The 1,019,098-nt window shown below is 28.4% G+C and overlaps 11 protein-coding genes and 1 long non-coding RNA gene across 38 annotated transcripts; 6 read left to right on the forward strand and 6 right to left on the reverse strand.

The window, feature by feature from the left end:
• Window positions 1–303: 303 nt before the first annotated feature.
• On the reverse strand, window positions 304–26,960 carry Oat (Ornithine aminotransferase precursor). 2 transcript variants are annotated; one of them, XM_043042636.3, is made up of 9 exons: window positions 26,828–26,960; window positions 12,406–12,615; window positions 10,063–10,287; window positions 8,773–8,996; window positions 6,001–6,173; window positions 4,458–4,536; window positions 2,937–3,050; window positions 1,818–1,956; window positions 304–545 (listed from the first exon to the last, which is right to left on the reverse strand). In XM_043042636.3, the coding sequence occupies exons 2-9, from the start codon at window positions 12,608–12,610 to the stop codon at window positions 385–387; spliced, it is 1,320 nt and encodes a 439-aa protein (XP_042898570.2). In that variant the 5' UTR covers window positions 12,611–12,615; window positions 26,828–26,960; the 3' UTR covers window positions 304–384. The 2 variants fall into 2 exon arrangements, with proteins under 2 accessions (XP_042898570.2, XP_042898618.2); XM_043042684.3 differs by lacking the exon at window positions 26,828–26,960 and adding an exon at window positions 18,336–18,554.
• Window positions 26,961–43,921: 16,961 nt separating this feature from the next.
• Window positions 43,922–54,912, reverse strand: LOC107438726 (sarcalumenin). 2 transcript variants are annotated; one of them, XM_087159360.1, is made up of 7 exons: window positions 54,753–54,912; window positions 53,952–54,170; window positions 52,183–52,299; window positions 50,325–50,497; window positions 48,870–49,061; window positions 46,552–46,827; window positions 43,922–44,166 (listed from the first exon to the last, which is right to left on the reverse strand). In XM_087159360.1, the coding sequence occupies exons 1-7, from the start codon at window positions 54,808–54,810 to the stop codon at window positions 44,053–44,055; spliced, it is 1,149 nt and encodes a 382-aa protein (XP_087015486.1). In that variant the 5' UTR covers window positions 54,811–54,912; the 3' UTR covers window positions 43,922–44,052. The 2 variants fall into 2 exon arrangements, with proteins under 2 accessions (XP_087015486.1, XP_015906551.2); XM_016051065.4 differs by lacking the exon at window positions 43,922–44,166 and having other exon boundaries at window positions 44,712–46,827.
• A 226-nt stretch (window positions 54,913–55,138) lies between these two features.
• Window positions 55,139–84,449, forward strand: LOC107438725 (golgin subfamily A member 2). 3 transcript variants are annotated; one of them, XM_043042415.3, is made up of 23 exons: window positions 55,139–55,394; window positions 57,933–58,073; window positions 59,926–59,975; window positions 61,539–61,655; window positions 62,125–62,338; window positions 63,591–63,786; window positions 64,745–64,851; window positions 65,495–65,553; window positions 65,656–65,716; window positions 67,114–67,281; window positions 68,331–68,438; window positions 70,545–70,632; window positions 70,830–70,924; window positions 72,232–72,450; window positions 73,092–73,205; window positions 74,777–74,926; window positions 75,015–75,140; window positions 78,181–78,316; window positions 78,399–78,469; window positions 78,817–78,919; window positions 79,788–79,894; window positions 80,717–80,855; window positions 82,515–84,449. In XM_043042415.3, the coding sequence occupies exons 1-23, from the start codon at window positions 55,344–55,346 to the stop codon at window positions 82,727–82,729; spliced, it is 2,835 nt and encodes a 944-aa protein (XP_042898349.2). In that variant the 5' UTR covers window positions 55,139–55,343; the 3' UTR covers window positions 82,730–84,449. The 3 variants fall into 3 exon arrangements, with proteins under 3 accessions (XP_042898349.2, XP_042898392.2, XP_071035997.2); XM_071179896.2 differs by lacking the exon at window positions 55,139–55,394 and adding an exon at window positions 55,504–55,713; XM_043042458.3 differs by lacking the exon at window positions 61,539–61,655 and having other exon boundaries at window positions 55,245–55,394.
• A 7,036-nt stretch (window positions 84,450–91,485) lies between these two features.
• Window positions 91,486–98,896, reverse strand: LOC107438723 (zinc finger MYND domain-containing protein 19). Its single transcript, XM_043042302.3, has 6 exons — window positions 98,527–98,896; window positions 96,841–96,900; window positions 95,439–95,545; window positions 94,291–94,474; window positions 92,889–92,943; window positions 91,486–92,184 (listed from the first exon to the last, which is right to left on the reverse strand). The coding sequence occupies exons 1-6, from the start codon at window positions 98,605–98,607 to the stop codon at window positions 91,988–91,990; spliced, it is 684 nt and encodes a 227-aa protein (XP_042898236.1). The 5' UTR covers window positions 98,608–98,896; the 3' UTR covers window positions 91,486–91,987.
• Window positions 98,897–111,643: 12,747 nt separating this feature from the next.
• On the forward strand, window positions 111,644–163,856 carry LOC107438722 (organic cation transporter protein). 2 transcript variants are annotated; one of them, XM_087159362.1, is made up of 13 exons: window positions 111,644–111,739; window positions 142,365–142,515; window positions 144,733–145,095; window positions 146,267–146,370; window positions 149,044–149,198; window positions 152,204–152,372; window positions 152,838–152,985; window positions 153,075–153,160; window positions 155,585–155,793; window positions 157,191–157,372; window positions 159,941–160,086; window positions 161,716–161,766; window positions 162,658–163,856. In XM_087159362.1, exons 2-13 carry the CDS (start codon window positions 142,456–142,458, stop codon window positions 162,713–162,715), a joined length of 1,731 nt encoding a protein of 576 aa, XP_087015488.1. In that variant the 5' UTR covers window positions 111,644–111,739; window positions 142,365–142,455; the 3' UTR covers window positions 162,716–163,856. The 2 variants fall into 2 exon arrangements, with proteins under 2 accessions (XP_087015488.1, XP_042897960.3); XM_043042026.3 differs by lacking the exon at window positions 111,644–111,739 and adding an exon at window positions 142,140–142,268.
• Window positions 163,857–188,645: 24,789 nt separating this feature from the next.
• On the reverse strand, window positions 188,646–189,349 carry LOC147813820 (protein FAM200C-like). The gene has a single exon (XM_087160125.1). It carries the CDS (start codon window positions 189,126–189,128, stop codon window positions 188,646–188,648), a length of 483 nt encoding a protein of 160 aa, XP_087016251.1. The 5' UTR covers window positions 189,129–189,349.
• A 21,181-nt stretch (window positions 189,350–210,530) lies between these two features.
• LOC147813821 (uncharacterized) lies at window positions 210,531–790,121 on the forward strand. 4 transcript variants are annotated; one of them, XR_015432565.1, is made up of 4 exons: window positions 210,531–210,797; window positions 787,566–787,612; window positions 788,164–788,203; window positions 789,901–790,121. It is a non-coding gene; the product is annotated as an uncharacterized LOC147813821 (long non-coding RNA). The 4 variants fall into 4 exon arrangements; XR_015432566.1 differs by lacking the exons at window positions 210,531–210,797; window positions 787,566–787,612 and adding an exon at window positions 787,429–787,540; XR_015432567.1 differs by lacking the exon at window positions 210,531–210,797 and having other exon boundaries at window positions 787,567–787,675.
• LOC107438739 (uncharacterized) lies at window positions 210,791–218,494 on the forward strand. Its single transcript, XM_016051090.4, has 4 exons — window positions 210,791–211,089; window positions 214,249–214,411; window positions 216,431–216,675; window positions 217,756–218,494. Exons 1-4 carry the CDS (start codon window positions 210,832–210,834, stop codon window positions 217,918–217,920), a joined length of 831 nt encoding a protein of 276 aa, XP_015906576.3. The 5' UTR covers window positions 210,791–210,831; the 3' UTR covers window positions 217,921–218,494.
• LOC107438721 (potassium channel subfamily T member 2) lies at window positions 225,004–743,550 on the reverse strand. Of its 5 annotated transcripts, none has more exons than XM_043041898.3 (30): window positions 487,062–487,422; window positions 481,103–481,389; window positions 443,364–443,443; window positions 419,101–419,200; window positions 395,675–395,758; window positions 375,858–375,906; window positions 368,467–368,526; window positions 363,980–364,054; window positions 336,954–337,037; window positions 327,311–327,405; window positions 313,662–313,845; window positions 304,987–305,151; window positions 298,058–298,194; window positions 285,423–285,486; window positions 283,071–283,179; window positions 282,192–282,300; window positions 277,578–277,727; window positions 275,431–275,657; window positions 263,649–263,946; window positions 255,209–255,314; window positions 250,578–250,750; window positions 244,822–244,893; window positions 243,973–244,107; window positions 239,233–239,344; window positions 237,049–237,150; window positions 235,982–236,065; window positions 234,190–234,321; window positions 232,369–232,489; window positions 227,873–227,957; window positions 225,004–225,836 (listed from the first exon to the last, which is right to left on the reverse strand). In XM_043041898.3, exons 2-30 carry the CDS (start codon window positions 481,378–481,380, stop codon window positions 225,590–225,592), a joined length of 3,717 nt encoding a protein of 1,238 aa, XP_042897832.1. In that variant the 5' UTR covers window positions 481,381–481,389; window positions 487,062–487,422; the 3' UTR covers window positions 225,004–225,589. The 5 variants fall into 5 exon arrangements, with proteins under 5 accessions (XP_042897832.1, XP_071036015.1, XP_071036019.2 ...); XM_071179914.2 differs by having other exon boundaries at window positions 486,992–487,422; XM_071179918.2 differs by lacking the exons at window positions 481,103–481,389; window positions 487,062–487,422 and adding an exon at window positions 743,317–743,550.
• or (AP-3 complex subunit sigma-2 or) lies at window positions 764,966–784,910 on the forward strand. Its single transcript, XM_016051089.5, has 6 exons — window positions 764,966–765,209; window positions 766,094–766,185; window positions 768,723–768,834; window positions 776,328–776,399; window positions 779,013–779,120; window positions 782,455–784,910. Exons 1-6 carry the CDS (start codon window positions 765,141–765,143, stop codon window positions 782,572–782,574), a joined length of 573 nt encoding a protein of 190 aa, XP_015906575.1. The 5' UTR covers window positions 764,966–765,140; the 3' UTR covers window positions 782,575–784,910.
• A 32,838-nt stretch (window positions 790,122–822,959) lies between the features above and the next one.
• LOC107438736 (uncharacterized) lies at window positions 822,960–898,839 on the forward strand. Of its 10 annotated transcripts, none has more exons than XM_087159367.1 (19): window positions 822,960–823,087; window positions 867,977–868,055; window positions 871,130–871,244; window positions 873,763–873,822; window positions 874,136–874,391; window positions 874,853–874,926; window positions 876,993–877,053; window positions 879,053–879,102; window positions 880,663–880,782; window positions 882,486–882,600; window positions 882,684–882,787; window positions 884,066–884,135; window positions 885,482–885,543; window positions 888,314–888,358; window positions 890,961–891,074; window positions 892,512–892,640; window positions 894,744–894,854; window positions 895,715–895,810; window positions 898,638–898,839. In XM_087159367.1, the coding sequence occupies exons 2-19, from the start codon at window positions 867,991–867,993 to the stop codon at window positions 898,680–898,682; spliced, it is 1,692 nt and encodes a 563-aa protein (XP_087015493.1). In that variant the 5' UTR covers window positions 822,960–823,087; window positions 867,977–867,990; the 3' UTR covers window positions 898,683–898,839. The 10 variants fall into 10 exon arrangements, with proteins under 10 accessions (XP_087015493.1, XP_087015499.1, XP_087015500.1 ...); XM_087159368.1 differs by lacking the exon at window positions 822,960–823,087 and adding an exon at window positions 830,353–830,666; XM_087159370.1 differs by lacking the exon at window positions 822,960–823,087 and adding an exon at window positions 830,423–830,666 and having other exon boundaries at window positions 876,993–877,029.
• A 1,488-nt stretch (window positions 898,840–900,327) lies between these two features.
• Window positions 900,328–1,006,482, reverse strand: LOC107438735 (atos homolog protein A). Of its 6 annotated transcripts, none has more exons than XM_016051082.4 (13): window positions 1,006,281–1,006,415; window positions 955,213–955,273; window positions 918,407–918,585; window positions 916,546–916,724; window positions 915,812–915,937; window positions 913,227–914,613; window positions 912,571–912,693; window positions 910,272–910,342; window positions 909,867–909,978; window positions 906,239–906,400; window positions 904,312–904,371; window positions 901,930–902,105; window positions 900,328–900,709 (listed from the first exon to the last, which is right to left on the reverse strand). In XM_016051082.4, the coding sequence occupies exons 3-13, from the start codon at window positions 918,581–918,583 to the stop codon at window positions 900,541–900,543; spliced, it is 2,742 nt and encodes a 913-aa protein (XP_015906568.3). In that variant the 5' UTR covers window positions 918,584–918,585; window positions 955,213–955,273; window positions 1,006,281–1,006,415; the 3' UTR covers window positions 900,328–900,540. The 6 variants fall into 6 exon arrangements, with proteins under 6 accessions (XP_015906568.3, XP_071036044.2, XP_015906567.3 ...); XM_071179943.2 differs by lacking the exon at window positions 1,006,281–1,006,415 and adding an exon at window positions 998,664–998,760; XM_016051081.4 differs by lacking the exon at window positions 955,213–955,273 and having other exon boundaries at window positions 1,006,281–1,006,482.
• Between the last annotated feature and the right edge of the window lie 12,616 nt (window positions 1,006,483–1,019,098).

Raw genomic sequence — 1,019,098 nt, forward strand, 5'->3', positions numbered from 1 at the left:
AGTAGAATTAGCAGTAGTTAGTAAACAAAATACATAAAGAGAAAAATATAAAATTTTCCCAATCTCCATTCTAGCCCCATCTATGAAAAGACCTTTTTTTTCTGGTGCTGATGCTTTATTTATTTATTGAATAGATGTTTTTTTTTTCCTTGAATGAATTACCTGTGGTAAAGCATTGCCTCAAACTGTATTAAATCAGCTATTTGTGACTGTATTTGTCAATTTTTTTTTTTTTTTTTTTTAAATAAAGCTAAAGTCACTCTCTTCTCCATTTAAAAAATGCAACCAATCTACACCATAAAACACTGTAAAAAAATATTTTATTTATACAATACAAACTTTATAAAAATGTATTTAATGGTTAATTTAATTCTTCATGTCTATTTATAAAGCAGCGATCGTGTTGTGAATGATTTCAATACATTGTGTCATCTGTTCTTTATTTATTACCAAGGGTGGAGAAAATCGAATGATGTCTCCATGGGTGGGTTTGGCTAGAAGACCTTTGTCACGCAATTTAATGCAAATATCCCAAGTATCAAAACCTAAAGAAACAAATGAATGTGTCATTAATAATCTTTTCAAAACATTGTCATTAGATTAGTAAATGATTTGATTAGTGAAACAAAATCAACTTTTATTTTTAAAACAATTTTAAATGGGAAACAGAGTGCATAGCGTTTTTTAAAAGCCCTTAAAGGTGCTTTTTTCACTGGGTGTATTTAAAAAGTGCTTAATTTTCCCTTTTTCAAAATGGGATTTTTCCTTTACTGTGTTGATTTTTGCTTCGAGTTATGCAAAAAGGCACAGTTCACATTGTTCTATTCAACGTTTTCACAATTAATTCAACCCCAATCTATTTCAGCTTATTGTCAGTCCGTAGAGTATGAAAACGCCATTTGTTTTACATAATTCAAAATTTCATGATTTTTGACAATTGTCAAAAACAATGACAAAAGGTTTTTTTTTTTACATGATGGTTAAGACAAGATAAAACTGTCAATTATCAAAAACTTTCCAACCCTGCCTAAATAATGATATTTTTTTAAAGTGCTTAAAAATATTTTTGAGTGCTTAAAAGGTGCTTATTGAATAATTTGAGAATATGTTGCTTGTTGAATAATTTGACTACGCAGTCTGGAAAAGTAAGATTTGCATTAAACCCTATTACCTTTTACATCAAGGAGTGATGGCACAACTCTTAACTTCTTCAAGATTTACTTATCTTGTAGCTTTTTCTGAAAGCTTATAGTTAGTTACATGCTAAAAAGACATTAAATTAAACTGAATCCTACTTTACAATTTTCATTAAAAAAAACTCTTAAAAGATCAAAAAAATGTTGCATCCACAGAAAGCAGTTGCATTCATTTCAACCTTACATTTTTTGTTGGAAAAAAAAATTAAGACTGCTTCAAAATTCATACAAAGTTTGAATTTTATGCTATTTGTATAATAAAATGTTTCCCAAGCAAAAGAAAACACATGTTCATGCATGTCAGTTCAAAGTTATTAAATGGAGAACTACATAAAAAAAACACTTTGTTTATGAAAAAATTACATTTTCCATCAAAATTACTTCTTGTTGGAATTTCGATCCCATTGTATAAAAAAATTATAAAATAAATTATTAAAATTCATAGAAAACTGCCTACCGAATTACGTGAAACTTAGACTATATAATTAAGTGGTTTCTGAAAGTTACTTCTCAAAACTCAGATTTTAAATATAAATTTCACCTGCACGGCAACGTTTAAAATTTTGCTGTTGCAATCAAAATTATTTGTATTGGAGCTTCGTTTTTGAAAGAATAACTTACTTTTATTGATGACTAGCGCATTAAGAAGACCTTTGCCCCGAACTATTCTCACTTTGTCTTTAGATAGTTTTTCAAGTTCAGATCTGAACAATTTTCCCATCGTTTCTGCATTATCTGCAAGTTTTTCTTCTTCTAACACCTATATAAAAGATACGTGTATTTTATGTACAAAATCACATATTCACATATGAAGTTTAGTTGTTCAAGCATAATGTTTGTAGGTAAATTATGCAAAGAGCAAATGAATTTTTACGTGTACAATTCTATTAAAAGCAATCAGCACTAAAATTTATGTATAAATTGCTTGCATATTTTTATTTTAACCGTGGCAGAAGACAATGAAAACAAAACATAAAAAGTTTACATATAAATTTAAATTTTATTTCTCCTTCTATTTTAATACCAAAAAGAAACTTTTAACACTTAAAAAAAAAACATTAGAACTCACAGAAAAAAAAATGCATTTAAAAATTATCCAATTTAAAAAAAAAAAAAAATTCAGTAAAAGCACCATAATTGGAGATTTTATATAATTTAGTAACAAGATCATAATAAGTGTACAAACATTTTTAATTCTTTATAAAAAATATTAAGATAATTTAGTAAAAGCACATATTGGTCTTAATTGGGAGCACTAACTAGTGCTGTTAGAAACTATTATAAATTCCTTCGGCTTGGGTTGGTCTAAAATAACAATCATGCTTGTTTTAACAGTTTTTCTTAAGACAAATTTTTTTTTTTTTTTTTTCATGATTTAAAAAGAAAACATCAGATACAGTTGCTTCAGAGGCCTGTTAATCCACCTTTACCAAATAGTTGTTGCTGGGGGCTCAAGCTGCCTTTGGTATAATTTCTAAAAATTCCCACTCTTGTGGTGAACTTTGGCTGATAATCGAATAATGGAAAACTACTCTATACTAAAGTGGCGCTAAATTATTTTTATTTTCCAAAAAAAAATCTGGAATAAAATGTTATGAATGAAATGCTATCTATAATATATATTTTTAACGTTACTAAAATACTTAACTATAATTTTGTATTTACAGGTTTTCATTCAATTATTAATAAATTAGACTAATTAGTAATAAACATTATTTTTATGCCAACAGTTTATTTTACCTGAAGAGCAGCCATGGCGACTTTACAAGCTAGAGGGTTGCCTCCATAAGTTGAACCATGCTCTCCAGGTTTTATAACCAGCATAACTTCATCATTAGCTAAGATAGCGGAAACCTAGAAAAACGGGAAATATATATCAAAACTAGAAATTTAAATTACTTGGAAGTGTTTGTACAAGGAAAAATAAGATTAGCCCATCAATTCTCAAATCCCATCATTTAATTTATAGCTTTATATTAATACTGAATGTAAAGTCAATTAAGAAGTTCCCTAGCTGATTTTTTATTTTGTTTTGAAACCTGTCTAAAATTTAGGGATGAAATGTAAAAATATCGATTAAATGAACTACTATTAAAATTAAGTATAAAATTCTAAATAAGTATTCTTTCAATTAAATGTTCGAAAAAATTATTGATTGTAAGTAATAGAATCAATTTAAATTCGTTATTAAGTAATACAACTTACCTTTTTCTTATTAAAATTGCAGGAAATTATTTTGTATTCTAATTTATGAATAAATAATGTTAAATTATCAAATCAGTGTTTAATAACAGCTGTCATTTATAAAATTAAAAAATATTGAATACATACAATTAATTCATTTAAAAAAATTCTTTGAAAAATACAAATTCGTTATCACGTATCACATGATACGTTTTTCAAACCGTCCCTGAAAATGATGCAAATCATCGATGGGTGAAATTCAAAATTTATTCTTTAAACCACAATCTCGAATCGCAATCAAGGTTAATAAAAGAAAAAGCACCGTTTATTTTTTTTATTTTTTTAATTATTCGATTAAAATTGTCGCGGAGTATTATGAAATGCTTTTATTGTTAGCAAATAATGAAGCTACAAAAGATTTATCATTCGTGGACATTAATATTGTCATTGAATTTTGTTGAACAGATGTAAAAGAAAAATAATAAAATAGCTAAATTTAAATGGTATCTAATCGTTAACTTTTATTATTAACTGAAAAAACATACGATGTAAAGGTAACTTATATCTTAATTTTCTTTTTTGATGTATAGGCTGTTTTTCTGATTTTTATCAGTCTCGCGATTTCTAGATTTTATCGGTCTCAGTTTTTCCGTGAAACTATAACCGAGATTCAGACACTTCTAGTTCAAATTAATTTACTCTTTCAAAATAAAAATAAAAAATGGTTCCATATTATAAACAAAAGTTGAACACTGGCTTGAAATGTATGCATCGTTAACACAACCACATAAAAGAAATAATCAAAAGAAAAATAATTTACTGTTTTAAAATTAAAATAAATGGCATGAAAAATCGAAAAAACTACCACCTAAAAGAAATAATAAAAAGCTCCAAAACTTTTTGAACTTATATTGAAGATGTCGCCAAAGATCATTCTGTTTATCAAATATGGGATTGAAATGCTACAATAAATATCTTTTTGCAATACTTTGATGACATAATTTTTGTTGATTAATACAGAATTATTAATACCGAGAAAAATATAAAAGTACTTTTCAAATAGTCATTTTAACTTACTGGATATACTCCTCCAGATAAAGCTTTTCCCAATAATAGGATATCTGGTTTAACATTTTCGTGATTAACGCACAACCACCTAAAAAAAATGATAGTTTTGCTATATGAAAAGTCTTATTAATTGAAAATGCGATTAATATTTTCACTTCTATTTATCTCTGAAAAACTATTAAGAGAAAAAGTTGTTTAAGAAATACTACTCCCTTTCAGACTCAAGTTTTTGAAACTCATAAATAAATATATAAATAAATATAATATATATATATATATATATATATATATATATATATATATATATATATATATATATATATATATATATATATATATATATATATATATAAAGAGAGAGAGAGAGAGAGAGAGAGAGATCATTTAAAATTTATAATTAATTTTAATAACGATAAAATATAATTAGTATAAAAATTCCTAAGCATAGGGATTGAAAAGACATTTTCAGCAAACAGGGCTTTGGCCTTAGTGGTTTGTGCAACTATAATCATTTAATGAAGCATTTATACCTTAAATCAAATTAACATGAATTCTAAACAAACAAACTTTCCAAATAAATTTTTTTCAAAAATTTATTTGCTTAATAAGCAGCATATGAAAATTCTTATAATTTTAAAGTTTTTCTTCAACCCCAATGAATGGCGAGCTACAGGAATAAATACTATAAGAAAAATTTTCACTATTTATATAAGATTTTTTTTTTCCGTAAAGAAAAGAGCATTTGTTTTCTTCTGTGACAATTCAGTTATTTCACTCTATATTTCTGATTTTTTTCCTGAATCTCCTCCCTGCATTTTGTCCTTTATTTATTTTCATATTATTGAATCATGTCACCATTTCGATTTGAATATATGATAGAGAAATAAATTTTGTTCATCAATGAATGCATCGTCACGTTTTGTAAATATTTCAATGAGTTTTAGAATTTCCGTTTGAGTTTCCTAATTCAGTGCAAGTTTCTATAATAAGACAAATATATGTATCATCATATTCACGATTTAATAATTTATTTTTGCTGTGTATTTGTTCGGCATGTTTTTACATCGTGATTTCATTGTATTTGTTTCAAACCTTAAAATTGTTTCCTTAAAAGTAAAACACATACTTTTTTTTTAAGATTGCACAAATTTTTTTTTTTTAATATTCCTTTTAATTTTGCTGGATCATAGCCGCTTTTTTTCAAAGTAACTGTAATATTTGTATACAACTCATTTTTTTAAAGGAAAGTAGTTGCTTACAAACGCAAAGTAAAATAAATTTTGCAAAAATTACGATATTTTTCTCTTCCTAAACATCTACAATAGTTTTCGATAATACTTAAACATTTTTTCAAATCTATGAGTTTTTGGAAGTTTATTTGTGATTTCTAACTATGTAATAAAAAATTATCTATAAAAAAAAAATTCAGCCCGATTGATGAGTGGCACTTTGGTTACTTCTTTGTAAGATAAGACATAAAATATTGACTAGGCATTATTCTCTATTATGCTTAAATTGAATACTTTGGTGATAGCACATACATTCAACTTACTTTCCAGTTCGGCATAGTCCAGTTTGAACTTCATCAGCTATCCATAGAACGTTGTATTTGGTGCACAACTCACGAACTTTTTTCAAGTAGCCAGGATCAGGTACCACGACACCAGCCTCTCCTTGAATTGGTTCTACCATAAAAGCACAAACATCTGGATCCTTTAGTTTTTCCTAAAATTTCGAATTAAAAACACCTATTATTATGCTCCATTATTGCTATAATAATAATTCAAATATTTCAGTCACGTCAATGACCCATCAAACTGATTCAACTGTAAAAAATTAAATGAAACTTTTTCAATTTTTAAATTACTTTATTAAATTTTTTTTTACATAATCAGCTTTGAATTTACCCAAATTTCGGGTTTACGACTACTTATGTTCAACTCCGTAGCCTTGTGAGTATGAACCCAATCCAGAAGTAAAGCGAACTCCTGGATCAAGTATTGGGAGAAATATGCCTTCGTGGAGGGCTTTTTTTTAATGGAACGTACCCGCATTTGCGTTACATGGAGAGGAAAACCACGAAAACCTCCCTTGGTTAACCTGACCGCCAGGGGACTCTAACCCATGATAGGTCTACCACTGACGATATTTTACGTCAGCGTTGTAGCCAGTTCGAGCCGGGTGCGGAATTCGTGTGGACCAGGAATCGCTGGGATTCGAACCCGGTTCACCATATAGAAAGGTGGAAGCTCTATCCCCTGAGCCAGCACGGCTCATTATTAAAATTTATTAAATATTGATACTTGCAATAATTGTAGCTTTTTTCGATTTGTTTTCGCTTTTTTGTATTGCACACTATTCAGATATCCTTCGCTGAACAATGTCTAGTTAAATAAAATGTTTTATTTTTTTCATCTAGCAATGGTTTTTAGGGAATTTTAAGAGATTCCGTAGAATTCTTTTAAAATTTCAGTGCGATTAAAGGAGTTTATAAAAATGTTTTAATCTGAACAAGAAAGATTTAGAAATTTATTGTTCTTTTGAAGAAAATTATGTTTCAGCATCTAATTGTCACAACTATTATGTAGATATTTAAAATATTCAACAAATTAATTTGAAATCCTTAAATTTTATTTTCGAACTTATAAATTGCATTATAAACAAAGAAATGTAATAACAGGGCTATTTAGAACAAATACTTTAATTTTCTTGCAGAAAAAAAAGTGTCAATGTTGTTTTATTTTAATTGAAAAAAATTAAATAAAAAAGACAGAAGTGGAGAAAACAGCGTATTTTTGCTCTCAAAATTGTAATCCGCAGAAACGATTATTATGAAATCTATAAAAAATTGTAAAAATGTTTAATATGGAGAATTCCTCGCTAAGCCTCCAATCGTTTTTTTTCTCCCACCCCCCAAACAGGCAGTTCAACTTCAAAATTCGAAACGTTATGACTGTTGGTTTTCCTGCACTAACACTATCTCTGCAGAAAAAATGTTTTACAGTAAAGCTGTTAAGACAAGGAACTCTAGGACGATGATGAGGATTATAATGTTTTTGATGCATCCATTAAAACTTTCTCTTTCGACAATACAATTCTAGAAATAATTCATATTTGAAAAAAATTTAACCGTTCGCTTTTCTTTTCGTAATATCGCATAGAGAAAACTTAAGCCACAACACATACAAGGTGGCAAGAAAAAAGGAACAGAACTTGAGTTTTAAGAAAAGCAATATTGTATGCCATTGAGCTATTTAACCATCTTTTCATTAATTTTAAACCCGAAAAATTTGCACTTTTTTGTCACTTAAACTAAAAAATTCGTTTCTGAATAATGATAAAAATCCACATTTTTTTTTTTAAATGTAATTGTCTTTCTGTGTAACATATTCCAACAGTACACACAGCACTCTACAACTGAAAGAAATTTTTTATCTCGCTAAAATAATCATATCTAAGGCTTATTGTAAGAATGCAATTCTTTTTTCCGTTATCTTTCAATGATTTTGGCTTTTCACTCAATCAAGTTTAAGACAATTCGTTTAGACACTTCACTTATAATAAAAAGCTCATATCTTTTTCACAAAAGATTAGCCCCTTAATTTTTAAGTCTTCTATTTAACTTACATCCTGTTACTCCAATATCAAACCTTGCATTCGTATAAAGTTGTTTAACTGATTAAAATTCATTAGCTTTTTCAATATTAACCCTTTGCCGCAGATGGGAGACCTGTGTTTCTTTTATATATATTTTTCTGACGTTCTAAGTACAAGCAAAAATATATTTTGGTATTTTTTTATAATAAAAAAACAGTCTATTAGTTAGTAAAGAAAATATTTTATATTATATGAATTATATTTGTACTAAAATATAATATCCTCAAAAAAAAAAAATAGTTTGAAATTTTTTTCATTTATATTCAAAAATTTATCAGTGATTGATTTTACAAATTAAAGAAATTTCGATGATGAATAACTATTTTACTTAGATCTAAATAACTACAAATAAGTACAAATTTGAAAAATTATTGTTTGGAAGTGAGCCGTGTTTGGACAATTTTAACTTTAAAACAGAAAGACACTGGCGTTTCATACTGTATTTCATAACCATACTAAATACTAAATTCACTATTTTACTAAATTTAAAATACTAAATTTAATATTTTTCACTACTTTTGATCTAAATTAATAAAAAATAATGAAAAACATATGTTTAAAATTTTTGCGTCAAAGGGTTAAAGTAAAATCTACCCTAACTATAACATTTTATATTCTCTTATTCGTTTACATTTTTTAAAGCATGTTATATCTAAATTGTACTCACCTCTAAGGCATTTGTATCATTGTAAGGCACAAGTTCGAAATTCGGCATATAAGGACCAAACCCTGCATAACTGGAAGAGTCTGTAGAACTTGAAATGGCTGATAAGGTTCGTCCCCAGAAATTTCCTTCAGCAAAAATGATTTTGGCTTTGTTCTTTCCTATACCTTTTACATCATAACCCCATCTCCTAGCCAACTTGCAACCTGTTTCGCCTGCTTCAACACCTGCAGGAAATAATTATCCAATCAAATTAGAGCTTTGAAATTTTTAACGTTAGTCCATTAATGTCCAATTCAACAATATTTTGTACAAGAGAGCGGAGGCCCCCAGTTCGCTGCCGCTCAACAATCACGATGAGTGCTTCACAATAATTGCTGTTACTTAACTTAAAAAAAAAACTTTTTTTTACGAAAGTTGAAATTATTTACCTTAAATATAAAGAATTATATTTGCTTACGCCTTAACCTCCACGTCTAATATTATATGTTCATTAAAATAAAATTAAATTATATGTTCATTTTGTGTCTAATTTGATTTGTAAATTTATATGAAATATCTGGTAGTGATCTCGTGGTCGAAAGATCTGTTAGTGAACATAAATAATTTTGCCTAGTAATCATTTTTTTAAAAAATAACATTCGAAATTAATCAAACAAATTTGGAGCTTTCGCAATCGTAATTTAATATTTTCGCTTTCCAAACAGACGGATATATTAAATACAGGTTGTGGATTCGTTACAATGTGCATGAAGCTGATCGTTTAGTTCTTAAGCTCTTTAACTAATTTTTGTTATATCATGCCTTACTATAAACGTATTTCGATTTATTTTAATAAAAATTATCCAAAATTTGTCTTCAGTATTCTCTAGTATAAATTCTATTTTAAAAAAATTAAAAATATATAATATTGCATACTTTTTTATTATGTATTTTTTAAAAGATTTATAGATCAAAAAAAAATTTTAATTTTTTGAAAAAAAATGTCTTGTTGTTGTTACTGTTGTTAATTTACGTCGCACTAGAGCTGCACAATGGGCTATTGACGACGGTCTGGGAAACATCCCGGAGGATGATCCGAAGACATGCCATCACAATTTTGATCCTCTGCGGAGGGGATGGCACCCCCGCTTCGGTAGCTCGACGACCTGCGCGCGAAGTCGAGCACTTTACGGTAGCACAGTTTAACGGGAAAAAAATATCTAAAATATTTCTAAATTTTTATAGACCCCCCTCCCCTGAAAGCGTCTATGGGATCTAATGAGTTAATATACAATATACTGAGTGACGTACCTGTGTTCATAGGAAGGACTTTCTGATATCCGAATTTTTTCGTGATGAATTCTTCATACTCCCCTAAAGCTGATGCGTAGAATGCTCTGGATGTTAATGTTACGATTTCAGCTTGCTTCGCTAGTGCTTCTAAGATTTTAGGATGGCAGTGCCCTTGATTGACAGCACTGTAAGCACTCAAAAAATCAAAATACTGTTTGCCTTCTACGTCCCATACATGTATACCTAAGCAGAATTATCAAACATGAATCACATTAAATATATATATAAGCCTATTAAATGAAGAAAAAACAATGTTTTTTAAAGTTAAATAGAATGAAGAGTGGCCATGTTTAAATCCTTTTATATTTTATAACCGTCGTTGAACAGCCGACCCAACTTTTGTGTTTGCGACTACTAATCAGGGGTCTGTCTAGGTTTTTCTGAGAGGTACCTATTTTGTGAAAATTAAGACATAATTTGTGAAAAATTAAAAATTATATTAAAAAATCAACACAAAAATATGGTCAAAATATGGATTTATCGTTTCTAAAGGAATGCAAAAAAAAAAAATTTTTAAGAAAAAGTATTTTGTGAAACTACTGTTTTTCACAAATTAAATTTGTGAAGGTACCGCTAAATGGTAGTAAATTCGGCCTGGATTTTTGAACCCAATCCAAAAGACAAGGAAACTTCAATAAAATTTCCAAAAAACTATTCAGAAATTCATCGCTTTAACTTTGTAATTTTTTTTAATCATTTCAGCCGAAATAATTCTGTCAGAGATTTCTATCCTGAGAATTTTTAACTTAAAATTCCTTGAATTCTCTCTCCAATTCATAATTCTCAGAATAGAAATTTCAATGAAACTCCTAGACAGAAATGATATATTTTTTTTAATCTAAAAGATAAGGCGGCGAGTTATTGAATATCCTTTTAGAAACTTACGCAGTTTATTAGTTCTCCAAGGACACAGTTAAGTCTATAAACCGTAAAAGTCTAACTATAAAAGTTCTTTAGAAATTGAAATTTTATCTTTTCCATTTAAGAAATTCATTTCATTTAAAAAAAAATATTAAGTTAACTTTTACCTTGACTCATGGTCCACAGCAATCAATATGGATATAACTCAATAAAGATCTCCTTTAACATTTTGCAGAATTTTTATTAAACATATTTTTTGTACTTTTTTGATTATTTTGTATTAATTTAAGTCAAAATAAGTGGAAAATATTGCATTTAGCATTTTAATATTTTATGATTATGAAATACAGCATAAAACCCGGCTCTTTTTCTACGTCAAAGAGTATCTTCCCAACACTGCTCACTTTCAAACAGTTTTTTAAATTTGCACTTATTTGCCGTTATTTAGATATAAGAGAAGCAGTTATTCATCATTGAAATTTCTTTAATTTTTCAAATCAATTATTCATTAATTTTTGAATATGAATGGAAAAAAAATTCAAACATTTTTATTTTTGTACAAATATATATTATTTGTCCGATATACACAGAAGAGCCATTACATTATGACCACCCTGCTAATAACATGCAGGACCACCTTTAGCCCTCAAAATTGCCAGCAGCCGCCGTGTTATTGATTCCACAAGGTGCTGATAGGTAGTCTGAGGTATCTGGTACCAAGCGTTCACCAAATGGTCCTACAATTCTCTCACATTGCGAGGGGGTAGCGTGGCAGCACGAATTTGGTTTTCCAAGCAGGACCACAAATGCTCTATTGGATTAAGGTCAGGTGAATTTGGGGGCCAAGACACGACTTGAAAATCACTAGAATGTTCCTCGACGATTCAACCCTTATGACATGGTGCATTATCCTGTTGGTAAGCACCATCTCCCGCAGGAAAAACTGTTGCCATGAATGGATGAACCTGGTCGGCAACTATGTTCAAGTAGCTTACAGACGTCAGGGATTGTTCTATGAGGATTATGGATCCTAATGTGCCGCATGAAAACATTGTTCCTGGGCTAAACACCATGAAAACCTGGGCGAGCCCATTGTTATAGATGGAGGGTGGTCATAATGTAATGGCTCTTCGGTGTATATTATCTGTTATACATAGATTTAAATTATAAAATTCTGATTAGATAATAAAAATCTGTTAAATATAGATTAGTTTAATAATATTAGACAGTTTTTTGTAAGTAAAAAATGCCCCAAAAAAATTTTTTGTAAGTAAAAAAAAAGCCAAAAAAATTTTTTTTTGTAATTAGACCGACAGAAAAAATATATGTGACACGGTGTCCTATCTGTATCAATAGGATTAATTATTGGTTCTGCGAAGTAAAATATCACAGCCATTTTTGTATTGTGAATTTGAATTATTATTATTTTCTTTAACTTACCTTTCCCTTTGTGTATTACAACGGGCAGGGGGTGGTAATTGTGAGCTCCATACTTAGACTCCCTTTCCATAACTTCTTTGGAAGTTAGAGGATATAAGGCGCTCGATGAGCTTTGTGTTCGAACAGGGGTGGACGCCGATATAGCTTTGCCAACATTTTTAACAGCCTTTTTCAGAGAGCAGCTCACTTTTTGAGAATGAAACATGATACCTAGAAAACATAAAGGTTATTGAGTAAAAAGGATGTTTTATGATTTTAAGTTTATTTAATAAAAAAAAGATATAAACGATGATTTATAAAGCAGGTACTACATGAAAATGATGGCCAGCACAATGTTTTTTTTTATTAAAAATAACGCTTTGAGTAATGAATTGTTATACAAATCAAGACTATAAAATGTTCACGTTTGGTATTTTTTAATGAGAAAATGCTTTGATAACATCAGAAAAAAAAGTAAAACTGCTTTCTTTTTAATGTTTTATATACCACAAACTTTTAAGTAATTGTGAATATTTTATTTTGTGAATACTTAATTTTATTAATTTTTTTTACAGTTGAAACAATGTGAATAATAAAATATATTGTGGAAAATATAAGCAAAAAAAAAATTTATTTATTCATGCTAATCTTCATGTCTGAAAAGAATTTATATTTTTTCTTGTATGAACCGAACAGTTTTATGGCCCTTATAAATATTTATAGAATTCTTATTAAAAATGAAGTTAAAAAAAATTATGCATATTAAGGGGCTTGAATTAATATTATAGTGAGGGGGGAAAACGCTACCAAAATTTAAGATGAATGTGAAAAGAAAAACACAAAAACCTGATTTAATTTTCTAATGAAACTTAAAATGTATAAAATAATCTCTTTCAAATCTTTTTTGTTTCCTCCAGAGAAAGTTTGAAAGGTTCTGATGTTTTCCGAACCGCCTTTATCAATTCATTAATTAGCAGCCTTTAATAGCATTAACTAATTCAATAGAATTTGATAACGTTTTGTCTCTTCTCCCTCAAATGTTAATTTACGAACCCCTAATGTTTAGAACTTTATTTTTCACAAGAATTCTAAAAAAACATATAAAAGGAGGTCAATAAGGAACACCTTATCTATTATGCCTAAGAAAACTTTTGATCATACTATATAAGTAACGCAACGGAATTTTCCGCAAATACCACAACTATAAGAAAAAACAATCAAAACGAATTTTCAAATGGTATGATATTTCGAACAACGAAGCTCTCTATCACTGTAAATTTTTTTAACAAAATAATAATGAAAGGAAAAACCTGATACATTATAATATATTAATTAGTCATAAGTTTAATCGTGATTGTTTAAAACCTTTCGCAAGGAAATCTTTTTCTTAATATTTGCATCTTGAAAAGAATTTCGCTAGACCCATCTTTAAATACACTCATGTCCATAAATTAAGGATAATTCAGAATCACACGGAAATCAAACTCTACAATTAAAATTTCACCTGTAGAATTATCACACACATCCTGAAGAAGAATATGCAAATTACAGGAAACCACTAGATGACGCTGGTAGTACATCACAATGACGAGAGTGTAAGAGAGGGGTATGTAAGGAATGGTGGCAAAGAAGTAAAATAGTTCACAAGCGCTTTAAAAGCCTTTCAGTGCAATAACCGCATAGTTATGGCACAAAGGAAGCATTTGAATGATTTTTACGTGGCAGAATCATCGGACGACTGGAATGTGGACGTACCCAGCTGGAAGTATCCGAGAAACTTGGAATCACCCAAAGTGTCATCTCCAGGCTTTGGCAACGCTTCCAAGATGATGGTAATGTGAGTAGACGTTACAGCACAGGTTGCCCCCGAGTTACAACGCCGAATGAAGACTGGTATTTAGCAGTTACTGCCAAAAGAAATAGACGGAGCACAGCATCAGACCTGTCTCGTCAGCTCTCTTCAGCTACCGGTACGACAGTTTCAAGGCAGACCGTGTACAGACGCTTAGGGCACATTGGTCTATATGCTCATAGGCCTGTCAGATGTGTTCCACTTACCGCAACTCACTGTCGCCTGCGATTAGCCTGGAGTAGAGAGCATGCATTGTGGACACCGCAACAGTGGTCTTGTGTGATGTTTTCCGACGAGTCCAGGTTTAGTTTGCAGTCTGATTCTCGCCGGACTTTCAAATGGAGAGCGCCAGGTACCCGTTATCACCAAGACAACACCATTGAACGACACCGTTACGGTGGTGCAGGATGGCTCGTTTGGGGAGGAATTATTCTTGGTTCCAGAACTGACCTGCATGTTCTGAGTGTAACGATGACAGGCCACATCTATAGGGATGTCATTCTGGAACAACATGTACGCTTGTTTCGGGGCACCATGGGTGCTGAATTTCTGTTTATGGACGACAACGTCCGTCCTCACCGTGCAAACATTGTAGACGAATGACTTCAATCGGAGGATATCACCCGTATGGATTGGCCAGCATGCTCACCGGACTTGAATCCAATAGAGCATGTGTGGGATATGCTTGGCCGACGAATTGCAGCCCGTCAACCCCCTCCCACCTGTCTACCGGACTTTCGGAGGGCATTGCTTGATGAGTGGTGTAATATTCCCCAAGATCAGATTGATAATTTGATACTCAGCATGCCTAGGCGTTGTACGGCCTGTATTGCATCGTCCGGGAGACATACTCCGTATTAACCATCATACTAACCATGTTATACTGTTTTTTGTAAATAGGTTCTTTTTTGAAATTTGCTCCAGGGAGTAAAAATTTGCAATTTTTATTAATTATGTCAAACATATAGCATCTTTTTTGCTCTTTACCTTTTGTTTAATACACAGACATTACAAATAAGTAAAATTTGTTTGACTTCTGTCTCTTTTTGTGCCTGAACTTCATTATCCTTAATTTATGGACATGAGTGTAAATTAAATTAGAAAAAGCATCAAGATTCATAAATGTATATAATTATCCTCTTCGGTCTACTAATAAAACTAAATACTTTTTATTAATGTTAATAAAAATGCCAAACCTAATTCTTAAATTATTAAAGAAAAATTATTAAAGTTCAAATTATTTTGTAGAAATTTTAAAGTGTCTGAATAAGTTAAATTTTGAAAATCTAAAAAAGAAAAAAAAAACGTCTGAGCTTTAAATAGAATAAAATTATTCTTCAACAGCTAAACAGTGAAAGTGCATATGATGACATTACAAAAAGATTAAGCACATTATCAACTACATTTTGCTTGTATTATTCTTTGATTTCCATCTATTGTTTTAAAATAAATAGCATTTTGACCTTTTATAAGTGTTATTGTAAATAAAAATTTGTCGAGATATCAATGAAATATTGATATGAAAATACAGCTTACAAGATTCTCAATTTCAGTTTGGTTACCACGGTAAGCGTAAGTTAGATTATGAAATACACTTAAAGTGAAAAAATAGATAATTAATAAATTAATTATAATGCACCAAAAGTTAGCAGTAAAAAGTTAAGAAATTAGTTCATGCTTACACAATTCTACCATACATAATTTTGTATCAGAAAAATTATTTAGTTAGTCATAGCATATCGCATTTTTGATGAAAACTATCTCAGTATATTTTATTTGAAATCAAAAGTTTAAAACTTTTATTTGGATATCAGCAAGGTGACGTCATTGTAGGTAAATCGCGAAATTTATCGATTCAGAAGCCAATCAGGTTCGACACTCACGCCTGCTTCTGGGTATCCAATTAAATTTGATTTAAATCACATGGTTGGAAATAATCTCTTTTTTTATTGAGTTGCAGATGCCGAATTCAAAAGTAACTTTAACTTTTTAAGAATTGAAAAGCTGTGAGTTGAAAATTTGAAAACGATTTTTAAAAATCGTTTGACTAAAAAAAATTTGTCACCCTTCAGCAAGTATTTTTCAGTTAAATAAGATGCATTAGATTTGCTAGATTTCACATAATTTTGCAACAATAATTTGCAAGTTTTAAAGCAAATTTTTACTTAAAAATAATGAGAAGAAAAAAAAGAAAAACAAAAATGCAAAAAAAAAATTGAATAAATTTTCTTATTCGAAATAATTATGAAATTAATTGTACCAAAGAAGCTGAAGCGGAAAGATAGACTTGTCAATAGAAAACTTAATTAGTTAAAAAATTTAAAGGTGCAAAAAGTCGACATGTTTCAAGCACAAAATAGGTTTTGAATTCGCTATTCACGTGTTGATGAGTTTTGATAATGGGCGACTGTTTCGATCACTCAAAACATAACCTCCTCCTTTTTAATTTTAAAAGCTGATGAACAAATTCATAGACAAGCTCTATGGATAAATTTTTCTATACTTAACAGAACTCTGAAAACGACTTAAGGAAATTCTTTTGTTAAGTTGATTACATTTGTTAAGTTACTTTGTAATAGAATGTAGCTTTAAGACTATTCATTCCTTTTCTTTTTTTGTACAGAATATGTAATATGGTTTTCTTAAAAACACAAAATTGAATTTCAAAAACATCTGGCCTTCTTTATAAAAGTACACAAAAAAAATTTCATTAAGTAAACTTTTTCCACAATGATTAATCATGTGGAAAGTTACACACCAGTGATTTCCAAGTCATTGCTATGACCGTGAATTTGATTTCCGAAACTGCTTCATAGATATCATTAACATAATTTCTAGCGATTTCCTGTTTCCATAGTTTTCTTTTCTTGAAGGAAGGGACGAAAATATTAAGATTTAAAGAGTGAAACTAACCAAATTGATTTCTTTTTATAAATGATGAAGACTTTAAAATTGAATCCCTCACAGAATAAAATCATTTTTTTTCTTTTATTAACTAAACTTATACTACTAAAATTATTTCAGCTAATTGCTCCAAAGAAGAAATAAAATAAAAATTATTTTGAAGTTTATAATATTTTGAACGGAATATATATATATATATATATATATATATATATATATATATATATATATATATATATATATATATATATATATATATATATATATATATATATATATATATATATATATATATATATATATATATATATATATATATATATATATATATATATATATATATATATATATATATATATATATATATATATATATATATATATATATATATATATATATATATATATATATATATATATATATATATATATATATATATATATATATATATATATATATATATATATATATATATATATATATATATATAATTTCAAAACGGAATAAATTCATACATATTTTTTATTTTTAAAATTATTCTCTCATAAAATTACTTTAAATAAATCAGTTTTGATCTAGCGTTTCGCTGATTAAGAAATAAGCTGCTATTTTAGACAAATGTTTCCAGAGAAATGTTACAAATTCGGAAGAACTTTCTTTTTTACGCAAATTAATCTATCCGAATCAGAAGAAAATGATTTTCGCGAAGAAGAATAAGATTTTTTCTTAGTATTAATAGCTTTTTTATTAACTTTGCAGACAATTTTGCCTTAAATTTAAAATAATTTAATAACTTTAGTTAAAAGTTTGGTTTTGAGTTTAAAACACTCATCTGATTAAGATTTACAAATAAATAGCTTTAAGTTGTTTTTACAAATTAACGATTATTTAATAGAAATAATTTAAATATTTTATTAATTTACCATTTTGCCGCCCTAAAAAATTTATGAACAAGAAATTTTATGTGTTTTTTAATATTTAAAACCCTTCCCAGAAAAGTGCTTTACAAAAATTAAATTCAAATAAAGTATTCTATGTTAATGTTAATTCATTTTGATTTCACTGCATTAAACATATTTATTTACATCTTAAGTTTAATTATTTGATTTAAAAAAATTCGAAGTGAAAAAAACTAAATGTTTCAAACAAGAATAATAATATACAATTTAAATAATAACCAATTGAAATAACTTACCCTAAGTTATTGTTGTGGATTAAAATACTGCACCTTTGGAATTAATTAATCAGCTTGTTTTCAGCGAAAATGCAAAGGTATTTGATTTTTATTTAAAAATTCATACTTTAAAATATCTTTAGAAAGTTCGATGACGCGTGCATGCATGTTGGAAACCAATACCGAATCCTCATGAAAAGTTAATCATGAAACGTAATACTATTCTTTATCAGTTATTTTAATCACTTGAAATCAATATAATGATAACCTCGGATTATTACGGAAATATAACCTTGTCCTTGTAAAATCGCCAGTACACACGTCAGAATGCTGCGCGTCTATCAGTAAAAATAGTTTGATAGCACTTGGTCAATCATACTTGGCTTAGTTAAAATAAAAGTGAAGTATAATTTGTAATTTTAAAAAAAAATTGAAAATATCTTTTAATAATTCAAAAAACAAACAGATATATGTATAGATATTTATGCGTTAAACACTTTTTTAATCCTTTACGTTTAACTGCTCTTGCATTATTTCAATATTCGCGAAGATTTTTTATTACTTACAAAATAATGTAATTATCTTTCAAGTATTAATTAAAAAAAATTCTGAAACTTCAGTCAATTCAAACGCGAAACAAAACCTGGGCAACTCTTAGTATCGTTTTTTTTTCTGCATGAAAGTTAGAGTAATACTAGATCTTTTCTCCATAATTATTTCCTCTTTCTTTAGAAAAAAAAACGATTTTTTTTTTTTACTTTTAAAACATTTTCTGAAAATTTATTAAGGATAAATTTGAAGTGAAATATGGAATATACATATTTTAGAGGTGTTCTGGAAATTTTAAGAGAACTTTAAAATTTTATTTTGCATTTAAAAAAAATAATAAAACGCAAAAATATGGAATATTAATCTTAGAAATTCCTCAAATATTTCAAATGAAACACTAATAGCAAAAATGCTGAAAACAAATTAAATTATGGACATTTTTATGCCAAAATAAAACTAAAAAGTTTAACTTTTAAAAGTTAAATATAATTTTTTTTTTTTTAATTTCTAAATGACTAATGAGATTTGTGAGCATTTTTTGTTTGATTTCTTGCATGGCTACCATTATTATAAATTTATAGGATCCCTGACAACTTTGGGGTTAAGCGACCAGAATTTTATCGCACCAATTAAGCCCACCTAATGAAACCACTTAGTTCCTTGCAACTGCGTGCATATTATAGCCGAAAGGGCTAATCTATCAGTCTCATGACTGGCGGTACTGGGGTTTGAGTCCCAGCGTTGACATAACAATGCTTCCTTCATTCCCTTCAAAACGTGAAGAGTTTCCAGTGTTCCACACTCCCCAATTTTAGTTCTGCACTCTCCAATGCTTACTACCTAACGAAAAGTCTAACTCCTATGTCCAGTTAAATTAATTTTTTAAGGTTTTGAAACCATGAAAGTTGTAAATGGTTTAAAAAAATCCGTTTAGTTTTGTATCCATGCTTTTACAGCCATACCATTGTAAACTGTTTCAAAACCGTAAAGGTAAGAAATGTTCTTTACCGTACTGTTGATCGGATGCCCAGACTGTTGCCGGTTTTTTTTTTACCATAATTATAGAAGGAAATTTTTTACCGTAATTATGTATTTGTGAAAGCAAAATAATTTTATATTTTTCCAGAGCTTAAACTTACCATCATGCGATTATCAAGCATTTACATCCATGTTTATTTTTTCATATGTAGCAGCGGTTAGAATCATTCTAAATTACATTAGTGCATCAAGAAAATTAAGTAGCATAAATTTTACTATCACTTTAAAAAAAATCTTCTGAAAAATCAAGAAATATTGACAGACATCTGTCCGATTAAGTCGATTAGCTTTGGTAGTATATAAAATTCAAACTAATGTTTTAAAAATTACGTATAAGTATAATAGCTTTTTCTTTATAAAGGAATATTTTTTTCTCTATTATCCTGTATACGATGTTTGCCCAACAATTATGACAACAACAACTATGTAGAATACAGCCAAAAAGTGCAAACTATTAGCTTAATTACTTGTTAATTGTTAAAAGTAAAGATAGCACTGAGAGTGTTTAAAAATATACCTTACGCAATTTTGATAAGAAACAGATATAGAACAATAGCATTCTAATCCGGTGATAGGGAAGTCTTTATTTACTCGAAAACAATTACCCTCGGCAACAAACAAATTTTATCGTTTCAAAACTATTCCATTAATCATAAATTTCGAACTCTCTAGTTGTCATAGTTTTCTTTTTAAAGTTAACTGGTTTCTCATGCTGTTAGCAAAGTTAGAGAACATTGAACTTTTGAAATGTTAGATTCACTATGACTTTCGGGCACAACTTTGTTAATTATATCGCAATTGATTTCAATTAACTAATAAATTTGTCATGTTGCGAAAGATAAAATTATACATTTAATCTTCAAAGAAATTTGCAAAAATCTGTATTGTCTTTGGAAAAATTTTAATTATTTAACAATATTTAAAAAAAAAAAGAATTCCAAATGTATTAAAACACTTTGAGATAAAAACTGGCAAAGTTGTGACTTTCGGGCACAACTTTGCTAATTATACCACATTTGACTTCAATTAACAAATAAATTTGTCATGTTACAAAAGATAAATTTATACATTTAATCTTCAAAGAAATATGCAAAAATCTGTATTGGCTTTGGAAAAATGTTAATTATTTAACATTTTTTTTTAAAAATTCCAAATGTATTAAAATAATTTTTTGAGATAAAAACTATATTTTTGAGGTTGTATTTCTTTATAGTTTAAAAAAATTAAAACCATATATGCTCAAAAAACAAGAAAATGTGAATCAAAAAAAAAAAAAAAACTATTGAAAATTGCTTTAACCCCTTAACGATCGGTTAATTATCAAGAAAACGGTCATAAAAGTGCCTATTTCTTTGGCTTCTGTATTACGTATTTGATCAGTGCTGCAACTAGTTTAAAATAAACTAACTATCTACAATTACCTTAAAAATATCCTGGTACTGCCATCAGGTGTGTAAAATGAGAAATAAAATGTTTTTCGGGCAAAAGAAATGAATTAGTTTTATTCTTATTGGCGCGTTACTACTGAACACTCCAGCCCGTCAATATCACGGGAGCGAGAAATAGCGGGCTAATTTTCACTCCGTCATTTTCACGGGAGCGAGAAGGAAGGGGTTAAGTACCGAATTTTTAAGACGAAACATATGCCAATTAATGCATATATCTCATACAAAAAATTCTGAGAACTATGAACAAAAACTCATACTAATGAGACCTGAACCCTTTTATTTTCAACACCTTCAGAAGTGCTAGTACAATCATCTTTGTTGCCAGCACAATTGGTTATTCAAACGTATTCATGGCTCAATTTCTCGTAGATACTATAAAATAAGTTTCAAAGTGAAAAAGTGTTAAATTATTGATCCGAGTCAACGTAATATATCCTGCGAAGAAAATGCAGAAATTAAAAGCATCCCTTAGGGGATTATTGATTAAATCAAATTGCTTAGTTTATTTTTAGATGCTGGGAAGAAGTAAATCAACCTCTTGGCAAAAATGCATGACTAAAAATTGACTTTGATCGACGATCCTTGAGACAAACAAAGACTTTTCATAATAAAAACAATTTTTTCGTATTTTTCCTATTTTTACGGTTGGACTTTATTGATAATTTGAGTCATTTTGAAATTTTCGCTCACATTTTCGATTTTGCAAAATAAAATTGCGTTCTTTAAAGTGAAGTAAGAAATTGTATGCCTCACAATTCAACATTTTTTCGACTAATTTAAAAAAGATAATAACTATAAATACTTAAAATAAAAAAATAAATATTATTAAAAGTTATTTTTTGCAGGGAATGTTACATTTGAATAATGAATTTCATAATTGTGTGAAGAAAATTTCAATTCGCTTTCAAAGTTCTCGAGAATACGCAATAGTTCCGGGAAATACGCAAAAAGTAAAATCGGCTCTCCTGACCAAACTATGGGGACCATATTTCTAATCCTACGAAAAATGGCGTGCTTATTCAGAGAAAGCACGTTTTTGTGTCTGATTAACTTAAAATATAGACTGCACTAATGAATTAGCATATTTAAGGTCACCCCATCAAACCATTAAGATCATTAGATCAAAAGTTATTCAGGGTGGTAATTTTTTTAATTTGTGCTCTGTGCACAGTATGTCATTTGTTCTTTTAAAATAAAATGCCATTAACTATATCGTTATTTCTTAAGGGTGACAAAGGAAAGATGTCTTATATCCATAGCGAAGTTCTCATACCAGATTATTACGAACAGGGAACAATTCTGATGTCGTCTTTAAAATATAGACAGTTTGTGTCATTTTGTTTTATTTTATGAAAACATCAATAGCATACTGCATGCATGCTCTCTTATCAATAAAAATAAATCTCAATTTTTATTCGGTAAATTTTTTTACTTCGAAATTTCTAGTCATCTGAACCATTTGCTACTTTATGTGGCCACCTGTAAATTAACTTTGTTTTGGAATAGTGAGATTAACTTTTAATAATATTCCATGACAAGAAGTATTGAGCACTGACTTGCATAATATTATTGTTTTAGTATTTAAGTTTTCACTTCGATTACAAACACTCCTTTCGTAAATACACACCATGGCTTTTTATTTATTTACTTTATTTTATAACCGTCGTTGAACAGCTGACCCAATTTTTGAGTTTGCGACTACTAATGTTCAACTCCATAACCTTGTAATTTTGAACCCAATCAAGAAGACAAGGGAACTCCTGGATCAAGTATTGGGAGAAATTTGCCTTCGAGGAGGACTCTTTGATGGAACTAACCCGCATTTGCGTTACATGGAGAGGAGGACCACGAGAACCTCCCACGGTTAGCCTGACGGCAAGAGGACTCTAATCCATGATCCGTTTACTACTGAGGATATTTCACATCAGAACAGTGGTCGGTGCAAGCCGGATGCGGAATTCGTATCGACCAGCCATCTCCGGGATCGAACCACGGTACACCTCATTGGAAGCTCTATCCCCTGAGCCATCGCTGCACAATTTACTTATTTGTAGATTTTTCCATAATTATTGTATTGAGAGTATGTTAAATATCCCAGATTCTTGAAAATGTGTAAATTAAAGCTTCCGCGTCAGCCTGTCGAGAATTAAGAGGGTCATGGAGTTTAAGCCTCCAGAATTTTGTGACCAACAGCATGATTGTGACAATGTGGCCTGAATTGCGCACAAACCGCCTTTACTTCCCAGACAAGCGGGTACCCATCAATCTGAAGCTAGGTAGTTTTCCAGCCTCAACTGAGGATCGAACCTCTGTCTTCCACAAGAACACAGCTCAGTGTCTGTAACTAATGAACCATTGTGGCTCCTTCACAATATAAAGTCAAATTGATTGTTATACCGTTGCGTAAATATAGATTACATGATTTGATTGTATAATCTGCATTGAACAGCCGACTGAAATTTGAGTTTCAGACAATCAATGTTCAACCATTGCCTAGTTATTTTCAATACAACGCAGAGGATAAAAGAACTCCTTTATCTAGCATGAGAGCAAATTTACCATCGTGGTGGAATTTTTTGATGAAATTAGAGACCGTTTGCCCATTTGCGTTACAAAAGGGAAGATATAGTGCCATGTTGTAATACAGAATATTGACTTCGAATTTCCTCATATTAATGATATTGAACATACTATTATATATAAACATACATAGTAACATATAGAGTCACTTCTGTCTGGAGCGAAATTCGTATCAATCAGCCATGGCTAGGATTCGAACCCAGGTCACCTCATTGGAAGGCAAGTGTTTTATCTCCTCATTTATAGTTAAAATTACATTTATAGTTTATATACGTAATTGGAATATTTTTTTGTTTATTTCATACACACTTTTTATATTTTACACTACTGTAGAGCGACATTACAAACGCGAATTAACCAGTAAATCAGTATTCATTTTTATTACCTTCCTGCAGTCGTCTGTGAGCCTAATCTTATTCTATATTTTTAATATAATCTATGAATGTATTAAAAATATAGAATCTTCAAAATATTGTAATATAATTTTTAGAAGTATGATATTTTAAAACAGCATGGTGTTACAAGCTTGCATTTTACTATCCCTTCTTCAACAACAACAAAAAATATCTTCTTAATCAACTCCAAATTTAACTCTCAAAACTAAATCTTAAATTTCAGAACAATAGGTCATTAAATGGGTCCTTAATGGGTAGATTAAAATCAATTCAGAACAAATTTAAGAATTTGAGGTAATTTAAGATTAACTAACGTGTCTTAAGTTAAGATTAACTTATATGTCTATTGTAGTTTTAGTTAGATATCCCCAAAGATAAAATATTGATAACAGAGGTTAGTGAACTAGCATGTCGCTAACCGTTGAATATTTAATCAATCAAGACAGATTTTCGTATAAAAATAAATATAAAAATAAAATGCTCATGGAAGCAATTTTTATAGCTACAATGAGCTTTTTTTTGCAATAATAAAAGAAATGCAACTAATGTAAGAATAAAGTGTGTAGCATTTCCATTTTCAGATAGCATTTTGATTTCATACTTAATTCCTCACATTTAATAAATCTTAATGTGTTTACAATCAAACTTTGATAACAAAATTAAACTGAAAAAAAAAACATTTATTTAAACGGCTGAAAAAAAACATTTATTTAAACGCAAAAGTCTACTTTTCAATTCGCAAGAAAGATTTTATAATAAAAATTGCGATTTTTCATCATTAAAAGTAGAATAAATTTCCAAATTTCCAACTGTCACGTATTTTGATAGTTGGTTAATGAATGAGGAAATAAATAAAATGAAATGAGTTTATTATATTTTGTATAAATTTTATTTTGTATAAATTTTTTATAAAATAATTAAGAAAAAAATTGCTAGACATTCTTTTAGAAAGCTCATTAAGTACAATGAACACTATTTTTTCAAAACTTCATTTTCTAACTTAAAAATACAAAGAATCGTTTGACATTCATCTATCATTTATCGCGACATCTTCAAACAGAACTTTGAAGTAGTTTAATTTGTGTAGTAAACGAATTTGTTGTTGTTGTTGTTAATTTACGTCGCACTAGAGCTGCACAATGGGCTAAAACGAATTTAGACTAAATAGTAAAGGATTTTGACAAAAGATAAAAACTATTCAACAACACATTCTTACTATAAATCTGAATTATTCATAAAGATTGTAAGTATTTATTATTCATAGCTTAATATATATTATTTAACTTATTAATTTAGATTCAAAAAAATATAAAAACTGAAAGTGGGGAAAACATTCATAGCGTAAGTATCATTTAATTACCTACAGATATTATGTTTTAAAAAAATTTCAAACTTTATCATAAAAAATTAAAATATGCATTGTACACCAAAATGAAGATAAACAGAAAATTAATTAAATTCGAATTAACAGTTGGAAAAGATGTCTGCGGGGGTCTAGAAATCAATGATAATATGAAGTTTATCATGTAAAATTTAAATATGCATCGTAAACTAAAATTAAGATAATAAAAACAGATAATTAAATTCGAAAAGAATATTTGAAAAAGATGTCTGCAGGAATATAGACATTGTTAGTGATTCATCTAAATATTTATAAATAATTTCTATTAAAAAAATACATCACTTATTCTAAAATACTCGATATAATATACTACGCTTTGTAAACCAAAATAAAGTTAATCAAACAGATAATTAATTAAATTGGAAAGGAACAGTTAAAAAAGACGTCTGCAGGGGTTTAGAAATTAATGAAACTCATTGATAATTCAAAGTTTATCATGCAAAATTTAAATATGCATCGTAAAACAAAATGAAGACAATAAAACAGATAATTAAGTTCGAAAAGAATATTTGAAAAAAGATGTCTGCAGGAATATAGACATTGTTAGTGATTCATCTAAATATTTATAAATAATTTCTATTAAAAAAATACATCAGTTATTCTAAAATACTCGATATAATATACTACGCTTTGTAAACCAAAATAAAGTTAATCAAACAGATAATTAATTAAATTGGAAAGGAACAGTTAGAAAAGACGTCTGCAGGGGTTTAGAAATTAATGAAAATCATTGATAATTCAAAGTTTATCATGCAAAATTTAAATATGCATCGTAAAACAAAATGAAGACAATAAAACAGATAATTAAGTTCGAAAAGAATATTTGAAAAAAGATGTCTGCAGGAATATAGACATTGTTAGTTATTCATCGAAATTTCATAAAAAAAATAAATAATTTAGTTTAAAATTCTCGATCATTTTACAGTAAAAATCACTGCAATAATTTAAAATTAAAATTTAAAGACACCGCCCCTTTTGTCAATTATCGAAATCAATTTATAAAATATGATCGTTTGAGTTTTAAAAAAAATAAAAAATACAGTTTTTTAGAAGATAATTGATAATGAATACGAAGAGAAGACGAAAATAAATAATATTTACCTGTGTCGAGTGGAAGCCTGCCAAAAGTAACCCCCTGCAGCAATCAACTCTTTTACCGGTGTAAAGAAAATTATTTCTCGTTCTTCATTTCATGCTGCTGCGCCATCTACTGAAAGTGAACCTAAGATTTCAGTCTGCAGACAGATTTTTAAAGAGTTGTGCCTTCTTTTCTTGAATTTTTTTTTTTGTTCTAGGGAGACAAAGAAAGCTACGTACCCGAAAAAAACTCCTTTATATATTTTAAACCTCGAAGTGTTTTAAAAACAAAGATTGTTTTTTTTCTTTAATTCACCCTTTATAATAACTTTTTGTCTAGTTATCGAATATTTGTATATTAAGTTACAATAATGAAAGGAAGTATCACTCCAAAATTTCCCAAAACCTAAATTTTATTTATTTATCACAAAAAAGTGATAGCATATATTTTTCTAAATTCATAATTTTGGGGGCGAAATAAACGACCTATATAGAATTGTGTGGGATATAGAACAAATAATGGCATGCAGAGAGAAGGGGGAAAAAACGTTATTATTATTATTATTTTTAGTTATTTTTGATCTAATGATCAAATTTTTAAGTTCTAAGACTTAATCTTAATGGTTCGACGGGGTGACTACAAACAAAATAGTTAGTTAGTGCAAACATTTTTGTACACAATACAAAATTCGTTTATTCGTATTGTACAATCGGTTGAAACATTTATGAAGAAATAAGACCTTTTTAAATTTAAATTTCTCAGAAACTATTCGACTGATTTCGCTCAAATTTTGTATTTAGCAATATGAAAATTAAATTTATTATAATTATTTTAAAAAAATTGTACACCTCACAATTCAAATTTTTTTGACTATTATTAAATAAAATAATAAAATTAATAAATCTATACTGAAAGTTATTTTTTGCATAGAATTATCCTTAGACAAATGGACAAATTTTATAATTGTGTACCAAATTTTTTCAATACATTTAAAAAGTTCTGGAGATTTGGCGAAATACACAAAAAGTAAAATTAACGTTAAAAGGTCCAAACTTTGCACCGCTCTTCTGACCTAACTACTGAGACAATATTTTGCGAGTCAGAAGTTCGAATCCGGTGTGAAAAAAAGTTTGTTTTTATATCAGAAATTATTCAGGGTGGCCCGTTTAATGTTTTGAACATTGTCTGTCCACAGATATCCAATCAATGTTTAATTTTACTTCATTTATCATTTTGAAAGGAAATATCTTGACAAGTAAATATTTTGCTTGAGCAAAATATTTCATTAAGCATTCAATTGTATGAATAGATATGATAAATTTACTAATGAAATTTTAAATCAATATCATTCTATTTTATTGTTTTAAATACAATTACAATCAAAATCAAGAACAAAAAAAATAAGCTTATTTTTTGGATGTAATAAATTTTTTGCCTTAGAATAATTTGCACTTACCTTAGATAACAGGGTGCGTAGCCAAATTATTCAACAAAAAATAAGCACCTTTTAAGCACTCTTCAAGCACTCAAAAATATTTTGAAGCACTTTAAAAAATATCTTAATTAGGCAGGGTTGGAAAGTTTTTCACAATTGACCGTTTTATCTTGTTTTGACAGTCATGTCAAAACAAAAAAAAACCTTTTGGCATTGTTTTTGACATTTGTCAAAAAAATTTAAAATTTTGAATCATGTAAAACGAGTAGCGTTCTCATACGATACGGACTGACAATACGCCGAAATAGATTGAGGTAGAATTAATTGTGAAAACATTGGAGAGAACCATGTGAACTGTGTCTTTTTGCATAATTCGAACATAGTAAAGGAAAAATTTCATTTTAAAAAAGGGAAAATTAAGCACTTTTTAAAAACACCCAATGAAAAAAGCACCTTTAAGGGCTTTTAAAAAACGAAAATAAGCACCTTTAAGCACTTTTTAAAAACGCTACGCATCCTGGATAAATAGAAATTACAAATATTGATTTAAATTTTTTTGTTTATTTAGTTTTTGATTGAATTGGCTTTTTGACCTCCTGCAGTAATTACACTTTTTTTTCTAGAGTCACAAAAGATAACAGGTCTTCGAAAAATCTGCCTCGCCCATCTAAACAACACTGCGCAGCATTGATCACAACCAAATGCTAAAATTTCAATGACATATAAAAGAAAACTATGTTTTACAAACTGGTCCCGCTGACACGATTTAGATGCTATTTTTTATTTGATTTTTAAAAATTTTAACTACTTTATTTCTTGATTTTTCTTTCTTGCTAAGAAATTTCTCCGTAGAATTTTTATTTTTTAAAAATATAATAGGAATTTTTCCTTTCTCGTGAAATGCTATAACTTTCAATGCGTGAAAGCCGCTTAAAATTTTTCTAATTAAATTTTCATTTTAAATTATTTTATGAATTTTGGTTGTTTATTTTGAATCGCGATTAAATTAATTTCTGAAAACTGAATTAACGTATTACTTTTTTTTAAATATAAATTTTAAATTTCTTTTAAATTAAGAAATTTCTGCGCAAAATTTTTATTTTTTAAAAATGCAATAGAAATTTTGTTTTCTCGTGAAATACTAAAACTTTCAATGCGTAAAAGTTGCTTAAAATTTTTCTAATTTAATTTTTCTTTTCAATTATTTTAGGAGTTATTTTATGAATTTTGATTTATTACTTTGAATCGTGATTAGTTTGATCTTTGAAATATGAATTAAGATAGTTATATTACAAAGGTCAATTCAGTTTAAAAAAATTTATGAATGTGCATAGCTACATGTTTAACGTATTGTTGTGTTTTAGATTGTTTCTCTTTTCTTAATTAAATTTAATTCAATTAATTTTATTCATTTATACGAATTTAACATTATAAATCTATATCATGTATAAGTTTAATTAATGTTATAGTCTAAACAAATATTATATTATCAGCATTTTGTAAGGTGCAAGTACATTAAATTTATAATTCAATGAGAACTGATATTTTCTGAAAGTTATTACACATTTATTGATGCTTTGAGTTGAATAAGTTGAATTCATTTGTAAAAAACATTCAATAGCAGCTTGTTCATTCTCAAATTTTTATAGGATATTAAAATTTGAAATCTACATTATGTAGAAACTTTCAAATTTTTTAGAATCTTTTACTGAAAAGAAATAAAATATTTATTGAACACCATATCGTAACTTGCAAACCTGATATCTGAAAAAAAGAAAGAAACAATAATTACCTTTAAAGATGTAAATTGGGATTATTCCTTTGCATTTTACATTGCTTTTTGAACTGTTCAAAAATTTTATAATTTGAAACAAAAAAAAGGGGGTGCTCAGCAAGAGAGATAATCAAAACTTTCAAAACTCACTTTTAACTTACTGAAATTTAAAGAAAAAGTTTAAAAAAATAAATTAATTAAAAATTGATTTTTTTTCACTCGAGTGACGCATGTTTTTGCGATCAACTACCTAATCTGCTTTTACGCGGTGGTATTGGGATATCTTTTATATTCTCAGTGATTTTGCTATCTTATAGCTCTATTAAACCAAACATGAGTTTCATTTTTAGCAAGGTTTAATTCATTAAGGAAGGAATCCTTCTGTAATATTTGAAGCCTTGGATACGTAGATTAAGTATCGTCATGCCGCCATCTTGGTAACTGCAACTCTCTTGTGACCGCAACTCTCATTGTAGAACGGAGTTTCTGTTCTTAAACGCCACTTTTTATTGATCAATATTTTCCTATTCTTGAAGATAGCTTAAATATTTATTCTTCTAATTCTTTTTTTTCCTCTGAAATTATATGTTTTATTTTCATTCTATTCAGAGAAAATAATACATTATCAATGAGTTAAAACTTTCTCATTTCGTCTTTCATAATCTGCAATAACTTTTTTTTTCCTAAACTCTTTGAAGTTGGTTTTTAAATGAGGTTAAAAGGGTGGTATGATTTGTGATTAAATCATTATGGACATTATTAGAATGTTCAACAAAAAAAAGTTTTTTTTCTCGATAGTTCAAATCTTTTTCTTTTTAATCAATACCAATTGTTATTTAATCCTTTATAAAAATAAAAAATAAGTTAAAAAAATAAAAAATTGCTCAAACTTTAAGTACAATTAATCAAATTTAAAATGAAAACTTAATGAAACTTAATTAAAATTTTAGATGTAAATAACATAATTGAAAAATATTGTAAAATTGCTGTTTAGTTTTTAAAATACTAAATTAAATAAAAATGTGTTTGTAAATTAAAATCTAAAACATATTATAAATCTTAAACCAATAAATTCACTTGAACAGCATTAATATTTTCGGGAAAGTTTCACATTTTTTTAAAACACAGCAATCTTTATTACCTTATCATCGTCATTTTATTGATATTACAAAACTAAGAGTTAAAGCTATTTAATTTATATAGATTCTCCATGATTGAGATACATTATTTGAGTATTTATATTGCACGGTAAATATTTTAGTTCAATAAATAATTCTTGATATTTAAAAAAATGACAGCTTAATTCTAATTGGATAAAGTTAAACAATCAAACTGTGAGGCATATAAAAGAAAAAATGAATATATATTTTACTGAATTAGTACAAATGTATTTAAATTGTATTCAATTTGATTCTTCAATAATTTTATGTTTTATTAATCAGTAATAATGTTAATAACATATCTTTAGAGGGGAAAATAATTGCCATAATAGTTAATTTATTGAAATAGACACAATTTTTTTTTTTTTTTTTTTTTTTTTTTGTTCAATAAAACAAAGCAATTCAAATTTTCAATATCATTTCTAAAGACATTTCTCTAAAACTAAAAGGCAAAATTCCATATAATCAAACAAAATAATGAGCGATTTGAAACATAACGTGACAATCGCATTGCATTTTCTCCGTATAATATTTTAACGTACTTAGTATCGTTTGGAGTAAATTCATATCTGCAAATTCTATGAAGCCATACTTTCCATCGTTCTTTATTGTTGATCTCCAACAGGTGGGCGATATAATTTAAAGCCTAATTTTGACTTATTAGAACACCCAAGTGCGCAACAACCTGTCATTATTAATTTAAAATTATGAAACAAATATAGTAAAAAGAAAAGCTAAGTAGAAATAACAGATCAAGTGCAACGATACCTCACCGCTCAAACTAGTCAACAAAATGGTGACAAAATGGTTTATCCGTGTGATCGGCGATAGCTCAACAAAATCGAAAGTTGCACAAAGGTTGCAAGGAAAAGAGTCACGCTATTTAAACTAAGTAAGGACTTTATGCAACATAACAGAGAGATCAACATAACTGAGAGTACATACGTAATCAAAAATCTTAATCTCAACTTTTTTACACATCCACAGAAGCAATAATAACATATAAATAAAGAATTTAAAATGATTTTTTCCCTCAAGGCGTTTGCCGATTTTAGGCAAATTCGAGACCCACGACACTGAGTGATATTTTTTTTCCACGACAGATGTTACTTATAGCACCATTTATTCAAATTGAAAAAAAAAAGTTTTTTGATCTTTTAGACTGAAAATGTGTTTAAATGTGCGTCGCAGAGAATAAGTCTCATTATATATCATCATTGATAACAGTGTTTGATGTTAATATTAAAGCAAAGAAAACTGACGTAAAAATATAAATACTTTTAAAACAAAACTCCTACTATTTCTTTCATATAAATGCATCAACTCAAATACAAATGTAGATGCTACCGATAGCAGCGAGGTCAATGTGGAGCAGCGAAGCGGTGACTCTGTGAAGGCGGAAAACAATGTGGAACCGCGAAACGGTGACTTCGTGTAGGCAAACCAGCTGGTCACTGCAGGCAGCTAGTTTAATAATGTAAGAAAATCAGAGGGGGCTAAAAATTTACAATTATAATATTATTCAATTTTGAAAAACACAATAGTTAATATCAATCAGATTTTTAACATAATTCCTAACTATCATGTACCTTAAAAACTAACAAGCTTGCATGATTTATTTTAAAATAATTTATAAAAGCAAAGTGGTTATTATTTATACTGTATAGCAATTTGTTGAGTTGATTGAAAAGAAAAACAACTTGAACTTGAAATATTATTTTTCTAAAATAAGTTAATGGAGTGACGTGTTAAAATTTATTTGCTCAACGAAACTATATATGAACACCTGTCAAGTCGTCGCGGAGAAAAACAAAACTGCATTATACAGCTTGTATAGCATCCAAACTAATATATGATTTGCACGCAAAACTGATTGTAATTGCGCATGAAAGTCAGGTTGGAATTTACTTCAATAATATGAGAAATATAAGTTATATGAATTTATGTTTTACGTACAGATTCAAAAAAATTTACGTGAGTTAAAAATTCTGAAAAAATTCGTAAAAAGTTGTAACTATAGGAAGTTGTTCCAGTAAGTTAAAATGAATACTAATAAAAATGATTCAATACATGTCAAACGCTTAAATTTCTATTTTCTAAACGAAATATTTCAAAATTAATTTAACTAACAAAATATTGTAAATCAATTTTTAAATAAAAGAGAATTGTTCTTGAAAATGCTTAATTCAATATTGTTGTTCCAGTATTAAAAAAAAAACAACGACTTTTTATTTATATTTTCTATAAGAAATAATAGTTTCCATATTTTTTCAAACTTAAAAACTATAGCTTAAGAATAACTTATAATCTCTAAGATATGTTATTTAATCCATAAATAATATTTAATGCGAAAAAGAACATTATTTTTCTTCATCAAATTCAATAAATGTCATATTTTCATCATATTTTTTCAATTCGCAATTTATGCTATAGAATAAAATCGGACATATCGGTTGAGAAAAATCTGGAAACTTATTTTAGTATATTTCTTAAAATAAATATTAAAACGAGTTTTTGTAAATATTTATAATCGGCGTTAACAGACTCGTGTTGGCTCAGGGGAAAGAACACTCGTCTCCCTATGAGGTGGTGCCCCGGGTTCGTATCCCAGCGATGACTGGTCGAAACGAATTCCGCACCCGGCTCACACCGACTATAGAACTGACATAAAATATACTCAGTGGTAGACGAATTATGGATTAGAGACCCCTTGCCGTCAGACTAACCGTGGAAGAGTTTCGTGGTTTTCCTCTACATGTAACGCAAATGAGGGTTAATTCCATTGAAAAGTCGTCCACGAAGACAAATTTCTCCTAATATTTCATCCAGTTCTCCTCTGGATTGGGTTCAAAATCACAAGGCTACGGAGTTGAACATTAGCAGTTGTATGCTCAAAAATTGAGTTGGCTGTTTAACGACGGTTACAAAAATTAAAAAAAAAAAAAAATCTACTTTAACAGCCTTTTAAAAACTAAAGTTAGAAATTTAAAATTAGAAAACGATTTTGAAATTACACCTTTCTTGCAAAACTTTTTAACTTATTTTTTATTACATTTTAAGACGTTTATTCTGTTTAACTATTTTATTCTTATAAGCTGTGTATTATAGATTGGAAAAGTTAATGTTTTATGAATGTTTATGTTTGGTGACAGCAGCTGTTTAAGATCAAAAGTTTAAAATTTCAGATTAGAAAACGATTTTAAAAATGCCCATTTTTTAACGACCGTTTTTTTTTTTTTTTAAATTTCATTTCTTATTAGATTTTATGACTCTTTTTTTTTTAAAAAAAAATAATGCTTAAAAATATAATTTTATCAATATAAGAATTATTATATTGAAAAACATATCTTCAAGATTTTAGTGCTTAACTTTCTTTTGAGATTCACGAAAATCGAGTTTAACTGTAAAAAGGCAGAAAGTGGCTATACTGCGCTAAACGTAAATCATAGTTATACAAACTTTAAGTAAGATGATCAAACGGTGTTTTAATCCAAGTCTGATGGAAAGAAAACGCAAGAAATATAGAAGAAGGAAAAGGATACCTTCGGGTCTCAAGATTACAAAAACAACATGCGTGCAGCGTTACTCCTTTAATTCCAAGACTACTCCCTATTGGAGTGAACTAATTCATATGTTTTGAGGAGGAAGAAAGGAATGGGATAAATATAGACATTTTTCTGAAACAAACACATAAAATTTATTTAAGATTTCAGAATTTGGAAGTCGAAAATAAAACATTACGTTTCTAATAATAAATGCATTGAAAAGCATTTCCACCTTTCGAGCTAACTACACTTTATAATAATTTTCATCTTCTATTATTACATTCATTCACTTATTTTCTATTATTGTATTCAGTGCTTAGAGGTAGCAATGAATTATACACAATTTAGAAGAAAAAAATCAGTGTAGGAAATATCGGGCAATGACTCTTACACTTAAAAAAATTATCAGTGTTAGGAATACCGGACAATTGTACTTTACTTTTTAAAAAAACATCAATGATGTACAGGTATAGGACAAAATAATAGGAACACCTGTGAAAGAATGGAGTCGTTCTCGATCGTTCAATAAGCGGCAGGCACGCGTCGCAAGAATGTGCCACCTAGTGGTGATGAAAGGCAAGGTGTCTGTCTAGCACTTGGCAGTGTGGGATTTGCATGAGAAAAATCTGTTTCTAGCAAAACGAGATTATGTCCGACCTCTCTGACCTTAAAAGAGGCATGATAATCTGAGCTCGCCTGGCTGGAGCGTCCGTTTCCAGAACAGCGAACCTTGTAGATGTTTCAAGGACCACTGAATCAAGGACTCTGTCGGCATACACAAAGTTGGGTAAGGTTTCTTCGGCGAGGCACAACAGCGGCAGTTGTCAGACCGTGATAGACGGGTGTTGAAGAGGATAGTCGCTCGAAAACGCAAGACTACACTGCCGGTGATAACACCCGAGATGAATACCCACCTTCAGAACCCTGTATCCATAAAAACTATTCAACGGGAGTTGCATGCTGCTAACATTTATGGTAGAGTAGCTATTCCAAAACCGTTAGTTTCAGAGCGGAATGCTTTGAAGAGACTATAGTGGTGCCAAGACCACCTAAAATGGACACAACTGCAATGGGAACAAGTCATCTGGTCTGATGAATCCTCTTTTACACTATTCCAAACCACCGGACGTGTGTTCGTGTGGCCAACGCCGGCAGAAGCATTTCATGTTGACTGCTTGATTCCAACCGTGAAACATGGAGGTGGTTCTGTGATGGTGTGGGGCGCTATATCTGTCCGTGGATTGGGGCCTCTCGTTGTCTTGAGGGGGTGGTCAAAGGGGACCATTACCAAAGCATTCTTGCAGATCATCTTCACCCTATGCTTCATACTCTCTTTCCGGGAGAACGTCCTGTGTTCCAAGATGACAACGCCCCTGTTCACACGTCTCACTGTGTTCAAACATGATTAAATGAGCATAATGATGAAGTGGACCTTCGAACGTGTTGTCCTCAGTCCCCTGATCGCAATATCATTGACCCTTTGTGGGGTTTTTGGAGAAAAAAGTTCGTGCTCGGTTTCCTCCTCCACGCACACTCTCTGATCTCGAGACAGCCCTGCAAGAGAAATGGCTGCAAATTCCAATGAACTTTGTTCAAGATCTTTATTTGTGAACCCCACGTCGAATGCAAGCTGTCATTCAGGCCAAAGGTGGCCCAACTCCTTATTAATAAAATATTTTCATTTTTTCACAGGTGTTCCTATTATTTTGTCCTATACCTGTATATACAATGCATTTTATACCTTTCTACGCATGCAAAAGAAAGGCAATAATCTTGTCTCCATAGGAAGGTAGCTGGGAGTTTAAAGCGCTCTTTTTATTTTGTAAACTTGACCCGCGTTTTCATAAAGGAGGATGCCTCCAAAGGGGTCAACAATAAATTCGAATAATAAAGAAATTTTGATTTTTCTCTTAGTTAAATTCTTTTTAAAGATGAATATAGGAACCTTTTGACCAATAAGTTACCACATTGGAAAACACGAATATATAATTAAAAAATAAATACACAAATTCGAGATATGTTATTACATTATATTAGGCATATCGAGAAATAAATTTCAATTCTGTTACAAAGTTCGGCAACTATTGTCACCATTAAGTTTCACATTACAGTGAATAGTATGGAGCTGTTATTTTTTTTTATTATTTTTTGTTTAATTTTTATTCAATTTGAAATCTTAAAGGATATACAATATGCCTTAAAACCAAATATATGAAAAATTCTCTTTATAGTACATTTAATGGAGTGAAGGGTGCGAAAACTCTAAACGAATCACTTCAGATCTTAAATAGCGCAAAGGAGAAGCCTGTTATTTCAAAACGAAATTACTAACATTTCATTAAATTCTTTAAAAACTTATAGACAGCACTTACTTGTAAGGTAATCATGCTAATTAATTTTAGCGTTAAACCAACATTGTACGATTATTTTTATTTAGTGGTTTTTAAATTATTATAATACATTTTGAACATTACAAAAATTGGAATGCTTTAATTTGTATCAGTATTATCCTGTGAATCCAATATCTAGAAGGGTATGATTTTTACACAGCACCACCAGAGTTTACAATAGTTAAAGAACCCAACATGAAGAGCATTTGAAAAAAAATGAAAGACATATAAGGTTCTTTTAAATTGGGCGAATAAGTAATTAATCTACAAATTCCTTTTGTACTGTATGCTTAAACAATGCTCTTTTGTACTGTCAACCTAAGAAGATAAGTAATTTGTTACATTAAGAAAAAAATTTTAAAACAAAGATAACATTATTTTCGCTTAAATTTGACTTTTTCATCACAAACAATCATTAGAAAGATGCGGATTCCATTTGCCACCAAATTCCAAAAATAGTTGTGTTTAGGGAAGAGGATGGGCAAACACTAAGGTCGTTGTGCAGAGCTTTTAATCCATTCCTTAAAAGTTCACTCATTGTGGAGAAGTTGGAAACCCTGTACCATAAATTTCAATTTAAATCATCTCCAGGCAAGTCTTACTATCAATCTTAGTTTGAATTTGTATTACTTGAAAATGGTGGTAAGCTTTGTAACAAAAGGGGTACTAATGGGTCAAGAGATTCAAATCTCGGAGTCTGAAATTGTGGCGTAACAGCCACTATAAATATTAAATGCTAATTCACTAGTATATAAGACAAGTTAACTTCAATTCTATATTGAGGTACCTTTTGATAGATGAAGTCTGACATACTCGATAAACTAAAATCCCTTTCAATGGTGACCTGCGGTCGTGATATGTACTTACCAACATCGATGAATGGTCCACATTAAACAGTTGATTTGCTTAAAAATATACTGCTCAAAAAAAAAAAATCCGGTGAAGTGAATAGTCTCCCGGTCAATAAACAATATTGAAGGAAAAAAAATAATCAGCGAAATGCTATAAACAAAAAATGAAGAAAAAGTATAATAAGCAAAAGTGAAATAAAAACTAGTTGTATTCGCTCATCGAATTCTATCACAGATAAAATTCTGGAAGGGGAGTACTGTTGCGTAACAACCACTATAAATATTAAATATCAATTCACTAGTATATAAGACATGTTAACTTTAATTCTATATTGAGGTATCTTTTGATAGATGAAGGTTGACATAGTCGATAAATTAAAATCCCTTCAAAATAATTATATTTGATCAAAATTCCCAATTATTGGAAAAGGCAAGCTTTTCTTTGTCTCGAATGGCAGAAGGACATTCCTGGAAATGAACTAGCTAAAGCTGGATGCTGATAACTTTAGCCATCTTGTCCCTGTTAATATTTTAATATCTGTAATGAAATAAAAAAGAATGATAAAGAGTGAAACTTCTCTTTGCTTTACGTGACTTTTTAAGGTCTATTAAAGGTCTAGTCTTTAAGATCTGTGATAGATTTAAAGAAGGGGGGAAGGGCAACTACACAGCATCGCTGCCTCTTCTTCCTTCAACAGCCCTCTGAGTACAAAGATGAACTTTATGAATGTTGACTATTGCTTATTATGTTCGGTCCTTAGTAATATGAAATTCAAGTTGACAATTTTTTTTTAACAGATTTGAACTGTATTGGGCTACTAGAGAGAAGATCTGGTCTTTAGTCTTTTCCAAGACGTAGAAGAAAAAAAAAAGATTATCTTTGAGCAAAGCTTGCTTGTTTGCAACTCCTTCCGAAAATTTAGTTCCAACATACACTAGTAAACAAATACGTAATACAGTTCAATATAACATAATCACATTACAAGAATATCCAGCTTTTCTTATTGAATATTGCAAATTAAAGAGTAGCTATATAAACTTTCACAGTTAAAATCGGCCATGATTTTATTTTTATAGATTAGAGATTAATTCCACCATTGCGTAATCAAAAATATCCATTTGCTATATTTTTTTTTTGTCCTTCTAAAGACGTTTATTTGGTTTATTTTCTGCCATGTATTTCATTGAAAGAAATACAAAAATATCATTATGTATGGTCTATTTTGTTATTATCTTATAGTTTATATTAGTCATTATTATCCATTACTATGCTATAGGTAATTATTTTGACATCGATTACTATTTATAACGATACTTAGGGCCCCACATCAAGTCCCGCTTCTTCTTATTTTATTTTGAAACAGGGAAAGAATTCCAAAAAAAAGAAGAAAAAAAGATAATGAGAAATACATGCCCAATTAATTTCACTGAAACCTAATCTGGTAAAGAAAAATCAACGAATTGAGTCATTACTTTTGAATTTGCAAATAAAATAGTTTATTTTGTGATACATTATTAAAAAAGGATTTTGAAAAGAATTATTGATAAAAAAAATATAGTCCAGTCATAATTATTAAGGAAGTTATCACAAATTAAACTTTAAAAAACTCTCACAAATTTTATAAAATCAGATTTAAATTGAATATGCAATAAATTTAGTATGATAATTATACTAATTATTCCATTGAGATGAAAATTTTTTAGAAATAGATTCAAAATGTTTATTTCATGAGGTGTTGATTGGAGGTTGATCAAGATAGCAAGTACTAAAATCTACTAAATTTTTGCTCCAATGCCACCAAAATTCAACTTCAGAGTAATATATCACAATTAAATTTAAGAAATTTATTAGTAAAAACTACCGAAAAATATTAACTTTCTTAAGAATAAACTTAACTGAAGTGAAAAAAAGGTAAAAAAATATGATTATACTGATAGCTTTATTAGAGATAGAATATAATTTAAACATGTGCATTATACACAGCTTCAATATACGAGTACAAATAAATTAATAGTCACCTAATGCAATAAAAATTGAAATATATATAAAACACAATGAGTTTTTAAAACAATATAAAAAAATCTACACAATATATCATAAAACAAGATTTTTCAAATTAAATTTCATGACTAATTGATCACAGGATTCTTGATATAGTATTCAACATTGAAATATATAAATTATAAAAATACTATTTTAAACAGAATGTAAAGTATTTATGGATCGCTTAACCAAAATACTCAATAGTTCAAATTATCAACGTTTGAATTAAAAAGAGTCGAGTGTATTACCACTGAGCTTGTTCAGCATCAAAATAAAAAAAAATTTAAAAAATGCTTTCTTCATCTAAATAGGAGCTAATATTTTTTTTTCTAACACAGACCACTATTGAACCACTATCTTGGCTATAAAATATGCAAATTGTAAATGAAACAAATAAGAGACTCTTCACATCATGCATTGCAATTTGTTAAAAATAAAGTTTAGAGTTTTTGTAATTAATATGAGGATATAATAGCACACATGGACACCCCAATTCAAGCTCAAAGCTAAAATTTTGTTAGAAAGAGTTGTGCTCAAAATAATGTGTTTAACTAGTTAATAAAATTTAAATTTTACCAGCTAAAATGTACATTCAAAACGTATAAGAGATTTTGTGAAAAGAACTATTTAGTTATGAGAATTTTACACATAGTTGATTACTATTTTGTCAAGTTGAAAAATACTGATCTCTACTATTAAGCTATTGCTTTGATCACAAATGCAATGAACAGGCACTTAGAAATTTTTCACACACAATTACTTTCAATAGCTATTTAGACAAAGTTATTAAACATTGAAAAGAGGACTAAAGAGAGGCCAGCATAGACATAGAAAGTCCCATTTTGACCTGCATTTTTTCCCCCATGGAAAAACGACCACAAAAACACATATCACATAAAAAAATATTAATTTTTAAAAATAAGTAAATTTGGAAAAATAAATATAAATACTTTCAAAATATAATGATAAATAAAAAAATTATATGTATATGATAGTCACTTTAAAATTTAAAAAAAAAAATTACATTAACCTAAAACATGAAATAGAAATGCAAGGAAAAAAAAATCTAAATTTTACCACTTTTTTTTTATTATTTTTCTCCCCATGCTGATAGGGGAGAAACATGTTCTCATTTGAAAAACCATTAGAGAGATACATTTAAGTTGTGGAAAAATAAGTTTTTAAAAATAAGTAAATTTGACAAAAAATGTTAATAAATATTTTAATAATAAAAAATAATATTTTTAAATTAAAATAAGTATAAAAAATTCACCTTGATTAGCTTTGATATTTTAACCTTAAAATCACAAAGCAATGCTTAACTCTTAATCACTTAAAGCATAGAACACAAATGAAATGAAAAAAACTTTATCACATGTTTTTAGAAATCACAGATATACATAAAAAGAAATAATCACATATATATTTTTTTAACTTAATATCTTGCAATAAAAACAAATTCAAGTGTGACAAAATTTATAAATTATGAGAAAAAATAATATAAATTTATATAAAATATACATTGTTAAATTTTAAAAATTATAATAGCTAATACCAACCTAGTATAACATAATTAAAAACATCTTAAAATATCACAGATGACACACAAAACAAAAAATATATAATACATATTTTTAAAATACAAAGTGCTCATGAATGAAGTAAACATTTTTACAAGAACACAATCTTATAAATAAGAAGTGCAGTAGTATTTGTTGTAACTGATAACAAAAATTGTTTGTTCTTTTATATTTTGGTCACTTAAAAATCAACGAATTCACAATCGGACAAAAAATTCATAAAATGTAGTTTAAAACAAAGTTTTTGGTAACACAGAAAAATTTAATCACATTTTACACGAATTTTTATAAGCAACCTGTTGCAAGTATAAATCTTACTTGAATACATTTTTTGAAGAATTTGAAAAAAAGGAGAAATGGAAAAAAAAGAAGAAATGGGGAAATAAATTTTTTTTAGAAGACTTGAAGAAGTAAACAATTTTAAAACTAATGCACTAAAGTATGCCAAACTAAAAGTTTTTTTTGCAAAAGTCACAGATCCCACTTTTTGCTTCCAAATGCAGTTCAGATTCAAACAATTCTAAAGCACTTTTCATTTTTGTTCTAGATGCATTTGAAGTATTTTTATGATTTTTTAAAAAACTCTTTGCACCTCCCATTAACACTGCTGTTATTTTTCAAAGCTTTTTTCGCAAAACTGCAAATTTCACTAACAGAACTGGCTCCAATAAATCTGATTTTCGATATCTTATATTTTTAACATAATTTAGATTAATTTCTAAGATATCTTTGGCTTAAATAATCATTTAAAAATATTCATTAATATAATGGTCTTGTTTCAAAAATCCTTGTAAAATACCAAGCAAGAGCATCTTTCAAACAAATTCTTAAAAAGGTTAAATTAAAAATCTTAAAAGGGTACGATACATAATATGGTAGAATAAGGTACTATACTATAAAGGGTATTTTAAATTTTTTAAAATTTTATTATTAGAAAAAATATCAAGCCTACATTTTTAATTTAAAAGGATGAGTTTTAACATTATGGATATGGATATTGTTTAACTTCACCTGTTAGTTAATAGTCGGAATAATCACAACTATTATACATGTAAAACGTTTTAATTCTTGAAGTAAATTTGTTACTTTTGTATTTTTGCCCGATTACCTCTGGGCTGTTGCCAAAATAGTACTATAGTTCTAAATAAATGCCATGGAGGGGCTTCCCCGGGGCTCTCGGCTGGTGCGTGTGCCAGATACTCTTCGTCCACCTCTGGCTGTGTGGGAGACTGTCACGACGACAAATTGAAAATTTTCCCCGCATACCCGTATTTGGGGGGGGGGTCGGGGACTTAACCTTAACATTACGGATATAGGGATTTAGCTACCTGAAGAGACTCCCTTGCTTGTGATTCAACAACAAGAAGCCAAAACTATGTTTAAGGTTATATCAATACATGATGAATTTTAACTCAAAAACAAGTGTTATCTATTGCAGTTTGTCATCATCCTATTCTATCATTATACTCACACATCATAGTTCTTTAGTCTGAATGAACTTTCCTCAAGAAAGATCAGCATAAACTTCACTTTATATTAAAAACTATCCATTCAATATTGAACACTCTGCATATCACAGTAAAAACAATTGTCAATAAGTAGAGAATGTAAAACAAAATAAAAAATATATATATTTTCATAATGCAAATAAATTTAATTTTACAAGAAAATTTCATTTATAAGAATGATATGGGTTTAAAGTTCACTTTAACCCCCTTGCTTATCAGCAAATAGACTATAAAATGTAGGTACTGAGAAATTCTTTACTTGCAGGGCTAACAGATAATTTTTAATAAAAAATAAAAAAAGAAAAATTCATTTATTCTTATCTTTTTAGATAGAAAAATATTTGGAAATTAATATAATTTTCAATATAAGGAATTATGTAAATTTAAGAGTCTAAAGTGTTTAAATAAGCCTTTTTTCAATATTTTTACTTGTTTTTTTCTTCATCCAATTGGATTTGTAACTTACATTGTCCATTAAGATAGGAATTAAAATGAAACATTTTATCTGATAATAAAAAAAAGATTGGCAATCTCAGTCACAAAATAGTGTTATAAATCATTATTCCCATAGCAATAACTTTATTACTAAATAAAATGTTGGAACAAAAAAGTAATTATAGCTATCATGCAACTTTTCTTAAAAGTATACAGTTATTCCAACATAATTACTATCTTGTAACTTAAAATGTTGTATAATTAAATGCAGGATATCTCCCAAAAGTCAAGAAATATATTTATTTTAAAAAGGACAAATTGATGATGTCAATAAAACATTTTAATAACTTCCAGAGTTCTTTTAATGAGCACCTAAACATTTCCCCCTACAACTTTCTCCATATCAGGTACACCCAATAAAAAGCCTCAAAATAAACTTTCTTCAAAGTAACAGTCAATTTAGGCTATATCTGCACTGTAGCTTGGTTTCAGCAATATTATAATGCTATGTTTCGCCAGGAACTCACTAAAAGACACAGGCATGTTGCTTGAAAATGATCATGCCGCAGAAGCCAGGTAGCAGCAATAATAAAAGAATGACCCTTTTCCTAACATTTCCAAAAATCCATGTAGAAGGCACCTATATAAAAAAGGCAGTTACAGCAGCATCGGTGGTCCTTTTTTTATACTTTATAACCGTCGTTGAACAGCCAACCCAATTTTATGGGCTTACGACTACTAATGTTCAACTCCGTAGCCTTGTAATTTTGAACCCAATCCAGAAGACAAGGGAACTCCAGGATCGAGTATTGGGAGAAATTTATCTTCGTGGAGGACTTTTTGATGGAGCTAACCCGCATTTGCGTTACATGGAGAGGAAGACTACGAGAACCTCCCACGGTTAGCCTGATGGCAAGGGAACTCTAACCCATGATCCGTCCACCACTGAGGATATTTCACGTCACCACTGTGGTCGGTGCAAGCCGGATGCGGAATTTGTATCGACTGGGATTTGAACCCGGTTCGACTCATCGGAAGGCCAACGTTTTTCCCCTGAGCCATCGCGGCGCAGATGGTCCTTTTTTGAAATAAAAACTCTTTTAACCACACCATTGTAGATCTATTACATTGAAAAAGACAATATACATTGTTTCCATTTTGGAGTTGCTCGCCCACACCTTCTTCAGTTTTGGAAGCACCAAGTGTGCAACTCGCACTTTGGCACCTCATCTCTGAGTCATACTCAAATATCTTTTAGTCACGTTTTGTGCTGAACTCGATCGTCCAATTATGATTTTTAAAAAGCATTAATAGCCAACCAGTCTGAGCAACCAGTCTTGTGACTAATCGGTGTGAGGTTAAAAAAATTATATTTCATGACTTTCAGCATTATTGTTAATAACCTTGCATTATTGTTTATATAAATTAATGCTTTTATTTTTAAGAAAATCAAAATAATAAATAGAATAACAAATATTTATTTATGTTTAGATTACTGTAAAACATTGTAATAAGTGAGTAATAATATTTGTTTTTAAGATGATTCATATATCTTCCAGTAATAAGATTTCTAGTGAAGATAAAGCTATAGTTCTACCAGCATATTTAATAGCAATTTACAGTGATTATGCTCAGCACAATTCAATGCTTACCTTTAAAGGTGTTTTTTGTTAAAAATTGATTAACAAGAGAATTAAAGTGATTTTAAATTCTTTGAAGCATTCAAAAAGCAAGTGAATCAATAACGTTCTATCCAGGCAGTATTATCAATTAAAGTTCTTTGTATATAAATGCTACATCTAAATGTTAAGTTTTAATTAATTTACCAATGAAATAATTTAAAAAATTACGAAAAGTCAAAACGATTTTTCACCCTAGACAGTGATAGAGATCTAGAAAATGGAAAAATATTTATAGGTTAAACGTAACAATAAGAAAGATCTGTATTATTTATTCACCAGATCTATTTCCTAATTATTAACTCACATAAAAAAAAAAGAAACCCCTAAAAGGAAACCATTAATGAAATAAAATGTTAATTCCAATTCTAAGCTTGGAAATTGGTTTAAAAAATATCAAAAGAATTAAAGTTTCATTTCAACTAAAAAGTATAGATATAAAAACTAAACATTTACAAGCTTATGCTTGTACTGACTATATTCAAAATTAATTAAACAAAAACAGAACATATAGTTTGCTGTATTGTGCTTCGAACACCAAAAATTTTTTTTTCACTAACTTTAAAATTTAGCAATAGATTTTGTCAACAGATGGCATTTCTAACTGGAAAAATTATAGAAGAATGTTTTTTGTTTCATGTCTGGTTATTCCACTTGAAAAATTTGTTCTGGCAGCTAAAATGTTTACACATTTGATCACACTATAGACAGCATCACGTTGTTATTGCAAATAGTAGATTATTGGAAAAACTCTGTTTTACAGCTTTCGCAATTAGCAGTAACATCTGTTGATAAATTTTGGTATTAATTTTTTAAACTTAGAAAGAGTATCTAGTTTTCTATACAGAATACAACAAACCATAAATCTCCATCTATTTTTCTTTAACTGATTTTTTAAACTGTCGGTCAATTTTTGGATACTCACTATTTTATTCACAGCTTTTTGAATATTACAATAAGCAGTTAAATTACACACTTTTGCAGCTTTGTTGCTCATAGCACAAAAAGAGTGAATGCACTGCTTCAACCTGTTTAACAAGGGCAGGCAGTTCCTCATAAATAACTTTCTCAATAGCATCTAGGAGACATGAGGAAACAAACCCACATTGTTTTGATAATGAAATAAAACTATCCATAGAATGTAAGGTAAAAAAATATTCATAATAATAATCATCCAACAAGTCCTTCTCGCTAACATCTTTGTAAGATAGCACTTTTTGACGTATTTTATAACTACCAGGATGCTCAGCAATAGATTGAGCAATATCATTAGAACTTTGAAAAAATGATCTATGTTGAGAGAGAGTTGCTACATACTTATCTATCATAAGAGCGTGGTTTCTTACCAATATTGCATGCCTCCGAAGAAACGCAATTTTGTTCTGTAGTCTGTTGGCCATTACTTCATTAATATCCCTAAGCAAAGATTCTTCATCAAGAATAAACATATCTTGGTACTCTTTTGACATACTCTGAAATGGTTTGGACCAAAATGAGCTAACATATACTTTTGGTGGCTCAGTGATATTGATCAATGGTGAAAGATTCCAAAATAGACTTCCATAAACACGGAGCAGTTCTTGAGAGTTAATGGTGTCTGCTTTATTTAAAACTATTCTAACCTAAATGAAATCATAAATATGTATTTTTAAAGCTGCTAAAACATGCTTAAACAAATCTTTAATGAATGAGAAAATAAACATAGAATTTACTTAAATCATAACAATAAAGCTGAGATATAAGAGAAACCCGAAAAGTTTTGCCGAAATGAATTTTAAATATTGATATAATTAACAATTCTAAATAAATTTCGGAAAACTAGTTTAAGATTTGATTAGATAAAGAAAAATAAAAAGTCAAGTTTGTTTTAACTTTTAAATGTTTATCTTATTTCAAAATGGAATACAAAAATTTTCATTCGTTATGTTAGTTTCAAAATGTTTGACTTGGTTTTGCTCTCAAAACAAAACAACAACAAAAAAAAACATGTTAATTATGATCATCATGAAATCTCAGTTTATCATAAATTGTTCTTAGTGATTCGATGATTGTAATGTTTCTACATTTAATGCTCCAAAGTGTACAATAACAAAATGCTATTCAATTCAACTATTTATTAACTGAAATAAATATAAAAATGTTTTTTAAATAATATACTACAGGATTTTTTAAATATTTATGCTTTACATAACCTCTAAAAACTAACTTGTATTTGGTATACTACCCATTTTTTTTCTCAAGAAAACATAGTTGAATCATGTCTAATGGTTATACTTTGATCAACTTTTTATTTTCTTTTTTGTATGCATATTCTACATTTTTAAAGAAAGAAAAAACTTTCATAAGGATATTCTGAAAAAAGCACTTTGAAAAACACAGACTTTTAGCACTCTTATATTTTCAGTAAGTGGCTGGGTGGCGCAGTTGGTTTGTCGTCGGCCTTCTGAGCCCAAGTCTGCGGGTTCGAGCCCCGGCCCAGACACCGGATTCTCGGGATGCAGAAAATCCTCAGCGGCCATGACGTATGATTATGCGGCATGTAAAAGATCCCTGGAGTGCCTTATTGGTTCTTGGCATTTCCGGCAAAATTAAATTCTTAGTGCACTTTAGCATCCAAATAGAGTCTCGGTGCTGCCATCTAGTGTGGCAGAAATTAGACGTCCAAATTAACATGACCAACTAACGGTATCTCACCCATTGTGGTGGTCCTGAAAGAGTGGATACCACCTCTAGAGAACGCACTAGGTCTGCTCATCGGCAAGACCGACTGTGCAGCTCATTGGGAAAAAAATTATATTTTCAGTATACTGTTTTATTAGCACAGTTAAATTTTCAGCTTCAGAAAGACACAGATAGTATTATAGATTATTTACTTTAAATTTTTCAGACACTTGTCCCAAAGTTATCCCAAAGTAAAATTTATATATTTTTTAAATGAAGTTTTTAATTTTTTTATTACCTATTATTAAAAAAAATTATAGTTATGATAACATTTTGTAATAAACTAAAACTAATTTTTTATTAGTTATGAAAATGAATTAACAACAGAATTTTTCTATCCCTGCATATATCTACTTCTAAATATAGTAAATGCTAAAAAATAGATGCACTTGGAATAATTTTGAGCAGTCTGTAAGCCTTAAATCATCTTTATTGTTATGTATATATTTCTGCAGCAAGAAATTAAGAAAAATATTGTTCAGCTAGTTTTACAATAAATTTAAAAGGATTAATTTATTCTGATCTTTTTAAATAACTATAAAAATGATGAGATTATCTTATTCTATTTGAATTCAAACTCAATAACCTAATTACTCTTCTTAAAATTATAAATTGCAATATTAAGAAAATGTTTTAAGTTTATAATGTAAAAGAAATTATAATTTGTAAAACTATTTTAATTAAATTTGATTGCATTTTCATTTAACTTTAACCAATGAGTTCATTTAGTTTTTTAATTTAACTCTGAACACATGATAGGAATTATTTTCAACCTTGAATCCTGAGAAGATTTAAAACAATTGGAGGACTTTAATCAATTTGAATTAAAAAGGAAGATATAAAGTAGCAGAGTTATTATTTTATTCTGGATTGAATTTAATTAATTCCACTGATCCTTAAAAAATGATGAAGTTAAAAAAAAAATAACATTAATTTATTATACCTTTGCTTCATAGCCTTTCAATTGCAGGAATATTTCTTCTAATTCAGCTCCAATATCCATTTTGAAAGGATCAAACACAAGGAAAATTAGATCTGACCTATCAATAAACCATCGACAAATCTCAATAAATGGATAACCTCTTTCTTGTTGCTTTTTGTTTTCAATAACACCTGGTGTATCAATAAAATTCACCTATAGATAAAACATTTCTCAGAATACAATTGGTATGAGAGAAAAACTTTTTTGGACATACAATATAAATACATGAATCTAAAAGTGCTTTATAATAATACAAATAAATAATTGACAATTGAGAACTGCAACTATGTTGTACAACCCATCTTCCAATCTTAACATCATAATAAGTTTTAAATAATATATCAATCAAATTTTTTAACTGCCTATCTGTTACCCTCATGGAAGTACTTTGATTAAATTTTAACTATTTTTCGATTTTATTGAACTATTTTATTGATATTGCCTTATGTCATTATTATTTTATGATATTGCCATATCTTTGTGTATTGAATTTTTATAAAAATTTAAATTTTGTCTGGCAGTCATAAATCACACAAATCACTGTAAGTATGAGTCCATGACATTTCAGCATAGTAGGCAGCAGAACTAAGAAAACAATTTTCATCTCTGTTGTGAGATAAGATAGAAAACTTATCTCAAATGTTCTATTAAGGAGTACATCTTTTGAGCCATTACTTTAGTATTGCATAACATACATATGCTATTGCTCAAAAATGGCAAGCTCCATCAACAATGATTGGTATGACAATATGCGGTACTGTTTATATTTAAAATTTCTGCAGCTATTTCAGAAAGGATCAAAAATAAGTCTAAATAATTACTTTTTATCTAAGTTTTTATTTCTATAAGAATACAAAGTAATTCTAAATAAATACTTAATGCATAAATAATTATTCATCATATTTAAATTGTTACTTAAGACAACCTAACAGAATGAATCGAAACAAATAAAGGTTTAAGTAATTTTTTAACACTACTTAAAAACATACTTCTGTAGTTTGTGTGATTTAATGACTGTTAGACAGAGATAGTTGAGACAATAGAAAAAATTATTAATAATTACAGATAGACAATAATAACAATAGATAGACATGAGTTAATGCTACCACATAAAAGAAATATATATATAGATAATAAGCTAACAAATTTTATTTTTTCATTATATCACTAAGTATGTAACATACTATAGTTTGTGGAATGACTTCTTTTAATTGTTTCAGGGGCTAAATAAAAGAACATTACATTTTCTGTATTTTTTCCAATTAAAAATTATTTTTGAATAACTTTTAGAATAATTATTTCATGAATATATTTTAATCTATTATTAAATATATATTACCATTTTATGAGCAAAATAAGTATTTGTTTACCAAAGTCTAAAAAATATTAGTTGAAATAAAATTTAATAACACTTGCCAATTTTAAAATTTGATTTGGGATTTGCAAACTTTTTAATCTTTCAAGAAGAGGTTGGCCGTATTTTTCTAAAGATGAAAAACTTTTCTCCATAACCAAAATTTTTCCATCAACAGTTTTTGGTTCTTCACTATAATTCAACATAATAAAATCAGAAGTAGTTGGCTGAGCCCCTAAAAATGCAATATATTACAAATTTAATATGTTGATATTACAGAAACATATTGCCAACAAAATTATTAATTAAAATACATAAAGCTATAAAACGTGAAAGAAAAAATTATATTGCTAGTATTGGCACTTAAGTTTTGAATATAATTTTTAATAATAACAACTTAAGAAAACTTGTTTGAGTTCACTATCTTGCAAAAAAAGAAACATAAAATTAAAATGGTACAGCTACACAGTTCTAATGAGGGTCACGTCTCAGAAGTGTTTTGAGCAAAAATAATTTAGGTACTCCTTCAAAAATAATGAATTATTTAAAAACAATTTTTTCCATGAAGGGTATAATTAATATTATTTACATAAATAAAAATTTCAAACTAGTGTTTTCAAAAAATTGTGCCAAATAAAACTTTCTATTGCAAATAACAAAATTGCATAGATAATTACTTTCTTCTTATTTTTTAAAACAAGAATGCACAAACAAAAATTATATTCTATTTTACTTTGATCCTTTTAAAAGTTTCTTACATTTAACTGATCAATCAATTTAACTTGTGCCATTATCAAAGAAAAGTAATTCAAAATGTCATGATAAATTTGATCTTATAAAAATACTAGTACCAGACATTCCTATTTACTTGTTGCACATTATAAAAGTAATATATACAATCCAGATCAGAGTATAGAGTTAAAAAAAATGTAGAGTTTAAGATTAAAAAGAAATTATGTCCTTGTTCAAGGGATAAAGCCATTAGGATAAAGCATTAAACTTCCCATGACGCTGCATAATCATATAGATTTTGCTTTCAAATGTTATTTTATTTTTATTTTAAATTTTCATTGCAAAATTTTATATGAAATTAAAATTTTTATATCAAAATTTTTATTTTAAAATGTATTCAACATACAAAATAAGTATGATGAAAAAAATTTTTAAATGATAAATACTGGGACTAAGCTCCAAGGAACTTTCCTAAAAAAAGTATGTATAAATCCTTATTTACTAAATAATTTTCAAGATTCTGAGATCCTTTGACAAAGCTACTAGAGGGTATTGTGGGAACATTACAGTTGCCAAAGGTTACACCTATACTAAAAAGTTTTTACCCAAAACAGAAATTAAAATATAAATAATTAAAAATAAAAGAAAATTTTTAAATAAATTAAAAATAAATATATAACATAGTAAAAAAATAATGAATGAATTACTTTTAATGTTCTCCAAAACATTTTTAGAAGGGGGGCCCACCCTGCCTGCTCTTTCACAGAAGTAAATGTACCCTCCTTGCCCTTTTTTCGAAAATGCTGCCTTTCTTTTTAATTAGAAAAAAAAAACTCTTTTTATTCTAAGAAAAGAGGCAGCAGTAACAGAAACCTGGAACTTCAGATTACCATAACTAATAGAAATTATCTTTAGGCTAAGTCAATATTAAATACTATTATTTCTCATATTTATTTGAGTATTTTTATTTCTATTTTGAAGGGCATTAATCTAGCTAGATATACTTAATATATTTAGTAAGATTCAAAATTGAAGGTGCTCTTTTTTTTTGAAAAGCCCCCTGCCCTTTTTTATTTTTAAGGAGATCTCTGTTACTTTTACATATTCATGATCAACTATTTATTCACTATTAACTTCCTAAAATTATTAAAATTTACAAAAAGCATAATAAATAGAGAGAAATTTTACCAGCATCTAATGAAAATGAAGAATTCTCAATTCCCAAAATGTAATTAATCAGAGTAGATTTTCCAGTACTCCAAGGTCCAAGAAGTAAAATCATAGGTAAAGAAAATATTTCACCTTCTGAAAAATAGCAACAAAAAAAAGCTTTAATTATGTAAGATATTTTTAATAAATGCAATAGCCCTTAATTATATTGAACTTGTCGGGGATCAATACAAATGTATGATAGATTTCAATGATTAACATAATAAAAGTTATTGTAAAATAATAAAACAAATCATTTTATTTTATTAAAAAAAAACTTACTTTCTACAACCTAATATAATCAACTTTTTAAGAATATTTCCTTCTCTTTATACAATCATCAGTGCCGTTAATAGACATAAAAGATGGTCGATGGTTAAGAATCTTAATTTTTACTCTCCGGAAGAAATAGTAAAACTCTTGTACACGTGTAATACAGAAGGAAAATTCTGGCACTTTAGTGTACTCTTTTAGTGAAAAAATAAATACAGTCGGACCTTTATTTAACGAAGTCACTAAATCCCGATAATTAGTTCGTTATCTGGTAAATTCGTTAAATAGAAAATCACCTTTTAAAATACTTGAACAACACAAAACACGTCTTAAGTTCATAAACACTAGACATAATTAAAATAGCAATTGATGCATTTTTTTCTCTAAACTAGCATCTACTCTTTATTTTATAAATATTAACCATAAAAGAAATCTGCATGGAGAGCAAGAATAGAGCAAAACATTATCCAGTGTTAAACTATCATGCTATATACATTTTCAACTAAAAAAAGGCTAAATATATGTATAAAATCATAGCTGCATTTATTATAAAATTAATTTTAAACATACATTACCACATGCGTTCTTAAGTTTAATTGCTATGGATAAAATCTGTTAATTTGAGCTGAGTTTTTCGTTTGAAATGCAAACAAAGAGGGAAAGGGAATTTACTGCTTTCTCTAAGATAATTTTTAGAGAAAACAGTAATACATTTCATAAACAGTGGCTTCGAAAATTAATTCAAGGTCATTTCCCCCATAAAATGCGTTAACAAGTTTGAAATGCTACGAAATATTTTGGAAAATAGGGAAAGTGGATTTCAATGAACAGTTTGTTACATAGAAAATTCACTTTGCCATTTGGAAGTTATTTTACGAAGAAATTTCACAAATGTTCTCGGTTCCTCGAAAAAATTCGTAATAGAAAAATTCGTAAAAAGGAAGTTCGGTAAATAGAAGTCCGACTGTATATAAATAAAGGTATCATTTGAAAATTTGAAGGGTATAATTTATAGACACCCACAGATAGACAGATTACTACACTTTCTAAAACTTTTTGCACAAACAAAAATTCTTTATTGTCTTGCATACAGTATATCTAAATAAAAAGAAGGGAAATATTCAATCAAATGTGGGTCAAAACAATCCCTAATATCTTGAAGAAATAAATTAAAAACTTGTATGTATACTTTCTGACTTATTTCAAATATGAATATCAATGTATTTAATAATGTGGCACTAATAGTTATAATTACTAATTTATTATTAAAATAGAATGCACAAGTCTAGCCAAATTTATTATTTTTGAAAATCGTACAATATATACCATTTCAATTGAAAATTTGCAAAAGTATTATATTCAGATTTGCTGAATATACTATAATACACTATAATAAAACTTTTATTGGATTGAGGTTTGATGGAATCAATGGTATTTCTTTGAGAAGAGTGGATTATTACTTGAAAATTACTTACCATTCATCACATGATGCTTTAAATCATTGAAATTATAGGCTACTTCTAGAGGCTTAATTGAATTCATGTATACTTCAATGAGTTTCTCAAGAGTGTTCTTAGTTAAATCATTACCATAGACATCTTGAATATTTTTGATATTAAAAGCATGCTCAAAATGGCTTCTATCCCTAATAGTATTTGATGCAGTACTACTTTTATCTGAAGATTTGAAAGAGCCTGTAATAAAACAAATAAATTAAAAATATGAATGAAAATAATTTTTTTCAAATAATAGGCCATACATTTAAGGCAATAAGTATGCTAATAAAAAATAATAATAATCAAATAAATATAATTTATTTACATGTAATTCCTATAATATAAAATGCATAGAAGAAGCCAGCCAGCACCAGCCAGCATAGTACCAGCATTTAGAAATATTAGCGAAAATCAGATAATAAACAACTTACTATAAACAAATGCTCAATTAAAGTCAATAATAGAATAGCGGTACTGTTTCTGGAACATCTTAACAATATCTCATTTTTTTAAGAAACATCTTAACCTTAACTGTAAATATCTAAACTTACCTACAATAACTAATTTATCAGGTTTTAATTCAACGAAATATTAGCCTAAAATAGTACCAGCAAGAATACAGTACCAGCTCTTGGGCAGTTTTAAATATCATTATTTTAGATCGCTTTTAAATTCCATTTAATAAAACATATCCTTAAAATCAATAAAATATAGTATCAAATTAATAAAATATAGTAATTAAATAAAATTAATAACAATCGTATTAAATAGCAAAAATACCTAGAGCTTCAGTATAAAAAACAGCAACATTTATTAGACAAAAGTAAAAGATCACCATTTTTTAATTATTTAAAAGAAATTAAATAAAACCAATTTCATAATATAAACTGCATTAGCAGACAAGTTTGTTTACACCGGGAGGACGTCGATACAATGACAATCACAGTTAACGAATCTAATTAATCTTCTGAAACTGCGAATGAATTTTTTGGTTGGATTGTTTGAAACAAACCAATCACTTGGAATAAATAGGTGTGACTGAAACAATTAGTTAAATTCATGGATCACTATTTTAATTGGGTAGCTATTTCTTGTCTTGCTGCTAATTTATATACATGAAAAATTAAAAAATGCGCGACTCAAATGCAGAATCAAACCAACATATTGTATTATTTTTGAAAGATTTGAACTCAATTGAATCACATCAGTTACTAAAAATAGGTATTAACTTATGGAAATCCTCAAACTGTTTTAAAAATATTACTTAATTTGGCAGTTAATCTCAATTAAAATTAATTTAAAAGATATGGGTTAACTAGTTTCTGTTTACCTTTTCTGCTCAATGGATATGCGCAATTTGAGTTTGTCAACATGGCAGATGAAATTAGTAGGGAAGAAAAATTAGCTGCTGGTTTAAAAAAGGTATTTATTTAAATACAAATATGTTATTTCCTTAAAATTGTTATCAAATATATGAAAAATATGTAACATATGGGTTGAAATGAATTTTTCACCTGACGATGTAGAAAATGCGCAAAAACCTGACGTGTAACAAAATGATAAGACACCGCTTAGACATATTTTTAAATTATCAAGAATCAAATATTTCTGACTTCATGCTTATCATACCATTTGTTTGAACTCTAATTACTCTCTCAATTACTAAGTTTCTTTGAAAAGTGTTTATTTTAAAAGTACTATGTATGTCCCTCGATAAAAAACAAGGAAGTAACGTTAATAGGTATTAATTGATATATGTTTATATGTCTAAAGTTAACGTGTTGAGTAAATCATCTAGCACTCTTAACAAAACAACATATTTTTTTGTTAGTTTACGGGGCTGACCTTATTAATTAAAGATTTTGAAACGATAAGTAAAGTTCCTATAGTATGGTGATACATTTTTAATCATTGGTATGTTACTTATCACCTTTCAGTGATAAAAAATAATTTTGCTTGGATAAATCGACTTTTTATTTTACCGCGTTTTTTAATTTATAAGTGCAAGATTAATTTTTCGTTGTCATAGAAATAAAAGCAAATAGTGAAAACTGAAATTTGCAATTTAAAGTACATTTGTGTGTCCGATTTTGTAACTTCAAACAATGTTTGTGCTAATTAATCTATTATTTAGCAATCGCAGGAACATGGACGCCGTTGGGGTGGAGAGATTATTTTTATATGTCCACTTAAAAGATTAGAAATCTCATTAAGTACCCCTCAATATGTCATTTAATTAAAGAATGAATTATTATTTTCATGAATTATCATTGATTTAAGTTTAGCAAAGTTAAAAACAGAAAGGTAGTAAATATATAATAAATCTTTTTGGAAATATTTAGCAACTAAGAATTTTTTTTTAGTGAAATTTAGAAAACTATTGTGATAGTATTTTATTTTATTCCCCTCCAAAATTGGACCTCTCTGACACCCATATTTAGGAAGATCTGTTTCTTGAATTATTATTATTATTGCAGAGCTTAAGATAAACTGTATTCATATATTCAGGGTGTTCTGTTTTTTTTTTTTATTTATTTAAATTTTATGCACCGCATTAAAAAGAAATAGAGCAGGATGTGTTTAGAGCTATTAATAAAGTAAGTTCTTCAAAATGGTGATACTTTCTCATTACTTGCATTATACTGGTCATGGAATTTCTACTTGTCATTGACAATCAAATTCTTCCAGCTTGTATGTTTCAGCTTTTAAAATTTTGAATTTAATTATGTGCGCTTAAATTGAAAGACCCTTGTGACCACTGTGAAAGGATCCTTGAAAATCAAGTGACAAAAGAAAAAATAAATAAATAAATAGATTCAAAAGAGAAAAAATTGCTTATTTACTCATTTTTCACCTACAAAATCCTTGCTTCTGAAAACAATTAAATCTTTGGATGACCTTATTTTAATTATTGCCTTATTGCAATCAATATGTTTTGTTTTATAAGTCTCCACATTCTTTTATGGTAGGTTTTTGTCAATAAACATTTTAAAATTGTTCATGCATTTAATAAATGTGAAATGGGGTCAAGCAAAAACTTTAATCCAGTTTCTTTAGATCTGAAATTTCATGTCCTGGCCTAATGCGCGTGAGTGTTTAAAATATATAAGAATATTCCTTTTTTTCCACCTTAACTTGTATCGACAGTTTTTTATTATTGCTTAGTTAGTCAAATATTTTATTGCACTTTAAATTTCACTTATCACACTTTTAATGTTTACATGAATAATGTTTAAAATTTTGATTAATGTATAAATATTTTTCAAATAATATACTTCACATTAAATATTTTAGTTTGTGTTTAACAGATTACCTAACTAATGAGTTAAAATGCATTGGTTCATAGATGCAAAAGTCATTTTATGATTTTTAATAATTTGTACAGCCTCTTAGACTTGTACCACCATTTCTTATTTTTAATCTAAATAATCAAGTGCATTTCTAATAACCTTTCTGTGTTATTGTTGTGTTATTTCAAACCATGAAAGTAGGTGCCTTTATTAAATTTAAAATAGTCTAATAATTTTAATTCTAATAATGGAAAAGTAGTAATAACTGGGGAAAATTTAAAAAGTAGTTTCAAATGTTTTATAAGACTGTTGGAAATTTTGAAGATTTCAATTTCTCTTAAATTTTTGGAATTAAGTTCGTAAATTTTAAAGTCTTGATATATTTCTTTTAAGTTTGTTCAAATCTTAAAATTGTCATCCTGAATAAGGATGAGTGCAATTTAATATTATGGTTTATTATTATTTCTTTTGCTTACAAATTTTCCTTTATATATTAATTGTGTTATTAATGAAATCAATCAATGTTGCTCAAATAAATAATATATTTTTTACTATCCTTCTTGTGCTAATTTCTGGATACTTGACGCTGATTTTATTCGTTATTAGTTTAACGTAATAACATGTTGCATTTTAAAAAATGTTTTCTAATTATTTAATTTCTTTTTTATAGTTAAAACAGTTTCAGCAGCAACGATCTTCTAAATCGAAAACTGCACGAAGGAAATCGCCTCTTCAAAACGATTCCCCAGAAGCTGGAAATTCATCACTAAGCACGCCAAGAAAATTATCTGCTGATAGTTCCATAGAAAAGGTAAACTTAAATGTTCATGAGAAGTTTTCATTTTTGACACCTCTGCCAAAGTAATTCCTTAACTTTGGTAACAATCAGGCAATTGCACATGGACCACAATAAAAAAAGAAACACAGAATCTCAAAAGGTAAAACTCATGACCACTCCTGAGCAAGCCATTTATATTTTCTTATAAAATTGATTCTAAGTACATCAATTAGGTAATTATATTTGAAGTCTTGCTGATTTCAAATGGTGTTAACAGGTGCAGATATGAAAGTATACTCCTTCCATCAGATTGAAGGAATTTCTTCGAATTTTTTTTAAAGAGAAGAATGATAGAGGGGAAAATAACAATATAACAGACATATACAATTAAAATAATTACCAAAGTATCATAGTGATACAACTTAGTGAGCATATTTAAAAATATAGATTAGTTTTCACTGATTTATATAGCAGTTTTTTTTTTGTGGCAAACAAAACAATTTCTTTAAAATAATTAAATTGAATAAAAATACATGTCAGCTATAAATAGTAAAAACACTTTAAACAGGGTGCATAGCGTTTGTAAAAAGTACTTAAAGGTGCTTTTTTGGGGATTTCGTTTTTAAAAGCTTTTAAAGGTGCTTTTTTCAGCTGGTGTTTTTAAAATGTGCTTTTTTTTTTCGAATAATTTTTTTTCCCCTGCAGTGATATCTGGTGGATCCCATGCATTTCACAAAAAATGGGGAGTTTACTACGTGATCATTCACGTGGACTTCATGTCGTACCCACGTTATGGCTTAAGCATGCGCGCACACTTGAAACCAAAACCCGAGTGCTCCAATTCGGATAGAGAATATCAGATCCTTATGAAATGGTTTTCTTTTTAATTTGGTTTAATTTTTTTCTTGTTTATTTTATTTTACTAACACTTTTTTTGACATAGGGGTAAGGGTACTTTTGTTCTGAGTTCAGGCTCAAGCTGAATTCACTCGGTGATGTGGGAAAGTACTGATTGTTTCGATTTACGCCCGTTTCTTTTTGGGTTTTTTTTAACGCTAAAACTGTTTATAAAAAGTTTTTTTTTTCAATAATATCATTGATTGAATATGAATTTTTTGAGTGCTTGAAAATTTTTGTAAAGTGCTTGAAAAGTTTTTAAAAAGTGCTTATTTTTGATTCAAAGATTTGGCTACGCACCCTGTTAAATTTCCATTATAGATATTTATTTCTAAACTCATATTTATTTTTTAAATAAACCAGAAACTGTTACAATTTTCATTCTTTTTGATGAAATTTTGTAAAGTTCAGCAAAATATACTCCATTCGATGTGAAACCTAACTTTGATAGCCATGAAAATTAAAAACTTAGCTTGACTGTTATTTTTTTTCTAAATTTAAACTCACAGACAAATGAAATATTTTGAAAGGATATTTTTGAAAATTTAAATCTGCTCCAAATTATAAGCATTACGTTGCAAATCATCAGGGAAACATTGGATTTGCCTTTGAATTATCCCTAAGGACAGAATCATTCGTTTAATTTGAGGGGCTATTGAAAAAATATTATTAATGTTAAATATTTTCTTCTTTTTTCTTTTCTTTTTTTTCTTTTTATTTTTTGATGCCCTGAAGAGCACTTGAAATTATATATTAATAATTTTAAAAAAAATCCATAAATACAAAAAAGAATGAATTCTGATATGACCTCCCACCATTTTTAACAATTAAAATTTTTTAGTATCACATAAAATTTACAATGGATTGAATATGTTTTGGATTGTTGTTGTTTATGTTTACAAATAAATTTCTTACTAATAACTTACACTGATTTTATTTATGATAGATAATAACTTTTTTCTTACGAAGTTATAAAAATATTTTCCAGGTGCCTTTATGTAAAACCACTAGCACAGATTTTGAGCAAACAAAAAATAAGTAAGTGTTTCGCTTTCAGTTTCTCCTATAAAAATATATGTACTTATATTCATTAAATATTGAAATGATAATATTTATCATTATCCTTCAAATTTTTATTTTCATATTTTATTTACTTTTGCTGTTTGTAAAATTTATAGATTATATTAATATGTATAACAAATACCAGGTTATTAGGTATATAAAAAATATTGATAAAAGAGATTATTTATTTTTACTAAAAACTGTTTTTTACAGTCTATAAAAATTGTCTAATTTTTTATAATTTGACTTTGGATGTAATCCCCCTGAAATTTAATTGCTATTATTCATTTATGGAAAAAATTTATCTTTAAACCGAATATGATTTGGTAAATGTTTGAAAAATTCAGTAATCAAAAATGCTTATTTCAGTCATTTACTTTTATGAAGCTTTCATTTTAGAATATAGATATTTATGATGCAAAACGTTTTGCATTTAAGGATATGATTTATAAGTTTTATTCATTTAGTTTTCTAAAAAAACTTTTTATGATATACTGACCTGGTTTCAGACATTTATGGACCTTAGTAACTTTTCAGAAATTAATTAAAAAACAGTGCATATGGTGTATGCAATTGAATGAGATATTCAATTTAGAATTCTCCTATATGTTTATATTTATATAAACTTTGTTAATTCATAAAGTTATTACTTGAAATGAATAAATTGATGCCTATTTTTAAATTCATCCATCTTTCTGAAATTGTGTTCTGTCTTTGAAAATAATAAATTTAAGTCGAGTTAAATTCAACAAACTTGGTGGAATATTAAATATTTTTTAAAAACAAATAGTTACTGAACAAAATCTATGCAGTTACACAAAATTATTCATGCAAACAAATTCATTGCTGAAATATTTACTTTTCTTATATTTAAAATATTAAGCTGTTATCAAAAATGATTCTCTTTAAAGATAAAGTAAGTTTTTATCAAATCTAAATCATTTATCTACCTTGCAACTAATTGATTTTAGAGAAAATGACAGTGTTTTGAGCAAAGAAGTTATTTTTGACTTTTATACCTATAATTAAAAAAAAAATTTTACTGATTATAATTATCAATTTATTGCGATCAGTTTAAAAATATTATCAGGCATCTACATCTTGTGTTATTAAAATTTTATATTTAATTTAATCAATCAAATTCAACTATAAATAAGTATTGCTAAATGCTTGTAATTGAAGATGCTAGCAGCTTTTTCTGACATAGCGCAGCATAATAATTGAATTTTCTCAAAAAACTCAGAGGTTTCTCTTTAAAAACTGTGAAACTTTCCCCTCTGCATTGCCACTTACCTTTTAAATATCCCAAGTAAAGATCTAGTAAATTTTCTAAACTGTGACTTGTTATATCCAAATTGCGAGTTTGATACCACATCTTCTTTTTTAAAAATTATGCATAAAATTTGCCGGAGGTTAAAATCAGATAGTAGGTTACACAATACTGATTCTGCTTACTTTTTGTCTTATTTCTGTATGATTATATATTTTTGATCTGTGAAATGTTTTAATTTTTATTGAAATTTTGAATAAAAATTGCAGAAGTTCAAGCATTTCAGTTCTCAATGAAAGTGTTTCTGTCCAAGATATTAATAAATCAGTTCAGAATGAAAACCTTAGTCAAAAGTCTAAGTCAGAACAGCAGCTAAACAATTTAAAGTAGGTTTATCATTTAATATTTGAATGAATATTTTTCCCTTTTGTTTATCTTATCTCTAGAGGATAAAATTTTTATTTCAAAATTTTGTATTTATTTTACATCAACTATCTAGATATTTCTTTAAATATTTAATACATTGTAACTCATAATTTTGATATAAGGGGAAATTAAAATGGTTTATTTTTTAATTTTAAAATTTTTTCTCTATTTTTAAAATTTTTTTAATAAGCTAAGTATTGTCTTAGCATCTACTGATATTTTTTATTTCTGATAAAATGCATTTTTATAGAATTTTAGAAAAGTTTTTTTGTTCTAAAGGGAAAGGATTTCTTCCAGCTAGTTAATAAACACCTTTCATGTTGCACCTTGTGTCTTAGATCAAAGATACTTTGATTTATTTTTAAAAAAAAAATTCAGTGAGTCTTTTAAATTTATTTTACTATTTCTAATAATTTCATTGTTATTTAGAGAGCTGTCCTCAACTGAGAGTCTTCGTCAGATTTCTTTACAAGTTAATGGACTTATGTCTGAAACAGATGCTTTTGTTAATGGTGATATTAGTAGAGAAGAATCCCCAAATATAGAAAGCCAGTCTTTAGAAAAAAGGAATCAAGAGTTAGCTTTATTGGTCAATAATTTGCGGCAATCTAATGATCAACTGCAATTTCAGTTACAGGAATTTGTAAGTATAAACTTGTATTGGGTTTATTTGAAATATATGTATTTTAATAGCTCATGTTATTTAACCTTTATACTATGACATAATTTCTCTATAAAAGTTTTATTCATAATTATTATATCAAGATATTACTTATTGACTTTTTAGGTTTAAAAACAAAAATTAAAATACAATGATTTACAGTCTTTTTTAGCTACATAATTGGAAATAATGAAACCCTAAATGATCACCCTACTTTTAACGGAACCCCAAATCATAAAATAAAGATCTTTAATATTTGTTAACGTAATAACCAAACTTGCAACTATTTTAGTTGAACTACTAATTATTTTGAAAAGAGTTAATCTGTAAAAATGATTCTTTTTTCATTGTTTAATTAGAAGCAGTATTAAAATTAGATTTTTCGTCAGATAATTGAACTCGCAGGGCATCTGATCTAGTTCTAAATTAGTTTTTAGTAAACACATAAACTGAAAATGAACAGAACTTGCAGCATTACAGTTTTCATTAAAATGAAAACAAAAAACTGTTAAAACGTTGGGAAAGGATATCAGGAAAACACATTTCTTTATTGTTGATTTTAGTTTTGTAATTTTGGAATTGGAAAGTTGAATGAGAAATACTAGTGCAACTTATTATATAAATGCGTGTTTTTTATATAATTGATTCAATATGTATCGTTATTTGAATAAAAATATATAATTGCAATATTTTCCCACTGGCATTTTTCTATTTATTTTATTAAATAAATAATAAATAGATTATTGATTAAATATAATTTCAGGTTTCATAAGTCATTTTTAAAAAAAAGTACACAGAATACCTTTTGGGAACCTCTTACAATGTATGAATGCTAGTGAAGATAAGCCTTTGAAATCAGTTACAACTTTTATGCTTAAAGGATTTTAATATTTCAAGATTTTAAAGATTTTGTTTTTAATAGAATCTTATTAATGTATTTTGTTTACATTATTATCTTATTTGTCCAACTATTTAAAACTTTTTTAATTTATCTAAAAAAAAATTTTTATAGCAGTTATATATCTAAGTTTAAGCTAACATGTTGTTTCTATATGAATAATAAAACTATTTTTCTATTTCAAATTATAAATCATTCTTTCAAAAAATTAGTATTTTAATTTCTTGGGTGTCTTTAGTCAACTACTAATTTATGTTTTATGAGCTATTTTTCAATTCTAAATTTTTGTACTTATGGTACTGCTTAAGATATATTGTTTTTCTCTCCACTATACAGAAAGTAAAAAACAAGCGCCTTACCCAATCTTTTGAGCAAGAAAAGCAAGAAGTTTTGGAGAAAGCTCATAAAGAGCAAGTTAGCTTAAAAGATCAACTTAATGTCCATATTCAAACCATAGGTATTCTTGTGGCTGAAAAAACTGAACTTCAATCCACTCTTTCCTTAAACCAACAAACATCAAAACAAAAAGCAGGTATGTCTAATTTTTAATAATAAAATTCCTTAGTCTTTAAATTTTTCTCCAAATTTATAATATTGCATAGAAATTGTTAAAGGACTGTAATAGTAAAGGGTTATAGCCCATGTATGCCATGTATAGCCCTGTGAAACTTTTCTGTGTTAAGTGTAAATGCAATTTTAATTATTGCTTGTGAGTTTTTATTCCTAATTACATAACCTGAAAACGATTCAGATCTTGTAATAACTATATTTATATTATCAGCGCCAGATTGATAAAGTACATTTATTAGTTTTTTTTTCTTAATAATCTTAAAGGGAAAGGCTTAAACTTTTTATACTTTTTATTGCTAAAAAATTTCCTCCTTGTGCAGTGCTACTTTTACAAATTGGAACAGTTATTATTGCTGCATCATCTACTATTTTAAATTCATTCATATTTTAATTCTTTTCTCTAATAGGCAGTTACTTTGTTAGGGTAGATGTACATTATATAAAAATTTTATTTGCTTATTAAATATTGTTGTAAAGCAATATTTAAGCATGCTATTCAAATGAAAGTAGATATTTTTTATTTGTTTATAGAAAATAATAATAGTCAAAATGTTTTTCTGAAAAGCTTTTTATTGGTTTAATAATTTTTTACTTTGGACATAAATTATTTTCTCTTTGACTTTGATTATAAATAAACTTTGTTATAAATAAATAAAAATCCTGAAGTTTTTGCTTAAGAAGTCTTTTTCCCAATCCTGTCTTAGTTTATTAAGTTGAGTGTCAACTAAAAAAATTTGAAATGACATGTTTTAAAATTATATTTTTTTTAGTAATATTAAATGCTTGAATTACTCAGCTCAGTAATTAAAAATGCGATTGCAGTTAGTCAGTTTTCTCAATTCAGGGATGTAGCTTTTTAAGTAATTACTTATATTGCTATATGTATCTTTAAAGCTGTAAACAAATTTGTTTCATTTTAGGAGAAGTAGAAGAGCTATTCGGTAGATTAAGAGCTTCTAGGCAAAGAGCATCAGATCTTGAAAGAGAATTGGCAGCTGTAAATAGTTCATACCAACAATTAGATAAGGTACATTTTTAAACTAATTTTTTGGTTCTTGTGAATAATGCAAGTTTTAAATTAATATTTTTATTAGTCTTAGTTATGCAGGGAATAAAATTGAAAAACTTTTCTAAACACTTAGTCTAATGAGTTAAATAAATGTTTATTTTATTGTGTAACTTAAATAATTAATAACACAAATAAATTTAAATTTCTTAGATCTAAAGAAAAATAATTTCTTATATATTTTGTTAGTTTATTATGATCCTAGAAATATGTTGCTCTTGAAAATAAATAAATTGAATGCTCATAAAAATCTTGAATAAATGAATGCTCTTAAAAATATTTAATGATTCTGTAAAAATAGTTAAAATTGTATTTGCTGAAAATAAAATATGTTCAAATAAATTGCATATGTTGTATTGTATTGCGTAAGGAAATTCATCTTTAAATGAGCATATTTTTTATTGAAATAAATAATGAAATATGTTTTTGTTCTGCATTAAGAATTTAAGACACAAAGTCTTGAGACTGAGTTTGTGAAAAAAATATTGAGATATTTATTAAAATTTTACTATTGACTGTTCTTTAACTTTTCCAAAATTTTGATTGATTCTTAATATCTCTTAATTCTTTGTTTTTATTTTGCTACATGATTTTTATTTTCCAGATTAACAAAGAATCTTCCAAGGAAGTGGACCGATTAAAGTCTGAAATTTATAAATATAGGTAAGAAAATTAGATAATTTTTTCCATGCTGAATCAAAAAAAATATATTCTTATATTTTCTAATAAGAATGCATAATGAAAAATTTTTTTTTGCTATTTCAGTAGGTCGAATGAAGATTTAAGTTCAGCCAATTCAGAATTAAAAGAAAAGTTGAATAAAAAAGTATGACTTATAAATTATTTTTGGTTTGTAATTTCATTTCAATTATGGTTCATTTATTATGTCTGACAGCTATTAAATTCAATTTTTAAAATGTTTTATGGCTATGGGAAACTTGTTGTTTGTATAATTAAAGATATTAGTTTTTTTATTAAAGATAGAAATTTTTATTAATATTTATATTTAATTAATATTTAGTTTTTATTTACCACTAATTCTGGTGAATTTGAAAAGTTCCCTTTAAATCTCTTCCAGTCTTTATATTGTTTTTAAAGAATTTATCTTCTTAATGTAAATACAGGTTCACTGTAACTAAATGACTTAGAAATATTTTTTTTTTCTTTTTTGTACTTACACCATATTTGGTTTATACAGGAATTTGTTATCTTGGGTACAAAATATAATTTTTTGATCAAACAATATCTTATGCTATTTTTTTATATAAATATTGTTTTACTGCTTAAATGATGTTGCATACTCGGGATAACAAGCATAGTGGATATAATCCCAACTGTATAAATGCTCTTAACTTTTTTGCTAGTTATTTCTGTATTTAGTCCAATCAGTTTATATAATAATAAAAAAGAATTTAATTATTAATAATAGCATTTTAGATTACTCAAGTTATAATTACCTTTGAAAACTAGGCTTTACTTATAAAAAAAAGTCCTGTAGTTCAATGAATAAATAAATTTTTTAAAAACTGTAAAACGATGGCATGAACATCTTGCTGAAATTTCATTTAACCGATTCAGCATTGCACTCAACCGGAATAGCCTGGTAGGCAGGTCGCTGGACTCACGTTTTGCAGAATAAGAGTTCGAATTCAACCAGCCGAAGACTCCCTGTGTTGTAAATGGTGACTAGTGCACGTGAAATCTGTCAGGTCACAACATCCTCCATGTTCCCATAACAAATGAAACCTCTGGGGGTACTGAATTGGATATTGATCGATCCTTGGTTCAGGTCAAAATTACGATCTGTGAATAAATGAGTGGGTGTGGCAGAAGTTGAATTCTTGGCCACAGATGGCGCCACTAAAAACAAGAACTATCAGGCGCCTTTTGCCTTAATGACCGACAACAACAACAGTATTGCACTCTGTTTTGGAAAGTGATAAGAAAGATGATACCAACCTTTTTAGTCACCATTCTTTATAGACAATGATTATGGTTATGATTCTTTATGGACATCTGCTCATGCACCCCAGAGCCCAAGGTCAAGAAAACTGAGATGGGCACAGTAGGCCTTGGCCCTCTATGGGCTGTCGCTCCACTGAGTTTAGTTTACATGTTTTTAAGACTTGATATTAATAACTTACTTATGCAACAACAAAAAATACAATTTTATTTTGACTTTGTATATTTGAAAATGAAATAATTTTATTCCAAAAAAAATAGATTCAAGATCTTCAAAGCTTAGAAAAAGAGCTTACGGGTTGTCGAAGCAAATTGTCAGCAGCAGAATCTCATTCACAGCAACTTCCTGACAGTAACACTCCTGAAAATCGAAATCAGTTGGAAGAACTCTTTCAAGAAAAAATAAATCTTGAAAAGAAAGTTTCCTTAGTAAGTATCTTTTATCGTTTTTTATTCATTGTTAAATAGTTAAACTTTTTCAAAATTATTAATTACATGTTGAAAATTGGTTTTCCACTACAAAGTTTGTCTTAAAAGTAATGTCACTGTGTTGATTTATAAAACATGTATTGATGTGATTGTTACAGCACATTAAAATAGTTTCCTCCTTCATCTATAAATCGCTTCTAATGAGATATTGAAGCTGTCTTAATGTATCTTTTCTGGTTCCTTAGTACTAACATGACTAAGAAAATTTGTTCGATAGGCATTGATGAAAATTAAATACTGAGATACGTTCCTCATTGTATAAAAGGAAATATGTACAACTGTCCATTGTATAAAATGTAAGTTTGACTTTGTCAGTTGTCCTAAAAATGTTCTTTCATGGTAGTTATTAAGTGCCGAAACAAGAAGTCTAGAAAAGTCATTTCATAACTTGAGAACAGCTGGAGAACCTTTGGTATCTTTGAATCTATCAGATAAATGGTCTAAAAAAGGACAGCATGGCTAGGCCCTTTGTCATTGACGAAGTTTACAAACAACATCAATGTACAGTTTGGACAATTTGAAATATTTATTCATGCCATCAAACAAACGTTAAAACTACAGTCTGATTTGAAAAATTTAATTACTTGTGTTAAATCTTTGATGGTGGTTGTTATTGATGGCAATCAAGTATGAGCTTTGTTCCTGCATGATCTTTGTGTCACCAGTAGACTTGGCATTCTGATAAACAATCACCACCAAAAGCCTTCTTTTTGATGGAAAATTTTTTCCACTGTGACACTGCTCAGTTTCACACAAAATATGATGTTAATTCATCTTTCGCAGCATGGCAGCTTGCTGGGAAGACAAAAACAAGTTTTACGAAAATGCATGTTTTAAATTCTGAATGGCTGGAGATGACTTGTACCCTTTTTCAGTTACCACTGCTCTGTGCATGCTGAAAGCATTAAAGCTCCAATAAAACCAGTAACATTACCAATCCACCGTATATTTTGATCTACTTATTTCATTTAAACTTTCTTTTTTTTTAGTTAAAAGCATCTGTTGATAAACTTATGAACGAGCGAGATTCAATGGCTGACCAGTATCAACAATATGTTCTTCAATTGAGTGAGAAAGTAGCTTCTTTACAAGATGAGGTAGATTTTTGTTTTTGAAAGTTGTTTTAATCTTTTTATGTCAATTTTTTTATTTTTTATTATTAGTTATCAATAAGATGGCACTTGTTGACTACTGATTGTTTATGTAACAAAATTATTGCTCCATATGTGTGGTATCTTTATAAAGGGCTCATACTTTTCTTGATATTCCTGATTTTCCTGGTAAGAAATATTTTGTCCTGATTTTTAACTTTTTGTCCTGATTTTAGTGTGTGTCCCATTTTCTGAGTACAAATAAAAAAATTTAAAAAATCAAATTGAAAAATCAAAAAATTTAGATTTTTGATCCAACATTTTTTGTTTTAGTTAACAATACTAGTAGAAATCACAAAGTTTGATAGTTCCAATTAAGGAATTGTCTGTTAATTAGTAAGATTCATGCAGGTTTATTGCCATATTTGCATGATTCATTGTTTAAACCCTTTCTGCAATTCTATGAAAACGAAACTTATTTTATATTGTCAAATTTTTATGTTTATGAATTTGGGAGTTTTTTATTATGCAATGCCCTAACAAATCTTGTAGGATAAGCTTTTGTAGTTATACAATTATTTAAATGATTCAAAATCAAGTGATCTTTCAAGTGATTTTATGAATTATTGATTTCAATCAGGAGTTCACAAAATTTTTTAATGAGGGACTGGAGGATCATCCATTAAAATTACTGTTGTACAAGAATGTTAAATGGCATATTCATATTCACCGTGTTTTTATTTCAAGTTTATTGAAACCCTATTTTAAAATTAAGTGACTCTTGAACTTAGTTACAAATTTTAATTTCATATTGATATGAGAGAATATTATCTCATGGATACTGATTCTCTCTCTCTCTCTTTTTTTTTAATAAAACAGTACTTTAAAAATTATTCATGCATTGATTTGAATCTATTAGGAGTTATTCAGCATTAAATAAAATTATACTGGAAACTGTTAAAACTTTCTGTTCGAAACAAAATATTTCTGAAATGAAAAATAGTATATTTTATTATTATTTTGTGGTTAAATTTGCTTTTATTACTCTTAAGTAGCTAATTAGTAGCTAATATTATATAATTAAGTAGATAATTAAGTAGTTAAAATAGTTCTAATAGTAAGTAAGCTAATTATGCTTTTTTGAAATTTGTTGCTTTCTTTTTCATTTCCTACTATTAGTTCACACACTCCTCACATCTTGTTCAAATTTTCAATCGTTAATAAAATAATTTTTATTCATTCACTCAAGCTCAAATACATTTTTTAAGCATGTGACACTTGATGTTAATACAGCTTTTTCAAATATTAATTCATTAATTAAATAGGGCTGAGCGAAAGATGAAATGGAATTTTCTGATTGGTTAAGCGATAGTCATTGTTTTAAATTTTGCTATAAACGATTCAGTTTTTCACATATTTTAAAGACAACATCAGTGATAATTTCTAACTTATAGCTCTGTTTGAACAAAAAAAATACTTTATTGCACACATTTAAATATTTAATCATTTTATATTCGCTGTGTCAGATAAATTCAATAAAGAACATTGCGTGGTATCATGTGTGGTCCACTTCATAAAATTTGTACTTTTGTAGTAGTCTGAGACGACGGGCCTTTTTTTCCCCAATTTCTACTATTAGTTCATGCTCTCCCTATATATATTTATATATCTTGTTCAAATTTTCAATCGTTAATAAAATACTTTTTATTCATCCACTCATGTTCAAATACATTTTTTAAACTTGTAGTGGATGATACTTGATGTAAATACAGTTTTTTCAAATATTAATTCTTTCATTAAATTCAATTAATTAAAATTAACTAATTTTAATTTTATATGGGAGAAAAAAATTTTTATTATTTAATAAAAAGTAACTAAAATAAAAATTTTCTTTGAAGACCCGAGTAGGAATTGACTTAATTTTTTTTATTTTTATATTACTTGTTTAAAAGTAGTCTGATATATATTTATTGTTCCAAAAAATGTTCTGATTTTTTCTTTGACCCACTACGAAGCTTGTTTTATAATATCTACATGAAATTTTTTTACCTGCTTTTTGGCAGTTTTATGGTAATAGCATTAATAATTTGTTTCTTAAAATTACATTTATAGCTAAAGCAGCTAAGAAATGAAAAGGAGGAATTGTCCAAGGAAAGGAATTTGCTTCAAGAATCACTCGAAACTCATAAAGCTCAATCAGGTATTCCTTTTTTATATTCAATATTAAACTAAATTTTTATTTTGCTACTTTTTTAAATTACAAATATATAACATGACAATTAACTGTGCTGTTATGTATTTGTTATTAATATGGTAGAAATTTTATCAGTTTTGAGACTTTGAGCTTAGTTATATTAATTGACAAAGTTGTTTATTATCAGTATGTTTATTTTTTAGGAGCTTTAAGCAAAGAGGATCCAGCTGAGCTAAAATTACAAATAACAGTATTAAAGAATCATAACGAAGAACTGAACAAAAAATGGCAAATAGAGGTGTGTTTGACATTATTTAATTCTTTATAAACTATTAATAATTTAAGAGCATAAACTATTTTTACAATCAAAGTAAGCTTTTCATTTGTACATTGTTGATGTAATATATATTTGATATGTTCTTTTCATCTCAATATTTAAATTTATAATTAATGCCTGATTGATTCAAGGCGGGCAAGTTAACAAGGCTGAGGACCTTTATTTTATGTAAATTAACTGATAGCATTTTATTTAACTTACTCAATCACTAAGAATAGTTATTAAAACACAAAAAACAATTTAATCTGAATGTACTAATTACCTCTTTAATTTGCATTTATCACTCACTGTAAATTAATAACAATTTCTAATTAATGAAAATTTTCTGTACTACATATTTAATAAGATTAAATAAAGTTATTAGGTCTAACTATCAAATAATTGATAATTATGACATTTAAAGGAAGCATGATTTAAGCTTCATTTCAATAGATAGAAAACAATATATGAAATAAATAACCAGGCAGAGACCATTAAACGAAAATGATTTTATTTAAAAAAAAATAGACTAGCTTAAAATGTAGTTGTTTGTGTGACAAAAAATCTTGTGAGCTTTTTTACTCAGGCAGTGATAAAGAAACGATAACGGAGCAGTTGTCAGTCCGCTTTCATTCTGTTGTAGAAAGTGACATGTAATGAAGGAACCAATTTCAGTATTATCTGTAGTTTTCCAGGAGTTAGAGTTTATGATTAGTCATTTTTGCAAACGTTAACTCAGAAAGGTAATCAAACTTTGCAGTATTTTGAACTACCCACTGCATTGACATTTCTTGACCTCCAAATTTTCAATGAGCTGAAAGAAAGAAAAAGCGCTGCGAGGAATTAGTGTTTAAACAAAGTGGAGATGTACTTGTGTAACTGGTCCACGTAGCAGCCTAAGGTTTTTTTTTAAGAGTATAACTTAGCTTAAATAATGTGTAAAGGGGCAAGTTCCTTGACAATTTTAGGCAATACTTTTGAGTTTCTCTAAATACATTTTATGAATAACCTCTGATTCATTTGATTATCCCTAATACATAAATAGGAGCCCTGAAATTTTTCTGTCACACTCTATTGGCTTCTAAAAATTATTGCAGTGTAATTTTTATGAACAATTCTGCTTAGTTGTTTTCAAGTTCTAGAGTCATTAATTATTTTTTATTTAATTTATTAGTATATTTAAGTTTATTTAAATTATTTTCTCTTACTTACATTAAGCTTTACCATTTTAAAAGGATTCTATTACACAGACAACTTTATTTGTTTATGAATTATTATAATAATTTCAGGTAGCTACCAATTCAAGTCTGTGTGATCAAATTAGAGGACTAGAAGAAAAAGTTGTAGAGCTTGAAAAAATCCTTGCTCGTATGAAAGATGATCAAGTAGATCAAAATCGTTTGGTTGAAACCATGCAGAGTGACAAAGTTGCTGCCAGTCGAGCTGTTACTCAAAATAGGGAGTTAAAGAAACAGCTAGAAGAGCTTCAAAATGGTTTTGTTGAAATGGTTATTATCTCTTTTCTATTTTTTGATATTATTCATTGATTCAAGTTAACCTTTAAGGTGGTAATTATTATTAAAATTTTACACTCACTGCAAATTGTTATTTACATTTTTACTAGTAATTATAGATTACTAAAGATTTACTGTTTATAGATTTCATTTTCTAATTTAAGTTACAATTTTGACTTATTTTTATTGCTGCAGCTATGTTAACTGAATATCTATACCTCTTTAGAGCTAAATATTGTTTTTTTTTTTTTTTTTTTTTTTTTAAATATAATAATTTTTAGCTTCAGAACAAACATAATTTAGTTTTAAAAGGACATCTTTATTTTGAAATGTAATTTACTTGAATTTTTTTGGACAAAGAATTATCTTGAAGTAAATAAGATGGCTAAACTATTCTGTTAGCATTTATGAAATTACAGATAAAATTTCTTTTTTATGTATTTTACCCCTTATTGCTTCACATATTTTTAAATATATTTCATGTGTTTATTCATAAGTTTTATTGTTGTATGATATTTTTTTACGCGTTATATTGATTGTCAAAGTTTGTCTGTTAATTTTCATTTACCCTATTATTGTAGAATATACCAATAAAGTTTCCAACACAATAACAATACTCTTGTGAACATTTTTAGAGCAACGACAAACTAGAGCTTACAGAAAGGTTAGACTCAGAAAAGCATAGAACTAAAGAGCTTGGTGAAAGATTAAGTCAGCAAGAAGATGAACTTCGTGAACTGCAAGAGCAAGTAAGATTTTTTAATGTATCTGAGATTCGTCAGTGTTAAAATAAATAGTAGTTAAATCTTTCGTAAAGCTTATTGCAGTTGTCACTTGTTATAGCAGACTGTCAAAGAGACTATCTCTTATCTGCATTAACTGGATTCTGTTTTATTAGGTGATGCCTATTTTAATTGAATAAAAAAGTATATATTTCAGGCAAAGTATCTTTTGTTTTGGAATTTTTCCTGTAAAAAAATAATAATTTTACTGCATTTATAAAGTTTACATATTGGTCATTTCTGATGCCAATGTCAATAATTGCACTATCAATCAAATGCTACCTAATTAAACTAGAGTTGCAGATTTTTTCAAGGTACAATTTTTTTATATGATTTCAGGATTTTATCTATTTTTTTTCTTTCTAGAATTTAGGAGGTTTCCTGAATATTAGCTATGATTTGCAGAAAATTATTAAGAGTTTTGAGGTTTTTTAAATTATTACTATCATTTAATGGAAATTTGTTCATATTGGAAGGTTCAAAATTGATAATGTGTATTTAATAAAGCATTATAGAGAATAGATCATTGATAAAATGACATTTTTAAGGGTATCCAGATGTATGCTAATGTCTACAAACAATGTGCACTCCGAACGATGGTTTTCGAAATGTAATAATTTGTTATTGGATTAACAAAGAAACATAACCAAGAATTATTTAACAATCGAAAATATTTTGCATCATAATTTTTTCATCATAATTTTACATCATAATGTTATTTGAATTAAAATAATATTTTTTAAAAATATTACTTCAGTTCTTTTACGTACTATTATTTCATTATTTACACAATTTCCCATGTCTATCTCTCAGTGCATAAACTTTTTTTATATGCTTAATTTATTTAACTTTGCTAACCACCAATTTTAAAATTCTTCATATGGCTTGTTGTAGCTACTTTTGGAAACAATAACTGGGATTTGAAATTTGCTTATTAAAATACAATAGAACCTCAATTAACCGACACTCTCAGGACCAGGGGTATGTTTGAAAATATAAAGTTGTGATAACGATGACACGTTTTTGCCAGAAACTTTTTAACCTGCATCAAAAAAGGTGTTAGTTAATCGAAGTGTTACATAATCTGGGGTCGAATAATCAGGGATATTTTGGATTCATCGTCACATCATTAATTTGATAACAAAAGCTGCAATAATGATGAAAATTTTGTCAAAACCTTTTCAATGGGCAGCAAAAAAACTATCGGTTAACCAAAATGCTGTATGATTGGAGGACGGATAATGTTAGTTTTACTTTATAATGAAAACAACATTTTCTTTTACTGCAATAATTAACCAAACATACAAAAGCATTTCATTTTTGTCCGCCTTTTTTGGGGGAAGTTACTATCTATGATTGCCACTCCTTTTTATTATTATAATATGCGTCACAATAACATGTATCTTTACTTATGTTTGTTGTTATGTGTATTACAACATCTTTCTGATAGTTATAATAGTAGTTAATAAGTAGGCTTTTTTTCCTTTGCCCAATAAGTTGGAGACCTGTTATACAGATTTTGTATTTCTATTTTGTAGCTGGCACAAAAAGAATCTGAGCTCCAAAATCTCCATAAATCAAATACAAAAGGAATTTTTCAACAAAACCAGATTGCAGACAGAATGAGGCACTATGAAGCTCAAGGACACTTGGCTGAGATGCTTCAAAGTGAAATTCATCAAGCACAGGTAAACAAAAAAATTTTTTATATTTAATCTTAAATTTCATATGTTTGGACTTGTCATGTGATAAATTCTCATTTGTTTATTTTAAAAGGAACAAATAAATGCTTTGACTAGTCAGAATTCTGATTTACGCATGGCTTTAGCAAAGCAAGCTGAAATTACTGTTGATGATGAAAACCAGAGAGAAGATAAAGATTCCTCTAAGCGTAATGATCTGGTTAGTGTAACACTTTGGAACATCTATATTATTTAATTTTCTGTGTAATGATACATCTTTTGATCTTCACGAACCACCAAACAAAAAATATTTAATCGCTGCCACCACCACCTTATTTTTTTGTGGGGAGGAAGAGTTCCCCAACTGATTAGATTGAGTGTTTAAATAGTTTAAAGTTTATACTTATTTTAAAGTTTATAAAAAGTAATTCAAAAAAGCAGATTTTAAATTAAATTGTATAAATTCAATTTTTATTTAACCTAATAACAGGCATAAAAAAGAAAAGTCAATGATGGTAATGATTCATTAAAGATTGCATAATAATTACTATAAAAGTAATAATATCTCTGAAAAATGCTCTCGCTTCATATCTCTGAGAAGGCAAATTTGATGCTACTAAATAAAAAATTCTAGTTTGTTGACATTTTTTGCAGACATAAACAATTCTTTCACCTATCAGCATTTGGCAACCGTTGATAAAAACTAGAATAAATTTCGGAGCAATATTATAACAAATTTATTAGGAATTAAATATATAAGCAATTATCCATTCCAAATTTCATTATATGCAGCAACATGTAGTTCGTATAGGTTTTTAAGTGACCTGATACAAAGAATTTTAATGTCAATTTTTATGACTTGAAAATTTTTTGTGTCAAAACATATGTCTAAACCTCAGAATAAAAAAAAAAAATTTATTTTAGAACTTCAGATAATAGGTTTATGTATACTCTTTTAAAAAAAATCATAATATTTACTTTTTATTTCAAAAATTATCTTTGATTTAAAGGCATTTAACAATAAATTTTTGTTACTCTTCATTGTGAACCTAAAACAGTCATAACTAATTATTAGCATTGATTATTCATCAATTATGTATTAAAAAATTTCTATTTAATAAAGAAATATTTTTTTTATTTGATGTGTTTTCATCTGGTTATTGATCTAATATCTACTAAGGAAAAAAAATTGTCTTTTATTTATACTGTTCTGGTCACATATGTATTATTTTAATTATAAATTGTATTTAAATTCAATTTTACTGCTAGTGGATAACTAAATTGTCAAACAATGTTTATTACAAATGCAGTTTGTAATTTAATTATAATTTTAAGAATTACATTTTTAAAGAAGTTCGCTTTCTTTAGTTTTTTTTTTTTTAAACTTCCCATTACAGTGATCTTCTATTAATGACAAACACCTAAAGTTAAGTGCAGAGCCGGATTATACCTTTCGTAGGCCCTAGGCACAGAGCCGGATTATACCTTTCGTAGGCCCTAGGCATAGCCGTTTTTGGGCCCTCCCCTCCTTCCCCCACTCCTCCCTTCTTTTCAAAATATATGCTAAAATTTTCTTGCATATTTTTTTTTTACATTTTTATTAATATGGATTTTAATTTACGAATTTGTTTATTGAACTTTATCTGCAATACCGACATACTGCCGATATTGCAGTTGATATCGATAATACCATTATGATTAGTTCGATCGATAACTATGTAAACACTTCACGTCAACAATACAACAACAAACCAGCAAAGAAAACAGTGAAATTGATAGTGAGATTAATTACAAGAAATATTTATACAGTAGAGAACCAATTATCTGGGATGCTCGGGACCATCGCTATCTCGGATGTCTGAATTTCCCAGTTTTCTGGATCGACCAAAAAGTGTCATTAATCGATGTTTTATCGAACCCGAATTACAAGGAAATTACACAAAAATTTGTCAGAATCTGAGATTAAACTAAAAGCGCAAAATTTGGTGAAAATTTACTCATCCGATTTAGAGAAAAACTTTGTAGATGAATTTTTACTATTTTCAAATTTATATGAACATAAATCTAAACAAGAAATGTTGAAGGCTCAAATTAAAGATAAACTTGTGAATACTTTTCCTAACATTCACATTGCATTAAGAATATATTTGTCGATTCATGGATCAAATGCAGAAGGAGAAAGATCTTTCTCCAGATTAAAATTGATAAAAAATTATTTGCGTTCAACAATGAATCAAGATCGTTTGGCATCGCTCGCACTTATGTCTATTGAATACGACATTTTAAGTAGTTTGGAATTCGACAGCATAATACAAGATTTCGTTGAATCCAAAAATCGCAAAAAAGTAAGATTCTGCAAAATAATTTATTACCGAAAAATATTATATTTTTATTTGTATCTTCATAATTTTAAGCAAAATACACTTGTTGTTTTTAAAGCTAAATTATTTTTGTCAACAAATTTTTTTCTCCCAAGTTTTTCGTAGGCCCCTGAATTTCGTAGGCCCTAGGCACGTGCCTAGTGTGCCTATAGGTTAATCCGGCGCTGGTTAAGTGCAATGCTATAATAACCTTATTACAGTGCCTGGCTAACTGTTATTATGCTTATTATTACAGCTAATGGATAACTAAATTGTCAAGCTATTTTTATTATAAATGCAGTTTGTAATGTACCCATCACATATTGGTACTGAAGTCACAGATAGTCTGGCTAAAAGGGGCACCATTGAGGTTACAACATCTGACTACCTCATTGCCTATCAAAAGATTTTCTCTGTGAGCAAAGCTGCTACATGCCACTATGGTTAACCCCTCTTCACCACTGGTTTGGCTCTGGTGGTGTTCTGCAGTTTAAAGGAGATAGATCGTATCAAACTGCTATTTCACGATTCATCATTGGCCATTTAAATTGCTTAACATTCAGGTCTTCCCAACATGCAGCAAGTGCAATTTGAAACAGCTTATACCGAACACATCCTTGATTCTCTGGAATTTTCTTTGGAGGATTTTCTTTTGCTACCAATATTGGTGTTAGACTTTGCCAGAGAGTTTGGACTCGTGGATTTGATATAGCTGAGGCTATATTGTGTAGGGTTCGAGACAACACAATACCTGATTTATTCCTTCGTTGCAGTGTAATTTGTGACTTAAAATATCATTTTTCTTCTTGCCAAAAATCACTTAAAACATGTTATTAGCAATTTTAATCATGATAATTTATACTGTTTAATCACGATAATGTATACATTTTTTCCTGATAGGTTGCATCATTATCCGCATCTGTGCGACAATTAGAGATGGAACGCAACCAAATGATGAAACAATTAGAAGAACAAAAAGTCAGTAGATTACAATTAGAAGAAGAAATGAAGAAACAAGAAACTTTGTTTCATGAGGGTAAGTTATTATGCATTCATTGGTAAGTGATTAGTATCACTTGGCAAAAAATGTCATTGTAATAATTTATGTTTATTCATAGATGGCACAGAAAGTAATGTTGTATCCAGAAAAGATTACGAAATGATGAGAAATGCCATGACTCAGTTAGAAGTAATATATTTAATGATTTTTTCCTAGATTCTTCCTGCAATTAATTATTTTCTTCTTAATGTATGTACTGTATGACTATAAAATTGTCTTCACTGTTATCTTAAAATAAGTTTAAAAAAAGATTGTAAAAAGATTTTTAAAAAATCTTCGGCTTTTGTTGATTAGAAAAAGTAATTTGTAGCATTCTTTAATTGCATTTAAATATTTAAAAAAAAAAATTATTTATTTTTTTAAATTTTGTCAGCCTAAAGATTTTAGATCATATTTATGCTGAAGATATTAAAGAAAGAATATTATTTCTTAAAGATTACCTAAATAATTGGATGCAATTCTTTTATTCAATATAGGAAAGGTTTAAGCAGACTATGAATAAAATTGCTGAACTTTCTGACGAGAGGCAACAACTAGAACATTTAGTCCTCCAATTGCAAGGAGAAACTGATACAATTGGTTAGTAATATTTGTTTGAAGTTTACTGAATTATAATGATATTTAATAATTATGCACTTCTCAGTAATTTGTAAGAAAATTATCTTTCTTAAAAATCAGCAACTTATCTGTGTATTTGACATCTAATTGCTGTTACTAAAGTTCCGCACTTCTTATTTCGTTTGGAATTCAAATTTTCGTAGTTCTTTCTATTTTAATTGAATGCAAAACTTATGTGTTTTAGTTATTTAGTTCATTGTTATTTCAAAGTTTTTATTTATTTTTAGTATACTAAAAAATAGAAAAGCTATTATGACTTTTTTATAAAACTATCTAACATTTTAAAAGATAGTTCATTTATATTTATTTAGTTCAGTAAAATATAATTTGGACACAGTAATTTTATTTCAGATAATGCAAGTTTTTGCAAACATGGTATTTGTATGCATGTAATGTATTGTATTGCATTTAATTTTGTGAGTGCATTCTTATTTTTACTAACTTCTTACAGTTTTAAGACACACCCTATGTTTCGCTAACTAAAATGCTGTTCACGTATGAAAATATTTGTGTAATTTTTAATCAGGGGTCTACAAAAATGTAACATTAAAGAGCTAACATATTATGTATCATTTTTTATGTTAATTTTTTTTTAATAGTGGTTTCTAGTTACTATTTTTTAGGTACTATGGTAACTAATGGCTCTGGATTTGTAGACTCCTGCTTTTAATAGACTCTTGTTAATCAGCGTCTTAGAATTAAGTGTGTAAAATCATATTTTAATGTTTATAAACTTAGCAAAAGCTGCAAAATATTAGTTTTGCAATTTTTTTTAAGGATTGAAAGCAGATGTTTTTTTAAGTAATTTATCTCTTTGATAATGTTGCAGGTGATTACATAGCTTTGTACCAAATTCAGAGGGGCTTGATGCGAAAAAGAGCTTCTGAAAAAGATGATTATATTGCACAACTGGCAAGAGACAGAGAAGATTTAAAGGTCACATTTTTTTTTATATTAAAATTTTTTCTACATTATAAATAATTAATGATGATTAAGAAAATAAATTTTTCTTTCTCTCCCCTTTTTTATTACTTTGACAAAGATTATAGTTATGTATGATACTCATCTATTATTCATGTCAAAGAATTTTCCTAAAGGAATTATCTTTTGTTTATTGTCACATTTATTGGCTAGTAAATAAGAGCTGAATCACAATAAAATTTAAACTTATCCCTAAAGTTGTGTTTTGTTGTTTTAAGTAAAAAAATCTGTCTCAAATTGATAAGAGAAATGAAATAAGCATTGATGTCTGATTGGAAAGGGTTAAAATTTAAATAAAACTAAACAATGTGAATGAAGCAACAAAAAAAACCCCTATAATTTCTGTTTTTTAAACAAAAACCTTTTTCTGTGGGGAAATATATTGTGTATATTATTTGTTTTATTCATATTTAGTACAAAACATATCCTATTTTCTTTCATTAAAAGTTTATTTACTCTTATTCCTTAAATTTCATGATATTTTTTATTTAATTTTTTCTTAAAAATCAAAATTTGCTCACAGCAAGCATGCTCAAATACAATTTTTCACTTATTTTTATTTGATCATACATCACCATTAAAAAAAAAAAAAAAAAATTTATATATTATGTTCTTTCACAATTAAGAAGTATTGGAATTTTGAAGCATTACTATTTGTAAAAAGTAAAAAAATCAAGAGTTATAAATGTAATTAGAAACAAATAGTGATCCAATTTATTTTACTAGAATTTAAATGAGTGTTTCTGAATATATTATTAAAAGTAATGTCTGTTACAGGCCAAACTAGGTGAATTGCAAAACCTTGTCATGCGTTTATTAGAAGAAAGGAAGCACCTCCAGTCTAACCCACATTTATTAAATGATAATTTAGGATTTATTAATATACCACATATCACAGATAGCCATGAAGCTTTGTGTAAGTATATATAATATAATTTTCAAATAATTTTTTAAATCTAAACGGAAGTTTGAAAAAAATATTTACAAACCGCTAGATTTTTTACTTGGTTCATTTGTATTATATGTACAACCTGTATGTATTTAAAAAGTTGCATTCAAGCTTTTAAAAATGAAAACTAATTACTATAAAACTAATTTTTTAGTTTAAACTTGATAAAAGTAAAAGAATAAATAAATAAAGAGGTCTTGCTCCTCCCAATCAAACTTAACTAAGCACGCTTTTATTTAATTTTCTGAAATAAACTGTTTGATATTTACTCCATTGGACAGTATCTTTCAAAACATGTAAAATACAAGGCAATCAGAATTTGAACCTAAGTATGCAGTATTTTAGATTTTCTATTAATTTTTTTCTGACAAAGTTATACCATTGTGATTGCACAATCAACAGTTTTTGAAAAACTGTTAAACAGTATACAGTTGTCTGTTCTTAAATTTTTAATAAATATCTTTATTGCTGTGCAAATCACGCTAAAAGAATTTTTAGCATCATTCTAATTTGGGTTTCATCAGTTTAAACTGTATTTAAAATTAAATTTTAAAAACCAACCAATGTGTAGTTTTAAATGACTGGCTTAAATGACCGCATAACTTGATTGCTTTAAAGTTTTGAGGTGAATTCCATAGAAGTTCTAACAATTATCTAGCCTTATTTTTTTACATTTAATATAATGACCTCTTAATTTTCGCCATTTTTCTAAGGTATTGTGCTTTCAAATATCTTCAAAAGTTAAGTAAAGAAAAATATTAAGAAAACAAAAAATTTACCTAAAATCCAAAATAGCGAGATCTCTTTAGATATAGACATAAATAACCTAAGTAATCAAAACAATCTACTTCATTTTAAATAGTGTCAATGAGATTTTTTATTTTGAATATTAATAAATTAATTCTTTAGATAGTGATTTATAAATTGTTAGAAAAAGTAACAGGAATTATTGATTGAATTACAAGTTTTAGAAAAAGTAATGCTAATTATTTACTTTTATTTGATATTGAATAGTCTTGTGTTTAATACATAATTATGGATTCATGGCTTAAGCTTGCTAAAAACTGTTACCAGATATTTATAGCGAAAAAGGAAAATTTCTGAAAAATGAAATCTATAACCTTACAAATTTTATAATTATACAAATCTATTTTATCTGCTTTCTCTTCAACCCCACATTTTTATTTCATAATTCAGCAGAACATTTTGTATTAATATAATCCTATAAATAATGTGCAGATTTTTGTTACCGTGCAAACTGTAACAAATTTTCTTAAAGTTGGCTAATCATTTTTTTAATTTTAATTTTATTTTAAAGAATAGGAAGGAATAAAGAATGATTTAATTTCACACCAAAACTGAATTTTTAAAAAAAATTAATGCTTAGAGGATTTTTGCATAATTTAAACATTTTACCAGTTTGTCATGCAGAAAAATTATGGTATGCAAGTTTGAAGTGTGATTTACAATGCAATGTCATTAGAGCATTAAATAATTCCTTTTGAAAATTGGATTATTCTTTCTAAAATGGATTATAATGTCGCTATATATTATTAACTAATATCTTATAATATTCTTTTAAAAGTACTAGATATACTATACACTTTTAATTTTTGTTTGTTTCAGTGCATGACTCACATGATCACATTTGTGAAAAACATTTAAATGGTGACATTGAAGATGATGATTCCTCTGACTCAGACACGTCCAAGCCTGATGCCACAGCTAAGAAAATAATAAAACTGCTTTCGGACATAGAGACCACAAATTTAGTAGAGAAACCTGTTTTGGACAGTTTTCATCCCTGTCCTGTATGTTCAGGCAGACTAATAACAGTGTGAAAATAGGATATGCATTTTATTGTAGTTGCACTAAAATTAAACTTTTTCAGCTATATGCCCATATAAAAATGCTGCATTACTCATTATACTTGCTAGTTCCTCAATTTTTTTTTTATTTTAATTTATTTTAGACAAAAGAAAGGAATATTGAAGATCAAAAAGTTTCTTAAATATTTCTGCCATCATTTTGATTGAAATAAACTTTATTTACCTCATATTTAAAAACATTCCACTTTTCTTTAAAAAAAAGTGCTCTTAAGTTATTTTTATTTATTCTTTGTGAAATTGATTTTACTGAATATTAAATATGTCGCTTATTATATTAGGCCAGTAGGTTAAAGTGCAATTATTAATTTAGTTTCTGCATAGCGGATTGAATTGCACTGCAGTCCCTTTAATCCTAGTCAGTTACTTGCTATTAAATAAACTTATTGATCTACTGAATTGCACTACATTTAGTAGATTCTTATGAAATTTGTTAAAGGGGGAATAAATTATATTTAGATAAGAATCAAACATGTAAACCATTTTAATTTGAAAAGTTACCTTCTTATCTATCCTCTTTGCACCAGCTGGCATATAAGGCCTCAAATCTCTTTTTTTTATGCACCTCTGTCCTGAGCCCATTATCTTGCCTCCTATCCATTTACTTTTGCTTTGCACATATCTTAGTGTATGTATCTTTGCTAAGTAAAGTCCATTTATTTTTAGCAAAATAGCCAATACCGAATAATTTTAAGTATTTTTTTATAATTTTAGAACCATCCATTAATTAAATATTCCTAAGTATTTGAGTTAATTGAATTATTCCAGTCTGATTACATTGCCTGAGACATTTTCTTTAATACTAGATATCATAGCTAATGCTGTAATACCATGTGATGTTTGTAGATATAAAATCTATAAAAAAATGTATAAAAACACTCGAAATTTTTTTAATTGCTAAAGATGGTCTTTCCTATGCTATTTACTTTTCACTATTTATTGTGCTGCTCTTCAGACTAAGGCTCTGTTAATTAAGATTCGGATTATTGGGACTCAGTTTTCTATAAGTTACACTAATGCACGTTAGACATTTTTTTTTTTTTTTTTTTCAAAACTTTGATCTCATCTCTATAATAACCTCCATATCAGACCTGAGAAAATTTATGTTCATTTTAACTTTCTAGTTACATAATTTAATTGCTAAAGTTACATTAATATCTTTAAAACAGCTTCTTGATGACATAATGCAACTGTGAACTAAATATCCTATTTCTAGTCTGTTTATTAAGAGGAATATGGTGAAATAGGGGCCTTCTATTGTGATATTTTTCTTGTACTACTTTTGTAACGCATTTGTATCTTGGACTCTCGTGTGAAATAAGTTATTGCATGTTTTAAAGTACTTTATCTAATTCAATATTTTTTTTTTTTTTTTTTGAAAAATTAAGAACTGGCTTCCATTAACCATTCACTTTCAATAAAAAGGGATTCACTTGGTTTTTACTACTTCAAAAAGGTTAAAAAAATATTTGAATGAAGTTTTTTATTTTATTTCAACACCTATGTACGTAATAATTGTTTGATCTATTGACTTGCATAATATAATGTGTGGTTGCCATATGTTAAATAAACCTTGTCTAAATTTGTTATTGTTTTGAATTTTTAATATATGTATATTTAGATGGTGTAAGCATATTATGTAAATAAATAAAGATTTATATTTAGATATTTCAAATATGTTTTTTGACTTAAATGTGTCTTGGACTGTAAAATGTTAAAAAAAAAATTCCATTGGTTGATAGAGTGGTTACATAAGTTCCTGATTTGAAACCAAATTCAACGCATCTTTTTACATTATAAGAAAACTACTAAGGTGTGAAATCCATCTCCTCTTTTTTTTTTTTTAATTTCGTAATACATTTGTTATTTTTCTGTCATAGTTTATGAATGGAAAAACTAATTAATACTGGGAAAAATCCTAAAATGTTCAAGCTTAAAGACCTTCCACTAATTATATACATTACAATTAAGCTGACTTCTGTTTTAAAAAATTTTCTTGTTGATTTTTTTTTTTTTTTTTTATGATAATGAAATTAAATTGAACCATCCTTAGAGAATTTCATAATTGAAAAAAAAAGCTTTATTACAAATTTACTTCTACTGGCATATTTATTTTAAAAATATACATTTTCTCTGTTATATAAATAAAACTTGAACTATCGTTTATTAATTCTACATAAAAACTTTATTATTTTGAATATAAGACAGAAATGAGCAAATAAGTATTAATTATATACTAAAACTTAAAATATAACAAAAAACTAGTCTAATGCTATCTTTAAGCTCACTTACTACTAAATATTGACGAAAATTTCTTAGTATCTGTTTTTTCCGTTATAACCTTTTGAATTTTATAACATTTTTTGAATTTTCTCAAAAATAAAAGAAAGTTTTTCTAAATAATTTTGTTTCCTGATCATATGATCCTTATAGTTTTTAGGGTCAAAAAACATATACAATTAAATATTCTCATTATGTTCAAAAATAGCTATTCAGATCAATTACTGATTTTAATTCGGGTGAGAATCAAGAATTAAAAACCTATTTTTTCAAAAGCAAAGGATCATCTTAACATGAAGGACGAATTATATTTTCCAACAATCAAGACGCATAAAGTCTAAGAAACACTAGCTTATCTGAGGCCTTTATCACCCTAATATTCATTTGTTAACTGTAGAGTGTTTTCCCTATAAATATGTTTGCTAGATCAGTAGACTACTATGCGCTTATTACGGCCTATTTAATATTGTATTAGTTCTTGGTGGCAACGCTTGCATGCTACAGGTCCTGGATTCTGTCCTAAGCCAGTAAAGTTGACTCGGCCTTTCATCCCTTCAGTGAATCCTATAATAGTACCAAGCATGCTTGGGGACTAAACAGTGGGGTTTCGCGTTTGGCTTACCACCCAACCAGAACATCTGCTTTTGCACCCAAGGTGAAGAAAACTTGACTAAAATAAGCACAGACCTTGGCCCTGCATGAGCTGTTGTGCTGTTTTTTTTTTATTTAAAAGTTCATCAGAACTAGTCATCGATAATAGCACACTATATCCCATAATACACTAAAAATATGCTTTTTTCTCAAATTCTTTTAGCAATTTACTAATATTTCAAAATTAACCACAAACCTAGGAGTTGTTCCATCGAGACTTTATTAAAGTGTTTTGTTAAGAGTAATTTATTTACGTGTCAAAGACATAAATGCTGGTTTCAATATATTTCTTACAGCAGTAAAAAAAAACTACCTTTTCCCCCTTTATTTATTATTGCATTCAACAACTGTTAATTCGTTTATTATTTTCAAAACCTTATTCTTTTCCCCCCATAAAACTATAAAGCAGAATACTAAGAACTTGATTTATCTGCTCTATTATGATGCAAATTAGTTTATTTCAATGTATGACTTAATGTTATGAAGAACTGCCAACACGATTGATGCAGCGACTCTATCACTCTTCCAGAGTATCAGTTTTGAGCTTTAGCTGATATCCATACCAAATTATAAAATTTGATAACATCCGTACAGGTTGGTAATATAATCTTTCAGTTCAATATTTGTTAAAATAAAACAAATCTAAACTTTTAATGTTATATCCCTATTTTACTTTTTGACGCATATTCTTGATAGAAGTTAAAAAATTATTTCTAGTGCTTAAATGGATATTTATAAATAAAAAAAATCTTTAAAATACATTTTAAGGAGTAGTATCCATTTTAATTGCTGCAAAGCAATTGTTTTTGTTAAGAAAACAATATTTTTTTAAAAACAAATCAGGAGAAATTGGAATTTTTTAATAATATTCAAATCAAATGTAGACACTCAAATTAAAAACATTTTAAAACTTGCTTTTTGTCAGGTTGAGTCAAGCTTTTGTCACTACTAAAAAAGAAATTTCTTGCTATATCCTAATATGCACTGATGTCCAAAATTAAGGTTACAAACATAGTTACATAAGACAAGTGGCACCGAAAGCAGTATCCATATTGTGGAATCAATTCAAAACGAGAGGTACTATCACCAGAAAGGCCTCATGTACAGGATCACTACGTAGCATTAAGCTCTTGTCATAGGTTGGCAAAGGCTTCTCAGAAGAATTTTGAGGCAAACAGTATATAAACATCTACTACAGATTTTTTGATAAAGGAATCCTCGTCTATTTGACAGTTGTTCACTTCTGCACATCTTCGATGCAGGTACTGTCACAGCTCATAGCTATAGAGATGAGGTCACTGGAACAGTGGCGTAGCGAGCTTAACTCGCGCCCGGGGCACAATACCCTTTTAGCGCCCCCCCCCCCATTCGAAAACCATATAATATTATATGTAAAAGATACTCGCAAATTAATAAATAAATAAAGTAAAACAAATAAAGTCATAGACTCAAGCTGGGCTTTAAATTTGAGACAAAAAATGTAGTTGAGAGAACAAGACTAGATTTTGAAATGTATATGATCATCTAGAATTAGTTCAAAAGATACCTATTATTTATTTTACATATTTATAAAGAAATGTTTTAAAAACATGCAGTTTTGGAACAATAAAAAAGTAAATATTTATTATCTCTAAGGAGATACATATATTTAATAATCATATGATTATAATACATTAATAAAACTAATTACTATGTCTAAATTTTCCATGCTTTTGATGAAGCAAATATATCAATAATATCATCAAAATTGATCATTTAAAAATGTTCTCTTTCTACACTTAAAAATGCTAGGTCACTTAGGCGATCTGTCAAAATTATTTTTAACTTGCCGAATGAACGTTCGCAGCTAGCTATTGATACTGAGATAGTCAGGAGTATTTGAAATGCCGCTCTCAGATTTGGAAGAACATCTTTTCCATTCGAGATTGATTATAAAAGTTAGAAATTCTAATGGAGTTTTGGGTTCAATTTCTTTTCTACTAAGGAGTAACATTTTGCTGACACATATTTTGATAAAAAGTTCTATTACATTGAAATCTGTATTATAAAATTCACCCAAATTTTTAAAAATTTTTTTCAAGGTCGTTATCAGCATTATCCTTGTTTAATAAATTTTCTACGTCCAGTAGAAATCCAAATTTGAAATTAAGGTCACTTAATCGTGTACACATTTCTTGTTGGAGACGATCAAGAGTGCTTCTCATAACGCGAGAAATTTCACTTTCTGCGGAAAGACCACCATAGCCAATTCTCCAGACACGAATTGTTGTATCCATATCCAATTTTTCACAAAGAGACTCTGCTTTTTCTATTGCCTCTTTACAGAGCTTGTCTCAAATTTCGGCTAGTTCAGTCGCTAATGATTCAAGATCATGGAACACTTCTCTAAAATTCATTCTAGGATCTTGTAATCTGAGCTGCACACGATCAATCCTTCTTAAGATTTCATACCAGAAATGAACTAAAGTTATAAAACTAAAGGTTAGTATATTTTGCAACAGAATTGTAGCTTCACTTCTGTTGTCACTTGTAGTGGTAGTGTGCTCTGCTAATTTTTCTATTAGTTCTTTTATATTCTCTAGCCCATAGATGATAACGCTAACCCCTTGCATTCTGGAGCTCCATCGCGTTTCAGATGTGTGACCTGCCATCACGGCAGCATTATCGTAACATTGTGATCTGCAGTTTGTTAATGAAATTTCATCGTAATTTAATTTCTCTAAAATTGTATCTTCGATCAAGACTGTATCTTTAGCATGTATTTCAATAAAACCCAAAAAAGATTCTTTGATGGAAACTTTTTTATTGATAAAATCAGCATCTACGTACATACCTAACGACTTGGGACATTTGTTTTCGAGAGATATCAGGAGTTGAATCAAACAAAAGTCCATAATATTTATTTCTTTTGATATCGTTTATTAGTTGATTTCGAACTGTAGATGCCAGAAGATGAATGAATTCATTTTGAATCTGTGGTGACAAATATGAGAACAAAAAATTTTTCTGTTTAATTAAAATTTTCAAAAATTTTTTCATACTCTATTCACTTAATAATAGAATCGTCTAGTAGATGTAGTAAGTAATCTTATTTAATTTATTACTTACCAAGAATGCCTTAAACTTGAAAGGTAGTAACATAGTGAAATATACAATATAATTTATGCTGACATTAAACTTATATATAGCATTTAATAACATTTAATTTTTATTCTAAGCAGAGCGCGATGACAAGGACGCAAAACTGAAAAATACACGCCCAAAGTAACTTAAAAGTTACTATTTTGGGTATTTCACTAATTTGTTGCGGGCTTCCACAACCTGTCTCAAATGTCACGGATATGTAAAGTCATGGAAAAAAGTATCCGGAAAGTATGTCCGGAGTAGTAGAAAGTATTATCCGGAACACATAATTCTCAGGCACACAACAAATACGGCGTTGTTTGTGTCCTTTCTTAGAAACGACAAAACGCTGTATTTGTTGTGTGTCTGAGAAGTATCTATATTAAAAAATAGACGATCCTTTAGTTGTTATTTTCCGGACACTTTTTTTCCGTGACTGTACATATAAGTACATTAGAGTGTTATTGTTATCGTTTAAAAATAACATGCGTAAGCTACAATGCGCTTATACAAATAAAAATAAATAGTGTTCTGAAAGAAAGAATGTTTGTACTTTGTGCACTGCAAATATTTATTATAACATACTAGGACGGTTCGCCCCCTGCTCGCTGGCGCTCGCCAACCCACGGAACTGCTTTCGCTTTTCATTTCGGATTGTTTCGCAATCCAATGCTCGCTTTGCTCGCTCATTGGATACGTTCTTAACGTCTAGCTTTTGTATACTTTTTTGAATACTGAAGTTCCGAAAACTTTTCACTGTAGAAAATTCTAAACCTGTACATTTCAATATTATCTGGGCATTTAGCGATACAACACTTATAGAATTTAGAGCCCCTGAATTAGACAGTATAGGAGCCTTAATAGAATTGAAGGATTTGTTACGTCAAGCGCTCAGGTATCATAATTTTGATCTAGTTGCGCTTCTATGTCATTTTGATTTATGTTGCTAAGTTAACTTTCAAAAAATTATATGGCTGGCAACAGCATTTTTCTTTTTTAAGTTGTTTATTTTTATTTCTTTTAGAATTCGTTATTTTTTTAGCGAAATGTTTTTTAACCTAACAGAATTCTTTGCCGACTGTTCTCTGTATATATGAAGAAAATAAAGTAAATATTTAAGTGTTGTGGAAAGAATCTTATTTAGTTGTACAAAGTACTTCTTTAAAAATGAAAACTGTTGCCACCGGCGGAAAAGAAATACAGCCAAAATTTGGGAGCCACGTAAGAGAATTGGGTATAATATGAAAAAAGCACAACTTCCACTCACTAGGAATAACATTTACCTTTTAGTTTAATTAATAAACTGAGTTTTAAATATGCTTACTAAATTCATAAACTTCGGTAAAACAACAATATAAATTATTTCCGAATGAACTAGACTAATTCAATTCCAACCTGGCGAGTAGCGACTTATAACAAGACACTTCGTTTGATGCTTTTACTTGTTGCTAGAAATCAGGTTCGCTGAAAATGCTGTTTACTAGTTAAATTTAGTAGGAATAAGACGATCTGTGACGTAGGCTATAGTATACCCAATTATATATATTAGATTATGAGATAATTTATGTAGCCACACAGCGTAGATGCCATAAGGAAGTGCTGACAGACACAGGTCGAGCTAGACAGACACAGGTCTGCCAGTAGAAAAGACGTGCCATTTCTATTATGAATATATTATTACAGTTTGATATAGACTATTAAAGTGACATTATGAATTAAATATTATGAATAATATTTATGAATTAACATTTATTATATTACACTGGCACTAAATTTAAAATATATTTTCCAGAAATCAATTATAATAAAAAAAAATTATTCAGCAATTTTTTGTTTTGCTGACCATTTGGCGCCCCTTTGTGAGTAACGCCCGGGGCATGATGCCCCCCCTTGCCCACCCCTCGCTACGCCACTGCACTGGAACCCTAAGTGAGGCTGTTTTGTGGTGCACTTTTTTTTCAGGAATAATTCGTAGCCACACAGAGCCCACTAAGTTGACAATTTTCTTGAAAAGATTATTTGCTGTATGAACAAGACCTCCGGATCTCTTGTATTGGAATGAGTTTTTGCCACAAGAATTTCTTGACATCCTCATAGATTATGAGAACTCTGTGTAAGGCTTGCATAGCAGAGCATGGTGACAACATTTCATACTATACTTTCCCCAAATATAAATACTTCTTCTGTTCCACAATTCCCAAAATATTTTCTTTTTTTTTCATTATAATACATCTCTGTGCCAATTTTTTTAGCAACACAGTGCATAGTTCATCAGTTATCACAAATTTTATGTTTGTGACTTTAATTTTGGACACTTACATAAATGATCCAGGCTTATGACCTAATCAGAATTCTTTCAAACTTCTTAAGAATTCAGTCATTTTATGAAGAAAAAACTTTGCATCTACAAAATTATATAGTGATGAATCCAGGGGTCATGCATTTTTATTTTAAGCAAATGCAGTAACAAATTTTCTAAGGTGGAATTATGTAGTTTCACAGTTATGAATTTATCTCTTTCTTCTAATTTTAAAAATTATTTATTCAAATCAACAATACAGTATATCTTATTAAAAAATTTTAAATGGTGAATTGCCAGATCATCCTCTAAATTACTTTTGAACAAGAATTATAGATAAAACAACAAAGAATAGACATTTTAATATATTAATACTTTATTTAATCAATACAAATTGATCTGAAAAAATATAAATCTTGTGGTATAAATTTGTATAAATCATGTAAATAGTTATACCATACATAAAATGATATTTTTACAATGGAAAGCAATGAACACATTATTTTGTACACCTTACTTGCTTGCATATGCAATAAATAAGAACATAAGGTTTACATTAAAAGCATTGGAAAAATGTTAAAACACATGTGGCAAACTTTGGTAAGAAACATAGGAACACATGTATAAAAGTACTATACGTGTAATAAAGGCTATAACATTGCTAAGATCCTCCATTAATACTGAAAAGTTACATTAAAAGAAAAAAGACAGCACATGTAAAAAACGTTTGTTAAAAGGTTATTAAGTTAAATTTAAATACCAACACAAAAATTGAACAATAAAATGACTCCTAAAAATTTGTTTGCATAGAAAAAGTTGAACCAATGAGGGTAAATTATAAATTCTAATTTGATAAGCAATCACCGATCAGGTTCATCTTTCAAAATGGGGCGTGGTCTTGTGATACATGTAGGTTTGTGCCACCTCCAATCTTTAGCTTGACAAAATGAACTGCAATATCTAGTTACTCGACACAAACTACAAATACTGAACTCTTGAGGTCTAGCTTCAATCTTTGAACATGGGGGATAGTGACACTCATAATATCGTTCATTTTCTGAAATAAAAGAATATTACTTAAGTAGTTTGAAATTGACATTGGTTAAAATTGAGACAAAAATTTTATTTCTTTAAACCTTAAGCCCTGGGTAAAACTGTGCTGAAATTTCTGTTATGCACAAATTTCCATTTAAAAACACAAGGAAAATCAGTTTTTCATGCGGAAATTAGTCAGGATTGACTCTCAACACTTAACTATCAAATCGTGTTGTATTATCACACATCAAACAGGGAATGCAGGGAAATAATAACCGGGGATTAACATAGAAAAAAAAATGGTAGAAAAACCATTTCTACTTGTTTGAGCGAAGTTATTAGTTGTGACAACCACTTTTTTTTTTTACAACAATACTAATATATACTAGTAAAATTTCTCAAATAATAATTATTTTTCAAAGCTTGATTATTATTTCAAAGAAAATACAACCTATAACTATGAAAGTTTAGAAAAAATATTTCAAATGAAGAATCCTGAATATACGGAGATAACAGTTATTAAAATAAAACGAACAGATAAACTCATTTTTGCAAAACTTTTTTTTAAAATTCAATATGCTTAAGAGAGGAATGTAATTTTTGTTTCCTTTTTTGAAGCTTACAGAAAAGTACATTATAATTTACATTTAAACACATTATAAAGGAATCACCGGATAAAAAGGATTTTTAAATATTGTCATTATTTATTTCTAAACAAAATCTTACTTTGTAAAAATATTTCTTCTTGAGGACTAAATAGGTTGATGTACAATACTTCTGCCTAAAAAGAAAAAGTTTCATGCTAAATAAGATACAATAATTTGCAAATTTAATAAAATGAAAATAGATTTATGTTATGAATTTCAACTCTTTCTTTGAAACTTATTTTATTTTAAGAACATGTTGGCACCTGAATTGCATAAGAATTTATTAATAAACTTAAAAATTAACTTTGAAATTAATTTTTGAATTCTAATTTAACACATTTTCTATTTCATTCTTAATAAACTTATGTATTCTGTTTTCTGATTAGTTTTTACTAGTATACTTGGTTCAATTTCGGTTTACAATTTGTTTTGCCCTTCAATTAATAAATGTGACACAATATTAAAAAAAAATTTATTTAATTTTTATAAGGAAAGAAAAAAAAGTGCCCCCTGAAGAAGTTCTGTATTGTATTCTCATTATTTTGATGTTTTTTTAATTTCATTTTTAAAACTTTTATCTTTTAATTTAAGTTTAGTATTCTAATTTTTAAATCTAGGTATATGCTGCTTTAGCACTTTCTTAGATTGGACTTTTAATTTTATTCTTCAGTCATTATGCTGCATGTTCTTATGTTTTTAACAAACTTGTATTTACTAAAAACAAATTGACTTGTTTAATAAATCCAAAAAAGGATTTAATAAGCACTTTTTAACGGTCTTAAGAGGTTTATGAAATTAAGACATTTTAAGAACTTTAAGAGACACAAAAGAGTTGACAGTACAAATAACAAAACAAATAAAAAATTCTACAATATTCTTTTCAACTAAGAATTAAATTGTTACAGTAAAAATAATAAGCAACTCAAAAAGCAAACCATAATAATAAAAATTAGATATTTCATAGAAACGATCCAGGAGGAAAAAAGTAAAATTCTTAGAATTCATATTGGTTTAAATTATTTCAGCAATGGCATGTATTTAGTATTATGAATAGAAAATTAAATAAAATTTATGAAAACAATAGGGATGATTGAGGAAGTAATTTATCTTTTAACACATTCATCACCTCAGTGATGCGCCTTTGTTTCATCCTCTGCGCTTAGAGTTCCTTTTAACTTGTTTGCTTTACTATAAAAAATAATAATCATCAATAACCATATTCATTAATACAGCAATAGAGCACAGCGAATATTCCTGGAAGACAAGTCATCTCGTCCATTGCGATGAAAGAGTTAATTTATTATCATTTATAAAATTTTACTAAACAATTACAAAATGATTTGTGCAATAATCATTTATAAAGAATAAGTTTTAGTAGTTGTACATCCTTGCACGGAGTACAAATATTGTATAAAAATATTTGAGCCTGGAGTATATGATTAGAATTGTTATGCTTACAAATAGAGAAAGCTCTATTTTACCTCATGAGGCATCTTTTCCACTGCAGCCCAATACAGAGAAGGTTCATTACATTTCTGACTGATGTACTGATTTTGACTATTCCCCATAGGGCTGAGGGATAGATTTTCCAATCTGTTATCAACTGAGATCCCATTTCTATGAACTACTTTGTAGCCTGGAGCAATGCCACCAAAATGGATTTCCCTACACAAAAAATTAGAAATTTAACACAAAAAAAAAAATTTTTTTTTAATGAAATACTAACTTATTTCTCATAATTAATGATAGACAAATGATGAAATACATTACTTTTAAAGCTATAAAAAATTTTACAGTATAAATAATTTTAAAATCTTTCAAACATAAATTAAACATGCAATATAATAAAACATAGTGTTTATTGATCAACTTCCAATTAACACAAACCTAAATGTGTTAAAAAAAAGAGGAAATAATGGAACTAGTAATGTAGGAAATCAGTTCCATAGTATGATAAAGAAAACAGCTTTATTATTTTTTTTAAATATTTCTCATTGATTTTAAATATTATCTGGTAGTATTAAAATCATAAATAGTCCATATATTTCAAACTTACTGAACAAAATAATGAATACATAAATCAAAATAATAAATAACAGTCAAAAATTTCTTGGTGAGAATCAACTTTATTTCATCAGATACAAGGATTAATTATTTAAAAAAATCTAAAGAAGTCTGATATAAATATATAATGCTAAACATATTTTTAAAATTAATTATACTTAAATAATAAAAATAGTTAAAAAGCTTAAAATAAATAAATCCAAAATGGTATAAAAACATTTAGATTACAAGAAAATGATATATTTAGCCGTAAATTAGATAATTTGTTTTCAAAGTTTTTAAATAAAACAATGAAAATAAGTTTATAATAAACAGTTTAAAGCTAAATCATTAATTATTAGTTTAAAAATCTTTTTATAGACAACATTAATAGTGTAGCATTAATAGATAGTAAAATACAAAAATAATTTTGAGGTAACAAATACATGAATTTTAAAGTTGAGCTTCGTTTTATAACTTCAGTTCCACATGATTATAACCATTCAAACATTTGAATGTCATAATTAAAAGTCACTTCTAACTCAGTGATAAATAATTAATCATTGTAAAAAACTTTTATAGTCACCAGAGTATATCTTGTACAAAGCGTCCAAACTTTTTTCCTTTGCTCACATCAAAGGCGAAAGCATAAACATGGGCACCTTGCCCATTTCTATCTATATCAACAAATGCCTAAAAAAAAACATGAAGATATAAACTAATCAAAATAATATGAAGGAAAAAAAATGTATTAAACAGACTTTAGAATGAAATTATTTGAATGAAAAACATTGTATAAAAACAAACATGAAAAATTATTGAAAACAAAATTCTCATTATTATTTATATATTTTTTAATTTTAAAAATGTATTCCCAACAAAATATAACAATAATCTATAGGGTATTTTATTTAGGATATACTAAAATTTTTTGAATTATTCATGCTCCATATAAATATTTCAAGATAAAAATTAATAAATGCCTTTTAAAGAAAAAAAAAATACACTTTTCAAAGTAGGATATAAGAAAATTAGCTCTTGGTCAATCTTACACAGAATGATTAAAACAGGTGTAATTTAAAAGCCTCAAGTCTTAAGATTCCAATATGAATTATAGCACATTACTTTTATAAAAATATTTTGTCATATTGCATACATTATTAATTATCCAAAGCACAGTCTTCTTTTTATACATACTTTTTCAACCCAAATAATTAAGAAACACACATTTCAAATATATATATATATATATTTTTTTACATAAAAAGATTTCTTTAAGATTTTTAAAGTTTTATTGAAAAATTCCTCTATTCAGTTAAAAATTTGCATCAAAAATTCCTCTTGACAATTTATTCTTCTTTATTTAATTCTAAAATTATGACAGAATAAATTTCTTTTACAAACAATATGCTAAAAGAGAAATAAATATCTTTAAAGATGTTAACTTTTTCTGATCAAATTCTAAAAATAGTGCTCATTATAACATTGAACTTAGAAAATTATTAGAATTATTGAAAATAGCATTAACCCCTTTCTTCTAACTCAAGTGAAATTGACAGGGTGATGTTTCGCTTTCTATTTCTTGTGCCTGGATAGTTCAAAAATAATGCACCAAAAAAGATTAAAACAATCTATTTCTCATGCTTATTTCTCAACTTATACACCAGACTATGTATAATGTGCTTAGAAGGAGATTATACATTTTAAACTAGATGTCAGCACTCTTCAAGCATGAAAGATAAAAATTTACCTCAATATTAAAAATGAATACATATACCGTACATGCATTTAGTTTAATAAAATTTTCTTGAATTAAAGACTATTTTCTTCAAATTTATACTACCGTTAAGAGGTTAATAATGAATTTATTTAGCAAAATTATAAATAATGATGAAATAATAAATTAAACAAAAATTATAACACTTATTGCAGAATAGAAATATTAAGAATTATTTGAAATAAAACTAATGCTGTATTTCTATTTTTACCTCAAACTGGTGATTTTGGAGAAGTGTAATATCTTGCTTATCCATCAAAGTATATTTAAGCTGGAATAAAATATTGAATACCATTAAATATTAATTCGATAAAACATACATTTCAATTAAAGTTCACATTTTAACAAAATTACACCTTAAAAATAATATTCATAAAGATTCTGATATTTTTGATTAAACTATATTAAACATAACAATTTTAATTGATTTGCTGTTTGGACAAATTGGTAAAAAAAATTTCTTTGCCCAACAGTTCCTCTGATTATCAGTAGAGAAGATTTTAGTATTTGCGATCGCAATGCTCGAATACGCCATCTGGGGTGAAGATATGGTTCCATATCTTGACCTTCCCCCTCTTCTCAATTGTATAGGAATGTACTTACGATATTTTCCAGTTTCTTAAATTTTTTTTTGCATTTAATTGGAGAAAATATTTATTTCAAAATTTTCATGATGCTTTCTTTTAAAACTATATTCATTACAGTTTTCAGTTCCTTATAGTTTGCTAACATAACAGTTTTTAATTTATTTGAAAATCAAAACAGAAACTAACATACTTCCTTCTCCTATGACTCTCCAAAGCTAAAGGTGAAAGCATGCTAAATGTTGCCATAGGTAGAGAATTGCTCTACGCCACCTGCAGCTCCCATTTCGATGGCCAATACTGATAATTTTCAAAGCTTTGTCTTATGTAGTTCAGAACTTTTAATAAATATAAAGAATCAATCAGAAATTAATTTTTGTGATCTAATAGCAGACCTCTTTATTCAAGTCACATTCAATTATTTTTATTTAAAAAGATTTTGATTTCCATTAGCTTGGTTACTTTGACTTACAAAATTAGTTGATTTATAAAATTAAATGTTCTAGGAACAAATATGATTTAATATGCAGCAGGCACTGTGTATTAAAAGTAGGGGCGAAATTTAATAGCTAAAAAAATGGTTGATATACATGAATAGCTTTGTGATGGGTTTATAAACAAAAAACACTTTTCAGATTAAAACCACATTTTTAAAATAATGCTTTAAATAATATGCTCCATACAAAACATGTCCCTTCCGCCTTATGCAAAACTGAAAGTTGCAGAGATTTTCAAACAGTTGTAATACTAACCTAATTAAGAGAGGGGAAAATAGCTATATTTAATGGAAAATAGCTATATTTAATAAAAGATCTATTAGGTTTATAAGAATGCATATTTAAATATTCAGATAATTACTCAGATATTTACTCAAAAACTCTTACAAATAGAACCCAGAATAATTAAAACAAAAATGAACAGTATAAAGAGAAAATAAATATATTGATACATGTATAACTGATTAACTTTCATTATGATAAAACAGAGAATACTTAAAATATCGAAATAACTGCATAAAGTTCAATAGTAAAGTCTTTTTAGACGATACATATTTAATTAGTTAGACCGATTCTAGCAAATAGAAAACAAAACAGCAATTAAAATGCTAATAAACACTATTAAGAGTGAAATCTATATTGAATTTGATATATTTTCATCCTGATAATATAATAGAAAATTCTTATAATTAAAAATTTCTTGAAAGTTCGAGCTATAAATTTAAAAAAACATTGTTTCGTTTTCATATAAATATTAAAACACGATATTTAGTAAACAATGAAATAAAGCAGGTGTGTATAAAACACCGGTCTCACTTTTCCGACAGCTGGCCCCAATAATATTAGTCCGAACATGAAGCCTGTAATAGATTCGTCATCTTTCGTTTCGATCTTCATAAGAATTATTTTTAGTTCGAAGTTTTTTTTTTAAAATAATGCTCTAAATTAAAGATTAAAAAAATTTAAATACACATCCTCCACTGTTCACCGGCTAGCGGCAGCTAGTTTCCTGTCAAGATTAAAATAGTTGTTGCCAATATTAAAACATCCTAAGCAAAACTTCGTCTTTTCGCTTGGTTGGTTTTGCCTAGGGAATATTCTTGTTGCTAATATTTTTTTTTCCAATGCCCACCTGTGTTAACATTTTTCGTCAGTTCAGGCATTTACAGGGCAGTTTTACTGGCCTTGACCGGGATTCGAACCCAGAACCTTTCTGATGCAAGGGCAGTTCCCTAACCCCTTCACAGGCCGGTTGGCTCTGTGAATATTATATAAACAAAATTAAGATCGCAGCTTGATGCGTGGTGACTTAATATAAACAAAAGCAGGCTTGATAATCTATAGATAGAAGATTTTACACAGATTTTACAGATAGAAACAACAATAAAGAATTATCCGAATTACTTGAAATAGTATCATTTGTGTTGATTATTAATAAATTTTTTATCGTTTTCTTGGTAAGTATTTTTTAATTTTGAAAGAAGAATTTCAACTGGAATTCAGCTATTCTGCTTTAAAGCTATTGAAATTCATATCGAGATCTTATAATTATAGAATTTTGTTGTGTAGTATGTCTTCTAAAAGGGAATAATGAAGGGATAATCTATGTATATATTATTTAAGAATGAAATTTTCCAACGAAGAACATTTCATTTAGAATTTTCCGAATTTGTAAAGCAAGTAAATTTTCTGAAACTGCCTTTATTTCTTCAAAAATTCTCAAGGAATGAGATTTTTTATACCATAACGGGATATCTCCACAGTCCATATTAAGGAAGCAATAGAGCAGACAATTTGTGAATTTTTGAAAAGAGCCAAACGCTTTACATGTTAAAAAATGTACATTTTTTAAGATTAGACACACGTGTGTCTAATTTTCTGAACGAGCCCATATTTCTCCAAAAGTGCTCAAAGGATGTCTTTAAACGAGATTTTTGTTTACCAAAACATGATATTTCCCCGAAATCAATAGTGCTGACAATTTGTGTATTTTTTAAAATTTTTTAGAAAGATCGAATTTTTTAAAGCAAATTTCATGTTAAAATATGTGGTCCTTTTTTTCTGAAAATGACCAAATTTATCGAAAATTCTCGTTTCAAGACATTCTTTGAGCATTTTTGAACAAACATGGGCATTTTCAGATTTTTTTTGAAATCAAAACATGATGTTTTCACAGTCCATAATAAAGAAGCAATAGAACGGACAATTAATGAATTTTTTTTTAATTTTTTGAAACGAGCGAATCTCTTAAAACTGATTTCATGTTAAAATATGTTAGTCAAATTTTCTGAAAATGCACATATTAATCGAAACGTCCTGAAAGTATGTCTTTAAATGAGATTTTTTTTACTATAAAACTTTATTTGAAAGATCGAATCTCCTAAAACTGGTTTCATGTTAAAATATGTGCAAACTTTCTAAAAATGTTGTCTATTTGTTGAAAAGTGCTCAAAGAATGTCTTTATTTGAGATTTATTTAATCAAAACATGATATTTCCACAGTTTATATTAAAGAAGCAATAGAGCGGACATTTTGTGAATTTTTTAAAAGAGTCAAACTCTTAAAACTAGTTTAATTTTAAACAATGTGTGTCAAATTTTTTTAAAATGCCCATATTTGTCCAAAATTCCTCAAAGTATATCTTTAAATGAAATTATTTTTCCATATCGCGTGATATTTCCACAGTTCATGTTAAGGAATCAATAGAACGGACACATTTCAAAACATGATATTTCCACAGTCTATATTAAAGAAGAATTTTCTGAATATTTCCATGTGCGTCAAATTTTCGGAAAATGGGGAGTTTCATTCAGCAAACTTGGAATTTCCCCCTCCCAAAAATATGAGTTGTTGTTGCTTATACCGATAGGATTTATTCTATACCGATTTTGAATATTTTGAAAGAAGAATTTCATTTTTTAATTTTGAAAGAAGAATTTCAACTGGAATTCAGCTATTCTGCTTTAAAGCTATTGAAATTCATATCGAGATCTTATAATTATAGAATTTTGTTGTGTAGTATGTCTTCTAAAAGGGAATAATGAAGGGATAATCTATGTATATATTATTTAAGAATGAAATTTTCCAACGAAGAACATTTCATTTAGAATTTTCCGAATTTGTAAAGCAAGTAAATTTTCTGAAACTGCCTTTATTTCTTCAAAAATTCTCAAGGAATGAGATTTTTTATACCATAACGGGATATCTCCACAGTCCATATTAAGGAAGCAATAGAGCAGACAATTTGTGAATTTTTGAAAAGAGCCAAACGCTTTACATGTTAAAAAATGTACATTTTTTAAGATTAGACACACGTGTGTCTAATTTTCTGAACGAGCCCATATTTCTCCAAAAGTGCTCAAAGGATGTCTTTAAACGAGATTTTTGTTTACCAAAACATGATATTTCCCCGGAATCAATAGTGCTGACAATTTGTGTATTTTTTAAAATTTTTTAGAAAGATCGAATTTTTTAAAGCAAATTTCATGTTAAAATATGTGGTCCTTTTTTTCTGAAAATGACCAAATTTATCGAAAATTCTCGTTTCAAGACATTCTTTGAGCATTTTTGAACAAACATGGGCATTTTCAGATTTTTTTTGAAATCAAAACATGATGTTTTCACAGTCCATAATAAAGAAGCAATAGAACGGACAATTAATGAATTTTTTTTTAATTTTTTGAAACGAGCGAATCTCTTAAAACTGATTTCATGTTAAAATATGTTAGTCAAATTTTCTGAAAATGCACATATTAATCGAAACGTCCTGAAAGTATGTCTTTAAATGAGATTTTTTTTACTATAAAACTTTTTTTGAAAGATCGAATCTCCTAAAACTGGTTTCATGTTAAAATATGTGCAAACTTTCTAAAAATGTTGTCTATTTGTTGAAAAGTGCTCAAAGAATGTCTTTATTTGAGATTTATTTAATCAAAACATGATATTTCCACAGTTTATATTAAAGAAGCAATAGAGCGGACATTTTGTGAATTTTTTAAAAGAGTCAAACTCTTAAAACTAGTTTAATTTTAAACAATGTGTGTCAAATTTTTTTAAAATGCCCATATTTGTCCAAAATTCCTCAAAGTATATCTTTAAATGAAATTATTTTTCCATATCGCGTGATATTTCCACAGTTCATGTTAAGGAATCAATAGAACGGACACATTTCAAAACATGATATTTCCACAGTCTATATTAAAGAAGAATTTTCTGAATATTTCCATGTGCGTCAAATTTTCGGAAAATGGGGAGTTTCATTCAGCAAACTTGGAATTTCCCCCTCCCAAAAATATGAGTTGTTGTTGCTTATACCGATAGGATTTATTCTATACCGATTTTGAATATTTTGAAAGAAGAATTTCATTTTTTAATTTTGAAAGAAGAATTTCAACTGGAATTCAGCTATTCTGCTTTAAAGCTATTGAAATTCATATCGAGATCTTATAATTATAGAATTTTGTTGTGTAGTATGTCTTCTAAAAGGGAATAATGAAGGGATAATCTATGTATATATTATTTAAGAATGAAATTTTCCAACGAAGAACATTTCATTTAGAATTTTCCGAATTTGTAAAGCAAGTAAATTTTCTGAAACTGCCTGTATTTCTTCAAAAATTCTCAAGGAATGAGATTTTTTATACCATAACGGGATATCTCCACAGTCCATATTAAGGAAGCAATAGAGCAGACAATTTGTGAATTTTTGAAAAGAGCCAAACGCTTTACATGTTAAAAAATGTACATTTTTTAAGATTAGACACACGTGTGTCTAATTTTCTGAACGAGCCCATATTTCTCCAAAAGTGCTCAAAGGATGTCTTTAAACGAGATTTTTGTTTACCAAAACATGATATTTCCCCGGAATCAATAGTGCTGACAATTTGTGTATTTTTTAAAATTTTTTAGAAAGATCGAATTTTTTAAAACAAATTTCATGTTAAAATATGTGGTCCTTTTTTTCTGAAAATGACCAAATTTATCGAAAATTCTCGTTTCAAGACATTCTTTGAGCATTTTTGAACAAACATGGGCATTTTCAGATTTTTTTTGAAATCAAAACATGATGTTTTCACAGTCCATAATAAAGAAGCAATAGAACGGACAATTAATGAATTTTTTTTTAATTTTTTGAAACGAGCGAATCTCTTAAAACTGATTTCATGTTAAAATATGTTAGTCAAATTTTCTGAAATGCACATATTAATCGAAACGTCCTGAAAGTATGTCTTTAAATGAGATTTTTTTTACTATAAAACTTTTTTTGAAAGATCGAATCTCCTAAAACTGGTTTCATGTTAAAATATGTGCAAACTTTCTAAAAATGTTGTCTATTTGTTGAAAAGTGCCCAAGAATGTCTTTATTTGAGATTTATTTAATCAAAACATGATATTTCCACAGTTTATATTAAAGAAGCAATAGAGCGGACATTTTGTGAATTTTTTAAAAGAGTCAAACTCTTAAAACTAGTTTAATTTTAAACAATGTGTGTCAAATTTTTTTAAAATGCCCATATTTGTCCAAAATTCCTCAAAGTATATCTTTAAATGAAATTATTTTTCCATATCGCGTGATATTTCCACAGTTCATGTTAAGGAATCAATAGAACGGACACTTTTTGAATGTTTTAAAAACTTTTCGAAAAAAGCGAACCTCTTAAAGCTGGTTTCAAGTTAAAATATGTGCGTCAAACTTTCTAAAAATGCCCTTATTTGTTGAAAAGTGCTGAAAGAATGTCTTTATTTGAGATTTATTTAATCAAAACATGATATTTCCACAGTCTATATTAAAGAAGAATTTTCTGAATATTTCCATGTGCGTCAAATTTTCGGAAAATGGGGAGTTTCATTCAGCAAACTTGGAATTTCCCCCTCCCAAAAATATGAGTTGTTGTTGCTTATACCGATAAGATTTATTCTATACCGATTTTGAATATTAGGTATTAACTTAATGAGATTAATTCCCTTTAACAGACACCCATTTAAAGAAGGTATCCCGTGCTATTTCTCAGAGACCGAAGCGTCAAAAACGAATCGAATTTTATTAGTAAAGCTTTCTAAATTTAAATACCGGTTTATGGAATAAATAAAGACATTCCTTTTCCAATTCGAAACCTGGAACATGTTCAATAATATTTAAACTCTCCCAATCTTTAAATACATTCTGATAATGTAGAAAAAATTCCTCAAAAGCTATCTATTAATCGTTTTCTTTAACTCTTCGAAACTAATTCTCTTTTAGTTGGTAAATTCTTCACGTTATACTTCCTTGGAAATTCTATTTAACCCCTTGGGGACGGGTGATTCAGAAAAGCATTCGTACAAAATCAGAATCAAGTTGTAATTAAGTAAAAAACGGTAACTTAAATGTAGTCGTTGCTAATTTGACAGATTTACTTTGCTTTTACTTTAATTATTGTTAGTTTAATCATATATATATAATCAATGTTAATTCAAAGTATAACTAAATAGTTTTATTTTGAACTAAGTAATGGTGAATTAAATAAATCAAACAATTATAACTCCGCCCACAAATAAACTGCTAAGGAAATACTTTGATTACCAGTTTTTATCTTTTTACCCTGATTGATACGGTTTTATGCTGGCACGTATTTGTGACAGTCGGCGCGAAAGGATTAATATAGCCCATACGGGAAAATCTTCTAAAATTTCAAGTTCCCAGTTTACTTTTAGAGATATATTCATAGAATGCACGGACAAGGTTCTAACAATGTTATATTTTTTCTCGCGAATTTTCTTTCACGAATATCACGAATTTTCTTTCTCAAAAACAGTACACCCCTTTTCATTTTCATGGTCGTTATACCTGACAGTAATTGAACAGAATTTCCTATTAATAATTTTCCTACAATGTTTGCACCGATCAAGAAATCAGCTTCAGTTTGTAAGACAATCAATAAAATAAGTTTTATTTTATTTTAATTAATTTCAAATCTTTTCTTATCCTTAATTTTAGGAATAAAACCACAAATCATTTTCTCATAGAGAACCTTGAAATCAACGTTGAACGTTCGCCTTAAATTAATGACTTCGATTGCAAATACATCATGTTGTTTTGGTTTTATTCCACTCCCTCAAAGCACGTGGTCAACTGTTTCATTTCAAAGCGACGAGGCGCCAATTTGATTTATAATATTTTCGATGACGTAACTACTCTGAGATTCAGAATCTACAATGCAGCGAATATTTTTTCATGACCTTGACACCGAATAATTACACCAAGAGTCTGTAACTATACGATTTCTTCATATTGATATAATTTTTCTTTCGATTTATTACACATTAAATCAAAAGGATTTTTTTTTATATTGAGATCAATTTAATTGACTTAAATGACTTTTAAAATTACAAAAATTACTTAAATAAACAGCTCTCAAGGCCGGCCTAACAAAACGCGAGGCCTGAGGCAGAAATCATTTGCGGGGTCCCGTTTGGGCACGTGTGTCTATATATATATCTATATATATATGAAATTACATATATAAAATTTTTTTTAACATGTAATATTGATGATGGCATAAGTTTTAATGAATAGTTGTTAAGAAATATCGATTTAAATACTTTTTAATGATTATAAAACATTGACCTTCAATTCTTAAAATATCTTATACACGTCAGAAAATATGAGGTGTATAAGATATTTTAAGATTATGATATATTAAGATTATGATATAAGATACTTTAATATTATGACGTACGTCAAGATATTGAAGATTAAATGAACCCTTAACTTAAAATTATAGAACCTTATTAAAAAGGTTGAAATATTTTTGTTCAAAATATCGTTGTTCATTGCAAGCATTTTTTGCTAGCAATAGAATATAAATTAAGTTCTTTTCATTTGTAAACTTTAATTTTAGACAGAATTAAAAACGCAACAATTAAGGAATTAATATGACTGTGCCGACAATAATCAAATATCAAAAGGTACCTTCAAATAAAATCGAGTTAACATTTCTCTTATAATAGTGAATGGTAATTGAATAATTGTAGTGGTAATTGCGCTACATTACTCCACCATCAAAATTTTATCTAGAATAGAATTAGATAAACGGGTATCACTAATTGATTCATTGCTGTTTTGCGAGACGCCGGGAGAGCTGTACTAAGATCACCGTTAATCTCTATCATCATTAAGTGCTGCTCGTGAGAGCTGTTCTAAGATCGCGGTTGTGAGCGTAGTTGCCTCTGTACTGCAATTAGCAGTCTAGTGTGTGCATGCCCCCTCTGAGTATGATCGAGACTGAGTAGCAACAGCGTGAGGACTCTTTCGCAGTCTCAAATAGCAAGGCAAATTATCATTGTGTTCCATCCATCAAACTAGGCGAGTTCATATCGAGACAGACGTGTTCAGATCGCATCCTAAAATCAACAGTGTGAGACTAAGCTACCAACAGTGTCAACCGTCATTTATCAAAAGCTACCCCAAGAAAGAATCGAGTTAACGTGTTTTATATTCCAATGCATCGGAATTTAATAGTGGTAGTGGTAGCTACGCTATATGTCCAAAAAAGTTATTTGAGTAGAAGAAAAGTAAATTATACATTATTTCTTTTAAATAAATAGTTATGCTGTCTTATTTTGAATGCCTAATGACAATTTCATTGATAACATTTTAAAATTTTGCAGTTTTAACAAATTCCGATTCAAGTTTATTTTATATTATAACCAGCGTTGAGCAGCCGACTCAATTCTGAGTTTACGACTTTCTATGGAACGCAGAAGCCAAGGGATCTTCTGATCAAGTATTGGGACAAACTATCTTTTGTAGAAAACTTTTTGATGGAACTAACCTGCATTTGCGTTACATGGAGAGGAAAACCACGAAAACCTCCCATGTTAAGCCCAGGGCTAAAGAGAATAGAAGGGCTAGTTCACTCCGCTCTTAGAGCTGAAGCTACGATTTCCCTCCTCATGACGTCATTGTGTTCACAGATCTCGGAGATCGCAAGCAAAGATATTATAACTTTGCATCTTTCTCTTTGTAAAAATAAGTTTGACTTTTCTGGTTATTAGCTTTCAAACTTTACGTAATTAACACATTATTTCCGTTCATAAACATAGTTCAAAAGAACTTCCATGGCCATTATATTAAAAAAAATACCATTTTAAACTTATAAAAATGTTTTACTAGTTGGCGAAAATGACACTATAAATACTTTATTTTAAAAAGTTCAGTTTTAACTTTAATTATTAAGAAAAATGAAAGCATATATCGACACTTTTTTTATCTACATATTCTTTTATAACAATAAGTAGAGTTAAATTTAGAATCCCTGATCTTAAAATATGCCGTTAATAGCAATTTGTTCATACTTAATCATTAGGAATCATCAACCTTAAACGCTAATTACTGTAACAAAATAATAATTTAGGTTCAAAATGACATTAGAAATTTTACAATTGTTTATAGATATTTAAATTTACGATGATATAATTTATAGATATTTAAATTTAAGAGAATATAATTTTTTTAAAAAATCATAAATATTTAGAATAACTACATTAAAAAATATGTTATGAAATTAGGAGAACTCCAACTATATACTATGTATTTTATTTATACTTTTTATTTACATTTTAATTTTCGTTGACTTCATCCATTTTTTAATTTTTTTCACCTGCCTTTCTTTTTGAAGTGACGAGGTGGTTTATATTTATATAATGAATTTTTATAAAAGTTCTTAACGACAGAATAAACGCATTGCTGTTTTATATTAACTGCGTCATTTCGGAATCCATTCTTTACATAGTTGTTCATTTACTTTAGGGAACACGCGGAAAATTATATTTTTTCCTTTTGTTTTTATATCAAAATTTTTTCAAGTTGCAATCGCGCAAACTGGCATTTCGATAATAGTTTTAAATTCTTGTAAATTCACTGCAAAAACTGAGGAAAGTCATTATAGAAAATAAAAAATGTCTTAGAATAACTCGCAAAAAGAAATGCTCCAATATTAGTTAGAGCTAGTAGGGCCGAACGCTCCGTTCTTGAAGTAAAAGTGCGAGCTTTGCGCCAAAGTGACGTCACTAGAGAAAATCGGAAGATTGGCGCGGCGAGAGCTACTTCAAAGGAGTGAACCAGCCCTTCTATTCTCTTTAGCCCTGTGTTAAGCCAGGCAGCAAGAGAATTCTAACCCATGATTCATCTACCATTGAGGATATTTTTCGTCAACACTGTAGTTGGTGCGAGCCGGGTGCGGAACTCGCTTCGATCTACCATCGTTGGGATTCGAACTCAGGTGATTTCATTGAAAAGCGAGCACTTGGTGACTTACGCCTGGAGTACAATCTAATGAAGTTGTAAAATATTTCGTATTATTTGCTAGCTGTGTAATCTGGAATTTGAATTCCTCAGTTAAAAACGAAATTAATTCGTTCCTGAATCGTAAGGGACAAATAGAACGGTGAGGATGTCGTCATAAAGCTGTCCAAATGCTGTTTCATTACTAGATCATATTTCGTGAATATTTCAATAAAACCCAAAAAAATTACCATTATTCGGTGTTTACAGAACATCACTACTTCCCCTGAAACCAAAATTATGGTTCAGGCAAATACAAAATTACCAAACCCATTCGTCCACACATTTTTCAAACGTTGTTTTTTCATTCCTTATAAGTTTTTTTTGTTTTCCTCAACGCAATAGTATTATTCAATAGTATTATTTGTATTATTTGATTTCATTCTTTCTTGCAACTCCAACAAGCTTTGCATCGCTTGCGTATGGTTTTTAGATCTCATTTGGCTTTGTGGCCGACAACTTCAATTTTTCCAGTCTTTAAGTGCATTCAGACACAACGAAGTAATCCCAATTGAGAACAATTTGCATGCATATCACCAGAACATTACCCTTTTTAGTTTTTTGAGTAAAGCAACCATTTATTCTCTTGACGTTCACCGTTTTTTAATTTTATGATATAATGGCATTCAGAGAAACTTCGATTGTTTTATAACTGTTGTTGAAGAGCCGACTCTATGACTACCATTATTCAACATCTAGCCTTGTAATTTTGAACCCAATCCAGAAGACAAGGGAACTCCTGGATCAAGTATTGGGAGAAATTTGGAGCAATTTTTGAGGGAACTAACCAGTATTTGCGATACTTGGAGAGGAAAAACACGAAAACCTCCAACGGTTGGCATCGGTCAGGGTATTTTTAACCCATAATTCGTCTACCATTGAGGATATCTTAAGTCAGCTTTGTGATCGATGCGAGCCGTGCGGAATTCGTGTCGACCAGTCATCTCTGGAATTCGAACTCGAGACCCCTCATTTATCCCCTGAGCCACCACAGCTCTGAACTCCGATTATTGACGTCTTTAGGAAAACAATGTTTTATTGGTGGTGTTACACCATAAAGTTGAGGTTACACCATAGGGGTTACACCATCAACTCTATGGGTTACACCGTTAAACACAATTGCCATCTTTAATTTATTATTAATAATTTCCGGCCGTGTTCCTAAATGATTAATGCCATTATCTGGATAAAAAAATCTTTTCCTGTTTCTTCATCAACGATACGAGAAGTATACGAGATGTTTCTTCAATTATTTCTCTGCAATTATTTCGTTTAAATTATCTCTTCTTTTTTTAAAAGTGTTTCATCAAATATATTAAACTAGCAGTTCCAATTTTTTTCGACTAAATTATCAACATCCTTTCAACCTAACACTGACTTTATAACTTTAGTATATAAACACAATTGTGAACGTATTAACATAAAAAAATCTGGTTTATTTTGAAAATATTTAATAAAAAAAGGGCATTTTTTCATTGCTTTATCATTAATAATCTTATATTAGGTTTTATAGCTAACAGTTGAATTCACATTTCTGGGCTCGAAGTCTTGTTATGAATTTGCATTTTGTGTATAAAGATAATTTGAACATAAATGAAATAAGTCGAATTATGGTTTTCGTTGAAATGAAAACTAAAAAGAACTGCTAGAAATGTTGAAAATTGATAGTAAGGAATCCTATTTCTTTATAACAATCTAAATATTTTATTTTAGTTTGAAAAGCGCAAGTACGAATGTATTATTTTATAAATTCATATCATTTGCATAGTTTATTTAATACAATATTGTTTGAAAATTCGTGTAGTTCTTCCAATAAAATGTGTCATTTCTTTCTCTTTTGTCATTTTACTTTCAATAATATTGTAAAAGCAACCAACATATTAAGTAAATAATGGAATTGATTGAATCTAAATATAATTACGGGTTTCGAAAATGTTTAAGTAAAACTTTAAAAATATTCTGAAATCAAAACCTTCTGAAAACTCTGAAGTTCTGAAGTAGATATGATGTTTCTTCGTCTGTTTTATTTTAGTTTTTAATTATCTTGAAACTGATGCATTTTTTGCTATTTTTTAGCAATTTCCTTTCGATTAAAGAAAACTTAAGTTCCTTATTATCAGATTTAGTAGAGTTAGACGTCAGTGTTAATTAGTTGACTTAGCTAAACCTATTTGAAATTTTTTTTATAGTGTTTCGCTCATTTCCGTTTCTTCATTTTTCTTTGCTTTTCAAAATCACTCATATATTTTCTATCAATATCCCTGTTCTTACTAGTCATTTTCTGTAATTGTCTAAAATAATAATAGGTCATATGATATCAAATTGAAAAAAATATATCTGGAACATCTTAGAATAAAACCGCCTTATTTCCTTGAAGAATTTGTATAACAATTTTTAATGCATGATAAAATGTCTATCTTTTCTCTTTTGGACAATTGCAGTAAAATATTGCAAAAAGAACAGATAAGTATATTTTTAAAAAAAATAACAATTAAAATAATTATGAGCATTTAGAGTGAGTGAGGATAATCGTGAAACGTTAATTTTTACCGGCATACTTATATACTTACTTACTACTTATACTTACTTATATATACTTATGAGATATACTTATGAGATTAAAACGTATCAAAAGAATAAAACAAAGAGTTTCAATTTTTTTTAAATAAATATTTTAAAAAACTATATTAAGCTTGCAATTTTTAAATATTTGACTTTTTAAAAATTAAATTTCTCTGGAACAATTTGAGCGATTTCGCTAAAGTTCTGAATTTTGCCATATGAAATCACATTCTTTAAAATGATTTAAGAACTTGTATTTCTTACAAATCAAAATTGTTTCACCTATTATTAAATAAAATATTAAATAGTTATTAAAACCTACTTTTTGGTTAGATTTTTCTTCGGGTATGCTAATTTCATAATTCTGTTGAAAAAAATTCAATTCTCTTAAAAATATCTCGAGAAATGGCTAAATGCTCAAAAATAAAAAATTAAGATTAAGGAATCGAAACTTTCGATCTCTCTCCTGACTATCTAAAAAAAGGTTTCCGTCTAAAAAAAGGCATATTTATTCACAAAAAGTAAATTTTCGTGTCTGATTTCGTAACTTAAAATATCGTCAACGCAAATTAATTAGCACGTTTGACGCCATCTCCGTGAGCCATTCAGTTAGAGTCCTTATTAGATCGAAACCCCGTTTATTAGATCATAAGTTATTCAAAGTTTTTTTTTCGCTTACTGTACATTGTATGTTTGTCCCATGCATGTATGGGCAATATATGTATGTTCAATGTTTAAGTCCAAATGTACAATTTATGTTTGTACGTACCTATATACAATATTGTTGGATAAAATGATCTCTGAAGCTTTATTTTACAACCAGGAAGTGTGGTTTTTAAGAACTTAAACTCTCATGTCATGTGACTGCCATCGCATGTATCTTTTCAAGGTCTAAATATTAATTAAATATAAATGTTATATTTAATGCTTTAATGTTCTCTTCGCTTTGTATATCTTCGATTGAGGATGAAGTCATATCATTCCTCGCTGCTTGTAAAAATGTTTTATCAAAATGAATCATTAAATTTCTATATTGATGCATAACAGATGCTTCTTTAATGATGCTAGTTTAACCGGTCACAAATTAATCAATATCAAACAACTTATTTTCAGCCATTGATCGAACTCATCGCCTTGAAAAGGTAAGATTTACTACCTTTTTCCTATCCAATATATGCATGTACAATGCATAAATGTACGTATAGACATAAAATGTATGTACATGTAATATATGGGTGGATATACGTATGTAGATGCAAAGATAATTATGTACAATATAACTTTAAATAATGTAATTTTACATGGCAATCTTCCAAATTTGAGCTAAATCGTCGAATCGTTCCCGAGAAATCGAATTTTAAATATGCAACTTTTTTAAATGATTTAGGTCAGGGCTCGAAAAAACTCAAAACTTTTACCCGTCCCCGAGGACGGCTTGTCCAACAATGTACCCGTCCTCCTTTGAAACTAACCCGTCGCTTCTAAATAAATAAAAATATATTTTTCTCTTATTTATTACTATCATTTATATAAATTGCACAATGAATTAGTAGTTACTAGGATTACAAATACTAGAATTGCATTATACAGTAATAAAAGGAATACTAGGTTACTATAATAGGAACCAAGTATTTATTTTATAAAATAATTTATTTCTTTTATGAAATAATTTATTTCTTTTATGAAATAATTTATTTCTTTTATGAAATAATTTAAATGACAAATGTCAAGTTGTCTGGAATGTCAATTTATCCGAGGGTATTGCCTTTTTCAAAATGAATCAAATATGACGTTAATGATTTACAGAGGTTTCTGCACAAAACTTTGAAAGGGGTTTTTCATTAGGTAGATGTTCATAATTGCGTTTAACGCTTCTCGTTTAAAACCAATACGTAATGTTTTTTTTTTTTTTTTTTTTAATTTCATTGCTGAAAAGTCCCTTTCAACCGCTGCAGTGCGGGAGACAGAGAAAACATCAATTCTACCATGCGCAGTATGTTGCTGTATTTCTAGATTAGAGGGTCATTTAAGAAGTGAGGCGCTAGACTCTTGTAAGATAACAAAAATTGAAAATGTATCACTAATATTAACGGGAAAATGGCCGTCCGCGCCGACGTCGGATTCGAGAAATTCGTTGTCCGCGGGGAATTTTTGACAGCCGAGGACGGACGGACGGGTGGTTTTTCGAGCCCTGATTTAGGTGCAATATGCTAAGTTGTAATCATGAATCGTATGATCATTCTACATAAATACGCTTTTACATTGTGTGTTCATAATTACGCACATACATTGCAATTTCATACACATACATGTACATATATCAGTAGAGACCTTGTATGTACTTGCCTAATTAAAAATCTCAATAGATGCATGGGTTATTCATTAGCGTTTTCCCTAATATAAACGAGAGGAGAGAGACTGGTGTAGACATGGATCTACAATGGGCATCTTGAATAACTTTTTTATATATTGATAAAATCTACTCTGTGAGATGCCGAAAATTGGCAACACTGATGTACAGTCCGCAAAAAAAAAAACGAATCACCCTGAATAACTTTCGTTCTAATGATCGGATTTTCACGAATTAAGTGTCAATCTTAATGGTTCCTGGGGGTGGCTTCAAATATGCTAATTAATTAGTGCTAACTATTAATTAAGTTACGAAATCAGACACAAAAACGTACTTTCTCTGAATAAACATGCATTTTTTTTTTACATATTTGGATTTCTTATCTTCAAAATATAGGGGGTAGCCGCAATCTGGGAAATGTGGTCCCCATAGTTTAGTCAGGAGAGCGATTCAAAGTTCGTACCCCTTAATGTTAATTTCGCTTTTTGCGTTTTCAGTCATATTTTCAAAACTAATGAAGCAATTCAAAAAAAAATTGCACTCACTCATAAAACTCATTTACCCAAAGATAATTTCCTGCAAAAAATAATTTTTAATAATTATTTATTATTTTTTATTATTTAATTAAAGTGAGGATGAAAAAATATTGAATTATAAGGTATGAATTTTTTTATACCATATTAATCTACATATTTTTCAATTGAAAAATCTAAAGTTTCAACTGTTTTTATTTATTAGAAGCTGAGAAAAATTAAAATTAATTATTTTTAAAAAAATAATTTGGCGACAACAAAGAAATAACTAATTGGGGCGATTAATATTAAAATGTGATAAACTTGGGAGGAACTTGACTTCGCGCGCGGAGCGTAAAATTTCATTCATATTTTTTTCGCTAATAATCGTTTGCTAATCTTTTTATTTTTATTTCTTTCACACTATAAAATACGATGTTTCTTTTTTAGTCATTTTATAATTTATTTGCAATTTAGTAAAGAATTTTGAATAAAAAACACTTTATTCAACAAATGTCTAGTTTTAAAAAAGCGTGCTTCTGATAGAATACTCCAGATTGTGCTTATTTAATGTGATTATTTTTTATATTTTGTTTTTCAATAACTGATACAATTTCAATAATATACATACGTATGGATAGATTTGGAATAAAATATTTATCAATTTCTTGAATATATATTTTATAAATATTAATAAAAATACGTAGTCAACATTTTTAAACATCTCTCACAACATCGCACATTTCTCAACATCTTATAGGGTAAACTAAACAATGAAGGAACACTTAAGCTTAGCGTGCCTTTAAAAAAAAATCATAAAAATTTCAAAATTTGTAATTTTAGCTAAATGATGGTGTCGACATATTTGTTATTAAATGCAAATTATGTAAAAAAAAGTTAGATAACTTACATAATATTGTTTTAAGCTTTTGGTGGTTTAAATAATAAGTAGTAAGATGACCAAGAGAAGGAACACTTCTTACCAGTGAAGAAACACTAAATTTTCCAGTGAATGAACACTTAATTTTGAGAATGTTTGATGCTCGTTAGGAATCCATAGGCCACACAAATGTCCAAAAACAAGATTTTTCTTGGAATTACGACATATAACCATAGTTAATGTGGAAAATATTACTTTTTTTTCAGTCATGGAATGGAAAGTAAAATATGTTTGAATACATAATTTAAAAAAAATGTTTTTCATTTTTTTCTCACAGTTTAATAGTCCGTTCTAAATTATGAATGTTTATCATTGTGTAATCCGATGATGTTTTTATTATTATTATAATTCGATCATTTTTTTGTTTACTCTTTTCCCCATATTTTTTAAGCTTTTTTTAAAATCTTTTTAAGTATTTTTTTTCGCTTCGTCATGAGTAATTTATTTCTTTTTCTTTTGATTTAACCTTCCTCTTTCTTCCATATTTTTGGCCAATGTAAATGTATCTTCGAAATTTCTTTTGATTTTCCAGTTCCATTTCCAGAATTCCTCACTAGATAGTAAATGAGAAAAAGGAGTTTCGAAGTTTGAGTAAAACCCATCTCTCATTGACTTATATCTAGTAGTTACGTATGAAACCAATTGTTTTTGCAACTAACAATGCCTCAAGAGGACTTATCTCAAAATCAGCTTTCAAGATACTTTCATTATTAATGTTAGTTGTCTCAGCTTCAGAGCCAAAATTTGATAATACAATTGTTCTTTTTGAAATAAATTCTTCAATATTGAGAAAAGCACAGGCTATTGGATATTTGGGAGATTAAACTTTTCTGTCAATGTTCCTTTAAAAATTTGCAACATAACTTGTGAGATTTCCTTCTCAAGCTTCTGAAGAAATAGCGCATCATTACTCTCGAAGCATGTGTTTTGTTGATAAGTTGTCTTACTCATTAACTCTTGGTGTCTGTTTTGCAAGCATTTGTTACAGTCAACGTTTTCTACATCGAATGGAAAAATATCGCATTTCATAAAAGCATTTTAACTTCATCAGTTGATGCCTTAAATCTTATTTTAAAATGGATGTAAAATTTTCTAGACATATTGTTTTACAATTCTTTTGTTTTCAAGATCTAACGAGCGATTTCCATGAATTAGGTAGAAAACTAAACCAGAAAATTTGTTTTGAGGAAAAAAACTTGCTCAGTATCAAATTGATATGAGATTTATACCTATCCAGAAGAAGCAAAATATGGAATTTGATTGAATTTTTAATTAGCCATGGGAAGAAACATTTGCAATACATTTGTAAAATGTTGCTGCGGTCATCGTTTCATTTCATTAATAGCTTTTTCCAATGAAATATGTAGCAGGGACTGATTCTGTAATATCTCAACGAATTCTTCTGTAAGGAAAAACTACCAATGGAGGTACTTTTTCTTTCCTAGGTACTTTAGAATATAAATCCTTATAATTTTTAAGGCCGAAGATTTTTCCCGTTTAAGGGCAGTATTCAACTCTTGTTTCATTCGCATTGTAAATGCAATCACTTTATAAAAGGAAGCCTAAACTTCCCTCCTAAAGATTCTTCCGAAGTTCTTAAAACCAGTATTTCGAATATTATTCTCTAAGGAAAGTTTTGCCTTTTGAAATTATCTTCGCATTGCACTGAGTTATCGATGGATGTCACCTTAAAAAAAACTTCATCAATTTTTCACCTAGATAATTGTCTTTAAATGGATTTTTCCTACCAGTTCCCGTTAGGACATTAAAGACGGCAATAAGATAATAATTTAGCTAATTATTGGCACAAAATCCCGCAAGGAAATTTTCCATTCAAGCTGTTATTATTATATTTAGTTGTTATATTTAGTTAATAAACATAGTTTATTAAGGTGTCTAAGGTATGGTGTAATAACTAATCACTACATTTATAAATTAATTATTATAATTCTTTAAATAAATTTAGTAATTAAATTTGCATATTTAAATGAAATTGTTATAGGAACTATTCATACAACATTTAACTGAATTTTGGGAGTCCTCTATGTCGCTGAACTACTAATTATCCATGTAAAATCATATTTCACACATACTATTCATTCACTGGGAAATCTATTCTCAGTGAAGGAACATGCCTGTTCCTTCACTGGTTAGATGTTGTTTTTTTATTTTTAACATAATTTTGATTTATAATATGACAAAAGGTACAAGAAAATTAAAATTTTCTTTTATTTTCATTAACTTGAAAAAATCCCAGTAAACGAACACTTGTTTATTCATTGGTTTTTCATCGTTCGGTAATCCAGTTAATAAACACCCCCTAATCTCAGTACTTGCTTATGTTATGATGCTTAAAATAAATAAATCGTAACTTCAATGACCATATTTTGAATTCTTTTTTTCACAATGAGAAAAAAAGCATTATTATATGCAATTAATTGTAGTTCAAACGGATAACAACAAACACTGACCTTATAATTTTGTCAAAGAAACAAGGCGTTGAACAGATACTAACAAATTCAAAGCTTTTTCCAGAGAAGACTCAAAGACCAGGTAACTAAATGCATTGTTAGATGACTTCCTATTGTTAGGTAGAGAGTTACTGTTACCAATCAATCTAAATTAAAACGTTTAAAATCTTATTTCTAAGAAATATCTATGAAATGCTCCTTCATTTGTTGGTTTACTCTATATCATCCTAATCTTAAAAGAAATTTCCGGAAGTGTATCGCAGAACTATTTTACCAACTATTTAATTAAATTTTAACATTTTAAAAATCTTATTCTTTACCATTTTACGTTTATTATTTCTTCATTAATATACTAATAAATGTTTTCAGAACTTTAATTTAGATTTTCTTTAATTTAGGTTTCCTTTTAAAATTATAGTCAAGTTTTTTTTTAAAGAATTATTGTCTGCTAGCTAAGAATAATACCTTGTTAAGAAATTAAAAACATTCAACTGTTTAAAATTATTTAAGGCAAAACAGCTGATTATTTACTTAGCATACTATTTTTTTTTGAAAAAAGAATATAAATTATTGATTGTCTTTTTTTTTTGTTTCTTGTGACTTCAACTTAGATTATCTAAAATAGTGTTGATGTTTTATAAGTCACTACAAAGAGGATAAAAATACCGAACAGCTGTGGAATACGTAGCCAATTTTTTTAGTGTCTTAAAATATCTCAGTATCTTAAATGCCGCCCTACTATCTTGGTTGTGAAATTAAATTTTTAATTATCTGACCACGTGTGATTCACTAATTATTTCATTACATCTTTTACTCTTTATGATACCAAGTAGAATTTTTTTCTGATAATATACTAAACTATTTTGTTTAATTTTTTACTTTAGCATGATTTCCAAGATATTATTGTAGTATAATTTATTATCAGGAAAATGCCTTATTTTGTTAAGCAGGAAATATTAAAAATTTAAACTTGTAAGGATTCCGAAGCTGTGCCAATTTTAGAGTCATCTGATTTTTAAAAAAAGTGCTATAAAAAATACACGATTTCCGAACTTATTTTAATAAAAAAAAATTTTAAAAAAAACGTGGCAAGTAAGCTAACACTTGTGACTTTTTTTACAGAAACTGTGAAAACTAATTTTTCCTATATTTCGTCAAAAGAGGATAAGAATGATATTGCTCCAAGGGACCTACTCAATAATTTTGCTATTTCCAGAATGAAATCTGTTTGATCGAAACATATTATTCCTTGAAAATTAAAACGATCGAAAAATTAACTTTTATTATTTATCTAAGCTTATTCCATTTATTTAATGATAGCGGTATTAAGGTTAAGGATATGCTTTGGAAGCTCCGTTTATTATTATACTATAAATGCATTAAATCATGTAGCTTGAATAATTTATTTTAAGTAAATTATTTAATAATTTTAAGCAAATAAGGGTGTAAAATTAAACTCGATCGAAATACTCCGAAAGTATACCCTGAAATATATGTAGAATGAACTTTGGAATCGATATATAAAAAATACCTTTTCAAACAACTTCGAGTAGGACGGAAAAGCTAACTTGTTTAAAAAAGTTGTCCTTGTAACTATTTAATTTTGATTCCTGGTACTAGGGGACATTCCATTTTCACATTCGACTTTTGAAATTTCAATTGTAAACGGAATTTTTTTTATGACCTTAAATTAAAATTTTAAGGCTTGCAGAAAAAAAAAAATTTTTTTTACTGCATTGATTTTTTTACAAAGAAGTGAATTATTATTTTTTCAATCTAAGAACCTGTGCCTATAACATATATAAAACTTATTTTAATATCGAGTGAAATAATTTAATATGTTGTGTAACTAAATGGATAATCCCAAGAAACTGAATCGAAAATATAAAAACTTCATTGATTTAAAAAAATAATAGATGATAATAAAATAGACATGTTTTGAGCGTCCAATAATAAAAGTCACAAGTTATCCAGGCCTGACAAGTCTTGAGAATGGGCGATTATATTTGAAATCTCGAAACATGTCGACTTTTACTTCCCTCTTCATATGTTTTGAAGCCATTTGAGTTTTTATCGTCAATTAAACTGCTTTACATTTGGATTTTGATCATTATTTTGATAAGGATTTTACACTCGTTAAAGTAAACATATGCATTTTAATATTTTATCAGGATTCATGTGGTCTTTAAAAACGTAAGAACATCAATATTGTAAAAGTTATGTTTAACTTAAAAATTAACATTTTGACACCAGATATTTTGAGTTAATGAAATTAAATATTTTATCTTTTAAGTTTTTGTGCCCCCATTTCAGTATCTTAAGGATCTTACGAGCTCTGTTTAAAAAGAGAGCATTAGATATATATAAGAAAACAAAAATAACCATAGTAGCAGTATTTGGTGGTAAATGTAGCTTATCGGAAATGAAGAATATGCTGTGCGACATTTTATGGTGAATTTGCGAACGTATAAGTTTCAGAATGTATCGAAACATGAGGATGCTATTTGCTAATCATCTTTATCCAAAGAAAACGATGTAGCCTAAATATCTATTAGAATGAAGCGATTTTTTTAAACAATGAATCCTACAATATGCAACATATTATTTCAATATCTTATTCTTAAACATAACATATTTCAATCTTTTTAAAATGCCACTAAACATTCAGCAATTCCTTGAGTTATAGAAAAAAGAAATATCGTAAATTATAGAAAACCTTGTGAATGTGCATTAGAATTATTATACAATCTACATTTTATTTTTCAAGCACTTTTTTTTCCTTCAAACTTTCTTGCCTAGAAGACTCGATTAAAGCTGTAAAAATGATTATCCCTAAAATTTTGTATATAGCTATAATAAGTTATGTTCATTTGATTTTAGTATAAAATCCTCGAATAAATATAGCAAAAACAGTGTAATCTAAATAATATCAGATAAAAAGTTCATGTATTTAAATTCTAAAAACTATCATAAATAATTTATAAATCGATTCAAATTTACTTTTCAAAGGAGATAAAAATAATATTTTTTTTGCTTTTTGGACAGAAATCCCCTAAAAAAATTGTTTATTGCCAAAAAACTTCGAGATATTTTCTATTAACAATAAATTAAACCTCTCCGAGCAATCACTGAACATTATTTCAATTTTTTTTACTATCAAAGCTTGGTTGCGTAGCAACCTAGTAAAACAAAGCACTCCTCTTTTGAATTAGTCAATGGGTTATCTTAAAATATTTATTTGCGCAGGCGACTTTTTTTGGCGGTTCTCTGGACTATCGCCAAATATATAAACCTTTATTGTGGCCCAATTTACCACCCAATTTTTTTAAAATTTTGTCTACCCCCCCAAATTCAAGTGTCTAGATTCCAAATATGTAAAAAAAAATATATGTTTATTCAGAGAAAGTACGTTTTTGTGTCTGATTTCGTAACTTAATTAATTGTTAGCACTAATTAATTAACATATTTGAGGTCACCCCCAGAAACCATTAAGATTGACACTTAGTTCGTGAAAATCCGATCATTAGAACGAAAGTTATTCAGGGTGATTCGTTTTTTTTTTTGCGGACTGTACACTTCCATCCGTAGTTGCATAAGCACACTGGAATACTGTAGTAAAAATTAGTTAAAGAAGGTATTTAAGATGCAAAAGTAACTTTCAAATTTTCTCTTGACTTTATTGTTAACACATTTTCTTTCAGAATTTCAACTGAAGAAGATAATATGTTATAAATGATACAGTTTTTAGCCATTTCAATAATAACTATTGTCCTGTATTATATGTCTTTGTGGGACTAGTGTAGACACACGTTGGCAAGGCTAGACTGGACATGCTTTAGGTGGATTATAAGTTAGCAACTTTTTTCATTTTTAAATCGCAAAGTCTGATCAATATAAATAGATCTAATCTACTTGAGGACAATGTTACAATAAGAGTTATCAACTATTTGTTAGTCAAGTTCTTTTAATAAAAAAACAGGTGCATTATGTTGGTCGAAAGAAAGCTGTTTATTTTGAAGATTATGATGTTCAATTTATAAGAAAGAAAGGTGTATATTTTTATTCTAATCATAAATATTTCAGTTTTCCAAAAACAATTTCTCATATTTCAAAGAAAGCAAAATAGTTCACAAACTTCCCTTGCCAGTGACTGATACAGAGTTAACAAGACTGTATTTCAATGCACGTTTAAAGTTGACATTTGGATTATTTTAATAAAATAACAAAAATAAATTTAAATCTGTATCAAATGACAAAAACTGAATAACGGATTTCAAATGTTCCGATTTGCGCTCACTACGTCTTTTTTAGAATGAAAAGCTGTTTTATAAATTAGTATTTCAATTAATATATGTCAATATCTATTATTCACTATGGCTTAGATTTAAATTAACTTCATTTTAGCTTTAGATATTTCTTTTTGAGTTGTAATAAATGACAACTTAACAACTTTCCTGATTGTCTACTCATATTTTGTGCATGCTAGCCCCTTGTAGTGGGGCTAGTGTGAACAACAAAAAACTTTTAAAAAATTTATGACAAGCTAAACAGCTTTTTAAGTCCTTATTTAAACCGAAACGCAGTAAAACAATCTAAAATATTTTTAAAAGTGTACTTCACGAGGTGAAAAAATATTTAATAAGGTTTCTTAGTAAATTTGTATAAAATCTCCACACTAGCCCCCTCTCTCCCCTTGCTAGTTTCCTTAAAAATAGAACGAAATCTTTTGTTTAATCCCATCAAAAGAACGAGCACTTGCGTTTAATAATAATGTCATTTTATCAAAGAAAGTTTTCTCCTAATTTGAGAGTATGTGGGCTTATTGAGAATAACAAAAAGTGGTCTTCGGAAGAAAAAGAACTGCAAAAGTAGATATAAATAGCTAAGTTATTTACTTAAGTTGGACTAGTTCTTTAAACTTAAGGGTTCTTGGCATTTTGAATCATCTTTACACAACATAAAGAGTCTCTTGTAATGGATATGGCATTAGGTAATTAATCAAATTTCTCACGGTCAAGATATGAAGTCAAGCTTATTATTTTTTGTTTATTTCTACGTCTTAATTATCTTGCTTTCATATCTGTGTTAATGGGATCTTAACCGAAAATTTCAACTATTTTGAAACTTCAATATTTTCAAATATTTACGGAAGCTTCGTGTCGGATGACAATGCAAAGTTTTAATCGTTTCCTGGTCATTATACGCAGTAGTAATTTTTTAATTCATTTTATTTCATAACCGGCGTTGAACAGCAGATCCAATTCTTAGTTAACAATTATCGATGATCAACTTAGTAGGTTTCTAATTTTGAACCACACCCAGAAGACAAGAGAACTCCTAGATCAAGTATTGGGAAAAAGTAACCTTAACATAGAATTGTCCTATAGAACCAACCCTCATTTGTACTACATGGGAAGGAAAACCAAGAAAAACCTCCATGGTTAGCCCGACTACAAGAGGATTCTAACTTATGATCCGTCAATCACTGAAGATATTTTATTTTTATTTTACGGCTACTAATGTTCAACTCCATTGCCTTGTAGTTTTGAACCCAATCCAGAAAACAAAAGAACTCCTGGATAAAGTATTGGGAGAAATTTGCCTTCGTGGTGGACTTTTTGTAGGAACTAAGCCGCATTTGCGTTACGTGGAGAGGAAAACCACAAAACCTTCCACTGTTAGCCTGACGGCAAGGGAACTTTTTTAAATTTTTTTTTTTTTAATTTCCAATGAGCTGCACAATCGGTCTTGCCGATGAGCAGACCTAGTGCGTTCTCCAGAGGTGGTATCCACTCTTTCAGGACCACCACAATGGGTGAGATACCGTTGGTCATGTACGTTGGACGTCTAGTTTCTGCCACACTAGATGGCAGCACCGAGACTCTATTTGGATGCTAAAGTGCACTAGGAATTTAATTTTGCCGGAAATGCCAAGAGCCAATAAGGCACTCCAGGGATCTTTTACATGCCGCATAATCATACGAACAAGGGAACTCTAACCCATGATACGTCTACCACTGAGGATATTTTACGTCAGCACTGTGGTCAGTGCAAGCCGGGTGCGAGATCTGTATCCACCAGCCATCGCTGAGATTCGAACCCGGTTCACCTCACTGAAAGGCGAACGCTCTATCCTCTGAGCCACCACTACTCACTGAGGATATTTGACGTTAGCATCGCGATCGGTGTCAGCCGAATTGCGATTTCTTCCTATCTATTTAGAGCTCTCAAATTTTAACTGGAGCTCTGTTTTTTTTTATGACCTTGCAAATTTAATTGTTTCCTATCCGTTGCAAGCAAAATCTGCCTTCATTTTAACTGCCATTGAAATTTTGATCGCCTTAAGACAGAAACAAATAAACAGAACAAAAAAATGCGTAAAATAAAATAAAAATTATTTTAAAATTACGTTTTTTAAGTAGATTTGAAAGGAAGAGGTAATTCTATTTTCCTCACAACTATGACGCATAACGAACGACGCTTTGCTACACCTATAAAGAAAACATTTCAACGGTGATGAAGTTCACCATCGAAAACTTCTCTCGTGCCTTTTAACCCACCGTTTTCAGTTTTAGACGTAACACGAACAATTTTTTTTCTACCCCATTGGAAAAATGTTGTATTTAAAATTACTAGTATTTGATTTTCTTACATGTATTTTTAATTTAATACACGCAAAAACATAATTTTCGTTTGCATTACTTTTTTTAATACGCTACAAAATGAAATTTTCCCAATGTTTGTCCTTAGTTTTTGCTGCAATCTTTCATTCTTTCCTTTCATTTCGCATCAAATCAAGCTCCCGAAGAAAAAAGTAAATTATGCGTGGAAAATTTAATTAAAATAGAGGGTTAGCTTATAGTTAATGAAGTGGTTTTTATGACGATGGGAAAAAGTTGACCTTGTTTGACCTTATGGAATATATTAAGAAATATATTAGATATTGATTGAATTTCTGCTGAAGGATTTACCAAGAACAATGAATAAAACACAAAAGCTTAGCTGTGCTATAAATCTTTAGCTGTTTTCTCCTTTATATAATAGCTTATTATTTTTTAATACCTTTTGAGATCATATATTTTTTTATTTATTTATTTATGATAGAAAATGCCAGCAATTGTTTTCGAAGAGGGAGTGATGTTTATTTTCTCTTGTGAAACGCCAGTCTTATCTCTAATATTACAAAAAGGATAATAATAATAAAAAAGAAATAAATTTATTGATTTTCAAGCTTTTATGTGCTGAAGTCTAACAAATTTTGAATGAACTGATTTTCCGATATTCTATCGAATAAATTTTAAGTAAGAGAAGAAAGGAAAATATTTCTACTTTTGTATTACACAAAGAAAAATTCTATCAAACTGGCGTAATGTATACAATTAGAATCCTTGTTAAAATGAAGCTTGAAAAGCAAACGCGTTGGAGTTATTTATTTGTTGGTATAACATAGGTAGTGAACAAGTGCATTCATTTACGTCGCGCTAGAGCTGCACAATGGGTTATTGGCGACGGTCTGGGAAACATTGCTGAGGATGATCCGGAAACAACATACATACGTCACATCCCGTTTTACAGGAAGGATACATTCACACACCATCTACTCATTCGCAGATCGTAATTAAGACCTGAACCAGAGAATGATCAATCTCCGATCCTGCACCCCAGTGTTCCCCAAACTTATGACTTTTTTGTACCCTTTCTAAATTTTTCGTAACGCTGTGTGCCTCTAATAAAAAATTTATTTTTACTGTAAGAAAATTCCACAAAAGTTAAAAATAGCAACTAGCTGTTTAGACCACTAATTATTAACTGTTAACTCTGCAAAAAATAGCCAATAGAAAAATACGCAATCGTTAATTTTCATGGCTAGCTTCGTTTTTAAATAAAATGCTTTGAAATTTTCGTTTGTTGTAAGATATTTCGCATAATAACGCGCATCCCCGCTAAACTGTTCCCGTAACCCTGGGGGTACGCGTACCGCACTTTGGGAAACACTGCTGTACCCCAAGAGGTATTGATTTGTTATAGGAACTTGGAGAACTTTGTGACCCGACAGATTTAGCTTGCATCAGTCACCATTTTGTTGTCCATCAGTCACCATTGAACATTTGCTCCTGCACACCAGAGCCCAAGGTCAAGAAAACTGAGATGGGCACAGTAGGCCTTGGCCCTCTATGGGCAGTCGCGCCACTGACTTAGAGTCACCATTTTGTACACGGTCTTCAGCCGGCAGGGATCGAACTCACGATCTCTCCGACGCGGGACCAATGCCTTACTAACCAGGCTATCCCGTGCCCCAAGTACAACACACATTTGCAGGCGTCTTCGCTCATTTAAGGCTCATAAATTTTTGTCAAGTAGAAAGACAGATAGAACAATGCAGAGAAAGACAGCAGGAAGATACATTCTGGGTAACAGCGGGATTCGCACCCGATACCTCCACGCTTTGCACAGCACTCCCTGGGATTAGCAAATTAACATTAAAGCGAGGTAAGAAGAAAAACCGCTACTAAAGTTGGAAGAATCAACATAGAGGAAGATGGGATTAAAAAAGTCAAAAACACTTCCATTACAGGAAGAAAGTTGATTCTCTGTCTCTATTGACAATTAAACAAGTTTGTTTATTTTATTCTCGCCTTCTTCAACAGTGATTCATAACAACTCCTTAGCGTGTTTCTTTATTCTTTTCTAAAATAAAAGTTTAAGACACTTGATCAAATCATAATTTTTTCCAACTTATTTTTTAGTAAGAATTCTTCAAAAATTAACATTAAAAGTTATACGGAGCACCCTGTATAAAAATAAGAAGCAAAAATATATAGTTTATTTTCCATTATCCTATCGTGCTAATTATTTCTGAACTGGATTTTTTCGTTTATTTTGGGACAAAAAATGACCATTCCAATTGTTTTTTTATAAATTTAATTCACTTCTATTCCAGATCACTTATATTCATATTCAATCTCCCCATAATTCCCATTTTGTTCTGAAATTACGTAACTAAAAGTTACAAAATTAAAAAGTTGAAAACAATAGATTTTTCGCTTATATCCGCTAACCAACCAAATAATAATATCCGCTAACCAACCAAATAGTAATATCCGCTAACCAACCAAATAATAATAACCAACCAAACCAAAGTCCAAACACTGGTTTTGAATTATAAATTTTTTCTTCTTTGTCACCCAAATAAAAAAAGAAAACCCCATATGAAAAAGGAATAAAGGGAAACGCAGTGCAGCGTTGACACGTAAAAAAAAAAAAAATAATAATAATAATAATAACAAGGAAGAAATCTTGTCCACAAAATAAATCGAAGCAATTATCCACAAAATAAAAACAATTATAAAAACTTTTCTACGAAAGGATGATGTGTAAAAAAAATTATGATAGATAAAAATTATGACATCAAACAAAAAATAGAGTGTCATCAAAGCAGAATTTATTTGTTTAAATATTGCTCGGGAAATATTGTTTTTTAATGCCAGTTTATTTATGTAAGATTGAAATGAAGTTGTGTTTATGTAAAGAAAAGGATACTCGAAGCGTAAATAATTTTTAAAATTTTATTACGCAATAATATAAATCGAAACATAAATAATATCTCCAAATAAATTTTAATTACGGAAGAGTTTAAACGAAGAGTTCCCAGAATCCTTAAATAATTATTTTAGTTGTATTTTACGTTAATACTAATAGAAAATTTCTCAGTAAGATAACAATTATAGATTTGACAGCTTGAAATTTTAAAACAGATATGATATGATATGAAAATGATGAGTCTAAAATGCAGTAAAAATCAATACGTTTAATTTTTTATACTTATTTTTTTTTAAAAAAATTTGAGAGCCTTGAGTAATCTGTTTAAAAGAGCACAGTAGAAATTATTTTTTAGCTCACAAATTTAAAAGTTTCATGTTGAAAATTTGTGAAATAAATTTCCTAACTATCATTTAAATTAAAATTTCCTTCACTTTTTCTCCTAAATAAAAACTTTCTTTTTCTCCCGAAAGCCACTTTTGGAGATATATAAAGCTGGCATGCAAAATGGGAAATATAATTCTGACACTCTACAGACAGATTTTATTTTATAACTGGCATTCAGCAACTGATCCAATTCTGAGTTTACGACTGTCAATGTTAAATTATTTAGCCTCGTAATTTTAAACCCAACCCAGAAGACAAGGGAACTCCCAGCTCAAACTAAGGGACATCATTGAGTAATGTATGCATGCTCTATTACCGATTTTTTTTTGTTACTATAACGTTAATTTTTAGAGGAAAATAGGAATTTCTGGCATAAATACCTTACAATAGCTGATTAAAATACTGCGTTTTCTACGACATTTAATCCCAAAATCTTTGCGTTAAGGTTGAATAACTTGCGTAGAGCTAATAACCATTCTGATCTTTGTGATTAGATTGTCTGTCTAAGATTTAAATAAAATATTCCTAATAAGAATAAAAATCTTACGTGTGCAGTGAATATGACTAAATTTCAAATGGCACAATTAAAGAATAATACGTTTTTCGATGGGTTTTTGTTCATTTTAATTTGGTTTCGCGATTTCACCATCTCCTAACCCAGGGATGGCGAACCAATGGCACGCGTGCCATTTACGGCACGAGACGCAATATTTTGGTCGCGCCACAGATCACAATTGTTATTACACTATGAATTATTATTACACAAATGTTATTACACTATGAAGCATATGTAACAATTAAATTAAAATTCATAAAAAACAAACAAAATAATCAGCAATTATTAATAAAAAAAATAAACAATTAATGCTAAAAGAAAAACAATAAATAACCATAAAAAACAAGCTAACAATAAATAACAAGCAAAAAAAAATTTACAGTCTTGCTTAAACTAACATCTTACAACCTAGTATAAGTTGTCATCTAATCTGCAACAACAGAGTCACACTGATGTTACTTTAAGTTGTTTTAAGACATGGCAAAAAAATTTTTATCAATGTAAATAAAGAGTTTTGGGATGATAGTATTTAGTATTATTATTTTCCCAATAATCACGAAGTCAAAATTATTTGACGGCACGTCTATGGCCTCATTAAACAATTTTTTAGAAAATATGGCACGTTGGTGTATAAAGGTTCGCCACCCCTGTTCTAACCCATATTATGTTATCTGTATCCGCATTTGTTATGCTATGAACCTCAACACACCTGTTCCGACGCAAATAGGGCATAATTTTTGTCCATTAAGAAATGCACACTTAACTACATCTTTTGTGAATATATGTCCGTAAAAAATCAAGAATTATTTTATTGATTTACATAGCTTCTGATCTGTTGACATCAATTTGAAGTGACAGCACCTGCTATTGTCATTATTAAGGACAGTATTTCGATTGAAAATATGTCCTTAAACGAATACAGCAGGTGTTTTAGCAATCACATTGACATATTAATTAATATGATGGTTTCAAACTGCATCATTAGTGTTTTAAGAAATTTTTTTTACTATAAATTATGTTTTTATATCTTTTCAATTACATCAATTGCATCGTGCATTCATTGTTCATTTAACAGAACTTTTTTTTCAGAACGGTTCTTACGTATTATCTCGTCGACCATTTTCGCCTAATATGAAAATAAATTTGATTTGAAATAAAATAAATTTGGTTTGATAAATAAATAAATTTGATTTGAAAAATAAATTTGATTAAATTAAAATAAATTTGATTTGAAAATAAATTTGGCCAGGGCCGACCCAGGGCTGTCACGCCAGTGAAGAAGATGATGAAAATAAATTTAGAAATGAATAAAATTTAAATATTATCTCCCTTTTTTTACAATAAAATATACTGATCATTGGTGGCTCAGGGGATAGAACGTTTGCCTTCCAATGAGGTAAACTGAGTTCGAATCCCAGCAATGGCTGGATGATATGAATTCCGTACCCGGCTCGCACCGACCACAGTGCTGACGTAAAACATCCTCGGTAGTAGATGGATCATGGATTAAATTCCTCCTGCCGTCGGGCAAACCGTTTTAGGATTTCGTGGTTTTCCTCTCCATGAAACGCTAATGCGGATTAGTTCCATCGAAAATTCCTCCACGAAAGCAAATTTCTTCCAATACTTAATCCATGTGTTCCATTTTCTTCTGGGTTCAACATTACAAGGCTACGGAGTTGAGCATAGGTATTCGTGAACCCAAAATTGGATTGGCTGTTCAACGACCGTCATAAAAAATAAATTATATTTATCTGAGCCATGAAGGCTCAAGGAATAGAATGGTCACCTCCCAATGTGGTGGCCCGGGTTCGAATTCCAGCAATGACTGGTAGATACGAATTCCGCAATCGGCTCACACCAACCACAGTGCTGACGAAAAATATTTCAGTGGTGGACGAATCATGGGTTAGAGTTCCATTGTCATCTGGCTAACCGTGGGAGGTTTTCATGATTTTCTTCTCCATGTAATGCAAATCCTTCAAAAAGTCCTACACGAAGGCAAATTTCTCCCAATACTTCATTCAGGGTTTCTCTTGTCTTCTGGATTGGGCTCAAAATTACAAGGCTACTGGATTGAACATTAGTAGTCGTAAACTAAAAATGAGAGAAAAGAGGGGGAAATGAGGGATAAATTTACAAAATGCAATTTAGACATGAATGATATTTGCTTCCGATGTATTTTTTTTTTTTTTTTTTTTTTTTTTTTTTTTGCACTGAACTGAATGCATCTTTTCTGAAATTTTTTTAAATCTATTTAACTAAAGGTTTAACGATATGAATACTATTTATTTAGTTTTTTTAGTTTAGAAATTATCAATTAATTTCCTCTATGCTTTTTGTTTAACTTAATGATTGAATCAGACTTGTATGGAGCTTTCTCAAAAGCATAAAATCCAATAAATAAATAAAAATTTAATTACATTTTTTCCTCTAGTCCCCTGCACAACATAAAGTTTTATTTTAATTAATTGATTAGTTGTTGTTGTTGCAAACAAGTTTAAACTATTTAGTTGTTCATTAACCAAAGCAACGAAATAGTTTTTAGATACATTAAAAATGATTTTTTAATTTCAAAGAAAATATCTAATTTCAAAATGTTTAGGGTTTTATATTTAATATAGCTATGTATAAGAGGAAGGGATGCCTTTTAGTTCTTAAAATTTAATAAACTTCTGAAATTTGTTTATAATTTATGGCAGTTAATCATGAATCACAAAAAAATGCTTATAATACAGCTTGCATTTTTATTTTTAATATTTGGTACCCTTTCCGGTAACTTTTGTAATAAGAATCAGCATCATTACGTAATTCATGTTTTTGGAAGTTCATTCCTTCAAAATAAAGACAAATTATACTCAGTATTATTTGACATAATGTTATTGCTTTTAGTAGTAATAATTACTAATTGATAGTAATAATTACCATGATCAACAATATTCTCCTGTACATATTTCTTTCTGCTGGGCGTAAAAACTCATTTCCACTAAAGTATTTTGGTACCATTATTAGTATACTAGTGGGCTGCACCCCCTGCTTGCTAACGCTCGCCAACCCTCGAAAATTGCTAAGCAAGCTTATATAGTTTGCTTCGCTCGCTACTAACTTAGGTACATTACAAATGCACAAAACTCTTAGAATTTAAAAAAATCATTCAAATCCATATAATGATTACATCTTTTTAGTAAATACTAAGTCATTAAAATAAATTTGAATTCAAATAAATGACATGTAATTCGTTAAACCTATTAGAAATGTGCTATAGTATAATTCGCGATATAAATCTAAAATCGTCAAATAAATTCGTAATATATATACTAAAATACTAAAATAGAGATCTATCGACAAAGACTACTCACTTCTGCCTAGCTTAATAGTATGAGATGCTCTCTGGTTATTTCAGTTTTCGTTTTTAAAAGCGCTTAAGCCACCTCAGCTAGATTTGGCATGTGACATTTTTAGCGGCAATCATTGGTCGATTCACCGTGTGAGAGAAATAGTAATGTAAACAATACAAAGCAAACGTTGCCACCGGTAGAAGAGAAATACAGCCAAAATTTGGGAGCCACGTAAGAGAATTATATATATTAGATTAAGCGATTAGTGCTGACCAAAAAATACTAATTAATATAACAGCAGTAGTATCTGTTATGAAAATTATTGAAGCATCATTGGCGTCGATAGGAAGGAAATTTTTTTATGGTTTTAATCGATGAATATGTACCTTTTTTCGATAAATTTAGTTTCTTAGTACATAACTTATTTTTTAATTTTAATTTGTATTTATTTCTAAAATTAATTATCATTGACGTCAATAACAATATGGCGACTTCTTGTGGTTTATGTGTACAAAAAATTACCTTTTCTCCATTAACTTAGCATTTTAATACTAAAACTTTGTTCTATTTCAATTTGTACAGATTGACAAAATTATTCAATAGTAAATCTATGAAATAATTAACAACGGGACTAATATTCTTTTATATAATCATTTATGGTAAAAACTAATATAGATACGTATATCAAAGATCGTAAAAAATCGTCCAACTATCATTGCCTCCAATAATGCTTATTTAAATGTGGTATTAAATACTTCTGGTATTACTGTTATAAGTACTGCGGTAATAAGAACTTATTATACCAAGGTGAATAATATAGGTACTAATTATTTGTTGCATATTTCGGTGTGGCTTCATACTATTAGATATACCATAATCTGAGTCATCACCATTTTCCGCGAAACTTTTAATGATGATTTTGCTTGTGATGTGGTAATAAATAAATAAATAAACTTTTTTTGATTGATTAGAGCGGCAGGTTTGCAAATCACTCATGTTATAAATATTTATCAAATCCTATGATTTTATTTATTTTTGCGCCTGTAGCTCGCAAGCCAGTGATCAGAGTGATTTTTAAAGTAGACAGTTAGGCCCTCCGTTTCTTTGAATCTATGTACAGCAAATTTGGTGCGTATTGGCTAAGATTTGCGATTTTCTTATAGATTATATACATACATATACATATTCTGCTTTTATTTAAATTTATTTGCTTAATTTATAGCATGTAAATTCGATCATAGACTCTAACTCAGTGATTCTCAACTACTGTGCAGCGGCACTTTATTGTGTGCCGCCAAATTCTTAAGATGTGCAGCTAAATATTAGAAATGATACAATAAAAATTATAATGCTTTTTTTTATTACGAGAAAAAGTTTAAGTTAAATTAAAGTGTATATATATATATATATATATATATATATATATATATATATATATATATATATATATATATATATATATATATATATATATATATATATATATACTTTTTATAATTTTTCCACGCCTTAACCGCGTGAACATCTTTGTCAGCGATTGTCTGGTCTCTGACAATCTTAAAAGAAGTTAAAATAAGAAGGAAGTGTTTAAATTGTCTTTGACACACAATTTAAAAAAATTTTGAAATAAGTAGTAATAATTATTAAAATTATTACTTAACAAGGGATGACTAACAAAAAATAAGCTAACAATTAATAATTAGCAAAAAAACTAGTTAACAAGAAATCACAAAAGAATAACAATGTGAAAAAAAACAACAGTTAATAACTATAAAAAACAAGCTAACAATTAAAATCTAACAAAAAAATAAATAACTGTTACTAACTAATAAAAAATTAGTCGGAAGAAATAATTAATCCCTTAATAAACGTGCTTTTGAAGTACATATTATTTTATTTCACATTCAAAATTATTATCACAAACCATTTAACTCAGTGTATTATAGTTAAGTAAACAACTTTTAAACTAGTTTTTTTCATTGTGTGCCGTTAAATTTCGAAATCGTTAAAAGTGTGCCGCCACAAAAAAAAAGGTTGAGAATCACTGCTCTAACTTATAGTGTAAACCATTCGAATCTACAACTGTACAAAAGTGAAATACAAAATAAAAACGAAATTAAACTTAGCAAGAAGCTTCCTTTATGTGTTTTAAGAAACATTTGTGTTAAAAATCGTTTGTTTTCTAAAACTCTGTTTACATAATAATGCAATTTTACATGCTGACGTTTCACCCCTTCGTTCGTGACGAAGCAGCTTTCTTGCACTCCAACTCTTATTGCGGAGAAACAGCATTTACAGCAATACATAATGGCTGTTGATTTTTTAGTTCACATTTCATTTTTATTTCACATATTTATTTCAGATAAAAATAGATCATAATTAAATATGAGCTAGAGTATGTAAGACAAAAATTTCTACAATAAGCATCTTTCAAATATTTTTCCCAACAGGTTATTCTCTCACGGTTTATTGACGTTTAAATAAAATTGAACGAATTTTATTTTATTATTATGGCCGCCTTCGCAATTAAAGCTTCTGTAAATTTATTCTTGTAATGTTTATTTTTTGCATCTTATGCTTTGTTATTTTTAAATTTCTCTCTAAAAGATATTTGCAGAGTTTAACCACTTTAAGGACTAAATTGTTAAGTTCATAGTCCTGAACATCGTATAAACTCCTTGGCTTTTGGTCGTTACGTCGTTCTTAAAGAAAATTAATTTCATTTTCATGGAACGTAATAGAGATGTTTAAACCGACGTTATTTCACTTATCTGTTCACGAACAATCCATCAATGATCACTGAGTTACGGATAACAACCAATAAAAATACGTTTCGATTGAAGGGAATATGAATCCCCCAATAGGAATGGTGCAAACGAAAATTGATCGAATTATTTCATTCAGTGATATAGTTCAGCTTTTGATTTTGACATCTGTATTGGTATATTATGGAACCCATTGGTAAGCGAATTGAATTTGATTCGCCAAAAAAATAAAGATTAAAAGAAGATATATATTGTGTTAATTTATTTTTATTTGATTTGAAAATTTTTTTGTGCAACCTTTAGCCTGCGGCTCCTGATAACACCTGCTATTTACGACCATCAGTTGTACCAGCCGTAAGCAAAAGGTTAAAGGTCTTTTTTGAAATGATTTACTAGAAATTATCATTCAAGTACTTACCGAAACCCGGATGCAAATTACATGTTTTAATGTGATCTCTTGCTTTCTTTACTTTTCTATCTTTTATTTACTTATTTTATGTGTGCCATAACAATATATTATTTTAAAATTTTCACTTTTCCCCGTTGCGCAAGGAAACTGTTTCTTTTCTGCACTGCAGCTTTTATTGGTAGGAAACAACTTTTACAGAGATTCATGAGGGTTATACGATTCAAAACGCTTGATTAATTGATTCACTTATTTTAATCCAGCCTACCCACCTATGGTCTAGGATCCCACCTTAGTGAATTAACTCTTCCCGGATCCACATTGATTTTACAGCCTTCTGAATGTGGTTCCGAATTGTAAAGAAAAAGGCCATATGTTTCAAATTAAATTACTATTATCGATAAACATGTTTTCGATATATCAATATTTCAAAATCCAACATAAAAATAATGTTTTCAATTCAAAAATAATAAAAATACGTTAAACTAAAATATATTATTCCGAAACATTTCCATATTTATAATAACTTTAAAAATTGGGGAGAAATTAATGCTTGTGAATCACGTTATTTAAGCTAAGTGAAAAAGGGCGAAAAGAAAGTAAGATATTTTTGCAGACCAGGTTTGTAATGGGGGCCGGAACTATAATCTAAATATTATATTATCATTTCATTTTATAAATTTTTCATTTATGGCAATAAAAGCTCTTGTACGCAGAATAGAATAAATTTCTATGTCGTTCTACGGCTACCTCATTAAAATGTGTGATTTATGTTTGTAGTATATGTTGATTTAAAATGGCGAGAATCTAAAAATGAATGTGTAAATAAAGAAAATAAAAAAAAGAAACTACAGTGATGTTGCCGAGTAATAATATTGATAGTCAACAACAGCGGGTCATAAATAAATAGACTAGTGGAAGAGCACCTTTAGTGTTATTTTACTTAATTTATAAAAATCAGCTTTAAAATGCATAGAAACCAGAGTTGGCATCACTACCCGGAAAACAAGAGTAAATCACTTTATTTAAACCAATTGATTATTTTTAAAAGAATCATTGATTTAAATCAATTAATTTTTTAAAGCATTAATGGAAGTCGATTTTTTTTTACGAAATATAATTTATGAGTATAATTTAAAGGCACTGATTTTTTTTTAAAGTTTGATTTTATGGACAATGAAGGGTTTATCTAGATAAATAATAGGGAGAGAAAGGAGATGTTTGCAAATGAATATTTGATGAATCAAGAATAGAATTCGGTTATTTGTTCATATCTTAATAGAATGTTTATATTTATTTTATAAACTTTAAATTTTCCTTTTAAAATTGATTTCCCTAATAAATAATTAGATTTTCTCAATAAGGAAATCTCTCTCTTTTCTTTAATTTTTAAAATTAAATTGATAACCACATTCTCTGAACATTTTCTATTTCTTAGATAGCTTCTTAATTCATGTTAAATTCATTTCGTATGCATTTAAAAGTGTACTTTAATCAGAATAAACATACCTCTTTTTCGGCAGATTTGGACTTGTGGCCATCATAAAAGAGTAGTTTCTTAGCTAGCCCAATTACTTAAGCTAGGAGGTCAGTCGAAAGTTTCGCCCCTCAGTGTCAATTTCACTTTTTGTGCATTTCGACATGGCGAGGAAACTTTTTAAGCGAATTGAAAAAATCTTTTCTTTTATAAAATGCATTTATCCCGAGATAATTCCATTTAAAACATTATTTCTCGTCAATATTTATTAACTTCATCTTCTTACTTTATTATGACCGAAAAGTTTTGAATCGTAAGGTATTCAAGGTTTTACATCTTTTTAAGTGTAATATGAAAAAAATTCAGAATTTCAAAGAAATCGGTGAAATGGATTAATTATAAAATTTCAAAAAAAGCCGGATTTTCAAATTTTTATTTTTCATTCACATATTATTCGATTAGTTATAATTCTATTAGCATTATAATTCGATGTGTTATTATTTGTTTACTCAATAAGTTATAATTCGATGAAATTTCTTTCAAATTTTGGATTTCATCATTTCAAATTACATATCAAAAAGATGTAAAATTTAGTATACAATATAAATTTTTTTGACTATTATTAAATAAAATAATAAAAATTAATGAATGATTATAAAAATCATTTATTTCTGTGACTTTTGTTTGGATTAACAAATTATGTAGTTATGTGCAAACATTTTTTGATTAGCTTCAAAAAATTACGTGATGTATCTAAATGTTCAAAGAATGAGATGAAAATATTTTTCTTAAATTTTCATGTAATTATTTGTTTGAAAAAGCAAGTATTTGTGGTTATCATTTTTCATTAATGACATAAAAGGCCAAGTTTAAGTAGTTTAAGTAGAAAGTATTCTGTTATAATTCAAATAACTTGCGTGATGGCTAATTAAGATATTTTTCCTTTAATATGAATGTAATTATTATGTTAATATTTTCCCATAAGAGCACTTTTTCCGCCACTGTATGGCTAAAATTGGGCGTTAATTGCAAATATATTGCCTTGTCTTGTTTCTTATTTAACGATCTACAAAATCATAACAACTATAAATCGCTCTACACTAATAGACGTTAATTATAATGCAAATGTTACTTCGCATGCAGTAAAAATAAAAGTTAATTTGATAGAAATGTTAATATTTCTCATTCTTTTTTAAAAATAATTAGTAAAATTAAGACTTTATATGAATACAATATATGAATTTGAAAGAAAAATAAAGACAAGGAATTTGTAACGTCTGTTCTTAACCTCAGCCATTCTCGCACGCTGCGCTTGCCAACCTCCGCAATTGATTCTCATTCATTGTGTGTTCATATATATATATATATATATATATATATATATATATATATATATATATATATATATATATATATATTATATATTATCGCTTTTCAAAATTTCATTATGAATGTTAAAACTTATTCCTGAAAACACATAATCTCTCTATCTGTCTCTATTTTGTTACTTTGATTAGCATCTACTCTAGCGCGAGCATATAAAAGAATAATAAGGATCTCGTGAAGAAAAACATTTTTTTTATAAAAATAGATAGATTATCAATATTTAAAACAAAAAAACTGAAACAAATTATGAAAAAGCACTTAAATTTCCTATAAATTTCTATCAAATGGGAATTTTGAAAAAAAAAAGACAAACAACTCTTGTTAAAATTATAATTCAAAATGGGCTAATCAGCAAATCGAATTTTAACTCTGTTGCTGCATTTCAGTAGACCGTAGATCGACCAACATGGTTCTTTTTTACTACAGTTAACAGTTAATAATTTTAGAACTAACGATTGAATAGTAATTGATTTTTATTCATCGAATTCCTCTAGTTTTTAAGTCTCATAGATTTTGAGCTGAAAGAAAACTGTAACGTGAGCTAAAAAAAAGTGAGAAAAATTCACAAAAAAGCACTCAAAATTGCAATAACTTTCGAACAAATTGGAATTTTAAAGAGAAAAAAAGGCATATGTTAAGTTCATAAACAAATATGGCTTTTTCAGCATGCTAAATTTCAATTCCATAATTGCATTTTTGCGGGTTGCAGCATTTTTTGGCATTTTTTTGAAAAAGTTTAACAGTTAATAATTCTCGAAAAACTATGGAAAGTTAATTTTTTTTATTTTTCGTATTTCTCGAACACTTTTCTACACACTTTAGTTATTTCAAGTTTAATAGGTTTTGCGCTGTAAAACAAAATTTAATGATATGTTGAACACCCAAAACAGCAGCATCGGCGGCTTTGTCCCTTAAAAGATGTGTTACTTACGATTTTTTAATATCGAAAGATATACTCTCTGTCCTTATTCACAAAATAAACTGAGACGAGTTATAATTTCATGAATTACTTGGCACCCTTGCTATTTTGTATAATTAAGATCAACTACATTCCTATTACAAATTACATGATAAAAGTAATCGTGACAATGTACAATAACTATTTTTTCAATAAATAAATACGGCAAAATACAACAAAAAAAATGCCATTGTATAAATTCTGAATAACAAAATTTGTTAGACTCTACTCTACCACGCAATAGAAAAACCAATGAAAGTGACAAAAATTTCAAAATTGAGATTTTCATATATTTGGCAACTTTGTTTAACAAGCTATATATTACAATTTTTAAAAAAACAAAAACAAGATTCTTTTATCAGTTTTCTGTAATCAGAGCCGGATTGGGCGTAGGCGGGCCCTTGGCCATTCAGAATTTTGGGGCCCTTAGATTTTTTTTCTCGTATATTTTCTATTTATTCAAATATAAAACTATTTAAATATCTTTTCATTCACGAAAGCATATTTAAAATAAATAATAATAAATTAAATTTTAATAAGTAATAAATATGATTAACATTATATAAAAAATTATTGTATTTTATTAATACATATTTAAAAAAAAATTTTAAATCATTATTTTTCTTAGTTTTTTTAAATTTATTTTCAAAAAATCCATTTCAAGGGGGCCCCTAATCATTGGGGGCCCCAGGCCATGGCCTAGTCTGGCCTAATATGTAATCCGACACTGTCTGTAATAATATTTTAGCGTTGATACTGTTAGCAATAGAGAGAAAATTGTTGTCTGGTTACTTCTTTTGAATCTTACATTGTTTTTCAATTGCCCGTCATTTCTAGCATTAATGACTCTATTCTGAAACGTGGATTAATTAAGTTGAAATAATATGGAATTGCAGCTTGAAAAATCGTGACTGATACAAACGCTGTAACTATGTTTATAGCGTATTGATCATCTTTATTGAACAAATATTTTTCTTCATTAATGTATTTTTTTCCATAACTTTTTGAAAACAATTAGAGAATAAGTTTTACTGAACAGAAGCTTTTTTTCATATCAAAATTGTTTTTTTTATTTTGTATTAAACAAGAGAAATTAATTGTTCAAGATTATAAATCTCCAGATATATTATTGTAACGTGCATGTAGATACACGTAAAGTAAGTATATGTGTAGATATGTATATGTGTAGATATGTATATGCATTATCCCAACGCAAAGTTTAGTTCAGTTTTTACTCTTAGTTTAGTTTTTATGTTTCTTTTTGTTTTAATACTTGATTAATTTAGTATTTTTAGTTTTTATTGCACTAGGACATTTTGAATTATTTTATTTCATATTAATTTGGCGTAAAATAAGAATAAATTCATGAATAAAAGAAATTATTATAAAGTTTAATATAAAACTTTTAATGCGATAATAATTATTTTTTATTATTTCATTTGAAGTTTCACCCTTTTTTCTTGTTGTTTGTTTTTGCTTAAATATTCAATAACTTGGTCCGGAAATTATGTATAAATAATTATGCTAAATGGAAAGCTTTAAAAAAAATGTATTTTGCAGTGCGAAAATTTTTGACTACAAAATCCAGATACAGAACTTTCCTTTCGATAGTATTTTTTATTCCTTTTTTTTTTTTACAACCATCGTTGAACAGCCGATTCAATTTCATGGGTTTACTCCGTAGCCGTGTAATTTTGAACCCAATCCAGAAGACATGGGAACTCCTGGATCTTGGGAGAAATTTGCCTTCTTAGAGGACTTTTTGATGGAGGAAACCCGCATTTGCGTTACATGGGGAGGAAGACCACGAGAACCTCCCACGGTTAGCCTAACGTGGGGACCCATGATCCATCTACCATTGAGGATATTTCACGTCATCACCGTGGTCACTGCAAGCCGGATGCGGAATTCGTATCGACAGGGATTCGAACCCGGTTCGCCGCATTGGCAGGCGAGCGCTCAATCCCCTGAGCCATTGCGGCTCCCTTCCGACAGTTTAAATAATTGCTGTTGACAGTTTAAAAAATTGTGGTAAATTGACTAGAGATTTCTTTTACTTGGAATAACAATCACATTGGCAAACGCACTATTGTGTTGCAATTGTCTGAATAAAACTTTCACGTTTCCATTACTAAATGCAGTAGACGGGGCAAAAAAAAGAAGAAATAATTTTCAAAATTTTTGTGGTCATCAAGAAAAATTTAGCTGTCAATTTTCAAACACAAGGAATGTATTTCTTTAGAAAAAATTTACACCAGTTTAAAAATTTCGGTGGTCTCTTGAGAACCTTTGCGTTACGTAGCGATTGGTAGGAAGAAGTCAATAATGCATTCAGGGTTTTCATGGACAATTAAAAATACAAAATTTGGTAACTAATAAAATTCAAAACATTATTTTAAAAAAAAGTAATAAAGAAAAAAAATTGTGATCGCCGATTACCCATTGGCAAAATGGCTGTTGTCTGATTTAAATTTTTTTTTCTTTTTTGACCCTTTTATTTGTGATTGAAAACGATCCAGTTTGAACCGTAGGTTAGAATTTCTGATTCTTAATTAAAACAATAAAAACAGAAATATCGTTCAAATGATGAAATTCTCCTTTATTCACAACTCAAGAAGCATTTATGAGATCTCTCTGGTCCCATAGCTCAAAAATTAACTCCTCACCAACCTAATGCATAACAAAATTAAAAGTGAAAAAAAGAATTCTAAAAAAATTATCAAATAGCAGCCATAGAAGCCAATGCGCACTGTTTACTATTGCTCGTGAACACAGTTGAAAAGTGTGATGACGTCCAAATAAGGTGCGCACGCCATCAAACCCAAAACAACACCCATTTTACCAATGGGTAATAAATAAGAATAATAAAAAAATAATTTAATTTAATCCATTTTTAAATAAATGTTATGGCAAAATACTTTCATGTTAAAAACTTTCATTAAAGTATTACGTTTTTCTTAAATGTAATAAAAATTTTTTTTAATTAACAGCGTCGTCACAAAACTAAAAAACTGCTAGTAAAATTACTAAACTGATTTTTGAAAGCTCAACTGCTCTATTTTCGCAATTTAATATTTTGAGAATAAAAATCTCTCGCAGGGATTCTCTAACTAAAATAGTTTTTTTTTATGTATAATTTGAAAATGTTAAGTTTTCGATTGTTCGTTTATAAATTTTGTTACCAGTTTTTGGTTTTAAGAGGGCGCTGGGTAAGCTTAAAAAAATACTTGATTACTTCATTGTTAAATCTATTTGAAAATCATAATTTATCATAAGAAAATGTTTCTCGCATAAAATATTTAACTATTAAAAATGTACCTTCATAATGACAACTATTAACTATATTGACAACTATAAAGTTAAGTTTATTAGTGCTCTTCGTGATCAAATGGATGCATTCTTCGATTAAATGCCTGAGGTCGTTGCCCTTTCGTTCTTTTTTCTACACGCCACTTGAAGATATCAATATATTATTTTACAAAAGTAAGAAAAGGAATTCCCTCCATTCGTTTAACAGATTTTTTTTTGAAGAAAAAGAACATTACTCTTTTCGAAAAGAATTCCACCAGGGCCCCATGAAAATATTGCCCCTGTCTGCCGCAGAATACGGCCTTGGAAATTAAGTTTGCTAAAACCATTTTAATTCTTTCAATAGCATTGAATATGCCTACTTCTAAGAATAGAGCTTGTGCCTTCCAATGAGGTGTCCCGGGTTCGAATTCCAGCAATGGCTAGTCGATACGAATTCCGCACCCAGCTCGCACCAATCACAGGGCTGATATAAGAAATCCTGATAGACGGATCATGTGTGATAGTGCCCTTGCCGTCAAGCTAATCGTACGATGTTTTCGTGGTTTTCCCCTCCTTGTAACGCGATACGGGTTAGTTCTATCAAAAAGTGGAATTTGGCTGTGGCATATTTCTAACAATATTTGAACCAGAAGTTCTCTTGTCTTCTGGATTGGGTTCAAAATTACAAGGCTGTCGAGTTGAACATTAGTAGTCGTAAACCCAAAGATTGAGTCATCTGTTCAACGACGGTCATAAAATAAAATTTGCCCTTTTGAGCGAAGATATCATTTAATAAATTAATAAATTATGTTTTAGTTTTTTATTTATTTCTTTAGCTGGTTACATAAGATAGCTGTTATGATTCATAATCCTTATCAACAAGATTTCAAAAAAATTCGTATTTCCGGAAAAAATCACATATATAAATATATATATATTATGACTAATATTACTCCCCCCCTCCAAAAAAAAATCGAGGTTGACGACTTCCTCTCTGAAAATGCTTATCTTTTTCCTTTAATATGAACTTAATGTCATTCTGTTTCAGTAATATCCGTTCAGAGTGAATGCAGGAAAAAATAACCCTTCATCATTCCAGAATTACGTTACGTAATCCATTTCACTAGTTTCTTTTTCTGTATCCATCTGCGCTTGTGTACAAATAATTTGACATTCTGCGCACGCGCGTCTCTTTGCTGTGAACGAAAGAGCCGGTTAATTTCTTAGTTTCGGCTCAGGCTAGTTTGTATTGTAGTTTTGTCAGTTATCGATTTGCTGAAATTTTGATTGTATTGTAATTTTACTTTTACTTTTTTGGCTATGTTATGCACCATTCATTGATTTTGTTATTCTTTTTAGTTTGTACACAAATTTGACGTTTTTATTATAGCTAAGAAATGAATGTATGATATTCATTAACTGAGCAGATTTCTGCATGCTCTGCTTGAAGAATTTCTTGGCAATTATTTTCAAATTGAAGTATGGGATCGAAATCCTCGGATAAATTCCTCAGGAATGGTTCTGTTTCACAGGAAAAAGAGGTAGAACTATACATACGTTTTTTTGTTATGAAGAGTGATTATGTAATGCATTTGTTACTTATGTAATACATTAGTACTTATGCATTTTACTTATGTAATGCATTATATAACATGTTTTTTTATTATGTAATACTAAAGCTATTTCAATAAGCAGCAATATTCTGGACAATAAAATTTAATCTAGTCCAATATCTCATATTATCAGTATTTGTTAGCTATAATTTAATTTTCTTAAGGACAACTATCAATCAATGATAGAGAAAGTTTCAATATTAAACTCTCTTACAGAATTACAATTATTCATTATGAATGATTAACATATTATTTTGCTTTTTCTTTTTATTATTTTAGCACGTTAGATTTACAATCTAACAATAATCGAAACATTTGAATCTATCTATTAAATTATCTAATGGGGATATCTCCGTATCGTACCGAGCCGTATATTTCGAAATTTTGAATAGTTACCTATTAAGCATTTAAGGTTTCATTTTTTTAAAATTAAGATATTTTACATATATAGTTAAATAAAGAAGATTGATTTTTACACATTAAAGTGTACATCCATATTAATGATGATTAAATAGAACAAAGTTGTAACTCTGCTTTTATGCTCTTTCTGCATTGATTGTTTCAGGTAAAGATTATTGAAGTGGCAGTCAAATAACATATATTAACCAAAAGATATCTTACTAAATACATATAATTAATTACTCTGTAACTTTCTCATAATTTTACATGTTTAAGAAAATGTCATACATGAGATTTTCTTGTGTACAAAATTAACAAAAAGAAACTCTATTATTAGATTCTTACATTAGGAATCCAGCAATTAGGAAGAGAACCTAATATCTGTCATTTATTTTAACCCTCTATATTTTCCCTGATTTAAAACATTATTAGTATTTGTTTTATTATCATAGCTTACAAAAATTTAAAAAGCATGAAAAGTTATTTTAATTTTTTAAATGATGTTATCTGTCTTATATAAGACAAATCAAAGAGTTAAAATCATTATTTAAATTGCTGATTTTAGTTTTTGTTGTCCTGCTAGTAATTTTTTTGTATAAATTAATCTAGTAAATCCACTGATCTATTAAGTTTGAATCTTTGTTTTTGATATAAAAAATTTATATTTGTTTATTTTTTCTTCATTTGTAAAAGCTAGAAGGAAAAATAATGTTACTGACTCTTACTGTATTAAAAGGATCTCTTAGTATTTAGATTTCCTACCAAATGTGCCGAAACATTGTGTCTACTTTCACATTGGTGTGTGAAAGTTTACATATTATTTATTCTAATCAATGCTTATAAGTACTTAAAAAATTTTTTAAAATTAAAATTTTTGCCAAAAATTCAAATTTTACAAGTATAGTTTTAAATTTTGTTTAGTAATTCTCTGAAAGTAGGAACTGTTCTCTGAACTAAAGAAGCTTCCTTGATTTTTTATGATTCTGTGGTGATTCCAACAACAACATAAAAGTGCCTGTAAATTCTAGATATTTTTCTAAAATTTTGAAAAATAATATTTTTTAATAGCATTTTATGAAAGTTTTAATTTTGTGATGGATATCAGACTTAGATAAAATGATGAACTTTCTGCAAATACAAAATTTAAACTAAAAAACTTTTTGCAAGCAATTTTAATGATCTCTTGACTCTCACAATATTAATTAACTCTTGAAACTAGTTTCAAATTGCACATAGTTACAAAACTAGTTTGAAAATCACCTATTTTTTAAGAAATATCTTTTTTTTTTGTAAAATAAACTCTATATGGAATATTATAAATGCAAGCATGCCTGAAAGTCAAATGCAATGATGTAATCATTGGTAAAATAAAAGCAGAGAAAAAAAATGTTCTTGTGAATTTTTAAAGATTCACCTTGCAAGATTAATATAGGGATTTTTACTATTTTCTTTTTTTTAATGAATAATGCTAAAAAAATGTACTAAATGTTTAAAAATATTGATTGCAGAGTGAAATAGGGATTTTAGATAATTTTTGTATTTAATAAGTAATGATTAAAAAAAAAAACTTCCGCGGTTTTAAAAAATATCTACTAGGAGGTTAAATAGGGAATTATGATGATTTTCTGTTTATAATGAAGAGCACAAAAATATTTTCCATGACATTCACAAATTTTCCACAAACAGCATTGTGAATAAGTGTATATTGTACGTATCTGGTTGTTATAATAATATTCTCGATTTTAGGTTTCTGCAAGTTGTGATGTAACTGATATCATAGGGGATTACGGACCATGGCAACGTATGATATTCATTCTGACATGCTTACGTGGAACACCAACTGCATTCTACAACTTAAGTACCCCATTCTTTGCACCAAAACAAGATGTTTGGTGTGCTCAACCAGCAGGATTAAATTGGACTACAGCTGAGTGGCGGAATTCTGCTATTCCTCTTGTTGAATATGATAAGAAAATGGTGCCTAGTCGGTGCAGCATGTATGAAGTTAAGATGGTAGATGATGAATTTGTTCTTAATGTAAATAAAACTATACCTTGTAGTGCCTGGGAATATGATAATTCATTTTACATCAATACTTTAACCCAAGAAGTACGTATTTTTAAAATTATTTATTTTGGTGCAATTTTTTTAAAAAATTTGTACATTTATTTCCTTAATTAAATATATAAATTCATCTGTTTAATTTTTTCTTTTTGTGCAAAAATTTTTTTGAATATGATATTTGATTAATCAGTAACATTTTTGTTTCATGATCTCTTAACAATTTTCCACCTGTTTTAAAATTAAAGTACAGTAGGGAACCGATTATCCAGAATGATCGGGACCATCTCTATTCCGGATAACTGATTTTTCCGGTTTTCTGAATCGCTACAAAAAACCGTTTTTTTTATTGTTAAACCCAACTAAAAAAAAAAATTTTGGAAATAATCTTAAAAAGAAGAAAAAACGATGAAGTAATACACTAATGATTATTTCCAAAACGATGGTAAGGTAAACATCTTTCAAAAAAGAAAGAAATATCCTAAAATCTTATGAGGAAAAAAAACTTTTTTTTAAAAAAAATGGCGGGAAAATTTATTGAATTTTGTTCCGGTTTTTTTGGTTTTCCGGTTTTCTTATTTCCGGATAACGGGTTCTGTACTGTATATAATTTGAATATCACATGAAGTAAAATGTTGATTTAAATGTCAATTAGCATAGCATTCATTACTAACAAATTATTATAATTCTTTTAACCAATAATATAGATTAATAATAATGACTTAAAAATTATTTTTAAGCCATTATTATAATTTTGTAATGCTAGATAGAATTTATGTATTAATGTAAGTTCAGCAACTGTTCTTTGTTAGAGATTGATTTTAATCTTTGTTAGATTTTTGTTAAATTAAAAAAACTAGTTCAAGCACAAATGTTTTTTAACCATTATTATTAATCTATATTGCAATGCTAATTATAGTTCATTGCAAGCACAAATAATTTATTCTAACTTATTAAATAAGATTAATAATATAGTTTAAAAAAATTTAAACTTTTTAATAACTTTTGTAATGATATTTAAGATTTATTAAACATAATGCTAAAAATCATCAATATTTGTTTTGTAAAATATTTATTGCAATCTGCGAAATTTGGCTAAATGTAAAGTACTTGTCTAAATTTTTGTGTTAGGGTGCTATTCATAACTTTAAATTTTTAAATAAAACTGTGCTGAATATTTTTGTGCCAGATGGAGGCTTTATGTCATTGATTGTTCCAGTATGACTTGGTGTGCGACAGAGATTGGCTAATTTCCTACACACAATCTAACTACATGGCTGGCATGATGTGTGGAGTATTTTTATTTGGTCATCTTGCTGACAGGTATCTTTAAGTCCTTAACTTATTTAAAAAATAGTATATTGTTTATATCATTATGGTTAATACAGTTAATGTTAACTAATATTTTTCTTATAATATACAAATGTCTTACATAAGTTGGCTTTTTTTTTCAAACTAGCACATTGTAAACTTTTTAAACTAAATTTTGAATTCGTTTCATCTTATGTGTAGATTTTTTCTTGTGAAAAGTGTTTTAATATAAATGTTACAGTAGATTCATCATTTGAGCGAAATGTAAAAGATCTTTTTTTTTTTAACATAATCATTTTAATAGTAATAATTTGTTTTGTGGCTTACATTTTCTTTGATAGATTTCATACTTTAATGGTAAAATATGAACTATGAAAATAGTGTGGATATTTTAAAATGTACTTGTATGTCAAACTACATAGTATACAAACACATTATTGTTAAAATTTCTTGTAAAATTCTAATCAGGGATAACAATTTTCTTCCAACATGGAAAAAATCATGAGAAAAAAAATCTTGAAAGAAATAGGTTTCTTCTAACCCTAATGGAATAACTGGAAGAAACTCTTTTTTAAAAAGAAATATTAAATCTCAAAAATTTATTTTGAACACTTTATAATTGCAATAGTATAATTTAAATATTAATCTTTATTTCCAAGCTATATAATTTTAAAGAAATTAAAATTAAAAAGTAACAACTGGAAAGAAAAAGGAATTTAACGGAATTCTTATCAAAATTGTTATAACTGTTATTTACTATTTTATGTGAATGAGTATCGTTAAATCTTATTTTATAGCCATGTAATAAATTGTCGAATATCACTCTACTATGCACTAAATTAATGAATTATATGCAAGATGTAGAGATTACTATAAATATATTAAATTCACAATTACAAATAGGGTACTGCCTTTTATAAACAAAATACTGTTAAGTATGAACATTTAAGATAAATCTGAAATAACATGATGTATTGATTTTAAAATTTTGTATAAAGCTAAAGTGAATAATATGAAAATGGTAATTTTCCCTTTAAAAAAAATATATATTTAAATTTTTTGCCTTTCTCGTACTTTTAATAATAATAAAAATTTCTGCATTTAAATATTTGAATGAATGCAAAATAATAAATAAAGTATTTGCATTTAACCCTTTCACGACGGGAAGCGCGAAAGCACGCTTACCGCTGAGGCCGGCAGTCTCTCTTGCGTGTGTCCCTCCAGGGCCGGAGGGTTTTTTGCTGTTAATCCTAATTCCATGAAATTACCGAAATATCAAAGCGTTGTTAGAGTATTTAAATGACGTATGCTTTCTCAATATTTCTATGGATATTTTATTAACTAAAGTTATTTCTTGTTTAAATATATATTTTACACATTTTATTTTCATTATGAACTTATTTAATAACATTTAACATTACATATCTGAAAATTAATATATGACTTAAAGTTCTTTTTTCGTATGAAAATTCTAAAACAGGGATCTACAAGATCTAACTATCCACTAAAAACTAAATCGAAGGTAGCGAAGAAAAAAAAACTCCCCTGCTTACTGTAAACAAATACCACATGCAAATTTAAAGAGCCGTCATAAAACATTCCTTCCCCCTAAAAACCACATCAATGTACTCTCATCTTGAGTAGAAGGTCAAATCTACATGTATCTGAAACCATATGGACATACAATGCCATCTTATGGAAAAAAAATTATTTTTTATTCATACTCTGGCACGCAGGTGTGTCGGCCGGGCAGTGAGCACGTTTCTTGCTGGCACGTATATGTGACAGTCGACGCGAAAGGGTTAATATTAAAAATTCATAACTTTAGAAATTTGTTCTTTTTGTCTTTGGTTCTTTTAGAAGAAATGTGTGTAAACTCAATAATTTTAAAAAAATCATTCTGTTCCTGTAAAATCTTGATATGATCTAGTTTGATCTAAATTTTAATATGCGTGACTCCTATAAAATTTAAAGCTACAATTGTTATTTTACAAGTTATTTATGTCTCGCCATGTACTGATCATTAAGACATGGTTCCCAACAAATCACTTAAGTCAAGCATCACTGGCTGTGGTCAGTATATGGGTGGGTGACCACTTGGATCAGTCTGCGAAGTGTCTGAGGGTGTGCGGTATTGATCCTCATTAAACTGTTATACCATAAAGTGCTCGACTTTGCGCAGGTCATCAAATTACAAAGTGGGGGTGCCATCTCTTCTGCAGAGAATCAAAATTGTGATGACAGGTCTTCAGATCATCCTCAGGGATATTTTCCAAACCGTCCGCAATAGCCCATTGTGCAGCTCTAGTGTGCTGTAAATGAACTACTATAACAATAAGCTTTTTATTTCACTAGCAAATCTAGTGAGGCCACAGTTAATCTGTCTACAATTTTGTTCTTCTCTTCATTTTGATTTATTGGTTATAAAAAGATAAAATGTTTATTTTAGTTTTTGGTATATAATTTTGTTATTTGTGATTAACCAATATCTATGATTTTTGTTGTAACACATCTTGTTTGGGGGTATTATAAAGTATAAAGTGAACTTCCTTTTAAAGTTGGGGACAGCTTTCATTAATTGAATTTTAAAAGTAAAATTAGAGTTTTAGCTTTATTAATTGCTTTGTTTTTAAATTGTTATTTTTCTTTTTTTACATTTTGTTAAGAATTTTATTTCTTTTTCAGATTCGGTCGTCAAATAATTCTTAACGTATCTGTTACTTTGATGCTTGTTGCTAGCATTATAACTGCCTTTGCTCCAAATTTTACATTTTTTAGTGTAACGAGGTTTTTATTAGCTTTAGGTGTTGGTGGTACACAAAATACATCATTTTGTTTGTGTGAGTATGTTTAAATTTATTTTGAGGTGATAATTTTGCCTTGAAATGATTTATAATGCTCATTTTTTTCATATTTCTAAAACATTTTAGGAAATATTTATTGAATAATTTCTTGTTTACTTTTCATTATTTTAATAATTCAAATTTTTTTTTCATTATCTTAATAGGCTTTTTAATTTAATTTTTTAAACTTTCTCTCCTAACCATTTTGTTTTTGTCTAGAATTTTATAGCATATGTATGACACATTGACACTATCATATAGCAATTTTCTCAAAATTTATTTTTTTGAGAAAAGTGCTTATAATTTAGTGTGCAAAACGAAATTATGATATTTGCTTTGTCTCACAGATTATATGGTGTTCAGATAATATAAGAATTTTTTCACTAGCCATGGGTATAGTCCAGAAAAGTCTTAATGTACCTTTCAATTTTTTATTTTACTTCACAGAATTTCTCCGAAATGAATATTGCAAACATTTATTTGCACAAATTTATACATTTTTAATTTTATATTAGCTTTTTTTTTTCTCAAGTACATTTTAGCTTTATTTACTTTATTTATATTAATCAAGTAGTAGGATATATTTACTTTTTTATGTTTATGGTTAAAAAGAAAATTGAACATGAAGTTATCCCTGTTGATTACTGTGTAGAATTCTGGTTCATTTACTATGGTTTTTATGTCTGTATTAATCACAAAGACAGTCTAAATGTTGCATGCTCTAATTATATGTGTTAAAATAATACATATATTCATTAATAATCTATTTATCATTATCTTCTTGAATAACAATACCTTCATCTAGCAAAAAGCTGAGGATTTTAATCTTTTCTGGGAAATATTTTATCAGTTTTTCATTCTTTAATATTTTTATTCTATTTCTGAATTAAAGAAAATTTTTATGGGAAATTTTAAAACAATTCCTGTTTGAAATTTCATTCATTTTAAATTTTGTGGAGGTGTAAAAATCGGTATAGTAATCACTTGACTAAAAACTAAAAATGTGAATAATTCACAAATAAAGTACAGAAATGGACCTACCACAGTTCAGTTATATAAACAAGAACTTTTCTCTGTGTTTAAACACCAAATGACAGAAAGCACCTGCTGAGTGAAGATAATAAATAAATAAACAAGCTTGAATAAAATAAATGAAAAGAAGGAATGGAATTTAAACAATGAGAAAAGTTTTTATTTTTAGAACAGAAACTATTGTATGTCCATTTTTGTACTTTATTTGTGGTTTATTTGTGTTTTGCTTTAATCTACTTAGCTCAAAGTCTACCCTAACCTATCCTCTTTTTGGATAGTTGTCACTTCTATTTTGTTCCTGCTTAACTAAATGTTCAGTTGAAGAAAAAAAAAAAAACATTTTTTTTTGTGCTGCAAATTTTTTATTTTTCAAATTTCTGTGTTCATTTTGCCCAAGATTTTGCATGTGACATCTGTCAAAATTGTTTCCCATTCAGCATTTTATGAATGTTTCTTAAACTTATTTTTTTAAATGTTTAAATAGAAATCTTTTTACATGGCTTTTAAAGAAGGAAATTACCAATAATAAATGCTCAAACATTTATCATTTTAAAAAGCAATTATACTGTATTTTTCAGAAAAGTACTACTATTTAAAAGGTCAAATTATTATCATCAATAAAGAGAATAATATACAATAGAGCGCCGATTATCCGAACTGCTCGGGACCGAACATGGTTCGGATAATGAAAAGTTCGGATAATTGGAAAACTGTTTAAAATCTAGTGTACATGATTATTATTTATGCACTAACTTCCCTTCGCTCCTTTTGTAGGCTTAGGACTGGTAGTACTATCTAAAATAGCTTTGATGTGTTTAAAAGTTTTTTTTCTTCAATTTTTAAATATTTTTAATTAACTTTTTTTAAAACTTTTTTTCATTTTGAATTATTTTTATCATATTTCAGTTTTTTATAATTTTTTTTTGTCAATTACTGTTTTTACCACATTTTTCATTATTTTCCATTGAAAAAGAAATCCAGCAAAGATTTCGTTTCAAAGAAGATGCATTTTTTTTTAACAGCCATATATCCCTTATTCGTCATTTTGGCATTCTAGCCAATTCATTGCAATATCTAATGAATTGCATGCTTCTATCTTGAACTTGATCACTTACTTCTTCATCTTCGTCTGTGGAGTTCTGATTTTCATTAAAAATCAACAATTTCATCATTTTCATCCAAAAGATCTACTGGTTCAGAAACATCAGTTTTTCTGTTAAGAATTTTATTCCAAGATATATTATTCCAAGCACTGTAATCACTAATCATTAAATATAAGTGGCAACTACCCATTCCTCAATTATAAAACTTCAGCACTTATTTATTCATAAACTCCTTCTGCATTCCAACCATTGTAGACTATCAAAATGAAGCTCGCATTCTTGGAAGATAATTTTCAGTTGTAAAGGGGTAGGTAGGTTTAACTGTATCACCATACATGTATGTATGGCTGCTATAAGAAAACTGCTAAAAAGGTTGTAAATTAAATATGGTCTTCGAATGTAGGGGATATTATTTATTCTAATTAATTTAGAAAAATTGTCAAGATCTTAAAAAGTATTCTAAACTTTAAAAAAAAAAAAGAATTCTGACATAGTTTGGATAATTGGACATTCGGATAATAAGGGTTCGGATAATCGGCGCTCTACTGTATATGGCAGTATTGGGTTATTAAAGTCTTTAAAGCAGTCTTTGTATTTATTATTCGCTATTTAGTCTATTGCATATGTTTAAGAAAAAATCTTTTTCGTATGAATTTAAAGAGTAATTTAAATTTTTTAAAATAACTTTTTAAATTGTTTTTAGCTTATTTTGTTAATACGAAAAATGCTCAAAATTCCCTATTTCACCCTGCAGTAAATATTTCTAAACATTAGTAAAATTTTTAAATGTTTGGTTCAATAAATTTGTCTAATTTTGTATTGCTTTGTAAGTTTTTTGTGCTTATTAATTTATTATTATTTTTTTAGTAATGGAAGTTATCGGTCCTATATATAGGACTAGAGTTACGTTTGCATTCTCTTTTGGTTGGTGCTTTGGTCTTCTATTACTTCCTGGTATGACATATCTAATTAGAGAATGGCAATATCAACAATTAGCAAGTGCAGCAGTGTCTTCCATTTTACTTAGCTATTGGATGTAAGATATTCGATTTAATATTTTTAAACATTAATTTGAAATATGATTAGTTACTGAAGGGTTCCTAAAATATAGCTAATTATAGAAAGTTTGTTTGTACACACTTTTATTTATTTGAAGCTCTTATAAATACAACCATTGGTCTTTTCTGACTAAATGATATTTTTCAAGTCTTTTTTTTTTATTTCTATTGACTGTATTTATTACATCTATATGCCTTTTCACCATATTTTTTTAATATTTAGATTAAAATTGTAGTTTCTCAAAGGTTTTATTCAATTTTACTTTTAAATACATACATATGTGTGTAAATATATATGTATATGTATATTGTATAAATTATTTAATACTTTTTCCAGTGTCTCATAAGTTTAGATCAATAGTTCAGGTGTAAAATTTTATTTATTAAAAAAAAAAACTTTATGTAATCTATAAGTACATGGATTTAAAATCCTCTTTTTTTAGTTTTATGCCTGAATCTCCTCGATGGTTAATGACTCAAGGAAAATATGAAAAGGCTGAAAAAGTGATGAGATCAGCTTGTAAACGGAATCGATTAAAAACTAATAATATGCCAGTTATGATGAAGCAGCTTAAAGAACGGATTGAGAGGGTGGGTTAAATGTTAAATTCCCATAGTTTGTGTGCTGCTTTAAGATATTTGCATTAATTTATTTCAATGTTAATTTTTGTTGTTTTTAGGATGAGAGGAAGGAAAATCCAAACATTATTGACCTTTTCAGAACTTCCAATTTGCGTAAAAATACATTGTTTGTATTTATATCATAGTAAGTATTTGAAAATAAACATTTGCTTTTTGATGTAAAATCTGTATCTATTAAAAACAAAGCTCTCATTCACTCGTTACTAATTCTCCCTCTAAAATTTTAAACATTTGTTCTTTAGGAGATAATAGAAAAACTAAAAAAGTTTCATTTTAATATTATGTAATTGAACAGTAATGCTTAACACCATGCTTTTACTTAGAGAGAAGTCTCATATTTCGACTACTTGTTCCATACCAGATAGAGGGAGAAGCTAAAAAGCTTCATTTTGTTGTTTTGTGATTAAAGGATTATTAGCTTAATAAACAAAATGCTTAAGAAATGTTTGAGTTTGCCAGAAAGCTGGAAGTCTTAAATTTCGACCTTGTGTTCCTTATCAGATTAAAGAAGACATTTAAAAAGTTTCATTTTGATGTTTTGTAATTATTGGGTACTTAAGCTTAATTAACAATAATGTTAAATAACGCGTTTTTATTCGGATAAAAGTTTCAAATTCATTCAATGTATTCATTATAAGATAAGTAGAAAAACTAAAAAGTTTGGATGAAAGTATAATTATTATCGGAGAATAAGAACTAATAATGAACTGATAGCTCTTATCAAGCATAGAAACATTGTAACATTCGATCATCAAAGAATAGAGACTTTCGTCGCTTGGTCATATTGCGAATTCACCTGACAACTGAGTGGTAAAGATCTTGCATTAGAATCCCATGTGCAGTAGGCCAAGAATAAACCAGAGAAAAGGCAGATGAATGATGTCTTGGATGATTTAGAAACTCTATCTAAAGATCTATAACTGGAAGGTCAGGGATAGAGCTGTGTGGAGAAACATTGTGCGGCAGGCTGTGGCACACTCCAGGCTGTAGTGTCAACAAAGAAGAAAAAGTTTCATTTAATTATTTCCTACATATCAGGGTAATAACAATTGCAAAATAAGTTTGCCACAAAAGTAGAAGTTTTAATTTTGACGACACTTTCCTTATCAAATAAAGGAAAAACTGAAATGATTTTTTTGAAGATATTTTGTAATTATCTGGGTAATTAGAATGTAATACGTCTAATTGACAGTAATGCTAACTAATTTCTTGTACCAAGATAGAAGTCTCAAATTTGAACTATTTGTTTTTTGTGAGATAAATAGAAAAACTAATAAATTTTATTTTTGTATATTGTAATTATTGAGTTAATTTCTCAAATTTAAAGTCTTGCTAAATAAAAGTTTGCAACAAAGATAGATAATAGACGTAGATTTGCTACAGAGAAAGAAGTCTTAAATTTTGATCAAGTGTGTCTTATCAGATAAGGGAATAAACTACAAATGTTAAATCTTGATATTTTGTAACTATCAAGGTAATTAGACATGATCACCCTAATTTGACCCGTGAAACAAAACACTTTCCATCCAAATTAGAAGTCTCAAACTTGAATCATATGAAATTACAAGTATAAATTAAAAAATTTTTATTTGGGAGTTTGGTAAATATCGCTGTAGCTCGATTGGCAGTCTTGCTAAATAACCCGTTCTCTTCAGTTATTACCAAGTTTCTGGACCACCACAGCAGATTCCGGCTCCTGTGAACCGGGAAGTGGTAAAATTGTGTGTGGATCAGCTGACCTTTGATTCGTGCTATTGCTCTAAAATACTGATGCTGATGAGTCAGAGCAATACTGCAAAAGACTGCAGGGGTTGAATTTATGCATGTTAAGAGCTGGTGGAACCGCGAACCAGCTTCATCGCATATTTATTTTCTTGTGAAATGTTCAACAAACTTACCAACATTATAAATAATATAGAGTTAACAAACTCTTTTTTATTATAGTGCTTTAAGATTCAGAGACATGTGTAAAAAGTTTTTGAATAGCCTTTTTTACACTATAAATTGCTCTTAAAAGTTGAGTAAAATTCTTTTGCAGAGATAGGCTCCTATTTATTTTCTTATTGTATTTTTTTAAATAAATTTCAATACATTTTGACAGGAAAATTAAAAGTATGAAGGGTGTTTAAAAGTATTAACTCAGGGTGTTTCAACATTAAGAAAAATTTAGCAGTTAAAGATATATATTATTTATAAATAAAAAAGTTATAAAATTTTTTCTTTTGAGAATATTTAAAATGAGCTATTAATAAATTTTTTTTAAAAAAATATAGCGAAGTACGCAAAATTATATTTTTAATTTGACAAAATTAAATGTATACTTTTGTAAATATTTGCTGTTCTTTAACTTCTTATGCATATGAATATTGCTATTATTAAATTGGGGAAGTCATCATTTGATATGAGAACTGAATTCATCGTGGTCTTAAAAGCTGATTTTTTTGCAGCCTTCTTACGAAAATGATTGCGTATCCCTAATTATTAATTATGTTTTAACATAATGTTTAAGTATACTTTTGTTTTTTGCATTCTTATTTTTCTTTTTTAGTTTTTCAGTTGCGTTTGTGTTCTATGGACTATCTTTAGGACAAACTACTCTGGCGGGGAATCCTTTTCTCAACTTTTTTATTGGCTCAGCTGTTGAACTTCCTGCCTATTTCCTTTGTATGCTATTTATTCGCTACCTAAAGAGGAAACCTTCCTTCTTAATATTTGATATTATTGGTGGCTTAGCTTGTTTTCTTATGATAGATTTAGGTATATGAAATTTTTTCTCTAGGTCTTCTTATGATAGATTTAGGTATATGAAATTTTTTCTCTAGGTCTTCTTTAGCCATATAAGTTTTTTTTTTCTGTCTGATAACTTAAATTATTAGTTGGCAAAGTATAATTCCAGATTTTATGTACCTACTTAAATACATAAACTGATTAGAAAATTATTTTGTGTTTTTAAAATTAAAGATGTCTCACTATGAAAAATAAAATTATTTTGATTCAAGCCAATTCTTGAATTAAAATTTTATTTAATTAAAATGCTTAATTCAGAGACTATTCATGCACCACATTCTGAAAAAGTCAACCCATTTTTTAAAATATCAATTTAATATTACAATGATTGAATAACATTTGTTTTATTTGTACTTTGAACAAATTTTATAATTCTTGTTGCAAAACTTGAAATAGATGAAAAATTAAAAATTTTTTTTTAAAAAAAAGTTTATTAAATTCAGCATTTAGTTTTTACATCTAGTCAGAGCTTAAGTAAAACATGTGGCTTTTATTATTTAAATTTGTCACAATGTTGGTTATTCTACTTTCTAATATTTTAAAAATCTGTTTAATCACTGAGTTAAGCAAAAAAAGTTTTACTTCGGATTTGGCAATTATCGTTGTAATTAGTCCAATTATCAGTCTTGCTAAATAACCTGTTTTCCCCATTTACTACCAAGTGCTTGGTAGAGCATAGCTGATTCTGGCTCTTGTCTTATTAAAGGGCAAATAGGTGAGTTCGTACAGGTAACACACTTTGAAATGAGACACTGTATGTGAATAAACCAGCCTCCTATTCCACTAAAATACTAATACTAAAAGCTTTTCTTACGAGGCCAAGTTTCAACTTGTTATTTATTGTTAATTTTTATATCAAAATAAAAAAGATTTGCATTAGACTTAAAAATAAATGGCATGAAAGGTTACAGAAACAAGTGTAGAGTAATATTTTTTATTGATTTTAATCTTGCATTAGGAAAAAATAGAGCAGTGACAATTTGAGTCTTAGCTGTTCTTTTTCTTTCTTTTTGAAGGAGTTAAGAGATAATGTACTATATATGTCAATGAGGACTTTAGTTTGAAGCACATAGTGTAAAAAAGTTTTAAAAATTTTTTTCTTTCATAATTTTTTTTCTTAATGACAAATCTCCTTTTGTGTGATCTGTGCTAGGTTATCCTATATAGTTGTTGGATTAGATTAACATGATTAATCTTTTACCTAAAGCATTTATTCTGTTATTTATTTAGCAAGAAGTGTTTCAACTTTTAATTTGAACTTTTTTTCAATTATTTAGAATATTATTTTTTGTTGAATTTATCATAGGTAAATCTACAAAAAAAAATTATTATTTTTTATTAAATTAAATTTTTCCTCCTCCATCTAGGACATGAATGGTTGAGGATAACGGCTGCAATGGTTGGTAAACTTTGTATTAGTGGTGCATTTATCATACTCGCTATACATGCTGCAGAAATATTTCCAACTGTAGTCAGAACTGTTGGATCTGGTACAAGTCTAATGATGGGAAGAATTGGTGCATCTGTAGCTCCATTTGTTAAAGAATTGGTAAATATTATGATTAAAGGATTTTTTTAATACATTGTCTTTAGTGCCTTTTACAGATCATAATAATTGTTCTTTAAACTTGCTAAAATTTTATATTTGATCTTTTTTTTTCTCTTAAATTCACCACCCATCTATTAAAACTTAGTATTTTTGTTATTCCTTTTTCTTTGAATTGTTTTAAAAAAATTATGTTACTTGTCCATTTCATCACTAACTAGTCCATAGCTCATTAGCTATTCATTGACCATTAAAAGCATTTTAGAGTATAGCAGGAACCCGAATAAGTCACTTTGTTGGCGTAAATGTATTTTGCACATTGTTTGCACAAATGAGATGAGAAAATAAAGAAACAAAAAGTTACCATCAGTATAAATCAGATCAGTATAATATCAGTTTTCTTAAATATTGCGAACTGAAATTTTAAAGATTAAGGAACATAATTTGAAATAAAACAAATTTATGGGTTTGAAATCTGATAGAAAGTTGCACTGTGATATCAGGTGCACATAGAAAATCCACATTCAAAGATAAATTGAAGTAAATGGTGGTGTTGATCAACAGTATCTACCTTGTTTCACTCATAGTTTCTGGGGAAAATATTGGAAAAAGGAGGGAGACTTATTACTGATTGTAGAAAGTGTGCCAAAACACAGAAATTTTTTAAAGCTATTAAAGAAGGGGGAGACTAGCAAAAAGGCAGAACTAATTTTTGACTATTAACAGAGATAAGGGAGGAGTGATGCTCTTTCTTCTGCATCAGTAAATTCTCATGAAAAAAAAAATGCTTTTTTCAGCATTTTTCTTTGTTTCTCAGTTTCCTTTTTTTCTATTTGATTTCTATTTTTTTGTAGCATAGGTGCACAATAACACAATAATGAAATAAAAATTAATATTCATTGAAAATGTGAACAATTATGCGGAACCTCTAAAATATTTTCTGTGGAACAAGCTATTAAAGGAGGGGGAGACTAGCAAAAAGGCAGAACTAATTTTTGACTATTAACAAAGATAAGGGAGGAGTGATGCTCTTTCTTCTGCATCAGTAAATTCTCATGGAAAAAAAAATGCTTTTTTCAGCATTTTTCTTTGTTTCTCAGTTTCCTTTTTTTCTATTTGATTTCTATTTTTTTGTAGCATAGGTGCACAATAACACAATAATGAAATAAAAATTAATATTCATTGAAAATGTGAACAATTATGCAGAACCTCTAAAATATTTTCTGTGGAACAAAATTTTGGAATCCCTGTCCTAGAGAACATTTTTGTGTGTTACAATTTTTTTTAGTTGGCTTTCAGGGTATGATGTATACCATGTCAAAAAAGGGGAAATGAAATTTTATTGATCATTGAACATAAGGTGCATTGCAGAAAATTTAAACAATATTATTTGTTTTCTTCTAGGCGTTATCTATTTAAAATAATACTTCATAATCTTTCTTATACAAATGAATGTTCAGAATATCATTTCTTGTCATCATTCTAATATGTGAGTTGCATTCTTTGGATTAACTCGGCTTTTTTTTTCCTTATTAGATTTTTGTTATTTGTGACTGTATAATAACATTGGTGTTTGGTGTAGTATTGGCTCTGCCAGCTTTTCAGCCATTAAATTCTATTATCTATTTCTAATTCCATTATCTCAAGCTCATTTTGTTAGGAAGGAGCCAAGGAATCTAAAAAAACCAGGAGAAACTGGAATAAATGGAATATACTGAAAATGGCCAATTATTTAAGAGTTAAATATTCATACTTAACAGTATTTGAGTATACAAATTAGCATGCAATTCATAATTGTGAATTCATTGTGTGCATTTAGTAGTGTATTTGTTTTTAGTAAATGATTTATTTTGTTTAATGATTTATTTTAGATGTGTTAATAAAATTTGATTTTGTTATTTCAACAGTTCTGTGTATAAGTATAAAATTGGGTTTTACTATACTCATTCACTATTGGTAATAAATATAATATTGAGTTTTATATTTATATATAAAATTGTGTATACATGTATATAAAATTGGGTTTTACTATACTCATATAGTGAAAGAAATTTATTTGTTTTGTCTAATTGTTGCTTTTTTATTTGAAGCTGATGTATTAAGTAGGTCGAAAATTAATACTGTTATTAAAACTAGATTGTAAATTTTAATCAGTTTTAATATTGAATATTTCTGTATGAAAAATAGTTTTTTCCATTTCTTCCACTTGAGTTGGAAGAAACGAGTTTCTTCTAGGGCTGTGTTTTTCCACTCTGCAAGAAGCTTTCCATATCTTCTCAATCACCCGAGTGGTCATTTGTCTTCTCACATCTAGTTTACAACACTGTTTAATATTTTTTTTTTTTTTACTTAAGACGTGTCATTTAAGTTTAGCACAGTACAACTTGTGCAATTAAACATTATATTCCATCTATTTAGTTTACCAACAATAAGTTAAAAACTTAATTTATTATTCAATGTTAAAAATTGCTTTCCCTTTACTGCTTTATTTCTTAAATAATAGCTTCAAATTTTTTCAATTTTTTTTTGTGCTGATGCAACTGTAAAAGCAATAAGTCATTTTGTTTATAGGGTATTGCTATAGGAAAACCAGATGAAGCACCTGCAATTGTATTTGGATCATTGTCTTTTCTGGCTGCACTTATGATTATTCTGTTGCCAGAGACTTATAATCAGTGCTTACCTGATACTATTTGTGAAGCTGAAGAGTTGGGAAGGTAATTTTTATTTTATTTTTTTAACCATAACTAATCAGTAAATATTCTGTCAAATATTGAGATTATTCTTACATAGCTGTGAACTATTAACTACTTTGTTTTTCTGAAAAAGTTACAAGTTAACTGATTCTATTTTTTTTTTTTTTTAACATTTAATAATTTTATGTCATTTATTTGCCAGTAAATGGTTTTTAGGTTTGAAATCGTAATTCAAATGATGCAGCATGTTTTAACTGTGACCTTTAAAATTTCTTTAATCTAATGCCTTTAATGGTTTTTTTTAAAAATCTTTTTGTTGATATTTTTACTAACAGAAAATGTGCGTTCCTTTGATTAAAAATCAGTTTTAAACTAAGTCCTTTTTGTAACTAACATTGTGAAGCACTTACTGAAATAGCTAAATATAATTTTACTCAGTATACAACAAATTGTTCCTTTGACTAAAAATCAGTTTTAAACTAAGTCCTTTTTGTAACTAACATTGTGAAGCACTTACTGAAATAGCTAAATATAATTTTACTCAGTATACAACAAATGAATCTGATTATTGTTTGACATTTAGGTGTAGAAACAAAATTGATATTTGTTCGAATTTCAAAATGCTAATTGATAAAAAAAATTGTTAATTGAGTGGTTTATCTAGGCGTTAAACTCCAATTTGTTATAGTCAAATTATAATACTACAACGCATTTAAATGTGTATATTTTGCTCTAATAAAATTATATATAAGTTTTGTATTAATTACTTTAAAAAAATACTAGATATGTAATAGGAATAAATATAATCCTCATGCAATTTATTATTAGCATTATAAGTGTATGGCTCTGATTCAATTTAACCATTTTATTAAGAACACCAATTTTGCTACAGTTCTAACATCTTTTATTGTACTTTTGCTGTAGTTCTCATGCAATCAGTCTCTTATTTTGTCTCCTAGCTGAAATGTAATACACTTTGTGGGAAACTCTTTAAACAGTTTAGTGATTTTAAATTCATTGAATTAAACAATGTGTAATCTTTTAATTTTTTGATGTACCTAAGTTAACTGCTAAACAATGCATATATTTGCTTCATTTTTATTAAAGATAAAATAGAAGCTGCCTTTTACATTTGCAGTGGGACTGTTACTCTTCACTTCTTCACTCAAAAATATCAAAACAGATTATGTAATAATGGTAGTCAAACCTATATTCTGGTTATGACGATTGAGGCAAATATTTACCTGGAGAATGCACCATGCATTACACATCCTCCGTTAAGAAATGAATGTAAAGAAATACTTTTGTACTGAAAATGAACCAAGCTGAAATGAAAGTAAATAATTATAATGATAATTAAATCAGTTATATTGCTGAATATTTCTAGAAATGCCCTTGCAATTTTTTCAATATTTTTAAAAAAAATTTTAAATACTAAATTTTTTTACTATATGGTAATATCATATTCTTTATACACTAAGATAGAAAGTATTTCAGATTATTCGTGAAACTCTTTTATTAAACTTGATGCTTTTGGTTTAAAATGTTTCATTTATCATCTGCTAATGTGTTTTATATCAAAAATTTATGATCAAAATTTAGTTTTCAAATTATGACTTTTTTTTATGAAAATATTTGTATTTTTTACAGTGGATTCAATTTAGCACAAAAAATTGATTCTGATGATCCTGAAGAAATTAAGTAAGTTGAGAACAATTTATTTTGTAGAATGTTCGGTATTAAAAAGTGCAATCCTTTTTATTTTGCTTAACTTACTTATGTGTGCCAGGTTGTTTGTCACAAACAGTTTTGAAAATTTTTATATCAAATTTTATAATTTTGGTTAGTTGTTGTTACCTTAGGAAATATTGATTAAAATTATTATAAAAAAATTTATTACAATTATTATTAAATTTGCTAAGGAATCATTATAGTTTGTATAAAATTAACTGGACATTGTGTAATATTCTTATAAGTTTGCACTTAAACAGTACTGTATATACAGTGATTGTTTTACTGGAAGATGTTGCTCTTATTTGTAAAATAAGTCATTCACTTGTGATTACAAAATTATTGAAAAAAAAATTCTGTTGATCTTACTGTAATAAAATTAAACAAGAATTTGTTTAAATGTTCATACAAATGTAAACTGAGGCCAGTGAATTTCTAAAATAATACAATTGAATGTTCTTTTAGAAAATTATTTAAGTATATTAAATATTAAGTAATTGTATTAGATCCTTGTACATTATAATAATTATACATACCTTAATGCATTAATATTTAGAAATGAGATTGTTGGAAGTAACACTAAATCCTTATTTTTCTGGAAGAACGATTAAGACCAAGCTCATTTTTTTTATTGGTTTACATGCATAAAAACTTCCCTATTTCTAAAAGTTTTATTAATGAATTTTTTAGAATGTTAAAAAATATTTAGTAAAAGGCAGTTTTAATTTTCTTTTAATTCATGCAATTACACTATTCTAGAGTTAAACATGACAGTAATTTTATATACTTAAACATTTTTAAGGTAAAAGTTAAGTTATTAATTTTTATATTTGAACACTTTCATATGTTTATCTTTTTTAGTGAGGAAAACGATATCAAATTAAGCATGCTGAACAATGGAAAAGATTGCAATGCCTGATATCTTCTATGAATAAAGCAAGAATACTTTGTTACCATTACCTGTATTTATTACATTTTTATTTACACACAAGTGATATATTTTATTGTTTTGTTTATTTGAGTTGCTGTTAACAATGTTTTTACATTTAAATATTTTATCTTGCTTAGCTTATTCGTGCAGTATGGTTCTTGTTAAATTGTAGTTTAAAAAAAATTAAAATTTCTCATCTAAGCTTCAATTATGTTTATTCAGATATTAAATGATCTGGATTTATTATCAGGAATCAATATTAATTAATCATTCATTGAATGAAAAAATAAAACATTATTTAACTGATTACTAATTAATGTTCAGAGGTGAAGTCAATTTATGCCTGCTTGTTTTATAATTTGCAGTATAAAGGTAGAATAATTAATTCAGGGCATGAAATTTCAGTTCTAAAGATTTTAGTTTGCAAAAAAATTTTACTGTCTATTTTAAATTCATGAAAAATATGAATAATTTTTAAAAAAGTTGACAAGTTAAGTATGAAGAACAATTTCATAACTGAAACCATAAAAGAATGCAGAAATTTTAAAATCAAAACATATTTATTTTAATAATTTCATAGGTAAAATGTAGATTGTTCTAAATTGAAGAAAAATGCAGTTATCTGGTTTCAAAAAACACGTTCCACTGTGTTAAGATAAAATGGTGTAAGCTTATATAGCTTCACTAAACACAACATTTTAAACTCGATGCCAGCCTTAAATATTTGGTTGTCAATGAAAAGCTGATGAGTGTGAATTTTGCGTCCTGAATTATTTTGTTATAGAATATATATTGATTAAAATATTCTATGAATTAAGAGTTTGAAATTTACATTCTTCATGAGTATTGTGTTAGCCAATAAAAAAAAACTTTATTTAATTTAGCTAATCACAAAACCATGCATCTCATTGTGCTTATGGCATTATTGTTAAATAATAAAATTAAAAACAGTTTATTATTAATCATAAATGTACTAAAAACAGTTCATTTAAGTATAAGGTCTATCAAGTACATTCAAGTAAGGTCATTCACATTTATTATAAATCAACTTAGGTACATTAATCCACATTTTATATGGTAAAAAAGTAAATGTTACATAAATTTGTAAAGTAACAGCCAGAAAATAAAACTTGTAAAGTGTATTTAAATTAGCAAATTTTATAAATTTTAAAATCTTATGAAAATATATTATGTAAACTAGAAATATTTGTTAATATACTCATAGTTTTTATTAATAAGACATTCATCTAATTTTTTTTTTTACTAGAATTCCAATGAATTTAAAAAATAGAAGATTTTAACTAGAATAACTTAATGAAATTTTTAAAAGAATTTTATCTTTTAAATTTTGTTTTATAATGTTTTTAAGTATGAGAACTATTGTATAAGTTAAATAAGCAATTTAATAAAAGCTATATCCTTTAAATATGTTGTTTAATACTGTTTAAAAGTTGAAATTATAACCAGTTTTTAAAGGTATCAAGTTTTAGTATATTAAATAGAAATTTTAATGTAATAAAATTAATATTTCATTCTTTATCTTTCTGATTTTTATAGTTAGACTGAATTCCAAATATTTCATTTCAAAATTTAATTTTGTCAAATATTTTTCAGAAAAAAAGAATCTCGTCAAAGAAAGATATTTTCTAACTTTTTTAAATTTTTTTAATGTAAAATATATCTATATATTACTTTAGTTTTTATTTTGTTATTCTAGAACAGTTGTCAGCATGTAGCAAATAGGTAATGTGTAACACTTTCTTAATTGCATTATTCACATTCCTATAAGATTAGTGGGTAACTTTTTAAGGAATAATATATGTGTAATGCCTATCTATCAGATACAATTAACGTCTAATTTCTATGCTGAGTATATTAATTTAAATTCAGTTTTAACCATTGCATATTGGGTTTTGTTTTTCCACTGTTTACAGTTTCATTTCATTTTTTTATGAGATCAAATGAATAATATATTATTTTATTAGAATGTAAGAGTACTTCAGCATAAGTAATGTCGAACTATTAATATAATGTTGTAATTTTAAAAACCTAGAAAGAAATGATTAGATTCTTGACAATTCTACTTCTTGCTTATCTTACTTATTCAAATTTCTTGCTTCTCAATATGTTTAGATATTTATATTTTAATCATAAATATGAATGATTTAAACAATTTTTTTTTAAATTTTTCAGTTACCATAAAGAATAAAAAATATTTCAACTTTACATTTTTAACTATGATACAATTGCTTATTATGAAAATTAAACCTTGTTACATATGAATATTGATAAATATTTTTAAAGCTCTTAAATATAGCTTAATTTAAGGTATGCTTTATCAATGTTTTTAATTTGTTTTATTAATAACCCAGAAGTTAGGGAGCATACTCCTAGTTGTTTAAATGCCATAAAGAAGAAATTTTTCCTCTTTTCTTTTCTTGTATAAATAAATGAGCTAGTGTTAAATAAAAAAATTTTAATGTAAAATGTTTTAATTACCAACTTTAAAAAAGTTTTGTAATTAAAATTGCACAGACTGTAATTTTTAAACTTTTTGTTGAAAAGAAAATTCATATGAAATATGCATTGAGAAATTGATAATCGAATTGGTGCAATCTAGGCATACCTGTCAAATCAGATTCAGCTCAAGTAGCTCTGAAAATTATTAATCTGAATATTTTTGTTTTAATTTTTAGTCTGTACTGTTCGATTTTTTTTTCCCTTACAGATTTATTTTTTTTTTTAAAAAATTGAATTAATGCTAAAAATTATTATCAAGAAAAAAATTGAATTAATACTAAAAGTTATTATTAAGTGAAAAATTGTCTTGTTGAGACTAGGAAATTAATTCTTGAAAAATATATAGATGTGATTCAGGTTAAGTGCTACTGGCTTCAAGTTATAAAACTCCCCCATTATCATGCAATAAGCAATTAGAAATAAAAAATATTTTTTGATAATTAAGATTTACTTGTGTTAACAATTACTCAAGCAATGCAATATCATCTGAAATATGTAATTTATTTTGAAAATTTTCATCAGTTAATGGGTGATAAAAGGAAAGAAAAAAAATTTAGTATATTTTATTAATGATTTTTAAGTGCATTAATACTTCAGTGTCTGAGAAAAGATATGAAACCATTTATTGATTTTTTTATGATTGTAGATTTTTAGGCCAATCCCATTTAAATAAGTTGTTAATATAAAATTTTCTGTTTTAATTTGGTAAAATATAGTTGTTAGGTATGTGTCTTGCTAAATATTTTTGTGCACATTATTTTTCTATAAATTACACTGCCAAATCAAATCAAAATAGTAAATCTATTTTTGCCACATTGAACTCGATATGTTGTCTGCATGTGACTGTATTACTTTGTACTTGCCCTATACTTGCAAGATTTTTATGATACAAGCTTCCCAGTTATCATTCTTAAAATTATGTAGTTAATTTAAAGCTGTACTTTATGTGATATTTTGATTTGTACAAAATTTACATTACCTATTATTTGGTTGATATATTATTGAATTGCATAATTTTTGCTATAAATTCATTATATTTTTATTAGTTTTACAGCATATTTTTTAAACCTAATTAGTATATGTAATAATAATAATTTTTTTTTTGGGATAATACTAATTTTCACATGGAATTCTTTTTTTTTGGAAGTTTGCTAAATTCATTGCTAGCAGTTTTCTTGATTCTTGTTCATAAATTTCCTTTAAAAGTTCTATAGCTTGTTTGCATTATTTTTATATCATTTTATGTATTACTAGTACAATTATTTACAATTATACTAAGATATATATATATAAACAAATCTTATTTGAAAGAGAATAACTTCAAAAATGTCTATCAAATGTAATGTTCTGTATTCATATGCAGTGAAACATGTTGCATTATTATATTTTTAGTTGCAATTTTTGATTTTATTTTGAATCTCATTTACTTAAATTAAATTACTTTATATTACTTTCACATTTCTTTGTAGAATGCATCTAATTATTTGCCGTAAAATATATTTACACTTCATTAAAATAAAATTATTACGATTAAACTATGATTATTTTAATTCCCATCATTAAGTTTTGTTTGTTTTATGTTTAATTCTCATTTTAGCTTGTTATTGAATGTTCAGCTCATTAATTCCTGATTTTCTTGGAATGTCTGGTTCTTTTTATAAAGTTTTATGACCAAATTAAAATTTCCATATTCCAACCATATTCTTCATATTTTATCATGATCAAAGAAAGCATAGTATAGTAATTTGTGATATTGCAGTAGTACTATGACATTAAACACACAATAATAGAAAATTCTCTCTCTTTTTATTTATTTATTTGTTTATTTCTTTTTTATTATTTTTTCCTATGATCAGATTTCATATACTAAGTATTCATCTTAATGATCTGCAGGATTGACTTCAAATATACTAATTAATTTTTGCTAACTATTAAATCATGATATTAGTTATATAATAGTTTCTTTCAATAAAAATTTTTTTTTTTTTTTTGGTTGACAGGTTTTGATTATTATCTATGTGAAAAATATGGTCTTAATAGTTTAATTCAGTGAGTTGATGAAAATTTGGACCCCTTAATGGTAATTTCTTTTCTTTTGTGTGTGTATTTATCCATACCTTGGGAACTTCTTAAATTAATCTCTTTGTACACAGTTATGAAACTTATTTTTCAAAGATTATTTCCATTCAACCAGAATTTAGAACCATGAAGATTTGCACATATTATCTGAAAATCTGATGAATAGAACAAAATGTATTCATTTTAGTATTTTTTGTTTTTGTTTGTACATTTAAGTTGAAGAAGGTATCTTGAATTATCACTGATATTTTCTCACAATTTTATTACATAAATATTTTGTGCTTCTACCAAGCTTTCTTTTTCATCATCATATTTTGCCATATGTAAGATTTTGTTTTGCCCAGAATATAGTATTAAATTTACATTTTGTATTTACATCTATTTTATTTGATTTACATTTGAACATACTTAATAATTTAACATTCCAAGTTTATTTTTACATCTTTTACATTTTAAAAGAAATGTTTGTGCAGTTTTTTTTATTTTCTATAAAACAATTGATAATACAATAATAAGCAGCAAGTGAATGATAATGACCGGTAATTGTTTAGAAAATTTTCTATGATTAATATCTTGTATAAGCAGCTTTTAACAGTTTGTTGTGTGCAATTTTACTCTGTATTTGTTTCTCTCTCAGCATATTTTGTCATGTATATCAGATTTCAGTCTTAAATTTTTAATCGTACAAAGTGTCTGCAATATTATTTACACAAATGTGCTTGTCATATACTAATAACCTAATATAAAGAGTTGTTATATAGTATTTTTTCATAACTTTAAGTAAAACAGTAGTTGTACATTAGATTTCATTCTCTACAATAACTGTGATAAAATAATAAAATAGTTGTGAGTGTGGATGTTTTTTTCTTTTAATTTATTTTAATAATAAAGAGAAAAAATTGGTATCTGCCAAAAAATTTCAAATCAAAATCGTTGTATACTTTTTCCTCATATATTTTGCAGAAAATAGAAAATGTTCTATTAATTTTTAAATTTACATGTTATCTTCTTTAAAATGAGTTCTATATACAGTCAAACCCCGCTATAGTGAACCTTCAAGGGACCGAAAGTTCGGTTTACTATAACCGGGAGTTCACTGTAGTCGTTCCGCAAACAAAAACAATTTTAACTAATGGTTCCGATCTCCTTTGTTTTATTATACATTATTTAAATAAATGACCAATAAAATGAAATTCAAAAATGACTGGAAAATAATACGTAGTAACAAAAAATGTGTTAACTTGCTTTTATTTTTTATTACTCTTCGTCTTGTGTATAAAAAAATAGTAATCTTTAGCTCATGCAGGGAAAATTTCTCCATACATCTGTCTGGGTTGGCCTTTGATTAGGGATGGAAAAGTGAAATAAAGGAAGCAAACAAGAAAAAATGCTTATCCCTACATTCCACTCTTTAGATGGTTTTAAAAAACAGTATAAGTATTTATTTCAAAGTAGATATTTCAAAATTGTTAAAAAAATTCAGTCTAAGACAGAAAAAGTTCATAATATCCAACTTCCTCACTTTTTTAGTTAACTTATCCACAAAAAAATAGCATTATACGTGTATAGCAAGGCGCGGGACCGAACATTTCTTTCACTATATCCGGGAGGTCACTATAAACCGTGTTCACAATAGCGGGGATGGACTGTATTTATTACTATATACAGAGGACCCCTTTAAATTTAAGTGATGGGGCACACAATGTGTTTCGCCCCTTTTGAAATTTAGACATTTGCAAAAATAAATTCAAGTAAGATTAGTAATTAAAAAATAAAATATATTTGTTAAATTTTGAAGATAATTTTCAAATAGAAAACTTTATATTCTAAAATTTAAGTGGGTGGTTGAATAATGTGCTTTGCCCAATTTTAAGACATTCACAAAGAAAAAGTAAATCTTTCTCACCTTTGAAGGTATACATGGAATAATAAAATTTATTTTGTTCTGAAATTAAATGGTTGAATAATGTGCCTTTTGACATTTAGAAGAGTAAAGTAAATGTAGAAAAAATATTTTAATTCCAATTTTCACTCTATTTTCTAGGTAGAAAACTTTATTTTCTTTCGAAATTGTGATGAGTGGGCAAACAAAGAGCTGAAATTTCAACGTGTGCGAAAATAAGTTCTTGTAAAATTGGTAAATTTAGATGAAGCTTTTTTCCAAACAGAAAACTTTATTTTCCTCTAAAATAAAAGTGAGGGGGCGAAAAATCTGCTTCGCATTTTATGAAAATTGTCTGAATAAAATCAAGTAATTAAAGCTGGTAATGTTAGAAAAAAGTTGTTTTTTTTTTTAAAAAAAAAAAAACTTCATTTTTTTTCTGATTTTATAGTAAAGAGGGCAGAAATGTGCTTTGTATTTTCTGAAATTTAGGCATTTGCAATAATAAAGTCAAGTAAAATTGGTTATTTTTTTAAAAAAATGAAAAGAAAAAAAAAACTTTGAGGCTATTTTCCATAAAGAAAAATTTATTTTATTTTCCTCTTAATCTAAAATGAGGGGGCGAAAAATGTATTTCACCCCTTCTGAAACTTAGAAATTTGCTACAAGAAAGTAAAATAGAATTTGTAATTTCAGAAAAAGAAACTACTTTTTTCAACTTAGTAGCTATTTTCCAAATAGAAATAGAAAACTTCCCCCTCTGAGTAAAATTCTTACGTTTTCTTTCAATTTTTTTTTTCTACAAATGGCAACTTTTAATTTATTAAAATTTTTTTTAGCTGAAATACATCAAAAATAAAACAAGTGTCAAGAATGGTACGAGCAATAAAATGCAACTTTCATTGACTAATATACATTTTAAATTATCTTTTGACTTTCAACACCTTCATACCACCCACAGTTATACGACTCCGCAATAAATAGCCATCTCGTTTTACACTAAGGAAAATGTCCATTTGCTGCTTTTAATTATCTTTTCATTTTTATGACCCTTGCCTCTTTTGTACTTTTTATAAAATGTCACATATTTACAGAACCATCTATATGTCAGATAAGTTGTTTTAAACAAGCACTTATCTAGAAGTTCTAACTTTATAATTTTTATGTATACTTTTTTTGTTTTGCGCACTGTATATTTCTAATTGAATCAGATGTTTATATATTATGAAAATTTTCTTGTCTTTGCCAAGCTTAAAAATGATTTATATTCAATTTTTTTACAATCGTTTTATTCGATAACAAAATCTTTAACTGGAATATTGTTTGTTTCATTTGCGAGTAATTTTGTTAAAGTAATCTGTTTCTCGTGCATATTAAATTATGATTGGGTTAGAAATTATTTCATAGCAGTAATTTGTTAGCTGGGAAAGTTTTCATGGCAAGTTTTCTTTCCCTAGGATCAAAAGTATGATGGCATGTCTTTGGATCATCCTCGGAGATGTTTCCCAGACCGTTGAATAGCACATTGTGCATCTCTAATGCGATGCTTTTTTTTAATGAAAGTAAAGAGTATATATTAAATAGAGAAATGAGACAATAGCTTTAAATCATGTTTGATTTCGATTAAAATATATTTAAGAATTTATTCTAAATTAATGAAACTTACTATAGAGGCAAGAATAAATGAATTTGGAATAAATAGAAGCCCACTAAAAGGTCATTTAGAATTTTTTTAAATCTATAAACCTGTCTAACTGCAGAAGCTAAAGATTTCACTTCGGCGTTAATATTTAGTTCTAGTATTTTTTAAAAATTAAAAGTTATTACAATTCTCAAATACACCATCTGGGGTCATATGTCTTGACCCTCCTTCCCTTTCCACAGTTGTATGGGAATGTGCTACATTATTTTCTCCTTTTATAATATTTTTTAAATTAAAATGTCAAGAATATTTTCGTAAATTCTCACGATGCCTTTTTTTAAAAAATATGTTTAATGCAGTTTTCAGTTCCATATAGTTCACTAACTTAAAAGTTCTTAATCTATTGGTAATCGAAATAGGCTGGAGGTAGCGTAGAGCAGAACTCTCATGCATGCTTTCACCATTAGCATGTGGAGAGTCATAGGTGAAGGAAGTACTTTGACAGACATTCGTCTGGATGTGTGGCGGTGACTATGGTAACGAGTTATGATTATTTTAAGTAGGGTTGCGGGTCCCTCTTTAAGACTGGTTTCGGCGAGAGAAAATGAGACCTCTTTCTTCGGTCTATTGTGTTAGCTCTAAAGTGAAGAGAAATAAGTATTCGGTCCTGAAACATTGGCGATCGAAATGGGCTGCAGGTGGCGTAGAGCAGAACTCTTTTCCTATGGCAACACTTCACATGCTTTCCCCATTAGCGTGTGGAAAGTCATAGAGGAAGGAAGTACGTTAGTTTTTCTCTTGATTTTCATATAGATTAAAATCCTTCAACTTGAAACACTATATGAAACTGAAAACTGCATTAAACATAGTTCTAAAGAAAAGTATCATGGAAATTTTAAAAAATATTTTGATTAAATAAAAAGGAAATATGTTAAGAAAAGGGAAAATATCGTAGTACATTCCTATACAACTGAAAAGAGGAGGAGAGGGAAGGGAGAAGGGCTAAAGGCATGAAACCGGTTTCTCCCCAGATGGCGTATTCGAGTGTTGCGATCGCGAATCGTTTAGATCAGTGTTTCCCAACCTTTTATGTACTACGCCCCACCTAAGCCTTTCTAAAATTCTTATGCCCCCCTATGTAACATACACATAATTTTTAATATTAAAAAATCGAATTGTTCACTTAAGAAACTTAAGATATTGTTAGCGAAACAAAGTAAGTAAATTTTCAGAACATATAATGAAAAACTGAAATTCAAATTCGAAATAATTTTAATAAAGATTTTTCTATAATAATTTAATATTTTAATTTAGTGAGATTCTTGCCCTTGATGCTTGCTGCAAGTAGATTTTATCTTAGTTTCCAATTTGGTTAGGTTTAGTCTCAGTCTCCCCGTTGTGTTATATCCAGACGATTTCTTTTTTTTTTTTACCAATAAAATCATTTACAGAACTAAATCCACATTCAGCTAAATATGAAGATGGAATCGGTAACAATAGTTTTCTTGCACATTTGATTGAATTTGGGTATTTGTTTTCTGTTTCCTCACAAAGCCATGCCAACACTCCTTTCATATTAAATAAAGTTTCAACTTACTCACAAATTTGCATTTCTGCAAGTTCTTCTTGATATATTTGATATATCAGACAAATCCACTAACATGGACTGCAACATCAATGTTGGAAAATAAATTTGTTTCAAATCAGAATATTTTTCTTTTAAATCAGCCGGCAGAATTTTCAGATGATAGACAATAACAAGTAAAGCGGTATCATTTAGTTCACAATTTTGGAGCCAATGAAACTGTTCAAAGTTTTTGTTGTTAATATATTTCTGACATAACTCAATAAGGGTAATGAAGCCAAATATCTTCGTTTTGCATCAACAAGAGTTTTATTTCTTCCTTGAAGTTTCTTATTTAATATATTCAGTTTTTCAAAGATATTGGCTAAATAACTCACAAATGCTTTACCATCGACTGTAAACAGATACTTCATTTCAGGTTTGTCGCTTAAAAAATCCCTAAGTACCATAATATTTATTGACCGCAATTATTTAAGAATTTGCTTTTTTCTTTTGATTTTGTCACCGAAATCTCGCATTGCATTTAAATGGCCCAGAGCAAAAGGTTTAAACTCATGTCGACACCATTTTTGAATTGCCCCCCTTTACAATCAAATTGCCCCCCGGTGGGGCGTGGGCCCCACGTTGGGAAACACTGGTTTAGATTGTTCAATTTTCTCTTCTTTAAAAGAGTCAAAATTTGATATCATAATTTTTACATTTTTTGTTGTTTTTTAAAAAGTATGTATTATGCAAAACAATAGCGCAAAACGAATTTTTTTAAATTTAATTTATTTTACAATTTTTATTTATTTTATTTTACAATATTAACAATTAAATTTTAAAGCTCTTTTTAATTAAAAAAATTAATATCTAAGGATAGATTTTTAGAAAATGCATCTCATTTTACGCGGAAATAAAGTTTTTGATAAAATAATTATAATAAAACAAATGTTTAAAAAAATTTAATTTTTATTGCAAAATTAAGTTGTAAAATGAAAAACAAAACTGTTGTTAATGTCGTACAAAGTTCAAACAGAACCCATTTCAAAGTAAATTTTATTCTGAACAAAATAGCTTTATTTCAAAAAAACAAAAAAAAAAAATAGATCTTAATTCCATAAAAAGTTATAGCTTTTTTCGCGGCGCTCTCTGCCACTCCACCAGTCAATCGCGCTGTATCAGTTGATTTGGAGGGAATTTAAAAACATCAACTAAAGTTTTACAAAATAGCAAACATTATATTAAATAATAAATTTATAATTTTAGGTGAATAATATTATGAATAATTAGTTATTTTTAATTTATTAACACAATTCTTTGAGTTCGAACTAGAAGAATATATCAAAAACTTCAATTACTTCCGCGTAAAATGAGATATAATTTTTTAAAATCCATTTATTCTATCCTTAGATATTTATTTTTTTAATTAAGAAGAGCTTTAAAATTTAATTTTTAATATCTTGTAAAATAAATTAAATAAAAAAAAATCGTTTTGGGCTATTGTTTTGTATAATATGTACTTTTTAAAAAATGTAAAAATTATGATATCAAATTTTGGGTGTAACCGCTATTAAAATGTTGACTCAATAACAAATTAAAATTGTTATTTCTATGTAATGATTGATAAATAGGATATGTATGGAAATTGTATAAAATTGTTTAAAGCAAGCTCAATGTTTTATTAATAAATAATTCATCTATAAATTTATCATACATAGTAAATTAGTTATTAGGAAGAAAAAAAATTGCTAATAGAAAATTGCTGTTAGAATTATTTTTTTGAAATAAATAGTGAGAAAAACTACAGGTTACATTAAAATACGGGTATGAAAACGTAATTTAAGCAACAAAAAGAAAACTTAGATAATTTCAGATGGTTTGATGGGTGTTGATAAAAATCATCGTTGATAGTTTTAAATTTCATCCTATTTGCGGTAACTTGCTTTCAGTTTTAAAAAAAATAAATAATAAAAACAAGATATTTAATATTTTTTCGGCACAGATATCGTGAACTATTTCTATTTTCAGCAAAAGTTTTATCTTCTTTTAAAATCAGAGTTAATAAGTTTAGGCACTTCATTTTTTTCAGAAAACTCAATAAAAGAAATTAACTGCTTTAAAAAATGTGCAAGTTTAGAAATTAAACCATCTAACAATCAATGAACATTCGTAATAAATAACGTAAAATTAAAAAATAACATTAAAAAAACCTGCTCTACCCTTAATGTCAGAATTTGTTCACTTTTTTTTCCATTTGTATATAAAAGATAGCAACCGATTGAGTAAAGAGAATCTTTTTAAGTAAGAAAGAAATATCCATGCGAATCTTTAAAAAAGTTATTGAATCAGATTAAATAAGTCTCCTACTGGTGGCTGAGTCAGCCAATCTGGAGCTCAAACCTCGCAGCCTTCGAACGAGCTAGGAAGAGAAAAATGACGTCATTTTGACGTCACGTTTCTACTCCTAAGGAAAACCTGAAACCTCGCGCTTTCGAACGGATTTTGCTAACGGACTGCGATCTTCATTTTTCCTCCCTTCTATCGGAAAACTTTCACCTAACAATTTGCTGGTGAAAGCGATTCGAACGTTCGAATAGGATGCGTTTAACGCTAGGATTAAATTAGATTTCCGATTTCAAAGATAATTTTTACGCAGATATTTTATGATTTTTTATAATCATTTACCTAGATATTTTATGAATATATTTCAGACATAATTTTTTCTCTCACAAATTTATTATTTCATATAATAAATGGATTAAATAATTAGTTTCGGTTTCTAGCAGAACTTATAATAAAATCTATAATAATCTTGCACGACTTTAAATAAAACGTGAACATTTTTTCTGTTCCAAATTTTTGTGTATTCTTAGCCATATTATGTTTAGTATAATTATTGCCGTGTTTTTATTAACTTTTATTTTAATTACCTCGTAATATTTTCAAAATATTTGCAGAAAAAAATGGAATTTTTTTCTTTAAAAAATTGGTGAGTTATGACTAAGATTAGTGCATAATAAATAAAAAAGATTACTATAACTAAATCGTATATAATTTAAATAAGAATTACTATAAATTGTATACTTATTTTTAATCCGCTATGCAATTTCTATCGGAGATTTGAAAGAACTGAAGCTTTTAGAATATGATCGGTTTTGTAATTTTTATAAAGTAGTTGATTAGTTTAGATGCATAATTAAGAAGCATAATTTCATTTATTTTCACTTGTCTTTTGAGTTGGGTAGAATACAAGTGGGTAATCGATATAATCGTTTTTTAATTATTATTAAGTTGCAGTTAAATTTAGATGCATAATTAAGAAACATTTTTATTATTCTTTTTATTTTTCTGTTCATACTTTAAATGCGAAAATTTCGTCTTTTATTTTCTAAGACAAAAAGATATTTTTACTCTTATATCTATCTATAATGCCAAGATATATTCGACAATTTATTTTTTGAAAAATTATCTATTGTTTTTAGGAGTAAAATTTTTTAAGATAAAGATTAAAAAAAATTCAAAAATCACCTTTTTTTAAATTTTCTTTGTTAGAAATAGCATTAAAAAAGCTATTGATTAAGAAAAGCGTTTTAGAGTTATTTCTTAAACTTCTGTTTGACATTTGATCTTTTTAAAATAATTGCTCCTTTAATAAAATGGTTAATAATAAGTTTTAGGGTGGAAAAAAAAACTTAAGCATTATTTTCTTTTCTGTTTTGAGATTCTCCATTAAGTATCAGCTAAGTTATTCTTAAGATATTCACTTATATTTATTTGTTATTATTAAAATAGCGTTATTATGTTTTTATTCAAATAATACCTTAAATTATCTTAATGTATGCGATTAATTCTACTTCAAAAAGCTTTTTTCGAATTTATGCGACGTGTAAAAAGAGAGAATTTCTTTTGAATTGCTTTAGCATATTTCATTTATATACAGAATGGTAAATCATAAGAAAAAAATATCCTGCGTCAATCAGAAAAACAATTGAGAGAATTTTGTTATTAAAAATGTGTGCAATAAAAACTAGTTGATATTTGCATCGAGATAAACTACAGTACAGAACCCGTTATCCGGAAATCAGAAAACCGGAAAACCAAAAAACCGGAACGAAATTCGAGAAATTTTCCCTCCATTTTTTAAAAAAATAGTTTTTTTCCTCATAAGATTTTAGGATTTTTCTTTCTTTTTTGAAAGATGTTTACCTTACCATCACTTTGGAAATAATCATTAGTGTATTACTTCATCGTTTTTTCTTCTTTTGAAGATTATTTCCATAATTTTTTTTTTTTTTAGTTGGGTTTAACAATAAAAAAAACGGCTTTTTGTAGTGATTCAGAAAACCGGAAAAATCAGTTATCCGGAATAGCGATGATCCCGATCGTTCCGGATAATCGGTTCCCTACTGTACTAACACGAATTTGTAATAAAATAAAATCACGAATAATCCTTATGGCTAGACCATTTTCCATTGCTGTACAATGGAAATGTATAACTAAAAGTTCTAACTCCCAAAAGTTCTAACAAAGTTCTCACGACTTGGCACCTTGTCTTCTGAGTTGGATTCCATATAAGAGCGTAATAAAAAGACCGGAATATAAAGAAAGAAAACTTTTTTAATAAAATTGTTTTTGAATTAATTGTTTTAAAGTTGCTGGTAAATTTAGATGCATAATTAAGAAACCTTTTTTTATTATTTTTTTCCTTAATTTTCCTGTTCTCAATATTCCAAGAAAAAATTATTTATATTTCTAGTCTTATAATTATGACATCGAAATATACTCGAAAATTTGTTTTTTAAAAATTATGTAATATTTTAAGAAAAAAAAATTGTTAAAATAAACATTAAAAATTTTCTAAAAAAAAATCACGTTGTTTTAAATATTTTGTTTAAAAATTGTACTAAAAAAATTCTAGACTAAAGAAAACTTTTTAGTTATTTCTTAAACTGTTGTTTGACATTTGAATTTTTGAAAATACTTATTGTTAGTATTACAAATTTTAGGGAGAGAAAAAATCAAGCATAATTGTTTTCTTTGTTTTGAAATTTTTTTTAAAATATTAGCTAAGTATTAATAATTTGCTAAGTATTATTAATTTTTAAATATTAACTAATATATTCTGTTTTACCTGTATTCATTGGTAATTATTATGCTAGTCTTTTTTTTGGTATTATTCGAATAATATTTTAAGTTATCCTCATTGATGCAATTAATTCTAATTCAAAAAGTCTCTTACAAATTTATGTGGCACTTAAAACAAATATTTTTCCGAATTACTTTTTCATAATTTATTTACATGCACAATGGTAAATGATAAGGCAAAAAAAATAATAAAATCCAGCATCAACAATAACAATATAAAAACAATTGAGGATATTTTGAAATTGAAAATGTGTTTAATTGAAAGTATTAAAAATACTTGTGACGAGTTAAACTTTAAAAACGAATTTGTGATATAAAAAAAATCACGAACTGCCCTTATGGTTAGAACGACAATAGTGAAATTGTGTAACTAATAACTCTAGCATGAAATTCTTAAATAAAGTACAACTACTTGGCATCCTTGTCTTCTGAGTTGGGTTTAATGTAAGAGGGTAATAAAAGGCGAAAAATTAATTGCAGCGAATTTTTTTCCAAATCTAGTTCAATATAACACAACGATTGAAAATACCATTTTCAAAAAAGAGATAAATTATTAAATTTGAAAAATAAATATTGCATTGTTTGAGTTGAGAATTGTAATTTATTATAAAAAATATTATAAAAGAGAAGAAAATAATGTTTTTTTTTGTTGAAAAAATAACTTACAATTATTAAAATGTATAAGTTTGCAATTGCGAAAAAAAAGAAGAAAAAAAAAGAGGATCATAACAAAAAAGAAAGCGAAAAATTGAAAAAGCAGTTTCTTTTAAAATTGTAAAGCAAATTTTTTTTAAGATTATTTAAACTAACTATTATTTAAAAAATACTAGTTTAAAGTTTATTTCATGCATTCTACCTATTTATTAAAGTTTATTTATTGTGCGTTATTTTGATACTTATTGTAGCTTTAAAACTAAAAGATTTTAGTGGTATAAAGCTACACATTTTGTCAATTGCAAATAATAATAAATAAAAAAATAATTATAAATAATAGAAGGTAATAAAGTAATCATAAATGTAATAAAAATTTCATAAATAATAAATAAGAAAAAATAGAAAATTGCAAAATTTTGTGAAATTAAATAACCTTTATTAATCATTATTTCTTTAAATCTAAAAGCTCTCGATAATATACATATAATTTCTAAAGTTTCATAATCTAGTGATAAAATTTCTGATTGACTCAATTACATTTATTTAAAACAACATTCAAAGTATGATTTTTAGAAAAGGTAATAAATAAAGATGTATTGGATTTGTATTATTTGATGTATTATTTTTTATTTTAAGAATATTTCTTTTTTTTTGGCAAACTATTAGTAAATATAGTTATAAGTGAATCGATTCTCTAATAATAAATACAATAATGCAAACAAGTTTAAAACGAATACTACATATTAAATTCTTGAAGAAAGATCAAAGATTAAAATATGTAGATATTTATTTTAGACTATGCATGTAACTGTCAAAATGATAGAAGAATACATTCTCTTTCTGAAAGAACACTGTAAACTCTGGGATAGAGGTCACGACCCCTAAGCGGAGGGAGAACGATTAAAGGATAAACAAAAGCCATTGGTTACTTTCTTATAACTATCGATACAAAACGTCACTTCCTAGGGGGAGGGTCCGAACCTTTGTTCGAGGGCTGGGATTCCCTTCACCGCTCTCTTCGGGAGTTGCGAGGTTTGGATTTTGTTTTACTATCGGACGGTGGTATAGAATAGACTCCGGGGAATAGTGACGTCACCGTCCGTGTTCAAAAGCTGCGAGGTTTGGGGTCCTGGTATACTTCCCATACAAGCTATCATCGAAGCTACCCTCCCTAAAATGCCCACTTCTTGTTTCCATAGCACCAGCCTGTCGCAGACTTTGTGACGGTCAGAGTACCTATCGTAGACAAACAGTACGTTAATTTTTGTCTTTATTTTCAAATAGATTCAAAACTTTTAAGTTTATTTAAAAAAAATATTTCTGACAATTAAATATGAGAAATATTAAGAAAGAGGACGTTGCGATCGTGAATTCGAAAATTAAGGTGGTAACTAATGTACTTTTTTCCTATTCGCGATCGCAACACTGGATCGCAACCTGATTGTCATAGCTTGACCCTTTCCTCTTCTTCCCTTTTCAGTTGTATAGGAATGTACTATCCTTAGGATATTTTACCCTTTCTTAATATTTTTCGTATCTAATTATCACAAGCATAATCTATAATTAATAATCTACTTGAAAATCAGGACATGATCAAGAAGATCCAAATAATCAAGTCTGTCGAAGTGATTCTGCCAGAAGAAGCACAAGAGCTATTAAAACCCCTGCACACTTGCAAGATTATGTACTTTACAAGGCAAAAGAAGCATGTTCTGCCAATGCAAAGCAATTCCATAGGGACCCTGTAACATTGGAAGAGGCTCTAACATCACAAGAAGCAAATTTGTGGCAAAAGGCCATAGATGAAGAAATTAAAAACTTACGTTGTGCACAAACGTGGGAGCTTGTTAGCAAACCACCAAATGTCAAGCTTATCAGTTCTAGATGGATATTTCGGAAAAAGAAAGCTGAGACAGGAGATTGTGATAAATTTAAAGCTAGACTGGTAGCTAAAGGTTACATGCAAATTCCTGGAATTGACTTTCAAGAAACATTCTCTCCCGTGATCAAATTAAAATCTATCAGGATCTTATTGGCACTAGCTGTGGAATGTGAAATGGATATTCATCAAATGGATATAACTGCTGCTTACCTGAATGGTACTTTAAAAGAAGACATTTACATGAAACAGCCTGAAGGAGCCATAGTGCCAGGCAAAGAACATCTTGTCTGCCACCTTAAAAGAAGCCTATATGGATTAAAACAATCTGGAAGAGAGTGGAATACGTGTTTCGACACCTTTTTGAGAGATCATGGATTAACACGTTCTAAAAGTGATCCATGCATTTACTATCATCCAAATAAAACACTTTACCTTGGCATATATGTTGATGATATGCTTATTGTTGGAAATCAAGAAGCCATAAACATGTTTAAACTTAAGGTTAAACAAAAGTTTAGAGCAAGAGATCTTGGAGAAGTAGGTGAAATTTTATCGATGAAAGTGAAAAGGTATGCTGATGGATCCTTAACTTTAGACCAAACATCCTATGTAGAAGAAGTATTGAAGGCCTTTGATGCAATCTTACTCAGAGGAGCATCAACTCCCTTAGATCCAAGTGTTAAACACTATAAGTTAACCGATGCTGAGTGGAAGGAAACTAAAGAAACATCGAACAAAATTCCATACAGGCAGGCAATAGGCAGTTTACTGTATCTTGCCTGTGGTACTCGCCCTGACATTGCTTATAGTTCAACTTATATGAGCCAGTTTAACGAAAGACCTTCTGAAAACCATTGGCGAAGTGTCAAACACTTATTCAGGTATCTTAAACAAACAAAACATCTTTGTTTGACATATAGAAAAACTCGAAAGAAGCTAGAAGTATTTTCCGATGCAGACTGGGCAGCAGATTGCATTGACAGAAAATCATTTAGTGGGTATGTGGTCGTTCTTGGGGGTGCTGCGGTGTCTTGGTCCAGTAAAAAACAACATTGCACTGCATTGTCTTCCGCAGAAGCTGAATACCTGGCGATGACCCATGCCACCAAAGAAGTATTGTGGATAAAGAGTTTACTGTTTGAGCTCGGTAAAGAAATGTTTGTACCACCTCCAGTACTAATAAATGTTGATAACCAGGCAGCTATGTTCATAGCTAAAAATCAAACTACGTCTGATCGGAGTAAACACATAGATCTTAGGTATCATTTCATACGGGACAATGTAGATCAAAGAATTGTCGCCTTTCAATATATTAATTCACGAGATAATGTAGCTGACCTCTTAACAAAAAACATTTCGAAGAAAGTACTCAATAGTTTGAGGACTCAGTTAGGTTTTAGAGAATAACTGTAATATATTATGTATATGTGTAGTGATCATTCCCGTGCCCTGGTAAGGGGGAGTGAAAGAATATAAAGTACCAGGACCGGAGGTTATTGATGAAATCAGAAAATCGAGGTTGTTGTAAGCAGTCTGACTGATGCATTGCCTTGTTTTTGTTCGTTTGATTTTGGCAACTTTTTATTAATTAGTTTGTAGAAAATATATCAATAGAAGTGTTCTTTTTTTCGTCTAAGTTTGTCTTATGTTATAATCTTTATTAAATATTTCTTTTTCTCAAAATGATCTGTTTATTTACAATTGCAATTTAATTTCAACAACTTGAAAATCAAGACAGAAACTAATATACTATTTTTGCCCAATGACTCTTCGCACGCTGATGTTGAAAACTTGTAAAGTGTTGCCCTCTATGATATTTCCATCAATACAGAGTTCTGCTAATATTTTAATGGCTTTTAAGCAGAAGTAAACATTCAGAAACTTTAAGCACAGAAGTAACCAGTCAGAAACTTTTCAATACTGAGGTGAACCAAATTCAAAATAAACATTTCAGAAAATGAAATTTTTAGGTAGTGTATAGCGTGAGGATGCCTGTGAATCCTCAGGAAACAGGATGATCCCTCAAGGCATGTTTTCAAGCATGCGCAGTATACTAATCATAATGAGTAACGCCTCCTCCCTGTCCTTCCTAGTCAGATGACTACGCGATAGAAAATGGCGAGAAATGGCATTTCAAAAATGTGACTACTTCAAATTTATCCAAAACTAATCAAGGATTACATAAAGGGTATGTGACTATACTTTATTCAAAATATTTATTATCTGCCTTTTCACTAGAAATTTATACCTCCTTAAGAGTTGAATGATCATTTCTTTAAAATATTTGACTAACGAAAATCTTTATTTGATGTCAAAATGTGCAATGACTGGTGGATTACCAGAGGAAACCCGAATAGAGAATGATTTTTAAATTTAAATATGTTTATGCAATCCTTTGTAATAGTATTTAACGAGCATTTAATAATATATAGAGAAAAGGCAGCAATAAATATATAGAATAAAATATATTTACTACTCATAATACTGTGTTCCCTTTTGTTCACTCATTGACTCAATAGAATATTCATAAGATTGCCATAAATGACATAAGAAAAATAAATAAAAAAACATTTCATCAAAGCAATATATTATTTAAGCAATAATGAACTTCTACTCACTGTTATAAAAAAATACTTTATTTTCTTATAAAAAACATTAAATTTTCAGAGTTTATTTCTTATTCCCAAAAATTCGTTTGAAATTAAATATTTATATATAAAAATATAGGTTTTTTTTTCATTAATTTTACTTCATAAAACTTTAAAATATGCAAATTGATGTCTTTAAAATTTTTACTTTAAACTTCAATTTTTTTTATTGCTATTACAATTAAGGTGACATTCCCATTCTTTATTACTAAAAGCATTCCGAAAACAAAAAATCCAAATAAATATTGAAAAAAAATACCTTTTAATTTTACCTTAATCTAAAAATATAACTTCTTAAGAGACATTTGAAATTTTAATTCAAGTACTTAAAAATGTTTCAATCTTCATAATGCATTTGTTTTTTACTCAAATTTATCAATTTCATTTCATATTTTGTTTTTATACTCTTTCATTCAGTTGATAACAAAATATGTTACAATATAAAGATTTAGTTGAATTAAATCATAAAACAGAGTCTTTGCTAGTGTGGATTATATATTTTTTATTCTGTTAATAGATGGCTGCACCAGTTATTTAAAATAAATAATAATAGTTTCTTTTTAGTTAGTGGAGACGTATATCGCCAAAAGATGGCACTGAGATACATTGGAATTTTACTTTTTGTCTGGACTGTCAAATCTAGTGGGAGGGGAGGGGATCTTTGACGGATGCTCCTAAATTAGTGGGAATAGTTTTTTCTTCTTTTTTTTCTCTCCGTTTTTCCCTCTTACTCCTTTCGGAACACTTAGCAAGGATATAAGAATGATTTCTCGTACTTTTTGTATCTAAATTTTTAAGATGTCTCATTTCACATGTTTCTGTCCTTAGATTTTTGCTATGATTTTTCATTAATAAAAGCACTAGCATATTATCTTTTGGTTATAAAATTAATAGATAATGATGTAAAGGATCATTAACTGGAAAATGAACCTTTTATTAATAAAATTATTCTTTATGTTTGTTATACTTCTTTAATTAACATGCATGAGAATTAGTCCACCCACAGGAAATGTTTGTTTCACATCAGTGTATCATAAATATTCATCGTAGAGTTAAAACCTTTGTTTATTTTATTTAAGAAAATATTTCACAATTTTCTCCAATTGAAAACATTTGATGTTGCACGTAGTACTTTCATTTATTATTTATTCATTATTATTATTATTTTTTCGTTTTTTTTTTTTTTTTTTTGCGTTCTTTCTTCTACTGAAATTCGATGAGTCACGAAAAAAATTTCTTAAAATAGTCTATAGTGATTTTATTTCCATAATTTTACTTTTTACTATTATAATAATGCAAACTGAGAAAAAAATCTGATTTAGGAACTTTGGATAAATGTTTTGCTTACTCTTTTCATTATCTATAGTACTCATTGTAACTTTAACAGTAAAACGTATTTCAAACTGTTAAAAAAATTTTATATTATAACGTTTTATTTATTTATTATTTTTTTATATATATAAAAATCAACTGCACATATAATATTGAAACTTGAAATATGGTTCTTGCTTGAAATATGGATAATTCAGAGATGCTCTCTGTTTCCCTAATTCCCCATCAAGAGAGAAATCATTAACCCTCTGGCGCTGGCGAAGCTGTAGTGATGCCAGCCGACGCCACTTTCCGTCATTATTAACAAATCCAGAGCCGTTTTTAAGGATGGGCCTGGCCCAAGGCATGTGGCAAATGATTGAATTAATACGTTCTTGTAGAAGGGGACTCGAAACTTGATTTCTAAAGGGGTGGTTTGTTTTACTCAATTACTGCACCAGCTATACAATTCTTGGAAAGGGGATTTTTGTATGCCAGCCAACAACCGTAGAACAATACAAATGTTTCTTTCTATACATACATACTAGAACATACTTTATGTTTCTTTTTATTTTTAAAAAATTAAAATTTTTATATGACAGAAAATTTGAATTATGTGTTTCTAATAATACTTGTTTTCTTAAATGTATTGACCACACCTGTTTTTTGAGAAGCAAGTTTAAAAAACGAAATTAGTAAATTGATATTTTTCTTTTATATAAAAATAATACAAAATTATTATTTGTACAATTAAAATAATTATTATGAATATGTAATTATAAATTTAAAATTTTTAAATTTAGCGAATAAAAAAATATTAACGATAATTCTAAATTTATATTGCAAAAATTCATTTATGAAATCAAAATTCATAGCTACTAATAAATATATTACTATTAAATAAAAAAAATTCCTTTACGATGACATTGTTTGCTTAGAAAATATATTATTATTATTGTTAAATGAAATTCTCCCTAGTGTAAATTCAAAGAATAATAATGAAGGAATTATGAGACTGAAACACTAAAAAAAAATTTAAAACAAATACTTCCATGTAAATAGATGGTATAACAGGTGAATGAAAAACTAGTTTTTGTAAGAAAATTATGAAGTAATTTTGTATTGTAAACAACAAAAATTCTATCCCAACCTATCCTTTATAAAAAATTAAAGCTTCAATCTTGATTCAAATTCTTCATTTTTTTTTTTTTTAATTTTTCCACGAAAAATCATCTAGCTTCTCTTTCTCACTCTCTCTACTTTTAACTGAAAAAGATAATTTGGAGTTCAGTAGTACAATTAGTTTTTAAATTTTCATTTTCAATGTGAAAAAAGTGCTTGAACGAAATACTTGAGTTAGTGCTTCGAAAACAAAAGGTTTCAGGGCATTGAGCTATTATCCCTTTATATTTTCTTCTTCATACACTTCTTTTTTTTTTTTTGATTTAAAAAAGATTTAATTATTTGTCAATCATGAGCATTGAATATGATGTCTGGCAGGAAATGAATTTTAATGATGTGACAGAAGACTCTCAAAAACCATGAAAAGTACTGTTACCTTAAACTTTCAATACTAATTATGTATTAACGCTTTTATAATAATGTATTTGTTTTTCAACCTTTAAGTAAAATAATTTTTTAAAAATGATTTAAGCTAAAAATTTTTTATACTAAAATTAATCATAAAGGACTCCCAAATAACGACAGGCCCAGGGCCCCGAAAAACATAAAAACGGCTCTGAACAAATCAATGACGACAGTCGAACAGCGGCGCTGCCTCACCGATCCAGACTTTACTTATGTTCCCTTATAAAGACTTTACTAATAGATGTTTACAGCTAATCTTTTGTTGCTTAATTGCTAGCATGTTATCTTGTTATAAATATGTTTTCTGTTGGTTTTTAAATACACTTTTTAAGTTATGATTCTTCATTTGTCGTCAAAGATGCACACAGTTTAAAAGAAAGAGCGACGTCCCTTTTATATATTTTTTCAGACAGTTTAATTACTAATAGAAACATGGTTTTTTTATTTTTTAAATACATAAGAAACCGTCTAATAGTTACTAAAAAAATCTGTTAGATTATCGGAATTATATTTCTATTAAAATCCAAAAAAAAGTAGTTTGAAAAAATGTTTTTTTATTTACATTCAAAAATTTATCAATAATTAATTTTGAAAATTAAAGAAATTTACATGTTGAATTACTTATGTTCCCTTATGTTTAAATGATTACAAATAAGTGCAAATTTGGAAAGGCATTGTTTGGAAGTGCGCCGTCAGTCCATGCTTCGCAATGGACACTTGTATCCTTATCTACATTTAGTTTTCTCTATTTCATAACCATAAATTATTATAATTCAAAATATTAAGTTTTTTACTTATTTTGACTTAAATTATTACGAAATAATAAAAAATATTTTGAATGAAAATTCTGCGTCAAAGGGTTTAACCTTCTACTCTTCACCTGACTGTTATCTGCCGTGGAATATTATCTCTTTTGCATTTCTGTGTTTCTTTTGTTATCTATTTTGTATTGCTTACAAAATTAAATGATATCTTTGGAAAGTTCCAGCAAAATATTTTTTTTCAATTTCATTATTATTCTTTAATAACTGGTTTGTTCAAATGTAATTTAAAATTCCTATTGTAAATGAAATCTGCAAATTTAAATATAGAACAGCAATGTTTATATAACGAAAAAACGTTTATTGAAACTGTATTAAAAAAGTTATTTTATTTAGCTCTTTTAAAGTATGTGAATAAGCACAATAAATTAGTCAGCTAAAATGCTTGTTAATTATGGTGTAAGCAAAATATTGATTGCACAGCAAAGATATTGCTTGTATTCAGTATTGTCACCTGGAAGAGTCATTCCACAGTATTTTCAGTTAGGGGTTGAATAAATTCAAATTAATGCAGCGAAATTATTACTCTCATGATCATTATCTCCACTATTTTCATTTTATGATCAATAAAAAGCAAGGTCACAGAAAAGGATGTTTTATAATGTATTACATTCTCCTTTTTTCCTGACAACCTTAAATATTTCTATAAAAATTTTAAATAACTACTAACTATTGCTTTTTAATTAAATTGTGATTAACTATTACTCTATTATTTTTCAATAATTACTATTACTTAAAAAATTGCATATAATTTTACTTATTAACTGCTTTTTTAAATAACTATTACTCCACTTAGGCTCCATCATTAAATTCATGCTTGTTTTGTAGAAGGGAAATATGAAGACTGAGTCGCAACGAACATTATGGATCTATATCCATGACCATAATGTCCTCGCAATTAGGCCGTTATCTGGTAAAAAATAATATTGCTCTCGGTTTTTTTTCTTTTTCTTGTTTACATGATATGTTACACGATGTACTAAAAACTGAACTCAGTGGCGCGACAGCCCATAGAGGAATATCTAACTCTTCTTCATGTCAAAAGCAATAAACTATGGTATAGTACATAAGGTATAGTACATATGGTATAGTACAGCGTTAAAAAGGTTCTCAACCTTTTTAACGCTGCCGCCCCCATAAGGAGCAAAAAAAAAGTTTAAACGCCCCTTTTGTGAAAATTCAGTTATTTGGAGCATAGGGTGAGCTGAATTATAAGAGGTAACATTTTTAAGCAATATTCTTACGCGTTAACATTGTTTGGTTTTTTTAAAAAAAATAGTGTGAACGTTAACTCGATACTTTTCTCCCGACAGGTAATCTATTTATTATAATCAAAATAAATACGGTAATGAGAAAACAAACAAAGAAATCTATGCTAAAAAGAGTTATTTAAACTTAATTAGATAATTAAAAAAACATCAAAAATAATTTTTTACACTGAAACGTGGTATCAACCAAGCAATCAAGTAACTATGTCAGTGGGATGATTTTGCTTGATGGTTCAGAGCTAGTTTCTTAACATTCGGTTCAATATTTTCAGTGAGGTGAAGACGCAAGTCCCCTCGTTGCACGATTTCGAGTCGATTTCTCTTTTTTCTGATTAGATCCGTCACAGCACAGTCCAGGGTAGGGACGACTTATGTTATCTTGAAGCCAAAATTCTGTGAGACGATCACCATTCTGGAAGCTAGCTTTCAAAGTTTCATAAGTTGAAAGTTCGACCAATTCCTCCTGAATATGAACCTCTGCTGCTTCAATATTCACGTAAGGGTTCATAACCCATTGAGGGACTTCCAGGGTCAACACATCTTTAAAACGATTAGAAAAGCCCATGTAAAAAGACTCAAGATGTTGACAATATTCCTGTATATCACCAGAGGAAATTTCACCATTCTTTTTAAGATCCGATAAGATCGGAAATTGGCTAAACTCATTCCTACCAAAATTCTGCTTCCACAAAATGAGTTTTTTTAGAAAGGCAGAAATAACTGATTTTGAAGTGATCAAATTGAGTTTGTTGCCTTGAAATTTTAAATTAACACCATTAAATTTTGCAAATAAATCCGCCATGTAGGCAACGTCTATCTTAAATTCTAGCAATCTGTCTCTCAGAGCTACATCTTTGTCTTCCAGGAACTCAAGCACAGAGTTGAAAAGATTTCAAAACCTATTGAGACAGGTCATAACTGTCTGAATAATCTATCGTTAAGAGCATTACTGCGAATTTTGTTCACAGCAGAGATAACGTATTGCAGTGACTGATGCAAGCGGTCACTGAGATTTTTTCCAACTAAATGCTGTCTGTGAATCACGCAGTGAACAGCTAAAATATCTGGTACCTCCCTCTTCAAAAAGGCGATAAACCCACCATGTCGACCCACCATTGCTGGAGCTCCATCAGTGGCAACAGACATAATATTCGTAAAAGTAATGTTTTTCTCTTTAAAATAATCTTTGACAGTGTTAAAAATAGATTCTCTTTTGGTATCTATAATCAAGCTTCGTGCAAAGAGCCTATCTAGAAAAAATTCTCCTTCCTCAACAAACCGGACATACGCCAACAATAAAGCCTCATTACTTGGCAAAGTTGATTCATCAACTTGCAGGGAAAATTCATTCGATATCAAAAGTTTGCATAAGGAATCCTCAACGTCTTCCGCCATCTCATCAATTCGTCACCGCACTGTATCGTTGCTTAATGGGATATTTTTTATTACATTAGATGCGGCTGGATGATGTAAAACTGTTTCTAAGACTTCCTTAATAGATGGAAGTATCAACTCTTCGCCTATGGTATGAGCCTTGGCCAGATTTGGCAATTAATTTTGATATATTATAAGAGGCTATCAGACCATCGTCGCAATTTTGGGACGAGGTTGCTAGTAAGCAGGGTTGGCAAGTTTTTGACACATGACGGTTTTTACCGGTTATTACCATGGTTTTTACCGTCATGTAAAAAACCCCTCTGTCAAAAGCCCATAGTTTGGATAAAACTGTATTTTTATTTGGGTTTAACTGCTTATAATTTAAAATTAATTCATTTTTTGGCAATAAAATTTAAAACAAAGTTGCTAAAAGATATTTAAGAACAGATTTCTGCATTTTCCCCAACATGATTATATCAAAACATACTATTTGAAGTAAAATATTAGGATACTAATCAAAATTTTCAACATTTCCAAGCATCATTTTGTTTGGCATATTACGTTACTGAAGAATGACAAGATTGATTACTTTCATTCATAAAATCTTGCTGTGAGAAACACATGTACACATAAAAAGAAAGCCTCATCAAAAAAAAACTTTTCTTATCATTTTTGTTTTCAATATTTTACACAGAAATGAGACATGAAAAAGCCTGGGAAATCCTTTTAGAGTTTCCTTGCAACATTGCACTAACCTTTTGTTATCATTATCCTCAATGATCTCGAATCCTCATTATTCTTGAATTTCAGACTCATTCATACTAAACTCAGAAATCGACTGGGCAATGAAAAATGTGCAAAATTAGTCACTTGCTATCGTATGCTTCGGCACAGTGACCCCGACTACTGAACATATAATTTTGTTTGTAATTAAGTTTTGTTTAATGTGCTTTTTCAACTGAATAAAAGCTTTTAACTTGACAAAATAGCAGTAATTCTTGACATAGAGTTTGTTAGTAGTTAGAAGTTTTGTTTAGCTTATTTCTAATATTTAAGAAATGCCAAATTTTAAATTCTTCATTTTAGTTCCTGAATTTATTAATAGTTCCAAGCTTTTTTGTTTGCTTGTTTATTTCTAACAATTAAGAAGTGCAAAATTTTGAATCCTTTGCAAATCAAGCTATAATGATAAAAGTAAGTATCACTATTTTCAAAAAGTATATTACAATATTTCTGTATGAATGTATATCCTTCCATAAGAATACGTGTATGTAGTTGCAAAATCAATAGCAATCATTTACAACATTAATTTATAAAGGCAATTATGTGAAAATAATATATTGTCCACCATATGCCAAAAATAAAAGAAAACAGTAGGTTTTTGACAGTTTTTACCGGTAAAAACACGGTTTTTACCACTGTCATGTCAAAAACCAGTTTTTGACGGCAAAAACCCAACCCTGCTAGTAAGCCCGATACCGAAGGTGCCTTCAGAAACTTGTCCTTGATGTTCTTTAAAAATGACACGTCTTTATTCTGTTTGTCAGGGTGAATTTTTTGCAAATGCTCCTGCAAACGAGAGGGTTTCATGGCCTCATTCGATAAAACTTTGTTACAAAGTAAACACATAGGTAGTTGAGAGTTCGACGGTGATTAAACAAATCCAAACTTCCAGTAAGTGGCATTGTATTGACGACACTTCTTTTTGTTAAATGACATTGTTGGCGGCAACAAAATGCAAACGATGAAAAAAAAATAACTATTTCTTAAAATTAATGAATAATATACTATGAAAAACTAATTCACACACGTACCTGGCCAAAGAAATAATGAAATCGAATTGAAACCTGGGAAAAAACTGAAAGGAGTGAATGAAAACGATCATAAGAAATACTGATCAAATCAAACATTCTTACTAAAAGAGCATGCACTTCAATTTCGCCAAATGGCTTGAATGAGTCAGAGCTATAGGAGACAGTCTTAGAAAATCCGATAACAGTAACGGCGGCTGTCTGCCAAAATCTTAATTGTGAATTAATAACCCCCCTAATATTTTTGAGGATCCTAATAAAGCAAAAATGGAATACACTCGAATTTTAAAAAAATAATAATAATTTCCTCTCGTTCTAATAATGATTTTAATCTAAAAAAAAACTAAACAACATAGCACTTTCGATTTAAAGTTATTAAGCGAATATGAATATCAAATTGACGCCTATCCGTCCAATAGTTCAGAACACAGTAGTCACCCCGCACTAAAATCTAAAAATAGATCTAATGAATATGTAACTCTCGAAGGTCTGTGCCAGTCTAAATTTGATGAAAATAAAACCGCAAATTTATTGCTCGATAGTAAAAAAAAAAAAATTATTCAAAATAAATAAGCCGATCCCAGAAATAAGAAATTTATGAATCAAATTTTCGCCAAACGGCTTAAATGAGTTAGAACCATACGCCAAATGGTTTGAAAAAGTCAGAGGCAAAAATAAATGACTCATGCGCTGTGCAAAACTGTTTCGAAACGGAGAAAAGGTGTCGTACAAGTTCGTCTTATTGCTGGTGCAAATGATGTATCGAATATTCTTATTTTTTCATTTGATATTAATTTAAGATTTATTTTACTTATTAAATTTATCTTAATTTAATAATTTTATTTGGGGGTTTTAAAACTAAATTTGAATGACTAACCATGCTCATTGCCCCCTACCGCCCATAACATATCCAACGCCCCCCTACAGCCCAAAACAAGTTCCCTGCCCCTCAGCATACTCCCACCGCCCCCGTAGAGAAACAAGGGTATAGTAAAATAGGAAAATTTGCTCATTTTAGTGAAATATATCAGGAATATTCTGAAAGTGTTATTGATGCGGAAATAAGTTTTATAAGAGTTATTTTAACTCTAAATTTATTTTTTTATTTGCTTTGAACGTGAAAATATTAGCTGTAAAATGATGAATTTTTGAAGCCACGAATTCGAATGGCTCAAATTTGAATTTCTGCTTGTATAAATTCTAAAATATTAAAAAATTAAATACTATAAAAAATTTTAAATATGAAATTTCTTAAAATAATCGTATGCTCATAATTAAATTAAATATTGCATAACATAAAATTCCGAAAACCGCATTATACGTCAAAACATAAATGATCAACGTCGATGGATAGACAATTGCAGTGTCTGCCTGAAAAAGGCAAATTACGTTTCAGCTTATGTAATGCTATTTAATTAGAATTTTTGGTAACGGTTGGCGTCATTCGTTTCGCTTTTTCTTTTTTAGAATTTATCTGTTCCCGATCTTTGATTTTAAATTATTTTAAAAAATAGTTATTTAAAAGTTAAAAAATATTTACATTGAGAAGGAACTATTGATATCTCCGAAAATATTAATTGTAAAAGGGCATTATCTATCGACTTTTTTTTTAAGAAATTTTTACACACTTTTTGTTTCTAGAAAACTGTTTGTCTACTTTAAGTTTTATAAACACATTTATATATAAATATACATACGTATACATATTACGTTCGTAAACATATTACGTATCCATAAATATGTATACATGTGTATAGATATACAAATATGAATGCGTATGCATACGTATATGCATAAATACTTAAAATAAACTAACAGTTTTCTAAGAAAAAAAAAAGGATGTCCCCTCCTATGTGTGTTGAATAGAATGAGATATGTAACAGGAATCGAATAGAGGGTTTTAAGTTTTTATTCATGCATTTTACATTGCTTATTCCTAATCGTATTTAATTATAAATATTGTTCTCAATGCATTTTTTCTTGCTTATTCTAATGGACTAATATTTAAAATGCGTTTTTTTTTTATAAAGTATATTTATTTAAACGAAACTTCTTACAGCTTTAAAACCAATTATGCCACACACTTGAATTTTATCTCATGCAATTAAGCATGAAAAACTAGATCGAAAAATGTATCTAATGTCTTCAGATAGCCCCTATATAGCGAAGCAAAAAGTGTGAATAAGTAAACGTCAAGAGTAGTTTTTTTTATACATGATTGAGAATTTTGAACTATTCGTTCTATAGCTAAAGTAAACTTTATAAGCAAAATAAATTTCATAAAAATTAAACTAAAACAAATATTAAATTTAGAATAAAGTAAAATATTGATCAATATATTATTACAAAATAGTTTAAAATTATCTCATGCATTATTTAATATTTTTAATGTCATTTAATATATTAGAACATAACTAAAACGATAAATTAAAATGCCCAAACTAAAATGAGTAATTATTATATTGTAAAATTTATCGTTAAAATGATTTACGTTGCAAGAAATGTTAAAGAAAATATTTCATAAAAATACATAAAATAACACTGCAAAAGAATTAAATATCTCATTAAAGTCCCCATTTTTTATAATAATCAGCGAATCTGAGTTATAACTGTTACAAATAGAACTTAATATAGCTAGACTATTATAAGTTCTAGCTAGAAATTTCTATATAATATAGCTAAAGAATTGATTTCAGATTTTTTTTATTCCCCTTCTAAAAATGTTTTTCACAAATAATTTCTATCAGAAATCTCTAGGGATGTTTTTAAAATTTTTGTCTATATTTGATATCAAAAAAATTTGCTATGCTCTAGAATTGAATGTATTTTAGTTGATTTTAAAACTATAAATTAGATATCCCAAAGTTACTTCACCCAAGGCACCCTAAGTGCTCATGTGGTAATTTTCAGTCACAGAAGTTTTTTTTTTTTTTTTCTTATTGTAGGCAACAGAAATCAATTATGTATTTATGTTTTTTTGTGTTATGTTTTTTTTTTTTTTCAAGTTCATGAATAGCTAAAAAAATAACTTCATAAACACATCATGGATATTGCTCTAAAAATTTATAATAACAATTTAAAATAATTTGAAACATTAGGTGATTCAGTTTTAATGAGATCTTTTAATATGATACGTATATTTAAGATGTCAGACGGTAATAAGTTTTTGAGAAAAAGTGAAAATTACTTCTCCCATAAACTAACATGGATGTAGATTATAGCTAAAAACGATGCCAACAGTCTTAAATCAACTAACAGAAACCAATGGAATAAAACTCTTTTAATTAGACACGCTTTTCTATAAATAGCCTTTTAGACTAGTAAAATTTATGGTCCGTGTTCCTTTTACTTGCCCAAGGGCGCCCCTGGGACTTCATGATGTTTTTGGAAGTGCGAACAATCAAAGGAAAAGAGGGGAGCAAATTGAAAAGGAAATGAAAGTTGAGTGCCTAAACACCTCATTGAAATGTAGAGAATTTGGTTTCCGGTCACTTTTTGAGTATCACAATTTGAAAAAAGAAAAAAATATATACTATTTATTCAGTATAATATATTTATTTTAAAAGATTTACAAGGCAATGTGTTTCTTCGTAGATTTTTGTTTTAATACAATTAATTGGAACTCAAATTTTCAAGAGCTAATCCCCCCCCCCCTGATTGCCTGGGACCCCAAGCGCCAAAGAGAATTTAAAAAAGAGGGAGAAATAAAAGTACATGAAATGCTCTTGTATGTTCTAAAGCATTCTAAATGGCATTTTCTTTGCAGCTGTCAAATCTTTAAGAAAATAAACCACCGTTTTTGTTTTATGCAAATACACACTTCAGTAAATGAAATAAAATAACGAATGTTCTTAAATACTAATTATTTTAACTAATAACACCTCATCTACCACCGCGGTGCGGGGGGGGGGGAGAATACACGAGGTTTAAAGGACGCACGATTCCAGAATTAATAAATTTCATCTATATTGATGAGCCTTCTACGGCCTGCGGTCTTTCTTAAACATATAAATAAAATAAAATAAAAACTATACATTCACAAAAAAAGGAAGAAAAAAAGATTAGGAATTTTAAATTGCAAATGAGTCTTTGAACGCGCCAAATCTAAAATCATTGTAGTTTTTTTTATAGCTCTTTTCGTTGTTTTTTACTACAAATTTTCATAGTTTTTAAAATCCCGATAATTTTACCTCGGCAGAATTAATGCGTGAATTTCGAATTTTAGTAATGCTTTTAAAGCTCTTTATTTCAGTCCATTTCAAAGTTAATTCAAGTTATTTTCGATCGCGTTTTATCGGAAGTAAAATTTTCAAGAGCTACCCCACCCCCCTGAGTCGGATTTCCAAATGTTTCTTGTCCGATCTCTTAAATGCAATATTATAACGGCTCGAGACTTTCAAATCGGGCAAGTAATAATCTCTTTTGAAGTACGTTATTTATGTCAGTCTTATCGTAAAAACAGGCTATTTTTCCATTGCTTGTTTTCGGCAATACGCATTTTCTCATGGTTTTGAAAATACCATACTTTTAATATATATTAACACGACACTAAATCGCGAATATGCACTTGATTTGTGCCAAATTCATCAAAAATCTAAGAGATTTTTTATTGTTCTTTCAACTGTTATTGCTAGGCTTCTCCACAGGGTTTCAAAAATCCTGTTATTTTTAATCCGGCAATAAAACGACTTGCAACTTTCGAGGCATTTTAAGCATTAATTTTGATGTATTTTACTACTGCCGATTTCATCGTCCATCCAGCATGTTATTTTACAATCTTTTTTTTTTTCTTTTAAAATAGCCATTATTTCCCTTTTTTTGATTTTTTCAATACAATAACATTATTACAAAACGCAAAATTCGACTGTAGGATTTAATGCGTTTTTAATTTTTTGAGCTTAATTTCTAATTTTTGGTAGTTTAAAAAAATAAGAAGAAAAAACTTTTATGATTTAATATTCATGAAATCTCTTATAATTCACTAATTAGCAATGTCCTAAGGTTAAGAATATATAGAACTTAATCCTAAATTAATATTAAATATTATTTCAAGCAATTATGCGTGTTTTTTTTTAAAAATTTCATTTTAAAATTTAAATTACCCAATACGATTTCTTTACTTAAAATATTTACTTTGCAGTTATGTTCTCAAAAAATATTTATCTCTTTATTTTTTACTTTCATTCAAGAACATTACAGTTAATTGATTTTAAATTATACTTTTATGTTACTTGATGTGATATAAAACCGTCACTTTTTCCCCATCTTTATATTTTTCGATAAATCTATCTATTTATTCATTTATTTTTGATAAAAAGGAAATATTTTTATTTATGAGAGTATTATTTTGGTTTTCTTCAGTTGTTAATGCTTAAGAGAATTTAATTTTATGCAAATATATTACAAAGCTAACTGATAAAAAAGAAAGAATTAGTTGAATGAATTAAGATAATAAAAAAGAATTATAATTATTTAAAAGAATTTAATTTAATAGAAATTTATCACTTAGTGACTGATGAAAAGAGCTGTGTGTAAAACACTTATGTTTACATTAAAATTATATCTAATCTATTCAAATACTTGGAACGTAGCCCTTCATTCAGAATGGTAGTGCACTCTACTATAGATGAATTCAATGTTGTTACTCAGTAACGATGTACTTTTCTAAATTTCGCCTTTTCATCGCGATTATTAATTCTTTGCTAATTCATATAAAAATAATTTAAATTAAAATCTATAAATTTTTATAAATTAGAATAAAATGAATGATTATAAATTAAAAATAAAATGAATGACTATAAATTCCCGATTATCTCTTTACAGTGTTCTTGTCTCATATAATATATTTTTCAAAAAATTGTGTTTAGTCTAAGATTGAGTGCATTTATAATTTTTGCTGTGGGGGGGGGGCGCACCTAAGTCTAAAACATAATCAAATAATATTAATTCTCAGTCTTTAAGCCAGGATGTAAACATTTCCATTACAAAAATACCTGTTAGAAAAGTATATCAATTTTGAATTTTTTCACATCAAAACTTTAAAATAATGAATGTAATTGAGAAGCAAGAAAATATGGACAATAGGAATTTTTTTTGATCAGTAAAACAAAACTTAATGGAAAAATTATTTTTGATATAAATGTGACATGTGTACAGATGGATGGAAATGGAATTTCTGAAGTTGAAAACAAATTGTAAAATTTGTATTGGAATTTTTTTTTTTAAAGATTACGTTACATTTGAATTTTCAACTGTGTAAGAATTAATCACTTTTAATGAATAAAACGTGGAAAAAAATGCAAATAATTATTAAATACAATCTAGTTTAAAGAATAAATGTGTTAGTCGAACAACATTATTATCAAAATAAAACTTAATATTGATATTTCAACTGTAACTGTTGTACCTATTTTCGAACTTATTAATTATTCCTACTGTTCATGTATTTCATTTCAATTTTCAAACTCAGCTGTTTACTTGAACAATAGGGCAAAAATCTTAAACAATTTTTATCACAAAACATATTTATAATGAAACTACATAAATTATTTATGCTACGTCCTGTGATTGCTTTTTTTAGGTGCACCTAAATACTTTTCATTTTTGAATGCTTATAAGTTTAATTTTTTTAACTCTAATCTGAAATATTTAGGATCCTCTCAATCATCTTATCTTTCATAATTTATTGCTACCAGCTGTCGAGTAAACAGCCTATTTAGTAAGTTTTTCGTTCATGCGTATCCTTTCTCAAAAGGTTGGTGAAGGGAAGGGAAGCATCAGTTAAAAAAAAAATTTAGATAGAAAGATAGTGGTGGTGCCATCTACAGAGGCGTTATTGAAATATAAGAAATTTTTAAAATGATTTGTGTAAATTTGTAATTAAATACATTGAGTTTGGGAAAAGAATACAAAAATTATGTGCTAATTAATTCGAATTATGTTAGTCAATTTAATGCAAAAATTTCCTTATTTTGTCGATGATTTTAATCAAGTCTATTCTATTTCGCATTGAAGTTAAAAATATTGGCCCAAACTTTTTAAATTCATTACTTTGTCATGAACTCATACTCCCCTCAAATATGACGGAAAATTTACCTACACTCAATAAATAAGTGCATCAAATTTTACATTATTGCTTAGTCTAATTAAGGAAACATGCTTTATATTAGTCACACCAATTGTATCACGAGTATGCTTGGGTCACATTTTGTTATGATTATGAAATATTTCTTTTGTATTTTTTATTAAATAATCATGTGAAGATTCTTGAGTCAATGAAAAACGAGTGAACAAAAGAGATCTTATTATGAGCAGTAAATATATTTTATTCAATACATGAAATGCTGCCTTTTCTTTACATTGAATGATCGTTAAATACTAAGGATTGTATAAATATATTTGCACTTACAAACTATAAATAATTTATTCGGATTTCTGTTCGCAATTTTTGCATTTTAACGTCTTAATCACCAGTCATTACATTGTACATTTAACATCAAATAAAGAAAATAGGTAAGAAACTGAACATAGATTCTTGCAAAGACTTTTTATTTATTCAACGTTCATTACTTAATTAAAAAAGATGATCATTCAACAATTAAGGAAATACATATTTCTAATGAAAAGGCAGAAAATCAATACTTCGAATAAAATATAATTACATACCCTTTTAATAATCTTTTATTATTTCTTGATAAGCTTTGATTTGAAACGAGCTTTGATTCTGGAAATGAGCGCGCCATTTTCTGTTCTGTAGACGTCTGTAAGAAGGACAGGGAGGAGGCGTTACTCATTATGATTAGTATACTGCGCATGCTTGAAAACATGCCTGGAAGGGTCATCCTGTTTCCTGAGGATTCACAGGCATCCTCACGCTATACACTACCAAATTTTTAGGGGTAGGAGGAAAAAGAGAAACCCGATCATGACATCACGAAGGAAAGGGGGAAGATGGGGGAAAGAAAAGGCGCTCTCTAAGAGGAGAGGACCAAAAAAGAACGGTGTTACCGTCGTGATATCAGGAACGGGGAGGAAATTGAAATAACAGGTACAGAAGATAGAAAAAAAATCGCATGCAAAATGTTAACATAGTTCAAGAGTGAAAAATCTGGGTTTTAAAGAAACAAGGATAACGAAATAGAAAATCAAAGATAAACATAAATAAACACTTACTTATGGAAACTCTATTCAAGTAGGCTAATCCATTTTAAAATTGTTAAGCTTTAACTGCTAATTCTAAATGGAAAGTTTGGCAAACGTAATAATTTTTATATTTATTGCATATTAAATACTATGCTTTTCAGGTAACGTTCTTAATAAAACAAAACTATTTTTTTTAAAAATAGTTAATTGAATTGAACTTTCCCTCAGAAATTTCTAATTAAATTTCAATTTATGGTTATCGATTTCTAAAACATAAGTTTTAAGCAAAATCATACTAACTTTAAATTTATATTTACTTTTTTAAAGAATTATATTAAATTATAATTATTAAAACTTAATACATAATACTCTTTCATCCAATATTTAAACATTATAATACTCTATACAATTTTGATCTTATTTAAACAAATTAAGCAAAGTAAATGGTGTTTTTTTTTTAAACATAAATTTTAAGCAAAATCATACTAACTTCATATTTACTATTAAAATTTACATTTACTTTTTTAAAGAAACAATAATTAGTAAAAACTAAAGATGCATTACGTCTAAATTATTCACTATAAAATTTTTAAAATACAGGGAAAGAAGCTTACTTCATTTACGAATAAACATCGAGTCGAAAGAGAAGGGGGGGAAATAAACAGTAATTTTTTAATAGCAAATCTTAAATTAACAAAAAAGGAGTTTGAAATTAAAAAATAAAATTATATTTATTGCGAATTAGACAATTTCAATAAATTATTAATTCAAATAAGAACTCTTACAAAAAACAGTTTGCGTAACTTTCCACACGGCCATATTGATAGAAAGAAAAAAGAAGTGCGCGCTTTTCTATCGAACCAATCAAAACGGCTTGTTCGGCGGGAAACTTGCCAAAGCGTCGGGTGATCTTTTTCTTAGAAAGCATTCCTCCCACAGCTGCACTGGGGGAAAAATTCATCAAGGTCAAAGTTCATCTTCTAGAAAAGACCGCTCTCTTCCTATTCAACTGAGCAATCAGAAATTATCACACCCCCTTCAATGGGACTTAGAGGAAATTTATTACCATTGCAATACTGAAGTTATGCTTTCATGACTGAAAAAATATTCCTTATAAACTAAATTTTTTATAACTTAAATTATTTCGTAATAGTAACTTCCATCAATAATTAGGGTGAATAAAATTCAAAATAAATTACATTTTTTTATAATAAGAACATTCCATCAAGTAAAAAAGTATGTATTACGACAGCGATTCCCAAATTTTTTTCGATTATGAAACCCTAAATGATCCAACTTTTTTCGACGGAACTCCGATTTTGTATAATTTTGTTTGATAATTTTACGCATGTAACAATTTAAAACGCCTTATGTAAACATTTAATGCATTGATATCCACGAACTAATTTTCAGAGGCACTAAATAGTTTAAAAATTATTGAACTCTTAATAATTAACATTGCAACATATTTTTCGCTCAAATAATTTCTCGGTATTAACTTCTGTTTCGAATTCTATAAATAACACTTATAGTCTTCAATTAATTATTAAAAAGAAGTTTTATCTAGTGTCAATAGAAAAGGTTTAATGGGTTCAATCATTTAATCTTTTTTTTCATGGTTTTTCAGAAATCTAGATTCTGATATTTTATTAATACTTCAGCCTCGGGTGGGGGGGGGGATGCCAGGAAGGAACTGCCATGTAATAAATCAATTATATGCATTTGCCTTCAATAAAATTGACCCAACCTAATATTTATTTCTGAGTTCAAAAATTGATCTCAGAAATAAATATTGGGTAGGGTCAATAAGGTTCATATAATAAACTAGTTTTAAAGTCCTGCTTTCACGAATTCGCCTCTCCCCTTCTATGACTTCTCATTTATTAATTCCATATAGCTACGACCTTAAAGGTTTTTATCAAAAAAGATGGAAATAGTGCACTTAATCGTCGTTGAAGATTGATATAGTTGCTTACCAATCTGCAGTGGACGTTAACCCATTTTTATTACATATTAACTGAAACTGAAAAATAAAATTAAAAAAATTTCTTTTTTATTATTCACTTTCGAATAAGGTTTCTTAGTTTAAGAAATTTTAAATTGTTACTTTTATACATGTAATATAAAAGAAATAAATGATAAAAAGTCATTAAGAGTGGTGAAATACGATTCCTCTAAATTTTTCTCATCAATCCCACAATTTCAATTGAAAAATTCTGATGTCGGTGAAAATCTTCTTGTTTTTCGCATTTGATAAGTTATTTATTTTCTGGTTGTCTTTCTTTGAAGATTGAAGTCTTTCGAATTTTCTATTTTGAAGAATTCGAATAATAAAATTAATAATACAGAAAGTTACTTTAAGATTGAGAAGAAGGACGCATCCATAAAATAATATTAAAAAAAAATTAATTTTTGACATAAACTTATTTCGAGAAATTTTATTATTCGTGCTTACATAAAACTGAAGCATAACGGAATAAAATTATCTATTGGTAACGATGCAATATGTTTAATTTCTCTCCGGTTGAGTTCCCTTACCGTCAGGCTAACAATGGACGGTTTTTCTCTTCTCCCACGAATAAGCGTTAGGTTTAACTACAAAATTCTTCACGAAATCGAATTTGGTCGACTTGATAAGGTTGCTGGGCTTAACTTAGGAATCCTCTTATCTTCTAGGTGTAGTTGAAAATTACAAGGTTTAACATTAACAGCTGCAAATGCCTTAGGTAGCTCCCATCGTCCATAAGTTACGTCAGTAGTTTATAGATATATACACCTAGATTTTTTTTTTCTGTTTAGTTTTGAATAACTGGACCCAGCCAAATTTTAGGACCCGCTACGTATTATTAGCATTTAATTATTATCATAATATTAGCCTAATTATTAGCATTTATTTATGATGTGCTTAAACTTCAGATGTAGCCAATAATTCCAAAACTCTTTGTTTTTCCAAAATGAAAAATACTGAAGCTGAATAGATTTTCCCGAATCGACAAATTGTTTGGTTATTTGCGGAACAGATCAAAATACCGTATTTTTTATTGTTTTCAAATCAGTAAATAATTCTTTTCTTAGCAAGTCGACTCCAGAAGTTGATTTTCTTAGATAAAAATATTTAAATAGTTTTCATTACATCCTGCTTCACTTGTAATCTTTATTATTTTTATTTTGTCACACTTTATTAACGTCATTTTTCGATCAACGTATCTACACGCACTGAAAGATAGCCTATTTCGAAACTTCTGTTTTTACGATATTAAACTATACATTTATGATTTAAATTAATCTTAGCAAGTGTTATTTTTATAACCATAAGTTTAATGACTACAATGAAGATTTATAACATAATTTACCCAATTGTAAAAATATAAAATTCTGTATATTGTATATACCGGTATATAAGTCGACCCGCTATATTTTTGATTGCGCGCTTGTAATTTTTGGTATGTCAGGTGTATGTATAAGTTGACTGCTGAAAGAACCAAATATGAAAATTTTTAAAACGAAAAAACATGAAAAAAAATTATTAAGTCTATAAAGACTATTAAGTCTAGAAAAAAAAACTATTTAGTCTAGTATCTGCAAAATTTTCTTTAGTTAAAAATATTCCACATTGTACTCACTCGCATTTATGTTACATAAAATGCTTTGTAATTATTGTAAAATCTAATAAAAAATGTGAAATTTCGAATTCTTTTGATGAGGGTGGAGAAAATTCTGTGTGGAACTCAGTAGTTTAAATTTGAAGCTTTATGGTATTTTTTTAAAAGTTTTTCATTGTGTTATATTTTTTGAAATAACTTCTCTTATTTAAATTTTTCTATCTGAAAGTAATTTAAAGTACGGTTTTTGAAGGAAAAAAAAACTTTGTAAGTAAAATTTATTGCAAGCATATTAAGAATAGTGTTGTAAAGGGCAAATTGATACAGAGTTATTCATATCTGTCTCATTGAGTGAAATGCATGGATATTTCGTGATCAACGAATGTCCGACTTTATTACTGGTGCATAAGTGCCTGATTTACGTCAAATTTTGAAGGTATGAAAAGCCTTATTTCTTTTATTATTATTTCTAACTCTTTGTTTTATTATATTTTATTCTTATTTCTTTTATCATTAATTCTTCTATTATTTATATTTTTTCAACCTTATTTTTATTATTATTATTTCCACCATACAACTAAGAATTTTCTATTAAATGATTATTATTAAATTTTATATTAAATGAAACTCCTACAATGTCAGATATTAGATTATTCAAGATTTCAAGGTACTTCTGCCATGGGGATTTATGCAGCTTGAACTCATCCTCGACATAAGAAAAAAAAATTGCGCCAGAAACATACAAAATAAAACGCCTTTAAAAAACAAACAAAAAAACTGGAAAAAATAAATGAGTGATAGCTAAAAATTTTCAAGACTACTGAAAAATGCTTAAATTTATCTTTCATTCGTAAATTCGATTCTTGAGTTATTTTCTCCACCAATATATATTTCCTTTAAATTAAATATTTTCTAATTGCTTAAAATATCTAGTTTTATCTCACATTTGCGACCACTTTGAAAAATTTTCCAGATCGTGGGAACCCTGCAGCAAGTAAAATAAAATTTTATGCGTTTTTTTCAACTTTTTAATTTTTTAACTTTAAGCAACTTTAAAATAGTTATCGACTAACATAAAGGAAATGAGAGATAAATGTGCGAAAGATTTTAATAATAAAAAAAATTGGGAAAAAATGCTATTACAGTTGACCGTCTTAATAGAGTATACTACAAATAAATTTCTTAGTATAAAAAAGTCTATTTTTTTATCAATTATATTTTTTAGATATTTTAACTCTTCTTTCTTCTCAATATAAAGTTTATTCTATTAATAATTTATGCTTTTTCCAAAAATAAAATTAAAAAACCCATGTAGGAATTTTTAATACATTTTTTTACAATTAATCGTTTTATATATTTAGTTTATCTTTAAAACAGTTTTTCATATTTTTCGAACCATAGTTGTAGAGTTGGTAGTTGAAATTTTCGACTCCAAATTTTTCAGAAAGCCAATCACCGACCTATAATACATTGAAACTTTCATTTAATCTTAGATTCAAGACATGCATTTGTAAAAAATATTAATGCACAATCACGCATAACAAATAAATGTCTTAACCCAAGCTGATTCTTTAATAAATATTGAAGGAAACTAACCATGATACATTAAATTTAATTTTTACCTTTAGAACTTAGCTTAATAAATTTGACTTAGGAATTTTATGAGCTGAAGGATACCTTATTTGTTAAATATTCAATAAAGTGATTTATAAATATGTATTATTTGCTATAAAAATTGTTGCAATGTTAACATGGATTGACATAAAATCATAATTATAAATACATTTTTAATTATAAAAGTGTATTAGGATGTAATTATTTAAAAAGTAAGTAATTTTACAAAAAAAAATATGTTTAATTATGCGTCAATGATATGAACCTATCAATCTAAAAGATATTCGTTAACTTTATTATTTGTAATGTATTTATGCTTTTAGAAATAATTACAGCTCCATAGACAATATTAATTTTAAAATAATCCAAATCAGGAATTAAAGTTTGTAAAAATATGAAATAGTTTTGAAAGATCGCCTTGAAGGTGAAAATAGAATGAATTACACAAAGAATAATTAAAGTAACAGAAACATTTCGTTCCTCTTTACAATTTTCTTTCTATTTAAGTTCCCTCCCCCCCCCCCTTTTTTTTATCTCAATGGTGATTTATATTTTCGCAATTAATATTATTTATTTTCATTTAATCATAACGTTTTGCCGTTTCCAGAAAATCAATAGCTAGATTGTCCCTCAGTCTCAATAGCTTTATGTGTACTTTTTTAATATTTTAGTAAAAAAAAAAAAAAAATAGGCTCAAAAACGTTTAAAGATTATAAATTAATTTTGCAATAAGTAATAATTTAAACGATTGTAGTAAGATTAATAAAAGTAATATTTCTGTCCTCATGATTATAAACATTTGTCTAAATCATTTTCATAATCGGAGTTGGGCTAATTTTTTTACAATTCCGATTTATAGACATGATTATTTTGAATGCAGAATTTATTGAAAAGTTAGGAAAAGGTTATTTAGTTTATTATTTTTAGTTGAGTCAGATTACAAATTCTCTCTACGACCCAGCTCTTATTTGATTTTTGTATTTATAAATTTTAAGAAAAGCTTTTTATTTTTTTAATTTTTGCAACTAATTTTGCTCGATTTGAAGATTTAATTGATTACACCAATTAAATATTTTTCCTTAAACAAATTTCAACAAACTATACTGCGGTCTGTAAGATATTAATAAATGTAACTAAATAAATATACAAAAAAAAATGATTATTTTGAAGATTTTAAATTTTTTTTTTCTTTCCAATTGTCATGTTTCCAAAGAATCACCCATAACTGTCTAATATTAACATTTCAAGTTACTTATGCTTACATATAAATCAAATGCCTTTAGTCTGAATCTATTATCTGCAACTGGATCGCAATATTATTAGGCTTGCTTAATTTTTAGTGGGATGATAAGTGGTTATGAAGAAAGTTTGAAATAAAAAATTTATGATAGAATTTTTAAATAAAAATGAAAGCTTAATGCAAGCATTACTTTTTATAAGCATTTATGGAGAAAAAAAATTTGCTAAATCTATGTAAATTATAGGAAATTTTGCCATTTATAATGGACATTTTAAAGGAATTAATAAATATATTGTAAGAAATGGTGTATTATATTTATATAGTATTTGACTATTTCGAAACCAAATCTTATCAATGAAGACACAAGAAGGCCTCCCATCCATTAATCATATGGTACTTGGGAACCTAATCCCCGCACCATGACGAAAATGCTACAGCGGATGTTAGCAATAAAGCCCTGACCTTGGAATTTATGGTTGTTGGTTGATAATAGATTACTAAAAGTTCAATGTAGATTGTTAAAAATTAAATTTATAATTATTATATAAGATTACAAATGAGATGAGCTAAATTATAATCATTAAGATATATAACCTGAGTTTCATGTCAAAATTACTGATTTAAATAAATTGCAAGTTGCATTTTATTTAATAATAAAAAATACTATTTTCGACTATTCGAATTATTTGTAAGCATAGCATAATTTCTCTTATTGTTTATTATACTTTGCTTAGTTCAAGCCACTCTTTACAAACTATTTAAATTAAACCCCCCTCCCTCTCTCTCTCTCTTTCCATTTTTAAATTGAAAATAATACAGAGATGAATGTGCTCCGGAAAAAATCCGGGTTTCCAGATGTTTCGATATCCGCGATCAGGAAATCCACAGTCCAGAAGTTTACAGAAATCATCGATCACATTTATGTATAAAAACTATTGTATATTTTATTTAAAAATATTAGAACTAGAATTTATTCTTGGCATCTCTTTCATTCGTAAATATTTTTTCTGGTAAAATAATAAATGTGATTAGAGATAAAAGTAAACTAAATACATAATTATTAATTTAAATTATGCTGCATATAATTTATGTAGACTTTCACGTTGTGAAAATATCAATGATTTAAATTTATAAAGATTTTAATTTTTTGAAATGCGTCATTAATGATTTTCTCAGGAAATTTTCAGGACTTTTTAATTGGGCTCACAATCACCCCTGATAATAAGAATAGGGGTGGAAAATAAGACACTACTCGTAAGTGGAATAAAACAAAATTTTTTATTTGTCATGCTGCTCGAGAATATTTCAATTAAGAAGTTAAAAAATTCTGTAGAAAATTAGCAATTAGTTGTGGTGCAGTTACATTTTCTTACAACTCTTAAATCAAGAAATTGATCCTCTTTTGTATTCTTAGCAATTGCAATCGAAAATCTTTTGTTATAAATAATGTTGCTTGCTAGTTGAAGGCATCACATATGATTGTGATTTTTGGAACTTACAATAACACTGTATGGCTAGATTAAAACAAGAGAAAAACAAGCTTAATTTCCTGATACACAATTAATTAAATAATTTTTTTATACATATTAAATTGGATTTTTACTTACTATATTGTATATTTAATAAGATAGCTTATCCATACATTTTTAATGTTTATTAACACATCATTGTTCATTTTAATTGAAAGTTTATAACAGCAAAGATATATTTCATTAATAAAAACTAGTAGGACAAAATATTACTCGTACTAAGATGCAGTTTCCGTGTTTTGAGAGGCACATGTAAGATATGCAATTTAATCACTGCAGGTGCAAATAATTTAATACACGATTTAAAACGCAAAATCATACTCCTTTTTCTTACTAAACATTCCCTCAGATTTTTGACTTTATAGCTTGAGACGAATAACAAAACATTTCTAACAGTGTTATTGATAAAGATGTTGAGCCATAAATACTAAATAAAAAGACTCATTCTTGTATTGATATCTTTGTTAATGAATATATTCGGACTTCTCTTTTTGAATTAAAATTTGCCTGGTTTTTGGGAAAGTACTGCACAATTTTCTCAGATTTTTTTGTCCACTCTTTTTGGAAAGCTTATTACGTGTAAAATAATAAATTATATTGATTTTTGAAAAGGGCTGTTTTAAAAATACAAGCTACAGTGGATACGCAATGCATGCGAATCTTCTTCTTCAGGAGCGCAACAGCCCTTCATGCATGCGAATCGTCAGACATAATTTCCATCCTAGAGCCTTTGATACATCAGATACTGCTCAAGCAATTTTCAGTTTGCTTCTATGTAATAAAATAATAATAAATTCGAACTCATTGAACTTCATAGCTTCGAATATGGAAAAATCATTTTAACACATTATTTTACCCAATATAAGATTTCTAAAAATGCAGAAAAGGAAAAGTTACGTTAAAAATACACCAGGGAATAGAAATCTTAAATACATATTTAATATCATAATAAACAAATATCTAAGAAATGGGTAAATAAAAAATGCTTTATAAAAATAAATAAACTTACCTTCCTCTCTCCTTTGTCATTGTCTAAAAATGGGAAAAAAAACTGCTTCTCCCCCCTCTCTATTATAAAATAGCGGCTGACTATGAAGATTTTATTTATTTATTTATTTTAACGAAAAAAAAAACATCTTAAAATTTCCTTTAAAGAAATGTAAGGTCAAGAGGAATTGAAAAGAAGTTACACAAGTGAATGAAATGTTTCTTATGAAACTCGTCTCTTAAAGAAAAGATTAATATGTCATTAAATATTATTGTTTGAAGTTTTTGATTATTGGAATATGTCTCACAAAAGTGGGATACTAATTTATTTTATTTTGTTAAAAAATCTTTAATGTTGCGAGATGTTTAAAATATGATTTTTAACATTATTGGAAAGAAAGCTCATTCGTTTTTACGGGACGTGGTGTAACGCATGATACTCGTCGCCTCTAACATATGATCTTATGAAAATGAAAAAAAAAAATTTGAGATAGTAATAATTTCTGTTATATATGTCAGGAACAATGATAATTACCATATTAGCGACTTGGTTACATTTAAAACGAAACATAGAACTCAATGCGTTTTTTTTATTTCTATTTATTTATTTATTTTAAATATTGCGACAGTTTCAGAATTGAAAATATTCATTAAAAGATTAGGGGAATTTTTTGCAAATTTTCATAAGATCATGTGTTAGAATTTTCATAAGATCATGTGTTTTGTGCTTTTATAAGATTATGTAACACAAATATAAAAACACAAAATTCTCTTTGCAATATTTAGTAATAATTTTAATTAAATCTTTCAATTTTAGTTCTAATCTTAAATTCTAAGCTGGAATTTAATTTTAAAATTTTAAGACTGTGAAGAGCATTGACCTGATGTCGTATTCTGATGCATTGATTGTACTGACTTGTTTGGAGTTCTCTCAGAAATGTTTTTTATTTTCAATTTCTCAGTAAAAAAAAAAAAAATAATAATTAAATAGATAAATGAAATATTTTTTTTACTGATTTGATTTAAATTTTAACAAAATCTTCTAATCGCGTTTAAAGTTATAGTTTTTTTTAAATTAAACTCCAAATTTATAATTGAAATACGTGCAATGGAAACTAGTATTATACTTGCGAACAACTTTTTTTCAAGTTTAAGTGTTGTTTATTATGATGAAAGTTGACATTGTACTTTTCTCTATAAATCAACTACAGATATTTTTTAAGATGCAAGCAATCATGATGGATAAAACAAATCAATTAGGTTAAAAATAGCATAAATGCTAAAGAACAAATAAAAGCAGCAAAAGTTCTCTTAGAGCCCTAAAATGTAAATTATATTTTACTTTTATATATACTAAAGTGCAGGTTGGTATAATCAAACTGAAGAAACAAAGAAACACTGTATTGACTTATGTAAAGACACTGTAACTAATTTTATAATACATATTTATTTAAGTTTTTAAAACTATATACAAAAATATCTGAAATATATTTCTTATTAACAAAATAGTTCACTGTTGCCTTCTAAGGATAAATTATTTTAAATGTATAATTTGCTTTTGTAGATCCATTTACTAGGATATTCCCCAATTAATTATTTTTTATGTAAAAATATTGATTTATCTGTGAAGATTTTCTTATTATTTATTTTGAACCTACCAATCCTTTTTTTCTTATACTATTATATAATATCTTATTTAGTAATGTTATAAGAAATTGCTCTCTTTTTTAGTCGTATAATTATGAAATAAGACTTGGTTCTTGTAAATTATCACCTTTTTCTGATTAAATGTTTAATTTGACGAAAAACGATTTAATAAAATATCATATATCTGAAAAAGCAAACAAGCGAGGCAAAATTTTTTTTGAATGTATAAAGTGCTTCCCTAACTCATTTCTCAAATCTATCATAGTTCATTATTAGCGTAATATTCATTGAATTTAGCGTATTCATTGAATCATAGCGTATTTCATTGTGAAGAATTTTTAGTATGCATTTGGAATAAGAAAATTTAATCTATTCTTTTCGTCTTAATTACGCATCTGAAATGGTGAATTTAGCGATAAAGGCAATAAGTAATGTATTGCAATAAAAATACCTTATAAAATTTCGTTACATTTGAAATTGCAAACTTTTAAGGTAATTGCCATAAGATCTTCATCCTAATTAAAAAATAATAAAAATAAGGTTAAAGTAAAACATTTAAATGTCTAAGCTTTCTTAGAAACGTTTTCCTCAGATCCATCTTAAATGTATTTTGTATTGAAAATGCATAGTTCATTTAAATCTTCATCCTATTGAAAAATGAATAAAATTTTTAAATCAAATATGAATTATATTTCAGAAACAAAGAAAAGAAACTGTGGTGCATTATAAGACTTTTTAAAATTATTATTCAAATGTAATCTCATTAATTTTGAGTCAAACAGATTTTTTTTTTAAAAAGAATAAAAGGATTAATAACTTTAGATTAGACGTTTGCAAAACGTGTATTTTATTTTCAGGAACTGACACCGTGAGTACGTTATTCAAGAACTAATATTTTGTACACGTTATTTAAGAACAAGAAATCGGAACCGGTTACTTAATAACTGATATATCTTAACCGATAAGTTCTAAGGAGTAGTCAGGGAATTTGAGCCAATGAGAAGGAAGAGGCGTAAACGTCATGATCCGAGGAAAACTGGTTCCCTCCGCCAGAAACGTTATCTTCCTTCCTCGGCGACTCTTCGCCAACTTGCCGTAGTTATGATAATATCCCCTTCATTTCGATTTAAATAGCAGAATTTTTTTATTATGAATTCTGTAAAATTAATGTTATTAAAATCTGTTTGGAATGCTGCTTTTCGAAATAGTATCAAAACCTATTGCTCGTTCAGTCACAGAAAACAAATAAATGATGAGTTACGAATTCGTCTAGCTGCAGCATACCGTGGGTTAGATGCTTATGGAATGAATGAAGGAATATGTAATCATTTATCGGCTATTGCGCCGTCTACAGAAACTGACAAAGATATTATGTTAATTATACCTTTTGGATTACATTGGAAGGAGGTTGGAGCAATTAAAATAATTTTCTTTATCTTCGAGATATTCATTCCCTCTATTAGCAAAATATCCCTTATTAAGTTTGACTCATTATCATGCCTAGGGTTTTCAGTGTTCTACTTTAACCATTGCTTATTAGCAAACTCTAGATCTTGATTTTATAGCTGTGACATTGAAATATTAATGTATTTATAAAGTTGTAAAGTTTTACATTATCCCGCCCTTCTATTTTTGGTGATATTCTCCCAAAAAATATATATAAAAAAAAAGACTTGTAAGTGAGATTTTCTAATCATTAGAAATCTAGATAAAAATAATAGAAAGATGGAGAATTTTATTCAAGGTACAGTGTTGAATTCAATGGTCTCCCAATTCTACATTCTAACCGATAAAATTGAAGTATAAATTGTATAATTAAAAACCTAATCGGTACCTATGTTATAGTTTCAATAAAAATAATTAATCAAACAAGTTTTTTATTGTTTTTTTAAAGTTTTTATATACTGATGGATTCATACGCTTACACCATGTTAAAGCAAGCTTTTTTTAAAAATGAAATGACTAGGCTGTCTCTCTGTAAAGTTAAGAGGAAGTCATAATTCGAACTATTATTTTAAACATTATTCTAAATTTATTCTAATAGAGTAATAAACCTTTATTTTTTTTATGAAGCATTTTTTTCTCTGTAAAACTTTTTTCTGTATGACCCTGCCAAAAATGTTCTCATACTGAAAATAACTTAGACAGACCCCTACTAAAGGACCACCTAGGGGCCCAAAAACTTGATATGGTTGACAAATTTGAGAAAAAAAAATCAAACTTTAGAATTACATAATTCATGTTATGGTACGCATCGAAAAATTATTAATTACATTATAACACCCTTAAATTATTTAGGTTCATTAGCCTATAATGATTGAAAATTAGTATTTATTAAAATTAAGTGAGAAAAAGCTAAAATAATGTCAGTAAATTGATTCAACATAGAGATTAAAATGCTGAGACCAACAGAATTAATAAGAAAATGCAGAGAAAGTAGTAAAAGCTAACAAAATATATAAAAAATTAATTGTATGAAAATTATAAAATTTTAAATAAAGTTAATTCTTAAGGAGCATAAAATATTTTTTCTTGATTAACAATTATACTGTAAGTATATTAATTCCAATAGCACATTGTGTAAATGTGAAATTTTAACATTTAAATTTAAAAATTTTTGTTGCAAACACTTTCTGTAATTCCATTAGAATATTATGTGTCAAACAATAAAATTGGTTGTACAATTTTTTAAAAATAGTATACATGGAATTCAATGCAAAGAAGCTATTTTTCATTACTATTTTGTAAATTCCAAACGTATTTCAAATCTACAAATTTGTCACCCATGTGTATGATTTTGGCAGCATTTCTCAAAAGTTGTTGCCATATTGGCATGAACCCTATTTGTTGATAAATTAAAAAATATCTGATCCTTGCATATCAGAGTTAATTTTGCCTTAGTTAGAATCCTACTTGATATATGTTACTGAAGAAATACTTCTATACTAATACATGTTTTCATATTTCTCAAGAAATACTTAAAGAATAATTTTATAACTTCAGAAGTATTTAGATCATGCGATTTCTCATATAGATCAAAGTAGTTTAGAGATTTGATGGACTGCCAATAAATTACAAAAAGAAAATAGTGTTTTTGAACACCCTATGCCAAAAAATGTGCATTAAATTTTTATCTTATAACAAATATTTTGGTTATTATATGCCATAGTTGCACAAAATTTTGCAAACCTAGTTTAAATTTTTATGGATTCTTTTTATAAAAAGCTAATTTTTTATCTTAAATTTTTTGCTATAACTTCAAAAATATTTAATACAATTAAAAAATTTTTTCAGAGCATTTTAAAACTGATTAAAAAATTTTACTTTGAAATTTAATAAAAAATTCTTAAACAGTACAATATATAAGTTATAAAAGTAGCTCTTATATACTGCACATGGTTCGAAAAATTTAATTTTTCTTTCCTCATAATTTTGTACTGAATTGTATATTTCAACTAATGAAAAAAGTCTGATTTAAATATCTTAAAAGTTAAAAAAGTTTCAAGCAATTTTCAAAATAGTTTTTGTACTTTTTAAAAGAAAGTTCAAAATGATTTAAGGAGTTTTAGACAAATATTAAAGTGTATTATAAAGCAAACTTAAATAACAAATGATAATACATTACAATAAACATTCATACTCCAAAATATGGTTGTATAAAAAAAATCACTAAAAAAAAAGATACTTTTATGGATTCCCAAAAATGTTGGTGTCATATTCAACTAATCTCATTTAATAGTAAAATATAATGAAATTTCTGGAAAACCCTTATCATTTTGAGTTTTCTTTTAAAAAATTCGAAAATTACTTAAAAAATTGCTTGAAACTTTAAAAATTTTTAAGATATTCAAGTAGAACTTTTTTTATTGGTTGCCAAATACGATTGATTCACTATAAAATTAAGAAATTTTTTTTCTGTGCATGTGCCACGTAAAAGAACTAGTACTTTAATCAATCGTGTCTTGTGCACACATTTTAAAGCATTAATTTTTTAATTAATTTTAAATGACTACAAGAACTTACTTATATTTTATTGAATATTTTTAAAGCTAAAGTAAAAAAAAAAAAAAAAATGTAGACAAATTTTTAAAAAATTTTTTTTTTTATAAAAATGTCTATATTTCTATAATAATTTAAGCTACGTTTACGAAATTTCGTTCAATTATTGCAGTTAAGAATCAAAATAAGTGTTACAAATTTATTGCTACATTTTTTGGCATAGGGTGGTACAAAACACTATTTTACGTTTGTAATTTATTGTCGGTCCCTCAAGCCTCTAAACTTTAAACTTTACCTCTAAGCTTTAAATTTTATTAATAAGTAAGAGAAATCGCGTAACTTCAATACATCTACATTTAAAAATTAGTTCTGTAAGTATTTTTTGAGGAAGATCAAAACATGTTTTAGTATAGAAGTGTTTTCAAAATTTTGTCTAACCCATGTACATGAAAGACTAAATGTATAAAAATTCTAATGTATGTTCATAAATTATAACAATATAGAATTATGATTCTACAGATTATGTTTCTATAATGATTAAAACTTATATGTATGCCAATTTTATAGGTTACTCCATCTTCTCTGATTGGTATCAATGGAAAAAATAAAGTTATTGAAGGAGAAGGGGAACCAGAATTGACTGCTTTATGTATCCATCGGGGAATTTATGACAAGCGTCCTGATGTAAAAGCAATAATGCATACACATGTGCCTTATGCTACTGCCTTAAGTATGATTTTTTTTTAAAATTAAAAATTTTTTATAAATGTAGTTGTAAAACATATTGCAACCTTTTTAGCCTTTTTTATATGCATACTTGTAGCATTTGGATGTAAAAGCAATAATGCATTCTCATAAAGCTATATGCTATAAAAGTTTAATTTATAAAAGTGACTATCATTAAAAAATAAATAAATAAATAAAATGCATAATTTTTAGTATGCCTATTAGTATGCAATTGTGTATTAGCATTAAATTTCTAAATTTATTTACTAATTAAAAAAGAAATTTTTTTTAATAGTTTTGAAAATTTATGATTTCATTACATACAATAATATATTGTATTGAAGTCTTACTTAGTTTGTTGATATCATAGAACCTATGTTAAAATGTAATAAAACCTCAAAATAACAGCTTTTATTAACATTAGAAAAAAGTTTTTATTCCTTCGTATTATTATAGGTTTATAGTTGTATTTTTTATCAAAAATAATTTTAATCAAGTCAACTCTATTTTTTCTGAGCTTTGATTTGAGCCGAGGCATAAATTTGGCATGAACTAGGTCCATGACAAATTAAGCTTTCAGTTCAACTCAAATTCTTTAGAAGACGGGAAATAAATTAGGAGTTTAAAATCTAGACACAAAAAAGGATATATTTCTAAAAGTCATAATTACTATTACTGTTAAAGATATATCAGTTTACGTTATTCACTAATGTAATTGTTTCTGCCATAGAAAAAAGAAAAATGATTCATTTAAAACACGTTACATTTTTATACATTGACATTCATTATTTTAATAATTTTTACTTTTGAAATATGTATTGTATGTTAGAAATTAATAAGAATTTTCTGAATTTTCCATCATTAGAATGATTTTGTCACATAAACAGGAACTAACAAAAGTTGTAAAATTTTTGAAGCCAGAGTTTAGAGTTATTTTGACTTTTTTGCATTTACCCCAAATTTAAAACTAGATTCCCATAAACATTACTGTTTTTTAGTGTTATTAGTCACATCTATGTCTTTTCATAGTAAAAAAGTTAAATATTTAATTAAAAAATCATATTCAAAATGTTAAAGAAATAAATTTTTTTTAGTTGTAATTCCTATAATTTAATGAAACAAATTATGAAATAAGCATAAAGCAGTAGGAAAATTAATATTGTTTTCTTTCATTTAAATATTGAATTAAATATATATATATATATATATATATATATATAAGTTCAAAATGAAGAATAAAGGAAAGAAAAATTATAGACCTATGAAAAAAGGGGGGTGGGAAATAATAAGTAAAATATAACAAGCAACAGTTTATTGAAATATATATATATATATATATACAGGGCTGATTGTGCTCCGGAAAAAATCCGGATTTCTGGATTTTTCGCTAACAGTGATCCGGAAGTTTCCGGAGATCGAAGGTCCAGACGTTTCAAAAAATCATTGATCACAGAAGTTTCCAGAAATCAAATTTTCAAAAGTGGAACTTAAAATCACAGTTTATTTTGTTTGTAAGGTAGAGCCAGATACATTTTTTTATCAGTAAATAGTTATAATCATAAACTCTAGAAAGTAAGACATATTTGTAAATTTTAATTACTTCTCCTAGAAAAACCTAGTTTAAATTTTTTTCTAATTTTTCAATTTAAATTTTTTTTTTTAAACTCGGGAAATTTTCCGGAATTTTGACTTGGGCTCACAATCACCCCTGTATATATTAGTATTGCTTTTGAATTCAAACATTAAAATACTATCTATCAATTGATACGATTTTTCAGAAACGAAGCAATGAACTTTAATTTTTTTTCCTTCTAATTCTCCTGCTTATAATAATTCAAACATAAGTAGCAGAATAATAAGTTGAAAAAGTTAGTTGCCAAGGGAATTTTTTTAGTCATCTGAACTACCCAATGCTAGGATTTGTTGGTTCCTGCACATAAATCTTTTTTTTTTTTTTAAAACTTTCAAATTAGTAAACATTTATTACATAGAAAAATATTTTTCAGCATTAATTCATTTTCAGCTTGCCTTAAAGATCCGAAATTACATATGATACACCAAAATTCAGCCCGGTTCTTTAACAGAGTCGCTTATGATGTTTCATATGGAGGACTAGGAGAACAATTAGAAGAAGGACATCGCTTGGGTATTGTTCTTGGAAACAAAAATGTTCTATTTATGGGGAATCATGGTGTTCTGGTAGTGGCTGATTCTATCGACATAGCTTTTGATGATATGTATTACTTGGAAAGGGCAGCTATGGTTCAGGTGAGTGCCAGTATTTTTTGTTTTTAGGATTAATTGTGCTGCAAGGAAATTAAACTATTTAAAGAATTTTCAGTAAGTACTACTCCCTTTTTGGGGGCTATAAAATAAAATCTTGATAATATTAAATTAATTATTTTTTTGGGGCGACATAAATTTTTATTAGTTTTGAACATTGAAGAAATAGTGTCAGTTTTTCTATCAGACATGAAAATGTGCTGTCTCTGAATAATCATTTTTCTTGAAGATTTGAATTCTTAATCCTAAAATTCTGTGATTGATTGCAATCTGTAGAATGTAGACCCAATAATTTGGTGAAGTTTAAAACTCTTAATGTCACTTTTTGTTTATTCCACCTTATTTCTTGAAGGTTTTATGAGAATCACAAACTTTTGTGCAAAAGTGTAAAACTTGTTCACCCAAGATGTAAAAATTTTAAATTGTAATATATGCATATTTTTAAATTTTTTATCTGCACAATTTTAACTGATAGATTCCAAAATTTAACAGGAATTAGTTAAATAGTTCTTGAGAAATAAAAATACAATAAATATAACGTCTTTGGGATGAAAAATATGAAATTAACATTAAGGTGTCCAAACTTTCATCATAATATGCTGTCCTGACAAAACTATTGGATCCAATTTGCCAGACTGCACTTACCCTCATACTTTGAGAGTCAAAATTTCAAATGCCTTAAAGAAAGATAGGTATATTGTGAGGAAATAAATTTTTGTGGCTGATTTCATAACTTTAAATTGTTTGCATTAATTAATTTGCATATTTAAGGTAAGATCCTCAAAATCACAAATCACACCTCAATCACACACCAAATTAAAATCACACCTCAATATGTGAAAATTCAATCATTAGATCAAAAGTTATTAAGTGTAACCTTTTTTTACTTTTGAGTACTGTACATAGTTTATAGTAATGATATTAATTTAAAGAGAAAAAAAATTCAGAATTTATTTTTTTCTTTCTAAATTTCTATGTCTCTGCATATTGCAAATAGATTAATTTGCCCCAAAAAAGTAATATATGTCTTATTTATTTGATACAAAGAAAATCTTTGATTTTTAGGTGTTAGCTGCCAGTACTAACAAGGAACTAAGGGAATTGGATGAAAAAACAATTATTATGACATCTCAACAAATTTGGAGCTCATTACCGAAATATGCTACAAGTCATCTAAATTCAATTATAAGACAATTAAGTATTTCTTGTTCTGACTTTAAGATAAAGTAATGGTGTACATGCTCTGTTTATTTTAAAGTATGTAAATTCTTGTTTTATATCTATTTGAAATCAAGAGTTGATTTTCTTATTGGTATAAATTATTACTAAATAATATTTTACAGCTTTACAATTGTTAATATAATACCTTTATCCATTGTTAAAGTTTTTGATTTGAAATTTAAAATAGTGATTTTGATGATATTTTATGAATATTTCGAATGATATTTTATGAAATTGTGCAAATTTACAGCAAAATAGATAAAGAAATCTATTTTTTATATATTTTCTATTGCTTTATTGATGTGTATTTGTCATGCATAACAGGTAAAATATAAATTTAATGTCTTCAAACTCTATTTAGTTTTTTTAAAAAAATATTTTGGTAATTTAAGTTTGTTAGTATTAATATTGTAAATCTTTAAGACATTTATCAGATTTATTTGTGAATCAAATACATTTATTCTATTTTTATTATTTAAGTTTCTTATGGAATCTACGATTCTTTTCATTATTATTTGGTCAAGATTTTGATTATATAAATTGTAATAAATAGTTAAAAATATTCATTGTTTAGACATCAAAATTTGAAAGAGATATCCCTAACTTAGCTGTTAAAATGATGCATATTTGAGTTAGTTAATCAGTTAACAGTATATTGTTGAATGTATTGCTGACTAAATTTTTTAGATTAAAAAAAAAATTATCAAGAAAAATTGACTGAATTCAGGAAAGCAAATATAAATAGGCTGAAGATTAAAAATATTGTATTTGAATTCCCTAACAGTGTTGTTTAAATAATTTTGATGATATTGAAACATTAAAAATTAGGTTAATTTTGAACTTACACTTTGATGCATAAGTGATAACTTAGAGATTTTTATCTCTAAAAATGCACTAAATTTATTACCAGTAATCTCAGTAACTAAATTTTTTCAAACTCATGAGAATGAGAAGGTTCAGGGCAGAAAATTTTAAAAGTTTAAGGGGAGTATATGTTTTCCCTCACTGTGTTGAATATAGGTTTGTTCGTTTAACAGTAAGAAGAAACCTGGTACTAGGCTAAGATGAACATAAAAGTATTTTATATGATTTTGATGTGTGAATCATTCAGTTCTACTGATCACACTCTAACAACTACAGGATGGAAGAAGAAAACAGTTCTTTTTCTTGTTCTCTTCATCTTCGCTTGTTTTTTATGCTAAAAATATCTCTCTAATTCCATTTTATGTTCTTCAATTTCAAAATATGTGAGGATTGCATTTCGATGAAAAAAAGTGTGCGATACTATTGAAAAATTTTAAAGTTTAACAGTTTTAGTTTTCTTAGTTTAACAGTTTTAGTTTTATTCTTTCCCAGGTAGTTTTGTTTTTCTTATTTACTTAAATTAATATAATACTTATTTTATATATAATTATTGAGTATATGATTCTTAAATACATTATTTTATTTGGTAGGTAAGTTAATTCAGCTATTTAATTTAATTTTTTATTTTTGAAAATATAATTGTGGTCTAAAGGAATAATAAAATAGAGACAATTGAATTTGCTTGTGTCAGGTGACTTTACACTGGCAACTTTATTCGCCTGTGTCAGTGAAATGGTACCTTTTATTTTTATATTTTATTATTTAATATAAAATGAGCTTTTTTTTTTTTTTTTTTTTTTTTTTTTTTTTTTTTTTTTTTTTAAATCTTAATTTATGTAAATAAAGTTACATGAAAGACAGTTTGATCCTTACAGTTTTGTAAAAGTATAAAAAATCTTTTTTCTGCCATTTATTTATTCTTAATTTTTCACCCAAAAGATTTTGTTTCGAAACTGTTTAAAATATAAAACAAATCTATGCATCAATTGGGTCATAGTATTTTAATTTTTAAAGTAATATACTAAAAATCATAAAATTTAAAATTTTTTTTTAAATTGACTAGTTATAATCAATTTATATTTTTAAACTTTTTTTTTTATTACTTGTATTAACAGCTTCTTATATATTCTTTTATAAATTAAGTTGCATAAAAAATTGTATTAATATTTAAAAACGTATATTAATTTGTCATTTTATCAACTATATGATAAATCAAGTATGAAAGAAAATTTTACATTTTTATTCCAAGTGTTAGAAAGGGTACTAATAAAACATCACACATAAAACAACTGCAGAAATGATTCAATAATTTAATGATCAGAATAATAATGTGCAGAGATAATTACAAATATTCTATTTCCAATATTTTTAAATTCAAATTCTATTTTACAGAAATAGTTTATATGAATAAGAAGATTTATTTATGTTTTGTTATATACATTATTTATCACCACACAGGTCCTAAGAAAATGGCATTTTTAGTATGTGTAAAAATATTTGTGCCATATTGGTAAAGCTTTTACATTATTTTATACAATTGTTGCTTGGTTGAAAGTATGAACAAGGCTACAATTACAGTCAAATTTAGATAGCAATGTATGATCTATAAAATGAATATAAAAGTAAAGTTGAATGGTAGGAATCAATCAAGGTTTCACTTAGTGTTACATTTTATTCCTGTATGATTGTTTGATAAAAAAAAAGTAGTCCTAGTGTAAATTGTAATTGATGATTTTGTTAAAATGATATTTTAAAACATCTAGATAAAAATTTCTATGCTTATACAAACTTAATTTCTTATCAATTCATTATTTTATATTACTTTTTACTTCATAAATTTGTATTATTTGAAGTGTATTTTAAAAGAAAAATATTTAGTATAAGTAAATAAATAAACAATCATATCAATATAACAACAATAAATATCAAAATAACAACAATAAATTAACAATCAATGGTAGAATCAAAATAATCTATAGAAATAATTATGAAGAAGTTATAAGAAAGAATTTATGTGTTAATTTTAGTCATTCTTTTGTTTATTAACTACTATGGAATTCAATCAATACTAAAAAAAAACATTTGAGGACACTTGTTATTTCTTAACATTTCTTTGGTAAATAGCATTGTAAAATATTTTCTAATTTAGGATTTATTTAAATTCTAAAATTTGATCTGTGATAATTGTCATAAAATACAATTAATTGTTAATTTTTTTTCTCGTCTGTTTTTTATTTTACTTTAAATATAACTTTATCGATCTTTATTGTTACTGTACTTACTTTTTAAACTAAGTCATTTAATAGTTATATTTACTAGATTTATTACTTTTGCTATAATGTTTTCCTGTGTTTTTAATATTTGTTTAACTTGTTTTCTTTAAAATAAAATAATTTATCTTTCTAAATATTTTTTTCTTTTAAATAATTTTATTTTCCGTTAATGTTTTATTAATGTAAAAAGAAGCCTAGTGATAAAGATTTAGAAAAAAATTAGTTGTTTAATGTGGTATATTTTTTCTATTAAATTTTTTATTTATTTCTTATTTAATGAAATGGTGTTGTAACTGATATAACAGTTATCATTGTTCTTATAAATTTTATTTCTATCTGTTCTATGTGAAAAATTATTACTTAAATTTTAATTTAAAACGTTTATAAAAGGAAATGTTATTTTTTTGTAAAAAAAATACTTACATTTTTGTCTTGTTTTTAACTCTTATTGGAATTTAGTAAAGTTTTTCTTAATTGTTTTTGGGATGGGAATGCTGTAATGCCACTCTGATTGAGATTATGCACAGCTAAATATTTTTATACAGAATTTTGTTTAAATTTAGTAACGTCTTTCTGAATTCTTTTTGGGATGGGAATGCTGTAATGCCACTCTGATTGAGATTATGCATAGCTAAATATTTTTATACAGAATACTGAATTTTGTTAGAATTAAGTAAAGTTTTTCTGAATTCTTTTTGGGATAGGAATGCTGTGATGTCACACTAATTGAGATTATACATAGCTAAATATTTTTATACAGAAACACATTTTGTTAAAGTATTAATTTCTATTGCTGATGTGAATATTACACCCTGATTTTATTTTAAATCACATTTATGGAAAGTATCTTATTTTATGTACTTTCCTTATGGAATAAAAATAATCAGTTTAATTTATTGCAATTTAGAAATTTAGAAAGAATGGAATAGTTCATAAATTACATTTTTAATTGATTTGTTTTGTGTGTTTTTTTTATCCATGTTAATTTATTAAAATATTCTATTCAATTCCAAGAATAAAATAGATTTCTAGAAGTTCTAAATTATATTTTTACTAATTCTATAGTGTCATTATTTTTAAAGTATGTAATGTTACTATGTAAGTTAAATACTTAATTTGTCTTTTTATAGTTTTGATTTAGTAGAAAAATATTTATTAGTAGAAAATAAAGACTAATGTAGAAGGCATAAGTTTTCAATTTATATCTTATTAAATTATGACTTTCAAATTTACTATCACAGCTTTTTATGTAATAAGCCATATCTACATAAAAGGCTAACATTTAATCCCAAAATACAAAATTTGACTCAAAATATACCTTGTAAGGAGATCTAACTTACATATTTATCATAATTCTAAGATTAATAACTGTAGAATAATGGTTCAATTTATGTTACCTTAATGCTTTTTTTTTTAAAATTTAGTAATTTTTGTTGCTTTTGTTAGATCTGAAAAGTTCATTGAGAGAAAAAAGTGATTTTAGCATTAATAAAATGATTAATAAAATGTGAAAATACAAAAGGTTTTTAAGGGTTACTATTAATCGATTCAAAAATTTTTTATGTTATTCTGTTTTTAAATTATTTTATATTTAAAAACAATTTTATTCATTAATGTATTAATTTGTTTTATTTAAAAAATTGTATAGCTTTTTACAATTTTTTTTATTAGTAGGTAAGATTGAATAAGTGAAAATTTTGTTATTTCACAAGATGCTTAAACATTTAACTGGTTATTAATTTTTAAATGGTCTTTGTGAGAAAAAATAATTTCTCGGCAGTTTTCGAAGCAGTTCTCAAAGAAAAACACGTGAACTGTACTTTGATATGAATCATTTAGAATTATCAATTTCATTTTAGATTTTAAAGCTCCAGATTGTTCAATTATTTAATTTATATTTTATAAGAAAGTGCACTCTAAATAGTCAAAAATTGCTAATGGTTTTTATCAATAGAGTTACAAGATAACATATTAAGGGTAATAAAATTAAAAATTCATATGTATTAGTATCATTTCTCTAAGATGTGATATAATAATTGATAACACGGCTATGTGTGTGTCTAATTTATAAACTGATCATTGTAGCACGTTGAGCAATAATTTAACACTTTTCAAATCAATATTTTAACGTTACTTATTAGTAGTAAAAATGCGAATTAAAAGTTCAAACTTTGTTTTTAAAAATTGTAAAATTCAATTTAGATTATATAAGAGGACACTAACTAAAACTGAATTTTAGTAATATGTTATTAATTCAAGAGATAAATCTTAAAGTGTTTTGGAATAATGTTTGGTTAACATTAAAGTAATACATAATAACTAATATTGTGAAAAAAGTAATTTAGTTTAAAAAAGGCAGTTTTTTAATGTATTTCATAATTATTTTATCTTTTGAAAACTTTATTATCTCTTTTCAGCTTTTGTGAAAATATGAAATAAAGTTTGGACAATTAAGTATTAATTAAGATTTAGTAAGTTCGAAATTAGTCTTTTCGTTACATATTTAAATTTTTTTAAAATTTATATTATTTAATTTTCGATTTAAAGCAAGTTTTGGTCATGAAGCAACATGCTATTTTTCTTTTCCGTGTGCTTTTTAATAGTTCCCAATTCTTATATGTTTTTAGGATTATTATTTTATAATAAAATTGCAAATGACTGCATTACATGGAATTCTCTTAAAAAGTCAGGGTTTTATATTGATATGAATAGCACCATTTCTGAAAGCTTTCACCTAATTGTTTTCCAAAACGGCTTAAACTTGTAATATTTTTTTGCAACATAATCAGTCCTTAATTAGGGCTTTTTATTTTTTATTAGCTTTATAATATGGAGGATATTTTCATTTCTCTATTTGACGGATTCTTCAAAAAAGAAATTTTTTTTTTTAATTCAGGTTTTGTAAGATTTTTTTTTATTTACATGGTTTCAACTAACATGAAAATACTGCTTCTCTGTTTACTGACTTTTTCATTGTGAATTTCACACTAATTCAGTAAATAATATACCCCAAGAGAAAAATTAGTGTTCAGAGGTTGATTAGTGACAGAAAGTAAGTCTTTTATTCTTTTTTTCTTTCAATTTTGTGGTTTGTTTATTTAAAAAAAGTAAAATATATGATAAAATATGACTAATAAATTTATATGATCCAAAGATTGAAAAAAAAGTAGTAAAATAATATGTACAAAAAAAAAAAAAAAAAAAAAAAATTGCATTTAAAATTTTTTTTCAGAAAGCTTCAATGCTGATTTAGATGTAATATTTATTATTGTATAAACTAGAGTATGTAATTTAATAACCTTTGAGTTAAAATAAAGACAAGGTTGAAAAACAAGAAACCCCCCCCAAAAAAAACAACTTTTTTTTTGCATAAAATATATTTTTTTTCGTTCGAAATATTTTTGTTTTAATCATTTTCTTAAAATCTTGAATGAAAAAAGAATCTTATTTTAATATTCGTTTTAAGAATATAAAAAGAAATTATTTATTTAGAGCTTTGAAAAGTGTTTCAAGCTTGCTTAAGATTTCTTATTTCACTATATACTAAACCAAATGTTGGGAACATTTGTTCTAAACCTGCAATTGAACGTACAACAACTGTTGAATAATAATAAGAACATTTTGTTTTAGTTTCAACCTTTAAAATTATATAACAAAACTATATAAAATTAGAAAAAAAACTTCTTTGTTGTAATTTATATTAGAAAAGTAAAACATTTTAGGATTTGTAAATTTTTTAATGCCATCTGAAAAAGTAGAAAACTAAAAGTAACAGCTAAAAGTAGAAAACAACTGCTTGTTAGATACTGTTATTTTACAAAAAAAAATAAAATTGTTTTTTTGAAGGACATAGATTAAGTTTTTTTTAAAGAGCATGTTTAAAACAAATTTTTTATTCAATATATAAAACAAAATGTTTTAAATGTATCAGCCCTAAATAAACATAAACAGTATGTGAGCAAGGTTTTATTTATTTATTATATCGGGACATCTTTCTGTGAAAAATATTGAATAGGTATGTTCTGTTATTAAGTTGAATAATTTATTGTAGAAACACGATTAAAATAATAATTGACTTATTCAAATATCTTTAATGGTTATTAATTTAATAAATTGTGTTTTGCAAATTTAGACTTCATTCTAAATAGGCCCTGCATAAGTTTGATTGGCGCCGTCCAAGTTAATAGTTTAGTAAATTATTCAATTTATCTAGTACCTTTTCTGCCATTTCATTTTAAATATAAAATCAGTAAAATATTTTTTGTTGTTGCCCTATTTGATTTTGATGTGAGATATGCATTTATGCTTGTTGCTGCAGGAAATTAATGCAGCTTAATCGTACAAGAATTGTGTCTTGTGCATGTTTCATGTTATATCAAAATGGAATATAAATATACACAAGCTTAATTAGGAAGTCATGTTTTTTCATGTGCTCTTCAATAAGTTTCTTGTGTGTCATGTATTTTATGTACAATGTGTTGTACTCCTCAATAATATTGATATACATTTATGTTTAAAAATAATCACATTCTAACTGGTGATCACACTATTGTTCCCTTCATACCGTCAGCTGGTGGCGTGATTTCAACGTCTATAGATTTGCTTCTGTTGGGTAAGTGTATTGTGCCATTTTCATGCTGGGCTTGTTCGCCTAAAAGTGGCTCTGCTTGTAGAGATTCGTCTGAAGAGTTTCTTTTCTTCTTTTGTTTTGGCGCTGATTTTCCTCTAACTGAACCTTTCTTCATGAAGATCTTAACACTTGAGATTGGACTTGGCCGTATTAGAAATCTAAAAGAAAAAAAAAAGTGAGTTTTTATTATGTCTTACTTAGTTGTTAAGTCTGAACACCTGCCACGAAAGTGAATTTTGTTTATTTGCCTGTACACTGCTGCGGTTGTGTATTTTTTTACTCCAAGCCGCTGATTTGCCTGGATTTTTCATATTTTTACTTTGCATTGTTTCTAAAAGATGTCTCTAGTAAGCTAGCAATTCAGGAGATATTGGATTGCAAAACAATTTCAAGGACACTTTCAGTTAGGTTGGGAATTGGAGAGTGTTTTCAGTTGCTCGCTTTGCGAATGGATGTGATGAAGAATAGTTAGCAGTAAGTGACTGATCTCCCTGTCTTAAATTACCATACCAAAGCTGAATTTTGGAAAGAAATAAAAATGAAAGTATTCAAAATGTAAGTACATATTTTCGTTCCTTCCATTGTAAAACGTTCTTTCCAGTGCTGTACCTTCCTCAGGAAAAAGCCACTTTTAACCCTTTGACTATGAATTTTAAAAAAAGATTTTTTTGTCCCGTTTATTATTCAAAAGGACAAAATAGGTCACAAATAAGGCAAATTTAGTATTTGGGATTTTTCTGACAAGCGGTTATCAATTTAGAGGCTGGGACATATATGTCCCAGCCGTACTTAATGGTGGGATACATATGTCCCACCTATAATGATCGACTTACTACACGCAAATCTATCATTCCGGAAAAATTTATTATATGGACTTTTTTTTACATGGTATGATACAGGATGAAGCAATCTTTGCATAACCCGATATTACACATTCGACAACTCATATTTGTTCTTTTTTTCTATGTTCATTTGAGAAAATATGAATGGACATAACAATCCCAATGAAGAATACAAGTGGGATATATCTGTCCCAATGAAGAATACTAGGGGGATATATCTGTCCCAGCACAAAATCACAATGCTATTTCAGGCAAGAAACTCTTTAGCGCCATCTAGGGGATATTTGACACATGAAACACTTATACTTGGTTCGACTCTACGACTGGGACATATTACAATGAGTTTCTAAGTGCTTTTCACCACATTAGTAATTTTTAAACATTTGTTGGGACAAATTGGCCAAAGGGTTAAGTAAAAATGCCTATTTTCACTATAATTAAAAATTATCGGAAATTAATAAACGCAATACTTAAAAGTTTTGATTGCTGATTTGAATTCATATAATTAATTAAAATGCAAAATTGTTTTTTTAATATGCTTATTTTTTGTTGCAATTAAGTAATTAACTTGCGTTTGAGTTGGTTTGTTTTTAAAGTGAAAATCTTGCAATTGAAAATTTAGATTTGATTAACAAAATTTCAAACGGAGTTTTGTTCCGGATGTCAATACATGTTTCTATCATGTTCTTATTGTGCCATTCTGTGCCATTTTTCGTCAATGAAAATTTCCGTTATTTTCCTACTATTTAAAGTGTTCTAATTTTAACTGGAGCGTAGGATAGCGTTTCAAGTTTGCATAATTTTTTGAACGCTTTAAGTAGAGCTTATTAACAATCGAAAGCAAACAAACACGGAACGATAATAAAGAAATAGAAATTATTTAAAAAAACCGTATTTTCCAAGTGAAATTGAAATTCTTTTAAATGACAGTTAATATTATTATTTGTGTTTATCAAAATTTTTTTTAAATCTACACACCATTTATTTTAAATATACATTATATTTTTACTTACAGATTTGGAGATTTGCGATATAATTTCTTGTTTTTGTACTACTAGCCTCCTATCAACAACACAATTTCAACTTCTATCATTGAATTATTAAGTAACTTATTTAAAATTTCCAAAATAGCTAAATCATTAAGCTGTATTATGACTAATGAATACTTATTGAGGTTCCCTGATTTAAGTTGTATAATATAAATTATATGATTTTGCTGCTATTCCGAGATTTTTTTTTATGAGTTGGACTTAAAAATCAAGCCGTTACTTAAAAATGTTATTACTAACGATTTATTATCATTTCGTCTGTATGAGTGTAAGGATAATGGAATATTCGAACGTTATACTTACATCACATCCCCTAGCTCCAGTTTCTGATCACAGCTAGGATTAATTATCACGTAAGAAAGGCCATTCCTCTTTTCCGATACATCATCTAAAAGTACAGTTTACAATTAACGTAAAGATTATATCTATATATTGTTATGCATTTTTTCTTTAAAAAGATGTATTTCTAAAAATCTCTTTGATTATTAAATTAATCTTATGATCGATAAGATTTTAAAATAAATATATATGCTCAACATGAAATCCTACAAACTAATGCAATTAAAAATGTTTATGATTATATTTTCTTTAAAAAATATTTTAATATTATTCAGAACTTCCTCTTTATAGTTATATTTTTTATTCTAAGCCTAATTTTAATAATAAATCAATTAAAGAATTGTATATTAATTAAACAAAAACAAGTAAATATTTTGAAAAAAAAATTAAATATGGAAATCATCTATAATTATGTCAAAGCTATGAAAGGTATTTTCAAAGAAATTCTCAGTTTAAAATATTTCAGAGAAATTAAGTTTCGAAAAAGGTCGAAGCAAGAAATATTTAACTTCATAAAATAAAATAAAATAAAAATGACATTTTTGAGTTAACTTATTTATTTTTCAGTTGGAAATTGAAACTGAAATTAAAATTGAAAGATATGAATATGTATGTATTTGTTGTTTTTTCTTTCTTTTTTGCTAGAAACTCCCTTTCTATGTTAAGTTCTTAGGATTTTTTTTTATGCAAGATTAATGATCTTTTAATGTTGTTGTATGTGTTCTAAAATTTATTTTAATCAATTATTCTTTTCTTCATAAACGTTTTGGGTTTAAATAACTTTATTTCTATTTTTATAACCGTCGTTGAACAACAGACCCAATTTTGGGTTTACGACTACTAATAACTATTTATTACGACTACTAATAACCACGGGGATACTCCAAAAGTTCGAAGTGCGCGCAACTGTTCAATCTCATAAGCAAACATATTCAAAATTTTTAAATTAGAGTTTTAACAAATAGGTAGGATATTAAATATGAAATCCAGAAAACAGCGTTACTTAGAAATTAACTAAATGCAAACAAACATAACAAAGAAAATAAACAGTATCGATCAGAAGAGATATTGATGTCGCATCTTCAGTAGGGGTGCAAAATTAATAACAAGAAACAATTTCACATGTTTTTATTTTTTATTTTTAAACGACTACTAATGTTCAACTTCATAGTCTTGTAATTTTGAACCCATTCCAGAAGACAAGAGAATTCCTGGATCATGTTGTAGGAGAAATTAGCCTTCGTGGAGAACTTTTTGAGGAAACTATCACCATTACATTTAGAGGAAAACCACGAACGCCGCCCAAGGTTAGCCTGATGGCAAGGGGACTCATACCCATGATCCGCCTAGTATATTTTACGTCAGCACTGTGGTTAGTGCAAGCCTGGTGCGGAATTCCTATAGACCAGCAATCGCTGAGATTCGAACACGGTTCACCTCATTGGAAGGCGGACGCTCTATCCGTTGAGTCACTACTGTTCTAAATGACTTTTTGAACTCATCATACTTCAGGAAAACCTAACCTGTATGCATTATTTATGGTACGATATCGGAACTAATAGTTCAGTTCTGATATATTTTATATACATGTTTAATGAGGAGGTAACTAACAAATATAAATTCGAATAATAAGGAATAATGTAATGAATAATTATGAAAAACTTTAAAAATGTGCGTTGGAGGGGAAAAAAAAGAAAAACCAGCCTAGCATAGTATTTCAGGCTTTTTTGTTTCAACCTTTCATTATTTCACCTTTTTAACTCGGTGTATACGTATGAAAACTTTGAAAGATTTCATTTCAGTTTGATCCCTCACCCAAGTATATTTAATCATTCTTACGAATACTATTTAAGTTTTTTTCCCTCTAATAGTAGACAATGGAATAAAAATGATTTTTATTATTTTAAGCTTCGTGAAGCTGTAAAATTTATGTCGACGTTTCTGCTGATTTGCTTTGCATATCAGCAGAATTGCATATCAGCATATAGCGTGGCATTTGAGTTAGCAGGAAATTATTTTTTTTGTAGTTTAAAATTATACCACAAGCTATTTTTTTAAAAAGTTTTTTTAAAATTAAAAACTATTAAATTATATTGAATTTTTTAAAAATTTTATTATTATTAATGGATTGTATTGTTTTGGATAGTAATTTGAGTTTATCTTCTCAATTTGAAAAAATCTATAAAAAATGCTGCCTCCAGTGGATCGGTATAAATGTATGTTGTCAAAAAAGTATTATACAAATATTTAATTAAAGTTTTACACTCTAATGAAGTAAATTCAACAAGAATTAGACAAGTTCGACGTTAGAAGGTTACTTTTACCGCGAATATAGTTGTTGCTCTCTAAATAATAATGGTAATTCCATATGTTTAGTTTAGAGAATAATAGAGAATCTTGAGAAGTTATGTAAATCCTAGCTATCCACACCTATGAATACTGCTAAGCATCAAAACTTTGTAAATATTTTTTGTTGTTGTTCTAATCAACATAGAAAATGTTGAGTTATGGGTGCTTTGTTTGATGCATTCGTATTAATAAACCCTGGGATGGATAATGGCAGCTTTGTTCTATTTTATCCATCTTTTCTCGGATTGAAATTCATGTTCGGCTAATAACTATTTATGTTAACTTTTATGTGTAAGAATAATAATAAAATAAAAAATGAAGGGGTGCCATATAGCTTAAACTTAAAATTTGAGATATTGTTTTGACTTTCACTAAATTTAATTTTTTAAAAAAGTGATTTAAAGTAAAGCATTCCCTCCACAGTTCGTTATGAGCAAAAGGGTCATGGAGGTTAAAGCTCCACAATTTTGTGACCAACTGCTTGGTGGTTGGTAATGCACTCCGATCACCCGTATGTAGACAATAAATGATAAGTCGGCTCTGCCTTAGTATTAATGATACTTAGATCTATGTTTCCCCAGGAAACTGGTACCCATCCATAAGAAACTCGGTGATCAGCTTTAATCAACAGTCTAATAGTACTCCACAACGACAGCTCAGACCTTTAACCGTATTTTTCTTGATATTCCAGATTTTCATAATCAAAAATAGTTTGTCTGATTTTCAGCTTTTTGTCTTAATGTTCCTGATTTTTGTATGTGTTCTGAAAATATCCTTTTCTAAGAATACCAAATGCATATTTTTAAAAAGAAATGTTAAGAATAGAAAGATTTGGATTTTTTTCTATCTATTATCGTTTTATTTTAATAAATATTTATTATAGAAATCACACAATTTAATAGCTCTAATTTAGGGACCATCTACTAATTATATACATGGTTTTAGCCTAACCCACAGGATTCATTGTTTCATGAAAATTATATTCTACGAAAAGGAAACTCGAGTCACAATTTTGCATTATCAAATTTTTATGATGATGCTTTCAAGAGTGATATGCTTACTTCTTATTTTCAGCAAATGAAGTAAGAAATCTTTTAATATATATTGTTTTTTAGTTTCACAATTATAATTAATGATTCGTCTCACTCATGTTATTTTAAAAGTCTATTCCAATCAACAATAAAGTAACATCATAGAATTTGTAATTGAATAATTTTGGATAAACCACTAAAATTACTTATGTATAAAAATATTAAGTGGCAATTTCATTGCGTTCTTGTTTCAATATTATAGAACAGAAGTTTTTTTCTATCTTCCACTTTCTTATTTTATTTCAAAATAAAGTTTTAAAAAAAAAAGAATGAAGAGAAATTGAATATCAAGTTTATAAAACCAGTTGATTTATAAGTCTATTAAAATATCATAATGTTAATAGTGGTCTAAAAAGAAACTTGTGCTCAGAAACTTAATCTTTCATTCTTCCAAAATGTTTTTTTATGCTCATTAATATTTATAAATAGGTTTTTTGTGTAAAAACATCTTAAAATGCATAACAAATTAAAAGTAACAGAAAAGAAAGTATATTTAACAACTATTTTGAATATAAATACTAAAAATTTGTGAGTGGCTCATTCATTAGCTATTGTGTTTCTTTCTTTTCTTTTTTTTTTAAATAAAAATTGTTTTAGAATAACTTTAAAAGCTTTATGTGAATTACTTTTTCTTACAAAATAGTTGTCCGAAAAGATAAAAAATTCTAGTTAAATTCAGAAAAAAATCTAAATTTTCTCACTATTAATTATTTTTGTGATTGATAAAAAAAAAGTATACATTAGGAATATAAATTTATTTACCAATTTTTTAAGTGTTAAATTGTTTTTAAAAACTGTTTCTACTGTGTTATTTGTGTTTTTGACTAATTTAGAAAATAAATAATGTGGCTTAAATAATGCGCAATGCTCCCAAAATGTTTTATGCAATCATTTTCTAGACTTACCCTGTCATATTAATTATAGTTCAAAAGTGTTTATTTTGCTTTCTAAGTTAAACATTGCAACTATTAATATAAAACAGGACATTGATATAATTTAATATTCAAATATATCTCTCACCATAATCTTCTGTTGGCAACCTTAAATCCATCATACGATTCTTTACTAAATTACTAATTTCTTGTCTTTCAATATCTGAAGTTATGCGATTTCTTTCACTGTCTGCAAGCTCCAGGGATACCTGAAAGATTTTATGATCGATTTAGACACTAATTTAAAAAAAAAAATTAAATATTTAAAATAAAATATATAAAAATAAAATATATAAAATAAAAGATATAAATTCACATAAAAATATTTTAATTGCTACGCATGCAATTTCTTCAAAAAACTTCTCATGTATAAGATATAATATTTAAAGATTTAATTTTGTTATAAGCAAAGATTTAAGAGATAAAAAGGGCTTACTCACATCTTAAAAATATTTAGCTTCCCTATTGTAAATAATTTTGTATCTATTGTAATCTTATAGGAGATTTCATTTTGCTCAATTAATGTTTTAGTTATTGCAAAATGCGAATGTTTAGCAAAAAGTTATTTCCAATTTGAAATATGTGATAGTAAATATATATTTTTTGAAAATATAAATCTGCTTATCTCTATACTACAAAAATGGAGGTTATAATTTTTACTCCCTTCTGAATTAATTCTTAAATTTAATAAATTATTTTATTTAGTAACACAGTTTCCAAAGACATTATTTTATTAGATACATAAGATATTTAATGGACACTCTTTTCTTTATAAAATAATTAAATGAATGGATTATAGGAACATATTTTAGTTATAGTTTTAACTAACTGATAAAGGTTTTTTTTTCCAAACAGAATAGAATCAGCATTTAAGCTTGTTCTAATGAATGTTTAGCAAAAAGTTATTTCCAATTTGAAATATGTGATAGTAAATATATATTTTTTGAAAATATAAATCTGCTTATCTCTATACTACAAAAATGGAGGTTATAATTTTTACTCCCTTCTGAATTAATTCTTAAATTTAATAAATTATTTTATTTAGTAACACAGTTTCCAAAGACATTATTTTATTAGATACATAAGATATTTAATGGACACTCTTTTCTTTATAAAATAATTAAATGAATGGATTATAGGAACATATTTTAGTTATAGTTTTAACTAACTGATAAAGGTTTTTTTTTCGAAACAGAATAGAATCAGCATTTAAGCTTGTTCTAATGAATGTTTAGCAAAAAGTTATTTCCAATTTGAAATATGTGATAGTAAATATATATTTTTTGAAAATATAAATCTGCTTATCTCTATACTACAAAAATGGAGGTTATAATTTTTACTCCCTTCTGAATTAATTCTTAAATTTAATAAATTATTTTATTTAGTAACACAGTTTCCAAAGACATTATTTTATTAGATACATAAGATATTTAATGGACACTCTTTTCTTTATAAAATAATTAAATGAATGGATTATAGGAACATATTTTAGTTATAGTTTTAACTAACTGATAAAGGTTTTTTTTTCCAAACAGAATAGAATCAGCATTTAAGCTTGTTCTCACACTGTAAGGCAACTTGAAATATTGGTCTTAACACTTCTATGCTTATTGAAGTTTTACTGTCTTTTGAAATATAACTATTATTTATGAAACTTAACAAATGAAATTTAATGCTAAATTCGGCTAAATTTAATGCTGAATCGGTGCAATTTGGGGCAAAAAATATTGCCCCAAATTGCACCGATCCAACTTAACAAAATTTGTCGAATAATATCGCCTGTTTTGACATCCATACATTTATTATGAAAGTATTATTTTTCTTTACAATTGTAACGTGTTACAATTATAACTACAATTGTATAAATTGTACAATTACTATAAATTGATAAAGAAAAATAAAGTCATACCGTTGAAGCTTCGCATGGTCCAGCTATCTGTGTTCTGTATATTCCAATAGGAATTTCGCAAGTTGATGAGCAAAGTTTTTGGTAAAGTCGTCCATACGTTCTTATCCACAAATCTTCTTTCGTTATTTTCATCTGCAAAATGAATAAATAACGGCATCACCTTTTAACTTTGAATGTAAAAGTAAAGATTACTTTTTTTATTATTATTTCGTACTGTTGCAAGATCTGTGACACTCTCCAAAAAGCCTGCATTGACAGTGCAGCGAAAGGTATTAATATAATTTCCTATTAATAAGATTCCTTAAAAGACTACGTTTTAAGATTCCTTAAAAGACGTTGTTTAGAGAAGAACTTCGTTGTTTTGAATAGGGATATAAGACAAAAGCGCTGACTTTATTCTTTTAAATTCCTTGCTGATTAAATGGGCTGTGGAATTCATTGACACAAGAGCCGTAATCAGCGGCAAATGTGAATCTATTTTGTTGTCGTTGGTAATGGCAAATCTCTAAAATACTCGTAAGTTACTTTCCAGTAGCGAATTTTTTTTTTTTACTTGTCGGTTTTAGAAGCATTGAGGTGGACAAGTATGTTCAAAATAATTAATATATCTTTGAATAATAAGTGATTTCATTGTACTTCGAAATTTATTTATTTATTTAAAGATTTTCATTAGATATGTACTATAAAAGTAACTTTGATGCCTACATCTGTTTGAAAACCTTTCTATTCTAACAAAATATCTATTAATAAAGTTAGTTGTAAAAGCATACCTACTAAAGAAAAACGTGTCTGCTGATTTAACAAAGTATATGATGGAAAATAAATAATATTTGATGTTAACTGAACTAAGTGTATCCTTTGTTATTGCCAATACTTATGGCTCACATCTGCTGCTTGTCAGCTCTAAGAGTTCAGTTTAAGTTAGCATTTCATCAAGCGCAGTTACATGGGATTTATTCCTATTTGTTTTCATTTGAAAAAAAAAATCAAAATAAAAAACATTTTTAAAAACCACGTTCTTGTAGTGGAGAATAATAATTAAAAAATAAAAATTTGAAAAACGAAAAACGTGGGGCGCATGAAATTCATAACAGTAATGTTATATTAGTGTGTGTATGTGTGCTCATGAGAATATGTGTATGTATATCTGTAATTGTAATTGTATCTGGATGTGTATGTGGAATATGTTTGTGTATATGCATGTGGATGTGTATGTGGCTGTGCATGTGTATAAGTAAGAAAATGTGTATAAGTATGTGTATATGTACTGTTATGTATTTCATTCGCCCCACGTTTTTCGTCTTTCAAATTTTTATTTTTTAACTATTATTTATTATAATTTTTTTTGTGTAATTTTTTCACTCACTGTACACAAAACTTTTCAACTGACACGTGACACTAATTTGAAATAATCGAATCGACAGCAAAAGACAATCGCTAAAATACTAATTTTTCTTTCATTTTATTTTACTTTGTATATCTTCTTTCTCTTCATTTTCATGCATTGTCATCCAATTCTGAACTATGTGCCAAATTTGAAGTCTGTAGCTAGTCGGGAAGTTAGTTTAAAATCGATTACAATATTCCACCCGAACAGACATACACGAGGTAAAATAAAGATCTTTGTTGAGTTTTTATCAACAGTGTACTTTTCAAGAAAAATAACATCATTTAAATAAATCCTTATTTAAGTTTTATAAAGAGAAAATTTTAATTGTGTCACGTAATACTCATAATTGAAATAACATTCGAAACAAACATTCTTATTTGTTATTATTATTTTTATACTCACAGATGAGAGAAAACCTGATCCTGGGGCTTGATCGATTCCCAACAACAGCCGTACAAATGTTATCATGTATTCTTTCACGAATGCCTGCAAGTATACAATAAGTTCAATTATGAAGACTTAAATTCAACAGTGGTCCAAATTCTTTTTTTCTTCTTCCAAATCTTATTTATTTATTTGCTTTGAGATTCAGAGTCATAAAATCAAATGAATGTATGTTTTTTTTCTTTTTATCTTGTCTGATTTGTGGTTCTCTTTGTTTGGCAGCAGAAATAAACTGGAAGTGGAAAATACTCGCATGAACGTGAAGGTAACTTCATTTTTTTTAACACTAGATTGCCCAAGGAAGTCATTTTGACTTCTTTTTAATTTCAATTAGAAAAACAATGATGTACATAATGACACAATTTGTGACTTTTATAATTATTTTTATTGGTGATATTTGCTAATAACTTGTTATATAACTGAAAATAATATAAAAATTTTTAAAAATAATTTGAAACAAATTTCCTTATGCATTATTTTTTCACAATGCACTCATTTTGACTGCTTTTGGGCAATATAGGTATTTCAGTCTTTTTAGTGTTAATAAGTGGAATTGGACCACTATTGAAAGGATTGGACCACTTGTTATATTACTGAAAATAATATAAAAAATATTAAAAAATTAATTTGAAACAAATTTCCTTATACATTATTCTTTCACAATGCACTCATTTTGACTGCTTTTGGGCAATATAGGTATTTCAGTCTTTCTAGTGTTAATAAGTGGAATTGGACCACTATTGAAATATGACTTTCATATGACAAGAGGCAAAGTTTGTGTTGATCAATATTAGGTAAAACATTTGTTAATATTTGTGTAATATTAAACGTATACCATAAAAATATTGTTAAGTTATATCACTTATTCATTAGTTTTAGTTTTTCGAATTGACTTTTTATAAGCGAGCTTAAATTAAATCCCCCAGTATGAGGAAGACATTGTTTAGTAAGGTTTTAATAAAGTTAAAAAGAAAAATCAGTATCAAATATTATTTTAAACGAATAAACGGAAGAGTAAATATTACCTGGTATAATAAAGTATCCAGCATACTCGCGCTGAACACACATCCCGCTGCAAATGGCAATCGGAACATATATGAGATATGAGAACCCCTTTCTCTTTCACTCTAATGAATAAAGTAAGAAAAATTATTCTTAATAATATTTGAAAAGTATACACGAAAAATATTATATTAAAAAAATGCTATAAAATTCATCATTTTTTATTAACGTATGTACGCTAGCTTTAATTTCATGTTAAAACAGTTAATTTTCCGTTTTTTTTTCCAATTTTTTTTTGTTCTATATGAATCTTTTGCCTTGTTAAAATATCCCTATTAAAAAACGTCGGGTCCACCGTCTCTGTTTTGATGTTCAACATAACGTTATATTCGTTTTGCTGCTCAAAAAATATAAGACTTAAAAACTTGAGATTACTAAGGTATGTAGAAACGTGTACAGAAATAACGATGAATTATTAGCGGATAAACTTTTTGGAAAAATATACGGGCCGCTCTACATTTTACATGAAGGCAACTACATAGTTGAAATTTGGTATGCTGAAAGAGCCATGTTTATAAATGAAATCAACGCAGAGTTCTTTTTTTTCTTTCTTCGAAATTCCAATTCGTTCGAAAGTTATTGCAATTTTAAGTGTTACTTTTTTGCTAATTTTTCTCATTTTTTGTTTTGTTTTGATGCACAAAATCTATTGCACTTAGAAACTTAAAATTACGAAGGTATGCAGAAAAGTGTACATGAATCACGACATAATAAAAGATATTAGGATTCGATAATGAGCTCGTGAATTAACTACTGAACTGTTAAACTTGTAGGTAAAAAATACCCCGTTTGGTTGATTTGTATCTCGCTGAAATGCAAGTTTAAAATTTGGCGTGCTGAATCAGTCATTTTTATTAATGAATTTAATACGAATTTTGTTTCGAAATTCCAATCTGTTTAAAAGTTATTGCAAATTTATGTACATTTTCGTAATTTTTTTTGCAGCTTTAAATATTGTCTGTTTATCCATTGTTGAAGAAAATTTATTCTTCCTTTACGAGATTTTTATTTTATAAACTCCCGCTCGAGCAGATGTCAATCAAAAGTAGAGAAAAAAAATAGGTGTTGCCAAATAAAAATCTTACAAATTTTATTCAAATTTTTAAAAGCAAAAAGCCTTATAAATAGCAATAAAAGCCGTTCCTTATTTCAATTGTTATAAGACTCGTCAGCGAGTAAAATTACTTCTCATTTATTTATTCTTATTGAATCCCACAATCTGTTTCCTTTAGGTTAATTTTTTTTTTCGAATACAGATGATTATTTTTCAAATCTAGATAATCGTTTATTTCGCCACGATTAACTTAGTAAGGAGATTTTGCAAACGTACGTTAGATTCCGTGTACGCTCATATACGTATGATTTGAATGGGTTATTATGCAATTTTCAATCGGTATGATGTGCCCCAGCTCCTTCGATAAAGGTGTAACAACATTGTTCAAGACACTCTGTACATCGTAAGCCACGTTGGATTTCATATTTTGAACGTAATCTTTTGACCGAAAAATCAATAATAATATACACCGAAGAGCCATTACATTATGACCACCCTCCATCTATAACAATGGGCTCGCCCAGGTTTTCATGGTTTCTCGCCCAGGAACAATGTTTTCATGGGGCACATTAGGATCCATAATCCTCATAGAACAATCCCTGACGTCTGTAAGCTACTTGAACATAGTTGCAGACCAGGTTCACCCATTCATGGCAACAGTTTTTCCTGCGGGGGCTGGTGTTTACCAACAGGATAATGCACCATGTCATAAGGGTCGAATCGTCGAGGAACATTCCAGTGACTTTCAAGTCATGTCATGGCCCCCAAATTCACTTGACCTTAATCCAATAGAGCATTTGTGGTCCTACTTAGAAAACCAAATTCGTGCTGCCACGCTATCCCTTCGCAATGTGAGGGAATTGGTACCAGATACCTCAGGCTACCTATCAGCACCTTGTGGAATCAATGCCACGGCGGGTGCTAGCAGTTTTGAGGGCTAAAGGTATTCCCACATGTTATTAGCAGGGTGGTCATAATGTAATGACTCTTCGGTGTATTTCTTTTAGTTCGCTATTATTAAAACTCAAAAAAGGGAAAAAAGAGAAAAAAATATATGTGCGGTATGTAAATAAAATAAGAAAAACATTAATACCTTTTCCATTTTAGATAAATGTAACGCATATGTATCGTTAGCCCTAAATTGCATGAACCTCATATTACTAGATTGACTGAGCTCTGTGATGATTCTAACACTGGGAAACATTCTAGAGAAAATTGAAATGCATCAGTATCTAGGGAAACATGGTTTAAGTATAATATTTCCATTGTAAAATAAATACATTTTTAAAATAAGTGAGTTCTTTTAACCACTATAGAATTTATTTTCAAAAGCCTAGCTTGGTTTCAATCAATTCTATCTGAGTTAGATTAGAAAAGTTAACTTTATCTGTTGTTTTTAAAAGATATATCTTGATAGAACCATTGAAAAATATTTTAACTTCTGTGGAAATAGAAACATTAATATATGAAAATACAGTCGGACCTCTATTTAACTATTGAAGTAATTAACTATTATTATTCTATTGAAGTCGCCAAATCCCGATAATAAGTTCGTTATATGGAAAATTCGTTAAATAGAAAATCACCTTCTGAAAAACTTAAGCAACACAAGATTTAAATTCATGAACACTAGCCATAATTAAAATAGAAATTGATACACCTTTATCTTGAAAACTAGTATCTATTATTTATTTTATAAATCTTAACCATAAAAGAAATCTGCATGGAAAGCAAGAATAAAGCAAAACATTATCCAGTGTTACATACATTTCAACTGAATGCTACATACATTTTCAACTGAAAAAAGCTGAATTTATGTATAAAATTATCGTTGCAGTTATAAAAGTGATTTTAAACATACATTACTGATAAAATCTTGTCTGAGTTTTTCGTTTGAAATGCAAACAAAAAGGAAAAGGGATTTTACTGCTAAGTGGCTGAAAAAATCGATTCAAACTCATTTCCCCCATGAAATGTGTTAACAAGTTTGAAATGTTCTGAAATATTTTAAGAAATGGGGAAAGTGGATTGAAAAGAAAAGTTCGGTAAATAGTAAATTCACTTCGTTATTTGGAAGTTATTTTGCGAAGAAATTTCCAAAATGTTCTTAATTCCTCGAAAAAAATCGCAAAAAGGAAGTTCTTTAAATAGAAGTCCGACTGTAACTGGTTTGCAGGAAATTTATTACATGTAAGTTTAAGTGGAAGGTGAACAGTACTAGCTATTTTCAAAAGATTGATACTATCCGTTTATGTTCCATAGATAAAAACATTTCTCTTACCACAGCAATTTTGAGTTTTGTTGAATTCCAATGACAAAAGTTCTTTTATTTTTGAAAGAAGTAGCAGAAAACTAATTAGATTCGATTCTTGAATGAAAGCTTATGAGTAAAGTATCAGTAATTTTATCGCATATAAAAAATAATCGATATGAATAATTTGAAACGATCTAGATTCGTGGCGATTTCTTAATTTTTAGGGTGGCATAAGGCTTAGATTGATGGTGATCCTCTTGGGACTGAAAAATTCTGTATGGAAATCAATTTATTCTATGCCATTAATCGAAATCTATTCATTCATATTTTAGATTAATTGTAACACTGCCTATCTTCCTCAAGTCCAGAATTTGAAATAGCAAATGTTAACTGGGCTGGAATAAGATTCCACGCAAAAAATATTCGAAAACTGTCGTGGTTAAAATTATAGATAATTTGAATTCACGTTGATATAGATTCGTTGAACAGGAAATTAGATCTTATGTTTAAATAACGAAAAAGATCGGGGAAGGTAAATGAAAAAAATCTTGAAAAACAACGCTGTTGGCAACAGACATGCCCTCCACATATCAGCATTTACGTGAGGAAATTGCGGTCTGTTGTATAATTAATCGAAGAAGGCTGATATTCTTCAATCCAGTCAAAGTTATATAATTAACATTTTTATAATATATTAACAAAGTTATATAATTACATAGTTAACATACATAACGTATTTCTATGATTTGTAATTATAACTATTTTGTTTTCATTTTATAGTAACTATCAATTCAGTTGTGATTTGTAGTAATATGAAGTCACATCAGCAGGTGCAATTAAAAGACGATTTTTAGCTTATGAGTGCTAGACAAGATAGTGTTGTTGAAGGCAGCAGAACCACAGAAATATCATCGCAATATTTCTCATCAATAGCCTATGTCGGGATAGCCTGGTCGGTAGGGCCCATGTCCGAGAGTTCGTGGGCTTCAGCCCCACCCGCCGAAGACTCCCAGTGTAGTAAATGGTGACTGATGCACGTTAAATCTGTCGAGTCGCAAAGTCCTCCACGTTCCCATAACAAATTAATACCTCTGGGGAAGTCCGAGATAGCCTGGTTGGTAGGGCACTGGGCCAATGTCCAAGAGGTTGTGGGTTCGATCCCAGCCGGCCGAAGGCTCCGCGTGTAGGAAATGGTGACTGATGCACGTTAAATTTGTCGAGTCGCAAAGTCCTCCATGTTCCCATAACAAATCAATATCTCTGGGGGTACTGATCCAGGAGTTGTCTTCTAGATTAGTTCAAAATTACGAGGCTACGGAGTTAAATATTTGTAGTCGTAAAACCAGAATTGGGTCGTCTGTTCGACGACGGTTATAAAATAAAATACCTCTGGGGATACTGAATTAGAGATTGATCATTCTCTGATTCAGGTCACAATTACGATCTGTGGATGAATGAATGGAAGCTTAAATTGGTTCGCCCAATAAACAGGCGTGACGTATGGGTGTGGCAATAGTCGAATTCTTGGCCATAGATGGCGCCACTGGAAAACAAGAACAATCGCACCCCTCTGCCTTAACAGACATGCGTAAACAACAACAATAGCCTATTTTAGTTTTTTCCTAAAATTAAATTATCTGAAATTATCTTTTTCATAAAATTGAAACTTTGAAAAATGTGCAGTTATTGTCTTATGTCATCTAAATTTCGTGAATCATTTAATTCTTTACTGAAAAATTAAAAATAATTAAATCATAAACTGTGTTAACAAGTTCGTGTTCTGATGAGGGTAATTCAGTAAATATGTCATAAATATTTATTTTCTTGACATGTTTCTTTTTAAATTTAAGTAAGTAATAATAAAAGTTTTAATTTTTTAAGCAAATGAATTTGTTCTTTCATATAAATTCTTTGACTCATTACAAAAAGTTATGATGATGATAATTAAGTTTACTGGCCGATAGTTTTAAAAATTGCGTTTGCCTTTATAGGTTTTTAAGTTTTATAACAGATCAAAGTATTAGAAAAATGAAAAATATATCCTCATTTAGAAAATTATTTACATTTCAGTGAATAAATTAAGCAAAAAGCGGAAATGAAACGTAGGTAGTGGAAAATTAGTAACGTACTTAAACAATGCCTTAATTTTGAAAAAAAAGATAATTTTAGAATATTAATTCTTCTTCTAATAATAAATATGTTTATTATTCGGACTTTTACATAATTGAGTTAGCAGAGGGATGCATATATTAAGGAAAATTTTTCATTTTTTATACTGCTTCCGTTTAATTACTTTCAAAGACGTTGAATTTTAATGAAACTTAAATATTTTCAGACATTTTTTATTGAGCAGTTAGCAAATTCTTATGCAGCAATAGTAATTAAAAGTTTCAAGCTGAGTTTAATGAGTAAAGTAAATTTTATTATCTTATCGTAAAATGTTTTGTTTATAAATATAAATTAACTTTTTGTCTTTAAATATGTGACATTAACGTGAAAGGCCTTTTTGTTATAAGAAGTACTATTTTGTTTATTCTATGCATGTGCCATATATTTAGCAGTTTTATACAAAACATATTTCCGTGATTTAATATTAAATTTAATAAAAGATGTAACTTAATGTAGTTAAATTTTTTTTAGTTGTAATTTTTTTATGTAGAGTAATTAACAATGGTAACAGTTACTACTATTCCTTAGTTAAAGTAAAAATTTAAATGTAATGTGAATAACATTCTATTAATTCAATTTTTTTCTCAAAACTGCTTTTAACAAAGTTATCGAAATGAATGTATTTTCTTATCCTTTAAACCATCGTTAAATAGCCGACCCAATTTTGGGTTTATGACTACCCATGTTCAACTCCGTAGCCTTGTACTTTTGAACCCTATCCAGAAGACAAAGGAATTCCTGGAACAAGTATTGGGAGGAATTTGCTTTGGTGGATGTAATTTTGATGGAATTAATCCGCATTTGCCTTACATGATGAGGAAAACCACGAAACTCTCTCACGATTAACCAGACGGCAAGGGGACTCTAATCCATGATCCGTAGGATACTTTACTTCTCCTGAGGATACTTTACGTCAGCACTGTGGTAGGTGCAAGCTGGGTGCGAATGTAGCAGCCATCGAACCTGGGTATCATCGGGAGGCGAGCGTTCTATCCCCTGAGCCACCACGGCCCTACGGAATGTATTTATTGAGAAAACAACAATGTGATAAAATTTCATGTAAATCCAGTAAGAACTTGTTGGATTTTATTTCATTTAGTTTAAAAAAAAATTTCTCTTCGAAATATTTACTTTTAAAGTTTAAAGTAGAGTGTTATTTCATCATTATACTCAAGAAAATGATTCGTTGTATATTTTAAATTGTAATTGTATATTTTAAAGGATATATTTTTTGAATTTGTACTGTTTTAAAGTGCACTTAAACGTAGAAATAGCTTTTATTGGAAGTACTGCCTTCAGTAGACTATCAAAAAGATCGTATCTGCAACGGCATCTTATAACAATTTTGTCTTTTTTTTTTAATAAAAGATTTTATAAATTAAAATGAATTAAATCAAAGAATCGTCCTACTTAAACATGGTTTGGACGGCCACTATGGTATTGCAATCGGACAGAAAGTCCTCTTCTGCAGAATTCGTCGATTCCTTGTTCACCACCACTACACTGTCTGCTAAATTGATTCCAGAACGCAAAAGATCGTCCAAGCTGTTCATCCATGAAAATACACAAAATCTAATGAGATCACCTCGAATGTGGGCATTAAAAAAACTTTAAATATATGACTGGATAATTTTATTTCAATTCTATAAGTTTAATCTTTCTATAGACTACTAGTAACTCTATAAGTTTAATTTTTAAAGTATCATTATAGTCTGTCCATCTAAAGAAATCCCCTCCATTCGTCTGGAGTACTATCGGTGACTATGGTTTCAAGGTTGAAAGATCTCTATAGTACGGCTTTCAAGAGAACTCCTCTGAACAACCGTCTCGCGTCGTGGCGGATACTATGGTTACGAGGTAAGGTCACTTCGAATAGGGGTGTGGGGTGAATTAATCTTAGCGTAGGTCTTCGTAAGTAAACCAATCGACGCCTTTCCTCCGTTTCATCCCGATTAGAAATGTGTTCTAGCTTGTTACCATAGTAGCAGACAGCCCCAGACTTTCAGTCTGGAGGAGTTCTCCTCAAAGCCGATAAGCTATGTCCAAAGTTCCCCTCTAAAATGTGTTCTTTCTTGTTTCCATTGCAGCAAACAACTTCAGACTCGGTGGCAGAAAGAGTTCTTCAAATAGACAGACTATAATCTAATTTGTTTATACTTAAATTGATGATTTCGCTTATTAGATTGAAAAATAGTTTTTAAGTATTTGTCAACGAAGAATTATTGTATACATTACGGGAATTGCTAGTAAGTTACTTACTTGTCAATAGATCCTTGCATCCAATATACTAATGGAAACCAAGAAATCGCATCCAAAAATGCTTCATGTGGCCTGTTGAAAGATAATACGTATGTTTAATGCAACTTAATTGTGAGGAAATTTAATAAAAATTTTTTTTTTGATGAATTATGAATATAATTCCGATGTATATGGTCATTAATCAGAAGTTAATCATAGACATATCTTTATTTTAATTTTTATACTTTCTGATACATTGCTTCATGTAGTGGCTTTATGATATTTTAGCTTTGAATACCTTAATTTTGGATTCGACTTAGAATACGAGAGAACTTCTGGATCAACTATTGGAACAGTTCATTATTTTCGTAAAGGGATCTTGATTGGAAAGCCATTAAAATTGTTCATGGTTTGTTCATGAATCAGATAAAAAAAAAAACCGTCATTAAATCTGACGAATAACTATGAAAAAGGAATTAAAATTATTGAAATTAGTTTATATATCAATTGAAATTGGAAGACATTTCTATTATTTCAATGCAATTTGAAGTCAATAGAGACTTCTTTCAGTTTCATTTGAGAAGTAAACTGTTGCAATAGTCTTAATTCCATTTCTTAAAATTTAATTTAATTTCTTCCTCGTAGTCGGTTGAAACTGAATTTTTTTCTATGATGTCTTTAAATTAATTAATTTTATTCATAGAAGTGTTTTTCAGATTAATTTGGCAAATTAAATGATCGTGATGATTGTGATTCTTGTTTTGATTGATCTTAATAATGATTCGCCAGTTTTTGGAAACGTTGCTAGAGTGTAGCAATACAACTACATATAGCTGTCCGATATTTAAAAATTGTTTTAAGATCAAAGAATAAGTATAAAAATATATAGCAAAAAAATATATGTAAGTATAACTAGAAATATTTACGGTTTGGCAACCTTACTGAATACTGACGAATCATTATCAAGATTGATCAAAATAAGAAATGCAATAATAAAAACCATAAAATTGACTGAATGAATCTGAAAGGCATTTCTATAAAGGAAACTAATCAATTTAAAGGCAATTTAAATTATCCAATTCTTCTAAACGTTTTTCCCCTTTAGCCCAGCGCTCAGAGTTTAACAAAATGCAATTGATTACATGTACTTTTAATCATGATTACAAGTCATCAAAATTTGAGACTACATAATCGCGATTATGAGCAATTTTAACTTGCTTTTACAATTATAATCATAATTACAAATTATTATCATTCCGAGTATTAATGATCTGTAATGATTCGGAAAGATTACAAAATTTGAGATTGCATTTGTAATCGCGATTATAAGCAATTATAACTTGCTTTTACAATCATAATCATAATTACATACTGTCATCATTCCGAGTATTAATGATCTATAATGATTCGGAAAGATTACAAAATTTGAGATTGCATTTGTAATCGCGATTATAAGCAATTATAACTTGCTTTTACTACTGTAATCATAATTACAAATTGTCATCATTACGAGTATTACTGATCTATAATAATTAGGAAAGATTACAAAATTTGAGATTACATTTGTAATCGCGATTATAAGCAATTATAACTTGCTTTTATAATTTACAATATAATCAAATTGTCATCCTTACGAGTATTAATGAACTATAATGATGAGGTTATAATCTATGATCTTATGATTACATCTATTTTCAACCAAAACTGTAATATTGTTAACAAGTAACTGATTATTTGTAATAAATTAAATTTAACCTAAATGTAGGAGAGGTTTATAACCTGTACTGTAAGCTAATCATCGTGAAATGTAGTTACGTATAGGAAGAAAACATTTGTACTATAATAAATTTTCATCGTTTTTACTCTCATGCTTTTATTTCTCAATAACACGAAATATTGTTTTCAGCTTTTACGGATTCAAATGTTTGACGTAATCAGGCATTGAGACACACCCTTGACAACACAGCATAATCATTTGATTCCGAGAGAAAAAGAGAGCGAAAACAATTTTGGCTAATTCTAAAAGATGTTCCTTTGGGCGGAAATGAAGGGATGTCCTGGGGTGTGGAACATTTAGAACAGATTGTTTGAGTCAATAAATACATTGTCAGAGAGAGTTCAGGAAGATGCTTATTGAATTGGTACTTGTAAGGGAAAAAAAAGGAATAATCTTCGGATTCTTTCGGTTAAACAGTCACATTTTCAACTTGTAAAATTAATCATTTTTGACTTAAGCTTTATAATGTGTGATACTCATATTCTAGTAATCATAATCAGTGATAAAATAAATTTTCGGAATTGAACTGGGATTTATTTTTAACGGATTTATGTTCAATATTTTTTATAGAAATGTTAAGGTTCTCTGAATTAAACTAGCTCGAATAAAAAAATAAAGTAAAATGCTCCCGATGTTGTTTATTAATCTCGCGTTGTGTCACTTTTAATTACAATAACAATAAAAAGATATTTGCATTGAATTAAAAAAAAAAAACAAGCATGAAAAATCATAGAAAAATAAATTTTATAAATGAAAGTGAAAAAAAAAAATTGTTTATATGTTCTATGCTTTTTTTTCAATTTTTTAAAAAATTTATATTCTTTTACTATATACATTTATACTATATACTTATACTATCTACTTTTTATAGTATATACTTTACTGTATATATTTTAACTATATATATTTTGGCTCTATTATATTTTTTTCATACAATGCAACCGAATTTTTAAAATTCAATTAATTTATGGAAAAAAACTAAATAAATGAAATAACGATTGAAAATTTTATTTTTTCTTCGCAATTCATGCGCAGATAGGTAAAGAACTAACTATTTTTACTAACAACACATTTAGGAGTCGATTATATCTATAATCCTTTTGTCCGATTCTAGCAGATAATTTGAACAGAACCGACAGAAACCGAGAGCTTTTAATGATGTAAATGAATATGTTTTCCCAAGAGAAACTAATTTTATAGCATTAACTGTATCTTAATCCGTTTAGATGTCCTAATGGGTTGTTTTTATTTTTCCAAACAGAAAGCCATAAAAATAAATACCAATTTGGATATCATTTATTCAGTTAGTATCGTATGATTAAGTTATGTACTCAATAAACCACTGATTATAAATAAAGACTTTTCTAAGAAATCGTGGTGAATTCAAGCACGTACTTTTATTCGAAATAAACGTATTTCAGTTTTCGAGCTTTGGGAAAATCAATAATTCTGATAAATACACGGGACTATTATAATTAAACTGTAATTCGTTGTAACAACCGAAATTAGTGAGTATCAAAGGATTGTATGGGAAAGAAGATTCCTGGAAAGATTTCTTTCGTTTCGACACTCGTCAATAAGGAATGAAGAATGAAACACGAAAAAGCATAAAAACTAGAATGGTAACGATAAGAAAAAGACGAATGAATGAATGAAGCTAAAAACACGAGTGAAAGTTTGATACAAATTATCATAAAAAAATGATCTATAATTTTAAATTGCCTTATTACTATAGAAAATAATATTGCATTAAGGTTTCCACTGATCTTTACCTTTTAGTAGTCCTTATTTCAAGCTATGCAGGGATAAAATTCATATATGAATGCAGCCATCAGCATCACATTTCTCCCTAGTTTTGAAATTAAAATCTTTTTGTCCCCTGTGGAATATCCATTCCTATTTTGCCCTTAGTATCTTTGCTAAATTTGGTGCCATTTCAACTATTAAAACGCATTAAATATGTTTTCAAGTAGGTGCTTTTTTTCTTGCTAAATTTGGTGCCATTTCAGCTATTAGAACGCATTAAATATGTTTTCGAGTAGGTGAAGATGCTGTTTTTCTTGCTAAATTTGGTGCCATTTCAGCTATTAAAATGCATTAAATATGTTTTCGAGTAGGTGAAGATGCTGTTTTTCTTGCTAAATTTGGTGCCATTTCAGCTATTAAAACGCATTAAATATGTTTTCAAGTAGGTGCTGTTTTTCTTGCTAAAGTTGGTGCCATTTCAGCTATTAGAAAGCATTAAATATGTTTTCGAGTAGGTGCTGTTTTTCTTGCTAAAGTTGGTGCCATTTCAGCTATTAGAACGCATTAAATGTGTTGCTGAGTAGGTGCTGCTTTTCTTGCCTGAATGTTAAGATGCGACTTACTCGTGTGTATAATTTTTGACGTAATTTTGTACATGAATTTCAAGTACACTTTTTGACCAAAAAGTATGTGGCTGGAGATGAAATTAATTTGATGCGTAACTGAAAATTATTAAAGTGTATGTTGTGGTTGGTCAATTATATTTTTGTGTTAGTGAGACAACGAGTTAGTCCAATGAAATTTGTGACTTTCATCATGACATTGCAGTGAGATACCCCCTTTTGTGATAAATCTGTTCTTGGAATTTCGGATACCCTACACAAGTCAAAAAACCATGTTTAATGATGTAATTATGAAGTAGACATATTGAGGCAGTGAAGTGGCAGGCTGAAAAAAATTGATTCCGTAGACTTCCAAAGAGTCATGAAATAAATTTGCAAATCCTCGATGGAAGAAATTACAAAGTAATCGGAGTCAACAAAGTATTTGTTCGATATTATTTGAGCCGAGGTCATCTTTTTGGAACACGTGAAAAGTATGTTTTTTTTAAATTTTTCTAATTATTATTAAATGCATTACATCGAAATTTGCTTTTATTTTATGTGCTTTAGATAACACGATTATTGTAAATTAATTGCATTTCCTAGCATTACATACAGTTAAGCAAAACAAAAAAACCGAGATGAGGTCATCATTTTGCGACGCACCTTTATGTATTGGTTAAAGTAATAAGACTGGTTATTATTAATGATAACCATGTTTTTTGATAAATATGATAAATTATGCGCATTGATCATAGTAACCGGTTATTATTAATTATTGCTAATGAAGTTTAATCAGTGGAATTAATTAGGTATAATTTATTGAAATTTCAACTCTAAGGTAATTTTTATGTGTCTGTGCTGTAATAACAAAATCTGTCATTGAATATACTACTAGAGTTAAAAAAAAAAACGAGATATACGAAGTACTGAACTTTTCTTTTGTTTCTACTTAAAATAATAGCTTTAAAAGCTCATTTTTTAAAAAAAAAAATGTATGTCTCATCATATCTATTGATGAATGATCATTTTTAAAATCTTCAGTTCATAAGTTTTATCATACCACAAATGGAGGTTTAATAGTATAAAATTCGAAACAACTTATGGATTGATTTCAATGCATTTACTTTTAAAAATATGTTCTGTATATGTTACAGTTAAAGTAATAAATATGGCTGTTATTAATAATTACTGGTCGTTAATTATAACAATGACAAGTGCTTTGACAATTACTACATTGATCAGACTTCATTGGTAATTATCAGTGATAAGCGCAAATATGATAAATTATGGTCACTTTAACCAATTTACTTGGTTAATAATCGATGATTGTTAATATCAAGCGGTTATAATTACATTGACCGTAACATATATGCATTAAGAGTAATTGTTACGGAAAACCTTGTATGTTTAGTACTCTAGTCTTCTGAAGAATCTAAATTTTCTGAATTAGTGGTCTCCCTGATCCTCTGGTCACATCTGGATTAGAGGCTTTAAATCGGAATATTTTTTTTATCTAACTTATATGTAATTCATATAATACTAAAAAGTATATTAAATTTTAATTACGTTAAATTTTTATATTAAATTTATTATTTATATTAAATTTTTTCCACTGATTTTTTAAATCTAAAAATAGATATTCGACTTACCGTCTTTCAAGGAGGAGGATGATTGGTCTAAGAGTTTGTGGAAGATGAAAGTGAGCTCGGAGTGGTACGATGAAATTGTAAATTCCATTGGAAGCAAAGTCAGCGGCTAAGATGATACAGCGACTAGGCCAGTTATATTCTTTGGCATTTCGGAAAGAGCAGTGAATGCATACCTAAAAGAGATATTAAATCTTCAAGAGCTCGGAACATTTATTTATATCTGATGTAACAATCTAATCGATGAGCAACCTTCATTCTCTAAAGTTGCTTTTCGCAATGTCGAGACGAAAAGTGTCGGTTTATTAATTAGTTTAATTTGCATTCAGTAGAACTATAATAATAATAAAAAAATTCAAAATAAAAATCAATATTTTTAAAAACCACGTTTTTGTAGTGGAGAATAATAATTTAAAAAAAATTGAAAAACGAAAAACGTGGGGCGCATGAAATACATAACAGTAATGTTATATTAGTGCGTGTATGTGTGCTCTTGAGAATATGTGTATGTATATCTGTAATTGTATCTGAATGTAGATGTTGAATATGTTTGTGTATATGCATATGTATGTAGCTGTGCATGTGTAAATGTGTATAGAAAATGTGTATATATATGCGTATATGTACTGTTATGTATTTCATTCGCCCCACGTTTTTCGTTTTTCAATTTTTTTTAAATTATTATTCTCCACTACAAAAACGTGGTTTTTAAAAATATTGATTTTTATTTTGAATTTTTTTATTTTAAATTATAATTTTTTTATTTTAAATTATAATTTTTTTAATTTTTATTTTATATTTTTTAAAAATTATTACTTTTTAATTATTATTATTCACTACAAAAAACGTGGTTTTTAAAAATATATATTTTTATTTAGATTATTTTTCTTAGTCAAGAGTAGTCAAGACTACTACAAGACCACTACTAAAATGATAGAACTTTCATTTTAAATTAGGGATACGAAAATCTTTATAGAAAAACAATACCTTTACGACTTTCATTAGTTTTATGCTGATGACAACCAAAGCGATCTGGAAATGAATGAGGAAAAACTGGATCCTACCACGTGATTTTTCAGCCAATAAAAATACTCCGACAATAAAAATCTTTTCACCTGACGTGTAATACTAATTTGAAATAATGGAATCGACAACAAAAGACAATCTCGAAAATGATTTTTTTTTTAAATTTTAATTTTATTTTACTTTGTATGTCTTTTTTCTCTCCATTTTCATGCATTGTCATCCAATTCTGAACTATGCGCCAAATTTGAAGTTTGTGGCTAGTCGGGAAGTTAGTTTAAAATCGATTGCAAAATTCCACCCGGACAGACATACACGAAGGCAAGTTTATATAAACGTGGTAAAATGAAGAGTTTGTGTGTCGGTTTTTCTCTTATAAATCCGGAAACGTTTGCTCTATCGTTCTGAAATTTGGACAACGGCTGTAAGGAGCAATTGTAGCCCCCAATCCTATAATTCCTTCAAACTTTTCAATTTACAATTCCTTCAAAGATAACATCCGTGATGTTTGCTAGCTTATTGCTCTATTTGATGAAAAAAGTGTTTGTTGCACGTACTTAAATATTTAATGATTTTTTATTCTCTATGTCAGATGTTATTCTCGATGTCAACGTTAACGTGGTAGCATGGACGTACTACGTCACCAAATTAGTATTTCTTAAGTGATCTGAAATCACTTGTTTATTTTGTTAATAGTAATTCTTTTAAACCAACGTTTCTATAAAACTAAATAATTTAAAATCAACGATAATTGAAATGAGAAAAAAAATAGTTTTGTTTTGAAAGGCAGAATTAATGAAAAAGTGGTTCTAATTCATTTTGGAGAAACGTAAAAAATCGCCATTCTAATATTGAAGCCATCATGCTTAGTTAATTTAGGTATTACGTATATATTGAAATAAAAGAAAATTTAAGTGATGCACTAAAGAGTATAGTTACTTATTTGTGCAGGAGAACTGTAAAAAAATAGCCAAACTAATACTGACGCAGATTAGACTTTATTAATTTTGATAACGTGTACTACTGGAATTGTGTTAATTGGATAGTTTTAAATAAGAATTCTACAATAGATTTTCCGTAGTTTTAGAAAAGATTTTTTAGTGATTAGATTTTTTAGATAGTGTAGTAATATTTTAATTACTTTGCATTAAAAGAACTTTTTTAATTTAATACCGTGTTTCGACGAAATAAGTCATGTTTCGCTTTTGTTGCTTACGCATGTGATACGTTAAAGAAGTACTCCTGCGCGTAAAAAGACAAAAGAAAAAATATATACGTGTGTGTATATATATATTTATACTTTTTCCAATTATTATGATAATATTTTTAAGTTCAAAAAATAGACTCAGGCCATTTTTGAACCCATCTTTTAGAGAAGCAACATAATACAGTGTTTCGACGAAATAAGCCCTGTTTTGCTTTTGTTGCTTACGCAAGTGATACGTTAAAGTAGTACTTATGCACGTGAAAAGGTAAAAGAAAGAAATATATATATATATATATATATATATATATATATATATATATATATATATATATATATATATATATATATATATATATATATAATATACTTTTTCTAATTATTTTATTATGATTATATTTTTAAGTTCAAAAAAATGAACTCAGGCCATTTTTGAACCTAAATCCATTTTTTAGAGAAACAGCATAATACAGTGTTACGACAAAATAAGACTTGTTTTGCTTTACTTTTGCAAATGATTCGTTATAGTGGTACTCATGCGTGTTAAATAAAAAAGCTATGAGCAAAAATATTAAAGAAAAACGAAATACCTCATAGATTTGCCTTATTGTTAATTAATCTAGTTTAAAACTTCAGATTATTTTACATTTCGAAAGGGGCTTAACTCATTTCTAATAAGTTAATTTAATCCGTTATTTAACTAAAACATGTAAGTCATATATAAAATATATATAAGTTCCAAGATAATTTCCTCCGACATAACATAATAAGAGATAACCAATTTAAGTTTTATTTATTTATTTTCCCTTTAAATATATATATTGCGGAAGATGTATGTTTAAGATAGTAATTTATTCAAAATATTAAATTAGCGAAAATGAAATGAAATAATGGTGATTAAAGGAAATATAATTTCTTGACAATAGGCTTTCAATATTAATAAATTGAATAATAATAATTGACATCAATTTACTTGAAGTTGGAATTCAATAACAGGTGAATAATTTGATTAAATGATGTGGAAAATCGAGAGATGTTTATAACTTTGATCTATTGACAATCTACTGAATCTTTGATCTATTTCAATTTCGACGAACCAACTTAATTAATATTGTGAATTTTACAATTTAATAGTACTGAATAAATTATTTTGGACAATTTAGTGATATTTTATAGCCATAAATTGAATATTATTCTTTTAGAATTCGATTGCTAACTATAATAGCAAATTCTCAGTTCAACTTCATAAGTATTTTTTTTTGAAGTTTTATTTGAACGGAATTTTAAACGATAATGTAATTTAAAACTCCGATGGTGCTATTTTGTATTTATATCTAACAATTTATAACATTTTCATAAACAGTTTAAAATAACAATGAAAAGAGTATTAAAATTGTCATTTTGGAAAATGAAGTAGTCAGATATTTCCTTGCGCCTAAAGGAAAAATATGCACTTATTTTTTAAATGTAAAAAAATAAGTGCATATTTTAGGTGACTACAACATGTTCAATTTCTTAAAAAAAAGTTTTGAGCTTATCCAATGCTTTTTATTTATATAGTTAATATGAATTGTTACGTAATTGATTGGTATTTATAACACTTTATTTCATGTACTGAAATAATTGTTTTTTGTTTTGTTAAACATTATATATTAGTATTGTTAAAATTTAGTTATGTTGTATAATATTAAATTATTGTCGTTTTACATGCAAGTAAATTAAATCATTAAAATGATAAGAGTTTTAAGGAAATTTTTTTTTGTCTTGTAATTTAAAACAATTATTGAGAAACCAACGTAATTCATTACACAGCCAAAGATATCAATTTTCAAATGAATTATGCTGTACACCTGAAAATTTCTACATAAAAAATATTTGAATGCAAATTAAATTTTAACGGTGAAAGAGTCGGGATTGGTTATAATGTTTCAAGTTTAAATGACTTTACGAAGATGACGTAATGAAATGGTGTTATAAACTTAATCTGACGAATAAAAGAAACAGGATAAAAGATCAGTGGAATACTATTGTATAAAGAAATCAACTTTGTATCTTTTTACTTTTGAATTCGTTTTTTTTTTAATGCCGTAAGTTATGGCATTTTTCTTATTTAACTTTTTTTTTACCATCTCAAAATAATAGCTGAAGTAATTGATGGGATAGGCCTAGTAAACAACTAGTTGTATTGTTCTAGTGGTACTAGGAAGTGGTAGAAGTACTACTAAGAAGAAGTAGTCATTTTTTGTAGTTTATCCTATAAATGGTAACTTTTTGTTCTGAAGAAACTAAGTTGTAATTTTTATAAAAAATCGCAATAAATAATTTAAAAAATTAGTTCATAGAAACTTGTTCTAATTTATTGTTATTAATACTAGAAATTTTAAAGAATGAAGTCGAGGCAACTTACTTGAGCTAATTGTAAACAGCACAAAGCTTTTTTTTCTTTTAGTAGATAGCACAACGTTGGACTCACTCCCACGTAAGGAGAAACTGGAGGAAATCCTTTAACAATTCTAAAAATAAATATTTCATATTGTATTTTTTTAACAAAAATAAATGTCAAGAAATGCTTTTTTTTATTAATTTCTGGATATTAAAAAAATGTACGGTATCAAACTAATATTACTTTATTAAGAAACTGATTGAAATCTCAAAGTCATTCATTCCAATAGTCTCGTTTGCCAAAATATATATATTTTAAACATTAAGAAATTTTGACACAAATAACCCGTATGAAATTTAATATTTTAAACTTAGAACAAATAAATCTTTTTAATATTTTTGCAAAATCTTTTATGGATACAACTGTAATAGTTTCTTTTATAATAAAACCTGACAAAATTAGTATCTCAATTTGAATTTAATAAAGATGATAAGTCCTCCCTTATTATTAAAGTTTATCGTCACCCTTTCTCTTTACTTCCTTCAATCTGATAGAGTTATTACTATATCTTAGTGAATGTACTGTGCGCACGAAATTAAACGGACCACGCTGAATAACTTTAATCTAATGATCGGATCTTAGTCCTGGGGACTATCTTAATGGTTTTAGAAGATAATATCAGATATCCTAATTAGTTAATGCAGATGATATTTTAAGTTACAAAATTGGACATAAAAACGTACTTTTTCAGAAAAACCATATCGTGTTTTTCAGTGGATTCGGATTTTACGCCCGAAAAATATACCCCAAATATACCTAAAGTTTGGACCCCTAATGTTAATTTTAGTTTTTTTGCATATTTTGCCATATCTCGAGAACTTTTTAAGAGAATAAAATCATTTTTTTTCTCTCAATTCGTTTATCTAAAGGTTATTGCATGCAAAAAATAACTTTGAATGTTTATTCTTTTTTATTATTTTATTCAGTAATAGTCGGAAAATTTTTTTTGAATTGTGAGGTATACAATTTTTTTTACATCTTTTCAAAGAATGTAATTTTACATGACAAAATTTAAACAAAATCGATCGAATAGTTCCTGAATTTTTCAAAACGTCGTATATCTGGAATCTGCCCTAATTAATTAACATAATTGAAGGCACTCTCTAGAACCATTAAGATTGAGTCCTAGAATGTAAAGATCCGATCGTTTGATCAAAAGTTATTCAGGGTGATCCGTTTATTTTCTTGCGCACTGTAAGTTGCTTTGTAAAACTTGATTCTTAGGATAGACGATGAGAATAAGGAATGGTGATTTAATAGATTGGTCTGTCACGTAGAAATCAATACACACTCCTGGGCACTGATAACCTTTACATCTCTTGATAAATGAATTCATTCAAAGTGGTAATCTTTTCAGTCACGACACCCTTGTTCATATAACACTGCTGACTAACTGAGAGAGATTCAACTCTTAGCAACAGAATATTAATTAATTAAGTGCATCGATTGGATGTTTTGATCGGTGTTTGGAGCATTGGGGGAAGTAATTTGATTATGTTTAAGCTTAGGACGCTTTATTCTGAAAGAGTTTAATTAATTTAGGGTTTCTTAAAATCAATTTTTAAATTATGATGTTGTGGTGAAGAATATTTTCCAGATATAGCGCGACAAATATTGATTTGAGACGATAGTTTTTTTAGGTTAAGTTTAATGAAATTAATAAATATGTGTTTCCTTTTTCTAGGCTTTTTGTTAAATGAAAAAAAAAATCGATCTAGTTATAAAAAAATGTTAGTTGTTAAAAAGATAATTTTTAAAAATACTGTTTCAACATTAATACAACGTAGAGATGTTATGGAAAAACTTTCCTGTTTCTACTTGTAATAAGTTTTGGTCAATCAGATTATGGATACATTTAATGCAGTATTTTGTTTAGTTTACTTACAACCTTAAATAAATAGAGATGTTTTTTATATCTCCGTAAGGTTAACTTCTTCCTTTTGCTGAACTAGATCCACAATCTAGAAGAGTGCAATCATTGGTCTTTTGAAGGTAGCACAATGGGGATCTATTTAAGTTGAGGAAAAGGGGTGCAAAATCTCTTTAATATCAAGTTAAATCTTATTAGCGAGTAAAACAAATTATAATTTCATACCCACATAGCACAGAAAATTTAGTTTAAGTTTAAGGAATACTTAAATACTTCTAAAAATGTTTCTGTAATTTTCATTACATATTTCACCTTAATCGCAAACGTAAATTTTAAGTAGATAGAAAAATTATCGGATATAACTTTTACATAACACATGACTTTGAATTATCGGAAATTAAAACTGGAATAATTTTAAAATAGCATTATTGAAAACACTTTAAACCACGATTTGATTATACAATTTTGTTTAATCTTTGCTTCCTAATAAATTAGTTCAATTAGTTCATTAGTTAGAAATAAATGGCAGCATTATACTTCCTACTTATAGCCTCAGAAATCGTTTGAAATGTTTACGCAATATTTATTAGACATTTCTTAGATATAAATAAAAAGCTTTAATATAGTGGCGAAGGGAAATCGAACATTTTTAAGTTCTAGAAACATTACAATTGTTGTGTTAAAATTACTTGTAATCACGATTACAAGTAATCATAATTTTTGATTACATCAGAATAGGTCAAAATGTAATCCATTACATTTTTCAATTACAGTAATCAATTACTTGTAATCATGATTACTAATTTTGATTATAACTGCATTCGTGATTAAAATACTCAATTGCAGTAATCAATTACTTGTAATCATGATTGCAAGCATTCATAATTACAAACATTCATAATTTTGATTACAACTGTAATCGTGATTGCATAACCAATTACTGTAATCAATTACTTGTAATCGTGATTGCAAGTAATCAAAGTATATGATTACTCGTAATTATGATTACAATTAATCAAAATATACGATTACAAGATTATTGTATACCAATATATGATTATCTTTCTGCAGTAGATAATATGATGTATCGTATAATGATGCATTTTGTACGTACTTACATACAATGTATGTACGAATGAATTTAATTAAACTATATGTACATATGTATTTATCTAATGCATATGTAGGTAAATGCATACGTACAGACATTTTAGTTACACTGACTTATACATACATTTGTATTGTATGTAACAAAATATATGTACGTAAGTATATATTTAATAATTATTTATGTATTTGCAAACAATGCAGACATTTGTACACTATGAATATATGCATTTTATGCAAATTCTCTTGTATGTAAAATATATATATCCGTAGTGTACGCATATATATACAAGTACTTGTTTGTAAGAAATACATACATTATTTGTACAATGTATGTCCCATGCATGTATCTACAATATATTTATATCTTGTGCATCTATGTACAATACATAAATGTCCCCTACACGTATGTTCAATGCATGCATGTACAATGTTTGTATGTCCTATGTCTGTTTGTACAATGTATGAATGTCCCATGAATGCATCTACGTATGTACAATACAGGTATGTCCCATGTATGCATATCCATATGTATTATATATGCACGTACAATATATGAATGTATGTACATACATACATACATTACATGTATTCTTATGTACAAACACTGTATATACGTATACAAGGGAAATACAATAAATATACATGAATATAATATACATATATGCAAAATATGTATGTCCAATAAATGTATGTACATATGTACAATATATTTATGACTAAATAAGTATGCAATGTAATAAATAAAATAAATTTAAGTTAAGTGTAAAAACCACTGATAACGACTCAAGTAAGTCAAATGACAAAATCAAACAGTATTTAAATTTAGTTGTCAGCTTTAATTGTTTTATATCATCTTAAAATTGTTTGAATAAAAAATAATTTTCAGGTATTTTTATAAAATTTTGACACTACAAATTTATTTTTTATAACATAATGCATTATTCATAGAAAGTTTTAAATGGTTGAAAAAAGAGCTGCTAATTTTAAATGTGGAAATAATAATCAGGAATTTAAAATAAGATTATCGTTTGCTTTCCAAAACAATAAGAGATTGAGTTTTATATGTTTTAGAGCAAATTTTAAAACAAACTTTAATAACTTTACTGTTATGAAGTTTTTTCCTACAAGCACAATGTATCGTCATATATATATGTATTTAAATGCATATTTGTATTTATGTATATTTCTATATATGTATACGTTGTATGTACATACGTACATTGTCTGTACATGCAACAATTTATTTGTTTATTCATACATTACATGTGCATACCTATTAAGAAAGTACATACATATTGTACGTAAATACGTACAATGTATATACATACGTATACATGCTATTATCGTACATTCATAGACTGAATGTACTCACCTATATAAATGTATGTATATGTATATTTTCACCTATGTTCATACACATATTGTATGTGTATATAAACTTACAAAACATTGCATTTGCTTACAAACTAACTAACATGCGTGCGTGTATCATGTATGCATAATTATATGTACTGATCATATACGCATTGTATTATGTATATTGTAGGTACAAACAACGTTTGTAAATACATTGTATATGTATAGATAGGAATCACATAGAATGTATGTACATTCTATGTTCATAAAAATATGTATCCCCATACATACTTACAAAATGTATTTACATATTATATGGAATCGTAATTGCTTGTAATCGTATAGTTTATAATTATTTGTATCACAATTACAACTAATTGACTACTATAATCATATATATATATATATATATATATATATATATATATATATATATATATATATATATAGAAAATTGTATAATATTGGCGTCAGAAATGTTCCTTCCTTCTGCAATAGCTAATAGATAAAGGAAATAGCTAGTCAACAGACGAAATCTACATGTTAAAACTGAATTTTATTTAAAATCTCTTTCTTTTCTATTGCATTCGTGGATTTAAAAAGGTCTAGTATATGCATATAAAAGTGTTGCGTTTTACAAAAAAAAGGAAGAAAAAAATTCTCTCTTTTCTGTAAGTGTTTTAAATTGAGAGGAAGTAACAATTTTACTTTATAAGTTCCTTTTGAATTTAAAACTATGTCAACTCAAAGAATTCATCGATATTTGGTCGTAAAAGTGTCTTCTCAATATTCTCTGGGTACTTACACGAATCTTTCATTGATTGATTATTTCATACGAAAGTAGCAAAGCTCGAAATCCGAGTTCGTAAAATGCTAACTCTCTAAGGAAAATATGAAAAATACCAGATGTTTCAGTCTTTGCTTATGCTTTCTGTGAATATGGGAAAATGAAATTTCTCCACTGTTCTACTTTTTTTTTTCATTTTTATTGCAATTCAATTTTTCTCTTATCGGCTGAAAAAGTTTTCTTTTTCTTTTATGAGAAATATGGGTTAGATTTTTAGTGTAGCTAAAAGAGTAAGCAAAAATTTCTGATTGTATGATATTGCCTCTATCGGTTTTCTGAATTTTATTTCTGTCACGAGTTTTGTATTGGTATGAATAAAAAAAAAGCTTTTAAATTCTTTATTTTCCGGCTTTGAATGAAGGAATTATAAGAAAAGATATAGATATTTCTGAATATGTTTAACATATTACTGTTCCATTTTTATCGATAAAGCAGGATTGAATTCAATTTTATATAAAAGGATCGAAGGAATAGTAAAGGAAAATAATAAGTACGTAAAAAAATTGGCTAAAAGCAATTCAAAATGAGTCACTTTTAGTTTAAATGTAAATTTTCTACATTTAAATTACATTTAGGTTTAGGGCAATAAAATGAAATTAATATTAGAAAATTTATGGAGCAACGAAAAATTTAAAAAAAAATTGAATTTTTCTATAATTTATCTTTTTATAATTATTGAACTAAAATATCGAATTGATTTTCGTTTTTACGTAAATCAATTCAATGTGTAAAAGTTCAACATAATATTTGGTACGTCCGTCGCAGATCTAGTGAACAAGTGCACTTTAGTTGATTAATGGATTTGCTTACTTCTATCAAAATATTTTAGTAAAATACGATCATTTTGACTATTTTCTCGAAAAGATTTGTTTAAAATATGTAAAAGGAATTCATGACACTTTCATTTCTCTATACTTAAAATTTGTCTTCGTCGCTGTTTTGTGTTTTCAACTTAACGAACTATTTTGGTTTGCTACTGAAACACTGAAAGTCTTAAAAACTTGAAATTATGATGGGGTTCAGAAAAATGTGTAAGGAATAAAAGTTTAATATATTATAACTAGTTCAAGAATTATCAATTGTTAAACTTGTAAGTAAAAAATACCATGTGAACTTATCTACAACACTCTGAAATGCTACTACGAAGTTGAAATTAGGCTTGCTAAAAGAGATTCTATTCATTCCATTTTATTTATGAACTTAGCATGAGTTTTTTTTTTTGAAATTTCTACTTGTTCGAAACTTAATGCAATTGTATTGTCAATTGTTTCTCAGTTTCTTTGCTTTAAATATTCACTATTCCTCCATTGTTGTAGAAACATTTATTTTTCTCTCTTTCGAGACCTTTATTTTATAAGAGTTCACGTTTAAGTTGATTTCAAAAGAACAAAAAGAGGGAGAAATTAGAGATTGCCATGTATGAATTTTAATATTTATACTGACATTTTTTTGAAAAAAAAAACCCTATTACAAGAGCAATAAAAACCATTTCCCATTTGAACCTTTATAAGTCTTATAAACAAGCAAAATTGCTTTTCCTCTTTTTCTTATTGAGTCACATAATCTGTATTCTACAGAAAACTTTTTTTTCCAATTACAGATGATTATTTTATAAATCCAGATAAATCGATTATTTCGTTACGATTAATGTGTTGACAAAAGGTTCTTACAATCTTGTTAAAATGTTTTTTTTGTGTGAAAAATATCGTTTTTTAGGATAAAAAAATAGAAGGAAGAAAGAGAAGCAATTACGATGGTTGTAGAGACGGATTCTTTTATATAACTCTTCAAGTTATATAAAAGAATCAGAAGAACAGTAAAGTAAGGAAAAATAAAAAAAATAAGTGAATCTAAAAATTTTGGGGGAGAAAACATTACAGAATGTGTTATTTTTTATTTAAATGTAAATTTTACGGAGAAATAAAAAGGATATTAATTTTCGGAACTTTATTAAGTACACTATAAAAAATGACTTTAAATTCTACAGAAAAAAAATCAAGCATATTTTTTGCAAAAAAAAAGAAAAAAGAAAAAAACTGTTTAAAGATAAATACAGATAAATTCACTACCCAGAAAATTTCCATTTTTTCTGCAGACACATTCTCACAGTATATTTGAGGGCTTAAAGCTGTTTTTCACAAAATAGTTTTTCTCTGTTTTTCAACCTAATCATAAACGGATTAAAACCGTCTATTCAAATTCTAGTTTTCGCCTTGCAGTTTTGCTTTCCGTAAGACAACTATCTTTTTTTCAAACCATATCACGATTATTTTCTATACTTGCTCTTATTTTTTTAGAAATTATTTTATGGTTATGAGCATCGTATAAATAAATTTGCGATTCGACTTCATTCATAGTATAATTTTTCGGTTAGTTTAATAGACAGACATTTTTATAAGGAAGGCCCAATATAGTTTTAACACTTAAATATGATCTCAACAGGTAACAAGTTAAGAAAAAAAACAGTTTAAGATTTTTCTTTATAATCAAACACTAGAGCTGCCGGGGTTCAGGAGACAGAACGCTTGCCTCCCAATTTCGTGCCCCGGCGTTGACTGGTCATCGAAATTCTACTCTCGGCTCGCGAGAGCGGAGAGCAGAACCAAACATTTTCTCCCTTCTTTTTTAAATAACAGAGTTTGTTTGTTAAAATAGCAGTACTTAGTTGCTTAAAAAAACAAGAAGTTCGTTTCTAAGTAACAGTATTTTTCTGTGAAATAAACGTTTTTATACTGGCACAAAAGATAACAGTTTTTTTTTCTGTAAATTTCACAGATTTTTCTACAGTGTATCATAAATTATTAAAGATCTACAAATTAATAATATCGATGAAATAAGATTGAATGCAATGTCATATAAAAGAATCATAAATGTAGTAACGGGAAAGAATAAGTAGATCAAATAATGAGTGAAAAAGAACTTAAAATATATTATTTTCGATAAATTGCAATTATAAACGCTTATAAAGTGTAAAACAATTAAACGACTTAAAATATTTGTGTCAAATTTCGAAAAAAAATATTTAGTGTGTGTAGAGACTTTTGAAATATAATAGTTGAATTTTTTAATACACGACTAACATACTAATTTTTTTAAGCATACTAATGTTATTCATTGTTATGGAATAGTTTGGCCTAGTTAGAAATCAAGAAGTCAAATTAAAATCTAGTTATTTAAATATTCTTGTTGAAAACTTTATGTAAGCTTGAAACGGTACTTACTCGCAATTTTCTGCAGGTGTTATCCAAGGAATATCCAGATAATTTTCTTCTTCCTCTTCCTGTTGACCTTTAATGCTATCTTCTTGCTCTTCCTCCTCTTCTTCTGAGTCAGAGTCTTGACCAAACATTGCGGGAACAGGTGCAATACTCGGGCGCCTACCTCTAGCAAGCGATGAACTAAAACTATCAGTGCTAGCTGCACCATCCATTTTGGGCAGTTCGAGATGTTTTCCGAACTTTTTTTTCAGTTTTAGAGCGAACCGCGTTCGCATTGGACTCATTTCGAACGATTTATATTCTAAATGTAGAATGTAATATTTCAATTACGTCATAAACGAACAAGTATATATTTTTAATAAATAGAAATCAATAATAGTGAAGTGCTTATATACTATGTTGCTGGACAATTGAAAAAACAACGTAAGTGCTTTACGATAGATATTAAGTAAAGTGGGTTGACAACTATTTTCTTTCTATTGCTAATGCTGATAAAACAAAATTTATTTTCGAATCTTTTTTTTTTTTTTCAAAATATATGCGTATCATATAAAAGTGCCAAATATATAATAATCTCAATTTTGAATTACTTATTGCTTACTTTGATTTTTCTATTTCACGGCAGTATACAAGTATACGGAGAAAAGAATTATGGTAAAATTACAGTACTGTATGGTTAAAACATTTCTGATAACAAAACCCCCATAATTTTGGTAATAAAACCAAATTTTATGATAATTAAATCATTCATTTGGTAATTTTTCCTCTTATATGCTAACTGTTTACTAGAAATTCTGGTTTTCAATTAGTTCTTATTATTACACATTTAGTAACAAATACAAATTATAAAAGTAAATATTACAGAATAAATGGTTTTTATGCCATGCTCTAAGGTATCATGATAAAATCCCCCCATTTACTAAATTTTTGCACACGTTATAAAACAATACGATATTATAAATTTTACCAAAATCATTACCAAAGCATTTCTGTAAAAATAACCGTGCCTTTTGGCGTTCCCATGGATCCAGAAAATTGTACCATATTCTGGTAGTTTTGACCATACTTTTTTTAGTGTATAGACACTTAAACACTTATAAACTTATATGCATATAAACTATACAAGTGATTTTTCATAAGTCTAAATTTGATTCCTTTTTTTTATGAAAGCTTAAAATTTATTCATTATAATCAATGTTAACATTTAGTGGTTGGTGTAAGTTTTAATATAAAGAAGGTAATTGGTTAGAAAAAGATAATATTCCTTAAAAATAATATTTCTCTAGAAAGAGGTAGTATTCTTGAAAAATCTTATTAAGATTATTCTTTAAGGAATTAATTTTCTACTTTCTATTATTATTTTTCTACAAAAATAATATCCCTTATAAAAAAGTATTTCTTTTGAAAAAGAATTATATTCTTTTTTTCTATTAACTCCTTCAATTCCGATGACTTGCATAATAAATATGACGTGCATAATAAACGTTCATAATAAATCTGAACACGTCTAGCTCGAATCATTTTTGAGGTAAATCCATATCAAATTTTCGAATTAGTAATTTGTTATTATTAGCAGCACAAGAACTTATTTCAGTAACAAATGAACTATATTTTGAAAATATTGTTAAAGTAAATTATAGCTGTGACTATACAAATGGTATGTTCTTTAATACACAATTTTTAAAGTAGTTGAAAAGTAATTAAATTATCTTTTAAGATTTTAAAAGCATATATTTAAATTTATCATTATTTTTTTATTTTGCCAGCAGGTAAATTATTTATTTCAGTTTCAAAATGTGGAATTAAGTTTTGTTACTTTGTAAACAGTTAAACTAATTATAGCCCTTTACTTCCTTTGCGCTTCATTAAACAATCAAACTTATATTAGTTTCAGTTTTCACTCTTACTGAAATCGATAAAGATTTAGTATTTTAATAATTTTTTAGATTTTGTTTCACATAAGTACTAAATTTACGACTTCTAATGTGCATATTTATTTGATTACAATTTTGTTAAAGATTTCAAATATCTAAACTTCTAATTATAATCAAATAGAAGTTAATAGACACAATTATTGGATTTAATTTCGTGCTTATGAAAATATATATAACAATAAATAATTCAGAATCCTTTAACTTAACATACATTTAACTCATCATACACTAAAAATATCTCTTGCAATTCAAAAAATATTAAAAATAAAAATTTTCGAAGTCTAAAAATCTATTAGAAGCATCAACATAAAAATCTTTGCAGAGCTTTATATCAACCTTTTGACAATTTATTTATCAGTATTCAAACAATGTTCGTTTTAAATTTTTTTATTATAAAAATTTGATTTAAAAAAAAACAGTTTTATACATTTAAAAAAGTATAAACTTTGAAATAAAGCTTTAACATGATGTTCAGAAGAAATTTTTTAGAAAATAAATATCAATAAATATTCATAATATATTATTAATTATTATTGAAATAGCAAATTAACTTGTCATCCTGCACACAGCATTTTGTGCGTTTTTGAATGTTCAAAAATATACTTTGAGTATATTTTTAAATTATAAATAAAACATATTTATTTTGTATTAAATTCTATAGTATCAAATTATAGCTTGTAATTTTTATTAGCTCTAAACTGTGAATAATACTTTTTTTTGTGCGTTTTTGAATGTTCAAAAATATACTTTGAGTATATTTTTAAATTATAAATAAAACATATTTATTTTGTATTAAATTCTATAGTATCAAATTATAGCTTGTAATTTTTATTAGCTCTAAACTGTGAATAATACTTTTTTTTATAAGTTATGCAGTTAAAATGTTTTGGATTTACTCATGTCTTTCGTCAGCGTAAACGATCACATGACCCATTTAGGGTAGGAATTACTGATTATTTTGTTTTTATTATTATTATTATGCATAATAGCACCATACTTAGTCGAAGTTGTAAATGATAATTCCATTTTGACTTTAATCACGTGCCAAAACTACTTTTTTTAAAACAAAACAAAACAAAACTTTTAGTTTAACTTACTATGTTCCACAATCTTCATTTTTCTTTAAACGTAAAAAAAAAAAAAAAAAAAAAAAAAAAAAAAAAAAAAAAAAAAAAGACTATAATTTTTAAAAGTTAAGCCATAAAATTAAATGTTGAATATTACACTTTTCAATTATTTTTTCCAACTTGTTAATAAAAAACTAAATGACATGCTGTAATTACTACAGTAAATAAAAGCATCTATGTAAGGAAATATTCATTAAAAAAAAGACTTGAAATGTAATTTTTGCAGTTTTGGAATTAAAAAATTATATTTATTTACTTCTTAAAGACAATTAAAAATGCCATGCTTCCGGCAGTTAAATTAAATTAGTTTGTTTTGAGAAAAATGAATTTAAATCCTTGATGAAACAAACATTTTATTATAGTAACTTTTTTTTCAATCTTTATTAGAAAAGTGTTCGATTAAAAGTAAAACGAGTTAATTTTTCTCTCAATAAAATAGATTAAATGAATTTCCCTTTATTCAGGAATTTGATTTTTAAGATAATTAAATACCAATTGGTTAGGAAGTTTTATTCATAAACGTGATTTAATAGTTTATCGAATGTGAAAGTAACAATTGAAGTTTTTGTTCATTTAAATACTTTCTTTCCCAGGTATGAAGAATACAGTAACTTTGTTTAAACTATATTAAATTTGAAAATATAGATTAATTTAGGCTTTAAGTATTAAATTTTTTGGAAGAATAAGTGACATATATTAGTTTATAAATGCTTGTTTCACCATTAAATTTTTAATCCAGTTGTGATAACATTTCAAGAATTTGTTGTGTTTTAATTAGATTCTTCTTTTGAAATTTTTTTTTCAAGAATTTAGGATGTTTCAGCACACTTTTTTTCTTTGAAAATTTTTTCTATGAAAAATTTAATTCAGATTAGCTGAGAAACTGTAAATTTTATCTAATTAAAAACTATACAGTGATTTCGTTAATAATAATTTTATTTAAAAAAATATTTATCAACTAAGAAATTTCTATGCTTAACTCTTAGTAGAAACAGCTACATTTATTAACTTATAAATGCTTTCATATTATAAAATTTTTAATCCATTTTGTAATACCATTTCAAGAATTAATTGTGCTTTATTGCATTTTTCTTTTTAAATTTTTCTTAATTATTTATTATGCTTTACATTCCTTTTTCGAATTTTATTACTATGAAAAATTTGATACAGTTAAAATAAAGAACTGTGAATTTTATATCATTAAAAACGAAATAGTGTTTACGTTTATAAAAATTTTATTAAAAAAAATCTATCTACTAAGGTTATATGCTTATATATGATTAATACAATATGCTTAACTTTTGGTAGAAAAAGTGACATTTATTATTTGAATTCGTTAAATTTTGTCATTTGTTTTTTCGAAAAATTTTCCTTAAAAATTTTTAATTGTATAAAATGCTTCCTTATTTATATTTTTTAGCTGTCTGGTTTAAAATATTAAAAATTCTTAACGGACTGTTGAGAATGTATTTAATGGAAGAAGAACTAGAAGCACGATATATGAATTGCTGATAAGTAATTTAGACAGAATATCTGGAAATAAGCATCTTGTTTCAGAACTATGCACAGATATTGCATTCATTGTATCGCAGTTACAGTGATATGAATAGAACGTGCGTAACTTGCATTCAGAATGGATTCAACAGAATTTAATATATAGAATGGATGCTGTCAGGGTCACGTGATGTAATAACACGCATTTTCTGATGTTGCGAGCTAAAAGCTTGATATTATAGATATGATTTTTTTTTTGTTTTGGTTTTTACACAATGGATGAAAAAGAATAATAAAATGGTGAATTAGTTTTTTGTAGAATTTTGCGTTATTTCTTTTGTAAAAGGTTACGACTGACAAATGCGCGGGGAAACCCCAATGGATTTCAAAATAAAAGATTGGTAGTTGTTTGTTCTATGAATTTCAAGTTGTTTGATGGAAGATAGTGAGTTATTTAGATTGTCTTGAAATTGGTTTAGGAAGTGGCATTTTTTTTTGTAAGAAGGTGCAGTTTAGAAAGTAGTAGGTGAAAAATGGCATTTTTAGACGAGCTTTAAAAGTAGATTTGAAGTGTTTGGCGGAAGAGTTAGGAGAAACGGCAACGGAAGACATGAGAGTTACCGAATTAAAGAAGATTATATTGGCAAGTACGGAGTACGAAGAGGAGTTTGTGAAGGAATTATTAAAAAGAATAGTTAGTGGAAGAGAAGAAATAAAGCGCCAACAAAAAGAAGATGAAATTAGGCGACAAGAATATGAAATTAAGCAACAGGAAAGGGAAGACGAATTAAAGCGGCGAGAACAGGAAAGGGAAGATGAATTAAAGAGGCGAGAACAGGAAAGGGAAGGTGAATTAAAGCGGCGAGAACAGGAAAGGGAAGATGAATTAAAGCGGCAAGAAAAGGAATATGAATTGGAGAGGTTGAAGATAGAAGCTTCATTGGTACATACTGGTACTATAGGAGAGACGAGCAGCTCTCGAAATGAAGAAACAAGAGAACATGTATCTGGTGGATTGCAAAAATTAATGCGTACTTTTGATCCAAAAGAAGGTGATATAAGTTTTTATCTAATATTGTTTGAAAGACAAGCACGAAGAGTCCATATAAAAGAAGAAGATTGGGTGACGCATCTTGTTGGATTATTGCCTCTAGAAATGGCGAATTTAATTGCAAGGGAGCCTGAAGAAAAAGCAAATGATTATAAACATGTAAAATGTATGTTATTGAAAAGGTTTAAATTGAGCCCAGAAGCATTTAAAATAAAGTTTAAGAGACATTGTAAAGCGGCTGAGAGCACTTGGCGAGATTTTGGATTTGAATTGGCGAACTATTTTAACGAATGGGTTTCGGGACTAAAAATTAATGATTTCGACAGCCTGAAACAACTTGTCATTGTCGAACAGATAAAAGAACGAGTACCTGGAGACATACAAAATCATTTTATTGATGAGTGGAGTAGAATTTGCTCAGTTGAGACACTTGCTGAGAAGCTAGATGAGTACGAGAATGCAAGGAAATATAACCAAACTACTAAATTCATTGCTTCTCAACCATATAGGAACTTATACCGGGAAAAACCAAACATGGTTAGTAGAAGATATCATACATTTGGTGAAGGATATAAACATGAGCATAACAACCATGGCAGAATTGATAAGCGGAGTTCTTCCCAAAATCCAGTCACATGTTTTAATTGTGGACGAGTAGGACACTTGGCACGATTTTGTCGAGATAATAAAGAGAGGAGAAGAAACATTGAAGGCAAAGTGGCCGAGGTTCAAGTATCGGAAGGGCAAGTATCCGAAGTTAAGGTACTCAGAAATGGAAATATCGAAAGCAAAGTAGCCACTGCAAGATTTAACGGTGAAGTCATGATAGGAAACAAAAAATGTAAAGGCGTTCAACCAAAAATAGCTGCCCTTAAGAAAGTTAGAATTTCATATAATGGAAATGAATACGAAGCTGTAGTAGATTCTGGTGCACAAATAAGTGTATTTAAAAACGATATAGTGGGTAAGGAAGTGGATTACAAAGGACATATAATACTACAACCTGCGTTTGGCGAAAGTCTAAAAGCTGAGTTAAAAGAAGTGGAAATCGCTTTGGTAACGGAAGGATATATTACGCCTATAATTAAAACGATGATAGCAGCCGTCAATGGGTTAAATGCTGACATTTTGTTGGATGCTGAAACTTATGAGGCATTATTAGAACAAAAAAGAGTATACAATCCCAGTTTTACTGCTGCTATGAAGCTAAGATCAGATTCCCGAAAGGAGCAGTTATATATGAGTGCAAGTGACGGAGAAGAGCAGCAGGAGCCAACAGTAGGTGAATGCGGTGATAAAAAGAATGGAAATGAAACCGAACGATTCAAGATACAACAACAAAGTTGCGATACTCTCCAAGAAGCATGGAAATTGGGGAAGCAAAATAAAGGAGGGTATGTGATACAAAATAATATACTATGCCATGAAGAGCTGTTGGACGGGAATAGAATACAACAATTAGTAATTCCCGAAATTAGAAAAGGTAAAATACTAGAAATTGCCCACGAGTCAGTATTCGGAGCACATCTAGGAGCTCGTAAAACAATTCAAAGAATTAAATTTTCCTTTTATTGGCCAGGGATGGTCAAGGAAATTAAAGCTTATTGTAGCTCATGTCATGGGTGCCAAGGTAGAAGAGTTGTTCGTTCAGTAGACAAAATTCCGATAACACCTGTGTCACGTCCTGAACTTCCATTCCAAGTGGTGAACGTAGATCTAATTGGTCCTCTAGATCCAGTATCAGCACAAGGACATAAATATATCCTTTGTTTGATGGACCAACATTCAAGATGGCCTGAAGCAGTCCCGCTCAAATCGTTAACGGCAAGGAATACATGTGAAGCACTGCTCGAAATATTCTGTAGGACAGGAATTCCAGAAGTAATCGTGGTGGATAATGCGACAAATTTTACGGCAAGTTTAACGCAAGAGTTTTTGAAGGTTTTAGGAGCTTGTCCGCGATTTTCAACGCCATACCATCCGGAAGGGAACGGATTGATTGAAAGATGGAACCAAACTTTCAAAAATATGCTACATCACATTATTAGAGAAGTAGGAAGAAATTGGCATCGACACATACCATTTGTACTATGGGCTTATCGAGAAGTTCCAAATGCAACTACAGGAGTACCACCTTTTCTGCTAATGTACGGGAGAGAACCGAAAGGCCCGTTATCTATATTGAAGTCAATTTGGGCCGGAGATATGTTTTTACCTTTGAATATGAAAGGATCAGCGGAGGAATATTTAAAAGAGTTAAAAGGAAAATTAGAAATAGCAACCGAAAAGGCAAGGTTAACAAGTGATGTGCAACAAAGTAATTATGCCAAATATTACAATAGAAGGAAAAAATACCGGGAATTTGCGCCAGGAGATCAAGTACTTGTGCTAATGCATGATTCATCCAATTCATTATATGCCAGATGGATAGGTCCAGTAAAGGTAATTAGAAGAGTGAAACCGAATTCGTATTATTTGCAAATGCCTGAAGGAAATTTAAGATTATTGCATGTTAACAAAATGAGAGAATACAAAGCGAGAATTCAAACAGTTGGAGTTGTCTATGATATTGATGATGAATTTGGTGAAATATACGAAACACCAACTCTTCCTACAGATGTGGAAAGCTATGAAGCATTGAAAGGATTAAATTTGGATTACTTACCCAAAATGCAACAAAATCAATTGAAAGATCTTTTACATAGACGCAAAACGTTGTTTTCGGGGAAGATAAGGATAGCTAAAGTTGGGAAACATGCGATAAAGCTGAAAGCTGAGGAGGATACGATGAAACCAAAAACGTATAAGATACCAGAAAACTTAAAGGGGAAAGTGGATGCACAGATCAATGAATTGCTAGCGTTAGGACTGATTGAACCGGTGGTAAGTGAGATAGCACACCCGGTAGTATGTGTTCATAAGAAAGACGGAACAATCAGGTTATGCATTGATTTCAGAAGTTTGAATGCTCTTACCGTTCCGGATGCATATCCAATGCAAAATATGATGGAGTTGAATTTCTTAGTAGGAAAGAAGAAATTCATTACTGTGCTAGATATGTTGAAGGGATATTGGGCTATACCGATGGAGAACGGCAGCAAACACCTCACAGCATTCCGAACTCACCGAGGCCAGTACCAATGGAATGTATGGATTAAGAAATGCTGCTGCAACCTACCAAAGAGCTATGTCTAAAGTGGTTCAGTCCATGTCTGATTTCACTTGTGCTTATATCGATGATTTAGCAGTATTTTCTGATACGTGGGAGGAACATTTGATTCATCTTGAAGAAGTTTTTAAGAGATTGGAATATTTTAATTTCTCCGTGAACTTGAGAAAGTGCGAATTTGCTAGACAAAAGGTTAAATACTTAGGACACATTATTGGTTCAGGTAAACATGCTCCTGACAAAGAACGAATAAGAGTAATACAGAAATTAGAGGCACCCAAAACCAAAAAACAACTGAGAAGTGCTTTGGGATTATGCAACTTTTACAGGCAGTATATTCCAAACTTCGCAAAGATTGCTCTTCCACTAACAGAGCTTACTAAAAAGAAAGTTCCTAATGAGATTCCTTGGAGCGAAGAAGCTGAGAAGGCATTCAAGGAATTGAAGACGTCGCTATGTAAGATCGCAGAGTTACAAGTCCCAGACATAGAGAAACCATACTACTTGCATACGGATGCATCTCAAAATGCGGTCGGATGTTGTTTAGGTCAGTTAGATGAAGAAGGAAATATTCGTCCCATAGCTTTCGGTAGCCAGAAGCTGAATTCAACTCAACAGAAATGGTCTACAATTGAAAGGGAAGCTTATGCTATTATTTGGGCTTTGCAGAGATTTGAAACCTTACTCTGTGGTGCTAAGATTATTTTATTAACTGATCATAATCCCCTAGTATTTCTGACGAGTGCGACACCCCAAAGCCCGAGGTTGCAGAGATGGGCGTTAGCCATTCAACGCCATGATATTGAGGCAAGTCACATCAAAGGATCGAAACTTAGTAATGCAGATGCATTGTCCAGACTGTAAATATAAACTAAAATAAGACTCTGAACATTTTTTCCTATTATTATTATTAGGTGATTAAAGTAAATACCTAGTGTTAAGTTAAACCTAAGATTCAGTGAATATTTGGGTGAATGTGAAACATAGTTTGTTTATGTGTAAAGTGTGACCCTTAAATTATTTGCCATATTCGATCTTTGGATCTAATATGACTCTGGGGGGAAGGTGTCAGGGTCACGTGATGTAATAACACGCATTTTCTGATGTTGCGAGCTAAAAGCTTGATATTATAGATATGATTTTTTTTTTGTTTTGGTTTTTACACAATGGATGAAAAAGAATAATAAAATGGTGAATTAGTTTTTTGTAGAATTTTGCGTTATTTCTTTTGTAAAAGGTTACGACTGACAGATGCCATAAGAGTTTCAAACCGTGAAGATTTGTTCATGTGAAATCTAGAAATTAATCGTACCGAGCATGATTTGTTTTTGATTGTTTTTCTTTTGTCGGAATCCATTCTACTCAGGTTTTTAGGAGAATCACAGAGACAGTCTGGAAAGAAAAAAAAAAAAAAAAAAAACGCGTGTTTTTCCATCGAATATTTAAAACCTCACAACGAATAAAAACCTGTACATTTTTTCCTTATACCATTCTATAGGTAATAAACTTAATTCTAATTAGTTAATAATATAAACAATAGGGATAATAAGATAAATTGTAGGACATTTTACATTGACTTTGCAACATTTTTTGGTACATAAGATAGAAGCTACCGTTTTTAACTTACGGAGTTATGCAAAATCTCTTATTTTCACTTCAGTATGTTTTATAATTTTAATATTTTATAACCGTCGTTGAACAGCCGACCCAATTTTATGGGTTTACGACTACTAATGTTCAACTCCGTAGGCTTGTAACTTTGTACCCAATACAGAAGACAAGGGAACTCCTGGATCAAGTATTGGGAGAAATTTTGCCATCATGGAGGACTTTTTGATGGAGCTAAACCGCATTTGCGTTACATGGAGAGGAAGACCACGAGAACCACCCACGGTTTGCCTGACGGCTAGGGGATTCTAAACCATGATCCGTCTACCACTGAGGATATTTCGCGACAGCACTGGGGTCGGTGCAAGCCGGATGCGGAATTCGTATAGACTGGGATTTGGAAGGCGAACGCTCTATCCCGTGAGCCATAGCAGCTCACTTACGTATGTTTGATATTTTTCACAGGCGCATGCGCACTTCACCAGAACAGATGCATGCACAGTTATAGTACGACAGATACGGTAAGATGGCTTGTTAGAGATATTTGAAATATTTTTAAAAAAAGTAAATAGTAAAGTTGTTCAGAAAAATAAACAATTCTTCCTTACACTAATTTATCTACAAAGTTTTCGTTTAAAATTTTAAATTTATATCTTATTTATAATAAAAAAATTACACGCGAAGTATCTTTGTAGGGAATATGTATAAAAAAGTTGAGTCGAAAGGCATGCTAATTTTCATCGTATCTGACTGAAAATGAATAAGATAATAATAAAATAAGTACACTGGGGAAAGGTAGGGTTAAAATTACCAGAATATAGCAAAATTTACCGTGTATCTGGATCAATGGAAACACCATTTGGTAATGACCATTGGTAATGATTGTAGTAAAACTAATTATGATTTTATAATATGTGAAAAATTTTGATAAATGTGGTAAAATTGGTAATTTTATCATACCTTAGTGCATGGCATAATAACCATTTATTCGGTAAAATTTTCTTTTCAGTCTTGTATTTTTTACTAGATATCTAGTAATGGGAGCTAACATTTTGAAAACTGGAATTTCTGGTAAACCGTCACCATATGAGTGGAAAAATTACCAAATGAATGTTTTAAATACCGTATATATTTTTTTGCTAGAAATATGTTTGTTGTTTTTATCAAAATATTCATTTCTATACAGTACGATAATTTTACCAGAATTATTTTCTCTGTGTAGAAATTACTCTATTAAAAGCATGTAAATAGTTAGAAGAGTCATATGTGTTTATTATTTTTAAACATTTAATATTCCAATAAAACAATTTCTTTTTTTTCCTGTTATAAAAGTCATCTAATTATGTAAACAATCCATATTTCCGATTTCTACAATATTACTATAAAATAACCAGAAGATTACCAGATTCTCCCATGTGAAGCTGAAGCATGGACACATGGGGACTCTTGGAGGGTTTCCCTCCTTCTTCCTCGCCACTTGCCGGTAGAAAAGCACTGTTTTCTTCCTTGGTGATGTTCATGTAAAAACAGATATCTGATGACTGCATATGATAAGATGGTCCAGGATTTAACATTATAGGCCACGTGTCTGGGATATCTGTTTGTACACCAACCAAAGCTACACCATATCTGTTTTAATGCACAAGAGCATTGTAATTAGTACACATAATCAGAGTGATTTTTATATTTCGAAGTAATTAAATATGTTAATTCAAATTTTTCGAATCCAAGCTCGAAACCCAACTTGGCCGACTTTCGAACTTTCCTCATATTTCTGTCCTTTTTTTTTATTTATACCAATCTATATTTCGATATTTTTATTCATTAAAATGCAGTAAAAATGTTAACATTTGAAAAGTGAGAAGGTACATACGTTCTTAAGTGTAACTTTTCATTCTTGGGATTAAAAACTTTATCGCAAGATTTTTCTTTGTGAATTTCAATTTTAGTGCTTTTTAGACCTATTGAATGTTATTAACTATTACTATTAAATTTTTCTACAATTGGGTAAAAGATGTAAATTGCAAACCGGTGGTTGGGGGGAATTTTAAAGAAGGCCAATTAGGTTTGCCGCGTCTTCGAACGTATGTACACCAAATTGGAGAAGATCGGTACAGAATTGCGGATTTGTATAGGATACATACATACACAAAAACATTCTGCTTTTCATATAGATTTTAAAAAAAATGCCCAAATTTAGCAGTAAAAACACGATTCGGTAAAATTATTAATTAAATCGTGTAACAAGTTGTACTTAACACGGGTAGCGAATAAAGGTAAGCTTTGTTACGAGTGAAGTTTAAACTAATTCCTCAAGAAACTAAAAGACTGGTAGTAAAATTTTTATTCGAATATTTGAAAGCCTTTAAAAGAAATATTTCTTTAATTTTTTTTAAAAAAAGGTAAAAAGGTGAGTTTTTGAATATTCTTTAAAAAATTTTGCTACCAGTGTTTTATTTTTTTGAGAACGTCGGTCACCTTAGTTCAAACTAAGTAATTATTGATTCATGCAAATTGATATTCTACTGCGTTTCATTTTCGTGTTTATAAAAGTGGAATTTTTCAATTGACTCAACTCTCAAATTTATCAACCAGCTATAGCAATCAAATTTTAACTGAAGCTATGATCCAGATGAAACTGCTGGTAAAATTGTATACTTTATTATCGGCAAATAGATCGTTAATAGAAATTTCGACTACCTAATACTAGCTAGATAGCCCAGAACTTTAACCGAAACTCTATCCGTGATGTTAATGCAAATTACAGTTATTTTTTAAGGGTGAAAGAAAAATATTTTGATAGTTTGTCATCAATTAAAACTTTGATATCTTTCCTTAAACAAACTAACAGGCAGATATATCTGAAAGGAAGAAATAAAAATCTCAATGTCTACTTATTTCAAGTTGACTGAAAAGAAGCAAGTGATTCTTTATGTCAGAGCGAAAACGAAAATTGAAGGAGCATTACTGCCGTAAAATATTTCGATCGACGTTATTTAAAAGTGATGCGCACCCTACATTTTTCGTCTTTGGTCTGAAAAAGGCCAAAAATATTTTCTTCTTTCTAGTGAACCTGAAACGTGTAGTTTTTTTAAATATTAATTTTATTTTATTATAAAATGTTATTAGAATAACAATAATAGAATCAGATAATAATGTTCTCATAAAACTGTTAGAATTCATTTTGGTTCCATAATACGACAGTATTTTATTAATTGCAGTAAATTTAATAAAACACTAACAGTTTTATGTTAGTCATTATGTTTCTTGCAGTTCATGTTCTTGCAATTTATGTTTTAAATTTTGAAATAGTTTTAAATACAGCCACTCTAACATGAGCACTCCTTTAAACTTGAGCATAGTAGCAATGAAATTTCTGTTTTATAACCAGCCGCACCTGTTAGAGATACCCGTAATAGCACTTGAATTCGTAATAATTCGATTAACTACGTAATTTCAGGATATTATTTAGTTCGCATATTTTAGAATTCGTAAGTTAGAAACCTAAGAATTATTGATTAAGTTAAGTTTAAAATGAAAAAATCTTACTTTCTATGGGAATGAAATGATGCATATGTAAAGCTCTTTCCTTCGTATTCTCCGAAGAATCTACTGTCTCCAAGGCGTATGTGGTAAATTTCATTTCCAGAGCACTTGCCATAGAGTCTATGCCATTCCTCACCAGAAGTCTGCCCTTCTCTTTAAAAGAAAAATAAACATCACCAGTTATGAATAATATTTTAAGCTAACCATTTTAATATTTTCATATTAATTTAAGAAATAAATGAAAACATATTATTCTGAGATTGATTTATAACAAAGAAAAGAAACATTTCCCTACAGGAAATTTTTTATATTTAAATATATTTAAATATTCTGGAATAAAAAATATTCAACTATTTTGGAATTTTGTTTTTATTTGATAAGCTACACTCTCACGCTTATTGGTACGTCGGGTAGGGCGGAATATACCAGAGAGACGTGCAAAGTACTGTTTTGCGAAATTTAAAATAATTACAAATTAAAAGATCATAGTTTAATTTTGGTGTTTCTGTCTGAAACAATAGTAGTCCCGCAGTGACTCTTTGATTATATTTTACTAGGGGATCAAGCCCCCTGTTCGATGCTCCTCACCAACCTCGATGTCGTTTTTTGGCAGAAAACTGTTTTTCTACTAAAGTTAAAATTATTCACTTAACATATATGTACTAAAAGGAATTCTATCTGCTTACGCTTGTGCCTCCACTTACCACGTCCAAATTATCTACTAGTGTTATAAATATTTAGATCTATTAGTGAACAAAAGTAATTTTTCTAAGTAATCATTTTTCCAAATAGCGTTTATATTGTTATAACATTATATTGTTCAGACAAATTTGATGAGTTCACAACCATAATTTAGTTTTTGCTCAGAGAATCCCAAATACACAGAGCAATACACATATTACGTTTGCTGTAGCGTTTTAAGGTCCCATGTGTTTTAAGTAAGCTCGTTATTTTCTCAGCAAAATTGAAAATTTTCCTTTTTTGGCTACTGATTCTGGCCAAACCATTTAATCAAATCATTTAATCAAATCAAACCATTTAACCAAACCACTTAATCAAAAAAATTTTAAATCTTTTGAGAATACCATTCAATGCAGAACTAATTGCCCCTTAATTTTTGGTTTCTTTAAAAATTTAGTTGAGATTCACCGTTTATATGTTCAAAAGCTAAACCGAAGAAAAGAAAAATGCCAATATTTCACGGTTTTTTGACTCTTAAAAAATGTATTCACTACAAAAACCGTCTAAAGCATTTGAGTTGCCCAACGTGATTAAAATCCTTTCTGTCCTTTTTTAAGAATTAATACGAGGGATTATGTTCTGGTCAGTCATGAATAACCTCAAAATACACACGCACATACAAATAAATAAGTAAAATTAAGTTAAAAGGATGACCACTTTACAGGTGAGAAGCTGCGCAAGATTTCTTTAATGACGCTCAAACTTGTCGCAACCTTAGGTGTACGTTTAAAATTGAGCTAAGTTACTCCCTAAATTGAACCACATTATCGTGTCATCAGATTCAAATTTTGCAGTTTAGCTTTGAACCTTATTAATGTTGTAGCAAATGTGAAATGTTAAGATTCAAGGCATTTTAAGATTTTTGACAAAATTGTACATTGGACAGCAAAACTTTCTTTAATGATGTTAGGTTAACACTATTTAAACATGGTTATAGAAATAAAATTCAAACAAACGTTTCATTGCCTTTTCTGTTTTAAGGGTGATTACGTTCACATTTAAGTTATTTTATTGTACTTCAGTGTTTACTGCTAATTAAATGCTTGTTTTTCATTTAGACAACTTCCGATAAAAGTTCTTTTATTTCCAAGATTCTAATGAACCACTTCTTCAAAGAATTCGCTTAATAACAATAATGGAAATTACTCTTTGTCGTAAAATTTCTAAAGATAACGATTTAACTAATGAACGGAAATGATTAATCCTTAAACTTCCTTGAACTGACTAAATCTACTTAATTATCTTAAAAGAGAAGAGTCTTGTTCAGTTTGTTAACCTAATTTTTACTTTTCTCTGTGTTTTGAGCAACTTTTAATTGGTATTAAGCTTAAGGCGATTTTGCTAAATTTCGTCCTAACCAATAATTAACCAGCTAGAGTGCAGTAAAAATGACAAAGGATTTGCTCAACTGCAGCATGAAGTGTTGAAACTGCTCAAAAACAAATTGTGTTTAATTAGAAAGTTTATTGTTGCACTTTGCGAAATATTTAATCCAGTGTATGCAGGAAAATTGCGATACAAGTTGGTGTCGTGACTTTAGATCAACTGAAAAAATTCCCAAAACTACGTGTTTACGTACCTAATTAGAATCATGTTTTTCGATAATTTATTCTATTTTTCAATAACAGTTTTAATCGCTTACGGCTCAGAGTTTCATCTTGTAACACTTTGTTCTTTTGGGGAGCATGCCTTAGGATAGATTTCAATATGCTAATTAACGCTATGGGGTGTATACGTAATTCAGACAAATTATTCAAAAAGTCATGAATGGAAAGGTTTGGGACATTATATATGATGAATCACATCTTTTCTTAGGATAATTTTTTTACATTAAGCTGTTCCTTAATATTGTTGCCCTATAGGAACTTCATCAATTTCTGGAATTTTACTTAGATAGTAGTATAATATGCATCGAAACATCTTAATAATTTTTCATCAAAAATGTTCTCCTGAACTATTATATTTAAATAATGTGGTTTATTATTATGTTGAGATGACCTATTTGAAGATCAGATCCTCTCTTAAGATCTACAGATTTTTGATAATTTAAGAAATAATATACTTTAAATGTAATTAAATATTTTGATTACGCAATTTATCCTTCTTTTATTAAACTTTAAAACAATGTTTCTAGCGTTTCATGATCTTTTTTTTTAAAAAAAATGTGGTAACCAATTTTTGTAGTACGAGTTGTGGACTTATCAGCCTTTCTTGTTTATAAATTGATTCACTGATTTATTCATTTAGTAATGAACTAATTCACCGATTCACTTACTTAATGCTTCACCCATTCATTAATTCATTAATATGCTTATTCAGTATTTTACTAATACTTTACTAATTCAATGAATAGTTTCTTCATTTATTTGTTCATTTGCATATTATCTGATACTCATTTACAGATTTTAAATCCATCTCTCTTCGTTACATTAGTTTTCTTATTAACTCTTATCTCTTTTACTTTTTTAATTTAATTGGGAAATATTGAATGATTATCGCTTAGTTAAAAAATAGATAATCAAATTTTAACTACAGTTTTAAAAAGAAAATTTAAGTTCAAGAAATTACGAAGTCTTAGTTTAGTTTAAATCAAATATTGCAGTAAAAACTCGTTAAGGTATTTCTGCTGGAAATGTATATTTTTTTCCATTTAGTTAGCAAAACATATGCTGGGGCAAAAAAGAAATGATCTAAGAAAACTAGGCAAATAATGATATAAATTACTGTATCTTCTCTACATCTATATATAAAATATGTTGAGTATAAATTGCACTCAAAAGTGAAACATCTAAGATTTTATACTGTTGGTTATGTCTATATGTTTTTTTATAGAGTATTCTGTATAGTTTATTTAACAGATTAAAAATATTTTACTGAAACTCGTAGTTTTTGTAGCATTTAAAGTGAAAAAAAGGTGGTACTTGAATAAGCTCTTACAAAACTCTCCTCCTCTATCGATCGAGACATTTGGCATGCCAAGCAGAACATTTCCCTTTTTCTATAAATCTGACGTATTTCAAAATCATATTATATTTTCTACATGCTTTTTGTTTCTTGTCTCTATTAACGAGGCGTAGATAGGCATCCAGGGACAAACTCAGTTTTTTGGGCCTTTTGTAATATGGTGTAGGACTTAAAAGAAGGACTCTTAGGGACCATTTTTAGTTTTCGATAAAGTAAAAATTTAACTCAACCCCGCAATTGGAATTCTTTTTCTTTATTATTTATTTATTTATTTAAAATTTTACATTAAATAAGATTCTGCAACGTTATAAAACGATTAAGACAACATAATTCGATAACTTCATAAATTTTCATTTCGTACGATTTAAAATTTCATTTTATTTAATTGGATTTAAAATTTAATAGTGCATGTGATTCATGTAGTTTCTATTACAATTGATTGCGTTTTTTTTACTGAATGATACTCATATTTTCTAAAGACATTTTTAATATAACCTATACTCACAAAAATTTGTTAAAAACAATAAAAAATGTTTAAACTGCGTGCAAAACAAACTACAATATTTAGATTCATCCGCTTAAATTTTTAGGTAAATCGAATAAAAATTTGAAGAAGTTATGAGGCCCAAAATTAGCAAATCAAACAGGGGATATTTAAAAAAAAGAAAATAATTTTTACCCCGGAATGCATTTTTAATTATTTTTCATAAATTTTGCTCCCCTCTAAGGATGCGCCCGGGACAAATGTCCCCTTTTGCCCTTTTTGGCTACGCCACCGCTTGCAGTAGTAAACTATCGCAGAAGAGTTCCCTTTGTTACAGTAGTAACACATAAATCATATGTTAAGCACAAATAAACAAGTAAATTTGCTTTTTTTGTGCTACTGTTGTTTTATAATATTTTGATGCTTACTGTCCTCTGGATGTATGAAGTAGTAATGTGACAAGAGTAGATGTTCCTGGGCAAAGGCAGTTATTCGCCAGTAGAGCATACTTAAACTCATCTTCGCACACAACATGCTCTGAAAGAAATGTAAAAAAATGTAAATTAGATGACACATTTGATATTAATTAGGGATTAGTTAATAAAACAATTTTGATGTAGACAAATTATAGCAATAAATATACATAAGCAAACATTTATATACATTAATATCTTGTATTTTTATAATAAGATTACTCTGCTCTGTTAATTTGTGCATGCATGATTTGTTCGACAAATTGCTTGTATTACTGTTCTACAAAAGTGTTAATGAATATTTCGGCTGCGACTGTCAGTATACTACTTCCCGTGGTGTGTTGCACAGCTATGCACAATATCTGTGGCTTTAATTTTTTCATTGTGTTCCCTAAAATCATTGTTAAATAGGTTTTCATAATTTTGGAAATCAGTTTTAAAAATATTCTCAGTACCATATTAGAGTTTTCTACGAATTTTGCACCTGTAGACTGGCATCTACTTTAATTTTTTCTAGTAATTCAGGTGTCATTAGTTCGAATTTTGTTTTGCATATAATTTTTTTTATATACCTGCAGGTTTTAAATTTTTTGCCTTACAAGTATTACTTTTTTCGGTGACATTTAAAGGGGAAAAATCAAATAATGTTTCAAATTATAAGAAATATATTATTCAATGTTTTTCTTTATTTCTATTTTAAAGCTCTGATGATGTGCATAGGTGTTCTAGTTGTAGCATAAAAATGGAACTTCAATTAACTCATTCGATCAAATAGCCCAGCTCTCTCTCTACAGATAGTATTTAAATATTATATACTGAAGAGCAAAAACATACCAGCAAATGCAACATGAACTTTATTTTCAGGACGGAAGATCTGCACGTACTGAGGAACGTTGGGAGCAAAATCACGCACTGCCCAGGACCTGAGAATAGTATGCTCATCCTGAAAAATAACGAATGACATTTATTTTAACAAAACAAACCACACTTACTCGCAAAGAATTCCTCAGAAAATTGCAAGTAAAAATTAATTAAGATGTCGATAGCAACACTAAAATTCAATCCAAAAACAACCACGAGAATGTTATCTTAAAACTAATTAACAAGCAAGTTTAAATTTGGAATAATGATAGGCCTTATAAGAGATATGCAGTTATAGTAAAAAATTGCTAATTTCAAATTAGAGGGAAGCATACTAAAAGAAACAAGTAACGTAAAGAACAATCATGTGTTGTTTCTAGAAATTTACAAAAGATGGATGGAGCTATGAGTTCAGTTCTGAGTCACAACAAAATAGTCATTAACTGATTTAGAAGTAAAAACAAAATAAAATTTTCTTCAAAGTGTATCAAAATATAGTATCAAAAACACGTCATGTTAGTAAATGATAAACCTCACAACGTATTCTAGTTGAGTTGAGTTGAATGTAGGATTTAATGGCACAAGGTCCAAAAAAGGACATACTGCGCCAAACAAACGGTTTTTTTTTTCTCAACAAATGTAAGATAAAGCATATTTGTTTTGCCAAATTACATTATATTGTTGAAACTATACATGACACGCAAAAACAATGCATTCTAGAGAAACACCGCCCCCGCCCCTTTCGTCTTTTCAAGTGAAAGTATTGGTTGTGCCTCGAAAAAGACCAATGATTAGAAAACTCAGTCAAAAATAAATAGGGGATAAAAATGTACGGTTTGCTACATCCTGCTAAAAGAATCAGATAGTTTGTTTTAAACAATAAAGGTCATTTACAAACATCATCAACAGCTGTCGCTGATGAAGAAAAAACTGAAAAATAATATGTGGCCACTTCAACTAATATAATTCTATAGTCTAAGGACTATGATTTCTGACTGAGTCAGGTTGTTGCAACAAATCATGGCTACTTTTAGAAAGAAAAAAAAACCCTGGTTATTTCGAAAAGATTTTTTTCTGTTAGCAATACCATCTGTTGACGAACTTAATAACTAGTTTTCCATCTTAATATGAGAATAAATACTTTTATGAAACCATCGGTTATCTAGGTCAAGGCTAAACTTGACTGTTAAGTTATGGAATACGGATCTAGTTTAGCCTTGTCTAAGCAGCACGATATGGCTTACGTTTCTATCTCGTTTCGTCTTTCTTTGATTTTTCGTATCGTTAAATAGTTCTTTAAAAATAATTTTTTTTTTTTTGAACAAAGCATTAATTTTTTTCTTTTTATATTGATCAGAAATTTGAGCTTATATAATTATAAAGTGAGTAAATAATTGACTCAGATCACCAACTATCAAATTCTTAAAAAAGTGGCAGTTCTCTTGTCTATATTGTTAACGAAATGTTTCTGAGTTGAAAAAATACACTCTATAACAAAAAAATCGACGCACCAAGAACGCACTAAGACGCGCAAAATCGACGCTCGATCAGGCTGGAACGATGCCGACTGGGGACGTATAGTCTTTAGCGACGAATCCCGCTTCCAACTGTGTCCTGACGATCATCGAAGACGTGTTTGGAGACATACAGGGCAGAGGGGGGGGGGAGAGATCCTGCCTTCACTATTGCACGCCACACCGGCCCTCAAGAAGACATTATGGTCTGGGGTGCCATTTCCTTTGACAGCCGGACCCCTTTGGTCTTCATTAGAGGTACACTTACTGCACAGCGGTTCGTCGACGACATCCTAAGACCTGTTTTGCTACCGTTCCTTTTGCAGCGCCCTGGGCTGGTTTTTCAGCAGCACAATGCCAGACCATATACAGCACGTGTTGCTATGAACTGTCTGCAAGCTTGGCAAACTCTTCCTTGGCCTGCCAGATCACCAGATCTCTCTCCCATCGAGCATGTCTGGGATATGATGGGAAGGTGATTGCATCTGGCACGGAATGTTGATGACCTCGTTCGACAATTGGATCGAATTTGGCAGGAAATAACGCAAGAGACCATCCGGGAGCTTTATCGGTCTATGCCACGCTGTGTGGCAGCTTGTATCCAGGCTAGAGGCGGGTCAAAACCTCATTGAACTTGTTACTGTAACTCTGCAATAAATTATTCAATTGTTCTGAAATTTTAATCACTAACTATTCTGTACATTGTCTTCCTTTTCACCAATTCAATCGGACAACTCCTTCTTGGTGCGTCGATTTTTTTGTTATAGAGTGTAAAAAAATCTAAAATTTCTAAATTTTAAAAAGTACTTACAGCAGCGCTTCTATCGACATAGTTTCTTGCAGCCAGTATAAAACAAGCTTCAGCTGCATTCATCCTGTGCAGAAGAGAGACAAAATTATAAAACACAGAACAGAAATCCATTTGAGATTTCTTTTGCATAATACAACAATACTCCGCATGAACAAAGATGTACAAAAGGGGGAAGAAATTAGATATGCGCATACTTTAAGTTTCCAGGTTTCTGATGTATTTTCTTTCTGTTAAGGCTTATAACATTGCTTGGATCTAAATATATCTTATTCAATAATTCAAAAAGTGCGAAGATAATTCTTTTGTAATCTAGCTTCGCGAAAACCATTTGAGAAAAATTTGAATATTTTTATTATTTCCCTTCCGCCAAATGTTTTACTAACCTTTAAACGTGTCGTAAAATAACTGGCACTGGGAATAATCAGTCATGTACATTAAAAAAAAGGAGTACAAATGGTAAAAACCTGATGCAAGTGTTTTTTTTTAAAGACGCTAAGCGACAATTTTTTCATTAGTGAAGTCATTAAATGAATTTACTTATCTTTTTTTTTTATGAACTCAAAACCGTTAATTAAGGATAGAGTTTTTTTTTAGTTCTCATTATTAAATTTTTTATTGATGTATTTTTTTTTCTTTTTTGGTGGTTCTAAGGATTTATATTCATGATTTTTTTTTTGACACACGAGATAAAATCAATATCCTAATAGACGAGTTTTATTAAATGAATTTCATTGTTAACTTAGAACATCTCAAAATAGCAGAAATCAGCTGATTTGGCTGACTAATTGTCTAATGTATCAGTATACGCTGTTAAGAAATAAAGGTATCAAATATGGGGTAACAAATTAATTTCAAGGGGTCTGGAAGGTTTTGATTTCATTGAAAAAAACTTTTTAAACTTTCTATAACTTATTTAAAATTTGCGTTAGAATTCTGAATTATTTTCAGGTGTTAAATTGAAGCACCGAAATTTTTAAATGCGAACACTTTTGTCAAATAATGCGAAGAACTTATATATTTTAGTTTTCTTCAGAGCTGAAATTTGAAAAAAAAAAAGAGATACCAAGACGTATTGCGCGCACGATAAAAGTTATAAAAATCATGTTAAGGACTGGAAATAACTTTTAATAGGATGTCTATCAAATACACTCTCTTTTTAAAAAAAATATAATAAATTAACAGAAAAAAAGGCATAAACATAGAAATTTTTTAAGTTTAAGCACTTTTGTGAAATACTGCAAATAACATTTATAATTTAGTTTTCATCAGAATTAAAATTTGAAGAAAAAACGAGTATATTAGGACATCTTACGTGCAGGATAATCATAAAAATCATGTTAATGACTTGAAATAATTACTTATAGGTAGTCGACTATGTTGAAATCATACTAAATGAAAAGATTGAAAAATAGTATTTTTTTTAATAAAAAAAATCGGATTTTTTACAAATAAAAATAGATTTGTCTTTATCAAAAAGATATAAATGTATAATATCATTCATGTTCTAATATCAATTGAACTACATGCTAATACTCAAACCAATCACTAAGTTTTAATTTAACAGGTTTATTCGAAGTCGCGTTATTTTGTGCGCCTTGTGAAAGAAAATGAGAATTGAAAAATTTTATTTTTTGAAATAGTTTTCATAAATTTTTTAAATATGTTTTTATTCTTTTTAAATCTGGAATAAATATATTTAAACAAAATACGTGAATTTGCAGACGATTTAAATTTAGGAAGTCTTTGTGATATTTTCTGTTTTCTGTGTTTTTGTGTAACTTTAGGAATGTTGTGAGAGCATTATCTTATACTCGGTGTTAAATTACTACGAATGAAACGGGTTATAATAAAGTTCTTTTCAAGAAAAAAAAATTTAAAATTCTTTTAAGAAAAAACATCTAGGCTCCTTGAATACACACAATAAAAATAACTATGTGTTTCAGAAAAGACGTCTTCTTCTACATCAGGTAGTTAAAAATGACGATGAGGTAAAATGGATGGACAAAGCTGATTCTCACTTATATATTACATTAGCTTGTGCTTCCCTTTTTTCTACTTTTTCATTTCCCTTCCTTTTTTCTCTTTCTTTCTCTCACACTATTTTTGTTACGTCTTTTTTTATCTTCTTTTTTTGTTCTTTCTTCTTCCATGCGTTAGACAAAATTTCCCTTCGATCATTCTTTACGGCCCATTTTCTAAAATTGTCATTTTTAGCTACCTGATAAAGGTAGGCACGTTCTTTTTGAAATGGGAAATTTTTATTGCCTAATACAGTGTCTTAAGAAATGTCGATATTTATGATTTTAAACAGTCATGATCAATGATGAGTGAAACTTTAGCTAAGTGTAACCATGAAACAGAATGCCTTAATAAGGAAAGAAACACGAAAATATTTTTTTTTCATACTAAAATTCATAGTTTGACCCACAGTTTTTTTTCACTTCTAAAGATTTAGACTTTTCCCTTCTTACATTCTAAAATATGTGTTTGCTTTTATATATACAGGGTGTTTATAAAGTACCGGACCCATTTTGATGTTTAATAACTCGTAAAATTATAAAGATAGATTAAAATGAATAACATAAATGGTTAGATAGACTCAAAAAGTTTCATGTCCCTAGTCAATGAACTTCCACGTGTGCCCCTTCGTCGCACGGAGAATATCAAGTCGATAGTCAATTTCACGCCAGGTAGCGGCAAGCATGTCGGCATCCACAGAGGCTATTGCGGTTGTAATTCTGGCTCTTAGGTCATCAATGTTCGACACGATCCTCCTGTAAACATTGTCCTTTATAAATCCCCAAAGAAAAAAATCCAGCGGAGTTATATCAGGTGATCTGGGTGGCCAAGGAATTGGACCTCCTCACCCAATCCATCTTCCTGGAAAATGGTCATTCAAAGAACTACGAACGATGATACCCAATGAGGTGGTGCACCATCTTGTTGCAAAAAGACATGCGGCTGAAGCTCTTCTAGTTGTGGAAATACGAAGGTATTATCGAATAAGAAGGTATATGTGGGTATCATCGTGAAAAAAAAAAGACCTTAAAAAAAGATCTTGAAAAAAAGACATTAATAGTTTAGTCAAGAGAGCGGTTAAAATCTTTGGTCCCTTAATGTTAATTTTACTTTTTTGTATATTTCTCAACATCTTAGAAAGTTTTTAAGCAAATTAAATTTCTCTTTGCATACAGCTATCCAGATATGTGGATTTCAAAATTATATCTAAGCATTAAAAATATTTAAATTTGAGTTTTTGATAAAATAATTTTTAGGCTTTTAAGATCATCTTAATTAACCTATTATATAAATACTAGGAGGCTTCGCCGCCCTGCTCGCTGGCGCTCACCAACCCCCGGAACTGCTTTCGCAGTTCATTTCGGATTGCTTCGCAATCCAATGCTCGCTTTGCTCGCTCATTGGATACGTTTTTAACGTCTAGTTTTTGTATACTTTTTTGAATACTGAAGTTCCGAAAACTTTTCACTTTAGAAAATTCTAAACTTGTACATTTCAATCTTAATTTGAAATTGCATACAGTTCACATATTTTTTTTAATCACACTATTCTAAATTTCAGTTGTTGAAAAAAGTAACTATTGTAAGTTTTGTTTTAAGTCTTTCCCACCAGAGGGCTAAAGCCATGTATGAACGCCGGATGTAAAGCATCGGCTTTGATGAAAATAATTTTGTATTTTTAATTCTCTGAAGGGCGCCACCTTAATAATATGGAATTTGTAAAATAAATGAAGATATTTTGGATTGTTGATGAAGCCCGTCATTTTGTGCTTTCATCAGTGTTCAGAAGCAGAACAACTATAAGTTTTTTATTTTATCACAAAAATATAAAATGTATAAAAAACAAAGAAAAGAGTAAGAAAATGAGTATAGTCATAGAAAAAGTTAAAATTATAATGTAGTATTTGTCAGTTAAAATAAAACTTTTTGTTTAAGTCATTGCTAACAATTCAAATTTCTCCGAGGCAATTCTAAAGTATAAATTAAGGTAGTATTGTTAAGTTGAAACACAATATTTTTAGTTTTGATGTCAACAATACAATTCAATTTTTCACAAATACGATTGTTTTTTATTGTTAAGTTCAATGTCAACAATTCAAATTTTTCTGAAGCAACTCTTAACCTTTAAATATTATTTTTTTTATGTACACATTTCTAAATGTCAGTATTCAACCACAAAACAACTTAAAGTCCTCAAATTTAGCATGAAGTTGTAAAATGTAATGAAAAAGGGTCATAGCAATAATGAAAGTAGAAGTAAAGTTAGTACTGAAAAATTAAAACAATATTTTTAATCAATGAGCCAAGTTCTTCAAGAAGCAGTTGTAGAAATAGGCTGTTTATTTATAACTTTTTATAGAATTTCTTTAAGAACACAATTGTTAATTTGGGCATTTGGCGATACAATACTTTTAGAATTGAAGGATTTGTTACGTCAAGCGCTCAGGTATCATAATTTTGATCTAGTTGCGCTTCTATGTCATTTTGATTTATGTTGCTAAGTTAACTTTCAAAAAATTCTATGGCTGGCAACAGCATTTTTATTTTTTAAGTTGTTTATTTTAATTTCTTTTAGAATTCGTTATTTTTTTAGCGAAATGTTTTTTAACCTAACAGAATTCTTTGCCGACTGTTTTCTCTATGAATGAAGAAAATAAAGTAAATATTTAACTGTTGTGAAAAGAATCTTATTTAGTTGTACAAAGTACTTCAGCCAAAATTTGGGAGCCACGTAAGAGAATTGTATATATTAGATCAGAAACACATCATTAAAAGGCAGAATGCTTTGGTGTTTTCAAAACAAAGCAAACGTTGCCACCGACGGAAAAGAAATACAGCCAAAATTTGGGAGCCACGTAAGAGAATTATATATAATAGATTATTTATAATATATAAATTTTTTTAAAATTTAGCTTTCAGCGAATTATTATAAAAAGGATTTGATTTCTCATGCTTCCTACGCGCAATGATTCATCTAGCTAAATTTAAGCCGAAAACAGCCTGAATTGTGTGTAATCTTCTACTCATAACTTAATTAGAAAAATAATTTAGACCTTATAAAGAATTAATGAATTGTTAGCTTTTAGAAGGTAATTATCGTATTTTATCTTTTACCGATGAACTCATTAAGTACTTTGGCTTCCTTCTTTGTCTTTTTAAAGTTCTCTTTTTTTTTTTTTAAAAAAACTGTCATTAAATAGAGTCCTTTACACGTGTATTGAAATTTAATCCCGTTAAGTTTTTTTCTTACTTAATGAATGAAAACTTCTCTTTGAGAAAAAATTAAAAATTTATCATGTTTTAATCTCTTATAGTTTTCGTATCGTTTCTAAAGGAATTCTTCCATTAAAGCTAACTATGGCGAGCTTTGCTGTGACTAGTATTTTATTTCATTTATTTTTCTTTAATGAAAGGAAACTAAATTTGCACAAATTGGGAAAGAAACATATATGTTCTCGACATTAATCTTGAATATTCATAAAACTATCAAAAGTTTTTAAAATATAAACTAAATATGTTTTGTACGCAAGCTGTAAAAACAATGTTACTCAAATGATGTTAGTGTTTTCAAAACACGAATGTTTCAAAACACCATGTCCTACCATCTTCAATGGCTCAACAGCCCGGGGAGATACCTGGATTTTCTTATAGACAATCCTATTTTTGGATATTTTCTTTCAAATTTTTATTTTCAAGAAGTCAAGATCCCTTTTGACACAATCGATCTACCTTCCTTGGGATGTTTGTCGAGGTATTTTCCCAATGGATTTAGTCAAAGGAATTTTTATCATCTCTTATCCTGGTGCATTTTATCCACATGCCGCAGTAGTCAAAGCTAAACATTTTGCATTCTTAGAATACTTCGAATAATTTGTTTTTCAAAAATTGCAAGGGTCTCTTCATCAAGTGTATTTTGTTGCTATGTCTCTGATGCATACGTTAGTATAAATGCTATAAGAAACAATTTAATCAATATTTTACTAAGTACGCTTACAGTAACAAGTTTAAGAATACTAAGTATGATGGAATTTTTTTTCCGGTCATAAATGTTTGCATCTGAAACTCTTTTCTGCATTTCTTGAGTTATACTGTGGCTATTATTAATTTCTGATGTGCAAATATATGAAGACATACACTTTTTCAATCATGTGATTTCTAATTTCCAAAAAGGCAATTTGATTCTCAGACTTCATGTAAAGCATGTTCTTTGTTTTACTCAACTAAAATTTATTTATTTGTTTGTTTTTGCATTCAGTTCTGACACACGTGCAACTTCAGAAAGCTTGGGTAGCCCGAAAAACAATTGCAACATCTTCAGCAAAAGTTAGCCTCTCGATTGACTTAGACTGAGTGAATAGTTTTCATTTGATATTAGTATGATATTTGATTTCATTTGATTTGAGTACCCTAAAGCCTTTTTAACCCCTTAACTGCCGAGTGAAATTAACGTGATTCACTCCCCAGTGCCACCGTTTTTAGCTCAAGTGCAGTTCCTTACACGGTGTTTTGGTGGGGGGAAATGATACACGCTTTGCAATTTAAAAACAGTTTAGTTTTACAAGACAAGAAAAAAGAAAGAAAGAAAATGCAAAATTTAAATTAAAAAATAAAAATACAATATAAAAGATGTTAAAACTTAGCTGTTGTATGATAAATCCTGAAACATGGTTGGACACATCACATTCATCGCACTGATAGCGGGATTTTTTTTGGATTTTTTTTCTTGAACCAACAGCACATTTTTGCGATGCATTTTTCTTTGAAGACGTTGATGGAAATAATAAAAAGCACCAAATACATACGGGAAACGAAAGCGAAAAAAGAATAAACTCGACCTTACTCAAATAAATACAACCAAGCGATTAATACAATATCACTTTTCCATAACATCCTTTTCCCTTTCCCCCTCATCCGAAATTAGTAATACATTCGCAAAGCAAACACTTTCAAGGCCATTTTACTGCATTTAGAAGTAGGGGGTGCAGTTCTATTTATAGCAGCGCAATACAAAGCATGGTACTTCGGGAAAGCGTATATATACGCCTGTGGCAGTTAACGCATCGAATGGCCGAAACGTATATATACGCCCGCGGCAGTTAAGGGGTTAAGGAGTACATTGAACAACAGACAAGCCATAACGTTGCCCTGCCTCACTCGATTCCTAGCTTACAATTGCTTGGTTAGATCATTCTATGAACGAATATAGAAGCGGCAACACTACCAAGTTGTCGAAAAATATTATATACTGAACAAAACTCAGTAAAGCGACAACCCATGTCCTTCTCAGTTTTCTTGACCTTGGGGTCTGGGAGACAGGAGCCGGTTAGGTGGTCAGCCGAATGCGGAACCCCCAGTGCTTAGTTCCCAAGCATGCTTGGTAGTCATTTATCAACCCACTGAAGGGATGAAAGGCTGAGACAATTTTTCCCGGCTCAAGGATTGAACCCAGGACCTGTGGCACGAGAGCGCGAAGCTCTACCACTTAGCCATCAGGTGTCAAAAAATATGACATAAAATATTTAAATCTAAAAATTTGCATAACAGCTTATTAATTTCAATACGCCTCAAATTTTTAAAATTTATTTTGAAAAAAAAATACCATTTTGATGGAATAATCAAGAATTTGTAGTTTGTGAAAAACCGCTTTCCATTCATATCTACATCAAACATTACCTGTAAAAAGGGGAAAAGGAATCTAAGATCAAAAAACAAATATTTCTGAGTGAAGTTTTGATTGCTTTCATCATATTATTTAAAATACACCCAACTTTTGGCGAATCATTCAGGAAAATGCATTTGATGTTCAAATATTGCAAGCATGAATCACATTTAGGATGTGATTTATTGGAATTGGAATAACATCGTATCTATTAATAATTATAAATTAGAAAAAACTTATTAATAAAATATTACGAGCGGTCTAAAGGGGATTACTTTGATTAAGAGGACAAAATTACTTTTTTTAATGATTAAGTACATAATTTGCTCGAATTAGAAATCTCTTCAATGTTTAAACTTAATTGAGAAATAATGAGTGTATTGTGTAAATGTAAAGATATAAATTATCATCAATGTAAGGATATATAAATTATAAAGTCAACAACAACTTAAAAAATAAAACGAAGCATCATTTTTTTTTCTTTTTGAAATTGTGTTATGTTCTAACTTTTAAATGTTCATAGAAGTTTCTTTTGTGTCTAATATCAACATTGAAAATACAAAATGCAAATATTGCATGCAAAATATTGCATGCGATATATTGATACTAACTTAAATTTTCATAATAGATTTTCTCGTAAAACGGAGTATTTGAATAAATATTCGAAAATAGCTTTTTGAAAAGTATTAAAAACTAATTTTAGCTTCATTTGTTAACATCTAGCCATAGAATTATTTACATTACACCGAGGAAAAAATTTTCTTGCGAGAAAATGATTGCAGATTTAAAATCAGGGACGTGAAAATTGCCAATATCTGTTATAAAATAGCATGCAACATAAAAAAAAATTGTTCACTAGCGTTATCTATACAAATGAATTCATATTTTCTTGGCCAAAATTAGTCGAGTTATTTAATAAAGAAGAAAGATGCTACACATAATTTTTTAACACCATATTACTTTAACTCTTGTTTTCGTATCTGTACGGCCACTTTCCAATTAGCTAGAGAGCCTAAATTGCAACTATAGCTTTGTATCAATTGAGAGTACACGTTTCATTCATTTCATGACAGATACAAGATACAATTACAGATACAAGACAGATACAATTTACCACAAATGTATTTTACTCAACTTTTTGTCAAGTAAACTTATGTTTCTTTGGCATGTTTTTTCTTAAATATATGTAGTTTCAGGTGTGGCAATTTTTTTTCTTTTAAATTACCCAAAATTGCCTGTTGCAAAGATGATGTACGAGATTTAAGTAGATGCTAAATTTCTAAAGGTATGCAAATGAGCATCTTTATTTATTTTGAAAATATAAGCTACATTTTCATCACATCCTTTCACAATCCCTTCATCATTTTGATGAATTTATGAAAGGGTGTCTATAAACAAGTTATAATACATTCAGAACTCGGCTATGCATCCATATTAATTCTTTAAAATTGAACAATTGAATGAACTTTAAAAGTTAGCCTGTGCTTGAGCTAAAAGATCAACTTCGACTCCCTCCAGATTGAATTACCATGCGTTCTTTGTAATTTTAGAGCTTGCCGTTGAAATTAAGAGCTCAAAATTCCTGTGTGATTTATTCAAAAAGCGAGGTTAGAATTAATTTAAAGTTTACTCGAGATGATCTAAAATTTGATGCATGTAAATTATTTAAATGATTGGGACAACGAATGTTACAATAAATTGAGCAATTTCAAATCGATAATGTTGATTTACTGTTATTTCTTTTAACAGATAGCTTTTAACAGTTATACTGTTCGTCACTTTCTTAATTGAATTTATGATTTAATGCCATACAAGAAGAACATAGTGTACATTTACTAAATAAAATTTAGCAATTTTAGCACGGGAGTGCTTGAATTTTTTATACGGCGATTTAAGTTACGAAATCAAACACATAAATGTACTTTTTTTTAAAACTGATATGGATTTTCGCCCCACAAATTTAGAAAAATAGATGCGGTCCCAATAGTTTAGAAAGGTGAGAGGTCAAAAATTTGTGTCTTTTTAATGTAAATTTCACATTTTGCATATTTTCCCACGTCCATGGAGAAAATAAACTTATTTATACAAAGATTATTCGCCATAAAAAATAGTTTTAATGCTAATTTATTATTATTTATTTTTTAATAGTCAAAACATTTTTTAACTATAAAGTATATAAAATTTTTACCTGATTTCAAAGCATATTTTGAATGAAGAAATATAAAATTTTAATTATTTAAAAAAAATATCGAATATTTAAATTTTTACTTTAAACAAATGAATCAATTACGTCCAAATTTTGGATCTTGCTAACTAAAATAGGATAGATTAAGATCATGTAAATGATACTTTATAATTCAAAAATATTCCGACCATTGTTCATACATGTAATATGTAAAAAATAATCAATGAAGAAAAATATAAATTATTTTTAATAATAATTTATAATAATATTTATGCGAAAATATCTTTTTCTTATCGTTGGATAAACGACTTTCGTAACTGTGTGTGAAGAATTTTGCTAAGAGCCTAAATACTGCCAGAGAGAAAGCTAAGTAATCAGAAATTGTACTTAAAATTTTTGATCATTTCTTTTTGTTTTAGGTCACATTTTGCTTTGCGACAAAAAATCTATAGGACTTAGAAACTTGAAATCATAAAGGCATGTAGAAAAAAATACAGTGAGTACTAAATGAATTAAAGAAGTTAAGATTTGAAAATTTCCAGGATTATTAACTCTTACACTTGCAGGAAAAAAATTCCACGGTCAATCTGTAGCCCTCTGAAATGCAACTATGGAGTTAAAACGTGGAAATATAACCAGCAGAAAAAGCCATTTTTTAAACGTGAACCTAACGCAAATCTTGTTTGAAAGTTTTTGCAAATTTAAGTTCTTTTTTGTGATTTTTTTCCCAATTTCCTGTTTTAAATATTGACTATTCATCCATTGTTGCAGAATATTTATTTTTTCCTTACAAGATGTTCATTTCATAAACTCTCCCTTGCGTAGATGTCAATTGAGTACTTGTACTTTAAGAAGAAGATCGCAGATACCCACACATGTGATCTACGGCATCAGTAACAGCCGGTCGTTTATAAGAAAAATGGCGTGTTAAAGTTGAGCTAAGTTTCTCCAAATAAGTTAAAATGTAATTAAAGTGAAGTTAATTAAATACAGCACCGTATCGCACATCGAATTGGTTGAAATATAATTCTTTCTCGTCTATGCCTCTTGCTTAACTTAGATTTATTATTTGTTTATGTATTTTATTGTACCCGTGATTTATTTTTGTTTTGTGAACCTGGTCACTTCGATGCATAATTAGATTGTTTATGTTCCACATGACTTCGTACCAGTCTTTGTGTTAAACAAGAAATATAGTGAAAGAATTGCAATCTTTGTGAAAGAATTGTGGTGAAAGAATATAGGATGTATCACTTTAAGAGAATTGATACTTGACGGGCTTGGCCTACTCGAAATAGAATGATAGGAGCAGTTGAAAATGTAAACAAATGATACGTTTCAACAACCAATCAGGATCGAAATATCCCTACTTCGTCACTTGCAGGTATCCCATTAAAAGTAGCAAGAGAGACAGAGAAAGAAATTGCGTGTTGCCAGATATGAATCTTAATTTTTATTGTTAAAGTTTTATAAATGAAAACAAATATTTATAAAAAGTGATACGAATCGTTCCCTAATTTGAATATTTGTAAGTTTCATCAACGAGTTAAATTACTTTCTTTTTATAGAGTACCACAATCTGTGTTCGTTAAGGGTAAACTTATATAGGGTAAACTAACCAGTGAAGGAACAATTAAGCTTCGCTTGCCTTCTAAAAAATCATATTAATTTCAAAATTCGTAATTTTAGTTAAATGACAGTGTCAACACATTTGTCACTAATTGCAAATTATGTAAAAAAAATTGTAGAGAACTTACATAATATTATTTCAAAGTTTTGGAGGTTCAAATAACAAGTAGTAAGAAGACCAACCGAACACAGCTCTTACCACTGAATGAATACCCAGTAAAGGAACACTTAATTTTGGTTATTTTTTAATGCTCTTTATGAATTTATAAGCCATACAAATATTTAAAGACAAGCCTATTCTTGAAATTATAACATATAGATACTTGGAAAATGTTAATTTTTTTTCGTAATCATGAATTGAAAACAAAAGTGTCAACATATTAACACACACTGTTCATTCACTGGGAAATCTATGCCCAGTAAAGGAACACTTGTTCCTTCACTGGTTTTTCATCGTTTGGTGACCCAGTGATTAAGCACCCCCTTATCTCAGTACTTTATTATGCTTAAAAAAATTAAACGTACCTTCAATAACTATATTCTGAATTCTCTTTTTCACAGTGAGAACTATTATATGCAATTAATTCCACTTCAAACATATTATAAACACTCACCTTATAATTTTTTCAAATAAACAAGGTGTTGCAGACATAATAACAAATTCAGAAATTTTTCCAGAGAAGTCTATTTGACCAGGTAATCCAAAACATTGCTAGATGACTGCCTATTGTTTGGCAGTAAGCTATTGTTATCAATCAATCTAAAGAAACACTTTCAAATTCTTATTTTTAATCAATATATATATGAAATGCTCCTTCACTGGTTGGTTTACCCTCAGAAACCTGGTGTGCTTCTCTCTCAAAAGCTAGGGAAAACCTACAATTGGTTCATTAAATACGTTGAGGTAATAATGTAGTTCTCGCAGTTAGTAAAGGGAAAACTTGCATAATTGAACCAAAAAATAGAATAAGAAAACCGGATGTGAATAATAAAGTGTGCGAAAGTATTCTATTTTGAGTAATAAATTAAGAAAGAGAATTTAGATAAAGAAATAACATAAAAGGATTCGTTAAAGGTTTGTTATGTTACATGTATGTGAAATAATTTTGACTTTTTGGTATTCTTTGAAGATTGATGGGCATACCTTGCTCTTGTAAGATCGGTATCTTTGAGAGCTGAACCCTGAATGTAAATCACTCTCTGAGCCCACATAGGTACTTGAAGAATCATCTTCATTGTAGCATCCAACTCACAAGGGGAGAGAAGTACCACATAAAAATCCTAAAAATACACAAAGAAAACAATTTTGATTGGGTTGTTTTCATTTTTAGGAGTTAGTTTTTTAAGAAATAATTAAGTTTGGATCATAATTACGTTTGGAGAAATAAGTAGGTAATCATTACATAAAACTGCATACAAAGATCTCATTTTAAATTTATCTATACATTATTATTAAAAAAAATCAAGACTAAAAACAAATTATGCTACGTGAATTTTTTAAAAGTTTCTTCTGTAGATGTCAAGGCTCTTCTGTATACCAAAGCCAAAACAATGATTACGTGGAATCATATTTTAAAATAATTAAGATAGACTGGCGGACTAGGTCAAAAATTAGGTTGTCCTGGAGGAACGGTCAGCAAAAGGCCTTGCCTTGTCTCTCCATGGGATGCTGTGCCAAATATGATGATGAATTTTATACACACAACTAATAGTAATAAGTTACAGTGTGACAGTCTACTAATAAAATTTTTCTTTTGCTGTTGGCATATTATTCTTTTAAAAATATAAATATTTTAATATTTAATTATTTATATGCATAGTATGATTATACTACTATACATTTTTCTCATTGTTCTTTTTTAATTTTATTGAAATTTATTTTTCTTCGCAAATCTAGATTGTATAAAAAATGATTCGTATACAAGATATTTACTGGCTAGAACATGTTACATTGCCAACTAGATGGTGTTTTGAGGTTATGAAAAAAACAGCATTTGCCAGTAACAAAAAAAGAGGAGAAGTTGAACCATGAAATAGGTTCACCCTAATTTCAATGATGCTAATCAACTGATTCTTTTACGACTAGATAGCTAACTTCAGTGCAAGTAAGGAAGCTGCGTTTATGAATGTCCCATTTGCTGAATTCTTATATTAGAAATTTTACTTCATAAACGAGGAAGAATATTATATTTACATTAATGCAGAAAAAGAATAGAATTGTCCAAAGTCGAAAGCAAGACCACTTTTTTGAGATAGGAAGTAACAAATTCTTGTTAAAAATTCAAGACTGTTATCGGAGCATTAATATATAAAGTTATTTAAAACTGAAATTCATTAATTTCCACAATTATACATTTGTTATTATAATTTCTTTCTCGTGGTTTTATTAAGGGGTTTTACTTAATAGCTGTTTCACTCTTCTTGGCATAACCATTACAGATAATGTCTGGTTTATTCAAAGAAAGGCAGTCTACATAGCAAGGTCCGTTTGCCACGTATAGTTTTAATCCTCGTTCACAGTTCTTGAATTGACTGCAAGTATTGTACTTCGGCAGTGGAATCTTAATTAGTTTGTTCACGCACTGTAGACAATTATTGCCCCAAGCAGTGAACTTAAATAAAATAGCTTTCTACTCTGCGTTGAAAGGAAAACAAGGGCGCATCCGTTCTGTTTCAGAGGACAACTTGATGATGTTTGTCGTTGCTAAGAGTCCCTCCCCAGCACTGTTTCTTAATTAGGTAAAGTATTCGAATCTGTGATTAGCTTTAGAGTATGTTTTAAGAAGATGTAATCACGGGAAAGTGGGTCACCTACCAATTTTAAATTAACTATGGTTGAGCAGGTTAATTTTTTTTTTATCAACGAATTTCAATAGTAATGGAAATTAAGTATAAAGATCTTTTTATTTGATTAACTTATATTTTTCACTGCGGTTTCAGGATAGGTAACTGTTGGTTGCTTTTTTAACACCAGAAAAGGGTTTATTAAATAAACATTAGTTATTTTTCATTAAAGGAAAAGAGAGAAAAAAGAATTTTTCAGAACGAAGTAATCTCGATGTATTTTCACTGTATTCATTTCGTTTTACTACGACTCTGTACTACTTGAGGCATTTATTAAATTTGTGTATCTCGTGATAATATTTAAAAGTATCAAACAATTACTTGATTTTTCAGTTTTTAAGATATTTAATGTGGATTTTCGTGCTAAGTTTCTAAATACGGTTGAGTATCAAGTTATAGAAAAAAACGAACACTTGATTACTTTTTATCACGAAAGTATAGCGCAAAACTATTATTTTAAATTCTCAGATCTTGCCAGCTCTTAAATGTTTCTGTTTTTGAGTTTAAATACAATTTTTTTTCAATTCTTTATCCCAAAATATACCATAATTTTTGCTATATTTTATTAAATACTTACTTTGAAAATATCACACTCAAACAAATTCAATTTAATAAATATCTACACTTTTTAAGTATGCGCAATAGTTTACAAAATCATTACAAATTGCACACGAAAGGCAAAATCTCTCGTAAACATGTATTGATTGTTTGCTTGCAATAGATGCTAAACTAATAAGTTTAAAATTTTTTTTTTATACTGATTTTCTTAAATTCTCGTTATTAAATCTTTGTTGCGAAGTGTGCGTGTCTAGCGATTAGACATCTTTAAATGCTTAAAGTTACTGAACGTTTCCTTTACCATTTATTTTGAAATTTGAAAACATTGCCAAAGTCTTAAAATTTTATGTAAATTTTGACTTCCAAACAAAAGTTTTTTCTGTGTTTTTAACCATATTGTGGAGAATAAAAAGAAACATTTTAAATGAAAATGGCATTATATATTGACATCATACATCATGCAATGTATGACATCATACATTTAGAGAATACAAGTAAAATAATAAATTTATTCAATAATAAGGCTTTTTATCTGAACAGAGTCTGCCCCTTTGTTACAACAAATATTAGCTCTCTTGATTACTACCGCAAATTTTCAACCTGTTTATTATTATCTATCAAGCGCGTAAATTAACTTTATTTTACCCATATGTTATGTAAGTCCCGTTTGATCCCCATTTCTACTTATCCTAAGCCTGGTTGGTAGGGCATTGGGCCCATGTCCAAGAGGGCGTGGATTCGTCCCCGTCGGCCGAAGACTCCCCGGTAGTAAATGGTGACTGATGCACGTTAAATCTGTCGAGTCACAAAGTCCCCCATGTTCCAGTAACAAATCATACCTTTGGGGGTACTGATCTAGGAATTTCCTTGTCTTCTGGATTGAGTTCAAAATTACAAGGCTACGGAGGCATTAGTAGTCGTAAACCCAAAATTGGGTCGACTGTTCAAAGGCGGTTATAAAATAAAGTAAAATTAAAACGGTAAACTTTAAGTTTTTAATTTATTATCAGAATAAGACACATTATAGCTTTGTTGATACATCCATCTTTTATTCCCATTTACTGGATGTCGTAAATTAAATTAACGATTTTCAAAACTGTATGAAAGAAAAAGAGTTAAGGTGAGAAAAAAATAGTTCTTGCAGCAAACTAATGAGGCAAGGCATTAATTCTTTCTCCAGATTTCCCGGTTTCAGTTCAAAGATTTTCCTACAGATGACGCTGTTAAGTCTCTTTAAGCGATTTTCCGTTGTTCTTTATTTAGTTAAAAAATTCGTTCTACTATTACAACATGCGATCGTGGATGATAATGGATATTTCTATATTACCTAAGTGAGAATCTCATTTAATGAAATATTTTGAGAAATTGTAATGTGATTCATTGGTTTTTTTTTTCAAATTTTTTTTTCAAATTTTTTATTTCGGTCTGATATACAGGTGTTAGCTCGCAAGATTAACTCTTAAAAATTGTTTGAAGTAAAAACAAAAATAAGAACTATAACAGGAAGGGAAAATGGGGAAATTTTTTTTCAAATTTTTTATTTCGATCTGATATACAGGTGTCTGCTCGCAAGATTAACTCTTGAAAATTGTTTGAAGTAAAAACAAAAATAAGAACTATAACAGGAAGGGAAAAGGGATAACATTTTCAATCGATTAGTAACGCGTTTCAACATTTAAGTTGTATAAGACTACACATTTCCTTTTATTTTTTTAACTAATTTAACTGAGTACTTCGAACGATAATTTCTCTTCGTTAGAATTTAAGTTTTCCATTTTTGGCTAATATTCTCCTTTCTATTCAAAATTAATCTGCCAACCCGAACCCCGGATAGTTAACACATCGCCATTTGGCATACTTAGAACATGCCAATTTTCATGGCTCCTTTCCTCCAAACATTTTCTTTCAAGTTTCGAAAATAATATTATATGTTATGTTAGATTTGATATACATATCACTGCTTATGACTCCTTCAGAAAATAAAGCGGGAGCCAATTAGTCATATTTTTGTGAATTTAAAGTTTAATAAAATTAGATATTTCCATACCTGCCAACTCTTCCGGATTTTCCGGAAGATTTTATTTTCATATTTAAAGTGGTAGTAAATATATACTATTTTTCTTTTACAAACTTGATTTTTAAATGATTTTGATCACCACTATTCTTACAAAAATTAAGCACATATATTAATATGCGTTACTATCATGGTTGTCAACTTAAGTTTTTTCAAATGCAACGTATTTGTTTGCTTAAAATTGAAGTTTTAATTTCATTTTAATACCACTGGGAAAAATGATAATGGAAGGGATTAAAAGTTGGCAGGTATGTATTTCTCAGTATATATTGATAATCACAGCATTTATTGATATAAGGCATCTTCATCACAGTAAAAATCTTTTTCCATACTTGTCACATGATCTATCTGATCTGTCTTATAACTTTAACCATTTTCTTACTTTAAATGTTTAAAAACCAACTATAATTAAGGACAACCAGTATATTAATCCTTTTATAGCTTTTATTTATTAATATTATGTCTTCAATTTAATCGAAAATCAAATTCAAGATGTGGGGAATTAAAATATCGTAGTATCACTCTGGAGATAAGTTTCGCTAATGTATTTCCTAAATCTGGATCAATATCATTAACATTATATTTTGATTAAAACAATGTGTGCATGCGAGGGCTTTCTTAATTACATATAATCTTTAGATTACGCATCCCTTTTAATTGAAGGTGGTAAGAGATTACCTGTATGATTTCATGATAATCATCTCTAATGCAACTTAGCTAAAATCAGTATCTGATCGTAGTTCAGAATCTTGATTTACCTATCGATTGATAATTAGACAGTTTCTTGGAACAGGAGCTTGTTCATGAATTATTAAGTAAGAAATAATGAATGGAAATCTTCAGGTTGAGATAGTTATTTTCAGTTTGTGTAGGCATAGTTCTTAAAAATAAATTTACACCCAGTAATAAGATTCAAGAACTACCCGATGGGTATAAAAATGTTTTGATAAGTTTTCTTAAAAATATTGACTCCATACATTTTTCATTTAATTTTTCAACTATTTTCATATGATATTTAATCCTGATTACAATTTGTTTTGTGGTTGTTTAAAATTATTTTCACTTACTTTGTAAATTACTGTTTTAAATTGTCCTAAACTATTGTGTTTGTGATTGTTTAAAATTATTTTGGACCGTGTTCAAATCATCGGCAATCACTTCAACGACATATCACGTCACCAACAAATAATATCGCCGACGCGATAACTATATCGATAACTTATATCGCCGACATCACTTCAACGACACGGTAACTCCACCGACAGCTTACACCGACACGCTCATTTAACCGACAACTTATTCGCAGACACCTCATTTTACCACTACGATCACTTCGCCGACACCCTACAGCTCGTGTTGTTGGCACGATCACATCGTAGATATGATTACTTCGCCGATATGGCCATTTCGTTGACATGATCATTTCACCGACTTGACCAATTCAGCTTCGATTTCTGCCTAATATCATTTATTATTATTTATCAAGTTTTGTTCTCTAAAAAAATGTGTTTATTTTTTATAAATTTTTATGTGCATTAGTTCGTGGTAGTCATGAGTATGATCTGTATTTTACGTAAAATTCGGTTATCGCTTTGACTTTGGGAAGAAATTATTAAGTAGTAGCACTATAGATAATTCTCCAATTTGAATTGGAGTGCATGTCAACTTAAATTTTTTTATTTTACTTTGATTTTACGAAATATTTGTTTTTAGAAATTAATTCAAAGTGTTTATTTAAAGTTTCGGTAAAAAAGAAGCTTGAAAAATTTTTATTATTTAGAAAACAAATATTTTCATTAAAATTTTAAACTGTTTTGGGGTGCTGTTTTTGAAAACACTTTATCCGAACACATGGTTATACATATAATTGTTTTTATAGTCCCACATATAGGTAGTTTAATATTTTTTTACCTTCGTCATTGAAAGTTTTGCCATTACAATTTAATTTTCGCGAGCCCTTTTTATATACATCACGAACACGTTGGGAATTTAGCAGGTGGAGAAAAATGGTTTTTAGCATGATATGCAATACAACGTAGCAACAGAAAATTAAAGCTAATATTGGTTTTTATATCAGTTACATTGCATATCTATATCGATTACAAACGTATCTAAATATATTTAATTACATGGATAAGAATAGCAATAATTCTGAACGAGGCTAGTTAGCAACAGAAAATTGAAGCTAATATTGGGTTTTACATCGTTTACATTGCATATCTATATCGATTACAAACGTATCTAAATATATTTTAATTACATGGATAAGAATAGCAATAATTTTCAATGAGGCTAGTTAGTAACAGAAAATTGAAGCTAATATTGGGTTTTACATTGTTTACATTGCATATCTGTATCGATTACAAACGTTTTTAAATATATTTTAATTACATGGATAAGAATAGCAATAATTTTCAATGAGGCTAGTTAGCAACAGAAAATTGAAGCTAATATTGGGTTTTACATCGTTTGCATTGCATATCTATATCGATTACAAACGTATCTAAATATATTTTAATTACATGGATATTAATAGCAATAATTCTGAATGGGACAAGTTAGTTATTTTTAACATAGTTATTTATTATATTACATACTTGTAGTAAAGGATGGGCGTAAAACTCGTTTAGGAAGTCCATGATGGTGTCTGCACGTAATGTTGTGCTACAGACAACGACATGTTTCTCACTTTGAGCTCTGTGCATGCTGTAAGTGGCACCTAGCTTCTGCCGCTCCATCCATGTGTACGCCAGCTGTTCAAACTGAAAAAACCAAAACGAAATAAACTAAAAACTTTTGGAATATATTGGTATGAAAATATTTTATAATTTTAAATAGAAAAGTTAATTAAATTCAAATTTTTTTCAATTTTGTACTGTAATAGCAAGCAGAAAGTTTCTTTAGCTAGATTCAGGCAGTTTGTCCCATTTTGTCAGTCATAATGATTTTATGTTTAACTTGATTCTGTAAAGGAAAATAACTTCATGGCAGATTTTTGGACAAAAAGCTTGCACTCAGGAATGCTTTTTAATTAACATCGAGAAGGCTAATGGCGTCAATCTAAATCTCAAACTCTGATAAGGACATTGTTAATCTAATTTTTTGTAATTGTACTTTTTAATTTCTAAGTCTGAAACTTTTCAGAAATTAGTTTGTAAGATTTAAGGACAAAAGAGCATAACCACAATTGCTAAAATATAAATGAATTGTTATCGTATTGTATTAGCAATAAATATATTTCTATTCGAATGATACAGGAAGCACAAACTTGCGAATAAATGAAATGTTTTGAAAATAATTGAATTCGAATTGTTTTCTAAAATATTAAATATTAATGTAGATGTAAAAGATTTTTTAAATTTGGAATGCCATACAGCGGAGGTGTCACTGTTTGACGATTCTGACTGTTTTCTACAAATATAAAGTACCAAATTTCTTCACATCCTGCTAATTCTTTTAATGACTTACAACGAAATTTGAAGCAACCCTGTTGAAAATTTTACAAAAAGTTAAAAATAACATTTTTTTGGTATAAAGTTATAAAAAATATTTTTGATATAACTTTTATTATAAAACTTGCATGCTAAACAACATATTCTTAGCTAAGGTGACAAAAGTAAATTTCATTTCATAAATTATTTTTCTAGGTTAGTAAGTATTTGTATGCAACGATATACTTACAAATACTACGATATACTTACAATGACGTCACCTGTAGGCATCCAATGGGATACCTGAAAGTGACGTAGCTTCGATCCTGATTGGTTGTTAAAACGTTATACTTATTTACGTCAGCAATTGTTCTTTCCATTCTATTTCAAGTTAGCTAAGCCCCTCAAGTATCAACTCTCATGTATCAAAATTTAAATGAAACAATCCGTATTCTTTAACAAATATTTAAATTATTTCACTATATATTTCTTACTTATCACAAAGACAGGCACAAAGCCATGTAGAACATAAACTAATTATGCATCGAAGTTGCCAGGTACACAAATCAAAAATACATCACTGTTACAATAAAAAACATATATAATGAATCTAAGGTTCAATCACGGTGAAAGTTTAACTTATAAATTAACTATTTAATTAACATTCTAACTTATTTGGAGAAACTTAGCTCAACTTTGACACGCCGCTTTGCTTATAAAGAATCAGCTGACACTGACGTCATAGGTCACATGTGTGGATATTCGTGATCTTCTTCTTCCTTAAATGCAAATAATCAATTGAGAAAATTGGTCTTGAATGGAAAACAATAGTCCTGAATATTTTGAGGAATATTTTTTCCTTGAACTCAAGTGGCATTGCTTATTTGTTGTTTGAGAAGAGGATTTATAATTAAGACGCAATTTCATTATAAACTGTGATTTAAAAGGGAAAAAAACTTGAGTGCCTTGGATGATCTGCAAATTTTTTATAAACGGCTTTACTATATATTCCAGTTCAACAAAAGCAAAGATTAAAATTGTGCTTTGTCTTTTTTTTCTTTCTATTCCTATTATTAGTTCACTTTCTCCCTATATATATTTATATATCTTGTTCAAATTTTCAATCGTTAATAAAATAGTTTTTATTTAATTTCTAATAATTTTTTTTAAAAATGTAGTGGATGACACACAGTTTTTTTTAAATATTAATTCATTAATTAAATTTAATTAATTAATTATAGTTTCACACGGGAGAAAAATATTTATCTTATATAAGATATTTAGCTGGATATAAATTTATTCTTTGTTGACCTTTGTTGACTTCAATTTTTTAAAAATATTATTTGTTTATTTGAGATCACAAAGCTGTATGAATTGAAAATGAAATGGCTGGAGGATTATTTATTACCAAAAGAGGTTTAAGAACATATTCCCCAAAAAGCTTATTAAAAAAAAGAAAGAAAAAACAGTTTCTGTCCAACTAAATCCCTGCTTGAAAAAGACTTATCTTTTTCTTCTATTTTGTCCTAGTGAGTTGACAGTGGAAGATATAATAAATTCAGCTAAAAAAATATAGGTCACCAAAAGTTTTTAAAAATACATCCCTCCTCAAAAATATAAACTCATATATTAAAAAAATATCTCCCGAAACTATTTTCCAGTTATAAAACTTCAAAAAAGTATTCAAAATATTAAAAAAAAAGTATTCCTCTTAAGTAAATGTCGCAACTTGTCCCCCTTGATACCGCTAGGTCATTTGTAGAATTTAAAAAAGTATATTTTAATCCTTTTTCTATTTCTCTTTTATATATAAACATTCGAAGTTACATTTGCCTGATGTTTCGAAAAGTAAGTGAAGAATATTCAAAAGTCAAGAGATTTTTTTTATAAAAAAATAAGTCTTTCACTATAAAAAGGGAAAGAAAATATCGAATTTTAAACTTGAGATTTCCCTAAATCCACAGCCTGCAGTCTTCGCTATGAAAAGATCAGTTATTCACAAAGGTTTGAGCTCACTTTCACACTTTGAACAGGAAATGAAATGCGACTGAGTTTACAGAAAGAATTATTGCTTTTTCCTTCCTTGTAAAACCCCCAAGAGGAAAATTTCAGCTGCGGTCGTCTTAAATGCCGAGACAGAATATCCTTTGCAAAATACTTAAGCAGAACTTTTAACTGAGTTCAAAATGGTAGGGCTTAAAATTGTCTTTTCAGGGAATTTTTTTAAAAAACTTTTATAGAATACTAAATTAGCAAAATAAATGATTTTAATTTGATGATTGTGAAGAAAGCTAAGGGCTTGAAAGATAAACGACAGTGACAATGGAAGATAGTTCACTCATTTTAAAATCGACTTGGAAAAGTAGTTTTAACAGAACTTTATAACCGTCGTTGAACAGCCGACCCAATTTTTGGTTTTACGACTACTAATGTTCAACTACGTAGCCTTGTAATTTTGAACCCAATTCAGAAGACAAGGGAACTCCTGTATCAAGTATTGGAAGAAATTTGCCTTCGTGGAGGACCTTTTGATGAAACTAACCCTCATTTGCGTTACATGGAGAGGAAGATCACGAGTGCCACCCAAGATTAGCCTGACGACAAGGGGACTCTAACCCATGATCCTTCTCCCACTGAGAATATTTCGCGCCAGTACTGTGGTCGGTGCAAGCCGGATGCGGAATTCGTATCAACCATCCATCGCTGAGATTCGAACCCGATTCACCTCATTGGAAGAGAAACGAAAATACAAGTGACTTTGCTAGTTTTAAGCTCTTCGTTCAAAAATGATTTTTCCAGTTGGAATTTTATAGCACGCTTTCAACTACTTCAACCATCAACTGTTTTTTCCTATGTTGGGTTGGCGTCACTAAAATCAAAATGAATAAGTTCGTGACGTAAATATACAACGTAATTGAATAAGTATTTAAGAAGGTGTATCAAAACTCTTTTTCCCTCTTTTGCCATTCCACTATGAAATCTTGCTTACTTACTTGCTTACTTAATCTTGCTAAACTTAAATCATCATCATCCAACCATAGCCATGCACGTAACTCCATTTTTAGGACTCAATCTTTTAGCGGCCATGATAGGAATTCCATATAATTTTTACCCTGGTCAAATGACATGGACTGGTCTTCAGCTGGCACTCCAAACTACCACATAAGAACCAACCAGAGGATTTTCAACCACGATAGATTTAATGTGCACCTTGTTGCGTATACCCGTTACTTGTTTTGTCGGCCACGAGGATCGAACTCACAACTACAGCTCACCAATCAGTGGTGTGAGCCTTGCCATAACCATCTGCTCCAACGGAGCGTATAAACTTAAGTCATGTGAATTTATCCAGAATTAATAAAACGAAATTGAAGTTACATATTAAATGTCAATTTATCTGGAAAACTGAAGTTGTGGTAAATCTTGACTACCGCGAATTCAACAATACTAAGTATAATTCAATTTTCTTTTGGTTAGCGTTGTTTTCGATGAAACTAATAATGGGAAGTTACTGGGAAGGGCAATAAAATATGCAAGTGCTGTTCTAAGTGAAAATGTATCGAGATGAAAATTAACACGGTAAGAATTTTCTTTTTTTAATATAGTGATAAAAAAAAGCTAATTACAAAGATATTAGTGTCATTGATAACTATTTTCGAGAATTACGATAAATCTTGACTATTACGAAAATTTGTAGCATGGCTAAAAAAGAGGGATTCCTAGTACCGGTGTGCTTTGTTAACAAAGTTTATTATTACATAGTAATATCACAAATACTAATTAAAAAAATCATATACTGTTGGTATAGATTATTTCATCCATAATGTGCTTTTTTCCCCCGAGAGCCTCGGGCAAAGCCGCCAGTTAAAATTGAATTGTGTGTACCCTTTGATCTTTTGCTGAGAAAACACTCCTCAAAGTAAATTTCCTATTATCTTCTTATTCCAATGAATAATCCGTATGGAGTGTTTTAATATTTATGAGCTTAAAACATATGAATGGCGGTCAAACTCTCTTTTCTGGTTTATTTTAGATTTATAGATGGTAAACAATGGGGTCTCGTCTATCTTCTTAAAAAAATAAAAATGAATAGCTAGTTGGTTTATGTAAAAATATTTTAAGTATTTGAAAAAAAAAATTAATAATTTGATCGTTCAGATATCATCTCATTTATTTTCATGGCTGGAAAAATTAGATTCATGATTCAAAAATACTTTTTCATGATTAAAAAAACTTTCTTTTAGTTCTTTAGAGAAGATTGTTATAACTTATTAGGTTGTTGACAAGCACCTCAAAAATTGCAACAAGCTTTAGCCACGTCGAACCAGCTTTGATTTATTTTTGGATTGCTAAGCTAGTTAATATTAAAATATACTGAGTTTTTTTCATTTTTTTAAAACAAAGAAATCTATATTTTAAACACATTTTGCATTATTATATTTTTATGAAAAGAGATTTTACTTGTATGGAATAAGAAATTAGCTCTATTCAGTCATTGTTAAACAATGGTTATTTTTTAATAAGAGAGTTTCAAGATGAGACAACATTTCATGTTGAAGTTCCTTATTTTCGAAGTGAACTTAACTTTATTGCTATAACAATAAAATTAAATCCTACGTCAGAGTTAAAACGAATTATTCATGAAATAACTTTATTTCTAAAACGGAAATTTATCTGAATGTTTCTTTTCACAAAAGGAAAATAATATTTTCATTTAATCCTTTAAATTTCAGTCAAATAATTCAAAATTTCAAATTTCTTGTCTCGTGTAATTAATTTTTTTATTTTGCTATTAAAATTTTTAGAACAGAGTGAGACTGGCGTTGGTTCTGAAGAGATTTGCAAGTTGTTTCTGGATGTAATTAGTGTGGTTTAATAAACTTTTTTAATTGTCGTCATTTCGAATTATACCAAATCAAAATTTTAGATAAATTATTGGTGATTTTTCTAGTCTAGACCCAAACTTATCAGCAATTTCCAGACATTTATATTGTTCAAAGACTTACTTTTTACTTTATTTATTTTTTCAGAGAATCAAGAAAAATTAGAAATTAACATAATAAAAACAATAAAACATAATAACATATAATATGCAACAGGGCAATTCCATATGTGACGGAATGACATTTTGACTTGAAAAATACCATTTCATTTAAGTTTCTATGCATCTAATTTCAAGTAAACATTATTTTTTCTCATGCATATCATTATTATTGGCATAATGCGATTCATAAACTAAAAAAAAAGGATTTTCTATCTTTTTTATTTTAAATTTTACGAACTTTTTATTTGTGTGACGGAATGACATTTTGGCAACCAAGCTTTTGGCATGTTGCTTAAAACTGGTAGTTTCTGTGAATTTTGCAGCTATTATTTTTCTGAACTGTTTTTTACTTTTAGTATAATGTGTAAGCAATGTAAAATCTGAATTTGGAAAATTAACCTCAGGTTGGCTAGCAGTTATTAGCATCTATTTGCTGTGACGGAATGACCGTGACAGAATGACAAAAAGTTTAGTGGAAGAAAGTTTTCATTTAAAAAATGTTTTAATAATATGTAAATGATAAAAAAAAATGTAACAGATAAACAGGATTAATGTGTATGTAACCGATAAACAGATTTAGTAAAAATTTCAACAATTTGAAAATTAGCTTGTCTCTGAAGAGTTTTATATCTAACTTGCCAATTACACATCTTATCTTCTTTCTCAGGAAATTTATGCATAAATCAATTTTTGTCCTGTCTTCTTCTTAGTACTTTAACATCTAAATGGTCTATCAAAGTAATTTGAGCCACACATAAATGTTCCTTTTCTGAAATATGGGACAGTGATTAAGGAGTCTCCTCAGTTATGTTTTCCTCTTCAAAACAGTGGCCTTCTTTCAAATCATATACTTGGTTTTGGTTAAAATTAGAAAACATTCTAATTTTGATGATTCACTTCTCAACTACATGAACGTCTAGTGCACGTCTCTTGTCTCTGGCAATGCTGCTGTAACAAGTGACCAGCTGAAGTCATTCTCTTTTGCCCTCTCTTAACCCCTTGGGGACGGGTGATTCAGAAAAGCATTCGTACAAAATCAGAATCAGGATGTAATTAAATAAAAACCGGTAACTTAAATGTAGTCGTTTCTAATTTGACAGATTTGCTTTGCTTTTACTTTAATTATTGTTAGTTTAATCACACATATAATCAATGTTAATTCAAGGTATAACTAAATAGTTTTATTTTGAACAAAGTAATGGTGAATTAAATAAATCAAACAATTATAACTCCGCCCACAAATAAACTGCTAAAGAATTACTTTGATTACCAGTTTAATTTTTTTGCCCTGATCGATACGGTTTTATACTGGCACGTATTTGTGACAGTTGGCACGAAAGGGTTAAATAGAATAGCTGGATAAAAACAAAACTTCAACAATTTGTTGCTTCGACTTTATGAAATCATAAAATTCTTTTGCATATTAGGTGCCGTTTTAAAGCATCCAACGCCTTGTTTGGCTTTTTAAAACAACCTCACATTTACGTGGTATTTATAGGTGCATGTGTTGTGAGGTATTAATGAAATACACTTAACAAAATTTAAACACACTTTACATCATTATCTGCTTCTTTAAACAAATGAAAAGCCTCTTTTAGTGCACTCTTCGTTACTCTGTCAGAGTTTGTATTATGACTGAATCCTTCATACCACCTGGGGGCTTGTAACTAACATCATCTTGACAGTTAAATTTTTTAACCAAAATAAACAGCTTATCGACATTCACTTAATTTAGTTTCTTTTGAGTTGAATGTTAAATACTTCTCACATTAAGACTGAATTATTTTTTTAAACTTTATTGTTGATTTCGGAAGTGAGTGTACAACTTTTTTTACGGCTTTACCAAGATTTGTAGGGGGAATTTAAATTATTTGTATGTGAAGAGGTTGGTAGAATTAGATTTTTTCTTTGTTTACACAATCTCTGCACAACATCTAAGCTTTTAAGTTCAGCTTTTGTGGCGGAAGCCTTCTTATCTGCTTTTCTGTCTCTGGCTTTTTTTTCCATCGTATTATGGGGATCTTGTTCCTATTCAATATTCTATCTGTCTTTCAACAGTTGTTTTAGCCATTAGGTTAATTGAAAAATAAATAATTCTCTAATTTTTGAATAGGCTTTTCAAGGACTCGTTTTGTCATTCTATCGCCGAGGATGTGTCATTCCGTCACATTAATTATTGGAAGTTAATAATCAAATGCATAAAATTTTATAATCTCTCATTGATTCTTATGCCATATCTGCTTTATATACCAAAATATACACATTTTCATTTTGAAATTTAGTTGCAGTTCAAAAAAAAATACTAAAACATGTGATGGAATGACACAAAAAAAGTTACCTTTATTTTATATATTAAACTTAAAATGACTTAAAGACTATGTTTTAAATGTTTAAATTTTGTACTATATGCATAATTTTATCAAAATATTGCAAAAGAAAGATACATTTATTTTATTTTATAAGTGTTTTTCAAGAAAACAATTTCATCACAAATGTGAACAATTCACTTGTTAGCCATGTGATTACTTTAGAATACTGCTAGATTCAAAAAACTTAAAATTATCAAAAATGAAACATGAATAACTAGACTTTGGTTATTTCTGAACATATTTTTAAAATCAAAATATGCAATTCATAAAAAAAAAATTTCGCTTTTAAGTTGACACTTTCATGGAATTGTCCAACAAGTAAAATTTGAATAAGAAATAGTTTAAAATAATTGTTTTAAATTAAAAATGCGTTTAGATTAAAAAAGAAATAAAAGTCAGTCGAAATGAAATGGCTATAATAAAATTACCTGCGTAGGAAGAACGATGAGAGCGACACAAATCATCACGACCATAAAAAGTTGTGATGGCCAAACATCTGGTCTGTAGTCACCATATCCGACAGTCGAAAAAGTAACCACCACAAAGTAGAGGCTTTTGAAAAGGTCCACCTCGTAGTTGCCGGAACGTTGGAAGTGTTGGAAACCACAGACACTAAAATAAAGCCCTTGAGATTAATTTACATATAATTTTTAAAATCATATAATTACATTAATTTAAGCTCGAACAGCCAATAAAGAGAAATTTCTTTCGGTGGTGGTTCTTTGAGCGAAAATTATTTTTTCAGGAGAAATATAGAGAACATTGCTTTTTATGCAGGTTCTTAATATGAATGAGAATTAACTGAACTAGAGCCCCTGAATTAGACATAGTATAGGAGCCTTAAACTGAACAAATTTGACTCGTAATATGGCTCAAAGGAAACGAGATAGCAGTCTCATTTTAGGAAATGAGGTAGCCTAAGCCGGCTGTCCCAAAAATGACCGACAGTTTGAAAAATCAATTAAAGAGAAAAAGGAGACGTAAATCTACAGTTTGTTCTGCCTTGCTTAAGAAATAAAACCTTGATACAAATTAAGTTTTAAAATTAATCATGAAGTTTGTCAATGCTTCTGCTAACTAAAAAAGAAGTCTAATTTTGCAGCAGGAAAATTTCAAGTGAAATATTCCCACAAGTTTTTGAATTACTGACTGCGTAACAGTGTTTCTGAAATTGATGGTTATTTTGAAATCATTGCTAATTTTCTCAGTGTTTCTGAAAATGATAGTTATTTTAAAATCATTGTTAATTTTTTCAGCGCTTCTGAAAATGATGGATACTCTGAAATCATTGTTAATTTCCTCAGTGTTTCTGAAAATGATGGTTACTTTAAAATTATTGTTAATTTCCTCAGTGTTTCTGGAAATGATGGTAATTTTGAAATCATTGTTAGTTTTCTCAATCCGGCAATATCATCTGTTAGCCTATAGTTGCAGTTAGTTTCTTACACGGTATTTATACTTGCTTTTGTAATTCGAAATAGCAAAATTACTTATCTTATTTCAATTCTTTATGCAAAATAATGCTTTTTCAAACAACATTTTATTTGCGGATGTAACTTAAAAATAAACTTTATTTTCAGATATATTAAAACTGACTTGAAAATACTTCAGATTTTTAAAATATAGAATGAAAGAGGATTGTCTGCTGCTCAGTTTTGACATGTTTACAGATTTCAAGATCCTTATCCTAAATTTTGTGGGTGTGCTGAATTGCTTTTTTCAGAACATGACTATTGTAAAACAAACTATCAACCTATAATTGTTCATGGAAGCCTGATTATTACAGGCTACTCAAATGAACAAAGTTAAAATGCTAAAAAATGTTAGAATGAATGAGAAGTAAACTATGATTTGTTGATATTTCTTTAACTATAACAGAAAAAATATGTACCTCAGACGAGTTTAATGAATATCCTAAAATCAATGGTTTATTTTAGTTTAAATAAATTCTTCATTGATTTATTAGCTGACAACATTTTTGTGCTAAACGCAAGAAAAGACTTGCAATATTTTGACTTTGTCAGTTTGTCATATCAGAGATTATCTTAGAGTCCATAAGCTCGAGCTTAGTCTTACAGAGTAACTTTCCCAATGGGAGTATAACCATGAAACCAAGTGTAAATTTAGATATCTAGAATATCCTTAAGAGGATCAATGAAATCTAAACTTATCAGTCTGGATACAATTCCAGCATAAATTTCTCGCTTAAAAAATGCTCGATTATGATTTCCAAATGCTCAAAATAGTATCGAATGCAAATAAAACTTAGTCATAGATAATTTCCCAGTACTCAAAAAAAGAAAGGTAAAAATGGACACTCTAGTACTCGAGATATGGGTAAATACTCAAAAAATAATGATATAAAAGTTTGAAATCTATACCATAAAGTGGGGTTGCTTTGAAGCACTTTTGAGACTTTTGTTTTAATATTTTGTTAAAATCACAATGAATATTTCATGAATTTCTTTAATGTTTTACCTATATATTCAATGAATATATAAGTAAAACTTTATTCTAAATGCTGAGGAAATTTTCAAACAATGTTTTCCGTAATTAAGTACCATATTAAGTTAGGTGGCTTTGGGACACATAATTTTTCGCCTTAAAGACTATTCTAGCCCATAGTAAATCTTCCTAATATCAAATATAGAGACAAAATTTTTTAAACTATCTTCAAAAAATTTAAATATCTAGTTTTTTTACAAAGTTTTTCAGAGCGAAAACAATAAAAAATCCGAAATAAAAGCATTAATTTTTTTATAGTAGTTATGAGCAATAATACTTTAGAGTAGTTATACTATCATAATTATTATTACTATTATTATTATTTGCTCTATTAGTATTATTAATTCTGTTATTAGCATTATTAGTTATGTTATTAGCATTGACAATTATATTTTTATTAATTATATTATTATTATGTATAATTAAACTTTAAAATCTGCATTGCACAAATTATTAGAAATTTTGTTTGGAAGCTGGATCTTTCTTTTTATTTGATTTCTTTTGTTCCAGACGAAATCACGTGGTTTAACCGTGTCCCTTATTTAGGCTTAACAGCAACTAGTGCTGGGTACAGTTAAGGGGGTCATCCTGGGGTACAGTTTGCTAAAATACTGAACAACACAATATAAATTATTAGCATACAGTATTTCGGCTTTGGCTTTTCCATGCATTCTAACTTCTTCCAACGTTCTGTAAAAGGAATTCAGTAAAATTAACGATTTTAAAGTGATAGCTGGGTTGGTTGTGCAAAGCCGTTATAATCTACAACCTCAATAACCCAAAGTAAATCTATAACCTCAACAGTTTTTTTCCATGCACAAACAAGTTTTTTTTGTAAAAGTTACGAAGTAAATCCACAATCACAACAGTTTTTTACTTCACAGAAACAAGTTTTTTTTTTTGAAAGTTACGAAGTAAATTTATACTTAGATCAGATATGGATATTTTATGTTAACACTGTTGTCCGAGTGAGCCGGACACTGTCTTCGCTGGGATTCGAACCTGAGTTATCTCATTGGGAAGCAAGTGCTCTTTCACCTTAGTCACCATGGCTCTAGTGTCTTATTACGAAGGAAAGTCTGATAATTCTTTTACCTTACTTAGTCTTAAAATAAATCTTACATATTGAAATCATATTTGACTATAATAATATTATATCAAAATATATTTAAGTATATATCTGGCAAATTAATTTACCAAAAAATTCTATCTAAGGCTAAGGTAATAATCTGGTATGCTATCAATTTGACAATAAATCTGAATCACATCAATAAGAGCAAGTTATCGCATAGTAGAGCAAAACTGGAAAATAGATTTTGAACTAATGTTTTTAATCCGTTTATGATTAGTGTGTAGAGCAATGAAAAACCATCCAGCAAAAAAAAAGAAAAAAAAAGAAGAAAAAAACAGTTTCAAATAGTCAAATATACAGATAAAGTCCGAAAACAATGAGCACTTTTTACGAAAATGGAATTGAGACTTCAAAATCATGATTACTGTTTTCATTTTTGATCAACATACAGCCAAAACAATTGTCACTTAGTCACCTTCTAAAATGCAATATGTTTGGTTATCATGTATAAACCAAAATTCATTAAGGTTTTTAATACACTATGTGAAAGAACATATTGTATTAGATACAATATGTTCATTTTATTAGGGTTCTGAATATAACTTAGTTTATTGATTATATACTTCTAATGAGACTTAGTTAAGCTCCTCGCAGACAGCAAAAGAAACACAACCAAATGACAATTTTTATAGATCAATAAATATAAGTTACTGAAAAAATGACAGATGTTTCGAATTCTTCGACCGCTTCTGAGACCGAGAAAAAACTCTGGAACAGTTTTATTAGTCTTTTTTTTTATTTTGTTATGGTTAGCTGCTATTAAAAAAAAACGTGTTTCAAAGTAATTTCACTTGTTACTGAAGCAATAAAGAAAAAAAAACAATGAAAATAAAAAGCAATTTTTCTTGAAAAAGCAATTATTCTTGAAATAAAAGTTTAAAATTTCTTGTAAATAATTGTTAGAAATTTGCTCAGTTTTGAAAGAAATTGCGGAATCAGTATTAGGGAAGATTTATAATTATTTATTAAAATTTTGATGTTTTTTAAATTAAAAAGAGCATTTAAAATTATTCAATTTTTTAAAAATCCAATTATACAAGTTTAAAATCATTAAAAAACACCCATTCAAAAGCGCAGTGAAAAATTAAAAAAAAAGATCAATATAAAGTTAAGAAAAAAATTTTAAAATACGTATTACCATAGTAAATTATATAGCATGTAATGAATTATATAGCTTGTAATAAATATACTGTGTATAACAGGATATATTATTGACAAAATATGTCTTCAGAATGCTAATCTGTTTAACTTCACAAGTTTGTTTGTTTCGATTTGTTAGTTTTCTTTTAATATTTAAACCAAATTATTTAAAATCTTTTGAAAAATTATAGAAATTGTATAGAGTACTTAAATAACTGTAAAAGAAGGGAAGATGTAAGCATTGTAAAAAAAAAATAAATACAGAATTCAATCCATTATTATAAGAGAAAAAATATAAAATGAATTTCTATTCGTCTGGAGTGTTCATTAAGTATGTTCTAAGTATTAAACTAGTAATTATACTGTGTTTTCGAAATGTCCTCCAGTTTCATTATTTTCAATAATTAGGGAGTTGTTTTTATTCTGATTGCATTAGAAATGGCTGGCGAAATTGAAGTGATACTTCAATGTTGTTTATTGAAAAAACAGATAATATAATGTGCGTGCGAAGCAAAAAATAAACTATGAATATGATAGGGATATGATTTATGCAGATAAATAGTAAATAATTATGTAGTTAGTTGAGTATTAAAATATATGATGTATATATACTTAATTTAAATAGAGCGAATTTATAAAAATATTTATTGAGTTCAAATTTTATTACTTGATTCTTTGATATAGTTAATGAGTTCAACTGTTGGAATGCAATCAAGAAGTTTTAAAAAACATAAATGAGCAAATTTTGGCCGTAGTTTGTCAAGAAAAATAAGAATAGGTAGATATGTCAATAACTTTTGCAGTTTAAATTACCTTCACAAAAACACGTGCAATCATAATTTCTAGCTTTAACGCGGAAAATGCTCAAAATTGAAATTATAAAAATTGTAATGAATTTTGATCTTTAACAAAGAGAAAGTTTCAGACGAACCGTTTCATACCACCCCTCGTTTATGTATATATATTCTTTTATAGCTGCCCGCGACATAGATTCCTCAAACTGCGCTTGCTCGATTTTATGGAAAAAAATCTTGATTTGGATGCCTGCAAGTGACGTCATCTTAAGTAAATCATGGCATTTGCTTACTGCACGATTCAGAAAAACCAATCTGGTTCGATACACACTCGTGACGTTACTTACAAGTATCCAATTAAATCTGATCCGAACATTTATTTAGCATAATAATTAATCATTCCTAATTACCATAATGTTAACCAGTCAGGCACAACCACGTGATTAGACCGAACCATGTAATTTAAATCACATTAGGGCCCAATCACGAATTCTTCTTCTCGAGTAGTAAATACCTAATTGACTGGAAAATCGATCTTTAAATTTGGTTTACTAAATTTTCATGAATTGTCTAGCAAAAGAAAGCAAATTAGTAAAATGTTTTTTAAATAGGGATCATTTGACAATACTTTCCCGAATCAAAGCAGTGGATTTTCTTATACATGTCACATTAAGGCCCATCAATCATATCGAGTGTTAGCTTATAAATATATTATTATGTGTAAGCTTTGTTTCGTCCATTTTGTCATGCTTATGAAAATATTTGTCATTAAAATTCCTTTTCTTGAAGGAAAGTTTTAGCCAATTTGGTATTACGATGTCATTTTAGTGTATGCGATGGTGCGATTTAGTCATTTTAGTATGTGCAATAGTGAACTTGGCACATTCATGTCAAATAAATTCATATCTACTTGGCAATTTCTGTGACAAACCAAACTAGCAAACCAAACTAGCGTAAGAAATGAATAGTTTCTTTTAATTAATAAATTGTAGAAAAAATCGAAGGAAATCTTAAAATATTTCAAGTTAAAAAAATATTTTCTGGGAATCTTCTTAGAGTCATTTATATAAGCAGTTCAAAATTTCTACTGCCGTGCATTTGACTTATTATACAAAAAACCAAATAACATTAACTTTTTCCAAGATATTTTTTTTAATAAAAATGTAAAATTTATTTTCCGCAAACAAAAACTGTCATTTACAAAGTAGTGCAGTTTTTTTATAACATGCCGGTTTTCGTTGATTTGTATGCTATTCAAATAACTAGTGATTATTATTATTATTTTTTGACTCAGACAATTATTCTTTGCTGTTTTAAACAATCGAAATCCAAACTTTTAATTTAAAAGCATGTTTCGAAAAATAAAATAAAATTGAAGTATCACATATTTGTGGCAATTTAATATGTGAGTAATTTAAGTATTTAATTACATTTTAATATATTTAATATGTGAGTAATTTAATTATTTAATTACATTTTCACTTAAGTGTCAATTTAAATAGCATTGTTTAACGTAATTTATAGCACTCATAGTGAATCTGAATAAATTGCTATTTTGGCCATCGTTGATTGTGATATTTTATCACAGCATTGACATTAAGACTATCATCTTTTTTAGAAAAGCATTGCTATTACACTAATGACATCGCTTTTATACTAGTATCGCCTTACAAGAGAAAATCAATAGTCAATAAAAAAATATCTTTTATGATCCAAACACGATAGATATCTCTCCAAAATTATTGCTATTGTACTATAATTTACACAACATTCCCTTTTAGATTGCCGTTGTTCTCTTTAGATGGTGCGAGACGGACCACCCTATTTTTTAATATTATGATCGAATCTTCACGTTCTATGACTCAATCTCAACAGTTTGGGACGAACCTCAAATATGCTAATTAATTAGTGGAGACGGTATTTTAAGTTAGGAAACCAGACACAAAATTAATAAAATTATGCTTGCTTATAAAACCATGAATGTTTTTGCAATAAAGCCATAAAATTGATTCTAATGCACATGAAAATACTTATTGTCTGCAAATAACCATGCGAATTGATAAATAAATAAAACTGTAACAGGGAAAAAATAAATAAAAATGTGACTACATGCATTGTAAAAAATTCTAGTTTTCCTAAACATAAAAAAGGCAAATATTCACGAAAATGTTTTACAGTGTATAAGAAAAGGAAAATTTTATTTCTTTATTTAAAATCTGATGAACAAGATAGTTGGTTTGTGTATAGTTGTTTGCTTTTTCGACTGTATAGTAATTTAGATAGCAGTCACTTTTACACTGTTGCCTCTTTTCTAATAACATCATTATTGGATGGACATCGTTATTAGATGAACATCGTTGATAGAATAACATTGTTTTTAGACTAACTATTAGACTAACATCGTTAATCTAGGAGAGCATGACAACATTTCATTAAACATGAATTAGTGTTTTCCCACTACCTCTCTTCTAATGGTGTAAAAATGATATCTGGTGATGTCTGCCTTCTGATAATGATGTCTACAAGTTTAAGAAAGAAAGAAATACTCTAAAATTTTTAAAACAATAAACACGAAGTCAATTAAAACTGTTAGTTTTCCAAAACTCTTCGAAGAGTTTTGGTACGTAAGCATCAAGCACATGAAAACAAAAAATGAATGACATAACGAACTTCGAAAGCTCTTAAAGTCGGTAATGCAAAATACAAAAGCTTACTACCTTATTACTACAAACTTATTTTACTTAATTAACTGTGATATTTAACTTTAAGTTAACGATGCACATACTTAACTGTAATACTTAAAAACATATCTAAGGACGGCATTGAATTTCATTAATATTTACAGCAAACAATATGTTTAAAATAACTCCAAAAATATTTCAAAAAACATGATTATTACAGTTTTACAAAATTTTTCATAACTCTGAATTAAACAGATGATTTAGTAATCTTTTAGCGCACTTTCATAAGTATTCTATTCAAAAAAGAAATTTTACTTCTATTGTTTCTGAAACAGTTTCACCATTTATCTTCCTGTTCTTTTTTTCCTCATTTCTTTACAGAAACCGATTAAAAGATGTAATATTTATATTCTATTTCACCCGATTGCGCCTTAAACAGCTATGTTTCATGTTCTCAGTGATTATCTCAAGCAGCTTCTTTTCTAATTTTTCTCTTTAAAATAATTGTTTTTAAAAAACGTTTCTATGTAGAATTGATACCATTAGTTAATGCATTGTATACGAAAAAAAAAAGAAAAAGCGTATTTTACTTGTCAAAGCATATTTCGTCGATTCAACAAAGTGATTTATCAAATTTGAAAAAGCTTTTAATGAAAGAGTTCTTGTTTTATTTTGTAAAATCAAATTTAAAAAAAAAACGGAAACGTCTTAAGTTTCAAAGAAATTAATCCCTCGTTTTGTTGTTTCTTTCATTTATTTAAAGAGAAAATTTGAAAGGATAATTTAATTAATCATTTTGAAAATTGAAGAGTTAAAATAATTGCAGGTGCGTGGGTCAAATGAAAGTTTGGCAAAATTGAAGTTAATGTTCAAATTTCTGAGTTAAGAAAAGTATTTAAAGAAGATTTAATTGTTTTAAACATCAACTTCTTGCTTTAATCAGACAAGATGTCTTACTTAAATTTTAGTAAATTTATTGATACTTTTTATTATTTGCATACAATTTACTAATGTTAATTACAAATAATAATATTAATTACATATATTATATTAATATCGTATAAGTAATATTTATTAGTACTTTTAATGAAATATACTTAATTTGATACCCAATACCGTTAAGAATTATTTTTGGTACAATTAATTTGGATCTCCAATTATGTTTGGAATAAACAGTTAAAGTATTAATTAAAGAAGCGAATTATTCTGCATCTACTGATCTATTATTTTAATGTGAAACTTTTTTATTGTACTTTTATAGTCCACTAATTTGATTTCAGTTTTAAAAGCTTTCATTACCACAATTCATTTGCTAAAAGCTTTAAACTATTCGTTTTTGATGGTTTAAATAAATCAATATTCAAACTAAATGTTATAAATTCAACTATGCCAAATATAACTCATTATATATTGTAAAATCTTTTGTGTGACTATTCACTTTATCGTTAGCTTAAAAAGTTTTAAAACCTCTAACACAACATTTTAGCTAAGTGACTGTACCTTTTTTTACTTTTAGCGAAAAGTACTTTTCAGAAATAATCAAAAGCATTTCTTCATCAACAAAAGGCAACAAAATAAAAATAAAAATACATTTCAACAGCACGAAAAGTCAAAAAATCAATAAACAAATCAAATTATTTCTAAAAACTTTTCCCGGACGACTGTCGAATACTTTTACAAGAAACATCGAATCAATCGCAAACTCACATCTGAGTCAACAATTTATGTAAAAGAACTCTCTTAAATTCGAAGAAAACTTTAATTTCTACAAACATCTGGATTGTTGTTAAATTTTCAAACATGCTGACACATTTTTCGCTAATGCCAGATGGTGTCTTAGTTCTTTGCTTGAAGAGAATATAATATCCTAGCAATAAAATTACATTTCTCCAAGCATTGAGAAGAGGTAGAGGAAGAAGAATGTGGATTTTCTAGACTATGTCGCTCTTAGCAAATCGATGCTGGTAGGTAGTGGCTGCTAATTATTTACGAAAATTGAAGAAGGCTAATCATGTAATCGATTACAGAAGTTGGTTTTTTTGTGAAGAGGATATTTTATTGTTTTAAAAGAATAGTTGTTTTTTATGTACAATTAGGCGATATAAAGTTTTTTTATTTATTTATAAGCTAATTAAAACAAATTAAATGCAATTAGAATATATTTTTCGGATCGATAAACTTATATATTTAAAGATGTATCGAAAATAAAATTTAAATGACAAATACTACTTTGCAATAGTTAATTTTAAAAAAAAATAGGGATGCGAAAAGAACTTCAGAAGTACAGGGTGGTTACAAGGTACAGTGAGCCTATTCAGAGACCCTTAGAATCCGTTTCGCCTATCGGAGTTTGATGAAACTTGATATATATATGTCTAATGGACTATGAGAAAAAGATTTCTGCACTGGAAAAAATAGCATAATTCCTCCTGATTCCCAAAATTAAACTACTTCTTATTTCAAAAATCATTTTCTCAGTGTTCATATAACGTATATACTAAATTTCATCAAAACTCAATTAGTAGAATGAATTTTAGAGGGGTTTGTAATCCTGTACTATTGCTATTATAATGGTGTAAAAGACAGTGCAATTTCTATATAAAATATCCCTAGTAAAATTAAATTATGTTTAAAGACCTATATAGCTGATGAAATGGCTTAAAACATAAATAGCTGCTTCTATTCCTATGACTTAGTTCGAAATCCTGGTTATGGTATGGACTGGTTGGTGAACCACTTTTGGTCATGGACTGATGACAATGCTGACATAAAATATTCCTAATAAAATGAATTATTGTTTAAGTTCTTTATGGCTATTGAAATTGCTTAAAACATAAATCAGTTGTTATATTCTCATGACTCAATTCTAAATCCAGTTTCTGTAATGGCGGAGGAACCGCTTTTGGCCTTCGACTGACTACAATACTGACATAAAATACACCAAACCATAAATATACCATGGTTAAAGTACTATTGCCAATAAAATGGTTTAAAAGCTAAAGCGCTGATTCTAAGGATATAATTTAGTTTCAAATCCTTCTCATGGATTAATGGATCGATCGTTCTGAGCCACAAACTGATTACAATTTGCAAACTGATTACAATGATAGCATAAAATTTCCTTAATAAAATGAGTTAAAGTCCTATATTGCTATTAAAATGGCTTAAACAATAAAGCATTGGTTTGATTCACATGATTCAGTTCGAAAACCTGGTTATGGATTAGTGGATGAACCACAATTGGCCATAGATTGACTACAATTCTGGCATAAAATATCTTTAAGAAAAGGAATTATTAATTGTCCCACAGTGCTGTGGAAATGGCTTAAAACATAAGACATTCACATGACTCAGTTTCAATTATTGGTTATGGACTGGTGGATGAACCACTCTTATCCACAAATTGCAATGCTGACATAAAATACCCATAATCATAAATGAATCATAGTTTAAGTACTATTGTAGTTGGAATGGTTTAAAAGATAAGCGCAAGCAGATAAGCGAATCCTGGTTATAGATTGTTGAATTAATAGCTTTTGGCAACAAGTAGGTGATTACGATTCTGTAATAAAACATCCCTAATCATAAATGCATTCTTGCTGCTGATGAAAATACTCTGATCTATATTTTTGTTGATAAAATATGTGCATTAGTTTCAATCAGAAGGCCCGTCAGCTAGCTACGTTTGTTTCAATATTTCACACAATGTTAAAAAAGGGTATATATTGCTTAGACGAACAGTTTTTGACGAAAACAATTTTAAAATGGGAATGAATATTTTAAAATTATTATATATAAAACTATTTTTAAATATAAAAAAACAATAAAGGATAATTGTCATTTTTTGAACAAATGATTATCCGTGAGATGAAATGAGTACATAAATAAATAAATAAATCATTTGAGTTCACAATAGATATTATTTGCTGTCTTTCTAACATATCTATTTAGCATAGGCTGCTTTTAGAAAACAAAAATTTGGATTTAAATGACAACTCAAATGAAAGAAATGTTTCTCAGGTATGATACATGTAAATCAGTATTAAATCCATTATTGTTTTTTAGAGAGCAGAAATTAATATTGAAACGTCAACACAAATGAAAGAGTTGTTTTTCAGGTATGATATATGCAACTTAGCAATAAATCCAGTCACTAAATCTATTTTGAATCCCAAGAGAGACTACGATATTTTTATTGCAGGATTATTGCCATTTTGCAGGATTATTACCATATTTTGTTGTAGGATTATTGCCATTTTTGTTAACAAATCACTATACGAGTGATGAAATGAATTCATAAATAAATAAATTATTTAAGTTCAAAATAGACAGAGAGTTCTGTCTTTTTAACATATCTATTAAGCATTATCTTTTTTTTTAGAGAACAGAAATTGAGATTGAAACGTCAACACAAATGAAGGACTTGTTTTTCAGGTATGATACACGCAACTTAGCAATAAATCCAGTCACTAAATCTATTTTGAATCCCAAGAGAGACTGAGATATTTTATAACCTCATCAAACTGAAGTTGTTTTCGAAGAAATCTTTCTTGCAGAAAATAATAGCCAATATTTTAGAATTATCGAACAGAAGAGAAAGTTTTTAGGGCAGTATGCAATTTGAATTCGAGTACGTGGGAGATTCTTGTAGTTTTCGTATAGCAACAGATAATTGGGTTGCAGGTTTCACTTTTCATTTGAAATATTTTTTAAGTTGTAAATTTATTGCAGTCTTCCTTTCTTCTGTGTAAATCTGTTATTTAATGTTCTATAATATTTAGCTTTCATGAAATCAATAGAAATCTCTTTAAGGTGTTAAGCTGATTTGTAGTTTCATTCGTAATTTGTTAGTTATAGAAAAAATAGTGCATATAGCTGTAAAAACAAAAAATGATTAGTTTTGGACATGGATACAAGATAACTAGTGCACTTCTAGTGTTTTCTAACTAGTGTCGAAACTTCGAGCACCTGGAATTCCTTCAACAGAAATTCTCGTTTAACAGTTATTCAATTAAAATTTATTATCATTTTTAGCATGCTTTTTGTCACTTATTTGTCACTCAAAGTTAGTGTGTTATAGCTAGTTAAATACCTAAAATATTAAAAGCGGGTTGTTTATTGAAGAACGTAAAGGATTCTAGAGATATAATTTCGTTAATAGTGTTCTTAGATTTAATTGACATAACAATCATTTAAATATTTGATCCAAGAACTCTCAAAATACACGTTGAGGTAGTACATATCGTCTTCTAGTAGATCATAAATATGCAATTTGTTAATCACTCATACATATTCAAATATAACGTAGAAAAATGGCAACCTAATAAGACGGTGACTAGTTTTAAAAATCGTTATGATGCAGAAAATCTATCTTAATTGCGTGAATTGAAGTATTAATACCATTAATAACAAAGTGATTTCCTTAGCTATTTTAATTTGACTCATAAATATAAGGTTTTTGTTTGTTTTTATTTTACCCGAACTTCACAGTTACGTAGTTTTTAAAGGTATAAACATAGTTTTTTTTTTGAAAATATTAACTAAATTATAAAAAAATTACGAACAATAGTGAATTCTTCATCGGCAAAACTATGTTTGTATAAACGATTTCGAAGATTGCGAGCAAGAGGTTTTTGATTCGCACACTTTTAAAACCGTAAAGAAAAAAAGTAACATTACGATAGTCAAAATTTGATTGTTCTTTCTGTTTCTTTATCAAAACTACTTCTTTCAAATTGCTGCTGCAAAGTATGATGCTTTAAAGTCTTTTGCAAAAGTCAAAACATACCTTAATTACTTTAAAAATAATTGAAAATTGTATTTACCTTGTGAAAATGAGGCACAAAAGTGTTGCTGAAAGTATCATCAGTCTTTGGGAAAGGGCGGATTGGGACCTCTGCATGGCCCTATGAAGATCATTCTAGAAATGAAACATTATTTTTTTATTAACTTTCAAGAACCTCAGAATCAATTTTTTTCATGTTTAATAAATAAGCAATTAGAAATAAATGTTTAATAATCTATATCTATCTATTTTCTCTCTCTTACTTGGCACCATAAACTCGGGCCTTTCTCTATTTGTTGGCAAACTATAATTACTATTTATTTCCTTAGGTTGCCTTAAGCATAAAATTTAAACAGTGCTAAAAATTAGTTGTACCTGAAATTTTTATTCGCGATCGCAACGCTCGAGTACGCCGTCTAGCGGGAGCCTGTAAATATCAGACATTAATTTATCACGTTTTCATTTAGTTCCATCAAAGTCATTGACAGAATCAGACGCCATTTTTTAGCAGCAAATAAGAAACAAAATTTCCCTAAGGAAAAGGCCGAAGAACTTGAAAAAAAATCTCCAGAATATTAGTAAATCTTTCAGGAACTGAACACGCCAAACATTTGAAGAAAAATTCTTCAATAATTTTTAATTTCTATTATCAACAAACTTGCAACTGATGACTTCCGATTTCGGATACTGTTACAGATGTGTGTATTAAGGTAAAATGCATTTCTTCTGTCTTCAATTCATTACGAATTAAAGTGAAGTCAACATTGCTTTCGTCATTCCAATGAATAAATATGAATTCAGAACATACAGAATTGTAATAGTTATAGCATATTCTTCTTCGTTATAGAATAGTATATATTTCTGTATCCATATAATTCGGAAAACAAAAATAAAAAATTATCCAAGTTACTTGAAATAGTGCCATTTGTGCTGATTTTTAATTAATTTTAATCGTTTTCTTGGTAAGTTTTTTTTAGTTTTGAAAGAATAAGTTCAACTAGAATTCAGCTATTCTGTTTTTAGCTACATATTCAAATTCATATCAATTATAAAATTTTGCTGTGTAGTATGTTATCTAAAAGTAATGAAGGGATAAACTATGTATCTATTATTTGAGAATAAAGTTTTCAAACAAGGAACTTGTCATTTTGGAATTCTCCGGGAATTATAAATCAGGTAAGTGCAATGATTTTTACAATAAAAAATTTGCTTGTAAATATTTTTTTTCCATTTGATGATGGTTCTCTACAGAATGGTTTTTTACGTCTGATTAAGAACTATAAGAATAATAAAAAAAGAAACAATATGAAAGTTTTTATTTCAATGTAAAGAATTCTTAAAATCGTTTTTTTTATCCTAAGAATTCTTTATTTTCCGTTTTTTAGTTTATAATTTTTTGATAAAAATTGTTCTCAAAATACTTTTTTTGAAAAATTAAATGGTATAACATTATGTGTTTATGTATACTTCTTGTATATTCCAATGTTTGAAGTAATATGATTCAGAAAAATATGGAATAAAAATTCGGTACTTACGTATTAACGCCACCGCCGCTACAGATTTGGCGGTTTTTGAGTGCCGCCAATCTACACTTAAAATTTTTGCGACAATTCATAAAATAAAACACTTTATTTAAAATCAAAATAGTCAATCGGATTTCGGTGGAAAATGAGCCGATATAGAGTTTAGCATAGATTCAAAACAATCATATCGCCATATGAACTCTGATAAATAAGATTCCAAATGAAATAACATTTCTAAAACGTACGTTTACCAAGATAAAATTTCATGTTGTGGGAATTGGTACATTTTCGTTTTTTCGGTAAAATATTTCCCTCCTGAAAAAATAAAATTGCATCTTGTTTTGTTTTTGGCAAATCCCAAAGACGAATTTTCGTTGCACTAAAAATGGCGACAAAAAAGAATTGTTTTTTTTGTTTTTGTTTCGTCAGCATTCTTTATTTTACGTTTCTTAGTTTCTAAATAATGATTTTTATTGAAACTTGAAATTTTTTGATAAAAATTGTTGTCAAAAAAATTTGTTTACAAAATTAAATTTCATAAAATTATGAGGCTTATGTATACTTTTTGTTCATTTTAATTTTTGAAGTAATATGATTCTTAAAACTATAGAATGTAAAGTTTAAATGGGCCTTTCATGTTATATCATTAAATTTAGTAATACTATTTCTCGGGCATTAGGTTTTAACTCTTATAAGAATATACATATTTTTTTCTGTTAATGTACAAATATTTTTCTGATGTGTTTTGGATATTCCTTCTCTAATAAAAAGAGATACCATTTTGTTTTCGTTTGTATATATCAAGCATTTTTCTTTTTTAAATTTAATAAGCCACATTAAAGAAGGAACGTTGCAATGCTACACGCTACATTAACGACGTCTCCAGAGTAACTGAATGACGGTTCATATAGAAATCGCAGGTATGCGTCTCATACAACAACGCCCCCTATAGTTCGTTGCGATCGCGAATTTCGATTCATTTTTTTTGTCTGAAGTAATAATTTAAGTAGAGTTGAATAGCTTGTAACGCGTTAAATATTTATTCAGAATAATTTTCCATTAAAAATATAAAACTTAATTACGAAGTAATTATTTCGATTTATTTTTGATCCTTTCTAAAATGGCTGAAGAAATTTTAAACAGAGACGGTGCAGTAAGAACGCACCCTTAGTTAATTAAACTTCGTTCTCTATTTACGCTTCTATGCTCATATTTTGTAATCTGGCAAACTTGTTGCGAAAACATTTTAAATCATTTTTTAAATGCCTGTAAGTGTAAGTACATTTGAATTCGCAACTTTATGTATTAAATTTTGAGTCTTATTCTGTATTTTCTTGAATTTTCATTTTCTATATTTGCTTGATTGCATTATTTAGCATTTTTTATTTTTAATTTATATTTTGTGCTTTCTGAGTTCTATTTTCGTTTAAATTTTTTGGTACTCCTCAATCTATTGTATTAATATGTTTTGCTCTGGTGATATTAATACAATATTAGAAAGCACTACTTTTTGAAGATGTGTGAGCTGATGATGAGATTATATCTTTTCCTTATTTTATTTTCAATTTTTTTTCTTTTAAATTTTAAAATTTGTTACTATTTTTTAAAAAAACATTTTCTGTAATCTGTGAAAAAACAATAATTGTTTTCTTCTTTAACATTTTTTATATCTTTTTCCTTGTGTTTTCTCTATATTTTTAGCCTATTTTGTAAGTTCTATGTACTTGCAGCTTCTTAGTAAATAAGGAAACTAATTAGTAAACATAATTAGTATATTAATAATTAATATAATAAAAAAAACTTATAACTAGCCTTATGGTCTTTATTATATATATATATATATATATATATATATATATATATATATATATATATATATATATATATATATATATATATATATATATATATATATATATATATATATATATATATATATATATATATATATATATATATATATATGCTCAAATTCGGGATGAAGAAGTTCGAGAAGTGCGCGAGAAAGCGTGTTTGAGTGCGTTTTCTTTTTCTACCTTATCTCACAAGAGAGATGGAAATAACTTTAACACGTCTGCTGCCTACTATGCTGAAATTTTCGAAACTCATACTTACGGTGGTTAATGTGATTGAATGGCTATTGGACAGATTTTTAATTATTACTAAAATTCAATGCAGAAAAATTTGACAATATTGAAGACATCACTTGAAAACTGAAATCAAAGTAATTCCATGTGAGTACCATCGCGACAACCGCTAGACGGTTAACATATTTGGTTAATGTATTGATAAAAACTAATTAAATGTTAGGTTTGGAGGTGGTGCTTAAGAAATAATACATTTAAATACAGTTATGCTGTGTATTCGGCTTGGCTACCATCAAAGTTTATACGTTGTATACAGGATAATTTTTAAAGTTGAGCAAGCTGGTCGCCTAAGGCAGCTAGTATATATTTCTAGAAATATTACTATCACGACAAGTATTATTAATAATAATAGCAGCACGAAATAGATGTGACATCTTAAACTGAATACTATAAAACTAAATGTAATACTGCCACTACTATTAATAAAAAAATTGGGTTGATTATGCTGAGTTGTTTTTATATGTTGAGTTGTTTTTGAGTTATGTTTACAGTTCTACGCAGTTTTAAAACTTATTTAGTTTTTTTAAAGTACCATTAGCACATTATAAAGATAGACGAAATTTTTGCTATATAAAATGATTCAATTATAGATATTATATTTTAGCGTCAATTGAGAATGCCTTTGTCTTCTGAGTATCGTAAAAGACTATAAGGTTGCTTGGTTAACACGTTACACTTTCATGAAGCAATTAATACCATATAAAACTTGGGTTTGAATAATGTGGAAACAGTGACTCAGAAAATTTATCCGCCAATAGGGAGTTTTTAAATTTAACGTAGCATTCTGTATGACCAATAGGTAATATTTGCGCTGAGCGTTTAAAACAAAATCTCGGTTTTATACAGATTTCGCCGATCGTGAGTATGCGAAATTTTTCTTATCAGTAAAGTGCTTTTTTAATTGCTAAAAATTAGAGAGGTGGTAGATTTTTTAGATTTAAAATTTTGGTGAACCTAACAAAATTTTACTAACGAAATCTTGTGAAAAATTTCTAATTAAAATTAAAGAAATGATTAAGATAATTAGCTTAAGTATGTTTTGGTATCTATATTAAATTTACATATTTCATTTACGTATTCAAGTTACTTTATTTACTTCGCTACAATAACAATATAAAAATATCTTTTTTTTAAAAATTTCAAAGCATTATGTATGTTTAATCTTTCCAAGGAAATTGAAGGGAAATATAAGGAAATTTAAAGATAATGAACTGAATGTAAAGAGATAACCATTATAAAGAAGAGAAATAATTCATCGCTTTCCTGAGATTCTCGCATGAAGTAATTCATTCGGTTCAGAAATTTCTGCTCTTATGATTATTTATAATAATCTTTATCTTTTCCGTTTGATGCTATTAAGAACAACAATGGAATCTCAAAACTTTACTGTTTTATTTATGTTTTTTAATGTTTTTCTTTAACTTTTGCTTCTGAAGCGAAAAAAATTCTTTGAACCATTTAAACATCATGAAATAAAAGAATATTTTCTTCCGGTTTTGTTCACCCTAAATTCGTTGATTGGTGATTGAAGTTGAAGTCAAGGCTTTTATGATAATTTCAATAACTATTGATGGGGAGAGAAAGTTTTAGAAGAGCCAGCAGAGTAGAACTTTAAAATGTTGGTTCCATTTTCTTTAAAATTTGAGCAATTTAAAGGTATTATTTGACATAACTTTTCAGATTTTAACTGTCATTGAATAAAAACTGTGAAAATTTATGGTGAGGCAAATGATTGAATTCTTTTTATGAAACTAGGAGGATCCGCGCCCTGTTTGCTTTTCTCCTCATCCCCAGTGGTTGAATCATTGAAGATCAAGATTGTAGAACAGTCTCTGTCCATTTTTTGCAAAAATTGCGATTGGACGAGAAACGTTTGCGTTTTGAGGATTACTAAGTATTGGTGAATAAATAACATGAAACTTAATCGACATTATTGGTGAACATTATAGGTGAATAAATAACATCGACTTAAATCGACATCCAAGAGATGCTACACTATAAAAATTAGTCATGGTGTGAAAAAAAAACGGTTACTGTTTGTGTTCAAATTCGTTTTTTCTCAGAATCAGGTTTTATGGATACTTTTTTAAATCTATTATCAGTCTTTATATTTCTAAAAATTTTAGGATAGATTTTATGTTTTATGTCTGGTAACATATGTCTGTCTTATTTGTTTTTATTTATCAATTTTTTCGTTGCTTTTGTCAAGTATGAGCTTCTAAACTGAAAATCGAGTGAGAGGTAAATTTTTCTACAACAATGGATAAATAATAATTATTTAAAAAAAACCACATAAAGTTGCAATATTTTTCAAACAAATGGAAATTTAAAAAAAAGCAAGTAAAAAAAAAACGAAAGATATCTTGTTAAGTTTATAATTGAAAATAAACCTGCAAGCACGTCAGATTTCAACTCTGTCGTTGCATTTCAGCGGCATTAGATCAACCAACATGGTTCTTTTTATTACTTCAGTTTAACAGCTAATAATTCCCGAACTAATAATCAAAACACGTATTTTTTTATTTTATCAAACTCCTTGTAAAATACGCAAAAAAAAAATGGATGACCCTGAATAGCTTTTGATCTAAAATGATTGGAACTTTACGTTCCAGGAGTCAATCTTAATGGTTCGGTTGTGTGACTTCAAATATGCTAGTTAATTGTTATTGACGACATTTAAAGTTACAAAATCAGACAATAAAACGTACTTTCTCTGAATAAGCATACCTTTTTTTCTACCGACTCGGATTTCTGGATTTCTCGGATTTCCCCCGGAAATAACCGCAATCTGGGAAGTATGGTCAGTATAGTTTGGTCAGGAGAATGATCCAAAGTTTGGGCCTCTCTTAATGTTAATTTGACTTTTTGCGTACATCACGATATCCCAGGAACTTTTTAAGCGAATTAAAAAAAAATTTGCACAAAATTATAAAATCAGTTTATCTAAAGATAATTCCATGCAAGAAATAAATTTTAATAAATATTAATTCTTTTTTTTATAAGGAAATAGTCCAAAAAATTTTGAATCATGAGGTATACAATTTTTTACATCAATTTTAAGTATGGAATTTTGTGCGGCAAAATACTAAATTTTAGCTAACGCGGTTGAATAGTTCCTGCAAATTCGAATTTTAACTATACGATTTTTTTTAAAATTCGATTTCTCTGGAACTATTCAACTAATTTTGCTAAATTTTTTATTTTGCCATGTAAAATTATATACTTTAAAATAATGTAAAAAATTGTATACCTTACAATTCAAAATATTTTCGACTATCATTTCATAAAATAATAAATATTTACTAAAAGTTACTTTTTGCATGGAATTATATTTGAGTGAACGAATTTTATAATTGTGTGCAAAAATATTTCAATTCGCTTAAAGAGTTTTCGAGATGTGGTGAATTACACAAACAGTAAAATTAACATTAAAAGGTTCAAACTTTGGATCACTTACCTAAGCAAACTATTGGGACCATGCCTCTCAGATTGCGACTTCCCCCTGCATTTTAGAGGTCAGAAATCTGAATCCATGGAACAAAAAAGGGAGGTTTATTCAAAGAAAGTGCATTTTTGTGTTTGATTTCATATCTTAAAATATCACCTGCCTTTATTAATTAGCATATTTGAGGTCAACTTCTCGATCCATTAAGATAGAGTCCTAGAACGTGAAGATCCGATCATTAGATCAAAAGTTATTCATGTTGGTCCAATCTTTTCTTTGACGCACTACACACCTGAGCAATTTCAAGTTTCTAGGTCTTATAGTATTGTGCAGCAAAACAAAACGTTACGTGAAGTTGAACATCGAAAACAGTGATGGCGGCATCGGCTGCCTTTCGGAATTTTTAATATAGTGAAATAAATTATAATAAATATTTTCTTGAATGTTATAACTTTTTGAATTTTAAATAAGTTATTTCAAAATATGAAATCAATTAATTTTGTTATAGAATATTCAAATAGATAAGCGTTATCAACTTATGCAACTGATTTTATCGGAATGATACTTAAAGGAAAATAAAGCGTGTAATACTTAAAGAATTTGGCATACATTTGGCATCCTCATCGTTATTCAGACTTTGCATAAGAATAAAAACATGACAAAGCGTGTAACAAATGAGAACACAAGAAAAGACACAATTAGCTTTAATCAATCACTCTCAGTGTCGGAGTAAAATTTATCGATTTTACTATTTATCGGAAACCGTTTAAAGTTTCTTTGCTTTCTCATAACTTTTCATAACCATCCCCCTAATTAAAAGATAGCTACTTTTCGCATGTTTGTTTATCTTGCATCTAAATTTGTTCCAATAGTAGTTTACACAACGAAGAACTCCTTCCCCTCAGTCGTTTTGATTCCAGTAAACAAAGTAAATTTCACCAATCCTAAACATCATTGTTGATGTTAATAGCTGCGTTGTTTACCAAATTATTTGACAGTTTGGGCTTGCGTATATTAGGAAAGTTAAATATATCTTTAAAATTAGGCTTACTTAGCGAGAAAGATATGTTCATAATCGGGATATTAGACGGTCTTCTCCTGCACGATTTAGTCGGATTTCTTACTTTTTCTGACCTAGCTTCCGGTGTACCGCGGGACATGAATTTTAGTCCATATTAACTTAACTATTAATCATAAGAATCATGAAAATTTGTTTTTATTTCATGTTGAAGACGCTATTGCTTTAAGAGCATATTTTAAAGCCTTAAGGCATCATCCGACTAAAGGAGGTATCTTGAAGTTATTGAGCATATTCTAAATTAAGGGAATATATTGAAACTGTAAAAATATTCTAACTGAAAAGGTTAATCATAAGTTTGTGATTTTACTACTACAAAAAGCATTCAATACTGCTTTTTTTTAAGCTGAACTTGAATTCTGAGAATCATTTTATATTTTGATAAATTCTAGTTATTTAATTAATGATCAATCTCGTATTGGAAAACCGTTTTATTTAAATTCTTATAACTTATTCACTCCAGGCTTAAACCCTACCCCTACAACAGTTATTTCTTATCCCCCCTCTTTTGTTTGATTACATCGATCAAGCTTATTCAAGATAATATCCTATTTATTTAACCATCTTTTCCCTTGTTTTCATTTTCTTCAGGGCATTCCGGTTTTCCCAATTCTTATCTTGCGTTTTGATACTGAAGAATTATAGTATCTCTGTTGTTGTTGCTTCATTCACTTTATCTAGCTATACTTTTATATGTAGCACAAAAGACACCCTTTCATGATCTGGTCATCTAAATGTTTTTTAGGATGTTAATAATTTTTTTTAACGAAATATATCTGTTTTTAAACAATGCTGATTCAAAATAAAATAATTTTAAACAATTGAAACGATATTTTTGCTTAAATATACTTTAATTTTTATATGTAGTCTTCTAGCTTTAAGTTTATAAATTAATTATAATTTAAAACTATACATTTATTAAAAAAATTAATGTTTAGTTATTGTCTGCTTGACTAATAAAACTTTTTTCAAAATTTTGATTAAGATTTATGGCTTTTGTATTGGAATTTAAGCAAGAGAAATACAGAAAAATAATCAAATGCGAATTTTATGGAATCTTATTTTTATAAATATAAGAAGAGTATAATGTCTTGTTTCTTCCTTATTTCTATAAAAAAAATTCGAATGACTTTAAACCGTTGATTTATTTCAAAATATCTTTAAGGCACTTGCAAAGAAATTATAGTGCGGCTTTAAGGAAAACTCTTCCAGATTAAAAGTTTGGGGTTATCTGCTGCTATGATTACAAGCTAGAGCACATTTCTAATGAGGGTGCAATGGATGAATGAAGGTGCTGATTGGTTTACTCCCGCTGACTTAAGCAAAGATTAAGACAAAACTATTCACCCTACACCCCTATTCAAAGTGACTTTTCCTCGTAACCATGGTACCCGCCACGACGCGAGACTAATGTCTGGGGGAGTTCTCCTGAACGCCGCACTATAATTCGTACAGTTGAATACTAATATGTACGAACTAAAATTACTTACAAACATATTTTCTAATGCATGTTTCGCTAGCCAACAGTTGAGGAAACCAGGAATAAACAGGTTTCGCAGTGGGGACCAGCATAACTGAAAAAGGGGTGCATATCAATATAAATAAGCATATATGAGTAAATATTAAAACAGTAAAAAAGGGTTTCTCAAAATTGATCAAAAATATGTCAAAACAGTTCCGCAACAAATAGGAGTCGAATTAAGAAAAACCACGTATTCAAAAATGAAACAGAATATACCTAATTTTTAAGCAAAATGCATCGTCTCAAAAGTGATTTAAAGGGAGAAATGTGTGAGAGAGATACTGCTTAGCAGATAGTAGGATTCCAATCAAACACCTCCAGGTTCGTAGTAGGACGCTCTAACCGTTATCTTAGTCCAGGGAGAGTTAGGGAGCTTTATATAGTGATCGCCACAATTATGCATCATGACATACTTATTATCAATTTCAATGATAATCAGAATGTCATGGTATATAGTTATTGCGATTTCGAAAATATTGTCCCAAAAGCTTAGTCAGGAGAATATTTTACTTTTTCTTTTTGCTTATTTTTCTATATCTTAAAAAATTTTGAGCGAAAGGAATGTATATAAAGCTTTGTTACTCTCCCTGGACTTGGTGGTTTGAGCATCCATCTACGTAACTGGAGGTCCTCGGTTCAAATCCTGCTGACAGCCAACGAACATCTATCTCATTTCTACTTCATCACTTTTGAGAACTATTACCGGTTAGCTCAAAAATAAGTATTTTCTGTTTCAATTATGAATACAAGGGATTTTCAAATTCAACTATAATATTTTCGGAGTTTTGTTAATACAAACTTACTCAAATTTGAGAAACCCCTTTTTGCAGTAAAAAATAAGGAAAAAAAATGGATAACATTGAATAATAGTTGATCTAATGATTGGATGTTCGCATTCATTCTTAATGGTTCAAAGGGTGATTTGAATTAGTGCAGACGATATTTTTAGTTACGAAATCAGACACAAAAACGTACTTTTTATGAATAGACATAACTATTTTTTTCGAAATTTAAAAATGCAATTTCTCAGGAACTATAAAACCGATTTCGCTCAAATTTTGTATTTTACCGTGAAAAATTAGATGCTTTAAAATTTTTATAAAAAATCGTTAACCTTAGAATTCAATTTTTTTCGAATTTTACTAAACAAAACAGTAGATATTTATTAAAATTTATTTTCTGCATGTATTTATCTTTGTATAACTGGATTTTATAAATGTGTAAACTTTTTAATTTACTTAGAGATATGGCGAATTATGCAAAAAGTAAAATTAACATTAAGGGGTCTAAACTTTGGATCGCTCTCCAGATCAAACTATGGGGACCATATTTCCCATTATCCCTTATATTTTAGGAGTAAGAAATCGAAACCCGTTGAAAAAAGGTATGTTTATTCAGAGAGAGTACATTTTTGTGTCGGATTTTGCAGCTTAAACTATCGTTTGCACTAATTAATTATCATATTTGAGGTCACCTCCTTGAACCATTTAACCTTAAATGTGAAGATCCGATCATTGGATCGATCAAAAGTTATTTAAGGTGGTCCGGGTTTTTTGGAGCACTGTACATACATTAAAATAGTATTTGGTATATTATATTTGAGTTTTATGCATAATGTAAATTTGCTTTTGGATTGTTTGAGTCATAATGGATTTTTCGTGAGCTTGGTTATACGATAACATGACTCAACTTGAACGTAAACGTGGTTCACGCAATCGATGCTATTTTTAAACGTTGAAACAATTCTTCTGTTCATTTTCACAACACGTAACGTTAGCTCAAAATCTAATACTATATATAATTCCCTTACGTGGCTCCCAAGTTTTGGCTGTATTTCTTTTCCGCCGGTGGCAACGTTTGATTTGTTTTGTTTACGTTACTTCGAAAACACGGCGAATCTCTTACACGGCGAATCGACCAATGATTGCCGCTAAAAATGTCACATGCCAAATCTAGTTGAGGTAGCTCAACATATAGCGCTTTTAAAAACGGAAACTGAAATAACCAGAGAGCATCAGTTGCGGCAATCTCATACTATTAAGCTAGGCAGAAGTGAGTAGTCTTTGTCGATAGATCTCTATTTTAGTATTTTGTCGAAAGCTCTTTTTTTTACGAATTTATATATTACGAATTTGTTTGACGGTTTTTGATTTATATTACGAATTATACTATAGCACATTTCTAATAGGTTTAACGAATTACATGTCATTTATTTGAATTCAAATTTATTTTAATGACTTAGTATTTACTAAAAAGATGTAATTTTTTAAAAAAAAAGTTTTTATATGGATTTGAATGATTGTTTTGAATTCTTAGAATTTTGAAGTGAGCTTGGTTTGCGTAGTGAAGTGAGCTTGGTTTGCGTAGCAAACCTTATAAGATTGCGTAGCAATTTTCGGGGGTTGGCGAGCGTTAGCTATCAGGGGGAGCAGCCCACTAGTTAAATAATATTATTATATGTGACTGAATTAATTGACATTGAAAGAAATACTATAAATGTATTAATAACAAAGCCCCAATACATATTTTAAGATTTAAAACTTGAATTAGGATTTCACATGTTAACAACTTTCATAATTTAAGCTGCGATTAAATATGAATTATTCATTCCTAAATTTGAATAATTTTCAAAAGTAATGGCTTAGTAATAATTATTGTGCAAGATAACCCTCAAATGAGCATTCTAATATGCAACGCCATTTTGAATGAAGCGAAATCATGTTCTATTAATTCCATAATCTTCAAAATCATGTTCATTGAAATTAGCTTTACCAGTCTGAACAGAGCAAATGAAGTTATTAATGACTGCTATGAATGACATTTTGTCACAGGATAATTGGTTTAAGCATATGTGATAGTTGTATTCATTAGTTATATGTGGTGTGCTGCTCGGTCCAAATAACGTGTTTGGAGTATGGTGTTGTTAGCCAAAATATTTCGAAATGTTTTACACATATCTATTGTATGAGGATAGAAATGCAGTTAAATTCTGCTAGCGTAAATAAATTATTAGTTATTGTTTTTTGAAGATTAAAAAGTGAAAACATTAGGATGTCCAGAAACAAAAGAAAGGAGTTCTGAAAATATCTTTTTCAATTGAAAATTTGAATGTACAAAAACTTATTATAATAAATTTATATTTTGTAATTCTAATAACCAAAACAGTTATTTCCCATTGAAAATTGCGTGCTTTAAAAATTTAAATCAACATATTAATTTATTAGGTTATTAATTTAATTTCGTATTTATATCTAATTTCAAAGGTGAATTCTGCTTTGATTTCCGAAAATCGTTTTTTTTTTTTTTTTTTTTTGCAATTTGTAGAATACGTGATTCAAACTCCGAAGTGAGGGTTGAGAGGTTGCAATACATGAAAGACAATCACACTCTTTACTTTTAATAATGTCTAACATATTAACTTGTTTTTTAGGGAAACTACGCTTTTTTGAATAGATAGAAATGAATACAATATATTTCACTACTGAAATGATTTTTGAAATTAATAATTTTTAATGGAATAAGATAGTAAAATGTTAAAAAACTACGATAAAAAATATGCGAATTACTTGGTTTAAATTTTCCTTTTATTAAACAGAGCTAGATGCAATACTGCATTAACTGACACCCTTAATTATTACTAATATTACTTTTTATTTTTTATTAGCCATGCTACAAATATACGAACTCCCTATTTATATTTTCTAATTCCATGTACAAGGTTTGAAAAATGCGAAAGATTTCGCAGTTTCTTATTTTGCTAAGAAAATTCGAAAAATTTGTGTTTGTTCATTGTTTTTGTATTGATTTTCATTGAAAGCCATTTGAAGGCATCTTTCGTAGAGGAAGATTTAAGTATCTAAAACCTTATAAGTATGAAGGGATTGCTTGAAGTAATTAAAAGCTGTAGTTCCTTTTTGTTATTATTTTTTTTTTGGAGACTGTAGTTGTGCCGTTGAAAATACCGTTTAGAATAACAATTTATAAATCAATGCATGCAATGTCGTATACCTTTCTTTATTGTGAATGTTAATAGTTATTGCGAATGTGTTGTAAAGAGTTTAATCTGAGAAGAAAAAAAAGATGTTCGTTGTATATAAACCATCTAAGTTTAAAAAATGTCCATTTAATTTAAAAAATCGAAGGACTAAATTTTACAGATCCTACAAATTTAAAATTGTTTAATCTGGTATTAAAATCCAATCTTTCTTTAATACAGTGAATGATTTATTAAATACAAAAAAGTATACGAATTACATCATTTGATCTTTCCAGGGATAGAAAATGTCTTAATTTGTTTTTATTTTTATTACGAATTCAATTAAAATACATCTTTTTTAATCAATTCTATAAACATTTTATTTTTCAGTAAAAGTTGCCATTACCAGCTATCATCGCTTTCGCTCGTGAACCTCTAATTTGCTTTCTTAGTTCATTTGGTATTTTTCGGCTTTGCTCGCTCTCCAGTTATTGAAATAGAGTATAGTTAAGTATTCTCTTTAGCCTCGCCATCTTGGATTTTATAATAAATTCTAAATTTGTGTTTTATTGGTATTTTTGCACTTAACAAACTTTTGATTATATTGTATTATTAGACAACACAAAAAGGATAGAAAATAAAGGAGTCGCTTTGTTGGATAAGGAGAAAGAGTGGTTAGTAATTTTTAGAACTGCTATGAATTTTCCTCAAAACTGCAAAGTATTCATGTGATGCATTTTGTGTTTTTGAGTAGATAATTTAAAACTACATATTTCTCAGTTTTTAGATTTTCTAAAATATAATTTTGCACAGCTTAAATTGATGAAAAACGATTTGGATGACACTAAAAAATTCTTTAACTTTAGTTCATAAAAACAAAGGTGTATATCAAACATTTTAAAAAGCAATCTACTGTTTACCTATCAAAATATATTGATTGCAAAATTGCATTAACATAATTTTGTCACGAAAAATTATTTTATTTCATATTTATAACCGTCGTTGAACTGCCGATCCAATTTTTTAGGTTTATCACTACTAATACTCAACTCCGTAGCCTTGTAATTTTGAACCCAATCTAGAAGACAAGGAAACTCCTGGATGAAGTATTGGGAGAAATTTGCTTTCGTGGAAGACTTTTTGAAGGGATAAACCCGTATTTGCGTCGCATGAAAAGGAAAACCTCCCGAGGATAGCCTGACAGCAAGGGGACTAAAGCCTATGATCCGTCTACCACTGAGGACATTTTTATGTCAGCACTGCGGTCGATGCGAGTTGGGTGCGGAATTCGTATTGACCAGCCATTGCTGGGATTCGAACCCGGTTCATCTAATTGGAAGGCAAACGCTCTAATCCCCTGAGCCACTGCGGCTCTAACAAAAAATATTAATAGAGAATCTAAATAACCGCACGCGTTGTACCTCAGATTGTGATTTTGTGGCGACCTTGCATTTTTCATGGATCGAAAGATACTGCCTAACACCATTATCCATCATCAGTTTATTTGTGAAAATTAAATAAAAAAGAAAATGAAAATTGTAATAAAATTTTTTATTTTATTTTATATATTTAGAATATTTAGAATGGGATATTTAGAATTTCCCTTGCCAGTGCTCCATCCTTTCGACAAATGAGTTAGGCCGAGAGAGGAAGGATGTCTTAAGCAATCTACAAAAGCGAAAACTGTTAGGCATTCAAACTAACGAGAATTTCGCCCCTTCTACCAACGTAAGGCTCCTTAGTATTCCCTCGATAGCCTCACAATAATATTCATTCACATTGTCTCTGATAAACATAATACGTTAAGCGCAACGACAATTGTCAGCCTATCTTCTACGTTCTCTACGCAACCTCAATACGACAACAGTTAACATTAAATCCTTCCCCTCTGATTATTTTGTATTTATCAAGCAGAAGTACTGATATTCATATTTACTGTTTATTTGATTACCCACCAAAACAAAAATTACTTTTTCTTGTCTCTCTTTTATATGTTAAAAAAAATACAAAATTTTACTTGTTAAAAAGAATATTGTAATTTAAGTAAAGAAAGCGCATCTAAATTAGAAATAATTTTACGCTAATGTTTATAGTTTTAAAACCGAGACAGGATAGGTATCAAGAGTTGAAATTTAGCACAATATGTTAAACAGATGCCTTTATGTTTACAATATAAATAAAAATTAACATTTTGTTACATATAAATACATATAAAACATTAAACATTGCTACATATTAAACTATATAAATAAATAAAAATTAACAATGGCTTTTATTACTTATGAAATATACCGTTTTTTTCTTGTTTTTAATTGTAAATATTACGTGTTGAATTTTCCTATTATTTCACATTTCTAATTGTTCTGGGGAAATAATTTTCATACATGTGTGTTCTTTTATTTTTTTGAACTACGGAATGTAAACGTAGCAAAAGGAATATTCCAAAAGTTTATTTTCGCAATTAGGCTTATTTCAATAATGTGTTTTTTTGGTTTATTGTTGTTGGAATAGAGGAAAACTAGAGTTCCTGATATCTAATTTTTATCTCACGAAGTTAGATTAGAGTGAGTTACTTCCATCGAACTTCGTTAGACAGTTAAGACATATGTATAACATTCTCTAATTGGTCGAGAGCCAAAATTTACAAGCAAGACGAAAGAAACTTTTTCTCGTGGACTTAACATAGTGTGATCGATAAGGTACTTCTTTCTAGAGGAATCTCATACTTTTGTGTTCATATTCTTTTCCTTAATTCTTAAAATTATTCCAAGCTGTTCAAAGTATATCTTTTATACACAAATAAAATGTTAAAAAGTCATTAATTTTGTGAAATAATTAAATTTCAAAAAAATATAGCTCTACTTGTTAATTCTTATTATTTTATTAATTTAATCTAATCAAGTTATTTTTTATTATATGCGAATAAATCATTAATTTTTGAGAAAATGTTAGTTTTCTCTCTAAAAAATTATTTATTGGAGAAAATTTTGGAAAAAAAAACTAAAAATAAATTACATTTTTATATTTAAAGAACTTAATGTGCACATCAACAATTTGTTGTACTTGGTGTAGTTTCTGGTCTCTTGCCTGGGGAAAGAAAAACCAAATCGTAACGTAACTAAATATTGATACCATAGCAACTAGGAAAATTCTGAAATGTCTGCTGCTTATTAATTTCCAATTATAATTAATTACGTTAATTACTGCGATTTGTCATTATTGCTGTTTATGGTTTTTATTTATAAATGTCTAGCTACGTTCCTTAAATTCAGATTTTTTTAGTGCTGAAATATTTACTTTCACTGGTTATCGTATATTTTTATAGAAATGTAAATTGGTTTATTATAAAATAGATATAATACCCGATTTTAATGCTTATTTATTTTTATGTTGGAAGACATATATGTAATTTTTTGTATGAGTTACTCATGCATTATTAATTAAAAAAGTGCGTTACGTTACTTTGAGTTTATAGTGAAATTAAATCCATAGTTTCAGTAATGATATATTTCATGAAGTTAGGATAGAGATCTATTAAATCACTTTGCAATTTATTGAGTGTTGTTTTTATAATTTCTTGCATAGTGTATTATTTTTTATTTTTCATTACTGTTATTCAAAAAATAAAGTGTTGTTACTACATTATATAGTGAAAAATCATATCACTCGGAATTTCATTGAGTGCTGTTTTTAGATTTTCTTCCAAAGTGTATTTTTTTAAATTCTTAATTATTGTCACACAAGAAAAGTGTTGTTACTATTCATTTCCTCTTTATTTAAATCTTATTTTCCAGATTTAATGACACAATTATTCAATTAAAAGATTCAATTAGTACAAAAAAATTGAAATTCCATGAAAGTTGGTCACAATTTAAAATGGAAATTGATATATAATGACTACTTAAAAAAATAAAATGAGACGCTTCAAGTGGAGGAAAAAAACGAAAATGATTTGATTAACAAACCAGAAAGAAAAAAAGTAAGACGCATCACTTTCAGACGAAAAGGAGATTTATTACGAAAACTAAGCCCTTAGCGTTTTGCGAATGACAAAAAGTGAATCTTTTCTAATTTTTAATTTTGTACCTTTTAAATAAAGTCGGAATGTATAACAATTCTTATTAATTATTCTTACTTATTATTATTCTAACTTAATTTTAGTTTAAACTAGTAAAAAATTATTACTTATTGTCATCAGACACAAAGCTCCTGTAGAAATTTAATCACTCTAGCTAGTCGAAAAGTGGTCGAAATTCAGATTGCTGATGAATTTTACTTGGCGATTTAAACGATGATTACATAGGTCTAGAAATAATTGACACAACAATTTCCATCTAACAGTGTTTAATTCAGATTAAAGAATGTCTAATTCGGATAAAGACAAATTCCTTTTTTTGGTGATATGATTCTGAACTCCTAATGTAGTGATCAGAAAACAATAAAAACTTGAGATGTCACCCAGTATAGAGTTCCATTTAAAATGCAAGCTCTCTTACTAATCGGGCAGTAGCTGAAATTTCGATTTACTATAAAATTATTGTAGAAATAATATATCTATAAATTTTGCTTGTGACAAAGTTACCAGGAAATAAATATTATTTAATTTGTCATCAGACTCAGATCTCCAGATCAGATTCAAACACTCTAGTGTTTCGGAAAGTGGACTAAATATTTACAAGCCGATAATATGGTGATTAATTATGATTGTTTTGGAAAGGATTGAAGCTTACATTGTCCTCAGGCGTGAAGGGACTCTCATAACGTGAGTACTCTAGTTAACCAGAAAGTGATCGGAAATTTGATAGGCGATGAGTTTCTTTTTGGCAATAACTGCATTATAAATTCTGCTGGTAATGATCGTGAAATGATTGCAAATATTGTTATTCAGCATAGAGCTTCAGTTTAAATTTGAATGCCCTAGCCAGTTTTAAAATAGTCGGAAAATTTTGATTGACGGTAATTTCTCTTTGACAGTAATATCGTATAAGTTCTGCTGGTAGTGGTAAAAAATAGATTAACTTTAGTGCTGTCTTGAGTACTCTAGCTAGTCGGAAAGTGATCTAAATTTTAACTGCAAGAGTCCATTGAAGCAAACTTTCATCTACGAAAATTCTATTACAAAAATATCAAGATTCCATTAAGTTAACAAAAAACATAAAGAGGTTATTTATATTAAGATTAAAATATCTAGTTAAGCATTGGAAAATATGTTAATAAAAACTTTTACTAATTTAATTTTTGTAAAGTTCAAGCAATAATTTACTGTTTTAATTAAAGTGCTATTCAATTCCTACTTTCACTTCGCATCCTTTCTACATATATTTATATATCTTGTTCACATTTTCAATCGTTAATAAAATACTTTTTATATTCATCCTCTCAAGTTCAAATACATTTTTTAAAACTTGTAGTGGATGACACTTGATGTTAATACAGATTTTTCAAATATTAATTCATTAATTAATTTTAGCTTTATATGGAGGAATTTTTTTGCCTCTCATATAAGATATTTAGCAGGATATAAATTTAGGAATAAATACCGCCAGTGGCGAAGCGTGTAGATCTCTGAAAAAAAATTTCTTTTTCAAATTCTTTTTTCAATAGTCCAACACCTTTTTTTTAATAGTCCAACACTATATATGAGTCGCTCAGAAGCCAATGCGGTTAAGTCCAAAATACAGAAATTGAGAAAATTAATGTTTTTTGATACATTAGTTTTTAAAATTCCTGGTTTATTAATTTAATTAGAAAAGTGTATAAAGTATTTTTTCGAGGTGTAAACTCTGCAAAAAAACAAGATATGTACAAGATGTGTAAATAAAAACGTAAGTATTTATTGAAATAATGACAGCATGTTAAAAATTTTAGGACTTATACCTTTTGGCAGCTGAAAAAGATAAGAAATTTATGTAAAAAAATATTGATAAAAAGTGGACTTATTCACAATGGCTTCTGAAATTATTATACAATATATTCAGAAGCTAATTAAAAAGGGGCTGTCTAACCTAGAAAAAAGTAACCAACGAGTAAATCCTTTAATAACTGAGAAGATTATTATTTATTTCATCAAAATTTCCCAAAATCTGAAAATATCAAAAAATGGACTTAACCGCATTGGCTTCTGAGCGGCTCATATAGAAAGAGAAATGAAAAATTGCAGGGAAATTCGCTTTCTATTTCACCGCTTAATATTGTGATTCTGTCATATGTATATATGTTACGGGCAAAGTATGAAATCCAGCGTTGTATAGAATGCCTAAAATTAGCCGGCAAAGTATGAAATGATTTATATTTCACACATTGCCTAGGCATTCTATAGAATGTCAAATGAGAAACCGACAATGTATACAATACATGTCCGATTCGTCAAAATGCCATTCACAAATGTCAAATTCAAAACGTCATCCGATTTGATATTAATTTATTCGTTGATATAATTACATTTATTCCATATTTTAATACTTATTGGCGATAGATTACATTTATTCGATATTTTAATACTTACTGACGTAGATTAGACGAAACATCAGTGTTTGGAGTATCGGCAAATATATATATCGGGCAATGGCATTTGATCTTGTAAAAACATCAGTGTAGGGTATACCGAGTAAATGTATACAGGGCAATGGCACTTGACCTTAAAAAACATCAGTGTAGGATATACCGGGTAAATGTATACCGGGCAGTGGCATTGGACCTAGTATATATTTTGGACATTTACCAAAGGTCTAGTTATACTAGGTCTAGTTAAGTGCCACTGCCCGATATACATTTGCACGGTATATCCCACACTGATGTTTCTTTAAGGTCAAGTGCCATTGCCCGGTATATATTTACCCGATCCAAACAGTGATGTTTGTTCTAATCTATCGTCAGTAAGTATTAAAATATCGAATAAATGTAATTATATCCACGAATAAATTAATACTCGTATCAAATCGGGTGTAATAGATATTTCGGACATTCACCAAAGCGACTATGTGATTGTCAACATTCACCGGTGAAAGTCAACAACCACCGATTTCAGTCATTCACAGTAACATGCACATCATTTACATAATAACCTCATCAGGACGTTTATTTCATACCTTGCCTAAATAGCATTTGGCATTCTATAGAATGCCTAGGTATTGTATACATTGCCTAGGCAAAGTATGTAATAATTCTCACATTTAATACTTTGCCTAAAAACAGCCGGCATTCTATTCAATGCCTAGTCATTCTATACAATGCCGGCGTTTCATACTTTGCCGGTAAAATATATATATTTAAATTAATTGTATTTATTTAATAAAATGTAACTAAAATGAAATGTTTCTTTGTTGATTGAAGTAGGAATTGAGTTTAAATTTTTTTTTATATTGCTTGTTTAAAATTCTATTTAGACATGCCAAACCTTACTACAAGTTCAGAAAATAATATTTCAAAGTTGTGATCTTCAAATGATATTCTAATGTTTTCACGATTATTTAGAGTTGATATCGCTTAATGTTCCCAAAAAGTAATTTAAAATCTTTATCTCTTGAATCATGAAATGTTATTTCCGACGTCTAGACTTGGATGCATAAATGTTTTAGTTTCGCTGGGCTGAACTAACATTGATTTTGATAGGTTCACCATTTAGAGTAATGACTTTAGATATATTATGCTTATAGCTCTATACGATTATGGAAATTTAGGCTTAAGTTAAATTTCAGCCCAAAGTTTTCAGATCGACTTGAGAAAAATAGAAAGCTACTTCTTGTAAATTTAAATTATGAAAATATAATGGAGAGGAACTATTGAAATTAATGTAGTGTAAACATATTCTGTCATTTGAAGTGTTCTCAATTTTTTGTACAAAGAGAAGGTTTAATTTTTCACCACTCACCAATTACGGTGATTTTTTATATATGAATATTGTATAGCATACAGTTATAATGGTAGGTGAAATTATGAGAGGAAATATTAAATTAAATATAATTTTTGATTAAATGTAATTTTTAATTTTTTTGTTGTAACATTTATTGTTTTCTTAACTAATTTTTATTCCTTTTTGCCATTGTGAGATTTAATTCTAGCTATTTCTCGTACTTAAAGATCTAATACTTTATACATGATTTTTTTATTTTGCAAAAAACTGGATAATTAAAATTTGTTTCCTGAATAATAATTGTCCAGATTCATTTCGAAATAAGTAAAATATAAAGTATTCTTCGATTTTTTTAAAATTATAGTTTAAGCCCTTTAGGACGAGTGATTAATAAAAATATTCGTACAGATAAAGAACAGGGATAATAATGGCCTTAATATGGGCATTGCAAATTTGGCAGAATTATTTTGCTTTCACTTTTAAAAATCTTAATCTAATCACGTATCTATACCCAGTTGCAAGTTCACAAAAGACCATTCCTGAATAGTCAATATAAAAGCATTTAAAAGTTAAACTCGTCATGCAGAAATTTTATACCTGCTATATTTTTACGATATATATCACAGAACTATTAAAATGGGTCTTGGTTTTGTAGTCTTACTGGAATCCTTAACTTGGCAATATATTTTGATAAATAAGGAGAACATTTGTTTTTGAAAATAAACAGCTATATGAATTTGCAAGAACATTGGATTTGATTGGACCACTAAAAATGTCGCGTCTTATGATGACAGATCCTTAACAAATTAAATGCGAGAAAAAGAATTTATTTATTTTTTGTTTTGCTGTACAAGAAAATCGTCTGCAAGAAACAATATTTATTATCCTTTCATCAGTTTCTTTAATGGTGAACAGAAAGATATACATTTGCCACGATTTTTAAAAATCATTTTTATTAATTCTTGTTAACAAAACAATTGTTTTTATACTTTAAGTTCTATTTTGATCATTTTACTTGATTTATAAATGCAAGCAAAAAAAAAAGCTGTGCAACGCAGTTTCAAGAATTGGTGATGTTGATATACGTTTGCGCTAGGAGCTTAGCATCCGTTCGGCGTGCACTTAGACGCAAACAGACTCTCTCAATAAAAATAATGTTATTTTAACTTGCAACAGAGAAGCAGTTCAAAGTGTAACTGTATAGTTTTTATTTTAAACTAAGTAGTGGTGAATTAAAACTACTAAACTACTAAGCTACTATACCCACCCCGCAAATAAACTGCTAAAGAAATAGCTAATTTAACAATTTTATATTTTACTCTAATTGATAACGTTTCATACTGGCACGTATTTGTGACAGTCGACGCGAAAGGATTAATTATTTGAAAATAGTTACTGTTCTTTGCTTTAAGTTTAGTTACACTGCTAGCCTTGATTAAGCTTATTTAATTTCATTTTATAACCATCGTTGAACAGTCTACCCAATTTTATGGGTTTACAACTATTAATGTTCAACTCCATAGCCTTGTAATTTTGAACCCAATTCAGAAGACAAGGGAACTCCTGGATCGAGTATTGGGAGAAACTTGCCTTCATGGAGGACTTTTTGATGCAGCTAACCCGCATTTGCTTTACAAGGAGAGGAAGATCACAGGAACCTCTCACGGTTAGCCTGATGGCAAGGGGACTCTGACCCATGATCCGTCTGCCACTGAGGATATTTCACGTCAGCACTGTGGTCCGTGCAAGCCGGATGCGGAATTCGTATAGACTGGGATTCGAACAAGGTTCGCCTCATTGGAAGGCGAACGCTCTATCCCCTGAGCCATCGCAGTTTGATTTTTTATAAAGACGCGTGAACTTCCTTGAATTCATTAACTATTGTAGATTAAATACCTCTTATTACCACATGTGGCGTAATTAACTGTTAACTAAATTTCTGTTTAAGTTTAAATGCTGAAAACAATTATCTAACCATATTATTTTTTAAAAAAAAAGTTAGCTACTAAATCGGTGTTAATCAATAGAACGAAATCATCTATAGTACTGATAGACATATACTGACCTAAATAAAAACATGTTATATAAAAACATGTTCGTAAAAGTTCATACCATCAAAATAAAGATTAATTATATTCAGCATCATTTTGCATAATGCTATTGCTCGAGGTCAACTTCTGATTGTCATAAATTACCATAATCTACGATTTTCTTCAGTTCGATTCTATTTGGCACATTCGGATGGCCGTAAAAACTAATATAAACAATACGTATTGTAGTTATCCTGGTATGAATATTAGTATATTTAGTACAGATTAAAAACATCAATTACCTTACTACCAGTAGTATCTGTTACCAAGCTTAGTTAAACATCATATTTGTCATTAACGTGATAATTTTTTATGGTTCTCCTAGGCGAAAATACACCTATCTTTTCTCCTTTAATTTAACTTTTCAGTACAAAACTTTCCTTTTAATTCAATTTGTGCTTATCACCAAAATTAGTTAAGTACCATAGGTGTCAATGACAATATAGCAATTTATTATTGTTAAGAGCAATTAAATACACTTTCTGCATAAATTAGATTTTTAATACAAAATTTATTAATTTTCAATTTAAATTTGTGTCAATTACCAAGTTTAAAAAGTTGAATTGAAAATAATTAGTCGAATATTACTCTCGAAAATAATTAGTAACGGCACTAATATTTTTATTATCATTATTAAGGAACTAATTTTTAGATTTATTTCGAATGCCATCAGAGATCGCCTAACTATTGATGCGAGTGATGCTTGGAGAAATAGCGCTTAAAATTAAATACTACTGGTATTTTTATTTTATAACCGTCGTTGAACAGCAGACCCATTTTTTTGGGCTTACGACTGCTAATTTTCAATTAGGTAGCCTTGCAATTTCGAACCCAATCCAGAGGACAAGGGAACTCCTAGATCGAGTATTGGGAGAAATTTGCCTTCGTGTAGGACTTTTTGCTGGAGCTAACTCGCATTTGCGTTTCATGGAGAGGAAAAAAACGAAGATCTCCCACGGTTAGCCTACCAGCAGGGGGATTCTAACCCATGACTCGTCTACCACTGAGAATATTTTTGCGTCAGTGCTGTGGTCGGTGCAAACTGGGTGCGAAATTCGTATCGACCAGTCATCGGTGGGATTCAAACCCGGTTCACGTCATTATAAGGACTACGCTCTATCCCCTGATCCACCATGACTCTGATATTGCCTTTGCTGTTATAGGTGCTGTGGCAAGGAGAACTTATTATGCGAACATAAATACCTAAGGTAAGTACTGTGGTAATGTTTTTTTACCGCCTTCCGAAACGAAAGAGTACTTTAATATTATCATACTACACATTCATGACACATAATACACAACATTTTATTTTTTCATTTGTCACGGTATTGCTTCAAACTATTAGACTTACCATAATATGAGTTAGTTCCACTAATTAAAATAAAAATTGACTATACAAATGTTATCGGTTAAAATGTGATGCTCAGAATTTACCACGATTTTCTTCTGCCTTAAGAGATTATTTCTTGTTAATCCTTAATTAATCCTTAATAATTAATTCTTATTAAGTTTCCATTACTTAAATTTATACAAAACGCTTTAAAAGCGTATAAGTATCAGTAAATGAAACGAGTTATTTCATATACCTTTTAAAATGCAATGTGACGTCATCACTATTCGTGGCAAAATTATTACTGTTTAGCTCTAACATAACACAGAAATTAAAGATTAATAATTCATAAAAGCGTGCGGTAAAACTAAATTTTATCGATTAGAGATGCAAGCTAGGAATTCCCTCCTATTATGAAATACGTATATCCAATCCAATGAAAAACTCTTTTTGTTTGGTGTATAGCGTGAGAACCTGTGGTCAGTGAGAGTTTTAAACTAGACAGTCAGGTCCGTAATGTCTTTCAATGTATTTGGGGCTCTATTTACACCCAATTTGATGCGAATTGGTTTAGAATTGCTGATTTGTATAAGGTACATGAACAAATACTTGTAAACATTCTGCTTCATTTATGATACGTTAGATAAATATATATCTTAAAGACTAAAACAAGTTTTTTTTGCAAACTAGGTGCGAAAATATACGTTTTTTAGGGTGTAAGTTTTTAATACTGATAATTATTATATTTACTTTCGATAAAGGATAGATTCTGCGCACTTTTATTTTGGCTAACATTTCTACTAATATACAATCTAGTATCTAATAAAACAGTATTTTAGAAATAATATAATTATAAAAATCTTAATTAGTAAAAAAGACAAATAAATAATATTAATATTGCATTAATATTACTTATGTGTCTAATACAATATTAATTCTACACATTGCTGGCTTTCATGCGATTTTCTTCATATCTTCTTAAAAATGAATTCTAATTTATTAGCGCTAGAGTTGTACTTTAGGTTTTGTAAATCTAACTTTGCCTACAGGAAAAAAATAAAGAAAAAAGAAAAAAAAACCGTTACTTTCAACACAAATTCACTTAAGAATTTTTATTTTATTTATTCATTTCTGTTTGCATTTTCCCTGATTTAAAATCAGATAAGGCAATAGTTTTTCTTGGAATATCTGCGAGTCGAGTTCTGTAAGTTATATTTTATCATTTCAAACTTGCGATTCAATGAACCCAAGGTATGGGTTCTATTTGTACCTTTTGCCAAACATATAAGTCACAGTGCATGCATTTAATGCATTCTTTTCTGCCTTTGACATTTGAATATGGCAGAGAAATATTTATTTGTGTACGGTATGGGATAAGCATATTGAATTGAATAATTTTGCATTGATTTTTAAAATCGAAATGGATTCTTCAATAAGTATGTTCACTTAAAAGCACATATGAGTAGTAAAAGTTTTATGAGATCGTATTGGTTATTTATATTGAAAGAGTTTTGAATGTAGATTTTTTAAATGAGTTAATTTAAATGCAATTTTCTACAACTGAAGTATAAACTAAAATAAAAATAATGTATATAATTCTATATTTGTGTTTGAAACTAAAAATATTCATAATTAAATGTTTTTTTTTGCTTAAAACATATATTAAATACTAATATTTAATAAAATAATCAAGCCCCCTTTTATTTATTACTTTATTTTATTTGCCCAAGATTAACACTCAAAGAAAGAAATCGCGAAATTTCTCTGGGATATTAATAATTTTAGTTTTGTAGTAAAAATATCTCCATGATAATTAAAACTATTTAATATCTTGCAGGAAATTAAAAAGAAAATGAAATGTAAATTAACATTGTAAGAATAAAATGTAAATTTTGAAATTTTTTTAACGTTTGCTTACTAAGTTGAGCAAAACATCAGATAATATTTATGAACTAATGTTTTTGGTTATTTACAAAAAATAAAAGATACATTTTCAGCTGATAAGAAAAAAAACTGTTGAAGAACAGCGATACATATTAATTACTATTATTAAGTATTACATTAAATATTATTAAGTATTATTACATTAATTATCATATTATCAATTATTGCATTGATTATTATTAATTTTTATAACATTAATTATCTCAAATTATTATTAATTATTGTTACATTAATTGTTATTCTTATTATTAATTATTCTTATTATTAATTATTAAATATTACTTAATTATTACATAAGTATTATATTATGTAAACATTGCTACAAAGTTTCCAAAAAAAATGCACTTTATCACCGTTTACACCAGCTTTGTAAAGTGTATGAAGATGCATCGAAATCTAACTACAACAAATAAAATTTTGCTTGATCTTGTACGTTTGCCCCTTAAGTGTTAGTTAAGTAGTGCTAGGGTGAAATACCCATTACCAATAGTTTTTTATGGTACTTACGCTCCATGGTATAAACTCTGTAAACAATGTGACTCCAACACAAGGAAGTTTGCTTGATATTTTATGTCAGCTCTTTAAATGCTCGTTATATTAGTCATAAAAATTGACAAAATTGTAAAAATTTTTGTTGTAAGCATTCCATACTAAATCCAAACCTTGGTTTCCCGATCAGGTTGGACAGATGTTTTGAATTTACTTTAATGTCCCAAGTGATTTTAGTGCCGGAAAATTCTGCGGTTGCGAAGCGTGGTGAAAATATCGGATGATTTTTATGACAATCTGCCCTCCGATCTATATTCAGGTTGCAGTGTGTGCACGTACCGGTATTGTCTTCGGATTAAGGGTGAAGACCAGACCGTAGCTCATGAGTATAGCCCCTAATGTAGCCATGTAATATCTCATTAGTAAGGCCCGGATTTTGATGATATTTGCATTTTTTTGCATTTTTGGACATTTTTTGTCCTTTCGAGCAAATTTTTAGATTTATAGGGCATTTTTCATTAAATGTTTTGGCTTATTTTCCATTTTAAAACATTTTTTAAATTTTTTGCTAATTTTTTCCAATTTTTATTATTTTTTTACCATTTTTTATTATTATACTGGCTTCCAAACAGTGAAGAAAATCTCTAGGATATTAACAGGTGAAGCAACATCTTTTCAAATTGAAGAAGAATTTTCAGTAAGTGAGACCGTCTTTTTCAAGTACGCACCAATAACATCAGTACGTTGTATCAGTAGTAATCTAGACGTTGAAAGAAGCTTCTCCAGATATAAAAATTTACTTTCAGACAAGAGACCCTCGTTTACATTTCAAAATATCAAAAAAAAATTTAATAATCCAATGTAATTCTGATATTTAGTAATATTATGAGATGGAAGTTGTTATATTCATTAAAGTTTCTATACAAAAAGAAAATGTTTTGGAGTCAATATATTTTCCTTTTTTTTGTTGTTATTTTTGGATATAAAACATATTTTTCAAACTTTAATGAACGTAGAACAAGTATTGCATTGCTTTATATTTTTTGAAATGACTCATAATAATTTTAAGGAGTAGAACATTGTTTTAGTTCAATAATTTTACTTTATTTAAGTCATGTCATAAGGCATTTTCAGCGCAATTTTTAGGGCATTTTTCGCACTTTTTAAGGGCATTTTTTACACTCTTTAAGGGCATTAATTGGGATTTTTTAGGTCATCAAAATCCGGGCTCTACTCATTAGTGTAGCTCTACGCTAACAAAAAAATCTAAGTCGTAAAGGAAAATTCGAAACATGATGTTCATTTTTGAAGAGACTGAAATATAAATTCCAGAGAATATTTTTCCAATGCTAAGAAATGGAGTTTTAAAACGGTGGAATAAAGCAAAATATATTAAGCGTATGACAACATAGCGATGATATGCTGCAGAGTTTTCAAAAGTAATATTTTTTCATCCGGCTGATCCTATGTATTGTTAAAAGAAGCATTCAGATTAATCATTTTATAACACACTATGATGAAACATAGCACTATAGATGTACCAGCCACAATCTTTTTAAAAGATATTTTTTTTAGATCAAGCTAATCCTTAGAACTCTTTCCAGATAGATACTCTTTAAGTTTCTAAAATTTCTACTTCATAATAGCACAGTATCCAGAAACATCTTTCTGCTACGAGGAAATCCTGCTATTTTTCATCAAAACATTTTTCCGAATAATTTGAAAATGTATTATTATCATAAATTCCCCAAACTTCTTAATATACAATCTAGAATAGATTAAATTTATAAGGGAATAGTTGTTTATGTTTTAATACAAAGTTTATTATCAAAATAAAACAAGATATATCGTAAGCTGAGTTGATTAACATTTAATTAATGAGCATAGAGACAGCTTATGCTCAATACAGTTATGAAGGAGAGAGATAATAAATTAAATCTGATAAACGGGAAAAGGATTTATTTCCAGTGTTGATTCAGATAGTAGAATAATTAATGGAGAATAAAGTGGTAATTGACAGGTATTGTTCGATAATCTAGAAACCTGATTCAATGCTGGTAATGTAATGAAAGAAGACCTTCAAAATAACATTTTGGACATAAAGAACTTAAAAGATACATTATGCACGAACAATCTAATTAATGCGTAATATCCATTATAACCTATTAATTTCAATTCACGTTTTTTGTGTTAAGTAACAATTAATTATTTATTGTAGCAAGTACATAGAAGTATGTATATAGTTAAACATACAAGTACATAAAAGTATGTACATATTTTTGGTGGAGAGGTAAACTAAATACATTCTTAAGTACAGAACTGTAGTTATCGGGCAAAAAATAATATAAATTTGACTAAATAAAAATTATTTGTTGAAATTAGAGCGAATATATTACCCAAAAATGTTTTTGTTTTCTGTTTGTTTTGTTTGTCTGTATGTTTCTGCAAAGAAGCCATTAAATTGATTCTAATGCGCCTTAAAGTGTGTTGTCTGTAAACAAACCAAAAAAAAATTTAAGAAATAAATAAATAAAACTATAACAGCGAAAAAGTAAAAAAAAAAAAAAGTTTACTTCATCACCAAATACGGTGTTAATTAATTATATAACGAAATTTTTGTTCAGTATAAAAACTATGAGGTTTTTTTTTAATTAAAGTATTAATTAAAAAAATTGAAATTAGTAATTTGTAACTAAAAATAATTTTTTAAAAATTTTTTTTTCATAATATTTATAAATTTTTACTCTAAATTCATAAATATTATGAATTTATATTCGATTTATCTATCTATTAATCTACAAATATTATACTCCATTGAATTCAAACAAAAAGGATTCAGCTGATTCAGCATATACTAAATAAGCTTAAATTCAGCTGATTTTTAAGCATATTCAGTATACCATACAAATATTTTGTTATAGTAACATAAAAATGATATTATAACAAAGAGATAAGTATAAATAAAAACAAGATATGTTTTAATTTTTATAATAATGTTATGAATTAAGATAAAAGCATTTTTGTACAAATAAATAATTCATAATAAGTTAAAAGTGGAGATTATTTTTTTAGAAATACTTATTAACAATAACTTTTTTAAGACTTCAAAACAGTTAAATGTGTTAAAAGCTCTTTAAAAGCCGTTTTCGATAATGGGAAACTTGCAAGTGACGTATTCCGATCCTGATTGGTTGTTGAAACATGGCAATTGTTTACGATATCAACTGTTCTTTCCATTCTAGTCGAGTAAGCCAAACTTGTCAACTATCAATTCTCTTAAGTGTGACACATTCTATTTTCCTTCACAAAGATTTCAATTGTTTCACTGTATAATTGTTACTTAACTCAAAGACTGGTATGAAACCGTGTAAAACATAAACAAACTAATTATGCATTGAAGTTGCCAGATGCACAAAGCAAAAATCTATCACGGTTACAATAAAATACATATACAAGTAATAAATTTAAGTTCAGTAAAAGACTTAAAAGAGAAATAATTATATTCAACAAATTCAATGAGCGATACGGCATTATATTTAAATAACATCACATTAATTAACATTCCAACGTATGCGAAGAAACTTAGCTTGACTTAAAACATCTCATCTTGTTTATTAACGATCAGCTGGTGCTGAAGTCATAGGTCACGTGTTTGTGTATCAGTGATCGTCTACTTCTAGAGTTGTGAGTACCCAAATGTAAAACTACATTATTTTGAAATTATTTTAATTTGGCTTTATTCTTTTGATAGAATTCATCATATATTTGAGACAATGCTTTTGTCTACTAACGAAAAACTCATATCAGTACATTTCTTCGAATGGTAAATGAAGAGCCGAGTGGATGAACCAGGTTGGTGACATTTTCATAATTGCTGTAATTATAGTAAGAAAAAAAAGAGTAAACTGAACTACTGGTAATTCGTGCAGTTTCAAAAAGAATTCTATAACAGATTTTTCGTAGTTTCAGAGTTTTAGTTTCGTAGTTTCTAGGACTCAATCTTAATGGTTTGAGGAGGTGACCTCAAGTATGCTAATTAATAAGTGCAGATGATATTAAGTTAGTAAATTAGACACTAAAATGTACTTTCTCTGAATAAAAAATATGTTTTTTGCAATGGCTTTAGATTCCTAGCCATGAAAATATAGGGGTAGCAGCAATCTGGAAAATATCGTCTCAATAGTTTATCAGGAGAACAGTCAAAAGTTTGAAGCCCTTAATGTCAATTTTACTTTTTACGTATTTTGTCATATCTCGAAGAAATTTTTAGCGATCGAAAAAATTTTAACGTAAAAATTACAAAATTTGTTTTTCCAAAACTGATTTCAAGTGGAAATGATTTGGAATAATTGTTTATTATTCCATTAATTTATTAAATAGTAGTCGACATTTTTTTAAGACGTACAGTATACAAATTTTTGAATCATTTTAAGAAATGTTATTTTAAATGACAAAATGAATAATTTAAATGAAATCGGACAAGAGAATTTTCAGATACTTAAACCTTAGGATACAATGTACTTAATGTACTTATTTTAAATACATATTTTTTATAGTCGAAAATAATGTGGAGTATTATTATTTTCACATCTGTCAGTTAAACAGATGTTTAAGTAATAACTTCTAAAAAAACATACTGCTCCAAAATTAACTTCATTGTTTGTATGACCTCTCACTTGTTTTCTTTAAATGAGTGCCTGAAATTAATCTTTTTTGAAATGCTTAGTTTTTTTCAACAACTTTTTTATACGGGAGCCTTGCACGGTTTTTACATAAGCGGATTTGGGATAATTATGTTACGTAAAAAAGTAACGTTCCTTTTCTCTTGTGAGTAATTATTAAAAATGCTCTTTGTTTTGTCTGAGACAAAAAAAAATAGTTGAAAAATAATCTTTACTACTCTTTCCAACATCGGATTATCTGCAGTAAAAATGACTTAGAAAGTAAAAAAGAGGCCTAATTGAAAACGTTAAGCATGTTTTTTTTATCAGCATTGCAAGGAACTATTAAGGGGTAAGCAGCACTGGATTTTTTTTCTTGAAAGTTCTTGAATTTTAATGGACGTCACTTCATTTTCTTTCGTGTTCTTATGAGAAAGCTGTTTCACATTATTTTTGACTCAACATCAACTTTTACACTTTTTTAATAACTAGGAAGTGTGTTAATGTACTAATGAATGCAGCAAAAGTTGGTTTGCAGTTAAGTTTGGCATATCAGAACCAGCAAAAAAAATTGACATATTATTTATGACTGCTTTTACAAATGCTAATTAGTTTCGAAAGGGTAAAAATAATGAAGCATAATTGAAAAAAAGATCTGGAATCTATAATTAGGTACTTCCATAATCTGATGTGAATTGCATAAAATATGTTATGCAAACCATTGAGCTAACAATTTATTGAAAATCAATCTGTGAATGGGACCAAATAATAATTGGCAAGATATACTTAGGGAAGGTCACTTAATTTGATGTTGAAATTGCCGCAAAATTAGTCAATTTTTAGCGATTTAGTCAATTTAAAAGGAATTATCTTTCACCACACGTATGTAAAACTATGAGAAAATACGCATCATTGAGCCATAATATTGATACTTTGAATTATTAAGGATTTCGACCCATGTTAAAGTTATTATCAAATAGTTCTACGCTCTTGAAATTTTTAACAGTTAGTTACTAAGGACGTGAAAAAAATATTCACGTTCTTTATGTCTTTTATGCCATATAGTCAAGTATGCCATACGTTTATGCCATATAGTCAAGTATGCATGACGTTTTTATGCCGTTTCTTAAGTCTTTATATGTATGAAAAATTCTTCTTTTTATTTATGAAGCAACATAAACCTGATATTTTTGCACAAAATTCAAAAATGTGGGTAAAATATTTTAAGGCAGATATAATGAAAGATACATTATTGATGAAATATTTTGCTTCTGTGAAATTATCTCGAACTATATTTGGTTTCAAATTGGATACGAACTTGCAGTCAACTGATATTTTGTTATTTATTATGTCTCATATGATTAAAAATAGTACAGCTAAAATTTTTTTAACATTTATGTTTTTTTGTGAAGATAAAGATTTGTAAATTAATACTATTTTAAGAGATAAAAAAGAGCGTCACTGTAAAAATCGGATGTTTAAATTTCGCGAAAATTTCATCATTTTCGACGAAACTTTCATCATTTCCTGGCACCGAGCAAACATATCGCCGAAGTAACGAAATAACTATAGACACTTATTTGAGGAAATGAATTTCGTCAACACTAACGAATTATTTCATTATTGAATTTGTTTTCCTAAAAAAAAAACCCTTGGTAGTGCCTAATGCATCTAATAATCACTTTATCGTGGGCACTATATACCACTTTATAGCACAAGAAAGACAAATAGAAAAAAAGATAAATTACACCCTTCCTGAAGCGGGATTCAAACTAGGGTTATTCCTGATACGAAACCAACTCCTTGACCACCATACAGGCCGATCCTTACAATGTTTTCGATCGTCTAGTCTTCCTTCCAGTTTTGTCATTCTGGTTAACGATTTCAAGATTCCGAGTTGATAAAACATTTTCGTTAGTTATTTGAGAGTTCCGGATTAGTCACAAATCACGTGAGTTCTTAGCGAAATAATTTTCAGAATTAACGAAAAATAGCTCAAGTATTGCTGAATCGTCAAAAGTGAGAGTTTTAATTTTGGGAGTGCTTATTTTTATATGCAATTTTCATAAAAAAATATTTTACTTGCAGATTTTTATCTTTAATTAATAAGTAACATTTGAGGGACATTTATTTTAGTTTTGACACCTATTTCTAATTTTTATTAAAACAATATTTTTTAGTTGCATCACAAACAAAAGTGTGCTCATTACTATCATATATCAAGAATTTCCTTTAAATTTCAAGATCTTATTTGTTTGAAATATTACTAAGAGCAAAAAGTTAAATTTTTTATTGAAATCATGTGTAACATTCCAGTTTTAAACGCAAAGTTCAAAATTAATTATTTCCTTTTAAAAAACTCTGTATGGTTATTACATTTTTTTAATTCACTAGTTTTATGTGCTCCATTTCATTCAATAAAATTAATTTCATGAACCAAACTAATTTAATTACTCGCTAAACACCAAAAAAATCAAGCCACTTTTTTAATTATGTGTAACTTTGTAACGAAAAGTGCACTTTGTAAGTAAATATTTAGTTTGGAGATAATTAATGACTAACTTATTTGAAAGGTAATATTTGCCAAAATAATTCATTTAGGTTATTAGACAGATAGTTATCTTAAAATATAAAAATTAAGAGCTTTAATTTTCAGATCAGTCAACTAAAACGCAGCAGACCATGCAAACATAATTCTTCTATAATTTAATTCTCTAATAATGAGGTACGTCATCAAATTAAACCTCTAACAACGAAATTTTAAATTCACCGAATTAGCCATACTTATTCATTGAATGAAGTATCCAATTAACAAATTACAAAGAACGCTCTCAGGAAAATGATCACCGTTTTGGGAAACATAGTTTTTCCTTATCTTTATTTTAAATTTGAGAAGAGTCCCTCTCATACGATAACTCATTAGATAAGGTAAAGAGGTTGGATCACCGTAGTAATTATTTGGGCCCTATTAATTATACAAACTTTACTATCCCTTTTCTTGTTTGAGATAAAGGGATCAATAACTACTTTTAAACTGAAGTACTTTTTTTTTAAAATCTCTATAATTTATGATTTAACAAACACGGAACGTTTATTTTAGTTTATGTTGTAGTATTCAAGATGGTTTAGTTCTGCTAGTATAAAAAATATGTCCATTATAAATATTTGAAATGGGTATTATTAAGCTTGATAACGTTAAGTTTATAGAACAGATTTTTTTTAACCTTTATGCTTTTATACGAGAATCATATATGCACAATATATTTAAAGCTAAATACTCAGAATAGTTTTACAATTTATATTGACTTGAAAACACTTTCTAAAATTTATTGTAGAAAGACTTAACACTTAATTATTTCCTTTTTTTAAAGGTATAATATAAATAAAATTTGATTAAGCTGGAGAATTATATGGAAAATATAGATTTTTGGTAAATACTGCTTAATCAAACCAGTTGGACTGATTAGAAATGTTTGGTTGCAGGGAAAATATAACCGGAAAAATGTTTTCCAGAAAAAAAAATCCCCGAGGAAAAAAAAATCCCTAGGAAAAAAATTTCATATAAAAATAATTTTTTTATTTTATTTGAAAATGCACATATTTTTTAATGTATGTACATTTTTTTAAAAATTTAATTTTTGTTAAAAATGCATATATAAAGAAAGACTATGGATGTAAGTTATTAATTTTAATTAAGAACAAACATATTTCTTAATTATTTACTTTTTTTTATTTCTAATTAGTTTTATTTTCAAATTTAATTCACAAAAATAAATTTCTTTCTAAAAATTACTAAGAATTAAATTCATAAAAATTAAATTTCTAAAAATTTCTTTCCAAAAATTAAATTTCTTTCTTAAAATTAAATTTTTAATTTATTAGAAATGTTTGGTTGCAGGGAAAATGTAACCGGAAAAATGTTTTCTAGAAAAAAAAATCCATAGGAAAAAAAAAACTCCTATAAAAATAATTTTTTTATTTTATTTGAAAATGAACATAATTTTTAATAAATGTAATTTTTTTTAAAATTCAATTTTTGTTAAAAATGCATATATAAAGGAATACTATGAAAGTAAGTTATTAATTTTAAATTAAGAACAAACATAATTCATAATTATTTACTTATCTTACTCCTAATTTAGTTTTATTTTCAAATTTAATTCACAAAAATAAATTTCTTTCCAAAAATTATAAATTTTGAAAGTGGATGTTTTTGATATTTTTCTAGGGTACGACAAATAGATTTCCTGAAAAATTTCCTCCGGACACTTTATTTTTCTTTTTTCCCCTGAAATATTAGTAATTATTATCAGTTTGTAATCTTATAATCTTTTTTCATCTGAAACCAGAAGCATATGAGTATGAATATTACTTTTGCAGACAATTTTGTAGTTCTTTAGAGTATGACCGTTTTATTTCTTGCAACTTTAGAATGCGAAAAAAAATTCGATTGATTGTTTCATTTTTTCACAAGAAATTGCTCATGATTTTTAAGCTTACATTTTTTTAAAAAATAATTCTGACATCATGAATCAGAAATGTCAAAATGTGTATACCCCCACGATGCATTTTAATGCTTTCATAAATTTATTCTAGAATAAAAACCTTGAGGCTACTTCGATGATGAAAGGGAATAAATAAATAAAACTTACTGTAACTACAAATGGAACATTATTCACCAACTCCAGAATAACGTTGGAGGATAAAAGCTGTTGCCACACATTTCCCTAAAACAAAGAAATTATTATTTTCAGAATTGGTTTCAATTGTCTTGTGAAATAAAATAGTAATGATTGCAGTTTTAAGTGTTGAATACTAGTTAAAATATAATAATATAATATTTATTATTATGATTTGAATTTATTAAGATTTCTCAAAATATTTAAATTGCATATTATGTATAAATGTAATCAAACGATATGATATATCATATCAGTAATATGTCAGTTAATATGTTTAAATGTAATGCACAATAGTAAAAAAATTACCTCAGTAAAGACAACTGAAAATTATAAACATCGATGGTTAAATATTTACATTTCGAATTCGAAAACTGTTAATTATAGCAGAATTTATAACAATAATGTTAGCAACTTCACCATTTTCGTCAATTATTTTGATAAGTTATGTTTGGTTATTGATATCAACTTTATAATTCTAATCTTTCTCTATCACACAAATAGTGCCTTAATATTTAATGTCTGGTCCTTATAAACTGCCATGTCTGTAAGAGCATTCGAGTTTAAGATTATATACATTTTTAACAAGAAAAATGTTTTAGTCTTTCAAACTTTTCCTATGTGTATAAATATAATTCCCATGTGTATTGTTCGAAATGTGGAATTTTTCTGGGAGTAGAGGGCAAGAACCAAAGAGTACAGTGGATAAGGAAGTTTTAAGGATCATGTTTTATTCTTGATGGACAATATTAAAAGTTTACAACAACTCCACAAATCTTTTTCCTCGAATAACTATTCTAATTATATTTTATGGAACTTTGGTTATGACATTATATTTTAATCATAATGCACTTTCATTTCCAAATTTAAAATGATTGAATAATAATGTAATATAAAATTGAAACTAAATTTAGCTTTTTTAAAATAAACAATGTTCTAACAAATTTATAATTATTAAATGCAGTACAAATTATCAGCACATTTATTCATGGCAATTTAAATATTTTTATGTAACCATTATATTAATTAAGCAGTAAATAAAGAATAAAAAAACATTTATTTTTACTTTAAAAAGTTTAGATCTTGAACAGCATTTTTTTCTTTCGTTTCAATAGTGACATCAATATGACCAAAAACGGAGAACATTAAATTGTCATTACGGTTATCTGTCAAACGTTTAAACTAAGGATAGTATCTTTAGATAAATTTGTCTACCTCAAACGTTTGAAAATATACGAAAATGATATATTAGAAAAAAGACCCAATAGTTTTATACTTACGCTGAGAAAAAGTATTGTCAAAATTGCAAAATATGGTAAAATTCATCGTGTTTCTGAATATCTGTGAAAGCCAAAAAGCTTGGTAATTTTTACCGAATCACTTTTGCAATGATTTTGGCAAAATTAACAATAAAATATGATTTTTTAATGCACGATAGAAATTGGTAAGTGTGGTAAAACTTGGTAATTTTATCATGATACCTTACAGCGTGGTATGAAAATCGTTCTTTTGGTTAAATTTACTTTACAGTTTTTTATTTTATATCAAATGTGTGGTAATAAGAACTATAGTTTTGAAAATCAGAGTTTTCGGTACTCTGTTACCATATAAAAGGAAAACTTATCAAATGAATGGTTTAAATACTGTATATTTTGGCTTTATTAACCGGAATTTTTTTTATATCAAAAATGTAATTACCATACAGTGAGATAATTTTTTTTATGTCTGTGCAGTTATCGATGTAAACTGAAGATTGATGTAATTTTTAAACTCTCTGATTATTTAAAATAATTTAGTAACAAGTAGAATAAATATGCTTGACTCATATTCCATTATTTATGGAAGTGTTATTAAAAGGGAATGCTTGATTATAAATCCTTTAGGGAATTGCCTATTTATTGAAGTCCTTTAAATGTCTTGAGTTCCAAAATGTTTTGCAATGCAACGTGTATCAGATTTGATATTTTAAAATGTATAATTGTGACCTAGTTAATATTTTTTTACGCGTAAAAGCCTAATGAAACAATTTTATGTCCCACTTTGTTGACAATTGTCTAAGTATTGTTTTTTACTTATCTTAAGCATCGTATTCATATATTTTTTATAAAAAATATAAAAGTCGATTTCTTTTTTGCCTTAACAATAGGAGTAATAAGATCACAGTTAAATTCCTCTAAATATTAGTTATTTTCCTCTAAATATTGGTTAAAAGTTTTAGAACTAAGGCAGATTTAGCACAGATTACATTGTCACTTCGGGTGTATAAGAAACTCATTCAATGTGTCTATTTATAAATTCAAAAACAGCTTAAGTTTTCACTAAATTTGATTAAACTTTCACTACCATTTATATTGTATGGTTAGAATTCCCTTGCCATCAGGCTAACCGAGGAAGGTTTTCGTGTTTCTCATTTCCATGTAATGCAAACACGAATTAATTCCGCCTAAAACACCTCCACTATGGATAGTTTGCCTCAATGGTTGATCCAGGAGTTTGTTGGTATTCTGGGTTGAATTCAAAACTACTAGATTCCACTGTTGAACATTAATCGTCATGTACTAACTATTGGGTGGACTGTTCAACACCGGTTATGAAATGAAATAAAATAAATATCGAACAATTCTGGGAGATAAACAGCAAGAATTAAACCTGTGATAATTTCCGTCTAAAATCAGTTTCCAGTTGGAATTGTGTTGCTCATGGTAAGAAAAATCTTTGCACGTTGGAATGTGACCTCATTCCATCTGGAAGGATCATTCCAGAATGTTCATAATACGGGTCATGCAGCTCCCTGTACGGGATATTCATTTTTTTTTTGTTTTGCAATTGTCCCAGTAACAATTTTTTATCGATTGTAGTATTTTTATTCAGCAGCCCTACATAATTGTGGGAAGTTTAATTATACGCGCAATTTTTTGGTTTGGAATTCCCGAGTTCCGCAAGTTCCGTTTTTTATTGGTTCTCAAATTCAATCAGTCATTTTTGGGGCACCCTATATTCTCACAAGATTGTCGTATATCTGTTATTTTTATAAAATAATTTTATTATACATTATTTCTATCCACATCCTAATGATTCTTGCTTTCGTTTCGCAAATACAACTTTAATAACTCTTATGTGTTGTATCCTGTTGCAATTATAAATTATAGTGTAACTGAATAAAAAAAATGGGGGCGACTACTTTACACCAAGTAAGAACAGAAGTATAAAAGAAAGTTCTTGGTTGCCTGTGTAGAGAAGTATCTAAATTCTAGAATTATGTAAGGCATTTCACTGCACCACCTTGGTGAGAAATAGTTTCCACCATTTTGGTGTCGAGTTACACTAAAATCGTTTACAGTGTGCCAAAGCAAAAATCGTAATAATTAATAAAATTTAATTGAAAATTATTCTGGCATTATAATTAATTTTTACCTAATATAATTTATATATTGTACTATTAATATTATAAATATTTATTATAATCATTTACAATAAAAAGCGTAATTATCATTCTGTGTTAAAGGAGTGAAATTAAATACTATGATGTTACTAATAATAATCGTGGGATATTAATATTAGTAACATTATTAATATCTAAACATTATTTTCACGTAAACGAAATATTTTATGGTAGTTTTTAGTTACTACATAATATTTAGTAAATATATAAAATTTAACTTTTTACTTGTTTATGCAGTGAATCTGTTGTACTAATCTTTTAATGCTTTTTATGTAAAGCATTTTCTCATATTTTCTCGTTAACATAAGCATTTACTATAATAAAAGAAGTGATTACAAATGATAGTAAATATAGAGGACTGACATTTTGTTCTTTTGTTGTAAATTGTTACGTTGCACAATCTAGGAAACTTAAAATGTGTTTAATAGTTAACGAAGAATAAACAATAACTCACTGCATTTTTGAGCATAAAATTGTAAAATCATGAAAACTGCCTTTCTTAAGAAAAGCTTATTTGGTAAAGCAATTTATTTCACCCTGATTGAATTCCATAAAATTGTTATGGCAATAAAACTGCATTTGTTTTAAATTTCATTTTCGAGAAAGTGGTTACCGAGAAAAGTAATTTAGATACCGAGAAAACAATTTATCCATATAAGAATCGGAAAAAAAATCGTTATGCGTTTTTCTCATCGTTGAGGAAAATAAGCAAAAAGTTAAATAGTTTTAGAGAAATGTAATGCAATAAAAATTTTAATCTATTTCAATTTAATAATTTTAGTTTTTCCAAGAAAAAGTGTTTTTTTTCCTTCAAGAAAGAAACAGAGACGAACAGAATGAACAAGGTAATATTGATTTTAATTTGTTAATTTCTCTACAGTTAATTTTGAATTAATTTCTCTATCGATAAATATAATCTCTGTTAATGTTATTAAAATTATATTAAACCCCATAGTTGTTATTCAGAAAAATAATTTATATTGATCAATAAAAAGCACATTATTTTTTTTTATCTCACCTTATATCCTAAGTAAGCAATGAGTAAGGCCTCTAATAAACTAATGACAGACAGTGACACCTGTAACAATAAAAATAAATAATTCAGATTTCAAACAACAAGGATTTAGAACAATGATAAGAAATTACCCCTTTTAAAACACCCGTTGAAATATATAAGAAATAACTATTTAAAGGTAAATAAATTGCATTGCAATCTTAAAAATAATGCCATAAATAAACATGTTTTGGTTAAAAATTTAATGCAAGTTTATTTAAAACTTTAAAGAGGCTCTTGGACAAAGAAAAAGTAAGAATATAATGATTGAGATTAAAATGATTTTTTAGAAAATAAATAAAATTAGATTTCTTTGAAATGGGGAAAATATTGTAATTATCTTAATTAAAACAAAAGTGTACGCGAAGATTTTAGAGTTCTTACTAAATCATTAAATGAAGTAATTATTTCAAAAGGATGCATGCGTATTTGATAAAATTCTATTTAAAACAACTTATTTATTTAAAACAACTTTTAGTAAACATAACAATAAAATAGTTTTTTCTTAATTTTGTTGGTTAGAATTATTGAACATTTAAATGTACTATTGTCTGTACATTTTGAAAATTAGCCACGTCGAATGAGGGGTATTGTAAAGTAAACATGGCAAAGGACTGAACCCGAAACCTGCTGGTAAGTACAGCAGTATATGTTTCTATGATAAATGTAATCCCTCGCCATGAAAGACTGTCTCATTGAACGAAATGAGTGAGGTAAAAATGAAGTGCTTCCATTTAGTCAAGGAGCATAAAGAGAATAAAGTCAAAGATAATAAAGAAAAACACTAACGTTTAACAATTTGGGTGGAGAGTAAGAGCTGTGGTAGTGTCATCAAATTATAAAATTATATTTTTTCATTAAAGTGATATGTGCTGCATCCTAGCATGTATTTGTACAGAAATAGAAAAAAATTAGTTAGACCTAAAAAATTGTAATAATGTCAGAATTAAGTTGAATAACTTTTAATAAAAAGAAAATTATTAATATGTAATACAACAAAGTTAAAAATTAATAAAATAAAGCAAATTAAATAAAATAAAATAAAACAAAGCTAAAAATAAATAAAATAAAGTAAATTAAATAAAATAAAATAAAATAAAACAAAATAAAATAAATAAAATGAAATAAAATAAATAAAATGAAATAAAATGAAATAAAATAAATGAAATAAAATAAAATAAAACAAAATAAAATAAAATAAATAAAATGAAATAAAATAAATGAAAATAAAATGAAATAAAGTAAAATAAAATAAAATAAATAAAATAAGATTAAATTAAATGAATAAAATAAAATAAATGAAAATAAAATGAAATAAAGTAAAATAAAATAAAATAAATAAAATAAGATTAAATTAAATGAATAAAATAAAATAAATGAAAATAAATAAAATAAAATAAAATAAAATAAATAAAATAAATAAAATAAATAAAATAAATAAAATAAATAAAATATAAATAAAAATAATGTAGAGCAGAAAAAAAACATTTGGGATCAACCAGGAGATCTTTGAAAATGATTTCTACATTTTTCCATTGTTAAAAGAAAAGTTGTTGGAAAAAGAATGATAATATTTCATTTACAATATGGTCAGATTAAGAATATTATTACTTTCATATGTTTTGAAAACTCTATTTAAACGAATAAAAAGTATCTTAAAAAATGAACAGAGCAAATTCGAAGCTTCCTCAACATAAACTTGATAATGCCTTCTACAAAAAATAGTTTTTGCAATACTTTATATCTTTTAAATTTCTCAGGAAAGGTTTTTAAATGTTCCATCTGTTGCAGATAAAAAAATTTTTTTTAGAAACTTTTTAAATATTCATTTTGTTGAAAGATAAAAAGCGTCATAACTAAAACAATAAAAAGCATCAATTGTTTAGATTGATTATATTTCTATCTTTAAATTGAAACTTCACTTGCGATGTTAGAATAATTTAGATTCTTAAACTCTCTAATCGTTGGAGAAAAACTGTATTTTTTCACAAAAAAGATTTCTTTTATAAATATTTTTAATAATGCAGAGAATTTCAATATCATGTACTAACCTATGAAAAATCACAGAAGTATTGTATGGCACTATTCTTGAGGGTTTTTACTTTCTAAAACTTTTAAAAAGTTCAACAATTTAAAGTTGAAAGATATTGAAATTTAAAGAAATTTAGCTTATGTAAGTGGAATATTTTAGAATTATGGGTATTAAAATTACTTTTAAGTTTCAATATTTTATAAAATCAACTTTTAGACTTGTAAATCTATGATTTAGTTTTACTCTATCTAGAATTAATAAAAAAAAAAAAAAAAAAAAAAGAGAAAGTTAAACGCCCTTCTTCAACATTTTTCGTCATGCATTACATAGAAATGAAATATTTACATTGTATAAATGAAACATAAATATTTTTTCGGATTGAAAATGAAATTCAAAGTAAGGAAAACATATTTGAATAAATTTAAGCGAAATTCCATTTATTCACGCATTTTGATGTTGTGATGCTATCAATATTTAATGCAGTATGTTTTAGATACAAAGCATTACAGAAAAACTCATATCATAAATATTGCTTGGAATTTTGACTACATTTTATTTTTGATTGAATTTAAAAGAATTTTAATAAAAGATAAATGTGCAAATATTAGAAACTCCAACTTTATTTTAATTCGTACTTGAAGAATGTAAGTGAATATCAGTTAAGTATGTTTCAGATAGAAGAGCTTTATTAATTAACATATTTTTTAAATTCGTTCCCGTGCTTCAGGTTCTGGGTTCGATCCTCGGGCCGGGCAAGGTTGACTCAGCCTTTCATCCCTTCAGTGGGTCGATAAGTGAGTACCAAGCATGCTAGGGAACTAAACACTGGGGGTTTCGCATTCGGCTGACCACCTATAGTGCTGCTTTTAGGAGAACTCCTCCAGACTGACCACCTATAGTGCTGCTTTTAGGAGAACTCCTCCAGACTGAAAATCTGGGGCTGTCTGCTGCTATGGTAACAAGCGAGAACACATTTCTAATGGGGGTGAAAAGAAGAAAAGAAGGTGTTAATTGGTTTACTCACGACGACCTACGCTAAGATTAAGACAAAACTATTCACCCCACACCCCAATTCGAAGTGACCTTTTCTCGTAACCATAGTACCCGCCACGACGCGAGACGGATGTCTGGAGGAGTTCTCCTGAAAGCCACACTATAACCGGAACATCTGCTCCTACATCCCAGAGCCCAAGGTCAAGAAAATTGAGATGGGCACAGTAGGCCTTGGCCCTCTATGAGCTGTCACGTCACTGAGTTTAGTTTTTTTCTTAATTTTTTAAATTAATAAATAAAAGATTGAGGAAATTACTTAGTATATTCAATATTTCAATTCGTTGCACTTTTATTATGAGAAAGAACATTATTTTCTGGAAATCGAGTCGAAATATGTTCTAAACTTGTTTATTACACTGATTATTAAGAAAACTGGATTCTATTTTCTTTAAAAAGATAAAAATGCATACATAGACCGAAAAGGAAAAAAAATTTAATTGACTTAAATCAGTTCTATTTGCAGAAAAGTGTTTTTACCTAAAATTTGAAAACTAATTTTTAATCTCCTAAAAATGTATCATAAAAATTTGACAATTCTTTGAAATATTTCTGAGTTTTTTATCTCAGAAATTTTTTTTTAATATCTAGCAGCAACAATTGCAGTGTTTGTAACTGTTCTCTAGTCCTCTTGTATCTATCGTAGATGTAGATGTACATACCGTAGATGTTAGAGTAGATGTAGTTCCTTAGTGTTCATCAAAAACCCTCCTTGCTCAAAATATAGTTTTGAGTACCCAGAGTCTATGCTAGGTGTCCAGAAAGACAGTCGTACCTAACTTCCAGCAGCAACCGAAAGTAATTTCCGAATGTAAACCGAATGTAATCTCGGGAGATGTGGGGTCTTTTTGTGGGATCTCTTTTTTTTTTTAACTAGATGAGCCATCTCATTTCCATTAATACCCAAGCGAGAGGGTATCTATTGTAATACTGTACCTTTTCTTAAAGACAAAAGCAACCCAAGATTCTCCTTACAGCTTTTAACTGTATGAGAGTCTTAAAAATCCAGACATGTTATTGCTTGGATTGCTGTGTTGGTGTCATGAAATATAATATTGAAGTATATATTTTAAATATGACATTTGGATAGTATAAGTTGATTAAAAAAGTTCCGATTTTATTTTTGTAAATCCTCACGCGGCAAATTTTTTCATTTAATTTTTATTAACAGTAAACTAAAAAAATCTCTTATCTTTTTCATATAAAAAATATATTTAGCCCAGTTCATTGTACACAACATGGTATCTGTAAAATTCTTCCAATAATTAAGCACTCAGTTTTGAAATAACACCAAATGTTAATTAATTTTCAAGTAATAGCATTGCTTTTTAATTTAGTAAAAAAGGATTCCGATACGAGCGCAAAGGGATGAAAGTAAAATGCATTAAAAACATAAAGTTCATCGTAAAATTGGAAATATTTATTGAAAGTAAATTAGTGCTTTTAAGGCAATTACCAAAATACCAATAGTTATTATATTTAGTTATATAGTAATGAATATGCCAAAATTCTTATGAAAGCATCTACTATATTTTTCGTGTCATATATCATGATATTGGAATTTTGACATGCTTAAAATCTCAGATAATGACTCCCCTAATAGTTTCAGCCATCCAAAACCAGAAAACAATCATTATCATTTGCTGTTATTTTTGCCGCGAGTTTGCGTTTAGGCCAACCACACCCTAGTTTAATTAAGCAGCTCAAAGTAATCGCTTTCGACTCTACGTCAAAGGCAGTTTTGTAAGGCCGATTTGAAGTAAAAAGCAATCACTTCAAATGCACCAATAACGTCCTTTTCAATTTCGTTAAAGAACTGAAATAAGGGGTCGTGTTGCTGGGGAATGGACCGTCACAGTGTCTCGAATAATTTGTATCAATATTTGTAAAGGAATTTGTGTACCCTGCTTGGGTATGCATGAGTAAAAAAAGTTGATTTGGTGGTCGCTTCTTGGAAGCATTTTTTTTTAAAGTGTTTCTTTTTTTAAACATTTTTATTCAAATTTCTGTTACGCTTAGCAACCCGAGCGTATAAAAAGTCATTTATTTGCTAAAAGGGTTGACTTCATTTGAAGTTTTTTTCATTTTATCGATCAAAATGCAGAAAAATAGTTTCTGACAAATTTTTGCGTCTTTTGATCATTTCTTTGGCTTATAGTAAGCATTTACTTGCTGTCAATATCGAAGATATCAATATCGAAATAAATAATTTTATATTATATTATTGGAAATCATTTAAGATATAACTGTAAATATTGTCCAAATTATCTTATTCTAACTCAATAATCTATGAAAAAGTTTGAAAACAATTGGATTTATTTGTCGTGCGACATGCATTGTTTTTTTTCTGGAATTGAAATATTGAAGTTACAGAAGTGGATGTTAATAAAACACAATTTGGAGGATGAAACTTATACATAAACCAGCCAACATAACTATTAGCACTTTTTTTTATTTACACACTCAATGATATCTCTGTCATTCCCTTCTTTATTTCTTAGATTATTTATCATATTCTGAATATATTAATGAAAAGTTTTTGTTAGTTCTCTCATAATTACTGACAAAAAGCTGATGTTCAAAATAGAGAGATTTCAAAGAGTTCATGAAAGTTTTTCTCTGTTAGTTTAAATGTTTTATGCTCCGTTTTTCAATTTTTTAAAATGTTTTTAAAGGCAATCATATTAGTTATATATTTAAGTTCATTGCTTGCATCAATTGAGATATTTCATGTTGACTTTGAGGAGTAGAACTAACCACAATTCTCTTACTTTTTATTAAATTTTGTTTGCAAATACAAATCTTTTTTAAAGATATGCCAACCTAAAATAACCTTTGACTCTTGAGTTTAACGTATCCTTGCCATAAGTTTCATCCGAATATAGTGTTTTACATTTTGGGTAGGTAGCATATGTTTTATTTAAAACTGTTTTTTCGTTTAATTTGACCTATAAATGTGAAGTTATTCTAACCCACATTACAAAGAGAGCATTTTACACAAAGAGGAATTAATGCACATTTTTCTATATTGTTTGTACTGTCGCTTATTTATTATGTTTTCTCTTATTTCAATTCCTATTTCACATAAGAACAACTTAGGTACAGATAAAGCTCATTTTTGATTTTTAAAACGTGAATGACTTATAAGAGTGACATATATTTTACTTAGTTAATAACAAAGGGCAGGCAGACACATAATTTTTTTAAAGATCCCACACTAACTCGCCTGCAGTCAAACTTCTATTTAAACCAATTCTTAACGGGTCACGGGGTTTTCGGAATATATCAACATAAATTCTTCAATAAACGAGCAAATTGTAAATTTTGTGGCAGAGTACAAGACATTGACCATCTCGTGAAATTTTGTCCCAAATTCCAGACGATCCGTGGCAGAAAATGGGATCAATACACTCAACATCAACTTTATGCTGATATTGACTGCAGGGAGAAAATCATCGAAATTCTTAAATATACCCTGGATGATCTGCTTGCCCCTGCGAGTACACCTGACTAATTTTTATCTGGTTTTATTTTTAAACTTTCGGTTTTAAATTTCTGCTTTTAGTATTTTACTTCGGCACTTACCGTTTCCATGAATTTATTCTCCCCTTCAACTGGCATCTTCATTATGCATGGGACATTCGAAATGAAATCTTGCTCTTGGTCAAATTCTGCACCCTCTGTCTTACCTGGTGTCATCTTTGAGTGTTATCCTCTCAGTGAAACTTTGGTTAACCTTAGAACTTTTTTAATCTTAGAGGCACTTAGCCTTGAAAGGGAGACACTTGAACTTTTAGTCTACTATTTTATTTATTCTACTAAGCTTATTTTAGTCTTATTTGTTTTTTAATGTGATTTTTCATATTTTACCATTTGATGTTTTACCTGACCTTACTTTTATATGTTTTTACCTGTATTTTTGACACTGTATTTTGACACTTTTATTGTTGGTTGATTTTATCCACCTTGATGTTTTAAGCACTTTTAACTTTTATTCTGTTTTATTTTTATTTTACTTTTTCGATTTTGGGATTTTTCCTATGTGTTTTAATCTTTTTAATTTTGTACTTTTACTTTTCTGTAGTTTGGTAGTGTTTAGTTCACGTGCAAACGGGTGAAACCCTTATCCGCAAACTCCTTCGGGGGTAGGTCGGTTACTATTGGTCTTACTTAGTTAATAAATTCATTTTTTTTCTGTAAAAAATAAGGTAATTATAGCCATAAGAATGATGATTTCTATTTCTTTTTGAGGTAAGAAATTGTTTTTATTTACCTGAACACTCCATAAAGGTAACGGACGGTCTACCCATAGAATAGCATTCCTGCAAATAAATAATCACATTGAATTAAAAAACAATTATTTAAAAAAATGATGACTAATACTTAAAATTTGTTGTTTAAACAACTAATATAATTCATAAGTCTTATACATAGCTATATCTTTCCATATTGGTTATTTTGAAAGAAAAAAAATTATTTGAAGCTGTGTTTTTAAATATTGTAATATATAATCCAAATAAATAATTATTTATTAATATTAAATAAATAATCCAAAAAAACAGAAGCTAAAATTAATTCCTCCCCAGTCACATCAGCCTCTCCTGATAACCTGGAATCGTGTTTCATTGATATGAATGCTGATTCCCTTATAACAATATTAATATCTCACCCGCGTGGAAATGCATTTTACCATGATTTGCATGTCTCAGTCACTGTAATTTTATTTGTTCTGTTTTTCAACTTTTTGTCTCTCTGCAACTGTGGTTTTTCCTCCACCTTTATTTTTCTATTTTTCATTGGCAACTTTACGTTTTATATTTCAAATTACTTTTGTTTCTTCTCACTCTCGCCTGTTTCTGAGCTCTTGAAACATAAAGTTTTTGATCAAGTAATATTATAACCTGTGCTACTTTTTAAAATGTTGTAATACATGATACTGTAATACGTTTTTACAAGTAATTTCATATATTTAAAATTAATGAATTAAAATATCTTATAATTTTTTTTGCTAAGCTTAATTATTTAATACGACATTTTTATGAATAATTAACTTTTCTTATTAATATCAATCAGTGACGTTTTAAGAGAAAGGTAAATTGCTATTTATTATCCTTAAATACCTTCACACGTTTTAAAGTAGAGTTCAGATGCAATTTTGCATAAATATTCTTCACAAAATTGCATCTAATTATTTGCCAAATAGAGACTTAGTAAACAGAGACTAGCCAACTAAACATCTCTTACTTGGAAACCCAGCCAAAGCTTCTGCCACAGTCCATAAAGATGAGTCAACAGATCACCTTCCAAAATATTTTACTTTTAAATGCTGGTATCAAATTATATTAAAAATATTTAGATCTTTTACAATATAGATATCAGTTTACTGCCATCACTATAAATGAGTTCTTTTTAACATGTTTTATGTTTATCTTAAGCAGAAGTAAGGGATTATTTTCAATGGTAATTTTTAAGTTATAAAATATATGTTAATTTCTTGTGCGTCATTTTGAAGTGTACAGTGCGCAAAATTAAAATTAATGTACACCCTGAATAACTTTTGATCTAACGATCAGATTTTGACGCACTGGTACTTAATTTTAATGCTTTGAGGGCCTTAAATATGTTAATTAATATGTGCATATGATATTTAGAATTACAAAACCATACGAAAAAAAAACGTGCTTTCGTTGAATAAACATAATATTTCATCGGATTTAGATTTGATATCTTTTAAATATACGATGTAGCTGTATTCTGAAAGATATAGCCCCAATAGTTAGGTCAGGAAAGTGGTCGAAAGTTTGGACACCTCAATGTCAATTTTAATTTCTACGTTTTTTGCAGTAACCCGAGAACTTTTAAGCTGAATCAAAGAGTTTTTACATACAATTGCAGAGTTCATTTATTCAAAAAAATAATAATAATAAATCTATACAGAAAATAATTTTTATAATTATTTATTATTTTTTTTAATTTAATAATAGTTGAAAAAAATTTAATTGTAAGGTACACAAATAAGTAAGACCTACAAGCAAAATACATATGAGTATTAATAATTGTAAGGCTTTTCATCATTTTAAAGAATGATTTTGTAAAGTTAAATATGAAACTTGTACAAAATTGGTTGAATAGTTTATGAGAAGAAAAATTTAAATTTAAAGTATGCAACTTTTGTTTAAATTTGATACATCAGAAACTAATCAAATAATTGCTATTAAAATTTGTAAAATTTCAAAGTCTATGATGCATTTTAAACAATATCATTTTGCGATATTTTGTGAATTTATCATGCATGAATACAGTTAATGTTAGCACTTGACGAATTATTAGTACTCCCTTCCTCTACCAAAGTAAAATATTACTTTAAATTAAAAACATTTATTATAGTAGCAAATATCGAAATATTGTTGAAAATGATAAATATATAAAATAATTTGAATCCCTAATTTCTCGGAATCAATTATAATTTTTAAGTCTTATAATTGTATTCCTATTTATTCTTATTATTTCTTTATTTTAATATTTCATTTAGACTTCAGAAAAATCAATTGAAAAATCCTTTCGCTTATAACCCTTGTAATTTTCCATTTACAAATTGCCAAGTTCAATTGTAGAATGACGAATTGTTATTTGCTCAACTATTGAAACTAAATCAACCAATAGATTCGTTCTGAGAAGTAGGGGAGAGTGGGGTCAATTGTAACATTTTTTACTTAACTATTTTTAACTAACAAAAAATCCAATATATTATTAGTATTTATTGGCAGACGTGTAAAGTAGACTATCCTCTACTAGAAGAAAAATAAATACCTGATTTTAAATATTATTATATTAGTTATTAACAATTTTTGACAGTCGTGCACTTGTTACAATTGTCCCCACTTACGGGGTCAATTGTAACAGTTCATAAATTCAACTAAAACATAGTTAAATATACATATTATCATAGTTGTGATATATTTTTTTATTGATCAAAATAGTAGTGATATTTTAGGAGTAAAAATAATAATGAGCAGAGACCTAAAGGGTTAAACTTTTAACTTTAAGGGGTTAAAAATTTTAATTTATGCTGTGAAAGGTGACAAATAAAATAATGCACATGCAACATAATATAAATGCTATAGGAAACTATTGGTGGTTCTTAAAGCGTTAAGTAATGGTTTGTAAACATAAGATTATTTATTTTCAATTGTTACAATCGTCCCTTTACTTATTGTTACAATTGTCCCCAAGACGCCATTTCAGCTTCATTTGTTAAAAACAATGCTAGTTATTTAGCAAAACTAATCTTTTTTTTTATTGAAATGTTAATTAAGGTGTCCACTTACATATTCGGTTACTAATTTTTATTTGTTTAAACAAAATTACTTTGTTACAATATAGTATTCTAATACCAAAAAAAGTACTTGCGTGGCGTGAAAATATCTTTTGTAATGTAACTCTTTCAAAAGTACATAAAAATGGTTGCCATCAGGGGTGTACATGTAGATTTGTTAAATACACCTTGTGCGCCACCTGGGAACCAAATCTAGAACCCAACAGTCGAAATTTTTGCTCTGTTACAATCGTACCCTGTTACAATTGACCCCACTCTCCCCTACTGTTTTTAGAATGAAAAGGTTGAGCAAATTTTCCTTCATGTTTAGGCTAATAATTTAAAAAATTCAGAATAAAAAAATTTAAATATTATTAAAACAAAATTTAAAAAAAATCAGCAAAAAAGTTGTGATCGCCTTATTTACGATCACTGGTTACCCATTGGTCAAATGCTTTTTCTTTCTGGATTGATTCCGTTAAACGCCACAGCATTTCAAATCATGGGTTGCAAAAACTGTCTCAATGGATGTTTGTAGTCGGATTGATTTTGATTTTCATGTCCTGCCTATGTACGCGTTTCAAGATGTCACAAAATACGTTTTCTTCTTCAGCATTCATATTTATATTAAAATCACCATCAAGCCAATAATTATACGTTATTAATAAAATAATACTAAAATACTTTAAATTATTATTATGTAAATACATTAAAAATGTCTGCTCGTGAAAATAAAAAGAAAAACAGCAGCGGTTCCCATAGCAAAACATACAATAACGACGCATACGCACTGTTTACTATTACTCTTGAACACAGTTGAAAAGTGTGTATAGTACGGCTTTCAAGAGAACTCCTCCAGACACCCGTCTCGCACCGTAGCGGGTACTATGGTTACGAGGAAAGGTCACTTCGAATAGGAGTGTGGGGTGAATAGTTTTGTCTTAATCTTAGCGAGGGTCGTCGTAAGTAAACCAATCAACACCTTTTCTCCATTTCACCCACATTAGAAATGTGCTCTCGCTCGTTACCATAGCAGCAGACAGCCCCAGTCTTTCAGTCTGGAGAAGTTCTCCTCAAAGCCGCACTGTAAACGCCATCAAATCCAAACCAAGACTCATTTTGCCAATGGGTAATAATAACATCAACAATTCTTGAAATCAAAGTATATGTAGATTTTTTCTCAGTATTGTTAATAGAATCTGTTATCATTAATAGAATTTATCAATTAATGCAGGTGTTGACTCAAAAGTGAAAAATTAGAAGAAGAAAAAATTAACTTTCATATATTATAAATTCAAATCGTTTAAAATTTAGTTAAGTCCAAGTGAATAAATTTGAGTCAATAAAATTTATTTAGTCTGAGTACGGAAACGAGAATGGATGAAATCTAAAAAGGAATGTGACAGAGTAATTAACTAAAGTTCAATAATATGGACGATTTATTCTAGAGCTATTATATTTATAGCTATTTTAATATATTTATTAATATTTGTTATTATATTTATCTCTGTTTTATTTTTATGTCTATATATTTATTCTTATTTTGATATTAAAGTTATTCTTATTTTTTCATGATTATTTTGTTTTATTTATTCCTATTTTCTTACTGCATTTTTTCCTGTTTTATTCCTATTTCATTATTATTCTTTTCTTACTTCGCACTTTTTTTATTCCACTTTTAACTCTCACGTTTCGAAAGTTAATTAGGTTGCAAATTTCACTGCTACATATACATACAATACACACTTAACATTTGACTAGCATGATACATTAAATGAATTAAGGAAAAGTTTAAACATGCAATCGCTTTTAGTTAGATCATTAAAAGTTTTGACAACTATGCCAACATTTTCTCATTTCAATATGAGTAACAGTACATATCGTTAAAAATTCAGTAGACTCCAAGTAAGTAAATATGGGTCAATAAAATTAATTTAGACTGAGTACGGAAATGTGAATAGGTGAAATCCAAAAAGGAATGCATCAAAGTGATTAACGATAGTTCAATAATATCGACTATTTCTTTTAGAGTACAATCTCAGAATCCTTGGATATATAATTACTGCGATTATATTAAAAGTATCGGCTTCTTCGTGTTAGCATTTATGTGCAAATATGCCTATATTCCATTGTGTAGACGTCTGCAAATAAGAAATATTTCGCATGTTGCTTGCCAATTTCCTGTTTCCATAAAGACGTTTTGGCGTGACTAGGTGAGATTGAACAGATCGATCGCCTCGCGAGATGTAACTGCTCGATCATGAAAGAGATATTGATGAAGCTTTAAAATATTACTTTTGAAAGCTTCTCTCAACAAGTTGGCAAATTTACGACAGTTTGAAGGAAAATAATTAGCATGGAGTTCAATGTAATTGATTTTTTGTAAAATAATTTATATATTAAGTTATTAATGAAATTACAATACTTTTTTAATATTATTGTTGGATTTTTGAAAAGCATTGTTCAAGTTTTAAAAGCTCCTTTCGTTCTGTTTCAGTCTTGAAATCGTAAAATTTAACATAAAATAAGCAAATATTTTTGAAGATAAAGCATAAAGTATAAAAAATACACCTTTTATATTCAATTATAAAAACTGCAAATTGAAATAAATTACTTTACGTAGTGTTTTGTTTAAATAAATAATGTATCAGTCTAAGCATTCATAAAAATGAATTATTATTTTGATTTCAGTTAGAATTGATACAACAATATGAAAAAAAATATATTAAGTTTAAAAATATGTGTGTTTGTTTAAAAATTCATGCATCTTGATAGAATTGATAATTATTACTTTATTAAGCTTTACGGCCTTTAATTTGATCAAATTATTTATTCAATTACATAACTTGCAAATTGAAATGAATAATGGATAAAATTGTTTCTAAGATAAGTTATGTATTTGATCCTCGTTTAATTAAGGTTAAAAATAAAATATGCAATTCCAATTTTAACTTCAGTCTGGGATTTTGAAAACTTTACAAAGTTTTAGTTATTGATTTAAAAACTAATATCAATATTTTGCTTTGTATGATATTTCACCTTTTTTTAACGCATGAGTTCGCAAATACCTGGTGGACCAAGCTTATCTTTGATTATCATTAGTACGTACTGCAACCATTTTTATAACAAATTCTTTATAAAAAACCATCTTTATTAAATTTTAATGATTTTTTTAAAGTTATAAAATTTGTATTTGGATATTATAAATAGTTCATACTAAAATATTTCTGTGTTTGCTCATTAGATGGTATTGAAAATCTAGTGAAAGATACAGAAGCATTGCGGAGAAAATTAATGCTGTATAAAGATCTTAGTTCTTTATATAATGTAGAGACTGATCTCTAAGGGATATCTGTTTTGCTGATTCAAATATTTCAAGCTTGAAGTTTGTGCTGGAGGGAAAGGGAGGAGAAACTTAGAGTACTTAATTTTGACGCTGTTATTTATAGTACTAACACTACTTTGTTATTACTAGCTTGCTTGGTGATAATTATAAGGAAAAATAGCTAAACTTTATTTCCTATATTAAATAAAAGTGAACCAGAATTTCGTTTATTTTTGTCAGAATTGAATTTTGAAATTTTCATACCTAAGGACCAGTAGATGCCATACTCATATAGCGAACCTCAACTAAAGTGATAAAACCTGTAAAGGCTTTGGCCTACCGCATACTATTTAGACATGATATATATTATTGTTTCGTTTCCACTTCTTAATTATTTATCATAGATATGAAAGTATAATATTTAGTAGAATAACCTATAGAGTAGGAAACAGTGTGATATTGCATTTCTTTAATTAATTAGGTAAAAAAAATCTTTTCGCAGTTCAAGATAGAGAATATACATGAAGTTCCATCATTGCTTTAAACGATATTAAATTTAAATGTCAGAATTTAATTATTTACAAAGCCTGTTTTTAGTAATTTACAAGGCCTATTGAAAGCCTAAACTTATAATTAGTCTTTAATTTTGATTTTAAAGACTTTCTGACCTCAAATTATTTTCAAAGCATGGCTACAATTCTTTCGGATTTTCCGGACGATATTCTTTTATGTTGAAAGTAGTAGTGAAACTTATATGATTTGATTAATTTCTTAAATTTATAAATTTTATTTAAAATTATTTTGATCATCATTACATATAAGAAATAAATAAAACATAAATATAAATACTTGATTATCATTTATTGTTGTTTTTAAATTCTGGCGAAATTTGCTTACTATTGTAATTGTCTAATTACTAGCACGAGTAAAAATCTTTGTTGGAATGAGCAGATGCAGCAAAGCATAGTTTTAGGCATTTATAAGGCCAACTGAAAGTGCCTAATTTATTATTTAGCTCTAAATAATAAACTTAATGACTTTCTCCTGCTAGTATTTCATTTTAATGTACAGCACGAAAAAAAGTGCTTCTCTGAATAATTTTTGATCTAATGATCGTGTCAATTTTAATGGTTCGAGGGGTAAAACTTGTTTAATTATTATTAAATAAAATAATGCAAAAAATAAATGATTACTAAAAGTCGTTTTTTGTACAGAATTATTGCTTTTTTAAGACATTTTGTGTGGAATTATCCTTAGAAAAAAATTTCAATTCGCTTAAAAAGTTCTAGAGATATGGTAAAGTACACAAAAAATAAAATTAACAATAATAGGTTCAAACTTCGGGCCCCTCTGCTGACCAAAGTGTACCCCCTATATTTCGAAAGGTCATAAATACCAAATAAATAAATCTGTCGAAAAAAAAGCTTGCTCCTTCAGAGAAAGAACGCTCTTATATCAGATTTCGTAACTTAAAACATCACTTGCACTTATTAATTAGTATATTTGAGGTCACCCCCTTAAACCTTTAAGATTGAATCTTAAAAAGTGAAGATTCAATCATTAGATCAAACGTTACTCAGGGTAGTCCGTTTGTTTATTTTGCACACTGTACTTCAATATTAGGTTGTAAAAAAGTCAAAGTCAATCCAAATAGAGCATTCATATTATATTATAAAAAGTTAGCAATTTTCACTCTTTACAAAACTCAGTGTTAAAAATTGTGTTTCCCAAACATGCGTGAAATGAAAACAAAAAACACTTTAATGCTTTTTATTACACTACTATTTAAGTACACTATCTGAACAAGGAAATTTTATCAATTGAAAATGAGTATCCGGCGAAATTTAAATCAGTTCCTCGAGATTCCGAACTCATAGAATATTAGCTTTACTTTGTAAAAAGAGAATCAATCGACGGTAGATTGTTTTTCTCAACAGGAAAATGGTTTTGAAATTAACAAACTGGTGGAAAAAATTGAAGACAATAGATTTTTTTTTCTTGCAATAAAAATAAATTAACAACGCAAATAAAACTGAACCTGGCCAAAATATCATTCGATATAAGACCAAGATACGGTAAAACGAAATTATGCATAACTGTACCCTAAATAAGGACACTGGTCACTTGTCCAGAACAGTAGCTGGCTGATTCCTTGTCATATATAGCGCAGCTTTGAGGAGAACTCCTCCAGACTATAAGTTTGAGGCCGTCTGTTACTATGGTAACAAGCGAGAGCACATTTCTAATGGGTGGGGGTTATGAAGGAAATAAGGTGTTGATTGGTTTACTCACGCTGACCTATGCCAAGATTAAGCCAAAACTATTCCCCCCCCACACCCCTATTCGAAGTTTCTTTTCCTTGTAACCATAGTATCCGCCACGACGAGAGACGGGTGTCTGTAGGAGTTCTTCTGACGGCCACACTATATCTAACAACTTGTATGATCGCCTCTAACAGCTGCACAACTCTGGCATCGGTCGGCGTTGTATACTGTTTATCAGGTTCCTTATCGATGCCTATGGCAACAGCCCCCACACTTGGAACAAGGCACTCTTGAGTTCATCTATGATTGTTAGAGCTTTTCATGAGCTTTTTCGGCCAATAAAATAGCACCGAAAACGGTGGAAGACTGGGTTAGACTATTATGCTATGTTATATAGAAAAATATAACACTTACGCTGTTTCAGTCTTGTACTATAAATATTTTAAGACTTACATCTTCAACAGAAATATTACACAGTTCGCAAAATATTGTTTTTACTACGTAGGATTTTCAATACTTATGTAGTACACAGTGGCTATAGATTCTTAACTTATGCTTTTATTTAAATAATAACAGTTTATGGAACTACTTATAGAATAAATCTAAAATATATTTTATTTTTATTTCACTGATAAAATAATAAAATGAATATTTTTTCATTAAAATCTTGTTTGTTATAAGGGTTATTAATGATTAATGATTTATAATGCTTTTATAATGCTTTATTTATAATGATTTATAATGATTTATAATGATGAGTTTTATAATGATTTATAATGATTTATAATGCTGTTATTAATGATTTATAATGCTTTTCTCTTTGAAGAAAAATAATCTCTCTAAAAGGTTTGCCATGCAGAAAAGAAAGTCCAGGATGCATTAACATATCATCAATTCTGAAAACTTTAATGCTTTTCTTCAAACTCTACAAATGGACGGAAAACACAATTTTAACTGCAACTGAGAAAAGCTATATTCCCTATAGAATTAGTTGTTTGAAGTTACTTTAAATTTTGGATAGAAAGGAGTTAGACGTATATATTTCACGATGAATGCCAGTGGAATTTATTTTGTTAAATGTGTTAAAAAGTGTCAGAAAATTTAAGATTTTTCTTATGATTTAGTAGTCACAGAGTTGATAAATAACTTAATATTGCCTTACACTTAGAGGAAAAAGTGAAATTCATCCGGAAATTTTAAATTGACACATTGACTTATTTTATTAAGAAAGCAGGTGACGTTTTCCAGATTATTGATGATCTTATCTTTATGCTATAATATGATTGTGACTTAATGCAGGAAGTTCAAATTCTCATAATACCGGACACAAGATTGATAAAGAATAACTAGAAAAAACTTCATTTTAAGGTTCATGAAAGGACAAAAAAAAAGTAATTTCCTATCACTTTTCTAAAAGTTTGTTATTCTAAAAGTAAAAATATTTCTAAAAGTTAGTTATTTTGTTGATCAAACTTAGGATCTTACACAACTAATATCACAATCTTTTTTTAAACAGTACGTCGTTATGATTGGGTTCAGCTCGTAATAATTGAGAAATATACAGTTTCAGAATTCAGCTTTTTAATAATTATCAACTTCAATAGTTAATTTCATACTTTTCAAACAATTGATTTCTCTCGCACTGACCGCGGTGCAGACTAAAAATATCCTCAGTGGCAGGCGGATCATTGGTTAGAGTCCTCTTGCTGTCAGACTAACCATGGAAGGTTTTCGTGGTTTTCCTCACCATGTAACGCAAATGCAGGTTAGTTATATTAAAAAGTCCTTCTCCAAGGAAATTTCTCCCAATACTTGATCCAGGAGTTCCCTTGTCTTCTCGATTGGGTTCAAAATTACAAGGATACGGAGTTGAACATCGATAGTCGTAAACTCGAAATTGGTTCCACTGTTCAACGATGGTTATAAAATAAAACAATTTCGTTCAAGGCAACTGCAGGGGACCTTTCAAAGATCTGATCAATGCGAATTCTTCTACCAAAGTGCTAACGTAAAATTACCTCAGTGGCAAAAAGTAATAGGTTCAAATACTCTTGCCATCAGGCTAACACTAAGAAGTTTTTGAAGCTTTTCTCTGCATGATGTAACGGAAATGCTGGTTAGTTTCATCAAAAATTCCTTCACGAGAGCTAGTTTGTCCCAATTCTTGATCAAAGAGTTCCTTTGTCTTTTGAGTTGGATTTAAATTAGTAAGGCTGAGGAGTTAAATATTGATAGTAAACTCAAAATTTGATCAGCTGTTCAATGCCGGTTATATAATGAAATAAAACGTCTAATTTCTGATTTAGAAAAAAACTTTTTTTCATTAAAGAGCTCTCTTTAAGTTTTGATGAAATTCTTGCCTAAAGTTATACGAATTCCTGGGAATTAAGGAATAATTCGAGCATTTTAGTGAATGTCTTTCATTTTTTTAAGAAAAATATTTCATTTATATGCAATTATATTTTTGAATTATGCCTATTTTACAGTTTGTATAATATAAATTATTAAAAGCGCCAACGTAAGGGTTAAAGGTAAAAAAAAAAGAAGAAAGAAACATTATATTAAATGATACAAACTAAAACAATATTAAAAGAAAGGATACTTTTAATTTTAATAAAATATTGTTGTTAAGTTTCTTACATATATTATGGTACTAAATATAATAATTAGCACCAAAGATTTTAATTTTAGAGTTGCCAAATTTAACAAATTTAGTTGATCACTATTAATATCTTAAAAGTGTATCTCGCAGCTGTTACTTAATTAATATTTAAAAATTTTGTTAAGTAATTGAATATATTTTTCAAACCCTTCTACATGAGTGAATCAACCCTTCTTTCAAACCCATATTTTTCTAATGTTTAAAAAACTATGTGAAATTAATGTGGTCAATAAAATTATTATAAAATTTGTGATTAGAATTAATAAGTAAGATTATATGTGCTGTACAGTTTTTATAGCTTAACATATAAATATGTCTGGTTTGAGAAAAATACTTGCAATTGCAACTTTGTTTGTAAAAAATCTACTTAATTTATCTAAAACAGTTTAATGAAATACTTTATCCAAAATTTATACTTTTTTGCTATTTTTGAGAAAAAAATAAAATAATTAAGGTAATAGCTAAAGCTAGCTCACTATCATCATAATAGCGTGAAGTAACTAGATATATGACATAAAATTTAAAAGCATGTAGTATAAATTTTTGATGCGATATCTTTGCAAATGAAAATTACGCATAAAACATTTTATAATTTATAGTTTCCTTAAATGTAAGCAGCCTCAAAAAAGTAACGGATGAAAAATTGTAATAGTTTTTAAATGAAGGGTTTTTGAAAATTTAAAAAAAAATCATTCTTATTTTGTGGTTTTGTGAAACATCTCTTCATAATTTTTTAAATCCAAAATTAGCTTAGAATTGACTTATTTTTGTCATCTTTTTTGTTTTTGCAAATACTTGAAAATAAGATCCCTTTTTTGAGAAAGACAAATAACCAAGTCTTTTAAGGACTTGTAGCTTCAAAACTATGTATTAAGTATAGATATGGTTTCTTAAACGAAGTATTTTGAAAAAGGTGTTTTTTTATATGAAAAAAATATTGTAAATGATTCGTTTTTCAGATGAAATATTTAATAAAGTGCTCGTTTTTCTGGTAAAATAATTTGCAAAGGATCTGTTAACAGAACCAACCTTCTCCTAAACAGGTGTCTGTTTGAGAATTTTTGGGAATGTTTTTAAACCGGAATCAACTCAAATTCTTGGTGAATTAATTTAGATTCTTCGAAGTTCGATGAGATATAAGATATGTAATACCTATAAGAATGAAACTAGCTTTGATTTTGATCTCATGGAGAGGGTTTCATTGTTTCTTATTAATTGGTTAACAACTAGAGAACATTGACTTCATCCTGTTGTTTTTTCGCAATATTTTATTTTTTACTTTAAGGTGATTAGAATAGCAATCTTACCAACAGAATTTCAGGAGATAAGAAAAACAAAAAAATTGATTATTTTATTCTAGACTATTATTCATAAAAGTGCAAATAATATTGTTTTAACAAAATCTGATGATTAAAAAATCTGTAAAGTAAATTTTAAGAATTGAAGTATTGATAGCTGTGAAAAATCACATTTCGCCTTTGTTGTTCAAAAAGAATATATCTAATAGAAATATGATTTTATTGGTTTTTGTACAATAACAATGTTACCAATGGAATATCGGATGATCCGAACAAAAAACCAATAAATCCGATTTATAGTGATCTTGTTATATTTTATCTATTATCAATAAAATTATAAATATGAATTTTTAACAAAAACTAATACTGTGATAATTAGAAAAGTTTAAAAATTAATGTTTGGATTATTGCTGTTAATCATGAAATGCCTTGATATCTTTTTAAAAAATATACGAAACAGAAATAGGATTATATTGGTTTTTTCAAACCTCTCATATTTGTACATTATTTTAAAAAGTTAAGTATAGCTATTTTCGTTCTTCAGTTGGTAATTTATCCTTCAATGAAATCTTCTAAAGTTGATTTCAAAGTTTATTAACTTAATCTTATTAAACTAAATTTAATATTAATTTTAAGTACCTTAACGAGTACTTAAAAAGAGGTTGGAAATCAGACAGTTGAGAGGAGAAAAAAGAAACATTGAAAGAGAGTATCGTATTTGTCTTATTTATTAAAAACCAACAATGAAAATAATGATATTGGTATTGATTTAAAGTATTTAAAAAATTATTTGTAAAACTTTATTTCTTATTAAAAAATTTTTTGGAAAGTGCATGTAAACAAATAATTAAAAAAAATAACCGAGACAAATTAACATTAAAGTATTCATATTCAGTACTTTTTTAAACTATCTAGATAACTTAATTAAAAATTAAACTTTTTAAATAAAAGTTGTAGTATATTTTTACTGTATGCTAGAAAGAGAAATGAGCTTGAATCAAATGAGTTTTGAGTAAACATAGTATCCAATGGTATATAGTTATAAACGTGACTATCTTAAAATTATGGCGATGGAAATATATTGTTTGACGCATATTCAGATTTCTATTGTCCTAAATTGGAAACTAATTCATATTGAGAGTGCTATTTAAAATTGAGTGCACATTATACTACATTTAAATTTCAAAGTAGGACAACAAAAATTTTTTTTGAATTATAATACATTATTTTACGTAATAATGTTGCGAAATGATAAGTTTGTTGATTTTGTGAATAAAAGTAACAACAACTAACGGTTTTGTTAAAAGCTATCAAACTATTTGTTAGTTCTCAGTGTATTAATAATAAGAAAGTTCAAACTTTTATCTATTAATATGACAGTATAAATTAATATTTCAGTGTATATAATCATTGAAAAATAGTACTTTTTTGTGAAAATATATCAATTTGCACAAACAAAAAGTTATTAGTTACTAAATATAATTTATTTTGATAAAAGAAAATAACTACCTCCTACTGTTCTACTATTTTTTTACTGCCGTACAATGAAAAAAAAAAACATTGTGATCTGCAAAAAATTCAAAATTGAGATTTTTATATATTTTACATATTTGTATTATACATATTTGTATCGCCGTATTTTATATATTTGTATTGTACATATTTATATCGCCGACCGACATGTGTAGTGGGCAGGGAACTGTCCTTGCAACAGAAAGGTCCTGGGTTCGAATCCCGGGCAAGGCATGAATGTTTCTTTCTGTCTCTGTGTGTTCTATGTCCTTTCTCCTTTGTGGGTGAATGTGACCCGCCCTATAAACGGGTTGTGTGAATGACGTGGCAGAAGTCGAATTCCAGGACATAGATGGCGCCACTGAAAAACAGGAACAATCGCACCCCTACTGCCTAAACAGGCACAGGACAAAAAAAATGTCTTATAAACTACACGTTGAAAATTTTTTTTCTCCAATGTACAATTTTCGGAATCAGTTCAAAAATAATATAAAATCAGTTTTTGAAAAAATATTTCAGTGTTAATATTACAAGCACGAAAGCAAAGAAATCGAAATAGTTGACAAGCTGCTGTTCTCGAAATTCATCATGAAGTACTTACGTTGTTTTTTCAACCGCACGTCAGTATAGTCTCTAAAAATGAGAAAAATTGAGACTTGTTCTATTTCTAAATACAACGATTATTATAGCTATTGTTGATGTTTGAAATTATTGAATTATATGACTATATCAAAAAGTTGATGAGTTTGAAAGATATTAGACCCGAATCAAGTATCTCTACAATGATATTGTTCGATACTGTTATTGGAAAAGAATAGAAAAATAATTCAAGAAAAGACAAAATTAAATCAATCATTCATTAATTCAATGATTATATTCCATAAAAAATAATTTAAGTAACCTGAAATATAATTATCCTACCATTACTCATTAAATGTACTATTATTTGAATTAAAATTCTATTTAAGTTAAATCTATGCATTTATTTAAAAAAAATTATGTGATTATTTCACCCAAAACATCTTGTATTTCTTAAAGTTCTATTGCAGTTTTGAACCAAAAAGTTCTGCACTATAGTTCCATTTTTTTATCAATTCACATTTTTCGAGTTACTTTAGAAAACTGTCAAAATGTATGCAATTGATTGTGTGTATATTTTTTTAAAATTAAGTTTAATAATTTCGGATGTGTGTACAATTATTTAAAATGTAAACAATATCTAACGTTGATTTTTTATGCATAATTGTTTATGACCTATTATTAAATTAAATCATTACATAATTCAGTAATTTAAATAAAAGAAATCTAGTTTAGAGGTCATTTACTTCATATTGTACAATTTTTATTTGTTTTATTCTGCCTCTTTCAAGAAAAGAATCTGTTTTCCGATCTTACAAAATTTACTCCTGCCACACAAAAAGACTCATAAAATATACACTTTGTTTTGACTTTCTGACTTTTACGAGCATGTCATGTGGACTTCAGAATTTATCTTGAACAAATACTATAAAACGATATTGTTTTGGTATTCCCCAAAGAAATAAAAAAAAAAATTCTTACGTAATTGATTGTTGCACTGAAGGGATTTTGAATTTCTGATTTACAGAAGATAATGAAATTACTGTAACAGAAACTCTTTTATTTCAGAACTCTTTACATAAAATCAATTGAAATTATTTTTATATGGTGTCCCGTAAAGGTTGCAATAAACTCCTAGGGGAAGTAGGGCACATCATAAGGATTAAGAATACCTAAAGAATTACTAAGACCTTAAGAATACCTAAGAAACTATTCCCGGGAATGTTATCGTATGCTCCGAAGGGTTCTTTCCTATTATCTACCGTTACATCCTGTGCTTTTGAACATCAGGTACTTTTACTATTTATCTGAATTATCTTGATTTTTAGCTTTCAATTAACTATTGCCAAAATATGCTTACAAATAGGTACAGTATTAGCTGGTTTATCGAAATTTAATGATTAGGGGACTAACTGGGCAAGCTCGCCTAATCATTAAAATACGATAAAACAGCATTTCTGAGCCTGTTTTAATAGAATTCTTGACAATAACTAACATAAGAGCCATGGTGTTTCAGGAGATAGAGCTTCCGCCTTTAAATGAGGTAACCGGGTTCGCATCCCAGCAATGGCTGGGCGATACGAATTCCGCAGCCGGTTCGCACATACCACAGTTCTGACGTAAAATATCTTAACGAATCACGGGTAAACGAATCACGGGTTATAGTTTTCGCCGTCTGGATAACCATGGAAGGTGTCCGTAGTTTTCCTCTCCATGTAATGCAAATGCTGGTTAGTTTCATCAAAAAGTCCTCCAAGAAGGCAAATTTCTCCCAATACTTGATCCAGGTGTTCCCTTGTCTTCTGGATTGTGTTCAAAATTACAAGGCTACAGAGTTGCACATTAGTAGTCATAAACCTTATATTGGGTCAGCCGGTCAACGACGTTATAAAAAATATGGAAAAATAATAGTAATATAAAATTAAGACGAAATTAAAATATTTTAAAATAAGAAAAGTTCAAGTTCAAAGGCCCACGAACAACATATCCATAATAGGAAAGCTCCCCTTGCAGCGTAAGATGGCATTTCTATAAATGGAACGATAAAAAAGAAACATATCAATTAAAAATTTTTTTTTGTCAAGCCCACACGAATTATTTTTAGCAATTATCAGTCTCTTGACGTTGACTCCTAAATAAATGTTGACGTTAAGAGTATTTATTTATTTCACACTAGAAGCTGTTACACTTTAAATGAATTCATGCTATGCTAGTTCAACATATGTAAGTTCGACATCTATTTATAACAGCGTTATTAAGAGCAACTCTTAAATACTATATGTTATGACTGCAAGAAACCTTCGTTGTGATGTGGTGTTAGTACACTGAGAAAAAACTACGGTCAAAACTACCAGAATATGGTAAAATTAACCGAGTTTCTGATTCTATGAGAACATAAAAAAACAAGGTAATGTTTACCGAAGTGCTTTGTTGATGAATTTTTGGTAAAATTAACAATAAAAAATGTGTTTGTTATATGTGATAAAAGTTTGTAATTTTATTATGATATCTCAGATCATGTCCTAAAAATCATTTATTCGGTTAAATTTACATTTCAGTTTTGTATTTTTTATTAAATATGTAGTAATAAAAACTATAGCTTTGAAAACCAGAAGTTGCGGTTAACCGTTACCATGTGAATGGCTTAAATACGGTATATTTTGGTTTTATAAACCAGAATTATAGCCCTTCTTACCAGAAATTAGATCACCATACAGTATGGTAATTTTACCAGAAATTTCTTCTCCGTGCAGTCGAAGCCAGATTGCAACCATTGTTAGATGAAACAATCTGTGATTCAGAAAGCTAAAAGGTATCTAAGTGACTATATCACACTGCTCTGCGTTTCTTGGTCATAAGATAATGCATAGTAAATTTAAAACCCTGCCAAACCCTTACTTAAAAAATTGCTTGAAACTTTTAAAATTTTCAAGACATCAAAATCGGACTTTTTTCATAAGTTACAAAATACAATTGACAACAATGTTATAAATTTTATTTTTTTAAATCTGTTTTGCGCATGCACAGTAGAAAAGACTGCTTTAAATGCACAGATCTTGCGCAATTTTTAAAGAATTATTTTCGAATTTTAAAACGGTATTTCTGCAATAATTTAAAATTATTCCAACTTTTTTTGAAATAATTTTATTGGAAATTTTTATATTTATCGTAAGAAAACTTAAGGCAAAAAGATCAATTTCATTTAATAATGTCCGAATCTTCAAAATATTTAAGTTAGCAATACGAATATTTATACCTTTATAGAATATAAATTAATCGATACAAGTTACAAAATTATTTGCTACTTTTTGGCAGAAGGTGTTCGCGATCACTCTTTTCCGTCCGTAATTTGTTATCGGCCCCTTAAATCTCCGACAGCTTTAAACTTTATTGATAAGTATGAAAAAGCGCATGACATGCTTAGAATGACGAATCGAACTTCTAAGGTTCTCTATAAAATAATTTTTGTTAGTATTTCTTGAGAAATTTGACAAAAATGTCAGAAACTGTAAGTGTCTCGTCTATTATTGTAGTGTAATGTATTCAGACGATAAACGAATATTTTATTTCTAACATGCACTATTTCATGAACTGGTAAAAAAGGGATTATATAAAAAGAGTTCAAATAATGCCTAGAATATTTTCATTATGATTCGCGACTAATAAACCAGACTAAAGGACGGTATTTCCTTTATAGGCCTTACCATAGTTCATTATTTATTTGGTTTATAAAAGCTTTGACATTTAATCATAATACAGTTTCTGATGTGTCCTTATTTTGTTTTTCGCGTTTGCGAAATCCAATTTATTATATGAAATGTGACTTACCAAATAAAAATTAATGGATTTTCTTATCATTTTCCATAAATATGGACAAATGCACTTCTAACAAAAATAAGCAACACCTCTTTAATAAAGTTAAATTTGATAGTGAGGATAATGGATAAGAAGATAAAAAAAATCATGATTTTTGTAATTTGGTCAATCAAAAATCACTGATGTACGAATTAAAGTAAAAGTTGTTAGATTTAATTATTTGGATTTAAAGATTTTATTAGATTTAAAGTATCCTTTGCATATATTAAGTATCTGAAATATGGATTAGTTTTATTGTATTATCTTTTGTTAGCAATTTAGTGTTTATGTTAGCGTTAATTTTAACAAATTGAGTTTCAAAATTATATCTTGAGAATAACTTCTGAAAACTTACGTAATAACAATGATCAAAACTGCAAAAATCACTTAATGGTCTCAAGCAACAACAAATTCATTTTTTGAACACTTGGTTTCGGAGTTTTGCATTGAAAGTTTGTGTGATTTTGATCACGATTGGTTTAAAGATGTTTTCATTGCTGTGTTATCGAATTTATATTTTAATAAATTTCTATAAAAAAATAGTTTTACATCTTTCAAATTATGTCTTTAAATAAAGTAAGTAAAAAAAATTTTTAATTTTTTTTTTAAAAGTCACAATTTGTACCACATTAATTTAAATACAGTATCCAAAAAAGTATATATTTTTTTCAGTGCCATTTGTTAAAGCCAGCAAGCCTTCTAGGTGCAGTTAAGGCAGATGCATTTCTTGTTTTTCAGTGACGTCATCTATGGCCAAGAGTCCGACTTTGGCCACATACTAGTCATAGCCCGTTTATAGGGCGGACCCATTCATACATCCATGCATTCACCCACAGATCATAAGTTTGATTTGAGCCATATGGAGAATAATCAATCTCCAATTCAGAACTCCCAGAGGTAGGATTTGTTAAGGATCATGGAGGACTTTGTGACCCGACAACATTTATTACGCGTGCACGTGGAGTCTTTGGCAGGTGGGGATCGAATTCACGATATATTGGTCATGGGCCCAACTCCCTACCAACTATGTTATCCTGGCCAAACTATCTATTTAAAATATAAAAGAAAATGTTCACGCCCTTTAAAATTAAAGCAAACTAAAGCAAAATAAATATTATTTTGTTGTTAAAAAAACCGTATTTTGGATGACCTGAAACGCAACAATTTTTTTGTATGATAACAAGTCATACTTTCAATTCTTTCTTGTTTGATGTTCTATTTTTAGTCAATATAGTCACCATTGGTTGATAAATGGAATTTAATAAAATGTTAAAACTTACCAATTGATATGTTCGGAAGGCCTATCTACCATTCCTTCATCAAATATTTTTGGGAGAGTAACATTGCTCGGTGTGCAATCATAGCTGAAAATATAAAAAGAAAATCGGTATAGTAAAATATTTTAAATTAAGATTTTCATTTTTATAAATACTTTTTTTTAAAACAATTCAGAATTTTTCAAAATAGGTTTTTATTAACTAAAGTAAAGAAAAAATTGGTAATTTTAAATTTTATGGCATAATTGTTTCTCAAATTGCAATACATGCAACCTCGAAAATCCGGACTGCTGGGGGGTTTGGAAGGTCCGGATTTCCGAAAATTCCGGATTTTAGATACCTCACTTGAATTGATAGAATTATCGAAGTTTCGAATTCGCCAGGCCGATTTCGCGATTAATCACGCTTGTGTAGACCTCCGACGTCAATTTTAACATAAACATACTCTTTAAATAATAAATAAAAGACATTAAAAATCAAACTTTTGTCATTTTCTCCCGCAATCGATCGTTTAGATGACATAATATTAGCAATTAAAACAAAAAATATAGGCTTAAAACGCGATCTGAATTTCAACTTATAACCGAAACAGATGCTTCTAGACTAGACTGTACCAGCTGATACTAATCCTTTTTTTGTTGGGGGATGAAAGAACTTGTCCCCGCCTCCTAAGCTTCAAGGTTAAGAAAGAACCAGTTTTCTTTCATCTCAAGGGGGGAAAACAAGAAGATGGAAAAATTCCTCCTTCTGAGGGGATTCCCCTTCAGGAGGAAGCGGATTCCCTTTTATATTCTTTGTTATCAATACAGAACTGATAAGAATGACTGGAATTTCCTTATCAGCTATCAGCTTTCATTCACACCCCACCTCTACCCCTTCATCTACTGCTTCATTGTTGCAAAAGAGTTGTGGGATTCCCCTTCAGGAGGAGGGGATTTCCCTTTATATTCTTTGTTATCCATACAGAGCTGATAAGAATGACTGGAATTTCCTTATCAGCTATGAGCTTTCATTCATTCCCCACCTCTACCTCATCATTGTTGCAAAAGAGTTGTGGGATTCCCCTTCAGGAAGAGGGGATTTCCCTTTATATTCTTTGTTATCCATACAGAGCTGATAAGAATGACTGGAATTTCCTCATCACCTATGAGCTTTCATTCACACCCCACCTCTACCTCTTCATCTACTGCTTCATTGTTGGAGAAGAGTTGTGGTTTTGCATTAAAAATTTTATTTTAAGCAATTTTTTTAAAATTTATTCTTTTGAAATTTTTTTTTGAGGAACTGGACACATGAGTCCGGATTTTAGAGATTTCCGGATTTCAGAAGTCCGGATTTTCGAGGTCGTACGTATTATATTAAAAACCTGCAATTCCCATTATGTAAGCTAATTTTATCACATGCTATATTAGGTTCCATAATTTATTAAACTATAGTAAAGATATTTGTGTTTATTTCCATTTCCAAAATAACTACTATCCCCCTCCCCATTATTTATTTGTTTATTTCTGTCCCTTCTGTGTCGTCCTTCATAGTTTTACGATTACCGTCCTATATAAAGTCATAAACAACAAGTCTGTACCTAAAAATTCTACGAAATCATGCTCAAAACTGAAAAACATATACCAATGCATTTATAATTTAATATATTTCGAATTATTTTTTGTCCTTATCGGTAGCTTTACGTTATTAGATTAAGCAAACACATTTTTAGTATCTCATCTCAACAAAATAGAGATTAACTATATCATTTAGCTTGACGTTGCTTCTCGAGGCCTACTCATGACAGTCAAAATTTACCACAATCAAGCAATTTTGTCCACTACTTATTCTCTTTCAAGGGTCTAAGGACCTCGAAAAAAAAACTCTTTCCACTGTAGGCGTATTAAAACTGCACAGGATTGACAGTCTTTTAACAGGCATCAAATGTATTAATATGTTATGACATTGTACCTATATTAGTGTCTTTGGTACCAATTTAAACTGCTTCAATTACCATAACACCAGTAGTGCCTATTACCAAAATTAACTAAGCACCATTGGCGAATATTTTTTTTGTTTCAATTACCGTCGATTTTAAATTACTTAGTTTTACAGAATTATTAAAAATAAAATAAATATTATATCCTCAGATAACTTTCGGAATACTAATTTGGTGACATAGTTCTTCCTCCCTCACTATAATGTATTTAATTGAATTTAGTTGACATAGCGAAAAAAAACTGAATATTAACGTACTCTTTTTGTAATTAAACGGAGCTATAAGTTGGTAAATATCACTGATGCTATCTCTTCAAATAATTGAAAAATAGAATAGTCTTTAGAACATTTGCATTCCTTCAAATAAATATTTGCAGCTAAACATGCACATTAATTTCCAATCAAATAAAAAAATTCTGAAAGGATCTGGTTAAAAAAAATTTCTGCTTTGCTACAAGAAACAAAACGTTTCTAATATCTAACGTTTCTAATAAAACGTTTCTATATGTAATTTCAAAAGTTTCATGATTAAAACAACATGTTATTGAAATGAAACTAGATAAGAAGTAATGTTAACTAATTATAGAAATAATTAGAGGAATAAAGTGTGGAAAATAAAGTTAACTGAAACTTTTCAAAGTACTTTAAAGAATAAAAAAAATTCATTTTCTATAAATTGTGAAAAACAAAGGCCTGTTTTCAAAAACTCTTTTTTGTACCTAAACTTCTCTTTTCTCTTTTTTGTACCTAAACTCTCTTTTGCACTTAAACTTCGTACAGCTTCAAGTTGAATTTTTCGTTCAGATAATATTACTTTAAAAAAAACTGTGTTGAAATTCAGATAAAAATATAAAATAAATAAAGGAAAATTAAACACATGAAAAATATGTGTGTACTATTGCACTTAAATTTTTATATTTCACTCGATATTGAGATTTTTCGGGATATACATATTTTACTTAAGCGGTGACCAACAATGCGTAAAATAGAGTACTTTTCTATTAATTAACGCACACATTCACAAAAAACAAACATAGTTTAAAGATCAGAAGAAAAAAATGCTAGAAATATTATATTCTTGCATGAATTTATTTTATTTCTTATTTAAGTGCGATTCATAGAAGATTTGAAGTTGAACAAGTGTTACTTAAGCATGAAAATTAATTAAAAATCTCATACAACATGATGATTTTAAGTTACCGAAGATTGCTGTAACAAATACCGGTATAAAAGTCATTTTTATTAGATATTTACTGCGCATAGTTTCATACAAGTGACTTATGAAGAAGTGGTGTTTTATGATATTCTACAATAAAAATTGTGAGCTTTCAAATTGAATCACAAATTTCCTTAGAGTCATTTTATTAATTCTTCCAAAAAGAGTTGAAAGTAGCTAATAAAATAATTTAGGTGAATGGTAAACAAAAATCTTTAAAGATTTCTTTTAAAAATTAATTAGAAATTTTGCTCAGAAAAATCATCCCAAGTCAAAGAACTCTTTTATCAACATTAGTTTACCCAAGCATCCATTCTTTATACCACACTCCCACTCAATTTTGAGTTTTTTCAAGGTTTGTTTGCCTAAGAAGTAAGCTACTTCTTAAAGTAAAATTTTTACGATCTTATAAAATGTCACTACGGGAGTTCTAATGTAAATAAAGCCATCTCGATAAAGTTGTTTTCGGGGTTTAATGAAAACAAGCAAAAGTTCTTAAGGGCTTTGAGAATAACATAAACTTCCAAAAGAAATCTCGCCATCCAAAAATGAAGTTTTAACATTTTGGTTTTATAACCTTTTTTTGCTTCGTAATTTGCTTCGTTGCTTCCTGCTACGATTTTATAAATTATCTTCGGTTTTTCAAATGTTATAAAAGTAGAAGCTAGAAGCTTTATCGCATTTTGTTAAATAGAACTGCGAGTGCTGAAAGAGAAACTTAATTTAAAGTAGTGTTTGAAGAAGACAGGAACGGAAACAGTTCATTATTTAGTTATTCTGTAGATTTTGATTTTTGTTAGATTGTTTAAATTTGATGAACGTAGATGAAGAATACGTAAAAAAGACTTTAATGTATATATTTGTACTTACTAAAGTATATTTATTAACAAATCTTTTTGCTCTTTCAAGCATTTCGTGCTATTTTAATATAAATTCAATTTCAGTTATATGTTTTTTCCGTTTTTAATCGCTGATTTTTTTTTTGAAACTACTGAGCAGTAAAATTAATAAAAGACGAATGAAGAAATTTTTTATCACCTAAAATATCAAAAAATTTAAACTTATGTTTAAAACATTAAAAACTGTAAAGAGTTTATCATAAAAAGGTTTTTAAAAGGCTTTTTACATGTTTCGATTTTGCTGATGTGAAACAAAATCAAGGTTGAGGAGAAACACTTAGTATAATATATTATTTAATCAAATTCAAGAGATAATAAATATTTTAATAATTTTTTTTTCCATTAAAAAGTAGTTTATTTAAAAAGTCTGAAACAAAATATTTTTTTATTTGCTCAATTAACTGTAGAAATGTATCAACTACTTTTAAAAATTATAATATTGTTATTAATTATTTTATTATATTTGAAAAATGACATTTCGAAAATTATATTATTATTATTTACTTTCAAAAATTATATTATTTACATTACAAATATTCCACTCAAGTATGTATTTAAATACTAAGGCATATAAGATTTATATTACTTAATTTCATCGATATTATAGAGGTTAATTTTTTATGCAATGTTCAGTTTGCATATCTGAACTGAACTGTTTGCATACCTGAACAAAACTGAAATTTAATATTACACGGAGAAAAATTCTGAGAAATTTACCCTATTGCATGTAAATGGAATTTCTGATTAATAAAACCAAAATATACGATATTTAAATCATTTATATGGCAATATTATCGTTTATGTGAAAAAAGTGAGTTTTCAAAATTATAGTTCTTATTGCCACACATTTAGTAAAAAATACAAAACTGAAAAGTAAGTTTAATCGGTTTTTAATGCCATGCTTTATGGTGTTAAGATAAAATTACTAAAGTTTAACACATTTACAAAGTTTAATCGCATATTATTAAATCATACTTTATTGTTAATTTTACCAAAATTATAACCAAAACGCTTCACTAAGAATATAAAAATTATCGAGCTTTTTGGTGTTCTCATAGGGCCAGAAACATGGTAAGTTTTACCATATTCTGGTAGTTTTGACTAACTTTCATTCTTAAAATTAATGTGTTGTTTTAGATACAGCAGAATTGTTGTAAAATCTGTTTCCAAGAGACATGTTACGGTTGTGAAGATAAAAAACCATGTCAGCTATAAAATCTGTTACAAAGTTACAGACCTCTGTTTCGGAATATGTTAGTGAATCTTGCTCCATAAAGAACATATTTAACAGATTTTCCGGTTGAAAAGTAACAGTAGAAATAGGCAAATTTGTAACGCTCAATTAAACGTAATCATTTCCACCTAATCTTCTGTTCAAATATCAATACTTCAATGAAATATCTTGTTATAGTTTGATTTCTTTTCTTTAAATTAAAAGCTACAGGGACACGCAAATAAAAACGAAAAATTGAGAGTGATTTGAGATAGAGTCGCAACTTTTGTCTCGTATTTTCTTACAGACTTTTCGAAGCAACGTGTTACTTCAAAAACAGATACTATTCTGTAACAGATACAGAAAACCTGTTACATAGAATGCTAACCAGTTCTAGTCGATATGCAAAGCTATGCTGAAACTTTCTGAGATATTTTTAGAGGTGATCACAAACCTCTCTTTGTAATTCAGGACAGATTTATGTCAGCTGAGTTCAATTTATTGCAACCACTCTAAACTTCACTTTCACACATTCTTAGTTATATATAGTCCAGTCTAAACTTTATGTTTCGATAGGATTATATTTAGCAACTATCTATATTAGAAAGGAGGAAAGTTGCTTTCCTTCTAAACTTTCTTATCTTTTGATTTTTAATAAATACATTAGCAAAGTATATTTCAAATGGAATGTATACCATAATAAATTTGAGTTATAATTATTGTTAGGAGCTCAGTAGCATATTTTTTTCCTGTGTAAGTGATAAAAGAAAGTTGAGTTATTTTTAAATATAACTGCTGACCATATTCTATGTTGGAATTTATATTTAAAGCTTCACAGTACTCTAGGAGAATTTTTTTTAACAAGAGTCAAACAAAAAATTCTTTAAATGCTTTACATGCTCATTTGATTGACAATCACTAATTAATTTTTAATATTCTAAGTTCTTTTTTAAATATTGAAAAAAAAATTAAAAATTTCCTAATTTTAAAAACCTTAAGGGATTTCTATTTCGCATATTTTTCGTGTATTTTTGCTTTGTTTGCAGTGCGACTGTCAGAAATTTGTGCACTAATTTGTTTGCATGTGAGTTAAAAGATTTTATACGGTTAGTTACATGAGAAATGGAGGGAAAAAATTCAAAAACCGTCTTAAACACATATACGAGTATAATGTTATGTAAAAATTTTAATCAATTTTTAATGCTTATTCAATGTACACATTCATTAAATATCTCATGCTGATTAAGAAAATGTTTAACTCTAATCTCTGTCTTTAATCGAAAAAAAAACGTAACATGAAAACAGCGAAAATGCATCCGACCACGAAATGCGTATTTGTGGGGTAAAACAGAGTTTCTTTTGCCTAAAATTACTCATCAATTTATTAAAAATACAGAGACGTTTTTTTTTGTGTGTGTCCGGAATTATTTGAAGTTTAATTATAAACAATGTATTTTTTTCAATACTTAGTCAATTTTTGGTTAATGTGACCCTTTAAATCTTATTAGTAAATAGCTTATTAAAAATTAAAAACTTTATTTATTTTTAAGATTATAAGCTTTTTATAAATAACAGTTGGAAATTGATAGTAATAACTGAAAAAGCCTATTAAAGTAGCTGGAACAAAAGAAAGTAGCGAAAAAATAAATTAAGGATTTTAACGAGCAGTAACAGAATAGAGCATTAGCTTCTGAGTTTCATTTATTTTTTAATATATTTGTGTACCGTTACTGCTATGAATTAAATATTTTAGTTCTCGAGAGAATTAACCTTAGTTAAAGTATAATATTTTCTTCCTTACATTAGTCTTACATAATTTCAATCAATAGCATTACGTAATCCGAAAGAGTTTGTTTTCTAAATAAATAATAAGGTTTTCAAGGTTTCTGTAAGGATCTAAATAACACTCTTAGATAACTCTGTCTCGCTTTCTGAATTTTTAATAGGTATTTTACGTTACATATCGTAAATAAAGACATATGCATCACAGAACGTTTCACTCATGTTCCAGGTATATTTTTAATGAACAAAAAAGAGAATAATATTTACATATAGTTCAAAAACTATTTATGCGATGCGCAATTTTGAAATTTTTGTGAAAATTTTCTACTTCGCTATTTGAAAATAACTTGATAAAAGAGCATGTAAAAATAATCAAAAACAAATAACCATACTATTAATCATACTGTAAAAATAATCATACTGTTAAAATTCATACTAGATAGAATAGGGACTAGAATGGAATAGTTATACATAGTTAAAATTTAGTTCGGAGCCAAAAATGGTTATTTTCTTTATCAGTCACATTAGATGACTATCTATACTTAGTTTCTCTCTAATAAAGTAAATTGGAGTGTGAAACTAAAGATTGAAATTTCGATACGAGTACTGGAAGAAATCTTTCCAGCTTTTTTTAAAATTAAAACCTTCAGAAATGAATCAAAGCACAGTCTTAAAAGTTAAACATTTTCCCCATAATTACGTTATGGGTTTCGTGAATGGATCATATAGTTTTGGTACTTTTACATGATCTCTATTTTACGGCAGTTATAGGCAATATATTCAAAGAATATCCAATTTAACAAAGCAAATAAACTGAAAAAAAGAGACCATTAATGGTTTTTCTCATTTATTGAAAATAAAATTGTGGAAGAAAGAAATTTTACGAAAAATGTGCTGAAAAAGCTTTTGAATGAAAGTTTGTTGGGTAATCAGACATGAGGAAGTGTATTAATGCATAGATGTATACGGGAAAAATTTTGTTCCTGACATTCTAAAAGAGATATGTATAATGTTTTAAATAAAATTTAATCTTAATACGTAAGCAGTTTTTAAATACTATTTCTTTAAATTTATAATGTAACTTGATGTTTTTTATTATTACATATTTTGAACAAGTTTCCTTTATTAACTAAAATATTTTAACATAAAATAATTCAGTTTGTTCAAATCAATGTGTGTATTTTTAAATAATAATTTCCTATTTCATTTCACAACAGTAGTAGCTTAAAGTTTTAAGAATTTAAAATTATTTTTCTTTAGAGTTGACAAATTATTGAGTTTAATTGACAAGTACATAAAATTGTACCCCGTAAAAATATGTACTATTTACAAAAATTAAAACAAACTTCATAAAAAATAAGTCACAAAAATATATTGACAACAAATTTTAACTAAAATTTAAAATAATTATGAAATTTAAAAGTAATCAAAATCATTAGACAAATATTTAAGATAGAAATTTTTCACAATATTTCCTTAAGATAATAAACAAGTTGGAATAAAACAACAATAGACAGTGTACATTAAATATTAAATGTGATACAATAACCTTTTTCCTGTGTGGCAAAACAGAATAACTGACAGTAAATATTGAGGCACATTACTTAAGAGAACCCTAAACGCGTGCTAGAAGTAATTTCTTTTTTAGAAAACAAGGTTTTTCTTTTAAAGGCTAGCAAATACAATTTTCTTCCTTTTTCTCCTCAAGAAACCTGACTTGAATAGAACCTTATGAAAGGATACATCCCAGGGATATTCTGGAGATAAACAGTACCTTTCATGTGTGAAATCTATTTTTCTCAGAAAGAAAGACAAGCTGATGACATTTTCCTGTTTATAAAAAAATAATTTAATCCCTGCTGAAAGTTGAGAAGGCTGAAAAGTCGGAGAAAAAGCCCGTGTGGAAAAGGATACGGTAGTCTCTTACGCTTCAGAATAAGTTCCCCCCCCCTCCAGAATATTGTAAGAAAAATAGTCCCTTGCACTTTTATAAACTTTTAAGAGGTAAGTTTTTTAAAACAATTTTTTCATCTCAATATCATCACAAATTTACTAACAAAATTAATCGAAATATACAAGGATCGCATTAATAAGATTAAAGGGAAACATTTATCGTTCGTCATCAACTGGAAGTTCTTTAAGTTACAGGGTAGTTATTACTTAATTATAAATTTCATTCGCTTCAAGAAATATAAAAATCGAAAATAACCGTGGACATGTTTTAAGTGCTCAAAAATGGGCACCCATTTGACTAACTCACCAAATGTGAATGAGAAGAAACAAGAATGATTTGAATCAAAACGAAGTTGCCAACGAAAAATTGAAAAATAAAGGTGAGAAACAAATCTAGAAAAATCGCAGTTGCTGAGAGAGAATAAAAATAAACATAAAAGAAAATGGAACAAAAAAACCCCACCTTGTCCGAGAGGGGAAAATACATCTCCACGTTTTATGAAGCGGGGGTAAGGAACTAATGTTATATGAATGAAACAAGATTCCAGGACATCAAGGTGAGCTGAGGAGACTGAAGTAGAAATAATTATCCACTTAGCCATAACGTGTGGAAATGCATTTTACTCTGATTTGCCCCTCTCGGTCACAGCGGTTTTATTTGTTTTGGTTTTCATCTTTTTTCCTCTCGGCTTCTGCATTTTTCTAGTTTTGCTTCTCAACTATATTTTTGCATCTTTTGTAGATTATTTTACGTTTTATATTTCAAACCACCTTTGTTTCTCCTCATTCGCACCTGGCACGTCTTGAAAATGGGTGCCTTTTATTTCAGTGCCTGAAACATGTAGACTGTTATTTTCAGTATGTATGATTTTGAAACAAATACTAAAAAAATGCACGCATATAACTATAAAAAAATGCACGTGTAGATTTCAATGAAACAACTTGGTATATAATTTGTATGGACAGCGAAAAAATATTTGCAATAAAAAATAATTACGATTTTGAGAGATAGCTGGGTTTCTTACATATGATCAAATCGTTATTACTATTTCAAGTGGTTTAAAAACATAGCTAAATCATTCTACAATGTGCCAGTGCAAAAAAAATGAAAACAATGTACACGTAGATTTCAATGAAATAACGTGGTGTATAGTTTGTATGCACAACAGAAAAAAATATTTTCAATAAAAAATAATTAACATTTTGAGAGATGGCTGTGTTTCTTACGTATGAGCAAATCGTTATTGCAATTTCAAATGGTTTGAAAACACGGTTAAATCATCCTACAATGTGCCACTACGAATAAGTGAAAAAAATGTACAAAAGTGTCAAAAGGATTGTATACTTAGAGGTGTGCTGCGAGGAAAAAAAGAAGAGCCTTTCAGATAATATTGAATACCAAACATAACGCATTATGAAATCGCAAGATATGATTTAATAAAATTTTACGGTTCAATTTCATATTATTTCTCTTTACGTCACTTTCCTCACCTGATGGTATAAATTCGAGCAAATTTTTTTTATTGCATACAATTTTCCCCCGTGGCTCATGTAACTTACCAATTTTCATCAGCATCCAAAAAGACCCTATTATAGCATAAACAAGGTAGCTGTAGTTTTAAGCACCCTGTATTTGCTTCAGATAATAAACAATGAATTAAGATTTAATCAAGTTAGTAAATTATTATTATGAGATAATGTTATTTTAAATAATAAAGACTTTTTAGTGCTATTAATTGTAATAAACTAAAAATAAATAATTCATAAATTCTCACCGGAATAATTTAGAATTCCAAATAAATTTTTTATCAAGTTCATGTGAAATATGGGATGTTGGGAGAGCTATTATATTTATTTAAAACGAATAGCAAATTATTTAAAAAAAAGCATCAGCCACAATCTTTTATTTAAACTATCTTTATCTCTAAACTATTTTCTACTTATACATGTTCACGAAATTGTGTTTAAAATTAGCCCAATAACAGATGCCTAGCAGCCACACCTATTGAAACTGCTCATTAGTTTAAGGAATTTAGGGTAATAATCTATAGTTTAGCATGCGTATACTTACCTCTAATAACGTATCAGGAAAGAAAGAAACTTATAAAATTTTAAACTTACCTAATTAAGCCATAAATGCATTGACAGTTAAAAATATAAATTACAGAAATTAAATGATAAATTGATTATTTTTCTTTATGGATACTTAAAGAATAAGAATCTCAAGTCTAAATTATGTTTTTCTAAGAGGATTTTCATTTTGCTTGTTATTTGCATGGCTTTTTCCCAGTTACTGTTAAGAGTTAATCTCTCGCGAAATGTGGTTTTAAAAAATAAATACGAGTATCTATATTGAAATTAATATTAAGATTTGGAAAGTTATGCAATGAGCAGCAAGCTCAACTATGGCAATAAAGCAATTGACAATTTCATAATAATTTCCTTAGATTTATATTTTTCTTTTATTGTTATTGCTTATAATGTTTTTTTATTATAAATAAAAACTACGGAGAAAGCATGATTGTAGTAGTGAAAATTACGTTTCATCACGTTTGTACTTAAAAAGGAATTATTGCAGCGATACCTTAATCAAACTTGTTTTGTTTAGAAAACATTTTAAGAGGAACAAATACGGCCATATTATCAAACTAAAATTTCAGTTCTTCTCTATAGACGAAGGTAATTTATTTTAAAACAGATTAATTTTTTGTGACAATTTTTGTAACTATTCACTTTTGCCATTTGACATTCAAAAAACCTCCATTCCTAACTCCAAAAATGTTAAATTTACCAGTAAATGAATAGTCGCTAACAAACACTGAGGAGCATTGGAAGAGATGCAAAGTTGGCGAGTTATCGCGACAGATAATATAACAACTACAAAGCTAACACTGCGTTATTAGTGTTAATTTTATATAATCTAGCTACAACTTAATCACCAAAAAGTTCGTAAGAATTTAATATAACCCTGTAACCGAAACATTTTTGTGGTTAGGGTAAAAAGAGGCTTAAGGAAAATAAAACTAATAGGTTTTGATATTCGAATATTTGCAGCACTGATACATTTATGTTGAATTAAAAAGTTAGTTGTTACATTGATTGTTAAGGAAAGAATAAAAGTATTTATAATTGTTTTTTATTCAAATGTGATGAAAAATAATTAAATTAATTTAAAAATAATTAAAAATAATTTAAAATTTAATTTAAAAATAATTTAAAAATAATTGGATTAAGAAATAACTTAAATTCAGAAATTTAAAATTTTTTAAAAGCTGGGAAATATGTAATTCCAAAAATAGCATCAAAATAACATTTTATTAATTACAATTGAAAGTTCTTGAGTGCGTTTTAAGTGTGGGTTTACGTTTCTATTCGCACTCTATTTCTATATTTCCTGTTTCATAGTCGTACTCACATGGCACATAAAACATTATGTGTACAAAATAAATATTATATAATTAGGGTTTCGTGGGACAATTTTAAATTTTTTAGGGGATCTGGAACTTGGGAATGTTTGGGAACCTCTGCTAAAAATAACTTTCAGGCAGATCAACATTAAATTTTATGCATATATATATAGAGAGAAAGAAATCTAAATGTTCTCTTATAAGTAATTCTTATCATAACGTTCCAAATGGAATAAATTCTGCCTATTTTGGCATTTTACCAGTAAAATAAAATGAGTACCAAAATTTGTATTTTGAGTATTTTTGATTTTGGATAGAAAGGGGTTGATTTCGAAGGAGGGGCATTTTAAAACACTCTATTTCATGTATTTTTTGTGCTATCAAATGCCTGCTATTCAAATGAATTCATTTTTTTTATTTTATGCAAATGTTCATAAACAAAAAATTTTGGAACTTTTTCAAATACAGTTATCAAGAGGTAAAAATATCATAGTGTGATTTTACAATTATTCGAAATAGTAAAGCAACTTTAATTTCTTAGATAGATCCAAACTTCATGAATAAATAAAATAAAAATAGAAAAAAAACTTAAAAAAATTGTTCATTGAAGCAATCATAAAATTTGAAAATAACGAAATAAGAAGATGAATATTTGAAATATTTAACAAAAGAGATGCATTATAAAATCCGAGTAAACTTGACGATGAAATAAAGTGAAAAAATGGAGAATGAAGTCGGATGAGTTATTAAAAGAGTTTTAATATTTAGCCTACTCCTTTTTAGCCATAAAGATAAAAGAATTGTAGAATACTTATAAAGATTATTGTGAAAAATATATGAAAATATGTTAAAAAATACGAATCACCTAGCTGTTTCCTTCAATACTTAAGCAAAAAATGTGTCAAACCACGCAAATTTCAACTTAGCATGAAGAATGAGTATTTCTAAAATGCAAAAAAAAAAAAAAAATACTGAATATGTATGCTATTCAACTCAAACTGGAATTCCACAATTATTCACAATGCATTGAAATTTACTTGAGAAGTTTCGAAATATATCAGGCCCTATGTTCGTTAAATATTCTACTGCCTTCAATCCTTGTTATTCTGAATGTACTTACTGCTGAGAGTTATTCCTGAACTCTTGAGTAAAGGGACAAAGGTCAGACACTAAGAGTCTTTGAAGATGTATTAAACACGAGATCAGGTGCTGTATTTCTAAGACAAATAATTTATTACTTATAGTTGAAGCCATATGTTAACTGAAATTAAAGCAGATGTAAAGTGAAATAAAATACTTTATGTTGAAAATTTTTCCATTATTTAATAATGAATGTTTTTGAGTATACTGAATGAGGGAAAACAATGTTTATCTTTTTTAAAAGTATTAATATTTTTTTTTATTCATGCTTACACTCATACGTTTTTGATGCACATTGATACGGAGAAATATATCCCTTTTACAATTAATTTTCAATCTGAGGATTAAATCATAGTTCAAAATTAAAAAAGATGAACGAAATTTTTTTTTCCATTTTCAGCTTCAGTGCGAAATAATGTTTGTTGTTGTTGTTGTTAATTTACGTCGCACTAGAGCTGCACAATGGGCTATTGGCGACGGTCTGGGAAAAATCCCGGAGGATGATCCGAAGACATGAAATCACAATTTTGATCCTCTGCGGAGGGGATGGCACCTCCGCTTCAGTAGCCCGACGACCTGCGCGAAGTCGAGCACTTTACGGTAGCACAGTTTAACGAGGACCAATACCGCACACCTTCGGTCCCTACGCAGACTGATCCAAGTGGTCACCCACCCGCACACTGACCGCAGCCAGTGATGCTTGACTTCGACTTGACAGTTCTGCTGGGAACCGTGTTTTAACGATCAGTCCACTGCGGGACTAAATAATGTTTGTAATCGTTCTACGAACACACTAATTACTATTGAATGCAACCATAGTTCTCAAACTAGACACGAATACTTAAATTTTTTTTACTTAGCTGCTCTATTAAAGAAAGCGCACTAATTATAACCTTAACTCTTATCAAGGAACGCTTTTTTCTCAATCAATTTTCTTAAATACAGAAATGAAATATATTATTTATAATTAGATCACATGTGGGGTTCATAAGTTATTCTACCCCTCATCTGAGAAAAAACATCTTGATTTTAAGGAAAGAAAATTGCTAGCATCACGTTTTTCTGGTGGTACAGACAAAAGAAATTGCATGCTGTTTGCATCAATAAGAAGTTTAATATGGTTTTTCGAAATTCTTTCGGCAAGGAGAATAAAAACGCCGCAGTTTAAGAGCCTCACATTTGAAGCAAATCTATAATTTTAAACTATACATGCCATCTTATCGTAAAGAATCATTAGGGCTTAAGAACGGGCAAGCAATTTAAATATTTTAAAAATTATTAAACTTTCTTAAAAATCGTTAATTTGGCAACATTTTCCCACCGAAATGAAAACTGTCAAAATTAACGTCTTATTCTAATTGTATGCAATTTTCATGAACCCAAATAATTCACAATTAGAGTAAGATTTTAAATATTAAAAAATTGGACCACGAAATTTTTTCATTTTCTTTAAAGAGTGGCTTTTCTACATTGACGTTTTGCACCACTTCCAGAATAAGCATAGGGGTCACTGGCTGAAGATGGGCTAAACTTTGTCTAACAGTCATGAGTAACTGTTGCAAACTCCTAGTAGTCATGAAAATAGTATATTATTCACAAAAAAACATAATTCATGCGACGAAAGACCCTTTGAAAAATACCATTGAATCTTAACTCCAAGTTTCCACCCAAAAGTAGTATTTTTCTCCTTCTGTTCAACTTTCACCCGATCTCTCAAACTAGAAATGTGCAATAAGGGTGATTAATTAATAAAAACTGCTCTAAACTTGAACCAATAGGAGATACAGGAAATTTTTTTTTAAGTATAACATAGCCGCTAGATGTATCCTACACAACTATTAAATTGATGAAATGTCAGATCTATTAACAACTCAATTTATTTACCCCAATAACAGCAGCTACGAAAAAGATAATTTGTTGTTAAAGGTATTTTAGTTGAGTTTACGTTTTCTGCTTTAAGTTTCTTCAGAACTATACAGAGACCTGGCTAGATATACTTTTCAGAGATTTGGATAACGAGAGAATCATTAAGGTAATTTGCAAAATGTTGATCAAAATTTTATTTTTGTATAAAGTTGGACGAAACTGGGTTTATAAGGTTTTTGTTACTCTAAGAAACTCCGTAAATTGAATTGCTTAAATTTTTATTTGTATGATAAAATAACCTTTTTAGGATTAAACTCGTTTTATCTGACATGGTTGGATAAAAATGGAATAAAGCTTAACAACCGAAATCAGAAGTTTTAGGAAAGAAATCACAAATTTTTTTTTAGATTTTTTTCCTCTGCAATGTTACAGGCTAAAAGTGCCAATCATTTACAGTTGAAACACTATATATTTCATATCTTATTTTATATCTTATATCCGTCGTTGAACAGCCGACCCAATTTTGGGTTTGCAACTACTAATGTTCAACTCCGTAGCTTTGTAATTTTGAACCAATCCAGAATAAAAGGAAACTCCTGGATGAGTATCCCCAGAGGTATTGATTTGGTATGGTAACATGGAGGACTTTGCGACTCGGCAGATTTAACGTGTATCAGCCAGGAAACACTATATACAACACTTCCGGAATTTTGATTCAAAAAATTGTTGTATATAGACCCAGTTTAGTCTTTCGAAAAAAGTCCCAGTTTTATTCGACCGCACATAAAAGGCTTAGCATATTTTAATGCTATGTAAAACCTGCTTTACCAATTAAAAAAAAGGTGAAAGGTATAAAAAATCTGTTAGATATTAAGATCTTGTGTAACATTTTATGACATTTCTTCATGTACTTGTAAGCCAAGCTTAATGGTCTAGTTATCAGTCTAACAGACGAAAGATTGTAAAATGTGTGGAAGAAATTGAAGATCATTTTTGTGAATATCTTTCTTAACCATTTTGAGTAAAAAACCAATTATTTATCATAGTAACAAACGACAGTTTTTTTACTTACTGGTAAAAAATAGACTTGGAAAAACCCTCTTGAATCCAATTAAAAAGTTAATATTATTTTAAAACACAAGTAGGCTAAATAATCTTAAAAAGTCATCAAGTTACTGGTAAGCACTTATAGTTTAAGAAACTAGATATCCTTTCATCTTGACTATATTAATTTCATCAATTTCTTTGGTTAGTGCAAAAATATAAAGATATCATTTATTCAGTAAAAAAATTAATTGAATAAATTTTTCTTAAAGTTGCTAAATCAATTTTGAATCCTGAAATATTTATCTCTTCTTACAAGTATTATATTAAAAAATTTATTTTATAATTACGTTTTCTTGATATTGATCATGATTTTAAGTACGAAATTAAATTTGCTTTATTTTTTCAGTATATTTCTAATTCTTTTCTTCCCGGCACTCTGGGATGAGAGGAAATCTAAACTAATGACGGAGATTTGTTTTAAAATGTTTTATCATGTACCACGCTCAAAATTATTGACATACGAGAAAATTAACAGTCAGCTCGAAAAATAATTTGTATTTTAAACATCTTACTTAAAAAACAAAATTAGATATGAATTAAAAATATTGAAATGAAATGAAAAAATTTGAAGACTCAAAAAAAATATTTATGCTTGATGTTCAAAGTAAGGAATTACTTTAGAAAATGATTAAAAAATATTAAACTAGTAAAATATTATATATATATAATTCTCTTACGTGGCTCCTAAAGTTCGGCTGCATTTCTTTTCCGCCTGTGGCGCAACGTTTGCTTTGTTTTGTTTACGTTACTATTTCTCTTACACGGCGAATCGACCAATGATTGTCGCTAAAAATGTCACATGCCAAATCTAGCTGAGGTGGCTCAACATATAGCGCTTTTGAAAACGGAAACTGAAATAACCAGAGAGCATCAGCTGCGGCAATCTCATACTATTAAGCTAGGCAGAAATGAGTAGTCTTTGTCGATAGATCTCTATTTTAGTATTTTGTCGAAAGCGCTTTTTTTCACGAATTTAGGCTCCCAAATTTTGGCTGTATTTCTTTTCCGCCGGTGGAAACGTTTGCTTTGCTTTGTTTACGTTACTATTTCTGTTACACGGCGAATCGATCAATGATTGTCGCTAAAAATGTCACATGCCAAATCTAGCTGAGGTGGCTCAACATATAGCGCTTTTGAAAACGGAAACTGAAATAACCAGAGAGCATCAGCTGCGGCAATCTCATACTATTAAGCTAGGCAGAAGTGAGTAGTCTTTGTCGATAGATCTCTATTTTAGTATTTTGTCGAAAGCGTTATTTTTCACGAATTTATATATTACGAATTTATTTGACGATTTTTGATTTATATCACGAATTATACTATGGCACACTTCTAATAGGTTTAACGAATTAAATGTCACTTACTTGAATTCAAATTTATTTTAATGACTTAGTATTTACTAAAAATATGTAATTTTTTTTAAAAAAAAGTTTTTATATGGATTTGAATGATTGTTTTGAATTCTTAGAATTTTATGCATTTGCAATGTACCTAAGTTAGCAGCGAGTGAAGCGAGCTTGGTTTGCGAAGCAATACATATAAGATTGCGTAGCAATTTTCGGGGTTGGCGAACGTTAGCGAGCAGGGGGCGCAGCCCACTAGTTAGTTTATAATTTTTAATAGTTCCTAAAAAATTCTTATACAGCATTAATAAAATTTTATACGTGGAATAAGTATTTTATATTTAACATTATTTATAAAAATAATAGCGATTTCGTAAAATTCTGACTATTACACCATAAAACATTTTATTTTGAATCACTTTCTGTCTTTTATTTTTCAAAACACAATTTTTAAAAAATACCATTTTTTTAATCAAATATTCTGACCTCAATTATCTTGAAATTTGAGAAAGATTAACTTAATGTAATAATTATTTTGGAATTAACTCTTAAAAACGAAAACGAAATTTTAAAAATGAGTTTATTGACGACTTCATTTTCATTATTTATTATGTTAAATGAAGAAAGAAATTAAACTACCATTTCCCTTCTTTAAAATATTTTATTAAAACAAGGGAAAAAATTGAATCGTTTGGCAAATGATAAAAAAGCAAGGAAAAAAATTAAGAGATGGAGAGAAAGAAAAGTAGAGAAAGAAGAATAGAGAAAGAGAGAGAGTGAAAAAAAGAGAGGGGAAAGAGAGAGAGAGAGGGCGAGAGAAATAAAGTAAGAAAGAAAGACAGATTAACAGACAAAAGATTAAAACTATTTATCCCAAAAATTTTACGGAAATTTAAAATATGATTTAAAATCAATTTCATAATGCCTTTAAATCGTCTGAGCCTTAAAAAAGTTTAATTATTGTTATTTTTTCATGACTTATCAAGCTCATGACTTTAAATATTTAATCGTAATTAATCGTAAGTTGAAATATATCGCAATTTACCACAGGTGCTTAATAAAAATATTATCTCCGTCTTCTTTAGCCCTCGAGATCTTTTGAAATCATTTAACGAATTCATAGAAAGGCAATAAAAGTAACTGAATGATTTTATTGGTTTACATACATTCAATTACAAATTCTAATAGAAAATGAATAAAAAAAATTATTGTCCAATTAGAAGTTCAGCTTACTGACACAGAGAGGTGCAGTTACGTAAGGCTAAATATTTATCATGTTATTAGACGCTTAAATGTCTGCTTTATTATTAGAGTAGAAATGTTTCTTTTATCTGTAGAAAAAAATAACAATTGGAAGAAACATTTACAGTGCGCAGAAGAAGAAAAGAAATGAATTTTATAATTATGTGCAAAATTTGTTCAATTTGCTTAAAAATGTCTCGTGAGATATGGCGAAACACGAATTGACATTAAAGGGTGCAAACTTTGGAGTGCTCGTCTGACCGAACTATTGAGAACATATTTCCCAGATTAATCCTAACCCCTTTATTTTAGGGGTCAATAAAAATATGCTTATTCAGCGAAAGTGCGTTTTTGTGTCTAATTTCGTAACTTAAAATATCGTCTGCACTTAGAAATTAGAAAATTTGAAATCATCCACTCGAGCTATTAAGTTTGAGTTTCGAACGCGAAGATCCGATCGTTAGATCAAAAGTTAATCAGGGTGGTCCGTTTGTTTTGCGCACTACACTTATTAGTAAAGACTTTGGTTTCTTCTCTTTTTATATATTCTTTGATATTCTCCAAAACTTTATAGATTAAAGCTAAAATTTAAAATGCCTTTTTCACACTTACAGTTCAAAATATTTTAAAATTGTGACGCTATCCTTTTATGGCAGCGACATGAACACAATTTTGTTCAATTAATTATTCTATAGAATATGTTTTGCATATAATAAGACAAAGTTTTCCGTTACTTTAATATTAAAATATAGAAACAGTTAATATAATAATTTTTGATAGTTGATATTCAAACTCAAACTGGTTACTCAGCATGCTTACATTCTTCTCATTGTTTTTAATTTTGTTTTTGCCTCAAATGTAATGTTTACTCTCAAATGTAATTAAAATTTTAATAAATTATTTTCAAAAATAACCATGTATGTGTAAATGATTGTATAGTTAAATTTAATCTATTAAAATCCGAAATTCTGTAGTACTAAAATTTAACCAATGAAAAACTAGCATTCTCTAACTAAAAGAATAATTGAGAAATTTTAGTTATAGAAAATATCTAAAACGATACTTAAAGTGTTAACAAATTTAACTCTGAAATATGGCTCGAATTCATTAACATTTTATTCCTATACTTAAAATTTTAATTACAGTTTTTATAGCCATAAAGCAAACATTGCGGCGAATAATAAAAGTATGATAGAACATTTTTCACGATCAATATGCTCATTTAAGCTTTAAACGGTGCACAGTAATTACTTTGATATAAAAATGTAGATATTGAGTTTTCAAAGAAAATTCCTTTCTTTACCGCTAGAATGAAAAAAAAAAGTTTTTTTTTTCTTTTGGCTTCGGCAGATTTTTTTGAAACATAAAAACATTCATCAATGAATGGGTCCCTAGTTTATCTTAAGATTAAAGAAGTGAAAAAATGTAATTAAGCTTCGGAATAAAAAAAATAAAAAATTAATGTCATGATAGTGGTTATTCTGGAGGTTTCCTTTTTTGAACCAAAACCATCTTTTCTTAGCATATCACTTTTATAACTTTTTGCATACATGTAAACGTATTTAATCTTCCAAAATTAGTTATTAGTTTTAATAACTGAATGAATTAATAAAGAAAAACAATAAAAATGAAAAAAAAATGAAAAATATGATAACCGAAGCTGGCGTCGTGATTTATGACTGCCCCGGAAGTCATAAAGGCAAAACCTTTTCTACCGACGCGACAAATGTCAAAGTTGTTCTCTTTGTACCCTAAAGGTTTTGACAAAGTCCAGGTAGAGAAAATACAATCCAAATTACAAAAAAAACAACTATAAAAGTATAAAACCTAAATAATACATAAGAATACAATGCTCAAAAGCTTACTTGAAAATAAATCCCAAAACCAAAGTACATAACTGACTACCAAGCATCAACTAAATCGAAATTTTTCAATTGTCGTGTCGATAGAAAGGGTTTGCATTTATGACTTCCGGGGCAGGTACCCCCTGACCACGTCAGCTTCGGTTTTCATATTTTTCATTTTTCATTGCTTTTCTTTATTTATTCACTTGGTTTCAATTTCCTTTTGGAATTTCTGCTGCATTGCGCGTTTTTCCACTGGAAGTGTAGTTTCTAATTGCTTTAATTATTTTGATTTCTTTTCTTATTGTTTTAATAACTGAGTTAGTTTCTTCAAATCATTATCAGATATTTCCTGGGTATTAATTTATTTTCAGGTACGATTTTAATGGGATTTAGGACTCAAATTCTTCTTCCACAAACTTTACTTATTAGGACGGATTGTTACAGCAAAGCAATCCGTTAAAAATATCAAAAATAGCAAAATTTACGCAACCATTAAGGAATGTAGTTCGTAATTTGAATTATCATCACCCACTGAGTGACTGAAAAAGACTGGGCGGTAATTTATTTAGAAATTTTTTTTTCTTCATATGATTAAATTTGTAAGAAGCAACATTTGGAGTGTTATAAATTATGATAATTTTTAGGAATTTAAAAATCTGATATATGTGACGTAAGACTGGTGTGTCTGTTCAATTTAAATTTTAATTAGCATCTATCTTATGCCATATTATTTAGTTTGATTGGATAATTTTCTACAAGCTACTGCTTTGAGCAGAAGGAATATAGATAAAAAATAATGTTTTTAATTCGCAAATAGATACTCAACAAATACAAATTTTATAAATTATTTTATATTTGCGTAGCATTACATTTTTATATATAATTATTAAAGCATTAATTTTACTACACTCATTTAGAAATTGAAATATTTATAACTATTGGCTCTTAGTATGATTCGAAACATTGAGCACGAATTTATTAACACCTCAGTTATATGTCATACTATGTATTATATGTTCTTAACTGAAAACTTCATACGTGCTTCTTATATAAAATAGTAGCTTCTTCTACATAGAATAGAATATAGAATAGTATATCCAAGAATAGTTGAATCAGTAACAAAAGCTTTACTGTGAAATTTGTTTAAGGAATCATAAATCTGAATTATAATGATTCTAATCACAAAAGCATAATAATAGTTTTTATTTAAATATGCGATATTCAGGATGTGGTCTGTTTTATTTTTTTATGTGTTTTTATTTTTTATGTAGTTAAAAGTTTTTTTTTTAGCAGATAACTCTTTGTTTCCTTTGCAGCTCTTTTATCAACCTGTTTTAGTTATTTTAGAAGCCACTAGATACATGCAATTTGCTAATAATTAAGTTTAATGTCACTTCTCATTTTGTTATCATATTGAAATTATTTGAAATTATTTACTTAGAAAATCTTGAATTAATTGTTTTGGTTAATTTTTCAAAGATTATTTAAAAAAAATTATATTTTATTTGTGCAAAAATTCGGCAAAGCATTTTAATAAATGTGCAAAATTTTATAACGCATAAAAACCATAAGACATGGTTGCGAAATCGATTATTTTTCTTATCAAAAATGTTTAAAAAAAAACACACATATGAGATTGTAAAAAGTCATAGTTTATAAAAAGGAGACTCTAAACTTTCTGAATCCGCCATTGATTAATTTGAAAAGTAGAAAAAAAAGTTTACAGTTCTCTAGTGGTCTTCTTATTTGACTGGTTACAAAATAGAAATAATTTTTTTTTAAAATTTTTATTTTTCATTTTTATTTTTTAATGGCGGGCACTTGGGATATATTATCCCATTGGCGTCATATGCCAGGACTGCTACTCTCTTCTCGTTACCCAGTGGGCACCTGTGGCGAAGCCACGGCGGTGGAGCAGCGTCACCCACGTCACACCACCCGCCGGTTTGCGGTTGTGTGACGTGGGTGACGGGGTTTATAGGGCGGGTCACATTCACACAATCACACACACAAAAGGAGAAAGGACATAGAACACACAGAGAGAAAGAAATATCCATGCCCTGAGCGGGATTCGAACCCGCAACCATCGGCTCCGCAGTCAGGCATGCTAACCACTCGGCCACCTGGTCGGCAAATAGAAATCATAACTTTACGAGTTTTTCATAATGCTAGCAAACAAAGAACGTACTCTGTTTTTTTTTTTTTTTTTTTTTTTTTTAAATTTATCCCGAAATAGCATGTTTTCAGTCTGTAAATTCTTATGTATGATTTTTGATAAATGTCATTGATAGTTTAGTCAGAAATGTCGGGTCTTTATTATATTTAAATCTTCATAATAAAGCAAGTATGCAAAATCTCGGATTTATTCAAGTCAGCTTTTTTTTCCAAATTTTTAACAGTACGTAGGGGATGTATGAAAAAGCAAATTTCTTACCAAACTGCGTATTGTGGTCCTCGATCTAAAACGACTCTGATGACGTATAAGAGGCAGGCTACTAGTTTCACAACCAGATTGAAGATACGAATTCTGAGACCTAAATAAAAACAAAGTAATCATGAGTAATATAAAATTTTGTCACTGATACTAACTTTGACAAGCTGAAGAATGATTTTAAGACAAAAAATTCAAGGTACTCCCTAGAAACATTTTTATATATGGATTTTTATAAAGCAAGCATACAATAAATCAAGCAAGGCTTATAGATATTTCTTAAAAATAACCAAGTTTTAAAATCACACATTTCTGTCTTAAATTAATATTAAAATCCGAGAAAAACAATTTCAAAATATAATTAATTATTAACGATGTCAATTACATCGAAGTTGGAATTCAAATAATTAAAAAACATTTTATTTGTCGGAAGAAACTAAACTTACAATTTAGTTTTCAGACAAATATATAAATTTGATGATATAAAATTCACCATGACTTCGATTATGATAGGTCAGATTTTCATAGTTTTAATTAATTCTTAAATATTAATATTCAAATCTTTATAATAAATTTTCAGTGACTTAAAAATAGACATTTTGAGCAAATATTACCAATTTAATGAAATAATAATTGACAAAATAAAATAATATTTAGTTAAGGAATGAATGTAAAAAGTTATTGCAAACTGAAAGAGCATTATTGACATGTTGGAAATCAGAGCTAAAATTATGCATTTAATATTTCTAAAATCTTAAATTTTATCTAATGTATTTTTAGATTTTTAATAAATTTAAAATAAAATGTATAAAAATTTACATTAAATTATATTAAATTATATAAACGGATTGCAATCGCTATTAAATCAACAAGGCATGGTTTATTTAAGTTAGCGGAAAGTGAGATGATACCAACACATGCAACTTCACATAGTTAACTTGAATGATAACTTCTAGTTAAGTTGAAATGATAACTTCTCTATAATTTCTTAGTTCTTTTTATGCAGAAGTATTATTTAAATTGGTTAAGGTAACCATTATTATTGAAAATTGAGGGAAAAATTATTAATTAATCAGTTTTATTAAATATCAACTAAATATAATTGTATTCACGTAATAAGTACGTCTCATTACCTTACTGATATTTTTGCATAAAAGTCAGTTTTAATAACTTAAAACATATTGCATTTGTAATGCACATAAAGGTTTATTATAGGTCACTTAAAGGTTTGAAAAACTTTAAGACCTCAAAATATAAATTTACATTATCGAAATAATTGAAAATAATGCTAATAAAATGCTTTAAATTAATGTTTAAAAACTAAAAGTTTAAGGAATTTAAAATCAGGCATGACTCAATATAAATTATAAGTTCAAATTACATTTTACTCTATTGTCCATCTACCATATCTAGCAACTCATTGCTTCATATTAATTTTATTAATTACGGTTAAATGATTTAAAAGCATTTACTAAGAAATTTATTTAATATTAATTTCAATCTTCAAGATCATTTGAAGGTCATTATTACAGACATTGGGTGTCACTGAAAAAAATTCATTAGATTAACATGTCACACAATTGTCCAATTACTTAAAATCAAATGCGTTTGGTCTAGCTTAAATAGAATTAATTCGTTTTATATAATTAAATCCAAAAGTTTTTTTTTAATGGAAGTGAATAAAAAAAAGGCAAACTGTTATTAGTATACCATAACTATCAAAGATAAATTAAATTACTATGTTATGAGGAGACGAAAAAATTTTTTCTCTCCATTTTCTTTACATCTTCAAACTTTCTTTTTTTTTTAACATAGCAAAATAATTATTCCAGATTTTTTTAAGCTGCAATATTTATCATAAATTTTACGTTAAACTTTGAATTGTTACAACATATTAATTCATTAATTTTCTTCACCTCTTAATAACTTCTAGAACTGAATTATTTGAGTCCGAGTTATCTCGGACTTAATTACTTTTTTAATTAAAATTTTTGGTTTCTTTCCTTTGAGATTGGAATAAGCTTGTTTAAAATAGAATTGTGAGCAGCAAAAAAGCAATATAACTTACAAATTTAGTTTAATAAAAATTTTCTAAATATTTTTAAATTATTTTTCATTGAAAATGATAAAAATAAATACAAGGCTAACCTAAAGAAGCATTAAAGAAATTTTAAAGAAGTATTTTTTCACAAATATACCTACGTAAAAAAGGATGATACTTAAATAAATACATGCACTTATCATTTACATATTACAAATATACTGCGTATATACTACAAATGTTCAATGTATATGCTTTTGATCACCCGCCTGATAGTATAACTGTAAGCCAATACCGCCCGTTTGTTCAAAATAATTGGTTTCTATCACATGTAAACGCAGTATACTTGTAAATCAACAGTCATTCATTGCCAAATTAGCCATTCGTGTTACAACACTTGTTTACAATGTTATAATTTATAGATAGATAGGAAATAAATAACGAAACACAAAATAAGTTTAATAGGCATTAATAATTACAGTTAGTAATGAACATTCGAGCTTTGTAATATTTAGGTGAAAAATAATTAAGTCTGTAAGCAGTCATCTTTAAGTCATAAGCATGTAAAACTTGAGGAATCAAGATAATAGATGAGTCACTTCTAGGTATTTTTGATCGTCAGGCTGCATATACAATCATGAATAAATGGTGGTGGTTTGAGATTCATCCTTATAGTGATTTAGGGGGAAGTACATAGAGATAAACATCCTTATAAGTAAGATTATGGAGATATTTTGCACAGTCTTAAGTTAAGGTTGTTTTTCGAAGGCTCCATCGTAATGTGAAATGATGCTTTTTTGAGAAAAATATGCTATTTTCGTGACTGCTGTGAGTTAGTAACAGTTACTCATGACTGTTAAGACAAGTTTAGCCTAAAGCTAGAGCTGTCTATGCTTATTCTGAAAATGGTGCAAAGCGTCAAATTGGAGAAAAGTCACAGTTTTGTGGAAATGAAGAGAGTTTGAAGTCTAGTTTTTCAATATTTAAAAACACACCAATGCTGCATTATCTAGGATCATAAAAATTTTCAAAAACTGAGAATAAGTCAGTGATTTTGATAAGTTTCATCTAGATGGAAAAATGTCGACAAATTAGTGATTTTTAAAAAAAAAAATGTTTAGTAATTTTTTTAATATTTAAGTTATTTGTTCGTTCTAAAGCCCAGATAATTCTTCACGGCAAGATGAAGTATATAATTAAAAATCAGGGTCCACCTTCAAGTGTAAGACACTTAAACTGTGGCTTTTTTTAAATTTCCTTGTGACAGAGCTTCGGAAAAAAATTGTTATCCGTAACGCTAAACCTTATTTTCCATACCTTAGCGGTACTGAGATTTATTGAGAAACTTCCACGCATGCGTTGTAAAGCTCAAGTAGAGTTAGATATTGGAGAGACTGTATAGCTTTGCATAATTTCTTAATGCTGGTTCATACGCAAAAATCACTACTTTGATTTCGATCGTAGAGGAAATCATTCAATCTTCACTCCTCACTTATAAACCTCCTAACCATGCGAAGATTTTTGCAACTTTGAAACCATCGTAACAATCAAGCACAATCCAATGAGACATCCAGCTTTTATCATGAAGAATTGAACTCTACCCCAAGCTATGGAAGACAAAATCTCTACCCACCATACCGGAGTGCGACGAGTCACTTTTGTTGTTCATTTGTTGTGAAATATAATAAAAAGAAAACAATGATTGAATTTAATTGTTGATGGAATCGATTAAGCCAATTTTTTTAGAATAAAGACGAGTCTAAATAAGAAAAATACGGGTATCAGTTATTCTGAAAATTCTTCTTGATATTACACTCCCTTCTTGTTAAACAGGTACAATATTTTACTTCACTAGTCAAACAAAAAACGTAGTCATATTTTCATATCGTTGGAGTTAAAATCGCACAGTCCGAATACGAAAGTTTGTTTCATGGTTTTAATTTTCTATCTTATTTAAATTACTTACTTTTTTCATCTAATGGCTTTTATTTATTCATCTAATGGCTTTTTAAAAGCCATTAGATGAATAAATAACTTTTTAATGTCATTCACTTCATCTTTGCTACCCGTATCCAAAATTGAAACGTTTTTGCATGTTCTGAAATTAACTAAAAACATTAGATTACAAATCATTCCAAAATCAATAAGACTTGATCGGAGAAAAAGAAATTCTAATAGACGTCTAACTTTCATAATGGTGATTTGAATCCTGTAGAAGAAATGAAATGCCCTATGAAAGCAAATATCTTTTCCATAATACCAACAATGTGGCTGCTTAAAGTCCTTTTTAAGAAAAACTATATAGATAAATAAAAGGCTTAAAAAATATACTCCAAATAGCAATATCTTGTTCTAATAAAAAACAATGGATACTTTCTTCAATTTCTGAAACGTTAAACTTCAACTGCGTTGGGATCAACTGGAGAACTGAAAGTAAAACTTTCAACTTCAACTTAAATTTAAAGTTTGATTAAGATATGATTTTGACGCAACAGATAACTAAAGCTAAAGCAGAAAACGATAAAATCCAATATTTATTTCATAATATTCATTTTTAAGATATAAGTACTTGACATTTGAAATTATTTTTAAGGTAGTAATAATGTTTATAAAAGGAAAATTATAGTTATAAGTCTTAAAGATATACTTTTTCATTAAAACTTTATGTAATATTAGCAACAGTTTAAAAAAAACTAATTTTTGCAGAAACTTTTAAAGTATAATTTACAATTCTCATATGATTAATAATAGAAAAATTCACTATTGAATAGAGGAAAAATAGTTGATGCATTTTATAAAACCATATCTTTGTAGAAATAATGAGGAGTTTAAACAGTTAAGATACAAATCTGCAACTCAATTTTAATCACAATAGATGACTTCGCAGAAGGAGTACACTTCCTGGCTACATTAAGTGCTTATGTGTCAAAACTCAATAAATTTTATAAAGTACTTCAATAAAGTTTCATCACTCTAACAGCTTTTAGGAGTATGCGATTCCCTTGTAATCCCTAATCAAACGTTCGCAATATAAAGTCACCTTTTCATCCAGCAGTTTACGATAGGATTTTGACTCGTGGATTATCATCAAAGATAAATGAGTTGCAAAAGGTTTCTAGGTCAGGAGAGTTTGTCTCTGTAATGATTTAGAACGAAGCAAGATAAATCTGAAAGACATCATTTCATTTCCGTATCTTATATGTAAGGTCGCATATCTAGTTAATTTCATTATGAGAGAATAGCTTTTATAAATTGCTGAAATTTTAGTTAAATGCAAGGTTTTTTTCAATGCTACGTTAGAGTTTGGTTCGAAAATATATGTAGGATATCTTGATAATAAATCATGGTAAAGATATCTTTATAGACTTCGTAGAAGACTTTTTCCACGGAGAGCAATTTAAGATTAATTTTTCGCAGCTATAAAATCTGTATTTGTAGTTAATATTCATTGATGGCTATTTTTTTCTCCAATTAATTGTTTTTTAATTATTTAAATTAAAAAGTAAAAGGTTGAAACTTAAATATTTTTTCAGTACAGCACTTCCTTAAGTGTTTGAATATGTGTTACTTTTTTAATGATTTACAATTAGTTATGAGTTTTTGTGAGAAAATGCAAGTTTTTCTTTATACAAGTATATTCAATCTAGTAATTTAGGTACTGTAAAAACCTTATATAAACGGTAAGAACTTAACTTTATTCCATAACTATGCAAGTATAACCTTTTTTAAATACTATACTTATATATACTATAAGAGCTTAACTATATTCCATAATCGCGTTCTTTATCAAACCATGCATTCATTTCGTTCTATATACCATAACTGCTAAGTTCATTTTTTATTGAATTCTCTTCCCCATGCATACTTTATTTATGTTTTAAATTTCAACACTTCGTCATACATTTTTGTGAGAGCATACACGTAGTATTATAGTTATTCTCAAGTTCTACAGCCCAACAATTTAAAAACTACTGTTTTATTAATTTCTTCCATTCTTCAATCGAAATATTTTTTTTAAAATTTTTGCATATAAATGAGAAAAAGTGAAAGCTACCTAAAACATCACATGGTGTCATTTTAATAAAAACATCAGCTTTAGAATATATGAAAACATTAGAATACTGCTTTCAAAATATTTTAATATTTTATTGCGCTAAAAACTGCATTCCTTATGAACTTAACAAGAATAAATTATTGAACTTTCTATGCATAAAAATTGCATTTCGACTATATCATGTTTTCAAGCATGAATATCTGAGCATTTTCAAACCTCATTTATTAGCATGTTTTTCACCTAAGTTCTTACTTTCTTACTTAGACTACAGTTATGATTATTTGACTATTATGGAAATGTTTGTAGTGTTTTATTATTTCAGTTTGTTCAAATATATATACATAGATATAGCATAGTGCTTCTATTATAGCTTTCCATCTCTCTCTATTTGTGGCAAGCTATTTTGCTTCTCCTCCATGTCCTTCTTATTGTTTTCAAATCACTTACAATCGATCTGAACCAGTTTGTAATTTGCGTTTCAAATGGAACCATATTAAACCTTTACTTTACCTTTACATAATTGCCTTCACTTTAATTTAATTAAACCTTCCCTTAACGACACGATACCACAATGCACTTTGATGAAAATATGGTTCAAACTCATGACTAAATGGAATAGCAGCATTGTTTACAATATATTGGTTACTTGGACCAATTTTTCTGAGAGTGCAAATGTTTTCGAAAAAAAAAATTATAAATCCATTTAATAAAGCTTATGTAACTATTTACGCTAATTTGAAAATGAATTTCAGGCTAATGCAACTTTTGCTTACCCAATTTATATTTGGGTAAGATAACGTGTTCAGATTGTTATTAAAGAATTTATGAATAGAAGAAATAGTTTAATTTTAAATTTCGAAAAATAGTCTACAGACATTCAGAATATTTAGTATTAGAATAAAATTGTAACCACCAATTTTCTGAAATAAAATAATTCTTTTGACGATTAAACAATCTTTGAGCAATCTTTCGTTAGTTCTATTTCGTTACGAAATCACGTAATTTGTGACGAAACATGACAAACATGTTTCCTAAACTCGAAACCTCATCATGCATCATAGTGCATTGTGAGAGCTTTATTAAGTAGAATGACGTAACTAGAACAATCCAAAATAAAGTAACGGCCAGAGCTCTATGATGGTCAAGGTTTTGTCCTTGTACCAAGAACCGGGGTCAGAATCCCACGTCGGGAATTGGAGTAATTTATTCTGTCTGTTCTCTTCTGTCCTTGCTGTGTTCCGTCTCCTATATAATACCCACGCTAAACTGATTATCAGAAAAATCAAATTCATTACAAGGCTGTTTCTCTTTGGATAAAAATAAATGAAATATTTTTTTTAATTTTGCCGAAATTTGTTTGATTTAAAAAGTGACGATATTTTTTTCTCCTCTTAGACAAAAGTTTTGCTCGAAACATATACCAGGAAGCAGTTTCGTCAAATACGAAGAAAGTTTAGTGATATTTGAATACCTCTTTCTTACAATGCGAAAAAAAAACTTGTAAGTCACTATAATAACGCTGAACACAGTGCAAAATTAGACTTACTTTAGCTTCGTTCTTATAATCAAGAATCTTCCTCTGTCAAAACACATATGATCTGCACACAGATCATTCAGAGTCTCGACATTGTAGAAGGTTTCTGATTTTATAACTGGAACTGTACCATGTTTCGTTTCGTGACGTTATCTGTGTTTATTTCACGATGTTTAGTTTTTTTCATACATAATACAAAGTATACCCTTTCTTCATAATAACCCGTTAAATCATAGTTATACATTCATATCATGGCTAAACAATTGATTAATATCCTTATATTTATTAATTAATCATGTGCTTTAAATTCTTATTTGTAGCAGTGAAAATGATTAAAGAGCAGTATAAGTTTGTACAGCGATAAAAAGACCTCATTTAGAAATTTTTTATATTTGTATATCGTTTAGAGCAGTATCTTCTTATACTTTAAATTGGGTTTGACGTTTATCCGCTGACAATTAATAACAAGAAGAATTAATCAAATTCTACTCCGTCATTGAACTGGGACTAAAACTTTTGATACTGCTTTGATGTTACAAAACTGTTCAAAATGATTATCTTGATAAATTATTAACAAATGAAGATAGTTTAGAAATAAAGTCTAACGGTGGTTTTTAATTTCCTATCTTTTCATCCATCATTTTTGAAGTTAGGGACTAATTAGTTTGCTAAAGTTTAGTATCTAGTACATCCCATTTCCCGGGTTGCCAAATTATTCTTAGATTATTAAATTAAAACGGTTGTTAGTAACAATTGAATTAAATTCTGTTATTATTTTTTAATACAAATTTTAAATCTTTCGTATACGAAGTGTTGAATTATGGATCCTGTTTGAATAGGCAATTGTAATTTTTTAATTTTATTTAAAGGGATGATTTCAAAATAATTTTAATTGTATTATTGTGTGCGTCATTATGTGATTGATAAATAAAATTGTCATTTTTAAATTTTGCAACTAACTAAATTTTATTATGTTAAGGAAAAACAATTGTTTTATGTGAAGCTGTTTACCATTTATTTCCATGTTTTAATCCCATTGCCTAATAATATTATTGAGAATTGTTATTAATGCTATGTGTTTTAATAACATAGAGAGAAAATAATGTTTTCCTGAATAAAGATAATTCTGCTTTATATTTATAAATTGCTCGGTGGTATTAATGTTAACAAAAGTTTGAATAAAAATATTCAAAAATCGATAGCATGTTTAGAAATTTTTTGAATGTTATTGTGAGTAGAAAGGAATTAAATCTTTCATCAAATAAGCTAACGCAGACTTTTCTCCAGTTTTGCTTTTTCAAAGTATTTGTTCTTGAAAGATAAATACTTTATTGGTACTTCCAATTTTTGTCGTCTTATATAGTTTTCCGGGAGTTTTCCGGTTCTCAATTTTATATCTTCTATGTCCTTTCAACGGTCTGTAGTTTTATAGATCTATCAATTTCAAATGTCCTATGACGTTTATGTATTTGGGTAAGAAAGACATAATGATGGATTTTATTATCATCTCACTTTCTCTCTCTGTTTTGTTTAATAATCGATTTTTTTAATAATTTTATTTAATAATTTTTCGAGTTTTTGGAGATAACTTAATAATTTTTACCAACTTTAGTTACCAGTCATTCATTTATTTCAACTACTCTCAGTTAAATTTTATTTGGAAGATAATTTTCCCTGTTTTTACGGGTATTTGATAATTTGAACTAGTGATTTTCAAAGCATCGCAAAATTAATTATAAGTGGTTTTGAAAAAAAAATTTTAATTATAATTTTATGAAAGTAATGTTTCCTTGGGAAAATTTACCATACAAACGCCTTTGGTCATCTTTGGCAACCATATAAACTTATATGGTAAGATACCTTAAGCCTAGGGTAGCTATAGAAATTCGTATGGCATTTATATGGCGAGACACCGTAGGCCTATGGTCACCATGGAAATTTGTATAGCATTCCTATGAAAAGATACCATAAGCCTATGGTAACCATAGAATTTGTATGGCATTAAATGGGGGATAGCATAGCCTTATGATACGATTAAAGGGAAGTACCATAGGCAAATGGCAAACTAATGGAAACACACTATACGCATGTGTCATTTATATGGGAGAGTGAGCATGGTTGGTGAAGCAAACAGGCGTGTTTTACTAAAACTCCAACGATCTATATCAATTTTGCGTTAAGTAAAGCACTCAAAAGCTCATCAAAAACAGTAGTATTTTTCAATAAAGTTCGCCCACCTTATAGAAATGTACCGTTATTTAGAATTATTTTCGCTTATTTCAATGAAAACGCAACTTTTCCACTTCAAAAATTTCCATTGCTGACTAGTCGACGGCAAGGCATGCGCGTGACGCCAATGCTTCAACAGAGCATTATTGGGTCAATGAGACTAAAAAGTTTTTTTTAATTTATTTATTTATTTTTTCACTATTTTTTTATTATTTATTATTTTTTTATTATTTAATTTTTATACTCAGTCATTTTTAATATTTCTCTTTCGAATATCTGACTAAATAGATTTTTAAACTTCTTGAAATTAATCAATATCCTGCTAGTTTCGACAACGTTTTCCTAAATTTTCGAACTTCGTCTATTTTATAAGCAACCTGATAATCCAAAACAAAGTTAGCACTCACAGCTACAATAATGCTATGTGAATTTCGCTAACATCAAATATTAGATTTCGCACTTTTCAACGATATTGTGTTCAATCTTTGATGTTGTGATTAATTTCGGATTAATGAACAGTAGAGAACCAACAAATCTATAAGTTCATTGCGTTTTTGTTATTAACATTACCTTTATTGTTTTCTAAATAAGTTTTGCCGTCAAAATTTAAATTATCCGGGTATTCTCCGGTAAGAGTTCTTTGCTTTCTTACATAATTATTATTGTCTTTTCTCATACATTTAATAACTCTCATCTTAATTTCTCTTATTATAATTATTCTTGTAGCATAATCATTGTGAAAAGCCCCAAAAGCTTTTTGTTATTCAATTACTCTAGTTCATTGTCTTTTTATAGCTGTATGTTAAACATCCAAAGGAATGTGAAGAATTGTTGCTGTCGCCTATGGCAAAGCTTAATCAAAGGCTATAGCAAATCATAATTTTATAGCAAAAACTTGGTATATAAAAAATACCGTAGGATATCCTAATGTGGGTTTTCCTATGGTAAAATTTTACCAGATACTTTTCCCATTTATGTACAGCAAAAACTTACCATACGCTAATGGCAAAACTTCGCCATACGTTCATGGCATAAGTGTATTGCAAATCTTTAGATGGGCATAACCCCAAAGGAATATCCTATGATAATTTTTTTATGGCAAATCTATGGCAAATTTTTCTAAGCATTAGTATTTATTTATAAACTGAAATTTTAGAATTGTTGCAAGTTACAAACCAAGTTACGAGACATGTTTTAAATGTTAATCTAGAAATCGAAATTGTTTCGCTTTATTTCAGGATCAGATATTCACATGCATGTAAAATTCTAGGCAAACTTAACCCAAATAGAATAATAGATATCAAATTTTTAAAATTTTTTTTCTCCATGAAGCTTAAAATATGTAATTAAAATGAAATGAAATAAGAAAAAAATAAATAAATGAAATAAGTTTTTGAATTTTATTGCAAACTATACATGGATAAAAATTTCTGTCCAAAAGGAAAACATCCAGTTGCCCAGAAAGAAAAACGTTAAAAATGAGATTACTGTTTTGAGCTCATTAAAGAAACTATAGTTGAACTTTCTGTAAAAAAGAAAATGTAGACAGTCATTAAGTTGTCCGACTAGAAAAATAGTAACGTGATAGCAGTTTTGAGTATTTTTTTTTAATTCAAAGAAAAAAGAAAAGCACATTTCATCAATTCGATAAGACTAACTTGCTTGATACTTAAAACTGACTTGCTTGTTATGTTTTTATGATCTAAAAGAAAATCGTCTGCTTTTTTATTATTGAAAGAATTTTTTAAGGATAAAATGCAATAAATATTTTTATTCGCATTTGATATTTGGAGCATGTTAAAATGAGCTTTCAAACTGTGAAACTTACAATCTGTCTGTTGTAGATTAGTTTATTGCACGTAATGTTTTTTAATATGTCTTTTTGTAATTCAGATACAAATGTAACAAAACGATTTCAAAGTGCCAAAATTTTAAAAATAGTTTTCAATTAAAGCTAACATTTGAGGAATCGTTTTCATTAAGCAATAGCTTTCATCTAAGTCTGTTTTTGGCGAATATAAAGGTAAACTCATGAGACGGCTTACTATAAATAATGATAAAAAAGATGCTAATTTTTAGTCAAATTTAAGACAAGAAAATATTAAATACATGTCTTCGACATGGTTTGCACTTTAATATTTATTTAGAATACATATGACATGTGTTTTGCTATATACATGGTGAGCCGGAACAAGGGAGCAAAACCTTAGAAAGCGATAACACGCATCTGCACTAGCAATATTTGTCATAAAACGTATGTTCGGAACATAATCAAGGTAGATTTCCATTGTTACCTTTAAAGAATTTACCCACCATTACATTTAAAGAATTTACCGCAAGCCATGCTTCAGAAACTTTTTATTCAAAGGAATATGATTGATGTATACAAAGAAATTGCTAAAAAAATAATGTAATTGATCTACAAAGAATTGCTCTAAAAGATTCTCAAGGAAATTACTCATTGATCTCACAAATTTACGACACTTTCAACGCTACAGCAGTAAAGCCTGCATATCAGCTGGCGGAAGATCTTTTCAGCAATGAGGAACCTGTATGCGTATGGTAATCGTGCAAATTTGATTATTTTGAGCAGTGTATAACTTAAAGATCTCGATAATCAACTCAGTATGCTCAAAATTGACCTGAATTTTTTGAAATCATAACTTAAAATTCACTTAAAACGAAAATAGTTTCACGTGACTCAAAGAGAGGCGGGGATTGCTTATGACACCAAAATCCACATCATGAATTAGCCGAACCAAAACTTGGTCGTAAGTGATGTTGTTTACAATGGAGTTTTATTTCAATCTTACATTTGACGAAATTGAGTTAACCTTTTGATATAATGCTGGCGGAGAAGGATATTTGGCTTGAGAATTGATATATTTTTATTAAAAAATATTAGTTTTGTCATTTTAAAGTGTCATAAGGAAACTGGTCTATATATAGAAATAAGAACTGTTTCGAAATTTTCCACCTATTGGTTTGATCCCAGATAGGAAATGGTTGTTGTTCTTGTTGTTGTTCATTTATGTCGTACTAGAGCTGCACAATGGGCTATTGGCGGCGGTCTGGGAAACATCCCTGAGGATGATCCGAAGACAGGCCATCACAATTTTTAATCCTCTGCAGAGGGGATGGCAGCAACGGATAGGAGATGGATAGGAAATGGATATTAGAACTTTAAGTTTTTACTAGAGATGCAAATAATTCTCATCACCTTATTTATTTAGTTTTAGTTATTATTTCAATTCTTGAAACCATCTCCTCTAAAAAAACTACAAAAAATAAATAATTATTAATTTGTAATAATTTTCCTTATGCGTCATATTGAATCTATTCAAAGTAAGTAACTGGACACAAAAGTTGTATCTTAAAATTTTAAGGTATTGTTAGCTAAAAAAGTTTGCAAGATGCATTTCGCAAAATAAAATTCATACAAATTTTACAAAGAAAAATAATAATGATTAAAGAAACACAATAGCAATTTTTTGTGTGTGTGTTAGTGCGTGTGTTTATGAAAGAGAAAGTGTGACGTAAGTAAAGTGCTACTTTTTCTTGAAGAATTCAAATGAAGTATGATTTTTACACTTATTATTTTTTAAAATTTGAACAATGTTAAAATTGCGAATTTTGTTTTGAAATTTACTGGTTTATTGACAATAAATAAATTATGGAAATTGTTTTTTAATATTTCAAAAATTACAAATAAATTTGCAACGTGTTTTTTGAAATATTTTGAGGAATGTCTTTCGTCCGGTTGGATTTCTCTCCTTCTGAGAATATTTCTGTAGGTGCCTTTGGCAAAATGAAATAGATTGACAAATGAAAAAAAAATTGAAACTACTTTCCTAATCTATACTTTTTTTCAATAATTTTTGTAGTAAATTAATTTTTTCTATTAATCTTGTTTTTTCGTACTAATAACATACATTAAAGTACGAATTGTTTAAAAAATTCCAAGTTGGTTTGATCGTTCCGAGAGGAAAGGGAAATGTATAGGATTTTAAATTAAAAGTTTTCAGGGAAATAATTTTTAATAATTTTCTCCAAAAATATCTCTCTTATTTTTTTATTATTCACTCCTAAAATATTTTTAACTATTATTAGAAGAGATGCGAAAATTTTTAAGTTCCCTTCATTTTTTATATTATTCTTTTTAACTTTTCCTCTACTCAATTACACAAAAATAAAGGGAATTATTTTTAACTCCAAAAAAAGTAAAAAAGCGTAAGTATATATGTTTTAGATGAAGAAGTTAAAGCAGAACGAAACGAAATAGATCATTTAATTAGAAAAATGTATTCATAAAAGGGAATATCTTGTACACGATTACTCTTTCAGAATAAAATCCTTTTATTTCAAAGAATAAAAAAAGAAAAAGGAAGAAACCTAAAGGGCATTTCATAAACATAATTCAGCATAATGAATAATTCCTTCAGAGAAGCTAAATCAAAAGCAAAATAATCTTATAAAATTAAAATAATACGAAGCAAAAAAATAATTAAATTTCAGACAGTTCACGATATTTTTTTTCGTCATCATGTTTGATGGTTTTTCACCAATCCTTTCATTTTTCACTTTTTGTTACACTAAAATTATTTTATTTGGTGCGTTAAATATCAAGCTACTGCAAAGTGGTATAAAACAATACTTGTTGTAAGTGCTTTGAGTTATTTTTGAGAACTTTTATTAATGTTCTATTAGGTACTGCACGTGCTTTCCCTGTATTGGAAGGTTATGAGAGTCGTAGTGGTCCTGTATTCTGAAGTCATCAGCTGAGATGAGAAAATTAAATGGCTAATCGAGCGATTTTAAATATTAATTACAAAATAACTAGGTAATCCACAGAACTTAAATTGGTGTCGATCGTTATAAAATCGTAGGAAGTTTTGTTTTAAAAAATAAAAGAAAGAATACCACGCAGGTTCCTTTTTAAATGTAACAGTTTTGTTAAATTCTTACTGAACAGGACGTTTAACTTCTTACTGAATGTGTTCCGGTTATACATTCTATGACGAATATTGCTCGTGTAAATGCGTTGTTCGTGTAAATATTACACGAATATTGCTCGTGTAAATGTTTTGTCATCTGGTTCAGACTCACCCTATATATCTTCCGAAATATTGGAACAGTAATATGTTTTTAAAAAACAAATCATAGCGAAACATAACAATGAGAATATGCCTAATTACATAATTTATTTTTATTAGAACTATGATAATAATTATAAAATTGTATTTATTTATTTAAACTTATATTTTATGCTTCGAAGGTAACTATTATTTTTTTCTATTTATAATGATATTTTATCAAAAATGTTGATATTAAGAAATTCGTTTTACAATTGAGTTTGAGTTAATACTTTAGAACGATCAAAAATTATTATTATTTAATTACAAAGCAATTCATACTACATCTACAAAACATCTGGTAATGAAATTAATAAAAAATAATGAATTGTGTTAAAACAACAGAGAGATATATAAAAGATTTTTTACTTTAAAAAAAATGACACGTTCTATTTTCAATGTGCACTTATAAGCTGAACTGCTTTCTTTTACTTTTTTTATTAGAATTTATAAAATTACATTTATTCGCTTGATTATTTAATTTATTTATTATAATCTATAGGTCGGTAGGGGGCTGGACCCATGTCCAAGAATTCGTGGGCTCGATCCCCGCCGGCCAAACACTCCTCGTGTAGTAAATGGTGACTGGTGTGCGTTAAATCTGTCGAGTCGCAAAGTCCTCCATGTTCCCATTACAAATCAATATCTCTGGGGGTACTGATCCAGGAGTTTCCTTGTCTTCTAGATTGCTTCAAAATTACAAGGCTACGGAGTTGAACATCAGCAGTCGTAAGCCCACAAAATTGGGTCGGTAGTTCAACGACCGATATATATATATATATATATATATATATATATATATATATATATATATATATATATATATATATATATATATATATATATATATATATATATATATATATATATATATATACCTTTGGTTTCAGGACAGTTTCGATGTATTTTTTGGCATTCAGGATGCCAAATCAGACCGAAAGAAATGCACAAGTGCTACTACCGATAGAAAAATTAAATGGCTATGCCTTCAAAATAGAAAAATGTCATCAGATGCCATTAGATGTGAAATGAATGCAGCTGGTATTGCCGTAAGTTCAAAAACAATAAGAAGAAGCTTATCGGGATTTGGACTACAAGTTAGAATTCCAAGGAAAAACCATATTTAAATCAAAAGCAACGCGAAAAAAGAGTTAAGTCGGCAAAAAAACACATTAAATGTTTAGAAAATCAATGGAAGCAAGTAATCTGGAGTAATGAGAGTAAAATATCGCTCTTTGGAAGTGATGGTAGAAAATACGTGAGACGTAGAGTAGGTGAAGCGCTTCATCCTGATTGCGTTGAAGCAACTACTAAAAATCCAACAAATGTCATGATTTGGGCATGCATATCTGCAGATGGTGTGGGCCGAATTCAAGTGATTGATGGCATCCTGAATGCCAAAAAATACATCGAAACTGCCCTGAAACCAAAATTGATACCTTCCATCAGGGATCTCTTCTCCAACAACGCACCATTTATTTTTCAGCAGGATTCAGCTCCATGCCACACAGCAAAAGTATGAAAGCACGGTTTCAAAATAAAGGCATGGATATATTACCATGGCGAGGAAACAGCCTGATCTCAATCCAATTGAAAATTTGTGGCGACGTTTGAAAATTCTTGTACGAAAAAAACGTCCATCCAATAAAAGAAAACTAAGTGAAGCTATAATTGATTCTTGGCACCATGTGATTACGAAAGATGAACTCCAAACATTCGTTCACTCGATGAAAAGACTCTGTAAAGCTGTCTTAAAAATTAAGGGTTATCCTACTAAGTATTGATTGTGTAAGTATCACTTTAAAAAAATGCAAATCTAAGATAGATCTTACTATTAATTGCATAACTTTTTTTGTAATACTGATATTGTAAAACTGTATTTATTATTAAATTTTACATTAAATTACCTTCAATTTGATATATAAACGTTTGTATTTAAGTGAAAATTAATATATTCTACAAGCACACAAAGTTGAAAAACAAGAAACTTACAAAAAGTGTCCGCACTTTTGGCCACCACTGTATATATATATATATATATATATATATATATATATATATATATATATATATATATATATATATATATATATATATATATATATATATATATATATATATATATTTATATCAGTTATAAATACACATTCTTTTAATAGTCAAATTTATCTTAGAACAGGAGTAATGAAAAGTAAAAATTAAATAATCAGAAGCAAAACAGATGGCCACGGCAACTGAGTTATAAATTGTAGAATGTCTTTTCTTCGGATCCCCAGTAAGAACTGACCATTTAAATTAGTTTTGTTTAAGAGTTACACTTCAACACGCGCAAAGAAAGAGTCATGATGATCTTACACTGGATCCTTCTTCGTTCAAGATTAAGACAGATAAAATTAATTATGTACATTTAATTTCATTATTTATCACATAACAAATAGTGGTGTTGTCATATCAGGAACTTGACTATATCACAAGCAATCTTCTTGCATAAAAATGTCTTACAGAGATTTATCGTAAACATGCAAGTGTTTTATTTATAAAACTAAAAGCTCGTCGAGGAAAAAATATAATTATACATTCATTTCCATTTATCAAACAATCTTTTTTATACAACTTTTATATTTTATTTTTTTAATTCAATTTTTCAGTGTGAACAGTATATAAATAGTATTTTTATTATTTATTATTCTGCATAATATTTCAAGAAGAATTTAATTAAAAGTTTTGAAAACTCGCTCATTTTTTTATCATTTTAACAACGCATTTTAGGCGAACACTGCAACCCCTTTAGGCAAACATACTAATGAAAACAGCTAAAAATGACAGACATCAATAAATAGAATACATTTATGAAAAGATAACGAGATGATAAAAGTTGCGGTAATTTTCAGACAAGTTTTATTATTTTATTAGCGTTTTTATCAAACCTTTTACCTCTCTTTTCAAAAGAGAATGTGAAAGCTTCTGATTAATATTTTCGTAGCAAATATAGAAGTGATTTTATTATCTAAAGAATAATGAGTTTGGTAAAAATGTTATACTCAAATAAGAATCTTAATTTAGGATCCAAAACTCTTAAAAAAAAAAGCAATGAAGCTTTTGTTTAATTCAAAGACTTCCAAAAAAAGATTAGGTTAATATTTTATCACCAGCCATTCCATCTGGAAAGATCAGCTCACGTTCTAGAAACTTCACATTATGTTCGAAAAGTTACTTCTATGCCCGTTTCTTCCTAGATTCGGAACATAAAAAGGGCCATTTTGTTCGGTGCTTCATTGCTTTAAGTATACTTTGCAAATGGTCGAACTAATGTCTGGAGAGCGCTTCGTTTTGTTTGAAAATCTTCTTTTTTTGGTGCTTTTTCAGAATTGTTTATAAGATTTAATTTTCTTCAGCACTTCATTTAATAAGAAATTGTTTTATTTTGTGACTGCATATGTAATGTTTAAAAATTCACCATAGAAATAATTATTTTCTTATTCTCTCTCCCTCGTATAGTTAGTATTAAAATATTTTGTTTTTGATATAGAAACATTTATAACAAATTTCCAAATGTTTATCGAAATATTTCATCTTATCTTGCTTACACAGGGTACTTCTTACTCTTCTGTAAATACTTCGATATTCCGATGTGTTCCAACCAAAGTTATTCTCAGAGACAAAGTGACCCACATTTGAATTATCGTAACTTTAAAGATGGAACTAATACTATGAATTTATTTAGTTTTGAAGGACTTAATTTTATTCTATAATTATTACCATATTGTAATGACTTCCAGTCAACTTATTCTTAGAGACAAATTAAATTGATTCAGGATTGAATAATCGTAACCCTTGAAATGAAACTAATATTATTAACTTATCTGTTTTTAAATATTTTTACTTTGCTTAGAAAAATAATGGCATATTACGATGTGTTCCATCCCAGCTTATTATCAAGATACAGAAAAGGAACAGATTTACATTATCTTAAACTTACAAATGAAACGAATATTAGTAAATAACCTGTCTTTAAAATGAACTATACCTGCGTTTCAGTAAATATTGTGTTCTCTTGCGTTCCTGCCTTACGTATCACCAAAGACAAAACGATTTAGGTTTGGGTTATCGTAACTTTGCAAATGGTACTAAAATTATAAATTCATCTAATTTTTTCAAGGACAGTTTCTTAAAAAATAGATGAATTAGATAGATAGATACTTTGCTTCTGAAAATATTGCGATATTCCGATGAGTTACAACCCAGCTCATCTCCTGAGGCAAAACAAACTAGCTTTGTAGTATCGACATTTTCCAGAATTTTTATGGACTCTTTCCAAACTTGACGTAAACTTTAAATAACTGCTGCTAAATCATATTTTCAAAGCTTTATAAAGATAACGCGTGGCATTAGTGCTAAGAACTATACAAAATTTATAACAACAATTAGTATAATAATTATACAATAATTATAATAAAAATAAGCATAACTACATAATATTTATTACTGCATTATTCATAATAGCTATGAAATAATTATATCAAAAATATGCATAATGATTATACAATGTTTAACAATAATTTATAATTATTAAAAATATTTATAGCTATAATAAAAATAATTATAATTATTAAATATATTTATAACTGCAATAATTAAACAATACTCACAATAACAATAAATGATAATAACGACAATTATAATTCTACAATATTGTTTTAACAGCTCCACAGTATTCTTTTATAATTTTATCAAAGTGATTATATTATAAAATGCTTTTCTCTTAATATTGTTAATTTTTAATTCTTTTCTTTAAGGATATAAACACAAAAAAATAAAAGAAAATCTTTTTTTTTAAACGAAATAGAATTTAATATCCCATAAAAATATTCTCAAATAGCTTTTTGTTTTTTATGTTCATGCAAAAAAGAAATTCCTGTATTCATTACTTCTACAAACCATTTTAAGGAGAAATAAAAATTTGATACAGCTAAACGTGACTTTAAAACAAATATAAATTATAATCCCTTTAAAGCAGTAAATGGAAAAGAAAATTTTTACAAGTTAAAACATTTTAGATTATGCGATTAAGAATAGCTGAAGCTATTCCACTTAGCATTTTTCTGTATTAATTTTTTCAGAAGAACTTGTAAGCGTATATCTTTTGTTTTGAATTTTTCGCAATTATCCTTTAAAGAAAGAGAAAGAATGCCGTTTAATAAAAGTAAGAAAAATTATAATTATATTTTAATTTTTTATTTAAAACATGTTAAGTTTTTATTTATAAATTAAATCATTGCTTATGAGTGTTAAAATAAATGCAAAATCAGCATTGTAAAGTAATTGAAATATAAATTAATGTTATTTACCGTTAATTGAACTAATAGGGATTGTAACTTATAAAAAATTATAATTAATAAGTTTTAATTCTAATTAATTTTGTATTTAAAACTTATTAAATATTTATTTAAACATTGAAGTCCTGTTTATGAGTCTTATGAGTGTTGAAATGAATGCAGACGCAGTATTGTAAAGTTCTCGAAATATAAATTAAAATGTTATTTACTGTTTATTGAATTAATAGTGATCGAATTGGATAAAAATAATTAACAGGTAATAAAGAGTGACAGAAGGTGAAGTAGAGAAAGACCAATTTAAAAATGGCCTTTTTAAAAGCAGTGAAAAAACAAAAAACAAGCTTTGATGGCAGACAAGGGGTGATTTAGTAAATGATGAGAGTTAGAGTTTAGTTTTAAACTTGCTTAAATATACCATACTATAGAGGAGAGTTGTAGTATATTAAAAAAAAATTAACTGATTATTTGAATAATCAATTAAAGAAAAATTAAGTTAGATAAAGTTTGCTGTGGTTTGACTGATTAGGAAACTATATTTATTTAATAGAAAATACTCAAATTAGTTAACTAAGCACCAATAGATGACGCTACTGATTCGAAATGTTTTTTCATCATATCAGACAATTTCATCTAAAACATTCACGTGAGTTTCTGTTAATTTTGGACTCTAATCGCACCATGTTGTTGCTCCAGATGAGGATTGTTTTGAAAACATTGTAATTGTAACTAAGCTTGAAACTTAATAAGAATGAAACATCGCAAACGATATATTTCCATTATCTTTCCATTCTTTTTTCAAAATAAATTTTCTAATCCTTGATGATTTTTGGGGGCATTAGCACCAACAACCACCACTCTATTTAGTCTTACTCTAGTCGATGTATTGGCAATTTCATAAGCATTGTTTATTTTGTTCTCATTCATAATTTTTTATATGATTAATTATTATTATTATTAATTATTTAGTAATTATAACATAGGTAAAACATTCATTGCATGGCAGGAATTCAACATATATGTTTAAAAAGTGTATGGTAATAGCAAGGAGTTTATCGAATTAATACTGCATCACGAATGAACGCTTTTGAAATGAGAGATTTTCCATTATGATGTTTAATAGCCATCTGCAATAACTTGACTTCAAAACTTAAATTGAAAACTAATTTTTTTTTTATCAAAGTAAACATGATTATTTTCGCGATGACAAAATGACACTCTATTTATAACATTGGTATTCGTTGAAACACTATATCGGGCAAATTTCATCAAACTAGGTAATGATCAAAATTTCCAGAACTTTTCAAAATACCGATGTTCGATTTTGAACCATTTTTTTCAGAAGGAAGTACTAAATAATTGATTTATTTCTGACTCACTGTTCTGATATATGTATTATATACCAATAGAATATAAAGTTATTTGGGAAACAGCTCTGAACAGTTTTCACTTCATTTTACTGCTGTTTTACATTTTTCAGTTTTCGCTTTCCAGTTTTGCTTTCAATTTTACACTTTCAATCAAATTATTATAATTAAAATTTCTTATCACAAACCATGAACTTATGCAACCCAGCTACACGATTCAATGAGAAATAAGTATCTTCGCATTAGGCTTTGCATCAGGGACAAAATTAAATTAAAATGGACAATCGTATAAATTAAAATATTAAATAATTTGATTTAATTGTAGGATTGATTACGCATTTGATTGCTGAAATTGATGCTTAGATAGCAAATGCATATTGAAGTTCATGTTGAAGGATGTTTTCTAGAGGAAGATTTGAAGAAATATCAGATATTTTTATTCATGATATTCATGATATTTTTAAACTAACATCTAAGATAATTATTTCAGTGCATATGGCACCATCATTCAATTTTATTTTATTTGTATGTATTAGTAAAATAAACTACGTAACATGCTTTGAAATAACACTTCAAATCTTAAAATACTCAAATTTTAGGTTTATGATTTTAAAAATTTTGACTTTAAGGCAAAAATTAATTAAGTATCACCTATGTAATAAAAACTATTTATAAACATCTGAAATTCTGAATAATATTTGATTATTTTATTTAGCATTAGAATTTCTCAAGCAGGAGAAAGTATCAGATCTGTAAATTTTAACCGAAGAAGTTTCTGCTATTGTCGTGTATATATATATATATATATATATATATATATATATATATATATATATATATATATATATATATATATATATATATATATATATATATATATATATATATATATATATATATATATATATATATATATATATATATATATATATATATATATATATATATATATATATATATATATATGTGTGTGTGTATGAAATTATCTTTTAAAAAAGAAATTAAGTACCCATTGTATAGAGGCTAAAAATTTTTTTTTTATTATGTTTATTTTATTTAAGATGCTTATATGTCAAAGCTAATTTTTATTTTTAAATCTAACGATATAATCTACAAAAATCTGCAAAGATGGGTGAAAAATGAATAGGGTGCAAAAAATATTTTCAATAGCAAAATTAATTACTTTGTCATATACAAGAAAATTTATACACTTTTATTAAAAGAATATGCTTGTTTATACAGAGTGTGTTATTAATTAAGTAAGATAATATTGCAAGCTATAACTTAATTACTTTATTGAATTTCCGAAATAATGAGACCCTCCAAAAATTTTTTCATAAGAACAAAAATTTTTTATGTTTAATAAGGTTTATCTTGAAAAATGTTTCTAAGAAGTACTAAGATTTATCTCTTAGTTTAAATTTTCATTACTCAGCTTATTTTTCTTCCGAATACAAATGATTTATAATTCTAATATTTTCATCTTTCATATTTCATTTTAACCATTTATATTTCTAATGAAGATTTTATAAAATACTTGTTATGAAAGAAATGTAAAAATCTAAACAAAATTTTAAAAATGAGCTTTTACTTCAGTATTTGGTGAATATGGTAAACACAGTTTAGTAATCAAGATTTAGTTTCTTGAAAGCACGAGAATCGAAAGAAATAAGGCATATATTTTTTAAAATTTTTCATTTAGCAGTTCCATGTTTTCACAATGTTTATATTGATGATAATTAAATAAAATATAATAGTTTGCATTCATTAATTTAAAAATATTTATCAAACTCTGCATTTATATTTATTTAAAAATCGAAAGAAATGGTTTGAATTATTTTTATTGACATTTAAATTGAAATTCGTACGAAGAATAAATGTTGATTGAGAATTTATGAAAACATTGGATTAAAAATGGGAATAATTTGGGATACAACTTTTGAAGCAACAAGTGCAGTTTCTTATATTTTTATATTATTACTTTACATACTATTAAGGGTTATTGAAGATGAAAAAAAATAAAATAAAGAACATTCAGCTTGAGCTAATTAACCGGAAATAACCATTTTTAGGAACCTAGTAGGGGCTGAATAAATTCTAGGTTTTTTTTTTCGAGCCAAGTACTAAAACTTATCATTTTATCCTTTAATACATGCATCAAAGGATAAAATATTATTTTGATTTTACTTACATTGATTTTTATTACCTTTATTATTACTTGAATTTGCAAATAAGATCAATATGAAACTAAATTTAAAGTAAAAAAGTATATATTTAAAATATATTCGTAGTAAGGTTTTTTTAAATAATTGTCAGGTCACATAAATATTATTTTACAATAGAACTCATGATTTATTTCCTTATAAGCTATTTTTATTTAATGAACATATAAATATCTGTCAGGAATCAGATTGATTAACAAATATTTAGTTATAGATACATGCAAAAATAATGTTGCAGATAAGAATTCTTGTCAAGGTTAATATCTAAACAGGATTTAAAATTTTTGATACTTAAAACTTTAAGAATTTTGCAAAATACATTGAAATGCAAAATGCACTATACTATGCACTTACTTGATCTCTGATTTTTAATGAAGAATAATTGAAGTCGCTCTTTTAATGTATTTTCATTCACATAAAATTCAACACGAACTCTGGAAAAGAAGGAAAAAACATCAATTGGCTAGTTTTGCTTAAATTACAAATTATTATAAAAAATTAAATGGAGGAATAATTTGTATGGATTATGTATAAAAAAAAAATGACATTCAACTGCAGTGTAAAAAATTCCGGAAAAAATTACGAAGAAAAGATCAGCAGTCAGGATACTTTTTGCAATTACCATAAAATTCATTTCGATCGCAAAATTGCTCGGAACAAAAAATTTGATATAGCATGATTTTTAAAGTAATATTTCTTGTAAAACACTGAATCCCTGTAAATAAAGTAATACAGCTGTAAAAATTATGGCATAAAATTTCACTGTGAAAATGGATCATGGTAAAATAGATTTTACAGATGCTGCAATCAATACTTTGTGTCAATACTTTTTCCCATAATTTGATGCAAATTAATTTTTTTACAGAGTATAGCAAGGCAATAATTCGAAATTTAAAAGTTAATTGCTTAAAAAAGGGACTGTCATTTAAAATAAAATACGATGAAAAAATACAGAATAAACGAGATAACTAAAAATTTAAAAGGTTATTCATTTTATATACTAAATGAAGTATAAAAAAACATTGATTTTAAAGTCGTTTTTACTTTAATTATAGTTTCAATTTCTGATTTAAAGTACTTTTTCGAGATAAAATAATAGTTTCAGATAATTTTTTCTTCCAGTTGATTTAGTTATTTCTTTAACTAAAAAATATTTAACATTTATAAGGAATTAGTTTCATATTTCTTTTAAAGATATTTATAAATCTGAAAAACTTTCACGATGCCAAATTTAAAAGATCTCATCCCAAATTTTGCTAATTTTAAAATTAGCTAATAGAAAATGAAAATAATTTGTGTGAAAGCTCTAATTTGCAACTTAGAAGGCTACTTTTTGTAATTAATTTACATTACTTATTTGCAATACACTTATAAAAATTACACTTATTATTCTTTAAAACGATATCTTTGATAATATATATATATATATATATATATATATATATATATATATATATATATATATATATATATATATATATATATATATATATATATATATATATATATATATATATATATATATATATATATATATATATATATATATATATATATATATATATATAAGTCTTTCAGGTAAAAAAAATAGCTGAAGTATATTAAAAAGAAAACCTTACTTGCTTTAAACCTTTCAGAACTATTGTTTCTTGTTACTAACATTTTATGTCATTTTCTTTAAATTGTCAAAAAAGGATGCCTAACTTAACAGTCATCAATAACTGTTATAATCTCATAGCTATAAAAACTGTATATTATTCGCCTAAATCATTATTTCACAATTCTATTCTTTAAGAATTTAAGCTAGCATAATTATGCTCGTAATAATAAATACTTTCATCGATATATTTTAATAATTTACTCACTGATAAAACTAATCATGGCGAAGAATTCTATAATTATAAGATTCTCGCTTTTAAATAATTCTTGATGCTACTATTCCCAGGTAGCAAAAGGATATTTATCTAACATTAGGAAGATGCAATATAATACAACCGGCAGTGCAAGAAAACTAGTGCTAAACACCTGAATCCTATCTTCTAATATTAGAGCTAATATTATGTAAAATTAAAATGTTCAATTTAACATACGAACTATTAAAATTATCATCTATTTGGTCCAGCACCACATTTTTTGTGGAAGGGCATCCCATATTATTAATAAATAAACATTTATTTATGAAAGAAAACAATAAATTAAATATTACATGAAATATCATTCTAAGCCCATGCAATTTTATGCCAGAAAACACAAGGAAATATTAGCTGAAGTAAACGTTAGCGAACGATGTTAAACTGGAAAAACTCTTTCAATTGTCAAGTTGTAACTTCTTCACGATTGTTTATATCACCATATTGTTTGTGGTCGGCACCTAGAATGAAACGCTTCAACTTTAAAGGTATTTTTAGTATTTCTTTGGTAAACTTTATAAATTTCAATGATTGTCACATAAAATATTAAAGTTGTATCGTAGGTAGTGTTTTTCCATTAGTTAAAAATCAGCTAGAAAAGAAATATAAAGCTCTTCAAAGCATGATGTGTTAGAGAGGATGATGTTGCAGAAACATTGATAGTACATAATAATCTTGGCCGCTTAATCAAACCATTTAAGGATTAATTTAATGATCACGTATCTAATAAAGTCTGTAAATATTATGATTGTTCTTATTCTTGACAATAGTTCTTGTTCGCATATAGTAGTTGACTACTCTGTTAAGACCTATTGTCTAACTATAAATAATAAGTATTGTAGTTTAGAATAGGCTCGTAAAAACAATGTTTACTTGGTTATTCGCATCTGACAGAATTTCTCTGCAACAATGATAAAGATAAAAAATGATTTACCATGTTAAAATAATTATTATTTAATCGGCTTCTTCTCCGTTAAAATCATTACTTTTTAGATTGTTTGAAATTTTGCTCATAAGACAACACTATTTGTTACATTATTAAAATCTCCTGTTTAAAATATTGAAAAATAATGAGTTATTTTACATAATTTATTACTTACGTTAATTTGTAAGTGATAGCAAATGAATAAAAAATTAAAAAACACTATGGTCTATTCAAAGTTTGTTTACGTTGAATGAAAACAGTGCTGAAGAGGAGTTACAATTTTTATTCAGGGAGTTTAAAAAAGAATATGAACATCTCGTGTCCGCACAATAAGCTTATGCAATGCACAAAAATATTTTGATAGTTGAGTGTTATGGTGCTTTATCTTTTGAAAAAAAAAATAAAAGTATTGAATTTGAGATATTTTTGTATAAGTATATACTCGAATGCTCTTTTCAAATAAAAAGGGCTTAAGGATTTCGTACTATAAGTTTTTTTTAAAAAAATGATAGAATAAATTTTTTACTTGAGAGCTGTTATAAATTAAACTCTTTCAGCTAATCGCCTTCCTTCTGATACGTTCTCGATTCTTGTGTGGTGATACCGAGATTTTTCGGCTCAGTTATTGATACCGAAATCCACCCATTGTATTTTATTATAAAGGATATCATAATTTCTTAAAGATTTCTCAAATTAAATAATTTAAGCTTTAAATAAATATTCAATGCTTAATAGTTTAAATTTAGTGTTTTCAATGTAAAGTTTAACTTCTTTTGTATTATAATTTTAGCTTCGTCTGATGGATTAACAAACTAATCTACCAGGAAGGAACAATTCTATTTTGAGATGGGCTGCAGGACACTGCAAATGGAAAATGACACACTCTGGTAGAAAACCGTAAGTTCGATCCTGCCAGAAAACAAAACAACTGGTGTGTATATGCCGCAAGGTGCACTTTAAATCTATCGGAGCTCCTATTGTTTGTTGTGCAGAAGTTTGAAAAAGGAGCATACCTGTGTGATTCATCCTTACTGTGTGTGTCTGTGTCAAGCACACATTATTAACTGTCACTAATTATTTTATAAAACTTTTCAAAAAACATTTAAAGATTTTCCGGTTCAGTGTATCACTCGGAAATATTGCAAGTAACTCAATTCAACTTGCAATTGAAGAAATAAAACTGCATGAAATGGCTGTAAAGCCTCAGAAAAAGTTTTTACTTAATACTAATATGATAAAAGCTCATAATCCAACTATTGCATTTTATAAAAAACAATTAAAATAATTTAATAGTAAATATGTGTTTTTAACTTGTAAGTTACCAAAGTATTTGTTTTCTTTATATTAAACAATGATGATAAGACTATATTGCTTTTATAATTGAATAAAGTTTTTTTTTTTGTATTTTGTTTTAAAATAAAATAATTATGTTGTGAAATAATGTTTGTCATGATCTGTTTTTGATTCTTAATTACTGTAGTGTGTAATATTTTTTGCAACTTTGTAATAAATCTTCTGTGATTAAAAAAATGGGGGTTGGCAGATATGATATGTTCATTAATAAAACTTAATAAGATATATAGTTTGAATTTTTTTTTGTAATGCTTAAGTAGTATGAAAACTGTTAGATATATTTAAAATTCAGTTACTTTTAAATTTTCGAGATATCGACAGCAATTTTATTTTAACATTGTTTTAAAACAATGGCTCTAGATCATGAATATTTATACTACTAGCATTGAATTTATTAATTTAATTTCAATTATTTGATTGAAATTTGAGATAAGAAGTATCTCAAGCTTTTTGGCTTTGAAATTCTTTGGCTTGATATTTAAAATTCAGCTGAAGAGTATTTACATTATTGTAAAGACAAATTAAGTTAAATCTATTTAGAAAAGAATCTTGCTTGAATTTTGATCAGTAAGGTCCTGTACATTCTTTGCGATGACAAGTTTTTTAAATACATAACAGTTTTTTATGGTTAATTCTCACTATCAGAAACTTGACTCCAGCCTCTGTTGAATTTTTGAATTTTCTTTTAATAAAAAATTCTGCTAAAATGTTTACCTATTGCCCCTATTTTTTCTTAAACCTGTTTATGTTCATACCACATTATCTGTAATCAGGAAAATACAGGCAATGGAATTGTTTTAAACAAAATCAGACCGTCGCCAATAGCCCATTGTACAGTTCTAGTGCGACTTATATAAAGTACCTACCTACCTTACTTTTGACGATTCATTTTGAGAATCATTTCGTCAAAAAACTCTCAAACATATGACGGAAATGTTTACTCAACTCGAAACTTCATCGTAGAGAATTGTGGGAGATAGCTAACTAGAATGACAAAATTAGACTGAAGATTTGATAATCGAAAATAAAGTGACGATAAAAGCCGATCTGTAGACATGGTGGTCAAAAAGCCTCGTAGCAGGAACATTTTGCTTCGGGCATGGGTGAAATTTATCTTTCTGTTCTATTTGTCCATCTTATGTTGTTAAGGCAACATTGTTCCAGTTATATGGCGCCCACAAAAAAATGATCATTAGAAAAGCACTACGAGTTTTTTTTCCTTTTTTTTTGTAAAAATAGAAAACGACGAAATATTTCGTTAATATTGAGGACGTTCGTTTCCTGGAAGAAATAATAATAGTTATTTTATTACTTTAACGAAAAATTCACTTGGAACATTTACCAGGATACAGTTTCTCCAAAAATGAAAACAGTTTCCTGAAATTTAAGTACTACTTTTTCAGTGCAGGATATATTGTAAGCATCGTACAATAATATGAGGTTTTTAATTGTGCGAATACTTAATTGAGCAATATGCACTAATAGTGTAAAAAATTGAGATAAATGTAAAATTATTTTTAGAAAATATGTGATAATATAAATGAGACATTGAGTTTTTCTACTTGCCTTATAGAAGAATAGTTTTTAATATTTACTGAACACAATATTGAACTTATGTTTTCGTAACTACATTTCGTAACCACAGTGTGACAAAATAGCTCTGTTTATAGCTGAAAACTTTGTCCGTCACTTGAGAATGAGTTAAGTCAAATATTTAATATATTTCATTTATTTAATACCTAAATTTAACATACTTTTTAAATTTTGCACTTTGTCCTTTAATTAACACTAGAAAGACGGAAACGTAGTATATACCTGTATTGTCCAAAAGCATTCAAAATGACTGGATTGTAAAAAATTAAATAATGTGTAAAGAAATTTGTTTAAAATTAATTTTTAATATTTTTTATATTATTTACAGTTATATAACAAGTTATTAGTAAATATTAACAATAGAAAAACTATATGTTGTACAAAATGCTACGAAATTGTGTCATTATACACATCATTGTTTTTCTAATTGAAATTAAAAGCAGTCAAAATGACTTCCTTAGGCAATCTAGTGTTATGTTGTTTCAACTTCATAAGAGATTTGTTTGTGTTCTAGATTAAAATAGTTAAATCTGGTTAAAAATAAACAGCTGTAGCATTGTTAATTGATGAGCATCGAGAGAAGTAATTAAAATTACTTCTTAAGGTACTAAACTAAATTTATTTTTTACCAGCTGAAAGAGTTTTCAATAACTTTATGTAATTGATGAAAATAATTTTACTCATGCAACAACAAAAAAACAGTGCCATTTATTACATCAATGAATTATATTGATTAGGTTAGTCCAAGTTTATCACTTAACTAAATTTAATTTGCTGCTAAAAATGTAGCGAAGAGACTTATATATACTTTACAGTAGATAATGCACTAGAATAGAGTGATTTCCTTTGATTTGTCGCTGTCAGGCGCTTGTTTTAGCTTTAACTTAATGGCCTTAATGCTTTTACGACGTTTTTTTTACACAAGAGTCTAAAAATAATCTAAAAATGACATTTCTCGATTATGTTACCTTAATTTTTTCCTTCTCTTAGTTCAGAAAGAGAATTATACCTCAAAAAGTAACTTTTTTGAATTGAATAGATTAATTGATAGACAACAACTTATTATGTTAGTTTAAAATTTTGAAAGATTTTCATGTAAATTATTCTACGAACTGTTTATGCATTTGAAATAAAATGACGCCACTGATGTCAAAGTATTTTTTCTCAAAAAATATCTCAAATATTATTTTATTATACATATTATATCACTCATAATGTATAAAATATACATTATCTTACGCATTAAACACATGAGAAGTTCACAAGAAACGAATTACCCTGAATAACTTTTGATCTAATGATCGGATCTTCATTGCTCTTGGACTCACTCTTAATTGTTCTAGGAGGTGATCTCAAAATATGCTAATAAATTAGTGCAGGCGATATTAAATTACTAAATCAGACACAAAGACTGATCTTTTCTAAATAAAAATACTTTTATTTCAAATTATTCGGATTTTTGAAGCCAAATATATAGAGGGTAACCGAAATCTGGGAAATATGGTCCTAATTGTTTGGACAGAAAAGCGGACTTTAAATGTTAATTTTATTTTTTGAATATTTCGCCTCTAAAACTTTTTAAATGAATTTTTTAAAAAAAAATTGCACATGATTATAAAATCCGTTACTCCAAAAATAATTGCATGCAAAGAATAAGAATTGTAAAAAATACAGTACAATATTATTTATTTTTTCATTGTTTAAGTTGATAATAGTAAAAAAATTGAATTGTAAGACATACAATTTTCACATCATTTCAAAGAATGTAAATTTATATGGCAAAATACAAAATTTGAGAGAAGTCGGTCGATTAGAATTTTTTTTGAAAAAAGCCAGATATTTAAATTTCGATTTCTCAATTTTGCTCAAAATATAAAATTATATTTTTTAAAATGGCGTAAAACTTTATAACTTACAATTCAAAAATTTTATTATTGTTAAATAAAATATTAAAAATTATAAATATTTGCAAAAGTTATTTTTTGTATCTTTATATAAACGAATTTTATATTTGCTTGCGAAATTTTTTCAATTCGCTTAAAAAGTACTCGAAATATGACGAAATACTCAGAAAATAAAATTTATATTAAAAGTCCGTTCTCCTGATCAAACTATTGAGACCATATTTCTCAGATTGTAGCGGTCTTCTGCATTTTTAAGGATCAAAAAACCGAATCCATCAAAAAAAGGTATTCTTTTTCTGAAAAGGTACTTCTTTATGTCTGATTTCATAGCTTAAAATATCGTCTGTACTAATTAAATAGCATATCTTGAAATTACTCCTTCGAACCATTAAGATTGAGTCCTATAAACTGAAGATTATTTCATCAAAAACTATTCAGGGTGGTTCTTTTTTTCTCATTTTACATTGCTGACAATACTTATTAATAAAACTTTTAAGTACGTTTGATATATTTATACTGTGCATGCAGTAAAACTATTAGATTATTTTATATTCAACTAAAATATAGTAAAAACTAGATCGGTTGCTGACAAAACACTTAGATACATTTATTTCTAAAAAAACAAATGGATTTGAAAAAATATTATTCTTTTAAAAAATAAAGAAGAAAAGAATGTAGCTTCGGTCAAAGTATACAAATAATCATATTCTCAATTTTCAAGTTTTTTCTTAGCTTCTGTAGGAGACGGATTTATATTTTTAGGTGAAATCGTATATTTTTGAAAGGAAAGACAACGTCATTTCACACGTGTTACAAACTCCATTTTTAGCAATCGAATTAAAAAAAAAGGAACGTAGAATGAGTAGCTTAGAAAGTAATAACAGAGAGATATAGAAAAAGAAGGAAAGCGTAATATTCTTGGAAAAGCAGATATCGGCTACATTTCTTTCCACGTGGCTTTTTCTTATAGCTAAGACTTTTTCAGAACTTAAGCTTTCGCTCAGTGACAAGATTAACTTGAGATTTTCATATCTCTGTCATGTCCAAAGAGTTCATAAAAGGATGTAGGAAAAAAAATCCTTCAGAATCATAGTTATTTCTGTCTTTTCAAAGGGAATTTGAAATTTGGAAATATAAGTATATCTGCAGACGGCTTTTAATTTTTGAAATATGTTTTATAATGTACATTTTTTATTAAAATGATAGAATTAAATAAATGATAAGAAAAAATTAAAATAATGATTTACTATCAAATTTTTTTGTAGAAAATATTGTAGTACTTGTTATGCGTGAAAGTATTATTTTTTTTTTGGTTCTAAATACCGCCTATAGCAAGCTACCGAGTTTAGAACTTTTCAAACTACTCAGACCTTAATTTACAATATGAATAAGTATATTTGTAGTATGCTTTTAGTTGATATGCTTTGAGCAATATAGTATTTTTCTTTAAAATTATTGTTTGTCTGAAATTTCCATTCCAAAATCTAATTAAAAGCAAATATTAAATTAATAGGTTATAGGTATATTTTTATTTTAAATCGAGATTAAATTGCTTAATTCAACATGATTAGCATTATTTGGAAATGTTTTTCAATCAAGAAAAAAAACTTTTATAATTTTAGCTCTTCTAATCATAAAAAAAAAAAATGTAATTATTTACTTCACGTATTCCTAATTTATGAATTCAGATTTGGCTTACTGATTTTATACATATATAACACGATATTCCTTTAAACTAAAATGATAGTTAAATAGGACTCATGCTGTTTAATTATTAAAAAAACTAAATAATTTTTACAAATGATAGTTATATTTATAATTTAGAAATAACATATAATGATTATTTAATGATTTATTGTGATTTATAGTCTAATTTTCTGAAATCAAGTTTTGCAATTTACATCAAGAGGTCAAGAACGCAGTATGAAGGGTCTCGAATTCAAATATAAGCGAGGAAATAAAATGCTATCCAAATGAACTGAAGAATGTGGGAAGGAAATTATTCAAACCAGTTTGATTACCTGATGAAACTTGGGGGGGGGGTTTCTAATTATCTCTATTATCTTATAATTATGTCTATTATCTCTTCTCTATTTTCTCCGTCAATCAAGCAGATTTTAATACTGTTCAGTGCAATTTTAATAAGTAGTTAATATGTAGTTTAATAAGAAATTAATAAGTAGTTTTGTAATTAAAGTAATAAGTAATAAAGTAGTAAGTAATTCCTTTAATTTCGTTGAAGTTTTTTTATTCGCTTACAAATTAATTTGTGTTGTGTGTGCTATATGTAAACGTTTTCGACTTCGCTTTTGACAAGGATTCTAAAAATGTATAGTAAGATTGGTCATTACACTATACTAGTTTATCATGTAAATTAGATATTTTCGTACGTTATTTGCATTAGTAAAATTATTAGGGTAAATATTTGATTTAAATTAAATATGCATTACACTACAGAATACATACAAATACAGACGTCCCTGTAAAAATATACAGTTATGTGATATATTCTTCCATTTAAACTTTTTAAAACTACTTAAAAGTTGCAAATTAGGCCTTAAATACTTAGAAAGATTTTAAAATTATTCGATAAACAAAAACTGCCTGACAGGACCAAGAAATAAAAGCAATAATATGAATTTTATTTTCCTCGACCATACGAGAATAAAAATAAAAAAGGGGTTAAATTGAACTAAATCTGATGTCATTTTCTTCTCGATCATCAGATAGGAAACCAGAGAACTGATTTTCCGGAAATAATGCGAATGGAGATGTGAAAGTTGATGTCCGCGTGGCAAGTTGAAAGCAAAACGATATTTTGCGCGATAAGACGGTAACGATTTGATTCTGGTTTGCGATTCCAAGTTTTACTGCAAAACAATTCTATTTCATCCCATAGAGAATATTTTTTTGTAAATAGTCTTTTTCTTTTCTGGCTTGGAAGAAGATGTAAGACATTTAAATTGATCTCGTTTGCGTTTCGATGTTTTGTCTCAAAGAGAAAAAGCTTTTATCAAATTACTTCTTAAAGTTCAAATTGGATTACTTTTTTCTTAAATATTATGCAAGGAAGAAATGACGCTGAAACTGTGTGCTTCAGAACAATTGACTTTTTTAGTTATGCAAAACGCAAAATAAAACAATAAAATTATTTAAAAATTTTAAATAAACAACTTTTACAGGACTGCAAGTGTCTCCGCTTATTTTTTAGATATATTATGTTTATTTTATATGAAGTTTATCTTCAAATTTCTTATAAAATTTTTGAAGAAAGCGAATTAAAAGCCGATAGTTTATTTGATATTATGGCTATTTGAGAACCACCCACTTTTCATCTGATTTCTTTAAAAATTTTATTAGATATTCTTGCGACACGTTTTAAGATGAAGTTTATATAAAAAGAACATAATATATCAGGAAAATTAACTGAGATTAATATGAAACCAATTTTTATAAGTTACATGCAATATTGTATTTATTAATTTCTCATCTTGATCCGTATAAAAGTTTTAATTTTTTTAAAAAAAATCAAAATTATTTTACTTCAATAAAATAATTTTTCGTTTAAGGATTCAGTAAGACTTTGAACAAAATTGCACCACATTTTCCAGAAACTCGTTTTAAAAGCCCAAGTATAAACAAAATAATCCGTGATTTCAGATAACTTTAGAAATGCTAATTCGGTGACGTAGCACTGATTCACATGTCATTTGTTTGGATGATTGAACTAGTAAAAAATGATTAAACAATAAATGAATTGTGATAAAATATTAAACCGAATCAGTTACAATTTTATTCATAACAGTGGCATTAATTCATACATTTCGCATTAATGTTACATTAATGTTTCGCATTAATGTTTCACATTAATGTTACATTAATGTTTCGCATTAATGTTGCAAACAATAACATTTCGCATTAATGTTAAACTAATGAGAAAAATCATTTTCTAAGATTTCTTCTGAGCGGAGTAGCTGAAATTTTTAAACAATTTTTCAGATAAAGGGCTGAAATTGCGCCTCGTAGTCGATGTCTGAATTTCAAAACTCTAGCGCCAACGGTTCTGGAGTTATAAGATATTTGAAGACTGAGTAAATCCAAAAAAATGCTTAGAAAACACAAAAGAAATCCTTAGTAAGCACAAAAGAAATACTTAGTTAACACAAAGGAAATATTTAGTAAACACAAAAGAAATACTTAGTAAACACGAAAGAAATGCTGAGTAAACACAAAAGAAATACTTAATAAACACAAAAAAAAATTTAAATAACTTTTACCAAACACTTAAATAACTTTTGACCAAACAATCGGATTTTAACGTGATGACATACAATATTAAGGGTCTATTGTAATACAGAAATATTTTAATTAATTTGTACGGAAGGAATTTTTAAGTTACTAAATCATACGATGAAACATATTTTTTCTAAATAAACACATATTTTTTGACAAATTCAGGTAAAAAATTAATAGCTGCAATTTGGAAAATATGATCTGACAACTAAACCCGGAAAGCAACCAAAAGTTTAAACCTTTTAATAACAATTTACTTTCAGCCCTCCATTATAATTTTCTCCATTTTCATTAAAACGAATTAAACGTATTAAATATTTTTTAAGCATTCTGACATACAATCACAATAATTAAGATAGCATGTTAGAACCAAAAAAATATGGTAATAAGATCAAAAATTATTTTGGTGTTCAGTTTGCTAGCTTGGGCACTGAACACTCTCAGAAAAATGGGCTCCTCGTTGAAATATAACATGGGTATCTTGGACCATAATATGTTGCAAATGTGCTCTGCAACTTTAATAAAATCTTAAATTAAACAGCACTTTGGTTCAAATTTTAGAATTACGATAATATGTTTCAATTGAAAAAAACCATATTAAAGTTTTAACTATACAATACCATGGTTCAAAAATTTCAAAAATTCTAACAGTTTAGTATCTCTATAATGACCAATATATTGGGAAACATAATTTCATCAGTTCTAGGTTTTAGGCTTTTATACCTATTATAATTCCTTTAACCTGTTTTTTTAATATATAATTGCATTTACATTCAAAGTTTTATTAACTATTTTGCAGGAACTTTTAACAAGGTAATCCTTGTAAACTATTGTTTTGCTTGCGAAAAATGTGAAATTAGATGCTTTCAGAAGTCAGGATTTGGTACTCAAGAATTGATATATTTCACACTTTTAAATTGGAATTGTACTTTTAAATGTATGTTTTTGAAAGGAAATATGATGCATTTTTCAATATCCAAATTGAAAAATTTGATCATCTCTAATGATCATCTTTTCAACAATGGTTCAGTCGAGGATCAAGATTTAAAAGAACCTAGCGCAAAAATTAAAATGAAAAAATATTTTACAGCAATATTTAATCAACCATGAAAACTGCAAAAGCTCTTCGTACAACAATCACTGTAGTTTAAATAAATATTCCCAAGAGACTGAAGCGGCAAAATATTACTTGAATAAAAACTTCAATCGGTTCAAAAATATATAAATTGGAAGTAACAGCGGAAATGTTTCAAAACGCTCAAAAACAGGAGCCTATTTTCAAGACTTGCCAAAAGTGAATGAGAAAAAAGAAAAGTGATTTGAAATATAACGCATAAATTTGCCTACGAAAAATGAAAAATTAAAGGTGAGAAACAAAATTAGAAAAACCTTAGTAGCTGAGAGTGGCAAATGAGGTTTAAAATTTAATCTTAAGGAACATGATAAATATGCTCTTTATCAAGAATACAAGAAATCATCCATTGCTGCACTTTATTGGAATCTAGGGAAGAAACTAAATCTCAACGATGCCAAAATTATTTCCATTCCAGTTATATAAGCTGATATTTTTGATCTGGAATCTTGTTTTATTCATACGACCACTGATTCCCTTGTTAACGTCATCAGCCCCCCACCAACTCTCCCAACTCTTCCTAGCGCATGGAAATGCATTTTACCTTGGATTTTCCCCTTTTGGCCACTGTGGGTTTTCTAGTTTTATTTCTCACCAGTATTGTTCTATTTTTCGTTAGCAACGTTGTGTTTTATTGTTTTACTTGTAATTCTTGAAAAAAGGCACGCATTTTTTGAGACTTTAAAACATATTTACCGTTATTTCAAGTTTGCGTATTTTTGTAGCGAATGATGTTTTTAATCAAGTAATCATTGTATTTCTTTAAAATATATGTCAAAATCATTTAAGCAAAGGTCTTCGGGGTCCATTGCAATAAACTACACTATTTTTAATGAATACATGTTTACACGATACTGCTTAGTATTGTTTCAGGATAGATATAGCACGAAAGGTTTCTGTAATTTCAAACAGATAATAGAACAATACGCAGAAAAAAATTTTTCTGTAAAAATCGAGTGCATTTTACGTCAAATATTCTTCAGATTAAATTGAAAAAGTGTTCGATCATCTTTAAAAACGTTTTCTACCAAAATCTAAACTTTGTATCACATATGCGCTGCTCTATTTAATACATGCTTTCAATTTTAATACAACATTTATACCCAAAAAGGGTTCATTTCATTGTTTAATTACATAAAGCTGGTATCCCAAACACAAAATTTCTACTCGAAGTTTTGAGTATATTTTTACATAATTGCATTTAGAAGAAATTTACAATAGCCAATAATTCAGGCATAAATGCATACGTGAAACCTCAGCTTGGCGAAAATCCAGAACGAAGTTATCCTAGTTTTACCATTAATTCTCAACTTCTGCTGTATTTTTTAGCGCATGACTTAGTTTTAAGATGATTGCTTTTCAGCGAGAGAGAATTTCGTTACATTGCATAAGATAATACTTATGGAAAATTGTTTTGAGAACAGGAGAACCCGAAATTTTTGACATGTTAATCTTATGTAGCAGCAAGTTTATATTGAAACTTACCTGCAATTCTCGTATAATAGAGTTTCTTTGAATATTCTATTTTGTTTTTAAAGGTACTTTTATATGCTAATATGAGCTGGAAGCATTTTGAATCATGATTTAATTTTGTATACTTACCTTTAGTGTATTATGTATAAATATATTTAGAAAAATCTCTTAGTATATTTAAAAAAGTCTTTTAATATACTTGATATATTAAAAATTTATTCTCTGATAGCTTAAATTATGAAACACATTAGGCTTGATTTATATATTAGATACATTATTTTTAATATGTGAATATATCATATTATTATTAATTAAATAAATGTTACTCAAAAATTATTTTATTGATCGTGATACCAATTTTTTACTTTCTTTTCTTAAACATGTGAGCCATCTGACACAGAATTTTTATTTTTCGATCTTTTTTCATTATTTTGCATTAATTTAAGCTGATAAATGAAATTTTTAATTATTTTTTATAAGTGAAAAATATTATATTTAACTTTTTTAATAATAGAGAGTTATGAAATTCAGCATGAAACACCAGTGTCTTTTTCTGCGTTAAAGATAAAATCTTCCAAACTCGGCTCACTTCCAAATTTTCACCAAATTAATAGTTATTTAGATCCAAGAGATACAGTTATTCATCATTGAAATTTATTTTTATAAAATCACACATTGATAAAATTTTGAATATGAATGGAGAAAAAAAAATCTTGGAATTTATATTTCATTAAAAATAATTCCAATAATTTAAGAGATTTTTTTTAGTATTTATTAGACTGTTTTTGCAGTTAAAAAATACCAAAATGTATTTCTGTTTGTGATTAGAGTGCCAAATATATATATATATATATATATATATATATATATATATATATATATATATATATATATATATATATATATATATATATATATATATATATATATATATATATATATATATATATATATATATATATATATATATATATATATAGCAAAAAAGACACCGGTGTCGTATCTGTGTCAAAGAGTTAGGGGAATTTAATAACAATGCACTCCAGTGTAGATATGTTTATAAAGAGTTAATATATGGAGGGTGCTCCGTAATTACATTCCTTAATGCATAATTTTTAAATTTTTGACATAAATGAGTTTAAACACTAAACACAATAAAAGTCCCAAATAGGAAATAATATGGGGGGAAGGAAAAACTCATAGAAATCTTAAGAATTTTTTGCTAGAAGGGAAGGTAGGATGAGAAACTTTAAAGCCAGTTTCATTGTCCCAGAAAACAGATAGGATTTGAAATCAATATCGGAAGAAATCTTTTATCTTTTTTCAGACAGTCGAACTGGTTTTGATGTCTTCCGACACTCACTAGTGATTTAACAGGTTTCAATACCGTTTTAATTTCTTCTTCTCTGAACTGTTAATTTTTGACCCCTAATGATACCCATGCTTTTCTGATTTCAGAATTGACGAAGACAATAAAAATTTATATTAAAGTGGTATATTATATACTATATACATATTATATATAAAGTGGTATAAGGATAAAACTACAACACTTAACTTTGACAGTGTTTCCTGAAATTATGCATACTTTTTCAATAAAACCTTAAAGTGACTCATATTTCAAAGAAAATTCTTTGACAATGTAATTGAAACAGGAAGTAAATTAAAAATGAACATATTTATTTATATATATATATATATATATATATATATATATATATATATATATATATATATATATATATATATATATATATATATATATATATATATATATATATATATATATATATATATATTTTAATCTTGTAGAGAAGATAGTCTTGAACAATGAACTTGGTCATGTCCATGAAAGGAGTCATTCAAAGGAGAATATTTGACTATTTTTAATCGATATCATGCTTTCTAATTTTTACAAAACGAAAAAAAAAAACTTTTTGAACGTATTTGAAAATTCATTTGCATCATGAGCTTTAGTTAAATGCAATTTGTGTAGCAGATTGCTTAATATACCAGATAAACAAAGAATGAGAAAAAAAGGGGCCAAAACTACATGAAGATGGTAAAATTTTTGCTCATGGAGGGAATCAACCCATGGAAAATTTTTGAGTATTTTTAATCGAATACTCAAAAGGGTAGAGTAGAGTTTTGAGTATTTTTAATGGAATGCTTTTGAGTAATTTATAATGCATGCTTTTAATTTTCAAGAAAATCGAAAAAAGGAGAAAAAAATAACTTATTGAGAGTATTTAATAATCTATTTAGGTCAGAATTTTAAATAAGTACAATTTATCGAGGAGTTTGTTTAATAAATCGGATGAACATTCACTGAGAAAAAGTATGGTAAAAAACTACATGAATATGGTAAATTTTGCAGTGTTTCTGGATCTACGGGATAATCAAAAGCTCGGTAATTTTTCCCAAAACGCTTTGGAAATAATTTTGATAAAATTAACAATAAAATATGGCTTTATAACATGGGATAAAATTTGGAAAGTGTGGAAAATTTGGTAATTTTACCATTATAACTTAGAGTATGGCATAAAACCATTTAGTATTTACAAATTTCCTGTAAACCTTTACCATGTTAATAGAAACATTATCAAATGAATGGTTTAAATACTCTATACTTCGATTTTACTAACCAGAATAATGATTTTTTTTTAAACAAATGTCAAGTTTTACCAGATTTTTTTTCTTTTCGTGTATCGATACAATTCTGTCAAACCCTTATATTTACTATTCCTTGGATACTAGTTTGCCTCTTAAGCTTGAAATGCTAAGGATAAAAGTGTTGAGCGTCCTGATTGCCTAATATGTATAATCTCTATAAATATTTATTATGCGATTCCTTGGGATATTTTAGTAAATAGCGTAATTAAAATGAGTTTATTATTTAAGCATTTTTTAGAACAAATGAGAAAGCCATAATTGACAGCCTTTCGTAAAAATACTAAATTTAGAAAAATCAACTAAATGTGTATGTAAATCCCCCTATTTCCTTTGGTTGTAAAAATTATAAAGACACCGTTTTAGTTTTATAAAACAAATTCGATGGCTTATTTGAAACAAATTCACAGGAAAACTGCATAATTATATCAAGTATTAAAAATTTGCGGTTAAATGGAAAATACCTCATAAACTTTAGGTATTTGAGAGAAAAATATTGTTAAAATTAAAAGCAATTTCCATTCATATTTTGAATACACATTATCAAAAGATAAAAACCTTTTTATATTACTGATTTTCTTTTTATTTTTGATCATCAGTAATATTACGTTTTATGAAGTATCATAAAATTTCAGTTTATATGAGAGTCATGTATTTTATTTGAAATAAAATACTTATAGATTTCAAAAGTCCACACATTGAAAAATGGTTATTATTTCTAACATTTTAAACTCGCGATAAATGAAGCGTACGTGATTTACGAGGAATTTCATAAAGTACTGCACACAAAAATAATTTATCTGCATACATGTTTTTGAGAGACAAGAATACATTTATAAAGATACCATTTCTTAGTAAATCATAAATATAACTCTGAGAAAGATTGATTTTGTTTTCTTAAACAGAATTTAGCTTTAAAATTAGAAATTATTCAAATGAAATGTTTCATTCTATTAGTACAGAATCTGTACCACTGGCTTTGCTTCTGTTTCAATTAGGAAAAAATTTAAATTAAGTAATTTTGCTAAGTTATCACACAAGACGTGAAAGAGACGAAAATGGAAATAATATAGATTTGATCTAAATTGCTATTTCGACGTTAGATGGTTTTTTAAGAAGGATAGCTATTAATAATAACAAACTTAGCTGTTAATAACAGCACTACTAAATATTTGATAATATATTAGAATTAAATGTTTCATTGATATTATTCCATTTAAACCATTTCATTTTCTACTATGTACTGCCTTTTTTCATATTTTATTTTAATAAATAAGGAAGTGAGCCACAATGGCTCAGAGGTTAAGGCACTGAACTGTCGTTATGAAGAACTTGGGTTCAATCCCCAGTGGTGGTCTTGAAGCCTACAAGCCTACCCAGCTTCAGATCGATGGGCATCAGCTTGTGTGGGAAGTAAAGACGGCTTGTACGCTATACTGACTGAATTCCCACAATCATGCCATTGGTCACGAAATTGTGGAGCCTTGATATTCATAACTCTCCTGTTTCACAACAGGCTGTTGCGGGAATGATTTACTTTAATCGAAGAAGTAATGCTTCGAAAAATTTAACAGAAACATCGTAGAAGGTAACTCGAAATGTAAAATGTGCAGCCCCTGTTCCGAACAAAGTGAAACATAATTTCTTCAAAAGCCATGTAGTGGCACAGGAGAAATAAAAAAACTCTATAAACAATGGCACTTAACTTTAAGAAAACACGCCAGAGAATGTTAATCAAGTGTATATCAGACAATAGTATTTAAACTTAAAGAAGCAAGAAATAGGGAATACTAAGCAAATGTAATCCGGGCAATGGTACTTAGCCTTAAAAAACTGTGTGATACCGAAAAAAAGTATAGCGGGATGGAATCCTTTACCTTAAAAAAACTGTGTGATATCGGAAAAAATATAGCGGGATGTAATCCCTTACCTTAAAAAAACTGTCTGATATCGGAAAAAATATAGCGGGATGGAATCCCTTACCTTAAAAAAACTGTGTGATATCGGAAAAAATATAGCGGGATGGAATTCTTAACCTTAAAAACATAGTGTAGAGCATAGCAGGAAAGTATAAGCTGGGCAAGAGTGCACACACTCTTGTCTTGTGATTGCCCATATAATTTCAATAATTATAAATAATAAATGATAATTATTAGTAAATGATAATTATTAATTGAAATTCTTTCAATAATTAACGATAGTCAATACACTAACGTTTTTTTTGCTTTTTATATATCCTTAAGATATCAATGGAAAATAGAAAAAAAATAAAAAATGCTACAAAAAAACTGTTAAGAAAATAAATACTTTATTATTGGTTGCATGTAAATGAGTGTGTTGAAACATGTATTTAATACAAGCGCGATTAAGCTTAAAATAATTTAGCAAAATTTTTCATTTTCTTTCAGGCATTTCTTGGTAAAAAAAGTTCATTTGTGTATTTTAAAAACTTTTAGTTACCATAGCAACAATCTCTCTCTTTGTCAAAAAAATTCGTATACTCCAAAGATGTTTTGAATGTTGAACTTAACCTTAGATTTTGTTTTCTGTGTAAAAGTAATAAGACTTTTAAATTTGAATTCACAAAGATTATTTAAAAATGCATAGGGCGTACTGAGAAATATAACTTTAGATAATTAGTTCGAGAATTATTAAATGTTAAGGTTGTGTGAAAAATACCCCGTGGGCCGCTCTACAGGCCAATGCAACTACAGAGTTGAAATTGGACATGCTAGAAAGACAGTTTTTGTTTATGAACTTACTACAAGTTTTTTTTTATGAATTTTAATTTCTTCAAAAGCTCATTTTAAGTACTTTTTTATGAAGAATTTTTCGCCATTTTTTATCACGACTCGTTGAAATACAACTAAAGAGCTAAAATTTAACGTGATTTACAAAATTTCAATTTCTTTTACAGTTACTGTAAATTTAAATTCAGCTTTCGCTAATTCCCTCTTATTTTGCTTCAAATAATGATTACTTTTTTATTGTTGTTTAAAAGTCTCTCTCTTGAGATCTGTATTTTAATACGCTCGTATTTAACTTGATGTCAAAAGAATAAAAAAATAAATGAGAAAGATTATTAGAAAGATTAGATGATGTAAATTATAACAGTAATATGGAATTCTTTTAAGCATTTAACAGAAGCAAGTCAGATAAGAAACGTTTGCAATTTGAGATGTTCTGAAATATAAGGTTATTGTTAAATATTGTTCTCAATTGTTGTTGTTGTAATTTGTTGTAATTTCACCCTCTTACTTAATTTACCTTTAATTTCATCCCTTTAGTGGGTTGATATAATGAGCACCAAGCATGCTTGAAGACTAAACACTGGGTGTTCCGCATTTTACTGACCACCCAACAGAAACATCTGCTTCTACACCCCAGATCCCAAGAAAACTGAGATGGGCACAGTAGGCCTTGACCCTCTATGGGCTGTCGTGCCGCTGAGTTTAGTTTAGTTTAGATGTAAAAAAACCCATCGTTAATTCTTAATTTAATGATTTTTATTGTTGTTGTAGTTCATTTACGTCGCACTGGAGCTGCACAATTGACCATTGGCGACGGTCTGGGAAGCATCCCGGAGGATGATCCGAAGACATGCCACCACAATTTTGATCCTCTGCAGAGGGGATAACACCCCCGCTTCGGTAGCCCGATGAACTGCGTGCGAATTCGAGCACATTACGATGGAACAGTTTAACGAGGACCAATACCGCACACTCTCGTTCCCTACGCAGACTGATCCAAGTGGTCACTCACCCGCACACTGACCGTAGCCAGTGATGCTTGACTTCGGTGATCTGCTGGGAGCCGTGTCTTAACGATCAGTCCACTGCGGGACATATTGTTCTCAAGTAAAATTATTTCGTATTCAATAACACTGATTGTATCAAGCATTCTATGTTTTCCTAAGTATACATATTTTTTTCCGGTGCAGTTTATTATTTTTTAAAACCAATTAATCATTCATTTTGTTACGTTTAATATATTAACAAAATACTATTAACATAAATTTTTAATATTTATAAATTTTGAGTAAATTATTTTTATTACAAATTTTTAAGGGAAAAAAACTGATAAGATTTGAAAGGCAACCGGGTTTGGTGAGCGGAGCCTCATAGTTACATAAAATTTACTTTAAAATAAAGATATTTATTTACTATTCAATAATTTTTAAACGGCTGCTAAATATATTCCTCCTAAAAATGTTACACTATAAGGTAATGTTTTTTTTTTTTCAATGCCCACCTGTGTTGAGGAAAGTACACAGAAGGAATATACAGAAGGAAAGAACATCCATGACTGGCCCGGGATTCGAACCCGAACCATTCTGATGCAAGGACAGTTCCCTGCCCCCTACACAGGCCAGTCGGCCTATAAGGTAATGTTGCATGATTATATTTTAATATAATAATTAAATAGTAATTGTACTTTGAATTTTTAATGTATCTATAATCGAAGTAGTGCAGACTAATAAATACCGTAATAAAAAATGAATAAAGCTTAATTATACCGTGTGTTGATCTGCCCAATGAGAACTGATTTTCAACTTCTTTTTGTGTAAATAGAAACAATTTTCTAAAGGTTCTAATTGCTATTGAAAAATTCTATGTACTTTTGTTTCTATTAGAAAATAGTTGAAAATATTTTTGTTTTTAATCCTTTTTGAGCAAGTGCAGATTCTCCGGCTGTATTTTGAAAAACCAAAAAACATTTTTTCGAAAGAAGCAGTAAACATCCAATTTCCTTAGCATTTCTTTGAAAAAAACTTTTATTCTTTAATCAGTAATAAAGGGACTTTTTCTGAGTTTTAATTTACTCCTTTGTGTTGATGAAAAGATTCCCAAAATGTGAATAAAACAAAATTAAGTATTTAGATGATCAAAGAGATCTAAGAGTTAGTCGCAGTAAAAATAAAAATAAAAGTTTTGTTTATTTTACGTGGCTGAAATGCAATGATATTTTAATATTATTATAAATTATCATATTATAAATAATATCTATATAATTCATGTCCAGGAAATTTATAATTATTTGTAATATTTTTAATTATAAGGATATTGGTTATATGGATATTTTATATATAAAAAATACTGCAACGTTTAATATGAGAGAATCTTTTATTAATTAATTTTTGTAGAAGTAGGAGACTTCACTCTCTGCTCTTTTCACCTACCAACCACGTGATTATTTCACATTCTGATTCGTGTTTTCTTTAACACTAGATTGCCTAAGGAAGTCATTTTGACTGCTTTTAATTTCAATTAGAAAAACAATTATGCCGATAATGACACAATTTCTTAGAATTTTGTGACTTTTTGTACAACATATAATTTTTTTTATTGTTAATATTTACTAATAACTTGTTAAATAATTGTAAATAATATAAAAAATGTTAAAAAATAATTTTAAACAAATTTATTTACGCATTCACAATCCTGTCATTTTGACTGCTTTTAGGCAATATAGGTATATACTAATTTTCCGTCTTTCTAGTGTTAATGTTGTTACTTTTCAAAAATGCTAAAATCATTTCGTAGATGTGATATAAGATTATTATAATTTTAGTAAGCAGAATTCATTAATATCAGGGCTCGAAAAACCGCCCGTCCTCGGCGGTCAAAAATTTCCCGCAGACAACGAATTTTTCGCATCCGACGTCCGCGCGGACGGCCATTTTCCCGTTAATGTTCGTGATACATTTTCAATTTTTGTTATCTTACAAGAGTCTAGCACCTCACTTCTAAAATGACCCTCTAATCTCGAAATGCAGCAACATACTGCGCATGGTGGAATTGATGTTTTCTCTGTCTGGGAGCACTGCAGCTGTTGAAAGGCGCTTTTCAGCAATGAACTTACAAAAAAACACCTTACGTACTGGTCTTAAATAAGAAGCGTTAAACGCAATTATGAACATCTACCTAAATGGAAAACCCCTTTCAGATTTATGTGCAAAAACCTCTGTAAATCATTGGCTTAATTGTGGAATTGGCAAACGTCATATTTGATTCATTTAAAAAAACGCAGTACTCTCGAATAAATTGACATTCCAGATGACTTGACCTTTGTCATTTAAATTATTTCATAAAAGAAGTACTAGGTTACTATTAGTAACCTAGTATTTCTTTTATTACTGTATAATGTAATCCTAGTAACTACTAATTCATTGTGCAATTTATATAAACGTTTGTAATAAAAAAGAGAAAATTATATTTTTATTTATTTAGAAGCTACGAGTTAGTTTTAAAGGAGGACGGGTACTTTGTTGGACAAGTCGTCCTCGGGGACGGGTAAAATTTCTGAGCTTTATCGAGCCCTGATTAATATGCTATTAGTAACAGTAACAAAATGAATAATTACCCGTATTTGAAAATAATAAACTGAACTTGAACTTACATTCAAAAAGAGACATGGAAAACACATAGAAAAACAGAATGTGTGCTGCTATAACAAGGAAAAAACGAAGGGAAAATAATTTCACCTGTTAGCGATACATAGCGATAACCTTATTTCTTTACATCAAATTAAAAAGGAAACATTTTTATCTCTCTTGAACACTTATATTAAGCTTTTTCTTGTATATATTTAAAAACATTTTAATATGTTATATCAGAAAACATCACTTAAATTTTTTTTTTACTTTAGACATCATTTCAAGTTCTTGCATAGTATATTAAATAAAGATCTCTTGGGAGAGAAATAACTTTCTATAACAATGAATAAGTAGTTAAACTGGATAAATTGAAAGAATTCACTAAAAAGCACTTAAACTAGCAATGTCTTTCAAACATATTGGAACTTAAAATGAAAAAATTAAAAAAACTCCTGTTAGATTCATAACTAAAAATGGAAATTAAATATTAAAGCTTTTTAATTTTATTCCTATGGGGTGCAGAGAATGATATTTTTTTACTACGAGCTTAATAATTTTTTGTTCGCCAATTAATTATTGAATGTTAATTTTTCCATCGTTTTCTTCGTACCATCGTAATTTTAAGTTTTGAAATCTTGTAGTTTTTATGCAGGAGGCCAAAATGTTGCGTGAAGTTGAACATTACTATTTTTAGATATAGAAAAATAGTGCTAGTAGAAAAATTCTATATGTAGTAATAATTAATTTATTTTAACTGTTTTCCTAACACGTGCTTATACGTATATGCGTATTGAAATATATGTTACTTAAAGAGATATTAACTCCGTAAGCTTATCACTTTATTATAGATAATTCTTTATTCAAAAAACTAAAACAACGTATTAAATAATAAAAACTAGCGCAATTAAGAATCTGATGCATCGAAAAAGCGAAAGCGGGTGAATAAATGGATTAAAAAGAAAGAATACGATTATTCCATCTTTGAATTCCTTTTTTTTTACACACCAATTCCGTGTACTACGAAGTCAATTTTAGCACTACCTCTCAAAACTGACCATAAAATCATTAAAAATAGCTACGTTTTGGGCACAAAAATGCAACGCCCACTTGAACTCCACCCTGAGGCTCTAATCCTACACATTCTTTCCGGAATTCCAGGGCTTCGTTCTTGAAACGTATAAACTGATATGTCCTGTACATTTATCTTTCACTATCAACCAGTTAGCCTGGAGGGCTTTTTTTTAAACAGTATTTTTTCCTCGTGATGATCCTAGTAAATTACTCTGTATTTCGTAGGAGGAAGTTTAATGATACTAGGCAATTGAAAAAACAGCGGGTTATAATTCATTAAAAAAAAATGAAAGGAAATTTGTCATTAATATTTATTCTGGTGATTAAAAAGTAACTTATTTTAGAAGTTTGAGTGTGAGTTTGAATCATCTCGATTATACGCTTATCAAATTATATTGATCGACAATCATATAAATTCAATATTTTTAATATTAATAAATATTATTATATATTTATTTATTTAAATTTACATGTTATTGCACAATTGTTGTCCTAAAATAAAGAAAACTCGCAAAATAAAGAGAATCCTTAAGATTTACTCCAGTTTAAATAATTATTTATTCCGATTTTTCAACTGCGAGTCATTATTTCGTCTTCTAGCCGACCGACTTGTGTAGGGGGCAGGGAGCTGTCCCTGAATCAGAAAGGTTCTGGGTTCGAATCCCGGGCAAGGCATGGATGTTCTTTCCTTCTCTGTACTATCTGTCCATAATCTGGCCATGAATTCTGTGGGAGCGACGTTGGCCCACCTAATATGGTGACCCTGAAAGAGAGGCCAACAAAATCGCCCTGTAAATAGCCGAATTGACGGATGTTAACACAGGTGGGCATTGGGAAAAAAATATTTTATCTTCTATCCTTTTATCTTTATTATAAATACATTTATTATTTAATATTTTGCATAACTCTATTTTGTTTCGCTTGAATTTACAGTATTAGAGAAATTGATATAATATTCTCTCTCTATTTTATAGGCTTTAATGATATTTGCACGGAACTAGTAGTTTCAATAGTAGTAAGTTGTTTCTAGGTTTCCTAGTACGTCTTTCTTTTTCTATTGAGACACTAAGAAACTCGGTATTTTTTAAGGATTATATCTCGGTGCTTATTTTGGCCCGGAAACACTTTTCTGAAGAAACGTAAATTTTTTTTCATGTATTAAGCACGAAAGAGCAACTCCAGAAACCATTAATATTTCTGTATTTGTCAATTGTAATGGTATAAAAATATTATACATTATAACAAAATATTAGGCATTGCAAAGCCGATGTTTGGTATTGGTCAAAAAAATATCTACGAAAAGCATAACAAGGGAATCGTGCTACTTCTAAGTTATTCATTGCGTAAATTTATAGGAAAAAAAGGAAACGTAATAAAAGGAAACATTTGGTTAATAAAACTAAAATATATTTCATTATTCACATGGTAACGGTTTACTAGGTTTTTAAGACTATAGTTCTTCTGGTTTTTAAAACTATAGCTCTTATTGCTACACATTTAGTAAAAAATATTACACTGAAAAGTAAATTTAACCGAAAAAAATAGTTCTCATGCCATGCTTTTAAGGCAGTGGTTCCTGATTTTTTCTGGCAATGGAACCCTAAGTATTCAACCTTCTTTTGCCGGAACATGCTAATTTTTTTATCGTTTTGTCAATAAAAAGCTTAAAATTAGATTTTATGAAGACAGCTGAATTCACTGTTCTGAAGCGGCTTGTAATCAAACTCTGAATTTGTTTTCAGCATATAAGCTGTAAATGGAAAAATAAATTGATGTTTTTGAGCAAATTAAAATTAATTATGAACATTGAATGAACTGTCATGAATGTTGAGAATGCTGATCAAAGAAATTCATTTCTTTACTGTTGTATTTTATTATACTCTTTGAATTGAAAAAATATAATTGAAAAGAATTAATAGTATTAATGCATAAAATAATTATAAATGCTAAACTGTAAATATAAATTATAAATATATGTACTACAAATTACAATTAAAAGTACTAATTGTTAAAATAATTTACTCAATTCATTAAAATTAAAAAATTTATTTAAAAAAATTTTTTTTTCACTAACATTTCGCTTAATTAAAACTGACTGAAATATCAAAGAAATAATAAATTGTTTTGATAGAATTTGATAGAATATAAATACATCAGTTTTCAGAAAGAAATTGCTTTTTTAAAAAAAAAAACATGAACATATTTTAACTTTCGGAACTCCTGCAATCTCTCCATGGAACCCTAGAGCTCAGTGGAACATGTTTTGGGAATCGCTGCTCTAAATTATCATGATAAAATTTTTAAAATTGCAGACAAAAGTCCTCCATGTTCCCATAACAAAACCATACCTCTGGGGGTACTGGATTGGAGATCGATCGTTCTCTGATTCAGGTCAAAATTACGATCTGTGGATGAATGAATGGATGTATGAATGGGACCGCCCTATAAACGGGTGCTACGTATGGTGTGGCAGAAGTCTAATTCTTGGCCATAGATGGCGCCACTGAAAAACAAGAAACGCACACTCTGTCTTAAATTTGCTCGGTTTCACCAAGCAGGCTTGCCCGTTTGGCAAGTAGCATTAGAACCAACCAACCAACAAAATTGCCAGAATGAAAATCCAAACAATCGTTTAGTGGTTATAAGGTTGATCCATTTTTTTTTAGTTTCTGACTGAACGTGTTAAGATGATATCTGTGATTTTAAAAAAAATACTCGAAATGCTGGTGTCATGATTTTGGAACAATGAATTTTATGTCAAGAATTTATAATGATGTTTGCACAATACAAGATTTGGAAAAAAATTCCTGTCGTGTCGGTAATGCACTAAACAAGACGGGTTGAGGTGACTTGCAATTTAGGAACTGGAATCAAATATTACTAAAGGAATATTCAGTAACGCAAAATTTTTGTATAGATATAAAACAAGGATACGGCTAGTAAATATCTATTGAATCAATGCTGCATCTAATTGAAACCATAATCCAGGTTTTAAAAAAAGGTCCAACTTGATTAAGTTAGGTCGTATTATAATGATCATATTCATGAAGTGAATTTTGTAAATTACCTAACTACAAGGCAACGGCCTTTTGATAAAAAAAAAAAAAAAAACATTTTGCTTACTGAATCCAAAATTTACCGTTTATGAACCATTCATTTAATAATTTCCTCATTCATACGGTAATGGCTTACCATAAATTCGAACTTTTAAAACTAGTTCTTATTGCCATACAATTCACTAAAAATGCTGAATTGAAAAAGAAATTTAATGAAATACATGGTTTTATACCATTTTCTAAGGTATCTTGACAAAAATATTACATTTTATCGCATTTATCAAACTTTATCATATAATATAAAAACATATTTTATTGTTAATTTTACTAAAATCAATACAATGCTGGAAAAAATTGCTGAAATGTTTGGTATTCCTATAGCCATATAACCAGAAACATGGTAAGTCTTTCCATATTCTGGTAGTTTAGATCATATTTTTTTTCACTGTGTAATAGTGAAACAGTAATAAAATAAGATAAAAAATAATGAGTTTGTATATATTGCCTTAAACCGTTTATTTGTTATAAAAAAACAAATTATTAAAATAATATGGGCAATATTATACAATCCATATAGTGGAGTAAAACTATACCAAAGTGAAGAAAAATAGTGAATAAAGCGCAAATGAAGTATAGAAATGGATACAATTGTCAATGGATACAATGGATATAATCGTCATGACTATAGTTAAGAAAAGATGTCAATAATTCATATATTTTTTAAGTTCTGAATAAGCAAAACATCAAAAAAATGTATAAGAAAAATTAATTCTTTTTTCATCATAAAAATAATTCACAGTGTTCATTATGTTTAAACAAAATTTGAATTTATTTTCAGATGATATCTCCTTTTTAATGTCGGCAAAGATACAATATGAAATAAGATAAAGAGAAATTTGAAACAGATAGGCAAAAATAAATTTAACAGAAACATTTTCCTTCTAATATATTATTCTAGAAAAGATTTCATTGTAAGATATTGAAATCTAAACAAATATTATTATTGATTCGATTTTAATGTCAAGAATACAGTAATATGCGAATGCGTATATAAAAATATGCGAATTGCAATAAAACTAATTAATGAATTTACACAAAATAGATTTCTTATTAACACTATATGATGGTACATTGAGTTTTCCTAGTTACATTGTCTTTATAATAATTAAGGACATTTCTTGCATAAAAGATTACAATATCAACGGAGACACTCACCATTGGCTAAGATGTTTTATAAGAATAACTGATGACTGCTTTCTGTCAGAAAAAAATAAATATGGATTCTTTAGTTGAAACAACCCTATTAAATCAACAGGCACAATTCCTTTCATAGGAATGTGATTATTCATCATCTAAATCTGTCCAAAAAGGGGAATATTTTTTTATTAACCTTCTCCGTCTTATTTTAAATTTGTATCATAAGATCCATTGATATTTCAATCATAATTATAACGTGAACGTTTCATAAGTTTCTATATCGCTAGTACTAGAATGATGAAGCACTTCATCAACTTCTCAGTAAATATTTTATTTGAATGTATTCTATTTAACCATATTTCGATAATTAAAATTGTGTTACCTAAAAGTATTTCAAGTTACATAAGATGTTAATTAATTTAGGTTAATTAATTGAACCAAAGCAATCTTAGTACATTGATGTTAAACACTTTCATAAATATATTTCTGATCTAAATGATAAATTTTAGTCATTTAAACTGAAATGCAAATGTATGAGTGCTTTTAAATAGCATAATTTAAATATTCAAAGTATTGAAAAATGATGCTATTAAATTTTTACACATTTAAATTTTAAGAAGCATTGAAAACAATTTTAGTATTAAAAATAATGTTTTAGAATAAAAAGGTTAAAACAAATCTATATATTGGCTCTAATTATATCTGCTTGCTAGTGTTCATTGAAAAAATGTACAAGATAGTAATACTATTAAAAAATGTACTATTTAAAAAAAAATTATTTTCTTAAATTTAGGCTGAAATGATGAAATTTACCCTGAAAAAAATTTCAAAGTATACAGAAAGTAAAAACATTGCAGGAAAAAAAATCTGTTTCGTATTGGAAGCACATTTTAAATCAAGACAAATAGCCTTATTTATACATATTTACAACAACTACTATGTCACATTTTACATGAATATTTACGTATAATATGCTTAGAAAATGAACACGATTTTGTACTAAAAGTAAGGTTTTTAATAAAACATGAACTTTAATTGATCTAACCTCATATCCGATGCAGCAATTGTGTTTTATGTTTATAGAAAATCGCATTTTCGACAATTTTTAAGTCTCATATTTATTACTGAAATAGTCTATAAAAGTTGTTAATTGCAGGAAATTGGTGTTGATTCTTGTTTTTATTTTCTTCATATTCTTGCATTAATGTATTTTTCTTGTTTAAATTGATTCCATGAAATATATGTGTTTTATTACTTTTCTTGCAAGTATATTTTGAATGTTATGAATAAGAAATTTATTGTAAAAAAAATCAAGACAATTTTTTATTGCAATATAAACTTAATTCAAAATATAACTGTTCAAATTACACTCTCAGATTACAGAGAAACACACTTCCCGTCAACGTGAATTGTTTCATACAATTTATACTATTAAAAGTACTATGCAAAAACGAAACATTAAAGTGCGACATTTTCCTAATATACCATTACAAAAAAATTGATAGTCCCTTTAAACATGGTAAAGCTTTTCGTTTGATTGTTTTTTTATTTAAAAAAAACATGCAACGCAGAAACCTGCAAGCTAAATTTAAAAATAATATAACATAAAAACTGGAAACTTCGTTCGTTATAGTTTATAAGGGACAATAACCTGAAATTATTTTTTCCTACATTAATACAACGCTTGCGATAAAAATAGATATTTCATGTCGAAATATTATAAAAGTAAGCTAATTTTATCACGCACAAAAATAGCACATGCTATGTTAGGAATCATTAGAGAATTAAATTTTCTCACGATTATGCTTTAGGATCATTTTCTATACTTAATGCTGAACTTTTCATGCTTGACTTCATTATGTACAAAAATTTATGTTCTATATTTAACACCAATAATAACAGTGAAGTGACACTGTATAAAATTATGATTGCAGTTATATCAATTCTGTTTATGATTTATACTTTGAAGTCAAGAACTATTTTAGTGATGTAGGTACTACAAGACTTGCGTTCTATTCTAATGCTTCAGATATTTTTCGATAGTGCTGTTTTTTACATGAGAAGGTTAGATTAAAATGATGAGGTAAGATTAAAATGATTCAATGTCTATAGGATTTTTAAAGATTTTGGATCTCGGAAATCTTTTGAATTTAAAACGAGTTATGTATTAAGTGTAAGGTTGCGAAATGAAAAGAAAGAATATTGATAAAATAAACATTTTGAAAATCTGAATTTTCAATAATTTCTATCTAAAATGACCTTATTTAATTTATCTTTGATTTAGAAAGTACAAAACCTGAAATGGGTTAAAAGTTTTGCAATATAATATGATGTTAGAATTTTTAAGTTCATCAAGATGCAATACTTTTTCTTTTTGTAGTACACTAAGAAAATACAAACTGATGCAGGAAAAGTACAACTAAACTATGAAATTAAATACGAAAAATATTTCTCGGAAGAATTAAGCTTGCTTTTCAGCGATGGTTTTGGATTTATGAAGTCAAAATTGAGATGGGAATTAATCGAGATCCGATGTATAAGTTTCCAATGGAGATAAGAATACCATTTAAACTATCTGACTGCAGATTTCACATTTTTTGCCATTAGTTCATATATTGGAACTAATTGCACAAAGAGAAAAGAAAACTCATAACTTTATATAAAGAAATAAGATGAAAATTTTTATCGTATTTTTTATTTTCTTAGATCCATTTAAACATTTTTTTTCTTTCAGTTCCAGATTTTGTAATTTCAAAATGGTTAAAAAAAATTTTATACATCATAGCTTAATTTATTGCTATCATTATTTAATTGAATAAAAATATTAAGTTAATTATCGAGCGAAATTGCATCTGAGTAAGAAGGCATTATAAACGGAGATAAAGAGTTTTTAAATCTCAAAATTACTAATATACTTATGAGGAAATATCTCTGGAATCAATACTAAAATCCGACAAAACGAGTTAACGGAATGAAGTTCAGAGTTAAAAGTACGTTAAAGTGACTCTAACTTCGTAACTTTAAAGTATCGTCTGCTTGTTGTTGTTGTTGTTAATTTACGTCGCACTAGAGCTGCACAATGGGCTATTGGCGACGGTCTGGGAAACATCCCGGAGGATGATCCGAAGACATGCCATCACAATTTTGATCCTCAGCGGAGGGGATGGCACCCCCGCTTCGGTAGCCCGACGACCTGCGCGCGAAGTCGAGCACATTACGGTAGAACAGTTTAACGAGGACCAATACCGCACACCCTCGGTCCCTACGCAGACTGATCCAAGTGGTTACCCACCCGCACACTGACCGCAGCCAGTGATGCTTGACTTCGGTGATCTGCTAGGAACCGTGTCTTAACGATCAGTTCACAAAGTATCGTCTGCATTAATTATATCATATATTGGGTGAAATACACTGTAAAAAGTTCTGGATTAAATTACAGTAAAAACTACTGGCTAATTTTTACTGTAAAATTTCTTTTTACATAATATCTTACAGAACAAAAAATCCGATTAACCGTAATTTTTACAAAAATATTACCTTAAGATCACTGAATTGCTCTAATTAAATACATATTACTGTAAAATTTATGGTATAATATTTAACGGATTAATGCGTGGAAATCTAATCAATTATTCATTATCATCAATCATTTATTTAGGACGTGGCTTTTTTGCATAGAAACTAAAATATTCATAATTTCCTTTCGTACTTAATAACATTATCGCAAATAATATTTAATAATGATCAATCTAAAGGAAATATTATTCCCTAAAATTAAATTTGCATACATTAAAAAAATTTCAATGTGAACGAATTTTAGAAACAATAATTTACTACGAAGATTATAATTGTAGATTATCCTGCAGAGGATGAATTAGAAAACAAAAGTTTATTGGGAACAGTGATATATTTCGTTCTTAATTGCCATTTAATAAGTCTTTGTTTTTATTTTAGAACAATATTTTTTGTTTTGGTAAAGTTTTTACCAGACTTTTGCAGTTTTAAATAGTTTCTTAATCCCTACAACTATCTTGAACTAATGAAAAATATGAAACCATGTTTTTTTCTGCAGATCAATTTTGAGAATTTCTACTTGAAAATGCTTATACTTTCCTTTAAGACTTATAGTCCAGCGAATTACCAGGAAACTTTAAAATAAGCATTTTGTTTTTAACAAAATATTTCTTACTTCTCTAAAATTATAACAAAGTGCCAAGTCTTTTTTTAAAAAAAAACATCTTTGTATTCGTTGTTTAAAGATTCATCACCATTCTTTTTGTCTTTTTTTAATACTGGCCACAAATCATTATATTTCCAACAGAAATCGAGTGATTCTACGCTATCATATTAAAAACATCTTCAAAACACTTTCTTTTCTTGAAGGTGAAAAAAACTCAAACGTTTAACCTTTATTCAATCAATATGGCTATTATTTTTGTGCAAATAAGAATTTCTCAAAAAAATTATGAATTTCTGGAGCTTAATTTAAAAAAAAAGAAAAGATAATGCAAACTCAGTGCAAAACTCGCGTATTAGAATTAAACGAGTATCATGTTAAAATTTTCTACCAAAATCCTTCGGGATTTATTGCACTGAATAATTTACTAATTTAAAAAAAAAAATTGTGACGACGTTCTCAGACGTGTAAAGAATAATTTGCACTTAATTAATTAAAGATAATGAAGCAATCCATGATGAATAGGCGTGTTTCAGAGGTACTGATGAAGAAAATTAAAATCGAAGTTCTCTTTGTCATTTTGGTTTAGTATTCAAGGCTTCAAATAAATTAGTTAATTTGTTGTTTATTGCATGGCTAATAACACAATTATATAAACATAAATATAGTCAGAAGCACACTGTTAAATCGTTTTTAAAAATTACGAATTTCTTTGCTTTTTTGTGATTTTATCTTTTGCAATGTATACAAATTTTAATCATAAACCTTTTGAAATACTTTACACAAAATTTAATTTTTAAATTTTATATCTTTTTACATTTTGATACCACTGAAAACATAATGCTTTAATGTTAATTAGCTTCTTTTTGCAATCAGCTATTTTTAAGACAAAATGACATACTATTTTCATTATTTTTAAAACATTTATGCCTGATAAATGAGTTTTTTCATTCCCTGGAGACACATTTAAGTTTAAATAAAATTTACTTATGCATGACTAAAAGCTCTTAAGGATGTCATTTTAATACATATTGCTAAAATATCGAAAATAAAACCAATCGTAAACAAAGTATTCAAAACTTTAGCATCGCTTTGAAGTTTAATGGGAGAAAAGACTTAACCGAGTCGTATCTCTTGTCATAGTTCAGATACAAGTAGTACTTTCACTATTTTAAATAAAACTAAAAGCATTTTTTTAAGCAATAAAACAAATTGCTAAATTTTCAAAATTTATGTGCTTCAGAATAAATTAAATAGGATGCGCTGCATTTCATATTCATTTTAAAAATAGATCTGGATTTGGCACTGGTATAGGATTGTAGTTATTATTTTAATAAATGGAAAAAAAATCTAAAATAAATATTTTATAGGATCTAGAACACTGCTCTACTTATTAAATCTCTTGAGCACAAAGTTTTTTTCCAAAAAAATTCTAAGGGAAAATTCTCAGAAGAGAAGAATAAATATTCTTTTGTTAAAGAAAAACTATGTCTCTAGGCAAGCCACATATTATCATCCAATATCTACTTGAAATTTCATGAAACTACACTTTTTTGAAACTTCGTTTGTTATACGAAAGTAAAGAAAACTTTTTGATGGAAATATCACGTAAATAAATACTTGAACTACAAATAAATGTACCTGGAATGATGCTTTAAGGAATTTTATAAAGAATTTCTTATGTTTTAATGTATATTTAGTTTTGTTTTGGTTAAATAAATAAAAAATTTATATTTTTTACATTGGAAATAAATATAAAATTGAATTTATTCAGAATTATTTAAAGTGTAGTAAAGTGTAGCAAGTAGAGGAGTAGTAATTACTCTCAAAACAGGTGGAGCTTATAGCAATAAAATGTCTTTTCGACACTAGAAAAAGAAAACTATACTGATAAAATTCTTCTTATATTTAAGTTTAAATTAGATTTAAAAAATTGTATACACAGATCATAATTTCAATTTAATGTATCTTAAACCAATTCAGTAATGAATTATCACACATTTGAAGTGTATATTCTCTTACTGGCAACTTATGTCTTCTGCTCAAAAATTTTTTTAAATCAGTTATAATTTACTCAAAATGATTTTACAAATGATGCCGACCGGTCTGTGTAGGGGGCAGGGAACTGTTCTTGTATCAGAAAGGTCCTGGGTTCGAATCCCGGGTAAGGCATGGATGTTTTTTTCTCTCTGTGTGTGTCCTTTCCAAATGTCCTTTCTCCTTTGTGTGTGAATGTGTCCCGCCCTTTAAACGGGTTGTGGTTGCGTGAACGGCGTGGCAGAAGTCGAATTCCTGGCCATAGATGGCGCCACTGAAAAACAGGAACAATCGCAACCCCACTGCCTAAATCAGGCTTACGACAAAAAAAAAAAATGATTAATTACATCCAAATGAAGTTAGAAATTTTGGATCGTGTTAACCGTAATATGGTTTAAATTTGCTACCACTTTATTTTGGGACTACTTATTGTTCAAATTTGTAGTTATTGACATTTACTTTGACATAATATGGTTTAACCTGGGCTTATTTGAATTAGGTTGCCCTAAATTTGCGCAGTAACGCTAAACCGTATTTTTTTCCCGCCCCGTGAGTGAACTCTGCTGTTTGAAATATTTATCTGCAGAAGCTTTGTGTAATTTACCTATTAAAAAGAATAAAGACAGTTATTGTTCATTGTGGCAAAAATATAAGTTGATCTCTAAACGTTATTTTAAGGTACTAAGCCGTTTGATCGCAGTTTGATACGAATTTTAAAATTGTTGAAGAAGTGTTACATTGATGTTGGAGAAAAATAACTGAAAAAGCCGTAAAATAGATTTTAGCACTAAAAACAATATTTATTAAAATCAATTATCTACAAAGCATTCATTTCGGATTTTTCAAAAGTCTAATATGCGTTAAGTATAATATACGTTTTAGAATAATTTAATATTTAGTAATTAATAAGTAAACAGAGTTAAAAATTTTAACACTGTTTACAAATTAATAAAATTTTAGTAAAGAAAAAAATACAAATTCATGAACGAAAATATAAGCAAACTGATTTAATATGCATATCATATGTTATTTCATTATGAAAAAAGCATTCTGAAGTATAAAATAAATAAAATAGGTGTTTTAAGATGTTTGAGTATGCTTTGGTTTGGTAGTGATATATTTTTTTGAAAATTTTTTATCAATTATATGTACGAAGATTCATTAATTAATAAAAATGAAGTTATTAAACTAAAATTAATAAAGATTATCTTATTATAATTATTACTTAAGTATTAAAGTGTTTTTTTTATCGATTTTTTTCTGCAAAAATTTTAAATTTTCAGGCAGAAAAATTAAAGGAGATATTTAATTATTGAGTAAAAAAAAATATATTCAATAATATTTGAATATATTTTAAGGAATACAAATGAATTGTTACTGTTTTGGTAGGCTAAATTTTAATTTATGTGAAACTTAGATCTGTTTTAGCTTAAACTATTTACTAAGGATGATTAGAGTAATATTTGTATTAGCTTAATATATAATTGAGAGCGGTGGGGACTCGCTCTCAATTATATATTATATAGTATTAAGATATATAGCATATTATATAGCATATTATATAGCATTATATATTATATAGCATAGAGCGTTCACCTTCCAATGTGGTGAACCGGGTTCTTATCCAAGCGATGACTGGAGGATAAGAGCTTCGCACCCAGCTCGCACTGACCACAGTGCTGCCGTAAAATATCCTCAGTGGTAGATGGATCATAGGTTAGAGTCCCCTTGTCATCAGGTTAACCGTGGGAGGGTTTCTTCGTTTTTCTCTCCATGTAGAGCAAATGCTAGTTAGTTTCTTAAAAAAGTCCTTCACGAAGGAAAATTTCTCCCAATACTTAATACAGAAGTTCCCTTGTCTTCAAAATTAAAAGGCTACGGAGTTGAACATTAGTAGACGTAAATCCAAAAAAATTAAGTCGGTTGTTCAACGACGGTTATAAAATAAAATATATAGTTGAATAATTATGGTTATAGTGTACTAAATAATAAGGAAGAAAATATTAGAAGTGCAAAATTGTCCTAAAAATAAGAAAATTAGCAAAACATGAACTTTTATTTTTAAAATTAAAATCGTTATAATGTAAAGAAGTTATAACAATGCAAATATAGCAATTAAAGAATATTACGGCATTTAAGTGCGACTATTTCTTTAGCCTTTTGACACAGAATTTTTATAAAACATTTCCTCCACTTAACATTATTTGGAATTAATTTAGGACAAAATAAGTAAAAAATATTATATTTCGCAGTTAAATAATTAATGACTATGATATACAGCATGAAGCATCGGTGCCTTTTTGTAAGTTAAAGGTAAAATCTTCCAAACACGGCTCAGGTCCAAACAATAACGTTTCAAATTTGCACTTATTTGCAGCAATTTGGATTTATGAGAAACAGATTTTTATCATTGAAATTTTTTTAATTTATAAAATCAATTATTTGTTTAATCGCATTTTTGAATATAAATGATGTATTTTTCTAACAATTTTTTATATTTCAGTACAAACATAATTCCGATAATCAGATATTTTTTTCAGTAATTATCAGACTATTTCTTATAATTTAGAAATACCAAAATATATTTTTGCTTGTAATTAGAGCGCAGAAAAAATATACAAAAGGGAGGCGGGTGTCTTATATATGTCAAAAGGCTGAAATATGGATAATGTTGCTGCCCTGAATTTGCAGTTTTATTTTTAATTGCTTTGTATGAATGTTTGAAGTACTTGCTAGAATTAAGAAAAATGTTAAAATACGAATTTAGGCATTTTTTAGAGCAGAATCTTTTTTTATTGAAGAGTTCCTTGTCGAAAATTAATGCACACAAATTATTTTACTATAAACGAAAAAAAAAAAAAAAGAAATCAAGAAACTTTTCAATGAAATAAAGCTACAGTTGAATACATAAATGTAAAGCAATCACCTTGGAATATGCGGCGCTATATTATCCAAACTATCCGTTGTCTGCAACACTAAGGAAGGCACCCCGAGATTTTTCACTGGCGACAGCGGGGGCACATGCCCCGCCGTCGGACTTGAAGCGGTCAGTTCGATTCTCGGCAATGTAGTGGGCGGGAGACACCTCTCCCTATCCCTCTTGTCACCCCCACAAGAAGAGCTGTCCACCACCCACTTTGGTGGTGAAGTGGTCATCCGAAAAGGATCCTTGTTTGGTCGACGAAAAAACCAACGATTGGACATGACATCGGCCTGAAGATAGGGTGGAATTTGCACACATTTTGGTTGTTGAATAACTCAAATAATAATAATAATAATTTTAAACAAAAACATTTAGGGGTTGGTATAAGACATGGAAACATGCGTTAATGATGGGGGTTTTGAGTGGCGATTGCTAAAGGGTAGTTTTCAGTGATCTGTTTGATTTTATTTTTCAGTGCTTGTTTTACATTTTAAGATAATTTTTTACAGTAAAACTTTTCTTTTCTACTATAAATCTATTTTCTACATGTTCATGTTTATTATGGTTTTTTTTCAATTTTTATGCATACTTTCAAACTTAAGGCATCGAGTTATTTCTTTAATTTCGTAATTAGCGTGTTTTTTTTGTTTTTTTTTTTTATCGAGAAAACTATTGAGTAAAATCGACTTTTTGTAGTGATATCGACTTTTATGGATCAATTTATCTAAGTTACATAATATTTGCAAATCGTAATAATTTTAAACTTTGTATAAGAGATATCAATGTAATTTAACGTTTTTTATGTAGACATGTTTTATTACGCTTTCATAAGGGGTTTTCTTTTACTTAAAAAAGGTTAAAATAAAACAAGCTTTTAAATGGCATTATTTTTTTCTAAAAGTAAATTTCACCTCTATAATTTGAAGAAAAAAATAGTTATTGACTAATATATATTCAAAACATACCAAAAAAGTTACTTTGAATAAATAAAGTGTCTTTACAGTCAATTAATATAAATGTTTTCCTAAAAAAATATGTCGTTTACTGTATGTCAGCAAATTTCTTAGAGTCGTATTTTTATTGGTAAGTTATCATATCTGCTGTTTGCATTTCTTGTTTAAAAACTTGTTACGATAAAAAAATGCTATAATAATTTCAGTTGCTTCTGAACAAGCATAGAATTCAAAGAAGAAATTGCAAGTATTGATATAATATAAAATATAATTTTCGCTTTGTACTAAGCATCAATTTCCTAATCTTTATTCTTTTCCTGTATCGCTATGGCATTGACATAGCTAATGATGCACTAGATATAATTATAATCACTTTTACAGTCACAAAAATAAGTGTTTTTAGTTACCGTTATGATTTTAGAACGATAATTTTATAAATGTATCATGATTTTAACATATAAATGTAGGACCAAATTAACGCTTTTGAATAAAACTTAAAGCGTGGTAAATTGTATTTTAAAAGAAAATGTTAAACCTACAAATCAAGCAAAAGGAAAAATTTTTTTTAAAAAATTGTATATTACTCTTTCTAAACTTTCAGAAAAAGTTATTTTTAACTAATTTATTTTATTTAGAAATAAAAGAGAAACATTTATTATCAACGCTCATTATTAACGCTACGGATATAAGGAGTGGTATTTTTTTATATGTATTTTTTCAATTAATGTACGCTTATATTGTAATGCAATTTTTACCTATTTTACGAGCAGTTTAATGAAAGAATTAATTATGACAAAATTGTCAAATTGTCAGAAAAATAAATATAAATTAACACCAGGAAGTGTTTTCATGTTTATGACATGACATAGATTTTTAAAAAAAATATTTTTTGTCCCCTTTTTAATAGTGTAGCATAGACCTAATTGTTCAGCTTTACATCCGTTAAAATTAAAGTTGTTTTGTACCTGAATTACGCTAAAGCTTAATATTAAAGTTAAAATATCACAATAAAATCATGTTAGATCTAGTACGTCATAACTCCATTTATGTATATTATTTTTTTAAGATACTGAATATATAAAGTTTCCTTATCTTAATAAATACAGATAAAATTTAATAAATTTGGAATATTCAAAAACGAAATTGTAGCCTTTTTTATTTATACACGAGGAAAAAACAAAATTCGATTTGATTTATAATAAAAATAATTTTACTCCGAATTCGCTTTATTTAATATTATAAATTATTTGCAGTTTTTTTACGAAAATCCATTTCAACCATAACCATTTCTTTTCTGAATTCACTTCTCCTACGGGAACTATATTTTAGAAAATAACTGAATTTATTTAAGTTATGTAGATAAAAATAAACTTTATTAGAAATCCTTCTTTTTAAAATATCATGTTTAACATAAATTTTCCTTCTTTAGCAAAAAAAAACAGCAAATTAAATTTAAAAAAATAAAAATTCAAATATATGACTTCCGATAGTTCTACAAGCGACTGACATTAATGACAGATCTATTCCATACAAGCCACATAAATTGGATACGCTTTTATAATCGTAATTAGAAATAAGAATCATTAATTAACTAAATCGATGACTTTCTGCTCGCATACATTATGCTATTCAATGCTATTATCCGTTATTCAATGCTAACAGATCATTTGACTAATGCTATTCGCAGAACAATTGAAGGTATTGGTAACTTTTCTGCTCACGTAAAGCAGAAGCGTGGTCAGACTATTTAATGGTCGCAGATTATTAGACTAATATTATTCGGCTGACAATGGAAGGTGATTGTAACTTTCCTTTTCGCATAAAGCAGATACAGGTGGCATTCAGATCATAACTCTATCCAACAGTCTCAGATCATTAAACTAGTGCTGTTAGGATGACAATAGAGACGTTATTAGCTTATTTCGGTTCACGTAAAGCAGATGACAGAGTCTCTCAGATCTTAAGACTAACGAATGATCTCAGTTAGATCATTAGACTATTGCTGTTTGAATGACAATGGTAGGGGTTATTAGTTTTTTTTTTATACGTAAAGCAGATGCGGAAAGACACTTTTTTAGATACTACATTTTTGCAATGATACAATTGGTTTGAAAATCTTATTTTTAGGAATTAAAAAATTCTACATTTTAGACTTATGCCAACATTCTACTATTCAATTACCAGTAGTTGAAAGAAGCGCAATTTTGTTGCTCGTTCGGAAATAACTTATGTTTTTTTTCGATCGTTGGAGGGGGGGGGGGGGCATTTGAACATGCATAGTAACAGATTCTTTTCTAAAAATTTTCACACAGTGAAATATAACTTATCCAGCATGGTCATTTTTTAAGTATTTTATCAAGTAATTATTCAGTTGAAACTTTATTCTCTCTCACTCTCTTTTTTTAAACATTTGAAAACTATTTTTAAAAATGCTGAAGCTATTAGACTATTACTCTTGGATCATTAGACAATTGCTATTCGGCTAGCCGATGAAGCTGTTCGTGACGTTTCTTTTCACAAAAGAAAATGCGGAGGGAGCTCAGATCATTAGCCTATGCTGTACTCTCGGATCATTAGACTATTTCTATTCAGCTGTCAGTCTTAATGACTTTCCTTTTATGGTTAAGCAAAAGGGGGTGGCATTCAAATTATTAGACTTAGCTATTCTCTCGGAACATTAGACTATTTCTATTCTGCTGTCAATGGAAAGTGTTAGACCTAATTTTTCACGTGTAAGGGAGTTTCAATGTAAAATATGATATAGTGAAAATGGGGTTTAAACCTGGCATTTAGAAGAAATTTTTATCAATGGAAAACTTTTTAAGTATCCTTCTCTTAGTAAGTGTAAAAAAATGCATGATCTAACAGACGGGATTTGACGCGAGAGAGGAAACGGGGTAGCCGGATGATAAAGAGGTCAAATGGAGAAGTTACATGACTAGACGATTAGGATATGAGCTCCATTTCGTTTTTTGACGCTAAATTGAAAGTTAGCAAATTCAGCGTGATGAGAGAAATAATAGAAGTTAAAATTGCTTTATGTACAAACAATGCAATGTCTTGACTTGCACCTATTTACGGATCTAATATTGCTATCTAGACAAGTAAAGTATTGTTTCCTATGTAACACTAAATTGAGTAAAATATAATGCGTCTCAGAAGAATTAATAGTTCCGAAGTTGAATGGATTTTACGTACAAAAAATTTGTGATTATTTACACTTTTGACATAGCTATTTATACCAGTGAGGTATTGCCTGCTAAAGTACCTCACTGGTTTAAATGCGTGATGATTTCTGTTGAATCGAATGAGACACAGTGCGTCGCTTAAATTTTTGCCAAGTCTACAAACTCACTGCTGTTAGATTATTCATCCCTTGTTATTCTCATACCTAATTAGATTATTTTTGGTCACAATTAAAACATGAATATTTAACTACGTGCATGGAACTAATTACAAGCTGTTTGTGATTGTATAATACTTATATAGACTTCGTTTACGAAACAGCGATGTCTTTTACGTTTTTTAAATTCATCATGTCCTGTTTTAAGAATTCAAGCATTAAAAAAAACTACATATAAATAAATAATAGTTTTTAATAAAATGTTTTTTCTTTATTAATGATACGTATATTTTTATAGCTTCAATTAAGATGCAGCGATGGATATGGTACCTTTTTTCTCGTGTTTGTCTTCAAAGTAAGTATCAAACTTAAATATTATAAATATTTTGACTTTTTAATTAATTGGTTCGGAATCACCACTCAAAGATCATATCTTTTGGATGCAATTTTTACATTCCATGCAACTCATTGGGAAATCAATTCAAGCATGCTTCATTCACAGTTGTTAAAAAACAATCAAAATTATTGCAATACTAACAAGACAAGACCACAAAAACAGTTGCATACTTTTAATTTTTTTAAATGGTTTAAAAGAATATAGGTGGAAAAGCTGTTAAATATTTCTGTATTATAATTGTAAATTTCTAATAATTATGAGCTTGTATAAATGAAGATTCACTGAAAAACAAGTATGAAAATCTTATTGAATTTCCTTTTTCACAATTTTTTTTATGTTCACCTCGTTATTACTAATTTAAAATGAAAATGGTTGGTTGAGTTTCTTCGATATAATAATGCCACATGCGTAGGAAATCTTCTATTAAAATAATAAAAACTTTATTATTATCTTCATTTTTGTCTGTTCATACTTGATTTACAAAATTTCGAATTTATTAATTTTAGAAACTTAACTTTTGAACATCTAATGTTTCTTTCGAAATTACTTAGTTTTAAATTCGTTTTTAAAACTAAAATTTGTTGTAAGTTTCTTAAAGGAAATAAGAACAAAAATTATGGAAAAAAATATTTAAACATATAACAGATTAAAACAACGTAATAGAGATATAAAATATATCAAAATTGATTAGAATGATTAATGTTATAAGATTAGAGAACGTGTTTTAAAAATTAACAGTCTTTTAATTATTAAAAACTAACTGTTAACAATCTATTAATTTATTTATCGAAATTTTATTTAAAGAGTTTTTATTTATAGAATTTTAATACATTCAAGCGAAAAAGATATATAATTAATTAGTCTGTTTTTCTTTTCTAAAAAAAGTAGAATTTAACTTTTAATTTTCACATGTATTTATTTTCCTATAAAATTTATATTTTCATTTTTTATTTTTTTAAAGAATTTAAGAAAATTCCATTTTTTGATGCTTTATGTTTTTATTTTAAAAAGAAAAACATCCAACTAAATCCATGCAATTAAAATTATAGGACTGATCATAATTCAGTGCATATCATACAAAAGAACTTTGTAAATCGAAATTCGTTAAAGTAGGAAAAAAGCATGCAATACTTTAATGAATTTTGCATTCATGCATAAATGTATGTATAGTCATGCAGGGAAGTATCAATTCATAATACCAAAAACATATCCACGGGGAAGGACCAGACGCACAATTATACTGATTAATTTTGCGCCTCATGGCCTTACCGTACGTTGGTACTGTAAACAACATTCTTTTCCTTTCCAATCTAATGAATAGTTTCCGCGTTCGTTTTTGTTTATTTACTCCCTCAGTACTGGGAAGTTAAGTCATAGCTATAAAAGCAAAACTTTTCCCCTTTTCCACAAAAATAATCCAAATAATCACAACTCAGAAAACGGAAGAAATCCATAAAGTTAATAAAGTCATATCCGTAACATTCACACTCATGTTTTTTTAATTTTCCTGGTGGATTCACATAAATCCGTAGCAATAATAATAAATCCTAAGCATATGGCCACGTACATAAAAACAAGGAAGAGCGCTAGCGCGCGCTTTCTTCGCGTCTGAACACATAGAGCAGAAAGCAGAAATATTCGGGGAAACTGAGCTGATTTCAAATTCACCCGCTAGGAGACGTTGCTGTCCTGACTTATGTGCATTTTCAATGCAACTTACTTTCTTCTCTAAGATCTTGTGACGTAATGTATAAAGGAAAAGTGATTAAGAATTCTCGATTCCTGTTAGAATGGTAGAATGTGATAAAAAAAGAAAAGAAATAGATTTTGGTGGTGACTGAGTAAATGTTTGGGGAAGTATGGCTATCGATTGAGAAATTTAAAACGCAGTAATAAAATCTAAATGAAGTTCATTATTGCTTTACTTGTTAAATTTAAGATTAAAGTTAAAGGGTATTGAAAAGGTTCAAACGCCAGTTCTAATTTCCTATTTCATATTTTAGAAAGGAGAAATGAATGAATTATGTATCACGGTTTTTAAACTATTTATTTTATTTCATTTTGCTAAATTGAAATACCTTTGATAAGTAATAAAAGCATCTAATTAGATGCTTTTGAATATTTGATTTAAAGTTTTCTATTATGTAAATGGAATAAATTTGGAATTGAAGTATAGATGGAACAAATTCATTTATGCATTTCTGTATTAATGAAAATGAAGTTTATGTTTTTCACTGCTATTAATTTAAACAAAAGAAATTTTTAAATAAATAAGTAAAATTATTCTTTATTTTCTCTTATGGGTAAAAATAGTAGTTGTAATTGAAAGCAAATCAGTCTCCTTGTTTAAATAATTTTGAAGCAATTCTAATTGGATTAATATTTTTTGAATAAAAACACATTTTTTTTAGTAGTTCACAAAAAACATATTTTAAAATTCACGTTTAAGGAGACATTTTGGGCATCTTTGCATATATATTTTAGTTTAAAATTAAGCGTAATTGTCAAAGTCTACTAAGTAGTATCAGAATTTTTAGAGGACTTCTTAATATTTAAAACTATTACTAGTTTTGATTTTAATTAACTTTTTAGTATAAGAAATATTGCTCAAGAAAACATTCAGTTAAAGAATAATTTAAGAATCGCATTCAATCATTCAATTTAAGAATCACATAAGAATTACATTCAGTCATTTAGCTTAGGAATCACATAAGAAACATGGGCTTTAATAATTGAATTTTCTTCTCTTTCTGAAATAAAGCAATTTCCGTTGCATGGAGAATTGTTTAATATTTTTCCTTAAAAATAATAAGCAATTGGCGGCAAAACGAATGAATCATATTTTTGAAGTTATTAACAATGAATTGAATTTAACAATGAATTAAATAAATCCGAAAGGAGTAACGGAAGGTTCAGAGAATGCAAACGCTGTTTTGAGTCCTTAGAAACTTATTTCACCCATTCAACTCCAATGCAAAATGATTGTTTTGTTTACGAATGAATTTTAACTAAACTTGTATGGACATATTTTAACATATATTATGTGTACTATCGAATTATGTCAAAATAAGAGATCTATTGAAAACAAATATACAAAAAACAGCTCTTTAACTTATTTTCCGAGATGACATTTAAGATTCAATGAAAATGCATAAAATCTAAAAATTGAGAAATACATACCTATTTTACTCCCTATATAACTTCAAAAAATAGCTTTTTTATAGCAATGGTTCATATTTTTGAATATGTTGCAAGTCCGACAAGAAAACGAAATCTTAATATAAAATACCATCCAAAGAACAAAACATCAATTACAAAATTTTATGAGCTAGATTAAATCAATAAAATAAAAATAATATTAAGTCGCCACTTCAAAGACAATAAATTTAATTTTAATTAAAATAAAAAGCAGTTTCAATTAAATTAATTAAAACATTGAACCACGATTCCTTTCTGTTTAGGTCCCTCATAGAATTATAATGCTGGGTGAATATTTTGATATGTAGATTTTTAAATGTTGACCCTGCAATGGGCTTCAATAATGGACCACGATTCTAAATCTTGTTCTAATATTGAAAGTCCTTCTAGGACCAATATTTAAAAAATCTAGACATTCTAAAATTTGTCCCTATGTGCATGTTCTCATAGGACCCATATTGAGTCAATTTTGAGCCCAACTATAGACAAGAGAGTCTAGTTTTTTTTCATATTCATAAAATAAAGAAGAAATGGTAATAAATATAGAACTTCAACTTCAATAAAATATCAGAAAAATTAAATTGCAAAGATTAAGTGAAACCTTGAATACTTAAAATAGCAAAAAGTAGTATTGTTTGTGGTATTATATATGCTTTATCGTAAACGTGAAGAGTAATGAAAATAAAATCTATACCGCTATAATAAAGCATCCTTTTCACCTTTGTTATTACAGAAAATACGGTAGCTTTAAAACAAAGAAGTAAACACTCAGAGAAATCAGTACAACGTTGAACCATAAACCATTGAAAACCATTGAAATTTCCAGCAACATTGATGAGGTGAAAGTTTAACTTACTACCAGTTAAATTAATATATTCCTAAATTTGATTACATGGTACAACGGTCAATGCTTTATCAAGTTTTCAGCAAATTTAAATGATATTATAGTTAATCATTGTCCAGCATTGATAACAGTCTCACATTAATATTGAAATTTATGCTTAAATGAATGTTGAAATTTTGATTTTGGATTAAAAATTAATTGAAACCTTTATAAATATAAAACTAATTACACACATTTCATCTTATGGTTAATTTTCATTTTTCACATACTACAAAAAAACATCACTCATCATACGGAGTAAAAACAAAAATCTGTTAAAGTTACCGTACTTCATATTAATGATATTTCTGATATGAAAACAAACATATTTGTGACTAATAAAACCAAAATGTACGATACTTAAACCATTTATTTGGTAATTTTTCGATTCATTTGCTATAGGTTTATCAGAAACTTTGGTATTCTGAGTTATGGCTCTTACTACTAGAAATTTAGTAAAAAATACAAAACTGAAAAGTAAATTGAATCGAAAAAATGGTTTTTATGTCATGCTCTAAGGTATCATGAAAAATTACTGAATGTACCCATATTTTCAAAATTTTATCGTATATTATAAAGCCATATTTCATTGTTAACTTTACTGAAATCATTATCAAATCTCTTCGGTAAAAAGTTCCGAGCTTTTTGGTGTTCCCAGTGGGCTAACAAAAGGGAAAAATTTCCCATATCTAGGTATATTTGACTATACTATTATCTTAGTGTACATGCACTAAAATTTCAATTGACACTTTAATCAATATTTAAACTAACTGCATTTATTTTATTCTCCAATTAAATTATATTTTGTGGGCATAACGCAAAAAATATGATCAAAGAAATAATTTCTACTCCTTATTTTTTTTAAGTTAGATATGTTTTGTCCAATTAAATTCTAATACTTTAGTAATATGAAATACATTGCTGAAAATTCGAAACAAGTAATTGTAAAAATTTATAATAAATTTAATTAAAAAGTATGGACAAATCGGTAAATAAAATTTATTAAAAATGAGCATTCACTAATCTTTTATCAATTAATTTGATTAATTTTTAATTATTCGGTTGTGTATCAAACTTAAACTTAACTAGTATTAACTTAATATGACAATAGAGTTAACATCACAGCAGGGTACAGGAAACTCAGTTAATTATTCTTACTATTTCTTTGAATTAGCATTTTTTTACAATTAAAATATAGTAAAGGCTAACGATGTGCTTAAAATTTGAAAAGAAAAAAATTCCTAAAAAAAAAGACATTTTTATTTCGAGAATGGTTGTTTTCGTGAAAGAAATTTCCATTAATATTTATAACAACGTTGCAAATGAGATACATCAAGCGTAATTAGGTACACCATTTGAATATGGACATCCTGCATGCATGAGAAGTCGAAAGAAACTTATAATGAAAGTTAAGTCTTTTCGTGCCAAGAATTTGGTCGCCAAACTGCGCGGAAGTTAATTTATATTCGCCGCCCTTCCTGAGCATTTACTTCTGATGAATGAATCTGAGAGAATTTAATTCAGAAAGGTGATATCACGCAAGCTTGGAACATGTATTTTGGACAAAATTATGGCAATTTATAGAAATTTCACTCTATTGATATTTTCTTGGCATTTATTAATAACTCCCAATTTTTCTTATAATAACTTGTATTTTCATAACGTTTTTATTAACTCGCTTTCATGGCTGAGAAGATGAAATCTTGCAAACAAAATTTTTACTTTTTTTCTTGATTAGCTAAAATGCCCATCAAGTTTTTATTCGTTTTTGAACTGATACACTATGAGTTTACCTTCCTATTTTATTTTATAATCGTCGTTGAACAGCCGACTCAATTTCGGGTTTACGACTGATGAAGTTAAACTCCGTTGCCTTGTAATTTTGAACTCAATCCAGAAGACAAGGGAACTTTTGAATCAAGAAAATTTGCGTTACGTGGAGAGAAAAGCTTCGAAAATCTCCTCCGGTTAGTCTGACGGAAAAGAGGACTCTAACCCATGATCCATATACCACTGAGAATATTTTACATTGCGCTGTGGCTAGTGCGAGCCGGGTGCGGATTTCGTATCAACCGGACATCGCTGGAATTCGAACCCTGTTTACCTCATTGAGAGGCGAGCTCTCTATCCCCTGAGCCACCACGGTTTTTATGTTACTATTATGAAAATTGAGGTATTTATTTTTCCTCCTTCTAAACCGCTTTGTCAGTTAGCTCACTTATCATTCCGATTTCTCTAGGCAAATTAATTACCCTGCCTTTTTTGTCTTGTAAATTTTACTTCAAGACTATTTTGACATCCAAAATTGAACATCATAAACATTTGAAAAGTTTCTGAAGTGTCCATGATGTTTTAATCTTTCCATAATTTCAAAATGAGATGAATAATGAAATTGTTGAACTAAAATATAATGTTTTACATGAATCGAAAGAGACATTTAAATACAAACAATTTTCAGTAGGATGATGCAGAAAAATATTTCTTACGTAGCAAACCAACCAGTGAAGGAACACTACCCAGTGAAGGAACATTTCATATATATTGATTAAAAATAAGAATTTGAAAGTTTTTCTCTAGATTGATTGGTAACAATAGCTTACTGCCAAACAATAAGAAGTCATCTAGCAATGTTTTGGATTACCTGGTCAAATAGACTTCTCTTCAACACCTTGTTTCTTTGAAAAAACTATAAGACAAGTGTTTGTATTTATATGTTTTAAGTGGAATTAATTGCATGTAATAGTTTTATTTTTCTTACTGTGAGAAGGAGAATTCAAAATATAGTTATTGAAGTTACATTTTTTTTTTCAAGCATCATAGCATAACAAAGTACTGAGATAAGGGGGTGTTTATTCACTGGATCACCAAACGATGAAAAACCAGTGAAGGAACAAGAGTTCCTTTGCTGGTTTTTTTTTCTAAGTTAATGAAAATAAAAGATAAACTTTAATTTTCTTGTACCTTTAGAGATGTTCCGCATCAAAAGTATGTTAAAAATACGATAAACAACTTCTAACCAGTGAGGGAACAGGCGTGTTCCTTTACTGGGCACAGATTTCCCAGTGAATGTGTTAATATGTTGACACTTTAATTTTCAATTCATGATTATTAAAAAAAGTTAGCATTTTCCAAGTATTTATATGTTATAATTTCAAGAATAGGCTTGTTTTTAAATATTTGTATGACTTATAAATTCATAAAGAGCATTAAAAAATAACCAAAATTATGTGTTCCTTTACTGGGTGTTCATTCACTGGTAAGAGCTGTTCCTTCACTTGGTCTTCTTACTACTTGTTATTTGAACCTCCAAAACTTTAAAACAATATTATGTAAGTTCTCTACAATTTTTTTAACATAATTTGCAATTAATAACAAATATGTTGACACTGTCATTTAACTAAAATTACGAATTTTGAAATTAATATGATTTTTTAAAAGGCAAGCGAAGCTTAAGTGTTCCTTCACTGGTTAGTTTACCCCATAACACTCTTGTGAACCCATAGTGAACTTATTTTTGACAAAAATATAAACCACTATAAAGGCAATAGTTCCTTTTCCGATATTTTATCAACCATTTTCAATTTTGAAAATACAGAGATAAACAGATGTGATCACTTTAAATATGCACATGATTCTAACCATTCTTATAAATTTCCCATTGTATAATGCACTTAAGCTTATATACTAAAAAATATTTTATCTAAAAGATAATAACTTAAATGTCTTTTCTGTGGAATAAATATTACATATCTGAGTTATAATTTAAAATATAATAACTAGTAATTGCTTTTTAAAAACCCAATTTTTCGATATCATTGAGATAATAATTTTATAGTTTGATATATTTGAAAATAAAATAAATATTCCATTTGCATTTTTACTAAGACACATTTATGAAATCTTTTAATGGTATTATTTATTCGCGAATGTTACATAAATTGAATAAAGTCTGGAATTTATATTCAGCCATTAATTCACGTAGCAGAAATTTTAGTTACATTTTATGAGAATCACTTGCCATATTTCTATTGCACGATGAGAATGCTTTGCTACATCGGAATCAATAATCCATGGGTTAAGAGAATGAAGCAGCTACTTAAACGGGTGCGAAAATCGGGACTCGCTCGAACATTAAGAATATGCAATACAAGATTCTAAAAATGGAAATAAGATCAATTTTAATTCCATTTCGTTTCCTTTATTTGGACTGACAACTTTTAATGATAAAAGTAATAAGATTAGGATTGCAACGCTCTTATTTTATTTATATGACATTTTATTGATATTTTCATAGATACAATATTAATATAATTGGTATACATACCTTTTATTGATATAATTAAAGGCAGATTATTAAAGGAAAAATGTTTTTTTAAAAATTAGGATTGCATTAAAATATAAATAAAAGTATGTGAATGAAATGTAAATATAACTATGTAAATAAAATGCAAATAAAACTATGTAAATAAAATGCAAATAAAACTATGTAAATAAAATGTAAATAAAACTATGTAAATAAAATGTAAATAAAACTATGTAAATAAAATGTAAATAAAACTATGTAAATAAAATGTGAATGAAAATATGTGAATGTAATAGGAAAAATACGCATGAAAATAATTTGTGCTGTTAAAAAATTAGAATTGGGAAAACTGTTAGCAATGTCTGATGAGCTTGGAAAAATAAGGTTATAAGCAATTTTTTCTTATTCAATTTTTTTGGAAAATGTTCTTATTTCAGTCTTATTCAACTATAACGGTATTTTTTTTAAATCACTAGTTTCTGCAGATATAAGTAGATGATGGAGAAATTTCTAAGTGAATTTTATTTTGTAAGTAGCCTTGGAAAGCTATTCATTTGGCGACATTAAAACACCATGAGGACCAACGCTGTGAACATTCATTTCCTTTTGCTAACGTTTAAATTTCAAAGCATATTTACGAAAACTCTCAAAAATGTCTCTTAGAATATTCATCTACTTTGAATTATTTTTCCATTTACTGTAATTTAAATTTTTCCGGTAATATTTTGAGTTAATTTTTTGAAGATTAAAGATTATTAAACAAATGAGAAACTTATTTTTTAACAGACATAAAAGAAGACTTAAAATTTTTTAACAGTCTGGAAAAAAGGAAATTATGAGATATTATATTGATTATCCTTATTTATCAGGAAAAGAGCGATTAACGAAGAACAATAAGAGAAAAAAATGTCTTATTTACAGCGCATAAGCTGCAAGTATATAAAATTCATAAAATAAGTCAAAAATATAGAAAAAACATGGAAAAAGGTTAAAACAAAAATTTAAAAAAAAACTGGAAAGCAAAATAAGGAAAACATATAACCTTGTCAATTATATCCGCAAAAAAAAGTACTTTCTAATATTGTATCAATATATAGCTGAAGCAAAATGTGCTAATACAATAATTTCACGAGCGCCGAAGAAAATTAACGCGGAATTAGAACAAATTAAGCAAAAATTGCAAAATAATATTAGGCAAAAAATAGAAAATGAAGTCAAATAAAAACAGATTAAATCACAAAATGTAATATCTAAAGCGAGTAGTGAATTCATGTGTACTAACACTTACCGGCATCTTTTAAAGATGATTTAAATATTTTTGTAACAAGTTAGCCAGATTTCAAAATATGAAAATAGAAGTGTAAATACAGGATGATGAGTTCATTTTATGTCGCGTTCTTACTGAAGTACAGAAGCGCGTTTGATATGCAATTTTAGTTACCTTGGAGTAGTTTGAATTCGGATGCACGTTTGGTAATAATATTACACTGGATAATAAGTTTATAATTAATAAGTTCGAGTTTTAATTATAAAATTTCAAAATTTTAATATTGATTTTAACGATGTTATTAACATTTAATGAAAAGAATTTATATACATATATATGCAATGAAATAGAACTTAATATTTTATTGAATATTGGATATTGAAGGATTCTGATATTTCGATTTGAAAAGCTACAAATTTACATTTTGTTCTTAACTTTTAGTTCAAAATATCGCTAAAATTACACAAAATCTGCATATAAAATTTTAAAGAATTCTATTATAATTCTGTTTTTTTTTTCCATTTGTTATGTGTGTAGCGTGAAGAACTTCTTCAAACTATTTTAGAAGATGCATTTAAAATAAGGGAAATTCTGAAATGTAAAAAGCATTTTGAGAACAAAAATAATTAATAAATCGAAAATTAATCTTTCAAAAACAATTTTGTCTTAAAAATAGTTTTTATTCAAATTAAATAGGAAGGTTAAAAAAGCTAAGCAATACAAAACAAAAAACATTTTAGTTTCCTTTTCGAAGTGTTTACTTCTGGTTTCGGTTTCGTTTGTCGACGTTTGAAAAAACTATCATAACTTCATTTCTAAAAAAATCAGAGATAAAACTCGAATACAAAAACTTTACTACCTCGTTAAATGTGAGAATAAAATCTTCTGAAAAATTCGGTAGTTAATAGGTATGAAACCTTGGGTATTACTATTGATACAATTACTATTGATAGCAGTACCTTCTTACAAAAAAATTAAGTGTTTTTGATTTATATATAAGATTGATTTTGAGGTGTGAATGAGTTTGAAATTGAAATATATTGATGAGGTTATTTTGGGGGCAAAACATAATCTCATTTTCACCTTCTATTTTTTCACACCTATCTGAAGTTCAACTTCGGGTGAACCTGCCAGATATTCCCATACAGGTGTAAAAGCACCTCTTTGAAATGAGGCATAATTATTCACACCTCAAACATACTTAGTTGCTTGAAGGGTAGGAAAAATGACCTGTACACCTCAAAAACATCCTCATTAATCTCGTTGCTCTAAGGTAGATTTATATCAACCTAAAACAACCTCAAGAGTGTCTAAAATAACTTCATATAACTTGATTAACCTTGAAAGGTTAATTTTTTAAGCTTTATTTTTGAAGTCAACTTAAATCTCAAATCAATCTTAACACCTCAATACAGCCTTGAATAAACCTGAAAAAACCTTAACTTTTTGCAATTTTGTATACCTATAACTGTATATTTAGTATTTATTGAAACTGTACCTTTGATCACAATACCAGTAGTATTTACTACCGAATTTAATTATCATTGGCATTAAACAATTTGGCGATTTCTTACGGTTTCCAAACCGAAAATAAAAGCACATAACTTATTTTTACTTATTATAATTACCCCTAAATTTAAATTATTTATTTTCATCGGAACACCTTTAAAACATAGAACCACAAACAAAATAAACACGTAGTTACTTTATAAATACTATTTTGCTTAAATAGCTTTCAGATTAATCATTGAGCTCACCTGACACAAGGAATCAAAATTAATTAATTATTTAAGATTGAGACCTGTGACATGATGGTGGTAATGTAGTCTACATTTTGAACCTGCTACTTATATTTTCCATATAGGTGGATACCATTGACTTGAAGTTGAATAGGTTAAGTCGATGCCTCGGATAGAATTGTTACGATATCATCTTTTATAATATTGTAACTTAATTAATATTTTAATTTTACCAAGTTAATATACTTATTATTTTAATTCAAGTGAAAATTTATCTGTTTTTTAATACTAAAGATGGAGGTTGATGCGATTCAATTGATTTCTAGTCCTACTATTTTTTTTGAACAAATTGATTGGGAAGTTACTGATTCCTTTTTAATTTTCTGAACGAACTGAATTTTCTGAAAGAACTTACTAATATTTTTGTAAAACGTCTATTTCATCTCTTAGTTTACTATAAATAATGCCAGAGATAAATGACAAAATATGTTTATTATAAGCATTAGATTAACTGTTCTAAATATTAGTATTTTCTCACTACATTATAAATGAGGAATTTAGATCATCTGAATCAAGTCAAACATATGACATACAAGATAAAAAAATACTTGAAATTAAATGCTTCCTTAACTTGGTTCACATCATTTATTAAACTTCCTTCACAAATAGCGAGGGCTTTAGTTGTGAAAAGACTAAGGCTAACGTATTGTAAATTAGCATAATAACTTTATAATCCATATTAGCTTATGGACATATTAAAATAATTTTTATTTGACAATCTCTTGTGTTTAACCTTCTCTTCCTCGAAATAAAATGGAAAATATTGAACAGCACGCTAACATTTACTAATTCAAAAATCTTACAGTATTGAAATATCAACACAATTATCATTATTTATTTATTACTATATGTATTTTTTAAAAGAAGTTCATTACTAAAAATGAAATGTATCTTGACATCAGAGCCCGGACATTGTTGACACGCATTACAAAAGCTTTTAAGAGTCTTAACAATCCATAAATGTTTATATGGTTTTCAGCCCTTGGGCTAATTGTTCGGTGGGTCATTGAGGCTTTAAATATTAGAAAAGTGTGATGAAGAGTTGTTGACAGAGCGGGAGATTAATTTTTAAGGAAGGTTTTGAAACTCTATGTTGTTTTGGTGAAGTCAGTCAAAAGAATGGTTTTTTTATTTTATTTTATAACCGTCGTTGAACAGCCGACCCAACAAAAGAATGGTTGACATAACTGTTGCATTCTTTACCATACATGCAATATTTATTTTGTCATATAATCATGTTTTTTTTAATCTTTTTAACCTTATGGCAGATTCAGATATAATGCATTAGTACTGAATTGCATCAATATTTTTTTTAACTCTTAATATAATATTTTTACATTAATTAGAATCTGTTAAATATGTGAGCAGTGTTTTATTGATTTAATAAATACCTCTGTATGTAGTTCATATGATCAATTACTATTGATTAGTTTCTGTTGTTTCAATTTAACAATTTTTAAATTTAGAAACATCACATTGTCTAATATTTTTTTTTTAAATAAATGCTACTTTTATTCATTAGAACAATTGTATGATTGATATTTACTTGTATTAATTGTTAATTTAATTTAATGTTTAACTTTATTCTCAGTTTTTGCAATTTCATTACTTCTGTTTCCTTTTCGTCGGTGAGAAACCCCTATATTGTATGAAGCTTATTTCTCATAGTTCCCGCCTATGCTCCAAATTCTCGTCTCACTTGAGCGTCCATGTTCTTGTACAAACCCATTGTATTCTAAATTCCTTCGATCAACCTGTTTAACTCACTGTCATTGGACTTGATAACAGCTGTCATGCCACGCTGTTACCTTTGAATATCTAGTCCTTATGTTGGCATAATTCGAATCTTCCAGAATATTCGATTTGTGGTTAACTTCGCATAGCTTTCGAAACCTTTTTTGACATTTTTACCACTTTTTCAGGCCATGTTTGGCTAGTTAAACTTTTTATCCATATATCATTGGATACACGGATGCTCCTATGCCACCAGAATCGTATTCCCGTTCGTCATTATTTATGGGAAGTGTTTTTGCCACAACCATGTCACTTACATTTTTTTCCAATACTGTCATTCTTTCTCTTAAATGCGAGGCTGAAACTATGTATATTTTTTTGCGCAAAGTATCTGATAACATAGCAGGCGAAAACGATGTTTATTTTAAGTTTTGAAATTCTGTGATATTTTGTAAAGCTGTACCAAAACCTTAAAAAAAAAAACTTTAAAAATCCTTAAACATTTTGGCGCAAAATTCCCCAGTTTTTATACAGGAAACGTAAAGCCTTTGTTAAGTTTTCTTTTCGTTAAATAAATCTTGAGAAAAATTATTTTGATTTCCTTAATGAAAAATGTGGAATTTTGTGCAAAAGCGCTTAGGAATTTTTACGGATTTTTTTTAAGGTTTTGAACTGAAAATTTTTCTACTGCACAAATTAAAAAAATTCCCTATGAATATTTAAATAGCTAATATAAACATTTTTAGTTAATTCACTTTGAATTATTTTACTTTTACTATAATTCTTATGTTAGTTGCTTAAAAAGGTTGTTACTTAATTCCAATTGGATTAATTTCTTAGTAAGAGCAAATTTTATGAATTAATAATTTGAATTTAATGTAAGATTTTTAAAAGTGTTTCCCTAGTTTTGAAAGTAAAGAAACATAAAAGTAAATAAAAGCTATTTCAACGAAACTAGTTTATTCCTTTAAAAAAGCTTAAAGAAAACTCCTTTAGATTTTTCCTTAACAAGAACTGTGAAATTCCATGCCAAAACGCTTAAGGAGTTCTAAAGTTTTTTTTTCTAAATCTTTGTGCTGAAAATTCTTTTACATGAATTTCAAAAATCTTTAAGGTTTTTTAAAATAGCCAACATATACATTTTGCAACATAAACATTTTGGAAAATAGTAAATATGATCACTTTGAGTTAATTCCCTTCAAATTATAAGATTCTTGTATAACACTTATCCCTTTTTCCAAGTAACTTAATATTTATGTAGGTAAAGATATTTGTCTTGTGTGAATAAGGACCTTTTTGTTCAGTTTGAATACACCGAAGAGCCATTACATTATGACCACCCTCCATCTATAACAATGGGCTCATCCAGGTTTTCATGGTTTCTCGCCCACGAACAATGTTTTCATGAGGCACATCCGGACCCATAATCTTCATAGAACAATCCCTGACTTCTGTAAGCTACTTAAATATAGTTGCAGACCAGGTTCACCCATTCATGGCAACAGTTTTTCCTGCGGGGGATGGTTTTACCAACAGGATAATACACCATGTCATAAGGGTCGAATCGTCATGGATTGGTTCGAGGAACATTCCAGTGACTTTCAAGTCATGTCTTGGCCCCCAAATTCCCCTGACCTTAATGCAATAGAGTATTTGTGATCCTACTTGGAAAAGCAAATTCGTGCTGCCGCGCTACCCCCTCGCAATGTGAGGGAATTGCAGGACTAGTTGGTGAGCACTTGGTATCAGATACCTCTGACTACCTATCAGCAAATTGTGGAATCAATGCCACGGCGGGTGCTAGCAGTTTTGAGGGCTGAAGGTGGTCCTACATGTTATTAGCAGGGTGGTCATAATGCAATGGCTCTTCGGTGTATATGTTGCTTTTAGAGGTATGTTCTACTTGATCTAGTAATTGATTTTTGCAACTACTAACACCATAGGATAGTAATAATTGCATACATACCCTTGTTATTTTTAAAAAATAACAGTTTAAAAATTCTCTCGGTTAATTGATAATTTCGATAAGCTTAAGTTATTAAATTAACTTACTTTTCGCTTCACCAAAATAACCATGAATGGCAATGAATTGTGCGCTTCGTTATGACGACTATTGTTATGATTCAGAAAAAAGAAAACGATAAAGTGTGTTATTTCTCACTTGAAAAAAATAACTATGATATTGTGAGTTTTAGAGCATGCTAGAAGTTCGAAACCATTGATATACTAAAAATGAGTGAATTTCAAAACAGTAGTTCTTGCCATGATATTGCATCACCTGAGTCTTTAACCATGTTTTACTAAGGGGAAAACGGTAAATGAAGAATTTTAATTCAATGATTGCTACAAGGAATCAAATTATGGCGAGTTCCGTGACACGGAGACAATGAAACGTATTCCAAGCTCATTCAACGTTTGAAATGTAAACAATCGTTTGCCTGTTAATTTTTCTAGCAATCCAATTCTTAATTTCCATATGACATCATAGCTCTTAAGTTAATTATAACTTTTTTTATTAATATTTGAAACATATCTCTGAAAAAAAACGAACTACAGCAAAATTTAAAATCTTACAAAATAATAGTCAATTTACGATTTTCTGAAACGTTGGGAGCATTCTTGCTGCATCTGTTCAGCTTTTTCTTCTAAAATGCACCAATCAGATTGTCGATACCTCAATGCCTATTTAATATAAATTTTCATTTCGATGATAAAGTTAATAAAATTTTAAAAAAGGCACAATAATTCGATTTAAGAAAATATTTTGCTTTATGGCTTTGCATTGCAGTTAAAAGTTTGTTTTTAAAATATATTTCATCTCAAAACATATCATTTGTTTATAAGAAAAATAGTATTGCGAAATGTCTTCACTGATCTTGCTAAGATTATAACAGACTAGATTTTTTTAATTATTTAAGAATGGCAACTGTTGTAACTGATTTAATGATTTGGAGCAAGTTTCAATTTACTCCGTTTCTAGCAACTCACTCATTATCACGGATATGATAAAAATAATTTGGTATCTATGTTATAAAGGGAGTGTGGAGTAAGGCCAAGCAAGAAAAAGAATCCTACAGGAAAGTCTCAGCTCAGAGACGAAATCAAGAATTAGAAGCAGGGATCATTTCAAAGTGGACTTGAAAAGACGAATAGCTACTAACTGGAACCAAAGGGAAACTTGCCACGTGGATCTTCAAGGGTTGAGGCACCAGTGATGACAATAAAAAATTGTAGGGTATACTATTTATTTCGATCATTAGTTCAGAGTTACAAAAAAAAAAGATTCGATAAAAGATTTGTATGTTGATTGCAGTTTGACTTTAAGGGAAAAATATTCGTAAAAATAACAGTTTCTCAGTAATTTTACGATATCGTTTGATTTGTTTTTGATATTTACGCATTTAGAAAAAAGATAAAAAATTAAACATTTCGGATTTACCTTGTGTAAAATTTAAGCTGGACGTAATAAAAAAAATGCATGCATTTTTTTATAATTTTTCACTACTGTAATTTTTTTTATTAAATTTTGAAATTACTAACTTTGGTGCATCGTTTTTTTTAAACAGCTGTGGGCTACAAATTACAATGGATTAAAATGCGAATATCGTGATAAATTTGCATCGGAATCTCTTTTCTTATAGTTTACTCGCATTAAATCAAAATTCGTTATTACATAATTTTCGATATTATAAAAAAATCCGAACATCCTTCGTATTTGCTTTTCCGATATAAGAAAACAAAACTCTTCCACATACATTTATTTTTTGGAGACTATCACTTTCTTAAATGAAAGGTTTTCTTAAAGGAAAAATATGACTTTTAATTTAATACTCACAATTGTGATACCCACAACGTTTTCCTGCTAAGAAATTTATAAAAGTAGAGTTTCAACAGCCTAATACGACATCAAAATTGCAGCCTTTATGTCATATCACTTTTAAAAAAAAATCAAAACAGAATAAGGAAAAATACCTTATTTGAGCTAAATCAAAGATAAAAAACCTGATGTTAATTTTTATGTTAGGAAGAAGGAAAATTGTATTAGACCATTACTACAAATACAAATAAATATTCGAACTTTTGTACACTTAGGAACGAAATTTAAACCCAATAAGTTATGTATGTAATTTCTAATAAATGGTTTAACGTTAGTGTTTTTTTTGTTTATAAATTGAATACAAGTTATATGACAACTCAATTATTGTTCTGACTAAAATGTTCACAAAAAAGAAAAATTCATATTCCGATGACTCGAATTTTAGATAATACGAGATTTTTGATGTCTCCCTTTGATTTCATGCTATCAAAGTTTGAATTTAATTATATTGTTTATCTAAAAATCTTTATCACATTACCAAATATTCTACTTCGATAATTCTGTCAATAAATATTTTCCATTCACAGGGTAGTCTCCAGAGTAAAAAATACAGGATTAACTCAACCGGTTTAGTAACCGGCAAAAATCAATAACATATCAAATATTTGTATAGTGCAGGAAAAACAAAACCGGACCACAAAATTTATGCTATTATTAAAATCCATAAATTAAATATAAATTTTCATTAACAATACAAATGTTTAACTGCTGATCTTATTATTGGCCCTGCTGTATTTTATTAACTATTGCACTCATTACAATAAGTGACGCACGGAATTAAACAAAAGTATACCATGTATTTTTTTGATCTCGAGATGTTTGTTTAATCAATTGATTCGAGCTCATTGATCTTTGTATGTACGAGTTTAAGAAAAGAGTTTTTTTTACCAGTGCGTTAGGCATATGGGTTAAAATAATTTGCGCTAAATTGCATGGTTACCAAGATTCTTGGACCTAACGCTACGAAAATTTTTTATAAGTTTATATATAGTTTATGAGACACTAATGCCGAAACCACTGAAAAAATTCTTTTGTGCAGAATTAGGATTCAATTGAGTAGAGTAATACTTTAAAATTACAGATTTGTCACGATTATTAGCATATTTATAAAAAAAGGGCTTGACTTACTTTTCTTGACTTTGACTGTCATTTAGTTTAATAAGCATAATAGTTTAAAAATTATAAATGTTCGAAATCAGGTCATTCATTTCAGCAAACCCAGTCCATTGCTTGCTACTTCCTTTTTTCAGTTGGAATGCTTAAGATTTGCATATTTAGTACAGTTTGAATGCCACACTTAAAACAAACATTCTGATAAATATACCGTACTTTATGGTTGTGGCAAAGTAGCTATTCATAACTTTTGTTATAATGCAGTAATTTTTATGAAATTTTAAATTTCTATGATATTATTTCTGTTTTTTAACAACATATTGTTACATAAAAAATTAAAAGATCCTAAAGCTTTTTATTGCATTAGCACACATTTAGTTCCAGAGTCCATTTGAATAAAATTATAGATCAAATTATTCTTCAATTGTTTGGAAGTCTTTGCTTAAATGACAATAATTTACAATTATCTTGCTTTTAAGTAAAATTTAAATGCTCTAGTACATTAAATATTAAAAGAAATATACATCTTGAAATAAAGCGGATTTTTTCCAGTGGGCCCACTTAAAAAATCCTTTCGGATTTTTTTCGGTCTGGGATTGGTGGACCCTGACTCATGATGATTTAAACTTTTTTAGTTTTATCGACCATTTTATTTAATATTTAATAACATATTTTACTTAAAATTATACAAATTGCAACGTAGTGGTTACTCTTAATATATCTATTTACAGCACTTAAAATTAAGTATCAAAGGAAAAAATAAAAACTATAATTATAGAAGGGATTGCAAATTAATACTTTAGGAAGATGAAAAACAAACGCAGTATCGACTTCTAATAAATTACTATTGAGAAAAGCGTATCTTAAAACATTAAAACCACAAAACATGTTTGACTGCCAGAGGAAAAAAAGAGAAGAGCTGAAATGCGAATATATTAGAAACTTCTCCACGATATTCAGCCATTAATTTAGCATTTACGCTTTTTACCTAGTCTTTATTCTTAATCATGTAAAAGATTTTGACCCTTTTTAATTTATTATAGGCATAAAAATAAATATTAAATGCAATAAATTCAAAACATTCTGCATTCACTTTATGATATTTAATTCGGATTAATTCTAACTTAATCAATATTTCAATGTTTCTGGTTGTTTCCTGTTGTAAATAATGCTTTCAATAAAATTCTTCTTATATTAAACAGTTATTTACTTATCAAAACATCTAAAATTGTTCCCATCGCGATAGGAGGCTAAAAGCTGACACGTTACACTTTTTATACACAATTGCACAAAAAGGAGAGAAAGAAATTAATGATAAAACAACATGGCGCTTAGTTAATGGAGCTTCCCAAAGTGCCAGGCATCGAGAAATAAAAGACTTACTTCCAGTAAAAAGCTTTGAAAGAATAGGAAGACCATAGTGAAGTATACAGGAAACGAAAAACAACAAAATGGCACTTGTCTACGCAGTGTTGCCTCAAGGAACAGAAAGTAGCTTTTATTTCTAATCAAACCACAAGTACATTTGGTGACGTTGGCATTAGGGGTTTTCTATCTTATTACTATTCTATGGGACCCATCACCGGATAAAAAATTGCCTTCTTCTTTTCCCTAAAGGCTGAATGATTTGATTTCTTTTATCGAATATATATCATTGGAAGGAGTTATTTAAAAATTTATTCTAGATAAGGATTTTTTATGATATTAAAATAATTGCAGACGTATTTCTAAATTATGTTTTATCAGTAAATTTATTCTAGATACGGATTTCTTATGATATTAAAATAATTACAGACATATTTCTAAATTATGTTTTATCAGTAAATTTATTCTAGATACGGATTTCTTATATTAAAATAATTACAGACAGATTTTTTAGTTATATTTTATCAGTAAATTTATTCTAGATACGGATTTCTTATGATATTAAAATAATTACAGACAGATTTTTTAGTTATGTTTTATCAGTAAATTTATTCTAGATACGGATTTCTTATGATATTAAAATAATTACAGACATATTTTTCAGTTATGTTTTATCAGTAAATTTATTCCAGATACGGATTTTTTATGATATTAAAATAATTACAGACATATTTCTTAGCAATGTTTTATCAGTAATGGTTAAAAAATATAATTAAAAATAGATAAATGGATTTTTTTGAGAATTTTTAATTTATTAATCTCGAATAATTAAAGGGAGTTACTTTAAAATTTATTCTAGCTTAGATTTTTTTTACAATATTAAAATAATTGCAGATATATTTCTTAATTATGATTTATCAGCAATGTTTAAAAATTATAATTGAAAGTAGTTAGATTGTTTTTAAGAACTATATAAATTATTATTATTATTGAAGCTATTTAAAAAAAAATTTCAAGATACGGATTTTCTATGATATTAAAATAATTCCGAAAATATTTCTTGATTATGTTTTGTCAGTAATGTTAGAAAATTAAAAGGAAACTAGAGATGTTGAATGTTATATATTGTGTATATTAATGTATATTAATGTATAATATTGATTGAACTCTATTAATTATCATTATTAAATATATCATTGAATTAATTGTTCTAAAAAAAATCTAGATAGATTTTTTGACATTAAAATAACATGACATTAATTACGTTATTTTAGTAATGTTTAAAAAATATAAACAAAAGAAAACAAATGGATTATTTTTGAGAACCATATCAATTATATATTTTTGTAATAATAGCAAATCTATTAAATAATTATCTATATCAAATTAAGTTTTTTTAAATCGATTTTTGTACCTACATAATAATAAATGGATGTTAAGTTTCATTTTTAAGATGTTTTATTTCTTACATTCATTATTTTAATGGCATCATTTAATTAATCAGTAATTACTTTTGTTCACATTTAAAACTGGAATAAATAACTGAATCTTACAAAAAGAGAGCATATTTACTCGTATAACATAAAATGATTTTTTTCTGTTATTAAAAATAATAATATTTGATAATAATTTAATTGTAAATTTTAAAAAAAAAGTATGCTGGTATTCATATTAACCTGTGCTTCTTTTCTCTTTTTATTTTATGAATGTCTTATAATTTTCGAAAAACAGTTTGTATAAAATAATTAAACAGCAAATGTAATTTAAGTGCTCATTAAAATTTTAGTTTACGTTAAATTTAAGTAAATGTGAATTATTTTTGCTCGGACACGAAAGCTTATTTTATATCTCTTGTAAATAGCTACCGTGAATTACAAAGCGTAGCAACAGGAAGCACTCTTAGTAACCTAAAATGCGTTTCGTAGTTTTAGTTACTAATGGGAATATTTAGTTACTAATGGACATTTATCAGTTAATATAATCGGTAATAAACGAAAGAAGTTTTCGTTTCTTATAAAACAAACACAACAAAATAACTAAGTTTTTATTATTTTAAAAACTTTTTGTTTTAAACAGCGCACAAAAAAGTAAAGATGAAAATAATATTATTGAAAATAATAATGTTGGAATAATACGTAATTTATTGAAACCTAATTAGCCAAAATATTACGCTTATCTGAATGAAATGATTTTAATAAAGTAATGATATAGGTATGAAGATTGTGTTCAAGACGAAACATGATTTTAATTAATAATTTAATTAAATTTCTTCAAGCAAATAAGGAAAAGTTACATTTTTCTAATAAATTTAATTACCTACAATTTTGAATTGATTTATTTTACGCTAATTAGAGTAATTTATAAAAAGATATATTTTTATTTTAACATTTTTATTTCAGCATTTTTTAATAACCCGTATTTCGTTGACACACAGCTTATTTTTTATTTAAAATAAAAGTGTTTCCTTCGTAGGTTTCCTCTTTTAATTAAAAAAGTAAATCAAGAATAAAAATATTTTCATTCCATTTTTTGACAAGACATTTTTTATAATAGTATATTGCTTATAGAGTTTTCTCTTCTAAATTGGTTTAAAATATGTATGAATTTAAAATGTAAAATAGTTACAAGCATTAGGATACCTTAAAAGAATTTAATTTAATGTAACAATTTTATTTAAGAACTTATTAGGAAGTATCCACCTATTAATAACTTAACATTAAATTACTTCTGAGAATCGAACACTAAAAACTTCTATTAATTGGGACTAGATAGTGATAAGCCACTATTTGATCGAAATTGATATTTTTCTACCAAACTCTCCTTTAGAATTGTTTATAAATAGATAAATTACAAGTTTCAATGCATTCTACTAGATAACAGCACAAAACACAGAAACATATTATTGCCTATTCTTTTACAATGAATTACGCATTTCTAACAAAATAAAGTAAATTTGAGTAATTTTTGTACATTAATGATCTAAGCGAGTGGTCTCAAGGGAGAGAACTTAACTTATATAATTAGTAAGCCTTAAGCATGTTAAATAACAATGGAGTAAAAATATATCATACGATTCTGAGGCTAAATATTAACTAAGCAAGTTTTTTGTAGCAAAAAAGTTGGTAAGGAATAAAGAATCTGTGCAAGAAATAAAAGCCTATTTTCTCCTTTTTTCTATTTGGTATAAAATCATTTTTAATAACACAAACAAAAAAGGAAGTCTTGTATATATTTTATTTAAACAATGAAAAAATTTTCTCCATTCCACTCTTCTCTTAGACGGAAGAGATAAATAAAAGCTGAAAGACTGTAATATATGACTGTCTATTAATATATATATATATATATATATATATATATATATATATATATATATATATATATATATATATATATATATATATATATATATATATATATATATATATATATATATATATATATATATATATATATATATATATATATATATATATATATATATATATATATATATATATATATATATATATATATATATATATATATATATATATATATATATATATATATATATATATATATATATATATATATATATATATATATATATATATATATATATATATATATATATATATATATATATCATAAAATTGGCACCTGGGAAAAAACGGTAATTGATAGATCGAATTAGTAGTATAAACATTTAAAATTTTACTTTTACGCAACATTTTAAAAATTCTATAACAGATTGCTCTTATACCTCTTATAGATTTTTTAAAAGTATAAATTATAGGTTTATTTTTTAAACTGTAACATATTTCGAATGTAAACGCATAGGTTGGAAGTATTATGTGTTAATGTATACGGATGTTTCCCCCCCCCAGATATTCCCTCAAAAGCTGGTTCTGGATTAGGGAGGGTGATGGAGGATAAAGCTCCACAATTTCGTGAGCAAAGGCATGATTGCAGCAATATGGTCAGGACTGCGCAGAGGCTGCCTTTTTTCCCAAACAAGTTGATACATATCAATCTGAAGCTGCGTGGGCTTCAGGATACCACTGGGGCTGAGTGCGTGCACAAAAAACAGTCTAAAAGTAAAATTGTTTTCATTATATCTACAAGATAATTTGACACTTTATAAAATTTTTTAACTGAACCTTTTCTACACTCCTTCATGAGCAAATGCAAAATACAATATTGTTAGATTATATATATTTAACAATTTACATTTATAAAAATAAATTTAGATTAAACTTAAAATAAAGAGAATCTCTTTTACTTCACTTTAATGTACCTATTAGGACATACAATAAGGCATATTTTTTGCTGAGGTGCTATTTATTGTAATTAAATAACAATAGTCATAATTAAAATGTTTTTTAATACTTCAGATTAGGTTACCTGCTTGAAGGAATAAATAAGGTACAAAAAGAATTGGTTCGTGTAAGTGTTAGTTCATGTAGTTTACAAAATGAGCATGAGACGAAGATTTTTGTAAAAACGACATCTCTCGACTTCTCTTATAAAAGAAAAAAAAAATTTGAACTGAAAATTGAAAATGAATTTGAGAAAATAAAAGTATTAAAACTTGTATTACTATCAAATGAAGATTAAGTTATCTGTTAAGTTTCGTAGAAAAATTTAAGATATATTTTTTTATTTTGTAAGACTAACTGCTTCCTCAAAGCTATTTCGATTATCATAAATAAAAAAAACTTTTAGTTTATTATATTAAATAGTTAATTAGGTAATTTAAAATCATCGACTTCTTCAGTTTCGTGTTGCTTGATGCAAAAAAACATGTTTAAATATTTTATATTTAACGACTTATTATTTTTATAAACCTCATTAAGAAATTATATAGAATAAGCTTTTTCTTCTTTTACTTTTCAATATAAAGTTACCGAATAAAAACAAAGTACCAAACCATTGCTTTGTGATACATATTAACTAATCGAACGTAATAGAATTAATTTTTTTCTTTCAACAAAAGATTTATTTCAAGAACCAAGCATTTAACAATTCAATAACCTAATGAAATATAATTTTTGTTGAGTAAGACTTGCCTTTAACTTATAAGAAGAATATATTATTTAAAACTGATTCTTTCGTTCAGGGACTATTTTTAGAAGAAAATTGAAACGTATTTTAAAGAATATTTTTCTCTATTTTTTGATTTTTGTCATTCACCTGAGGGTAAAACCGTTATAGATTTTTTATCAGGCAAAATGCTTCGAACTACAGATTTTTCGTTGACTAAAGAATTTTCTGAGATGCAATTATTTTCGATGAAAAAGTTGATGACTGTAAATCTTGTTTCTCCACTTCAATTTATCTGCATTTTTTCGAGAGAACTGTTTTAATGTTAAAATGTTTAAAAAACTTACACTAATTTAACGAATAAGCGAAGTTATTTGTATTGTGATATCAAAATACTTTATATATTTTTTATACAACATAAGGGAAAAAACACGTTTTCAGTTATTTAAAATTTCACAGCGAAAGATGGAAAAAAATTTCTTGTTTCACAATTTTGTGCTGTCATTTAACTGTTGCACACTTATATCTATTGGTATCGTAGCTAATATTAAGGTCTTAAAAAATGTATGGAATAATAATAAGTAGATATGATTCAAATGACAGTGACAAGATTCTACTGCTATACGTGGTTGCGCTTGTTTATGTTCCTAAAATTGTATTATTTATTTGTTTATTTATTTAATTAAATAATTCATTATATTTATTTATATGCATATGTATGTATGCATGTAATATATAATGCCTCGAGTCTTTCTACATTAAATCATAAGCTTAAAATAGACTTCTGTTATTAATTTTAAGACGAAGAAATCGTTCTGTCACAAACTGCCATAAAAAGGCAAGATGACAAATAAAAGATTATTGCCAACATCTCATAGAATCTATGCCAAGAAGAATTCAAGAAGTATTACGGGCTTAAGGTGGTCCAACAGTGCATTGAATAATTATAACAATTTATTGAACATGTCATAAATAAATAAAAAAAATAACTATATTATATATCACATCATACTGCAATATATTTAAGCTCATATGTATCAGTTTACGATATTGTATTTTAATATATTAATCATTTTAATATATTTAATATTTTAATCATATAGTAGTTATTTATCGTTTAGCGTTTTGATTTGAATAAATTTAAAACTAGCTTATAAATATCTACTAAAGAAGAAATAAAATAAAATTTACAAAAAAATAATCAAGCGTTCAATAAGAACACGGAGAACAGGTGCATTTCAGGAACCACAGGAGAAGGTTGCAATTTTCAAAATACAACAAAACGTAATGTAAACAAAATCTCTCTAGTTCATTTATTTAGATTTGATTTCCAAGCATATTACACGTTTACGATCAAATCCTGCAACAGGAAGAGTTCAAAGGTTTCTCCAAATACCAATAAGAACCTTGCATTACATAGAGCCGTTATGTAATAAGCGCAAATCATTTTGATGCAAAAAACTCATCATTCGAACTCATTTTGATGCAAAAAAATTGATGCAATCAATCATCTTGATGCTAGATGATTGATTGTATCAATCATCTTAATGTTTTTTTTTTAAATTTCCAATGAGTTGCACAATCGGTCTTGCCGATGAGCAGACCTAGTGCGTTCTCCAGAGGTGGTATCCACTCTTTCAGAACAACCACAATGGGTGAGATACCGTTGGTCATGTTAATTTGGACGTCTAGCTTCTGCCACACTAGATGGCAGCACCGAGACTCTATTTGGATGCTAAAGTGCACTAGGAATTTAATTTTGCCGGAAATGCCAAGAATGTTAATGAAATTGATGCAATGAATCATGTTGTTGCAATGACTTTTCCCACTACGTTTTCTTTGCGATGAAGTAATGTTTTTTGAACAAATATCTAGGAAAACATATTGAAGACGTATATATCAGGTGATACTAGTGGCTATATGACTTGTCGTTGTATTTAAATCGAGAAACTCTCTAGGGGATTTCAAATAATGCTTGAGACCTCGTGATATTATTCCTTTTCTATGCCTGCTTTACCATTTTAATTTCGACACGCTACGTAGAATGAATAAAAATATTTTTACATTTAAAAATCTTTTAGCTACATTGCTCCCTTCTAAGATGAATCAAGGAAGATTGAAAAGTTAGATTGGAACTAAATAAGAAATGAGAAACGCAATAGTGACTATCAGAAATTCTGTTGAAATTGAATTAGGAAACTTGGGCTATTGTCAAGGTGGCACTGGAAAACTTTATCCGAACATTTAGACGTGTTTTCACTCCCTTACGCTTCGGTGTATAAAAATATAGTTTACTTAGAAGAAGTGCTTTTCTCTTTTGTTTTCTGATTGAAACTGAACGAGAAACTTGTTTTTTTAAATTCTCAGAAAAAGCAATTGAATTTCTGATGTGATAGTTTAAAAATGTTTGATATATTTATATAAAACACTCTAAAGCTGTATTATTTTTAAAATGTGATATGATAAGTAATTTTCAGTCGATTAAAACTCATTATTTATGTCTGAAAAGCAATGAAAACTGCATTTTAGGTAAAACTATTAAGCTATCAGGTCAAGACTTATTAACGATTTTTATTTTGAGTATTGTACATAATGTTGTGATATTATTTCTTTATATGGCAAATTAATACACACTTTTTATATGGTAAATTAATAAACACTAACTTACTGAAATAGAGGATTATTCAAAAAGAAAGGTCCGGTTTAATAAATTTGTCTACAATGAGAAGCGTCATTAGACCTCAGTAATCTATATACGAATAAAAAAATGTTTTTTCTCTAAACAGAGTATAAATCTACAGTGTGGCCCCCACTCTCTTTTACACACTTTAAAAGTTGTAATCAACATATGAAATGACTGTTACGATTTGCCAGTTCCCTCCTATAGCGTCATACACTCTTAGGGTCTATAGAGCCAAGTATCATTTTAGTAAAGTATATAATAAAACTATTATAATAATAAAAACCAAATAGCATGAACAGTACTGGGAATAAGGAATAAATTAAAATTAGATAAAGAGATAATTAAGATAAGATGCGTGGATTTATTTCTATCTATTCAAGCAAAAATTTAGAAGCTTCCTAGTTCTTTTCACCAGTAAACTGTTAATAGTCAATTTATGTAAAGTACAAAGTAATTGAATTAGGTTCATCTTTTTTTTAAACTCGTTATACTAATATCATTAATATATTCTAATTAAGGTAAAAATTCTTTCCAAATTCGAAGGTTTTCTCTTTTTGACCTGTAATTTGCTAAATGGAGGGCATTGACAAACCTCTTTAATTCCCAGCTCATTTGTCCTGCAGATTTCCTGCTATGATTCTGAAAATCCGACCGATCAAAGAGTATCAGACTTTTTTAAACTTTTCGCCAGAGGTTTTTTTTAAATGGCGTGTTTCAACTTACTGTCTCAACTTACAACTTACTTACTTGATCTATTGAATTTGGTGAGAGGAAGATTTGCTAATCATTGTCCTACGAGACTTCGAAATAGAAAGAAGATTTTAAAAAAATATACTGAATTTTTTTTTTGAGAAGAAAGGATTGTAAAATAATCCTGACGTAAATTAAGAAAACGTGAAAAATCAGATTTTGAAGATGTTAAATATATCTTTACTTTTATTCACTTTTTTCCAATAAGTCTTACGCGTGTTACATATTTTAAAAACAACTATTTGAATCATATTAGATTATAATAAGGAAATATGTATATTTAATTTAGTAAGTTTCCGTTTTTCGAAATGGATCAAATTTTAATAACATGTTACTTATTTATAATATTTAATACCATCTTGTTTATTGTTACTTTATGTTAAGTTAAAAAGTTTGCGACCTCGACGTAGCAATAGTAAGAATTTTTTGACAAAATAATTCAATAAATTAAATTGTATTTGGAACCTCGCATAAAAGCTGTACTATAAATTAATAAATAAGAAGCCCCAAAAGAAAATAGTTTTAAAGAAAAGCACAAAAGTAAATTCTCTCGTATCTGTATTGTTTTCATATTTAAGAAAAAAAATTATCTAACAAAAAAAAATCACTAGGATTTAAAGCTGCTTATAAGATTTGATTTGAATTGCACAAAAAATAAATAGAAGTGTAGTTATGTGTATCGGTAAGGCCTCAGAATAGTGTGAATAAATACTGTGAGCAATGACTGCTAAATAACTAATATATTTGGTCAAAAGGTATTTTTTTAACTTCATTAGACACTGCATAAAATTAATAATGATGAAAATTTCTACTTTCATAAATACTGATCTCTAAAAAACAGTTTTAATTAAAAGTAAGTATTGTTTGAAAGAACTCAAAACAGCTCTTGTAAAAAATACCGTGTAATTATCGAAATAAGAACTAAAAATAAGCTAAACATTTAAAGACATTTGTAGAATTAGAGATTTACAATTGATGAATGAGTACTTTCGTAATGAAAATGTATTACATTTTATTAGGTTTCAAATCAGTCACGAACTTTTTCAATTACCTGATACATAATAAGTCATGCACAGAAAATCCATAATAAATATAGACATTGTGGATAAATTTAAAAGTGTTAGGAGATTAAACTTAATCATGAAAGGTTATATTTTCAAAAATGAATAAAATGCTGAATCACATGTTGGGATACAATTTGTAGAAAATATATAATTAAAGAGAACAACAATGATTTGTATTGCTAAGTAATATAATTTTTTAAGGTACAAGAAGAATCAGATGGAGATTGTAAAAGAGAGAAAATAAAGTTTGCCAGCTTATTGATTAAATGGATCATTTGGCGAAGTTCCAAATCATGTGAGGTTTTTGAAATAATAGGTAATCATAGAGATTACCGGTCATACAATCATTTTAAATGTTTTGCATGTGATATAATTTAGCGGCATAAAGTAATTTTTTAAAGGCACAATGAAATCCTCTCAGATATTTTTTTGTTGTAATTATGAATGGGTGAATGCTCTCTTCCGAAACATGTAAAATCATAATAAGTTGTTTCTCAACTTCCACAAAAGTTTCACAGGGTTCATTTATCTCATGTTTATCAAATTGAGTAGTTCCTTAAAATAATATTTACAAAAAGCTATGCACTCCTTGGTTTGTTCTTTTTAAATTAATGAGACCAGTTAAATTTTGATACAAATTGAAATAAAAAATCGAATTTAAAAAAAAGTTCAACTGAATAATGTGGGCGAATTCAAATAAGTGCAACTGGTGAATCCAAGTGAGCGTCGTTAGCAAATCCAAACGTGCATCGTTAAACAATGTAAACCAGTGACATTAGCAGTTCCAAACGAGCTTCGTTAGTTAAGTCAACTGAGTACCGTTGATGAATCTAAATGAATATCATTGTTGAATCGAAATAAAGATTGTTGGTAAATCCGAATGATTAACTTTGTTGAACCAAAGTGAGCATTGTTGGTGAATTCAAATAAGCTCGTTGATGAATCAAAAACGTATCGTTAGTGAATCCACTAAAATGTTGTTGGGAAATCTAAATGCTTAACGGTAGTGAATCCTAATGAGTATCAATGGTAAATCAAAATAAAGATCGTTGGAAAATTTGAATGACTTTTTTTGTTGAACCAAAATCAGCATCGTTGGTGAATTTAGAAGAGATCGTTGATGAATCAAAAATTTATCATTAGTGAAACCACTAGAGTATCTTTGAGGAATATAAATTTTCTCCGTTGATGAAATAATTATTTTTGGTGAATCAAGATAAACATTGATGGTAAATTCAAATGAGATAGTTGATGAATCAAAAACGTATCGTTAGTGAATCCACTGGAGTATCTTTTAGGAATACAAATTTTCTTCGTTTATGAAATGATTGTCTTTGGTGAAATAAATTGAACTCAGATGGTAAATCCATATCATATTGTTGATGAATCAAAAACATATTGTTACATGTCCTTGGAGAAACTAAAAGTTCATTCTTGTTAAGTGCTAATGATTATCATTGGTAAGTAAATATAAAAGTTAGTTTCTTAAGATTATTAATGTCTGATGCCCTCGATTATGCATTATTTCAAATAATCTTTTACGCACTTATGAATTGAGTGATTACCAGCTAGCTATACACAACCTTCAATTGAAACACTTTTCGTGTTTTGTTTCTAAATTCTCACCATCATTTCCATATTATAGATTTAATGAAATGAACTTATACGAATGTAAATTAATTTAGGTCAACTTCTACTAATAATTAGATAAAAGCAAGCTACATATTCACATTTTTTGTAGAAAGTAAGCAAGAACTTTTAAACTGTACTCAAGTTTTGCTATTTAATCTAGTATTATATATTAGTAAAATGTACAGTGTGCATAGAAATAAACAGACCATCCTGAATAACTTTTGATCTAATGATCGGATATTCGCGTTCTAAGATTCAATCTTAACGATTCAAGAGGGTGAACTCAAATATGCTAATTAGTGCCGACGCTACATAAGTTACGAAATTAGATACAAAAACATACTTTCTCTGAAAAACATACCTTTTTTTCAACGCATTAGGATTTCTGATCCCTACACATAGGAAGTAGCCGCTATCTGGAAAATATGGTCCCAATAGTTAGGTTAAAAAAGCAGCCCAAAGTTTAAACCTCTTAATGTTAATTGTACATTTGGTTGTATTTCACCAAATCTCGTGAACTTTTTAAGTGAATAGTAAATCGAATTTCGAAAACATCGTATATAAAATGTTTTTATATCTCTTATTAAAAACTATGTTTGTTTACTTAAATTGTTCCTATTCATTTAAATGGGTAAGTTTAAGTCACTTTTTAAAACTTAGCTTATTATAACGAAATATCTTGTAAAAATGTGACAGCTTAATTTTCTGACATTTCTTACTCAACAACAATAAAAAATCTTTATCCAAGTCTCAGGTATCAAAAAATAAAAATATGTTTTTAGAAAAAAGAATATTTTTTTAAAAATATTGCAACAACAATAATTGCAAACAAATATTAAACATGAAAACAAAACATTTGCAAATTCTAAGCAATAAAATGTTTTTGGCAAAATGTTAGAATTTTCATTCGAATTGGAATTGATATAGAGTCGAAGAAAAATTCCCAGCAAATCATAGGAAAATTCTCACAATATTGTGAGAGCTGAACCATAGAATAAACTGAACTGTAGGCGATGAATTCCATTATTATAAAGTGATCTAAGATATTCCAATTTAGCATCCTTGTAAACAACGCAATCCGTTACTATGGTAACTACAGATGTTATAAGGAGTCACTTTTCCGTTTCCCATGGTAACGTAGACATCATTTGTTTTTCTTTTTTAATAGATAAAACCGGAAATCTTGTAAATGCGTTTAATATATTGATGCAACTCGTATTATTTTTCAGAAAGCCTTTGTTGTGCAGTAGCAGATAAAGAGATTATTTTGATTCTCCCGTTTTAATTATCGTTTCTGATTCTTAACCAAATATTCAGTTCCACCGAATATTCAGCTTTTTACGAAATATTTAATTACTTGTCATTTTTTATTGTTCAAAATTCAGTAAAAAATGATTTACATACTAAAAGCTCCTAAAGGAATCCTTAAGTTTCGAATTATTTCAAGATAGTTGTAAAAGTAATAGAGTGGTAAAGCATTTAGGTGTAATAAAGTAGCTATCTTCTAGAATATGATCCTACTTTCGCCTTCAGGTGGTCAATTGTGAAGTTGGCGCATCTATCTAAACAATGGTGCGAGATATGGTTAAAAAAAGTAATTATTAAGTTGTAGAGCATTATTGATTTAATACAAATTAACACATCGAGATTATTAACTTTTTTTCTTTAAAAAAAAGGGGCACGTACAATGAGCATTCCTTCGTATCAAATTTATTTCTTTGGAACTGTAAGGGGTTGAAACGATTTTAGGAAGAAAGAGAACTTAGTCATCAAAAAATTCTAACTTTCGATTTTTAAACTTTTCTTCAGCCTCGAGCATCAAAAATTAAAGATATGTTATAAAAACTTATGTTTTTTCCTAAGATACTTTCGCAGAGTTGGAAATTTTCGAAGGGAAAAAACCACATATCACACTTTTAGAAATTTCATGGAAAAAATGGTTAAATAGCAATTTATTTAATTGTTATTTTACCATATTAAAACAAAAAGTCAAATAACCGTAAAATAGACGGTATTCAAACTGTTAACTGTGAGAAACACCGTTTATTAACTGCTTTCACTTGTAAGGTTAAACACCGAGAAATTTATCGCACCAACTAGGCCACTAGGAGGAAGCCACTTAGTTTCTTGAAGATTGGTACACAGTACAGCCGAGAGCTGATCTATCAATCTCATAACCAACCGAATGGGGGCTGGAATCACAGCGTTGTCACCACAATATTTCCAAGTTCCCTTCCACATACGAAAAGTCTCCATTGTCCTGCACTTCTCATTTGTGACCCAGTGTTATTAGAATACGATACTCTCATTCATGCACAGTAACAGCACGATAAAGCTACTGAACTATCTCCAATGTCCAGTTAAATTTACTTTTTAAAGTTTTGAAACCATACCAGTTGTAAATGGCTACGAAACAACAAATGTAAAAAATGCTCTTTACCATAAAATTTACCGTTAATGGGATGGACAGACTGCTGCCGGTAATTTTACCATAATTTTAGAAAGAAAATTCTAACAGTGTAAGCGTTCTTTTTACGGCACAAAACTTTTTTTCCACAAAATGCCTATTTGTATTGAATCAGTTAAGATGTATAAAATTTTGTTATTCACTATTATTACTCACTTCTTACAGTTTTTGTGATAAAAAATCCAATTTTGCAAATTTTATCAGGTGGTATTGTTAGTGGTCTTATGTTGGTTATAGCTAATTCACTAAATCTAGAGACTACTGCTGTATCAAATTTAAAATAAACGATTGTTTTTTTAAATTTGATTTCTCAATAACTATTCATTAAAATTTTTGCGTAAAAAAAATTTCACTTTTTAAAATGAGGAGAGAAATATAGTGCCTTAGAATTCAAAATTTTTTCGACTTTTGTTAAATAATATAATAAAAAATAGTATAAAAAAATAATAAAATAAAAAATACAATAAAAATAACATAATAAAAAATAATATAATAAAAAAATAAATATTTAGTAAAAATATTTTTTGAAAACTTTCTTCGTATAAGCGAGTTTTATAATTGCGTGCAATTTTTTTCATTCGCCTAAAAAGTTTGAGATACAGTGAAATACCCAAAAAATAAAGTAAACATTAACGGATCCAAATTTCGGACCGCTCTCTTCCCTAAACTTTTGGGATCATACAGGTATATCCCAGATTGCGGTTGATACTTAAATTTTGAAGGTAAGTAATCAAAGTACGTTTTTGTGTCTGATTTCGTTACTCAAAATATTACCTGTGCAAGTTAATTTGCATATTCAAAGTCATTCCCGTGGACTCATTAAGTTTGAGTCCTCGCATGCGAAAATCCGATCATTACGTCAAAAGTTATTCAGTGTGTTTCGTTTTTTTTTCTCTCACTGTACATTTATGCACTTTTCTAAGCAAAGTTTTCAGAACAAAAAAAAGTATCCAATCCATTTGCTCTGTTATCATATTCGTGATCATTGAATTCATTAGAATCTAAATTCCACATTTTGAATTTTATTCATCCTAGTTTCAGAATTAAAAAAAATTACTAAATATTGCAAGAAATTCATAACTACAAATCTGTAACATATCATTTAGCTATTACTATTACAAAGCCAACAGATAATATAAATTTTCATACATATTTATCTAAAAAACATATTTCTCTAGGTATAGAGCGTATTCTACATCCGAAAATAAAGAAAAGTATTATTAATGATATGTTAAGAAATAGTTTATGACCGAAGGTTTTCGCGTATCTGTTGATATAGAAATAGCATCTGCCCACAAAAGAATTGTTACTTTCTGTGATGAAAGATGGAAGATAGATAAAGCACAAAAATAATTGATTGTATTACATTTCAACAATATATAGAACACAATAGGATAGTTCTATAAATAATTCATTATAAAAAAATATTTGTATATTGTTTGAAAGAATATATTTCATTATTTATATCATTATTTCATAAGATATAAAAAAAAGAAAGATTTATAGCAATATAAAAAGTCATTAAAATTGTTAATTTCCCCCTTCGATATTTAATTGGAGAGGTAAAGTATATGGAGATTTTCAAATTTCTAAAATGATATTATTTGTCTGTGGTTATTGTTTATTATTATTTTTTTATTATTATTATTGTTATTATTGTTTATAGATCTGTGTTTGTTATTACTGTGTTTGCTATTATTTATCTGCATTTATTATTAATCTATGTTCATTATTATGTATTATTTATCTGTAAAGATTATCTAAGGGCAAACAATTGAAAAAAAATCACTTTAATCTCAGATCATTATTATTAGCAAATTCGATTAGCTTTGCTGAGATCCAAATTCGATAGCTTTCCCAGTTGCATACGCTTTTAACATGATAATGTAGAATCTACTTGAAAAGTATATTGTAAGACGAAGAGAATTTTGTGTACCAAATAGTTTTACAATGCAGAAATCCTAAGAAAAGCAGACCAGAAATCTTGAAATTTAAAAAAACGTAGATGGAAATGGATTGGTCATGTTCTACGTAAATCTGAAAAATTTAAAGTAAATCAAGTTTTTTATGGCGATCAAGTTTTTTCCTAAAAATACTTGGCGTTGGACAATTGTAAACGAACTGAAAACAATAAGAAAGACATCATCTGGCCACAAATAAAGTGAGTTGGAACGCTATGTTAGAAGCCCTATGCTATAATTCGGAGTGAAGGAGAATATGAATGTATGTAAATAAGTACCATGATCATTGGCAAGGTTGAAAATAAAATGAAATTCATACACATCGCACAATTAATGAAGTAACAAGTAAAATAGAAACTATCCCATGAAAAAATGACAACAAGGAAAGGAAAGTTTTATATATTCTGTTTTGTTATGCAAAGCGGGGTGGAAACGAAATTATAAAGGAAAGATATATATAAAGGTATCAAGATATGGATAAGGAAAGAGTATCAAGATATATATAAAGGAAATGTATTAAAAAATATTAGTATATGAAGCAATACTTGTGTACTAGCAGATTTGTTATAGAGCATATAAATGTTTTTTGTTTTTAAATTCAGAGTAAAATTTATTCAGTATCAATGATAGGAAGTAATTCATTGTACAGAGAGATAAGCTGAAAAGATTATCACATAGTTGGAAGCTGAAGTCTTAAAAATCTGAAGATTACCATAGGCTGAGGCAATTCAATGAAGATTAGCATTGACGATGATCCAGTCTCCGTTACGATCCATTAGCACGATTTCTATTAGTCAATTAGTCTCTGTAGTCTCTTTTATTTCGTCTCGGTGCATCATAATCACCTATCTAAATACATGTCTTACAACCACCACAGCCGTCTTCTAATTAATATTTCTTTTACAAAACCACTTTGTGACAGAGTATAATGTGCCTTTAGGCCATCGTATTTAAATTGGGTTTCAACTAAATTGCATTACTCGCACTATTCAAAACCACGCTTATTCAGGAACACAATCTATCAGTTTTTTAATGCTAAATGAAACAAAACTAGACAAAAATCTCAAATAACAAAAGCATAATTCATTGTAGTGTAACTTCTGGTTATCACCTGCTGATCCACTTCCAAGAATTGGTAGGTTCACAAAATTTTACAAATATGTTTATCATATTTAAGCCACTCGTTGAGCATTTTATCATGCAAATCCACCAAGTTATGTTAAGGCTGATTTCGATGTTTTATCAACACCTTAAAGAAGACAGAAGGTCTCCGCACGGGTTACCACAATTGGGAAATACTATCCTTTTCAACGTAGTGACATCTTCCTTACCTTCCCTCACTGCGCAGATTTTGTTTGTTTCGTCGAACCACTAAACTGATCCGGGAGAAGGCCTTCTCTCTTCTATGAGGTTTTGGCTTCATCTGCTGCTCTAACGTCTACCCTAGATCGACTATAGGTTTCAAATTATGTGAAATTGCAGGCAAATCTAGAAGTAAAAAAGTGTATGAGTTATCATAAAACCAGTAACATATTTTTAATGTCTGTGGACTTTTTCTGTTGATATCTTAAAAAGAGAAGTGACAACTTATCCCCGTGTAGTAAATGGTGACTGGTGCACGTTAAATCTGTCTGGACACAAAATCTTCTATATCCAGCCTATGAACGGGTGTGCCGTATGGGTGTGGCAGAAGTTGAATTCCTGGCCATAGATGGCGACACTGGAAAACAGAACAATCGGACTCTTGGCCTTAATGGCTTATGACGACGACAACAACAACAGAAGTAACAACTGCATAATTCATGATGATATTGACAGAGAGGTAACACCAGTTCATCCAAAATATCAAACCATACTGACTATATGATGCTGGTTGTCATCTTAATGAGGAAGTATAAGCAATTATAAGAAAAATACCATAACGTCATCATAGGGCAGTTTTTAAATGCTTCTCATGAGTTCTCTCTTGACGCATTTCTTTTTGTTCGGTGAGCTCATTAAAGACATTTTTGGATTATTTTTTTAGAAACCAAATAGTAAAACTCATTTTACGTGCTTCCTTAAAAAATTATGACTTCATGAATTTCTCTATACATCAAAATTTGAAGACAGAACACGAAAAAAAATGCAACGGAATTAAAAGTAAAAAAAAATAATTCTGAAATTATTTATGAACAACCATTTGTAAATCATTATTAGAATCTGAGTAGCTTAAATCCTTGTTTACTCCACTCACCTTCCCTCATGATCGCTTTCGTGAACATTTTGTCAATATATTAATCATAATGAAATGAACCATTATCTGGATTTGAAAAATAAACGAACGTACTTGATACAATATCTAAAATTACGAATACACATTGCGTTTCTCAGTAAAAGAAATGAGTGAAAAGTAATTTTACCTTTTCACGAAAATTTCATCATAATAGTTTCTCTTTTTTTTACCTTTAACATCAACTCACACGACATCATATAAAGTAAAGATCATGAGTGATATAAATAATCTTTTTTCAACCAGTGAGTAAATAACCATTAATTAAAGAAAGAAGGTGAGTAAATAACAATTAACTAAAGAATGTTTTGAAAAACACTTAAAAATTGCAATGACTTTGAAAAAGCACTGTAATTTTAAAAAAGAAAAAAATTTGTTCTAAGTTTATAAGTAAAAAAGGGCATCGTTAGCCTGTTAAATTTAACTCAATAGTTTCATTTTCGGGCTGCACTGGGCCTGCATGATATTTTTCACTAAGAGTTTAACAGTTAACAATTCTCGAACTATTTAGCAAATGCTATTTTTTTCATTTCATCGTAGTTATATGTAATTTTTCTACGCACCCTTGTTAAGTTTTAGTTTCAAAGCTTTATAACTTGCCCGTAGAAAACAAAATGTAACGTAAAGTTTTGTAAAATAAAATGTTACGTAAAGTTATGTGAAGTAAAAGAAATTGTGAAGTTATGCAAAGCGAAAAAAGATGAGAAAAAATTCACGAGAAAAAAGGCACTTAAAATTACAATACCTTTTTAACAAGTTTGAAATAAAAAATGAAATTTTAAAAAAAAAAATTTAGCACGTCAAATTTACGCTACATAGTTACACTCTAGCTATATAGTTACCATATAACACTGTATAGTTACTGTATAACACTATATACACTATTAACATTATATAGGTACTATATAACACTATATAGTTACACTCTAGCTAGCTGCAAAGTGGTCCGTAACCTATTCCTTACCATTCACTTACAGCTGGAACAATTAGTTTACCGAAATGACAGGCTTCATGTTCCAGCGTCGTCACCAAAAGGTTAAACTGCAATTTCAACAATTAATAATTCTCGAAAAGTTAATAATTATTTTAATATTGATTATTAAAACTTTATTCCATCGTACTCTAGTACATATTTACCTCCCCACCTTTCTAATTTCATGACTTTAACTTCGATAGATTTTGGACCGTAATGTTGTAAGTTTTATAACACCCTAATATGCGGTTATGACAGCAGCTCTTACATAACGAGGAAAAGAACATCAAGTTTTTAAAAATATAAGAGAAAGAATGATTTTTATTGCTTCCTTTTAAAACTACTTGTTCAATTCCTTAGATAGTGATGTGAGATTGAAGCATTCAATAAAGAAATATACGAAAATTACGTGTAACATATATCTGTGTTTTAATATAAGAATACATAATGTCGTAAATTAGAAGAAATTGTGTTTTTAAATTTCTTGAACGGAATAAGGAATTAAATACTTTCCTGATTATGGCAATAAATTAGTTTTATAAATGTAATTTTCAGCTTGCGGCTTTGAATTTTGAATTTTTTTCTTCAAAAAGATGAAAATTATAGCCGAATTAGGTTAATTTCATAACTTTCGTCAAATGGAACATAAATTACTCGAACTCTGATATTTAATGTGTTGATTTTATTTTAAATGAATTATATTTCTTTCGACTATAAATAATTGCATAAAAAATAGCAATTATTTGAATTTTTTCAGAAATTATTTTATCAGACTCTTTCATTGAACTGGTCACATTTTCTCTAAAAGGGGAATCGTATGTAATAAAACCTTTAAAAAATATAAACCGCCATTATAAAGAAATTGAATATTTTTAATTTTCAAGATAATTTTATTTTGTTCAATATGAGAATTCTGCTTTAACTCGCATTTTCCTTCATTGACCAAAATTAAGATAGTTAAAATGACTTACATTATAGTTCTTCTTAAATACGGAAATATATATATATATATATTTCTTTTCGATTGACTAATTTCAGTCAATAAAATGGAAATATACATTCCATAAGAGCCTATCTCAGAAAATAATTTTTCTTCTTGGATAAAACCAGGATTGTTATCGAATATCGGGAAAACGTACGGGGATATTACTTGAGTTTGGGTCAATGACTCTACATAAAAAGCAATTTCTTCTAGATGACTCTATAATTTTCTTTTTGTTCTTGTTTTTATGACTACATCTCAGTCCGACCACAAAGTCGATATTTTTCGATAAACTGGCGACAGTTTAGCGGTGAACTAAGCCTCATTGTTTTAGATTTACTTTTACTTTTTGAAGAAAGAAAATGAAAGTAAGTAAGCATTTTAAAACAGCTGAATGTTTTTGATACAAGTGTGATTAGTTTGCTGAAAGGTTCTAGTATCCTCGAGAGACCCAAGCCTTTAAAAATAGTAAAAAATACTAATCTTTCTTAGATATGTATAGCTTCGAAGAAAATAAACTCATAAATACAACTAAAAAAATTTGAAAAATTTATTTAACACTAGAAGCACCATTGTGATCATTTTTTGAAATTTCTTGTTACTTTTGAAGGTACTAGCGGCCTTCGGAGCTCATATTTTCTTTTACTTTTTTTAAATTGTTTCTTAGTATACAATATCAAAACTTCATGTCTTTCTTTTAGTAGTGAAGTAAACAGTTAAGGAAATACTTCAAACATCAAAATACTTCAAACAGCCAAAAGGCCCTCTTCAACATCATTTTGACCCTCTTCAGAAAAGAGTTTATTTTGGAAGTTTCAAGTCGGTTTTTGATTTTACAGAACTGCAAATATTATGGAGATGAATTATAGAATAGAAATTAGGGTCAACTGTCTTAAAAAAATGTCACGCACAACATTTTTGTAAAATCATATATATTAGATTCTAAAACAGAAGTAGTTGAGTTCCTATTGAATTATAATTTTGTTATTGTGTCTGAAGAAAACCATGCACATGCTTATTAAAAAGTTAAATTTGTTATAATTCTGGCCAAGGAAGTATTTTCGGGGAACTGTTGTTATTGTCATGTAAGTAATAAGAAAAATTCATTGTATGACGTTAAAGCCACATAACTTTGATTTTAACTGATACAAAATCCTCCAAAAATTGTTTTTTGAATGTCTATAGCTATATTTACTTATGCAAGCTGAAAAACAGGTAAATAAATGGTAAATGGGAAAAATATAGCGATCTAATTATTTATGGAACCTCTCATTCACTCCAGGCGCATCAGGATTGCTGTCTTTTATCTCAGTAAAACTACCACATAAATTTTTTTCTTCAATGGAAGGGGGGAAAAACTACATTACTAGGATACTACCTTTGAACAAAAGAAAATTTGCTCCAAATTTTAGTGTCGCTTCTTTCTTATGGCATTCATATTTTTCACTGCAAAATTAAAACTTTATATTTACTATATAGGTGGAAAAGAAAAATAATACCATAATTCTGAGTAGTATCCATGCGAATGTGTTAGTAGACGATAGCATAGAGAAGACAAGCACTGCCCCTTACTACAATAGTACAAAATGTGGCGTAGACTTAGTAGACTAGATGATAAAGAATTACTCTACAAGAGGAGAGAGCTGCAGAGGTGTCTCATTTTTTCACAGCGTTTGTGACATTGCTGTCCTCAATGCCAGAATTGTTTTGAAGGAATCCTTTGCACCCAAATTACTCATTGCGAAGTCATTCTTAAGTTTGTTGAAGAACAACAAATTAGTACTCTGTGCATCAGATTGTCTCCTCTAATTGATTGAATTAAGTATCTAAAATATAACAAACTTGCCTTTTAGCATCGCAAGACCCAGAATAAGAACAAATACTAGCCAAGAGAAATGTTGGAAAACAATTTGTCGATCTTTTATTGTCGTTTTCACGTCACGCGCATATACTGTATAAGCTTAGGCTAATGCTTATTGGACTTAACATAATGATGTAACTTAACATCTTGACCCATGTTATGTGCTAATGTGTATTATTTACATTCATGTCATTTATTTTTGGATTACTTGCACTCTCGCGATCTGTAAAACAATATTTCATCATATTGTAATATTGTCATTGCAATAATAAAAATGTTAAAAGAAATTTTAATCTTTGAAAACTCTTACATATTGTATTTTTAACAATATTCATCATTTAGTTTGAAAAAACACCAACTATAAGAGTTAAATTGACCCCAAAAGGCGGTTATAGGTAAGTCTGAAATCCGGCTTTTCTAGTGCTAAATATATCATTTCATTATTTTTATTATTGCGTAAAAGTGATAAATTTAAAATTTTTAACACATTTTACATATTGAAGGATATTTTTACAGAGTATGTCTTTGTCATTTGGTCATGAGACGAAAACCATAAAACGATAATAAAAAAAATTGTTCAAAAAGTTAATTGAGCGGAAATTCTTACATTTTCTCATAATTTTTCTTCGTAATGTAATAAAAAATTTCGATCAAAGAGGGTAAACTTAATTACATAGACAATTATTCTTTAAAAGCAGACAACAAAAAATCAAAATAATTTTTACGTTGGGAAATTATACCAAATGTTTTCCAACATATTAAACGCGAGATCTCAGAAGATTAAAAAATCTAAATAAGTAATTCGAATAATTTTTTGTTGTTTTTACTTTTCAATAATTTAATTTTTTGTGTAAATAGAAAAATTCAACAAAATGAAAGAAATAATTTAAATAAAAAACATGAATTCTCATAAAACACGGGTTCACATGGGTTTCGAAAACCGGAATAAATTTTTGTTCTACTTTTCATATAATAATTACTTTATTGCAGTTTTTAAACATTGACTTAACAATATTTTAATGATTTTTCAATCAAAAATTTCAATCCGAATATCAATCAAAAATTTCAATCCGTCGAGAACTAGCTTTTGACTTTTATTCAAAAAAAAATTTCTGACCTAAGAAAACTTAACATATGTTACCGTTAAAGTATATAATACAGTTATTTCATAGAAATAACTGATCGTGTCTGTTAAAGTGTGTAATATGTTATTAATTTGACACTTTAATTAGTTATTCTATGAAATAACTAGGTATTCTATAAATTAACTAATGAGAGACAGTTAAAGTGTAAAATAAACAATTTATCTGAAATGAAATAACTTGGTATTCTATAAATAAACTAATGATAGACAATTAAAATGAAAAAGAAGCAATTTATCTAATTTATGCAGCGTATAAATGGTATTTATGGAAACTACCATAAAATCATCTGTTACAACAAGGATTACTAAAATGATACTTGGAATTACAACGAACATCATTTCTAAAACAAAAACATTTTTTGTTGACAAACTGGATTTTACACGAACTTTTTTTAAATCCCTGACCAGTACGAGATATATGATGTAGATTATTTTACACTTTAACGGGCTGCAGATCGTTATTCTATAAAATAACTAATTAAACCATGAAATACAAGAGAGTTTTACACTTTAACGGACACGATCAGTTATTTCATGGAATAACTAGGTATTCTATAAAATAACGGATTTCATACTTTAACGGTTCATACTTTGACTTAACTTCTCAAATTTTGAACAATTCTTTCAGATAGAACTAACTAGTTATTAATAGAAGCATTTAAATACTTAAAATTTGTATTTTTGCCTGAAAATTTTTAAAAAGGGAGATTTTGGGTAAAATTTAGGCCATATTAATCCCTAGTACACCATCTAATAAGTTCTTGAAAAATAAGTAAGAAAATAAGAAAGAGGAAAAAAAGTCCATCGTTAAATATTTAGTCACTGATATCTAGAAGAAGTGTGTGAAATTTCAATGAGTGAGATGCATTAGATTTAGAGAGATGTCTACTAACTTGAAAAATAAAGTTTTGAGAAAACTTTATTTTCCTATTTTTGCTGCCTGGTCGAGTCTAATGGGAATAGTTTCTAAAGGCACTCTCTAGGATTGATTTAAAACTTTAAAAAAAATATTCTTGATACTGTGTACGATTAGATTTTCTTCACGTATCTTTCTAAATTTCAAAGCCTATTTCGCCCCTTAGACAATAATTTTCATTTTAATGATAAATAAACAATTTATGTAAGTTCACTCAGTTAATATTATTGTGAACAGTGTTTCTTTTAATATCAAAATGTTCTAAATTCTCGTCTATAAGCGATTTTAATTTTTGGAAATTGTATGGTGAACTATCAATATATTCAAAGAAATAATACATATCGTTGATATTACATGTTTTCAAAGATTATGTAGTTGATTTGACCCTTTATAGCTACCCACTGGTCAAAATAATCACTTAGGCTGGTAGGTATTAAAGGTTAAACGTAAGTTCAAAAAGTTTGGAAATTTCCTAGCTTAAACTTCAATTTGAATTTTTTTCCACTTGTTTATCTTTAATTGCAAAAATAATGAAAATAACTCTTTCGATTCCCCCATTTTATAAACTCTAGCTTGGCACTGAAATTCATATAAAAAGCCAAAATGCATAGTTTAATCAAAGTGCAATCTCTGTTTAAAAATGCTCAGAACTTTTTTTTACATGATTATAAAAGTTTTCTTGTGACACATTTTGCATTGGCATTTCTAATCAAACATAATCAAACTATATTTTCACAAATACAAACCTACTTTAAGTGTAGTTTCAGGTTTTGAACATGAAACAGGTTTTTATTAATTGATAGTAAGTACCATTTAATCATAAATGTCCAATGTCCAGTGCATACGGTTATAATAATCGTATGCATGAAATATTATCAAGCATACTAAACATTTGGACATTAAGATTAATAAAGTTTCAAAGCGTTTAGGATACGATGTAAAGCGTTATATATTACGGGTATCATGCATGGTATGAAATTCTATGTTTCTATACTGACACTAAGCATTGATTATGTTGCTTTCATCTGATTGTTTACATGGAGTTTAAACATATATATTGATGACATATATTGCACAAATAGAGCATAATGTTAGAACTTTTATACGTCTGATATAAAGAGTCAATTCTCTATTTAAAATTATTAAGGATGTAATATTCTATTTTCTATGAAAAATACGTTTTTAAAACTTTAGTAGATCTATTCTAAAACTAAAGATTTGTTCAACTAAGTTTTGTACTTACCACATAAACTTTCTCGTAAATATAGTAAAATAGCTAGAAGAGAGGTCATCTTACATGATGATTTGTTTATTGTTTTATTAAAATTACATACTGTTGTTGTTGTTGTTTTAGTTAATTTACGTCGCACTAGAGCTGCACAATGGGCTATTGGTGACGGTCTGGGAAACATCCCTGAGGATGATCCGAAGACATGCCATCACAATTTTGATCCTCTGCAGAGGGGATGGCACCCCCGCTTCGGTAGCCCAACGACCTGCACGCGAAGTCGAGCACTTTACGGTAGCACAGTTTAACGAGGACCAATACCGCACACCCTCGGTCCCTACGCAGATTGATCCAAGTGGTCACCCACCCGCACACTGACCGCAGCCAGTGATGCTTGACTTCGGTGATCTGTTGGGAACCGTGTCTTAACGATCAGTCCACTGCGGGACTTGAAATTACATTCATTCGCAGGTTTGTTTGCTCAATTTAGGCTTATAAACCTTCATCAAGTAGAACAGTTTAGTGAAGGACATCGCAAAGAATACATCCAAGGTTAAGACGGGATTCGAACCCGCCCCCTCCACGCTTCCGTTTGGCGGGCGATACCGCTCAGCCAGAGAGGCCCCTTTATTTATTTATTTTATTTATTAGTACACATGCATGCAGGATTGTGTGCTTAATTACATAAATACGGCTTATAAGCATTTGTCAAGTAGAGGGACAAATAGTACATTTCAGAGAAGGACAGCACAGAGATAGATCCAGGGTTATGGTAGGATTTATTTATTTATTTATTTTTACGTATGCACATACAGACATGTTTGCTCATGAAAAAGTACGGCCTATAAGACTTTATGAAGATTAGGGACATATAGCACAGAGAGATTATAAACTCTGGTTGAAATGAAGAACGGATAGCACAAGTTCAAGAAGGACATCACAAAGATATGTCTAATGTTCCGGGAGGAATCGAACCAGCTATCTCTACTCCATGGAGTGTTTGTAGAAATGACGAGGCTGTTAGAAAAGGCAAATAACTTTATTTATCTTATTTATAATTTTGGTTACCCACACAATAATTATAACAAGACTGTGCGTTGAAAAAATTGCCATTTTATAAAAAATCATAAATTTTTTATGCATAGTTATACATATCATTTTTATACTTATCAAGAAATTTTTTATACATAATGTTCTTTCCAAAATATTTGGTTACTCAATAAAAGAACGTTAAGAACAAACACATTATGAAATATATACATTTTAAGTGAATGATTGTAATATTACTTTTTAAGCAACTAGTATGGGAAATTTATTTAAACCTGTCATATTGTAACATAGTCATGCATTAAAAATTCAAAATAAAACAAATTTTTCCGAATTTGTTGTAATTTTCGTGAATTTCTGACTGAATTTTGAATTCTGAAATACTTTACTTCCTTTTTATTTGAGTCGTACTGGAGCTGCATTGGTGACGGTCTGGGAAACATCCCTAAGGATGATCTGGAGACAACATACATACGTCACATTCCGTTTCACAGGGAGGACACATTCACCTAACCCTAGAGGTATTGATTTGTTATGAGAACTTAGAGAACTTTGTGACCCCAATGGATTTAGCATATACCAGTCAGATTTCTGAAGTAATGCAAATTGATCTACTGGAGAGTTTACTTCAAAAACTAAACTCAGTTGCGCGACAGCCCATAGGGGGCCAAGGCCTTCTGTGACCATTTCAGTTTCCTTGACCTTGGGCTCTGGGGTGCAGGAGCAGATGATCCGGTTAAGTGGTCAGCCGAGCACGAAACCCCCAGTGTTTTGCTCCCAAGCATACTTGGTACTCATTTATCGATCCACTGAAGGGATGAAAGGCTGAGTCAACCTTGACCGGCCTGAGGATCGAACCCAGGACCTGTGGCACGGAAGCGCAAAGCGCTTCCACCGAGTTTACTTCAATGTATTAAGAAATCTTTAGATATTATTTTCAGTTGTTGCAGTTGTAGTTCATTTTCTTCCCATTAGAGCGGCACAACGGGCTATTGGCGACGTTCTGGGAAGAATCCCTGAGGATGATCCGAAGACATGCCATCACAATTTTGACCCAGTGCAGAGGGAGTGGCAACCCCGCTTCGGTAGCCCGACAACCTGCACTCGAAGTCGAACACTTTACGGTAGAACAGTTTAACGAGGACCAATACCACGCACCATCGGTCCCTATGCAGACTGATCCAAGTGGTCACCCACCCGGCACACTGACCGCGGCCAGTGATGCTTGACTTCGGTGATCTGCTGGGAACCCTGTATTAACGATCAGACCACTGCGGGACCGATATTACTTTGAAGATTAGTTTAGACTAAAAATTAATTATACTTAAAGGTTTTTATGTCTGTTAGATCAGTTTACTCCACTGGGTTAGTTGTAAGAATTGTTGTTGAATGAAATGAATCGATATGTCCGGTACAAGTACCGATGAGTTGATTCAGCTATGTGACAAACACATGAAGAACCGAATAGATCTTCAAACTTTAAGCGGGTTCGAACCCCGTAGTTACTCTGGATGCATCTTTGTGATGTCTTTCTCTGCATTGTGCAATCTGTTCTTCAAATTTCTACTGCATTTTTAAGCCTGTACCAATATAACTGAGCACACAAGCCTGCATATGTACGAGTATCTATAAAGTAAATGAGTAAGTAAATAATAATATGAGAAACTAATATTCAAACTTTCTATCGTTGAAACTGAAACTTTATTTGAAATGGCACGTTTATGCCAAGTGTTTTTTAACACTAAAAAGTCAATTCAACGAAATAGATAAATGGATACTACATACACTCTTTTGTTCTATGAGAAGCTCTATGTATCATAAAAGAATAAGTTTTTCTGTTGCTGTTAAAGACAAAAGAACATAAAAAAATGTTACATCGATGTAAAAGTTACATAAAAAGGTATAGAAAAGTTCAGAATATAAATTACTTTGAAAGAAACATTGATATTCTTTAAACCACCCCTGGAAGACTTTTTTATTTCCAGAGCGATTTTGAAATAATACTAGATACGTTGAAGTAGCAACTTTCATTCATTTTAAAGTGTGTGGGATTTATACTTTCATGTAGTAGGTATTAGGAGAATATTGAATGCTTCAAAAAGAATTGCTTTTTAAAGTCAGCTATTTTAAAGTGATAAGATTCTTACTTTATTTTTCTTTTGTTCTATGCTGTTCTGTTCACTTACACTGTTGTTGTTAATGGAAATTTATATTTCAACATATTTATTCATAAAATATCAGCATAAATGCTAAAAAAATAATCAGGCTAGTGCTTATGCGCATGATTTGGTGCTTATATGCACACTCCCTTTTTAAAGGTTTTCTTTTCATTTTGCTTTAACTTTTTTTTAAAGATTTGTTGTTTTTAAACTTACAAACAGATATAAAGATATGAATATATAATAAGATAATTATGCAATAGAAAAGCACTATTTCGTCTCCATGTACAATTTTTGAGACGCATAACTGTCATAGCAACTGACGCTCCTCTTGGAGTTCGATTGAGTCTTGCGAGTAGTTCGAATGCAAATAGTCGCGGGGGAACAAGACCAAGAGTCTATTCCCTCCGTTTAACTCCTAAACGGTATTTCATTTAACATTTACACAGCTATAAATCTTTACACCTTATCGAGGTGCGACGATGAACGACATAGTGCGGCCAGTGTAGACTGAGAGGATGGAAGACCGAAGACAAATACGTCTTTTTAGAACACTTTTTGGTAAATTTTTGAAATTTTTTTTTTACTTGGAATTTTTTAATGCATTTGAATTCTTAATCGTGCTGCCTTTCGAACTTTTAATTGGATTTAAAACATCGGAGTCAAAGGGAATAGGTGAGCTAAAAATTTTCGATCAATTCTTTGAAGATCAGCAAAGAAGTTGGGCAAGGTTAGCTGCTTTTCTACGAGAATCAATGATCAGAGTCATAAGCGAAGCATAAGATAAAGCCATGGGTTAAATGGTCTGTTCGAATTTGGGGATTATAGCTTTTGAATTCGCAAACATAATGATCAGGCAGAAAAAGTGTAATTTTTTACACAAATTTACGAGTTATAAAGCGCATGGCGTTACTAAACATATCAAAATTCAAAGAATGAAATGGGCAGGCCATCTAATGCGGTCTAGTGATGAATGTACTGCTAAGAGAACTTTTATGACTAGGCCATCTGGGAATCGACTAAAGGAAGACCCAAACTCAGATGGTTCTGATTCTGCAAATAAGGACTTCTTCGTACTAAACTGTAAAAACTGGAGAACCGTTTCTGAGAACAGATAAGGATGGAAGAGAATACTCGAGAAGGACAGGGCCCACCCTGGTCTGTCAAGCCAATGATTATGACCATGATTAATGTATTTTAAGATTCCAACAAATACTGATAGTTCATACTCAGTAAGTATTCCTGTTTAAAATTACATGTACAGCACCAACAATCTTCACAAAAAAATATCTTCAGATGGAATTTTTACCACTAACCACACACTTTTGCTCTACGTTACACGACATTTCATTTCACCATAACTGGTCCACTGAAACAATATATCAAGTAGAATTTTCTAGTATTTTACGATACGGAAATATTAGTAAATAAGCAATATGTGCCCTTACTGACAAAACTCAATATAGCTACAATATAAATTGTTACTTACAAAATAAAAAACTTTCTTACAACGAGTTTTTATCCCTGAACTCCAACTTTTGCTCTACGTTACTTTAAATTTAATTTCAATATATCTTTTTTATTAGTAAGTAAATTTATAAAAAAAAAATCTATTTTAAGCGAACACTTGATAAAGGTATGTAGTATTATTAAGCACAGTGGGTTTTCCTGTTAAGAATATATAGTATAACAACGTGTAATCTTCGCAAAATCAAAACTTGCTCAGAGCAAATTTTTATCGCCTACAATTTTCGACCCAAGATGCTTTTCACTTTATTTCAATTCATCTCTTCTCCTGAAAGAAAATAGATTAAAACTTCCAGAGCAACTAAAAATGACAAAAAAATATGGTGCTTTTGATTTTATATTAGGATTGATGTTCCCCAGAAATAAAATGTGACAGAATAATTTTCTTTCTCTTCTGGTTATGAAGTTGCGAAAAACTTATTTTTGTTCTCATAGTATGATGAAAGAGATGTTTTATCTCGAAACAACGTTGTCTGGCCAAAAGATTTAGAAGAAGCTTATGTAATTTTGAAACTTAAATGCGTCACAGAACACTTATAAATAAACTTTTTATTCTTTTATCTGTCATAAACATTTCATAAAGATTATTAATGCATTGTTATGGAATTGAGAAATGTTCTACCAAAATACGGCGAATGCTTTTTGCACAAATGTAGAGGTATAGTAATGTATTTATATAAAAGCATATAGATTTTCCGTGCACTGCATTGATTGGCATGTGCATGTTTGTTCTTACAAATAGGGGAAAAACAGTCTATAAATACGTAAGCGTTGAAATATCTATATTGTTAATTAATTACTAATTGATAAATTTAAAAAAAATACTTCTTTAAATTTAAATTGTGAATACGTGTTAAAGAAAATTGATGCTTGATAAAAAAATGCTCTGCATAAAATGGATATTGAAATTTTACGAAGCTTTTTTTCTTTTTCGACAGAGCCGTTTTCTAGTATAAGTTCCGAGTGAATATATCGTCAAAGTGACGAAATAACTATCGTCAATTTTCGAGGAACGAATTTCGTCAATACAGAAATATTCCGTCAGTATAGTTTTTTGTCCTAAAAAAACTAGTAGTGCCTAATGTATTGAACTTTCATAATTTTCTTTCTATTAATGACAGCTGGGTCCCTGCACCTTAATAATACTAGAAAATATAATAAAACAGAGATATAAACTAGAGAGACCCGGGATTTCTTGGTTGCGAGACAAGTGCCATGCGACTAGCATACCGCCTTTTTCGTCACTTTATTTTCTATCGTCTAGTCTTCATCCCAGTTTCGTCATTCTAGTTAGCAGTTTCCCACAAGGCACTTCAATGGGATTATATCAATTTGAGAGTTCCCATTTCGTTCCCAAATTACGAGATTTCGTGACGAAATAATTCTCTAAAATTAACGAAATAAAGTTCAAGGATTGCTAAATAGTTAAAAGTAAATGTTTTATTTCTGAGAGCGTGATTATGTTTAAAAAAATTAAGGGAAAGTCAGCACGAAATTAATTCAGTTCTTAAATTTGAATTGACCATTGAAAAGGTGCTCAGTTGACGTTCATTTCATAAAATACGCATTTTGAAACAATGTTCCTTTTATAAACACGTTTTTTAAGCTCTGTTCCTTTTCATAAACATGCATCTTTACCTGTACCCATTTCCATAAGCACCCTAGTTTTGACACTTTTCTTAAGCTAGCGTTTCTTGTTATATCCATTACTTAAAAACGTATGCTCAACTGTTTCCATGATAAAAAGCTCACCAAAGATTAAATTTTTAGCTGCGAATTTAAAGTACATTAGAAGCACTTCACAAAAAATACCATCAGTGACACAAAAAGACTTATCTTCAAGCAAAATAAGAGCACATAATTTTCAGACAATCTTTGTAATTGTGGAATTCTTACACTGATTCTAATTTTAGAATGAGTTGACACAAAATGACGTTCGAATTTACAACTTATTATTATGAGGTTAAGTTGTACCATATATTATTATGCTATTGTGACGGTTCAATGGTTTGGCACTAATTTATCATTAGGAAGAATTGAAATTCTATACCCGATGGCGGGGGGGGGGGATGCTCACTTAGATTCAGATCGATGGGTGCCAGCTTGTGTGGGAAGTAAAGCCATCATCATGTAACATTGCCATCATCATGTAGTTGGAAACGAATTTGTGGAGTATTTAAGGTAGTCGACATGGTTAAAATCAGCAATTTCAACAAAAATTCTAAGATTTTTTTATTGTTTTTGAATTTTTGCTCATTAGCTTTCTAAATCTTTTTTAATTTTTATTCTCCTATCCCTAAAATCTTTTAGATCTTCAGAATTTTGTTCTCCCATCTTTTTTTTTTTAGATCTATAGAATCAAAGTTGTAGTTTTTTTTTTCTTGCTGACAAATGAAACAGAGTTGCAATTGCAAATTTTAAAAGTATCAATCATTATTTACTGTATCAACGGTATCAATCAGTTTACAGTAGATTAAAATCCTTATTACATCACCTCAACCAAGTTGGCTCACTGGCGCACGGGTTTTACATAATTATTTGAGCTTTATTTTTAAAACTGATGCAACTTTAATATTAATGAAAGTTAGTGGGAAAGCGTAAAGTGTACAATATGTCACCGAATTTCAAATTTAAAAACATAACGAAAAACATAAAATTTCAATACAAACTTTTGTTAAAAAAAATAATAATTTCATAGCTAAATTCTTAAATTAAAAAGACCTATGATATTCTTAATATTCAATTAATATAACCCCGTATCTGAAACATATTTGAAAAAAGAAATTAATAATACAGAGTTATAAATAAACTTTTGTTTTCGATTAGGCACGGCAGTGAAATAATGAGTCTGCATTACTAGTAGTATTGAAATATAAAATTAGCCATTGCGTTGGTCGATAAGAAAAGATTAAAATATTTTATGTTTGCTTTAAAAGATTAACTCTTTGATTTAATTTAAATATAACTAAATTCAGTGGCGCGACAACATAGAGGGCCTAGGCCTACTGTGCCCATCTCAGTTTTCTTGACCTTGGTCTCTGGGGTGCAGGAGCAGATCTTCCGGTTTAGGTAATCAGTCTAACGCGGAACCCCCAGTGTTTAGTTCCCAAGCATGCTTGGTACTCATTTATCGACCCACTGAAGGGATGAGTGAACCTTGCCCGGATCGCGGATCGAACACAGGACCTGTGGCACGAGAGCATGAAGCTCTACCACTGAGCCACCGGGCGTCAATTTAAATATAATTCGATTAATAAAATAAGTTTAAGTAATTAAACATAATTTTGAAAGGTGGGAAGGGTGCCAATTGCACCATCACATACAGTACGGTAATTTTACAAGAAATTTTATCTCCCTTTCCAAATTTCAATCGGCCAATTCTTTCGCACGTTGATTTCAAAAGCATATTTCAATGAAATTCAAAGGAAAAATACATGCAAAATATTAACTTATTACACATTTATTATTATTATCACTATTATTGTTGTTACATTATATTATGATTTGTAAATACAAATATTTATCACAACGATAATATATAAGACATCATTGAAATAATGTAATTGGTATAGTTTAAACCTTGTAAATCCCTATTCAAAAGAATTTGGATTCAATCAAAATATTATTACATTTTGCTTTCATTTGTTTTCACATTTGTAAAGCAAACAAAACTACATTTTGAATTATTGCTAAGTTTTAGCGAGTTGTTAGTAGCTTTTGTTTTCGTTTGACATTTTGTTAATGGATTCTAAAACAAGAAAAATCACTAACACTCATTATACTAGTTGAAAATATTGAAAAAAGACTGCTATGCATATCGAATTCAAGTAGTAACGAAGGCTGAGAGCTCATTTTTACTTTCAACTACATTTGTAATTCCATTTTAATGATACTTTATTGATTTATTGTAAGAGTTCCTTCCTTTCTGATTACTCGAAATTAGCTCTTATTGGTTTATTGAAAAAAGAACCTCTTGTTAATTTCAGTGAAATGCAAGTTTGACTTCAACAGAACATTTTTAGAACGAACATGAGCTTAATTCAATTTTGGATCATAAACGATGTCATATTCTAATAAGATGATTGAAAAAATTACTCTTATTAAGCTTTTGTTCATTGTACAAATGCACTTTTTGTATTAGAATGTGAAAGTATGGTTGCTCAATTCGAGTTTACAAAAAATTGCATTTATTTATTTTATTCATAAGATATTTTATTTGTTGAGGAGATAATTAGACACATAAAAAGTAACAGCAATTTTTTAGAAAGCATATGTTTTTATAGACTATAATAAATAAAAATATAAGAAAATAGATTAAATGCATTTGTCTATATAAATAAAACAAAAAAAGAATAATAAATTAAATAAAAAAGTTGATAACAAATGTGTTCATAAAAATTTAAATTTTTCTATTTTATTCATTAAACACTTTACCTTTCGCGGTAAAAATTAATTTTATAAAAAGTAATGGTAAAAAGGACAGAAAATATTCTTCAGTTTTAAATCTTAAAATCATTCTGTTCATTAATTATTTTTAGCAATATTCATAAAGCAATGATACATAAACTAAATTTTAATAGTTAGTATTGAAACTTACTCAGATCTCAAGCAGAGAAAAAAAATCTAGAAAAAATACCGTACTTGCATGGTAAGGAAATTTTCAGCAAAGAACCCATAATTCTGGTGATAAAAGCAAAATATACAGTATTTAAACCATTCCTTTGGTAATTTTTTCATTCGATATGGTAATAGTTTACTACTAATATTAGTTTTCCAAATTATAGTTCTTTACCACACATTTAGTAAAAACTCAAAATTTAAGTAAATTAAACAGAATAAATATTTTTAAGCAATCCTCTAAGATATATCTATAAAATTATCAAAAAGTTTTCAGAACTCTGTCATTCATTTTTCCATTTATTTGGCAATTTTAACTATTTGATGTAAGTGCCTTTTACCAAATAGAATAATAGAAGACTGTTTACACTTCTATGGTTTATTAAAAATAGTGTTTTTTTAATGGGTAATAGGAGTTAAGTAACGATTATTTCTTTTATTTTTAAAATAAATTTCTCGATTACAGGAAAATTTGGTCAATATGAGTCTTTCAGGAGTTTTAAATAACTTTATTCTGATGGAACAAGCTTTAGTGTCTGTTGTATGCATCTTTTACTGGGGTAGTGGGACATATTTATTTATTCACTTACATATGTTGGTTTATTTTATTTATTTATTTTTAAAATACAAAGAATAGCTTTGAAATTATTTTCCATTTGAAAAACAGATAGTACAAGCTTGAGAAAGACAGCAAGAACTTATAGTGTTACATAAGGATTCGACTCCCTACAGCCACGCTTCAGAGCGATTAGCAGATCACGGATGTCCCTAGTTTTTCTTTAGGTATACAAATACAAAAAAAAAAGGAAATTTAAACCGTGAATTATTCTTGATTGTATTCCTTGCTTGTTAAACGTTGAAAATTTCAAAGTCTTATAAAGTGGTCATCCTATAAAATACCAAAAAACAAAATTTTAAGTAAATCAATCAAATAATTAAATAATCAATAGACAAGTCTTTAATATTATTTATTTATAATTTGTTTATAAATTAATTTAATTTATAATTTATTTTAATATATAATTTATTCTGATTCATAATTTATTTATAATTTATAATTTATTTATAATTTATTTATAATTTATTTATAATTTATTTATAATTTATTTATTTTTTGTTTTGAAAATGCAAAGAGTAGCTTCAAAACTATTTTGAATTTGAAAAACAGACAGCACAAGTTTGAGAAAGTCAGCATGAGTTTATATCAAGATTCGATCCCCCCCTCCTTACAGACATGCTTCAGAGCGGTTAGCAGAACAACGATTACGCACGTAGGCCCCTAGTTTTTATTTAGGTACTAGGGAGATAGGCCCCCTCTTCGCTGGCACTCACCAACCTCGATGATTGCTTCGTAATAATTGCTGTTTCCTGGCATGAAACAGTTGAAATTATTCAACCAAAAATATATGTACTAAAAAGAACACTTGTCCCGCCACTTGCCATGTTCAAATATTTTCCTCCTTTATGATGTTATCAAGATCTATTAGTGAACATAAATCATTTTTCCAAGTAATCATTTTTCGAAATAACGTTTAATATAAAACTATATTGTTATAACAAATTTGGTGAGTATATTTTAAATTTGGACGGACGTATATAAAAACGGACGTATATTTGAAATACAATTTTTGCAATCATCATTTTGTGCATGAAGCTGCAAGTTAAGTTCTAAATCATTTAAAGAATATCTTTAACAGTAATTCATAATAGTATATCAATGTAATTTGCACCAAAGAATAATAATTGCAAAATGGTTAATAAGATCAAACACCGATTTAAATAACTGAATTACTATTGACAAAGCGATCGCATTCTTCGTTTGTTGAACGATGAAAACTTCAAAGTCTTATAAAGTGGTTTCTTATAAAATACTAAGAAACAGAACTTTAAATCTCTTAATCAAATAACTAAATAATCAATAAACAAGTTTTTAATGTCATAATTTTAAGAAGTTGAAGGGGAAAAAATTACCTGCACTAAGGTGAAAAAAATAAATGAAAAAGAAACCTTACGAAAACTCATTACACTTTAGAACCTGTGATAAAATTACATGGATAGAAACCTCATAATAGGTGCATAGATATATACAGCTTTCTTATAATGCAAATGTGTAAATAAAAACAATAAATGGAACTCTGTAATAGGAAAACTTAATATCAATGTGTTATTATATACTCCTTTAAGCGGCAAAAGTAAATGTCTCCTAATCGACAATTATGTAATAACAAGTTTAGGTTACTTAATAAGGTTTTAACAGTACTAATTCATTCTCTTATTGCGTAAGTGCAATCATGAAAGATGTTGGAATAAGACTTTAACAAGCAGTATTGATTGACCCAATTAGATTCCATATTCTAAAGATTAAGCTTACTAGGCATCGTACTTATTATTTCCTGTATAATGGGCAGAGGAATTAAATCTATTAAAATAACTTAGGTGTAGTAAACCTGGAAATAAAGTATTTTTAAAATTTTATATATTTGCATTTGTTGTATATATATTATATATATATATTATTATATTTTATGTATATAAATATTTTTTATTTTATTTTTTTATTTCCAATGAGCTACACAATCAGTCTTGCCGATGAGCAGACCTAGTGCGTTCTCAAGAAGTGGTATCCACTCTTTCCGGACCACCACAATGGGTGAGATACCGTTGGCCATGTTAATTTGGACGTCTAGTTTCTGCCACACTAGATGGCAGCACCGAGACTCTATTTGGATGCTAAAGTGCACTAGGAATTTAATTTTGCCGGAAGTGCCAAGAGGTGTATATAAATATGAATATATTGATTTTACAGGGTGTCCTAAATTAGACTAAAGGTTTTCAAAAATTTGTAGACGAAAAACCGTTAAGTATGAAAAAAAAATCCCCAGCAAATTTGTGAGATAGGGCATGAATTTATCCTCCTAGTGTTTTAGTTCAAACCAGGTTTTAGCTCAAAATGCTTCTCGACAAATGTTTTCGAAGAAATGGATAATCTTTAAATAAATAAGAATGCTTATATAAATGTGTATGTATATACCTTATACACATCTGAAATGAACAACACCAATTCGGTATACAGTGCTCCAAAAAAGAAATGAAAAAACACCCTGAATAACTTTTGATCTAATGATCGGATGTTCACGTTTTAGGACTCCAACTTGATCATTCGAGGGGGTGCCACCAAATCTGCTAATTAATTTGGGCCGACGATCTTTCAAGTTACGAAATAAGACACAACATCGCACCTTCTCTGAATTAACATACCTTTATTTTTATATTTTTAACCCTCGTCGCAATATGGGAAATATGGTCCCAAAAGTTTGGTCAGAAAAGAGCTCTAAATTATAGTATCCCATACTGTTAATTTTACTTTTTTGGTACTTCACTATTTAAAAAAATTAGTATTATTTTTAAGTGAATTAAAAAAAATTGCACTCTATTGCAAAATTTGTTCATCCAAAGGTAACTCCATAGAAAAAATTAACTTTTAGTAGAGATTTATTATTTTATTTTATTTTATTCAATAACGGTGAAAACCTGAACTATAAGGGATACAATTTTTTGCACCATTTTAAAGAATGCAACTTTATGTGTCAAAATACAAAATTTGAGAGAAATCGATCCTGAAAAATTGAATTTCTAAAAAGATAGATTCTTAAAACTCGACTTCACAGAAACTATTCGGTCCATTTTGCTCAAATTTTGTGCTTTGCCATGTAAAATTACATTCTGTAAAATTATTCAAAAATTGTATACCTTAAAATTCAAAACTACCGTTATTAATTTTCAACACATTATGAAATAAAATAATAAAAAATAATAAATATTTACCGAAAGTTATTTTTTTTTGCATAGATTTATCTTTGGATAAAAAAAAGTTTATGATAGCGTGCAAAATTTCTTAATACAACTCACGTAAAAAGTTCTCAAGATATAGCGAAATATGCAAATTGTAAAATTTATATTAAGGGGTTCAAACTTTGCAGCGCTATCCTTAACCAAACTATCAGAACCATGTTTCCCAAATTGCGACTACCCCTATATTTTGGGGATCAGAAATCCGAATGCGTCAAAAATGGGGTTTTCTTTTTATTCAGAGAAAGTTAAAATATCGTCTGCACTTTTTAATTAGCATATTTGAGGTGAATGTTTCGAGACATTAAGTTCGAGTCCGAAAACGTGAACATCCGATCATTAGATCAAAAGTTATTGTAGGAGCTCCGGTTTTTTTTCCCAGCGCACTGTACATGCGTAAAACTTCCTCCTACATGTTTGCATGATAACAAAAAATAGAGGTTACCATAAGATTTGATATTTCATAATATGAAGATATTATGAAACATCGAATTATATATTTCAAATATATTTAAAAAATGAACTAAGATTCAAGTTTAGAGGAAAATAACTCAAACTTTGTCAAGTAGACTTTATAGTCAAATTTAAAATAAATGTAAATTTTATTTTTTCAATAAACTATTGACACAGAATTCTAGTCTTTTCAGCGTGAAGAACTCTACTTTTAGGTTTCAGGCCTAAATAAAAATTAGAGATATTAAGTCGACTTGAAATCTACTTAATCGTTAATTTAAATTTTATTCAATGTATATTAATGATTTTAATTACTGATTTCTTTTTCTTGCTGATGAGTAGTTCAATACATATTGTTTGTCTACTTCAATAAGGAAACTGACTGAACCGGAAAGATATTTATAAAATAGTACAATTGTGGCCGATGAGGTATCTGAAAGTATATGAAACGTTCGAGTTTAATTTATTGACGGTAAGTTTTCATGATCATTTAAATTATAATGAAAAACCAGAATAGATTAGGTAAATTTGTAGTGTTAATTTTAGAGGAATTCCAAAAAAATGATTCTCATAAAATTCGACCACTGTAAATTGCAAGTTCTGGAAAACTGATAAGGAAATTTTCTGTTAAAGTGTAATTAATATTGTATTGCTATTTCTCATGCTGATAGAACTGATTATTAAATTTGATTTTTACACTCTTATCTTTAAAATTATTTCTTTTATTACCAATAGCGTTTTAGAAATGATAGCTAATGACCTTCTGAGATTCGAATTTTAAATTTCAATTGTATATCATAGTTATTATCTCAAGCAAACTATATTTGAACAAAAATATAGGGACCCAATTTTAGAATATTTTGCTTTTACTCAAGGTCTAAAAGCTTAATAGAATAGTTTTTATTCTATAGCTTAAGGATAAAACTTTATAAAACCTAAATAATTGCTCCTAAGTATAAACTTTCCATCGAGCATTTTTGCGCACTATTGCAGCACAGTAGCTCTCCCTGATTTGTCGTACACTGATAATTTGCAAAGCGAGAAGATCTTCCAGATTTGATGGCAAAGTGTTAAGATTAGCTTTAGTGAAACAGTTATTCAACGTGTAATAACGCTGTAGCTTTTGCGTTACTAAATTTTACATTCAATTAATAGAATCGACAGTACTTAGATATTTTAACCGTGAAAGGAGTGATCATGGTAGTCTTCGTTCTGTTTTAAATTTTAATTAAATTTAGAGCTATTGCTTACAAGTTTACCAAATTATGTTGACGTGACTTAATACTGTTTTTTTTAAAAAAGACATGGATGGGTGCGCAGGTAGACTCTTGGCTTTCTCTTTAAAAGTGAACCAGGGACCTGCTACCTACTCACTAATATCCGAAAACTACTTCTATGGCAGTGACAGTTTCGGTTAATGTTGCTTTTCGTCCAAGACTACGAAATTTCAATCAAATAAAGAGCGTTAGTTAAACCTTATCTGTCAAAACTATGATATAATTTGTAAAAATTGCACAATAGTCACTAAAATGCACATTCACTCCACTGAAAATACTTCAAATAAGTCTTAATAGAAATATTGTTCGTATGCTTGCTTTGACATAAATTCTTTAGTTTTAGGTATCCAATTGTAATGATTATAAACTCAATTTTGTTCACAGGTAATAAATGACATTTTCTTAGAATTCTGCTGCACCACTACTGATTAGCTAGGAAGGCTGTTTCTATTAATCTAGACTAGTTCGCAGGACTTAAAATCCCTCTTTCTGGATGGATGAAGCATTCAACGGATACTTATTACAGGTCGCCTGCATTAACTGTTATCATTTAAATAGTATCATTATGTAAAGACACAAAGTATGAAATTTATAGATTTGCTAGTTAGCCATTTCTCTTTGTAATTTACAAACTTCAATGTGCATAGTATATCATTGCATTTTTTCATCAAATTTTTAAATGTAAAAATTTTTAAATGCGAAATTTGCTAAATTTTGGTATTGAATTGAAATTTGCTTGGATACAATTTGAGATTTAAAAAAATTTCGAGCAAACTACTCTTGTCGATCAGCTTGGTTACCCTTGCGGCAGTGTCCCTTGGCTATCTTACTGCCTATGGTTTGCCAATTTAGTAAGATCTCATTTCTATAAATTATCAAAATACTTAAAGTATAAATATATTAGATTCCTTAAACATTTTGTTAAGAGAAATTAAATGGTATTAGACGGAATCCTTGAAGGTACTCGTGACGAAATCGTAGAAAGCTCAAAAAATTAATCTAAATCCTATCAAATGCCGGACGCTCTCTCAATTTTAGATAATTTCTTTTTAAAAATCAAATGTTATCAACAATCCTAATCTTAACTCAAACTAAAACAGATTTTTGTAAAAAATTTACAGCTGGCCAACAATTTATAAACCTTGAATACTTCGCAGTAAAATCCGAATTCTTCCTAAGATCTAAATCTCTTAACAAATCTAAAATCGTTGATACTTACGCAATGTCTTGTTTCTACCAACTTATCTTGCGATGATTTTGAAAAAATTTTTAGGTTAACGTTAAATATATTCTGAATGGAAAATTGAAGCTTAGTTTTAAATTATGAAAGTGCTTCTGACTAGTTTCTTAATATGTGGTGTAATGGCAAATTTTAAAAATTCAGAAATACTTCTCATCACGTAGAAAAGTTGCCAACTTCGTTTACTTTAAAACTCCGATATTTCTTAGATAAATATAATGTGTAGAATATATACCGGGCATTAAATTTATTACATATTTTTAAACTCTAAATAGAAACAATTAAATCTCAAAACGGTGTAGTCACTAGATTAAATAAAAAGCATACACTGACATTCGTACGAAGGTAATTTATTTAGGTATACATGCATTTTGAGACTAGTGTTAGTAATTAAATTCTGTCTTTAGTGTTTTCTAATTCATAAGTTGCATAGTTGTGCACATTTTCAAAACTGGTAAATACACTCTGGTTATTATACTGGTAAAGCCTTTATTGTATGAAATCAATATTGGAAATGAACTATTTTTAATAGCGTATTCATTGACTAGATGGTTACTTGGTCACTCATATGTCTGTGAAGAGAAATTTTAATTTTTTTAAAAATTTAACTTTAAAGCTGTCTTTAATTATTGGCTAGTTTGGGGCTAAAGTAAAGAACGCTGGAAGAAATATTCAATAAAGCAAAAGAACTGAAACAGGGTAAACTGCATTGCATTCATCCCCTCCTACTGGAAAAAATGGCAGGTTGATGTTTAATCATTGAAGTAAACAATTGAGATACAAATGGGAATATGGTGACAACATTTTCTAATTCTATTAAGCGATGCAAATTGCTCATCTGTTAGATTTCTACCAGGAACCGTAAATATAAATTATCTTCACACATATTTTAGATTGAGTAAAGATAGCATTAATTTTTTAGGCATGATACATTAAAATTTAGATTAGAACACCAACATTTGCTGGAATTTAGTTTTATATTGAAGAAATTATAATATTAGATATTAGAAGAAATTAAAAAAAGTTACTTTTGATCGTACAGAAAATCTGTTATTACTCATCATAGTTTTCCTTGCAAATTTAAAACTTGTCTCAACTAAATACCCAAAGTGCACGAATCGTCATTTTTAGCAGTCCAATAGATTAATATATCTTAAATATATTAGAGAATTTAATTTGTGATGGGTTGGTTAGCTTTTGGTCCAACGTTGGCTTTAAAAACCAACTTTGTTATTATCAACCCATGAGCGAGTTTAGAATGACAGCTTTTGTGTCTTAAGAATGTGTCCAGTTTTTCTTTCAATTTTAATGTCATTTTGTAGTAAATGGTTTACAACTCATAACAAATTAATCTGATATATTTTAAAATTTGATATTTTATTTATTTACAAAAATTAAACATAAATATTAATTTGAAGTTTAACAAATATTAAGCGAGTGAATATTAACGAATTAGAAATATGACCTTACTTTAATTTAACTGATATGAAGGAAAATGCTTAACTGCCTCGTGACGTAATTTTTTGTGTCTAAAAAATAGAAATTTATAGATAATCGAAATAGAACTATAAATATAAATTTGACCTCAGAATAGAAACTGTAAAATTCTAGTCGAATGAAATGTTTTCGCCTTGTCTGATTTTGAAAAAAATTACTGTTTAATCTCTTGTAATTCAATGGCAATTTACAATGCTTGTATTCTAGAAATCACTGTATAGTTTACTTATTTTAGAAATTCGTTACCGGGATTAATCACTAATGAACATCTAACAATGTAACAAACTTTAACTCCAACATTCCAAAGTAACGAATTTCCCAATTGAATAAGTAAAATGTGTTTCCATTTGTGTCAAATTTTTTCAATTAATATTGAAAAAATAAGATTTCTTAAATTAAATTTTAGATAATCTTAATCCTAAAATTTAGTTCTTGAAAAGTTTCTTCGTTTTAAAACTATTTTCAATTTTTAAAATATATAGTGTTTATAGTTTTTTTTTATAATCTCTACATAAATAGGAATATTAAATTTTGGGATAAAAATCTTAGTACATAGCAGAGTTATAATGAACAAATAAGAATTTCCTCGAAAGTGTTAAGAACAGTTACTTATTTGCTTGCATGATTAGAAATTAAGTGTTTTTTGTCAAATCAAGATTTTGAAGGCTTCGAATTGTTTAATCCAACAATATAACTGAAATTTCGTATTTCACTTATAGTTAAAGAAATTGTTCAGCTTACATATTTTTGTCTAGATATTTTCTAAATCTGAACTTTTAAATGGATAACAGCATATTGCTTGGAAACTCCTTATTGCTTGCAGGGAAATTTTCGCTAAGATTTTTACCGGGAATAACTTAAAAATTTAGCCTATCACGCTGCCTAAAGCTTAATTTAAAATGTTTCGACCTATTTCTGAAGAATGCAAATTCTAAAGCATCGAGGGAAACATGATAAATTCATTGGTTTTGTTTATTGGCAACTCTATTCTTTGTCTAACATTAAAATTTTATTAGATATACTAAACCAGTGGGGCCCCGGACTGGTACCGGTCCATGAATGAAATGGTACAGTGCCTCGCAAAGAACATTAATTTTATTTACTACAGTGTACTTCGATATCTCTGGTTTGGGGGATTTTTTCCATTGACTAGAGGTTTACTCAAATTGACCACAGCACTTAAATCGCAATTGTAATTTTTGACAACCTATCTTTGGGAAACGGAGTTTTCTGCAGTGACAGCAGCTAAAACAAAACTAAATAAACTGTAAGCGAACATTACTTGAATGTCGTTGTCTCCTACTCCCAAATGGAACAGCCTCGTTACAAAAAAAAAATGCTCTGGTTTCTTATTGAACTAGAGTATAGTTGAAATTTTAAGTCACTTTACATTCTTTATTTCTTAATGCAACTGTAGTTTATTTTGAAGACTTGTTTGAACGCAGTTAAAATTATCCAATTTAAACAATCTAAATTATAAACAATCAACGTCCCCTTCTCTTAACGGGTCGCGGTAAAATTATCAAACATTGACCGATCCACGGTGACAAGAACGTAAGGGGTCACTGTAGTAGATCTATACTTTTTGGATTTCTTACAATTTTATAAACAAATAATACAGTTGAGTGTAAGACAGATTTCGTTTGATATATTTATATAAATTTCGACTTCCGAAGGGGAAGTCTAGTTAATTTTGGGAATTGTTGAGTGGAAAAACATGCTAGAACTGAACGCTAAGTCTAAATGATTTGGATAAATAAAGGATTAACAATAGATAAGGAGTTTACCAAAGAAGAGTATGCGAAAGGGTTAGAACGTTCTTAGTAAAAGCCAAGGGAAGAGTACCCTAATGATGTGAACAACAACACGCCTACCCGTATAATTGAAGTTTAAAAATTGTGACTCGTCAAAAGTTCTCTATCGCTGACAGCTGAATAATGAATTTAGACCACTGTGTTAGGTAATGTAAGAGCACATGAAAAGAATAGTGTGAATAATCAAAAGAACATGGTACGCTGGTATCTTCTCAATTTAATTTTTTAAATGATCTTTCGCAGATTGTAAGGGAAACAAAATTTATTTGTAAAATATGCCGAAATACGCAAGGTTGTAATAATGCACACAATAAAATTCCAATTTTCATTTGGTTTTTATTTTAAAACTAAATCTTTCAAGTGGATAGAAATCTGTTTTGTCAGCAATGCTTATGGCGGCATTTTAGCAACGCTATGTGATGATAAATAAGTAAATATTAAGTTAAAACTGTTTACCGAGAATTTCAAATTGTCAATGCTGATAGGATTTGAATAAGAAATTGAAACACGAGGAAAGGACATGTCCAAATTTCTCTTAAAATTTTTAATAAATGTTGACTCTGATAATTTTAAATTTTTTTAATTAATGTTAGAATCTGTCACAAAAGTAAAATCAGTCTTTATTCTGAGTGGTATATAGTGTAACGCTCAGCTTCCGATTATTTTTAATCTGAAGATTATTAAAGCAAAGAAAATATTGCTGAAATTCCTTTTTAAAATATCTCTGAACTTGCTTATAATTAAATGGAGTATAAAGCTGAGTTTAGAAAATACCACCATTTACAAAAATAAAGAACTTTTTTCATGCTTGTTAATTATACTTATTTTGTATAAGGAGGCTTTTCATGTTTTTAAATATCGTTGTTTATTCAATTTAGGTGACAAGATTTATACATAATTTATAATTACCTTCGCGAATTTTTCTACAAATCTATAAGTTGAAGCTGAATTCTTACGGTAGTAAACTTTGTCGAACTGGGTTAGGGTTAAAAATTTGAGTTTGATAAATATATATTTATTTCGATTAGATAATTAATAAAGTTATATTTATTAATAAATATATTAAAGATATATTTATGCGGTATATTTATTCCTTAAATTCTACTACAGACCCCATGCAATACCTCCTAGAAGAGAGGCCTCAGCCAGAATAACCATAGACAAGAATATTGATTGAATTTTATATTCCAAACGTTAACCCTTTGACGTCTTGGGGGCACTATTGTTATTTTTTTCTAATGCTCTAATTACAAGCAAAAATATATATTGGAATTTTTTAATTATTAAAAATGGCCCAGTAGTCTTTACGAAATCCGTTATTTTACTGGAATTATATTTTTATTAAAATATAAAAACCATAAAAAGTAACTTGACATTTTTTTTCATTAAAAATTCAAAAATAATATTTTCAACTATATAAATTTAATAATGAATAAGTTCTTGGATCTGAATAACTGCAAATAAGTGCAAATTTGAAAAATTATTATTTAGAATCGAGAAGTGTTTGCAAAGATTTTACCTTTAACACAGAAAAAGATGCCGATGCTTCATGCTGTATTTCCTAAACATATTATTAAAATGCTAAATTTAATGTTTCATTTAATGTGACCTAAATTATAGAATAAAATTTAAAAAATATGAAGATATACCTTTGACGTAGAATTTTTATTAAACATATATATGTATTTTAAGTATTGTTGAATAGTAAGTAATATGTTAAACATTAATTTAGAATAATTTTGTATTACATATAAATAATTATTTAATAGAAAAATATTATATGAATAATGATATGAAATGAAATTTGAATAATTATTTAATGAAAAAAAGAAAAAGAACTATTTTGCAATTTTTGATTTCTGAAGAAGATAATATTTTAAATAAGCTTCATTTCACTTTATGTTAAAAGCAGAAAAAAACATGCAAATATGTTTTTATAAAGTAAATTATTTCTAGAAAATTAAAATTCTAATGAATTTTTCGTTTTAAATATATTGTTCAAAAATATATATATTTATTCTTTCAAATTCAAACTCTGAATATTTATCAAATGTCTAAAGAGACTTTTATTTTATAAATAATTTTATCTAATTTGATATATTCATTATATATAAATATTTTTATTTTAAAATTTAACTTACTCATTAAGCTTTAAATGAAAAAAAATTTTTTTTTTTTTACTTTCGTTTTGAAAAGTAATTTTATAATCAAATAATCTAATACTTTGAATAAAAAGTCTTACTTTTCCCTCCTACTTCATTCTTTTAATATTTTCACGGTTTATACAAATAATTTTGACTGCGATAATAAAATTTCGTTCAATGTCTTAAAAGAAGATTATTATTTTTTTCACGAATTCAAAATAAAATACGAAAATTTTTTTAAGGATTCCTTAAAATATGTCAAAAAGATGAATTTAATGAAATTTATTATAAAATGTATGCTCTGAAATAAAACGACTTTTGTGAATTTGCTTCTGTAATTTGTTTTATTATATAAATTTATTGAGAAAACAGTTCGAATAGTTTATAAATCTCATTATAAATCTCAGGAATTTTAATAAACTGCGCACATTAGACTTGTCGAATCAGTAAACTCTAATTTCTAATTTTTCGCTGACACAAACAATTTTATTTTTCGAATAGTTTTATTTTTATATGTGCTTAAAATGATTTTATATCGAAATGATCGAAACTAACAACGCAGTGCACAAATGTTTTAACTTACCAACAGTGTTTTAGTACTTATAAAAACGATTGTAAGAAATCTCTTATACCTAAGCATCGATGGTCTAATGTTGAAGTTCATTTCCTCAATTTGAGTAGGCCAGTTTTGTTAATTAGACATCAGACTATAATGAGTTTCAATAAAACTAATCACGTTATTATGAAAATAAATGACAATAAAAATTCTAATGAAGCGTTTTTAAAAATTTTACTATCACATTGACTTCAATTGAGAAGTTAAATATGAACGCTGTAGCCCGGAAATATTGCGGGCACGAGAAATAGGAGACAAAACACATCCCATGATTTTGACAGGAGTGATAAGGAGGGGATTAGGTATTTTCGTCCTCTTTATTTATAGGATATGAAGTCAGTACTTATGATTTATCTTGATAATGATTAATTTTTTTCGTTAAATCATTAAATTAAGCTAAACAGCATAATTATATAAAAACGAAATGACAAAAATGTTGACAAAATGGAATGCCATTTATATCATCAGAAATGTTAAATTTATTGTAACTATCATTTTTAGTTCACGCTGATGATTCAATGTTTTTTGCAGAATCATCAAGCTAGATTTAACAAAAGTTGAAAAAAAGTTTAAAAAAGCGTGGTAATAGTAAGAATTTTCAAAACGTTACGTTTCCTTCAACTGTAGAGTTAATGCTATTGGAACTTCTCAGTGCATGCGCGAAAAAATTCTTTTTATCTCAGCATCACTAAGAAATAGAATCAAAGTTAAGTTTTTCTTTCAACGTTAAGGAAAAAAAACTCTAAGCAAATTTTTTCTTTAGAGCTGTGACTCTTAACCACTGTGCCGCGGCACTTTTGTGTGCCGCCAAATATTAGAAATGATACAATAAAAATAATGCTTTATATATATATATATAAAGCATATATATATATATATATATATATATATATATATATATATATATATATATATATATATATATATATATATATATATATATATATATATATATATATATATATATATATATACTTTTTATAATTTTTCCAAGCTTTTAACCGAGTGAACATCTTTGTCGGCGATTGTATTGTATCTGACAATCTTAAGATGGAAGTGTTTAAATTGTATACGACACACAATTTTAAAAAATGTTGTAAGAGCTAATCATTAAAGTAGGCTATGCAATTAATAAACAAATTAACAAAAGATAAATAAAAAAAATGTATAAAAAACAAAATAACAAAGGATAACTAACAAAAATTAAGGTAACAATTAATAATTAGCAAAAAAACTAGTTAACAAGAAATCACAAAAAAACTGTCAGTTAATAACTATAGAAAACAAGCTAACAATTAATAACTAGCAGAAAAATAAGTAACTGTTACTAACTAATAAACAATTGGTCGAAAGAAATAATTAATCCCTTAATAAATGTGCTTTTGTAGTACATATTATTTTATTTCACATTCAAAATTATCATCACAAGCTATTTAACACAGTGTAAATTGGGTAATTAAACAACTTTTCATCTAATTTTTTTCATTGTGTGCCGTCAAATTTCGAAATCGTTAAAAGTGTGCCGCAACAAAAAAAAAGGTTGAGAATCACTGTAGAAGACAAACTTAGGGCTTTTTCTTCATACTTAAATGCATTTATTTTTCAAAATTAATTCACCAAAGAAAGTAAATAAAGCACAGTTTGAGCGCCTTAAGATCAAAAGAAAGTTTGAATTTATTTCATATGTATACGGTCTTGCTGAAAATACTTATTTGGGTTTTGAAATGGAAAAAAACAGTTTTTAAATTCTTATATTGTCAATCTTGGGAAATTTTTCCACTCGCGTTAAAATTATTAAAATCCGATTATTGAATATTCCATATTTGAATATTTTCATGAACATAAACGTTGCAGCGTTGCTTTTCAAGTAATAAAATATTACATCACAAATATTTTTCCTTCCTACAAAATGGGCTTTTCTTTGCATTGAAATTTTGTGCCACCATTGTTGAAAGCATGGTAGATAGTGGCAAAATATTTACCTAATATCATGAACGACTTATAACAGTTACAAAAGTAGCACGTTATTCACTGAAAAACATAATTAAATAAATGGAGAACCATAAAAAAGACTAGGATACCATTAAATTTATTTTAATCCTAAATAGTAAAGAAAATATTACTTTGTAGTCAAATTTAGCATTTTCCAAATGTCTTATTTCAGCAAAATCAACCATTAACAACGATAAAGTCGAACGTAGACATAGTCGTATATTCTTCAGTTTCAATTTTGACATATGTTCTACCAACAAGACTTTTCCATGAAGTACTGTCGAAAGATGGTGCGTGTTTGGAAGTAGAGAGTAGCTATAATACTCCCAGGGAACACTGAAGATATGGGCAAAATCATTTCCTACCATTTTCTCATATAGTCATCAATCTTCATTTTTATCTTCCCCCGAGCAGAATTGGAAACAGTTCTTCCTTATCAGGTAGACTCAAATTCTATCCTTTTTTATTCTGTTGTGAAAAAAGGAGGAAAAAGTCGCTGACTATGATGAGGTAATAAGTGTGTAGAGGGCAAATGGACCGAAAGATTAAAAAAAAAATCCCTGGAAATGCGAAAGTTCTTAATATTCCATTCATTATGAGCTGGGCTAAGCTCATAATATGTCAAACAGTATGAAGTTTTTTATAATACAAAATAAATAAGTATTTATTTGCTAATACGCGAAATTTGGGTATTTTTCAGCAGTTTTATTTTTTCCTATATCCATTTTAATCTCTTTCAGTAAAATTGTTAGAATTAGTTCTTTTGACGGGAAAACGTTAGATCTGAGGAGGATTTAGTTTGTTTTGCTAAATAAACCTGGGTTTATGGGCAAAAAAATCATCATTAAAAGCTCAGTAGATTAATTTCGTGTATTTATTTTCTTATTTTTCCATATATCCACACATCTCTTTCAATAAAATTGCTATAAACTAGTTTAGTTTGTAGGGAAAAAGATCTGTAGAGGAGTTTGTTTCTGTTTTTCTGGAAAAGCTTGGGTTTATTGGCTAAGAAATTCGTCGTCAAACGCTCAGTACGTTAATTTTGAGTATGTCTTTCAGAAACAAATCAAACTTGCATATGGAATCATTATAAATGCATTAGTAACAATAGTTAAAAAAAAGCAACTATTTACATTAACACCCAAATAATAAATACCATAAAAAGAAAATAATTCCATCTAATATATCTTTTCCTTATAAATTATTTAGCAATATCACGAAGGCATAACTTTGATACTGCTTTTAAAAAGTCTCTATGTTTTCATGATTTTAAGAAATCATGAAAACATAGCACTGAATATATTTAGAGGTACCATTAGGAAATTTCTATATTATGTATTATAGAAAAATATGATCATACACAGCCAATGTACAAAGAAAAACTGAAGCTTCATTCGTATAACATTTCACAAAGCCAATCACAGAAGATGAAGGAAGCCTCAATTTACTTATATTTCTCATTGTCTCAGCATTTTCATTGGACAGAAAAATCAAGTGATAAGATCCCAACAATGATATGTTAAACAATCATTAGTTTATAAGCAATAAAAAGTAATATAGTTACTTATTTTTTCTGTTAAATATGAAGATTTTTGCTTGCAGTAGTCTTATCTCATGTTATTATTAAAATTATATTTGTATTATTATTGAAAATGTAAACCTTACGACTAAATGAGATCATTTTCTACCGAATTTCTACCAAATAGATTACTTTATTATTGCGATTTTTTTACTTATTAACCAAGATTAGTTGATATTTTTGCCTCAAATTGATGTTTGAATGTCTCCTTTTATTTTGTTAACAACCAATAATAATACCAATTAATAATAATAATAACCAATAAGTAAATAATAATAGTATAATTAAATAATTCTATTAATAAATAATAGTAATAAAAATAATAGTTTAATTAATAATTAAATAAATAATTGTAGTAATGAATAATGGTATAATTAATAATTAAATAAATAGCATAAATAATATTATAATTAATTAAATAAATATTATAAATAATATTATAATTAATTAAATAAATATTATAAATAATATTATAATTAATTAAATAATTATTATAAATAATATTATAATTAATAATTAAATAAATAGTATAAATTATGTTATAATAATTAAATAAATAATATAAATAATATTATAATTAATAATGAAATAAATAGTATAAATAATAGTAATAATTAATAATAATCAATTAATAATAATCAATTAATAATAATGTTACATATTATATAAGTTATTCGATCTGATAATTCACGGTAAACAGTAACATACTGTTTTACAATCACTTATTTAACTGCCAAACTTACAGGAAATTCTATCGATATTTACTTAAACTTGCTTAATTATTTCAATTTTCGTATTTCACAAATCTGAGGAAAATTAACAAACTTAATTTTAAAAGAATATATATGTATGCAAAATAAATTTGAATATTTGAATAGTTCTTTGTCTGCCACTTTTGATATATAGATGTATGACTATAACTGCTGAAGAACCGACTTCATGATCTCCCGTAAAGTCATAATAACCGTATTTAATACAGAAAGACAATTTTGTACAATGAAACCATCAAACTGGCTTCAGTTCATCGAATGTGATATGATGTCAAGGAACTGCTAAGAATTTTAAAAAGTGTTGCTTAACAAAATCATTTTATTTTATCTAGATATCCAAATAGAAAGAATCATAAAGTAAATGTTTGGTCCATGAAGGTTAAGAGCCAAGAATACAGAAAGACTTTAAATTAATCATTTAAAATTCATAAAAACTTTTAAAGAAATTAAAATGTTCTGTGAGATAAAATAAAATGATTGAGAAGAATCATGGGAGTAATTAAGTGGCAGCAAAAAGCGGGGTTCTGCCTCTAAAAACATAATAAAAGTAAATGTTTAGGTTAGTTTTATACAAAAAAATTTTTGAGTAATTATAATCAGTGTAAAGTATAACTAATCAGAGTAAATATTCTAATTTTTGCTGCAAAATGTGTACAACGTGAATATATTTACTCATAGAACATATCCTACTTAGTATTACTCTACATATAATTATAATATGATTATCGTTTTATTATTTGCTTTATTCTTAACTAGCCGCTTAAGGCGGCCAGCTGTCCGCCAAGCTAAAAGTTTTCGCAAATAAAGATTTTTAAAAAATAGCAGGAAATCTGGAGATTAGTGGACAATTAAAGTGTTCCTGTCCTGCAATTTTGTCTTCAATATTAAAATCTAAGTGCTTATCTGCTGAAACTTTCTGAAAATAACTAATTACATTTGATAAAAACTGTTAAAATAAAGAATAGAAAAACCAAAGAGATCCAAGGTAAGAGTGATCGTTAATTCAAAAACAATTAAATTCCTATTTTATATAGCTACAACGCTTAAGAAAAGAAAAACTAAAATGCTAAATACATGAAAAGAACACGAAAACGAATTAATTTTTTATGGTATCAACTTCTATTTCCATATAATTTTTTATGGTATCAATTTCTATTTCTATATGACGACAAAAATTATCGTCTTCCCTTAAGAAAAAAAAATAGAGCGTGGAAAGAAGAAAAACTTATCACAATTATGAACAACAACAAATATATCAAAGCGAAGCGTTCTATTTACGTATCGAATATGTTGCCACATTTTTAATACAAAAGTTAAACTTTTCTCCACTTTGATAAATGTAAACTAATGCGAACCTTACAATTAAATTATTAATTCATTCATACATTATTGGTTTAAGTTGTCGAAAATTAATATTTCAATTGTAAGGTTAGCATTAGCATACATTTATAAGAGTGGAGAAAATTATATGCATTTTTCAATAGTTTTTTGAATATGGCTCTTTAAAGACGAAAAAGCATAGATTTTCTTGCAAAATTACTGATAACTAAAAAACTAATCCAAATTTTTGCAAAAGAAAAAAAATACTTCTTCATTATGTCAAAACACAATTATGTGCCGAGTTTTGTGCCTGGGCGAGGCTTCTGGGGAGATATATTGTGATTACAGACACACACACACACAGCCGCGTTTATTATTATGTATAGATAAACCTAGAAATCGCATGTTGTTATTAAAAAAATAATGTTGGCTTTGGCTGTCAGCAACATAATGATTGGTAATGAAATAAAAAATAATTTCATCTTCAAAAAACATAAAAATGGTAATAAAAGTAGACACGCTTCGAGCGTACAAAAATAGCCTCCCATTCTCAAGACTAGCCAGGCATGTATGTGAGAAACGAAAGTGATTTGAAACGGAAAACGTTAAGTTGCCAAAGAGAAATGTAAAAAATTAGTTAAAAATTAGAGTAGCCAAGAGTAAACCCGAAATTAAAAACTAAGCGAAAATTGAAAAACTGCAGTCACCGAGAGAGGCAAATCGGGGCGAAATGCATGCTCTAATGCTATAGAGAGGTGGTGATGCAGTCATGTCGTTAATAAAAGAATCAGAATTCATATGAATGAAACAAGATTCCTGTATCAAGGAACACAAAAGCATGAAGGAATTCACCTTAAAACATAACAATGGTATGAACAAATTTCAGTAAAGATCGGATAATAGCTAAATTATTTTAAAGAAAAACATTCAATCGACTGAAATCGTAATTCTTTTAAAATGGTTTGAATAGCGTGAAAAGGGAACAATGGTCGTTTGCAGTCATGTCACAGACTTTTATAAAAATGTTCTTGTAAAAAAAAGCACATGCTAAAAAAATACTATATTTTTTTTTCAAACTTTTTGGAGCCAAAAAACTGTTATGGCGTCAGTTTGAAATTTAACCTAAATTAACAGGGACGTAACTATGGAAGTGAATATTTATGTTCGCGACGCTTATAACTTTTTTTATTTATGAGCATTTAAGCTTCATTTAGGTGTCACTAGCAAGAAGAAAAGTAAAATTAAGTGATTCAACTAATGAAATGGTGGAAGTATGTCTAATGAATAAGTCTTCAAAAAAATATCTTTTTGGAAGAATTTCTTTGTTTGAAAATTTCAAATATTTTTACAAGTACATTACAGCCTTTACCACCTTAATGTTTTCAAATGATGTTTGAGATCATATAAAATAATTTACTTAAAATATGGAGAGAAAAAACACCTGACTTGGAAAACAACATAAGACAAAAATCGATCTGAGCTTCACGAGAAACTGAAAAAGAAATCCCGAAATCGAAAATATAATTATCTCTACAATGTAAGAAATTGTTGTATCTAAAATAGAAGCCTTCGATATTTTGCACCAAAGAGATACATCAGTAATTGTGTTTGTTTTTTCACCTAATACAATTAGATAAAAGTTGTCTAAAAAATTAATTTGCGGTTGCTGAATAACATATGACTTTATCCTAACTTATTAAGTTTACAATTTTGATTTTATCCTTTCACTAAAAGCCGAGACAGAATTAGTAGTAATAATTTTTTACTACTTTAGTTATTTTTTGAAGCAAGACAAATTAACATTAAATTAAAATGCTTACAATATATGTTTAAAATTCTACAATGTAAAGTTATTTTTACGTTAAAAACGTGGAAAAGCATTTCAGATTTAATGCAAGGGTGGCATTGCTTTTGGTTGTTTAAAGAATCGATATCGTATGTAAAATATATGTAGTTGCAATTTTTACAGAAACTACCAGGTGCTGATCTATCACGAGGGTTTTTTCCTTCGATTTTGTATTCTTAGGCCAAGTTATTTTGTTTTCGTCTTATTAGACTGTTTAATGATGTTAAACTGTTTAATTAGACTGTTAAACTCATAAGCTCACTATATATATAAAACAATCACTAAACAGATTAATGAGCTAGTCATTATAAAAGCATCAGTCACGAATTTTGCACAAATATTAGTTATCATTTGAAGTAATAATAATCTTGAATATCTTTTATTTTCTTCTCAAACTATTTATTATTGCTTTTGCGTTTAAATTTATTTTTTTTTAAATTATAAAAAATTTTAAGTAATATCTATCAACACTAGGTATTTTAGTTATATTTTAGCGTAAATTATATTGTCAATCGCTTCTTTTTAATACCTAGTAAAAAAATGTTTTCTACGGTCTAAATACAATATTTTCAAGCTTGTTTTCTAAATGAAAAAAAAATCTAACAAAAACTAAGATTTGCTGTAAGTTTTTACACATAATTTTGCACACTTAGTTAGGAAACTGAAATGCTGAAATGCTTTGTTGCTTACAGATACTAATAGTTTAACAAATGTAAGCATTTTCGAGGAAATTGTAATTCGTTAAAATTGTAATTCAAGAAACAATTGTAGTAATTATATATATATATATTTAAATTGATTTATATTTCTTCACATAAATACTGTCTAAAAAAATAATGCATCTAAAATCTTAGGTATAATGCATAACATTGTGCATACCAAGGATAGATTGATGCACGGTTTTTACTTCATTTTATTTATTAACTTGATTGTCTGGAAAATTATTTTGTACTCACTTAAAATGAACGAGTAAAAATAACTCAACTTGAGTGCTATTTAACTCTTTCATCTAGATAAAACCGGCCTCCTCATCTTGAGTTAAAATCGCTCAAGTGAAAGAGTTATATGGAAATAGCTCAATTTGAGTGAAAAAAATTTCACTCTAACTTGAGTTATTTTCACTCAAGTTTGAGTGATTTTAACTCGTGTTTAAGCGATTTTCAGTATTTTAGTTTGTAAATTGCAGTGAAAATCTTTACTGTTAATATACAAAATGGTGCCATCTATCGTAAGCGATAGAAAATACTATAGTTTTTGTTTAAAAAAATTCATTTTGAAAGAAAGCCTTAGACAGGATATTTTTTATCATATCTTTTGCTGAATTTTAATATCGAATTAGATATAACTTGTGAAAATTTTCGCTGTGAGCATATCGACACTGTGTATCCTGGGATTCGAACTCGCTTCCCGTCTGTCGTGAGATTGACCGATTAACCTTCTCGGCTACAGTCCTGTGTCAAGACGGCTACAAATAGCTAATTACTTTCATGAGCTGGGTCTTGTTGGCGAGAATAAAGTTTTTATTTGTTAAATCAAATAAGGTGAAAACACAGTTAAAAAAAGTTTTTCAGAGTTAACAATTTTAATAGCAGCATTTTATTGTTATCCAATTGTTTTGACTGTATAAGGTAAAACAACAATTAAATGAATTATTACTTAAGAGTTTGTTTGTTTTTTATGAAAAATTCATAACCACTGTAGATTTGAATTTTTTTTTTTCTTTCCCTTAAGTTTTGTCATTTTTCCTTTAAGCTTAATTTTTAAAAGTAAGGAGCTTCTTTCCCTTAAGTTCTGTCATTTTTCCTTTAAGTTTAATTTTTAAAAGTAAGGAGCTCTAAACGAATTTTTAAAGTTAGCAGTTTTATAAATATTATGCTCATTTTGGTTCAATTGAAAATACTATGAGTTATTTTTTTTTCGAACAAATTTATTCGTTTAATTTATAAAGCTTTATTTTCAAGCAACAAAAAAGGTATATTGTTTTAAATTGCCTAAATTTTTTTAAGACAAATTTCTGAAACTAAGTGAAATTAATAAATTTTTGAAGAAGACGTTTGAAGCTAAAAAATCTGGATTAAATACCCTTTTTCAAATTCAATTTTGCAAGCTTTTTTTATATAAATTTGTTTAAAATCCAAACTATATATTTGCTTTGATTAGAAAAAAATAAGTATAATTTTTGTTCTGCAATAATCCTAGCTTAGTATGAATTCGAATAAAAAAAATTAACTAATTAACATTAACTACTTGACTTTACTTTAATATTGTTTTTACCATAAACTTTGCTCAAACATAGTTTTCTTAAGTCGAAAGGAATAAAGAATAAAAATTAATAAAATCGACATTTTTAATAAAATTACTAAAATACAGAAATATTTAAATACCAAATTTTAGGCATATTTTAAACTAATTAAATTGTATCGCTTCTGAATTATATATAATTACAATTAAATCAAGTATGTATTTTATGAATTTAAACTATTATGAATATAGATAGTGTACGTTATTTCCGTTATCAATATATATGTTTAGAATTTTTACCTAATTGTAAGAAATTAATATATAATCAAAAGGAAAAGAAGAAAAAAACATTATAAAAATTTTATACACCAGCCAGGAAAGCAAGATTGAAGACATCAAACCCTTTCAATTTTACAACAATGCAAAGTAACTGCAGTTTTTCTGCAGATTCATCAGAAAGTATACTTCTGAAACAATGACTGCATAATTACCTCAAATTCACTGCAGAATGACCACGGATTTAAAGTTTCAGTTTTTTCTAAATTTATGATTTTAAAGTGACCTCACTTAAACTACAGTAATTTTGCAGACAATAGCTAAAAGTTTTTTCGAAATAAATTACTGAGAAATTACTTCGCATTAGCAGCAAAATAACTGCAGTGTTCTTACAGTTAAGATTGCACTACAGAAAATTTGCAGTTAATTCTAGAAAATTGAACTTGAAGAAAAGTGGTAAGAACTTTTATGCTAGCAACAAAGGAAAAATAGTTTGTATAATGTGATAAATGCTTTATGAAATACGAAGATATTATTAATTCTGAATTCCAATTAAATAAAAGCTAAAAACAGGATAAAAACAGAAAAATTCAAAATACTGCCTAATTTTTTTAAATATAATATTTTCCACTTTTTCCTTGAATGATATATTTATAATAAAATGCATTGAACATCTGAAGATTCTAATTTGAATGAATGGATGTTGCAAATGTGAACTTTCATAAATTAAAGACAGTCAACTTTATTAATGGAAAGCAATTTAAATAACAGCAATTATAGACTGTATGAACAATAATTTCGTAAATATCTTTTATAAAAGAAGTATAGAATGATATGAAATTAATTATCCAGAAATGTTTTGTATCAAAATTATACATAAAAAAAACTAAAACATGGATATAAATGTGTTATATTAAAATAAAATGTTAAAACTTTAATAAGAAATCTGAAAAAAAATTCTAAAACTCTTATCAGATATATTATATTCCAACATGCTTTGACAGAGATTCTAGCATGGAATCAGATTTTTTTCAATATTCCATAATCATCCACATTTAACACTTTAAATTTTAATAAATTTTTTGACAAATAATTTAAATGAATAGTATTTTATTAAAAAAACGCTGAAAAACAGCTAATTTAAATGGAATGTGTATATAACACATTCGAAATAAAAGTATTTTCGAAATAAAAGCAACAAGGTATATCTACTTACTAAAAAGTAAAACAGCGTCTTTTTCAGAAATACCGCTGTGAACTAAAAGTTGTTTTAATTCTTCTTAATTCAAAATATTAGATGACATATTCTCCAGAAAAAAAAAATTAAACTTAAAATAAAAGCGAAGACATAATCTATTTAGATCACAGAACATAACAATTTTATTTAGATTTATTATCGTTTGCTTTTTAAAATAAAACGATAGAAATTCCAACTTATAGCTCGCACACAATTAAATAATGAATAAATCACTCAAATTTGAGCTAAAAGCTCTCAAATATTGCTTAATAAATACCACTCAAGTTCGAGTAAGCGCAAAGCAAGAATTTCGCTCAAATAAGAATGTATTTCACTCAAGTTGAGTTAAAAAAATTTAACTCTTTTTTGAGCAGGGGAAATAACTCTTTCATTTTAAGAGAGTAATTTATCACTTTTTCAGTAAGAATATAAATGTTTGTTGTAACATTACAATGCTTAATAACTAATTCATGTTTTTCCCCCGTCTTTCCACTAGGAAAAGCATACTTTAAGATTTGATATATTTTTATTAGAGTGCGAAATCACGTGTTTTGTATTAAATACAAACAAAAATTAACATTTCTTTTAAAAACTATCATTGGAAAACGGTATCATTTTTTAGAAAAAAACTTTATGGGTTGAAGGATAATGCTAGTCGTTTATCAATAGTCAAAATATTTTCTAGTATAGCTCCAGTTTCAAAGCAACATTTTTATAGAAATAAACAACAGCTGCCTTTCCCAAAACATCTCATTTGTCCAACATTCTGATTCTTGATAATAAATCTTCTTAGAATTTTCTCTTCAACCATGACTTTAATTAGGAGGACTACATGGAGTAAATTAATTATTGTATGCTCTTAAAGAAAAGTATTTTATCCCTTACAAACAGGCTATGATGCCCCTAAAGATAAAATGTAAGCCTTGGCATCGGAGAAAGAACTTTTCTTATTGTAATCACATTTTCTAGGAAAACTTTTTTAAAATCACCGATGTAAGAAAACATCGTGAATAACAACAAATGTAATATTACAGTTCGATTTTTTTTCCATTTATTTCATTAATCTTTAAATAGAATTTTATGTTAGTTCTCAAAACATTTCTAAGAAGCAAGCTATCAAATGAAGTGATATATATCTATAAAGATTAGCAAAAATATATTAAAAAACAGAGTTTGAACTTGAACAATAGCCAAATGTATCGAAAAAATGAATACTATTAAAAAGTGTGTAATTACAACAATCACGAATTCATTCTGAATCTCATATAAACCTACTTTTCAAAGAGTTCTTAATTTGTTTATATAAGATTTTAATGGACACATCCATATGTTTCACATGATGTAACTTTATATTGGTCCTGTGGAGTTTGGTTTATATAAATAGAAAAATCTGATTACTCATAATATTTTTCAATAAATGATCGCAATTTAAAGGGATTATATTCAGTATAAACTCATTTTGATGCCTAAGTCTCTAAAAAAAGCTTTATACGCTATTTAAGAGCAGCAAAGAAATTTCTTACAAAACGAATTACTTAGAGTCTTAGCAATTTTCAACAGTACATTAAAAAAAACATTTATGTTCAAATTTTTTATTAAAACAGTAAACAATATTTTATGCGTACAAGAATTTAATAAACTAAAAACGAAATATTCATCGAAAATAGTAATAACAATAAAGAGAACGATGATAATTCTGGGATCACGTTTTGTATCACAATATGCACTGGGGAATAGAATAAAAAATACTGAATGCTAAAGTTCTTTTCTTTCTTAAGAATAAAAAAAGTTAACTCAGGCCACATCCAATATGTTTTGATCGAAACTTTTCCTTTCTCTATAAAAAGAAATAAAAACGTGGAATTTTTTCCTACGTTTAAATAGATAAATGCTTTGTGCTTTAGCGGATTTTTTTATACCATAAAATAGAGAAAATAAGATTAGTTTTTTTTCAAATAAAAGATTGAATACAAAATATTTTGATTCATAAATAATGTTGCATAGTTAACATCCTTTTCTTGCAGTTTTGCTTATTTTATGTAAATTTCTTTTATTTAAATAAGTATTTATTAACTTAAATTCGTTAGCAAAACAAACTTTTTTTTGTCGCAGAAATATATCGACTATAAATGAATTTATAACTAAAAATGTATCTAAAAAACGAGCAATGCATTCAGGAAGGGGGAAAGTAAAGTAAATAACTTAAAACTAAAAAAGAATGCAGAAATTTTTTTTTTCACTATTTCTAAAATTTTAATGTGATTAATTTATTAAACTGCAAAGGACTGCAGATCCAAAAGATACTCATAAAAATTAATTTATTTTCAATTTTGTTTGAAAACTACAAATTTTTGCGACAAGGGGAGTAAACATTAACAATATACTTGTATTACCAATAAAACTATGTAAATAAACTGTTAAGAAAATATAATTTATTGATTCCGTTTGAGATTACACATTTATTGACTACGAGTAAATTGCATTAAAAAAAAGAATTCTGCAACAAAAATGATTTATTAATTCCCTTTAAAACCACATTTAATGACTACAAAGGATAATTGACATCAAACCTTTGCCAATTATGGAAAAATAAAAAAGGATACAAAATAAAAAAAAGCAAAATGTGTTAGGATCATTTAAAAAACACTTGTGCATGATTTGTGTTATGTGGCCCATGATTTGAAATAATTTTAATAATATTTCGTCCAGCCGTCACTGATATTCAAACCCGGGCCACCTCATTTTGAGACGAATGCTCTTTCCCCTGAGCCACTACACCTCAGTTTTTAAATTATGGTGAAGCACATACTTTAATTATTTTCAAAATTTATGCAAGAGAGGCTGATAGTAAAGGAGAAATTATCCTTCGAGATTCCACATCTTGTTTACTTTTTTTGTAACTAAATTATTTTAATATCATACTTATTGAAAAGCAGAGAACTTTTGTCAAGGTATACCATAAATTTTATGCTTACAAGTTTTGGGTAAACATCAAAAATGTTAAAAGATTTTTCATTTGTTCTTCTTTTAAGTTATATTTACTGTGCTGAGTTAGAAAAAGAAATCATAAGACAATTATTTACTACTCTGTTTATGATAAACATGGGCCTTGAGGAAATGCTTAAATTGTAAATGAAGCTAACATTACGGGGTCCAAACTTTAAAAAGCTTTTCTGACGAAACTATTGAGATTATATTTTCCAGATTTCCTCTACCCTTCATAAATAAGAATTTAAATCCTTTGAAAAAGGGTAAATTTACACAGACAAAGTATGTTTTTGTGCTTGATGACTTAACATAAATTATCTGCTGTTCTAATCAATAAATATTTTTAAAGGGTATGTCTAGAACCATTAAGAATGAGTGTTAACACCTGATCATTGGATAGAATGTTGCTCAAGGTGTTCTCTATTTTTTGCACATTGGTGCAAGCTTTACCTTTTCTCTTTATTTAATTAAAAGTTTTAGTTTTATATAATTGATTGGAGATTTGTTTTTTACTTATTAATCATCATGGTTTGCAGAAATAGTTGCAAAAATACCCTAAATAAATGCCTGAAAAGAAAGGATAAACAGAAATATCCATATGCAAATACCATTATATCTTTTATTAATTTTGTGTTGATGACAGTTAAAGATCACCTTTGTTTAAAGATATTACTATGTCATTTTCTGTCCTCATCATTATCAAAAGATTTTATATGTAGACTAACTTAAGCAAAAATAATATTTTGCTTAATACTTATAATTTGCTTTATATTAATATTTAATATTTTCAGAAAATTATTTTACCAAAGATATGTATAAACAGTTATCACAGTGTAACCATGTACACGTAAATATTCTGTGAAAAAAATTGAAGAAATATCTAGTTTCGATGCTGAGAAAAGGTTCTTCGAAAAAAGTCAGTTGCAGAAATAGTTGCAAAAATACCTTAAATAAATACCTTTAAAGAAAGGATAAACGGAAAAATTCTTATACAAATACCATTATATCTCTTATTAAGTTTGCGTTGATGACAGTTAAAGATCACCTTTGTTTAAAGATAATACTAAGTCATTTTCTGTCCTCATCATTATCAAAAGATTTTATATGTAGACTAACTTAAGCAAAAATAATATTCAAAGTAATTAAGAAAAAACAGTGTAATTCTAAGATAAAGTCATAGATTTTATCGCATTTCTTTCGATTCTAGTATAACATCACCTGACAAACTTTGATGCTAAACTACTGCACTTTGCACAACTTCACTTATCAAAGTTTATTTCAGCCTAAAACTCAGTTCCAGAAAATAAGTCGTAAAAGAAACTTGCATTTGCATATTTTCTTCATAAACAACGTTTCATTTAAACTTTTCCATCAAAGGGACTTTCCTGGAGGCTTAAAGCTTTGATTCTCAAGCCGAAATTCTCACACCCAATCTGCATAAAACTTGTGACGTCATACTTATCTTAGTTTCAAAAAGCATTCAAGAGGCTCGGTATCAAACCTAAGTAAAATGAGTGGCAATTTAAGAGTAACAATTTCGTCACATTGTTCACAATAAGAAGTAGCCAGTTGTTTAAGGTTTAGGCTTGTTTTTAGGCTGTATTAACCAGTATTGCATAAGGTAAATGCAGTAGAGTAAAATAATTTTTGATAATGCATTTATCAAAACTTTATTTATTGAATATTTTAGTTACATTTTGAAGTAAATAAATTTAAATTTTATAAAAATTTTAAAAAATTTCAAATATCGAATTTAGATAAATTTTACTAGGTAGGAGAGAGTCGGGTAGCTCCGCCCAGCGGGTACCCCCACCCACAGTCAATTTCTTATGTATAGAATATTTTTTCAAATCAATGGGCAATCGGACATTAATTGTTGTATTAAAAAAAGATTATTTTCAAAGTTTCAAGTATTTATGCAGCTGTTAACATGGTAAACAATAGTTTTGAAAATATGTTGAATACAGTAGTCATGAAATTAAGAAAAATTGGTTGAATGTTTCGATTAAACTTCATTTTAATACTAAAAAAATAATTTTTTCTATACATACAGTATTAAAGTATGTAGTCTTAAGTTTAATTTGCACGAAGAAAGAAGTTTATATCTGAAAAACTGTTCGAGCATTTACAAATTTACAAAAAAATTGGATTTCGGGTAGACCCGCTCACATGAATATCGAGTATCACCGCCCAATTTTATTTCGTCCATAAATATACGGTTGCAAAGATTATTATTTTATTGCTTTAAATTTGAATGTTATATGCATTTTTAACAACAAATATTGTTGTTATTAAATGATAGAATTCACTAAATTTATATAAATATGTAATAAATAAGATAATTTTGTGATAAAAATGATAAATGAGGTTTATCTATTGTCAATACATTGGTCACTTTCATTTAAACCTGAAAAAACAGTCAAAAAACATAATTTTTGTAACTGGGTGGGGCTACCCGACACATTTTGAAAAGAGCTGAAAAACATGTTTTTTTAAATTTCGATTTTTTTAAGTTAAACTATTCTTTTTTTGGTTTATTCTTTTTGCATTATTTAATTAGATGTTAAAACTATAGAAACATACAAAAATATTGATTATTACTCAATATTATACAGAAATACAAGCAATACTCCTTAAGTGGGCTGGGCTACCCGACTCTGCCCTATATCTATAATACAATATATGTTAATCATTTCAAATTTGAAAACATTAGACCGATTCATCATCTTTTTTTCTCTAAACAATCTATCTCTATTTATATATGAACTCAAACGAATGTAAAAAAGAACTAGAAAATACAAAACCACGAAGACCTAACGAAATATACCAAATACCGATACCTCACAAAATGTATTATTCAAGAACTTAAGTTACTTCATTCCTAAACACTTCACTTGCATTCCCACTGAATGTCAGAGCGCTCTAAACAAAGACTCATTCAAACGAAAATGTAAAGAATTTTTATTTACAATTAATGATATTGAGAACCTCTTATAATTTTAGTTTGTTTCTCAAAAAATTTTAATTATTGCAAATTTTTACTTACAGTAAACTACTCTGTGTTGGCCATAAGTATGCTGTATATATTAATTATATTTTTTATATAGGGTGCAAAAAACGCTTGGAAAGCGCTAAATAGCTCGAGAAATTACATCGGATCGAAAAAGTGAAGCTAGACGCATTCAATATTTTTTACAAATTATTCAATGATACCAAACTCTGTTCTTCTCTTGGGGTGAGGCAACTTTGAAATCTTAAATATGAACCCTTTTTTTATTGCAGATTCGGGTTCTCCAAAAAAAATAAACCTATTTGAGTTATAGGTTCATGCATTTTTCTCCACAGATAACGATGTAACCTAGAAGCAAAACTAGAATAAGTGCAAACTGTTTAAAATGGTGAATCTCGAATGAATAAAAAAAATATATAAGAAAAAAGAAAAAATATAAATGTATCGGCATTTTTTCCGAAGAAAAATAGATAAAAACATTTAAATGTGTCTGTTCTTATGTTCTCAATATGATGAGTGTCGAGATTCGCTATTTTAAACAGCTTGTATCCCATTTATAATTCCTCGGTTACAGCGCCATTTGTGAAGCAAAATACGTAAACATGTAACTCAAATAGGGTTATTTTTCTTCCTGAAAAATTCAAATCTGATATAAAAAATAGGGATTGCTATTTAAGATTTTAAAATGCCCCCCTGTCTCCAAGGAGTAGGGGTGAAAGATTGAATTTTGTATTATTAAATAGCTTCTAAAATATTACATGCGACTATTTTCACTTTTTTCTATCCGATGTATTTTTCTCGATATACTTTACCGTTTTTAAACTTATTTTAAACCCTGTATATTCAGTTTTTTTTAGTAGTTTGCGTGATTTGAATGCAAATAGCTTTTATGATTACCATTGTGGACCATGTGCTTCTAGGAAATTGTAATATTTCTTGTCTGTTTGTTTAGTTTCCAGTAGACAGTAATAATAATTTTAAAAAATCCTAATTTACTTCATTATTTGTTTGACTAGAATCTATTTTATATAAATTGAAATTTGATGACCGTAGTGGTTTTTGGTTCAACCATTAACTGTGCTTTTCTAGCTAAATGGAAATACTATAATAGTGTGTATTGTGAACAGTTTTGATTAATATATTTCGGATTTCAATATCAGAACAATATCTGCATCGAAAACACATTTCAAATGAGCTTCGAATATGATGTATGAATGAGATATGTCAATACAGGGTCGCCAAATCCATATATTTGCGATAAATTGTTACTGTATGCTTCACTTCTGTCTCTTAAATATTGATGAGAATAGCAATTCATTTTATTCAGTTTGGAAGATTTAAAAGTCAAAATGATTCAAATTAAATTATCATACAATAATAAAATGATTTTAACTTCACGTATTTGTTTTCACTTTCTTGTTCAATTTCATATCCATCGAGTTTGAGTAACATAAAACAATGAGAGTTGGTACTAAAATGTGTAAGTTAACTATTAGTTAATTAGTTTTAATAGTTAACTATTTTAACTAATTTTTTTAAAATTTATGTTCAGATTTCTTTTTAAATCTGCGGACTGAAACATTGAGGACAATTAAAAAATGGCATTTATTTCGGAATAAATATTTAGTTTTATAAATTTCAACTTAATTTTCATATTTTTTAAAGTATTTTTTTTAATTTATGTATACTACTTTCAAAAATTGTGTCTAACTTAAAAGTAAATTTTTATTTTTTTATTTCTATAATTTTTAAACATTTTTAAAATGTTTGAGATTAGGAAAAAAAATACAACTGTATGAACCACAAATAAAAATAAATATCAACTACAGGCTTTTAAAGCTTCACTGGACATTTAAGTAACAAAATCTTAATTACAACTAGAATTCTTAAAAGGACACCATACCATAGGATAAACGTTTCCGTAAAAATTCTCTTTCACCTGCACAACTTATTTAAAATATAGAAAAAGGGTGTTTAGAAAACATGTAGAATAAGTCATGAACTTTCAAACATTGAAAAGAGTTTTATCAGAATTAAAATATATTATATGAGAATATAACTTATTTTACAATGGTGAATTTCCTTCCAATTAATTGTTTGCATACATATTTTGAATATTTTTTGGCAATTGTAATATCATGGCTTACTCTAGGTTTTTCTGAACTCATTTTTTTTTAAATTTTAAATTAGTATTGGATTTGGGAGAGAATTTTCGACAAAAAGATTCCTTCATGGTACGGAGACTTTTTTTGACAACGCTTTATTATTAATAACTTTTGCCTAATATTAAAGCCAAAATTGGTATGCTTTGATACCACCATCAAGTTTATCGGACAAAAAATAAGACACCCTCATAGATATCCCAATATTAAGACCAAAACTAGTTTGCTTTGATACCAGCATCAAGTTTAGCGGACAAAGAATTAGTCACTTTTACGGAAATCTTAATATTAAGACCAAAAATGGTTTGCTTTGATATCAGCATAAAGTTTATTGGACAAAAAATTGGACACCCCTACAGAAATCCTAATATTAAGACCAAAAATGCTTTGCTTTGATACCAGCATCAAGTTTAGCAGACAAAAAAATTGGACACCCCTACAGAAATCCTAATATTAAGACCAAAAATGCTTTGCTTTGATACCAGCATCAAGTTTAGCGGACAAAATATTAGACACCCCTACAGAAATTATGAAAAGCATTATTAAAGGAGGTGAATTAGTTATATTGTGTATATTTTTTTCTTCTTGTTATGAACAGGGCCTGCTTACCGAGACGTCATCTAACATGAACCATCATGTTTGTTTTGACAATCTGGATGATGAGATGTTTCCTTTCAGTCAACATCTTGATAAATAATTATATTGTTGATAACCCCATTCTTCAAGATGACAACAGCAAAGTTCATCGAGGTTGAAGATATGTGACTGGATTTATGAAAGTTCACGCATTTCTGTTAATCAACAAATTCTTTTGACTTAGTCTCCATTGAAAATAAGTGGTTGAAAGAGTATATTGAATGAAACATTGAAATAAGGATCGTTGTAATTTGGAGAATTTTCGCAATTAAATCAACATTGAGTAATTTAAAATGGCTGCGTAGTACCTGAAAATGATTGCGAAATTGGTTCTTTAGCGATTACAGGCGGTTATCAAATCAGTGTCGGATTTACGCTTGCATAAATGCGTGAATTTTTTAAACAGGTTGACTGTTCTTTTTTGTCTTGTTATGTTATCAATATGGTTTAAATAGTTAAGGTTAACCTAAATTTTTCGTCTGAGAAAACTTAAATTTCTGAAAATATAACTAAAATCTTAAGGCCTATCTTTATGTTGATAATTTAACTTACTAGATTTTAAAAATAATTGAGTTTAATTGAACGATTTTACTAGCATTATTTTAAAAGTGAACGATTTTAATAGATTTTTCAGTTTGTTTAAACTATTTTAACGAAGTAATGTTGAGCATTCGACTGAAAATAACAATACGTTTAATAATTAAAAAATTGGATTAAATATTTATTGTGTTGTAGTTAAAAGTAATTGAAGTACGATTTTAGATTTCTATAAATATTCTCCTTTTATTAAAATGTGTTAAGTTGGTTTACTGTATTCTGCTTGTATATAAAATTTACTTATTTTGCAATTTAATTTGCGCAAAATGATTTCAGAAGATTACTTAAAAATTGATATAATATTATAAATTTTAAGGCATTTTTTATTTTTAAAATAATACTATCTATTATCAGAAAAGTATTCTTAACACTTCAAGCTAAAAATAATAAGCATTTTTGACTGAGAGCCATCTTATATGTAAAAGAAAGTGAACTTATAATGAAAACTAAACTTATAATGATGAGTTCAGAATAATGAATGTTCTTCAGCCATCTAAAAATAAAATTTTATCCGCACATATTTTAAAAAGATACTTATAATGTACAAAAATCGATATAAAAGTCGCCACCATTTTTATATTACAATAATTTTTCTCAGATCACTGCTAAAACGAATTTGTTTTTTTTAACTACAGGGATTTAAGGCGTTCCTCTTCTGGAATAGTGATTTTGAAAAAAAGTATTTTTTTCTGCATTTACAGGAGTAAGAAACAAAAATCAAAATTTCTTATTTTTTAAGAGAACAAATATTTTCCTTCTAATGAGCGTTAAAACTCCAGTTTAGTTTTAAAAAAAATAATGTGTAAGCAAACAGTGTGTTATTTTGCAGCGCAGTTAATTTATTGTAGTTTAAAGAATTCATTTTTTGAAAAACAAACAATCGGAGGGAAAAAAATTATGTCAAATTATATTGTTAAGTGTATCAAATAACTAAAAGAAATCAGGAACAATAAAAAAAAATTTTGAAAAAAAAACTGTTTTATGTTTTGTTATATATTATTTATTTCGTTTAGTAACCAGATTTGAAAATTTGTTAATTTCTTTCATATCTTATAAATTTTTTCATTAGCAACATTTTAGTCAAAAATCTAAGAAAATCAATTTGGATTCTAAACTATTATTGAAATGCTATTCATATATTATTCTAATTTTTATAAAGAAATAACCATATGGTTCATTTCCTAATATTAACTCAACATTATATCCTGGATATAAGTTTTTGTTCCGTATATTTACGTATAACGTATATATTTACGCTGATTTTTTAACAATATGAAAACCAGCAAACAAAAGAAAATATAAAATATATGTGTTTATCACGGAGGAAAAATTTATTTTATTTTTCACTTTTATAATGTAACCTGGTTAAGACTCCTTATGATATGTCATTTAACTTTTTTATCTGTATTACAGATAAAAAAAAGTAACAAAAACAGACTTTAATGAAAATATCCCACTCAACCTATTTTTTCCTTAAGTTTTTAACTTTTACGACGCTTATTTTTTTTTTTTTTTTGTAAAATTTCTTCTAATCTAATTAAACACCAATATATCTAATTTGAATGTATTATTCAAATCCCAACTATTAAATCTTTAAATCCAACTTAAATATTTTCAACGATTCCTAGCAATACAGGCATGCATTTGTTAATTAAAAAGTATATTGAATAACAGGATATTTTTCCAAAATTAAAATTATATTTTTAAGATTGGGTTCCCGTAAATGCCATTCAACAGTTTTTTCTGAGTAAAGCAAAGCATTAAATAACATTCGTTCTTTTATTCAAAACGATTTACACATAAGATGCACATTTGCATTTAAATTTGCTTTCAATATATTTCCAACTAGAAACTACTTCCGAAGAGAGGTTTTGATGAAATCAAAGAAAAAGTCAATAATAGTGCTTAAGAAAAGTTTATTTAGCGCTGTGAAAGCGAGTTCACATGTGTTTATTTTTTCGTTCTCAGCGAAAAGATCAGACAGGAATTGCAAATTCTTAAGTAAAAATTTTTTTATTTTAAGGCTTGATAGAAAAAAATTAAAGAATTCAAAGTTTTTATTCTTAAATATATAAAAAAGAGACTTTAAAAGGACCAAGGCACAACACCAAAACCCAAGTTCATTCATAATAACTTTATAGTGTATTATATAAATAACTTTACTGACTCTTATATGTATCTTATTTTACTATAATTATAAATTATATTATTGAATAGCAAAATGGTGGCGGCTATTTTAAACCACAAAATGTAAAAGAACATTGGTGTAACGCAGTGTTTCCCAAACTTATGACTTTTGTGCACCCTTTCTAAATTTTTCGTAACGCTGTGTACCACTAATAAAAAAATGAATGTATGTTTTACTATAAAAAAATTGCACAAAAGTAAAAAATCACAACTGGCTGTTGACACCACTAATTATTAACTGTTATCGCCCCCCAAAAAACATCCAATAGAAAAATATGCAATCGTAAATTTTCTTCGCTAGCTTTGTTTTTAAATGAAATTTTTTGAAATTTTCATTTGTTGCAAGATAGTTTGCATAAGAACGCGTACCCCTGCTAAACTGTTCGCGTACCCCTGGGGGTACGAGTACCACACTTTGGAAAACACTGGTGTAACGAAACAGTAGATGCAAGAGATTAGTATGGCTTTTCGCTACACTACATTGGGAAACTTCGTTTCGACATCGGTCTAATTTTAATGCAGTTTTTCAAACACCAAATACGGATAAGTTCTACACCACACCTTTCACCGCTTACATAAATAAATTATTCAGAATAGAGAAACTAATTAAAATACTCGTTCTTTTTGGAAAATCTTGTATATTTCCAATTATTTCTGTTTCAAATACGTTCCGTAACAAAAAAAAAATGCACATTAATTAAACGTGTTAGTTTGTTAAAATTAAAAAAAAAAAGTTTTGAAACGGAATGGAAATTTGGTGTGAATATATAAATGCACATTTAAGAAATAGAACTCTAAACTGAACTAAAAACTGATCAATTTTTTTGCCATCAAAATAGCCCTCCGGTGTCGGGATAGCCTGGTTGGCAGGGTGTGGACTCATGTCCACAAGGTCGAGAGTTCCAGAATCGCCGGCTGAAGACTACCCATGTAGTGAATGGTGACTGGTGCACATAAAATCTGTCAGGTTACGAATTCCTCCATGTTCTCATAACAAATCTTACCTCTGGGGATACTGAATTAGAGATCGATCATTCTCTGATTCAAGTCAAAATTTACTATCTGTTAATGGATGTATGAATGAGTCCCCTTTATAAACGGGCTGTGACGCATGTGTGGCTGTCGTATTCTTTGTCATAGATAGGGTCACTGAAAAACAAGAAACGCACCCTCTGCCTTAAATTAGCTTGGTTTCACCAAGCGAGTTTTCTGGTATTGGCAAGTGACATTAGGAACAACAACAACAAAATAGCCGTCCATTCCCCTTTCACAACAATACAAAATGATATTTTAACGAAATTGCTGACATGTTTTCAAAACAATTTTGCAGAAATTATTGCTATATTTATATTAATTTTATAAAAGATGAAATCTACTCAAAAAATAAAGAATTATAGAAAATAATTTTGTTGTATCGCTTATTATTACGAAGTTTTCTACAAATATCACATTTGACTTATTGAAAATCACACTCTAATGTTCCTCACATGAAGAAAAAAAATATATTAAAGAAACACTTTGGAAAATTCCAGAAACATTTTTAAAAATAATAATAATAATAATCAAAGTTATTAGTATTAATATTAAATACATCAAATAAATGTATATTTGATATAATCATCAAATATTTTTTAGCGATTGTGTTGTAAAAACTCGTATTAGTGATTGTACTATTGTAATATTTTTAAAATGCATTTTCAAGGTAACAAATGTCAATGATTCTAATTAAACATTTTTTGGAATCCTCATTATCTTAAATATCATAAATTCTGATTCAATAAAAGAACTGATTAAAAAAGATATCTAGGTAGCAATAATGACTTAAATGATAAATGAGAATATTAATCTTTCATTTCTATCTATGAAACCTGAAATAAAGGAAATTTTTTTAATAAATAAAGCACGGAGCGATGTGCTCTTTTTTAATAAGTTTCATTGTTCTAAATTTGAACAATTATTTGAAATTTCGTGAAACAATGACATTAATACACATATTTTTTTAAGATTACTTACGTTATTGTTGGGAAATACAATAAATAAATGAAATTATATATTTTAATAGCAGAGACAATAACTTTTCAGAAACTGTGTAAATAATTAAGTAAAATTTAAAAAAGAAAGGAAAAACATAAAAAAGATTTTTAAAAAAATTTTAAAAAAACACTAAAAGGTCACAAAAATAGACATAATCTAAATTCAGTTCTATAAATAAGAACATTCATCAGTGTCGAAACACAAAATGAAAAAAGAAAACACAGAGAGACAACAACAAAAAAACACAAATAAGTAATGACAAAAAAAAAGGGATTAGCCAATTGTTTAGGGGGCACAAACTAGAACTAGATAATCAAGTGAAAGAAACGACATCAGGGAACCTAGATTTTTCAAATTAAACGCAAAAAAAGGCCGTTAGTTAAATATTTTAATTTTTTTCAAAATATGCTGTGACTCTCAGAAATTCAGGTCAGGAACAGAAAAAAATTCAAAACCAAAATTATCAACTTTATTTTTTAGTATTGCTTGTGCTTTTCGTATCGATTAATATTATTTATTTATAGCATAAGTATAACCAATTTAAACATGTTTCCTGGGAAACATAATTTTTTAATTATTATTATTATTATTTTTTTATATTTCTGGTCAAGCCTTTTAAAAAATATAGTCATTTTATAAATTCTTAAATAAACTATATAATTCTTAAAACTTGTAATAAATGGGTGTAAGCAGATGTAAAATAAAAAGAAGCAAACTTCAAAATTTTGCTAATGCCAAAACCACATAAGAGAAATTTACTTTAATTCTTAGTAAATCATTATAAATCATATTGCTTCAATAAATTATTAACAGTTGTAATATATACGCGAGATTTCTTTCAAATTTCATTCACAGTATCAAGGAATGACAGTAAACCTATGAACTTCATGCAGCTCAACTAAGTTTAATCACTTTAAAATATGGCATTTGAAGAGTTCAGTTGAGAACTGATTAAAATTAGCTGAAATTAAGATATAAAAATCTATTAATGAGAAGATTTCAAATTTACTGGGGCATATATCAATAATGCTAAAACTGATCTTTTTCGATGTACTTTTTCGAAGAAACTACTAATAATATCGCTTTGATATTTTTTGGGAATTTTTGAGATTATATCAGTTGTATGCTGTGATAATGTTTTTGCGTTAACAGGTTTTGCATTTATGAAAGATTTCTAATGAAATTTTTTTTTAAAAAATAAAATTTCTCAGTTTTTTTTTAAAATTATACCAAAGACATGTATAAACAGTTATCACAGCGTTACCCTGTATATATAAATATTCTGTGAAAAAAAATTTAAGCAATATCTATGTGCTGAGAAAAGGTACATAGAAAAAATTCAGTTCTTACATTTGGTATGTACCCTACCAGCTCCCCTTAATTATAAGCCATATTTTTTGACATTGTACCTGGATAATGTTTGAACGAAAAACATGATTTTAATGAAGGCAATTACACGTTTTTGTGTATTAAAATGCTATTTAAAGAAAATTCTTGAAATGTAAAATATCTATCTGAAAACAGTAATAAAGAACAGTTTATTGCATGAACATCACCTCAGTAAAAGGGCTAGCCTAGCACTGCCTCTCTAAGACCCTTCAAGGATTTTAAGTTGGCCACTTTACGCAGCTGAATCCCTTGCAAATATATACAAGCCTTAATCAGCTATCCATAAAAACAACACAGATCTTCTGAAGCCAGCAAAAATTTAAATTTTGAAACATTTCTTCTTCTTCTAATTATTTTTTTTCTTTAATCCCTCGAGTATTTTTCATTCGATATTCAGCTGAATTACTTGCAAAGAATACAGATATTAAAAAGGCATATATAAGGATTTTATTTATTTTTATGGAGTGCTGTATTATTCGTTAAAGCAAAGATTCCAAACTGACATAGATATAATACACCAACAAAACGCTCTTGTTCTAGAAAACATAAACATTTAGCATTCTGTTCCACAACAGCGGTTCCCACATCATGTTCCACAACAGCGGTTCCCACATCATGTTCCACAGAACTCTGGGATTCCATGAAGGGAGTGAAAAGTTTCCTTTTTTATCTCCTTAAATATTTTCAAAATAAAATAATTTTTCATTGATTATAATGCGTTCAAAATGATCTTTATATACTTCATTTATAAAAAATTTCCGTCCTCCATTATTATTCCGTCTAAAGAAGATCGATCATTTAGGGTTCCATAGCCGGACGAAAATTGGGAACCGTTGCTCTACAGCAAGAATAAACGTAGCAGAAACAGTTCACCAGTTTGAACTACTGGGTCAAGAATGATGATTTTTTTTTCTACGTTGCTCCATTTTTTAATCAATTTAGTTTATTTTTATTAATAATCTATTATTGTTGGCGAAACTATTTTTGAAGTATATGATGACAAAACTGACGAAAGAACGAATACAGTGCATACTTGTAAGGAAAGGACTGCACAAAGAATGAACTAAGGGAGTCACTTATGTTTTGATTACTGTAAGTACTTAATTAGTTCTTAAATAACAGCTATTGGTACTTAATTAGCAATTAGTAGATTACTTAATGATTGCAGTTTCTCTTTTTCATGGCTTAATGCTAATTTCGATTATGTTGTTATTATAATAACTTACATTTAAAAAACTTAACTTTTTAAAGATAAACGTGATTATTGACGAAAAATATTAGGTAATTATTAGTTTTTAATAGAATGGTATTGTCTATTGGTATATTTAGATAGCTTTTGTTTATATGGCGGTATGGGCTCGCATTTTTCATGTCACCTTTTTGCAAAAATCTAAACAAATGCCTAATTCACATTCCTCTTTTCACAAAAAGTTGATTTATAATACTTATATTGTAACAGAAAATAGATACTTGCATGTGTCGGAAATCAGAGTAATTTTTAAATCCCAAAATGGCACTTATAGTAACTTTTTTCGATTGTTTAAAAGTTAATAAATATTTCAAGCTTTAAAACTCACCTTTCTTCAGACTTTGATTTCCACCTGACGCTTCCTATATCAGGTGATGGGCATCGATCAATTATAACTGATGATGAATGAGGCGCAACAGGGTTTCGAATCGGGGACCTTCGACTCGGTGAACGTCCACTGGAACTAGTAACAGAAAATATCTTCTCCATGCTTCTTACAAGATTCAAGTACACTCGATTTATTTTAAATTAGTAGTAAGTCACATTTTAGTTCCTGTTCTAATATTCGAGTTACGATGAAATACATTTTCCCTACGCGTGCTTCTAATCTATTGCAGTTGAAAAGGAAATCAAAATGAAACTAAATCAACTTTTTTTCACTTTTTAAAAAGTAATATCTGTAGTATTCATAAATATCTGTTTTTCCTAAATATAACAGACTTATTGTAAAAAGTTTCACGAGTTTACATATTGGAAATAATATACTTCGTGAGTAAAATGTTTTTTTCGTTGAGAACTACTAACGTAAAATTGAGAAAACTCTTTATGTCTATAATAAAACAACGAACCCTGGTAAGCTGGTGCTAAAATTATTGCTGTGGAAACAGTTACAGTTACTATCACACAAGAATCATAAATACTATTTTATGAGGCAATGGCAGAGTATTTCAGCAGTTATGATAGTCTTTAGTATGCTTCTTATAACTACATAAAAGAGCTCGTTTCCTTTCCATGTGGCAATACAAAGGAGACCTTAGTTGAATAATTTATGATTTCAATTACTTGTTTATGGCTTTTTCCTTAACCATAATTCAACTATAATACACTTTGAGCAGAATAATTCATATTAATTGAGCATCATACTTGATCAGGAGATAAGCTAACAGATACCAGTTATGAATTACAGGCAAGATTTCAAATATTTGAGGCCTAATTTACGATTTTATTTTTATATTCCATGGCACGGTATTAGTTAAGAATGGGAAATAGGAATTTACAGTTTCGACAACTAGTTTTTATTCATTTCGGGAATTTCTTCACCATATTTTTGTACCTAAACTATATTATTCAGCTATCTCCCTAACAAATTACTATAAATTCACTATTGCATTTATTTTGTTACAAATTCAAATTCGATGACTAATGAAACAAGATATTACGAAAAATGGCTATAGTTTGTAATATTTTTATGAATATATGCTTCGAAAATATAGTTCAAACAATCTTCTCCTAGTAAAAAGTTGAAGCTAATAGAATTCGAGACCGATGCTAAAATGGACTGAAGTGATTTATTGATCGGTAACTGACTGTTAAAAGATGCCCTAATTTTTCTTCTTAAAGAATCTATAGCTTAAAAAATTACTCGACAAAATATTTCCTAATGCTGATTAATACACTAAGTAAACCTACAAAACCGTATTCAAAACATAAGATTAATGCAATTAGAAACGTAATTATCAATGCTTACTAATGTTATCTTCCGCGAATAAAAGTTGTAGTAAAGAAACTACTTCTTCAATCAACGTTTACAATAATGTCTCGTCGTTATCTTCAGTGAAAATAAGGTTTACTGAAGAAAACTGCTTCAAAACGAAAGAAAAAAGATTGATGCCTTTTATTGAACGGAATTGATCGGAGATTGCGTCAGCGTATCAACAATTATAAAGTAACTCACACCGCATTAAGAATATCACAATGTAAACACATGCTCACATGTTACCAATCACTTCCCAACACAGAATCACGTGTTATTGTTGTCCACGTTGAGGCATCCTCGCCCCCGCCGCTCCACTATCGAAAAAGATTCGAATCTGAATTTGACATTGGAAGTTCTCTTCCCAAAGTCAAAGATGCTTTTATCTTTTCCTAACTCGAAACAGAAGTTTTTCGGGAAAAATAATCCCAATGGTAAAAAAAATCCTACCACAAATTTCTTGATTTTTCGAATCGATGTAATCAAAGGCGGGAAAATTGGGATTTTCCTCCACGTTTACTACTTTCCAAAAACGGAAGATGGGATAGAGTGGACTGTTCTATTCTTGGGAGACGAAAAGGGGTGTTAGGTGAGATGAGAGGGATGAAGAAGGGATCATCTGTTACTGTTGTGTTTTTTGTTCTTTTTCCATCGATACTCATGGGCATCTGAATTTAGTTCTCTATCGTAAAGGCATGGGTGAATATTGAGGCCAGCAGGATTTCACGGAAGATTGGAAGTGTGTTTATTTGTCTCTTTTTCGCACTTCCTACTGTCATTTCGAATGCATGTACTGTGTTTATCTTTCTTTTTTTTCCGGTAATAGAATTTTTCTTTTCTTTTATGGTGCTTTGAAACTCTACAAGAATAAGAAGGAATAAATTAATGCAGATTTTTGTTTACATTTCCAAAAATTGTTTGTTTATGGTTAACCCTGTTTGTTAATGATTTTAAATTATCTATAGAAATAATGTTTTCAAAAACTTTTTTTTCTATTTAATTTTAAAAAAATTAGTAGTAATATTAAATAAACATGCGATAATAATCATGTAGTATTTTCTAAGAGATTGTTTTTCCTCATTGTAGCTGAAACTTTAAAAATTAAGAAGAATTTAATAAATTTAGTTTTTTCTTTCTTTTTTTCAACATTTTTACGTTTTTCAAGTATTTTTGGTGATGATTAAACATGAATTATATATGGCATCAGAAGTATTAAGAATTATTTTGATTTAAATTATGTAAACATATTGAATAAATGTGCGATCATAATTATACAACCTTATTCTTAAAGTACGGTTTTCCTTAATATTTACTTGGGACTCTATAAAAATCAAGTTTGACGAATTCAAATTTTTCTTTAAAATATTAACGGTTTTAACATTCGACGAGTATAGTTATCCATTATACTTGATCTCATATTAATTATTTATTGTTGATATTAGTTATCTATAGCGGTATCTATAGTTGTCGAAAAAGTCTGGTCTATAAAATTTACAACAATTTGGTAAGCATATTTTTCTGTCTAAAAAAATCATAAACGTCACTGTGTTGGGTGTTCAATTTTACGCTACAATTCGTTGTGCTAGCAAAAACTATAGCACTTAGAAACTTGGAATTACAAAGGTGTGCGGGAAAAAAACGTAAAGGAAATAGGATGTAATAAAAAAATAAACATTCGGTAATTAATTTGAGAGTAATTAACTGTTAAGCTTGTGGCAATAACACACCATGTGAACTACTCTGCAGCACGCAGAAGTGCAACTACAGATTTGAAATTTGACTCACGTCATGAGTGTTTCATGAATCATGAGTCATCCTTTAATTTTTCTTTATGAAATTAACGTGCATTTCTTTCGAAGTTCTAATTTGTTAGTATTAGTTTATTGCAGTTTTAAGTGTTTTATTGGTGAGTTTAAAAATTACTATTTATCCATTGTTGTAAAAAATTTAGCCAGCTCTCTCTCTCGCTCTCTCTCCCTCCTTCTCTCTCTCTCCCTCTCTCTCATTATATAAACTATCGCTTGACATTATCTCAAAAATAACAAAAAATGCATAAAGTAATAGAAAATGTAAGAGTGAGAGTTAGAGATAAGATGTTAGTGATAAATCTTAATATTCGTATTAAATTTTTTTTTAAATATTAAAGACTCAAGAGAGGTAAAAGCAGTTTCCTTATAGAGTGTAAAGAACTCTCACAGTGTATGAGTTATCGTTTTATATCATTTATGATGAAAATTATTTTTAATAGTGTCGCAGTATCTGTACCTTCAATTTCATTTTTTTCGAGCTCAGTTGAGTATTTTAAAACCCAGGTAATGTTGTTGTTGTTGACGTATGCCTTTTTAGACAGAGGGGGTGTGATTGTTCCTGTTTTCCAGTGGCGCCATCTATGGCCAAAAATTTGACTTCTGCCACACCATACGTCACACCCGTTTATAAGGCGAACCCAGTCATACATTAATTCATTCATCCACAGATCCAGTACCTCCAGAGGTATTGATTTGTTATGGGAACATGGAGGACTTTTAAGACTCGACAGAGTTAACGTGCATGAGTTACTTTACACGGGGAATCTTCGGCCGGCGAGGTTCGAACCCACGAACTCTCGGACATGGGTCCAGCGGACATGGGCCCCAAACGGACATGGGTCCCAAACCCAGGTAATCGCAAAACAAATTACCAAAACTAACAGAAATAATATTAATTATATATTTTATAAAGGAAATTATTTTTTCTCTGACTATCAGCTTTTAAAAAAGAAAAGAAACGCTGATGGAGGAAAAGCAATAACTGGGGCATGAGAGGAGAAAGCAGATAGCGGAGCCTCCTGTTTGAATAATAATGCAATCATAATTGCAGTACATCATTACTGAAAGTTCTTTTTTCTTGAAACTGTATAAAACCGTTTTTCGTTCTTGAAACTGTATAAAAATTTAGTAGAATTTTATAATGACATATTTTCTTTCTAGTTTTAAATTTTTTTTTAACTATTGTATATCATTAGGTAAACATGAATTACCTGCAATAGCACTATCTATATTATACCTAGCACATATGCATGTTGTCACAAAACTTATGAAATTTCTCTTTCCAAAGTAGCAAACAAGAAATTTAAACAAACTGATCTTCGAGTTGATACAAAAACAACTGCGAATTCAATTAAAGCGTCGAGGATTGATAAATAAAATTTTCAGTCAGGAAAGGAAAAAAACAAATTTTATAACCAAAACAAATACGTAACCAATAGAGTGAAGCTGTTGAATCAAAAGAAAACAGAAAAATCTATTAAACCAATTATCAAACTATGTTTTATACAAAATAAGAAAATTCAGAAAATGAAAGATTTTCAATTAATAAATGATAAATCAAAAAAAACTTTCAAATATCTTTTCAGTATTCCTTTTTTTTCTTGAAAGAAAAATTTTAGTGTTTTGATTAAAATTCAAATTTTGTTTCGTGCGAAATTCGTGCTAATTTAATTCACTTTTTACGTAGTGAATTACCTAACTCTAAACTTAATTAAAACTCGCGTTTTATTTGTTCAATCTTATTTTCAAATAAAAATAAAGATGAACTTTGAGACCATACATGTAAACTATACAAGTACATTAAACAGATTAAAATGAAATCAGAGTTTTCTTTTAATTAAAAATTATATTATTCCCTTTATCACTAGTGATTGAATTCTGTTTCTTAACTATTAATCTTTTACAAACAGTTTATTTTAAAAAAATAGGAGCTATAGATGGATTTACTTTACGAAATGACTTTTTCTATTTCATTAACTTTCCCACTGCAATACGCATATAGTATTGAATTTCAGAAAACAAAATAATTTATTCTATAATATAACTAATCCATTTTGAAATTGTATTTTTTTTTAAAAATAAATCTGAACGTTTCTTAGGAAGAAATACTCATATGATAATCATCATTTTTTATGCGTAAGGGATTCACTAGAGTACGCAACCATTATTTTAATATTTGAACGGCTGCAGAAGTGGTTACTTATTTGATGGTTAGGCATAGTAAAATGGCTATTTGCTTCAAAATGAGACCTTTAAATGCGCCATCTGGGGGAAAACTGAGGAGTTATCGTTTCTGTCTTATAGGTACAAGATAAAGGAAAATAAAGCATTCAGTTATTATTGTTTTAGTGTGAATAAACAGACACTTTGTGGACGTTATAGGACAGAAAAAACACCTCAATGTGTTTTTTTTTCGTGCTGCATTACCTATATTATGGCGTAATAGAATGCTCTTAGGAAAAAAATTACTTGTCAGAAGATAATTTAAATTTCGATTTCCAAAGTTGTCTTTTACTACCTTACGTTGAAAACGAACTTTTCTTGTTGTAACTAGTTTTTTTTTTCTTCCTAAGGTCGTCACGTCACAATGTGATCTAAAAAATTTAAGACAAACAAATTCGCGCTCTAATTTTTTTTTCTCATAATGCACACAAGAAGATGTTACATAACTTTGCAATTCATTTTTTTTTTCTCTTACTGCTGTTTTTGAGATAAAAACTAACTCTGCAGTCTTCCCCAGGCGGCGCTTTTAGCGGTTTCTTAGACACTTTTTCACACCTAAACATCAATTTTATAACTAAGTAAAGGGCATGGTTAATGAAAGATGGCATCGGTCACTTTACTTTAGAAATCTAGACGAACAACTACGACACTGAGAAATGCGTAACTAAAGACTACGAAATTTCACTAAACTGACAAATACATAATTTGCCTGAAAAATAATTCTTAAATAACTAAACAAAAAAATTTCATAATAATCTTTAATTTTGTACGGGTATGTTAGTAGTTGATTTAAAAATTCAAGGATACAATAAACACTCGCATGTTAACAAAAAAGCATGGTATGCAAGAAAATGTTTCTTCTTATGAAGAGATTTTCCCATAAAGGACGACAGTAAACACTCAAATCCTTTAAAGAATTTATTGGAATTAAAATGAAGAAAACTTAATAAGGAAAACTGATTGATAACTTAAAAAATCCGTGTTAAGTATTTATTCATTTCTGTCTGATGGAAAACAATTTAGCATCAATGAATTCTCTTTTCCAGTACATTTTAATGTTTAACTTCTCTGACCCGGGGTGTTCCCGGAATCAGCATCAAGATTTAGAAATCGCTTAAAGTATTAAATAATTGAAAATATATATAGCACCATTTTGACAGTTTGAAGCAATAAGTTATTTTAACAAATTGCAAATAATAAACGTAAATCAGAAATCTCTCCAAAAAAGAATTCAAATACAATGCTCCGGAATGAATTTTCCATTCTATTCAGTAATTGAATGTAATTAATCCTGTTTTACGACAGTTAAAGACACTATTAAGGCAATTTAAAATAAAAACGTAAGATTTAAGGACGTAAATCTCATAAACTATCTCATAAGTTCGATCATCTCATAAGTTCAAAGAGTCAAATATTACTAACAAATCTGTGTTATCTGAATAAAAACTTCATTCACTACGAAAATATATAACTTGGTAAAAACAGTAGACATGTTTCCAGCACTCAAGAACGCGCTCTCATTTTCAAGACTTGCCAGAAGTGAATGAGCAGAAAAGTGATTCGAAATATGATTCTTGCTGTAAAATTCAATTAGAATCTTGGATTTGAATTCAATTTCAAAAATATCAAAATTATTTCCACCCCAGTCACATCAGCTCATCTTGATGCTCTGGAATCCAGATTTATTCATATGAATACCAATTCTCTTGTTAACAACATTAGTTTCTCACCATCTTTCCATAAAGATGGAAATGTATTTTGCCCTCATTAGCCTCTCTCGGCCACTGTGATTTTTCTTGTTTTGTTTTTATATTTTTTCGTACCGCAGTGGACTGATCGTAAAAACATGGTTCCTAGCAGAATACCGAAGTCAATCATCGCTAGTTGCGGTCAGTAAGCGGGTGGGTGATCATTTTGATCAGTCTGTGTAGGAACCGAGTGTGCGCGTATCGGTTAAACTGTTCTACCGTAAAGTGCTCGACTTCGCGTGCAGGTCATCGGGCTACAAAAGCAGAGGAGCCATTCCCTCTGCAGCGGACCAAAATTGTGATGACATGTCTTCGAATCATTCTCAGGGATGTTTTCCATACCATCGCCAATGCCCATTGTATAGCTCTAGTGCGACGGAAATAAAACTACTTCACTACTAATCCTTTTTTCTTTCGGCTTCTGTGGTTTCACTAGTTTTGCTTCCGATCTTTATTTTTCCATTTTTCGTTGGCAACTTTACGTTTTTATTTCAACTCACCTTTGCTTCATCTCATTCACGTCTGGCAAGTCTTGAAAATGGGTGTCTATTTTTGAGCGCTTAAAACATGCCGACGGCTATTTTCATTTTGTATATTTTTAAAGCGAATAAAGTACTTAATCAAGAAATATCTTTCCGCTTCAGTTTCTTTGCATTATTTACTTAATAAATCTTTGTGTTTGGAATGTACTATTATTTATTCAAAACTTGGCTAACTTCACTCCTCGAATTTAATTTTGAAAAATAAACTTCGTGTTCGTTATTTGCAATAAAATCATGCGAGGAAGGAATTGGATATGGGATTTGAATAGACAGAAATGCACTTTGAAATAATAGAAGTGGTACTAATGCATATTCTCTTCTTTTTTTTTTAATTTCCATAAACCATGGATGCCAGTCACGAAGGAATCAAAAGCTTCTGCAGATAGGGTACATTTGCGTGTCAAGAATTGTTCGCCTTATGACTTTCTTAGAAATGATCCATCATGAGCGTGACTCAACTGCAAAAGTATTCCTCCCTCACAATATTTCGTATCATTTTCCCCATTTCATATATTATTATTTTTATTCCTATTCGCAGTTTGGAGTACCGTTCTAATTTTCTTAAGTAAGTTTTGAATCATAAGCAAGGAATTCATCATACTTTTTTAAAATCACTTTAAGTTTTATAATTAAATGAAGACTATGGCTAAAGAAAACAGTTTATTTTAATTATATCGGATATCTTAGATCATTCCTATTCGCAGTTTGGAGTATTATTCTAATTGTCTTAAGTAAGTTTTGAATCATAAAGACTATGGCTAAAGAAAACAGTTTATTTTAATTATATCGGATATCTTAGATCATTCCTATTTGCAGTTTGGAGTATTATTCTAATTGTCTTAAGTAAGTTTTGAATCATAAAGACTATGAAGACTATGGCTAAAGAAAACAGTTTATTTTAATTATATCGGATATCTTAGATCATTCCTATTCGCAGTTTGGAGTATTATTCTAATTGTCTTAAGTAAGTTTTGAATCATAAACAGGGAATTCATCAGACTTTTTTTTAAATCACTTTAAGTTAAGTTTTATACTTTATGCTGAATCGAATGACATCCATACCAAGTTAATAAAACTAATTATTACAGTAAAGAAATTATAAATAATTCAGTTTAGGTGTATTAAAATATTAGTGAAATATTATAATTCTATTAATTGAAACTCTCATAGCTTTTAAAATATCAGTCCTATCAGTTTCGCTTTTGTTTCGTTCGATTCAGCATTAAAAAGACAATATGTAAGATTGAATACTTCGTTCTTCCGTATAGTAAAAAGAGAACATGAAGGACTTTTAGAAGTGTATTAATTTTATTTTGATCTTGTCCTATTCAGCTTAAAATAATGGATAGTAAACGATGTCTTAGTTTAGATAATTTTATTAAAGGATATAGGTATAATCAGAGATTGCACTTTATTGTACTTCACACTTACTGAATCCTTTATAATTTGCTATTACTATTGTTAACTATCAACCTTACTTTGGGGTTATTTGATTTATCGTAAAGATATATATGAAAAAAATACCCCATGTGTCTAGATAGTAAGGTTAAAGTTCTCTACTTTGACCCTCATCTCTTAAAATGGCGGTTAAATTTAATGGCAGTTAAATTTAAGACTGTTAAATTTAAAATGGCGGCTTAATTTTAATTAAATTGCGGTTAAATTTAAAATGGTGACTAAAATTCATCCTTGGGAGGGAGAGCAAACTTTAGTTCTTTATATTAGACGTATACCCAAACTTTTAAAATGATTTTCCCAGATTTCCCTAAATTATTTTCGTGCTCAACTACTTGGGAACTGCTTATATAGCAGAAATAAAGATAATTCTAAAGCAACCACTGTAGTTGGGTAAGAAAGAAGCAAAGTGTGGAACCTCCTAGCATATTTAAATTCAAAATTAATATCAAACGTAAGATTATGAATAAATCAAGACAGCTGTATATTCTAACGCAATTTTGTTTTTAAAACTTCTATGCTTTACTATTTTAAAAATAGGATAGAGTTTCATGAATAATTTAACAGCATAAATATAGTTCGAATTATTATTACAGGCTTAATTTATAATCTTTTTTTCTTCTTGAGATTAAATTAATATTTCCTTCATTTTAATAACATTTCTTTTATTGGAAGACAATTAAACTGTGTTTTATTTGGGCTGCACTAAAAAGTTGCGCAATTACCCCTCCTTTAATATATTATTTAAACAATGCTGAAGAATTTCTTTTTTCAACAAAAAATTAATGTTTTTTATGTGTTTTTATTTCTTATTTTTCTAAGTAGTTTACAACAAAATGAAGCTGTATTATTCAGAAAATTATAGCTGTGTTTTTACTTTTGGTGTGACCCTTTTGCTTCTTATGAACCTGGAAGTTGCAAAATTTTAAATATTTAAAGGGATTTTTGATCTCAAAATTTTAAACGTAATATACTGTGAACTATGTTTATCTTACTTATTGTATCTCTTAACCTTACATTGCCTAAGGAAGTAATTTTGACTGCTTTTTAATTTCAATTAGAGAAACAATGATGACACGATTTCTTAGAATTTTGCGACTTTTTGTACAGCATGTAATTTTTTTTATTGTTAATACTTACTAATAGCTTGTTACATAACTGTAAATAATATAAAAAATATTAAAAATTAATTTTTAACAAATTTCTTTACACATTAATTATTCTTTCACAATCTAGTCATTTTGACTGCTTTTAGGCAATATAGGTATTTCAGTCTTTCTAGTGTTAACTGGCACTATTTTCAACCGATTTACCTCAAATTATGACACAATATTCACAATAACTATAGTTTTATTTGCACTTTGGGATTCTTTTCTGTCTACTAGTTTTGAGTTATCTACGAAAATGCAACTTATTATGTGCAGTTTTTTTTTTCTTTCGAAACATCGCCATTTTGTGAAAAAAAATATTTTTCAGAACTCCTACGGGCTACGGAAACTACATTAATGTAGTTTTAAAAAATCTAAACAGTTTCAAATTTAAATGATTTTTTTAAGCTTATAAATGCAGCAAGTTACGGATAATATAAAAAATAAGTTATAAACATGATATTCCATACGCACCAAGTTTTTAAAATTTTTGTATTTGTAATATTATAGAATGAATATTAAAAAATGATCAATAAGATTTAAAAAAAAGAATTAAATTAAGTTTGTCATAATCGTTGCAAAATTCATCATAAAGTCAATTTTTACTATTACTTCCTATTTTTTTAAATTTATAATCGACGCTGAACCAATTCTTAGTTTACGATGATCAATGTTCCACTCTATAGCCTTGTAATTTTGAGCCCAACCCAGAAGACAAGGGAATTTCTGGATCAAGCATTGAGACAAACAAGCCATAGTGGAACACTTTTAGATGGAACTAACCCGCTCTTGCGCTACATAAAGAGAAAAAGCATGAAAAACTCCCACGGTTAATCAAACGACAAGGGGATTGTAATGCATGATCCGTCTACCACTGAGTATTTTTTTAACGTCAGCAATATGGTCAGAACGAGCTGGGGCAGAATTCATATCAACATGAAGCATTCTGAGTTTACGAATAGCAATGTTCAACTCAGCAGCCTTGTAGTTTCGAACCCAACCCTTAAGACAAGGAAACTCCTGGATCAAGCATTGGGATAAACTAACCTTTAACCTATGATCCGTTTACCACTGAGGATATTGAATTGGTCGGTGTGAGCCGTGTGCGGAATTCGTTTCGACTAGCCATCTCTGGGATTCAAACCCAGATACGATTGCTCTCATCCACAGTTCTTAATACTTCTTATTTTAAGATTCAGATTTTTGTGCTGAGACATTTAAAATTGTTCTAGATTTATGCTGCCCTGTTACGGTTGGGTATAAAAAATGAAAAAAGTAGCATATATAAAAATAACAACTGAACTTTGAAGAAATATGGCCGAATTATAAAAAAGACAATTAATACAATTACGCATAGTGTCCGAATAACCCATGTAACCATCTAAAAGAAAAACAGGAAAAAAAACAAGTATTTACCTGAAGTTATCTTCTAGAAAATCTAGATGAATAAATCACTCAAAAAAAAGATAGTCACTTTATGAAAAACCAATAGTTCTTTTTATTAGGTGGATCCATGTTGAGAGACAGGAAAATAGTGTCCAAATGGTGGAGTAGTGGGTGAAGGGCAGGAGATTCAGTGAAAAGGAAATTTTTAGATGAGATTCAGACGACTGTTGGTTGGCGATGGATCATTTTATCCCAGCATTTAGTGGGAACTGAGTAGTTACTGGAAACACCGGTCTTTCCGCAAAACAAAACATCGGTTGGAGCATTTCCCAGAATTTCGGATTCTTCTCGGCTTTTGATTTTTTTGAAAAGTTAAAAACAGCATTACAATAAAGCTAGTACTGACTGTGAAGAAGTCCATCAATGGCTGTGTCTGGGTAGCGAAGGCGTCCCATCAATATCATATTAAAAGCAGGAGATTCACCATCAGGAAATTACTTAGTAGACATTAATCAGAGAAAAAGAAAAGCACAGCAGATTGACTTGCCAACATGGCGATAGACGTGACGCCATCCCAAAAAAATGTTCTCTTCCTCTATAAAAAAAGAGGAAGGGGGGGGGAAAAAAACGTACTGCCAGGGAGCAGCGTGACGTTGGGGTGATGAAGAATTTCGAATGCACCGGTCATTTTTCGCGCGCTCTTTTTATAAGAGACAAAAACTTAAAAGTTGAAGTTGTAGTACATGTTGTGCAAGTTAAAGTTAAATTATCTAAAAATTACGAGTTGAGACGAAAAATTGATTATACGTTAAAAGTTACGGTTGAGAAACACAACATACACGCGGAGATGAAAGATGCCGACAACCAGTGCGAATTCTCAGAAACGAAAAGGGTGGAATGTTCTAGAAAAAAAAGGGGTTCTGCAAGGAGCTGGTAAGGAATTTTAGGGGGAGACTGTCCAAATTGCGCTAACGCGTTAAGGGGTGAGAAGAAAAAAAGATGAAATAAAAAATGTATTATAAAATTATAAATTAAGCCGAAACAATTAGTATTTTGATTAACAAAACAGGATATTTAGAAATTAGGTTGTGACTTAATGTCACATATGCTTTCAAAAATTTAAAATTTACACTCTTGATCTTGTCCTGGAAAATTAAACTTTAAGTTCGTTTAAGAAATCTTAATATTTTTATTATAAACTTTAAACTACAACTTCTTTCAATAAACATGCAACTTCTTAATCAACCAAAAAATTTGAATTGCAATGAAAATAAGCATTTTTAATTGGACCTTATGTTTATTTGAAGTACATTTATGAACTCTAACTACATTACCTTATTCTAACTTTCCTTTTTAGCAAAGAAAAATGTTAAGAAAAAAATATCAAAAATAACGATTCTTGTTTAGTTAAAATTTAAGAGCTTCTAGTTTTTGCTGCACGGTCGATGTCTCATTTCAACTGAACACTTATTTTTGCCTTTTACACACTCAAAATTCATATTTTCGTCAAAATTTCTGCTGTTATATATCCCATTTACATCTGAGAATGCATATCTCTGAAGTTGTTTTCAATCCAATTTAAAAATTTTACAAAAACAAACGCAAATGAAGTGTCTGCAGAAATAAATTAGATTTCTACGTACTTCTTGAGCATCGGGAGACATCATTTTGAAAATAGTTTCTGCTCTTGCTCTTACGAGGAATTTATCAATAAAAGATTTAGTTCCATGCATTTTGAACGGAGAGTTTCTTTCCTCACAAGGCAATATTATAAACTAGTAAATATCAAAAGTATTTGACAAGAAATATTTTTAATAAATTTAAGAATTTTTATGCTTTGCTTTTGAAAAGAAAAAAAAATTTTTTTTTTACTTCAGTATGTATGTAAGTAAAGTTTATATCAGTTTTCAATTTTAAAAAAAATTTCAATATCTTTTGATATTTTTGCTACGGATATTTCTATTTTATCTGTTATTTTATAATTCAATTTTTATATCAAACTTTATAATTTAGTTAAAAAGTTACACAGGTGTACTAACAGCGAAGTAAAAAACAAAAATCATTCGTAATAGCTCTGGTACATTGATCCATTTTTTTTTTTAGTTCAACTTTAAATCTTCATAATTCAAAGAAGATACCTTAATTTTGTTTTTTAATAATTGCATATAAATTTAAGTTACGAAATGGAACACGATACTTTCAATGGCGTTGTAAGTTATTATGTGTCAAATAATAGCTTCGTTAAATTTGAACATTTTCATAATTCATACATTGCCATGGCCGGGATAGCCTGGTCGATAGGGCACTGGGCCCATGTTCGAGACTTCGTGGGTTCAAACCCCGCCGGCCGAAGAAAGTTGTCGAAGAAGTTGTGAAATGGTGACTGATGCACATTAAGTCTGTCGAGTCGCAAAGTCCTCCATAAATAATACTTCTGGGGGTACTGAATTGGAGATTGATCGTTCTATGATTCAGATCTAAATTACGATCTGTGGATGAATGAGTCTACTCTATAAACGGACGTGACGTATGGGTGCGGCAGAAGTCGAATTATTGACCACAGATGGCGCCACTGAAAAACAAGAACAATCGCACCCCTCTGCCTTAAAAAGCGTATACCGCAACAATCCATTGCCATTTGAAAATTATTAGTGTTGACCTTTACTATCGATCCTGGTGACTGACAATACAATTGGCCTATATACGCAGCGAGGTGCACGTTGAATTTGCTGTGGCTGAAATTCCCTTCTTTGGTTGTGGTGTAGAAGTTTGGAGAGAGGAGTATTAGCTCAGGCGCTGTCCACGTCACCTGACCAAGGTCAAAACTAGGTGACATTCCTAACATGGCCGTTAAAAGATAGAGCCCTGAAAATGGGGCTAGGTGCTTGGCCATGGTTGGTTAATGAAAAGAGTGTTGGACTCTACTCTGTAAAAAAATATTATAATGATAATCTTAAAAATTCACTTTTAAAAGTACCAGTACTTATTACTACAAATTCAATATTTACAGTGAAAATCCGCGCTAGAAAAAAATAGAAAAACTGCGTAAGCAGTTTTTAAATGTTTAAAATTTATCAAAAAAGCCAGTTGTAACGTCATAGTGGATGAAAAAAAGCTACTGTAGTTACTGACATTAATATAGAATACCAATCCTGATTAATTGATTGCAAAACTTGAAAAATACTTGTAGATACTACATTTTACAGTAGTATTTGGACCAAAAATTTTCTAACGCTTTTAAAGTTTAATTATTAATAAATAAACATAAGAGTTAAGTCTTTATAAAAATAATCATTGTAAGGCTACACTTAATTAAGAACACGAAACAAAAATTCTAATCACCGTAAAATCGTTAGAGAAAATTTATATAATTTTCATAAAAATTATCTATTAACTTAAACTAAGGAATTAATTTTCAAAAAAGATTTAGCACCATGAATGGTAAAAGACTGTTTATCTTGTTTGCAACAGTAGACACCTCTACAGAATTTCTTACTGGCAAAATCGTGTAACCTTCCCCCAACAAATCAGCAACTAAGCCCCAATCACGAAAGACGAGAGTAGCCAAGTTTTACACAATACGTACTTTTTCCCTATAACAGACACTTTCTTCATTGTTGTCGGATTTCTTGATGGATTATCCCTAAAGAAGGGAAATTCTGAATGGGTTACGGTAACTGGAAAATATCGTATTTCCCTTTCTAGGATAACTAGGTAAAATATAAACTCAAAGGGATAAATTTCTTTACAGTCAATATCCCGGTGGCTATTTCCCAGGGTTATGTTAAGGTGGTCTATAAGAGATAAGAGTATTTTGCGCAATCCTATATCAAAGCTGGTTTTTAAGAAAATTTTGCTGAAAATTAAACTTTAGCATAGCAATTCGATATTCTGTAAGAGCTAGAAGCGTGTCCAAAAAAATGTGGAATGAAATGGGAAATCTGAATTATAGAATTTAATATTGATTTTATGCCAATAACAAACACGTGTGTATAAAGGGCAACATTAAGGGCAACATTTTTAATTTCAAAAATGACTTGCTATTTAAATAAAAATTCGAAGCATATACTTTAAGAAAAATGTGGTATGAAACATTTAAAAAATTGTAACGTAAAAGATGTATTTTCAGAATTTCTATAACTTTTATTTGTTTTAATTATCAAATGGTGTATTGTTTGCTCGTATTTATTTATATTATGCAAAAACCAACAAAAAATAACAATTTCTAAATCGATGACTAAATCTGAAACATGTTTATGAGAAAACTTTTTTTAAATAATATTTAAAATGGACGCTCAATATTTAGAAATAATTATAAGGCTTCACTTTTCCTTGATAGGACTAATGGAATAGAATTTAAAGGAGCTTTAAGGATAAAAAAAAAAGATTTTTTTTGCTTAGAAATATTTACATTGTAAAGAAGGGTTTTTCAGAATTAAGCAAAATTTTGTCAGAGAAGCTCCGAAACAAATAATTGTTTCATTTGAAAACCCAGTGTCAAATGCTTACATCGAAAATTATACCGTACCTATTCAAACATTTTAAATACCAAGACATTCATAACACAAAATATTAATTTTAACGACTTGGTTTTTGTATCATTCAAGTAAGCGAAAAAATCTTTAAAAACAAACCTCACTGATTTAAATAGAAATGTTTAAATGCCCCTTTTACTCCTCTCCTTCAATAAGTTTATAATTTTAAAATTTTGGCTCAAACTTACCTAAAGGAAGGCGGTACAAACTTCAGATATATTCATATTAGGCCTAAGCAACACCTTTATGAACAATATGCAGCATTTAGGGGAAGACCGGGCAAGATGGACTGCTTAAGGAAACTTGGTTTAAAAAATAGTAAATTAGAGCAATTTTATGTCTTTTATATTGTAAACATATGGTGGGAACATTGCTCTTACATATCTCATACAGAAAATAAATAAATAATAATGTTCAATAATGATAACTTAGCGTAAACAAAAATAGAGCATTGTCCCATCTTACCCGGGCAAGATGGGACACATAATTATATTTCAAAAATACGGAAATTAATATCAGAATAAAAGAATAATCGACAAAAAACGTTTCTAAACATCCCAGTTACTGCATAAGAAGCGGCCAAAACCGGAATAAGCACTGCACGCTTCATGAGCCCATTCTAAGCAATCTGAACATTGAAACCAGCCTTCAGTAACAGTAAGTTATATTTGCTAGTTTAGACATTTTTTTTTGCTAATATTACCTTATTTCTTATGCTTTTTTTCCAAATCCGGAGAGTTTAACTTTAATTGTGCACTTTTATTCCACTTTGGCTGTCCCATCTTGTCGGGTCCATCTTGCCCGGATAGTATATCTTTTAAAAAAATTATCTGCAAATTTGTTTAAGCAAATAAATTTTAATTTTCACAACTCATTATGCTTGTACAATAATAACACTACAGTGCCACAAATTTAAAAAATTTATTGCAATGTATTAAACAAATAATAACAGCATACAAACCGGGAAAAATATTTCAACGCGTTGTAAGAAAGACAAAGCAATGTTTGCATTTCAGTAACATCTTGTGAACTGACGAAAAAACTTGTGTGTATTGAGAACAACAATATTTCCTTTCTGAAAACCCACTTTAGATGTTACCGTGATACGCATAGAAGAAAAAGCAATGTCCCGTCGTGCCCGGGCGTCCCGTTTTGCCCGTTCTTCCCCTACCTAATTTTTTCCTGCTCAACAAACTAGGGACTTACTTAGAAAGATTTCATTCTTTTTTGTTTCCCAAAAATTTTTTTGGTAGTTACTTAATTTTTTTATAAATACATAATGGGAGAAAATTAACACAGAATGAAATTTTTGTTTTACTAATAAACACATTTTTCCCCCAGACTAACAACGAGTAAATCTTTAACGCACAATCAATCATTTTGACATATTTTTTTTTCAAAAAAAGAAATTCTTGCAAACTTTGATTGATAAAAAAACGTTAACACAAGGTGCTAGTTAAAGTAATTCGTTTCTCAACTCACTGCAAAAAATTAATGAAATATGTTTTTGTTTTTTTGCAAATTGAAGTTTTCGATGTTTTTTAGCTGCTTGTAACGTGTGTCGTAATGTTAAAAATCATACCTTGTCATATATTTAAAAAAAAATAGATCAAAATTTTAAAATTTTTCTCTTATATTTCTTTACATATTTTAGTATGGATTTAAAAACAAAATGAGGCATAGAAATTCAATTTATTTATTATAAATTTATTAATTTCCGTTTTTTTTTTTATTTTAAACAAACTTTTTCTGATAAATTATGAATTATCCATCATAACTTTACAGTACAGTACAAGTGAAGACGCCTTTTTTAAGTACAAATGGAGACGCCTATCATAGACGTTTCAACACAGACGCCTATTATCAAGACAAACCAGCAGACAACGAAGCATTCCAAACGAAAAAAATAATAAGGGTAAAAAAACAGAATAAGAGAAACCCGTGGTAGCCAAAAGAAGTGGCGGTGACCGAAAAGAATATGGACAGGATAAACTTCCAAATAGAGTGGAGGGACTGCTATGTCAGCAATAAAGGAATAGGCCTTTGTGAAACAAGATTCAAGAGCACCAAAATGAGTTGGTGTGACAAGGAGAAGAAGAATTTCGGTGTTATTGAAATCAAATTTGTGCCATAGGTTCTAATAATGTGCTGCAATAAATGATTAAATGAATCGTTGATTAAAAACATAACTGTAGTATTTCTTTAATCTAAAATTAAAAATGTACCTGATTTGACAAATAGAATCTAGGTTGAATTGGCAAGATATATGGTAAATGTCTCTGGGATTATCATTACTAATAGGATATTTATGGGACTTATAAAATTTTTACAGGCAAAAAAATTGCTTTGAAACCCAAAGTGGATTGAATATTGGCCTATTAGTAAGATACTTTAGGTTTGTTAATAATATTAAATTTGGAACCAAATTCGTCGAATGAAAAATATAAGTTTATTTACAAAAAATGCATTTTTGTGTTGTATATCATAATTTAAAATATCATGTACCGTAATTTACTAGCATAGATTGAGTATTCGAACCATTAAGATTGAGTCTTAATACACATACGCACAATACACAACACAATATGGTTAATATTGATTGCTAAAATTTATTCATTACACTAATTTAAATATCTTTCACTCTAGATGTATCATTCCTACTTAATACAGCTGAATCAATTGATAAAATTTTAAGTGACATATTGAGTATCTTTCTGAGGTAAAAAATGCAGACTGCTCCCATTTTGTTTAACGTATATTCTAAAATGTTTATCTATTAGTATAAATGTAGGTGCGTAATTATTGTGTATGTGGCAAAACATTTAAAATAAGTGCCAACGATTGATAAAAGTTGGAGTCATCAGTGAAACTTTTTTCATGGAAGGGGTATTACTTTGACAATAAATTGAGGCAAGATAGCTTGACTACGTGCGCATCAAAAGGATCATATCTATCTCAAATAAGGCTTGGATGTTACCCTTAAGAAGTTTTGGTTCTGCACTATTGAAGATTTGATTTCAACAAAGGGTTTTCATTTATATGGCATACAACAGCAGCATTATTTCAGAAGACATTTCTTGATCTAGGTGGATGAAGCTGACCCCCTGGGTCATATGATTAAAGATCTATGGATTTTTTTCACCGGGTTTCTTTCTACAAGTCCAAAACAACCACCAGCCTTCCAAAAGGAGACTTGATGCCCTACCGAAACGACACTTTAATTTCAAATTTTGTTAAAACTAAGTTAAAAGAACATTGAAACCAAGGAAGGCATTTATTGAGACCATAATTCACACAGAGCTATTTTATTTATAAATAAAAATGTATTGTATTCCATATTTCTATTTTTCTTAAAACGTCCTCAATTTAAAAATTCCAGAAAGGTTTTACAGAATTTCTTTCTTAAAAAAAGTATGCTTGTACCTCAAAAGGGGACAACTTGAAAGTGAGGTTTTTACATTTGCTAATTGTTGAGATAATTCTTCACAAATGCACTTAACGTTTAATGTGGTGTCATTGGTAATTAACATCACCAAATATTCCTGTACTTTTTTTCTTTTAGCTTCCCTTTTAACTATTTTAATTGAAATTTATATTGCTACTACTCATTTTCTTCAAATTAGTTTTTGAGCGTCAAGTATATTCAAAACAGGCACTTTGCATTATACTCAAACAATTTTTTTTTCTGAAAACTTTAAACTCTAACAAAAGAGGTGTCGTTAAAAATAAATATACTCATTTTGAAAATATAAAGTAATAGGATATCACAAAGAAATCTGCCATCAGCAATTTATTTTCTAATTTCTGCTTTTGACAAATTTTTAACAATAAGGACTACGAGAAAGGTTCATCTTTCCACTAAAGAACAATGCAGCTGGATTCATTAATTCCGCTGCAATATGTTAAAGACAATTAATGAATTTGCAAGGATCGCGTCTTCTCTATAAATTGGCTGTTAGAATTAATCTGTGTAATAACGGTTCTTCCCGAATCTTCGCATTTGAATAGAAGGACTTTAATATCGCACTGTTTTTAATATTGTGAACTAATTGCTTTTAATTATATCCGACGTAGATAACATTATTTGCGCTTAGGAATTTGGGTTGCACATTTGCCACCTCTCACAATAAACATTTATTTCTTAAGAAGCCTGTTTCCTCGCAATTGTCAAAGAGAAGGTGTTTTTTTCCAGTACCTACTTGGAGAATGACCTTTCGTCATACAGGCATCTGAATTACAGATTTGTTGGTCACTCTTTCAGGGTTGCTCCCACGGTGTCTTGGGATATTCATCCACTTTTAGATGCACCTGGATAAAAAAAATTTTAATTTTTTCCGCACATGCGCTGTATAAAGCAACTACTTCAATTAATCTTATCTGGCGCAGTTTTTATTATTATTATTTTTTTAATTTTAAAGCTATAATTTCGTTATCAGTTTAAAATTGATTCAAACGCTTTGTTTAATTTTTTTTAAATATTTAAGCTATAGCGAAAGTGGCACTAGACCTAGTATATATTTCGGACATTTACCAAAGGTTAGTTATACTAGGTCTGGTCAAGTGCCACTCCCCGGTATACATTTGCCCGGTATACCCTACACTGATGCTTTTTTAAGGTCAAGTGCCACTGCCCAGTATACATTTGCCCGGTATACCCTGCACTGATGTTTTTTAAAGTTAAATACCATTGCCCGGTATATATTTGCCCGATACACTGATGTTTGTTCTAATCTGATGTTTGTTCTGACTGATGTTTGTTCTAATCTATCGTCAGTAAGTATTAAAATATCGAATAAGTGTAATTATATCCACGAGTAAATTAATATCAAGTCGGATGTAGTAAATATTTCGGACATTCACCGAAGCGACTAATTTGATTGTCAACATTCACCGGTGAAAGTCAACAACCACTGATTTTGATCATTCACAGTAACATGCACATCATTTACATAATAACCTCATCAGGACGATTATTTCATACTTTGCCTAAATAGCATCCGTCATTTTAAAAAATTAAAATAATTGGTTTTGTTGGCGATGATCTCGTAAGGCGATAAAGAATCATGCATAGTACAGGTAGGAAGATATTAACCTCGAAGAAAAAGTGGATGAATAGCCCAAGGAACCGCTCCCACAGTAAGGACAGATAGTACAGAGAAGGAAAGAACATCCATGTCTTGCCCGGGATTCGAAACCAGAACCTTTCTGATGCAAGGCCAGTTCCACACCCCTACACCACAGGCCGGTCGACAGTGAAAGAAAAAGTTGAACATTCTATTAATTGTCATTACTTAACCGCTTCCCTGATTATCTCGAGAAAACTCGGGTATGTATACATTGCAGATGTTAATTGTCCCGAGAAAACTCGGGTATGTATACATTGCAGATGTTTATTATCCCGAGAAAACTCGGGTATGTATACATTGCAGATGTTTATTATCTCGAGAAAACTCGGGTATGTATACATTGCAGATGTTTATTATCCCGAGTTAACTCGGGTATGTATATATTGCAGATGTTTATTATCCCGAGAAAACTGGGGTATGTACACATTGCAGATGTTTATTATACCGAGAAAACTCGGGTATGTATACATTGCAGATGTCTATTATCCCGAGAAAACTCGGGTATGTATGCATTGCAAATATATGTATTACCCCGAGAAAACTCGGGTGTAGCAGAATTTGTTAGTACGTTTTGTTTTATCACGTATTTACCCATCCGGAAGCAGAAATAAATAAAATCCTGCGATTGGAAGATTGCAAAGTTTAGTTTGGGAGTTTTGCTGTTGGATTGTGAGACTGCACGAGTGTTTTGTGCGATTGTATATATGATGGTTGTTGAATTTATATAGAAAAAAGAGTAACAAAATGGCGTATCACTTCACTGGTGTTTGGAAAGTATCACTTTGTGTTGTCCCTTGTTTTAAAAACTTTTGTACAAAGACAAGTATTTAACTTTTTTCATTTGCCCGAGATAACTCGGGATAGTAAACTAATGGTAAATTAAATGTTTTTCAGACGTGAAAAAAATTAAAATATCACCTTAAAACTTCGTATTATGTTTTGTTTTAGTTCCTTGTTTCTATCAATGAAACAAAAATATTTCTTGATTTTTGCAATTTTTTCAACATTTTTTCATTTGCCCGAGATAACTCGGGATAGTAAACTAATGATAAATTAAATGTTTTTCAGACATGAAAAAAAATTGAAATATCACCTTAAAACTTGCGTATTATGTTTTGTTTTAGTTCCTTGTTTCTATCAATAAAGGAAAATTTTGCAATTTTTTCAACAAACAAAATTGGTAAGGTAAGCGGTTAAGAAGTCTCTTCTTTCACGACTGTCTAAGAGAAGATGGTGGGAAGGTGATACGCAGCCTTATCAAAACAATTCTGTCATCAGTAATATTTGTAAGTTAATATGCATCTGCCTGTATTTAGAAGTGTTTGTAAATATCTTTGTTTTTGCATAGTTTACGTTAGAGTTATTTTTGAGTATCGTTTAAATCGAATTTGAACAGTTTAAACCAGAATTAGAGCTAATTTTAAAAACTCTAAACGCATACAAATGTACGGTGTTGAATTATTTATTCAAAACAACTAATCGCATAATTTTTTGGTTTACACTTTTGAAAAAAAAATCCATATCAATTTCCAAATATAATAAAGGGACTCCACTTCCTTATTTTCCACTTTTTTAAACTATACACTATAAAAATTTTGAATCACGTTACAGTAAAAGTGCAGAACTCAGGGAGCCAGTATTTATCACAGTATAACTCATTTTTACCGTAAAATGTTAAGAAACAAAAAATATCGAGATTGTTATGAATTAGATCTCATATACCATGACTTTACAGTCATAAATCACAATAAGCTCACCGAATCTCACTAATTAAATGATTATTACTGTAAAAAGGGATTTTACGATAAAATAGAATCTATGGATGATTCACCCAAAGTGTACCGTAATTTGATTCGTTATTTTTTTAGATGCAGTATTGCCAAATGAACAGTTTATCATCAAAAGTTTGTTAAAACTAAAACTAGAAAGCGGAAAGCAAAAATTTTACCTTAAATCCAAGATGATGAAAGAAATTATATATAAGAAAATATATTTAATGTTAATAAAATATATTTGTTTGCCACAGTTTTTTTACTGGGGTATATTTTTGACATTATTTTAAGAAAAGAATCCGAAAATAAAATGTGTTTCTTTATTTAATTTCGTATTATTAAGTAAATTTTAATAAGAAATATTATATAAAACTTTGTATGTAGAATGCGTACATCACGTTTGGAGACATAAACAAGAAATGGAAAGCAATAATTGGTATAATCACTTTTCTGAAAGTTTCAAATTTTATTTTAAATTTCACCTTAGAATTTGTATTTCCATTTAAAAAAGAGCTTCTAAGCAATTATATTGAAAATATTCTTAATATATGCCATAAAATTTCTAAAACGAAAACTGCGTATAACTAGAAATTAATTTGCTAAATAAAAAAAACATATAATTACTTTTTATTCAGATATTAGTTTGTACTTAGAATATTAAATTTTTATTTCAACTAAGAATTTTGATTAGTATATATACTATAAATTCAATAAATTTCTGAGCAACTATACATAATTTGAATATGCAATGTTTTTCGTGTAAAAAATTAAATCTTAGAAAACCAAGATTTATAAACACTAAAAATTATTCAAGAATTTCAGAAAAACATTTCTCTCTTTAGCATTTTTTTTCAAAAATTAAAATTTGTTTTTATAAAAATATTCGATTATTCAAACTTACAATTTTGTTCGAACATTAATGAATGCACACGTTCTTTTAGGCATTTCATTATTTACAATTTACTTTTTTATCTAATTTGAAAATAAATCCGAAAACTCAACAGAAAACGAGCCTGTTCCTTTTCATCACATCAATCAGCGCATTTGCATTTTGTATACTGCGTATTTTGTTTGTTTTCTTTTTTTTTCAAACGATCTTCTTTACATGTTAATTTGATTAAACAGAAATTAAATTGTTTAGCTTTAAGTAAATAATCTGCAAAAGGGAGTTACAATTACATTTTTACGAAACTCGTTTCTATTTTTTCGATAAAACTAATTAAATTCACCCTCATATCTTTTTAAAAATGTTTCGTTTTATTCCATTATTTCGAAGCTCAAAAGTTTTTCTTATTTATCTTAAATTTTCGATAATGGATAATGTTTCCAAAGTTTAGTGTTAATACAAAGATTTTTTTGTTCAAATTTGTAAAGAGGTTTGGAAAATGAAAACGAATTAAAATTTTTAAGAAATAACCACCATTTAATAGTTTTCCCCAACTGCAACGAACTGTAAGTGTTCCATCAAATTAAGTAACAAGGGTAAATTTATTCTTCTCATGCACTGACGGTAAAAATTGATTAATTGCACCATAATAGAACAATCGGTCTCGGGCATTGTCAGAACTTTTTTTGCAAGGTTTTAGCGTGCATGACGAATTAATATTATTTGACAACTTCCTTTCGTTTTGACCAATTTTAACAAAAGAAATATTTTTGTTTTCTAGAAAATATTAGCATTTGTAGTCTATAACATTGCAAAATATTTCAGTTTAAATTGATCTGAAGTGTTATTCTTTGATTATGATAGTGCTTTTAGTTAATATCAGATATTCGATTCGTAATCTGCAATATATATATATATATATATATATATATATATATATATATATATATATATATATATTCTTTGATTACGATTTTGTCTTTCGGAAAATATTAGCATTCATAGTCTTTAACATTACATAATGTTTCAATCCAAGTATCTGAATTGTTATTCTTTGATTGTGGTTTTGTTTTTTGGGAAATATCAGCAAGTGTAGTCAACAACAATAAGTAATATTTCAATCTACAATTATCTAAAGTTTTATTCGTTGATTACGATTTTGTTTTGTAAAAAAATATTTGCCTTTACAGTTTTCAACATTACCTAATATTTCTGTCTAAATATCTGAACTGTTTTTCATTGATTCAGATTATGGTGTTTGGAAATTATCAGCTTTTGTAGTCTACAACATTGTATAATATTTTAGTCTAAATTAATCTAAATTGTTATGTTGATTGCAATTTTGTTTTCCGAAAAATATCCCCAATTATAATCGTCAACATTATATAATATTTAAATATAAATATCTGAATTATTACTCTTTGATTTCAGTTTCTCTTTTTTTTTAAAAAAAAATATCAGCATTTGTAGTCTACAGCATTACATAATATTTTAATCTAAAATAATTTAAAGTTTTATTCCTCGATTACGATTTTGTTTACTGGAAAATATAAGCAATAGTCTTCAACATTACATAATATTTCTGTCTAAATATCTGAACTATTATAATTTGATTGAGATTTTGTTTTTTGAAAAACATCAACATTTGTAGTCTAAAATATTATATAATATTTGAGTCGTCTTAATGAATCTAAAGTGTTATTTTGATTACGATTTCATTTTCCAAAAAATATCCTCATTTATAGTCTACAACATTACATAATATTTCAATCTAAATTAATCTGAACTGTTATTCTTTAATTGCAGTTTTTTTGGAAATTATCAGCATTTGTAGTCTACAAAATTACATAATATATTAATCTAAAATAATCTTAAGTTTTATTCTAATTAAGATTTTGTTTACTGAAAAATATAAGCATTTATATTCTTCAACATTATATAATATTTCAGTCTAAATTGATCTGAACTGTTGTTCTTTGATTACGACTTTGATTTTTAGAAAATAGCAGAATTTGGGTAGTGTACAACATTACATAATATGTCTGTTTAAATAATTTAATCTAAAGTTGTTATTCTTTGATTACGCTTTTGTTTTCTGGTAAAAATCAGCATTTGTAGTCTTTAACATTACATATTATTTCAGTGTAAGTATCTTCTTTCTTTTTTCTTTATTTATAAAAAATATGGCATCTGAGCCACGCAGAAGGCCCCTATCCCATACATCATGAAATAGTATAAAAAGTTAAAATAAAAGACAGTTTGAGTTCAGCAGTCTATGGGGTGGCTGTTACAGGGAGACAAGCACCTTGCTTGTATAACTGAAAGAAAATGAAAATAATAAGAGCAACTTGCTGTAATCTGTGGATGGCTGTAGTTTGATTGTCAACGTGAAGTAACATAGGTCAGGATTTCAGTATTGGTAAAGTGTTTGATGCTGTGAACTATTGTTACTTTGGATTATTGATGTAGACTATAGATGCTGGAATTGAAGACTATTATTTGTGCTGATAGTTGTGGTATGAGGCGTCGGAGTTGAAATGAGCGGCTATTGGTCTTAGTTTATCGTCTTTTTTATAGTTCTCAAAGTTAAAAATCTGATTGAAGTTGGCTGTGCTGCATTTTATGGCTTTGTCGTGGAAGTCCGCATTTAATTTGTGTATATATTCGGATAGAAACGGAATTTTGAGATCTTTATGGATATTTAAACTACGTATGAACCATCTGGCACGGGTGATCTTTCTGAGTATTATTTTTTTTCACATTGGTTGAGCTTTTTCATTAGGTGTTCGGGTATAGTAGTCCAGGCAGGTGAAGCATATGTAAGTATAGGTCGGATCATAGAGGTGTATAGTAATTTTCTGGTTTTTAGTGAGACGTTTTGGTTATAGATGAGAGGTTGGATGATATTAACTGCTGTTTTAGCTTTGTCTGTTATATTTTTAATATGGTCGATCCAAGTGAGTTTACTATTAATTATGAGTCCAAGGTACTTTGCTCTCTTAACTATTGGGATTTGAATGTTGAACAGTTTCGGTTTGCAATGAGGTAAAATTTTAATTCTTCTTTTTTGTATGATGAGGATTAAGTCTAAGTATCTGAACTGTAATTCTTTGATTGCGATTTTGCATTTTAGAAAACATCAGCATTTGTAGTCTGTAACATTGCAGAATATCTCAGTCTAAATTAACCTCTGATAACGATTCTTTTTTAGAGAATAAAAAAAATGCGTGACGCCAAGCACTGAAATTTATAATTTTGAATACATAAAATTATAATGTATATAAGTTGAGTGAAATAATTTGAAATAAAATATTTCATAGGACGTATAAGTTGATGTTTTTTAAACTTCATTTTAAAAAGTGTATCAACTCGCGTACAAAGAAAGACTATAAGAAATAAATAAATTATCTAATGTTCCGGATACTTATTCTAGCTCTCCTTTTGAAATAAAAATTTTATACACTCTACTACATATCAAAAAAGAACTTTCCTTGCATGAAAAATTTTTTGGAAAATAAGGGTTGCTCTTCATTAGCTGCCTAAATGATTTTTCTTAATTAGTAAAAAAAAATTTATTAGCTTAAAAGTAAGAAAGTAATGGAAAAACTACGAAAATAAAAATTATAGATCCAATTCCTGAAAAACCATGCAATTTAATAACTTTTGAATTTTATTAAGAACAACTAAGCCCTCCTCAGTTATTCCAATTAATGAAGTAAGATATTTTAAAGCATATAATGTTGGAAGGAAATTAAAAGGAAAAGGAAGTTGATATCATCTCGAAAATATGATTTGCCAGGTTCAAATACAACAAAAGATTGATAGACTAAACTGTCAAACGAAAGATTATAAAAAACTATTTTTCAAAACATACTAATTAGGATGTTTTAAGGACCGAATTACAAAATGCAAACTTCAGCGTCTAAAGCATCCATTTATTTTTATCTGTCATCCACAATAAAGCTTTAAAATAAAACTAAACAATTAATAACAGCAAAATAATTAATCTAGTTCTCTCATAACTGAACTCATGAACTCATTGTTAAAAGCTATTTTCTTTATTTGTAAGACTATAGAGATTACTTAAAATTAAGTTCTTAGAAAACTTTTTAAACTTTTCAGGCTTATTCCAACGAGAATAACGAGCGATCATTAGACATCAAAGGTGGTACCGAAATTTGACCGAATGAAAGGAAGAGCTACTTTAGATCAGTTGTACTAGTTCGGCGGTTTTACGAACGATGAAGTTAATTATGAAGACTTGGTGCGGTTCATTAAATCCACACCCGAGGCAGCATTAGATGCATTCAGTAATGGAATTTGAAATCGATAAATCACAAAAATTCTCTAAGGATTTCAACTAAAATTTATTACCATTATGAGAATAGGTGTTTCCTTCTACAGGATTTTCATTGTCTTATACTTAATTGACATAAACTCATTATTTAATTACTTACATCTATTTTACATAACATTTTTGATGATTTCAATGATAAACAAAATAAGTAAAAAGTTAGGACGCAGTAAATATTAAACATTTTTGTCTTTTCTTATAATCAGTTTAAATAAACAGATTTTTATGCTGAAAATGTTTAAGTAATACTGATTAACGGATTTAGAAGAAGGCATTTATTATTGAAATTAGTGGACGATTCTGGGTGACACTTGATATATGTGTTGCATGGACCATTGAAAAAATAATTCTGCATAAAAAAATTTCACATTTCAACCGATGGATGCCGTTTTCAATGCACAGAAAAAAAATTCGAAGTACATTAAAAAGCCAGTACTTACTGCTGTAAAATCACTCTGGACCATGTAATTATAGAAAGTGGAACTTAAAAAAACTTAATACCAACGAAAGCAAAACTCTTAAAGCCGACACTTTGAGCATTCCGAATAGCTTTGAAAGAAAATTCCACAAGGCTATTTTTAGCCCAGTGCAAGAGAGAAGTTGTAAATGCTATAAAGCCTATACTTTTAGTTATATCGGTTTTATAGGAAAAAACAGGTAGCACAAGTCATCTGGAAGAATGGGTTAAGATGGCTTGACCATGTCTGGAGAAGCCCAGAAAATTATACAATGATTGAATAAAGTCTAGGTGCTTTGGTGTTTTATCGTATTGGTGTTTTATTTCTTTATGCTTTTTTTCCCATGGTTCATAAAACGTGTAGGGGAGAGTCGGGTAGCCCCGCCCACAGTCAATTTCATATGTATAGAATATTTTTTCGAATCAATGGGCCATCGGACATTAATTGTTATATTAAAAAATGATTATTTTCAAAATTTCAAGTATTTATGCAGCTCTTAACATGGTAAACAATAGTTTTGAAAATATGTTGAATACAGTGGTCATAAAATTACGAAAAATTGATTGAATGTTTCGATTAAACTTCATTTTAATACTAAAATAATAATTTTTTCTATACATACAGCATTAAAGTATGTAGTCTTAAGCTAAATTTGCACGAAGAAAGAAGTTTATATGTGAAAAATTGTTCGAGTAATTACAAATTTACAAAAAAATTGGATTTCGATTTTCGGGTAGCCCCGCTCACATGAATGTCGGGTATCACCGCCCAATTTTATTTCGTCGATAAATGTACGATTGCAAAGATTATTATTTTATTGCTTCAAATTTGAATGTTATATGCATTTTTAACAACAAATATTGTTGTTATTAAATGATAGAATTCACTAAAAGTATATAAATATGTAATAAATAAAATAATTTTGTGATAAAAATGATAAATGAGGTTTATCTATTGTCAATACATTGGTCACTTTCATTTATACCTGAAAAAGCAGCCAAAAAACATAATTTTTGTAACTGGGCGGGGCTACCCGATGCATTTTGAAAAGAGCTAAAAAACATGTTATTTTAAATTTCTATTTCTTTAAGTTAAACTATTCTTTTTTTGGTTTATTCTTTTTGCATTATTTAATTAGATGGTAAAACAATAGAAACAAACAAAAATATTGATTATTACTCAATATTATACAGAAATATAAGCAATACTCCTTAAGTGGGCGGGGCAACCCGACTCTCTCCTATATCAAGTTACATAACCATTTATCAATTCGAATTGAGTATGTTGCTCTAACTGTTTAACTATAACAATTTGGATTTTTCTAAATGATATTTCTGCAATTCCTTATTCTTATTACCAATAAAAACTTTTAAGCACTCTCACAATCAAAAACAAAACTGGTCAAAACAATATAAATCATATCATAAACCTTAATGTTAGTAAAAAAGACTGAGAGCGCTTTTTTTTTACAGAATGTTTTTTAACTCAAATTTGTAAAAATCTAATTGTTTGTTTAATAAAAGAACTTAAGCAATGTAGCATAAAATTTAAAAACTAACAGTATTTCACTTTTTTATAACAGTTCGCGACATTCCTTAATTCCTAGCTGTTGCAAAACGTAACATTTTCATGCAATGTCAATTTTCAAACTATTCTTATGCTTTTCAATTTGTTTAGCAAACGACAACATAAAACGAAAATAAATTTTTATTACCATCTAAATGGATTTCCTTGATATTTCAGGAATTTCGAAGGAAAAAAAAAGGATTTTCAATGCGTAATCCTTGTGTGAAGTTTGATGTTTTCTTCGCAGAATGGGGTAATAAAACTTTCATTTTACAAAAAATTTTCCTCGTGAATTACGTCGAAGCTTTCAAAAGTATTTGGCATTTTTCTTTTCAGTTTGCAAGAAATTCTATCTCGAAATGTTTATAAATTTTTAAATTGATTCAAAAACAAATATATACGGAAAGAACTTGAATTAAAATAAAAATATGATTAAAAAACACATACTTTCGTTTATTTTAAATAAAAATTTACCAAATAAGCTACGTTTTTGAATTTTTGCCTCACATTGATACATTTAATGTCAAAAATAGTTTGGTTTTTAGGTCTTAAAGCATTAAATCACATAATCCAAAATATATTTTAATTATTGTGCATAACAGAAATTCAATAAAATTATTTTAATATATTTATTTAATTAAATTTAATTAATTCAATTAATTACATTTAATTAAATCATCCTTTATAATGTTGTTGTGGTCGTCGGCCGTTAAGGCAGAGGGGGTGCGATTGTTCTTGTTTTCGAGTGGAGCCATCTTGGGACAAGAAGTTGACTTCTGACGCAACCATACGTCACATCCGTATATAGGGCGGAACCATTCATACATCCATTCATTCGTCCACAGATTGTAATTTTGACCTGAACCAGAAAACGATCAATCTCAGTACCCTTAGTGGTATTGATTTGTTATGAGAACATGGGGCACTTTGTGACCGGACAGATTTAACGTGCAGCCTTCAGCCGGCTGGATTCGAACTCCCACAAACGTAGATCCAGCGATCCTGCTAACCCTGACTATCCCCCCCCATCATTTATCATAATGAGATAACGTAATGTTAAACATCTGAAACTGGATTTTTTTATATATATATAATTTACTCGATCCTCGCCGGCCGAAGACTCCCAATGTAGTAAATGATGACTGATGCACGTTAAATCTGTCGAGTCTCAAAGTCCTCCATGTTCCCAAAACAAATCAATACCTCTGGGGGTACTGATCCAGGAGTTTCATTATCGTCCTGAATTGGCTCGAAATTACAAGGCTACGGAGTTGAACATTAGTAGTCGTAAACCCATGAAATTGGGTCGGCTGTTTAACGACGGTTATAAAATAAAATAAACTATACATAATTCACAGATTACATAGTGCAGAGTTTAGAATCAAGCAGCATGCCGGATAATGGGAAGAGGGCTGCTATGAAATACACACTCTATTGTTGAAATTCTTAAAAACCATTTTTCATAAAAATATATGAACTACATTGATACTATCTTTCGTCTAATCGAGAATAATCGTGATCTTGTTGCTATAAATTTTAAAATTATAAAAAGAGGAAGGAAACAGCAGTGCTTAGTTGCATGATTTTAGTGCTGCTAATTCTGATCACCAAAATGACAAATTTCACAACCAGGAAATGACGTAACATTTTTTAAAAAATTGTTTTAGATTAAAATGCGCTACCTCGACCTCAAAATAACCTTAAATTATCAAATTCCTTTTGTGTTTTCCATTGGCATCGTTTAACTGCACAAATGGCGCAAACTTCAAAACCTTGGTTGAGCTTTGGGTCATCAATTTCTGTTTTTTATTTTATAATCTGGTGCTCATATCTCGAATGGAGATGTATCTGTAGTCAAAGCGGTACTATCAGTATCAATTTTCCAATGATTTCAGACTCTTTTGGTGGTATTTTCTTAATTGAAAAGTTGAAGAGACAAGGAGATAAAATCAACCATCTATGTACTAAGTGGAATCTAATTACTAATATCTTTAGAACATGATTCCAACTTCTCTCAGATGCTAAAACGAATTATTAAAAATAAGTTTTAAGTTCCTTTTAAGTTCCTCAACATCAGCTCGCAATTAAAAAAACAAATTTTAAGATAAATGTTTTCACCTTGATAAAATTCTTAACATGTTATAAGTATAAGTTGGTAAGGTTCCCATGAAAATTCCAATACGTCCCTAGTAGAACTGAAATAATTACAGTCATAGTTCAAAACTTAAAAAACAAGACAAAAGTTCCCCGTAATGGTATCCCTATTTTCTTACAGGGGCATTTTTTTGGTAAATGAGTGAAAGCCTTGATGATAAATCAATGCCAATTTCAAATAATAAATATTACAGAAAAATATACTTAGTTTTGATTTATAATTGGGTACTTGCAACTCGAGAAGAAGACGATCTCTGATACACAGACACGTGACCTATTACCTCAGTGCCCACTGACCGTTAATAAACAAGATGGAAGTCGATAAAAGTTACTCCAAATAAGTTAGAAAGTTAATTAACGTAAAGTTATATAAATTCAGAGTAGTATCGTACATCACATTTATTAAAATGTAATTCTTTCTCGTCTACATGCTTTACTTAACTTGGATTGCTATTTGTTTGTGTATTTTATTGTAACAGTGATATATTTTTGTTTTGTGTATCTGGCAACTTCGCCACATAATTTGTTTATTTACATTATACATGGTGTCATACCTATCTTTGTGTTAAGTAAGAAATATATAATGAAAGAATTGAAATCTTAGTGTGTTTCTTAAGCGACTTGATATTTGACGGGCCTTTGCCAACTCGAAATAAAATGGAAAGAACAGTTGTTAACGTAATCAAATGCCACGTTTCAATATCCAATCAGAATTAAGATACCCACACTACGTCACTTGCAGGCATCCCATTGTTATTTTAAAGTATTTGTATTTTAAGTTTTCACAATGATTTTATTATTTGTGTTTTATTTTAAGGTGTTCTACGTACGGTAATACGGATATAAGCCCCTCAGAATATTTTAATTAATTAAATTGACAGCACACGGCAATTTTTATTAGTCAATAGGGAGACGAAATGTAGCTTTTCTTTTCTGTGAATTTTAAACATCATATTAGGCGAAGTGTGTAAGTATTACCTAAGCAACTAAATTTGTTGGCGACTAAATCGAATTTTTAACAATCTTTTAAAGAATATGCATAAAAATACTGATTAACCCCTTAAATTGTGCGCTCGAGTTAATTCGAGCACGCTAAATAGGCCAAACTGTGCACACTCGAGATAATTCGAGCGGCGTTGTATTTTATGCTGCTATAATTTTTCACACTCGAATGAAATCGAGAATTGAAAATAACAATGTGAAAGCTAAGAAAAAAATCGTTTTATTGATATTTATCATTTACATAGGGTGGTAAGCTATAGCACTTATTTATTCAAGAATAAAATGTAACCTTTTTCCATGGAACAAAAGTGCAGTACATAAAAATTGTCCAACAAAATAAAAGTTGAACCAGAAGCGGCAACAAATGGAAACCTTTTTCTAAAGTGCGTTTTTTTGAAATTAAAAAATTGATTTTTTTGGCCCGATTTTTTTTTCAAAAACTCTGTGCGTTAAGGGGTTAATTCGTATCAACAATTTAAGGTTATTTTTATATGAATAGAAACCACCTTAACACCTATGTAGATTTAAAAGACTTCTTACAAAACCAACGTTTATTTAGCACACTCTGAATTCTAATAAAAGTGAAATACTGATACCCACATTTTCCCAATATTTATTTAAAATTATTTTAAAGCAAAATAATTCTAACGATAAAAAAATATTTGTCTTATTTGTTATTATATAATATGTTATTATAAATTAATAAATATTATGAACTAATTAATACTAACATAAATTAATATTTTAATTGTAAAAAAGTACTTGATCCACCTTAAGTTTAGAAGACTGATGCAACCAAAGATGTGAAACGTTGTATAAACAGCATCATTAACAGTAGTATTAAAGGTCTGCAAACGCAGAATTAACAGTTTCAGTGATATCAAACATACATATCAGCCCAAGCTTGTCTTCAGATCTAATCGATCTGTGATAGTACAAGCACTTCATTACTTGCAGCTGAATGTTTGATGGCTTGCAAAATCTCAAACTAAGCCCATTCCGATTAGTCTTATACGCATTTGTGAATTAAACAGTATATAACAAACTGGTGGGTTTACGTATGTTTTGTAGTAGCGTATTAGAGATTCGCTATCGTAATAGTTCATCAGTTTATTTAACTTTTTATAGGAAATGAAAGTTTAAATTTTTTTACTACATCGTTAGCTGCAGATTATGCTTAATTTGTCTGCAATTTAGTTTTTAAATATTATTAGACTTGACTGACTAAAACAGTAAGTAAATCAGTCTGTTGCTCCTTCTAAAAATAATGATTACATTTTTAGCAGTTAAGTAGATGATTCCATAAATAGTTTGTTTTTTAGAGTAATGAACCAGTTTTTCTCGAATTAATATCCATCATAAAAATGTATTTGTAATGAGGGAATTAAACTACATCTACGATTTCCATTAAGCTACATTTATGGTTCAAGAACTTCTTATATAAGCTTTTTATACAATACTCTGCTTTGGTCTGCTATGGATATAGTTTTATCTTGTAATACTGTTATGGTTGTGAGCTTATCATATTATGCTGCTACATTTTAATATGGTACTGAAATTCTCATAAAATATTAGAAAATAAGAGTTCATACAAATTCAAAGTAAATTCATTATCATGCAATTAAAAGTTCATTAATAGCGTTGATTTAATTTCTAAGAATCACGCAAGCCCATATCATTGTGTGAAGATCATGTAATACATAGGAAATACTCTGAACTGAATGGAAAAAACTACTAACTTTAAAGAAATGAGGTAACAATTACCTATCGAATCACTTTTGCGTAAAAAAAAATTTAAAAAATACTTATGGTAAATATGTTTTAATGAAGTTTCATGTTCTGCTCCAAAAGCTTACAGTTAAGCTAGTAACCTTTGTAGTTTTTAACCGTTTGCTTACGAAAAATGTCTAGTATACGGTCAAATAAGAGATTTTTAACTGTAATTAAACACCTTTGACTATTATTGCTGAATTATAACACAAAAACTGTTTCTTTTCATTATTTTTGCTGTAAAATACACAGCAAAAATTTTGGTGTAAATTTACCATCATTTCCGGTGTTCAGGTAAACTAACATTTTTTACAGTGCTTAATAAACAAATAAAACAGTAAATAAAACAGTGATAGTCACATGTTTTATTTACTTTTTCACTGTTATAGATTTGTTTAGTTGTTTATTCCTTTTTCACTTATTTGTTTACTGACAAAACATATCAATCAATTTTTGACTTAATTGCAAAAAGATAAAAAATAAGGACCTTTTCAGTAATATGTTTGCATTAATTCATCCTAACATTTGTTATTTTGTCAATTTTATTTAGCTTTTTGTACGATAACTGCAATTCTGTTAGCAAAAATATATTTAGTTTAGCTCTACACCAAAAATGGTAGCAAAAATAATCCAAAGTTTTTCGCAGAGTGAACTGCAAACCATTGTGGTGTATAGTTGGCCAACATTTTTTTCGTGTAGGAAAGCTAACATTTTTTTACAGTTCATATAGTCATATTTTTTATTTACTTTCCCACTGTTGTAGTTTCATTTATTCATTTTTTATTTGTTTGTCTACTGACATTACATATTTGCATGCAAATAAGGATCGATTTAATGACTACAAGGCAAAAGCATTTATTTTAAAAAACAAATTAATTTTTAGTAATACATTCGCATAAATGTTATTTTTTCACTATTATATAATATTTTGCGTGATAACTACAGTTCTCCATATAATGTAATTAACCATTATTTTTAATGAAAAGCAGCACCAAACTTTGTTTGTCACAAAAATTTCGTTTTTTCATGCTTTTTTGAAAGAAAACTTTCTGTAGGATAATTTTGAAGAAGCTATTTACCTTAATCTCACATTAATATTTCATCAGGATTAGTTTATTTCTTCAAAACTTGAATAAAAATTATCGTATATTGGTTTAAATATTTTAATGGATTATATTAAAATAAACAAAAATTAATTATATAGGACATACAAATTTGATTACATTAAGAAAATACGAAACTTATAATAATAGAAAAATTCAAAACTAATTATACTTATCACACTATTAGACATCATTAAAAATTTATTATTATCACACTTCTAAAATTATACATTCCTTTTTTCACAGCAAAAGCAGCAGGTGAAACTAAAACGACAACAAAATCTAATCATCTCATACTCGGCAATAAACGATCAGTTTTGCCACCTCACTATTTCCGAAAGTACACCTAAATTTATGCTTTCGAAAGCAAAAATAATTCGTGACTGGAATTAAAAATTCTCGAATGTCTGTGTTTAATTATAAATATACCAGTAAGCGTGTATATGAAACCTTAATTAATTGTAGATAATTAATTGAGGCATGTTGGCTCAGGGTTCACCTTCCAATGAGGTGAACCGGGTTCGAATCCCAGCTATGACTGGTCATCTCGAATTCCGCACAAGGTTTGCACTGACCACGGTGCTGACGTGCAAAATATCCTCAGTGGTAGACAGATCATGGGTTAGAGTCCCTTTGCGTCAGGATAATCGCGGTTTGGGGGCTTCCCTCTTCATGTATGGCAAATGCTGGTTAGTTTCATCAAAAAGTCCTTCACAAAGGCAAATTTCTCCCAATACTTGATCCAGGAGTTCCCTTGTCTTCTGGATTGATTTCAAAATTACAAGGCTACGTAGCTGAACGTTAGTAATCGTAAATCCAGAAATTGGGTCCGCTGTTCAACGACGGTTACAAAATAAAAATAAAATACTTGATATAAAACTTACTTTGTCTTCTGAGTTGTATTCAAAATGTCAAGGGTACAGAGTCGTAAACTCAAAATTGAGTCCGTTGTTCAACGACGTTTATAAAATAAAATGAATTATGTGTAGATTGCCGTGATGGTGCAGGTGATAGAGCGTTTGGCTTTCAATCCCATTGATGGTTGGTTGGTTCGAATTCCGCACCCGGCTCACACCGACCTCAGTGTTGACGTAAAATATCCTCAGTTGGGTTTTTTCTAAAATACCCGGGTTTTTTCAAACCCTGTTTAATGGTGAATGAAATCGAATCCTTCTTCCTAATGTGAGAATGCTCCTTCGAATTTTGTCCCATGAAATCATTTAAATTGTCAATAATTAAACACTTAGTTTCACAAGCAGCCACTATCGATTGTTGGAATACTTCAGCATTATGAAAACAGCATTTTATCTCTGTGCAACTTTTTTTGAAAATTTTAAATTACAAAATCATTTTAATAGTAAAAAAAAAGTTAAAATAAAATCTTTACTAAATGATTTATGATTCAACTATTATATTTGAAAAAAAACTTTAAAATATGATATGTTTCTATAAAACAGCAGTTTATGAATTGTTAATTTTTAGAAAAATCAGTTAATTCTTTTGTAATTCTTTTAATTGTAATTCTTTTTGATAGTTAGACCAGAGTTACACAATGGAAAACATGTGCTCATTGTATCACAAGAGAATATTTAATATTCAGGAAATATTTCTGTTATTCAGAATACAACAAAATACAAATCTTAATTAATTTATTATTTACAATTTCATTTCCACTCAAAATCATGTAAATCATATTTTTTAAGTGAAAATAAATTATCTTACCTAAATTCAAAATCTTACCACATTTATCTTACCACAATCAATTCAATTATCTTACCACATTTACCTAAATTCAAAAATAATTTTTAGATCAAAATTTTTTCATACAATTTCCTTAAATTTGTATATAAGTTTAAATAGTAATGGTATTTTTCAAACATTGATTAAATATATGTAATGTAAAAATTTTATTATGCATACATTTACTGAATTAAAAATAATAAATAATAATAATAATTCATCACAAACTAATAAAGAGAGAATAATAAACATTTCACAAGTTCCTTCTTTTGTAATATATTGCTCAATTTGCTTTTTTAAGGATTGCAAGACCGTTTTTACTTCTTTAAATAAATATAAATCTATTCACTAGATTTAGTGTATCCACAGATGGCGGCACTAGATGAGTCTTGGGAGTAAATTGTAGACGACCAGCAAAGTTGTTTTCTAGTTTCAAGAAATATAATTGACAAATATTCATAGATATTACTCAATGTTTTGTTTGTTATTTCCCATTTATTAAAAAAGAAATAGCAGGCAGCGCTAGTTTAAGATATTTTATACATATAATTAAGAGCTATTTTTTCTGAGTGTGACATTTTTTACTATTCATTTTGTTTTATATTATTAAATTTATTTAAATATTTGAAATTTTAGAAGCATCAAAATACAAATGTGGAATATAGTTTGTTTAAAAATTCTTATTATGAAGAAAGAAATTTTATTCCTCTTTTTAAATAAGTTCTTAATTGAGTAAAATGACATTCAGAAAGAATTAAATAAAGAAACAATTATTTAAGTAGTTATTTTTATTATCACGATTAGAACAACAATATTAAATGGGGTTTTTTCCCAATACCCTCCTGAGGAATGACTTGAAACTTGCATAACTTTAAAACTAAAAGTCTTATTGGCTTGGACGTATACTATTAGGGCATATACTATTAGACATGTTGATAATTATCGGCACACAATTATAATTTTTATGCATATGACTTTAAATAACTTTGGAACTATTTTTCTATTGATATTGTTTTAATCAAAGTAAAACTAGGTATAATCATAAATTATAATTTTTTATATACTTCATACTTACAAAATTCCTCATAACTTTGGAAAATATTTATCCTATGGACTTTAGTTTCGTTCAATTCCGAGAAAAAAATATCAAAGAAACTATAGAATACTGAACAACATACTAGGTTTGAGAAAATTGGCATACCATAAAATTTGCTTAATAAACTGTAAAAAATTCCGGTTCAAAATGCGGTAAAATGTTTCGGAAGAAAAAATTTGCAATCCGTAATTTTTGCAGTAAAATCTTCTGTAATATCACTGAATCATTGTAATTGAATAAATATAAAAATTACAGCATACAATTTGCGGTAAAAGTGAATTTTACGGTGAAATGCATTTTACGGATGATACACTCTGGATGGCAGTATTTTTTACCATAATTTAATTTTTTACCGTTTATTTTTTGTCGTAATTTTTTTATAGTAGTATGCTTAGCTTTTATTTTAAACATGCGCATTTAAAACCTTATTTTTAATCTTAATAGGCCACTATAACGCTATTAAATCAATGTTTTATTACTTCTCTTTTAACAGATTAAAAAAATGCAACTGGATTAAATTGCTTTCATTAGTTAAACAAGTAACGTAAAGAATTCTTATGTAAGAAGTGTTTGCGTTAAATGCGAACTCTTATCATGTTTAAGATACGGTTTTGCTAGAATACAAAAGGGCTTTTTTAGCTGCATCTTCAACACAAAATTTGGGTTAAAAGAATAGCGTTGAACGAAATGAAGCTCAAATGAAACAAAAGTCATTAATAATTGGAAAGCGGCCTCATTATTTTCTAAATCTCTCTTACAAGGAGTAATTAATAAAACAGAATGTTTAACGAACCAATATTTCTGATAAATAAAGATAATTTAATTCACTCATTAATACTTCAACTTTGTTTTTATAAAAGTAAAAATTTCATTAGCTTAGATATTTTTTAATGCTTGTCTCATTAATTAATTCGAGATAAAAATGAGATTCATCCATTATTTTCATTCAATTTGATTCGAGTAAGCGATGCTTTGAAATTATTTTGGCCTTATTTATTAGAATACGATATTCTCTTCAGAATTTCTAAGTTTAAATTAGTAACACTAATTAAAGAGTTGTAACGCACGATTAAATGATTATAACAGTGAATCAAAAAACTATTACTCTGAATATAACCTCTGTTCTAAGGATTTTCCTGCACTTAAAGCTATTCTTAATGATTCAAATTGTTGATCTTACGTTCACTGATAACTAGCACTGCACATAAATTAAATTACGAAATCAAACACAAAAACGTTATTTTTTTGAATTTCCACTTTTTTGACGGACATTTAATTCTTAACTATCAAATTAAGATCGAGCTGTGATGGCTCAAGGGATGGAGTGTTTGCTTTCCAATAGATGAACCGGGTTCGAATCCCAGCAGTGACTGATCGATACGAATTCAGCATCGTTTGCACCGACCACAGTGCTGACGTAAAATATCCTCAGTGGTAGACGGATCATGGGTTAGAGTCCCCTTGTTGTTAATTTAATCGTGGGAGGTTTTTGTGGTTTTCTTGACCATGTAACGCAAGTGCGGATTAGTTCCATCAAGAGACACTTCACAAAGGCAAATTTCTCCCAATACTTGATGCAGGAGTCCTCTTGTCTTCAATATTGGGTTCAAAATTGCAAGTCTGCGGAGTTGAACATTAGCAGTCGTAAACACAAAAAATTGGGTAGGCTGTTCAACGACAGTTATTAAATATAAAATTAAGATGGGTACTTTAATTCTTTAAAATATGATCCCAATTGTTTAATCTGGAAAATAATTAAAAAGGTGGGACCCTTGATGTAAATCTTACGTTTTGCATACTTGCCATATCTGGGGATATTTTGCATTTTGTGATAAAATTCTTTTATCCAACGCTACATAAAATAATAAAAGGTTATAAACGAGTTTTAAATATTAATTTTTACACTCACTTATCTATAGATAAACGAGGTTTAAAATTCCGTGCACACATTTATCCATTCGCTATAAAATTTTCGAAGATATAGAAATCAATGTTAAGGAAGTGAAATTATCATTGAAGATCAAATAAAATAAAAGAATCAAAACTAGAATCGTTCTCTTACCAAAATTATCGAAATGTTTTGCAGATTGGTTGAATCCAACGAAAAATGGATATGTTTAATTCGAGAAAATACGTTTTAGTATCTGATTTAGTTATTTAAGAGATGATAATTAGTTTTCTCAATTTAATTCTCATATTCTCCCTCAGTTAAAAATTAAAAACTTAAAGTAATTTTTTTTAAACAAGGGTATTTAATACTTCCATTTTTAAAAAAATATTTATTTTTTTATTAATGTAAGCATGCATTAATGAGACCGTTTTAATAAACATTTCTTTAAATACTGTTCATAACCGACTTTTCCTTTAAAATTATAGTGATTAGAATTTTTTCAGTTCAATGTAGTTCAAAGTGTATGTTAATTAATGTTCCCTAACTTTTTCAATTTTTTTTCATTATATAAATAATTTGCACTCAAAAAAATTAGTTTCTTGGAACAAAATTGATGAAAAAATGTAAAGGTCCTGTTTTTCCCCTTAACTTAGTAATAATCATTCCATTTTTACAATGAAAAAACGTTGTATCCTGTAATAAAAGTTATAAAACATCATCTCTATTCGAAAACTCCATTCATTCTAATTATTTATTTCACTAAGTAGTTCTTTTTTTCATAAACGCGGGTAATAAAAGACAAGGAAAAAAAATCAAAAAGTTCCTTACTCGGTTGATTCCACTTCGATTATTATAATGACGTGACAAAACACGTAAAAAACTATGACGTTTTCTAGCAGCCGTTGTCATTTTCACTTCAACAGACAAGAAAAGTGGTGGAAATTTCCATAATGAGGGATATTAGGAAAGAGATTTTGATTACTGTGGAAACACTAAAAATATATACAGCTGGAAGTGAGTTGAATTCCAAAATTTCTTTTGTGTTCCACTTGAAATAGGTAGAAATCCATATATTGATTTTGTGATTCCCCTGATTGATTGTGAGGTATTAGAACGATATTTTTGGTATAAAGTGGCTTTTTTTTTTTTACTTTAAAGCATAGAAAGTGTTTTAGAGGCTTATGGCAAAATGGCTTATATTTTTTTAGTATTATTTGGATATGCATCTTCAATTTTCAAAGTTTCATAAGTAAGTTTAATTTTGGTAGCTTTGGGAACAGTTTTTTCAGTTTAATTAGAATTTGAATCTTGGTTCTTCATCATTTCGTTATTGTTAAAGCTTACACGAAAAAAAAGCATAATTAAAATTACCCAAAATAGGTAACCATTACTGTGTTCCTGGCTCTATGGGAACGCCAAAAAGCTTGGTAATTATTACCGAATCATTATGGTAATACTTTTGGACAATAAAATAAGTTTTTATCATGTGTAATAAAATTTGATAATTTTATCATGATATACCTATAAAAGCAAAAACCATTTTCTCGGTTTAATTTACCTTTTAGTTTTGTATTCTTTACTAAACGTGTGGTAAGAAAAAGTGGGATTTTGAAAACCAGAATTTCTGATAAACCCTTACCATATGAACAGAGAAATTGCCAAACAAATAGTTTAAATACGGTATATTCTGGTTGTTTTTTTACCAAATTTTGTAAATTTTACCATTTTTATAAAAAAATGGTAAATATGGTAACTGGTTGTTTTTTTTTTAGCAAAAATGTCATTACCATTCAGTACAGTATTTTTACCCATTTTTTTTTCTCCATGTACAGTTACTGTTGTTACTGTCGTTATGCGTACCCTCGGAAAAAAAATTTTTAACGTCCAACCATAACATCTGAATCTTAAACCATATTACGATACAAATAACCTGAAACCTTAATAAGTTTTTAACTTGAACCAGAATTTTGAAAAATAAAGTTTAAGAATTACTATAATATAGTTAACAAAGTTTCTAGCAAATTTGAACAATATTACATTTAAACACCCTCCAAAATTTTCAACAGTATTTTATCTAGCTACAAAGTGAATTTTGTCTTAATAAGGATTCGTCTTCTTATTCTTGTAATTTCGAATCTAACTCAAGCATCAAAAGAACTATTATTAGGCCCTATTATCAGATATATTAGATACATCGTGAATTTGAGAAAGAACTCTTAATAATTTATGTAGCGGAATATTATTTGTAATTCTCTACACATTGAGAGCAATAAAAGAATTCTACGATTTGCTCTATGGAAATAAAACTGTAAACCGAGATATATCTTTAAGTAGGAATATTTTATACCAGAACTGTGTTTACTATACATTGAAAGCACAATATAAGCCATCAATCATACCGACAGTCAAAATTGAGTATCATTGGGGAAATTTAAGCAATATTGCACTAAATTAAGCTAAATTTACATGAAAAAAAATTTTACATTTACTTAATTTTTTAGATCCAAAATTTTTTTTTTAATATAATGGCTATTACATTTAAAAATTACGGTTATTATGGTTATGTTTTAAATATTATGGTTATCATAATCACAAAATTGACCATAATTCGAAAAAATACGAAAAATTTCAGCATGGAGTATGTAGCAATACAGTACATACAGCGCTGTGTGATGCATATAATTACGCTGCCCTCCAATTTTGTTGGAAGTGCGAGTCATTATTCTTGCAAAGAAAAATGCAAAACAAGAATGCAAATGCAATTTCAAAGCAAGAATCTGAGGAGGAGGATTGGAAACAACTATACTATATTCGAAAGTATTCCAAACATGTTCATTAGGATTCAAGTCCGGTGACATGACCCCTCAATTTTTTGATGCTGAAGATAATCATCTACGATGTGAGTCCCGTGCGGCGTTTCGGTATTGTCCTGTAGAGCAAAGTCATCACCAGTTGAACCAGCGTAAGGGTTAACATGAGCATCAAGGATGCCATCTCGCTACACGTGAGAATTAATGGTTCTGCGAGGAGAGAGAAGCAGGTCTGTGCGTTCTCTCCCAAAGAGATACCACCTCACACTCAGAAACTGCCTCCTTGATATGCGGGCTCTTCATGGATCTTTGCTGGATGATATTATGTTCCACATTCACTCCAAGTCAAACAACGCCTACAATAGCTTTACAAGCTAACGCTGGATTCATCTGTGAAGAGAAAATCCTTCCATTGGTCAGCCGCCCAATGAGCATATAACTGCGCCCACCTCAAACGTTCCCCTTTATGGAGGGACGAGGGTGACACGCAAATAACTGGTCACCTAGCGAACAAACTACGTTCGTGAAACCTAGAGAACACAGTAGACGTTGACACCAATCTTCCGGTGGCTGCATTACAAAAAGATGTGAGGTGGCTCGAGGTTGCGGTTCTATTTCTTCGTGCACATAACGATAAATATCGGCGATCGGTCCTCGTCGTAGCGTTTGGGCGTCCTTGGCTGAACCTTCTGGATGCCGAACCTGAGGTTATAAATTGCTTCCAAAGTCTATGAACCACATAAAGACTCACATTTAGCCATCTGGCCACTTCTATCTGACTTTGTGCAGCCTCTAGTCTTCCAATAAACCTCCATCGCAGATCTTTGGACAAATGATGTCCGAAAGTCATTGTTTTAAATCGACTGTCTCAAACTTCTAATTTCACAAAGTAAAATTTCTTGGTTTGCGATCAAACATACAATTTTATACTTATTGCAGATGACGTAATTCCACTGCAGCGCCACAAATTTATACATTACTGTCTTGCTTAGAAAATTTTATTTTACAACATTTTCATATTTTATTGGGATTGGCCTTTGCTTGGCAGAGTTACCGTTATTTTTATAATTTCTCCTTAATTTTTGATAATTAGTTTTTGAACATAGAACTTCACACAGTTATAATTAAAATAATGTATACTATAATTTATCATTCATATTTAACGAAATAACAAGCATTTTATTTTTTTTACTTAACTTTTGAAATACTTTAATTAAAAAGTTATCATTCTAAATTTAAGAATAAATTTTATATTTTCTTATTGTTAATTAATGAATTAAATTTAACCTGAATGGTTAAAATATTTTAAAAAAATGGCATATAACAGATTAGGAAATTTTTTTTCGTGGTTTTAGATAGTTATTTATTGCTAATTTATATCAAACAATGCTTTCTCAAGCAGTTTACATACGAAGCAAAATATTCTGTTCTTATTATGACTCAAGAATATTCTAACAAATTTAATATACTAATAATTTTCTTATAAATGTGTTAACTACTTGCCATTTCATGTAAAAATTCTAATTTCTCAGAAAATCCATTTATATTAGTTTTACTATAAATTTTTACACAAACGAGCAAACCAAATCCATTAAATAGAAAAAGAATATCCCCCCTTGTTTAAATATGTGATTGATTGAAAATTACTTTACTATATTTGACGTTTTGGAAAGGGTTAAAGTTATGAGTTATGAGTTTTTCATAGTAATGCATGTCACGTTTTAAGTAATTCATGGCAATTCACGCCTCTATTTTGACTTTGGTGAGAGATGTCGCTCCGAACGAAATGCAATTTATATTTTCGTTTTGTTAACACCAATAATTCACGAACAAATGCAAATCATAGATGAGCATTTTTCTAGTAAATACGCATTAAATTCGGGTATTTAATTATTTTAATATAAAACAATTCTCACCTTACCCCATATTTACACAAGCCTGATATCAGGCACATAACGTCGCAAGAGGAACAAAAACCTGTTTTTTTATTTATTTTTTTATTTTTTTATTTATTATTATTTTTTATTTTTTTGAATAAGCCAGAATTCAGGCACGTGATGATAAACTTTTTGAGTCACGTGGTTATTTTTTACCTATCCTTGAAATGGGAGGGGGGGTTGCTTAAAATCAACAATGGTGTAAATTTGACAAACCTTTTGTCAGGCTTGTGACGTCAGAAGACTTCTTTGCAGACGCTTTTTTCTCAGCCCTCGTGCAAGTAAGGTGTCACACTAAATTTTATGTGACGTATAATATTAATAAAATATTTATTGCTTGAGGTTTGTCAACGTCATCTTTTATTTTGAATGATTACGAGGGCTGAAAAGATTTTTCTTCTCAAAAAGTTTTGCTAAGATTCAGAACTTGGGATTATTTTAAAAATTGCTGCGTATATTCAAGTATGAGATAAAAGAAATTAAATAAATCTTTTTAAAGAAATTAAACTTTAAAAAAAGTTTTAAGAGTTCAGTAGTCGATAAAATTTGGATAAGTAGTGTCTGAGGTCACCAATGGAACGCGGTTGAAAACTTTAGTTTTCTGGAAGGTTTTTCAAATAAATTTCTCACTCTGTCGTTACTGTCCTAATAAAAGATAATTCTAGAATTTTCATGAATAGAATCTCCAATCGAAACATTAAAAATGACTTACACATACACACATGATAGCACATACTTAGACTCAATAAATTTTTTCCTTGAAAAGAACAGCATTTTTACTGAAAATATACTATAGCTTTAATTCTATAATATCTCTTTAGTAATTTTAAAACATTTTTGCTTCCGAATCTATAACAGTCACATTAATTTCTGAAAGTGAAAAAAACACCTTAAGTTAATTTTACTGTTAGCGTATTAATCCATGTTTCGAGACCTTTTTAATTTAATTGAAAAATTTTTGCACAAAATTATAATATTCGCTTGTTCAAAGATAATTCCATGCAAAAAAAAATTTTATAAATATTTTTTATTTTTATTATTTTATTTAATAATAGTTTAAAAAAGTTTAAATTGTAAGTTATGCAATTTTTGACGTCATTTTAAAGTATAATATTTAATATGACAAAATACAAAATGGCAGCGAAATCTGTCGAATAGTTCCTGAGAAACAAAATTTTAAAAAAAGCGTATTTTTAAAATTCGATTCCTCAGCAACTATTCAAACGATTTCGCTGACATTTTGTATTTTATCATGTAAAATGTATACTTTAAAATCATGTAAAAATCTGCATACCTTACAATTCGAAATTTTTTCTCCCATTAAAATCAATCAATATTTATAAAAATTTATTTTTTGTGAAGAATTATCTTTGAACAAATGAATTTTATAATTGTATGTCAAAATTTATTAATTCGCTTAAGCATTTCTCGAGATATGGCGTCCTTTTCAAAAAGTTAATTTAACACTAAGGGGTCCACAATTTGGGCAGATCTCCTGGCCAAACTATTGGGACCATATTTCAAAGTTTGCGAAGATTTCGTGGTCTTTTTTTTTAGGGGGGGGGTAGATATCTGAAAAAAAGGTACGTTTATATAGGGAAAATGCGGTTTTGTGTCCGATTTCGTAACTTAAAACATAGCCTGATCTAATTAATTAGCATATATCAAGTCACCCTCTTCAACCATTACGATTGAGTCCTAAAACATGAAGATCCGATTATTAGATCAAGAGTTGTTCAAGGTGGTTGTTTTTTTTGGCACTGTACATTAAAAACAGTTTTATGGTAGATATCAAATAATTATTTTTATTTAATATATTCCTTAAGTGTGTAGAATATTGCATAGTTAGGTCAATTATTGAAAACTAAAAATAAATCTTATTCAAGTTATTTTCACTCCCGCATTTTTTAAGAAAGAAATCGCAATTTTTTTGCTCCTAATATTTTGCAATATATCAATTTATCTTAACACCTGGTTGTGACAATTTGAGGAATTAGTAGAAGTTTTCTTCTTAGAGGAATAACACTTTTTTTTCCATCTAAGTGTAAGAGACTAAACAGAAAGAAGCGCGTTTATACTTATTTTCTGTTAACTGTAAGCGCATTTTATATTTAAATTTATTGAGACTGTAAAATTCTCCCCAAAAATCAATACCGCTGTCCTTGCATCAGAAAGGTCCTGGGTTCGAATCCCGAGCAAGGCATGGATGTTTCTTTCTCTGACTGTGTGTTCTATGCCCTTTCTCCTTTGTGAATGTGACCCGCCCTATAAACGGGTTGTGGTTGTGTGAATGGCGTGGCCGAAGTCAAATTCTTGGCCATAGATGGCGCCACTGAAAAACAGGAACGATCGCACCCTCACTGCCTAAACAGGCATACGACAACAAAAAAAATTCAAATGCGAATATTTAAATATTTACCTCCGAAGACTTTTCGATATTTAAGATGATTTTTTTTTTTTTTTTTTGCTTTTCTATATGGGAAAGAAAAACCAAAGAGCCACCGCTGTTTTGGGTGCTTAAATTAACGCCACATGTTGCTTGTTTGAAATTACATGACATGACATGACAAGGCATTACATTACATGCATAACAAGACATGAAACTACATAGGTGAGTGGAAAAAATGCACGAGGAATAAAAATTTAGTAAATGGTTTGAAAATTATTAACTGTTAAACTTGGGGAAAAAAATATTAGACGGCGCACTCTAAATGTCGCAGGAATGAAACTACAGGCTTTAAATTTTAAATATTGAAAGAACCGTATTTGTTTATGAACTCAACATGAGCTTTTTTTACCAACTTCAATTTATTAAAAAGCTTTAATGCTTTTTTGCAATTTAATGCTTTTTTGCAAATTTTTTTCCCACTTTTTTATGTTATCTTCCGTTTTGCAACGCAAAACCTATAAGACTCTGAAACTTGAAACTACAGAAGTGTTTAGAACAATGTTCAATGCATTCTATGGAATAAAAGAAATCAACATTTAATTATTAGTTCAATAATTATTAGTTCAATAATTATCAGCATCGACAGGGGACTAGAGAAAATCTTGAGTGAAGGGCACTTTGGAAATACTTGGATACTATCTGACAGCCGTAGTTCAATTCAACACCTCAAAAATTGGGCCCTCATTGGAGATAAAACCAGTTTTTCGATCTTACAAAAAGTAAAGCTCATTTCCCAGCAGCGTGAGATCCACTTTCAATGGATCCCGTCCCACGTCGATATCCAGGGAAAGGAGTTGGCTGACACTCTTGCAAAGAAGGGACTAGACCATCCAGTCCCCTCCACCTCAGAGCTTACATACCTTGAACTTTTCACAAGGCAAAAGGCCCAGAACAAACAAAAGTGGCTGCTTCCACTTACTCACTACTGGTATAAAGCAAAAAGACCAGGACTCTCTCTATCTCTTCCTGGTGACAGGCAGACCAACACTTGCTTATCCCGACTGGCCAGTGGACACCTGAAAAGTCTCACATTTTCTACTAATCAAAGGATCTTTCCTCTTTGCCCTAAATGCCAACAAAATCAGGCATCACCTGAGCACATCTTGAACTGTTTATGGCTGGACTGGAATGACAATCATTCCGCTCCTCTTTTAGTTTCGGACTTCCTAAATGTCAACGGATTTATTGATCTGGTCTGACTCCTTCAGACCAGATGGGAATTAGCAACACCAACAACAGCATATTTATCAACTGTCAAACTTAAAACCATGTTCGATGATCTGCAGCTCGCTGAAATGCAACTATAGAGGTGAAATTCGACTAGCTGAAAGAATCATTTTCAGTTATGTAAGTTTAAAAGTCTCAAGAAGGAATAAAACCGTTTCCAACTTGAACAGTTACACAACATAAGGGTATCGTAATAGATTTGTTAGCCAGAGGTCTCTATCATTTAACTGGAATGCTGATTCAATGCTTCGAGTTTGAAGCCAGTGTCAGCGACGAACAGGATTGAGTTGAAGTATTAGGCATTCATCATAGCTCTCTTATTAGCCTCGAAATTTTCATCCTTAAATCACCCACTATTTTTTGATGGCGGTGTAAAATTGTGTGCTATTAGTTATTTTATTAATATACATGGGAACAATATTTTTTTAAAAATAAAGTAAAAAGTAATATAAAGGGAGTAATGTAAAATATAAAAATTTATAAGACGTAAAGTATAAAGTAAAGAAAAGTAAAGCATAAAGCAAAGTAAAGCGTAAATTATAAAGAAAAGTAATGTATAGAATGAAAAGCAAAGTAAAGTAAAAACTGATGCGTAAAGGAAAGGAAAGCATTAAGTATAAAAAATTAGGCTAAAGTAAAAAGTAAAGCGTAGAATGTAAAGCAAAGTGTAAAGTTAAAAGAAAAGTAGAAAGTAAAGTAAGGGATAAAATAAAATAAAACGTAAAATATGAAGTAAAGTATAAGTAAAATAAAGCGTAGAATATATGAAGTATAAAATAAAGTGTAAATAAAAATGAAGCGTTAAGTGTTAACAGAAATGTGAAGTTTAAAGTAAACCATAATGTATAAAGTAAAGCATAAGTAAATTTTGAAGTAGGAAGGAAATTGTAAAATATAAATTAGATTGTAAAGTATTAATTAATTTGCAAAGTATGAGGTGTAAAGTATAAAGTAATATTTAGATTTAAAATAAAGTAAAGCAAAATGTATATCAAAGTAAATAAATATTTGTTCAAGCCAAAGAGAGAGAGAAAAATATTTGTCCGATGCATACAGAGAAAGAACGAAATATTTTTTTCACAACAAAGAAAGGAAGAAATATTTGCTAAATCCAAAAAGAGAAAGATATATATGTTTAATCCAATCCAAGAACATTAATTTTTCTCATCCCATCCCAGAAAAGAAGGAAAAGTATGTTTCTTAATGCTAAGCTTAAGAACTAACCCTATCTTTGATGTTAGTTAAGGCTGTGTTCCGAAGGCTCCGCTGTAATATGAAACGATGTTTTTTTGCGAATAATATGCTACTTTTAGAACTGCTGTAGGTTTGCAACTGTTACTCAGGACTGTTAAGTCAAGTTTAGCCTATCTATAGCCAGCGTTGCTTACGCTTATTTTGAAAATGGCGCAAAACGTCAATATGGAGAAAAGCCACAATTTTATAAAAGCGTTTGTAGTCTTATTTTTTAATTTTCAAAAACTAACTCCTATACTGCATTACCTGGGCTCAAATAAATTTACAAAAACTGAGAATAAGGCAGTGATTTTGATAATTTTCATCTAAGTGGAAAAATGTCACCAAATTGGCGATTTTTAAAAAAGATTAATTACTATTAAAATATTCAAGTAATTTGCTTGCTCTAAAGCTCAAATAATTTTTATCGCCAAGATTCTATACTTATAGTTTTAAATCATCGCAATGCTTTAAGTGTAAGGCACTTAAACTAGGGATTTTTTTATATTTCTTGGAGACTGAGCTTCGAAAAACAATGAGTTCGACAGGCTTCACTTTTACCATTTAGGTTGGCCCATATCAATAAACTAGTAACCGATGCAGAACAGTTTTTTTAACAAATAAAATTACTTTTTTTACCTGTAAGTGTAAATATATATTTTTTAAATACAATTGATTATTTTTTTAATTCAAATATTCGCTCATTTTGTTACGATAAACATATTAACAAGATAATCTTACATAGAATTTTAATAATTAACATTTCAAAAAACGAAATAATCTTTTTTTTTTTCAACTTTTTGTACTCTTTCGTTCTTGTAGTATTTTGTCTACCCTTGTAACGGAACGCTATTATGAATCTCTTATAACACCTGAACCATTAGTGCTAGGGTTCTGAAATTCAGACATCGACTACAAGAAGCAATTCTAGTCCCTAATCCGAAAACTCGTTTAAAAATCTTAATAAGTTCATTCAGGAAAGATGTTTGACAAATGCTTTTTTAGCATTAATTTAACATTAGCCGGTTAGTTAATTAACATATAACTGCAGACAATTCTGTTTAAGGTTTAATTGCACGTTCTTAAATGATTAATCATTTTCTACAAGCTCAGTCATCAACATAAATGACATATGGATCGGTTCTACGTTACTGAATTAGTGTTTCGAAATTTATCTGAAACCACGCGCTTATTTTGCTTACAGTTTTGTTTTTAAAAGCACTATCAACGAACTAAATAAATTAAAATCAACCGTAATTGAAATGAAGAAAATATTTATTATGTGCTAAAAAACAAAACCGCTAGGGAAAAGGACTATGTCTTCCATCACGATTTGGCGAGTGACAAGTGAGAGTTAAACGAACTGCTAGAGTTTCGTCTAACTATTTAAGGGAAGACAAAGAAAGTCAAAGCGAAAGAGAAACGGAGAATCAAGGAAAAGTGAACATAGACACTTTATTTAGCTTATTTTAAGAAATGAACTAATGAGGAAGTTTTCATCGTAGTGAATCAAAGAATCAGAATGGTGCAGCAAATGAAACGATTTTGTAATTGCTGCTTAGTAAAGTTTATGTAATTAAATTAACCTTTTTAAACTTTGAACATATTGCCTTTCTAACGACAAGTAACCCACTAAAAGTCAATCGAAGATAAACAATAATTTCTAAAATTTTTAATATGTTGCTTTTCTATGGTAAGTGAGACATTAGTGGTCAATTGATACTAAATGGTAATGTCGAAAAGAAGGGAAATATTGATTTCTTATGTCAAGTGATTCATATAGTACCGATCGAAGATGAAACGACATGTAGTGTAAGAAATTTCTGTTCAAAAACATAATAAGTCTGTAATTTTTCTACGGAAAGTTTATGTTCTCTGAAACTACCGAATTTCACTGGTAAACTACATAGTAATCTGTCATAAGAGAAATTACTTCTGGTAACAAATATAATCTGTAACTATTAATACAGACTGTATCTGTTGGGTACAGATATTTTCAGTTTTGAATATGAAAAATTGGTATCAAAGCGGTAACAAATTGTTTGATACATTGAAACAAATACCGACCGGCTTGTATGATGGTGCTCAGGGAATTGGCTTCATACCAGGAAAGTCCCGGAGTCGTTTCCTTCCTCCAGATCGTCTGAACATAACGTTGCAAATTCTACGACGATTCTTTAATGCGTGATGGTTTTCGATACCTCAAAAATCACGGAAAATCGTGCAAAAAATGGAATACATAAGAAACTAATCAAAGTTTTCGAAGTCTGTTTCACAATGGTACCTAGAGGGCATACAGCTACTTCATGCCAAAATTTTCTGCTGCACTCAGATCTACAGAAAGTTGTTGATGTATGCCTGTTTAGGCAGACGGGGTGCGATTGTTCTTGTTTTCCAGTGGCGCCATCTATGTCCATCTGCAGAAAGTATCTGGCGCATACAAATGTTTTCTGTAGTATTTAATTCCAGGAAATTGCGTGCTTCCTTCGTAGCATCATAAGGATAATCTCTAGCAACTTTGCAGCCAGAAAGCTTCCGTAATATAACAGTTTTTTTTTACCGTATGGTCGAAAATTTTGAATAGGTTATCTTTCTACAGTGAATGATTCATATCGACTAATCAAAGATACATTACTTATGAAAAAAATACAACAAACGAATACCTTATAGAACATGTCAAAAATTAATTTGATGTAAAATAAAAGCAATTATTGCCAATGACATAAATATAATTGTGATAGTAAGCTCTCTAATAATCTCATAACTAATAATGATTGGGAAAAGAATATTCTTATTATTTTGTTGATGTTTAGTAAAGTAATTTCTTTTTTTATGATGTAATTTTTGTAATATGCTTTCAATTATGCTTATTAGATATGCTCTAAGGGTATGCGCTTCATTCGACTTTTCTCTTTAAGACGAGCGATAAATAATTAATTTACGCTGTCATTTACTCAGCTCTCTTTGACATTTAAAGGCACACACCCTGGAACGAGAGATCTATTAAGAGCTGTTTATCTCGCACATAAATTATTCTAAATTAACGCGCTTTGAGTATGAAGCAGCATTATAATTTTTATGGTTTATTGAAGTTGGGAAAAAATGATCTTCAAACAAATTCTATTTTATGGAGGGGTAAAGTGTAGAAAAGAATATAATAGCTAAGAAGAATTTTTTTATCCATCATATTTTGTAAGGCATAGAAACTCAGCTTTATCGAAAATGTTTTAGTAAAGTAAAACTAATGTCATGATTAATAAGTCTTTCAAGATTTTAAAAGCATTTTCCTGAAATAAAAATTGCTTTCTATGCATTAACTATTTTTGTAGTTCTATTAAATATATGTAAAGAATATTGGGTTTTCCGAAAAAAAATATCCTGTCTGTTTCATTTTCTTTCATATAAATAATTAAATTTTCAAGTAATTAAGAGTTTGAATAATATTTTGTTCTATTTGTTTCATCTATAAATCTACAATGCAGTTTGTTATTGATATAAAATACATTAAAATATCTTAGTTATCTATTTATGTAAATTCTTTAAAAGAATAAAGGATTATTATGACGATAAAGCAGCAATGTAGCGGTACTTAACATAATAGCATAGAAAAAAATAATTCTAATTGAAAAGATCTACTATAAAACTAGCCAATCGTATTCTAATTCATTAGTCTTTCGATCTTATCGATCATATTTTGCAAAACATAGAAACTAAGCTTTATCTAAATTGTTTGAGTAAAGTAAAACTAGCGGCATGATTAATAAGTCCATCAAGATTTTAAAAGCATTATCCTGAAATAAAATTGCTTTCTATGCATTAACTATTTTTGTAGTTCTATTAAATATATGTAAAGAATATTGGGTTTTCCGAAAAAAAATATCCTGTCTGTTTCATTTTCTTTCATATAAATAATTAAATTTTCAAGTAATTAAGAGTTTGAATAATATTTTGTTCTATTTGTTTCATCTATAAATCTACAATGCAGTTTGTTATTGATATAAAATACATTAAAATATCTTAGTTATCTATTTATGTGAAGTCTTTAAAGGAATAAAGAATTATTATGACGATAAAGCAGCAATGTAGTGGTACTTAACAGAATAGCACAGAAAAAAATTATTCTAATTGAAAATATCTATTATAAAACAAACCAATCTTATTCATTAGTTTTTGTTCTAACATTTTATCTATGATTTAAATTGATACTTTATATAGGGGAGAGTCGGGTAACCCTGCCCAGCGGGTACCCCCGCCCACTGTCAATTTCATATATAGCGAATATTTTTTCAAGTCAATGGGCCATCAAGCCAATGGGTTAATTGTTATATTAAAAAAAGATTATTTTCATAGTTTCAAGTATTTATGCATCTGTTAACATGGTAAACAATAGTTTTGAAAATATGTTGAATACAGTAGTCATGAAATTAAGAAAATTCGGTTGAATGTTTCGATTAAACTTCATTTTAATACTAAAAAAATATTTTTTTCTATACATACAGCATTAAAGTATGTAGTCTTAAGTTTAATTTGCACAAAGAAAGAAGTTTATATGCGAAAAATTGTTCGAGTAATTACAAATTTACAAAAAAATTGGATTTCGGGTAGCCCCGAAATGCTCACATTAATGTCGGGTATCACCGCCCAATTTTATTTCGTCGATAAATGCACGGGTGCAAAGATTATTATTTTATTGCTCCAAATTTGAATGTTATATGCATTTTTAACAGCAAATATTGTTGTTATTAAATTATTGTTATTAAATGATAGAATTCACTGAAAGTATATAAATATGTAATAAATAAAATAATTTTGTGATAAAAATGATAAATGAGGTTTATCTATTGTCAATACATTGGTCATTTTCATTTACACCTGAAAAGACAGTCAAAAAACATAATTTTTGTAACTGGGTGGGGCTACTCGACACATTTTGAAAAGAGCTGAAAAACATGTTTTTTTTTTAATTTCTATTTTTTTAAGTTAAACTATTCTTTTTTTAGTTTATTCTTTTTGCATTATTTAATTAGATGATAAAACAATAGAAACATGCAAAAATATTGATTATTACTCAATATTATACAGAAATATAAGCTATACTCCTTAAGTGGGAGGGGCTATCCGACTCTCTCTCCTACTTCATATTCTATAGTTGTGGGAAAATCTTGTATCATGTTACAAACAAATAAATTCTACATTCTTATTTTGATGTTAAATATGATATGTTAATCATTTTTTTTTAAATTTATACTCGATATTTTACAACCAAAATGAAAATAAAGTCAAATAAAATCATTGTTTGAAGATTGCCAAAATGCTCACATGAGTCTGTTGACTGTCAAGTTTTAAAATTATTTAAAACTCAGACTGTTCTAAAATAACAAAACTTTACTCAATAGGAATTAAAGTCAAATTATCTTCCTTTATGTAAGCTTCGACAATACTAGTAATTCTAGAAGAGAGTTTTATTTTAATTTACCGAAAATGTATGCTTAGTTAATTAAGTTGCGTTCCCAACTGACTCCATAATTTATTCTGTTCATCTGTGGTTAAAGAATAAACGATTAATTTTCCTTCTAAATTTTTCAATTAACGCATCCTATATTTTTCTCATAAATTCAAGTCAAATGCACTCGTTTCTTTCAAAAATTTAATAAATGAAAACAGTTTCAAAAGTAGATTTTCGATGTATTTAGTTTTTATTGATTTTGTGGACTGCAAAATGTTTCTCAAGAAATTTTTTTTTATAAAAACGTGATTATTTTGTGTTATTGATTTATTTTGCTTTAGCAAATTAATTGTACGTGTTTACGCTTTCTGAAACAACGTGGAATGTAGTGAATTTCAAACTAAGAAAACATAGTTTTATTTTTCTCTATAAAATTATATACACTGTAAAAAAACGCAATACTTACTAGAATATTTCCAGCAAGGATTTTCTAGTTCATTTTTAGGGGAACATTTATACCCGTAAAAATGAAGCTATATCGATACTAGAAAAATTCATGAAATTCAAGTTTACTCGAGGTTTGATGGTAAGTATTCTAATTCCTTTGCAGTGTATGTTAAAAATACACATAAATTAATCAAATATTGGAAAAAGTAGAAAACTATTAAATGGTTGATATGGAATTAAACGCTTTTTTAAAATCCATATCAGAAATATAATAGCAATTCAGAAATATTTCAGTTTTCAATAAATACAAAAAAATGATAGTTAAATTAATATTATTTTAATATAAACTGTATCGAAATGTTATAAATGTTTTTCCGTCAATTTTCTTACTAAAATTAAGAATTTTTAATGCATTGATTACAGAGTAATTCTCTTCATAAAGATTTATAGATGTTAATTTCTGTCTTAACAACTAAAAAGCTGTGCAGAAAAATAATAAAGTACGAAGCAATAAAAAGTTTATTAAAGCTGTAACAATCCTGAAGGAAAGATGTATAAAGCTTCAAGTTAGAGAAATTCGCAATACATAACCTAAGAAAAGTAATAAACAATGTTCGCATCAATACAAAATCTTTCCTTCCTTCCTCAATGGCACGACAGCCCCGGGTGGGCCCTGGCCTTCTCAATCAACTTCCTCCAGGTCAACTCCTCCACAAAATCTTTACTAAATATAATTTCGAGCAGGTTCAAAAAATAAATATTTCAATCTTTTGAATTCAATTAATTTTGGTGCATTAAATTAAGGTAAAAGCTGTATTACTATTTTTTTCTGTAAATCTTAACTAACTGTGTATGTGCTGTAACTGTAAATGCAAACTATAACTATATACATATATATACGACCAATAAACTAAACACTATCTACAAACTGTGCTCTCTACTGTTCTCAAATGCATTTTGATGAAGTTAAAAGGTTCATTTTAAAGAGGCTTATACTAACTAACAAACTAACTCCCTGGCAATACAGTCCATGTTGGACCATGGCCTCACTAACAATTTTCCTCCAAAGTCGCCTGTCTCTAGCTCTTTGCTTCCAGTTACGGACTTTTTGAGTCTTAAGGTCTTTATTATGGCTTATATTTATTATGAAGAGGCTTATACATGGAGAGAAAAAAAGCAGGTAAGAAAACCGTACTGAAGGGTAATGTTATTTTTTGCAGAAAAAAAAAACTATAATTTTGGTAGTAAACACCAAAATATATGATATTTGAATCGTTCATTTCGTAACTTTTCCGTATATATGGTAACGTCTTACCGGAATTATAGTTCTTATTACTATACATTTAGCAAATATATAAAACTGAACAGAAAACTTTTCATGCCACACTCAATATCATGGTAAAAATACCAAATTTTATCACCCATTATAAAACCTTATTTTATTGCTTGTTCGTTTTTATTAACATCTTTATCAAAATGCTTCGGTAAACATTACTGAACTTTTTGGTGTTTCCATAGAGCAAGAAACATAATAAGTTTCACCATCATCTTGCAGTTTAGACAATGTTTTTTTTTTCTCAGTGAAGATCATTCAATCTTACAATCCCGCAGAGGCTCCTCTTCATTCTTGTAAATTTTTATAAAAATATTTTTTTTAAATGTAATACTTTAGGAATTTAAATTATCTTAGTTAAAATTTAATACGTGTTGGAAAATAAATGCGATCATATATAGTAGAAAGTCTGATTTTTTAAACTAATATTCGGTTCGGGAAAATATCAATATTCATTACTTTTCCCACAATATACACTCTTTATTTCTGAAAACACGTAGCTTTAATTGTTTTTATAGTAAATTTTGTTTTTCCAAAAACTGTTAGCGTTAAGCAAAGATAAATATCATGCCTTAAAATCTCCTAAGCTTTTAATTCCAGATATTTCTAAATTCCAAGCTGTTTGTTTTCTTAAGACATATAGATAAGTAAAGTCTGGGGTGATATTTTTCCTAATTCATTTTATCTATCTTATAAGTTCTATTATATAATTCTATATATAAGTTAAATAACTTTTATGCTTTCTTTAAATTTTAAATATCTCACATGTATTATTTTAAAAAAATTTAAATATATCAAAATAATGAGTGAAACAAGAATTATTCTAATAAAAAGCGATTTTTAAAATTAAACTATTAATTTAGAATGCAACTGTAAGTTGCAGTAAAATTATGCTAACTGATACTGGTTTGTTTACAAATAAAAATTTCCAGACAAAAGCAATAATTTCAAAAAAAGCAGCCATCAAAAATAGCATATTATAAACTGGTCTTATAATTGAAAATTTTAAGGATATTTTCAGTTGTTTTCTTTATTTTGTCGTAATTTTGAACCTTAATAGTCATAAAGATTAAATTGATTAAAAAAGTTGCCAGTGTTAGGAAACCAAAAATCTTTAAAATAAAATTATTCAAAATAAAAAAATAAAAAATTTTAGATAACTAAAAGTTAAGATGTATTTTATTTTATTTCTGATCACTTCAATATTTTCATAACTACAAATATATATTTTTATCACGTTTATTGAGAAATCTGGGATTTTAATAATTTAATACTGCAAAAAATGAAAGACAATAAAAAGAAGTTAACATTTTTTTTTCATAACATTAACACTATTTTTAGGAACTGTATGAACCCTATAAGACTTTAAATTGTAAAAAAAAATGTCAAAGAGAAGTTTAAAAATTATAAATTTATCTCTAGGATACATGGATTCATTCCGCTTCAAAACAACTGCAATATCATAAAATCAAGGTTCTTAATATAGAATTGTTATGATTTAATGAAGGTAATGCTCTATAAACCAAAACTAAGATATGAAATCAAAATACTCATGAATACCTCTGTATATAACAATACTGAGACGTAGATTAAGGATATTCACTCCTTAGGCAAATTAAAGCAACTCTAAGACACAGAATCAAGCTGTTTACTCATTACACTAAAGCTTACACGGAGAAGAACATTCAGGTAAACTACCCGACTGTATGGTAATGACATTTCTGGTAAAATAAACCATAATTCTATTTATTAAAACCAAAATATATTAATGTTCTGTTCATATGGTAATAGTACGCCGGAAGTTCTGTTTTTCAAAATTATAGTTCTTGTTAGAACACATTTAGTAAAAAGAAATAAAACTTAGATGTAAATTTAACAGAATAAATGGTTTTCATGCCATACTCTAAGATATTATGATAAAATTACCAAATTTTAATGCTTATTACAAAATTATATTTTATTGTTAATTTTACCAAGATCATTACCAAAGCACTGTGGTAAAAATTACTGAACTTTTTGGTGTTCCCATAGGGCCAGGTACGCAGTAAATTTCACCTTTTTTTAGTAGTTTTAACCATACTTTTTCTCAGTGTAGGATCAAGGTACTTGGCCTTACGAGCTTTAAAACAGCATCATTAATGTTAGAATAATCTGTTTTGTGTTTTTTCTTTTACACGTGGCTTTTCTATTTCATTCAACAAATAAAGCGACATTGCTGATTCTACTTTGTTCTTTACAACAACAAAAAATTACAATAATTCATCTGGAAAATTTTGAGAAAGATTTATTCATTAAATAGAATATTACTTTTTTATTTAGAAGAATTCTAAAAACGCTCAATCGATAAAGTAACTGGAAAATGAGTCCCAAACTCAATTGCGAAGAAATGACAGCGAGCGCTGAAATTATGATATACGTTAGGATTAAGATATGTATAAAATATTTGTTATAAGAATACTGCGTAGCACCATCAACCTTAAAAAACAGTGTAGGGAATACCGGACAATAGCCAACCCACATCGTGAACAATATATTTTCTTTTTTTTTTGTATTATTTTTTCATACTCTAATGCGATATTATTTTTCGAAGATATAACTAGGGAAGTTTGTGCAATGCTTTGTATCGACCTATTTGCACCCTAGAATTTACCCTATTCTTCTATCACTTCAAGTCAAGAGATCGAACAAATCCTACATTTTGTAAAATAAGTTTCTTGATATACTACTAAATTAAATTTTTATGCAAAAAACATAACTATAAAAAAGGGATCTTTTTAATAAAGTATAATACTTCCAAATGATGGACATTGAGATATTTTATGAAAATTGATTGACTTTGTATCAGCGCATTGATCATTTCAATGTATTCAAAAATTTTATATGTTTTTAAATAACTTATTAAATTCCAACAACATCATTCCATAGAACTGAGGGGAATTATAAATCGACTATGTCAACCTTCATCTATCAAAAAGTACCTCAAGATAGAATCAAGTTAACATGTCTTATATACTAGTGATTTAGTATTTAATATTTATAGTGGTAGTTACGCCGCAGAACTAATCCGCAATACACAAATGCATTACTCCATGAGTTTTACAAATAAAGTATTTCTTGAATTTATCTTGAAATGCTGTTTTTATTGCACGAGAATATGTTAGTTCATAAATAGATAAAGTAAAAGCAAATTTAAAATTTGCTACCGAAACTTTCTTTCACTCATCGAGTTTTCTTTTTCGATAAGCAAAGTGAGTTTCTGAATAAATGATACATTCGGTGGCAATTTATGCGTTCCAATATAGTCTAAGTTCTAGAATACTCCAGAAAATGCAAATATTTCCGTTACATCTATCAACTGCCTCATCGTTTCTTGAACTTCAGAGATTAGATGAAAAAGATTGCTTCGCGTAAAGGCATGCAGAATTGAAAATTGCAGATGTTACATAAAAAATATACATTTTAACGAAGAATATTTTGTTCTATTGAATGTGCATTTATTTAGTTATTTATATCTCTAAAGTAGTTATACCAGAGATATTAGGAAATGGTATCAGTAAAATAGGTAAAAGAATAACTAATCGAGTTATGAATTAGTTTTTCTTTCTCACTAAAAATGGAAACATATACGAACAACTTTTTTTAAAATATATCACGCCTGCATGAAATTTTTACAAGTGAAATTTTAGTTATAAATGACGAAACACTTTATGTAGATTCCACATAAAAAGATTATTCAAAGAGTTTGAGTTATATATATATGTTGTGATCAGCTATAAAATTTTTTGATGGGCCTATGTATGATAGAAAGAAACAAAAAATACTTCCATTTTTTTCTTCTTAAGGACAGAATTCAAATTTTGAAAAGATAAGAACTGAAATTTTGAATTTTTACATGGAGCCTCACTGGCTCTTGCTTGAGACCGGAAGAAAAAAAAATTTGGTGTTCTTCTCGAAACTACGTGTTTCAAGTTCGCAGAATAAATCTTCGACTACAAATTTGAAATGTATATCTAAAAATGTATTTTTTTACAAAGTAGTATTTTTCTTTTTAATGAATAATTTTTGCTATTATAAAGAATTTTTCTAAGTAGATTTTAAACAATTTTGAATCTTTTTTTAAATTTTTAAATTTCGTTTTAAAAAAGCAATAAGGTACCATCATTGTCTATCGTTATTCTAACGAAGGATAATTTATTTCCATTTTGATTTAATATTACTGAGAATTCTATGTTGAACAATAGCCAACTTTGTCGCGATCACCAACTAGTGAGAATACCAAGTTTCTTAATAGGTAGTAGGAATTACGGCAGATACTGAACCACTATTAAATTTTTTCAATTTAATTTATATTTTAAAAATATCGTAATGGAAAATTTTAAAGTAATACTCAAACTTTTCATGGCATTATTTAAAAATTCAATGGACTTTCATGACTTATTTAGTTTTTATATTTTATGAGACGAAAATTAAAAGGCAAAGTAATTTCATCCAACGATTATTTTGGGATACTGCATCATAAATATGAAATAAAAACAAATCAACTGAGCGATTCAATGATTGGTTTAACGCCAGTCCCCTTGTCAAGAAGACAAAAGCTTAAACATTATCGAGACTAGTGAGATATTGTTTCCTACGTATTTTCTTACGTTGATTCGAATTGCACCAAAAACATTGATATTTCTAATAACTTTGAAGTTAAAAGATATTTAATAAATATAAAGTATAAAAAGTACAATTTTTGATTAAACTTATTTAAGAGGTCTAAGTTATTTAATCAAAAAAGCATCAATGTAAAACTTTTTTTTTCCTTCTATGACTTATCTGAAATTTAACATTGGATTCTAAATTTTTACATAAGTTTAACACGGGCGCAGAAATAATTCACATTCTAACACCTCTGTTAAATAATGTAAAAAAATATTGTAATGAAATTTTTTAGAACTGAAATAAGAGACAGTATGATGACTTGTACGTACGATAAAAGTCATCAAATACTTGCTAATGATTTTTTTAAAAAATTATGTATTAAAGTCAGGTATGCTCTTTTTAAAACCACACTAGCGCAAAGAAACTTAGAAATAAAAAGTATTTTTTATATTTAAAAAAACTCTATTTTTTGGATTTTTGTAAAAAAATTATTTTAACCAAAAAAAAATATATAAAATATTTACCAATGTTTATGTGCCAATATGAATTTAAACAGCATGCCATACTTAAGCCAATTACCAAGATTTTGCTCAATAGGTTTTCTAGAATCTAACAAATTTTGAGTTTTAATTTAGAAAAGCAGATTTAAAGACAAAATACTCTAAATGCTTTAAAGAAAAACCTTAAGTTTACAAACGAATCCAATTAGGAAAACAGATGCGTATTTTTTCTGTTTTAGAGAGGAGGTTTAAATATTTCTACTGTTGCTTTTGAAGTTATTTTGAGATTATCCTAATTATATATTATATTGTTCTAATATACCAGTATTTTATTATAGTATACGATTATTAAAGCCTCATTCAATTTGGAGTAAAGATAATGAAGAATCTAATACTTCACTTGTCTGTATAGTAATATAATATGAGTAGGTATTATGTACTATGCAAGCAAAACTGTACTTTTTTTGTGCACAAAAATTTACATAATTTTTGGGCTATTGGTCTTACTGATTTTTTGTTGATCTTAGTTGATTTAGCGGGAAAAATACATAGAAAATAGTATACATAGAAAATAGTAGCTAATTTGTCTAGATATATTTTTCAAATATAATTAAATATTGTATTTTTTATTGTCAATACTCATAGAATCCCTTGGAATTTCTGAATTGTTAGTTAAATTGACTAATAATTAAATGCTATAAAAATTTCGCAGACGTAATTAGAAGTTATTTAAAATTATTTTATTTTTAAATAAAAAATAAGTCAGAGTGTGTGTATATTGACACACTACATCGTTTTAAGAAATTGTTATTTGTGCTGCAAAGTATGTGCACAATATTTTACTCTAATGAACTTTGAAAAGTTACAAAAAATAAAATAATTTCCTACAAGCACACATATTTATTTAAAATATTTACGATGTAATAAAAAAATTAGAAAGTACCAGATATCGTCTTTTTGCTTTCTAAAAATAGAAAAAGATCCACATTCTTACAAATTTTATTGATATCTTACATTTGTTTCAAAAATTGAAATATTTGAATCAAAGAAAAGAAGGAAAAAGTTAAGTGTCAAACTAGAGACGATTCTTAATGCAAAAGAAATTATAAAATATTTCATATAAACACAATACTACGAGAAATAAAAGATTTTTCGCTCACAAAATTGGAATTCCAATCTCATGTTCAATACATGAAACATTTTTTTTTATAAAAATTTTTACACAACATACAAACACTCTCAAGAAAACATCTAGCTTAATAAAGTTTGCTGCAGAATAAATATCTCCGAACGTATTGAATTTCATGAAAACAATTTCATTGACAAGTCTAAAATTGTTCTTCTTTTCCTTTTTTCTATCTTTTTTTTTTCTTCATTTTTTGTACTTCTTAGCATTTTAATAAAAACGGGAAAGTATAGGAAAATTTTATTCAAAATCTTCATAGCGACAAACACATACACGTTTAAATTTTGAACCAGTCGCAAACTAAAGATTTGCTGCTTGTTATAGAATTAACTATTTTTTTGCGTTTATCTTTCTCTGTAGTTTGAAAAATAACATTCGTAAATAACATCTTAAAAATAACCAATTATCAAAGTATAAAAAACATTAAATTAAGAATTAATGATGGGTTTTTTTACATCTAAATTAAACTAAACTCAGCTGCACGACAGCACATGGAGGGTCAAGGCCAACTGCGCCCATCTCAGTTTTCTTGACCTTGGGATCTAGGGTGTAGAAGCAGATGTTTCTGTTGGGTGGTCAGTAAAACGCGGAACACCCAGTGTTTAGTCTTCAAGCACGCTTGTTGTTCATTTTATCGACCCACTAAAGGGATGAAAGGCTGATCCAACCCTAACCAACCCTGGGATCGAACCCAGGACCCGTGACTTGAGAGTTCTGCCACCAAGCGTCTCATTTTTGCATCATATTCTGAATATCGAACTTCAAATCAAGAGACTCGTCATGAAAAGCTGTTTAAATAGCATTATCTATGACTCACACTGTACAACTTCGCCTTCTTGTAAATTTGACAACTCAGAAGACACAGGATCTGAACCAAGACAGTTATTTGGAATAACAAGTTTTCGTGGGAATTTTTAAAAGAGAACTAAAACGCATTTGCGGTACATGGAGACAATGGAATTCTCACGCAGTTGGCTTAAACGGTATTAACGCACTAACTCAGGCATATGACTTTAATGACAATAACAAAGTGTTTAAAAACCAAATAAAATCAATTTTGATCATCAAAGAACGCATAGACGGATGAAACGCTTATTAAGAAGATTTATTTATGTGGTGAGAATAAGTAACAAACACGTCAACTTATGCCTGATGCCTATTTTTGTTGCCTTCATAATGGTAATATTAATATAAAGAAATATAAAAAAACAAAAATCAATAAAATTACCAGAAAAAATTCTCTTATTTTTATTATTTGACAATCATAAATATATAATATACCATTCTGCTAAACTATCTGTCCTTACATTCTAAAACGTGATTTGAATGATAATAGCTTCCAACTCAAAACGAAACAGTTTATATTTTTGCTTGATCAACTTAACATTTTTTGGTTAGGCTAGGTACAGACTTTATTTACAATACATCACTTAAAGAGAGTGACAACAAGCGGCTTCAAAATTGGGTAATGAAAAAGAAAAATAGTGAAATCCACTACCACCACACTTAGCGGAACTTTCCTCAATTCTCGATTTCTAACTCAGCGTAAAAATCGTATTAGATGAATGCTTACCTAAGTTTCATTTTTTTTCACTGAAAGCACAGAAAAAACAACTAAAGTTGCGAAAATTATTGATTCGCAGCTTCATCACTTTCCTTCTCGCTCCCGTGAAAATGACTGGGTGAGTTCTCGCCAGCTTTTTCTCGCTCCCGTGATATTGACGGGCTGGAGTGTTCAGCAGTAACGCGCCGATAAGAATAAAACTAATTAATTTCTTTTCCCCGGAAAACATTTTATGCCTAATTTTACACACCAGATAGCAGTACCAGGATATTTTTTAAGGTAATTGTAGATAGTTAGTTTATTTTAAACTAGATTTCAGCACTAATCAAATACGTAATACAAATACAAAAGCCAAAAAAAATAGGCACTTTTATGACCGTTTTCTTGAAAATTAACCGATCGTTAAGGGGTTAAACACAATTATATATTTTATTTCAGTTCGTGTGCAAAACTTTCTATTCGAAATAACTTTCGTTAGCAAAAAAACTAATGTCATAAAAAATTAAAATTTAATTAAAATTGCGTTTTTTTATTGTAAAATACGCAATTTTACGAAATTGTTAAGCATGTCAGCTACCATAAATTTTAAAATCTAATAATTTCACAAAATATATGAATGTTTAACAACAATTTTACTTATAATTGATAACACAGAGGAACAAATTTTTAGTTGCATTTATACAAACACTTGATCTTGCCTAATTCGGGTGTGGGAATTTCAAATCTGAAATTAATTTTCTCAAAGCTACATATTTTTTAAAGGACATTTTTAGTCTATTTTTTGTCGAAATGCACAAGTTTAAAAGCTTTATATAACAGGGGACAGCATAAATGTTGTGAAAAGCTTCTTTGGGAGTGAAGGCATATCAAAAGGATTAAAATTGCGCAGGAACCCATGACTGGCAAAGTCGTCGCCCACGGCTAGAGATGCTTGCCGGCTCTTAACCGGCTCTTAACCGGCTCTAAAACACACGGAGAAACAGTTCATAATAGGTTTGCGACTAATATTTTCGGGCATTGGTTCCTGCGCAATTTTAATCCTGATGATGAGTTCCCCGTTGAAGTTTATCGCAACATTTATTCGACCCACTGTTATATATAACGATTGTGAAACTTGTGCATTTCAACAAAAATAGATAACAAGAAACTGTAGCTTGGAAACCGATTGCAAATTTGAAAACAGCGATACAAAAGTTTCTAAGATCTGTATCTAATCTCTGAAGTATCTATACCAAAGAAAGTATCTAAGATCTCATGAAATAGAGAAAAAAAATGTTTCCTAGTGTTATTTACGTAAATGAGATAATTTGAAGAAAAAAAAGAATAAATATCAATAATTTTTGAGATTATAAAAAATTCCTTTTTTTAAGCAAAAATTGCGGTGAGATTAAAATATGTTTTCTGTCAGACATTATTTGAATTTGATTACACATTAATTAAAAAGCATTTTGTTCTTGCTCAAGAAAAATATCGATGACTTTTAGGCCAGATCTTAGTTTGCTTAGCTAAAAAAATATTTCCGAACAAATATCCAAATTGTTATAACTTAAAAAAAAAAAAACATTTTAAGAGCTACTTTATTTTGATAAAAAAAATAAAAGTTTTCAGATTTACTTTCATAATTAGAAAAAATTTTCAGAATGTGCAATTTTTCCCACCTGGTTTTCCCAGAAAATACAGTCAAAAACACCATGTTAATTTTATTTTTCATTCTTTTTCTTTTATCATTTTATGGTAATAACGGGAGAAGTTTTAATAAGCATTTATAATAACTAATATATAATAAAAATACTATCTATTATAATACTTGAATAAGTATAAATATAACTATTTTTAAATAAAATGGGATAAAGAAAGCTAAGTGTAAGTTAAAACATTTCTTTCAGATTAAAATGAGATTCATTTTAACTGCGACTATTGGTTAGATTTTACCTTTACTAGAGTTAAAATACACTGCTCAAGAAAACTAGGGGAGCACATGGCTCCCCTAATTTGTTTGAGCAGTGTATTTTAAAGTGTTCGAAAACAATTAGAATCAATCACAAATGTAATAAGTAATCTTCAGAAAGCTTTCACTTTAGACATTGTGGTGGGATTTATAGAAATAACACTGAAAACCTTTTACGAAAATTATAACATAGACTTTCACTTTTCTATGGTGGCGTAATTCTTTCAAACACTTGGAGGAAAAGTAAAAACCGTTTATTTTTTCGAAAGTATAACTCAATTGATCAAAAATATAAAGTTAAAACTATTTCAATGGGGAAAAAAGCAAAGTTTCATTTAAGAACTAAAAGCATTAGGTATAAAAGTATGTTCTTGTTCGTATTCTTTCTTATTCTTTAAGTATGTTTTTATATTTATTTAGTTGTAAACTACGTACTACACTCTGTTGCAAGTTTAAAGAAAAACCATTATCCCTCTATGGAGAAAGTCTATTTCCATCTAAGTGAACGCCAAATAGATGTCAAGCTCCCACCGCGAACCAATATTAACAACGCCAACTCTTGAAACGATGTTGCACGGCATTCCTTTTATACTTGTTTGATTAAATCGTGTGAAATGATGAAAATAAAACTTATTTTGTTAATAAGAATTAATAAAATGATATCTAAATATTGTAACAAATACATATCTTTTTATCCGCATTTAAAGAAACTGGTGAAAGAATAATAAATATTGTTTCTTGCAGACGATTTTCTTCTGCAGCGAAGCAAAAGTAAAATTTATGTATCTCGCATTTGATTTGCTAAGGGCATGTCTGCAAAAGACTCGTCATTTTTAGTCGTCTAATCAAATCCAATGCTCTTGCAACGTCATATAGTTGTTTCTTTTTTAAGAACAAATGTTCTCCTTATTTCTCGAAATACTTCGCCAAAAAAAAAGATCTCACTAATTCTAAGATATATATTGCAAGATAATATTAAGTATCTGACGATGTGTTTAACTTTTAAAAGCTTTTATATTGCATAAAAATAAAAGCTTTGGAAGCATATTTGTATAATTTGATAACGAAATAAATCGCAACCATATGCAGTTACGGATGAATACTTAAATCCTACACCACAATGATCTTTTCTTAATTTGCAGCATAACTCTTTCTGAAATATGTGGTTTATTAAATACAGAGTTGAATAGCTAAGATGTAAAACAAAAATTTTAAATGCTAATTGAAGAGTTAATAAGTAAGAGGTAAGAACTGAAAGAGGTAAATATAAAGCAGCTGGTAAGTAAAACCAGATCAACTATTTAAAAAAAATTTCTACAATACTTATTTCTTTGAGTAATAGAATGCTTAAATTATTGAAAAGGATAATGTCTCAATAAAAAGCTGCATTTAATTTTTTAGCTATTTAAATATAAATTAGTTTTCTGATAATTTTTATAAATGACAACTTTTTATTTCCGACATGTCTTCAACTTTTTTTTTTATATTTTTTTATGAAACAAAATTACTTAACTATTAATTCATAAAATAAAGTTTTAGTCGTTATTTTTTAGGAACTCATTCCAACTTTCTATAAAAAATAAATTTTTTTTACCACGTTATTCAACTGAAACCTATTGAACCAACTATCTGCAAAAATTTTTAAAAATAATAAACAAATATATAATTATAGCAATACATAGAATATATTTGTAACTCAAAACACAACTAAATTTAAGTTTTAAAATATTCCCTGAAGTCGCTTTCTTTCCTTTTCTTAAAAAAAAAGAAAGAAGTCATCGTATACGTTAAACAAAATCAAGAATTTATTCAAGAAAGAAGAACAAATAATACGTCATGACAATATCATTTCCAAACTGAATACTTTTCTCAGTTGACATACTTGTCAAAGCAGTCTATGCGATTTCATAATAAAATAGATGTTCGTATTATGGATCTGCAAGAGTTTTGAAATTTTCTAGGTGCCGTTTCATACGAAAAAGTATTCGAAACAATGTGTATAAATCGGTTTCAGGGTGCCAGACTATTTTAAATATAAGTTTTAATCCCATTTTTGTCCCACAAAAGATTAAATTTCGAAACTTTATAACATATTAAAAAGTTGTACAAATGTTGTCAATACACTTATTCTGTATTCTAATAATTGCAATTTTTTTAATGGTTATATAATCAAGTTCTCCGAAAATTAAACTTTTTTGTATTAAAATTTATAAGTAGTATACCGAATGTTTTTTTATGGAAGATTGTAGAATTTGTGTAAATAATACTGCATAAAAAGGAGCAGTTGGGTTTTCGGATAATAACTCATTAATAATGTTGAGATTGCAAAAAAATGTGATGAACAAAAAATTCTGGAGCAACGCTTTTTCTTTTTTATTACACTGCAGTTCACAGTGGGTTTTGGCTTACTGAACAATGTTGTTTCTTATCTTACTGCTCTTAGTCCTGGATTTTGAATTGGTAATTTCCTTCACTATGGTTAAATGTTTTGTTACATCAGTCAGCCTTAAATTTATTTTCTTTCAATTTAGAATTTTTCTCACCCCTTGTTTACGTGTATGTATGGAACCCTAAGTATTAATCGCAAACTTAGTATCTGTCATAAAATAAAAAAAGGTTTAATTTTGGATCATTTGGCTGTAAATGAACACTATAAAAACAAGTCGGGGTACCTCATCTTGCCAGATGGAACAACCATCATTATTTCTGAACTCACAATAGACATTTCAACAGTAACTCAACCCCTGATCATCTTCTTAAGCGGGCTCAATCCAGAATTCTATCTGATTTTTCAGTCCAGAGGCGGAATCATGATGTTTTAAATTATGTTTTTTTCTTATTTGGGTAGTACAGTTTCTCAAAATTGAGAAAAAATGTGTTAAAATAGTTCCGACAGAAGTAATAGTCAAGTATATAAACCCCATGTATACAAAACTGAAACAGCACATATACTAATTTGAAACAAAATACATAATCTCAAACATAATATGGGGAGAAATGTGTGAGAATGATGTTCGTTGACTGCCGACAGTAATTAAACCAAGGACCTGTATCGTAGTAATATGCTCTAGCCACCTTAGCTCTATCAATCATAACCATCCAGTCCAGGGAGAGTAAGGAAGTTTTATATAAAGACGTTCGCATTGACATATCATATTCCATTAGCTTTAGAGACCATATTTTCCAAATTTCAACCAAATTTCAAAAATGTTTGGAATTAGAAATTAGCATCTCATGATGTGTCATTGCGACAGCCACTATATACGGCTAGATCTCCCTACATCCCTGCACTGGATTGGACAAATATGGTGGTTAACCCCTTAACGATCGGTTAATTTTCAAGAAAACTGTCATAAAAGTGCCTATTTTGCCAAATACACGTATTTGATTAGTGCTGACATCTAGTTTAAAATAAGCTAACTATCTACAATTACCTTAAAAAATATCCTGGTACTGCCACCTGGTGTGTAAAATGAGAAATAAAATGTTTTCCGGGCAAAAGAAATTAATTAGTTTTGTTCTCATTGGCGCGTTACTACTGAACACTCTAGCCCGGAAATTTGAAGGGAGCGAGAAATAGAGGGCGAAACCTCACCCCGTCATTTTCAAGGGAGCGAGAAGGAAGGGGTTAAGAGGTCCTTGGTTTGTATCCTGCCGACATCCAACGAACATCTCTCTCAATCATTTCTCTCTTCACATCACTTTCGAGATTATGCGTTTTATTCAAAAATGAATGTATGCTGTTTAAGTTTTGAATATATGGGGATTACATATTTGACTATTATTTATTTCGGAACTATTTTGTCATGAATTCGCTTAATTTTGATAAATTATTTTTACTGTGATAAGTAATGTAGAATAAAGCTTTAGTAATAGGGTTTTTTAACTTTTTTTTTATATTTTATGACATTTTAAGGTATGAAATAGAATTTTCACATGGTACAACCTCACTTAAAATAACATTCAGATCTTTCTTATAGTCAAAAAATGACTTTCATAAGCGCCTAACAGCTTTAAAATGAAAAGTTAAGTATAATATTTTATGCTTTCAGGAGTTAAACTTAATAATTGATTAAAAACCGAAAGTTAAAACATTTCCAGAGCAATAATCAGAAACCAAGCTTTACTTCTTTTTCGAACTAAAAACGTTTGTTCTAAAAATTTGTCCTTTTTCTTTATTTTAAACTCGGTTTTTTTCGAAACTGAAATTTGTCAAAACTCACAAAATTTAAAAAGCTGAGTTCATTTTTTTTTCTTAAGGAAATATTAATTTAAGCGATAAATATAAGTTTAAAAAGCACGAAAAGAAATAACGAAGACAAGAACGATGTTTAAGGACTAGATTTAAATTATCTTTTAATTTTTTTTTTTTTTAATTTTTAAGATTATTTAAAAGTTTTTGTTCCGCAATACTTATTTCCTAAAGTGAAAGCGTAATATTAATCGGAATGTCAAGATCTCTAAAACAAAGCTGATTTAAATATTTTTAAATGAATAAAAATTTGTTATGAGATTAATTTTTTAACTTGATCTCTATTCTCTACGCTAGTTAAATTTTTTTAAAAAAGAAAATTTGCTGATGGAGTTAGAAAATAAAGTTTTGATGAAATTTTCTTTCTTAAAATATTTTAGTCTTCTGTAAAAACTGCAGTGCAAAATATCCGACAAAAAAAAGAAAATTTTACCGACTTTTCTCCCTCTCTCTCTCTCTCATTTAAATAAATGTTAATTTTTAAAATAATAAAAAATATAATTAAATATCAACCTTATTAATTAAAAACTTCTTTAAATTATCCAGTATAATATTATTACTTTACGCATATACATTTTTGGGTCAATCCGTGGTAACTAACGAATGCGCGTCAGTACTGCAGTAAGAACGCGCCATAAAAGAAAATACCTTTATTTAAGCTTTTAATTCCATTTTCACTTCGGTTTTCATATCTTATTATGAAAATATTTTAAATCATTCTTGAAAGATTCCGTTACCTATAAGTTAATTCGAATTCGATACTCGCCTTATAGATTTCGTTCTACTTTCTGTTCTATCTTTCCTTTACATTTTATTGCGTGATTACTGTTTTGTGCGTGACATATTTTTTACTTAATGTATTCTATTTTGTTTAAATTTTTTGAGTCCTCCTCACTCTATTTATTGAATTGATATATTTTGCTTTGGCTATATTGATACAATATTAGAAAACACTCCCCTTTGCGGATATAATCATGTGAGCTGATGAAGAAATTATATCTTTTCGTCTTTTTGTTTTCTGGCTTTTTAACACATATTTTCTATTTGTGCTATTTCCTCCTATTTTCTAGTCCTGCATTACTCAAACAGCACTGCAAAAAAGTTTCACAAAACTAAGTCAAAATGTGTCAAAGTAGTCAGATATTATAAAACCATATTTTTAAATTAAATTTTCTAAAATCATAACCCTAACCGCCTCTTTATGTTCCCATGAAGTCAGAAACACGGTAAACTTTACAATATTCCAGTAGTTTAGTGGTCTTAATCATACTTTATTCTCTGCATATATAGTATATATATATATATATATATATATATATATATACCGAATAGCCATTACATTATGACCACCCTCCATCTATAACAATGAGCTCGCTAAGATTTTCATGGTTTCGCGCCCAGGAACAATGTTTTCATAGGACACATTAGGACCCATGATCCTCATAGAACAATCCCTGACGTCTGTAAGCTACTTGAACATAGTTGCAGACCAGGTTATTCATGGCAACAGTTTTTCCTGCGGGGAATGGTGTTTACCAACAGGATAATGCACCATATCATAAAGGTTGAATCGTCATGGATTGGTTCGAGGAACATTCCAGTGACTTTCAAGTCATGTCTTGGCCCCCAAATTCACCTGACCTTAATCCAATAGAGCATTTGTGGTCCTACTTTGAAAACCATATTCGTGCTGCCACGCTATCCCCCCCCCGCAATGTGAGGTAATTGCAGGACCAGTTGGTGAGCGCTTGGTACCAGATACCTCAGACTACCTATCAGCATCTTGTGGAATCAATGCCACGGCGGGTGCTGGCAGTTTTGAGGGCTAAAGGTGGTCCTACATGTTATTAGCAGGGTGTTCATAATGTAATGGCTCTTCGGTGTGTGTGCATAGATATATATATATATATATATATATATATATATATATATATATATATATATATATATATATATATATATATATATATATATATATATATATATATATATATATATATATATATATATATATATAATATATATATTACCCATTTATATTCTACTCCTTCCAATCAAACTAGCTATTTTTGAAATAAATTTATTTTTAAATAACAAGCAAATCATAGAGTATATTTTTGTTGTACCACTCATTTTAAGCCTAAAAAATATTATCTGACATCAAATTTAAAGGAAACAGCATTGTATACTTCAGCCAACAAAATTGAGAATTTATTCAGGAAAGAAGAATAAACTAAATCTCATGATAACAGCACTACATGACCGCTTCCTTGGTTCACATACTTGTCAAAATCTCTCCACGCAGTTTCTCAATGAGGTTGATGGGCGTATTATGGGTATAGAATTTTAAACCTCTCTTGCTGTCGGTTGAAAAAATATGATAAACCCAATTTGTTTAAATTGTTGTCTGGGTTGTCAGACCCTGTCATAAATAAATTTTTTATCCTTCATTATAATACTGTCTCGCAAAAATAAAAATTCGAAATTCTATGATCTAAACATATTAGAAAGTATTGCAAATGATATTCATGCTATTGTTTCGTTTCTGCAAACCCCAGTGAAGTATTTTAAGGTAAAAAATTGAAGAAGAAAAAATATGCTAAATATTTTATCTAAGTATTGTTTAAACTAAGCTGCATTATTACATATTTGTAATAATAGCGCTGTGAAATCGCTACAGAACGGAGAATTTACTAAAGAAAGTGAAGAAACTGTAAAAATTTTATTAATAAAAACTGTGCTAAACTGTAAAAATTTGCAGATCGATTTAGGGTAAAAAGTACCGACACTCACAGTAAAGGTACCTTTTAACATAAAATCCATTTTTACTGCTTACAACAAAAAATCTGAGAGCTAGTAATTTTTACAGTAATAACTACTGCTAAATAACTGAATCAGTTTTATAAATAAATATTACTTTAGAAATTACGTTACAATATTTCACGGCAATTGAATTTTACGGATGATACACTCAATGACTTTATACTGTAATTTAATCCGAAATTTCTTACATTGTATTTCGAACGTTTTTTAGGAATGACGAAAAATTGCACCTCATATTCGCATATTCGAGTTTTAGGACCCTAGCAGAAATGTTTCGTGATGTATTAGAGAGAAAATGACCAGCACTCTCTCTTCCATAATTATATAATTCATTATTATCTATTCACTATAATTTTAACTAACATTAAAGAACTTCCATTTATTATGTTTAATACTAAAGATAGTTTTAAAAAAATGAAAAAACAAGTGACTTCAAATTTAAGCTTTAAGCTTTAAGTTAAGTGAAATTTAAATGCAAATACTAAATTCAAGAATACGCTCCAGTTGGAATATAAATAAATTTTAAACAGAAAAAGAAATGATATATACAAGTAGAATAGTAAATCGCAGGAAAAATTTAATCCGACTCAAAGTCTAAGACTATCTTTAAATTGAAAAACCAATATCAGTCGTTTGAAGCTGTTCGCAAACGATCAATTTAATCTGCCTTGCCGTGGAGTTGTATGCTCGAAGGTTCCATTTAACATTTGAGAATAAAATTTATAGCATAGCGTGCAGATTTTGCGTGTCGGAACTAGACTAGTTTCGTTTTATTCTTTTGCTTAAAACTATTACAGATTATGTTCCACCAACGCACAAGTACGCTCGCATTCCCGTGTCAACAAAACAATTTGTATCGTTTGATATTTGAAGTGCAAAGGTTACCGTTGATATAGTTCAAGAGTCTGGGCAAGAAAAAATGCTTAAAGCAAAAGATCTTAGATACTGCTAAATTTAAGAAGTATCAGATTCGAAAAAAAGTAAATAACAATATATTATCAAGTTTCCAGCAGGTTATATAAAAAAGATTGAGCATTAAACTAAATAACATCAATTTAAAAATGTGTAAATTATTAAATCGGCATTTTTTACGTCAACGGTTCCCGATTTTTTACGGCTATGGAACCCTAAATAATCAACCTTCTTTCGGCGGAATCCCTACTTCATAAATAACGCTTATTAAGATAATAGTGAACGTTATGACTTAGAAAATACTATTTTTAAAATATTTAATAATAGTAATTTTAAAATATTTAATAATTTTTCATTGTTTTTATTATTAATAATCTTAAATTGTTCGACAGTTAAATTTGCAGTCTGTATGCAATATCTAAACCTTGTTATAAATTTGTTGATGTAATATACATACCAGCTGTTGGTGTAATATACATAAATAATTAAAATAAGAGGAATTATGATTTACTTCGAGATGAAAGTTTAAAAGAACTGCTATGAACGGTAATAGTGGTTTTTAAGGAAACATATTTCTTTATTGAAAAAAATATTTTATTTTGATTTAAAAAACACGATAGGAAATACTAATGCAATATTTCGTAATTGCTCGTTCTTTTCATAATTTATTCAATATATTGTTATTAGAAATATTATATTTTCTTTTAAAAAATTTCCTTTCCATTTCGCTTGAAATAATTTCATAAGGGTAACTAAAATATTAAATAAATTATGAATTATATGTCAATTATCTATTATAATCAGAGGTTTCAAAATTAATTACTGCCTATAATAAGTAATAACTCTCGGAACCCTTTTAACTGTTCTATGGAACCCTATGGTTCCGAGGGACACCATTTAGAAACCATTGTTCAAAGTAATTAAAATCAGAATTATTTAGAATACGAGATATTAAAAACAGGAACATTTATTAAATAAATCTATATGCATTTAATAAAAAAATACAAATGCGCATACATGTATGGATATTGTTAAAAAATTAATGAAATTTCATTTTCGCGTTGATAACCAAGAGCTAAAAACTGTATATGGAGGTAGAGACTAAACTGAGTATGTAAAACTGAAATATGGAGAGAGAGAACAGTTATAAGTATAAAAAACAAAACTATCTAATAAAAATAAAGACAGGTGTCAAAAAAGATGCAAATGAAACAAAACAAATTAAACAAATTCTAGCATACATATAAGGTTCAAGTAAGATTCAGAAGTATCCAATTTGCTTGTGTGTTTGAATTGCGAAGCAATTTCAAACAAACTGTGAAAGCAGTTTCAAGTGTTGTTGAGCGCAATGAGCAGTAGCTTGTCTGTCTAGCGCTACGTATGTATATATATATATATATATATATATATATATATATATATATATATATATATATATATATATATATATATATATATATATATATATATATATATATATATATATATATATATATATATATATATATATATATATATATATATATATATATATATATATATATATATATATATATATATATATGTATATATATATATATATATATATATATATATATATATATATATATATATATATATATATATATATAGAGGAAAAGGTGTAAATATGGGCCCTCTTCAAAAAAGTCACCAAAAATAGTTTAAAAACAGGATAAAACAATACAAAATGGTAGAGAATTTATTTATTACAGGAAAAAAAATTATTTACAGAAATCGCAAACATAACTGGCTCTTTCACCCCCGGCACAGTGCCCACATTTGGCACATAACGCATCTTACCCACACCTCTCCTCGAGTGTCTTCAGAGAACTTTCCATCACAAAAACTGCAAGTTGCATCGCTTGAGTCTGGTTTATCCCCACCGTTGACATTTATCCGATTCGTATCATCATCGCTGTAGATAAGAGGAGGGTCATCGAGTCTGATGAGTCCGATGATGAATCGTATCGTTGCGTGGGCCGAATTTTCTTTTTTTGAAGGCCTTTCGTCTTCCCACCCTGCCCTCTGGCCGGTCTCTTACCCCGGGAAAACTCAAGGACGTCTTCTTGAGAGCACTTGTCAAGCGTCTTGGTCAACTAATCCTTGTATGGTAATCCAGTGATGAGGCTGGACCTTGCTGCTTTGCGTCCACGAGTAGTGGTTATCTTCTTAATGTTGGGAACAGGAGATATGTCGAACGGAGAAATTGCACTTGAAGTTCCCGGGGAACATTGAGGTATTTCAGCTGCCTTATCAATTGGCATAACTAGAGCCTGATGTGCTAAACTCCACTAAAAAAAAGTTGGTGTAATTATGGGCACCCTTTAAATGGGGGCCCATATTTACACCAACCCCATCTAAGAAGTATGGCCACTATCACAAGTAACCTAAAAGCGTGCGTGACTAAAGGTGTGCTTCAAAAAATAGCTTAAGATCTCCGCTTTCCGGATATCACTGTCAAATTATTTTTAACTGAACATAAGTACATGAAAAGAAAACAATTTCACATACCTCTCAAAAGTTTGCAGTCCAGAATAAACACCAATTTGCACAATAACTCACGCTGCATCCACACTACTTGAAAAAATGGTTTGAACTGCTCTGTACAATCTTATATTAGCAACTGGCGCCATATACAGTCCTTGCCGCCAGTCTTCAGTACCTCCCATAGCTACTAGGGAGGGGTGCCCATATTTACACCTGTGCCCATTTTTACACCTTCTCCTCTATATATATATATATATATATATATATATATATATATATATATATATATATATATATATATATATATATATATATATATATATATATATATATATATGTATGTATGTATGTATATATATATATATATAACAAAATAAATAAATACAAGAAAACACGAAGAAAGTTAAGAAAAGCAATAAGTTTCATTTATTGCGCATAAGCTGCAAGTAAACAGAACTCATTAGATAAGTTCAAAATGAAAATAAAAGAAACACTCTTACTTGCGGATATAATCGTGTGGGCTGATGAAAAGATAATATCTTTTTTTTTCAGCTTTTTTTTAAATAAAATTTCATCCTTTTTTTCTTTTAAATCAGTTGTTTGTTATTTTTTTAATTATTATTTTCCCCACATATTATTATTTTAGACATTTTTTCATATGTCTATAATTTACCTTTGTTCTTTCATCATTTTGAACATATACATATATATATATATATATATATATATATATATATATATATATATATATATATATATATATATATATATATATATATATATATATATATATACAGTGAAACCCCGCTATAGTGAACCTTCAAGGGACCGAAATTTCGGTTCACTATAACCGGGTGTTCACTATATCCGTTACGAAGATAATTTAACCAATGGTTAATAATTTAACCAATGGTTTAACAAATTTAACCAACTCCTCCCTTTTATTGCACATTATTCAAATAAATGACGAAAAATATTATGTAGCAGCAAAAAATGTGTTATTTTTCATTACTCTTCGTCTTGCGTACAAATAAATTAGTAATCTTTAGCTGATGAGCAATCCTCAACATCAGTTATGGAAACACTTCCCGACCCTCAGATAATTTTTCCTGAATTTCTGTTATTCCGTTTTTTAAACCTGTCTAACCAGCCATTCGAGCACATGAAAGTAGTCTCATAAAAACAATTAGCAAATTCATCCATATTTTTTCAGATACAGGAAAATTGCGGCTTCTTCGAATGGTGAACCACTTCAGTAATGCTTCTTCATCATCCTTGTGATCTGCTTATTTTGCCATCTAAAACTGATCAACTTATTCTGCCATCTAAATTTTTTTCATGAGCAGAAATTATTAATTGCCTACTTTTCCATATGTTACAAACTTCAGATTTAGATAGTTTATAATCCCTAAAAATATAAAAAAAAAATGAAGAAAAAAATCAGTCGAAGACAGAAAAAGTTCATTATATCCAACTTCCTCACTTTTTTGGTTCACTATATCCACAAAAAATGACATTATGCGTGTATAGCAAGGCAAGGGACCGAACATTTGGTTCACTATAACCGGGAGTTCACTATAAACCATGTTCACTATAGCGGGGTTTGACTGTATATATATATATATATATATATATATACATATATATATATATATATATATATATATATATATATATATATATATATATATATATATATATATATATATATATATATATATATATATATATATATATATATATATATATATATATATATATATATATATATATATATATAGGCTGTTTTCAATTAAATTGCTATTTTATAATAATCTACTCTAACCGTGATTGAGGAGCTTTGTCAAATCTCCCCCTATGCTTGTGCCAAGCTCTTTAAGTATGATGGGTATTTTTCAATTTTAGCATGGTCGCTGAATACGAATTTAAGATTATTCTTAGCATGTGCCTATTCAAATCTCAATTCTGAATACAGACCGACCTAATTCCACCGAAACAAAATAAATATCTATTTATAGTTCGTAAAGTAATTTTAAACCTTGGAGAAACTATGAAATCTTAAGTATGAACTATCATAGCTTATTGCAGATTCGGATTCTCGAAAAAAAGTAACCCAGTTCAACCTATAAGTTAATGCATTTTGCTTCACCGAGGGAGTGTAACGAACAAACATTTTAATCGAGCACAAATTATTTAAAAAGGTGCTATCTTAAGACCAATCAGATTAAGGACATAAAAAAAGACATGTATCTGCTTTTTTAAATTGTTTTTTTTTTAAATTCTCGATTTTGTTTCCACTTTTTTTATTTTTTTGGTTTTCGAAAAAAATATATTGAAACATATTTTCTTTTTCAATCTGATGTGTTTCGAAATATCTCCATTTTAAACAGTTAGTACTAAATTTTAAAATTACTGTCCCTCGATTAAACATTATGCATAGGAATATAGGTCGATTTGGTTTACCTTTTTGCAGATTATCCGAATTTGCCATAAAATATAGGGGTTCATATTTAAGATTTCAAAGTTGCTCCCCACTTTTCCTCCGGTGGTAGTGATCACGTTTATCAAGTTTAATCAAGTTTATCAAGATTGTTGGGTAGCTGATGCATATTTATCTAGATATTTGTCAGCATAAAAACTTTCTTTAGGCTCCATACATATACTAGGAAAAATTTTTCCATAGAAAAGAACTATAATTATTCTTCAATTGAAAATAGCGTAGTATATGAGAAAAAAGAATTCAATCAGATTTAATTTAAAATATCGTATATATATAGAATATAAATGAAGTTTAAGTAGATAAGACATTCAAATATAAGTTGCTTGCAAATAGCATACTAGATGGGGGTTCAATCTGGCTTAATGTTTAAAACTCTCTTAAAATTGAAAAACCAATACCATCCGTTTAAAGTTCTTTGTAAGCAATCAATTGAATATGTTCCATCATGAAAATGTATGCTTCGAAGGCTCCATTTACCATTTGAGACTGAAATTTATTGAATAGCTTTCAGATTCTGCATAACAAAACGTGACTGCTTTTATTTCATTCTTTTATTTAAAACTATTTGAATTGCTATCGTTTCCTCCATCGCACTAGTATTGTCATATTCCCATGTCAATACAACAATTTACGTCACTTGTTTTTGAAAGTGTAAAGGTCACCCTTATATTTGCTTAATAGTCTAAAAAACTCTAATAACAAAAACAGCTTATAACAAAAGATCTTGGATATTGATAATATAAAAGATGTAATAAATAATAATGTATGGAAAAAATTGTTTAAAAACAGATAGAAAAAAATTATTATTCATAGAAGTAGCACCTTTCTAAAACTTAGTCGTTAAATTAGAAATTTCTCATTAATTAAAACAAAAATCACTTAAAACAAGAACAACATTCAATGCTGTTAACTTTTTGATTTCGATTAGTTTTTAAGTTCGCAACAATTAGTCAAAGAGTACTTTTTTTTATAAAAATTATAAATTATTTCTGTGTAAAATATATATTATTTTTAGTATTCGCAAAAATCACTTTTTTACTTCTGCGTTTTTATTCTTATTAATTATTATAATATTACATATTATTATATATTACTATCTTATTAAATTATACAAGAATGATTAGTATGCATATATCATATATACATACATATATATATATATATATATATATATATATATATATATATATATATATATATATATATATATATATATATATATATATATATATATATATATATATATATATATATATATATATATATATAATAAATAAATAAATACAAGAAAACACTAAGAAAGTTAAGAAAAACAATAAGTAACATGCAGCTTTAGCGCTTAATATTATCTACTATTAACTTTCTTTCATTCTCCTTCTGTTTTCGTTTTTCCAGTCATTAGGACGTTACGTGTGTTTAGGATGTTGCTCTTTGAGCCTATTTTTATGGAATTAAACAATTATCACAATTTAGCGCCTGGTAAAAAATGTGTTCAATATTTAAATTATTCTTCATGTTGTACCCGGTACGGAGAGCCTAAATCAGAGGGGAACTTCGGATCGACATCCTGCTACTCTGAAAGCAAAGGCGAAAGCAAACGATTTTTTGAATTGCATTCTATTCCCGAAACTTTACCTTCCTATAAAGCGTGTGATGATAAAAGATGCAAAACTTGCCCTAATATTGACAAAAAACATACTGTTCCTTATAACGTTAGCTCCAAATCTTTTTGTAAAATTAAAAATGTTATTTATATGTTAACCTGTGGTTTCTGTAATATGAAATATGTTGGACAAACTAGTAACTCACTTAACATTCGAATTAATCAACACCGTTCTGATATTAACAGTAATAAGGCTATCAATAACCTGGAATTGAATCATTTTAGAGTACATAAATTTAACAGAGTCAAAATTAATATCTTAGATATTATAGAGGATTTAGATTTAAGACTACAGAAAGAAAATTACTACATGCTTCTATACAAAACAATTCTGCCGTATGGGCTCAACGATACCTTCCAACATACACAAATTAACTACAATAACTCATCAACTTATTCACTTTTTCATATTAAAGATAAGCGTACAAATCGAGGTAAACGGGGTTCAAGAAGTAATAGAAACTCTCTTAATAGTGACAAATTAAATATAAAATTTCTTTCTAATATGGAAAAAGACTTTAATAAACAATATAGTATTAAACCAATTAAAGATTTTGTCTTCTCCCTTAAGAATTTTGAAACATATAAGTTCTACGATCTTATTATTAACTTTTCTTTCATTAATTTACATTTCAAAATTCTTATAAAAGCCAAAATGAGCAAAATTTTGCCTAATAATAAGAAAAGTTTAGATAATTTATATTTCGTTATTAACTTTCAAAATCCTATTTTCGATAAGATCAGGTTTCACAACATTTTTGAAAATTTTAAAGCTTTATTTCCATTAAAAGATTTTAACATTATTAAAAGTTTTAAATATAACAAATCACTTGGTAGAACCATTTTTAACTATAATGATATAAGCAAAAATTTAGGAAGTATTAATATATCCGATTATGAATGTCACTGTGAGGAGGATAAATATTTTGATTTTGTTGATAAACATCATAAACATATTATCACTGGTAATTTAAATATTATAGAAAACTTGGAACTTAGGAATTTAATGATAAAAGGCACAAAATTTAGACCCATTTACCATATATCAATCAATAAGATTCTAAAATACTTTCTTAATGATCTCAATAGTTTTTGTTTAAAGATATCAAATAGATTCTCTTTACCTTTAGGTATGCTAACAGAATGGAAATGGGAAGTTAATTATTACTTTAAAAACTTTATTTTCAATAATAAGGATAATTTAAATAAGAATAACAATTCAACAAATTTTTCTAATATTGTTCAATCAATTAAGCAACTTCAAAAAAATTTTGTAATTACTCCCATAGACAAAGCTATTATGCTATATTCTGTAAAAAATTTTATGCTGAACTTTTAAATACGGAATTAAAAAATAGTAAAAATTTTGAACTTAGTAATTTCAATAATAATATTGCCATTAAAAAAATTTTACCTTTTTACAAGAGATTAAAAATTAAAATTAGCAATATACAATTTCCTTACTTAATTATCAGTCCTAAATTTCATAAAATTCCAGTAAAATTTAGAACTATCACATGTGGGTCTAATACTTATTTAACTAAACCTGGCACCATTTTCTCTAACTACTTAAATAAGATTATTAACTATATTACTAAAGAAGGTTTCTCTTGGATAATCACTAATAATCAACCGATTTTAGATTTCATTAAACATAATAAAATTAATTCTATTGTGACTTTTGATTTCCAGGATCTTTTCAATAGCATTCTCCTTTCTAAACTAAAAGATGTCCTTTTGAATTATTACCATGATTTTAAAAATATCCTTTGTTGCGATTTTGATTATTGGGAAATTCTGATTAATTTTTGTCTTTTTAGTAATTATCTTTACAATGGAAGGGATATCTTTCTTCAAATTAATGGAATACCACAGGGATCTAATTATTCATCTCTCTTAGCTAACTTATTTTTGCATTATTATGAAAAAAATTTTACTCTGAGTATTAAATTTGTTTTTAGATATATTGATGACTTAATTATCTTTAATTTCCAAGATTTTACTGTTTTATTGAGTGATATATACCCTGAGGAATTAATCTTACTTCGTAATCATGATGATAATATTAATTTCAGTTTTTTGGATTTGGGTATTATGAAAGTTGAAAATATCTGCTTTGTTGATTTATATGATAAAAGAAATGAATTTAATTTTAATATTAATAAACTAGTTACTTGGAATTCTAATGTTTCTAGGAGCATCTATTTAAATACCACTTTTAATGAAATGGACAGAATTAAAAGAATATGTAGTAATGTTTATTTATCCAAAATACAAATCGATAAACTCTTTCAAAATCTGATAAAAAACAATGGATACCCAACTAATGTAATAAAATTGTATATAAAATCATTGAATTAATCGTATATTTTGGTGGATATATTTTCTAAACATTTTTTTTTTTTTGTTAATTTTTATGATTTTCCCATGTGCAAATAAATTTCAGGCCAAAATTCATTGCCAAAATTATTCACTAAATAATTTCTTTGTTATTTTATGTAATTTTTCCATGTGCAAATCCATTTCGGGCAAATCCGTGGCTATAATTATGTACTAAAATTTTTTCTTTGTTAATCTTTCCATGTGCAAATCCATTTCGGGCAAATCCGTGGTTAGAATTATTTACTAAAAATTCCTTTGCTAAATAATTTCCCTTGTTAATCTATACAGTTTTTCCATGTGCAAATCCATTTCGGGCAAATCCGTGGATAAATTTGTTTGCTAAAAATTTCTTTATTAATTTATACAATTCCATGTGCAAATCCATTTCGGGCAAATCCGTGGTTAAAATTATCTGCTAAAATTTTTTCTTTGTTAATTTTTCCATGTGCAAATCCATTTCGGGCAAATCCGTGGTTAAAATTATCTGCTAAAATTTTTTCTTTGTTAATTTTTCCATGTGCAAATCCATTTCGGGCAAATCCGTGTTAAAAATTATCTATTGAAAAAAATTTTTTCTTTGATAATTTAAATAATTTTTCTATGTGCTAATCCATATCGTGCAAATCCGCGGCTAAAATTATTTGCAAAGCAGGCAATTTATGTTTCTCTTTTCTATTTTATATTTTTTCTTAAGTAAACATCTATCTTCTAAAACTATTTATGATCAATTTTTAAAATTATCCAGTATAATATTACCTTGTGCACATCCATTTCGGGCCCATCCTTGGTAACTAACAAATCAAAACTCAGAATAACAAATCACTTCAGCAGTGCAGTAAGAACGACACTTTAGAACCCTTTTGTTACACTCAATTTGCGCTTTTGTTTTCATCTTTTGTTTTCATATTTTGTAATCTGGCAATCTTTCTGCGAAAACATTTTTAAATCATTCTTGAAAAGTAACTGTCCATGTAAGTTGTTATGATTTTGCTATTTGCTTTATAGTCCCCCCTTTTTAATGTTTTTTCTTTTTATTTCATTTTTTCTTTTTCTTTTATTTTATTATCTGTTTTTACATGTTATATTTACTTTTTATGATCTATTTTTATGTAGTTATTTTATAAAAAAATTTTTTTGAGTGCTCCTCACACTATTGTATTAATATATTTTGTTTTGGCTTTATTGATACAATATCAGAAAGCACTCTGTTTAGCGGATATAATTGTGTGGGCTGAAGAAAAGATTATATCTTTTTTTTCCGGTTTTTTAATTAACATTTCACTTTTTTTTTTTTTTTTTTTTTTTTAATAAAATGTTGTTTGTTGTTTTTTTACTTATTATTTCCCACCCCTTTTTTTCATATGTCTATAATTTTTCTTTGTTTTATTCCTCATTTTGAACTTATATATATATATATATATATATATATATATATATATATATATATATATATATATATATATATATATATATATATATATATATATGTATATATATAATTATATATATATATATATGTATATATATAATTATATATATATATATATAAATACATATATTTATATATATATATATATATATATATAAATACATATATGTATATATATATATAATAAATGAATAAATACAAGAAAACACGAAGAAAGTTAAGAAAAACAATAAGATTCCTTTATTGCGCATAAGCTGCAAGTAAACAGAACTCATTAGATAAGATCAAAATGAAGATAAAACAAAGAAAATTATAGACATATGAAGAAAAAAAAAAGGGGGGGGGAATAATAAGTAAAAAAAATAAGTTTTTTTTTCCTTCTCTTTTTTAAAACTGTTTGTTATTGTTTGTTATAAAACTGTAGCAGTTTTTAAACAGCTTTTTTTTAAAACTGTTTGTTATTGTTTGTTATAAAACTGTAGCAGTTTTTAAGCAGCTTTTTTTTTAAAACTGTTTGTTATTTTCTTACTTGTTATTTCCCCCCCTTTTTTCGTATGTCTATAATTTTTCTTTGTTTTACCCTCATTTTGAACTTATATATATATATCTATGTATATATATACCTATGTATATATATATATCTATGTATATATCTATGTATTAGAAATTAATAACAAGGAAAGTAATGTTATCTTTCGTTGCTATTTATAGGAGAAAATGATATTATGACGTAAATACTATTGATTTTACTTTAATATTCATTAAGAATTTAATTCTGATGCATTTTCGGATAGATAATTTTGTAAAATAACTTAAATGTGTACAATATATTATTTTTAAATTGTACCTTAAAAGCGTTTAAAACTAAAATTACTCTCTTAAATTACTCTCTTAAATCTAAAACTTAAGTGTAAGATTCGCAAATTTTTATTACTTATTATTACTTTGCTCTAAAAATTTTAGTCATTTGATCAATTTAAAAATATTGAACTATTAGCAATCGAACTAAATTGTTTCCGTTTTTTTTTTAGATGAATATTTACAAAATCTTACTTTAAATATCCCAACTTAAAAATCCCATACTTTTAAGAGGAAACAGCACTTAAATAAAAAATAAGTTATATTAAAATTTTACAAAACTAACATTTCAATATGACTTATTTTAAAAATTTTAGTTATTAAAATGTTTTAAATTACTAGATTAAATGTAAATGATTATTTCAGACTTATTCTCAAGACAAAATGAATCAAGCTATTAACATCTAAATAACCGTGGTGATAGGAAAATTGAGCAATTTTACCTTTCCCCTCTTCGTTAACAGTACACTCCGTATTTTAAATTTCAACCTGAGACATTATTCAGAGAGGTGATAAGAAGCATGAAAAAGTTAAAACTTCGCCATAGAAGATGAAGTTGTTGAGTGGATAAAAATCGCGAATAACGTACACAAGCTCTGAATTTATTACCATTTACACCTAGCATGGCTTCAAAACCGTAAAATGAAATTAACTAGAGATTGTAGTTAGGTAATGTTAGCCTTTCGTGTTAGATTGTTGTATTCAAGTTAGGTTCAGCTTCGTTTTTTTTCTTTTCTTTAATGGGGTTTAACTGGTTCATCTCGTGGTATCATCTGTCTTGAGACATAAGAAATATTAGATTTTTTTGTCTTAAGCAGCTCTGCGGTGTTGCCATGTATGCATGATAATAGTTTCGTATTCCAGTATTTAAAGATCAGCAATTAGTGCAGGACGTTGGAAAATCTTCATGTGTTGAAGGAATTCATAAAATAATGTATTTGTGCTCCCGATCATGAGTTTGACAGATTTGGCCTCTCGGTTTAAGTATGTACTCAGCTGTAATGAACTAAGTTTCCTCATAAGGTTAGCTTAGTTAAAAGGGATAAAATTCTGGTTGTTTAACCGTATTTAGGTGAAACGAGTCAATAAACAATTTTTCACACAGTTTACAGTTCGAATATCTTTTTTATGGTTACCTTTCTGGTTTTGTTGAACTTAGTGAAATTATAATTAAATAAATTGATATTTAACCATTTTCAATGAAAACTTTCTAGCAGTGCAGATGCGTTATCATCTCAAAATAACATACTCAAAGAAATGAGTTGAAATTGCGGGACCCAATCTCAATCTGTGTCCTTTATTCATATGTGGTCACTTTATATCATTAGTTTATGTGAAGCCTGTGGTCACACTGGAGGATATCATAGAGCGGATTGTCATCTCTTTGTTAGACATAAAAAGCCTACCCTGCATCTTTGATCATGTCTGAAAATAATTTTTGTGAATTTTTCGATGACGCTAGCGAGTATCACTTCATACGGGTCCGCCCTATAAACGGGTGTGACGTATGGTGTATCAGAAGTCGAATACTTGGTCATAGATGGCGCCACTGAAAAATAAGAAACTCACACTATGCCTTAAATTTGCTCAGTTTCACCAAGCAAGCTTGTCGGTGTGGCAAGTGGCATTAGAAACAACAACAACAAGTCTAATAATAATTTAACCTTTTGCTCATGGCTGGTACAAAATGTGGAACACGTGCAATGGTACATCGTAAGCAAAGGGCAAATCAAATAAATAGTTTTTTTTTCTTTTTAGATATCAAATTTGTTGTCGTTCATAAAGTTATGTTGATACCTTTATGAGTTTATCGCAATTTTCGTCCTGTCAATGTGGCTTGCTGTCCTAAGTTTTGTGGTAAATTTTCAACCCCGTTAGCTAATATTAGATTTTCGTGTTTGTATGTTATTTATTAGAACTTCGAACTCGTCTATAAAATTTCGGAACACCCTGTATCTCTGCTTTACACTTCAAGCTCTGTTAAAAATCTAATAAAAAAACTTAAATGTGTGTTTTAAATAGTGCTACTAAAATGATGCAAATTAAAAACACAAGAATAATTTTTGATAAAAAATTAAGGCATGAAGTCATTAAAAAAACATTTACAAGAAAAAAAATCAAACCATTGAAAATATAAAAATACATTTATCCAACATAAACTTAGCTTTAAAAAGAAATAAGCTCTTCTTTTTCTTCTATGGAATTCCGTATCTGCTTAAGATACCATTAAAATTCCTTTCTGAATTCTTATATCTTTATTGGGTATCTAGTAAAAAGTATTTCCGTAAATATTTTTTTAATCTGTTGTGATAAAAAAGGGGCATTTTTTTAGAAGTTTCTTTTATTAAAAAGAAAATTTAGTCACACTTAGAAGAAAAAGGTTTGCAAAAAGAATATCAGAGGAGAAAAATTAAAGAAAAAGAAGCAAATATTTTCATTTTTAACATAAAATCTTTTATTATCTTTAAAAATGAAGTAAGCTTAAAAAGTGCAAGATGAAGTAAAGTAAGTAAAAATAAATGAAAAACATCCTAGTTATTTTTTCAGAAAACATAACTTTTTAAATGGATGAGAGAATTTTCTTATTTTTTCATGTATTCACTTGTGAGATTTAAAAAAAAATCACAGCTTAATTAAAAGTGCATATTAAAATATAATATTTCTTTAATCCTGAATCTTTCCAGTTTAATTTATAGTTTGTATTTAAGTATTTTATTTAATTAATTCAGTAAATTGTTTTGTGCAATTTAATTACTTTTTGACATTCAAGTTTTTTTTCTTATTCAAAATCTTCATATTCCTTATAATATTATACGCGTACATCTTTATATTTAAACAGGTTGGCAAAATTGGAAATGTCTCAAAAATACCATAGGAATAAAATTTTTCTAAAGGGTATTAAAAGCAATAGCTCCATAAAAATATGCACTTTCTTGAATTTATTTTGTTAATTATTGACAATTAAAAATTGTGCCTGTCACAACCCAATCGTCTTCTTTCATATATATTATGTTACATTTTTTTAATACAAATATACATAAAAATATATTTGTATTAAGAAAATTGTAACATAAAATGTCTCCGCGAAACTGTAAGGTTTATTCATTAGTTCATAGTAAATATTGGTTGACTGTATAGATAAGAAAACGGGGATAAATCCTATGCAGAAAGTAATAGAAATACAATGAATACATAAAATAAAAAGAAAATAAGTACCATGCATACACAAGATAATAGGGAAACAAAAGTATACACAAAATAATAGGAATACAATATAATTGAATTTTGTCTTCGAGTTATATATTTTCATATATTATTTATCTTTTTTTTAAACCAATTTAAGGAATTCACACTAAAATTTAACAAAAATATTTTATTTAATATTATGCGCAGCGACATTTGTTTACAGAATGGTTATGAAAAAACAATTAAGCCATTGACAATCAGTGTCAGCAAAATATTAAAACGCCGTCGTTTGTATATGGATATATAGAATTCTCAAAAATTCAAAACAGCAATTAGAAACGTGGAATTTCAAGTGTTAGCAGTGTTTTAAATTTTCCACATTCAAAATGTGTGCTAAATTTAATAAACATTGGATTCTGAAAATATTTTAAGATTACCTGAATATCTGTCGGTTGTTGCTTCAGTATTGAAAAATAAAAAATAAAAAGGTTTTTCTTTTGTTATTTTCAAATAATTACCAATTATGCCCCTAAAAAATTATTCCTATCTTATTTAATGTTTTTAAATATCATTTAACAAATTATTTATAGTTATTGCTATGAAAATATATTTATATAATGATATATTAATTATGTGAGATTTCAATATTTTACATTACTTTTCACATATTAAAATGATGAATGTAAATAAAGAATTAATTTTACCGACTAGCTTACTGAAAGTGATTTAAAATCCCGAAAACACACTATTCAGTCGATGTAATTTAGCGATGTTTTTCGTTCTCACGAGATCTATAATTCTATTTATAATTTTAACAGCATGTCTAGTGTGGTTTCCGTCGCAAACAGGAATTTTAAGTTGCTGTTCGTAATCGATTGTTCAGTAATCGATTTTTACATTTTAAGCCTTTTTGATCAAAAATGTTGTTTATTAGCTTAAAATAATTCATGTGTATAATTTAAAAAATATGAATTAAAAATAGATCAATGTACATAAATTATGTTAAATGAAAGAGAATCTCAAATAAAAATTTAAAAGTTTATGGAAATTGACTTACATTAAGTATCAGTAGTTTTTCAAGGATACATAAAATTTATGAATTAATTATCTTTATAAAATTAATATCCTTTAAGACACAAAAATAATTATGAATTATTTTAAATGTAATTTAAAACATGCAAAATGATAAAATAGTAACTAAACAAATTTTATTATTAGTGTTTCGTTAAGTTTGTTTGAAACAAAAACTGTTATCTGAATAATATTGTTCGTGTTCACAAAGCAAGAAGCATATATGTCTAAGTAAACACGCAACAATTTATAACTCGTACACGTACAGTCAATAACACGTACACGGGGAAAAACATTCTGACAAAATTACCGAACTGTAGGGTAATGGCAAAAAAATTGGCAAAAAAATAATAAGACAAAAATTTACTACATGTCAATCACTCATTTGGCAATTTTTCCATTCATATGGTCATGGTTAACCGGAAATTCTGATTTTCAAAATTATTGCTCTTATTAGCACACATTTAGTAAAAATCACGAGACTGAAAAGTAAATTGAACTGAATAAATAATTTTTATATCATGCTCAAAGCTATCATAATTTAGCAAATATTATCACATTACTAAATTTTATCACATTTTATAACAATATTTTATTAGTCGATTTTACCAAATCGTTACCCAAATGCCTCAATAAAAATTATGAAGCTTTTTGGTGCTCCCATAGAGTCAGAAATACGGTAAATTTTGTAATAAGGGTAAAGAAAAAGCAACCAATTCTTTTCCTGAAATGCTGAAAAATATATTACGTATATGCTATGTAAGATTAGAAAATACCTTAGGAAATATGAAATAGATTAATCTTCCTTTGTTCGAGAAATAAATTAATATTACTGGGAAATTCCTTGTCGCTATATGCATGCAGAAAATATCAGAAGATATATATTAAATGAATTTCTCATAAAAACAACAATGTTCTTTTCTAAGAAAGAATATTATTTTATAAGAAAGTATAAATTACACTGTTTTCTTTTCTTTATATACATAGAAGAGATATAATAAATAGTTTGTGATATATATGAGAAAAAGAGGGAATTTATTAAAGAGGGAGTTTCACTCAGACTTAAGTTCATTAAATTATACAAAGAAGTTTTAATTTTTCCTCGTCTTTATTTAAATAATAAGCTGTTTTCTAAGCTCAAAATGAAATACATAGTTGAAGAAATTGAGTTATAGAAAAAAATGGACAGATAGATAATAACGCAACTTTTTTTTGGAACGAAAAAAATTTAACTGCATTTAACATTGAATTTTGAGAAAGCGCTTAGCACCACGTGATGCTGAAAAAATAGATTTATTTGATTCTGTTTACTTGATTTAGATTTAAAAAAGCTACTTTAATTAATAGGCTTTGTCTTCTACCAATATAAGCTCTAAAAATATTAAAGATATACAAATTATTAAAAATGAATAACGATTATTAATTACTAATAATTATTAAAGATATATAAAGATTTATAACGATTACAAAGATGTATGTGTAACATACTGGCAAATAACTAAATTGAAACAATATTTGAATTTCGAGAAAATGCTTTTTGTGCTTTTGCATTTTATAAAATGGAAAATAATTCTGAGGTCAAATATTTTACTTCATACCAATGAAAAAAGAAGAAAAATGACCTAATTCTGAATATTCAGAAGACGTTTAAGTTATTAATATTCAAGAATTCATGAATTAAGCTATTTATTAATATCTAAAAGAAGAAATATGAAATAAAAAACTTAAAAAACGGAAGTTTTTTCATAAAATACCCTTTCCATCTTATAACACCCTTTCTATCAAAGATTCTTTCTGTCTAATAACACCCTTTCAATCTAATAACACCTTTTCCATCAAATATTCGTCTTGTCTAATTCTTTCTGTCTATTAACACCCTTTCTATCATATAATACCTTTCCATCAAACATTTTTTCTGTCTGATTCTTTCTGTCTAAAAACACCCTTTCTATCTAAAACACCCTTTTAATCGAACAACTTCTTCTTCTAACTAATTCTTTCCATCTGATTCTTTCTATCTAATAACAACCTTTCTGTCTAATTACACCCTTTTTATCTAATAACACTCTTTGCATCAAACATTCTTTCTGGCTAATAACACCCTTTCTATCTAATAACACACTTTCTATCAAACACCCACTGCGAATAGATCTCTAAACAAATTCAAAATCAGCTTTCTTGCAAGAGTTTTAAAAAAAGCACTTGACTATAAACTTTGACAATAAACTTCAACGTGATGAAACTAGAAATAAACACTTTTATTGCAAAACTTTGCTATAAATTTTATCAAGAACATTTGAATTAATATCATTTTCACGATTGTAAGCCTTTAGAACGTTTTCTACTTTAAAAATTGAGCTGAAAATGATAAAAATATAATTTTATCTCTCTCAAAACTACTTCCTACACTTTTAAAAAATTTTATTTAATCTCCAGGAATTAATGTAAGCAAAAAAAAATCTGCAAAAAATTTTTTGTCCTGAGTTATATTTTTACCATTTACATCTAACATCCGTTTTGCACAAGCTCAGAAAATACATTACAGTGTGTAACAAAAATCACTGTGATTTTAGCAATATGTATCCAAAATTTAATTAAGCTACTGAAAATGAGGGAAAAACAAAATACATGCATATAATTCATAAGAGATATATTTACGTATGAATAATTTGTAAACAATGTAAAAATTTTCCACTTGAAACATTTCTAACAATATCATAAGACCACCAGTAAAATAAACTTTTTTTTTTCAAAACTGAAAGTATGTTGATTCACCACTTTTCTGGGTAACTTCAAATTCTCGTTCTTTTTTTCTTTTTTTTTTTCATCGACTCAATCAATTTTTCAAGCTGAGTTTTATAAATTTTGTGGCATTCATCCATGATAGCTTTTTCCAGGTCGTATACTGAATTAAATTGGAGGTTATTTGCTTCCCCTTTCTAACCAAGTAACCCAGGGCTCGAAAAACAGCCCGTCCTCGGTGGTCAAAAATTCCCCGCGGACAACAAATTTCTCGAATCCAATTTTTGTTATCTTACAAAAGTCTAGCTCCTCACTTCTAAAATGACCCTCTAATCTCGAAATGCAGCAACATACTGCGCATGGTGGAATTGATGTTTTCTCTGTCTAGGAGTACTGCAGCGGTTGAAAGGGGCTTTTCAGAATGAACTTACAAAAAAACACATTACGTACTGGTCTTAAACAAGAAGCGTCAACCGCAATTATGAGCATCTACCTAAATGAAAAACCTCTTTCTGATTTCTGTGATGAAACCTCTGTAAATCACTGGCTTGATTATGGAACTGGCAAACGTCGTATTTGATTCATTTAAAAAACGCAGTACCTTCGGAATAATTGACATGATAATTGACAGATAACTTGACCTTTGTTATTTAAATTATTTCATTAAAGAAATAAATTATTACATTAAAGAAATATTAGGTTTCATTATTAGTAACCTAGTATTTCTTTTATTGCTGTATAATGTTATCCTAGTATCTGTAATCCTAGTAACTACTAATTCATTGTGCAATTTATATAATTGTTAGTAACAAATAAGAGAAAATTGTATTTGTATTTATTTAGAAGCGACGGGTTAGTTTCAAAGGAGGACGGGTACATTGTTGGACAAGCCGTTCTTGAGGACGGGTAAAATTTTTTCGAGCCCTGAAGTAACCCCCACAAATTATCTGTAGGATTAGGATCAGGACTACGGTTGGTCGGCTTAGGATCTCAATTTCTTCTTTCTGAAACCAATTTTTAATTGATTGAGGTGCATAGCATGACACATAGTATTCCTGAAATTCGCAATCTGACTCTCATAAAAAATAAGATGTGGACAAAAAGATCTAAGGTGTTAGTAAAGTAGCTGTTGATAGTAAATGGAGTTAATTTTTCAGGAATTCCTTCACCATCATACGCAAAAGCTCCCTAGACAATATACCGAGCCATCACCTATCCGCCTTTTAAAGAAATTATGAAGTTCTGTTCGCAGATTATACCAGTAGTAATTATTATCATCCGAGCCATCCAAATTAAATTTCTTTTCATCGAAACATAACATTTTTCCACATAGCATCCCAGGTCATGATCCCCTTTGCCCACTTCACCCTTTCTTCCTTATGATCCTTTAACTGTCTTGGATTTCTTTTTAGTTTTCGATAAACAACATCGAATTTGTTCTACTTGTTTGCTGAGTTATTTTACGAGTAGACAAGCTTCGTTGCAATTTTGAAAATATATCTATTTTCCTGAGCTGATAATATACGCTTCCTACAAGATCTTTTATATTTTATATAGGAAACTCTTTTTGGTCAAACATTATGAGCAGTATTTTTAGAACGTTTAAGTCACTTTCATATTTCCCGATCCAACTTTCCAGAGCCTTTGTAAAACAAAATTCATCGAACTTCTAGCTCAGATAATTCTTTTCCGCGAAACATAATGAATTTTCTTATGAGAACAAATAAACTAGATTCTAATTTTTCTTTATAATAGTATCATTTATGTTTTCCGTGACTCGAAGTTACTCCTTACATACTATTTTCAAAGAAAAAATAAAAAGGATTTTGAAAGCTCAAACAATTTTAAAAAAATAAATAGTCTATCTTATACTTATGCAGAACCCATATTTCAAAAAATTGTTTACTGAGTGAACCTAACTTTTATTCATATTTTTATTTATTCGATAAATTATAATTTATTTTTGTTGCTTTACTGTTTAAAAATTATTGCTTTTATAAAGTGTACCATAAAAATGAGTGATATTTGGATAGTCTTATAATTTTACAGCACACTGTATGCATAAGTTTGCCTATTTAAAAAACTGAAATTCTTCTTAGGAAAAGTGGAGTAAAGAGCAATTATTTTTTTTAGTAATTCATAACATTGAGATAATTTATAACAGTTATTCATAATATTCACTTCCAAAGTATACAAAATGAAAACCGCTGTGGGTTTTCTTGCTCGGTTTTTCATATTTTTTCTCTCTTTCGGCAACTGTGGTTTGTCTAATTTTGTTTCACACCTTTCTTTTATTATTTTTCGTTGGCAACTTTACGCTTAATGTTTCAAATCTTTTTTTTTTTGTTTGTTTCTCCTCCCTCACGTCTGGAAAGTGTTGAAAATGGAAGCCTATTATTATGACATGTCAACTGTTATTTCCAATTTGCATATTTTTGAAGCGAATGAAGATTTTAATCAAGTAATATCTTACCGCTGCAGTTACTTGGGATTTTTTTTTTAATTTATGCTTTTTTTTTCTATCGTTAAAAAACTTAACATTAAATAGTTATTAAAATTTTTTTTTCGTAAATTGAATGTAATAAAATGCTTTTTAACGCAGTACTTTATTACTTAAAGATATATTTATAGTTGTGGCAAATGATAAGATAAATAAATATATTAATTCGAATGCATTAAACTATTTTTATGTATTTCAAAATTTTGAATTGAGATATTTCTTGGAAATTATCATAAGAAACTCGACTAGTTCAAAAAATATCTCTTTAATTAATTATTTATCTATCTTTTTCTGAAAAAGGAAAAAACGTTTAAGTAACTGGTCTGCCGTAAAGAAAAAGGAATAAAAAAGCACAAAGATTAAGTATATTTTTCGGTTTTAAATCATCCCTTATATAAATGCGAACTTTACATTATTTGTAAATTTAAAGTATCATATTTCTTTCGCCAGATTGATTATATGCTTACATTTGTCGATTAATAATTTCTTGATCTTTAATAAAAATGATCTGTTTTTGGTTTGAACAACTTTTTTATTCCTTCAACATTAATTTGGTTTTATTTATAAAAGAGTTATAAAGTCTGATTTTTTAGGAAAAGAAAGATAAGTCAAGCATGAAATACACATTTTTGATTAACTTCTTATTTTAAGAAATAAGTTTTAAAAAAAGTTCAAAGTTTGTGTTGTATAAAGTGTACTTTTTTTTAATTAAAAGTCTTCAAAGAGGCACTAAAAAAATACTTTATCCAAACTAAATGAAAAATAGTAGTAAATTTTCTGTTTAGTTGTTTATTCAATCATTTTCAAGAATATAATTATTTTACAGAGATACCGTTTTATTTCCCCTATCCCTAGTATATATTTTCTTTAACTGGCAAAAAAAAAAAAGATTTTAAAACATTTTTGAGAAAAAAAAAATTTAAAGTTTTTCAATTTTTTTAATTTTATCCATATGCGATTCATATTTATCGAATGCTTGTGAGTACTTCCAATATTGCATGCATATGAGATTAAAAGCATAATGAATGATCACCTTTTTATTTTGAAACTAAATTTTTAAAGATCTAGAATTTATTTGTAAGAATGACAATTTAGCAGACTTTTTAAACCCGTTTCCCTTTTTCTTTTTTTGGAGTTAATAAAACTGAATGACAATGTCCTAAGTGGTGCTAAGTTGTAGGTTAGAGTCTGGTTCACATAAGAAATAGGTGAGAAATTTTCATGAATTGACACTTCTTTTAATGGAAAGATAGACCTACCCGAAAGGTGTCTCCAACAAGCAGCGAAGATGAGTTCATCTTAATCCCTGGGCTCAGAGTTAGATTCAGAATAGCATGAAAGTTGTGACAGATATTTTTTATCTCAAATTATTTTTATTTTTACTCGAAAAGAATTCGTTTCTTCCTAAATGATTGTTTCGGTAAAATTTAAGCAGCAAAACATTTAGAGAATGTCGTCGATATAATATGATAAATAGAATTTCTGCTTCACAGCGAGAAACAATAATGACTGAGAAATTGTCATGGGGATCGGGGAATGAAACTAGCATAAAAGGAATGATTAAAAAACGTGACACATACTTTATAAGTAAAAAAATATTTTAACACAGTTTATTGTAGACATTCAAGCAAAATAAAATGACAAGTAACAGGACAAAACTAAATAAAATTCAAAAATGCGGTAGTGAAAAAATATCTAATTCTAATTATTCGCATTGATTTTTAAATTAGGTTAGAGAATTTTAAAGAACAAAAAAGTTATTTTGCAAATATATTATTTTAGGATTCGATCAACAATATCAGTCTTAAGGCTTTATTTTAGTTGATTTCTTTCTACAAAATAACAGAACAATAACACTTAAGAAAACAGAACCTTTAATTACTTTTTGCTATTGATTAGATTACCAATTCTCCCTTTGATAATCTTTTCCCTCCTTTTCCTTTCAAACATTTTTTTTGTGCTTTCAAAACTCGCATAAATTAATTAAACTTTTGTCAATAACAGAAAGTTAGTTTTATGATTTTAAGAGATATAAATTTAAGAAGTACGAAATTATTATTACAAAATTATTATTACGTTAAATGAGATATTTCAAAAGAATAATTGGTGATTAAGAGTTACGATGGACAAATACATAATTTCTAAGCAAATTTATTGCACGTAACGTTATTTTTATTAAAACCCTCATAAACGAAACTTTGTTAAGTATTTTTAACTATTAATAATAGTTTTTTACTACTGGAATACCCACTTTTTTTGTCTAATTTTTCCAGTATGATTACTTTACACCATCCTCTTTTCTTAAAGAAAAGAAGACATAATAAAGCAATATTTATATTAAAGAAATTTAGCAATTTTAAAAAAATAAATTCTAAGATGTTCTTCCCAATCTTTCTTTCATATTTTTTAACAATTTACAGCAGAAAAAAAGATATATATATATATATATATATATATATATATATATATATATATATATATATATATATATATATATATATATATATATATATATATATATATATATATATATATATATATATATATATATATATATATATATATATATATATGCATAAGTGGACAGTAATAATTATTAATATATGCTATTATTAATAATATTTAATGCACGTAATTATTAATAAATAAAAGTGAAAACAAATATGAAAGATTGAATTGAACTATTGACTATAAATTACAGGAAATTAGCAGTATCTGAAAAGAATGAACAATAGCAAATAACTGTAATGAAACTAATTAAACAAACTGTAATTAAAACTTCTAATTCACATTTCTGTTATTTAATATTAGTAAAGAAGCTGCGTCACTGATAAATTACGTAAATAAATTAATGTTATAATTTATTTTAAATTATTAACATCAATATAAAGTAACTTAATTCGATTGTAAAGTATACAAATTCCTTTGAGATAGTGAATTTGTAATGAGAACAAATATAAATTCTATTTTTGGAATCCAAAAATTAACATCTCTCACATTGTGTTAGATCAAACAGATCCAAGACTGCAGCGTGAAACATATATTTCTCTAATTATCCATCTTTCTCTGTATTTTAAATAAGTTTTCCAACAATGTATTCCTTTTGCATTTCATGCATTCCAAAATATTATAATCCTGTTTAGAAAATATTCTTCCATTTCCTCTATCATTTCTCTAATCATTCCGCAAGCTTATAACTGCGGTGATAAATTATTCTAGCGAAAGAAAACTTAACTTTAGAAATTTTGCGGCTTAAAAATATATCGTCAAAGAATATTTTAAAAAGATAGTTGGTTTAATTTTTGCTTTTGATTTACCAAGCAATATTTTTTATTTTTTACTGTCTAAATTAAAATGAAAATAGTAATCTTTATATATATATATATATATATATATATATATATATATATATATATATATATATATATATATATATATATATATATAATAAATAAATAAATACAAGAAAACACGAAGAAAGTTAAGAAAAACAATAAGTTTCATTTATTGCGCTTAAGCTGCAAGTAAACAGAACCCATTAGATAAGCTCAAAATGAAGAATAAAACAAAGAGAAATTAAAAACATATGAAAAAAGGGGGAAAAAATAAGTAATAAGTAAAAAAATAACAAACAACAATTAGAAAAAAAAGGGGGGGGGATAAAATTTTATTTAAAAAACCGGAAAAAAAGATATAATCTTTTCATTAGCCCACACGATTATATCCGTATATGCTGTTTTACGGATATAATCGTGTGGGCTGATGAAAAGATTACATCTTTTTTTCCGTTTTTTTAAATAAAATTTTATCCCCCCCTTTTTTTTTTTTTTTAACTGTTGTTTGTTATTTTTTTACTTATTACTTATTTTCCCCCCTTTTTTCAAATGTCTCTAATTTCTCTACGTTTTATTCTTCAATCTATATATATATATATATATATATATATATATATATATATATATATATATATATATATATATATATATATATATATATATATATATATATATATATATATATATATGTTACGGTGAAAAACCGAAATCTGGAGAATGTCGACATTCACCGGTGAATGTCAACATTCACGTAGTCGCTTGGTGTATGTACGAAATATTTGTTATATCCAATTTTATATTAATTTATTCGTTAATATTATTATATTCATTTGATATATTTATATTTGTTCTATATTTTAATACTTACTGACGATAGATTAGGAGAAACATCAATGTTTGGAGTATCGGGCAAATATATACCGGGCAATGGCACTTGACCTTAAAAAAAACATCAGTGTAGGGTATACCGGGCAAATGTATACCGGGCAGTGGCACTTAACCTTAAAAAGACATCAGTGTAGGGTATGCCGGGCAAATGTATACCGGGCAGTGGCACTTAACCTTAAAAAAACATCAGTGAAGGGTTAAAATATCGAATAAATGTAATTATATCCACGAAATTCATATAAAATCGAATGTAATAAATATTTCGGACATTAACCAAAGCATATCTGTGATTGTCGACATTCTCCGGTGAGGGTCTGAATGTACAAGAATGTAATGAAATATTCGATCTTTCACCGACGTATTTGGTGTTTGTCGACATTCACCGGTGAAAGTCAACAACCACCGATTTCGGTCTTTCGCCGTGACATATATATATATATATATATATATATATATATATATATATATATATATATATATATATATATATATATATATATATATATATATATATATCCTTGAGCAGTATTTCGTTAATTTTGAGAATTATTTTGTCACAAAATCACTTGATTTATTGTGATGAGACGTGAACTCTCAAATGTCTGACGAAAATGTTTCCTCAACTAGAACCTCATGGTAGTCCATTGTGGGAGATTGTTAACTAAAATGACGAAACAAGAATGAAGACTAGACAATCAAAAATAAAGTGAAGACGTAAACCGACAATTCTGTATGGTGGTAAGAGAGTTGGCCACGTACCAGGAAGATCCTGGTATCGAATCCCGCATCGGGCATGGGGAGGGGTTAATCTCTCTGTTCTTTCTATCCCTCTTGTGCTGCTAGGGTGACACTGATCAGCCTATATGGTGTCCACGATGAAGTGATTACTTTTAAAAAAATTTGATACATTAGGCACTAAGAGGCTGTTGTTTCTTTTAAGAAATTAGAATAATGAAATATTTATTTGATTTTGACGAAATTTGTTTTCTCAAAGTCCTCATTTCGGTCAAGTTTCTTAATTTCGTTGCTTTGACAAAATCTTTGCACTGAGCATGAACCAAGAAACGATTTCGTCAAAATCAGAGAAAGTTTCGTGATATTTGAGTATCCATTTTTTACAGTGTTGTAATTCAGTAGTTTTTCATGACGTTTTTGTTTTCTGACATCGACTCAAAATTACATCAACTTCAATTTATTTTCAAATTCCTTTATAATAATTAATGCTGATCCGCAATTTCAAATAACTATTGTTTTTAAAGAATTAATAATCAAATAACTATTGCTTGTAAGGAATTAATAATCAAATAACTATTGTTCGTAAATAATTATTGTTTGTAAATAGACAATTCATGTTTAATTCTTGATATTTATGCCTCTAAAATTCTTGTAAAAATAAGGCAAAATTCTTCAGAATAGAATATATTCTTATTAACGTCTCTAGATTATTACGAATGTTGAAATATAATAATAGATATTCAGCCATAACTTTCATGTATCTCTGCTATGGAATTTGATAATTTGTAAACTAACTTGAACTAAGTTTCTGATGTATGCATAATGCGACAATATAACTGAACTCTTTAACGTAAACACTTTAAATTAGATGGTAAATTTGCTAAGTTCATGGTTAAAATAGTTCGAATAACGGATGAGAAGCGTTTGGCGCGAGGCTTAGTAACATAGGCGAGTAATATCTTATTTAGTTTGAGAATTTAAATTGTTACTATCTTGAAAAGAATTTTCAATCTTTGCTATTCGAATTAAGATTTCAAATGTTTGTTTTTTTCGTTAACTATTATAGCAGCATAAATAAAATATTTAAAACTTTTAGAGATTATTATATTGAGCATTGAAATTATTTGTGATCGGATGTATTATGAATTTTTTTTTAGTTTTAGCTTCCATGTAAAAAAAAATTGCAAATGAAAATTTATTTAACGAATCAAATAAAATTAAATTTGATTATGCTTAACTAATCTTATGAAACATAAAAGGAATAGGCTATACTTAACATGGAAGAAATTTAGTTCATAATGCAAATAAAACTATTCATTTTTCAAAATATTTTTAACGACGCTAAATATATAAGAGTTTTTCGGTACTATCCAGTAGTTTTCTATTAAATTTTCAGGTACATTTTCGTTCAATGTTTTATTATTAATATTATTATTATAACTAGATTATTATAATATTATTATTATAGATATTCGTAGTTGATAATTTATAACTATATTAATATACAGAAATCATCAAAGTTGACAACTTGCCAATTTCATAAATCTTTGCTTAATTTGTATAGCAATAGCAGAATTTGAATTTTGAAGTGTTTGTAATTTTATTTATTTTTAGAATGCAGCAAGAAATAAAAAAAATTTTTTTACAAAAACTTAAATTTAACTAAATTGTACTCTTGAAATCGGAAAACATTTTTACTATCTTATTAACTGACAGAAAAACATCATTTTTAGACAATTTTAAGAACTCAATAAATCCTATAGGGGAAAAAGGAGATTGAAGAGAAAACAAAGCGTTTTTCGGAAAATATCCAGTTTAATAACGTCGAATTGCGTAACAAAATAGTTTCGTAAATATTGAGTTTCATAGAATGCTTTTATTTTGCCGTCATTCAATATTTAGAAGTATTTATATTGGATTTGAAATATGCTTTAAATAGTAGAAAAGGACAAAATTTATGATAATTATGTCAAATGCAAACTTGTTTCAACATATTGCTTGATAAATCAGTAATAGTTTATCAGCGCAGTTTTATTCTACTTTAAGAATATTATTGTAAAAACATTGAATTTTTAAAATATTTTTAATTCATTTGTCACAATATATATATTATTACATAAACGGAAATTAGCATTTCCGTTAATGTAATAATTAGCACTTCAAAAGCTCACATATTTTCGTATTATAAAATAAATATTCTGAAATATTGTAATAAATTAATGTTTCGAAATTTGATTTCCATTCAGTTTAAGCTTTTTGAATATATTCTAAATAATTCTACTTCTCATGGATTTGCAGAGTGTAACAGTAATATTTATTACGATCTCTTTAAATAATCCTAATAAACATCGTATCGTTAGCTAAAATTAGCTTAACTAGGAGGCCCCACTCACTGCCAGCCAAACTTACCAATCCCCACGATTTTTCTCTTGATCATTTTTATTGTTCAACAATGAACATTTACATCAAAATTAAAATTTATTACAATAAAAGATCCCATTTTTCTATTGTCCATTTACAGATTTGATTTAGTTTCAGACTCTATTTCGATTAATATAAACCTAGCAATTTTTCTCAGTTGCCAATGCAACTTCATTCACAAACTTGTTTTTTAAATTCCTATTTATTTTTTGATTACAATAAAAACTCTTTAAATATATTTCGCCGAAGAAAGTTTTTGGAAATAAAGAAAAAAAATTTAGCTATTTCCTAAAATTGCTTTAGAATTATGAACAGTTCTTTCGTATTCGATATTTTAATCACTTACGCAGATTGAAGACTATTTTTTTTTCATAATTTTTATTATAAAAGTAAATATAACTTATTAAGTATTTGTATTTAATGCACAATGGTATGTTCCATTTATTAAATGCGAGATGATAACTTCTTCTTTCTTCTTCTTCTTCCTAATCCCCAAAATTAGCAGGGCTAAGCAATGTCCATGAAATTCATGACCCGGAGAAAGTCGGCCACAAAAGTGGGTTTTCTAGAATGTCCCTCTTGTCCAGTCCAAGACAGTCCAGGATATGTTGGGGAGAAGCCTGCATGTTGTGGCACCTGGGGCAGTTTGGGAAGATTTTAGCACTACCCTCGAAAGAAAGAGACTTAAGGTGGCCTCTGGTTAGCGCCGTCTGATCCTTGCGGTTGCACCGAATGTTGAGTGCACCTCCTAGACGGGTGCTCTGGTACCAGTGATGTTTGGGGGGGGGGATACGAGCCATAGAGTTGAAATACTGTTTCAACTCTATGGTACGAGCCAGGAAACATTGTCTTCTTTTTTCTTTTCGATGCCAGTTCCATGAAGGTGAGTGAATTTGGACTCATCAAAGTTTCTTCTGTCCCCTCCTTTGCCAAAGAATGATAACTAAATATCTTAAACATAAAATGTTGCATAATAAGTAATAATTATACATCATTACTTTAAAATAAAGAGAGAACATTGTTAGATTGAAGCCTTTAATTTAGAGTAAGAATCAAAGTTAAAAACGATAGTAACAAGTTGTGATAGATGAATACTACAGATCAATACTAATAAATAAAGAATAAATTATTTGCTGGTGAATTAATTTCATGCTGAATACAGCCTAAGATATCTTAATCTCTCCCTTGTTTCTTTATGACCATATCATGTGATTTTACCATTCAGTAAGAGTGAAGCTGTGCGGCAATAATTATCACTTTATTACACATAGATATACAACTGCACTTAATATGCAGAAAGAATATTTACATTAATATTAAAAACTTTATCCAATCTAAAATATGATATACATAAGTTTTTACAGTCATTTTTAGAAATAAAACCAATCCGTCACGGTACTTTTAAGAATCAAGAATATCAATCCATTGAAGATAGGACAATACAAACACGATCTCTAAAATTTGACGTCTCCACGTCAACGGAAATGTCTTCAAATCAGAAAAAAAGAGCATATAGTTTATAAGAGACATATAGTTTATATGAAAACACTGAACACATTTTTTACTATAAATCTCAAAATACAGTTACTTTTTATGTGTATTTTAAAAGAATTCGTTAAAACGGGAATAAAATAATCCTATTCATATCTCTTTGAAATTTTAGAATTTTCTGAACTTAGCACAAAGATGATAAAAAACATATTTGTTAACACCATTCAAACATCTTTGTTTGCGACTAGCCCTTAGATTCCTTAGAATAAAAATTCAAAAAGTTTCCTTATCCTTCTAAAACAAATACTTTGTGTTTAAAATAGTAGTCAAGGATATTTTTCCAAGGAGTCAAGTCTTCTTGCAAAATTCCTTTTTTTGAGAGGAACTTTATGTTTTACGCTGGCATCAGCCTCGCTGGAAATATTTTCATATGCTATTCATCATCCCATTCAAAGAGAACTTATGTTTTTACCCTATAACCCCAAAACAATTATTTTTCATTAAGTTTGAAAATCCCAAAGTTCATTGTTGATTCAATTAATAAGCATGTATTGGTGTGCATGGCAAAATTAATGTTATTTAGTTTATTTTTCATTATTCAATTTTAAATAAAAACATGCAATAGGATTTTTTCCTCTTAAAAATTAAACATGATAAATATTGAATGAAACTCCAGAAAATCAATAACGACACCAAATTTTAGATCGATTTATTATATAAATTTGGTTTTTAATTATAATTAATTTAACGATTATATAAATATAAAACGTTTCATACAGAAAAATAAAGCCCATAAAAAAACATAATTAAATACCATCACTGTAGGAGAACACTGCACAAAAATTAATCAAAATAAAATTAAAAGCTGGAAAGAAAATTAGCTAAAAAATTAATTTTAATGAGAAATGCTAATTTTAAATTAAATATTTGAAGCTTTAATTCGAATACAAAAATGCTCAAGATAATAAAAGTATTTTCTTGAGTTTTCCTTGAAATGAAGTTATAAACGCTGATACTATAGAGGTTTGTTGTTGTTAATGTTGTAGTTCATTTACGTCGCATTAGAGCTGCACAATGGGCTATTGGCGACGGTCTGGGAAACACCCCTGAGAATGATCAGAAGACATGCCATCACAATTTTGATCCTCTGCAGAGGGGATGGCCTCCCCGCTTCGGTAGCCCGACGACCAGCACGCAAAGTCTAGCACTTTACGGTAGAACAGTTTAACGGGGACCAATACCGCACACTCTCGGTCCCTACGCAGACTGATCCAAGTGGTCCCCCACCCGCACACTGACCGCAACCAGTGATGCTTGACTTTGATCTGCTGGGAACCGTGCCTTAACGATCAGTCCACTGCGGGACTTATAGAGGTTTGACTGGAGCTATAAAACATATGGAAATTGAATATGAACTTAGTTTCGGATTCTGCCGTTGTTGCGGCATCTGAAATTAGTATTAGAATAATTTAAATATAAGATATAATGGGTATTTAAATAGAATAGAAATTCTTTCTGAAAACGATTCTTTTTTCTCTAAATCAAGAGCAGACATCCTAAAATTAGTTTTTTTATTCAATCGTACTTAATAGCTTCATCGCAAATGGTTATTCCCTCATGGTTATCCAGTTTTTATATTTCGAGTGAGGAAATCCAGTTTTATGATAAAATCCAGTTTCGATATTTTCAGAGGCTTCCAGTTGAACACGAAACAAAAATAATAATTATATAAAAAGAATATCTATATATATATTTCTCTTACACGGCGATAAAAAAAGGCCTCATTACAACTCCCCGAATGGCAACACTAGAAAATTGACCAATCATTGCCGCTAAAAATGTCACATGCCAAATCTAGCTTAGATGGCTCAACATATAGCGCTTTTAAAAAACGGAAACTGAAATAACCAGAGAGAGCATAAGCTAGGCACAAGAAAGTAGTCGAATTTATTTGTTTTACTAGAATTTATTTGTTTATGCAGGTTTTTCCACTGCAATTCACTTATTTCAATTTTTAATAGACTTAATTATAGCCAAAATTTTAACCTTTTTAAAGAGATATCAGTTTTGGAAATTTTATCTTAAGATTTTATAATGTAGCACATTTCTAATAGGTTTAACGAATTACACGTCATTTATTTGAATTCAAATTTATTTTAATGACGTAGTATTTACTAAAAAGATGTAAAGTTGTTATATGGATTTGAATAATTGTTCTGAATTCTTAGAATTTTGTACATTTGTAATGTACCTAAGTTAGTAGCGAGCGAAGCGAGCTTGGTTTGCGAAGCAAACCATATAAGATTTGGTAGCAATTTTCGGGTTTTGGCGAGCGTTAGCGAGAAGGTGGCACAGCCCACTAGTATTAAATATAATTTAAAAAATTCCAGAATAATTTTGAAACGGATTCAATGTAATCAAAGATCTGGTGCATTATTTTAATATCAATATAATGGAAATGTATTGTTTTGTTAATAAAATTTGCAATTTTTTATACTTTTCTTTTTGGTGGATCTTACAACTAAACAAAATTCAAATTATAACATCTGATTAATTTATAAACGTAGTTATTTAAAGACGAAAACAGTTAAGAACGCATATTTTAATATAAAATATGAAAGGATTCTGAGGAATATGCATTCCTAGCAATTTAAATTTAAATTTTATCTGATATACTTATCTTTCTAAAAAAGGGAATAAATGTAAAAAAAATATATAATATATAAAAAAATATAAGAATGTTTAAAGACTTTTTTTTTGTAATATTAGAATTTCTTCTGTAAAACAATTCCACAACAGACTTACAACAGACACTTTTAGTATATTGGTTTATATTTAAAATATATTTAGAAAATAAAAACAGTTTTTTAAGAATTTTACTTTTTAAATTATGCTGAATTGTATAAAGCAGTATTTAATACTTAACCTTAAACACTATGTGCAATGTATTATTTAAAATATTAATCTTTGCACTATATAGCAATGCAACCTTTTAGGTATTTTTCATAAGGTTTTCGATGTGAAGGTGTTCTCCGTAGTTAAAACCGTTAAAAGCTGACACATGCAAAAAAATTTCAATTGTTCTAATTATATTTCATAATGACAAAATTGTGTTCTTAAATTACAGTTCATTTGTTAGATAGACTAAATAATCAACCTTTTGTTAGGCAATCAAATGTACTTTAACTTACAACCTATTTTGAAAACAACAAACAATGATTAGATAGCAAATTCCCAACAACAATAAAATAAAGCATTTACTATAAATTAAAATTTGGCAACAATGTACAAAAGTTAATTATCGAGTTCACGCAAGACAAACATAACATTTATTTAATTTGAATCATTCCTTCATAGATGTCTACTCTTCTACACTTTAAAATAATTGTAGTGATTTAAAACATGCTTCAAAATTTAATTAGTTTAATAACATTAGAAAGAAAAGAACGTCATTTAAACCTCGAATTTAATAATTAACTAAGCTTTCTTTTAATTAATTTTAATTATGTACTACAAAACTAAATGCTGAAATGAAAAGCAGAAACATTTAAATTCTAATTTAATATGCTTTTAAATTAATTTCGTGATTAATTATGTTATTGTTGTTTTGCTAACTTACGTTTTACCGTTATTCAAAAATATCATTTACAACAACTAATGAGAGAAAATATATGTACAAGACTCGAAATTTTGAGTTTAGCAATAAACTTAATTTTGTGCATAAAATCAAATAGTTTAAATTTTCTAGCCTGAATTGAAATTTGATTATTACTTATTTAAATTATGTTGTTTGGCTTTCATTAATCCTTCGATTCTTAATGATAATAAATAATACAACGCTGCAAAATGGGAATCTGCAACTAAAACTCAACAATTATTTTTAAATAATTTGCAATTTTTTTTTATTTCTAAATTTTATAAAATATAATAATTGGTTATGAGCTGCGATGGCTCAGTGGTTAAGGCACCCAATTGTCATTCTGAAGAACTGAGCTCGATCGCCAGTGGCAGCTTGAAGCTCATCCAACGTTTGATAGGTTGGATACCAGCTTGTCTGGGAAGTAAAGATGGCCTATACGCGGTCACTAAATTGTGCAGTTTTAACCTCCGTGGTTCATTTGACCCACAACGAACTGTTTTAATAATTGGTTGTTTATTTCATAATTGATTGAGTAAAATTTTATTTATAAACACTATAGCATATTATTTTCATGTTTTTCTCGGAATACTTTTTAATTATATGTATCGTATTTATGAACTAGATTATTCATTTTATTGATAAATTTCTCTTCTGTTTAAGTTACAAATATTAACTTTATTATGTTTCCTGTAGAATAGCGCAAAATTGCACGGAGCTTGAAACCTTTGTCCAAAGACTTTCTTTTTTAAAAGTTATTAGAATCACCAAACGATATTTTCTCAGCATGAAATTATGATGGCAAAAAATAGATGCAGTTTAAACTCAATGAATAAGTTTCATTTCCAATAAGAATAAACTTAAATTTTTCTTAGTTGTTAAAGATCTTTTATAATTATAAAAATCAGAATATCGTATTTAAAGTTTTGCAAAACTATTCGCAAACAAAAAGTTCTAACAGTACATTTTGTAGCACTATGTTATTCCTGTTGTTGTAGTAACAAATGTAATAAGCTTTTACTTCTGTTTAATGCAGTTCAGAGGATATATTTTTAAATAAAAGACTATTTTGTCCGTACTGCGTACGAAGTATGGTCAAATCTACCAGAAAATTGTAAAATCTACATTTGGCTCCATGAGAACACCAAAAGCTCTGTAATTTTTTTCGACGCACTTTGATAATGATTATAGTAAAATTTATGGTAAAATATGTGTTTTATAATATGTGATAAAATTTGATAAATGTGGTAAAATTTGGTAATTTTATCATGATACCTCAGAGCAATGGTTAAAAACCATATATTCGGTTAAATTTACTTTTTTAATTTTGTCTTTTTTACTATATATGTGATATTAAGTACTATGATTTTGAATACCAGAATTTCCATTAAACCGTTACCATATGAACGGAAAAACTACCAAATGAATGGTTAAAATATCGTAAAATTTAATTTTATTAACCAGATTTATGCTGTTGTTTTTTTTTCTTCATTGACAGAAATGTCATTGCCATAGACTACGGTAATTTTAGTAGAATTTTTTTTTCTCCTGGCGTTTATAAACTAAATTATTTAGCAAGCCGTAATGCATTCTCGCTATTAAGCTCAAAATACGTTAGACAGATGGGTGGAAAATATTACATTTTTCTCTAAGATAATGTATTTTGCGCAATTCCTTTTTCTTTCTTCTGTGTCTTTTTCTTATCAGCCCCCTCAACCGCAATGACCACGCGAGAAGAAGATACGATCTTCAATTACCCATTAAGGATGATGGAATAACCGAATTCCTAAAAGAAGTTTAGTTCTGTATTCCACCGAATCCTTTTCATTTCCTCACGTTTCCGTTTCTTTTTCTTATTTTCTGGAGATATACAGAAGGACAGCAAAAGATAATTAAATTTCATACATGTACAGTAAATCAACAAAAATTTAAAAAATCTTGATAATAAATATATTAAAACATCGTATTTTAATAATATAAGAAATAGTTAGTAAAAAATATTGGTACAAAATCATTGCAATCATTTTTGTGTAACAAACTGTCAAGCTAATCTATGTAACAAAAACAAAGTACTAACACATTTTTGTTTTTGAAAAAGTGACAACTGAAACAATGTTAGCAAACAATTAAAGAAAAGAATAAAACAAACCGAGTCTTGAAAACATCTTTAAATTATTTTAAATAGTAAATATCGAGCAAACAAATAAAATACTAGCTGCTGTTATATATTGCATGAAATTGAATGAGTTAAGTTCGTTCATAGTTTATAAATAATGATTTATAAAATTCATAGAATTTGTGTTAGTTTATTTATGTTACTACTCTCATGTATTTCAATCTTAGTCTGCCTAATTTTATGTTATGTTATATTTTTCTGCCTAATTACATGCAAATATTAAATACGAAATTATTGATTGTGAAACTTAATGATGTTGATGAAGTTTAATTATGATTGACTAATTATCTTAACTGCTCATTTGAAACATTGCCAGTTTCCAGCCTAAAATTAAATATACATTTCATTTTTGCTTGCTTAAAATTAACTATACATTTAATTTTTAGGGAAAAAAATCTCAGAACTCAGAAAAATTTTGGTAGTATCTCAAATAAGTGGACATAACTGCCACTCGAACTCAAAATCCAAATTGACTTTACAACGCAAAGGTATATTTTTAATTTAATATGTTTAATAGAAATTTAATATAACTCAATACACAACAAAACGTGCAGAATTGCGTAAACAATAATATATTTAATCAACTAAATTTCCATTACTCTATTTTACTGTACTTTTTACTTAAATATATGTCACAGTTTGAAAAAAGAGGTATTGACAATAAAATTTCTATTTTTTCGTGTAGATTTACCCTTTTATTATGAAAGATCCTAGCGAGAAGTTAAGGCTGTTATTCACTGTAGATTGAATAACTTGGTTCTAAATAACAAGAGAAAAGTCAAAAGATTCTATCACTTCTGACATAAAAATAGTTTAGTAACTAAAAAGACTCTGATAACAGTTTTAACTCTGTTAATTAATGCACACAAATTTTAAACTAGCACTTTCCTTAGCCTCATTTGGCTGTAACTTTGCCTAAGAAATATACTAGTGGGCTATCGTTGAGACCGTTTGAGATTCATTCTTAATAGTGGACAGAAAATAATACTGACGCACTGTTACACACTACATTACCACTATTACACAAGTGCCTACCACATTGCCACAATTCAGATAAGATGTTATATAATGGCAGAAATCAGCCGACCTCCGCTCAACGCAACCCAACCACCGTTTGCTGGCTTCGTGTCCGGCATGATCATTACTTTAGAGTGAATTTCGATAACATATGATCGGAAAAAGTGAAGTCTGATCAGACACGCAGCACCGGAATCGAACCCCTGTCTAGGGCAAGGACTATGTCATTTTCACTGAAGCAAAGAGATAATGGGGGTTTCATGAAAAATCTTTCAAGAGTATTTTGGGCACAGTTTCGAAGAGACGAGCTCAGCCAATTTTCTAAACTTATTTAACCTACATGCCATATAAAGACAATAGAAACTGCCCTTGATAATTCAGTAAATAAAACAAAAACTAAAAATGAAAAACTAATCTTAACGAAAATAAAAAAATTTTTTAGTTTTGAAAATATTTTAGCGTAATAACTTCATCACGAGACTCAGTATAAAGCCCGGGGTCAAACTGAGCCTGCTTTATATCGTAAAGCTAAGGCTACCTTCATCATGATATATATAAATATTTTTCAAATGTTAAGGTGAACCAGTTTCGAATCCCAGAGGTGGCTGGTTGATAGGAATTCTGCTAGTAGTGCATACCAAAGACAGTGCTAATCTGAAATATCCTCAGTGGTAGATGGACAGGTTAGACACCCTTTGTCATCGAGCTAACGGTAGAAGATTTTAGTTACTTTCCTCCCCATGTAACGCAAATACGGTTAGTTCCGTCAAAATGTCGTCCGCGAATGCTAGTTTGTCCAATGCTTAATCATGGAGTTCTTTGTCTTCTGGGTTGAGTACAAAATTACAAATCTACGGAGTTGAACATCGATAATCGTAAACACAGAATTGAATTAGCTGTTCAGCGCAGGTTATAAATTACAATCTGAAAAAAAAATATTTCATAACATCTAACATTTTTTAATATACCTTAAAATCGAATTTCAAAAGCCACCAAAAGAAAACGGTTACAAACAAAAGAATTATTTCTCTTTGGTTGGGATTTCTTGCAGTAAAAAAGAAGGATTGTTTGAAATACAACACTGAAGACGGTGATAACGAATTCAGACTGAATCGCCAAGTGAGAATCGTAAATGGAGTTTCTTTCTCATGAAACGGATCTCTGAAACGTGATCGAAATATAAAAAATACATTAAAAAAATCTCTGTAAGGTATTCTGAAATCTGTCGGATATAACGCGAAACATTTCCATATTGTTGGAGAATAACATTAAATAATATGCAATGCAGCTTAAATGTAATAACGAAATTATAAATGATTTGGTAAACTTATTTCAAAATTCGTTGCTTCAGATACATATACTTGCCCTATTTTATTTTGAAAGAAATAACTATTTAAGTAAGAAAAGAACGTAATAAAACACCATTTTGGTGAAATTGATGTGGATTTTAAAAAATCAGTTTTAAAATGTGCATGAACAAAAAAAGTTGCTAAAAAATAGTTTTTATATTGGAACCAGCTTTATTTTAACACATGGAAATATAAATTAATCATAACACTTGGAATAATAAATTAATGTTCGATAGCTATAGTCGATCGAAATTTGTTCTTAAATTTATTTTAATGCTTTTAAAATGTTTATTTAAAAACATTAAAATGCTTAAAATGTATATTTAAAAAATTCCGGATCAAATTACCGTAAAAAGTATCAACACTCAGGTTGCCGGTATTTTTTACTGTAAAGGACTGTATCGGATATGTAACATATTACGGAACAAAAAATCTGATTTTTCGTAATTTTTACAGAAATAATGATCGCAAAATCACTCTGATTAAATAAATACTATTGTAAAAATTACAGTAAAATATTTTACGATAAAAATGGATTTTACGATAAAATGGAATGGATTTTATGGATCATGCACTTCAACTGCTAGTACTCTATACCTTAATTTGATCAGGAGTTTTTTAACAGTCTTCTTCCGCTAAGCTCTTTGATTAATTAATACTTTTTGATAACAATTATCATTAAGTTATGCGTACATAATAAGAGGAAATTCTTTCAGTTCTTACTTACCTGCATATATTCTTTCTTATGTTCAAGTAATAAATTTAATTTCAAATTAATGAATTGCATGCGTAGTTAATTGCGTGTTTTTTACGATATAAATATACATTTTAGAAGAAAAAATTATAATGATTGTTCAAATTTATAAGATAAACATTATTTTAATTACCCAGAACCATGAATTTATTATGGGACGAACATTACAATCACCGATTCATAAAAGGTTTTCTTAAAAAGATTCTATTAAGTGCAAAACAAAATTCAGCAGAAAGTGAAACCAGATTTTTTTTAAAAATTAGTATTCCGTGTTTTTTTCCCGGATCAATCCATACTAATAAAAGAAAAAGCTTGTGTGTATCTCTCTCTTTCAAATCCAAATTAGTTCTTGCTACATTGAGAGAAAGAGTATGGTCAAAATTACCAGAATATAGTAAAATTTATCAAGTTTTTTGCTGTATGCGCAGCACAAAAAGCACAGTAATTTTTCTGAAGTACTTTGGTAATGATTTTAGTAAAATTAACAATAAAGCATGATATTTAATTTAATAAAATTTTATAAATGTCGTAAAATTTCGTAATTTTATCCTGATACCTTAGAGCATGACATAAACACCAATTATTTGGTTAAATTTACTTTTCCGTTTTGTATTTTTTACCAAATATGTGGATCAAATAAATAATACTTTTAATAGCAGATAAAGGAGACTTTTTAATAGTAACAGACCATTTATATTCTCGTTGTCATGGCAACAATAGAACTTTATCTAGAGTCTAAATAATTGTTTAATAATGTTTAGTTCTTTGCAAGATTTTTAAACTTGAATTATGAGTAAACATGACATGACCCTAATGCAACTGCACAGCACGTAATTAAGTTTTTAACTATAGAAAATATCAAAGCTATTGAAATATTGCGCAGATTACATGCATAGTTAGACAATGATATCTTGTCAAAAGCTCAAGTATGCAAATGGCCCAAGTCATGTAAACAAAGCCGTCAAAAAGTTGAAAACTTACAACTGAGAAAATTGAAAAGTTCACGACCTCATTCCTAATGACTGACGATGGAAAGCTTAAGAAATCAGAGCTATAACTGAGATAAGTTATGAAAATATACAAAGAATAATTCATGACGATTCGGAATATCAAAAAATCTCAGCGAAGTGAGTTATTAGAATTTTGAACACAAATCAAAAGAATGCGGGAAAAGACAAGACATTCAGTAATTTTGTCATGACACATTAGAGCATTTATTTAAATAAAACTTACATACTTACTTAAAAAAAATTTTTTTAATTAAAACTTACGTTAGTATTTTTTTACTAAATGTGTAGCAGTAAGAAATATAGTTTTGAAAATCAAAATTTCCGGTAAACCGTTGCCGTAAGAATGGAAAAATTACCTAATGAATCGTTTATATACTGTATGATTTAGTTTCAGTTACCAGAATTATAATTATTTTTACCAGAAATGTTATTACCATACAGTGCGGTAATTTTACCAGAATATTTTTTGCCGTGTTGAATTTCGAAATTTAAATAACGGAGCATGGCATAAATTTAACCAGTAATCCTAAAATTTGTTCAAAAATTTAAATTTTTCGATCTGGGACTGATGTGCGAAAAAGGAATTTTTCGCATTGAATTAGCATTACGCAGTGTAACTACAAGTGCTGTTTCTTTCATTTAAAGGATAATATCAGTGATGTTTGATGGTTTACCATTTTTTAATAGAAAAAAACAATTATTTTTCTTTGATTCGTAATTATTTATCTTAAATTTTCTATTTGCATGTTGATGTAGGTAAGATCAACGTAATATGAACTACGTCACTGAAATAGTATCTTAAAAGCAATCGGAAACCTTGAACTTATTTTGCTTGTGTTTGCACTCTTAAGACCTTATTTTATGAACCTAAATAATATAAAAATGGTCTGCGATGATTTTAAAAAAAGTTATATATTCAAACACCGAGAGGGCCATACTAAATACGAGCGATGAAAAGACGCAGAGGCTCAGTGGCTAAGGGCACTGAACTGTCAATGTGAAGGATTGGGGTTCGATCTCCAGAGGCTGCTTGAATCCCATCAAGCTTCAGATATATGGATAACAACTTCTGGGAAATAAATGCAGCGTGAATCGAATGTCATGATGCAGCTTGCCCAATTGTTAATGTTATGTCTTTTTTTATTCACTAACATAGAGATAATTACTGTTATATGTCTGTTTCGTAAGTTCTTATAATTTACGATTGTAAATAAATATGCATATTTCACAGACATCATAATCTCGTATTTTAAAATAAAATGACTGTTCAAGCTTTAAAAAAGCATTGAATGAAAAACAAGCATCTCTTTGTTGTTGTGTCCAATCCATCAGGATCTAGCTTCATTTAAATCAGATCCATGAGACCATTTACCCTAGCAAAGTCCAGCACTAGAAGTGGACCTGCATGCACATCTTCCTGAGCTAACCCCAAACAATTGAGGATATGTTCAGGGGTAGCCTGTAACAGATGACAAGTCTGGTAGACCTTTTGGCCGGGTACAAAAGTTATGCATTTCAGGTGCCCACTTATAAGTCTCGAGACAGCCGTTTGATGTTTTCTGTCTCTCTTGAACTCCAGAGCACCCCCTGGGCATTTCCTACTAATCCCGGGATGGGCGGGAAAGGCCAGCCAGACTTACTTATCTTTAAATTTTGTCAAAGAGAAAATCTTAATCTCTTTAATGCCAATAAGCCCATCGTTAATTGAAAAAGTACTGACGCAGTTAAAACTATAATTTCCGCATCTTTTTCAAACAAGACGCAGATACAATTTAAAACGAAAATTATTTAAAATATTCATTAGCCTTCACTTATTAACAAATAGTTAAAAAAAGTCTCAAAAATCCCTTTTCCACCATCACTACAAAACTAATCTTTTTTTACAATGAAACCAATTAATGCAACACGGAAATAAATAAATAAAATCCCTATCTCATTAAAATCAAAAATGGTTTCCGGGAAAAAAAAGGACGCGTTAAAAGATTCATCGTTGCAATTACCATCAATGGCAATTTAAGGAAGATGAATATGTATGATGTTAGAAGAGAAAAAAAGGATTTTTATGGATCTTTTGTCTCAATAAATTCCCCAAGGTGTATGATCGGATAGAAAATCAATCTTTAGATAGCTTTTGTTATCCATTCTGCCTCTTGGTAAACATTCTTTAAGCATGATAATGAAAATAAATGATTAAAATAAATATCTCAGAGCAAAAGAAAGCAGTTAGAATTCTTTTACGCTAAATTGAAATGTCTGTACATTGTTTTTTAGGTCGGTATCATATGTTTGTTTTCGTTATACGATTTATAAAATTTTATAAAAACAATCTTCGAGCCTGAAAAAATAATTAGAGAAAATCAAAAAGAGACAAAAAGCGATAACAGATGTTCTACATTTTGTTCTGGAAATATTTTTTTTACAAATATTAAAATTAGTAACAAAGTTGAACAAAATATAGCGCTGCTTAACTGAAAAAAACTACCAAACCTAGATTTCTGTTGCACTTTTGTCCTTTCCAAATGAAATGTTTGTATGAGCATCTGTTGACTTTTTCTACATCACATTAGTGTTGAAAATTGTAGTTATTTTAAGAACATTATGACATAGTTTTGTTTGTTTATATAGTTAGATGCGTCCTGTTTTGGTGAAATCAGTTACTATTTATGAAATTAGACCGTAATAAGCAAAACGCAGCAAATCGTACATTTCTAACTCCTTCGATTTTTCTTAATTTTTTTTTCAAATCTTCGGTTGTGTCTGAGAGACCGAGTAATCTAATTGTTATTTTTTACCAGCAAACTTATGCTTCCAACATTTATTTTAAAAATGTTCCAAATTTTGATTTTTTCTTTTCGAAATTTGAAAGAAGTACAAGATAAGATTGTAATTACTTCGGGCAACGAATTTTAATTTTTTTTTCATTAGTTTTAATTTATTAGTTTTATTAACAAGCCTTATACTATGATAAACAGGGTTTGTTGATTTAAATAAGCTTACATTATGATTTACATTCACTGATTTGTTTCTTAAAAAAGCGTTAATTTCAAGCAAAAAATTTATTTGGAAAAGGAATCATTAGTTTAAAAATTTATAAGGCATTTTAATACGAGATTTTTTACTGATCTTTACTTATTTAAAATTTATTGTACATGTACTTCTGTGTTAAAAAAAATTAGAAGTAGTAAAATTTTATTAATAAATATTTCATGTGTAAGAAATTGTAGCACTTTAAAACAACATTATAAGAATTCTATATTTCTTTTTGTTTCTTTTTGAATCTAAATAAAACTATTAAAAATCTAATTAAAAAAGAATCTAATTTAAAAAAAATTTTATACTTTTATGAATTTCAAGCAGGGGTGAGCAAACCCAAACAGTATTTCGGACAGTATCCTATTTACAACAGAAATGCTGTAACACAATGTCTTCAACAGATAATTTACTAAGTGGTGTATTTTTGGTATTTTTTAGCATTTGTATTTTATTTTTAATCGAATAAAAAGTTTTCTATAACAATAATAAATCGTTCTATAACAATAGTTAAAGAAGAAAGAATTTGAATAAACGTCCAAGAGAAAATTAAAATATCAAGTTACTTAAAATATTATCGTAAAACACTCATAGATAATTTTAAAATTGTGATAACGTTGTCCATCAAGAATAGACAATTAAATCTATAATAGTAAAAAACACAGAGCTGAAGAACAGTTCAATTTCTGCAAAATTAGTTTAGGGTGTATATATGCACTGAGAAAAAATATAGTATTGAAACTAACTAAATATAGTAAAATTTACCGCATTTCTGTCTCTATGGGAACAGCGAAAAGCTTGGTAATTCTTACCGAAGCACTATGTTAATAATTTTGATTAAATTAATATTAAAATATGGTTTTATAGTAAGTAATAAAATTTGGTAAATATGGTAAATTTTGGTAATTTTATCATTATACCTTGGAGCACAGAATAAAAACCTTATTCGTTTAAATGCACTTTGAAAAAAAAGCATTTTTACTAATAGTGTAGTAATAAAAACTGTAATTAAACTATTACCATATGAAAGGAAAAATTATTTAATGAAGGCTTTAAAAACACTATATTTTGGTTTTTAATACCAGTATTATGATTTTTATTGCCAGAAATGTAAATACTATACAGTATGGTAATTTTACCGGAATTCTTTTCACCGTGTGGGAATAAATTATATGAATTTTAACTGCAGCCATGCGCAACGTTTCTTCATTTGCAAGAATTGATTTTTTTCAGGTCTAAAGTGAACTATTCTTACATTTTTGTTGGTATAAAGCTCTAACGTATAAAGTCAAAAGTTGAAAAATATGTTGAATCGATGTTTATTTTTCTAACAAGAAATATTTACTTACAATATGATAAGCTTTCGACATTTTTTTCTATAACTTAGCAGTCTGTTCAAAAAGATTACTTTCTAATAAGTTTGTGGCAGGAAGTGAGTCAAAGGAGAAGTTCTAGAAATTAAAAGTCCTTTTTTTCAGTCGTGGAATTTATACATTTATAACAATTTCACACACTAAATTTTTATTTAATGCATAAAAGTGCCACAAACACTTTCTTGTTATTTGACTTTAATCGCATCCCAGAACAAAGCACTCAAATAATAAAATATTTTTAATGTAACTTAAAAATTAGAATGAAATTTGAACATAATTCCAAAATTTCTCCTCCTAAAATAAAGTTAATGTCAAAACATGGAGTTTTTTATTCTTTTACTTTTATTTTATTCTATCAAGATTGCAAATAATATTTTAACATTAAATTACTCCTTCATATTTAATATAATAAATTATTTTATTTCTTTTATGTATTGTTACTGATCACTAAAATTAAAAATAAAATTCACTTAAGTTTTTGTTTAGATTTTGGTTTTTAACATTGCTCTAAAAAAAACACTAGTGAGCACACTACGCTATTACAATATAGTTCAGAGGATAGGTGGTGGTTAATCAAACGAACTCCGTGCCTTGATCCCCAACCGTTCAAACGTGCGTGTTCTTTTCTGAATCAAAAATCATCGGAACATTATTATCGATTCCGCATTACTAAAAAATTATCAAAAAAACTCTATCCGACAAGGTAGAACGATGTCTTTAACACGAGGAATTGGACCTCAGCCCAAGCCGTTGCTGGCTAACACACTACTCTTATCATTAACTCCATAGTTTCCTTTTTTAAATAAGATCTAGTAGTAAATATTTTTAATGAGGAATTCATAATAAGAATAACAGTAAAACTTTTATAAATAAAATGTGCTAGCCAGTTGCATATTGTTTGATTACTGATATATCACTGAAAATAAACATTAGTTAAAAATAAAGTGCCTGTAAAGCGGAGTTTTGTTTAGTTTCTGTAACGAAATACAAGGAAAAGGAATTAATAAAGTAAATTGGTCAAATAAATAGCTCTCGAGAAATCCAAGTTTTTAATAATATATATATACGACTTTTTTTAAATTTTATAACGCTTTAACTATTCGAATGATTTCCTTCAAATTTAGTTTTTGTCATTTAAAATTACTTGCCGTACAATTCAAAAATTTGCATGTCTTGCAATTCATTTTTTTAGCATCATTAAAAATTATTTTTGCCTTGAATTAGCTTTAACCAATACGTCACGCCCGTTTATACGGTCGACCCACTCATTCATCCATAGATCGTAATTTTGACCTAAATCAGAAAATGATCAATCTCCAATTCAGTACCCCTAGAGGTATTGCTTTGTTACGGGAACTTGGAAGACTTTGTGACTCGACAGATTTAACGTGCACCAGTCACCATTTTTACTGCAAGGGGAGTGTACAACCAGCGGGGTTCGAACCCACAAACTCTCGGACATGGGCCCAGCGCCCTACCGACCAGGCCATCCCGGCCCTATATGTATGCTTATTCAGAGAAAATACATCTTTGTCTCTGATTCAATAACTTAAAATGTCGCCTATTCAAATTAATCAACGCATTTAAATTTGAGCTTTCGAACCATTCAAATTGAGTCTAGTATGCAAAATTCCGATCAATAATTTGAAAGTTATTCTGGATGTTCTCGTTTTTATTTTGCGGACTGTTCATTTTGAATAAAACAAGTTTGTTTTTAAGCCAAATGTTTTTGTTTTAACAAATAATTGGCATAATAATAATAAACCTTGATAATACAATAATACGCTTAATCGATTAAAAAAGGGACACCTAAAATTGCACACTTCTTTTGAAATACGTGTATGTTTGTTCAAAAAAACATACGTTAATTGTCTCGTGTGACATCAACGCCACCTTCTTTATTGGTCAATTTCCTTAAGCAGATTTACCAAAAAGTACCTATATAATACTTTATTGTATGTTTTGAAGGGACATTAGAGTAAATGTTGAAGAAATCGTAAACTATCGATTAAACATTCCATCTTTCAGAATCTCACAAAGAAACATAACAAAATTCCCATTTCGCGTGATGTTCGGCAATTTTCTCAGATCGATTTTTTTTTCTCATTTATCAATTTATTTGTATAAGTGTTCGTTGCAGGAATATATATTATTTGTTTGCCCATTTCGGTCATTTAAGATACGGAAGAAATCTCTTAGAAAACCTTGCAAATAAATTTAATCATGAATGGGTGTATTCAGAGATGTTTAGAGATTAATTTGAAGATTAAATTGATTTCGGTTATGAAAAGTGGTGTTTAAGCGGTAAAAAGAGTTACATATTTGAAAAAATTTAGCGCTAAGGAAATTAATTTAAGCAACTATGGTTTTAAGTTTTATTTTAGATAATTAATAGTCTTTTGTTTTATTCAGTTTGCTCCTTTTTAGAAGGCCGTTCTTCTCCCGATCTGTCGTAGGGGTGAAGACGGGAGGGAAAATTCTAAATATGTTTTTCGTCCTATTTATTTAATTTTCCTAAAAAAACTAATGATGTATACTTTATTTGGTAGAATATTTCTCGAAGTAAAATACAAGGCAGCCACCTAATCACAATTTGAGATATAAAGTGTATGGTATTTTAGATTTTATATTGATGTTTTCATTAAAATTATGCTAACACAATTCTGACTGGCAATTGAAAAACCAACGAAGGCGGCAAAAAATTTTAAATCGATGTTTTATATATATTTAGCATCAGCAGGCCGGCCTGTGTAGGGGTTAGGGAACTGCCCTTGTATCAGAAAGGTTCTGGGTTCGAATCCCGGGATAGGCATGGATATTATTTCCTCCTCTGTACCATACTGTTTTCCTCCTCTGTTCGTTCTATCCTTACTGTGGGAGCAACGTTGGCCCACCTAATATGGTGCCCCTGAAAGAGAGGCCAACAAATCTGCCCTGTAAATGCCTGAATTGACGAAAAATATTAACACGGGTGGGCATTGGAGAAAAAAAATTATATTTAGCATCTTTGTATGGTAATTTACATATTGCAAAAATATTTTCAAAAATAAATTTTATTTTATCAGTTTTTTTGAAATTCTATTTTAGCATTTATAGCATTAAGCAATAGTTCGGCAGAATTCTGAAATTCTTGATAAATATTTAAATAGTATGCAACAGCCTTTTTTAGATGATATTTGATAAGTATCTCTGTTTTTATGCATTTAACGTAAAAAGAATTTTTTAGCTTTATCTAAATCGGTTTACATCTGTTTAAACCAGGGATGGACAAACTTTTTTGGTCGAGGGCAAAAAATTAAGAAAAAAAGATGTTTGGTGGGCCAAATAAAAACTTCAAAATTTAAACCAAAAAATCGATATACAAGTTTTAATTTAAATATTTAGTGACATGAAGGAAATTTCGATTTCATTTTTAAAAGTTCCTTATATTAAGGTTCGAAGTGAGATGTGCTTATTTTAAGGAACAAGGCTGAATGCTTTTCTGTTAGTCTACTTCTGAAATGATTTTTTCTAAGGTTCACAGTTGAAAACTCATGTTCACATACATTGAGCAAACATGGCACTGATTTTCTGGGCATGAAATATTCAATTCTGGAAATTAGCTTTTGGTAATGATTTGTAAAACTTTGGCATATTTAGAAACAACTGCTTCAGATGATTGTTAGATGGTCTGCTCTTTGGAGCGTAAAATGCGCAGTCTGCCAAATGTGAAGTACAATTTACCTATATTAGATTCCATAAGTCAGCTCCTCGAGAAAGACAAACGCTAGTTGGAGCCAATCTACGGCTATTCTATAAAGAACTTCTGCTTTCAACATTTTACCAATTGAAACTGTCTGTGCTAACTATTTCCATTAATTTATGTTTTGTAGAACAAAAATAGAGAAAGTAAAAATGTCATCAGTTCTTTGTCAAAAAAGGAAAAACAGAGATAATTTTAAAAATAGTCGACAAGAAAATGGATGTATATTGTTTATATTTGCCACTCATCGGCAAAATAAAAATTCTATCCGCGGGACGGATAAAATCTTCCGGCGGGCCACAGTCGGCCCACGGGTCGTAGTTTGCCCATCCCTGGTTTAAACTGTAGCAAAATTTGATTTTTAAAATACTGAACGTGTAGTTATAAATTACTTAATCAAAGCTACAAATCACATCATTGCTTTAAAGTTTTGAGGAAAATTTCGTGAAAGTTATGAAAGATATCAAGCGCTATTTCTCCTAGTCTACTTCCTTTATTTTATTTCTTTACTTTTTTGAAAGATATTGTGCTGTCTAATAATACTATATCACCAAAAAATTTTTAATTTCAAAAAAATATGAAGAAAAAACAAACTAAAAATTAACCTAAAGTCTAAGTAGCTAAAGGTAAAGGCCTCTTAAAGCAATACTTATGCTTTCAGCCAACTGTGGTGGAATGAGCGAGCTATTCAACAATAAAAGAGAGAATTAATAAATATGGGGATTAATTGAATAGTGAAAATATGGGCACGGGATATTCCAAAATGTTATGAAATCCCAAACATCCTTCTTCGAACAATTTGTTAAAGGTTTTTCTTTGTGAAATCATGGTAAATTATGTGTATTTTAAATACCTGTTTTTGCGAGGAAAAAACTAGGGAACCATATTCTAAAAGAAGTCTTTGTTTTCAAGTTACAAAATAAGAACAAATTTTTCCTCATTTTTAATAGAACATTTTTGAAAGGTATATTTTTACGATTGAAATGAATGAAAATGTTGATTGTACTTGATTTGTATATTCTCTTTCAATAATTACTAATAACTATTATCGAAATAGTTAGCAAGATCTTTAAATACTAGTGGGCTGCGCCCCCTGCTCGCTAACGCTCGCCAACCCCCGAAAATTGCTACGCAATCTTATATGGTTTTCTTCGCGTACCAAGATCGCTTCGCTCGCTACTAACTTAGGTACATTGCAAATGCACACAATTCTAAGAATTCAAAACAATCATTCAAATCCATATAAAAAAAATTACATCTTTTTAGTAAATACTAAGTCATTAAAATAAATTTGAATTCAAATAAATGACATGTAATTCGTTAAACCTATTAGAAATGTGCTATAGTATAATTCGTGATGTAAATCAAAAATCGTCAAATAAATTCGTGAAAAAAAGCGCTTTCGACAAAATACTAAAATAGAGATCTATCGACAAAGACTACTCACTTCTGCCTAACTTAATAGTATGAGATTGCCGCAGCTGATGCTCTCTGGTTATTTCAGCTTCCGTTTTTAAAAGCGCTATATGTTGAGTCACCTCAGATAGATTTGGCATGTGACATTTTTAGCAGCAATCATGGGTCGATTCGCCGTGTAACAGAAATAGCAGCGTAAGCAGAACAAAGCAAACGTTGCCACCGGCGGAAAAAAAATACAGCCAAAATTTGGGAGCCACGTAAGGGAATTATATATATTAGATATTTAGATCTATTGGTAAACAGAAGTGATTTTTCTAAGTAATCATTTTTTTAAATAACATTTATGTTGTTATAACGTTATATTGTTGAAACAAATTTGATGAGTTCACATCCTTAATTTAAGATTTTCACTTACCAAACGGTAGGATATATTAAATACTTTTTTTTTGCCTGCATCTCATTGTGCATGAAGCTGATCCTTAAGTTCTAAATCATTTAACAGATCTCTTTAACTGTAATTTATAACAGTATATTAATGTTATTTGCTCAAAAATAATAATTGTTAGACCACCTTTCTAAATAACTTTATCTTAAAATGTAAGGCAGATTTACATTATAATACTAATAAAGAAACAGCAATTCTCTTAGCTTTAAACTCTTGAATTAAAAGCGTAATAATAGCAGTACAGGAAAATAACTTTAAGTTAGGGATTCAAAAAGATTTATAGAAAAGCATGACTTTCATTAATTTTATGCTGACTACAACCAAAACAATAAGGAGACGAATGAGGAAAAACTGGATCACACCACGTGATTTTCTGGCCAATAAAAATGCACCGACAACAATGGAAAACTGCGACACCATCATTAGAATTTTATATATAGTAAGATAAAGCTATTCAAATATAAAGCTATTCAAATTTAAAACAAAGAAATATTACAGCAAAGAATTTGTATAACTATCTTGCTTCTTTTTAAAGAAAATTAAACAAAGCCATTTCGATCAGGATATCTTTTGTAAAATAACTAACTAACTAACTCAGTGGCGCGACAGCCCATTAAGAGGGCCAAGGCCGACTGTGCCCATCTCAGTTTTCTTGACCTTGGGCTCTGGGGTGCAGGAGCATATGTTCCGGTCAGGTGGTCAGCCGAACGCGGAACCCCCAGTGTTAGTTCCCAAGCATGCTTGGTACTCATTTTATCGACCCACTGAAGGGATGAAAGGCTGAGTCGGCCTTGCCCGGCCCAAGGATCGAACCAAGGACCTGTGGCACGACAGCGCGAAGCGCTACCGCTCAGCCACCGGGCTAATATAAATAATATATACACATATACATATATACATATACATATTTGTAAAATAATATACACATTAATTCAGGTAAATATTGATTTGTTGAAAATAAAACATTTTATTTTTAAATGGAGTAAATTTCTAATAATAATAGTCTAAATCTAAGTAATTTTCGAATTTACAGTGTTGTAAAAAAATTCAAACATGGTTCCATTTTATACTCATCAGATAAAAATGAATAAAAAATGGATGACAAAACATAAGGATCGCAAAAGTTGTTATCATCTTTAACAAACTGATTGACATAGTTAGTTAAGTTTTCCTTATAAAGTAAGTGTGTAGAATTAGAACCCAAAAAAATTTTAGAAAATTTTTAATGACTGTGTACTTTTACGACTTGCTCTTTTCTAGTGATTATATGAATATATACTATTAACTTTAATATTTTTTGAAACAAAACGAAATAATTTTTTAAAAAATCTTCCGATTTCTTCGTGGTAATTTCTTCCTCAAATTAGATTTTCTTTCCATACAGTATTGAAATATTTTAAATTAGTTGTCTTCAATTTTCAATTCCTTATCCTTTTTATTTTTTATTCGCTTTTCAATTCTTAGTAAATATTCTTTTTTGTTTTTAATTATTTCTTTCCTCCGTTAAATTCTTATTTTTCTAAAAATAAGTTTATTAATTTAAAAACTGTTTATTATTTTTCAAATGAAAGCAATAAAAAATTTCGTATGAGTTGTTTATAACATATAATCTTGCTTATTAACTTTATTTTTTTAACAATGTTGTTTTTATTTCATTATCTCATCAAATCTTCTATTTTTAGCATAACGTATCCATAAAAAATTTATGTTCGTAATAAAAAGCTATACGAACCATCTAATTTATTCTATCTAGCTACCTAGTACACTAGCAATTCTATCAAGTTTTCCAAATGTCCAGTAATTAAGCATTAAAGACTCATTTCTTTGGCTATTGCTGTTTTTTACTTGACAAGGAAATGAGAAAAAATAAGAGTTTTATTTAATAGACCCTGCATATACAGACAGTGAAATCTTTGATTAAATATACATTTCATTCACTTTATATGTATGATGAGTTAATTTATACACAAAATTTCAACTTAAAATTAAACATTTTCCTATTTACATAATTATAAATTTCGGTGTTTGAAGTCACAAAATTTTAAGTTCCATTTATTCGAACAAAAATTCGTTAAATGGGTTTAAAAAAAATTATTCATTGACACAACGCAAATTTCCCCCTATGTTAACCTTAATATTATATCTACGCTAATACGTACGTATGTATGTATCAATAAAACCGATGATATTTCTTTTCTCGCGTTGGCAACAGTTTTCATTTTTAATTGATAGGATTCGGCGCGCAAGAGCACGTAGTGAGCATCATATGTCTAATCGGGTGAATTCTCACCGAATTATCAAAAAAATTCTCACAAAATTATCTTTATCGAAGCCGATGCTTTACATCCGGCGTTCAGTACTATTTCATATTGTTTTACAACACATGGTTTTAGCCCTCTGGTGGGAAAGACTTTAAAACAAAACTTACCGTTACTTTTCTCAACAACTGAAATTTAGAATAGTGTGAATGAAAAATATGCGAACTGTTTGCAATTTCAAATTAATATTGAAATGCACAGGTTTAGAATTTTCTACAGTGAAAAGTTTTCGGAACTTCAGTGTTCAAAAAAGTATACAAAAGCTAGACGTTAAAAACGTATCCAATGAGCGAACAAAGCGAGCATCGGATTGCGAAGCAATCCTAAATGAACTGAGGAAAGCTGTTCCGGGGGTTGGCGAGCGTCAGCGAGCAGGGGGCGAAGCCTCCTAGTGTATATTAAAACATATGAACTGTTTGCTTCTAAAATTTCATTTCTGTCTACCATAGCTCAGTTTCTCTTATTCCTCGTTGCTTCCGCGAGAAATGAATTTCCCTTCTGCAGTTCGTAATCATAAAGCTTAAGCACTTATGCCCATGATTGCTCACTCGACTGATATTTCAGTTTTCAGTTCCTTGTGGCCGACGCAAACAAAAAATTTGCTTGATTTATTTTTCAAAAAATCTAGTCACAATCGTTAATATTTTATGTAATCAAAAAGATAAATAGTTTCTTAGCGGATGTCAGGAGGGTGAGGCAAGCTTGTTTTACATTGGAAAACAAACTCGAAAAAAAACCGCGTTGGAAGAAATAGATTTCTTCTAACACAGTTGGAAAAGAAGAAAAGAAATCTTTTTTTAGAAATATCAAGCATTAAATTAACAGTTTATACTCGCAATCTAATTTAAATAATTATATTAATATAAGCCCTTTAAAAAATGATTTTTAATATGTCAAAATAAAAATAAAAAATCATTTTACATAAGCTTAGATCTTTACATTATAATTATATAAAGAACTTTTGAAATATTGTAATAAAGTTATACATTGTATTAATGTAATATACTGCAAATCATGCATTGTATTGACAGTTACAAATATAAAGTAAATTTTCATAGTTAAATGCTAAGTATGAATACGCTAAACAATTCTTATAAAGTATACCAAATATTAGCATTAATAGATATTTTAATACAAATTACATATGCCTAATAATTAAATTATAACTTAGTTGTAATCTTTTAAAATAATTTTACCTGGAAATTTTCTTAAAATTTTTAACTGATAATTACATACTTCACATATTTCTGAATTTTCATTTTCAAATCAATAACTGATTAATTCTTTTTTATATAAAGCGTCTTATAGAGTACGTATATAAAGTTTTTTATTTATAACAATATAAAAAACGTGAAGCAAACAACCTTAAAGTTTCTTAATATTAGAACTAAAAATCGTGAAAAAAATTACGAGCCTGTTAAAATGCATTTTCTAATAAAGAGCTGTTTGTTCTAAAAATAAATAAATAAATAAAATTAGTATTATATGTAGATTAAAATATAAGTATTATATCACAGTTTTTTTCATATGTGGTTTGCTTTACTTTACTGAATTCAACGTAAGAATTACTGATATAATAACTTTAGTGTGAAAAACAAGTTGTTGTTATTTTATTATTGAATGATATAACAACAGTTCTCTCTAAAAAAAAATTTAAAAAAATATGATTAAAAACAAAAACAATATATTTATTGCTAAACAAATACAATTGTATTTTAAGAAATTGTAATGAAAATTAAAATAAATAAAAAATTGTTTAAAAAAAGTTATAAACTTTTGAATTAACAATTTTAATAATTACTTTACGAAGTAATAGTTTTTATTTTAATATTTAAACAGAATATTCAGCAAACTAAAAGTAAGGTAAGTGCGCAATTTATCTATATATTAATGTACAGTGCGCAAAAATAAGCAGCCCCTCCAATTAACTTTTGATTTAATTATCGGGTCTTCACGTTCTAGGATTCAATCTTAATGGTTCAAAGGGATTATCTCAAATATGCTAATTATATTTTAATTAATTGTGCAATAATTATTAGTAATAATTATAAGTAATATAATTAATTGTGCAAATCATATTTTAAATTACGAAATCACACGCAAAAATGTACTTTCTCTGAATAAATATACTTTTTTTCAACGGAGATTTGTATTTCTGACTCTATAGAGGATAGCTGCAATCTGGGAAATATGGTCTCAATAGTTTTGTCGGAAAAGCAGGTCAAAGTTTGACTTATTTATGTTAATTTTAGTTTTTGCGTATTTTACTATATCTCGGGAACTTTTTAAGCGAATTAAAATTATTGCACATAATGGTAAAATTCGTTTATCCAAAGATAATGCCATTCAAAATATAACTTTTGATAAATATTTATTATTTTTATTTTATTTATGAATGATCGAAAAATTTTTGAATTGTAAGGTATACAAATTTTTACATCATTTTAAAGAATGCAATTTTAAAGGACAAAATATAAAATTGGAGCGAACTTGGTTGAAAAATTCCTCAGAAATCTAATTTTAACTATACGTATTTTTGAAAATTTGATATTTCAGAAACTATTAGACCGATTTAGTTCAAAATTTATTTGATAATTCATGAAAAAGTTAAAAACTAATAAATATTTACCAAAACTCTCTCTTTGTATGAAAATAATTTTGGTGGTCAGAAATCCGAATCCATTGAGGAAAAAAAAAGAAATATTTATTTAGAGAATGTACGTTTTTGCGTCTGATTTCATAACTTAAAATATAATCTGTACTAATTAATTGACAAATTTGAAATCACCCTTTTGAGTCATTAAAATTGACTACTAGAACGTGAAGATCCAATCATTAGATCAAAAGTTATTCAGGTTGGTGCGTTTATTTTTTGCGCACTGTACACATAGGAAAATAAGAGTATCTCAAATCCAGTTTCAAAGTAATTTATTATTATTATATGTGATATACATTTTAAATTTTTGTAAAGATAATATAAATAATATGAAATAAAAATAAATGAAGAATAATAAAATAATAAAATAATTTATGTGCCATAATTAATTTAATAGTTATCTCAAAGTAATTAAGTTATATATTTCCAGTTTCTTCCATTATGTTTAATTTCGTTGATTTTCATTCAGTTTTTTTTCACTTTCTTCCAATGTTCTGGAAGAAATAGGCTACTTCCGGAAGAAATCTTAACCTTGGTTTATGTCGAAATATTTGTTCTTATCTATACATACCTACACTTTAACTGCATTTTACTGAACTATAGAGATTGATCAATTATCACGAGATATTATTAAGAACATTTTACTAAAAATTTAAGACACAATATATTTTGAATTAATCACCAAATATTGCATTAATATTTTTATTTAATACGGTTTTCCATGCGTCTTCGAAATTTTAAGTTCACAAATGTAATTATTCAAATTCACAAATGTATTAAATTTATAACTGTAATGTGAAAAATAGAATATAACGCAAAGATGAGCATTGCAAAATTTTTTAATAAAGTATATGTTTTGATTCTTGAAAAACTTATAATTTATAATTTATTTTCAGCTCATTCAAAATTTAAAATCAAAATATTAGATTTATATTCAAAAATAATCATCATATCTCTAAAACCTGTGATTACGTGGAAAAAAATTAACATTCGTTAACAGGACAAGATTTATTAAATGTTTAAAATAAATACAATAAGATAAATATTCATTATTTTTAACATTCAATTATTTTTAACATTCAATTTTTTTTTTTAAATAAATTAGTGTTATATTCACAATTTAATATTAATTCACAACCAAGATAATTATTTTTAAAATACAGTTGATAAAAAAAATTTAGATTTCATCAAATTTATTTAAATAAAAGTTTAAAACTCTGTAAACCTAAGATGTAGAAACAGGAGTAAGACTAATAATGTCCTGATTTTTCTAAATTCAAGTATTTTTTAAAATAAAAATAAATTTAATAATAAATTTTAAATAAAAATAATTTCAAATCTTATCAATAAATTTTAAATGCATCCGCAACAATGTAAGTAGTAATAAATATACGCAATGTATCATGAACATATATCAGCAGGAAGGAAATAAATATGCTAAAATAAATATAATTTATAATCTTTTGCATATTTACTTGCGGGCAAAGTTCCAAAATGATTTTTTTTATTTTACAAATATTTTGCAAACGGTAAACTATAAACTTGAGTTATTCTTAACTCAAAAATCAATAACTTATGTTTGTGTCAAGTATGTTCTGCGTAGATTAAAAATCAATGCAAGACATATTTTTCCAACACCTACAGAACAACTTATTCTGAAAAGAATTTAAAATTAAAATTCTTGAAACTAAGACGAAATATCGCATATCTTTGAAAAACATTTATAAAATATTCATTAAAAAAATTCCCAAAGCTTCTTTTTTGAAATAAAAGAATATATGAGCTTCGATAAAAATGGAAGGCATATAACATAAGTTATAATAAATAGTTGTTAAAAACGTGGTTATTAGCTGTCATATTTCTTCCATTTCTTATAATCAAAGAATTTAAAAGAAAACTGATGAAAACTAACTGACATTCTCAGTTTTCAAAAGATTTGATGAAATAAACTGACTTTCTAAAAACGGTTTCTTTTTTTTTTCTTTTTCTCTTTCTTCTTTTCTTTTTTTTTTTTGCAAAAAATAAATTTAAGAAAAAAACTGGAAAAATTTTTACTCGCAGTTTCACTGGCATTTTCTTATAAATCATGTCAGCTATAAGATAGTTTTTTTTTTTTGCTTAATTTTTCATTTTCATTTCTAAATAACCAGTTTTGTTTCTAAATAATTTGTGTTCTAAATAACTAATTTCTCGAAAATATTTAATGCTTCGATTTTTTTTTAAAATCATATAATAAACATTTATAAAATATTATTAAAAAAATGCCAAAACTTCATTTTTGAAATAAAGGAATATATGAGCTACAATAAAAATGGAAAGCACATTACATAAGCTATAATAAATAGTTGTTAAAAAGGTGGTTATTAACTGTCATATTTCTTCCATTTCTCATAATCAAAGAATTTAAAAGAAAACTGATAAAAACTAATTGACATTCTCAGTTTTCAAAAGGTTTCATGAAATGAACTGACTTTCTAAGAACAGTTTCTTTTTTTTTTCTTTCTCTTTTCTTTTTCTTTCTTTTTTTTGCAAATATTAGATTTTAAGAAAAATTTTGAAAAATTTTTACAAGCAGTTTCACTGACATTTTCGTATAAATCATGTAGCTATAAAATTAATTTTTTTGCTTAATTTTTCATTTTCGTTTCTAAATAACCAGTTATGTTTCTAAATAATTTTTGTTCCAAATAACTAATTTTTCGAAAATATTTAATGCTTCAAATTTTCCCAACATATCTTTTATTCCAAATTTATGCAGATGGTTAAACAACAGTTGCATATCAAGCCTAAAAACGTACTCTCACTTAATATGTATATGAATATTAATAGTAAAAAAAATTCAATAAATCAAAATTATTATGTTTTTTTTTCAAGAAGAGAAGGTTACGACTTAAAAAAAATTCTCTTTATTCTCTTTGGGATGGACCCCCGCCCCACATTTTTTGACATATTAGTAATGAACCTTAACCCCTTGAAAGAAAAATGCAATTTAAAATTCAAGCACACTCTATATACTGGCTAAATCATCAGTTTGTGACCGACGCAGTAACATAATGGTTAAGTGCCTACCTGACTTCGAGGCACTTGTAGTTCGACAATTTGCATAATGAAAAACTCGATTTGAGTTCCTGTTACTAAGATTTTTTGCTTTTAAGTACAATTTTAGTTTATTTATTCCTTTTTTTTACTGTTAGTAATGTTTGATATCTAAATAATAGTAATACTTTGGTGTTTCAATAAAATAATAATGGTTAAAATAATAATATTTATAAGTATGGATTATAATCGAGGAAAGAGGAGATAGGGTGGACATGAGGTTAAAATGAACATCTTGAATAACGTTTTTATTTATAGGTTAAATTTTTTTTGAAGTTATACTTCTTATGCGACTTCCAACAAGCTTGCGTTAAACGTTAACGCTACATTTTTATTGGCCGGGAAATCACGTGGTAGGATCCAGTTTTCCCTCATTCATTTCCATATTGTTTTGGTTCTCACTAGCATAAAAATAATAAAAGTATTGTTCTTCTATAAATATTTTTTTAGTTTGTTTTGATACACATATAATTGGGTACAATATTAAAAAAACACAACTACTTCCACTTAGTAGGAATAACATTTACCATGACGCAATGCTAAATTCTATGCCACTATCCACATAAATCAATTATTAATCAAAAATCGAATATCAATTACTTTTCTTTATAATGCAATAAAATCTGGCGAGCAGCTATTTAAACGATCAAACACTTCGTTTATTTATTTGTGACTTGAAGTTAGGCTCGCAGAAAATGCCGTTCATGGGTTAAATTTAGTAGGAATAACACAACCTGTGACGTAGACTATAGTATACCCAATTTAATAGGGTAGTATTTTTTATTTTCAAATTTAGTGGATAACAATTGTAAAAAATGAGTGAAAACAACGAAGACATGCCATCACAATTTTGATCCTCTGCGGAGGGGAAAATTAATAATACTAATTATTAGTATTTTAATTAAGATGCATCAATATCTATTCTCCAATAAGGCTTATATTGAAATTAATTTATATTTGGCTTTAGATACACTGTCAAAAAAACTCGGTAAAACTTTAACCAGTATTTGGTGGAAATTTTCTCATTATATCAAAGTTTAGTAAAATGAAAGATCATTTTTTTTAGTTACACCATACATTGTGAAGTATGATCGAGAAATACTTCCATGGTGCAACTGACTTCACCAAAATTTAGTTAAAGACGCAAAACTTTGACGGTGACTGTAAACTGAACGACATTTGTTTACGACGCCATGTTTTCTTTACAACTTGGTCTCGGTATATCGGGACGACTAATGCATGTTGTTTCAAGTATCAACTTATTTAGGTAGGTAAATGTTTCATTTGCAATAAAGTTCATTTCTTTTATGTTGCCTTTTTAAATTTGGTTGGGGGTATAAAATGGTTAGAGGTATATCATAAAAAATCAACCAACGGTAAATAGTTTTGTTACTGTAAATAGCTATCATACCCTGTTTTTGAGCTGTAAAAATACTTAATAATGGTGCAACCTATCTCTGCTTTTATATAAGAAAAAAAGGAATTAAAATAGATGTTTTGTTTCTTCAAAACACCTACTTTTGGTGCAACCTTCTATTGATATTTGGAGCTAGTGAAAATACCAAAATATGGTAAAATTGAGCTCCATTTTAAGTAGCCAGCAAATGAATACCAATTTTTGGAGCAAAGTGGCTTTGAATTTTTAGCAGTGTATATATTTCTGAGTTGTAATGAACTACTTAAATTGTTATCAAATTTGTCCACACTAGCACCTTGAAATCTATATTCAAAAAGATTTCTCAATGTTCTGAAATTTTATAGCATACCTGTGCTTATTAAATATTGGCAAGAACAATTGACGAATTGTAGTTGAGTTTTAACATACATTCAACACGAGAATTTATTTAACGACATTTTTCGTTTAAATATGATGATTTCTGTAAACGTTTTTATTCCATTTTTTTTTTACCTGGCTACAAAAATAAACGTTGTCAGGTTGTACGAGATCAGTACATTTTAGAGAAATCACTTTAAAATCTAACTTTTTAATTACCGTTTAAAAATGTTTCTATTTTATCTATTATCATATGATTTTAAATTCAAATCACTACTAAAATTCAAATTTCAAATAATATCTAATGACCAAAAAGAAACACAATAATTAAAACAATTTATACTTGAATTAAATTTGAATTATTTTATTGTTTCTTGAGTAATTAGATATTATTTAAATGTTTTCTTTAGAAAAAGCTTAATTAAAAAAATGTGGAGGAAAAAATACTGTAATTTAAATGTCGAGTAATATTTAATAATAGAAAAAATACAATAAATACAATAAAATTATATTTAAATTAATTTTGTAAACAGAAAAAGAAGTAGGAGAAAGGGAGTTAATGTGAATGAATTTAAACTCAACTGATTGAATTTTCATTCTAAAATTATGGTAACTAACCGGTAGCTGCTTGTCCATCCAATTAACTGTAAAATTTACTTTAAAAAACATTTTTTATCGTTACGATTTTGAAACCGTTTACAACTAGTATGGTTAAAAACCCATGAATACGAAACTATACAGAGTTTTAACCTTTTACAACAAGAATTGTTTCAAAACTGTTAAACGCAAATTTAACTGGATATTGGAACCTTAAATAAGGGGCATAGGAGTTATACTGTTGTTGAGATGTGTTTTATCAAATGTACCGTGCTATGTGGTTTAAATAGTTTATCAGATTGTTTCACCTGTCATAATTGATAAGAAATTGATTTTGTGTTAAGCAGTGTTTTGGTGCTGCTATCTTTGTATGACTGAGTGTGTTGTATTTTAATAGTCCAGGGTCACAAATCGGGGAGTTCGTGACACTGGAAGTACTTAATACGGGGGAAGAAATGGGGTAAATATTGTAGTGTCAATACTGGGGCTTGAACCTTCGTTCTGTTGATTATAAGACCAACAGATTAGCTCATTCGACTATAATCTGCAAGAAACTAAGTGGCTTAATTAGGTGGGCCAAGTTGGTGTGATAAAATTCTGCTTGTTTATCCATATAAGGTGAAAGCAGTTAATAAACGGTGTTTCTATCTGTTAAGAGTGCTTAAACTTTAACATGCGCTCTGCTTGGAATCGGCTCTAGTGCGTTTATTATTTTAAGGGATAAACAAACTTAAATTATACTATTTATATCCTAAATTTCATACCTTAGAGAATTTCTTAAGTTATGCAATATCATAAAAACTTTTCAAAGAAATAATCATTCTACAATATAAAGGTATACATCAATACATATTTTATTTAAACCTACGGTATTCTTTTTAAGTGAGATAAAATTATGGTAATTATTAGTTTGAAAAGAAATCGAAAGCTATCTGTTGAAAAATAAGAGTGCATTCATTTCAACGTATTTTTTATTCACCATTGTTTATAGGTACAACCATTTAATTAAAATGCGGCAATTTTACGAAATTAGAAACATTTATTCTTCTCCATGGGAAGAAAGTACGGTCCCAAATCGTCTCGCAGTCATTAGTAGTTCTTTAAATTACAGCCAGAGCATTTCGTTCCGCTAATTGCATCAGTAAAATATTTGAGCCCGAAATCCAAGTCAATAAAATTCCTGCGTATCGCTTTTCGAATTTCAACTTCAGAATACAACTTCAGAGAAAGTATTGAATATTTTTGCTGTTATTTAAATGCGATATCTACGTTAGATTAAATTGTAATAAAAATATATGTGGGGCAAACATTTACAATTGTTAGTTGAATTCTCTGCAAATTTTTATTAAACATCTTTAGTTCAAGAGTTTCTAATGTGCGAGTCATAAAATCTCTTCTTTTCTATTCCAAAATGCTTGATTTTAGAAAGAAAAAAAACTATGTACACTTCGGATATACATCTAAAAAACAGTGCATAGCATTCTTTTCTTTTCAATTTTTTTTTTTCATTAAGAATTGAATAAAACCAAAATTATTACCATTTTTGCCACCAGTGTCAAAGAAAAAATTTAACAAAATTTTAAACAAGTCTCGTCTATATATATAAAAGTGAATGTGTGTCTGTCTGTCTGTCCTCTATAGACTCCTAAACCATCCGACAGAAAGCTATGAAACTTGGCATACAGATAGTTCAAAGCACGAGGAAGGTTTCTGTCGACATTAGAACATTCTGCGATAAACCGTTCCAGCGATATCAGTGAAAGTCGAAATGGAATTTTCTGATTGGTTAAAAGCTAGCCATTGTTTTAAATTTTGCTATAAACGATTCAATTTTCAAATATCTTGAAGATAACAACAGTGATATTTTCTATCTTATAACTCTATTCATTTAGAAAAGTAAATTAAAGTAAATTGCATATACTTTAACTTTTAATTCGCGCGTTTCTTTATGTCAGGTGAGCACAAGCAAGTAAAATCAACGAGAATAGATTTCTTAATTGTTGGTCGTATCACGGATTCAGTACTGTGAAAACTGTTTAATAAATATAAAGACAAAAGCAAATGTCATTCAAATTGCACGTTTTCAGAAATATTTATATTTAGTACGTAATTTTAGGTTAGCACAATTAAATATAGTTTTCGAAGATTTCAGTGCTGTGACAGTTGTCATTTGAAAACTATTAGTTTGTTTGTTTATTTATGCAAAGTTTTCGAATTCATCCATTTTATTTCTTTCATTTATAAAATTGATTTTTGTTTTAAATCTTATAATTTTCATATTTCTTATTCATCTCATTTTTATTGCTCTTTTTATTATTTAAAATATGTATGTGATATTTCGATTTAGCAAATTTGCGACCACTGTTAACTTTTACATTTCTTTTTCTTTGTCAGAAAGAATATTTGCAAAAATATGCCGCCTAAGCAAATCGCTCTTAGTCGGTCGACATCTCAAGCGCGCAAAAAGAGAACTACCCGTGTTTCAGAAACATCGGAGCAACGGGAAAAAGACTTGAAACTAATCGAGAACAGAATTCTTTTGCCCGTTCCTTAGAAACGTCTGAGCAACAGGAAAGAAGACTGTCAACAAATCAACTACGAACTACACAAGCCCGTTCGTCGGAAACATCAGAGCAACGGGGAGCAAGAATGAAAACCGACCGAGAACGCATTTCGCTATTCAGACGCTGCTAATACTCTGATTTGAATTTCAGTGCATTTCACTATGATCCGACAACAAACTATAGTCTTCCCCCAAGTGTCATCATCGGAGAAATATATCAATTATGTATGTTTTGTAATGCTCTCAAATTTAAAAATGAAACAGCTGAAATTTGCTGTTCTAGAGGCATATTGAAACTACAAGATTTTACGTCGCCTGCCGAGACATTATCAACCTTCGTATCAGGTCAAACAAACCAATCGAAACATTTTTTGGCGCATATACGCCGGTACAATTCGTGTTTCTAAATTACTTTATTCGGTGTTACACGTATCGTGAACAAGAATTACATCCCAACATTCAAAGTGCAAGGCCAAATTTATCATCGTGCAGGATCACTTCTTTCAATGCCTAACGCAGATCATAAATTTCTACAAATTTATTTCATGGATAACACAAATGATCAAATCAATCAACGTTGTCAGGTAAACAATGGCACTAAACGAAAAATTGTTACCGTATTACAAAAATTTTTCGATCAACATAATCAGTTAATTAGGCTGTTCACAATTGCCCTTGACTAAATGTCATCCGATATTTACAAAGTTGTTATTAGAGCTGAAAAAACACCTGTAGGCCACCACAAAGAAAAATACAATGCGCCAACATTGGATGAAGTGGCTATTGTTATAGTTGGCGAAGAATTTACCTCCTGCGATACAGTTCTTCATCGCAGAAATCGTGACGTTCAAAGAGTTCTCAGAAACTTATCGATCATATGATGCATTGCAATATCCTATTTTATTTTGGTGAGGAGAGGAGGGATATTATTTTAACATAAAATTAAGAAGTCCGCAAACAGGCGAGAAAACCAATAAGAAAGCAAGTGCAATAAGTTTTTATGCATATAGATTAATGATTGCCAAAACGCTGATAATCATACTTTAAAATGTCGACAATTAGTTCATTAATACATTATCGATATGTATGCGAAAATTAAAACTGAACGCCTACTGTATATTAAATTAAATCAAACCAAATTACGTTCAGAAGAATGCATTCATTTACGGGATGCAATAATTAATGATGGTAACGTTAATCCTAATGATGTGGGGAAAATGATTATATTGCCGACTACATTTGCAGGGAGAAAAACTTGGACTCCCTGCAAATGTAGTATTCATACATGTCTGAGTATTCATACATGTGCCTTGGACTCCAAGGCACATGTATGAATACTCACAGGATGCAATGACATATGTTCTCGCATATGGGCTCCTAGATTTATTTATTACATTTACGTGCAATTCTGCTTGGGTTGAAATTAGAGATATTTTGTTACCAGGACAATCATCATCGGATCGTCATGATATTACAGCACGTGTGTTCAAACAAAAATGATAATCTTTACTTGATTTCATTGTGAAGCGTCATGTTTTTAGAGAGACACGGTGTTGGGTGTACTCTATTGAATGGCAAAAACGAGGATTGCCTCAGGCACACATTCTAATTTGGCTTATTGAAAATAAACCACCTTGCCAAACTGATCAGATATCAGCAGAAATTCTTGATGTCACCATAGATCCAGTCTTATTTCAGATCATTGTCCAAAATATGTTTCATGCTCCGTGTGCATCACCATACATGTCTGTTTGAAAATGCACTAATGATATCCTAGAGAATTAACTGCTGAGACTATCACTGGCTTTTTTTCACCATTAAATAAAATTTGCATTTCAAATCATAATCGCAAATGTCATTTACACACTTAAATACAAAATTCAAATTCAAATTGAAAGCGTTGCAACGCACGCAGGGTACAGCTAGTTAGCTTATAAAATAAGAAAGAAAGAAATAATCCTAATAACCTCTAACTAATCTTTTTTACTACAAAATAAGTATAGAGTTATTCCTTCTCTTATAAATAGTAATTCCCTCTCTTTTCATTTCACCAATACAGAGTATCTCTTGAAAAAGACATATTTTCACTCTTTTTGCAATTTATATTTCATTATGATTTGGTTATCCTAACTGTAACTTTATCTTTATTTATTTTTCTTACATGTGGGCGAATCATTATTGAGTTTTACTCTACAACTTTTAAATTTTGTTTGTTTGTCATTAATTTTTCTTTGCATTTACATTTCAATTTTTCTAATTGCTTTTTCTTATTTGTTTATCCATTGTGGGGCCTCGGACGCTGTCAGTTTTTGGTATTACCACTGACAACAGAAAGGCTTCTGTGTGCTGGCAGGCAGTGTGTCCCCTGATGAAGTGCTGTCTTGCTAACACACATATCTTATAATTTTTTTCGTTTTCTGCTAGAATAGTATTTCTGACTTTCTGTATTTTTACTCCATTCATACCTCAAAATTTCAATTGAAATTGAGAATACACCCTTTAAAAAATGTCAGTAACAATCCCATTTCTTTATTGCATACAAAAAAGTACATTAGCCTAATGTACTCATTCTTTAGTCTAATGTACTAAGCAAATCCAATATATTAAAACATATATTATTTACTATTTTTGTTTTCTACATTTGCTCACGTTAAATTATTACTTTATAAACACTCAACCTTTCAATTTAATTAAATGTTACAATTTGATTTACATATAAAATACTACTTTATTCTACTGTCTCTAAAATAAAAGGTTTTCAAAGAAATACCTAGTGACGCGAAGTGATTTGTATTTTTCTGAAGAATAACATTTCATCAAAAGTTTAAATTTTTTGATGTATCCTTTTTTATGTAAGACAAATGTAAATAACTCCTTAAAGGTTTGAATTTTTAAAAATAAATGCTTATTAGGAGATGTAAAAAGCAAAAATATAAAAGTACATAGTTTAAAGGACCGCGGTTTAACTTAGACGTAGTTCGATTTCTTTTAAGTTTTTATGCTGAATGCAAAAATTTAAATAATTTTGAATGTAATGCATCATACAGTTAGAACTATTCCATAATTAATTTTTTGTATTTAATCTTTATAATTAATTTTTGTTTTCTACTTAATTTTTTGTGAACAAATACTGTCATACACGTCATCAAAAAAGAAGTTTTTAAAGTTAGAAAAATTGGTTCGTCTTTAACACCATGCACTATTCTTTGGATCTGCACTATTAGATCTATACTTTAAATCAGTGTGGATCTTTTACTTTGAGTGGAATGTTGCACTTAATGTAGTTCTTGCCTTTTGCACTTGATAGTTGATTAAAATTGCTATATACATAATTACTACATATTTTTAATAAAGTTTGAAAGGATCATGTATTACTTAAAAGAAATCAAATGAGTTTCAAGCATAATATTAAAGATTTTATTGGAATATTTACAGATTTAATAAGTGCACAATTTTTTAAATCATGTATATTGCGAAGTATACAAGATGTAAATGTTATTTTGTGCTGTATCCAAAACAATATACAACGGGGAAGAAATAGCATCAGTTTTCATATATAGTCTTTGGCTATAAATAAAAAAACAATATTTAGGTTCCCAATAGCCGTGGGTTTTCTTGCAATGGATTTGAAACCCATCTCTTTCTCAACTACTTCTGAGGTTGGGGATGAAAAGGAATATTTTTTGTTTGGTCTTTTGCTGCATTTTTGTACTATTTGTAAGCAGTACTGTACTATTTATTAAGATATATATAATTTAGAATTCAATTATATTCATGAAACTGTTATTCTGAATTATATTCAGAACTGTTAGCATATATTGCGATGTAGCGAAAGATTTAAATATCAAGTGTCAGAGTACCCATTACCCAACCAACAATAAGCAGTTCGGGTGACATAGCTCCAGATTGACACTTCGCTTCAAATTCGTTCACTGAGTCTTGGTTCATTTGATGCTCTGTTAAATCTGAGAATGTTTCTCGTCCTGTAAGTCGTTTTTCTGGTATAGCATCCCGTACTCAGCAGTTCCCTGAGTCAGTTACATATTAGAAGATGTGAACTTGTTCTCCTTCTTATATTCTTTTATTGTATTTATAAATAGTTATATAGTGTGTGTTAACTAGCATTCAGAAGCATCTTGTTGTAATTACCTTGGTCCCGGTAAAGGTGCAATTCTCACACTAGTCCAAGGTACAATAAGCACACACTTACAAACTTTTTTTGGTTTGACCTTGCATTGTATATCATGCCATTTTTTTATTTTGCCTGGCATTGAAAAATCGTTATTTTATCTTATAAAGATCTTTGTACTAATACAACTTAATTTTGCTTTCAAATGTTAGTACTAAACACATGGGTGACAAAAGTCGTGAAATAGCAATATGCAACTATACAAATGGCAGTAGTATCGCCTATAAAATGAGCCTAAACTTTTAGAAACGAGAATTAACAGACTTTGAACGTGAAATGATAGTTGAAGTTAAACTCATGGGACTTTTCATTTGGAAAATTATGAGAGAATTTAACATTTCTAGCTCAACAGTGTCAAGAGTGGGCTAAGAATATGTAATTTCAGACATAATTTCCCAACATGGACAACGAAGTGGGCGGCCGAGACCACCGACGTGTGTGTAGAATTGTCAGTGTTGACAGACAGGTAACATTGCGTGAAATAACCACAGGCATCAATGTAGGATTTGAAATGGACGTGTCCGTTAATACGATGCAGCAAAATTTGGTTGTAATTGGATATGGCAGCAGAAGACAGATTCGAGTGCCTTTACTAACAGCGCGACATCACGTTCAGGGTCTTTCCTGAGCTCGTGATCATATTGATTGGGCTCTAGAGGACTGGAAAAACTGTAGCTTGGCCAGATGAGTCATGGTTTTAGCTGATCAGAGCTTTCGAATGTGGCACAGACCCCACGTAGCCATGGACCCAAATTGTCGACAAAGGTATTGTGTAACTTAGTGATGGCTCCAAAATGGTGTAAGCTGCTTCTTCATGGCATGGACTACGAACTATGACTCACTTGCCCAAATCATTAACTGGAAATGGTTATGTTCTGCTACTTGAAGATCACTTGCAGCAATTCGTGGACTTCGTGTACCAAGCCACGATAAAAATTTTATAGATGACAATGCGCCATGTCACTGGGCCTTAATTATTCGCAATTCGTTTGATAAACATTCTGGATAATTCCAGCAGATAATTTGGCCACCTAGATCACCCTACATGAATCCCTTCGAACATGTATATAATATAATTGATACGTCAGTTCGTGCACAAAATCCAGCACCCTCAACGCTTTCGAAATTATGGACATCTATTGAGGCTGCATGGCTGCATATTCCTACAAGAGACTTGATGAGTTCATACAGCGTCGAGTTGCCACATTTCGTAGCTCTAGAAGAGGACCGACACGATGTTAAAAGGTATCCAGCGACTTTTGTCACCTCAGTTTAAAGTTCAATATCGCCTCAGTGTTGTAATCAAATTGATTCAGAAAATTACTCATCAACAGGAAAACAAGAAAAAAGTTTAAATGATTGTTTGAAAAATTGAACGATCTGCAACACAGCAAATAATACACCAGTTGTTGCATTTATTATCTACATATAATGAATACAGAAGGTTTCCACTTGGCGAGTATGATTTCTATAATTATACTGGCCCGCTGTATTCATGCAGTTCAAGATAAACAACACTCTTTCCTCCTTTTTATAGAAAATTGATGAGTATTAATTTCCTTTAAATTGGAGGACATAACTAACCATTATGGAAAATTAATATTAGTTTGCTTTCTGTAACATGTAACATTAACTAACCTAAATATTATTTTCCATCTAAACATTATCTGAACATTATTTTCTATCTAAACATTATTTTCACTTTCAAAAAATTAAAAATATAAAAGCAGTATTTAAAGATTTAAATATCCAAGTAGTATTTATTTATATATAATCTATTAATTTACGAGTCGCAATCTTTCAATAATACTTCCTATATTTATATTAAAATATGTATGAAATTAAGAAACCCTGACAAAAAAAATTATTCTGTTTTAAATTGAAATATAAAAAAGTTTATAGAACTTGCACACAACATACATATGTAGTACAACATCAAAATCTAAAATTACATGAAATTCTAAGAATAAATATATTTGCCAAAAATATACTCTTTTCCTCTTTGTTTTGCGAAAATCTATGTTTTAATTCCCACTTGGAAATTTAAAAAAAGCTGCAATATTTACTCTTTGCACTTCAATATTGTCTCTAATGAGACATCAAAATCGAACATTCTGAAATTTGAAATTTAAAATTTTTCTGTGTTATTATTTGATTTTGGCATTATTTTACGGTTATTTTCTAGAAGACAAAAATATTTTATGGTGTATTTTAATTTATTTAGCTCTTATTTTAGTTTAAATAGCAATTGAAAGTACTTAAGAGTAAAAGGTTAACTCAATTCTTGATGGTATGTGCTGAAATTTTTAAAACATGAAGGAAAATAAATACTTAAACTATTTTAAATTGAAAGAAAAACATTCTTATCAAACAAATCATTCCAAAAGTTTTGAGAGCTTATGATAAATTTTTAAAACCATCTCAGAAATAGTCCTTGAGCCCTATTAGGGTAATAGATAGCTTAAGATGACACCAACACCTCTGAATAAAAGAAACCGTTTTAGAAATCCTAGACAAAGTACACACCTTATTTTCAGACATCTCTAAATGCTAAATAGACTGTTAAATCTTGCATGTTACTTTATGAGAAATTTTCCTATCTGAATTCTGAAAGCGAAAAAAAAAGAATACACAAAATTTAATTTTAAATTCGTTGATCGAAAACAAACTCTTCCATATAAATGTCAAGAAGATTTATAAACAATCTTTAAAATTTTTCGAAGTTCAGTGAAAAATAATAAATCATGATTGTCATACTTAATTCTTTTGAAATATGTCGAGAATTTCAAATTTTTATTCAAAGTGGAATATAACAAGAATTACATTTTTCATTCCCTTTCTGAAACTTCATTCCAATATCCTTTCACTTAAGTGGCATTTTTTTCATGTAAACTCGGAAATAAATTACTTTCTAAAAGAATTTTTGCTTCCTTCTTTTCTCCAGTAATCAAATCAGTGAAAAGGAAATATTAAATCACAAAATTTCGAAGCAATAAAGTTATTTGACATCATAAATAATAAATATAAAAATCATTTGAATAACATTATTTAGAAACGAAAGAGATTGATTGAATTTATACACGTCAAAGGATATGGTTTGGTACACTTTAACTTAAAATCAATCTCTTTAGATATACACTTATCTTCATATAATAACTCTTTATGTGTTTGTTTTTTTGTATTTCCTAAGAAGGATATATTTGCTCGTGATCAAATCATTCGTTTACCGTCTACATCTAAGAAAAATCATGTATGTATTAAGTGTTATAATAAAACACTATTTTTTGTGGTTCAGAAACACGTGCGACACCTTTTTTGCCTGATAACATACTTGCCCAAGTAAGCATTGTCTAAGAAAAGAATTATGCTAAGTTTTACTATTTGACAAAAATATTAGTCAGCGAATGATAGACGGAGCCTCTTAACTCGCAATCGCAACGCTTGCGTACGCCCTCTAGCGGAGCCTGAAAATATCCGGCATTTAGTTCTATCATAATCATTGGCAAAGTTGGAAGCCATTTTCTTAGTAGCAAATTGGAAGCAAAATTTCCTTAAGGAAAAGGCAGAAGAACTTGAAAAAACGACCCAGTACATTGTTAAATCTTTCAGAAACAGAACGAAAGAAAGAAATTTGAAGAAATTTCTCAATAATTTTTACTTTTCTATTATCAACAAATTTGCAACCGATAACTTCCATACTGTTACAGATGTGTGTATTACGATAAAATCCTTTTTTTTTTTTTTTTTTTTGTCTTCAATTCATTACAAATTAAAATGAAGTCAACATTGCTTACTTCATTTCAATGAACAAATGTAATTTCAGAACATGTAATAGTTATAAAATAGTATATATTTCTGAATCTATATAAACAACAATAAAGAATCATCCGAATTACTTGGAATAATATCATTTATGATGATTATTAATAATTTTTTATCGTTTTCTTGATAATTATTTTTTTAATTTTGAATGATAAATTTCAACTAGAATTCAGCTATTCTGCTTTTAAGTGACATATTGAAATTCATATCGAAAACTTGGAATTATAAAATTTTATTGTGCGGTATGTCATCCTAAAGTAATGAAGGGATAATCTATGTATATATTATTTGAGAATAAAGTTTTCAAATGAGAAACATATCATTTTGGAATTCTCTAGATTTATAAAGCAGGTAAGTGTTACAATTTTTATAATAAAAATTTTACTTGTAAATATTTTTTTTCTCATTTGATGATAATTTTCTATAGAATGCTTTTCTACGTCCGATTATGAATAAAAAAAAGCAAAAAGAAGCATGAAAGTTTTTTATTTTAATGTAGGGAAGTTTTAGAATCGTTTTTTTTTTTTCATAACCATTCTTTATTTTACGTTTTTTTGTTTATAAATAATGATTTTTATTGAAACGTAAAACTTTTGTTAAAAATTGTTGTCAACAAACTTTTTTTGCAAAATTAAATTACATAAAATTGTGAGCTTATCGATACTTTTTGCATATTTTAATGTTTAAGTAATATGATTCTTAAAACTATGGAATGTAAAGTTTAAATAGGCCTTTCGTGTTATATCATTAAATTTAGTAAAACTATTTCTCATGCATTAGGTTTTAACTCTAATAAGAAGATACGTATCTTTGTCTTGTCTATTAACAAATATTTTTCCGATGTGTTTTGGATGTTCCTTCTCTATAAAAAAAAGAGATACCATTTTGTTTTCGCTTGCAAAAGAAAGAATATCAAAAAAAAAAAATTTTTTTTAATTTAATAAGCCACAATAAAAAAGGAACGTTACAATGCTACACTGAAGACATTTTCAAAGCAACTGAATGACTTTTCTTATGGAAATCGCAGGAACTCGTACAACAACGCCCCCCATAGTTCGTTGCTATCGCGAATTGTTTCGTTTTCTCTATAAATATTTGATTCAACTTTTGCTGATATTCGAAACCAGGAAAACATTTCAACCGGTTCTGTAACTAGCTCTGTTTATTTCATTGGGTGGAATGAACGAGTATGCTTCTAAATCAGTATTTGTGTAGAGTTGATGATAGTAGTAGTTGTAGTGCTTTATTTATAATCTGTCTATGTTAAGAACTCAATCTTGCCAGACGTCTGGAGCTGTGTCGGTGACTATGGTGACGAGGTTAAATTATTTCAAGTTAAGGTGACGGGTAAACATATAAGACAGGTTTTAACAGGGGTTGGGGTAATCAATATCAGGGATCAATTTCATCAGCTCCCCTCTCTAAAATGTGTTCTTTCTTGTTTCCATAGCAACAGATAGCGCCAAACTTTGTAGTGAGATGAGTTTTTTTAAAGATACGTCGCATTAGAGCGGATGATCCTAAGGCATGCCATCACAATTTAATCCTCCGCTGAGAGGGTGGCTACCCTGCATTGGTAACCGAGGACCTACGCGGGAATTCGAGCACTTTACGATGGAAAAGTTTAATGAGGACAGATACTACAAACCCTCGATCTCTTCACAAGCTAATCAAAGTGGTCTCCCACCTGCTCAATGATCTCTGCCAGTGACGCTTCTATAATTTACAGGAAACAGTGTCTTACGATTAGTTCACTGCGAGACTTGTTCAGATTCGGAGCAAAGTTGTGGCAACTATTTACGTTTTGACTATAAGCTCGATTAACAGTTAGCTTTACCTCGTCACATAATGGAGAGATGACTTGTTATCCATTGATCAAAATAATAACGAACTTATTAAAAAAATACAAATAATATACTGAAAATAAATAAAGCTTACAAACAATAATGTATAAAATAGTGTGTGAGCGATAATAAAAAAAATGAAACTTTTTAGCACTTCTTAGAATTAACTATGTAAGGAAAATCCTTTTGAAAGCAGAGGGAAAAGCTACTCCAAGCATAAAAAGTCATTAAATCTCTGTTGCAGTTCTTTGCCGTAAATAGCTCAGCCTTATTGAAAAAATTGAACCACTGCCATACAGGAAAAGTCCATTATCGTCTCAAAAATACATGCATAATCTTACACTTGTTTCCCTTGTATCTCGATGAAACAAATGTACTTTAGGGCAAATGTACTCGGCTGGCTAAAGTACCTGTCAGGCAACCAAGTGTCGAGCAAATGACAAGATAAGATTTTTATTACATCACAGGAAATTCTGTTCCACAATAATAATCTTTAATTTCTTATTCTTATCGCTTGAAATTCTCCCAACAATATTTTGTTCTTTTGAGTCTTTGTACCAAAATTTTTTCCTACCATTTTTCCTTTTCTTTTCTTTAAGATGACTTTTTTTAATCTCTTTTTTGTAATAAAATGTTCGTAAAGAATGCCGGTTACAAATAAGTAGAATTTGTTTCACCACAATAACAAATACAGGGGTAACATTTCAGAAATGCTACCAGAATAACTGTGAAATTAACTAATCCATGTCCAATTCCATGCGTTTACGAGACTAGTTAAAAAAAATATATAAGTAAAAAGAGCTCTTTCAGGAGCACAAACTCCTCCTGCGAAATAAATTTCAAGTCTATATCGAAGAAGCAATCACACACCAACGGCAAACTATGTTAGAAATGTCGTAGAGTTCCGAAATCTCTATTTGGGATAAAGGATTTGACGAAACCAGGGCTGGCATTTGGGAACTTGCTACTAATTACACTAATCACGTTGTTGTGCTGGGCGTGTTAACGTTGCAGCATTAAGTTAATTTGCAGCGTTGTCCCACTGAATGAATTTTCGAATCAGATTTAATTGGATTTTTGAAAGTAACGTCACGTGTGAGTGTCAGAGCCTGATTGGCTGACCCACGCGTATCGTCGCTTGTAAGCATCCAATTGTGGCGTGAAATATTAAAATTCTTAGGTCTAATGAAAATATTTCCAGCTGAATGGCAATACGGAAAATACGGCCGAGATTACAATCGTAAGGTGTTTCACGAAAATACCAGTCGCACTGGTGATGTTCTACAGCACTTTTAATGGAATGTCTTAAAACATTTTCTTTTTCTCTCACTGTTTCTGATCATTTGGCATATCGTTCAAAACAAATGCTAAAGCGCAGAGAGTAAAGTGTCTTGTGCACTGTACAAATGATTATTGTATGCATCCTATTTTGCATTATAATTTCGAAAGCATTTTTTTTAAATTTAGTTTTCTAGTTTTTCATTCGTAAAATAAACACTCACATTTATATTCACTTAGTTTTCTCAGTTTTATTAATATCACCTCGCTACTCTCTTAATTGGTTTATATTGATATTGTTTAGCTTAACTGCAACCGAAACGAGATTTCCTCATTCAGGCGTACTCGTTTGGAGTCATTTCATGAATATTTTTACTCAAAGAATGTGAGCTTTTTATTTATTTATTTTTTTCAGTTTTTACTGTCTGCAAAGCTTCCCTATCCCTACTTAGTGCCTGAAGTTTCACTGTATTTTTTGTAGAAAAGCTAAAATATAAATTGTTGCAACATCTATCTTCATATTTTATTCTCATTCCATGCATCTTTAATAAGAAAAAATTACTTAAAACAGTGGTTACTAAATGGTTTTCCGAAGACCTCTATAGTTCCGTGAAAAAGTTAAAGGAATTTCGAGACTTTCTTTTTAACCAGTAGCGATTTAAATTCAATCAATAATCCATTATTTATTTAATATTTCAGTAGCCAATAAAAAAGGCACTTTTATTTAATCAATATATTGTATAAACTATGAAAAGAATATGCATTTATAAAAAAAAATGAATTAGTATTTCCTACCTGCATTCCTATCCAAGACAAAATGAAGTAATCAAATTCGTTAATAAAGAAATGCGTTTCCCTAATAACAATTTGCAATATTAATAGTGATTTTTTTTTCATTTTCATTTCAAAGAAAAACATAATTCGAATTATTGCTTTCATTTTTAGTTTATGTATAACACTAAAAAACAAATCCTTAACTAAACTACATAGATACAGTTCCAGGACTGCGAATTTAACTGTCGTACATAAATACCCAATTTAAGATTATTATTGACAAAATGATTAAAAGCAATTACAAATTTCATATCTCTAATTAAGTATTTTCAAAATAAAGTATTTCAAAAGTATTAAAAGTATTTAAGTATTCTCAGCAAAAAAAAAAAAATTTAAATACTTTCACAATTTTTATTTACCTTATTTATAAATTGGGGATTCCACCGAAAGAAGATTGAACATTTATGATTTTAATCATCATGAATAGGTTGATCATTTAGATTAGGAAAAAAAATTTGGAAACGCTGATTTAAGACACAGTTAGGAGACTGCACGTGGCCCTTTTTATAGTATGCTTTTATTACTGAGGAAAACGCATACAGATATCCGGTGGGGACCAGTCCTTCAACTTTAATCTAAATATAGCTACATCTTCACAAATATTGACTTCTGCAATTCATAATGGAAAGCTCCCGTCAGGGGAGCTAGTAAATTTCCACGCATCCTTCATATCACCCAATGAGCTCTAACGAAACCAATAAGAAGAAACAAATCAAATTCTGGACTCCTTTATTTTAAATTTCAAACGCCATTCATCTCCACCTTTGGTCAGGAAAACGAATTTTATAATATTTCTGGAACGAAGAATTTTAGTGAATTGTTTATTTAATGTCTTCATTTTGTTATAAATTATGTATAAAAAATTATTTTGCTACAACTTATTTATTAAAAAAATTAATATAAATCATTTAATAACATATTAAACCACCATGCGTGTTTTTAAAGGGAAATTTTTGGTAAATATATTTTTTTCAACGTTAAAGATTTTATTTCACTAATTAATCTCAAAAAAATTTTTATTTAAAATTTAATTTTTAACAATAATGTAATAATTAAAAAATAGTATCCGCTCATATTGTTATGCATTAATTATAAAAATAACAGAAATTGTGAAGATTTTTTACATATTTAAAAGTTCAAAATTTATGTACTTCTCAAAAACTTAATAGAATTAAAAAACTTATAACAAATAATTTTTTCATAACAAACTGAAGTACAAAAGCATCTTAAATTGTTAAATATTTTTTTCAGCAAAAGACACACGTTAGTTGAGAAATAAAACCTTTAATTTTTTTCAACCTTTTACAACAACACTATTTTATGGAATAAAACACAGTTAAATATTTTATCAAAAACTTAGACCAAGAATCAATAAGAGTTCTGGTTAAGGCACTGAGTTACCATTTTTAAGGTCTGAATTGAAAACTATGCGCAAATTTAGAGATTTAAAGATACTATGCAAAATGCCAAAAAGTAATCAGCTTTTAAAATTCTATGAAACTCTGCAAATAAAAACATTATAATAGTTACGAAAATATTTTCTAAACTAATAAATTCAATTTTCTGAAATTAATTCAACATATTAACGCTCTTCTATTTAGAATAGCTAAAAAATCCCTTTGAATTTGGATTAGCTATATTAATACTTAAAATAAAGAAAAATTTCAAATGGAGGAATACTTAAAAATAATTTATGCTTAAAATAATTATAGCTTCCCTATTGTGCGATTTATTTCATGGAATAAAGTGATTTCAGGGATTTCTTTTCTATTCACTTACAACTCGCAACTAACTTATTCAAGCAACTCAAAAAACTTATAATAGATACGAAACAGCTAACCAATTTAGTTTAAATGAATTAATTTAAATAATTTTAAGTGTTCCTAATCTAAATCATTAGTAAAGAAGCATTAAAAATGGATTTTAAAACAATTTGGCATTCGAAAAAGTTTAATACAACAAGTTCTATTCCTTAAAAAAGCAATAACTGAAAGAAAAAAATTTTAATTTTCGGCCTAAAGCATTGCCTAATGAAAATAATTTGCGAAGTAAGGCTATAAACTGCTAAAAATTTATCAAACATTTGCAAAATGAAAAAAAAAACTATATAATTGATAATTAAAATTCTCACTCTTATGAGTCATATCTCAAGATGTAAAAAAAAATCGGCAAAAAACTTAAAAGAATGTTAATTGAAGCGTAACACAAATGTTAATATAGAAACGTAACAAAAATTGCTGAATAATGCACTCTTTATTTTCTGAAATTCGAGTAAAAAGTAGTTTTATTTAATCAATTTTTTAAGTCTCTAAGATACGTCCCAAGGCTACATCTTGCTCAACAGAATTTAAAAACAAAACATTTGCTTCAAGTGATTAGAAAATAAATCATAAGATTTTACGCCTTGAATAAATTTTATTATTGAGAAGCCTTATTTTTATTTGTGTTTGTTAAAAAGATCTTTTATGTATAAAATAGAGACAAATCGAAATAACCATTGGTTTTAAAACTACTATTAGTGTGCCTAAAAAAACAGACCACCCTGAATAACTTTTGATCTAATGATCGTTCTTCACGTTCTATGACTCCATCTTAATGGCTCGGGGGGAACTTCAAATATGCTAATTAATTAGTGGAGACGATATTTCAAGTTTCAAAATCAGACACAAAAAATACTTTCTCTGAATAATCATTTTCTTTTTGCTCAGTGGATTCGGATTTTTGAACCCCTAGATATAGGGGGCAGCCACAATCTATGAAATATGGTCCCCGTAGTTTGGTCAGGAGAGCGATCCAAAATTTGGATCCCCTAATGTTAATTTTACTTTTTGCAAATTTTACTATATCTCGAGAACTTCTGAAGCGAATTGAGAAATACTTGCATAAAATTACAAAAATTATAAAACACAGTTATAACAACACAATTATAACATACAATTATAAAACATAATTATTTCATGCACAAAATAAATTTTAGCAAATATTTGCTATTTTATATATTTTATTTAATAACAGTTGTAAAATTTCTAACTATAAGGTATAAATGTTTTTAGATCATTTTAAAGTGTCTAATTTTACACGGCAAAAAACAAAATTTGAGCGAAATCAGTTGAATAATTCCTAAAAAAATCACATTTCAAATATACGACTTTTTTACCATTCGATTTCTCAGACAACCAATTTCGCGCAAATTTTGTATTTTGCCATGTAAAATTAGACACTTTAAAATGATCTAAAAATATTTTATATTTTACAATTCAAATTTTTTCGACTATTACTAAATAAAATAATAAAAAGCAGTAAATATTTCCTAAAATGTATTTTTTGTATTAATTTACCTTTTGATAGAGGAATTTCATATTTGTGTTCAAAGATTTCTCAATTTGCTTAAAAAAATTCTCGAGATTTAGATTTGGCGAAGTACGCAAAAATTAAAATTAATATTAGAGGGTCCAAACTTTGGATCGCTCTCCAGGCCAAGCTATGTGGATCGTATTTCCCAAATTGCGGCTACTCACTATATTTTGGGGGTCCCAAATCCGAATACGTTGAAAAAAAGGTACGTTTACTCAGAGAAAGTACGTTTTTGTGTCTGATTTCGTAACTTAAAATATCGTCTGCACCAATTAGTTAGCATATTTGAGGTCACCCCCCCCCCTCAAAAAAAACTATTAAGATGGAGGCCCATAATGTAAAGATCAGATCATTAAATCAAATGTTATTCTGGGTGGTCAGTTATTTATTTTGCACACTGTTCAATGTGCAAAGTGAAAAATAAAAGACTTAATTGATTTTAATGTTAAATTTGGTTTGAGGGCTAAATAGATTTTAAATTATAAAGTTTGAACAGTAGCAAAGAGGGGTTTTGGGGAATTTCCACACTTAGATTCTAAAAAAAATCATTTAAAGTATTGTTTTATAAGAGTTTTCGTCATAATTTTATATTTTGTTTTCTATATATTTCAGCCGTAGTACTCTTTTCCGCAAGCATTTCCAAATTATGAAACTAACTAAAACAATTTTTGATAGTAGCGTGTGAGTAACTGAGATCAGAAAGATCGTAGTCAGGGAATCTTCAAAACTTTGTTTCGAAGCCTCGCCTCTCACCAGCTCTCAGACAAAACTACGGTAAATTATTTTTTATCATTCGGAGTTCTTTCAGGAGAAAAAGTTTGATGAAAGCTGGAATATGCTGAATGTGCTAAATAATTGCCAAAAATAACTGAAAAGGCAATAGTTTTGAATGACTACCTATTAAAAGGTTGTATGTCCCAAAAAATTCCCATATTTTCTTAGCTCTAACTACTTAGAAATCTAACGATTTAAATAAAATATTTCCCCCTCCCTCTTAGGGAAGTCTCGAAGCTCTTGCAAGATCTCTTGAAGTTCTTAGATTCATTGTACCGATGTCTTCCTGACCTCTCTACTGTCACTCACTTTTAGACAAAACTGTAGCAAAATATTTATATTATTTAGAACTTTTTATGGAAAGAAATGGGCTGAATGCTGAAATATGAAGAGAATAAGTACATTTTTATTTGCATGCGATCAGCAATTAATAACGATAACTTTAATGACTTCTTTTACTATTTTAGAGGGGGTCAAATGCCTCCAAAATCTCCCTTATTGCCACTCATGAACTATTCCTAAATTTTAAATTTTCATCTCTCGATTCTCTCAGAACAACTTTAATTATTTTAGTTATCATTTTCACTTCGGCCAAGTTAAATGAATTGCTATAAAGTTATCGAAAAATGATAAAAATTAGAGTTTACTTTTCCAGAAAACGGTGGATTATAGAAGACAAAGGTCATATTCATATTCAGAAGGTAATATTTCGTCAAATTCAGTACAACAAAATTATTGTTGAAGTGTAGTGCAGGGCATTGTAACATTCAACCTTCGTTATAAAACGCCCAGATGATTATCTCAATGGGCGGGAAATAAAAACTTATCATAATTTTAACATGAATAGTGTTAAAATAAATAAAAAGCAATACAATCAGCAAAACTGCTATTTTTCAAAAGTCATTTTAATAAAATAAAGATGAAAACCACCTGATTTTTCTGAAAATAAAGTTTCTTTTGAGTTAAAAATTGCAATAGTTGATCATATTTAAACCACATTGCACAAATGATAATAAATAAAATATGTTTACTAAAAATCGCGATGAAGCTAAAGTGATTACCGGTACATTATTATCACTTTCTGTTCCTACAGTTCTTAGTTTATGTTATAAATTAACGTTGCCCTAATGTAGTAAATAAAATAATTTTCCATTATCCTTTCTTGACATCGAAAGTTTCTTTTTAACTGTGATCTATGAGACTCGTGTGTTTAGTTGAAGGTTACTTAAAAAATTACATTCCCCTGTCTTTCGCTGGGGTTTTTTTTTCTGTTGTCCGTAAAAATCATTCGGTATTACCAGATTCAGAGGATTAAAAGATCTCCGTAAGCATGTTATCCTTTAAACTAGGTATTCAAAAGTTATTACCTTTTAATTAAACTATTTATTCAAATGAAATGAAATGTTCATAACGAAATAAATTTGAATATTCAGATACTATTTAAAACTTTGTCAACATGCATGAAGTTAAAATTTAAATTAAGCCTGTGGCAAAACTTTTATTGAGGAAATAATTTAACATTTAATGATTACGTAAGTATAATAATATGAATAGAATAAAGTATCTTAAATATTATTTTAAAATCTTGTCTGATAATCAAATACAAATCATGTTTCGTTCTTTAATGCTAAGACATATATTTATATGTAAGCAATTTGTAACTTTAGTAAATTCTCATCCAATTCTCTTGATTATTATGCAAACTTTCGTGGTTTATTAAAATAAAGAGTAATGCAATTACTTCTTTGGGTGATATTAATGATTATCCAATGAAATAATCTATTTTTTTAAGGTTTTTTTTCTATAACCATAAATTTTTCTTCTGTTTATTTCATTAGGAAAGCTAAATTCGATGCTAATTATGTACTTATTGATCATTTAACACCAAGTATAAGAGCTTAATTTTGGCATGGTTACCATAACTGACTAACAAAATGCTTGAGTCTAATTAATATATGAGATAATGAGATAAAAAAAACTAAGCCAATTAGATAAATCATTTTATTTTTAGTGCAGCAACCATTGTAAATACGGGAGTAAAAGTTTTAGTATACTTTAAAATATCAAAATAAAAACTTTTAATAACAACAATCAATTTAATACCAATCAATTTAATACCAATATCTATTCAAACCTGTACCTAAAGAAAGTAGTCTTTTCCAATAACGACAAATTCAAAAACTTTCAATTGTCTTTGCATCGTTTTAAATCAATGTGCACAGACTGTTTAAATTTTTTTGCCATAATTTTAATTAGATTTTGAAAATAAAATGATTAACTCTTTTAGTAAAACTGATGTATATAAAATTGATGTCACTTAAAAAATCTTTTTTCCGATCCGCAAGTGCAATTTAATAGATTTATAAATAGTACTATTTGAAATATTTTATCATAACCTTTCAAAACATGATGAAAATAATTCCTCTATAACTCCACAGCAATTTACCACTTAAATAACTAAAAAAAAATATTAAAAAATTTTCTGATTATTTTTGAAAAAAGAGAATAAAACACAAGAAGAAACATTACAAAAGTTTTTTCAGATTAGTAATTCACTCAAGTAGTTATCAGAAATTAGGCTCATGAAAGATACATCTTCGAGGGCTAATATTCTCATAATCAACCTCATGAGTTTGATCTTGGTCACCGATAAAACAACCAGCGAGTTTCGGAATCATAATGTGATTAAATTTACCTTGCTTCTGGCTCTATTGATTAACCAAAGAGCACGGTAATTTTTTTCGAAACACTTTAAAAATGATTTTGATTAAATTAACTATAAAATATAAAGCTATATTATGTGTTGAAATTTAGTAAATGCGACAAAATTTAGTAATTTTATCTTGATTTCTTAGAGCAAGACATAAAAAATCATTTATTCGCTTAGATTTACTTTTCAGTTTTGAATTTTATACTTTTTGTCTTTTCTTTATACTTTATGTTAAAAACTATAATTTTTAAAGGAGACTTTCTTGTGAATGGTTTATAAATACTATATATTTTGGTTTTTTACCAGAATTATGTTTTTTTACCAGATATGTCATTACCATACAGTGCTGTAATTTTATCAGAATTGCTTTTCTTTTTACAGCACAGTGCACATTAAATCTGACAAGGTTGAAAGTCCTGTCGTTGGCTGTGGTGTGGAAGTTTGGAGAGGAAGGTACCAACTCAATCGCAGTCCGAGTCATCTGACCAGAGTCAAAATTACATGGCATTCCTATCAAGATCGTTAAAAAATAGAGCCCTGAGAAACGGAGCAAGGTACTTGGCTATAGTTATGTGCATATTTAAGTTTGTAGCATTATAATTTTATACTTTAAAAAATAGCAATTTCTTTAATACATTTTATACTCAATCTCTTATTATAATGTTGATAATAATAAATAATACTTTAAAACAATTTTAATATTAAAGATAGGTTAATGCATTTGTTTTAAAGATATTCGTGAACACCAACGTTTTGCCCAATCTTTTCAATAAACTAATTTAGTTCGCATTTTAGCATTCTTACTCTTAAATAATAGGCTATGCCTTAGATGTATAATAGTTAGAAATTAAAAGCTTCACTTTATTCTTTTAAATAACTAACTATAACTGGAAAAGATCCAAAACAGTTATTCTCATGAAATTAAGATACTAAAAAATAAAGACCCCCTTATGAGAATTATATAAAACATTACATTCTGCACGCTTTAAGATTGTAATAAGTTTCTCCTTTTTATTTTATTCAAGATAACTAATTAGATAAAATGTTAAAATAAGCGTAAAAAACAATTTAACCGTAAAAAATAATCCCATCCATTAGCGTCTACGATGAAGAATCTTATGGGGCGGACAATCGCCTAATTTTTTTGGGGACTAATTATTATTTTTCAGGGAAATGTTTTTTTTTTTCCAAATATTTTCATTAACACGAGACTAAGAAAACACATTTTTTTCTTAATTTCATGATTAAAGAAAAAATATTTTTTACTTATGATAAGTTATGCATGTGTATTTAAAAGTAATAATGTGCAAATTTCACTGTAAAAAAAAGTTCTATAAACCATGTATTTTCAAACAGTTTTTACAATATAAATATTTTTTTCGAACAGTAATACTATAATAGAACTGACATTTGGTTCATATCTTCGTATATCTTCCCTTATTTTTGTAGATCTAGTTCGAAATAGAAATATAAAAAATTTTTATTAACAATGTAAGGAAATAGTTTTCTTAACATTTTTTCTTTAATCATGAATAAATTTGATAATTGCCTAATAAATTTGCTTAACCTAATTTGAAATTAAGGAATTTTACATAGGAGCTTAATTTTATATAGGAATTTAGTTATAAATAGTTATATGTTACAGTTTCAAGGCTACGGAGTTAAACATTTATAGTCGTAAACTCAGAATTGGATCAGTTGTTCAACGCTGGTTAAAAAAAAATACAGTATAGTTATATGTTCTTGACAGAAATTTCGCATTTATTTCAACTGTATTTTAGTGCTCTGATAGCAATAAAAACAGTTTGAAATTAGTTATGTAACATTGCAAATAAGATTAACGTAAGATTAATTAAAGACTACTTGTCTCCAGCTCCCTGCTCACTTTGCTCACCAACATGCTGGATTTCTTTGGTACCAAACGATAAACAGATTGTTATATTAAAACTAAAAAATATGTTTCTATTAATTTTTCCAAAATGTTTCCTTTCAACTTTTCTTCAATAAAAGAAATGAATTTCTTTTCATTGTGCTTACGCATATTTAGATCCTGATTCCAGGGAGATAAAATTTATATCTCATCATTTTGTTTTGTTACCGTTGCCACAAACTTATTCTTTAAATTTCTATACAGTTTTAGATAATTTAAAAAGTCATTAATTATTTTTCACCAAGAAGATTATTTAGCGATAATGCGAAAAATTATTTCTGAATAAAGTTTTAAAAAGTTTAAAAATGTATTCTTTAATTTATTTTAATTGCATTGAACACAGTTTTAGATAAAATTTGTTGTCAAAGTGAATATAAATTATTAAAACTAATTATAACTTATTTATCATTCAATAATTGTAAAACGGTAACTAAATATCTTTATCATAAAATGTTACATAACAAAGTAATATCATGCGATTAATTAATTGTTTAATAAATGTGTAACACTTTCAGTTTTTTATCTTTAATTTTAAATAATAATCAAGATTGAAAATTTATAATAATGGAAAATAATACTATAAGGAGATGAACAATAAATATTATTGACAAATAACGTTAAATAAAGGATAAATAAATAATTTACAAATGAATGTCTCGATAACTTTTATTAGTTTTATGCTTATCACAATAACACTGCTTTGTTAATTATGACCATATCAAGTGATTTTTCTGTCCAATTAAAATACGTGTAAAGGTAAGATTTTTTTTCTGGTGATATATAGAGACATAACTATTGTGCATTACGAAGTAAAATCATTAGTTAATGAGAATGTTTAACTACGTGTCCATACTCAAACTTCCTTTGGTCACGAAATACTTGCTCCTATTTTATTTTTTAACAAAAATTAAATTCAATCAATCATTTTTCTTTCATTCGTTGACATCGGAACTCCGGGGACAGTCATGAATGAAAAAAAAATCATTTCTGTCTGGGAAATAATTTGAAGAGAAGCAGAACCTGGTATTATAACTAAGGCTTTCATCTTATTCACATATTTAGTTCAATAATCAAATGTTTAGCAAAATTATGTATTTCTTTTATCTTCGCCCAATATTATCATGCTATCAGGTATTTTGTTTATATTTTTTGTAAACACGTATTTAAATAAAAAAAATATAAAAATTAAAGGGTTTTCCTTTTTCATCTTGCAATTTATTCGTTCGCGTATTTCTAATGTATGTTACACAGTTTTTTCTTTTTTTCAATTTTTTAACAACTTAAAACATAAAATAAAGTAATACAAAAAGTTTTTAAAAGTCATGTTTTTCAAAAGAGCTAAACAGCAGAAAATAATTTTATTTTAGTCTCGCTTGAAACGAAAAGCATGAAAATCATCATTTTCAAAACCCGTGAGGGACTTTTGGCGAAAGTACAAAGTTTATAGCAAATATTTTAAAAATCACTTTCTTTTGTTTTGAGTGAGAAAAATGTTAAATTATATCGTATCACATACCTCAGTTTACAAATCACATATCCCAATTTTCAATACGTGATTTTTCGACTTACAAATTATGCATGGCTATTAATAATTAAATAGTTTTGAAATCACATATGATGAATTATTCGGAATTATTTTCCCTTATGACATCATCTTGTGCTCATTTTGAAATAAAAACTACTATTTGAAAAGCCATCAATTTAACTTTTGTAATTTTGTAAAAAATGACATAAGGAGGAAACTATTTTCACAAATTCAAAAACACAGAGCTAAGATGATTCAGATGATAGAGCCTTTGCCTCCCAATGAGGCTGACGTAAAATATCTTCAGTGGTAAACTGATCATGGGTAAAATTCCCCTTGCGTTAGGCTAACCGTAAGAGGTTTTTGTGATGGTTTTTCTCACCATATGACGCAAATGCAAGTTATTTCTGTCAAATGAACCTCACGAAAGCTAATTTGCCACAATGCTTGATTCAGGAATAATTTTGTCTTCTGGGTTAGCTTCAAAAACCACAAATTCTACAATCATAGTCGTTAAACCGTGTCTGCTGTTCAACTCTGGTTATGAAATAAAATTCACAAATTCAGAGAAAAAGCATTTTATAGAAACTTGATTGAACTGTTCGAACAACAATTGATTAACAGTTGAAATACTACTGGCATACGAATTCTTGTTTTTCATCAGGGTAGTGTTTTATTTCTTCCATCAACTGATTATGCGTGATTTATATTATATTTTATATGTATATATAAAATGCTGACACTGTCGTTTAAAACAGAATTTGCGGAGTATTACAGATTTTATTTCTATTTTAAGAAAAAGCAATGCTGAGATTCTTTTTTGAAACATCTCTAAACTTGTTTCGAATAAAAATTAAAGAACTGAATTAAGAGAAGATACTGCAAAGGGCAAAACGTAAACAATTGTTTCCCGTTACTTAATTACAGTATAGAGATAGACTTGACTGTATACGAAATTTTCATTTTACAAGAAACGAAGAAAAAAGAAAAGAAAAGGCTCGTCATCAAACCGAACTAAACGGACAACTCGAAAATAATACACGAAAAATAACACTTTCTATTACTTTTTTTTCTCCAGATTGAAATAGTTAACCATAGGAAAACATACCCTTTATATATTTGCCTCCTTTTATTTACTGCAAAAGCAAGCCATTATTATTTTATTTAAAAATTACTGATATGAGATATCTGTAAATGAAAATGTATCTATCAGAAACTATAAGTTCAATAATTTATTCAATATATATATATATATATATATATATATATATATATATATATATATATATATATATATATATATATATATATATATATATATATATATATATATATATATATATATATATATATATATATATATATATATATATATATATATATATATATATATATATATATATATATATATATATATATATATATATATATATATATATATATATATTGAAGTCATAGAAGATGCCGATAAAAATTTACTGTTTTTAAATTACCCAGAAGCATGTTTATAAGCATAAAATTTTTAAAAGTAAAAAATTAAAATTGGCAAAGAGAAAAATTATTTAATTTCAAAACAGAAATCATGTGTTAATCTTCGTAAATAATCGCGAATAATCTCAGTTAACTTTTGCAAATAACCATGATAACGTCCAACTCATATTAGCGAATCGTGGAAAAACCTGTTTTGTTTACATCAAAACTTCGAAAACTCTAAAAGGGAAAGTTTCTATCCTTTAAAGAAAAATCAAATCATGGACCTTACAGAATTTTTATGAAACAGTCAAGAAAACGCAATGCTCAAACAAAAAAAACTTCTTTTGTTTACATCGAAACTTCGTGAACCTCTACTAAAAGTTTCTGTCCAATAAATAAAATGCAAGTTTACTTCCCAACCAATACTTTGAAAATTCAAAGTAGAGCAAAATTAGACTTCCATGCAATTCCAAAATATTAATTCCTTTTTCGTGACCAGTTATTTATAAACAGACAAAAGACAAAACGTGCTAAAAATAAACCCTTTCATTTCATTTCAAAACACTCTCAGAACTAATCGAACAAAACGTGGATGTGGCTTCCCCTTCGCTCCCACGTATATTCTAATCAAACAAATCTCACTCACCTCTGCCCATCATCTCCACAAGCGAAATCACCCAGGATAAGATCTCTGAGACGATATCTGGGAGGCATAGGGGGTGGTACAACACCACTGGATATCTTATTTTGTTCTGACATAGCTGTTAAAATAGAAGAATCTTCGACGAATGTTCTCTTAAAATATCGTTTGCTGGATTTTAGAGAAATGTGACCCTTTTCCATGCAGGTCCACGGATCCAGTCGATTCTTTTCCCGCGCTGCTATCAGAGGCATGCGCAGCGGGAGCTTTTAAAATAAAAGGGCTCTCGGCTTAGGAGAGTTCGCCACATTGGATAAGAAAAGACACTTGTTGAGCCTAAAAGCCATTTTGTGTTTTTTACTTTTAGAAGGTAATAAGTGTTAAGTTGATTAAACTGAAAGCTGCAAGTAAAAAAAAAAATTTGTTTTAAATTAATGCTTCGAGGAAATTGAAAAACTTCCAGGAAGCTTTTAAACCAGAAATCTAATTAATTTATGAAAATTCAAGTTAAAAAAAGAAGATAATTAATAGTTTTAAAGTTTTTCCATTCTAAGCATTTTTCAGCATCCAGCGTAGAGTTACCGTATTTAAAGAATTGCATGAAATGTTTTGACTAACGAGTACTTCATTAGTTAAAAATATACAGAAAATATGAAAAATTATATAATAAAGATTAATAAAAAGAGTAGAAGAAAAAATTTTAAAATGATACATTTTTAAAAATATTTAAAAAAAATTATTAAAAAGCCGGAAAGCAAAATAATTAAAAGATATAATCTCGTCATCAGCTCAAATATCGGCAAAAAAGAGTGCAAAAAGGGGAGGAGATATAATCATGTGAATTAATGACGAGATTATATCTTTTCATTATTTTGTTTCCTGGCTTTTTAGTAAATTTTTTTAAATATATTCAAAAATATTTTATTTTAAGAATTTTTCTTCTTCTCTTCTCATTAATTTTTACTATATTACTTTCCCTGTTTTCTCTATATTTTTAACTTGTTTTATGAGTTCTATATGCTAACAGTTAATGCGCAGTAAATAAAACTTATTAATTTTCTTCATTTTTCTCTTTTTTTTTATCCTTTTTGTCTTTATTGTGCTCTATATACATAATAAAAACCTTAAGTATAATAAATCTCTTGGTAGAACCATTTTTAGTTATAATAATATAAGCAAAAATTTAGGGAAAATTAATATATCCGATTATGAATGTCACTGTGAAGAAGAGAAATATTTTCAACTTGTTGACAGACATCATAAACATATTATTTCCATATATAACAGAAAATTTAGAACTTAGAAATTTAATGATAAAAGGCACAAAATTTCGATGCATTTACCATATACCAATTAATAAAATTCTAAAATACTTTCTTAATAATCTCAATATTTTTGTTTAAAGATATTCAATAGGTTATATTTACCTTTAGGTATATTAATATTAACAGAATAAAAATGGTCTGTTTATTATTATTTTAAAAACTTTATTTTCAATAATAAGGAAATTTTAAATAACAGTAACAATTTAACAGATTTTTCTAAAATTGATAGATCAATTAAGCAGCTACAAAAAAAAATTAATTACCATTTCATAGACAAGATAACGATAATTATTTAATCTTTTGTAAAAAAATTCTGTGCTAACTTTTAAATAGGAAGTTCAAAAAAATAAAAATTTTAAGCTAAGTAATTTAAATAATAATATTATCGTCAAAAAAGTTTTAATTTTATATAAGAGGTTAAAAATTAAAATTAGCAATATAGAATTTCCTTACTTTATTATCAGTGCAAAATTTCACAAAATTCCTATTAAATTTAGAACAATTGCATATGAGTTTGATACTTACCTAACTAAACCTGGGATCACTTATTTAACTACTTAAATAAAATTATTAACAATATTATCAAAGAAGGTTTTGCTTAGATTATCGCTAATTATCAACCAATTTCAGAATTTTTTAAACAAAATAAAATTAATTCTATTGCGACTCTTGATTTCCAGGATCTCTTAAATAGCATTCACATTTCTAAACTAAAAGATGCTTTTTTGTGCTATTACTATCATTTTTAAAAATTTCCTTCATTGTGAGTTTGATCATTAGGAAATTCTAATTAATACTTGTCTTTACAATGGAAAATATATTTTTATTCAAATTGATGGCATACGGCAAGGCTCTAATCTTTCATTTCTCTTATCTAACTTATATTTTTGCACTATTATGAAACAAATTATACTCGTAATATGAAATTTATTTTAAGATTTATTGATGATTTCATTACATTTAATTTTCAAGATTATACTGCTCTTTAAATAATATTTTCCCCGAGGAATTAATCTTGCATCTAAATTATGATGATAATATTAATTTTAATTTTTTGGATTCAGATTTTAAAAAAGAAGAAAATATTTGCATTGTCGATTTATATAATAAAAGAAAGAATTTAAATTTTAATAGAAATAAATTTATAGCTTGAAATTCTAATGTTTCTAAAAATATTTATCTAAATAATATTTTTAATCAAATGAATAAAATTAAAAGAATATGTAGTAATGTTCATTTATCCAAAATGCAAGTAGACAAATTCCTTCAAAATTTGATTTAAAAAAAAAAGTTTAAATTTTTAAAAAATGGATACCCTATTAATGTAACTAAGTTCTATCTAAAATCATTGAGTTAATTGTATGTTATTTTTCTTAACAAATTTACTAAAAACTTCTTTGCGAACTGCAGTTTGCTTTTTAAACTAATTGAAATCAAAATCAGAAAAACTCAGGAATCATAAAAAAAATTATAATAATGCATTAACCTTTCTACGAATATTTCATTCACTTTCCAAGCATTTTTTAGAGCAGCAAAATCACTGGTGAAACGGAATCACGGAAAAAATGCACAAAATAAATTTTTCATCAGCTTCATTTTTTCAAGTTACTAAAACTTACTAAACAAACTAATCATATATCAAAACGATTGCATGATTTCACTGATTAAGTATAATTAACTGTGAATATGTAGAAATGATTTTAAAAAAAGAAAGAATTGAAGGAAGATGAAGAACTAAACGACAAGACAGCATATATACTTTATTTGTTAGAATATCAATAATTTTTATAGCATGCGTAGGGTAAAGAAGCTATTTTTTAGAATGAAGTACTGTCAAAACTACCGGAATATGTTGAAATCAACGTGTTTCCTGGCTCTATGGGAACACCAAAAAGTACTGTAATTTTTACCGTTGGGCTTTAATAATGATTTTGGAAAAATTCACATTGAAATATGGTTTCATAATATGTGATAAAATATGGTAAATGTAGCAAAATTTAATAATTTTATCACGATACCTTAGCATGACATAAAAATATTTATTCAGTTAAGTTTACTACTCCTACTAAATATGTGGTAATCAAAATTATAAAAAATAAATTATTTTTGAAAAGCAGAGTTTTCGATGAGCTATTACCATATCAACGAAAAAATTACCGAATGAACGGCGTATATTTCGTTTCGTAAAATTAGAAGAAGAAAAAATTTAAAAAATAATATATATGGTTTTATCATCTGACAGTTTGATGGAAAATGAGGTAAAGTTCAGTTATTTTACCTAAAGAGTTGATAAATTTAACCGTACTAACGTTATCAGATAAAAAAAATTAAAAAAACATGAGGAGCGAAGTCTCAACACTCAAGTTCAAATCCCGGTGGTGGCTGGTTAATAAGAATTCCGCTGCCGTCTCGTACCGACCACAGAGCTGACGTAAATTTTCCATAGTGGAAGACGGATCAAGGGTTATAATCCGTCAGGCTAACCAAGGGAGGTTTTTGGGTTTTGCTCTCCAGGTAACGCAAATACGGGTTCCTTCAAAAAATCCTTCACGTTTGTCCCAATCTTCTTGTTCTCTTGTCTTCTGGATTGGGTTCAAAATTTCAAGGCTACGGAGTTAAACATTTATAGTCGTAAACTCAGAATTGGATCAGTTGTTCAAAGCTGGTTAAAAAATAAATTTAAAAAATGCTTAAAAAATTATATAATTATTTTCTAATAATTTATTTATTGTGTATCAATCCTTAGAGCCTATTGCAATAAGGTTAACAATTCATCAAGAATTCTTATTTCGAATGTTTCTTACTTTTCTCAAATTTACTATTTCGTTAGAATAATGTGAAACGCCATGAAACCCACGAGAAAATTACCAAAAAGATATCAACTTGTTTTGGTCTAAAGATTAGAAATTTTTTTTTCTTAAGAGATCAAAAATTTCGCAATATTTTGAAGTGCAAAGAAAAATCTCAAAAAGTAATATTAAAATCAAAAATTATGCACGTTTTCAAGGCAAATGGTGTCTTGCAAGTGTATTTCTTAAATCGTTTGCTGAAAGCAAATTCATCAATTAAAAAAATAAGCAATTTTAACACGTTTCCTGTGAACATTGCAAAGCAAAATTATTTTAGTCGGTAGACTTAACGATTTAAGAAAAAAAAATTAATTATCAATTGAATGTATGCTTTATGCGTAAAAAAATAATTGCTTAATATGCTATATGCGTAAAAAAATGAACACTCCCCCCCCCAAAAAAAAAAATCAGTTTCTAGAAGCTTACAATACATTTTTGAAAACCATCTCCAAAAAGGTATCTTAAGCACAAATGAGTAAGTCTAAGAAAAAATTTTATGTAATGAGTAATTTTGATCAAACACAATAAATACGCAGAATTTTGAAATTGAATTTATCATTTTAAATCTTCTTTTATTAACTGTTCATAAATTTTTATTTTTTTGCTCATTTCTCTAAATAAAAACCCCAAAAAATGCATTGGATAATAATTTATTAAATAATGAAGTTCACACTGCAAAACACAAGCAATTAAAGTGCATATTTTTTGAAAAGAAAATTACAAAAATATTGGCAATTTAAGCTCGAGATATGATTAAGGACTTCTTTTTAAAAGAAGGGAGTAAAAGACCTATTTAATAGATAAAATAAATACTTTTACAAAAAGAAATTAAAGCATTCTGTACCTATGGATCAGTCATGTAATATTCTAACACTTTCAAAATATCATATCATGCTACAGAGCTAATTCTAGGCAGGGTAAACAGGGCGCAGCACCCTACTGCCCTTTTAATCAAAAGAATCCACCCTGTTGCCCCTGAAGTAAATTAGTGCACTGATGTAATAGACTCCATACCCTTTTTGCCCTTTCTTTCCTCAACCCTTCTATATTTTTCCCCCAAACTCTACAATGGATTTCTTAAACTTTTGTTATTTTTAACTCTTTTCATTTAGTTTGTCATTGCTGTCAATACAAAGATTTATAAGGGAAAGGAAAAATAGCCATCACACCCCTTGTTGCACTTGTCTTAGAAAGTTAGCAGTTACTTCCACTGTCATTAAATCATAATTACTGACACTTAAGAACATACATTTATTATTTTATTAATATATGCATGCATTTAAAATAAATTACTAAGCTAATTAGCTCATTAACTCGATATATATGTTAATTTATTAATAAAAATTAGTAATTAGTATGATTGCTTTGCTACTTTTAATAAAGTAAAAATAAAAAAAATTTCTTTTACTAATTGACAATGTTTTATAATAGAACGTGTAAAGTGCAAAGAAAGAAATTATTGCCTTTTTAGAATAATAATGTCCTTTTTTTAAACTTTTGCACCCTGCCCTTTTTTCTGCCTAGAATGAACTCTGCATGCTATACTTAAAAATCTAATGACATAATCACACATAGCCACAATAACTTTTCTCAATAATACTAAACAATATCTTTGACGAAAAACGAAGGTATTGTTTAGTATTTGTCGGGACTTTTAGCAACCAAAAATTAAATAGGTAATTAAAAAGCAAAATTGTTGATAAAAATTGCAATGGTAATCGAGCAAATTTGTTTAGTCAAGACAGCTTTTTTATTATTTAATGTTATTTTAATAAAATTATTTAAAGAAATAATTGATGTTCACAATTTGACCTTAACAGAATCAGAAGAGAAATATTTGAACGTGGAAAGACATGAGAACGTGAACAAATAGAATTTTTTTAAGTACTAGTATTTAAGTGAATAATTTTAACTTTTGGCGGGAAAAAAAACTGTTTTGTGTCTAAGAACAAAAATTATTGCGAAGCAATCACGAGTGTTAGTGAGCGACAAAAAAACGAAGGAATCTGCCCCCTAGTTTATTATAATTGCCAATTTAGAGAGAAATTTATTTCCTAGAAAAATACAGAAATCTATTTAGAAAGTTCCGTCATAAATTATTTGATACTGGACTAAATATATTGTTAGTGTTGCAAATAGAAGTTGTTTCTTCTCTTTTTGTATCATGGATTTCAGAAATCACTTTTAAAAAAGGGTTAAGGAAATGCCAAAAATATTCATGCACGACAATTTCACTCTATGTGGTTAGTTTCATTCAATTTATGTTTTGATAAATACAAAATGCTTTTTTCTTGTGTATGAAGAAAGTCAAAAAAAAAATATAGATAAGTGAAAAATATACCCAAATATAGCCGGTTTAAGTAACATAGTTACGAAGCTAATTGTGGGAATTTTTTTCTTTTTTTTTCCTCTCTCCATGTAACTATGAAAAATTTTCGTTCTGTGACGAAAAAAAAATGATCATGGAGATTAAAAGAGCTAGCAGGAGCTTTGAATTATGTGTCATGTTTTCATTTGATTGCAGTGTTTATGAAAATTGTATCCAAATGTAACCGAAATAAGTATCATCGTTTTCCAATAGAAACCACATTGCTGGTATAAAGAGAAATTACCGGAGTCTTACTCGTTCACGAGATGGATTTTCAGTTTCACTTAAAAAAAATATCCTCAAAAATAAGTTTGTTTCTTTATCGGTACTTGCCTTCGAAAATGCATTCAAAATTACAAAAGAGTAAGGATACGGACGTAATTGTGTTCCACATAACAAGGAAAATGAAATACATAAAATGTAATAACTGTTGTTTTCAAGCAAATTTCTGCTTCACAACTGGGCCGACCTGGGTCTGGTTTCTAGAGTATTTGTCCATCACAGCTTTGCCCGAGATTTGAATTACCCTTTCTCCAATCGTGCCTTTCGTATCCAGTTTTAGAGCCGAAAAGTTCACACGAGTTCAGGTGGTTCGGGAACATAGAGCGGAGACTGAGATATCATTACCGCCATCTGCCTCTAGAATCCAATATAGTGTGCGGAATCCAATATTGGGTCAATTGTTCATACTCCAGTATTGTTTTCAGATCACGATGAATCCTATCGTCAATAGTTCTATTTTGTAGATCTAGTGCAACGTTTTAAGTGCAACGTAAAAGTGCACGTTTCACAATTAGAAATGAAGATCCCATGATTGTTTGCGGTGCGATCAAAAGGAATGCAAAGCGAAAGGATCATAGGTGAAAACCCTTAATGCTTCATTTCTTGTAGACATTTTCAAATTTCACCACGCAATTAAAATTCCACGATAAAAATTTATTTCGTCAAGTATTAATACTTGTCCTGATAAATGAAAATTTGGTTTTGCTTAGAATTATTAAAAATTGTAAACAATTCTGAAATAGCACTTTGAATGAGCGACCTTTGCATTGCTTTTGCAAGAAACATTTTTAAAAAAAAACACATTATTTTATTTTTATTTTTTATTTATTTTTTTTTTTTGCTTGTTATTCATTTTAATAACTTTTACTCACTATCTTATACTTTTGAAATATTCATACTTAATTTCTAAGAACTATAAATAATTAGAGTATTAAAAATATAATTCAAAAATTATGATAAAAAATAATATTAAAATCGTTTAAAATTAAAGACAAATTATCAAATTAAAGACAAAAAATTAAATCTTTTTTTTTAATTACTTACTATTTTTCGCGTTTTTTAGTCATGTTACAAAATTAATATTGCATTGTCTTAAATTAAACTTCTCAAAAAATTTCTCGTTTCATTTTTATTCTCAATTTAATTTTAGCGTAGTTAGGTAGAAATTTACTCCCTTAAGAAAACAGACTCGAAGATGTAAACTTAGCATATCGAAAAGCTGACTATTCTATTTAAAGTTTATTATTATTTAGTTTTTTTACTAGCAATTTTAATTAATTTTGAAGACTCAAAACAAGCTTATACTTCATTTTCTTGAGATTTTAATTACGTCAGGAAATAGGCACATTAATTGCTATGAAATATGCTTTTTTTTCCTGACTGAAATGGTTGAAGTGTAGTACTTTATAATACGTAGACAAGTATTACGTAATAATATTTACTTTTCATGTCATTTTTTTTAAATTTCTATAATGCAAAAGATACTAAAAGCATTTTTAATGAATTTATTTCAGTTATTAAATCTTGAGTTCTTATTGTTAAGCACAATTTACAATAGTTAGTTCTAGTTTAAAAATATTTTCTTAATGCTTTTCGTTTTACTTTCAAAAACATGTTCGTTAACATATTTTTTAAACAAAGTTCATTTAGAAAGCAAAAAGTAAAAAAATTATTTCCTTTTTAATCTCTGAAATTATTTTTATAAATAGTAATAAAAATTAATCTAAAAAACGCAGTCATCATGATATTTTTTAAATATTTGAGAAGTTTTCACTATAAAAAAATAAGTTACTATTAATACGGAAAAATAAGATTTGATCTCTCACTAATTAAGCGAATTTTAAAATTTTTATTTTCTGTGTAAGTCGACGAAGTTAACGGATGTCGAAGTTTGGATTTGTATTGTTAACTCTTACCAATCACAGAATAAGAACACTCGGAAAAAAACAGAAAAGGAAATTAACCTCTTCATTATCTCGGTCCACATGTATGTGTGGAACCTCGCTTCCTAGCTTATAAAAACACACTATAAGAAAATTTATAGTTTTACCTTCACTGAAACATTCGTGGATATTTAAGCTTTTTTATTTATTTAAGGATATTTAAGTTATTTGGGTAGAAATACACATAAACAGAAGTGATTTCGAAAAACGACCTTAAATCCACTGGCTCGAAAATTTAACTAATTTTAAATATTATGTATTTTAGACATTCTGAAAATAATGTTTTTCTTTTGACTTAATAGTTCTGTAATCAGCATGAAGCTTTTAAATTTGTATTTACTTAATATTTAAAATCAAAACAATCAAGAACATATACACCATCTAGCCATTAATGACCGGACACCCGTTGAACGGCAGGTGGACTCGTCCTGGTGGAATAAATACGGAACCTGTGGTGGGGGAAGGACCACTCGCAAGCAGGCGACGGCCATACGAGCGTTAACAGTGAAAATGAGTGGACGACGAGAGCTGAATGAGGTGGAAAGGGGCATGATCATAGGCGCCCACCGATTTGGTCATTCCATACGTGCCATCTCCGACAAGTTTCAGGTACCACAGTCAACAGTTGGTGACGTCGTATTGAAATGGGAACGAGAGGGAGTGATAAAACCGCAGTCCCGACCCGGCAAGCCCAAAATAATGTCCGACAGGGATCGACGATCTCGTCGACGTGTAGTGAAGGCAAACCGACAAATGTCGTTGGACACTGTCGCTACCAACTTCCAGGCTGCATCTGGCAGTGTTGCCAGTGCACGTACCATTCGTCGGAAGCTGATTGCACAAGGATTCCATGGACGAGCAGCAGCACATAAGCCAAACATCTCTCCATCAAACGCCCGCCACCGATTTCAGTGGTACAGAGCACGTCGCCAGTGGACAGAAGAGCAATGGAAAAGCGTTATGTGGAGTGATGAGTCACGCTACATGTTGTGGCACTCTGATGGACGAGTGTGGACCTGGCGAATGCCCGAAAAATGATACCTACCGGAGTGCATTGTCCCCATTGTGAAGTTCGGCGGTGGAGGAATTATGGTTTGGTCCTGTTTCTCATGGTTTGGCCTTGGAGTCTTGGTGTTAGTGCGTGGAACCCTGAACGCAGAAGGGTATAGAGACATCCTGGACAATTCGGCGCTTCCCACCCTGTTGCAACAGTTCGGTAATGGCCGTTTGTATTTCAACACGATAACGCTGCCATTCATAAAGCACATGCCATCACGGACTGGTTTGATGAAATGGAGGTGCAAGAGCTTGACTGGCCATCCCAAAGTCCCGACATCAATCCAATTGAGCATCTCTGGGATGAGTTGGAGCTCCGGTTGAGGGCCAGACCACAATGCCCCAAAGCCACCACTCAACTCTTCGCCATGTTACAGGAGAAATGGTGGGCAATACCTGCCGCCGTGTACCAACACCTAGAGGATAGCCTTCCTAGAAGGGTTAAAGCTGTGATTTAGGCGCGTGGCGGCCCTACGCCCTACTGACTTGATACTAGCACCTCATGTATCCGAAATGAGGGGTGTCCGGTCATTAATGGCCAGGTAGTGTAGATCCAGGAACATATTGAGCCACGTATTTTCTCCTTCGTATGTAAGACGAAATATATGACAGCGTAGTAGTCAAGGGAAATCTCATAGTATTATGTGTATTAAATTTTATATCTAATTCGTAATACTTTTATGTGTATTTTAGTTAATTGTTTTATATTAAGGCACATACATACATTTAATAACTTAAACTTTTTTGTTTTTTCCCATTATTTTGAAATTTTACCCCCAAGAATTAGATATTTTTTTCTTAGTTAATATTAGATTCTTTTCAATAATTATTTATTTTGTGGTTATAATATGGTACAAACATAATGCTACCTTAATAAGCTGCTGAATTGAAGCAATGTTTCCTTTCAAGTTGAACCATATAGGCTCGCACTACTGTCACAAAAAAGTAACTTTTTTTATAAATATAAAGTTTAGTAAGAAACTGAAGAAGGAAAAAAAATTTTATATAAGTTTCCTCAATAAAAACCTTTTGTTGTTAGGAATACTAACTAGCACTTTATACAGCTCTGATTCTAAATATTAGAATACTTGAAAAATTTGACATTATAACGTCTTTTAATTAATTTATTCATTTTTAATTGCTTATATTAAACTACAAATTTTGTCAGTTTAACATATTATATATTATTTTTAAACATTAAAAAAAATCAAATTAGCCATAAATTAATTGCACAATTAATTTTTTGAAAAATCATAATATTAGAATAAAATTTTATGCGGTTCAAAATTTCGGAATATTTTATAACAAGCAATGAAATTCAACTTTGAATAAAAAAAAGTTACTTACTATTTCGTTGCATCTTTTTAGCTTTAATCCCTGCCTAAGCAATCTTACAGAGAATAAACAAGTTTTTGGCAGTCTTTTGTCCATATTTGTCTAAATAGACTTTAAGCTTTTCACTAGCTCAACTTTATTTGCAGGGACATCTTCTTGTAGTTATTCTTTACTTTCTCAAGTAAATTATAATCTGGGTTAACATCTGGTGAATTTGCTGACTACAGTAGCACTGTAGTATTGCGTTTCTCCAGCCAGAGTTTAGTTATTTTGGTGTATGTTCTGAAGCTAAATCTTCTTGGAAAATAAAATCTTCCTCAAACGAGTTTTCAGATAATGGAATTATGAAGTGAATATATTTTAATATATATCTGAATTAACTCCTTGAGGACTCATACCCTTCCAGATGCATGTTTGCTTATACAATTCCATTCCATTATAATATTTGTAAATTTCATCGAATGTTTCGGGCATTCTTTATTAAATGCTTTTGTTTCATCCTCCAAACTCGAACACATGCGATACAAAGAACATACTTCCCTCCCTAAACAATATCTTTTTTCAATCCTAAAAGCCCTATAATAATCTTGATTTGCATTATATTTCATTCTTGCAAGCTTTTCTTTTATTGTCATAAGTAATTTTGCAATTGGAACACAAAATTGAAATTGAAATTTATAAAGATGCTATGATGTTATCGACTCCATTTCCAATGCAAACATCGCACACTTCTAAATCAATTTTTTGTCATTTCTAGTCAAAGTTTTCGGCCACCATTACATCAATTATTTCTTAACTTTCCTTTCTTCCAAAGGCTGTCGTAAGATTCTGCAAACGACTCATTGAGAACAAATCAAATAGTTAGCAGTATATTGTTTAATGCTACCTTGTCGATGCAATTCATAGTTTTATTAATTGTAGAATTCCACGTAAACATCCTATTTAAAAACAAATTCCAAGCGTCAAACACACAAAAGAAAGTCTTAAAAAATCGTCTGCAATAAATTTAAAATTATCATAAACTATTTGTTAGTTATTAAAAACAAATATTATCGTAACAAATTCTAATAATTTAAACTAATTAAATTAAGTAGATTAATATTTTGAGAATTGACAATAATTTTTTAAATTGCTATCTTTTCTTTAAAACAAATCAGCAAATTTTAAGCTAGTGTCGTATTCTGATTTAAAATTAATTCCCATAAAAATATAGTTTGCAAATATTCAATATATAATGCTCAAAAATAAAATGTTTTATTTAATCGGATGGTTGAAAAATGGATTATTCTAATATTTTGAATCACAATCGAAGAAACTTCGTCTAAATTAATTGTTATAATCGCAATAATGACTACCATTAAAATATGCTTTTTAAATAATTACAAAAAATGCTGTCAAAAATATTAGGATTTCGCAAATTAATAAGCATTTTACCATAATAATCGCTGTGCGAAAATTTTAAAATAATCAGATGGATTGACAGCCTTGCAGGCCCTATATTAATTTATTGGGGGTACCTTTCTTAACACAACTCAGATGCTGTTGCCTAAACTGATAGAAATGATTTTAACGTATTAAAAGGTTTATAACTTCATATTATCAGCACTAATGTAAAGCTTCAATTAAGATCATTTTAGATGGAATCTTACAATTTGAAAGGAAATTACTCCATTAGTAGCATTTATAAGAGTCTACCATCTCAATAATTATTGATTATAAGCAAAATGACACAGAGATAGATTTCCGACTTCTCGCAATACCACTTAATATAAATACGATATAATCATCAACAAATACCTCATTTCTATTTTCGTTCTGTTTAAATAAATAGAACACTTTTATTATTATTTTCTCCTTTAGAAATTTAAATATACTCTTATGCACTATATGTAACAGTATTTTTACCAATTAATTATATTTTATGAAAAAAATACTCAAAAAAAATTTAAGTCAAAAATTTTCTTTTGTCATGAAATTTTATCCTCACTTGTTTGTTTTTTAAAACAAACTTAATTAAACTTTAGTTTTTAGAAGTAGACAATGTATGTTTTACAGATAAATGGGAAAAAAGGGGGGAATCACAAATTGAGCTTTTTTTAAACAGGAAAAAAAATTGCTTTACATATTTTTAATCTTAAAATCATTCGTTAGTCATTTAAGAAATCATAAAGAATAAGAAACCATAAGTACGAATTCCGAAGGCAAAAAAAAGCTTTCCATTTGTCATTCGCTGTTTAATTTTCAAACAGCGTCGAAATTCTTGATACCATGTAAACAAATGTACCCAGGCACATGCCACAGATGAGTATTAAGAAGTTTTTAATTGACTCTTAAGTTTTAATGAAAATATATTGAGGAAAAAAATGTATCTTAATGTAAGTTTTACTGAATCTTACTTCATTTAGACGTTAAAAAGAATCGAATATGCTTGGAAAAAAATCTGTGCAAAATATACGCTATTCGAAAGATGTTAAGGAAAATTTAATCTGTAGCAATGGTTGCAAAAATTCATTCACAATAGCAATTTATATATATATATATATATATATATATATATATATATATATATATATATATATATATATATATATATATATATATATATATATATATATATATATATATATATATATATATATATATATATATATATATATAATATATATATAGGGGAGAGTGGGGTCAATTGTAACAGGGTACGATTGTAACAGAGCAAAATTTTCGAGTGTCGGGTTCTAGATTTGGTTCCTAGGTGGCGCACAAGGTGTATTTAATAAATCTACATGTACACCCCTGATGGCAAACATTTTTATGTACTTTTGAAAGAGTTACATCACAAAAGATATTTTCAAGCCATGCAAGTACTTTTTTTGGTATTAGAATATTATATTGTAACAAAGTAATTTTGTTTAAACAAATAAAAAATTAGTAACCGAATATGTAAGTGAACACCTTAATTAACATTTCAATAAAAAAAAATTAGTTTTGCTAATTAACTAGCATTGTTTTTAACAAATGAAGCTGAAATTGCGTCTTGGGGACAATTGTAACATTAAGTAAAGGGACGATTGTAACAGCTGAAAATAAATAATCTTATGTTTACAAACCATTACTTAACTCTTTAAGAGCCACCAATAGTTTCCTATATCATTTATATTATGTTGCATGTGCATTATTTTATTTGTCACCTTTCACAGTATAAATTAAAATTTTTAACCCCTTAAAGTTAAAGGTTTAACCCTTTAGGTCTCTGCTCATTATTATTTTTACACCTAAAATATCACTGCTATTTTGATCAATAAAAAAATATATCACAACTATGATAATATGTATAATTAACTATGTTTTAGTTGAATTTATGAACTGTTACAATTGACCCCGTAAGTGGGGACAATTGCAACAAGTGCACGACTGTCAAAAATTGTTTATAACTAATGTAATAAAACTTAAAATCAGGTATTTATTTTTTCTCTAGTAGAGGATAGTCTACTTTACTCGTCTGTCAATTAATACTAATAATATATTGGATTTTTTGTTAGTTAAAAATAGTTAAGTTAAAAATGTTACAATTGACCCCACTCTCCCCTATATATATATATATATAAATATATATATATATATATATATATATATATATATATATATATATATATATATATATATATATATATATATATATATATATATATATATATATATATATATATATATATATATATATATATATATATATATATATATATATATATATATATATATATATATATATATATATATATATCAGTTTTAATACTAGACGTATTAACTATTAAAATTAACACCATCCTTACTAAGAAGTGTATTTAAAAAAGTGTTTCTATTAATTAAAATTCAGAATTGTCAGACAAATAAAAAAATAATTAATTACTTGAACATTTTTTTTTCATATTTCGAACAAAATTTGTACTTATTTGTACATTAAATTATGTAAAGCAAAATTTCATATGGTCGTAACTTAAACTATCATCGTCACTATTTATTTCGCATAGTTATAAGGTCAAACCTTTGAACTATTAAAATTACAATTAAATATCCTAATTATTGGTTGTCATAATTTCAAGTGATCTGTTTTTCCCAGCACCGACTCCCTCAGACCCTTATGAGAAATCATCCAGTAAATTATGAACAAAAAAATCAATGCAATTTTTTAAACGGTTATTGTTAAATTCAAAGCATTATTTTAATTAAATGCACTAGTCCCGCAGTGAACTGATCGTTAAGACATTGTTTCCAGCAGATCACCAATGTCAAGCATCACTGGCTGCTGTCATCGTGCGGGTGAGTGACCACTTGGATCAGTCTGCGTAGGGACCGAGGGTGTGCGGTACTGGTCCTCGTTAAACTGTTTTACCGTAAACAGTTCGATTTCGCGAGCAGGTCGTCGGGCTACCGAAGTGGGCGTGCCATCCCCTCTGTAGAGGATCAAAATTGTGATGGCATGTCTTCGGATTATCCTCAGAGATATTTCCCAGACCGTCGCCAATAGCCCATAGTGCAGCTCTGGTGCAACGTAAATGAACTACAACAATTAAAGGCACTACAAATTAGATTTAATTGTAATAAACAGAAACATTAAAACGATTTTGAATTTTTCGGCGTAAGATAATATTTGTAAAAGCAATCTGCTGCATTATGGTAATAGGAGTTGAATTATAAATAATTTAATAGAAAAATAATAAATGTTGATCACATGTGGGTTATTTGTGTAAGATTTAAGAGCAATAAAAAAATGAAATGAAAGGAAATACGAAATATGAATCTTTATGAAAGTATGAAGTTAATTTATTTATTTATTTATTTATTTATTACTGCTGGATTTTTACACGGTGAAAAGTAAATTCAAATTTTTAAGAAGTAAAACTAATTTATTAATTTTGTGTTCGAGAGCATACTTGAGCCTTATATAATATTTTCCCACTCAAACATTCTCTGGAACATAAAAACCAGAGACATACTTTTATGTAAATCCCGAGAGAGGAATCGGAATTACAGAGAAACGTTCATTAGTTGAGTGGCTGCCAAAAAAATATCTTTCTGTTTAGAGAGTATCCAAGTTTATCTTAAATTGGGTTCAACGGTAAATTGGGTTTCAGCAATGTTAAATTTTAATGATTGTTTTAGCCAAAACTCAACTATAAGTTTTTAATATTCATATATTTGTAGATCTTAGCCAAAAAGCATTAGGAGTTTTCTCTAAATTCACACATTGCTTAGTATCTCGTAAATGTTTGAATTTATGACATGTAGGATTCTTTTTCCTGTTTCACAAATGAACCCAAAGGGAATGAACAGTTGCTTAAGATGTTTCAAGTGACAAGAAGAAATTTCAGTAAAGAATGCTATTATAATGATATCCCACACAAAAACCTACTGAAGAAATTTACATTTGTTACTTCATCTGACCTCACCGATCACTTCAGGATATTTAGTAAAATCTTTTTCCTCGTAATGTTATTAAAGGCTTATAATTACGCTTATTTGCAAAGACTGATACATTCTGGAAAGAGAGTTAATACTAAGCACAATTGTTGTCACAAAATAGAGACGAATAATGAGTTACTGTCCCACAGCCATCAAGATAAACTTTTCATGTATTTCCATGATCAAATATTATTACTACGACTGACGTTGTGAGTTGTTGTCAAAACGAGTTTATCAAATTACTCAAAGCAAGAATTCGATTGTCTTAAAAGCAGTTCTCCAAATTACAAGGATATGGATCTGACTGTTTATTGACTAAAATGTACTAGGAAGATAAAACTTGTCAGTATTGTTAGGGGGAAAAAACGTTCCTGTCAGAGTTGATAAATCGAGATGCTCTGGGTTTGAACAGCTTCAGCAGTTAAAATAATTTTTTGCATTCTCCTTAATGGTGCAGCAGTCTACCCAAATATTACTGCTCGATTATTTTCAAAAATATATTTCAAAATATTCTATTTGGAGCATAATGTAAAATTTAACAAATGTTTTCGCATTTAAATCCATTGGGCTTATTAAAGTCTTAAAAATTTATTTTAAAATATCTAAATTAAGCTAATGTAATAGGAACCAGTTTTTTTTTTTTTTTTTTTGGGGGGGGGTATCATTACTAGAGATATCGAACATAATTTCAAACATTTATCTCCCTGTAATACATTAATAATCATTTCGTTACCAGGAGCAACTAATTGATCGAGTAGATGCTATCCTGCGATTTTTTGTCTAAAATAAAAAATATATATTTATATATTATTATGCTCTGCACAAAACAAAAAACACAAATCCCCCTGCATAACTTTTGATATACTAATCGGATTTCCATGCACAAAAACTCAATCTTCAGTCTCAAATATGCAAATTAAATCGTGCAGACAATATTTTTTAAATTACGGAATTGGACACAAAAATGTATTTTCTGGGAAAAAATTCCCTTTCTTTGACTGATTTGGATTTTTGACCCTCAATATATAGGTTCCAATAGAGTACCTAGAGTAAAAGAGTGTGGACAAGGGAGAAACGAGTCCTGATTGGTGGAAAGAAAAACTTTTCCGCCGGAGGCGAGTGTGGAACATTCGCCATTGAAATTACACAGAGTGAAAATTATCTGCCTCAAAAAATTTATGTTCTGCATTAATAAAGGCATGTAATAAGTTCTTTACTTACTTTTTTTCAATAAGAAACTTCACGGTTACAGTGTAAAAATTATGGCTGAAAATTTGGATAGTTATTAGCTATTTGAATTTATCCTTATTATTACTTACTTGCGTGCATATAAAGTTTTGTTTATCTCATTGTAAAGAGAACAAGGTGACGAAATAACTAATGATTACATAAGAATAAATGTATTTACTTTTAATAAACATAATTTCTATCTAAATTACTTATAAATTTTAAGATTTGTGCATCTTTTTATCAAAACTTCAGAAGTGCAGAGTTTGGCGATAATACTTCGAAATGTTGGCGCGTTACAATGTTCGCCAAGTAGCATTTGCTTACTTTTCGTTACCAACTTGATTAAATGCTAGTTTGTTTTAAATTACAACTAATTATCGAAATTTTTGTTAACAATTTGTTGAAATAAGCAATACCTTTTAAAGTGAATATGCGATAATTTTTTCCTGAAAAAGTAATAAATAATAATAAATTGCGTTATTTGTTTTATTGATTATTATTTCTGAAATGAATAACATAATCATTATTAATTTTTATATCTTATTTAAGGCATTTATTTAAAGCTGAAGTCTTTTCATAGGTCTTTTTTTTTTCATTGACGTTAATTTTTTAACAATGTGAGATGCTAATTTTTCTTACCATGTTTCTTAAAAAATCTGTAATATTATGTGCTCTCCAATCTTAAAGTTTATATTATTGATACTTTAATTCTTTAGTATATACTCTTAGAATAACAGAACCTTCAGAATAACACCAAATGAACGAGTAGCGCCAATTTCGGTTCATCATCTGGCAACCCCCTTGGTCAAAAATATGACGGCAGCGCATGCGCTCTTGGATATTGTCATCACTCTTTTCAATACAGGCACTCTAGGTTCTAATAGTTTGGTCAAGAGGGTGGTTTAAAATTAGGACCCCTTAATATACATTTTACTTTTTACATATCTCGCAATATCTCGAAAATTTTATAAGCAAATAGAAAACTGTTTGCACACAACTATAAAATTCGTTACCCATATAATTTTTATTAATTATTTATTGCTTTCTATTACTTAACTTCAGAATATTCGAAAATATTTTGAACTGTAAGGGATACAAATTTTTACGGAATATAATCTTATATGTCAAAATACAAAATTTGAACGAAATCGGTCAAATAGCTCCTGAGTAATCGAATTTTAAGTATACGATTTCTTTAAAATTTGATTTCTCAGGAACTATTTCCGATTTCGTTCAAATTTTATATTTTGACATGTAAAATTAGATTCTTTAAAAGTATGTAAAAATTTGTATGCCTTAAAACAAAATCAATATTACTGAATTCGAAAGTTTTGGGAATAATATTAAATAAAATAATAAATAATTATTAATAATTATTTTTTCATGGCCAATCATTTTCATTGGGTAAATATATTTTATAACTGTGCTTAAAAAATTTTCATTTCATTAAAAAGTTTTCGAGATACGGCAAAATACGAAAAAAGAGAAAGTAACATTAAGGAATCCAATTTTTGGACCACTCTCCTGAGCAAAAACTATTAGAACTATATTCCCACATTGCTCCCTTCTGTATTTTGATGGCCTGAAATCCAAATATGTTTTTAAAAAAAGTATCTTTAATCTTCAAAGAAAGAATGTTTTTATGTCTAGTTTCGTAATTTGTTCTAGTTTCGTTCGGCGTATTTGAGGTCACCCCCTCGAGGCCTAAAATGTGAGGGAGTGCTAAAATGAGTCTGAGTATGTGAAGTTCTGATTATTTGATCAATAGTTATTCAGGGAAAAAAAAAATTTATTTACTCTTTTTTTTTTTTGCTGCACTTTTGATGAGTACATTGACATGCCAGTAGATCAGAATCATATCATCAATGCCATACTCGGTGATGGGCACCACCAACTCAGAGACCAGTAGAAATTCCTTACAAAAAGTCCTTAATAATTCTAAAAATGCTTTTTGCTTTTTTTTTTTTTTTTATAAAAATATTTTTGCAATCTTTATCAAGTGTGTTTTCAATGTCTATCAATATATTAATAGTGTGTAGTAATGAAACTTTTAATAATAAAACTCATAACACAATTAAAAATTAATGCTTTAGTAGATTTATAAAAACTGTTATTTCGAGACTTTAAATTTTAAGTTACATTTTTGAAACAGTTTTTCAAAAAACTTACAAAATAAAAAAATAAAAAAAAACCTTTTTGTGTTTTGAGAAAGAAGCTTTCGATGAAATTTGTCCAGCGGTCCTTAAAACTTTTGTCGGCCTTGTAGAATATTGTTGGATTTAATCAATACATTGAAGTGACATTTTTCTTCATTCAACCCTCAGTTGATCTACCTATAAAAGTCATCACATAAGACTCGTATAAAAACCATGATGCCAAAGTAACTAATTTGATCAACCGTTCAAAGTGTGAAAGTTTAAAAAAGATTTCTCAGAAGACTCATATGAAAATTATGTTTCCAATGTAAAAATAAATAGCTCTAAAATTTTAAATAGCGATTCCACCCTCATTCTTGTTAGGACAGTCAAACTGGCAGCAATGAATCAGCAATCTAGATATTTAGTACGGCGCAGTTAGCGTTGCCAATGGGTTTGTGGCGATTATCATATAAGGCACGCCTTTGGCTTGTGTATGCATATCTTTTTTATGATATTTAGAGCATTCGGATAAAGAACGAAAGATTCCTCATTCGATTTTAGTCAATGCCGTAGGAACATTTCCTTCACTTTGATTTGATTTGTTCATATTACGTCGCACTAGAGCTGCACAATGGGCTATTGGCGACGGTTTGGGAAACATCCCTGAGGATGATCCGAAGACATGCCATCACAATTTTGATCCTCAGCAGAGGGGATGGCACCCCCGCTTCGGTAGCCCGACGACCTGCACGCGAAGTCGAGCACTTTACGGTAGAACAGTTTAACGAGTACCAATACCGCACACCCTCGGTCCCTACGCAGACTGATCAAAGTGGTCACCCACCCGCACACTGACCGCAGCCAGTGATGCTTGACTTCGGTGATCTGCTGGGAACCGTGTCTTAACGATCAGTCCACTGCGGGACTCCTTCACTTTGTCAAACTAGTAAACATGCATCAATGCTTTATCACACTCCTCAACAGATGGCAGCACTGCAATATTCACAAACCATGCTTCATGGTTTGGTGACAAGCATATTTCCAGAGAACCCTATCAACAAGCAAAAAATTGTATCTGGCTATGCTTCTTCGAGAGACGCAGGCGTTGATAGCGAATTATAGACTTTCTTGTCTCGTTTACTGGAGAAGTGTGTAACGAGAGCTATGGGAATTTTCGTCACTCATACTTTTTTTCTGTGGTGGTAAGAGTGTAAACCGTGAATTTCGTAATAAGATTCAAAAACCGGATTCGATTGTAAAAATCTTTTCTGAATTATTTTTCCAGCAAAGAAAGATGTATTGGGCAAAAAGGAAATGCGTGTACCTAAGAAGTCGTAGAAATGAGAACTGCACACGACACTACACTACCACGATAGCTGTATCCAAGATAGTTGTAGCAACGTATAATCAGAGTACTTATAATCACCAAGCCTGAGTTTTCCAAGATCATCCGAATTGCCAACACGATGATTTGCCAAATGCCCGGATTTCACACTCCATTTTTATAAAGTTTGCTTACTTTAAAAAAGTGCGCGTATGCTCATTACTTTAAAGTGTTTTCATGCACGAAATATATCAGTAAGAATATTACGTAAAAACTTACTTTTGTCTGCGTACAAATAGTTCACATTTATTTTCGTTCAAAATAGGAATTGCGACGATTACCCACAAGCTGAGAGAATGACAAAAAGTTGTTGACTATTGATGTTATTGATAATCAACCAACCAGTTTCAAAACTAGTTGTGTTTACTCACTCTCTCTGTTTGTTTATATTAAAATTATCTTGATCTTAATTTGATTGTCTAATGTTTATGTATGAATTATAATTCTCTGCACTAAAAATATGATTAAAGCTATTTTAGTGTTCAACAATCATGGGAAGCCCCGACTTTCAAAATTTTATCAATTTTATGTAAGTCAATATTTGTTTGACACTGACAGCTCAATGATTTTAAGTTTGATTACCTACTCTATCGCCACGAATGAGTTTTTTTTCTTTTAAATCGCAATATTGAAAAATATAATATCAGCTTATAATTATTCTAGAAATTCTATAATTTCAACTTGCCATGTCGATTTTTTCCGGAAAATGCAATATTAAATACACTTTATTAATTTAAACATTCATTTTTCTCTTGTAAATGTATACCTATATTAATAAAATGCTACAAAACATGCTCGATTACCCATATATACTAATTTTTATTGAAATATAGCTTTAATATCTCAATTGACTATTTTGTTTTCAAAAATTTTAATGGAAATATTTCTTTGAAAAATATATATATGTGTGAAATGTCTCACACTACTGCATATATTTGTTTGAATATTAACCTGATTCTTATAGATCTTTAGTTTTATTCAGTGCTTTTTTTGAAAATGGATCACACCCAAAATCCATTGGAAACTACTATGAAAAATTTAATTATAACTATAGTTTATTTATTAATTGGCAATTTACAAAATCTAGTTTTAGAATGATTTCCATTTCAGTATCATAGGAGTGTTCATGATCAAATTTGTTAATGAGTAAATAAAAAAATTAGACTTTGAGTATTTCAATCTTCTTTAAAGACAGTGATGTTTGCCATATTTGACTTTAGTTTTTATCAACTTAATTGCATAAATTCCGTTATTCAGGAGATTGTCTTATCTAGATGAGACATTAACACTTACTTTATCAATTGTCTATTACATTTTCTTCTATTTATTTATTTTTTAATGCCTGTAAGCAGCTATATGTATGTACTTGTCTTTCAAATCTTCATTTTACTATTTTGTTATTTATTTATTAAGCCTGAAGAAATGCAGCAACAGATTATTAGAGAAACATTCCAATTAGTTAGCAAAAGAGATGATAATGTTTGTAATTTTCTAGAAGGAGGCAGGTAAGTAATATTTTAAGTATATATGTGATGAATTAGTATAAATGTATATTTTTAATGTCAAAAAATTTCTAAAATTTCATCTTTATTGCTGATAATTTTTGTTTAAAAACTCTGTTAAAATTTGTTGATGTGGAAACTAATTTAAGTGTCCTTAAAGACATTAGTTTATATAATATAGTTTTTATGTATAACTTTTATTAAATTTAATATTTGCTAATTGTTCTAAATGTATGTTAGTATAAACTTCATTTTTATAAACTTCCTGACTATGTTAAAACCGCAGACAAATTTGAATTTTTGAAGATAATGATGCTGATTGACTCTTTAAATTCTGCTGTCGGACTTGTAATATCTCGAAATGGAACAAATTATAATTCTTTTTTTAGCCCCTCTTCATTAATATGGCTTTAAAATTGAAGGTTAAATATATAATATTTTATTTCTTACTTGGCCAAATTTTTGACAGAAAACAAGCCAATATAGCTGGAAAACTGATTTGTCTTACACATGTCTCAATTAGAAACCCAGAAGCAGAAAGTGCCTAAAACTGTGCCGTACGTCGCAGAACAAACGAAGTCCTGCAGATCAATTAGTATCTTGAATAAGTAACAGCGTTTTCCTGCGAAACCCCCCTTCCCCGCCCACCTGCCTCCGGTAGGCTTGCAGAATAATTCCGAACCCTAATCTCATACATTCTTCTACAGATTTTCAAGGCAGCCTTTATTTTAATGTTCGGATCTTCAAATCATAGGCATTTTATTAATAATTCATCATTATCATCGTCATTAACAAAATTTTGTACTGCAAAAGTGATTGAAAAAGTAATAAATCAAGAATGTTTGCCTTGGTTTAAAAAATAATATAGTGTATCTGTGAATGATCCTGTATTTTAATAAATGAAAATTTAGTATTTTAACTTAAAGTTGACTTTTTTTCGCTGTGAAATGCTTGCAGAACATTTGTATAAATTAATAAGTCCTGTCTCAGAACATTTGAAAATATTCTGCGTATGGGATTAGAAACATGTTAATGGTATAATGGCCATATGAATGATGAATATAGATTCAAATTGTATTTATTCTATGATTAATTTTATAAATATACTCAGATATGTAGCTTATGAATGTAAATTTTGCCTTGACAATCATATATTTCCACATGTTATTAACATATCCTTTTTGCTATTCTCATATATCTTAAAAAATACGGAAATAAGAGAAAGAGAGATTTTTAAAGCTCTATTATTTTATTATTTACTAACCTTTGAAGTATTTAAGTGTTTTTAAGTTTTTTATTTTTGAAAGTTTTATAAGCCAAATATTCCTGTACTTGCAGAATCATCCATTAATATTTTAGCATTTAATACCTGACATAAGCTCAAACCAATACAACTTATTTTTCAATAAAGTTTATCTTTAGTTCTACTGCCTAGTAAAAGCTTAAACTAAATTAAACTCAGTGGTGTGACAGCCAATGGAGCCTACTGTGCCCATCTCAGTTTTCTTGACCTTGGACTCTTGGGTGCAGGAGCAAATGTTCCGATCAGGTGGTCAGCCGACCGCGGAACCCCCAGTTCCCAAGCGTGCTTGGTACTCTTTTATCGACCCAATGAAGTGATGAAAGGCTAAGTCAACCTTGCCCGGTTCGAGGATCGAACCCAGGACCTGCGCTACCACTCAACTACCGGGCGTCAGTAAAAGCTTAGACCGTTTCTTTTTATTTTAATCACTCATTTCTTCCATCCAGTATTAAACCTTAGATAACAGCAACCTGTCAGCACAAACTATTTTCTTTGATGTTAACCTGTAAAAGTCAGCTTATATTTATGTGTTTGCTCAACTTTTAAAAAAATATATCTATCCCACAATTTTATTATCTTAATTTCCAACTTTGACTACAATTTTTAAAATATTTGTTTACAAGATATTGTACAAAAAAATGGCTTTAATCATTTTATAAATCAAATCTGTTTTTTATCATATTCACGATTTAGCTGAGTTTGATGTGGTTGAGCTAATGCAACAATTGTCCCTCTAACTATTAGTATTTTTTAACTATAAAGTCCTTGGTACTTAGAAAAATTTGATAAGTTTACCAAACCGTATGGATTGTTATTTATCTGAACAATATTGATTTGTGTATTTGAATTGTCTAAAAATATCTGTCTATATGTCTGCTATCTGTAATTTCATTCAATAAACTAAGAATTCCTCATACTCCCAAAAATATAAATTCACAACACCCCTTTTAACTATGTTAAAAAATTGTTTTCCACATCTTATGATTATCTATACATTTATAAAAAAGACGTGCAATTGGATGTTTTAAATGGAACTAAATTATGTCTTTTTAGAAATGATATTTTTTCTCCTACATCTAATATGCACTTTAAGATAGATTTTGTGGACTTAAAATATTTTATAAATGGACACCAATGATTGAGTACTATAAATAGTTGGTTTTAATTATTTCATTCTCTTAAACTTCTGATTTTTTTAAGTATTTTAAATTTTTGACTTTCTGTTTTTTTTTTCCAGTCTGATTGGAGGATCTGACTATAAACTTATATACCGACATTATGCTACATTGTACTTTGTATTTTGTGTGGATTCCTCTGAAAGTGAACTTGGAATATTAGATTTAATTCAGGTTTGTTTTTTATAAAGTTTGGCTGCATCTTAGCACTGTTTTTATTTTAATACAGTATGTTTGTCTTTAGTGGGAATTAAATAGTTTGGCTATTAATGAATATAAAATGAATATTACTTTGAAATGACTTTTTTTATTGTATTTTCATTATTACAAACTGAAGATTGTGTAAAAAATTTTGTTTGATGTAAAACTTTCTAATAATTTCATGCTTCTAAATGTTAAAGTATAATTTATGCAATGGTCCTCAACAATGCATTTGTAGGCAAAGATATTCTGCCATTTTGACTAGGGGTGTAACGAATATTCGGTATTCGGCCCTTTTGTTGAATATTTGACCAAATATTTGGCAAAGTCCACACCGATGGTGTTCTCACCTTATCGTGGTGGTGTGGTTTGTGTGTGTTGTCGATCCCGAGAGCTATGCCGGCGGTAGCTTAGCTACTGGTAGGGTCACCCAAGCTGGACAGGTCGGAGGGGAGACACCAGACCAAGAGGAACATCCTGGTCCTCCAGGTTGGGGGTTGGGCATGGGGCTAACAACCCCATCCTATAAAAACAAATTGTTACGAAGTCTAAAGAAGAGAATCCACGGCTGATCTTACGGAGACGACTTGGAAAACGCCTTTTGGAAATGAAATTTGGGACATGGAACGTTTTATCTTTATATAGAACTAAAGCATTACAAATGCTTTTGCAACAATTGGATGAATACAAGATTGATCTAACTGCAATTCAAGAGATTAGATGGACTGGAAATGGAGTGATTAATAAGAGAAACCACACGGTCTTTTTTAGCTGTCACCCTGATCATCACAAGGAAGGAACAGGGTTCATTGTTAATAAACGTATTAAGCATCTGGTTATGAACTTCATTGCTGTTTCTCCTAGACTCTGTGCGATTAGGATCAGAGGACAGTTTTTCCACTATAGTATAATTTGTGCTCATGCACCCACTGAAGACAAGTCAGATGATGAAAAAGAAACCTTTTATGAGGAACTAGACAAGATTTTTAATGACTGTCCACGGCATGATAGAAAACTAATTATTGGAGATCTTAATGCTAAGGTGGGAAAGGAATCTGAATTTCATTCAGTTATAGGTCGACACAGTCTGCATGATATTACGAATGATAATGGCTTAAAGTTAATTGATTTTGCCGCCTCCCATAATTTGATCATTGGGAGTACTTGCTTTCCCCATAAAAAGATTCACAAAGCTACTTGGAGAGCACCAGATGGATCATTTGCTAATCAGATAGATCATGTACTTATTGAAGCTAGACATTATTCTAATTTATTAGATGTTCGGACTTACAGAGGTGCCAATGTTGATTCAGATCATTTTTTGGTAATTGCAAAAGTGCGAGAAAGAATATCCGTGGTTAAAAATAAAAAAGGTACAGTTCTGAAGGAGTTCAACTGTGATAAACTTAAAGTAAATGATATAAAAACGAAATATATCAATGATGTTGAAGCTGCTCTCACTAATATGCACTGGGAGAATGATTCTGTTGAGTCAAAATGGCTACAGTTAAAGGAAAAAATTTGTAATGCTGCTGACAACATTATTGGTAAGAAGGAAAAGAATTCAAATAAAGATTGGTTTGATGATGAGTGTGCTGCAGCATCCAATACTAAAAACACTGCTTATAAGAAAATGATTAAAAAGAATACAAGATTTAATGCTGATGAATATAGACGATTAAGGAGAGAGGAAAAGCGAATCCATAAGAGCAAGAAAAAAGCTTTTGAAGAGGAAAACCTAAGAGGTATTGAGTCCCTGAAGACAATTAATGAAAGCCGAGCTTTCTACAGACGAATTAATAGAAGTCGAATGGACTTTAAACAAACATCTAACCTCTGCAAAAGTAAAGATGGTTTGATTCTGACAGACAAACAGGCTGTACTCAGCAGATGGAGTGAACATTTCCAAGAAATGTTCAGTAAACATGATCAATCCTATTGCTCTGGGAGCGTTTTTGAAAATCAGAATAATGAAGATATACCTCCACCTGAACTGGGCGAGATTGATATTGCTATTAAAAAGTTAAAAAACAACAAAGCAACTGGGCACGACAGGATAGCAGCTGAGCTGTTAAAATGTCATGGTCCAGTATTTCTAAAACTAATTTATAATCTTATTACTGATATTTGGAATGCTGAAATTTTACCTTCTGACTGGAACACTGCCATTATGTGCCCAATATATAAAAAAGGTGATACCATGGTTTGTTCTAACTACAGAGGTATAAGTTTGCTTTCTACTACCTACAAAATCTTGTCAAACATTTTATTTGAGAGACTTATACAATATATAGACCCTCAAATTGGAAACTACCAATGTGGTTTTCGCAAGGGAAAATCTACTAAAGATCAAATATTTGCACTTAGACAAATTTTAGAGAAGACCAGGGAATTTGGTATTACCACACATCATCTCTTTATTGATTTCAAAGAAGCCTTTGACAGTATTAATAGAAATCGCTTGTATGAAGCCCTGGTTGAATTTCAAGTACCCAGGGGTCACATTCCCCCTAAAATTCATAAAATTCCTAAAACTATGTGCAAACCCTAAAATTCCTAAAAATCTGATAAAATTTTGTTGGTGTTCCTAAAAAACTAGAGTTATAGGCTAAATATAAATAAAAAGCAATAATCTAAAATATAAGAATTTAACTACATTAATTAAAACTGTTTTAATTTTGCCACATGGGAATTCTGATCCTGAGAGAGGTTTTTCGATAAATAAAGCAATGCTTAATGTAAGTCACCATGAGAATACTATTATGTCTCTTAGACTAATCAAAGATACCATTTGAAATTATGAAGGAGTGTTGAAGATCACTACAACACTATTGAGGGCAGTAAAAGAATCTCACAAATCATATCAAGAATATATTAGAAAAATGATCATGATTAATTTGTTTTTCTCTAACTTCTAATATAAATTGCTGATTTGAAATCTAATAATATCACACAATAGTTTTTCTTAATAAGGTAAGGTAATAATAAAGTTTTGATTAAGAAGCTAAAAATTAAATAAAAATCCAAGTTGGTGCCAATTTATTTTTTCTTTTGATTTATTCTCACTTTTGCCTGTTCTTGAATTATGCACTTAATTTCTGATAGGTAATATGTAAAGTAGAAATTTCATTTTTACACTTCAGAGATTTCATTCTTGACTTAATAAATTTCAGAGCTTTATTTTATGGCTTGCAATTATTTATGATATGTGTGGATGAATTGTAATAATCTTCTGTTATGTAATAAGCTACCGTGTGATCTGTTTTTATCCTAGCAAAATCATATATTACCCCTAAAATTTACCTAAAATTTTTTGAAAAAAGTTCCTAAAATTACCCTAAAATTTTAAAAAACTTTGCTGCTACCCCTGAGTACCACCAAAACTAATTAGACTTGTAGAAGCAAGCATGTCAAACACCGTATGCAGAGTCAAACTTTTGGGATCTTTATCTGAAGAAATTAAAGTAAGCAATGGAGTCAGACAGGGAGACTCCTTATCCTGTCTTCTTTTTAATGTTGCTCTAGAAAAAGTTATAAGAGATGCTGAAATCAATATTAGAGGCAACATATTTTCAAAATCTATTCAAATATTGGCGTATGCGGATGATTTAGACATCATTGCACGAACTGTTCCTGCATTAAAAGAAGCTTTCCTTTCTTTGGAGCTTGCTGCTAGGGATATGGGACTAATCATCAACACCGATAAGACCAAATACATGCCTGTACTTGCTAAATTAAATTCTAGTGAATCCTATCTGGAGATTGGTTCCCACAGGTTTCAGACTGTTCAGAATTTTACTTACCTTGGTTCAATTGTTACTGCCGACAATAACATAGACAATGAGATTCGGAGTCGTCTAATTTGTTCAAATAAGGCTTTTTATGGTTTAAAACGTTTTTTCAAATCATCTCTTTTATCAAAAAATACAAAACTTTTACTCTATAAAACATTAATTAGGCCAATACTTACCTATGGCTCTGAGACCTGGAACCTAACTCTAGCTGGTGAAAATAAAATTGCCATTTTTGAGAGAAAAGTTTTGAGGGCCATCCTTGGTGGGATAAAAATAAATAATTCCTGGAGAAGACGATATAATACTGAACTGTATAAAATCTACAGAGAGCCAGATATTGTGAAATTCATTAAAATAAATCGAATGAACTGGGCAGCTCACATTTTCAGAAGGAATGATGACTCAAATTTAAAGAAAATCCTATTACACAAACCCCTAACGAACAGGAAAAGAGGTAGACCCAGGCTGAGATGGCTAGATTTAGTTGAGACTGATTTCCTTACTCTAAAGGAGAAAAACTGGCGAACAAGTGTCAAAAGTAGAGAGAAGTGGATTCGAATTCAAAGGAAGGCACTGGCCCACCCTGGGCTGTCTAGCCAAATATGATGATGATGATTTGGCAAAGTATTATTTGGAAAATTATTTTTCGACAAAGGTTTTTTGGGAAGAAATTGTAATAGCTTTAATAAAGAATAATAAAAAAGTCACATTTTTTACTATACATTATTGTAAATAAATTTTATACGTATTTGTTAAGCTCTAAAACTTGTTAATTTATATTCTGAAAGACACACGGAAAAGCGAAATTAGAAGAATTGAAACTAGATTACTTTATACTGAACCATGAGTTTTGTAATGCTTATTTTTTTTTCTTTTTTCAATTATATTTGAGTCGTAATCATTTATGAAATGAATAATTTTATTTATTTCATTGTTTTTTTCACCACTTCATGCTTTAAAAATTTATAACTTTTTTTTGTTCCATTTTTGCTTGTTTTTCTGTTTTAACTAAAGCAAAGCATATATTAATAGAGCATTTCTAATAGGCTTAATTATTCTATTGTTTCTTCTTTTTTCTTTTACAGTAAGTCAGATAACTAGTAACATAGAAGACAGATTCTCTACGTTAAAATTATATTTTAGTACTACAAAAAAAAAAAATTCTATTTATATTATTTTTTTTATTCATTTTTCTTTTTAGCAATGTTTTTATTATGACCACATTTTGTTACTGAGTAGTATTCTTTTATGGTCACTTTTTCTAAATAGACAACGATGTAAAAAAGTTACATTAAGATTTTATTGTAATTCTTTCGTTTTTAAGAATTGAGAATGATTTTTGTTCGGGTTTCTATCTAGCTTTTTCTTTTCCAAAAGACTTATGTTTATAAAAAGTAATGTACATTTAACAAATTATTTCTTAATACAATTTGATTAAAAATCTAAATTTTAAACTAGCTTTTGTAGCATTCAGAAAAGACCCCGTTGGAAAAAATAGATTTACATTTAATGTTACATATTTATACATAATTTATGAAATAATCCTAAATAAAAAAAATTTTGCTTATTTTGCACATTTTTGTAGCTATTTCGACAAATCAAAACATTTTTTCACTCAATTTTAAGACTTTTTTACCCGTAGATATTTTTAAAGAAAATAAATTTTTAAAATTATTTATTATTTTTTTCCTATTTTATTTTAACAATGATCAAAATAATTTTTTGAATTGTGAAGAAATTAAACTTCAATACATTGGCCGCCACACACATTTATATTGAAATCTCCTTCTTGCCACGAGTACTGCTGTACGAAGCTTATTCTGCTAAGTACTCCCACCAATATTTTAATAATGCGAGTCTCTGGTGGTCACAAGAATAATATCTCGCTCTGTTGGTATCATGTCTGTTCATTTGTTGCATCTGCTGCTCATCTCACCACTTTACACGATCAGTTTGAATCTTTGCCGAGTAAAGAGAAGTATAACTTAAAATCTTTACCCTAATTCGTTGAAATTTAGAAAAGAAAAATGGATGACTTATTTCACAGTGAGTCAAATAGCAGTGAAAAGGAAAGCTTTTACGAGGTTCACAATAATTTTCTTAATAAATAATTTTTTTATTACTTTTACAACAATTCTATAGTTTTGTTACTTCCTATGAAATATCTTTTCAAATGCATATGAATATCCTTCTTCGTAAGTTGTCAAATAAGCTTCACTCCAATACGGGGGGCGCGACCTGACCAGAAACTCTGCTGTCACTTGAATATGGGTGACGCGGCAGTTAACGTGTTAAAATATGTAATTTTAGATTACAAAATTCAAATTTTGAAGGAAATGAGTTCAATTGTTCTTCAGAAAACAATCGAAAAAATAAGACTTATTTTTAAAAAAATTTTGCTATTTAAATTTCAAAAAAGCTTCATCATAAGACTCTTTTTCAGTCTATGCTTTTCACTTTTTCTTATAATTTTTCTAATTGTTTTGCTATTATGAAATAATGTTTTTTAATCTTTTTTGTTACATTTTTTAGTTTGGAGAAAAATATCCTCGCTGGTGCAAATTTGCTATTGTACATTTTTCAAAATGTATAGAAACTAATCTAATAAAATTATGAGATGAGGAATAATTTGCTAATTAATTTTTGTAAAATAAGTTTTGAGCTAAACTGACTGTCGTGCTCATCGACTGAGATTCTATCGTCAGTTTTATTATTAAAAGTTGCTTTCATGTTTATTTTAATGCTTTTATCTTTGTTTAGTAATTTAATCTTATTCAATTTAAACTTCATGTTACTAACATTCCATTGTTTCAAAATAATTAAAACATTTTTCAAATTTTATATTTAAAAAAATATTTATTGCTTGTTGATTAGTTAGTGATGTCTTATATCACTCTTCTTGTTAAAAGTTTAACTATTATATTAAATTAAAATAATTTACGTTAATAGATTTATTGCAAAAAAAATTGTCTTCCTAATTGTTTTTTAAAATAGGTTATTTTAACTTTTTTTCTCTCTTCGATTTTTCTTCACTTCTCCTTTATGGCAATCTCACACCTGGATATCTTGTTATTCTTTTGCTCTTCTTACCTTTCTTCATTCTGGTTTTTCAATTGAAACTAAAAAGATAATCTGCACCTCTATATTGATTCATTTTGCTCATGAGTCTTGATTTCATTATCATTGAGTTATATTGTCTGTTATTTCTCAGCAGTTAACCTCCCTGTTTTATTCTTTCTTAATTTTGGTCTTTCAATTTCTAAAAAAATGTAATCTGTGCCTATTTAATGATTCATTTGGCTCATGAGTGGCTTGAGTTCATTATCCCCACAAAAAGAATGAAATATCAAAATATTGAAGGTATGGTAAGTCTAAAAAAAAAAAATTTTTTAATTACTAATTTCTTGTGCATATTATAATGATTCCTTGAAGTTTTATTTTTTTTAAAAAAAATAAGATTATATTATTTAAACTATGAAGTAAATATTTTATTTAATAATGGTTTTAGTATTGAAAGATTCCTTTTCACATATCTATTCTCTTATTTCATAATATAGCTTAATATGACTTCTTTTTAATGTAACCCTTTTGTAGATCTTGTGAATTTTAATTGCTCTTCCAACAAAATTGGCATAGCTATTATTAATGACTTTATGATATATTTATTTTCAGGTTTTTGTTGAAACTTTGGACAAATGCTTTGAAAACGTTTGTGAACTAGATTTAATATTCCATGTAGACAAGGCAAGTTAATTTTAAGTGAACTCGTAAAAAAATCTTATTATTAATTAAAAAATTTCTATGGATAGTAAACTGTATAAAACTAAATACTGATGTTGTTAGTAGCATTGAAAGCAAGGTGACATCTGTGTTATGATTTTCTATTTATTTCCATGCCAAAGCTTTGTGTTCCAATTTCAAATGATTCTATTCATTTTTTATGGAATTATTACTTTATATTTCATGTTATTCTGATTTTTCTTAATACTTAAATGAGAGGTGTGGTGGCTCAGGGGATAAAGTGTCCACCTTCCAATCAGGTGAATCCCCTGCCTACCACAATGCAGATGTAAAATATCCTCAGTGGTTGACAGATCATGGGTAAGAGTCCCCTTGCCATCAAGCTAACCGTGGGAGTATTTTGTGGTCTTCCTGTCCCTGTAACACAAATGTGGGTTAGTTCCATCGAAAAATCCTCCACGAAGGCAAATTCTCTCAACACATTTGATCCATGAGTTCCCTAGTCTTCTGGATTGGGTTCAAAATTACAAGGTTTGGGAGTGGAACATTAGTAGTCGTAATCCCAAAATTTGATGCCTATTAAACGATGGTTATGAAAATATTAAAAAGAAACTTAAATGGATATTTTGCTAAAAAAGAACAAAATAATCTTAAAATTAAATAATTTGATATTTAAGCAAATAAATAACCATAATGAGCAATACCACTCAAAAGATAACTACTTCTTCATTTTATTATTTCTAATATTTTTTATACAGGGTGTTTATAAAGTCCCGGACCCATTTTGAATCCCCAAAGAAAAAAGTCCAGCAACGTATGGGGATCTGAAAACCCCCATGAATACCGTGAGACACAAAGGGATTTGCCAAAGGTTGTTGTGTGGTGTGGACTAATGCACGACTGAGTCATTGGGCCTTTCTTTTTTACAGAAAAGACGGTGTCATCAGTCGTACACTTAGACATGTTGGAAAACTTCGTATTTCCACAACTAGAAGAGCTTCAGCCACATGTCTTTTTGCAACAAGATGGTGCACCACCTCATTTGGGTATCATCCTTCGTAGTTCTTTGAATGACCATTTTCCAGGAAGATGGATTGGACGAGGAGGTCCAATTCCTTGACCACCCAGATCACCTGATATAACTCAGCTGAACTTTTTTCTTTGGGGATTTATAAAGGACAATGTTTACAGGAGGATCGTGTCGAACATTGATGACCTAAGACCCAGAATTACAACCGCAATAGCCTCTGTGGATGCCGACATGCTTGCCGCTACCTGGTGTGAAATTGACTATCGACTTGATATTCTCCGTGCGAGACGAAGGGGGCACACGTGGAAGTTCATTGACAAGGGTCATGAAACTTTTTGAGTCTATCTAACCATTTATGTTATTAATTTTAATCTATCTTTATTATTTTATGAGTTATTAAACATCAAAAGGAGTCTGGGACTTTATAAACACCCTGTATAATTCCTGTTCATTGGCCTTAACAAATTTATGGAACTTAGAAATATATTTTTCATAAAACATAAATCTTATTTTCTATAATGAAACTTCTTAGAATATCAAGCCTTTTTGTACTTTGCCTCAGAAATGTGAAAATGGCCAGAAAAATATGCATAAATTAAAATTGTGATTGTTCCCATTCATTGTTAACCATTTATTACTTTTCAAAAATATTGTGACCTTATTATTTTAACTTACAAAATGTCTTATTTAGAAAATAAGAAAAAATATAGCTTGAGATATTATATATATATATATATATATATATATATATATATATATATATATATATATATATATATATATATATATATATATATATATATATATATAAAGGATATATTGAAATAGTTTCCTTTAGAAAAATCAGAATTTGTGCTTTAAAGTAAATTTGTAGAAAAAAATTTTTTTATAAACTATTTTATCTGCACAGTTTATAATTTCGTATGCATCTTTCTGTTGGCAATTTTAGAACATTACTTGGCATGAGTTGTATTTATACTGATTTTATAAATTTATCCTTATTTTCTTATTAAAATTTGAATATACTGTTATTTACGCACTGATTATTGTTTCTGCAAGTTCTCTTTTTCATTTAAACTCTGAATCAATTATAGCAATGAAATAATGTAAGTTAAAATAGTTTTTACTTAATTTAAGATTTTACCTTGTTGTATAAATGTGAAAAATACTTGGTGATACTTGCATAATGCTTGGTGAACATTCATTTTTGCTTTTTCTTCCCAACTTATGTAAAGAATGCATTGTAAAATATAAATAACTTTAAGAAACTATAATAACTGTAATCAGAAAGCACATACTATTCTGAAGTTTGTGGATTTTTTTTCTTCCTGGTGCTGATATTTTTGGCAGCTTAATACTCATGTCATTTCAATGGTAAAAAAAAAATTATTGCTTTTTTTTATATCTCCTGCTGCAATTCTACTTATAGTTTCTTATACTTTTAATAGTAGTTTCATTTCTTGCAATTTTAATAATTTAGCACTGTAAATTTTTTTTAATGTAATTTTTGATTATTGTGTTTTTTATTTGATTTATTTCACTCGTATTGAGTTTTTCTTGATTTTAAAATTTTTAACTCTTTGTAGGTACATTTTATTTTGAATGAATTGGTCATGGGTGGCATGGTATTAGAAACAAATATGTCTGAAATTATAACTAGAGTTGAAGAGCAGAATAAACTTGAAAAGCAAGAGGTATGTGTGCAATGTCTTTATCCTTGGTTGATATTAGTGTAAACCAGAGCCGAAGGACATGAAATGTAGAACATGGATATTAATTTGTATCAATTGATAACTGTTTAAAATTAAATATGAAATCCTTATACTTTTATCAGTTTTAACTGCACCATTTGAACTGTCTCTTAAAGGCATTATATATGTTTTTTATTAGTTGTTATTAATTACATTTTGTAATATTTATTAACAAGTATAAATGTTTATCAATATTTATTTCACAAGATTTCCCCTATCTATTTACCGTATTTAAAATTCGTGGGATTATTTATGGTCCTCTTTATTGTTCTATTGCCGCAAACTTATATTTTATTAATATTATGCAGAGAATTTTTTTTTTTTTTTTTTGAAAAATCGAGGTAGAAAAAATTATTTTTTATCAAAAGTATGTAACTCTTGGACAAAGACATTTTTCTTTATCTTTCAAAATCTGTAGTTGCGTTTCAATTAATTGTTAATTAGGTGTTATAAAAAATACTTTTTTATAAAAAACAATTTGAAAAATACTTTTTTTATTTACAAATTTGAAGTATTTCGGAGATTTTTTATGTTTAATTTGCATTATCTATTTTATTTGAAAACAAACTAATATTTGTTACCAATAATGAAAAGCTAATGATTCATTTATAAAGTGGGATCATAGGTTATAATTTTATTTTTTAGCCTTTCCAATATGGCATTTAACATGCTAAAGCGTGTTAATTTGATCCACTTCTTATACCAACTATAAGTAATCATCGTAAATATATTAATTTATGTTTTTTCTGTTTGAAGTATAGATATCCTCTTTTAAATTTTTATTTATTATGCTTGCTCATCCTCTTTTTTTTCTAAGAAAAAAATTAGTCATTTTTTTAACTGTCACCCTAAAATTTGATTAAAAACAATTCATTATTGATTACTATTCAAAAGTATAATATTTATATTTAAGATTTTTCCTATAAGTTCTTTTTATCACTCATACAAGTGAAATACTATATTAATATATTTTGTTTTAAACACTATGCAAGAATGAGCGTTTATATCTTACTATGTCTCTAGACTAAATAATTGTACTTATTGTTACATTTTGTTTTGTTGTGCAAGAACTATTAAGACTTAAAAACTTGAAACTATAAAGGGGTGTAGAATATTGTTGAGGAAGTACAATAGAATTTTTAAAAAAATTGTCATTTGTTGATAATTAGTTCAAGAATTATTAACTATAAAACTTTAAGGAATAAATACCCTACAAGCCACTTTACAATTGCAAGAATGCAACTTCAGAGTTGAAATTTATTATGCCGAATGGGCCATATTTGTTTTTAAACTTAGCACAGAGTTTTTTCTTATTACAATTATTCTTATTACAATTATATTATTATATTTTCTTATTACAATTCTTATTACAGAGTTATTACAATTTTAAGTACTTTTATGCCAATTATTTATTACTTTTCTGCTTACGTTACATTTCGCTTTGCTGTACAAAATATATAAGTTTAGAAACTTAAAATTGCAATGGTAAGTTTTCAAAAGAAAGTGCAGAAAGTTCAACATAATAAAAAATTTAAGATTCAATAATTAGTACTAGGTAAAAAAAAATTAAGTAAAAAATACCATATTTGGTTATTCTATAGGCTGCTGAAATACAACCATGAAGTTAAAATTTGACATGCTGAAAGAGCCATTTTTATTCGTGAACTTGGTGAAAAAAATTTTAAGAAATTCCAATTTGTTAGAAAATTATTGCAAAAAAAGTTCTTTTTCCTGATTATTCTTTTTTTTTTTTTTTTTTTTTTGCTTTAAATATTGATTAAATATTCAGTATTGTTGTACAAATTTTTTTTTCCTTCACAAAATCTTTATTATATTAACTTGCACTCTAGTAGATGTTAATCAAATCTCGCAACAACAGCAACAAAAAGTCGAAAGAGATTAGACTTGTTGCCACATATAAATCTTAACCTTTATAGTAAATTTTTTTAAAAAAAATTATAAAAAACTAATAAAGAGGGATAAGACTCATTCCCTATTTAAATTATGAGTTTTGTCAGGGAGTAAAATTACTTCTTATTTATTTCTTCTTGTTGGGTCACCATTCTGTGTTCTTTAGGTTAAACGTTTAATTCAAGTTCAGATTTTTATTTTCTAAATCCCGGTAATCATTCATTTCATTATAATTAACATTTTAACAGAACGTTCATTCCTATAGCTACAATTGTACATTTTAAAAATAAAACATTCTGAATTTTCATTTGAAATATCAATATTTGCGGGGGGAAATACCATTGACGAATGAGTAGCAATTAGAAGTTAAGGGAAACCAGCAGGGACAGAGCCTCTTAGCAAATAATAAATTTTGGATAATTCTGTTTCATACATTCTCATTGGGCAGAAAAGTCGCATGTTTTGACTTTTAGTTGTATATATCTTTGGTGGCCATTGTTTGATTAATAAAAGTTCTAATAGTATTTAACTGTAAAATAGTATTTATCCTTTTTTTAATGATTTTTAGCAGTAATATTATGACATCATCCATTTTTAATGTTGTTCTCTGTTATTATTATGTTTACCAATTTGATTGTCATTCAAAATTAAAGGCTTAAAAATAAGAGTATTGAGCCCCTTATAATTAAGTAATTGCATAATTTGCCCCTACGCTGCAATATTTTATGAAAAGGATATTTATTCCCCATGTTACAGTTACTGAATGGTAAATAAATCTTATTTCCTTTATAATATATGTTATACATATCATGTGTCATATATGTCATATTTACTTTCATATTACATTTTATGTAATACTGTGTTCAGTTCAAGTATGCAATTAAAATAGTGAGTCTCATTCAAAATTCTAAATCAATATTAAGTAAAAAGTTTAAGTCCTTTTGTTAAAAAACCTGTTTAGGGAAAAATTAATTCGTTTTTATAGTAACCGAAAATAAAATAAAAATTTCAAAAACAGGTTTGCAGTGGTGACCAGCTATCAGGTTTAAATTTTATCACAATAGAATCAGAGACTAAATCTCTGGAACAGAGATGTATTATTACATTGAAAAAAAAAAATTTTTTTTTTTTATTTATTTGAATTTATATTTTGATATGATCTGTTTATCGTGAAGAGAAAAAAACGCAATTGTGTTATTGTTGTGCTAAACAAGCAAGCCGCAGAGCCCTCCTATTTATTTCATAACATATGCTGTATTTTTTCTTTTTTGTGTTGGCAGCCTTCTTGTTGTGTTTTCTCATTAAAACATTAAAGGTATAAAATACCCATTATTTATTTTCTGTTAATATTGATTTTCTCTTTTAGGCTGGTCTATCAGCTGCCCCTGCCAGAGCTGTTTCTGCTGTAAAAAATATGAATATTCCTCAGCAAATCAAAGACATGAAACTGCCAGATCTACCTTCAATTAGTACTCTAAAATTTTAATCTGTCCTTAAAATATTCCGAAAGTGTCATCCTTTTTCATTATTGTATTCACTACCCTGCTCATGAAGCATGATGTTTATCAATTTTTTTGTAAAACAATGAGTTATTTAATAATATATATGTAATTGGTTTTTCAGTACTTTAATAGGGTCTAACTTTCATTATTAATACTGTTTTAAGTTATTTTACAGGATGCTCTAAATTACATAGATGTTTTTAAAAAAGAAAACGGTTAGTGTTTAAAAAGAAGAAAAAATTCCAACAAATGTGTGTAATAGGGCATAAGTTTTTACCTTACAGAGTTCTTGGTGTAGATTCAAAAAATTTCTGAGGTGCAATGTTGCAGATAGTATTATAAGTCACAAAAAAAAAGAATTGAAAAACATATAGGAGCATGTGATTGCAACTGACAGAAGATAATTTGAAAATATTACTACATTATATTCTTCATCTTCAAAATATTTTTTAAAAAATATATGATACTATTTTTTTATTGACGACACATTTAGTACCTGTCGGGTAGCTACACATTCATCATCTAATTTGAGCTAAAACCAAGAGGAAGAAAACTATATGCCCTGCATTTATTGAAAGAATTGTTTTCTTTTTAGCCCTAATCTTTCTCCTGTTATAAATTAGTGAAAACAGTCTGCCTAATTTAGAACATCCTGTATTTGGTTAATACTACTTGGCAATACTCTAAAAATTTGAAGTAATTAATTGATTGTTTAATAATTATTTTTTTAATAGTGATAATCTTTTTGTCATATAATTATTTTGTATTAATTATTAAGATTAAATCTTTTGATTGTATTAATAAATTTGACAAGGTGCTTTTATTTATGTCATTTTTGAAAATGAAGTAGGTCTATATTTATATATATAAGTACATTTTAATTGCTTTTTAAGCTGATTGTTTTAGGTTTTTCATGGAATTATGGTTTATTGCTTAAGTGCTGGAAACACAAAAATTTATTATATTCATTTATACCTTTATCATCAGTTTACTTGAAAGAGTTTGTTTAAAACCTTTAGTATGAAATTATGTATGTTTAAGTGAGAGCTTATTATTTAAAACTGTATAATACACTTGTAGTTGTTTTTTATGAGTTTAAAAAAAGTCTATGTTTTGTTATTTATATTATATTATGCTGCTAAAAATAGAGTACTTTGTTGTTTTATAATTAAAGTAGTACTAAATTATACATTTTAAAATCAGAAAATTTATCAATTAAAAAAAATGTGAGTCAATGTTTATTATGAAATTTTTTCAGCAAAAATTTTTGTACTGTATTTTTAGTACTTATGTGTTTGTCTTTGTTTCATGGTATACTTATGTAAATAAAATACACATGGGCATGGACACAGTAGAGTCTATAATTAATCTACACTACTTGAAATTAAGGAAATTTCAAATTACAAAGCTTTGTAAATTACAGATACTTCATTGGTTGACACTTTTTTACCCATGTTTAATAAATTAATTAAAACCAAAATGTACAAACTTTAAAGTTAATTATTGCAATAACAAACAGAGAATAAAGAACTAGTTTTGATTTTTTTGTTGCTCTTCTGAATTGTTTTTTTTTTTTTTTTAATTTGTATTTCATCCGCTTTTAATTTTTATATCTAATTTTTAAACAACTACAGCTAGTGGTTAGAACCAGAATTTCAAAATATTATCAAATATTACATAAAATCTAATCAAACAATTTAATTAAGATTTAGAAAAAAATTTAGAAGGAACTTAAAAACTTTATTCTATAATGTGAAACTTGGGTGTTCATGTAAAACAAAAGCATAACTTTTTTTCATTTTGAGAGTATTGATAATGGTTTTTTGAAATTCAATTGTGATTACAGTTAGCTTTTATTTGAAAATCATTTAAAACTAAGTAGACTCTACTGTGTATACATGTAATATTTGTAAATTATGCTATTTGTTTGTTACTTTTTTTCATATCTGAAAGTAAAAGGAATTTTAAAAGTTACAAATATGTTTTATAAGTGGTTTTTATTTTTAAAAAATTTCTTGCAATTAAAACTAATTTTTCAACACAAAAACTTTATCAATCTGCAAGTTTTATCATCCAATTTTTATAATGTTCCATGTATGAATTTATAAAAAAAAAAAAGACAATATTTTAGTCTGTTGAATAATGAATCAAAATTGAAAGAAAAAACTTTTCTTTTAAATAGCCTTTTACATAAATGTAATTATTTTATATAGAATGTCATTATGTTTTTGAAAATCAACCAGATATGCTTGTAATTTACAGATTGAAGAAAATTTAATATGCGATACGTTTCATAATAAAAATATTCCATGACAACTAACTGATTGTTTTAGTCTATTTATTTATAACTCCTATAAAAAACATATATTTCAACTTTGTGGAAATAGTATAAATGAAAATATAGTTTTGAAGAAAATGCATGTTTGTGAAGATTTATGCATTATTTTGTGAGGAAAGTAACTGATGCAGAGCTAATAATAAGTGAGTGTCATATTATGAGCATTCTTTATATCCTGTTACGTTGTTTTGTATCATTATTTGCATTTTATTATCACCTGTGGTATCATTGGATACTGGTGCGATAACATTTGTCCCCTCAAAAAGACTAATGGGACATCACTGTACCAGGATATAACTCCAGTACAGATTTTGTGAGTACAGAATTTTTTTTTTAATTATATTTGTAATGGGGTAAAAAGACAAAATGTTGCCAAAAAAATAGAAAAATTAGAAACCAATCTTGAAAAGTGAAAGAAGTCATTGTAAGCCCTAAAAATATTAAATGCTTTTTTCTAAAAAAATATATATATGTAGATAATAAATTTATTGCTAAAGGAACAGTTTGAAATTTGCATTATCTTGAAGTATAAGTACTTAAGTGAAACTATAGCATCCCAGACAAAGCTAACCATTAATTGTGTATTTGACTTTAATATTAGTTGGCTTTAGTGTTTGTTGAATCACCAAACACACTCCACAGCGTAATATCCATCAAAAGAAGCTGATTGTGATTGTTTAGTCTAGCGTCAGTGTGATCCATTATGATTTTATGAAACCTGTTTTTTTGATCGCAATAGAAATATGCCAAGAAATTCATGGATTCGCACCCACCAGGATTTTACTCCACTTGGTTAAAAAAAAAAATTCTGCTTGCTTAGGAAAAGTATAGAGAAAATATGGGTGGTACATACTTTGATGAAAGAATTAATTTCTTATATTTGTAAGCTGTCAACCAACTTTATTCTAAGTGGTAAGAATTTATTTTTAAATGTTTCTGTGTCATAAACTCAACACTTTAGGTGGGTTAACTTTGGGACACTTAAAATCGGCTAAAACTTTATTCAAGCATATGGAAAATTTTTATTATATCAATCATAAAGATAAAATGTTTTAAATATCTTTACAAATTTTCAAGGAGAAAATCAAAATAAAAGCACTAATTTTTTTTTGTAGTTATGAGTAACTATCTAAACTACTTCTATTCTTATTATTAGTTCTATTAGCATTATGAATTATCATAAATTACATTGCCATTACGATTTCTGATACAGCCCGTTTTTAACTTAAACTGGTGCCTCTTCACTCTAATTGATATCTGCAAACCTCCACCCTAGCGTACAATTTTCTGAAATATTTAACGAGAACATTATATATTATTTTTCTTTTTTTTTTCTATTTTTCATCATTTTGAACATACTGATTCATTTATTGTAACATCTTTCACTGTTATTATGACGTCAGAAAAAAACATATTCATATCAATTTACTTTTAATGACATGATTACTGCTCTCATTATTGATCAATACGTAACAAAAATTGACATAAAGTTACCATCCAAAGTGCAGTACTATTGGTTATAATATAAAAAAATATATATAAACCAAAACAGTTTCAAGTTATGCATAAAATAAGTTCATTTTACCAGGAATCTAAATATATAAAGTTAGATAATCGATATTAATACCATAAATATATTGGTACTTCATTTGAGATTTGACAAAGCTCATAGCTGACAGCAAAGGAAACACAATCAAATGAGGAGTTTTGTAGTTTAACAAATATATAAGTTTAACTCAAAAGTTAACTTGTGTAGTTTAACTCATAAATTACACTGGGGAACAGTGCATAATTTATCAAAAGGCATAGGGCCCCTTATTGTTACAAATAATTTCTTTTTCCTTAAGAAATGTCTATTAGAACTATTGGTTAACAACAATTTTAATAAATATAAGTACAAATTCACTAGTATATCGTAATTTTCTCATAAATAATTTAAAGGCACTTCATAAATAAACAAGTACATTTTTTTCAAGTTATGACTAGGGGACCCCTGACAATTCTGTACCTTGAGCCCTCGCATTTTCAGATCATTTAGGAGCATTTTTTGTTGCATTTAAACAAATTCTTGATATTACCTGATTCGGGTTCAAGTCAGAAATTAGTTTTTCTCCTAAAGCTGCAGATTTTTTAATGACATTTTTAGTCTAGTTTTCATCGAAATGTACAAGTTTAAAAATGTTATATATTACAGGGGTTAAGTTAATGTTGTGAGAAACTTTAAGAGAGTTAAAGCACGTCATCAGGATAGTTGCATGGATGCACATGCCCGGAAACGTCATCGTACTCAGCTAGGGGCTCTTTCCTATTCCTGTTCAGAAGCACATGAAGAATCATTTCATAATAGGGAAGCAGCGCATGGCCACATTTCCGGACAGCACGATTCCAAATCCCAATGGTCCTCAGCCTATTGCCAGGGAATATTTGATTTTTCCCCTCATTCTCGGGAAAACGCTATTCTAAGCAATGACGTCAGAATTGATTTGTGCGTGCGCAACATGCCTTGTACTGTCCTGTGACACTGCCCTGCGTCTGCAAGGCTTTTCAACCGTTTTGTTTATTTTCATTTGAAACTGAGAGCGCGAAACGTCGTGGATTAATAATGCTGTGCAGTAAGTAATTTATCATTTTCTTTAAACTTCTGTTTGTGATTGCAACTGATAAAATCTTTAAACATTTAAAGAGTATTGAATTTTATTCCTTATTATAAATGTTACTCGTGTCTTGCAATAATACACTATTAAAAGGTTTGAATAATGCTGTGTTGTGACGTTTTTCTTTTATGTCCCCAAAACGTTAAGTTTTAAATTGCAATATGTAAATTGTTTTTTTTTAGACAACTTAATTTTGCTATTCACATCCATGTGTAAATTGTTAAGTTTATATTATGCTTCAGAAAAGAGATAATTATCAACTACTAACAGGAAGAGAAATTACTGTAGATATGGCACTAGTGTAGGCTACATGAAAAGTTTAAATTGCTTTTATACATTTTATTCTCATCATTACTTCTTATATGTATGAGAATTTCGTATAAAAAACACATTAGTTCAGCAGCTATAAAACCAGTTGTTTTGGTTCAGAACTATGATATCTAAACAGAAGACTGTTTTATTGTTAATATATCAGAATAGAATGTATATTATAACGAAATATATTTATTTAAAAGAGCATTATTATAAATTAGTATGCAATAATAAACATTAAATTTTTATTTATTTTTTTTACCTTTCAGATGCAGATGAAGAAGCGATGGTTGGTTTTAGTCATAAGAGGTAATTAAATTATAAGTTTTTTTTATTCATACTTAAAGTAATTATTGCTAATCCCAGAGCTTATAAAATAAAAGAATTTATTATTAAAAATATGTCATTAAGATATTTTATTTACTACGAGTTTTACATTTAGTTTAAATTAACACTCCTAATAAATTCTTTAAAGTAAAATTTTTATGATATATAATACAATATTTAATAATATATTTCTACCTTTTCCAACCTTACTAATTTATGTTATTTTAACATCTTTGGTACCAAGTAATATTTATCACCTCTTAATAATATTGTATTTAATAGTTATCATTGTTTATAATCATTTTTTAATTATTGTGATATTGATTATGATTTCAGTATTACTGGATGTATTGTTATGACTATGATCAAGATATTTATTTTATTCACCTAAGTGTATTAGTGTAGCTTATATCAACCATTTAAAGAAAATATGCCTTTCTTTATCTATTTGTTGGTGAACTTGGCTGCATGGTCTTGGCGATAAATAATTATTTTCAGATATCTGACATTTCATTATTTATACCTCTGATATTTCCATCAGGCATTCCTCGAACAGTTTAATATCTGTTGAATTAAGAAATTTTGTCTGTTAAGATTAAATTTCTGATCTTTTTTTTAAAGATAAGTTTATATTCCTTAATAAATATAAATCTGAAGCTATACATGTTCCTGTAAGAGTATATTATGTAAAAATCTGAATTTTGTAAAAAAAAATATAAATTAATTGAATATGAAAATGATTCTGGAGTGACGATGGAAGATAATTTTGTGGTTAATATTATATTTTATAAAAATATTATTAGTTGCAAAAAGCACTTTGAATTAAATGATAGATATCATGAAAGCATATGAACGAATAAAATGTATTAATGAAATGTGCATGCATATTGTTTGTTCATTATTGAAATAATTTCATTGTCTACTTTCAATTTCTTGATTAAATTTAATAAACATTTATGTATACCCATTTAAAAATCCTAAAATTATGTACTTACAATGTTAGGAAACAAGCAATAAAATTTTTTAATCCCTTTTCATGCAAAAACTATAAAGATTAAAGTATAATTAAGATATAAAGTGATAAGTTTTTTGATAAAAAGATATTGCAACGATTTAATTTATTAATCAACAATCATTTATTATTATCAAAGATTAATCTAGACGATCTGTGACTGTTTAATATGTGCTTTTACATTCCAACGATATATGATTTGACGATGCTTTGAGGAATTCCCTTTATTTATTATTTAAAACTGGCTTTGCATTTTCCAAAGAATCATTTCAGTTATTTTATAATGAATTTTTGTCTTAATAAGACAAAAGTGTAAAATATTCTCGCAATAATTTCTTTTATTAATTTCTTTGTGTATACAAGTATACATTTAGAATATTTCTGAACTCTATTTACACCTGAGGAAAATAGTTTTTTTTTTTTTCTTCTTTTTTCGACACTTTTGTTAATTTTATATATTTTTTATTATAGAAGAAAACTTAGATTTAGCAAACCCTGTTTCTCCCTGACGAATGATTGCCACAACTCCAACTTTTTTACTGTAGTTTTATTTAATACATAATTAGTAAAAGAAAATTAATTAAAATTCAGTTGCTTTTATGTTTTTATAATGATAGTATTTTTAAAATGTACTGTAATTTAAGTTTGTGTTTGATTTTTGTTTCAGGTTCTTGGAAAAAGTTTTGTAATATCTGAGATTTCTCAAAAGATGTATCCCCTGTAAATGATGAAGCGTGGTGTTTCCTGCTTAGATGTTTAAGACTTTAATTAGAATTTAGCTATTAAAATCCATACTGTCTCGCAACTTTAAACAGAAAAGATGAAAAATTTACTATGTCAAAGAAAATAAAATTGTAAACAAAAATAAAAGTTATTAATACTTGAAAATTTTTCCTATTTCATAATTTATATTTCAGTGTCATTATTCAAATTTGTATGTTTTAATTTTAAATATTTATGAACAAGTGTAATATTTCCGTTATTATATGCTTGAAGATTATTTTTTTCGTATTTAGCTTCTAGAATTTTGTTTCCTAGTGATGATTTACAAAAACTTGATAATGTGTAAATAAAAACTATGAAGCAAAGGGTACCCTTGGAAATATGAATGAAAATATTGTTCTAATATTTATGTCTGGAGTGCGATCTAAAGTTCAGTGATAATTTTACTTAAATCCCAATTTTTAAACTATTTAAACAAATCAAGAACACTGTTGATCATAAGTAGCATATCCAAGGGTTATTCAGTGAAAACAAAATGTATATATTTACTTAATGATAAAAAAGAAATGTTGACATCATATTAAGGATAAATTGTCTAAATCTGAAATTTCAATGAGCTCTCGAAAAATAAAAATTGTGATACATAACTTTTTTTAAGTTTTATTGATATTTCTTGCAAAATAAAATAAAAATTTGAATAAGATTTGATGAAAAAATTTTCGAGTAATAACATTTCAAAATCATATGTTGCAATGTTTATTTATTTTAGACAGTTACCTATGAAATTTTAGATTTTTAAAAGTTTAATATAGTCTAAGACTTCAATATTTAGTTCAAAATATTTTCAGATTTTAATTAAATAAATTATTACTAAGTATTAACATACTATAATTTTTTTTAGAGAATCACTTTATATAATTTTAAAGATGCAACATCAACATGTATTCAAAAACATTGACAGTAACACTTGACATATTTAAAGCTTGCATTTTCTACTCTGGCCTGACATGAATAAGAAACAAAAGTGGTTTAAAATATAAGTCTTCACATTTTATACTTCAAATCACTTTTGTTTCTTCTCCTTCAGCGCTTGAAATATGTACTGTTTTTTCCTATTTGTATGCTTTTTAATCCTGTAATACTGTATAGCTTGTTCCTAAGGATTATTTTAACCAAATGAATGATACGATTCACATATATTCATTTTGGAAAATTAACCGAAAGAGCTACATCAATTGACGAAAATGTGAACAATCGATTTAGATTAATTCAAAAAGCCTTAGTAAAATTCTGGTATGTCTACGATTTTTAAAAAAGAAACTATGGGAAACTGAAGTTACGATTCAGTAAGGCAGAATAAAAAAAGTTTGTTCATAAACTTAAACAATCACCTTACATTTCATCGATTATTTCCACTAGATATCGAACATTTCTTAATATTTTTCATCGAGCCATACTCAGATGAGATACACCAATTTTTCTTCGGGACCACTTACAATTGATATAAATCTCCTCAATATCCATAAATAAGATTATTATATAATTAAATATAGTGAAATGTTTGATGAACAATGTTAAACTTGTGCACATTTAATATCTAGACTTAATTTCAATATAGTTAAAGCTTGACAATTTGGATAGTTGGGCTAGGAAAATTGAAATAAAACATATAGAAGGATCATATAAAAGAAACATCTCCTTTTTTTGTTTTGTTAATTTAATGCCAAAATTTTCCGTGTTCTATATTACAAATTGGAAAAAAATACACCATTATTAATTTGTCAATAATAATTAAAGAGTCAATGTGCTTCCTTACAATGTTAAGATAGCATTAAAATAAACTAAAACATTAATATCAGTAAGGTTTAATTTTTCGTAGTAAACTTAATCTGTCAAATATTATTTTAAAAAATTCATTATCGCTGAAACATTCTTCCTCCTTGACTAAAAATATACAGATATTATATGCCTTTTAAGCAGAATTCTAGCCATAGTAGAAATATTAAGTGGAAATTTTAAAAAAATTATACAAGATAAAGTAATGAGGCAAACATTTTGCTATATACTGTTAAAATCATATTAAGTGAATTTGGATGCCTCAAAGAAGTATGTCAAAACAAAATCCACCTTATTAGTTTTTAAAACACTTATGTACCAGAGGAAAAAATGTTGCTATATAAAATATGGAGATTTCAAGGCTTTTAAGAAAATAATCCAAATTAAAATCTGATTTTTTTTATTATTAAATAAAACTGAATACAATCAAACAGATTCACTTGAACTTGCAATGTATTAGGCGAGTCTCAATGGGGGTCAGAACGAAAACCCCACGCAACAGCGTCGTTGCTGGATGCAACTCAATTCAACAAGTGTTGTTAAATCAGAATACAATGTTTTTACTGTTTGCCTAATGTTTAAATGCTTACAAAACTTTTATAGCAATTTCAAATGAGCATTATTAAAATAGAGTAGTTTTAAAAATAGTGCTGTGTGTTCAATGACTTTGACAGTCAAAGAAATTAGTTAAAGATTACTCTACTATATATGACAATTATTTTAACACTAAATTGTCAAAGACATCAATGAAAGTTTTTTATTATTTAGAAGTTATGATTAAATATAACATTGCACAAAATTTTAATGCATATTGTATGAAAATTATTTTACACAAAAATTTAATTTATCAAGGGCATTTTCATGAATACAAATTTCTTATATATATATATAAATAAATCGATTGTTTTAAAAATATACAAGTAACACAAATTTCAAAACATAAAAAATGAAAATTTCAGTCTAAAGTCCCTAAGTACAATAAACTAAATTTTATTATTGCTGCTCTTTTTTTAAAAAATTAAAACACGTAAAAGACTCGGATGTCTTAATAATAAGCCGTTGGTCTCGAGAGGTTACTCGGAAAATCAGTTTAAACTCTGCTTGATGATCATCACTAGCCTTAATCATTGTCGTAGTTGCACTGGTGATTTAACTGTAGATGATCTTAGTTAGTAGTACAATAGAGAGCTGTCTTCAAAAATGTAGCTGAAAATTAAAAAAAGAAGAAAAGTGAATGTTGACATTGAAGGCACAAAAGTAAAATATAAACCAGTAAAAAAAAATTTTTAAATTTAATAATTTGAATGAATCAGATACGACATGACCATACTGATCCGAACATAGGGGTATCTGATTGACTTATTATTTATTCAAACTTTAAATTACTTACAAGAATACCAATATTGCTTTAATTAAGAAATTTTATGTTTCATTAAATAGTTACTAGCTGTAAGAAAACAATTTAAAATAAATTATGATTTTTAAACAAATTAAATAATATTTTGTTAGAAATAATATTTTTCAAGAAAAGAATATTACTTATCAATCTTTGGAGGCAGAAAAATACTAATACCACAATATCTCTATATTGTGTACCCATTATCTGTAATGAAGTACCATAAGTAATTTGGTTACTCATTTACTGCACTCGATTGAAATATAAAAGTACCATAATTCTTTCAGGAATTAGAATTAAAATGATTTCGTTCATGAAATCTGTCCCTGGTATCCCTGCACCTCTGTATGCCATTGAAATGGATTGATTTAAAACCTAGTGTTAATAATGATATTTTAAAAACTAAAATACATGTTAACTAATTATTTAATCATTATTACATTATATCTTAAATGTGAAATATTTTGTACCAACAAAAGAAAATATTAAAGTAAATAATCTATGTTCTGGAGATTCTTTGTTTTTTTTCAACAATTATCCTTTGAAACAAATTTAAAATTATCAATTCCTATTCATTGTAAAAATGAAGGGTGTTTAAAAATTAAGATGTGCATGTTATAAGATGTTACATCATTATAAATGTTTTGTTTATTTACAAACTTCCCCTATAACTTTTTTTCAATTAAGATATTTATTAATAAAAGTTATTAAAAAGATTAAATTATTTATATCATTAACAGAATAGAAGAAAAGTTGGAAAGTCACATTCAATATTTTGTCAAGAAATTACAAAAATAGGTACTTTATTTACGTCGCACTAGAGCTGCATAATGACATGAATTATGCGTATGACTGTTAATGGAAGGATACTTAAAAACATAATTCAAATTCAATAAAACTTTATAAAATAATATAAATAAAAAATTTTATAAAACAATATAATGTTCGTTTTGGAACCAAAATTATAACTTCTAGGAAAATACATATTTTATAATGTTTAATAATTCACCATTCATAATCATATCTTTTTATTTACATATTGAACTTAAATTCTTTCAGCACAAAATAAATAACATGTTTCAAAGGAAAACACGTTTCTGGGTTAGGTTTTTAAAAGAAAAACATACAAAAATAGAAGAGTTATAACTTCATAGTTGGGGGAGCGATAAAAGAAACTATTGGTACTATTAAGAAAATAAAACTTACCTAGACATCACACTCTTTATTAAAATAATGTGATGATACTTCGACTAACGAAATTAGCTGATAATACTTTTTTGTTGGGTTTCATAAAAATCGCACTGTAATTTCATCAACCACCGGCATATTTCAATTCATAGGGGATATTATCATAACTACGGCAAGTTGGCGAAGAGTCGCCGAGGAAGGAAGATAACGTTTCTGGCGGAGGGAACCAGTTTTCCTCGAATCATGACGTTTACGCCTCTTCCTTCTCATTGGCTCAAATTCCCTGACTACTCCTTAGAACTTATCGGTTAAGATATATCAGTTATTAAGTAACCGGTTCCGATTTCTTGTTCTTAAATAACGTATACAAAATATTAGTTCTTGAATAACGTACGGTGTCAGTTCCTAAAGATAAAACACACGTTTTGCAAACGTCTTATCTAAAGTTATTAATCCTTTTATTCTTTTTTTTTTAAAAAAATCTGTTTGACTCAAAATTAATGAGATAACATTTGAATAATAATTTTAAAAAGTCTTATAATGCACCACAGTTTCTTTTCTTTGTTTCTGAAATATAATTCATATTTGATTTAAACATTTTATTCATTTTTCAATAGGATGAAGATTTAAATGAACTATGCATTTTTCAATACAAAATGCATTTAAGATGGATCTGAGGAAAACGTTTCTAAGAAAGCTTAGACATTTAAATGTTTTACTTTAACCTTATTTTTATTATTTTTTAATTAGGATGAAGATCTTATGGCAATTACCTTAAAAGTTTGCAATTTCAAATGTAACGAAATTTTATAATGTATTTTTATTGCAATACATTACTTATTGCTTTTATCGCTAAATTCAGCATTTCAGATGCGTAATTAGGACGAAAAGAATAGATTAAATTTTCTTATTCCAAATGCATAATAAAAATTCTTCACAATGAAATACATATTATTACACTAATAATGAACTATGATAGATTTGAGAAATGAGTTAGGGAAGCACTTTATACATTCAAAAAAAAATTTGCCTCACTTGTTTGCTTATTCAGATATATGATATTTTATTAAATCATTTTTCGTCAAATTAAACATTTTATCAGAAAAAGGTGATAATTTTCAATTGGAAATATATATAAGAAATTATTCACAAGGGAATCGATACTTTTACGCAAATAATAAATTAAAATAGATCTCAAGGAATAGACCTGAGAAAGCAATTAATGCATTTAAAGTGCTTTACTTTAACCTTATTATTTTATTCATTTGTTTGCAGTTTCAAAAGTTATAAAAGTTTTTAGAAAATATTTATATATATTTCATTATCATACGCAGTAACTTTACTTTAACATTGTTTTATTCAAATGCAATTTCAAAAGTGATAAAGTACAAGAACCAAGTCTTATTTCATAATTATACGACTAAAAAAGAGAGCAATTTCTTATAACATTACTAAATAAGATATTATATAATAGTATAAGAAAAAAAAGGAATGGTAGATTCAAAATAAATAATAAAAAAATCTTCACAGAAAAATCAATATTTTTACATAAAAAATAATTAATTGGGGAATATCCTAGTAAATGGATCTACAAAAGCAAATTATACATTTAAAATAATTTATCCTTAGAAGGCAACAGTGAACTATTTTGTTAATAAGAAATATATTTCAGATATTTTTGTATATAGTTTTAAAAACTTAAATAAATATGTATTATAAAATTAGTTACAGTGTCTTGACATAAGTCAATACAGTGTTTCTTTGTTTCTTCAGTTTGATTATACCAACCTGCACTTTAGTATATATAAAAGTAAAATATAATATACATTTTAGGGCTCTTAGAGAACTTTTGCTGCTTTTATTTGTTCTTTAGCATTTATGCTATTTTTAACCTAATTGATTTGTTTTATCCATCATGATTGTATCCATCTTAAAAAATATCTGTAGTTGATTTATAGAGAAAAGTACAATGTCAACTTTCATCATAATAAACAACACTTAAACTTGAAAAAAAGTTGTTCGCAAATATAATACTAGTTTCCATTGCATGTATTTCAATTATAAATTTGGAGTTTAATTTAAAAAAAACTATAACTTTAAACGCGATTAGAAGATTTTATTAAAATTTAAATCAAATCAGTAAAAAAAATATTTCATTTATCTATTTAATAAATTTTTTTTTTACTGAGAAATTGAAAATAAAAAACATTTCTGAGAGAACTCCAAACAAGTCAATACAATCAATGCATCAGAATACGACATCAGGTCAATGCTCTTCCCAGTCATAAAATTTTAAAATTAAATTCCAGCTTAGAGTTTAAGATTAGAACTAAAATCGAAAGATTTAATTAAAATTATTACTAAATATTGCAAAGAGAATTTTGTGTTTTAATATTTGTGTTACATGATCTTATAAAAGCACAAAACACATGATCTTATGAAAATTCTAACACATGATCTTATGAAAATTTGCAAAAAATTCCCCGAATCTTTTAATGAATATTTTCAATTCTGAAACTGTCGCAATATTTAAAATAAATAAATAAATAAAAATAAAAAAACGCATTGAGTCCTATGTTTCGTTTTAAATGTAACCAAGTCGCTAATATGGTAATTATCATTGTTCCTGACATATATAACAGTAATTATTACTATCTCAAATTTGTTTTTTTCATTTTCATAAGATCATGTGTTAGAGGCGACGAGTATCATGCGTTACACCACGTCCCGTAAAAACGAATGAGCTTTCTTTTCAATAATGTTAAAAATCATATTTTAAACATCTCGTAACATTAAAGATTTTTTAACAAAATAAAATAAATTAGTATCCCACTTTTGTGAGACATATTCCAATAATCAAAAACTTCAAACAATAATATTTAATGACATATTAATCTTTTCTTTAAGAGACGAGTTTCATAAGAAACATTTCATTCACTTGTGTAACTTCTTTTAAATTCCTCTTGACCTTACATTTCTTTAAAGGAAATTTTAAGATGTTTTTTTCGTTAAAATAAATAAATAAATAAAATCTTCATAGTCAGCCGCTATTTTATAATAGAGAGGGGGGAGAAGCAGTTTTTTTTCCCATTTTTAGACAATGACAAAGGAGAGAGGAAGGTAAGTTTATTTATTTTTATAAAGCATTTTTTATTTACCCATTTCTTAGACAGATATTTGTTTATTATGATATTAAATATGTATTTAAGATTTCTATTCCCTGATGTATTTTTAACGTAACTTTTCCTTTTCTGCATTTTTAGAAATCTTATATTGGGTAAAATAATGTGTTAAAATGATTTTTCCATATTCGAAGCTATGAAGTTCAATGAGTTCGAATTTATTATTATTTTATTACATAGAAGCAAACTGAAAATTGCTTGAACAGTATCTGATGTATCAAAGGCTCTAGGATGAAAATTACGTCTGACGATTCGTATGCATTGCGTATCCACTGTAGTTATAATTTATTATATTACACGTAATAAGCTTTCCAAAAAGAGTGGACAAAAAAATCTGAGAAAATTGTGCAGTACTTTCCCTAAAACCAGGCAAATTTTAATTCAAAAAGAGAAGTCCGAATATATTCATTAAAAAAGATATCAATACAAGAATGAGTCTTTTTATTTAGTATTTATGGCTCAACGTCTTTATCAATAACACTGTTAGAAATGTTTTGTTATTCGTCTCAAGCTACAAAGTCAAAAATCTGAAGGAATGTTTAGTAAGAAAAAAGAGTATGATTTTGCGTTTTAAATCGTGTATTAAATTATTTGCACCTGCAGTGATTAAATTGCATATCTTACATGTGCCTCTCAAAACACGGAAACTGCATCTTAGTACGAGTAATATTTTGTCCTACTAGTTTTTATTAATGAAATATATCTTTGCTGTTATAAACTATCAATTAAAATGAACAATGATGTGTTAATAAACATTAAAAATATATGGATAAGCTATCTTATTAAATCTACAATACAGTAAGTAAAAATCCAATTTAATATATATAAAAAAATTATTTAATATCTATGTATCGGGAAATTAAGCTTGTTTTTCTCTTGTTTTAATCTAGCCATACAGCGTTATTGTAAGTTCCAAAAATCACAATCATATGTGATGCCTTCAACTAGCAAGCAACATTATTTATAACAGAAGATTTTCGATTGCAACAGCTAAGAATACAAAAGAGGATCAATTTCTTGATTTCAGAGTTGTAAGAAAATGTAGCTGCACCACAACTAATAGCTAATATTCTACAGAATTTCTTAACTTCTTATTTGAAATATTCTCGAGCAGCATGACAAATAAAAAATTTTGTTTTATTCCACTTACGAGTAGTGTCTTATTTTCCACCCCTATTCTTATTATCAGGGGTAATTGTGAGCCCAATTAAAAAATCCTGAAAATTTCCTGAGTAAAATCATTAATGACGCATTTCAAAAAATTAATATCTTTATAAATTTAAATCATTGATATTTTCACAACGTGAAAGTCAACATAAATTATATGCAGCATAATTTAAATTAATAATTATGTATTTAGTTTACTTTTATCTCTAATCACATTTATTATTCTACCAGAAAAAATATTTACAAATGAAAGAGATGCCAAGAATAAATTCTAGTTCTAATATTTTTAAATAAAATATACAAGAATTTTTATACATAAATGTGATCGATGATTTCTGTAAACTTCTGGACTGTGGATTTCCTGATCGCAAATAGCGAAACATCTGGAAACCCGGATTTTTTCCGGAGCACATTCATCTCTGTATTATTTTCAATTTAAAAATAGAAAGAGAGAGAGGGAGGGGGGTTTACTTTAAATAGTTTGTAAAGAGAGGCTTGAACTAAGCAAAGTATAATAAACAATAAGAGAAATTATGCTATGTTTACAAATATTTCGAATAGTCGAAAATTGTATTTTTTATTATTAAATAAAATGCAACTTGCAATTTATTTAAATCAGTAATTTTGACATGAAACTCAGGTTATATATCTTAATGATTATAATTTAGCTCATCTCATTTGTAATCTTATATAACAATTATAAATTTAATTTTTAACAATCTACATCGAACTTTTAGTTATCTATTATCAACCAACAACCATAAATTCCAAGGTCAGGGCTTTATTGCTAACATCCGCTGTAGCACTTTCGTCATGGTGCAGGGATTAGGTTCGCAAGTACCATATGATTAATGGATGGGAGGTATTCTTTGTGTGTTCATTGATAAGATTTGGTTTTGAAATAGTCAAATACTATATAAATATAATACACCATTTCTCACAATATATTTAATAATTCCTTTAAAATGTCCATTATAAATGGCAAAATTTCCTGTAATTTAGATAGCTTTAGCAAATTTCTTTTTCTCCATAAATGCTTATAAAAAGTAATGCTTGCATTAAGCTTTCATTTTTATTTAAAAATTCTATCATAAATTTTTTATTTGAAACTTTCTTCATAACCACTTATCATCCCACTAAAAATTAAGCATGCCTAATAATATTGCGATCCAGTTGCAGACAATAGATTCAGACTAAAGGCATTTGATTTATATGCAAGCATAAGTAACTTGAAATGTTAATATTAGACAGTTATATGGGTGATTCTTTGGAAACATGACAATTGGAAGAAAAAAAATTTCAAATTTAAAATCTTCAAAATAATCATTTTTTTTGTTCATTTATTTAGTTGCATTTATTAATATCTTATAGACCGCAGAGTAGTTTATTGAAATTTGTTCAAGGAAAAATATTTAATTGGTGTAAACAATTAAATCTTCAAATAGAGCAAAATTAGTTGCAAAAATTTAAAAAAAAAGCTTTTTTTAAAGTTTATAAATACAAAAATCAAATAAGAGCTAGGTCGTAGAGAGAATTTGTAATCTGACTCAACTAAATAAAATAAACTAAATAACCTTTTCCTAACTTTTCAATAAATTCTGCATTCAAAATAATCATGTCTATAAATCGGAATTGTAAAAAAATTAGCCCAACTCCGATTATGAAAATGATTTAGAGGAATGTTTATAATCATGAGGATAGAAATATTACTTTTATTAATCTTACTACAATCGTTTAAATTATTACTTATTACAAAATTAATTTATAATCTTTAAACGTTTTTGAGCCTTTTTTTTTACTAAAATATTAAAAAAGCACACATAAAGCTATTGAGACTGAGGGACAATCTAGCTATTGATTTCCTGGAAACAGCAAAACGTTATGATTAAATGAAAATAAATAATATTAATTGTGAAAATATAAATCACCTTTGAGATAAAAAAAAAGGGGGTGAGGGAACTTAAATGTTTCTGTTACTTTTATTATTCTTTGTAATTCATTCTATTTTCACTTTCAAGGCGATCTTTCAAAACTATTTCGTATTTATACAAACTTTAATTCCTGATTTTGATTATTTTAAAATTAATATTGTCTATGGAGCTGTAATTATTTCTAAAAGCATAAATACATTACAAATAATAAAGTTAAACGAATATCTTTTAGATTGATAGATTCATATCATTGACGCATAATTAAAAATATTTTTTTTTGTAAAATTACTTACTTTTTAAATAATTACATCCTAATACACTTTTATGATTAAAAATGTATTTATAATTATGATTTCATGTCAATCCATGTTAACATTTCACCAATTTTTATAGCAAATAATACATATTTATAAATTATTTAATTAAATATTTAACAAATAAGGTATCCTTCAGCTCATAAAATTCCTAAGTCAAATTTATTAAGCTAAGTTCTAAAGGTAAAAAATATAAATTTAATGTATCATGCTTATTTTCCTTCAATATTTATTACAGAATCAGCTTGGGTTAAGACATTTATTTGTTATGCGTGACTGTGCATTAATATTTTTTACAAATGCATGTCTTGAATCTAAGATTAAATGAAAATTCCAATATATTATAGGTCGGTGATTGGCTTTCTGAAAAATTTGGAGTCGAAAATTTCAACTACCAACTCTACAACTATGGTTCGAAAAATATGAAAAACTGTTTTAAAGATAAACTAAATATATAAAACGATTAATTGTAAAAAAATGTATTAAAAATTCCTACATGGGTTTTTTAAATTTATTTTTGGAGAAAGCATAAATTATTAATAGAATAAACTTTATATTGAGAAGAAAGAAGAGTTAAAATATCTAAAAAATATAATTGATAAAAAAATTGACTTTTTTATACTAAGAAATTTATTTGTAGTATACTCTATTAAGACGGTTAACTGTAATTAGCATTTTTTCCCAATTTTTTTTATTATTAAAATCTTTCGCACACTTATCTCTCACTTCCTTTATGTTAGTCAATAACTATTTTAAAGTTGCTTAAAGTTAAAAAATTAAAAAGTTGAAAAAAACGCATGAAATTTTATCTTACTTGCTGCAGGGTTCCCACGATCTGGAAAATTTTTCAAAGTGGTCGCAAATGTGAGATAAAACTAGATATTTTAAGCAGTTAAAAATATTTAATTTAAAGGAAATATATATTGGAAAAAATAACTCAAGAATCGAGTTTACGAGTGAAAGATAAATTTAAGCATTTTTCAGTAGTCTTGAAAAATTTTAGCTATCACTCATTCATTATTTCCAGTTTTTTTTTTTTTTTTTTTTTTTTTTTTTTTTTTAAGAGTTTCATTTAATATAAAATTTAATAATAATCATTTAATAGAAAATTCTTAGTTGTATGGTGGAAATAATAATAATAAAAATAAGGTTGAAAAAATATAAATAATAGAAGAAATAATAATAAAAGAAATAAGGCTTTTCATACCTTCAAAATTTGACGTAAATCAGGCACTTATGCACCAGTAATAAAGTCGGACATTCGTTGATCATGAAATATCGATGCATTTCACTCAATGAGATAGATATGAATAACTCTGTATCAATTTGCCCTTTACAACACTATTCTTAATATGCTTGCAATAAATTTTACTTATAAAGTTTTTTTTTCTTCAAAAACCGTACTTTAAATTACTTTCAGATAGAAAAATTTAAATAAGAGAAGTTATTTAAAAAAATATAACACAATGAAAAACTTTTAAAAAAATACCATAAAGCTTCAAATTTAAACTACTGAGTTCCACACAAAATTTTCTCCACCCTCATCCAAAGAATTCGAAATTCCACATTTTTTATTAGATTTTACAGTAATTACAATTCATTTTATGTAACATAAATGCGAGTGAGTACAATGTGGAATATTTTTAACTAAAGAAAATTTTGCAGATACTAGACTTAATAGTTTTTTTTTTCTAGACTTAATAGTCTTTATAGACTTAAAATAATTTTTTTTCCATATTTTTTCGTTTTAAAAATTTTCTTATTTGGTTTTTTCAGCAGTCAACTTATACACCTGACATACCAAAAATTACAAGTGCGCAATCAAAAATATAGCGGATCGACTTATATAACTGGTATATACAATATACAGAATATTATATTTTTACAATTGGGTAAATTATGTTATAAATCTTCATTGTAGTCATTAAACTTATGGTTATAAAAATAACACTTGCTAAGATTAATTTAAATCATAAATGTATAGTTTAATATCATAAGCACAGAAGTTTCGAAATAGGCTATCTTACAGAGCGTGTAGATACGTTGATCAAAAAATGACGTTAATAAAGTGTGACAAAATAAAGATTACAAGTGAAGCAGGATGTAATGAATGCTATTCGGGGGTAATTGTGAGCCCAAGTCAAAATTCCAAAAAATGTCGTGAGTTTAAAAAAGAAAACAAAAAAAGAAAAAAAAAGAAAAAGCGTAAATTGAAACAAATGTAAACAAGGTTTTTTTTTCCTTTCTCTCAACATTTCTGAGTTTACTTTTATATTTAAAATTTTTATTTATATTTAAGAGTTATATTTAAAATTTTACACATACCTATACCATTTACACTTACCTATGATAACCATGAGAAGTAATTAAAATTTACAAATATGTTTTTCTGGAGTTTATGATTGTAACAACTATTTACTGATAAAAAATGAATATTTATCATGAATATAAGCTTATAAAGTATCTCTCTGCCTCTCCCTTACAAACAAATGAAAAAAAACTGTGTTTTTAAGTTCCACCTTTGAAAATTTGATTTCCGGAAACTTCTGTGATCAATGATTTTTTGAAATGTCTAGACCAGTGATTCTCAACCTTTCTTTTGTGGCGGCACAATTTTAACGATTTCGAAATTTGCCGGCACACAATAAAAAAAAAATTAGTTTAAAAGTTGTTTACTTACCTATAATACACTGTGTTAAATAGTTAGTGATAATAATTTTGAATGTGAAATAAAATAATATGTACAACAAAAGCACGTTTATTAAGAGATAATTATTTCTTTCGACTAATTTTGTATTAGTTGGTAACAGTTATTTATTTTTTTGCTAGTTATTAATTGTTAACTTGTTTTCTATAGTTATTAACTGTTAGTTTTTCTACATTGCTATTTTTGTGTGATTTCTTGTTAACTAGTTTTTTTGCTAATTAATTGTTAGCATGTTTTTTTGTTAGTTATCCTTTGCTAATTCACTTTTATAAACTATTAATTGCATAGCTTACTTTAATGATTAGCTTTTATTTCCGTTTGAAAGTCATATTTAGTTTTCTTTCTTTTGTTAATTAATAATTTTAATGGTCATTAAATTTTCTACTTATTTCAACATTTTTTGAAATTGCCATAGACAATTTAAATTTAAATGCTTCCTTCTTATTTTAACTTATTTTGAGATTGTCAGAGACAAGACAATCGATGACAAAGATTTTCACGCTGTTAAAGCCCGGAAAAATTGTAAAAGTATATATATATATATATATATATATATATATATATATATATATATATATATATATATATATATATATATATATATATATATATATATATATATATATATATATATATATTTATATATATATATATATATATTTATATATATATATATATATATTTATATATATATATATATATATATATATATATATATATATATATATATATATATATATATATATGATATTATACATAATATACACTTTTCTTTAATTTAAACTTTACTCGTAATAAAAAAAGCATTTTAATTTTTATTGTATCATTTCTAATATTTGGCGACACATTTTAAAAATTTGGCGGCACAGTGGTTGAGAATCACTGGTCTAGACCTTCGATCTCCGGAAACTTCCGGAGATCGAAGATCACTCTGTTAGCGAAAAATCCGGATTTTTTTCCGGAGCACAATCAGCCCTGACTATTTAAATATTTTTATCTAAGAAAATCAACTTCTGGAGTCGACTTGCTAAGAAAAGAATTATTTACTGATTTGATAATAATAAAAAACACGGTATTTTGATCTGTTCCGCAAATAACCAAACAATTTGTCGATTCGGGAAAATCTATTCAGCTTCAGTATTTTTCATTTTGGAAAAGCTATGAGTTTTGGAATTATTGGCTACATCTGAAGTTTAAGCACATCATAAATAAATGCTAATAATTAGGCTAATAATATGATAAGAATTTTGTAGTTAAAACTAACGCGTATTCGTGGGAGAAGAGAAAAACCGTCCATTGTTAGCCTGACGGTAAGGGAACTCAATCGGAGAGAAATTGAACATATTGCATCGTTACCAATAGATAATTTTATTCCGTTATGCTTCAGTTTTATGTAAGCACGAATAATAAAATTTCCCGAGATAAGTTCATTATGTCAAAGATTAATTTTTTTTAATATTATTTTATGGATGTGTCCTTCTTCTCAATCTTAATGTAACTTTCTGTATTATTGATTTTATTATTTGAATTCTTCAAAATAGAAAATTCGAAAGACTTCAATCTTCAAAGAACGACAACCAGAAAATAAATAATTCAAATGCGAAAAACAAGAAGATTTTCACCGACATCAGAATTTTTCAATTTAAATTGTGGGATTGATGAGAAAAATTTAGAGGAATCGTATTTCACCACTCTTAATGACTTTTTATCATTTATTTCTTTTATACTACATGTATAAAAGTAACAATTTAAAATTTCTTAAACTAAGAAACCTTATTCGAAAGTGAATATAAAAAAGAAATTTTTTTAATTTTATTTTTCAGTTTCAGTTAATATGTAATAAAAATGGGTTAACGTCCACTGCAGATTGGTAAGCAACTATATCAATCGTCAACGACGATTAAGTGCACTATTTCCATCCTTTTTGATAAAAACCTTTAAGATCGTAATCAGCTATATGGAATTAATAAATGAGAAGTCATAGAAGGGGAGAGGCGAATTCGTGAAAGCAGGACTTTAAAACTAGTTCATTATATGAACCTTATTGACCCTGCCCAATATTTATTTCTGAGATCAATTTTTGAACTCAGAAATAAATATTAGGTTGGAAATAAATATTAACCCTCAGAAATAAATATTAACCCTTTTCTGTTGACACTAGATAAAACTTCTTTTTAATAATTAATTGAAGACTATAAGTGTTATTTATAGCATTCGAAACAGAAGTTAATACCGAGAAATTATTTGAGCAAAAAATATGTTGAAATGTTAATTATTAGGAGTTCAATAATTTTTAAACTATTTAGTGCCTCTGAAAATTAGTTCGTGGATATCAATGCATTAAATGTTTACATAAGGCGTTTTAAATTGTTACATGCGTAAAATTATTACATTTACAAAATCGGAGTTCCGTCGAAAAAAGTTGGATCATACAGGGTTTCATAATCGAAAAAAATTTGGGAATCGCTGTCGTAATACATACTTTTTTACTTGATTGAATGCTCTTATTCTAAAAAAATGTAATTTATTTTGAATTTTATTCACCCTAATTATTAATGGAAGTTACTATTACGAAATAATTTAAGTTATAAAAAATTTAGTTTATAAGGAATATTTTTTCAGTCATGAAATCATAACTTCAGTATTGCAATGGTAATAAATTTCCTTTCCTCAAAGTCCCATTGAAGGCGGCGTGATAATTTCACGGTCCTTTCTGGAAGATGAACTTTGACCTAGATGAATTTTTTCCCCACAGCAGCTGTGGGAGGAATGCCTTCTAAGAAAAAGATCATGTGATGCTTTGGCAAGTTTCCCGCCTAACACGCCAAAACTAACGTTTTGATTGGTTCGATAGAAAAGCGCGCACTTCTGTCTTTCAATATGGCTGAGTGGAAAGTTTTGCAAACTGTTACTTTTGTAAGAGTTTTTATTTGAATTAATAATTTATTAAAATTGTCTAATTTGTAATAAATATAATTTTATTTCTTAATTTCAAACTGCTTTTTTTTGTTAATTTAAGATTTGTTAATTAAGATTTGTTAATTTAAGATTATTAAAAAGTTGCTGTTTATTTTCCCCCTTCTCTTTCGATTCGATGTTTATTCGTAAATGAAGTAAGTTTTTTTCCCTGTATTTTAAAAATTTTATAGTGTATAATTTAGACGTAATGCATCTTTATTTTTTACTAATTATTGTTTTTTTTTAAAAAGTAAATATAAATTTAAAGTTAGTATGATTTTGCTTAAAATTTATGTTTAAAAAAAAACACCATTTACTTTGCTTAATTTGTTTAAATAAGATCTAAATTGTATAGAGTATTATAATGTTTAAATACTGGAAGAAAAAGTATTATGTATTCAGTTTTAATATAATAATTATTTTGTTTAGAAATCGATAACCATAAATTGAAGTTTAATTAGAAATTTCTCCGAGAAAGTTTAATTCAATTAGTTATTTAAAGAAAAAAATAGTTTTGTTTCATTGAAAACGTTACCTTAAAAGCATAGTATTTAATATGCAATAAATATAAAAATTATTACGTTTGCCAAACTTTCCATTTCGAATTAACAGTTAAAACTTAACAATTTTAAAATGGATTAGCCTACTTGAATAGAGTTTCCATAAGTAAGTGTTTATTTATGTTTATCTTTGATTTTCTACTTCGTTATCCTTGTTTCTTTAAAACCCAGATTTTTCACTCTTGAACTATGTTTACATTTTGCATGCGATTTTTTTTCTATCTTCTGTACCTGTTATTTCAATTTCCTCCCCGTTCCTGATATCACGACGGTAACACCGTTCTTTTTTGGTCCTCTCCTCTTAGAGAGCGCCTTTTCTTTCCCCCATCTTCCCCCTTTCCGTCGTGATGTCATGATCGGGTTTCTCTTTTTCCTCCTTCACCTTGGCGACCTATCCAAATAGGTCGCCAAAAAATTGGCGGCACTTGGCCTTGCCGTAGTTATGATAATCATCCCAATTCATATCAGCAGCATTGTTAGATTTTTCAGAAGGGGCACATGCGCATAAACCAATTTTGTTTTTGACGTCATTGCGTAAATCGTTTTCCCGAGAATGAGGGGAAAAATCAAATATTCCCTGGCAATAGGCTGAGGACCATTGGGATTTGGAATCGTGCTTCCGGACATGGTTTCCATGCAAATTTAATCCTGATGATGTGCTGTAACTCCCCTAGAAGTTTCGCGCAACATTCACGCAAACTCCTGTTGTATATAACGTTTTTAGACTTGTACATTTCAACAAAAAATATACTAAAAATGTCATTTAAAAAAGTCTGTAACTTGGAGTGAGAAACTGATTGCAGATTTGAAATCAGCGATGCAAAAATATCTAAGATCTGTTAAAAAATCTCTTACAACAAAAAAAGTTGTCTCCCTGTGTTCAATGACCACTGTTTGACAACCTAGTACTGCCCCTGAGAATGACACAGAAAAATTTTATTTTTACTATGGCTGGAAACTATTCAACTCCTGAAAACGCGAGTGTCCTTATGTAATCTCACCTTTAATAGTTCCATCTTGTTGCAATAATTGAAAAAAATGGTGGGATATAAAATAATATTTACGCTTACATCATGAAACAAAACATAAAAAATTAATACTTGAATCACAAAAAGGGACACTGCAAGATGTTTTAAAATATTGAAAAATACACGTGCCATCCATGTAATATGTTAATTACTTTGAGTAAATGAAGTGATGTAAGTGAAGGGAAAAAAATACCGCTGCATTTTTTTTAATATTATTTTAGCTGTTGACTGCATCTTTCTCATTAGGTCACTTTTTCATTAAAGTTTTTAAAAAAATTATTTTAAACTTTTTTTTACCTCATTTTAGGAAAACTTATTTTCACTTACATTTCAAAAGAAAAGTTAAAGGTACCACCATTTAATTGTTGCAAGATTAATTTCAAATAATAGACTTAAATAATAGATATATTATTGCATATTATCTATCAAAAATCATAAAACAAAATTACGAAAAGGAACATAAATTTTTTAAACTGCATTTTAATAGTTTAAACTAATATATTTTAATATATTGTTGCTTGTAACAATGTAGGATGATATAATCTATCTTGTTCTAACAATTGTTTAGTCGTTGTTTTTATTTAAATATTACTTTATCGCGCTTATGTTTTAAGTTGAAATTTGAAAACCTTTTTTGATGGAAATTATATAACAGAAAATTGTAATGGCATAAAACCGTTTTAATTGTTGTCTGTTTTTTTTTTTTTCAGAAAATTATATATTAGGAGATATTTTTTTAAATTTAAAATACAGTTGAACGCTATTAAATAAATTTATTTACGTATCTCTTATTTTACAGTTTTTTTATTCCGATCTAATATTGGTAAGAGAGGTAATTGTATTATTTTATTAAACGATATTACAATAACTGCTATACTTTTTTATTTGTAACTCAGTGTTATATTTTCATTAAAATACAAAGCAAGATTCATGAAAACACGACTGTTCTGTTCCAGATCAACAAATACGGTTTTTAACTGTTTTTCTTTTATTCTGATCTATTTTTTATAAGAGGTAATTATATTATTATAAAGAAAAGATATTAAATTAACTGTTATACTTTTCTTATTTTTGAGTCAGTGTTATATTTTCATTAAAATTTAAAGCAAGATTCAAGGAAACATGACTTATTTTGATCTACTTTGGATAAGAGAGATAATCAAGGTCGCTGACAGAATAATATAAAAGGGGGTGCAACCCTCTAGCAAACTACCTCCCCCCCCCAAAAAAAAAAAAAAATTTTAAATATTCTGTTATTATATTTTGTTTTGTTATTACATATGATTTCATCTGTTAATTTTTTTCAAGATACATTTCCTCGTTGTTAATTAGATATTTTTAAAAAAAGGACAAATTTCTTGTACTTACAAATTTTGCCACGAGAAACTGTGCTCATGGCGTTGGCATAGCTACTGACTTTGAAACACAAATAACTACAAACAGTAGTTTCGTATGCTAACGTGTTTGTGCACGCTTAACATTGTTATTTATTGTAATAATGAAGTTTTACAGTTGTGAGAAGTCAGTTTGTGTTACAATTGTTAAACTAAATAACTAATAGAAAATATAATATTATTTATATTTCATTAAATGAAATTTAAAAATATAGCTAAGATATCTGCCAAGTTTGTGCATAAGAAAAGAATCAAAGATGACTCAGAATTCATTGAAAAAGTTATAAACAGATTCGGACAGCAAACAAGACGATTACAATTCTTATTTGATTAAACAATTTTTTATTTGTTACGCATCAATAATTACTTAATTATTTGATTTTGAATAAAAGTATTTTTAATAAAACATTTTTATAACAAAATTGTTTTTCTTTATCTCTTTAGGTGTTTAAAAAAAGCTAGGGGTGTGCAAGTGCACCCTCTTGCACTCCGCTGCCGGCACCCTTGAAGATAATTATATTATTATATGAAACGATATTACATTAACTGTTATACTTATTATTTTCAACTCAGTGTTATATTTTCATTAAAATGTAAAGCAAGATTCAAGGAAACACGACTGTTCTGTTGCAGATCAAAAAAAACGGTTTTTAACGGGTTTTTTTTTATTCTGATTTATTTTTTATAAGAGGTAATTATATTATTATATGAAAAAAAATTAAATTAACTGTTATACTTTTCTTATTTTTGAGTCAGTGTTATATTTTCATTAAAATGTAAAGCAAGATTCAAGGAAACACGTCTGTTCTGCTGTAGATCAACAAAGACGGTTTTTAACAGGGATTTTTTTTATTCTGATCTACTTTTGATAAGAGAGATAATTATATTATTATATGAAACGATATTACATTAGCTGTTATACTTTTCTTATATTTGTGTGAATGTTATATTTTCATTAAAATGTAAAGCAGGATTCGTGGAAACACGACTGTTCTGTTGCAGATCAACAAAGACGAGATCAATAAAATAATAAACAATTTATTACTGATAGACTATGTTAAGTTACCATGTAAAATAATAATTTTAAATATTTTGTTACTTTATTATTTTATGTTTTATTATTAATACTATTGTTGTAAATTTTTGGCCTAAGAGCTCCAACAAAAAGAAATTAAGAGTTTTTTTTCTTCAGGAAAACCGAAAAGTGATACAAGTACAGTTTGTCTACGGTAAGAACTCCCTCCGCCACAAAGTCTAAGGCCGCCTGCTGCTATGGACAATAGACTGAAGAAAAAGATTTCCCTTTCTCTCGCCGACCCTCAGCCATAGCATGTCCTACGCAATGACCCCACACCCCTACTTGAAATAGTTATACCTCGTTACTATAGTCACCGCCATGGATCCTGACGAATGTCTAGGGGAGTTTTTACTTTAGACAAACTATACGAGACGATGTCTAGATTATTTTAACTTTATCTCCCAAATATTGATAAAAATCATAAATTTGTTCGTATGTTTTAAAATTTAGCATTCGTACGTTTACTAATGATGTTTTTATGTCAAATAATAAAACTTTTTTATTATTGTTCGAAATCTGACAAAAATGAAACGAAATGTGTAATAACATAACCAAATAAGTCAAACACGCCTTCTAATAGTAAAGCTCTTAAATTTCTTCAAATAGTATAAACTCTTAGGTGCTTATTGTCCTATTTAAATGCATTTCCGGTAGGGACAGTAATTACGAAACAATAGTTTTTGCCAAACAAATGAAAAACTATTTCATTTTTTTAATTAAAATATCCATATTTTATTAAAAGCTGCCATTTTGAACAAAAATTTTTACTTGCTTGCAATTTTTTAGAAGAGGGAGATAGTAATTATATTTAATAAAATCATTCGCAAATTTCTTGAGATGAAATTAAGATTATTGACTCTAAAATAAAATGGTACTGCAATTCAATTTTTCTGAAGTGTTCTTTGTAACCAGAAAATTATATTTTATTAAGCTAGATTGATCAGTAATATTTTATTGACACTCGGGACAGTATTTAAGCAAAATTTGGGAACACATAAATGATATGTTGAACAACACATGCGAATTATACTAGGAATATAGATGATACATGTTTGAGCAGGCAGTCATACTATATCAAAATATGTATACATTTATCTCTGTAATGCATTCACACTATATGGTAAAAGACTTATGAAGTTCATAATTTTTCTTAATCTCCATTTTGAAAACACTTACTTTCTTTTAGAACTCAGAAAAAAAATTACTAAACAAACTTACACATTTGAACACTTTATACAATTCAAGATGCACAACAAGAGATATTAATTTTAAAACTGTATTCAAATAGTTTTAATTTGCAATTACTTAAATACAGAGTTGCTTACAACACTAGTAAAAGCGTAAATATTTTTATTTATTTTTTTAATGGCGGGCACTTGGGGTTCGTCCCATTGGCCACAGAAATGCCAGAACTGCTACTCTCTTCTCGTTACCCAGTGGGCACCGGTAGCGAAGCCACGTCACGAAGCCACGTAGCGAAGCCACATCAGTGCAGCAGCGTCGCCCACGTCACACAACCACAAGCCCGTTTATAGGGCGGGTCACATTCACACAAAGAGGAAAGGACATAGAACACAGAGAGAGAGAGAAAGAAACATCCATGCCCTGAGCAGGATTCGAACCCGCGGCCAATGGCCCCGCAGTCTGACACGCTAACCACTCGGCCATCTGGTCGGCTGAGCGTAAATATTATCACTCTAATTCTGACAATTGCAAGCCACTGTTAGAAAAAAAATGTCTTTTTTTTTTTTTTTTTTTTTTTGCAATTGTTGCCTTTAATTAAATGTTATCTTTTCTTCACACAATTTCAAAGCTCATTCCCCCAGATAAAATTTGACGCAGAAAAGTTTTTCAGTAACAACCTTTATTGCATAATTTACTTATTATCGATAAAAAGTTTAAAACATAGAAATGTGTTTACTTTGTAAAGCTACGTAACTTTTAAATGTCAAAATTTGAACGAAATGGATTGAATAATTTCTTCTGAGTTACTTCATCTTAAAAAGCAGCATTTGAAAATTTTCCATTTAAAATACGATTGATTTCATTCAAATGTGGATTTTAGCATTTGAAACTACCTGTTATAGACATTCTATTTCTTGTAATTCAAGATCACTTCGATCAACAATGAATTATACGTATATAAAATAAAGAAGTCTTATAGGAGGACACTTTTGAAATGAATTTATCTTTTGGAATAGGATTAAATATAATGTCGAAATTAGTGTTTCTAGCTCCAGAATCTGCAATAATTCGCCAATCTTTAATTACATGAACTTACTTTACGTAAGCCATTTAAAAAGTGCAAAAAATTTAATCTGACAACAAGAAAAAACTGTAAAAAAAAGAGGGAAGATCATTGGATATCTCGGTGTCAAAGGGAGTCATTAATGAGAAGGCCAAACATATTCTATTCTAACACAGGATAGATAAAACACGCTTGAAAGAAGTTATTCCATGTAATTTATGTATGTTTATTTCGGGATTGTGATATGATCTATTTGTTGTTTATGCAAAATGTATTTTTGTCTGTCAAGCCATAGCGAGAATGTCTAGTAGTCATGAAGTTCAGTTAATTAAGGCACTCTTTCAACAGCCAGTTTGTCGGCCAAGGAATCATGGAGAATAAGGCTCGACAATTTCAGGATCAACGGCATGTTGCTTGTCGCCTGTATTTCCTTGTAAGCTAACCTTTAAATGATGTACTTCAAAGTTTTTTAAGAGCAGAAAAATATCCAAGTACTCGTATTGTTATTGTTTGCATTCCACATATAGAATACTTCAGAAGTGCATGAGTTACTACAAGTACCGTAGAAGCTTTATATTGTTTTTAGCTCATAACTATCAAATAATAAGTTGAGTTATTGCAATTTTTATAGTCTACCACACCAATGGACGAGAATTTACGGCTTTCTAGCATCGTAATGCACCGCAGATACTAGAAAGCTAATAATAAGAAGACTGAAAGTGGTTAAAATAGTAGGTGGTATACCTTCTAGCTTATAGAATAGCTGTGTAAGATTACTTATTGAATTGCTTTGTAGATTGCAGTATAATGTATTTAACTCGAACAAAGTACTGAGCTTCTTTCTTTTTTATCCCGCTGGCGTTTCTGTATTTGAGCAAACTAGGCAGAATCGAGAGATTAGACTTCAATTCTGTCAATTGACATAGCATTCCACACAGGCTCTGTGCCAGATTCCAACAGGCTCTGTATAAAACGAGACTGTTCTGTATCTACAGACTTTGCATTTCCACATAAAACACAGCACGTTCTCGTACGTAGATTCTGCTGCGTAGGACAGTTACTGCTGATTAATCTCGGCTCTTGCTCTTTACAGAACTTTCGAAGAACCTGCGTACTTGAAAGAGTGATATGCTGCCTATAGTACTAATTAACTAATATCGTTTCCCTGTCTATTAAAAGGGGAACCTGGTTTTGCTAAACGTGGAAAATGCATTTCAGAAGGCAATCTTTTAACTGTAGGACTATTAATGGTCTAGAGGACAACTTAAAATCTATTAAGTTGATAAAAAATTTTATTAATTGGTTTATTATTTTAAAATTCAAATATAAAATATCATATTAAAGTATATTATGGGCTCACCAAAATTTATATAATATCTTTATATTTTGCAAGAGAGAAAAGTTAACCTTGATTTTATTTAAATCTTCCAAATAAATTGACAGGACACATGTATAAAAAAAACTCACTAATGGACGTTCCGGCCCTGATTTTATTCTGCCCGTCTAATCGCTTTATATAGCAGTTTAACCCTGGTTATTTTTTTAAAACTCCCCCTGATGAATCGTCCATCTTTTCTATACCTACCCGTTAGGGCGTAGTCCAAGTCGTTCATCACGTATCTTGGTCACTTCCTAAGCGAACAATTGTCCATTTTTGACATCGCGTGACATCTCCGTTTAACGAAGAACATTTAGTAGAATATAGATACGGCTCCTGTACGTCAAAATTTCGAAATAAGGAAGCAATTGCTTCGATTGTCTTGCGGGATGCAAATTTCTAAGATTTATGGTAAAAAGGAACATGATGGTTTCGTCTTTGAGGAGTGTTTAACTTGATCCTAATGATTATTTAACTAGTTGCTAATTACGGTTATCTTTAATTTTGTAGGATTTGTTGGTAACTTGATCTGGTTTAAGCAACTTAATAAGTACTCTTGGAATAAAAAATACAAAGAAATGGTTTAAATTTACTAGCGTGGATAACAATACTAAGCCAATATAAATCATAAAGATGGACAAAAAGTCCTTATAATAAAAAACCTTATACTAATCTTACGTTTAGTGACAAATTTCTATTTTTTGTTTTGAAATTTAAGTCAATCTAATTTTTTCATAACAGCTCTTAAGGGAATGCCAAAAAGCATACCGACAAGCTTTATATGGGTCTATATCAGTACATCTGATATTTCGAACTTGGTACTTTAAAATACCTGGCACTTTAATTGAAATTAACATGTGAAGAAGTATAACCGTATAACCGTATAAAGTATAAGACTTGCTTAAATTAAAAAATATGAAAATTATCTGAAATATCTATTAAACTTATTCCTGGATGGCAATATCATTACAATTACTACGGACCCGGTACCTATTCGGGAACACGATCCCGGTACCCGAATAGGTACGGGACCGAATTTTTCACTCCCTTTATAAATTAAGATTTACATGTATCTTATTCTAAATGCATCATGTTTTTGTAACTGATACTCAGTTATAAAAATTATCAGTTTATAAAAATTGGCAATATTTGAATCGAGAGGTCCATTTTTAGATTAAGTTTGTAGCATATATTCCTTAAAAAGATATATCATAGAAGATTTTTCCTGCAACATAACTCTCTCTCCCCTATGGAAGCCATTCAAAGTCTTTAATTATTTTTTTTCTTTTTCCTCATATTACCCGATCAAATTATGTGATTAAGAACTTCTTGAAACTCTTGCCCAAATAATCCTTATAATCAAAAGCCAATATACACCGAAGAGCCATTACATTATGACCACCCTTCTAATAACATGTAGGCACCCTTAGCCCTCAAAACTGCTAGCACCCGCAGTGGCATTGATTCCACAAGGTGCCGATAGGTAGTCTGAGGTATCTGGTACCAAGCGCTCTCCAACTGGTTCTCCAATTCCCTCACATTGCGAAGGGGTAGCGTGGCAGCACGAATTTGGTTTTCCAAGTAGGACCACAAATGCTCTATTGTATTAAGGTCAGGTGAATTTGGGGGCCAAGACATGACTTGAAAGTCTCTGGAATGTTCCTCGACGATTCGACCCTTATGACATGGTGCATTATCCTGTTGGTAAACACCATCCCCCGCAGGAAAAACTGTTGCCATGAATGGGTGAACCTGGTCTGAAACTATGTTCAAGTAGCTTACAGACGTCAGGGATTGTTCTATGAGGATTATGGGTAATGTGCCCCATGAAAGCATTGTTCCTGGGCGAGAAACCATGAAAACCTGGGCGAGCCCATTGTTATAGATGGCGGGTGGTCATAATGTAATGGCTCTTCGGTGTATATTCTCATCTGGTCGGAATCACTTAACTATGTAGTTTTTTTATTATTTAAAAAAAAGTATGTTAGTTGCTGCTTTAAATTACAGCTAAGTTAAATTACAGCTCTAAATTAATTTCTTTAAAATTGCTTCATGAACCCGGTTGCCAGATATGAATACTGCGTAACCTTTACACAGGAATACAATTGCACAAAAAAAAAATGATATAACTTTATTTTTGCAGTGCTATAACAAACTGAGCGATAAATTGAATAAAAACTCAAAAAACAGGATTCAAGCACTTTTTTTTAAATACTCATAAATTTTAAAAGTATTTATTTCAGTCGTTTAAAATCAGATGTAACCGTACTTTTTTTATTTTCTATTTCCCTAGGGAAGGTCAATGACTGGACACCCGAAAAAACGAAGTAAAGAAGCAAAACAAGAATATAAAGAATTTTTAGGTAACTATTACGTTTAACAGGTTAATTTCGTTCAAACAAAAGTAATATTTCGTTTTATTCTATTAGCTTAATTTTAATTAAAGAGATGGACATTCGATTTGGCTCATATCCGTCAGACAAATCAAAATGTAACAGATTGCTTTTAGCTTAAAAATTTATCGATAAAAAGATGACTAGTCTTAAAATAGTTATAAAATTATACTTTGAGTCTCTCATATTGGGCACTTTTCAAAAAAGGCGATTATGAAATTAAACTGTGATTATGTAAAAATCACAAATCCATTTTAAAACTCTGAGTGAATATGATATTTATTCTACAACAGCTCCTAGTTTACTTTATTTTTTATTTAGTTTTATTATTTGGTTACATCTTCTGGTAGAAGTAAGCAAGTAAGCAAAATGAAACCTTTGGTAAGCAGCACCTCCACAAAATAAGCTTTGATACTTCCGAAATATAATAACAGTTAATAGACACCCTCTCATTATTGTTTACTTCGACATCTCTCTGTTCATCACTTACCCCTTAACGATCGGTTAATTTTCAAGAAAACGGTCATAAAAGTGCCTATTTTTTCACATATCACAATTACACGTATTTGATTAGTGCTGACATCTAGTTTAAAATAAACTATCTGCAATTACCTTAAAAATATCCTGGTACTGCCATCTAGTGTGTAAAATGCGAAATAAAATGTTTTCCGGGCAAAGGAAAAGAATTAGTTTTATTCTTATTGGCGCGTTACTACTGAACACTCCAGCCCGGAAATGTCACGGGAGCGAGAAATAGAGGGCGAAAACTCACCCCGTCATTTTCACAGGAGCGAGAAGGAAGGGGTTAAACAATTTCAAATTATTTTTCGTTACTTATTCTAAGCTTAAGGTTCTTCTAACAAAATTTAGTTTGACAATACTTGTCTGAAGTGCTCATTATATATAGTAAACCGAATCTTGCCAATTGAAAATTCTATTTTATCATCATTGCATAAATCTTTACAATTATTTCACAGTTTTTCAGTGAAATGAAATGAAAGGATGGAAGTTTTTCGCCAAACGAAGGAAGATTTTCATGAAAAAATAACATACATACACCGAAGAGCCATTACATTATGACCACCCTGCTAATAACATGTAGGACCATATTTAGCCCTCAAAACTGCTAGCACCCGCCGTGGCATTGATTCCACAAGGTGCTGATGTAGTCTGAGGTATCTAGTACCAAGCGCTCACCAACTAGTCCTGCAATTCCCTCACATTGCAAGGGGGTAGCGTGGCAGCACGAATTTGGTTTTCCAAGTAGGACCACAAATGCTTTATTGGATTAAGGTCAGGTGAATTTGGGGGCCAAGACATGACTTGAAAGTCACTGGCGTTCCTCGATGATTCGACCCTTATGACATGGTACATTATCCTGTTGGTATACACCATCCCCCGCAGGAAAAACTGTTGCCATGAATGGGTGAGCCTGGTCTGCAACTATGTTCAAATAGCTTACAGACGTCAGGGATTGTTCTATGAGGATTATGGGTCCTAATGTGCCCTATGAAAACATTGCTCCTGGGAGAGAAACCATGAAAACCTAGGCGAGCCCATTGTTATAGATGGAGGGTGATCATAATGTAATGGCTCTTCGGTGTATATTCCCCGTTATAAGTTCCCGTTCTTATCATCTAATCACTAAATCAGAATAACTATCGCCATTGAAAAGTTATAAGACTGACTGCATGTAGCATAGCATTTAAATTTATATGATGTACTAAAAATGTTATGAATAAATTTTTATAACAGCATCACTTCTGAATATCTTAATCACAATTTAAAAAGAATGTTTAGTTAGTTTTATTAAAGATAACTAACTCCATAATATTAAAGCAATTTCATTTCTTCTCTTTGAAAAAAATCAAATATTAAAGATGTAGCAGGTTATTATTTATACAGTTGTTTGAAATCGTTTGCTTCAATTCGAAATTCCAACGTCGACAATCGTACTTGTATATATTTTTTTATTTAAATTACGTATTCCGAAAAGGTTTCTGTTATTTTTCCATTACTGTTTCGAAAAAAAATGCCAGACAGGAAGCAAATGTCAAGGAAAAGTCTAGTTATAAAATACTACATTTCACTATTACGAATCAGCACGACAACTCAACTCGTATCTATTAGGGGAAGGAGTGAACAGTGCCTATATTTGCACGCCAATGTAAATAGCAAATAAATAAAAAATCCATTATTTGACATTCGTCAGAAAAAGCAAAATACAGGGAATAAATTTTCAGGGCTTTCTTTAGCCTGCCGGGTAAGAATGTTTGTACCTCTTATAGGCTTAAATATGATCACTCGAATAATCTTACAATCCAATACTATCTTTTTCTGACAAATTTAAATTAGGAATTAATTTTGAGCAGTAAATAATCATAATAATTAACGAGCAATGTTCAAGATTTGTGGCTGGGTGGCGCAGTTGGTTTGTCGTCAGCCTTCTAAGCCTAAGTCTGCGGGTTCGATCTCCAGCCCAGACACCGGATTTTTGGGATGCAGAAAATCCTCAGCGGCCATGTCGTATGATTATGCGGCATGTAAAAGATCCCTGGACTGCCTTATTGGCTCTTGGCGTTTTCGGCAAAATTAAATTCCTAGTGCACTTTAGCATCCAAATAGAGTCTCGGTGCTACCATCTAGTGTGGCCGAAACTAGACGTCCAAATTAACATGACCAACGGTATCTCACCCATTGTGGTGGCCCTGAAAGAGTGGATACCACCTCTGGAGAACGCACTAGGTCTGCTCATCTGCAAGACCGATTGTGCAGCTCATTGGAAATAAAATAAAAAATGTTCAAGATTTTAATAAATTAATTGAATTGATTAAATTGAAATCACCTACAGAACTAAAAAACGTAATGTAGTTTTATAAAAAAAAATTCATGATCAAAACGAAGCAAAAATAAAACTCAGAATTTCTTTATGTGCATGTATATTCCTCAAATATTATCACATGGGTTTATAACTTTTGTAAATTTGAGTATATTATGGAATGGTTTAAATCATTTACTCTAAATTTACCGGAAAATTACCTTCACATTTTCGTCAAAAATCCTGCATTTCTAAATTTTACTTTTTGCAGATTTATTGTCGACATTTCTTAGTCATTTTGAATACACAGCTTTTTTAAAAAAAATTTTGCGTTATCCTGACTTCATTACCACATATTATGCGTTAATCACTACAACTAACTATTAAATAGCTGTAACGAGATATAAAGTATTAGCTATTAGTAAATTATTTCTTTACAGAATATCATAACTAATGTTTAAAGAAAATACAAAATTATAATAAAATGTAAATACAATACGATATCAGATTCTGAAAAAGATCTAATGGTATTTGTTTTTTACATTTTAAGCCTGTATTTTGTAAAAAATTTACAGAGTTCATTCCCAAGATTTTCTACATATTTTCCGTACAAAATAAATTCTGTAGATGATTAAGTTTAAAAAAGGGGTTGAGTAAGACTGGGATTTTTCTTAAGTCTTTCTTCAAAAACTTTTTTAAAAAAATCTTTAAATTAATTTTGATAAATCGATAGTTTCTTATAGAATAGAAATGTCTGTTAATTTTCCCTGACAAATAGACTATTTTTATTATTATTATTATTTTATTTCTATCTTTTTTCTACTTGATATTGACCATGATTGTCAATTTATTTTCTTATTTTTTTATTCATTTAAAATTCTAAATCTGAAAATTCTTATGAATTCTTTTTTGAAGAAGTGTTCTAAAATAAAGATTAAGGGTGGTTATTACGGAACACCTTGAATATATAAAAAAAAAACAAATGTCTATGATTTCTTTTTAAAAATTTTTTTATATGTTCAAAAAATTAAAAGGGCAGATATTTAAGGATTAAATAATTAAAAATTAAGGAATTAAATAATCCCTTTAGCTCCAAAAATCAATATTATTCAGGAAAAAAAATTTCAAAAAAAGCAATAACACATCATAAAAAAAATTTCAGAATGCTAATATATGGTTTTTATCTAAACTGATCAGATAAAATCGGATATATATTGAAACAAAAAATAAAACGACGTTTTCACCTAATGAAATATTTGTTATAATGTTAAATACAAGTATATACAATAACATTTTTGCTTGATTAAACATACAACGAATTTGGAAGCAAAGAAAATATGTAATTTTGAATTTAATTTGTTTGTAACTATTAGTAAATTAAGTTTGTGGATCAGATTTAAGAACAGAAATACCACAAATAAGAGTTTGATAATGCTTCTCTATACCTAACTCTCACAGTTAAAAGTCTTATATCTACCAACCTGATTTTAATAGTAATAATTTCAGTAAAATCACTGAATTACTCGAATTAAATAAACATTAGTGTAAAATTTGTGGTAGTGTTTTACGGTAAAAGTGGATTTTACCGTAAAAATGGATTTGCACTCAAAATTATTGCGGATGATGTATTGAAAATGTTGTTCTTATATCGTTATACTTAGAATGTTATCAGACGTTGAACTTACCAGAAATAAATCTTCCAGCAATTCGAAACTACGAAGTTAATTTTTTCTAATCAAATTTTTCAAAGCATTGGCGTTGACAAGTAGATAAATTCATTTATCTAAAAAAAACTGGCTATAAAATTTCTAAAAGAATACTCGGAAACTCACTGCCTTACCTTTTCAATTTTATATTCTGAAAACAGAAATCCCTGGTAGCGATTCTCTAACAAGAATAGTAAAAATTTTGCAACCAGCCTTCTTTTTTTTTAAAAAAAAAAAAAGTTTGACTGGGGACACTGTTCAGCTTAATTTATTTCTAAACAATATAACAAATATCGATACCTAGTTTCATCGTTTTGATAAGTGACAGCAGTGGATAAGTCCAAAGTGTAGGTTCCCGATTTTGTCAAATTTTCCCCTACTAAGGAGTATTCAATGAAAAAAATCGAAAACAAAACAATTACGAAGAAAATCTTACTTTTTCAAATGCAAATAATCATGTAAAATAAAAAACTAAAAAGAAATGAGAAAACAAATCGTCCCTACATTGTTAGAAATTTCTCGAAAAAAATGGTCAAATGACATTTTATATAATTGTTATTTTACCATATTCATATTTTACCATATTGATATTTTACCAACAATAATAATAATAACCATATTCAAACAAAACAGCCAAATAACCATAAGAAAGATGGCAATCAAACTGTTAACTGTGAGAAAACCGTTTATTAACTGCTTTCACTTTATACGGTTAAGCGACCAGAATTTTATCGCACCAACTAAGCTCACCTAATCAAGCCACTTAATTTCTTACAATTGCGTGCTTATTACAGCCGAGAGGACTAATCTGAAAGTCTCATGGCCGACAGAACTGGCTTGTGAGTCCCCAGCGTTAACATCATAATATTTCCTCCATTGCCTTCACTACACGTAAAGTTTCTTATATTCTAAACCCTCCAATTTGCTTCCTGCTCTTTCCGATATAGAAAAGATTCATCGAACGAAAAGCCTATTTCCTACATCCAGTAAATTGTTTTTACGGTTTTGAAACTATTAAAGCTGTTAACGGCTAAGAAACCTTTTAATTTTCTATTCATGATTTTATAACCATGCTAGTTGTAAACGGTTTCAAAACGGCAGAGGTTACAAAAAAATTTTTACCGAAAACTTTACGGTTAATCGTATGAACAGACTGCTGTCGGTTACTTTCCCATAATTTTAGAATAAAAATTCTAACAGCGATAATGTGATTTTCAATTGATAATGTGATTTTAACGGTTTTCTTCAAAATTCGAAATATTGCTACTTGATGAGAGGTTTCAAATATGCATGTTTTAGACAAAACACGTTTTTCGAGTTTTTATTGTTATTATTTTGTTTCCTTTATGCAATTTTGTTGTATTTATTTATTTGCTTATTTCATTAACTTATGAAATAAAATAACTTGAATTTTAAATTAAACAGAAGATTCCTATGACTTTAAGAGACAATATACCTAAAAAATAATTGTTACTTCGAATCTTTGACTCTCTCAAATTTCGTGTCATGATAATTACGAGTTGCCGATGGTTTTTTCTATTTTGATCCTAAAAATTGCGAAACATATAGAAATCAGAAACTAGAATAATGTCTCAAGTAAGATTGGTAAATAAAAACAAATAATTTATGCTAGAGTGATTGTAAAGTATTAAAAAGATAAGAAATATTCTTCTTATGTAAAAAAATTTTTTTTATCGGATGCAGTTTTACGATAACGCAATTGTGTGTTATCTCTGCTTAGATATAACCAAGTTATATTGTCTTTAACTCACATACTTAATTTTTTCTAAATTGAATTTGCGAGAACGGGTGATGCACAGAATATCTAGCATTTAGGCCTCCTTTTACGGTACGAATTTAAGTCATTTTTAATTTAAAATATCTGAAACAATTTATGTGCTTTAAAAGTTTCAAATAAAAATTTGTTTTCAGAAACTATGCTGTAAACTTAAAACTACATACGCTATGACGCATAACATGCTATAATGTTCACATTTAAAAATGTTTGCTACTTTAATGCATTTATATATCTAATAATTTTTAGGAAATTAGTATTGAGAGCAACATGATTAACGAGTCCAGTTTCGGCATGATATTTTATTTAGCTAAACGATGGTGAAATAGCAGTTTCACCCCTCTCCAGACGGAGAGGGAGAGACAGAGTTACAGTCAGATCTGACGGAGTTTAGTTGGTAAACATTATACACCAAAAAAGACACGCAAAAACATTGCTCCTGCATTTTATAGGATGATTTTTAGTTGTAAAGAGGCCCAGTCATATGCCTTTTTCTGTATTCTTACGCCTCATCAATTTATTTATTACTCATAGCAAATCGTTTAATCTTTCCTTATATGGAAGTGAAAGATCTTAAAATAACTTCTCTTTTGAAGTAAAGATATTATATGAAAACGAATGAAGTTTTAATGCTTTTATTAATACAAAAGTATTTAATTATTGTATTACATATATCTTTCTGTACGTTTTAGATGGTAAAAGGTTTGATTCTAAATAAATTTGATTTATTGATGAATTAAGTCTTTTTTAATACGACGTGGAATTTTTAAAGTTTATTTTTTTAAATCTTAAAATAAAGATTCTATATCGTTTGCCAGTATTTTTTTTATTTTTAGGTTTTTCATTAATAATTCGTTCCCTATAAGTGAATCTGTTTAGATAATTGTTGTTAATAAGGTTATAAAATAAATGGTTTCTCTTTGTTATTTATCGACATTTTATGAATTTCTAAAAGCTACACTTGCATTCTTAAAATATCAATCATAAATGTCAAAGTAGCCACTAATGTTTTCGCTATTTTATATTGCAGTTATTCCTTACCACGATCGAAACACTCGCACCGTATGTTTTCAGCGTTATATATAAGTTTTTTCCTTATATCTTCTTGTTCAAACGTAACATTATTTATTGTTAACAAAATGTTCTTTACCGTAAACTTTACGGTTAATTGAATGCACAAACTGCTGCTGCTTATTTTGCCATAATTTTAGAATGAAAATTCTAACAGTGCTTAAGAGCAACCGAAATTTGTTCCCAGTGTTATTGCCGTATTTTAATCTGATACTTTTAATAATCATAAAATTCAGTTTTTAAAGAAATTTAATTCAACAGTTGTTAAAATTAATCCATATGTTAAAGTTAGTGAGTAATTATATAAATATATAGGAATGAGCTTTATCAAAAAGAAAAAGCTTGATTAAATGTATGCTAAGTATATAGCTCATAAGAGTCCTTGAATCTAAGCAACCATGGATGGACTTATGAAGTGTTGTGGATCAGAGCTAATTGTCAACAGCAAATAAACAAAAACTAGTTTTTTTACGTAAAATAAATAGAAAAAAATAGCTGAAATTCTTTTGAGTTAGAAACTGAGATACGGTTGCCTTAGCATTTCGTTGATACACAAACATTAAATGTGACCTGTTTTTGTCTAACGGAAAGAATCTTCAGCATTTTTTATTAATTTCAGTACCAGAATTCTTTTTATTTGAGAGAAGAATGTTGTAAGTCATAAAAAATACTTGGAAGTATTCGCTTTCTACATAAAATTGCAATATCTATTATTGTTTCTTTTTTATATATATATATTTCGCGAAACGAATGTATTCATTAAAAACTCTTCTTTTTACATATATATCTTAAGTATCAGATGACCTCGAAGAAAATTTACTTCGAAAATGTATAGTAGCGTGATATGTCACAATAAGACATGCATTTGTTGGTATTGATGAAAATTTCCATTCCTTGGAATTATTGTTATGCAATTAACATAGAACCCCCATTCTACTGACTTTTCAAGAAATATAGTTTTGTTTTTCTAAAAAAATTACTGATTTTACGTATCTATCTACCTATCTATCTATCTTACATATATATATATATATATATATATATATATATATATATATATATATATATATATATATATATATATATATATATATATATATGCATAAAAAAAACACGAAGAAAATTAAGAAAAACAATAAGTTTCATTTATTGCGCATAAGCTGCAAGTCATGAGATAAGAACAGAACTCATGAGATAAGCTCAAAACGAAGATAAAACAAAAGAAAATTACAGACATATGAAAAAAAGGGGGGAAAGTAAAATAATAATGAAAAATAGCAAACAACTGGGGGGGGGAGGATAAAAATTTTTTAAAAAAGAAAATAAAAGATATAATCTTTTCATCTTCAAAGATCAAAGATCTTTCATTATTACAAGATTATATTTTTTATTTTCCGGATTTTTTTAAAAAAGTTTTATCCTTTCCCCCCCCCCCCCAGTTGTTTGCTATTTTTTATTATTATTTTACTCCCCCCCCCCTTTTTTTTTTCATCTGTCTGTAATTTTCTTTTGTTTTATCTTCGTTTTGAACTTATATATATATAAAATCAGTAATTTTTTTTTAATTTTCTTGTAACAGCATCTGCAAAGTATTATATATTCATATTATATGTATTCATCTATACATTTTAATGCATTGCTAATAATGCAAAAAGATAATTAATAGAATGATCCAAATGCGTGTACAATGGATAACGCTACACTTCTCTGAAACTAAATTTTCTATTTTTCAAAAGAATTTACTTGCAAAATAAGTTCAATTTTCGTTCCATATTTAAAGATTTAAAGAACAAACGTCTACATGTCGATCTCGTCTCCATTTTCTGTTAAAAAATAAAAAAGTTAGAAATTTTAAGATTTTTTATTTGTGAGTGAGAAAAAGTTTGGAAAGTATATATACATACCTTTTTGCAATATTTTATATTGAAAATGAGTTTTAAAAATAATTTTCAACTGATGAATGTCTAAACATTCATAATCTACATTTAAAAAAAAAACTATGTGAAAATACCGACAAAAAGGGGCAGCAGGTATTCAAAACAAAGCTCGTGATACCTAAAATTACGAATCACCCTTACTTTTAAATTGTAGAAAATATGGGATCAGCCTGCGAAATAAGCAGTATTTAATTTTACCTTATAACCGTCGTGGAACAGCCGACCCAATTTTTATGGGTTTACGACTACTAATGTTCAACTCTGTAGCCTTGAAATTTTGGACCCAATTCAGAAGACAAGGGAACTCCTGGATGGAGTATTGGGAGAAATTTGCCTTCGTGGAGGACTTCTTGATGGAACTAACCCCGCATTTGCGTTAAATGATGAGGAAACCTCCCACGGTTAACCTGACGGCAAGGGGGCACTAACACATGATCCGTCTACCACTGAGGACATTTCACGTCAGCACTGTAGTCAGTGCAAGCAGGATGCGGAATTCGTATCGACCAGCCATCGCCGGGATCGAATCCCGGTTCACCTCATTGGAAGGCGAACGCTCTATCCCCTGAGCCATCGCGGCTTAAATAAGCAGTATTTGCCCTTAAAATAGCAATTGCTATGTAAGAGCACCTTAGTAAAATAATAGGCATTGCCAGTAAATAAAATTTGAGATCAACAATTCGCCAAATCTTCGAAACGAACGACATGATTGTAGTAATGTGGTCAGCATTTAAAGACTTATTTTAAAAATTTAAAAAGCAGATTTACCTTAAAAGAACCTAAAAGAGACCTTGACGTGTAATAAGTGCCATGTAATGACATTTCGGAAGTTTGTTTTGAAGTTCTATATATAATCACCCAAAAGAATGTCAGAAAATAAAATAATTATGATCATTATTACATTCCAAAATTTTTTGTGTTTTAGCAATTCTTTTCTTTTTTTCATTATTTGGGGTTTTCTAACTTCGATGATATGATTCTTATCGATTCTCTAAAGATGAAGCTAAAAATATATCGATATGCTTCATTAATATAAAATAGAACATGAATGAGATATGACTCTCAAAAATAGGACGAACCGATCAATTAACTATAATAAAAACTTTTTGAATTAAATGGTTTTAACGTGAAGATTTTTAAAACATTCTTTTTTTCAAAACAAAAAAAAGAGAATAAAAAGATATTTTAAACGGAATCTTTGATTTGGCAGTGAGGTAATTTATCCAAAAAAAATTTCCTTAGCACTCATTAATTTTTTTAAAAAAATATGTTATCAGATTTAGTGGCTTTCATACTGAATATAATATTTTCAGTTTGGTTTTCAGCGATGCATAAAAAAGACGCATAAGGTATTGATGTAAAATTAATGTGAATGATATATTATACGCTCAACAACATATTCAAGTAAAAAATAAAAGTTGTTTAGTGTTAAAAAGGTCACATCACAAATCATTTTATTGAAATATTACGTGTTTTAGTTTTGCGAGAAACACTTTTTTCAAAAACATAAAAACAATGGCCAAAAATTACATGAATAAAAATATTTAATCAAAATAAAAATAATAAAAATATTTTTTACAAATATCTTTTATTTTAAAATCCCAGTCTCAGCTTTCTTTTATAAACATTTTGAAAAATGGATACTCAAATTTCGCGAAACTTTTTTTGCTTTTGACGAAACCGTTTCTCAGTATGTGCTCCGAGCAAACATTTCGTCAAAGTGATAAAATAACTATCGTCACTTCTTCGAGGAGACAAATTTTGTCAAAATTAAATAAATATTTCTTCATTATATTTTTTCCCCCAAAAAAAACATCTCATATCGCCTAATGTCTTTTCTAATAATCAATTCATCATGGGCACCATACAGGTAGATCAATATTTCTCAAATAACACAAGACTGAAAGAAAAGAGATATAAATTAAATCCATGCCCAAAGCGAGATTCAAACTTGGGATCTTCATGGTAAGAGGTCAACTGCTTGATCACGATGCAGTCCGGACCACTTGATCGTCACTTTATTTTCGATGATCTAGTCTACATTCTAGTTTCGTGATTCTGGTTAACAATCTCCTACAATGCAACTACGATGAGGTTTCGTAAATAAGGAAACATTTTCGTCATGTATTAGAGAGTTCGTGTTTCATGACAAATCACGTGTTTTCATGCCGAAATGATTCTCCAATTTGCGAAATACAACTCGAGAATTGCTGAATCGTCAAATATGAGAGTTTTATTTCTGAGAGTGAACACTCAAGCTAATTATAATAATTTAGGCAGGAAGATTACATCAATTCATAGTTATTAATCCTACTATATATTTATCTATATAAAAAAAATACGAATTTTTACTTTAGAATTTAGAAAGTGTTTTTGGTCTTTCATAAAACTGTAACTGCGGTTGCTCTCTTTAGAATTTTAAAATTTAATGATGGAATTGTTCTATAAGTGGATTTCCCACATAATTACAATTCTAAGTTTGTAGCTGCTATTCTTGATACATTCAAAAATATTCAGTAATATCTATTTATCGCAGTATTAAGCAATATTTAACCCTTTCATCCCTCCCGCATGATTTTAAAATACACCCCTGTGGGAAGCGCAAAAGACATTATTATATGCTGGCACTGCTGTTATAACGATGGAAACACTAGTTCCCTTTTCAATTTCGTGTTGTCATCTATGATTGGCACTTAGCCAGGGTGAGAGCGCCAAAGATAATTTCAAGCTATGGACAATGTAGAAATGTATCACAATAGGACGAGAAAAGAGAACCCCTACATTTCTGAAGAATGCGGTGTACCCTTGTACATTGTAACATGCTCTTTTTCTTTCAATGGCAAATAACACCATTAAATTTCACTTTCCTTATGACTGCAAATGGTTCTTTAAAAAGTATACTTTTCACTCCTAAAGTTTGAATGTGAAACATGAAATTTGGTAAAATAAAATATTAAATATTATTGTGTATTGCTAATACCTTAAATGCTATTCTTTAATTGTTAGTAGAACATGAAAACTAGGAGAAAATCAAAAGCGAAGTAAATAGCTCATGAAAGGACTGATGTTTTAATTTGAAATATATGAGTAAAGGTAAAAATAACGACTGAAAACATTTTCAAATTGTAATAAAAAAGTAAGAATTAGTTGCTAAAAAAATGAAATATTTCTATGTTCATAAACTAGTATTAGTAAAGACCCGTTTATGAACTCGGGTTAAATTACATTGTTTTGTTGTTTTTTAAAAAAGAAATAAGAGCATATAATAAAATTTTTAATTTAGTCATCAGCTTTCAGTTAGTAAGAAACTCTTGACATCTATTCTGTGTTTTGAGTTTTTGAAAATGAACTACTTTCTTTTTGATATTTTAATAAATATCAGTATTTTTACATTTAGTTTAGTTTTTTTTAAACATATATTTAACAGTCTTTTGTGGTTTTTCTATTTAAAACTTAAATTCGTACTTTTAAATCTAAACTAGTATTTACTTAGTTTTGAGATCCACTTCCAATAGCTCTTATATATTCGCCTACAAATATTTAATTGAAAGTTTTTTTATAAAGGTATTTTTAAATATTCATACAATTAAAATATAAAATAATGTATCTGGGAAATAAATAAAAAATATTTGAACATATAAATTGTGTGAACTCTAAATTGCAAGCTAAAAACCCTTTGCAACACGATTACTATTTTAAATTGTAAGTTGTCCTCAAAAGTGAATTATTTGATCATAAATTAAAATGAAAAATTGGATAAAATAGCTGTATTAGCAAAATTTTTATTCAGCATTTACCTAATTGTACATTGAAAACATATTTGAGATTTTATAATTGATTGTCTCATACGCAAATAGTTTTCGTATTAAGTGTATTCTTTATTATTGTTTGAAATTTTTCTTTAACTTAAACGATTATAGTATTTAAATTCATTTCTATCGTTCAATTTTTAGTAAAATTTATTAAAAAAAAGATAAGAAGAAGGAGTTAAAAACATTTCTTAGTAACCGAAAAAAGAAAGGAAAAATTCGAATATAGTTTTGAAAAAGTCACCACACCGAAAATAAAAACATAAAATAGATAAAACTCTCCTTTGCAACATTAGTGCTCGCTATTTAGACTAAAAACTTCATATAAAAAGATCTATTCGTCTAAAGTTAACTACTTCTAGACGAAATACAAACGTAACAAAGATAGAAGAAAGACATACTAGATATCTTCTACAAACATACAATGACATGAGCTATCACGAAAATACTTGCGCCATTTTTATTCATATTTTACTTAAGGGATGGCAACGAGGGAAGGCACAGTGAAAGAGATGGAACAGTCACGCAAGCCACCAATGAAAAATTCTAAACTGACGGAAGAAATTGTCGATAAACGTCATAGGTTGACAAGAAGAGCAGAAAGTTCCGAGTTCCGATTTGGGGACCCAATCATTCAAAACTTTTTGATGAAAGCCATCGCTTGAAAAAATAGAGACAGAATAAAAAGAATATTTTGGGGAAGTAAAAATAATAGCTTTCAATAGAAATTTTGAAAATAATTTGCAGTTTAATATCATTGACATATTATTTCAAGATTTTAGGAACTAGTCTATAAAGTTTGCAGAAGTTTATTAGGTAAGTAATTTATTAGGTTAGTTTTTAACACTAAAAATGCTAATTATGACTAGAAATAGATATATAGATCCTAATTTAATTACATTGTATGGAACGAAAATGTTTAAGAAATAATAATAGAAAAACTTTGTAAGAGATGTTACGTTTGAAGCAAAAAACTTCAAGCTCCTTCAAAAAAAAAAAAAAAAAAAAAAAAAAAAAAAAAGGAAGAAGAATAAAAACTTCAAGATTCTTAGAAAAAAATATTAAAAAAATGTAAGAAAACTTGAAGCGAAAAACTTCAATCTTTCATGCGTATTCTTCAATGATTCAAACATTTCAAATACATAGATAAAAAAACTAGTTTATAAATTTCTCCGAATTCTTTAAAATTGTTCGGTCAGAAAACGTTTTGCTTTAAAAATATCAAATAGGAGCTTCGATTTATTATTCGTAAAGGACAATTGAATTTTTTTAATTTCTCCTGTGATAACCTCAGTTTTTATCAAAAAAAATTTAATTCTTAACTCCTTATACCCAATAACTAAACTCTTGTTTTGTAATAAGAAATAAGAATTACGAATATCGCTAAATATCATAAAAAATTTCTATTCAAATTTAATCGTTGTATGTTGTACTTGGAAATGAGTTAACTTTAAAAAATTAATTCCTAAATGCAAAAAGAATGAAATATATAAAAATTAAGAAACAGTAAGAAATTGAAATATCTATGACATAAAAAAATTAATTTTAAGCTGCACTGCATCGTTGATGATAGAATACTAAAACTCCTTAGGATCAATTCCGAAATGCATAAAAAAATATAATAAACTTTCCAATAAAAATAATAAACAGGATTAAATTTTAAATTTCTGAATTTTTATTTAACGATAAACATTTCAAAATTGAAATATAGATATGAAAAAAAAAAATCCATTTTAAATTGTGCTTTATCCATGAAGATAGAACTGTAAAACTCCATTAAATTGATTTTCAAACTCAGGTGGGAAAATGCAATTTTTAACAAATAAAATGTTTTGATACAACATAGCAATAAAACATGTAACACTGTGTACAATGAACAAGATTAAATTTAAACTTTCTGAACTTTTATTTTGATTGAAGTATAGATGTCTTAAAAACAATTTCAGTTTGAATTGTAATTTATCGTTTAAGATTAAATTTAAGAATAAATTAAGTCTATACGAATTCTCCTACGCAGGAAAATGCAATTTTTTAAAAAATATAATGTTACGATTCTATACAGCAATAAAAATAATAAATAAGAATAAATTCAAATCTTCATAAAATGGAATAAATTTAAATGTATTAAATATTAAAACACTGAAATATTGGTTATCTTAAATATTTTGGGCTATAAATTGTACTTCATCATTAAAGATGAAAAAGGTCGTAAAATTATAAATGACTATGAAAACAATGAACTTGAATAAACTTAAATTTCTTGGACTTTTTATTTTGCATTAACCATTTGACGCAGATCGTACAACGGTGTCCCTTTTATATATTTTTCCTCTGACGCTCTAATTACAAGCAAAAATATTTTTTGATATTTTTTAATTATAAAAAACAGTCTATAAACTAGAACAAATATGTTAGAATGTCAGAATCGTATTTGTACTAAAATATAAAATCCAAAAGAAGTTGTTTTAATTTTTTTTTCACTCCTATTCAAAAAATTATCTATAATTGATTTTGTAAGTTAAAGAAATTTCAAAGAGGACTATCTATTTCTCTAAATAACTGCAAATAAGTGAACATTTGAAAAATTATTGTTTGAAAGTGAGCCGTGTTTGGAAGACTTTTACCTTCTCGGAGAAAAAAACTGCTTGTTTCATGCTGTATTTCACAATCATAAATTATTAAAATACTAAATATAAAATTTTTTCTCTTATTTTTACCTAAATTAATGCAAAATAGGGAAAAATAGTATTAAAAATGTTTAATGAAACTACTTTAAATTTTATTTCATCATTAAAGATAGAACCAGAATCATAAAATAAATGAATTCTATAAAACTAATTCTTCAACGCCGAAAAAGTAGTAAAAAAATGCAATTTTGAAAAAAATAAATGTTAACATATCAACTATGAAAGCAATGAACTATGAAAACAAAGAGCTTGAATAAATTTAAAATTCTTTAATTTCTATTTTGTATTAAAAATTAGAAGTTGAACTATCGATGTCATAAAAAATTAGTTTTAAACTATATTTTATCACTTAAGAGAGAATCATAAAAGCCTAGTAAAAAATTTCTCTAAAACTCTCTTTAACGTAGATAGACATTCTAAAATTTCGAAACACCGCATTAAATAAATAGCGAGAAAAAATTATTATAGCTGGATAAATAGCTGGAAAAATAGCAAGAAAAATAATTTTTAAAAAGTAATATATTATGGTACAAACTAGAACTATAACAATAAAAACAATTAATTAACTTTTATGACTTTTACTTTGATTACTTTGATAACTTTGATTTACTTCGATCAGTAAAAAATTTAAATATCAATAACACAGAAAAATAATTTTAATTTTTAACAATACTTCATATTCAAAGACAGAAAAGTGAAATGCCTTGATAATAGAATTGTTTTGATGTAATATAGCTGTGGAAATTATTTACTTAATTCTCACAGAAAGATAATGGCTTTACATTGCATAATGTTTATGCATTACATTAATGTTTTGATGATGTATTGATGAAAACACTTGTAACCTATGCAAACTTCAGCTTTATATAGTTCAAATATTTTTTGAAAATAATTTCAGTACTAAATGAGAAACATAAAGCAAATTCAGATTTTTTGGTGATGTTGAACAGTACTATTAATTCTTAAGTCATGCATAAATTTTATCATAAATTTTGCATAATTTTATCATAAATTTTGATCTTAGGAGGAAATGAAATGTGGGAAATTATTGTTTTAAAATAAGCGTTGAACAGTCGACCCAATTCTGAATTTACTACTATCAATCTTTCAACTCTGTAGTCTTGTAATTTTGAATCCTGCCCCGAAGACAAGGGAAACCTAAATCATGCATAAGGAAAAACTAGGCATTCGTGGAAGACTTTTTGCTAGAACTAACCCGTATTTGTGTTACATATGCGTAAACCACTAAAAACTCCCACGATCAGCCTGACTGCGAGAGGATTCCAACCCATGATCCTACCGCTGATAATATTTTATGTCAGCACTGTGGTCGGTGCGAGCCGGGGGCAGAAATCGTATCAAGAAGCCAAAGCTAGGATTCGAACCTGGGTCACCTCATTGGGAGACGAACGCTCTATACCCTGAGCCATCGCGCCTTTTTCGAACATTGTTATCACAAAAGTCCTCGTGAAACAAAAAGATTAATTATAGTTTAATATATATATATATATATATATATATATATATATATATATATATATATATATATATATATATATATATATATATATATATATATATATATATATATATATATATATATATATGAAAACAGATTGCTTTTGCGCTTATTCTAAGACAAAATATTTTGATGAAAAACTAAAGCAAAATAAAATTTAATTCTTAAATATTTATTCGAAGGCTTTTTATTATACTATTCTACGTTATTTAACTAAATCTAACGGCCCGTTTTAAGCTAAAGGTATTTCGTTCTAGAAGAAATTAAAACGGAAGCAATAATCATTAGTTAAAATAATGTGTTTAAGCGGAAAGTGATCATTTTCTGTGACTGAAAGTCTTATTTTTCTTCAAGATAATGACCTTTACCATCGATTTGTAATATAAAACCTTTTTTAATACTTATTTTCCGTGGAAATGCCAATTGAACCACGGCAAGGTCTAATTTAGAATACGTACAAAATGTATCGGTAAATGTTTCTAGGTAACTGAATCATCTCAGAAACATTTTCTTAAAACGTTAAGAAATTATACAGAAATTACACGAAACACTAAAGCTATTATTCAGTATGTAATATTTGAGAATTATTGTATTGAAAGTTTGCCATGAATTTCCCTTTTAAACGTACTTCATTTGAAATTATTTTAAATGTAATTGACTTTGTTGTATTTTATCGGCTCTAAAAGTTTAGAGTCTAAATTCTAAATTATTGTTGAGGCATTTGTGTTATTTTAATAATCTTAATTACAACAGTAAACTGTTCAATAAAGTGGTTAATTTTGACAATTTTTAAATATTTATTAAAGTGAATAGTACAGATAAGTATTTTTAACATTTGTTTCTTATCTGAAGTATTCACTTAAGAAACATATTATGTATGGATTAAAAATTAAATATAAAATTAATTCCTAATTCTTCATTCCCATTACTTTCTAAACTATTTACTCATATTTTGTCATTTATGCCACATTAACGTTTTCTAAATTTCTAAATTTTACATTCATCTTATCTACTTTGAAATTTTTGACATTATTTATATTTAGTAAATCTGCATGCAGATTTTTTTTTAAACTTTATATTCCCTATTTTATGTATGTTACATACACATTTTCTACATCTCTAAATTTTTTATCTTTTTATTTTTTTTTCTACGCTAAGAGTCTGGTCAAAACATTCATAATATGGTAAAAAGTACCGTGTTTCTAACTCAATGGGAACACCAAAACGCTCAGTAGTGTTTCCCGATGCGTTTTGGTAAAATTAACAAAATATGATTTTATAATGATGGGATAAAATTTGGTGATTTTATCTTGACACCTTAGATAATGGCAAAAAAACATTTATTCGGTTATCTATACTTTTTAGTTTTGTAATTTTTACAAAATGTTTGGTAATAAAAACAATAATTTTGAAAACCAGAATTTCCGGTAAACCTTTACCATATGAACGGAAAAATTACCAAGTGAATTGTTTAAACACCGTATTTTTTGGTTTTCATTACCACAATTATGGTTTTATTTAACTGAAATTTCACTACCGTACAGTTCAGAGATTATCTCGTATTAAAAGAATTTTTTTTCTCCGTGTGTACCTCTAAATTTTATAATCAATTTTTCTGCTTTTCTAAAAGTTAACTAAATTCTATGTGCGCTTTTTCTAAACTTCACACTCTAAATTTTACATATGCTTCATTTTCATTTTCTACATCCCTAAATCGTACATTAATGAATTTTTAATTAATTTTTTAACTAATTTTTATAAGAGCTACATTCATATTTTATACATTCTTATACAAAACTGAGAAAATTACAGTAAAAAGTACTAGCACAATGACTACATCAGCCTTAAAATCCATTTCACCGCAAAAATTATTTTTACCGTAAAATTTTATACCGTAATTTTTAAAACGATATTTATTTAATTACAGTAATTCAGTAACTTTGCACTAAATATTACTGTCAAAATCCCGGTATATATTACTTTTTATTCAGTAAAATTTTTACGGCAAATATGGACTTTACACTAAAAAGCACTAGCACCCTGAGTGCCAGTACTTTTCACCGAACTTGATTCAAAATTGTTTTACTGAGAACATTCTACGAATTTTCTAAAAGATAAGCGATCAAACTTCACAGAACTTATCAGATGTGATTATCAGATTATGATACAAAAAGTATTAAAACATATTTTATTCTAAAAATGTTTCAATTTTAAAATGTAACACAAATAAAAATTGTGCGAGGTTTCTCGAATCAATTGGAAAAAACCACTTTATTAAATTTTCAAAATACCGGTGTTTCATCTAAAATTTGAGCTGAATCTAAAAAAAAACGAAGAAACTTCAGTGCTTTTTGTCTAGACCATAATATGAATAAAACAATATTTCACAAACTTTAAATATCGTTTTTTCGTACACGTGTTTTCGTATTTATACACTGAATAGCCAACATCAATTCATTGCAGTCAAAACACATGCGTGTAATTAACTAATGTAATTTTTTGTTTTTCGCAAAATTTCTTAATATTTTTATAATTTTTAACTAAATAAATAATAAACTTATATTTTTATAAAAGTCCGATAATAATATCTGATTATTCAAAGACTATAATTATTAAACATAACTACACATTTTTTTCAGAAATCTCCCGTGTTTATCATTTAATTCAATTAGAAAACTATAAAAATTTTCTTAATTGTAATGGTAGATTATTTGATTAAATTTTTAAATTAATTCGTTAAAATGCTAATAATAAATCTCCTGTTTTAAGAGAGTACCATTTATAGTTTATAAAATCATATTTTATCTTTATTAAAGCTTATTTTTTTCTATTTTAACTTATATTTTTTTGCGAAAATTGGGAAATTTCATGTATTTTAATCTCTTTTATAATTTAGTAGGTGATGAAGTTTAATAAGTGTTTTAGTTGTTATAAATATTTCAATTTTAACATGTTTTGCTTAGTACTGAATAAAAATAGTTTATTTTTACAAAATATAATTCAATTTTTAAAGCCTTTTCTAAGTAATTGTTTATTTGTGTTAAATGTAACAAATTACGAGAGTTTTAAAATTTAATTACAACCTATGCATGCTTTAATAACTGCGAAAATACACTGTACAAAAATTAAATTTACAGAAAAAAATTGTCACAAAGTGTTCCAGTATAAAACCACTTATTTCATAGAAAAATACCATTATTTAAAAACGGGGGCCTATTTTTTTAAGCAGATAAGTACTGTTATTTTAATAAACAAATTCCGTTATTGTAACAAAGGAAATCTGTTATTTTGACAAAAGAAAATCCACCAAATAGCTATGTCAGCATCGTGGTCGGAGGGAGCCGAGAGCAGAATTGGCCCGGCCAGACAACGCTGAGATTTGAACCCGGTTGCCCTCAAGAAGAGACGAGTGCTTTGTCCTCTGAACCACGCAGCTCTGGTATTAGGTTTGTTTGTTTTTATCACCGTCAGTAAGCAACCGGTTCAATTTTGAGCATACTACTGCTAACGTTCAACCTAGTAACCTTGTAATTTTGAACTCGATCCTAAAAAATAAGAGAACTCCTGGATCAAGTTTTGGAAAAAATTTGTCTTCGTGAAGGAACTTTTTTAGATGGAACTAAACCGCATTTGTTTTACATTTAGAGGAAAGTCACGAAAACCTCCCACGGTTAGCTTTACGAAAAAGGGATTCTAACGCACCTCATAGGGAGGCGAGATTTCTATGCCTTGAGCCATCACGGCTTTAGTAATAGGTTATTTCGTTTATATATATATATATATATATATATATATATATATATATATATATATATATATATATATATATATATATATATATATATATATATATATATATATATATATATATATATATATATATATATATATATATATAACCGGCGTTTAACAACTTACCCAATTCTGAGCTTACGACTATTAATGATCAACTCCGTAGCCTGGCACACTTGCACTCAACCCAAGAAACAAGGTAACTTCCGGATCAAACTTTGGGAGAAACTAGTCTTCATAGAGGATCTTTTTTTCTGGAACTAACCCACACTTTCGTTACATGGTGGGGAAAGCCACGAAAACTTCTCACTGTTAACCGGATGGCAAGGGCTTTTAACCCATGATCCGCCTACCACTGAAGATATTTTATGTCAGAACTGTGGTTGGTGCGAGCCAGAAGCAGAATTCAGAATCAACCAATCACCGCTGGGATTCGAACTTGGCCACCTCACTGGAAGGCAAAAGCTCTATCCCCTGAGCCACTGCGGCTCAGTATTGGGTTATGAAGAAAATTCTTAAACTGTTTTTATCTCAAAAATTGTATTCATTAAAATCATGTTTAAGTGTAAAAATGCTTAAAACTATGTTGGTCGACTTTCCGAAAATTTAAATGCAGATAATAATCAGGTACAGTATCAATTTGACAGAGAAATCGTATCGCAATTCTATTTATGCGATGTTCAAAGCCATAAAATTATTTCTAAAAGACAAGAGCGAATATGTAAAATTATTGTAAAATTATTTGATAAAGGCTAAAGTCATCTTACGGTAAGCAGAACTGCATGACGAAAACTCGAATTTAAATTAATAGTTTTATCCGTATAGATTTGGGCAGAAAACAGATAACTGTTTTCTTTTTTTTTTTTTTTTTTTTTTTTTTAAACTATATCTTTAAAACCTCAAATGTCAAATATAAGAAGGAAGTCAGTAAAAAAGCGGGAATTTCTTGCTGGTAGCGGTTAAGGATTAAAAACAGATAGAAAAACATGTATTTATATTTAAACGGTGTTTTTTCTCAGTAAAAAAAAATTTTTTTCTCTGTAGAATTTACAGTTATTTTTTACATTGCAGAAAATTTTATGTTCGTGAATTTCTTTGAAATGTAATTGTTGTAAATATTTCAATTTTAACACTATTTGCTTTTTACTGAATTAAAATAATTTATTTTTATAAAATACAAATCAAATTTTTAAGACCTTTCTAGGTAATCATTCATTTGTATTGCAAATTGAGAGAGTTTTAAAATTAAATTTCAACCTAATCATTTTTTAATAAAGCAGAAAATATAATACGTCACACATAAAATGCTAATGCGACACTTAGTCTAGCAACTGCAGAAACAACTTGTCTTTTAATAATACAAAAGAACAATGTCTATAAAAAATCTTATTTTTTTTAACCATTTGAAACAACATAACACAACATAATGTGAAATTTAAATTTTCAAAAAAACAACAATTTTCCAGCTCATCAATAACTTTTATAACACTAAACCAAGATCAAAAGCTATAACAAGCCTACAATTCGTGAACTTGATATAAGATTATTTGTTTTTAAGTCGATTTTTAGAAGATATTAATTTTCAAATTTTTCTCATTTTATTTCAAATTATTTTAATATATTTTATTATTATTTATTGCACAGGCCGGGATAGCCTAGTTGGCAGGGAGCTGGACTCACATTTGTGAGAACGGGAGTTCGAATCCAGCTGTCCGAAGACTCCCCGTGCAGTAAATGATGACTGGTGCACGTTAAATCTGTCGGGTCACAAAGCAACACCTCCTAGAAGTAGGAAGGCCTCAGCACGGATCAATTTAGTAGTCCGATGTGACGAAGTGAACTGCGCAGTAGATGAAAAATAAGAAAGATGTCATTACGTTCGGGGTACTAAGCTGCGCAGTGGTTTAAAATACGAAATATGTCATTACGTTTGGACTACTAAAGGATATTTATGGTAACCCGTGCTGAGGCCTGCTCTTTTCTAGAAGGTGTTGCGCAAAGTCCCTCATGTTTCCGTAACAAATCAATACCTCTGGGGGCACTAAATTGGAGATTGATCGTTCTCTGGTTAAGGTCAAAATTACGATCTGTGGAGGAATGAATGGATGTATGAATAGATCCGCCCTATAAACGGGTCTGACGTATGGGTGTGACAGAAATCAAATTCTTGGCCATAGATGTAGCCGCTTGAAAACAAGAACAATGGCACCCCCTTTGTCTTAATGGCCAACGACAACAACAACAACAATTATTGCACTCATTGCCTTCATTTGGAGCAAATCTAAGTCACATAACTTTCAGTTTCATTTATATAAGCATGTTGATTTTTTTGGTCATATGCCTGTTTAGGCAATGGGGGTGCGATTGTTCCTGTTTTTCAGTGGCGCCATCTATGGCCAGGAATTCGACTTCTGCCACGCCATTCACACAACCACAACCCGTTTATAGGGCGGGTCACATTCACACACAAAGGAGAAAGGACATAGAACACACAGAGACAGAAAGAAACATCCATGCCTTGCCCGGGATTTGAACCCAGGACCTTTCTGATGCAAGGACAGTTCCCTGCAAGCATGTTGATGAAAATATAAATTAACTGAATTTTGAATCTGAACATCTAAAAATATTCATAAAATTCTGAGTAAAGCTTTAAAAAATTTAGGTATACGAAAGAAAATATGATACAATTTTTTAAAGTCACCATCCACACATACAAAGAAATTAGATAACAAGGCATAATAAAAGTAGTTTTTTTTTCCTATTCAGCTTTATCTGTAAATTTCTTTTTACTATAAGAACTTCAAAAACTATTTTCAAGCGAAATGTTATTTTCTATTTTTTAGAATGACCAACCATTTAGATTTTCATAAACTAAAAGCAAAAAGTTTCAGTTTGACAAACGCCAAAATTTTAAATTGTCATGTATCATAAATTTAAATAAAAAAAATATACAATACGCAAAGAAATAAACACCTTGAAATTTTGATCTAAGGATCGAATTTTCAAGCATGAAGACTCAATCTTAGCGCTTCTAATAATACAAAAACCTTGTATTAAACCATATCGAAGGCCAAACCTTAAATATGCTAATTAATTTGTAAAAATGGTTTTAGTTACAAAATCAGACACAAAAATGCAATTTCAATAAATAAACAAACCTTTTATTTATTGATTGATTTATCTATTTATTGATAGTTTTGGATACTTGGCCTACAAAACATGGGGGGGGGGGTCGGGAAAATATGGTCCCAATAGTTTGTGCAGGAGAGCAGTTGACAGTTTGGACCTTTCAATGCTAATTTTACTTTTTGCTTATCGCGCCATAACTCGAAAATGTTTTAAAACTTTTGCGCACAATTATAAATTTGCTTGTCCACGCATAATTTTATGCAAAAATTATTTATTGTTTCATTATTTTTTTATTCAAAAAAATTTTGAGTTGTAAGATTTACATATTTTTTCATAATTTTAAACAATGTAATTGAAGAAGTGAAAGTCAGCGTTTGAACGACATCGGTCTAACTGTTCTAAGGAATTAATTTCTAAATTTACCCTTTTTTTAAAATTTGACCGATTCAGAACGAAACCATTCAGAACGTTTAAGAAGCCATTTTACTGATTTCGTTCAAATTTTGTAATTAGCCATTTACATATTACATTCCTTGAAATGGTTTAAAAACTGCTTTCTAACTTTTAATAAATAAATAAATAAATAAATAACAATTATTAAAAATTATTGTTTGCAGGGAATTATCTTCGGGTGAATGAATTTTATAATTACGTGCAAAACTTTTTCGATTTTCTTATAAAATTCTCGTGATATGGTGAGATTGGCAAAAATTAAAATTTGCATTAAGTAGTCCGACCGTTCTCCTGGCCAAACTATTGGGTGCATATTTTCCACATTACGGTTACCACCCCTCGTATTTTAAAAGTCAAAAATCAAAATCCGCTAAAAAAATTAAGCTCATTCAGAGAAAGTACGTTTTAGTCTCTGATTCCTTAACTTAAAATACCGTCTGCTCTAATTAATTAGCATATTTAAGGTGAGGTTCTCGAACCATTAAGAGTGAGTCCTATAACACGAAAATCCGATTATTAGATCAAATGCGGTGTTCCGTTTTTCCTTTTTTATTTTTTCCATACAGTACACAAAATTTTTCTGTTATCCAAACAATAAAAAGTAACATATAATGTCAAGGAAAAATGTGTTATCTTCTTTTTTTGTGTCAGATTATTTTTTTCGTATTGGATTCGTGAGTTTTTGAAATAATATAAAGCATTTATTCGTGTAATTTTGTAAAATACCAGGTATTTTTCAGCATTTTTCTGACCCCATTCCACTGATGAATTCAAGTTCCGTGACACTCTCATCTGAATAATAAATTTCGTTCTCGCAAAAAGAAAAAAAGAAGAAGAAAAAGAGTTTGCAATCCAACAGAACAAAATCAATGTTTTTTGTAGAACAAACGTAGACAGGCAGACGTGAGCCAGTTTAGATAAACATTTTAGCATATTTAACAAATTCTTGACGCTTGACCAATGGCATCTAACTTATTGCATGCTTTATAAAGCGAGATGTTGTAAGCGCTTGCGTGATAAAATACAAAACGTTTCAAAATACCCTTACATAACACTAATTATGCTTTCCAGGAACGTACTCGTTTTTTTAAATACTTAATAGTAGCACGTTTAAGTTAAGAGATGCTATACTATGTATTTTTATAAAGAGTGTATTTCTCCTTTATTTGCATTCATTCCAACGTGCTTCATTTAAAAATAAACTAACCGTTTAGCCGATTTTTAACGATTTCATTCATAGCACGATTTAATAAAAGTTGTATTTAATTTAAAGTATTAAATAATTGCTAAAGTATTTAATTAGCGCCAAGAAATATAACAGTGACGATAAAATATAAAATCAACAATATAACGATTTTTCAAAATATAATTTAAAAAAAATATTATTCTAATGTGATTAGCATAGATCCGCGATGGCTCAGGGGATAGAGCGTTCGCCTTCCTATGAGGCGAACCGGGTTCGAATCCCTGTCGATACAAATTCCGCATCCGACTTGCACCGACCACAGTGCTGACGTGATGTATCCTCAGTGGCAGACGGATCATGGGTTAAAGTCCCCTTGCCGTCAGTCTAACCGTCGGAGTCTCTCGTGGTCTTCCTCTCCATGTAACGCAAATGCGAGTTAGATCCATCAAAAAGTCCTCCACGAAGGAAAATTTCTCCCAATACTCGATCTAGGAGTTCCCTTGTGTTCTGAATTGGGTTCAAAATTACAAGACTACGGAGTTGAACATTAGTAGTCGGAAACCCATGAGATTGGGTCGGCTGTTCAACGACTGTTATAAAATAAAATAAAATGTGATTAGCATTACTTAAATTAGCTTATAATTCAGCAGTATTAAATGGTAGACTCAGTTTTCTTTATTAAAGCACTTAGAAGCAGTTTCTGGAAAATTTCGTTCTGATTGCAAATCCTCATTGAAAGTTTCTCTTTATAACTAATTATTTTTAAATTCTTATGAATTTATAATAATACTAATTTAAAACGATGAAAAAATTCCATAATTTTCATCCCTGTTCGTGTTTGCAATCACTCACTATATTTTTAGTGATTTGTATCTTTTATCAGATATGTATTTTTTCTGACTGGCACACAAGTTTTTATTTAATGTATTTCTGAAAAAGTTTTAAAAGTTATGATAAATTTAGAGGCTGTAAGAATTTTTTTATCATACAAATCAATTTTGTTTGAATCGTAAAGTGATAAGCTTCATATTAATATTGATAATCTTAACTGTTCAAATGCAATTCATAATAAGACTAAGCATAGTTATAAATTTATAAGAAAGTTTGAAACATGCACAGTGATATTGATTCGTCAAAATACAATAACCTTTGTCTAAGACGGATACCTCATAAAGCGAAATTCCGTCTAAAACGGAATCGAGACTAGTTTTTTTGTAAAAAATATTAATTCCGTTTGCATTAGCAGAAACCGGAAAAAACGAGGAACAAAAAGTTACTGTGACTGTTTAAAAAGTCATTCCAAAGCATATTTTGTATTACTAAAATAAACTGCTGTAATCATTAAGTATCTTCAAGACATTTTCTAATAAAATGTGACTGTATTTATTTATAAGTTCCCTAAACAATAATCGCTTACACGTTGCTGTCGACTGCAAATTTAATGGCGAAAGTATAAAACATGAGTTAAATTAAAAGTCATTCAAGATTTTAAAAAATACAATGGAAAACTCACTTTTCTAGATGATGTTAGACATTTAAATAGATTTAAGTCAAAATATGAACTTTTTATAGATTATGAATATGAAAAACCTTATAACTTCATAACTATTCGTTCTATCAACTTCTTATTAGTCCTTTAAAATTTACATAAGTACGTCTTTTACAACTTTGATACACTTCTTCTGAAGACGCACTGAAAAAAAATATGGTTAAAACTACCGGAATATAGTAAAATTTACAATGTTTCTGGATCTATGGAAACATCAAAACGCTCGCAATTTTCACTGAAGCACTCTGACAATGATTTTAGCTAAATTTAGTATTAAATATGGTTTCCACATATGTGATTAAATTTAGTAGTTTCATCATGATACCTAAAAGCATGGCATAAAAACCATTTATACGGTTAAATTTACGTTTCGGTTTTATATTTTTTACTAAATGTGTGGAAATAAGAGCTATAATTATAAAAACTGGAATTTCCAATAAACCGTTACCATATGAACCGAAAAATTACCAAATAAATTATTAAAATATCGTATATTTTGGGTTTTATGACCAGAATTATGCGGTTTTTTCCAGACATATCATTACCAGATTTTACCAGATTTTTTTTCTCAGTGTAAGAATGTTTAAGAATAAAAATCAACTTTCAAGCTATCAAATAAATTTCAGCTTTCCCCTAAATATTTCCATATTTAAATATTTATGAACTGCCCTACTAAGCATTCTTTCTGTATAAGATTTTTATGCACTATTTTTTTTTTTTAATAATTTTGCACAAATGGAAATCCTAATATTTTTTTTATTTTTTCAACAAAAAACTTAATTTATTTAAAATGTTTAAACATTTTATCGGAAAACAGCGTCTTAACTTATTTGTTTAACTCATTTACCTTTAAAGAATAAATAAAGAAAGTAAAAAATGCGAAGTTAATATTAAAATAATTTATTCACGATAAATATCATATTCAAATTTCGACATTACATCGTGATATGCAATACAGTATAAAACCTTGTTTCCCCGAAAAAGAAAAAATTTATAACTAACCACAAATTCTTTCTGAAAACTTTTTACGCAAGTATCTAACTACATATATAGAAATATTTTTCAATAAGACATCCTGATAACTATTTCAGTATGTTTCTTTCCATAAAAACAGATATCATATCAAGAATAATATCTGTTTTCTCTAAGAACCTAAAATCGATATCGGCTGACTCTTCTTAGTCTGAAGCCCTAGAGATTTCTAAGTAGAGCATAGAGTCTCTTAACCCGGAAGAAGTTTCGTGAGATATTGTAATTCATCATTCTGTGTAGCACCCTTCTCGAAATTCATAAATACCCACTTACCCAGAGCAAACGCGAACTTAAGAATGCGTACTGTCTTATTTTGGTTATTTATTTTACATCTTGATGTATGTTAAACCTTTTAAAATTTCGACTTTTGAAATTTCTTATGCATTTTTTTAAAAAAAACTGTTTTTACATAAGAGCAAACCTTACTTACAAGAAATAACATCTGACTTCAAATAAAATGCTTTACTTAAAAAGTTTCAGATTAAAATTGTATTTTGGATAAGAAAATATTTTGCTTTCGCAATTTCTTATTTATTATTCTAAATTTTATTTTTATTTATAAATTTAATTTTAAAAAAATAAATAAATGAAAAAGAGACATTATCAGACGTTTCATATTCCTCGACATTAGCTTGTCGGTTTACGTATTGTTTCTGATACAGAGCAAAAAATTCTGGTAGCATCACTGTGCTGTATAGTAATAACATTTCTGGTAAAAATCCATAAATCTGGTTGATAAAATCAAAATATACGGTATTTAAACCATTCATTCGGTGATTTTTTTCCGTTCAAATGGAACGGTTTACCGAAATTTTCCGGAAAAATACAAAAATGAAAACTAAATTTAACCGAATAAAGGGTTTTTATGCCATTCTCTAGAATAAGATAAAAATGACAAAACTTTTACCACTTTTACCAAATTTTATTACTTACTATAATACCATATTTATTGTTAATTTTATCAAAATCATTACCAAAGCGCTTCGGTAACAATTACAGACTTTTTTTGGTATTCCCATAAAAATCAAAACACGGTACAGATTTTACCATATTCTAGTAGTTAAGACTATACTTTTTTTCTCAGTGTAAAAGAAAGCGCTTATGCTTCAAAAAAAAATTAAAAAGACAGTTACAAAAAAAGAAAAGTCTTCAAATAAACTTACTTGCCTAACAAAAAAAAATGCAAGAGAAAGTAATCCTTAAAAATAATTTAAAATATCCTAGAAACTACAATATCTACACTAATGATGAAAAGTTATAAATTTAACTATCTTAAAATTACACGATTGGTTCAATTTCAGTGGAAACGTGGTTTATTTTTAGACATACTTTGAAAGTTGAAGCAAATTAGTGCGATTTTATAGTTCATGTTACAGTTATTCTGTTTCAGTTTTAAGCCAACCTTTTTGACAGTGCAATATAATCAATCTAAAAATATACAATTAGTTTAAAACAGAGTTCTGCCAACAGCCTTGAGTCCAACTGATCCGTAAGGCAGATTTTAATGATGACCAGGCATTTATATTTGCACAAAAAAAAAAATAAAGAAGTAGATAAAATGCGAAACTTCAAGGTGACCGATAAAAAAAATTTCACATTTTTAAATAGGTTTTTTTTAAATGCTTAATATTTCACTATTATATTTAGTTTAAAACTTTCATTCTGTAATTCTCTTTCTATTTCTATTTCAAATTCGTTTCATTCTTCGTTTTAAGAAACAAAATACTTTTACCCAAGATTACAATTAAAATTACGATATTAAAATTATACATTACAATTCGTAGAATGAAGTATTTACAAGGTAATTATTGTTTCCTCAGTGGCTTATATGATTATTTTGCAACGATTATAAAGATGCTTCAATCTCAATTTTATGAATTTAAATTAAGTATCAAAACTAATTTGAATCCTTGGCATACTTTCTTTTTCCTAAAACAGTTCAAAGAAATCAGCATCCTTTCTCGCATTCAGAACGCTTCACTGCCAAAAATATTGAATATGAAAAATCTTCAAAATAAAACTATTTCTGAGTCATCTCATACCATACCAGATCAAAATATTAGAAATGCGTAACCATATTTATTTAATTATTAAAAAATTTTATTACACATTTCTGATTTTATTTTATTTTTAAGTGTTTCTAACGAAAATTAAAAGTTTTTATTCTTAGCAAATATGTATAAATTAATACATCTATTCGTATGATATTTGCAACACCATACAAGTTTTATTGAAACAAACTTTAATAAGAAATCTGATATTTATGATTTTGTATACTTTGTTAATAATTTTGTTATTGTGAATTCCAGTTTTGAGATTAAAAATGCTTTGAAGACCCATCCCGTATGTTACAAGTGATTAACATGCTTTAATTTAAAATCTATATATCAGTCAACTGATTTTAGCTTTAAGATTTAAAGCCATATAATGCACGGGGGAAAGTATTCTGATAAAACTACCGTACTGTATGATAATGATATTTCTTGAAATACTGTATACATTACGAAATATACTATATTTAAACCATTCATTTAGTAATTTTTCCGTTCATAGGGTAACGGTTTACCGGAAGTTCTGGCTTTCAAAATTATAGTTGTTATTACGCAACATTTAGAAAAAATTTAAAAGTAAATTTAACCGAATAAATAGTTTTATGCCAAGCTCTAAGGTATCATGATAAAATTTTCTAAATTTTATCACATACTATAAAACCTAATTTTATGATTAATTATGGCAAAATCATTATCAAAGCGCTTTGGTAAAATATCACCGGGATTTTTGGCTTTCCCATAATACCAGAAACGCAGAAGATTTTCTCATATTCTGGAAGTTTTGACCATACTTTTTTTCTTGTGTTAATAAGGCCGGTATAAGAAATTTCCCGTTTCAGTTTAGATTATTTCTTAGCAGGTCTAAACACATAAAAACTCTTTCGGCTAAAATTTTCGTTAACAAATTTAAAAGCTGACAGATTTTACAACAAAAAATCTTCAAAAAAATATCCCTTTGCCGAATGAAAATTAAGGTAATTCCTTACATAAAATCTCACTTTTTTTTAATCTCTCTCTGTTAAAAAGGTTTCTAGCAACAATAAAAAATACGTAAGAATAGCCCCAATTTATAACTAACGAAAAAATATTCATTTAGTTCAATAATTAATATACGTACTTTATAATGACTGAGAAATTATTTCTCATTTATATTCCGTAAAATACACTAAATGTCATAAATAAAGTATTATATATGTAATATATTATACATTATGTATTATATATAAAGTATTAATATCATTATAAATTATTATATAGAATATAATAAATATTACAAATTTTAATAGTTATTACTAAGCTCTAAGTTATTATTCTCAATTATTAACAATGAACTATAAAAATTCCTCACTTTAAACATCATTGAAACTTTTAAATTTTAAAAAATTTGTTTATAAATTTCACTTAACTTCTTTGCATTTTCTGTGAAATTTATGAATTTTTTTAAGTTTAAAACAGCAGCTTTAATTTACAAGATATCGATGCAGAACTATTCCAAATTTCAAATTTCTTAAACGCAGTTTTTCTTAGGAATAAATCAGGCGTTGCTAATTGAATTAAAGTGTCCCCTTGTTGAAAGTCTAATTATAACTTCTGTATTTAAAGGGCGTATTAAAAAATATCAACTATATAAATCCTCTTTTCTTAAAAAAAAAGAAAGCAATCAACTTTTCTCTCTTCCTGTAAAATTACTCCAGTACTACCTCTAAAGCTCGCTTAACCTCTTTCTAGCGTGAGTCGCATCATAATTGGCTCCCCCATTCTCATGTTTTCTTATTAACCAATGAGGTTTCAAATGCTGGTCAGTATTTAGGATCTACTACAAAAAAAATATGTAATGAAAGAACAAGGATTGGTAGTAAAACTGATCATGTTCCGCTCTAATCAAAATTTAATAAAAGAGCAAGAAAAAGCAATTGTTGAGAAGGATTCCCGAATTGAATCTGATTTCTTGAAAAGTCTTATTGACATTCTTGGAATTCGAGGAAGATAGGAGAAGAATTTCTTGGAATTCGGTTGCTCCATTAATTTAATCTTAGTTATTTTTCTATACGTACCTCAACTTTTTAAATCGTGAATATTTTCTGTTGGAATAAAAATATATATTCACTGATTTTTAGAAAATAAAAAATAATTGATAGATTAATGAGGATAAACGATAATTAAGCTCTCAAGAAGAGACTAAAAATATTAAAAAGCTGATTAATAATTAAACATTTGATTCTGAAAGTGATTAATTATGGATAATTAAAAAGGATAATTAAGGATAATTAAAAAGTTATTTAAAATTTGTTTCTTCTAAATATGGATTTCTTTGGTGATCGAAACAGTGTTATGAGTGAGGATTTGCCAGAATACCTTTTTTCAGGTAATATTTTCAATTATTTTAGCTATTTATGCCTCCTTTGTTCACTTAAATGATGAAACTTTAATCACTTCTCTAATGATACTCTTTGTTTTTGCACTTTTAAAATCTCGTACTTTATGCTTGAAAAATTATAGATAGAAGTAATTATATTTTGTAGAAATGTCATAAATATTTAAAACATTTCCGTTTTTGTAACAACACTATTTTATATTTATTTGGTTTATTCTGCCATCATTTATAAAATTGTAAACCCTAAAAGTGCTTAAAAACAATGTTTTCAGAGTCAGTTTCACTCAATCAATCGTGCGCTACTATTCTCTTCCTCGAATACATAAAATAGAATTGACAATTGAAGATCAAGGAAGAATAACAGTTTATGACCATAAAAGCTGAAAAAAACAATTTTTTCCCCTCGTGACGCTAGCTGTGTTTTCCGAACATGGCCTATCTTCACTGCGAAACAACTCACGGGGATAGCCAATTTTCCGGGTTGATGATTCGTCAAAATTAATTAATGATTGCAACGCATGTTATCAATCGTCATTTTTGTAGAGAAGATTTCCGCTTCGTGAGTCGCAGAATAATCATCAAATCTTGGCAATTTCTGCGTAGAAAAAAAAAAAATTTAAATTTATAAATAAATATATCTTAGAAGGCGACTAACTTAAAAGGACATGTGAACACATGTGACCACCCCAGGGTAAACCTCTACGTGATTTTTTTTCAAAAAAGAAAATTGCAAGTTGCATTTGCGCATCCATAGAACCTTGGCAATTGTAGTTGGTATAACAGATCAGGATACAGAAAAATCCCCAAAATGGACATAAACCATTCTCCCTTGATCTCTAATTGAGTTCTACAAAACGTAGATTAGTTGTCCTTTTTTTTTTAAGAAAAATGATAAACCTTTTTTCACAACAAAACTCAAAACTTCAATTTTGAAAATTCATCAATTTACCAGAAATCGAAAAATATTGAAATAGAACTTTACCGAAGAGGATTGTGTTCTTTTTTGTTTTTCTGCTAAATATAAATTCTGTCAGTTAGATAGACTCTTGAATGTTACTCAATTTGTATACTTTCAGATAAATTCAGCTTTAAATTGAGCCACAATATCGGTATAAGGCACCACATTGTCGGAGAAATGTGCTGTAATCTTATTAAGATTCTAATTTGTAGTATGTTTCCACTCAAGTTAAGCTATAATATTGTGTAATCAAATTGATCATTGATTCATTTTCACGATAATATGGTCAACTCGACAGCTTATAGAGTTTACAGCAAATTTGATTGATAACAGAGAGAGTAATTCCATCAGTGATTATAAAACTGCTAAAACCAAATCATGGAACTTTTTTTCACGTGATGAAAAAAAGATTGTGGTAAGATTACCGCACTATAGAGTAATGACATTTCTAGCAAAAATAAATAAATAAAATAAATAAACATAATTTTTAGTAAAATTAAAATCTACGGTATTTTGAACCATACATTTGGTATTTTTCCCGTTCATATGGCAACGGTTTACCGGAAATTCTATTTTTATAAATTATTGATCTCTGATAAAATAAAAAATACAATTCATTAATTATATTCATTTAATTATAATTATATTCAAGATAAAATTACCAAACCTTATCACGTATTATAAAATGTTAATTATTCCCCCAAATCATTACCAAAGCGCTACTGTAAAAATGACCGAACTTTGTGGCATTCCTATAGAGCCATAAACATGTTACATTTTGCCATATTCTGATAGTTTTGTCCATGCTATTTTTCTCAGTGCTATATGCAAGATAACAAAGTAATTTTTGCTTAAGAAATAAATTTAGTTTGATAGAAATAATTTCTTTAAATTACTGGTATTTTATTAATTATTATATTAACGTTATTCGGTACTTTTTCATTACCCCGACACTAATAATTTCGGCTATTATATCTATTTATTTTTTCAAAAAAATTGAATTTGTTGAATTGAATTAAAAAAAAGTTGAATTTGCTTGCACTCAGTAAGTTTGCATTGCCGACTTTATCACCTGCTCCGGTGAAATGGAAAAGTACGCGTTTTTAATTTTTTCAATTTCAAAAAATTCACTGTCCATTTATAAAAATGCCTCATACTTTTTTCTTTTCTTCCATCCGAGTAAAATTATTTAACAGTCGTCAGCTAGAGAATTTTGAAACATTATTAAGAGGACGCCATACAGCCGGAGTAACACTTCATGACAAATTTACTTTCACCTACATGCGTAATTTAAAATAGTGAAAAAGTGAGTTCACTAAAACTTAGAGTCAACCATGAAGTTTCAAATGCTGGAAAAAAATTTATAAGTATCAAAATGAAAAACATGGCAGGAATCAAAATGAAAACATGCCATCAAAAAATTTTCAATTCGCTTTCAAAATTCTCGAGATATAGCGAAATACTCAAAAAGTAAAATTAACATTAAGGGGTCCTAATTTTGGCGCACCCTCCTGACCAAACTATTGGGACCATATCTCCCAGATTGCAGTTGCCCCCTATATTTTGGGGGTCAGAAATCCGAATCCGTCAAAAAAAAGTTATGTTTATTAAAAGAAAAATGCTTTTTTAATTTACGTACGTAATTTCGTAATTTAAAATATCGTCTGCACTTATTAATTAGCGTAAGTCATTAAGATTGGGTCCTAGAACGTGAAGATCTGATCATTAGATTAAATTATTAAAAATTATTCTGGATGGTCCGTTTTTTTTTTTTTTGCACTGTAAAATAAAAAAGATTCTTAGTATAAAATGAGCAATATTAGTAATATAATTTGGATATGCAATTAACATTAAATTTGCAGTTTTTATTGTGTAATTTTTATTGATAAAATAATTTATTATTAATTAATTTATTGCTGTAATATCTAGCATTTGTGTTACGCGAACTTCCATGAACAACTCGTCATTGAAATTTTTCTAATATCCATGTTTGTTTTTTTCTTGCATGAATTAATCTGGCCCCAAGTTCATCAAAGTACCCGAACTAAACAAGCCATAAACTTTTGTTTGAAATGTCTGCTACTTAATCTTATCACCTAAGTTCATTTTAAATTTAATCAAGTACATACTCAAGACTTCAATTTTTTGATATATTAGATTTCAATTATTGATAAAGATATAGACAATCAGCAAGATAATAAATAATTTAAGAAAGTGAAACGGTAAAAATAGGCACCCAAAACTTGGTACCGATTTTTGAGTGCTTGAAACACGTCAACTTTTTATTTCCATCTGCATATTTTTGAAGCCAATCAAGTTTTTAAATCAATTAAAATAAAACATTTTTCACATTGATAAATAAAAAATATTCTATTTTTTTTTTCATAAAAATATTCCGAAAAAAAAAACTTAATAATAGCCTAAATTTATACAAAAACACATATTGCAATAAAATTTTTCGTCTGAAGTGCTTACATTTTTCTTAACGTAGTTCAGAAGTATGCGCATTCAAAAATATTTTACTGAAAGTACAACTTGAAATGCATGTAAATGAAAAGTTTACTATGAAATTTTTACTAACGTGCATATGGATGGAACAATGGCTTAGCAAATTTTAAAAGAGGTTTTCTTAAACTAGTGTATGTTTGACTCGAAGGCTTGATTACCATTTTATCCGTTTTCAATAATAAGTTCGCAGCATGTATATCCCTGAAGCTGCTTCCAAAGCATGTCGAATTTATTTTCATTTGTTTAAATCATAACATTAATTAAATTATTTGAGCCGAGTTTTTTTATTTTATTTTATTTTATAACCGTCGTTGAACAGCCGACCCAATTTCATGGGTTTACGACTACTAACGTTCAACTCCGTAGCCTTGTAATTTTGAACCAATCCAGAAGACAAGGAAACTCCTGGATCAGTACCCCTAGAGGTATTGATTTGTTGTGGGAACATGGAGGACTTTGAGACTCGACAGATTTAACGTGCCCAGCGCCCTACCGGCCAGGCTATCCCGGCCCGAGTTTTTTTATTTTTCTTTTCGCTACAAACTGTTAATTAAATGTTTATTATACTTGCAGCATTAAAAAAAACGTATGCACTAAGTTTTGATTTTACGCCTAGCTGAGAATAAATAATCCACTAGTATTTTCAATTGGTTGGAGTATGTATTGGAAAGGCAAATGTTTGAATATCACTGACATATGCAATGCACACACGCATTTCTCGTTTAATTGAGTTTCGTCTTGCATTTTATGGAAAATATTATACGATGTTTTCATTGCAGAAACGACATAAAAAATTGTAAATAGTTTATTTTATTTTTTATTGTGGGTCGCTTAAAATCTTATGAAATTGTAAAAGGCAATTAATATTTGGTTAGGCTAGGTTGGAGTACATGGTGAACAGACAAGCCTTTAAGAACAGTTGACTAAAGCAATGTGCACACATATTTCTCATTTAATTGAGTTTCGGCGTTCACTTTATGGGAAATATTGTTCTTTTATTGAACAAATAACGTAAAAATTACACATTGTTTAATATTTCGACTATATATAACTAGCTAAAATCTTATGAAATTGTAAACTGCAATTAACCAGTAATTGGACTAGATTGTAATACATATTAGAAAGAATACCGCTGGCCTATACAATATACATTTAATTGAGTTCAAAATGTTATTCGATGTTCTTATGGAACAAATAACATAAAAAATTTAAATAATTTATTTTTTCGACTGTGACTCGCTAAAATCTTATAAAATTGGCAGGATAGATAGAAATGTATCTCAATATAAGGATATATATTTCTCCCTTTACATAGTTTCAACTTGCATTTTATGAAAAATACGATTCTATGTTATTATTAGAAATTATAAAAAGAAGAATCAAATTTTTTTCTTCACTTTTTCAAAGCCGTGCCTTTATGTCACTGTATATATATAAAAAAAGAAGACTTTTTAAAATACTACTATCAATTCATTTTCTTTTATGGTGATACCATTAAATATTTACTCATTTATACTTAGATTATTTCCCAATGAAATAGTCAACCATTTCCATAATCTATCTAATTCGTGCCAATTCATTTAAATGAGTCTGACTCCTATCTCAGACTTACAGTCCGCAATCTTATTACATTTACACAGAAATAAAAAGTTCTCGTCTTCCTATTCACAGCACGCACGAATCCAAAGGGGGTGATAAAATTACTCATTTACGACTTCGCGTTTTACTTACTCAAAGAAACGAACAGTATTAAAAAAAAAAAAAAATTCTATTCTTCCTTGCTATTTCCCTCCCACGAAAATACTCTCCTCTCCTGAAACGAAATCGAGAAATAGCAAACCTAATTACAAAGAATTTTTTATCCTAACCAAAATCCCGGAAGTCGTTAAATCTATCTGTGTGATGTGAGAATTGCGTGATCATCTTGTTTATTCTTCCATTAAAATCTAAATTTAGTTTTCAGTAAAATGAATTTCTCGAGAAAACTGAAGCTTTTTAAAGCGAACAAAATATTTAGTTAGTTTACTGATTCAATATCGACAATATTTATGACGGAAAACTTAAACTTACTCGCCACAGTGCGCATTATATTGTTTTTAAAAACTCAATGAAACTCTTTCATAATGCTACTAATAATGATATAATAAATGTACAGTATATATAATATAAAGCATATATATAGTATACAGCATATTTAATAACTGATAACAACTCTTTTATTATATTACTGGAAATTATATACCTAAACACAGAGAAAAAAATTCGGGTAAAATTTCCGTACTAAAGACATTTTTTTTTTAAAAAAGAAGAAAAACATAATTTTGTTTAATAAAACCAAAATATACTGCTTTTTAACCATTCATTTTCTTAATTTTTCCGTTCATATGAGAACATTTTGCCGAAAATTTTGGTTTCCAAAATTATAGTGTTTATTATCACACACTTAGTAGAAAATACAAAACTGGAAAGTAAATTAAACCGAATAAATAGTTTTTATGACATGCTCTAAGTTACCTTGACAAAATTAATTTTAATACATTTAACAAATTTGTCACACATGTTAAAATCATATTTCATTGTTAAATTTATCAAAATCATTACCAAAGCAATTCGGTAAAAATTACGCTTTTGAGTCGAGCTTTTTGGTGTTCCCGTAGAGCCAAAAACATTACCATATTCTGGTAGTTGTGGTCATGCTATTTTTTTCTCAGTGCAAAATATTGATGATAAAGTAGCAAAATATTTTTTTACTGAAATAATATACTAGTATTTATAAAAGGAAACATAAACTTAAATTCACTATCCACCCTAAGCCTTACAGTGTTTTTTAAAAAACTTTTGACCATTGTATTTAATTTTAACATTACTAGAAATGTTTAAGATTCGCATCCATTTTAGTTTTAAAAATTCACACTGAAAATTTTTGCAAATACAAAGTATTTCGTAATCACCATCCTTAATAGTACATACTTTTGGAATCGTTGTCAAAAATAAAATTTAAAAAATATACATTAGGAATCTCAAAATATAGAGAGAGAAAAATCGAAATACTAGTGAGAAAAGCGAGATGGAAAATGTATATCAATTCCTGTATCTTCCCTCTGGTAATCAAATAGGGTTTTATGGTTTCCGCCCCGCCTGTGGTTGCAGTGATTCGTTAGATTTCGATTGCGTTTTTTCTTTTTCTCCTTACTTAAATATCAATTTGAGACCCCTAATATGCATACTTTTTCCACTTCATTTTTAATAAAGATTCTAAAACTTAACATTTACGGTGATTAAAACGAAACATTTTTTAGATTTATATTTCTTTTAAATTTCATAAAATGCATTCAGAACTTACAAAGGTTATAAAGTCTCAACTTAGCCATCACTTCTCAAAGTGGAATGTGTCAAAGCTTCTACGTTTTGAGAGAGGAACCTAAATCAATACGATTATAAATTAAAATAAGGAAATAATAAAATACTTGAGTGCATTCTCTTATAATTTTAAGTAGTTATCATGCGATATTTTACATTTCATGATATGTTTTAAAAACACTTTAAGACTTTCTTAGCAATGAGAAACGGTATTGTAGCTCTCAAAAAAAGACTTAGCTAATTAATGTGATAAATTTATAACTATCATCCAACAAATTATAACTATCCTGATTTTTTTAGTAACGTATCAAAACACTTTTAACCATTATAAGGTTAAACAAATTAATTTTTATATAAGTTCTTTTTATGATTTTAAATAGTTATCTCATGATATTTTTAGTAATGCTTAAAAACACTTTTTATCTTTCTTTGCAATGGAAATTTATTTTTTTTACTCTCAATAAAAAATAAAGCTAATTAGCATGATTAATTTATAACTGCCCATAATAAATAACATGATACTTTTAGAAACGCTTAAAAACACTTTTATCTTCTATAACATTAAAAACACTTTTATCTTTTATAACATTAAAAACACTTTTATCTTCTATAACATTAAAAACACTTTTATCTTTTATAAAAAATAAAAAACACTTTAACCTATAAAACGTTCAAAACGATTTTTAAACCATTTAAACAATTTGTATGTTTCTCACGATTTTAAATAGTTATGTTATGGTATTTTTAGTAATGTTAAAAAGCACTTTTAACCCCTATTTGCAAAAAAAAATTATTATTTATTATTGATAAAAGATAGAAGTAAGCTAACAAGCATGATTAATTTATTACTATCCTCCATTCTAATTTTACCATTAATTTCCTGATTACTTTTAGCTTATTTGGGGTACAACAGTTTAATCTAAGCTGCATATTTGTATATTTGACACTTTTCCCAAGATTAAGGCAATCAGAATTAAAATCTTGTTTATGTTTTGCATAAATTTTATGATTTTGCATTACAACATTAATTTGATTTAATAAGTTTGAAGCTATTAAAGTTATATGATAATGCTTAAAAGTAAGCCACGAGTATGGAAAAGTAGGTAATATTTAAGTTTGGAGCAGTGTACTCAACCTTTTGGAATTTAACTTTAAATTCAGCTCAGTAAAAAAGTTAAATAACTAATTATCTTTTGAAATAGTTTGACAAAACTATTTTTTAATGAAAGATTCAGTGTTGTCGAAAAAGGTTTCTTAGTTGTTATGTAATATATATCCATAAAGGACTATTTATGCAATTAATTTATTAGATATGCACGGAATTTTTTGAAACTATTACGAAGTCAATACACAAATTATAATTTTTAATTTAAGTTAAGATGAAGTCAGAAGTATTCTCAAACCAAAAGGCTATCAATGTAATATGTTTTTGAGTCACTGACAGAAAAATAATGTCCTACTGAAATGGTAGTCTAATAAAAGTGGCAGTAAACATAAACAGTTTTTCACAATTCTATAAAATGCTAAATAGGTAAAAGAGCTTGGAATAAAATATCACCGCAATGAAAACAAAAAAAATGTATTCAAGAAAATGTTTGTAAATATTTTATTTTTTAACTTCACAATTACAAAAATTTCACTTTGCAAATAGCACATCAATTATTATATAATTTAGTGCACTTAATAGATATTGTTCGTATCACATTACAGCACTAAATGAATGAATAGTTATTAACCGAGACCAACAAATCATACTTATAGTCCCAAAGAGCCTATTTTTCGCAATGGTATCATTTTGGCGCTTTCATAGTGCAAAACAATTTAATATTTTATGTAACAACAAACTTTACATTAGACTAACTTTAAATATCTAATTTCGAAAAAACTATTTTTTTACAATCAGTTATATTAAAGTTATTATCAGCTAACTTATATTTTATTTTAACTGAAATGAAAATTATATTCTAACCAAAAATTATGGATTAAATTCAAATATGTACTGTGAAAAAAATGAAGAGATAATTAATAACTATTTCTCCAAATCTAAATTTAAATAATGAATCACAAACTCCTAAAATCAATAGGCAAATTACTTTTTCTCGAGCTACGGTATCTCGTAGATTGTCCAACTACCATCGATAACGAAATATTTTTTTTGTGAAACCCACGAACAAAACGTAACAGTCTGAGCGTGATATTTATTAAAAAGTATTTTTATGCCAGTACATGGAGATTATTTTAAACAGGGAGTTATTGCCTCGGTAAATAATTGTATAAAACAAATTCAAATATACTTTATTTGTAGAAAGTATATTTATAAACGTAGAAAGCAATAAAAATGTAAAAGTAGCTACGACGGAATGAATTTGAAATGTTCCAAATGATATTTGATTAATATTTTTTTTAAGATAAGCTTAAAAAATTTTGAAAAATGAATTTAAAGATTAAACGTTTTATTCATTAATTAAAACAGTCCACGATAATTTTATTGTGCGAAATAGAATTATTTCTTTATTCTGAGTTACTTCTTATCATTATCTGAAAACAAAATGTTCTCCAATTTTTTTAATTGCTGCAGTATTGAATTTTTGTAGATTTTTGTACTTCAGCGACAATAAATACTTATAACTAACAATAAGTATTTATTGTCACTGAATATCTTTTCTCTGTATGGGGTGAAAAAAAAAAGCAAGGAATTAAGAATGCTACGAAATCAAGCGGAAAACTGGATAAACATATACCAACACAGTTAATAAATTTAAACTAATTCCGATTTTTTTTTAAATATGGCTTTGCGTTAGCGTATTAAATTAAAATGAGTTTTTAGTCAGTTTAAATCCATCAAAAGATTAACTGTATTTAGTTTCATTCGGTATGATGCTGTTGCTCGTGACGAATTCGTAAGAGTCAAAATTTTCCCTAGTCAAGCGATTTCCTCTGGTACTTAACTTTTTCAAGAGCCCGAAAAAGATCTCTTTCCCCATTATTTATAATAAAGCAGCACAATTTTTCTGAAGTTTTAACAAGGACCAAGCATACAAATTGTACCTAAATTAATTTTATATTTGTAACCTGTTAAAACTGCATCAATTACCAAAATTATAATCAAGAGTTATTGGCATCAGTAATAGTTAGGCAATTTCTCACGGTTCTTCTGAACTGAGCCTTGAATAACATTTTATCTATAAAATTCGGATCTTTACGTGCTAAAACTCAATCTTAATGGTTTGAGGGCGGTGACCTCAAATATGCTAATCAATTAGTGCCGATACTATTTTAAGCTACGAAATCATGCGCAAAAACGCACTTTCTCTGAATAAACATACCTTTTTTTCAACAGATTCGGAGTTCTGATCATTATATAGAAAATTGCCGCACTGTGGTAAATATGGTCCCTATCGTTTGGTCAGGAGAGCAATCCAAAAAGCAATTTTTGCAAAAGTCATATTTTTAAAATCATTAATTTCTCAGAAAATATTCAATCACTTTCACTAAAATTTTGTATTTTGCCTTTTAAAATTAGATTGTAAAATTTTTATGTCTTAAATTCAAATTTCTTTCAACTATGTATTATTAAATAAAATAATAAAAAAATAAAAAATATTTATTAAATGTTATGTTTTGCAGGAAATTATCTTTGGATAAGCGAATTTTATAATTGTGTGCAAAAAATTTTCAATTTGCTTAAAAAGTTCTCAAGATATAGTGAAATACGTACTAAAATAGTAAAATTAACATTAAGGGGTCCAAACTTTGGAACGCTCTCCTGACCTAACTATTGAAACCATTTTTTCTTTAGATTGCGGCAACCCCCAAATAATTTGGGGGTCAGAAATCCAAATCTGTCGGGAAAAGCATGTTATTCAGAGAAAGTACTTTTTTGTGTCTGATTTCGTAACTAAAAATATCGTCTACACTAATTAATTAGCATATTTGTCATTTCTTCAAGCCATTAGGATTGAGTGCTGGAACTTAAAAATCTGATCATTAGATCGAACGTTATTTGAGTGGTGCGTTTATTTATTTATTTATTTATTTATTTATTTATTTATTTATTTATTTATTTATTTATTTATTTATTTATTTATTTATTTATTTATTTTTTGTTCACTGAACATAGATTTTTTTTACTTAAATTAAGACCCGCGACAAAAATTAATTAAGCATCATTGGCGTCAGTAATATTGCTTGATGATTTTTAACACTTCTCCTAACGATTATTTCTCCATTAATTTTGCTTTTTAGTACTCAACTTATTTTTTTATTTCAATAATTAGTTAGTACCGAAATTAATCAAGCATCATTAGAGTCATTAATAGTATGGACGTTTTTTATGTTTCGCCTAAACGAGTTGGTACTATTTCTCTACTTATTTTGCTTTTTAGTACATAGCTAATTTTTTTTATTTCAAATACCATTGATTCAAGGTTTTTTTGTTTTATATAAACACCTTCTCAAAAAATAGCTATAAACATTGTAAAAACGTTTCAGACGTGGTTTCAGATAACTTTAGAAATGCTAATTTGGTGAGGTAGTCCACCTATGCTATCGCTTTCAAGTTGATCATTGAGTTTATCTGGCATAATGAATAAAAAAAATTCAATATTTAAGAGCGTGCAATAAACCCTTTTCTTTTAAATAAGAGCTTTAAGCTAGCAAATATCACTGAAGTTATCTTAAAAATATATGAAAAATCTGCAAAATCGTCTGCACTTTCATTTTTATCAAAGGCAAGTTGGCATCAAAACTATGCCAACCAATGAAAAAATTAAATGTTTCAAATTTCAGTCTCATCCGATCTAATTGAACTTTTTGAACGACTTTTAGGATCCGAGGCTGAAATTGTCCGAATTTCAGAACTCTAGCATGGTTCTAAAGTTAAAAGAAACAGACACATAGACAAACTCTGCATTTCCTTATTATTAATTTTAAAAATTACGAATTCATTGATTATAAAAAAGATTGTAAATTTGTGACCAGAAAAATTTGAAGAAACGCGCGAAGCTCCTAAAAAAATGTACAAATCTTATAAATGAAGCTAAAAATTTAAAGCTAAGATTAAAAGACATCTTATCCTTGTACTCTTTAATTTCACTGCATTTTTAAGGCGGTGAAATTAAAGAGAACAAATGTAGAGCCTAGAAAATATTTCATTAAAATAATGCATTTAAAACTAACAAATGCAGAAAGGGATTTCTGAAAAAAAACTACACGTATAATAACTTCAAAAAACTACACATTCAGACATATAAAACGCATAACACAAAACACATAGTCAAAAAATAATTTCAAAGATTGTTTTTCGTTATAAAATGTTTCTGAAGCCTTTTTAACACTAGATTGCCTATGGAAGTCGTTTTGACTGCTTTTAATTTGAATTAGAGAAACAATAATGTATATAATGAGACAATTTCTTAGAATTTTGTACAGCATATAATTTTTTTATTGTTAATATTTACTAATAACTTGTTGTATGTATGCATAACTTGTTACTGTAAATGATGTAAAAAAATATTAAAAATTTATTTTTAAGAAATATTCTTTATACACATTATTTATTCTTTTAGAATCCAGTCATTTTGCCTGCTTTTGGGCAATATAGGTATATACTAAGTTTCAGTCTTTCTAGTGTTAAGTTAGAAAGATGTCATATAGTTTCTTTTACTAAAAATATGTTTCTTTTAATTTTCATAAAAGAAATTTACTGAAAAAATCAAAATATTACTTTATACAGACTTGTATGATGTGCTTTTGGAATTCTTGTTTTAAAAAGGAATTCATTATAATAATCATAGCAAAAAGTATGAACAAATATTTGATAACAATACTCATATTCCTTTTTAATTATAAATCTATGATCCATATGAAAATTGAAAACATTTAAAATTAGCTTTAAAAGTTTAATGCTTCAACTTTCTCAATCGTTCTAACAAACAGTCAAGTGACAAAAAAATTGATTAATTTTAACTTTTTGAAAAAGTAACATTCAACAAATATTCACCATATTTTATTAACAAATTTTGATCTTCCTTTTTCGTTTTTATCACTTATATTATTCTTAGGATAATTTTCAAAACCTTTGAAAGTAGATCGGAATGACTTCAATGATTCAAAATTATGAAACAAAAAACAAACATTATCTCTCATTTATGTTTTTGAAATTAAACAATTATGTGTTTGGAAAGAGCATAAGCTAATAGCTAATTTAAGATAGTTTTCGATCTCAGAACATTTTAGTTTTTATATAAATTTCGAAGAAATATTTTGGATTTAATTTGTTATTATACGAAAACGATTTGTTTTGATTTTGCTCGTTGACTTTAGAAAAGAAAGAGTCAATTACCTGCTTTATTGTGCGGTTTAGCAGTATTTTTTTCAAAGAACTATAATTTCAGCAGAAATTTTTTTTACAATTTCTTTAAAAAATTTTTCTATTATTGATATTTACTTTTATATTTTATAAAAATAAAAAATCTGATTTTGTTGGAAAAATTTTTAAAATTTAATATCTGTGACTTTTTTCTTTTTTTTTTTGAATTTCCCAAATAAATAAGAATAGTGAAAAGAAAATATAGAATAATAAATGCAAAAAAGTTCGGAATTTTTCTTAAAGGAATTAAATTAATTTAATTTATAAAAAGAAATTGTTTCGACCGGCTGGTTATAAAACAATACCTGTTATATCATTTATAGAAACAGACCGAGTACGCGCAGTTTATGATTGTATTTTGAACCATTTTTTAACTATTTTCAATCTCAATCAGTATATAACAATTTACAGTAACTATTAAAAACATTTAAGCCACCAAAAATATCTTGTTAATGAAAATATTAATCATAAAAACTTTTACAAATCAGGAACACCATCAAAAATGCAAATTAAATCCAAGAAAAGTTTATCACTAATTTAAAAACAAGTCATAACATTCTTTTACTTTAAAAAACATCCTTTCTTTTATGAAAAAAATCAAATATTTTTTAATCAAAAAAAGTTTCCGTTTGTTTAACCCCATCTCCCAATAAATCATTTAACCTAAATTAAAAGAATTTACCGATTGAAAAAAGTTAATTACCCAATTTGTCCTTCATAATTCAAATCTTTATTCTATAAATGTTGTTTACTGACAAACCACAAAATAGTTGTTATGACAACGAATAGTTTACTTTCAATAAGAAACGGAGGTAAGGGGCTTTTAAAGTATTGAAAGGCGAGATTAGCTATTTCTTATGCCAGAAGCATGATCTACTTCTTTTTATTCATGACAAGAATTGTTCGACTGTCTTACGTTTGATAGACATTCTCCAGAAGGGGCTAAAAGTGCTAAATATTTCTTTTAAAAGCTTTACTACACGCCCATAATAAAATGAAAATGGTATGTATTTCGTTTTATGTTTAGCTTTTCGGCAGCTTTTATTGACTAAAGTTGCTCGTTTTTTAGTTTTTGTTCGCCATCATTGTTATTTGACTAGATGAAATGGTGTTACCTAATTTAAGTAGCAAAAAATGTGAATAATTAGCGGGACAGCTTCATCTATTGGGATTTTTCATCAATATTATTGATTCTACATTAGTTATAAAACGTAGATTGACCTATTTTGTAAAAAGTTTTCGTAAAAGATTTTTACAGAATAGTTTCGTGAATTTCTAAAATAAAAAACTTTCTTTAAAAATATTTTACAATTAAAAAAAAATAATAAAATGAAGCTTTTTATGTGTAAGAAAATGTAATGAAACATTAATAATTTAAGTGTTTTATTATTTTTAAGTCTTATTTATGTTAAAAGTCTTAAGTCTGTTAATTTTCATTCGGCTTCTCTTTGTTCATGACAAGAATTGTTCGACTGTCTTACGTTTGATAGACATTTCTCGAAAGGAGCTAAAAGTGCAAAATATTTCCTTTAAAAGCTTTACTATACACCCATAGAGAAGTGAAAATGGTATGTATTTTCGTTAGCATTTTGGCAGATTTTTTCGGGCAAGTTCTTCATTTTATATTTTTTCGTTCACCATCGTTTTTCTTTGAGTAGCTAAAATGCTGTTACCTTAAGTAGCAAAAAATGTGTATAATTAGTGGCACAGTTTCGTCTCCTGGGATTTTTTCAACAATATTATTGATTCCACATTAGCTAGAAAACTATTTCTTTTCAGATTGACCCATTTTATAAAAAAAATTACGAAATAGTTGAGCAAATTTCTAAGACAAAGAACTTTTTTTTAAGTATTTTTCAATTTAAAATAAAAAAATTAAATTAAATTTATAATGTGTAAGAAAATGTAATGAAACATTAAAAATTTGGATGATTTTTTAATTTTAAATCTTTGCTAATTTTCATTCAATTTCTTTTTTAGATTGCCTAAATTTTTAAAAGATTTTCAGAAAATGTTTGTGATAAATTCCAGAAAAAAAACTTTCCTTAAAAATTACTCATATCAAAAATAAATTGAATATTTAAGAAAATGTAGTGAAACATTCAGAATTAAGGTTTTTTGTTTCATTTAAGTTCATAAAAGACTTGTATTTTATCATTGAAAATTGTTTTCATTTTCTGAAAACAATTTTATTCATCTGTAAATTCCTTAAAATTATTTAGATTAAGTGTTACTTCCGCTAAACTGATAATTTGATTAATTAATTACAATTACTTAGTTTACATTATAGTTTTGTTTTATCACAAACTGTTTGTTTTCTTTATTTTGTATAAAAATTCTTACCAGAGTTGAAAAAAAAATCTTTTTATATTGGTTTTGTCAATGTATCTAAAGTGAAGCAACTAAGCACTTAACACATTAATCTGTCTAACATCCACATAAATTGGGCATGAACATATTTACACGGAATTTGCTCAAAAATTATTGTTTTTAAAAAGTAATAAATATGGTTTTAACTTAGTTATAGTTCATATTTGTTACACATCTACTTTTTTGCATTAACTGCATCAAAATTGTTAAAAACATATACGAATTACTCTTGTGTAATGTATAATATCAATAGTAATGAGATTTATAATAATATTTTAATCGAAATTTTATTGATTAGAAAATAAACAATTTTAACTCAGATGATAAAAGCTATTACATTTTCTTTGAAAATATTTTATAAGTATTCAAAATCCTAAAATCTGAATTTTGACAACTGTTCAAGGAAAAGATGGGCCTGAAAAAAACAATAAGGTTGCGAGAAACTTGGTCTGGTTTGCCATTTCTGTGCATTTTTTCATTTTTAAAGAATCTTGAAACAAAATTAACAAAAGAGAAATTATTCTGTTTGTCAATGCTTGAGTCAGAATAGAATGAAATTACATTTATGAGCTTTTTTTTTAATTTATGAATAACTGAATTGAATTTATCCGCAATTTTAAAACTTAATTTTACTTAAATAGGTTATGAACCACTTAATTGACAATCGATTAACTTTATTTTATTTTACAAGCTTATAAAACTCCTCTGATAAAAAATTATAAAAAGAAATTAACTAATGGAATTTCGTTTCGAAAAAAGGAATCGTGCACGTGTATTTCTGTCAAAATCGTCAATGTTTTCAAGTTTTTTCTTCTTTGGTGAATGCGTTACATTTTAGTTTCATACTGTCGGAAGATATTAAAAACAGAAGCTCTACATATCTCAGTTGCATGAGCTGCACGTTTCAATGCATCCGACATTTCAACATCAGGATTCGATTCCAATTCAACTTTATTTATAGTATTTTTTTCTGAGCTTTCTTGAAATGTTATTTTTTTGACGTTTTTTTATAGTTCTAAACATAGAATTACTTTCGATCTCCATCGTTGTACCAGTCTAAACGTACTAAATACAATAAAAAAGGTAACAAATATTTGACGTCCGTTTAGCGCCACACCAAACACGTGATGGACGTCTCCAAATGATGTACTTTTTTTACTCCTAAACCAATTTCATTTCTTATATGGAAGAATTTTGGGGGGAAATTTTGGCCAGTGGGGCCAGATGTGGTATTTTTAATAGTGGCCACTTTATAAATCATGTGGCCACTTTTTTTAAAAACTGAAATTTTCAAACTGTAATTTTAAGAAAAGAGTAGACATTAAATGATGTAGGACGTATCTCCTTAAGCATTTTTGAAATAAGGTAAACATTACATGCACACGATGTGCATTTTCGGGGAAAAACGTAGTGATCGGGTGGCGACTAAAATGTCATTTTTAATCGCCACTTATTATATTTAGCTGCTCAGTAGCCGATAGCAACTAGTACTTTTGTCCAAGTTTTTCTGATAAAACAAAAATTGCAAAATCTAGTATTTAGGAATAATAATTAAAAATAATTTAAGGTAATTTTTAAAAAAATTAGGTACAGTGTATTCCCTGTTTGCTACTGCTCGTAATCCTCAAACAATTGTTATCCATTTCGTTTCGTTTCTTTAATCTTATGGGTCAATTAAAAGTATAAGTCTGTCCAATAGGTTTTCCACAAGGTCTGCCAAATAGTTTCTAGCAACAACTCAATATCATGATTTAATTCATTTGTCACTTTGCGAAATTTTTCCCAATTCACTTTTTTTCAGCTACTCTAATAACGGATGAAGTTCATTTGACTTTATTCTTAATGACAGTGAAATTTGAATATCAAACTCCTCTTTTAAATATTTTTTCCGCACATAAACTGGACATTATTTTACATGTTATTCATTGAACCAATAACACTACTATGTTATTTCTTTGGCAAACTTAATCATTATGAAACTTCTAATTGCTGAATAAGTTAGCAATCTGATCCCTCATATCCATGGTAATAATGTCTATAAGTTAGCAATACAGAATAGTTTAAAATTGTAACAAAAAGCTTATAAAACGATGCTAAAATTTTATTTAAAAAACTACATTATGAAATACATTTTTAAAACTGACATTTTATGAAATACGAATATGAATATTGTTATCCTGATTAATGCTTTTGAAATATTCTCTGAGGCTATTAAAATTCATGTTACATTTTTATTTACTCGTTGCCTAAAGTCAAATAATGTCGATAGTTCCGAATGCCCGCATGGGAGATGATAAATGACACAGAACGTTCACGTAAGTTGACATAGATATTTATATTAATTAATAGTTACTTTGATACTGGAATGATGCGTCAGAAACATTTAAATAAAATTTATATTTCTAGTCAAATAAATTTGTTTTGACATTTTCCTTACATTTTGAGATCTTTTGAGATTTTAAATACTAAAATTAAAGTCTTTTTGATTTCTTCTCTTCTGCCACAAGTGTTTTCTATCTCTAGAAGAAGATATTGTTTAAAATTAGCATTTTTCATTTACGGCAATTAGCTTTAAAATTTTTACTTCATAATCAAGTTAATTTTATGTACTAAACTTTTGTGAGCTTATGTTTTTCTAAAGTTTTTCTAAGTTTCGTTAGTTATTGAGTGTGGAATTTCAGAAGTAACTCTTTTTTTGTGGATTTCGTCAATTAATTAGAATAATTAGAAATTGTTATTGGTATAATCCTGCTTAGACCTACTATTGAATAACTATTTCAATTTACAGATTCAGATTCAGAAATGGGAACCGCTTTGGAGGATGGATACATACCTGACAGAATATACGTGCATCAGTTAAACTTAACGTAAGTATATTTATAAGATTTATCGTTTTAAAGTAAACTTTTTTGTGGTGATAAAACTTCATGCTTACTAAACTAGGTGCACAGAAGTAACAAATACAATAATTCGCAATCGTCTGGAAATTATTTCTTATGCCTAGATAATAATTTTGATATTATTTTCTTTAACAACCATAAAAATAACATGAATCATAAAAATCTGAGCTTTATTAAAAAAAAATAAAACGCATCATTTCCATTCTGACAATTTGTATTGAAGTAGAAATTTTGATATCTAAGAATTTTTGTAACTGGTAAAACTAAAAAAAATTTTAATTCAGCTCAAAATTAAAAAAAAGCCATTTTAAAGAAAAAAAATTTAAGTCGTATTATAGTTACGTCAAAAAATAGAGATGCAAATTCTTAAAATTTGTGGAAATTTGTACATTTAATTTCTGGACTGTCTCTTGTCAACAAATCAAAGATTCGACTCACAGTGCAAGAAAAAATAAAAGCTCAATATCAAAGAGTGCGGAACCCTTTTAGAAAAGGACATTTGTTAGAATTTTTTTGCCCAAAAAAGTATAGATTTCGAGAGGCAAATTTGTAAAATTAATTTCTAAACTGTGCTTTTAGTAGCGTTCAACATCTAACCATATTTTCATAAATAAACCAATATCTCAGCTTCCAATGCTGAAAAAAAGCAAAGCTTCGGTTCAGAGACTATGACATCAGAATGCAACTCGTACGCTCTAAATATATCCAAAAAATACAAATTTCGTGAAACACATTTGTAAAATTAATTTCCAAACTGTCGCTTTTAACGCCATTTTTTCATTAATGAATTCGGAATTTTCACCTACAATCTTAAAAAAAAAGTAGGTCGCATATTCGGATACTATCGCATTATTTAGCCGAATATCACATCGTTATTCATTATAACTTTTTTAAATATGCTTCCAAAAATTATAAGTTTCATTAAGAAACTTTGCAAAATTTATTTCAAACTCTTCCCTGTAGCGTTAAATGTACAGCCATATTTTTGTAAACAAATCAGGATTAAGAACCCCAATGCTAGAAAAAAAATAAAATTCAAATCCAGAGACAAGTACGCCTTTTCACAAAATGACATTTGTCATTGCTATCCAAGCAAGTGAGGTATTGATATCAATGTATATTTTAACAATAAAATACTTTAGTTCACTTACAGTTTTAAAGTCTATTTAAGCCCAAAAAATTTAAGCTTAACGACGCAAATTTGTATATTTTATTTCTAAAATGTCCCTTGTAAGACAGTTACGAAATAATTTTATTTAATTTAAATAAATAAAAAAAAGATAATTTTAAATGAAATGGTTAGACGTATAGCCATATTTTCATTAAAAAAATTGATCCTCATTGCTGGAAAAAAGTGAAGCTCTCATCCAGAGACTGCTGCATGATTTTACAGAATGACATTTGTAGAAACGAAATCTCTCCAAAAATATACATAAATAAGTTTTGAGGTTCCAAATTTGAAAACTTAATTTCTAATCTGTCTATTGTGATGTTAAACATGTAGCTATATTTTCTCTAACTAACCTGTTCCACATCCAATGCTATGAAAAAGTAAAACTGCGATGCAGAGACTGCGCCTTCATTTCACAGAAGGAAACTTGTAGAAACTAAATTTGTCCAAACAAATATGTGTATTTTGAGGTGTGAATTCGTAAAATATATTTACAATAAAATTTACAGGATATCTACGCTTTCTTAAGAGGACGTTATGCCGCCAGAAAAATGCTTCATGGCAAATTCCTTTCCACTTTTATAAGTAATTTAACATTTAAAGCATAGAAAAAGGAATTCAGATAAACTGAAAAATTTAAATGCTGAAATTTTTTTTTTCAAAATATCTAAATAGAAACAATTATTTCAGTATTGCTTCCACTACGTAATCATAAATACACCAACAATAATGTGCATTTTGATATTTTGAAATTTTCTTTTTGGCATTTAAAATGTCATTGTTTAATCTGAATTTATCTGAACTCAATTTTTGCTATACTTTAATTCGTATTTACTTATGTAGATGAAAGAGAATTTGTCTTCAACGGTTTCTCCCACTGTGTAGCGCACTCTTAACACTTTTTACTCCTCCTTTTTGAGTTACCCATCATGAGTTTGACCCAGGTTGTTCAGAATAAGCGTATCCACATACCATAATAATGATTTTTAATTATGGAACTACTCATTAAAATTTAAATAGAATTATTTATTTGAACTTAAAAACGAAAAAAACCTAAACAAATTTTCTCACTTTCTTACATATCTCTGTATGTGATACAGAGTCACTTTATTTTTAATACTTTTATTTTATGTTTAATAGTTTAATGCAGTATTTTCTGAAAGCGCCATTTTTAATACGTAATTTTATAATTCCTTCTAAAGTTTTTTAAGAAATCATTTATAAATAAATTATTAAAAGCGAAGCCCAGATATTACTCACACACTCTTCTTAATTTTGTTAACCAATAGAAAGCGTTTTGAACCATCTATTTATTAAAACTTTAAATTAATAACCAAAATTGCGAAGAAGTTCTTTTAATTTTAACTTTTATATGATAAAGAACGATTTATTCAGTTGTTATAGGACTTTTGCTTTCAATTTTGGCAATGTATGACTTCATTTTTTAAGGAATCAAAAATTATGCATTTAAGGGATGAAATTAAAAATTAGAGTTTAAAAAATTACGTATCAAATATACATTTCATTAAAGTTCATCATTCAAAAACTTCTTTTAAAACTAAAAGCTATCGCTATCGATATATATATATATATATATATATATATATATATATATATATATATATATATATATATATATATATATATATATATATATATATATATATATATATATATATATATATATATATATATATATATATATATATATATATATATATATATATATATATATATATATATATATATATATATATATATATATATATATATATATATATATATATATATATATATATATATATATATATATATATATATATATATATATATATAGTTTTAATTTTATTTAATAATGATTTTTTCTCAGATCTGCTGACATTGTTCGCCGACAAAAAGAGAAGGAGATGGTGGAAGAAGAAAAAATAAAAGTTATGGAAAAGAAAGAGATAAAGAAAAGACAAAAAGAAGAAGAAAGGAAAAGAGTAGGAAAATACAAATACATGATCCATTTCTTAGGCTATTTTTTTTTTCTTCTTTTTAAGTGTATGAAATGAAAGCCTTTTTGAATATATTTCTATAGTAAGAAAATAATTTATATTCTATCATCTACACATTCTGAAATATTTTTCTAAAGGTGTAAGTCATATTCATAAGAACAACTAAAAGACATCACATTTCAAAGGAATAAACCTTCTCAAACTTCAAACGGCATTTTACTTTTAGTTAATTGTTAAAATTTAGCTGTTAATTTTCCACAGATTTCTTTAAAAGGTAATTCAACAAAACGTAAACTAAAATTTTAAACTTTAGCAGACTTAACATATTTTGTATCATTTTAAAGTTCAAAATGTATAGTTTCATGTTATGAGCTTATTTTTTTATTAGCATTTGATGAATACCTCTCTTTTCAACTCAAAACTCAGGTTTTATTTTTTCCATTAGCTATGTGAAACAAAGATAATATTTAAGCACTCCATTTTAATATTCTATAAAATATTTTCAGCATTTAACTACTTTGATTATTCTTAATAACATAACACTATAGTTATGTACAGAAAAAGTAATTCTTTGAAAAAAGTACTTTTGGTAATTTTAGAATTTGAATTGCCAAACTTTTTGCTATGTACGTAACAAAACTTAAGTGAAAGTTAATTGCTAATTTTTTTTTTGTCAAAATTAAGCCATATTTTTTTAGTTCTTTTTTTGATCCTTTCATCATTGTTAGTAACAAGTTAAATGACTTAAGCAGAATTTTTCCAAGCAAGCAACTTTTTTAAAAATTTGGGTTACAGACTTGTTACGGGCGTATTTTGTGTTAGGGGCGTAGCATATCTATATTAAAGCCGTAACAAATCAAGAACTTGAATTAAAAAATAAATAAATTCTGTAAATGACATTCGTTAGATATAAATATATTTGAGAGAGGTCAAACGGATATATTTCTAAACTTTGTGTCTTCTCATTATCATACGGTAACATTATTAATTACACGGTAACATTACACGGTAACATTATTAATTTCAAAGGTATTTATTTTTAAACTTTTTACAAAGAAGTTCATAAAAATTTTGAAGGGAAATTAAATTTTAAATGTTGACAAAATTTTTTGATGTCAGGACTCAAAATTAGCGTTGGAATGTTGGTTCAAGACCACTAAAATATGACTCAGACCGTAATAAAATATTGAGCTGTGATCTTTCAGACCAGCAATCGATGTAAAGGGATGTAAATTTGTTTTTGTTTTTTCTCTTTTTCTTTTTTTTTTCTTTTTTTTCTTTTTTTGGTTTTATGTTCCTTTTTTGTTGGTTTTATGTTTTATGTTCGGCGTCCTTCTCCCAAAACAGCGAATTTCATTGTAATTTTAGTAAAATCAAAGACAGTAAATATTAATTCAGCTTTGTTCTAAAATTTTTAACGAACTACCAAATTTTGACTTCAATTAAAAATATGAAATTACTATATTATTCGTAAAAATAGTGGTATTTATGGGATATATTATTCCTTGAAACTGTTCTAAATTTAATTTAACACTCACTAAGGCATTTACCCTATTGAGAAAGAAAAAACTTTTTTTAAACATTGTTACATAAAAACAGCGCAATATCTTTACTTTCCAGAAAGCAAAAATCAAATATCGAATACGAGATGTAGTCACCAGGTGGATTTTAGTGAGAACTTTACTATTATGCAAGAACAAAATGAATTACAAAGTGCACACTGAATAAATGACTAAATTAACATGCAGGCAGGAATTGCATACACTGTACATTGCATATTCATAACCAATGATCTCAGATAATTTGTCGTAAAAACCCATAAAATTGGGTCGGCTGTTCACCGACGGTTATAAAAAAAAATTGTTGTATGATAATTTATTAATTGATCTGGAAAGAAAACTTCCTGATTTGTCAATATTTTTTCTGATATCGAAGCATTTTTAACAATGATAGATTTAACGTGAATAGCTAAGCCTATCACAGATTTAAGGAATTTTTCCCTCTAATAAAGTTTATTACGGTATTGTAATTTTCTTACGTAACAATTAAAATATGATCAAACATGATCAAAAAACGAACTTCTTATTTAATCCTTATGAAATCATTTCTTTTATAAGAGAATTGTACAAAAATTATTAGTTTTGCTCAAAAATTTATTAAAAAAAACTCTTTCTTATTTATCAAATATAATAATAAAATCATTAAGACTACTTATTCTCAATTAAAAATCCTTTTCCTTTCGTAATCTTTTATTTATTTGATCACGAGCATAATTGATAGCAGATATGACTAATTATGTTATTTTAAACAGCAAAACTTATAAATTCTTTCCTTATTATACCTCTGTAAGAGTTAGTTAATTTTTGCATTGCCTGGAGACATTTTAATATATATTTTCACCATATATGATTTCATATTAATGAAAAGGAAGTTGTTTTAGTTATGGTAATATTATTTTCGTATTGTAAACTTGATCAGAATAATGCGTACAATATCATTTTAGGATATGGAAATGCTACAGTCTTACAACCCTTGGGGAAAACCAGGAGCCGGAGCTAAACCGGTAAAAGTTTAATATTATTACTTTTTTTAAATGTAGGTATTCATGTAAGTATTATCCACAATACTTATTTTTAGTTATTTATTTATTTTTTTCGATCATAGATATTACTAGAGTTATGTTATTACTAGACATAGTTATTACTAGACTTATTACTAGAGTTATTATAGTATGTCTCTAATTCGATCATTTTAAAAATATATTTCACAAACCACTAAGCGAAGCGGCTTATAGAACAATAAAACGAGATATTATATTTAAATCATCAGTTTCTCTCTTTATTTGATGTCAATTCATTAATGAAAATTTTATTCAGGATGATCCCAAAAGAAAAGTTTATCCGGAAGGAAGAATACCAGGAGAAGATGAAGATGATACAATGGAAGGGTTCATAAAAAAGTTTGGTCGCCCTGGTAATGGAGCTCCAAATAGAACGGACTCCGGTACAATACGGACACAAATAACTGGTGACCCTGCGATCAGATTTCAAGACACTCAGCATGTACGATTAAGTATTGAAAACCATCTGAGGTATAAAAAAGAAGACAAAGAAAATTATAGAGGGAACTTGGGTAAGTCTTGCAACTCAAAATATTCTCGTAATCATCCATCGTAATAAATTATAAGGTTTTACTTAATCAGCGCTCTTAATACATAATTTTAGAATATATCCTTTTTTATATCCATCATGAAGCATTGATGTTTCATGGAGGGGGGTTTCCTTTTATTTCCTTTATTTTAGATAACTAATTAATTCCTAATAAATTATGCATCGTTTAAAAAATTTCAAAATCTATTAACGTTTTTGTTGAAAAATATTTGTTGGACTCACAAGCATTATTTTGAAATCGCCCAGGAAGTCCTAATAGAAACTGTTTAAGAACTCCCAAACATCATGGCGCAGTGCTCTTAGTGTACACGTACTGCCATTCAATTTTCTATTAAGTATTTTTCCTAATTTCCTGATTAATTTTTAACTATTTAAATAATGAATCCCTTTCTTTCATTTTAAATTTTATCATTCACTTTGCAGACGAGTTGATTCAACAGAAGTTACAAATCAAGGAAAAGGAGAAAGAATGGGAAGATAAAAAATTTGAAGAAATGGTAGGTTCAAAATAAATTTATTAATAAAAGATATGCTGTTATTGTTTCTAATGTCACTTGCCAATATCAGCAAGAAAATTAGCACACTTTTTGCCACAACACTTTTTGCCACAACACTTTTTGGCACAACACTTATTTTCTTGAAATTAGATTAATTTGTTTGATTCAATGAATAATTAAATTAAAACAAACTGAAACAATCAATTAAGGCTTGTATAAGTTTTGTGTAATGGCTTGTGTAATATCCATTTAATTTTGAATAACGAGAAAATTCTCTACGATTGGGCAACATCTGAGCATCAAGCTCACCTTTTTTCAAGCAAAGCATATTTTAAATAAGACAGGAAGGAGAGACAGAAGATCTTTTCAGCACTATAACAGTGTCTAAACACAGTAATAGGAAGAATAAAAGTTTCAAAGAAAGAAGATTTTTTAAAATAAATATCGGCATTGAAGTCTGCAGTGAAAGTAAATTTTTTGTTTCGCTTTGTCAATTCATAATAACTTTAATCTACTTAAAATGTATTCACAATGTTTCAAAGAATTAATAAAAATGTTTCTACTCTGAAAAAAATTCCGGATAAAATTACGGTAAAAGTACTGGCATCTTGAGTTCAGCATCTTTTTTTTTTACAGTAAAATATATTTTTACCCTAAAATTTTATACTGTAATTTTTACAAAAATATTTATTTAATTACAGCGATTTTACAATAAATAATACTGTAAAAATTAGAGTATATCAGTTCTGTTCCGTCAAATTTTGCTGTAAAAATGGATTTTACAGTATAAGTTCTGGCACCCTGAATCCTGGTACTTTTTACTGTATTTTGATTCGAAATGTTCTGTGTAGGACTTCTTGAAACGCTTTAGCACAATGTATACACCGAAGAGCCATTATATTATGACCACCCTGCTAATAACATGTAGAACCACCTTTAGCCCTCAAAACTGCTTGCTCCCGCCGTGGCATTGATTCCACAAGGTGCTGATAGGTAGTCTGAGGTATCTGGTACCAAGCGCTCACCAACTGGTCCTGCAATTCTCTCACAATGCGAGGGGGTAGCGTGGCAGCACGAATTTGGTTTTCCAAGTAGGACCACAAATGCTCTATTGGATTAAGGTCAGGTGAATTTGGGGGTCAAGACATGACTTGAAAGTCACTGGAATGTTCCTCGAATCAATCCATGACGATTCGACTCTTATGACATGGTGAATTATCCTGTTGATAAACACCATCCCCCACAGGAAAAACTGTTGCCATGAATGGGTGAACCTGGTCTGCAACTATGTTCAAGTAGCTTACAGACGTCAGGTAGTGTTCTATGACAGGGATGGCGAACCAATGGCACGCGTGCCATTTATGGCACGCCACATAATATTTTGGGCACGCCACCGATCACGAAGTTCACTCTGAAGCAATTTATCAATTAAATTAAAATTCACAGAAATAAACATAAAAAAATAAACAATTATTGACAAAAAAATTACAATTAATGCCAAAAAACAGTTAGTTACCAAAAAAACAAGCTAACAATAAATAACTAGCAAAAAAAATTAACAGACCTGCTTAAAATAACATCTTACAACCTAATATAAGTTATTTGTCATCTAATCTGCAGCAACAGAAGTCACACTGATGTTACTTTAAGTTGAATTACGCGCAACTGAGACATTGCGAAATGTATTCTTTTTCATAGCAAATAAAGAGTTTTGAGTTGATAGTATTTAGTGTTATTTTCCCAATAATCACGAAGTCAAAATTGTTTGACGGCACGTCTATGACCAAATTAAACAATTTTTTTAGAAAAAATGGCACGTTGGTGCATAAAGGTTCGCCACCACTGTTCTATGAGGATTATGGGCCCCATGAAAACATTGTTCCTGGACGAGAAACCATGAAAACCTGGGAGAGCCCATTGTTATAGATGGTGGAGGGTGGTCATAATGTAATGGCTCTTCGGTGTATGTTACAAAATTGAAAGCTCTGTTGGTGTTTAATATTTTAACATTTAGAGTGTGTTTTCTTTTCGTTGATCTAACAATATTTCTTTGAACATTTTTGTAGAAAGAGCTGTATCCGTTTGGGAAAGAAACTGACAATGGTGGGTCTTATCTATGTCATTCAGGTATTGTAGACTTTCTCGCCTGTGGCAGTCTCCTCTAGTGTGGCTTTTGTCAGCACTTCTTCTTCACCCTTTTACTTAGAAAATAAGTTGGATGCCTGCAACTTGCAAGTTTTGCTATAGTCACTTAGCTGCACACACTATTTTCTTTTTTAAATAATTTCTTTTAAATTTATATAAACCTAAATACACTTGTATTTAATATTTTCTTTGCCAAATAATAAAAATAAACACTATTGATCCGGAACAAATTCCGAAGTTTTTCTAACAGCAAGACTAATCTTCTAAAAATCAGAATAGGTTTTTTTTTTAACGTTTATGCTGCTCCCCTGCTGGTGCTAGACTTTCTTGGAGTGAACGAGCTCATGGACCTGATCTAGCTCTGCTGGTCATGGGGATGAGAACAACAACACAAAAGATACATTTAATGATATATAGCTGTACATTTTAAAATGATTGATGATATAAGCTGATTCAGTTATTGTCCTTCGTACATATATAATTTGTAATTATTAACCTATCTCAGAAGACAATATTGAGTGTTAAACACTTATTGCCATGCGTCTTAAGGCATAACGTTTTTGTCAAAAGAAAAAAAAGAAGAAAAATCATAACAATAAATATATTTGTTTTATTTCTTTTAACTTTATTACTCATTTTGTTTTTAAGAACGGGAATTTAGATCATCTAACTAAATACTGATATTAAAGTCAAAAAAATACGATTTTGTGGAGAACGCTTCACAAAGACATAGAGTTATAATGCGAAAACTTTAATATTACACAATATAGATATACTTCCTCAATATACACAACTTTTTATGGTTTTACAGATCTTGTTATTATTTTTATAGCTTTATTACCATTTGCATCATAAATTTCAATTGCTTTACTTTGAATAATTTATCACATAACATAGAAAATCAATGCAAACACATTGATCTTTAAACGTAAATCTAACTTTATGAAAATCTGAAAATTTTGGAATAAGGTATCTAAATACAATGGTAAGTAGCTTAATTAAGTTTTCTGCAAATTTTTTGAGCACTTCTTTATTTTGGTATATATTTAGCTACATTCAAAGGTAAATAGCGGGAGTAATATACAGTACTCAAAATGAAAAACGAAACATATATATAATTCTTTATGGAATGATCGGATTTCAACGTACTAGGATGCAATCAAAATGTTTTGAGAGTTTTACCTCAATTAAGCCAATTAATTAGTACAAACCTTATCTTAGATTATAAAACCAGACGGAAAAACTTACTTTTTCTTAAATGATATAACTTTGCAAGCATAATCAAAATATTTTAACAGGAGAGCGATCAAAAATTTGAACATTTGTGCTAGTTTTCATTTTGCGTTTTTTACCATATTTCTAGAATTAGTATAAAAAATATCGAAAACATTTATAAAATTCGTTCGAAAACTGAGTTTCAAAAATTATTCATTTTAATTTTTATTGTTTAATTTAATAATAAGGAAGAAAAAATTTATAAAACTTGTAGTGTTAAATAAATAAATATCAAAATTTAATTGCGTTGAGTTTCAATGATTTTTCAAAATTGATCTGAGCCTTTCGGTCCACCCAATAATTTTTAGACTTGAAATTAAATTGGTGTTTAGTGCTACTAATAGCATAAGTGTTAATAATTGCATCAATGTTAGTAATAGCATTTATTTTCAATTATTTACTAGCAATATTCAAAACTTGATGAACGTAGATTTTTTAGCATTTGCACCGTTGCACTGAACTTAAAAATTATTATAATTTAGTTGGCTTTATATTTTATTAACTTAATAAATAGATATCATATAATCTATGCATGTTATAAGGATCGTTATAAAATTCCTTCGAAAACATTGAAGCACTCGATGTATTACCGTTTATTAGCCTCTTAAAAAAATTTTATGAATTTTAATTTTTTATATAAAAGTTTCTGCATTAAAAACAATTGGTTTATATTTATTACATGTCCGTTACTTCAAATATTTTACAGATCCAATGTTTATGTCAACAAGGCCTAGAAGAAATGTGGCGAACAGTGATGTAAGTGATGTACTATTTCATTTAGCTTAACATTAAATCACTTTTTTGATTTTTTTTTTTTTTTTTGGTATTTCGTTGTCTCTTTGCTGCTTGGAGGAAAAGACATTTAGTTTCATTGGTTTCCTTTGAGTCTATTAATCAAAGTGGCTTTACTTGAATTTGTTACACCCTATTTATCTTCTTGATTATAACTGAAAACTGGAAATGAAACTTATATATAAGCTTTAAGTGTCATATAAACAGCAAATTTAAAAACAATTATTGAAAAGAGATATTTAAAAACGATACATTAAAATGAAACATACATGATGGTACTTAGCGGCTTTTTTAAAATTCATCGTTGGGCCTACCATCCTTGTTTACTATAAGGAATGTAACCATATATTTATTTCAAAAATGTCTTTGTTAATTGAAAAGAAGGTTTAATTTTACTGCTTAAAATACACTGGTGGACAAAATTAAGAGTTGGAAGACATTTTCCCAAATATGTCAAAAAATACTGAATAAAAATAAATAAAATTTGGTATGGATATAGCTTATTCCATGATAATAAAGTATGCAAAACAAAAATGAAAGTGCAATTCACTAACAAGACCTATTGCCAATAAATCCAATGTAGTCTGAACTTAAGGATAAAAGATGACAATAAAATTGAGGCTTGTACAGTGTGTGTTGCCTCTAGTATGGTGTATGGTCATCTAATCCTACCCCTGACAGACAGACAGCATGCACAACGAGTATGCATGCTGTTAATAAGGGAGTTAAGGAGGACTTGTGGAAGACCCTCCCATTATTCTACCAGATCAATTTTTAACTCCAGAATGGTTCTGGGGGGGGTTGGCGCATCGTAATAGCTCTCCCAAGAGCATCCCAAGCATGTTCAATAGGATTCAGGTCAGGGGATTTGACTGGCCAATCCATTCGTTGAATATCCTCGCTTTCCAGATACTCATCAACTATGAGAGCCTTATGTGGTCGCGCATTGTCGTCCATAAAAATGAACTAAAGGCCAACAGCGCCACTGAAAAGACACACATAGGACTCTAGGACCTCCTGCCTGTACCTTTGGGCATTCACGGAACCATTGTCAAATACATGGAGCGGTGTGCGGGTATCTTGCATGTGCGAATGAATGTGCGAAAATGCTTTCCATCTCTTAATTTTGTCCACTAGTGTACATTATACCTTTTAATCATCCTGTAGCTTTTCTAAAATATGGCGGATTAATTTCCATCATTTAAACGCATACTCATAACGTTCAAGACTGTAAAAGTTACTCCTTTTGAAGCTGGTTGCCAATTTAAGAACTTAACGTTCTCGTTAACTAACAAAAACTCTAATCCGAGATTTTTATTCAAAAACTGAATAAACATTCATTTCCTATCAGATATTGTCCTCAGATAATATCAGTTTTAATATCAGATAATATCAGAATTTTTAATTCCTGTTGGAGATGCGTTGTAATAGTATTAGTTTGTGTATTGAAATGGAATATTATTGTAGTTTGAATTGTACACTTTTTTCATCATTAAGTCGATTTATAGCTCGATTTTTCCACAGGATTTTGATCCATGGGGTAAAGGATTTGGTAATCCTGCATGGGACAAACAGGGTAACGTTCAGAGGCATAAATTTGTCCCTTCTGCTGAAGAAGGAATTCCAGATCACGATGTTGGTTTGGTAAGTGGTTTTAAACTCATCATTTATATTTATTTGTTAAAATGATTCTCAACTACTGATTAAAATACTAATAAAGCATTTTGAAATTGAAGAGGACACAAAACTTAAAAAATCTTCAAATTTCCGAAAAAAATATTTTGATCTCAAAAGTAAAGATTTTCATGTTAGTCATTTGGTATTGACATTTCCATCAATAAAATATTGGATCCGTTGTGCGGCTCGGAATTTTGGAACCCGTTCCAAATTTCTTCAGCTTTCGAGAAGCTCATCGTTTAATGTTAACAGTTTTTAATTGCTTAACAGTTGAGTTTTAGATTGATACAAATCATAATTTTCACATGACATTATTATTTTTATTTAATAATAATTCCATGAACTATAATACTTAAGGACGATCCACTCTGACGTTATAACGACGTGTTTATTGAAGCTTCTCTTGGCCCAATTGCCTACAGCACCCTCTAGCAGCATTTAACGGAAACAGTTAGTTGAGTAAATAGATGTGACTAGTTGACACTATACGGTATATCATGTAGTGTGAGCTGTGATGGCTCTAGGGATAGAGCGTTCGCCTTTCAATGAGGTGAACCAGGTTCGATCCCGGCGATGGCTGGTCTATACGAATTTCGCATCCGGCTTGCACCGACCACAATGCTGACGTGAAATATCCTCAGTGGTACGGCAAGGGGACTCAAAAAATATTTTTGAGTCCCCTTGCCGTCAGAATAACCGTGGGATGCTATCGTGGTTTTCCTCTCCATATAACGCAAATGCGGATTAGTTCCATCAGAAAGTCTTCCATGAAGGCAAATTTTCCCCAATACTTGATCCAGGAGTTCCCTTGTTTTCTAAATTGGATTCAAAATTACAAGGCTACGGAGTTGAATATTAGTAGTCGTAAATCCAAAAATTGGGTCGGTTGTTGAAAATTTTGTTTTCAAAACATTCGAATTCTACACAAAATCTTTTATTTATAACAAAAAGAGAACGATGGAATATTTCCACTCTTCTCTTTAGATGAAAACCGATTAAACTTTTCAGTCTGTTTTCGAACGGTATCGTCAGCACAGTTTGGAGCTGGCAGCAAGAACACCATACAGGAGTTTCTCTTGAAGATATTATGTAATAGCAATTTTGCGTTAGTTACACCAAAATTTAATTTTTTATGTTTATAAAAGATTAATTTCTATTGCTCCTTGCGTCTCAATTTTTTATTTGTTGAAAATATACAAAACTCTCTGTAATTGTTTGAGTGCATCAAAAAGCATCATTTTGAGAGGGGAATAGCTCAAAAGTAGAGTTTTTCTTTTTTTCATGCTCTGATAAAATTAAACAAAAATTGATGCTTATATCTTCTTATGCGTACATACACTTTTTCTCCATGACATTAAAAATCCGTTAGATAATTTTGGCATTTTCTTCACTGTTATACTTTTTTATACAATATTATGGAATTGATCAACTGCTTTAAATTGTCACCTATTTCAAAACTAATTTATAAAATTTACTAAAAAATTCAAATAAGTTAAAATAAAAACGTTTTTAAGTGACTTGACTTTAAAAATGAAAATTGTTTCGAAAAACAAATATAACATAAACAATAAGTCGTCTTGTGACAAGACGTCTTGTTGTTTAGATTTGCGTTTGTCACAATAAATATATAGCAGTTGAATGCGTTTTTTTTTTAAATTTCATTCTTGCAGGAAATGCCATGGGGGATGAGAAAAAATCGAGGTGGGGATGGTGCACCACATATGACAGAGAGCGGACGCCCGAAAGCACGTTTACGCAATACTCTCAAGAATATAAAGTCATTAGGTAAATATTCTTATTTCTCTTAAAAAATGGAGAAAAAAACACGAAAACTATCATTTAACTTGTTTAATTATTAATTATTTTAGGACCCCATATAGATGACACTCCAGATGCTTATAATCCATGGGGAAAGCCTGGAGCAGGAGCACCATTTGTACGGGAAGACGAAAAGCCTTTCGAAGAAAAATTGGTAAGATAATCTTGCATGTCTTATAAGTCTTTAGTTTCAAAATAACAAATAAATAAAGTCCACACTAAGAGATAACTTGGTACTTGGTACTTTATTTACGTCGCACTAGAGCTGCGCAATGGGCTATTGGCGACGGTTTGGAAAACATTCCTGAGGACGATCCGAAGACATGCCATCGCAATTTTGATCCTCTGCAGAGGGGATGGCTCCCTTGCTTTGGAAGCCCGACGACCTGCAAGCGAAGTTGAACACTTTAATGTAGAACAATTTAACGAGGACCGATATTGCACATCCTCGGACCCTTCGCAGACTGATCCAAGTGGTCACCCACCCACACACTGACCGCAGCCAGTGATGCTTGACTTCGGTGATCTGCTGGGAACCGTGTCTTAGCGATGCGTCCACAGTGGTATCACTAAGAGATAAGAATACACTAAAGCATGGCAGTGTACGCCTACCTACTCTATTATGTTTTCACAACTCTATTACTTTATTATGTTTTTAAAAATTAAGGTACCACCTAGTTTCTGAGTCTAATTTGAAAAGAAATTAACATAGTAACAAAATAAATGGGGAAATGTACATTAAAGAAGTCTTCATTGAATGCAACGTAAATATTTTCATAAGTTTAAACACAAGCATAACTTTCAACAAAAAATAAAAGCATACTTGACAGAAAATTTCCCTTTTCAAGGAAAACTCTATGTCACAGATTTATATGCAAAATTACCCTAGAGAACATTATAAAAATGGGTTCTACTAACGAATGCGTCCAGCTCTAACTGCAATGCATTGGGGCATAAACTATCTATGTTGCCAATTAAATTGTCAAACATCGAAATAGAAAACGAAAAACAGACATAAAGTAGCCATTGTTTCAGCTTGTGAAATGACCGCTCATGAACTGAAGGAAGCAACTGATCTACCAAGGTAGCCCCGTGCATTTTCTATCGGGCTCAAGTCTTTAGATTTGAATAGCCGACGTCCTTTTCAGCGTTGCCTCATATAATAAATAATTGCCCAACCCGGTTGCCAGATATGAATACAGCGTAACCTTTACACAGGAATACAATTGCACAAAAAAAAAGAAAGAATATAACTTTATTTCTGTAGTGCTATAACAAACTGACCGATAAATTGAATAAAAACTCAAAAAACAGGATTCAAAAACTTTTTTTAAATACTCATAAATTTTTAACGTATTTGCTTCGGTCGTTTGAAATCAGATGTAACAGTATTTTTTCTTCTAATTATTTGTCTTATTTTCTATTTCCCTAGGGATGGTCAATGACTGGACACCCGAAAAAACGAAGTAAAGAAGCAAAACAAGAATATAAAGAATTTTTAGGTAACTATTATGTTTAACAGGCTAATTTCGTTTAAACAAAGTAATATTTCGTTTTATTCTAGTATCTTAATTTTCATTAAAGACGTGGACATTATATATTAACCTCATATTCATCAGACGAATCGAAATGTAACAGATTACTTTTAGTTTAAATTATCTTATTGATAAAAGGATGACTATTCTTAAAATAATTATAAAATTACATTTTGGGCCCCTCATTTCAGAAAAGGGTTCTTTTCAAAAAAAGTAATTATGAAATTAAACTGTGATTATGTAAAAATTACGAATACATTTTAAAACTCTGAGTGAATATAATATTTATTCTACAACAGCTCTTTGGTTTGCTTTATTTTTTTTATTTAGTTTTATTATATTATTTAGTTTTATTTATTATTTAGTTACATCTTCTGGTAGAAGTAAGCAGAAATAAACCTCTGGTAAGCAACATCCCCACAAAATAAGTACTTCCTAAATATAATAACAGTTAATAGCCCTTACCCTCTTTGTATTATTACTTAGACGTCTCTCTGTTCATCACCTAAACAGTTTCAAATTATTTATCTTCACTCTTTCTAAGCTTAAGGTTCTAATAAAATTTAGTTTGATTATTTTTGTCTAAAGTCCTCATTATGCATAGTATACCGAACCTTTGCCGATTGAAAACCCTATTTCATCATTATTGCAACAATCTTTACAATTTATTTCACATTTTTTCAGTGAAATGAAAGGATGGAAGTTTTTTCGCAAAACGAAGGAGGTTTTTTGTGAAAAAATAACATACATATATTCTCATCTTGTCGGAATCACTTAACAATGTAGTTTTTTTAATTATTTAAAAAAAAATTAGGTTATTTGCTGCTTTAAATTAAGTTACAAAGTTAAGTTACAGCTCTAAATTAATTTCTTTAAAATTGCTTCATGAATTCAAAACAAGTGGATCAATCATTTAAGTGATAGATCTTGCTATAAATCCTAATGAGCATAACATGCAACTGAGTTATATAGCTCCAATGATAATACTGAAGATTGAACACATAAATTTATTTGACTTTTAAAATAAGTCAGTTTTAAAAAATGGAATAGCCAACTCATTCAATGTCAACATTTGGTTTGCTATTCTTTTATGTGAGCTTTTTTTCGACTCTCTGCCGTTTTTGAATTACCATCGTTATAGCTCTCGATCGGTTTGCCAGTTAAAAACACTAGCGGCGAGAGTACCAAATTCAGGTATAACTAAAATTAAAATGTAATCAGTTACTCCTAATAACTACAGATTTATACCGACAACTTTCATCTGTACATTGATTCAAGGATTTAGTTATACTATACCATATTTTTATTTTTAGAACAAGGAATGGAGGAGAAGAAACGGAAAGATCAACAAGAACGATTAGAAATTCAAGAACCGGTAAGTTATAACATTTAATGAAATCTTTATTAACTAAAAAGAAAATATTTTCCTTAATTTAAATGAATATGAAATTCTACCTTATTCATTTTTTAACGCAGTTTATTACTGGTTGTCGGAGTAACTGTGTGTACCATTTGTTTCAGTATCAAACGTATACGATATTTTAACATAGCGTACCGATATCAATCTTAACTATACTAATGTTGATTTTAGAGTAGACTAAGTAATTTGCATTGTTTAGAAATAACTTGTTCAAAAATTAAATAATATAAGCAATTAGTAAAATATAGGCAATGATACATGTACCATTAAACATTAAATAAAGTTTTTAATGATGATTTTGAACATTAATCTGCTTTAAAATAATCAACTTTGAACAAATCTTACACAAGAAAACTTCAACTTTACTATTTGATCATGCTACAAAAAATAATAAAGTATTATATAATTTTAAAAAATATTTTCCTTTACCATCAAGCTTATTTAATTTTTCCAATTCTTATGACTCAGTTAAAATTTTAAATAATTTTCAGTTTAAATCAACGCCAATTAAAATCAACTTATTTGACCACAGCAGCGAGAAGATTTAAATTAACTTCATACTCGCCAACTAAAATGTTTATTCAATACTGACATTATACGAGGGTTGCTATTTATATTTCTAGCCTTGACAACAGTAAGTGTTGCTAGGCGACCGCAGACGATTTTAATCGAAAGTTTGATATTTTTAAACATAAATTCAGCAGACGATTTACCATTATAGTTTCATTTGTGTTGTTGACAGTAAATTGAAAAGTTCTTCTCTTTCAAAAAATGGAATTGGGTATAATATGAAAAAAGCACAACTACTTCCACTTACTAGGAATAACATTTACCTTTTAGTTTAATTAATAAACAGAGTTTTAAATATGCTTACTAAATTCATAAGCTTCGGTAAAACAACAATATAAATTATTTCCAAAGGAACTAGACTAATACAATTCCAACCTGGCGAGTAGCGACTTATAAACAAGACACTTCGTTTGATGCTTTTACTTGTTGCTAGAAATCAGGTTCGCAGAAAATGCTGTTTACTAGTTAAATTTAGTAGGAATAACACGATCTGTGACGTAGGCTATAGTATACCCAATTGAATCGTGAACATTTTCGTGCCATTATTTTTCATAACTTTCGACGTGGATTGTCAAGACAAGAGTGCTTCGATGAACTTAATTCTTCATTCAGCAATAAAGCGCCATCTTACAGCACTGTAAAAAATTGGTATAACGAATTTAATCGTGGTCGATGTTCGATCCAGGACGAATCCCGTGCAGGTCGTCCAAAAACCGTTGTTGTGCCAGAAAAGATCGATGTTGTGCGTGAACTGATAAAGTAAGATCGTCATGTGACATACCGTGAGATAGAGGCGTCTTTGGACATTAGTATGACTAGCATCAATAAAATATTGCATGAACATTTGAGCGTAAAAAAAAAAAATTTTCGCGTTGGATCCCGCATAATCTGACAAGCGCTCAAAAAAAGGCTCATGTCGATTGGTGCAAGGAAATGTTGGAAAAATACGTTCAAGGTACATCAAAGGCTGTGTATAACATCTACACAGGTGACGAATCATGGATCTATGCATATGAGCCGGAAACAAAACAGCAATCAACTGTATGGGTCTTCCAAGACGAGGCAAAACCAACAAAAGTTGTTCGAGGAAGAAACACATCGAAACAAATGAGTGCCTGTTTCTTCGGCATTAACGGTCATGTGGCAACAGTGGCGTTAGAGCAAGGCAGGACGGTCAATTCTGAATGGTACATGACCATTTGTTTGCCAGAAGTCATCGGAGAAATTCAAAAAAAGCAGAAGAACAGGCGAATCATTCTTCATCATGCAATGCGAGCTCTCACACATCGACTCAAACAAAGGCATTTCTGACGGAGCGAAAGATCGAACTGATGGGTCATCCGCCGTACAGCCCTGATTTGACACCCAATGACTTCTTCTTATTCCCACACATCAAAAATAAATTACGTGGACAACGATTTTCGGCCCCCCGAAGAAGCGGTTGATGCATTCAAAACGCATGTTTTGGAGTTACCTCAATCGGACTGGAAAAAGTGCTTTGAAAATTGGTTCAAACGCATGCAAAAGTGTATTGATCATCATGGAGAATATTTTGAAAAACAATAAAAACCAATTTCGATCCTACATGTTTGTTTTTTCATTATTAGGCCGGAAATATAAATAGCAACCCTCGTATAATATCAACATATACATATCCTCAGATACCTAAGTCTTATATATCGTTCAAAAACTTCACTGAGCAATATGTTTCTGTATAAAGTATTGAAGTAATAATTCTGTACACGTTCTTTTGAATTATTTTTTCATCGATTAACGATATATCTATTACATAATCTCTATTTATTTATTAGGCATAAATACAAATCTTAAGGGAAACATATTGTTACAAATTAATAAATAGAATGACTAGTTTGAATGCTAGTTGTTGTAAAATGTTTTGCAACTAACATAAAAATTCTTATTTTTCTTCAAGTTTCCATCACATTAACTAAATTCTATGAGTTAATATTTTGGAAAGAAAAAAAAACTTTTCTATCTGATGCTGTAAATAATTTAGTAGAATTTACTGTAATCAGAGAAACATACATTAATTCTTAAATTCTCTCCTGGGGTGCACTTATCTGATGGCTTTTCGATTGACAGCATTAACACAATTATCAATCAGAGGTTCTTTATTTAAGGTTCATTATTTTAGATTGTTCGAATTCGACAACCTCAGGGGATGAACAAAGGAACATCGGTAATTTTCTATCATTTTTTTGATGCAGTCTTTTGCTTATCTTCTCTCTTTTTCTCTCTCCCGCTTTCTCTTTACTTCCTTTTCTTACTTAAACTTTGATAAAAAAAAAAAAAAGAAACGTTTTATGTAACTAGCAACTTGGAAGCCATTACATTGTATCTAGTGTCTAAACCAAATGAATGTGTCCTTTTAAAGACAGTCACACAGGGATCAAGCAGCCCAACAGCAAATAATTATTGCACTATTTATTTTCAGCTACAATCAACAATTTTCTCCACTTGCATAAAATCAGACAAAAAAAAAATTTAAATAACCGCTCCAAACACCGTTATAGATAACACTGACAGCATCCTAGGTTACTTTCGCCAGCAGCAGTAGTAGTCGTTATAAAGGAAGAGAAACTCCATTTTTCCTTTCTTCCCATTGGTTATCAATCATTTTTAAAATGATAATTATAAAAGCAATAGACCCACACTCGCTAGACACATGTTCGAAAGTTCGTGAGTTCGATCCCCGCCGGCCGAAGACTCCCCCGTGAAGTTAAGTGACTGATGCACGTTAAATCTGTCGAGTCGCAAAAGTCCTCCATGTTCCCATAACAAATCAAAACCTCCGAGGGTACTAGATTGGAGATCGATCGTTCTCTGAGTCAGGTCAAAATTACGATCTGTGGATGAATGAATGGATGTATGAATGGGTCCGCCCTATAAACGGGTGTGATGTATAGTGTGGCAGAAGTCGAATTCTTGGCCATAGATGGCGCCACTGGAAAACAAGAACAATCGCTCCCCCTTTGCCTAAACAGGCATACGTTAACAATAGAACCACACAATTCAATTGAATATATTTCTGCTTGAAATTATTTGAGTAAATCAATTTAATATGTCTGTAGAAACCTTGAAAAAATGGGATTGTAACATAATTTAAATCCTTCAGGACTGTGATATGTGCTCGAGCGATTGTCCCTTCACAGCCTAAAATATCATATATAAAGCAACCCTTCCTGACTCTACCGGACCAAAATCACATAAACGTGATTACAATACGGTTCTCGTATTACATCTAATGTTAATTAATATACGTATTTTTTTAGTACGTATACTTCCGAAGAGCGCGGACCTGGTTAAGAACTTCTGTCTCATTCTGCCGATCCTGAGAGGGTTAAATTCGCATTTTCTTCTTCCATTCATTACAGAAATATTAACATACAACATGATTCAAACTCAAAACTAATTCAAGACCTCTGTCAGTCCTCTGTGTTTCACCTGCATAGTTCTTTTTTGTTCGTTAACAAGGAAATGGCACATGGAAGATTGGTGCATAAGCAGAAAATTGGACAAATGGGGGCAAGCGTCATAGTCAAGAGTTGGTGTATTTAAACATCTGATCTACATTTAGATGCAGCAATTCAATAGTGGCTAATAAAAAAATTAAAATAGACTTTACCTCCACCACAACTTAAACCATCTTTCTACAAATCTCGTGTTATAATTTGAGACTGCTTTACTCTAAATTTAACTTCATTCAGAACGGAAATGTTACTCAATTTCGAATATCTCGAGTCGTCATATGAAATATATAAAATGTTGCACTTATTGTTAAAATTCTTCTCTTCTATTTATCTTTCGCTATGTTTGTCTCTTTAATAACAGCACGTGTGACGTGTGTTTGCACCATTTTTCCCTTCCTATTTATTATCAAGAAGCATGATTGTACAAATTTAAAAGAAAAAAAATGGAACGTTATGTTTTAAGTATTGTTTTAGATTTGCTTCTCTAATTATTTAATGTTTTCAAATGCTAAAAAGGCGAAATTAAGGTATAAAGTTTCCAGGGTTAATCACTATAATGTTCAAATATTTGCGTTCGATTGCTAAAGAAAGTATTTCAAATGCTTTTGATCCATTAATGCAGTGTTTTCCAAACCTATGACTTTCGTGTACCCTTTCTAAATTTTTCTCAACGATGTGTATACCACTAATAAAAAAATTAATATATTTTTTTTTCTATAGAAGATTGCACAAAAGTTAAAAATCACAACTGGCTGTTGACAACGCTAATTATTAACTGTTAACTCTGCAAAAAATAGCCAATAGAAAAATACGTAATTGTAAATTTTCCTGGGTAACTTTGTTATTAAATAAACACTTTCGAAATTTTCGTTTGTTGCAAAATATTTCGCATAAGAATGCGTACCCCCGCTAAACTGTTCCCGTACCCCTGGGGGTACGCGTACCACACTTTGGGAAACACTGCATTAATGGAAAGTAACCCTTTTTACCTTAAAAATTTATTTAGTTAGTTCATTTTGATAGTAAAATTATGATCAAAATGAATTAAATAAGTTAATTTTTACTAAATAAGTATTGGATACAAACTTAATAATGGAAAATAAAAATAGAAAATTTAAATGAAATAAAAATTAAGGGTTTATTTAAAGATATAGTTTTTTTCATTTACAAAATAATGCTAAACTTCCATTCTGCTGTCATTTTTGTTTCGATAAAAATAAAATACGAACTCATGATAAAAATAATTCTTTGCATTTATGACTTTGAAATTAAAAAATATTCTTGTTAAGAAATGACTTGCTTTTTTTAAAGGGTATTGAACTAGCTAGCATAATTCGTCGAGGCGTTGGAGGCCGCCCTAACAAAGACCCAATAACCGGTGAACTCCTACGTAGTCCAAGAAAATTAACAGATGTTACTCAAGAGGTATATACAATGCAACAAACTTGCTTTTGTTTAATTGATTGATCTATATTAATTTTTTTAACAAAAAAAAACTGAGTTTTATTTCACGATACTACATAATTTCAGACAGATCTTTTAAAATTATCCATTTGATTCTATGAATTGCCTTATTTCGGTTAGCACGGGCTATACGACTTCAAGGTATATCAATAATCTTTCCTTTTTTATTGTGAATTTCTAAACAGACGCCCATTACCAAAACCAACCTGTGAATTATACAAACCAATTGCAACACAAGACTTATTCAAGCGTTATTACTAAATTGATACAAGACCAATAAATATACCCAGACTTCTCAATCACGTGTTGAATGGCTCTGATACAAGGTATCTGTTTTGAGCACTCGGAATATCGATTTTTATCACCTTAATTTATATATTTAGTGAAATTTTTCTATTGACAGGAGCATATTTCCGCGTCAGTTTCTTGGAATTGTTTATTTCATCAATATAAATTATTGCAGCTTTCTCAAAATTTAAAATTGTAATAGTTATATTAATAGTTTCAAAATTATATTATTGCCTCCAAATACGTCATCTTTACCACCAGTTGTAATGTTTAAATCTCACTCTTCTATTGTCCCATTCTAACCACAATGATTACATAAAACACAAAAATATCCAATGGTCAACGGATCATAGTCCGATTGCCATCGTATTTTCCATGTGAGATTCTCGTCGCTTTTGTACGTAAATTCACATTTCGCTCTATGAAAAGCAAATACGGATTAGCTTCACTCAAAAAAACTCTCCATATAACTAATTGACTCTAGAGTTTCTTTGTTCTCTGAAACGGCTTCAAAATTAAAAAAATTATGAAAGGGAACGTTATTTCCCCAGCACTGGACGACAGGCAGAATACAACCAAAGAAATTCGATAAAAAATGAGTTTTCTCTTTGTGAAAATCTTAAGGTTCTATATGGTGGTTAGATACGTTTTCTGTTCCTGTTAACCTTACAAAATAATGCTATTAATATCCACAATGCTCGATGGTTTCTGGAGATTTTATGAAGTAGAACAAACCATAAAATAAGTTTAGGATTTAATTTTATATATTGAAATGCAAAGTTATCTAAACAAAAACAAAGAAAGCAAAAAATGAATAGAAAATTTCTTCTCCGCGGAAATAAGTTTATTTCAATTATTGAATGAAATATTATCCTCCCTGCTTAACTCCAAATTAAATGAGTAAGGAAAGGAGCTCGTAAATCGTAACTTTCACCAGAAATTAATAATAATGCTAAGAATGATAATAACAAATCATTTTTTGAAAGATTAATTAGGATAAAATATTTGGTTTAATAATTAATTGCATTTAATGATTCAATTTCGTTATAATTAACTTGATACTGATTTATTAATCATAATTATGTGCATAAAACCTAATTTTGTTCAAAGCGTCTCGATATAAGAAGAGCAAAATCTCAAGAAAGTCTTTTATACTTCAACGAACTTTCCCAACAAGCTGCCCAAAGACAACAAATGAGGCAACAGCAGAAACAAATGGAGAGAGCACAATCTGAAAAAGTAACGAGTGATCATGCTTTTTTATCATCTTTTCTTTAAAGCTTTATATCATTGCTAGTATTTTCTGATCTAAGAAACCGTACAATTTACAGTAATTTACTTTTTCATTTACATTGTACTATTTACGATTAATTGTTAATGTATTCATCTTCTATTGAATTTTTATATGCATTCTTTTTAAATAGGATTTAAACAGTGGGAGGAAGTAGCACGCTGCAAAAAAAGTAGCGAAACTACTGCAGTAACTACTTTTTTCGTAGTTTGTAGCTACTTTTTAAAAACAATAGTAAAGAGAAAAGTGAGATTAAAAAAACAGTAGTTTGTAACGCTTTCTGACAGCTACTTTTAACGTGACCGGATAGCCTGGTCGGTAGGGCGCTGGGCCCATGTCCGCGCTGGGCCCAACCCCGCCAACCGACGATTTCCCGTGTAGTTGGTGACTGATGCACGTTAAAATTCTGTCGAGTCGGAAAGTCCTCCATGTTCCCATACCAAATCAACACCTCTGGGGGTACTGGATTGGAGATCGATCGTTCTCTGATTCTGGTCAAAATTACGATCTGTGAATGAATGATTGGAAGTATGAATGGGTCCGCCCTATAAACAGGTGTGACGTATGATGTGGCAGAAGTCGAAATCTTGGCCATAGATGGCTCCACTGAAAAAAAAGAATCGCACACTCTGCCTTAAATTTGCTCTGTTTCATCAAGCAAGCTTGCCCGCGTGGCATTAGAACCAACCAACTTTTACCGTGAACAAACAAGGTTTAAACTCAATTATTTTTTCAAATTTAATTGGTACATTCTTCGCGAGTCTGTCAATGGGTTCTATGAGAATGCCCCTGTACTGTAGATGAGGAATTAATAATAATAGCCTTAATAAGAACTACGTATTACTAGTATTTAAACTATGCATTACGAATAATTTTTCACTTTTTGCCAGAACTTCAAATGCGAATGTACAGTGCGGAAAAAAAGAAGCGAACGTTAAGGGTCCGAACTTCGGAGCGCTCTCCCGACCAAACTATTGGGACAATATTTCCCAGATGGCGGTTACTCCCTATATTTTGGGAATCAGAAATCCGAATCCGTCGGGAAAAAAAAAGTATGTTTATTCAGAGAAAGTACGCTTTTGTGTCTGATTTCATAACTTAAAATACCGTCTGCACTAATTAATTAGCATATTAAAGGCCACCCCTCAAACCATTAAGATTGAGACCTAAAACGTGAAGATTCGCTCAGAAGTTATTCAGAGTGGTTCATTTTTTCTTTTCTTGAGGCACGGTATACTCTTGAAACATTGATGCTGTTGTTGTAGTTCATTTACGTCGCACTAGAGCTGCACAATGGGTTATTGGCGGCTGTCTGGGAAACATCCCTGAGGATGATCCGTAGACATGCCATCACAATTTTGATCCTCTGCAGAGGGGATGACACCTCCGCTTCGGTAGCCCGACGACTTGCACGCGAAGTCAAGCACTTTACGGTAGAACAGTTTAACGAGGACCCATACCGCACACCCTCGGTCCCTACGCAGACTGATCCAAGTGGTCACCCACCCGCACACGAAACATTGATGTTATTTAAATGGAAGAGAAAATATATTCTCCGTAATTTTCGTTATAAATTTATACATTAGATTACATAAAAAAGCATTCAACACTTAACAAAACAGCAATTATTTTATAACTTCTTAGCATTTCTTAAATAAAATATTCGCTGCTGAAAAAGGCATAAAAAGGTGAAGGTTAAAGGAATAAAAGTCATAAAAAATGGTTCAGAAAAACAAACTGTCTCATGCAAACATGAATAAATATTTCTTAATAATTCCTCATGTTTAATAGATTAAGCTCATCTGTAAAGTTCGTCTCCTAAAAGTAGTGAAGTATAGATAGAGACTACATTTCGAAAGTAGTTTATAGTCACTACATTCGGAAAAAGTAGTAGTTGCAGTAGTTTATTACATTTGTAGTAAAGTATAGTTGCAATTAATCACGAAAAAATGGTTTTTCCAACCGCTGAATTTAACCATTTTAAATATACTTTTGAAATACTATTTATCTTATCAGGCATAAATTCTAACGCATCTTACATTGATTTACAGCATGTTAGTACATGGGATTCGTTTTGGGGAAGACCTGGTCATGGAGCTCCAAGAAATTCCGAAAATCATAAAAAAGAAAATATTGACTACCTATTGAACAAAGCGAAAGAGGTAATTGCTTGTATAAAGCTAAAGCAAATTCTTTAACAATTACATAAAATGTAACGCTGTTTTTTTATTGTTATTACTCACTCAAATTTTTTTAAACGCTAAAACAGATTTTAAATTTTAAAAAAAAAAGTTAAATTTAGATTTCAAATTTTGTACTTACCAACAGTTCCTCCATAGTAGTTGAAGCAGGATATTTATAATGCAAAAAGATTTTGACATTTTTTATTCTATTCAACAACAAAAGTTTCAAAGTGAAAACGATTATAAAAATTCCGTCATTTATCGAATCGATTGTTAAAAATTCCTCGTCGTAATTTTATATTTTGTTAATGGAAATTATAAAGTTAGTTTTTAATTTTTTACCTACTCTACTAGTAGTTTGTGTAGGATATCTGTAGTCATTGATGGAGGACATATAGAATCCAAAAAATATGTTGGCAAAGCACAAATTTGAAAACGATTGTAAAAATGTCACCTTAATTTTCATTTTTTATCATCCTAATTTTTTTTGTTGTTTGCTCATATTCCTAATAACCATTTTTTTTTATTTTAACCTTTTTTTTAGCTTTATTTACTTTAAAAAAAATTATCATTAAATCAATTCTAATTTTAATTATTTGATAATAAACAAACATATTTTAAATTGAAAGGTATACAAGTTTTAAAAAACATAATTTTATAAAAATGAAAAATACAAAATTTGAACGAAAAAAAATTTGAATAATTCCTGAGAAAGGAAATTTCAAATGTGTGACTTTTTTAAATAGATTGAACAAAAACGTTCCAGTTATTGATCAAAAATTATTTTTGTGGTCAGTCTTCAGATAATGAAAAAATTTATCCTTTTTCTGTATTTTTAGACGCAACCTTATGTGAAGCATTATATAACAGAAATTGTTCCCAGCAAACATAAAAATAGATATGAATATCCAACGAAAGATGCCATTGTTGTTAAGGTAAGATCGATTTGAAGTGCATGTAACTTATAAGTACAAAAGACGATTACGATTTATGCAAATCCCCGCCCCTCTATTTAAAACACACTTTAAAAAGCAAACTGAAACATTTTTTAAACATTGTACACTCAGTCTTTCATAATAACTGCCCTATATTCAAGATTTTCAGTTCTTACAATGCACAGTCAATGGGGCAAATTAATATTTAAGTAATAGGGAGCAAAAACTTATTTGACTTTCACCAATCACTGTAGAGATCATAAACAACAAAGAGGGATTCAAAGCATCTAAAACCAGTTAATTTGAAGAAGCATAAAAGTGGTTTCTGCTCATAAACAAATGATCTGCAGCCCCTGAATACTGTGGTGCAATTGAAAAATAAAGTGATTCACTAAAGACTTGCATTGGTTTTCAATTATTGTAATCCCTCCTTCGCTCTTTAACACTTCAATAAAGATTGCTCAAAAGTAGCTGCTCACACTTTTTTCACACTTAAATATCAATTTGTGGAACCGGGTGTGCCTATTTGTCATTTTTAATGAGGATTCTAAACAATGTCTATCACAGATTACAATAAAATACCTAAATTTGTTCTAAATTTTTTTAAATATTTCTTAAACTTCAGTTTCTCTGATTGCTTCACTTTCTTTCAGAAGTACTAAACCTTAGTATTGTTTTCAGATAGATACTTTAAGAGCTTCTAAAATTTTAAGATAACACCTCGATGCACAGAAACACCTTTTTTGCCAACATGGAAATATTGGTGTTTTCACCAAAAATGCTCCCTTTAAAAAATTTTATAAAGTGACTTATTTTATTGTCTCGAGCCCTTCAGCTGTTTTTGTTCAACCAACGTCTCACATTCAAAAGTTTGACAGATGCAATAAAATTGAAAAGTAGTTACTTAAGAGAAGCCTTAAAACAGAAAAGAAATTTTACTTCCTTCATGTTAACCTATGGAGAACTATATGAAGATATTTTTTTTATTTACAACGTAACTGATATTTTTGATTACTTTTCCATTTCATTTCTTTCTTTGTTGTTGCGGTTGCTAATCCCCATTCCGTCAGACCAAATCAATAAATCCGTTGACATTTAGGAAGTAGGAAACTAAAAGGGGAGAGGAATGAATGTCGTTCCAGTCCAGCCCTAAACAGTTCAAGATGTGCTCAGGTGATGCCTGGTTTTGTTGGCATTTAGGGCAAAGAGGAAAGATCTTTTGATTAGCAGAAAATGTAAAACTTTTCAGGTGTCCACTGGCCAGTCGGGATAAGCAAGTTTTGGTCTGCCTGTCACCAGGAAGAGATAGAGAGAGTCCTGGTCTTTTTGCTTTATACCAGTAGTGAGTAGGTGGATGCAGCCACTTTTGTTTGTTCTGGGCCTTTTGCCTTGCGATAAGTTCAAGGTATATTAGCTCTGAGGTAGAGGGGACTGGATGATCTAGTCCATTCTTTGCAAGAGTGTCAGCCAACTCGTTTCCGTGGATATCGACGTGGGACGGAATCCATTGAAAGTGGACCTCATGCTGCTGGGAAATGAGCTTTACTTTTTGTGAGATCGAAAAACTGGTTTTATCTCCAATGAGGGCCCAATTTTTGAGGTGTTGAATTGAACTACGGCTGTCAGATAGTATCCAAGTATTTCCAAGGTGCCCTTCACTCAAGACTTTCTCTAGTCCCCTGTCGATTGCAATTAGTGCGCTTCGAAAGACGGAACAAAAATCGGGGTTTCGTTGATGAAGAGTGTAGTTCTCTCGAGGTGTTTCAATAAAGACTCCACTGCCAGTCTGTCTATCCATTTTACTGCCATCAGAGAATATTTTGATGTCGTTCGGAGGGATTTTATTGATGATTTCCAGGGACAATTGTCTGAGGAAGTCAGGCACACAGTCTTTCTTGTCAAGCATGGTAGGGAGGCTATCATGGAAACTAACATTGGAAAGATCCAAGCAAGTACTGAGATTGCAATGAAGATAAAGAGGTTCAATATTTTCATTTCTTTCTTTGAAATGTGTGTAGTGAACCTAGTTCCCAGATATTACATTTTATGGTTCTAATTTTTTTAACTTTTTGAAAGTTAAAAGTATTTACAACCTCTTAGTTAAAAATTGGCAACTGAGATTGGTAACAATAGAACACATTTCAAGGGGAAAAAATTAAACAAAAAAATATCATAAATTAGCATAGAAAAATAATATTTTTTTCCTGTCTGAACAGAACCACTAACTATTATTAGTTAACTCAATTGGAAATTTTTTATACATTAAATTAGCTTATTTTAAATTAACACAAATGATTCAGTAAAATTTATTCTTGGCATTATTGCATTGGAAATAATTTTTTCCACATTTATTATAGCTCATGTATGGGTTCTGGTTTTCTCTTTCTCTCTAAATTTAACTTCTGTCAGCTACTTATGGAGATTGTACAGTAAAAATTAGGCAAAATAAATTGAGTTATTTGTTATTGCTTTTTTAACTCATGAAATTATATAAAAAGATACATACATGTAATGCTATTTCATTGCTTTCCTATTCATACAGGTTCATAAATAAGAAGTTATGTTTATATATATATAGGTAAACATGCCATTTAAATTTAAAATTAAAAGTTTAAATTTTCAAAAGAAGATCTCAAATATTGCATTAAAAAATTAAATGTTTTAGGAAAAAAAAAGCGTTCTGGCTTTATAGACAGTACAAGTCATGTACAGGTTAAGTACAAAAACATTAACAGAAATAATTAATATTAATTGCACGAATATACTTGTAAACATTTAAGTTGCAATAAAAGAAATGATTTCATTACTAATAATATTTATTTTTCAGAGAGAATATGAATTTAGGACGCCTTTTCCAGCAGCAGAAGCTTAACTTTGACTTTGTATTTTATGAAATGTTTGTTATTCTTAACAATTTTTATACACATCACTTATATTTAACTTTTCCTATTATGCACTCAAACAATGTGTGCTTCAAGACTTTTATAACGCTATTAAGAAATTTGAATAAATAAATTGATACAAATAAATATTTCTCCTTTCCTTTCATACAAAAACAAAACCTTATATAAATACGTTTCAGAAAAAAGTTAATTTTCAAAGCGATTTATTTTTTAATGAAACAATAATGTAAAACAGTGAGACCTGGACAATGACCCGTGGAGATGAAAATAAGATAGCTAGATTTGAGAGAAAAATACTGCGAAGCATTTTTGGTGGAATAAGTAAAAACGGTACCTGGTTTCGAAGATCAAACACGGAACTTTACAAAGCATATAAAGAACCTGATGTCATTAAATTTATCAAAATTCAAAGGATTATCTTAACAGCGTGCGTAGTCAGATTTTTCAACATAAAATAAGTAGCTTTTAAGTACTATTTAAGCACTAAAAATATTTTTAAGCACTTTTCAAAAAAAATAATAATAATTAGGATTTGAGCAGTAATAAAAAATTTGTTTTCCACCGTTTAAAGTTCTTACAGTAATAAAATTCAAACTGTCCCATAAGTAATAAAATTCAGATACATTTTAAAAAACTTTACATAATCATGACAAAATAACTAGTTTCTGATAAATATTGCATGGAAAATTGTGAAAATCATGCATTTTTTGTAATTTAGAATGACAATCGACATAGCAAAAAAAAATCTATTTTTAAAAGATAGAAAACGAAGCACTTTTTACAAACCCCGAATAAAAAAAGCACCTTTAAGGGCTTTTAAGAAACGTAAATCAAAAATAAGTACCTTTAAGCACTTCTTAAAAACGCTACGCACCCTGCTTAAGACTTGTCATTAGACTTAGACTTAGAGGTTGGGCAGCTCTGACGAGCAGGGCACATCGACCAGAGGTCTATTGTACCCAAACCCTAAAATCATGATTAGCATGAAAGCCCTATGGCTGAAATAAAATTCAGCAAGCACCTTACAGGAACATCTTGCAGTTCCCAGGCATTGACGATATGCTGCCCTAAATGCTCAAATCTTTGAGCAGAATAGACCTCACAATCACAGAGTATGTGTCGTGATGTCTCTTCTTCTAGATGACATCCCCGACAAAGAGAATTGGGTTCTATTCCCATAATGTTTAGGTGTCTCCTGAGGATACAGTGACCAGTAAGAAGACCTATGATCTTCCTTATACTGTTTCTATTAAGCTTTAAGAGCTCCTTTTGATGTACACTAGGACAGTCTCGATTCAGCTCCTTAGCTTGTCTCTGACCGTCAGCAGCGCGCCACTGCTCATGGGCGATCTTGCCGTAGAGCTTGAATATGGTTGCCCTAAATGAGGAGGGAGAAATTCCCAGCGCAGGTTCAGGGCCCCAGAAAATTGCATTAGAGCCAGCCCGTGCTGCTTCGTCAGCTAGCTCATTTCCACCGATACCCATTAAGCCTTCTCATTAACAAAATCCCCAATTAAAAAAAATAGCAATACAATTTTTTTAATTGTTTCAAAAAACTTTGTAATGCCACATATGATTAAAAAAAACAGTGTAGACAAATGAAGACACAATCAATCTTTTGTGCACCCTTTACTTTGATAATATAGACAATAAATTAGCATACATCTAAGTATATATATATATATTTATATAATATGAATAATATAATTTAAATCTTTTAATAATATAATAAGACTTATTACTAGGCCTTTGTATAGATATATTTGATCACATTTGGAAGAATAATCTAATCTCTATGTACAAATTAATCCCAAATATCTCCAAAGATCATGGTTTGTGCGGGGAGAATTTGGGATTACTAGGACCATGTGTAAAAGTTCGAAGTTCATAAGGTCGCTGTCCATGCACTGTAGCTGCATCTAGGTCACTCTTTCTGAAAATTATCATTCTGATATCTGTGTGCAAATAAATTCTACCAGATTTTGAACTCATGAATCTAAAAATAAATAAATTTATAGCTTTAATGTCATGTACAAAATATGACAATAAGTAAAGGACACAAATAAAAGTTTTAGAAATAAATAGATCCAAATAAATAGAGTTGAAAATTTTTATTTGTTATCATTTAAGCATTTTAATTTCCAAATCCTCATTTTTTTGTTTCGTTTGAGTTTAATGCATCAATCAGGGCACAAAAATAAGAAGGACATATTGTACTAAACCAATATAACATAGATCTGAAGGAAATTGTAATTGTGATTTTTTTAATCGCTTAGCAAGATTTATATAAAAAGAATACAATTTATTAGCTACTTTTTTAAACATACATCTAAACCTAACATCTGTGATGCTATATTTTTTGAAACATACATTTAGAAAATAATTAAAAATGAATACTCTAAATACAAAGTTGCATAAAAGTTAGAAAAATTTTCTTAAGTAACGAAAAACTTGATAACAGATTACACAAATATTCTTATATATAAATATGCTTATTTTTTAAGATAATACAAATATACTTAAAATATATATACTACTCAATTTTTCCAGATTTTAACTTCGCAAATTGAATTTTCAGTGAATAATATAAAACTTTTTTCACAAAATTATTTAACTATCATAATGAGTAATACTTATTTTAGGTACACAAAAAAAAATTTATGCTACTTAAAAAGTTAAATTCCATTAACTTTCGTAAAAAAAATTTCACACAATTTATTTCAAAGTACCTTAAAATGAGATAGAAAATTTTTTGATTAAAGCATGGCTAATAAAATCATTACAACTTGAAATAACATGGATAATATTCAGTTGTATATTAAAATTTTTCTAAATTCAATGTAACATTCAGATCATTTTATTGGATATTTTAAAAAAACTTACGACAAGTTAGAAAGAATTATATAATGGTTGCAATTAATCATATATATCATTTATGAATTTTACTTTAATTTAAGAATAAGTGCTTAATGCAAGATAAAGTGTGTAAAATATCATCTTTGTATTTTAATTTTTAAGGCAATTGATATTGTTCTTATTAAACTTAATAATACCTAAATTATTATTGTTCTTATTAATAATTAAGCTATAATTAATTAATATATAAACTGAATTCATTGCAACTCCTGAAAGCTAATGAATCGTTTTAGATATAAAATTGTGCTCTCCTATATTAAACAACATTAAATTCATAAATTGAAAAAAAGATGAACAAACCTTAAGTGTATTAGATACCGCAACCATTTCTGTGCATCTGTATCACTTTCTGAAGCATCTGATGGCATGTAGAGTGTTCGCTGGCGCAGGAAAGTTTGGCAATTGATTGGCATATCACTCAAGTCATACCGTACAACAAACATTTTCACAACAGTGTCGTGCGGATTAAAAAGTGTCTAAAAAACAATTTCATGTCAACAACATTTTCCAGAAAATATAAGCTTCAGATTAATAAATAAGAGAAATTTATTTATTTATCTAGTTAAAAAGCTAATTATTTGTTGGATATTATGACTTATATATATATATATACAGAGAAACTAGAAATTCAAAGCAGTATTTGAAGTCAATAAAACACTGAATCATCATAAATGTGATAAATTGGAAATTGAATTATTCAAGAATTATGATTTTTCAAAGGCTATGACAAGATATTGTTAAAAGCTTAATAACCTTAAATGTTTTTGTTAAGAGAATTTCTCCTTCAAAAATTATATTATAGAATAAGAAAATAAATTCTCATCAAGTTTCTATTATTTGTTCTATCGGTAAAACAATACTTATAATTTAAACCTTTTGAAAGAAATCTAACATATCATAATCAAAAATATCTACAACTCGTGGGGTTTTTTTCTGAATTCGAGTTTCACTTTTGCAACAGCTCCATGCTTTGCATATGAAAAGACTAAAAAAGTTAATAGGAAAATATAAGTTTCTTAAGAAAATTATTAGTTTTGTCATCATGATAGAGTCTTAGCTGAAAAAAGTTTGGGAGTTACACAAATTTTAAAAGTTGTAATTTAAAAAGAAAATGACAAAGGGTTAGATTAAATGTTTTCCTTAATAACAAATATTGATGATTATATATTGATAATATATACTAATGTTACAATCATCAAATCTAAAGAAACAAAAATTTGTTCAGACAATTAAATAAATCAATACATTAAACTTTCAGTAATAGACAATCTATCAAATTCAAGTTGATGCATTTATCAAAAGATTTTAACATTTGATATAATTGATATATATTTGTCAATTTATAACTTTGATATATTTGATAATTGATATATTTGATAATTGATACATTTGATAATTGATACATTTGATAATTGATACATTTGATAATTGATAACATTTGATATTATTTAATTCAGGTATAAACATTCAACTTAGATCAAGTTAAACAATATGTAAACTTTTTGTATGCTCAGAAAAACTCCACATTTTTAAGATAAAACTTTAAGTTAGACTTCTTAACTTTATTTGAATATACACTAATAAAAATTAAAAGAAAGTAGCTGAAAGAAAGTCTTATATTTCTTATTCTTCAATCAGCTTAGGCAGTTTATTTTAAAAAGCCAATATACCAAATGAGCTATTGTATTATTAACAGCTCTATATTTTTTCAATATAATATTGTAAGCATCATATGATTTTGTTTACAGAGAAATCGGTGTGATTAATAAATAAAGCTTCAAATTTCAGACTTAAATGGAATGAATTTTTAGAATAAATAAAACGTGAATTTATTTTACAAAAATTTAAAATGATAATAAGAAAAAAAATCTTTCAATTATTTTTTTCAATGGGAAATTAATGCAAATAAAATAGTTTTACATCGAATTATAATCCCTAAATTTAAATTATCAAATCTTTGATCAGGAACAATGAACAAATGTGTCAAATAAAATAAAATTTCTGCAAGAAAAAGAAAACTATTTTTCTGAAAACAAATACATTAAAAAATTATTTTTTATGCTTTTTGAACTTTGTTAAATTTAAGCTACATAAAATCCAAATGTCCACATCAAAAAATACTTAGTTAAAATAAAAATTTATATAAAAAGTTTTCAACAAATTAGAAATTTATGTCACTTCAAAAACAATTGATCCTGATTGCAATTTGTTTATATTTATAAACTATAAGTTGAATATTAAAAACAAAAAATTTAAAGCTAAATTACTACAAAATATAAATTTTTAAATTTTAACTCCATATTTTAAACTTTAGTATAATTTCTTTCTCAAAAAAAAATTTTATTGAAATTTTGCTGCAGCTCTTTAATTTCCCAATAAACAATATAGGGAAGATTTTTTGTTGATGCAGGAAATATATTTACTGAAAGTTCAGAAAAACTTAGAACTAACACTATGAGGGTTATATAATTTATAAATTTTTTAAAAATAAAAATCAATACATCTAATATCAGGCTATCTCACTAAAGTTGTAAAATATTTGCTAGCTCAAGAACATCACCTAATACAAATAAATCAATCAGAAAAATTAATTGGAAAGAATTAAAATATCCAAAAATGGTAAAAAAAAATTTCAAACAGCATTAAAACAGTTTTATCTAGGAAAAAAAATTCAACACTTACTACTTGTACTGTTCCTCTCTTAGGTACATGATAGTCTTTACAATTTAAATTTATATGACCCTAAATAGAAAGAAAAAAAAGCATGATAAATAAATACATAAAACAATACAAGACTACTACATAGTGAAATAAAAAATAGTGATACAGTTCAAGCAATGAACAATCATTTAATGAATAAATACATCATATGTATGTTCAATTATATTCAATTAGATACTAATTAAAAGATTAAAGTTAAAACCTATTATTTCAGATTTCGCTTTCATTAGTATCTTTTAAATAGCTCCATTGATTTTTTAAAAGAAAGGGGCTGGCTGCTATAACATGTGGCTGCATTTCATAAATTATATGTTTGATCAATCACATTTAAGACTTAGAATTAAATGTGACATATAAGCGTCTTGATTAATTTTAGCTTTAATACTTATTAGTATTTACATTCTAAAGTTATTACTGTAAATTTTTAAATTAAATAATGTATTGTTAATACTGCGATTCTTCTTCATTATTATTTCTTAATTTATTATTTTCTATAAACTGTATTATTATTTAAAATTCATACATTCTTCTAGTCTTAAAAATTCATAACAGTGAAAATTTGCTTAATCTTGTGACAAAAAATTAAAAATCATTGGTCCGTAAAAAAGTGTTTTAATTATCTCTACATTGAAAACAGTAAATAAAGTTAATCATAACAGTTAAAATTTTAATAAAAATACTTATTCATTTCGATATCTTTTAAAAGTGCTAATAAGCTAACTAACATTTTTTGTTAAACATTTTAGAATGGAACAAAATGATTTTTAATCTTTAAAATTATACACACATTGCCCATTTTTTTCAAATATTAATACATAAATAAATGCCCCAAAATGCTCATAAGTTGTAATTGCAAACATGGAAAAGAAAAAAATAAAACCACTGTTAAAGGAGCAATGTAAATAGATATATTGTACAGTAGGGAACCGATTATCCGGAACGGTCGGGACCATCGCTATTCTGGAATAACTGATTTTTCCGGTTTTCTGAATCGCTACAAAAAGCCACTTTTTTTATTGTTAAACCCAACTAAAAAAAAAAATTATTTTAAAATTATCTTAAAAATAAGAAAAAACGATGAAGTAATACACTAATGATTATTTCCAAAATGATGATAAGGTAAACATCTTTAAAAAAAAGAAAGAAAAATCGTAAAATCTTAAGAGGAAAAAAAAAATAATAATTTTTTAAATGGTGAGAAAATTTATTGAATTTCGTTCCAGGTTTTTGGTTTTCCGGTTTTCTGATTTCCGGATAACAGGTTCTGTACTGTACTTATTATTTTGCTAAACCATTTGAAATCTCGAAATATGTGATATTCTGCTCATTAGCTTGTTGCTGCAGGCATATAGTTGTATTTTACAAATAAACAAAAAAACATATAGAGATACATTTTTTGCAAGCTTCTTTTAAATTGGAGACAATAACATACAAGTAAAAATAAAAAGATAGATTATATTATGAAAAAAAATTCAGAGCAATTTAAATGAATGAAAGATATAGATAAAAAATTACTAAATTAATCTTTAAAATTTTGGTTCGACATTCAATTTCAATATTTGAGATAAAATTTTGAACAATAGGCATTAGATTTTAAACAATCTACATAAAACATTACACATTTCTATACAATAAAAAATTAGCGGCATTTGTAAAATAGATGTGTTGGAGATGGCCTCATATAATATAAACACTAGTCAACTTATCAAGTCTATCAGCTATGCATAAGCAAAAGAATATGAAAAATATAAATAATTGAATTAGCTTCAGCACACCCAATTTTAGAAATGCACTTATTGTAATCAGACTATAAGCTTGAAAAAAAATTAAGATTCATTTATAACAATAGAAAGTTCATAAAATTTAAAAATAAATATCTTTTGATTACCATATAGGGAGAGGTAACTTTGTCCATGTCATGTAAAGTATAAAAAAATACAGTAACAGGCAATTTGATGTGACGTGGACAAAATGACCCACTGGCCCCGATTTCTGCTGTAAAACCCTCTACGGTGCTCACTGGCTCCAATCTACCATTTAAAACAGATTCCTAAATAGACAAAAATATGATTTAAGTACTATCAATTAAAATATTACATTCCACTACAATAACACAAATTGCTAAATAAGAATTCAAAAAATGTGTACATTTTTACATACATGTATTTAAATTCACTGAAAAAAATTACTGATTAGGAGAATTATGCTAAAGGGGTTAATTTATCATTAGTTAAAACATTTGAGATTAAGTGTCAAAAAGGAATATTTACACAAATCTCTTTAAAAAATATGAATAAAAGAAATTTCAAAATGATTACAATTAAATAGTGTGATTTAAACTTGGTTTAAATTTCAAAATATAAAGGATGGGAAAATTGCTAACAGTCCTATTAAAAAAATTGTTAAGCGTGCTTAACAAAACTTAATAACACATAAAAATTAGATTCCATTAAGAAAATTTATTTCAATTTTAAATCTTAAATAAATAAAATTTAATTTTAACTTAGTACCTTTAGTTTCAAAAAATAATAATATTTAAAACTTCTTAAATTTATTTTTGAAGCATTATATTACATAACGTACCACTTGTACTTCATGGAACTCGAACAATATGATTAATCTAAAAAATTTACTAACTAGTTTTAGTAATCTTATTATGACTTCTCTATGAAATAAATTAAAAATTATGCAATTATAAAATCGCATACATGTTTACGGAATCATAAAATAATTTAGACTAGAGAGAAAAGTTTAATGTGACTTATCTTTATTGATAAGATAATTTTACTGTACTATATATTCTACCTTTAATTTCCCTGATAAATATACTTCTAAAATGTCAAATTAATAATGCATTTTAATATGTACACTCAATATTAAACATGTACAAGTGTCCAACCTTATAAACCAGTGTTCCCTCCTAATAAGAAGACCCAACATTCACAGGTAGCAATCAGGTTTTTAAAGGAAGCAATTAAAAAAATTTGACTATTCTAAAAATGAAGTTAATCCTATATTGATGATAGGCTATATGTATAAATACTAACAACTGAAAATTTTATCAGCTGATTTAAAAGATAAGATTTTCTGAAATAAAAAAAAAATCCTTATTTTAAACTTTGAGGATGTATGTAAGTCAATTTGTCTGATATTTTAGAATCAGAAGAACTCACAGAAATGCAAAAACTATCAGTCAATTAAAGCTTAGCGTAATATAAAAGAAACAATGACATGACTTCATGAGGAAACCAAAATCAAATATTCAAATACAACCAAATCTGCAAGAGAACTATTGTTACGATTTCTATATTCATATTGAGCTGAATGCGGATTTAGTGCCATAAATGATTTTCAGCTGGAAAAAAATCTACAAGCTATAGCAAAACAGGGAAATTTGAGAGCAAAGTTAACAGAATTGGAACCTAAAATAAAATCTCTATAATGCAAGTGCAAGGATCTCCCTAAATTTAAAAAATAAACTTAAATGATAAATAATTACTAATAACTAAAATAATATAGAATTAGAATTGAATTTTAGTTCTTGATTATATATTTTGAAAATGTGCTTACAGTGTTAGCTGAATAACTTCATAGAGATTTCTGCATAAAACCTATCTTCAATAAAGAATTAAAAATTATAGAACAGCTTAGGTTGGGTGTAGGTCAAACATTTTTGAGAAATGCTGTTCTAAGCATTACAACTTTAAAGAAAATATCACTAAATAAATATAAAAATAGGGAAGAAACATTTTTTATTGCAGGAAAGCAACTAGATAAAGATTGGTTTAAAAAATGAAAGAAAGAAAAGAAAAAAATGACTGGATCTAGTGGAAAAAGTATGACAGAACTAATGATTTTATAAAATATACCCAGTCATTCACTATATAAATTTAAGTTCTAAAACAATCAGATTAGAAAATGAGAATTCTTAACAAATAAAGGTTCAAATTGGAACAGATACTACAAGTTTTAAACTAAGACAAAGTCAGGGAGCAAAACACATAAAAGATAATCCAAATGCAATGACCAAGTTGAGCAATCTTATGATCTGAAATAACTTTTTTAAGACTGTGAATGATCAATTCCACCATTTTGCATTTAACTCAGAAACCCATCAGAGAATTTTGATGGATCTTATGCATATTTTCCTGAGTGATGTGGACTCCAAAGTGCAGGAAGGTAGAAACCAGGGTTCGTGATTTTTTTGATTTTTTTAGAAAAAATCAAAAAAGTCAGATTTTTTTGATTTAAATCGGATTTTTTTGATTTAAATCAGATTTTTTTGATTTTTATTCAAATACACTATAAGAACTTTGATTTATGACAAAAAAAGCTTTATAAATGTTTAATTAAAATTAAATTAATATTAAAATTATATTATAAGAATATTTTAGAAGCTCTAACTACCTAAAACAATTTTTCATTATAGTACACAGCTTTGAATGCATAGCAACTATTTCGAAACAAATGCATGATTGAAATTTAAAGACTAGATGAAATAGAGAATTTAAGGACTACTTTAACTATAAAACAAAGTTTCAATTACCAAATCATAATTTTAATTTAAAATTGTGATTTCCTTTTTTTCTCTCTCTTGATTTCTAAAATGACTAAATAAATGTAACAGATTGTGTTTATTAATGCAGTCATTCATCAAAAAATAAATAAATATTTAATCTATATATTTTTATATTAAAATATTTGTTTTTAATCCTATATCAAAACAGATAAGCTAAAAAAAATCTATATACTCATTGAAATTTTTTTTTCACAAAATTTCTTTATAAAAAATCTGATAATGTCAAAGATACTGTAAACATACGAGAAAAAAATACTTAAATGTTTACTTTAATCTGTACTTTCAATCTCAAGAGTCAAGAGTTTTAAAGATGTAATTTCGATTGTGTTAGAATTTAACACATACCAAGAAAGAAAGTAATTTCGTTAACTAAAATTAATTAATGCAGCAATTTATTTAAAATAAATTTTAAAACTAAGAAAAGAAATAATAAAAGTATCAATAATTTAAAACACTGTTTTTTAACTTTTTAAATCAATATATACATAAAAAAAATTTGTTGATTTAAATCAATGATTTTTTTAAAAAAATCATTTGATTTAAATCGTGATTAAAATCAAGTTGATTTAAATCGTGATTAAAATCAAGTTGATTTAAATCAACAAACCCTGGTAGAAACTACAGTTTGTTTGTAGTTTCGACCTACAAAAGCTTGTGCTACATGGCACATCCCTGGGTTAACTTCAAAATGAAAGTATTGGTCATGCATGGCCTCAGTATGAAAAACCATAACAGCTTAAAATCTAAGTTACAAATCTCAATATAAATTGCTATTAACTCAACTATTTCAGAGCTATCAAATTAAATATTAAAAAATATAAACTTAAATTACATAAAAGATAATTTTAACTTGAAAAACATAAACTAAATACATACATTGAAACACATAAACTTAAATACATAAGAGATAATTTTAACTTAAAAAACCAAAACATACTTCAAATGTTCCAAGTAAGCTGCTGCTGAATATTGAGGCAGGTGCACTTGTACTAAAGTGCAGATCTTTTTCTAAATCTATTTCTTCTTCTGGATCTTTTTCAAACAAAGCCCTTTAAATGATTAAACAAAACATTTACAGTGACAGTTAAAAAAATAAATTACTAATATTACTTTAAATATACAGAAAAATTTAAAAATCTAAAGTATCATTGGATTCCATAAAAAAAAGTTGCTAGTCACTTATTTTGAAAATATCACAATAATTAATTGTAAAGAAAGAATTCATCTAAGCATCAAGAGTAGAAATAGAAAGGAAGCATTAATTTTATTTGATTAAAGGGTATTTAAAATTTACCTTTAGAAAATACTGTCGTAGCATCATTTTTATTACTATTAAAAATACCTTTTAATGGCAGACACAGATATTATTGAACTGTCAAAGTCAAAACAGGTCCCACATTTTCTCATTGGAGCCTAAAACATTATTAACATCTCAATTAGATTGAATGCTATGCAATGGTAAGTAATTAGATCGTGTTAAGATCTAATTTATGTCAAATTTGGATAAATTATTTATATCAGTGGCTTAATGCAAGAGCAACTAGTCACTTAATTTCAAAATGTGTAATAATTAAAAACATCATTGCCTTTTGTATTCTGTTTTAATAACGACATTGGTAATAGTAAAAAAATGCCTGTCCATTATTTTAACAGTCTATGGTTGAAAAAATTAGAAATTTGGAAACCAATTTCAATTTCAAACCAATTTCTAATCAATTAGATCACATTTTTGCAACATAATAATAAGGGTTAAAATTCTTGCATTAAACCACAGATATAGCAATAAAAGATCAAAAAGACTTCCGCCAAATAATATTTTATATATGTTACCGGTTAAGTTTGAAATCCGGCATTCTATAGAATGCCTAGGCGTTGTATATAATGCCTAAAACTAACCAGCTATGTATGAAACGATTTATATTTCACACATTTCCTAGGCATTCTATAGAATGCCAAATGAGAAACCAGCAAAGTATAAAATAAATTTCCAATTCGTCAAATGCATGTGTAAAACAAAGTGCCAAATTATTAAATGACTTTGCGGGAAAAATGTGATGAATAATTTTTTATATGAAAATTTTGTTTCCCTTAATAAGAAAGGCAAAATTATGTTTTGTACAACTTTCATTTTTCTTTAGGAATTTTGAATAATTTTTTTTTTAATGGCACTCTCATTATTTTTCAGAATAAAAATTTTTTTTTTTGAGAAATGCACATCGATTACATAATAACCTCATCAGGATATTTTTTTCATACTTTGCCTAAATAGCATTTGTCATTCTATAGAATGCCTAGATATTATATACTATGCCTAGGGAAAGTAGTAAATACTTCTCACAATTCATACTTTGCCAAAAAACATCCAGCGTTATATACAATGCCGGATGTTTTATGTTAAAACCCCGGCATTCTATAGAATGCCGGGGTATCATACTTTGTCGGTAACATATACACAATAAAATATAATGATTTCTCACAGAAATAGAGATAAGTAATTTTACTAAAATTTAACTGCAGGTGTTATAAAAAATCCTTTAACAGTATCAATCTGATTAAGTAATAATAATAATAATAATATTATAAAAAAAAGTTAAAACCTTGTGCCTGATGATTTACTTATTTTACAAATTGAAATAGACAAGTGAAGAAATATTTTCCTACTACTTTAATAAGAAATATACAAGAACCTGTATAAATAACTATGAATTTTAAAGGGGATCATTGACAACAATATAAAATATATTTAGATGACAGGTTTTTAATAAAAATTGAACAGCAATGAAAACAGGATGAAAAAAAATCAATAATAGCAATTTCATTGATTTCTGCAAATATTTCAGAAATTGTTATATGCAGTTTTTATAGTAGTAATCTACAGTTTTTAGGGCAAAATAATATCGCATAATTTTTTTTTCAAGTACTAAAAAAGTTTAAAAATTATCTCAAAACCATAAAAAAATTATATTCCATGACATTTATAATTTGACTTTATTAAAAACTAATTATATTAAACTTTATTATTTTATTTAATAACCATCGTTGAACAGCAAACACAATTTTTTGAGTTTATGACAACTAATGCTCAATTTTGTAGAAATGTAATTTTGAACCCAATCTAGAAAGCAAAGAAACTCCTGGGTCAAGTATTTAGAGAAATTTGCTTTCATGGAGAACTGTTAGATGTAACTAACCTGCATTTGCGTTACATGAAGAGATAAACCTCCCAAGGTAAGTCCGATGGCCAGTGGACTAACCCATAATCCCTCTGCCACTGAGGATATTTCACAACAGCATTGTGGGCGGTGCAAGCCAGGTGCAGAATTCGCAACGACCAGCCATCGCTGGGATTCAAAATCGGTTCACCTCATAGGGAGGTAAACACTTTATCCCCTGAGCCACTACGGCTCTAATAAACTCTATTGACAAATTTCAAATATATTTCAACCAGAATTTAGTATTTTACCATACTTAGTATCAACAACATAAAAAAAGATGAACAATATATGCCTTCTGTAATTCAATTGAGTAATTATCGAAAACAGCTACAAGGAGAACTGCTTTTTTGAGAATCAATATTAAAATTTCATTTTATAATAGCCCTTAAAGACATTAAAAGCACATTGATGATAATAGAAACTTACAGGACTGGATGTTAATGGAAGCCCACTTCGTTGATGAAAGACCAAGGTAGTTGCACTATCCAAAGACCGTCTGAACAGAGCTTTTTTCTCTGCAGATGGAACTTCAAAGGAAGATTGGTTAACCTAATATATTGAAATTGTATTACTAAAAATAACATCCTTAACTTATTATGAAAACTGATACATCTAAAATATTAGTATAGTATGGACATAGATCTAGAATTTTATACAAAAACATTCTTTAAAAAACATACCCCTTTAGTTTAGTTGTTAATACCTGTTTCGAAAATCATAAAATAAACATATAAAAACTGATAAAAAATTATTCACCTTAAGATACTAATTTTAAGACGTAATTAATAAGAAATATTACATGATAAAATTAGCTATTTTGAGGACTACTTCTTAGTTGTAAATGAGGTAAAAATGGAACTAAATGCAAAAAAATTAGCCTAGGAATTTTTTCCATTTAGCTTTCATTTAATTTTTAAAAATCCCTCTTATTATATATTGAAGATTTAAATAGATACTTTAAGAAAGTTATAAATAGGGACTTGAATATTTTTAGTACCATCAATTCTTACCTTTTTTACAACAAAGAAGCATCCCATGTTTTTATTTATTCATTTTAAATAATATCAACAATTAAAATATACCTTATCCTCAATGTTAACATCGGATGTAACAGAAGGGTCATCATTTAATCCAGACAACTCCCGTTCATCACACAGCTCATCACTGTTTTTGGGAAGAAGAGCACCACATTTCTTGATATTTACAGAACTGTATTTTGGATGGATTTCTGAATTGCGAACACTATTCCAGTAATTATTTCTTTGATATGGTTTGTTGATAGCATATTCTGATTGAGAGGTATTTTGTGGAGTGCGGCTTGACTTTTGTTTTAAGGTCTGAAATGCATTGCTGTCATTCCTTTTATGACTAAGATAGGAAGGTGATTGAAAGAAGTTAACCTTATTTGGTAGTAGGTTGGTGGGGTTGGATTCTTTAAGATGCATTAGAGAGCTATTGTGCGGTTGTAACGACCAATGATTTTGAATGTCTGATGAAGGGGATGGTTTATCACTAGAAGATATGGATTTGGACTCACTATCACAAGGTTTTTTATTTGATTCTTTGATTAACCACAATGGTTGCTTGTAACTAGGTTTGAGATCGGAACACTCAGAAAGTTTTAAAAATGGTGCTTTCTTTGAGTTATAACTACCATCCAATAAAGCTGGGTTAATATTCATCTTCTCAAAGTATTTAGACAAGGATTTCTCCTTCAGATTAGTCCCATTGTCAATCAAGCTTTTGTCATGGTCTGCATGAAGGCTTTTCTTGTGCACATGTCTATCACGCAATCGTTCCAAAACATGTTCCATTTCCTCTTTTGGAACATGTTTCAGAGAGTCATCAACACAATAATTTAAAACTGGATCTCTTTTCTGAGATAGAAAGTTTAAAGATGGGTCTTTCAGAGTGTAGCTTTTGTCGAAGTTCATTGATTTTGAATCACTGATGCTGCAATCACCCATATCTTTCTTTAAAAACCTTTCAACAACAGGTCGTCTCTGGGGCCTGCTTTTCCTCTTCGAAACTTGTTCCTCGCGCTTGTGGCCTGCTTTCCCAAACATGAGATGTTCCGGAACTTCAATACTAGGGCTACCACACCTTGATGGAGACTGATATCTTTTAGGATACAAGCAAAGGGAGTTTGGAGGATCAAGTAAGCTTTCTCCAAGCATTGTATCAGCAGGGCTGTTAGTCCTGGAAGACACTCCTGTAGACAAGATTCCATCACATGGATATTCTCCAACAGAAGATTTAATACTTTCTGGAGCTTCTACTCTGCTTTTTAAAGGTAACTGTGGGTCGGAATGTTTGTGGCAAGGAACGTTAGGAATGGCTCCACATCTGGGGAGGCTTTTCACCAGAACTTTCATGGCAGAGCTGCGTCCAACATTTGCTACAGGAAAAATATGGCAATCAGGTTGGGAAGAAAATCTGCTGGAAAACGCTTCTCCAGGAACACAAACCCTGAAAAAAAAAAGAAACAATGTTAAAATTTTGATGGTTATTTTATTCTTGTAGAAAATGTAGAAAAAATAACTGAATCAGGTATAAACAACTTGTAGCTCACAAAGCCTTTTAACCTGGCTTATGAACAGTTAATGATGTGAAAGGAAAAAAATTCGAAGAAAAAAAATTCGGAAAAAAAAGTACCCGCATTCACAGTAAAATAAATTTAAAGATTTAATTTAGTTTTAATATCTTTCGCAAATCTGTGATACAGAAAAATTAACAAATAGAAGTGAAAAAAAATTTCATAGAAAATTCAGTTCTCATCCACTTTTCAAAAATCTAAAATAGAGAGAGAGAAAAATAGAGAGAATCTAAAATAACAATCAAAAAATCATTTAAATAATTGGGAAAACTGATGAGTTATGAAAGTATTACAAAGATACATGTTTGTACACTACACAATATACTAAATAACTTTAAAAAGTTGGTTCACAAGAAATATTGGCCTTTCAATCACGATTATTCATGAGAAAACAAATAGATTTTCCTTAAACAGTTTAAATTTTTTACTCAAATTTTACACAATTTCTTACAAAAACACTATATGTTTATCTCCAATGCACCATTGAAACATTAATTTTTATGTTGGAAAAAAAATTCACATGATGGGAAGAAAGAAACTTCACACTGAATGCTTGTAAAGGTGTGCTATAAACAAAATTAGTTGTAACTCCTAAATAATGAAAACACTATTCTCTGCAAATCTATTAAACAATAAATTATTAAACTGATAACCCTGTACTCAGTTTGATAGTACCAGCTTATTCAACATAGCACTACATTTTGCTGCTATTCATTTAGGGAGGAAAAAAAAACAATATATTGACTTAATATACTATAATAATATTTACTTGCATATTTACTCATATACACTATAAGCCAAAAGTTAAACACACTTTTACACTGGACTTATGTGTAAAAGTATGCTCAACTTTTGTACACCAGTATATTTTCTTTGGTCTTTGATAATTCACATTTTTTGCTTTCAAAAAACTAATTAACACCAAACAGCTTTAATACATAATTTCAAATTTCTTCCAAATATGTAAACAATTTTATAAATGTATAGTATAATCATACACTTGTAACAAAAAACAAATATTTCAATAAAAATTTGAGGAAACATTTAATCACTAAAAAATTCGAAACAAACCTGTAATGAACATTTTGTGGTGATTTCCCCCCAGATGAGCTGTACCAAGCACAGAGCTGAGAGAAATAAAGGAAAGACCGAACAGCTTGGATTAAGCCTCTTGAAGTTATGCTCGCATCTGGAACCCTGCAGAGTAAAAATTTAAAAATATGTACTTCATATAAATAAAATCTAAGCCAAAAATTCACAGTTATAATATAGCATATGGATATACTTTTCGCTACGATTTAAAGCACCATGAATAAAACAAAAAAAATTTGGGAAAATTCATTATGTATTTCAGTATTGTAAGATTATCGGGTTTTATTTATAGTATCCAAAAACAGCAGCGTGAACACATAAATTACTCTTAAAACCTAAAAACACTAGCATTAAAAATAAATAAATTTTTGAAACTTAAATGACAAATGAAATATTTGTCTTTTTTTTGAGGGGGGGGGGACAATATTTAGATTTTAAATATAAATAAGCTGGCACAATAAAAAAAAAACTTTATAAAAAAAATCATACAATTCAATCAATATGATTTAATGTTAACAATACTTTTTAAATATTATAGAGAAAACTCTCCTGACAATGCAATGATAATTATAAAAATTATTTTAAGGAATAAAAATTTTACATGTTCAAGATAACATATTCAGTCAGATTAAGTTTATATTTATATTATAGTAAAAGTGACAATTTTACAGCTAATGGAAAAATTCGAAATTTTTTTCTATATATGTATGTACCTTCGTGGAAGCATGTGAATTGTCCATTGTTCAATTAGGATGTATGGCAGATCAGGTACTGAATCCACATTCTGGAAAGGTGTACAGCAGCTGGGGTACAGCAAGACTTCAATTGTCATAGGGATGCTATTCTTCCACAACAAAAGCATATGCTTGAGTATCTGCTCATATTTCTGACACTATTGAAATAAAAAAATATAACTTATTGCCAATGGTTGGAAGTATAAATGTACATGACAATTCTAAATTTTACATTTCTGCTACAATCTACACTTTTATTATTTTAACAAAAAGGTCTTTTTTTTCTTCTAAATTGACTGGATGCTAAAGCATGAGAGAAATCCTTCACGGCAAATTCTCCTTCACCTTCATTGGCAATTTAAGGTATAAAAAATAAGTTCGGGTAAACCTAAAGCGAGGGCAATAAGTTCAGGCAAACCTAAAGTTGTAAATGCTGAAATTTTTTTTTCAAAATATTGAAAGGCAAACAAATTATGAGAGGGTGTTAGGCTGAGAGGAAGTTCTTCTCCAATAATTTGTTACTATTAATTTGATATTTTGGAAATATTTTTTTCCCATTTGAAACTTCATCGTTTACTCTAGGTTCACCAGAATTCACTTTTCTCTTAAACTTTAGATTTCAATATACAAATGGAGATAAAACAGAATTTGCACTGAAAAGTTTTTCCTGCTGTATAGTGTTCTCTAACTCACCAGCAATAGTTTCATCACTACACTGTTGTTCTATATGAAACAATGCATGAGAAACTATTTTACTCAGAAAGCATGCAGTAAGTTATTCAACAAAAAGGCTGACATAGACTTATTTAATCTTCCCAGCTAAACTGTTCTACCAGCCATACACGTGGTTCAATATGATTTATAACAAATTCAAAAAAATTTAATTTTATATTAAAATTACAAAATCCTACCTTTATTTCATAAAAAATATGGCAACAAGAAAATCAGAAAAAGCACAGGGATACCTAATTATTGATTATGAATTCTGATTATGTTCTGCCAAAGACCTAAGTAGTCTTTCCTTCTTCCAGAAATGCTTACGGTCAAGATCATAAGCCAAAATCAAAACTTAACAAGTTAACATTTTAACCCACTAATAGTTCTGCATGTAAAAAGGCATATTTTAACCTTCAGTTTTCTCCCCATTGCTAAACTGGTTTTTTTAATGTTATTTTAATGCCAAAATCAAAACGTAACAAGTTAACATTTTAACCCACTAATAGTTCTGCACGTAAAAAGGCATATTTTAACCTTCAGTTTTCTCCCCATTGCTTTTTTTAATGTTATTAGATAGGAAAATAATGTATTGAAGAGAAACATCTTCCCAATTTTGCCCATTATCTAAACCGCCAGAGGGTTAAAGTATTTTTAAAAATATCTTTATATGCTCACTGTTCGATTATACAACTTCTTTTTTCCCAAATTATTTAACGTATCTTAGCAAATTATCTTTATTTAAAAACATTAAAATATTATTAAGTACAATATAGTGTATAAATTTTAACTTCATTGAAAACAGTGCATAAAGCTTAAATCTTCAGATCAATCTGAAAATATAAATGTAAGTACCAAAAAAAAAATTTCAGTAACCATAAAAGCTGGCATTTCTACCAAAGCAAACGGTTTAACAATAAGAATTATTGCAAATTCAAGCATTTGAGCTTCATATTAAAATCAGAAAATCCTATTTTAGTTTTCACTACAATTATGAAAAAATTTAGCAACATAAAAATTGCAGGTAATACAATAACAGTATCTGTCTCAGTATAAAATAAACATCAAGAACTTTTGTTGCCCCACAAAGCAAAGTTAATAAAATAAAAATATAATCTTCACTAACCTCAGATGAAGACTGATCACACTGGTGTCTATTTTGGCCTTGAGGATTGGCACAATGAGGGCCTTCTCCAAAACCTTTCTCAGATATACCAGGAAGTCTACCTTCAACTATTAAAGTTCCCAAAACAGTATATAAGTCACACGGATCCAAGTCCACTTCCTCCACAGCAGCATGCATTTCTGAAAAGCCATAAGTTTTTAAGAAATACAAAACATATTTAAAATCATCATTCTAACAAATCCCAAAATTAATATATTGGTTTTTATAACCAGGTAGAGAGTCATTTTAATATTTTATTTTAATTATTTATAGTTCAAATTGAAAAAATTGACCAGTCAAGCAATTCCAACTTTTATTTCATATATAAAAAACAAAGCATAGATTAATTTAGTAATTTTTTTATCTTAATTTAATTAACGGATGGTCATTAAAACATGAATAAATAAATATACATAGATATTAAATACATTTAAATAAAAGTGCTTTACTTAAATATCAATGTAACGAATATAATTTATTTTTTAAAAAAAAATTTAATTCATAAAAAATTAGCTATAAGATTTTTAAAAAAACATTCAATAAAATTTAAGAAGCTGGTGAACCTAAATTTTCTTGTAACAATAATGGTAATAAAACATCATCATTAAAAATGTACTGAAACAAATACTTCCTTCAAATTATCGTAATTAGTTTTTCAGAAAATATTTATCTTTCGTAAAAATGATAAGTCAAATTAAAAAATAAAATAAAAACATTGATCGTCACAAAATTTAAAGTTAATATTAATACACAAACCATAATTCCCAATGTTACATTTTATAGGATTTATATCAGAATAACGTAAGAAACGCATTCGTATGCATATATTCGTCACACAAACAAGCAATAAACGTCATCTAGAAATTACAGTTGATACCAGAAAATGTTTTTAATATCCTTCTCATCTCAAACAAAAATAAAAACAGAACGATATCAGAAAAAAAATATTATTTCATTTGTCATTGACAGATGGCAGCACAAGTTATATAACGGAAGAAACTGTTAAAAAAAATCTGTAACATCCCTCCTACAATCTATTTACTTCCGAATACAGCAACTATTTTACAACATTATTAGTATTATTACATTTTAAAACATAGAAAATATTATGTGCTAAAAAGAGCTACGATGTGTTTTTAGTACATAAGTTGACTAAGGGGCTCTAAAGTTGACTTGTTTAAGTGTTTGTATTTGGCAATAAACCCACAGTCGCATGAAACGTGAACTGTATGCAAACAAAGGGCAAATGGATTTATAACTTAGCTTTTACAAATGAAAATATTTTTATGTAATACGTATGCAAGTTTCCCAGTTCAAATTGCCAATATGTAAATGTTAACTAATTTTTTATAGAACTAAACGTCATTCGAAAAATTAAAAGTTGATACGAAATAAAATTAAAATGACATTCATACAAAATCAAAGTTGAGAGATATCTAGTTCAGAGTAATTTAATGATGACTGATTAGTAAACAAATTATTCCCGTAAAAGTTCTCTATAAATCCACAACTGGAATAATAATCAAACCAATTTCATTTTTTTCTGTAACTTTCAACATTTATATGTGCACTGTGGTCATAATTTCTTTATCAGATTTTACAGCAATGTTTAAAAAAAAAAAAATACAGATGAAATTAGTGTAGTTGACAATACATCGATAAAAAAAGGCGAATGAAAACACTACTTTTACCAAAAATATCATACTTATGCATCGAAATGCGGCACAAACAATTGACAAAATAATGAATACTCTAGTGTTTCTAAAAGCAGAAAACATATTTTACATATGGATTTCAGTAAAAATGAATTTCAGTTTAATGCTTTATTTTTCAATGTATAAATTTTGTCAAATATTATTTACTTCGGAAAATGAAATCAACTGATAAAAAAAATAAAAATAAATGTATTTTTTATAAACATTTACAAGCTAGTTCTTATGAGGTGGCATAATTGGAATTCACCTACATTCAGTTAATTATGTAATGATATTGTTTTTTCTTAACGCTATTCCAGAAGAACTTTACTGTGTGGCTGCTGCAATTTCAATGAATTACATAAAAGTAATTTGAATGTTTTATACGCACATTCATATAAAACCTACAAAAGCATTACATTAAGTTTTAATTAAGTCTACAAAAAGAAATATTCAGAGGACATTAAACTTCAAAATATTCAACTCTGTTTGTCAGATTAGATTTAACACAATATGTGCATAGGAAGTGTTTATCAAACATGGAGAAATGTTTTCGAAAATGCCAAGGACCTTTGGATAATGTAGCGGTATAGTTCGGCTCACCAGCAAGCAATACAGTTGAGGTGACGTGAAAACGGGGATTTCGTAAGCACCCCTCATATTTACGACCCGGGGTGAGAGGAAAATACCGGCAGACAAGGGGGTGGTATACGTTAAGTTCAACATAGGAAGGAGAAAAAAAACTTGAAAGCTTACTGTTGCTAAGGTGGGAAATAATTTTATCAGAACCGTACGGAGCAATTGCGATTTTGATAAATTTATAATGAATTCATAAACTTGTGTATGCAGCACTATTGCACTCTGAAATACAGTTAATATCGAAAAGAATTTTCATCCTCATAGACAAATTATCATATGTACTATATGTTATGTATTTGACAATGTTTTATACTACAAACGCTAACAAATAATATTTGTTGCTAACTGCCAATCAGGTTTTATAATTTTTTTTTTTTTTCATTTAAAAAATAATTTATATGTGAAGCTAAATTTAAAAAACTCATATCAACATCAAGTCTATTATTGTCTTTAGACTCGGGCGAGGTTAAAAAATATTTGTAGCTAAAAAAATAAGTGTTTTTATAACATAACAATAAATTAGAAGCAGCTCTTAATACAGAAAACACGTCTGAGCATGATCCTTTTTATCCTTTTATAAATAATATCCTTTTTTTTTTCATGAAAATAAGAGAGAGTGCAAGAAAAAAGAGAGAAGAAATTCAATAATTTACAGTGATGAAAAACTTAAACATAAAATATATAGAAATATTGTAAAAAAAATTTTAGGCTGTTAAAGTACCGAACTTTTCAAAGTGTGAAAACATGTTCAAACATGTGGAGCAGGCACATAAACATGCTACCACGTGAAACCTGTTGCTATAATATGAAAGTATCCCTCAAATCCTGCACAATGGAGGGCAAACAATTTTGATCGTTCAAATTTGCTGACAAAGGGAAGAAAGGATATGAGCAATGCTCACTAAGTCTCAAAAATTTCTTTACTTTTCCTTTTTTATAGCATAAAAATTTAACAAAAACAATTAAGAAAACTATTACACTTAAACTGTGAAATTTTAAATAAAAAATACATTTAGAAGGAAAAAATAGTTGTAAAATAAATTTCTTCAATGAGTTTTGAAAGTCAAGAGAAACACATAAGATTCCTATAGAATATTCTACATAAAAATTTGCAAAATTAATTAAAATGTAATCTTAGTTTGATGCTAAGTTACACCATTTATGTTAATTTAATCTCGAAATTAGATTACATCAGTTATGGCACAAAACATGTGTTGCGACTTTCTTACATTAGCATGGGAGGGGTTTTGGGATTTGCTTATTTTCACTGGCAAGGGGAGGGGGAAAACATGCTTAAGTAATGTAGTGCTTAAGTATTAAGTAATATTAAGTAATATTCGGTCCCATTCAAGGATGTAAAAAAATTATCACATAAAAAATAAAAACAGTTTAAATAAATATGATAAGATTTTGAATATGAGATTTATATATTTATGAGATTTACAAAGAAAATAATTAAACAAAAAACGCTTGAAATTAAACTTTTTCTTTCGAAATTACCTTATTAAATACTAATCGGTTTCGACCTATAATACGAGTACTTCTTGCTTCCAGAGATTCATAAAGTTGATTTTTTTTTTTTTTAACATCAAAAATTTATTTCTAGTTATTGTTTAACATTAATAAAATGAAACACAACAGAGCACTAAAATTATTTCACAATCGCAAGAAAAGCAATATAAATATAAACGTAATATAATAGCAATAGCAAGGTTTCGGGCAGATTAAATGGCATTGATCTTGATATCCAAACAATACATGAGAATTATATATGAAGACGATAAAAGTCTATGATCAAGGTTAGGTTTTAAATCTTGTGCAACAGAAAATAAATATCTAAAGTGTTTAAGTGTCTCTATAAAATATAGGTAATTTAATGTAGATTTACCAATCTTTCGAACGAATAAAAAAAATATGAAGAAATAACTTATACATTTCATATGATTTAAACAGTTTGAAATTATAAACACTTAAAAAAAAAAAATTTATTAATTTCAAGTTAACTAAACTGGTTAAAAGCATCGAAATCTTTTACTCCGTATGCAATTTACATATGAAGACAGTAATCAAAGTCTATGATCAAGGTCGGGTTTCAGATTTTTTAAAACAGTAAATTACCGTGTGACAAATGAAATATGTGGCATTTAATGTAATCTTACTAATATTTCAAAGGAATAAAATAAAACTGAAGAAAGAATTGAGAACCTCTAAAATTGATTAATTTTAGCAGTTAAAAAAATTTAACACTTTAAAAAAAATTATTCTTAATAAGCTTTGTATTTTTTATAAACATCTTTGTTTTTAGACAAAATTGTCACTTATTTGAGTTAACATAAGAAACTAAAATAAAGAATTCTTATTTGTAATTAAAAATTACTTATTTTATGCTCAGTGCAAATATACCATCGACTCATATAAACTATTCAAGAATTACGAAAGAACGATTCTGCTACGAAAGCTATTCTCTTCCTATTCTAAGTGGCACTTCAAATCATAGGAATAGTTTATATGAATAATGATTTGAAATGTCATCTCGCGTACAAGTTGCTGGACGTTGTACTTTCATTTTACATCTCGTAATATATAACAAATATTAGCTTTCGAATTTTGAACAATTTAAAGATTATTGATAATTGCTTCATCAAAAAGTACCTTAATATAGTTTGTTTTATTAAAAAAAAAAAAAAAAGGACGAAATTGAAAATTTTTAAACGATTTTTAAAAATACTTTATTCATTCGCTTTTCTTATAAAAAAAGTGTTATTTTTCTTTATTTTAAATTTTTAAAAATAAAATGTGGCAAATCAAAGAATATATGTAATAACAATGCATTTTGCAGAAATAGTTAATGGTTATTTTTAAAATGCTAACACTTTTGATGTCCCATGACTTTAAGCAATTTTAATTACTGAAATAAAAATTCAAATGTAAATTTGAATGGAGTGCAAATTGTTTAATGCTTCAGGAGATTTTATTTTTTTATTTTAACACTTTTGAACGTTGTTAACAGAGGGGATGATTTATTTTTTACTTTATGTTCCAAATAAAAAAGAGCATTGATGTTTTAAGTTTTATGGGCAAGAGACATTCTAAATGCAGTTGAAATTTAATAAGCAATAATTCGAATTTTTTATTGTTACTTTTTTTTAAAAAAAAATCTAAATGCTTCGTTACTTTGAAAATGACCCTTGTACATTGCTTAAAATAAGATTTCTCAATTTTAATACACATTTTTTTAATAAAAAACGTCAATACAGGAATATTTCCTATAATTTTAGCTTCAAGAATTATTTTTCAAAGATGCAGCAAGTAGATGAAGTAAGAAGTAGTTATTAGATTTTAATAAATAAACGTATTTAAATGTTGTTTTCTCATTACAAAATGCAACAACGTTTTTCGCCTTTTTAAAAATAAATAAATAAATGAAATAAAATAAAATAAATGGTTTGTAATGCTTAAGAAAAATATAAAAGTAAATTTGAAACTTTCAAAAATGGGCAAATGTTCATTAAATAGATGTCACAAAAAATATTACCTACAAAAAATATATTAGAATGCAAAGATGCATTTTAAAAATAAACTTTTTGTTTACTATCAAACCAAAACTGTTTATCACTAATTTAAAACAGTTAAGCTTCAATTTATTTACAATTAAAACTTATTAAAATATAGTTTTGGTGCAAAAAAAGCATTTCTTGTTTTAAAGATTTTAAATATTATAGTAGTTTTACCTCATAAAGGAATTGATTAAAATATTGGTGAGAAAAAAATTGCTTGCATAAGAACTAAATTAGCAGCTATGATAATTTCATAATGGCTCCCAAGAATAAACAGCACATTTTTTTATCAAAAAAAATTTTTTTTTTAATTTTAGCATCAAACTTTTTTATTTATTTTTAAAAGAAAGGATTAAACCAGAGTTCTTAAAAGTCAAGTGTATTATAGATTCTTGATTTTATTTTTTTTTAAAAAAGACCATAAATTTTTTCTTAATTAGATTTTTCAGTTTCACCTTCTGAACCTTAGGTCTTCTCATTCTTGCCAAACAACTTTTAAAAGGAAAGTTTTCAAATATACAATACTTTTTTTTTTCTTCTTTCCTTTCTCTAACTGGATGTAAAAATCATTTAGCGCTCTAAAGAATAAAAGCAAGAAAGCAAAACATTCATTCTGACCACCCTATTCTGTCAAAGAACGTTTTTTATGGTAGAACATCTTCTCATATATTTCTTTTGATAGCATGCAACTACTACTAAACTCAGAAAATGAGTCATCAACCAAAAGGGAAAAAGTGCAAATTAAGTTTCCGAATTACGTGACGAATAAATCGACCAAATTTATATTTTATCACCACTATTTACAAAAATTAGCAATTTACTGACTAAAAATTAAACCCCAGAAGCGAATAAAGAATTTTTTTAAATTAAATACTAAATTTGAAAAGATATTTCATGCTAGGTTATTACGTATTTAAATAAAAAATCAAATGTTAAATCTCATGTCTGAATTATATTTTTGCTCTGCTCCCCTAATAAGTACTACAAATATATGTTTTCTTTTAAATACTTTTAACTATATTTAAATTTAGTTGATTAAAGACACTTTAACTAAAGCAGCACTGTGTGCTGCGGCAGGCTCGATTAACTATTTAAAGTTTAACTCCATTCACATTAAAATTTAAAACACTTTTAACAGCTCGTCTATTTCTGTGACTTAGTTTCAGTTGCTTGTATGTTTTATTTAAATATTTTATTAAAATGACAGCATACTGAATAAAATACGCCTTTAATTTTAGAATATTTTTAATTTATATTTAATCGTTTAAAAGCTGTTAAAAGCGAAATAAAAAAAATCCAACTTCGCGAAATAGAAATTTAATTTTTTTAAAACAAATAATACAAATAGATCAATTGTTTATAAAAACGAATGTGACAATATTTGCTATTTTAAAAAAAATCTGTATTTGCTATTTTAAAATTTAATTACCACTTGGAGATCATTAATTATTTGCTTTGAAAAACGTTACTTGCAATTCAATAAGGGCAAAATGTGACGTACCATTTCTATTTTAGAGATCAAATAGAGACTTACGTTAAAACAATTTCCTTCTTTAAAATAATAAATTAACTAACACAGATAAATAAATAATTTGCACCGTATATTTCGGTGATGGAAAATGAAATCATTAAAACAATTATCATATCATATGACAAATACAATTTCAACAGACCGGTTGAATTCGTTAAAATTTAAAAAGGTATTAATTAATGAATGAGAAAAAAAAGAACCAAATAGTACGCATTTTTTATTCGTTATATAGCTGTAACGGAAAAAATAGTCAGGCTATTGTACTGATAAAAAGAAAAACATTTTCTGATCAAGTGTATACCGAATTTAAAGAGGTTTTTTTCACGTTAAAATAAATAGGAAAAAAAAAATAACTCCTATAATATTTTGACAGGCTATGGTATGTAAAACCAGTCTATGTCATAGACGATCAAATTTTGAAATCAGACATAGGCTGATTAAAATCGGAAAATTTTTCGGTCACAATTATTTAATTATCATAATAAAAACGAGAGTTATTTTTTCTTTTCAAAAAATTTCACATTACAATATTGGATGGAGATTTTAAATGTGCTAACCATGCTGATGCGTCAATGTTTAAAAATGTATTCGTTACGCCACATTAATTTTGTGACTAACGTAATTTTTAATTGACAATTGGTAAAAATAACACCATATTCATTTCATGCGTAATTCAGCTAAATATACATAAAAAGAAAGCCATTGTAACTTGCCTAGGCACTGCTATAGTTACAGTGAGGCCAATTTGGGTAAAATTTGGTGGGTGAGGGCAAAGTATTCTTAAATAACATTCTTTTTTACCCTACTGATAAAAAAAAGACTGTATTAAATTCAAGGCCATGAATTCTGCATTGTTGCCTAACCTATACTTTATTCCGCCAATGCCACGTGATCTACCTTCTTTTTTATTTATATTTCATTTTATTCCAATATGATTCATACGTAAACACTTAATTCTAACAATAGAGAATTTTAAATCAATGCAATATATCTGCAAGCACAAATTAAGGTTTTATTTTTAAATGAAATGAAATTTTAAGACACTTTAAAAGATATTTATCAATTATCACAACTATTTTCAATTCAAAACTAGACTTAAAGAATAATTTACGAGAAAACTAAACAATAGAAACTAGGAGTAAAATAATTAGAAAAATAACAATAGCCATTGCAATTACTTGGCCTATTTTTAAATTTTTTATTCAAGTGATAAATAATAAATAAAATTTTAAAACGAATGAAATCAAATATACATGCATTTTTTTTAGTTATTTAATGCTTGTTTATACCGTAATTGCTTATCATTACTTTAATTGCTTATCATCAAACCAGCAATTGCTTATCATTCATTATTGCTTGTTTCTTTCCTGAAACGTTCATATTTTCCACAAAACACGGAATATTTTGTTTTCAAAATATATAATTATTATAACTTTGTGTACGGACAATTCACTAATATGTTAATCATAACAAAATACATGATTGCCTGGATTTAAAAAATTATCATCAGTATTTGAAGAAAGAAATAATAATCCAAGGGATACAGATAGAAGAACTCAATACGACGAAATAAATAAGAAATAATTTTACTCTCTGACGAGAATTATAACAATTCAAATAGGGAACTGTTTTCGTCGCTCTCTATTAAGTTATTTTTGTTTTTAAAAATTTCAGTATAAACGCTAATATTTATTAATCAACTTTAGAGAATCATCATCATTCAATACAATCTTACAGTAATAGTTATTTTCGAAAATTCTAAGAAAGAAATGTGCACTCTTCAAAGAAAACAAGTCACGTTAAGATAATCAATACTACCAGTCAAAAGTATTTTTCGACAAAACAAAAATTCAGCCAAAAAAGAAACAATAAATTATGCCAATGACTAAATAGAACTGATTTCTTTACCAATTCAATGCGTGATTTATGAGCGAATCGAAAGAACAAACGAACGACAATTCTATTAACAATGGTGCAATGAAACCACATTTTTCTTCTTTTTTTTTGTCACAGCACAAAACAACCAATAGCGCAAAAAAGTAAACATATGAAAAACAATACGCGTTTCATAATGATAACAAGCAATGAGTTGATTCTTTGGAGCTCAAATTATTTTAATTTTTTAATCGTTTTCATTTCTAAATTTGTAGAGATAAACAAAATACGTCATTTGAGCAAAATTTTCATGCGATTTATTAAAAAAAATTTATTCAAAAATTTCATGAAAATACACAAGCATTAATAATTATAATTAATAAGCATAATTAATCAAGCGCAAGAATTTTTATTTCGTTTAATTTTGCTTTCAATAAACGTAATCGGTAATCTTTTTACACAGCAACTTTGACAAGTTACTACTACTACCTACTCGATTTCCATAGAATTAGGAAACAATAGAATGGCCGCTAAAATGTCTTAAAAACGATTAAAGTAACTTACAGAATATCTCATAATTTTTCTCCACCAGAGCCAACATATTTGAACTGTCATCGCGAGAGAAATTCTTTAAAAATACTGCGATAAGTTAATTTCTAAATAATGTTTTTCAATATTGTATGAATGGGTATCAATATTGTATGATAACACAAAGTTCACTAGGTTTAGATTCCAATTTAAATTGTTCATAAAATTTTTGTGCCTAAAGATGTCAGAGAATTACTTCATATAGAAAGCCATGAATTTAAAATAATAATCAAAGTTAGAAAACGTAATAATAGCAGAGAATACTAAAAAAGAATGAGAAATATGTGTTTATTGCAGGCTTATACCTTTAAATGAAGGATAAAAAAGCACATTGGTACTATTTGGTTAGATCACAGCAAATATGTTTTTCTGACACAAAATGAAAATCCTTACTAAATAAATAAAATAAAATTAATTGAATTAACTTGCACCAGGCTAAACGAAAAGTTCCGAAATATTTTACAGGTAAACAATAGCTTTTGCTTTTAAGTTTCTATTAATTTTCTGCTGATGACAGCCAAAGAAACTTGGATCTTATGAGAAAACGTGATTACACCATGTGATCTTTTTGTCCAATGAGAATGCACGGAGCAGTCATCATTTTCATCAGATTTTTAAGTACAGAGATATGTATTTTTGTTGTTTCCTGGAAAGGGATATTTAAGCTTTTATAGGGAAGGAGACCTGCCCACTCTGGGATGGGCACTCCGTTTCATCGTTCTCTCAAGTAAAAATTGCAGCATTTATAAGATAAGAAAATTAAACTATTTTTTAATTAATTCTTTTTGTAGTGCGTTTTTAAAAATAGAAAACCTTAAAATACGTGTACATAATACGTAATATGAAAAGACGGAAAATGAAGTGTCACGTTTCATTTTTCGTGCTGACCTTAGGCAGGAAAGGACAATATAGGATGATGCCCGCAGCTGCCAACATTGAATTACTATCCATGACCATTGTGAAATTAAATTTACTTCATGAAAAAAAGGATTTCTTTAAATAATAATAGCGTGAAATGCATATCCAGCTAAATTGCCCAAGACGCACTCTATTATACTGAAAATAATGAATAGTGTATACGTCATAGTGTAAATTATTATTATTATTATTATTACTGAGAGCATATTGTATTGCGAATCAAGGATAGAAGGGACAGAAAAAGAGTTCCGTTTTCATTTGAAAGAAAAGGCTTTTTTGTAAACATGGTTTGAATTTTTATTCCGTTTAAAAATTTTCTTGAAAAACAATTTATAGCTTTTGAATTAAAATGAAAACTAAGACAGTTTAGAGGACACAAATGCACAAAAAAAAAATCTTATTTAAAAATTCTAAAATACGAAAACAGATATAAATTTTTTTAAACCTATATTCTAGAGTAGCTAACGGTTCCCAATTTGTTTGATTTGTTTCGGCTACGGAACGCGGAATGATCGATCTTCTTTTAACGGAGCCTCGAGACAAGAAATTACATTAGCAACTGTGGAAAATATTAATCAACTAAAAACGATTATTTATTTTAAAAATATTTAATAAATTAAAAAAAAAGAGTTAATTATTTTGAGCATATTTAATGAATGAATGGGGAATGAATTTTCTTCATTGTGTGGTTTTAAAATTACTTCTCTTAAAATTGGGTTTTATGTTAAGACAGTTGAGTTTGCACGCCTAAAATGGTCATCTATGCTAAACGTTAATCTAGTCACGTTCATAATTTAATTTTGTTATATGTATAAACTGATAATTAATGAGTTGAAATGCAATTTTCGTTTAAATAAAAATGAAAAATGACGAAAGTAAACCTTGAAAATAGTTATCAGATCAATATTAAATAACTAAAGAAAAAATTAATTGGATAAAAATTTTATGGCAGGCTTTCGTAACTGATAATGTTGTCATAACTCTCGGAACCCCTGTGACCTTACAACGGAACCCAAGGGAACCGCTGTCCAAGAGGAGGTGCAACTGATAGGATCCCATAAAATCACATGTCTTGTTTCATGCTTTACTTTTATTCACTGTTGAAATAAAAGATAATTCACGGAAACAGCAGAAGGAAAAACTAATTTTTTCCCACTTAGCTAAAATATTATAGAGTCAAAATTGTATAACTATATAAAAATTATTAACCACTCTCATAAAATATTTGCTGCTGTCTGTAGCTCGGTCTTGAATAAGTGTCAACCGTATTAAGTATTAAAAGTTATCAATTTTACTTACCAAAAAAAAAAAAAAAATCTTTGTGAAAGAAAATAGAATGTGTCACTAAAGAAAATTGATACTCGACGGTCTTAGCTTATCGAATGAAAAGAACAGTTAATAACGTAAGCAAATGCTACGTTTCAACAACCAATCAGGATAGAGATACCCACACTACGTCACTTGCAGGTATCCCATTTTCAATCCTCTCTTAAGGGTAAGTTATTATGTAAATTACGTGTTAGATAAGGTTTTTCAAGTAGATATCGGTAAACCAATGAAATTAATTTCACACAAATATTATTTTCACGATAAATTTTAAATTTTTTTTTAAACCTAAAAATTAAAATTTATTTTATGTTTATTCTTTCAAAAAAGTTTTAAAATTTATGTTTCTGATCCAAAGAAAGAAAATTGGAATTCCAAGCCGAAATATTGTACAATATAATTATTTTTAAAAAAATGGTAAATGTCTGATTACAGTGACATTTCTTTTTATGGGCTTAAAATTGTGAATTTCGGAAAAAAAAGCTTTTCGCGAAACGCCCTTATGATTGATCGTGATGTGGAATCACGAAAAATAGCAAACGCTTAATGAAAAAGTTACTTAAATAAACTGTTAATACACACACTATTCTTCAAAAGTAACTTCAACTTCTATTGGTTCATTAACATTGAAGTAAATAACCCTTTCGCGTGTCACCAAACATAGTTCCATGAAATCATAAGCAGGCAGTATCATTCTCAGTTACTCTGCTTCATAAATATGGAATGACCAGTCAGTAATTTGGATTTAAAGAGTCCAATGATTTTTCTTTATTTGCTTTTTTTTTTTTCTTTTTTCCTTCACTCGATTTTGAATGGTTCAGTGACCGAGACGCACACTACATAAAGGTTATTTTTTTCAAACCACCTTTCATTCTGTCATCGACTTAAATTCGGAATAAATTATGTTCTTTTTCTTCTTTTTCTGTCTTTCTTTTAAGAGAGAGTGAATGAGAGAGATTGCATTTAGTTGAATATCAGTAGTAATACCGTGCCTTTTATAATTTAAAAATGTTTTAATAAACATTTTTTAAACTGTTCTTCAATCGTAAAGCTATAATTTTGGCATTAAATTAATACAAATAATTCATTCGACTAAATAAATATTTCATGTATGTATGACAAATGTTTTTATATGGCAAACGGATTTAAAAGTATAATTTCTTAAATACAAGAAAACTCAGCTAGCATTTATAAAAAAATAATTATCATCCGTTTTGATAACATTAGCTATGATAACATTATTTTAATTAACATTGAATGACATTTTAATGAACATTGAATGATAACATTATTTTAATTAACATTGAATGACATTTTAATGAACATTGAATGATAACATCATTTTAATTAACACTGAATGATAACATTAATTATTTTTTCATAAAGTTTTTGATATTAAATTAATAAAAATGATTCACTCTACTAAATGAATATTTCCTGTATGTATGACAAAAAAAATGTTTTTGTCTTGCAAACAGATTTAAAGTTATCGTTAGTAATTACAATAATTTTTTCTCTAAAGAAATGATAATTAGCTTTGATAACATTAGCTATGATAACATTTTTTCTTGCTTCATAAGTTTTAATTCCAGAATTAATTTAATAAAAAGTATTCATTAAACTGTATAAATATGCATACATGCATGACAGAGCATAATGCTTTTGTATGACGGACTACTTTAAAATTATTGTCCCCTAAAGTGCAGAAAAAATTCTTCTATGATAATTTCAATAACAAAACTGATTACATAAGCTTTAAAATTTAGGACAACATATAATACGCTGGAATAATTCGTAGCCCAAATGAAATTCTCGATAAGCCATGCTTCATTCCACAATAATGCTTCAATTAAAATGAGAAATAGAATACAATTTTTCGAGAGAAAAATTTCATGTGGACGATTTTTTGGGATCATTTTAGAGTTTCAAACTTTAAATATTTGTTGTCTTACAAAATAAGGCATATCAAAACAATTTTTAGTGAAAATAATTTAGGGCAATTAAACTGTGAATGGTGCTTTTTACATAATTTCCTCACATTAACATTTATTATAGATTAACATTACTTATGGATTTCTAATACGTGAATGCAGGAAACAAAGAACTCAAAGAAAAAAAAAGTAAAAATCATTTTTGAAATAAAAATTGCATATCCGATATGAAATTCCGCACAAAGAAGATAATTAAATGAGTTTTAATTACGAATTAGCACTGTGAAAGCAAAATGAAATATTTGATTTATTGATAATTGTACTTTCCTGCAATAATCCCTATTAAAACTGTTCAAACTATCAAGGTTTATAAATCTATAAAAATAGGCGTATTATATTACATAAAATTTAACGACCAAAATAATAACGCTATTTTAGTAATACTACAAAACTGCTTTTTAAGTGTTTTGATATGATATTAAATGTAACATTGTTTTTTTTTTTCATATTTCATTTTCAAAATTAAGCCTCTAGTAAATCAAAACATTTAAGATTTAGAAACGCATGAATTTTTATACAAAAAAAATAATAATAAATCATAATTGATAAATGAAATTCAAAAATGCAATAGATTTTCTACCATTAAAATAAAGCATTAAAGATTGCAGAACTAGTGCGTTTTTATTTATTGAAAAACAATAACTGTAAACACCAAATTTTAAAATACGATAGATTTTCTAACAATTCATTCAATATTTTAGAAATGCACGCAATAAAATATAAATCGTAATTAATGGTATGTTATGCAAAAATGTAATCACTAATAAAACTTTTTGTACACAATAGATTTTCTATTATTTAAACTTAAATATTAGAGATTTTAAAAACATATGAACTTGTATCAAAAAGCCCAAAATATCCATTAAAAAAATAGTAATAATAAATACAAAACATTAAAAAAATATTTAAAGATACAATACAATAGCAAAATCTATTCATTTTGAGTATAAAGTGATAAAAATTAAACGAACGCTCAGTTTTATCCGTATCTAAAACTGTTTAATATTCTGGGTAATGAAAATGCATTAGTTGGAATGTACGGCACATCTTTGCAAAATGCTATGCATTTCTTCCGCGGACGATTTCATTTATATAAAAGAATATATACGCTTATTTCCATAAACTTCTGATAAAGGAAGTAAGGAAACTATTTACGAGGTAAGACAAATGCTTTGAGATACTTTAACTTTAAAAAAAAAAGTATTTATTGAGGAAAAAATGTTCATGGAAAAATTATCAAATGATAAAAAAAGGGATTCAGACATTGAAGTGTTTTGGAATCGAAATCTTAGAAGGAAAACTCGTAAAAATTATAGAAATAAAGCTAAGTAGTCTCAACTTGTACTTATTAAACAGTTAAACTATCTTTCCATTTCGACAAGAGAGGAATACGTAATAAGGTTAGGAATACGTAATAAGGTTATTTTTTTAACGAGATTTATATTACACTAAGACAACTGATAGTTGTTTTCATATTTTAGTTATGTGTATTTATGAATTTGATCATCTCAAATACACACTTTTCATATTTTTATCGAAATAAAAAATGGATATCGTGAATATCCTGTTTGACAAATATTATTGACAGTGATATTACAATCACTATCGACTACGATAAATATCAAATATGATGAACATGTAAAACGATAATATCGCAAGTATTAAAGATAACGAATTATTAAATACCATATTATTGTGAACACCGATAAATTTCGTTTGGATATTTTATTCATTATAATTTCGTTGAAGATTGCATTGAATATTATTTTGTTTCATTTGGATATCGAATAATTTCCGTTCTTTCATACGTTTCGTGAAATTTATCTTCAGTTCTGCATGCACCTTATCTTCAACTATGCATCAATCGATCAATTAATTGCGAATAGCAACTAAAGAGAATTTTAAAAAAATCCTTTATCATTAACAATCTGAAGAAACAAAACGTTTATAAAGTTAAGTGATCTAGTTCAGCCTGCAATTTAAACACTTCTATTATATGTTCCCTTTTTATTGATTTTGGACAATTTCTGAGCAGATTTTGCATATTTGTAGCCTCGGACTTCTTTGTTTGAGAAAAATTTCGCGCTTTTAAAAAATGTTGTGTAAAAAGGAACTAATATGTTCGACAACTTTTACTACTTAAATCTTACCTTATGCACTGATCATGCATACTGATTATGCACTGATCAAGCTCTTGCTTGAACTCTCTTTTAGATATGGCTACTTTTAAGATGTTTTACAGAATAAACTTTTCTGAAATTCCTATGAGCTTCAACAACAAATATGTTTCGGGCAACTACTTAATGTGCTTAATAAATTGAATTAGATTTTTCTCGATATTAAAGATATCGCTCAGAACTAACGTTAAGTTCTTACTGAAAATCCGCTTATTTTAGATTTTATAATAAGTTTATAAATAATGAAAAGGGCAAAAATTATTTCAGGTCTTCGCTATTTCGACTTTAAATCATAAGGAAGAAATGTACAAAGATGGAGAAAAGAAAAAGAATCTAAAATTTGATGGTAGTGATAATATATTCTTAAATAGAAATTAAGGATCAGAAGCCTTCCTATATTTTAATATTAGCAGGTAACAGATTTAATACAATCGATTGGGTATTTCGTAGTTTTCTATTCGCCATTCCTTAAAAAGATATCGGAATAAATGCCAGATAAAAACAGAAAGCATACGAATGAATAGCAATTAAAAGCATAAAAATAAATAACAATTTAATTGGAATGTAATGTTTTATAACACAAGAGAAGGGAGAAGTTATACTGCTCCAAATGTTCTAACAACATAGTGCACACAAGATAACGAGGAAAAAGAGACGTAGTGATTTTGAATTCGAAACTAGTACATGGGTAGTTATACAAAAACAAATAAAATCGAAAAACAAAATAAAAGGGAAAAGATCATTATCAGGGTGCCTTGGGTTCGAGAACCACGGAGAGGAATTATTCACACAGAAATAAAGAGCAAAGAATAAATCAAATATCTTTAAAAAAATCTGATACTGAAACAAAAAACAATAATACAATAGTGTTCAAAAACGCAAATATTACTTCCCGGAAGACACCACAGTGTGTTTGAGGAGTAAAATTCATTTTCAATATTTAAGAGCTCGATTTTGTAAACATATTCAGCAATTTTTATTCAAATACCAAAAGGTTGATATATATTTTTATACTACTTCCAGATAAGTCTCTACGTTCCCTGAATGCTCGGGTGTAAATTTATTGTTCATCGGAATCGGGTCCGTAGAACGGAAATATGATTTAATACCAGGCCAAATCGTTCACCGGAGAGAAGTACGTAATCTGAGAAACGAGAGATGAACGACTTCCTTCAAAACATTATCTACAATCTAACTTAGGATGAAAAACGGAGAATTCCAGCATGCGTAATTTTGGAAAACGGACTGGCAACAGTTCAGTTTTCAGTAGAAAACTCTTGATTCTAACGTCACTTGTCACTCATTATGATTTGTAGGATCTAGCTTTCCTTATTTCTGAGAATGAATGGTAAAAATGTCGGGAGAGATATCAAAATACTTTCACTGGGGAAGAAATTTAAAGTAATTAAAATCAAGGATCCATCATTTCGCGAGCATTACTAAGAATCCAACTGACTAACTAATTTACAGGGTGACAAGAAATAAGTTGGCCACGTATAACAACGTTTATTTTAATGCTTGGTAATATATCACAAACTAATCTTCAAATAACATGAAAAACATCACTCCCTGTGTTATATTTTCAAATTTGTCCACCTTTGATCCAAATGCAAAGATGTAAACATGTTACAAAATGTTTAGCTCTGCACTGCAGTTCACCCATTGAAAATTTGTCTAATTCTTGCACAAAAAGTTAAGAGCTGTCTAAGTTTTCTGAGTTTTTAAACAAACCCTTGTCTGCAAAATGAACTACAACAAAAAATTCCACTAAGGTGGCCATTTTTGTCCAGCGAGAAGTCAGAAAATGTGCCTCGCACCTTTATTAAGAAGTGCCCATAAAACTGTTAGCTATAGCAAATCCTGTTGGAACGACCATTTTTGGTTTCCAAATAACTTTAGTGATAAACGAAGCATAAAATTTTCCAAAATGATTTCGCGATATTTTGATAAAAAATATTTGGTTTTAAATTTTGTCAAAGTAATTTTGAAACAATAAAATTTAAAAAAATTTAATAAACGTAAGAATTTTTAAATGAAGATGCTCAAAATCTAATTCAAATAATCCAAACAACTTTAGATATATGTATATATGAATATTCTCATATTTTTTTCAGAATAGTTTCACTTCTTTATTTTTTTTAACAAATCTAAAAGGTTAAAAAAAAAATCTTAAAGAAACACTTATAGTGCGTCAAGACAATCAATACTTTCATTAACTGGGAACAAATAACATATAATGATACACCTGTTTCGAAAAACTACAATTATAAGTGAAACTTGTAGGAAAATACAGCACAGCTAGTAATAGAAAAGGTCATTGTTTGAAAACCAGTTGTGGTAGTGTAGTTTTGAAAAATAAAAAAATCACGGAGCCAAGGGAGATAATAGGGGCATTATAGCAGGGTGAATGAAAATTAAGAAACGAAATGTAGTTACGCAACTGACGTTTTTATTATTATTACTGTAGTTGTTGTTATTATTATTTAAAAAGGAGATGTGCTAAAAAAAGAAAGAATACATAAGAATAGGGGGAAAAATAACTGTCTTTTATTTTCATAAATTCGATCTCAACTACAGGAGAAAAAGAAAAAGTACATAAAAATAATAATAAGAAAAAAAAAGTCTTTATTTTCATAAATTCGATCTCAACTACAGGAGAAAGAGCACAAGACTTTCATTATTGGAAGAAAATAATAGAGAATTCAATCATTCAATTCGAACTAATTAAATAAATAAAATCCTTTGACATGCAAGTTTCTCTAACAATTTATTTTGTTGAAATAAATTAGTACAACACAAGACATCTATATCAGCCGCTAATTGAAAAAGCCGGCTTTTTGCCAATGTATCCGGAATTTTTTAAACAGTGCGCTTTTCAAAGTCTTCGGTATTTTCTAATCTGCTTCAGATTTTTTTTAGGCTTAATACGATCAACCAATGTACCTTGAGGCTACTTGAGAATTTCTCAATCAGTCTAAACTTGCTAAGCCTTGCTACTATAAGCCATTAATAAAACTATTTTAAGCCTCACTATTCTGCGCTTACTGCAATCTGCCTAAAATAAAACTGGACTCTCTTTTTTAAGCCAATTTTGGCGAAAATATTTTTTTGTTCTTTTTATATAAAACAAAACTATGGACTTTTCCCTTTAAAAAACCGTTTAAGTTTTGTTTCTACACCAAATAGGATAAAATTGACAATAATTATTTAAAAAAAAACATCGATATTAGTTATTAAATTGATAACTGTATCCTTTTTGTCCTTTTTCACAAAAAGAATTTTTTGGTTATTTTCCATCATTCCTCAAAATATTTTAGTTCAAAGAACTAGAAATTCTGCATGAATGTTTCCTGTACATGTCTAGGAACAATAGATTCAGAACTACTTTATAGATTTCGTGGATTTTATATTTTACAGCTAAAATAAAAATAACTGTAGTTTTTTAAGAAATTTTTTTTCTTTATATTTTTATGTCTTCTTACCACAATTATTTCATGTATAATACACACAAAAATCTATATGAAAAATTTTTATCTCAAAATTTCGTTGGTATAATTAAGCAATGAACAAAATTCTTTTGATAAACTTAAAGGGATGTAGGCTCACAGCCAATAAGCCTAAAATGTGTTGGACTGATTAAAAGATAGTGGAAACAAAACCATTTAGCCTGGTGCCTTTGCTAAATGACTGCAGCTGTCTGCTGAGCGCCGGATTATTCATTTAACGACATCTAAATCCATTATTTGATAATATCCGGGAAGTCATATCTTAATTCCAATTTTCGTTAAAATAATTTGGAGTCACATTATTCGAACTGATACAGCGAGAAGCAAAACTTGAGCAAGTTCAATTAGGTTAACTGTACGAAAACAGCATTTTCCTTCATAGAATTCACAGCTTTAAATAGATATAGAGAATTGCATTCTGAATTAGTAGAAATTAGCGATCAAAGCTTTCAGAAACGGAACTATTTGTGTGCAATGAAAATGGGTTGCATATACCAAACGGTTTTCAATAGATATTCGATATTAAAGGTTTCTGAAATGGTTCAATTTGTGGTCATAAAGATGAGGCCCACCCTTAAACGGTTTTAAAGGCATTTGTGATCAAAGGATACAGAAATGGCATTTTTTGTGTCCAATGAAAATAATTTGTATCCAGAGCGGTTTTCAGTAGAAATTCACGATCAAAGCTTGAAGAATTAATACTACTTGTGTTCAATAAAAACGAGTTGCATCGATGGTGGTTTTGTAATGGAAATGGGCCGTTTAAATTGTAAGAAAGCATATTTTTGGCAATTACTCTCTCTTCCCCTAAGCAAAAAAAAAAAAGCAAATCATAAAGAAAGGGGGGACAAAAAGTTTGACATAACACATTTAGGTTATTATAAAAACATTTAAAATTTTATGTAATTGTTATAAAAATTTTAATAAAAAATATAAGCACTAATAGTGCACATCCAATCATTATTCAAATGAGTAGACAAATGTCATTACTAAGCGAGACTGAAGTTTATAAATAAAACTTGAAATAAAATTTATAATAAGTGTATTTTGATTTTTAACTGCTATTATATGTTTATGAAATATAGCATGATATATGACTAGGGGGTATTTTATTTTATTTTATAACAGGCGTTGAACAGCTACCCAATTCTGAGTTTGCGACTATCAATGTTCAACTCCATATCCTTGTAGTTTTGAACCCAACCCAGAAACTCCAGGATCAAGCATTGGAACAAACTAGTCTTCGTTTAGGACTATTGGATGGAACGAACACGCATTTACGTTACATTGAGAAGGAAACGACGAAATCCTTCCAAGGTAAGCCCGACGGCAAGGGGATTCTATCCCATGAGCTTACTACCACTGAGGATATTATAAGACAGCACTGTGGTCGATGCAAGCCGGGAGAAGTTTTCGTATCAATCAGCCACTGCTGAGGTTCGAACCAGGGACACCCCACAGGGAGGCTTCTGAGCCAGCCCGGTTCGACAAGGGGGTAAGGTAAAGTGTGACACATTGTGACAAAGAGGAAGAGTGGGGGTCAAAAACATAGTAATAATGGAGGAACAAAAATAAGACGGTCTCTTCAAATGTGTTGCACAGGTCAAACATAATTGCAACATGGTGCATACACCTCCCATCTGTTATCAAAAGTAACTTTTAATAGCATTCTTTCAAAACATCGAAACATTTAAAAAAAATCTGGATGAAAAAAAAAACATTTTGATGTTAATTAGTACTTTGATTCAACAAAAATATAAAACATAACGCATCTTTTTCGATCATAATAATTAAACCACTTCAGAATTTCGACATTCACACAGTTGGTTCCTTCACACAGAGAGATCGAAACAGAAGGTTGGTTCATTTTCGAAAACCAGTGCGGAAGAAAACACCTTGACGGTTCCACGATGACGTAGAATCCCCCTTTGGAGTCCTCTCTTGCGTCAAGCTATTGAAGGATCGATAGGGAGAGAACGGCTGTTACGGCCCTTAGAGCCGTGAAGGTTATCTCCCCCCCCCCTGGAATCCTCATTTATTACAGTACTTTTCTTAAGCAAGTAACATTTGTGTGATGTAACTTCAGATGACAGATGACCTCATTTTCAATAAGCTGTACAAATTTACTTTTACCTTCAAATGATATCTTTCTTTAAATAAATGCTTCGCCCATGTAATTAATTCTATGCTCGTTGTTATGTTAGTTATCTTGTATTGTACTTATGATAGTGATTTCATAACAATGATGAATATCACTTTTAAATTATTTTAGAGAGTTCTAGTTCTCGCTAACAAGTTGTGGTCTGACAGCAGAGAGATTAATTCAAATAATGCTTCTTTTTTTTTCCATTTGTTTATCCACACTAAAGAAAATGTTACGAAAATCGGAACAATGCAATAAACTAGCTGATTCTGCATACATTTTTTAATTTAAAAAAAATAATAAAAATGTTATAATAAGATGATTTTAGGGATAAAACTCGGACCAGATGTTCAACGAGAGAAAAAAAATCTGATTAAATTTGATTTAGTTACGTAAACTTTGGATATTAGAATTTAGAAAGTCAGAAATACAATTCTAGCAGAAAACGACAAAAATTTAAGTTATGTGTGTTAGCATATGTGTGTTGTAATTATATTTCTGACTTCCTAAATTAAAATTGTATTTCTGACTTTCTGAATTGAAATAAAACAAATTTGGATTTAGCTGTTTTAAGCGTTTTTCTATTTTGATTTATTATTTTAAATGTTACTTATTTTGTCTTTTTTTGAATTTGTAAAAAGGTTTTATTCTTTGATTAAATTAAAAGTTGTGTCAGAACTCATTTTGTAATAAAAATAGTAATATAAATATAATAGAAAAAAATGTAAAGGGTAAAGCTCGGTTCAGATGCATAGTGTGCAAAAAAAGACCTTTATTTTATTATCATAATTTTGGCATAGTGCTACAAACAGAGATAATACAATGAAAAGAGTTGCTGTCACGCTACCCCCTCGCAATGTGAGGGAATTGCAGGACCAGTTGATGAGCGCTTGGTACCAGATACCTCAGACTACCTATCAGCACCTTGTGGAATCAATGCCACTGCGGGCGCTAGCAGTTTTGAGGGCTAAAGGTGGTCCTACATGTTATTAGCAGGGTGGTAATAATGTAATGGCTCTTCGGTGTATTTGTTATGTTAATATTATTGTTATGATATTTTTTTCGTGTTTCCGTATTTGACATTTTTCGCATTTATTTCAGAGGTTTGCGCGGTCGCTGGGAGAGGGTTTGATGGTGTCTCCTAAAAGTTTTCTTAAATATACAGTTTACGGGAAAAAAATCCGTGTCTCCCAAAAGTGGTCTTAAATAGAGGAGGTCGCTACATAGAGGTGGTCTGTCCTAGAAGTCTCTCTGTAATACATTTGGTTTCAGCTTTTCAAACATTCATCTTTAAATTATTAATTATTACACAGATTTCTTGATTTTTGTCCAACAGATTGTACCATAAATGCGCAAGAGCTACTCAACACAAATATTAAAAAAAAATTATCCTTCTTCTTTCTAACTAAATTACGCATTTAAACAAGCAAAATAAGATTAAAAAAAAGTATACAATTAATTCCATAAGGATACAAAGATAATAATTTAAGACTCTTAGCGGAAGCTAAAAGACAAAGACTCACAGTATATTACCAATGATTTGAAAGTCAATCTTACAAAATTAACAATAGAAGGAATCGCAGGAAAAAAAAGTGAAGTATCAATAAAGCAATTCGGTAGATGTCTCTCGGAAATGTGAAGGTTAAGAAACAAAATCCTCATTCATCATTATTCACTCACATTCTCAAACTACATATATTTTGATCTATTTTTATTTCAAGGACAATATTTTGTCTTGTGTGATACCCTGATTTTACATTCATTCAACAATGTATTTTACTTCATTTTTTTATCTTATTTTCTGTTACCAGAAATTTTCCGCAAGTAAAAAAAAGACAGTAAATTTTATCTAAAGTAAGATACATAAATAAAGTTATGAGGAAACTATATAAAATAAGAATTTAATTGAATGCATAATGTGGTTGAAAAAATCCACCATTAAGGACCACGAAGTTTCCGTCGAATGTTTTGATACATAAGGTCAGATCATTTTAGTTGTTTCATACATTAAGGATGGCCTTTTAATAAGGATGGATAAAGTTTCAGTTTTGTTATATATTTAAAGAATAGATAAATACTAGGAGGCTCCGCCCCCTGCTCGCTAACGCTCGCCAACCCCCGAGAATTGCTACGCAATCCTATCACGCCGTGAACCATGGCTCGCTGCACTCGCTCGCCAATGAACACAATGTTCTAACACAAAGACATAATATATTATCATCAAAGACATAGTATTGTACTTATGTAGAAGAATTCTACCAATGTTCTTATTGGCTTTTAAAAAAGTATATTAGCTATTTAGATTGTACATGGTGAAAAAATCAAAACATTAGCTAAATAAGAAACATATTAGCAAAATAAATTATCAAATATTGCTTCACTAATATTCTGCATTTTAAAGCGTGAAAATTCAATGCATAAATAAAAGCGAAATATAAAAAAATTCAATGCATTCAATACAAACACTTTAACGTTTTTTAGACGTTTAGGTAGCTCCCAGTAGAAAAATATCAATTCAACAGCGGCCTTTTAAAGCATTCTCACTTCAATTAATTAATTAATTCTTAATTGAGTTTAAATTAAATATTGTCATGTTTTTAGTGCATGAATCTGAATTGAACAACCTGATAATGCTCACTCTGGTTATTGTTATCTGGTTGCTCACTACATGCTCTTGCGCGCCGAATCCAATCAATTAAAAATGAAAACTGTTGCCAGCGCGAGAAAAGAAATATCATCGGTTTTATTGATACATACGTACGTACGTATTAGCGTTTTATATAATAAGATAGATGTTGTTACAAATGCAGTTTCGCGCGCAGGTCGTTGGGCTACCGAAGCGGGGGTGCCATCCCCTCCGCAGAGGATCAAAATTGCGATGGCATGTCTTCGGATCATCCTCCGGGATGTTTCCCAGACCGTCGCCAATAGCCCATTGTGCAGCTCTAGTGCGACGTAAATTAACAACAACAACAACAAATGCAGTTTATATATATATAGTATATCTTATCACAAAAATATTTTAAATCATTTTTGAAAATTTTCCCGTTGATGTAAGTTCATTTGAATTCGCTACTCGTTTTATAGATTTCGTTTTATGTCTTGTTCTGTTTTTTTTCTTTACATTTTATTTTCTGTTTTTTACGTGATATTTATTACTTAATGTATTCTATTCTTTTTTGTTTCAAAACTTTTTTTTTTTGAGTGCTCCTCACACTTATTGTATTGCTATAATTTGCTTTGGTTATATTTGTACAATATTAGAAAGCACTCCTCTTTGCGGATATAATCGTGTGAGATGATGATGAGATTATATCTTTTTTCCAGATTTTTATTAAATATAATTTTTTTTAATACTTTTCTTCTCTTTTTTTCAATATTCTTTAATTTTCTTCTATGTTTTCTCTACATTTTGAAATCATTTTATGAGTTTTATATACTTGCAGCTTATTCGCAGTAAATAAACCTTGTTGATTTTCTTAATTTTTTTCATTTTTCTCTTTTTGTGCTTTTTGTATTTATTTATTGTGCTATACATACCCCCTGACGATGCTACCATATATGTTACTGCTTCCACTTTAATATCTTTTTAATATTTTTTTTTGTTAGCTCCTTTACTGCTTTCACAAGGTGTTTTTTAATTTGCCATTTAGCTTTTTATTTCATGCTAATGGCTTCGTTCTCGAATGAGGTAGTTCGTTGAGGTCGTATGAATATTGTATTGCATGTTAAATTAAAACAAGTCTTTCATTAAACGTGTTCATTTAACATTTCTTCAATTACTTTTCTGATTCATCTCCTTAAACGAGTTTGTTTTTAAAATTGCAACTTGTTAATTTTTTTTAAGACGAAATTTGCAGTGAAATGCTTTAAAATATTTATTCTGTACGTAAAACTTTTAAAAAAAAATTGTTGCATTTATTGCCTTTGAAACATTAAATTTCAATATTTCTCTACTTTAACTCTTTAAAAGCTTTACTCCGAGGATACAGTATACAAGCTCTTTTTTTTTTTTTAATTAATGCATGAAAAACTTTGATATTTTCATTCTTTGCATTAAATTAAAGAATTTCTTTTTCCAAGCTCCACTCTCGGAAACATCGAATTTCAACTTTTTTCTTACTAAATTCCTTTTTAACACGTTTATAAATGCAATTCTAATGTAAGCGTTTGAAAATTGAACAGTGGTTGCATCTTCAATCCTAAGATATACATGAAGCGAAAAGGAAAAGGAAAGAAGCGTAAAAAAATAATAGCTCAGAAATAAATGAAGTTAGTAAATATTCTATAGTTAGTTCTATATTAGTATAGAATTGCATTTATAAACGTGTTAAAAATTCCGTTTTAACACGTTAATAAATGCAATTCTAATGTAAACGTTGAAAATTGAACAGTGGTTGCATCTTCAAACCTAAGATATACATGAAGCGAAAAGGAAAAGGAAAGAAGCGTAAAAAAATAATAGCTTAGAAATGAATGAAGTTAGTAAATATTCTATATTAGTATAGAATTGCATTTATAAACGTGTTAAAAATTCCTTTTTAACACGTTTATAAATGCAATTCTAATGTAAACGTTTGAAAATTGAACAGTGGTTGCATCTTCAATCCCAAGATATACATGAAACGAAAAGGAAAGAAGCGTAAAAAAATAGTAGCTCAGAAATGAATGAAGTTAGTAAATATTCTATAGTTAGTTCTATATTAGTATTGAATTGTATTTATAAACGTGTTAAAAATTCCTTTTTAACACGTTTATAAATGCAATTCTAATGTAAACGTTTGAAAATTGAACAGTGGTTGCATCTTCAATCCCAAGATATACATGAAACGAAAAGGAAAGAAGCGTAAAAAAATAATAGCTCAGAAATGAATGAAGTTAGTAAATAAGAAGAAATAAATGTAATGAATACATTCCCCTGGAATTGTGCCAACGCTTCCTTCACTAACATCTGATTTTCAACTCAGCCCTAGGCCTTGTAGGGTCACGGCGGCAAAAAGCCAAGCAGTCTCCCACATCGCCAAAGCGAATGCGAAAAAGAACAGCAAAATAAACTGAATCCATTCATTTTATTCGAACTTCGAATCTTACGCTGTAATTCTTCAAAGCCCAAAATTGGACAAATGAAAACAAGACATTGATATAATTAAATAATAATTCATTAAAATTTGAATTATTGCTAGTACAGAAAACGAGACATTGAAATGCGAAAGCGCCTGATCGAATCTTTTTTTTTTCTTTTTCCAATGCCTGGAGAAAGACCTTTTGTCATACAAGTATTTACAGGGCAGATTTGTTGGCCACTTTTTCAGGGGCATCATATTAGGTGGGCCAACGTGGCTCCCACAGTAAGGACAGATAGTACAGAGAATGAAAGAACACCCATGCCTTGCCCGGGATTCGAACCCAGAACCTTTCTAATGCAAGGCCAGTTCCCTGCCCTCTACACAGGTCGGTCGGAGCCTAACTGAATCATTTGGGTAAATAATAATTCTTTACAACTTTAATTCAGACAAATGCAGAGAAAGCGAAATTTAAACGTGTCCGATTGAAATATTCGTTTAAAATAATAATTCTTTAAAGTTCGAATTCGGCCAAATTTTGTGAGTAAAAAATTGTAAAGCGTCCAATTGCTAAATAAATTAAAAAAAATAAATAAATAAAAATAAATAAATAAAAATAAATAAGTAAAAATAAATAAATAAATATAAGAAAAGCAAACAATTTAGTTCCACACTTAAGAAAAAAAGACGAAAGTTATAGAAAGTAAAGAAAAAATAATAAGTCATTATGTAATAGCATAGCGATTTGCTCATCTAATGTTTTGAGCAATTAAAATATATATTTCTATTGATCAATAAAACCAAACATTACATCAAATTCAATGTTACCGTAGCTGCTTTAAAAAAATGAAAAACCCTATGGGAAAATGACAAAATTCATTTTCGAAACAAAATGATAAAACAAACAAAAAATAATAGTGACTATAGAATATCTAGTGTACCATAAGACGAAAATCAAATTTTACTCAGTACTGAAATTAATAGATTTATAAGATCAAATTATTTTAAACTTAAAAATAAAGAGCTTTAAAAAAAAATCGAAGCAATTTATCTTCATCTATTCTCATCAATCAAAGTAGAAAGTGCTCGAATCCGGACAAAAAGTATTATACCGAAGTGTTCCAAAATCACAGCTCTTAATATATATTTATCAAGTCCTTGTCAAAAATAGAGTAGAAATATTAACATATTAGGAGAGGAAAGTTCATATTTAAGAGGGGGAAAAACACGTCATTGAAAATCTGTTTAATGAATTAGAGGAATGTGCGACTATAAATATCAAAACCACGCTTTCCTCGTTATGGATTTATCACATTTTGATACAATTTTTTTTCCTCACGTAAAGAATTATTTCCTCAAGTAAATATTTTTCAACTTCGTTTTGACCAGGATTCTAAAAATATATATCAAACATTATAAGAATATCTACAAACTGCGGTGATTTTAGAACACACTGTATACGTTTATTTTGATAAATATATTATACGTATTTTTTAAACGTACTCGAACTAAAAATTCCTATTTTTTAACTTCTAACACAAAATAAAAAGAAACGAAGAAATAGAAAGAAAAAAAAAATTAAACGTCAAGTTTAAATAAATCACTACAGTAAAAATTAAATGGTACTTTAAAGTACATTTTTCAGCAAAGCAAAGATTGCTTATATAATCTTTCCTAATTCATTTGCTCGTATCGTTAGATAAATAGGAAGGAAACTGAACAATTTGAACGAAATGGAAGTATTTTGTTCGAGAACATACATAATAAGACAATTGGAATCGCATTCGAATGGATATGGTCTATTTAAATAGCTTAACAAGGATCGTCTGCCTTTCAGACGCAGATGCAGTTACATAAATTGCCTAGCTTACTCGAGAATCATTTCCACTATAGGATATTATTTAGAAGATCATTATTTCTCGTCTGCCAGCGGATCAGCAAGAATAAAACTAGATTGCAAAGAGATTATTAAATAATGTTTATGCAAAAAGAATTATGTAGAACTTTCGTTTTAAAGGATAGATATTACCACACGAAAACTGATTTGTTTTATCTATTATTATTATTATTATTACAGATCTATCCAGAATGAATAAGTATAAATTACTAGAAATTATAGATAAATATAAAAATTCTTTAAATATAAGTCCTTATTACCCTGTATATTATCAAGTAACTACTGGGTGTCTTAAATTTGACTGACGGATTTTAAAAAAAGTTACGAGGAAACTATTCAATGCGAAAAAATTCATGTGATAATATACCTACAATTTTCTTCTCAGAATTTCTGGTTTCAGTTTTTAAAAAATTGACAGACGGTGCTGCAGTTAGTAAATGAGTAAATCAAAGAAAATCGATTGAAAATCGCATCAATATTTTTCGAAGTCTTTTGATAAATAAAAATTGCATTAAATTATTTTCAAAGTATAAGCTATTAGCCACAATCGCAAGTCGTAATGAGCTGTGAAATGATTTGTAGGTATTTTTTTTTTCGAGTTCTGGTTTTATTATCCATGAAACATTGATGGTTTTATTATTAATGAAAACATTCTAAACTAAAGCCTAGGAACTCTTGTTCGAAAGCTTTATGCCCTGCCACATTAATTTAAGACAAGAAATGATTTTTTTTTCTTTAATAAAAGTATTTTCCAGTTTAAAAAGAAATATAGAAAGCAGTCAGTTTAACTGATGCTAACCTGCATTTTTTGAAATCTTACTCATAAAAAATAACACATATGTATTATATTTTATAACCGTCGTTGAACAGCCAACCCAATTTTAAGCTCACGGTTTCCATGTTCAACTAAGTAGCCTTGTAATTTTGAAGCCCAATCCAGAAGACAAGGGAACTTCTGGATCAAGTATTGGGCGAAATTTGCCTTCGTGGGGGACATTTAGATGCAACTAACCCGCAATTGCGTTACGTTAAGAGGAAAACCTTGAAAACCTCCCATGGTTATTCTGACTCGGACCCATGATCCGTCTACCGCTGAGGGTATTTTACGTCAGCACTGTGGTAGGTGCGAGCCGGGTGAGGAATTCGCTATTGTTGGGATTCGAACCCAGTTCACCTCATTCCTCACCTACCCCTTAAGCCAGCACGGCTCCACATATGTATTTTGAAGTAATATAACCTTTCCTCTAGAATATTTTAAATTTGTAAAATTAAAAAGAAATAAAAATGTAGGTATCGAGGTGAATACAGAAATTCCTGTATACTATGTATGTACTGTGTATACTAATCCTGTATACATCATGCATATTTCTTATCAGCCTTCAAATAATTTTGGAGTTGAAGATTAATTAAAGTACGTATCTCTGAACCAATAATAAAAGCTTAAAAACAAATCCTAACTAAAACCAAAATATAAATCTTAGCAATTAGGAAACATAATTCTATATCCTTCTCCTCTATATAATCAAATGGTGGTTATTAATCTATATCTTCTATAGGTGATAAATTTATTTCTTATCACCAATCGCCAATGACATATGTTATTAGAATAAATGTGTTAAAAATTAGAATAAAAGAAAAAAAATTTTGCTTAGCACTTTGACTCTCTCCATTAAATTCCAATTCACAAAATTTAACTGTCAATTTTAATGTTTGGAAAAAAATCAAAACTATATGTTTAGACAAGAGAAGGTAAAATTATGTAAATTTTTCGGCGCCAAAGGCCTCTTGAAATCCAAATGATGACAATAATTAGCATGGAGGAGTGGTGCAAAATGGTAATCCTTTTGAGACTAAGTTCTCCGCCAAATAATCAATACATCAATCCATTTCATGGATGCAAAAGATCCGGAATACCCTTTTAGAGAGACGCGTCTCTTCAAAGCCCAGCCTTCAGGAAATCTGTCAATATTGTTGCCACAAAAGCTCTGAGAAATATAAATCTTTTGTAACATGATTTTCCAATTCTATTTTTATTCCGATGAAGATGCAGGAAAGAAAAAGATGTAACAATGAAGAAATAAAATAGAAGCCAAGACAATTATCTTACATCTTTCTAATTAGTTCTGTAACGAATATTTATGAAATGGTATGAAAAAAATAAATAGGGAACTCTTCGTTTATTCTGAAAAGTCGAAAATAAATAAGAAACTTTAAAATACAGTCTTATTAAAAGAATACAATACAAAGTAGAGGGGAATATGAATAGCTTTTCGCCTGTTCTAAAAATTGGAAGATTAATTAAATAGGAAGCATCAAAATACAATCTTAATCTCCAATGTAAATATTTTGAAGCAATAATTGAAAATTAGTCGCAGAAAAAAAAGAAAATAAATCTCAACATAAAATAAAATCTTAATTTTTACTCTTTCATTAATCAATAATTTAGAACAATATTTGTGTAGCGTTTGTTTTAGTTTTAGAGGGAAATATTTACATTTTCGGAGGAAAAAAAGTCTACAGCTAATTTGGAAGAAAATAAAAGTAATTCAAAAACTAAAACCAAGCTTATATGTTCTAAAAATGTGGTCGAGATTAACCGAAGAATAATAAACCACGTTTTGTGTCGTGTATTTAGTAAAAGTGAAAATGACTCACACTCGATTCCTTAAGTTAAAAACCTTACAGTATCTAAAAAGTTCTTATAGTACCTAATCTTACTGAAACCTAAATTTAAACATCACATTCAATTACTGGTAAAACTATAGAGGATAAATTACCAGTGAAATTGAATAAACAAAACGTTTAATAATATATTTTATTTGCCCCAAAGTATCAGTTCAAAAAATCTGCTTATTTTTTTAGAATAATCATTGAAGAATATAAAATTTTGCCACTAAATGTTAAAGGGAGAGGTTTTATTTTAGCCCATGTTAAAATAGCGCTCTTTGATGTACCCTTTCCAAAAGAAAGAAAAAAACACTACACAAATTTCAATTCCCATCTTGCTATGCTACAAATTTGAGCAAGTATTTTTAGAAACTTGGAAAATAATTCGATTTTTGAAGTTAAAATTTTGGAGATTTTCGTCAAGTAAAGTATATAAAAAATTAACAACTTGAAACATGGTAAAATAAAATTGCTATTGTAACCAAAAAACCAAGAACAAAAGAACAACAAAAACGTTTTTTCGATAATCTGAGAAAAAGTACTACACCTAAGTTGGCTGGAAAAAAAAAAGATTTAACTCTCCATGAAGTTTGATTTTATGGGTTTGAAAGAAGATCTTGCGAATAATTTTTCAAGGAATCAAATAGGGCGATTTCTACAGAAAAACAACAAATATCGAAATTTAGAAAATTTATAAGGACGTAAACAAAATGAGATTTGAAGTGCATATTTGATAAGATTATAAATAAGGTAGCATTAAGATACAAAGATAGCAGAAATTAAGATAACATTGAGATAGAATTACCCCAACTTACAAGAATTTGAAAAATAAACCAAAGACTCGGGTAGTAGAGCTAAGGGCTATACAAAACTTCTATGGCTGGACGTTATTAATTTGGATTTCAATATTATTAGGGGGTATAATTAGCGTATTGAACTGGCAAGATATGGCGACAAAAAGAACTGTATGGAGAAAAGTTCTGGATAAAGTCAAGCCTCTCCCAGGGCTATTTCTCCAAAGGTGATGAAGAATGTTTGAGGATCAAAAGATTTAAAACCAAAATCTCCAAAAAAAATTAATGCACAATACTTAAACTAAACCAGGGGTCCCCTAATGGTGTTCCATGGAACCATAAGGTTCCGGGTAAGGGTCACAGGGGTTTACCAGTTGTGATTTTTGAAACCTGAAATAAAATTTATATCCAGTTATTCATTATGCATATAATATTTCCGCGGTTTTTATGAAAGTATTCAATTGAAATGCTTGTGAGGAAATAAATTTCAAAACAATGTTTTTCTACTAAGAATATGAATTATTAATGAAAGATTCTGTTAGTATTTTGCATCGAATAAAAACAGCAAAATTCAATAGTAAAGAAGTAAGTTTCTTTAAAAACCCATTCTTAATGTTCTTCTTTTTCCGTTTTCTGTTTCAATGGAAAACATATTTCAGCTCATTCATTTCAGTCCATGCATGCATTAAAATCAAATTAAGAAATAGACTAGAGGCTGCTCCAGAACTATGAATACAACTGCCTGACGTAAGACTAATACTGATTAAACGACACGATAAAAAAATTTTAATCTTCATTTATTCATCAAATATTTTCAAAATAATTAATAGAATTTTGATCATTATATATTTTCAAACTAATTAAAAACCTATCGTTAATATATATGTTCACAAGTGCTTATAAAATTTATTCATCAAGTCTAGGGGTTCCGCTAAAGGAGGGTCGATCATTTAGGGTTCAACAGCCGAAAAAAATTGGGAACCGTTGTTCTAAATAAACCATAAGCAGATCTTTTAATAAGGAGAATTTTTTATATATTTATTTCTTATTTATTTTATTATTTTTTGATCTTATAAAATATACAGCTTCTAAAAAAATATTTATATTATTCCGAATAATTGTTTACAAAAAAAAAGTATTCAAAAATTTATACTTTATTGTATACTGCGCAAGTATTCAAAATTTAAAAGTGTATAAAAAATCAAATGTTTTGGTTCTACCAGTGCAATGTGAATAAACCACTTCTACGATATACACATTTTTAAGCTCCTTTTGTAATCGAGTCTAGAAAGGAGTACCAAAATGAAATAATCAAGCAAGAAAAGATTGGATTTAATCCCATTTTTTTTTCCTTAGCTCTGTAAAGGGAGTATTTGCTCCAAAGCAAAATTAATAAAATGCGTGTAATTGTTTTAAAAAAAACTATCCCTTATTGAATTATAAAATCTATAAATATTGTTTGAGGCCGAGATAGCTTGGTTGGCAGGGCGTTTGTGAGAACGTGAGTCCAGTGTTCGAATTCAGCCGGCCGAAGACTCCCCGTGTAGTAAATGGCGACTGGCGTGCGTTGAATCTGTCGGGTCACAAAGTCCTCCATGTTCCCATAACAAATCAGTACCTCTGGGGGTACTGAATTGGAGATTGATCGTTCTCTGGTTCAGGTTAAAATTATGATCTGTGGACGAATGAATGGATGTATGAATGAATCCGCCCCATAAACGGGTGTGACGTATGAGTCTAGAAGAATTCGAACTCTTGGTCATAGATGGCGCCACTGGAAAACAAGAACAATCACACCCTATCTGCCTTAATGGCCGACAGCAAAAATATCGCTTAAAAAGAATTCGGGGCTTTGAACAAAGTGATGAGGTAGAAGCAAGGGCGCCGGCAGAATAATATAAAAGGGGGTGCAACCCTCTTACAAACTCCCCCCCCTCCCCCCACACAAAAAATTAAAAATATTCAGTTATTTCATTTTGTTTTGCTATTACATACACTTTCATCTGTTAATTTTTTCAAGATACATTTCTTCATTGTTAACAAAATATTTAAAAAGAAGTACGAATTTCTTGTACTTGCAAATTTTGCCACGAGAAACTGTACTGATGGCGCTGGCATAGCTACTGACTTTGAAACACAAATAACTACAAACAGTAGTTTCGTATACTAACGTGTTTGTGCACGCTTAACATTGGTATGTATTTTGTTGATGAAGTTTTACAGTTTTGAGAAGTCAGTTAGTGTTATACACCTTTGTTAAACTAAATAACTAATAGAAAATATAATATTACTTATATTTTATTAAATGAAATTTAAAAATATAGCTTAGAAGTCTGCCAAGTTTGTTCAATAAAAATATGTTTAATAAAAAACTTTTATAACAAAATTATTTTTCTGTATCTCTTTAATTGTTTAAAAAATAAGCCAGGGGGGTGCAAGTGCACCCCCTTGCACCCCGCTGCCGGCGCCCTTAGGTAGAAGGCTTGTCTTACAAAAATTATAATCGCTTTTAAAACAACAAAGAAATCAATCCATTAAACATCACCTTATAACCAAAAAGTTAACTCCTCCCCTCCCCAGCAACTAATATAATTCTGAATTGAGAGTCAGAATCTTATCACCACGAAGACTAAGAAAAGGGGAAAAATCTCATTTCGTCAACTTCTTTAAACGAAAAATCTTCCAACCGCAATATCCGCTAAATAAATTGAAATCAGGAAACTGATTTCTGGTTTCATCTGTAGTACAGTGGCTGTGATTTCCGATTGCTCTTTTTACTTCGAAACATCAAAATGGAAGAAGACAAAAAAAAAGTGAGAGAAATGTGACTTAAAGGAAATGTTTTCAAAGAATATATTGACGAAAAAAAAAAAGAATGAAGAAAGAATTGGCAACGCATCAAATGCACCAGATATTCTTTGTTTTTAAATTACATAATACAGACGGGATATCATTATAAGTATAGGAACATAAGCAGAGAAATTTTATTTATCGAAGCATGATAGTCTGGTGATGATGTAAAAACTACCAGCTAAGAAAAGCACAAACACAAATACAAATTTATAAAAGATATTTATAACAATTCAAAAAATAAATTTATATTTATATCTACCCATCCATGAGTGTCGCGATTTATTTTAAAATTTAATACAAATGATCGATGTAAACAGCTAGACAGTTTTTTTTTTTTTTTTGCGTTTACATAGTTATTAGTATTAGTCATATGACTAAATTCATTCGGATTAGTACTTATGTGACTGAGCAGCTTATACGGCAGCTTTCTGCTGTCTTTTTCAACAGATTTAAAGGAAAACATTTTTAACATGTAAAGATTTAGATTGTTGTTGTTGTCGTTAAATTAAGGCCATGGGGTTGCTATTGCTGTTGTACTTAAGTAGCGCCATCTATGGCCAAGAATTCGACTTCTGTCACACCCGTTTATAGGACAGACCCATTGATAAATTCATTCATTCATCCACTGATCGTAATTTTGGCCTGGACCAGAGAACGATCAATCTCCAATTCAGTATCACCAGAGGTATAATTTGTTATGGGAACATGGAGGAATTTGTGACCCCACAGATTTACTGTGCACCAGTCACCATTTACTATACGAGGGGAGTCTTCGGCCGGCTGGATTCAAACTCCCGTTCCACGAAAGTGAGTCCAGCGCCCTGCCAACCAGGCTATCCCAGCCTAAAGATTTAGATTAATATAGTAATATAATTATCAGCAAACAAATCAATATAAAACTAGCAATGGATTTTAATAATAAAAGGTTATGCAAAAAGTTTATCTAAGTTATATTTATTGGTCAATTTTTTTAATTCGAATCAAATTTAAAATCATTAATTTTTAAATTTGAAAAACTTATTATTCTAAATAAAGCAAAATAGTTTCATTGGGGAGAGTAATAGATTATAAGGTATATATTCTGTTTAATTAGTACTTATTTTACTTTCAAATGCAAAATTTTATATATGGAGGCTTTGAATTCGTGGTATTAAAAGAATGAAGCTGCATTTTCATATTCATGCAAGTTATCGATTTTAAAGTAAACACACATCCAGTTCATTCCTGTTGCCTGCCAAATAGAAGGCACCACAAATCATACAAGAAAAGAGTTTTAAATTTTTTTCCTTATCTCAAAATAAACAGAGATGGAGTTGGACCACTATTCAAATGAAACCTTCTTAAATGTATGCGTTGAGGAATTCAGAAATCAAACAGAGCACAGTATAAGCACACAATCTGATGCACAAACTAAACAGAAAGTAAGATTACTTAAGATATTTAATCCCGCTTTATAAGTACCGAAACAATTATAGATGGATCGAAGAAATTAAAATTAGAAGGGGAAAAAACTAAAGCAAGAATCAAGTTAGAAAATAAACCACTTACATTTTTGAAAATAAATCTCGGAACATATTCAATGAGAACTAAGCATGACACCTTTACTTACCTAAAAAGAAGAAAAAAATTATTATAATAAATAAGATTAACAATCAAAACACATTACAGTAAAATATCAACATTGAACACATAAAATCACTCAATTTCTAACAAGAGCAACGAAAGGCCGTTTCGTAGACTGCATTGGACAATAACCTACCAAATATGAACACTAATTGTGTACATTTCAACAATGGCAGCTAAGAGTTCCGTTAATGGTCTGATTCTTTAGCTATATTACCATAAACAGTTTCCAACTAGTGGGCAATTTGTTTTAGAAATTTAGGCGGTAACGAAATTCAAAGTTTTGAAACAATATTTTCGTGCATATTATTACAAAGGAAAATATCAGTTTAATATATTTTGAATAAAAATAACAATCTAAAACGTATACTCATATGTTTATTATTTTTTATTAAAAACATTTTCATTATTTTAAGATTGAAATTATGATTAATATTCACTACTCAAAATTGTGAATTTTAGCTACAATAAGGAAGACACAAAATATTGCTCGCAAAAACTAATCACCTCTCAAAGATAAGCAATTCACCTTTTCCGTACTCGATATTTTTACAGTATATTGCAAAAAAATAATATCATGTACAATCGAAGCCCTGATTTAATTGGAAACCGGGTTTAATGAAGAAATTCGAAGTATTTTAAAATTTGAATAATAGTAGTTGCCTAAAACGCATACGCATATGCTTAATATTTTTTATTAAAAACAATTTCTTTATTAAGACAATAATTATTAAGATTCGTAATTCAAATTGTAAACTTCGGCTACAATACTACAATTCCCTAACTAAATTACCCTAGGAAATCACAAAATATTGCTCGCTAAGTCGGGGCTTGCTCGTTAAAAGCGAGTTATGCTCTTAACATTGTAGCACCCAAATATGTCGAATTTCTTCGTTAAACCCGAGTTCTTGTTAAATCAGTGCTCCTTCTAAGGGAGTTCGAATGTATTTAACATTATTTTTAGCAACATACTGCCAAAAATATCGAAAAAAGATGGTGAATTGAGCTGTTGTCCTGGTTTGACAAAATCTCTACTTACCAAACAGACATTAAACACTTACACAAATTACATGAATATGAATAAAATAGCATCTCCATACAAAAGATAGGTGATGTTGCAGGGGGAAAAATCGAAGTAAATTACGCCAGAAAACTTTAACCCTATTACCAATCATGAAAAGAAAAGAAAAAAAAACTAAAAAAGTTATTTCGGTTAATGACAGACCTCGGACACACAAAGGCGATGAATCATTAGCTTGTGGGCAAAAAGTAATGCGGTTTGGAGATCATCGTTCGCAATAACCAAGGTCGCAAAGGTATAAGACTTAAAATTAGTGTCTTCTTTTTATTTCTTTTTCAATAGAAAGGGGGAAGGGGGATGCGCTTAAAACGCTGGGGCCCCCCTGAGAAGGCGATGATTGCTTTGCCAATGCTAATTTAAGTCTTATAAAAACTTGTTGGTCGACTAATCTTCCGTTCTAGTTAAAGAGTTTGGTTATCTTCATATGTTAAAAGAAAGATTGATTAAATGTTATTTTAATAACATACAAAGTTAAAAATTACAAAAGCAATTAATTTTGTCTTTAACTGAGATGGATCTTTTAACTAATTTAATTTTAGATTGCAGCTGTAATGAAATGTCTTAATTTAAATTTCGATTAAATTAATTTTAAAAAAAAATTTCAAAAGTGATGGTGAATATAGTATTCTGTAAGAATTATTTATTTCAAAACCATTAAAAACAATTTTTCCTTACCTTAGAACCGAATTTTAGAATTTTATACGAGAATTTTATAATTAGAATTTTATAAGAAACTAGGAGGCTCCGCCTCCTGTTCACTCAGTTCTGAAATCCCCGTGGTTGCTTCTCATTCATCATTGTTTTTGTTTTTTTTTCTTCTTAAAAATTGATAAATATTTTGATTAAAAATAAATTATTATTATAAATTATTATAAAAAATAATTATTACTATAATATTATTTTAAACTTCGAAATACAGAATGTGCACACAATAAGAAAGAATAAATGAGAAATAATTTTACTTGTTAACAATAAATAACGATAACCTTAAATCAAATAACATTTCGCATTAAAAACAGTTTTTATCTCTCTTTAGATTTAATAATTTACAAATTTTCGACACAAAAGTTAAAATTCGATATAAAAGTGAGAGTGAGAGAGAGAAATTTTTCTTCACTAATGGATAAATAATTATTATTTAAGGGGGGAATGCAAAAAGCACTTAAAACTACAATAAATCTCTAGTTAAGTTTATAATTCAAAAATGGTCCTGTCAGCACATTAACTTTCAACTCTGTAGTTGCATTTCAGTTGGCAGTAGATCCGTCAACATGGTATTTTGCTAGAATTTTAACAGTTAATAATTCTCGAACTAATAATCAATTCGTGAATTTTTTTTCATTCCATGGAATTCCTAGTATATTTTTCTACACACGTTCGTAATTTCGTTAGGTCTTTTATTTTTTGTGCAGCAAAAAAAAAGTTATGTGAAGCAAGGAGAAAAAATGGGGAAAAACGCGCAATAAAAGCTCTTTAAATTGCAATACAAATTGAAATTTCGAAATAAAAAGTTTTTTTAAGTTCATAAGCATGTATTGCACTTTCAGCGTGCCAAATTTCAACACTGTGGTCGCATTACTGCAGTCTGTAAATCGGCCCGCATGGTGTTTTCTCATACAACTTTAACAATTAATAATTCCCGAACTAATAACCAAACATTAGATTATTCTACTTCATCATACTCCCTGTACATTTTTCTATGCACCATAATAATTTCAAGTTTTTAAGTGCTATAGTTTTAGCGCAGCAAAACAAAATGTAACTTGAATATAAACGCTCAAAACAATGATGGCCCTTACGATTTTTTAATATCGAGAGAAAGTTATTCTTTTTTTTTTTAAAAAAAAAAAGGAAATGAAGTGAAAGAAAGGGGAGAAAAAAAGGATAACAAAGATAAGGATACTTAACTTACGGATAACAAAACTTAAGGATAACAAAGATAGTATCACTCAATTAGATTTAGTAAACGTAATATACGTTACTATAGCTATCTTATCAGCAATAAAATCTGTCAAAAATTAATGAAACATAACATGCATTGTTATAACTGTTAAGATACAAGTAAGGAATTGGCGCAACAGGTCATATTATCTTTTTTTTTCATTCCCCTTGGCGAGTTATAGAAGAATACTAAAGCTTAGGGAAAGAAAAACTCGATTGCTTTACTAAAACCCTATTGACGCCTGAAATCGCATTGTTACCGAAACCTCACCATCAGACTTTTAATTAATTCAACAAAAAAAAAAGAAAGGAAGAAAGAAATAGTGAAAGCTAAAGGGGCAACATCAATCTATGGTTAAACCGTTGAGGAATAAGAAATAACAACACTTTTATTGCTGAAGTTTTTATTTATTAATTAAAGAAAGATTTATGCACAGTTAAGTAGGGGAATACGTAATGTCCATCTTGCTTGTATTTCCTTCGTATTTTTTTTTTTCAGTGAGTAAACGTGAATGAGACAACAATGACTCAAAAATAAATTTTTATGAAAGCTATCTAAGTGGAAAAAAAGCTAATGGAATACGTACATGCTTTCATTTTTTAATACTTAAATGCAAGACAAAATTTTAAAATCAAATAAAAGAAACGTTTAATTAAAATTTCAAAGTAATGCACCCACAGCCTATACGATTTCAGTTGCTCAATTTTCTGAGATATTTGTTTTAGAAAATCACATTCTCTCCATAAAGAAAGAATTAACTTTAAAAAATCGCTCCGGTGATATAAGATTAAATCACGGGGGGAAAAAACATTAAATTTCTGGTTTTAAGTTATTTTTTAAATGCTCAGCAAAACTTAGAAGAACTTTTTAACCATAAAAAAAATTGCAAAAAGTCGTTTTGCCTAATATTTTGCCTAATTTAACTGTGGCAAATCAGTTCAAGCCAATTGAATGATAACATTTTGATGACTAATCTATCAACCAACAAAAATAATTATTCTATTTTCAGGATTTTTTTTAAATCTTTAAGCCATCTACTACAATTTAATCAGGATAATATAGTGAAATATCTTTGCGCAAAACTCAAACACTAATACAAATACTTTACTGGTTAAACCATAGTTACAAAATAAGAGAATCGAGAACTTGGTAACTCTAAGAAAGCCCAGTTTATATTTTTCAATCTTGAACAATCGACTATCTGGAGAACATTCTGAAAGATAGTCAAAAATGACTTGTAAAAAATATTTCAGTACAATTCAAATAAACTCTGATACAAATACTTTATAACCATAGTTACAAAATAGAGTATCGAGAATTCTGTTACGATGAAAAAAAGCCCAGTTTATATTTTTTTCAATCTCAAACAATCGATCCTTCATGTGAAGAACAGTCTCACAGAAAGTCAAAAATGTCTTGTCAAAAATATTTGCTTACAACTCAAATAAAAACTTTACAGGTTAAACCGTAGTTACAAAATAGAATATCGAGAACTTGGTATCGATGAAAAAGATCCGTAACAACAACAGATCCGTAAAAGATCCATACAACTGAACATTTAACTTAACTTGATACAAACAAGTTGACCATCTTCCGTCAAAAGTATTATATATTAAGGATTTTTCTTTTCTTTTTTTTTAACTTTTAAATCTTATAATTATCGACTATAAATGTCAACAACAAAAAATGTGGGAAATATTCTGGAAGAAAATAAAAAAATTATGTGTCAAAAATATTTGCGTGCGACTCTAATAAACACTGATAAAAAACCTTTCACTGGTTAAGGCACAGTTCCTCCAAAAAAAAAGCAACTACAGTGATTAGAAAAAATGTGTAAATAAAACTCTTAAATGATATAAAGATAAATTACGAAAACCCTCAAAATCACTTAAAAAGTGCGATACCCAAAATTCGAGAACAATTATGCAACATGATCCCTCCAATGATTGCATAAAAATCTTAACTTAAAATTAGAATATTTTAACATAAGAGCTATCATCAACTCGTGTCTTCAATTATAGCTGTCACCACAAATCTTCTTATCGAAAAGAGAGATACGAATGTCGGCATCTCTTATCTTTTTCTTAAAAAAGCTTAGATGAGAATAAACAAATGCAAACACTAGATAGAATCAAGAATGCTCCAATGCATACATATACGCGAATTCGTCGACCGAAATAATAAAGGGTTTGAAATCAGGAACTGATTCATTTTCATTTAGGTCCAGTTGTCAAAAGGTCCAGTTCATTTAGGTCCAGTTGCAAAAAACTCTTAAATGATACAAAGATAAACTACGAAAACGCTCAAAATCACTTAAAAAGTGTGATACCCAAAGTTCGAGAACAATTATGCAACATGATCCCTCCAATGATTGTATAAAAATCTAACTTAAAATTAGAATATTTTAACATAGAGCTATCATCAACTCGTGTCTTCAATTATAGACCACCACAGAATCACCACAAGACTTCTTATCAAAAAGAGAGATATGAATGTCGGCATCTCTTATCTTTTCTTAAAAAAGCTTAGATGAGAATAAACAAATGCAACGCTAGAATCAAGAATGCTCCAATGCATACATATACGCGAATTCGTCGACCGAAATAATAAAGGGTTTGAAATCGGGAACTGATTCATTTTCATTTAGGTCCAGTTGTCAAGACAGTCGTGGAGTTGAAAGTACCTGGACATACACAAATCGGGTTAATGACCTACTAAACATTACCGCACCACGACCAGTTCTCCTAAAAAGACTTCTTTTGCCTTTGCCCTATGTTACGGTCGCCTAATTCTTTTATTCCAATCACATAACAGGAATTGTAATTCAGAAATAATCACAATTCGACACTACGCAAAACAAAGAACTGTTAGCACTTTTTTCACGATAGTAGAGATTGCTAATCCCAAAAGATGAATGACATCACGAACAAGCGAAATTGCTACAAATTAGTATCATTACTTGAGAGTTAAATGGGAAGGAGAGTATTGCATATTTGAAGGACCGAACTCAATATCTAGATTTTTATCAAAATCTGTTCAAGATAATTATTCAACTGGAATAAAGGTACATAACAAAATGTCATTAAAAAGTCGAAACGTTATTTATTTGGTGTTTGAATTATTTCGTTCTAACTCAATAGTTTCATAAGTAACACTAATTATTTCAATGTAACACTTTCATTTATTTTTTATTTTTCTTGTACCAGATATCACTGCACCAATCATATGGCCATCAGATGCTCCAGTGAAATTTTACTTAAAATATAAAAAGCGAAATTCCTGGAACCAAATTTTTATAATTAGGAAGCCCGTTCATAACCATTCATTTCGGTAACGAAAATATTAAACAATGAACGAATATAAATTAGTTACATTCGACAAAATATCGATATATATTTTTAAAAATATCGATATTTCTTGACGATATATCGCAATACTAAAATTCCGATAACAGCCAACAAATAAATGGTTAACAATAAGAAGCAAATCAGTAGAATAAACACTCTTATGCAAAACACTTTCATGCAAGACACGTTTAGCTTAGATATGCTTATAGATTTTTAATTCTAACTTTAAACACAATAACATCTAAAGTGTTCATATGTTTATGTAACTAAAACAGTAAAATAAACCCTCTTATGCAAGATAATCTTAGTTTAGAACTATATATATGCTTAGATAACAAGATATGCTTAGTTTAGAACTATCAGAAACAAATCTTTTATGTTTTATTCTTCTTTCAACACAATATCATCTAAAGTGTTCATGTGTTAACTAAACCAGTAAAATAAACACTCTTATGCAAGTTAATCTTAGTTTGGAATTGCTATGAGAACTATCAGAAACAAATCTTTTATCTTTTATTCTTACTTTAAACAAAATATCATCTAAAGTGTTCATGGGTTTATGTAACTAAAACAGTAAAATATACACTCTTATGCAAGATGCTCTTAGTTTAGAAAAGCTTATAGAACTATAAAAAAAAAATTTTTTAATGTTTTTAGTGTCACTTTCAACACAAATATCATCTAAGGTGTTCCGGTGTTTATGTAATTAAAACAACAGTAAAGTAGACACTTCTATACAATTCACTTTCATACAGCACTAATAATTGCAAAACTATAAAATAAAAAAAAATCTTTCATGTTTTTAGTGTCACTTTCAACACAAATATTATCTTAAGTGTCGATGTGTATATGCAACAAAAATAGTCGAATTTGACACGCTGATGCAAAATACACAGCAGCCTCTGATGCACATCACTGGCAACGCTTACTGACGCGTACATAAAGCGATAATTGTAGATGCTCATTAGTTCACTAAGCTGTCTTTAAGGAGACAATGAACACATATGAAGCTTTTTTTTTAAAGAAAAAAATCCCAATAACGCTTAAGGTAAATAAATGTGACATAACACGAAAAGATTTACCTTCTTCAGCAAAATTTCAGAATGAAAAGAAAAATACTCCGAACTTCTTGGCATACTTTCGCAACGATCAAGGTTGCTCTAAGAAATCTTGTATTTAATTTAGATAATCATGCGCAATGCGACGGTACAAAATTCCACAAAAAAAGGGCTTCAAGTTAAACGTTAAAGTTATACATAGTTTTGTATGACCCTTGGTTCCTTGTATTGTAAAAATACTTAAGAAAATAAATTAACGAATTAAGATGGAACTAAAAAACGAAATTCCAAATTATTGACTCATAATAGTGAAATTTTTTCTTCCCTTCATTTTTAATAAAAAAGGAAAATAATAAAAAAAATATTTCGCATTTATATTTTAAATAGTATTTTTCAGATCCTTGAAATTACTAAAATTTCTAAAAACTCAAGACAAAAAAAAAAAAAAAAAATTTATATCAAGGTTATTTTAAAACATATAAGTTTATATAATACAAAAGTCAAAATAAAAAATATATACGCTAACATAAAGTAAAATTTTATTTGGATTTAACTCAAGATTTTATTTGGACTCTATTCGAATGTGGCAAAATATTACCTAGGGGGTGCTTTCATTGGCTGCAACTCATATCAAGGTAAAACCTGTCAATATGTAATAAACATTTCGTTACTGCAGAAATTAAAGAAACAAAAGAGTAAACTTATTTTCCAATTCGCCATAGTTGGGATGAGAATTTCGAGAATTTTTTTATTTATTCTTTTTTTTTTTAGCCCTTGGCAAACTGATTAAATTTTTCACAAAAACAACATTGTCTCAAAAAGATTCGACAGACCACTGGTTTTGACGATATACATATTTTAGAATTACAACTTCCTGAACGAAATGGTATTAGTTTACCCCCCCCCCCCCCATAAAAAAACAGAGCCTTCTTACACTAATTTTAGATTCAGAAAAATTATGAGTAAATTTTTCACAAAAACAATACTTATCCCAAAAAGATTCAACAGACCAAGGGTTTTGGTGATTTTTTTTTCTCATAATATCCCAAAAAGTCTGAATCGAGACTATTGTCCTATTATTTAGTTGCTAATTTGCGACTCCAATCAAGCTGCGCATCTTTTATAATAATTAAACAATAGGATTAAATACACTTACCACGTAAATGCTCACAAACAATGAGATATGAAAGCAATTATCCCTAACAGATTACATTAACACAAGTAGAGTTGCACGAGCATAAAATTCACGGGGAATCCAAGCGACAAACAATTGATTAAATATTTACTATGGAATGCAACTCTTTATCCCTTTTTTTTTTATAAAAAGGTCTATATTCAAATGTGTGACAGAAAAGCCCAAAGGGAATTATTTATTGATTAATGCATCGGAAACGCCCTTTTAAAAAACAGGTAACGGGAACATTTCCGCTAATGTAACACACCTTCACCTTGATCAAATCATTTAAGTGGAACTCGAAAACGAAATGGGAAGCACCCATAAAACTTGCATAATGAACTATCGTATAATATTAGAAACATATAGAACAGTGATTTTATTTTTTGCAGTATTTAATCGAAATTCAATGCATTTTAAAAATAACAATATATTAAATAAAAATCATTGTATAATTTGACATGTTCTTTAGTTTTTCTTTCATTTTAAAGCAAGGTTCTACATCCACCACTAACAGAAAACGTAAATAATAACAATTAATATTCCTTATAACTAAGAAAAAACTTAATATAATTGTATTTACAATGCCCATCGCAATAGCCAAATCGGGATTCTGTGTTTTAACAGCCATTACGTTGGGAACACAAGAGTTTGATCCCGATCCGACGACGTGGTTGAGACCTGAACTGGTATAAGCTCTCCAGGGGAGCGATCGGAGTTTGAACTAAAGTGCAAATCTGGTTAGTTAAGTAAAAAAAAAAAATGCCAAATCAAACAAATATAATATCTATTAACCTAACTATCAGTCAGTCAATCAGTTTAATTTTTCAGTCAGTTAAATTTTCCTTAAAATATAAATAGCACAGATTTACCAGAAGAATAACATATAATTTAGTTTCATGTCAATTTCTACTTATAGATTAATCTCATTTATTTTTTTACGATTTTTGTCGTATTATGCATTTAAGCAATAGATTGGAAGAAAAATGTCGAAATAATTTATTGTGTATTACTTAATACGCTATAACAAGTATAAAGTATAGTGTTTTATCATAAGCGTTATTTTTTTGTCTATGTTAAGCATCGACAGCTCAATTTAAACAAAAGTTAAAATTTAGTCTATCTTAGCGCACTAAACACAAAATGCTAAAACTAATATCTGTTCCACTTCTGACTAATTCCACTTCTGACTAATTCCCCTTCTAACTAATTAAAACTAATTCCCTTCAGTCTTATATATTCCATGCTCATTAAAATGAACCTATATACTTTTAGACTAATAAAAAAGGTGCTAAAATTTACAAAACTTTTCCTAGGCTTATAGGAAATAAGGTTTAAAATGCGGAGGTGTTTTGAATAGAAAAGTATATAGTGAATCAGACTCATTGTGCAATGAATGATATATACCCTTTTATTATTAGCGTAGAAATATGGGTTCTTTAAGCACGTGGCCTGAAACAAATCAGGCTAATTAAGGAATTAATAATAATTTTTTTTATTAAAATAAAAATATTAGGGCTTATAGCAATAAGCCCACATATTAAGCGTGAAATTATTAGGACTCATACCCAAACGGCCTGAAACAAATCAAGCTGATTGAGCAATAAATAATAAGTTTTCTTAGTAGCCTAAAAATATCTGGGTTCATTACAATAATCCTTAAAAGCGTTAATTCTGATTAAGAAATACTGGAGAGTTTTCCAATTAGCCTGGCGCATTGCAAAATGACAAAAAACGGTTTGCGAAAAATCGCATTTCCCAATTAGCCTACAGCATAAATAACTCAGAAAAAAGACTATGTTCTGTTTGGAAGGTTAAACCAAGTTTTTAAAAAAATAATATTGAACGATGTGCTGTTACAACAATTATCGAAACTCAACTGCACCGTATCTTACATCCATAAATTCTCTATCTTTTCCCATAACAATTTATTCGGGGTTTGTTTACTGTAGAAAATAAAAAATGAATTCAACTCAAAACAGTAACATGCCTTTCATGTATCAAAACGATTTGTACAATAATGTTCACACTTAATGATCCAGTTTCTGATTAAACATCCATCTCATGCTTACTCAACCGGAGAATACTTCTGAAGAGTCACACATCAAAACTTAAGCCGCAGGGAAGGAAGAATCTTTATGAAGCAAAGAAAACGTCCTACAACTAACTGATTTAACCTAATTTTTTATCCAGAAGTAGTGAAACGCGATTGTAAACACAACCTGCATCCAGATAGGGCATCACAAGCGTTGTTTTCGAATTTTTAACAACTTCCTGGTGAGGGTGGGAGATAGGCGAAAGTCAGTGATCTATTTTCGACTACCAAGCTTTTTACCTTCGTTGTGAATGGACTATCGGACAACCCAGGCATAGGCTATCTATGAGTACGGTGGAGAGAGCTATATATATATGTGTATAAAAAAAACTGTTTTCCTCGTTTTAAAAACTAAATAAGAGCAGCTTTGATAATAAAACCACTTGAAGCTTATTTAATTGCGAATAATAGGCAACACTTAAGTTGAGTTGGATAAAAAAAATATCTGGCACATGTAGTTTTGGATGTTTTCCAAAGTATTTCGAAACTGGCTAAGATTTCTTTTTAAAGTTTTTCTTTGGTTTATGACTTTTATAAAAACCAGAAGGCATTTTTACTTCTTCCATTACGTGTTTAACACTAATACATTCCTTCAAGTAAACACTAATAATACGCAATTTTTGAGAAAGTTGAAAAGATTTCTAAAACATTTTTTTTAGTATTTATATTGCTAATGCTTGTAATGGATAATTGTAGCTAATGTTATTAATACTTTTTATTGCAATGGAAGGAAAATAGCAGCTAATTAAAACTAACTAATGAATGAGCTAATCATAACAAGAACAAATAAATAGTACAAATACATACATACAGTTAGAAATTAAAACATTCATCGAATGGAAATTCAAAAGATTAAATACTTCTTACATAAAAGTAAAACTAATAATATATAATAATTACAAATTTACTGTAAACCATTCTTTCTCAACCAGTCTACGGATTAATATTTGTATTAGAATAAATATAAATTTTACTTGTATTTATAAATGGGTTTAATATAAAAATATTTTTCATCGTAGTAAATATGTGAAAGATCAGAGTCAAACAAAAACAAAATTGGTACAATTTTTGTAAATGTAAAAATTACGTCAATAGTTTAATTTACTAACCTTACCGCTTTGCGATTTAGAAGAAAAAAAAAAATTGAGATATTTAACCGGTCTTTTGAGAAAATCGGGTGAGAAACATTGCTGTAAACTATTATGAATAAGTCACAATATTGTAAATAAATAATAATGAATCTCAAGTTATATTCAAATTCTATAGAATGCCTCAAATTGACCATAAAGTATTAAATAATAAAATTTTCATATTGCCTATATATACTATTAAATGACTAACGAAACATTTACAAGCATTCTTAGGACAATGTATATAAAAAAATTCGTATTTTTCACTTTGCCTCAAAGATCAATTATCTTTTTTGTGTAAAATACCTAGATATTATGTCTATACTATTTACGTTATTTAGTAATTCATATAACAATTCTCATATTTCAGACTTAGTATAAAAGGACCAGATATAGGATATAGGGCAAAACTAGGACATTTTGCTACTGGCCATCGGCAAGTTATATAATTTTTAACAGCGACCACTTTTTAAAACACATGTGGTCACGTTATCAAAAATTAAAAGTTCAAAACGATTTGAAATAAATATTATTAACTATAAACACTGCTAATATTATGAATGCAATGAATTTTTCTTCTCGAAATATGGTAAGCACTGCGAGGTTTGGTTCTAAAATAAAAAAATTAAAAAAACAAGGGTGAAATAAAATAATTTTCAGATCATAAAAACATACATTATAGGGATATATTTATTATTAATCATAATGTACACAAAGGCTGCGTTTTCAGGGGAAAAAATGGCAAACGGGTGGCAATTGGCAGACAATGAATGAATCGCCAATTGTTATATTTAATCGCCTTAGAGCAATTAGAGCTCATTTTGCCCTATAGGCCCAGGCATTCTATAGAATGCTGAATTTCATGCATTGATATAAAGTGTTGCATGTAAGTTATTTTTTAAAAAATAAACATAAAATTTACCTAAGAAGAGAGCGACAAGTGTGCAGCTTCACATTATTTCAGAAATAAATTGGCTGTTGCTGGACTAAATATAGAAAAGTCGTTTATCTTCTCAAAGATAAGGAAATAAGACACGAGATTCGACGACCAATATAGACAACGTGGATTTTTAATCAAAGACACAATCTCTTATCATAAGTACTTGTCTAAATTAAACATACTTATTTTAAGTTATAGTATTGATGAATAAAAAAGCGATTTTTCCTATTTTGTTGCTAGTGCTTTAAGGCATTAGTTTTAATCAAAGATGTTTGGTTTTCTACCGAATTTTGACCCACATCAGTTTAATGATTTATGACACCTCATTTTGAATAATGAATGATGTTTAAGAAAACAAACAAAGGAATAATTATCTGACGAATTTAGAGGAAAAGCGTATAAATAACTAACGTTTTAGTGATTAAGAAAAAAGTTAAAGCGTATTTAAATTTTAAAAAAACATATTTTTCAATACTAAACTGCCTCATTAAATCAATTGACAGAATACAATTTACGTTCGAACATGTCACAAAACTAGAAATTTGAGCGTTGACGAAACGTCACTCAACTAATTCTTCAATTGAGGTATTTGTGCGGTTGTTAATGACTAATTGTGGAATGATTTGACTTAACTTGAGCTTTATATATTTCCAAATAGAATTTTAATAATTTAAACGAAAATTTTCACCTTCTTGGGATAAATCATTAACTCTACGTTTTAAAGCTTGATAGAAAAAGCAGAAGATATATATGATAATGTAACACGAATAGAAATAATGTAACGCGATATCATTAAGGTGCTACACTGCCGTGCAATTAAGAATACAACGTGATTCATGACAAATTTCAAAAATATCGGCTGGGCAACTATTTTCCTTTACTCGGTAATGGTATTAAAGCTAAAATAAAGTTTTGTTTAACTAATTAATAAAAAAATGTGAAAATTTTTTTAATTTTGAAGATTTTTTTAACAATAAGTAGTTTATACAAAAAAAGTCAAATGTATAAAAATCTCAATTTTGTATTTATTTATTTTTTTTTTCTGCTTAAGTTGATTTTTCTATAGGACGCCTTTGAAGCTTTAAGTAAAAATAATTATGTAAGTAAAAACATTGCTATCGACATGACTTATTTAAAAAAAGAATTTGAGTCTTCACGTGACTTACATTAGATGATAGATCGCAAGATTATTGAACACGTTTTTTTTAAACTTGTTTTTCCGAACGAAGTACAGTTTTCAAAAAATAATTGCACAATTTAGATAGAGATTCCCTCTTGTAAGGTTCCAAGCTAATCTCGTAAAATTTAACGAGAATGTGACAGGTGTTAGAAGAATTTAAGGATAATTCAAACTTGAAAAAGTAGTTGCTGAATTGCACAAATAAACAAAATGTTAAAAATTGAGTAGCGAAAATTGCATCTTAGAATAAAGTAACTCATTATGGAATATATATGACTCATCATAAAGCTATTGTTAGCTATTTGTCCTAACAGAGATATTTTTAAGCACGGGCCTACGACATAGACTTACAAGCGTCTCCAAGGGATTTCTCCTTAATAATAACAAAAATCACGTGGCGTAATTCCCTCTATTATCAATATACACGTTTAGAATAAAGAATAATCATGCTTATCTCATCTAGGGCAAATTCTATATTTCGAAATAAACTGAAATCTAAAAATAATTCTCGAACAAATCAAAAACATCTTACACTCAAAAACATCTTATAATTTTTCAAAATATTTGCATTAATAACTACATATAAACAATCTTCGTTTATTAATTTCAAATTCCATAATCACATATTTATATATATTTTTTATCTCTATGTTAATTAATAAATATACCAATCGCTGACCGACATTCGTATTTATATAATATATACATTTCTGAATTGTGTCATTATACGCTCTTTTAATTTTTACGACGTGGCATTAAACAATTTGAAATGAAATCAGGGCATTGTATAAACAAACTAACGCATCCAACTGAGCCATAATCTCTTCATAAGGCAACTGTTGCCAATTCACTTTCAATCCTTCAAGATTACAATGTTTTCCAATCTGGCCTAAAACCAATGACCCACAGCTAAGTTAAAGACAATGCAGCGTCAGTCAATTTTAAAAGAGCATTCAAATTTCAAATTTCGCAATTTTCCGAAAGGGAGAATAATTACTAAAGCATTTAATCCAGTCGATAGCTGATAAGCAATTCAATAGAGGACTAACACGAACACTGATAGGTTAGACAAATGAATTGTTTTGCGTTCTTTTATTTTTCTTCGTTTAATAAACGTTTAAGATGTGGCATCATATCAAAATATAAGGCTTAAAGATGGATTATAACAGTTATTTCTTTAGGACAAATACTAATCTGTTATCAACTCATCTTCATACGAATTACATTGCGAATTACAGAAATGGGTCACACAATACAAACGGTAATCAGTTATATTTCCGGTTAGTCATTCTCTAACTAGTAATAGGGTTTAGTAATTTATTAGGAACAGTTTATACTATTTGTAAGCATCAGTCCAGTCGTTTGTTGCATTTAATCGAGTCGATAGATGATGAGCGATTCAATAAAGGATTATCACGAACACTAATAGGTTGGAGAAATGAATTGTTTTGGCGTTCTTTTATTTGTTCTTCGTCTAATAAACGTTTGAGATGTGTCATAATACCTAAGTATGGCAAGCGAAGATGGGCTGTAACAGTTACTTTATAGGACAAATATGTATCTATTATCAACTATTGAGCACACGAGTTATGGAACAAATGAGTCGGTACAACTTATTTTAAATAATGTATTTTTGAATGTTACAGAATAAAGAAAGACCTATTACAAATATCTGTTCTAAATTAACATGTACTATCATTTCTAATTTACGCTTTCTTTTCTTGAATGGTTCTTACGGAAATATAACTATGCTTGGTTCGGAACAGTTAAATTAGCAATGTTCGGCCTATGCTGAAAGAAACAGATCCTGAAGGAATTTAATTACATGAAGTGAAATATAACCAGTAAAAGCTATGTTTTCGGTTAGTCTGTTAAGTAATTTAGTAACAGTTTGATTATTGGTAAACATCGATGATTAAATCTAGTTTACGAAGAAAAGAAAAAACAGAAAAAGTAAACGTTTCCCACAGTCGAACCGAATCAATCATATGTAACATACATTTGGAAATAGCGTATTGCTTTTAGAACAGATCAAAATCGCAACTGCATGAAATATTTACCATTTCTAACCACATCCCAAAAATAACATACCTAAATATGTTTCAAGAGTCTCGATAGCGCAGTTGTTAAGGTATTCAGTTGCCATTGTGAAGAACAGGGATTCAATCTCCAGAGGCGGGTTGAAAACTTATTACTTCGATCGGTACTACCTAGTACAGACGATCTGCGTGCTATGTTGTCCATAGTGACACTTTCATGCCGTTGGTCACGAAATGTGAAGCCGTACCCCCCGAAACCACTTAACCAACTACTGACAAAAATGGGAGCTATTTTAAAATGACTTTCAGCTTAATAAACTACCGCATTTTGCATAGTAGAATGTTCTTTTTGTTTGTTATTAACCTTGAATACTTGTTTTTCAAAGCTTGATGGGTATAAAATTAATAAAAAGCACAAACATGATAAAAATTAGAAAAAATATGACAGATTGTGACATATTTCGGCCACAAAATCTCCAAATATACAACCAAATATTAACTTTATGTGGTCTATAAGATGAAACCAGGAACAGACTACGTAAGAGAAAGTTAAAATTAAGAACCATTCTAATAACAATGAAAGTTCCAGCATTGGGAAAGTTGCCTGAAGTTGCGTTAGTTTTATCGCCTTACCATCTGCTTTTTTTAACGGCCATTCTCTGTTTGAATTACGATGAAGGAAATATGTATTGTTTTCTTTTGTTAAGGACATCGTAAAGATCCACTACAATCGTAAAAAGAAAACAAACTTTTTAAAATAAATATTTTATATTAAGGTGAAAACCTAACTTCACCCCAATTATCCTACTCAAAGATTAAAATACAAAGATAAAATAATAATAATTCATCAATTTTCAAAACTCTTCTTTTGGATCACTGTTCGATATTTTTTGGTGGAATGTAATTTACCTTAAAAATTCTTTTACACAGAATATACTACATAAATCTTTATTTAAAAGAAAATTAGACAAAATTGAATGCAAACGAATGAAAAGGCATAAACCTAACTTTTCAACAACATTTTTAAAATAAATATAGTCCATTAAGGTGAGAACCAAATTCTCCCTCTTTTTGAAAGCAGATGAATTAGGATGGCTCTTATGGCATTTGTTTAAAAACACAACTTCAAAAATTGCATTTCTGCTATATGCCGTGTTCATTATTAAAAACAAAGTTTACTTAAGAAAACACAATATAAAAAATATCTTAAACCCATAAATGAAATATCAAATAATTGATAAATTGTTAGTTTTCAGCATGCTATATTACTTACTGAAAAAAAGTCACCTGTACTTAAATAAAGATTTCTTTTTTTTAATTAAAGCTTTTTACTTAAGCTTTCCAATTTTTCTAAAATAACAAAATCAAACTAATTAATAAATAAATTGCTTATGATTAAACAGAGATGATAATGAATCAGAAAAAAATTACTGGAAAATCCATGGAATTTTCTATGAATTTTATTTCACGCACATATACATTTATTTCCTTGCAATTTTGTACATTATTTATGATGCTATAAAACACGATCTTCAACGTTCCGATTCGTATGACGTGACCTGCATACATTCAAAATGCTTTTTTGAAACACAATCGCTCTTTTTCAGGTTTCACAAATATCAACTTTGTTAAGAAATATGGCTCAGGTTGATACCATAATATTATAACGCAAAAGTTGTAGGAAAGTTAAAAATTACAGCTAATTCGAACGATATTACAGCTAAATGTGATTTAATTTTAATGTTAACTATTTTTAAGTTTTCTGCTTCTTACTGATGATTAAGATTTTCCATAATGTTGTAGCGCTCAAGTTAGGTGGTAACAGTTAAAATTACAACCAATTGGAAGCGATATTACGGCTAAAACGTGATCTATCTTCAATGTTAACTGCTATTTTTAGGAACTCTACATCTCTTACTGATGTTTAAGATTTGTCCCATTACATACCCTAATATGAGAACAAAGCTCACAATCCGATTCAAATTCACTGCCAACTCTTCCAAGTGTCGAAATAGAGATTCACTACTTACATTAGAAATTGTTGGCAACTCGTACGGCATTGAAATCAACGGACAACGAACTTTTTTTTAAGAGGTAAACAGTTAAAATCTAGAAATAGTTTTCTCTCGGGAAAAAAGCTTGGCGTAAAAAACAGATGAACTAAAGGTAGAAACATCGATATGCTGTCCAATGTAAGATATATTTAAGCAAAATAAACAATAACTTTTACAATACAAACGCTACACAAATAAAATTAGTGTGTAAACACATTAACTTACTATTGGAGAAAAATGCTTTTATTCCTTTTTTTTTTCTATCTATAAAACAAATGTTACACGAATAAAATAAACATGCAGAAATTTACTTAGTCCTCAGCGTATGTATTTTAAATCGCCTTTTACCTGGCATTACGAACAACTCAGAGTTTCAGCTCGTGCAAACCTTATAAATGATCTTTCATAATAGTTACAGCGGTTATGCTTAGCTCGATTTATAAAATAAATTTACTTATAATTTATATCAGAAATTAATTAATTAATGCTATCTTTGAACCAGACTTACAAACGTCGAACATACTACATTTTCATAACATTCAAACTAAGAGTTCCACTTAATTAATTCACAGAATCGAGCAATCAGTTGGACAACGAGTGGCCCTCCAAGTCATTTTGTGCCGTTTCTTAAGTTATATGCGACATAAAATAATTAAAAAAAAGGTACTTATGTATTATACTGTCGACCATTTTCGCCAATACTGAGTCTAAGTCACTTTGGTATATTCATAATTTATTTTAACATAGTAATTGGTCATAACGAAATAGAAAAAATACAACTTATTACAAGCCAAAAATGAGAAAATATTTAAATTTAAACCACTTCCAAATTTATTTTCAGATTTGGCAAGATGGGGAAAATAGTCGACGGGAAGTCGATAATAGTTAAGCACCCTCCCGATTTTAATACAAAAATGTAGTTATTTTTAATATATTTTCATAGCGTAAATAAATAAAAAAAAAATAAAAAAAAAGTCATGCTAGAAAAAAATAATATGGAAGATATTTAATTTAAAAAAACATAGATAAAAAAAATCAAACAATGTCATTACCAACCGTTCAACAAGATTGTGCTTATTCACACGGGAGTAAGAACAGATGCTAAACACTTTTTCCAAAGAAAAACAGGGAGTTTGACGTCATATGTAAAAAAAACAAGTGAAAATCGAAATTTTCAAAAACAAGTGCTTTTTATTAGCTTGTGTTTGTTTTGGAACAAATTCTACCTTAAATGATAAACTAAATTTCATTTAGGATAATGTCTCAAAGGAAATCTGGAAAACCTGCAAAAAATTAATGTATTGTACCAAAAGGAGATCACTGTAATTACTTAATTCAAAAGAAAATATTTAATCATAATTGGAGTCTATAAATCCAGGACTTTCGGCGTCACGAAACTTACAGAAATCGCAGTTGGCGCCCAATATTTTGTTTTAAAAATTTTTTTATATTTTTTAAGCCTTGAAATCCAAATATTTCAGGGGAAGAAGATTTTTCTACACGTAAATATGATGTAACACACATAATGATATAACATACGTTTTTAAAATCGATCTGATGATATCTTAAAATAAAATTCAAGTCAAAATTCTTCAAAACATGACTAACATACATAACATCCGACAAAAGCGTTCTTAAAAGCGATTTAAGAATATCTCAAAATGAACCACCATCAGTTAAAAATTTTCTAAAAATAATATGTCATAACATCCGACAAAGACGTTCTTATAATTGATTTGATGATGTCTTAAAATAGACCTTAAATTAAGATTTTTCTAAACATAATATGACATTAAATATATAACATCTGATAAAAACGTTCTTAAAATTGATCTATCTGATGATCATATCGTAAAATAGACCTTCAAGTAAAAAGTTAGACTTATGTATTGAGAAGCTTGTACAATTATTTGTTCATTAAAACTGTATACAATGTTTCTGATTGTCTTATTTTTCGATAATATTAAATTAAATATAACAATTATCTTCATATCTTGTACGCTACTTTTCAGTCCGTAACACGTTATTTCCTAAAAATCGAACCTGACTACAGGAGGTTTCAAAGTCAATAAAGTGAGCATACGTTAGATATGTACACAACATAACTTTGCATGCAAATGATTATGGACAGATATAAAGCTGATCTAAACAAACATAACTCATTTAATTAGACTTACCAAAAATATAGGTTATTCCAACGCTATTTTAACGATGTCTTGGTGAATAAACACTCTAAAGCAATGATGTCAAATGGAACACAGCAAAAAAAAAAAGTCCTTCGAGAAATCTCTCAATTTACAAACTTTTAACAATGCGTGTCAAACTGGCCGAAAAATCTGGTAAGGTAATCCCGCTGCACATAACATTCGTGTCTAACCAATAAGTAATCCAAATAGTCAAACGTTCTGCCCCAATAACAGTTTGTCTTTCCAATAAGTTTTCTCTCCAAAAATGTTACCAAAAAACAGAAGAAAGAAAAGCATGGGGCTTCAAAACTTAGTTCGTTAAATCGAATACCACTCACTTCAACAGTTGGTGCATAAAATCGCTGGCACACATAAAAATCACTTCCTAGTTTTTGCTTACTTACTCGAGCGTTTTAGGGAATAATTGAAAGTATTACTTGGAAAACTACATACACAACACATTTTTCCTTCTTACTTACACTGAATGAATGACAAGTGAAATTTTAAACTGTTTTGTGGGTTGAAAAAACAATGAGGACAAGATATATTAATAAGTTTTTTTTTCTTTTCTATGTTTTGACTTGGTTAAGTAAAAAAGGAAATTGGAAATGATAAAATTATAGGAATTATAAAAGTATCGTAAGAAAAACAGCTAAGACTTTTAACGTGTTGAAATTTTTTTTTTCAAAAAAAGTGCTTTTTTTTCAGTAATTTCAATACTTTTAAAAATAACTGGACCTTTAAAAATAAAACTGAAAATATTTTATCAACTGCCTATTTTATCAAAACACATTCATGGAAGCTATTCAGATGATAATATTAGATATCTATACAGATTTTGTAGGAAAATTTAGAATGATAAAAACCAAGTACAATGCGCAGCGCCAACTTTTTTGATTTTAGATGGAAGATTTTTATTCTACTGGTAGCAAAGTATAAGTTTAACTTTTTTGATTTTAGATGGAAGATTTTTATTCTACTGGTAGCAAAGTATAAGTTTAAATGCTTATTTTTTAATTTAATAAATATGATTTAAATTGAGTTTGACAAATAAATTAACTCAAAAACATAGCTAGACTTGATCAGTATACTATGATGTATTAAGTACTGACTATATTAAGAACGATTTTTTTTAAAAAACATTTATTGCTATTTCACAGCCATTTAATATATTGTCAAAAAAATCTGGATAGTAATACATTTAAAAAAAAAAAAAAAAAAAAAAAAAAAAAAAAAAAATTAAAAAGTTGAAATATTTAAAAGATTTTTTTCGTTTCATTTACATTGTTAAATAATTCTGATTCCTCTTGCTTTTAGGCTAATTAGAGAATATATCGTCCATTACTCAATTAGTCTAATTTATTTTAATAAGAATAAACAAATTCTGCCAGATTTAGTAATTTTTCGCACGTTTTCTACTTAACAGTCTAATATTTCCAATCTGAATAGAAAATGCTAGAGACTTTTTCAATAGGCCTAGCACTTCGCAAAATGACCACGACATTTACAAAGAGCAGGATTTTCCAATTAGCCTACGATGCATACAACATACATTTACAATGCCGTCAAATGTAATCTAGACAAGGTAAATACTACAAGGGTAATTTTTTTTTACAACGCTATGTGAGGACAACAAATGAAATGAAACGCTATACAAAATTCTGCTTTCTTCAAGCGTGACAACACCATTAACTTTATAACTACATTTAAACATTGTTTTTCAATTAAATTTTTTCCATTACAGATTTTCAAAAATCATGATTTTTAAGACATGTTCTCAAAAAGAAAATGAATTAGGGTAAACAGATAAAATCCATAACTACTAAGAAAGATCAACAGAAGAAAGAACCATAAAATAGAATTTAAAACAATCAAACGGATGAAGAAATAAATAAATAAAATAGTTTTCAAGTTGAGGGATTAAACTAACATCAGTTACTTTCATTTCCCTTCCAACCTTGAAATACTTTCCAAGTGTGCCAAAAATTACACAATCTTGTCCGTGTTCCTTAAAAAAGAAGCTTTAACAACCGCAGTCAGATAACGAGAGTATGATTTGCTAAACAAAATCGAATGTTTGCCAACATTAAGGCTTCCAAGGACTATTCCATGCAAAGTCACAATGGCGTTAAAGGTCATTTTTGTTCCATGATAAATTTAAATAAGTAAATAAACTAGATTTAAAAAATAAGCTTTCAAACGGCAAGTCTTTTTTTCTGGCAAAACTAAAATGGCAAATTTAAAATTTTAGACTCCAAACTTAAATGTAAAAGATGTTTCTTCTTTTTTCTTTTTAAATGTTTTAAATTTCTACAAGCTAAACCAAACTTTATTTTAATAATACATGTGCAAAAAGAAACTTGTTTGTACTCATGTAATTGTTTTCTTTTATTTCAAATGTTAAATTTATTTAAGCAAATATGTTTTTTTTTAATATAATGCTTGTAATACTTTTTATGAACTGAAATTAAAGAAAGTATTATGTTTATTTAGGGATTTAAAACAAAAAGTTAAATTGCTCTTTAAAAAAAGATTTATAAAAAAGATTTTATAATTAGAAATAAAGAATGTTTTTTTTTTCTTATTAGTCTTATTAGAGAGACCCAGACATAACCGGAACCATTTTGATCTTTCTTCGGCAACTAGATAGGGAGCAATAACTGAATAAAAAGGAAATTAGTTTTGTAAAAAATAAAATAAAAAAGCTGTGTGGTCTATCTTTAAAAAAAAAACAACGCTTTCCTTTCTTTTTTGTAAAAAAAAGGGGACAGAAAATAGAACATACAACCAAAATACCATTCATCGTTTCAATAAAGGAAATTGGTATCCAAATTTGGACCACTAGTTTCCAAAATGAATCATTATATTATTTAAACATAAATCAAAGCCAAAATATGCTTTGGACACTAATACACATAGACTACCACGTATTTTCAAAGAAATTTAATCGGCATTAAACTTTTGTTTTATATCTAAATATAGAAATTTGTTACCTAGCTGGAACCGTATAACGCTTTCTCATAAAAACTAAACAGTTAATCAGTGTAGTATTGCTACAAATTTTATCCGGGAATGTAAGTCGAAGCATAGTAAGGAGAGGGGAAGTGGAATCTAAAATTATCAAACATATATTTTGATACCAATTATGAGAATCTAAAATTATAAAAGATATCTTTTGATACCAATTATGAAATCACCTCAACGTAATAAAAAAAAAAAACAGTTATTTTCATTTTATGGTAGCCTCTAATATTTTTCTCCATTTACCGAAATAAATTTTTAATATTTTAATTTGTATATTTACTTTTTCTTAGCTATGCGAAGATAGCCCCCGAAAATGAGGAAATTCAAAAATTCAAACTGCATTCGTTTGACCATTTTTTGACCACAAATGACCACCTTTTAAATTTTTTTGACCACCCTTATTTTGGACATAATCCTGAAAATTAAATTCGGGGGCTAACTTCACATTTTCACGCCAAATGAATAAAAATCAAATTTTTATATTGTATTCGTTTGACCACTTTTTGACCACAAATGACCACCCTTTAATTTTTTTTGACCACCCTTATTTTGGACACAATCCCAAAAATTAAATTCGGAGGCTAACTTCGCATTTTTTCGAAAAATATATAAAAATCCAATTTTTATATTGTATTCGTTTGACCACTTTTTGACCACAAATGACCACCCTTTAATTTTGTTTGACCACCCTTATTTTGGACATAATCCTAAAAATTAAATTAGGGAGCTAACTTCGCATTTTTCCGAAAAATAAATAAAATTCCAATTTTTTTATTGTATTCGTTTGACCACTTTTTGACCACAAATGACCACCTTTTAAGTTTTTTGGACCACCCTTATTTTGGATATAATCTTGAAAATTAAATTCGGGGGCTAACTTCGCATTTTCACGCCAAATGAATAAAAATCAAATTTTTATATTGTGTTCGTTTGACCACTTTTTGACCACAAATGACCACCCTTTAATTTTTTTTTGACCACCCTTATTTTGGACATAATCCCAAAAATTAAATTCGGGAGCTAACTTCGCATTTTTACGAAAAATAAATAAAATTCCAATTTTTATACTGTATTCGTTTCCCCACAAATGACCACCTTTTAGTTCTGGTTGACTACCCTTATTTATGCCGTAATCCTAAAAATAAGACTTGGGAGAAGCATGAATTTAGCCCCCGAAAATAAGAAAAATTACTTTCTTAACAACATTCGTTTGGCCACAAATGAACCATTTGAAAATGAGAAAAATTAAAAAATTTCAAGTGCATTCGTTTGACCAATTGTTCGTTTGATCAGTTGTTTAAAGTAACTCCATCAGCAATCGAAACTGGCATGTGTCCTCACTGTGGAATTTTGAAGAAAGATTATGCTTTGATTGAAATTCCTTATGATGAAATTATTGAGCTATGTTTGAAAGAGTACATTGAAACCTTTGTGGAACAATATTTCTTGGATAAAAAACTGAAATGTCCCAATTGCGAATCAGATATGACAAAGAAAAAAAAGCCTGGTATCCATATATTCTGCGACATAGAAATTGTTCAACAGTTTCGCCAACATCACAATGAACAGACGGTACTTCAAGATATACCAGAAAAAATATTGATTCAGAAACAGCAGTATATATTAGCTGGATTCGTACAGTATATGGGACCAATCGAACACAATTCAATAGGACATTATATTTCCTTTTGCAGACGAATACGGAATTCCTGGGAAATACGAGATGATATGCTAGGTGAACGTAAACTTTTAAATGATTCATTAAATAAAAAAATTAATCCACATATTTTGGTCTATACAAATTATGAAGATTAGTCGAATTAATCTTTTTAAATACTGTTCGAATTTTTCATAACTAGTTGTTTAATGTAGTGCACAGAAAGAAAACATATTTTCTTAATAGCTAATGATCATTTGATCGGATTTTCAATTTGATCATAAGATCAAAAGATTTCAAGGTGTTCGCTTTCTTAACAATTGAAAATTATTTAAATTGTAAAATACGAAAAAGAAAGTTTTGATATTAAATTATAAATATTAAAATATTTGTCTTTTCTGAAACTTAAATTTCAATGGGTCTACGAGACTTCGAATTGTTCAATTGTTAAAATAGTAACGAAATGATTCATGAAAGAATACCTTTTGAAAAATGTGTTAATACACGATTGGATTTACTTCTATTTCATGTTTTTTTTAGTGCTTTTAACAATCTGTCTTTATCTCATTTCATTTGTACATACTTTACATATGTTCTTACTTGTATTAGAGTAATTATTTAACACATTTATTTGGTTACAACATTGTGAAAAAAATACCTTTCTATTTGTAATTGCTAAAATTCTAATAATGATTAAGACCCGATTGTAAATAGTATTGGTAAGTTTTGTGCAGTTTGTTTGAAATTGTTTTCTCCATTGTTTTCGCATAAATTAAAGTTACGTCAGTTTGAGAATGTAATTTAATATAGTGATAAGATATGTGTTTCTATTTTGTATATAATTATTTCTATATTTTACAAAAATCAATGTTTTTAAAAATAAAATGCCTAAATGCTAATGAAGAATTCTTAGCTACTCTTAGATTTGAGAATGTAATTTAATATAGTGATTAGATATGTGTTTCTATTTTGTATATAATTATTTCTATATTTTTCAAAAATCAATGTTTTTTAAAATAAAATGCCTAAATGCTAATGAAGAATTCTTAGATAGTAAAGCTAAATAATACTTGTTATTGTATGCTAATTTAATATATAACTAATTTTATGTACCATGGCTAAAGAAGAATAACTATTTACTATCTATATATATATAATATTGATGAGAGCTAATACACTACTGGAGAAAAAGGTGTTATGGTTGGTTTCTAAAATAACTTTATTGCTATGAAACTATTTCTACTCTTTTATAGAGGAAATATGTTAAATTTTATATATCATTATTGAGAAAAATGTTTTTAAACAGTATAACTACTTAATAATTGTTTTAGAAATGTTTTAGATTTACTACATCTTATTAAACTTTTATTTTTCTACTTGTAAAACAATTTTAAAATAACATTGCAGAAAATAAAGATACGATTAATGTGAACAAAACTAATACATATAGTTTTTAGCATTCCTCGTTTTTATGGATTATAATCATTGCATTTGAAGTACATAGTCATTTTGGAATTTATTTTTAAAATTTTTATATTGCAAGAAAAAGTTTTTGATCATTACTACGTTTAGATGTCAGCTATAATTAAAATATATTATATCAATATCGCTAAAAGAAAGACTGAAATAAGAATTGTCGGAAAAACTTCAAGGTCGTCATTTGTAGTCAAAAATGTTGTGCAGTTGAACGAGTTGAACGAGTGCAGTTGAAATTTGTTATTTTCCTGAATTTTGAGGACTAACTTCACGCCAGTTTTATCTTTAGGAATATGTCCAAAATAAGGGTGGTCAAAAAAAATTAAAGGGTGGTCATTTGTGGTCAAACGAGTAAAATATAAAAATTGGATTTTTATATATTTTTCGAAAAAATGCGAAGTTAGCCCCCGAATTTAATTTTTGGGATTGTGTCCGAAATAAGGGTGGTCAAAAAAAATTAAAGGGTGGTCATTTGTGGTCAAACGAATACAATATAAAAATTTGATTTTTATTAATTTGGCGTGAAAATGCGAAGTTAGCCCCCTAATTTAATTTTTAGGATTATGTCCAAAATAAGGGTGGTCAAAAAAAATTAAAGGGTGGTCATTTGTGGTCAAAAAGTGGTCAAACGAATACAATATAAAAATTTGATTTTTATTCATTTGGCGTGAAAATGCGAAGTTAGCCCCCGAATTTAATTTTCAGGATTATGTCCAAAATAAGGGTGGTCAAAAAAAATTAAAGGGTGGTCATTTGTGGTCAAAAAGTGGTCAAACGAATACAATATAAAAATTTGATTTTTATTAATTTGGCGTGAAAATGCGAAGTTAGCCCCCTAATTTAATTTTTAGGATTATGTCCAAAATAAGGGTGGTCAAAAAAAATTAAAGGGTGGTCATTTGTGGTCAAACGAATACAATATAAAAATTTGATTTTTATTCATTTGGCGTGAAAATGCGAAGTTAGCCCCCGAATTTAATTTTCAGGATTATGTCCAAAATAAGGGTGGTCAAAAAAATTTAAAGGGTGGTCATTTGTGGTCAAAAAATGGTCAAACGAATGCAGTTTTAATTTTTTATTTTCCTCATTTTCGGGGGCTATCTTCGCATAGCTCTTTTTCTTCCTTAAAAAGCAATGTACAATGAGCTAAAAAAATCGGACTACCCTGAATAACTTTTGATCTATTGATCGGATCTTCACGTTCTAGGAATCAATCTTAATGGCTCGAAGGGGTGACCTCAAATATGCTAATTAATTAGCGCAGACGATATTTTAAGTTATATTTTAAGCAAAAAATAACTTTCAGAAAAGGTTTATAATTTTATTTAGAATGGTCTAAAAAATTTTGAAATGTAATGTATACAATTTTTTGCATCATTTTAAAGAATTAAATTTTATACGGCGAAATACAAAATTTGAGCGAAATCGGTCAAATATGGAATTTCAAAATGTGAAGAATGAAGAAATGGAATTTCAAATAAGTCAGATACTTAAAATTGGATTTCTCAGGAACTATTAGTCTGATTCGGCTGAAATTTTGAATTTTTCCATATAAAATTACATTCTTTAAAACGATGCAAAAAATTCTATAGTTTACATTTCAAAATTGTTTGACTATTCTTAAATAAAATAGTAAAGAATAATAGTAAATATTTACTAGAAGTAATTTTTTGCATGGAGTTATGTTTGGGTAAAAAAAATTTATAATTGTGTGTAAAAATTTTTGAATTAGCTTAAAAAGTTCTTGAGATATGGCGAAAAACGCAAAAAGTAATATTAACATTAAGGAATCGAAATTTTAGATCGCTCTGCTGATCAAACTATGGGGACCATATCTCCCAGATTGCGGCTTATTTTGAGGGTCAGAAATTTGAATACGTCGACAAAAAGGTATGTTTATTCAGAGAAAGTGCGTTTCCGTGTCTGTTTCGTACCATAAAATATCGTCTGCTCCAATTAATTAGCACATTTAAGGTCACACCCTCCAGTCTTTAAGATTGAGTCCCAGAACGTGAAAATCCGAACATTAGATCAAAAGTTATTCAGGGTGGTCCCTTGTTTTCGTTTGGGAACTGCACAATGTATAGAAGATTACAGATTGTTTAATTTATTAACAGATAGAAGATTAGATAGAAGACTGCACAATGTATAGAAGATTACAGATTGTTAAAACTTATACACTGAATTCCTTTGAGCAAGATTTAAAAAAATTTCCCCACTGTGCTATTGGTTTACTTTTTATCAAACACTATTTCTATAAAAAGCTACAAGGGGATATCCTACACACATTTTAATAATCTAAATGCAGAGTAATATATATAAATATATAATTTCACTGTTCACTAATTGTCTTAATTTAGCACAATTGTTTTCATACTTAGCACGTTTGCAAAGTTAACCTTCACTCAGTTAGTATTGAGAAAGGATCATACAAAGAAAAAAAAATTTAGTAATAAGTTCATTTAAATTTTGGCTCCACAACACTTCTGCTTCAACTAATGATCTTTACATCATTGTAACCAACATTACGATTGTAAGTAGATAATTCTCCCTTAAGTTATTACAAACAGGGCTCGCAAAATACGGTCGGCCAGTCGCCATTGGCGACAAATAAGGTTTGAGTGGCTTTTATATTTTTGCTTTACAATTACAATCTGTCATTTTTTTTATAGTTCAATAGTTTTATATTTCATTCATTTGTAATAAACAATCCAAACATAAGTAATGTTTTTCTTATTCGTGTATGTTTTCAACAAAATTTCGAATTTGGCAGAAAGAAAAAACAAGAAACGATGGAGGTTCTTGTTCTAAAATTACATTTACCTGAGAAATTAAGAACAAAATCTAGCATCTCATAATCACAAGTTTTCTACTTGGTTGCTGAAGCAGTTAAAGGACTTCTAAATCATTTTAAAAATAGAACAAACATTTTTTCTCATTAAATTTAACGAAGGCAATTTTACTAATAGGCAAACAAACTATCGACAACAAAACTTTTTTTTTTTACATTTCTTAGTTTCATTGATTAGTTAATTCAAAATTATTCACTTTAAAAAAAAATAGTTAAAATGACTCAATTTTATTATTAAGTATTTATTTCATTTTTTTTTCGTGCAAAAGGATGAGATAAATTTAATACAAAATATAACGCTGTTTTGATGAAGTTGGCAACTTTATTTATATAATTTGTTTTGTTATTAACATTAAAATCATAATTTTATTTCATATTAAATTTTGCTACTGTTATTGACGTTTTTTACTTTTATTGGTTTTCCTATTGACATTTTAATATTTTTCTCGTTTGTTTAAAAAATAAAAATAAAGATTGATGGAATATAAATGAGCCAAACTTTCGGCAGTTCAATAATACAAATTGTTCTTATCAAAGAAAATAACGAAAAAAAAAGAAAAAAACACGCTCAATTTGAAGATATTTGACAATTTCAATTTTGGTGACACATTGATGCAATGTTAAAATGAAATAATCTGGAAATGAAAATGTGTTGTATACTTCATTTTCGTTGGATATCTTATCAGAAAAAGAACTACTTTTGTTCGAAGTCCATTAGTACACGCACATATGATGATTATTTAAGACAGGTCATATTTTACAAACAATTATTTTTTTCACGCATTTGATGTACTATTTTTATTGGTTTACATTATAGTTTTTACATAAAGAAATTTAATTTACGAAAAACTTGATTTATAGAATCTTGGCTCACAGAGTTCATAATATTGATTAATTCAGACTCAATTTTGAAGGAGATATCTGCTCATATACGCATCGTAGTATCGTATTAAAAACTGCGTTTTTTAAAATCATGCAAAATTTTGTAGCAATAACCGTTGAAAAGGCGATCGAGAAACAAAATAGACTTACAATAGAATCTATCCAATTTGAGCGCATTAAAAAGTGATGACTGAAATTTTCAATTTTTTTTATTTTTAAGAAAAAAATTCATTGTGTTCAGAAGCTTCTACGGGCCGCAAGTTCTCAATCCAATTAATGCTAAAAAACATTGCTAGAAGTACAGAAAAGTCTCCATATAATCTCCTTTTCTTGAAAAATAAATGCTTTATTAGCCATTTCAGGCAACAAAAAAAAAGTTGCCATAGTCGTCTCAGGTCGAAAATAGTTGCAAATAGTCGCATTTTAGCCATTTGTCAAAAACTATGAAAATGCAATTCTGAATTTACTACTATCAATATGTACAAATCCGTAGCCTTGTAATTTTGAACCAAACCCAGAAGACAAAGGCAAACTAGCCTTCGAGGAGAACTTTCTGATGTGACGACTAACTCGTATTTGTGTTGGATGGCAAGCAAAACCAAAAACACCTACCACGGTTAGACCGATGGCAAAATGATTCTAATCCATGATCTGCCTACCACTGAGGATATTTAGCTTCAGCACTGTGGTCTGTACGAGGCAGGATCAGAATTGGTTTCAACCAACCACCGCTGGGTTTCGAACCTATTCCACCGCTCTATCATCTGAATCACCGTGACTCTAATTGAGATTTATTACTTTTATTTTTATCCGTCGTTGAACAGCCGATCCAATTTTGGGTTTACGACTACTGATGTTCAACTCCGTAATCCAGAAGACAAGGAAACTCCTGGATCAATACCCCCTGAGATATTGATTTATTATGGGAACATGGAGGGCTTCGCGACTCAACAGATTTAACGTGCATCAGTCACCATTTGCTTCGGCCGGCGGGGATCGAACCCACGAACTCTTGGACATGGGCCCAGTGCCCTACCAACCAAGCTCCCGGCTACTAATTGAGATTTCCCAACAGTCGCTGAACAGCCACCCAATTTTATGGGTTTACGTCTACTAATGTTCAACTCCGTATCCTTGTAATTTTGAGCCCAATCCAGAAGACAAGGGAACTCCTGGATCGAGTATTGGGAGAAATTTGCCATCGTGGAGGACTTTTTGATGGAGCTATCCTGCACTTGCGTTACATGGAGAGGAGGACAACGAGAACCTCCCACAGTTAGCCTGACGGAAGAGGAACTCTAACCCTAGATCCGTCTACCACTGAGGATATTCCACTTCAGCACTGTGGTCGGTGCAAGCCGGATGCTGAATTCGTATCTACTGGGATTCGAACCCGGTTCGCCTCATTGGAAGGCGAATGCTCTATCCCCTGAACCATCGCGACTCTACTAATTGAGATTGAACAAGAGCACTGAATTACGTCCATGTGATCTTGCGCCGCTAAAGTCAGAAAATCTTGTCTAATATACTATACAGTGGACCAGAAGAATCAGTAATCACGCATATGTGATTACGGTTCTGAAGGGGTTAAGAGCGGTCATTACGAAACACCCTGAATATTTCAAAATTAAGCGCAAAATTAGCAGTCGATAAAGTGATTTAGAATATCCAAAAACAACTATTACAAACCAGAAAAATCGGTAAAATACTAGAAGGAAGCAACAGAAACTGTTCATTCAAAGAATTAATCATTTTTATTTATAATTCCTAAACATTACTAATGAGCTGAAAAATCCTTTCACGCGACCTGATCAAACGAGAACAAAAATAGTTTAATTATTCAGAAAACTAAGATTACTCAACCGAATCATTTTTCCCGACATCTCTTAATCCCTTCGTTTCGCGCTTCAAGATAAACTGGAAATCGTCGAATCGATTAGGATGGCTTACGTTGCCAACCTAGATAAAAGAATATCTGAAATTTGCGGAAAAAACACTGATTCACAATATATTACGTTATTCTGAGTCAAGAGCCTTAAAATACATCATTCTGAAAAGGAAACAAACTGTAACAGAGGGGGAAAGTATTAGTCATCTTGTCAAATATCTTAGTTAAAAAATGCACGATTACAAAACCGTTTGCTGATTTGATTTGAATTTTAAATTTTTACGCGATGAGTTGAGTTGTAAGAATACTTTTCTTTCGTTTGTCAATTAAACATGAATGACTAGAACTGAAAACATTTAAAAAAAGAAATGGAACAGTTTTACTGTTTTAAAAAAGTAGCATTGTCACAAATTAATTATTAAATTCTACACATTTGAAAGATGTTTTTAAAATTACAGTCCTATTTTTCTTTTTTACACTTAATTAAGATCAAAGTTTTACGATTCACAGTTGTCAACTTTGGTCAATTTGTTAGGTAAAAATACCACAATGAGGATACCAATTTTGGTATAATTTAATATGAATAAGTTGTAGGTTACAACAGATAAATTTAGAAAAAATTAGGGTGAGATTTACGTCAGACACATAACCCTTTGCTTGAAAAAGAAATTCATTTGTAAATTTCAAAAATAAATAAATTTTTTAAAAAAATAAAATTTTTGGAAAAAATGAAAGTTTAAAAAAATCTTACGTTAAGAGATTTGTTTCTTTTTTGCTCATAAGAGAAATCGTGTTACAAATCATTAAAAACATGCCTGCGTAATATTAGAACGATCTTTAAGTTAGGTTTTGGAAGATATCCTGTCTAAGGCAGCAGTACTTACCAGGTGTTCCGCGAAACCATAGGGTTCCGTGGATAGGGTCAAACGTATTCCGACAGCTAGAACTTCTGAATTCATTATTTATTTAAAATTTCGGTTATTTATAAGAAATTATTTAAGTAAAATTCCAGTGAAAACAGAGAAATTAAAACAAAAATATGCTTATTCTAAAAACAATAAATTGAATAAATTAGGAAAAGGACATGCAGTCATAAAAAATTGCATGAATATTTCCCAACCAACTTCTCAAATCGTCATTTTTTTTTTCATTTTATTATTATTATTATTTTTTGATAACTAATCTCAACGTTAATAGTTTATTTTATTTATTTTTGCACTTTCATTTCAACGAAAACCGTAATTCAGCTTCATTTTCAGCATTTACATACAGTCAGATGGGGTGACTTTGTGCAAACTGTCATTTTTTCAATTTTTGAGTCGTGCCATCTAGGAGTATTTTTTTTAAGCTCTGTATCAACTGATTTGAGTTGTCAACATAACAAACTAATGGTTTACCAAGAACTGGCAATGTAAACATCATAGTTCTTGAAGAATTGTGAGCTCAAGTTACAAACAGTTTCAAATTTTTAAACGTTGCAAAATCGGAGGCTGGAAATTCTGCTCGGTTAAAGAAGTTCTAGTTATCATGGCCAGGAAGGTAGGTCATACTTTAAAAATCTTATAAATTGAGACAACAAATCATGCGTAATTTTTTGTTTTTAATTAATATAATGGTAGTTATTTAATAATTAACAGTTCGCACAAAGTCATCCCTCGTTGCACAAAGTCACCCCATCTGACGGTACACCAAAAACTGATTCAGAATTAAACAATATATCGCTGCAGCCTCACGAATTCAACTGTATTTTAATTTATGTTAAAAAAAAAACACGTTAAATATTTTCAAAATAATTTGCAATCATTCTTTGGTCACAATTCACAAGCGTTAATTAACTTAGTTTTCGAAGATAGAGTTCTGTTAAAAGAATTCTGAGATCATTTATTAGGGTTCCATCGGCGAAAGAAAAGTGGGAACCGCTGAACACATTTAATAACTTGTCTGGCTTATTTACCCAAAATTTTCGAACATTACAATTTAGTACTTTTGAGACGCGGTGGCTCGGGGGGTAGAGCGTCAGCCTCCCAATGCGGTGAACCGGGTTCGAATTCCAGCGATGGCTGGTCGATGCGAATTCCGCACCCGGCTCGCTCGCACCGACCACAGTACTGACGCAAAATATTCTCAGTGGTAGACGGATCATGGGTTTGAGACCCCTTTCCATCAGGCTAACCGTAGGAGGTTACTTGTTTTACTCTCCATGTAACGCAAATGCGGGTTAGCTCAATCAAGTAGTTCTCCACGAAGGCAAAATTTCTCCCAATACTTGATCCAGGAGTTCCCTTGTCTCTGTTGAACAACACGGTTATAAATAAAATATAAAAATTTAGTACTTTTAGTTAGATAATGATGTCATATTATTATAAGATTTCTAAAAAAAAAAGTTTGTTTTTTTGATAATGGGCAAAAAAAACTTTTGATGAACAGTTGAAAAACCAAGAGTGGTTTCTTTTAACTCAATAAAGAATATTCATTTATACTTCTAGTGCCACTTTTAAAACCCACAGTTCTGTGTTTGTAGCTTAAAAAAAATAATAGTAAAAATTTAAAATATTTGTTCTCTGCATCAAATAATTGTTGTTTCAAAACCTGTTGTGGCAGTATTAGAGTGGGCTGTAAATTATAGACTTCTCTTTCGCTCGACCTTGTCTGAGTGTATTACACTTCGAGATATTCGCCATTCTTGAAAGAAGTACGTTTATTTAATTTTTATTTATTGCATACTTGACAAAAAAAAAAAAAAAAACTGAAGTTGAAATGTGAATGTAATAGTCTCTAAATTTTGTTTTGTCTATCAACGGCAAAAGCTGTGAAATTCTTTCTTTTCAACCCATCCTTGGCGTTCTGAACTGAGGAACTAGAGGAAAAAAACTCAGAACTTTAAAGAACTATATAATATAGCATGCGTAATGAATATTGATATATAAAGTGTAAAAAGTTTCGGTATATTGATTTTTAAAGTAACAAAGTGTATGAATAAAGTGTAACAACGTTAATAAAGCACAAATAAAAGTACAAAAAATGAATAAAAGGTACAACAAATTCGTACCTTTCTTCACGTTGTTTTACTTAATTCATACGAAGCAAAAATATACCCTATCCTTATTTGGATAACAAAGTTTATGGTTTGTTTATTTTGCATCCATGTAGTCCAGTAATTATGGCAAAAAAAGAAAGGAGTTTCATCGGAAAAATCAACACCTAAGTGTTTGCGAGTATTATTATGAAAGCATTACCCCCCCCCCCCCATCCTGAAACTCGTTCGAAATTTTTAATTAGTTAGTTCAGTACCGATGTTACAAAAAATAGAAATTTTTCATTGGCTTAGAGCCCGCATTGATAAAAATAAGACTGCTGCAGACGATTTTCTTTCTTTCAAATATTTTAAAGATTACATCAGTGATATTTTCCAATTTAGCTCTCTTTTTTTTTAAAAAAAAAGGGAGTTTTTTTGCACGTTCTTTAATATTTAATTATTTTTTTCATTCGTTATGTCATAAATTCATAGATCGGCATGAACTAAGGCTATCTCTAATTTAGAGCTCTAGCATGAACATGATAGCATAGGCGGATTACGTAACAAAATTAGCATCCCTAAAGTTATTTGAAACAATTTTTTTCCTTTTGTTAAGAGTTATGCTTTTAAAATATTAATCTATAAAACTAAATAATTTAAAACAAACAGTAACTGAAAGGAAGAAAACAAAAAGTTATGTATTGAAAAGCAAAAATTAATAAAGAATCAGTACTATTTCGTATAGAAGAAACGCTTGGAGTCGCCGTACTCATATTGGCACCAATGATGCTTGATTAAATTTGTCAATAAATAATAATTTAATCCAAAAAAGTAGCAATGTTCCAGATAGCAAAATTAACGGAGAAAAAGTACTTATTTCGGAGAACCGTCAAAAATCGCTATACTTCTTATTGACTACAATGAGGCTTAATCAATTTTGGTAATGTGTATAAATCGAAAAACACCCTCCATTTCCATCAACAAAAAAGAGAGAGTGGTAAAATAACCTCAGTCATAGGCGGATTATGGGTTACAGTCCCCTTGCCCGGCGGGCTAGCCGCAGGAGGTTTTCCTCACCATGTAAATACGGGTTAGTTCCATCAAAAAGTATCCCCATAAAGACAAATTTCTCCCAATACTTGATCCAAGAGTCCCCTTGCCTGGGTTCAAAACTACAAGGCTACGGAGTTGAACATTTGTAGTCGTAAAACCGAAAATCGGGTGGCTATTCAACGCTTGGCGAACAAAAAGTTCAACGATAGTTCCAAGAGTTCCAAGGTTCAACGATATAAAATAAAAAATATGGATGCGCACAGAGGAGAGCAGAAGAGTTGCCAGGTATCATTTATCAGGACATAGCAAAGCTCGTTATGAAAAAAATTCTTGTGCATTAACTTTTTCGAAGAAAAAGTCTAACTTGACTGGTCAAATTTTAATTTTTTAAAAAATAAAATAAATGCATAAAAATAGATTGAAATGCAGTTTTAAAAATATGATAAAATATGTAATGACAGATTTATGTGCCTCTTGTTTCTTAGATAAATTCTTAATATGATATAACTATTCGTTTTAACACGTTTTTTTTTTTTTTTTCGTAAAAAAAACGGATTTTTTTTCAAAATAAGCTTTAAAGAGAACCTTTTCGGAAAATAATGCATTCTAAAATTATGAAAAAATTTATTATACTTTACAGAAAATGCGAAAAAAATTCATACATTTCTCAAATTATGATTCATTATTGTCAATTAAAACTAAAGTAAATATTATTTTCTCAGTACTATATAATGGGATTTTGAGTTATTTACAGGTGTTACAGGTTATTTGAGTTATTTGTTGCTTATTGGAAAATAAATATTAACAGCGGTTAATCCAACGCTAAATTTTACACGAGTATTTAATTAGTTCTGAAGGCCTTTAAGATGCGATAAACATATAATTAACCAAATTTCTAAGTAATAGAAGTAGTAATTTTTTTTAAAGAATTATTTAGGCTGATTTTATAAAGTTAACTTTATTTCAGTTGCAATGCACAATGAGATTTTTTTTTAGTCATGACGTCATTTTCTTTTGGCCAGAATACAACATGACAAACAAATTTCGAAAAAACTGCATAATGTAATAACCTGTCGCTTTTTGGAAAATAAACCAATACTATTAACAGCGAACGCTCTAAGAACTAAACAACAAGATATTTACATTTAATAGCTGCAAAGTAACATTTCATTTTCTCTCTATATGCACGAAGAACCAGCATGATGCAAGCGTGCAAGTATGCATTAGTGCAGTCGGGTCAATGCACAGCGCTATTCCTCCTACTTAGGTCATCAACAAAACCCAACACTATAATAGATCGATAAAATTATTTATTCACGCACCGTCTGTCTCTTACTAAACAATTCCCGTTATCAAAGTCATATTGAGTCAATAATAATAAAAAAATCTTTAAAAGAATGGATTGTAATATTCACCTCGAATGCCAAACCGGCTCCTAAGCGGACCACCACATATAATGCTGACAATCGTGTAGTCGTATGCACCGAAATTGACACTTTTTCTCTTAGCAATTTTTTGAAAAAAAGAGGAGTCGTTGAACTTCAGCACCGATTGTCATAAAAATATAAATATGACCGAAACTGATAAATATATACAAGGAAATACATATCTGAATCGGGGTCTTATTGCTCAAATACCCCATAGCACTTTCATTAGCTATCTTTTTTTTTTTTTTTTTACAAGCATTGTACACCTTGTTTATTCTAATGTAAAAGGTTCGTGAGTTTAATTGTTGAAGGAATAAGAGGAAACCAGTAAATAAAAAAGAATTTAATTATCGTTAAATAGTAAAATCTAATGAAGAAACAGTTCGTTGAATGACAATTATATGCTTTATGTAATAGTAAAATGTCCAAAGAATTGCGAGAAAATATTTTGAACTTACTTCTCAAAACGCTTTTTTTTTTTTTTTTTTAATATTCAAGACCAATTATTTTACAAATTTAATTTTGGTTCCTCAAGTTTGAAGCTTGCAAGAAAATACTTTAGAAGTCAAATTATTTTTTAAAGTTTCAAGTATGCGTTTAGAAATTGTATGTAAATTTATAATGGAATCGGACCAGGTTTGTACCAGAATTTTAAAACAATGTTAGTTTAATATAATATTTAGGAAAAACGGTTAAGTTATATCAGTAATATATTGAATAAGGCTAATCATAATTCTATTCCGAAAAGTTAAGAGTAAATAAAAGTTAACTCATTAATTATCAGTTTTTATAAAGTTAAGAACTGTATCAATCAAAAATACATTGAATCTATGTCGCGTCGGAACAAAACCTTTATCTATGCAACAAGTTCCATTAAATGTGGTCATAGAACAGAGAATGTGGTCATAAAAATGGTCATAGAACAGAGAAATGTTAATAAAACATATTCAAAAATATTGCGATTAAAATTTATTCTCAGTTTACATATAGAATAGAAAGTATTTTAATACTTTTAAGTATTTTATAATGTGTGGAGAATAAAAAAAATAAATAAATAAAATAGGTTCGAGAACCGTTTATTGCGCGAATCTATTGAATTTGAGTATCTTTAACCTACTTATTCCTCAATAAATTTATTTTTAAAAAAATTATCACACTAAAATTTTAATATGTACATGCTAATTACATAATATTTTAACTCCTAATGCTCTGGTATGTGCTTCATTGCTTATTCCTGTTTTATATATATATATATACAGCTAAGTCAAGCCATTTAATTATTGAAGTTATCTACGGAGTACGTGAAAGACAAAACGAAAAAACGTCATTCCCATACTTCATTTAGATTTCATGCTAGTTTAGAACAAACACGACCTTCATAAGGTATCAAAAGGACATAAAATTTCGAGTCCTTGCGGGACCCAGATTGATATAATAATAATAAACTAAGCTGGCCCCATACGTTTATTCCAGCTGCCGAGGCCGCAATAAGGTACTAAAATGAGGTCACTTTACGTTTGACGTTTTTGTTGTTTTAGTAACTGTCGAGAGATAGCTGACTTTCACTTTATTCCTGATAGAGAAAAAAAAATTAACACTATAAAGACTTTTTTTCTTCTTTTTACTGACTTAAAAAATGCATTAGATGAGAGTTAATAATCGTATGAGAACTAAGCAGAAAATAGTAATTGAATATTATTAGTTGATTCTTAGAGGTTACCTTCATAGACTTCAAAATGCTATCAAAGGTACATGATTTGTCGCTTATAATTTTACTCAATGTCATTTCATTTATTTATTTTGTGCGGAAAAGCCACTTGTGCTTACATCTTGAAAACCGGATCGATGAATAAAATTTAGAATCAATAAAAATTATACAATTATGTACAAAACAAATTTACCAATTATGAACGATATGATTATTTTAAATAGCTAAATTTTTTGTTTCTAATTTAACTTTCAACTCTAAAAATAAATCATTGATAGCATCGTCTTTAGTTGAATCTGCAACATGAGATAACAGATCTCTTATGGACAACAGAGCTCTCTAAATAAAAGCCTCACACACAGATTTTAAATACATTTTAATCTACTAATTTGCTTTGTTAATATTTTTGTTTTGATATTGATCCGTGTTTCCTGGTTTTACCTTTTCCGCATGTGGTACAGAGGTTTGCCTGGTCACTGGGAGCAGTTTTAATGGTCACTTCTAAAGGTTTTCTTCAACACAAAGTCTATGGGAAAAATTCCGTACCTCCCCAAAAGTGGTTGTAAATAGAAGAGCTGAGGAATACAGGTGGTCATTCCTGGAAGTTTCACTATATTTTATAATATTTACAGATAAGCGCTTTACTCAATTTGTGATTTGGATTTAAAATTAAAAATACTTAAATCTAATTCTATGTAAAAGGTTCCTCGTTGAGAAGTCAAGCTTAATACGCTTAATGATAAAATGTAGATTAGACAGTTTTCTTAACATTCATATTTCTTTTATGTATCATTCATACAACATTTGAGCGTTAAAATTTTAATTCCAACAACTCTCAGATATTATACATCTAATACAAAAATGCATAGCCTACAAACACTCTGTCATATTAATTTTATGAAGAAGAAAAAAAAAGAAAGAAAAGTATTTAGAAAATGCGCCCAATTTTTTTTTTCATGCTCTAGATCCCCCCACTCCCTTAAAACACCTAGTCCTTTTTTTTCACTTAATTTTTTTTTTTTATTTTCAAGAATCATTTTGGTTTAAAGAGGGATTTATTTGTTAGTAAAATAAATAATAAAAATTTACAAACTACCTTTTATATGAGGACTGAAAAGGAGAAAATTTCTATATTTTCAGACTCAGACCTAAAAGAAAAAAGGTAAGGCACATCTATTTTGAAAGACGTGACAGAATCATCGGTGGCGATAAATGTATATTCAATAGGATCGAAGTAATTGCGATAGAAAAAAATTCTGATTCGCTACCTAGGAAATTAGGTTTCACAAAAATGAAATTATTCAATCGTTAAAAAAATATTTTTTCAAAATATTTATTTTATTCTTTTCTGAGAATTTATTTAAGCAGGAAAGGAAAATTGTCATAACCTCGATTAGCGATATAATAGCGATAATTTTTGCTTGCACCATTTAGGAAACAAGGTAACATCAGGCAATTAGTTCCAGTTGAAATTTAGCATTCTAGATAGTCGAAAATTGATCGAAATTGCAACTGACTAATTCTCATTGATAGTATTAATTCTTCGACTAGTCACCAGAAAATGTTTGAAACTTGCTCCGTCATCAGGCAAAGACATCTAGATTAAATTTAAGAACTCTAGTTAATAAGAATGAAGCCAGAATTTCTCCACAATTCTAATTGGAGATAAAATAACGATAAATTCTGCAAGCAGCAATCAGCTTGCATTTTCATCACAACAAGCAATTAAAATTTAAATGCTATGATTTGAACTAGTTGGAAAATGGTCAAAATTTTGATAGCAATATTCTATCGGACTAGATACGATAACTACTAGATCGGACTAGATAAATAAGTTGGTAAAAAAGTAGTAATAAAAACATACCAAGCTTCTTTTTATTTTATTTATTTTACAGCACTAGTTTGTAACAGGATTAAAATAGTAATTGGGTGCTTGCACTTCAAGATCACAAATATCTACACACGTGACCAATGACGTCAGCGCCAACTGATCGCTTATAAGCAAAATGGAGTGTTAAAGTTGAGCTAAGTTTCTCTACAGAAGTTAGAATGCTAATTAACGGGAGGTTAATTCAATACAGAGCCGTAAAGCACATTTGTTCAAATATAATTTTTTCTCGTCTACGTCTTTTCCTTAACTTAGATTTATTATGCTTTTTATTGTAACCGTGATATATTTTTGCTTTGTGTACCTTGCAACTTCGATACATAATTAGTTGGTTTAAGTTCTACATGACTTAAGCCTGTCTTTGTGTTAAGTAAAATATAGTGAAAGAATTTAAATCTTTGTGAAAGAATATAGAATGAGTCACTTAAGAGAATTGATTCTTCACGGGTACGGCTTACGAAATAGAATGGAAAGAGCAGTTGACTAACGTAAACTAATACCACGTTTCAACAACCAATCAGGATCGATAAACCCACACTACGTCACTGCATGCATTCCATTCTACACTGTTATATATTCATTGCAGATAATGTAAGTACGAAGTAAATAATAATAAATGTAAGATATTACTTTTATTAAATTAATATAAACCGATTTCGTGCAACAAAAACTTGCACGCATATCCCTCGGGTAAACATTGTATTGAAACTAGTGGTGAAAGAAACTAGACGAGGAACATTTTAAAAATTAAATGCATTAGAAAAAAGAACCAGCATTTGTGTATGCAATTCACATAAAAATTAGCAAGCGTGATTTGAACTTCACTGATGTGAAGTCCAGCGATAACATCAAGACTTCCTTAGAAGATAAGAATTCTGTTATTCGCTGGAAACAACCCGAGGAAATTATTTGCGGCGTTATGATTTCAAAATGAAGCGCACTCAACTATTTCGTCGTTGCGTGCATTTTCGGAAAAATATTCACTTGTGAAAAAAAAATGGAGTCCTATTTAAATGCGAAAATTGGAAAGTGTTTCAGTATGTCTACTTATTATAATATTGGCGATTGTTTAAAAATATTTCGAAATACTTCGTCATTAACCACTTCTTTCATAAGCACGTACCTTTATGAACCCTTAAGTTTATGCCAGTTTTCTTCTCAGAACATTGCAAATCGTCTTACCTGCATTTATTTTAAAGATCCTTTTGCAGATCATGTGTGCTACTATTGAGCAATGCAACTTTTTATTTAAAATAAGATTTCCTTGAATCGTTTTATTTTTCTTTGGAATCAACCGACCAACTGATTTTAAGTATAAATATTTTAAAATTACATCCTTTACGTGATGTAAAAATTGTCGACTTATAATAACCTTAAAATTCATAAAAAAATTTATAATTTTATTAACATTAATTTCTTGCATGAAAATTATCTTAAAGCAAACGAGTTATATGCATGAAAAAATTAATTCAAGAAAAAAATTACAAGAATTGAGATAAAAACGCAACATACAAAAATAACATCAAAAGCTATAGCTTTCGAGAGTATTCCTAGCTAGGGCATTGATCAGAGTTTTCAGAAAATGGTAACCCCCATATTTTTAGAGCCAAAACCTTAATTTCGTCGAGGCAAAAGTGCTATCGTAAGCTTATTCAGAGAAAGTGCTTCTTTGCCATCCGAGTTATATCTGAATTAATCATCAGCAATAATTATCGTACTTAATCGTAATGCGCGTTTTTTGGAACAGTTAAAATTGCAACATGGAGTACGGAAATTTTATTAGAACAAAAATTATTACGCTAGCTAGATTTCTTTTACTGCAAATTGTATACAAAATGTAGCTTTATTCTATCATAAGCCATATTCAGTCTTTGATGTTAAAACCACAAAAATAATAAATAAACGAAGTAGTAAAAAATTTTGTTTCAATGTGTTAACCTTAATTCTCGAAATAAATTCTATAGATTTGTTTTGACAAATGAAGATCATATGCAAAATTAAACTTTAATTTTTTACAAAATACACGTGTGAACAAGTAAGCACATGCTAGTACATAATTACTATAACTAGAATGAAGCATTTTGATAGTTTTATAAGTAAGAGCAAAATCATTTAAAAAATCAAAGATATCCTTTTAAAAAAATAATAAAAAAAAGCTAGTTTAATTGCAATTTTTAATGTGAATTTACAATGCAACTAACAATCTGTATATTATCATTAAATGAAATTTTCAGACAGGAATAAATATTTTTTTTAAATTAATCAAAATAAAAACTTTACCCTTCGACTTTCAAATTGCAAGAATATTTTACCAGCACTCAGCCACGCTTGGCCAAGGCAGAACTAGATCCGAAACTCTTGGAGAGTAATAAGCCAGAGTACGACTGTAGCTTCTTCAAAGAACATTTATACTGAATATAAATTTTAAACAGTGCGAAGGTGAAATCAGCTATTTGTGGAAAGGGGTTTGGATGATTAATAATCGATAGGTTGTTTACAAATAGCCCGAGTAATGCGCCACCAAAGTGAATCATGAAAAATCTGCTTATTTTTTAATCGTGAAAAACCACTTTTTAAAGCAGGTGATTTAACGTAATGTGATGTAATATCCATAAAAATTTGGCAGATGCAGTTGGCAACAGTTACAACGAAGTCTCTTATCCAATCAAAAAGTAAACAATGACAAAAAAAAAGACAAAGGAAACTGTGGAAGATCAAACTTTTCTACACCGCGGCAAAAAGCTACTTGACCTTGCTTCGAGTGTCAGAAAAACCAAGGTTCTTTTTGTGTAGGATACTGGAGAATCAACTACAAATTTAGTTGAAACGCCTCGCTACTAACAGCGTTCCAAACTAGTAAGAAAGCCCTGACTTTCTGCAAGGACAGGAACAGGTGGGTTTAGTTTTTTTTTTACCACCTTGAAATATAAGTTACGGCGATTTTCTGGTACATCGTTTACAGCAGTTCTTTCAACCGTTTATAATGCGACTGAAAAAGCGTGTAATAACAGTCGGAGCTTTTGTTTACTAATTCGATAATTAGATTGGTTCATTGACTTCAGCATTTCTTCACCTCTGAGATCTGCACAATAGTTTAAGAATAAGGAAAGAAATTCACCCTAATTCTATATCACAAATTGCGTTCAAACAAATTGTAGCTTTTACAGATAAAAAATCTGAGGAAAAGTAGCATAGTCTTTTGGGTTGGGTGTGCTGGGTAGGGAATGCCAATTCAAACACAAGCGGTAGCAATTATTAAATTTTTAGTTAAATTCCGTCAGATCAGAAATTCTTATTCCGATTCAATATCAGCTTGGATAAACATATTCTACATATTCATAACCCATTCATAAACTACATTTCTTAATGCAAAAAGGCATGATTTTTGTTTTATGCCCAGCAAAAAAAATTTGACTACTGCTAACGAGTCAGAAAACACTATTTCCCGAACAAAACGTTTGTAATTCTGTATTGCATTATTTCAAGAAAAATCTTACAAAACTTCAAAAACTTTTATCCGGATAAACAATTTAATTTTGGAAACGATATAATAAGCTCTTTACACGACACATAAATAAAATTACAAAAATCTGAAGTAAAAAAATGAAGGAAATAATTTTTTAAAATTTTATCTCAAAATTACAAAAAATATTGTTTTTTGGAAGAAAAATGCGGAACGTTTGTGTCAAATCGATATAATTCATCAGATACGAAAATCAGTTTCTTAATAAAAATTTAAAATGAAAAAAATTCTTGAAATTTATTATTTAATTCCCTGCTAATTCAATATTGCCAGTAACATTTGGTTTTTTTATGCATATTCTTTACGTTTTTTTCAACATATGTATGTAGATAATACATATGCCTTTAATAAAATCGAAAAACAAATACATACATTTTTCACATTAATTTAGATCCGAATCGATGCTATAAGCGACCTATCTACATTAAAACTGGTAAACCAGTATATAGTTTTTTAGGAAGATGAAAGAAAAATAAATTTCCGCCATGGCCAAACCTGTTTTAAATTTATTTCTTAAAATTATTCACAAGACAGAAACGAAAGAGAAGGGAACGTTCTCTTGTTTCTTCTTTTTTTTTTTCACCCTCTTATCCTTTAAATTATTTACAGAATATTTAAATAATTTAAATCATGATTTTTAATAACTTTAAAACATTAATGTCACCGAAAATTTTGAATCCAGTATAGATTTTATAAAAAAAACATAACAAGTGCTTTAAATAAAAATAAACGAATATTTTCTTCCTATAAACTTTGACTTAATCATGCATGGCAAGTCAGATATGAAAAATAAAGTAACAATTTTATAATTACCTTATTAATTTTCCAATGTTTGTATTAAATTTTCTTTTTTATATATTAAGTGCAAATATTTTAAAAGTTAATGAAATCGAGAATTATTTTTTAAAAACTTATTCTTGAAGAGGCATTCATTAAAATCAAATACCCAAAATGTATCAACATCAAAGGCTAAAAACTGGCACATTTCTCAGTGAAATTTATTAGAGCAAAAAATGCCAAAATCCCGTTTCCTAGAGAAAAAATAAATGTTTACTTCATTTTTTCCCCTTCTTTTTTTAAAGCTCTAAATACATTCATTTATCAGATAGTTTTGTATCGTAAAAAGTTAAGTAACAAGTTTCATTCAGGAAGTGTTACAATAAAATCAAATGTTTATTTAGTCTTCTCATTTAAAAAAGATTATTCGAATTATTAATTAGATTTTATCATTATAATCAGAAATACTAATATTAAAGTCAAGTATTTATTTTGAGTATAAAGTATTTATTTTGAAGGCATTTAATTAATTAATTAAATTATTAAATCAAAACAACCTAAATATAAACAATCAACACCCCCCCCCCCTTCAGTGGGCCGGGGTAAAATTAACAAATGTTGACTGGTACTCCGCTATAAAAAGGCTAAAGATTACGTTTTTTTTTTTTTTAATTCATACAAAATAAAAATTAACATCGTATTTTTAAATAATTAAGAATCCTTTTTAAAAATAAAAAATAAGTCTATAAATAATAAATACAAGATAAGTGTTAAAGTAAAAACAAATTTTATATACATGTTCTGTACAATCAGTTTTCCTTTTAATTTGAAGAAGATATAAAGAAGTTAGGCTTCTTGAAAATATTTTAATTCCCAGAAGACAAAATCCATTTCAAAATTTTCCTGAAAACTTCTTGATGAAACTCTCCATCACACTAGAACGAAAATGTTAACAATTTTCAAGGAAAAATATATAACTTTCAGACAAATATTAAACTTCAAAAATTTAAAATTAATTGCTGTTGCCATACAGTACTTGTATATTTGTTTTCACTTTAAGAAAAGAATATTTAACATGTAACTAAACAAGTGACATCTAAATTTCTAAACAGTTTTTCCGAAATAAAAAAATTTGCTAAAAGTTATTGGATAGAAAAAAATACTTTAAAAAAATATGCCCTTCAAAAGCGTTTTTTTTTTTTTTTTTTTTTTTTTTTGTGTTGACCCTTTAAGGTTGAATTTTTATTAAACATATTTTTATTGTTTGGTATTAATTTAGGGTCAAAATAAGTGAAAAATATTATATATTTAGCATTTTAATAATTTATGGTTATGAAATACAGCATGAAACACCAGCGTCTTTTTCTGCATTAAAGGTAAAATCTTCCAAACACAGCTCCCTTCCATACAATAATTTTTCAAATTTGCAGTAATTTAGATTTAACAGAAAGTTACTCATCATTAAAATTTATTTATTTTTACAAAATTGTTGATAAATTTTTGAATATGAATGGAAAAAATTTTTTTTTCAAACTTCGTATTTTGGATTATAGATTTAACAAATATAATTCTGATTATCTAATAGATTTGTTCAGTAACTATTAAGACTGTTTCTTATAATTAAAAAATAACAAAATAAATTTTGATCGTTAATAAGAGCATAATATATATATATATATATATATATATATATATATATATATATATATATATATATATATATATATATATATATATATAACCCATCTGTATCAGAGGATTGAGAATGTAGTAGCAACAGGTTAATTTAAAACTGTTTAGTAATAAACCCTGAAAATTTGTAAGCCAATGGCCCATACTTGTTTTGATCGGTCCCTGGATAATAAAATTTTCGTTATAACAATATTGGGGTAATTAAAAGAATAAAGTTTGTTTTTCCACCCTTCTTGCATCTGCTGCTACTTACTATGTTGTTCCCTACTTATGGACCACACTTCTACCACTTGGTAGTATCACATTAATAAAGAATATTTGATATTACTTAAGTGTTAAATAAAAGATTATTTTTCATGAGCAAAAGTTATAAATAAAATTTTCTACAATTCTAGTTTGATTAAATTTAAAATTTTGTAGAATTTTTTTTTTTTTTTTTTTTAAAAAGGAACATCTACAATACTTATATACACGTTCTAAAAGTATTTAGTTTTTAATGCAGACGCAGTTTACCTTAAAACTGTCCTTTAACCTCATAAAAAGCAATACCTAAAAGTAAATTACATGCCAAACACTAAACAGTATCTCATTAGCGTTGAAAACATGTTTAAAAAAATTAGGTGACGAATCTGAAATTTATACTCAATAAAAGTAAAGAATTTAACTATACTCCTCTTTAAATTCTTAGTACAAATCTCTGTAGCATGTCCAGGATAAATTTGGTTACTTACGACCAAATTAGTTTACATAACTTATTATAATAATAAATGGTAATTTAAATCACATGGATAGAAAAACTCAAAATACTTGCCATACCATCAAAAGGTTCTGAAAAGTTACTTAAGCACGTGGGTCCAATAAATAAATCATATCAACACGCTATTTTAATTTCTTCATATTAATGTAGAATACAGAAAATACCATAAGAGGGATTAAAAGAATTGTTAACTGCAAGCATGATTATTATTAAGTAGTAATAAGCATGCTCCTTTTTAATTTTAAGTGTGCAAGGTGAATGCCAAACTTTACGTATACACCCTACTTATCTTCAACAACAAAAAAAAATAAATAAATAAATAAAATTATAATATAATTGAATCTTTTTCTCCTTCTTGACAATTATATAACGCATTTGAGGGGCTTGATTTATACAATTTCTTTTTATAAGTTTAGAAAAAAAAATAATAATTACCATTTCTTCAAAATAGTCAGTATTATAAAACTACAGAACTATAACAATTATATAAAAATAACTGATAAATAGTTTTATTGCAGTAATAAATTTACTGCAATAAAAAAAAATTAGTGCAATAAAAATAATTATTTAGTGCAACAAAAATCATTATTCAGTGCAATAAAAATTTTTTTAAGTGTTTGTTTGCTATTATTTTTGCTTCACTTAAATGTATCTTTTGTATCTTCGGGTTAAATATTTTTTTACAGCAACCAACGTTCTCACTCACAGCAAAATTACAAATCACAGTGAAGTGAGTTTCTTAAAAATGCACTTAAACTAACGTGCACTTAAAATAAGTTGCTAAACATTTTTTAAAAGCCTTATTTTATTCTATATTAGCTGTTGAAATTTTTGCAAAAACACAAAATAGCATTAAAAACTGCAATTTAAGTGCAACAAACGAAATTTGCAAAAATCTGGTTTAGCAAAGTCTAGAATGAATAACTGTCCCTGTTCAATGTGGCATCATAATTTAAAGCAATTAAAAATTTTGAAATTATTGAATTTGAGCAGACAAAAGTTGGGCAAATTATTTCAAAAAAAAGAAAGAAAAAAAAAAGATTTTCTTGTTATGTAATGAAGTAACCTCTGCTAAGCAGGGGAATTAACCAATTTGGCCTACTTATAAGAAAATGGATTAAGACAAGTCCTACTGCTCTGAACATCAGAGTTAATGAAATTCTATTATCACAAATTCTTAAATTTTGCATGACATATACTTTATCTTCTCAACAATATAATTTCATTAATTTTATTACAAAATTCTTAAAGAACAAATAAAATATATTAAATAATAAAGATTCAGAATAACCATGATTGGTCTAGGCTAATGTCAACAAAAATTAAGACAGCAACATTTTCAAAAAGAAAAACTATCACGTATAAAAAATTTCAGCAGATACGGTTAACTAGTTTTTATAAACAAACATTCTAAAATAAAATACCTTTTTATCCAAACAAAAAAAATATATATATATTTAGTACTACATATAAAAATAGACAACATGAATGAAGTCACAAAAATGGACATACTATAGTTTTGATTCTATAATGAAGAATCTTCCTACATATCAAAACACAGAAATGCAACACTCTGTATTATGACACAGTGGGAAAATATTGGTTATAATACCAAAACTAGTCTGATTTGTGGCTTTATTTACATGGTTTAGCTTAATTTAAGATAATTTTTTTTTCATATTCCAACAGAAAAAATCTTCCTCAGTATAAAAAAGAAATGTTCGTAAGTTATTATTACATAAAGTAAACTTTGGCTGAAAAGTTCGAAGCAAAAATGCAGAATTTAAACAAAATAACTGACTGTACAAATGACACATATCCTACAATTTGCACATACTTAACATAGTTCTTAATGTTTTATAGCAGTTAAAGATTTTACCAACTTATGATTCTAAAAAAAAATTATAAATAAATAAGACAACATTAATAAGACTAAGAAAGAAATCACTAAATTGTCTTTTTAATTTTGTTAAATCCTCAAATTAATTTACTAAATTAATCTAATTTAAACAAAACAATATCTAGAAAAAATTCTGCTTGTCATAAAAACATACAAATTTTCAAAGAAGGTTTAACGGATAGATATAGTATGGTCATAGTTCTGATTAAATTCAATTTAAAATTGTAGGAACTAATTACAAATTAAAAAACTACAGATACATATGTTTACAGAATGTAAAGGTCACATTTTTTAAAACTTTTAGAAATTAAAATAACAAATAAAATTTGTTTTGTTTAACTGAATTAACGAATAACAACTATTTAAGTTTCTGTTAATCAACCACCTTAAGCTATTAGGTGCAAAGATAAATTCTTAAATTCTTATTCCTTGAGTTAAAATAAATTCTTATTCCTTGAGTTAAAGGTTAAGTTTCAATACAAACATATATAAAGGTGTCTTTTTAGAAAATTCTTACTTTACGCAAACTATAATTATAAAACATTATTTTACCCTTAAAAAAATTAAAGAAACAAATTATAAATATTTGTTTATTGTTTTCAAGAAAATAGATAATTGTGTTAAAACACATCGAAATAATGAATGAGAACATAAGATTAGATGCATTATTTTAATACAGATAATGTCTTTCCATAAGCTATTAGTAAAATGAACAGAAATCAAATCAGGTACCAAAAAAATTCAATAAATTTTCAGTTTTAAAACTAAACTGTAAGCAATGTCGTAATTTCACCAAAATATCAATTTTAATAGAAACCATTTTATTAATTATTGAAGCAATCATACAATATTCAATATGCTTTCTTTGCAAAAAAAAAAAAAAGGAAAATATAATTGCAAAACAAATCGTAAGATAGTCTACAATTAGTTAGAATAAGCAAAATTTCACAGTTTTCAGTATTTTGAAATGACTGTATGACGTTGATACTAAATTCGTTAAACATATTATATTATAAATAAAATAACATTGCATAAATAAACAGACAAATTAATAACAGAACTCGCCCTCTGGTTGGTTAAAATATGCTCAACACACCCCAGTTATAACAGTTAATTTTCGTATAGCAACAGCGAAGGCCTACAAATAAATAAATAAAAAAAAATAGCAGCAAATGTTCGGGCATTTCAAGCCAAGCCTGATATACCTTAGGCAACTTCCATAGGTAAGAAACAAAATTTCAATCTTACCTTCATCAGGTTTCATACTCTTGAAAGAGCACCCAATTAAAATTGTCCAATTTTATCCACTGATAGTTTTCCAAATAAATTGGAGACACTTGACAATCGAAGCTTCATCCTCTGTTCACTTGTTTGGAAACTTCCTATCAAAACAGCTTTCATGTAATCTCTCAACACAGCTGATCACGATTATGCTGCAAAGGTTTTCTACGTCATCTGACGACAATTATGCTCCCGCCCCTTTGAGGCAAAGACCAATGAAAGAGGATCAAGAGGTGATGCGCGGTTGCAAGATACCGACATTTATCGATCAAAGGATTTTGTTCCTTTTTCCCCTCTAGAATTGCTAAATATGATTTTTACGTTAACTCTTGACGTTTTAATAGATTGTTAATGTGAGATCAAAGTAATTAAAATTTTTGTTAAATCTTATTTTGTAATATAAACTTCTTCTTATTTTTTATTTTACCAAGTGTTTGTTAGATTGATGTTTATTTATTAATTCTCTGAAAAAAAACAAGAAAAAAATAAATCGAAAATTTTTATTTTATTAAAGTTCATAATAATTATTAAAAAATTTTACAAAATAAATAAAAATTATATTTATTCGGATGGATAAGTACAAAGTAGGGAGAGATATTGTCTGGTTCTCAACCTTTTTCTTTCCAAGTGCCTTCTGAAGGCCTTGAAAAAATACTTTTAACAATTCATAAAGTAAAGTTATTCTATTATAATAAGACATTTGTTGCAGGGTAAATTGAAATTTTTATTTTATAATCATTAATAAAACATCCTGCAAAATAAAAATTAGATATATTTTATTTAAACCTAAAAGTACAAAAAAAAAGAAGAAAAAAAAAAGAGTTCAATCTGTACTTATTTCTTTTTCTTTTTACTGTATATAACTTTAAGTCGTGGGAAGATTTCATGTGACAGTTTATGTTAAATATTTTCAACAAATATAATTCATCTTCACAATTCATAAAATATAGTTATGTAATATAAATGACATATTTATTCTAGAAGTACTAGTTGTAGCTTATTTACATCGTACTAGGGCTACACAATGGGCTATTGGCGACAGTCTGGGAAACATCCCTGAGGATGATCCGATGGTATGCCATCACAATTTTGATCTCCTGCAAAGGGGATGGCTCCCCTGCTTCGGTAGCCTGACGACTTGCGAGCGAAGTCGTGTACTTTACGTTACAATAGTTTAACGAGGAACAATACCGCACACCCTCGGTTCCTTTGCAGACTGATCAAAGTAGTCACCCATCTAGGGCCACTGACAACAGCCAGTGATGCTTGACTTGGGAACCAACTTAACAATCAGTCCAATGTGGGACATTTATTTTTTTTAAAAAAATCAACAAAAATTATAAAAAAAGTATTTTTGCATAAGAGAAAGAAAAATATATTACAGATAATGAAAATATGACTATGATCAATGCAAGTTTGTTCTGTGCTTTTGTATTGTTCAAAAAATTATTGACCTTGTTTATTTTTTATAATAAATGAGATGTTATTCTACAAAAAGGGACGAAGTTCTTCGGTCAACATAGAGCATTCATATTTTAATTTTTAGCCTGTTTTTTTAAAAGAGCCATAGGTTTTTTTTTTTTAAAAAAAGGATAATTTTTTAAAAATTTTCGATTTGAAACTCTTGGATTTCCGACGCATACCACCTGTGAGCAATCCATATGCTACTGAAACGCATGTGTAATCGATCGGGAACGTCTGGTTTGGATCCGTTAACAGCACTCTGTTGACGAAAGGGAGGGGGATATAATGGGTTTTATTTCTTTATTAGCACTTTTCCAGGAAGAAAAACTTCCTTAAAGTAAAATTCGATTTGATAAATATCAATTTATGAAAGTTCGATTGATCTAATAAACTCTATCTTGAAGAAGAAATGAAAAATTAAACTACTAATTACTTTTTCTAAATTAAATTATAAAGTCTGAGGTTAATTTCATTTATATTTTCTTTCTGTAAAGAATAATAGAAAATTTAAATACTTATTTTTTTAAAATCATTATTTATACATTTAATTTATTCATTCCATATTTAACTTTATAACCAACCCCCCAATTTTTGTTAATTTTGTAAAGTAGTGCTTTTGTGTGTACCTTTATTAAGGTATAACACAAAACAGAGAACCTGCTGAAGGTAACCTGCTTTCAAACCAAGATTTTGCTGCATTTAAACAAAGATTTGTTTTCATATTGATGATCATATTAACTATGGCACTAAACAATTAATTTTATAATGAATTTAAATAAATTGCTTGAATTACTATATTATTCCTAAAAGCAGAAAAATCAAAATGAAATTGAATTTAGAAAAGGATCAGTTATTAATTTTAGGAAGAATAATTTAATGGACTAGGCGGTCTTTCTTTCAAATGATGTCAAGGTTGAAGGGGGGGGGGGCGCAACAAGAAATTGTAATATGAAAGATAATGAAAATTTTATGTATTAAATCTATTGTACTCTTGATATTTCAGTTAAAATAAAAATATTAAAAATTAGCAGATAAAATATATTATATTATTTATTTTTATCTTTTTTTTTTATCATCAAATCAGTAACATATTTATATAATTCCAAAATACTGCAGTTTGCAATTGGATACCTGCAAGCGACGTCATCTTGGGTAAATCTAGAGCCTTCGGTAAATCCTGCCATTCGTCGATTCCGAATCCAATCAGGTATGACACACACGCGTGACGACGCTTATGGGTATCCAATTGAATCTAATTTAAATCACATGATTATGGGGTGCCTAATCTAGCATTCTTCTCGAGTTGCAAGAACTCAATAGCTCTTTTATAATAACATTTTATTGCTATTGTAGATTAATTTTGTTTCAAGTTACGAACCTTGAATCCTATTAAAAACAAAATCAACACAAATAAATCATTATTATTGTTATAACCACAAATGTGATTAAAATGCATAATTATAAAAATAACATTTAAAATATGACTTCTGACGAGGCTTTTAAATTTTGTTTCTGAATTATTAGAAAATAATAAAAATTAATTTTTAGGTTTTCTTTCTAAAGTGGTCACAGTACCCCGCAGACAATTTTTTTATCAATGAAAATAAAATAAATTATTTTTTGGATGCTCTATATGCACACTGGCTAGTCAATCAATAATTTATTTCCAAAAATTAGTATAATTATCAATATTTTTTTAAAAAAATTTAAACTTTTAACCCTTTTTGAAGTACATTTTCAATTATTTTTCCTTCCTTAGTTATTACAGTTATCACCACTATAAATTTGTGTATCCATTTTCTTTCATACTATAACATTTTCTAACATTAATTCTGGGCAAAATAAAAAATAATTAAATAGTTCAAACAATATCGTTCTGACATGATGAAAAAAGTTTTCAAATTTTTTAAATTGCTTATTCAAAAAATTTTAATAATTAGATAAAAGTGATTGTGAAAATTTTGCTTCAAAGCCTTATCTTCAATCGAAAAATCCTTAGGGATTCTGACAGTATGTAAACGAACACAAACAATCGCTAATAAGAAAATGCACTTAAAAGTTCTGTTTTACCCGAGAAGGCGATTGACTTTTTGCATTTAATCACACACAACTTTTCAAAGTACGCAGATTGTGTACTGAAATTTATATATATGAACACATTACCACACATTTGGGTGACAAAATATTTTATAATCAATAGTTTTAAGTTGCCTACTAAGATTACAACATATTTCTCATGGTAGAAAAAACACTGAATTATAGTTTTTTAACGTTATGGCGTAATCGATATTAAAAGGTCAAAAGATTTATTTTATTCTTTAAGGTTCACTAAAATAGCAAATTATTAATGAAAATAGTAAAAGATAGAAAATTAAACGGAACTATTTTATTTATCACTTATTACAATCCATCTTCATCATTTCTATTCGAATTTAATTTCACTGTTTATAATTAAAAATTAAATAAAATTTTAAAATAGAAATAAATAAACTTTTTACCAACGTTAAAAATAAATATTCCAGAAAAGAAACTATTATTTTGACATTAATGCGATTCAATTCCAAAAATATGATTCTTAAAATTTTAATAAAGTAAACAAATATCAACGAATTGAAAATAATTTTTGTTGGAAAATCGAAATTATTGATTTTCCTATGCAGTTGTTGGTTTATAAGGAACCAGCATAAAAATAAAAAACGCATTCTAACTTGTTTTATTTTCGACTTTATCGACATCATTACCCATGCCTAATTCTTTATAAATTTCCCAAAAAATTTTAACTAACGTATTTTTGATAACAAGAAAAATACTAATGAGAAGTAATATTACAGCATCGGGCTTGATGCTTTGGCGTAAAAAGATGTATTGGCGATTTTTCTCCTAGATAATTTGGCGAAATCTGAAAATTTGAGCTCATGTGGTAACCTTAATCAAAAACAGGGAATCAGCTGTTACTGTCAATGTCCAGGATTTCATTTGTTTCCTCTACTTAGTATTTGTAAACAAACAAGGCAAATAACCAAACAATACTCTCGGTTTACTAAGAACTGGAATCTCCTGCTTTTAAATTAATTACCTTTTTTAAGGTTATTCTGCGTTATAATATATGTAACAACGCGCATGACAGTTTTTCTGTTTCTACTTTTCCTCCATAATCGCTACATGCTACGAACGAAACAAACATATTTTAATTTTAAATCCTTCAATCCTATCTTCCTCAATATTAACAAACCCATCAGGAATTATATGTCTAGAATGTTATTTATTAAGTTACAAATAAATATTTTTTGTTTCATTTTATTCATTGAAATGTGTTCGATTAAACTTAGTGTTTAAGAAAGCTATGAAGATAATAAACATTTTTAAAATTTAACCTTTGAAAAAGTTTTAAAAATACTTACAACTTTAAAATTCGGTTACCAGGATCAATAGAAAAATTTTAATGATTATAAAATATTTAAAAATTGTAATTAGTTACGCAATAAATTAAAAAAAAATCGCTTTCATGTCGCTTCGTAAGTTAACATAAAATAAGTAAAATGACCTTTCTGTCTGTCCCTTAACGCCTACGGCAAAAATCTATAAAGATTGTTAATTTTTACTAGAACAGTTCTTTTACGTAACTTACAATGTAAAAAAAAAAAATAATAACAACGAGAATTTTAGTTTTCAATCTAATCGACAGAATTAATGAAGATCGATGTATCAAGATCAAAATATTTATTAAAATGAACACCATGAATTTATTTTTCCTAAAATCATTTGGTCCCGCAGTGTATTGATCGTAAAGACACAGTTCCTAGTACAGGGGTGGCGAACCTTTATACACCAACGTGCAATTTTCTCTAAAAAATTGTTTAATGAGGTCATAGACGTGCCGTCAAATAATTTTGACTTCGTGATTATTGGGAAAATAATACTAAAAACTATCAACTCAAAACTCTTTATTTACATTGAAAAAAAAATACATTTTGCAATGTCTCAATTATACAAGTAATTCAACTTAAAGTAACATCAATGTGACTTTTGTTGTTGCAGATTAGATGATCAATAACTTATATTAGGTTGTAAGATGTTAGTTTAAGCAGGACTGTTGATTGTTTTTGCTAGTTATTTATTGTTAGCTTGTTTTTTACGGCTATTAATCGTTTTTTAGTATTAATTTTTTTATTAGTAATTGTTTAATATTTTGTTTGTTTTCTGTGATTTTTAATTTAATTGTTTCATAGCGTAATAAAATTTGTGTAATAACAATTGTGATCGGTGGAGTGCCCAAAATATTGTGTCGCGTGCCATATATGGCACGCGTGCCATTGGTTCGCCATCCCTGTCCTAGTAGAACACCGAAGTCAGTCATCACTGGCTGCGGTCAGCAAGCGGATGGGTGACCACTTTGATCAGCCTGCGTAGGGACTGAGGGTGCGTGGAATCGGTCCTCGTTGTTAATCTGTTCGACCGTAAAGTGCTCGCGCACAAGTCGTCGGACTACCAAAGCATGGGAGCCATCCGCTCTGTAGAGGATCAAAATTGTGATGGCATGTCTCCTGATCATCCTCAGGGATGTTTCCCAGGTCGTCGCCAATAGCCCATTGTGCAGCTATAGTGCGACGTAGATAAAATCCCTACCTACCAAACAATCATTTGATTTTACATTTCTTAAAAGCTTTTAACTTTTCGAAACATTAATTTTTGTAGGAGTTTCAACCCAATAGTTGCAACCGGAAGTACGTACCAGGATACTTTTAATTCCTCTGAATGTATTCATCCACCCCCCGCATTATTTTTGGTGAAATTATAGATACTCGAATTTTCTCGGTTTTTATTCACTTTTATTACAAATATTCAAATGTCTATTCTTAACAATTTTTGTAATAAGTGAGCCGTGATGGTGGATTCCCTATGGCAGCTCGAAGCCCACCCAACTTCAAATCGATGGGTACTAGCTTTGCACAACGCTGCCTACATTGTCACAATCATGCAGTTGGTCATGAAATTACGTTACCTTAACTTCCGTGGCCCCTCTTGGCTCTCAACGGGCAGTTGTGGGAATATTTTACTTAAAATAAGTCCGCCCCCATCCATTCTAAATATTTTGAACGGTTGGAATTTAGATATATAAACTTTAATTTTCATACAATTTTAGAACAAAATAAATAGTTTTTGATATAAAAATGAATCCTCTTTGACAAATAAGTTCCTTTATAATTTTATGAAAGAAAATTTAAAAATTAATATTTTTAACGCCCATTCTTATTCAATTCAAAATAATTTTTCTGTTATTGCTAACGTTTTTACAGGAAGTAGTTAATAATAAATAATTTATATCAGGGCTCGAAAAAACTCAGAAATTTTACCCGTCCCCGAGGACGGCTTGTCCAACAATGTAACCGTCCTCCTTTGAAACTAACCCGTCGCTTCTAAATAAATAAAAAATATAATTTTCTCTTATTTATTACAAACATTTATATAAATTGCACAATGAATTAATAGTTACTGGGATTACATTATACAGTAATAAAAGAAATACTGTGTTACTAATAGTAACCTAGTACTATTTCTTTTATGAGATAATTTAAATGACAAAGATCCAAGTTATCTGGAATGTCCGAGGATTATTTAAATGAATTAAATATGACGTTTCACAAACAAGCCAATGATTTACAGAGGTTTCTGCACAGAAATCTGAAAGGGGTTTTCCATTAGGTTCGGAGGGCTGAAGTTTTCTGGTATCTTAAGTTTTAATGACACCCATTCTTAAGAAAAATTTTCTTTATCTACTGCTTCAAAAAAGATTGTAAGATAACAAACATTGAAAATGTATCACGAACATTAACAGGGAAAATGACCGTCCGCGCGGACGTCGGATTCGAGAAATTTGTTGTCCGCTGGGAATTTTTGACCACCGAGGACGGGCGGACGGGTGGTTTTTCGAGCCCTGATTTATATGCTTACTAGGTACGAGTGCTAAACTTAATAATTTTGAGAGGGTTCTGAACACTTTTCCTCCTGCCAATGATGCATATTTAATTTCTCTGAATTTTCAAAACACTACGCTTTTGATAAAAAAGAGGATTCGCACGTTTTTAACTCACTTTTGAAGTGCATAAATAATTTTTTAGTAAACAAAATATTACAGATGTAATTTTGAATAACAAAATATTAAGGAACAGATTTACTTTTGAATAGCAAAATATTTAGTTACATGTATTATTTTATCACCGACGTAGAACAGCCCAATCATATCGAATTTGTGACTATCGATGATCAATTTCACAGTCTTGTAATTTTGAAAACGTCCCAGAAGACAAAGATACTCCTGGATCAAGCAGTAGGACTTTTTTTAGCGAAACTAACAGCATTTACGTCACACAGGCAGGAAAATCAAGAAAGACTTTCATGCTTAGCCTAACTTAATGGGAATACGTGTGGCTGATAATGAAACTGAAAGAGGCTAAGAACCTTAGCTTCTCCTTAAAATCAAAAAATAAACATCTGAATACAAAATATGAACAACAGCCGATAATTTCCATCCCTAAATGAGAAGTTACATCCTTAAATTTTAACTCATACTCAATTTGTCTAACAAGAATTGTCTTTGCAATAAAATTAAAATTTGTATTTTAATATATAATTAAATATTATGATTATTCGATTTTAATAATTCTGTAAAAAACATAATATATCCACAAGACTAAAACCTTAAATTTTTTTAATGATTTGTGAGATTATCTTTAGGTTTGATTTCTTTAAATATAAAAGTAATAGTAACTTTTTAAACCTCTTATTATTGCAAAAAAATGATAATAGATTCTTATTTTTATTATTTATAAATTCATGCGTCTAGAAACATCAACAAATAAAAAATTACGTCATCAACAAATAAAAAATTACAGTCAATAGGAAGATTTGTAGAATTTGATTAGCACAGTTTGAGGATTTTGTAGAAGTTTAAGGGGTCACAGTACCCAAAAAATGACAAAAATACCAATTTTTTTTTATTGCTTAAAATAAAACTTCAAAGTATTTCAAATGTACAGAAAAAAAATTCATCTCCCTATCTACATTTTTAAAAAAGTTATGAATGATTTTAAATTGTTCTAATAAAGAAACTTGCCCAGCAGTCTGACTTTAAAGTGCTTTTTCGCATAGATGATAATTTTGTGTCTTAATCTTAATTAAATCCCTAAGGATTTTTTTCTATTTAAGATAAAGCTTTGAAGTGAACTTTTTTATCTTGAATATAATACACTTATTTAAACTGTGCATGGAATAAGCATTTTATGAGGTATTACAATTTTTACGGCTTGTTATATATACCTAACAGGAATTTTTACTCTTTTTTTTTCTACTTTTTTACAAAATAATCTATAAAAAATATTCGAATTGATATATCAACAAATGAATGCACAAAATTGTTAAGATAAATATTGCAAGCACTATGAAAAAAACTTTTTTTGAAAATATGTTAAAATAAAAAAGCCTTAGGGATTTAAAAATTTGAAATTTTTTCAACTTTTTTTAAAATTTACAAAAAATTAAACAGTTTAATCATTTCTTGAAGATAAATTATTGATTATAACTTAAATGAGCATGTAAAGCATCCTCAAAATGAATGATTATACCTTTATTTTAAAAAATTGTTGCAAAGGTACTGTGACCCCTTAAAATTATACAATAATAATGATTAATAGCTAAGAATTATTCACTCTTATTTTGATCATTTATCCAGAATTATTTATCTTTACTCATTTTTAAATTTGAGGAATATTTATCATGAATAAAGGGTAGGGACAATTTTTACATTATGTAATGTTTCGAGTCAATTCTTAATTCTTTTTAAAAAGATGACATACAGCGACAAATAAAATCATCAATCAACAATTAGCCACTTTTTCAAATCTGTAGGAACGGTATAATTACAATATCAAAACATGCTAAAACCATCTTTTAATAAAATCATTATCACCATTTTGCAAAACCAAATTTTTGTTAGGCATAAATTTTAGAAAAGAAAACAATTATTTCTTCTGTTCTAAATTTTTAGAATTTTCTATTTTCTCGAGTGTTGTAAGATGTTTCTCAAATCATATAAGTAACAAATATGGCTTACATATCTTAGAGAAATTGAAATGTAAAATTCGAAAGAAAAAAAAAAGTTGGGTTTTGTAAAGGAATCCAGATGAATATTATCTACGAATGAAAAAAGTTGTGGAATGCCTTTCATCATTCAATGTCCTGACAAGATTATCACTCATTCAATGAGGTAAATCTTTCTCATTCAATAAGGTAGATGTATGAAAGAGCCTGATATTTTAAAATGAACTTTGCAACAAAGGGAAAAAATGTTGTAAGGATACAAAAACTTTTATTAACTTCAAAAACATATTGAATATTTTAACTTCAAATATTGCTTTTTGTTGTATACACTGTGATATTTTAAAACCCTTCTAAAAATTAAAAATAACAGTTCATATTTAATTAAAATTCAGCAAAAATAAATATATGCAGTAATCAATTTAACTTTTTTGTATATTTTTAAGTTTAAATATGAAATATTATGGCATTATTATAAAAAAACCATTATTTTAAAATAGAAATGAAAAAAATATGTCTTAAATAAGCCATGGGTTCATTATTTAAGCTGAAAAATGTTAGACAATTTTTTTTAAGATTTTACACTAATTTTAGTAAGCTTTAAATTACTCTGCTGAACCTTCTCTCTGCTGAATCCCACTTTGACAGACACAATCCCTAATTCATTAAACAATTTAATATTAAAAAAACACATATATACCACATTAAACTATATGTATATATTTTAGCATTTAGAAAAACGCCTAATGATACAATTTTTAAGAAAAAATAATTAAATATAAATACAGAAATAAAATCAATACTTTTTAAAACAAGAAAATTTTGACAAAATTCCTCCAAGCAAAAACTGAGCTTTTATAGTTATCTGCAAACATTTAAGCTTTTACTATTTTTTGCATCAAAATTAAAAACACAGTAAACCTATTTTTTTTTATTTGTCAGTCTATTCAAGATATTGAACATTTCAAAAAATAAAAACAATATTTCATATTAGAATCATACACTGTAAATGTGTTTACTGTCTCGCAATAATTTCTTACCATTTTCCTGAAAAGTATCAGCCCCAGACACTTTTATTTTATATTAGTTTCCAGCTTTGATATTCTGTAGGCTACTTTAACAAATTCAAAGTTTTAGTGATTTAAATTTCACACTAATTATTTCAAAATAAAACTACATCAGAATTATTTTCCTGGGCTATTAAAGTGAACCACTTTATAAGAAATTAAAACTGCAAGACTTAGTTCTACAGCATGACCTACACTAATTTACATCGAATAAGGCTCTTCAGGACGTATACACATAATTAAAACAGTTATATATATATATACACATACATAAAAACTGTCTACTATTTCATAAACGGATTAATTGCTACTAAAAAAGTAAGAGATAAATTAATATTGAATATATGTATATATATGGGTCATTCTCACAAAAACAGTCATTTTCATGTCCCCAGTATATTTTGTGTTTGTTTTACAGCTTAAGAAGAAAAAAAATTCAGGGAAAGTGTCCTTCAGAATGCAAGCTAACAAAAGAATAAAAATAAAATTAACAATTTTTATTTATTTTAGGTAATTAAAATATACCAATATGTCATTCCCTCACTTGTCCCCACTGCTGATTTAAAAAAAGAAAAAAATTGTTTCTGAAATACAAATTTTTTTTTTACAAATTCGTGTTTTTTATTTCAGAATACTGAAATATAGAATTCAGAAAATCGATTTTAAATTGAATTTCTGATAAAAATATTAACACAGCACTATTTTGAACTTTTTCCCCAGTGTTTCGCGTCATTCCCTCACAACAATGTTCTTATCACCTGCAATCTTCTTAGAATAAAAATATTTTAATAAAAACTTCAGAAGTTAACAACTGGCATCATAGAACAAAATTGCAGTATGTTTCCATCTTCAACTTGAAGAAGCTTTGCTGTGGAATAAATTTGAATGAATAAAACCAGGTAAAATTTTTTACATTTGTCATTCCCTCATGTCATTTTTTAGAGTAAAATAAAATACAACTTCATCGAGAAAGTGGATAATTATATGTTGCTTTCTTGTATGAATATAATTGTATGTTATTGACTTCAGAAATTCATTAGGCCTAACTGTTATTTTTAAATTTTATTGAATTCGTCATTCCCTCACTTGTGTATAAAGTGAGGGAATGACGCTGAAGTGAGGGAATGATTCAAGATGAGTATATTATGAAATTTTTTTTTGTTCAATCGTGCCAGCCAATTTTATTTCCCAAACCTGTAAAAACTATTAAATATATAAGACTAAATTATAATAAATATTAGATATACTTAGTATGTTATCATTTTCAAACTTTAGGTAGATGTAACTTAGATAAAAACATGTATTAAAATAAAATATCATTCACTCACTATTAGTGTCATTCCCTCACTTTTTAAATAGTGAAAATAATTAATTTACTTATTATTTAATTTGAAAAATAAATTAAAAAATTAATTTATCAAATTAATTAATTTATTTATTAAATTAATTATAAATTAATTATTTAAAAAATTAATTAATTTAAATATTAAGTATAATTTATAGGATATATACTTTCTTTATAATGTCATTACATATTTCTATTAATATAAAAAGTTTCAGAGCTTTTTATTCACTTTACTTTTTTGGGATTTTATGAACTGAAAAATGACAGTTTTCGTGAGAATGACCCATATATATAGTCACATTTACACTTAATGTAAAGTGACAAATTAATTTCTAATTTTACTTAAGCCTTTAATTTTTCTTTAAACGTTATTCCTTTTTTCAATTTGGCAATTTTATTTTTAACTTTCTTGTTGACCTTTCTCATGGTCGTTGCGGTCATCGCACTTCCTGTGGGGAAAGTCAACCAACCCCTCTATTCAAATTGATTACAGCTATGGATTTAATTTAAAATAAAGGTTAAGAAAAAATGTAAAAAGAAATCCCTCGATACGGACTGAAGTCCGCATCTCGGAGAATTTAAAAAAAGGTAACCTGCCCGAAGGCTCGAGATAAAGAGAATGTTTTTAAAAAGACTTAAAAATTCCTTAACTGGGGTAGACCAGAAAAACTACGACCAATTAAATTTAAAGAGGCAGAGAGTTTGAAATTTAAGGGAAAGAGATTGGTTAGTTAGCCCCCCTAAAATTAAAAGAAGAAAAAGAAAGGCGTGAATAGAGGGGTTGGTTGACTTTCCCCACAGGAAGTGCGATGACC

The sequence above is a fragment of the Parasteatoda tepidariorum genome, chromosome 3 (genome assembly GCF_982258835.1).
Source record: "Parasteatoda tepidariorum strain Cologne lab strain chromosome 3, Ptep-v5.0, whole genome shotgun sequence".
NCBI classification, from domain to species: Eukaryota; Metazoa; Arthropoda; class Arachnida; order Araneae; family Theridiidae; genus Parasteatoda; species Parasteatoda tepidariorum.

Bases quoted from the DNA above. Each gene is read 5' to 3' on its own strand.
- LOC107438735 (XM_016051080.4), bottom strand. From the start codon at position 919,259: ATGCGTTTCTTACGTTATTCTGATATAAATCCTATAAAATGTAACATT. The intron at 915,938-916,545 runs GTACATACATAT...TTTACTCTGCAG, and splicing joins ATTCACATGCTTCCACGAAG to GGTTCCAGATGCGAGCATAA. The intron at 912,694-913,226 runs GTATATTTTAAT...TCAATATATTAG, and splicing joins ATGTTAACATTGAGGATAAG to GTTAACCAATCTTCCTTTGA.
- LOC107438721 (XM_071179914.2), bottom strand. The intron at 368,527-375,857 runs GTAAATAAAAAC...TTATTGTTACAG, and splicing joins TACCTTTATGGAGTGTTCAG to GTGTCACTGTCTGTCATTAG. The intron at 244,894-250,577 runs GTAAGTCGAATA...ATCTTTCAACAG, and splicing joins ATCCTCCTCCTTGAAAGACG to GCCACATGAAGCATTTTTGG.
- LOC107438723 (XM_043042302.3), bottom strand. From the start codon at position 98,607: ATGAAGATCGAAACGAAAGATGACGAATCTATTACAGGCTTCATGTTC. The intron at 94,475-95,438 runs GTGACTATAAAA...TTTTTTGTGTAG, and splicing joins TTTGTACAAGATATACTCTG to GGAAATCCATTTTGGTGGCA. The intron at 92,185-92,888 runs GTAAGATTTTGT...CTTTTATTTCAG, and splicing joins AGAAGAAATATTTTTACAAA to AAAATGAACGATATTATGAG.
- LOC147813820 (XM_087160125.1), bottom strand. From the start codon at position 189,128: ATGGCGGAAGACGTTGAGGATTCCTTATGCAAACTTTTGATATCGAAT.
- LOC107438722 (XM_087159362.1), top strand. From the start codon at position 142,456: ATGGGATCGAAATCCTCGGATAAATTCCTCAGGAATGGTTCTGTTTCA. The intron at 146,371-149,043 runs GTATCTTTAAGT...TTTCTTTTTCAG, and splicing joins TTTGGTCATCTTGCTGACAG to ATTCGGTCGTCAAATAATTC. The intron at 149,199-152,203 runs GTGAGTATGTTT...TTATTTTTTTAG, and splicing joins AAATACATCATTTTGTTTGT to TAATGGAAGTTATCGGTCCT.
- LOC107438739 (XM_016051090.4), top strand. From the start codon at position 210,832: ATGAATTCTGTAAAATTAATGTTATTAAAATCTGTTTGGAATGCTGCT. The intron at 211,090-214,248 runs GTTGGAGCAATT...CCAATTTTATAG, and splicing joins TTGGATTACATTGGAAGGAG to GTTACTCCATCTTCTCTGAT. The intron at 216,676-217,755 runs GTGAGTGCCAGT...TTTGATTTTTAG, and splicing joins AAAGGGCAGCTATGGTTCAG to GTGTTAGCTGCCAGTACTAA.
- LOC107438736 (XM_087159365.1), top strand. From the start codon at position 849,550: ATGGATTTCTTTGGTGATCGAAACAGTGTTATGAGTGAGGATTTGCCA. The intron at 868,056-871,129 runs GTAAGTATATTT...ATTTTTTCTCAG, and splicing joins GTGCATCAGTTAAACTTAAC to ATCTGCTGACATTGTTCGCC. The intron at 877,054-879,052 runs GTATTGTAGACT...AATATTTTACAG, and splicing joins GTCTTATCTATGTCATTCAG to ATCCAATGTTTATGTCAACA.
- Oat (XM_043042636.3), bottom strand. From the start codon at position 12,610: ATGTTTCATTCTCAAAAAGTGAGCTGCTCTCTGAAAAAGGCTGTTAAA. The intron at 1,957-2,936 runs GTAAAATAAACT...TCTTTTATATAG, and splicing joins TCGCCATGGCTGCTCTTCAG to GTGTTAGAAGAAGAAAAACT. The intron at 546-1,817 runs GTAAGTTATTCT...TTGTTTCTTTAG, and splicing joins TGCGCTAGTCATCAATAAAA to GTTTTGATACTTGGGATATT.
- LOC107438725 (XM_043042415.3), top strand. From the start codon at position 55,344: ATGGCAGATGAAATTAGTAGGGAAGAAAAATTAGCTGCTGGTTTAAAA. The intron at 61,656-62,124 runs GTAGGTTTATCA...ATTGTTATTTAG, and splicing joins CAGCAGCTAAACAATTTAAA to AGAGCTGTCCTCAACTGAGA. The intron at 72,451-73,091 runs GTTATTATCTCT...GAACATTTTTAG, and splicing joins AAAATGGTTTTGTTGAAATG to AGCAACGACAAACTAGAGCT.
- LOC107438726 (XM_016051065.4), bottom strand. From the start codon at position 54,810: ATGGTGATCTTTTACTTTTGTCTAATAAATGTTGCTGTTTTTTATACT. The intron at 50,498-52,182 runs GTAAAATTTCTC...TTGCATTTTTAG, and splicing joins TTCATTTTCATTAGATGCTG to GGGCTCAGCCAACTACTTCT. The intron at 46,828-48,869 runs GTATAATAAATT...GATTTCATTTAG, and splicing joins TGAAAGGCTATGAAGCAAAG to GTTAGAATAGTTTTAAATAA.
- or (XM_016051089.5), top strand. From the start codon at position 765,141: ATGATTAAAGCTATTTTAGTGTTCAACAATCATGGGAAGCCCCGACTT. The intron at 765,210-766,093 runs GTAAGTCAATAT...TTATTTATTAAG, and splicing joins CAAAATTTTATCAATTTTAT to CCTGAAGAAATGCAGCAACA. The intron at 766,186-768,722 runs GTAAGTAATATT...TTTTTTTTCCAG, and splicing joins AATTTTCTAGAAGGAGGCAG to TCTGATTGGAGGATCTGACT.